Here is a 1,153,433-nt window from a genome sequence, read left to right as displayed (position 1 = left end):
CTGGAAGGAGGTGCTTACCTGAAATAAATTCCACAGAGACTTGAAATTGAAACTGGAGATGATCCAAGAAGAGGCAGGGGTGACGGCAGAGAGGAGCAGGATGGGCAGCAGCTTTTCAAACACAAATGAGAGCAAAAGGACTAGCCATTACACTAAAGAAGCAGGCCTTCTGTTCCAGGGATCTGTCAAAAACTCAACTTTTTTGTATGAGTCACTGCAAAAAGCCCACAAAGCTGAGAGTGTCCTTTTAAACAAGTCATTGAATCTCGGTTTGCAGGTTTGCATTGCATGATTCAAGAGGCAGAGACTACGATAATGGAAAAAATTACCCACTACAGATTGGAAAGACGTGCATCGCTCTTTTTAAACTAACTTTAAAATAAAAACCATCTCCTTGCTAAATTGTGGGGTTTTTTTCTGATTGCTAAATTGATTTCTTCGGCTTTTTTTTTTTCTTCAGTTATATTGTTCCCTTATCTTTTCCTTCTTTTCCCTTTTTATTTTAAAACCTTTGAAGACATAGAAACTCAGTTTCACATATTTCTTCAATCTTATTATGTCAGAATGAAGCCTGATTTCTTTTTTCTTAACTCCGGCACTGCTTTTAGCTAAGGTCCCAATCCTGAAAACTCGTTTGCAAAATATAGCTCCAACTTCCTGACCTATCAGTGAGCTAAACATCCCATGTAAAAAAGACTGAAAAGACTTGCTTCTGCTCAGTTCATCCATCCATCCATCTTGTGGATCCTTCTATATCCTTTTTACTAAGATGGCTCTAAAATAGTTGCCATGCATATAGGGTTGATTATCTTCTACAGCATTTATCTAAAGCAATAACAATCATACATGGTTGTTCTCATTGGCTTGAGAAAAGGTGCCTTTAGCTTTTACACAGAGTAACTTCGAGTGATAAATTATTTAGAGATAAAAGGAAAAAGAAATAGGGAAAACAATGCAATTAAATGTCTTTATGGCCTTAGCTCTTCTTTTTTAAAAACTAGAACTCCTCCAATTTGAATTCATCATGTGGTCAAATAGAAAAGTAACTTTTTCCTCTTATTTTTTGTTTATCAAAAGATTTAGTATAAATCAAAGGAACTGCAATAATTCATAATTTAAAACTAAAGATCACCACATTTGTATTGCTGCAGGAGCTAGCCCTCCTACAAGAGCACTCTCGCACAAGCAAAACTTCCCAACTCCAGTCATAGAGTATTCTAACGCAAAACACGAGAAAGGGATAAAAATAAAAAGGTTCAACACAAGAACAACTGTTGGGTCAGATAAAAAGTTTATCTAGTGCAGGATCCCATCTCAGATAGCGGCCATCAGTAAGAGCCTGAAGAATAGTATAAGGACAGAGAAGCATGAAATGATACTATCATAGGCTACTCTCTCTGTGGTTCAGAGCCTTTGTATTTAATAGTCCTAGCCAAATCTCTCTCCAATGAACTTGCACAGTTGCCCTTTGGACAAATGTAAAATTTTGTTTTGAATCTGCCATCTGATCGGGCAGGTTCGTTCAACTCACCGAGCAGGTGAGTTCAACTCAGTGAACAGCTGATCCCTATTTATCCTCTATATGCCCCATATGACTTAATAGACCTCTGAGATACCTCTCCTCAGTCATCCTTCTTCCAAGACAGTGAAGACAGCACAAAAGAGAAAAGGAAGAAGAAATGGAATGTTATTTCCCTGTGGAAGTGGCTACAAATTACTGCCATTCCAGCTGGTGATCCCACTACTGTCAGTGTTGAGAATCCTGTTACTATGCTTTATTTAACCCTGGGAATGAACCTGAGACTACAGAGGCATCAAAGTGTTAGTAAAAATTAAAAGCAGCACCTTTATACAGCCTTGCTGGTTATACAGACAAATCTGAGAATGTGTTAGGTGTGTCCTATCACATTTTATACTTGTTTTGCCAACTCAAGGAGTACTAAGAATCTCATTTTATTTAACCTGGCCTGACAGTTTGAAAGACCTGAACACAAAGATCAACCACTTCCATGCAGACACCATCACAGCAAAACACATTCGTGTGCAGGAGGTCAGTTCAGTAGTCCTCTCTGATCATACAACAGGTTGGGGAAAAGTCAATGGTGGGGCATATCCTCCTGGTTTACCTCCTGAAAGTGCCTTTGGAGCAACCACACCAGGAGATCATCACATGTCTTCAGAAATGCTGAGCCATTAAAGCTGTCCCACTCATTTCTGAACCTCTCCTGTGACCAGGAGTTATGGCCCTTCCAACATTTACCATTGATAGGAAACTTAAAAAAAATTGTTGATGTCACAGCTGAGTTCAGCCCACAGATTTTTGTGATATATGCCTTCCCTGAAACCAGAACTCTGTCTTTTCCTGTTGGCCAAACTCATCCTGTCTATAACTCCAGTTTTGCCAGTAGAAATATATCCCAGGATGAACTGAGCAACTTTCGATCGGCAGTTTTACAGTCTTTGGAGAGGCAGATGTATTATTTTTAGGCACAAACAAAACAAAAACAAATCATTTGCTCAGTTTGTGCTTTGTGAGTAATAATTATTATTTCACATGTGCCCTGATACTTTAGGATTATCACTTAATTAGCTAAATCTAAATAGAGTAAACAATTGGGGCAAGTCCCACTGGAGACTGCCCTTGGCTCTGTGATGGATCCCCAAAAGAAAGCCTGGCAACAGGAAAAAGACAGCTCTAACAGCCACCTGCTTTGGATCTGGCATGAGTAGATGGACAGAGGCTTTTAGTCTCTTTCAGGATGCTACCCTGCACAGTGGGGTATTAAAAACAGCAGCTGTGGTGTCAACATGGTTCTTTGGAGTGCTTTCAAGCCTTGTTTCTTCTCCTCAGAATGGGTACATTTCAAGAGCTATAGATTAATTTCAAGAATGTGCACTGTGCAAAAGGCTTCCTTTATGCTATATACACTTACAGTAGAATATTATTTTCACATACGTTATGACAGAGTGCAAGCTGCAGGTAGGCTGTGCTCTTTTCAAAACAAAACAGGCTCCCATGTGTGCAACACTGTCAACACGGGTGCATCCAAAGCCCTCAGCGCAGCCATACCATGGCCCTTTTTCTGGGGTCTAGTAATATGTTCCCTTGCAAACCGTCATTTGCACAGTTATAGAGAACTGGATTTTAAACAACATGTAACTAATGCCATTTTCCATACAGGCCTGTGGTAAATGTCTCTACAAGACTAGTGGCTGGTATATTTAAGGGCACTTCTCTGTGCTTTCCCAGTCTGTGGCAGCCTTAGGGAGTTGGGTCCTCTAACTGCCATTACCCTCTGAGCAAGCTTGAGCAGCTGAGAGGTCCTCAGCCCTCTGCCTGAGCAGATACCTGCTTTTGCTATTCATCAACCCCTGAACTGTGGCCCAGGGCAGGCAGGAAAAAAGATACCCTGTCATTTCTAGCTCTGTAGGCATCCCAGTCCCTGAGAAATACGGGTAAACCAGGATGCAAAATGGAGTGCAGTTGAATGGGGTGAGGTTGGACCCTTCTGTTTTGCACTGTAGTGTAAAGACAGGTGAAATTCAGTAGTGCCAAATGAGATTTGTGATTCTTTCTACCTTGTCACACCACCCAAGGTTGAAGGAATATAAGACCTGTGGGTCAAAACACGTGAGAATACTTCAACGAGACCCTGGGAAATCAGCCAGACATGTTTCTCACCATTTTACAGGACAGAAAGATGAAGGTGTATGGGCATGTAGTCATAGTAATCCCAGCAATTTTCTTAAATCCATCTGCTTACACTAAATGGTATTTTCTATTTGAAAACTTCTTAACACCAAATAAGAAATGAGGGTTACTGAGAGCACTGTGTAGAAGTCAGGGCCTTGTAGTGTGACCCTGAATATGCACGCACTTGCAGACTTTCCATGTGGGTGTCTGTGCGTGTGCCTGCGAAAGAGATGTGTACACGTTAGTGGCAGAACAGGCATCTGCCTGGCTGCGAATCATGTGAATCTTTGGTCTTTTGAACCTACATAATGTCAGCACATAATTTCCCTCATGCAAATGCTTGCAATTTAATTGCAAAAGTCTGGCCCTTGGTATTTTGGGAGTGAAGGATATGACATTCACAGATGTACCAATAATGTTGAAGAAGGCAGGAAAAAATGGAGACAGGGAAAGCACATAGGGGAACTTTAAAGTTTTTGGCTTTAAGAGACCTTCTACAATATCTTTCTATTCCTGTATGAAGAAGCTGGCAACCATAATAGAAATGGATTTTAATTGCTCTGTTCACTGCTCTTTACTAGGATAGCAATTTACTTTGTGTGCTGACTAAATGCAGTCTGAATTGATAGGTGCCCTGACAGAAACTGCCAAGATACTAGATCATTCTGTGCAAATATAGGTATTCAAAATTAGATCACGACATTTTTGTCACTTGCTTTATCTCAAGTTGTTAGGGCAGTGCTAATAAAGAGTTTTGAAATCCTCTCTGCTGCACACCATCTAAATCACAGAACAGTATTCTATTTTCCTTAAATGAGCAACTAATATTAGACAGCAAGGAGAGCAACATGGCATAGGTCTTGAAACTCTCCTTCCTCTCCCATACTTCTCCACTTTATGCACAAAATGCATGCTATTGTACCAACGCAGCTATGGAGGAGACCCACGTGCACTGCTACAAACATGCCGCGCACCATTTCCCTCCTGTTGGTACATCCTTTGCCACACAAATGTGAGAAGCGGGTACAGCATCAAGGTCTGCGCTGCCAGTTTCCCTCCTCTGCCAGCTGGGAAGAGCGAGGGCAGGGGCGGAGGGGACGGAGAGGCTGGTGCTCATCTCCCCAGCAACAAACCCGCCACTTGGCTGATGTTCCACTTGAGTGGCCCGCCGGGATGGAGAGGAGCCTGTCCGCTCTCTGTGGGGGCCTGCTGGTCACCGCTGCTCCACTGAGCTAGCAGCATGCTTTGCTGGTGCAAAACTGAAAATTAAAACCATGACAAACTCTCTTCTAAGTAAACTGAATTAAGTAGCGTGCGGGAGCGCCTCGGAGCAGCTTCCTGTGATCAGAGCACTTAGCCGGCATCACTGCCGATAAGGAAGCGCAGGCAGCACTGCTTTTTATTCTCCCTTTGTGGGCTTGATCATATTACAGAAAACAAATTTACCAAGCATGAATTATCGCTAAAATTCTTAATGCTTTGGTGGAGAAGAAAGTCAGATGCAGATGCTAGTAAATACGTGTGGCTGTGGGTGAGGATGCCTTTCCTCGGCACACTGCACTCTCCCAACTTTCAGCTATGAGCTGCTGTGAGAATTATTTCAAAAGACTGGCTGCAGAAAAAGGATCAATTAATCTGCCGAGCAAGTTTTTGAATCCATTCTCAATGCTGCTGATAGCCGGAGACCCCCTCCCTGTGCTTGGTAATTACCCCAATATTTCCTGCATGCTTGTTTAAACGGCTTACACTTGGGCTGCCTGTGAAGAAGAGCTCTCCCTCCACCGATCTGAGGCAGGGGAGAAAGGCAGCTCGCCTTATCGCTACGCTTCACTCCATCTGCAGCCAGCGGGGGTGCTGCCTAATCGTCGTCCCTGGGACAGGGGACGAGCAGGCTGGGGGATGCAGATAGATGTGACACCAAAGGAGACTGGGACTTTCCTACTGCGCTGGTGCCGCAGAAAACTCATCATGCTCTCGCTGTTTCAAAGGCAAACGAGGAGCCCTTTTAAACCGGAGGCCTGTCCCTTAATTATACAAATGCAGCGATCAAAGTTATTATCTGTCCTTACAAAGGCCAGAGCTTTAATTGAATGGTGTTTTGCTACCTTTGAGAGAAAGTGTTCAATCCTCCTGGAGAGCAAAGTGGCAGGAGGGGGGAAAATGGGAAAAAAGAGAGTGAGCAAGAGGAAAAGAGCAAGAGGAAGAGAGATGGTATTTAACAAGCAGACTGCTTTATATGGAAATGTAATGAATACAGTTGATAAAAAAAGAGAGAGACAAAAGTTGTGAAGTTTCAAGCTGTGAAAGAACTTCAAAGCGTATTCAAATGTCACATTGATTTTTCTTCAAATCTCTAAGTAGTAAGTTTTTCAAAAGAGGAATATGATCCCCTATTTTATCCATTAATGTTTTATCTACAAAAAGGGGAGAAAAGGCACAGTGTTTTCCTTTCACATGATATAATCCCTATATTGGAAGTCTTTATCTTTTTTTCCTAACCAAAGATTTCTTCTGTGTCTTTGAAAATGGTGACGTCTTCACCATATTTGTGTATTGTATGTTAAACTCTGAAGAATTTCCGGTCCGAGACCCTGCTCTACATTGAGATAAGTGGGGGCAAGCCATACCACGGTGGGACGTCATTACCACAGTACTCCAGGTCAACAATAATAAGACAATACTTCCTTCCCTGGAAGGAAACAATGGGGCAACTCTGGGAGCAATCTTCAAAGAGACATGAACCAACAAGGCTTTGTATCATGGTGGTAATATGTCAGCAAAGTAGCACATTAAAATTATGCTAATTATTAAGGCAGCGACACAATCCAATATGAACAATTTAGTTCTAAATCACAATTGACAGCATGACTATGTAACATCTTCAACAGCCTACCAAGGATCTAGTCACCAGGAAGAACCCACTTTATGCCCCAAAAAACTGATTACCAGCTTTACATGTCCACTGCTTTCCATGACAGCCTGGTAGAAATTCCAGATAGCAACTCTGAGAAGCAGAGCGTAATTAATGCAGAAAATCATTAGAGGGAACAAAAGCCATTTTATGGTAAATTCTGAGTATCTACAGCTCTTCTTACAGCCTGACCTCCTACAGCAATGCAAAGGAGATGCTTATGCAGCATTCACAGTATAGGGATTGCTCTGTAAACATGCAAACCTTGAAGGGAGAGGTTTGAAAAGAAAAATAAATGTACTGTATTTCAAGAAATCATGATTTCTAAATGGATCTCAAAGTTTTTGAGTGGTTTCATAGACTTCCAAAGATAGCTTTCAACCAGAGAGGCTACTTCAAACTTTGATGCTATTCTGGGAGTCCACTCCATATGAAACAAATTCTGCTGAAGCCCATATAATTGTAATACCAGAAGGAAAAGTTGAGAGAAAAATAAGGATCAAACTGGATCGCAATGGTTGCATCTTTGTTCTGTGGTGCACTCTGCAGTCCTGGCAATAGGTGCAAACCTTGGCTGCCTCCTGGCCTTGCAGGGGCTGCATCTCCCTGCAGACTGGAGAGAAACCTGGGTGCAAACAGCATAAGGAGCACTCCAGTGTATCTCTCAGGATAATCAAGGCATTAGGACTGCACAAAGATCACAGAGCATACCTGCTTCAGGTGACTTACATGAATTGTTACATTTGGCAAAAGAAATTGAAGTCTTTGCTTGGGGAGTTTCTTTTTGTTGTTGTTGTTTTGTTTTTAAGATTTAGCCCCCCTATTGCAAAATCACAGAAATGGAACACATTCTTTTCTTTACCACGTCCAGTTCCCTCACACATGGATTTCAGTGGTAATGCTATTAAATACAGGCAGAATACGCTCAGATTTGTGTGAACAGTGGCCCAGAATTTGGATTTCTTACTTAAAAAGATTTGCATTTGGGCATCAGCTGGTAGTGGGAAGGGTGCCTCAGTCAACTGCCTAAGATTGCTCCTTTGTGGAGGAATCCTAAACCAAGGTTATACAGGGACAGGGTCTCAACTATACCTCTGACTGAGACTCTCTAGCTGTTGCACTTTATGGAAGGGCAGGCAGGTGTAAAATATAGCAGTGCTATGCCAAGGCACTTGTCAAATAAGGGTTTCTTCAGCCAGAAGAAACCTGTAAGAGTCTGTCTTTCAATGAGTATTTTGAAGAGGAAAAAATACTGTTGTAGAATACAGAGTTTGTAGTGAGAAAAACCTGTGGATATATTTCTAGTTAAGCAGATATGAATTTTTTTTCAAAGACTTCAGTAGCAATCCTTACGCGCCCAGGTGGAGTTCTCCACTCCTTATGCCAACAGCTTTGAAGTCAAAATAACCACAGTTAAAGTTCCTGCTGTAGGAATGGTGCTGCTGCTGGCTCTGGGGCAGCCTTCCAGGACTGCTTGAGGAAAACTTTGGTGTGATCAGTATTTGCAAGAGTCCCTTCTTCCCCAAGTCCTTGCACAGGAATAAAGTAGGCCTTCAGCTATATCCTCCTGGGTCATCTGTAGAAAACAGATCCAATCCTTCCACACAGGGATTCCAGTGTACATTCTATGGGGGCTCAGACTCTATCTAATGCAAATGCAGATGGGATATGTAAGCAGCCTGAGCCAGGGCTGAACGTGTGATGCCTACAAAAGACAAAATGAATGTTAGGAGTGAGGTTTTGCAGATACCCTTGATGGCTGGTCCTCCTGACAAGAATCTAGCAGGACAGGGTGGATGGAGCCACCGTGAATGAGACCTAAAGAGAGGAAATCCAAATGGACCAAGTAGGCACCACAATGACACAGCAGAAAAGAAACAAATCATTTATTTTTCCCTGTCCAAAGCACTCAGATGAATTAATAATTCTTTTAAAGCTGTCAGTCCTCTTTGGCTTTTTATAAAACTCCCAGCAGCTTTTGCTGAGTGTGTGTTCCTCTTTCTGTGACTGCTTTCACTATCTGCTCACAATTCTGTTCCTGTAACTTGCTCATGCAACACTAATCTGTGAGATTTTCTCAACAGGTGGTTCAAGCCCCAGGAATACCTGCTAAATTTCTCACACAATTGGAGATAAGATCTGAATAATAATAAATGTAATTCTTCATCTCTATACGGAAATACCAATTTGTCTTGCTCCTGCTTTGTAATGCAAATACCTGCTTCTTAAGAAAACAGAAATATGCCCTTCTTGTGTCACTTTTTCAGTTACCTACGAGATAATTCACACAAACTTCACAGGGAGAGGTTTGTTTGTTATTTAAATTCCACTGATGGAAATTTTATCCAAACTAGAGCAGGATGCACTGAATTTCCTATGGTTACTGGCTCTGATAAAGGATTCTTTTGGAGGCTGTGGAGAAGAAAGGGTTGACACCAGACCTAGGGACCATTACAAGACTTAACTTGCTCATGCTCCATTTGCAATGTTTATTTCCTTCACCTTGCCTATTGTAATGTAAGCACATTGCATATTAAAGCAAAATAAAAATCTTATCATGACAGACATTACTACTGCAAAGTTTGGACATCTGGTGTAGTAAACTCCTTCCCTGTTGTCTCCCCAGACGTTAGCTCCTGTTAGCATTGGGAGCCTTCATTTACACTATTCAGCTTAGTAATAGCAAACTCCCCCTCCAAAGAATGCCTCTTCTGGAAATGCCTTTCTAGAAGCTTTTTAAAAAATCCAGGAAAGCTAGTGTCATCAGTTATAAATTTTTCTAGACTGGAATTTCCTACACAATTGCGCCTGTCTTTCTTCCAAAGATTTCTCTCACACTAGAGAGCCGTTATTTACCCCTGTGGGAGATGCCATGGTTTGGTCTAAAATTATAATGATCTAATACTTGGACTATAGTCAGACTATTAGTAGATTTCCTTGAAGCTGAGATTAAGTTTATCAGGCTGCAATTTTTGAAACTGATCTTTTATTCAGTTAAAAAAGAATAATACTTTTATTCTAAGTACAGGCATCAGTCTGGATTTTAAAATCCCTTTTAAAGGGAACAGCTGCTATTTTTAATGATTTATTGCCAGTATCTTCCCTGTTTCGCACTTTATTTCTTTCAGAACCCCCCGATGAATACCATCTGGTTCAAGTGATTTACTATGCTTGCATTTCATGAGCTGCTCCGCGACATCCCAAATTAAGACAAGGAAAATATAGTCTGAGTTTCAGGAAAATCTTTCTGACAGATCTATTAGACTACGGAGTAATCTTTCAGTGGGAGTCTCATTGTCTGAGACATTTATAGCAAGACTGGACAAAGCATTGGTAAAATATACTGCAGGGGACAATTCTGCATTAGCAGTAGGATAGTCTAGATATATGGCTCTGAAATTCAGCCGGTCTCAAAAAATTTTAAGGGAACCATTTTCTGTCAGAAAATATGGTTCTGACAAAACTAAAAATACTTTGCTAAACTGTGTCGATTTTGCTGAATATTATTTCAAAGAGAAAAAAAGGGGTGGAATTTTAATGTCAAAGTGTCATATTGCAGTCTTTTCTGAATAAAGAATTTCACTTTTTCCTTGAAATATTTATTTGTCCCATTTCTGTACTATATTTTGAAACAGAAATCAAAATAATTGTAAAATATTTTCAGTAACCCAAATTTACTATTCTTCCCTCCAGAATTGTACTTCCCAGAGAAATACTGAAAAGCTTAGTTTTGTTCCAGTCAAAAATGAAAGCAAATAAGAAATATCATATAGCTTCACTACTGAAAATTGCCTCCCAACACACTTCTGAAACTTTTCCACAGCAAATGTCATCTCTTCATGTTCCACGTTTATGACATGTTTCTGTGCATTTGCCCCTTCCCTATGTCATTTCAATGCCTAGTGCCTCAGTTCCTTCCAGATTATAACGAGAATAGGAATGTGCATTTTGCTCTGAGAAGCAGAATTGAAAGGCACTTCATAACAGCTTATATTTTTACTAGTGAATATCTTTCTCATTCCCTGTGGCTTGGCTTCTTTATTGTCCTCAGGTTGCTTTGCAGTTTAGTTCTGCTTTCATTGTTGTGCTTTATCCTCCCAGCTATAATATAACTGGAAATCTTAATCATGGTTTAAATCACTCTAAAGACAGACATGGAGAAGCAGTCCAACTCTGAGGTGGATTGGATATTTTTTCTAAAGCTTGGCTGGTCACAAAAGTTGCTGAAAACCTTTCAGTCTTCTTCAAGAGTAGGAGACAAAATACAGGTTCCTTTTATAAACAAACCTTGTTTCAAAAGTGTCAAAGCCCCATATTTACTTTTGAATTCCTGGGATCTGTCCAGTTCTTCATGGCTTTGAAAATTACTGTCCCTAGAAGCAGAAAGTCTCTGTATTTGAAGACTGCCAGTTGCTTCTTCTTTCTACAGGAAGCAGCTTTCTGCAAGTGTTCTGTTACTTCTTGATCTATGGACCCTACTGGGTCTTCCCATCCTTTAATCACTATTTGAAACTTAATGTTCTCCACAAACTAAACCAAGAATCTGCAAAAAGCAAACACGTCTGGGCTCCCACTTACATTCCTCCCACAGTGAGTTGCTTTCCCTTTTCTCACAAAAACTCTCTCGTCTGCCACCAAGAAAATTATCTCCTGCTACCGGTGGCAAACTACCTTGCTGTCTTTAATGAGCCCTGGATGCTTCCCACACACATCTTGCCTCCTTGGAGAGGATCTGAAAGACAGGAGGGTTTCCTTCCTGCTTTGTAGAATCCATCTGTGTTCCACAGAGGACGACTGGAAGAGTGAAGTATTCCTGTACCCATCTGCAGAACCAAGCTTCTAGGCAACTATGGCCATTCAGCAATACCTTAGCAACTATATGATCAAACCTTGTACGGGTAAGGTCGCTAAGGTCCTCTAGATACCATGGGTAGTTTTAAGGATCTTCATCCATTCCTAAGCTTTAACATAGTAGAAGGTGGACACAAACTGGGCATCTTCTGGCACTGACTCCTATGTGTATAATAAGCCTCTTCTGATTCACATCAAGCACAAACAACAGGCTTTCAGACAGGCTTTTAACAGGGTATGGAGAAAGAAAGTGCTCAGTGGCCCTATTTGACTGCTTTTTAGCAAAGAGAAAACAGAGATATAGCTACCTACTAGCTCCCAGAGCCTTGAAAGAGAAACTCTCCTGAACCCAAGCTGCAGCACAGAAGGGGAAAGGAGATCTCTGGGTTCTTTTACAGGCAGTAACTTTGAGTAATAACATCCCATGATTCATTGGGTGGGAAGGAAGAGAAAAAGGAAAGTCTCAGATAGGCGAAAAGAGGTAGGAAACATGATTGAAATTTTCTGAAATATTTCTTGCCATAATGCAAATAGGCACACCAGTCTCCAGGGAAATGTTTGTTTCAGCTCCTTCTGTAACATCTGCTGTAGGACTCAAGTCAGAAGGACTTAACTGTACTTAATGTAATGTAAATGCACTGCTCTCACACATTCTCAACATACCCCTGGATTGTTTTAGGCAATATTTTAATTTACCGCATAGCTTTTTTTCCTATGTATTTTGCACATAGGGGAAACACATTGTTGATAGGTGAATAAAAATACATTGTGCTTGTATATACTCATGTAAACCTTTTGCATAAATACAGCTGAGATGATTGATTTTGGCCCCTGCTGGGAAAGGAGTGATCCCTTCTGATGGCTCTCTGCCTCCAGAAGGGAGCTGTGTCCTCCCAGCTGCCAGCCAACCCATATGTAACCTGTGGGTATCAAGTGACCTGCAAGGTGTTTACTTTCTGGAGCAGTGTTCATTCTGGCTGTTGGGGATTTTTCTTGCTGTGTTAAAACCTGACATTCAGTGACCACACTGAAAGGGACTTTGTCAGTCAGGGATACAGGACAGCCTAGGTCTCCTCTGCAGAGGCTGGGCTGAGGCAGTCCAAGGGACTACTGCCATTTCAAGGGTGTGCTGTGCAGAGAAGACTTTAACTCACATTTCCACATCACATTCAGCCCTGTGATGGTGGAGCAGTGATGCAGGGAGGTATGCTGGATATTACCTTATGCTTTCAGTTTTAACATCAGAATTAAGCAAATAATAACAACAAAAAAATTTCAAATAGTGCAGTCTGCCCATCACGAAATATCTGTGCATATCTGTGATAAAAATAGTCATTCATCTGCTCGTTCCAATCCCTTCACTCAGATCCGGTATTTGACAATTAGCTTTAACCACTCCTAAGTTGTCACTCTTGCTCATGTCCATCCACACACTGAAATGTACTTGCATTTAGTAGCAAACACAAAAGAGACTGATCTTCTCAGGACAGGATTGAACTCATCTGCTGGACAAGCGCTTCCATTGCTCTATGGGAAGTAAAATATTTCAGATTCCAGTAGCCTTGCACAATATTTCAATCCTCATTTAATATCAAGGATTCTTTTTTAATGGACATTAAACACATATATTCAAATTTGTTGTCCAGACTATGCCAGAAAAAGGATTTGAACACTTCCAGATTAAATATCATATACTGAAATAGTAATGATTAGCAAAGCAAGCAGGCATACAAGTAGCACTCGGGTAAGAGAAGAATAGTTGAAAGTATGTCCTAGAAGTTTAGTCAATGGATCAGAGAGCATACTCTTATTTTATCTTGGATTTAAAACATATAAATGAAATCACTTACCACTCTACTTATGCAAAAGCAAAATTAAGGCCAACATTATCAATATCATTGAATCTGCATTAGGAAGGCCAAGTCTCCTGTGAAAACAGTGCTTAAGTATAATTGACTGTGCTACCTTCTGGCTTAAAAGGCTAAGTTATTGCCAGATCAAAGAGGTCAAGTTTTAAATAACAGTGGTTATTTCAGATCCAGGGAATCCTATTAAAGTTAAAAGCAGTTGTAATGCAACTTAATGCCTTTGCCTGTTTTATTTACATTTTATTCCTAGCATGTGACACCTTCCAAAAAGGTTACAGAAAAATAGCCACCTGAAGGCAAAAAGGAATTTCATGATGATCTCACTTTTAATTATTTAGTGTTAGATGGCTAGATTGACATTTTTATTCACATTATTGTTTTAGTCCATAAATACTTTAACTAATTCCGACTGTAGTATGTCTTTGCCTCCATAAAATCAAGAGGATGGGAATCTGACTTTTAAATTCTGCAGGAAAAAAATCACTGCAGCTTATTCTGGATCAGATCTACTGATTGATGTTTTGCTATCCCACAGGGAACAAGAGAAAATATTTCTAATTCTTCCTTTGGTGAGCAGATGGGTCTTAAGATACATAGCTAACTCGGTAAGTGGACACACTGCCCGTAAAGCATTATCTTTGGACATATACCACTTACCATAAAAGGAATATTTTATTAGCAAGCTAAAATAATCATACTTCATTGCCACTATACAGGAGAGGTGAAAATCAAAGGAGAACATTGCAACCTACCTGCAATTAGCCACTGTATTCACTGATTGTTTATAACAGAAACAGAAAATCCAGTGCTCAACAAGTAGCATGCATAATTCTGCCCACTTACTATTCCTGTAATTCCAAGAAATTCTGTGAAGTTGCTGCTACTCTACATAAAGGAAACCCAAAATCAAAACAATTCCATTATGCACTTCTGCTAAAGTCAATTAATTTAGAGTGGCAGCATACAAGTAACCTTATTTGTTTTATTTATGAGTGACTTGTCTCAGGTCTTACCTTCTAATATGAACTTAGGCCAGTGCCTCTAAATACATGGCTTCTTAAAAGGGAATGTCAGTGTTCCTGAGAGATACTGCAATGTGATTTCTGACTCCAGGTCATGGGATTATCAAGTGAGTTTCTATCTTCTCAGTTTTCTGGGCAAGCAGGTCAGGGGGTCTACTGTGAGACTGATTAAACTAGACAAAAGTGGATCATGCTCTGGTCTGGATAAAAACTTGTGCTCGACAATCATAGTGTTAAAAGCTAACACTAGTCCAAACAGTCTTGTGAGGGGTGGGAGAGCTGGAATGTTACCTGCTTACAAGAACATTTTCATTACTATAAATCTGTAGTTTCATCTACGCAGAAATACTATAAAATGCCTATTAGAATATTTTCATGAATCAGATTCATTAGCCTGTTTTAAAATGCAGCATTAAAACCAGTGCATTAGCTGAGGTCATTACAGTACTGCTATCTGATAATTTCAGTGCTTGCACTAATTAAAATGATGGTACTATAAAGAAGAAACCCATCTCATGAGGCTCAAAGGCTCAGAACCAAAGTGGGCATTCTGAGTTGCTTGTGGAGACCTTTTGGGGAGCAGGAATTACACATCCATGGCCACACGCTCCTGCCATCACCCCTGAACTGGGCTGCCCTGCGCAGCCAGTGCAAGCCCAGGGGCATAGCTACTTTTCACCACCAGGAGAGTCATCCAGGTGCAAACATAAAGATATCTGCAGAATATGGTGTCCCAAGCAAGAGAGAAATGTTGGCAACTAAATATTCACTGGTTTACCTTTTCAGGGGAAGGATAGTCTTTAGAGAAGCCACCTGTTTCTTGATTTCTGCATTCTCTATCATGGTAGACACTGGTAAAATTCTGTAGACCAGATCAGCTAGCTTCCGTGTGACTAGTCTGGATCTTGAATAACTCTTTCAAACATTTTCAGACACTGTGAGAATTGATTTACCACCAGATACAGAGAAATTTTTTTTCCTATTTTTTAAAAAAAACTCAGCTATTTTTTCACTAGCATTGGGGTAAAATGGGGAAAAAAATGCTAAAAAGCTTTAAAATCCCATTAGAAGATTCTCCTAGGTGCCACTGTTCCCTATTGCTACTGGAAGGCAATAAAACAGTTCACATACTAAACCCCATGCTAAATTTGATTTTTTGAAAAATCCCAAATTGAGCCTTTTTAGAATGCAAAATTACTTTTGTTCCTTGAAACGTGGTTGACAGTAAAAAACCAAGTCTGATACAGCTTTAACATTTGTAAAAATAGCTATTTTCCAAATACTTTTGACATACTGATTTTTCAAAATCTACTAAAGGTTATTATGAAATGAGATTTATATATTACATGATCTGATTGGCTGTTATGATTTAATAGCTAGCTATTTATAATAACATCATCATGTAGGTAAGATATGATTAGCCTCAACTTCTTAGCTCTACACAGAAAATAATTTCATTATGGAATTCATTTTTTAAAGCTTCACAGACAGAAAAAACAAATATAAAAAGGAAAAAGACTCATCAGTTTTTAAATGTGTTTTCTTCACAAGAAGTTACTGAAGTAGAACATGAACCAGCCTGCCACTAGTTTCATAAAAAAAATAATGAAAATGTAGTTCAGACCTTAACTTTTCAAAGAGATCATGTTCTATCTTCTACTCCTTCTTTAATAAATTGTATCAAGAACATAAAAATGATACTGGTCATGATTATAAGAGATTATATTATTTTATAGCTTCAGACACAGAAAAGTGCTATGGTGTTTCAGAGCAGATTAGAGAGTATGCCTGTAAATGATGCAATTTCAAAAATGAACAGTAGAATTGATTTTCATTGAATTGAATAAAATTTTAATGGTTGAGATCAGAAATGTAATTTAGTATGTATTAGAACTTCATAATTTGGGTTATAAGTAAAGCCACACCTTCCTTAGGGGACAGATCTAGATGAGTTTCTGATAACTACTTAAGTAAACTTGAGTTAGGCAGCAAGCAGATTTAATTGAATTAAGAGAGAACCACATACTCTAACATGATGTCTAACTCTGATGTCACTGTATATTAAACTAGTGCATAGTGTGGGGAATTTTTCTGGGTTGTTTAATTTGCTTGTTTTTCAACAACACATCTAATCTGATATAAATATTGCTGTGGATGACTTAGAGCTTGTATACATGGAAATATTTTCCCACCAGCTTTAGAGCAAGCACAGTTTATTCCCTTAAACCTATGTCTGTAGGATTCCTCCAGAGGAACTCCAGCCCTGTGTAACAAGGAGTGGGTCTGAAGCAATGACTTTGATTAAAAAGCTCTCTTTTGTAACCAACTCTTAAATCACCCACACTCCAGAATTAGATATTTTATTTTAGAAGGTGTTAGCAGTCATGGGTCAGAGAAAAGGATGGGATCCAAAAAGAGTCAGGAGTCAATTAGACATAAAGATGCTGTTGCAGATGGTGGACTCACATAAATCTTCTGTGCAATAACATATCAAGGAAAATCATGGGAAAATGCCATTACGGTGGATAAGGTTACGGGATACAGGAAAGACTAGAAAAAGAGGTAAATATAATTTAAGACTAAAAATTAGTAAGCTATCATTTCGATAGGCAGAAAAGAGTAACTCAAGAACAGTGGGTAGATTGATGTGTCCCATTGACATAAGAACATTGTGGCACTGAATGGCTGCAGGAGGGATGAAAGATGACTAGAATAGAGGAAGAGGTACCAGCACGGGCTCCATGGAAGCAGAGTAGTAGAGCACATCACTTGTATCAGTTTCTTCTGATTGGATATTGGGGTACCTCTAGGCTCTCAGACCACAAAAGCTCAAAGCTCCTGGTTTGGGGACACACCTCAGCTGTGTCTGGACTCTGCACTGGATCAAGACCCAGGCACAGATCCAACTGTCCTACCACTGAGGCAAGATGGCAAAGCTATTGAAAGGATACCTGGGTACACATCCCAAAATCAGCCTTAGGGCATATTATTAGGCATCTTATTTTGATGGGGACCAGGACCCTGTGGCAGGCTGTGCTCCTTGCCAGTCACTAGGTCTGTTCCCAGCAAAAGACAGTAGGAAGTTAAAAAAGAAACTGCTTGAGAAAGCAGCTCAACTTCTGATCTTTAGTTTACCTTGGCTTGCATCCAAGATTCTCAAAGGAAAAATATCTTAAAACTTTAATTCAAAGGCTGCACAGTATTCTCAAATATATTCAGTAAAGGGGATAATGTCACTATTAACAACATTTAGAAACACTATGAGTAGAAATTTGTATGCTCCTTTGAAATAAGTATAGTATCTAAAAGAAAGTGTTTCTCTTGCCAATTTCTAACTGAAACATGCCCTAAGAGCGTGAATTTTAGGCACTTCTGAAATGGGGTGACAAAGATAATTTTTATACAAGTTTCCATTACGTGATATCATTCCATTTATGGAAATGACAGAGGAGTCTACTTTGTTTGTTTGCAAACTGCCTTTGGTATTATCTGTCAAACCTCAATTAAACGTACTTTGGTATCATACAAAAAGTGTGCATATCCAACAACTAAGCAGAAGAGTTAATTAGCTGAAATATGCCAGCTCCATACCAAGGGAACTATGAATATTCATCAGCTCCGTTACACAACAGGTAATCAACTATTCCGTTTATGAATTATGTCAATAGTGCCATCAGTTACTGTGTATTTTCTCAGAAAGGGATTTTAGCAAAACATTCTAAGCTCATAGTTCAGGTCTTTTGAGAAGAACACACACACATACATAACATATATATGCATTTAGAAGTATATGTAAACATATCTGAAAATATTCCGGAGCTTCTGAACACCAGTACACATTTAAAAATGTGAAAGTGCATGTGCTTCTCAAACCATCGTCATACCCTACATGGGGTTCAGCACATAGAAACTTGACTTGGCAGCTCACACTGAGTGCTGTTCATATGCTCAGGACTCAAAGCTCTGAGTATGCAGCACCACGCAGCACCACATTTTGTGCAAGCCCATGCAACACTTATGCAGCCAGACTCAAGGCATGCAGAGTCAGTATTTGTGAGAAAAGACACTCCTTCAGGCTAAAAGGGGAGTAGGAAAGTAGAGCATGGCAGAGGGAAAACCAATTCTAATGCAGAAATGAAGAGCTATTGCTTTGCTTGTAGCCAGTCTATATGGATAAAAGTCAGGCCCTTTTCCACCCTTTATTTCATGGAGTTATGATCTACAAGCAGCTGTATTATCCTACAGCTCTGCTGAAACTTGGCATCATTTACTCCTGTATGCCACTGCTTAGGGTTGCTGTGTTGAGTGTAAAAATGACCACAGAAGATGACAGAAAATGAGTCCCTATATCTTCCTAGAGCTCATTGTATTTCTTTGGCATTTTCCCATGATAACCTTTAGTTTCTCCCTACTAGCAATTAAGAATTAAATTGCTTGTAAGGACATGACTTGCATCATTGAAGTGTTCTTACAGACAATTACTGGAAGGCCTCTGAAAATTCCCAGTGGTGGCCAGGGTGTTTCTCCTCATGTGGGCACCTGCAACAGAGATTCAGGACCATGGGAAAAGGGAACATAGAGGAAAGCAGAAGATGTGCCAGAACCAGAACAAGTTACAAGCAAAGGCTGCTGGCTGTGGGCAAAAATGACCAGGCAAAACCAAACCCTGGTCTGTATGTCAATACAACCCCTGTTTGCATTGTTAGCTCTCACATAGATCTGTAAATATGTATTGCTGTTTCTTCTACAGATTAAGGTCACTTGTCTCTATAAATTCTGAACAGGTATGCAATCAAATTGTGAATGTTCATTTTCATACTTACCATTATGCCAAAAATGCAGTGTTATTAGCATCTGTTTTATATGGTCTTTATTGCGAACTGCAGAGAGAAATGTTAGTGGGTCTCTCCAAGCTGCAAAAATAACAGTTCTCAGGAAAGATGCAAATCAGGGTAACTAGTATGTTTCCTAAATCTATAATATAAATATTGCATGATTTTTAGGAGTCTTTCCAGTTTGTTTGAAGATTACTGAAACTCAGACTATGCACAGTATTTCCTTTAGCGGCAGGAATTTTCTTCCATTATGGCAATCAGGCTCTGTTAAACCAGTCATGATTTCCTAAGTCTTAAGGAACAGTAAACAAATAGTATGTAATTATGTAACTGAAAATATTATAGTATATATAGGAATGGAAATAATGTCACAGAAGGAAGTTTCAACTCTAGCACTTCTTTAATTTTGAGAGATTGCTGTGTATGGGCAGTTCAGAGAAAGAGAGGAGTGTATGGCATTTCACAGGACTCAGAAAAACTAAGCCATTCCCCTGGACCTGCTCCTTCACAACACCTGACACTGGGCTGTGACTTCACAGGATCACAGACTGGCTGAAGTTGAAGGGACCTCTGGAGGTCATCTGGTCCAAATCCCCTGCTCAAGCAGGGCCACCTAGAGATGGCTGCCCAGGACCATGTACAGAAGGCTTTTGAATATCTCTAAGGATGTAAACTTGCCACATGTGTGCTTACTGTTTTGGCTAATGGCTACTGTGTAGCACAGTTGTAATCTTGTATGTGGATCAACACTGTTAGGAAATGAGAACCATAAATATTTCACGATAACAAACAAATGGAGAGAAACAGGAACTGGTTCTACTGCTGCTGCTCAGTACAGGGGGGTCTAGTGAGTACAGGCACTTCTGCTCATTTCCCCAGGCTTTGATCTGTCTCTCTTAGGCTTACATAATTTATCCCTTGCAAATCCGCAGTCTATACCCAGCCTTTCACAGTCCCTTAGATCCTTGCATCCAGCTACATTTTCTCTTTTCTCTCAATTTGCTGCTTCCTTCCCCTTAGTAAGCTCTGACTTCCTTTACAGCCAGACACAAATTAGTCACACAGATGTTGTCATGCCCACTTACCATTGGCTTCTGGCTTTCTTTATTCTTAGTTGTCCAGTCTTTTCTTTCTGGGTGCTATTTTTGTCTTGCTGTTTCCCCAGTCTCAGTGTTTCCTTGATACCCTGTATGATTCCTGTTCTTCTTATATCATTACTCTCATGTGCATTTTCCCCACTCATCTAATTCCTGTCTTGACTAAATTTTGCGTGTCCTACGCAAATACCCACACTCAACAGAAACTCAGACCCCAGTCCACTGTAGTTTCTCTTCATACCTCCTCTTCCTTGAATCCAATAGAATCACAGAATCATCTAGGTTGGAAAAGACCTTGAAGATCACCTAGTCCAACCATTTACCTAACATTGACCGTTCCCAACTACACCATATCCCTCAGCGCTATGTCGACCCTACTCTTAAACACCTCCAGGGATGGGGACTCCACCACTGCCCTGGGCAGTCCATTCCAACACCTAACAACCCGTTCTGTAAAGAAATACTTCCTAATATCCAGTGTAAACCTTCCCTGGCGCAACTTGAGGCCATTCCCTCTTGTCTTATCACACATTACTTGGTTAAAGAGACTCATCCCCAGCTCTCTGTAACCTCCTTTCAGGTAGTTGTAGAGGGCGATGAGGTCTCCCCTCAGCCTCCTCTTCTCCAGACTAAACAACCCCAGTTCCCTCAGCCGCTCCTCGTACGACATGTGCTCCAGACCCTTCACCAGCTTCGTTGCCCTTCTTCGGACACGCTCGAGTAATTCAATGTCCTTTTTGTAGTGAGGGGCCCAAAACTGAACACAGTCATCGAGGTGCGGCCTCACCAGTGCTGAGTACAGGGGTAAGATCACTTCCCTGTCCCTGCTGGCCACGCTATTGCTGACAAAAGCCAGGATGCCATTGGCCTTCTTGGACACCTGGGCACACTGCTGGCTCATGTTCAGCTGGCTGTCAATCAACACCCCCAGGTCCCTCTCTGACTGGCAGCTCTCCAGCCACTCCTCCCCAAGCCTGTAGCGCTGCTGGGGGTTGTTGTGGCCCAAGTGCAGCACCCGGCATTTGGCCTTATTGAAACTCCTACAGTTGGCCTTAGCCCATCGCTCCAGCCTGTCCAGATCTCTCTGCAGAGCCTCCCTACCCTCGAGCAGATCAACGCTCCTGCCCAGCTTGGTGTCGTCTACAAACTTAGTGACAGTGCACTCTATCCCCTCAATAGCTGATCCCTTTTTTCGAAAATCTTCTGGGATACCTTGCTCTTAAAAAGATCTCTATCCTGAATTTGTCACAGATGCAGCATTTTCAAGAACAAATTTCTTATGTGCAAGTTTTCAAAAGCTTATAACCTTGGACAGTTTGTCCTGTACCACAGTTCTCCATGCCCTCAGTTGTGCTGACACAGCTCTTTACTAAGCTACACGTTAAACCAGATCACTGAAGCTTCCAAAACAGAAGTGTTTGGCTGATTTGACATTTTCCCCAAGATATTTGGAGACAAATAGGATCAACATCATAGAAATTTTCAATCTCCACGTTAAAGAAATTAAAGCTTAAAAGCAGTTCCAAATGTTATCTTACAGTGCACGATGTTGGACAGCCTTAAATAAAAATCCCCACATAATACCTAGCAAGACAAGGCACATTTTATAAAGTCTTCTCTTTTATGTTCATTCAACAGCCCTGACTTTGCTGAGGAGCAAATCTATAGTTTAATGGTACAACCTGTAATGTTAGTAATCTTCTGAAATAACTGAGATTAGTGAACCAAGGAACATCTATAGAGTGCATGGTCTGTTGCCACTCAAGGAGTAGCAGGAGACCTGTTCCTTTCACAAATATGTGTTTTCTGGAGTATGTGCTTGATCTCAAATGACAAGGAAGAGACTGTATGCATTTTCTGCTTTCCTGTTTGCACTGAGGAAAATATCGTCAAAGTAGAATACAAGCTCTAAGAATTTGTGCTGGGAGGTATTCTGTTTGCCTACCTAATGAAAATGACTTGTGCACAATGACCCTGATGGTGTTCGGACTAGACAAAACCCCTTAATATTAAGAGTTTACTGAGAAAAATAGAACGGACTTCCAAGACAGGAACATATCACTGCTGTTTGATCTTACCAAACAGATGTAAGCAATGATTAAAATGCAACTTTTCAAAAAGAAAAGATGCAACAGTAATTGCTTTTTTTTTTTGCCAAGTCAGGAAAAGCCCTTAAAGACATGCGATAATTCACTGATATGGATGAGAATGCAAAGTAATTGTTTCTTACAGGCATTGGTTAATCATGGCAGATGAGAAGACCTACCAGTGTATATATCTACCTGTTCTCAAATGTGGATGAATGGTAACTTTATTCTCAGTCATATTTATATCTCTTTATATCTAAAAACTCAGCACAATCATTTATTAGATGCAATGATATTCTTGTGATGGTTGTGTTCTCATCAAAACTTCTAAAAAATTTCTCAACAGATAAGCAAAACCAAAAGAGGAAAACATACTGCCAATTTAATAGAAGGAGGTACTGGCCAGCCTATGAATATAAAGAAATATGAATTCTCTAATATCAATTTATACAGGACAGATAAATTATAGTGGAAATTTTTTTAAGCATAAAAAGGAACAAACACAAGAAAACCTACTGGCCAAAATACTCTGTAAATAACTAACTCCCTTCCCCTCCAACCCCAAATTCCCACACACATGCTGGTATTTTCCAATTCATTGTAACCAGGTGTTCTAATTTAAACAGGAACAGTAATTTTCACTGTATATACCTTTGCAATGAACATCCTACTCATCTTCTGTGTAAGTTACAGAGCAGAAGTCATTCACTGTGTGGTAGAGTCCTGTTTTCCAAGCTTTGTCCCAGTTTCTTTGTAAACTAGTATGGTACTTCATACCTATATTTAAACCAAAGCTGGATTATGATGAAATTTGATACATAACAGCACAGATGTTTTGCATACTTCCTCTTTCATGTATTTTCTAGTATTGGGCTCTCCATACTCATGTACATGTTCATCCTATTTCAACTGCTTCTCCTCACTTCTTTTTTATCAAGACTTCTTCCATAACTTTTCATCAAATTTCCCACTCCTTACTCAAATTGATGTCCATTATTTACCTCTCTTGTTGACATTTATGTATCCTCCTTATTAGAAAAAAGGCCTTCCTTTATTTTGGGTTTGGGTGTGTGCAGCAGGTGTATGGTGGTGTGTGTGTATGCACACATGCACACACACTTGTCTGACTCACCTAGCTCTTTCAGAAATACAAGCAGGATCTTGAGAATAAGTTAGTGGCATATAATAAAAGCATTTTCTTTAAAATATTTCAATCTGTTGTCAATCTTATCCAGATGATCTTGCTTTGTCAAGCAGCATACAGACAGCCCTGTGCTGAAAATATATGCACATGGAGAGAGATACTGTAATCTGAAAATCAGTTGTAAGAAAGACAACTGGATCAAAGCAGGATTAAAATTTCTAACAGACAGATAAGGCTAGCATAATAAGATCACCAAAGAGTTTCCCATCCTTTTTTTGCAGAGTGCAGCATGTTACTCTTTTTTTTTTTTTTTTTTCCAGAGACTCTTTTGTTATTACACAGTATTTAACAAATACTTCTTTGGTGCCTTCTTGGAATTCAGTGAAAAAGGAGATAAGTAGATAAAGGTCCAAGAATAGACATAAGCAATCCGTTCCATACTTTGGGAACTGTAGTTCAATGAATGTATTTAGACAAGCATTTTTATAATAAAAAGCTGTCTTACCAGTGTAGTACTGGCATCACTGTATGAACATGAGGTAAAAGAATTTAAATTCAAGAGGAAATATTGTTAATGAGCAAGGACATGCTTTCTCACTGAGTTCCGAGTTGACTCTCCCATTTACAGAGTATCACAAATGTGCCGGAATGAATCCCAAGTAATGCATCTCTGTAATTATTACAGTCATTTAATTCACCCTTTCTGTCAGGTCTTTTCCTCCTATTAGGAATTATTAATAACGCACATGTAATTTCATACTGCTTACCTTTTCTACAAGGTTGGCTGATCTGCATATCAGCTTCTAAGGAAAATCCTTACACTGTTGAAGGGAAAGAAAAAGAAATTTCCTTCAATCACACAGTGACTTGTTTATGGACTAAATATCACAGAATCACAGAATCATCTAGGTTGGAAAGGACCTTGAAGATCATCTAGTCCAACCATTAACCTAACATTGACCGTTCCCAACTACACCATATCCCTCAGCGCTATGTCGACCCTACTCTTAAACACCTCCAGGGATGGGGACTCCACCACTGCCCTGGGCAGTCCATTCCAACGCCTAACAACCCGTTCTGTAAAGAAATACTTCCTAATATCCAGTGTAAACCTTCCCTGGTGCAACTTGAGGCCATTCCCTCTTGTCTTATCACTCATTACGTGGTTAGAGCGACTCATCCCCAGCTCTCTGCAACCTCCTTTCAGGTAGTTGTAGAGGGCGATGAGGTCTCCCCTCAGCCTCCTCTTCTCCAGACTAAACAACCCCAGTTCCCTCAGCCACTCCTCATACGACCTGTGCTCCAGACCCTTCACCAGCTTCGCTGCCCTTCTTCGGACATGCTCGAGTAATTCAATGTCCTTTTTGTAGTGAGGGGCCTAAAACTGAACACAGTAATCGAGGTGCGGCCTCACCAGTGCCGAGTACAGGGGTAAGATCACTTCCCTGTCCCTGCTGGCCATGCTATTTCTCATACAAGCCAGGATACCATTGGCCTTCTTGGCCACCTGGGCACACTGCTGGCTCATGTTCAGCCGGCTGTCAATCAACACCCCCAGGTCCCTCTCTGACTGGCAGCTCTCCAGCCACTCCTCCCCAAGCCTGTAGCGCTGCTGGGGGTTGTTGTGGCCCAAGTGCAGCACCCGGCATTTGGCCTTATAGAAGCTCATACAGTTGGCCTTAGCCCATCGCTCCAGCCTGTCCAGGTCTCTCTGCAGAGCCTCCCTACCCTCAAGCAGATCAACACTCCCACCCAGCTTGGTGTCATCTGCAAACTTACTGAGGGTGCACTCGATCCCCTCGTCCAGATCATCAATAAAGATGTTAAACAGGAGTGGCCCCAAAACCGAGCCTTGGGGGACACCACTCGTGACCGGCCGCCAACTGGATTTAACTCCGTTCACCACAACTCTTTGGGCCCAGCCATGCAGCCAGTTTTTTACCCAGCGAAGCGTGTGCCCATCCAAGCCACGAGCAGCCAGTTTTGTTAGGAGAATGCTGTGGGAAATGGTGTCAAAGGCCTTACTGAAGTCGAGGTAAACAACATCCACAGCCTTTCCCTCATCCAATAAGCAGGTCGCCCTGTCGTAGAAGGAGATCAGGTTTGACAAGCAGGACCTGCCTTTCATAAACCCATGCTGCCTGGGCCTGATCATCTGGTTGTCCCGCATGTGCTGTGTGATGGTACTCAGGATGAGCTGCTCCATCAGCTTCCCAGGCACCGATGTCAAGCTGACAGGCCTGTAATTTCCTGGATCATCCTTCCGACCCTTCTTATATATGGGCGTCACATTGGCCAGTTTCCAATCTGTTGGGACCTCCCCAGTCAGCCAGGACTGCTGGTAAATGATGGAAAGCGGCTTGGCGAGCACCCCAGCCAGCTCCTTCAGCACCCTCGGGTGTATCCCATCCGGTCCCATAGACTTGTGTGTGTCTACGTGATGCAGTAGGTCACTGACTGTCTCCTGGATTGCAGGGGGGTCGTTCTACCAGTCTCTGTCCTCTGGCTGAGGAGGCTGGATTCCCTCAGTACAACTAGTCTTGTTATTAAAGACTAAGGCAAAGAAGGTATTAAGCACCTCAGCCTTTTCCTCATCACTCATTGCCGTATTTCCTCCTGTGTCTAGCAGGGGATGGAGCCTCTCCGTGGTCTTTCTTTTGCTGTTGACATACTTATAGAAACATTCCTTCTTATCCTTGATTGCTGAAGCCAGATTAATTTCTAGCTGGGCTTTAGACCTCCTGATTTCTGCCCTGCATAGCCTCATAGTGTCTTTGTAATCACTGTGAGTGGCTAGCCCCTTCTTCCAAAGGCTGTAAACTCTCCTTTTCTCCCTGAGTTGCAGCCAAAGCACCCTGTTTAGCCAGGGTGGTCTTCTCTGTCGCTGGCTTCTCTTACAGCACCTGGGGACTGCCTGTTCCTGAGACATTAACACTTCCTTCTTAAAGAGTGTCCAGCCTTCCTGGACCCCTATACCCTTCAGGATCATCTCCTAAGGGATCCTTTCAAGCAGGTGCCTAAACAAGAGAAAGTCAGCCCTTTTGAAGTCCAGGATGTCAGTTTTGCTTAGCCCTCTCCTGGCCTCCCTAAGAATAGAGAACTCTATTATTTCATGATCTCTATGCCCTAGTCGTCCTCCGACCGCCACATCATCCACCAGTCCTCTGTTCACAAAGAGGAGATCCAGCAGGGCACCTTCTCTGGTCGGTTCACTCACCAGCTGTGTCAGGAAGTTATCTGCCACACATTCCAGGAATCTCCAGGACTGGTCTCGCTCTGCTGTGTTGTATTTCCAGCAGATGTCTGGGAAGTTAAAGTCTCCCACAAGAACAAGGGCAAGTGATCGTGAGATTTCACCTAAATACCTATAGAATATTTCATCCACCTCTCTGTCCTGGGTGGGTGGCCTATAGTAGACTCCCACTACAACATCTGCCCTGTTGGCCTTCCCCCTGATTCTAACACAAAGACACTCTACCCTGTCTTCGCTACACTTGTGCTCAAGGCAATCATAACAGTCCCTAACATACAGCACCACCCCACCACCTCTCCTTCCTTGTCTGTCCATTCTAAAGAGCTTGTAGCCCTCAACAGACCGCACTCCAGTCATGGGAGACATCCCACCATGTTTCTGTAATAGCCACAACATCATAATTTTCCTAAATAGATCCCTACAGCGAAAAATATATTTTAATATCAAAAGGTATGAACTAAGCTTGAAGTTGAACCATGTAAGTACACTTGGAATATAATACAGGGTCTGGAATGGAATATATGGAACATAATGTAGTCCTGTAGTGGGCTGAGTCAAAAAGAGCCTCAGGCATCAGTGCACTTAGAGCTAAATGTAGGGATATGGTTAAAGAGGGAGAAAGCTGGATATAAGTCCAATTTTTTGTTTTTATTTTAATATACTTTCTAGTTAAAAGCTTTAAGGATCATTTTTGGAAAGCTTGCCTCTAAATTATACTATCTCAAAATTATAAATGGTATCAAAGGAGGAGAAATTGTTGTTTGCAGTCAGAATTGCCAATGAAGTACACTCAGCTTTAGAATATGCATGCAGAAATAACCCAACTGTAAGAAGGATTTCAGAATATCTTTCCTGACCAAAACCTTTTTCATATTGGACTAATTCCATCAAACGCTTGACTCAAAAAATCTGAATGTGGAAAAAAATTAGGTTGGGTCCAGGTGCTGATCCTTAACATTTAGAAATGCTGGAATGGCAGATTTTGTTTCTCTAGTAGGGACACTAAGCTGAGACATAGGGCTGAGGGGCTGGCACTGCTGGTCTACAGCTGGCCTGTTGTGTAGCTTTTCCCCACCGTGGGACAGCAGTACTAGCATTCTGACCTATTGGTTCGCATTGACTGCACTTTACTGTTCAAATACAAAGTAGATGGACACAAAGAGACAGGAAAAGTATAGTTGGTAACATTTACACTAATCAGTGCATATGTCTACTGACCCTGAAATGTGGATGAGATCTAACGTCAACAGGTGACCCTGCAGCTATTTCGCTGTGTTGTTTCTGTCAATATTAACAGGAAACTATTATCTAAGCTAAGATTTACAGAGATAAAGAAAAGGCATTTAATACATAGAGGAAAATATACTCAAAACTTGTAGAAAATAAAGAATATCTCCTAAACAGCTACTTCATAAAATGTTCTATTTCCACTTAGTAGAACACAAATTCATATAAATGTTCTGGTAAAAAGTCAAAATGAATACAGAGTCTGTATATGGACAAATGTACTTCCAGTAGCAGTAGCACCTTAATTGATTCTGATCCACTTGGAAAATTCACCTTTGTATGAAATTATTTTTATTGATCATGAAAGGCACTCCCAAGCTACCTTTCTGCTCTCATTTATGTCAATGCAATGCCATTCAATTCAGACAGGTTGAACAGAGAACAGAATTGGGCCCCCAATGCCCAATCCAGGAAGGGAAACTTACAACTCATCCGTCAATATGACATTTCCTATCCTTAGGCATAGGAATATGGTTCTGACTGTAACTCTAGGAAAAAAAAAGAACTTGAAGAGAATATTTTTAAGTTTATGTTTGTCTGATGCCTGAGACAACTTTGCAAAAAAGTGATATATTTACCACTAGACATAAATTCAGGCTGAATCATGAATCAGTTTTACCAGACTCTAGATACAGGATTTTGGTACACAATCTTCCTTCAGTTTTCATCTATGAAGTTCATTGAAAAAAAAAAAAATTAATTCTGCATTATTTTGTTGGTCTGATATGAAACCCCTGCTTCAGGGTATTTCTTTTTCAAAAGTGAACATTTTCCCAAGTAAGCTGATGCAATGCGGTGATGTTTTTTTTTATCTAGATATAAAATATACTGTAGTATCTGTGAAGCCATCCTTATGTGATAGCAATTTTTAACATATTTTTATAGCAGTAATGTTAAGGATGTAGCTTGCTTCAGGCATGTGTACAGGTTGTTCAGCATTAGCACGCTAAGGCAGCATGATCTGCCGTTGATGCTGAAAGGCAGCATCCTGTTCTCACCTTGCCCTGGGCCGATTACTCCTCTGCCTCCCTGTTTCTTGTGTCATGCAAAGAACCAGAGTGAGAAACTGGCTTGGGTTAAAACTAACTCTGAAAAGGATGAAAAGCCTCAGCTTAATTCACAACGAAGGCTCAGGAGTATTTGTCTAACAGAGGAAGCATGGAGCGACACTAGCCACAGGTTCAGTGGCAGTGCTGGTATGTGGTGGCCCAAAGTGTGTGTGCATCACTCGCCCTAGTGTCAGCAGAAGGCATGTCCCCCTTTCTATTTCCATTCCTTGTGACTGCATCAAAACCTTCCAAATGGGAACCAAGTAATTCAAAGCATGTAACAGCACTTCCAAGACTGCAATCCAGAAAACGGCAAAGAAATATGAACTGTTTCTAGTCACTGTAGTGATGCACTGCTTGAAACACAATAATAATGATAACAGTTTATATGGCCTGTTTCAGAAATAACTTGCAGAGAGTCAGGTAACTGAACACACATACAAACAATACATGCAATGTAACCACAGTCTTGATTTTCCTGCTAATTCACAACATAGCAATAACTCTAAACATTTCTTATTACCATACCTGTTCTATGCCAATGCATTTTCAAAACCAACCTCCTCCTCCTGGTCTCTAGACAAATCCATGCCTCCTGAAGCTTGTTTACTGCACAGGGATCTCCTTTCTGAGTCCTCCCAGGCCATTGTGAGTTTCCATTCTCACAATGTCCCACTTAACTTCAGTTTGTCTCCTTTTATCATTCTCTTCTTAGCAACTAAAGTTAATCAGGGTCTTCCCCTACAGTTTTCTCAAATCCTTGCGTGTCTCGATCTCCTGAGCTCCTCTTCCATCCCATCCCAGTGAGCTGCTCAGCTGCCCCAAGGTGGTGATGGAGAGTGCCCAGGGGTGCCTGGGCAACTTCACAGATTGCCTCTGCTCACTCAGTTTCCTTTCCTCCTTCCACAGTTAAGACTGTAAAGTAGAAAAGTGCAGAGAGAAGGTGGGAGGAGGACATAACTACCTTACAGAGCTCAGCCTGGGACATGTCCTCACATCCTGTAATATAATCATGCCAATAGAGAATAGCTATGCTCTACACAAAATATTTCTGTAAACCGCCTATTTTTTATCAGCGGAAGAATGTCAGGGAAGATCAAAAAGAGCCAAAACACTAACCCTGTTGTGAAGACTCAGCACACACACCACAAGAAAAAATGTCCTGCAGTTTGTCTCTTTGCAGAATGCTTTGACAAACACTGCTTTTTATAAACCTTTTCAAACACATATTTCATATAATTCTTTTGAAAATTACTCATTTGGCCTTTACATTAAAAAAAAGACCAACAAAACAAAACCAACTGCAAAGGCTATATTTTAGCAGTGACTATTGCAATATAGTTTTTATTCTTGTAGTATAAACTGTAGAGCTAAAGCTGTATGTATCCCTCAATATCCCAGACAACCGTTGATATTCTTTTTCTTTCTACAAAAATCATTGCTTCTTCTTGCATAATTATTTTTTTAAAAAGGTTTTCTTGTTACACGGAAAACATAATAGTTTCAATTTAAGTCACAGAACAATTTGGATCTCTGCCAGCTCATGTAACCCATTCCTTTGCATCAGGTAAGCACAATGATCTATGAGTTTCTGATAGTTGGCTCTAACTTGCTTATTTCCACTGAAATAATTTCCCAAACTCCTGTGATAATGTGCCTCATCCCTCTACTTGGTAAAGTTTGTTCTTCTTGGTTTTTTTTCTTCAAAGGTTAAGAAGAAGAGTTTTTCCTCTCTTCATTGTCCTTTACTTAACTAGAGGATTTTTTTGCATGCCAGCATTTCAGTTTTCTTTCCTTCTTTTCTTCTCTTATCATGTGTTACTTTTCTCTAAACTGTATCTCAACAAAAAGAGATGCTCAAAGAAAGATAGTAAGGATATTGAAAAAAATAACAAAACAATAACTGAAATTAATTACTGTTACCAATGCTTTGGATTAGGCATGACTGTAGGAAAGAAAGTATAGTTTCATCTGATTCGTTTCTCTCAGCCAGATTCTGTCATGCTTATTTGCGTTGAGGATTACTTTCCTATTCATGCAATCTCATTGAAATTAGCAGGATTATCACTGCAGCAAATATTTCTCTTTCTGAAAAAGGTGTCAGAATCTAGTCTTGAATGATTTTCATAAATCATAACCCACAGTGGTTCAGTAGATTATTTACCCCTAAACTGAAATATTTGTATTAGACAGGTATTTGCTTCCCAAATTGTGGACCACCTTCAAGCAATTGCCTAACTTTTCTTAGCACCCTACACCAAAAAATATCACTTTTGCACTCTAGCTTATGACTCTGATATGCAGAGACACTTTAATTGCTCTGCATTCCTGAGTAATTATTTTATGATGGGTTTATTGCCACCTCTCCCTTATCAGGGCATGGCACTGTTACAGACCCTAGTGATAAATTACCCTTTAGAGAGGGAGAAGACAGTGCCACTTTAACAAGTACAATAAAGCACTTTTTATACCAGGAAAGTTCAGTGCATTTCCCATTCATCATACACCCTCAGTGATTTTACACAGATTTTACACTGTTGATTAGCTCATTAGTGGGGTTAATTGGATACATTAACTGGCAGAATTACAGCTTGACTATGAACCAGAGGCTGCAGCATTATAAATGACAGACAAACTACAGACATGCATGGCCAGCCTGAAGGAAGTTCTTCTCTTTGATTAACTTTCATTAGGTTTTAATTCTTCCCCTTCTACTTCTATAATTGACTCTCCCTGAATATTTACTATAGCACAAAATGAATAAGGGGATAGATTACACGAAGTTGCATTTTCCATGGCTGTCTGTCCTGGTGTCACAAATATTCAGAAAATGACAACAAGAAAATGAGCAGTAAGAAGACTGAATAGTTAGGCCTTACAATTAAAGTGTATAAGCAGTCAAATCCTAGGTGCCATCACATACCCTGCTAGAAAATAGTGTCCACAGTTGCACATTCAAGGCCGAGCCCTGTTCCCTGCACATAGCCAGGATTTTACAGATGGATTAGTGTGACATAAAGAGATAGGAAACATTTGTTGTCTGTGGGAAGCAGAATGCAACTACTGAGCAGCTATCTGCTTAGCCTAAATTTTGCACTAGCTTCTGCAGCTGCTGGGATGATGTTGTTGAAGGAGTCTGAGTTGTCACATCTCACAGATGCCCAAAGGATTCCCCAATCATTTTGTATGCAGATTATTCTTCTGTCAGGGTAATATGGTTTTGAATCATATTGGCTAATAATTATAGAAGTTTAAAATCTAGTGATTTATTGTAAGCAAATGATTTGATAGCTATATCAGTGTTTTTATACTGGTTTTCTCATAGCTAGTTCTGGCCATATGAACCAAGGTTTTTCCACTTCAGGTATTTCATTTTGTCTACTAAGCACTCCAACTTCTTTCAGTTTGAATACCTCAGGAGGCCAAAAGGGAAGAAACTGTGTCTGCTTCATCCCCTGTCCCTCTTCCATCCCGATCAAAAACCATTGCTTCCTCCTCCTAATGACACTGTATGCCAGTGGGCAGCAGCTTGGCAACATACAGAGCCCTTTGACCATCCCATTTCTCTCCCGCTAGAAGCTCTCCCCGCACTTGCACACTCTTCCCAGTTTTACAGATAATGTCTCCAAATGCTGTTAATCGAAACATTTAATTTCACAAGTTCTGGACACCTCCTTGTGCATTTGCTCTGGGCGTCATTTTGTTTCACACACCTTATTTCTTAGGGGTAACAGATACAGATACGAACAAGTAGATGTCCATATGCCAAGAAAGTAATGCCTAAATCTGTTGAGCACACAGCTGAAAATGTGGAGCAGAACCTCAGGCAAACTCATTTGACTACACAAGCAGAGATTACTTTTTAATAGCTCTCTGTGCCTTTGTAGGCCAAAGCTCTTACTGGGATTTTGTTGCAGGGTTTTTGTTTTTTCATGTATGCCTGCAATTGTCAGCCTAAGATTATTGGTTGTTCTACTAGGATGGGAGAAAGAGTATTGTAGTTACTGAGTTTGAGCTAATTAGTATGCACAGTTCAGTTTGTGACCTTCATTTTCACTTTGGCTTGCCCATCTGGAAGGGAATATGTTCCTTGGTCTTTTTTATTGAATGCGCCTGATTTCCATCACTGTACATTATCTTAACTTTTCTCATTTCAGTAAGATAGGCTTTGGGAAGATAGCCATTTATTTTGCTTAGCTTCTATTTCAGGCCTCTTTCATTTGCCTTTTAATTCCTCTGTTAAATAATGCTAGCTTTGGATTGCTACCAGTCTCTGAGTTTTTTGTGTCTCTTCTGGATAGACAGCACTTAGTCGTGAGTGGTAACAACATCAAAGCACTCCAGTATATTCCCTCTTAACTACCTATAAACCATTACTTTCCAAATTATGTTATTATCTACAACAAAGTAACTACAAGCAATTTGAAAACTGAGGATGAAATCTGTGGGTTTTAAAAGCCATGCCTACATCAGCGTGAAGAAAAGTAGCTTTGTTGTTGATTTTGTTCCAGTAGCTCCAGTTTTTGAAGCTGAATCACCATCTTATACTCAGAGACAACTACACTTTTTTCTAAAATAAGGTCCTTAATAAAGAGGATTCTAGACTTCCCTGGTAAACAATTTATTAATTCATCCCTGAAAGCACGGCAGGATAAAAGCAAATCAACAGCAAGATGGACATTTTTCTTCTTAATAGGTGGTTTGTTATCTTAAAACTGAAGGAGCAGTTCTCAGAAACATCTGAGATGAGTATTTCTTCATATAGCTCTAAGAAAAATATCCTCCTTGTTTTTCCTGTCAATAATTCGGTTCCTTTTGGTCTTGTGGTTTATCCCTTTGGGAACAAGATTATTGTCCCATAAACCAGGAAGCAGTTACTATTATCCCTTAATTACTAGTAATGGTGTGAAGATGAAAAGTAATATTGCGTGGCTTGTAATATGAGTGTTATTATGCACTGCACTTACTGACAGGGAGATTGATGCTAGATCTGTTTTAGCACTGCCAGAACCAAATGGCTCAGACTGAGATTTGTACTGTCACACAGCCATCACTACCCAGACTCTGATGTTTTTACTCATGTCAAGGAGCACTGCTTTGCAAATGGCCCCACTGAAGTGAAAGGAAATGCCAACAGAGTGAGGTAATGATACTCAGCATAAATAAACATATTTGATCTTGGTTTGCAACCAGTGTTTGCAAACTATTCCTCTGGAAATCACAGTAGGCATCAAAGACAGAAGTAACATGGTGTGACTGCAGAAGTAGGCTTCTGGCTCCCTTCAGCCACAGGCACAAGAACATGCCTCATTGTAAATGCATGAGAAGTGTCCTTCGAGTCAACAAGATTGTTCATGCACCTAATACTAGACCCTTGTGCAAGCACCTGGATTGTTTGCATAGGCATTATGCATGCAGCTGTAGTTTCAGAGAGTTCCCAGGTTCTTTTAGCACAAAAAAATTATCATCATATTGTTGAGGCTACTGCAAGTGTGCTGATGAACATTGTTCCCAGTCACCACCTGAACCAAGCACATTAGAGCACTAGCAGATCTAAGCTCTGCCCTGCTCCTACAGCATTTTCACACTCACAGCTGCTGCGTTTACTTAACAATCTGGAACTTCCTAAACAAACCAAAGGGAAAGCACAAACAGAAGAGCTGTTTGCCCTGGTTTCTGGTCAATTAAATGCTCCTTTTCCTAAGACAGGTTTTTTTCCCCTGTTAATTAAGGTTCTTATGCTAGCAAATTTCAACATCACCATGCAGGCAAGAGGCTGGGCACCAGACCTGAAACCTCTGTGGCTACAGCTGCTCAGCCAGGTAATTTGGTTCCCCAGTTTGCTCCTCAGTGCCCTGGCCAGTCATGCTACAGCTATGTTAGTTTTCTTCCCAGCTCTCTTTTGAAATGAACTGACTAGTTAGTTATCTTTGAGGCAAATGCAGATGCAGTTCTGCACGTGATGCAATAACAGAAAGGCATCACTCTGGTGGAACACAGGACAAAACTTGAATCATTTTAGACACTCTGAATTTAAAAACTATTTGACAAAATTGTCTTAAGGTGACAAGGGGTCCAGGGGAGACCTGAGAAAGACATTCAGTTTGGACAACAATTACATTTATATTACTAACATTATTATTAATATATTACTTATTATATTATTATTATATTACTAACATCACAGTGTGGGTTCATGCAAACTGCCTGTTGAGGATAGTCCAAACTCATGCTGGAGATGGCTCTGACAACATAAGTGTCCAGAAAATCCAGGTCCAGCACTTAAGAACTTGATCTGGCCCTACATAATTCACTGCTATGGATAGACAGTGCTAGATGTATAGGTCTGAAACTCTGCTTTGGCACAGGGACACTCACCAGGGCAGATGCCTTTAGTAACCACCTGGCTTCCTGTGACTCCTTTAAAAGAAGTTTGCCTGAGTCTCTGTTGTAACTACTGGCAGATGGTCTTTGAGAGTCATTTTCGGGTTTAAATGTTTATCAGCTAGCTATATGAATAATAATTTGTGTTCAGGTTAAGAAACCTGTGAATAAAAAGCCTGGAATAAAAAGGTAAGTCCCAGGGCTTGGATAAAAAAATTAATAAAAAACTGTATTTATTGACTTCACTCTGATTTACATTTTGAAAGTTCCAGCAAAAAATTTTCAATTCCTTTTGCCAATGGTCTTGGAAAAAGAAAATAATTTGATAATATTAAACCTTAATTCTTCTACAGCTGTTGGTCTGGAAGAACTATTTTGTGATTTTACCATGAAAATGAACAGTGTGAAAGGTATAAAACTGGCTAGAATCTGTTGCTAAAAGAAAGAAAAGAACTTGCAGGGAAAAGCTCCACACATAACTGGATGAATAATTACATCAAATAAGACACCGGGAGTCAGCAGAGAATCTACATATGAGAATGGAAAAAAATAACTGATTGACAAAAACAAGCTATGTCTTTAGGGACAAAATGCTGAAGGTTTTAGTGAGAATTATGAAAAAGCAAGCTGAACTAGAGCAATCAAGCAGATTAAAAGTACCCCCAAAATGTCCTTCAGACACATGCTAAAAGTTAGGGAGGAAAAGTGGTATTTTATGTAATGAGAAATAGGGTAGAAATTAAAGATAGTGCAGGCATGAATAAAAAACCCCAGATTTAAACATCTCACCTCAGTTTTCTAAAACGGCAGTGACATGGGCTACTGGAGACAATTCAGGGTGGCTCTGAACAGGGAAGCCCTGCCAAAACAGGGATAATACTTCATTGCTTAGATAACAAGAGAACAATCATTAATTTAAGAAAAGAAAGAAAATAACCAGGTAACTGTTGGCCAGAGGTAGATTCTTTTTTCTTCAATTTTGCAAAGCTGGAGAACAACTTCTGAGGGGAAAACTAAAAAAGGTGTAAATAGAATATGTATTTACTAAAGGTAGTCTCATACTAAACTGACACCTTTGCCATGATAGATGATCTAGGAAAGGGAAGCACAGTACAAGTTAGCATCAGTGTATGCAGTCAAGGCTGATGATAAAGTCAAAGTCATATTTAAGAATCACTGACTTCTTAAATGCCATAGTTTTTACACAGTTATTATTCTGTTCTGGAAGAGCTGAATTATATTTTGTTGGTAGAAGAATTGTAGGAATAGATAACTGTTCAATAGCAGAACTTTGTAAGGTGTCTAGTCTTTTGTTGTTGTTGCTGCTTTCTTACATATTTTGCTCTCTAGCTACTCTATGATTCATATTCCATAATGCAATTTTGGCCACTTTCCTTCCCTCTGAATTGATGTTTCTTTCTATTGCTGTTAGCTAACATGTTATTCAAATTCAAAACATTATTATATTTCTCCTCTCTTTTGCTTGCTCTTTCTTTTTTTTTAAAGATCAAACCTTATTAACATCCTGGCTCCAATTCCTCCTATTTTTCTGTATGCTTACAGTATGACTTTAAGCTTTACAATGGAAAAAAAAGTCTGCCCCCCCAATTTAATTTATTGGGGAAATTTAGTTTCCAATCTTCCTGCCTTCCTCTCTCCAATATCCCAGTTTTTACACCTCATTAATAAGATGCAAACACACTCACACTAATATTCTATTACTTTGTTTCTAGACATTTTTAGATACTCTTCCTCCATCACACAATTGCGCTCTCTGTTTTTTTACTACTATAGAAGTCCCTTGATATTTTGATCATTATAAGGTATTTTCAAATTGTTCCATAGCCAGCTTTTAAAAGCTATTTTAATAAATTAGTATAGTGCAAGTGGCTGGAAATGCAAGCCAGGATCATAAATCAGATGAAAAAGTATGTTTTTGTGTTAAAAAGGATGGCTTTTATAAGCCTTGGTCCTCACAAAAATATAGGTTCCTCTTTAGGTCACTTTGAGAAAATATCCACAGTCTGATTTTAAAATACTGACCTTCCTACTACATGAAGGGGTTTTGTTTGTTTGTTTTTAAGAACTGGGGCTGTTGTACTTTATTATAAGCCTCAATTAACCATCAAAGGGGATTTTTTAAAAGGAAGGAGTAACAAGGTATACTCCCCATTAGCTTCACATGTCAAGGTTAAGTAGTTTGGATGGATGGTTAAGAGACTGTGCAGAAATTCGTAAACAGCCATGTAGCCATTATTTATGATTTGTGGAAGAGTGCTCTCAGCAGCAAGCACATATTTGGAACCAGGCTTCACAAGCACAGTTGTACAAAGCAGTCCAGTCCCACTGAGCCCAGCTGGGTGATGCCACACCACACCACCTTTCAGTTTGCTGCTTTCTCTGACATTTGGAGGGATGGACGGCGTGGTACTGCCCAGCAAACCCTCAGTTTCTTCTCCCTGTGCTGGCCTGTGACCTCAACAGGAATGTCTGGAGGCCACTTCCTTTTTCAAATAGCATGCCACTGGCCATAGCTTAGCTTTTATTATTTCTGTTGTGAGATCTGTCATGCCTATCCCTTTGTTGTTCAACCTATTTGGATTTCAGTAAAGCCCTCCTTAAACTACGATTACAGAGAATAGAAAAAAGGTAAGTACAAAGTGAACCAATATGATTGCAACAACTATATTTAAATGTTGTGTACAGATTTCTTAGAAGTCTTCACTACCACCATGATATCTGTCAGGCGTCCTCAGTCAAATCCCAACCCCTTCAGTATCAAGTGAAAACTAGAGGAATACCTGAATTGTGCAATGACTCCCAAAGTCATCAGCTCTGAGACACAGAGTGGCAAAGCAGCGAGCCCCCCTTTTGGAAATGTGGGAGCTGTCACTGACAAGCCTTATTCCATCACCAAGCCATGGAGGTGATTCTACCCGGGACAGTATTCCAGTGGACAGAGGCAATCTGTCAAACGGACAGAAATGTCACTGATGAAAACACGCTTCCCTGCTTCTGAGACCTCAGCGCAAGAGGGGAGGTGTGACCAGTGGTGTGAAAGCCCAGACAGGAGAGCCATGAAAAGTGACTGAAAGAAGGCAGAGCTGTATGGTTGTTTTTCCTCATTACAAGCTAGAGCTTGTTTTGCTGGAACATTTCCTGCTCAAGCCTAGTCAACAAAGCAGAGTTGGTCAGAGGTGAATGACAAAACCATTTAATAGGGATCAGTCTTTCCTGGAGGAGACCAATGTGCAGAGGAAGCCAAAGAACAGGACAACCTGTTCTCTCTGTGTTGTGACTTGTAGGCTTGGTTTTCTGCACGTTACCAGAGATATGCTGAAGGAAGAACCTCTGTGAGACCTGAATGCCAGGAGTTTTGAATGACGGGCACTTGTATGCTCACCCCAAAGCACTGTCATACCTAAATACTAAGCAGGTCCTTCTCTCTCTCTCTCAAGTCATTATTATCAGATCATAGTCCTTTGGCTGAAGTCCAGGCTGTGTGTCCCTAGCAGTCACTGTTCCCCCAACTTTACAAAGCATCTTCTGGATAGCTTTTACCAGTGGTTTTACCCTGAGTTGTAAATGGAATAACATGTTCCCCAAACAGACTCCTAAGAGACCCAACAGCAGTTACTCCATGTGACTTCTCCTTAAGGACTGTTCTCAATATTTCTCATTCTCTCATGCTTAAACAAGTGTACATGCATACAAATATACGCACAGAGGATGCCTGCCTGAACCCATAAATCTGACTCACCACATGTTAATACAGAAAATAACAAGTTGTGGAGGTTTGAACTCAGCCAGCAGCCAGACTCCACGTGGCCGACCGTTCACCTCCCCCTCCCCCCTCTGGTGAAATAGGGGAGGAACAAAAAGAAGAGAATTCGTAGGTTGAATAAAAAGAAAGAATTTACTAAATATAACAAGAGAACAACAGTAACAATAGTGAGTCCAAAAAGAAAACGGGTAAAATGCAGCAGTGGTTTACCAAGCGCAGCGACCACCCCCCCCAGCAACAACAAGACCCTACGAGCAGATGGCGCACGTGCAAGCCCCAAGTGAAGAGCCGCAGGAGAAAAAGAGAGAGAGAGAGCCCGCCCACCTAAATCCCTGGGCATGACATCACATGGTATGAAATACTCCAATGAAAATTAACTCCATCCTGGTCAAAACCAGGACACAAGTTCTTAACAGGAATAGCATTTTTCCTTCCCAAATGTGTGTTTCAGAAAACAGATTCAAATTCAGTTTCACAAAGATATCTAATCAGTCACACTTAAAAATCAAGAATTTTCCTGCAGCCAACACAGCTGTGTTACCAAAACTGAATGCTAGTAAAATACAGGGGCACAACTTACCCTCCTTCAGAAGTCTGCAGAGAACACGAAAGAAACTGCTCTTCACAGGAGCAAGATACCAGGTAGGGGAAAGCAGTTGTCTTCCCTTCTGCTAATCTACCATTTACCATTCAAAATTCTTACACTTGTAACTTCACACAAAGTGCTCAGCAATGAGTGCTTACTCATCACTATGCAGATTTTGCTAGATCCTCACTTACGGCGACAATTATCTGGCTCCACCTACTTGCGTCCCTGATGTCAATGGAACCACTGATGGCAGACCCTGGCCCTGTGCCTTCTGTTATTAATACTTGCACTATGATTTTTACACTGCTGATAGACAAAGTTATTTAAATTATTCTGGGGCATGCTTTCTCTACTTTGTATTTTGCACACAGGGCTTTACACCGACGATCTAGGCAAAGTGTATCTTTTTGTATTTAAAAAAAAAGCAATTCCCTTGAAGATCTTACAGTGTTTGCATATGACAAGGGAGATTTACAGACAAATTATATTTTAGTACATACTCACTAGAACTGTAGCTGTTAAGAAATTCAGAAACACTGGGAATTATAAATCCAGAAATTTCAAGCAATATGTGGAATGTTGCCAGATTTAGAAACAATCCAGTAATGTCATATTTTGGAGGTAAGATATCTTCAGTCTAGCAGCATCTTAAAGCTCATAGATCACATTACTAAGTTCATATTTCATGGAAGTTACACATACATAGATTTCATTTTTGCTACAAAGGTGATGAATTGCACAAGGAGCTGTCACACTAAAACATAAACACAAGCAGAGCAATGTGTTGCAAAGTTTTACTGTTTCTGTAGAATTCCCAGCATCATCTGTAATGCAAAATTATAGTGCATTAGGCAGTGTTCTTGATATCTGACATCTGCTTATACTGCTTCAAATGTAAAAATTTGGGATATTCACTCCCTCAGTAACCTGAAGACAGTCCACTTGCCTTCTGAATCTGTGTATAAGCCTATGATTTAGTTGGTATTCAGACTATATGCACTAAATCAAATAAAAACTACATGGTAAGTTATATGAATGGTAACAACATAAGATTTGTTAGGTGCTCACTAGAGCGTGATGTGACACAAGGCCATGTAACTGGACAACCTTAGAAATTACATAGTTTTTTTGCCTTAGGTAGAAATACAACGTCAAAAGAAACCTACCTAGCTCCTTTTCTCTTTTAATGAGATTTTTACTCTTCTCAGGCAGTACAAATCATCCAGGAAAGTACTTTGGATGTAGGACATCCTCTGATGTTGGCCATTTTTATGCCATTTATCCTCTCCCCTCTCCAGTCAGCTCTAAAGATGTTCCACAAGAAAAATAAAGATGAAGGAAAACCTAATTGGATCCTGCTATCTGACTAAAAGCTGCAGCAATAAAACAATGCCTTGAATACATGGCTTGCTGAAATAGGTGGGTGACCCATGGATTTTGAATTTATAGCTACGTGTGTAGACTGACTTGTGGATAACGAAAACATATATGTAATCACTCCTTGGATGACAGAAAAGGGTCTGGGCAATGCAAGGTGAGAAAGAGGAAAAATGCAGGAGAATAGGAGAAAAGTACCTTCTTTTTACCTGGCTTTTGACAAAGAATAGTGAAGTATCTATTATTAATGGTCTTTGGCATGGGAAAGCACATTACAAGCTCCCTGCTAAAACCTGTATTTAAGCTGTAGAAATATATATTTAAAGTTAGAGCGAATTGTAGGAGGTATAATACTTTTTTCTACCAACTAGGATAACTTACTGTAACTGTGGATATGCTAAGCACTTTAATTATCTATGATTTTTTTTGCTCGAAAATCAAATGCAGAAGTGTAGAACAACATAACTTCTCCACAGCACTTCATGCCTGTGTATAATGCTTCCCTGGAGGACCTGCTGCCTTTCATCAAAGAAGTCTAGTGTCAGATGTAAGCTGGTGCTGCTTCACTGAAAGCAGAGCTGTGATGCTGATTTACACCAGCTAAGTACATATATTCAAACAGCATCAATTAAATGTCACAACTTTTGCAACCAGGGAAAGGGAACATTTTTGCTGAGGAGGCAAGCTTATGCTAATGTTGCCCTAGGCAGAGCAGAAAGGTTCTTGGTTTTGAAAGCCTGAAATATTTAAAAACAAAGCAAAACTGCAGCACCACTAATTCTGCTGACAACATTTTTTAATAAAAGAACTGAGTCTGTCTGTGAGATTGTTGCAAATACTCAAATATCTACGTAGAAAATATGATTCACCACTCATTAGTTTAAAGAGGTTTTCTTGGATGAAGCCTGTGAATGTGATATCCCACAACACAATGCTCACAATGAACCCAGACATTTCTCTGAGAAAAAAGAAGACCCAAAAATGCAGCAGTGTATGAGAGAGAATGGAGATTTAATATTGCTGGAGAGACTGTCTGAATGAACTTCTTATTATACAAGGAGATTGAATCTTTCCATTTAAAAAAAGTACAATTGCCACATCTTGATGAGCCTAGTTTATTATGGGATTCTCACATGGTAGAAGGGAGTGACAGTGTTATCTGCCTTCTTCAGGATTTTGGTAGGAGGAACATGTATCTTTTTCAGAGTCTCCTCAAAGATGCAACAACAGTGACTTTCCCTGTGACCCCTGCCTCCGCCACCTACCTTTTTCTGTTTTGCATCCAACGTACAGTGTTATAAGACAGCTAAGATGGGTACTTTTGCATCAGAAGCCCTACATTAAAATGAATTTGGCTCACAGTTTTAAAACTTACTCGCTAAAAATGCCCTTTATTACTCATTAAGCCTTTTGCAATTCAAGTCTATGGCTTCCTGAAGCCATACTCTTCAATTCTAGAAATAAAAACGTGCATCCTGTATTTCATCCTGGAAGGTGGGCTGGATTCTCTTCTACCTTGGACATCAGGAATACAAGTCTTAACTAAGTGACTGGCTGTTGAAATGCTGCAGCGGTGAAGAGTCCTGCCCACTTAGTTTTCAAAGTAGTTAATGGTACAATTAAAAATGAAGCTAGGAATCCCTGTAGCTGGTGATGCTGTTCTTAAATTCTGTCTTTACCCACACTCCTTTTAGATGATTTCTCGCATGCTCATGCATTCACAGACATAGGTACACAGAAGCACACAGTGAGACACAGCAGATCTGATTACACTAGTACATGGCATGGGGGCAGGATTTAAGGAACTGCTGCTGAGGGCCCATCAGCAAAAGTTATGTCTTGAGAGTGGAAAGAGGTGGAAGGACATGTTTTCTGAATTGATGCCTATGGCTACTCCAGCCATTCTCCCCTCATGGGATTTGGGGTCTCAAGGGCTACAGGACTTCTTGTTACCCCACATCTAAACAGTCAGTTCTGCCACTGAATCAGGGTCTCTTAAGCAATAGGAGTTATCGCTGCCCCCAGACTATAGTAGAGGTCGCAGCCTCGACCTGCCAGTGCTGTGTTAAGTGTTGGAGAAAAGTCCTCCTTTCCCATATCGTACCTTCAGGGCTCAGCATGCCCAGCTGGAAAGTGCATGGGGTTGGCAACCTGGCCCTTTAGGTGAGCCTAGCGTTGATTATTCCTTCATATGGCAGGCACCACTTTCTCACATGTCAAATGTGTCTATGCTATGCTCACTGCTTTGAAAGACTGACTTCATAAAGAAAACAGAACAGTACCTGTTGTTCTATCAAAGAAAAGGGAAATCAGAATTCGACTGCAATATTAAGACACAATTTCTATCACACCTCCAGCTCATGATGAGTTCAATGGCACTACCTTTGATTTACAAAGACCTAATTTTTATTGCCTCTATTATACTCTCAGATTATTTTAATGGGGACAGAATATGGATGAGGAAAACCACATCCCTTACCATTTCATCAAATTTACAGATTCTGTCAAAACATCCATCATTTCACTGTGCAACTTTCTTCTGTAAGTGAAATGTCAACTATCCTCTTTCTATCATCGAAAAAAGAAATTATTACAAAATGTCTGCAAACCAGCTGCCCATCAAGTCAACTGGAATTTTGTCTGAGTTGTGAGTAAAGGATCAGACTCATTATTTGAAAAATTCCTGTTTCAGTGATATTTAATCACATACCTGTTATGCAACAGACACTGATTTATACAGTGCTCAGTTACAGAACGCAAGCCATACAAAATATAGGATGACTTTAATTTGGAAATATAATCTGGATATAGATATCTAATTAAGTAGAATACACATTAATTCATTATGATGACATGTCAGTAGACATTATCCTCCCATTTGGTTGTAATGGCTATTACCAGTATAATCAGCATATTATTGCTATAAAACAGAATTTAGCAGCAGGTTTGATCTCTTTCTTTAAAGACCATAAGATGTACCCAATGATGACCCTGCAAGTCCAAAAATACATGTCAGAATGTTAACATCAACAATATTATAAAAATGCATACAATAAATTAATTCTAAAGCTTCAGGAAAAAAGCTCTTTCTGTGTATGCAGATGATGACACTGTGGAGTTTTTAACACCTTGTACTGAAAAAATAAAACACAGAAAAGCATTAGTCCCATGGAGAATTGCCTTAATTGCTTTGACACCAAGGATAAGACATTAAGAACACCTTAAGAGCTATATATTCAGTACAAAAAATGGTGCCCTCAAGCAGAAAGCGGCCTTTTCACTCTATTGCTTTGATTTTGACCAATGCCTTCAGTGTAATCAACTATGGCAATGTTTAATCTTGCATTTTTACACCTAGATAATACAAATCAGAGGAGGATTTGCAATTAATAACATTCCTTTTACCAGACAGAGGCAAGAACAACTTTACACTGCACTCCATAGTTAGAAAAACATACTATAAGAATGTAATATCTCTTTAGATTATAAGAATTAAAAACAAAGTAATAAATGTGCTCAATAAATGTGAAGAGTAGTTCTAATCTTGATTTCAAAAATATGCAACACTAAGTTCATGTCACCGGCAGAAGGTGAAAATGTGACAGAAGTTCACAATAATATAACCTTAGTGCACTGGATGTCTGTTTGTCCAGTAGGCTGGTTAATTTATTTTATTCTTGCATACCTGTTATGAGTCAGAGTATATAAAATGTGTATTTAACAAATTCATTCAATCTTCTCTGCCATGTCAGCCTCTTCCAACTTTCTTTTTCTACCAAATTTTTCATCTGTTTCAAAGATAGGCTCATTCCTGTCTCTCAGAGGTCATCTTAAAAGCCTCATGTATGTTATTTGGTTTTTCAACTTTGATATGTGCTCTTCTGTTTTATAAAGCTTTTGTTAACATGCTGTTTTCCTTTCGCATATCATTTCAGTCTACACTTACTAGGGATCAGAAGTCTCAGACTTGAGCGTTTCTGTATGTTTGTAGGTAGAATGCTTCTGATGCTATTTTGTTACAGAAAATAGCAAGCCCCTGAGTATTTTGAGTGATCAGGAGAAAAAAACGCTGTCATGAATCTTCATAATGTGAACACAGACTTGCAGTCCTGCTCTCCAAATTCCTTAGGCTTTTCATTATGTCATTATAAGTTAATAATAACCAAAACAGTGGTGTGAGCTCATCACAGAAATTATAAGTTTAAAACTGTTTTCATGTTTTCATATAAGCCAGCTGTGTGATTACATGGGCAATATTACATTGGGGAGATTTGCAACCAAGTTGTGACGAAGTGCTCAGTTTCCCAGAATGGAGGCTCTTTCTGTGCGGGTGACTGCAGTAAATGCACATGGGATGAATCCTGAACCCACACTCAGCCCTGCTTCTCTTTCTTGTCTGTGTAATGGATGAGGAGGAGAGAGAAAGAGACTCATCCCAAATAAAATCTTAATCATCTTTGCAGAAAGTGGGGTATTCCCCTTCTTCTCTAGAAGGATTGCTTTTGGCTGATGGGTTCCCACTCTCTTTTGGTTGACAGACTAGCTACCTGATATGCAGATTATTTAAAGAGAAGACCACCCCCATTTTTGGCTTTGAGTGTGGGTGACTTGACAGTCAGTGGTGTCAGTGTATATTCGCCTACACTTGGGGAAGCACTGAACCTGTGGGATCATTCTCCACTTGGCATAATGTAGATCCCACATTTCTGTTTTGTACATTTTATGGTCAGTTGTGGTTACACAGTGTATCTATTTGGCAATTGCTGGCACCTAGGAGCATGGCATCTCAAATTCAGAAAGAATTTTGACACATATAAAATCAATTCAGGTATGCTATCACATGCTGTGAAGGTAAATAACTGTCTCTGGTGGCATACAAAATTTTTTTGTTCATGTAACTATATGGAGAATACATGGCCCATCAGACATCACAGTAACATATCACAGTTTTCAGAAAGGCTCTTTTTTTATCTGAAAGTCTTCATATGCCTTACAGTGGAGGTTACTCCCATTTACAGATAAGAAAACAGAATCATGGGGAAGTAAATTAACTTTCTGAAGTCACTCATGCTGGGCCAGGAGCAGACTTAGGAAAGAAGGTCCTATCTCCTTGACATACTGATTTAAGGAAAATACAGCTGAAATTATTTGGATGAAAGAAATTATTCCAGAATGATGAAGAGGCAGGGCTAATCTGAATTACTTAAATGCTCTCCTCCAGTGTTCAATGGCCTAGTCCCACTACTACATGAAAGTTGCTCTGATCAGCTCACTTCTTCACTGCACGCATTTGCTTTTTGGCGAGGATCTTCTGTGACGTGGGAAAGCAAAGCTCGCTACAGTTGGCAAGAGACCAAAGTCAGGACATTCTGTTCAGCATTAAAAAAATGGTATCAAAGTGAAATGAGTCACCAGGATAATACAGACTGTACAAATTTAAGTGGCACTCACAGAATAGGAAAGCAATATGCTCGGTATTCATCATAGTTGTGTCAAATCTAATGTGCAACAAAATTATGATGAATCCTGGATGACAGATGACAAATCTTTGTGAGTGAATGTGTCCCTGAGGGCAATAGCAATGAACAGAGTGAAGAGGCCACAGAAAAGAAAATACATAAATGCATGCTTCTGAATGCTAGGATTTTATTCTAGAGAAAAGTAGGAAAAGGAGGCTGAGGGGAGACCTCATCGCCCTCTACAACTACCTGAGAGGAGGTTGCAGAGAGCTGGGGATGAGTCTCTTTAACCAAGTAATAAGCAATAGGACAAGAGGTAATGGCCTCAAATTGCACCAGGGAAGGTTTAGACTAGATATTAGGAAGTATTTTTTTACAGAACGGGTTGTTAGGCGTTGGAATGGGCTGCCCAGGGAGGTGGTGGAGTCCCCATCCCTGGAGGTGTTTAAGAGTCAGGTCGACATAGCGCTGAGGGATACGGTGTAGTTGGGAACTATCAGTGTTAGGTTAACGGTTGGACTGGATGATCTTCAAGGTCTTTTCCAACCTAGACAATTCTGTGATTCTGATTCCGAATTAAGACTTTGCTGCCAGTAGGCCATGCACAAATATATCCAACTAGAGCTACCTTTGTGGTACAGGTTATGCTGATTTGAGCATAATCAGGCTATTTCTGTCTACAAAAGAAGGTGAGGAGGGAGGGAAAGAAATCAGGTGGAGACTTAGATACCTCTCACTACACGAAACAAAGTCACTAAGGGCTCAGTTTAGGTTCCCACATGTAGATATCAAAGTGCCACTTTTATATAATGTTGCTCTAAAATAGTTCACCTCGGTTCTGGTTGCCACTTCAGAAGACACAGGTCTCTTGCAGGTCCTATTTCTTTATCTGTCAGCTCCGTATGGATATTATTGATACACTAGGGAATATCAAAGAGCATTAGATGCCTTATGTGGAAAAGCGAATTCAGCCCTAAAAATATGAATAGGTCAGCAGCAGAGCTACTGCCAGAATGAACAGTAAGAAGAAGGGGAGGAATGGGTCTCTGATCCATAATGTCGACCCTAGCATGACCTCTGGGCAGAGAAGAAATGGTCACCACATTTGCTTCATGCAGACACATAACTCTGCACTACCAGTCTTTAAAATCCCAAAGTGCAAGTAGCTACAGCAACTTGTGAGAGCTGCTAACTCCATTAATGCATTTTTTTTTAACTTAGACTTATTATAAAATATCTTTTATCCTAAATGGAAAGAAAAGCTGAGGTAATCTCATTCCCACTGTGTGGTAAACATTAACAACTGCTGACTTTTTAATGGTGAGTACTTTAGGTCTGAGAGACTTAGATGGATAGAGTAGATTTCCTGTATATATTTGAATATATTTGTTCTCATTGAATGAATATACACACGCTCTTCACTCTCTATGAATATATTTTTAACATACTTCTACATTTACTACAGTACATGGTATAACATTCAGTTTGACCTTTTAAGCTAATCTTTACTCATCAAAATAAAGATATTTTAGACATGGAAAATATCTAAACCTCAGCTGCCTTTTGGTTTCACTGTAGTGGCCTGATGCTGTCAAATATATTTTAGAAATGCATAACACATCATTCCAAAAGGAAGGCTCCTGTTACCCTGGATGGATACATTCTTGGCTAACATTTTTCATTTATGTATTCTAAACTGATCATTGTATCTTGTAGCTGAATTCAGCTTATCCTGAATTTTGGCAAGGAAAAAGTAAAATATTATTTAAAAAGAACACTTTGAAACTGGCTTGCATAACTGAAAGTTAGAAGCTTCACGCAGTGTTTAACATCAGTGAAAGGATGGGTAATACATATGAGGCTAAAGATAAAGGAGGACACGCTAACCACATAGTCTTGGGTCAGTACAATCCAGGCTTCTCCATTTGTCATGCATAAAGCTCCATGTATTTCTCTAATCAGGACTTCCTTTTTCAGCACTAGAAGACACCCTTCCTCTCCTGTATTCCCAATAAACAGAATCAGCAGCAAAGAAACCATGACGGTGGTAATGCAGGTGCAGGCTGGACTCCCCACGCTTTTCTCACCAGCAGTCAGCCCAGGCCTGCCCTGTGCAGGAATGGAGAAAAACCCCTCAGCTCCGTTAGCTCTGCTTTGAGACATATGGGACAACGCACATTCATCATAGCTTTTGCTTCTGTCTCTCTGAAAACTCAGACAGATTATTTCAGTACTAGCCACAGTTCAGAATTTTTTATTCCACCCATGAATATGAAATATTTACTCCTTAAAAAAAATCAACTAATATTGCATGACCATAGGCATTGGGGCCCTTCCCCAGGACTCCAGTCCCTCTGCCTTAACCATGCTCTGGAAAAATGGGAATTAGAGGGTAGGGGAGCAGCATATCCAGTCCTCTGCTGGGAAGCACCCAAAATCACCTGCATTTGCAGTCCAGGGACACTGAACACAGTGTCTGGTTTGCAGGAGACAATCAGCTCTCAGAAATGAGTTGTAAAAAAGGAAGACTGAAATTCTTCACCTTCATTTAATTCTTCAATTCAGTAGAGCTGAATCCAAAAGAAAGAGCATGGATGCAAATGCCCCAACATTACATGTGCTTTAAGGATTTCTCTCTCACTTGCAAGGTTTTAAAAAAGGATAATTTTAATGTCAGATAGCTGCTCTCTGACACTAGTGTTTTTGGGTATCTCAAATAAGAAAATTTGGAGGATATCTAGAATATTCTCTCTCTCAAAGTATCTATTTCTAGAAAATATTAAAAGGAAAAAAGTCTAAGGATGCTGAATTAGGCAGCCTGAATGACTGGCAAATGTTCTGATGCTTTTTCATAACATTTTAGCTTTGTTGTTCATGGGCACCACAAAAAAAATTGGTGACAACTGATACCAGATTCTTGTGTTTAATTTCCTCCACTTTTCTCACTCTTCCAAAAATTGTTTTAATCTTTGAGATTTTTAAAATTATTCTCTGAAAAATATTTCAAATCAGATTAGTTCATGACCACTAGCATCAAGGAAACCATTCATTTTTAGCTCTAGTTAATTTTAGCTGCATGTGTCTGAGAATTTAATGGGCAACATCTCTAATAATTAAAACCTCTATTTTGCAAATGCATATGCATGCACCTAGTTTTAAGCATGTAAATAATGCCATTAAAATCTATAGGACATGCCACATGTATAATATTATATGTATACCCACACCTACAGAGAATGAAACTCAAGCTCATCTCCAGTGAAATATGTTGGGGCCAGGAAAGAGTTATTAATATCTAAAATATTATCCTAATGAATAAATGTATGAGTCTTCTGTTCCCTGTAGTATATTTTTAAGTAGCTCACCTTTTTTATCGTCATACAGTTCTGAAACTGCTATTTTGGTATCTTTAAGAAAACCCTCCCACACCCCATTGTTTGTTACATCCATAATCATCAGCACAACACATCTGTCTGTTGTTTGTAATGGATTTTGAATGTTGAATTTCTTTACTGGCAAAATATTCCCATTAAATGATATTTTCTGTCATGTCTTCAGACAATACATATTTCATAAAATTAAGCAAAGACAACTGGATAAGCGGTGCAGTGCCTTTAAAACCTTGGAGGACTAAGAGTTCATGTTGTAGCATAATGGGGAAAAGAGGAAAGCTGCACCACTTCTCTATTTTTCTTGTTTGTAATTACATAGAAACTGAAGGTGAGGCAGGGTATCCTTCATAAAGTGGAAAACATTCTCTGTCACCAAAGAGTTTTAATAGGCAACTCATGTCTATTAATAGGGGCACATCTGTTCCAAAGGCTTGCATTATGCAGGTGTCTGTTCCTCTTGTGTTTTTTGATTATACAGTAGATAATTAGTTAGACGTGATTATTTGCAACCCCCATTTGGACCACTTACCACATTATCAAAGGCTTTAGTTTCTAATTATGAAATATGAAACAAAAACCTTAACTCTGCATATGTATCACTCAAATATACCTGTTAGAAAGATTCTGAGAGATTGAATGTTCTTTTACTTAAAAAATTAACTCCAAGGTAATGCCATTGATGAAAGAGGAACTGTTTTTGCTTTACAACTCTGTGGTAGGAAACTACAGCCTTTCCTATTCTTCTTCCTAACCACTACAGGTTCTTTAAATATTTGGTTACTTAATTCAGGTTTAAAATATAGCTTTTCCAAAATCTATTTGATGAATGTGACAGGCCCAGATCTTAAAGACCACAATTTCTTCTCATGAAGCACATATTTAAGTAAGTTCTCTATTCTGAAATTCATGGATCCATTTTGCTATTCCAAAATCTTCTCTCTCCATCTAAACTAAAATCATAGCCACTCTCCTTGATATCTCTTGCAGTGGTGCAACTGTTAGTTTAGGCTCAGTACGGCTAAAACAGAGATTCTGTTCTGCATTTCAAGATTCCCATTCATACCTTCAGTCAGAGTGAACAACAGTGCAATGCCTGTTACTCACACTTGTCTGGATGTCATTTTTGGTTTAGACCTTTTCCTCAATCTGAAAATACAAAGTTTGCACATTCTTTCTGAGTAATACTTCTAAGATTGTGCATTCTTTACACATTCATGCAGAGAAAATGATTTCCTGGGAACTTTTGGTTTTTCATCTTGGCTACTTCAATATTGCTCTCTTCAGCAGAAATGCAGTTCTTCCCGTCCAATGTCTATCTTGGGTGTTACCTTAATCTAAATTATCCCACTACCTCTCATTCTTCATACTCTGTTAATCTCCAAGACCTTCCCTTGACTATTAACCCAGGGTAATCTCAGTGGCCCATTTATTCAAACTGGCGTCCTTATGCATTCTTGGTGATACCTCTACAATTTGAGAAACCCCTTGTGAAATCATTTACTCACTGAAATCTCTAAATAATAATCTTGACAAAATTCATGACCATAATCAAGAAGTATCCAAGGGGCTAGGATACTCACCTTGGTGAGGGACAACCTGTTAGTCTGGTCCCTGCTGAGACTAAATCCATCTCATGCCTCCTTTTGTCTAACAGAAAATGTATAAACTGTTGAGGAAGAATCCACTATCATAGTTTAATTTTGGCCATACTGAAAATGAAAAGCACAATGAGTGGGGATGCTGGGGTTTGCTCAGGGACTGTTGTTGTAGACTACACTTAGCTGATAAAGCCAGGCTTCTCAAGTGTCTTTGGGTGCTGTTTCACCTCACATCTGGCATGCAGCAAAGGGGCATCTAAGAACTTAAGATGTTTCTACGTATGTGTGGAAACCTTTATTTAGTCTTCTAAAAGTTCTGACAGTTGCTAGTGCAGTGACATCCACATGACTTTTTATGTTTTATTTAGAATTCTAAATTTCGCCTTAACGAGGTACTTTTAGAATATTTTTGATGCTCCATTTTCAAAAAAGGTATTTGAAAAAAAATAGCTACTATGTCCTATTATCACAATTTGGAGCCAAGACAGGGTCCTCAGTACTTAAAATATAAAACTACTCAAGATGGTCAACAGTTGTTAAAGAGAAACAGTGTCATTCTTCCAGATACTCTGACTCCTTCTACTCCACCACATCAGGCATTAACTTCTCATTTGCATGGCATTTCATTGCATAATTCTATCATGCCTCTCATAAACTCTTGGTACCAATTTCAGTTACACGCATGCTTAAATGAGCACCCTACTGTTTTTCCCCTGGCTGCATCTCAAACCTTGTAGGCCTCTGTGGCTATATTTCTCACAAATACATGTACTATGGCAGGACTTTATTTAGAATACTTATGAACCCAGACATTTCCCTTGATAGTTTTTATTCAGGCCACATGGTCACAACTACCAATGTCAAATAATCTTTTAGGGTTAATCAGATTCAAAGTTAAAATTAATTTCCTCCCTAATATCCGTCATGGATTCAAGAAGATAAATCTTATTTCCACAATTCAAAGTGCAAGCAAAATGGTGGAAAAATCAGAGGAGCTGTAGAAGTAACTAGGAACATTATCCTGTCTGAAAGGCAGACTGGAAAAGATTGAACCATTTGATTAATAGCTAAATGCAGAATATGATGGGCATAGTGTCTGGAATAATTAAGCAAGAACAGGCAGCAAAATGACAAGAATAAATGAATAAAACAGAGAAGCCAACTGGCAGGCAAAGCTGTATTTCATGAAACTTCTTCCTTCCTACCCCCAATTTCTTACTGTTTTTCTCTGCAAAGTCCCAGGTTTCTTTATCAGACCTTCTGCAATAATTTATTATTGTTATACTGACAGAGTAAATTCCACCACGTGCCATTCATGCCTGTAAGTTCAATTAAAATGACAAGACTGACATGCATGGGTAACTTTTGCGCAAAAGGGAAAAGAAAGGCAGCTCTTCAATGAAATTAGATTTCGATACCACTGTTTTGGCAAGGTGTTTCTGCAAGCACAGAAGAAAAATTGTGTTCCTGAGTTTCCATCCCTGGAGACAGTTAACCAATAAAAGCTATAGCTGGGTTTGATTAACTCTGCATGTTTTTCTTGACCTCATTAACAGAGTCAGATGATGTATTTCTAGATCAATTTGCATGCAAATGTAAAAGAAAAGGAGTTGTGCTGTAATGCTAAGCTATCTACCTTTCTGGGCTATTCCTTACCTCATTTAATCTTTCTGTAGGCAAAACTGAGCAATGAATGGGCAGGGGAAGTAATGCACCCTCTTTTAATTGTCCGTTTATCAAGGTCCCAGAACAGAATACTTCACATGCTAGTCTCATGGCAGCTTTTCAAGCCAGACTTATCCAAGACTTTTCACAAATAGTCTCCCCTTGGCAGTGTGTAGGCTGTTCCTCATTTCAGAAACTTGAGGTACATACAAAGAGAAAACTAAAATAATACAGTTAGTGGAATAAGAAAGTTTTTAGGATCATATTTTTCAACTGTGTAAAACAAAAAAGTTTTACAGATATCAAAGTGTGTGTGCTTCTTTACCCTGTATAGCTTTGGTCTCAGTAAAAATACGAGGTTACCCTCCCCCATTTTGCTAATTCACTGTCCAGTTTCAACCAAATATCATACCAAAGAGAAGCCAATGTCTGCACAATTAATAAGTAAAGATTAAAAAATTCAGGACCCGTGATGTTACATTTTATAATGACAGTAGAAAAATGTCCTTTCTCTGGAAATATGTTCTTCTCAGTACTCCTTTCTAATAGTATGTAAATAAATAAAAGGAAGGTGCACAGAAGCCAGTAAGATCATTCAGGGTTTAATTTTTGACCAAACGTTCACATAATTCTGTGATTCATATGATTATGAACACAGGACACTAGGACTCATTTATAACTCAGTTTCAATCCTGAGACCACATATTAACATGGAGATAATAGAGGCAGACAAGGTATATAGATGAGGGGCAGGTAAAGCTGAGGGGGAAAAAATAGGTCCCTAGTGCCATATTGATTTTTTTCTAGAAAGTAGGAGCTTACCTGTTAGGTACATTAGCAAAGCTTTTAGCCACTGGACCAGTGAGAAATATCCAGTGACTTAAGGTGGGCAGTAACATAGTATCTGCATAATGCTGGTGTTCACATACACAAGACAACAGGAGAGCACAACAACATGATATCATACACTCGACCTTTTAAACAACATACATTGTCATAAACGTTATTTGTGTATATATAAAGCTTCAAAAATCAAGCTAGTTTAAAAGAAAAGGGACTATAGAAAACCTTCCTGTTATTAGTTTATTGATCAGCAGATTAGTATATATTATAAATTAGAATATATCTACAAAGTTGTTTTGACTAGGCAAAACATAGATGTCAGGAAGGTACTGCTGAAAGACCTATCGGATAGGCAGCTGGGCAGCACAAGGACAAATGAAATTCATTGGTGAGAAAATGAAGGGTAGCAGAGAATACGTGAGAAAATGCAGACAACCTAGTTACATTAATATGATGTGAATGATCGTAAATGTATTAATAACAACAGACATGGCAGTGTTCTTCCACCTTGAATACTATGTTCAGTAACACTTTCTCTTTAAACTCTCTCTTTAAACAGCTGCAATATGCATGGATAAGTAAGAGAAGGACACTGAGTGATCAGAGATACAGATTTTATACATGGAAAGACTGAAAATCCCTTCTGAAACATTTGACAATGATCTGTTCATTAGATCAAACTTCTGTTAATAATATGGCAAGAAGAAAGCACAAGAAAAATACCTTTCAGCAGTTTCATTTTGAACCTCTACTAACGTACAAAGTGAACAGTTAGATGAATTAACAAAAATATTAACCATCTTTCTGAAATTTCAGTAACATTGAGGGGGGGGTTGTAATTTAGATTTCTTAATGTATTTTAACTAGTCCTAATTAAATACAGAACTTTTGCCTCAGAAGAGAGTGGAATGACCATCCATTGACTAGCACAATATGCTAGAAACAATAACAAATGTTTGGATTCAAATTTCTCAGTGGAGAAGGACTTTGCAGAATGACTTTTGTCAGATGTATCAAGGCCTGAAAAGTCATCTGGTAACTTAAAAGAAGATGAATATAAACATTCAAACAAGACACCATCAAATGATGGCATTGGAAAAAGCTTAATGGAGTAAGATCATTAGCCTAGCATCTTCGAGTCAACATCACAAGAGAAAGAGGAGGTTTGTAATCCCCAGAGCTGAGTCTTGTCAGCATTGATCTGGATTTATGAGCCAGTAAGATAATCCTTCATGATTATCTGTCCTGTTGTTCACCATTACTGTATCTTCAAGGAGGTCGTTTCATTGTGTGCTCTTCACATCATGCTTAGCTGAAGTATAATTGACTTGAAGACCACCTGTACTTACAGCTTACTCATATACAAATTAATGGATGCTGGTAAAGTTGTACATCCATTAAGTAGAGCCTTAGCTTTCATAGCATTCATTTATCTACCAAAGATACTTAATTTATCATGGTTTTTCTGAAAGCTTGTTTACTAAGAGACCATGCTGGCAGAATACAGCTGCTATCAATGAATTTTATGCCTTATACGCAAAATTTGAAAAATAAAAACTCACATCATTTGCCTCTTAGTTGGTACACAATGGTCATAAGCTAATGACTTCTCTAATCTCTTTTCATGAAAACAACATAGTTCAAAGATTCTGAGTTTGTTCCCCTTTTATTTAAAAACATCCAACCAACAAAGCTTTGATTAGGTAATTAGTAACAGTGATCTTGAAACTTAAAATAACTTTGATCACATTAAAATACTATGTATTCATTTATCTGGAAAGAGGATAAAGAGCATGAACAATTTATAACTGGATTGTCAAGAGAAGCAACTGATGAATCCATTTTCCAGCCTTGCTCCAGGTGCTTATTTCGTATTCAGATTCACACCTAGAGCTAGCTTTCAAATTTGGTAGAGATAGAAAGTTTTGAATTGGAGACCATCACACTCTGTTATTATTCTAAGCAATACATTACTTGGTGGCTCATTATCATTATCTTCACAGGGATCTCATTCACTCAGAAAATCCTTCTTCATCAGGTTTCACAGAAAAGGTTTATAATGTAATCTCAGTGTTGAGAATCCTGCTACAGTTAAAGCATCGAATCCAGCACTTAGCAGTCTGGCATTTACCAGTGCTTGTGCAGGATGTTTGCTACCTCAGGGACAAGTAACACTGTAATCTTACTGACAGCTATATGACTTCAGAAATTTTCATTGTCATCTAGGCTGAAGTACCTAGGCCAGATCCTGTAAGACAGTTATGCATGACAAAATCAGTAAGATTCTCCCATTACAGTACTTCATTTGCACCTAGAATTTTGCCAAATTTCAACGCACTGGGTTGAAATTGTCTATATTATTTGTCCACTACAGGGTGCCTTCTTAGTTTTTACTGTATCAGCAGTTCTCAGAAATGAGAGCAAATGTTTTGTCCATGTTTAAAAAAAATTCTTGCACCTTTCTGCACCAAGAAATCCCAGTAAGTGAGTGACTTTTAAATATATACTCACAAGCTTAATTGTGGCATTCCCTGATTGTGGACAGCTTAGCTTTCCAATTCAGAGACTCTTTTATTCCTTCTTTTTGCAAATAACTTTTTGCCAGGAGAGCAGTGTGGCTCTACATAGAACAAAGTATTATGATTCCTACTTAGCCATACCAATCACAACTCCTAGTTCCTCAAGCTGGTCAGGGAAAGACAGAAGATATGATACATTTTCCTTTTAATACTCTTATATTCATGTAAACATTTGAGAGGAATCATTAAAATTCTGCATTTGAGAAATGTCAACCAGTGTTTTCACTTGTGTTTGCTGTTATCTTCACAGCTTCTTCTGCACTATGCAAAGATAAGCAGGACTGAAGGGTTAGATTATGAAGTATTTAATACTAAACATTTGAATATGAAGAAATTGTACATACTCTCAATCGCTAATTGTTTTTAGCCGATTCACTTATCTTGCCAATTGTTTCTAAACCAAATTCTCCTTCTCTGTAAATTGTCTTTTATTTACAAATCAACACTCTAATTTCACTTGTAAAACCCATTCTTGCATGATACAGAGATGTCTATCCTATCTAGAGACAAAATCACTAGAAAGATCAATCCTTAGAAACATCTCCATCCATGCTGTCAAATTCTAACCTCTCATACTGACTTGAAATATGTTACAAGCACCAGTTATTTTACTAAATACTCATCATCTTTATTGATAACTACAAGCTTGATGAATTTAGTCAGGAAAAGTGTATTTTACACAGGCTTACATGGCATTGAGAGTTTATGGCAGATGTTCTCAATGGATCTGATATATTTTATGCTTTACAATGCTATTTCATATATTCAGTAATATCTTACTGCCAGTATTCTCTAGATAGAGTCCAAAGAGAGACAGATAGGCCTGATACTGAGGCATTATTATTTAACAAACCAAATCTATTATGTTTGCCTTATTTTAGATTTGTGGAATTACCTATAAGTCTCAAGGATTTAATTTTGAGAGCTCTCTTGTGACCACACAGTAACATGAAATTGCTTAGATGTTCAGAGACATCGTTTCTTTCATGCCTATGCTTGTAGAGCTCATAGGAATGTAAAAAATGACCATCATGTTTAGCAATAACTTTGTGCTCTGCAAAGATGGTGTTAATATATTCAGGTGACATTAAAAAAACTATGAAATTGGAAAACTAGTTGTGTTGTCTTAAGTTCTAAAGTTAGTCACCCACATCAACCAGAAACCTGCAGTCCTAAGTCCCTGAAGGGGACCCAAATCAGGCTGTGAGTGAAGTAGCAGTGCTACCCATGCAGACACCAACGCTACAATAAACTCCACCTTGGCCTGCTGCTAAACTGGTTGTTGTGCTAACCCATCACCATGACCTGTGCTGCAACCAGTGTCAGTGGCACAGATGCAACATGGTACATTGGAGGAAGGACAAGGATGTGAAACACCCTCTGACAGCCCCGACACCTATGATCACCCACTGAGTTAGGCAGCTGGGACCTAGCACTCTCTTTGCCATTACTATGCTATGTAATTTAGACTCTTCATTCTGTAACTGTATATATTTATACACACATACACATACAACTGAGTACACTTTTAGGTGTATACACATACATACAAATTATGCCACATTAACAAGGGTATATGATGATTTGATCCATATTTGTTTGTAAACTGAAGCCATTATAGATTTCCTAGAGACCACCATTAAGTTTATTCCACATATATGGTGGCAAAATGTTCAACTGTTTTATGTTGGTTACCAGCAGAGGAAATACCAACTTGGATGTTATCTCAAGAACAAAGACAGAGACTCAGTACGCTTTAACTTTCGAACTGTTTTACAAACAGCGAGCACCCTGTGGTATTTTCTTGAGTAAATGGTACCTATTTACATCTGCTCTTACTGAGGTCAACAGGAGTTCTATCACTTATTGCAGCATTAGCCCACTGCTGCTGTCTTTTGAAAATGTCGTGTGAAATAAATATGCAAATGATTGCAGTAATTTTTAAAGTCCATATTAAAAAAGCCTGAATCCTAAAGGGTATCTGCTCATCCTGTTTATGGTTTCCTTTTAGCTCCTAGAGTTGTGACATGTTTAAATGCATGCAATGGCTGTTTTTCCAGGTAGCTCCTCATAAACACTGCAAAATATTAATGAAGTTGTTAAGAAAGCAAAAGGCACACAACACCAACAGTCATCACATATTTAATTCACTGCTTTGTTCATTCTTTCCCATTACAAATGTACTAAATGACAATATAATTATAACCTAAAGCTGTTGGTAATTATATGCAAAGCGCTATAATAGCAATGAAACCCTAATGCTGAGAGAAAGAGACTGAGGGAAGCCAGAGTCAAAATAACCATTACTCATTGTACTCCTGGGTACCCCCTAAAATTATTTGATTCTGATGGGTTACCCAACCTGCAAATTACCTGAAAAAAATTCAGGTCAGGTATAGAGAAAACAAATTAATTACCAGGAAATTACTTGCTGGTGTTGAGCCAAGTATTAGCTCATCATCATTCAGCACCATTGGAAGAGAGTAGAGTGAAGGAGAACAATATTGACTTGCATCAGGAGCTGGAAGCAGAGAACAGCAAAAGGAAAAGTCTTATTGGACACTCTCCTTCTAATGCTATCACCTTTCTTCCAGCCAACCTGGAACTCAATGTCCAATGCCAGAGTGTGTGCTACCACCATTCTCCCCACCTTCCTTCTGCCTTGGACATGGGCTGCACTACCTGCAGGAAGCCACTCTCTGGCTCTCCATAGGGCCTGGGGCGAGCTGTCCTGGCAGAGACAATCCCTGCACCTTCTGGTCTCTTGTGGGCCCTAGAGGGTCCCACCTGCCAGAAGAGCTCCCCTATTCCTTTGGCATTTGGAATAATTCTACCAGCAAATCAAATAAGACCAACAAAGTCTCAGAGCTGAGATGTATAGTAAACTAGATGTCTTTCATCTTAGCTAAACTGATTATTTTCTGCCTAGAAATGAGAGCCTGGCTCATACAATTTGTCAAGGGAATGTTTGACTTGTGGAATCAGAAAGATATGCCATATAGCTGTTGCTTCATTAGCAGATCAGTAATATGCAGCGGTGTGCTCTAGAGATGGAACTTAACTGAGATAAAGCACATAAAAACTGTGAATTACTTGACAGGTGGAACTGGCATCTTGTGATAGCGAAGTAAAGTCCCTGTTTATCTATAATATGTACAGTATGCTACAGTTGAATTAGTTAAACTTATACAAATACAATCAGAAAAGTTACGGCTCCTGGTAGCCTACTTGCTCTTGCAGACTTGTGCCACATTTGACTTTCTCCTGCTAAAATATATTTAAAAGAGGAAAAAAAAATAGCATCCACAACAAAACAGAGCAAAAAGCAGGACATGACTCAAAGATTTCACTCTGAACTGTCTTTACTGTCTCTGAATTCTTACTATACTAAGTTATATTAGTAAGGAATTAATAGCATCATAAGGATTAAAAGCATTTCCAATGCACAGCGCTTGTCTTGTTTTGTGTTCACACAGCACTAAGCGCAGCACTGCTCTTACTAGTGATGCTCCAAATTCAAGCTCATGTTCAGATAATTCGGAGGACAATGCTCAGATACATGCAGATGCTCCTCTCTTTCTCAGCGCCCTTTCCCCAGCTGGCAGCCACCAGGCTGAAATGATCAACGACTAAAAACTGTTTGGTCTTTTCAGACATCCAGCCGAACCCTGCTGGCTTCCTCCCTCCGTACACAGGAGCGCTGCCTCACAGCAAGCCACCTCTCCTCTGTGCTGAGAGTTCACAAAACCTTTCCAGTCTCACATATCGAAGGAGTGAATGGCTTAAAACCACTTGCTGACTGTGCCCTGCATCTCATGCAGCACCTGACACGCGCATAGCACTGCACATACATCAGATGCAAAGACTTTGCGGGTGGTTTTTGACTGGTGCAGGTGGGGACCAGAGCTGTGCAGCAGCAGATGGCAAGAAATGCTCATTATTCCTTTAGACTGTACAAGTTCCACACAACATGAGGAACTTGAACAGGTTACTTAAAAAACCCATGGGCCTCAAATTCATGAACAATTTTCAACTAAAGTAACTTTCTGCATTTTAATGGCCAAATATTGATTTGTTTGCCTATATGCTCATTTGATATGGTAGAGAAGCACCAAAATGTGTGACCACAAGTGAAAAGCATCTGTAAAAAATTATTGAATCCAAAAGGTTGTGACAGATATCTGCTCTGCACTGATTATGTCTGGATAAATTATTATGTATGATTCATAAATGTTTAAACCACAAAATACAATTACAGTCACCAACTATGATTTACTTCATTTTAGGTGTAGATTTTTATCCACTGTTTTTAGCTAAATGAGAAAATATTGTGATAAGCAATAAATTGTACAAAAATGCAAATAAAGGACAAAATTATTTTAGGTGATCTGGGCCCCTACTCAAAAATGAACACACACAAATAAAAGGACTGGTCTCAAATATGTGTTTGAAAAAGCATGAATCTTCTGATACAAGATAAGATTTTATACTGTTTATACCTTTTCAAGGTTTCTGGGATGAAGAGATGTTCATTCCTTCAGTTTGTTTGACAACTGACTGCTTATATGTTAACATGACAGAACAAAAAACTGAGCCCCTTCTCCACCTCTCCTCACAGTGCAAGTATAACACGGGAACACTGCCTTTGGGGTGACACTCATAACACAGGCATGAGACCTACCGCAGTTCTTGAGCCCCTGCTGCTGTGTTTGCCTGCAAAAACAGTCACAGTTCGTTCTAATTGCGGCAATGGTGGTTTTGATAACTATCCATCACATATCCAATATGAGGTAACGATCTTTCACACAGGCTGCTGAGCTGCTATCACCTACTTTTACATTTAGTCGCTCAAGCTGCCTTTGAGCTAAATTTTCACCTTTCCCTTGATGCAGGTGGATGAGTGTGACTGAATGGGCTGTTTTACACAGCAGGCATTCATACAACCAGAGCATGTTTGACAGCCAACAACCTCCCCACTGGTGCAGCCCTATTCTTGCAGCCATTTTCTCCCACCACCCTCCTTCTGCCCACCTTCTGACAGCTGCCACCACTCTTTGCAGAGGCCAAAGTGGCAGAAAGTAATGTATTTTGAGGTTATTTATAGTTGTTACCACTACAAAGTCCACAAGGAACCTAGCTTTCCCATCCCACCTCCGAGCTTCTCTAAGCCCATTTTCTACATTGATGTGCCCCATCATCAGAAGTGTTCATTGTCAGGCTGAATGGGACTTTGAGCAACCTGGTCTAGTGGAAGGTGTCCCTGCCCACCGCAGGGGGGTTAGACTAGATGATCTTTAAAGATCCCTTCCAAACCATTCTGTGATTCTATGATGCTAAATATCATAGTAAATGTAAATTCAGATCATCAAAATATAGTTGTAGACCCTACTTTAAAAAGTATGCTAAGATATCAGGGTAAGGCTGTTTTATTTTTCAAGAGAAAAGAGAAAAGGTTAACCTATGGTCAACCTAAAACATTTAGTTCAACCCAAAATAAAACACCATGTAATAACTTTCAGGTCATTTAACTTCTTTGTGTTTGACTTTGAAGCTGCTTCAAATGAAAATAAAAGCATTTTAACTCCCAGGAGTTCGAACAGAGCTCAGTCAGTGCCCCTGAACAGTGACCACCAGGGTCACTCTTGATGCAGAAGACCTTCCAGTTTATTTTATGAACTGGGACCACAGTCAAATTCCCATCCTCTGCAAAACACAAACATTTCTCTGAGCACAACTCACCTGGGTATGTGGGGGTTTATGGTTTGTCTTTTTGGGTTCACAATGTATGTGGTAACACAATGAGACGACAGTTACACAGTCACTTTCACCTGCAATAAGACCTCCAACTCCAAATCCTGACCTTCCCCATCCCAATAAAAATCACTTCAGACCTCTCCCTTCTTCTTAATCTCACTCTCTTTCTTATGCACATGCGTTTGTGTGTGGCGAGACCATCATAAATCATATGTTTAAGCAGCAGCACAATTTATACATAAGCTATAGTGGGGGTTTAACTATGGCTTGAAACAAATTTTGCAGTGAATCTCTAAACTTATGTACATGAAAAAGTTAGAAAAATGAGGAAAAACTCTTCCAGGCATAGAGGCCTCTCCCCCTCAGCCACCATTGCCTCAGCCAACTTCAGGGAATCCATACAGGAGTTTCTATATGTAGGTGGGATGGGCTCCCATACCACCCAAAAGGTTTCTCTCACTTTGAGCTAATGAAAGCACTCCCTGTGCAGCTCCCTGTCCCAAGCTAGAAAAATACTTGACTTTCTACAGCCTTCCAGACGTGAGCTGTCTGTCAGTCAGCCTTGTACTGGATGATCTCATCACTAGGCAATCATCCATGAAGGCCACTTCTCCTTGAGGATGTTCACTTATTGTTTAAAGGTATTTCATTTCTGTGGAAGAGCATTTCACCTGAAAACTCTCTTCTGTTAACCTCATCCTGGTGGCCTTTAGAATTATTTTCTGATGTGGAAGTAAGAGAAAGACAGAAACTTGGCTGCACAGTCAAAATGAAATTTTCCATTTGAATAAGAATCCTATAATCTGAACAGTGTACACAGCTGAATAATCCTATTGATAACAGTTACTATGGGACATCAAAAGGCATGCAGCATAGCTGCATTTTCACTAAAAGTGTAGACCAATAACAAAGAAAATATTTTTTATGCTATTCTAAGCATAGTAAAAGATATCCTCAGACCTCACCTAGCTTCCACCACGGAGAATAATTGTACCCCTTGAGTGAAAGGCTCCCATTTACCATGTTAATTGAATGAATCGCTCTGAGATGGTGGTGGTGAAGATCATGGGAAATCTGCCCTTCTGCAGGAAGGTCCCCAACTAGTACCAGCCAGGCCAGCTCCACTATGCTTGACTCTCCACTTCTATGAAAACCCAAATAATGCAAGATCCCTGACTCGTACAGTGGCCACCTTGACACCACAGCTGTAGCTGTGCCCTGGGGCACTCTACCCTGTGTGCCCTGACCCCAGGGCAGTGGGAGCAGGGTCTCACAGGAGCTGGGGACAAGAAGGTTGCACAAGTCCTCGCTCGACAGAGAAGAGGAAGAGCCTTGGGGGCCAGGAAAAACATCAGCAGATTGATTGACAGTAGTATGGGTAGCCCACTTCTGCTTGTTGAGTGAGTTTATAATTGATAAGATTGAACTCTGGCTAGAAAAGCTGCTTATTTGTTTTTATTGCACATTGTTATTTCTCCCAAAATAACTTGCCTAATAGTACTGCTTTATCTTCTAATTGCTTCTGGGACAGTAAGTGCATAGCAAGCAAAAAAACTCCCAAACAACAAAACACCAAGGCGGTAACCCTGAAACTTCTTTTCTGGTGTTGATACTGCTGCAAATTCAAAACATATATTACTATTCCACAAAACTCACCTGAAAGAACAGATATAATCAAGAAGTGGTACTTTCAGAAAAAAGAAAATAAGCATGTATACATGTGGCTGATTCTTTCCCTTTGCAGAGTGATTTCTTATCACCTTAATGAAATGATAAGCAGTGGTCTTTCTTCCAAGATAGAATAATTAAGAATCAATTACATTTTACACTGAAACACTGACTACCCTGTAACCATTATGTAATTGGGAAGCAGCTATATTGTCACTTTTATGTAGTTACACTGAATTACACAATCATTTCAATGGAGTTATATTGAGAAATTACATGTAAATTTGTTCATATTAAGCCCTGCAACTTAAGGACTCAATGCGAGATAACTGCTCACTTGGAACAGGCTCTGAACCTAATATGTGCAGCCCTGTGACTATAAAGGGAAAGAAAAGGTTCCATAATAAGTCAGAAGTGTTATCATTAGTATCTTTTAATGTAAAGTGGTTACATGCTAGTGAATTATTTCAATTACTCTATTATATTGCTGAGCTAAAGAAAAGGAACAATTGATAAAAATGTGGTGAAAACTTCATAATATGCAGAAATTAAGAACAGGGCTCAAAAAGCTATCACTGAGTGCATTCAGCTGGTACCTTCAAAATTCAAAAGATACTTAACATTAAATGGGAGAACTTCAAATCACTAATTTAGTTCACAGTGCGCTTCGGGGATTTGAGTAATTTCGTATTTGTATAATGTCTCTATAATGCTGTGAAGTTAAAGTTGAGCAAGGCTTTTAATTTTTACTTCTGGCACAGTGGGATATAAAACACACCTACAGTGAAGCTATAATAGAAAGTTTTCATTTTTGACTGATCCAAACCATGAACCTTAGGGCCTGAAAGAATAAAAGGTTCTTACTCAAATGTGGTGCAAAAATAAACACTTCAAAGGAGAACCCCACCTGAACGCAGCAGAAGGAGGCGAGTCAGGAGCCGGGGCTGGCTGAATTCATGAAAGAAGCTGACAGGGACAATTTCTTGCCCTACAGGGGACTGATAACTCTGGTAAAGTTTGAAAATCAGAGACTGATAAATAGGAACCTAACCAGGACAAGGCTTGCGCATTAATTGTAAAAGATTTCCAAAATATCCTTCAATCCTCAAGCAACCTAGCTAGGGATTTAAGCCTACCTAACAGAGGGATACAGAAAGAAGGCATCACTATTTTGAGTAGCAGTAACTGTTTTTTCCTCAAAAGAAAACTTTCCCGTTTAAATTTTTAATACATTTTTAATAAAAAATAAATACAGAACCTAAATAATAATAATTTAAAATATTCACCTTCACACATAACTTTGATTTTCTATTGAGAGCACAGAGGTATTCAGAAAACTCATCTTTCAATCAGTGGCTTTGAAAGCTTGTCAAATGCAGATGGAAATAATGAACAATCATCTTCATTAGGCACCATTTATCAGTCACTCTCATTTTCATGAGAAAATAAGATTTTGAGTAACAAGAACATAAATTTCACTGAAGTTGATCTAAAACCCTCAACGTCATTTGACTGCATCTGTTCTCAAGTTGGTCCCTATTTTTTTGCATTGGAGAGTAACCACAGCCCTTTGCTGTATTAAGATTATTACTTTGTGCCTGAATCAGATAATGCTGAGGCAAGAGATCAGCTTCTTTCTCATCTAGGAACAATGTCTTCTACCCTGCAGGCTCCAGCAAACATGCCATTCAGCTTGTCTAAAATAAAAGCAGACTTTATTGGAAAATTCCTTAATTAGCAAGGGAAGTTCAAAAATAAGAGGTAATTACAAAGAAACTCATTTAGTTGGACATTATGAAAAGGACTGATAGGAGAGAACAAAGATTTAATTAGAGTTTGGGAATATTACCTGCAATGCTCAGAACTGATTTTTTTTCTCTTATTTTTAAGGTTGTCTCTGAGAACATGTCTCAAGTCCTGCATAATTTGAGGAAATTGCCCTGCAATATGCTTCATAAATAGGATTCATTCTCTACTTTACTGCCCATCCATCTCATGAACAAGGTGACAGCTGATTCATAATGTTACCTTATCAAAGCATTTTGTTTTGATTCATGTGACTGGCCCATTTCAACCTCGCATAATCTAGATGAATGCAAAGATATTTCTCAAGTAATATTTTCCAAAACCGCACACAGAATCGTTATTTTCTTCAACTAATTCAGATCCACCTATCAGCTTATGAGAGGTCTGACTGAATATACTAACCAAAAGAAAACCTTGGAAGCTGAATGACCAAGGCCAGTGATACAGTACCTTTATATTAAACGACATCACAAGTTTCATAGTGAAGCATGCTTTAGTCATATCTGATGAGATACCCATCGTAAGTATCAAGGTTTCTGAGAGATTTCTTAATGGGCTCCATCACTTGCTCCCTATTTTTGGAAATGGTTTTGAAATTCATTAGTGATAAGATGGGACCAGTAAATGGGTAGATAAACTCAGGACTAAATAGCCTGCTCTGAGCTGTTTTATGGCTGACTTTAAAAAAGATACCTTTTCTACAGGGAAGCCTTCCTATGGGAACACGATACCATTAACTGCTGACAAAGTTCTTAGCAAGCACCACCACTGGCAGTACTTCTGCATTAATGGAAATCTTTGTCATTTTCAACGCAACAAACTTTAAACACACAGTTATTTAAGCTGAGCTTAAATCTTCACAAACTAGTATTTTTGCCATTCTCCATTATTTCCATTTTACACGTGAGTAAATTGAAGGACAGAGAAGCTATGACTTGTCTAAAACTGAGTCATATTGACTTTCACCCCTTGGCTTCAACTGATAAAATGTGCTCCATCCCTTACGTCCCAGAGTAAATCAAAGCAGCTTTTTCATTAAGTTTCAGACATGTCTCATCCACACTGTTGTCTGCTGGTCATGGAAAAAATAATGAAGTAAACTAAGTTTGCATGTGTACTGAAGTGACCTCAAAATTTCTCTTTTCTTTTTGTACTCATGAAAGGTATATTGTCAAAAAGATTATATCAAATTTTAAAAATTACCCAGGAGAGTTTCTTTTACATAATATGGGCCCTGGAATGGAAATTTGCAATAAAAATTTCTGACAGGCTCTTAGCTAAAGGCACTAGCAAAATTCTCTGGTCTGTGCATTCTGACTAATTCATTGGTACATTTTATGTTCACTTATGCTGTGTACCCTCAGTTGATCTCACTGGCATCTGAAATTCTGGTTAAGAAACAGCATAAAGAGCAATTTGGGCATTTTACCCCTGTTCAAACTATGTGACAGTGTCAGCCTCCACATCTGTAGTTAGATTTCTTCTAGACATCCAATGCAGCATCCAACTTAATATTCTGGCTAAAATGGAGTAATTAAGATTGATATATGGGCTGTAAAATCTTTTATCTTCTTGTGGGTATTAATTAAATAGAAAGCAGTTATACATTTGATCTCATTCATTCAATCACCACAATACCCATGTAAACAGTATTTTGACTAAATACGCCTGTGACTAGTAAAATGTGTTTTATATCCTCACTGTACTTTGCCTAACTGTAAAGAATTTATTACACTGGCAATCTGGACCTAAGTCTATTGAAAATCTATCCACGCTTTCTGCTCCATGAAAATATGTGTAGAATTATTCCAGTGATGCTTCTTTTCTGTGATATTAGTCGGCCAAAGACTCTATATTAGCTTCCCTGAGTGATGCAAAACGAGGTCTAAGCCCTTGGTAATGCACAAATCACTTCATGTCATTTGTTGCTAAATGGATGCATTTGCTAGTGAAGTTGTCCCCAGTTGACTCAGTGGAGATGTCACATAACAGCATGATCTTCAAAGATCATTTCAGCAGCCTTGCTGTGTCTGTGTGGCATCACTACTCAAGGTCACCAGCAGCATTAGTTAACCAGTTATGAGTTTATCCATCATCATGAGCAACTTTTGCAACATTGCAGCTAATTTAAATGGGGCTCATGTAAATTTTAACTGAGCTGCAGTGATGACAGCAGTTGCAGTGTAGACTGGCTCGTCATCATTAATCCTGGAGCACTAACATGCAGAATAGCTTTGACTGCAGTTTTGTACTGTGTAGAGCTAACACAGACGTATGATATAGGGTGGCACCTTGGACCTGCTCCCCTGCCTCCTTACTTGTATTCCTATTCAGTGCCAAGTATAATAAATCTCTAAAATATGAACTTTTTTATGTTAGGCTGTGTGATAAATAGCTCATCTGCAGATATGCAAAGGGGTAGAGGAGTATAGGAGGTGGGGAACCCAAATACCACACTGCCCCGGCACCACTCAGGCCCATCAACAAGGCACAGTTCCAGGGGTAGAAACCTCAGTAACATGGGCAGAGAAATGGAGCCCCCATCCAAGCACTCCCCAGGGTTGTCCCAAGAAAGCCATCAGCTCCAGTGATCCAGCCAGGAAACCCAGCACCAAGGTTCTTTGGAGCACCTTGCAGTCTGAGGGGTATGGGACACCTTATGGGATGCAGGCAAGAGCATTTGGGATTGTGCAAGATTTATTATGAAACAAGTGTGGGACATGAGGGATAAGGGGATAAAAGGAGCCAATTACTTGTAAGCAAGGTGCTGGTCATCATGTTTGTCCAGCCATGCCCTGCACCTGATCAGCACAGTCAGTCCTGTCTTCTTATTAAACTCTATTTTCCTGGGTGAGGGAAATCCCTATTCTATGTGCATCTATGGGCATGGAGGTCTAAGTGTCAGCAGCTGGATTGAGGGCCACAAGTCACTGGGGACTAAAGGTAGTGAGAGTATGTAAGCCAGTGTGTGACTGCTAGTGAAGACCAAGCCAGACTAGCCAGCAAGTAGGATACGTGTGTATATAAACCCAGCTGCTGGAGAGGTCCATGTGGTAAATACATATGAATATCCCACTAAAGGCTCTTCATCCTGATCAGCCAGAGAGAGCAACAGGAGGAGGCTGTTGGGGCAGTTTGTTTCTGTGTGAATACTGCATGTTTCTGCCTGTGTTGATCTGTGTGGCCCACGGTGCATATATGTATTTTACGCCTGCCTTTGCATGTGTACCTATTGGGAATAAATGCTCAGCCTCGCTACTGGCTGGACCTGGAGCACGGACCTGCGGCTGCCTTGCCTCTATCAGAGAATTGCTGGATTTGGCAACTCCCTAAAACTGTATCCTCACACGAAATTATACAGCATCTGTTGCAGCTCTGGGCTGTAGTATCTATGGACAGTGTGTAGTAAGTGACAGCCTAGGCTTCCTTTCCACACCAAACATGCAGACGGTAGCACACTGCCATGGAACTCCCACCAAACTCCTTTCCCAACAAGTTTGCAAACATTGCCAGGCAGATTACCATAAGAGGGGTGTTTCTGCCCGCCCCCACCCCCCCCCCCCCTTCCTGATACTATTCTTCCTGTGAAGTGCTATAAACAATGCAAACATAAACCAGAAAAGAAAGGGACAGAATAGCCCTAAACAAAATTCTTTTGAAGTTGATGGGACCCCACCTCATCACATTTTAAACAAAAGCTTTAAGCCTCTCTTACAGTTGAGCTATTGTGTTTTGGTCTCCTTTTTGATGTTATTGTGAAGTGCCTTGAGGATACTTGATAATAAGGCACTCTATGGGCTGTATTACCTTGTTCTGTATTGCAATGTATTATTAACACCAAATGCCAAATGAATAACAAAAACACAAGCTGGGAAATTACATTTTCTTCTTCCATTGCCTGTTCTAGTCTGATCTAAGCAACTTATTAATTGCTTTCTTTTTGATGGTATGGACTTCTGTTTGCTTAATGTAGAAGAATGCATATAGCATCTATCAATTCCAATTACCAATAACAATAGCAATGTCTGTCTTTAAAGGAGGGATCTGAGGTAGACAATGTTGCTTGCTGGATTTTATGGAAACTTAAGTATTTTGCACAAACTGCTGAAAGTAATTTTCTAAAATAAAAAAAGTCTGTAAATTAGATTTTTTCATTCTACTTTTCATTCTACTTTTGACTAGGAAAAACAGCACATACTCCTACAGATGCAATTTTCTAAAGGTGCAAGTCTAGGAAAGCCATCCATAACAGTATTTTATGCTACAAGTATTGTGCCAAGCAGTTAGTGAAAAACATACCATAAGAACAGAATTTTGGATCCTGTCCCCAAAGAACATTAAAGTTCATCTCCAATTCTAAGCTCAATTTCTTTCATATTTTGCCTTCTCCATCACACTGTGTTATTTAAGATTAATTTACAGCTTTAGGCTTTCAGGTCTCAGAAATTGGCTGGGTTATCTTGTTATCAAGAACATAAATGCTTTTATTGGAACCAGGATTTCATTCAGGATGTTTCATCTGTAATGTAATTAAGGAGGTAGTTTGGAAAAGCAACATTTATACAAAGCATATATGCAAAAATATTCTCACAAATGCTACTTGTAGAGTTTAAAAGGGCATTGCTGAAAACTCATGGGAGATCTCTAGATTATGGTACTTTTCTTACTGTCCAGCTGCATAACAAGGATATTATAAGTAACACTGGTCCCTAAAAAATGACACTCCGAATTCAGCATTCTCACTTTTAAACACTATACAAAGGACTTTAGTGGCAAAAAAATGTCTTTAGCCTATGTTTGAGTAAAGGAAGACAAGATCAAGTATTTCTATATATCACTGGCTGGAAGAGGGTATGCCTGGGATGGAGCAGATACCAAGTAATTATTCTTCACACCAGGCAAATGTAAATAACTACTTTGCTTACATTAAAATAGAAAGACTACTAATGCTATATTTAGAAAGAGATGTACAAAGATGAAAAGAAAAATACCACTTACAGAAATATTAATTAATCTTCATGGGATTTTTCTGTGTCTTTCAAATACAAAGTTACCAGACATTATAAAGATTATAATCTTCAGGTAAGACGCTCTGGATGATGCTTTTTCTGTTGGGAATACTGACCTGGGTATAAGTATGTGCCAATTTCTGTCTGAGATGACAGTCAGAACCTTATTTAATGCTTTCTCCTAGGATTTCCTCCGACTTGCAAACTTGAAACTTAATCAAAGTACCAAGTTATAACACTTCTCCCAAGACATTCATTTTTCTCTCCATTTTTCATTCCGATTTCCCCCAACATTAGACACACTGGTATCCCTTGAATTTGGATGGCTAAAACTATCTGCCATTCAGACATAAGGAAAATTCAGTATTGAATTTGGTTGAGTCCAAGGACATGACCATACATGACCATTCATTAGTGTCCTCATTAAGAGGGAAATGGGTAGATGACCCAGCTAACTGGCTGAAATATCAGAGTGCAACTTTCCGCTGTGAAAAAGTAATACCTCCAACCATACAAAGTGTAGTTTGTAGGCACGTATAAAGGGGAATGATGCCTTCAGATCATTGGAAATTCTCAACAGAGACTAGACATAATCAAAAACATTTGAGCAGCAATAGTGGACAGGGGTGACTGATTCAGCTTTCAGGGGCCTTGATGGACATGAAATCGTGACTAATGTTTGCACAAATGGACTTCTGTTCTTCACCTATCTCCTGCACACCTCGTTCATAAACTGCACTTTGGTCCTTGGAGCCCTCAGCTCAACTAGGGGAAGGAAAACTCAGTGGGTGCCTAAAGAGTCTTTCATTTTCTTGTGTAATCCCAAAATAGTGTAGACTGTGCATGAAATCTAGATCTGCCCTCTTTCTTTTTGTTGTTCTTGACTTGCTACATATTCTTATGGTGTTTGGCTGAATTCCTTTTAAAGCATGATTAACAACACATTTTCTCTTAACTCATTAGTGCTCCTGAAGTGAATGGATGGAAGACAATATAAAACTGGTTTCTATCATCACACATCACACTAATTGTTCTAAAATTCTGGACTTAGGGATTGGGCAAGGATAGGAATAAGTTTCCTTTTCTCTTCTGGAAGTTCTTGGTCCAGTCTGAGACACCAAGGAATGAAATGCAGAACCAACCATGTAACATATGTATTAGGTTTTGTCTTATTTGTAGTTCATAGAATCATAGAATCATTCAGGTTGGAAAAGACCCTTGGGATCATAGAGTCCAACCCTCAGCCCTACTCTACAAAGTTCTCCCCTACACCATATCCCCTAACATCTCATCTAAACAACCCTTAAACACATCCAGGGCTGGTGACTCCATCACCTCCCTGGGCAGCCTATTTCACTGTCTGACCACTCTTTCTGTGAAAAATTTTTTCCCAATGTCCAGTCTGAACCTCCCCTGTTGAAGTTTAAAGCTGTTCCCCCTTGTTCTGTCACTAATCACCTGTGAGAAGAGACCAGCAACAACCTCTCTACAATGTCCTTTCAGGTAGCTGTAGAGAGTGATGAGGTCTCCCCTCAGCCTTCTCTTCCTCAAACTGAACAGTTCCAGCTCCTTCAATCTCTCCTCATAGGATTTATTCTCCAGGTCCTTCACCAGCTTTGTTGCCCTCCTCTGCACTTGCTCCAGCACCTCGATATCTCTCTCGTATTGAGGTGCCCAAAACTGGACACAATACTCCAGGTGTGGCCTCACCAGTGCAGAGTACAGGGGGACTATCACCTCCCTACTTCTGCTGGTCACACTATTCCTAATACAAGCCAGGATGCCGTTGGCTTTCTTGGCCACCTGGGCACACTGCCGGCAGTAGTTCAAACAGAAGGCTATGACTTGCAGCCGTCTTCCATATATTCATGAATATATTGGGATTATTCACATATACAAAGTTGATTATTTACTAAAGTACTACATTAACCTAGAATCCAAATTTGCACAGTCTTTCCATACTACTATGTATTGCAACTGCAAGGCACAATATGTAATTGAATTGTCCAGCATCAAATTTTGGAAAAGGACCTTGTAAAAACTTCTGATTTTATGCCTTTCAAGAACTGAAGTTTTATTTCATCACATTCCATGACACAATCCTTATTCTATGTTCCATTGAAAAATGGAGCTAAAACATGAACCTGTTACTTCTAATATTGAAAAAGAAAGCATACTTGGCAAATCTATTTGTTGTGTAACTTTACTTATAGATCAAGATAAATTTGCATTAAATTCTGGTTCAAAGTAGTGAGCAAGTTTATCTAGAGTCAATAATACTTTCTTTTATCATTATTTTACCTTTTACACCCAAATTCAATGGCATTCTATGTCATTTTGAGAATTAGGAAGGTCTCGTATAAGATATTAAGCCAGTATCTTTCATGATATGATGAGGTTTTATTTTTCATGGACTTTTCAAAACAGACTTTTGCCACTTTAAAACTGGAAATTGACAAAAATATCTTTAGTTTGGAATTTTATGATGTTGAAAGGACTTTTTTGGAAGAAAAGAAAGCAGTATCTCAGTATAGCAATGACTGACAAAAAGAGATGGGAAAAGTTCTTCAGAATTCATCCTTTCCTATTTTATCTATTTATTTATTTATTTATTTTTAAAAAGCATACTCACTGCTTTAGAAGCCCCATTACACAATGAAATTTTATCAGTATTAAAATAATCATTCCAATGGGAACTTTGGCAGCCAAATGTGACAGACGTTATTTTCATTTCTTCTTTGTTATGGGTAGGATATCACCTCCCTTCTCCCCAGCTCAGTCAAATTAGTAATGCTTTGGTTATGCACTAAAAGGAATAGACATTGAACCTGAGTGTGGATTCCTGTACTCTAACTCCTTTAAGATCTGCAGAAATTCAAGCCAAGATACAATCCACGACATAATGCTAGGTTTTGCAAACCCGTAAGTATGTACATATGTTTACTTACGTGAGCAAAATCTATGCACGTGCTTAGTTGTTTGCCACTTGAGGTATTAGTTTGCATAATTCACACTATGCAATGCAGTACCTTTACTGATTAAACATATTAGGTGATTACCTCAAAAGGATGATAATTTTAATGATGCAGTGTTGTACTGCTTAACTTTTTAAAAATGAGTTCATCACTGGAACACAGCCTAGAAAATGAGCAATTTACAACCAAAAGAAAAGAGAATATTAACAGAGAAAACAGGAGAATGAGGAGTACTACACAGACAGGATTAATTTCATCATCTACTTGAGCAATGCTTTTACAAAAGATTATTACCTACATTATTTTAATTCTCACAAGGTCAAACTGATCCATGAAATCAGTTCTCGTTAGGCATTCAAAAAAGTACCTAAGGATAGCCTTAAATCACACATCCATTTTCTCCCAATTTTAAAAGTTTTTCACAATGGGAATTTAATTCATCTATTAATATTCACAAGTTATTTTTAATCCTATTTCAACATACACTTATCAAGATATATACCAAACCCTAGGAAACAATAAGCTGATTTTAAATCACTTGAGAAAGAAATGCTAATTTTTTTCAGTCCTTTTGCACTTTGAAAAAGACTCATCTGTGAATTCATCTGCTTTAATTCACAATGCTGGTACTGAAAGGAGTTTTGGGTTCAGAAGCAGGTAAGTAAATAGAGAGGGGTGAGAATTAGGACAATATATATTGAAATTCACCAGAAAATATATATTTTCAATATCTTTTAAATTTAGAGCTGTCAGTTTCAGCCAATATTTTTTGTTTTTCATGAGGAACATGTATCTTTCCAGACTGTTGTTACCCATTTCTTATTCTCTCTCTCTTTTAAAAACATTTTTGTTTGCTTTCTTTCCTGACTTGTTTGCTGCTTTTTTATTAGCCAGAATGTCAGAAAAGATTGATCTTTATTTATCTTTGTAAGAGAGGATGTCACAGTTTGCTTTGTCTTTGACTACTTGTTTATATAACAGATGAAAGAATTTCAAGCAGTGAACCAGAAACCTATTATTATGTTGAGAACCTTAACAGAGATGGACCAAAATATTTTTATTGACACGATCAGTTTCTTCACTGATCAGATGAGAAAATCCTGTACACCTATCCTACGCAACTGGAAGATTCATTGAAGTTTGAAGGTTGTAAACGCTTCTGTATATCTGCTAACTCAGCAGTGCTTCCAGTTCAGTTTCAGCTCCTCCCAATGCTAGGCCATTTTATGTAAATCTATAACCCTGAAAGTAGGTAAGTAAGTAAGTAAATAAATAAATAAAGAGCCCAATATCTTTCCCTGTTTCCAGTCTTTGCCTTCCTTGCTTCCATTCCTCTCTCTGTGCCAGAAACCCTCTCTGTTAAATTTCTCTTTTCATCTGGAGATGTTTCCTTTCGGTATGCACAAGTTGAGGTTAATATGCCTCTCCTTAACTAGCTCAATGCACACACAAGCCTGAAATGCCTTATCATACTCCCCATTTACACCTGAAGTTTACCATGTTAGGGGTGCTCTCCTGCATGTCTGCACAGGGACTAGGCTTGGGGGGAGTCTATCAAGGAACAAAGAGTATATAATAATTCTAGCCTGTCTCCGATGGACATTGTATTGACATAGCTTTATTTTATGTTGTATATATGGAGACTTTTTAAAGAGTGTGTTAGAAATACAGATATAAAAATACTTATTTCTTATTATTTCAGTAAATCTTGGCAGTTACCAAATGCTCTTGGGGAGCATTTGAAACACCTGCGTTTGGTTTTAATTATTCTCAGAAATTGTTTGCACAATCATAACAACTTGGTACATACTGCTTTTTAGGTGCAGTTTTAGATGATCTAAAATTAGTACATTTGAATAGATTTAGCAGACTCCAGCAAAGAAAAATAATGTGGGGCTCCTAAAGCCAATGAAGACTGGTTTTGAAGGTGGTTTACCAGCTCAAACTGTTCTTGAATGTGACAAAGAGAAAAGTTGTGCTCAGATCTCTGATGACACGAGGAGATGTCCGTACTGCTGGAAGTTAAGGAAGAGCAATATTCCTCCCACTACCAATTTTATGACTGATGACTACTTCTTTGTTCAATGACAAGGTATGTAAAAGAGGCTTAATCTGGTATTCAGGATGGAAACAAAGGATAACCTATGATCTTCAGCACTTATCTACATCCATATACACACTTCAGCAACTATGAACACTGTCAATATGGGTAAGGTAAGCATTAGACCCCAGAGTTAACAATCATCAGGAGGGATCCTGGCAGTATACATCTGTCATACTATTGCTAAGTCAAACTTTCTCTTATCCAGTTTCCCCCTGATGGCAAAAGAGCTAGGTGAGGGATGAATTTGGCCCTTCTGCTTGCATTCATGAGAACAGTCTTCAATCACAAATAGAATCTTTTCTCATTTTGTTGCCATGAGTGTTTACCACACTGCAAATTCTGACAAGTAAACACATAGTTCCTATCAAATCAACAATTCAAAGCACTTATTAGCCTCCAAAATGCTTGTACAGCACCAAAATGTAGTATGGGTGTAGAATACTAATTTCACAAAGAGGTAAATGGCTCTTTAAATACTACAAGCATTTATTAAATACTCAAATTTCTGAGCTGTGCTGTGACTGAATCACAAAGGATGCATGAATGAACATCTATATTCAGTCAGTGACTTTCTAGAATGCTCTTGAGAGGCTCAAAATTACTCATTTATCCCCTTTCACTATTCCTTTGAAGGTAACTTTTCTCTGAAGTGAAGTTCTAGAAGAAAGTCAATGTTGGCCCTGTCATGTGGTGATATCAGGCCCCTTTCCCTAAATGCTGCCCCATACAACAGAATGTCTCCTTACCACAGTGCTCCCTCACCCTCAAATAACTGAAAGAAAAGCAAATTGCTATCCCACAATTTGCCTGAAAGTGAGAAAAGAAAGGAAATGCTATGGACTTTATGAAGTCTGTAAATGACCTTCCTACAGCAACCTTAATAATTCACATTGAGAGTGGCTTGGTACTGCGGTGCAAGCCACAGTCCCCAAGCCCAGGTCTGTCAGATTTTGACATGAATGCTCTGGGAGCTCTGACAGCTGAATACCTTTCATTACAATTAATACTGGAAATATTTGGGTGGCTGAATGCAGCTTAGCACTGCGATATTCAGCAATCCTTAGCAAATGATTTGCCTGTCACAAGACATCCAGTTGAGTTGCAGTCACATGTTGAGTGAAGGTTTCACCGTCTTTGCAGATCTCTAAAAGCCTCCCAGACTCTTCTCTCTGACAAAGAGACTCAGACTTAACTGCATAGTGACTGTTATTGGTGTGGGGATATCTGCTGTTGACTAATACAGGGCTGCCCTGGCAACCTTATACGAAAGAAAAAGCTTAGTCTGTGTGGACTAAGTTTGACCACAGTCCTGCATGCAGCAACTTCAAAAATAATCACAGAATCATCTATGTTGGAAAGGACCTTGAAGATCATCTAGTCCAACCATTAACCTAGCACTGACAGTTCCCAACTACACCATATCCCTAAGTGCTATGTCAACGCAACTCTTAAACACCTCCAGGGATGGGGACTCAACCACCTCCCTGGGCAGCCCATTCCAATGCCTAACAACCCGTTCTGTAAAGTTGACAGGGATGGCTCCCTTTTTCAGTTACTACAGATGACAGTGCCTTGTTGATGAACATACTGAAGCATCAGACACATAGAGAAAAGGAGTGATATATTTTAAGTGCTGTTTTACTCTGTCCTTATTAAACTGAGGGGGATCTTTACTTTTCTTTCATTCCCAAAGTTGCCTACTTGCAAAATGTAAAATAGACCAAATAGAGACAGAAGAATCAATTAGAAACAGCACAACACATCACTGTCCATATTCCAGAAAACCCAGAGCATATTTAACACGTGAGAGATGAAAGTGAGGGAATGAAATGCTATGGGCTCTTGCCTCTTTGGAAAAAAACAAAACACAACTGAACAGTACTTGAATGAGCAAGTAAACTTTTACTAAAAATCAGTCTTCTGCGGTTGCCTGTGTTACTGACCTCTTCCGAGCAGAAGGGTGGAGTCTAAATATTTCTCTTCAAGACAGAAATAATGCTTAAAATCAATTGTTGACAGAAACATGAGGCTCTTCTTAGAAGGAATTATAGACATTTCATGGGATAAATTGTCTAGCTGCCTGAGTGCTTCGATTTGCTTGTCTGCCTATATTGAATAAAACCTCATCAGAAACATTTTGGGCCACCAAGAACAACTGTGTATTCAGCTACATTATCCCACAAACCTATCCCTGGTTTGCAAGAAGCTGTTTAACAGTCACAAAGATCACCTCCTGGTCTCCTGTTTCGGGGATTCAGTCAGCCCAAGGAATTTGCAGAAAGCAAGCTCTGCGAAGCAGCTGGAGGAGCAGAAGCTCTTCGATGACTTGGCCCAAAGTGAAACCCCACAGCTGTTCTCCCAGTGCTCTGAGCACCTCTGTTGCAAGCCTGTCGTACCAGCCCACTGCTAACAGCACTGACCCAAGAGTGAAGAATGCTTGCACAGTGCTTCTCATTTTTAAATGGTTGAATAAACTTTACATGGCCAGTAAATTTTGGAAGAGTGAAGTTTTCATGGATGTATATATCTACCTCCCACAGATCCCTCATATTTTTCAGCTGCCCAGCATTCTTGTGGATCAGTAGTAAATTACTTACCGAACGTTAGCAACCTTACAGCATATGCACCCGTTACACAGATGAGACATACATGCACTCTCTCTAGAATAGAATTCAGATGTGAGTTCTGACAGTGCTTACAGTAGGCCTCTTTTATTCACACTTAGCTAGCTAAATAAACAACTATTTCTACAGTTACTGAGTGTATCTTTGAAAATTAAGGCAGTGAGATGTTTAAGTACAGATCATGGGACCAGGCACTCTCTGAACACCAATCATTCAAGCTTTACATATGTGCAAAGTGATTTTCTTAATCTGTGGACAACTGTGTCCCTGGCTAGCCACCAGCTGCCAGATTTTGCTCTTATTGTCTTACAAGATCATGCAAACTATGTGATTCTGGGAGTCAATAAGCTAGTTGGGAACTGAGACTTTGCATTAATTGTGATCTCCTAAAGGAGCAAATGAGGGTTAAGTCACAGAATCACAGAATCATCTAGGTTGGAAAAGACCTTGAAGATCACCTAGTCCAATCATTAACCTAACATTGACTGTTCCCAACTACACCATATCCCTCAGCGCTATGTCAACCCGCCTCTTAAACACCTCCAGGGATGGGGACTCCACCACCTCCCTGGGCAGCCCATTCCAACACCTAACAACCTGTTCTGTAAAGAAATGCTTCCTAATATCTAGTCTAAACCTTCTCTGGTACAACTTGAGGCCATTCCCTCTTGTCCTATCGCCTATTACTTGGTTAAAGAGACTCATCCCCAGCTCTCTGCAACCTCCTTTCAGGTAGTTGTAGAGGGCGATGAGGTCTCCCCTCAGCCTCCTCTTCTCCAGACTAAACACCCCCAGTTCCCTCAGCCGCTCCTCGTAAGACATGTGCTCCAGACCCTTCACCAGCTTCGTTGCCCTTTTCTGGACACGCTCGAGTAATTCAATGTCCTTTTTGTAGTGAGGGGCCCAAAACTGAACACAGGAATCAAGGTGCAGCCTCACCAGTGCCAAATACAGGGGTAAGATCACTTCCCTGTCCCTGCTGGCCACACTATTTCTCATACAAGCCAGGATGCCATTGGCCTTCTTGGCCACCTGGGCACACTGCTGGCTCATGTTCAGCCGGCTGTCAATCAACACCCCCAGGTCCCTCTCTGACTGGCAGCTCTCCAGCCACTCCTCCCCAAGCCTGTAGCGCTGCTGGGGGTTGTTGTGGCCCAAGTGCAGCACCCGGCATTTGGCCTTATTGAAACTCCTACAGTTGGCCTTAGTCCATCGCTCCAGCCTGTCCAGATCTCTCTGCAGAGACTTCCTACCCTCCTTGCAATTAATATAGTATACTGGCATGCAATAAACATTGTAAGCAAAATAAAAAGCTATAAATAAGACCATATTGTTCCATTCTTTTATGGCATTTGCAATGTGATATAGGACGCTGCTCTGCAAGATACTGTGCATATATATATCTGTATGTGCAGTGTGTGTGCGTATGTGTATAAATACATATATATAAAAAAAGATGGTTTGTCCTAGAAACATTAAAAACTTCAGTCCTCTCCTACTTTTCAAATACTAGTAAACCACATGCCTTCCTTTGGCATTAAGTTGGATTTCATTTTAGCCTTCTATGCTATGAGCAAGAAATCTAACAGAAATTGAATCACAGATTCAGCATTTTTCCTTTTCAGTCAGGTACTGAAAAGTCCTTTTCAGTACAGGAACAGTAGCAGAGACAGTGAAACAGTTGTGCTAGGAGCCTGACATCCACAGCATATGCACTTTCCAGGGTTTTACTTTCTAGCAGCTCTAACCTGGTCCTGTGAACTGAGAAGACATCAGCAGCTGCAGCACCAAGTGTGCTTCTGGACTGCATCTTCCAGTTCAGCTTCATCTGAAAGGAAACCATGCAGTGTGAGACCACTCCACTGAGAAACAAAGCACAGCTGTGGGGAGCCCACTTCAAAAATGCACTTCTGATTCTGACTAAAATATTACCATAGATGCACCCTTAATTTCCATCCAGGCCAAGCACCCTGCTGCCACTTCTATCTCCTTCATAAACTAACAGAGCTTCACCTTAAAAATATCAATTGTGCTTCTTTGTCATCCATTGCTAGAAGGATAATCCAGAATCCCACTATTATGATTTTTAAACTTCATATTTTTATTTAATGGCATTAACTTATACACATTTTTCTTGTAACTCATTTTTTCTACCTTTAAAGGTTCTTTGGTACTCATTTCTCAATTCATTCACACCAAAAAATGACATTCTCTTCCAGTGTTTATTTTGCTAGGCCAACAAAACCACCCCGCCTTAGTTCTTTTTCTTCATTATTCTAGTCTCCTTCTTTATGCCTATTTAAGCCTAAAATCTTCTTTTTTTAATATGCAGGTGCACAGAATGGCACACACAGTATTCCAGATGAACCAGTGAGATATCCACTGGCATTACTAGCTCTCCTGGAAACAGCTTGTCAAAAGTATTTTAGAATTGCATTTGCCTTCTTAATGGCAACGTGATACGAGCAGCTCCTAATCATTGCATGAGCAACTAGTAGATACAGATCCTTCTCATCCTTAATGATTTCTGACTAATGAGCTCCCATGATATAGGAGAAATTCTGCTTATACATTACTGACTATTTAACCTTACACTTTCATGATTATATTTCATCAAGTTTTTACCACTGTGATCACCCAGGTCTTTCTGAAAAATACCGCATTTCTCCTTTGTACTGATGGTACCTTTTACACTGTGTCACCAGCAAACTTCCCCACAGTACCTTACCTCTCAGAGACACTAACACTAGTTCTAACGTACCAACTAACACAGCAACATTAAACCAGAACAACTCCATGATAAGTCCTTGAGGAATCAGACTAGCTAAGCTCTCCTGGCCAACTGCCTCCGGCCCCTTTTAGCACAACTTCTTGTCATTGCAACCATTTTCTTTGTGGATGTATTCAATTTAGATTATTAGCATTAATCTGTATCTCCTCTAAGTACTAGTTTCCAAGTCTTAATTGTTCTACTGAACAGTAAACAGGTGAGATCTCCCAGATGTCCTGAATTCCAGAAATCAAAATTACTTCAGTTCTGGAAATAATGACTCACTTGTTGAAAATGTCCTTCTCAACCTCTTCTTTCTAATTTTTCTAGTAAAATATTTAACTATTCTCTGCCATTAATTGAAATCAAGTTTTTTGAAACTGAAGACGTGCTTTTTTCTCCTTTTATTGACAAAGCCTAATTTAATCTTCTTTATATTCTTATGCAGTGATGATGCAATTTCCACCTTTCAAACTACTGCAACTTACTCTTCAATAGAAGAATCTTGAATTACTGCCATTAAAAGAATAACTGAAATTATTGTAGGATAGAGAGAATTTGTTATGCTTTTACTGAAGTAAATAAAATGTGCATTGCATTATTATGTCAGTATGACTTCCTAATTTTATTCCTTTATTACTGCCCAGTATACATTTCTGCAGCACAGCAAGAAATGCTTTTGTTTTTCCTGCCACAGCTGACTGAAGCTATCAAGAGACATAACCATTTTCAGCAGAGCTTTATCTTGTACTCCCATGTTCCCATGTTGTGACACTTCTGGGAACAACTGTGACATTTTGCTCAGATTGGAATCATTTTGCTTCTTTTAAGTATTGCTGAACTGTATGGTGATTTTTTTTTTCCTTCTTCATTGTAGTACAGCCATGTCAGACAGTGGCTTGTTTATTACAGAGTAGCATTTCCCTTCTAGGTTACTTCCCGGGGTGATAATAGAACAGTTTTTCAAGTTAGCCATGGAAATACTGCATGATATTGAGAACAATTCAAATAATTGCTCAAAGACTTAGGATTCAGAATTGTATTTTAACTTCTCCTGAGGCTATGTAGAGAATAGAAGCCCCTTTCACTCCAGGGATGTGAAGCTGCTTGTATAGATTTACCTCAACAGACATCACTATTTTCATCAACAGCAATAACAAAAGACAGAGAGAGACACACACACACAAATATTAGGAAGTCCCTTATGGAGGGCTTGCACATGCTCTATTTTCATCAGCTTTGTTTCTGTCTTGCTTTGAACACCCCATTTCACTTTGCAGAATTGTATCTCAAACAACCAAGGACAAAACTCCTCCAGACATGGATGCAGCACTCCAGAAGAATCCCTTGCTTTTGAGCTTTTCAGTGATTCCCACATATTTCTCCTCCAGCAAAACAAATTCCTGACAGAGAAGTACTGCTGTTGTTCTTTTGCTTTACAAACTTTGAGGGAAATTAAATATTTTTTCTAACAGATACAAGCCATGACCCAGAGCTCTATTTTTGTTCTCAGTCTTTCACAGTGGCTTAAAATAGCATTTGACAGGTAACAGGGTTTTAAAATGCTCAACAGTCCTACTGTTGAAGTCATGAATGCCTAAGGACAAACGTAAAAGACTATAGGTATAAGTAGTATATTTTCTTTGAACAGTTGCTAGAGTTTAAAAAACACTGGAGAAAATTTTGGGCCCTTCTTAATGTCTGAAAAATACACACACATTATAGTGACTAAAAAATCCATTCAAACTCTGTAATATGTGCTGAAGGATAACAGTGGGAAACACAAATGCTAGTATGACACTAAATAAGAGCTAATTAATTTTAAAGGCCAGGAACAAACAAGAAGAAGAAAATAGAAGAATCTTTGATGGGTCAGAACATGACTTAGCATAACACTGATTTGACACTGTAGTACATCGTTTCATGATGTGATGAATCATTTGAAACACCATTGCCTGGAGGACTGGATTTTTTCTTTATTCCTGATGGAAAGCAGCATGTGGACATAATTGGAGAATGTAGAGCAGTGCAGTTTAGAAAGATCAGTGGTTAGAACAACTGTTTCAGTTAAGGCTGTAATTCTAATTCTATTCTTTTCACACTTCAGGGTTTTGTGTTTTGTTTTGGGGCTTTTTTTTCTTAAGCCTCTTTCATGTTCATTTGTTTTCATACTTCTAACTTGCCAGCTATGCAAGCTTTTTTCTCGTGGGTTTCCAGAGGGATAAGTGCAAGTTAACTGCAATATTTGCAAGTACTCAGATATCCAACAGGTAATGCGGCACACATTCATGTGAATTAGCTCTTTCTCCATTTTCACTCCTTGCCCTCCCCCACAACTAAAGGTGGAATATAGGATACATGTTGTTAATATTTCCAACATAATCCAAATTATATCACTCAGATCAGTGTAATAATTTCCTCACAGGCTGCACAACCTGCTTTCTTTTATAAGCACATATCACAGAGATAGAGGTGGCTTACAGAAGTGTAAGGAATTCTTTCCTTCTCACTGACACCCCATTTACTTCCATCTGCCCCAGGTTTGGAGCTGGATAATACCAAAGCTGATAAGATATACCCAAGCTGGGCTCAGAGCTTCCTCTGAAGTTAAACTCATACAGTGTTATCCAAAACACACTGGCTTGTTAGATGAGATAATGTGAAATGATATAACATATCAGAGGGAAAAAGAAAAACTCTGAGATCGACTATCTCATGGCTGACATCCCCAAAAACAACAATCCGATCACAAAACAACATTACAGATAAAAGTGGAAAGGGCTGCCATGCACTATATATTGGGTACCTGGTGATCACAGCAGTGTGTCTGGTCAAATCTTCTTCTGCAAACCTTCTGTGAAAGGCTGGGAAATTACTCTTCATTTTCTACTTTTATAAGCATTTGTTTTATCATTATAGACACAAAATGTAAAAAGTTATATGTACAGATAAGGAAAGAAATATTTAATGAGGCTATCTGCCAGGGTGAGAGAAATTCCTGGCACAGGAAAGAAATATTGAATACTAACTTAAAGAACTCTCTCCTCTTCGAGTGCTGCTTAATAAGTCATTTTTTATGGCATCTCCATTCTCCAATACGTTTGTTTAAAAAAATATATTTTTATTGCTAGGTTCTACTTAGGTGATAAGAAAGCTTAACCGAATCAATAATGAATTACAAAACAGCTGTCTTGCTCTACTTAAACTGGACTGCATTATGACTATGCTCTTTATCACTTTGGGATGAACTCATCAAGGTATTTAGCCTAAATTTAAGCACGATTTGTGCCATTGGCTTAAGGAGGTCTGATGGTCAGACATACGTCCTCCTGCCCAGGTGCTCAAAATTAGACACAACCTTGCATACCTCATTGAATGGGAACCTGCATGCAGATGGGAATGTCATGGCGTATCATATCTGGAGGACACAGAGTGTTCTGGATCCAACTTAATTATTTTGATGGTGTTTTGAATGGGTTTATACAGTGCTTAGCTAACAAGCATTTAATCCAGAGGTTAAAGAAGGCAGTAACCCTGGAGACTGGGCTTGTAAAGGGCTATAAAGATTTCTGAGGTAGAAAGTCATCTTTAGCCCTAGGGAGTGGACTGTAAAGGTCTGAGGGGGATTTTATTAGCATCTTTAATTAAGCATTTGAGTCCTTTATTTGGCATTGAATCAATTTGTCATTAGTTGTTTTGTTATTTAATTAGTGTGCTCAATTACTGTAAATACTATTAGGGCTAAATCCTGCAAGTTGCTGAGAAATCTCACAACTCCTACGGATGTCAATTAAAACACAAAACATTTCCCAGGTGTAGAAAAGTGCAGAGAGTTGTTTCTGAGGTACTGCTTATAGCAACCATAATGTTAGGGTAAGATGAATTCTTGTTTCTGGAGTGACCCAATTAATTGGAGAATGCAAGTAACAATTATTCCAGTCTTGTACTAGATTGAAAAATTAAGGGAATCAACACCCAGCCTAAATGATAAAACAAACTCAGTGGTAGAGCCAAAGCAACCCTGACTTTTTTTTTTTTTACCTTTTTTTACCTCTGTCTTCCATTTCTAGGCCTACAAAAGAAATAGGCGATTGGGAAGGATGTCAGCAAGAAATGGGTGGTTAGTGCTTTGGAATATAGAGAAAAACCATGAGGGGAAATAGCATCAAATAACTAACTGATTCACCATAAAAGAAAAATATGTTTTGGGGTTAATAAATATAACCAATGAATTTGGGAAAAAATTATTTATGGAAAACTGTCTGCATTACTTCATGAAAGGCAAAATATTTCACTACGCCATTTTCAAAACAGAGGGTTTTAATTTCTGTTTTGACATGATCTTTCATTTTAATTAAAAATAAAACCTCAAGTAGAACAAAACATTTCAATTTCATTCCCATAATATTTAACTCAAGATTATGTTTCTGGTTTTTTTTTGGTTCAGTGAGGAAAAAGCTAGAGAAAATGTTGTTTCAGAGTAATCCAAACTGAAAATTTTTCACAGGTTTTTTTGCAGCTACTGACCTGAGCAGTATCTATTCCATGCAGCTTTCCCCATCACTGCTCTGCTGAGGCTCTTGGCAAAGTGCAGGAAGCAAGAAGAGAGATGAGGCACAGACAGGATCCAAACTGTTGAGAGGTCAGAGCAGGGATTTCGGTTTGGGCATAGCTGAAGGGAGGAGCGATCACAGGAAGCATGATGCGAAGCCAAATAGTCAGTGGGAGATTCTCTATTGACTTCAGCGGGTGTTGAATCCGAACCAAACCGACAGAAAGGTGTGAAAAATGAACAATGGGGCATGAGGAAGGAAAGGACAGAGAGTGATGTGAAGTGGGAGAAAATACCATCTGCTCTACTTGCTGCGGCTCTAGGAAAGTAAGTATATTCTTTTGGCTGTCAGCTCAATCTCAACATCCCCCTCTAACTTTGTGAAGTGTAACACTGAGCACATTGGGGAGACATAGGATTTTTCAGCTGATGCTAACAGCATGCTTGCTCAAGCTGGGGAAGTTGTTCATATATAATACAGTACCATTTTCCCGTGCATCTACTATAAAATATGTAATCTAAAAGCTTTCACAGAGTTAAATAGACCAAGCAGATGGACAGGGAAATTAAAAGAAATTGGCAAGGTAGAAAAGATAAATGGTCAACTGAGATTTGAAATGAAGAAGAGAGTCAATGAGGCAGAGAGCCACAGTGAAGCTATTCCAGATGGTAAGGGCTGTGAAGAAGGCAGCTCTCAAAACACTAGCGAAATTCTGACCAAGAGAGAGGTCCAGTGGCAGGGAGAGCATGGAGGGTCTGAATCCACCTAACCCTGTGATGACATTTGGGTCAGAAAAAAGGTCACAGCCCAAGAGGAGGAATTGAGTGACTCAGCAGAGGCCAAGCTGCTTCTCTTGGACTACAAAACCTCAGCATATGCATTACACTGGTCACTCTCTGCCTACTGTTAAGCTGCTTGCTGCATCACCTTTTCCTCTTGAATCAATGGACAATATCTTTCTATGTGGGAGAACCAAAAAGGTCAGAACCAGCTGTCCAAATACAAACAACTCTGAATAATTGGAATGTTTAAAACCCAGACTTGTGCTCAGATTCAGCTGTGCAAGCTCTCCCTGTCTGGATCTGAATCCCTTTTCTTCAGAGCGGATTTTTCCTCTGGCCAAACAGCAAACTGGCCAGACTTTTGCTGTTTCTTGTTCTGTGCTGGCAGAACTACATACAGTTGAACTGTAAACAGCACATAAGGGGTAATGTGCTCCAGTGCGTTATCTAGACTGCTACAAAGAGAAAACTATGCCTAGGGATAACAATTACTAAGTTACAAAGGATTTCTCAAATGTGTATTTGCTTTAGCAACTGCAGATCAGTCGTTCCAGAGTGAGTCCACAGAAGTCATTGGTGTGAATGCTTTGAGATGTTATCCTCGCCTTGTCCTGAGCAAAGGCACCTGCTCACAGCCTTTGACCACTGCAGAGCAGAAATTGCCACCTTAAACCTTCAGTGGCCTGCTGTATTCTGCAATAAAATACAGCACTCTTCTCCAAACCCTCTTCTTTTCATTACCCATACTGAAGTAATGTTACAAGAATGAGAGACTGGGGTCTACTTCTAATTTTTAATACTATTTTTGGAGGCAATCCTAATAAGGTGAAGGGTTAGATTGCTGAAATCCATTGCATCCACTGCGTAATTTTACAGCTCTGTTTTGTGGTAAGATCCATGTAACTGAACCTTCAACATCAATTTCCTTGATTATAAGTCTGTGTCACTGAGCAAATGGCCATCAAAAGCCTCTCCGCCTACTTCTGATTTCCTGAACTTCAAAATGGAATATTAAGTGCCATTTAGTCACTGACAGTAGCAATATCCCATTTATCAGCCTATTAGGTGCAGCAAGTAACACTAATGGGGGTGAATGTAAAATAACAAAAGCCTAGCACCCATGTTGCTTTCCCCCTGCTGAAAGGGATAATTCAGTAATTACCAAGCATGCCTCATTTAGTAGACTGGCCAGAGGATAGGAAATGGGTTATTCACAGGATTTCATGGGGGCTAAATTAAGCACCTGCTGTTATATTTTTATCTTCATTGTATCTTTTGCATACTCTAATGGCCAAATTTCACTGCAGGAATATCTCTTTTAGGAACTTCATACAGGAATCCCAAGATTTCTCATACACACTGAAGTCAGAACAACGTATCTAAGATACAACCTGTCATTCCCCACACCTTGAGGTTGCTGTGAAACCTGTTGTTTCCAGTCAGTTTGATGAATTACTATTTTGGTGAAGTGAGCAGTAACACTAAACCTGTGCAATCCATACCACAGTACCCACTGGATAAGGGATCTTCTTTTTTACATGGTTCCCTCAGCAGGAAACCACATGTGAGCCCAGAAGAGATACCGTGCTGTGCACAGCAGAATATTTTGAAATTACCAATCAGATTGTCAGCTACCATAAATCATTCTGCTTATCTGAAATAGAAGCCCTTTGCTAATTTATATCATAAATATATAAAAATATTTATAATTAATATTAAATTTGGCTTTATGGGAAACTAAGTATAATGAGGAAATGGTGCTGCAACACCTTTATGTTTGCTGTCCTACTGAATAGCTCTACACCTCACACCTCATCCCAATGAACTTAACCTCTTCTATTTCATTAGGAAATGGTGGCAGAAGACTCTGGACAAACCAAAGTCTGCAGTCTATCAAACCACAAAGATCTTAGCTGAAGTAAAAATGATAATGTACCATGTGAAAATTGGACAAGATCTCTGTGCATCAGCTTTAGGGAAACTCTTCCCATTTCAGTCATCTGTGGGCATATCTACATTACTGCTCAGCATTAAGCAGGGCATTTTGAAGCACCTCTATCAAACTGTCCCTGCTTCAGTTTATTTCACAGGTTGGTCTCAGCACAAACTAGATTTATTTTGAATCAAACTAAATTTGATTAATTGCTCCAGGACTTCATCTGATATGTTCCAGTCACTAAAGGGCAGTTGTGGGACTGGGGCTAGAACCAGTGCAAAGTAATCCCCTTGAAACACACCACTGATTTAGGGTTCTCGGTTGTAACATTTTTGCTCTACAAATCCATTCACACAAGCTGCAGTATTTACTAAAATAGATGCAGCTTATGTATGCTAAGTCCAAATATTAAATAATAAACGTAAGTGATGGCAGTATGGCAACAGAGAGCCAGGACAACAAGGAGATGTACCATTTCCTGGAAAAACTTGACTGCAACAAGTAAGAAGATTATATGACCACATGAGAATTCAGGCTACTTTCACGTCTGGGCTTGGGTTAAGGAAACTAAATAAAAAAGTTTAATGAATAAAGCAATTTGCTAGTGTAATCAGTATTATCACAAGACAGGAGATGTTAATCACCAGCCTTTGATGTTGCATAATATGACATCAGGGCCTGGGCGTTTTGAACTACAGAGTAGCTCTCACCTCCAGTTTCCCAGTTTAATCATACAGATTTCTAGGGTATCAATTTCCTGCAGACACAGTTTACAGACTCAAATCAATAAGGCAATATTTATTTACAAAAACAATTAAGTTCCTTTTTTTGGCTGAAAAAGATAAACATCAATTACAATAAAAAATGCCTGATTGAGCCTGATCCAGCCAGTACTATGGCCAATAGGAAAACTCAGCTGGGCTGTGGATTGGGCCTGAATTTTAAACTTTTGACCTCAAGAGTATTGGATTCTTTGAGCAAAAACAATTTATGTCAAACTAATTCAATTCCCTTCTGTAGAAATACACGGATGATATATCAGCGGTTTTGTGAAATTTAACAATATTCTCATACAAAGTTACACTTATTCTTTCACTTTTTTCCTTTGTAGTTCCACTGTAACAAAACAAAGAGATATATAATTACTTTTTTCACTCTTCTCTTTGAAATCTTCTTTCAGAGTAAGTACACAAGAAGTTTTTTCTATGTACCATTTCAAAACGTAAAAAGTAAGCGAAGAAGTATCTATGCAACAAAATGGAAGTGTGACTCTAGTATATGAGAGTATTCTGCTAATAAACTTTTAACAAGTGTGGATATCAATTCCAGAGAAGATCTGGCAGAGCCAAGCAACAAGAATAAAAATTCTCAAGAAGTGCAAAAGAAAGGGAGTCCAGCACTGTGATTCTGATTGTACATCATTAAAGCCCACCTTTAAAAGCAGTAAAGTTACAGAAACAATATTTATAGTAAAATAATTGCTGTGAGAGTACAGTAAGAAAAAGAAACCTCAATACCACACTGAAGTGGACAAAAACCAATGAATGTCAAATAGAGAGACAGACATTAGTAACCCATAAATAGCAGCTATTCTAAAGTGATTTTTGTAGCTTTGTTTTGTAATTACACAGCCCTCCATAAGAAACATTATGTTCTTTTAATCTTTGCTCTTTCTCATCCTAATAATTTTCTGATTTTTCAACACTTTCCTGGTTTTGAAGAGTTTATAATTTTGCAGAAGTCAGCCCCACAAGATATTCCCAACATGTGTGGTCATTAAAGCAGTAATGTGATCTGAAGGTCTTTACAAAATAGAAGAATTCTGGTTGCCCTAATTCCTGGTTTTACTCCTTCTACTCTTAGCTGTTCCCTATAGCAAATGCCAAGAACTCTTCCAAATTTTATTTTGCCCTGAAGACAATGACAATCCAACAAAATAACTGAATGAAACACTGACAGGAGTATTGTTCACAGTGTCCATTGTTCCCAGGAACCACGTTCTGCAGGAGACAACCTAGCTGCAAGGGCTGGACAACAAGGCTGCTGTGCAAGGACTCATGCATGGGACATTGGCACTGTTGGAAAGTGTTAGTGAAAGAAGGGAGCTCATTGAAATGAATGCTTTTCTTTCCCCAGCCCTTCAAATTCATCACCTGAACACCATGATTCCTCTCTCTCTTTTTGCAAATCCAAAAGTAGAAATAATTCTTACACAAAGATCACACAAGTAAAAAGAGTATGTAGAAGTAGGTTGTAACCTAACAAACAGTTAGGTTTTAGTCTGGAGAAGAGGAGGCTGAGGGGAGACCTCATTGCCCTCTACAACTACCTGAAAGGAGGTTGCAGAGAGCTGGGGATGAGTCTCTTTAACCAAGTAATAAGCAATAGGACAAGAGGTAATGGCCTCAAGTTGTGCCAAGGAAGGTTTTTTAGACTAGATATTAGGAAGTATTTCTTTACAGAAGGGGTTGTTAGGCGTTGGAATGGGCTGCCCAGGGAGGTGGTGGAGTCCCCATCCCTGGAGGTGTTTAAGAGGCGGGTTGACATAGCGCTGAGAGATATGGTGGAGTTGGGAACTGTCAGTGTTAGGTTAATGGTTGGACTAGATGATCTTCAAGGTCTTTTCCAGCCTAGATGATTCTGTGATTCTGTGGAACTAACCTAAAAAATTAAAGTACATGTACAATTTGGAGGTTCAGAGAGCAACTCTATACTTTCCCTTCCAGCTTGGAGGGAAATCCACATCTTGGTAAGAGTCAATTTTGCCCTGAGTAACACAGGGTTTCTAAAGATTTAGATAATTGCAGAACTGTGAAATTTGGCTGTCATCTGACCTTAAGGATTCAATCACAGTTCAGCAAGAAAGAAAACTCAGTACCCCTTTTCCCTAGTAGAGTCATCATGTTTGCAAACGTGTTCAGAGTCTCCTTCATTTCTCCTTCAAGTATTTAAGGAGTTGTTGTACAGCTATATATAATGTATAAATATATATCTATATACACACGCAATGTACCTATTGTATATTTACTACACAAATGTGCTTCTTATTTTCATATATCACTTCTTCCCAGAAGAAAACAGGCAAGAGGAGAGTCTCTCACTTTCAGCTTGCAGGCACTGGCACACATTTGGCTCTTAGGCATATAATTTAGCTAAGCACAAGACTGCTTCTTATAATGAAAGATAAAGGAAGTGGCACATTAAATATAAGTTTATATAGGGTAGTTTCATTTTAAGAAAGAAAAGCTTTCAAGATTTACTAAATGATTTGTCTTCAATTAGAAAAGAGCTTGATAATTTCCTCCAGATCCAATCCTGACCTGTTTCAATTTTCTGGTTAGCATCTATAGAAATTCAAAGACCAAGGGAATCAATCAGCTTGTGTTTTTTCAGGAAAAGCTATTGCAGCTGATGCTACAGTTCAGTTTAATGTAAATCACAACTACTATTATTGTAATTTTTTTTTTTCCCTTTTGGTTTCTTGCTTCTTTATAACAAGTTACCAGTGGGTCACATCACAGTCAAGCTTTTATATTATCTCTTAAGTCTATGTGGAACAAAGATTTCAGTCCAGATATCAAAAAGATAAAGTGAATATAGAGTTAATTTTTCCTTCTTTTTCTACAGAAATTATATTTTCAATTCTTTGCTTTCTCCACTGCTATTCAAAAATAGATATTTAAGAAAAATGGCAGTTCACACTTAAACAGCAGTAAGTTGAGAACCTCTTGACATTGTAATTAGAATACTTTCAGTGGAAGAAGTCCCCAAAACAAACTGAAATACAAAAATAATCTACTTTTAATTAAAACCAAACAAATAGACCCATATTTCTAATTTGAGGACTGTCATTAGTTTATTTATTTGGGGGCTTTATCCCCAGTTCTGAAAAAAGACCAATATAGTTTATTAAATCTGATAATCATAAAGTTACAAAAAGGTTCTCATAACATTCAATGAAAACGACTACACAAATAATAATTTATGTGCTCTTCCAGAGCATTTCCCAAGTCCCAGTTTCAAAACACTTTGCAAATATTACACTATAAACTTCACACCAATAGTGTTATCACACTGCATATCACTAGCTCCTGCAAGTTCTAGGAAAAGTGCCTGAGGCAGAGAGATGCAACAACTTAGGGCTCATCAGCACTTCTAAAGACTAAGCAGTATTGAATCTTCATTTGAAAAAGTGCACAAAAACTGTTAATAAGTGGACAAAATTTATTTGGTCTCAGATGTTATAAATAGTATTTACAGTAAACAATCCTTCCAGATCTTAGTTGTGAGAGTACAAGAAAATCCTGCATATTGATGCACTAATACATCTCATTCTGGTTCATTCACAACATAACGCTTTATTACAGAAATTCAAATCCTGTTCTTCTTCCAGCTGTAGGTACAACCACTGAAATGAATGGGATCATTCATCATTCATCCACATCAGAAAGGGAACAGAATTTGCCTCGCAATAATTAAAGGAATTCTTTTCTTCCAGCCTATCACCACATGCTCCGCTTGCAGCAAAGGGACAATTTAACGGTACCAGCTCTTCCCACATTCACCAGCAGAAATCCACTCATCTCAGGGGGACTGAGACTTCAAGCACTGACCTCTATTATCTGAAATGTCAAACTGTCATAAATTTGCCTGCTTGATTCCCTCCCTCCATAGCTGTGGCAGCTCCTGACACAGTCTAGTTCTCGGGCACTTCCACATCATTTCTACAAAACACAATCCTGAAAACAGATCAGTGAGAGATGGTGATGAACGTGTGGAAACGTGCACAATCTGTAAGGTCCAGAATAAGACTTATTTTCACATTAAGAAGTTGAAAATAACATTTCATATTTTGCCTTTTAGCTGGTGAGAAAAACTCTGACTAAATTTTTCCTGGTCTACATTACTGGGCAATAAGACAAATGAATTTCAGTCAAAATACAAAGGAAGTACCTCTGTCTTTCTCCCTCTCATACGCAAGCATGTGTTCACATGCTTGCATGCTGTTGTCTGAGAAGAAGAGGTAGAGACTGCAGAACAGCCTGACAGCTCTGTTTCATGGCATTAGCCAAGCATACCAGGCTATTTTTTCACAAGTACCACACGCCCAGTTATCTCCTGTTAAGTGACTCTAAACCACTAATGAACTTTTATGTAACTTACTATGGAAATGACACCGTAACTTGTAAAAACTGTTATGTCACTTCAAATTCTTCAACAACAAAATGAAAGCATTTTGACAAACATTTACAAGAATGCACCCAACATGAGAAAGGTGATACACTGCAAGTAAATGTTTACTAAAGTAAACCCAGGAACACATATATCTTACCATGAGACACCAACCTAGCGTACTGCAGAAAATGACCTATGTCATGACCTTATCAGCATGAGAAAAGTTGATACCTTCATTTTGTAGACCCATGTCTTTAGAGTCTCAGAGATCTTTTTTTGCCAAATACCTGTTATTTCATCAGAAATGTCAAATGCCGGCCCCTTCTCCTAAGACTGAGAAAATCCACTATGCATGAAGAGCTGCAATATTATTATAGTTTACATTCCAGTAACAGCACCTAGCCTCAGGAAACGTGTATGCCACATGCAGTACATATGTAGAAAAAAGATAGAGTTACTGCTTGAAAGATAGAGAGGAAAATATTCCAGAGGGCTGGCCCAAAACTAACACATTGCACACAGACTACACAAGCCCAGAGGCTTGATCTCACCTTTTATAAAGGAGTAAATTTCAGTCCAAATGAGTGACTCATAAAATAGTACTTCTGCCACTTCGCTGGCCTGAGGGTGGTCTTGTTAACTCTGAGAAAGGGCATACTTTTGGTAAGGAAATGTTTTGCTACGGGTACGAGTGCAGTCATCCGAGGGCAGTGAACCACAGTGTATCATTACAGAGCTCACAGAAAGGAAACAGCAGAGATTTAAATAAACCAGGCTTGCTTCAATTGATCAGGATATTGCTGAGAACAAGAGAGGATAGATAAAAGCTGTAGAACTCCGAATCTAGATTGAAATGATACCTCCAAGGACAAAATTATATTAAAACAGGCATTGTGTTTAGAGGATTTCTGTTAAATTCTATGAACTGTACTGCTAGATGATGATTCAAAATCAGGTATGTTTTCAAGGAAAACTTCAGGAATCTACATTTTTCATGTAGATTCTCTCAAGGTGTAATCCAGAAGGTGTTAAAAAGAAAGGCATTTTATATAACCCACAGGCTTTGCTCCTTTCCAATTAAAGGAAAAGAGATCAGCTGGTGAAAGAAAACTCCGTGAAAGCCCCACTGGCACAGTATTACATAGAACCAGATCCAAAGAGGAAGGCTGGGAAGAAAGGGGATGATATTTGTGGTTTTATGTACTGCTTCTCTCCCAGTCCTAGAATGAAGATTACATAGCTTTCCCATGAACTGGACTGTGTTCGCTCTTCCAGTTTTGCTTTTGACTTGGTAGTATTAATTTCCTAATCCATCCCTGCATTCATGTACTACAACATTCTCATTAATCATGTGAGATATCCTAGGCGAAAAGTTCACTTGGTTTTGGAGTCATACCAAACTTTTACCTCTAGTCATTATTCTTTCTTTTCCACATAGATGTCTTTCACTGCCTGTTTTAATTTCCTCCACAAGTTAGACATAGAGCAGGTCTTATTAGATTTGCGCACTTCAATAAGCCATAACTTTCTTTTCTATTTATATGCTTTTTATAAGCTTTCTGCACTTATGTAATATCTCTATAGGTTGTCATGAAGACTAGAGCTTCTTCGTTTGCAACAGACTTTCGGAAATATCAACCTCTCTCAAAGTCACACTAAGTTCAGCTGATTTGTCTTTGTCACCTATATCGTTTATGGCTCTACAGTTGTTAGAGTTGAACTTCCCTAATGAGATCATCTCCTTCATGCTGCAAGTGATTTTGATCCAGATGGGTGGTATTGCTAATGATCTATTCCTGTACACCAGGATCTCTACCCTTATTTTCTCTCGCCTTAATTGTATCCCTCAGTACCTGTACTGTGAACCCATGTTTCTGTTACCCTGTGACACTCAATTTCACATCTTCCACCAGGGAGTCTGTTTCTTTCATCCTCTTGCCCATTCTTCTTGCATCACTACAAAAACATTTAAGTTGTTTCTGAAACCCAGTAAGGAAACTCTTCTTAATTTTTCTTCACTGTGTCTGTCTTATCATCGCTCACAAGATTTATTGTTTCTTCCCTGATGCTCAACCTTCTACTCTCCAGTATACTTTCACCCTTTGTTATATCCTTCTTATTTTGCCATCTCTGTATATTTAAGATGTGTTTTTGTCAGCCACACTCAACTCAACCTCAGAAGGCTACGAGCCCAGCTGCTCCAGTGGAGTCCATCAGTCCAGAGGAACTCTTGTTCTGTGAATGCTTCCTGATGGTCAGACATTCTCAGACTTTCCTCAGAGCATATATCCTTGAGACATCTGTTCATCTTTGTTGTCTTGCCCTGACTTTGCCCTCCTCCTCTGAGGACTGGAAGACTTCCACTGGATGTTATGTACATAGAAATATTGCCACCTGGTAGGAAGAAAATGTCTTCCATGTTGTAGATGTTACACCGTTTTAAAATTACACCACGTTTACAGTGAAGAATATAGGCTTCCTACAGCCAAATCTTCATTCTTCCAGTGGCTACTGGGTCAGCTAAATGGGGCAACTTCACCTCTTTCCCAGCTGCTTTTGTGCAGTCCTATTAGAGAGCAAGGCAGAGAAACAAAAATGAAGATATTGGCTGTAACACTACTGGAGGAGGAAAGGGCAGATATAGAACAAGATACATATTTTCTGCAATTATTTACAAGTAACGTATTTGGTGTTGGAAAAACATACATCTTACAGCTACTGTGACCTTGCTGGGCAGCATAGTGATGTTCTTCTACAGCAGATCTTATAAATGGGAATATGGAATAAGTTAATAAATATCCTCAGGTAAATCCCAGCCAAAGTCAAGTCAGTGGAATTCTTTTCCTTTGATTTAAACATGGCTGAGATTTCACATTCATTATTTAAGTGTATTGCCTTTACAACACTAAAGAAAGAAACTGAGGGAGACAAAGAGAAGGTGCTTGGAATACTTTCTTATCAGACTCAACAGTCCTGGTTCAGGGGCCTAAAAGTTTTCTGAGCTTGATGGAGAAGGTCTTTCGCTTGTTCATAATGCAACAAGCAGAGAGCATTCAAATTAATTCAAAACAACATATTTTCATACAGTCCATAATTAAACTGTGGACTCCACTGCCACAGAATATTTTGGTAGCCAAAAAGCCATGAAAAAAGTTTAGGATGGCAAAGAGATTAGTAGTTATTAAACATAGATTGGGTTTTTTTACACATCGTCTTCTGAATGCAACCTCTGCCTCAGGAGCTCAGTAAATCTCTCCTTATTGAAAGACCCAACAAGGAAGCTCCATAACCTTCTTGTGCCATTAGATTATTTCTCTAAGCATCTACTGACACTTTAGAAACAAGACGTCCGACGTGGCAGCTCTTAAACTACATGTTTGCACATACTCTTTTTTATGCTTTTATATGTAAATTATACCAGTTTAGACTTCTTTACACACTGCTACTCTGCACATAAGTATGACAAAAAAGACTGACAGAATAAAGGCCTGCACTTGTAAGAGGGTCACACTTACATTGCTTTGCATACTAACTTTAAAGCTAACTTATTATTTACAGAGAATTCAATTTTAAACCTTTTATTTCTTAAAAAGCAGATACATATACAAGAATTGGCGGTGGAAAATATAGTCACAAATATGAAGAAATGCCAACATCTTGCCCTGACTTCATTTCTGGTAATGTGTGATGCCACTGACACACAGCATCTTCTCTCTCACTTACTGGGAAGATGAAGGTTTATTTTATCCCATCATTTCTGTAACTGCTTGAAAGGGTAAGGCAGGATCTATTCATCCCTTAGTGTTTACAGCATCTGAATTCCTTCCCCCCAGTGCAAGGCAGAAAAAAAGGCTGTTGGTCAAACAACAGTGTCCCAAGTCACTTGATCACATCTGAAGCTGCATATGAATTTTGAAGCCACATTAAGTCTCACTAAAAAGCCTACTGTAGGTTTATTTCTAATGACCTTGGTAGAGTCTGACGCTGGCTATGCTTCACTCCTATAGAACTGGGAAATAATCAATGAGATCCATAAACTTAAGCAGAGACCTTCTAAATACCTCAAAAAATAATTGGAGCATCTCATCAATAAAAGAATAACTTTTTTTTTTTTTTTTTTCCGTTTTTTCTTTCATTTCTTCTCATGCTAAAACCAATCAGTTGCTCGTTCAGGTTAGGATCTAGGAGTGATTTGTTTCTGAGTTTTACAGTGAGAATATATAAAGTACTGTAGATCTCAATATGAAAATAGGTATTTCATGAAAAAAAAAATACCACAAATAAACTAACCAACATTTCAGGCAGGCAAAGAATGCAAAAAATTCCAACCCAAACCCTCAAATGCTTGAAGTGGTATTACACAAATCTTTTCCGTTGTTTTTACAAGGACATAAATTAACTTTTTTTTTTTTTTTAATGGATAGCTTTTCTCACCTATTGAAAGCGGCAGCATCATACAGATGATCTGTTTCTATTTAGCTGAGCCATTTGTCTCTAAAAATGGGGTGAACATAAACACAACCTGGTAATTTTCTTATTTGAACCCCCTCTCTATTTTACTCTTCAATAAACACGAACCATTTAGCATTAAGTCTACATGGTGCTTACCAGTCATCTACTGAATACTGCATAATTCAGGTGCAAGGGCCACATTTGTGATGCAGCTGAAGTGCAGTTCTATCACAGCGCTAAAGAAAGCTGAGCAACTTGACAACAGCGAGCTATCATTAAGAAGTCGGATGGGGGTTTAATAGCACAGAGCTGTTCTCTGACTTAATAAATGACCTGCAGTTTTATATGCTGCATGGCCCCATTTCTTTCAGTGCTAGGAGATGCAAACAGGGTTTAGATCTATGGGACTATGTCAGCTTCACCACATAAATAAGTGAGACCCTAAAGAGTTGTGCACTTTTATAAGTTCTTGAGAAGTATGTAGCAAGAAAATATGAGCTACCCCAGCCTGAAAAAAATAAAAGACTGCTCTAGTTAGTATTTCAAAAGGCAAGCATTTTTCTTTGTATTTACTTCTATCCCCACAGCTATAATGAATTATTTAAGCAATATCTATATAGTACTGGATTTGTGCTTTTATTTTATTTGTCTATTTTATCACAGGCTACTTACAAGGGCAAGCGTGCTGAGTCAACACAGGTGTAAATCACTGCACTTTTATTTTAATCAGTGGAACTAGGCAGACTGACACCCATCACAAAGCTGACCCAATATATTTAGTGCAGAAGAGTTTTGTATTGGCTTATTAATAATGGACTTGTTTATTGCTATTTCTCAAGCAATAGCGTTGGCATGGAGCGCTTCCCTTTTTTTTTTTTTTTTTTTTCCCCTCTCATTTCTTCTTAATAGCAATGGAAACTCAAGAAATATGCAGTGCATCTAACCAGTCCCTAGTTTAGTACACAGTGCACAACTTTGGAAAGGACTCTCCAGGTAGGCTTAGCACTGTGAAATGTGCTGTAACATAGAAATCTTCAGTTTTGAAGCTAGTTTTGAATGACCTGATGTAGCCACTTGGCAGAGCACTTCACTACACAGAAGTGTCAGCTTGGTTTCTAAAAGCAGCGAGGTTACATCAGTGCTTCCTTTTTGCCAGGACTAACTGGGTCAGCAAAGCACCCCACGACTACAGCCATGTAGTTTCTAGTTCTAGAGGTCAGTGTTTCGGAGCTAGGTTGTACCTCTGCACAGTGCTTGCTCTCCCACTTTAAGGTCTAGACCCTCAGCTGATGACTCCATGGCTAGTCAAGATATCCACATTGTGTCACTTACAAGTTAGCTTCATTTACGGACAAAGATCTCTGCAGTCTGTATCTGACGTCAGAGCATTTCTAAACATTAATTTTCATTGGATAACATGAAATTTCAATAAATTCAATGCTGTCAAATTCCATGATAGAAATGTGATAACCTTTGAAAGAACTTCCACCAGAGAACAAAAAATGTAAGGCCACACTCTGCATTGGCAAACCTGCACTGCACTGAAAACAAAGCAGGGGAAAGGCTAACAAGATTGTGTAAGTGGCTTGTTTCCAAAATCTAAGGTAATCTGTGAATGACAGTACGGGCTCCTATCAATACTTTCTTGGCACTAGGAGGCAAAATATGTGAACAGGAGACAGGGCATAAGTCCAAAGAGTCAGTGTGTTCCAGGTAATGCTAGCTGGCATGAAAACCCCGTGAAACCATAACTGGCTATTATTGTTTATAGCAGCACTAAGAATAGAGAAGCCACAGACATACAAATCACAGCTGACAGCCTGGTCCCTTGCATTGTTTTGTATTGTTCATAGAAATATATTAAACACTATTTGTATAAGTTACACATTTATATAAATGTATTAAAATGTAAAATGCAATAATACTCTTTTCTGTTAAATCCTTTACTTGAATTAGTGATTGAAGGATCTGAGCCTAGATCAGTGTAATATAAAATATGTAGACCTCTAGGTATTGTTACTGAATGAGATCAAGTTGTGTGACATGAGTTTATTGTATTGCCATAGCTACCCTTCACTTCCTTGCTGTAACACACGCAGGGGGTCAATAGCCTGGCTTTGGTCATTGCACATGAAATGAATCGTAACTATCTTGCTGATATTTCCAGGTCTGCTGAGACATCTTTCCTTATGTTATGAGTTTTTGGGGGTGGGAACCACGCTGTCATTATTATTCTCTGAGGTCAAAGATGACCATGATTGCTGCCTAGGTCCTGCAGCGTTTATCCTAAAACAAATCATGAACATGAATTCCAGGGTCGTTTGAGGTATGAATTTGTAAGATATCTGCCTGTCTATGCACACTTTTCCAATAATAATGTGACACCCAAAATGATTAATGCAGGACTGATAACAGATCCGGTTTTTTTGGCCAGTAATATCAGCAACTTATTGTAACTTTACAGGTAGTTTTAGCTTTGAGATGGTGGAGCAGGAGTTCAGAGCCAGTCAGAAAGGAAATCCTGCCTTCATCCAAGCTAATCATTTTGATCTGAACTAGCTTGGCTTAGGTATTTCAATAGTGTGAAGGTGTGATCCATGACATTGCTGCTCCTTTGAAAAAAAAAACCCTGCAGATTTCAATTTAACATAGTCCATGTTTTAAGGAAACTTCAGGACAGCTGCCTAGTCATTGTATTAGTGAAGTGCCTTTAACTGTAACAAGCAAGAGAAAGTACAAGTGAAAGAGCAGAAAAGCCAGGGTGCCTATTAATTCCATGCTCTTTATTTGATGACATTTTGTAAAATGAAGAACAAAGCTTAAATTCTAGTTATTTGGGTCTCTGAAGAAGCTTTTGGCACCTGAATGGCAGGTTCAGGTCACATTCATTGTAAGACACAAAGGCAGAAAAGCAGAAACACCAAATCCTTGTTTCAGCCAATGTCTTTCCAAATGTTAGGAAACTAAATGTAGTAGTAGTAGGGGTTTAGGCTACTGATATTAAGCCTATATTATGTAGACTCTGAGTTTACATGTAGATACACAGCTATCTACATATCTGATGACAGTGTTTTGACTGAGTACTGCTGAGGGCTTCAAACTAACATTCAGAGAAATTCAAGTTCAGCTATTCTGCAGCTCATACAGAATTAGATTTAGAACAAGAACTAGATTTAGAGCAAGATCCCAGGGGCTGCAAGAAAAAGAGTCTTGTATGCTGCTGCTAAGACTAATACAGTCATAGTTTATTAATGTAGACAGTAATGCATAACGAAATGTCATTAATTCTCACATGTAATATTGGTTTCTGATTTGAGGAATTGTGTTCAATTATCTGTAGTTTAGTTATTCAGATTTATAACTTGGCAACCCAGAACAAGAAAGTGCTGACTTCCTCTCCATTACCTGAGAAGTCCGAAAAATAAAATACCTGTTCCTTCTAAGGGCAGCCTGTATATTTCTCAAGTCTTTTTGCTGTTCTGAATTTATGACTCAGTTCTCCAAGGGAGTTACTGAAAAGCCATTTGGTAACTTTCACTGCAGGCCTTATTCCAGATCTTTTTACTTTGTATTAAGGCTTTTATCCATAAAAGGGCATTTTATTTCAGTGCCACTCTTAGGGCCTATTGTTTCAGTGCTCAGAGGCACCTTCCAGAAAAATTTGTCAGGCTTTCTACCAGTTATAAAGCTCACCAAGTTTATGTTTAGCATCTCAGACCATGCCTTTCTACCAAGCAACTAAGGCTGTATCAACATAATGTCAGTCAAGCTAGTACTTGTTATTGCCAAGGGTCATTTTTTAAAAATGCCCATTGGCATTTCATATTCTGCTCCCTACCTGAGTTCAGGGACACTGTGAAGCTCCTTGCTGAAATGGCTTAAGAATTGGACCCTTTAAATAAAAAAATATAAGTTGTTTCCCATAGAAAGCACTGCTGATCTCAGCTGCAAGGCTTCCTCAGCCTGCTCAGCAGGGAAGCATGAAGATGTCAGGTAAACATAATCATGCTATTTGTGGAAAGTGTGAGATGAGAAAGAGGGAGGGTAATGAAGCATAGACAGAGCAATTCAGTTTCCCAGCCTATTTAGGTAGATTGTCTTTCTCTAATTGTTTTTCTCCCTGGAGGTACAAACACAGCGAATTTCGATACCATAAAGTTAAGCTTTATTATTGCAGCTTTCAGTTCTTTCACAAAGAAATATGTACTGTATTATAGCAGCGCCTAGTAGCAATGCTATAGTTAAGGATGTGTCAGCAGTTGTGTTACAGACCTCTATTTTTCCATGAGATGTAAAAACTAGTTTTAGGCTAAAACTAGGCCTATAAGGCAGGTGTCCAGATTCATATCAGGTCATGGAAAAAAAATTCCTATGCATGGTCTTTGGTAATTGACTATGATAACACTCCTTCCAAAAAAAAAAAAAAATTCCCAACAGAAAAAAAAATACCCTGACACAATATAATCTATATTACAAAAGGTTGGATAGATACAAGTTAAATGTATCATTTTGTAAATGTTTAAATATTGCCCCCGGTGACTTCAGTCATTATCTTCAGCATGAAATGAATTTCATCTCAGTGCAGCAAAAGATCTAAATTTTAATGGGCTTTGTCCAGCAGAAGCCAATCCAACAAAGCACATATTTATCTCATTAACACTTAAATACGTGAACAGTTCATTTGAAACCATCAGGACAAGATTGTTCATCACCTTGTAGGACAGAGTTCAGAAGAAAACAAAATGCAGGCATATTTTAAAATTCAAGCAGACACTCAAGGACATAATATTTCTGTGTTCCCTTTTCTATTTCATAGTGAAAATTAGCAACTTTAATAACTAGAGTTTATTAAAAGTCCTTAGGCAAGGCAACAAATACTTGAAGAAGGTTTATTCTAAAAAGTAAGGTCAGTAAGCAATATTTACGTTTAGATACTGGGTATGCACTGACATCCAAAGTTATAGCCACACAAATGCAAGACACCAGTAAAGCAATTAACTTCAAAGTAACAGAGAAGAAAGTGATCCCCGAAGTTAGATGTAATGACTGACAGGAAAGCAAATTAATGATGAAGTATTAAGACCGAACTCTTACATTGTCTACTTATGACTAGATCTTAGAGTGCTTTCCATGCAATTTGATAGCATTACCCAGATTTCACAGAGAGGGAAAGCAAAATACAGGCAGATTAAGAGATTTAGCCAAGGTCACCCACCAGGCCAATGACAAGAATCAGGAGCAGTAGCTCAGCAGACTGGTACCAGTTCAGCCACTGCTCACACAAGGGTTTTTCCTGCAGTGGATGAGCAGTGCACTTCATCATGCCTCCAGCCCCAGCAGACTTGGCTGTTTCGAGTCACTGCTTGTGCAAGGCAGCCTAAACAGGCTACCACCTAGTAATGACCCACCACTCCTCAGCTGCATGTTGTTAACCATCCGATCACTCGCTCTTACCTATTGTCCTGGTTTCGACCAGGATAGAGTTAACTTTCCTTGGGCTAAGAGGGAGCACAGCTAGAGGGACAGGTCCTGATCAATCATTGGAGTATTTCATACTATGTGCCATCATGCTTGCTGTATATAGGCGGACAGACTGGGGTTCTCTCTGGTGCGCGTGGTTTTTGGTTTTTCTGGGTCTGCGTGACAGGACTTCTCTGGTGCTGAAGGGTCGCTGCTGTGGGGGGTGGTCGCCGCGCTCTGTAAGCCACTGCTGTATTTTACCCGTTTATTTTTTTTGGACTCACTTTTGTTCCTGTTGTTCTCTTGTTATATTTAGTAAATTCTTTCTTTTTATTCAACCTAGGAATTTTCTTCTTTTTGTCCCTCCCCTATTTCTCCGGGGAGGGGAGAGGTGAACAGCTGGCCACGTGGCGACTGGCTGCCCGCTGAGTTCAGACCTCAACACCTATATTAAATAAGAGTTAAACTGACACTCACTAGGTACTCAGCACAAAGCGTAGAAGCCTGCACTGGGGTGATTACCATGGCAGAAGTGATGCACAGCAACTCACTGTCCTGTGATAGGTTGGCCTAAGTTGTGCACTCCCCTCACTAAAGCAAGAGCCCCCAGGCTGGCACAGTGCTGAGCACCCGGGTTAGAGCCAGGGCTTGCACATCTGCCTGCAGATATGGGGCAGAAGAGGGGAGTGGAGCTGGGAGCACTCAGTAGGAGGGAAATGCGTATCTGATGGTCCGGTTCCTAGGGTGACGTATGTGAAAAGTACATAAAAGATGAAAGCGTGGGTCTAGGTGCAATAAAATGAAAGCTGAAGGACAAAGATACCATGAGTTGCTGGAGATGTGTGTATGGGCTGAGATGGTGTGCAGAAGGGAGTACAGTTGGAGGGTGTGCGATGGCACAGAATGTCACAGAGTCTGGAGACAGGTACAAGGAAATAACAATAGGGAGTCTGTAGGGTCAGACCAAAATGCTAATAGATGCTGTTATATAGAGGACTATGCTACAGAATGTGAAGTACTACAAAACCTGGGCTCTTGAGTGTGCAGCAGAGGGAGGCCCCTGAGTGAGCTGACCCTAGATCTCATGAAAAGAAAGTAACAGGACTGTCTCATTAGCTGCAGGTCTTTAATGGTCTAACTATGTATTTGAATTGCATAATGCTAGATCAGAGAATAATTTTGACTATTGTCTCCAAAGCTATTAGCTCAGGAGAGAGAAGTACTATTTATTTTCTGAAAAAAACCTCCAGCAAAAAGGTTTGAGAAACACAGGAAAAGGCTACACTAGATGTACAAAGGAGAGAAGATCAAAAGAAATAATTTCACTGTCCAAGGGACCCTATCACAAGGACTACACTGTTGCCCAGTTCTGAGGTCCACACGACAGCAAAGTGGCAGAGTAAATAGATTAATGAAGGGTGCCAGGCATTCTACTCTGCTGGAAGAGTATATGACGCATTGCCCTAGACATGCTGCCCACCAACATTTTGCCACTGCTGTATTGCTCTGACAGTTGCGCTATGTGACATTTTAACACAATGATCTTTCAGTTCTTATAAGTGTAAAGCATCTGGAAGCATAACTATAATCCACAAACAGATAAGAAAATTGAAAAAAAATCAACTTTGGTTTTGACAAAGTTGTCTCAGTAATTATATTGCAATCTATGAACTACAGCAAAAAAGTTTTTCAGTAGCATAATAATGTTTCACAAGGGTGTTTGTAGACTGCTAATAACAGAGTCAAGATTTCTGCTGTTTCTGACTTTCTATTTTAGCTTTTGCTTTTCACATTCCCTTTCCTTTACAACATCTCATTCACAACCATGAGCAAACAAGTTACTCAGAACTGCATTCACATTGGCAAAAATGCCAGGGAGAAAAGAAACCTTCTCGGCCAAATACTTCTGTGGGTTGGTGGGTTAAAAATATGCAGGATGCTATGCTGAAATAGTATCATCCAAAAAGATAAAATTATTCGATTTATGGTCTGTTTTCAACAAGAAACATTGGACTCTTGCAGTAATGATCAGTACTTCGGTTAGTTATGTCTTAGTTATGTATATGTAAATATACGTACATGCATCCTACTACATATCTGAGAGAAAAAAATTGATTTAAAGAGCTCCAGTCCCCCCCAACTCCTCCCAGCTATGAAGCAAAAACAATAAGCAGTTCAGCAGGTGGCATCATGTGTATGGGGTGAAACACATATTTCTATCAGGAAACGGTATGTGATAACTTTTTACTTACAGTGCACAGAGGGAACACTCAGTTTACGCAGCCAGTTATCAATACTTGTCTGAATATTTTGATGGATTTACTTTGTTCCTTGCAAGGCAGTGTGCACCAGTGCTGTTGTGGGGTTCACATAACATCTTTTCTAACTCTGTATGAAATACAACTTTTCTCCTTGTATTTTACTACTTTCTGCACTTCTACAGAGGCAGCAGCAGTTTAGTGCAAAGTATTCTGTATGACATTAGAGCACATCTGTAGTTCCTGTAAACTAACACCATTCTCTGAAGTCAACAAAGGCACACCTGTGTATACTAGCTGAGGACCACACATCTTCTATGCTTTCCTTAACAACGTGGTAAGAATTACTTCACAGATAATAGAAATCGCCCAAGAATTTAATAGGAAATAGCCTTACCAGGATACAACTTTTTGAAATATAATTGAGTATTCAGAGAACTTAATTAGAACATTAAAAAGTTACCTCAGTTTTTTATTCTATAAGTTTTGGGAAAAAAAATACAACCCCCAAACCAATCCACTTTAAAAAGTTAGATAAGAGATACCATCCTCAACGAAACATATTCCCCAGTGATGTAATGGGATGCATACACTAAAAAATTAATGAGAATGTCATGAGTTAAAAGGGAGTAATTTGAGACTGTCATACTGTGTACACTGCCATGCACTTCAAAAAAGAATATACACTTGTTTTCTAACCCAGTTGACAGGACATAGACCAAAAAAATCAGACTGAAGTGTCACTCTGCTGAATACTAAACCCATGTTAATATAATGGCAAGCAATGAATAGTTTATGGAAATAACAGACCAGCACATAGAAGAAAGATTCTGGTCTCTACCTGGTAGACAGTGCTTTTGTAATCAGGAAGAACACTTGCAAGAGGACACCTGTTCTCTTAAGTGTACAGTCATTTGGAATTCTTAAAATTCTGTCAAGCTGAGCAGTGCCCATCATGTGCATACTTTTGACAGCAAGGCATTTAGACTCATGATTAAGAATGTACAGTTCACTACAAGAAATCAGTCATTTGAATCCAGCAGTGATAAGTATTGATTTTGAACCAATACAACTTCCTTCTGTATTAAAAAAAAAAAGAAAAAAGAAAAAATAAACCTCTGCTAGGCTTTCCTCTTCATTATATCCATGGGAACTGAATGAAGAATTATGAAAAGGAGGCGATAAAGGTTAGAAAGTTCAGTTCTTAGCTTCCTTCATTTTCCTCATCTGTTCTCTACTGTTTGTAATTTTTTGGAAAAGCTTATTTTGGCCAGTACAAATCCTTTGATGTGGTACTTTTCACCTGCAGGAAAGAACCACAGGATGATAGTGCAGTAAACAAACTAACATTGTATCTCTCCTTTGTAAAGAACATGAGTAGAAATAAAAAGGTGTGATTAGATTTTTAGTTCTTCAACATTGACTTATAAATGGCAGCAATTAAATGCACTAGCATAGGCAATAAAGGAGTGTGTGATAACAAATTAGTTACCTGGCTTTTGTAGCCTATTTTTTGTTGCTAAGTTTGCTAGTTACATCCATTTTCATTTCCTACTGACATATACTTCCCATCATACTGGGTAGAAGCTTTATAAGTATGTCTTCTCCTACATTTTAGTGATTGTTTCACTTAAAATTATAGTACTGGTTGTGCTGAAAAGTCACTACTATATCATACTGGAAACAAGTTTCCTAACGAAAATTACAAGTACAAGCAGGTAGAAACTCTGCAGGGATCCTAATTTTTGTGGAGCTGTTTTCAAACTATTCCTACTATTTAATTATTGAAGGTGAGGGCTTGCATTTGCACATATTCTATCTGCCACCACCTTTGTTTCTTTAATAAGACAACAGAAATTTCCCTTCTTCTAACTTCTATACTTGCTGTTGTTAGAAACCACATTTATTATAAGGCTCCACAAAAGCCAAGGATAAGATGGCTCCATTTATAAATCTAGAGATGTCAGGAAGGGTCACAAAAGCCTGAGTGGTACTTGCCTTCAATAATTCAGGACTTTTCATCCTAAATCCATACATTTAAAAAAATGCCGATTCAACTTATTTTCAGGATTTAAAAACAAAAACAGCACAAACTTTGCTCTGCATCTTAATTTAACCGATGAAAACAATATAATATTTCCTACCTACTTAAAATTCACTGAACTTCCTGGAAGAAAAGTACAGTTTCACACAGAATGCAATACAGAATATTGGAGACAGATTAATTCAAACATTACAAAGTTGAAACTCATAAAATATTGAAAAACTCAGAAACAAGAAGGAATAATACCAGATAATTTGCCCTCTTATGCAGTATTAATTACTGTTTAGTGTTACTGTTATTGCTGAGGTGCTTACACAATTATTACTCCAGGAAATTACTGAAGGAGGTCTTGATGAAAAATAAAGAATTAATGTATTAAATGTTTTTAAAAATACATAATTGATTAATAGCTAGATTGGTAATGCTATAAAAGCTATGTGCCAGGATCTGAATACCAGTACAGAAAGGCTGAGATGTAATCTAAGACTTATACTTCATTTCAAAAATGAACAATAAACATTTTAAAAATTAATGTAGTGAAACTGGTTTTCTAGTAATTTATCCTGCAAAGCAGTTCATATTACCATGAACAGGGTAGGTAGTGTAAAAAGAAAAAAAAAAAGGTTTTTGTGCCCAAGAGTGGTTCAGAAATGGCATATTCTGTCAGCACTATCATTCAGTATATTACTGGCATACCACATTTTATTTCATATTTTATTCCTACAAATTGAAATTGCTGGTTTGCTTCTCCTACGGCACAACACTGGCTAGTTGATGCCCATTAGTGAAACTCAACCTGCGGACACTAACAATTTGTTAGAAAACTATCAATACTGACAGCAAACGGTGTCCAAAGAAATAATACTGGTTTAGTTACTAAAATGGATGAATCAATTTCTGTTTCACTTTAAACAATAATTTCCATTCATATATGATGTAGCATGGAATAGAAACAGGTGGTCTGACCACAGTTTAGGCCATTGTAGGAACTTGCAGAAATCATAAAAATTGTAAATCAGGCTGGCACAGCTTAGATATTCTGTATAGGAGAGAAACATTTTCAGAAGAGAGAAAGTTGTTACAAATACATATAGCACTGGGCAGTGGTGTATAGTTTTTTATTGACTCAGTAGGATTTAAGATGTCAAAATGAGTAGTGATTTTACTGAAGAACAGAGCAGGTATTGTAAAAGACATGAGACACTTCAGCTTGCATCTCTAGGTACTTTAGCTGGGCATCCAAACTCACAAGATGCGATTTTGGAATTTAAAGGCAAGCTATATAAATTTACAAGACCTGTCCTAGGAGCAGGGTACTTTTTCTAGTGTCAACATAAATCAAATCCTGTTTTATAATTAACTACTTTATTTTTATAACCTTATCCTGTATGTGAGCAGCAGTAGCTTTTGAAATATTTTAAATAGTGACAAGCAGAGTAAATGATTCTACTTGACAGTGTTAGGAGTATGACACCACACATTTCTCAGTTGTCAGGTGAGATACTGTTTCCTTGTAAAGACTCCAACTTTTTCTTATTATCTGTTTTTAAAAGTACATGCAGTTTGTTCATTATATGATCATTCAAAAAGTGCTGAGTGGGTAGAAGCTCCTTAATAAAACTACTTTATTAATAATTTTCCATTAGTTTTAATCTTTAATGCCTGGGGTCGATTCATTTCCAGTAAACATTTGTAAAAGTAATCACAATGACGTCTAGACAAACAATGTACATGACCAAAAAATCAGCCAGCCTAAGACACAGAAGGGTGACTCCATTTGAAATTCTCTGTGAAGCTTTGCCATCACAGTTTTAGGACTGCTATACAATTGCCCATCAGATGTTGAACGGCAATGAAAACACTATGGCGCAGATGACACTACAGCTCTAGCATATGGGGTCTTACACTAAGGTCAGTGACAAAATAAAGCAATATAGTTTTAGCAGTGTTTCTTATTTCATGTGCACTGTATTTCAAAAGGAGAGTGGTAATCTGAATTTGAAATACAGATACAAATCAGCAATATACTCCCTTCATGTTTTTGTTGTTTTGTTTTTGTTTTTTCCTATGGTGTGTTGCACATGCTTGGCCAACAGAGGAGCTAGTATAAGGTTTCATAATACAACCAAATAAAAAATGTTCTGGTTCGTGTGGTTTCAAAGAGAAACAACATGACATTCAATAACTTTAATGCAAAGTTTGGCTTAGGTCTCTGATTAACCAAGGTATCAAACAAAAATCCATTTCATCAGTTACGTAGGTATAACAGTTCAGTAATAATCAAGCTCTATTTTGGAAGCCACCTGAACCTGAAAGTCACTGTGAACTAGGCTCTCAACTAATGACAGTCCTTTTAGACCAAAAAGTGTTGCAAAAAATACTGGTAGAAGGTGTTTGTATGGTAAGTGTGCCAAGTTTGGTTGTTTTGTTAATTTACCACACAGTGTCTTTTTCCCTGAAGATAGCACACTGAGAATAATTTTTTTTTTAATCGAGGATTTTCATGCCAGCTCATTTGTAAAGTCTTAGTTTTGAAGATAGGCTTGTCTATATGCTGTTTCATAGCAGCATCCACATCATATCAATGACACAAACCACAGACTGTGCTGTGCTGCCCACCTGCAAGTGATCAACTTGCAGAGCTGCACTTGTAAGCCTGCAGTTCTTAATGTCCAACAAAATAATCTGCTAGAAGCAGGTTTGTTTCTTCTGGTACCGTTTGTTGTATATTCTTCATATAAAGGTAACTACCAGTTCTTCTGAAGTTACTCTCTACTCTGCTCTCGTGAGACCCCACCTGCAGTACTGTGTTCAGCTCTGGGGCTCTCAACATAAGAAGGACATGGACCTGTTGGAGTGAGTCCATAGGAGGGCCAGGAAGATGATCAAGGGGCTGGAGCACCTCCCCTGTGAGGACAGGCTCAGAGAGTTGGGGTTGTTCAGCCTGGAGAAGACTCTAGGGAGACCTTATAGCAGCCTTCCAGTACCTAAAAAGGGGCCTGCAGGAAAGATGGGGAGGGACTTTTTACAAGGGCATGTAGTGATAGGGCGAGGGGTAATGGTTTTAAACTGAAAGAGATTCAGGTTAGATATAAAGAAGAAATTTTTTATTATGAGGGTGGTGAAACACTGGAACAGGTTGCCCAGAGAAGCTGTGGATGCCTCATCATCTGAAGTGTTCACTGTCAGGTTGGATGGGGCTTTGAGCAACTTCATCTAGTGGAAGGTGTGCCTGCCCATGGTAGGGGGGTTGGAACTAGATGATCTTTAAGATCCCTTCCAACCCAAACCATTCTGTGATTTCACGATTCTATGATACATTCATGTCTAGCAAATCTGCATGCTTTTATGACTTTTCCCTCCAACTTATGGTACCTGCATCTGCATGAACACATCTTCCAGTGTACTTCATTGCTACCAGTCTCTTTTCTAAGCATGAGCATTCATGACCATACCTGTATCTCAGTCAACAGCACTCCTAGTTGTACTGCTTCAAGTACCATGATTTCCTTTTCCTTTCTCTTTGCAACTGATTACATGGAAGGTGAATATCCAGTTATGCTCTAAAGGTATTCAAACTTACATGGGAAACCACCAGCATCTGAAGAAAGAGCTGAGAGTAAATAATGGTGGACGATGTGCTTCATAAATGCAGTCCTTTTTTTCTAATGGTAAATGTAAAGATTTTTATTATTTCATTTATTACATATTTTTAAATTGTTAACTTAATAGTTGTTGTGAATAATTCTGGCACTGCATTGCAACATAGCCAGCTATCAAGCTATTAGCCTTTTGATTTCTGTTCCTTGTATCTTTAAGTTTCAAACTTCATGCAAAAAATTCAAACCATTCCATGCTGTAGTAAGAAGGAATAGTGTGAAGTCAAACAGAAAGGAAATCCATGAGTTTTCTATTTTCATTGAAACACTAAGCAAGAAGAATTTCACCCACTTTTTGGAGTAAAATAGCCATTTAGCTTTGCTGAGCATGATACAAATTGCTGTTTGTCCATATATTCACTTTGCTGTTTATTTGATTGTTTGGTAAACCATTTTGGTACTCCATGGGTAGGAAAATATATCACACAAGACTGAAATTAAATTGTCTGTTCTGTTGAAGATGAAATATTCTCTTAAGTGTTTATTCTGGTACAGACTTAGAGCTGTGTAGAGATAAGTGGGTGTTTTATAATTACTGAGCTTGGATACTACTGTCAGTTTTATATGTTTAATAATATATCAAATATTTAGATCCATGGGGTGCCATATAAAGACAGAGAAATGAAACACAGACCTCATTAACTAGTGTTTTGTTCTTTACAGGGTCTTGCTACTAACAAATACTGAAACATGCCTTAAAAGTTCAAATGGCACTTTGTCAGAGAAATCAGCATCTGCAAATGTGTCCACCCTGCTTTAAGCTTTGTTTTTGAAAATCCTTCTCTGCCTCTATAAAAGCTATTGGAGATTCAGAAGTTGAGAACAAGTAATGAAATTGCAGCTGCCCATGAAATCTGAGGAAAGCTATTAAAAATATGCCCAAATATCAGCCTCTTTGTTCTTCCCATTAGTGATGACACTACTTGAGTTAGTGGCTCTTGCAAATGACCTTTATGTGTCAGCAGTAGGAAAATAACGTACTTTGTCTACCTCAATGGATGACAGTAGAAATACCAATTAGAACTTCAGCAATCTCCTTTGCAGTTATTGCCATCTACTAATTTAGGGACATGGAGGGCATACAAAACTTTCTTCAGACTTGTACAGCCATAATTTAATTCTCAGTATTATTTGTTTCTTCCCTGTATCACCAAAAAGGTGCAGAATGCACCTGCAGAGAGGAGGCTCATAGATTTGTTTTCTCTGTGCTCTGATGGCAGACCAACAAGAGAATTATCTATAGGAACTGAACTCTATGAATTATGAATCCAAGACAAGGACCTTACTTCTCTGAATTTAGATTTACAAGATAACCCAGTAGATTCACTCTGCTTAATGTGCCTGCAGCATACAGACTAATTAAGAGGCCAGGAGAAAAAACACGAATGGAGAAAGCATTATAAGAAAATTACTATTTAGTTCCTTTCTATAGAGAAAAAGTTCCTAGCTAAATAGCTAATTCTTTCACAAAAAATGGTGTATTCCGGCTGATGTTGGCCAATATGGTTCATATGTTTTTCATGGGGTTTACTTGTTGCCAAGAGCCCCTACAACATCAGTGAAGAGATTTGACTCCTGCAGAACTGCCACATTAAGTTCCTTACTGGCTTCAGTCCTGTCCTGTCCCACCCCGTCCCCCCCCCAATACCTTCAGGATACAAAACTGTCCACTCCGAACCTTTAACTTTCTCAAGGATTCAGCCACAGTTTGAGGTTCGTTCAAATAATTATTCTTTTGTCAGAAACTTGAATGAATGGTCATACCCTTGAACTGTCCTCACAAGGAAGAAAAGGAAATGCCATGATAAGTCCCCAGGGCAGCCAAAACAAAAAGGAGTGCTTCATTGGAGTCAGAATACTGAAGATAAATATGGATAGTTGCAGGGTCAGTCATTAATTCAAACAATGAGAAGAGGAGAGATGCAATAGCTGAGTCCCACTTACCTTCATCCAAAAATAGTATTCTGTGAATTAATTCTTAAACTCAGTGAAAATTTAAAAAAAAAAAAGTAATACAGAAATGTGTAACCATGGTGGGGTTCAGAGGAAGTAAAAACCAGTTGATATTGGATAAGAAGTATTAATAAAAACTCATGTTTTGGTTTTGCTATCAGGAAGGAGGAATACAACGTGAACAAAGTAACGTTTTCAGAAGTTACAAAGTGACATACAACCCTGATTCTGACTGAAAGTTAATTCAGAAATCAGTTAATGACTGAGCTAAGAAAAAGGGAGGCTATAACTGCCACAGGAAATGAGTATAAGAACTCCTGGCAAAAAAATAATGTAAACAGCAAAGACAATATTCTCCAAAGGCAAGAGTAAAGTGCCATACATACTGCCTTTTATAAGCATTGCATTTGCTGGTAGAAACATGCAAGTCACAAGAGAGGTCTAGTATAAATATGTATTTCTCAACGCAGAGGTATTAGAAAAAGCATCCTCGGATCACACAGCCAAATGAACAAGGAGGGTGTTTCCAAGCAAAGATGGAAGGCCAAATTCCTAAGCTCTTTCTCCAGAAATACTTTCTTAAGTAGCCTTGAACAATTAAGATGCATAATACTGCTGTCAAATTCCAAGTAGATTTCAGACAGATGAAAACAGAATTTTTGAAGAGCCCTTGATGGCAGCACCAGCTCTAAGTGAGGCAGACCTGAGCTGGCATTCACTGACCCAGGGGAACATAAACATTATCTGCTTCACTTCCATAATAGCTACTGCAGCAAGAACCAGATTTTCGGATGATGAGGTCGGTTCAAGTCACCTAGGGCAAAACACAGTTATTAGGGAAGTGACCATATAAAACAGCTTATTGAAAAACCTATTAAAATGAATAAAGCGTTTCCTTTGTCTTCAAAGACCTGTGGACAGCACATCAAGGAAACCTGGACAGTGTATTCTGAAGTTTCAAACTATACATCCAAGAACAGACACTCAGATATTCTATAGTACAGAACTGATTAGTATATCCCCTTTACAACCAGCTCAGAAGCGTTTGTATTCAATGGACAGAAAGTGTTATTCCTTATTTTGGTGGTTTGACCTTGGCTAAATGCCAGGTACTCACCAAGTCACTCTATCACTTCCCCCCCCTTCCCCCTTTTTTCTCAACAGGGCAAAAAGGGGAAAGAAAATAAGATAGGAAAAAAAACCCAACCCTTGTGGGTAAAACAAAAGCAGTTTTAATATAAGCAAAGCAAAGCAAAGGTCCGTGCGCAGACGCAAAAAGAAAACAGATTTATTCTCTGCTTCCCAATAACAGGCGATGTCGGGCCTTCTCAGGAAGCAGGGCTCCAATACACGTAGTGGTTGCCTCGGAGGACCAAGGGTGACCCCACCCCCTTCCTCCTTTCTCCCAGCTTTATACTGAGCAGACGTCATATGGTATGGAATATCCCTTTGGTCAGTTCGGGTCAGCTGTCCTGGTTGTGTCCCCTCCCAAGATCTTGCCCACCCCGTCCCACTGTGGGGGGGGGTGGGAAATGTTGGAAAGAGCCTTGGTGCTGTGTAAGCACTACTCAGCAGTAGCCGCAACACCAGTGTGCTATCAACACCCTGCCAGCTCCCAACATAAAACACAGCACCGTGAGGGCTGCTATAGGGAAAAAAACAATTTTGGCTCAGCCAGACCCAGTACACTTATTCTCAGAAAATAACAAGGTGATTGTGGACAGTCTACATGGCTTCACTATGGGCAAATCATGCCAGGCAAATCATGCCTGACAAATCTGGTGGCCTTCTACAATGGGGTTATAGCTCTGGTAGATAAGGGAAGAGCAACTGACATCATCTACCTTGACTTGTGCAAAGCTTTTGACACTGTCTAGTATGACATCCATGTCTCTAAATTGGCGAGACATGGATTTGACAGATGGAGCACTCAGTGGATAAGGAATTTACTGGATGGTCGCACTCAAAGAGTTACAGTCAACAGCTTGATGTCCAAGTGTAGAGCAGTGACAACTGGCATTCCTCAGGGGTCAGTGTTGGGACCAGCTCTGTTTAACATCTTTGTGGATGACATGGACAGTGGGATCGAGTGCACCCTCAGCAAGTTTGCGAAAAACACCAAGCTGTGCAGTGTAGTCAACACACTGGAGGGAAGGGATGCCATCCAGAGGGACCTGGACAGGCTTGAGAGGTAGGACCATGCAAACCTCATGAAGTTCAACAAGGCCAAGTGCAAGGTCCTGCACATGGGTCAAGGCAATCCCAAGCACAAATACAGGCTGGGTGATGAGTGGATTGAGAGCAGCCCTGTGGAGAAGGACTTGGGGGTATTGGTGGGTGAAAAACTGACTATAAGCCATCAGTGTGCACTTGCAGCCCAGAAAGCCAACTGCATCCTGGGCTGCATCAAGAGAAGCGTGACCAACGGGTCAAGGGAGGTGATTCTCCCCTCCTACTCCACTCTCATGAGACCTGATCCAAAGTACTGTGTCCAGCTCTGTGGACCCCAACATAAGAAGGACATGGACATGCTCGAGCAGGTCCAGAGGAGGCCATGAAGATGATCAGGGAGCTGAAGCACCTCCCCTGTGAGGACAGGCTCAGAGAGTTGGGGTTGCTCAACCTGGAGACGAGAAGGCTCCAGGGAGACCTTATAGCAGCCTTCCAGTACCTAAAGGGGGCCTACAGGAAAGATGGGGAGGGACTCTTTATCAGAGATCATAGTGATAGAACAAGGGGTAATGGTTTTAAACTGAAAGAGGGTAGGTATAAGGAAGAAATTCTCTACTGTGAGGATGCTGAGACACTGGGACAGGTTGCCCACAGAGGTTGTGGATGCCCCTTTCCCTGGGAGTGTTCAAGGCCAGGTTGGACGGGGCTTTGAGCAACCTGGTCTAGTGGAAGGTGTCCCGGCCCATGGCAGGGGGGATTTGGAACTAGATGATCTTTAAGGTCCCTTCCAATCCAAACCACTCTGATTCTATGAATCATCATTCTTAGATGAAAAGAGTACAATGTGTTTCTTTCCATAAGAAACAGTGCTAAAACCTCATGCTTTCTGGAAGATTTGAGCTAAAACTTCCACCTCATCCTGTCTTTCTATATTTTTTTAATATATATATTGGAAGAAATCTGTTTCATATGATCCTTTAATGTGGGTTTTAAAATCCTACCAAAATAATAGTCTGCTTGACAAATATTTCTCTGATAACTCAGTACATAGTTAGATCAATATATCTAGTGGTCAAATGCTGTCCTTAGAAAGCTCCATTTAATCTGTTTCCTTCTTTGTAACAGAACAAAGAACAAGTTTAATTGACAATTTCTTTAGCTGCAGCAGAGTTGCATGGGAAAAAAATCAGCAGATAGGAATACACTCTAATTCTTTCTCTTCTCTCACCCATAACTCTCATTTATAGTAGTTGATATTGGCAGGAGAAATGGTGTTTGAGGACAAAATGCAGTCTGTAGAGAACTGTGAGATGTATCATACCATGAATGTAATATTTCCCCACCACCTGTCTCAATTGTTAATATGCCTGACCAGCTTTACTCCAGCAGATCTTGGGTACAACAGAGCTATGACACTGGTACTCTGATAACTGGGTGTACATAATAGCTCCACATGAGCAATGGCTGTTTTAAATTGTTGCTTTATTGAGCTGTTGGTTTTGAGACTTAGTGAACAAAGAGGGATTAGTGGGTAATAAGGGAGGAATTTGCATATTGTCTACAGCATTACTCGTAGATGTTCTTACTTGTCAACAGCCTAACTAGCTAACCAGAAATCTATATCAAGACTTCCAGTAAGATTGTAAGCACCAGTGTTGCTCTTCAGAGCAACAGTATTATACAGATACAAGTTTTGAATTATTTTTTTCCACAAGATTTCAGTGACCTAGAAAATTGTGCAGTGTGCAGATGATGGAGACCTTTAAAAAACCAAACCAACACAATTTACCAGTATACCAGCGATGTTCTAAATGGACCATGACTAAGATAAATGAAAAATAATTTGCCTTAACTAAGAAGAGAGGAAAATCACTACCATCAAGACTGGAGAGTACTATATAGTGGGTTACACCTATAATACAGATTACAGTCTCACAGCAAAACAGAGTAAAGCTTTCCAATTATTCAATAGAGTACCTCACATAGCCAAACCCTGACTTCCTTCACCACAGTGAAAGAAACCTTCCAGTTCCAGAAGACATAATTTTTGCAGACGCACACCAGCATGAGAGAGTTCTGTTTAGCAACATGACTTCAAACTCGAATGAACTATATTCAACTGACAGGGTATGTAAGCCGACTGAACATCATGATAGTCTGAGCCTATCCCTCATTAAAGCTGACTTGCTGTCAGCCAGCTGGCAAAGCCCTCAAATTCTGTGTGCCCCAGTTTACCTACCTATAAATTGGGTTTTAATAACGCTGTTCTACTGCACACAATGAGACCTCGTGAATTAGCATGTGTCATGTGGAGGGAAATAAATGATAAATCATTACCTAAAGACTAAGTGCTGTTATTCTGAATGTGTACAGTGATAATAACTTGCTTTTATAGACTAGTAAAATAATGAGATCATAAGAATAAATTCAGATTAGAACGTGTCAGAGGGTCATGGAAGACTAGATAAGGTGACATTCTGGCTTAACCTTCTAAAATGCATTTTTGCATAGCAAAATTTGTTTTAGAAGCATTGTATAAAAAATTGAATGTATTTATTTCCAGGTTATGGAAAGTCCTGGTAAAAACAATTTTACCTGAAAAATAGTAATAATTTCAAATATCAATTATTCATATTTTTCAATATAGCTCAGAAAACTCAATAAATTTTGAAGTGTAGAATTAAACACTCACAACAAGGCTGTGAAAAGGGGAATGTTTTCTTTCTTTAAATTATGTAAAGAATCGGTTGAGCTATCTGCCTTTAATTTACTACCAATTCTTCAGATGAATATAAATTCAAAGATCTTTCCTCATTAGTGTACAGAAGGCTTTCCTTTAAAAACTGTGTTGACATAGTGCAATACAGACACATGATCACAAGCAGGACTCTGGTATAAATGCTTCCAGGTATAAAAAGGCTATGTGGTTTGCAGAGAAAAGAAATAACCTCATAAGGAGAGAAAGTATCATTCAGCAAGGCAGCATTTTGGCCAGACATTCTTGTGCCAAACAGCTGCAGATCCGATGCTAAACCCACATACTGGTTTAAAGAAAGTACTGGGATTGAAGCAAAGGACCACAGCCCTGTGTAGAAGGCTGCAGTTGTGGTCTAACACTCATAAAGTGATGTTGAAGGCACCCTGCCTCTCAGTCAGGGGAAGATTAAGATGCTCTTCTCCTACTCATTTGGAAATTGGACGTCGATCGGTAACGAGCCCACTGCAGCAAAACCAAAGTGTGTATTGCTAACAAGGGGACTAAAAAGTCCTTTTTGATTCTGAGTGGTCATCTGTCATAGCAATGAAGCACTACTCCAGTGTATACATATGCATATTTATATCCTCACTTACACACCTGTAAGCCTATCCACACTTGCAATTACATTCAAGGCAGGAGTTTAACACTACTTCAGCTCTCTGGAGTTAAATGATAAACTGGGTAATCAAAATTACTTTTTTTGTTGTTCAGAAGCACAGAAAAGTAGCTATCACTGCCCTCTTCTTCCCAGTTCCAGACATTTCAGACACTTATATGCAAGCAAATATTTTATTTATGACCAAGGCCATCACAGGAGGTATTGCAGTAGCAAACTAGGATCTATGGTCATGATCCAGTTGAGCTAAAAACAGTTTCAATCATGAACAAAATGGTGTCTTTCCCTGAAGACTTGCAGTTTTAATTAAATGTTTCTCATTAGGGTTCTGCTTGATATTTTAATTTCCTTTTCTAGTTAAGGAACAAATCTTTGCTTGGCCATGTATAATTACCAAGAAACCAAGTCATCATCTTAAAACACTACTACTTTTATTGAATAGGGCACTGTATACATTTTCTGATATTGACATTTCTCCCCATCTGTCAGATTTATAAAAGTTCCATTCAATGAACAAGATGGAACTAAGAACGTATTGATGATGGCATTTGGTTTTGTTGTTGTTTCTTTTTCCTCCCCAAAAAATTTATCAGCAAACAGCTAGTAACATTTTCCGCAACAGAGGAACTAGTACTATTTCAGGTCTATCGGACATAGATGGACTCCTACTTCAAACCCTATGATTCAGGAGCAATATTGTGAAGTTCATTTCCAATTTGGCAAGAAGTCTCATTCTGACTCTAATCTAGAATTTCTGTTGCCACTGTTCTTCTGTGTACATTAGAGGGGGATTTATCAGAGTAGGGAGAAGAAATTTAGTTATAGTCCTTGCTATGGAGTAACTTTGACCATATCACAAAAAAGTTATACCACAGTATACTAATGTAATACAGGGCTTTTTGTTGTGCTTTTGTTTGTTTGTTTAATAAGGTAAGAAGTGTCTAGGAGGAAGATGGAATATGTGAGCAGAAAAAACAAAACCAATATGTAGTACAGAACAAATGAAGGCAATACTACACAAAACAGATAAGAGAAAGAAAAAAAGAGACACATAATTCCAAGGCAAATACAAATGCCCCACATAAAAAGGTTATAAAAGCAAAAGAAAGAACAAGCAACAAAAGAAAACAGTGAAAACAACCACACTATTCAGAGACAGGAAAAATCAACAAACAAAAGAAAGATGGCACTGATTTAGAGTATAGCAAAATAATTTCTACTGCTTTGAAATAAGTATTTTTGTATCTACAGGAATATAAAGTGTCAGAGGAAATTTATAAGAATCAAGAATATACTAATTGTATATTGGTTTGGTAGATGTTATCAGCAAATGAATGGCTTGTCTAAACAGCAGTTTGTTGACAAGTGTTTAAACTTAAAATAATGCTTGCCAAATTCTCTGGGAAGGTAATCTGAACAACTTTTGATATTCATTTTGATAGTTTGCCAGCAAGATGTGAAATATATCAACCTACAACTGAAATACACTGATCTGAAAATACTAGAGGAATGGGTCATTACCCTGCATACAACAGGAAGAGAACTGTCAAATTCTCTTATTTCCTTTCATCCTCTTCCCCAATTCTATTCTAAAGAAAGGATAAAATAAAGAAGATCTAAATCAACTACATGGATATATGATCACTGACATAAGAAACCACTTCTGTTTTTTCAAGCAACTCAAGGGGTTCTGAAAAAAATATGAGAAAAGTAAAACAATAAAAAACCCCTTAAGTTTGTAAAAAACCTATTTCTCCAGAAGGAGATCATATGCAACTAACATTTATAGTTAATAAAACTGTGTTCCATCGGAATTGTATTGTAGTTCATAACAAGCACACAACAGTAGTTGTAAAAGAGATTTACAGAGTAGAATTACATCACTTAAAATAGGTTGCTGAAAAACATTCTGGACACACTAGTGATACAGTCAGTAATGGCTGCAGTGCATCTTTCCTGCCATATACTTAGCAAAGGTTTGTCTATGTTTAAGGAACAAAATAATCTATATGTTGCAATGACTAACACTTTAAAACAAAACAGATTCTTTTTTTCAGAGAACATTCTTCACCAATTAGAAAAATAGTGAAAGTGAAGTACAATATAACTGCTATTAATCAGTGCTTGCCAAATAAGGCAATTAATCAAGTACTTCACAATTCTTAGCAGAGCTGGCCTGAACAACAAAGATACATTAATGTTTTTGTTGTTGTTTGATTTGAAGTTCAGCAATTGTACAAGCAATATAAGTCAAACTACAGAAATTTTGATAATAGCCAAGTCTGTTTTTTTTCTTATGTGCTACTAAACTAATGAAAATAGGAAATTTATGGCAACTAACTGGCAGTTATTTTACTGGCTTGCAAAGAACAAACTTATAAATTGCAATTTCCATATATATGTGTGTGTGTATATATATACACACACACACTCCATACAGTAATAGTGACCTAGCTGAGTTTTCAGAAAGAGCTTTAAAAATTTGTCTCTAGAATAATAAAAGGTAGCTAAATTATTTCAGGTATTAAAGATAGTCATGTAATTGTGCTCCAATGCCACTTGTTTTTAATAGACACTTTTACTTGATCATAAGGTAGATTAGGTCATTCTAGTACACAATTAAGAAAGAATCCATTTTTTATCTTCCACCAAGAGTGCTACCAAAGATGGTAAAAGGCATAGATCTTTTCAGAAATATTTACTGATCCAGTGATATAGAAATAATCAAAAAGTACCTATGATTTTTCCAAGAAGTATCTTAAGAGAACCAGATATTCACAATAGTAATTACAGCATTTTGTAAACCTGGAGTGCAATATCACCACCAAAAACAGAGTAACAGTAAGCATTTAAATCTGAAGTTATTCTAGATAGACCTTTTTCTGTGTTATGCCATATTTCACCAAACATGAAGGACTGGCTTTCAAACCCAGGTATGATTATTTTGATCTAAACCTGACCACAGAACTTTGGACTTCAAAAGAAAGAAGCATCCTCTCATAGGAAAAAAAATAAATGCCCAAATTCAAGATTTGAAGTGAAATGGGAAAAGAGTTCATGATGCATATTGCCAAGATGAACAGATATAAAATATACAACTCTGATACAGACATTAATTTCCACAAGTATATTTATCAAAGGATTATTAAAACCCATCCTAATAGATATATTCGGAGAGTAAGGAAAACACCTTTTACATAGATCTATGCCAAACTGTATTACTGCATGTTTGTCAAACACCAAAAACCCCATATAGAAAAAACCATAATTTAAAAAAATTTACATTTCATTGTCTGAAATTATGACTATGTAAATCTGCAAGAACTGCACTGAACATTCCCAGAAACAATAGACATGAACTCGTATGCACTTCTCTTTTGTCAAGCCTTTAAGAGACACATCATTACCTACAGGAAGTTACCTTAAAGAGTTCTTCATTATCATTCTCATTTTCTGATTCTCTCCCTCAGCTGATTTGGTTCATAGTTATTTTCAGCCTTCTAAAGCTGGCTACTCTAAAATCATATATTCACATTTAAAGTGGTGTGTTTAGTTCCTGGGCTAAGCTTCATACGTTTTCATGCTATTACCTAACTGGTGTTCAGTGCATCTGTAAAGTAGCTATATAGAGCGTGATATATATATAGAGAGAGCTAGATATATATCATACTATATGATGTGGACATACCATTCCTACTGCCCTGATATCACAAGAGTCACAGATTGCAAGAATAAGTGAAGTTGGAATGTACCTGTGAAGGTCAACAACATGCAAGAAACTAATGGAGGACATGTGCACATAAGCATACCTTGAGAAGCCAGAAAACGCCAAGGAAATGATCATACTGGCGATGCCTGCAAATCTGAACCAGCATGAGCCTGCTTAAAATTTCTCAGAAGCGCAAATTCTTCATTGTATAGAAATACAGCTAAGATGAAAAATTTTCAGTAGTAGCCAGCAGTAATCGAAGTTTAAGTGGAAGACAGCCTGTTCATTAACTACCACTTCCGAGAAAGTACACTCATATTTCTGGTCCTCAGAGAAGTTCACTAAAAAAATTACAAGGATAAATGTGGAATACCAGTGTACCCACTCATGCAAAACCAGCAATCAGAGGAAGAAAATCCTGATCCAAATACAAACACCTACTGAACAGTTTGACCAAGAGAGAGAGAGTGAGTGTCATGAACTCCACAAATGGAGAAGGACTGTACTGAAATATTTCGCATGTATGTAACAGATGTGCACCAATTAGTTAGAAGGAAAACCACCTCTGTATATCACAACAAAAACAACAACAAAAGAAAAGGGGGGAGGGGATCAATAGCTTCACCAAAAAGAAAGCACAAGAATTTAATGATTCAGAGAGTAAATTATGATAAAAAAATAATCTTCAAATGTCAGTGCATTAGATGGAACTCATCTCACCAATTCTCTCATTAAAAGAAGGCTGAAAACTCATCTACAACCAAGTGTTTCCAGAACTTGACTGGGGAGGATAGGGGGGAGGAGAAGGAAATCATGAGCACACATTCAATCCCCACCTCCTGCTACACAGGGATAGAGATATAAATTTAGGCCATCACAAAGATGTAGTGGGAAACATTAGAGTTTTAAAAAGATGTTAAAGGTTAATCCATTCAAGAAATTTATGGAAAATTTGATAATACTGAACTACCCCAACCAATCCCTCACATTCAGGTCAAATTTCAATTATTGAGAGACCTTTATGCCAGGGTAAAATAATTCCCAGCATTGGTAGCATATGCCCTGTCAACATAAATCACAAAACCTGGATATAGATGCATCAATCTGCACTTCTCAGGTCTGCAGTTAGAAACCTTTGCATGTACCTTACTCTACTTGCATAGCTTAAGGAATGTCCTTGATCCTCCTGCCTGACATTGGATTTACTTGCTCTCTGGACGTTTGACCGAAGATTGTACAATTCTGTTCTTCTGCAAAATCTCTTACTTCTCTCTAATGGAATTATGGAAGTTTTTCTTCAGGTCCATAAGCGAACTATTTTTCAGAGATATTTAGCCCCCTTTATAACATAATGTGCATAAAGCTTAATGACAAGAAATTTTCTTGCTTTCTCTTCCTATTTGCCCCTAGGTCCTACACAGTTTTACTTCATGAAGGAATGGGAAAAGATGGATACAGAAATTCATGCAGAGGTTTGGTATGTATAACATTTAAATAACATGTAATAAAATAAAATGTATAGAAGAATTACTACAGATACAGAGAGTTTTTTTCTGATTTATGCTTAGTGCTTTAACCTAAAGTATTAGAAACACACCCCAGTATCAGCATGTGGCAATGCCTTGGTTATCACACCTAGCTAAAGAGTACGTACTGCACATTGGAGGCATTGTAAAGAGAGTCAGATTAATTTTTTGCATAAATGAAAGCAGCCTGGAGGTTGAATCATATGCCAAAAAAGCCTACCTGACAAACAGAGCAGTCACAGGGCTGCTATGCCATTTTTGTTTAAGTCACACTTTACACCACAGACACAAGTCCCATCCCGCACTCTTAAGGGGATCTTTTAATGGTGAAGTGGAGGTCTCCTGGCTGTGGCACTTGCTTTCACTCTAATGTCAGCTGGTGATGGAATGTGAAGCAGCAGCAGCAGGGGAGAACGAGAGCTATAGCCTACGTGACTGACCTTTTGGATAAGTGTTTGACAAGAGCCATCACATTACTTAAGGGAAATACTGGTGGTGTTCTAGTATGAAAATGTACAAAGAGCTTCCACCATAAATGTCAATTAGAAAGTCACATCTGTCACATTTGTGTCCATTTTTACTCCCACTTACAGATAAATTTAATGACCAGCATCAAAGAAAGGAAATACACTCATCACAAATTTTGCAGCAGAGAAAGGCTGCATTAGAGAAAAAAGCACATTCCCACTAGAATCATAATTACAATAAAGGAAATACTTAGGACATCGCCTATTAAAATCTGAACATCCTTGATGCATAGCAAATGGCAATTGATCATCACAACATGCTGCTTCTCAGCAATATTCTGACTTTCTGCCTGATATTCATAAAAACACCAACAATGATGCGCTGCAACATGTGATACTGCAGGGTTTCCCTTTAAAACTATTAGCTGAAATAATAGATGCAAAAGATTCAGAGAAAATTTGCAGAGTGGCACACTCCTCTGCAGTCCAAACACTAAATAATAGAGACAGCAGACACTTAGAGGAAACATATGCAATTACTGCAGACATTACTTATCATCCCTTGCAGGCCAAGGTGCAAAATTACCTCTTAATGTTAACTGGTTTGGACAATTCAAATCTAAAATCCAGTGCAACTCCATGCCACAGCCTAACTTTGGCTGCATAAAACAAAAAGACACTGAACAATCCGAATAAATCAGGCTTGGACACCACAGTGCAGGAGTAGTTCCTTAAACACGTTAAGATGAAGATGCAGCTATCTTTCTTACTTATAAGAACTGCATAGTTTGTCAGTGAAAGCTTATCTTTGATGGGGTTTTCCTACTTCATTAGATAGTCTTTTTTATGTACAGTTTATCAGAACAAATTCCTACAAACAAATCTGGCCCTGAGGAACAGTGCTGGAGGTGTCAGTCCTGTTCAACAGTGAGTGTTACAATCTGCAGGAGAGCACAGCTCCAGGCTAGTTCAAGGCTGCCCGCATTTTCTCAAACTGAAGCCTGAAGTCTTCAGAAGTTTCTTCTGTACATCCCAGTTGATAGCCAAAGATTGGATGCCAATGGTGGGGATGTCTGAAGCATTATATTTCTTCATTGTAATAAGAAATAACATTCTTGATTTTTGCTTGTCCAATATATCATCAAGTTGGGAAATACAAATACTGTATAATCAAGGTGGCATTGATCAAAAGTTCTAGACTGGCCTTTCAGGGTATGAACTCTGTACTTTATATATGGATACTGCTTAATCTTTTATTGCTACTATGTGACCAAGCATAGAATATTCATAAGGAGTTCTTTATCTAGGTGAAAAAAAATAAAATTCTGTTTCAGTTTGACATGGATAGAGACTTGCACGGAAACCGTTTTTTCCACTGGAGTGATCTGCTGTAGGAGTTAGCCATATGCTTTAAATGTGACTGACATGTCTCTGAATTTAATGTGTCACCTGCTGAGTTCAGGATCTGCTGTCTATCTCTCAATGTGTAAAAAATGAATTGCTTCAAAATGATTTATTGCCAGCATAATAGAATGTGAGAACAACAATAGAAACAATGCTGTGAAGGCATCCTACATTTAATAGTACTGTTTGATTATATTAGTGAAATAATTTACTCAAACACTCTTATTGTGAAACTCAGCCTTAATAAAGCTATTGTACAGTCTAGTATCTGACTTCCTGACTCATTAAGACCTAATGTCATTAAGAACATGGAGAAATGTAGCATTAACTCCCTGGGTTCTATTACAGCTTGTAACTCTGTGCAGAAAATAGTTATAATTTCACTACCAATCTGTGGAATTAATCTCTCCGCTTTTATCTTTTGCACTTTTTCTTTCTCTCCTGTGAAGTATCTACAAAAGCATCTTTAATAAAGATTTTTCATTTTCCATTTCTTTCTACAAGTGGGTGGCTTACTTTATAAGTGTACATCTGTGTACATGCTAGCAAAAGCTTGATACATAGAACTATTTTCAAAATATCATAGGTTACCCTTCAAAAATGTTCAAAATGTAATAGATATATATTAATGTTTAATATTTTTAAAATTTTAACCTTAGATTAACATGAATGTTAAAAATTAGTGATAAATATTGGAGGTAAAAGCTTCAACTCATCAAGAAGTTTAAGCATAAATATAATTGAGCATGTGAATAGTTTTAACACATAAACAGGACTACTATGCTTAAAAGCAGGCTTAGAAGAAAATGCAACACATGGCATATTGAATCACACTCAGCTTCTAAAAGCAGCAATCCAGTAAACTTCCATAAATTGTATTTCACGTCACTTAAAAACAAAGCGTTTTGTGCTTACCTCCCTTTCCAGACTGCATCCATGTCATCCACACCAATGTTACTTGCCAGAGCCATTCCTAGAGCACAGAAGATACTCAGATAAAACAACTGGCTTTGTTTCTTGTCAAGCATCTCACCAAAAAGACTTTCAGTAATGAAAATAAATGCTACATAGTATTAGGTGTTCCTTAGCTGCCAACGTAAACCAGTTTGCTTATTTTTTCTGAGGACAAAGTAGCTCTTTGATCACTAGGTTGTTAAATGACTCAAGCTTATAGCCAGCATTGCCACCTTTGCCCCACCTTTCCCTTCAGGTTCTTGCTGTCTCATATTTAGGATTATAATCTCTAAAATTAGCAAAATGTGGTTGGGCCTATAAGAAAGCCTATGAGTTACACACAAGCAAACACAAATAAGAATGAAGTGTTGGATTTTTTCTTTTTTTTTTTTTTCTTCTAGTAATTAACAATGCTTAATTTTTATTTTCTTCTAGTAATTACTAATGATGGGGGGATACAAGCACTTCCTCCGTGTAAAGCTGACTTTGCCTGAAATGGTTTGTTGCTGTGTGGTTTTACAAGAAACTGAAGTAGTGAATATGAATGACAGTGGTAGCCTGCCAAGTCATGGTAGGTTATTTTAAACATTGACAAGATCCAGCTTCTTGCCAGCACTGAAATTTATTCACTGCCTTTCAACATATATTTTTCCCTGGTTTGTGAAAGTTACCATACTATTCTACCTGCAGAGGAACTCTGACGTTTTAATGACTATTAGTCACAGAAACAAGACTGGGAAGTTGGGAAGGAGAGATAAGGATCTACTTTCTGCAGTATTTCTCTCTTTTTTAAATATGTGCAGAAGTTACGAGAGAGCCAGCTGCTGGATTTTTTTTTTGTTTGTTTGTGATATTTACAAAACTAATAACTCCTGTGGATAAATAGATACTGCTGATGCCCCCAATATTAGGGCTTTGAAGTGCAATTGGAATCACTTTGCAATGCATAGCACATAGCGATCGTCAAAGTTTACACTACAAAACTTCCAATACAGACAAATCTTGGAAAGAAAAATGCATACAAACCCAGAAGAATAGACAGTGAAGTTATTTGCCCATAGTTATGCATAACATGAATTGTAGACTTGACCATTCAGTGTTGAACTGAAAGTGAACTGGTTTTGCCCGACCTCAGGTACTACCCAGAGTAATCTGCCCATTCACAGTCTCTTTGTAACCATGAGTGGTACATTCCTTAGCAGAAGTATGTGCTTAAAGGTACAGCTGATTTACAACCACATTTCTACATGACACAGAAAGGAAATGCTCAGCATAAACAAGAACAGGTATTGGACAAGACGTGTCTGATTTGCATGCAACTCCAAAGTTAACCAAGAACAAGCTGCTCATAGCTATACTGGTGGGGATTTTCCTTTCACTTTTATACCTTGAAGGAGAAAGACTATTCCCAGCCTCTCCCTGTTTCAGATTGAGAAGGAAGGCAATGCTGAATGTATTCTCTAAAAGGTACAAAGAAGTCTATTGTCATGTTTGACAAAACATGAAACAAACTCGTTGGATTTATGAATATTCTTCTTTTCTTTCTATTATGTATAGATCACCATGTTCTGAAAATAAAGAACACAGATCACTTCAATCCTGTTTGGATGCGTGACCTGTTATTGCTCAATCCCTCTTCCTTTCCTACTTGAGTACTAAAAGAGGAAAGGCTACAGTTTGGGAATAGAGCTTTCTGCTTCTTACACTCAGCTTCAGCTGCTGGCAGTGTAGACATGATACCCAGTGTCAAATCCCAAGCTTAATTTTAAAAGGTAAATTTAACACATAAAACCCAGGAAAGGTGAAGTTTGGAAGTCTGGGGGTGAATTTCACCTTCTCTCATTAAAAAGGAGAGGGAGTGGAAAAAGTGCAGAGGATTTCTTTCCAAACTGAGTATAATACACACAGTATTACACCTCTATCAAAAAAAAAAAAAAAAAAAAAAAAGTTGTTTGGCTCTCCAGTGAGCACTCCAGCAATCAATGCACACAGCAGCAATCCCATGCATATCACTAGCTCCATCACTGTAGAGATACAGCAAAATGACTGACAGCAGGATCCATACCACACTGGTTAGTGGCAATGTCTGTACATGTCATTGCTAAGTGACACGAAGTGTGCATAGACAGCTATCAACAGCAGTATTGTACTAGAACAATACTTTTACAACTGAGCTGCTTCCTCAAATACAGGAATTACAAATTAAATACAGGATTTGAAATCAGGTTTTTAGCTTGAAAAGTATATAGTTGTTCCTCTTCTAGCTTCTGCTCTATGGGTAGGACTCCAGAGCCCGTGATTACAGTTAAGTTCTTCACAGTAATTGTTGTTTTGACATTTCCCTTCTTTGCTGCATTATATCTGGCTCTGAAGTCAAAACCTTTCATTTGCCATATTGTTTTTTAACCACTTCAACAAAAACAAAATTTTAAAAATTAAAATTAGATCTATATTGACCTCAGAGGAGGCTTCCATGGTCTGAACAGATAAGTCTTTTGCCTACCACTGAGAGTGGACAACATCCTATATCATGGGTATCAAAGCACTGAAGTTTTAAAGGTCTAAAATAACTTCTGTGTTTGTTTTTAACTTCCAACCCTAACCAGGTTGTATTAATGCAGCACCTTCAGCTCGTGGAAATCTTGAAAATACACTGAATACCACAGCAAATTACCAGTAATAGATCTTATCAATAAAGTCCCAAATAAATGTTATGTATGTTTATCAGCATTAATCTTAGAAAGAACTGTAATGTCCAAGTCAGATGCAACTTCTTCATAAGATTTCCAACATAAAATTATTTTAAACAACAATAAAGAAATTTATTTTCTACAGTTAATTAAGAACAAGATTTGTTGGATGTAAAAATGCAAAGATATATAGAAATATATACGTATATATACCCATCTATTGATGGGTAAACAGACAGGTAGGTGTACTCCATAGGAAAATAAGATTCTCCAGAACTGGAGACACAGATTCTGGGATTGCAATCAGATACACAATGAGAGGAAAAAAATTTCGTCTCCTAATATTCAAAAATGGGTACTAGAGCTAGAATAACTAGAATTATGTATTTTCAAGGCATACAAGTAGAGAAAGGGGTTTCCCAGCTTTGCTTTGTAGAAAGGCTGCCAGCTTAACTATTAATGCATTTTTGAGACAGGAAAGAGAAAAAGCACATAAAATTACCTTTTGCATCTCCTTGACAGTGTGCTCGACCCCAGTGCCCGTCTCAGCTTCCTTGTTGGGGGAAGTCATCTCTCTTCAGTGTGTGAAGGAACAGCCAGAGCAGGAACACTCCCTAAGGGGAGTGGGGGTGATGCCTGGCAGGGCAGGGGCTGCTTCATCTAGGGTGCATCCCACAGTACCCAAGCAAGGCAAGCAGTACAGCCCTGGAGATGGTGGCCAGGCCCAACCAAAAGTCGAGATCATAAGGCAGTATCATATTGAGGAGATAGGTCTGCAGTCAAGATGGAAAGTCAGCCCACAGGATGAGCTCTGGCTCAAAAGGGTGGACCATCACTAACAGGACATGCCTCAGAAAAGGACCAACAGCCCTAGACTGAGTTTAAAGAAAGCTCAGGGCACCGTGGGTGTGGGGAGACCCAGGTGAGGTTGGTTAGGGCCATTAAAGCTAATTAGTGCACTCTGGGCCTCAACTCAGGGCTTCACCGGGTAGAAAAGCTGTATGCCTTGTGAGTGTTACACCAGTAAGTATGAGAAGATATGATTTGATGCACTATATTTTTGTGGGAGAGATCCCATATAAACTATAGAATATGTTAACTCCTTTTCTAAAAAGGACTTCTTTTTCTGCAGAAGGGGAATGAGAAGAACTGTACAGACTCAATTTTTGCCATGGTGGCTGCAGATAACTTGTGGGTGGTATTTTGGCAAAGGGAAATGTGTTTCAATAGAGACACAAAATATGGTACTCTATTACATCTACCCACCCAATGAGGGAGGCTAGAGATGGAAAAATGTATTAACTCTCTTATTCCACATTTGTATATAAAATCATGGAGATAGTAAGCCCTAAGGTACCATGTTAATACATTTTATATAGTCCCATAGGGTGATTTTGTATATTTTCTAGAAAAAAGATGGAGCAAGATATCATTCTTTGACCAGTAAATAGGGAAATATCAAAGCCAAAATTATCAGAGAAGTCCTAAAATTTTAATTAAATATTATTTCTCTTTTAGTTTTAGCAATATCAACCATTCACACTACTGCATTTTCAATTATTTTTTTCAAGGAGGAACAAGAAATTTCCTGTGTTTCTTTACAGAAGCAAAACCACATTAATGCTGTATCACTTAAATATCCTCACAAATTAATATGAGATTAAACACATGAAACCAATAAATTTAAAAAATTGTGAGATAGTTATCGATAAATGGAAATAACAGTAGTAGTTCAAGATGATATGCTTTTATATGTAGTTTAATAGGCATAAGATTTCTAATAAATGTTATGAAGTCTAATCATTATAAACATGCCAGATGCTGGATTGTGCAGGCAAAGGTTGGTTTGAATGTGCTGTCATGTTAGACATACTTGCCAATATTAAACAGACTGTGACTACTATCTGTACATTTGTCTCTCTCTAGGGCATTTTTAAGAATTTTTTAATTAGCTTTTGTTTCTAAGCAGTGCTTTCATTTTTCTTGATAAAGCTTTTGTTTTTCCAGGTTTTATTGAATTCAGATTAGGTTCCACATTTCCTATAGTCATTACAATAAGAATATGAAGCTTTTAATAATATATGAAAACTAGCAATGACAAGTATCTTACAGTGTTTTCAAATCCGGTTAAGAATGAGATAGTTTAACGGTTACTTTCTTTTATTGTTTTAATTTTGGCACTATCATGTAGAAACAGTGTTTCTCATTAGAAAATTCAAATAATAGAAGTCTATGAAAAATGAATGAGAGGTTGAGCCATCATGACAGAAAGCGTACTCCATAGCATAGCTGCTAATCTTAACCCAGTTCCTCTACTTTTCATGGTCAAGTAGAAGGCACTTGTCCAACAGTTGAGTTTATTTATCCTTTGCTGTATTTTTCTCTATTTGGGGGTGAATATAGATATGTTAGGTTAAGATAAGAGTAAGCATATTCCATATGCTGCCAAGAGGATGTAAATCAAGGTATGGCCAGAATATACCTTAGCACTCCAAGAGTCTATTGTGATTCTCTGAGACTACTGTGTAAGCTTTGCAAGCCTAGACACCCTTGAGACTCAATTTGCCAGTCTGTACCTATTTTCTTTATTTCTTCTAGCCAATTTTTCCAGTTGACTCCAACTGGGGCAACAAACTCAGTGACAAAGGTTTTAACCTATTGTTTTGTACTAGCAGTCAGATTTAAGTCACTGGTTACGAACCAACATGATTTTCAACAAATTAAAGTAACCAAGCAATAGTAATTTACCTTTACAGATATTAATAGTGGGTTTACCAAGCAACAATATTCACTATTACCTTATAAAAAATGATGTTTATTAATGGCATCTCATCGTCTTTCACAGCAGGTTTCCTCATCCTATTTTGCCATAATGACTGAGCCAGCATCAGATTTTAAAAACGAATGTTATCATTATTCACTACAGTACTCCACTGAAGCTTCACTAGAAAGCAATAAAGAACAAAATGTATATTTTAAAGACCCTCATTTTCCCCTAAATGCTTGAATTAAGTTGCAGACTGGGGTGTTCTGAGAATTGAGTTATGTCCTAAAGCAATGATTCCGAAGAAGTGCATCATGCCTGGAAATTGGGCTCTGATTAGCCTGTGAGTTTTCTAATACAGGCTTCTGATTTTCTGCAACTGTAGCTGCCGCTGGATTTTCCATTCTGGCATGGGAATTCTTTCTGTCACCTGAGAGAATGATGAATAGTTGTCTGAGTAGCTCCGAGCACATACTTATTTCCTCTTCAATAAGAACAACAGTCAATATCATTTAGGCACAGGAAAGCATCACTACAACACAGCAAATCCAAGGAATGTTTTCTTTTTTTTACTGCTGATTCTAGCTACTAAATTGTAGCTCTTTCACAAGCTTATTTGCATTGCTGCTGTGCTCCAGTGAACAGGTATTGCTAAAAAAAGGATGGGCCTTCAAACACCCTAACATAATAAAGCATGAATTCAAAAAGGGGCATGGTAGATAAAGTACCTGTGAAACTGCAGCAGTCCTAAAACTTAGGATTCTTTCACTCCGATTTGAATATCATTTTAATGAGAACAACCCAAAAGTCATACCAGCAGAATTCAGTGCATGCAAGAAACAGTATGAGACTTGATTAAAAGCTGTTTAAGGTTTTTGTACTGAAAAAAAAAGTCAATTTATTGGAACTGAGATGTCGGTCTCAGTCCAGCTAGGATCGGGGCAATGCGCAGAAGAATGACAAACTCACACCAATTTGGTGAAGGGGGAGCTTTGTCAAGAGCAAATGCCGCTGCACTGTGTGCAAGCTCCCAATTTATTACCACCTGTTTACATAGGTTAGTTTTTACTTTTACATCCTACTGACCTTCAGGTTTTGCCTGTTTATTGCTTATATGCTCATCACACTCTGCAGGTGGTGTTTCTTACTGCTGTTTTTCACGCAACATGGTGTTACATAATGCTGCCTCAGTTTCCCACAATCACTCTTCTAACCTCAAGGTCAGTTTACATTTTGCTAACCACCAATTCTTAATTTCCACACTGAGAAGTTTGCAGATCTCCGTTCTTTTGATGAATTTCATGAGTTTAAACTTTTGTTTGTCTGGAGAGAGAGTTTTAAACTGGTAAACCATCCTGGTTTTACATTTTCAAGATGAAAACCTGGAAGGATAGTTAATTGGATGTGAATATTCTTGAGAGAGAATGAAATGAGAAGGAAAATGTTTGAAATTGAAATGGAATACTTTGCAATGGCCTAAATGAAACATTTTTATTTTCAGCTTACAGAAATGTGTGAGATGTTTAATGAATTCTTTTGTTGATATCCCACAGTGTGCTACAGGAAAAAAACCCAACTTTTCTTGAAGACTCTGTGTTCCTAAATGGGTGTTACTTAGAAATGTGATTACAGACTTGCATCATGTTTGCCAGGTTCTCTGTTCTTTAATCACAACACATTAGTAAAGCTTTCTTGCTAGTCACCTAAGTCCTGATCCCATGGTTATTGAAGTCTAGGAAAAATCCTATGGCTGAAGGGATTAATGAAGCCCAGAATACTGTATAGAGTATTCTGGAGCCTGAAGTTATGGTGTAGCTTTGTATAATACAGCAGTAAGCATGTGTCTGCTCTTAAATTACCTATAGTGCTAACCAGAGATATTTTCCAAATATTGTCACAGTTACACTACAAGGAAATTCAATACTGTGAGTATCAAGCAATAATAAAGCTCAGTGACCAACTTCAAACTCTGTATTTTACTGACCATTCTGGGATAGGAGTCACTAGCCAAAGTCTCACAGAATTTAACACTTCATGATCAAGCATACTGCTGATAAATTGGTAAAAAAATATAATTTTCACCACTGCAGCCAACGAAGTGTAGGGTAAGACATGTGGTGAAATTGCCCTCCACGTAGCCACAGCCTATGAAAGCTCTACGCTGCTCAGTATCTCTGTGCATGGTGCACAAGCATTTCAGCACCTTCGCCCACCTAGAGTGGAGATGAGAACCTATTGTTTTTGTCCAGTGCAATATCTCTATTTGCAAAAAAAGAAGTTTTAAAATTATGCTACATCCAGATTAGGGCCATAGAATGGAATGATGTGCAGAATGGAAATCAGACAACAAAAAACTGTGCATAGGAGCCCCCTCAGCCCCCACGAGATTAATAGCCACCCCTAGACTCTACAGTCTCTGCTGTTCAAGCCACGCCCTAGATAGGGATGGCCTTAGACCTCGTTTCCTCTGCCTACAACTCCCCCCCTGATTTTTAGAGCAGGGCAGCTCTGCCTGGGCTGGGCCTACATGGCACAGCAGCACACTAACAGCATCCTTTTGTGTACTCTAGCAGTAAACAGATAAACACGCAAAAAGACCAAGAGATTTACATAACTGTCAAAACCTGCTTTCAGGGCTCTACCTCCTGTGCAGAACTGGGTAATAACTAGGGCTGAGCAAATAATGTATACATTTTCTGTTAATAATTATTTGAAATTTTAAATGAACACACTCTGGCTATTGTTGCACCTGTGTAGCTGTCACTGGAGCCAGTGCACTCTCAACCAAAGGGAAAAGACAAGAAGATTCACTAGTTCCCCATCCATTAGGATGAGACAGCCGGGAAACTAAGTTGTTTTTCACAGCAACTCCAATTCCCCATATTTTTGCTGGCCGCTGATATTCCATTATCAGAACATTGTTATACCACTGCCATTTCCACCTCAGTATTTAGAAGTTTGTAATATTAGCTACTGAGTATCTAATGAGCAACTGAACACGTATTCTCACATAAATGCTTTTTTAAACAACAACAAAAAAAGGCAAAAAAGAAAAAGAAATGGGAGAAAGGATCACATGCCTGACTTACATCCTCATTTTAGAAAGGTTTATTGGTAATTAGCTAAGTAACATGACTTCCAATTTGGGAGTCAGTATCCCTACAATTTGGGATCTAAGGGAAGACAGTGTTCTGTAGCTATAAGTCAGTACAGAGCAGCTGAGAAACAGAGCCCTTCAGCAGGGGTGCAGGAAGCAGCTTCTGAGCATCTGGGAACCTACAGGCTGCACACTGCCAAAACAACACTCCTTTGTCAGGACACATTCGTCTTCTCCTTTTCCATTCCCCTGCACAGCCAGTTTGCTGGATGCCGTACCGAGAAATGCAAGCAGCAGAGTCGAAGCACTGCGTCGTGCCTACTCCTTGTTTTCCCTCCCAGAAGGCTGGCAGAGCCCTGGATACAGTGGGAGGGTGATGAAGCCCAGCCCCAGCTCTCCCAGGCAAGGGGCACCACTGCTCCCCCTTACACAAGGAATAGCCAGAAAGTGGGAAAGACCCTATTTCTTCACAAGTACGCTGCACTGCTGGCTAAAGGCCAGGCAGATCTCAGCAGGGCAGGTGTTTCTTTTTTAGGTCAAATCTTCTCAGGCTTTTTTTGTTTTCTGTTGGAAAGCTCTCCTGCATGCATATCTAGCGCAGCATTTCAAAAGCAATCTGCTAGAAGAAAATATGCTCTTGACACAAAGCAAACTTTACAGTACCCTTTGATATGTCAAATTATATCACTGAATATCAACAATATTCTCCAAAACACAGCATGTTTTCAATACTTAAAGTTCTTGGCAGAAGTGTGCCAAACTTGCTATGAACAACTTGATAAAAAATAAAATAAGTAAAAGAAAGGACTTTTGTGGATGTTTTTCCAGGTCTGTCAAGTTCCCTGGCAAATTATCTGTGTACGTGAGTTGTTAGGTTACTGAAAGTAAAATGTACTCAGCAAACCTAAATCAGTAAGTCATATAAAAGGAAAACAATTATTTTCTTTTAGGACAGAAGAAAATAAAAGTCTTATTTATTTTCTCCCCACTGGGACCTGGATTGGTTGGGCAGATGAGCTGGTACAGATACACTCAATAGTAAGCCCAGGCAGACTGCCATGATTTGATGAGTTTCTCTTAGAGAGCCTATCTGTAAAAAATGATGTCATGGTATCCACTATTCAGTGCCAGGATTTGTATTAACATTGATTCACCCTTGACGCTGGACAAAGTACTCACAAATATTGAGTTCCTCATGATGACTTTCTCAAGGGTTTATTACTTGTTGCTTGACTGGTTGCCACCAAATGATCCCTCATTTGATCGTTCTATTTATTATGAAATGATTGACAAGACGGAAAGCAGAAAAATGGCATCCTTGTTCACCTATTTCCTCTTCAACCACAATGGTCAATATCCTCTGTCAAAAGGCAGTGGTGGCAGTGACAAGTCAACTAAGCTATTTTAAAATTTTTAGACAGCACCTATTTAGTTTAAGATGAAAGGGAGTCTGTGCTCCTCAGATTTCCTATGATTTTTTTCTTACTAATGAATACATTTGCACTGGAAAGATTAATGAATTATGTTTTGACGCATAATGAAAAGAACTCTCACAGTAGAAGAGTATGGAGCTCATCAAGCAACAGTAAAATTTAATTAGTACCTGAGATGTCTGAAATGTAGAAGTTTAATTTGTATTAAAAAAAAATAATCCAAAAACCCCCAACACATAGCAAGCCCTTACAGAAGTGCATATGACTTAGCTGATTTTCAATGCAGTGAATTAGAAGACTGTTTCAAACTCATGTGTTGAGCTGCTTCACTGACAAGGTTTGTTAAATATGGACCACTTTAAGTTGGAAAAACCAAAGTGTATCTCCTTTAGACAAGTCTCAGTGCAACAGAGCCTAAAGCCTATCCTACCATATGATACAGACCTGATGATAACCTGCCTTTTTGTTTTTCTACACATAAGAAAAGGATGAAAATCACTAAGAAAGCAAAAAAGCAGATATTTTTTAATGCACTCTATGACAGTGTATATGGATAGCTAGCATGCAAAACAACACTGTGAGAATAAGCCGGGTCATAATATAGCAACACGTTGCTACAGCTCAACTGGGACTATGCTCATTTACTCCACTTGTGAATTTAGTCTACACAATAGAATAACCTGTTCAAAAATTCAAGCTCAATTTACATTTTTTCTCCTGTTCTATATTACGGGGAAGTCTTGCTACCCTTTTGTGAACTCAGGGTTGTTGATTTCTTTCTTATTATTACTTTTATGTGTTATCATACTTCCTGACTTATTTCAAGAAGTGAGAGTTCAAAAAGACCTCAAGATAGGCTGTTGCACCAATAGTTCTGGCCTGAATGGAATTAGGAAGTGATAGGATCTTGCCACAAATTCAATTTCAGCTCTCTCCAGTTGCCAGCTCAGCACTGAGGACCCCCCAACTTTGTTGTGTTTCTCTGCATGCCACAGAGGAAAGCAAAGAGGCCCAAGAGAGAGAGAATTTCATCAGGGGACGCAGAAAATCATATCTGCACACTATGCTGGCTTTCACCAACAGACACTCAAGATCGATGCAGATGAATCCAAGACTCAATCTAAGGAGCCAAAAGGTTTCCTGGGCTCTTTAATTCTTTGGTTTGCTTACATTTCACTCCTTTCTTGACATCCGTGTTTGGCAGTTAAATATATAGTGCTCTGTGAAATGGGTTTGGAAGTATATTCTTAAAAAGGCTACAACATAGCAAAGAAGAAAATTGTTAGCTAGAACCAATAATAGCATTTCCACCACTATAAACCCTGCTACTGGCCCTTACTTATTACGAGACCTATGTCTAAGCTAAACTGAGCTTTACATTTTTAAAAGAATGCTGAAATCATGCATTATCCTTTCTCATACCCTTCATTCATGTTTATGCATCTGGATGTTTCTAATAATTGCACTTCTACAAGTTGCTAAGAATGGCACCATACCCCAGTTAACATTTGAAGAACAGTCCTTTAGAAAATATCACACAAAATGTATTTGTGTGTCTGCTACAGTGACTCACTGGAGCTGGAATATCTCTCTAATGGTGCTTGTTAGAACATTTTTTGGATCTGTTTCAGAAAGTGGTGTGCTAGTGGTTTGACAGGTAGTTAAATTAACGCTTTTGTTCCACCTCTAGAGAGATTCATAAATGAATAAATTACTATCAACCTTTCTCTTCTAGGCAGCAGTACCCCTACTCACATCTCACACTTAAGACAAAAGTGAAGACTGATGTTTCCTATTACTTTTCTGTAATTAGTTTCTTGTACTAATGGTACAGAATATGTAGAATAAACTTGCCAGATCTTCCTCCCTATGTATCAGGAACACACATAGAAACACTTTTCTCTGATGTCCAGAGACTTGTTGGTCATCTGCATGACACACAACTTCAGCTAAAGAAACACCTTGCTTAAAGCAACACTCTTAAAATCTATCTCTGTTGTTTTTGTGAGGTACTGAGTAGGCTTAGGGCTGTTTTTCATAGGAGAGGTTTGGTTTTGTTTTTTTTTTTCTTTTTAATATAATGTAGACACAGGGGAAGAAGCTACTTATAAAAGTGTTAGTAGGGAGCTACAGTGTTTGAATTGACATGCATTAATAGTTCAAGTTAACTACGATAAAATATTCTGTGGTTACTATTTAATGCATGAAAAGGTCAAAAATTCTTTTCATGTGAAACCTGTTGTAGCCTATATCAAAACTTAGCAAGAAAGATCAAGGGTCTGATAAAAGCCTGAAGAGCTGTTAGCTGAAGCTTTAATAAAGACCTGACTCCTGATCTTACTGTCCTGTAAATAGTGTTCATCACAGCGTGGCCTTTTACTTGGCAGGATAAGCAATAATCTTCAACATTACTTGCAAGGGCTTTATATTTATAGACATCTCTGACTATTAACGTCTAAAACCATCATGTGCTGTGTCATATTCTTCCACATAATGCATGTATATAATAAATAGGCCCACTGTTCAGAGAAAAGCCAGTGTGTGGTATCTGCACAAGGGTTTCCAAAAATAAGTGGCATTATTAAAATGAATTAAAAATGCAATTACTATCTCTATAGACATATTTGGCAACGTCTGTATAAACAGAGAAAAACTGTAACAAGCCACGAAAGCCGTAAGTTAAGTACAGAAAAGAGACAAAATGGGAGACTGGATGCTGTATAATGGACAAAAGAAAAACCCAAGGGATTATTTATTTCAACAGCTGTGTTTTGTAAGTGCTACGGAGCAAGATGTACTTACTGCAGATAGCCCTGAAGGACCTTAGGCCTTTCTGTGGAGGCCTGTCATTTCTTGTCTGTCTTCTCCCCTTTTTTATTGGAAAGGCTGGTTTTCATTTTAAAACTCAGACTCATATAGTTCAGTTCTCCCAAATATCAGGTACAAACTGCACCACTGGATAAAACCAGCAACAACAAATACAGGCAAGTAGCAAGCTGACAACAGTATTATGCAAAGGAACAAAATTTTTCAAAAATAAATCAAATCTGCAAAAAGGTCTGTATCTGTACTCTTTGAACACTGACTATTCGCTGTGACTGGAGTGTGCATATTCCAGATTTAACAATCAGATTTGTCCATTCAGGTTCACACATGACACCCAGAATAAGAATCACATGGGCGTCTCATAGACAATGCCAAATAGAGCAAACCCAGCGAGTAGTCAGTCAACTAGTTTGGACGTTTCTCAGCTTCCCCTCCATACCCCCCAGACTGCACTGGCATGTGACCCTCTCTGTTAGCAAACTGTGGATGGTATTCCCCAGCACAAATTTAGCCAGCTCTAACTAGCACTTCTTGGAGGGGTCCCAAGCCCTGACTGGCAGTTAGACTTGTTCCACAGGCCCATTGCAGCAGAGAGCTTGCATGAAGCCACTTGGTATTGTAGGCTGAGACAGTTTACTAGACCTGAACTACTCCCCCCCAGCTGCCTTCAGACCCTGGAAGCATTCTCATGAATGTTAAGTTTATATTAAAGTGTAGCCCAAGGGCTTGTTTTGTGGCACCGTGAAATTTCCATACAGGCAAGCAAGCAAAAGAAATGAACCATGAAAAAATTAACCTAATACTTATTTGGTTTTAAATAAAAATCACCATGGTGACACTACAGTAGGATGATTAAGTCTGTCGTTGTGTCTTCTCCTAAATTCTGGTCACTTTGTAAAAAAGTGTCTGTGTCTTTGCTACACACTGAAGCAACAAAGGGAAGCAGCACAAGGAGCTTTTTATGACCCACTTCAAGTCTGATCAGGACTTCAGTAACTCTCCCACAAATTGAAAAATAAAAGTGCACTGGGCTTCTCCATCCCTGCTTCAGCACAGATGCCTAATGCTCCACAGATGAGAGCTTTCCTATTGCAGCTCACCAGCAGGCCTAACATGATGTGAGCTCCCTTCAAATAGAAAAGAGCTGCCAGAAGTTCTGATAAATAAGACTTGTTTCAACATCCCAACATTTCTTGAATGAAGAATGTGAAACTTCTTGCAGACCAAACATCAGCAAAGCAACTTAGGCAGGAATGTAAAAAGAAAATAATCAATAGCCCTCTTTGGTAAACCCATGTTTTATTATCCTGTGGTACTTACCTGAAGCCTAGTCACTTCAGAAATCTAACACTTTGCACATTACCCAGCCTCTCTATTCTGCACGATAGCCAGGGCATTAAAAGCCTACTGAGGCAATGCTTGACTTTAGCCCAGCACAGGCAAACACACACTGCACATGAAGGCTGTTCTCATTACTAAAGAGCTATAGGTCGTGTCATTGTCATAACCCTACTTTAACTTTGCTCATTTAAGCAGAGATGTGTTCACTCTCCTTCCTTCCTTTCATCTCCTCTTTCTGATGCATAGGAGACCGCCTGATGTTAGATTTTTTTTTTCTTTTCTTTTAGTATAGCTTCAAAACACTTGCCAAGCAGGTTTCTACACCTCAATTAATTCAAGTTCAGTTGATAACTGCATTGGAGCTCAGCTAGTCTGAAAATACTGCTTAGTCATGCATATACGTTTGTTTCTGATCTCTGCTCAGGACTGAAGAGGACTCACATAGATTTAGACTTAATGATTTGAGTAGGTCTGGGTCAGTCCCCAGATGAATGCAAACAGTAGTGAAATGAATAAAGGGGGGCAGTGGGGAGCATAGGCAAATATACGGCTATAGATGGCATATGTGTGGCACATAAAATCAAACAATGTAATGAGGTAACTCATCAGAACAAATCATCCACGTGTGGTATTAATGACTTGTGGAGTTAAGGGAATATTCTGCTTCACTTAACTTAAGCAGATCTCACTAATAGTTAAAAATACCACAATGGTATCATAGAGTGATCATTGATTTGTGATCTAAAGTCATCTCCCAGTGCCCAAAACACCACTTATTTCTTCATGTCTTCCACTCCTCAGATCCCACAGCTCAGCTCACAATTCCTTTGCTCACACAGTACTTCCTTCCAAGGGAGGACACAGAGTGGTTTACCAGTTGGATGTCTACTGCGGTGTCTACACAAAGTACAATGCTGTGGTGAAGGCTGTAATAAACGCAACAATGAAGGAAAAAAAAAAAGACATGAAAGTGCCTTCAATCATTGGAACTGGCATTTCTCTAAATGCCTATCTGGTTATTACCAGGTTGGGGGAAATTCTAGACAAAAGATAAGCTTAATCTATTCATAAAATCTCATAGGAATGGAAGTAGTAATATGTGTTGTTTTAGGTATTATTTAAGTTGCATGAAATGGTTAAAACCAGATGAAAATCACAGGACAACTGGTAAATTACAATGTCACTTGCATCAGTTTACTTACTGAATCTTACACAGCATCACTGAATTCTGAGCAGTGATCCACAAGCAGATTTGAATAAACTTGTAGCAAAAATACTGAGACACAAAAATGTTAGCAGCATAACACAGCATTTATTAATCTTGCATCTATGAAATCCATTCCTTGTTCCAACAGATAAAGGTTTTGGATAATTTTATTTTGAAGGAAAGTGACTTATCAGTGAATAAATCCTTCATCTTCCTTTTATTGGTTTCAGTCATGGCTGCTATCACATCTGACCCCTGGAACCCTTTCTGTACCTACAGCAGAACACTATCTTAAATTGGATATCAAGAGATTACAGAATTATAGCTTTTGTGAATCAAGTTTAAATTGTTTTATTTTTTTCCAGAGCTAAGCAGATCTAAGGCAAAAAAATACACAACCTCACAATGTTCAGAAATAAACCCCCTGAATACAGCAGGAGTTACTGTGTTTAAGCACTGCTATAGTCCTTGCTTCCTGTAACTTAGCCCTTAGATGACAGCAAGAAATTTTGCATACAGCCGAAAGTAATATTATATTACTAAACTCCAAAGAATTTGGCAAGTATGAGGAAGACCATTCACGGCAATGCTAATAACTTCTGCCAAAGCTCACAAGCAGCCCAGGAAGTGTCCCTAGGGCTAAAGAAGGTGGAAAAGGCTTTTGATGATTTCCCAGGTCTTTGATGTTAAGCCACACAGAACTGGATGTGTGTGTTCTCCTCTTTAATGTTACCCAGGAGAAGTGTTTTTCCTACTAAGTTTCAGGGCAGTTCCTAAGACCATCTTGTGTGGCACTTTCCCAAATAAAAATTAAAATGAAAGCAATGACAATGTCAGTAATAAGAGAGCACTGAAGAAAAAAATCCAGAAATCTGTACACATGCTGGGAAACATGCTGTTCAGAGAGTAATTTCATTGGAAAAAGAAAATCCACATAAGCTTTTGTCAAGTGAGGTACAATCACAGTGCGGATCAGAGCTGAGATGTCACTGTTTTAGGTGGTCAGTCCTGCCCCAGGCAGACACAGAGAGAGTCTATAAAATCATGGTAATATAGTGATGAGCCAGACTGAAACATATTTAGACTCTCTCCCGTCCAATACCAAAAATAAGACAAGGATTGCAGTTAAGCCCAGAACTTCTCAGCTATAATCTTTTCTCTGCCCATACTGTCCGATTTTATTACCCCAGTTTGCAGCTTCAGCAGGTTTACATGATCACGTTCACTGTGTGTCTGTGCATGTGCACGCTTGTCTACATTTGCATGTGTGTGTTTCTAACTCACAGATCAATTTCAGCTTAGTAGGACAGAACATGAAAGATCTCAAGGATAAATGAAGTTACACAAGTTTAAATACCGTAGGCAGCTGTGTGGAGATGGATGTGCCAGGGGGAGCTCACTGGCCATTAAGGCTCCCAAAATAGGAGAAAAATTTGGTACATGCCCAGGCCCCTTACTACACTAAGTTTAGGTATTTATGAACCATACCCACAAAGTAAAACCAGTCTTTATTGGTTGGAGTCTCCTCAAAGCATCTTGTTCATGCTGTGTTCTTTTACTCCATGGAGTAATCCTGAAAAAGGACTGATGTCTACTGCTGCTTAGTATGAGGGACTGCATCTCAGGCTCAAAAGTACAAACCATGAACACTTACAAGAACAAGGTTTTGGGCTCTAGGGAACTATTAAAGTTTGATAAATCTCAGCCAAGGTAAGGAAGGAGCTGAAAAATTTGGCTGTCATTTAATTTTTTTGTACATGACTGTTGCCTTCACACACTTGCCTCACAGCAAAAACAATTTGGCTTTCATTAAGGATTAACAAGTCCTGGCCCCAGTGAAAATCTTAGCAAAATCTCCTGTGACTGTAATTTAATCCAATGAATCTGAAGGATGTTATGCATGTGAAAAAAATATTTTCATTTTCTTACAAATGTAACTGTTCTTGCTTCATAAGTGAGTAATATAAGGTTGTAGAAAAAAAAAAAACAAAAACCAACACACAAAAAACCCCCTGATTACGGTTTTTAATTCTGAACTGTGGATTATTTGATGTCGAAGACAAATTATGGTTCTTCAGGTTTAGATGACAACTATAATGCTACCGGATAATAATGAATTCATCTCTGTTTGAACCACATTTGATATGAAATAAAAGCCAGCTTCAAAACAGTCAGTGTGATAAGGAGATGATCTAGCAAAAAAACACCTTGCTCTTCAGATCAATTTTTTCTACTGATGAAAGTTTATTGTAGACTTACATGCTATACTTAGAAAGTACAATCTTGTTTTCAGAGAGATGGAGTATGTTCTAGACCTACTTACAACACTGGGTGCGGGGGTTATGGCTCATGCTTGTCACGTCTGAAAACCCAGCTTTGACAAAAGAAAAAATAGAGGCAAGTAAATGAGTCACATCCTATGCAATCTACACTTTCAGAAGGGGGAAGGCAAGATTAAATATAGTAGACCATTTTTAGTCACAGAATCGGTGATGCTAAGTCACTTACTGCACTGTAACAGCTTTTCTTGCTCACCTATTGCCTAAGTGTTTTGAGTTCTCACTGCAGTGCAGCTGGGGAAGCTCCTAACAGCAGTGTGCAAGATAATATAACAACTACCATGCTTTAACTCAGGATTAATTTAGGATGTAACCTCTTCTCTAGATCACACACAAGTCTTTTGGCCACATTTCAAGGTGATATGCAAAGGGACATAGGTTATGGAAAAAGCAGTTGCACGGTTATATATTAATATAAGTAAGACTGTGTATATCCCCATGATAGAGTGAAAAGATAGGAGACCATGTGACAGCTTTCCCAAACTGTACTCTTCTAAAGCATGGTATTACCCTAAATAAATATATCCAAATTCACAAACAAGTAGGTCAACAGTGAAATTTTCCACGATTTTTCAGAACTAACAATAAGTTTGATCATCAAGTATATTCTTACTCCCTCTCTCAGACCACTGTTACTGTAGTGAACAATATAGACAGGTTATGATGCTCTTCACTGGAGTGGTAGCATTGGTAAAGATAAGATATTTGATTTCCAAAATCACACAAGAGTTCTTCTTAATATCAAGTGGTTGGAATGACTAGGCCAGGTGCCAGACTGGGATCTTTGGAGATTTATGTCTTTTCCTCGCCCACAGATAGCAAGAGCTTATGCAGCCGTCCCCTCGCAGTGACCCACTCATTTGTCTCACCATTTGTGGCCAAGAGGCTTCTTCCAGGAGGGAGAACATAGTTCATACTCAATTTGCAATTGACAGTGGCCCTCTCAGATGTTCTGATGAACAAGAGCACTTGTCGTGATCATGGCTCTTGATTAAAAGCAATTCAGCAATAAGAACAAAGCTGACAGCACTAATTTGTTTCATACAAGCCAGCCCAAAGCTTATCTTCAATTTCTGCCACACTGGGCCAGATTTAAACTGGCAACAAACCAATAAATGTCAACACTTTAAAATGCCTAAGCCACCCAACTTTATAGTGAAGAACAAATTTTTATTTGTCCATAATTATTTATTTTTTAAAAAGGGAAACTACAGATTCTGAAAAGCTGTTCTTCCTCACCTTGATTTATTTTCTACTTTCTGACAGCACAATATCTCCAAAGCAGCTCTAAAGCAGCATTACTTTTTTTTTTTCAATTTCTTAATCTTGTCATCACGTCAGGAGTTCTAATAATCACATGCCAGGTGCAAAATAATTAGGTCTATGTCTGTTTGTAAGCTGGGGGATAATTGAAGTGATGACAACCCAAAGCTCTTCAATTATAAGAAAAAGGTGGACAGAGCAATTCAGGGAGGGCTGGATCTATTGCCAGACTGAGTACTATTCTGGCATATTCACATGACCTAAGAAATTCACCGTCAGCTATCAGCACAGGATCTACATGGCTAGAAGAGGTTTAGTTGGAAAAACTAATAATTCCTGTATATGTACTGAGTAAAAGATGCCATAAAGGAACTTGAGAACCCAAGGAAAGGAACTATCAGGTGAAAGGAAAAAAAGAATCTCTTTACTATAAAAAACAAAATGACACTAGCAGAATCAATTGGTATTAGTGGAATCATTCAAGGTCTCCTATAACATCTGTCTTTATTCTCAAGCTTGCACATGTAGTGCCTACAAAAGAGCCTGAAGTTTCAAGAAAATTAACTCATTTTGTTTCATTCAAGAACTTTGTTTTCCCTAAGGCTTTACTGAAACCTTTCACTCTCCCTTCCCCCTGCTCCCTCATCTAGGCAGCCACTAGTTCCCTGGCTTATTCTCTGCTGCATTCATGAGATCCCCTACCCTTACTTCAAAACTAATCACACAGAGCAAGTTACTCCTAACAATCTCCCAGTCCATTAAGGTCATTCCTGATGTCATTAAGATAGCACTTCTTTATTACTGCCTTCAAAGCATCAGTGTTGATAAAGACAGAGCCAAAGGAGGCAGAAAGTGATTCCTCCCATTCACGTTAGCAGCGATTGGCAAGGGAACAGAATTAGACTCAGGCCACAGCTGCCTGGCCTGGAATGCTGCAAATAGGAAAAGAGGCTTTTTTGCCTCCTAGCCCCAGCACTGTCTGAACCTCAATGGTGTAATTAATAAGGAAAAAGAAACCACAAAAAACCCCCAACCAATGCTAAAACTGTTCCTCTTCAAACAATAGGAAACTAACAGAAAACATTAGTAACTTTATCTGTGCAAAAAAATTAAGTCTGATCACTCAATTAAAAATAAATCAGATAACAGACTCTAAACTGATTCCAATGAATTAGTACTCAGGAGTTTCTGATTAATTGCTTCCTGCCAGCCAGAAAACATGTCTTCTGTAGTGTTAATTTTTGTTCAAAAAGAAAATTACACTTCCAAGGAAAACATTTCTTATGTCTTTAGCACTGTTATCAGAAATGTCTTATTACACAAGGTTAAAACAACTGGCATTTTGCACTGCAGAGACAGATCAGATGAGTGAGACGAGTTGTGGGAGAAGAGGGAAGTGAAAAAGCTGTCTCCTTATCTTGGTATTAAAACATAAAAGCAATTGAAACTTTAATCGTGCCATCTTTCAAAAAAAATACTGGGGGGGGGGGGGAATCTTTAAGATGTGAAAATGTTTTTTTTTCTCATAATACAGATTATATGATCTGCTTGGATGAACAGAAATACAACACAGAACTTCACAAAACTTCACAACATAGCTCTAATCCACAAACACTGTTACATTTCTCTATGGCATCATTTGCTCAAGACAATGACATTCATATTACCCCTTTGCACAAGAAATGGGAATATTGGATAACATGGCCACAGAGGAGATACACGGTCCATGGTGCCTGAAGGCAAGTGTAGAGCTGGATCTAAGGTGTATCTGGAATTAGCACACAGCACAGCTGAGTACTCAGTGTGCATCAAATATGGGTGCCTCATTGCTGAGATTCACTGAACAAATGGTCTGCAAGGACCCTTCCTAGTTAGAAGAAAAGGCCTGATCAAAAGTGGAGGCACAATCCAGGGAGGAAAAATCTTAATCATTCTGGGATAGCTATGAAACTAGCTACTGAAAACAACAGCCTACCTTTATGGAAACACAGTTCTAAGTACTCAGATCCACTTTTGTACTGACTGTCCCGCCAAGAAAAGAATTCCTCTAGAGCTAAACAAAATAATTTCTATTCTTTCTTTAAGGATAACAACACATTACACTGTTATGGTGTTTTATTCTGTCCATAAAATGACTTGAAACACTAGCTAATTCAAAAGCTTGTCCAACTCCTACAGCAATGTGGCTGGATTGCGTTAAAGGGATAACCTCTTAGCAGTGCTATTACTTGTATCCCAAAGTATAGCCTCACTGTATAATCAAAATATGCAATACAATCATTATATAAAATATTTATATATCCAGGCACACTATAGAAAATGTATATTATATAATAGTTATCTATTTTATAATTGCTATACTTCACCCCTGGCCCAGTGACAAATACATGCCCTTTACATGTACCCATTCTTCTTAATCCACAAATTCAGAATAGGCAAGTTGTTTTTACCAGACGTGCTCCTTACCTTGCAAACAAAGAGGCACTGTGATATTTGTGATAAACACTGTATGCAACTGCAAACCATCTTGCACTGCACATGCATGCAAACAACAGTTTCATCAAATATGTTTGCACAAATGAAGCCCTGTGGAAAGGGTTAATGCATGGTGCATTTGTGATTTAAGCTCAACCTGTACCCCAAGTCTCTAAGTACAGTCAGATATCCCCAGGGCAAACAAAAAAGTATCTGAACACATAACTCCAAAATTATTCTGAAACTTGATGGAAAGCTTCTGGATTCCCCTCCCATTAATTCCTGGTGCCATTATCTTCACCCAGAGGAGTTAGTCACAGATTCAACAGGTGACCATGGGTTTCAGAAAGATCATGTAGAATTGCCACGTCCGTGAACGGATAGTTATAGCCCTTCCTGGTTCTCAAGTTAGAATCAGACTGTTAGAATTCAGTTAGAATTCAAGTTATAATTCAGACTGAATCTGAAAATGTTAAAGAGAAGGGGGAAAAAAGGCATCCTCTATGAAAGTTTTATTGATACTTCTGACTGATCACAGTCTCTTTAATCACTGTTCAAAGGAAAAACACTTACTAAAAAGAACACAGAAGTAGGCACTTCCCTCTCTTTCCTCCCCCCACTTCTCTTCTGTTTCCCTTACTTACAATTTTTAGGAAGGAGAAAAGCAATTTTGGATGAAAACTGCCATATGTCTTCTTGGTTAAAATGAAGGAAGAAGGATGTACAGCACCTGCATTAGTAATGGACGCTGAACTCCTGACCTCAGTTCTGGGACAGTGGCAGACAGCCTTTACTTCAACATAGCTGCTGCAGATTTACATTAGAGACAAGAAGTGAACTCAAATGATGAACACAGAGAAAAAGAGCAAGTTTTTTCCTCTTTCAGCTTTGTATCGTAACTTCTATTCCAAAGAGAATGTCCCAGTCTCTACAGTTGTTCAAAGCCACCAATCTGGATGCAAGAAAGGTTCCACAATTTCCCCTGCTCCTCAAACACTCAGCCATTAACTCAGGTCAGTCATTCTATTTAAAGCCAGAATTTTCCCATGTGGAACAATAATGTTTCAACACATCTAGGACCCACGCACATCTACACTTCATCAGCAAGCAACAGAAGCAAAGAAAAAAATCTGCATTATCAAGGAATAATTGTTTGAAATAAATTGAAATCGTTTTAAATTTGGAAAAGACAAGAATCTACAAAAATCTGCAAATGTCTGAAAATACATGGTGTTGACAGAAGATTGTTTTATGTATGTATTTATATCGCTTGTTTTATTCAATGAAGCATTCTGTTCAATTAAAGAAAGGCCTAAGAAATCTCATCCATCTCATAAATCACAGACGATAAAAAGCTTCAAAGCAAATCTCTTTTCTTATGCATCATTCTCACATGCAGGTCTAGTTGAGGACAGTGAAATGCAATTCTACAACTTTTTTTGCTGTCTTCTGTAGCATTTACTGTTAATAATGTTAGAAAGGGGTACTTGGATTTTGGTTATGACATTTTAGACTTTCAATAAAGCATTTGACAGGCACATTTAACAATGAAGTCATTGCAAACTTGCAAGTTGTTAGCTGAGAATTAAACACAGGAAGTGTTTCCTTACCCAATTGGACAAGTCTCCTTTCCTAAAGATTTTGAATGTATTTTCTCAGTTCTCAGGCATACCAGCTTTTACCCTTGTTATCTCTAGGCCTATAGCACTCAAGGCATCATATAACATCCAGTGAAAAATGTTAGCTTTGGACAGACTATTATGTCTATACGCATACTTTACAAGACACTGAAGTGGATCTTATCAGCTAGTAAAGCAAGAACCCTGGAGGCTCAATATTACTGGGAATGTATTTGCAAATGTTTAAGGATGCAGGACTAAAAGTGGGATCCTTAAGAATCGAAGACAGATGTTCTCCTACCTAAAAGCCAACAGAGAGACCAAATTACTGACAGATGATATCCTTAAAAGCCATAGTAAATAAGTGACAACTGTTCACCAGGAGTGCAGCAATCAGAGGAAATAGGTTAACCAGTTTGCACATCAGTTGGTCTCAAAAGTACTATCTATTAATTCTTGTGATTAAAATCTGATACTTCTCAGTGGCAATAACACTACTAACACCTAATTTCTACACTGAAAATTTCCTGAAGTGCTTTTGGAAATTACACATTTTGTTTGAAAAGGATTCTCTGCAAAGCAGAGCAGTGAGGCAACCGTGTGGATTGTAAAAAGCGGCTGAACAAAGAAGTGCCTCTTGATACACTCAGGTGCTTTCTGTAATAGGATTTCTTCAGAAGAAAAGTAAAATCAAACTCTAGTTGAGTTTTGCATAAAAATAACACTTCTAGTATTTTGCTTTGTATGAGAAGTGTCTTCTGCAGAGAAAAAAGTTCTCCCTAAACTGCTTATTAGTTGTGAGGAAATCTGAAAAGGTCAGAACCTCAGCCACGATTACTGGCTGTCTGGCCAGGCGTGTTGATGCTACAGGCTGCATTGCAGTCCCAGATAGAGATAAACCCAGTTACTGAGCTTGTTCGGACATCAAAAACAATCCAGCCAGAGCAACAAAGACCTCAGCATGACCTCATTTACTCAGTCCGCCTTTGTTTCTAATATGCATTTGATGTTTTTTACAGTATTCAAAGGAGCACCACAATAATGAGAAAATAATATCCCACAGCCTTTTTTTCTCCTCATGCTGACATTTTAAAGAACACACTGATAATATGACATTATAATTACAGAACCATTAGGTCCAGTTCTGAAGTTCTTACTTGGTTTGTGGTCAGGAAAACAGAGCAATTTCTGAGGTCTGAGGCATAATGAGCTCAATTCAGCACTTTTTTTTTTTTTTTTTTTTAATAAAATATGCTGAACACAAAACCAAGAACAACAAAAGGTTGTGTTGCAAAAGGCTGGCACAAAACTTGATTCCTCTCTCCAGGAATATACATTAAAACGTATGCAAAATAACATGCAAGTCACTAAGTTATTCAAGAATCCTTGCTGTTTAGTTGACTCATCTGGAAACAATAACATGAGGGGAAACTTGGTAGAAAACAATGCTTGCTTTCTGCTCGTTCTTTTCACATATTCCTTCTGCCAAAAGAACAGGTGCCATTGCTCTCCTGGGTGCTGCTGAAAAGCTGGGCCCTGCAGAAATAGTGCTTCCCAGAAAGGACTGGCTGAGCCTTGAGTAAGAAAATGGTTATTTGGCAGGAAGCCCTCCAAAACGCAGGGATATGAATGTGGATAATTTTAAAGTATAAAAAGGTAAAAAACATATGCTGGTGTAGCCTGTGGTGAAGCCCGTGGATCTAAATGTATGCTTTAGTTATAATAATGCAACTGGGTGTAAGGGCTGCACCTATGCACACACTCAGTTATCAGTAGGGCAGTAACAATTGCTTCCCAGAGTTATTTCTGCCCAGGTGAGATTCTTGATGGATAGATAAAGGCCCCCTGCAAGACAATCCTGGCCTCACATAGATATTATCAGCAGCTGACTGACAGGAACTCCCTGATGGAGAAGTCTGGTTCCTGCTCTATATTATACTCAGATGTATTTGTTACTGGATAGGATACTTTTTGTAGATGCTTAAGATACATATTCATAGCATAATATGTTTTCATAATATATGTTTTGTACATAGCTTGAGATAGTCAATAGACCACAGAGTGATCATGTAGGACCACGGGTAGATGAATTACAATAATTCAATGGACCACAGTTCAGGGAGTCTTACCCGACCCAGGAGAAGAAGCTGTCACAAAGATGTCTGCTATGGAAACGCCCATGACCATCTAGACAGTGAATGACCAACCTGTTAATGGCATTGCCAATGTGAGTATTAACCTTTGCAGATGATCACAATAAATCCGTTTCTTCAACTATAGATCAGTTTCTGTGCATGCCAGTACAGAAAAGAAACAAGCTCAGTCAGGATATGACCCAGATAGCATATGATACAGAATAGCAGGAATTTTCCTAGTAGAGGAGGAGGAAGGTTGTTCAGCAGTTTGAACTTTAGCTTTAAGACTTAGGTTTAATTCCCTGCTCCAGCTATTTCCTTCCTCTAGGGCTTCTGGAAATTTTCAAGATAATAAACCCCTAAGTACCTTTCATATTGGACCCTTAGTTTTCCTGTAACTCAATTCTTCATTTGCACACTGAGTATTATAGTACTTCCTTATCTCACAGGGGTGTTATGAAGGGCAAGTACACTGAAGATGGTTAGGTGCTCAGGTGCTGCAATAGTGAGGGCCATGTGAACACCTGGCTCATAACCTTGTTGATGTTGTGCCTGGCTGTGTGACTAGAACAAATCCCTCCACCTCTTAGTATCTCATTTCTTCTTCAGAATTGAGAGAATATTTTTCCACTCCCTTTCCAAAGTATATTAAAGCAGCATTCATTAATGCCAAAAGGTGATGAGAAAAATAATGATGAGCAGCTTCTGAAAGCTTATAAATAAACAAAACATAGTCTTGTAATCAGGATCTGTGATAGCTTTACTATGAAAGGAGACTGTAGACAGCCAGGGGAAATAAAGCCTGAACTAAAGCCCAAAGGAATTAATGGATTTATATTTTAGGCTCCTTGATATCATGCAGATAAAGTAATAAAGCAGTTTAAGAAAAAGATAAGACCTAAGCTGCTCAGTATAAGATTGAGATCTTCTGTGCATGCAGAAGAACAGAACTTTAGGAAACTGGGGAAATCCTGGCCCAAAATTTCTGGGGTTTTAGGTATCTGAAATATTTTAATCATAAATCTTGGTCCCTCAGTTCCCCTTGAATCAAACTCTATACTCTTCAATACTTCTGCAGATATTTAAGTCTCTTTATACTTTGACTTCTACAATCCAAGATTAACAAAGTATTTAGATGTTTGGAAATTGCAGAGAAATGATCACAGAATTTTCAAATGCTTGTAAGAAGATAAAGTGCTAAATCCTACTTGCATCTGCATTTACATTTTAGTCAATGCCTGACCACATAGTTGCATAGCTCAATGCCCTAAAAATCATATCTTCTGCCATTTAGGCGCATTAGAAAATTCTCCCCAAATCATATTGCTCTGATTTATTTTGTGCCTCCCTTATCAGTAACAGATGAGCAACTACTGAGAGAATTTCATACAATATGAGTCATCTGGAAGTACTCTGGTATGGATTTTACTAGAGCTTAAATAATTGAAGCTTATTATTTGTGACTTATCATTTATTTGTGTAACAGTGGTAATCCAAGGCTATACATTATCCAAAATGAAATACTTATATAAAAAGGAAAATGAAAACCCACAGCTTTTTTTATATTTCTGTTTAAGTCACAGTGCTTGATCTACTTTATTAGAGAAAACTGTAGATTATCTGCTACATCAGGTAGAACTTCCACCAACCCATCACATCTTCACTGAAAGTCACCTGAGTACTGTCCCAAAACATAAAAATCCTTTAAAAAAAGATGTAAAGTAATAGCTATTAGTCTTGATACATCTGATGCATCACTGTGCCAGCCGCTTTCCATTAATAGATGATCTTAAAGAGACAATATAAAATGTTACATAGATGAGAAAAGCTTGCTACACTGTCCAAAAGAAACTGCTGATTTGGGAACTTAATTCCCTCCACACTGGAAGGACAGTAGAAAGATTATTGATGCCACTAAATCAAACTCTATGTTAATGATCTGTGTGAGACCAAGGTGAGGGTCAAGCCTATCATTTCTGCAAATTTAAGTTTCCTTTTAACTAGATCTATCTTTACAGAAAGTGCAGCATCCATTCCATTATCAAGCTGCTGTAAGATGCTTATGGTTGATGTGTTTGGCAAGCAAAATGATTTGTAACAGGAAAAAAAGAGACATGAAACTCAAGAGAAAATGCAGAGCTGAGAGATTAATTCACAGACTTTTTATGACAACTTTTTCGCATTCATTTCCTATTTAATCAGTGGAAGCATGTATTACTGAGCAGCAACTATGTTCAGCATGGCTGGGAGAATCACCTGTGAAGTCTTTTGCTGAATGATATTCTAGGTCAAAGTAAGGAAACCATGAGATGTCATCATTATAATTGAAATGTTTCAGTTCAGATATACTTATTGTCAAACTAAAGACCAAGATCAGGAAGAAAAAATAAAAATACTTATTATTTAAATGTGCAAATCTATCAGTTAAATGCACAGATCACTGTGTAGTTAGATACTGTTATTTTGCTGTTTTGCAGATAAATATGTAAATGAGTTCCTTTTCTTGTGGACAAATCTCAGTGATTCTGTACGTTGGAGATAGAGTTCATTACCTGTTTTCTCAGTATTGACTCATAAAAGCCAATAGCTGAGAAGTATCACATTTTCTATTAGCATAGTACAGGAGTTTTTTTAATATAATCCATGCATGGGTCCAAATTGACATTTTTAACATCACCTCAGAATTGAGAATAAGCTTAAACCAATATATTTTTCAGAATGTTCCCAAATGTCTAGCTATTAATACTCTTTATATGCATATTTGACTTTGTGAAGTGAAATCACATCTTCCCGGAATCTACCCAGGATGTTTGCCAAGGACTGTTCGTACGTCAAGGACAGCACGTCTCACAAGAAGTGCATTCAGTGCTGAGACCCCTCAGAAACAATGTTTATATTCTAAGTGAATTAAAGTTTCTCTTAAGACAAAAATCTGCCCACAGACTTAGCCCATCAATCACTGCTGTGCAAGTTAAAAAGAGAAGAGGAAAATGTATTTATTTTTGGAATTCATATTGATTTTCGTGCAATGTATGGGATTCTATGTTATACAAAGCCAAAATGACAAAGTTCAGCAACACATATGTCATAAATCAATAGAAATAGTCAGTGATCTCCAAAATGGCTTTGAAATCACCAGAATGGATAGAAGGCTATTTTCTAATCTTGGACATCGCCATACATCAGGAATTTCAATTTAGCTAAAATTTGCCCTGTAATATTCATATTCTATTTGGGACATTCCCAAATGAAAATTATATATTCTTTCTTTTTCTGTTTATAACCATAAGCACAGAATCAAAGAACATGAAGACAGAAAATACCAACCCATTTATACATTCATGCCCATCTGAGTCATGTTAGATTGATCATTCCTTAGTGTACTGGTCCAGTGTGGCTTTAAAACTCAATCAACAGCTGAAATTCTAAGGTCTGCTCTGAGATATCCATTTACCACGTAACACTCAGGTGACATTTTCTATCCTAAGGGGAAATATTCAGTAAGCATAGTACTTTAAAACTTCAAGCTTACAGTAGTTGTTTCTAACAAGTATCTCATAATCTCCAGTATCTGAAAAATATTTTGACACTATGTTGTACTAATGTTGTAGCCCCATGAATCTTCAATAGTTTTTAATACAATCCAATTGACCTTGGACAAAAATCTGTCATTTAAGTACCTTAAAAGGGTAAGAAAAGTCACTGGGGTTCTCACTGTAAGTATTTTATTGGAGACGGTCCATAGGTTTCCACCCCTTTAGAACTTGCATCATTTCAGCTATTGATGAAGTAATTTCACTGGGGAATTTTGTTGTTATTCTTCAAAGTCTATTGGGTCCTTCCTTCATGTCTCAGACATTTGCGAAGACTACTTTGATAATAAAGGGCCAAATTTTTCAGTGGTTTTCAGGTTTCAGGTGACTTCACTGTAAAGACTGCTAATGTGGACAGTTTTTATAAACTAATTGAACACACTGGATTAAATGCATGTATGCAAACCCCATATGTGTATAATAATGTATAATGAGTATTATGAAATACAATTAATGGGCTAACGGAAAACATAAGCAATGGCACATTGACGTTGGAATGCAGAGACAGAAACTGCCATTTAAATATTTAATATCTACTGTCACTTGCAGCAAGTTCTTCCTAAGAAGGTGAAGGATTTGGACTGTTTCATTCATGCATTGTATTTCCTTTGATAATAACAAGATATTGCTGAAATTATTAGCATGTTCTATTCTTAAAAAAAAATAAAATATTGCTGTCTTTCCATTATATCAGGAACTTTATTTTCTCTCAGTTTTCCTCTTATGTCCCAAGAATAAAACCCCAGGGCCTGTTTTCAGAAGGTCTGAACACTTACAACTCTCACTAACTTCAGCTACAGTTCAGTTTTGAACACTTCTAAAAACAAGGCCTGAAGCACAATGGTTCTTGCTCCTTACGAAATACACACAGGGATTTCTAATGTTCACACAAAATCTCTGATTTTACAGTGTCAGCCTAAAGATTCACATAAGAAATCTGTTTATCATAATATATCCTGTCTCTGAAAGATGAGATCATGCTGCCCACATCTGAATCTATCTCTCCAAGGAGTTTGAGTTTCAAGTCAGAGGTGGAGATAATTATGCTAGGTTTAGAGATAAAACGCTAAACAGAAAAAATGAATCATAAGCACTTAATAGCACTGATGCAATTTAAAAAACCCTCCTATTCAGCTGCAATAATATAAGCAATTGCACTCAGCTTCTGAGGTTTGCAAAATGCTCATCAGAACATTTTCCCTTTTGTTCTTTGAAGTATACTCACTCAACCTATTAATTTTTTACCTATTTCCAGAAAGCAGTTAAATATCAGATATAACTTTCAACTGCCTCACTGCAGTGCATGGTAGTGTATATAGGAGAGATGAAGAAGTATCTGAGTTAGAGAGTGAGGACACAGATGTGGGGGGGGGAAAAACAAGAGAAGGCAGAGATGTTCTATGTAAATTGAATCCGCCTGTTGGTGTCTTACAGAAACAATCAAACTAAACAATGTAAAGAAAAATATCTCTAGGGAACTACTCTCCTGGAAAGCTGTTTGAGCATAAAGGACCACTCTTTCTTCCCCTGCTCTTTCCTTCCTCAGACTCAAGCTGCCTATTAAACTAATAGAGCTATAAAATAAAGTGATTGTGTTTGAACAGGTTGTGTGTGTTTAAGGCCGTGGACTGCAGAGTACACACTGCCATCCCACCGCAGTGAATCTGCCACCGCATGGAAGAGTTCAGCATGCTCCCCTCTTCCATATTTCTCCACATGACATATCATTCTAGAAGAAGACTGTCAAATTCTGACAGTGGAAAAGGCATAATTACACAAAGATTAGATCGGGATGATTACCACAAAATGGTAGTTTTGAAAGGCAAGACAATCAAAAGTGCAGGGGAAAATTATCTGAATCAATACAATGGTTTTTAAAATTTAATAAACTGGCACCTTTTTGGACAGTTGAGCCATTATATCCATTACTTTTTCCGTTGCTTGCACATCCAGATTACCCAGAAGCCCACACTGCCTTTATTTTTGGCAGCAATGCTAAACCAATCAGGTATTTGTTACTTTAAGAGGCTTACATTTTGTCTCGGCTATGATTACACTCTATCATACTGTATCACATGTTTGTGGTGTTGCTTCCCTCTTGGCAAGCTGAGGATGCTGCCATTTAGCTAATTCCTAATAAGTAGTAAACCTCCTAAACCTTTTTATTCCCTGCTTGACAATTTACATGAAATTATCATGTAGTTGTTCTGTAATGCAGTATTTAAACCTATTTTAATGCAAATTAGGGCTATTACCTAATACCTAGACCTGTTCAATTTAAATAGTATTATTCAGATTAGAGATTTGATTGTTGTGTTTATTATCTACCTCTCATTGCTAGGCTTGCATATATGTTCATTTGACTTTTTTGTTTGTTTGGTTTTGGACTTAAAGAAAAAATATCACCTTTAATTATGTGTATGGATTTTATTATCATTAATAATGTCTTTGTGGTAAGCTATTATAAAGTATTCACTCACATGAATCTCACTGTGGAAGTGGCACCCTCTTTCTTTAACACACCAGCAAATTTCACCTTTACTTACTAAAACAAATAGTATATAAAAATGTAATAACTGCAACACACTTTGCTTTGGATGTTTCACTCTGTTTGGTCAGTTACCTGGTTTTATGTGCAATTGCATTTTCTTCCTCACATTCAGAAGCATGATGCTGACCTCACTGAAATTTTCAATGACATTTAGAAAAATAATAAAACATGATTTTCAGTGGAATAGCAAACATCCTGAAACAATTTCTATCTAACAAAACTGACATGTAGGTCCTCAGCCACTTGACATTGTCTATTTAACAACTAATCTTTTGGATTGAGGGTCTCGAAACTCTATTAATTACTCCAGATAACGGATAAATTGTCCTCATTAAGAATCAGGATTTCTAGCACAAAAGCCAGCTAGATAGAAACATGAAGTCTAGGCTTATTGGCTTTGACACAGAACAATCATTACAATTTCACTGTATAGTCATCAGAATGGCTCTCCCTGCAAGGATGTCTTGCAGCGGTGACTTCTGGAGGATTGAATCACATACCTCCAGAGCAGTAAAAGAGTTGAAACAGTTGTGCAGCTATTGGTTCCACATTCAAAAATATTTTTTTAGGATCTTAAACATTTCCTGTACTTTCAATTAATCTGAGATGATGTTATCTGAGAAAATAAGTTCTGACCAAGGATGATTAATATGTAAAGCCATGTATCTCCACAGTTTAATAGTTTTATGTGAGTTTTATAGTGCAATGCAAGTCAAAATTCAGCATGTGATTTTCAACTACAAATCTCTGCTGTTACAGAATCACAGTTAACTCCTTACAAGTCCAAGTGGTAAACAATCCCTTTACAATCCCTTCTGGAACATTTCTGTAAAGGACATCTCATAATATTAAGCCAACTTGGCAGAGGCATAGATATTGTTCAGCATTTATTAAAGTGCCTCCTACATTGCTATAGCTGTGCAAAATCTAATTAGAATGGAAGCCAATGTATATAGCCTTATAAATAAAATAAAGTCTTGCAGTAGAGACCTGCTGTCTTTGCACATAATCAGAGAGATCATCTATACAGCAGATGGCTACTTAGCCAGTTGGCTAAGGGTTACAGTACATTTACATTTGTAAAAATGGCTGAGAGTTTGTTAAAAACCTTTCAAATAACTGATTTTCCATGATGTACTTGCCCAATAACATAACTTTAAAGACAGTTTATTGGCTAATTGAAAAGATCAAAAAGGAAATCAAACTCCTAATTAAGGGGCTGTTATAATAACACCTTTTTATCTGTTTCCATTTAGTATTCCCTGATTTTTACTATCCTGAAAAAATAATGACACTTCACTGAACATAAAGCTTAACTGCACTGCTACTCTGGATAATCTTCCAGACATTTAACAGCTTTTTAGCCATATGGACAATGCATATACAGTTAGAAAACAGCTTTTATCCAGATACATATGAATTTACAGTGAAATAAAAGGGAAATACATGTTTTGGGAAGTTAAGGGCAAGCATCTGGCAATCCCAGAAAATATGTAATTGCTTATTTGTAAACCAGGTATATTGGAAGTTATCTTCAAATAACAACAGTAAAAAATAACACCAAGCACAGATTCATGCATTTCTATTCTCTCTATATATGAAACACACACAGAGTACAGAAAGGTTGTGGATCGCTCTATAATTAACTGGTTTCAGCACTGCAGTTAAAGGGACTCTATCTTTTGATTTGCATGAAAATTACAATGTATCCTTCCCCAAATTACCATACTGACTCTTTAGGAAATTAATTTTTACAGAATGAATCAGAAATCTGCTAATTCTTTTAGGAATTATAATTAATTAAAATTTATTAATTTAAGATACTTAACACTCAATGCCAGACTAATCTTAGAAACAACAACATTGAAGCTTCAGGCTTCTGATGTAGTTAAAATAGAGAAATGTTATAGATAGCCTACATTACAATTTTTCAGAGTTAAGGTCATTTTTACTTCCATTCTTTTTTATTCATTGTAGCAAAAACTTACTGATTCACTGCATTCTAAAGGATAGTTGACTTCAAATTATACTGTGAAGAACAGCCTCTTCTAAAGTGATTGTCACCTCTTATTCTTCCCCAGTGCAACTAAAACCAAAGCTGAGCTCCAAGACTGGATGGCAGCGTCCACACCCTCAGAGCTCAGAAGACCACTGTGCTCCCTATGTGAATCTCAGTTAGGATTAAATTCACACTGTGCTTTCAGCTCAGCATCACACCTAAGTTAAACCTAAGACCGCACAGAAAAAACTTACAAGATATAAGTAATGTTTGTCCTAATTATATCCACTTCTGAACATGGTGGGCACACATATAAGTGCAATTCCTTGGCCTGAAAGTACAGTGTGTATCTTAAATTGCTTTGTAGTGCCATATTGTGGCAAATGTGCAGCATATAAGATTGTGATTTCTTTCTGGGAAGGCACTGGAGTTGTGTGCAGCAGCATACTGTGCTGTAGGTAGACTCATGCTTGTCAGACACTGGGGCAAAGCATGTGGATGCACAGCATGTAGATTATACACCACACCATGTTTTAGATTGCTCTTGGCCTGTGCTCCACTGAACAGTACAGATACAGCTTTTGACAACACAAGGCACTGCTGATTGATCACTCTGAAAGGAGTCCTTTCTTGTGCAAAGAACCATTTTTGAGATGATAACTGCAAAAATGGACCATTCATTTCAAATTTATGATTTCTGAATAGCTATCCACTGAACCTTATTATCATGTCTGGGGTGGAGGAGGGGGAGAGGACAGTGTACATACACTTGCAAAAATGTATGAAGCAGGTGAGAGAACTAGAAGAGTGTTTGCACAGGAAATTCAGGGATGCAAGAAACTGTGTGTATTTGTGGAGATATGATTGCACAGGTATATGTTCAGGTATACAAATTAAAGAAAGCCAGATGGGGCAAAACCCAGGAGCATTTTAAAGCACAGGAGAAAGTGAAAAACTAGCTAGCCTGGCAAAACATAGGATCTCTCGATCTAGTTAAAATGGATAGTTTGCACTGGCAGCTTTGTGCAGGGATAACAAAACTGGAATGTGTTGTTGAATCCACTATGCTAAAATGTTGAAAGATTGATACGGTCACCATTTTTCACCTAGGAAGAAGCAAAGAAACACCCTGCAAGAAACTGTGCCAAAACGAAAGGTGGGGCGAATGTACAATGAAAATGCGCTATTGGGATGTTGTAAGTGTTCTTAAACATGCATTTATCACACTGAAAATTAATCATTAAGACTAAGCTTAGTAGCACTCCAAACAGATCAAGTTAGAAATGTGCTGTAAAGGTTCTGAAATGACTTGGTACTATCACAAGTTCTTCAAATGAGGAAGAATGAAGAACTTGTGATTCTTCACAAATGAATGATGAAATTATTCATCAGTGGAACTGTACAGAAGCAACATTTGCATATTACTTTTTGACTCAACTGTATGTTTCCTTATGCAATTTTTCAGCAGTTATATTCTTTTTGTTTCAATAGACATATTTACCTCTTGGTGATGCTACTCTTTCTGGTGCTTGAGATAAATGAGAATGGAGAAGAACATAGCACTTACCTGCAGTGGAACAGGAATTTTCATCTTTTCTAAGGCAAATAAAATTTAAAATAAAATTAAAATCTTTTTCCCTCAAATCCCAGATGACTTTTTAAATTGAATTTGATCTGGTTTTTTTAGGTTCTAAAACACTTGAATAACTTCCTTTCTCTGTCTACCAGCCTAAAACAGGCATTTGTTTTAGATTTGAAACTAGGTCAGGAACTGACAATATACAGTGATAGGATTACTTTTTTAGCAGTGTCAGCTTCAATACTTTTTAGCTGCTGGGAATCCTTCTTTGCTGAGGGCTACTGCAGAGGCACCCTGTACTTTCAGTCCCTGTGTGCGCTGGTGCTGAGCAGGGTGTATGAGCCCCTGCCATCCTTGCTTACTGCAAGAGGAAAACAACTCAGAGAGCAGTTACAGAGGTGATGCTTGGTCAGGTTTGGTGGGTTTGGAAGAGCTTCCCCATGGAAAACCAACCCCTATTGTGTAGTGTTTCCAGCTTGCAATGAGGAAAATACCGGGAATTCCAAAAGAAAACCTAATCAAGCCTCTTCCCTACCCCAAATTAACCTTTCCATGTATGTTACCTCAGACCAAACCTGCTTGTTAATCACATTTTCACATTTCCTCCTTCACTGTTTCTAAACAGATTCCTTGCCTCTGAGAATCTCAGTGGAGATTGAACTGTGAACCATCACAACTATTCCAGACTGATCTTCATCTGCCAGCTTTCTTCAACTCTGGGCTACTTCTTAAAGTAAAGCCCTTTAGATATTGCTGGAAAAATAATTATTTATAAAGGTTCATTATTTGCAGTTCTTTGTCCATCAAAGGGAGGAGGCTATCTGTGGCATTTTTTTTCTATACAATTGTTCATTTTAAAAGATTTTAATATATCAAGTTGAGATTTACTCAAAATATTTTTAAATCTAAATGCCTGTCATAATTCTTGACTGAAGTCAGGGAATTACAATACTTAATAGGCTAGTCACTTCTCATGTTTCACAGATCAGTGATAAACAACTTGCAGTATTTCTGATTTTTTTATAGTTATGCCCACATGAACAAACACCTGAGGCATTAGTGCCTCATAATATCTTAAGAACAATTACTTGCTATGGGAGAATGGCATTTTGTCAATGGCTCTTCCATTAAACCAGCCTTCTGTCTTGTAAATGCCATGGTCTTTTTTAAGATCTTGACATCATTACAGTATGTCACTGCAAAAGAAAATCTTTGATGTTTTTAAATACCAGAGGAATAAATACATATTTCTAGTGGTGATACCTTAGGTTCAAAACTTTCTTCTCCTTATAAGACCTTGAGATCTTCATAAGACACATGCAAATATAAACAGAACGTCACTGAGTGCAACCCTAAATTCTGATAATAAAATTGGAATGTTTCATCTCCTGTAAAGGTTATATATTTAATATTTTGAGATATTGCTGTCGTCTAAGACAATGTTATTGTATGCGTGGTGTATACATACCACATATTTTCCCTGAATACAGGAAATACTCTGTCTTTGAAGTATAGTGATTCCCTGAACATATTACTTATCTCCAAAACCACAACCTGCAAGGCTTTCATCCTGACAAGGATTTGACTGAGTAGATGTAATATGGAGCATTTAAAATCGTATGTGCATTAGAAAGCCATGTTTGTTTATTTGTTTGTTTTTCCTGATGTTTCTGGCAGAAAGTATGATAATTTTCACAATTATTCTAGCATGCAATCACATATATGCCATTTTGAATGTGATGCATCAAATGTCTAATAATCTGATCCAATACATGTTGAAACTAATATAAAGGCTCTTATTAATTTCACTGAACATTAAGCATGACCTCATATGTAAAACAGGAGTCAAACCCATTTTTACATTTGCAGAATACGAAAGTTTGAATGACGTGCTGAATTGTGACTATGAAATTATTTCATCTCTTCCTGTTCTTCCACCACCTTTGTGTTAAGCAACATACAAAAGTCTTAACAGAATAAAGAGGAGGTAGAGGACAGTTCTTAAGCAGCTTAGAAATAAGATCTCCCTTTTCTTGGCTGTTTCTGTGGATGTACGTAATTCAGATTTTTAATGTGAAGTCCTGCCTGTCTGTATTGGTATTGTATGTCTACGATCTCCAGCCATTAAGTGATATCATATAGCTACTGCGCATTGGAAAGACATGAGAACCCATTAGAAGGAAACAAAATATATACTGTTGTAATTGACTGAAATGTGATGCTCTTGCTACATTAAAATTGAAGTAAAAAAACAAAACAGAGACAGAAATAATCGGAATGCTGGGGGATGTGGGGGCAGTGATTACCAGTTATCTAAACTGTACCATTACAGTATCTTAAAGTCTGTTCCAAATTATTCACACACTTTATTATGTTTTTGTTTTTGTTAAATTATGTTTTTGTTAAATAACTGAAAAACTTCAAATGATTTCAAGAAAGACAGAGTCAGGTCTATGTTTCTTCAGGAACATTAGCCCATTATTTTCTGTAGGTTCCTACTGCAACTTCCGCTTTGTTTTGTACATTGAATATTCTGGCTGAGCAACCAGAGGACAATTTAAAGTTGCAGGACTGAATAAAATGTTTCTGATGAACATTTCTAAGTCAGATTACACAATTTGGCAAGCTAGCACAGGAAAGTTCAAATCAACACATTTCACAAGACACATTTCAAGGAGTGGTAGGGCAGAGGAGAGAGAAATCAGGATAATTTCCGGACTTCTGCCAGTTTACAGAGCTATCTATGATTAAACAATATTAAAATCAATGCTAACATCCATGTTGAACGATGGTATTGCTTATCCATCACGACTGGGGTAGCTTTTCTGCTAAAGGCTGCAAAATCAAAAGACGAGACCGAGACTTCAAAAGAGAGGAGAAATCTGGTAAAAAGGGTGTGTAGCACACTTACAACAAAGTTGCACGAGCAACATCAGTACTGAGATCTGTTCTGAAACTCTAATAACAGGGCAGAACATCCTCAACCCACCAGTAAAGAGATTAATTTACTAACTTGATCCCTACCGATTTTTTATTCTATCTGGATATCAAGCTGTATTCCTTCTATGTATCATATGAAGAAACAGTTTACTGAGATAAAAAAAGGCCTCCTTCAGACAACCACAGTTTCATTTACTTCAGTTTCTATCAGTAAAACCCATAAAACATGTCTTCGTTTTCAAATTAGCTAATTAAAACATATATCATAATCTTTCCCCTTTTTTTTTTAACAAATAGATTCAGTTTGTGCTTCTTTAACTATTCTGGTTTTCTAAAAATAAGAGAAGATAAAGTGTCTTTTTTCTTCCTATATAAATAGGTCTGAGTGTGAATGAAAACACATCACTGAACAGTCAAACTAGACAGGCTTCCTCTCAGTAGACAGCAACATCAACAGCAATTAATAGTCCTTTTAGATGCTTTTCAGTTCTTGGTTTCAGATACTCCTTATTCTGCATTTGAGGAAATGGAGATATGGTGATTATGTGACATTTAAGAGTTGAACCTCCAGAGCTTTACAGGAAACTCTTTTTTGGTATTAATCTCCACATAAATGAAGTAATGTTTAGGCCACAATTAAAAAATGCACATCTTTGTTGCAAACATAAACATTATTTATCATCCCGACCATTTGACCATCTCTCATCAGCACGCTCATCATGCTCTACATGGCTTCTTCATATCCATGTTCATTACAACAAATAAGAAACAGCTTTCGTAAGAGAAGATGAGGAGGCAGTTTGATTGATCCTACTCACAGCCTGCAGCCTTCCCTGCTACCCAAGCAAGAGAAGAGCTCTCTTTATTCTTCTGTGGATTAAGGAAAGTAAAATTTAATTACCGTTTAGAAATGCCAATTCCTTCCACATACCAATTGCCAGCAAGTAGTTTATTGGTATTGATGACTATCTACACTCCAGAAATCTTGACTGAGTTCTCATCTACTGGAAAGGAAGATGGTGGTATATGTCTTACTCAAAGCAAGGCTTATAACCATTTCCACTCTTTCAACCAAATTAGCATTTTGAATAATGTATAATAAAACTTGAATCTAGTCAATGTGAACACAACAGCAAACCAGCACTTATTCCCTAACTGGACTTTTATTGGAAGAAATTGCTGAAGATTGTACTGGATAAGAAACTAAGAAATAAACATAAATTAACAAGCAAATACATAGAAGCCATCCTCACAGATGTCACCTAGCTGATAAAACTTTTACAACACCTTAAAGAATATTTTTAACACCTTCCCTTACTTGTTTTTTGTTTATTTGTTTTCATTCTAGGATGCCACAATTAAATAATGGCTCATTTTTAAAGCTTCCTGATTAAGTCAGTGGCAGTCTTTTCACCCATATCAATGGACTGCAAATTGGGCAGAAGCAAATTACAACCGAGCTTTTATCATATGCCTAGCTTTCACTTTTACTAGGGCTTGTTTTAATTAGACATCTAGGTACTTGTGGTATTTGTAAAGGAAGTACAGATACTCCCCAAACATTTGGTCTCAAGTGCAGGCGTCTGCTTTTTTACCTTACGTTTTCTCTTTCTAGGCTGCTCAGGACATGAAGACTAATCTAAAGAACTTCTTTTATTGAAATACAGATTTTCCCCTTTTTGCAGGCATAAGAAGGTATGCAGGAAACAAATTTACTTCTTTGAGAGAACAGAGCAGAGACTGGTTTGCAGAATATGGTTGGCCAGAAAATCAAAGCTACAATTTTGTGAAAATCTTAGGAAATCTGTAAGGGTCCTCCTTTTCTATGATTTTTACAGGTAAAAAAGGAAAATCCCTTACAAATGTTTTGTTAAACTGAGAGTTCAATTGAAAATCATTACCTTTAAAGATGAGGTGTTTTTAAAAATTTTTTTAAAAGTAAGAAACCATGAAAATAATCTACAGTCAACCTCAGAAAAAAAGCCTTTAAAAACAAGACATTAACTATGACAAAGCTAAGCGATCCCACCAACTTAAAGACAGACAAACATTTTGACCAGACCACAGTGCTAAATGGAACACTGACCCACACTAAGACAAAGTGGGAAAGATTTTACTATTGCAACTCAGTTTTACGTGTCCTCTAGATCCACAGGCTGCATTACATGGTTCAGTGCCAAATGGACAGTTATAGCTGTAAGCTATCAAGTACAGATGACTGCAAGAATACATTTCTCAGAGACCTGCTTATCTGAAACAGATAACACAAAAATTGCTCTATTTATCTGAACTGCAGAATGTGAGGTGTTTAATATCGCTTATCTTAACTTAAGGCCCATAAATCCACTGTTTTATATGTCAATACTCATACTGCAAACCCCCCTCTCAAGTGTCTTTATGCACACATGGCCTCATGCAAAAACAATCCTCATCCTTCCAAAACAATTCTAATATGAACAAAGTTACCTCTTACACCTAACATCTGCTTGCCACTTCCAACTTGGTATATCATTGTAATTATATTACAATAATGCTATTGTAATAATATTGTAATTACTGGTTCAATTACAACCAAGTGTGGCAAGCCACAGCAACTCATCATTCGTCTTCATTACAAGCTTTCAAGCCATCCAGTTATAATTTCAACTTTCATGCTGGTCCCTGTAGAAGTCTCTAAGGATGTTTTCCTAAAGATAAGAATTGGTAGCTGAGAATCTGATATGGGTGTTAATGACTGGAAGGTATACATAATGCTGGAAAGGGTCAATGATGTCTCATTAACCAAGTGACCTCCAGACATTGGCAGTTTGGCCCAGCTGAAGTGATTGATGACTGGAGAGAAGAGTTTAGTAAATATCCCCCAGGTATTTGTACAGCATCCTCGCTTACACCCTTTCAAACTTCTCTCAAAGAGAGATTGATTTATTGTACAGCTTCAAAAGGGACTTGACAAACTCTTAATCAAGGAATCCTGTATTTCCACAAGAACATCAATGCCAGTGTCAAGAAGGACCACCTTTCTCCACCATAATCCTTCTATTTTGTAGTTTTAAATGTTTTAGAAAGCTTTTTTTTCATAACTGAATATGGGCATGAAGTAACAGATCTGAAGAAACGTACTACCTGAAGATGTCAAAGAAATAAATTACTTTGACTCGGAATTTCTGGATCAACAGCTATTTCCCGCTTGAGTTCTTTCCTGAAAACTTACTGGATAAAGGTAAGCCCTGTACTCTTCCATTCCCCTCACATACACAAAGAAACATAAATAAGAGTTTGATAGTAACAGAAAATAAGACCAGGAAATTCATAGGAGTTCAATGGAATTAGCTGAAGAGACTTGTCTAGAAATCCTTGACCAAAGTTAGAGCACTGCAAACAGAAATAAGGGTTTTTACATGCATTATGGATCTGCCTTTCTTCAATACTGTAAGCTCCATTTGAGTCCAAGCAAATGCAACAGAGTATACTTCCTCAGTAAGAACACTGTTCAGAAATTCCTCTCAAAATGTCCCTAGAATTATTAATACCTATTTTAAATATGCGAATACTCGCTATTATCCAGGAAGATTTCTGTATTTTACAGAATAGGAAGATCTCTGTACCTTACAGGATATCCACATTAGAAAAGTGAATAATAAATTGCCTTCAGCTGGTGAGAATCAACATGTTTGGTATGAAATCAGCATAGCTATGCCTGATTGCACCATTCAAGGAGTGTTTGTTGACATTGAGACATCATACTACTACCTTCATAACGAAAAATTTGCACTAACTAAAAAGAGAAGAAAAGGACAACATGCTTGTAGGAGTCTGGGCCGCGCTGGGAGAAAGTTAGTGCAGACAGAAGAATGCAAGGACGAAGACAAGGCCAGCAAAATAAGGCTGGCAAAAACACACAAGACAGCAGATAAGTGAGAAACACCTGTGGTCAGCAAAAGCACACAAGTCTGAGCAAAACAGGGTATGAGATAAAGGAGTTTTGACAAGTTTTGGGCTTTACGTGCTAATTGCAATTAACCAATGCAAATGCTTGTAGAGGCACGTGAACAGCACGTGTAGATGACCTGTAGCCTATTAGAAGATAGATGAGTGCGTGTACGGAACTTAGTAGAGTATAAATGTAACCAGAAAAGGAATAAAAAAACCCTCAATAATATATAATAAAAAGATGGACGACCTGATCATCACATTGGTGTTGCGTTGTTTCTGTTCCTGCACGGAGAATTAAGGACCCCGGCTAATGGTGACTCCGACACATGCTCTAGTATAGTTATATCTGGATCTACTAATGAACATTTATGTTCTGATACCTTGTACAGAGGATCTAGATATTTGCAAATTCATACAATATTGTTTTTTATTATTTCACATATGTACGTATAAGTGCGGAAAATTTCAAATCCAGGCACTGCAGTAAATTTCTGCATTTGCTTATGAAAACTTGCTTTTCCTAAATGCAGTGAGACAGAAATAGGGAGAACCAGTTCAGTTACAAAGTAAACCTTGACTTTAGTAAGGCCTTTGACACCGTTTCCCACAGCATTCCCCTGGCAAAACTGGCTGCTCGTGGCTTGGATGGGCACACGCTTTGCTGGGTAAAAAACTGGCTGGATGGCCGGGCCCAAAGAGTTGTAGTGAATGGAGTTAAATCTGGTTGGCGGCCGGTCATGAGTGGTGTCCCCCAGGGCTCCGTTTTGGGGCCACTCCTGTTTAACATCTTTATTGATGACCTAGACGAGGGGATCGAGTGCACCCTCAGTAAGTTTGCAGATGACACCAAGTTGGGTGGGAGTGTTGATCTGCTCGAGGGTAGGGAGGCTCTGCAGAGAGACCTGGACAGGCTGGAGCGATGGGCTAAGGCCAACTGTATGAGCTTCTATAAGGCCAAATGCCGGGTGCTGCACTTGGGCCACAACAACCCCCAGCAGCGCTACAGGCTTGGGGAGGAGTGGCTGGAGAGCTGCCAGTCAGAGAGGGACCTGGGGGTGTTGATTGACAGCCGGCTGAACATGAGCCAGCAGTGTGCCCAGGTGGCCAAGAAGGCCAATGGTATCCTGGCTTGCATTAGAAATAGCGTGGCCAGCAGGGACAGGGAAGTGATCTTACCCCTGTACTCGGCACTGGTGAGGCCGCACCTCGATGACTGTGTTCAGTTTTGGGCCCCTCACTACAAAACGGACATTGAATTACTCAAGCGTGTCCAGAGAAGGGCAACGAAGCTGGTGCAGGGTCTGGAGCACATGTCGTATGAGGAGCGGCTGAGGGAACTGGGGTTGTTTAGTCTGGAGAAGAGGAGGCTGAGGGGAGACCTCATCGCCCTCTACAACTACCTGAAAGGAGGTTGCAGAGAGCTGGGGATGAGTCTCTTTAACCAAGTAACAAGCGATAGGACAAGAGGGAATGGCCTCGAGTTGCACCAGGGAAGGTTTAGACTGGATATTAGGAAGCATTTCTTTACAGAACGGGTTGTTAGGCGTTGGAATGGGCTGCCCAGGGAGGTGGTGGAGTCCCCATCCCTGGAGGTGTTATAGAGTTGGGTCAACATAGCGCTGAGGGATATGGTGTAGTTGGGAACTGTCAATGTTAGGTTAATGGTTGGACTAGGTGATCTTCAAGGTCTTTTCCAACCTAGATGATTCTGTGATTCTGTAAACTGGTCTACATTTTAGAAAGCCCTTCATAATTTCAAAACCTAGGATCTGTGTTTCAAGGACATATCACTAACTACTGAAGCAGAATGAAGCATTCTCATTGTGAGGAAAATTTCATGGTAAAAATAGCTTTTGAGTAAGTCACAGAACGTTAGCAGAATAATTAGTCTTTGACAATTTTCAAGGACAATTCAGAATGACTTATTTTAGACGCTGGCTTTTTGTTCTTCAATCCAGTATGCAGAGGTACAGAATGACCTGTAACGTACACCTTTTATTTCCCTTATATTGTAACTGAAATCACCTGTACGCTGAGCTGTTAGAAAGCTTAGGCAAATAGAGTATGTTATATTTACAATGAGAATCCTAAAGCTCATTGTGCAACACCACAATCCAGAAGGTTTAACAATAATGCACTTTTAATACTGACATGCTCTCATATCACCCCCTTCCTGTGATAACAACACCTTGGCTATGCTGGCAGATCCTGTTGCCTTCCTTACCAAAACTAACACCAAAGCTCTCTGAATATGTTATGCGTACTAAAAATTTACTGCAGTGGAGTCACACAAACTGCCTCCAAATCTGAAGATTAAACTGCAGCTGACTTTGCTGGACTGCAAGGCACTTTAAGCAGAAACATCACTTCAAGTGTTACAGATTATTCCATCTGGGAATAACAAAGTAGCAGATGCTCTCCAGTATTTCAGAGTGGTATTCTAGCTGAGGTCACTCACTGCAAAATTAGGCATCCTCTTGCACTGAAAGTTATGAAAAGGCTTCCCGACCTCTGAATGAGGACCTTAATAATGATGAAAATACACAAATACCCACAACACCAAGGACCAGGTGGATCAATCCTTCCTGCTAAGGATGTTCTGGAGTCTACGCTGGCCTCTCTGGGTTTCTCTTATTTTTCCCTGAAAGAAATGATAATGCACAGGTACAGCATTTACGTTGGTAACATCAACAGTCTGTCTGCCCTTTGGCTTTACTTTGGGACAACTTGTAGACACTATTTGATGAGGAATTAGATGCAAAAAATGTCCTTGTCTCAAAACTCCCTGGCTTATTGGAAAGAATGTAGCCACTTTGCTGCAATACATTCCTTGTATCCTAGAATTCCACTAGAGAAGGGCAATGCCACATGCCTTTTTTCCCCCTATTTTTTCCTGGAGCTTAGAAACAATATTTATATTGTGTATCCCCACAGTCTCAAAGCCAGTGCAGCTATTCCCAGAGGTGTTCCCCTAAAGAACGTCCTGTGGCACCGTTTCCCACAGGGACACAGTTGGGAAAGTGGCCTTGATTACTTGTAAAATGGACTGGCCAGTAGTTTCCAACAGCCGGGTGATTCCTAGCTGCTGTGTCCCAGTATAAGCGAAGCTCCCAGTATTTTCCAGAGGACCTGGCTTAAGCAGACCAGGTTCCAGCAGCATAAGGCTGTCTTTTTACCTCTCTAGCTCTGAACTGCACTACGTGCAGAGCTAGGAGAATCTGGGTCACAGATTTTATACCGTGGCGTGCCAGGGGGACTTGTTATTTCATTTGTTTGGTCTCTGTGGCAGCCTGATACAACTTGGCATGCAAAAATATGTGCAATGTCACACTGGCCAGGAAAGTAACACATATCACCCTTGGGTGAATCTGAAAGCCAATGCTTTTCTGATTAAATACATCGGGCAACATTTGCCCCTCATTTGCAGCAGCAAAACTCCATGCTCCAGTTCCTGTTGGATGTGTGTGGGAGTACAGGTAAGAAGACAAGATGAGATTTATGATAAAATTTTTCAGCTTATTAGGATCAAGGTTTTCTCAGGAAACTGGGAATTCTCCTTACACACTTAAACTATGATGATCTGCAAGGCTCATATTGAATTTAAATTATTTTTATGCAGTGCAAAGTAGTTACAGATTGGGGAGATAATGAATCAGTGTTTTGAGCTGTTGCATCTGTATTTTTCCTGTTGAGTTGATGGGTACAGGTTTTCGCAGCCTTACAACCTCCACTTTGTTACGTCAGGCGCTATTATGAGCCCGGACAGAAGCTCATATTTTTTGTTTTTTATAATGTATAAAGCTTGCAAGACTCCACTTCTACAACTAATAAGCAGCTTCATAGAATAAAATGATACAGCTGAAGTTAAAATTATGTCCTCTCTCAGAAATTATCAATCATATTTCCCTCTAACAAGGAATAAATTTAACAAATTCAGGAGAACCATTAATACTTGTATAATGCTTCTCATTTCTTTTTAATATTAAATCTTTTAATTTTTATGTAATAAAAGTATATGTTAAAAAGTGACCGAGAGAACACCTCTTGCTACAGAAAATGGTTCAGTTTTGAAAGCATATTGAGATATTTTATTGTGGTCAGCATTAAAATGGACTAATCTTTTACTTTCTAATATTATACAGCTCTATATAATTTCCAGATTCTAAGAAGACGTGCTGAGATACATATTTTAGCTTTGGTGAATGCTCCAGGAATAAGCCATGTATATGAATGCAAACAAAGTTCTGACACTGAATTGGATTTTGCTCCAAGAGAAGCTTGGTGCTTGCTTCCTGAGATGTATAAAAGCCTCTGCACTGCCACTGCGCTGCGAAAGCTTTTCACCTACACAATTTGCTGGTTTCTTCAGTCATATGCAGATGCTTGTGTAACCCAAGTGTAATATATAGCTTTATACACTGGAAAGAAAAAGGCCTATGCAATTTCAGTCTTGCTTCATTTTTTGTGAGCAATAGGGTTGCTTTCAGAATCATGAGCACAAGTTGCAATAGAAGACAGAAAAAATGGGCCAAATAGCCATCATTCCCATTTTGAAAGGTCTTGTAACTGAAGTTCCTAGTTCAGAACTGAAGAAATAAGGCTCCTGAGGTCAGTATTTACTAGGAGTCAAAAGAAATTTTTAACTGTGGATTAGGGAAGAGCAGCACAGGACCTGCAGCTGATGTTAAAAAATACGGTGTCCATATTGAAGGCAGTCTTTCTGAGCATGAGATGCACAGGAAAATACTTTTCAGAACCTCTACGATTACAATGGCTTGGCTTTTGTCATTTTGGTTTCATTTCTTTATTTTTAACAGTAAATAGAACAGGATTAAAGCATGATAAAAATAGACTATTAACCAAGCACAGAGGCTCCATTCAATCCATGCATCATCCATGCCATCACAGCTATCACAAGATTCTTAGTTTCAAAGCCAAACAGCTGTGGCACTGCTTTCTTTCTCAGGATGTGATGAAAAATTCATAGAAACATTGACTAAATATCATCTCACTTTGCTTCAGCCATCACAAATGTAACTTTCTTTTCTTCACATGTATTTGCTTTCTTGTTGTATTTTCCCCTGATACATCATTCCATTCTGATTAGACTCTCCACGTTTTAGCTGCTATCAATTTCATCTCTCATAAGAAAGCTCCAAAGCAATTTCATCCTCTTCATAGATTTATTCCTCTCTCACTCAGGAAAGCGCACACTACTGAGATGAGCATAAGCTGGTCACATTACAGTCAGCGACAGTGCAGTCAGCTCTGCACTGCCAGGCACTCACTAACCAGGCTTCCCCTTGACCACTTTTCATCTAGATGGGACAGTTCAATAGAGAGTGTTGGACTGATGACCTTCAATATCATCGGTTCCTCTGCACAGAGTTCAGCATAACTAGCAGTCCACATCTCTTTGTGACAAAAATGCACTCCTAAAAATGTTTAAACTACTACTTTTCTACTCCACTTGAGGTTCTTGTTTGAAAAGCTAAACTGAAGGAAGGAAATGTGTCTGTTCAGTACCAAAAGTACAAACTAAGGCTGGTGAAGGAAACGGGATTTCTTAATCCTGTACTTCATGGGGAGCATGAAAAAATATTTTCCATTAGGAACTTCTTTCAGCCAGGAGCTTTTTTTTTTTTTTCATATGTATATCAATAGTTGTTCTCCCTCAGACATTCAAGCACAGAAAAAATGTTTCTCATACAATTTACATTCACTATTATCAAAAGTAATAGGAAGACATAACACTGAAGAGTTAGAAAATTTGGCCCTGCAAACCTGATACCTTCCCAAAGAAAATATATTTTATACAAAGTAGGAACTTAATTCACCCTAAAACAAGGAAATAGGAGCACTGTGATCTCTTCAGGCATCTGCAGTGTCAGGAACACTACCAGCAGAACAATAGTAGAATCTATGACCTGACTATTTGGGTTCTCTCATTAGCTGATTAACCTTTCTCTAACATCTAATACACATTTCTTATTTTAATTTTCAAATAAGTAAAGAATTGAGCTTGGTTTAGAACAAGGACAATAGAGGAATATACTGAATTTGCCTCCCAGTGACTGCTACCTTACCAGATAAAGAAATAAAACTTGGTATCTGTTTTCTAAATATTTTGCAAAAACCATTATGAATGAGAAACTATGAAGGATTTAAAACAATGAGCCTGTCTTTGGTTTTATGCCAGAAAGTATATCCTGAGGGAGCAATACGAGTCGTGGATTTGTTTGTAGCTTCCTAACATACAAAAATTATTATTTTCAGTGGAAATCCTATTACAAACTGTGGTTGTTAGTTGTCCACATGCACACATTAGCCAATATCTGTGCATGGTGACATTTTTGTGTGCTGTCACGATACAAGTATGCATATTTTACACTGACTGCATTATCTACCATATATTCTGGGGTTGTTAAGTCTGGGGTTATTTAGTCTGGAGAAAAGGAGGCTCAGGGGAGATCTTATCTCTCTCTACAACTACCTGAAAGGAGGTTGCAGTGAGGTGGGTGTTGGTCTCTTCTCCCAAGTAACAAGTGATAGGACAAGAGGAAACAGCCTCATGTTGCACTGTTTGGGGAGGTTTAGATTGGATACTAAGAAAAAAGTATTCACTGAAAGGGTTGTCAAGCACTGGAACAGGGTGCCCAGGGAACTGGTCAAGTCACCATCCCTGGAGGTATTTAAAAGACTTGTAGATGTGACGCTTAGGGACAGGGTTTCGTGGTGGAGTTGGAAGTGTTAGGTTAACATTTGGACTCGATGATGATAAAGGTCCTTTCCAACCTAAATGATTCTATGATTCTATGATATTGTCTTCTTTGGAACACAGCTGAATATTCTGCAATAATTTGTTGTCGAGTATTTCCCTTCCAGTAGCTAAGCTGAACTGTTGCGTTACTGCTTTGGGAATTTGGAGGGAGAGAGACCACCAGATTACTTTTTCTCTTTTAAATGGTATCCTGCTGATGCAAGAGGTAAGAACAAATCATGGGATGTGGGAGATGATAAAAGTGATACTGCTGCTGAACGCCTTGCAATACTAAAACCGTGTTCTTGGCATATCATCCAGAGCATGAGGCCCCAATTTTCAAGTGTGCCATTGAACATGTGCTTGTGGGAAGGAAAAATAGAAGAATCTAGAGTTAGTCTTTTTCTTTATCAAGAAAGGCTGTTTTACATTTTGTATGGTTGTACTGTGTTTTAGATTTATATTTCATGAAGTTGTAGACATAAAAAAAACCACAAACAACCAAATCCCCCGAAGCACAGAACATTTAGAAGATTCCCTTTTAAAATGTTTAGACTCAGGTTCTGCCCAGAGATTATAGTGGCAAACTTAAAATTAATGCAGAAACATAAAGAATTAAAAGCAAAAATAAAACAAGCTGAATGACCAAAGTGAATGACTCCCTACAGGTTAGAAGCTTGCAAATGAAATACTAAATATTTCTAAATCACTGTAATTTTCTAGATGCAAAGAATTCTCCTGGTATTTTCATTAATGAAGCATTTCAGAAGGTAAGTGTTCAGGTTGCTATGGTTAGAATGCAATTTCAGGTTGATGATTAGGTGGTTTGTTTGTGTACGTGGCAGGGGGCACTGGGAGTCATGTTTACATTTGAAGTTACAGTTTTTGTAGAGCACTGTTACAAAGAAAACAGCATTACTGTGATTGGAACAAAAACCATCTGTGGTTTTTTATAACGATGATTTTCATATTTTAACAATGCAAACAGAAATAAATATTCTGTCTATCCAGCTGCAACACAGTAGTCATCATAGAAATTACTATCTGCCTGATAGCTATCTGTAAAATACCTGTAGAATAAATACCACATTCATTCCCACAAGTGTACAGAAGGATCTTCTCAGAAGAAAGAAGGGAAACTGGGGAAAAATAGCATTATCTCAAAAGACAATGAGGTATCAGTAGCCAAAGACTAACAGTAAGGCCACAGTTTTTACAATTACTTCACTTGCATCTTCTCTTCAGATGCATCCAATCCTCATTGGATGATGAATCAGTATTTAGATGTTAAAATGTTGTAGATGTATTTCACCACTAAACCAAATCAGTACAACTGGTCAAAAGAAAGTAGTCTATTAATATAAAACATGTTTACAGGAATATGATGGTCTCACTGAAATTTTTGAGGGGACTGTGCTATATGTTACTTGCAATACAATAAATGTATCATTTTGAGACTGTCATTTATATGACTTATGTTGCAACACTCTCCTCCAGATATTGATTATAACATGATGTTTACTATTTTATATTCCAGTATACCATCTCCTATTATTAAAAATAAATATTTTCCTTATTGAATTGAAACATATGACATTAAAATTATATAACTCATTGTTTAAAAACTGAAACTTTTTCAGACAATGCAAAATGTTCACATTTCTTCTTTTTATATCAATCCAGCATGGAACACTGGAGACTAGAAATCCCTTTTTAATTATTATCTGTTAACAGCTAATTAATAAACATATTTGTTTTTTGAAACAAAGTATGAACATACCGTACGGCTGGGCATTGAAGTTTTACGTGGTCTAGGCTGTTTTAAGAAAGAGCATGTTTTCCAAGATGTATTGAACAAAAAAGTAAAAGAAGGAGAAAAAAATATCTAGAGTTCTAGCTTGTATGGTCATTGAATCACAGATATGGCCAATCCTAATTTTTATTGTGATACTGTGCAGCCTGGTACTACTTTGTTAGACATTCACAGTGCATAGAAAACCAAGGTCTGCTTAAAGAACAGTGAAATGTGTTTATGTTATAGACGTTAGGGACATATCAAAACATCTTCCTCTGTTTTGATGTCCCATCTTTCCTTTGTTTAAGACTATTTATTCATTATTTCCCTATCTACATTCAGGATTTGTTTGTAAATGTTTATGGAAATGAAATTATTTTTTTCCCATAGTGATAAATGCTTCAGCTTACCTTGAGATTTTGGTTATATATTTGAAGGTCAAGAACCTGAATCTTTACTCTCAACTGAATGCTTTCCTCAAAGTTGTAGTTTTCCATAAAGCAGCAGTGTACACAGAAGGAGTAGCACTTCAATGCTACTTACAAAAAAAAAGGGTTTATAGAGTGCAATAACAGAATGGAAATATTTGTACTGGAGGTCATGGCTCATACTCAGTCGTCAAACATTTTTAAAGTTATTAAACTTAGACAAACATAAGAATAGCCTAGACCAGGACGAGATAGGGTGACTTTCCAACATTGCTTGTGCATCTTGACATGGAATTAATACATTCTCCTTTCTAACATACTAGCCATAGCTTTACAGAATTACATGTTAACAGAAAGGATGTCTAGCCAAATGCTAGCAAAAAACCACTTGAAAGATGCATCCATGTAATTCCACTAAATGGCTGAAGGCCACAGTATCTTTTTGCTATGAGCAGCGAATCATGACTGCTGAACGAGAGTCATGATGCTAAAAACCAGAGTGCTTTGTCTCTTATATAAATCACACAGGTACGTACGTACATGTGCATCTATAGTGTAAATTTAACACATAGACTTGTTAGCCCAAGTACAGTTTCCTACAATAGAACCAGAGGCAATTATCATTTTTCTCTTTCATCCAATTGATAAACATTCAACCTGTCTGACAGAATTATCTCAAGGAAGAAAAATCATGTTTGATTTTTCAGGCTTAGGATTTCCAAACTGCAGTTCCTTGCTGGGACTGGCAGACAACCACTACAGTTTGTGAAGCAGGTGACAGGAGTGACCCTGGGAACAAAACCCAGCACAGTTAGCACCACCACCATCACTGTCCTGTCTAGGTACAAACAGTCCAGAGAAGAGAATTTTACCTAATGCACTGGCAATATTACAAAACATAATTGTACATTCAATTGCACCACTCTTCACCCTGTATTGAGAATCGCAAGTTACATCTGTGCTGTCTCACAGGTCTCAAATGCCATGAGTCTCAGATTTTACAGGAAGATGAAGTAGTCTCCATCAAAGCATTAGTTACACACATGCAATGGATACTGAGTAGAGCAATCTTTTCCTCTTTAGTTATGGGTCACCTCATTTCAGTTTAGAGATGGATCGCAATCTATTACCCACTATCTAAAATACCACGGATCAGGTTGACTTAACTTAAAAAAATCCCAGACAGCGCAAATATGTGAGAGGGATAAACTGAATGTCAGTGGTTAAATTAATAATTGATATAATAAAGTTAGAGGTGAACTGCAAATCTTTTTACATATTCCCCCAACCTCAGCAGCAGATGTTGAGCTGGAAGATAAAGTTGGGCATTCAGCACAAATGAAATGCAAACCCTACTGGTTCTTAGATCCCACAACATCCATTCTGTTAAACTTTCTGCCACCAGCTCTTCAGTGACATCCCACTACATGTTAAAGCGTTATTATTACCTCAGTAGTGACACCAACCTGAAACATAAAAGTAACCTTTAGAAGTAGAGAGGTCATACAAGTGACACCTTTCAATATTTAATAAAGGCTTAAAATGTATTTGTATATATTCATAATATTGAAGATATAAAAAGTGATTTTTAAACTTGTCAAAAACTTTACTTCCAATTAGAAATAGAGAGAGTATTTAAATTATATGTATTTTTATAGCTGACATAATAGCATGCCAGTAGAAGATATAATGACCACAAGCATAATTTATTTCAGTACTTGAAAGGGTGATGGATATTCTCAAAATATTTTTGCAAGTACACTTATTCTCTATTGCACCTAAAGTAATTGTATGTGTGTAGTCATTCTTTGTTAAGCTTGTAACAAATATAAGCATCATAGATGCATATGTACATTCTCTCATTACATTTAAAATATGAATCATTAGAATTAAAAACTATCTTTAAAATATCATATACCCCATGATAAGCAATCAGTGCGATCACTTCTCTAAGCAGGGCCTGAGTAAGGGAGAGTTGCAGGATTGCACTCAATTTTCCCATATTGAGTTCATTTTCTACCTTTATGATCATGATCTGCTGTAAGAATAAATTTCTTTTAAAATAGGATCTTGATTGTCTAATCCCCTCCCCAGAAATCATCTTAGAATTAATCACAGCTAAGAGACACTTTAAAGGAGCTGTAGCCATGAAATAACAATATTTGATATTTAATTGACCCATGGAAGTAAGACTTTGTTAAAGCTGATTCCATAAAAAGATGGTTTCAAAGGACCATGGAAAGCAGATGGATTCTGGGAAGGAATTAAGTGTCTGCTGGTAGGGGGGTGATGGGTTGCTTCATTAATAAAATGTGAACAGCAGGAGGACACTAATGAATAGGCACCCTAGAACTGGCATACCAAATTTATTTCATCAGGTGCATGCATTCACACACTCTTAAAATGAAAAAAACCCCTCACCAACCCAACACAGTTTTACTATATTGACAAGTTGAAGGAGTCTACAAAGGGATTCCTCTATTAGCAAAGTAAATGGTGACTGCATGATAACTTTGAAAGCAGTAGAAAGACCTCTGAATGCTAGGCGACTTTCCCCGACGGGGGGTCCGGCTTTTATATTGTGTTACTTTTCAGGCTTAGTTTTCCCAAAATTATCTCTCAGTACACTGATATCTTGTGCAGTATAAAAGACACTGCTATTTTCCTGAGCCTTCATGGCACTTGATGGAATGTGACAATGTCACACAAGGAAAATGCAGCAAATTTAGATCCCAATTCAATGTGGCAGTTACTTAGGTATCCAAACTCAAAGACTGCACTGCTCTCCAACCCTCTTTAGCAAAGAAACTTTCTGTCATGATTGAAGACCTCTGATTTGACTACATACTCAACCTCAACGCTGGTTGTATATGGCAGCTCTTTATTATGGATTATAAAGACCAATAAAAGTTTTATTTAATTAGCCCTCACAACATGTAAGACCTAGATGTATGGATCATGTCATACACTTTTGGAAGGGAGTACAGAAATCCTGAACAGTAAAGTATTAGTGTTCAGCCGTGACAAAATGCCCAAAGACCTCTATAGAGAAACACAAAAACACACAAGAGGGTTTCATTAAGCACTAGTAATGAGGGCTACTGCAAAATGAGCAATATGATTCCTTTCTAACACACATTAAAGCACATATTTAGTATTGAATATTGATACAAAAAGTGTCACTTACATTAACCCTTTTCTTTGGTATACAGTTGCTTCTTGAAGGCTTACCATCTACTACCCTGGTCAAATCCCATCCCCACTGTTTATGAGATCTCAGGGGTTCATTTATCATTCAAGTTGGTACTTTGTGGTCCAACATTGTAAACTGATGGTAGGTTTTCTTAGCTACAACAGCATGACATGCCTGAAGAGTCAATCTGGTCCCTCAACAGTTAGCCAGACATTTCTCCCCTACAAGTTGAATGCAGTAGGAAAAGACTGCCCAGTCTCTTGGTGAAATGAAAAGCCATTGGGAGTCACCGTGGAAGTGCCAGCTTATGCAGGAGCATGTGTGCTTCTGTACCAGAATATTGCAGTCTATTCCAGGATGCTTCTTGCTCTTGGAATTGGCTTCACCAGAAAAATGCTGAAGTCATAAACATGTAATTGGTGGGGTCTGTGCCACTGCGTGTTAATGGCTTCCTCATTGCTTCCTCACTAATCTCTTATGGGAGCAGGATAAATTTTAGTGGTATCTGAAGACAATTTTAGTGGTATTTGAGTGGTTGAGAATCACAGAGCATTTTTTGTTCTTTGAATGAACGTATTCATGATAGAGACCTGCAATAAGTCAATGAATCTCTTTTTTTTCAATGAAAAGGAAGCTACTGTAAAGGATCTATCTATGCTTTCTGCGATTTTTTTTTTTTTAAAGAGGCTACTATAATCATTAATTTAAATTTAATTTTCTTTCATTATTGTTTATGTGCCTCATGATATTGCAGTCCAAGGTGCGAAAGCAGAAAGGTGTTTGTTCTAGTTTTTTTAAGGGGTTCCCTTTCAGAAATCTTACAGAAATTTTAAGGAAACCAACACCGTCCCTCCAGTGGTGTCCCATCCAAACTACTTTTGGTATAAGCACTCCAATTTGGGAATTTAAAATACTCTTTCAGAGGCATAGCTTAGAGAACAATATAGTATCATTGAGTACCAGGCATACTTCTACTTCTTCTGCAGAGCTATTGGTAATGGTAAACTGTTGTTTGCTAAAAGCTAGAAGAAGAGTGGTAAGGGAGGAGCTAAAGCACTCATTTTTACATTTGTCAGGTGTTTATTGATATATTTTGTAGTTTTCACTCAGCTCTGTTAATGAGTCTCTAAGAAATCATTACTTTGTGCTACCAAAAGTCTAGATGTGCTCTACTCCTTGGAGTTTGGAAGTTGATGCAGTAATAAAACATATATTTTCTCTAGAAATACTGCCATTTCCAAAAGAAGGTCTAAGATAGGGGGAAAGTAGCCTGAAAAAGCACTGCTGCAATTTAATACGAAAGGGCAAAAAGTGCTAAGAGTTAAAGCATTGAAAGAAAACTGTTGAAGTACAATGAAATGGCGTTTTTCCTCTGTAAATTATTTGAAGTAGAATACCACAGATCACCCAGTAATCTTCTTACGTGAAATTCACTGTAAGATTTTATCACCACTTTATTAACTTAGGCACCCTGTGTCCTTCTGCCCATCACAGAAGAGGCACAGGTAGGATATGGAAGATGAACGTGCCTTATTTATCCCAACCTTGCTTTGTTACAGTCCTTACTCTTGCTGAGGCAGGACGGACCCTGTTAATGTATGGCACAGAGCTGTGAGGCCTGGCCATGAAAGGGCAGAGCATCTCCAAAATAAAACCACAGCCCGTGCTTATGGATTTTGTTTACCACCAGTACAACACATCCAAATCTCCATCAACACTGTGGAAGCTGTTGCCTTTGTCCAGGGCCTTCAGAGGCAACTGCAACTTTTAACATTTGAATTCATTTTAAAAAGCAAATGAGACTAAGGAATATTAGCTGAACCTGGAGCATGCTTTTTTTCAGCATTAAAAAGGCAACACTCTGGAAAGCTCTTTAATTATTGCTGCCATTAGATAACAGCTGTAATCCTAGAATTTGCTCCTCTCTTTCCCTCTCTTTAAAATCTTGTGTACACTTTTATACCAAAGATTTCCATTTGCATGACATAGGAAAAAAATCTGAATTGTCTTTAAAAACATAATTTTATATTTCCTTCTCCACTCATTTGGCACATGAACAAATGCAGCTAGATAAGCTTAGAATTGGGTTTGCTAAAAAAATCACCTCTTACATTCTAGAAAAAATATTTAGAAATGATTACTTGACAGTGAAAAGAATTCTTACGGTTTAGATTAGCAAGCTTCCAATTAAAGTAGAAGAACATTCAATACACAAAAAGAACACAGTAATTTCTAAATGCAGAATAATTGTACTTAAGTTATTTAAATAAAATTATACATTTTAGATGTACATATGTAAAATATTTTTAAAACTCTTTCATTTGGCATACATATTTATGTATGCGACATTATGCAGTTTCAACTTTACTTGATGAGAAAGCACCAGTTTCCTTAGATACATATCATCCCAAATTCCTTCAAACTAGAACTTTTGGAAGGCATTTATGGATCTAAACTGTATGTGTGTATGATTGCTTTGGAGAACTCATTGCAACCATCTGAAACATTGCCGGTTGCTTCTAATCCTTCCACTGATTTCCTCTGAGAAAGTCAGGCTCCAGCTCCTCCACATGACAGAAATAAGATCCCTCTTCATCTTCTCAAGGCTGAACAACCCCAGCTCCTAGCCTCTCCCCATGCTGCGGTCTCCCACTATCTCAGTGGCTTCACACAAGCCTCACTCCAGTATATCCCTGTCTATCTTGTACTGGTGAGCCCAGCACTGGCTCCAGTGCTGAGCAGAGGGGAAGGATCCTCTCTCTCAACCTTCCTAATACAGCCCAGAATGTCATTGGCCTTCTCTGCTGGAAGGGCACACTGATGATTCCCCTTCAACTTGCTTTCCACAAGGACCCCCATGGTCTGCCAAGCTGCTTTCCAGACATTTGGCCCTCAACATCGTCTGCGTATAGGGTTCCTATTGCCATTTATAGGACTTTGCACTTGCCTCTGTTGTACTTCATGAGGATCCCGTTAGCCCAGTTCTTCATCTTGTTTAGGTACTTCTGAATAGCAGCCCTGCTTTCCATTGTACAGACTTCCCCCAATCTGGTATCACCTGAAAATCTGCTGGGATACTTCATCCTGTTATCTAGGTTGTTACTAAATCCATGACATAGTCCTGGCCCCAGTATGAGTCTCTGAGGCATCCCATGGATAATCAGCCACCAGGTGGACTTTGCACCACTGATCACTGCCCTTTCAGCCCCCTGGCCCAGCCCATTTTTCACCTGTCTTGTCATCCACTTTGGTTGGAAGTTGCTTCGTGTTACTAAAAATGTGTTTAAGTTCAACAATTGGCAAAGATTTTTCCATTTATAGCGACGAAGATTGAAAATTGACTCATAAATCTCCATATCCCCATTCCTGTGATAAAATCTGAACAACACGATGCACTGAAATCCCTAGGGATTCTTTATGACTGACAGAAAGTCTGACGATAATAAGGTTCTTCAGGATCATTTGAAATAGATGCTACTATCTAAATATAAATGTACTATCATTATTTCAATGGGCAATCACTGAAGTAAACAGCAACATTTCTATCAATGTGAAGAGCTCCACTGCAGACAGGTGCACATATATTTGCATGTATCTGGAGCACCATGCACTGGCATACTGTTCAGATTCAATGGAAAGCCGGAAATGGAGGATTTTCAGCATGCAGTTTTCAAACACTTCAAACTATGTTATGTCTTAAGCAAATGTAAAGGCACTTTTGTTCTTGCTGCAGGCTGAAGAAATAAAAATAAGCTACTTCTGAGTTACATGCATTCAAAGAAACAATCTAAAAAAGTCTTATAACCTGAAAACATCTTTCCGTCTAGATATGGCTACTTTCAAAGCAGATTATGTTTATTAAAATCCTTGGGAATATCTGACAGTTGAATGTAACTAAACATGAACATTTTCAGGCTGAGATTTCTACAAGAATGTACTTTTAAAAAAATAGATAAGAGAGACAAAACAAAGTAGGTCTGTATCAGCTGGAAAACCCAGAAAACAGCTTGTTACAGGTTGACTGCTTACAGGTTCCAGGTTCTTGGTAGAAGTATTTCAAAGGCCAAACAGATGGGCATGCAGGAAAACAGCTCTGGTAAATAAATAGTCTTGTACATTAGAAAGTTAGTGAAGGCAGAAAATCATCAGAGATGTCTCCAAAACTTGTTCACTATAACCTCAGTAAAATCCCAAGTTGAATTCCAAGCACCCAGGTTGTAAGACCTGATTTTACAAAGCTATTCCCTGTAGGGGTTGCTGCTGTTTTAATTTTCTTCACACAAACAAACTCAGTTTGACTTTGGGAATTCTCACTTGTACCCCAGCTTCTCTATGTACCAAGACATAACTTTCTTTGCTGAACAATGACATCAGTGCAATACAAAATGATCAAAAGATCTGCAAGCTCAGCTGATTCTATCTACAAAGACAAGGCAGCAGCACACAAGCAGGGAACTGAATGCCATATGGACAGAAGAGCATCACTGAATGTGTTCATGTTCATCAGTGCCACTGCAAAGCATATGAAAGACTGTTTATACTGTGAAGGCATGGAGAAACATCCTTTTTACACCCCTGGGCAAAGCATCTGAGTCACTACAGAGATGAGTTACTATAAAAAAAATTCATGTTCAGCTATAAGCTACAGTATACTATTAAGTATGTAAGTAGATTTAATTTCATCAAATAAATGAGATAAAGGGATGTTAGAATAAACAGCTTTTTAAACAGAAGTTCTGTAGCCTGTGTGCATTCAGGAACCCATCAATTCTACTTTTCAAAAATGCATAGTGAGAATGGCAAGAGAGGGGGAGGAGGAGGAAATTCAGAACGGTACTCACTCTTGACACTCATAAGCAGTACAAATCTCAAGTTTCTGGAGGAAAATGGAACTCTGTTATGCGTGTTTTTTGTTCTTTTCCTACACTCCCAAAGCAAGTGCCAGGGATCTAATAGAGAATTACTTTCCTTATGGTATTCCTGCTGGTAGGTGAAACTGGACTAGCTCATAAATTGCAAATACGCGATGAAGCTCCTAATTTATTTGCATTTATGTTCAGCCCTTAAGGGACTTACTGATACCAAATGCTATAAAACACATCATCATTGTCTCTAAAAAAAATTCCTGTCTTGCCTTCAGTGATAAAAGACAAGATCATCATCCCCTAATTACTTATATTATTTCCTAGGTGAAACCTAGCAGATTCTAGCTCCAGAACATAGATCATGTTATCTTCATATTAAAGAGCATATAATTTAAAAAAAATAAACCCATATGTGTGCATTAATCTTTCCTTATGAACAGAGCCAGGGGAAAAGTTGTGGAGATGTAGATTCTGAATTTGTACAATGGATTAATAGAAAACTTCAATAATATGCATTGATTTGTACTAAAGTCTGAAGAAAATTAATCAGCATAATGACAATAAGAAGCAAGATACAAAGTTGTTCAAAAGCATTTGCTTAAAAATTTAAGATGTTCCCTTCATGTCAAAATTTTTGAGGCTATTTTCAGTCTCCTATAAAGAAAAATGAAATATTTCTTGAAGAAATTATTTTTGCATCAAAATTAGATTTAATACAGTTAATATTCCTTCTGTTAGTTTTTTTATATGATATATATTTTATCCCACAACGTAGTGAAATTATTTAGGAAAAATAATAGAAATAATCACACTAAAATGAAGAATCTGACTCTTAAAAAAAAATAATCTCAGAACTATTTGTTTTATGTGAAATGCCAGATATCAATTTTCTGTTCCAACCTAGAACATATTTTTTTACATTAGAATTCCTGATAAAATGGAAATTTTATTCTAAATTTGTCTTAGTTGAAAACAAAGCAAATGCAGCAGAATTTTCCTAAGCCTTCTCAGCACAAACATGGCATCACTTGTGCCAGTAGAAAACTTCTTGTTCTTCCTTGCCATCTTGCTGGTTTCATTGCACAGTTATGAGGTTTTACCTAATTTTGCAAAGATGGCAAGACTGAACCAAAACGATGCTTCCCTGACAAAGTCGTCATAAAATTCTATGCAGCTACCAAAGAAAAGACATTCCCAATTCAAATCATCATTAGAAAAAAAAAAATGCCTGTTTCAAAAGATGAATTGCAACAAATCCTTGAAAAATTATTATATTACATTCTACTAGGAGATTTGCATTGATTGTATGCTATGGTATCTTGCCTGTACACTTGAGGGAGGAAAGCTGTGTGGGGCTGTTATTATGTGCAGTGTGTGTTTTGTTCTGGGACAGCTGCAGGTTCTTTATGTCAGATCTGCTGCATCTCTTGATGAGATTGATCCTTGACTAAATAGCACACTGAAGATAATGACTCATATTTTTTGTCTTTCATATTCCAGTAAATAAATAAAACCCACCAATCATAACAGAAGCCCTGAACCTGGCTGCAATAATGTGAATGGCAAAATATTAACTGATTGACTAGGGGCAGGATCAGATCTCAGCATAGCCAACTGGTGCAATCCCAGAAAGAACACTAAATAAAACACCTGCATAGAGCTTATTTGAGCATATCTCTGATAGTGAAGATATAACCTTATTTTTCATGGTTATTTGGACCTTGAAAAAAATAATAAAATTAGATGTCCAGATGCAATTAGGAAAAAACAACAAAACCCATCATACTTAGTATTTTCATTACTCTTTTGATTAGATGTGCCTTAATATTCCTTTTTACACAATTAAATGCTTCAGCTTACTATATATTATAAACACTCCATAGTGGATGAAAATTATTATAGCTATTAAGACTCTGAAAACCAATATGCAAATTCTTGTTTAACTATAAAACTATTTCATAGAACTAGAAGCCAGGAAAGATGAGACTAGTTTAACTATAAGGAATGTACACGATTTTTTTATTATTTTTGTATGTGGAATGTAGCACAATATATGTTCTATTCTTAGTTCAGATGTCAATTTTTTAATCAAGGCCTAGAGAGCTGCAGTAAACAAGCATCCTATCAAGCAATATTTTTTTTGAAATAGCATGAGAAAGAAACTTACATTCAAATCCTGACTACTCCTAGTTAATCATGTAAATAATAAATGCAGCTGTCTTGTAAACCATATAATTTTGCCTCAGTGCTTGACTTTCAACAGTGATGTAATCCAAGCACTTTCAGTCTGTCCATCTGGAGCATGTGCACAGTCAGATAGAGCTATTGTTTCTAAAGGCCAGCAAATACAACACATCTCTTTTTGCAGTGCCATGATTATTTTATGCAGACATATCACACTGACTTAAGGTGCTTGGAGACCCTGATTTGGAGAACAAGTAGGAAATTGTTTCAAGATTCACTAAATGCCAATCAGTATCTTTCAGGAGTCATTAAGCCCTTGACAACATAGGAATCTACATCAAAACTGGTTCTATGGTCAGAAAATCAACAAACCAACTTTAAGGGGGCTTAAATAAAGATAAAGGCACCACTCTTATCTTACTCATAAGCCAGAAATGAGCAATATGCATTGACCTCATTAATATTTCTTTACATGAAGAGTTGTTGACTTAAATTTTTACATGAATTATTAGCTCCAGTGTATGAAAAACTTCACCTGAAAATATGTATATTGACTTCCCATGATAAAAGTATTTTTTCCTCTCAGTGGGTTAATGGCTTGCTAGTAGTTCGGTCAAGCACAGAAGAGGTTACACCTGCAGTACTAAATGGGCATTCCCACTTTCAAGAGATGGTCACGTTCCTTGTGCTGGCTGCTGACACCTCTAAATTCCACTCTGCAATTTAGTTGGCCAGTTCCCCTCACTAAGTGTCCAGAAAATTACCCAATAAAAGTGAAGAGTTTATCATTAAACTCTAATTGCATTAAGTTTGATTTTCTTCTCTTTAGTCACTCATGTCTTTATGAACCTCTATTTCCAGAAACCTAAATAGTATATTTTGGATTTATAATTAATTTTGTTTCCACATTACCGTAACGATTTTTTTAAAGTACCTGTCTAATCTGTGGGCATTTACTCTGTAGAGGCATGGCCATCCTTAAATGAAGGCAGCGGAATGTTCCTGCCACATCCTGGAGATTCACAAGCTCTACCTGGAGCGAGGCTGGGTAACTGCTCAAGGACAGCATTAGTGTTAGTCAGGCAGGTAGCCCAGCAACAGGAAAATAGTAAGATGAGTATATGAACCTTCAAAGAACTTGCAAAATGCTTTTTACATTTTGAAACACTTCAGAAAGTTAATTTACCCTGCCACTGGAGATCATAAAAGAGATTGTTAGTAATGGTAACTGAATGAATGGGGAGGCTTTGGTTCATTTTCTAGTATGAAGAAGTATTTGTCTAAGCTCAGAGAGAAAGCAAGAATTTTCAAAATTGTATCTTGGTGGACAAGAAAATTTGAGACTTCATTCCAAAAAACCAAAATGTCTCAATCTTTTAATGCTTTCCATCATCAAAAGTGAAACATTAAAGCAAAGCACAGATGTCATGTACTTTTCACTCAAATTCTTCCAACTCTCTCCATGTCATAAAGAGAATTTAGTGAATGAAAATCCCGTCAGCTTTCATCTACATCCTTGGCCTCCTCCTGACAGAAGGTACGTCACACTGGATGCATTTCTTAAGAAGTCAAGAACTACCCTCCTATGAAGACAGGCTCAGAGAGTTGGGGTTGTTCAGCCTGGAGAAGAGAAGGCTCCAGGGAGACCTTATAGCGGCCTTCCAGTACTTCAAGGGGGCCTGCAGGAAAGATGGGGAGGGACTCTTCATCAGGGAGTGTAGGGATAGGACAAGGGGTAAAGGTTTTAAACTGAAAGAGGGTAGATTTAGACTAGATCTAAGGAAGAAATTCTTCACTGTGAGGGTGGTGAGACACTGGAACAGGTTGCCCAGAGAAGTTATAGATGCCCCTTTCCCTGGAAGTGTTCAAGGCCAGGTTGGACGGGGCTTTGAGCAACCTGGTCTAGTGGAAGGTGTCCCTGCCCATGGCAGGGGGGTTGGAACTAGATCATCTTTAAGGCGCCTTCCAACCCAAACCATTCTGTGATTCTATGATAAGTAAAAGCTTCTTCTCAGTCTCTGATTAGCAGTATGTGCACCTGTTGGAGGCAATGGCCCCAGCTTCACTGAAGAGACCCTCCAAATATATACAGAGCAGTAAGCAAGAGAGATGGATGAATACCAGCCAGTGCAAGGCTGGCTAAACACCCTCCTTTAACTGCAGGAGAATGGGAAACAGTAAAACTTAGCATTCTGTTCTAGAAAATGCTATTATCTGTTGCACTTTGCAGCAGCAATGGCAGCAGGCTGCTGCTTCTCAAGAGATCACAACCCAAGCTGACAGTCCTCCCTCCAGTCCAAAAGTGAAGATGACTTATTTCTGTCTTTCTTGACAGCACCCATGATATTTTTACCTGGTGCTGCCTTTAAGTACAGATGCTGTCTTGAATCAGCACAGATAATGGGTTCAGCTTCGGGTCAACAGAATTATTTCTGTCCCGATAAAAGTCTGGTACTCCTACATCTGAGGTTTATGTATGCCAGCATGTCTGCTGCTAGATGTTTCAGGGATTGTGCAGATAACAAATAGCATGGTTTGCATCAGGGGTGCCTCAGTAATGTCACTCTGTTCCTAGCTGAGGTCTGTGTACCTCTTCGTCCTCTGTTTAGCAAAGACACTGTTCAATGGCTTCATCAAAATGCAGGATGATAAAATTAAGTTTGCTGAGGATTTACTGAAGCTGTGCTGTTTTTCAAACATGCAACAGTAAAGAGCCATATACTGTTGCCACCGCCAGTTCTGCATTTATGTCTTTTGCTATTGATCAAGCTCTCACAACTTGCACACCATCAGTTGTTCAGTCCCTGGTCCTCACACACCAGCACTTGCATGCAACCTGAGTGTGCTTGCAACTCCTCATACAGCAGAGACTGACTACTTCATTTTAGTGAAAGAGGTACAGCTATGGATCTGCTGTCTGCGAGTAGCTATGCCATGGGAAGTTGAGTAGGAAGTAGCTATGTAGAAGATGAAGCCTTCTATGCAGAGAAATGGCTCATGTCAACATGTACTTCTTTATACATCCAATAAATACATGTATAACTATGGGCTTTTATGACTTCTGCTTTTGCCTGATCTAAAAAAGACTGAAAAAGTCTGCAAAGCAAAGTTTTTGAACTAAGCTAATGAAATCATGGAAAGCAGCGGTAATGGGAAGATTAACTCTTCTACTAGACTTCCTGCCTGCTTGCTTCTCTCATGTGCTAACTTTCTTTACAGTGTGTTTTCTCCATGATTGTTTTCTATATGTTTTATAGGACTCAATGTCATCACTGCTCTGGGATGGTTTTCTGTACCTACCCAGATGACAAAATAGTTGCAATGCTTCTAGTTCTGCAGTGAAAAAGGTCCAAAATTCAGGAAGCTGCCTACCTGTCCTTATAAGGGGGTGGCCTGGCATGATGAGAGTTCCTGATGAACTGCATACAGGGTTGGGGCACTGCCTAATCTCTCCCCAGTTTATGTAGCCAAATGAGGTCCAGTAGAAGTGAAGGGACAGAGGTTTTTTTCTCCACTTGTGAATAGGGATGAATAATTACATCCTCACCAGAACTAGAAATAGACAAGCACAGCCCCCGAGTAACTTGTGTCTCCGGAGAGTAGGCTGCAGCTGTAGGGACTCAAGAAAAGCAATTGCATGTACCATTGCACTAAAGGAGGATGCCCTAAACTCTTCTTCCTTCACAAGTATCATTACTTCCTGAACCCGGAATAGTCAACTGAGTTTTGTGATCCTTTTCAGAGCAATTATTTACTTGTAGTAAAGTCACATTTGTCTATTACTAGGGTTCATTTTGCAGAATTTCCACAGTAGTTCCTTGATTGAATAAGCTTCCAGAAGAAGGAAACCTGCTTCTTATTCACTTTCTAAAATGTCCCCTTCGTAGAATACTCTTTGAGCAACCATCTGCTGTGATCTCTTAGTACAACTAATTCAACTCTCAGATTACAGTTTTGAGACAGAGATGTTGGCACTTGAAGTAGAACAATTGTATAAGATGGAGCTCTCTTCTTTTTCTTTACTTATATAAACTGTGTTTTCCAGTCCATTTGGATGTTGGAGAACAAACCAAGGCCTTGTGTGAGGCTGAGTTAAATTCAAGGCCTGATGGCTATCTTAAGACAAAAATGGCCAGCCAGCCAGCACAAACCAGCCAGCACAGGAAGACTCCTGTGCTGGGAGACGGAGACAGAAGCTCAAGAGCTATTATCTTCTGTTTCACCTGTGAAAGATGCAATATACTATCCTCCTGGGTCATACACAGGCACTATATGAATAGACACTGTATCAGCAATCAAACTCTGAGAAGCTAAAATACAGCTGCAACTGACTGAGCTAAGCCAAGTGGAAAACAACATAGCTACACCAAGGAATAAACATACCTGATAACAAAATTTTCCAGCATCAGATCAAACCAAACAGACAAAACCAAAGTCAAACTGGACATTTGAAATGAAATGAATTTGTAAAAACGAGGTAAAGCAAAACAGTCCACTCTGTTCTTGTTCTAGCTAAACAAAATGTTTGCCAGATATGATGCTATTTAATCACAATACTGAACTTGACCACTTCAGTACATTTTAACAAGCAGTGGAGCTTATCAGCCTTGTCCCCTCACAAATTCTGTTTATTAGAAACTGCACTACGTGAATACTACTCCTTCTGATTATTTCAGGTAGTCAATTTGAGCTTTACAGCTTGATCCATGGCCACTGAATTGCACAAGACAACTTTTCCAGATATGGAATGAGAATTTGTACGTAGCCTTGCAAGTGGGGCGCTTATAATCCCGTCCTTCTCAATAACTTTACATCAGGCTTTTAAAATAATTCTCCTGGTTCACCCTTGTCTGAACTAACTACTGTTATTGATTAGCAAACTTGTTTAATATTCTTTTGATACTAAAATAAATGAGGCAGTTCAATAAACAAAGCAATTTTAGGCCATGTTAACATTGCAAATAATAAGAAAAAAATCTAGTGTTGTGTGTGGCTCTGAGAGAAGGTATGTTAACAGCCTTGACATACTGAAATATATCAAAAAGCAAACCCCTCTATCCTTAGCTCAACATGCAAATGCAGACCTGAAGTATAAGACTGTAAATTATTGACTGAAGGAGAACTGCATGACTTACACCAGATCTGATGAGAGTTACTAATTCATATGTTTTGTAGGTTATACTCTTTTATACCTATGACAGTATGTTGTTTGTCATAATTATAACAGGATAACATTGACAGTTCATACGTAATGTATGATTAAGTATAGCTATGAGAACATTACTACAACTTTTGTATCTTTTCAATCTCATTTTTGTTCAGCTGGTTATTTCTACCTAACTATAATATCATGCACTTACTGAAATAGCCTGTGTTTTTAGATCACGTCTCCAATGTGTAAAGATAATTTTGGAAGTAAGCCTCTTAGAACATTTTGACAGGTTTCCTAGGATGGTGTCAGCTGCACCTGTGAGAAGCATACTTTATTTCATGAGTCATGCCATTAAGAAAAATATTGAATAGTACTGGAATCTGATGATATCCCACTGAGCTTCCAGCCATTATGATGGTGCAAGGTTGGTAACTGCTATCTGGGAACAGTTTTCTAGCCAGTTTTACACAGAACCTTATAGCAGATTAAGACAGGTTAGGATATCCAAATTGTTTACAGTAATTTTATGAGAGACAAAATCCCTAGTGAATTTTAAATTTTTTGTCTGTTACTTTTCCTTGCATACAAAGCCTGTCAGCATCTCATAGCCCAAATGGAATGATTATGGTGCTATTCATTCTTGCAAAAATCGTTCTAGGTGTTAATCTTCTCCCTCTTATATTCTAGGCAACTACAGATACTTGCTTTTTTGCATGTTTTTTTTTTCTTTTTTATTAATAGTATATCATCTGCTCTATTCTAGTTGACCATCATCTCATCCACCCCACTAACTTCAAAGATGATTATCTTTGAGATTTCTGAGATTTCATGATCTGGTATATCAAGCTCAGTGGATTTAAGAACACATAAGATGTTCCTGATCTATTCTTTCCTAACTGAAGATCTTGGTGTTGAAATACTAAATCAAAAATTTATAGGAAGATACTGCTTTATCTCCAGAATTCAGTGGATATATTTCTTACTGAGGGAGCTTTTCTTGGTATTTATCTATCCATAAGCCTATTCACAAGCACTGGATATACGCACGCATGTACACATGAACACAAATGCAGACCATGCCACAGGATCGAGAATTATTGCTTCTTTTAATGCTGCGGTTATCCTCCATGCTCTTCTGACCCAGATAAGTGCACAAACATACATGTTGATATTTCACATTAGTTGTGTAATTTGCATACACTTTTAATATTCAAGAAAATGTGGCTTGCCTAATTAATGTAAGGGAGGTAACTCATTCATGATTCAAAAACATTATCCTCTCCATGATGCACTTCAGTAATTTTTGTGGTCTTGAGTAATTTCTTGAATTTGCAATTTGGTAATAAACCTGTCATACACTTCAAACATTAAATGCTAATCTGGCACTGGACTTCAGTTTAGTTATTGTGCTTTCATTTAATGTTGGATATGCAGTAGGGTTCTAATTTATCTTCTCCATGTGGGAAATTTTTCTTTCTTTTCATATGGAGATCTGAAACATTTTTTTTAAATTAACATGTTACAATTTCACCATAAAAATAAAAATGCCAAGCATACATGCTTACTAAGATGCAAGGATGAGAGTTGTTCCTTCATGCAGTTTATAAGGAAACAATGGTGTAGCAGAGTAGTGAAGAAAAAGTTCATTGAGAAATTGCATAAATATTTGGTCTTAAGCATCCTGATCACCTGCTATCATCCTGATAATCCATGTTTGATCACCTGAAGGCAACAAGACTACTAATCAATGCAGTCTTCTTCTAAGCTTCTGCACTATGCTCCTAGTCCCTGAATATCTGTTTAGGAGCTATTCTGGCAGGTCTTCACTCAGTTTGTATTCAATGTTTTTATTCGTAATGTCATACACATTTGGCACAGAATGCAGATGGATAGATAACAGGAAGTGTAGAAACCTGCTGTGGATTTCTTCCTTTCACGGTGCCAGCTGGGTTTCTTCAAAAACAAAGATCCTTCTGGAAGCAGATGAATTTATTCTTTTTAAAGCTGTCATTTCCATCCATTTATAAAAAAAGACAGAGGGTCCTAAACTTGTTCTTGATTATATATGCAACATTAGACTCCTAGGTTTTGTTGGAAACAGAAAGGTAAATAAAATATGTTGGAGGGATGGCATTTTTTGTCAAGAAGCACAAGTGAGTAAGTTTCATAAAACATTGCCAGGTTATTAAAGTGAGGTTCTGAGGGTGAAAAAAAAAAGACGTTAGAAAGAGTTCCTTTTGATTATAACATCAGGTAGCCATATTTCTGAGGAAACAAAATGCAGTAAAAGAAAAGAATCAATAATGGAACACATACTGCCTTTCCTTCCCTATATGGTTTCACACTCATATTTTTCTTTATGCACCTATACAACTTTATTTGCATTTATTTACTGGTAAAGGCGTGGAAATTTATAATGAGTTGCTTCCCGAATAATATTATATTTATATTTCTTAATAAAATAAGCGCAAATATAGAAATTAAAAAAGAAGAAAAAGAGTAGGCAAAGAGAAAAGACTAGCAGATGGAAACTTATCAGTATGATTCACAAAGAAACCGCAAGAGTTATGGTAGAAATTCTTCAGAAGGGTCATACAAGTACAGAAAATGGCGATGCGGAGAACCACTCAGATATTTAATGAAAGCCACTCACAACCTCTAAGGTTGTAAATTTGAACTGAAAAAGTTCATGAGACTATGGGTTTTAATTTTATTTAAAAAAAAACCCAAACAGAATTATTTTTGTTTCCTTGTCATAGGCAGACCTTTAATACAGCCAGGTCATGCCCTCTCAAAATAGTCAGCAAAGCTGTCTGGTTATATTTTCCCTTTCAGAGAATACATGCAGCCAGCAAAATTGCTTCTTTTACACACCCAACAGCCACCTTCCCAGTGGCACCACTCCACACTGCCCCTTCACAGTATGTAAGCTTCTTGCTAGGGTCTTGTGTCTGGAGAGGTGGGATCAGCACTGCTCTCTCTTGATTTTATTCCCATCTTCATCTCAGATATCTTACACCACTTCAGAAAATTGTCTAATCTTCCTCTACTTTTGCTTTCTCCGTATGTGAAAAGGGGTGGGTGGGAAGGGAAAAGAATAATCACTTTTGCTGATAAAACACTTAGAACGCTACACATGAGAAGTATCAGATGCACAGTAAGTAACTACAATAAAGAAAGAATTACTATGAAGTTTTAAGGACCTGAAGTGCTGTGGGAAAATTTTGCCCCTGATTTTTTGATGCTATTCATACTTGGATGGTTACTCTTAGGTTTGTCATAAAGAGTTTCCTCATGTGTACAAATTTAAAGGACTGTTTTATAGATCATAAAAATATGTACTCAATTACTTCAAATAACACTTGGGGAACTGCATGTAAATGGTGCATAAATTGCTCAGTGAATCAAGCCAAAGTCGCTTTCAAAATCAGGAACCTGGGGGTAACCAACATCAACAAACACATACACACTGTTAAGAAGGGAAAGCTTATTACTGCAGAGTAGTTTTCATCTGCACTGTAAATAAAACAGGGGCTTTAAACAAAGCCACTTCAAACATGCATCTGCAGCAATTCTATTATTAAAACTGGTAGTGGTTCAGGGACAATCAATGTACTTTGCGTCAATATTGTTCTGATTTGCATTATAGTACACTTGTATAGCGTATAGATTTATAAAACAGCTTATTCTCCACTATAGATGTTCCCAACAAGCTTACTTAAGCCCTATATATCATAAACTGTGCATCAAAGGTTAACACTACAGAGCTCTAGTAAACTGACTTCATGAAGTTGGAATTCCCCTCTTGTCCTTTGCCAAGATGTGTATTATTATCATCAAGGCCCCTAACATGCTTCTAAAATGCACTTCTACGTGTTATATTTATTAAGGTGCTTTAAAAAAAAACCTATCAGTTGATTTGGGGCTTATTGGGTTTTGTCTTTTTGGTTTTAATCTTTTGACCCATCAAATTTAAGATTCAAATCCTACTGAAATGCAATGCAGATTTTTTTTCAGTTGATGTCAGTCTCAAGTTCTCAGTTGCAGGCTCAATAATGTACAAGTAGAGCCTGATTTGGGCTTTTTTTTACACCAAAGCCAATTTTAAGACTTCTGCTAATTTATATGAAAGACACTAAAATAAATCACAAACCTGATTTCCACAACCTGACCAGTACAGAAGAAGGAAAAATATAATCCCTGTTGGTTCTTACTTCAGAGTAATTACATTACTCTGTCGGCACATCTAGGAAATGCCTCTTGGGGCAGAGAGCTAGTTGCTGGTGGAGGGGCTGATGAGAACCTGTGCAGGTTAGCCCTCACATCCTCTGCCCATACTTGTGCTGGGCAGGGTCATCTGCTCCTGAGGAGCAGCACATGCCATGGCAAAGGGTGAGCTCGCCCCCACCTCAGGCATCACAGTGCTTCTCTACAGCTGTAAAATACTGTAGATAACGAGGCCCTAATAGTACCTTAGCATATTATATTATTCCTACTTTACCTTTATCAAGCACCCTATACCTGTGGACAACAAAATATTTCTCAAATGCTCAGTAGTCTCCAAGGCTCCCCTGAGTGAGATCAGTGAAAGAGGTACACAAGATTTAAATGGTTGTCCTTAGTCACACCAAGTTATTTGATGGCTGTGCAAGGGGCACAGATTTTATTACATGCTTATAGGATAATTTGTTGATACTTCAAACTGGAGAGCAGAGTAAAGGAGAGAAGATCTACACTGCTTTGAGATAGGGGCTATTGATTTTATGTTCACTACTGCATTATGAGACTGCATTAGGAGCAAAGAAACCCAGCATTGAATATAAAAAGGAAATACAATTCAGTCAGTACAGAATAAAATAAATATTAGTTCTGTCATCCAACATCGTTATAAACCATGCCAATCACTCCACACAGAGCAGAGGTCCCTAAATACAGTTTTGACTTCTTGACTGTTTAAGATGATTGATAATTGCTTCTGAAAGTAAATGAATCCAAAAATGTGCTTTCCACTGTGTACTTTAAATCATCAGTCTTCAGTTTACAAAGAGTGTCTGACTGGACCTACTGCTTCTAATAATGCAGTTCAAAACAATTCACATTGTGTTTGGGAAGGAAAAGCATTTTTTTCCCTAAGCATTCTCTCAGCCTTTACTTCAAGAATATCGCAATACCTTGCACAACTAAATGGATATACATTACACCGATTATGCCAGCAAATAGTGCTTTATATCACATTTTCCAGCCTGCCTATGTATGGAACAAGTTCCTCATAAATATAAGCAAAGACAATGCATTGGCCTCCTTTAAATTTCTCCTTGTGACTAGCGCCTTTCATGATGCCTATTTAAACCAAGAATGAGTAGGCAGCTTGGATACTGTACTCATCATGCTGCTCAGGGCCTCCTGAACATAACTTATACTGTCTCTCTCTTAACAACACAACCTCATCTTTATATTCAGCTGCTGTTCACCTGTTACTTAGATAGTTCATTGTTTAGGCCAAACACTAGTATATGTTGTGACACAAAAAGTTTTGATTCTGTGAATAGAATCATAAATACTGATCATAGCAGGAGCTGTTGTAGAAGACTAGCAGAAATAAGAAACATACTAATTCCATCTGATGCAAACATATTACAATCCCTCCTTTTATAGATGGGCTACTGAAGCACAAAGATGGAATAACTTTCAGAGTTGTCTAACAGCAGACATAGCTAAAAATTTTGAAGATTTGGTGGATGTTTTAACTCTTAACCTAAATATACCAGATCACCGGATTCCTTGGGAGAAAAAGTGAATTGCTTTTTTTTCATCAAGCAAAAGCCAGCTTTGCCACAATAGGTTGAAGGATCTAACTCTTCAGAGACTACTATGCCTTTGGAAAATAGCATGCAGACAGAGACCAAAGAACTATAAGGTATACAGTGGGCAATGGAGAGCATCCACCACTTGTGGATGCTGTAAGACACATCTTTGTGGATGCGAGCTGTGGAGTTATGATGCATCCACTGCCCAGAGGACTGTGTATGTAGCATCTCAGCTTGGAATAAAAGGTCGAGAAATACTGCAGAGAAGGGACAACACTGAAGTACATTTCCATCTGAACTACAAATTTTCCAAATAAGTACGCAAATCAGATCAGAAATGTTTGTGGAAAACAACTTAGATCTCTGCTTCTTTGAGCATATACACCAGAGAAGTATTTTTCTGTAAATTATTTGCTCATGGATTCCCCAATACTTCTTGATAGAATGAAGAATTTAATGCAGACCTGTACACTTCCAAGTCCACACATTAACCAGCAAATAATGTGTTTTCTTGTCTACCTCACATGTAATACAATACAGAGAATTCAAACAGGCCAGTAACTATATCATCAGTTAAACAAGGCCAAATTCTGTTCTTTCATTTAGTTTTGAATATTGCAATAAATTCAGTGACATTTCCATTGATTTAATGTCCCATGTAGGAAATCCTGCTAATGTAAAGCTCAGCCACAAAACTTTAGACTTCATAAAGTCTAAGATGTGGCTTTCAGGGTCAGGGCTTAGGTAGGCGACCTCTGTAAACCCTGTGCTGGGTAAATTTTACCTTCAAACTAACCTTTTGTAACAGCCTCATAGAGGATATAGCATATCTCATTTTTATATCCATTGGTCCCTATTTAGGACAGATTAATTTAACCAGTAATATTTAAATAAAACAAATATTTTTGACCTTCAAGACAAGTTTTTTTCTGCTGTATCTAATGACATTACCAGACCACTGACCAGTGACTTCACAGTCCCGAAGCTGTTCTCATTTTCAAGCCTCATATGTCCCAAGCCAACAAAAGACTGTGGTGTTATTGTATGGCTTCCATGAAGAAATTCATGCTTTCCTGTAATTTGAAAGCTTAAATTGCTCCTCTGGTTAAAGTAGACAGCAGTGCTATCTTTATCAAGCTGCTGGATGCTTCATCCGATTGCCTGAGTCATTGGCAAAATAGCTTGAGGCTAGACAGGTATATTACTCTTTAGAAACAGATGGTGATGCACACAGGAGATTTGAGAAACACACATTCTCAATGCAACAACAGATATCTCTAAAATGAGCTGTCCAATTTATTATGGTTTATACAAAATTTCTGCTATTACCCTCTATTACCCCCCCATTAAAAGTGCAGTATTTGGAAACAGGCATCAACACAAAGAAGTTTTATTTTCTGGGAAGCAATATCAACAGAAAAGAATAATAAGTTCTTTCTTGTGCAGTGGGTATTTTGGCAGACACAAATTCAGAAAATTAATGTTGAAGATTAGCATTAGATAAGGAACTTTTTGTCACCAGTGCCTGAAACGCATAATTTTCTGAAGATGCAGTAGTTTGATATCATTGTTTGTATTAACAGGCTGGGGGCGGGGGGCCAGAGGGGGAAGAAAAGAAATGCATCACTGTTGCAATCATTTCCTGATTATTATCTTGCTATTTCATCATCCAGCTATCTATCTGCACATTTCTCATGGTAATAGCTGAACAGATAACCTGTAAAAGATATATCAATATTTCTTTCCAACCCAAGTTATTTAAAAATAAATAAATGAGCATGATATGTCAATGTACCCTAGCACAACATTTGGTATCGTAATCACAACATTTCTAATGCCAGCTCTGAAGTTTGAAATAAGCATCATGTGGCTAAAACTGCTCTTTAATTTTCATAAGAGTAACTAAATTCTGTCTTCAAAAAGACTGCAGAATCTAGAGAGAACACGAGAGAGCAAAGAAAACTACTATTCCTATACATTTGCATTTCAGTTTTCACTTTGGATTTTGGACTTCTAGATTTGGACTTTTATACTTGATGAGAACTTTAGAGAGAAAGGCAAGTAAATAAGTACCAATTTCCTCCTTAAAAGTGCCAAGATGAAGAAGTATAATGACACATGAAGATCTCATTCATCATATTACTTAAAAAATTAATAATTTAGAATCTAAAAGTAGTAAACAAATAAGCTGGTAGCTACCTCTCAAACCCAGCAATGTTCCCAGCATAATAACCTGTCACAACTATGAATCAGGAGTGCTCTACAACTTTATTATTACTACATGTTAATACTTAACCTGCAGGTTGTGGGGAAGGGGTGGAGTGCTATAGTAAATTTTGTAGTATGTTCAGCACTGTTTTACAGTAACAATTTGGAATTTAGTTAGCAACAATTTAGTAGAATCTGCAACACTTCTGTCTCTCAGCAATTCCTCTTTCTGAGAAGATGGAATTCAGACTGGGCACTGTCTTTTGTGAAGGAAAATACAAAGCAGCATTCTGCTGCTTAGAACAGTTTATGTTATTGCCAGCACTAATCCCAGTTAGGAACCAAGTATTTGCTAGCATTTTTCTTTTTGTGTCTATGTTTTTCAAGAACTTGTCATTTACAGCATTGGGCATCTTTATGAAATATGAGAGAAAGAGCAAGAAACTGAATACATAATAGCATACAATGGTTTGTTCCTCACTGTTGGTCAAACACAGAGTTAAAGCAAGTAAAGGGAATGTACACAATTCGTATGAAAACTGAAGTGATGACAGCATTTAATTACCTAGATAGCCACAGAAGGTGACATACCCCAGTAATTTTTAAAAATGTGAAGATCTAAGGGGAAGAAAACCACCGATGCTTTAAGGGTTTCTATTTTCCAGCTAAGTAAGGATGTGTTGCTTATGCCTTTTCCAGAACCTACCAGGTACTATCTATTCTTCAGGAAAGAAAAGATAAACAGCATTAAGTATTACAGCTAAGAATAGACTGACTCATCTTTTCCTTTACAAAATATGGGTGACATCAATCCTCCAGCTGCTCAGCATGAGGGAGGTCAGTTGGTGATAATCCTTGCCAAACGTGTCCAACAAGCACAGATGAAGAGTGGAGCCTTCACATCATCATAATCTTCTTCCCTCTGAGCTTGTGGATTCCCTTTTGGATGAACACAGCATGGTCCAGGGCTTCGCATAATTTCAGGGGCTATGTCTAGCCAGGAAATGAAGCCAGGCAGCATCCACTCTTGGTGGCATTGTTCCATGGCAAGCTATCTGATAATCCACCAGAAAATCCACTGAAGTAAATGCTGATTGGAGATGCATTGCCTCTAGCTACTCAGCTTTGCTCACATTAATGTGTGTTCATTGTGAGCATGCACAGTGAGAGAGTAAACAATTTAAGTTAGGCCACTAATGCTACCACTAATCACAGAATGCTCAGGACTGAATTTTTTTGCCAGGGGAAGAAGCCAGACCACAGCATGAACTGTCCAGACTCTGATTTTTTGAAATTGGCAAGGTGGTAATGAAGATTCCTTTCAGATCCTTATGTCAGAAATGTATATGGACATGCTTTGTGGCTCCTGGCCACATTCAAGGATTTGCAGAAAGTCTCTTTCTCCCATCCTGTTAACATGAAAGTGGTTAGATGTATCTTGATGCACAAAAGGCAGTGGGTATCAATCATGGTACCATTAGATAATACATTATTTGTCGTGCATGCATTTAGAAAACTGGGGACTAATTTTATCAAGAAGTTGCAAGAAGGAATAGCCTAACTACATGCTCATCAAAATTTTTTTTAAAAAGTGCTTGACTAAGTTTCTGGAATGGAAGCACCCTAGATAGGAAAATCATTACAGACACTTGTGCAAACACCATTCAGTTTCAAGGAAGTACTTTCCATTGATTCTAATGGTCTTCACATCAAAGTCGTAAAATTGATTGATTTTTTTAAAATGCAGTTGGACCCCTGATTCACAAGCCACTCATGTCTTCTCAATAGCCAGCTAAGACTAAGCTACATTTATTGGGAAGTTTACATGTTCAAGCTAAGTACAAAGTAAAGGGTGTGGCAATAGGGAGTAGTAGTAACAAAGGAGAAATACCATGTATATACACTTGTGGTGGTTTAGTCCCTGCCGGGGTCTGAGACCACACGGCCGCTGCCCCTCCCCCACAAAGGGAGTGAAATACAAAGCCCTGGGGCTGAGATAAGGAGAGGTTTAATACAACAGTGCAACAGCAACACAACAAACAACAACAATAACAATAAGAATAACAGTGATAACAATGAACAGAGCAAGATATATATACCGATACAGCAGTGAGAGAACCGGCTGCGCCAACCACGCGATCACCGATTCTTCCCGTGCTCTGGCGCCCGACGTGACGTCCGCATGGTATCTGAATAACCCGGCTAGAGCTTCCCCCCACTGCTGGGGAAACTTAACCCTATCCTGGCTAAACCAGGACAACACTTCATTTAAAATGTACAGTGACTAAGGGCCATTCGATTGCATTGTTCCCATTCAGCTTGAAGATAATCATATAGGTACCATCTTGTCATCACAAGAAAAATGCTTTCTAATCAGCTAACGACATTCTGATTTATTTTAGGCTACCTTAATTGTTCAATCATAGTCTGAACAAATAAGCAGACAATAAAATCCACCGTGGGAGGCACTAGTAAACTAAGACAGTCCTAGAGAGTGGTGAAGCCTATAGGAATCTTCTCCAAGGACTTTTAATTAGTCTAGTCAAGTGGTATTTCTTGCCTCACAGAGGATTTTAAAACATTCCAGTATAGGAGTGAATAGAAAACACCTACCTATAATTATGTGGTGGTCTGTTATTTTTCTTTTTTTCTTCACAATAGCAAAACAAGCTTCCTAGTGTGGGAAGCTGGCAGGCGTTTCAACAGAACATGAGAAATAGACATCACATCCATAAAAAACAGTGGTGCCTTTATATCCAGGTATCCATTTACCCAGTGCATCTGAAAATACTGAGGCATGATAATGCCGCTTCTGTTTACACTGAGCAGTACCTTGCTCCATAAAGTTTCCTACCAAAATTAATTTAGTGTCTTGCATATAAGAAATGGATGCTGGAAGTGAAGGCCTCGATCATAAAATCTAGTACACCACAATGACAAAGGTCTGAGCAATAAGTGTTTCATTCAGCCAGGTCTGAAGAACAGCCGCTTTTTATCCTGATCTGTAGAAATTCTTGCCACTTCATAGGAAAGTTACAAAAACAATACAAGGTCATAGGCCTCGCAAACAATATTTGAGGTTCCTGAAATATCAGGGAACTTTTATACAAAACTCCAAAATCATCCTAGGAGAAGACCGGTCCTCATATTACAGTCAAAAATTAACAATGACACTAGCAGAAATCCCTGCCAACTTTACTTGAGAGAGGAGAAATTCAGCCTGACCTCAGATCTGAAGATAAACTTAATCCTTAAAGTGAGCAAGACTAAGATATTTTTTCATGTGATACGCATGGAAAAGAATCTGGTTCCATGTAATGAAAAAAAGTTTGAATTGATACAAGCCAGAATCAACACTACAGATATACACAAAACAGAACCACAACAAGCTGTACTCACAGTCATGCAGGAACGTGTTGTTCTGTTTTAATGGTACCATAAACTGCACAGAGGAAAAACCTCCCACGGAAACAAAGAGGAAATAAACATGTGGTGGCTATGTAGGCAATATTGTAAGTAACCTCTTTAACTCCATGCTATTACACATCTCTCTCTTAATTTTCCAATTTAATACCAATTTTTAACTAAATAACTTGCATTAGGTCAATAAATGAACAGAGCCTTTCTGCAGCAGCAGCAACAGAAAAACTTGCCTCCCCCTAGTTTCATAGCAGAAATTTTTAAAATATGTTCTTTTCTGACTTTCCTCCCATCCTCCCTCAGCTTTAGTCCCTCAGATCGTTGCCTCCACTCAAGCCACCTCTAGACTTAAGCGCCTCACTGTCTCTTTGAATGAACTCTTTGGAGTGATCTTATGAATTAACTGGCCAAGAAGAAATATATTCTACTTCACATTGAGTCAGTTCAAAGAATGGAAGATATTGATACTTCTGGGAGGTCTTCAGGCCCAGCTCTAACTTTCACATAATAACTACAGTTTTGATTTCACAAAACAAACTCTTCTAGCATTTTCCCTTTTGTTCATCATAGGATTAAAATCAATGCTGTTACCTTTTTCCCAGCAACCCATGAGTCTCTGCATTAGGTTCAGAAGACTCACATGTCTATTGGCATGCTAGGCAAGCATAAAGGTTGCCAGGTTTCTTCACATGTATTTGTTCTAGTTTTTCCAGGTCCTTCTCCCTTTTTAGTCACTCCTCTGAGGCAAAGATTTTGTGAAAAAGAAAATCTATTCAGCAAATATTCTGTCTAATCCTCACAGAGGTCTGCACTCCATGTATACTTCTCTGTACACAGTCTCCACTCATATCCAGAATCATACTGAATACATCTCTACCTGAGAGGGTTTTACTACTAATATGTCAAAGTGTTTTATAAGAGACACTTTCTCCTGGAAATGCCACAGTATTCTTTTTTTGGTTTTAATTATTCTTGTACTGGCAATAAACCAAATGCAACTGCACTGAAACACTGATATGAAATTTTGCATATTTCATAACTGCATGTGTTTAAAAACAACACCCGATGATATGACTTAAATTCTTACCTATTACACAAGTCAAAAGTTCTCATCCAATGCTTGATGGAATATTTTTTGCTTTGTTCCATCAGCTGGGGGTAATCCCATTCCCCGAAATTTTTAGTCAGAAGACTCATCCATTTGACTCCTCTCCAGAATTTCTCAGGGTATATCACAGAACTTCCCCATGCCATACAGTGCCACTTTCTGTGACAAGACAAATTTCTTTGCCTAGGTTGAAGCAACCACACGTTTTAACACCTTAAGCCACCGTTAAAGACTGCTGGAAAACTCTGCTTTATCTCCTTCTTCCAAACTTTGCAGTGTCATTCTTCAAAGACTTAAAAAAAGGCCTATTCTTTTGTGTAAGTGATTTAATACACTTCAGTATATTCATTGCTCAATAAAGTAAGAGGGAGCTGAGGTCCATTCAGTTGCTGTAACCCTTCCTGCAGGTTAAGTTCTCCCTGTCTACTGTGACAATCAAATACACAGTTTCATAAATACAAATTTTCTTTAAGTCCCACTGCCTCCAGTCATGGAAATACCTTTTCCAGAGTGGACAGATGTTCAACATTACCTCTGCCTCTTCTGGGAACAGTGTTGAAAGATAACCTTCAACTGATTATCTGCTGCTCTCTAGGAATTTCCAGGTGGTGACAACATTTCATATGACACACCGTTACATTTCAAGTAGCCCTTTCAGAGTCTCAGAGAGGTAAATGTCTTCCTGTCTTCCTACAGTCTCATGTGCTGACAGGGCTTACAACTTGTTGCACTTAATTTTGATTTCACACTGGAGGGTGAGATTAATCATAGGTACCATAGATATTTTTGTCTGATTTAACTAAAGGCAGTAAAAGCATAGCTTATTCAGGAAATTGCATAGGTGACATAATACCCTCAACTCTCGATCTTTATTCAGGGAGCACAGAACTACTCCTGCTGTCAGGAATTTAGCTGGACCTCAACCTGGACACAAACTGTAACCCTTGTCCCTCCCAAATCACTTATTTTTAAAGACAGTGGGTATGTCCAAGGTTTTTCCAGAAGGTTGGCCTCTCATTAGCGTATAATGTGAGAATTTCCAATTCGAGCAACCCTTTGTTTATGCACTCAGATCAGAAGCACGTTTTGTTTCATGTTGTGAGAACACAGGGGGCATGACAGTGGAGCAAACAGAGGTAGCCAACAGGCACAGCAGTTTGCACAGCAGCCTCTGGGTTCTGGTTTGGGAGTTTCTGGATCTTCTGGGCATAGGGTCCCAGATCATCGGAGAACTCCTGGGAGCTCTCTGAGAAACCTGAGAGTGCCTTCTACTGCCAGATGAGGACAAGGTAAGGGGAGCCACAACGGCTTACACAAGAGGAAGCTCTAGCAGCTTCTAACAAGTTTGGTCAGCTGCCGTTGACTCAGAATACCTGCAGCCTTTCTTGCAGCTACCCCATGATTAGGGAGGATCAAGGACCCTTTTAGCTGGCACCAGGGAGAGACCCATATAAGACCAAGGCCTAGAGCACTGTAGTTTGTGCAGACTAATAGGAAATCTATTTTCATATATATATATTATCTATAAAAGAGCTGATTTATTTTTCCCTTTTGCCTCCTGGATTTGGGATGGAATTTGATAACTACCCTTGCTTTTTCAGGCCTCAGCAGTCATAATGCTGAACCATTTTAAGTTTACAAACAAACACAAAATAAGTTCCTCTACTTCAGAAGTACCTTTCCTGAGACTGATTGCTTTCAGCTGGCTTTGGATTCTCCAGGTTGGTTCTACATGCAAATCTACATGCAAATCTTACAAAGTTATTCACTGCTGCTTCCACTCAAGCTGCCAATTCTGTTGCTTTGGGGCAGATTAAGGTCCTTTCTGTCAGCAATAATCTCAAAATGCTCCTATCACAACACCACAAGCCAGATTATTCTCCACTTTCAAACATCCAAGCCAGAGAGCTATATGCCATTAGTCTGACCAGTCATCTCATCTGTAGCAAAAGAATCCTAATCTAATGTTGCAATATATTGCCACCAAACCTCATCATCTGCATCAGATGTTCCTATGTTTCCATCGTCTCAGCCTTTTCTGTACTTATAGTTTTTCCAATCATCACCATTTTATAAAAAATAATATGAAGGAATAGTTCATTTAGTGTTTTCCTTCCCTTTGACAGCTTTATAAAAGAATCCTAAACATTCCTTCACATTATTTGACCAGTTTTAGCTGATGTACAGTGAACAAATGTACTATATGCTTGTCTTTGCAATGTTTTTGCACCTCACCTTCTACAAAATAATATCTTTAAAAAATAGCTGCATTTGGACCAGCTGTGCGAATACATGCAGTGCTTCTTTTTAAAGGCTAGACCTTCTCCTAACCTCTTCTTTTTCTGCTTTAGGTTAAAATAAAACCACTAATGTTGAAATCACATGGCTTTTTGTGCTCAGACATTTCATTACAGTAATTGCATTCTACTTCCCAAAATTCCCCTTTCAGATGCAAAAGGAAATTCTATCTTTTCTTTTGTTTGTTGTTCTAAACTTCAGCTCTTTGCAAACCTTATCCCACAACCAGCTGTGTCTCGTTTCTAGAATAACTCATAAACTTACAAAGCTGGCTAGTAAGGTTGTTGTGTCCTCTAGGAAGAACACTGATAATGCTGCATAAGCCATTATCAGATTAGAATTTCCCAGTGACACAACATCTTTTCCTCCATCCTCCTTAGATGTGCAATTTATGCCGCAGATGACATAATGATCTTTTGCATATTGTATAGTGTATGCCATATACATATTACAGTGTCATAGCCTTTGAGAGAAACCTGCCTACTTACTTCCTTAGCACTGCATCTATTGACTCTAATCGTTATAGATACTTGTATGTTATTTTTATTTTCTTTTAATAAGGGATACAAAGAGAAGGAAACAAGTCATAATTTTATGTAGTTCACTTTTTAGCTGTGTGACACCTGCCCCTGAATGAGACTTCTATTCAGCTGAGATATTTACAGACTCAAATTTTTCCATCCCTTTTTATCTTCACAAGTCTCCCATTCTCTGCTGACACTTAGCCATCAATGGATTTTCAACACGGAAAAGAATAGTATTGAACTAGATATGCTTCAAAAATCTCTCTCTGTCCTCTCCTAAAGGTGTACTTCCAATTTACAAGCAGTGCACAGAAACAGGAGCTGTGCTTCTGATCTGCACAGACTATACCTGACTTCTGAATCCAAGCCTCGGAAAGGCCATGCAGGAAAGCATGAGGCTATTCTAAAACCCCGCCAGAAGCAGTAGGCTGCCTGGAGCACCTTTTCCTTACAGTTCAAGGGATCTGAAAATGTTTGCTAAAGACCTGCACATACACCAGTGCTTCAGGGAATAATGTTCTTCATAATTAAGTCCCTATATATTGAAGGATACTGTTAAATACCTTCCAAGTCAGTTGTCAGTAATGTACTATGCACGCAGAGATTTGTTCAATAAACTGCAGTTACCACACAGCTTCAACTACCTCACTTTCATGCTGCTCAGTAATCCATCAATCCTGGGATTACTCATAATACCCATAATATTCCAAACTTTAGCATGCTGCCTATGACTACAGTTTTAAAAATAAAAATTGCCAAAATGTTTCCTCTCTTCATCATAAATGAGGACTTTCCCTATAAAAATCACACTGGTCTGTGACCAAAGATGGTCAATAATCAGCACTGGAGCAGTGACAAGTTTGAATGACATTATTTCACAAGACAGACAGGCTAGAAATGAATGGTATCTGCCAAGACAGAACAGCGATTCTCATCTTCCAGCAACACACAGAACCTGCTTCTAGGTCTGAAACATGAAAACTGAAAAATCACAAGCTAGTTGCTCTCTCACTCATGTGTTTCATGTAGATATAATAATGCACTTTTAAATCCTAAGTCTTCTGTATCTTTCTGTCTCTCCCTGATGCCTCAAAAGCTACACTTACTGTAATAAGGGAAATACATTTTAAAAATAGGTAAGGAAAAGGAGAGTCACTAAAACCAAACATTTATCAAGATTTAATCTGCAAACTCTCTTCTATACATGAAGCAGAATACAAGAGTGGGTATGAGGAATTACATGCTACTTTTGTCATATAACACCCAAAACTTAATATAGCCCAATTTATACCCATAAATCTTTGGCATTACACCAAAAGTCTGTAAGAGCTTCTGGGGGCAGATTTGCAACTATATGAATGGTAATCTAGACAAAATACTCAGTTCTCCAAGCTGGCATCTGATGGAGAAACAAACAATTCTTTTGACTCTCAAAGGTATTATTTAAAACACAGATATATAGTTCATTCTGTGAAGCTGGATAAGATTAAGTATCTTTCAAATACAGAATATATCAGAGCCTAAATGAGTCAATGGCATTATTGTTATAATTATTATCAATTTTTAAGGGACATAGGTTTTAGTGTAGAAGAATAAGCATACAATGCTATGAAAAACTCTTAAATACTTCTGTACAGATCCACAAAGAAAGCAGTCATCTTGAGGAAACAAATACTGCTAAGCAGTAGGAGATGGAAATGGGACACTTCCATTTTTAGGCATTTGGTCTCCCTGCAAAAAATCTGAAATTTACAGCAGAAATGTGTAAAAGTAGGAAGCTGCATTTGCTCTAGTTATCGGGATGTGGCAAGTCCTGCTATTTCTGCAAAAGATGTTATTTTAAAGGACTGTAGGTCATTGTTGCTACAAAAGTACCAGAGAAAATAGAATGAGAACCTTTACATTGCAGTCACTGATGAGCAAGAGGTTGGTGCACATTGTGTCTACGACTGGAATGAACAGGAACAACTTTTGCCTGTGCATTTCCCTTATTTTTCATTATGCTTGACATTTATGAGACTTATTGTAACTTCTGAACTGCCTACTGCAGTGAGAGGTAGGAGATTAGACTTCACTGTGTTATATTATGGAGACACAGAAGAAAGAAAATGCATGAGAAATTGGAATTGAGATGGTGTCCTAGATGATGCTGTCAAACAAAATACACGCTGTGTGTACATACCACAGAAGCTCTGCACATAGTGAAAGAAATGCTATAGCTTCCTTGTTCTTTTGCTGTGCTGCAACGTCTAATGTTGGAGTGGAAGTAGAACACAACCTGTGCTTCATGTTCCCAGCATGTTTAATGGTACAGCTATTCCCCAGAGTCCACACTTGCCTGGAACTCCAAAGTAGGATACTGCCAGACATAGACAGTTTAGGGTCAGTCCCATTACTGTTACAGCTTGCTCAGAATGAAAGTAGAAAAAAAGGTGGCTTCTGCTTGGGGAATCACATGTTAAAAACCATCCCAGATGCTACAGGTAAACTAGGCACTTTTAATCTTCTCATTCAATTATAATACTTAATTATAATGCTTAATTCTTGTATCCTTCCTGCATATACCTGAAATTTAGTCTGGACCTAATTCACCTTGATGTAACTACTAAGTGTTGCAACACATGGTCAGAACACAGGAAGGTAGGGCTCATTTTGGAATACTCAGTGTTTGAGGATTCATTTGTCAGAGACAAACAGTAAGTATTACTACTTGTCCTGGTTTAACCAGGATAGGGTTAAGTTTCCCCAGCAGTGGGGGGGGAGCTCTAGCCGGGTTATTCAGATACCATGCCAACGTCACATCCTGGCAGGTCACATTTTCCTGGCGTGGGAGCACGGTGCACTCGTGGTTTTGTACATCGTGCTTCCCACTGCTGTATTTGGTAGCTATTTTGCTCTGTTCATTGCTATCACTATTACTGTTATTGTTATTGCTGTTGTTTGTTGTGTTGCTATTGCATTGTTGTATTAAACCTTTCCTTATTTCAGTCTTGGGGCTTTGTATTTCACTCCCTTTGTGGGGCAGGGGCAGCGGCCGCGTGGTCTCAGACCCCGGCAGGGGCTAAACCACCACACTACTGTAAGCATAAGCTAACAATCAGAGCTCTCATCCAGTCTATTAAGCCTTATCTAGTGATGCATGGAACTCACATTTCATTTTAGGCATGCAGAACTGCATTGCTAGCAACCTCTGACTTGAACACAGCTTTTCTAAAGAAAGCAAAATAAAAAGCTTTGCTACCAGTCTACCCTTTGTGCTTGGAAGACAACAGCATTGAGGCAGCTGTGTTTCCAGGGATTGTTCTAAACTGGCCATTTGGGCCAGTTTTCTACTTGCCTGGTGTCACTAGAGCAACTCAAAGCAGTCAGATGCATGACTGGGATCTGAGCCTCCAAATAATGAATCCTCCTTGGTTTGTGAGAGCCAATTTTCTTGGACAATTTCCTCTGGTACTATTCCTTTCCTCCTTTTCAGTTTGTTTTAAGAGTGCCAAAGCTATGTTCTCAATATATTATAAGCCCTTCAGATAACAGTTTCAGGATTACGAAGAATAGTTGAATGACTAGCAGTGGAGCCAAGTATGTCTTGTCTAGTGCTAAATCAACATTTCAGGAATATTTTTTTTTCCCCCTGGTGCTAAATGTTGAAACGATTCAAGCATTTCACATATGGCAGTATTGCCTTAAATCCTCCCTTCTGTTTAGTCAGCTTCTATGTGTACCACTAGACCGCTGCTCATACACTATCAACCATACAGGGAAGAGTCCCTTAAAATCTACTTTCTTGGTTCCCTTCACGCTGATTCTACAGCTTTTTCCAGTATTGTAGTGTTCATTCTGATAAAAGAGAATCTCTTCTTCTTTATAGCAACATAAATCGGGAATAGGTTCGTTGTCTTGAGTGAAGTGATTCCTCACACCTTATGTGTGTGGAGCAGGGGGAAAATACTCTCATGTTACAGCACTCCATTAAACTGTACTTCAGTGTCTCCACAGAGATCAGGACACATCGGCATTCAGTAAAAGGATAAACAGGAAAAAAAATATCTGAGTGCTGCACCTCTGCTGTGGAGGATTTGGCCCTGCACTAACTCATTGGCAAAAAGGACGCTGGAAGGGCAATGCTCAGAAATTGTAGACAAAAGACAGACTTTTGGAAGAGTGTATTGTATTGTTTGGAAGAGTGTATATCACAGTAGCAAGGAAATTCAATATAAGAACAATATATGATAGGAAAAAAAAGTAGTATTAGCCAAGTATTAATGGAATAAAAAGAGAAGATGAAACTACAAAGGTGAAAATATTTACATCAATACACACTTGCTCTACATAGGTATAAATGACCAAATAATGTTCTTGTCACTGAACAGGCAGGCATACTTATATAAGAAGCTGAATGGCTGCATCTGAGTTTAAGCTAAAGAAAAGAAAGTAGGAATTATTATGAACTTGACATGTGCTGAAGAAGCAATTTATCATTTTAAGAATCCTTACCCCTTCTCCTCATGCCCAGTACATTTCTTCGTGCATTCAACATTTATTACACACTAGGGTGATGCCATTCTTTGGCAAGATGCATGTTCAGTCCTGGTCCAGACATTTTATATAACTCCTATATGTAACTTTTATTATGGCAAGACTGCCAGGTTCTTCATCCCTGTCACTGCCAGGTGAGGAGGGAAACAAATAGGATGAGAGAGGACATCCCATGCACTCTGCAATTTTTGCAGTTGCTAACACAAAACTCTGAGTGCCCCACTTCAAAGGAGACTGCATCTCCAGCTTTGCATCAGAAGGCTGGATGCACTGAAAACAAATTCAAATAGATTTCCTGTCTCCCTGATATTGTGACAGGTTTTAGAGGCAATCTGACTGGATTCTCAGGTCTTTCAGGTACTTGCTAAAATATCAAAAAGTCTGCAAGTCCTAGAGTGTGCATTCATGTCAGAATCTGCAAGGCCACTTTATCTAACAAACTCATAAAAATGGGCTTGTGGGACATCTGTGTCTGTTGGACCGCCTGCATGTTTGGTGAAAACAGCTACCAAATCAGGGAGTTCACGGGTCAGCTGGTCCTGTAAGCTGGACACAAGGAAATGTCTCTGCTCTGGACTAAGACATATGGTGGCCATAATCTTTGTACCTCTCTCCCCTCTCTTCAGTGGTGAACAGCCATGAACCTAACAAAAGTTAGATTGATTTCACTTGATAGCTGTTGGAATCCCAGGCGGTACCTGCTGTCCATCTGCTGTTATTTATATCAATCATCTTTTTTTTTTCCCCCAGTATGTCTACTCTGAATACTTTTCAAAAAAATATATTTTGTCTTTAGAATCTACCACTTATTATATTGTGCCACTTGTGTGTTGGTGTTTCGTTTTATTTTTGTTTTCTTAACACTTCGGCAAAAGCAAAATACTGTATCATCTTACTAGATACTTTTCCTCCTACAGCAGTGTTCTGGTAATTTATAGAACATTGAAAAAGCAACTCCCAAGACACTTTATGGAGCAGATCTTCAGCTGACACAACGTGGCTTAGCCCTGCAGGCTTCAGTGAAGCAGTATCAATTTACACCAACGGATGGTCTGGCCCTGCTGTAGCTATTCCATCTTTAAAATAATGCAGCAAGAATCTGAATACTCACAGCAGAATCAGCAGCATCAAGAGGTGGGAAAGGAAAAATCACATAATCAATCTATGGGAGGCCACAACTGTGCTGAAGAAAGTCTGAAGGGATCCCCTTATTTTGGGTTTTCCATGCTATATTCAGCAAGCAGGGCCGCAAAACTGAAAAAAATGTTTAATCGTGGCTTTCTTATAGTACAATCCCAGCATGGCTGACATCAACAATTGACTCTAAAGGCTTCATGATAGAGGTGCTGGGTGATGATGATTTCCTTTTGCACAGCAAAAGTGAACGGATCTTATTCCAAGATTTAATACATGCATTTCCCTTACCAAACCCAGCACTTGGTGCTCACAAGCCTTGCTGACCAGGGCAATGGGGACATTGCACACTTTCCATGTCAGCCAAAATAACAAAGACAACGACTTCGTGGCTTTTTTTGTATCCTCCCTTACTTCCTTGACTTTTCAAATTAACTTTGCAATTTCATGAAGCTTGATATGCTGTGCTAGTGAGCTACTTAGTGAGTGCAGAAGTGGTGATTTGCCATCAAATATTACAATTAACAGGCCTACCAGCTCACTGATTCATTAATTTAAAATGAACACATTCTTTCATCCTTTTTTTTTCTTTTTGGTTTCACATGGTTCATTTCAGACATGTTTCCCTCTGCTTTCAGCAACGTAAGCAAATTAACACCAGAGAGATTCAGAATCTATGAAAATGCATCCTCTGAGCATCTGCTAAGTAGATTTTTGTTATGCCATATAAATGAGGATCAGACCTAGGTCAGGTCAAGCGCTGTGAAGGACATGCTAAACATATCAATTTGCAGCGATCACTAATCTCTGTTGTTTGCATTTTTAAGACACAAAGTAATAGCTTATTCATTGACCCAACATGCAGAATTATTGATACAATTAACATCTATAATGGTAAAAGGAAGAAATCTTCAGAATTTTTTAACATTTAAATTTCTTTCTCTCATCTGAAAGTCTACAGAGGTTTTGCTATTTGCAATTTTTGATGGAAGAGAACAGTGTTAGTAGCATTTGGAAAATACAGCAGAGTATTCTAAGCACATCCATTAAGAGACACAAGCCTGGAAACCTTTCAAAAAACCAGAAGTTCCTGCTTATCTACATTAGCCTTTGCTTTCTTGCCTCAGCAGGGATGAAGGGGATCAGAATAGATTAGGATGGCTAGATAGACAGACAGACTGACCAACCAACCAAACTATCTCTGGTCCCCTTCTGTTGAACAGTTGGCAGTCTGCTGTTGTCAGGAGTCTACTTAACGTACAGCAGTGAAATGACACACACAATGCATTACAGAGACAACACTCATCAGTGGAGAAGGCAAAAATCTAGGCTTTACTGTCATTGTCACTCTTGCAGCTTATCCAGACAATGGCTTTTGTTAACTGTTACTCATCCTAGAGAGACAAAGAACAAAGAATAGCTATGCAGAGTAATTTTAAAAAGAAAAAAGCTTTTCTACACGACTTGTAAAATGGTAAGCCATTTCTAAAGTCCTTACGCATCAGTCTCGTATCTAAACTGGGAGCACTGACACTGCTAAACATTAACATTTGTTTCATCATATTAAGACTAACTGTATGGTTGTTTTATGGAACAGACAGCTGTCCCCTAGGTTTCTGGTCAAGATAGAGAAATTCTTTTTTTTTCCTTCTAATGCTAAGGTGAATTTCCCGCAAGGGGCAAAAATGAGAGGCTGTGACAATGTGTAGTGCCAGGAAAAGGGTGATAAGAGTTGAGTCTCTCAAGGACCGGTCTTCAACCTGATTTCATTTAGTGCTTCAATAATGGTCTCAGTCTAAGAAAAAAGACTGTGGTAATTAAATGTCTTGATGACAAGAGGGGAAAAAAAGATAAAAAAAACCCCAAACAACCAAAAAAAAACAACATTCAAAAGGCATCCTAAGTGTCAGGAATAGGAATAACAGGCAGGAAGAGTTGCATGACCTTAAGAAATGGATTAATAGAAGCAGAGGTAGTAGTAAATCAAGGGACAAAAATCTTCTCCTGTAACTCTGGATCTCATTACAGGAAAGCATCTGTGGAAGAATAAGAGAATTACAGCTGTCATAGGCAGTCAAGAGCTACCTGAGTGAGAAAGGAAAAGAAAGTGATCTACCTGTATCAAGTAAGATCCTCTGTAGATAGCACACCTGAAACTTCACCCTGTGTACAACCTGGACATCTAACATTGTGTAAGACCACTTCAGTGAACAAATCAAAGAGAAAACTAACTGAATTGAGCTTGCTATTTTAAGTTTATGCTGGAGAAGATATAGGTCTATTATGTACAAACACACCAGGAAGATGAAAAAATGTCTGCTTAAGTTAAAGACAAATACTGGAACAATGATTTATACATTATTAGAACTTAATAAAGCACTAGGAACATTAAGATATAGGAACTTAATTCAGTAGTTCATCCTCTTAAGCTTTCATGAAATGTTTAGGATCACAGCCAGTAGCTACTGTTGTCTGCATGAAAAATTAGGACATTCAAACTTCACTGTTATGACATTAGAACTGAAAATAAAAAAAAAAATAAATTAAGAAATGTATTCTAGCCACAAGTAGAAGTTTGGAAACAATCAACAAACATGTATGCTTTTAAAACATAGCAAGTCCCTTATTCCCCTCCATGCCAAGAAAGAATTATATTTTCATCATATACCAGATTTTCCCACTTTAATGCAACTTTTCAGTGTTTTCCAAAATCAAGCCTAGAGACCAGTATACAGCTCAGATTGTGTAAGATTCTTCAGTAAACATTCAGAAACTGTATAATGAAAGAGGAAAAAGAAGTGTGCTTATCTAACTGAAATCAATGAAAGCATCTGGGGAAAAATATTTCCATTGACACCTTTACTCAGGAATCCTTAGTGACTCAAACTTTGGGTCAGATACTAAGACCACAACTGGAATCAAATTTTATATTAAAATACTGTCTTAAAAGCAACTGTTTGTTAAGAAGGGCCTCATTACTGAGAGGATGTTTATTGTAATTAATGTTTTTGTTTTACTTTTGAAAAGAAATTTTATAAATGTTGTTCAGGCAATAATACTTAATGATACACTTAAATTCCATTTTACTTAAATTATAAAACCACAAGGGTCAGTTTTTCATTGCAGAGCTGAAGTAAGTTCCTTCTGAATCACTCAAATCAGCATTTTGCAAGGCATTTTCCTCAATTACCTAAACTGTTGTTTGACAGGGTATTTTTCTAAGGATACATACATTCTGGTGAAGACTTTACCAGAAAATGAAGAGTCCAGCCAAATGAACAGCATATGTACAAAAAATATTAAACTACGGTACCGAAGAGAACATGTAGATCTACTAGCAATTTCCCCAACTAGAAAAAGAAGCTGTCTGAAGGTGCTGTGACTGATAAGTCACCAAATCGGCACTTCTTTTATGGCAGCTTTGGAAACCCAAATAAATCAGTTTTGTCATAACTCTAAATACCATTTGAAATGTCAGCTGGGATTTCAAACTCAGTGTACCACGGCAATGTGTTTGTAAGCCTTGACTGCACTTCACAAGAAGCCTGTTGTTTTCAGAGATCAAGAAGCCATTTTCTGTGGGAGAAATTCTTCAATTTCTTCCAATCATCTTTCTTCTGTCTGTTCACATCAGATAAAGATGCTCATTCTGTTCAATCTGAATGTACTTTCTTCTCAACAAACACACTGCTGAGTATGTAAAAGTTGTTCTGTCAGAAGCTATTTTAAACAATGCTAGCTTTTTACCCATTCGGTTTTTAAAAAACATGGGTGACAGCACAGAGCAGTCATATTGCTTGCGCTAGCAGGCAGCTCATTTACTCTTCCATGTTTTAAAATGCCCCTTTGCCTTAGAAAAGGTCTCTATTCTTCAGAAGCCCTCTGCTGAAATATAAGTGGTCATTCATTTAAAAGAAAGCGATAAGGGATGGGATGGGATGAAATCTCACAGCAGCTTCTTTATGGCATTTTGTTTTTCAGTCATGAAAAACTGAATGCTTAATCTGAAATTGATCAAAGTCTAATAGAAGATCCATCAGCAGAAAGCAAGAGTATAAAACACATTGGACTGGACTGGTTCAGAGCATGGTCCCTGCACGTTACCTAACTTACCTGTAGCATTACTCTTCTGAAATCTTTTACTCATAGGAAAACCTGTCCACATCATTCGTGACCACCAAACCTCAGATCTATACCACAGAAGTCAGGGACTACTCTAAATGAATAAGCTACCAATAACCAACAGGGTGAAGGCAGCATTGGTTTTACACCATTTTCCATCTACTATATGAAAACAGCATATAGGAAGGGCAAAGAAAGGTCTCACTTGGTTTTGTGGCATGAAGATCCCCCTTCAGAGTTAGTCTGCCTTTAACACAGCTATGCCAGATTCGGAATTATATCACTTTCTCAGCACAAAGTAACTGCAGTTCAACAGAGAATCTAAATGCGAAGTAATATCTGAGGTAGCACTTCAACTCTTCTCTGATGGCTGGGACAGTTTAGGACATTACAGTGTCCTAAACTAAATTCTCACTAGTGTAGAAATGTCCCAAACTCATATTCAGGTATAAAAGCTGTTTCAGTTAGAATCACTACAGAACTAATTTTTTTTCCCCCTCTGTTTTCAATTCTATGTATATGTATTTTGTCAGTACAGTTTTCTCCAAGCCATCGATACATTTGTATTGTCTTTGGAAAAACTAATGTTTAAAAATCCTTAGGAACAATTTAGTTTATACAAGGGATAAGCCTTGTATAAATAAATAAACAATACATAAATAAATTCCACCGTCAAAGAACTCCCAAACAACTCCCAAAGAAACAAAGGCCGCCATCACTGAAATTAAAAATTGCCAGTGTACTCCTCACCCTCGGAGACAAGAAATATTATTTCCCTGAAAAATCTCACCACAGCACAGGAATAAACGGTGCAGCCAAATAACTACCCACTCATGTAATAATTTTAAGATAACATTTTCAGATACATTTTCATAATAATATAAGCCTATGAATTCATTTTTAAAAGAAGGCTTTATCTTTTATACTGAAATAGTGAGGAAAGAATTCTTACCTCCTTTTTTCAGTCTTGTAACTCGTATAACAAAGGCAATATTAAAAGGGCTTGTCCTCTGATATTCTTTGGAGAAAGGTATTATTCATTAACCAGTGTGATACGCATTGTGACAGGGGAAATGATTCCCTGTTCTGGATTAAAACTCCATTGTGCACGGTGCAAACATTGAGCAAAGGGGATATGTGATCTATGTAGTGGCAGGTACAGAGAAGGAAGGCAGCTGGGCAGAAATGTACTGTCAAAACGCTCTGCACTGACAAACCAGACCCCACGTAATTACAGGAAGCATCCTGGGTAATGAGGGAACATTTAAACCTCTCTGCCTCTGCAGGCATGTCACTGAAAAGGGTAAGAATTCCTGCAGAAAGTGAGCATTGTACAATAGCAGGAATGGAAAAGAATAATTTACATAGCATAGTCCTTCTCATAGTATCGTGTTCCACATTTCTCTTGTAAATGAATAATTATTTTACTTTTTTATTAATTCTGACAATTACAGAAATGTATCCATTGCTTTTGAAATTCTTCTAATGATTCTATCTATATGCATGCACCAAAAAGCATAATACCTATGTGAAGGAGTACAACAGATTGCCTATATACAGGTATATGCCAAGCATAAGATACACACATGTCCTAGGTACCAGCACTGCATCCAACCATAAAAGAGAGGCCAGACTAACCGTTACGTGGAGAAGTTAGCTCTGAAAATGCAGAACTTATTTGAAAGCTCTGCCTAAATTTTAGGAGAGCTCCCAGGTCCATGATAACTGCAGCCATCTGATAACTGCAGCCATCACATTCAGGGGCAGCTGGTCTTGCAAGTTCCATAATCATATAGCTGTGAAGTGCTTTTTTAAAGCCACTAGAAGTATAGGTGTGATTTTCAAAAGGTGAAATATGCTATTATGGTGCAATTTCCCCATATAGGGATTAGCCCACCACCCGCACTGGCTAAGTGTTTAGTGGACGTAGGAGAGTTAGAGAAGTTAGAACTGTCAGGACTGGCTTCCATCATAAACCAAGTTCATCTTATCATTTGTTTCACACTAGAATAACACCAGTGATTTTTAGAAAGCTACTTCTGACTTACATTCGGGTAAAGACCTGAGTTAAAATCCAGTAAAGTCCGTGAAATCTTAGGAACATCTTTAATGCACATGATAACAGGCTGTAAATGGTATCAGAAGAGCAGCCTTTGTTTATAAATAACATATTCTCTTTTTTAACAGTGAGGCAATAGGACAAGAAAAACATTTTTCAGTAAAATGAATGCCTTTGTGTTAACTACTTAATAGTTTGATATTTTCTTAAGAGTATTTCAGTTGAGGGTATAAATCATTGGGCTTCATGAGCAGTATGTCAAAGGCTGTTTTTCATCCTGGACTATCAGGTTACTCTTTATTTCCATTAAGATGCATTCTCCTTAGATTGTATTTCCCTTTCTCTGTAATTTCATAAAGGATTTATCCATAAAGAACAGGACAGAAGTATTTTACAATTCAAACCTTATCTGTTTCTGAAAATGTTCTAAAAGCCCAAGTAGGAATTCAGTTTTGTAGATGTATTGTGTTTTCTAAAAACAATGAAAATGTTGATGTTTCCTCAGAAACATCATAACCTTTCCTGGATTCACAAAGGCAGCGTTACATAGCAACAGGATAAAATGCGTTCAGTTCCGTCTATTCAAACACAGCCAACTATTTTTTTAAGATTGCTAATTAAACCATGTTAAAAGCTTACTCAGTACCCTTTGCCAGTACGTACATTTTCTTAAAAGTATTGTTAAGGCTCTAGAAGTGAACTTAGGAAAGTACAACCAGGAGGAACTTATAGGATCATCAAGTCCTATTCCCTGCTGCTGCAAGGGCACCATGTTAACTATTATCATTGTAACAAACTTTTCCAGTGCTGTTTTAATTCCAGTTTTGTCCCCATCTTCTGCTGGAGAGTTGATAGAAGCTCTCACCCTCCTCTAAACCCAAGGAGCAGCCAGTTCACATTTACCAGAAATTGTGTGAACTGATGAGCTTATGAAGAGCCGGAATAACCTTTCATTACTTTACAGACTCTCTTCCAGGTCCTCTAAAAAGTGCTTCAGTTCTGAATTTCCTTGCCCAGGCATCAAGTACTCCTGCAGAATCTTTCCAGTAATTTCTTTCTGAGGAAACAGAGTGCTTTAGCCAGGTTCAGTACGTGCAGACTCATTCATTTGAAAGCCTGCCTCTTTCTTCTCCTATATAGTATCAAATTTTTATTCCCTTCAATCCATCTTCTCACTTAGTACTTTTTGCCATATTCTTATTTTTCCAATTTTTCTCATCCTATACATTGAAAATACTTATCTCAACCATCCCTCCCTGGTTCTACATTTCTCACAGTAACAGAGCCATACTTCTCTGTCTATGTCTCCCTACCATTGGAATAGATGTATTTGCTTCTAATTCCTTAGATGTTTCTCCAACCTTGGTTATTTAAGCTGAAACTGTTATACTTCATGCCTGCCCAAGTGTACCCCACTTTTAATTGATTTTTTTTTTTTTTTTAACTCCTGGTATTAGGAGAGGAAATAACTGGTAAATATAAAACCAAAGAGAGTACAGAGAAGAGGAAAGGAGTGACGGAGATGCATAAAAAGTCCTGGGGAGAAAAAGACTGTTGTCTCATGAAAAGAGGAAGGCCAGTCTAGTGGAGAGAGACAAAAAGAGTGTGAGGAGAAGGGAGTCAGACCTTTGCCTGGGCTGTGGAAATGAGGATCTGGATGAGTGAGGTAGCAAAAATGCTTAATGCCGCTGCAGCACACACCTCACACAGCTTTGAATTGAACCCCAGAGTCCTGCTACTCTAATCTCAGCCAAAGCATATTAAGTTCCCTAGAAAGTACATGGATCCATGAATGACTAGATACAAATGGCACCTGAACAGATCTTATCCTGCACCTCACCCCTTGTCCCTTCTGTATCTGCCAGATCAGTGAATGGAGCTGACCTCTGTACAGCCGCACCAAAAGCTGAAAGGGGTACAGGCAGGGAACTGATGCAAAGGGAGCAGAAATGGGGTTGTGGTTAGCACAGTGAAGGAGCTGGAAGCTGTGTTGCACAGGGTATAGGATTTGGTTTTCTATATAACTGATTAAAAACCCGAGAAAACTCTGAGTTATAAGCCTATAATTCTACCTTGCCAGGCTTCTGATGTTATATAAAAGACTGTGGTAGCTTATGTCACCTGACCCTGCAGTAAAATTGGAGATCCATAATTCACAGTTACTTGCTGATTTCCCACAATCAGAAATTTTGAAATAAATTAGTAATGTAATTAACCAACAAAACCAGCTATTACTATATCAAAAAGACTGAACTTCTGATTTTAAAACCAAACCAAACCAAAATGGAGCAAAGGAATACTGTATTTCATGCATATTTCCTGTTTTTCTCTCAACTAGACAAAGTTGGCCAATGTTAATTTTTAGTTAAATTGTATTTAAAAAAAAGTTTCATTTCACTCATTAATGTAGTCATCAATGTAGCATTCATATGAAATGTCTTATTCAATATAAAAAAATATAGTTGATAGTGAAAGTGTTCATAAAATAGATCTGAATATAGATATATAGGCTGTACTGTTTCATTTTGGGGTTATAATATTGAACTACAGATTCTCTTGTAGGCAAAGCAAAGTCCTGTTCTAATCATAAAATAGAAGTACACAAAGCAAGATAAAATTAATATTTACTTGCTTTGAAACCAGACATTAAGGACTCTAAAACAGCGTGAGAAGCTACTACTGTATAAGGCTGAGATGCTCAATGCCTTCTTTGCCTCAGTCTTTAATAACAAGACTGTAGTTGTACTGAGGGAATCCAGCCTCCTCAGCCAGAAGACAGAGACTGGGAGAACGACACCCCCACAATCCAGGAGGAGACAGTCAGTGACCTACTGCATCACGTAGACATACACAAGTCTATGGGACTGGATGGGATACAACCGAGGGTGCTGAAGGAGCTGGCTGGGGTGCTCGCCAAGCCGCTTTCCATCATTTACCAGCAGTCCTGGCTGACCGGGGAGGTCCCGACAGATTGGAAATCGGCCAATGTAACAGCTATATATAAGAAGGGTCGGAAGGATGATCCGGGAAATTACAGAACTGTCAGCTTGACTTTGGTGCCTGGGAAGCTGATGGAAGCTCATCCTGAGTACCATCATACAACACGTGCGGGACAACCAGATGATCAGGCCCAGGCAGCATGGGTTTATGAAAGGCAGGTCCTGCTTGTCAAACCTGATCTCCTTCTACGACAGGGCGACCTGCTTATTGGATGAGGGAAAGGCTGTGGATGTTGTCTACCTTGACTTTAGTAAGGCCTTTGACACCGTTTCCTACAGCATTCTCCTAGCAAAACTGGCTGCTCGTGGCTTGGATGGGCACACGCTTTGCTGGGTAAAAAACTGGCTGGAGGGCCGGGCCCAAAGAGTTGTGGTGAATGGAGTTAAATCTGGTTAGCGGCCGGTCATGAGTGGTGTCCCCCAGGGCTCAGTTTTGGGGCCACTCCTGTTTAACATCTTTACTGATGATCTAGACGAGGGGATCGAGTTCACCCTCAGTAAGTTTGCAGATGACACCAAGTTGGGTGGGAGTGTTGATCTGCTCGAGGGTAGGGAGGCTCTGCAGAGAGACCTGGACAGGCTGGAGCGATGGGCTAAGGCCAACTGTAGGAGCTAGGAGCTTCAATAAGGCCAAATACTGGGTGCTGCACTTGGGCCACAACAACCCCCAGCAGCGCTACAGGCTTGGGGAGGAGTGGCTGGAGAGCGCCCAGTCAGGGAGCAACCTGGGGGTGTTGACTGATATCCAGCTGAACATGAGCCAGCAGTGTGCCCAGGTGGCCAAGAAGGCCAATGGCATCCTGGCTTGTATCAGAAATACCGTGGCCAGCAGGGACAGGGAAGTGATCTTACCCCTGTACTCGGCACTGGTGAGGCTGCACCTCGATGACTGTGTTCAGTTTTGGGCCCCTCACTACAAAAAGGCCATTGAATTACTCGAGCGTGTCCAGAGAAGGGCAACGAAGCTGGTGAAGGGTCTGGAGCACATGTCGTACGAGGAGCGGCTGAGGGAACTGGGGTTGTTTAGTCTGGAGAAGAGGAAGCTGAGGGGAGACCTCATCGCCCTCTACATCTACCTGAGAGGAGGTTGCAGAGAGCTGGGGATGAGTCTCTTTGACCAAGTAACAAGCGATAGGACAAGAGGTAATGGCCTCAAGTTGTGCCAGAGAATGTTTAGACTGGATATTAGGAAGTATTTCTTTACAAAACGGGTTGTTAGGTGTTGGAATGGGCTGCCCAGGGCAGTGGTGGAGTCCCCATCCCTGGAGGTGTTATAGAGTCGGGTCAACATAGTGCTTAGCGATATGGTGTAGTTGAGAACAGTCAGTGTTATGTCAATGGTTGGACTATGTGATCTTTAAGGTCTTTTCCAACCTAGATGATGATTCTATGATTCTTAGCACTTTGTAACACTGCAACATAACATTACTAACAACATAACCAGAGACAATGGATGAGCATTTAGTACAACAGCTAAGCTTTTTGTACATATAGACATATATAAAAATAACTGCAAAGGGTTAAAGGGAAACCTGTGGTGTAACTACACGAAAGGGTACAGGTAAACATGTATAAGCAGTAAAATCTGTAGGGTAAGAATAAGATGTAGTACTGGCAGGAAAGATGTATAGTGGAGCCAGAACAGGAGCTGCCTCTTTTTCCTTTTGAGTAGGGGTTGGGGAGCATAAAACAACAGTGATGAGCATTTAAAAATGGGGAAGGAAGAGGTCACTCTTCAGCTTCATCTCCTCTTTTCAAAGAATTCTGGAGCCCCTTGGCTTCAGCAACTGAGAGCGGTGCAGACCCCAGCCACCAGCACTAATGACACAGCATCCGCTCTGTAGGGCTGTACACTGCAGCTAATGTGGGATATCATCGTTAAGGACCATCTGTTTGAATACTTAGTGATAATGATTGATAATGAGTAAGCACTAACCATTAGCACAAATCGCTAATGAATCTCAGTCAAGCAAAGGGGTGCTCTGAAGTTTGCAACTGATTCATTCATCCTCCATGCCCACCGCAGTGACCACTCACTCCCTGACACAGAGATACCCCTCCTGTCAGTCACAAAGCCCTCCTGACAGTGGTAGATTCATTTTCACGTCTAAACCTGTCAGAACATAAGTTTCCTACCACTCATACTTAGGTTTCCCTTACATGGCTTAAAATTATTTTATACCTGGAGATGGTCAGACACCCGCACACATCCACCAGCTATCTTTACTCCACTGTTACATTTCTCTCACCTGTTATTGGACATCACTCAAAAAAACTCACTGAGAATTTTGATTCATCTGGTTTCTGCTTTCTTTAGGTAAATACATAAAAGGACATCTTTTTCATCTTCCAATAACACAGTAACAGGTAAGCATTAGAGTCAACTGCCGCAGGAGGGGAACATATTTTCAGTTAACTGCAATAACCACTGTCACTATGTATCCATAATGACAACAACAATTATTTCCAATTTTTTTTCCAGGCTCATGCTCAGTGTTAACACTACAGTGAAAAAGGTCAGAAACAGACTCTCCAAATTATAATCTGGTTCCAGAGATACCTAAATGCATATCCCAAATTCCTAAAGTGTTACCAATGTAGCTACTAGAAAAAAAAAAAATCTAATAATTTTAACCCACAATTTAAAATTTAAATACCTCCCTTTTACCCGTTAGATCATAAGAAAAACATACTACAAGTACAGATGGTATCTCTTCGGAGCGCTATTAGCAACAGTTTCAAGATTTCATAGACAGAACTAGGCTGTAATAAAAAACAATCAGGCATGTAGAGTGTTGAAAGCACATTATCTGAAGTTTTCTGAGCTTTATACTATCTTGCTGCTGTATCCTTTATGAGAGTTGTGTAAAAGAACTGATGCAAAATCACCAAGGAGTTCAGAAAGCATTCCAAGCTTGTCTGCTTTCCAGCAGAGTCCCACTGAGGTTCAGCAGCATACTTTGCTCATTACCGTAATTACCAATGAAATTTTTGAACCATGAGTTTGGTTACATGGTTGAAGCAAATAATGGCTTGGGGGGGTTGTTTGCCTGTTTGTGTGTTGGTTTTTTTTAAAAAAAAGTTCCGTCACCTACTGATCTTACGACTAAGGTGACAGGGAGTTCATTTCAAAGGCCACTAGTAGATAGGTGATGTATGATCTAAAATAATCACAAAAACAAACTGCACAAGGTGCTTCAGTATTTCTCTACTTGAAAAGATGACAGAGGACTTTTTGGTCAGTTTTCTGCCTGTAATCGCCAGCAGAGAACAACTTTGTTTTGAAGGCCAGTGTTTATTTTCTGTCTATGAGGATTTGCTCTTCAGGGAGAGACAGGCCTTTGTGGGAAGTCAAGTCTTATCTCTGAAGACAAAATTGTAGCCTTCAACGATGTGCAGTAGGGCAAAACAAATGGTTTACACAACTTTCAGCATTTTTAAGGGAAAGCCTTTTTGATGGGAAAGATGATTAAGTGACAAGAGTGCATTAAAGGCCAGGGCCAACTCTAACAGTCTCGTTGCCTACTAATGCTCTCATATTATTATGACAAGTGTATTTTGTTCTGCTCCAATGCAAGCATTTACTTGACTTATGCAAAGCTCAAATTGGTTTACTGTATGTTTTTCCAGTAGTTTTACCAGAAAACATTCTTGTGTGAAGAAAGCCATGAATGTATGGTCCCATCTACTTGTAGATTCAAAGAGCTTATTAAATATGCAAAATTAGTACCCACTAATGTGAGTTTTCTGTTATGTGAGAACTACTTGTAAAATAAGGAACCTGACATTGCTTTATCTTATTTATTTTTTTATGCTGTGTTTAGATTCTGTGCAAGAGATCTTCTCTAATTGTGATTATTTAAATTATCTCAGATTATTATTTGAGGCAACTCCTAACTTAACCCCGATGTAGGCCAAACTATTTCACTGGATTCACTTAAACAAACCCATTATGACAAAGTTTGGAGTAGGACATATATGACAATAATAAAAATAATGGTAATATCTGCTGGACCTCAGAGAACAAAATGTGTAAGAATAAGCAAGCTTCTACAGTGAGAAAGTATGTAATATAATATACAATAATTTTTTTATGCACCTTGTAGGAAAGTACAATTAAGAAAACACTTGATATGTATTTCACATTGTGTATACACTATAAAGTACTTGGTTATTAATTTTTTTAATTCTATATGTGAGTTATTTACCACTACACTGATTTACAATCCCTGTAAATTCCTTCTGTATGTCTATTCCTTCTCTAGGCATAATTAGTTACTATATAAACTAATTAGCATTTTACATATCTCTTCCATCATCTAATTCACAAGCTAAAATACCCTTTCTTTGCCTTAATAATTTCTCTGTAGTAATTTATATTCTACAGGTTGTTCCATTCATGGGTTTTGTTCAAATAGAATATCTACTGGTACCTTTACAAGACTTAAACATGCAGCTTTTGCTTTGATGATTCTGAGGAAACTTCTTGACCATATTATCTAATATTTTTACAAGTTCATTCCTCTACCTAGCTTGTTTCAGGAGAATCCTGGTTCATCTAAATACTTAAATATGCATTTAACTTTAAGTGCATAGGAGAATACTCTTGAAATCAGCTAGTCCTTCTAAATTAAGCAGGAGCTTAAGAACCTTGTTGAATTAGGGTGTACATACCTTAAGAGATGCTGAGATAACTACAGTTTCACAAGCAGAAGCTTTGTGGTTTGCTTTTTTTCTTGTACTTTTTTTTAAGATTCATATCTGATTGAGATAAATTTTCTGGAATTAGCAGAAATTGTGACACCCATGGTATTACTTCTACACATTTTTCACACTCATTATGCTCAATTTGAATAAATTGTGCAGTTAATATTGCATTTCCTTTTATTTATGTGACATGGTTTCTAGAAGAGTCAGGCTTCTTTTAATCTTGTACCTGCTATTTGCACACTGCAGACAGAAACAGTGGGGAAAAAAGACCCTGAGAGAAGATACAGAGACTAAACCATAAAGGAACTAAACTGTTCTCACTTGAAATCAGGAAGAATGTCAGTGAACTAAAAGTGAGCAATGAGGAGAGACTGGCATATGCATAAGAGCATATCAGTTGGGATAGCACTTCTAAGAAAGAAAATGCAAAAATTCTTCATCCCTTTACTAAGATAGGTCAGAAGTTGGAAATAAAGAGGAAGTAAAAAACAAATGGAGTGACACTTAGGGAGAACCTGGCAAAGAATCAGCGTGGAGGTAAACACGTCTCGACAAACGCTAGAAGGCTAAAAATACAATGGGGGAAGCGGAATGTCTATCTCTAAATGAAGACACTGATTTACTAAGCATATTAGAAACCAAATGACAGGAAAACAATCACTGCAGTACTGTAATGCCATGGCACCAGTAAAGAAATAGTAAACCATGCTGCTGTCAGAATACATCAACATGTTTACAACAGTCTAGAAGTAAGCTTCATCAATAAGCTAACCATCTCAACAAATACCTGAGAATCTGCATGGATTTAAATTCCAGGCCTAAATAATAAGAATATAATAACAGGTTCGTTTTACTAACCCAGATGATGACCCCAGTAAAAGACCAAATGTGAGGGCAGAAAATACAACTGCTTGAGGTTGCTTCAGTGATCTTCATGTAGTCAAGGCAGATGTCACATACATACATTGTAGGGAACATTAACCAGAGGTAATAAATTTTATAGGTCAATGACTGGCCTCCAATGAAGCATCCACCGCTTCTTCTAGTACCTCTTGAGCAAACCTCCAGTATAGAACTTCCATCAGAGAATGTATGGGGCCAAGTTCTTTGGTACATGAAGACTGGAAGATGTCAAATGTGTCTTCAGTCTTAAAATAGGTTTTTGGGGTAGTGTGGAGGAACATAATGAGGTACTGGACTGTAAGTCTGGGAAGTATATAAGGCAAATAGGTAGAGGCTATTTATAGCCTAGAGATTCAGCTACTATATAGCTTTATTTGACTGTTTAGTTTCTGTTACAGATTTATTGACATTTGGATAAATACAGTAAACTTGGGAAGACTTAATATGGCTTCTCTATATGGAAATCTCACCTTACAAACCTCTTGAGAGTTCTTTGAACCAATTTATGACCATGCAGACAAGATCAATCCATGTGATACACTCTACACAAATTTTAAAGCTATTGTCAAATGTAATGAAAAGCTTCCATACAAGGCATGAATGAGGATTGTCCTATCAGGAAAGAAGATGATGTTATGGGAATATAGAAATTATTATAAAGTTTTGGATAAAATACAGGCTATCCAATAAGGAGCAGGAACCAAACTCAAAACAAACAGGAGGAGGCTGTTCCATGCATCAGGCAGTAGATCTCTATGACAAAGGACGGTGTGGGTGCAACTCATAGAGCTCAGGGGAAGACTGCACAAGTAATGAGAAGAAAGATCCAGAGCAGACTACTAATTAAGCAACAGCAGGGTCAGGAAATATCTGAGCTGAACACAGCTAGAGATTCACAGAGAATCAGAAAAGTGTGGCCTGCTCATGGCAACTGTTAGAGACCCCTTACTGGGTTGAACAGACCACCAGTCTGCACCAGTTCAGCCTGTTCTCACGTGGGAAAAAGATCAGCACAGCCTGGGCTGCATGGATACACCAGCATGTCGGGCAGCCAGTGCTGCCGGGGGGCTCCTCCCCTTCTCCTCCAGTGGGTAGGAGTGCTGGTAGAGAACAGGAGGAAAATGGGACAGTTCGGCCAGAACAACTAAGTGATGCCCTTCACAGCTTTTCAAAATTACTATTTATTCCATAATTCACTGTTAATAACATTTGTTGATTTGTATATTAGCAACCACTTCTTCATTAGTAGATGTTTTTATTTGACAAGTTGCAGTATTTATTGTCCTGACAGTGAACAAAGAAAATATCAGCAGATACCTTTCCTAATGCAAATACAGAGAAATGCCAAAGAAACTAGAAAATAATAGACATTTTAAACTGTGATAACATAAAATTTTCTCAAAGGAATTTTAATTAACAAGTGAACTGCAGTTATAACTAAGTCTATTGCCCTAAAAAGCGAGTACCCCAATCGTTTCTTTTCAGTAAGCAAAATTTACTTCAGGTGTAATTTATGGTATATCCTTACAGTTCAGCATCTCTCTATTAACCCTCCTCCATCTCATACTTTTCAGGGGGTTAATTAATTTCATGTCCAAATGACTGCAAAATATTATTTATTTTCATTATTATCACTCTAGTAAGATTAAATTGGCAATCACTTTGATTCTAACCAAAAGCCATAAATATCTCCTTGCCTTCTCTTTTACATTTTATTTTCTATACCATCAGACTAAAGTTCCAACAGCAGACTGGGCTTGCACACTTGGCTGCTTCCCTTCTCCCCGAGCTCAGCAGCAGCTGATTTACTCAGTTGTTTAAATAGACTGGCAGGCTGAGCTACCGCTGGTGTTCAACAGTCAGCCTCACCTGTTCAACCTATTGCTGCCAAATTCAAATGGGTTTTTTATCATGTTTTTTTTAAATAACACAATGGTGGAATATTGAGTTTGCACATAGCACCACATTAAGCGATAACACACATGCTGGAGGACAGGATTTGCATTGCTGAGAAACTAGAAAAATTGGTTGGGAAAAAAACAGAATTCAGTTCAAATAGGATGATTTAAAGATATCATTGGGCAGAAATTATCAGCTGAGGGGGATAAGCAATGAGGCAGCAGTATAGTGAGTTACAACTTGAACCTAAATTGACACTGTCAGGCCATGGTGTGTGACAAACACCATCACTGGCTGTGTGAATGCAAACATCTGCAAGAATCTTCAAATGACTTACTGAACCATCCAGCTAAATTTAAGTGGTGTGCCTTGTTTTGGGCAGGTCTACAAGAAAGACACATGTGCACAAAAGGCAGCCTAAAGAAGAGCAAACAAAGTATACAAAGGCCTGGAGAATGTGAACCCACAAAGAACAACTGACAGAACTGGCTTTTAGTCCAGAAAAGCAAAGCCTGAAAGGAAGAATGGTAGTAGACTGTGAAGGAGCCGTGAAAAAAAAAAAAAAAAAAAAAAAGGATTGTTCTTGATATCTGTGAGGGACAGAGCAGGGTGCAAAGAAGATCTAAGTACATTTCCACTAACGCTTTCTATAGACAAGGACAGTGAACCAGTAGAAGAGCTGATCTGAGAAAGATACAGAGCCTCCATTCTCATGTATTTTAATAAAATGTAGGACAAGCATCTGACAGCATCTGACAAGCGTCTGACCTTATTCTGAGGCAGAGGCAGTAGACTAGATGACTTCTCAAGATCCATCTAGTACTCTTTTGTGTAAGTAAATGCTTTAATTGACTAGTGTCCACATAACAATCTTTTCATAAATAAAGATCCTCTGGTTCAAAAAAGGACAGAGAATATAGTCTGGTGATCTTGTAATTTCTTGACCTTGTGATCAGGTGGGAGCCTTGAAACAATCTAAAGTAACCCCTAGGCTCTTTCTAGTTGTGCTCACAGCACTCCTCTAAAAGCATTTTGGCCACAAAAAATTGCAAAAGTTCAGCAAAATAAGTTTTAACCTCAGTTATTCCCCTTTATCAGTGATAACCAACTTTAAACTGCGTGTTCCATGCCACAGGGGTCCTCAGTTGCTTGACTTAGCCAGAATTAGAGTCCCTCTGCATCCCCTAGGTAATGGGTCAAGTGCTTAGAAATTCCCCTACTTGTTTATATTTCTACAGCATCTTATCTCCCAAAGTGCTCCACGATGCTGTGTGGACATCCCACTGAAATGGAATCAGCTCTGAGCAGAGAAGGCAAATGCCAATGAAAACTCAACAGGCTGCATGCTGTAGGAAAAGAGCAGAAGAGTAATTCTGGCAATGATAAGAAAAAGCAAGGGTGGATCTTTGACATGCACAAGGCAGGCACACCCTCATTTGAAGGATGCCATTCAGAAGAATTACTTACTTCTAAATGAATTCCCTGAATATATTGCTACCCGAACCATGATTATGCACAGTGCAAATATATCCCATTTAAGTTCTCCTAAAACTCTAATGCATAACAGTAGGAAAGCAAACTGCATTTCCTAAATGTCAGAAAAGTTTAATAAAGCCTGAAGAAGGATACAAATGTGCCTATATTTTACTTGGAGCTGTAATTTGTAGTTATCAATGATGATGTTCATTACAGAAACACAGTGCAATGATTGAAGTACCTAATTCAAACTGTGTGCATTAACTAAAAAATAAATGCAATCATAATTCCATAGGCAGACTCCCTGTGCCAGACCCTTAATAAATTTAAATTATCAGCTGAGGATCTGGACCAGCCTTGCTATATCTTTCTCCCAATTTAAAAGAAAATGCCATTAATTGTACATAAGAGATACTGATGCTTCTTTTTTAATTAAGCACAGCAGGACTTTTACATTTTTATGGCACTGCCTAAAAGGAGCTCACAGATCAACCTAGTCAAAGATTCCAGACTGCTTATAGAGGACCTAAGATGGAAAGAGTCATTATGAGTCCAAGATTAGTATTAACCATGATGCCAATGATTGCTGACACTTACAAAAAGAAATGGAACCTGTCTGTCGTACACATGAAAAGCAAAAAGAGATGCTTGTCAAATAAAAATGCTAATGAAAAAACTTACATCTAAATAATGTCTGATGAGTTCATGAATTCAAATTATTTCCCAGAATCTGTATTAACTATCATTTAATAGCTTGGTTAGCACAAGCTTGTTTCAAAGCCCTCAGAAACTGTTCTCTCTATTCCAGAGCATGCAAGGTTAAGTATTGTCCAGTCCCAACAACTGTCTATCCGATATACTCTAGGTAATCTTGTGGTGAAACAATAGCCTGCTTCCACAAAACATACTACAAAGCCACATATTTCTCACTTCACTGACCTGTTTGTTTACCCAGACTAAGCTCCTGCAAGCGCAGCTTGTCAGAAGAGTAACTGGGCACACAGGCCCATCAATCAATCAACCCAAACGGACAGTAAAGCTTATTCTGAAGTTCAGCACAGAAGATTTTGTGAAGAACTGTAGGCCCCTGAAATACTTAGAGATGTAAATAAATTCACTGTGATGTCTCTGTGTGTTGCTATGAATAAGTTAAAGGGACACTGTCAAGGTTGTTTGGCTAAGAAATTGTTAGGCACGAAATTTAAAACAAATAAGCCCACACATGACTTACTGTGTAACCCAGTAAAAACAAACCCGAGCCAACTATTGTTTGGTGCTTGCTGCTTTTGTTGTGGTTTTCTCATTTCTTTTTTTACATATATATATTTTGGCTTTTTTTTAAATCCATGACCTTGAAAGATGTTGGCTTTACAAATGAATACATTACATGAATCAGGAAGCCAAGATATATGTAAGGCATTTTAGGGAGGGCATTTTATTTTTGTTTATCAAAGTTAAATAATAGATGATGGAAACCAGATCAAATTTAAGCATGTCACTGAACAAAAATAAATCAGAGTTCAGACAGAAGGTATAAACCAATGCGAGTTGAGTTTAAGATCTGCTCACCATTCTCTTAAAGCTGTTTTACTTCTGTATTGAGTCAGAGAATTAAAATTAATTATGCTATTTTTCAGTGCCCAAAGGCTTTATAAATTAAAGAGGACATCTTTAATCTCTTTCACAGATACCAAAAAGGATACAGAAAACAGTATCTCACCAGGTGTCTATTTTTTTATTACAAAAGTCAAGTATGTGGTCACTGTGTTTCTACTTTCATATCCAGCAATAGAAAACACCTTTTTAAGGAAGCACTAGAGTAACATTAAGTATCAGAAAATAAAATTATATCTCTATATTTATTTTAACAAACCTACAACAGGACCATTCTGTTTTCTGTCAGAAAACCATAATCCATGAAATGCAATCAGATCCCTTCTCTATTTCTGGTATCTTTTAAAGATAATCTTTCATCACAAGTAAAACTCAACCTTATGGAAAATCAACTGCCTCCCTTTTAATATATAGTCCTTTGGTTTCTGTTTTGGTTTATTTTCTTTTCCCCAGTGGGGCTTTCAATCTCAACTTACTCTTCTGTGTTAATCAATTCCAACATCACTATATGAAAATTTTTCTCCTTTTTTTGTCTATCTAAAAATATTGCTGGTTTTATTACCCAAAACCGCAAAAGAATATTCCCACCAACATAGAGTAACTAAAAAATGCATATAGGTTATGCTTAATGAATGTGTAAATCTTACATTGAGTTTCTTTGTCATTGTCTGGCCTGCTAGTTTTTAAATAGCCAGAACAGTACAGTTTAGTGGAAATTCTTCATGGTAGGAGTAGGTTATCTTGTTCATAAACAGAAATATGCACTACTAAAGGGATTTTTATCTAGGTTACATATCGATTATTTATAAGTATGTTTTTAAAATTTAAAAAAAATCAAGATAGCTTTGTGGTGCTGTTTCACAACAGGAAAATCACTGAATTTCTACTGCTCTAAAGGTTAAGTTTGGGGCAATTTTTGTTTTGACCAAAATAAATATCAGCATCTATGTCCTCACATCTAGTATTTAAAACCTGATTCTACAAATGTTAATGATATATAAGGCATGCCTTCCTCAGAGGCATCTTAGAAAACTACTTCTGTAAACGTTAGAGCAGTTTTTGAGTGAATGCTAATGAAGAGATATTGTTTAAAAGATTTAAAAGACAGAGCAAAAGGGAGAAGTGTGTGGTTGGAAGATGGTATAAAATCTAATTTTCAAAATGAGTTATGAAAAATTACAGGGCAGGCATAGCATTCTGAGAAAAATAAATGCATCAGAAGACAAAACAGAGAACATCCAAAGGCTTCAAAAGGGACTATTAAACCAAAACGTTATATAACTACTCATAATCAAGAGATTCAGGTCATGGAAGTCTTGGCTGAAATTTCTGGACACATGAAAAGAAAACAAGTGACTTTTAAACTCTACTCACTCTACACAGACAAGTTTGTGGAGGCCTCAGAATAATTCCGGCCCTATTACCAGTACTGGAAGCGGGCAGTATGACAGGGGTGAGAGTAAAGGTGTTCTCATGGATGGTCCAGACCTCTTCACTGAGCCTGTGCTTGAAGTCTCAGAGAAGGAAACTTTACACAGAAGCTGCACATGGTTTATGCATCTTCCTCCAGCAGTCCCATATTGTATGAGTACAGGTGGGTGGTACAGCTGGAGCTTGGAAGACAGAGATGGGTTTCATTCCACCTTTCTAGAAGCGTTGCACCGCACCTGTGTAGAGCTTCATCATCTAGCTCTGAGGTGTGGATCCAAGTCAAGATGAAACTTGAGAAACTAAACTTCCTCTGGCTTATGCTAAAAATCAGTACAGAATGGCAAAGCACAAAGACAGGAAAGCAATACAAGCAGGTGCACAACTGCTTATTTCAGCACCTCGAACTCACAGGATATAGTGTGGTGGTGGTGTCCTAATTTGAATGAAAACTTCCGTGTTTGGATGATTATTTATTAGCTGCCTTCCAGAACTGCCATTATGGAAAGAATACATTTTAAACAGAGACAAAGCACACATTTAAACATATTGCAAAGGATGAGCTAGAAGCAGCACGAAGAGGTTGCTTTAAATTTGCCAGGTCTGACTTAAGCATTGCTTTTTTTGAATAGAATATGTAAGAGACTCCACTGAGGAACTACTTACAGCTTGATTCATTTCAGAGATAGGACTAACCCCTACCTATAATCCTTAATTATTTCATGCACAGCTGCAGTCAGTCAAACAATATGTATAAGTGTGCAAACTAATTCTGCATGCTTATATGAAACACATAGTCTTTATTATCCAAACTTACTGTAACCCCCTCATAGCTAATTGTTTTGACATCTGTAGGAGGACTGACTCATTCCTCCAAAAATACAAGGTTTGGGAGACTATAAACTCCTACTCCCTTATACTATTTGTGGAGTCAAGAGAGGGAGCCAATTTTCATTTACAGAGAACTACTAAGTTCTCACAAGTCTTAGTCCAGGAATTCAGAATATATGCACACATATCCAACTCTCCCCAACCACCCCCAAAAAAGGGAAAAACCTCTGCAAATCTGAATGATTCCATTTGAACATCTTCCAAAGAACTGTTGTTTGGTTTTTTCCCAAAATAATAAATATGTATTTCTTTCATTTTTTTTTCAGTAAAATAATTTCAGGACACCTTTTACTTCTTTTCCCCTTAATTTTCACTTTCACCGCTGAAAAAGAGGCAAAAATATACTGATCACAAAGATCTAGCTCTGTCTCTTTACCTGAAAAACCTTAGCTAATATGGCCTGATGCCCAGCAAATGATAAGTGATGCAGTTTAAGCATTCAAGTTTACAATTCTTTTTGTTCTGTTCTCAGTTGATCCCAGACACACCAACATCAAACAAATAAGAAAACTTTAGACACTACCTCAGCATTCTACCCTCCTTATACTTAGTACCTTTCTTTATGAAAGAAAAGGCAAACCAGACACTTTTTAAAATTAGGTTCAAATAGGTGACCTAGATCAAGTAGGTGAACAGTTTTACATCTCTTTATGAACCTCTAGAAACTGATACTTGTTTGATCGCACTTTGTGTTACAAAATGCTATGCATCTATCAAGTCTCAACTAGTTTCCCCTTTTCCCTCCAGAGTCACACTAGACAGCAACTCATTCCATCCATGATCCACATGCATTCAAGTTTGGTTCTCCTTCTGATGACTGGAGTTAATAGAAAGTAAGGTATGATTCATTGCACCCAGTTTTCAAACTGTTAAGCACCCAGAGTTCACCCAAAAAAACAGGCTTAAGGATTTAGAAGGCTCTTTAATATGAGCTCTTTGTTATAAATCACTCACATTGGCTCAGAGCCTGAATATTGCAGAGCATGGAGGATGCAACATTAGATACCATGAAAATTAAGAAAATAAAATGGTGCAAGTTAGTAATACAGGAAGTCAAAACACAAATTCCAGAAGAAGAGGAAGGATTAAGCCATCACTTCTTGACACAGTCAAGTCAGTTCAAAAACAGGATCAGACTTTACTACCTTTACACCCTCTCATGAGTGTGGTCTTGAAAAAGGGAACAATTATGCATTATATTCCCAAGCAAGACTGGAACAAAATAAGCCTAGTTAATCAGCCTGAAAGTTTTTTAAAAAATAAACCTCATTTTAGAAAAGTTGTTTCGTCTTCTTGTTTGATGAGAATATACTTTTCTGTTTTGTAATTGGGGCCTGAAACTGCTGTAACAATTTACCTCCAAAATAGATTTATGCAGTGATTGTCAGCAGGATATATTAGGAGCCTTGCAACATACCCCTTTTGAGGTTAGGAGGCAGGGGCTGCTTGTCAAGGGTTGTTTGTTTAATTTGCTGTGCTTTTTTTGCAGACACTGGGACAATTTCAAACGAGCATTCAAAGTTCCTACTCAGAGTGAATCAGATCATTAAAGTGTGGCTCCCACTGTGCTCACATTTAAGCATGTATATGACTTCACTCACATGAGTAACCCTCTTGACCTCTCTCTGGGATCAGGCATCAGAACTGTATTAGGGTTTGCCTGTCACCAGAATGGGGAATAAACACAAATAGTCTAGTTATGAGCTAAAAGTATATTGCAAAACTTTCAATTAAGAAACTCCAACTTTTATATTGAAAATTAATAGAATTCAGTTTTGTCAAGATTTTTTCTGGGTTAGCATCAGATCTGAGAGAAGTCTGAAATCCTTCCAAGTGAGAATACTTTTTTGACAGCCCATTAATTTAGCCCTGCTCTCTATGTCATTTTGCTTGCCTTTCTGATCACTTCTGAATCACTGTGAAAACGACATTTCAGAGTTACGCAGGAAGGTTTTCAGGGGCACCATACTAAAAGAAAGATTATAAAAGGGATAAGAGGAGGAGTTGCTGTCTGACGTTGCAGGGTTTACAGTCAAGGTAAATTCACTTATCAATTCCCATCCCATCATCTTTCATTAGTCACTTCAGTGCAGGGTTTGAACACCTCATGGGCTACTTGTCACAGGGACCAAAAGAGAGATAAGAAATGATGTAAAACTATTTCCCTTGACAGCACTGACACAGATGGAGACTTCATTCTGACCATATTGTCTGCTTTAGTGCCATCCCTAAAGCCATTAACTATCATAATGATGGGGCTCAAGTTATTTATTTCTTCACAATTTCCTGATGTTTTTTGCAGCATTACATCAACGTGCTGAGACCTACAACAAGCCTTTGTGTTTGTCCTTGAAGGTGGCTGCCACATGCAAAATGCTCGATCTAAGGTATTCACTTATCAGCAGAAGTACAAATGGGAGTTAAAACACCAATTCTGTACAGTAACTGATCTAACACGAAATAGAAACATGTTACTCTCATTTGCTGCATATCTGTGCTTTCTTGTATCAGGGCTTGAGGATTCTTTTTAACCTTTCTGGAATTTTACTGACGCTTAAAACAAGCAGATAGCAGTTACTATTACTGATTTATTATAATCTGTTTCATTTCAAATGCTCTCATGAAAATTACTATACCTCCTGACTCACAGGAAAAATGAAAAACTACTGTTCAAAAAATTACCATTTAATAAAAAAATAAATATATAGTAATGCAGACTGATAAAACTAAGAAATATCCCCTGCATTCCTACTGAGACAATATAGAGCTCCCTAATTGTAGAGCTGCAATAAGCAGCTCCCTAATTCAAAATCTGGAAAAGAAATCTGTTTAAAATTGGAGATTACAGCAAATTAAGAAACAAGGGGGTGCGTGATATAGGAACAGGCCATGGGTACCTAATACCCAGAATCACAGAATGATAGAATACCAGGTTGGAAGGGACCTCAAGGATCATCTGGTCCAACATTTCTTTGCAAAAGCATGGTCCAGACAAACTGGCCCAGCACCCTGTCCATCTGAATCTTGAAAGTGTCCGATGTTGGGGAATCCACCACTTCCCTGGGGAGATTATTCCAGTGGCTGATTGTTCTCATTGTGAAAAATTTTCCTCTTGTGTCCCCAGAATGTCCCCAGGAGCAACTTGTACCCATTACCCCTTGTCTTTTCCATGTGACTCCTTGTAAAAAGGGAATCTCCATCTTCTTTGTAGCCGCCCTTTAAATACTGGAACTTGGTGATAAAGTCTCCCCTAAGCCTTCTCTTCTCAAGGCTTAACAAACCCAGTTCTTTCAGCCTTTCCTTATATGGCAGGCTTCCCAGTCCTTTGACTGGGTTTGGGTGAAGTTGCTGAAAAAAGAGTTTCTCATCTTAGTGAGGATGAAAGGACTGAACAAGGTTTGGCAGAAATGCTACTTCTGACATCAGATTTTCCTAATCTTCATGTTTGTATCAACTGGACATTTTCTGAAAAAAAAAAAAAAAAAACCAACCAACTACAAAAGGCCTGGCACAGACTGTTGACCCTCTGGATGACAGAGGACACTGATATCCCCGGCCATGCCCTCCTGCTAGGGTAGCACAACCACCTCGACTTTTTCCTCAGATTTGACTCCAAAAACACCAACCAGGCTAAACTAACAACTGCTATATACACATTTAGCAAACTTAGCTGAAAGTCACTGCAATAAGTAACAATGCAGCAAATAATGTTCAAAATAGCCCAAATAATTTTTTAAGTAATTTAATAAGGCAATCTAAGTAGCTCATTTATGAGAACATTACTTATCTGCTCTGTGACAAGGAGTTTCCCACTCCAGCGGGTACCCTGACGGTAGGGAAGCAGAAAAAGCAAGATGGAATTACTAGAGTGATGTATTTTGTATTCCTAACACTTTTATCCCAGGTGTAGTTATGTCAGTTTTTACATGTAAGGCCAAATTCAGCCCTTGGATGCCACTCTTACAATCACCATCATTTCCGATGGGGCTGCACACACATTTGCCTCTGCAGGGCAGAGTTTGCCCCTTAGATGAGCGAAGACATTTTAAGAGCTGTTTACATACATGCAGTAAATTATGAAAGAGAAGCATCCTGAAGAGCTGTGAAATCCACCCCACCATTTGCCTGATTTCATTTACCTAGAAACTAGCTTAAATTACCAGTCCCTCCAGTTAGCCTATGTGTGATCCGTGGAGATTCCCCTTCTGCTGTGTTTGACTTCCCCCATGAGAGCAGGTATTCACACCTGTGCTATACATAGTGCTGCTTGTCAATACAGTGCAGCAACCCAATTTCGATGTAATTGGAATGGTAGCTTTGATGCTCAGAGCTACTGTTCTGCAGAAATTAATAGGGAGATGTTTGGTCCCTATAATCATAGTGATGTTTATAATTTGCTGCAAAGTAATTCAGCTAATAGGATCTTAACTAGAACAAGCTCCATGGTGAATGCATAGTGAATGAATGTGAGCATGTGCTGGACTAACAGTCGCTTGCAGGTGATAAAACTGGTTGCCAGCTTGAGTGTCATGTAAATTAACAGGATAATTTGCCAAGTTGTTTGAATCCTATTACTAAAAAAAATTGAAACATTTAAATATCAAACACACCTAGTCAAAAGGCGTCATTCAGTCAGGTAATTATTCATTTAAACTTCAAGTTGCAGCGACACTGTGTCATAGATGGACAAATTGGTGAAAGGCCAACCAACTGTGTGCGTACGTGCATATACACTTAGAAGTGTCCATACACACATGCCTGCACATGCCTGTACTCACACACAGAGCCTCTCTCTCCCTCCTCTGCAAATAATACCTAGGGTAGGGACAATGCAGGAATTTAAAATAACCTCTTAAAATAACTATGTTCCTCATAATAAAAATTATTTTGTGTTCCTACATCCTTTAAAAAGAAAAAAATCTTCTTTTGAGAAAATTGAAGGCAAGAGGCTGAGGTTCCTGTTTTCACATATTTTTAAAAAAGTATTAAAAGTCTGTGAAATTTTATCAATAATCATAGCTCACATACCTCACAAATTAAGACTATAACCCTCTCTTTGCATTTACCTTTATGCACAGTTTTATCATTTTGAAGTCTGACATCTAGTATCATTTTATGTCTCAGAATACTACTGAAAGAAAGGCTTCCACTGGGAAGTTGGGAGCATGTCACTTGTCCCCCAAGGGCCACATATGACAACATCAAACACATGAAAATGAGATACATGAGATACTTCAAGTCTACTTCATGCAAATAAGAATACAATAACCACTAAAAAGCACAGTAATTACATTTGCAAATACATATTTCTTTAAGAGGCAAGTTCAGTAGATTAAAACTCTAGTGATTTATGGAGGAAAGGTACATTTCATACACCCCATGGAACACCTGTGTCAATCAGAGTCTAGTTCCTCTGTGGTGTTTTTCATATGCTTTCTTCTAATTCTGGAAGAGTACAAGCCAGTCCCTTTGGAAAGCAATAAACTACAAAGACCATATGTTTCCAGTGTATATAACATACCTAAACAAACATGCTAAGTGTTGGCTAGCCCTAGACTTGGTGCATATGTTGAATCCCTGCCACAAGCTTACTGGCAACAAGACACATCATTTGCACAGTTGCAGAAGTTGCCACTTTTTACATTCTTTTCTCTTTTATTGGAGCAGACTGAACAACAGACAGGGCTGCCAGAGAACAGTAGCTTTTGATTTCTTGTCACACGGAAGTCCTCCAGTGCAGAAGTCTGGCACCGACAGGAACACTGAATGTGTTTAGTGTTTGGACTCTTTTTTTTCCTCCATTCTTAGAATATAAAACTAAATAGAATTTCTTCCCTGATGAGAGGAAATGTGAGCTTATAGCGCACAGGCTTTGGAAGGCTCATACATTTTGTGTCACTAGTTTCACCCCTCAGCAGTGAAGTGTAGAATAGGTTTTTATAAAGATTAGAATGTAAGTGGGTGTACACCTGTATGGCCAAGCTTATTATTGACAGCTTTCATTTCTGCTCCACTGGTGCATAAAAATGTGTGGCATCAAAACACAAGCCCAATTTAGTTGACAGGCAACAGCTATATGCCTTTTCAAAGTAGAGGTTTAGAAAAGAATCTCACACTAAATGAAAAGCTCCTACCTGCTCAACCTCTGTTCAATTAAATGACTGCTTTCACTGCAAATTTTCCTTCAATATTCCTGTCATTCAGGATTTCTATGCATTTTTACAACTCAGTATGTGTATATATCCTGGTGCTATGTGAAGAATCACATTCCACTTCATTGCCAGAAAGAAGACCAGATTTCCAAATGCAGCCATTGAACTCTGAGCCACAGCAGTCTCTTCTGGTGTCCATGTCACCTCCATGCTTGCCTCTACATTTCCACTCTGGGATGTTTCTACTGCTGCTGAAGCTTTCCTTTCAGAGGATGCAGTAGGCATCCATGACGCTTCACTATATTTTACTCATTTGTCTATAGTCTTATACCACCATTGTAGGAGTTACAAACAGCAATTTTCCCTCAGTCTTCTGCTACTGCCTTCACCATACTATTTGAACACCTTTTACATAAAACTGAGTATTAAGTTCTCTGGCTGACTTCAGACCATTGCTAGCACTTCTTCTTACAAGGATCATAATTTAGGGGAGGGTGTAACTACATTACCTGCATATACATGCACCTCTCATTTATATCCTCTACTACTTCATTTGCACATCATAATCACCAATCTGTGCAAAAACACGGCAAGTGAGCATCTTATTAACCACAAGCAACTGCTCCATAGGTACTTGTGCACTGTATGCTAGTCTGTGCATCCATGTGAATTTATCAAAATTAGGCAATCTGGCTTCAATAACTGTCCAGAACTGTACAGCTCTAGAATCTGTATGTATATAAGCCAATTTTGATAGGGGAAACTATGTAACAAAAAAAAAGGTAGATTTCTTCTCAATGATACTCTGACAACAGTGCAAAAAAACCCCGACAAACATCTATCAAATTTTGAAATATTTCTTGGAAGAAGCCATGTATTGCTTAGACCTTCCTTTAGTTATAGCAACACATTTTTCTTTGTTTCAGTAATATAACTAGAAATTGCATTGACAGCTGAGAATTTGAAGACGACTAGGATTTTTTTAACTTTTAACATAACTGTTCCTTATGTCTCTATTTTTAGCAGTTGAAGTTAAATTCAGTAACCACTGAACTGACACTTCAAAATTTATTATTACTACTTAGAGACAGAAGTTAACATGAGGAAAGGGAGACGCCCCCACGTGAGAGAATCTTGGGATTCAGAGCTCATCCTCTCCTCAGTAATGGCCACTAGTTCAAATCCCATTCAGGCATGGGATTTTAGTTAAATCCATTATTTAAAATCCCATTCAGACCACCAACAACAAAACCATCCCTTATCTCCTAGCTACAATTTCTCCAACGTAGAAGAAAACTGAGCTTGATCATTTTGTTTCCTTGTGTATCAGTGTGCAAATTTTAAGAAGTAGAGAACCTTTCAAGCAATACCAATAATATTACTCTAAACTCAGAAGGAAAGAAAGCAGGTAGGAAATGTGCTGTTCTGACACAGAGATGGTGTCTTTTCCTGGTATGCTCTAAGGGCAACACAGAGAAGATGTACCACATACCTGTTTTGGGAATTCATTCAGGAACAGTGTTCCCAAGGCAGGGCAACAGATGTCTATATACAGACACAAAACCAGCCATCTGTCCTGACCCATTCACCTCATATAAGGTGAAAAGGGGACATCATTTTATATTCTTGTCTTATTTCTCAAATCACAGAGAAAGAATACTTGTTACTGGCCTTGTCTTTTGGAAAAAAAAGATTATACAAAGAGTGATTCTGGATCCAACAGAAAAGAAACCTGGCAAAGCTTTCCCCTTCCACGCAGAGCCTTGGGAGATTTACCCTTCAGTTTCCAAACAGAAGCCTAAATGGTGTTTTTACACTTTCTTTCCATTATTGTCCTTGCCTCACTGATGTGAATAGTGCCACTGAATTAAGTGTCCTCAGTGCAACACAAGGGAATTGCAAAATATAACTGTTGGAATATGTTGCTTATTCACTTGTGTTTACATATTTTTTTAAAAGAAAGATTTGCGTCTTAAAAAAAAAGAAAGAGATGGATGATTCCCAGTGGAGTTTTGAAGCATGCCTAATAAGCTGATTTAGTAGCTAACAACTTTGAAAAAAATTGTCATTTAAATGCTCTAAAATAGTTTCTGCTCTCAGTGACTACCAGTATCTGGGGACTCTTTATCATGTTTCTGCCTCCAGATGTAGCTCATCCCAGTTGCTGAAAATGAGAATGGCTAGATGCAAATAAATCAGTCTTTTCACTTATACGAACTTCATGTCTGCAATTACTGGACTGACCCCAATAACACTTCCTCCCCTCCCCGCACTTATTTTATTTGTGGGTTTCTGGGGTTTTTTTTTAAACAACCTATGGGGCTTTGGATCCTCTGTAAGTAAAAATGGAAAATGCTAAATGCTGCCAGGTTTCACACAGCATATGTGACTAGCAAACTCACCATGTTGTTTGACACTTGAATCATTTCATGCTAACTCTGCTTCCCTGTGCACACACACAGACACCACCTGCATGGTTGCACATATGCACCCACACAATCATGGAGTGGTAGAGTGGACAATCACGTTTGCTTTGAAGACAGCTTCCCATCAAGTTAGCATATGGTGATAGCGTGCTGAGTGACAACTGGATGATTGGTTTCTGGGACAAACTCAAGCTTGCAGCCTTGAGAATAGCAAAATAAGAGGGTTTTAGGGAGGTGATGCCCCTGTCTTTGGGAAGACAGCTGCCCAATGCAAGAGCATCTCCCAGAAGACTGGAATTGGCAATAGTTGGTGTGCTATTCTTGACTGTAGAGAATAGCACACTGCAGAACAGATGACTGAACATGAAATAAGGAGGGGGAAAAATAAGAGGGGAGGAAAGGAAAATCCTTGTTTCTCTCCTCTTCAAGCAAATCAGATGTTTGCTATGAAAGCAAATGAGCACCCTTTCCTGCCACATATCATTGGTGTCTGGAATTCTACACTCTGCTATGCCTTTCACTCCACATATAAATATGTTCCTCACCTATTTCCTTTTCTCAGCTTCTTGGAGTGATGCCAGGTCTGACATGAAATTGCCTTTGGTGTCTGTTTTCCAGCTTGTGACACTATATGTGAGGAAATGACTGGACAGGACAAAATGCTTAGCATACTAGCATGTACTAGCATTTGTCTAAGCCTGCTTGTCCCTCATTCTCTGACCCTATCAGATTTTGCATTCAGTTCCACTTACTAACCACATGGTACTTTTTACTTAAAAAACAGAGGTAAAATATCCCCTTCCCTGTCTCACAAACTTTGCTGCTTGTCTCTTCTCCACCCATCACTTCCCTTACATTTTCTCTGCCACCTTTTCTTTGTTTTCACTGGAACTCCTTCCCTCTTCTTCCACTTCATGGTTCTCCATCAGCCTTCTCATCCCTCAATCCTTCTGACAAACCTTTCTTTTCTTTTCATTTTATTTTTGGAATAAAGATAATAAATAAAAAATGAACATTGCTTAGTTGGAGCCCAGATGGTAATGGGCCATTCTGGATGAAACACAGAAGACAAGACTTACAGCAGACATCTTAACATACTCAGTGGTTATTCTCAGGTCTCGTTTAATGCTATGTAGCCAAACCAAATACAATAGGCCCATAATAATACAACTGCCTGCTCCTCTCCTGTAGGTGACATCAGAGGAGGACTTGCTTAGAAAGTACAATATTTTCTTCTTTCAGGAGTCAAGATATTTAATTTTCTTTTTAAAAAAATGCATGAGTTCCCTCTTTATATAACAGTTCATTGCTTAAACAAAAAGGTATTAGCATAAATTAAATCACATTCTGAGGACAAATTCCTTTCTATTAACATAGTATTCCGAAGCCCATTTTTCTTCTTGCAACAATGCCTTATTTCAATATCTCTCATTTGAAAACAATATGTCAGAGTGGGACAGGGACTTAATGCTCTCCAGAAGAAGCATCTGCACTGAAAACTAACAACTGCATGATTTAATGTAGACTGAACTGACCAATCCCATAATACAAATGCCAGTAAACATAGTTTAAGTGAACTTCATAAATCTCCAAGAGAGATGGGAAATTAAATATACGCAATTATAGTATATATGATCTCCTATATAATCCTATTTTATATAGCTTCATTTTCAAAAGAATGTTATATATATTAACCAGAAAAAAGAGACAGGTGGGCGATCAAGATCTAGATTTGGTCTTCAAACAGATAAAAAGTGTTGTTTTCATTTCAGAGAGTTATAAATGTTTATCTTAATTTTTAAAGTGTTCCTCTGGTGAGATAGGAACTGTAAAAATCTGGGGTCAATTACTTACTAAAAGTCCTCTTTCCTCTCACTCACATAGAACTCCTCCAGCATCCTACTGACTGTTCTTCTATCTCCACAAATCCGCTGACTACTTGTATTTAAGACTATTATTTTATAAACACAGATACATACATCAGTGGCAAGCATACACGTGAACTCCAGAAAAGCTCCAATGCTCGGTATGAGCCTCCATAATTTTGGTAGGTGACCTTTGTTTCTGCTGGAGCAAAGAATTCATTTCTAAGTGTTGCAGACCTGGTTTTGCTACAGCATAGTTCAAAGAGCACAATGACAAAAATATATACCTATTAAGACTTTGTCAGTACAAGATTTTTTCTTAAATGCTTTACTTTCTGCCTAAGGTGAAAGAGCGACAGTTATCATTGGTTTAGCTAATGGAGCCAGTATTAGATATATACAGAGCAAATGGTTTAATCATTAGAACAGATGCTTCTGAGCTTACAGCCATGGATTTAAACCCCAGCTGGGAATTCACTATTAGCCCTATCATTAGCATAAATTGATTGCTGTGATTGGCTAATCACTTAATTAGGAAAGAGATCCTTAATACAGAACCATTTTGGAATAGTTTCTATAACTACAGGATTTTCTTAAGCACATTCTGTTCAGACTTTAGACTCTACTTGTTACTTGCCATGTATGTGGTTTTCCAAAATCTTGTATTATCATGAATATACCATGGAGCATATAGACTTCCTTCTAATTTTGGAAACTTGTAAAAGGAGAAGAATAGATAAGGATGAATTTTTGCTCAGCTTTCTACACTGTTTTTCTCAAATTCTCCAATGTTCTTTCCCAGCGCAATGTGGAGTGTATTACGAAGTTCCACTGCCAGCTCCTTCACTGCTCTTAAAGTCACAAGCTAATGCTGCCCTTTAATCACACAAGTGTAGTACTTGGGTGCAGAGTAAAAGACCTGGGGTTGCCTCATAGAGCAATTAAGCTACCATCTACATTCCTTACCAGGATTGCCCTAACAGTGATACGAAAGGAGGAGTTGAGTATTCTAGTTAAAGATAATAGATGATACAATGTGTTATGCTGAAAAGGTATGAATAAGATATAAGGAAATTGTTTCAAAGGCCAGCCCAGCAATTCTCCAAAAGAATCCCACAGGGTTTGCTGCTTTCCCTCTCCAATGAGCCAGATTAACCGCCTCACTCAGTGCCATCACAAAGTAACTAGTTTAAAACAGCACTTCAAGAGCTTTTTAAAAGCAAGAATTAAGTGAGTCTGTCTCATTTAATTTCATTTAATGTAAGCGAGCCTCTGAACTGCATTCCTTTGCTCTAACACTGAGCTTGAAGCCTCGCTGGCTGATTAATGCTGAGCTGTTTGAAGTATACTCTTTTCTTATCTAGCACTGTGCAGGCCTCACTACAGCCTGGGGAGACCTGCTGGTAAGTCAGAGCTTGGGGAGATTTTTGTCTGCTCTTCACAGAGGGGGATGGAGGCCAGATAAGCCTCATGCTATAAAACAGAAAACAAAATGAAAACCTGTTGCCAATCCTGAAAAACTTGTTTATATGGAAAACAGGGGGATCACACTGCACTGTAACAGAGTTGCTCTGTCTGCCTTCTCACGTATGACTTTCACAGCATTAATGCCCTCTCAATTGAAAATAATCAGGTACCACTACCAAACCCCCTGTATTTCTCTGCAGATGTCCTTTTTAATTCTATTTGAGCTTCTGACAGAATGTAAATGTGCATAATAATAATTAAAGGAAGACCAGGAAAGATTTGGTTAGCCTCTAAAAAGGTAGCTATGAAGACCTGCCTTCCCAGACTGTGGGCCAGTTAACTTCACACTGTGTTGACAGTGAACTTCACACTGTCTCCCTGATATTTTGAAATCTACAGATATTACAGATCCCAAGGAAATAAAATTTAAGGTACCTTCACTAAAACATTGTGAGCAACTTAAATACTTACACATTTGTACATCGGTGATTATTTCTGTTGCCACACAGTTAAGATGGAGTAAGAAAACTGCTCATTGGAAGGACATCCTGGAGGTATCTTGTATTTTCTTTGCTGCTAGAAAGTTGTGTAAATATCTGACTTTGATAGCATTAAATGATACCTCATTCTAATAAGATGTTCAAAGCTGATTGGTGTTGGAGCCAAAGAAATGAAAACAATAATAAGCAGTTCTTGTCTTAAATTACTATGACAGTTTTCTGCAGTCACCAACTGAGAAGAACAGCTCCCCTCATCAACAGCATCCACAGAGATCAAGAGATGAAAATACAAAAATTGAAGGTATTTCCTTGTGGCTTTCAGCTGAACTTGAAAGAAGGCTGAGAATAGGTGAAAGAGTTCAGAAGCAACACATTCTAATAAGAGCTGGCTGAAGCATGTTTGTCTGTCAGTGTTGTTATGTTATTTGAAAGGATCGTGAAGCATTAATGGGCATAAGAGGAAAAAAACCCAACAAACTCTCTGAGCTAGAAAATGAGGGGAAAAAATGAAAAAAAGAAAAAAAAAAAAAGGAAGAGTCTTCTTTTGAACTATACACCATCAGGAAAGTTTCCATCTCAAAAACACTTACCGCAGTCAAAAGAAAAGAACTTCTGCACTTCCTTCTTGGCAAACCTCAAGCATGCTTCAGGAAAGTGATATATTGTTTTGCTGACCAGGTGAACATTAGGTGATCTTAATTGTATTAAGGCCAAGATGATCTAAGAATACAGAAGACAGTTTGTATGAAGAGAGGCTGTCTTTTTATTAGATGAGCTGGCAGGGTTAGAAAAGAAGATGGAGTTGTGAGGGAAGAAGCAGCAGACACAAAGACCAGCAGCATTACACTAGCTAATTACATACTGTGAGTATTTATGTATAAAAAAATTATCTCACTACAAAAAGCACATAACATTATCAGAAAACATTTTAAGATAAAAACCATCTTTAGCACCAGTAATATAGTTACTCAATGTAAATTTGAATGTATATCTAATGAAGCCTTATGAAAATTTCACTTCAAAACCTTTAGATGGTTTGCTGTTTATTTTTCCCTTTTCTCACTGATTTAGCCTCCATTAAGTAATTTCAGATTTCTAGTATGAGACTGCTGCTTCTTCTCCTGCCCTCCTGTTCTCCTATTCTTCTATCTCCCCCCAAAACAACATATACTTGCATTTTCATCTACATCACTGCATCACTACAGGTACTGATTATTAGGCTATGATTATGCTTCAGAAATACTTTTTAAGCATGAAGGATATTGAGTGAAATGGATTTGCTCTGTCTTTGCATGACGCAGAGCAACGCCATCCTTTACTGCACTTTTTAAGGGAACCGAAATAAGTGGATTGTCCTCCATCCCTATTCACTGCCAGCCTTCAAAAGTGAAATTTGTCAGCATAAACAGGACTATAACTATAAAAAAAAAAAAAAAAAAGGCAACATAAATCCCACCACAGTATCTTACTACAAAGCAGATTTTAAACAATGCTTAAAAGGCTCAGGAAACAGTATCTGCTAACCATGAGCTCAATCGGTGAGGCCAGTGCGGTCTCACCAGCTCTATTCCCGCACAGGTTAGTTCTATCAATATGCTACTCTGTGGCTGGAAAAACTTCCTAAATACTTTTGAATCAAACAAAGAGATGAGAGATCTCATTACCAACCATACTTTTAAAGACCCTAGCTTTTAGGGCTCTTGAGTGATGTTCCAGATATAATTTCAACAGTATAAATCACAATGGCAATCTCCACATGAAACCTAATACAAATGTTCATCATCTTTGATTGACCTTTTCAAAGACCATTTCCTAAACATCAGTTTTCCTTTGGAGTCTTACAAGAAAATAAATGTCTTTCTACTGGTCTTGAGCTCATTAATATCATTAATTCAGTGTTAATCCACTCTATATTAAAAGCAGTGTCATTAATTTGCAATATTAGTTATGCAATGAGCACAGTAAATCGCAATGTGTGTTTGAAGGACTGCGTTTCAGCCTTAGATGTAAGCTGTTGTTTTCTTAAAGCAAGGTAAAGTTTGGAGAGAGATCTGTTATTAGACTGATAGAACTGGGGAATAACAACTTTTTATAAACCTTTAATATCACTGGAAACCAGCAATTAGATTTGTTTTGTGAACAGTCTATAGCAGATGCTTTTACTACAGGCATCTCTTCCTCACATTATAGTTTGGATGCTGTATTTGTATTCAAAACTGACATGCTTTCATGTTCCTACAGATTGTGCCCTGCTTGCTTTTACAGTGTGATGATTAAAGCATCAGGTGGTATCTTTCAGATCTATTACAATCCTAGTAAGGGACACATCTCTACTGTGGAACTGGTTTATTAAAGCAAGAGGCAGAAAGACTGTATGTATTGTTTGGATTTTCAAGTTTGCTACTGCCAACTACATGGCTTTGTATAAGTAATAACCTCTGCTTTTCCAGAATCCTCATCTGTACAGGACAAAAGCTGTCCATATAAAGGAAATATGGATTCTTACAAAGATATCTCTTCCCAATTTAAAATAATAATGAAAACCAAAACCAAACCAACAAAAACCAAAGGACATTTCTAAATGCTATCATTATTAGTGGACACAGTTATATAAAACAAATTGTACTTCATAAGCAGAGAGGGAAATGAGCACAGAAGCAAAATACAGATCTGAGACTGAGCTAGACCTCACATTGAGATAAAAGTGACAGAAGCAATGTTAAAAAGCACTGCTTCATCTTTCTGTGACTAAGGAGTTCAATGGTACACATTCTCAAAGAAGAATACACTTGGTTACCTATACCATGCTTGAAAAACTTCTGAGAATTCTCTGGAAATCAAGTGATTTCATTAGGCTGATGTTTTCTTATTCATTGTCCACTGATTTATAGTATCAGAATGCACAGCACTACTTCAGATACTCGAAACAGGGAAAAAAACAAACACATTTGGGGGTTTATAAAAGTTTGGGGCTAAATTCAAAAGGGCATTTAGATGCTAACTACTGACTGCCATATCATCTGCTTTAGGACTAGTCCATGTGGTGGAACCTAAATTCCCCATGAGACACCTGGATTTCACATACCTGGCCTGCACATGCTGAGTGGAGAATTGCATTGCCAGTGAGAAATGGTGTGGACTGAGGATCATGTTATATTTCATCTCCTTGTAATGCTTAAGAATCCTTAAGAATACTTAAATCCTTCAGACTGCAAGGATACATCCTCTCATATTCTCCAGTGTCTTCCAAAATGCTCATACTCCCTCACCTCCTTAAAAATCTAAGAAAAAAATACTATCTTTGGGAACAATCTACCAGCAGCAATGATGCTGCTGGTCTACTTTTTTTTGTCCACCTTTTTATATTGTTTACATTGAAGCTGCTCCACTCTGCAGAAAAGAATTTAAGATTCACTGCACCAGAAACAGAAGGAAACTGAGGACTGTGAAGCCCTCTGATCAGAGCACTCACTGGGCACCAGGCTGTCACGTTTCTGTATTTCATCAAATTACCACTTGTTGCAACATTCAAGAGATCAGAGATCTGTTCCAGATGAGCGTCTTCAAGTGATGGAGGTTGCAAAAGCATCTAAGTCTAAGAACCAGACAGAAGTGGTACAGTTGAGTCCTGGTAACAGAGATTCCCGAATATCTACACTCAGGATTCTAAAAAACCCTCACATGTTTCTAAATACTTCCCAGCTATTATTCTAGGAAGGGTTGTTTCTCAGCTATTTATACTAAACATAGGCCAGTTTCCACTTCAAAACTGGGTCTTTCCTCACTAGTGGCCTGCAGCCCTTTCATGATCCTGTAGATGGAAGACACTCCAAGATTTAAAACACTGTTATCCATCTACACTGTGTGACATGGATGGTATACAGGGAAAGCTTCTCCTATTCCCCAACACTCACCCTCAGTTTCTTCCTCATGGGCCTACAAGACTCTGCTTTTAACTGAGTCAGATTAAAGAAAAAAACAAACAACAGGTCTTCTGCTGAGACAGCATCACTTTCCATTTGTTAAGCCTGCCCAAGTAATTTTCCACTCTTTGTTTTGATTTGAAGGATAACCACTGTGATTGTCTAATCTCTATACATAAGCTCTGTCGCCTCTTGCTGTGCATCAACTTTTAGAAGAAAGCTGCAAGTGCTGAGGAATGAAGAGTCTTAAAGAAATTTATGATATAACTAATAACTATCAAGACTGAAAAAGTTGCTATTCTAGTCTGTAACATACACTGGAATGTTCATTTAAAAATCTCAATTACTGCTGATTATTGGCTTGTTGAAAATTTCATAGGACAGCAAGGTCTGATGCACTTCATCCACCGCAATTGTGCATTCTGCTTCCATATGCCAGTCATTAGTTCCATTTCACTTCTAGCCAGGATGGGGCAATGCAAGCTAATCTTTGTCATCATGTGATGTGCTTCAAAATGACAGCTCTCTTCGATGAGAAACTGATCAAAATTGCAACCACGAAGAAAGGAGTGAAAGGAAGGACACCTAAAGACAGTGGTTTTCTCACAATTTTGGCAAGGTGCCCACTGATAGCAAAACAGGCACCAATAGGCACAAGAAACAGCTGACAACAGTTAAACCAGACTTAGGCTCCACGGGAATCAGTCACTGAAAGCCATGGCAGCTTACAAGAGCCTCTGGTGGGAATTTTTAGACAAAAGACCCAAACAGCTTGCAGTGTTCTCATTATCTGCAAAACAAAGTGTGTTAATAAGTATGCCAAAACGCTCCCTGTTTCTGAAGTATGTATGCTGCAGACCTTTCTTCTTTTCATCACTGAAATTTGGAAAAATATTATCTTTAACAGGCGAGAAAGCTGGGCTGGGCACAAGGGGCAGCTTAATACATAGAACACATCCGCCAAACTCATTTTCATTCTCTCTTGATTTCTTACAAGAAATTTCTTCTATAAACCCATATGCATGTTATCATATATGAAGCATTAAATGAACTGCATATTACACTAAAGTTAAAGATAAATAAGTCTTACAATTCATCATTATGGACTTATTTTAAATAGAATCGACAGTTTCATGTAACTTGGGTCCTACTGTAATGTTAAAACAAAAAATATTGCATGTGAAAAGAAATAGGTATGACCTGTATGTGCATTTCCCAAACAAAATCTTAGAGGGAGAGGTGACTCATTATGAAGAAAATTATGAATAAGATATACAACTTAATTATTTTTAGGCTTGATCCAAAGACTATGCAAGTCAATGGTAGATTTTTCTGATTTTGAGGAGCCTGACGTGAATAGGACACATTCAAAGCTGGCATTTTAACCTCTTTACTTTTACAATGCAAAGTAAGTTATCCAAATATAATATATGAAGGTTACTTATATCTATTATCAGTATCAAAAGTATCATCATTAATAAGAAAGAAATAAACTACAGTAAATCCATAATCTGAGCACAAAATGTGTGTTACAAATCTATTTTAGTAATTACCTCAGTATTCTTTAACTAGCTCATATGATGTGATAGATAAACCAGATAAAAACAAGGCACTTTCTCCCCATTCCCAAATATGTAAAAATGACTAGCTGGACATAAGCTCCCCCCAAAACCGTTAAAATTTGAAGGTTGTGCCATTTGTCAGTGGAAAGGTCATTTCACTAACATTTGGAATCATGTCTCATGATCTGACATATGACTTAACATCAGAATGACTTGAGCATATTAATGTAGCACTTTTTTTCCTCCAGACTAGAATAAAGATTAATGATGTGCATCCAGATGATGCCACCCTCCTGTACCCATCAGATAAAGAGACCAGAAAAATAAACAAGCAAATAATTTTCTAGAAATTCTTCTCTGGATATGGAAATTTCTAAACCTAGAAATGTTTGCCGTCTTTGTCTCTCCTTTAGGAGAGACAAGGTTCAGTGAATGCTGTGGAGCTGAGAAGAAACGGAATAAAAACTGTGTAATTCCACACATCTTGCTTTTTATCCTGGCACTCATAGACCATAAATGCCAGCTTCCTGGATTAAAGCAAGGGGTAGATGTTTCAAATGATCTGCAGTGTATCTCACACAGCCCAGAGTATACAGGTTCTCTTATAGAATCACAGAATCGTTTAGGTTGGAAAAGACCTTTAAGATCATTGAGTCCAACTGTAAACCTAACACTGCCAAGTTGACCACTAAACCATGTCCCTAAGTGCCACATCTACATGCCTTTTAAATACCTTCAGGAATGGCGACTCAACTACTTCCCTGGGCAGCCTGTTCCAATGCTTGACAACCCTTGCAGTGAAGAAATTTTTCCTAATATCCAATCTGAACCTCCCTTGGCACAACTTGAGGCCATTTCCTCTTGTCCTATTGCTTGTTTCTTGAGAGAAGAGACTGACATCCACCTGTCTGCAACCTCCTTTCAGGTAGTTATAGAGGGTGATGAGGTCTCCCCTCAGCCTCCTCTTCTCCAGACTAAACAACCCCAGTTCCCTCAGCCGCTCCTCGTACGACATGTGCTCCAGACCCTTCACCAGCTTCGTTGCCCTTCTTTGGACACACTTGAGTAATTCAATATCCTTTTTGGAGTGAGGGGCCCAAAAGTGAACACAGTCATCAAGGTGCAGCCTCACCAGTGCCGAGTACAGGGGAACGATCACTTCCCCAGTCCTGCAGGCCACACCATTTCTGATACAAGCCAGGATACCATTGGCCTTCTTGGCACCTGGGCACGCTGCCAGCTCATATTCAGCCGGCTGTCAACCAACATGCTCAGGTCCTTTTCCACCAGGCAGCTTTCCAGTCACTCCTCCCCAAGCCTGTAGCATTGCATGGGGTTGTTGTCACCCAAGTGCAGTACCCAGCACTTGGTCTTGTTAAACCTTACACAGCTGGCCTCACTCCATTGATCCAGCCTGTCCAGATCCCTCTGCAGAGCCTTCCTACCCTCAAGCAGATCAACATTTTTCTCCCAGCTTGGTGTCATCTACAAACTTACTGAGGGTGCACTCAAACCCCTCATCCAGATCCTCGATAAAGATATTAAACGGAACTGGTCCCAATACTGAGCCCTGGGGAACACCACTTGGGACCAGCCACCAACTGCATTTAACTCCATTCACCACAACTCTTTGGGCCTGGCCATCCAGACAGTTTTTTACGCAGCGAAGGGTACACCCATCAAAGACATGAACAGTCAGTTTCTCCAGAAAAATGCTGTGGAAAATGGTGTCAAAGGCTTTACTAAAGTCTGGGTAGACAATATCCACAGCCTTTAGCTCATCCACTAAGCAGGTCACCTTGTCATAGGAGGAGGTCAGGTTAGTCAAGCAGGACCTGCCTTTCATAAACACATGCTGACTGGGCCTCATCACCTGGTTGCCCTGTACGTGCCATGTGCTGTCACTCAAGATGATCTGCTCCATAACCCTCCCCTGCAGTGAGGTCAGACTGACAGGCCTGTAGTTCCCCGGACCCTCCTTCCAGCCCTTCTTGTAGATGGGAGTCACATTTTCTAACCTCCAGTCAACTGGGGCCTCCCCAGTCAGCCAGGACTGCTGGTAAATGATGGAAAGTGGCTTGGTGAGCACTTCCATCAGCTCCTTCAGTACCCTTGGGTAGATCCCACCTGGCCCCATAGACGTGCGTGTGTCTAAGCGGTAGATAAGGTCACTAACCATTTCCCCTTCAATTATAGGGGCTTCATTCTGCTTCCTGTCCCCATCTTTCAGCTCAGTGGGCTGGGTACCCCAAGAACAACTGGTCTTACTATTAAAGACTGAGGCAAAGAAGGCATTAAGTACCCCAGCCTTTTTCTCATCCTTTGTCACAATGTTTTCCCCTGCATCCAATGAAGGATGGAGATTCTCCTCAGCCCTCCTTTTGTTGTTAATGTATTTATAGAAACATTTTTTATTGTCTTTTATGGCAATAGCCAGACTAAGTTCTAGTTGGGCTTTGGCCCTTCTAATTTTCTCCCTGCATAACCTCATGACATCCTTGTAGTCCTCCTGAGTTGCCTGCCCCTTCTTCCAAAGGTCATAAACACTCATTTTTTTCCTGAGTTCCAGCCAAAGCTCTCTGTTCAGCCAGGCTGGTTTTCTTCCCCACTGCTTTGTCTTTCGGCGCACAGGGGCAGCCTGTTCCTGTGCCTTTAAGATTTCCTTACTGAAGAATGTGCAGCCTCCCTGGACTCCTTTGCCCTTCAGGATGGCCTCCCAATGAACTCTGTTTACCAAGCTCCTAAACAGGCCACACTCTGCCCTCCAGCAGTTCTGCTGACCCCCCTCTTTACTTCTCCGAGAACTGAAAACTATCATTTTGTGATCGCTGCGCCCAAGATGGCCTCCAGACAGCACATCACCCACAAGTCCTTCTCTGTTCACAAACAACAGGTCCAGCAGGGCACCCTCCCTAGTTGCCTCACTCACCAGCTGTGACAGGAAGTTATCTTCCACACACTCCAGGAATCTACTTCCTAGACTTTTTCCTCTCTGCTGTATTTTATTTCCAGAAGTTGAAGTCCCCCATAAGAACAAGGGCTAGTGATTGTGAGACTTCTCCCAGCTGCTTATTGAATATTTCATCTGCCTCTTCATCCTGGTTGGGGGTCTGTAACAGACTCCCACCATGATATCTGCCTTGCTGCCCTTCCCCCGATTCTTACCCATAAACGCTCAACTCTTTTGTCACCATCATTAAGCTCTGGACAATGAAAACACTCCCTAACACACAGGGCTACCCCACTGCCTCTCCTTCCTTGCCTATCCCTTCTAAGAGTTTATAGCCATCCATTGCAGCGCTACAGATGTGCAAGTCATCCCACTATGTTTCTGTGATGGCAACTATGTCATAGTTTTCCTGTTGCACAATGGCTCCCAGCTCCTCCTGTTTGCTGCCCATGCTGCATGCATTGGTGCAGATGCACTTCAGCTGGGTTATTGATCCTGGCACCTTTTTGGGGGAAGAAGCCTTAATTCCTACATGATCAATCTCAGGTGTTTCTGTGGTTTCCAACACATCAGTAATCCTTGTGTCTTTGCTGTCACGTGGATCTCCATCCCCTACCTCCACTGAGACAGCAGACCGAAGAACCTCACTAGCACATTATCTCTCAAACATTGGTGTGTCACCCCCAGGCTTATCTCTGGTAAGCCTAGTTTTATGCCTTTTCCCCTTCAAATCTAGTTTAAAGTTCTCTCAATGAGCCCTGCTAACTCCTGTGCAAAGACCCTTTTCCCCCTTTGCGACAGGTGTACCTGGTCTGTTGCAGCAGACCCCAAAACTCTGTCGGTGACACCAGGCTCAGAGCCAGGTATTGATCTGCTGGCAATTACCACCTGCTTACTACCTTGCCAACTTTTAACATCTGTCCCAAAGCACTCTGAACAGGGAGCTTTATGAAAATACCAATGGATATGTCCCCAGCAATACGTAGTCTTAAAAGCGGAATAGTAAAAATTAAAACAGAAGAGAGGAAGAGAGTGCTAAGGCAGAGGGGATATCATAGGGGCTGGGTGAAAACAAGCAACCAAGTAGGAAAAACAAATACAGTGAAGGGCCATCAATATGGAATTGGAGCACCCATGCACCAATCTGACCCCAGGACTGTGGTCCTTCACAGAATCATAGCTACATCAGCATACAGCTTGGCCAACACAAGCACAGTGGCAATCCACTCATTTATACTTACATCACTGCCTAGAAAATGTAATGGCCTGGCATTTCTGAAGATTCTTAGCTCTAAGTAGCTTCTGGGGGGCTCATTTTATCACATGCTGGCCACTCCATGTTTTGTAAGAATTCCTGATAACAGAATAGAAAGCCAGGGCTGCTGGACTGCCCTCCACTCAGGTTAATGACTTCTGGAATTCTCCTAATGGGATTTAATTGCTGCTATATTTTGACAGTAGTCATTCTATATGCATCTGATGATAATTGCCTGAGATACAAAGACAGTTAATGAGCAATAATAATGCCAGTTGTTTGCTTTAGTTTCCTTTTAAAAACCTGTCTTTCTTTAATGATTAATACTGTTGATTCCTTCTGACATCATTTGCTCAAAATCAGAAATAACCTGTATATAATCTAACAGCTTGTCCTTCAGGTAATGTGAGAGATTTATTTTACAGGCAATGCTTTCTAGAACATTACTTCATTCATCCACCTACATATCTGTTCTGGGCAAGACAGGAAAGACACTATCTCAGTCTCTCTGGGAAAGTAAGCTGTGATTATTCCAGTTTGTAAAGACTACTGGTTTGTGGGTGTAACTTGCATGAAATGCTTCCTCCTCCCTGTTGCTAGAAAGCAGTTTGGCTGACTTTGCTGATGTTTTAATTCGCTGTTATAAAGATACATTTTATTTAGGAAGCCCCAATTCGCAAACACTTCACCACACAAATACACAGGATAAACATGAAGTAGTTGCACTGAAAAAAAGAAGAGTTTTACTTGACAGAAGTGAAGGGTAATTCATTCTCAGCGAGCTGCTGAACTAAGATTCTATGTATAAGTCCCATTCCTTACTGCATGATACTCATCAAAACTTTCCCCTAAAGCAGTTCAGATGACAGAAGCAAGTATAAGATCTCCGTGACTTTCAGAAAAGCTTATTCTGTCAAGTCACATAGGCCAGGACCTGTTATTTAGGCACCCAAATATGCCTGAGAGCTTGTCCCAACATATATAAAGTAATAAAAAATGAATTAAATAAACTTGCATGAATGCAGGTTTTGAAGAAGACATCACAGGCTGGCTGACAGGTAGCCTCAGTTGAAAATAACATGGTTAAAAATTCACGTTTACAAGGAAGTGTGTGCATCTGTGTGTGTGCACAAATAATACACACACTCACAATATTTTTCTTCTTCCTTATAAATGAACAGTACACATTGAAAAAACATAATATCCTTCTTATTCATAGCCAAAACCCTAAAATTTTCAGAAATATAGCCAGACAGGCTCAAAACACCAAGGAGCTTTTATGAGCTTTGTATCAGAAATAGCGTGGCCAGCAGGGACAGGGAAGTGATCTTACCCCTGTACTCGGCACTGGTGAGGCTGCACTCAAATACTGTGTACAGTTTTGGGCCCCTCACTACAAAAAGGACATTGAATTACTCGAGCGTGTCCAGAGAAAGGCAACAAAGCTGGTGAAGGGTCTGGAGCACATGTCATATGAGGAGCGGCTGAGGGAACTGGGGTTGTTTAGTCTGGAGAAGAGGAGGCTGAGGGGAGACCTCATCGCCCTCTACAACTACCTGAAAGGAGGTTGCAGAGAGCTGGGGATGAGCCTCTTTAACCAAGTAATGAGCGATAAGACAAGAGGGAATGGCCACAAATTGCGCCAGGGAAGGTTTAGACTAGATGTCAGGAAGTATTTCTTTACAGAACGGGTTGTTAGGTGTTGGAATGGGCTGCCCAGGGAGGTGGTGGAGTCCCCATCCCTGGAGGTGTTTAAGAGTCAGGTCGACATAGTGTTTAGGGATATGGTGTAGTTGGGAACTGTCAGTGCTAGGTTAATGGTTGGACTAGATGATCTTCAAGGTCCTTTCCAACCTAGATGATTCTGTGATTCTGTGATTCTGTGAGCCGTCCATTTCCTAGACATTCTATTTACAGGGCAAGAAGTAACTGGGGCTTGGAAGTGCATTCCACACTAGGGAAACTTTCTATCTGAAGAGAAAGGTGCTAGCTGATGACATTGCAAGGTCACTTTCAATAATCGTTGAAAGATCATAGCAACTAGGAGAGGTGTTTGAGGACTGCAGGAAAGCAGTCCTGTCTCCTGTCTTCATAAAGGGCAAGACAGAGGACCCAGGGAATGACCAGCTTCACATCAATCTCTGGGAAGGTGAAATAACTAATCATGGAAAACATTTCCAGGCACATGGAAGACAAGAAAGTAATCAGGAATGGTCAGCATGGCTTCACCAAGGGGAAGTCATGCTTGACCAGCTTGATAACCTTCTATGATGAAACGTCCAGCTTGGTACATGAGGAGAGAGCAGTAGATACTCTGTCTTGATTTCAGGAAGGCTTTCAACACTGTCTCTCATAAGATCTTCATAGAGAAGCTGATGTTGCATGGGCTGGATGAGCAGAAAGTGAGGTGGGCTGAAAACTGGTTGAACCACTGAACCCAAAGGGATCAGTGGCACAAAGTCTAGCTGGAGGCTAGCAAATAGCAATGTACCCCAGGGGTCAATACTGGGTTCAGTTCTGTTCAACATCTTCATTACAGGGCGGAGTACACCCTCAGCAATTTTGCTGATGATACAAGACTGGGAGGAGCTGCTGGTACACCTGAGGGTTGAGCTGCCATCCAGAGTAACCTCAATTCACTGGCAAAATGGACTGGCAAAATGGGCTGTCAAGAACCTCATGAAGTTCAACAAGGGGAAGTGCAAAGTCTTGCACCTGAAGAGGAACAACCTCATGTAACAACCAGTATAGGCTGGGGGCCATGCAGTGGGAAACAGCTGTGCAGAAAGGGACCTGGGGGTCCTGGTGGACACCAAGTTGACCATGAGTCAGCAATGTGCCCTTGTGGCAAATAAGGCCAATGGTATCCTGGACTTCATTAGAGAAAAGGTATTGCCAGTGGGTCAAGAGAGGTGATCCTTCCCCTCTGCTCAGCACTGGTGAGGTCACACCAGGAGTACTGGGTCCAGCTCTGGGCTCACCAGTTCAAGAGACACTTGGACATCCTGGAGAATTTCTCCTATGAGAAAAAGCAGAGAGCTGGGACTGTTCATCCTGGAGAAGAGAAGGCTCACGGGGGATATCATCCATGTCTACAAACACCTGAATGGAGGGTGAAAAGAGGAAGAAGCCAGGTTCTTGTCAGTGGGGCCTGCTGATGGGACCAGAGGCAGTGGGCACAAAGTGAAACACAGAAGGTTCCCTCTGAACATCAGGGAACTCTTTTTTACTGTGAGGGTGACCGAGCACTGGCAGAAGTTGCCAAGAGAGGTGGTGGCATCTCCCTTGTTGGAAATATTAAAAAGCCATCTGGACATGGTCCTGGGCAACTGGCTCTAGGTGGCCCTGCTTTAGCAGTGGTTTGGACCAGCTGACCTCCAGAGGTCCCTTCCAACCTTAATTATTCTGTGTTTCTGTAGTAGGATAACTCCTACTCTCACTTTTTCTCAAGCTGGTGCAAATTAGCTAGCTGTACACAACTGCCAGTAAAAGAAGCCAAGGCAAACAGTACTTCTTTCCTAACAAGATGAATCCTCTTAGCAGACCATAATATCCAACAGTTTATCCTTTTTTTTTCCTCATTTTCTCTTTCCTGTTATTTTTATTCTCCCATAAAATCATAAGGAAAACATGATTCATACAACAACAGATGGTGACAAAAACCCTCTCTCTACACAGGCATGTAGGTGATGTCAGTAGTCATTCATCTCAGCTTAATAGGCTACATTCAGTGCTTCAGTGGAGTAAGGATGAGGATCCATTCCATATAAATTATTGACTTTATATAAGTCACAGCTATATACCTAATATATAAACCGAAGAAAACTATAACCCAGGGACAAGATTTTCTAAAATGAGTAGTGATTTTTCATGCCCATCCTGATAAAATTTAAATATGACCAGATATTCAAGACAGTGGTGGGGGGAGGAGGGGAATGTTTAAGATGTCTTTAAAATGTTCCACACTGGAGAAAAAGAAAACATTAGGCATCAAATTTACAATATGCATTTAAAACACCTGGCCAAATAAGTCATTGTGATGTCATTTTAGAAATGCACAAAATCCAATTTTTCAGTTACCAGACACCATTTTACCCTGGATAATTTAATTCCTGCCCCTGGTAGATTTTGCTCCATGGAACATTCTGATTATTTCCACACTTAGTTCTTAATAGTATTTCCATTTGATAGCACCACAGTGCCTTAATCAGGGAATGGGACTTTTCCTGAGAGGGCATTTTGGAAATGCTCATCAAATTCGTGTTCCTCACTCAAAACCAAAGAGCCAAACTCTTCAGTGCAGCTGTATTATCCCTAATAAACAGGTTTAGCCACAGCAAGGATCCGACTCCTATACAGCATGACTACAAACTACTGGAACGCAAGCAGGCAGGAGTAACCAAAAGTTAGGGGTCTTTGTTCTAAACAGCTAGTATCAAAATTTGATTCACCATTATATAAAGACCTGTGTTTGCTTCAGGCTTTGCCCTGTTAAGACTGTGCAACGTCATCTTAGAAACACTTACAATTAGTGTCAACAGCCTAGCAATCAAGTGTGTGATGTTTTGTTTCTTACAGAACTTTCTCTTTTGACTGAAAAAACCCAGGGAAAGCCAAAAGCATCTTCAATTCTGTACATTCTTATAACAATCTAATCTTAGTTTTAACTATGTCCATATATATCTTAAATTGTATTGCAGAGCTAGTGCTAGTAAAGTTGAGAATCTGAGTTATTACCTTAAAAATATCATGGGAGATTGACGATTATGTGTGACCTGATTACATTTCCACATGTGCTTAATTTTACATATATGACAGTAGTTTTACTAAAGTCAAATGAGCATTTTTTTTTTTATAGATTTAACCACATGCACAAGCAAACTATTATTTTTCATTTCCTTATAGGTTTTATATTTCATTATTGGTCCCCAGCTTTGGGCAAATACTTTCAAATGTCCTTGTATGGTGCTATCTGCCTGAAATAATCACACAGTATCTAACAGAATGGTTTCCAAACCTACTACTGTTAATGAAATTACTTGGCCTTCTACTAGCCCATAGTGAATTTCAAAAATATTACCGTACTGAAACTTGCTTATCTTTAAAAACAAAACAAAACAAACCCAAAAAAACATTATTTACACAGGTTACAGAGTACCAACAAGCACTCAAACAAGAGAAGTGAGAAATAGGAACATATTAACTGCACTGAAAATTTAAAGTGCTGATCAAGAAATAGCATAACTGTCTTTTTCTAGCTATAGATGCCTCTTCAGAGATCAGACCTGCAACATACTCGATACTGTATAAAATATGCTTACATATTAGAAGACTCTATTCTGAGGAATTTAGTCTTACCAAGGAAGGTAAAGAATGTAAGTGAAACTGAGAGGCGAATTTATTTGCCCTCTCTCACACTTCCCCTCTGAACAGTGCCCTGATTCCCAATCGCTGTTCCACAGAGATGGAATGCACAGCATTAGTTGTTGTAAGATATCTTCATAATACATTTTGTGATCTAGACTACCTTTGACTGCTGATTAGATTGTGAAAAACAATCCATGAAAGTGGATGGATGAGAAGCCTAAAGCAACTATAATATGAGTCACTGCTTTCTGCAATTTCACTAAAATGGTAACTAAGAGTAGATCATTCATTTGACTGCTGGAATAAGAATTGTTTTTCCCTGCAGTGTATATAGAGAGCGCAATATTAATTCCCTTATGTTTCATAAATATGTACTATATACAGTAGCATGGAAATAATCTGTTTGGGGATTTCAACAAAAATGATTTGTACAAAGAGATCCATAAAGCAAGGTACTTTAAACACCATGGCAAATATTTAACTGCTTTGTCTTCATCAGAAAAGCCACAACACATCAAGTTAGTTAACCAGACTCAGAGAGTTTCAATGGGAATCATTAACTAAACCAGACACTTTCTGCTTGAGGTACATCATGTACAGAAATAGCCATTTCACAGTGAGAAATGTTTGAGAGAAATATTATATTTACTCAACTTTTCTAAGTTTGAATAGAGACTAACACAGATCTAATTGCCCGTGCAGCACACCAAAGAAATTGCTAGTCGCTTTATTCTGCTGTCACCGATGGCGTACAAGGGACAGACTTGGGGCAACTTCTAACCCCTTTTGGAAATTACTAGCTACTCCGGAGATTAATCCCGATGATGGAAAGATAATCTTCTGTCTTCACACATCTGCATATCCATCTGCACAGCCTCTCAAGATCAGACACATTACTGACAAATGCCATAATAATTCTTTTTTTGCCTCACCCTTTATCACACTTTCACGCCTGATGAACTGCCTATGGCTAGTAGGAAGATTATTTCTATATAAGCAACTAGGCAGAGCTGACTTATTTCATGGGCATTTGTAATTTTTCATTAGAACCACCCGAATGCCCATAAATCTTAGCAGCATAAAACCAGCTATTTTTGTATATGTCATTGGGGCATAAAGATTATCAATGGAATCAACAACCATAGATCATTTTGATCATTAATAAAAGTTAAAATTTATATAAAAGACCAACAGATTTCTAGCATTAGCATTTGTTCAGCCATCTCACTCAGCCAGAACTAACACTAAACTGGACCCAAAACCAGTTATCAACACACATTTCTACAATTTTCCAGATCTTTTTAGGACTCTTCAATGAGGAAAAACATAGTCAGCAATTCAAAATCAGTATTCTTCAAATTCAGCCACAAAGCAAACATTACTAAATATTGTTTGGACTCTTAAACACCTTTACAGATATTAAACCAATTTGATATTAATGAATGATTTCTTGAGCTCCTCAATATTTAGCTGCATATTCTCACCACTTGTAAAAATTTCTTCTCACATTTATGTGTCCAAATTTAACTACTGTTGAGATTTTCAGAATAGCTTGGCATATCTGTTGGAATTCAATGGAAGTTAGGCATTTGAGCTCTGAAGCTCATTTGGTAAACCCCAACCTAGAAATCTAAATTCAGGAACCAAGTTTGGAAACTTTCATTATAGTCTCTAAAGCAAAAACATTCCACACATTTGTAGACCTCTTGGCTGATTTTATTTTTTTAAATTTTATTTTTCCACTACCAAACAACAGTAGAGACTTTCCAGCAGACAGCACAACATAGATTTGTAGTAATAATGCAATCCTATGCCACATTGCAACAACGTGTGGTGACACCATGCCTTAAATAAAGCACAGAGCCCATTTCCTTTCAGAATAAATCAGACCATTAGAGACTGTAAAGTCTATTGGTCTGAACAGATTTGGTGACTCACTGGGGAAAAAAGCTCCTAAGCAAAGGAAAACCAAAAATTCTGTTTGATAATATTAAACTATACTAAATATCAGCACTAGATGGCTTTTTCTTCCCTTAATTCTGTGAGGAAAAACAAGAGACAATACCAGAAATCATGCATACCCAGTAACGGATTATCACAAAAGGCAGAATTATTAATTTTAAGACAGAATGACCTTTATGATAATTAGTGGCAAAGAACATACTTTAAAATTATAAAGGCAGTTCTTACCAAAAATAGCTTTACATTATCTTCTGAATAAAGGCATCAGACTAGCTGAGATGCACAGACAGATACTCCTGCATTCCTCCATCTCATGTTTAATCTTCCTAAATAAAAGGTAAGCTTCTAATTGCTGTAAACAAACCAACGAACCAAAAATATCCTTTAGGATGACTGTCTTATTCGGTCCAGGAATAAGGGTGTGCAGCGAGGACACCTCTCTGAAGGAGGAACATTCCACTGGCTGAGTGGAGAGACCTGAAGTCCACTTAACCCAGCAACGGGGCACCATTCTGTGACCATTTGCACAGGCCAAGGGCTCTCATCCTACCGGACCCTCAGGGCAGGAAGGCGGGCACCCGTCTGAGAGCAAAGGCTGCAGCTCTGGCTGGAGGGTCTGCACCATCCACCCCAGCGGTGGCCGATGCCTCCACCCAGACGGAGCTGCTGAAGGGGGAGGCTGCTGTGCAGGCCTCAGGCTGCAGGACGTGCCCAGACCTTTCTCCTGGAGCAGGGACAGGCAGCAGACCTGCCTGCAAAAGGTGTGCCCAGGTGGGGGACCTCCTGCAGCAGGTGCTGAGCTGCAGGAGGCGGTGAGAAGGCTGCGTAACTTCAGGGAGGCTGAGAAGGAGTCAGATAGCTGGTTCCAAGCGCAGTCTGCAGTGGACCCACTGCCCATGGCCAAACAGCCAAAAACTCCCCCACTGGCACACAGCGAAGGAGGGGAACCAGTAATGCAGAAGAATGGAAGCTTGCAACGGCAAGGACCTGCAGGAAGAAGAGACTTCCCCCGAAGCCTGAGGTGCCCTGGCAGAACCGCTTCACTGCTCTGCAGACTGAAGAGGAAAGACCCGTCACATCAGGAGAGATGCTGGAGCTGAGTAAGGCAGCCCGGTCTGCTCCCCGTGTGAAACCCAGAGCAACTGAGAAAAGGCGACGGGTGCCAGTAGTAGGTGACTCTTCTGAGAGGTACAGAGGTACCATCTGCCGACCTGACGCATGCTCTAGAGAGGGGTGCTGCTCACCGGGGGCTCGTGTCAGCGGTGTCACCGAGAGACTAATGAGCCTCGTACAGTCCACTGACTGTTGTCCACTGCTGCTGTTTCAGGTGGGCACCAGGGATACAGCCAGGAGCAGTCTGAAGGGTATCAAGAAGGGTTACAGAGCCCTGGGAGCAGCAGTAAGGGACTCTGGAGCAAAGGCAGTTTTTTCATCAATCCCTCCGGTCAAAGGGAAGGGGTTGGAAAGGGCCAGTCAAATCTGGCAAATCAAAAGGACTGGTGCCACAGCCGGGGGTTCAGCTACTTAGACTCACTTTGAGAAACCTGGTCTACTGGGGGCTGGTGGGGTTCATCTGTCGGGGAAGGGGAAGAGCATCTTCAGTCAAGCTGGCTTGCCAAGCTGGTGAAGAGGGCTTTACACTAAAGTTGCAGGGGGAGGGGAACCTCACTCCATCCCACTCCCACCAGTTTGATGCCAGTGCCAGCAATAGATGCCCAGAGCCTGGAGAGGGATCACAGGTCAGCAGGAGAGCACCTGAAGAGCAGCACAGAGGAATTCCAGCCACTCCAGAAAGTCAGTCAGCTTCATCGGAGGCCCAACGTAAATGCCTCCATACAAATGTAGGTAGCACGTAGCATGGGGAATAAACAAGAGGAGTTAGAGACATGTGCATGGCTGCAGGGCCCCCAGGGATGGGGGAAGGTGTTTTCAAGATGTGGTAATGCTTCTCACTGACCTACTCTGTTAAGTGTTGTTGTTGTTAGTGTCTGTATTAAATGTATGTTCTTTTTTTTTTTTCTCCTAAGAAGTCTGTCTTTTGCCTGTCACCATAATGGATGACTCATCCCTCTGTCCTTATCTCCATTCCTGAGCTTTTTCTTTACTTTCTCCTTCCCAGAGCTGGGGGAGGAAGGGGGGATTGAGCAGCTGCGTGGTGCTCAGTAGCCCTCTGAGTTCAAACCACAACAAACAGGTTGCCCAGAGACGCTGTAGATGCCCCTTCTCTGGAAGTGTTCAAGGCCAGGTTGGACGGGGCTTTGAGAAACCTGGTCTAGTGGAAGGTGTCCCTGCCCATGGCAGGGGGGTTGGAACTAGATGATCTTTAAGGTCCCTTCCAACCCAAACCATTCCATGATTCTATGAAATTCACAAAGATCCTTTCAGAAGAGTTCTGAGATCTCAACTACCCTATTTCAACAGGTGCTAAATCAAATGACAAATAGTTATTTTAATCAGAATATAAAAGAGGAGAGCAAATATCCTATTATAAAGTTCAACAGCAGCATTTCTCAAAGTGTAGAGGACTGAGGAGGAAGTAAAAGGATTGAACAGCGGCTGCAGAAGATACATTTATGACAACCTCACACTCTAGCACCTGAATACCTTATGATCTATAATGATCTACTCTTAGAATACACTTATCAGAGAGAACAATACCATGTTTCTGATTTTATCAGGAATTGAATTTAGATCATCTGAAAATAAACACAGTGCCCTTCATCACCTATATATCTTTTACTTGCCAGCATTAATTAGTGGCAGAGGAGCAGTGGGAAGTTGCAACAGTATCATTCATGCCAAAGAAAGCTCAGTCTTAAACTACTATAAATGTTCTTTTTAATCTCTAGCTTTTTTAGCATTTTAAATGTTGATATTTGTTATCCAGCACTCCTATTTGAACGAACAGGGTGTGCTGAGGAATAATCACAAAAAGACGCTCAAGAAAATTCCTGAAGCAATGTACAATCTAATTTTGAATCTGGAACTTGCCACTTTCCCTATTCAAAAAAGAAAAAAAAAGAAAAGCTTTGGTGCTTAGGATGAGGTGGAATGAAAATTGAATACTAAATAAAGAGGATTCAAAGCACCAATGGTAGGACTTCCTTCAACCTACCATAACATCTCATCACAGCATTGACAGATAATTCCAAAGCTTCTCTTAATTAAAAAGCTTCCTGAAAAGAAAGGCAAGATGTATTTCTATGGCTGAAATTTTGCCGTGGGGAACTCACCATGCCAACAGCATACTCTAGATTACATCAACCTCACAGGCAGAGCACTACATTCTCACCACCTACAGAAATCAGATGTTTAGGTAAGAATTTAGATAATTCATTTTAATTTACAAGTTTAAATGAAAAATGATCCTGTAACAGAGAATTTGAACTTTATATTCTGTTTGCCTTGCAGGTTGATTCACACAAATATATACATATACTATGTTCTTTTTCTTCTGTCAACTAACAAATACTTTGCAGAGTAGTAAGACATGGGTCTACACAATCAAACCAAGGCCTAAGAAATGGCAAAACAAACTTCCTAAGACTTATAAGCTACATAAGAAATACTTTTCAGAGAGGAACACTTCCTACACGGAGAGCAATCAGCACTCTACCTCTTCTGCCCTGCTGCCCGTCTCCTGACGTTGCTATCCAAACTCCATCTGCATAGTGTCAGAAATTATTGCAAATGAGAACAAGCCTTCACAAAGAGCCCACAGAAAGCACCTGGCTTGTACCCAGGCTCCTGTGTGTATCGATTGCAGGACACACACAGGTTGAGAGAACCTAACTTTAATAACTGACTTCTTGTACTGATGCATCTGGTATAAATTACAGGAAAGTTGTGCTTAGAAATACATTCTTAAGTGACAATGAAGGAAAACAGCTCTTCAGTAACTGTAACAACTATTTCCACTAGGGCTCTGTTTTAGTCTTTCACTTGAACAGTATTCTTCCACACAGAAACACCTCTGAAAGTTGAAATTTCACTTTTTTTTTTTTTTTTTTTTACTTATGGTGACGAGCTTCATTCTTGGTTTTTTTGAGTGCTGAACACTCAGAACTAGGAAGTCAACAGTCAACTATAATTTGAATTTCAGTTTCAAATTAATCACAGTGTTCTACTGCGGTAATATTCACTCTGTATGTATAAAAAATACATATCTCTACATTAACCGGTTGAAAAAAATCTGAGTAATTCAGTATATGGAACAGTTTTCAAAATATATATATTTAGTCATGCATTAAGTTGACAATAATGTTATTGCTCAGTTAATACCTAATTAATGCTCATTGCTAAAGAAATTTTAGTAGTTTGGTATGTACAGTACAGACTGATATTATGGAGCTTAATATCACCAAAGTTTTAGGGCAAAAGACTTTTTTTTTTCCTTGTTATTATGCAGACTTAAAAACCTCAAGAAAGCACGTTAGTTGGAATCCTAATTAAATACAACATAAACTGGAGCTCTGACATTTAACAAAATTTCATAGCCCTAGGGACCTAGTCTTGAACAGGAGTTTGAAACATGAATGAATTTGCAATTCCAACAGCACTTAAGCTGAGCTCAGGGTTAAAAATATGATTTTGAGGGCGGACAACTGAAAAAATATGAGAAGGTTAAACAAAACACTAAGAGGCAGAAGCACAACACAAAACTATTTGAAAAAATGAATTATGTTTTTACCTATAAAGGTCTTAATTATCATTGTACAAAGAATGCGCTAACAAAAATGAATGATAGAATATCAAATACTAGGATGAAAAATAAGTCCAAGACACATGATGTGACTGATTAAACACACGGTGAACAGAAGTAGGAAGAAAACAGCAAAAGTATTTTTTTCCCCGCATAAAGGTTTTGAACGACCGAAGTTCCTGGAATAAAGACAGAAGTATTCTGAAAAACTTCACACAGTAAAATGGCACTAAAAAGAAAATTTAAACTAAGAAAACTGAATTTTCAATACCAAGAAAACTTTTACCATCTCAGAGGGAACTAAAAGAGAATTCCTCACTGCGCTCTGAGATGAGCCAAATCAAATTTCAAGGAATTTGGGTTTTTTTCCCCCTCAAATTATGAAATGGGGAATAAGAATTTTTTATTGGAAGTATATTTCAGGAATAACTTAAACTCTTCTAAGAGCATACAAGAAGTTTATTACCTTGAAAGCATCTTTGAATAGAGTAAAAGCATTTAAAGAGCTGCTATTTCTCACAACATTTTGAAAGCATGCAAACAATTCATCCTTCCTCTATTTGTTTTTCTTTCTACAAAAATTGAGATATTTATGTGTTCTAAGTGTCTTAAGGAACCGTTTAGGAGGCTGAAATAATACACCTTCTCTTCAGAAGAGTTCGGTTCATGGCTGGTGTATCTGCTATGCTTTTATCTTTCCCACATTTCTCCCCCAAATTTTTCTGTCTCTTCAGTTTCAGCTGAGGCTTCATTGCCTGCTCTGATACTACTCTGCTGCCTTTATTGGAGGAAAAATCAAGTCCTTCTCATTATGAAGCAACTTCCCTTATTTTCATACCTTTCTTTACTTGTTTTCTCTTGTCCAGGAAGGAAAGATTTAGTTACCTCTGCCATGTCAGAGCATACAGCCAGGAATATAAAAATTTCTGTGATTACAAAAAGGGGAAGATTATATTTGTATTTACCTGGATGCGGCTGTGGAGAATCAGTATATCTTCTAGATGACAGCATATTTGAGGCCTTAATTTTTATATGCACCCCAGAAAAAAAAAAAAAGTGTGTACAAGCTTAAAGCTGTTGTAGCAATAGAGTACTGCAATTCAAGAAGTTTCAACAGTTGTGATATGAGAGGCAAGTCCTGCATTTTTGCTCATAAAGGAGGTCAAAACCTGTATAGGTCCAAACATGTACAGGCACACATTCGGGTTTTCTTCTGCAAATCACAACTGTGTGCAAGGAACATGTGATTTTAGAATAGAACATATTGTGCCAGTTTCCATAATTGTTCACTGTTAATGCCCTCTTGACAGACTTGTAGAAAGATTAGCTTATGTCTCTTCTCCCTCTGCAGCATATAGATAGCATATAGCATCAAATTAAAGAATAAGATTTTCAGAAGGGCCAGTGGTCAAACCTTGGTGTGGTAAGGAAAGGTGCTGATCTATTTTTAAACTATTTTAATGCTTCTCTCAGTTCTTTATTAACCTGGAAATCATGTGAAGCTTTTCCATTCAGAGAGAAGTATACTTCAGACAGAACAAAACCTGCTTGACACATGGGAAAAACATCCCATCCAATCATAAAGTGTGGTTGGTAAGTTCACTTCCCCTCATGATGTTTACCAAAAGCTTTCAAATCTAATTTCTAAATGTGTGTGAAGAGATCCACTATTCTTAAACAGTGGAGAGAAAAGAAGAGCCTAAGGGAAAAAATTAAAATAATGTATGGCTTGTAATGGAGAAAGAAGATTATCTGCGACATAAGCCACCCATTTTTTAATCTTTCCAAGGCTGGTGTAAATAACAATAACAAGAAAACAAAAGGCAAGTCACAGCATATAAAAATTTCCCATCTGATTCGAACTTCTTCTCTGAAAACTGTTAGTATTGATTTTGTAAGAAATCCAGCAGAAAATATCTGCTATGCTTTTGGGATAGAGATCAATACAGGTATCACAAATCACTTCAATAATCAGAAGTGAGAGATTTTCTTGGAATATTATTTATCCTCCTTAATGTAACACTTTCACACAATAAATTTATCACATTCAAAGATTAGAGAGATGGATAAAAGCACTTTATTCTAGCAAAATTTTTCTCTTTTTATATTCCATCAGCCCACTACAATTATATTGTTAGCCTGTTCCAGCTAGTGACAGCTTAAAAGAGCATAGCAGTATTCTGACTAGTAAACACATAAAAAGCAAATTATTTAGCTGCTAATGGAGCTGTTCCAAACAGGACACAGAAATAAATACCTTCCTTTTGCAACACAGTGGGCAAAAATTAAAGATATCTAGTGACTATTATTTGTACATTTAGGGTTTTCTTCCTTTTCCCAAAGTAACTGACATGGCAAAGTTTTAAAACACACTTATGTCCTCTTGTTTACTGCAACAAAAGAACTTGTGCATGTCGTGCAACAAAGCATCATACAGAGCTCTGAGCTGGGGAAATGCTCAGCACCATGCACACCTACTTACTCAGGTTTGAAAACATTACAGTTGTATCCCCCACTACTCTCCAGCTAGTCCTCAGATGCTTTGGAGCCAGTCATGGCTTTATATACCAAGCAACCCAACGCTTGTAGATCAACGTACCTAATGTGAAAAGCTTCTGCTTAGTCCATGAATTAATGTCTGTGTTTAGAAAGGGAGGATTAACATGCCCACTATTACACATGAGGAACCAGACTTATGAATGTCTGAATATTCAACAAAATCTATGTTTCCCTTGTAAATCTGTCCAGAACTGAACTGCTTAAAACCACAGTGAGAGACAGATACGCTGTAGCAAATACCTCAAAAATAAGAACTTAAATCCTTCCCCAAAAAAACGACCACTGTTTTGGAACTTTTCTACTTGGGACCAACAGTAAAGTCACCACCAATATACATTTAAGTAAAAAATAAAGCCAAATCTAATTTTCATTAAAAAATCTCTTTCTTCACCAAGCTGATAAGAATTTTCATCAGTGCAGAAAGATGTGTCCAGAGAATCTGGAACGAGTCTTTCTGTAACTGATTCCCCCATATCATTTCTGCATCACTGCGCAGAGGATTAGTTCATCATATTTAGACTTTCACTGGTCACCAGATGAGGGGCATATTAAAAGACTGCTCTTTCCATGTACTGAAAATCTAAAATAAATGCTATCTTTAAGAAATAAAAAATAGTTGTGAGTTAGGTTTTAGAAAGCTTCCATTTGAATCACTTAGTATTTACTTAAAAGATCAATACCACAAACTACTGGGACCTAATAAAACCAAGAGTAGTTCAGACATAAGCCTCTTAAATCAAATTAAATTTTTCAAAATAACAGGCACAATACCTAAGCTTTTAAGAAGAAACAATACCACAGTAGTGCATGGCTGCTTCTTTCTAAGTGCTTATATCCAAAAACCTCTGGCACCGGTATCAGGAATTCTCATAACTAGTAAAGACGTTACACAAACCTTCGAAGAGCAAAACTTGCATGAGCTGGTCTTACTAGTAATTTTCAGTACTTTCATTAATATATACCACTTTAAAAATTAAGGGAAAAATTAATTCTGGGGGTTTTAGGCTATTGGAAAGTGTTGGATTGCAGGAGGTGCCATAACTTAGTTTATCTATGCACAGCAAAAATTTATCACCAGAGAAAATGGATTCATGTTCAGTCAGACTCTTTTATCTGTTTCTGAAATTTGGACATCCAATATACTGTTCAGACATTTTTATATGTATGTGTACATTTTTTTAAAAAAATACTTTTATGAACACTCTCCTATTCACTTCTTTAATTCTGAAAAGTCCTGAAAGAGTCATTATTTATCAAACCTCTAAGTTTATTTTTCCGCTCGCACCAGTAGTGCAAGTGCTAGTGAAAGTTAAATGCAAAACTAGTGCTTGTGCAAAGTGAATGACGAGAAGCATATAGATACTGTGAAGTGTCACACCTTTTGCTGTTCACAATTGGGGGGTCAGAACTTTGGCTATCGACCTAGAGTGGCAGATCAAATAACAAAAATTATAGTATACAGTCTCAAAACAGTATCTTGAAGACCCAAGCCTTACATATTAATAAAAAAGAAATAACTGAACAGTAATGAAAACTGTACTATAAAATTTCTGCATTTTCCTGCATAATTTTCAAACTAGCTTGAGTCAAATGCTGTGCCTGCACATTTGGCATTGTGCTGCACAACGAAAGAATAAATCACAAGACCTTAAAGGCAAATGCCACAAGAAGAGTTTTAGGGACTGCAGTTTTTTTGACAGATCAGGCAACACATCACTTATTTCAAGTGACTACTCCCCACTGCTGAGCTGCACCCTTGGAGAAAAATATTAACTGTAACTTTATCACATGTAAAGAGGAAGGGACTGTAAAAGGACCATTTGTATAAAATTAATTGTATTTCTACTAGCTTGTAAAAAAGAGAGTTAATCTAAAAGCTTGCCTTCACAACAGAAAATGTCCTGTGAAGCCAGGAATGTAGCCAATCAGTTCAGTCATGGTCAAATCTTAAATTCGTTTTCAACCGACCTTTCAAATTTGGGGAATTCTGAAATGTGTACTTAACCCACTAACCTAGAAAGAAACATTTCTAATTGCTCAAATTGGGCCCAAATTCCATGTGTAAGCATCAGTTTCCCTAGCACAGGTGTACAAAATTACAGCCTCAGATAATCAAGTGCAAACTGAAGATTTTTTTTTTTTTCAAAATGTGACTAGATTAAATTTTATTAAGTCAGAGGAACACAGAATCTCAGGCTATTAAATTAATCAAACAAAAGTTAAAGGACAGAAGAAGTTTAAACTCCCATAATAAAAATAGTTGCATGTTATACTGGATTGTTAAAAATTGGCTAGGGAGAGGGGCAGGCAGATGATTCAAACAGAATGCAATTAATACTGGTGCGATCTTTTGTTAATATATTGAGACAAACCTATGACACTTCAGCAAAGCAGAAGGTTCTTAATCTGAATCCTTCTTTTATGTTAGTACTATGATATGGAATAAAGTTGTTTTAGTACGTATTTCCAACATGACTATCCCTTTGGTATTTGATATATTATTACTATTTTTAATTATAAATTTTGAGTAGATTTGCCTTAAACTTAGACTGCCTGAACACCCAAGATAAATCTATCATGAATTGGTTTATTATTATTCTCACTACTTACTAGGAGCTTTATTTAAATCTTACCTACCTGCTCTTAAAAATAAAAACAAAAGAAAGCTATGCTTGTCTTTCTTTCATTTTCCTTTGTAGATGAAAAGGAATGCTGCTCACTTTGAAGCTTCTAGGTGTCCCATACAATGTAAGATTGATTCCCTTAACTGTGAACTAATTATGAATTAATTCTCTATTTAATTGAGTCAAGCATCTTGCACGAACTATTGAAACCAAACCATATGACAAATTATGTGTGATTCAACTCTTAATTTTGAAGGTCAAAACTCTGAGGCAGACCCAAATAATGCTGATATTTGAGGTGTGTTTGAGAAACTGTGTCATAGACTGACAGAAACAACTTGTTAAGATTTGCCAAGTTAACCACAGAAGTAACTTTCTGTGCAAGGTCTGAGCTCTATGTAAGTCTCCATTCTTGCTAGATAGCAGGGTCTATGGTGCCATGATTGCCCCTGGCACCAACAGGGGGAACAGTGGGTGGGTGGGTGGATGGATGGATGGATGGATGGATGGATGGATGGATGGGAGGGAGGGAGGGAGGGAAGGGGGGTGGACAGGCAGGAAGGAATATAGCACAACTTTTCTTTCCACAGACAGACATTGGAAACACAGAGCAAGAAAAGTGCTTAGAAGCATTGGTTGTTCCCGCCACACGAAATCAAAGGAAAGGTTGTAGCTCTTCTTCACAGAATTCAGAGCATCACTGAACGTTTATTTGAAGGGAAGAAAATAACCTGTCTACCAGATGCATTACTATGTCTTGGTCCTACAGGGGCATCATGTTGCTTAATATATCCCTCATCCGCCAAAATCTAAGACCTGTCTTAGGAAACATTTGGCAGCTGAAAAGAACAGGACAACAAACACTTCCTTTACTTTTAAAAAGAGAAACAAACAATGAAAATGTTTTGCAGTTATGGAATTTTAGATACTTAAATACTTCCAGGTCCTTCTGCCAGCCTGGTCAGATTTCAACCCAGTGAACACAAAGGCTAGAAACTAACAGCCAAGCCACCCATTCCTCTTCCCTCAAAATCTTCATTAATTAATTGTGACAACAATTTCTGAAATTCCTGTAAAACGTATTGGGGGAGGAGAGATGCACAGGATTGTGCTTCTTACCTATCTTCTCTCTCTCCTCAGGCACAAAAGAAACTCACAACCACTCACTGAATTTTGATAATAGCAGTTCTCATTTTGTTTTGCAAGTACAGATTCTTGCTCCGATTTATTAAAAGACAAATTTATTTCTAACTAGTCCATTGTGTAGACCAAGTGATGCAGAAAATAATTTCCCTTCTTCTTTTAGAGCCTACCAGGATCTACAGAACCCAGATAACATTCAGATTTTGTGAACATAAAAAATAAATCCCAGACTTTATTACACTCTCCTAGCTGTAACAGTCCTAAAGACAAATAATGTATGAAAAAAATACAAGAAGCTAAGTCTAAGCCTCACAGAATTACTGCTCTCATTCTCTTTCACTGTCTTCAGCTCTCTCTCTCAAGTTCCCCCCCCTTATAAACACAGCAGTAGGAAAGAAGACTTGCAGGGATAAAAAGGCACCGCTGTTGAAACTATTATTAAAACACCACAAGGAACACTGAGCCGACTGTGGCATCTGAGTGGAATCTATCTTTGTTTACACACAGACTAAATTGTTACAAAAAGCATAACAAATCAGCAAAACCAAGACAGAAATGTCTTAATTCTTTGTAGGCTGGAAGATTTTTGTCTAAAATGAAAGAAAAAAACCAGCAGAAAATACTTTTAATTAAAAAAGCTAGTAACCTTCATATCTGGACAAATAAACCAGAAAATTTATCTATATTAAGTGAGTTTTGTGGCATCAGTTCATGTTTCCTTATACAACACTCTCCACAAATTAGCAAACTAGAGCTGAAGACAGCACGGAAATACAAAAACCATAAACTTTGGCAATACACAGATTTCACAGTGGGGTAGGGTGCTGCCTCAACATGAATGCCATTTCTGAATAAATGAATGACAACTCTACAGTATTAGAGAAGCAGATCTGAATTAACCAGAGCAAATGCAGATCCTCCCTGTTATTTTGATAGCCATAGTGAAAAAATTTGATGTCTGCAGGTTCCCTTGCTTCTTTCTATTTTTACTCCCTCACTTTCCTTCTCTGCTCTTCCTTTTCCTTCATTCTTCCCACACTGACTAATGTAAGAAAGATGCTGAAGAGACTTTAACATCACAGAAGCTTTAAAAACCTAAGCCTTGAATCAGGGGTGATCACAGAAACAAGAACAAGCCATTAATTCTTAAGTGGGGGAAGGGGAAAAAACTTTTTGATATATAAAGAAGCAGAGGAACAAAAAGCATTTCTATATCTTATTGTACCGAAGGGAAAGGCACCACTGATCAGTTTAATCTTAGTTCTTCTGGAGGTGTTTCAAATTGTAAAACGGGTACATTGCATAACATTCTCCTTCAGCCTTTTTCTCCCCTCTTGAAAAGACACAGCATTCAAATAGTCTGTGAAGTTAACCTACTATCAGTGCATAAATATAGTACGTGCCTTCAGTGCTAGGTTTTCAATAGCCTGAGCGAACACAAGAAGAAAGCACCCTGGCAAAGTAGATGGATGGTGTGACACAGCCGTGTGAGATCCAATCCTATGCACATTTGTAGAGAAACCCAATGTACTCGTCTGGCAGCCTGCCCGGCACAGAGGCTGTCATCCTACAGGTGTGACAGACCTCACTTTGAAAGCTAGTATAGCTTTTTTGACAGGATGTAAAGAGCAAGACTCTATTTTCCTGATGCTGTGGTTTGAAATTTGAGAGCCTTTATAAATATATATTTTTTTTTAAATGCCCTAACTTCTAAGAAAGTTAGAAGCAGAGAGCACGTTCTTCAAGAAACAATCACCAAACAAGCTTACTTAATATTCAAGTACAGTGTCAAACGTCATATAAGGATTAGCACCCTCCCGATTCACCTTTTTCCCTAAAAATCATTTACCTACTCAATATAAAACAGCAGTGGACAGGACTCAATGCAAATGCTGATTCTGCATTTACTTAGTCCCAGTTCCTTCCTGAAAAGAACATAATTCAAGTTCCTCACACGTGCTAATTCTAGGTCTTGTGCCCCAAGAGCCAAGCATAGGCTCACCTATCTCATTTCATTCACAATAGGCTGCTACATGTTAAATTAGGATGTTAAAAAAAGACCACAGGAATTTTATTCATTTGAATTAATGCTGCTTAAGACTGTCAACAAGGCAGGCATTAAAAAACAAACAACATTTTGAAGAGAAAAGCACCGGGGCTTTGCAGTTAATGACAACATAAAAAAATGGAGGGCGGTACTGAAAGAGAAGTATTCTACTCAAAAGAAAGTGATGGCTTAGTAATATGATCTCAATGAAGGCTAAATGACAGTTTAAGGAAAGAACCTTGCTAGGCTTAATTTAACAGATTCTATAAATATTCGTTGCTATCATGAAATTGTTAACAACAAACCTAACGCATCTGTTCTGTCTTTGTGTAGTTACCTAGACTACATTTCTTGACACTACTGTTCTGTAATAACCTCCATCTGCTCTGCTGTGTCTGTCATTTCTTTTGCTATAACATATTGTGACAGAGGCTTCATTTACCTAAACTTATCTTGGCAACTTGTACTTCATTAAAGAGAATCCTGCAAGCATCAGTTAAAGCTTTCTTATCTGGCCATGCATAGCTAAGCTTCATAAATCATTCTTTCACTTTCCATTTTGCAGTTTCTGGAAAGGTAACATTATTGAATTCAGATCACTGGAATAGAGCAGTACTAAAATGTTTATTGACCGGCTTTTAGGCTCTGAGCTCTGCTTTGAATGCAGACAGTAATATTAGCTAAAGCTTTTGAATTTAAAAGGGATGTCACTAATATGTTTTATACATTGCTATAAATACTGTTTGATGGCAGGCCACTTTAGCAAGCTGCTACTAATCTAGCAGAAACAAAATATTATTAGCATATATTCCCTCCTTCCTTGTCCTTTTTTTTTAATCATGGCATCTGCAAATAAAATATTATATATTCATAAATCCTAGACCTCAATCACAGCTCAGTAGTGCAGACTGTATCTGACAAAGAAGGCAGCAATGTGCAAAGGGACCTTAAACCAACATTTATGTTTCCATCAGACCAGTCTGGCATTGCACCAGGACAGCACTTGGTGCAAGTCACGGCAGCTGTGGAAGTTCCAGTCACTAGTAGAGTGGTTCCTGGTTTGTAACACAAGAGAATTAGGTGGGGTTTCTGCCTCCATCCAGACTCCTATGTAGGAATCATGTGACAACCAGCAATATTTATACTGCAGTCAGTATTACCTCATTTGTTACTAGAATGAAAATAAAGATGAGCCCATTTACAGATGGACAGAGCTATTTTCTTTTGCATCAGTTTCAGAAGAGACCTGTGCTGTGCTGGCTGATGAGTCAAATCACAAGTGCTGAACTATAACAGGGTAGGAGGAAAGGAAGAGCTAAGACTTTATTTTCCAGACAAATAATACTTAATCAACACAGAATGACATTCATAAAATTCAGATAAAAATCAGCCAATAGTTTTGAATGGATATTTCCTATATGAAAACAATATCAAAACTGCTAATTTTGGCAATACCAAAATGCACTGGTTTAACAGTTAAGATATAATAGTTGTAATAATTGTTGCTTATTAATTATTAACAGTTGTAATAATTCATAACACTCTGGGAATCTCAGTCAAGTAGGATGCTGGTGGCCTGGATTCAGAACCATTCTCTGATCTACAACAATTTGAACTGACATGTCACACCTTCTGTGCATGTACCTCTGGGCTCCAGGGAATTTGGGGATAGGACTCTCCTTTTTAGCATAGTCTAGTTTATCTAAACTAAGCTTTTTGTAGCCCAGAGAGACAAAAAATAACACGAAGGTCATTGAAAGGCACCCACCTAATCAATGAACAACCTAGATTTAATTATCTTTCATAGTTTATAAAATGCAGTGGTTTCAGCTGGTTATCAGTTCCTTGGAAGTTAGACAGCCTCCAATGACAAGGAAAGGATCTGTATGGGTAATGTCCTAAGCCCTAAGCTATCCAAAGACAGCATTGAGGAGCCCCCTGTGGTAGCTGCCATTTGCCCTTAAAATGCCCCCAAAATTGAACTAACTTTTGAATGGATTAAGTCTGAAATTAATAGTTTCAATCCACCAAATTTAAAAAATAATTAGTTTTAAATTAATCTGAAGCAACATTGCCATAGCTTTCCAATCACAATTCCCACTCCACTTGCAGAGTAACGTAAGCCTTGATTATTCACACTGGCCCACAAACCACCCATAAACAAAGAGAAGTGGCAGGCCAGTTTTGAATAAAGTGTAATCAGTCCTCAGAACCTATACTCAGAAAACATGCAGCTGCCTAGGACACCATTTCCCCCTTGTTCCAGGCTCTATAAAATAGGCCCAGTATCTAATAGGAACTCTAACGAAATGCTACTGAACTATCTGCCTTGCTCTCCTTTCATTCCCATGCCAGCTTAGTGGAGTCTGTAGCCTCTACAAGAAAGCCTACCACTTTGATAGTGGCTCTTTTTGGTGGAGTCATGATGAGGGGGAAGAAGAAAATGCTGCAAGGATAAGGCCACCAGCTTGAAAAAAAAATTACTTTCATGCAGATAGTCACATATTCCCTATGGATCCTGGATACAGTCAGATCTTGGTGGCTGCAATTGTCTCATGGGATTTTGTATTTAAAATACAAATTATTTCTCTAGCCTGAAGACTACTAACTATATTGAAGGGGTTTACACACAAAGATGGTAACAAGTTGTCCTAATCTTAGAATTTGTCTAACACTTGAATAATGTAAATTTACTTACAGATGAGAAATTTGTTATCAGTTCAGATAGCAATTTTGTCATCAAGGGATGATTCATTTTAATGAATTATTGCACAAATGATTCCATTTTAACTAAGGGTTTGGTTCCTTTTTTTTTTTTTTTTTCTTTTAAAAGGTTTACTACGCATCAACTACAATTAAGTTCAATCTGCAAGGCAGGTAAAACGAAACTATTATTTTTTATGATCAAGCAAACCATTTTCTTCTGGGGATTTAAAAGCAATTGTTTGTGGCTGCTTAATTATGATCCTCACAGTGGTAAGGGAAAAAAAAAAGCCAGTGGAGATGCTGCCACACAGAAGGGAGAAACAAGTGTTAATACAAAAATGCAGTTTTAAGAATAATCCAGGGAATAAAGAGGCAAAAGACAATTGTATTCAGCCAGTAACAATATGCTTCTAATTCAGACCTTGCATGTCATTACAGTAATACTAGCTCTTTTACATGACTTTTCATTAGCAGATCCCAAGATTTTCAGAAACTGCAGCACCTATTTGAAGGGGAATGTAATCATTTCCTTCAGACTGCAGTCAAATCCACAGAAAAATAACTGGGTCCTATCTAGTAGGATAGCTGGGGCAACAGTCAGACATGTTCATAAAACTCTGCCCATGAATAAAAACATCCTAAGAGTCTCTGAGTAGCTGAAGAGCTGCTGAATTAACATGCCTTCTTCATTTTCACAGACTGAGAGCAATCGCACATCAAAACACGTCTTCCCTCACACCTTACCTGCACAACTAGGGCGTCAAACTTTTGAGAATGGAGAAAGGAATGGGAAGTTAATGAGCAGAGATAGAGTCACTTTGAAGATTTCCTCTTACAGCTCAATACACAATGAAATCAAATCTCTAGATGAACCTCAAGGGAACTAGTTCATTTATAGCTCCTGCAAACCAAATAATAGAGGAGTCAATGTATGAGTCTTTCTATACAATGATAACTTGTGAGGCTTATGTAATGTTTGTAAAAGACTTTTTGATCCTCAGGTGAAAGGAGCATGTAAGGGCAAAACATTATTACCTCTAATCACAGAAGAGTTCATACTGTACTATTTTTAAAAAAATGTAACCCTGAGCTTGATGGTTTTCTATAATTATAGTAGTCTAAAGATGTCTTGTACAAAAATCTTTCCCTAATAAAAACATATAGATATGCTGAAATTAATACAGTTCCCAGTTGCTAAGCAATTCAGAGAACCACACAATTATTTTCTGCTGTAAAGCACAGAGTTAAGACAGTAACTCTAAAGACATGCATAGCTATCTTACAATCTTCAAACATATATAAGCAAACTGATAGTTCTCCCTGTTATTACAAGCTGCCTCTTTTATCATTTTCAAATGTTCATAACTTTACCAAATTGTACAAACTACAATTTCACATGCAAAATTCTCTTTTCAAGTGAATTTTTGTTTCATTTATTTTAAAATTTTCAGCCAGGACAAAAATGTTACAGGAAAACAATGGATTTTTTCCCCATTCGACATTTTATGGACCTTTACTTAAAGAAATTTGAATACTTTTGATGGTTTAAAATAGGAATTAGAAAACTGACAGTGGAATTAATTCTCCCAGGCATGCACTTCTACACAACCCTGAAAAATTCTGTTAAATTACATCAAGTGGTAAAACTTTGGGGAAAAAAAAACATAGCTTGCACATGCTTAGCGTACATTTGGTGGATCTTTACTGCAGAAGTTTCTGAAGAGTCCAGACTGAGCAAAGACTTTTTCTATGAGTGAGATGTGGGAGCAGTGAATAATTTTTCTCTCCTCCATTTTCAGTGCCCAGTTGGCTGAATTCAGGTAGCACAAAAGTGAAAGCTATTTGAGAGAAACCAAAGCCTAGGGAGAAAGAATGCGATCAGCATTCAAGTGTGGAGAGAGGTGCTGAGCAAGGATGCCACACCTGGAACCTGGAAGGATAGAGCACTGTGACACAAAATGGGAAATCTAACATTGCTTGTATTTTAATGCACTCCAGATCTCCTGGTGGAGTGAAAAACACAAACTTTATTTAATCAGTACATGAATACCAGAAGAACTAAGTAGTTTATCTGAATTTTCATACATCTTAATTGATCAAAATAAACACCTTTCTTCTAAAATCTGTGAACAAAACCAGTTAAAACTGGTTCAATCCAGTTAGAAGCGGTTCAAAATGGTTTCTCAAATCAGTGAAGCAAATTTTTAAAAAAAGCTTCTTTCACTTTTTGAATTGTCTTTACGAAATGTATCACTAAAGCAATCCAGCGCTGTAGGGCAAATGGCAACTGCATGAAATTAATACATTCATTGAAGTTGTTCATACTTGAGAGGTCCCTTCTTTCCATGGAAAAGGGTTAAAAGCATTTAATGGTCCAGGTTAATAATAGTCAAGTTACTGAGTCAATCGAGTGATGAATTGAGAAAAATCATTAATGCTGGACAGCGTGCTTGACCTGCTCTTTCAAAGGCAAAAGCTAAGAATGCCTTCCCTTTAAAACACCAAGCAACCTTGAGTGATCTATGCTTATGCAAATGTTTGATTGACACCTGTCTGGTGGGTCAATATGATGAGTAAGACATTGGCTATTCTCAAACCTGTAAAAAATTATGGAAAAGACACTTTCTCAGTGTACTGATAATCCAGGCCAGAATTTTCAGGAAACATCTTTAATTTATTCTCAGGGGAATTTAATAGCCTGCCTTCCAATAATTTTTTTGAAAATCCCAGACCTATAAGGGTAACTTTTTAATCCATATTTATGCTTTAACACACATCTATAGCAGTGACATCCACATTACTAAAACTGAAATCGCGAACAAAAGAATCAAGGGAATTTTTCACTTGCAAACAATTGTAGACAACAATATATTCTCACTTAAACAGAGGTCCTGCTGTGAGCATGGAGGAAGGGATGAGCAGAGATGAGAAAATTTAAGTGTGACCTATGGCATGTTAGGCAGGAGGTGGGCTCTAGTATGCAGAGAGGTTCAGCTGGGAGCCATCTCTGGGAAGAGCAGCAGATGCAGAAAAATGCCACAGCTAGAAACTCAGCATTGATGCTTTTCTGGAAATCAAAGCAATGTTGCCTCTCAGATTCACTTATAAAGTACACATAGGTTTTGCCCCTGAGTATTCCCATTAAAAACCCCAGAAGTATAAATGCATCACTCCAGAAATACAATTTCTGCTTCTTGTATCTTTATCAAAAAAGTTTCTACCTATGAAAGGAAAAAAAACAAACCAGCTCATTTTGGTGCTCAAAGCTTCCTCATACGGGGAAAAGCTGAGATGCTAACTAAAATGCTGGTGTATTAACAAAGACTGTCACTCCATGCTTAAATATGAAATACACTGAATTATGTCTTTCTAGCTTTAATCTAGGAAAGCACTTGAGCACAAGCTCAATTTTAAACCCAACAAAATGAATAGTGCCAAAGTCAAAGACACTGTCATACATTTAGACATGTGCCTTCAAGAATTTGGACTCTTGAACTAGTATTAAGCACAATAATGTGAAGTTGGACTTCCACAGTTTTTAGTCTGGATGTGAAATTTCATCACTTTTTGGCTTTGGCCTACTCATTTGTCTAGGCACTTCCATTTCCACTTATGATAAGGAAAAAATTCTTTGGCTGCATCACCAGAAGTGTATTACCTGGAATTGCTGACATACTTTGAAGATGAAAGAAACATCATATGTTATTATTAAATCTGATTTAATTATTATGCCTGAGCCAGAAAGTTTAATATTCTCAATTTATAAACTAAATTATAATTAGCCATGACTGGATCCAGACTATCATTTAACTTTCTCTTCTGTCTAGGTCTTGTATCTTCCATCACTGCAGTACTGGGCAGCAATAATAAAGAAGTGTTGCTGCTTCATTCATAACCACCACTGATAGTATAATCAGTTTCAACAAAAATAATAAAAAAAGATCCACATGTTTGCAAAAAGCAAATGTAAATGCATGAGTTCTGGAACAACAAAAATATCACGCCCCTTTAGGGAACACATGTGTAATCTATTTCCTTTGGGTCTAGAGAAAGCTAATTTTTATATTTATTTTTCTTAAATCACACTGTTTGTTCCTCCGTAGGCGACAGCTTTTGGTTCTTACATTTTTCTGTGCATGCTGAACTTTGTGCTATCAAATTGATGAGTACACCTAGTACCAAAGCACCACCAAACATCAACAATGAGATAGTTATTGGCAGACAGTGTTTTGAAATGCAAATAATTGTAACAGTCTATCATTCCCTCAATCTGTAATTGCAGGGTAGAATGGAGGACAGGTGCGTATTTCGAGCTCTGTTAAGCACTAAAGTTTTAAAGTGTCTCTCTGGACACGGATTTGGATTGATGGCTGATGTATCATCAGTTACTTAGGAATCTTGAAAAATTCCATAAACAACACAGCCAACATCCTACAAACCTTCTCTATTGTACTTTTATTTTCTATCAGCAGTTAGCACAAAGAGTTGTGCCTAATTAAGCTTCAGTGTAGGGGGAAAAAAAGTAAATGGATGCAGCAATGAGCTGGACTATTGGATAAACAGAAAGCTTGCAGGAAGAAAGCGAATAGCAGCAAAATAAGGATAAAGGACCAAGACATACACTGTTGCTAAAAGAGAAACAATTACCAAACCACAGGCAGTCTTTGTTTTGTAGGAAGTCATTCATATGAAGTCATCTGTAATTCTAACACTGGCTCAGCAAAAGGACTTTCATTAAAATAACCTCATCTGGCCAAATGATACAAGATCCTTTTAGCTTGGACTTGCCCAATTCTTACAGAGGATTCAGGAATAGATTAGCACAAAATTATAGTATTTCACAAACTGAAGATACTTGATGGCCCGACAGTGTAATGTGTTATTTACGCATTGATCTTGAAATCTAGGACATGAGCTTGTTCACAGACTACTCTAGGAAAAAAACAAAACAAACACCAATTTACACTAATACAGAATTTTCAGCCTGAATTATTCCAGCAGATTCCACACCAAAGAACAAGCAAATCTTTCACAGAAAGTAATTCTTGGAATAATCCATAACATCATGAAGGAGGTAAAAGATCACAGCATGCTTAATGGAGAATATAGGTACAATACTTAACTTTTTGCTCAAGAAACTTAATAACCTCAGGTCGACAAACAAGCAAGATTTTTCCAGAGAGGAAACCTTAACAGTGTTTCTCTAGTACTACTTCATACAACTGCTCAGCTTCCTGTTTGGCACAGTAATATATGAATCACCTATTTTACGGCAATTATTAAGTGCAGTGTATGTGCGCAAGGACCAAGTATGAAGGAGCACACACAAGTACACTGGTAAAAACACTGATCTGTTTTCAGGCCACAAGGTGCAGTGCCTCACGCGCTCACGCAATGCCTGCAGGCATTGTTTCACACATGCACTTGGAAAAACGAGTGAGAAGAGTCCACTATGAATTATCTTTTCTATTACCCAATCAAGCTAAGTACAAAGGCAAAGGCAAGTTTTAGCTCCAGTAGTCTCTCTGAAACAACTGAAGGCTAAGCTGCACAACAGCTTTGCTGGCTCAGACAACGAGGCCCTGGACAGACGTTGGGTATCCTTAACTTCTCCATTCACCAGATGGAGGGTTTTGTCCCTACTGGCAAAAATGCTCAAGTGATAGCTCATTATTTATTTCAGGCCATATAAACAAACCCAGCTGGTCCAGCCTGAAGCAGGTTAAGAAAAACTACAAAATCTTCATAGGCAGACTACAGGAATGGCAAATTCTACAGAAAGGGGATAAACTTAGAAGTGGGGAACATTTTCCAGCCACTATGGGTATTTGGCCCTCAATCAGCTATAGAGATTAAACCTGACAACTGCTGCTTGTATCTTCTTGTCCACATGAAGTTCTATCTATATTTGAAACAATTAATTACAAAAATGCCATAAGGCAATCCTCAAAGTCCCACATTCAATTCAGCCAGCTATGGGCTAAAGTGAACACACGTGCACCAAAAGAAAAGACTGCTGACTCTACAGAATGAGCTTCCACGTCTGGGAACAGTGACAACCTCTCACGCTGTATACAGAGCAGGAGCTGGCAGTTTCTCAAGTGACATTCAAGCGATCGGCATCACCTCCATACCTTCTTACTCCCTCGGCAGGAGTCAACAGCATCCCAAATTATTTAAAAGGCATAATCACTAGGAAAGGAGGACTGCTGACAAAGAAAATACAAATAAAAGTACTAGTTCTGCTCTCAGATGCTCAAAGAACTATGGGATCGCACAGCATGTTCACAGTAGGTCAGTGTAACCATATGGTCTGGCTCTTCTGGGAAATACTTCATCTCTACTTTAGTCCTCAGAAACATCAGGGGTAATTACGTGAGGCCTCCAAATGTTCACCATGGTTCAGGGAGTCAATCCTCTAAAGAAACAAATTAAGTGTCCACTTGAATTTAATCCCGAAACTCAACTATATTAGTTATCCTGTGGTTCTAAGGTTCTCTCCAGCCTTTTGTTTCAGTTTTCTAGTCAAAGCAAAATATTACCAGCTGTTGGTACTGGATAGTATTTATAGAGCGCTCAGAGCACTCCGTGATAACAAGTGCTACTAATACCCATGAAAAGGTAACAAAACTTGCACCTATGAAAACACACCTTCCCCTCTGGATTGAAGGGAAAAGACACAATGCTGAAACATGCATAACAGGATTTAACAATAATACTAACCAGAGGGAAAGAAGACAACAGGAAGGAGAAGAAAACTAATGTAAATCAACCACATGAAAATGGAAAATGCTTTTCTAGCATATTTTACAGGTCCAGAATGGTAACACACTGAAAAAAAAACAACTAAAAACCACATCAGAGATCAGACACCTGTAATGGAAGGTATTCAGATCAGAACTTGGAAATCTTGCTCTATTTTGAATGCCAGTGGAGCACATGATTGAATTTCACTGCTGAAGATTACTGGGAGAAAACAGAGCGATCAATGTATTACAGCTTATCCTCAGTCCAGTTCGTGACTAAGGTGTAACTGTTAAGGGAAGATACTTGTGTTTGAAAATGAAAGACTTAGAATCTGGAAGAAGAGTTTGATGTTTTGGACCATGTGGTTGAGAAATGAGAGAGGTATAAGCAGAACCCATGGAGATATACAAAATAATAAAAAAAGAAAATACAAATTGCATAGTACTATTTACCACAACTTATAATACAAAAATAAATAGATAGTGATGTTGAACAAAAACAATTTGAAAAGAAGAGGGGGAAAATATTTCTACACGGCACATAATTAACAAGTGATGGTTTTCCTGAAGGTATTATCAAGACCAAGAGCTTAGCAAGATTCAGAAAAGGATTTAGACATTTATATGCATAATGAGAACATCCACAGCTACATTAGATGAGATTAAAAAAACACGTGAGATATAAACCTTGATGCTTCAGTGAATAAGTTAACTTCTTGCTGGTGGGCATTAGGAAGAATCTTTCCCAACGGGCAAACAGCTTCACAATTACCCATTACAGTGCTTCCTTCACTTACCCTTGAAGCAGCTGGTGCTGAGCACTCAGAGTCAGAATGCCAGAACAGACAGACTTGCTTTGTCCATTTCTACATTTCAAGTTTAAAAAAAAAAAAAAGGTATTGTTATACAATCTAATTAAGTACATGTGATAGTGAGCTCACAGAATTTGAAAAGGAGAACAGAGCTTCCTATCTCATGATTTCCTTTTACTGTCATTAACTGTAAGGTTTAAGGCACTGTAAGATGATAGCTTTGGCTTTTAGAGAAAATTCTGTTTGTGTACATCTTTCTTTAAAACCATATTTGGCATTTCACACTACCTCTTAGTAGCTGGGCCAAACTCCCTGACAATAGCCAGCTCCACTGCAAAACACACAGGCAATCTCCCCATGTGCTGTGGGCGTTCCTGTCAAGCAAGTCACAGTATGCACCTAAATTCTGCTTGTCTGCAGCTTACCGCTAACTAAAATGTGACACCAGTCCTCATGATGTGTAAGGGGAAAGCTTCTTGGTAGCATCACTCATATTTACACTTCTGGAAGGCGATGCTTTACCAGGTTTCCTAGTAGCCAGTCTTCCTTCCTTCCTTGCAATACACTAATGCTCTCTCCCACTATGCTATTTTCCCACCCTTCCCACCTCTTAATTGTGCTGGTCTTGGCTGAAGTAGAGTTAATTTTCTTCCTAGTAGCTAGTACTGGGATATGTTTGGGATTTGTGCTGGAAACAGTGTTGTTAATTCAGGGATGTTTTTGTTAAGCTGAGCAGTGCTCACACAGAGTCAAGGCCTTTTCTGCTCCTTACACCACCACACCAGCGAGTAGGCTGGGGGTGCACAAGAAGCTGGGAGGGGACACAGCTGGGACAGCTGACCCCAGCTGACCAAAGGGATATCCCAGACCATATGACGTCATGCTCAGCAATATAAAAGCTGGGGGAAGAAGAAGCAGGGGAGGACATTCAGAGTGATGGCGTTTATCTTCCCAAGTAACTGTTATACGTGATGGAGCCCTGCTTTCCTGGAGATGGTTGAACACTTGCCTGTGAATGGGAAATAGTGAATGAATTCTTTGTGTTGCTTTGCTTGCACATGTGGCTTTTGCTTTACCTATTAAACTGTCCTTATCTCAAAACATGAGTTTTCTCACTTTTACTCTTTTGATTCTCTCCCCCATCCCACTCAGGGGGAGTGAGTGGTGCTTAGTTCCTGGCTAGGGTTAAACCAATACAAATTCCTTCAACCTATCCCAAAAAGCGGAATGTCTTTTCAACAGCTAATCCAGTTTGTGGAGAAAGCTTCAAATACAACCAAGATTCTCAAATAACCTGACAACAGGACACTTTGATATTGTATTCTGTCACCTATGCTTAGACTGGAAACATGCTCAGACTCAACCTCAACATGCCACACTCACATGAAAGGAGCTATCTGTGGAACAAGACAGTCTACTAAAACATCAAGGCTTATTCACATCAAAAAACAAACAAACAACTCAGATGATGAGAAAGGGTTGTAACATGAAGATGCATTGTAGTCCCTGTCTGAAGGACCATTTCTGATCTGGCCTAGGACCATTTAGTATAAGACACAGGCACAGCTCTCAGAGCAAGGACTGAATTCCCCACAGATGAGTGTCCTAAATATTAGGCTGACAAAACACAATCTCCCCTCAGTGTGAACTAATACACTGTTAAAGCTGTTCTATTGTTCAGAAAAAGACTTCATAGAGAGACAGGAGACTGCCTCCTAAACTTAACTCTCCCCTCTTACTCCAAACCAGAGATCCAATGATTGCCCCCCTTCCATGAGAAAAAGCATGTTTCAAAAACCTACAGCAACATGAGCTGGGTTTCTCTGCAGTCAAGGCAAAAGGTTTTAAGGTTGGCTACCTTACATAAAAACAGGCTTTCCTGTCTGGCTGTTTCTTGCAACAGCCATTGCTGCGGTGTTTTATATAGGGCAGAACACTAGATCCTGCAGCTACCAGTTCATCTTGCTCACTGCATACTCATGAGACCAGGCTTCTTTGAGAATACAGACAGTAGAAGGATTTGACTGCAGACATGAACTATTTCACCACAAGACGGTACAGCACTGAGCTGCTCAGTTCTGAAGAGATTAAGCAGGTCTAAGACAATCACAACGAGCACTTCTGGACATTCAGAGCGCTTTACAAGAACTAATGTACCTAATGGGCTAGATGAAGGCCTGAGAAACATTTTCTGACTTACATGACTAGCTCCCAATTACATTTTCCAGATATAAACAGATACTTAGCTATCAATAACAGAGTGGGAACGGCACTTCCAGAGGTCATGCCAGACCCCAGCTGAAAAGAAACCATCCTTTGTCTGCTACCTTTGCAGAAAAGTCAATGTTTAAATGTTACTGAATTTGAATGCTGATATAAACACACATAATATACCCTTGGATCCTGCCTGAACACGTGTATTTATATTTTCACCAAATGATGCCAAAGACATCTAATATGAAGGAGGAGAGAAAAAAAAAACCCTATTTATTCCTTTTATAAGAATCTGGCATGCATACAAAATTTGAAATGCTTTATTTTTATAGATCACATTGTAAATTAATGTAAATAATTCAGCATGCAGATTATTCACTGTGCTGAAAATGACTGGCATTTTTCAAGACTATAAAGAGAGCTGCTTGACTAAGGATATCAGCAAATGATATAAAGGCAAAAAAGACTTAACAACTTCCAGTAAAATATTTCAGACTACACAGATTGTTTCACATTTGAAATTGTACAGTATGTCAGAGGTTAATACAGTGTGCAGCACATATTTTGAAGATCTGTTGTTTGCACTTTAAACAAAAAAGATTGCTTCAATTTTTAAAAAACTTAAGCGGTTGAACATGTACATGACCATATTGCCTGGATTTCACTTGCACTTGGCTCAAGCTATTGTACCATCGGGCATCAGAGGGGTTTTTGCCCACTGTAGAAAGTCAACAATATAAGAACAAAGGGAACATCTTGACTGACAGCTCAAGGTCATCCCTAGAGACTGCTCTTGCTAAGTCAGTGGACATAGGTGAAAATGAGTGCCAGCTGGATGCAACCAAATCACTGGTGCAGGCCACCAACTCAAAGGATGTCAAGGGTTTTAAAGTCGAAAATACCCTCTCATTTTACTTCTATCTCAGTTGAAGAGTCTAACATTTCTTGTATCCTCCTTTATCTCACACTACAATGTACTTCAAAAATTCAAATGAAAACCAAAAAATCTCAATACTTTCCCATTAGATTAACAGCTGATCAGGCAAGCATTATTTTTCTATTTGGTCAGATTTGGACAACCACACGTGACTTTCAGTAACATGCTATGGATTTGTCTATATTTCACTGTGAGCATAAAAGACATTTCCCTATATCAGCAGTTAGGAGGTTCCATTAACCCAAGGCTGTAAAATATATATAACATATACGGGTACAGTCAGATGGGCTACACTGATGGGCTTCTGTAGCAGATCTCTTTTTCATTTCTCTGAAATAACATAGCTTCTGTTATAGCCAAAATTTGTAATAAGAATGCAGCACACCTCTCGGAGATCTAATCTACCAACCACTACAGTCCAAACAGCCTGGCATGCTGGATGCTCTGAGTCCCTAGCTGAATCCAGATTCAAAGTTTACAGCAAGCTGCTATATTTATAATTGATGACAATACTAATTACAGACATACAAGCACACACACTATCTTCATCTCCCTTTGAGGTGTTAAAAATGAATATATAGCCACAAGTTGTTGCATGAGTGTATCCTTAACATGTTCTTTTTAATGCAGAGGGCATAAAATTCTCATTAACAATAATTGGAGTTAGAAGCAGGAATTCCAGGAAGGATGTGTTGTCTCATTAGATATTAACTGGAAATACTGTAAATATTCTGTTTATGCATTGTTAGAAGTCTGGAGCCTTTTTTGTCTTTTTTTTGTTTTTTCTTTTTCATCTTTCAAATTAACACCTCTATTTAGAGCTAAATGAAAGCTCCTGCAATTCTAGAATCCATGTGTGTTGTAAGCTCCCCCAAGGATATGGCCTTCCCACTAAACTGTAGAGTTATAAGAAAACAGCTCTACAGCACCTGCTTGCCTTACTGCAAAGGCAATTCCCACCATGTTGGGGCTCACAAAATGCTGGTGGAGCTCTGCCTCATGATCTGCAAGGGCCTGAACGTGTCGATATTTCTTGACCACACAGAGGACCACACCATTGCCTCTCCATGTAAGGGAACGTGGATGAGCAGGTATAGTTTACTTCAGGACTCACAACAGAGAAATCAGAAAAACTGCAGTTTTCTCTCAGGCAACAATCTCTTCCAGGAGTCACCCACAACTGGTTTACAGCTCCATCAGAAAACTGCTTCTGCCCAGAGACCAATCCTTCTGATTCTCAGAAAGATTTCATTATACATTTCATTACACTGGATAAGTCAGGATCAGTTCTTCATCAGTGGCTTATGCCTGTCTCCTAAGGTCAATTAAAGCATCTCCAAGGACTCCTAGGAAATAGGGTTATGTTCATTCCAAACATTTTTACAAATTTCACTCCTCAAGATACTCCAAATATCAAAAAAAAGGGGGAGGAGGGGGAACCCACACAGATTTGGTCATTTATAGTAAGATTCACAGAGGGTTTCTTTAACTCTTCTGCTTTAATAATTATTGTGTGATGCTCACAATTATGAAGGGTGATCCTTCCAGCTACCACTCCCAACTAAGAGATGGCACACAGTTACTTGTTTAAGAAAACCAAACAGAACTACCTTCTTAAATGGATGTTTGTTGTGAATCAGTTATTTAGCGTTAAATAAAATCCCAAGGGATGCTTCAGTAATTGATTTTCCAGAGGAAATCTACATAAGGATACAAAATTAGTTCAAAATAAACAAAGGTGTGGTTAAGAGTTAAGACAAAGCACCTGTATCAATCCTCATTCACTGCTAAGCCTATGGTGCTTTCACACAGCAGTTGTTACTTCAGAGAAAGTATACCTTGTATGCCTTCCAAAGAAACTTTTTTCTATAGAATGGAAAGCATCCTGTAGAAAACAACTGGCAGACTCTCTTAATGAAAGTAACAGTAGCTTGCAAAATTTTGCCACAAAGAACTTTAAACAACAAAAAAACCCATGCTAGAAAGCAGTATCCTCTTACTGCCATTTCATTGCTTGATTGGTCAAAACTGACAGTGCGATTTATCATCCTCACTTCATCTGTTAGGGTTAAACCTTTCCAAAATGCTGCAGGACTGCAAAGGACACTACTCCCACCCTCCTCCTCCTTTCATTAACTCACTGATAATTCAGTAAAGCTGGCCAGGATATTTCCAAAGCTGCAACTCTACACCACAGCATTACACCAGATCTTTTGAAAACATTGTTCTTCCTTTGTGGCAGAAGCAAACCTCTATAAAAACACCAAGTTCTTAACACTAAAATCCTGAAGAAAATTAGATAAAAAAGAACTATATGGATGTGTATGTTAAAAAACCAAACCAAACCAAAACACAAAAGTCAAGAATAGACCCACACAAACACACAAAAGAACAATGGGTTCTGGGGGCTTACTGCTCTTCATAGCAATGCTAAATCTCCCACTAGACCTGACGTTACATTTTGGTACTTAGATTTTATTGCCACTGAAGGGTTTTGCTGCATTTAACAACAGAAGACATGTTTGCAGGACTTACGTCCATCCACAATTCTGTCACATCTCTGGTAGCCACCTGGTTCAACCTAGACTACCAAGTGATTTAGCAATGCTTCTACATTCTTTGAGCATCTCTTGACTTCAGCAGGCATGGCAAGTTTACAGGGCTTACAGAAGCTGATTTTTCAAGGCAAATCCTTGAAGAATCAGTATGTTCTCTAAAAGGTTTGGATGTATCTTGGCTCTCTGCAAAGTCAGCTACTGTGTTTATTTTGACATGTTTCTGTATAAAGAGTACCATCAGCTCACTTACATTGCCATCAATTCATCCAATGAGGAGTACACTTATGTGTCTTTCCAGAGTTTCCTGTACAATGCTAGTGCATTTCTCAGCTCAAAGGCAACAGTAGTTTAGACCAGATGCAACAAGTGACGTAGTGCTGGTCAGCCACCTATAGGGTACTTGCTTTGCCTACCTTAACAAGATATCCTCGAGTCCAGAACTGACTACTGGCTTCTTTAGACTCAGCAGCCCAGCTTTTCTTGTCTCTTCCAAAATAGCATCTCCTCACAGGGCTAAGGAAGTGCTTAGGACTATATCCGATTTTTCCATGCAGGAGAAAAAGGAAAATGACACATACTAACTCTCATCCACCATGCAATAGACATATACAGAACGGTCTCTCCTATACATTTCCACCATAGTTTTAGTGAAAACACCTTCCCATCCATAAAAGCACTAGAGTGATAACACTTTTGTAATCTCTTCCACAGTTTTATAACTGACTGCACTTGCATAAAGACAAAAGATCTTTTCTTTTAGGAGGTCCTGATACTTATTCCCCACTCAAACTGATAATGCTCTACTCTATCTAATATAAAAGTTATATGATGCTTTTTGAAAGAACATTCACATTGTCATCAGTAATGTTTATAGATACAGGGATGGAAACAGAATATATGGAAAGCATATGTAGCCTATGTAGTATAATGTTGCACCCCAGCATTTCCCACAGACAACCTGCCTCAGCTTATGAGAGATACAGCTCTTTGTAATGCTTCACAATCCAAACATCTTAACACAACTACATGGTAATTTCTAATAAATTGCAGACTCTGCATAATGGATGTACCACAGACTTTTGATTAGCTTTATCATGCTTTGTCCAGTAATTCATTCACACAAGCAAACTATATTCATGAAGAGAAACAAACATGTATACCTATAAATAAATTATATTGATTGAAATTGCAGGTATTTATGTAAAAGGTTATGTCATTATTCTCTATTATTTACATACTGGAAGTCCAAAGTGTGGCATTTTCTACATTCTCAGTACTCAAATTTGCACTCTTAATAATGGTATTGTATTTTCTGTTACAGTACAATGTCCTAGCTAAAAAATATTTCATAATGATACACTGAAAGTCTCCAAGAACTATGATGAACTCTCTATTTTTTCCTGCATAAAATAGCCACAATAAAATGTGCAGTGATGCATATATACGGTGTCACATTGATGTTCTTAGCACTATTAAGTAGTCAAGAAACAAAAGTAGTATAATAGCAAATCTCAAATTGTGCTAGAAAAGTCATATTAATTCATGTTTACAGCCGTAATTCCTCTGTTCTGCAAGACTAAGACTTCTGGAAAAAGCAGTCTTACGATGCTCTGTACTCAGCACCTAATGCAACAGACCAAGAGTTTGCTTGTAGATTCTAGGAAATAACCTAAACATGACAGCTCTCAGGTGCACACCTGCTTACCAAAACTTACACACAAATACATAAGTAAAAAACTTGTATTTTACTCTTCATTTTCTACAATATATAGTAGCTTATCCAAGCCAGTTTTACTCTGTGCTGTCAGCCTCAAAACACTGAGAAAAACATTACATAGTCATGATTTTGTACAAATAAATGATATTATTCACCTTTTTACTACCACCTGAAAAACTCACTTCTATTTATTCACATTTACCATAACGACTTCTCAAATCTCCTGCATCTCTAATGCACTTACTGTAATAATACTCAAGAGTTAGTCCTAAGTATTCTCTCTATGAAGCAACATCTAAGATACCTTTTACTTTTTCAGGTCTGTGCATTTTGGTCTCCTGAGGAGATACTGCACTTAGTTGTCTGTGGTTCTTAATAACATCCATTTGCTGGTCATTTCTGCATGCTTCTGATCAAAAGCACAGATTTCCACCCCATGACTGCATATGGATTGTTTTGCACTCACTTTAGTGATTTAATCCTCAGATGCACAATCTCAGCTTTATTGGTAATACCTGAAGAAGACCATATTCCACATCTGAACTAAGTTTTAGCATTTCCAATCTCAGTGGCAGCAGAAAGCCACAGTATCACAAGTTGCAAGTGAGGTTAACAAGGCAGGGGGACAGGGGGCAGACATGACACACAAAAATAACTAACAACAAAAAATCCTGGCATTTAGCTTCAAATCTGATCTTTTGTTTTACCACCACCTCCCACCTCACCCCACCCCCCATACTATTGCAGCTTGAGAGACTGAACCCACCAGTTGTGGAATGGTTTTTCTTTCTTCGTCTCCACTCCCCAGAAAGGGCTGATTCTGATTCAAAACAAATGGGTTCAAATTTATTTTTTCTTAAAAATGTTTTTGTAATTATAGAAATGTGTCAGTATTTTTAAACTTTTTTTAAACATTCCCTATTAAAAGCTACTTAAAATCCTAAGTTTTTGTATATTTCGTTCTAAAAGGAGAAAACGTGAAAAAAGTAATAATAATGGATAAGCGAAACATTTTAAAATTCTAAAACTGAGCTGGCATTTCCTAAAGGCAATTTTTGGTTTTTAGAATTGTGAAATTTTAATCCCAATTCTAAAAAAGAAAATTTTATGAACCTTACATTTTTCCCAGAAGAAAGTAGTTCCGATCACGTACGCTGACCTGCTCTTTGGGGAGAAGAAAAAACTAGGCTTTTCAGAATGCCTGTTGCTGGCCATTTTTAAAGTGTATATCAAGTCATCTTAAAACCATCTCATTGCATGACTGCTCACCCCAGATTCAGCTAAGACCACATCAGCTCCTGCTAGCCAGTCTGTTCTTCCAGCCTAACCAAAATTTAGAAATACCAGAATCTTGTGAGAAATCTTCTGCTTTCAACTTCCTACTTGCACTTAGGAGGAGGTAATTAGTTTGCAATGTTATGCAAAGGCACAAGGCCCTTGGCTTTGGGTATATCTAGAAAACTATATTGAATGTTTGTACACTTCTATGAAAATCTGCTTCCTTGTGACCCCGATCATCTTCTCCTTTTTCAGATGCCAGGATGTATTGAAAAGTTTGCTGTTACCATACACTTCCTACAGAAGCTAAGCCTTCTTATCCCCCTAAGACATTACTAGTGTTTGCATACTTTACTGAGGGCTAGACAATGTCACTAAGACACTGCCTGGAGCAGCATGTTTCTGCACTGGAGCATTCCACAGGAATGACTGCAAATTAGCAGAGGCAATTCCATCCTGCTTCCCTGATGTTGGAGACAGAAAGTAATTAGCTGCTGGCCTATACCAGCAGCAAATCATTAACCCCTCCTGCCCCTAAATATTAGCTCAGCTGTACCGGCCACATGAATTGCAAAGAATGGAAATACATCTCTTTCCATCTTCTGCTTTGTCAGCTCAAGAGAATCAACATACGTGCACTGACCTTAGCTCCTGGATATCCAGTCTGGAAAGTCTTCTTGAGAGGACTGGGCAGCATTTGGATTTGCTCAGACCTGATACTCAAATCCCAGTCTAGCCTTCAGTGATTGCAAAAGCTTTCCAGAGCTCCAGAAAGGGCAAAGCTGCCTGCACTCATGCTGCAGTTCCTATACATCATTATACTGTGACAAGCCGGCAGATACAAAGAAGTGTACAAAGCTGGAACGGGATCTGGAGCTGGATATTGTCACCACTGCCCTGGGTTGTCTTTATTATACATCACTCGGCTAGATCAGGTTTTGTTAAATACCGTGTTGGACTTCATCCAATAAAGGCAATGCTTGCCATTTAACCTAGACTACATGAAGCCATTCCAAAAGCCTAACTTTGAGAAGTATTTCATCAAAGTAAGTATTTCTTTCAATACTCTTATTGAAACATATGTTGTAAAAGCCATTTTTCTTCACAGTTATCAGCCTAGCAGCAAAGTAGGCCAAACACATCCATCTAACTCAATAAGCCAAACATAAAAAATGTAGGCCTTTTACAAATGCTTGTAAGAAATTATGTCTTATCATTTGAAAGATGGAGTCATTGCATTGGCATTACACAGCCTGTGCATTAGATCAGACAGCAAATGAGATATTGATAGAACTATTTTGAGCAGTCAATAAGCTTTCTAATGATTGATAGCTTTGAGCTAACTCTGGTAATATCAACATCTGCACTTGGAAACTAGAGATTGAAACTGTAATGCAATATTCTCTTTGTGAAATTCATAAGCATAACTCAGAAGTAGGCAGTGGCTCCAGTTGAGGGATTTGCATGGGGCTCTTTCTTAGCAGAAGGAAAGAATGACAGCAAATTTTACTTGTTTTAATCTTTCCATCTAAATCCAACCAAAGCAGTATCTCAGAAGATAAGAACAGGGAGGGGAAAGCCATGGGAGAAGCCAAGTTAAAGCACTGAGCAAAAGAACAAACTTGAGGAAACAGAATTTCTCCATGAACATTGTGCTTAAAACACACTGCAGGTTAGTCCCACAGATTTTAGCAGAAGTCAGAACAGAGTAAGTTACTGGACACTCCAAGTAAAGAGCCACAGTTTCGCTTAGAATATTTTATGTAGTACAGTCAAAGAGAAAAAGTAGCCATTAAGGATGGGAAAAAGACGAGAAAACATACAGTATAGACTTTTAAAAGTAATATCAAATAATTATCAATGCAGACCTAAAGTAACTAGATTTTCAAAGACCACATGCTCTGTACTCACCTAGCATAGGCTTCTTTCATCTCATGAGGAATCAAATAAAAAGCCACTATTAAAAATATTCCTTACACCTGTAAAAATTTCTTTTTGTAGAAGAATGAAGAAAGAATTTTAATCGCCTAACCTCTATCTAATAATGATTGAAATTAATACAGCATATTTATCTTAAGTTTCCAAGATGTTAAGCTGATGGTAATACTCTGGGAAAGCTATAAATCCTGGTTGAATTAGTTATTCATGTACAGTAGCTTCTACTTGGTTATCAACCAAGTTTCCCTTCAATTTCATCCCAAATTGCAGGGGAAGAAGGTGAAAGAAGTGGACTGGGAGTATTTTCTTATCATTTATAAACAATTACTTCCCCTTGCAATCTTATTGAAGTTGATGCTACTATTCACAGGGGTATTGCCCCACACTTGCAAGAGGTTTGCAATGAAGCTATTAGTAAAGTAAAATGTAAAAGACATTAAGATTCTCTACAGTGGAGAGAAGGTCTATAAGGATTACTTGATCAAATTAACTGTGAACAGTTTAAAACCTGAGCTGTATCAGACAAGCACTAGCATTACTCCAATTGCCACTAAAATCAGCGATGTTTCAGTACACTCAGGCGTATTCCCCTTCTGCCCTCTCTGCACCTGACATGGATGCATCCTTGCTCCCTCCTTCACAACACAGAGCATAAAGGTGCCTGCAGAGTTAGGGATTCTCTTTGGAAAACCGACTGTCAGCAGAGGTAGCTCTTCTTTCACTTACTTGCTATTATGTCAGTGTGAGTCTACAATCATCCATAATGCTGCTCTTGGTTTATGCTGACATGCAACACCAGGATCCATACCTAAAACAAATAAAGTTCAGCACTTGCAGATTTATTGTCAAAATCTATTTAACCAGTACAAAATACTTTCCTCACCACTAGTATTCTGCCCCAAGGAGGTGGTATCCTTCTCTACTGCAGCACTTCAATCATGTTTTTACATTCCTCTCATTGTTACCTACGTGCCTTCTCTCTCTGCCCTTTTATAAGCATTGTGCCTGAACTATGTGTTTGGGCAATCACCTCTAATGTGAACTTCAGGGCGTCCAGAGAAAAAAATGCCCATTTTTAATTTATACTCTTTATGTAGAAAGCTCTTTAAGCAGAAAGCTGCTTGAAATTTTAGTTCACTAAAACAGTGCAGTTGTAAAGTGTTCCAACTGCAGAGAGGGGAAGTGGCAGAATATACTATATGGCAGTGGGATAAGCACATTACACGTAGATAAAGTAATTTAAGAAAAACAGTGAGGACAATAAAAGTTTTGGAAACTAATGTATACTGTGATGTTTGTTTATTTTTATTATACTGACTGCTTGCTGCAATACAAACTTAATGAACAACCAGGCATTGTGGTTTATAAGGAATCATGTCCTAAGCCGGGACATGATATAATAACAACAGACATTCTTCAAACTTCCCTTTAACACCCACATACCACAATAGAAACAACTGGGGACTGTGAGGGATTCTGAAATTAAATAAAGAACAAAACTGGCACAGTGAAAAACACAGATAGAAGCCTACCCAAATGGGCATGTATCATTTTTCAGACTGACAGTTGGAAATTATTTTGGCTAAAAATTCAGTTGTTACAAACAATTTAAGGAGTCCATACCCTGTGAGCTGTGCTGACTAACAGTATAAAAGCCTGGCTTTTACATTCATTGAAAAGCAGCCCTTCTGTACCTAGTACTATTCTTGAAATATTTTTTAACAAAAAATGACAGCACAGAAATGCATTATTTGGAAAATGAAGTGACAAAAAATACAATCTATGATTGCTTAGGCTTATAATGACTTACTCTCCCCCAAAGGATACTGGTGTGCATCTAAATCTGCATTTAGAATGCATGCCACCTAGTGGGAGTGAGAATTTCATCAAAATGTTAAAATATGATCCTCCGAAAAGTTTAGCCTGGCACACTGCAAGCTGGAGGGAAATTAGAACTTGCTTTCAGTGTTGAAGTACAGTGTTTACATACCAAGGCCTTCAAAGCAAAGGGCTTCTGATTGTTCATTATCTCCTCCTTATTGCAAAACAGCAGTTTTTACTTACATAGTTAAGACCCATGTATGAAAAGCTACACACCGGAAACACATCAGTATCTCAGGCTAGGTCTAATTCTAGCGCTGCAGCTCAGTACAAGCAGTTTTACTTTTTTTGACTTGAGCTTTGGGAGGAATGAACCAAGTGCAGCAGTTTGGCTAAACTGCAGCCATTACAAAAGAAGTAACGTGTCCACCCATAAGAGACGAGTCTTGCATATGTGACCATGAACGGCAGTGTACATCTGTCCCGAGACATGTCATAGTCTTCATTTTGGCTTCATTTGGTATGTTAGATACAGAATAAGAAGCTGGATCTTCTTGCTCTAAGGCTTGTCAGCAGACTGAAGGGAAATAAACAAGTCTGCTTAGCTTCACAATGGATATGTAAAAGGCAACACATTTCTATTTCACAATACAAATTTCACAAAACAGACCTATGAAACTCACTAACAAAAGATGCAAGTATATTAAAAACCACATGAATTCAAGGAAGACAGACAAGAAAGTCACGAAATACTCAAAGCTACTTCCAGCTTAGCAAGTTGCTGAACAGAAAGTGTCAGTAAGGCTAAAAGCATATGAAGTATCCTTACCTTAGTCTTACTCTTTATAGCAACTATTGGAAAGGGGACTACTTGGACCTTTGATGTGACTTAGCTCAGAAATTCTTGGTTTATGTTAGGGCAAAATAACTTGTATATCTAAGCCATAGTTATTCAAAAGTAATACAGAAATATGAAACTTTTGCTCCGTAGAGTTCAAAGGCATAGTGGTCTAATATACGGAGTAAACATACTGGAATGTTATTTAAAATTAATGATACAAGGCAATGCACTGTAATCTAATTATCTGACCTTCAAAAAAATAAAATTCTGGAAAGGCAGGAAGTACCACTACATAATCTCAGCTTCAAATCTAATCAGTTTGTATCATTAGTACTGGCATGCCAAGTAGCATACATGAGAAGACAAGCACGGGAGCCTGGAGAAATCTTAGGCCTTAATGCTTCAGAGCAACGGCCACATTAAGTGCCACCTGCCCGCTCCAGGTTCTCCCCGTGAAAGGCCACCAAGCCACTACTTTCTGTGAGGAAACAAGGCGAGAGGTTTTCAGGCCGATACTATTTTCCCAGGGATGAGCTCACACAGAGTTAAAAGCAGAAGAACAAACCTGTGGAGAACTACACTAAAGGATCCATAAACCTCTCTGGTAACAGAGCAGAGCCCATGGAAGGGGGAAAAGGGGGTTACACCCCACAGCACAGCCCCCACACACATGCAGAGAAAGGGCCCTCAGCACACACGTGCCCTCCTGCACACGCACAGCAAAGGGTAAGGCTCAGGCACAGCCTCATTTTATAACTATCACCCCACATCACCAGCCCCTCTCATACACCACCACCCACCCCACTCCAACCCTGCCTTTCCCACCCCTCTGCCTTTGGCCCAACTTCAAAAGCATCCCAGTTTGGGGTTTGCTTGGAAACTGTTACTCGAATACTCGAGAAAGCACTTGAACACTCGCCTTGAGCACAAACAGCAAGGAGACTGGCGAAGATTTTACTCCTTCCCTCCCTCCCTTCCCCTTCCAGACACGCAGGGCGCTTGGCCGGCTCATTGACAGCCTCTCCTGGAGCAACGCGGCTTGCAGCCAGTCAGGCAACCCCCACGGGCCTCCGGCCGCCCAGGAGTGCCCGACAAACCCCCTTCCCCCGGGCCAAACTGGCCGTTTTTCGCTGAGGGCTGGCGCCTGGAGGAGTGCTGCCCCCGGGGGCCGTGTGGGGGGCGGCCGGCCGGGGCGGCGCAGCCGGCGGGGGAGAGCTTCCCTCGCCTTCCCCTCGCCTGCGTGAGGCACTGCCTTCCCGCCTAGGTGAGCGGGCGCGCGGCCCTGCAGCGAGGCCGTGGGGGCGGTGGGAGGCACAGGCCTCACCACAACCGGGACTGAGAGACGCCGCCACCTTTTGGCCTCCTCCCCGAGGCACCGAGCCTGGATTACAGAGACGGTGGTGGCCCCGGCACGCTGTCATGGCAGGAGATGGAGAGGAGGAATCTGTTACGCCGAGTTCAAGCTTCACCAAGAGCTGGTTGGCGAATCCACAAGGCTGTTGTGAAGCGGTAGTGCTGTTCTGTTCCCTTTTGTGCTCTCGGTGGCATTGAGCGCTTTATTTTTCACAGTTCCTTCGAAGTATTGCAAGCCCCACAGATGTTACTCTGCTTTTTGTCTCTTTTGTTCCTCAAGTAGAAGGGTGCTTTAAAAGAATCTCTTTCCCTTTTAATTAAAGTGAAGGCTATTGGCGCTGTGATTTATCTTACTGTTCTCTCAAGAGAAAACTTCATAATGACTTCTACGTGGGCTTTGAGTGCTGGAGAGGACGGTGAAGAGAAGGGAGAAGGCCTTATGCTACTCAAGAACAACTCCTACTCTCAACAAAACCTCTTCATACAGTCGTATCTGAAATAAATTTGTAGCTGACATCACATATTTCGCTTATGCGTGTTTCAGTTTATTCTTTATGCAACTTCAAATCTTCATGTAAGATTTCAAGTGTTGGAGAAAGTAGGTGCAATTTTTATTCATTCTGGTGGGTTTTTTTACATGAACTATCTGACAAATATGAAAGCAGCTTACAGTGCATTTCAGTCCTATCAATTTATTACACTCTCCAAAATTTGGTCACAATCTTTTGTTCAGCTCTATTCTTGTGCCCCAGGGATAACAGTCAATAAACGAAAGCAAGAGACTCTTTCCGTTATTTGGGGGCAACTAAAGAAAAGTAAATGGATATGTTCACTCAGGATCTGTGCAGGAAGTAGAAGACATCCTCACCTCTTGCCAGCTCTTCTTGGGAAGAAAACAGACTTTCACAAGTAAAGGTGAAAGGTGTATAATAACTACCTGTGTTTAGGTGGGCTGATTTTCAGTAGTGCTGAGTGTTCATTGGATTACGCGTTGATAATCAGGCTGCTGATCCCATTTTGGCACCACATTTTAGACCCTGTCATTCTAAAATATGACGTGTAGATCTAGAGAAACAAAGGTGCAGGGGAAATAAGAAAAACACCTGTAACAGTAGAAGGAAGCATCAAGGCTGCTTGTATTAATGAGTTGGGCTTACCAGGATGTTTTAGAGGAGACACTGACATCTTTTGCAAATACTGTTAGAAGGCACACTTCTAAATCATTATGTATTTTACAAAGGAACATTTGTGAAAAGAAAGAGGCTTTCTAAGAGTGTGGATTCAGCTAGCAATTTAATGAGAGGTTGGGGCAAATGGGCACCTCTTCCTGCTTCTCTCACACATATGGTCCCATCTCGTCCTCTGGGCTGGCTCTAGGGCTTGTCTGCCCCCACAACAAGCTGGTTTTGGGAAGCTAATGAGTAGAAAACTATTCGTTTTCTGTTGGTTTCCAGTTTGGTTCCTTGAGCTGGTTACTGCTCCATCAAACAAGTGCTGAAGGAAAGGAGGGTGGAGGGGAGTAGAACTTCTCATTTGTACAACAGGTTGTTTGGTTGGCTTGGTTTTAAAATTAAACCTTCATACCACAGTAGAAACAATTGTTCCAAAGGGCCAGAGACTTACCTGGTACAAATTGGAAAAACCCATGGAAACTCAGTTTTTTCCATCTGTGGTTTTGATCCACATGGTTTGAAACCCACTGCATTTCAATTCTCATTGATCTATTTGCAAGCCAGTACATGGAAAAAAAAAAAAAAAGGGGGGGGGGGGGGGGAAGCACCACTAAAAATCATGTACTAAAGAATGTGAAGTCAATTTAGGTCAGCATATCTATGTAAACAAATCAGTTGTGGGTGTGTATGATCTTCCTGCAGGCTGGGAACTAGCTAAAAATGGTGATGTTGTCTTGCATTTTTTTGCTAAACTATGACTACAAAGCAGGATTGAATTTTGGAAGTTAAACCCTGCTACTATTCAGTAGCTCCTCCCATTCTTTTCCAGCCTCCAAGCTTTTCATGTAACTTCAGGCTTACTAAATTTTCAGAATTCGATGAGACTGCTTTGCTAAATCTTCCCTTTAAGTTATTGAAGTGTATTTGAAATGTATTTGTTTTATCTAGCCTTCTATGACCTGTTGCTCATCCATCTCCTTTTGCTAAACATTATTTTCTGAAGAAATAATACCAGTATACCTGGTCACAGTATAGTATCAAGAAAAAAATCCTCTACAGTGGCTATTTTGGATTTGTGGTGCTTTATGACAACAAATAAAAAAGTGTATGAGGGAAGTTTGATCTGAGGCCACTGAAATTGTAAGAAAAATAATGGCCCATAAAGTGCGTAGAAATGAACAACAAATCTGTTTTCAGGCCTTCTGATGTCTTAACAATATATTTTTCTTATTTTCCTGGGTAAGTTGTTTTCAAATCTAGAGATAAGCTGAAGACGTAAAATTGATACAGAATTTGTGTCTGTATTAAATTCTCAAAATGCTTTTTCAGACACTTAAAACATTACACTTTTTCTACTGAAGACTACAGTAGTGTCACAAAGAGGACAACAAGGCCAAGATCAAAGAAAGTGGGTTTAAAATTGATAAAACACTAGAAATTTTGTGGTGATCTACTTCTGCTATATTAAACAGAACAGAGTATTTTGTTATTGCCAACAAATTGATTTTATGTTACGATTTCTCTTGCTTTATTAGCTTTGTCCTTAAGAAAAAGACTGATTGTCCTCTTATTCTACAGCAACTACATCAAAAATTAGACATGTAGTACCTGTTTAGAATATTTAGAATATTTAATGTTAAGGAATTTTCATGAGGAAACTTCATTTCTGCTTTACTATGCCTCACATTTTCAAAGCTTCATAGAGGAAAATTTGCATCAATGATGCCAAGAAAGAACTAAGTACCCTTAGCTCCCCATAAATTCAACAGACTCAGTAAGGGCTCCCTGGAGCACATAGCAACTTAAAGGCTTGAGGCCTTAGGTGCTGCTGTTATTTACACCTGGAGAATAATGCAACACATACGTGCAGATGTAAAATTAGAGGTCCTTTGTATCTTTTGTTTTAAAGCATGTTCCTGTTCAAGTATGCAGTTCTCTCTCATGCAGTGCCTTTATCAGTAATGGTGAGTGTATAATGATGCCATTCAGACAGCCTCGCTAACAGCTAGATCAATGATACTTGTCACGTGTACAGTTTCCTGGGCTGCTGCTTAAAGCTAATTTTGATGGTATTGCTTGAAAACACACATTTGGCTTTTGGGTTCCTCTTATTGATTTTTGTTTTTCTAAATGTAATGCTTGTTTCAGCCTAATATGTAAGTGTTTCTTTAAAGTGGATCTATAATGAGGTAGTTTGACTGTGTGTCTTACCTCTCTCTGCACACTATTAGTATTGGACTCCCAAGGGCAGTTTGTGCAGTGAACTGCGATAATGAGGTTGATGGTTCATAAAAGGGCTGATGTGACAAATTAGCGACCTGTTTTGGAGGATAAGTAACCGTACCTTGCCAAGGTCTGCATATCAGCTTTTTATTCAGCATAATTCTTGTAGCTGTATGGTAGTTGCCCTGCTGCGTGTTCCACATGCCAAGCTGATGAAGAAAACAGTTGCAAAATATAGTCACTGATGTGATTAGTTGTGTTTCTTCCAGAACAAAACACATTATTCTGTGATTCAGGATCTGCACGGGGTTAAATTTTATGCAGCTTCTTGCATCTTGCAGGTCTTTAGAAATTCTTCCAATGCCTGACATCTGCAGCTTTAGTTGGGAGAATATTGGAAGGAACATATGTTATATAAAACTCACTTCCCCGTAATACAGATGTTGCCCTTTCACTCTCTGACATTTGGTTAAGCTGCAGCAGTATCAATTGGTTATCTACCTATATTCAAGTCTTCTCAGAAGCACTCTTTAGTGAGACACCATAGTTTCAGTAAGTGAGACCTATATTCGTTTCTCTGATCTTGCTTTTGGGGTAATACAATATACCTCTTGATTCTGTTTATTATCTCAAGCATTCCAGATCATAAGTAAAAATGAACTGTCTTTGTCATCTATAGGACATCTGTATAGATGTTTTTTATATTTGTTCACCAACTGGTTTGTGAAGGTAACCAACAGAAACAACATCTGCTATGTGTTTTATTTCATTGCTACTTCTGCAGGTATTTTTTTAAACTTTTCATTTATGCCTGCCAGACTTTGGATGGGTGCATTTTTATGGGCAAAAAATGGCTCTGTGATACACAATGTGTATTTACATGTGTTCCACAATAAAATATGGTTTTCAACAGGAAGCACAAAAGCTGTTGTTGTACACTTAGAAGTGTGATGATGATGCTTAATTTGTCATTTTATTTTTGGAACATTCAGCAGATTGAGCTTCATTGTCCTACTGATGTGGCCAAGAGAGAGTTTGCATTGATAGTCTTTGCTCATTAGCATTGACACTGTCGGTTGTGCTAGCTTTCATCTTTCCCCATAGCTGTTGCTTTGGGTTTTTTGCTACAAGGACTCTCAAGCATTTAAATGAGCGCAACTCACTGTTGTCCCCTTGCTGCAGTGGGATTGTCATTTCTGTCCCTCATGCTGTCTCACATGCTTACATTTCCTGAGGAAAAAATAAATTCTATGAAGTGTCTTGCATAATTGTCTGAGCCTTTGTGATGTACATAATGATGTGTAACATTATTTTGGAAAGGCTAAAGTAATGATCAAAAGTTGAATTCTTGCTGCATGTCTGCTTCATGTTTTATCAACGCAGTTGTCAGGCAGTGGTCACAGTCACTTCTGCAACGATATACATCACTCTCTAAACAAGAGGATGGCTTTTGCAGAGCTTATCTCCTACCAGGTGCAGAGAAATAATTGAGGCTTTTTGCACAGATAGCAGTGTTGTGTAGTGCAAGAATATCAGCACCAGTGTGAAAATGTGACTGCAAAGTGATAGGTAAATGTTGTGGCAATGACAGAATTTGTACTGAAAATGTCATATACAAAGAAGTGCTTCAATTTCCCCAGTACTTTTCACCTTTTCTTTAAACTTAACACTACAACTTAAATTAGTTATTAATTTTTTTTCCCTGAAGAATTGAAATGCAGTCATCTGAATGATTTTGGAAGTATGAGACTCTGCATACATGACTCAGTAGGTCTTTGTGATGAAGTTAGGCTTATTTAAAACAGAAGTCAAGGTCCATTGCCAAAAAGCTGAGCTTCACCATTTCATGTGTTTTACATATGAATGAATTATTTGTGTGTGCCCAGAAAAATAAGTCTTGTGCTATAAAGAATCATTCTTAAATGTCAGTATTATGAAGCTGTCTTTTGGTTTACCAGTTATTTCAAATTCTGATAGCCATCCTCAAAGTCCCAACACCATTCCTCTTTATTTTTATTTATATGAGCTCACAACTCATGCTCAGAACAACAACAAAACTCTTCAAAGCACATTTTGCTTACAGATTAATATGGTCCACTTGTGAGAAATGCTTTTGAACATAAATCTATTGGCTTATCATTATTTGGTTTTAATAACCAATTAATCAAGATGGATTTACTGATTTTCTAGGTCTGAAATGATATTAAAAACTCTTTCTTCCAAAAATGAGTGTTTTGGAATTGAGCTTCTCATTCAAGATTTGAAGGCAGCTGATATCACTGTTTCTAATGGCTTAAGTCACCAGACCGTTCTGTATTCTGCTTATCAGTACATTGAGACAACCCCATCTCTGTCAATAGCCCTGCTTGGAGCAGAGCCTTCTTATTCACCAGCATGTGTTAATGAGTATTGCAACATCTGTTGAAGAGATACAGACATCATCTTTTCTTTGCAGGGAGTGTCCACATTGCTGGGACACAGCAGCATGATCTGTTATGCAGAGGTTGAACAGACCTGCGTTACAATCAAAATGTTTACCCACTTTTATGGGTAAATCGTGATTAGAACAACCCTGGAATTTACTGATATGTTGATCAGAAGCGTGTGTGCTGATAATCTCATAGGTGAGTTAAGGGAGCAGCAAAACGATCTTGTCAATCAAAAATTCAAAAACAGCATTACTTTGATTAAACCTGATATGCCATGTACGTGTTGTGTTAACATGTGTGGCTCCTATTTCAATAGGAATAATTATGCCAAGACTGATGAATGGCATTTTTTGAAAATCTGTCAGCACCAGAAATACTGGGTATCTGTCATTCAGGGTCTCTGCCAAGTGCCACTTAAAACATTTAAACAGGTATGACAAAAGTAATTTTTTAATGACATAAAATTTTTTCTTATAATAGAGGTTCTAGTAAAGAGAGAACTCGTGAATGGCTTAGCCTTCCACTGACTTGTCTAACTGGTACACTGCTTGCTTACTCTCTTTTTGAAACACACTTTGTTTTTAGAGAGACTAAAAGTTCGCTCAGAAACATTACTAAGAGCAGAGACCTGTTTTGACTTTCTATCCATATTAATTATGGCAAACTTCAGACACGGTATTTCTTAGAATCATAGACTAGTTTGGCTTGGATCTTTAAAGGTCATCTAGTCCAACCCCCTGCAAATAAGTAGGAACATCTTCAACTAGATCAGGTTCCTCAGAGCCCCGTACAACCTGGCCTTGAATGTTTCCAGGAATGGGGCATCTACCACCTCTCTGGGCAACCTGTTCTAGTGTTTCACCACCCTGATAGTGAAAAATTTCTTCCTTATATCTAGTCTGAATCTACCCTCTTTTAGTTTAAAAACATAACGCCTTGTCCTATCGCTACAGGCCCTACATCTTTCTTATAAGCCCCCTTTAAGTACCTTTAGGAATTACCCACGTTATTTGCATTACTGCTTCACATTAAGTGCCAGCTATGAGGTGACTATTATACAAGATAAGAAGAAAAATATTGGTTTTAGTCCAGTAAAAAGTTGAAAAAATCTTGTGATATTCATGATGATTTTGTGAGATTTCTGACATTAATATAAGAGAAAGGGAGACCTTCATGTGTAGTTAATCCTGCCAGTTCTCTGCAGCTCTTCATAGTACTTGTGCCTTCTAAATGAGACCCAAACAGTTCCTGGATTTTAACACAGCAGGGATTCTCGTACCAAATGCCTTAAGGCTCCTGCCCAACTTGTCCTCTCTTCACCATTACCCTGTCCTAAGAAAAAGTATCATGCAATGCCAATTCAGTTTGTGAGTTTTTCTAAAGCTGAAGTGATGTTTGTGATGTGTGGAATCAGTATCACTCTACAGGTAGCTTTTCAGTGTAATATTTCAGACGCTAAACCCAATTATTTTAAATACAGCAAATTAACACCAGTACTTTATACACACAGATAACACTCAGGAACAGTGTTAAGGCTGACATGATGGTGGTACTCCTGGACTTAATGCAACTCAACCAAAGTGGGCGTCAGAGCAGTTGAAAGCCAACTGATGCCTGCTGTACCAAGGTACAGGAAGGCTCAGAGGTGCTGGCAGCACAGAACATTTTGTGTTTATCTCCTATGGAAAACAGGCTCTTGTGTCCCTTTGATTTTTAAACCAGCCTGCTCCATCTGGCAAAGTCTATGCTTCCAAATAAGGTTCAGCTCTCTTGTTGCCTGCATGAGGAAAAATAGAAGGACCCTTAGAAGGAACTTGAAACTAAGATTCCTGTACAAAATTATTAATTTTCCCTGGCAGAATTTTGCCTTAAATGTGATGCCTGAATTTAGGGGAAGATAGAAATTCTATCATCCAACTATGTCTAAAAGTTGTTTTCACAGATTAGTGCAAATATTTACCAGGGAATACACACTTCAGATTGTTCTAGGAAAAGGGCAATGGTGTCATGGGGAGGAAAAAAAATAAGTATTTTCATTAAACTAATAACTTACGTGAATTTTAGCATGATAGAAGTGCCATACCACATCAAAGCCACAGATCTAGACAAGTTAGCAAATGAAATATTGCAGTGGGAGACACAGAGAATAACCAGCATGCAGCAGAAGATCATATCTGCTAAAACCAAATTTGGATTTGGACTATACAAGACTCAAACAGTTATGCTCTTTGTTTTCCCACTGTTAAGTGTCCTCATTGTCCCCAGGGTCTGAACACTCTTGTTAGTCTTGAGGATCATCATATTTATATGAGGCTGTAAAATCTTGCTGCCAAACTTTTTAAAATGGATGCTATGCTCAAGTGGGTATTGTAATTGCAGAATGAACAAGGATAAGTAGGTGTATCATGATTTTTATTAGCCATGCTATTCATTATTTGTATACTTCTATCATGTTGCTTCTTCTTGGTCTGTTCCTTGAACTGATTAGTTTTGTTCTGTACATTTATCTTCACTTGGAAGTTGTCCATTCTCCTACAAATTTCTATTACCTGTGTTTGGATTTCTTGTATGCCTGCTTTTCCCTCTCTAAAAGGATGAGAAGAGAAAATATTGCCAATGAAAGCATATAATCGATTTAATGATATATTTTCAATTATTTGCTATGCCACTCTGTTTACCTTGTATTTAGCTACTGATGAAAATGGAGTAGGTATTTTTAGTGGTCTCCCAAATGAATTCAAAGTCATTCATTCCTCACTTACAGAAGATTTACAGTCACTAATTATTCAGTATACAGAATGCTTTTGTCATAGAATGACAGGAGTCACTGTTTTTTATCTCTCCTTTTGACATTCTCTCAGTCTTTTTTTAGGCTTGAGCAACCTAAATATTTTGCTGTCTGCAAATGCTGCCACTTGCATTCTGTTATTTAATAATAGTGAATGCACAGAGTCTGCTGTTAGTGACATCTTCAAACAAGGCATCTAGTTTTCAAAACAGACGTAGAATAACACTTTTTTCCAGATTATTGTGTTACTATACTTCTTTACATGGGCAAAAAGTGCCCCCCAACAAATGACAAATGATCTACTAGCAAGGATCTGTTGTCAGTGCTTGAAAAAGAGTACATGATTTTTGACAGAAGGCAAATGGGTATTTTTGGAAGTTCTAGTTATACAGCAGTTCTCAGGGGAAAAAAAGGTGTGTGGGGGGATGTGGTCAGTCTTTGGTACTAGATAATGGGCTAGAAGTCTTAACAAGAACCTACTTAGTGACTTCTGAAACAAGACACTGTAGATTGAATAAATGATTTAATAAATGCATGAAAACTATGAAACTGACTTTTGAAAATTTTACAAACTCTGTCCTAGAGCTGATTAAAATATATCCTTCCTAATCGTCTGCCATTCTGCGTTAGCCCTAAGAGAATGTGAAGATCTGGCCAAGAGACTCAGAAGAATCATCGCTTATGTTTTTTCCTCACTAAACCTTACAGGTTAGGCATCTTGGTTGGATTTCATCTTCCAGATTGTATTCCTATTTGAAAAGCAGAGGCTGTATATCTTGGGGAACTTGCCCTGAGAAGCGGGAGTCTGTGATAATGCAGGAGACATTTAGCAAATTAAACATATTTGTTTCTGGGTGGTTTTGGGTCACAACTTTTGGTGATACTAATATATTTGAGGTATACTCAAATATATTTTGTATCCCCAGTCAGCTCTACATGGAATATCATGTCTAGGATACATCAGATCCATTGTACGTGGTGTGCAGAATCTTCCTGTTCCATATGCCAGGCTGCCAAATTGCCACGATCTGTTTGATAATGGAAAAAAGTAATTAGGCTAGCAAATATCGAAACTGGAGTGGCTATCCCCAACCTCAGATACTATGTGAAATTTAGTTTTATATTGGAATCTAAATTTGGTACAAAGCCTTGCTCATAATTTTAGAAAATGTAAAATGTGTAATAAACTTACATATAATTCTGTGATTCTGTGATAATAAACTAAATCACAGTTAGCCCTGTTATACCTCAGTCAAACTTTTTAAAGTTTGCTCTTTGAAGAACATATGTCAACCACTTATAATGATTTGATAACTCTTTCAGCTACGCATCACACTAGCCAGTCGCTAACATCCTTTTTCCTATGCCAGTACTCTGGTTCCTTTTCAAACCACAGTCATTGACAAGGTACTAATAAACCTCTGATTTAGTCATGCAGCTTGCAGTGAAAGCCTAAAGCTGAAGGCTGTGTGTGTATGTAATTTCTTAACTGCTGCTTTGAGCTATAAGCTTTTTCTATCAAGGTAAAATGCATTAATCTAGCTCATAATTCTTCTGTCTGCTTTGTGTTGCTTGAGAGGGTTTAAAGAGCTGTAGTCAATTTGCCAAACGGATAAAGAACAGCCATGACCCTGTGTTATGCACAAGGAAGAATTCACTAGTGAAAATATTGTGCATATATGTAACTCCTCACCTGTTACACAACTGCAGAAGCGTCGGGGTCCTTGAAATGATATTGTATGCTGAATAAAGGAGAAAGATAAAAGATAACAATGGATATTGTACTTTTCTGAAGTGAAATCACGTATCTAATCTTGAATTAAGTATGATAGCGAATGAAACTTGCTGGTAAAAATCCATTCTGATTCACAGGTGCTGTGTCTTTCTCCCTGCCCCTAATTTAATTTTAAAATTGCAAGGTCATATACTGTGGGATTATTTCACATGAAAAATGCTTTATCCAGCCAGTTTGCAATTGAGGATTAAGGTTGTAGGTGTGTTTGGGTGAGAAGAAGAGAGAACTACCAATCCATGTGTTTGGCCACCATTTCTAAAAATGTGTATGTTGGAAAGTCATTGTTGGTAAAAACAGCTCAACCAAATGAAGGCTAATTTGGATTTATTTATTTGCTTATTTAGTTATGAAATCATGAGCAGCCTACCAAAAATGCTGGCAGAGAAGAGTGAATAACTCTGAGGCTGCGGCTTCCTCCACTTAACACATCACAAAATAAAGAAAAGCTCAAGCCAGCTACACAAAAACTGTATTTCTAGAGAAGAGCTGCCCTACATATGTACACTTTTATTCTATCTCAATTACCACCCTTTGTAATGGCCATCAAAGGCTGGAAGAACCTCCTTCTCTACACTTATGTAATACACCCATGATATCATGACCAGGAATTAAGTGGCAAAACCATATCTGCATCACAATGAATTTGTTTTTAGGGAAATGCCATTGCATTGTGCTGCCAGAGAAATAGCTGATTATGAGTCCTAGGATTTTTTATTATTATTTTCACTTTTGTCTGTTATGTAAAACTGATAAAATACAGGGGTTTGGGTTTGCCCCAAAGTGAAGTTCACCGGACACGTAATCACCATCTAACCCAAACAGGCCTGAATTTTTACATATATACAGACTTCTCAGAAACGTCACTGCCACAAAGAAGAAAAAAATAGATGATTGAGATGCCTCCTGCTCTGAGGCTCACCTCAGAGGTTCAATATCACCTTTTCCCCTCACCTTTTTTCACCTTTCGGATTGCTTATAAAACAGTGATCTGTAAACATCTTTTGTAAATCTCTTTACTATTTTCTTTCATATATGCTGTTTTTTAAAAAATATTATTTGAGAACATGACTAATTAGCAATCAGGTTCATTGGTGGTAGTGCACCCAGGAAGGTGCACATTTCCCTATAGTCAGCAGTGATTTTCTGACATCACAGTTTAAAACAATTGAAGCTGAGCTATTGGTCAAGTGAAGCATTTTCTTTGTCTTGCAAAGCTCCATGGCCTAGATATTGGGACACAAGGTTGTTTCCTCCAGTCATATACCTAGCTGTAAAGAAGTCAGTTCACTTTTATGTATTTACTATGTAATTAGCATAGCTGTGATTGACAGTTTAAAAAAAAATGTTGAGGGAAACAGCAATTTTGTGACCTTGCCTTTTAATGGGTAATAAAGTTTTAAAATGATAAGCCTAGGACCTACTGGGGCTCTTCCTTGAGTTTATTTTTTTGGGCAATTACATCAGTGAATAACATACTTGAGTACCTTCGCTCACTAATGTCGTAATGGCAAGGAAGGCTGTTAACCTAGAGACTCAGCAAGTTTTCAGAACATTATCTATTTCAGAATTTTATCAGTATTTTTGAAAAGCTACTCAGGAAAATGGAGATACTCAGGGGAGGGATTATGAAGAGACAAAGGATGGCATTCTTGCAACCTTTCATAGATGTTAAATAATCTGTTTTTAATGACTGGTATGATTTGGTCTCAAACTTGAAAATCAATTAACCCTGTGGAACTGTAGCCCCTTCAGTTTGTGAGCTTATTTCTCATGTAAAACCACAAAAGACCTGTGTGGCTGATCCCCTGCGTGCTGCTTGTGCCACCCAGGCTCATAAATATGGCCAAAAGCGCTAAAAATCTAGTCTGGTTTTCAGAGTTGAAGATGAAAACAGTGTAATCCTTTGAAGCTGGAATCAATTGACAAACTAGGAGCCAGCTCCTTGAATTGGAGTACGTGGGAACGGTGCCACCCATTTGAAAAGGAGCAACACTAGACCCTGAGTAAATAGAAAGGGAAGCTTGCTCAGTTTTCAACGAGGAGCATAGTTCAGGTCATGAAAGTGTGGTTTGGAGTTACAAGCTTTCTTCTAATGCTGAACAGGACCCTTTTTTGTTTTATGGCAGAACTACCTAGTAAGCCCATCCATAGTCTTAATGGAAGGCTGATGAAAATACACCGTATTCTCATTTTCATAGTCTGTTTCAAGTCTGGCCAGACATTGGTGTTATATGATTGCCACATGTTCTGGTATTTTGAATGTCTCAAAGACAGGGTAACAGTATGTAACATTTTCTAAAAATTCCAAGTGCTAGTGTAGTCTTTATCAGGGAACAGAGTTAGCTCTGGAACGAGGGCACTACTTCAGCTGCAGGTCATGATAAACAGAGCTTAGACTAAACAGAAATGGGTTCATTGTGATCTACAAATTCAAGGATACACTTGAAATTTTAAAAAAACGTGGAGCACTATGATTGGAAGTTTCTCACTGGTGACCAATTAGGTAGGAAATAATTTTTTTTTTAATGTTTGTTTGGGTTTTTTCCTGCTATGTATTTGTCTCTGGACATTCTTCAGATCCGCTTTCACATTTCTGGTGTTCTTAATAAGCCTGATAAAATGCTATGAAACAGCCTTCAGCTGTCTCTCAATACTTACATTACTGGCAGAAGTTCTTGGAGGCAGTGGACCATCTTGTTTGGGTGCTGTCAAACCATGACTCTGCTAGTTGTTACAAGATGCTACCATTCCTGTCTCATCACCAGTCCTGTGCAGACACATGCATGTATCCTTTTCTCCATGCCAGTTGGCAAGTCAGGTGCAGCAAAGAAGTGACTCATGGAAGAAACTGTCAAGGAACCATGCTTAGGTCTTCAGGTGCTATGTGGAGAACAGCTGTGACCTGGCCACAGCAGCTGAGGTCAGGCTTACAGTGAACTTGTCAGAAGAAGCAGAGATGAGAGAGACATGGTGCCAGTAAAGCAGGTGACTGCCAGCTCCTCCCTGTCTAGCAGAGATTATATGGGAGAAAGGATGCTCACAGCAGTAGTTTTCAGAGTGTGAGCAATGGGCTTTGGAAAAGTATGTTCTGCCCAGCAACTGCAGTGCTTGGTCTTGGTTGATAACTGCCTGATGGTGTGAGGCACAGGAATAGTCACTTCCCTGTTCCTCACACATCTCTTTTCCCCTGGTACTTGTACTTACACATATGCATATGCATGCATACATGTGTATATATCTCTGTGTGTATGTGTATTTCCACAACTCACTCTTCTCCATTGGTAGTAAAGAATGGTTACCCTGTTCTTCCAAAGAACTGCATAGGAGCAGCATTTTGTTACAGTTCATCTTTTAACACTCTTGATTTGAATCCCTCCCCTTCTGACAGTCCTTTGCTAGCCAAGTAATTGAGTGGCTATGGAAATGCACTCCCAAGGCACGAGCAAAGTATCTTTAGTTCATGGCTCTGCAATGAATTCTACTCATGCTTTCTGTACCTTAGAAGTGTTTTGTGAAACAGCAGTGGTGGCTGCAGTAAATTCAGCCCAGTGTCCCTGCCCTGAGGACCATAAAAATGAGTAAGGATCAGGAAAAGTTTAGATATAAAGGTACTGTAACTTTTGAGGGCACTCAAAGACTGGTGGTGTGAGTTTGCTGACGTTTCATTCTAGGTTCTTAACCACCGAGCTCCCTTCCTTGCAATTTGTTTTGATAAGATGATGTTAATGTTCCCTCTGTATTTGCAGCTAGTGAATGTCATCCCCTAGGGAGAGTCCTGATTATCTCTTTTCACTAGTACACTCAGTACTTCCCATACAGAGAGCCAAAGAGCTTCTCGAAGAGCCTGGTTGACAAGAGTGAATTGTAGCTCTTGTAGCAGATGTAATTGCCAAGGAGCCTTTTGAGGAGAACAATCTGATGGTGAAATTAAAGCTTGCCTAACTGTGCAAGGCTAAGAAGTATAATGGGAATGGTAAAGATTAAAACGTTAACATTTGAGGAGAGTCGGAAGGGATGTCCAGGAAGATCAGATGGCTCCTGTCTGCAACAAGCTCTCTTTAACTAATGCCAGTGCAGCAGGGGAGACCCTCAGCCTATAAACTCTCTAGGGAATACTCTACAGGAGAAGAAATCTCTGGAAAGGATCTGAGTGTCAAATTCTAACTTAACAAATCCCTTCCTTCCTATGGGGGAGTTACGTTTGCCTAATTCATGAAGATAATATGGGGATGGCTGGGTGTGTATCTTAACAATTTTACAGGGAAAGTTTCAGGAGAATTTGCTTTCCAGCTGTTCAGCTGCAAAACATCAATACTAGACCTTTTCTTGCTTTCCTTCTCTGTTTCCTTCTTTGGCAAGTGATATTTTTTTTTCCTTAAGAGTTCATTTAGCTATTTACTTAATGCTTTCTCTGACAAGATGGGATGATGGAAGAAAATGTATATGTTTCATAACATTTTTAGTAATGCATCTTTTTGTCCAACCTTTTAACCATATTTTCTATCCTGAGCTGCTACTCTCCCTGTTTTGGTAAGGCCTCACTGCCCATCTAGTGAGTTCTTACTGTTCTGTGTCTGTTTTCATGACCTGGACAATATGCATGGCTTTCATAAACAGGAATTATTTCACACTGTAACAAGTTTTTCCAAATGACCACAGTTTTCATTCAAAATGTAAAGAAAACATCCTCAGGAAAACTACACAGTTTTAAATCTCATGTTAGGTTTATCCTGTTGACAGGTACCCAGAAAATTAAAATTCTTTGTCCAAATACCTGTGTTCAGTGTGTGGAAGAACAAGACCATTAAAAGCTGTGTTAATTTGCCATTCAGTATTTACTGGTATTTTGTGAATACAATTTTAGGCAATAAAACTTTTAACTGTAATTGTCTGGGCAGCATGAATAATCAGTAGTGTGTTTTCAAAATGGGTGGTTCCCAAATAAGGAAGACTAAAACTGTTTGAATAAATTGTTATGGAAAAATTAGGTATATTCGTCAGTGACACATTAGTAGAAGATTGTGCATTTATTCTGAAGTGGTTATTTGTAGTCAGTAGTGTAGTAATTTGGTCCTTGCAGATTGTCTATCAGTTCCAGTATTATATCTGTTTAACCATGTTTCATTTTACATGTTTGGATTTAAGTGTGAAATATTCTGAATTGATCAATATTTCCTACAGAGAATTTATTTTTATGTACCCTATTTTAGCATCCACTCATTCAAGATGTGGCTGTAGTTCAGGTGGAAGAACATCCCCTAGTAAGCAACATATGAAGGAAATTTCGGTACCAACTTCAATTGTCATTCACCCCAGATGCTTAATAGAAATATCCAGCAGAGCTCTCTTCACATATTTACTAAAAAATACCACGTTAATCTCCTATTTTAGGATTTGTTTGCAGCATTTGTTATCAATGAACATCAGTTTCTGCAGCAGAGATTAACTATCCTCTTCTGGATTATCTAGCATTGCATGAATCATATTTCTTTCAGGGGAGCCAGCTTGTTGCAGTTAAGCCTCTTTATCTTTAATGCAACATTCATTAATGCTGGGGTTCTACAGGATCCCATTTTGGGACCCATACTGTTTTGTAATTATATATTTCCCTTAGGCAATATCAGATTGGTCTCAATTGTTTCCAGTATCTCATGCAGATGATCTTCAGATTTGCCTTTTTCTATTCCATCCTAAACTGAATGCTAACAAGACAGAGTAGTTAATTGGTCCATCTCTAGGTCTTTGCACTCCTCACTCATTGCTTCTATAAATAGATGTTCCGTTTTCCCTGTTGCCAAGGCTTGTAGCCTTGGTGATAAAAGAAGAAAGGGGGATAAATTGGGTCCCTGAAAAACAGTAAAGATCTCCTCCACCTAGGCAAGGGCAAGCAGTTCTAAAGGAGCTGAGCTTCTGTTTCACTGGAGTCCTTCAGTGGGACAGATAGCAATAATATTAATACAAGGAATAGATAGCAATGACTAAAGGGAGTCAAAGTGCAGTGGGAATGATGGGATAACTGCAGATATGATATAGCATCCTAAGAACCATTATGGGCAATAGGGTATTTTCGCAGCTAGACAGAGGATATCAGTTTAAAGAAGCATTGCTTAGGCCATCATGGCAAATCTGCGGTCTCAAAAGCCTCTAAGCAACAAGTGGAAACATAAATGCAACAGGAGAGGTGACAGTGCAGTCCTACATAGTGCAGGATGATAGCAGCTTGACTGTGACGTGGAGCTTTTGAAAGTGTGAGCTAGAGAGCCTTGGAATTGATAGTCACACTTCTGGAAAGATGCAGACCCACTGGAGAGAGTCCAGTGCAGAGCAGGAAGATTGTAAGAACAAAATATAGCTATAGTGCATCCAACAGTCCATCTAGTTCAGTGTCTTGTCCCTAATACTAATGAGCAGTGAGTGTTTAGGGCAAGAGTGTAAAACTAGGCATAGAACAAAACGCCTCTTGATGTATTTCCCAGATTTCAGGAAGTTGGAATTTAGGGAATTTATGGGTTCAAAGGTGTGCCAGTATCATGATTTTTAGTTGCCATTTTGGTTTAAACGTTGAATGTAGCTTAATTACTTCTTAAGCCATTTATAATATTTTTATCTACCACATCTTTCAGTGAAGAGCCCCATCAAAAAGCTTTCTATCAGTAAGGAGGCAATGAAGCACCGAAATAGATTGGAGTTTATGCTGATCTGTCAGTGTATGTCTTAACAGGTTAGACAACTGTCTGTCTGGAATAATACAGGTATAATGTGACTTGGGCAAGTGTGTGGACTGTTTTATCTTTTCATGTTGTTTTTGTTTTGGCCAACTCTGTGAAAGTAATGTCATCCCAGGAAACAAATCCCTGATCCCTAAATCCTCTCTCACATTACAGCCTTTGAAGTAAGTTTATTTGCTCCCTTTTCCTCCTGGTATTATCTTGCACTGATGCCACAGCAGTTTGGATGACAAGGCACATCCTAAACCTTGTCTTATAGATGTAACACTAAACAGGTACAGTTCGCAAAGAGGACATCTTCACTTGATCACACACTGCCAGAATTGTATAATTTTGACATTTTGTTCATTGCCAGTTAACTCAGGTTGTGAAGCAGAGAACAACAGGCCTGCAGATTTAACTGCTGTGTTGGGAAAGATTTCTAGAATTATTCATAAAGAATGAACTTGTTAGCTTGTTAGATGAAAGTCTGTTAAGCAGTAGCCAAGAGCCATGGGTTTATAGAAGTAGATCTTGTCAGAATCATATGATAGAATTAATCAAGGAGCAAGTGGGACAAAGAAATTAGAGACTGGGGATGCTATAGATCTGATTGACTTAGATCTGAGTAATGCTTTGATAAAGTTTCACAGAAGAAGTTGATATGCAAATTCAAGGATATTAGAGTCAATGAAAGGATGATGAAATGTTGAAAAACTCGCTGAAGAGAATACTGAATAAATGGGCACAAACTGACTTAGAGAATAAGAACAACTAAAGGCCCCTGGATTCATTCATTTGCCACTTTAAAAACTTCTCCAGGCTTTATTCAGATGCTTACTTGCACTTAACATATGTCCACTGTTGCAGAAAAATAGCTGGGGAGATGCAATGATGAAATATACTTCTATATCTGAGGAAATCTGCTACTTCCCCGTAAGGAAGAGAGAGAAAAGGAACTTAAGAGAATGCAATTTCTCTCATTCCAAGGTGCAAATATTAAACAAATTAATTTTTAGAAGGTTTTTTTTTCTCTATAAGGAATATGAGTGACTGGCTCATAGACACAAACATTGTGGGCATCTGAAGTGCAAGCAAGATGAAATTGGTGCTTCCTTTTTCCATCATTTATGCCCATTGTACATCAGTATAATTGCATTGACTTGAATCACCTTAACTCTCCCTTCTGTAGGATTTCCCCCTTATGCCACCTTAATGTGCCCACTTGGTCAGGAAGTGTTCTGTCTTCAATCTCGTCTTGCATTTTTCTTTCAGTTTTTAAAGACTGAAGTGTAAGGACAGCATATGACCTTACAAAGGTCCATTGCTCTTAAAAAATTGTATAGTTCTGGAAAATCTCCTCTGTCCTTTTATAGGGAGTAGGTCTCAGAGCCAAACTATAGAAGCATCATCTGGTACATAGAGGTTTGGGCTGAAATTCAGTCCTGGGTCAACTATAATTTGCCCTCTGAACAATCAATTTATGCTTTGCCTCGGTGCTCCATGTGTAAAAATAGAATGATACAGAGTTATTTTGTAGACATAATCAGTTAATGAGGCGTTTAGCTTTCTGCCATGAGGCAGGAAATCATGTTAATAAACAGAATCTGTATAAACAAATGCAGGTCTTGGAAGAATCACGCTGTATACTCTTTTATTGATGTAGGGGTGTGTGTGTGTGTGTACATATACATACATATGTGCCTAAATCCTTTCTGATTTATATCAGTGAATGAATTTGCAATAAGGCACATTGTAACAGAGCTAGTATGTATAAAACTAATTTACATTCGAATATCCATAGAAGCGGGTACATGATAAGACATATTCAGAGACTTTTTATCCAGCCTTTTCTTGTTCACTGGACCCCTCTGAACTGGTTCATCAGAAAGTTTGGCTTATGGTGAAGAAGCATTGCTCTGCATTCTGGGAGCTGTAAATCATCATGCTCTTCATCAGAACGGCATGCTAGAGAAGCTGCATGAGAAGTACTGTGATTCCTAAGGTCAAAGGATGTAGTCTGTCCTCAGTCAATGGTAGGGAAACATATGTTAAGATCTGGTTTGGTTTTTTTTTTTTTGCTAAAAGTTCCCATTCTTCAGTATAACTCCATTATCAACATCAACTGTACAGCACAGACTTACACAGAACATAAACAGAAGAACTTCAAAAACCAGATCTTCCCTGAGGAATTGTGGATGGAACTGGGAATAACATTGGAGCAGCTCTCTGGGAAAGCAAACCAAGTGCAGGCAAGCAGAAAGGAGGCAGTGTGGCACTCTCACATCTTGTATGCCCTTAATTCTACACAGAAGGCCTGCAGTTCCCCAGTTCCCATCCTCTGAACTACCTAAAAATACTCTGTTCCATTGCAATACACCATTGCAGTGATCTGGCCCCCAGTACAGTTCCACATAGGTTTTCATTCAGCATGACTTTATTTTTTTTTTCCCCTCCCAAGATCAAGAGAAACACAGTCTTAAATATCTAGGAAGCTTGTAACAATTATTCTGAATTCTGCGTAGCAGCTGGGTTAACAGGAGGGATATAAATACAGCAGTCCCATATTGCTTATGTCCTATTGTCTTGATTTGGATGCTCCAGGGGTGTCCTGACATGCCTGAACCATCTCATGGCATTTCCAATTTTATTTAAATAAATAGCTTGAAAAATAGAAAGCACAAGAAAATACTACATCTTTATTTTTTAAAAGTTTTGGAATGCAAAATTGAATGCTTTCTTCTACTTCTAGATGAGCTGATCATTTGATCTTATTAGGTGGTCAATTTTTTGCTTTTATTCAGTAGCCTGAGTAATATGACAAGCAGAATATAGAACTTCTAAGTTAAGGAAATGGTTAATGTTGATAGAGAAATTAGTACTTATTCTGCTAGATACTTCTACTTAGAAGACTTGTTCATGCTGAGTCTGTGATAGTTAGGTCAGCACTCTGTTCCAACAATATGCTAATCAATGCCTTTCCAAACAACAAACTCACAATTATTTTTCTCCTGTGGGGAAAGTAGAAAATCCTGTAAAGCTTTTATTGACTTTATGCTCTGGGTTTGGAAGCAACTTGGTGAGTCCTGAGCAATCTGTTGGCTGAGCTCAGTAGCAAGGGACTGGTGAGAGCAGAGTTTTGTCCTTTCTAGTAAATGTCACCTCAAGCCAGTAAGAGCTACCACATGGGATTTCTGAGGGACATAAACCAAATTTGACCAGTCAAAAAAAGTCATTAGGCAGCTAGTCCTGTAAATAGCCTGAGTCATTCTTTGTAAAAAAGATTGCATGGTAATTTCCTACTTTCTTCCAAATATGTAATCTGACAGAAATAAAACAAACATAATCTGTTTTGAGAAAAAGGAGGTGTTTCATTTGAAAACTGTCATGAAGCTTTTTCTTTCCTTTTTTTTTTTTTTAAATCTTGTGGTTCAAAGGGGAAAAGGCAAGGTGTCCAGCATAGGCCAGATTGCCTTCACTAATAGAGCTTTGTTCTATATACAGCCTCCTTTATGCACATTTGCAAAAGTCCAAAATCTTATGGTTTCTACTTCACACTGCTTAATATATGTCTGCTCAAAGTACTAAGGAAACAATTCAAGGGCTTAAAGATAAGCATTTAGTGACATTTTTATGTCAGTTTCTGGCTGCCACTCAAAAAAATTTTGGTCCTTCAGCATATCTAACAGGCCATATAGCACTTAAAATGGTGCTAGATGTCTGTGTTTAACCCCTGGACCCAACATCCCAAACAGGCTACTGGCCTTAATTTAATCATTAAATTAAATGTGTTTATTTTCATTTTATTCCATTTTGTTCAAGGGGCTATTTCTATTCAAAACCTGTATGTGGGCAGTTACCTTGTGAATTATGGTTTTGGTTCAGCAGCAGTCTCAAAGACTTTCTCTTCATTGCCTTTTTTTTCCTGATTATTGTCAATTGTTTTTCTCCCGAGATCTCTGAGTTTCCTATGGAAATATCTGAGAAGTCTGTCACTGCTGTTAAACAGAAATAAAAGAATATTTCAAACATCCATGCAGAATAAAAGATGCCTTGCAAAGAAAGAGGGAAAAAAAAAAAAGATCAAGAGAAATTTCCATTCTGGTGCTTTGTTTCACAAAGTACTATTACAAGCTGTGTCATAGATTGTTTCCTTGTCCCCTAATCAGTCATATGGAGCTTTTCATATCAAAGGCCTGATGTAAAGGAATTTCTTAAGGTAAGACTTTAAAGCTACTGTACCTTGTGACAGAAGGCCCTTGATCAGTGTTTGCCTATGAATCATTATTATAAAGTGAAATCCTAATCACCTGGCTGTAGGAAAACTGATATCTTCCTCTTTTCTTTGGGAAGGCAGAGGAAGTTGAGGGAGATGGATCAGTTTTTCTGTACAAGAGGTGTTTCTACAGGCCAGGAGGCTACACTGAAATCCCACAATTGAGACATGATGACTTGTTCAATGGATTTAAGCCCAGTTACTTGGAAATAGCTTGGTGTCTTGAAAAAAAAGGCTCTTGGGTTCGCTGCTTGGTCCTGTTAGCATTTCCCCAAGACAGTGGTTTGAATGGAAGCCCTTTGCTCTCACACTTTTTTTTGAGTTCCCTTGACTTGTGCCCATACAGAATACTCCATTTCAGTGCTCAGTTGTATACTCTATTTCTGTGTTATGGGGATCAAAATAATCGCCAGTGCTTTGCACTACTACCCGAGTCATTAGTATTCCTAAAGAATATGTAAGGGGTGATGGACACTAACAAATAGGGGTTTTCTCTTGAGTAAACTACAGAGCTAAACAGATCTGGCCAGTGCTGTCTCATGCATAGATGGACCACATGCATCGTACTGCAAGCCCTAGCATTTCACTGTATGAGGATTTACATATAACTTGGGCAAGCTGTTAGCAAACCAAAATCTGTCTAAAAAGACCACAAAATGAATGTTATCTTGCCTGTACTACAACCCATGTTGCCAAGTAATTCACTTGGACAAGATTTAATTAATAACAATCACAGCTTTATAAAGGGAAGGATATTGAAGAGCTTTAAAAGCCACTTGATGTATCCCAAGGCAGAAGTACACTTATAATTAAATATTAGTCATGTAGTTAATAATAATTAATAGTTTCACCCTCATAATGGTGGTGGTGTTCTCATTTTGCACATGAAGAAACAGCAGCAAAAGTAGGGAAAGCTTTTCAGAGTCAATTAACCATTCGTGTAGCTATCAAAAACAGTCATAGGGTTTTTCTGCCCCAAGCTTACCCATTTGTGATAATTCTGAACTGAGGTAACAATACTAAAGCGTGATTCAAAACTTGGTTATAGTTTTTCTTTCTAAAATTCAGTTCTGAAATCTCAGTTGTTAACACTAACCACAAGACTGTATGGTATAGTATTATATAAAGAGATATATTTTTAAAAAATTGAAAACCTATGGTACAACATGGGTTTTTCTGACTTTATTGGTGGTTGTTTTATGATAGCAGCCTACATGGCTTGAAATGACAATGTGGCTTTGCATCTTCTTTCGTCTCTCAAAGACCTTCTTGAAAATGGGATGTATTATCCCAGAATTTCTAATGGTAAGTGAAATGCTAATAAACAGATAAATCTGAATACCTTCTAAGTCATGCTTTTGTGTTTAGAAGAATTTGGAGAGGAACTGGATAACTCTAGTGAGTTGGTAGTAAATGTCCACAGCTTTAAGCTGTAGGTCACTTGTACAAAATCTAGCTCAGATCAGTAGATACTATGTTATACCTACCTGATGTCTGACTGGCATCTCATCTGATATCAATTGGTGACCTTGATGTACCTGATGGACAGGTGTCTACTAATGTCAGAATAGTTTTAAAGATTTTAATAGAAAAGTGATAAGTACAAGTAAGAATTATATTGCCAATACGGAAGAGTAAAGAAAGTATAGAAAACAGAATAATCATATAGTATTTAGATTGATGGAGTAAAAATGTAGTCCATTTTGATAAGAGCAACTTGGTTACACTCATAGAGATGTTATAGTCTTGGATCATAAGCTTTGGTTTAAGCTGTAGACTCTCGTAAGAGGTGTCACAGAAACAAAATGTATATTTGGCATCAATTTGCCACTGAGTTGTTTATATTAACCAAGAAGTCAAGGAATGAAGTGGCCCAGAGATTAGAAATGTCTGAATGATTTGTCAGAAAGGGCAGAGGAATACTGATGAGAAAGTTACTGCTGCATGGCACGTGACGTAGTCATAACTTTTTCTCCTCAGAAAGCATCAAGTTTGTTTTCTTTCACAATGTTAAACTTCTACAGAAAGTCTGCACTTCTACAGAAATTCAGCCATAAGCTGAAACTTTTGGGGGCTATCTTAAATGAAAACAATTCAGCTGCATAAGTGAAACTACTCCCATTGGGTGCTTTTAAGAGTGTACAGAATTTTTTACAAGATTGGAACCTTGGACAACATTTTCTGCTTAAAAGAGTTCTGTTTGGTTCTTTTCCCATTTTATATCTGCTCATTATTACTGTCTGTAATTTAAATGTCACATAAACTACATCTCAAAAAAATCTTGATTTATAATTAAATAACAGGTGTTATTAATAACTGCTATGTATTTAAGAGAGGCCTATGACTAAGGGCCTTTTTTCATCTAATAATGTCAAAGCAAATGCATATCTTTAAGTTATATTCCAACATGTCATAAAAATTTTTCAAAAGCTTCTTTTCTGATATTTAACATTTTTAACTACCCACACACTAAAATGGAAGCAGGAACATAGAAAGCTATGCCAGGGCTAGTTTAAGAATTTGACCTCTACTGAGGCATGGGGTATAATAGTTTTATGTTGTTTTTTTTAAAAAATAAAACCTTCCTGAAATTCACTTAGGATTGTATGAGGCAGTTAAGTATAGACATTGATTTACAGAATTACTTCTTTGTCATGTACAATAGGATTGTTAATAATAATAGTGTCTCTTCTCTGTTGCGTTCATTCTTTGGAAACAACGACATCCACTGAACAGCTCATTCTGAGCTTATTGTTCATTAGGTTTTGGCACCCAGTAATGCATGGCCATGAGTTTTCTTCTTTCAGAGCTAATTCCAGAATAAATGCTACAGGGAAACTAGTTTTTATAAGTGGATATTGTTTGAGTTTAGATACCTAGTGGATGTTTTGTTACACCTACTACATAAACCACAAAAATTGTTCTGTAGAATTTGGTCTTTAATATACCAAGGGGCCTCTCTATCACATCTGATCCTTTTTTAGAATTTTTCAGAGACAGTGTGGCTATGCTATGGATTTCCTCTATGTCATTCTTGAAGGATTTTTAATAAAACAGACCATGTACAGCCATCAGCAGTAATTATGAAAGCAAAGACTGATCACTACCGATACTAATTAGTCAAGCTGATAATTAATAGCTGTAGTACACCCACCATGGTTTACAATGGCACTTATTTTACCAGAGCCTAGCACCTCAGGTACGTTATCTCTCAAGTTACAATTGTGCATGGCAATCAGATGTTAAGAATAAAACACCTTGTGGCTCCGAAATGAACTGAAACAAGCCTTCTTTATGGAGATCATGTGTTTTTCCCAGACATAAAGTATAAATTACATCTTACTAGAAAAATAATCCAGTGGCCTTGTAATTTGTGTAAAAGGCCAAATTCTGCCAGCATTTACTAACTGCTATTCTAGTTATTTCCACTCATTTATTTAAAGTTGGTTTTACTTCTTTGTAAACTTGCAAAGTTACCTGCTTTCTGCTAATACAAATAAATCCGTTTACAAACTTGCATTTTGAAAATACTTGTATTTGAGTTCTCATATTTGACTGGTAAGGACAGCAGCTCTCTTTCTGAAGTGCCAAGTGTCTGTGGTTACATTTACTTGGATCCAAATTGCACCTTATGCCACCCCACATCGATATCTAAATGTCTCCTGTTCACTTGAAATTGGAGCGCAGTGTTTCATATTTGCATCTCCTCTCTCCTTGAAGATACTGGGCCAGCATTCAAGATCATGGTCTATGTAGTCCCATCTGGACATAAAAACTAGCCAAGCACACTTTGTTCTTCTGAAAGCTGATATCACAAATAACCACAACTATTCTGTTTCTCAAAGGCAGTAGATTTGCAAATGTTTGCAAGCAGCACAGCTTGTCCCTCCCCAGTGCTGTTTCCCATCCTGGGAGTAGCACTGGCCAAGCTGTACCATTTGCCATGTAAGCTCTCAATAAAGGGACTATTATTATAATACAATATATATTACACATTTGGAGTCTTTCACCTTGAAAGAAAGCATTTGTGATGGAGGAAATAGAAAAAAAATCCAATTTAACCTGCTACCTTAGTCCATACAAGCTTGGACACGAATCCAGGATATTCTAACCAAGGGCTGGATCTCCATTGCTTAAAAGCAAGTCCTTGTAGTTGAAACTTCTAAACATGGAACTGGAGTTACAACTACAAGTTACAGGAGTTTACTTTTAACTGGGGAATACAGGTGCTTAACAGTTTTGAAATAGTGTGGAAATTTGGACCCCATCCCTTTAAGCCACACATGACCTGTTTTCTCTCCATTTTTTATGCATGCGTCTCTTTTGCTATTTCTTTAAAAGGTTAACATATCAAATTATTTGGAGTCAGTTGCTTAAAATCTTGTTGTGATTTGATATGAGTCATTTTATCACATCCTCACTAGCATGGACAGTGTAGAAAGAAAAGTATCTTAGGGCTGAAATTTGAGATACAAACTGAGAGAGGGGGAAATATTTATTCTCTAAGATAATAGAAATAGGAATGCCTTGGAAAGTTATAACTGCATATAGATAGAATATTTCAAATTATTAAAGTGCACAGGGAAGTGAAGGGTAGGAGAAGGAGTTAAGATGAGAAAACCAGAATATATATTTATAATCATTAAAAAAGTGGCAAGAATAAGCATTGTTGGAATTGAAGGAAGAAAAAGATATTACAGCAGTATCCGCTGTTGTCTTAGCTGTGCAGACGTGATGTGGGCTTACAGACCTCTTTTTAAAAAATGATTGGTATTTTCATCATGAATAAGAGTTTAGAGGTTTAAATTGGGATTTTTAAAATTAAATAAACAGTCTAGTCCCACAACACCAAAATTAGAACTTTGCAAAGGGAAGTCCCAGCTGTATACAGGGAGAAAAAAAACCACATTACCACCCTCCAAATATGGCAGTATATTGCAGCCTTCATAAATAAGTAGGACTACTGGAATATCTGGTGAATAGAGGAAGCACCCTGCTTTGCCACACTGTACCTCTTTTGCTAACTCTTGTCTTGCACTTTCCAGAAGGCAGGATGAGTCTCAGAGCACTGCTTGTTTTCCTTTGGGCCCATGGGATTGATTCAAGCTGGTTTTACATGGTTTCACAAAGACAAGGAAGGTGGAATGATCATTTCTTTATAATGTAGCTGTAATAAGCACCACAGTAAAATCAGTAGAAAAACAGGTAAGGAATTAAATAATGAGAGCAAAAGTACATAGCCAGGGTTGTGATTTTTGCCCTTTGGATCAACTACTTTGGCTCTTTTGTTGTTCACGCTTGCTGACCAGTGCTTATAAAGAAGTAAGACGAGGATCTCCCTGCTGGCCTTTGCTCTTCTGCCTTATCAAACTCCTAGCAAGCATTCCTGTCAGAGGGGTCTCTCAAGCATAAAAGTCTGCTTGGCCTTCTACCAAATCCTGGGAGGCTGACTGGAGAGAAGGGGACATCAGGACACTGCTTCAGCTGGCTTCCACTGAGAAGCAAATCCTTGGAGACAATTGGAACCAAAATAAATTTGAACAGCCTCTAAGGACTAGGCCCACACTACTTCCAGTACAAAACTGTTTTAAAATTCCTTTTTCCTCCTGCTCTTTGATTCCTGTGACAAGTACAGATCAGCTGAACAAAGGATACCACTCTGTGGGCTGGCCAGAAGGAAGGAAAATAAGAATAAATGTAAATATACACAGTTTGGGATCCTACGGTGGTAAGGAGCTGGACTTTATGATGTCCCATAAGAATCAACCAAATTCTTGCATATAGGAATAATAACAATAATAGCAGTTGGATTATTTTACATAGTAAAACTTGGATACTATTTAAACAATTCTTCAGAAAAAAAACAACTGCAAGTTTTATTGCAAAAATGAAGTAAAATATACTGAACTTGGATGATATTCACATAAAGAAAAATAGAGTAAACAAAAACCTACATATTCCAGAGCTAATTCTTAATGGGTCTTAAACAAGTGGATATTTTAGAAACAGAGAGCGCTAAATCCAAACATAAATTGCCTAGAGTAGAACATAAGTGAAGTTTAGGTGCCAAGGTTCAAAACTCTGGTCCTGAAAACTTCGGTTTAAGTGCTCCTTACACCCAGAGGTGCTTTAATTCCAGTAGCATGGTACTTCTTGGACAAGTTCCCTAAAGCTTTGTCTATATATTCCTAGAAATGCAAGAGGTTTGACAGGACGCCCAGCTGATGTTAACTTTTACCTGATGCTGAGCAGGAGCCAGAAGCAACTTATTTCCAAACACCCTGAGAAGCTCAATCCAGGAAACAATCTAAGAATATTTGTAATCTTCACCCAGAACCAGATTCCCAAATCCAGTGATGACTGGTAGCACTCTTGGTGTGAACCCAGTTTATTTGATTACTGAGTACTTAGAGGATTTATCTGTGAAGTGGGAGACTTAAAGCTCAGTTCCGCCGTGTGTCTGGTCATGTACCCAACTACTTTTCTTCTTCCAAGGTGGAAGATGAATCTTTAGTCACCAGCTGTAAGTAACACTGAACAAGGACTTCTTGTCCTTGTTCTCTAGTCTTGTTGAAGTTCTGTTGCAGTACAAAAGCATTTATTAGGTCAGGAAGAAAGAGGATGTACTTGAAGGATAAATCCATAGCCTGGAACACATGCTTGGAAAAGGGAAACCCAGATCTCAGCCAAAAGACTTGGCTTAATTTTGTTTTCTAGGGTCTTCCAAGTAAAATAGCCTTGTGGTTAAACCAGTCTTTGTGCAAATAAGAGTTGCTGGTTTGAATCAACTCTAATAGCAAATTTGAAAAGTCTGACATCTGATTGATTTTTTTAAAAAATGTTGTAGCCCTCTGTCCCCAGAAAACCACAGTCAGCTTTGGAGCCATGTACCTCTGAGTGAACACAGGCACGTCTCTGCACTGTAAACAAAGAGGCCGCATTTAAGACACAGATTGCTCCAGCAGCATTTCCTATTGCCTGTCCTCGCGGTGATGGTGTAGTATGCGTTTGGCCCTTTGCTTAGCATACTAGTTGTCTTGGATCCTGTTCTGAAAGCTCCTGATGTTGCTGCTTGGCACCTAACCTAGTCATGGATTTCACTAGAACTTTTCATGTTGGTTTCATTTAAAGTGTGGTTTACTGCATGTGAGTTTCTAGAGCTATTGTTGAAAGCATTTTCAAGACAGTGATTTCCTTAATCTGATAGAGGAAGACAATATAGTGAACCAGCTTAATGATAGGTGAGATACATCATATACATATCAATCATGTTACAAGAGATTGTAGCAGCTTTCAGAAGGAGAAGAAAAAAAAGTTGCCATTTAGGCATTTACCAAATCTTACTGATACTTCACATGTCAAAACTATTCTCATCATGACCCATGACCTAATCCTTGAATGTACTACTGTTTGGAGAGGAAGGTCTATTTGTCAGATGTGCGACTTAAGAGTTGAATTCATGCTTGTCAAGGAAAATCACTTCAACAATCTGATTTTGCTACAGTGTTTGCAGTTGCTTATGCTTTTCTCCCCACTTGAAGCCTCAACTTGCAGGCTTAAATGCAGCCTCCCCACCATAGTGCTCAAATACTCACTCTCTGTGCTACACAAGATGATGTTGAAGAAAAATGAAGATTTCACTTGAGCAAAATCTAAAGAAGGCTGGATTGCTTTTAAGATTGGAGGAAGAAGAAAACATTGGACTGAATTAAGGGAAAGATTGGATGTTGGATTTTAAGGACAAAGGACTCTTCAGTTGATGTACATCAACTCTTCTGTTGATGTCAGTCGACTTTGGCCAGTCTTAATCTGGCAAATGAGAGTAGTGTCTCAGACAGAACTGCATCGGCAGTAGCTGGTAGCAAGATATCAAGCAGTTTGACAATATCCAAGATCTTGAATTGCTCTAGAAATGACAGGAATTTGGACTCAGAAGTTATATAATGAAACCAGTAGAAGGAATCCAGCAAGACTTAACATGCCTCTAGTTTTAATTTTATCAGGAGATAAACCTAAGGAACGGAGGTCACTTCCGTTTCACCAAATTCAGTATAAAATCCAACCTGGATATTTTTTTCTTTCTTCATTTTGGTATTCCAGATATTCCTGTGCACTGTCTCACAATGAATATCTTTTTGAAAGACTGCAGCAGCAAGATCACTTGTCTCCAAGGAGCAAATAACCCTCTGAATTGGTGAGACAAGTACTCTAATTCATTTTGCCTCAACTGATTGCCTTGATCCTCTTGTTTGTTTTTGCCTGGGTTAACTTCTTTTGATACTTTATGCTGTTCATCACTATGGGATTTTAATTAAATTGATATATTAACTGTTTGGTAATTACAGTTGAAGTATCTGTTGTAAATGTTACACTGCTGTACTCTCACCCTAGGTCAGCAATGAAAATGAGATGTTGTGTTTCAATATATTTACCCAAGGAAATTAAAACATAAGATAATTTATGATTTATCATTATCATTAGAGGCATTTATTAAAATTATTTATTACCATGCATCATGTGATGTTTCATAAATGCTATCAGCGGTAGCCTTTCTGTGTGGCCACCTACTTAATCTTGCCTTGCCTTCTGGAAGTTAGGCGAAAGAAGAGGTAACACTAAAAACCAAGTAGGATGTTTTAACTTTAGGCCATGCCTTAGACTCTCACTATCCTAAAGTGGAATTGTTAACGTGTTTGCTTCATAGAGCTACAACAGTGAGCAAAAATGAGCTTTTGGATAATTTAACAGTAGCATCATAGACAAGATTGTGAGGATGCTTGCTTTTTATTAAGCAGAGGACAAAAGTGAGTCTGCTGTACAAGGTGTGCTTTCACTAGTGAAGAGGAAATTCATAGCCAGTTAAGCAAGTACTTTCAGCTAAATGATAGAAGAATTCTCTAGAAAACATGTAAGTAAAAACATTATTAAAATATTCTAGTGCAAAATGTACAGGCAGCCCCAATCCCGATCCTTCCTATCTGTTGAAAGCTTTACTTTGCTGGATTAACATTTCAGTGTATTTTATATACTGCATATATCTGACTACAAGTTTCACTTAGGAATTACTTTCAAATAAGATTTCTAGCTCTATTTCAGAGATTAAATAGACATGTCACTAGTACGTGTAATACGGTGGTATGAGATGTGTTAGCATAAATTCTGAGCAAGGCCTCAGCTGAGACTGAAACCATATTATGGAAGACACTGCTCATACATACAATTCTGGAGAGTTTAAAATGTAAAAAATGAAAATGATGAAGGGTGAAGAAGCTGAGTACTATTATTGTCCTTTTATAGCTAAGGAATTTAGAGGATCTTACATACAGAATTAATAGACTTATTCTAGAAGGCATGTAGGAGGTTATGAACTAACTGAACCCAGCTGTTGAACCAACTGCTTGACTGTGTCTGTGTCTGCCCTACAGGACAGGAAAGGTCCTCATTCCTAGGGAACAGCTTGTCTGTGTTCTGATTTCATACCACAATCACGAGGCTGTCAGTGCAGCATTGCCCACGTGCCCTGCTTTCCTATAGAGAGCCCTCTGCGCACTCCAGGAGAGGCTTCTGTCTAGATGATTAAAGGACAAAGGTTGCAACACACACCATAAAGCACACTTGCCACAAAATGGATATACAGCTAGTTAGATCCTCCCTCCTATCTTGTTCTGTTAATCACTTATTTGGGGTTCAAAGTCTGCAGTTCTAAGATGGTTAGTCCCATTGCTTTCTATTGACACAGCTATTTTGATGTTACATTCACTGAGGTTGTTAATGATTTTGTACATGTCAAATAATCAGTATAAATAAAAGAGGAAAGCTCTGAAAGCAATAACCAGCACTACATCAAAATAATTCACTACATGAATTCCTAAATGCAGACACTTGTTCTACAGTTCATTGTAGTTTCTTGACATTGCTCTACTGCCAGTATAAATACTTCTTATGATGTACTATAGACAGAGCAGTGTGTTCAAGTTACTTAAATTTATTAAGTGGGGCAGCTTTTTCAAAATGTCAAGCTCTGGCCAAAACACTGACATTTTATGAAAGCTGCCTCACTTCATAAATGTATGTATATCCTGAATGGACTGTTCTGCCTGGACTGTGCTATGACTGGAGAGAAGACTCTTCATGTAAGATTCAAAACAGTTGAAGGACATGTGTAGGTTTATATGTTTGAAATGAACATTTTAAATTTCCTTTTTATGTAATTTTATGATCTTATGTATTCAAGGCTTCAGAAATATCTGAAAAGTGTGAGGAAAATGCAGATTAAAACCTCACCCCAGCAAATGCCAAACAGTTGAAGGTGTTAGTGGGATCCTGGCCTCATTTCAACTGTCAGAACACAAGGTTTTCTTGAGTTGCCCATGAACTGACCTTTAACTTTGATTCCTTGTGTGTCCTTGGACAAGTCGTTTAGCTTCCCAGTATTTTGATTTCTTTTTCTGTAAAATTAAAAGATTCATACCTTGTTAATTTTCATGGGCATAATGATGCTTAATTAATATTTATATAAATTTATGAGCCCCTCAGAAAACAGATTCTTAAGGAAATTATTAATAATCAAAATAAATTGTTTTATTAATTGATGGAGTGATGCACATGACAACACTGCTAAGCAAAGGAGAGACACAATGTCCTGGTTAACATGATTTTAGACTAATCAAATAATTCTTGTAAGGATTTTAACTTGGCTTAGCTATTGTTTCTCCCGGTCAAATTATATCAAAAGTGCAAGGAAAAGTCATATTCTCTTTCAGCACTGATACATAATGAAAGCCAATGAAAATACTAGATGCCTAGAAAATTCAGACTTAAGTTTACTGCAGAAATACCATCTTGAAAGTCTTGACCAAATAGTAGTCACAATCTCAAAATATGTTTGGCAGAGTTGTGAAACCACAACTCTATCAAATTGATTAAAGCTGTACACTCCTGTCATTTGGATGTTACTGTTTAGGACAACTGACTTTGAATTTTGAAGAATATTTTCATATTATCCCCAAACTTAACTTTAACATCAGGCTTTTGGCGATATAAAATAGAGTGAAATCAGGACTGGTAAAAATTTTGTTCACTACACAGCACCTTTTATGAGTCCAAAACATCTAGAACAAAAAGAGCTAAGTGTGAAGATCCACCAAATTAATAACTGTAAGTAGCACAAGAAACCACTTTCTTCCAATAGTTCTGTATTTTTCTCAGCACAAAATTTAGCAACAGCTAGTCATTAGAGCGCATTGGGCACTCTATATAGACACTGTAGAGGAAAGAGCAGCAAAGTTCTAGAAACAAGCCACCTACTCTAGATTTACATTGTCAGTTATTTGAAACAGTTTAATCTTTTGTGATTTTCTCCTTATAGGTACTTAGATCATAACTGTGAGACATTCCTTAGAAGCAGGTCCCTGCCCTCCACCCCTCCATCACTCACCTGGAATAGAGTCTGGTTTTTTTAGTTTGGGTTTCGGAAACGCAGCAAGCTTGGATCTTTTCAGAGTAGCAGAATGTTCTATCCACGACCCCATGATTGAACAACTTGAATTTTAATGGCCGATTTCTTGTGCTGCTCTCCATCAGCAGCTAAAATTGTTTACTCTTGCTTGAAGCTTGTTCTCTTTCACTGGATGGACATGTCAGAGGTCTGTAGCACATAGTACTTTGGCGCCTTCCATCAAAAGAGATCTTCATAGTTGTCTCTACAGCAGAGTTGGGCAAGTCTGGAACTCTGTATTTAGATGAATAATATTCTTGCTCATGTTTAGGTGTATGAGTGTCATTGTTATCTAATGGAAGAATTTCATGTTTACTAAAATGATTTTCTTGTTCTAAATGAGTCTGAGCTTTGTTGCTCTCAGTGTAAGGCTGCTGCACTTTTTCCTGGTTTTCAGTGGGTTTTCCTTTTAAATATATATATTCATTGTTTAAATTAAACAGTACTGCTTATTTCCTTCACAATACGATTGCACATTTATGAGCAGTTTAACAACCAGACTGCTCTCACAATGCGTTTGATGAAGGATAGAAATCACGAGGTTAAAGCTTTAAGATGTTAAACAATAAAGTAGGAAAGAGTGTAAATAATGTTCTTTCCTTTAGTGACATAGCATCCTTTATTAAAAAACAGAGGTACTATTCATCTGAGAGTTACTCTTTATTTCTGTGGCCCCCACGGGCATTCCAAAGGCAAGGGAAGAGTTTCTTTATAGACTTTACATACACTTCAGAGCTTTTGCAGAAAGCTTCTTGTAAAAGTAATAAAGAATGTAAACTTGGTGAAGCTGAAGTTGAAGAATATAAACATACCTGATTTAACTCAACTCTTAAAGAGATCTTTTACATTAGTCTCGCCATTTGATCACTATCACATCAGTTATTCACAGGCTGATCTACTGGGAATATTCAGGTGGAGAAAATGCTGCTGGATTCAAAGTAAGCACAAGAAAACCTATTTGTCCTATCCAGAAAGAAAGAAAGAAAGAAAGAGAAACCTGACAACCTATTTCTCCATGAAACTGTGGGAAAATACAGTAATATGAAGTAGATGAGTCTAATGAAAGACTATGAATTTAGAAATTAGTATACAATGAATTATAAAGAAAGATCAAAGAGAAGATTCTCAGATGTAAAAATAAAAAATGGGTGTGGCTTTGGAGTCTTTCACAGGGAAATGGAAGAAAAACCAGAATGAAATACAAGTTCTAATTGACATGGAAAAGTACGTGCAGAACTGTATAACATTTCTGGTCTCTTTTAAGTACTTCCTTGAGTAGAATCTGAATGTGATCTCAGTGGAACCACTCAAAACAGGCACCAAGCCACCACAGGAAAATAGGCTCCCTTCCTGTTTCAGTAATTCTGTCATCGGGTCCATTATTTTTCATTCACTGCATCATTGAGAAAGGAAATTCGGACAGACATCATGTTAGTAATTTCTAAAACTTTTCTCCTATGTGGAAATCATAGTTGTAAATTCATAATCTCTGTGCTGCTTGTTTTGAGTAGAAATGTATCTGAGCAACTGACTGGATCTAACTGCAGGTCTTTGAGTTGACCCAACTGCAGGTCTTGATTTCTCTTCTGGAGCCAAAGACTGAGGATCACTTGACTTTGAAGGAAGTATGCTGATTTCCATCAGCTGGAGTTTGAAAGGCTGTAATAAACATTTATTTTCTCTGAATATTCACCTGAACCACAAGTAGAAGATTTTAGGTCCTCATAGAAACTGAAAAAGTTTATAGAAAGAAGCAGAAATTTTCCAAAAGTACCTGGAAATACCTCTACTCATGAAATACCTATTTACTCTGGAGACACTTTTTAACTGTTGTGAATAAATGGTACATGCTTGTTAATAGTTTTGATGCACTCAAATATAAAACGGACCTCTTTTTTTATGAAAACTTTTCATGCTTCAGACAGAGTTAATCAGCTTTGCAGAATTAAGAATTAAATAATGTATCATCACCTATGAAAGAAAATGGTCTTCACATGAAAGATTCATTCACCAGTCGCTAATGCAGTTAACTCCCTGTAAGGTGTTGCCTTAGGCATGAAGATGTGATCAGCACAAAACAGGGCTCTGAAAAGAAAATATACTTCTCTTGAAAAGCAAATTGATTGTTTCCATCTTGAAGAGCAAGTAGTTCAACACTGGTTATTTCAGCCAGTGCTTTATCTTGAAATCTCTCTGTTTAGGCTTTATGGTTATGCTATAAATATTACTGTGGGTACCTAAATCCACTTGGCACAGGGTTTTGCTGCTGCTGAGTCTAAGGAACATCTCCTTCTCATCTTGTTCTTCTGACATAATGAAGTTTTTCGGAGGCTCATTACAGTGCGTAATGTGAGCTGTGCCACTCATTTCTCCTTCTGTCAAATGGTCTTTTAGTTTGGATGATGGCATATTATTCAGTATACATTCTGCTTTCTCTCAGGATTCTGTCATTGGTTTCCTTGCACATACCACCATAGCTTTGCTGCTCAAAAGACAGCTAGGGCACACGTGCCCAAAGTCCTAAATTGTAGAGAAATGGTCAGAAATAGTCAGAGGCATATGCTCAGCTGAGAAAGATTGTACTGCTGCTTACACAGTTCTGGCTGTTGGACTTCACCTACTACATTCTGTGGCACTGCAAGCCCATTTACAGCTGTGAAAGGGCTCAACCTAATGGAGAAGAGCAAAGCTGGGATTCTGCTGGATGCAGCCAACCTGCAGGCTGACATCTGTGAATTATGGAAACAGAGGAGCAGAACGCAAGCTTGTCCTTATAAACAGGTTGTATTTTCAGTGGAAGAGGGACTGGAGAAACTCTCTTGCCTAATAATTATTGAAGTTGGGAGGGAACTTATTCCCATGGTGCTTCTCAGGGAGGAATAGTTTATTTTGGCTTGTCTCTTCAAGTGGAAACATAACTGTGAATTAAAAAATGGCATGCTGAGTTTTAGGAGTAGCTTTTTTGCTGCTTGCCAGAGAAAAGTGGTGGGTAGAGGGCAAGTTGTCATTGATTTTTGAAGCCTGAGTGCGCTTTTCATACCCTGAAGCTGAATAGTGAGCAATGTAATGCTGCTCATGATAGAAAGTTTATGAATAATGCTAATAAATGAAGTGTTCACACTGCTGTTCTCCTTCCCTGACATATCATAGCCACCTGCTCCCTGCTTTTGTAAGAAGTTCGTAGAAGATAAATTCCACCTTATTTAGGAATATGAGAAGCTAATTTATTCACAGAAGAATGTAATTCCACAAGCATTAGGCTTCTTTTCTTTAAGTTTCTTTCTAGTTCTGTTTGATAATTTATAATGAATATATTAAGTTATTTATTAAGTTAATTATTTCAGTAATATTATTCTGTATGTTATGTTCTACAGTATTAATAATGAAAATGCTATCACTATTACTTTAGCACCAGTGTGAACGTAGATCTGGATGGTGCTATGTGGAGTCAAACAATGGGTCATTATAGATTTTTTACTATTTATTTCTTGAAGAAGAAAAAAAAATACTATTAACATCATAAAACATAAACTGAATTTTTGTAGCACTTAACCACTGAGTCCCTTCATAAACTTCCAGACCAGATACAAATGATGATGGTTTTATTAACATGCAAAACATTTGAGACGCTGTAAAGAGTGTAAATAGCAATACATATGTATTGCTATTTACAGAATTTTGTAAACTATTACAGAATTTTAATAACTTTTATGTGGTGCTGCCCATCAAAAAGCAGGGCTCACTCCATCAAACCTGATTTCATAAGGACCACCAAAATTAATTCACATGCACAATATACACATGCACAAGTAGCACTTTTGGGTCAGGACTGTTGTCATACTGGAGCCAATATAAACTCATGGTCTAACTGGTCAAGCATAATATATGTACCTCATTTCTACTCTTGATTTTTTCTCATCAGTAAGATCTTACTATGAAGAAAGAGAATGAAAAAGCAAATAAGAACTAGAGTTCATGCACGTTCTCACTCCAGTGTCTCCTTCCTCATTTCATGGAAAACTTTGCTTGCGCCCTTAGATATTTCAGTTGTAGCTGGATGGTAAATTTCACTGAGAAAAGACATAATTTATTGCCTATGTTACTGGAACATAATTTTGCAAACCACAAAGGATCCATTGTCATGTCACAGAAAGAGTTTGCTTTGTATTCTTCCTTTTGCAACAAAGATGACATTAGGCTTTCTCTGCTAACAATTGGGATTTACTCTGTAGTTGAATTACATTTTCTAGAACAATGACTGAGTCAGCACAATAAATAGAAATTATATATTCCCCTTTGTGCATGGAAAAGAGAGTTTAAACAGGGAACTTTTAAGCCATACAACTCTTCTTATCTTTTTTTCTCTGTGAATGAAATTCAACATTGTGCAGCATGTATGCATGCGCTAAATATCATGTGATCTTACCGTCCATTTTGAGAGCTAATGGGGACTCACAGGTTTTGTTTGGACATGGAATTTTACCTGTGTGCTGCAAGGCACCTTTGGAATTCCATAAACGGACTCAGTAAACATTGCTCAGATTAGGCTGAGCCTTGGAATGATCTTCTCACTTTCATTATTTTGTTCTCTTTTTTGAATGCTGCTCAATACACTCTGCCAGGTGTAACTTACTGCTCTTGGACTCACAAACATAATATTGAACAGCAAATTCTTTTCTGTAAGCAGATTTCTTTAAATGGCAGTTTTGTCAAAGGCAAATTATACTCCCATAAGAAGACATCCTCAGAGTCCTGTAGAAGTCTTCATCTCTCTCTTGTCTTTCATGTCATAAATAACATGATACTTTTGATATTGTACAAGCTTTGCTTCCCATCTTTGCCTGTTTTCGGGAGAGGAAACAGGGATACAACAAATGTTCTATTAATAGATACTACTGCTTAATGCCATTGCTTAGGAAGGCAAGTGCCTGTGTGTTGCAAATTGTAGCCTGCACAAAAAATACGGACACTAGGACAAGTATCGTTCCTTTTAGCTACCATTAATTATGTGATGTAGACACAAAGTTTGTTTCTTTCCATTGCAGACTTACAACTGCCAATACCCACAGAGCCCAGAAAAAAAATTACATAAAAATTATAGTGTACAGTAAGTGAACTGTCTTTGATGTATTTTATGAGGTACAGATGCTCTTGTGAGGAAAAGCAGAAAGAAGATCATGTTTCTTACACATAAAACAACATTGTGCATAATATGAGAGGATGAATGAACCTCAAAGGCTTAGAATTGAAGAAGCTGTTTGAAAAAAGGATACACGGGTTCACATAAGCATCCGACTGTACCGATGCAGCAAAATATGACTGAAAACCTTGGCAAGAAGGTTTTCTATGGAAGTATTTGTCTTAATCTTTTTCCAGCCTGGAGATCCTTCAATAAGGACCATAGTATGAGCTGGTGTTACAATTAAGGTGAAAACTACATTTCAGAAGAGTCATGTCCCATGTGGTTCCGAGATGGTGCATTGCTATGGTTTCCCTATTTGTGTATCTGGTTGTCTTGAAGTTTCAGTGGAGAAAATTTTGGGGACAAATATGCTTTTTTGAGGTTATGTTACAAAAATCATAATTAAACTTTGCTTTAAGCAACATAATTTGGGCTTTCAACAGAAAACCTTACTCCTTGAAAGAAGTTAGAGGCTGGTTGTTTCTTTTCTTCAGTGAAGCACATGCACAGGTGAGGTCACTTTTCTGCACCATTGCCAATTAACTTACAGGTAAAATGGGTATTCCTGACAACTGTCTGGAAGGCCTGTCAATTCTTCCATGCCCAGCCACCTGTGACTGCCTGTCTCCCAACAGCTCACCATAGTGTTTGCTTTGGTTGGAAGCCTTATGTTATCTCCTTGAAAGGTGGCACTTTTCTAATATATGAAGCCTGAAGCAAAGTACGCTTGAGGTGAGTGAAGATATGCAGGAATAAAGCTATCTACATCTAGAACAATGCATGAGAAGACTTTCTCTAGAGAGTTTACTGCCAGGCCTTTTAGATCACCCATGATAATCCCTCTCACTTCTTTTCAAAGTGGTACTGTAGATGACTAGGATTTCATTGGAAATACAGTACTGTAGTAAATACTGTTACTCAAGCATAAATATTGCATACAGTTATCAGATGTAGTGACAAGGACCTCAGAAATGTGTGTTGTAAGACAGTTTTATTGCACACTAAGCATAAAAAACATTCTTCACGTATGCCCCCAAATGTTACAGTGCTCAAAAAAAGAGGGAGAATTCCATTCACCAAGGGAGATGCTGTTGTTTTGCTACCACTACTGGTATTACAGCTTCAGTGGAAGTTATTCTGGGCTCTGCTGGAAGTGGCAGTCTGCAAGTCTCTAATGGAAGCAAATGATAGACTTCCTAAAGCGACAGTATCATTTCACTAATGTGCAACTAAAAGTATTCAAGTGAAATCTAATAGCTTCTACTTTCCAAAAACATTGTTAAAATAATTGCTCTCTCTTTTTGCAAAGTAATATTTCATGTAGCAGATGATTGTCTGAAAGGAAGGCAACCTAAACTATAACAGGAGAATGTAAATTGTCCAGACAATACTTTCATAATTCCTGAGTGGTGTAACCAGAAGGTTTCAACATGCCAAGACACTGAGAGCTAAACAGAATCTGCCTGGGGATAATTGGTCTCTTTCCCATCATCCCAAAGGTCATGGGACTCAGCCCATCTTGCTTATTTTACTAAATTATTTGGTCTGTGCATTTATTTATCTACCATTAAGGCAGCAGTGTGACAGCTTTGTTGTACTCTGATGTTGCCTAATTTTATTTCCATTTTCACACTCTCAGATTTGTGTGTGTGTGTATTTATACACATGAATACTTGGGTTCTGCGGGTATGAATATATATATGTATACATATATATGAATCAAGAAAGAGGGAGAATACTCGAATAAAATATTAGTGATGTACAATAAAAATAGTATTAAAGTGAAAGTTACATTTGGAAAACACTATATATCTGAGCACATTGCCTTTCTTGGTGTAATCTGTATTTCACAGCATTGTGTACCATTTTTTTTTTTCATTTAACAAGCAAAGAGGAATAGGAAATATATATGAAGCAACACCATAACTTGAGTGTTTAGTGTTGTATACTTCTGTGTACACTGCTGATCAAATCGGCAACAGGTGGTTTTGTGCTTTATTTTTCTGTGTCTTCCTGATTCAAACCTGCTTTTTATATTATTATTAAAAGAAGAGTAAAACCACATTTCATCACCTCTATGAATTAAGTACCATCTCATGTTGTGTTTTTGATACCTCAGTGCCCTCAAACGTGGTAACTGGCATGCTTGATCTCTGGCTCTTCCCTTTGCTGCTGCCTCAGAAAAGGGATACAATCAGCAACTCTGAGTTTTCCTGCTAGACCGGAGTCTATTCAATTCCCTTTCCCAGCTGAAACAGGTAGCTGTGGAATTTAGGGAAAAACGAAGGAGGTGCAGGATGTGGAAGGGCTGTGCTCTGCTTGCCCTGTTGTGCCATAGGGCAGCAGTGCTTTCAGAAACTGCTGCCAAGTCCCTGCAGTTGCTGTGCACCACGCTGTCTTCTGATCCCTCTGCACTGTGCTGTGGGCAGCATCTGCCAGCCTGAATACCTAGCAGACTCTGGTTGTACTTCAAAAAGAAGGAGACTGTCTGCTGCAGCTGAGCAGCTGTATTTCCCCCAGAGGCAACAGGTTACCTTTGCGGGCTGAACGCTCTGTTGGTTTCCATGTTCTTCAGATTGCCTCCTGCTAGTGACCACTGCATGGAGAAGAAGAGTGCATGAGGGCATCTCGCCACATGAAAGTGAGGGGCAGAAAGGGGGAAATAACTTTAAGCCTCTGTAATGCGAGGGGATCTCCCATTCCTTTCTGATCATACGGCTGTGGGCCTTACAATTGCGGTGTGATTACAGCCTTGCGTTAAGCTGACTCTGCAGCTCACTGCCTGAACCTTGAAATTTAACACTCTGCAAGTATTTAACCTCCTTGAAATGCTGACAGCAACATTTGGTTTTAAGGTATATAAGGCCAAATTCTTCCCTCCCATGATTTCATTGGCTATAGTGAAATTATACCACAGAGAAATTCGTCATGGAAAATTCTAAAATAGCCAACCTTTATGTGCTTAAATCACTAATAACTTCTAGACACACAGTGCTGCATGAAATAAATAAATCCCCTTTTCAACCTTCAAAGTGTGTGTCTAATAAGAAAAGTGAGAACCCATAATGTGGCACCATTATACTCAACTGATCTTCTTCCTTTCAGGAGCTAGAATTGCATTAGCTGTCTTCAGTGCCTGCGCTCAGCAGTGTTAGTAGCCCTCCAAAGCCAGCAACCTAAGAAAAGAAGAGTTGCATTTTATTCTAATTAATTTTACTCTGAAATGATAGCTTAAATATATATGGGTATAATATGTGTGTGTATGTATTGTTTTAATTCTGTAATTTACTATTATGAAATGTTATAATTGTATTGCTATATAATGAAACCTCTATAATCTCTATCTGTCTAAATCTCAACTACCCCTATGCCATCTCATTGAGAGCACTAGGACAACCCAGATGATTCTGATCATATAATTAGAAGACAGTGGGCTCATTGTCTGGGCTGTCCAGTAGAGCAATTGCTGGGGATGTGCACAAGAAATAATCCCATTTAAAGCGGGAGTCATTACTCCCCTGTGACACCATGGTAGAGAGGGCTTAAACTACTCTGAAGACAGTTGGAGTTTAAAGTTACTGCGATGTAAACATCCAGCCAGCCCAATGATACCCATTTCCCCTAGGTCACATTTCAGAGTAGGAATGTTCTTTAAAACTAATTGGCCCCCACGTGGGCATGCTGTAAAGTCCATATGTTAAAATAAGTGTTTCTCTTGACTTGGCAAGGCATAAACATGCACTTCATTGGAGCATGTGCCTAAAGTGTCAGTTGGGCTTCGGAAACAGGAGCAGATCCAGATTTAAGTGATGGGCGTCTTGTGTACTGACCACACAGAAAAGAAATTTTTCCAGTATTTAATTCTACTAGCAAACTGGGCTTTTACTCTCTTTCCTTTTTCGAGATCATGTGTCTACTTGTCAACCAGAAATAATTTAATGATAAATCTTAAGCAGCGGAGTTCATCTGTCTTTGAATTCTGTATGGGCAGAACAAGTGGAGTCAAGTGTCCAACCTTTGTTCTTTTCCTTGGGTTTTTGCTTTTATCATTGTTTGCAAATGTGACCTAGAGACTGGAACATGGGGTCTGCAATGTATGGAGTTTGAGTCCCCTGCAACAATATCAATACTGAATTATTTATTTTGAAAAATAATTATTTTTCTGTTCATGTTTGTATAAATTTCTTGCGTTCTGTGACTCTTTTTGCATTGGGTGTGGCATGGATGTGTGTTTTTGAGAAGAGAGAAGGAGAGAGGTTTGAATCTTTAGAAATAAAACCTTGTTACTGGATCATTCTCCACATAATCAACAGAATTGGGACTTTCGTTTTTGCCTCACAGCTGTAATCACGCCTGAATTTATCTTTTCCATTAAGTTTCAGACAGGTTTTATTTGTCTCTTTTTCTCATTTTTCTGCCTATGTCTATGTGTGTGTGCACACACACGTACACATACTTTGTCTTGTCCTCATATGCATATGCACACACACTCACACACTACTATGGGTAAGGTACAGACTAATTTCCTAGTGCACACAGCGTGGCCTAAATCATATATATGCAGTGAATCCCCAGTGTGTGAAACTGCTGGGGAGATGTGCCTGAGCTCTACAGGCAGAGTGACGTTGACATTATCTTCTCTTGCATTGAATTGGACCTGTCGTTTTGTTCCCCATAGTGTAAACCCCACAGAAGCCTGAAGCAATATTCTCTTTATGTTAAATAGTGCATTGCAGTGTGTTCAAATGATTTTGTGTACAGGCAGTAACAGGACTGTGGATAAAGAGAAGAGGCAGCATTTTGACGCATGATTTTCCTTATTCTCCCAGTGGTTCCCCTTTACATTTGAGAAGCAGCAGCAGGTGTTTGTTTTATTTAACATGTCACTGAATGGGCCCACAGTGCGAATTGAGCAAACTGTTGTTCCTGCAGTACAAGAAAGGTGCTCGGCAGTGGCCTTTACCGTGTGTGTGTGTGCATGATGTTGAAGGGAACAGCTTGTTAGACATGATATCCCATTTAAAACTGTCTCGCCAGGGCTGCGTAGTGGGTTTCAACTCTAGTTTGGGATGCTGGCACAAGGCGCTCTCATTTGCTGCCCTGTTTGATAGTGCTGCTGTCCGTCCTTCATTCCTGCAGGTATTGGGGATCTCCAGGGAGCACTATCTTTGTGTGAATGAGGACTATGACACTACAGGATGCAACTAGAGTGTTAATGGGTCAGTGAGTGACAGCTGAGCCTTCTCTCTGCGGTATCGAGCTGGCTATCACTGCCAGGAGCACAAGGTCTATACAGTGAAGTGTGCCAATTTAATTTTGTCACATGTGGCCTGCGTTGTACAGATAGGGCTGTTTCTAGAACTCTTTGACAATGCTAAAACTGATTCAGGCCACAATGCAACATTTAAGGATGCTAATTAGAAAATAATTGTGCTGGGTTGTACAGACTTTACCATCGTAATATATCTTAAAGGCCCCTATAGAATGGGAAAGAAGGTATTTTAATGCACTTTACATGCAAAATGAGGCACTAGATTTTGTGATTTGTAACAAAGCACAGTACAACTGCCATCACCCAGTAAATCAGAAAGCAAAAATAGTTCTTAAGCAGTTAGTATTCTGCTTTATTTGCTAATTAAAATGGGGTTTGGAACTGCTTTTCAAAATGATTGCTCTAATTAATTCGTTGTTCTTTTGCAGTTCTACCTTCTGTACCATTTGAATACAACGCAATCCCTTGTGCTTCTCAAAAGCATGATGGCCAACAGGGCATCCTTCCTCAGAACAACAGGCTTTATTGATTGTCATTGTTTAATAAAATGTCTATTCTATACCAGGGCTAAAAAGTCATCCATATATATGCTATCACAAATCTATTTGCAATAAAATACAAGTATAAACCCACGGTTTTAATTAATATCAAATATTTAATTTATGCAGAGTTACAAGAAAAGCAGATGATCACTTTTATAAGTCCAGTGACAGATTTTAGCTTTAATTATTTTTTAAAGCTTAATAAAAGATAGTGATTGTTGTAATTGCTATTCCTGTCACTATGATATAATCTTTCATTTTGTGGTTGATGGGTGATATTTAAGGTAGTTCCTACAGTTGCCTTTAAAACATTCCCTGCATTACTGGCATGACTATGCAGAGTACAAGACATCACGTAGGAAAAGGGAATGAAGGGAGTGAAGTATGGAAAAAGACACACTCATTTTGCATTCCTCAGTGCTCAAAAGTTTGAATATGATTCACATCAGTCAGGACAGAGATTTAAGGAGAAGTAATTGAAATACTGGTGGTGAATATACTATCTTATAGAGGTAGCCTTGTATTTTCTCAAACTGATCCTGCTATCTGTGCATATATGTATATTATTCACAGGTCTCAGTGAAAAATTTAATGCCACAAAGGCTGCTTGCAAACTGTTGGTTTTAGTGACTTGTTCAACACAGGAAGATGTGTGTTCTGTTGCTTATTCTATTTATTAGAAATTTTGAATGAAAGGAAAAAATGAAGAATGGTTCTGTAACAATGACAACGAAAAAAGTAAAAAAAAAGATTCAAGATGATTTCAAAATCCGTTTGATCAAATCTGTAATACAAGTAGTAACATAATCCCACAAGTATCACTGGAGTGACCCCTCAGCTTTATTCAGAAAAGAGGTGTCAGTCTATCACATCTTGTATTATTTGACAAGTTGCACTTACAGTAGCTGACAAAAAAGTTTTAAACTCTTCAGATTTTCGTTGCCAGCACATTTGGAACTAACCTTTGTTTTCTTCAGTAGTGTATAAATGACCATGATTACAACCTGTCGTATTTTAAAGAATTTAGGATGTTAAAGATGAATGGTCCTAAATTTAGTTTTGTGGGTCCTAGATGTAGTTTTGTGGGGCTTTTTATGCCTTCAAGCTAGAGCTAGGTCAGCATAGTGGCTTTTGGATTCTGCTTTGTGCAATATCTGGATACAAGGTATTATGAGCACTATATTAAATATTGGATAACTGTAACAAAAATCCATTTTTCAGAAAAACATCTCTGTCAACCCAAACCTTCAAGCTATTTGAAGTTGGTGTCTCCATATCTATTTGGTTGGTCATTAAAGAAAAAAGTAAATATGGAAATGATCTCACAGTATCTAGTTGCTGTCTGGTTAAGAAATTTCCAGCACAACAGTATTTGTTAGCAGATTATAAATCATGGGAAGAAACTGGCACCTATTTACCTTTCTCTTCTTGCCCATCTGTCTTTTCAACAGCAGTCCAAGATCAAACAGACACTTCTAAGGTTCTCTTCCTTAAAACTGAGCAAGCAGACTAAGTGGTCCCTATGGGTCCTATAAGACAAAATCTTCTCTGGGAACAGAGGCAATATATAGTCCATATTCTTGGTGCAGGGTGCCTCTGGCCTCCTTGCAGAGGGCCTCCTCTCTGCTGGGCACACACTGATTATTCCTGAAACAAGGTCCTTCCTACCCTTAGGAACTATGCTCCATCCACTTCTGTGTATCTCCCACCCTCATCTTGCTCCCTTCACAAGATCCTCATTTCAACCCAGCCCTAAACTGTTCATGTTTCATCTTACATTTTGTACCCCTAATGATTTAGTAAATTAATGACCCACATTTTCATAGCCATGAACCTCTCTGAGTGTTTGCATTTATCAAATGGCTGCAAGTACTTAGCCTTCAGCCTCATGCTTCACAACGTTGTGACATTGCTGTAACAGTTATTTTCCACACATCTGGAATATGAGCTTGCATACTCAAGTCTTCATGCTCCTATATATTTACATGTGCAATTCCTTTGCATTTCCACTCCCACCACCCAGCAGTTTTGTAACTAGGCATTGCAAGATACTTCAATGACAACAAAATCTTTTTCAGTTAAGTCTGTATTTTAAAATAGCATGAAAGAAAGACTTCTTGTGATAGCAGTAAGACAACAATTTGCACATGTGATTTGCTTCTTATTTTCACTATATTACTGTCATTCCTAAGTGACTGTCATCTACTCCTGCCTGTCAAAATCTGCTGATTTTCGCTGTTGTCCTTCAACACCTTACGTTAATGGAGAAGGTTTTTGGAGGTGCTTCCTGATACAAAAAGGAGCTAACTCAAGTTTGTTCTTCTGCATAAGCAGCATCTGCTGATGCTTCTACCTGTTAGAACAAATATGTCTGTGGAAAAAGGCAAGAGTGTCTAGAAGGTAAAACACAAAGTCTTACCAGTCTGAGTACTGATGAGATATCTGCTGGGAAGTGTGTGAGATGGAGAGGGGTGGAATGGGAGAGGCTGGTGGTATGGAGAGATAGCTGAAACAAGCAGATGGCTTAAAGGAAGCTGAGAAAGGCTGTTAGCACATAAAGCACCAGACACTTGATGATGAATTGCCATTTTGAGTTGCTAGCTTTTTCTTCCTTATTTAGCTAACTACTGTTCCGATAATGACTTATATAATATCTTCTCTGTGAAAACTTTGTTTCCTTTAGATTGAAGGTATCTTTTTTATAGAATGAAGCACAGACTTAAAAAATCATTAAGGTCTAATGCAAGGAGAGGAAAAAAACTGGAATGAGAGAAAGGTAACCATGCAACTTACTTCCTTTTCTCTTAATGAAATGAAAGTCATTCATTGCCCTATCAATGGGAAATAAGACCTGAGTCCACAGAAGGTAGTCCAAAATGGCCAGGCTGCTCAGGCTGTATCATCTACACCCACGCTTGATATAGTTTATCCCAGCCCAGCTTTTATGTTTACCCTGATCCTTAGTTTCCCTGCCTGCAAAATCTGACTTACAACACTGGCTGATCTCACGGTGGCATGTCTGGGAGATGGGAGCTTATTACAATATATCAGGTAATGTAGTATTTATCAAGAACACTCAAGGAGAAAACATCTGTTCAAAGCAGGACACAAACATCACATTTTGCCATGCCGGTAGATTGCCAGGCAGACCCCTCCATCAGGATAGTCTTGCGCAATCAGCTGGTTGCAGGAGAGAGGCTCTTTTCAGTACTTGTCTTCATCAGACAGTATGGGTAATATATGGCAGGTGTATGTGTGACAGTCACTGCTTATTTGGACAGAGGTGTGCTAAGGCATATTTCAGAAAGTTATGAACGATATTAATTCATGTGACCAGGCCTGTGCTGAGTCTTCAGACAGGGCTTTGTCTCTTGAGTTGTGAAAGACACTTCAGATTAGACCTGAAAATTGTCCTTCATGATTATTACCTAACAATAGGGTTCTTCCAGTTTTTAAGAGAACAGTAATAATGTGTTTCAAGGCAAAAGTGCATGTGGACCTTGGGATCCAGACAATACATGCATTGGTTTCATTTTGCTAAATTCATTGCTTTAGTGTTATTCTATAACACCTATTCATTACTGCTAATGAGCATTGAAACGATGATGAAGATATATCTCCTATTTCCTACTGTACCTGTAAAATATTAGTAATTTAAATGAGGCCATGCAAACTATAAAATTACAGCATCAAGCATTCTCATTGCAATATGATTGGATTGCCTCTCTAAATGGTTCATCATCAATCCCAATAAAGACAAAGTGTGGGTCTAACTGTTGTCTTGAATCCAATAGCTTAGTTTTATTGCCTCAGTAGCAGCTGTTTAAGTGCCCCTTCCTCTGCCACTCGGTGATGCAATATGCCTTTTCCATGAAGCAAGTCCATCAAACTTGCCAGGATTCTGTTCCAGCCTACCACAAGGGATCCTCTCAGATTTTGAACTGTACAAGTATATTTAGAGGGGCATAAATGAGTAATGAAGGCACGAGTGCCTCTTATTTTTGCTTAACTGAATTAAAATTCAGAAGGAAAAAAAAAGAATATTCATCAACAGTTCTCAAAATCTCCAGTCATCCATAGGCCCTTACATCCATGAAGAAAAGACATGGCAGGATAAGAAACATCCTGAAATATAAGAATTCTTTGAAAGTCTCCTAAAAATATTTAAGCACTAATGAACTCTGAGTGAAGAATTTCCTGTTCTAGCTGGTCATTAACTGCCAGGACATTCCTGGACTGGCTATCATTACTGATAAATCATTAAAATATTTAAGAAAGAAATCTATTAGTCAATTCACTTACTTAAACTGAAAGACAAAAATATAAATGTAAATATGTGTTACCAGGGACTGGAGTTCTATTCAGTTATTAGTATTTTCTTAACAGGTGAAGTTTAATAGTAGGCAGGAGCTGAATCTCTGCTATACCCCAGGCATATAAGTGTCGTAACTTCTAATTATTGTAATTCTTGTTCCAATTTCAGTACATTATTTGAAGTAAGAAACAGTGCTGATGGCTTAAATGGGGAAAAAAAAAACCCACATATGTAAATTGAAGCAGTTCAAAATGGGGGTAAAAAGTGCAAATTATTTTGCAATTTCCTAATCCAATTTTTGAAACAGTGCTTATATAACCCATACTCAGGCAATATTGATTTTTTTCTCACTTTAAATATATTTTTTTTAGTGGAAAATCCACATTTACTTTGATTTAAAATCCACTTCACTATGGTGGCTGGGGATGTGTAAGGATGCATACTATGGAAGCATTTCTTTGTAATTTCTGGGCCTCTCATACCTGAGTTGATGCAGAATGAAAAATAGCTTTCTCTCTCATATCAGTTGCAGTGAAAAACGTACTGCTCAGTATGAACACATGGCAGGCACTCTGGAAAGAAGGAACGTGCAAGGAAGTTATCATGTATTGCATTGGATGCCTAGGCCTTCTCTGGCCATCTACTTGGGAATACAGTTCTATCCCTGTAGTTCAGAATTTCAAGTTTTAATGTCCTATTGTCCTAAGATGAATTTTAGATATATATCTTGGTGCATGTCAGGAATATTTTAAACAAGGAAAACACCATTTAAATGGAAGAGGATAGCATTCATGTATCCTCCTTGACAGTGCAGCTTTAACTGTGCGCCTTTGGATTGTGTGCAATAATGAAAGACCTTTATAATCTTATGTATTATTTCCCGGCTAACCTAATTAATGAACAGGTTGCTCATTTACTGTTCGAATGCATATGAAATACAGGTAATACACTGCCCGGGTGATTCCCACAAAATATATTTCTACTTTGTTTTCTAAAATTAAGATTATTAATATTCTGTGAGAATAAAATGTAATGTTATTATTTTGTTTTCAGGAGATTTTCACAAACATTTTATGCCACAAGGAGAATAAATATACACATCCCCACTACAGCTACTGGACATATTTTATTATAATCTTCTATTGGTTTGCATTTTTCAGCCTAGAGTTTTGCAACCTGGATGACAATGGTTATGCTGATGAAGTTGTTGAGCTAATTAATATATAATAAAGTAATAGCTAGGTTTATCTCTGTGCTTCCATGCTACTGCCCTGTAACAAGGGCTGTTTATAAATAAGCATTCATGCTGAAAAAAATAGTTCTGTGAACACAAGTCATTTCAGGCAGATAAGAAACTAATGAAGCAAGATTGATGAAAAACAAAAAAACCAAAGATTTTGGTGTGAATTTAAACTTTCATCCTGACAAGTTTTATCATTGTCCCTTAAACAAGTGAAAAACAGCACCTGACAAAAATCCACAAAACCAACAATTTATAGAACTTCTATAAAGACTTTTCCCCTGCTCCAGAGAATGGCTTCATTCAGGGACCAATGAATTTATATGTGCAATTGAGACAAATGCTCATCAATTGAATTTTGAGGTCTCCACAGTATTCCACACATCCATTCTATCCAGCACACTGCTTAAGTGCATGTTTTAAGACAATGCTTAGGAAATATCAACATTGCTGGCATGAAAACAATTGACATTTATAATAATTTGCTAAATAAGTGTACTGCTGATTTTGGACACTTACCCTATGCTATTATAAATATTTTGAGTCTTTTCAAGGCAAATGTCTAAGCACAGGACTTTCATCCTGAAATTTAGTAATTTGAACAAAATATCTTTAGTCATTTTAATGGGGAAGGGGATGTTAGTTACTTTTTCATAATCATGACATAATTTTGTGAAGTGTATCTTTGCCAGTACTGTTCATCCAACAAGTTCTTCAAATAATTTTGAAAATTTATAAAAGTATGTCAACATATCAAAAGATTACCAAGTTCAGTATTACCAAGTTCACATTTTTTAATTTTCTGCTCTGACTGGAGTCTTTGGTGACATACGACATTTTTTTCTGTTCCCTTGTTAGCTGACTTATAAAAAATGGGTTTTCTGAGTCTTAAGCACTTGGGTTTCGGAGTTCCTTTCTTTCAAATATTTTTTTAAATTTTAAAAGAAAATATAGTTGCTGCAAATATACTCTCCAGGAAGTATTCTAGAAGAGAAAACTGTCAAAAGTAAGGAGTGAGGTTTGGGTTTGTTTGTTTTATCAAATCAATAACATATTAATTAAAAAAAAAAACCAAACCTAGATTCTAGTGGAATTGTAGCATCTTCACCAAATGGAACTAAACCACTTTCAGGCTTGATTGTAAATGGGGTTTCATTGTGTTCACCTGCACTGTGTCTGATTTTTATTGTGTACAGTCTACAAAATCTGTAATCCTGTTTCCATTATTGTACAACACAGGGGCAATCACATCTCTATTTCTACAAACCCACTAATTATTAAGAGCCTCATCTTGTTTCAAAGATGGATTTAAGATTAAACTATTTTATGAAAGGCTACATGGGCAAATCTGTGCTTTAAAAAGTGGATTTCAAATGCACTGTTGTTATGATTCTTTCCTAACATCTACTGAATGTGTTGTTTTTCCAACAGTTATGCCTTCCATTAATGGTTATTTTATTTATGGATTATTTGGGGATTTTATTCATAGACGTGTCCTAGATCACAGCAAGAGTAAATCTTGCAGGAACTGCAGGAAAATCATTGAAAACATCTCCATATTGATTTTCCATGTTTTTGCCTACTTGATAAAGGAAGTACATAAAGGCTCTGGGAAGCAAAGAGATGCCTACATGTAGCACAGTGATCAGAATAATTGAAATCACAAGAACTAAAGCAATTCCCTGAGTCAAGGGAATATTTTATTAGAATAACACAATAAATTCTAGCAGTTGTCTTTAATGAGTTTCTAAATAAGCTTTAATATCCTCTTTAATACAATATAGGTTGATTTGATAGCCAGATTCATGTCATCATTTGGATTAGCAACTACCCATTTCCCCTAAATTAGGAGCAGTTAGGAAATGAGTTATTAATAGACTGCGTGCAGTAGAAAAAGTATTTTTGTGAACTCTTTTGCATTTTTATTTGTTTCACAACTAATAGTAAATTGTCCCATCAAACAGTTGTGTCCCCCACATTCTGATTGTCCTTTCTAAACAAAACTTGTAAATAGGCAAGTGAGACCCATCCTAGTTTTGCATGAGGAACAGATATAGACTATGTTTGAGATAGTTTAAACTACTTCTATTGTTTCTAAATGAAAATATTTTGTATTTCTAGCAGACTGATTTCTTGTACCACTCCTGTTAGTGGAGTCCAATGTCTGTACAAAAAAAAACTCCAGAGAAACTACCTACCAGTCATTGAAATGCAAATGGGTGAAAGAAAAAGTGGGTTGTAAAACCTTCAAAGCAGCCAAGTGAGTTTGGCCCAGTTTTTAAAGCATATTTACATGACTTTGACCCACAAGTGCCAGGTTTCAGTGTGGAAAATTAAAGGTAGGCTCTTTAACCAGTCATTTAAAAAAAATACTCTCCCCATAGCCTTCTACTACTAAAAAATACGTTGGATTTTATTGCCATCAGGTTCCAAGTTTGAGAGCAACTTAGATTCTGGGAGACAGGGAGGTGTCCTGTTCAGGATGGACATGCTTACCTGGTCTTTGACTATCCTTATCCCAGGCATTTTAGATCAGTGTTTTCTTCTGGGATCCTTCTTGGCTGAACTGAGATTGGCTGAGGTCCTTCAGAAAAGGAAACACATTATAAATAATAATGAACCAACTGCCTCCACCAAAACATTTTAGTCTTTTTCTGAAGGCAGAATTGAGTGTGCCCATGAGATTTTTTCAGTTTTATTTGACTGGAAGTGCTTATCATAAAGGTTATGCTGAAAGTTTTCACCCCAAATGCCATTTCACATTTTTGTCACCTCCCGTCAGTATTCTTTTGCACCCACAATTTTGTGCTTTCCCACTGGGCTGTGTGTGGAGTCCATTATTTATATGTTTGTTCAGAGCCCTTGAAACTGGGACAGTACAGCTGCTGTCTTCCATTGGGGTTTTTTTAAGGTTTGTTCCCATTAACATTTCATTGTAATACAATGTTATCAGAAGAAAAGCAAGGATGATCTTGTTAATTAAAATGGCATTTTGGATAACCTTAAGATGATGACAAACGGATAAAAGCCAGGAGATGTAGTGTAAAGGCTGACATGCTTCACTAGGCTTGTCATGTTGGGCTCAAGCTTGGTGTTAGGATATGAAAGCTAACTATGATACTGTCTCAGTTTTAATTTCAGAATGTCTTATTCTTATCAGAAAAGCTATTGTGTCCTATAATTAAAAATAAGATTTTGTAGCCACAGGGTTTCCCTGGAAAACCTATTCTTCTTTTCTGCATATTGCACCTTGAAATATGAGACCTCCCTCATCTCTGCTGTGTTCTCTCTTAATTCTAGAGCAGCAGAAAGCAGAATGAGCTCCTCCTTCTTATCAGGGTTTCCTTTTCACTTTTTACTTTTCGTTGTTTGTCTCAATCTTAAATGTGTCATCCAGACTGAAACTGAATGCTTAGCACTTCATTTCACTATGATTATGCCATGCTCTCTCAGGTTTAAACTAGCTCATGCACCAAGAACAACCTGGCAACCCAGCCTATTTGTAAATTTTGCAACTGATGAAGAATGTCAGGCTGTGATGATGCCTCAATGGCAGAACTTAAATGGTTTCTTTGTAATAAGTGGGAATGCTTGGATGAACGGCAGTTGGAACTTTAGCTGTAATGTAGATATAGGCTGCCTCTTTCACTTTCTTTACAGATTTTAAAATAATTTTTCAGTACTGTTATAATTACAACCTAAAGAACCATTATAAACAAGAAATTTTCTTTTTATATGTTGTCATAGACCCTTTGAGTTACTGCTCGGTTGAAAGTAATGGAGCCCTTTAAAAAGCATATTAATATATATCATGATACCTTTGCTCAGTGCACAAGCTATCTTATTTTAAGATAAAAATCTTGTCTTTCAAGATGATCAAATTTAGTTTGTAGAAAGAAGAGCAATGCCAGCCTGTGAAATTCTTGCTTATTGTTTCTGTGCTTCCTCTTTCTTCAGAATTTCCTTTCTTAGAAGGAGTTAGGAACCTTCAGCGCCTGTTAGTTTGAGGTCTCTAAACAGTCTCAATTTGATCCAGATAGCCTGATTTTCACCAGCCCCTGAAAAATAACTAGGCAGCTTCACAGTGAAGCCAAGAAAGGGATAGTCTATACTCCCTTGCTGCACAGTTCTGATGGTGGAGACCACTAGACGTCTTTCTACAGTGTGTTGGAAGCTAAAACACCCTGATCATGGTGGCTTTCCAGGGGACTTGTGAGGTTAGTGGAAGCTGTTACAAAGGAGTTTGGGAAATCTGTGTATTCTGTGTGAGGTTTCTAGGGGGTTTCAGCTTTTTATGACCTCTTAAAATGACAGAAGAAAGGAAAGAAGGAATTTCTTCTTAATGTTTTAGAGAGAGATTATATTTTACCTTCATTCTCTGAATGATTATGGGTGAATGGGGGTAGCATGTTTACAGATCATTGACTTTATGTTTGGGTGAATACTTGAATATATTGTTCCAAGAGGTAAATATTGGCTTATGCCAACAGTAGGGATATGGTGTAGTTGGGAACTGTCAGTGCTAGGTTAACCGTTGGACTAGATGATCTTCAAGGTGCTTTCCAACCTAGATGATTCTGTGATTCTGTGATTCTGTAGTCAATAGCACCGTTTTGCATGCTCAATATTGCACTTCAACAGAAAGAAGTGGTAACAAGGGCTGCACAACTGCATGCATTCCTGCCACAGGTCTTCATTCAGCTGCTCATAACTGCCTGGAGACTTAAATCATTCTTGCAAACTTTGAGACCTTAACAAGATAAGGGAATATGTTTTATGCTCCTTTCCCACTTTTCATTTGTCTTGAATGGCTTGGTTTGTTGTTTCCTGATCCTTCCTTGGCTCTTAAATCCTGGAAGAATAGGACTTTATATTCTCTAGTTACATTTTGAAAGTTAGATAAGAATTGGGCATTTTTATTCATATTTGGAAGTTGAATCTATATGTATAGCTGTTTCCAGCTCTAGACATGCCATATTCAAGAATTCAGCAAAATTACTGTTTTTGAAAGGAGAGTGCTCTTTTAAAACTCCAATGAATAATTAGTTCCTGGACTGATACTTCATATATCCATCACATTTCATTATCATGCAACAACTTTTCATGCCCTGGCAATAGAAGAGCTTTCATTACAGTGTCACTATTATACAGTGTTAGTATTCCAAGAAATGAAATATTAGAAAAATGTACATTTGCAGAGTGTATTACAAAAAATCTGTTAATACCCATGAAAATGACGAAATTCAAAGTTAAGACCAAATATGGGGATTTCTGAAATAAGCATAACTACAGGGAAAACACTGCATTGTTTTGGTACTTCCAGCTGTTCCAAGTCTTTCTTATGATATACTCTATTTCTGATGTTGACTATGCCCATTCCCCTTTTTAGAAATAACAGTCTATCCAAAATAACTCCTGAAAACACATTTTTACTTTGATCAACCAGTATATGAGGCCAACTTCACACTTCCACTCTCCTCATCTAAAGTTTTCCAGGGAAAGTATTGGAAAAGTATTGCTTTATAAGGCAGGCTGCTCTTTCACTTGAGGATCCATGTGTACACATTTAAACTAAGCCTTTTAATACAAAGCACATGAAATTAAAACATAAAATCAACAATGCCATGAAAATGCCCAACCTACAAAGCCCTGTAAGAATCTTATCATGAAGAGAATCTTAAAATAGAGTTATTTATTTCTCTTCAATAACTGGGCACCTCTATTGGTATGTATAACACAGGCATTTTCAGTTGCATTGTGGACCTGACCCTGATACCATTCTGTATTTGAAGCTCCCTTTGGAGTAAATTGCATATACATAGAGCGCATAAAAACTTGAGTCCACAAAAATTTGTGGCATTAAATAACAACAGTCAGAAACCTGCTTCACTACATTTGATATTTTATCTTCCATACTTGATTGACTTGTTAATTACTCATCAGTTACCAATTTCACCTTTTATTTCACTATAAATACTTGTTATTTTCTGAAAGATTGTACTAAAGATACACTTTCCAAAAGTATTGCTCTTAAATGTTGTGTATCTATTAACCCAAATTTGTGACATTGACTTTGAAAGAGAACTGACGTGAATGAAAGGATGTGTTTTCTTATCATGACTGTCACTATGATCCTTTTATGGTACCTCAGCCTTATGAATTTAAATCAGTGAGAAAACAAAACAACAGTAAAATCTAGCTTGGTCTTTCTTCCAGCTTTAATTTTGCTTTATGCATTGGCTGTGTGGTGGCTAAATCACCTTCCATTTATTTAAATGCTTTACAGATTTTCTCAGTCCTAGATTTTCTTTAATACCAGGAGTTACAAGAAGAGTCGCATCTCTAATGTTTGACCTGTTACCTGCAATACTATATATCACAGCCTCATCAGAACTGTCTGTATAACTAAAATGCCCTCATTAGCTTGTACAAGGAAGGTTATTCCTTGTTCTTTAACTTTTTAGCACTAATTTTCTGTTTGCCTGAGTATTTCTCAACAGCTAAGAAAAGTCTGTGGTTGTAGTAATTGGAGAAAAGGAGAAATCTGATTTTTTTATTGATATAGTCCATTAATATATATAAATATATCATCATGAAAAACTTACATTTATTTGTCATAATGCCTAAAAGTAAATACATTTTAAGGGGCAGAAGAACAGCAGAGTCTTAGGCAGTGAGCAAAGTAAACATCAGGTGAAAAACAAAAGCCTGGAAGAATTGATTATGCCACTTGGCTGCTCTCCTGAGGAAGATAAAGAGGCCAGGACATGCTCTGCTACTCCTCACATGTAGAAGTCAGACTTGGAAACAATACTCTGACATCTCTGCCATGCAGATAACTCCAGCAGGCAAGTCTGCTGATTTAACTATTCACATTTTGTATTTTTTGTGCCCACTGATTGACAGCTACAGAACACATTCCACCAGCTTGATCTTTGTGTACTGGCTTTAATGAAAAAGAAAGAATTAGGATAGGAAAGGGATGAAATTGAAGAGATAAAGCGATTAAATAAAAGATTAGGATTCCTGAAGACTGGGTATTCTGCCAAGATAATGCAAGGAGAACTGGAGCCAAGCTGTCGGGCTGTATGCATGCAGTCAAGGACACTGGAGACTGTACGAACTTCTGCTGTTCAGACACCACTGGGAAATGTAACTGTGAAAGAATGGCACTTTACAGATCCTCAGCCTTTGAACGGCTGGGTTACAAACATGCTGTTACCTATTGTGCTGTAATACCTCCAAGCCAGCGTATCAAGGATAGCATTCTACTTACATTCAGTTCCCATTAAATATAATGTCAATTAAAACTCATATCACTTGGAACTGTGCTGGATCAAACTGGAGGTACCATGTAATGTTCTGCTGATACAGAAATATAAATCATAGTTATTATCTGGGAAAGGAAGAACCTGAACTCTATGAGATAAGAGTCCGCCCTCCAACAAGTGTAAAGGAAGGAGCTGCTCTGCACCAGGAGGTGCTGGAACATAACGATCCCAGTAGGAAAGACAGTCCCCGTAAGTTAGCATTTAAAATGCTAGTTATTAGAGCTAACAGTATAAGAAGAGAATAGCACAGGTAATTTTAATATCCATTTATATGCTGGGAACCCCAGGTGACATTGCATCACACCAGGCAGACCCTGTCCATAGAAGTGGTTCTCCCATTTTGGCTATTCGAGCTATTCTAGGATTTCCTTACAAGGAAATAACGCTATTCATCATTTCCACTGTCGAACAGAAAGGCTATTCACACGAGAACTTACTGCTGCAGTTGTAGATAAAGGCAAAGCCACGCATGGGACGTTATCACCAAGGAGGAGCTGCGTGCGGGCTCCTCTCTTACAATGGGCTGGCTGAGTTTATCCTGCGAGCAGGGGATTTATGGAGCACAACACAGCCTGAAGGTCACGGCCGGCATGTGGCACAGCTCCGGCTGGCTGCTGGGTGTGGGCTAGCTGCTAGGTGTATAGCAGTTGCCTGGCCAGGACCAGGTTTTGTTTTAATCTGGACTTTGACACTTCTATAGTTCATAAAGTAGTGATTCCTGAGATGAATATGAAAAATCAAATTGCACTGAGCAACAAGAAGCTGGAACGGCTGTTTATTCTGGAGAGACACAATAAAATAAAAGGGTAGAGATGCTATGGATAAGAAATCTGCCCAAAACTGTGTCACTGTCGTTTCTCCCTGCCTTCTCTGGGAGCCAGGCTGTCCAAGGGCATGGTTAGAATATGTGTATGAAAAACCTGGCTGTGATGGCTTCAAAAATAAAAGCCAGTAACAAAATGCAAGAGTTTTGAGATGAAACTCCAGGCCTTGATATCTCATATCTCAGGGTACGATGATCTATCTGTTGCTCTTAGCCTAGCCTTTCCCTTTTCCACATACATGAGATACAAGTGTCAAGACTTCCTACAGGTGATAGCATGATCATTTGTAGGCACTGATCCCCATGACTTCTGTCACTGTGGTCTTCCTTACCCTAGGTGGGCTCTCCAGATCCTCCAGAGCGGAGCAGGAGTAGGAGTCTGTGCACCATTTAGTTTTTATACGTAAAGGAACCTCACTTTGTTCACAGAGAATGAGTTCAAGATTAAGCTATGCCAAAGTTGTCCAGTTCTCTACTCTGCCACCTGAGAAGAAGAAAATAACAGTATTATTTCAATATATTTCATGTCAGCAGTTTTCTGAAGAAGAGAAAGAATTTTACAGTTCTGCCATTCTCTCTTCTGAATAAACTGGAGAGGTACACCCTACTTCTGCAAAAATTGCATGTTAACATCTGCAAGAGGTTCAGGCGCATGCAGCAAAACATAAACGTGCACAAACTCCATTTCTTGCATTCAAAATGCAGTTTCAATTATGTTAAGGTAAGTCCAGTGCAGAAACAGAAAAGCTTATAATATGGAAGTTATTATGTGTGCACAGGTAAGGAAATTACAAAATACAGTGAGTTCAAAACAAACTCATGAAAAATTGCACTGAGAGGGAAAGATCATATCAGCTAAGCTACCTATTAAAGGTGTTAGTGGATGTAGAAGATGAAAAGTATGAAATGGCCATCATACAGAATAATTGCTGAGAGCCAAATGATAGGAAAGAAATGGGAAATGAAGAGAAGACTCAAAAAATAATAAAGGGGAAAAAAATCTAAGATGGTTGCACTTGTGGGATTAGGAGAGAAAAGTATATTAGTAATAAAAATAGTGTATTTTAATCCAGAGGTAATTCACTCACAAAGAGTGAATTTGAATCTGTTGTTCTGAACTTAACATGGTATCAACAGAATTAGCATTGCTGCTGCCTTGTACACACTTGTAATGTGAAATCTGACAGCCAAAAGACATAAAAAACCAGCACACTGCCTAGCTGGGAACTGTGGCCATAGGTACTGGAGCATACTCCTCTGCTTAAGAGAGAAGTATCACTGGTCTTTGATATGTGTTCCTACAGGGAAGGACTTTAATGTTAAACTTTTCCTCCAAAGACTCACTTCATGTTAGGCACATATTAAAGATAAAGGGTGCTGTAGGAAGGTGATTGGTGACCTTGCATTGAATTTAATCTATTAGAGCAAAATTATTTTAGCTGGCATTCATCTTACCAAGAGAATTATTTCTTGGCACTCACTACTGTAGCAACTGAACACATAATGAACATTAATAGATTGTTTTCATCATCATAAGCCTTATGTGAGCTGAGTAAGAATTAGCCCCATTTTGCAGGTGGTGAACTAAGCCAAATCTTTCAACATGATGAACGTGTCCTACATAGTGTTGTATGCCCTCAACTCTCATTGGAATTGCAGAGCAGTGAATACCTAAGAGAAAGCTTTCAGATATCCAAGCATTTTGTTTAAGTGATTTGCTAAAAGTTCTACATGTGTGGTGTTCCTTATTCTCAATTACACTAAAACCATATTACATTAACTGGGCAGGAAGCCAGGGAACACAATCTGAACCCTACAATACTAACCCAGTGTCTTAACCACAGGATGATTCTTTCCCCTTAAAACAGGCACCTAAAACATCGGATTTTACAAAAAATGGATGTTGGGATAATGGAATCAATGCACTTCCCTGGCACAAATGACAGTCTGTTGATGAGAGCAAATGCATAAAGGCAGGAAAGTGGTGAGTGGGGGTGTGTGTGTAAGGAAGCAGTAGGAGAAAGGAGTGGCAAGACTGAGAGGGTGTGGAGAAGGTCAGTAATAGCAGAAAGTGAGGAGTGACAATATATTTAGTAGTAGTAGTAGTGCGTGTGAAGGAGGCCATTATGGGAGTGAGAACAAACACAGCAAATGGTAAGACATGCACATGTTTTAAATGAACAAATCTTCAGTACTTGGTGTGTTATTTGTATCCAGACACAGGTAAATCTCTGGAAAAAGAAGTCCTATGTACCTTAGAACACTGCAATAGCTATAAATATAATGTGATTTCTGCTGAATGGTGGTTTGGATTTTATGTGTATTGTTAATTGTCCTTTATGACTCGTGTATTATTTCCTTATCATGTTACAGTGTTCCTATTGATTAAGTAATTATTAAATGTTGAGTTATGCTTCTTTTATATTGATCCACCACTACAGTAACAACTGTGCTTTGGAGTTTGCTTTTTATTTTATTTATTGTTATCATTCTTGGAATTTCCCTTCAGGTTCTCCAAAGTCCTACACAAGAGCTTCTAGACAACTTCTTGAGGGAATACTTGTTAAAAGGATTTCAAAAACTTGGGAATTAACTCCATAAAATCAAAGGGCATTAGCCAGAGCTTTTGATCTTGCAGCTTTGTGTTCTACCACCTTTTCCCACTCCTTTTGATCCTATCCACCTTTGCTGAAACTAACTACTGGCCAACAAGCAAACCATAAGTTGTCTAAGAGGGAACACATGTTCTCCTTCCTTAAACCAGTTTATTCTGCAGTGTCACTTATATATTCATTTATATTAGATGCTGTTTCGGAGAATTCCTTCCAGCTGCCAGGTCCCACCCCTTCAATGTTACATTCCTCTGTAGGAAGGAAAGATGAATTATATAGACAAAGGCATAGCCACATGCCTATTGATGAAAGAAAGGCAAGTTTTCTCCAGACAGAGAATACGTTTTACCAGAACAACTCACGGCTCCTCTCAGGCCCACAAACCCTTCATCAAGTGTGTGAAGTTCTTCTAAATAATTTTTGAAAAATTACTACACTATTGCTAAAATTCTAAAGCACAGTGGAAGAAGGTATGGAAACATGCTGACCCAATTCCTCCTGTAAAATTTCCCAAGTTAAAATTATCTATTGTATCTCTGGTTGAAGATACCACCGGTGCCTAATACTTTCACCTGGTGTGTCACAGTGATCTGAGACTTCTGTGGTTCAGCATCCTCCCTTCAAAGATAGAGCTTTTAAAATGATCCTTGCAGATTTGCTGTATCAGATTTTCTGGCAAAAGGAACTTCAGCAGGGTTTGTGGTCTCTTCAAGCAAATGTCAAGAGCTGTTATTCACCTTGTGCTCACATTCCCCTCTCTAAAGAGAGAACCGTCTACCTAAACTTCTTTGGGTAGACCACAGGAGAAGTGATAAAGAGCCAACAGCCTAACAGTGGGGGAGAAAAAAGGTGAGCTGACAGACATAGATCACACGCTGGACTGAATAGCAGCTGACCTGTCATGCAGCCTATTAACACTGCAGTCACTCACCATAACTTTTACCCTACATTGGTCATTGGCTACTTATTTTTGATGAGAAAAATACAGTTTGTCAAAATACCAGCTTTTCCTGTTAAAAATACCTGTTGGATATTTTGCATATCACCTCTGGAGGGACTGGTCCCTTTCTGAGAGCATACTGCAAGTGCCCCTCCAAAGTGATATGTCTTGTGTAATAGCCACAACCTCTTTATTATTTTTGTCCAGCAGAAAAATAGTAAAACATCTTTTAAATAATCCAACTTAAGGTTTAAGATCAGTGCTGCAGAAAGCTGTCATGGTGATTTTGATTTCAGAGGCTGAGAGCAAAAATGAAAATTGCTCTGACCTTTATTCCCAGTATAATGGGAGTGGATCATTTCTGTGGTTAATGTATGGAGAGCTTTGATGTTTTAGGATGAAACCATAGGATATTGTCCACTGCTCACTTCTGGGAAACCACACACACAGCATAAATGTAACTGGAGTTTAAATAAAAATTTATGCACACAAACACGCACACACACACACGCGCACACAGATCAGCTCAGAATACCAATGTGCAATAAATTGGAAGAATTTGATCTCTTACCTGTACATCTTCCCCTGTGTGTTCAGTTTTATTCCTTGTGTCCTTTGAGTTGTCTGCTATTCTAACATAGTGCCAGGTGTCAGAATACTATAAAAATATTGCAGTGCCTCAACTGAAGGAGAGAACAAGGGCACACAAGTGATGGATATAAATCTGGACACACTCAAGACTAAGTGTTACAAGAACAATAAGGCTTCTGGCAAGTTAGTTTAACTCTCACAAAATAATTTTTACTGGAAAATATGACCAGGATGCTTTTTAGGGGCTGTATTAGCCAAGACTGCAATACAACGGCAAGAAGACAAAGCTGTGAAGGAGGCTGTATGTGACCAGCTATAGGAATTCGAAGTAAGATTGGCAAGGCAATCATATCATGCATAGGAAAATCTGTGAGCACATTATGAATACCAGAAAGCAAGGAGCAGAAAAGGCAGAGCAGTGATTCAGTTTCTCTAAGAAATTATATGCCTTACTTTTAAAACCTACACAATAGGTCAGGTGCAAAAACAAGGAATGAAACAGTATGATTAAGGCCACCTACAGCCTACGGACCTGCTTACATCCATATGGTAGATTTTCAGCTATGACCTTTATTTGTTATTAAGAGTGTGCTGTACTGCTGATGTCATCAGATTATTGAGCACTTCCCAGCTAAAATTGGTTGAACATGAAGAAATCCTTAGAAAACTTAATGAAATCCATAGTTCTCCCCCATACAACATTATTTCAATTGGATTTGTTTATTAGCCAGTGTTAACTGACATAAGGTCAAGTATTCATCCCACTTCTGTTATCATTTTAATCTTTAAGAGCCTAAGGACATTACTAGTCATTACTTAATTGGAATTTCCCTTCAAGTGCATGTAATGAAATACCAGGTATGAGAAACTAACAACTTGCAAAAAATTTGTGGTATGCCATGCATCTTCTTTGTATTTGGCTGTGTATGTTTTGTTAATAATAATTTTTTTTGTTATCACTGTTTCACACTTCCAAGGACCAGAATGTTAATATTAAAACATTCTGTAGTCTTTCTCCACTCATTTTAAGAACATGAGTCATGAGAAGACTCAGAAATTCTTAACACATAAAAGAAGAACAGGCAAAAACAACTACATGTGTTCCACACACCATAGTATTCGCAGCAGCTCACATGCAAAATAGGTTGATTCTCTTCTCTCATCCCTTGCTACCAAGAATGACTGGATTGTCTACTTATGATATGAAACAAGAAACAGGTAGGATGTTACAAATCAGAAAGAGATACATAGACAAAAAAGATAAGAACGAAGATAAAGTGTATTTCTCATCTTCCTCGTGTCACAATCTCTAACATGTTTCTTAATGGCATTATGAATTGATCTTGAAATTTATTATTTCCAATATTTTTTTACTCAGTGATCAGAGAAAAGTAGCTCTTTCCACTAAAAACAGATGACTCTTTCAGTGGCTGAATTAACATTTCTGAATACAAAACACGCGTATTACTTGAACCAGTGAAGTGTGTTTGACATAATATTATTCAACAGACTAATTATGGAGAAGATATCCAACCAAATAAACTAAATTAATGGCAGATTTTAAAACTAGGTACGAATGTTTTCCTTGCATATTTAATCCTGTACTGGCTTTGACTTTGGCCAGTCAGAGAAGCAAATCCTCCAGCTGATCAGCTTCACGGGAAAACAATCCAAACTGAGAACAGGGGTCCAAAACCAAAGGACTTGCAAGCTTGCTATTCTTACGGATGGACTTCATATGTTCAGTTACTTAAACAGATAAATGATGGAAGCATCTGCTGAGAAAATTTGAAGAGTTTAAATAAACACCTTGTGAAAAGTTGTTCTACCTTACACTAGTTTTCCTAACCATTATGCAAGGAAAATATCTCCAAGCCTAGCTTTATTATCAAGCGCTGAGATGGAAACAGCCCTAGAAAGTCAAATGTTTCTTTCTCTAGCAAGGATAACATCTCCACAGCTGCTGAAGCCAGGCTCTGTATACTTGTGCAAGCTCACAGTCTTTATTTCTTGACAAATATACTGTTTTAAATATACAATGTATTTTTAAAATATGGTGGTGGGCACAAGAATAATATGTGGATCCATCTTTTTGTCTCTCTCCAGTGGTACTCTTTGTACTAATACAAAGTAGAGTGTAAATCATATTTAGTCGGGAACCCTAACTACAGATATAATTACCAGAGTCCAGGGCTTCGTGGTTCACAACTATTTTTTGCAGATTGATCACTAGAACATTTCACTTTGTTGTGTACACCTGATTACCTGAGGATAGGTCTTACACTATTTTCTAAGAAGTGTCAGGACTTAAAAAAATATTTTTGAAATAAGAAGAGATGAATTGTTGACACCACAGACCTGTTGGTAGGATGTCTTGGCTATAGTATTAGTGCTCCTAGCCTGACTTGGCTTCTTGCACTTGTTCTTCCTTTTCCCCATCCATGAAGGGCTCCAGTCTCTTCACTTACACTAGCAGAACAGCTACTTCTTCAAAGCTTTTCCTTTTTTAATATTTTTTAATGGTTTCTTTCATGTATCTGGTTAATGGTGTGGACAGACAAATGGTAGATTCAGTAGGACTGGGGGAATGGCAATGTGTGACATCAAGGGCAAGAGTAAGGAGCATGGGGCATAGCAGAGGGCAGGGATCTTCTAAACTGTTTCCCAGCTGGCCTTCTCTGGTTCCCATTTCCCATTTTCTCTTTGGAGAAGCAAATGTAATCTAAGGCAAAATACAACTGTTCCTCACCCAAACTCAGTCATAAGGAGGAACGAACAACAGAATAATGGCTTGGTGATTCAGGCTCCTGAGGTTACAACTCTCTGCACCCTAGTTAAACTGGTCTTAAATAATCATCACTCATACCTTAGAACTGTGTCTAACTTAAAGAACACTCTTAAATATTTAGTTATTAGCTCATGCATTTAACACACATCAGAACTGCAGAATCACTATGGGCAAATAGCAAGGAAAGGAGTGTGTCCTGGTTCAGCTAGGATAGGGTTAAGTTTCCCCAGCAGTGGGGAGGGAGCTCTAGCCTGGTTATTCAATACCATGCTGACATCACCTCCGGGCGCCCAAGCACGGGAAAGAGCAGGGACGGCCTTTGTGCGGTTCGGTCCCCTCACTGCTGTATCCTTGCAGTATACCTCTTGTTCCGTTTGTTATTGTTATTGTTGTTGTTCGGTTTGTTGTTGTTACACTGTTGTATTAAAACTTACCTTATCTCAACCCCGGGGTTTGTATTTCACTCCCTGCCCCGTCTGGTATGAGGGTGGGGGAGGGGCCGCTGCAACGTGGTCTCGGGTCCCGGCAGGGCCTAAAGCACCACAGGGGGGTACAGCTGAACTGCCAGTAACTGCACCTCTCCCTACCTGATGGCTGCTACACACTAGGAATTAAGAGATTTTACTGTTCCACTTTGTGCTTGCAAATTTTGTTTAATAATATACCTATGAAATTACTGAGTACAATTTGTCCTGAAAGGCCATGTCTCAGCTTGACTGAAATCTACCTCTGAGTAATGCTGTGGAAAAAATTAAAATAAGATGGGAGAGAAAAGCTCTTTTTTCACCCTCTTTGTTCTGCATTTGTATGAGGATAAAGTAGGCTGCACTGCAGAACAGTAGTTTTGTCACAGAAGATATCTTAGCTGATAACAAGAAATAACCTTGTCACCTTCTGTATCCTTTGCTGATGTTACCATTATGTCATTATGCTTCTTGTAATTTACAGTAAGACACTGAGTCAAAATAACATTTCTTTTGTCTTTTTATTTTTTGTCCTCATCCTCAGAACCTTGAACTCTAGGCATAATGTGGGCCTTGAATTAAACATCTGCTCTCTCAGGATTTTAGATATTTGCACCTTTACTAGGGACTGCAGCACAGGAGTGTAACCCTGTTCTTGCTAACACTGGTGTAAAGTAAGGATCATCACAATGCAGTCAGTGGAATTACTCTGGTAGAAAATGGGGGTAAATGGGGCTCTGGATTGTCCAAAGACTTTCAGACAATTGGAAAAGATGTTGCAGTATGTCCTCCAATTACTATTAACAAAAGTGCTCTTCCCCACATAGCCATTTTTCTCAAAGTGCCAATTTCTTTTGAGCTCTGCTTCCCATTAAGACTTTTCCTGAATGAGGGCAAATGAGAGTGATGCTCACTTTCATCAGCTGAGCGGTATTGGAGGACTGGCCTTGCTATTACTATGCACTCACAAGCAGCTCAGAAGCAATTGCAACACACTTGGTTGTCTAATTTGAAACTTTGAAAAAAGAAAGAAAAGGCTCAGCTCAGTAAGAGAATAGACTGTGTAGCAGCATTTAAAACTTTCAAGTGTTTTTTAGAACAAAACTCTTGAGAATAATTTTTCCCTCCCTTCTTTTTTCCAGCATCCAGGATCTGGTGTGTTTCTCCTGCAAGAATTCATGACACCAACAGATATCTTATAGGTAAGGTAAGAATCACAAGAAAATGGTTTGCCTTGATTGTTATTAACATGCCCAGATGTCCCAATCCAATGTTGGGGAAGGTTTCGATATGATCCCAAGAGCAAGATTGAGACACAAATGAGGTCAAATGCCGTATACCCAAAACATTTTTTATTATTAAAAGTGAAGAGCAGTAGCGATAGGACAGAATGGAAGGAAAAGACAGAAATCAAGCAAGTATCCGGAATAGAGTCGCAAGAATAGTCACCACTGTGGATCCAGCAGCATCCTGTTGGTCCTCAGTTCATCGGTGGTGGGTCCTTGATGAATGTTGAGGCATTACTGACAGACCCAGTGACTCAAAGCACACACACAAGCAAGCTTTGAGACAATCAATTTACATTTCAGTCTCTCATGCCAGATTTTACAGCAAAAAGCAGACCTGGTCTTGGTAGGTGGATGAAGGAGTATGTTCAGCTGTATAGAAATTAAACTGCAGTGTAAAACAAGCTGTGAGCTTTGAACAGCAATGCCAGTCTGGCTGACAAATTAAATAATAAAGTTCTGCACTGAGGCCTCTCGGTGAAGTAATGAGTGAAATCCATTGGCTCCTGTCCTTCCTGCATCTGGGAGAAGTCTTGCTCACAGCCCGTGAGTCCAGATCTGACATGGGCACTCAGAGCTAACCCAGTGGTCAGGGTTCTGGCAATCTGTTTAAACTAAAACAATTTTCATCTCTATGATACCAAATTTATATCCATTTAGACTCCTTTATATATGCTTAGATGAAGAGTGACAGAATCTAATTTAGGAAGTTTTATTAATCACTTCTGAATCAAAGTCTGTATCTGTTTTCTAAGGAAATTAAATAAAGATGTCCTGTTCATATTTATGAGGGATTTTCCTTTACCACAGAAACACATCCTCTGGCTTATTGTTCCTAAACAGCTTCTCAGAAGAATGCGGGCCAAGAAGCTGTTTACACTGGGATGCACACAGCTCTCTTTACTTACATTTATTTTTTGTGTCAGCATATAAACAGATGCCAGCTGAGGAGTACCCAGCACGAGCGCTTTTGGACTGGAGTGAAGTGTTTTCAGTCTCTGTACCTCACCCAGCAAAGCCATGTCCAGTGGAGAGAGAATATGCATGTAATGGGAAAACTTACAGTTTATTGCAAAGTCTGTGTTTTATCAAATTTAGTGCATTTATTGGTACAGTTATTCCAGTATTTTTTTCTGCTTATAGCCCAGTTATTCCCCATCCAGTCTTATCAGAATCCATGAACAATACTGGTTGGAAAAAATTATGATGGACAAATTCTAATATAGTTTTAGTGCTAATATGAAGATGTGCTACTAAAACAGTTGCTATAAATTTATAGGAAATTTTCAATAGAGAAGAATTGAGTCAAAAGGACTGTAGACTGAAGCAGTCTGATTTCTGAGTGGCTTTCCTTTAGCAATCCTGCTGAACTTACTGTATGACTGAAAACCATAAAAAATTTTTGTGTGAGATAATATTTACTATTTTGCATCCTTGTGGCTTAAAACCTCTTTGGTAAAAGTCTCATAGAAATCGGGAGTAACTTTCAGTGTATATAGAGATTAAAACTTTTTCATCAGGAAATCTCAAAATGCTATACAAAACCCACAAGTAATGGTTTTGTTTTTAAGGGAAAAACTTATGAAGAGTTTGCTCAGGCCATACAGCTGCAGATGGGTAGAAGTGAAATCTTCATCTGAAGCTGTATTCACTTGGTATTTTTTCGTCTTATTCTCTTAAATAAGTTCAGTGTAGGTATTGTACATATATATGACATACATTGTATATGTGCTTTTGGGGTTCCTGTCAAGTTTAAACAGTATGAGTAGAGTATGTATGTCTCTGTACAATTACAAAGATGGTGATCTAGATTTCATGCCAAAAAATCCCACCAAAAGCCACCAAAAATCCATCCAGGCCCATTTGGAAAACCACTGCCTTCACTGGTGCTATTTGAATTTGATGGGTTTTTTCCCCTTCCCCTCATTTCTTCTGTTAAATTTGAAGGAAATTCCAGTACTTTGATTACAGCTACTGTAGGAATTTGGTTAAAGGAATTCCAATTACAGCAAGATACAGGAAAATGTTTTACAGAATCTCACCCTAAAGTTGTGTATGTCAGAACCTCATCACTTCATCAGAGGCTTTATACATTCTCAGTTGATGTTGCAGTTTGTCTGCATCAATGATGGGAGCTGGTGTTGGATCATGTGGGGCAGAAGGGAGGTGTGTGCACTCTCAGGGTGCTGCACGGATCTTCCTTGTCATTAAGAGGTGGCACATGGATGTAGGATTCTTTTCAAATTAATAGTAGCCAAATGGCTGGGCCAAAGGTGACAAAATCAAAAGTTTCAAAGCTGCTTTCACATGAATTCTCTTTTAAAATAGATGTAATTTGTTGGGTGATAGGTGTAATTTTGTCAGGTGGACAGTGGCCCCTATATGCCTACTTGACATCTGCAAATTATCACATTGCTTAGTCATTTTCTTTAAAGTATTTACTATTTTTTTATTGTAATTGGGTCTAGTTGTTAAGATGTAGGCTTGCAACAGAACCTTCCATCAGGGAAATTAGCATTTTAACCTTAAATGTTAAACACTTTTCATGTTACCATTTTAAAGAGATGGGTTTATCAAACCTGTTTTAAGAAAGCAATGTTCACTGTCTGAAGAAATCCAATCTGGTTCTATTTACTACTGTTCAAAGTGTAGAAATGCAGAGATACCCTGGAATAAGACAACATTGCTGAAGTGGTTTTGCAGCATTGTTTAAGTGGATTTGCCTCAACTTGGAGTCATTCTTAACCTTGCTTGGTGGCTCCTTAATGAGACTACTGCTAAAAATTTCAGTGTGAGACTTTCAAGTATGACAAGACTGGCTGCAAACAGCCTCCATAGCACTGCAGAGCACATCTTTAATTCTCTGATTTGTCTACTGGACTCTATTCATTGTGTCTCCTCACAACACCCTGACTAACTAACCTTGAGAAACATAATTGTATACTCACTATTGATTAGTAAGGATCCATATTTAATTATGCGTAAAGTATTCCACTCTTAAACTTTTAGTTCTTTGTTCATCAACACATCACGTCAGATTGAAGTTTACTTTCAGCCATTGCAGTAATGATCTTCATAGGAAAATGAGGTTTGCCCCTTCCTTAAATTGCTTAAGAAAGAGACTATTTCCTGCTCCTCTAGCTGCATGCAAGCTATTATCCATCCTTTGGTACAGAAGTGTGATCAGTCATTCCTCATTGAAGGATTTTATTTGTATTTTTTGCAATGAAAACAGTTTTGCTGAGGCAGTGCTTTGAGATCTTTACATTGAATCTGTACTGTGGTCTCTTGGAATCATGTGAGTTAAATGTGGACCTATAGCCATAGCAGTTTCTTTATTTTTAGTTCAAAAAACCTGTTAAAACAGTAGTGGTATAAGATCATGTACTTGAACAAACCTGACATCTTCCCTAACCAGTTCCTATTTACTGGAAAAATAAACTTTTTCAGTAGAACAGGAACATATAATTAAAACCTCCTGAACTCTAGCTTTAGCATACAACAAACTGACTTTGCAGACAGTCTCCTTAGAAGTAATATGTGGTGATTTGCTTCCTGTTGAAAAAGGAGTCATACACAAAATAAACCTTACTTCACAGTATTTCTGTCCAACAGAAGCCTAATCAAATCTTCTTTCCAGCACAAATCTTATCTATGATCCTTAGAGATGCAGATTGCAATTCTTGCTTCTGAATCTGCATCCCCCCATGGGGTTTTTTTTGGCCATGACAGCAACTCACATCATTGTAGTACTCCCAAAAGCCAGACCTTCCACCAGACTGCATTTCAGCACTGGAGTTCTTGCCTAGACCTTCTGCAGTCCCAAACATGGGCTCATTGCTACTGACAATTCAGGGTCAAATTCAGAAGCATCAAACTGGGTGCTAAGGGAATTAACTTGGGATGGAAGAAAATGAAAAAGTCTTCCCCAGAGATCACCTCTGTCTTCTTGCCAAAATAGCTTCTACAGACTTCAGATAGCATGATGGTATCTGTAGGAGCATCCTTGATTGCTTCCATGAACCCAGCCTGTCTTTATATGATAACCTCATAGGAATCAGGGTTCTGCATTGTGCAGAAGCTGTGCAGCCATATCATATTCCTCATTATCTCTTGGGAGTTCTGGTTGCTACCAGGGCAGAGCATGGGGGAGTAAAAGGAGGATGAATGTGTCCTCAGAAAACACCATTACTAAAATACTTCCCTATGCAGAAACTGTGACATGAAAATGTACTGATGAGTTCATTGCTTAGTGGGTCTATTTCTGGGATGTTTACACTCACCTCTTGCTCAGAACTGTGCTTAGTGTAAGCAACTAGTTTTGAAGGTTTGCTTAAGATAGTAGTGCAGTGTTAAGCAGTGGAAGCATTTCCCTTCAAATATGGCTATACTCCAAAAGAAAGTAGTTCTGAGTAGCTCGTTTGTGCAATAAAGCCAGTTGATAATATGCTTTGGGAGCTGTTTGGATCCAAGATGTTGTAAGTGGAGGAACATTATCACTGGTAAGTGCTTTTAATGGCAAATGGTCTGTATGAAGTAACAAAAAGAAAGATTGTAAGGAAAGTGTAAAGATCAGGTTCAGAAGCATATCAGAGTAACTCATAGGGCTATAGGAAAGATACAGTAGTGTCATGGGGTTCTATTTGTGTCATGAGAATCCCTGGTAAGCTATAGGACTACAAAGCATGATGCTGCCATGACTGAACTGAGAATGAGAAACTCATTTTGTAGTTGATAAAGGAGTTATAATAATATCTCATGATAAAAATATTAATTTATAAAGTACAGGATGACTTACATTTTTCCTTCACACCGAACAAGAACAGAATGAGAAAAACAGCAGCAATCCTAAGGCTTTTTCATTCTCTGAGCAAGAACCAGGTCTCCAATCTTCCAGGCTGTCTAGATCAACAGAAAAAAAAAAGCTATGAAAACCTGTTTTAAAAGTCACTTCTAAATGCAGTAAATAGCCAGTGGATTTTGAATAGGTCTGCAAACAAAAAACAAAAGAAATGTGTAATATTCATATATCAGAATATGGGTTGCAATAATTAAATTATATCTTTTGTATGCTAGGAATCAGAGACTAGGAAGACATTGTTTTATAGTCAGGATATGTGTTGCTAGTACTGTAAAAGTATATTCTCCTGCTAGTAACTTCTGACTGAAGCCCTCCATTTTCTAGTACTATTGATTAGCTCTGGTGCATCCTGCAGACTGTTTCTGCTCTTATTTTACATCTGGTAAGACAACTGTGATGAATTGTATTATGTAGTTCTAAAAATAATAAACATGATCATTTGTGGATCGAGAGAAGGGTGTGCAAAATGGTGGTTGCAAGACTGACAAGAGAAGAATTTTGTTCTGAGTTCACTGTGGGGATTTACAAAACAGTTTGTGTGAGCTGAGACAGAAAATATGATGAGATTTTGTCTGAAAATTATACCCAAGCTACATTTTTATAATTATTTTTTAATGAAAGCTCATTGGCATATCTTTTAAAATTTTTACATTCGGGAAGGAGGAGAAAATGGACAGGAAATTATCTAACCAAAGTAATCCTCATACAACTTACATTCCTGTTAAATGGTTCACAGATCACCCAGTAACCAATGTCTACATCAGGTAGAGAACTCTGGTAGTTGATTTAAAAATTGCTTATGGAAAGCACTGTTTCCAATCTATTACTTAGAGTCATGGCAGATTAAAAATTATCTAGATCCTCTCTTTAGGAGCAATATGAACAGTATTTACACTTGACTTCTTGACCTCCAAATACAAATCACACCACACAAACAATATGACATCCATCTCTGCCTTCTCTTAGCTTTTGCAGAACCAGTGTTATAGGGCAGACAAATAGTTAGTCCTACACAAATAGGTAGGCACAGTGCCTCACATTTTTGGTCTGTTGGATGAGAACTGGATCCTGACATGTAAGTAAGAAGTCGGTGTGTAAAAGTGATGGCACAGTGTGTTTCACATGTCTTTAGGACAGTGTTACTAGTTTCATGAGCTATTTGGAGTAAAGCCTGTTTACTCTCAACACATGTATCTATGTAAGCTGATGGGAATAGATCTATACTGCAAACACCAGACTGAACATCGGTATTTTCCACTTTGTAATGAGCAGGGAAGAGGAGAGTCATATACTTACATTTCTTTTGTTATGTATATTATTTATATGTTTGAAATTACTGCGTGTCCAAATTTTGGAAAAATCTAATAAACATAGATCCTGCGAGAAGCTATTTTAATATCCCAAATGTGAAACACCCTCCCCCACAAAAAAAACCCTGACATTTGAGACCTAATTTTTTTCTTCAAGCTATATGCATGCATATACAAATAAATAGTGGGTTATATTAATATTCCATCTGACTATAGTATCATATGAATGTAGCTGCATCTTAAATTGCCAGTTTACAGGCCATTGTAGCTATCTTGCAGGTGATTCTTAGCCACTGCTTGTATGCAAATCTTGCATATAAAACTACTGTAGAAGTCTTGCATACTCATTTACTGTGCTGCTTGCATTTTCAATTAGAAAGTAGTAACCCCCGCCTAAATGGTAATGTCAGCCATTCAGATGATGCTTAGGTAACTAAATAACTACTCAGTGTTACTGTTATGATGGTGTACATTTTAACAGAACTAGGTATACTGTAAAGTTGTACTTCATGAAGTGTGCGCAAGAATACAGATAAAACCTACACCCTTATTTTTTTTTAATTAAATGCTCTTGAATCAAATAATGTGACAAATCAAACAAATGCCTAAAATAAAGAATTTTGAAAGACAGAGAGAGGGGTTAAAAAAAGTAGAAGGCAGTACATCTGCATTTGGACTCATCTATCATATCTGGGTTGACAATTACAAATGTGAGACTATGTCTTTGCTTTAAGAAAACTTGTCCTCCTTGGTCAGTCTATCAAAGCTCTGAGATTCATCATTGTTCTGAAACAGATTCAGGCTTGTTCTGGCAGCAACACCTGGGAAAGCAAAATTTTCAGATCTCATGGGATTTTAAAACATTCATCTGACTTTTAGTAGATCCACAAAAACGCTAAGTACTAGAGGAAATCACGAGTCTCCTCACTGATATTTGTCTTCGGGTGCTCTGCTCCAGCTCTGCTGTGCTGCAGCTGCCCTTTGGATTAATGCATACAAAAGCACTGCTAACAAGGCCCAGTTAAGAGCCCCATTTTTTCACGTTAATACAAGAGGGACGAGTGTCAGAATGTGACAGTCAACTGCTGTAAACTTGCTTGATAAATACATGTACTAGATGGGGAAAATGCAGTCAAATTTTGTTATTTTCTAACTAGCTCTGCCAGTTAACCAAGGCACAGTTATATGTTCTTCAGCAACAATTCATGATATGTATTATCCTGTCATTTACATGGCCTCAGAAAGTATTCAGAAAAGTCACGTCTGATACAATAGAGAATCTGAAAAGTTTGGGTGGAAGAATGAGCTTTCCTGTGCTCAGTCCATGATGGGGAACCTCAGAGCTGAAGAAACCATCTCAAATGGATCCCTGCTGATTAGAAGAAGTAGCAGCTGCTCTGCAGGGATCATCGCTTGATCCCTTTTCTCAGCAGCAGTGATGCCTGGGAACCCTGATGGTCCTTGACATGTGAAAAAAAATTTCTGTTGTTGAAATAGCATTGCCTCATGCAAATGTTATGAAGAAGTAGGGCAGGAATATGGGGCAATAGGGTAGGGAAAACCTCAAATGGTGCCAGGAAGAAAGTTTTCTTCAGGAGGATGTTTGCTCTTGGACAATGTTGAGAAGAAAAAGAGAATAAAAGGAGAAGGATGTGTAGAGGAAGATTTGTCCAAGGCACTAGAAGAAAAAAGTGAAGGAACTCTGGTTCCTTTAACAGTTCAAGTAAGAAGGTTAAAGTCCCAGTCTGCATTCCTGGACCATATCTCATTACACTTAAATGAAGGATGTTGTTTACTTTGTTAAGCAACACTTGTATCAAAAATTACTTTGGACTTGGTCTGTGGAAAGAAAACAATGTGCATAGGCTAGTCAACACCTTATGTGAGTGGACCAGAAGCCCTCACATAAATATGAAGGCATAAAGAAGACAAAGCAAGGTTCTCTAAATAAAAAGGTACAAGGACTGTTGTGATATTTAATTTTTTTAAGTCTGTGAAGCTGAAATAACGGAAGGATATAAGTCTGAAAATTTTGTGGCACAATTCAGTAAAAAAGCATGAGTTTTGTCAAGTATAATATGCCTGGGAGCTTTCGTATTATTCAGATTATGTCAAATGCCGAGCAAACAGCATAAATGCTGAGCTGTGAGAAACTCTGTGTGAATAAATATGTGCCTATCACACTTTAGACATAAAATATTCATATATTTCAATGCTAATTCTTCCCTAACTGGACTGCTACCTGAAAAAAAAAGAATGTTTTTATGGAAAAGTCACTGGCTACAAGTCACAATATTATTGGTACAAACAGTGGCTAGAAACACTAACTAGCACTTTTTAAAATTCCATTCTCTTTTAATTGTGAACCTTAACATTACAGGGCGATAATACAGAAGAAAACTTAGCATGTGGGCAAACAACATTTTTCCTGTGTCATTGCCTAATAGTGTGGAGCTGGTTGGGATTCAAGTCCAGACCCTGAATGAAGCAGCTATGGATTAGCGTTTAATAAAGAATAGGTCAGCTATGACCAACTTTAATTGAAAAGGGACAGCCAGAGATAATTTCAAATGTAACACCATGGTTTCTTGCCTGTTTGAAGGAAAGAAGAGCTTTCACTTCCTTAAGTGTCCTCAGTGCTGATGGGAAAAGCCCAGCATTTTCAATCCCTCTGATCTGGCCCGGGGCAATACTAAACCAAAAATTCTGTATATGTACTATTTTTCATAGAATCATAGAATGATTTGTTGGAGGGATCTTAAAGATCATCTAGTTCCAACCCCCCTGCCATGGGCAGAGACACCTTCCACTAGACCAGGTTGCTCAAAGCCCCGTCCAACCTGGCCTTGAACACTTCCAGGGAGGGGGCAGCCACAGCTTCTCTGGACAACCTGTTCCAGTGTCTCACCACCCTCACAGTAAAGAATTTATTCCTTATATCTAGTCTAAATCTACCCTCTTTCAGTTTAAAACCATTATGCCTCATCCTATCACTACACTCCCTGATAGTCCCTCCCCATCTTTCCTGTAGCCCCCTTTAAGTACTTTCAAGGCTGCTATAAGGTCTCCCCAGAGCCTTCTCTCCTCCGGGCTGAACAACCCCAACTCTCTCAGCCTCAGGGGAGGTACTCCATACCCCTGATCATCTTCGTGGCCTCCTCTGGACCCACTTGAACAGGTCCATGTCCTTCTTATATTGGGGGCCCCAGAGCTGGACACAGCACTCCAGGTAGTGTCTCACAACAGCAAAGTAGAGGGGGAGAATCCCCTCCCTTGACCTGCTGGTCACATTTCTCTTGATGCAGCCCAGGATACGGTTGGATTTTCTTTTATTGGATATTTTGGTCATTCTCAGAACTGTGGACTGAGAGAGACAGCTCACCTCTTTGTATGACAAGTCTGAAGAGAAGAAGCAATTTTAGTCAATGCACAAGAATTGCTCAGCTCCCCCGTCATGCTCCAAGTAAGCATATATGCAATGCAACGATCTGATTCTGTGCCTCTGTTCCTAGATCTGTACCTTTGAAATTATAATCTCTAGGGATAAATAATGGTCTTTAACTTGTGGGGTACTGTGATAATGGAGTGACATCACAAAGATATCTGTAGAGAGATAGGTGCTCCAAAGCAATCTCTTCCTGGGGAAAACAGCATGCACCCTACTGACACTGCAATTACCTAGCTCTGCCCAAGCCTGCCTTCGCTTGCTTTGAAGCCTGCTGGATTCCTCTGCCATGTTATTGGTATACACCTACCTTGGCTAGTTCAGTTCTCTCTTCCCTGTCGTTCCCAAGTATCAGGTTCCTGGGGCTTTACCCATCAGCTAAAAAAACATTGCATCTCTTGTGAGCTCCCTATTTATTTCTCACCTGGACTTCATATTCCTTGAGCTCTATACAAACCTTGTCCCAGGATATTTTATTGGTTGTTTTCTTTCTCAGTCACCCTCCTTATTTTTCATACTCATCTTACAGCTGAATTTTCATTGTGTCTCTGTACAACTCACCACTTGTGGTTCCTGATGCATTTTTTACTGCAGTTCCTGACATCTGCAACTGATTCCCTTTAGTTCTTTGCTTCATAAACTCTCCATCTTTTTCCAAATCTCAGCTAAAGATGTACCTTTTAGCACCTGCTTACATCTCTTAATTTTCTCTTTTTAGTTTTTTATTATATAACCCATCAATTTTGTTGATAAAATGCATAAAGTATTTAGGAATACATGGTATATTAAAAAAAAAAAAAAGGTTATATAAAGTGTGACTGAATTGGATTGGCCAGATTCTTCTTATTCACATTAGTTGGAAAAGAACTCCATAATTTTCCACAGAATTACACAGATACACTCTGGAGTCAGTGAAAGAGACTATGACACAGTCTATTTTATGAGAGGACTTGACAGCAATCCTAGATGCTATGCAGTGCACCAGAGGCTACTCACCTGTGTAGTGGGCTGCTCTAGATTGAGCAACAGGCTGGTCCAGGATCAGGAAATCAGTATGGCAGCAAAAAGCCATGTTACAATAAAAAACAAGCCAAGTGAGGGCTTCTGTGAAACAAACTTGGTACCTAAATGCAGCATTTGGCTTACTGTCTTCAGTGAAAAATCGTTTAGCCCTCGATACTTTATTGTCTGCAGCTTCCTTATTGATACAAAGCATTAATGTACAAATCTCATGCACAGAAGGAGGAGCAGTCTGTGCTCATCTTGCATCCTGGATTGCCTTAAGTCCATATACAAAACCTCCAAAGCCGCAGGGCCAGCAGAGCTGCAGTAAGGCTTTAAAATCACTTTAAGGTACTTACATCAAATGCGTTTTCCATGCCCCTGCTCTGAGGCTGGGTAAGTCAGAAAACAGAAAGTACATATGCTGCCCCCAGAGGTTGTGTCACTAGCAAAGAAGTCAGGCATTGCTAATTACTGAAGTGCCTTACTGTGTCCTTTGGCTTAAGTAACTAAGGGACTGATCCAAAGAGACCACAGGAATCAGTGGGAATTTTCTTCCATTTACTTCAGCAGGCTTGGGGTCAGGCCTTTGTTACAGTGTTCCAAAACCTGCTTAAATACACCTCGATTTTCTGCTGGTCTCGTAAACTCTATCAATTGTTCCCAGATGCACTGTGCAGAAAATAATTTTCCTTTTCTGTGAGATTTCAAATACAAACAGCAAGCAATATGAGAAGTCTGTGGGCAGCTGGTTTGACTTTTGTCCTAGAAACTCTAGACTGGTCATGCATAACCTTTCTTGAATAGAAAAAATAACAATAATTCAAATTGATTTGAATGTGAGTGCAGTCAAAAGGATTGAAACTGGCCAAAAAGACTGGCTTGGAAGGTACTTCAAACACCACTGAGTAGAGAAATAAGAAGAACAGAGAATGTTACTGTGAGCAGGAAATTATAAAATGAAATTCAAACCAGAAAAGAAAAGTTAATAGATCTTCATCCAAATTCTGTCTTCATTTGCACCTTATGCATTTTCTTTGTTCCTTATCTCCTCCTCTCTTAAATAGGTCTGATAAGGCCATTGGCTTCAGTAAGGGTGTTGCTGTTTTGCCTCAGTTCCATTGTGAAGTTTAATCAACCTGAAAGACTGTGAGATGAGTATATGCGGTCTGGAAGAACATGCCCGAGTTTCTCACAGTCTTCAGGAAAAAAAAAGAATGATATTTACATGTCTGTTCCTATATTATCCTTTTTCTCAGGATATGCTGGGAAGGGGACAATTAACATTATACAGTCAAACAGGCATTTCCTAGCTCGTTGAGGAATGTATCCTAATGAACTTCCACATAGCCTTGAAATACTGATTCTGAACACTGAAGAGAGAGAGTAGGCAGATTTGTTAGTGTGACACTGGGTGGAAAAGAATTTAATATTACAAGAATTCAAACTAAGTATCACTTCCTATCAGAAGAAAAGTGTTTCTCTTGAAATATTCTAAAAGACCTATTTCTTGAGATGCCTGAGAAGCAGTGGAAGGTAAGTACACTGTAAAAGGCAGTCTTGCCTTGGCAGAAGGAAGAACCAGGTAACTGATGTGTCTAAAATGGATCCTGCAATGATTTTAATGGAGTGGGTCTAATATAATGTTAGCAGCTGAATTAATCACTTCACTGGAGGATCAGTACTTATTTGAAAGTGTTCACACAGTGCTGTATATTTAGAAACCAACAACAGCCTAGTTTCAGCTGCTTGTCACACATGTAGGATGGGTGCTAGATAAAAGTGACATGGATTAAAAAAAAAAAAAAAAAAGAGTTTAAGTATAAGCCACAGAGGCACTGTGTTCTGCTCTTCCAAGGAAAGGTTCAGGAGCCAGAAGAATTAGTTGAGATCTTGTCAAAGTCATTTATTTCAGGGGTTTAATGAAGCCTGGCTACCAAACCTACTTCAGGAAAAAGAAAAAATAAAAGCTAGCCTTCAATTTGCAGTTATGAATTTGAGATGCTGTATCTAGGACATGTGGTTAAACAATTAGTAATATAAAGTTTATCTGCTTCTATATCTAGTTCATTTAGATAAAACAATCTATAGCCAAAATTGATTTATGGAAGTAAATGGAGCAATTATGATCAGGTCAGAAAATATCTATATGCATGAAAATCCAGTGCGTACAAAAGTAATTAGATAAGCCACCAATTCAATACAGTTAGACATACTGTACAAATGAGTGACCTGATTGTTCTGTTGTGCTGGTGTTAAGCAGATGTAAAATAGGTTAAATTCAGATCCAGTAGCTTGCTATGTATTTTTTATTCAGACCAGGTTTGCTCTGACTTCGAGTACAGTGGTGTACACCTAGTGTCACAGGGAGCCGCAACAATTTACTAATAGTTGTTTGCTAGTTTAAACATTTATTGGTTTGTTAGGACAGACATAAAGATACAAAGAAAGAGGAAGGAAGGACTGAGGGACTATTTATTTGGGAAGAAAATGCAGACTTACAAACTAAAGGACAAATAGGTAAACACTTCATCCAAGTTGATTTTCACATCCGTATACCCATCACAGTTGTGCTTGGTAAAATCAATACAATTTACTTTTTTCTTTTGCTAGAAATAGCTGTCTGTTTCTTTTTAAGCTACCACTCTGAAACTGCTTTCTCTCCTGTGTGCTTTTTATTTTTTTTCCACTGGTCTGCATTTAGGGTTGATAATCTTAGGAGCTGAGTAGCATGGACTCAGATGCTGTTCTCAGTCTTCAAAAGCTTGTGTAATCCATTCTTCCCCTGAAAACAAAAATTCTAGGGGTTTTTTTAAGGTTAAGAAGATTGTGAGGTAAAGGAAGCAATTACACTAGCCACTTAAATCCATTGATAGACTGTAACTGGCAGGTCTAACTTGATTGTAGTGACAATGGAAGAGGCAGGAGGGCTCAGCAGACCAACCCCCCCAGTGGAGATGTACACCAAGGAGACTGTAGAAGACCGAGAAGGGACAGAGAGTGCCTAGATAAAATCAGATGGCTTGGTAAAATACAATGGGAAATGTGGGGTTGGCTCAGATATGAATAGCAAGTCTGGTTGCTTTTGTTATTGCAGATGCTGCTGTTTCTGGGTTTTACATATTCTTCACTCGTTATGCTTTTTTTTGGTTTTATTTTTTATTTTTCCTGAGAAAAACAGATATATATCACATCCACATCTTGAAATGTGCTGCATTCATAAGCCTCTGAATGACAAAATACATGAAGAAATCTAACACAAAAGATGAATTGTAAAAAAATAGAATGATGTATAAAACCAGAAAACATAAGAGTGTAGATTAAAATCCAAGAGGTGTTTATAGAACTGAGTCAACAAATCAGCTTGAGCACATTCATACATTTACTTTAGGCCTATCTATAATTCAGTTTCTAGATTGTTTGCCTGAGTATGTAGGGACTGATTGCCCTCTTGCTTGTTTGTTTAAATCAGGAACATCTTCGGTGCATTTACTAATATAACAGTGACATAACAGAGAGATGAGTCAGTCACAGAAAAAAGTTATATAATAGTATTTAAAAACGATGTGCCATAGTTTACTGTGAGGAAAAAGTAATTTTTATAAGCTCTCAGCAAAGAGGTGAACAAGTTGGACCATATACTGGGGACCAGTTCCTCAGTGGCTCAATCTTGATCTATGCTGATGAAAGATCTGCTTGGGGATGTCAGTCACTGAAATGGACACAAGGCAGCAATCTCTGCCAGTGATGCTATTGACTGGAATTCACGCTGGTCCTGTGTATGCAGCCAGTGGCCATTTATGCAGGATGTGAGAGCTGGAGCCATCCTGTTCTTCTCATTCCTGGAGTCACAAGCAAGGCATCTACCAACCCCCTTTTTGCAGCTTTCACATCCAATGTTGCTTTCACTCTGTCAGGAAACAGAAGTGAAGCCACATGATAGATTTGATCTCCTACAATTATTTGTCAATCTTTCTGGAGCAAGGGAGATCAAATACAGAGAACAGTTCATATTCAGTCCACATGGTTAAACAAAATTAACTTTGGATAATGAATACATTTGAGGAAATCGTGACTTGCATGTGGATAGTCCCACAAACAGGAAATGAGACTAAATCAATTTGATAAATTACTGCTTGCAAATGAGTCATTCAGACATACTTTTGCAAGCACTGCATTGAGAGCTATCCAGAGCGATTGGTGAGGAGATGAATAGAGGGACTGTTTCCTGGCAGAAGTGTAAGAAGGTCGTCCATCCTACCCCATCCAGGAACAGTCTTAACAGTAGTTCCCAGACAGCTTCCACTACCTCCCACCTACCATGGTGCTGATGTCTTTTTACTGGAAGAGATTTCCACCATGACCACTGGACATCACTGTGGGAGCTGTAGTTCACACCAATACTCAGGTCAGCTTGCAGAGACCTGTTGGAAAACAAGGCCCCAGTTCTTTCCTGGTGAGCTGGTCTGTGAATTTTGGACACTGTCAGTGTGGAAGTTCTTAGCCCTTTATGTACATACTTCATAGGATTGAACCATACAGGTCAGTGGGGAATTTCAGCCTTCTTAGCAACTATGTTACATCAAATTAAACTCCCTGTGAACTCACTAGATCTAGCTCCACTCCTAATGTATTTATTTTGTTTTGTGTTGTATTTATCTAGGCACAGCTACACTAGGGAAAACAAAGATTCTGGATAGTTAGCTGGGTATGTGAAAATAAGCTGGCTGTTTTCATGTAGGATATAGCTATGAAATAACGTGCAGAGGAATAAACTAGATTCCTTAGTGTTGATCTTAGACCTACCCATGTCTCCTTTATCGATGTATAAAAGAGCCTGATATTTTACAAGAGGTGTGAAGAACATGGTGGCTATGTACACAGTTAGGCTGCCATGCACACTCCCCTGTGGGTAAGTGCTGGGACCACAGCTACTCTTTCGGGAGGTAGGAATATATTGGCTCAAAGAGAATTTGATGCAAAATGATTTAACACTATTTCTTATCTTTCCACTGAATGTAGATACAAAGGTTGGTAGATAAAGTTATTGAGTCATTGCTGCTACTAGATGGAGCAATTCTGTCTTAATTTTTCTATCCTTCCAGGGACCCAATCCCTCTTTCTGTCAGATAAGACTGAGAAGATGGACTTTGTATTCCCACATATTAAATAGCAGGGATAATCCATCTGGAAAACAACAGATCTGTTACTAATAAAGCAAGAAGGAATAAGAGAAACTTGGGAGGACTTAAACAGGGGTATACTGATAAGTGTAAGGGCTTTTTGCTCAGCAGAGGTAGTATTGTGTGTGCATATTTGTGGGTGAGAAAGAAATGCTTTCAAAAACGCACACATTTTTCAGTGCAGGTAGAATAACAGTTTTTACTCCTGAGAATACTCAGGTGACAGACAAAGTAGTGCTTAAAGAAACTTTGAGCTGAAGTGTTATTTCTACAGCCATTATCAGCTGCACTCCCATGACTAAAATGCGTTCCTCCAGAGAGAGAGGAAAGCTAACAGACCTTCTAGCCATTTCGCAGAAAATCTGTTTTTTCTTCTTCAGAAGGGAGCAGAGGGAGTGCTAGGTGAAAAAATTAACTTTTTTGAGACTGGATTTTCAGCACATAAGCAGACATGAAATGGACAGTTACATAAGAAGTTAAAGCCCTAGTCACACAATGGGGAATCCCAAGACCTTGTTTTTAATGGCATGGTGACATTTGAGACCAGATGAGCACTTGCTCTTTCAGACTACAGCACACGCAGTGAGGTAGTAAAAGTTTTCAATTGCCAGAACTGTAAATCACTTTACGGAGTTCTAGTTTTTTAATCTTCTGTGCTTAATATGATACCACTTTATGTATTATTAATCAAAGACCAAAATATATTTCTGTTACATGGTCTGTATAAGGATAGCATAGATTCATGATAGATGGAGCCACACCACTTTTATACCAGTTGACTGAGATAATCTCAGAGAAACAGCTTATCAAGCCCATTTTGCAGATGGAAAAGCAAAGACTGTCGCATATATTCTTTAGCAGAGTTTGAAAACCGCTGTTTAATTTGAAGGGCCCATTCTATCTCTGCTGTGTCAGCTCTGTAGGTACTCTTCCTGCTTGCTAAATACTATCACTGAGGCCAAAGGGCACAAGGTACAATTGGTAGAAGAAAAAAGCACACAAGGAGGTAGCCCACAGCTGAAAATCTCTCCCAGAGACCCCATTGTGCAGTCTTTCTAGTTTCATTCCTCTCTCTTAAGAGCTGTGTAGATTTAAAAGTATGTTTCCCAGTTATTTCTGTTTCCTTTTCAATACAGCATTATAATGTGTCATGGAACTCTGTCAACACAGATCTTTTCCAGCGACGTGCCACAGAAAGACATTTTGAAATGTAGTATAAGTGAGGGTTAAAAATTGATCAGTGGAATAAGCTAATGTCTCCAAATTGCATTTGGTAATTTTAGGTTGTCCCAAAATACCCAGTGAGAGACATTTCATTAAATGCTTTTAAAAAATGGTGTTTGTCTGGATTAGAGGATTTTTATCTCAATTATGTTATCTGCAGAAAAAGGCTGACAGTATGAAGAAGTGAGAGGAAAAGGTCTGTTTTTCAAAGTACAATATGTCTGAGCCAGTATCCTATGTTTTGGGTAACTGAATTCATTGCATTGCTTTTACAGTCGGTCATTAGCTATAGCCAGCCTGGTGTTCTAGACTGTCAAGGCAGAGGATGAGAAACTCAAACCTGGAACTCCTCTGCACTTCAGAAAGCAGGAAAAAAGTCAGCAGTACTTTTTCAGAAATATAGAGGATGGTGGGGAGTATTTCTAGCCATGTCAGTGTCTCAAAACAAGCATTTCCCCCAAAATCAGACACATATGGAAGCTCCATTTGAAAATGTGATCTAAACACTATGCATGTCTATGTCTGCACTGAGTATATTGTCACTACTAGATACAAAAGAGAAAACACCAGGGGTCATGAGAGAAACAGCCAGCCAAAGGAGATCATGGGAAGCAGTAAGATTTTGAAACTGACTGTGATTAGCCTTGGTATTAAAGGAAAGAGTTAATGTCCAGAATACTTACATATAGCGTATCTAATTCACTGAGATGAACAAATTATCTAGGGTTGAGCTAAAAAGAACCCTGGTTTTAGACTACAAGAGAAAGACCACTGCTTTGAACTACAAGAAGTCAAAAAATCCTGCTTTGAACTACAAAAAGAGGTACCAGTAAGAAGAACCTTGCCTTAGTTGAGCAGCAAAAGAATTCTGCTTTGAAATACAAGTAGGGGAAAAAAATCCTATCGTATTCTGAGATGAAATGAAGTAAGAAATGCGCCTCCAAAATAAAGACAAAACATGGGTTTGGACTTTTGAAAGAGAACAAAGGGAATCAGCTGCAAATAAGGGACCAGAGTTGTGTTACCTAATTGTCAGTGCCTAAGATTGGAAGAAATTTCTGAATCGTGGTTGCTGCTAATTTGGTCTCTCCCTAGCTACATTACTTACCTAACTGCTTCCCTTGGTCTCCCTGTAAAACATAGCTGACTCTGCTTACCTACCTCGCAGAAGTGGGGATATTTTATACAGTGCTTTGAAGATGTTAAGCCTTATGTACGTGCTAAGTATTGTTATTATACTTTGCTATGGATGATTACAATACAAAGGAGAGAAAGCCAGCCTTAATACATAAAAGATAAATGAACATTCTAGCTGTAAACAAGAGTAGGTAATGTAGAAAAAAAAATCAAAAGACTGAATAAAAGCAAACAAAAAGATGCAGCGGAAAGAAGTAAGGAAGAACTCTCTTCCAAGCGCATCCGTCATCCATGAAATGGAAATGACTTGGAAATGATTTGCAGCAGGATGAATTTCCACATGGAAATGACTTGCAACAGGGAAAGTGCTGTTTGCTTCCCTCCTACCAGATGAAGTAGGCCTCTTGCTGTCGCATTGCCATCTGGTGGGGAAAAGCGACAGGCTTTCACAGCATGTGCTCTTCAAGGAAGGTTATCCAGGTAGAGCTGAGACAGGAGCCACCAGGTATAGATACCAGAAATGCCACTGCCTGCAAACACTGTTGCTTGATTGATCTCTCTGAGTGCTCCACTGTAGCAAGGAGACTGACTGTGCTAATCTGAGAGCAAGTGCAATATGTAATGGTGCTTTCACTAATGGGTAGATAGAAGAAGGCTAGTCATGCTGAAGAGTATGTGCTGAGTACTTCAGAAAATAATATATAATTAGGAAGTCATATGGGTAAATGAATTCCAAAGTCTGGGTCCTTCATCCACTCATCTGTACGCCATAGCCATCTTTTTTCTTTAACATTTCCAGTGAAAATGGAGAAATAATGAGACAGAGCATATGTACTTGTACTTCTGTATGCATTAAACAAAGAGTTTGCTTTGGATGGCCTGTTAATTTTGTCCAGTATAATGAAGATATATGAGGAAAACACAAAATTAACTTTGTCGTGCAAAAAAATCAAAATGTGCTGAATTCAGTTGCTTTTTTTTTTACTCAAGCACACACAACAGAGAAAAGTGAGAATGAAGCTGACAAGAACAGAAAGGTCCACGTTCTGCAGAATGTTTTGCCGTTTCAGAAGTGAATACTAATTGTGCTATAAATTTGTTGCATCTCCAAACAAAGTCATCTAGTTAAGTGAAACCTTTCCAAAGAAAATTATGATGTCTGTGGGCTAAAGCATATTTCCAATATGTGACAAGACAAATCAGTTGAAACAGGATTGCCCCAGATTCCCTGTAGTTACTTTGTCTTCATGAATGAAATGATTAAAGTCAGTCTTGTTCAGAGAGGCCAGATTCTGAGTTCATTTTCACCCAGGTTTGTCAGATCACCTCTGCTGACTACATTCATCAGCTTTGCAGCAATAAGGTTTCTGTGGTATCATTCAGAGGCATCAAAACAGAAAGTCCTTCAGATATTGATTCTGCCACTAAGTATTAGGCACACTGTTACATTTGATTTTTATGGATTGTTACCTTCCTCATGGACCTTTCTATTCCAAGTTCCCCTGAGCTCGATGAACGTGCATGCTAAATAGAACCTATCAAACATTATTCTTCACTCATTTTAAACCATACATTTCAACAAGCAAGATGGAATTCAGCATGCCACAAAAAGCTACTAGGGAACTGCAATTCAGCTTCCTGTCAGACTGAGAGCAATAAGGACTTCTATACTGCCAAGGGACATTCTGCACAGGGAACAACTGTGCCCTTCTAAGCTGCATGGTTGAATCACAAGACACTGGCATAAAACAGCTTCCTAAACATATTGCAGAAATGGGCTATAGACCCATTTTCCTCCTGCCGCTTATGATGACCCTTCTCTCAACACTATAATGCGGCCTGGAAAGCAAGAGCCTAAGCGGTCTTCTGGTCAGTGATGAGATGGTATGACATCAAACTCTACCCATGTTGTTGTACCAGCACCAGAACAAACCCTTGGGCTTTCCATAGTTTATATGACTCATTTTAGGGTTTTGTCCTCTGGCTTAAGGGAGCTTCGTGACATGGGCAGTTGTTTTCTATAGTGTTTCAACTCTGTAGCATGTAATGTGTTGACTTTCTGAAGCAAAAGAACTGTCATGTTTCTGAAAGTGAAGAATGGACCCATATAACTTTATCTCAGAACAGGGAAAAATCGAGAGCGCCAACAACAGATTCAAGAGAAATGGAGGGACTATAATATGGGAAGCAGCTGAGTGTACTAGCAAAGCTCCTTCTGCAAGGATCTCTGTGGTGCTTGGAGTGTCTTCCTCTGACTCCTGCTGTTTAACTAGGCTGAGCACCACTTCTCCAAGCAGTAGATAGAAAAGAGTGAGGACACAGCAAGAGAAGACTGCATTTAGCTTTTATCAGGGTGGTAGAATGGTCCCATGGAAAGTGAAACAAAGTCTGGAGCAGTCTTTCTCTCTCCTCAGTTTGTATCAATGCATACAGACTGCCCAGGTCTACTGGCGTGTGGCTTTTCCCTTTGTCATACCCTGAAGAATCCCTTCTTCCCTTGAATTCTGTTGTGGTGCCTTTTTAGATGGAGGGTTTGGATGGATATGATTTTTCAAGTTTTCTTTACCTCAAAGTAACTGTCTTTTAGCTTAAAAACCTAAAAATTACTTTAGCTGAAAGTATATATTGAAATATGAATGATTGCCATAATTAGGTGATTACGGGAACAGAACTTGTTCTGCTCTAGACCACTATTCTGGAGGGTAGTTAAGTCTCTGCACATAATAAAAACTTAAATTCCATAATATGAAGCTTTGATAATCCCTTCAGTGTGAGGAGACTTTACCCCTCCTTTCTGCATGACTTTTATTACATAACACTGAATTCTGGTTAAATATGTCTCTCAATTCATGTGGGCCGCATGGAATTTAAATAATCTGAAAAACAGGTGCCATTCAGCATAGTGTTTTTAGGAATATAGGGCTTGATCCTCCCTTGCAGCATCCACAGGTTGACTGTTTCCACCAATACAAGATGAGAGCAAGGTGGGTGGGAAGCATTATCAAATCTGAATATTAAATACACACTGAAGGCATATGACAGCAGTATAAGAAAAAAAAAAAAAAAAAAAAAAAAAAACCAGTGAAGAATAAGCTCTTCAGAGTGTATTATAGCTACTGCTTCCCAGGATTGTTGTATGCAAAGTCATAGATATAGATACAGATAAAATGCAAAATATTTTTCTCAAATCTTCTTCAGCATTTCTGGAACACAGCTAGGGGGAAAAGTGTTACACACCTTTGTTTCCTTCTTTTTTATTTGTTAAGTGACTGTCAAGGTGGAAATGCAAAGTGTCTCACAGAAATCATACCAATAATTGTCTGTGGGCATATTTCACCCCAGCAGGAGTTTAACAAGTACAGTCAAGGGACAAACACACTAAGACAGTGGACGCCCAAGTCCATGACTTGGCTTTACGAGAATTACTGCAGTATAACAATGAGAGAGGCTCAGACATGAAATCAGTCATACCCAGTTCATTTGGGTTTCAGGCTGCACAGTGAAGAAGCATTTGTTGATCAAGCAAAAAATAAATGCCACTGTGACAAGACTGATTATTTAAGTTATAGCAAGATACACTTATCAGCAGTTATAGCTGAAATACAAGGTAGAAGGCATAAATGATAATGCACTTGCCATTTTCACAGTTTTTAGCAATTCCAACTTTTACCTTGCAATCTCTTTATTTCACTTAGTACCTTGCAGGACAGAACTGTTTATATGACTATTTAATTAAAACCAATTATCACAAAGTAATCCCATTTTCTGCATTGCAGTCCCTTTGCTTTACTTAGGAATGCTCTGAATTTACATCAGCTTGACAATTAAAGCTCCAAACCAGTTGTGAAAGCCTTTTATATCTGGTTTTCATTAGTTCATATTAAACGATTCATTGGCTTGATTTTCACTTCAGTGAGCCTTCTCATAAAATCTGCTTAAACATAATGGTGATATCACATAGGAAGTGAAATGAATTAATACATCTGCAGAAACACTAACTAGTAGGCTATTTTTTTTGTTCACATTTTATTATTTTGTAGATATACTTGTCAGTCATGTGCAAGATATACTGAGACCAAGAGAACAGGAAAGCGGCACTAAGTCAAAAGGATGCTTTGACACTGTATTCTGTGTTCATTTGCTGAAGCAGGTGTGTAGTCAGCAAATCTCTGCTGAAGGGAATTATTCTTTAGATGGCCTCTTCTTAGTATTATAATGGTGCCACTAAAGCTGTAATAATTAAGGATCGCTCAGCATTTCATTACAAAACCATATTTTCAAGTGGATATATAAATTGCATATAGAGAAATTTTACTTCTTGTTCAAATGTCTTCCTAAAATTAGCATTCTGAGTGGGTTCTTAAAAAACCACACATATTAATTTGTCGATAAGAATGACTTAATGAGTATTTAGCTCAGAAGCCATGGAGGAACAGCTGTAACCCAATAAGAAGAAATGGTTTACCGCCTTCCAGATCTGTGCAAATATTGTGTAAAATATAATGTACAAAATGCCACTGTACACAGGAGCAGACACTGATCGTCAGAAATACATCTGTTTAGCAGACAGGGACCATCCTTGCATTTATGGGTTTTTGATGTTTGGTGTAAGGCCAGTACAGGCTAACTGAAAATACAAAGCTGCAAGATCTCATGTATTATTAACCTTATTAAGAGGTTGGGAAAAGAGATTTACAGTGTAACTTGCCTAAGATACCAATGAGGAGAAAAGCCTTTCTGTCATCCAGTTGCATGCCCAGTGCAATATCTCTGTTTTGCCCAAACTATCCTCCATATTCTCTTGTATACACTTCAAAAACAGGTGATCATCACCATAGGATCAATATGCTAGAAGTGTATCTACTGCACAGCTTGTGCATAGCAAGTATGGCAAGCTAGGCTGGCGTAAGTGAGGGGACATTCTCTTCTGGCTGAGATGCTTTAGTCTCTAACTATGTAGGCACTCTGACTTGCAAATGGAGTTTGCCTTTGTGGTGAGCAGCAAAGACAGAGAGTGACTCAGGCAGGGATGATCCCAAACTCATTTCCCCTGAACAGCTAGAGCAAGCCAAGGTTTTCTTTCTCCAGTTATTATTTGTCTGTTTCCACTCTTTTCCCTTGCACGAGCCTCCCTAGTGATAAGATCAGATTGGGACCCTGCTTATAGCATATGAAAAGGTGTGTGTTTGTGAGGAGCTGTCCATGGCTAAACATGGCAATGGCACTAATGTTATTCCTTGTCAGGTTCCATTCTGTTATTTTGGCATTTTTCTTCTTATGCAAAGTGTGTATTCATCGTGTAGATGTTAGGCGGAGAAGGATCAGCTATGTACGTCTGACCCTGAACACCAAATACTTTCCGCAGCACTGTCACAGGCAGTTCTGGGGTAGAGTTCTGTGTTACATGGGTAAATGAGAGAGAAATGGCATGCATTTTTTTCCTTCATTTATAAAGGATTCAAATAACAAAAAAAGCCATTTTAATGTCTTTGCTGCACTATAGAAGTTTTTATTTAATTTTACTTAAAAAATACCTCAACATTTTTTTTTCAGATTTATTCAGCATTTGCCCAGGGAAGAGAGAGACCCTCAAGCTGCCTCCCCCCCCGAGCGGGAAGAGTGAGCTGCGAACGAGGGCAGAGGGGACTCGGAGTGCGCAGAGACTGGAGTGACGACGCCCAATGCCCCTCATGTACAAGAGCAGCCCCCAGGGAGCATGCACGACCAGGAGAACGGTGAACAGGACGGGCAAACAGGGCCTGGTGCGTCAGAAGGGTGTGGTGTGTCAGTTTGCACAGCAGGGCGAGCAGACAGGGCGCAGTCCATCGCCTGGGTCTAGAGGTCATCTGAACTAGTTGTCATCTTACCGTCCTCCATGAGTAGACTGAACCATGGTCTCCACTCACGTCAAAACCACCACCAGAAAGAACGTGGTGACCCAGACGGAGCTGCCACACAAACATGCAGCGGTCCAGGTCCCAGGCTGCAGGGAGTGCCTGAGCCTGTCAATCCTGCCGGAGGGCAGCAGTAACAGCACCTGTCTGTGCTGCGATCAGCTGGATGACCTGCTCAGCTGGTGGTGGAACTCAAAGAAGAGGTTGAAAGATTAAGAAGTATTAGGGAGTGCGAAAGGGAGATTGATTGGTGGAGTAACACCTTAGCACCCCTGAAGCAACAGGAGAGAATGGAGGCTCCAAAAGAGGCAGGCAATCCCTCATCCTCTTGCTACCAGGCAGAAGGAGGGGACCTAAGATATGGGGGAGACTGCAAACAGGTCCCTGCTCAGGGAGGCAGGAAAATCCCCTCCCAACCTCCCCCTCACCCTCCATGGTGTCCCTTCATAATAGATACGGGGCCCTGGAACTTTTGAATGAAGTAGAGAAGGATGAAGAAAATGAGTCAAACAAGGAGGAAGATCAAGGCCCACCAAGGCCAGGTCGCTCTAGACCAGGTATTAAAACCAGTTCTAAAAAGAACCCCAGAAGAGTCATTGTAGTGGGTGACTCCATTCTGAGGGGTGTTGAAGGCCCAATATGCAGACTGGATCCACTTCATAGGGAAGTCTGCTGCCTCCCTGGGGCCCAGGTAAAGGACCTCACGGCAAAACTCCTCACTCTAGTGAGACCCAAGGACTACTACCCTCTCGTGGTTTTTCAGGTAGGTAGTGACGATATTACCAGAAGTCCTAAATCAATGAAGAGAGATTTCAGGTCCTTGGGTAAACTGGTTAATGGGTTAGGGGCACAAATTGTGTTCTCCTCCATCCCTTCAGTTGTGGGGATGAATGAAGAAGAATACAGGAGAACTCAACAGATGAACTTGTGACTCCAAGACTGGTGCTACCGTCAGGGCTTTGGATTTTTCAATCATGGGTTAGTGTACAGGATGCCAGACCTTTTGGCATCAGATGGGATGCAGCTGTCCCAGAGCGGGGAAAGGATCTTGGGGCAGGAGTTAGCTGGGCTCATTGAGAGAGCTTTAAACTAGATTTGAAAGGGGAAGGGGACAAAACTGGAACTCCCAGATATAAGCCCCAGGGTAGATTACCAGAGTTTGTGGGCTGTTGTGCCAGCGATGACCCTCACCCTGCTATCCCAGTGGAGGCAAGGGATAGAGACATGCAGCACAACAAAGATGCAAGGGATATGATGGATCAGTAACTATGGTAACACCCGTGAGAGGTCAGGCTGGACTTAGGACCTCTAAATGTGAAAAGGTGCTGGGTACATCAGCCCATCTGAAGTGCATCTATACCAATGCACACAGCATGGGTAACAAATGGGAGGAGCTTGAAGCCGTGATGCAACAGGAAAATTATGATGTAGTGGCTATTACAGAAACATAGTGGGAGGTCTCCCATGACTGGAGTGTGCCAATTGATGGCTACAAGCTCTTAAGGAGGGATAGACAAAGAAGGAGAGGTGGTGGGGTGGTGCTGTATGTTAGGAACTGTTATGATTGGTTCGAGCACAAGTATAGTGAAGACAGGGTGGAGTATCTTTGTGTTAGAATCAGGGGGAAGGCCAACAGGGCAGATGTTGTAGTAGGAGTCTACTATAGGCCACCCAACCAGGACAGAGAGATGGATGAAATATTCTATAGGTATTTAGGAGAAATCTGATGATCGCTTGCCCTTGTTCTTGTGAGAAACCTTAACTTCCCAGACATCTGCTGGGAATACAACACAGCAGAGCAGGACCAGTCCCGGAGATTCCTGGAATGTGTGGGAGATAACTTCCTGACACAGCTGGTGAGTGAACCGACCAGAGAAGGTGCCCTGCTGGATCTCCTCTTTGTGAACAGAGAAGGGCTGGTGGATGATGTGGCAGTTGGAGGCCAACTAGGGCACAGCGATTGTGAAATAATAGAGTTCTCTATTCTTAGAGAGGCCAGGAGAGGGGGCAGCAGAACTGCCATCCTGGACTTCCAAAGGGCTGACTTTGTCTTGTTTGGGCACCTGCTTGACAGGATTCCTTGGGAGATGGTCCTGAAGGGTATAGGGGTCCAGGAAGGCTGGACACTCTTTAAGAAGAAAGTCTTAATGGCTCAGGAGCAGGCAGTCCCCAGGTGCTGTAAGAGAAGCCGGCAGCAGAGAAGGCCACCCTGGCTAAACAGGGAGCTTTGGCTGCAACTCAGGGAGAAAAGGAGAGTTTACGGCCTTTGGAAGAAGGGGTTAGTGACTCACAATGATTACAAAGATGCTGTGAGGCTATGGAGGGCAGAAATCAGGAGGTCTAAAGCCCAGCTAGAAATTAATCTGGCTTCAGCAATCAAGGATAAGAAGGAATGTTTCTATAAGTATGTCAACAGCAAAAGAAAGACCACGGAGAGGCTCCATCCCCTGCTAGACACTGGAGGAAACATGGCAATGAGTGATGAGGAAAAGGCTGAGGTGCTTAATGCCTTCTTTGCCTCAGTCTTTAATAACAAGACTAGTTGTACTGAGGGAATCCAGCCTTCTCAGCCAGAAGACAGAGACTGGGAGAACGACCCCCCCACAATCCAGGAGGAGACAGTCAGTGACCTACTGCATCACATAGACACACACAAGTCTATGGGACTGGATGGGATACACCCGAGGGTGCTGAAGGAACTGGCTGGGGTGCTCGCCAAGCCGCTTTCCATCATTTACCAGCAGTCCTGGCTGACCACGGAGGTCCTGACAGATTGGAAATCGGCCAATGTGACGCCCATCTATAAGAAGGGTCAGAAGGATGATCCAAGAAATTACAGAACTGTCAGCTTGACTTCGGTGACCGGGAAGCTGATGGAGCAGCTTGTCCTGAGTACCATCATACAACACGTGCGGGACAACCAGATGATCAGGCCCAGTCAGCATGGGTTTATGAAAGGCAGGTCCTGCTTGTCAAACCTGATCTCCTTCTACGACAGGGCGACCTGCTTATTGGATGAGGGAAAGGCTGTGGATGTTGTCTACCTTGACTTTAGTAAGGCCTTTGACACTGTTTCCCACAGCATTCTCCTGGCAAAACTGGCTGCTTTTGGCTTGGATGGGCACACGCTTTTCTGGGTAAAAAACTGTCTGGATGGCCGGGCCCAAAGAGTTGTGGTGAATGGAGTTAAATCCGGTTGGCAGCCAGTCACGAGTGGTGTCCCCCAGGGCTCAGTTTTGGGGCCACTCTTGTTTAACATCTTTATTGATGACCTAGATGAGGGGATTGAGTGCACCCTCAGTAAGTTTGCAGATGACACCAAGTTGGGTGGGAGTGTTGATCTGCTTGAGGGTAGGGAGGCTCTGCAGACAGACCTGGACAGGCTGGAGCGATGGGCTAAGGCCAACTGTATGAGGTTCAATAAGGCCAAATGCCGGGTGCTGCACCTTGGCCACAACAACCCCCAGCAGCGCTACAGGCTTGGGGAGGAGTGGCTGGAGAGCTGCCAGTCAGAGAGGGACCTGGGGGTGTTGATTGACAGCCGGCTGAACATGAGCCAGCAGTGTGCCCAGGTGGCCAAGAAGGCCAATGGTATCCTGGCTTGTATCAGAAATAGCGTGGCCAGCAGGGACAGGGAAGTGATCTTACCCCTGTACTCGGCACTGGTGAGGCCGCACCTCGATGACTGTGTTCAGTTTTGGGCCCCTCACTACAAAAAGGACATTGAATTACTCGAGCGTGTCCAGAGAAGGGCAACGAAGCTGGTGCAGGGTCTGGAGCACATGTCGTACGAGGAGCGGCTGAGGGAACTGGGGTTGTTTAGTCTGGAGAAGAGGAGGCTGAGGGGACACCTCATCGCCCTCTACAACTACCTGAAAGGAGGCTGCAGAGAGCTGGGGATGAGTCTCTTTAACCAAGTAACAAGCGATAAGACAAGAGGGAATGGCCTCAAGTTGCGCTAGGGAAGGTTTAGACTGGATATTAGTAAGCGTTTCTTTATAGAACGGGTTGTTAGGCGTTGGAATGAGCTGCCCAGGGAGGTGGTGGAGTCCCCATCCCTGGAGGTGTTTAAGAGTAGAGTCGACATAGCGCTGAGGGATACGGTGTAGTTGTCAATGTTAGGTTAATGTTTGTACTGGATGATCTACAAGATCTTTTCCAACCTAGATGATTCTGTGATTCTGTGATTCACCCAAAAGACTGAAGCATCTCTTTTTGGAACATATAGTGATACAATCTATAAATAACAAAGAGGATTAATTAGGTATTTATCCAACAGATGGTCAGTGAATTAAATAATACAGGTTTTAGAAAACTTCGTAGTTATATATTTTTGCCTGAGAGCCCAGATAAATCTGTATAGAACACTAAACATGAAAATCCAAAGTATGACATTAAAAGGCAAATGTAAATAACAAGAGCACTGATGTTCCCTTTCCAGGACTTGTGCAGTTCAATAGCAAATGTCTGCTCTTCCAATCTTGTTTTGTTGGAGTTACTTCTGATTCATGCCAGTATAACTAGGAGGACACTCAAGGATGAACTTTTTGTTCTCTATAAATCATGCTGTTCTGCCTTTTTTTTTATTTTTGACTTAAATAGTTCTAGCTTACCTGTCAGCTTGTCAGATCGCTGACACTAAACTATATTAAACCATAGTTCCTGTTGGAGTTACCCGCTGCATATCTAATACTTGCATAACTGAATCACTCAAATTATGTGAAACAAGGCCTGTATGTGGTGGAATATATTAACCTTTTGAATATTTATCAGGAAAAAATCCAGGATTTAGTCCACTTTCCACATAAGGATACACAAAAAAATGTGTATGTACAAAATGTTTTGAATCCCAATGCTCAGGTTTAAGAAAGTATCCAGTATTAAGCTTAGGTTTTGACAACCTTGTTCATTATGTTTATTTCCACTTAATTTGAATATTATCGTCTGCATGTCCTCTCCATTTTTATTTCATATTGCAAAGCCCCACTTTTAAGCCACAAATGAATTTGCACTACAATTATGTTCCCTTTACCTGCCCGTCCATGTAATCTGACATCTCGAGTAGGTGACATCTGAGCCAGGTGCTGTGGAAAAGCTAGTCTGTCCCACGTACTGAATGATGGGCCTTTCCTTACTTGAACGAAATGATGATTTTTGTTCTTGATAAACAAGCCATAGTATTAAACCAGTAGTTCTAATACTGTCATTACAATGCCACAAAATGGAAAAACTGCATTTCTTTTTGTCTTGCCTTTTTAATTCACTTTGTAAGCGTCCTATTCTCATTTCAGCTATGTAGAGCAAAGGCACCAGTTTACTGCCTCTATATCTCTATATATCAGTCAGGTTGAGTGTTATCAATATCCACTCTTTTTTAAAATTTTATTTTATATTTTATGTAATACTCCAGGTCCTACAATCATGTGAGACCAGAAACCATTTTTTATCACAAAAAGGAAGGAAAAAGGTTTCTATATCTCATAACTGCAGAAAAAAACATTTGAATCTGTTACCTGGATATCTGATAAGACTCTAAAAAGAACAGAATGAACTGCAGTTGTGTCACAATTTTAAAATCTCACCGCTTTTAAATTAAGCACATGGTATGATTTGACTGAAACCTGATTTCAGCATTTGCAGAAGAGTTCCTCTGACTCCTCACTGGACATAGGTGGGTGTCAGGAAGATCCCCCTTCTGCCACCTATCCCAAGATTAAGACTGTAAAAGTTAGACTTCCATTATGAAGCATGATGATCCCGTCTGTCTGCGGTGACCTCCCACTATCATGATCACTTGCCTCCAAGTACACGAGAAGAGATATGTCTGCTAAAAATATACATCTCTCAATAGCTGAAAAGCAAGCAAGAACAATACTATAATACCCTCTAGAAACTAAGGGTGGCAAAGGGCAGAAGGGGGAGGACACACAGAAGAAACTGAGAAGAGCTGTACAGAAAAGTCAAAGGGGAAGCAAAGCAGGTGACCTACAAACCATCTACCACTCTTTGGGAAAACGGCTTTGCCTTGGAAGTTGGAAGAGAAAGCATGACCAGTAGTAGATATGGAATATACAGTAAATGTGAGCCAATCCTGTTGTGCAGACCCTGTAAAGCAAACCTTGTTTTAGTTAAAAGATTAGACTAAAATTCTGTTTAGCTTGATACTGCTCACAGAATTTTCTAGGATCAGAGCTAATGGGTTGTCAGAATTGGTTTTAATTTATTTTTCATTACTTAATTTTTTAGGATTTTTCTTTCTTCTATTGACTTTTTTTCCCTTTCAGCAACAAAACACAGGAGGGAAAGATAAACAGAACCAGAAAAATGTTTTCTAAGATTTGAATCCACCTTTTTTTAATCTTTGAGGAAATACTGGAAGATTTTGAATAAATATATTTTCCTGAAAATACTTGTAGGGTTTTGCAAAGTCCTGTTAGAGGTAGGATAAATAAATAAATCTGGAAGTAAAATGTCAGGCTGTGCCCTGCCTTTCTACCACAGTATCTAAAGCAAGGGTGCCGCAATTAACACTGAACACTGAAGTGGAAAGAAGCATAGATACCTTAGGACTTGCTAACCTTCATTTGGTCTTACAATTTTTCTGTAGAACTAGGATAACTCTCTTAATTTAACTGAGGATTTGAACCTACAAAAATGGAGTCATGGTCTGAAGGGAAGCAATGTGAGCAGTAGTAGGCAGGTAAGAATCCCCTGCAAGTGCCAAATGCAAGGTGAGCTGGGACCATTGCCTCTCTTCACACATGTCATCATGCAGATGTCATCTGATAACAATTTACTTAACACTGTAGAAAGAGGAAGTTTTTCATCTTAATTACACCAGCTCCAAAATAGCACCATAGATTTCACTGAAATTATTGCGTAATTAAAGTGGTGACTAATGTAAAGAATAGTATAATCAAGATTCATATTTTGTTACTTATGCAGACCAAAAACTGTGGCCTGAGGTCCTTTTTTGTGAAAGTCAAGGAGGAAAATGTAGGCGTACAGTTGGGACCCCGGGGTGTAAAGACAGTGTAGAACAAAGGGAAGGGAGTGGATATCATGGCACTGGTGTTCTGCTTTGCAAGGTGGGAAAATTGTGATATACTACATTATAATGTGGATTATAATATGTAAGATGGAGTTGTCTGAGAATCCATAGATAAATATGTCTATAAATTACATTTCTCCCTAAAACCCTGTGGTTAGTGGCCAAGGAACAGCAATTCACAGCTGGCCAGTGGTGAAGAGCAGAGGGAGCGAATGAATGAAGATGTGGTAGTGGCTTCTTAGGGGCCGTGATGGCAGAGACAGGAAGCATTAGAGATATCCTAATAGCTATAGAGGAATTCAGTGCTGTGGCTAGAACTAAGACTCAGATAGCCTACACCTAGATTTCTGAAGATTAAATGCCAAATCAGCCGCCCAAAGAGCAAGAAAACTGACCACTCAATGACCCACAATTTACAAAGCCAAACCCATGAATAGTTGGTAAAACAGCTTGGGATAAATGAAAACCAACTCCAGTCTTTCATCTCACACCTTAAAAAACACCCAAGTCACCCTTCTCTGCCATCAGAAATAGTACTTGGGGAAAAAAAGGGAACTGTGGAGTATTTAGGAGAAGTACTGGCTGACTGATTTAGGGTTTTTTTGATTGCATATAATCAGGAGATGGTCTGGCAGGGAGCTGAAGAGATCATCTAATCCTTTTCCACATCCACAGAAACATCTTGGTACCAGAAAATATCTATTATGTTTGATTTCTGGCTTTCTCAGAACCACTTACTATTAAATAACTTCAGGGAATCTTTTCTTTATGAATTTCAACCTGGGGCACAGAGACACAGAAAACCAAGCAATTGTATTATCTTTTGGAATAGATATAACTTATTTCAAATAGGGCAGAAATCTGCTCTGGCAGAGCAAGGAATAGTCAGGCACTGGACCCTGAACTGCCTTTTCAGTTTGCCCATTTAATGGATAAAGGGCATACCAAGCTTCATGCCTACGACATGGTTTCTTTCGTTACTAAGAACTGCTCTTATCAAGAAAATACTAGCATTTACTTAGCACCAGTAATACAAATAGAAAATATTCTCTGTTCACAGCCCAGCAAGACTGGTTACATGGCTGTTGTCTCACACAGCCAGCTGAGTGGCAGCTTCCAGGATAGGGATGAGTGTGCTGCAGGATAGAGGCAGAGAAGGGATCTTCTTACGTCCTGCAGAGAAGCCTAAAGGGGAATGGGATTTGCTTCTTAAAGTCCAAAAAAGGAAAAAAGAAAAAAAGCCTGGTTATATGTAGATTCTTCATCGTACAAATAGCTCACAATTTGGTAATATGCCTGCATATTTCTTGTCTTAATTTAATACTACTCGGTGTTATTCCTGGGGGAATTTTATCAGTAAAAACATTCTTTCCTGGGTGAGAATTGAGACATCTCTAGGACAGTGATTGCTGAATAGAAGAAAACCAATAGAAGCCCACTGACAGCCAAATATAGCATTAATTCGTGCCTCCTGAGAGGTAACAAAACATATGTTTTGGTAGCATGAAGTGGTGAGCAGTGGGAGGAAATTTTAAGATCTCTCTTGAATTTCTGAGATCTTTCTCCTGTATTAAAACATAACCTTTGTTTTGCCCACTGAGAAATCCTTTTGGCATTTCACAACACCTCTGAGTACCTTGCCCCAAGGCTTTGTAAAACTCCTCCTCCCAACTAGCTTTGAAATTGTGCAAATTCTGCACAGCTTCTTGTGTGAATGGAAAGAATTTGTCCATTTGTACTTACTGCAGATCAGGCAAGGCTCCCCAGCCAGGACTCTGGGCAGAGTTTTCCTATGCAAATTCCAGCGAAGTGAACATCTTTTGTGCTAAATATTCCAGCACAGTACACACGTTATTCCTCTGTCAAAAACAGTTTGTGCTCAAGTGCCTGGTTGTTGTAAACAGGGAACAAGGACAATGACTTCAGGGGAAGGCTCACACACACACATAGTTCTGCAAGCAGCTCTGATTGAAGCCGTAGGCAAACCAGCAGTTTAAATCTGTCTTTGGAGACCATAGGCCAAAGAGACCTAAACAGCACAGGAAACTTAAGACATTATCCAACAGATGTGGTTTAATTTTGCTACATCTGTTGGCAGATACACAGAATGTGAGAATATAGGATGGCTGATAATAGCATCCTGGGAGGGGCAAAGCCACAGGCAGTGAAAGCTGAATGTCAGGGATGTGATGCCCGAGGCAGGTGTCTCTGGGCATAAAGTGAACTCTTTCCGTTCAGTCTGCCAGCTTGATAACATTTGTTTCTGTACTTGGAAAAGGTATTTCCTCTAGAGATGCTGCAGTCATCTAGCAGGGTACTTCCCACAGGTACAGTGAGCTGGGAAATAAAAAATTACTTTGGCAAATTAGCAGAGGGTTAAAAAGCTAAAGTCAGCATTTTCAGGCTTGCACACGGATTTAGGAGGGCTCAGTTTCTGCATGCTCAGTCTGAGACAAATAATGGCTTAGATGCTAACGGGCTAACCACACACACCCCCCGCCCGTAGAAGTTCCAGCTTTTCAGGGTTTTCAGCTGTCATAAAAAACAGACATTAGCTCTTCTGTGTAGTGAACACCTACAGATTAAGCACCAAGGTCACTACCACCTTCTGGAAAATGTCACTTCCTGTTTCCACCTTTATGCTTTATGTTTGGCACCTCCATCCAGCTAGCCAGATGTGCTAGTGCAAGTGGGAACTGCGATCTCAAACTCACTTCTATTCTCATTCAGCTGTGGGGTTTTTTTCAAATTAACAATCAGCCTGTATATTTAGGACTGTATTCAAATAGGATTTTCAAAAAGAAAGTGACAATCTTTTTGAAGTGCCATATGCATTGACTTTTTAACAAGGTCTTCCTCAGCACCTCCTGGTTAGTCTGTTGCTAACTTATTCCTAATTTATTCCTAGTTTATGTGCATAATCATTTAAAAAAGAAGCTATACAAAGACCTTTCACCTTGATCTGGCAGTGAGAAAGCAACTTTGCATCTGCAGTTTTTTCACCATACATCTTCACAGTGCCTGACGTTTCCTTGGTTAGATACTTCCTCAAGAGAAGCATAGACATTTGGTATTACCCGCTGCTTCTGCCATTTACAGACAAGAGAAAAGGCTCCAGCTCACGCTCACTTTGCACTAGCAGCCACTTCAGTAAACTGAGGGCTGTTTGAAAGGCACAGCCATGAGCTGGTGGATACCCAGCTTAGCTCTGGCCAACCCAATTCAGTCCCAGAGAGGTATAGCCATGCTAGCACAGTAAATTCAGTAAAACTATTATAATTGCCAACTGTAGAAATGCCTGTGCTTGCTGTGAATGAGCTGTAGGATCTGTAGATCCTTGGTACCCTACAGTTATGTTAGCATGCCACTCTGCCTGATGTAAATACCCCAATCCCCTCCTGGGGTAGGGCTAGCTCATCCAGTAAAGGCTCACATTCTTCATGCCTTCACCATCAAATCAACTTTCTTCCTTCTCCCCAAAAGGACATTTAAACTAAGCATAAATTCCTTGTATTAACATAAGTATTTTTATTATTTCCTGGTACTTTATTTAAATACAGCTTGAGTATTTTCTACGTCACATTGGCAGATATCTACAAGATTTCCTCCTGTCTTTGAACATGAGAATATGATCATCCTTTCAGAATCAGTGAAATCTTTTTTATGTAGTTGTTCCTTCTTCATCCTGTTCTTCCATAGCTTCCTGTGTCTGTGAAATACAGATAGTGTTGTGTATAGGCTTTCTCAGCGCCAAGGAGAGATAGGGAATGGAAGAAGATGAATTAACTGGAGCTCAGTGGAAACAAGACTAAAACTGTGTCATTTAAATATTCAGTTTATTTCAGAGACAGAGAATAGCAACTGTCATTGTAGTAAGGCAAGATACATGGAGAGAAATAGAGAAAGTATCACTGGTGTTTGCCCAGCATATATGACTCCTGCTTGTAAGCTATAAAAATCTACATGATATAATTATAAGTTTACCTTCTAAGAACCTCTAAAATGAATCAGTGCATTTTCTTCAATTTCCCTGAGTTTTGAAGCTGACACTGAAACTCTTGCGTTGCATTGCTTGTTCAGTCAAATTTCCCAGTGAAGTCGGGAGGCTTTAAGGCATGAAGGAATAAATGACTGGCTCTTCAGGACACATCAATTTTGATGTGAACTGAGAAAAAGACTCCTGCTGCGAATATAACCACTAACCTCGTGCTTTGATACTGACAGGCAGCTGTAGCATTTAGCCCCTAGGCAGAGAATGGAGTGGCCACAGCTCTGGGAAGCTGGAGAAGATAATGAGACTTAGCAGGGAGCAGCTCTCTGTGCTCAGGTACTGCTGCACCCCAGACCCCTCTTCACTGCCCCCACTACACATGGCCGTACCCTCCTTGCACCTCCTAGGGCAGCATGGGTAGCTCCTGGTGTTTATGGTCTGCAGCAGTAATGGACCCATGTCCCAAAGGGTACTTATTCATGAGCTAAAAATGAAAGACCAGAAAGCAAGTAGCTACCGAGATGAGGAAGAGGTGCTCAGGAAGCCAGAGCCCCGGTCTACTGGTAGCCAGCATCAATGGGAGTCAGTCCAATAACCTGAAAACAACTTTCTGCCTCAAATTCAACTAAAGGCTTTGAAGGGAGCTGGGGAGGACTGCTCAGGGCTTGTATGGGGATATGTGGTAGTTGTGTTTACCATCACTTGGAAAATATATGTTGTTGTGCTCTCCTACAAGCACCGATGGAGTCCAATGAAATTATGAGAAGGAATGAAAGTAAATTTGGGAGGATTCAGAAATGAAAAGTGGCACAAAGGAGCTCCATGAATTTGCAAGTAGGAGTGAAACAGAATTGCATTTGCAATGCCTGTAGTGGAAATGTGTTCCTTCTACACTGGGCTGGTATGAATCACAGAATCGTCTAGGTTGGAAAAGACCTTGAAGATCATCCAGTCCAACCATGAACCTAACATTGACAGTTCCCAACTCCACCATATCCCTAAGCGCTATGTCAACCTGACTCTTATACACCTTCAGGGATGGGGACTCCAGCACCTCCCTGGGCAGCTCATTCCAACGCCTAACAACCCGTTCTATAAAGAAACGCTTACTAATATCCAGTCTAAACCTTCCCTGGCGCAACTTGAGGCCATTCCCTCTTGTCCTATCGCTTGTTACTTGGTTAAAGAGACTCATCCCCAGCTCTCTGCAGCCTCCTTTCAGGTAGTTGTAGAGGGCGATGAGGTCTCCCCTCAGCCTCCTCTTCTCCAGACTAAACAACCCCAGTTCCCTCAGCCGCTCCTCGTACGACATGTGCTCCAGACCCTTCACCAGTTTTGTTGCCCTTCTCTGGACACGCTCGAGTAATTCAATGTCCTTTTTGTAGTGAGGGGCCCAAAACTGAACACAGTCATCGAGGTGCGGTCTCACCAGTGCCGAGTACAGGGGTAAGATCACTTCCCTGTCCCTGCTGGCCATGCTATTTCTCATACAAGCCAGGATACCATTGGCCTTCTTGGCCACCTGGGCACACTGCTGGCTCATGTTCAGCCGGCTGTCAATCAACACCCCCAGGTCCCTCTCTGACTGGCAGCTCTCCAGCCACTCCTCCCCAAGCCTGTAGCGCTGTTGGGGGTTGTTGTGGTCAAGGTGCAGCACCCGGCATTTGGCCTTATTGAACCTCATACAGTTGGCCTTAGCCCATCGCTCCAGCCTGTCCAGCTCTCTCTGCGGAGCCTCCCTACCCTCAAGCAGATCAACACTCCCACCCAGCTTGGTGTCATCTGCAAACTTACTGAGGGTGCACTCAATCCCCTCGTCTAGGTCATCAATAAAGATGTTAAACAAGAGTGGCCCCAAAACGGAGCCCTGGGGGACACCACTCGTGACTGGCCGCCAACCGGATTTAACTCCATTCACCACAACTCTTTGGGACCGGCCCTCCAGCCAGTTTTTTACCCAGCAAAGCGTGTGCCCATCCAAGCCACGAGCAGCCAGTTTCGCCAGGAGAATGCTGTGGGAAACGGTGTCAAAGGCCTTACTAAAGTCAAGGTAGACAACATCCACAGCCTTTCCCTCATCCAATAAGCAGGTCGCCCTGTTGTAGAAGGAGATCAGGTTTGACAAGCAGGACCTGCCTTTCATAAACCCATGCTGACTGGGCCTGATCATCTGGTTGTCCCGCACGTGTTGTATGATGGCACTCAGGACAAGCTGCTCCATCAGCTTCCTGGTCACCGAAGTCAAGCTGACAGTTCTGTAATTTCCCGGATCATCCTTCTGACCCTTCTTAGAGATGGGCATCACATTGGCCGATTTCCAATCTGTCGGGACCTCCCCAGTCAGCCAGCACTGCTGGTAAATGATGGAAAGCAGCTTGGCGAGCACCCCAGCCAGCTCCTTCAGCACCCTCGGGTGTATCCCATCCAGTCCCATAGACTTGTGTGTGTCTATGTGATGCAGTAGGTCACTAACTGTCTCCTCCTGGATTGCCGGGGAGTCGTTCTCCCAGTCTCTGTCTTCTGGCTGAGGAGGCTGGATTCCCTCAGTACAACTAGTCTTGTTATTAAAGACTGAGGCAAAGAAGGCATTAAGCACCTCAGCCTTTTCCTCATCACTCATTGCCATGTTTCCTCCTGTGTCTAGCAGTGAATGGAGCCTCTCCGTGGTCTTTCTTTTGCTGTTGACATACTTATAGAAACATTCCTTCTTATCCTTGATTGCTGAAGCCAGATTAATTTCTAGCTGGGCTTTAGACCTCCTCATTTCTGCCCTCCATAGCCTCACAGCATCTTTGTAATCATTGTGAGTCACTAACCCCTTCTTCCAAAGGCCGTAAACTCTTCTTTTCTCCCTGAGTTGCAGCCAAAGCTCCCTGTTTAGCCAGGGTGGCCTTCTCTGCCGCCGGCTTCTCTTACAGCACCTGGGGACCGCCTGCTCCTGAGCCATTAAGACTTTCTTCTTAAAGAGTGTCCAGCCTTCCTGGACCCCTATACCCTTCAGGACCATCTCCCAAGGAATCCTGTCAAGCAGGTGCCCAAACAAGACAAAGTCAGCCCTTTGGTAGTCCAGGATGGCAGTTCTGCTGCCCCCTCTCCTGGCCTCTCTAAGAATAGAGAACTCTATTATTTCACGATCGCTGTGCCCTAGTCGGCCTCCAACTGCCACATCATCCACCAGCCCTTCTCTGTTCACAAAGAGGAGATCCAGCAGGGCACCTTCTCTGGTCGGTTCACTCACCAGCTGTGTCAGGAAGTTATCTCCCACACATTCCAGGAATCTCCGGGACTGGTCCTGCTCTGCTGTGTTGTATTCCCAGCAGATGTCTGGGAAGTTAAGGTCTCCCACAAGAACAAGGGCAAGCGATCATGAGATTTCTCCTAAATACCTATAGAATATTTCATCCATCTCTCTGTCCTGGTTGGGTGGCCTATAGTAGACTCCTACTACAACATCTGCCCTGTTGGCCTTCCCCCTGATTCTAACGTGAGCTGCTCTCACGTAGCCCATGGCAATTTGGGAGGCCCGCTGATGAAGTTAATACACTTACAAGAGTGTAAATCCAGTGAGAGAGAAAAATTAGGAGCTATTATTGTGATATACATTAGAAAAGTATATTTACAGTGAATATAAACAGAGATAACTGTTTAATAATGTTGTTCTTGGAGAAGTTTTGCCTGTGCTCTGTTTGCCCAAGCAATATCCTGCTTATCATAGGCTGAGTGCTTATTTAATGAAATCAGTTCCTGTTTATCTTGTTTCTGATCTGTCTTTCTATCTATATTGTAATGGTGTAGTTTTGCATTTTCAGGCTAGTACTATGCAAGTTTTTCATCTAAGCCTGCTCCTTTTTTTTTGTCATTCCCAGGGATGTTCAGAGGTCCCTCCCAGCTCCAACCTGCCAAGGCTTCCTTGTAGGACTCCTTGTGCAGCAGGAAGGGTCGTCAGTATTTCTTACTGAAATAATCTTTTTCTCCTAAGGTTCTGTCTGGCTATACACTTTAAAAACTGCATTAAACTGACAGATTTCTTTGGGTTTTGCTCTTCTTTTAACTCCTGTGTTTGACCGATTCATTTCTCTTGTCTGCGCTGTCAGCTTGCTGTTTATTCTCTACTTACTGTTTCTTCCCTTGGCATTTTTCAGCTCTCTGCTTTCTTTTTGTGGGCAGCTGTATCATCTAGAGCTGGGATCACAGCACATGCTTCCTCTCCTATCACCCACTTCTGTCTTAATAGTTGACCTTAATTTTTCTCAAAATTAAAAAAAAAATCTGGGAGAGTTTTCCCCTCTCCAGTTTCCAGCTAATGCTGCAGTGTGTATCTTGCAATGTGGTAACTGCTCTTAGTCCCCTTCTCTCTGTCCCCTTCACAAATGAGTTCATGTACTATTGAGTTCAACACTACTTGAAGTAGAACAGCAAGGCCTTTACTATCCCTGTAGAGTGTTGTATTTCAGAGTATAAAGAACAAAACCAACAAGAAAATAATAATAATAATAATAATAATAATACAATATTGTAACTGAAATAGGATTGCTATTGGGATTCAAATGGGTCATCTCCAGATCCAGCTCAGCTATCACAGGAAAGGATGTTATTGAATACAAAGGTTTTATTTTTCCCAACTCATCACATAGCCAATGTTTCACCAGGATGACAAGAGATGCTGTACTGCAGGGCTTCTTTCACTTAACTGTAAAACCAAGTTTATGGCTGCTTATGGTCACTAATGTGTCCTGGCATACTTCCAAGTGTTGGATCATTAACCTTGCTGTCAGAGCTAAAATCCACTTATTAGGTTATCTTTATCTCAAATTTCCACTTGCAGTTTCACTTGGAAAAAAACCCCAACTGTTCTTCCTTTCCTTTCCTCAGAAAAGAAAACAGCTGTGTGGAACTGCTGTCAAATAGAGGTGACTTGACTCTTCCTTTGCCTTTTCCACTTGTTTTTTAAACACAGTAATAGATCTAATCCTTCATCTCCTCGCTTTACTTTCTTTCATTCTGTATCTAAATCACAGAATTCAGTTTAAGACTTTTTATGTCCTTATTCTGCACCCATGACTATTCCAGAGATGTGTTAAGCCAGGTGAGTGGCAGCTTTCATGCTTTCTGCTTTCTCCTTAGCTGACTTCTAACCAGACAAAAAGTTATAGAGAGAGGGAAACGTTGTGGTTTGCTATGAGATGCTCTGGGGTTTACCTTTGAAGACAAGGTCAAAGCATCTTTTAGTCTTTGGAAGGGATAACAACAGGGTTTGAGGCAGTTCTTACTGTATGAGAATTTTTATGTGGTATTTTTGGTGCCATTTTTCTTCACATTTTTTCTCTTTCTACGTAGCACATTCCTCAGTAACTTAGTACTTTCTATCATCTGCATAATCCTGTACTCATACCTGGAGAGTGCACCCCACTAGGCAAACGAAAAGCTCTGAAGTGCAGGCAGGCAGCAGAAGGCACCTCACATGCAGTCAGCAGCGTGCGTGCTTCAAGGTTTAAATCGCAGTTATGATTTGAAACTTGTACCTGAGAAAGCAACATTGTGAGAGTTTGAAGTATCTGTTCTCAAAGGTCAGAGGCAAAGTGCGCTAGGAATTTCCTAATGGCCAGTGCTTTCAGCTACCGCCAGGGTTAGCATCTGAAAATCCATCTTTATTCTGTCTGGCGGAGACAACTTCATCTGTACAAAAATTCTAACAGGGCAAAATCTTTCCTAATTTACATTTTTGCAACTTCATTGCCATCAAATGCCTCAGTTCCCATCGCTTTTGTTTTCCCAGTATATCCCTGAAGGGGTGTAGACAGTGGAACTTCACAGAGGCCATGGAGGCACATCTGGACTGGCAGTTGTAGCTGCGTTAACAGGTTTGTTGTGAACAAGAGCAGAATCCAGCTCAGGCACGCTCTATGCCAGATCTGACTGACTAGCAAAAGTAAGATAGCAGCTAAGACACATTCTTGTTGCTAATTCCCATCAGCTTGTCTCAAAATGCATCCATTCCCATGATTTGATGGAGGCATACACCTCGGGTACCTGCTCCACTGATGGGAATTTGAACATCAGTTTGAATGAGGGACTGTTTTCCTTTTCTTTTTTGCCAGAGCAGGGAAAATTATTTCAACCACTCGCAAAGCTTTGGTGCTGCTCATTCACTGTGTTGTTGTTCACATAAACAGAAGAGGTGATGGCCACGTGGGTTTGCATCTGTTTTGGTGTAACCATTTGTATTAGTCTCTCCACTACAACCCATCCCTTTCAGCTGTGCTGAGCACTGAGAGGCTGTTCTTGGCAAAGACTATGGGTACAAAAGAGAGCAAAAAACCCAGAAATGTTTTTCCCATGAACCATAACTGAGACTGCCAGCTTTATACCTTGCACAGGAGACAAAAGTCAAACCATGGAGGAGGTATGCTAATCAAACCTTTCATAGCTAAGGGGAAGGATATTTTAAGTAGTATAATGTTGATGAGGAAGTTTTATTAGTGATAACATTGCCTTGCTTTTCTCCTTTTAAGCTATTATGGAAACTATTCTGTATTTAGGACTACAATCTATCTCAATTATGTGTAAGACAGAAACCTACATAAAGTAATATCAATAATTGGATAATAAAGAACTTCACTTCTTTAGATATATATGGAACAGAGTATAACCAACAGGAAAATATAGATTGCTTTCATGAATTGCTGTGCTCTTTTAGCAAGGAGTAACGTGTACTTTGGTGGTGAGAAATGACATATGAAAGAAGATTAGCCCCATCATATGTTATGCTTCACAAACTATCTCCATGGAAATGCAGAGTTCACTTTCTTCTTTGCTCAAAACCTGTTTTGGGTAGAGATCACTATTGATTTGAAATGTAAATCAAAATTTCCTCATGAATCAGAGGACTTCATTAGTCATGCATGGCATCGTTCTTTCCAATATGACCTCAGTTTGCAAAATGATGTCTCATTCCCATTCTCAGACTGAGAGTCGGCAATGAAGGAGGAAGGTTCAGCAGCTTTGAAAAAGGTAACTATTTGTCTTGAGTGCTTATTTCAATATTTTCTGATGTGAAAGCAAAAACATTGGAACCAATTTCCTTGCCTTCTGTCAGTCTGCCTCACTTCTTCCACAAGGTGCAAGTTGTGGGAATTCACTGAACAGAAATGATACTGCTCATTCTGTCCTAAGCAGAGGTCTTGCTTCCATTTTAATGTGCTCACCATGTGAGAGTGTTGCATGGAGTGGAACATCATTTAACATATACTATATGATATTCTAGTCCCTGATGCCAATGGTGCATGGTTGAATACTAAAATCAGCAGAGAATTCAGTGTACTGTTACATTTTTTTCACAATACTTCTTCCACAGTATGAAGTTGATTGATGTCTTTGATTAGCCCAATTTTAGCATAGAGGGTGGTGCAGTTTCTTCTCTGTCTTGTCTGGAAATAGTAAAAAATGCAAAGTCTGGTACTTCTAGTTGGTATTTGTTGTCTACAGGTACTGCTTATTTTCTCAACCCCATAATGCACTGAAGGATTTATGTAGTGCAAGGTATTCAATAGTAGAAGTAAAATCTATTCTGTCTTCTAAGGAATATGCACGAGCATATGTGTAGACGACCAAATACTTTTATTTCCATTCTGAGAAACTTAGAATCTTGCGTCAGGATCTAACAGTCTGATTAATGACATTTTAATTCTATTTAATTATATATGTACTAAATAAGCTTCAGTTAAATGTTTTTATTATATAGAACTTTTAAAAGTTCAAATAATTCAATTAGTTTAAGTTAAAATGGCAATAAGCATTTTCTAGCAGTAAAAGAAAAGTTGAAAAAATTTTAATTAAAAGGCAGAAATATAAAAACTTTTAAAAAATCCGCTTGAGTGATTTCATTATTTATACTAATAGAAAGTCTCAATGGAGTTTTCAAAGATCTCCATAATGAAAAAAATCTAAATATAATAACCTTTCTTTTCTTTTTTCCTCTGTTTTTCATCTGAGTCATATAAATAAAAATAAAATGTAAAGCATTTTGTGAAAAGGGGGTATGCAATCACATTTTATGGCTTACATTTCTGTTGTTTTAAAAATAGAGACATCAATGAGACTAGGTTTCTATGAAGTTTTATCATTAACTTTAATGTTCCCATAAAAGTGAATGAGAAGTTACAGTATTTTGGTCATCTCAGTAGTTAAACTAATAAAAATACATACTTTTTCAACCATGCATACAATAGTAGTCCCAAATGATTACAACAGTTGTTAATGTTTTATCCCTGGTTTTCATTTTTTTTATTTATTCTCTGAAAATTTCCATTCTAACTATCCTAAATTCACCTGACCATCAAATGGTAAGGCTCAGGAAGACTTCTCTTTTCAAGTAAGAAAATAAATTGCAGTAAGGACAAAATAATATGTATTCAATTTTTTTTTGTTCCGAGCCATGTCAGTTTTTAGCTGAAGCAATTCTTTTGGAGAATAACATAAACTGGAGGGGAGTTGGTAACTTCTCCATTAAAAGAACAAAAACAAAAGAAAAAATGTGAATATTTTACTTGGAACTTTTAAAACAATGTTTTAAAAATTAAAATGCTTCAGTTTTTCATTCAAAAATATTTACATTTTGAAATTTCCCTGCTTATTTCAGAATTCTTTTTAAAGTGGTGAAATCAAAATGGTGTTTTTCCACTGTCCTGCTTTGTTCTCATTGAACTATTTCATTTGATTCTCCATTCTTCATGTTCCCCCTCTAAAAGACCTCAAATCAGCAGTGCAGAAAGAAATAAAATTTTGTAGTTTCAATTTGAAAGCAAACTAACAAAAAATCCCACCTTACAGGTCACTTGAAAGCATTGGAAAACATGTCTTCTGAAGCTAAACTGAACTAAACTGGGAATTATTCTCATCATTCTAGTTGTCTTGGTTTAGGTAGGAAGGAGCATGGGGAACATCTAACCATACATCAGGTGTGCATAGAGAAAAACACAGTCATGGAGAGACTGTACAGATAAACAAGGCTGTTTGCTAAAGGCACATAGACACTTAAGATAATATTCTCCTACCAAGCCAGTGCTCTGAAAGGCATTGCACCACATGCATGAACTCTCTGGTGTCGAGGCTGCCCCTGCATCGTGACACACCGCTTGTTTGCACTAAGTAGAAATCATCACAAATGTATCTATATTATTTTGTTAGCCAAGTGAAAGGCCCCCAGAATGCAGGTGGCTGTGGATTAGCAATGACCTTGGACAAGAACATTTCTAAATCGAAAGAGAAACAAAAGGCATGTACCAGTCACTCTCAGTTCTCTTCCTGTCACTCGTTTTCCTTGCGGTGGGTCTGTTCAGCTGCAGCTGGTGCTCCTCCTGCTTCCTCTTTACTGCCCATTATCTGAGGCATAAAACCAAAAGATTGGGTACCCACACAACAGTAATAGCAGTGGCTGCTGCATGGTGTTGAGATACCCACGTTGACTTTTAAGCAGCTATGCTTGGGCATAGGAAGGAATCCCATTACTCTGGCATGTCAGCACAGCAGTTCACCCCATTCCTGTGGCTGTGACTGATGCGTGGACAAATGCTGTGTCTCTCAGCAGTGGAAACAAATCATAAGCCTTTCACACTTAACCTTGATTCTGCCTATTAACATAGACTTGAAAGCTAATGAAAAAGAGATTATAATTCGTTCTGTACTTCACCAATAAATCAGAACCTTTAAATATTTGCTGCTAAACAAGGACTATTTGGAAAACAAGGTGCCAGGAGGTGACTGTGGATCTCTGCTCCTAGGTAGAAGCCCTGTTAGCTGATTGATAGTAAAGCAAATGAAAGTTAGGTTTTCAAAACAAGAGTAAGCCCAGCTTCTGACTCTAAATGGAGATGTCAGCTGTTGAATTTGCTCATAGTCCAGCTATTCATTTCAAGGGCTGGTCATTCAAATACCCTATCTGGCCTTTGTAATAAGAGTGAGAAACAGAAATTATTATGTTAACATAAATACCAGCAGAGCAGAATGATCATTATGAGGTAAGAGGGGAAAAAGTAGAAAATTTGGAAACTGGGTCATTTGGCATATGTTAATGTGGCCTTTCACTAAAGAGAGTAACAGAATTTTGTACAACAACCACCCCTTCCAGAAAAATAATGATATGTTGGAAGCAAAATCATTCCAATGCTAAATCCACAAAAGATTTTTTTTGCACATGGCTACTTTTTTTTTAAGCCATGAATTTGTGAATATTATGTATATGAATACTATGTATAGTAATGCACAATATTTTCTATGAGAAAAGAAATCATCTAGTCTACACAGTATCCACCCATTACAAAAACTAGACATTCACATAGCAATGCACTGAGCTTGATCAGATAGACAACTTTTAAGATTTGTCTTTTAATATATGACCCTGACAAAAAATAATAATATTGTTTTCATATCTGTGCCAAGCACATGAAAAAAGTATGCACCTGCAGCCTGTTAAAAGTAACAGAAATTTCCCTCTAGAAATTTCAGTGCTTTGTGGTTTTGTGTTTTACTAATAAGAAATGAAAGAAAAAGGACTCCTTGCTAATCTACTTCTCTGTGTTTCTCTCAAAGTTACACATCTGTTCAATCCCAGTGGAAATAATTTCTTAACTTTATTTTGGGTACTAAGCAAAATTTTACAGCTGACCTACCAATGGAAATGTAGTCTTACTTCCCCAAGTCCATTTAAAAAGACCTGCAAGAAAAGCAGACTGACCTCAGCAGTGCACAGCGGAATTGGCACAGAAGAATTTCCAAATCTTGCGTTAGCATTAGTGATATCCATTTTTAAATGTTTCACACTTTGTAGAGCAGAATGTAAAATTTTTACAATTTTAACAATTACTGGTAAGAATATTGAGCTGCCGAGTTGTGGCATTGAATAAAGTAAAAGATCTATTATCAGGAAAAGACTATGTCTAATCCAAGCTGCAAACTCCTATTGATCCAGGTGGACATTTCTATGAACATCACGGAAAAGGTGTGATCCTAAGGTTGTAAATGTTTGAAAGCGGGACTTAAAACCCTGAGTCACTTAGGTCTGTGTAGAGTCAGACCAAAATATCTTCCAGACATCCATCTCTTAATCTTGCGGTCCCAGATCCTGAGAGCTATTCAGATTCTTAATTCCTATTGAATCAAACACCTTTGAAGCTCTGTGCATTCTGGCTCCAGCTAGGTCTGGAGGAAATTGCTGTCACACACTGGTACTGGCTCATATCATTCTTTCCGTAGGTTTTCATAAACTTCCATCTGTACCACAGAGATAGTACCACTTCCTGAGCTTTTATAAGGCTGTGAATAGAAATGAAGACCTGAAGGAACTGGTAGTATTGTAACAGAAGCTTTGTCAGTACAGAAAGTGATGTCTAATGGTCTTCCTGAGGATGGGCTACTGCAGGTGTTCTTGTTGGTTTCCATGTGGCTTGGGAGGGTATGAGGTACTGTTTTCAATCAGTGTTGGAAATGATGTGTGACCTTAAATGAAGAGTGATGGGTAAGTATACTGAGAGACTTTCCAAAGCAGGTAGCTGTTGGAGTTTCTGCCAAATAAAGAAAGAAAAGATAGAGAGACAATGAGATAGACAGAATCAGAAGACAATTAAAAATAATTTTCCTACACAGAATTGTGCATCTTTCCCATGGGCTCCTTGCAACTAAGCAGAAAAAAAGTTGGATAAACAGGAAAATTATGTAGAGGTTCTTTTTTTGTTTATCAAGAACTCCCTTCTGTATGAAATGTCTTTAGCTAGTTTGGGATCTAGAGTCTCTAGGCCAGAAAGGGTAAATATGACGGAGCAATACTTCAGTCTTTATGTGACCGCCTCTTCTAGCATTTACAGCAGAGAAACAATATGTTCTTTACCCTTCTAAGCAAACAGTTATTTATTATTTGCATGAGATGCTGGTTAATAACACTGCACCTGAAGTAGCCAGAGATTTCTTTATTTTGTTTTATATTATTTTATTTTATTTTATTTTATTTTTATTTTATTGGAGCCTTGGTGTTTTTTTCTATTTATCCCAAGGCATTAGGTGGATATTTTCATCATGTAGACTGGCTCATTTGTCTCTGTAACTCTTCCATTCAATGCATGCTCCCGCTGCCTGGCTTATAGCCCTTCAGCTAGCAGAACCAATTAACCTCCCTCTTTTTCTTTAAAAGTGAAAAAAACCCCTCCTCCCTTCTCTGTGCTTACAATAGGGTTAGCCAAAGTACATATTCACAGCTATAAATATATCTCTTGGAAAACTGTAAGCATGTGCCATGAATTGGATTTATTTTGTCTTGGGAAATCACACTTAATATAAAACTACAGTTTCTGACCTTTTCTTTGTTTTTCATTGTATTACTTATTAGCATAAACTAACATTTATACTCCCGCTAATATCCAAAGAGGTGTTGACATGCTTGTGGATACATAAGCTTGCCAGATAAATGACAAGCCAAAGGGACATGCCTTAGCCATGCAGTCGCTGCAATGCATTGCAGAAAAGCAAAATATCCTGCAGGTCAAAAAGGTGTTGCAGAATGAACACTATCACCTTGACTGAATACAATCGATCTGCTTGAAAGCACCAACATCAGCTCAGGAAAAGGTAGTTGCTCTATCAAGACAGGATTGATGAACATTGTTTGAGCCACCTGGGCTTCTTCCAATTGCAATACCTATGATGGGGTGGGTGGATATCCTTTAGTAACCATTTGGCAAAAACTACCCCTTGTTCCTGCCTAAACCCTAGATGAAACACATGGTTTGTTTTGATTTTTATAAAGGAAAGAGCTTGATTAAATTGTTTGTGTTTCCCCAGAGGTTTGTCAGCTGTAGGTTGGAATCTTTATTAATAAACTGAAATACTTAGAATCCCTTTTAATGGATTTTATGAGAAATATTTGTATGGTTTTGTCTTTATTATTTTATATATAATTTATAATATTTCATGTGCTCTTATTATTTTATTAGTTTATGAGCTACCATGAAAGAGGGTGTGATATGTCTGGGCTGGTGCCTGCTACAAATATGGTCAAGGCTTCTGCTGACTATTAGGGCCATTCTTCAATTCTCTGAGCTCCTTTTACTGCTAGCCTAAAAAGGACTGAAGCTTTGTTAGCAGAGATAGCACCTGCAGCACCACTGTGACAGAAAAAAATGAATTGTGAATAAGAGTCAGAGTGAAAAAAAGACTATAGTATTTGGCCAGGTATCTAGTCCTCTGTACTTGAAATACCTATGATCTTCCCTAGGAAGGAAAATGCAAAAATCAGATTAAATAGGAAAATGTGACTAATTTTGACACATTCAGTCCCTGGTAAATGCATATTTGTCACTCAATGTGAAATTTGTGACTTGACTCCGGTAATGTTCACTTTGTTCTCTGTATATCAGTCTTCCAGTCACAGATGTTTGGAGCGTCTCCATGAACTTCCCCATTCTGAAAGTCACAGGGCAATACTTCATAACTCTGTCAAGCCCATTTATATAAAATCCTTGCTATCCATTTGATATCAGAGCACACAAACTCACGCATGGTGATCTGTTTAACCAATGTCTCTGGCTTTGGGAACATTGGGAGCATTGCCTTTTGGATCAGTGAAGGATAAAGGGGGTTTTTGACAGCATATGTTGTCTGTGAGTGCTCTACCTAAACCCTCATCAGTCCCTCTACGTTATGCTGAGTCTAGCAATATGCTAACAAGGACTCACTCCCTCTGCTACAAGGTAAGGTTCCTGGTAGCTGGCAGTTTCCTCCCTCAGTGACCAAGTCTTCCAGGATTTCGCTGAGGAGCACAGGCTGAAGTGTTGCAGTTTCCAAGTCAAACTCACGAACAAAGCTGTAAGAAGCAGCCATGCATATTCCAGTTAGAAGTATGGCTGTGCTACCCTTGTAGTATCAATAAGACTGTAGCTTCTGCTTGTCTGTAAGGGACTTTTACCCTTGCAACTTTAGCTGCCTGTACTGCTGGAGGCAGAAGTAAAGAAGGTGCAGCCCATGGGGCTGTGAGCAGCTGTGTTGGGTTTGCATGTTGGTCTGCACCAACAAAAACAAGCTGAGAGGAATCACCAGATCCTTGTTTCTAAGTCTCCCTTCTACTCATTCTGCCTCTTCTTTCTCTGACCATGAGAAATTCTTTATTCAAAGCTTTCTTCTCCCTGAAATCTGTTGCTTCTTAGAGAGCTCATTTTGTTTCCAGAGGTCTCCTACAACATACAGGCTGGCAATCAAGGGACAGACTAACATCTATAGTAACCAACAGTTTTAAGGTAAGTGGTAGGGTAGTCTACAGTAATTGTACCCTGCATGTGTTTTGGTACCTGCTGTGAATTTAATGTGGAGGTAGGTAATCAAGTACACTGCATTTGGTCATAGGGGAGAGGGGATGGCTCTGCAGGGAGGCATCCTCACCCAGCTGTGCAGGAGTAGGGTGCAATCTGTGTGTGAGGATGGTGCAGGCAGAACTGAAATATCTCCAGCATGTTTTGTGCTGCCTAAAGAAATTCAGCAGACATCCCCCCCTTTCCAAAGCCCAAATTCTTGAAATGTAGGAACTGTGATTGTTACTCTAAGACCTGCTTTTAAGGCTATTTTCTCTCTTTGTGAATCCAATAGGCCTTTTGGAGCAGTTTTAAGCAACTAGCTAACTGTGTGAGGGAGGGGGCTTGTTACAGACCCACTCAAAAATAGGTCATTGCCTTCTCACAGGGAGCGAAAAGGGTGGAAGAGGAGAGAAAGTATTGAGCAGCTTCAGGGGTAAAAATGGAATTGGTTGCTTTTGATCTGGCATAAAACCAGATGTAGGTAACAGATTTCCTGGGAAGAGAGGTGGGGAAATCAAGGAGCACTGATTATTTGTAGTGCCTACTGAGTCAGAAGCAATCGTAACTCAGGAATCAAGCCCTGCTGCACAGGTGTGAAATTGAGAAGTCACACATCCAAAAATACATTGAATGCATCAGATGCTGCTGTGATTGACCTTATTTTGTGTACATTAGGTTTGTAACCTTGGACAGTAGATAATGCGTTACAGGCAGTACATAGTCCTGATATCCAGTGTGCAGTCTATTTGTTCTTTGCCTCAACAGACTGATTCAATGATTTGCCAGCATGTCTGATCCAAAAGTGGCTGATCTTTCTGTCCAGGTTCCAAAGACTTGTGCCCACTTCTGCCTCCGTGTGTTCCTTGCAATGTTTTTTTCAGATCAGAAGCTTCCCTCTTCCCAGATAAAGAAGGAAGTGGCAATTAATTCTGCTGGGAACTCAAACAAAGAAAAAAGAAGATGCAGGGAAAATATGTTTCCCGTTTTATCTTAGCATATTTTTAAATAAAAATCTTGATCCTTTCCAACCAACTTTGTCAGTAATCAGAAAGGAAAAAACCAACTATTTAAAATATGGCTATTTCCCTCTCATCTCTTTTTATCCACTATTTCTTAAATATTGTTAACAACTTTTGCAATTCAAGAGACAGTCTTGAGTGGTGATGCAGAGGAATTTCCAGTTCTGCTCTGTGGTTGGTTCTGAAATCCAGCTGATGACAGCCAGGCTTTCCATCAGCCCAACTTCAAGTAATGCAGCCAGGCATGTCTTGTGGGATCAGGCAATTATTTAGATTGAGTGGAGCTCAGCCCCACTGCTGCCTTGTTCAAAACTCCCACTTGTCTTTGATAGAGCCTGAATTTCCCACTTTGCATAATGCCAGGTAACCATTGCCCCAGTGAAGTAGGTGAACTTGCCTTTATATAGGCTGTTAAAAATGACCATGACTTCTGCCACCTACCCTGGGGAAATGGATGTAAACCACTAGAAATCAAAATTAATTGGCAAGAAGTTCGGAAACAGCAAGAGCATTCCTGTGAGAAGTGCAGGAATAGCTGCAGCAGAATCACCGCTTCCATGTTGTGTCTTCTAACCTGAATTTCTTCCATTAATTGTCCTGCTTCTCACATAGCATGAATTTGTCAGTAAAGGAGTGGAGGCAAAAGCTCTGTCTTACTACAAAAATTTCATGTTTATCATAGCTTTTCCTACAGCACACTTGGCTACTGCTTGCTCAGTGATTAAAACCTCCTACAAGGGAAGCAAAAAATAGTTAGGTTTTACACTTCCTGTTAATATTGCATGTGAAGGGTGCCCTATTAATTAATAGGTATGTGTGAAGGATCTCTTCTTTTTAGAGTAGGAAAAAAGCCATTCCAAGTTGCTGGTTTGTGTCTACATACAGAACAGTTTCCATCTTGTCCCACTGCTACTTTCACTGCTGTCTGCATATTGCACACCTTTTCCCCTCTAACCTCATCATGCTCTACTCTGCCACTGAAGCAGAAATACATTGAAGTGCTGCTTTATAACCACCGAGTGCTTCAGCTGCTTTTCCTTCCACCTTTCTCAGGCCCTTGCACTGGCAACGTTCCTCCCACTGCTTCTGTGCTGGGTCATACATACATCGCAGTGCATACAGCAGAGTGTGGTAAGGTTGTTCTCCTTTGCAGCTTGCATTGTTGCCCTCATACTTCCAGGGAGCAGGTGCAGAGTTCTGCCTCTTTCAGGTGCTGTTCTGTAGTTGCTCAGTATAGGTATAAATGGCCACGCTGTGCTCAAAGCAGAGGTGGGCCCTGCATATGTATTTACTAATACCTATTCTTACTTTTGAATCAAAAATGTAGAAAGCTTGTGCAAAAATCTCATCTTGGCGGGGGGGGGGGGAAAGCAAAAAGCCTTTGTATGCTTGCTCTGCCTGCATTCCCGTGCAATTAGCAGGATAGGTATTGACTTGTTTGAACAGAATCTGCTTCAATTCACAGAAAATATTGGTGAGTAAATTATTTTACCATCCATAACTTCACCACTAATGTTAGCTGAGCCTATGTAATGGTAGTGCATCACCTGCTTGTGAAGGCTGAGCCTTACAAGGTGGAATAAAACCTCCCAGTTCAGAAGTGAGGCACTGTGGAGAGCCCTGCACCTCATCATGGTGACTGAAAGAGGTGGGAAGACATGCTCCCCAGGTTTGTCCTTTGGGAAGGGAAAAAAGCTGTAAATTGACTTCATTTCTAATCTGTGAGAGCAGGCAAGAGGAGGGGAAATCAAATGTGGATAGGAGGCAAAGGATGAAGAACTACAGGGCTGCTCTGCATTTTTTTTTAAGAGTAAAGAAGTGGGAAATATAAATAGATTAAGACTTCAGGCCACACGGGCCATGCAAGGAGGGGCCCCTTTTACTCTGTAAAGTACATCAAAACAAGCTTCACAGTATGGTTCAGGCTGTTGCTGAAGAAATGCAGTACCACAGAAATTAAGACAAACTGGAAGCTTACTACAAGTTCATTCCCCAAACATCATCACACTTCTGCTTAACATTGGATTTAAATGTCTAGCAGTCTCCTTTCATCCCAGCAGCTCACAGCAGGCAAGGTTTCATCTTCCAAATGCCATCATCACTACTGGCAGTCTTACTGACCGCCTTAGCAGAGAGGCCAAGGACTCGTCGATGTTGTGTTAATTTAAATGGAATAAATTGGCCTAAAGAGTCAAAGGCATTAGCACGACCCTGTCACTGTACGCTTAAACAAGGCTCGGGGTTTTTAAGCACAGACTTCAGATGGGTCCCATGGCAAAAAGCACCATTAAAAATATTTTAACTTTCATTAAAGATTCAGAAAAGTGAAGAAAAATGTTGAAGTCACTGCAATGTAGAGAATTAAGGCTTTCACTTTTCAGTCTTCCTTTAACCCTTTAGTTACAGAGCTTGCTTTATTTAGAGGAACAGAAAGCAAATATTTAGTCTTAAGTAGGATGAAACCCCCTAAAGTTTAGAGGAAAAAAACCCAAGCTTGTTGAGATGGTTATTGAAGTGTTGCCATGAAAGTCCAGCCTCAGCTTCCTGAAAACAAACACTCACAGTCACACAGTAAAGAGAGTTTCTGCCACTAATGGTGACTCTTCCTTGCACTTCTCCAGTCCCCTGATGGGGGAGGACAGGGACAATCTGAAGCCCACCACAACCTGGTAAGCTTGCAACTCTTTTCCGTACTATTTAGTACGTGGCTGTTAATGGCTTCGCTGGTTACAGAGCCTTAATGGTACTGCAAGGGATTCACTTGGCCAGGTAGTCAAAACTGAAGGCAAAGGGGAAATGGAAAGAAATTGAGTTTGAAAAGAGGAGAAGACACACAGTGGGAGGGGGGTCTAGCAATGCTCCTCTCCATGGCATATCCTGCTCAGGAAGCTTTCAGGGTTGGGACAGCTGAGGTCCAGCAGGGGCTCAGAGCAGCAGTGGTGTAGCTCTGATGGCAGAAATGGTGTCCTTCAGGGTGATACTTCTTCCTGGCAGAGTTGCTCATTGGGAGAACCACTGACTAAGGAACTCGGCCCAAGTAGTACTTTGTTCAGCAGTTACACAAGTTTTCCTTCTGTTTGCCTATGTTCCTTGAGTAGGATCTAATGCCATACTTGGCTTTTGTCAGTGCTCTTGGCTGGACCAGTTCTGTGTCTCCCTAAAGTTTCCTAGCTTCACTACCTGTACATACGGAACAGTCTGATCTGGACTTTGTGTACCTTAATTAGCTTAATGTACCACTGGAAGAAGTGAAGACAGAGGCTGGGCCATTGTGTACCTTATGGATCTGACTGAGGCAAAGCCGTAAAGCAGTGTGGTACACGCATGCTATACTATTTTGAAGATTAACAGAACTTAATTCACAGTGCCATCTATTATGAAGATGTTTCAAGCAGCCAAGCCTGAGCCCTGGTTGTGATAGGTGTCATACAGGTATAGATGACAAGTCTAGCTTGCAGATATTTGATAATGCAGCAATGATAATAACTTCAAGTTTCCAGTGGCAAGCCTACTTCCCTTTCTCTTTGGCTACTTTAAAAAACAAATCAGTAAGTCCTGTGACATGGTGGCTGTGCGTCCTCTGAAGCACCAACAAGAAAAGCTCAGCTGATACATGGTTTAGACAGTTTAGTTTAGTTAGCTATCAGTAAAAAGGAGTATTTAAAAGAAAGGAAATACAGCTGCCCATGAATGGCTTCCAAAAACACCTGATGGCATGTTCCCTTACAGTGTACCAGGCAACTCTTGCATTCTGTCAGGCACAGGTAGATGTCAATATGGTATCGAAATAAGGAAATCTGTAGAGCTGCTTGAACAGAAAGATCATGCTCTGGAGCAAATGAAGCATTCAAGGCAAAGGACAGAAATAGAAAATAAAAACCTTCTTGCACCTGTAAGTGCAGACATAAAATGTCATACATAGGTCTGTACACCTATCTTTGTAGTTGCCCAGCTTGCCTGGCCCACCTCCAATTATTGTGCCATCCTTGGCTGGTACAGGGACTCAAGAGTAGCAAAGGGGGGAAAAGAGGAAGTTTCTCCAGATCTGCAAGGGTTAAAGACTTTAAAACTCGAGAAATGTTTTCCTTCTATGCTGGGTTCACAGGGACAGGACCTATTTTAAATGTAAAGTTAATTCCACATTACCAAATAAATTAAAGAAGTTTACTTGAACTTAGAAAAAGGGAAATATAACCTGACTATCTCCACATGCAATCAGCACTCTTTCCCATGCAAAGGCAGCAGGAGCTCTCCCAAGTGCATTAATAGGCATTTCCCTGGAAGGCATTGTTCTGGAAGGCAGGGAGAGGAAGGCTGTTCTCCAAGTAGGAATGGTAGAAATGCAGAAATGCAAACAACGTACATACTTGAGCATTGCAGTGGATTTAAATTATAAAATTGCAAAGACAATAGTGTGCATGCTTTCTGGGCCTTCACCTGCCACCTGGTAGATCTCAGGAGAGGGCAGTGAAGCATCTTCTGGAGCTCTGGGACAGCGCCAGACTTCAAGATGCTGGAGCTAGTTCTCTCTATCTGCTGTCCTTGTGTCCTTTCAGAGATGATGCGAGGTCAGAAGAGCAGAGCCAGGGTTCAGTTACCAAGCAGAGCATTCAGAGGAGCCCAAGTGCCTCAGACACGATGGCACCACTTGCTGAATGCGTTCACTCCCTGAATGAAACCTGCAGTTGTTCAGCGGCAGAATCAGAGCGGGCACTGCACAGCTGAGACAGAAAAACGAGGCCTAATTATTTGGAGACCCTTATAACCCAGATGTGCTGTTCCACTAAGCAGAAATTGGTGCCACTCTGTTCATTACACAGAAACATTCTGCCCATGTAGCATTTCCTTTATAGGTAGAATTTGATACCTTTTTATTGTTATTATTATTCATTCTCTGCTGCTGTGTAATACTACACTGAGCTGTTGGGAGCTACTTTATTGCCCCTGAGTTGTTACTTTTTGGTAGTGGATGAACTGACTCCTGTGTTAGAAAACAGCTTTCGTCTTCCCAAACTGTTTAGTGTAAACAAGACTTTTTTTGCAAGTATGTGATGTTGTTTAATTGAGGTAAAGTACTGTCTAATTGCACAGATCATGCACAAGAAATAAAAGTAGCAAAATTGCAGGATGGAATTTTTAAGGGTTGGGTTTTTTGGGTTTTTTTGCTTTCACTGTGAACAAAACATATTTTTACACTGATGAGTTTTTAATTAGACACTGGTCCCATTAGCTAAGATTAGGAGCTGGATTACATCTCCTGCATTTTTGAAATGCTATATGATGATGAAAAGCGTAAGTGAAAAGGAAGAATTAACACAAAAAGTTTCATTGCATCTAGGGATATGCTAAACAACATCTGAGCGAAGATAACTGCCTTCCCTCCACCCCTGCTGATGCGTCTGGGTTTATCAGCAGGAAATGAGAGTGTTTATGTATTAGGAGATATTTGTTTTAAATATTTATAGGGTGCAAACTCCTTAGGCATTTACAGGAGACTTTGTGAATTCATCATGAAGTGTTTTACACAGACGTATTTTAGTGAATCTTTTTGGCATAATGCAAAAAGATTCTGTGCCCAGCCTCTGCATTAACCTTACTGCACTGTCTGGATTAGGAGGAGTAGGAGAGGCAATGACACAGTTAGAGATAAATGGGCAGTACCTGGAACACAGGAAAATCTCAATGTGAAGCCACAAGGCTGGAATTACAACACTGGCATTCCTAACATTTCATTCTTCCCTTTACTTGCTTGTGCAAGCACGGGTGAGGTATACACAAATATGATCCAGAGTGTTTGCTCTGACCCTGAGTGTAGCAAAGAGGAGCTTCTGAGTAGCTAGTGACTATAAGACTGATGATAAGGCACTGAGAATAATCAATCTCCTGTGAACAATCATAAAAATACAGGCATTTCCTTGCCTTGCTTTTCTCCATCTTCTCCCTCAGATATGTTCCCCTTATTTAGCCTAATAAAGCTGTACAGGACAGGGAGTTATAGACACTTAAAGATAAGCATAAGTCAGCACTTTAGAATGCAAGGTAGGTATTCTGGATCATGCATACGCTTTAGGTTAAGGGCAGCCCATTTCTTGGTTCTTTGGTTAGTTTTTTTGGAGAGATATGAATGGAAGCCCATGTGGTTTTCTTTCCCCTCACTCTAAGCAACTGTATATGATGAAGCACAACCCATGAATTTTCTTGTCCTTTTTTGTCTCTGAGGAGAAACAAGAAGGAAAGGTAGAGTGTGTTCATTGTTTCCATAGATCACAGTGAGGTACGTGCTCCCAGACCCTCTGCTAGCTCTTCACCTGTAAAGTAACAGATGAGCCAAAAATTGTTTCTCTCTTTGTGGAATACTGTTCTGCAGAAATATATGCTGAGGAGCACTTTAATGAGAGACTAATACTCTCTCCCACTTGGCATTTCAACATCAGTGATATTTGGGATTCAGAGCTCTATTCACAGATCTCCTTCTACAACACCTTTGCCATAGGCATGCTAACTAAAGATGCAAAATCTGGCTGGACAGGCTATGCTTTGTGCCCACAGTTGATGAACAGAACGGGTATTTCAGCTGCCAGCTTTCCGGTCCCATCTGTTAGGATGCTGCTTATGTGGGTTAGATGTTGGTCAGCCCTTGCCCCTACTCCAGAAATGCTGTGTACAAAAAAGTTGACAGGTCAGTTTGATTCCAGACTTGCAGTTATTACTTGACAAAAGCAGCAAGATGTGTATGAGTTGGGATGACTTATGACCGACACAGAATGTAAGACTTCATTAATTAGAAGCCACATTAATTAGAAAACTTTTTTTAATGTCACAGGGTTCTGTATGTACATGTTATTTTTAACTTTAATTGTTAAATGGAAAAAAGTTTAAGTGAGAAGATTATAATTAGTCACGTTTCTGTACTGCATGCCTTCATACACTCTGCCACACCTGTTGACATTTAAGTTCCAAAAAACCTTTTCTAAACAAGACAATAGCCAAATAGCAGATGATGGGTAGGCATGCAGATCATAAGGCTTGTAGATGCCAAAAAGACAGATTGCATGCAGCAGGCACCCTGAAAAAATATTTGGAAAGTCAGTTGGTCTCTCTAAGTTTGTCACAGTGAAGAACTGCTTACAGGCAGTCCCACTGCATCCACTGACACCTGCAGATAAACTGTAAAAAGAGTTAATCAGACAAGACATAATTTGGAGCCTGACAGTCAAAAAGGAATAATCCCAACTGGCCAACCTCAGGGTGTCTAATGCCCTTGTAAAAAGACGAAGGACATCACAAAATATGACTTCCCTATTAAGTTTATTGCAATATCACCTACAGGTCCCACCTAAGACCAAGACTTTTTTGTATTATAGGGTGTACGAATACAGCCTCTGCAATCAAAAAGCAGAGAGTATACATGAATGAGGTCGATGGTGCCCAGCCACAAACACTGGCCTGATTTGGGTATGTAATACGTAACCTCATTCTCTAGCAGAGAGCAGGGAGTTAAACACGATACCAAGCACAAGGCTGGTTGCTTGATTCATTGCATCCTGCCTCCTCTTGGTTGGGTGGCAGCTTTTCTTTGTACTGTATGTACTCATAAGTAAAAGCCTCTCAGTACTCTGGGATCTAAATGGGGGTGACCATACAAATGTCAACGCTGGCTGCAGATCATCTGTCGTACAAGCAGAAGACAGCAGACAGCATGTCTTAGGCAAGGAAGAGAGATACTTTAATAGCTCTGAAAGGAGTTCTGTAATTGTTAATTTTGAGATCTGAGTCATTCCATTTACCTTTGGCTATAACGGTACAATGAGGAAGTGGAATTTATCATAATTGCATTTTCACCCTGAGGAGAGAGACCTGGAGGCAATTCTGAACTTCAGTGCTATCTGCTGGGCTCACAGGTTTGGAATTTAATAAGAAAGATCAGGTTTGCACCTCTTGCCACCAGGCTTTGTTGTTACAATGTCAATTTGAGCAAAGTTCCCTCATACAAAGATTGCTGGGAGTCACCATAAACCTCTCAAATGATGGTAGGGTTACAGGTGCCTTTTGTTTGAACTGAGCTCCTTTCTGCGACCAGATAGTAAAAACAATTGGGAGAAACACATAACTCTCCTCTGTGAGAAACCCCTGGACTCCTGCTGAGAAATTGTTCCAAAAAAACCCCAAGACTATTAAAAAAATGGGAGAATGGTTGAAGGCTTAAGTCACCGTTTACTGTTTTTATTTTCTCTCCCTGTCTCCAAGTCTTTTTCTTCTCTAACCAAATATCCTTCACCACACAATATGTCTTATCTTAGCTCATGGATGTAAACAGTTTTCCTGTTGAAAAGAAACCTCTTGAGTACGAACAGCATAGAGCATGGCAGGAAATCCAACAACTGGTTGTCTCAGTGCCATGGGGAAAAAAAAAGTAGGTTTTGTCATTTCTGACTTATAGGGCAATTATAAAATTACTTCCAGACATCAGCTGAGATCATCCTCCTCAGCCCATTGTAATTTTGATTCGCTTAGGTTGTTAAATAAATAAATAAATAAAAATAAGCAAACAAGCAGTAACAGAGTGCATAACCCCATAATCTGTTGCTTCATTAATGCAAGATGTAAATGCTTCTCTTAATCTTCCTGAGCCTAGGAGTACAGGGTGGTGTATCACAATGACAAAGCAGGGTTACTGAAGGGACACTCTATACACCCTTTTTAACTCAAATGCATTCAGTGCCATTGAACAAAAAGCTTTAATTTATCTCACATGCAAAGTTCTGAATGTATTGCTTGTTTAATCATGTTGATGTAGATAGTGCAATTACTCAGAGCTGGAATTTCTTTCACTGATGGCTCAACTGCAGGTCACTTTAGAAGCAAAAAACAGAGGTGGATTCCAAAATGTTGTGTGGCATAAGACTCATATTGATAGCTGGGTTGGCCACAGAACTGGGAAACTCAGAGTGCCCTGAGTTCCCACTGAAGTTGTTGAGAATGAAAGCAAGGAGGTGCTGACTCTCCCCAAGGCCACTGACTTGAGGTCCTTGTTGATGCCACTTGTTAGTGCACAGAGCAGACACTCAGCCACATCTGCAGTGCAGCTCTGCTGATGGACATAAGTGCTTCCCAGGTAGGTGCAGGCAGAAAGGAGTCAGCTCAGCCTCTTTGGATATCAGGCATTTTAGCTGGATACTTGGGAAGGTCATTACAAGTATGGGTAACGGGTGAAACCACATTGAACGTTTTGCCTCCAGATGCACATGTGAATTGCACTGGGCTTAATGCAGCTTCATAAGCACACAGAAGAGCAGGATATTTATAATGACTGATGCTGTGATATATAAGCACTTATCTAACTTACTTTAAGTGCTGAGCAAGCCAGCTGCAGACCCTCCAAGGAAGCAAGATTAGCAGGCAGCTTGTCGCTGCATGGTCAATGGGAAGAACTTGCTACTGGTGAATTCTTGCTACCAAAGGAAGGGGATGGTTGTTTTCCATGCAAAAGTAATATCCAGATATGGCAGCAGGATATGTATCCTGGGCAGGATACATTTGGCTATGACTTTTTAATATTTCAGCACTTGGTTGTGTTTTTATTTAGCTCATGCACGTCAGCTATTGCACTGCTTTGGTGATCTGAGAGAAAAAAAAGTAATGATGCAATGCTGAATACAGGTTGTGCATACATGACCTGTTGCATCCCATAGAAGATAATTGTATTAGAATAGACTTTTGTCCGGCCTCTTTCCCCCAGGCAAATTCAGTCTATTTCCCAACTGAGTATGTCAATCATTATAACAATCATTTCTAGATCATTTGAGACACTGCTACGTCCATGCCATGGGAAAAGGAGGAAAATCTTAGAGGATATTTTCACAGTTGCTACAGAGCTTCTCCCCAGTTTTCTGCATTCTAGGCCCATGAAGTAGTATGTATGGTATAGTCCTTGAATTTGAGTTCAGCCCCACTAATCTTAATGTTGCTCTACATGGATAGAGGACCTAATCAGAAATTTCCACATGTGCATATCTACTTACAAACACACTCTATCTTTACAAGCGGAACAACGTCAGTGCAAACCTCTGCAGCTCATCTTTACACAATACAATTGGCCATAAGAGGTCTGAGCTGCAAGGCAGTATAGCAAGGCTGTCAGAGTCACCATTAGCCAGGGTCCTTATTTCTCCGTGCGGGAACAGAAACGACGCAACACCAATGTGATGATCAGGTCGTCCATCTTTTTTATTATATATTATTGTTGTACTCTTCTATTCCTTTTCTGGTTACATTTATACTCTACTAAGTTCCGTACACGCACTCATCTATCTTCTAATAGGCTACAGGTCATCTACACGCGCTGTTCACGCGCCTCTACAAGCATTTGCATTGGTTAATTGCAATTAGCACGTAAAGCCCAAAACTTGCCAAAACTCCCTTATCTCATACCCTGTTTTGCTCAGACTTGTGTGCTTTTGCTGACCACAGGTGTTTCTCACTTATCTGCTGTCTTGTGTGTTTTTGCCAGCCTTATTTTGCTGGCCTTGTCTTCGTCCTTGCATTCTTCTGCCTGCACTAACTTTCTCCCAGCGCGGCCCAGACTCCTACACAAGGCATCCATTTTTGCTTAAAGAAATTCAAGTCCAGTTCACGTGCCATTGGATTTTGAACAGTTTTACTCTTCTTGTGTTAACCTAGAAGAAGTTTAACGTCACTGAATGTTTACACAGAGTCAGTGCTTTTCTGAAGTTACTCCAATGTTTTGAGACAGTCTTCAACTTGCATTTTTAAGTTAGATGTTTGTATGGCCTCCTTCTGTATTAGACATCTTTCATTAACTGCATGAGTAAGAGATCAAGTCCCTTACTTTTTAAGTATTAACTATTTTAACTATTTAAAGATTTAATTTTATGTATGTCACTGCCTTTAAATTCAGTTAAGGAGTAAGAGCTCAGTTGATTATTACTGGCAACATATTAATCCTTGAGGCACGAACATGAGATCCTGAAATGCAGTCAGTGTCTTGGGACTCCTTTGATAAGTTCTGAAAACAAAGGTGCCTTCTCCATGCACTTCCCAAATATGCAGCTTGCCTGCATCCTGGTTGAACTGATAGGTTAACTTGGTGTGACTTGCAGCAGTGATGTAATAATTTGAATTAAGAAGAATTACCCGAATACTGTAATATCATTTCTAGGTGTCACGTGTTCAAAAGCTACATTTCCATGAGTTATTAAAAAACCTGACACTGCCAGGAAGTTGAAAGGCAGCTTAAATACCAATTCACATCTACTGTGTCCGCAACTCAGCATCCATCACATTAGTGCATGCAGACCTCATTCTACAGCTTTGGTTCAGTTATGGTTGAGTTGAATTAAGTTTTAATTAGCTCAGAAATAGGATTTTTAGTATTTTGGAAGTGAAAGCATACGTTTTTAATATTATAAATTCAGTGTATACAAATTTACTTACACCACTTTGGGGAAGCAGAATTGAAGTAAGTGCCAAAATAAAGGTCTCTGTTGAAGCCCTAGACTCAAACTTTCTGTTGCAGTTGAAGCTGTTCAAGGTGGGATAGAGGAGAGACCATGAATATTAATATGGGCTCTACAATTTGACATAGGCAGTGGACAATTTTGTCCCTTATCTGCCAGAAGTTTTACAGCTGTATGGAAGTACAAACAAGAAGGTATCCAAACATCTTTGGGCTTGATTGTCTCCTTTTCCTCTTCCTTTTCCTTTATAATACATTAAGCTGCCTTCATGAAGTCATAAAATACATATTTTTGTGAAAGCCTGGGGCTCTATTATAAAACTTGCACATAAATGGTAATCAAGCAGAGTTTTAAAGGGCTATTTAAAAATGTGTACAGAATGGGAGTAATGAAACTAACTGGATTTGTATTTAGCCTAGTTTTGCTGCCAAGTTTTCAGATTTCTGGTTTTGAAGATGAAGAGAAAAGCTTTGTTTTATGCTTACCTACTGGCAGGTAGCACTTCACACATTATGCAGTAGTGAAAAGATCTACTTTCGTTATGGAGCAGTGGGATATATTTCTTTACTTCTAGAATAGTTTTATTGTTATTATTTTCATTGAATTGCTTCCAGGAAAGGCATCACTTAGGTTTTTCCTCTTTTTCCATTCTTCATCTTTTTTTTCCCTTATCTTTCCTTTGCTTCTAGACTTTGACTTCAGATTCTTTTTATAGAGTGAGCAAAGCTGAGCAGGTTTGGCATTCTATTTCGAGTACCATTAAAATGTGTATAAATGTAGTACTCAACAAAATGTGACAGTAATGGCAGTCCAAATTCGTAAGTGTTGCTGTTTTACACTGCAGTCCCAGCTCCCTTGCAATTAAAAAGCACAATAGATAATGTTGGGTGGCATACTCTAAATATTTCCATGTTTCTGTTTCTTATAATTCTAATGCAATTCCCCTTCCTTATAACAGTTAGGTTAGGGATTATTACAGTTATTAGTGTACTTTCTGGAAGTATTATGCCAAAACATACCTCAAATTCAGTTCTGTTTAATGTAGGCCATAATCTCAAAAGATATTTAGTTGCTGAACTTTGAGGATATTTGCCCTAGGCACATTGCAGGATGTACACACATGAATAGTAATAGCACTAGTCATGTTTCTGAAGTTACTGCCTGGTGGGATATATGCAGGATCAGAAGCTAGTGCTACTGAAATTAATGAAAGTATGCATTAGGACTGTGGTCAAATCAAGAGGAGCAAATGCAGTGCCCTGTAATTGCCTTATTTGGAACTTGGCTTGCAGATCTCCTGAAGTTTTCAATAATAATGGTTAAACAAAACACAATTTACCTTTAGTGCTTAGAATTCCTGGATCCTCGCTTCTTTTGGCTCTCCAGACGACATGACCGGCAGTAATAAGTCCGAGCTGGCAGCTGAAGACTTTCTGCCTCTCTGTAATTTTTATTGGATGGTTATTAGAGATAGAAAACTGACAGCCTCGAGTTTCTCCTAATTTACCTCCTCAGAGCAGGTAAAGAATATGCAACTGCTGCAAACTTTCCAACTTCTTAGCCCTAATTAACCAGAAACTGAACCAGGCACAAACTAAAGCCTAAAAATGCTGCCCTGGCCTCAACATCAGCCTTAATGTCTGCTCTCACAATAATTCATCTTGCAAAAGAAATCTCAAGTGTGTGTTTTGTGTATTTACAAGCCAGTCCATTTGCTGTTGCAGACAACCCACTTGCACATTGTCAACTACTTGCCTACTTCTGCAGCTAAGAATCTGCACAACAAATCTGCACATCGTTGTTTATTTAGAGTAGCATCCAGTGTTGCTAATTAGAATTAGATTTTAATTTCATTCCTAACAGCGTGCTTGAGACACAGGCTAATTTACCCCTCCTTCAAGCAGTGAGATCAACTTCCAACCTTTCTTTCTATGATTTCTAAGGGATAAATGAGTTCCATTTAATGTCTAGTTAAGATACACCCAGACCAAGCATGACCTGAAGAGTCTGGAAGCACAAAACCTTGTGGCTTTAGACTAAAAATGTTCATCCTCAAGTTCTCAAACTTTTGACATTGTTAATCCTCTTTGCGTCATGCCTATTGGCACTTTACGGCTAATGACAAGTACTTCTGTCCCTTGTCTTTCTCTGAAGGGCCCTCACAAAGTTTTGGTAGAAACTGTGGCAAGCATTTCTGTGTGGGCTCTTCTCTAACAGAAGTAGGACTTGCCCCAGAGTTATTTCATATAGGTTCATCAGATCTTACTCTGTAATCTATACAGAAATAAATTCCCAGGACTTTTCACGTGTCCTGGGATTTGCAGAACTGAGTTGTTTCCTTTGCCATCAATTTGTGCTGGTTTCTGCAGAGGGGTTGAATAGGCTACCAGCCAGTGTGTCTCAGTCTGTTGCAGCTCCCAAAGGTCTGCAAAAAGGCTGGAAGGGAGCTGTGAAGAGTTAGGGAAAAGCAGTGTTGGTAGGCAATGCATTTCCCTCACACTGAGAGAGCAAGATGTGGCTGTGGTTACTGACTGCAAGTGCTTAACACTGGCCAAGGAGCTCCCAGCTGCCTGCCTTCCTGGGAGCAGCTGAGTTAGGGCAAGAGAGTGAGTGTCTCCACAAGTAGCCAAGAATGACAACCTGCTCCCACCCCACCTTCCTGAAAAAAACTCTTGAGATTATGTTGAGGACTGTGTATGTCAGGGGGTTCGGACAAAGAAAAATAAGCCACGTGCAGTGCATATCTCTAGAAATGTCTGAGGAAAGACTGTAAACCATCTACGTCTGTTTTAGGTACTTACGCTAAACCTTTCTATTGTTGGACTGAGTTACAAACATTTAAACAAGGTTTCTAGAAACTCCACCATCCATGCTGAACCACACTTGATAAATATTGTTGTATTAATTTTGGGGTTTGTTTTGGTTTTTTTCCTCCCATTATCTATACAAGGGTAATGGCTCGTTTTTCAGTTCCCTGGTGAATTCCTCCTGAGTGCATGCTCTGTGTGCACAATCCATCAGTCAAAACAGTCCTTGCTCCAGCAGCAGCCTCAGAGTGCACAACTAACAGAATTACCATCAATAAAATGCATATGGAATTCCTTAAGCTTGTGAACACTTATTTTCCCGCCAGAGGTATACGGTAGTTCATAAGAGTACTAGCAGGAGATTCCGGTTATAAAGAATATTTGTGTCAGTAGCAGATGTAATTAAAAGAATCATTCTTTGGTTTAATGTTCACCTTTGGCACTAATTCTATTGGGGTTTAAATGTGGAAGGACATAAATATTGTACGTGGGGAAAAATAGCATCTCTATTTGCAGACCAGCTGAATTAAAAACAGCAAGCAGTTAGGTGGTCCAGATGAAAACTATTATAGTGAGAGGTGAAAACCATACTGAGTATTGTAGCCCTGAGTTTCAAGAAATGCACACACGCACAGTGATTTGCAGCGATGGCTATGAAGTTGCACGGCCCATCTGCTAATGCACACACAACCTTTAGTAGCTACAGAAGAAGTTAGTTCACTAAGTGGTAGCTGCTGAAATTCTCAGGAAACCAGTAACAGGCAAAGCATGGAAGACTTGTTTCATGTTTTCATGGATTTTAGGCTACTCTAGACAAATATTAGTTCTCTTCTTTGTTATTTTCTCATCCAGTTGCTTTCAGTTTATGCCTCTCAATACCAATCACCTTCACCTTGTATTAATACTTACTAGGAGACAGGACAAAAAGGGCAGCTCAGCTTCTAGTTCCACCACCAGCTGTGTCTATTTATCAGTGCTTCCAAATGAATCAACTAGATACAGTGATCTAAAAATGTCTTTTTCCTTCTATTGTAAATCCCCAGACTGGCACAGGTTTCTTAATTATGCCACTCATCAGCAGAGAATAAGCGTGACACCAATCCAATACCCAAGCAAACTCCATTAGCTTTGGCCTTGGAGCACTGTAAAATGTTAGAGGCCTTCCCAGCTTATCATTTTTTTCTATAATTTCGATACAAAGTACTACATAAATGATCTGCTGTTCTCAAAATTGTTTATACGATTACATCTGGATGTCTCTAATAATCTTTTTTCCAAAATTACTGGTTGAAAGCAAGGCATGTGACTAAACAGGTCTATCAATGCTTTCTATAATGAGCTGAATTTGGAAACTGAAAAACTCCTTTATCTGAGGGCAGAGAGCCGTACTGCAGTGTAACGTCCCTGTTCAAAACTGTATTGTTAAGTCTGGACTAGGTCTGAGCCTGATCCTGCTCCAAGACACTACACACTGTTTAGTACTTTTCCACAGCACAGAGTTTTACTGGTGGTTTGGAGAAGGACAAATGATTAATGCTGGAGCTGTGGAAAGGAATAAACAGATCTTACTCATACATCATGGAATTGTTGATGTGTGTACTAGTTCTGGGAAAACCAGCTAGGAGGATAAACACAGTATTGAATGTAGACTTGCCTCTTGATCCCAAGACCACTATCACTGGAGATCTTAATTCTCTTGTAAACATTAAGGACATATGGTACTCCTAGGGCAGAAGAATGTCCTTAAAAGGGCAACAAAAGGTCTGGACCCACACCAAACTAGGGTAAGACTGCACAGTGGCTCCTTTGCACCCTTTTGGAGCTCCACCAGGCACAAAGATCTGGCTAGATGGATAAAGTCACAGAGCTACTTTCCACCACATACTCAAAGGCAGTCCAGCTCACGACACATACTGCTGTGCAAACCACTGCTGTCCTGGCATCACTGTGGAAAGGACGATGAGTGAGTAACTGCTGAGGCCAGTCACCAAAGTCTGTGCTGTTAAGACCTGTCTGAATGTCTTAGAGCTGAGACCTCTAAGGTCTTTGTGGATTCTCTTCCTGCCATGACAATGACCCTGGCTGCTACGCTCAGCTGATGGCCTTCCCTTTGGGGAGGATAAAGCAGAACAGGGCCATAGTGCAAGCTGCATCACTGTGAGAATGATTTTCCTTGCAGAAAAAGATGGAGAGCATGTGTGAAGTAAAAGAAAATTTTAAAGGGGAAAAAAATTAATTTTAAAATTAATTCTTAAATTTTAATTCATTTTAAAGGGGGGGAGGGGGAGAAGAAAAAACAAAAAGGAAAACTGGCTAAAGATGGGGTGAGCTACTTTGTTCTGTGCTCCTAGAGGGATTTTGACAGTCCCTGAAATGTTAGAGGTGTGGGGAGGAACAAGAATCAGGAAATCTTTTCTTGGCTTGTAACTGTGAATCTTGTCCTAGTTATGATCATATTGTTTATCTGATTCTTCTAAGAAACAGGATTTTGCTGCTTATATATAATGTCCTGCTACTTTTACAGTGTTCCATCCCCTGCAGTCCTCCCACATGCTCATCCTTGTAAACTGTGGTTCTTCATTTTCCTTCTAAAGTAACCAAATCTGCCTTATCAATTAAAAATTCAAAGGATAAAAAGTCAGCCGGCAGTCTCCAAAATGCTGCTCTTGCTCAGTTCCAATTTATGCCTTCCTCTTCCAGGACATGTTTGAGAGCATGTAGCATAGGCAGAAAGTATCAGAGGTCCCCAATCATTAATGAACTTACTTAATTCCCTGTGAATTTTGAGACTGTCCAGTAATGTGCTGTCTCGTCCTCCTCCCATGTATACTCTCTTCCATCCTATGCCTTCTATCTTGGTCACTTGATCATTAAAACTTGCTTTTCAAAGGGATCATTAAGCGAGCTGGCTTTGTTGCTACTTGGAACAATTTAATCCTAGAGAAATCAATGAGTCCCCAGGCAGGTCTGTTACGGTCTAACCTTGCTGTCAAAGTCATGTTCTTCCCTTTTTCACTTCCTGTGGTCTGGAGAAGGAGCTTTTAGGGATGTTATTGTTGCCAATAACACAATCACTGGTACTGCTTTGTTTGGTCCAAGAAACTGGACTTTACTATATCTACTTTTTCAGTGGTAAATTCTTGTTCTACATTTCAAACTCATTTTAATAACCTAGAGACTAAAAAATGAATGATATTTTAGTTATGAAGGTAGTGTATCCCTTCTCATCTTAGAGTTCATGTTACTCAGAGAAAGTAAAACTCTTGGCCTTTATCAAGCCAGTATTGTAATCTGTATCTTATCAGATCCTTGAAGAGAGTCTGTGAATAGTTCCAGTTCAGAAAAAGAAAAAAGAGAAAAACCCTGCAACATTTTATAGAGGATAATGTAGAATATTAAGTTTTTATTAATAGATTACCATCAACTAATTTATGAATGCACATGGAATGAAATGAACTCAGAAAGTCAGTGCAACATACTTTAATCATCCTCAAACACAGATCAACTGAGACATCTAATAACAGAAAGCATTGTGTGGGGCCACAGCCAAGGGTCCATTTATTTGATATTACCTTTCAAAATGTTACTCAAAAGAGAAACAATGAATAAAAATGTAGGTCTCGAATTAAAGCAGTAATAAACTAGACAGCTGCAGATAACCTGCAATGCTCCCCAGTCAAAATAGGCTCTTGCTATTGTCTTTACAGTAGTCCTATAGGTGAAAGGGCACAGAGTTTTTCACATAGATGACTTACTCCCAAAGGGCCTGAACTGGTTTCTGTAAATCTCTGGAACTTCATCTGAAATAAGAGCAGACCCAGAATAACTACATCTACTCAGGACAAAATTTAAACCTTTTTTCAGTGTGTTATGAGAAGCACATGTGGTCATAGTTAGACTTGAGACGTTAAGGGGAGTCTTCTCTTTATTTTTCAAGTTTTGCTTGATATTATCTGTGTTACACATGAGGAAATGCACAGCTGAATTCCTACTAACATGTTCAGACAAAGAAATCTTAAGGCTGTCAATTTAAATTACTGTAGTAATGCAAACCAAGTCAGTTACTTTTTAGCATTGAATAACACGTGTTTTAAGGAGCTAAAGGTCATACTTAAAACAGGATCACATGTTGTCGTTATGGGTGATTTTTATTTTCATAAACTTTTCATCTTCAGCTGTGGGGCTGAACATTTTTGTTATCCCATCTTTTTCCAGCCTCTGTACAGATAGATGAAACCAAGTATTTCTATGAAAACAAGCTAATTATTGCTAAACAGTCAAGAATGTTGTTAATTATGTGACTTAAACAAATCATGCCGTTTGTGAAACATTAAGGTCTATTATAAGATGATAATGATAACTACGAGTATTATAACTGCCTTTATGAAAAGAATGTTAGAATAAATGTTCTGGAAATTATACAGTTTCTCTTCTATGGTTTTACATAGAACTTTTCTACTCCTTCATCTCTGAATTCATAAGCATTAAATACACACACAGCTTGGAGCACTTCACAAAACAGAATAAATACATCTCCTCATTCAAATCAATAAAGCTACTTCAGTTAACAAAGACTTCATTCTTGTTGGAGCAATCAAAATCTATATAATGTTTGCTTTGATTACTGTACTGGGATATCTTTTCCCTGTACATTTGAGCTCTAATTGCCCTGCCACCAAGAGGCCAGCAGAAAAAAGACTGAAAACACAGAGCCAGGCTTCCCATTACAGGCAGCTACAACAGATTTCCTCCTACTGTCGCACACTGCTCAAAATTTGAGGGTTTCCTTATGAAAGCTTCTTTCTGTTGGGTAAAACGGATAATCTGGCGACATGTTGGCGGGAGTAAATACATTCTACGAAGGTGCAGTAGAGCAGCTAGTAGGGAGGGTTGTATTTTGAATCCACCGTACAACAGAGTAGTTTGTCAAGTTTCAAAATGTAAAAGGAAATAAAACCAAACAAAGTGATGCTGTTTGTTGTAGCTGTTTTTTCTCACAAAGTAGATATAAATGGGAAGGCTGGGGCCACTGCCATATAGTCAAACTCCCATAGTTTGCTTAATGTGATCTGTTTTCACAAAACAGCTCATGCACGAAACTGAAAATATATTGAACTATAAAGATAATCCATAACAATTAAAAATATGCCATTTTTAATCTAGAAGAAGACAAATGAATATTATGCAGGTCTGTGTGTAAGTTTGATCTTACTGTAGAGCACCAAAATGTTAACCATTTTCTCGGAAAATGTGTGTCTTCATAGAACCTGCATCCTCTTAAACATCTTTTGGCAGAAAATATTCTTATTATTCCTTTATATTTCTTTCTGTGTGCTATCAATTTCCTCCCTTAAGAAGTGGTTTAATAAATACTGTAATTATAATTCTTTGTAATGTCACTTTATGCAAAGTGTATCAGGCAAGGGAATCCATAAAATAATAAATGGAGTAAGAGCAACCTGGCATACACACCCACAGGGAGAATTTGAAACAAAGATCCTAAATGCAATTATGCCTTTATCTCCTGGTGCATAAGGCAGGGAGAAAACACGAAGGCAGAGGGTGGGCAGTGTGGTGATATTGAGATGTTGGAGAGATGATTCTTGTGACACCAGTAAAGAAATTTGGAGTACGCCCACCCTGAACGGGACAATCAGAAGTTAGTACTCGGTAAATAAAACAAAAAAACACTTCAGTGGGAAGTGATGGGGATAATCCCGCGGCAGAGACTGACATCCGTCAGTCACATTAATATTCAACTCGAAGATTGATGTGTAGTTACAATGCTACAAAAATAAAAAGCGCGTGGAGAGCAAGAGACGAGTATAACTGTTTTGTGCAACAGACTGAGATATTTTCCAAGTTATGCTCGTCCTTCAGCTCAGCTCAAGCCGGCGCCCTGGGAAACCTGGTGCAGGCTGATGTAGTTAACAGGGCCGGACCTAAGCGGGGCTTGTTCCCAGGTACAACGCGCGGGTAACGGGAAGCCACGGGACTCCGGCGCGTTCCTGGAACAGCCCGAGTCCTGCTGGGAGCGCGGGAACGCGCCGGGGCCGCGGCCGGTGTCTGACCCCCCTCTGCCGGGAGGGGCCGGGCCGGGGCCGGTGTCTGACCCCCCTCTGCCGGGAGGGGCCGGGCCGGGGCCGGTGTCTGACCCCCCTCTGCCGGGAGGGGCCGGGCCGCGGCCGGTGTCTCACCCCCCTCTGCCGGGAGGCGCCGCAATCGCGCCGGCGGGGACGGGGGGACCGCGCCCGCCCCCCTCCCGACCCAGGCACCGCCACAGCCGCTCCCGCCTTTTGTGTTTCTGCGGTGATTTTTCAGGCAAATGAATACAGTGATTATAATGATCAAGCTTTTTCTTTCCTCTTTTTTTTTTTTTTTTTTTTTTTTTAAATTAAGTGTTACCGAGTATTTGTAGGTGGGAAATGTTTTGATATCGTATCATGCAACAGGAATAAGGAAAATACTTTGAATACTGCACTTCAAATGCTCGTGATGAATTGTGCATGAATGAGCTACAGCTCAGGAGCTGTTCAGAGAAAATATTCACCAAACAAATATGAGGAGAGAATAAATAAATAAGAAATCTGTGATCTGTTTATAGATAATTCACATGAAAGAAAAAGCTCTTTGGATGCATTTTTTTGGCTGTAGCTGGAGGACACAGATTTCAAAAATGGGCAAGGAGCCTAAGTCCCATTGCCATTCATGGCTATGATGCTCCTGACTACTGAAAGTGAGACTTAAACACCTTTGAATTTTTTAGCTTTATTCCCTAGGCATATGAGTCGCCAGCTCCAGCAGCATCCTCTTGTACAAGTTAAACCAGGATATTACGTGCAGTAGGATACAGCAGGATGATGTGCACAGTATCCAGCATGAATGCAGTGACAGAATTTGCTGATACTTTAGTATAATTACTTGAAATGGTTCTTTAGTTCAGGAACATCCCCTTCAGATATTATGAGGTGCCAAAGTGTTCGAAATAACGGTGAGGACAACAAAGTTGTTAACTGTCATAAATTTATTAAACAAGCGGGACCTGTACACCTGAAAAGGCATCAGGAGCAGGACATCATACAGCCTCCCAGGTGATTCAGTACAGTTCTGGAGTGATTTTGGAAGTTGAAACACAATCAGTTGTTTTATTAGATTTCACTAGGTATAAAAGAAATTTTCCTTGGACCACATTTCCACTACAGTCAATCATTCCCAGCATGAAAAAAACGCTCAGAAGTTTTTACTGGGAATGGGGTTGTGTTGCTCTTGAAATGTAAGATATGAGAAGGGTCGTTTCATTTGCTGATCCACAGTATCACACAGAGGAAGTAATTGCCTATCTAAACTGTGAGAGAAAACTGCAGTACTTGATAGCTTGTGGTACGTATGTCAGTGAAGTGAGAGGCTTGTCACACACCTGCTTCTTGGATTGCGTTGTGCTGGGCTCTGCCATAAAATAAGAGCAGCATGGCACAGCCTGGGGGAATGGCACAGCCAAAAGCAGGTGTGTGATATACCTTTCATGGCATGCATGCCACATGCTACCCAGCATTGCACACAGCTAGCAGAGAAGCTTGCAAAATATATCCCTCGCTCAAATACTCCACTCTGCTTTAGGTGTATCTCAGTAGCTGAGAGCATCTTGACTATCAAACATAATCACCTGATGCGGAGCCTGAATCTGCATCCGTTATTAATGAGTCCTCAGGACAGTTGCCCAGAGGTGACAGTATCCGCCTGGGAACACAATGCTCAGTGTGAGGATGGGTTACAGAATCTTACTTGTAATTATCTATGCACACAAGAGACTCCTCTCCTTGTACAGACCAGCATTGCTCAAGTCCCACGTAATACAGGGGACCTTAGTACCTCTGCTCCAAAGTCATTAATCAAATTTCGCAACTCTTTGCAATGGGGATCAGGGCTCTTTGTTTTAGTATAGTGCCTGCTGCAATGTGGTCCTGAGCTGTGCCACTGTAACAAAAGAAAATATAAATTTCCCTTGAGTTCTGTAATTAGATTAAGGTTTGTATAAATCATTATAAATGTAGAGGATCCTACGAAAACATCTAGGGCAAAACCTGGTACCTACTATACTAGCATTCACAATATTAATTATGAAAGCTGATAGTACTTCTCAAATCCAATATGCCTTCTAATTGATTGTTTTGCTACTCCAGATGCTTGGGCAATAAAATACACTGAAGTCAAATTCACCAGCCCTGTGCTTTCAAAAACTGCTTGTCAAGAGCTTGAAATTCCTGAGTTGACAGTAAGGGTGAAAAACTTCAAGTATTGATTTAGAACCTAACTCTCATTTAAAAAGCTCTTTTGGAAAAACAAACAAAGAAAACAAACCCTGACATACACAAGTTACACAGAAACCTTTTAAATGTTACCCTAGATTTTATAGTTACTTACTGTGGGTATCTAATTTGGAGTTGCAATTTCTTGAACTTACCTGAAAAACTAGCTAAGGCGGCACCTGTTAGGCTGCTAAATCCGCTTTCCAGTACAAACTCTTTGACGCTTGATATTTTTGTCTAAGGATGAAAATTGGAGATTAATATTTGCTTCAGATGAGTTTGTGAAGGATATGCAGTGATTTTTAAGGACATGAAAGGTGACAAAAAGATAAACTTACATTACATGTACTTTTAAGTCACTTTTCAAACAGCTGGGAAAACACCTCCCCAGCCAGGTTCTATCAGGAAAAAAACCCACTCTGGAATCAATCCAGGCAATTTGCACTTTCTAATCCCAAATCCCTGCATTATCTCAGTCCTTTAACTCCTGTGTCAAATCTGAAATTTATTAAGATGGGTTAATAATTCTGTTTATCTCACAGGGAGAAGGGTAAAGAGCCCTAGAGACAGACTGGCTCCTGAATAGGCAAAATCCAGCGTGGTGGCATTAAGGATGGCCCAGGCACAAGTGCCGTTTGTCAGTGCATGGAAAACCTCTGAGAAAGCTCCGTGATGCAGGCACACGGAGCACCCTTGGATGCCCTTCGTTACGCAAAATGGAGCATAGAAGGCTTTGAAAGCATGTTTTTACAGAGAAGACCCCTATTTAGCTATTTGTCACTGTTGCTTGAACCATCTTCTCCAGGTCGAGGTATACCTACTTCCAGTAGAAGGGATTGCTGAACACCTCAGGCTGCAGTAGCTTTGTTCCTCTGTGGTCCACCACACCTTGGGTACTGGAAAAAGACTTGCTTTCTCCCCAAGCCAAGAGCTTGTGGTCCCCATGCCATCATTTCTGTCACGGCTGTGAGGCAGCAACACTCCCCCATGCACCTACTCCGGGGCAGAGAGGCTGACATGTTGGCAGCCACCAGGGATCCCCAGGCAGGGCTGCAGGGACGTCATCCTGAAATTGGGATGGACCTATTTAATGAGGTCACCGAGCTACTAACTAGAAACTAAGCCTGGAACTATAGTTATTACTCCTGGGAAGCCCCAAAACATCAAAAATAAATTAACTCCATTTAATGGAGAAACAAGCCCTCCCTCCCCCGTCCCTTGTGGCAGTAGCTGTACCCGTCAGCTGGTGCTGCAACGAATACATCTTCCACGTGTGACATCTTTCAGGGGTCTCTTTTCTTGCCTCTGCAAAGTATCCTCTAGCACAGGGGAAACAGTAAATACCCAACAAATGAGAGATGCTCCCAATTTACAGTTACAGCAAAACTGGCAAACAAGCATCACACATGGAGAACTGCTCTGTTGACTACCAACCTGAGACACAAGGCTGGGGAGCAGGAGGTCAGGGATCAGTGTGGCGAGCACATGCAGTCAAAAAAGCTCTTGTTCAGGAGCCACATTCTCCTTTGAACATGGCTACGAGTTGAGAGTTTCCTTTCCACCACTTACAGAGTCTCAGGACTTAACTCATGGGTTGTAGTAGAGCCTTAATGTTTTCTGAACTATGCCATTGTCTTTGAAGCGGATGGGACTCGCCCCCTTAAAAGACGTAGTACAGGCAGGAGAGGGAGAGCTGGCGGGCTCTCCTTGGAGAGCACTGCTTAGAGTTACTGGGTGAATCAGCCTGTTGGGCTTGAAATGAACCCTTTCTGGGGCACCTTCCACGCATACCCACGTGCGCCGCCCAGAGCAAAATCTGCCCCTTTTTCTTGCTCTGTGCCTGTACAAAAAAAGAAACGTTGCTTTCCTGTTGCACAACAGCTTTGTCTCAGCTGCTGTGGAGGAGAAAAAAAACCGTGCCCCACCAAACCCAGAGATGGGAACGATCTGGGTAATTCCCTGGGAAGGGCATTATAGTCAGGGGGCAGGTGGGATGCAGCCTCCCTGGGGGCAGGCAGCTCCTGTGGCCCCTCGGAAACCCTCCTGCAGCAGCAGCGATGCTGCTACTGTGTTGCTGCCAGGGGAGGAAAGCAAAGCCAGCGTGTCTGGGAAGATCCCAGCCGCGCATCAGAGGAAAATAGCGCTCCTTGCCTGATAGGCAGCCCTGCTTGGGGGAGCTTTCTGGGCTGGAGAAGGCGATGCTCCCTGGAGTGCCATGGTGTGGGGAGGGCTGTGGGGCCGCAGCTCCCCGGCCTTGGCAAACCTGGCGTGTGAGTAGCTGGGTCTCGTCACGGCTGGGGACAGCCTGTCTGGGCTCTGCGAAGGGAAAGGCAACTTGAAAAAAACAAACCCCCAAACCAAAACAAGCCCTAGAAAGCAACAGCAAAACCCAAGCGAGCCCGGGTCGAGCAGTGAGCCCGAGATGTGGGCACTGGTGGGCGCATGGTGAAGGCAGGGCTCAGGGGAGAGCTTTTTGGGGGCATAAGGAGGGTGGGAGGGTAAGGTCTGGCAGGGAGCGACCCCAGCCTTAAGAGAGAGACCCTGGGGGACAAACAGGGAGCTGTTCCGCAGGGATGGGGGGGTTCCCTGACATCCCTCCTGATTCTGCCTCTCCCCCTGCCCCTCACTTGTGGGACCAGAGGGGTGCCCCCTGGCCGGCATGGGGCTCCCCCACCCTGCATTTTGTGGCTCCCTCAGGACGGCACTGGCCCCCCAGAGCCCTGCCGGTGCGGGGTGGGGGGTTCAGACCCCCGGGGACGGTGTGGGGACGAGAGAGCCACGGGTGGAGCGGGGTCCGGCCAGCGCAGCCCCAGCTGCCGGGGCTTCTCCCGGCTGCACAGCCCGGGTGGGCTGGGGAGGGAGGGTGGGGGTGTGTGCGTGTGTGTTTGTGCGTGCGTACACGTGTGTGCACCCGCATCTGCGTGCGAGTGTGCCCGCGGGTGTGCGCGCAGGGGGCGCGGGCGGGGGAGGCGAAAGGGGGCCGGTTCTGCAGCGGGTGGCTCCCAGCCTCCCCCGCCCCCTTCCCTCTGGGTCTGCTCCTCGCTCCGGCTCGCATTTTATCGCAGGCGGCCGGCGCAGCCCCCTCTCCCAGCCCCGGCCCCGGCCCCGGCCCCCGCCCACCCCCGGGGTGGAGGCAGCCGCGCCGAGCCGCCCGCGGGAAGAAGGCAGCTCTCCGCCGGGCTCCGCGCCGCTCCGCGCCCCTCCGCGGGGCCATGCAGCGCCCCTGCCCCCCCGCTACGAGCGGTGCCCCTGGCCCCGCCGCCCCCCGCGCAGCCTGAGCGCCTGGTGGGGGCTCCGCGCCGCTCCGCGCCCCCTCCGCGTCCCTCCGCGCCCGGCGGTGGGACGGGGCTGGCGGAGGCAGAGGCGGCACAGCAAAGCTCGGCGGCTCTGCGCGACTGCCCCGCCGCCCCGGCCATGGGGAAGGGGCTGGAGGGGACGGCGGCCCGCTGCGGGCTGGGACTGGGATACCTGCTGCAGACCGTGGTGCTCCCCGCCCTGGCCGTCCTGGGGGCCAGCAGCCCCGGCTCCGCCGCGCAAGGTAAGGGGTACACGGATGGAGGGGGGCCGGGGCGCCCTCCGGCTGCGGGATGAAAACGCGAGTGGATGCCGTGATTTGGAGGGCTTTCATTTCGTGCGTCTGTAGGTGCAAGCGGGGCATTCCCCTGCATGCACGGCTCCCCCACCCCCGCCGGCCGGCGTCTGGCGGGGGTGTGTATGTGTGTGTGTCCGGTCGCCCCCGGCGGCTCGGGTCTGTCGTTGCTGAGCCTGGCCGGGACAGGCGTTTCCTTCGCTTCGTCCTCGAGCGGGGCACCGAGGCCGGAGGGGGGCTCGGGGCTGGGGGAGCCCCGCCGGTGCGCCCCGGGGGGTGGCCAGGTGCGTGGAACGGCAGGTGCGAGGCGGGGGTCCCTCTGCGGCGGCACCGCCGTGCCCCGGGGCTCTGCGGGCGGGGGTCGTGCGTGAGCCCCCATCTCCGCCACATACCCTCCTCCGTCGTGCCTAGAACATGATACACCCGAAGGGAGTTACTGTGTTTATGCTTTTTTTCTTTTTCTTTTCCCCTTCCCTGTCGGGGGTTCTGGAGTACATCTAGATCTGTTTTCCCTGTAGCCCATGTATAAATTCCCCTTTCCAAGTGAAAATGTCTTGCTTCTCAGTGCGTGTTTAGCGATGTCTTGAGAGCATCACAAAGACCCCCGGCTCAGTGTGTCACCCGCCCGGCAGACAGCCACAGCAGGAGGCTTTTTCTCCTGCGAGCTGATGCTGGATAAACTTTCTCGGTGCTTTTCTCCTCTCTTCCCAGGAGTTAGACCTAAAGTGGAAATGCGTGGCTTTTGCTGGGAAATACTTTTCTACAACCTCCTCAACACTGGAGAGAGAGAGAGAGAGAGAGAGAGAGAGTGAGAGGTTGCCGCTGCATGTGGGCAGAGCAGCGCATAGCAAGGATGTGCGGGTTCATTAAAGCACTTGGAAATCCTGGTTATGTGGTTAACAAGAGAAAAGGAATTTTAGAAGCTGTTTCATTTTGGATTTTTTTCCCATATATGTCACCAGGAAATAGTAATATGCACCAAAGCTTTGATTTGGAGTTGTTAGCATAGTGCAAGTGGAAGAATACTTGGTTTTCCCCCCCAGCATCTCTGCGGAGAGGCACTTGAGACGACTGCACAGACCTGACCCTGTGCTCTCACCCAGCCATTATGAAGTGCACTCCTCTGTGGCCTTTCTGACAGGAGAGCGGTGCTGGTTGCTCTGACTCCCTGTGCCCCTGGCAGGCTTTTGGGAGCCTTAGGCTTGCTGCCGGTGGGCTGGATGCACTGTACATCATGTCTGTCTGTGTAACGGTGCTAATCCATTTCCCGCTGATACTTACTCTATCTTCAGAGTCATGTTCCCTCACGCATACCGGGCGTTTATCTCGCAGGAAGATCAGAAACCTGGTCATGAAAAGGGGGTAGCAGAGAACAAGAGTACAAAAATCCCTTATGCATCGTGTCAAGTTTCTTCTGTGTCTTATGTACCTTTCCTTTCTCCATGTTTGAGATAGGACAGGTTTGATGTTATCTGTTTAAAGGTTTTAATAGTACCATGTGCACGTAGACCTAGATGTCGGTGGGTATGTATCGGTTTGTGTAGATGGGGGGGTGTTGAGGGGGAAAGATCCTCTCAGATAGTTGTACCTGGAGCAGAAAGGAGCCTGCCTGCTCTGCTGACAGGACGTGGGTAATTCGTGTGACAGATGGCCTGAGCGGGGAAGAGAGGACCCCCTGCGTTCGGCTGTTCCAGAGCGCATATCTCAGTGCCACAGGGCGTACCTCACACTTTCCGATGGTTTCTCCTTTCCATGCGTACCCTCCATGAGACAACACTGTGCAACAGAAATGCCACGAGGGGAGAGGAGCCAGGCCCCCTGCACTGCAAAGGGCGGCAGGCGTGTGGGGCCTGTCACAGCATACAGGAGCGCTCACCTACCCAGAAAGGGATGGAGAGCTCTTCGGCAATGCTTCCCCTTGTGTGGCATGTGATAAACTTTCACAGCAGAGTGGAAAATCCAGGGAGTGTGGTTGGGATATAGCCATTCATCTTGGACTTGTTTTTCCATGTTATGCTTTTATTTTTATTTCCCGTTTGCTAGGACCAGGCACAGAATTTGGGTGCAGACCTGGTTTTGGCATCTTTCCCAGAGCTGAGGGATTTTCTGATTGGTGTTTGCAGTGGGGATCTTCATGTATGCGTATGTGCATGTGGTGCTTCAGTGAGGCAATGAATCAACAGTTTAACTATGCCCTCTTCAGGAAGTTTTCTCATCATATAGCACTGGGCAAAGTTTTCCTTCTGTTTTATTTATACATTTCCAAAAATGCGTGAACATTGAAATGCTTCTTACACAACCACTTTTCCCAAAGTCATCCTCCATTCAGTCCACTCCTTCGAAATGGAAACACCCCTCTAGTCTTTTCAGTTGCATTCCTTTGAGAGCAATAGAAACAGGACACGTGGAAGTTACACTCCAAACTGGTCTCAGTCTTCTGATTTTCAGTGGGTCTGGAGCCAGCTGACTTGGTTTTAGTTGGGCAAAAAAATTCAGTCTTCCTTTGTGATACCTTGAAAAGGAGAAAAAACTTTAAGTGATGTCTCCTGAGAGCAGACACATAGTTACGATTTAGAAAGGGGAGGAGAGGAAGGGAAAGAGGGTGTGTACATTTTTTTCCAGTACTTGCTGCTGGTACTATTTCTTGTTTTGCTTTTCTTCTCCGTTCCCCAACTATCTTTATCATTTGAAGCAGGCTAAGGAGGCTGTGAGCATTGCTGGGGATTCTGCTTTCATGCCTTCTTTTTCCATTGCCTCGTGGAAAATAAATTAACTGAGTAGTTGGTGGACCAACCCCCAGACTCTCTGGCAGAGAGATTCATATCACTGCATCTCAGCATCCTCCTGTGAGCTTCTCAGCAGAGCTAAATACACTTTTTGTTTTATTAGCATTTCTTATCTTCTTATCTGAAGCTCTCTAAGTATTTTTCCACTGTTATCAGGAGAGAACAGGAAATAGCCACAATGATAGAGACAGCCCTTAATTCTCAGAGTGGAGTGAATGGGACCAGAGCGATTAGCAACCCAGAATCAACTCTGATCTGCTGTTTGCTGCATTCATTATACCTTTAGGACAAGCTACATCAGAATGAGAATTCAAGTGTCCCAAACGGTGAAAGAAAGAGCAACCATCCCTGGTTGCATCTACTCCTGCCTGGCATTTCAGTGCCATCTCCCGTAAGAGCAACTTTTCCTTTGGCTCTTCAATCAGCAGAGACTGAGTTTCTGCCGTTGGCACTTCCCTACTTCCCCCCATCACTGGATTTTAAAAGTGTTTGAAGAACTTATCCTGTGTCCCCCACCTTTTTGGGGTGTAGGTGGGGTGAAAGGGAGGGTCAGGTTGTCTTATCTGTAGTGACAAGCACGGTTCAGACATCTTTATGGGCTAATAATGATGGTGTAAGAGATGGATAGAAAAGCTAAAGGGACTACATATTAATGAGTTTTTGTTTCAGTTGTTCCTTTGCAACAAGAGAGTACAATTTTTTATGTCTAACCCCTCAAACCTAATTACATCAAAGTGATAATTTCAAAAGAAAACTGTAAAAGAGCCATATGTGCAGATATTTGTCTTGCCCCAGCAATAGTCTGTATTAGCAACAGCAGCAGTTTGAAAATGCTTGGTGCGGAAAAAGTGAAATATAACGTGTGAATGTACTAACCTTTTGGGGATGCACTTCTTAATTAAATACTTAAACACATCTGGTTGAAAAAAAGGGGGGAAAAGAACTTAATTATCTTGATGCATCAGTGGACCGATTGTATTTGATCATGTGGGTGTAATAGTATCCGTACTAGTAAAGTGAGGGCCAAGTAGTATTTTGCTATGAATGGATAAGCCCCTTTGGAACATTAGTTTGTTTTAAAGTGTTGTGCTATGGCAGATTTCTGTGATGTTGATGAGTTTGGGCTGGATGTGGTAGCCTGTACTGGCCCCGAGTAGCATTTTAGTATTGCTTTAGGCTCTGCTGAAAGCAAAGCAGCCACTGGGTTTCCTTTGCTGACTGAGGTGCAATTTAAGCAGATTATAATGAAGTGGACGGATCTGTCTGCAGAGGAGGGATTCCTCTTCAGGAACACAGGAGCCAGAATCTGGGCTCCACTTCCTCCGGATCCAGTCTCTAGCAGCTGGTTGCAACAGTTACAAAAAAAGTATATACATCAAATACAGCCCCCTTCTGATGGCTTTTCAGCATTACTGTCAGTGTCATTTATGCCCCTGTACAGTAGGAATGCCTGAGTGTATCTAAACATTTCCACAATTGTGCATATGTATACTGAATCATTCTATGTGGATCATTCATTACATGACTTCCCCCCCCCCCCCCCCCCCCTTTGGTAGTGGTCTCAAACCTTGATCATTCACTGTATTTTGGGACTAGCTTTGTGTGTGACATCCAAAGTCAGAAACAGGAAACAGCATTAACCATATTAAAAAGATTTTTCCTAATTTAATTTTCCAAATACAGTATGTCTGAAAACAGGAATACAACTCTGTGCCAAGGGCAGGCAAATCAGTTCCATAGCTGGGCTATGCAGCAAGAGAGGAGAAAATGTGGATTATATTTATTAGACATTTCAAGTAAATATCTTGATTTTTCTGCAAGTTGAAGAGGGGTGTTTTGAGGTGCAGTCCCTCCAGTTCAGTTGAATAGGATGTGAAGCAACATCAGTTCCCATGGAAGGTGAGAGGAGCCCCAGCTCACTAGGACAACAGTTGAGTATTTCCGTACAGCGTATGACCAGAGTTTTGTGTATATGTAAAATACGAAGGAGAGCTGTACTTTTCAAAGTGAAGCTACTTTTATTTTGTACTACCAGCTAAGTAATCTTGTTTGGAGTAACCTGTTTTATAGTGTGTGGCTATGTTTGTGACTTTCTGGTGTCTTTCTGGATTTTAAATCATCGGATTTTTGAGGAATCGGTTCTGGTTACTTTTTTGGGATAAAGGCACAACAGTTGCTTTTGCAGCTTATCAGAAAAATATGGTTTAATTGCTGTTGCAAAGGGGAATTCCTGGGTAATTTTGCATTGCTCAAAGTAGTGAACAGTTTGCTGCGATTTAGCCGAAGAGGATTTGACTCAATGCGAGTCTCAAATGTTCAGATCATTGGTTTGTCATCGAAAACATGTCTATCTTTGAAATAAAAGTTAATTTAATCGTGGGTGCTCTGCCTATGCAATATGTTTCATACAATTATCTATATGTCACTGTAGGAGAAAATGGCATTCCCTTTCCCATTCCCTCTTTCCTCTCTTGCAAGTGGGGAGAGGGTTGTGCTAGTTTGTGAAATGCACATCTTGTTAGCCACCCAGTGGAGGTATTCAAGTTTAGCAGGCAGGGATCTTGGCATCGGTGCCAATAAAGCAGTAATTACATTGCCTGTCATTTTCATTAGCCATCTTTACTTTCACCTTCAACTTGGAGGTATAAAACAGCGCAAGCTTTTAAAGCGTAAGTCAAAGATTAAAAGCAAGGAGTAAGAGACAAGCATCAGTTTTTCAGTTGGCTACAACCTCCATCAGCACAGCAGCAGAATAATGTTGTGCAGAGGCACAGTTCAGTACTAACTGCTTCCAAGGACTGAAGGGATGGTGGTGTTTTAAGTGATTTATTGCGTGTGCTTGGTAGAGTCCAGTCTTGGGAGCAGACGCCCCTGGAGCTTTCCATCATAACATTATCCAAGAGGCGATCTGAAAAAAATGCTGTTAAGTCTTCTGGGAGGTAAACTGTATACAAAGACTGACTTAATTTGCATCATTTGTAAGCAGGCATTTGAAATTATGCTAAAAAGGGTTATAAAGGGTTATGCTAAAAAGGTTATAAAGAAGCTTATGTTGAACAAATAGGGACAACAAAATTCCCCTTAATTTTCCATGTACTTTGTTTCCCTGTGTTTAATTTAATGGGATCATCTGCAGATGCTCCGACCCCAAACTCAGCAGTGTCATGGGGAGACACTGTAGTGTTGGGCAGATGTGGGAAGACAATTTAGTATTGTCATTGTTTTTGTGATAGGTCTGCTTAAACATCTTGCAGAGCATCGGTTGTGGGTTTTGTATTTAGATTTGTCTTTCTCTCGGGTAAGGATGTGGCATAAAACTGAATTTAAGCCGTAGGTGTGCATGCTAGCCAGAGAAGGTAAAAGAAAGCCCCGAACTATAGTGGTGTTCCAGTTGCTTTCTTCGAGGCTGTCTCTGCTCATACAAACAGCACGCACAAGTCAGGCACAGCGGGCAAGAGCTGCCAGAGGTTTTCCCAGCTTTCAGTAACCTTAGAGATGCTGTATACAGCTTTCCCCCTAGGTAGTCATCATTAGAACAGCTTCCTGTTTGCTTTTATAACTCCATCCCAAATCACATGTACATTAAGCAGGAAACGTGGGATTTCCTCCTGATTCGTCAAATGCTGGGTTTTAGGGAGTTCCTTTATAGCCTGGCACATCATTATCTAAAAGTTTTGGGCTGGGGAAGAAAAGCTTCATGCAAAAATAGTTTCACTTAAAAATGTCCTTTTTATCAACATGATTTTTTTGTTGTTGTTTAAAAAAGTCCTTTTTTTGTTTTCTGGGGGGAGGTTGGAAAAAACAAGAAACCTTAATTAAAAAAAGTATAAAATTATTCTAGTGAAAAGATCAATAAAGCTGAAAATATGTACCTCACTGGCTAAACTCTTTCTACTTACACTTTCTGAAAATCTGTTAGGTGTTCAGTGAAAATGAAAAAGTTAAACATTGTAAAGTCTTCCGACAACAACAGTTTTCAATTCCATATATTTCAACCAGCCTAGTGAAAAATCTCACTGACTTACAGTCCTGGTTAAGCACTGGTTAAGGCATATATTTACAGCATTTTCTAGGTCTCGTTTTTTTCTTCTTCCCTTTTTTTTTTTTTTTTTTTAATCACGCTGATTTTATTGTGATGAAGGTTGAGATAGAGACCCAGATTCTCAGTGGTGCCAGACATGCCCAGGAAGAGCAGGCAACACTGGATTTAAGTGAGTACCTTTGCTATTCCCCAAATACAAGCGCTGCTGCTCTAGCTTGCATGACTGTGCAATAATCCTATCAAGGCAGGGATGTCCCCCATGTCAGTAGGCGATGCTGCAGTTCATCAGCACCTCCTCAGATTCTCACGTTCCTTTGCTATGAGTCCTACACAGGCAGGACAGGAAGAGGCAGCCAAAAAGCTGTGCATGCTCGCCTCAGTTAGTGATACGTCCCGTGGGGGACATCTGCAGTTGCATCTTTAGGATAGCTTTGCTACATGTTTGCATTGCTAGAGACAATGGGAGGTTCTTATTTGTCACGTTGCATTAGCTATTTAATCTTTAATCCTTCTTGCCAGATTGGGAGGACAGCTATATCTAGCTCTGGTGGAGAGATAAAAGGGGAATTGCCGCAGGGAGCAGAGCAAACGTGTAACGAAGCCAAAATGCAAACTCAGGGCTTCCAGTGCTCCAGACCCTGGTGCTCCAGTCCATCCTCCTTGTCTGACAATGCCAAAGATTGATGCTACAGAGGGAATGCTACATTGGAGGCTCTCAGGTGCCTTCCCAATATCAAATTTGTTGGGTCTCACTAATGGTTTCTTTGTCTCTGCTGGTATCTAGAAATAGGTATGCAAGATGAAGCGCAAACCCATATGCTGTTGCTCAGAAACAGGGATGCTTCCTGGAAGCTCTGACTCTATGGTGGCAGGTGGTTTGGGAGGATTTGCTTTGCCCAGTGAAATCCACAGTGTTACCCCGAATTTGGAAAAAGCAAGAGCAGATCCAATGGATGACTGCAGCACTGTTGTAAATGGAATAGGGATCACTGCCTTGGGTTGTTTTGTTTCATTTGGGTTTAATCTGCAATTCAGGACTAGTTTATTCAACTGTACTTCATTCATCTGAACCACTTAGGCTCCAGAGGACCCTGTTGCCTCACAAGTCATAAAAGCTATGAGGTTGCCTAGGCAATTAAACCAGTATCTTTTTTTTCCTCTTGTTGAGGTAACATTATCAACAACAGTGCTAAGGAGCTCAGATAGGTTTTACTGGTCTGGCAACAGCTGAGCATTTTCTTGTTAGGTAGCTCCTGCCAATCCCTTTTTAGTTGTTTTCAAGAAGTAAAGTAGCTTTATTTCTTAGTCTCATATTGAGTGAGAGGTTGAAATGTTAAGCTCTGTGGATTAACGGTGTATCCTTTGAGAAAAAGGAAAGCTTGCGTTTTTCTTGGTCCCTTGAGTGCTGGATGCGATTGTTTGAGAAATCTTGAATTTCATCAGCTAGATACAAGGAAACATGCAAGTAAGCCTTGAATGATCTGTCAAAAGAGGTTGACTCTATTGCAGCCGTTTTGGAAACTTGTTTGAACTGATAGTTGTTCCCCAGGCGCTTCTTTGCTTGAATTTAGTGCATTTCATGTCAGGCAGTGAAAAGTGATCACCACAGGATTATTAGTAATTCAGAGGTTCTTGGAGAGCTATATTCCAACCATAAATTTGCTAAAATAATGGCTGGAACATGAATTGCTGCACTCTTAAGATATGGTGTATTTGTTTATTGTTTAACTACATCGCTTGTCTTATCCAGTCCCAACATATGTGTTTATACTGGAAAGTTTACATAGTGAATGAAAATAATAATATGGTCTCACTGAATGAGGTTAATTGCAGTTCAGTCATACCAAAATCGAGGAATAAGAAGTGAGACAGAATAGCAAGCAAGACTAATTTTGTTCTCATGTGCATTGGATTTACCTACACTGACTGTAGCGCAGGTAATTACCGGGAGTAATTCAGAGTACAGGCATGCACACTGCCTTAGTCTGAATTAATTTTCTCTTTCATTAATGTGTCTCTTAGTTTTGCCATTTGCTGGCAGAGTTAGCACAGATGTATTCCTCTCACCTTTCCCTACGACATCAACAACTTCATGTGTCTGCCTGGTTACTCTTGCAGCCTGCACATACAAAAGATGACTAGCCATTACTAGCAGTGAATAGCCAGGGCTAACAGGGTAGCAGTGAGGTGTCCAGCCTGAAATTTCGGGTTGTCTGCAGTCAGATGAAGCTACAGAGAAATCTCTGCTGCTCAAGCCTTCATTTTAGGATTAGGACAAAACTCAGTGGTGCTTTCAACTAGGAGGAGATAAAGTTTCCCCTGTTAAACTCTGTCACTTCAGATCTGAAAACCAGACTTGACTGTGGAAACTAGAACTCTGTCTAGTTAAGTAATGGGGCTGTAATTAAATGAATGTGCCCCTGTACGGGTGTCGTTCACTGAAAATCTCGCTGAATTGTCTCATGAAACACTAGTATGCCTTGCTGTAAGCTTTTTGCCCCCAAAGCTGCACTAGTTTTTGGCAAGTCATCATCCCCGTTACAAATTCCTTTCATGCAGACATTGCAAAGGTAGCTTTAGGGACTTTGTTTCTGCTTCCTCACCAGTTTCTGAAGGTGAGGGTAACTTTTTTTTGGTCTCTTGCTCAAATAAAATGCAGCAATCTTCTCATGCAGCAGATCTCTGCTGACAGGAATATAAGTGCTAGTTTTCCTTCTCTTCCTCATGTAAAATACCTGTGCTGTAGCAAATAGGAAGTTCCTAAGTACCTAAGTAACTAGAAAGTTTGTAGCCAGAAAGTTCGGTACTGGGAGGTATCAGTTTACTGTCAGTTTCTGTTTTGTTTTTTAAAATCCCTAATGCTTGTACCAAGGATAGACTTACACTATACAAGGCCAGGTTATGACCACCAACAAATATAGCTCCATTAATTTCAAAGCCAGCACACGTCAGAAGCTGATCTGGTTCTGTGTTAAAAATATGTTGACACAGTAGAGTGAGACTCTAGGATGGACAGACCTTGATCTCACCTTTTTTGCTGGTAAGTGTGGCTCTTTCCTGTAGAGAGATTAACACAGTGCCTTACTTGAAAACATCTTGGCGAGATTCTTCCAGGTAGATGTTTTTTCTCTTGGGTTTTGTCACATTATTTCAGATAAGAACACTGACAGCCAAATGTCACCAACTGTAGGCAGATATCCACATAAATATCCATTACACACAAATGCGTGGCAATTTCCTGCTTCAGCAATCAGTCATTTTTGAACTAAAGACCTCTACTACTAAAAGCACGGGCTTCGACTGCTTCAGTTAGAAATGCAGCCTGGTAGCTGGTAAAAGAAGTGGTTATTATCCTAGTTTAGGCAGTAGACTAAGAAGTGCCATATGCGTTTCATGAGCACTGGAAAAGGCAAAATTGTTCAGCTCCTGCTAGCTTTTGTCTTTTGCTTGTCCTGCACTGTTTCTGTATGTTTTTTTTTTTTTTTGTCTAAATGTTATATATTAATTCTTTGTAATAAACATGGTAATTAGAGAAAACCTTCCAAATCTTTTTTTTTAAAAAAGGCCTAATTTACTTACTTGCTTTATACAAATTCCTATCATTTTGTAGTCCCAAGAGGAAAGTCTTAAATTTGCATTTATAAGAAACATTTTCAAAGAAAAATGAATTAAAATGACAAAGTGACATTGCATGGACTATTCATCTGCTATATTTTACTGATGAGCTTATTTTATGAGTACTTGGTTTCATTGCAAAGAAGATCCTTTCTCTTAGGGAAATTAGTTGGTGGCAGTACCTCGATCAAAGTTTGTTTTCTGTCTGATTAGTTTCACTGGATTGCTTGGGATTTACTCACTAGAGCAAGACAAGGAAAATTCAGTCTTTTGTCTTTAAAGTTTTATATCCACTAGTACCAATGCAGAACGCGTATTTCGCTTGTGGAGGCTGGGCTGAGGTTAAGTTGGTTTTAAAGATAACAGTAGATTCCAGTGTCCTTGCATTTGTTTTCTATTTGGTGACAGTCACTAAATCAGAGGAAGGAATGTTCAAACAACACACTTGAGGAAAAGTGATTTTTATAGAAAGGGCCTATTCCTGCTAATAGCCAGTAACTGCACATAACCCCACTGACATTAAAAGTCCATTAGCTAAGCCCAGTTTAAACAGCAGCTGATGCTATGTCAGCTAAATGTACACTGGAATTTTTCATGTAACACAGCAATAGCACTTCTGTAATTTTTCTAAAACTATGTACATTAAGGAAAGCAAATGTCATCTGATAGTAATATGAAGAGTTCACGTTAAAGTAGGGAGAATTGTAATCAAAGTGAAGTTACCATCTGGTTGCATTAACAAGAAACCAAAATGGTTACAAGAAAAGCAGAGTGTCAGGTTTCTGAATTAAACCTAGATTAACAAATTTAATGTACAGGCTTCTGTAACAGAGGATAAGCACAGAGCTGCTTATCTGCAGGGTTCTTTATACTTAAATGTATTATGGACTTGTTCAAAAAAAGTTTCAATTGAAGTCAGTAAGATGCTTTGTCATGTGGAACACTGGGTTGCCATGGAAAAATAAGGTTATTTCCTCACTATTTAGGAAATATATCTCATTACAGCAGAGTGAAAACATTTAAATTTGTCAAGATAATGTTTGTATGCCTATGGCCTTAAATTCTAGTTAACCATGGGCACAACAAATAGCATCTACCCATCTCAGTGTATCAAAAAGAGAATTGAGAAGTATGGTGAAAAAATGGTGCATGCTTGGTAAAGAGAAGCGTGACAGGTGATGAACGTGTTATTCATCTTCAAAAGCAGCCAGCAGACTGAGGTCCTAGTACTGTGGTCTTTGGACCCGCTGAAGCATGGTTTAGTACCCGGTTTGGCAATCAGTCTAATTCTGAGATGTCACGTTGAAGTCTGCTTTGAAAATAGATCTTGTGCTATAAAGCCATTGTGGAGACAGGCGAAGGGTTGCTTATAGTAAGTTAATGTGAGAGCTGGAAACAGAGGGGTAATTAGTCGCTTACTGACGTGCTCCCAAATATGGTGAAGTATTACTGTAACTTCCTCCACCTCTTTGCTATTATCTGTCCATTAGTGAAACCTTGTACAAGTACTGACAGGAGTAGAGCTTAAATGCCTGATGTGGGTAGACATACCCACTGCAGAAATCCTGCGAACACATCTGGAGGGCTCGCTTAAGCTCTTAACAAACTGTGTTAGTAATGCAAAACTCTTCAGTGTCATGAGGCTGAACTTGAATTTTTTTTTCTTCCCAAGCCGAAGGAGTTGACATCAGTAGTGTGCCCAGAGCAGATCGTGTGTTTGCAAACCACAGGGTTTAAGGAGAGTAATTCAATTGCATTTTTTTCCTCTTCTGGAACATAACATGTAAACATAATACCAAACAAAAGCCTGGTTTTAATTACAAGCAGTAACTTTTTCATGTTGACAGATTTTCACATGGAAAGCTTTATTGAAAGTGAGAGAAGACCCTTTCGCCATCATTAGTTCTTGCTGCTTAGTGCTTTTATCAAGTACAGCAAAATACTGTTTGTAATTAATTCCAAGCTTATATGGACATGTTTAATATAATTACCAAACAAAATCCTGTTTACTAACATATTGCTTGTGAAACCAGTCTGAATAATCTGGTCTCTGGCACACATAAATCAGGCAGTAATAACAGCAGTAAATATTTCACAATATACTTAGAGTGCTTTCATTTTAATACTGAATCCACTTTTGGGTTTTAAGGATAAAACATAGGTCAGAAGTGACTTTTCCCATATGTTCTTTCCTAATCTCTTTCACTACTTTGCCTGAAAGTTATTAAAAAAATCATTATTGTATTGGATTATAAAAAAGTAAATATATACACATTCATGAGCTGGGAGAATTATGTAATTGAATTATGCTGGAGCTAACAAAATGACGCCGTTCACATTGGTGTGGGACAATTGCTCTAATACAGCCGTGAATATTTTTCATTAGAAAAGGTGTTGCAGTGCCAATACTCTTTGTCTTTCTCAAAGTTTCAGTATTTTTATCTGTCTGGATGTCTGTATAGTGTATAGTAAACCTGAAACGTGCATTAAACTTAGGAGCAGCTGGTTATGCAACTAATTCAGGTGCCCACAGGGCTGTGAAACTGAAGGTGACCAGGAGCCAGGTGTGTAGTGGCATGCTGGGGGACTTACACGACTCTGTTATGTGCTGGGCTCCCTCTTTCTGGGAAGGCTTTCAGCCTGTGTTTAAGTAGAAGGAGGAAAAGGAGACCGATAGTCTGTCTACTGCAGAATATTTGGGGTTGCATGAGGCTACTAGACCATCTTTGTGAGTTAGGACTGTGTGTGTAGTTTGTCCAGTTCAGCAAAAGGCCTTGAAATTTCAAGAAAAGATTTATAATCATCCCTCAAGTCATTTTCCCCTGCCCCAAACAAATATGTTAAAAACCAGTTGTGCAAAACAAAACATTTTGCAATTTTTGTTTACTTGGGAATGTTCTTTAACCTCTAAAATAAAATAAGAAATAAAGTAACCAAAGTACTCTTTTGAAAGACAAATTTGAAAAATGTTCATTTGGGGGATTTTTTTTTTTTTTACTCTTGTTCTGCAGTTGGATTCCCTCACTGAAGTTGACATAAATTTTCAAATGTTTTTGGTCATTTCATTCTTTGAAGAAATTTGGTCTCCAAAACTGTGTCAGGCTCCTTCACGAATGCTGTCTCCTCTGAGCCGTGAACCACTGAAGCTTAGGAGCCCACTCCCCAAAATAAAAGGCACAACTGAAAATTGTTATCAGATAGGCAATAACGTTGGGAAATGTTGCAGGGTAAGATTTCTGTGTGTCGTGTCCCCCCCCACCCCGCTACCTCCTTGAGGAGATAAACAAAGCCTGCGGATGTGTTCAGCTCCCCAAGGTGTGTGTCCATGCAAAAGCAGCCCCTGCGCACAGGATGGCAGGAAACTGCAGGGTGTCTGGGGTGCTCCCTGGCACTGGGTGCAGGTGCCCAGGCATTGGCAGTGGGGGTCTGCAGGGGTGGCCGCTGTGAGGAGGAGGATGAGGGGGTGCTCCAGGTGCTGGAGCTGAGATCCCCCCTCAGCCTCTGGAGAGCCCAGGCTGGAGCAGGCTTATCCTGAGGGACTGCAGCCCGTGGGAAGGACCCATGCTGGAGCAGGGGAAAAGCAGATTAAGTGGCTCAGCAGAGGGGTTATTCTGTAGGAGGCAGGTGAAGATCTGTGGCATAACTGGCACACTAAGTTGCCATTAATATTTTCCACAGTTAGTTAAGGAGAGTAAATGATTTCATGTGGTCATTTATGCAGGCAAAAGCCTGTATCAAGCAAGACTTTTGGGATGTTCTGATTGTGTCAGCTCTCGGTAGTAAGTCTGACTGTAACATGATTTTCCCAAGTTTTCTGCTGTTATGATATCTAGGTGTTTTGGAATTTGGTGGGCTTATACAAATGCATTTCTGACTCACACATTATGAAAAGGGCTCTTATTTGTCTAAAAAAATGTAAGAAGTTTTTACTGTATTTGCTTCTTTTTCTGTTTCTTCTCTATGTACATCTAAAGACAGAAAGTCTGGCTGCTCTTGTTGAAATTTCTTGCTTTGAGCCATGGACTTTAGCACTTCCATGGAAGTACATTAGTGCGGAATTGTATTTGCCACATGGTCTGTAAGGTCAAAATTAATCTTAAAAACACTATTGATTACTTTTTGTCAGCTACTGAAGTTTAGTTTGTTTGAGCAAAGTAACTCTTACCACAGTGCAAGGTAAAAACTGTTTTATTGCTTGTTTTCTGAAATAGCATCTGAAAAATAAATATACTGACCTATTTCTTATAATTTGTGCATATTAGAAAATAAATGTACCAGGGAAGGTTTTGCTTAAGGCAGTCCTTAAAACAACAACAACAAAAAAACCCCATACTCTAATGACCAGATTTCACCTAACTTTGCCTTGCTTTTAGATGGTCAGTATTTTAAGATGCATCAATATATTTTGATCAGTATAATAACACGTGGTGTCACTTGATATGATCAGTATCAAGTGTCCCTATTCAACATCCTGTGGGCACCTAGGGATACATAGCTATGATTTGCAAAGTGTTACTATAAAATATGTAGCAGGTTGTTGTCTCTTAGATCACAGAGGTTCCTGAATGCAGTACTTCGATTTTTGGAAAGCTGAAGTCCCAATTCTTAGTTTTCTGTAGTATGAGAACTGGCAGTGACGTGTGAGTCATTGCTCGAGAACATTGCAGTGCATGAATGATATTAAATTGCTTTGTTATGTGTATGTGCAGGCTGCATCCAGACACTGTCATTGGGAAGTTATTAGTATATATAATTACTTAACCACAAGGAATTTCTGGACTGAAATAGTTTATGTAATCCTACGTGTTTCCTTCCCACAAACCCAGCTTAAAGGCTTGTGCAAGTCTCTTGCCAAGGAAATGTCTTACTGACCATGACGTACTATTTGGGAAGATGCACTTACCTGCAAGGGTAAAGAGCTTACCTGACAGTAAGGTTTTGACTGCCTTCAAAAGTCAATTCTGACTTGTGCTCTGGGTTGTTTATCAAATGCTGGGTTCTTTCATTTTAGGTGATGTGACTTTTAGATTTCAGCTGCTGCCATTATGTAATCGGCAGCATGAGTCCTCCGATGGGAGCCAAAATTATTAATGAGAATTTGTGCAACATTGAGTTTTCATGACTTGAGGGCCACTAGATATGACTAGTGTGTATGAAAACCAAGTAGTTGTAGCAGCGTAGGTCTGGAGTTCAAGAAGGCAAAAGGTGTTTTGATTAGTGAGGAAGTGGATACCAGCTAGTTTACTTACACTTACATATATATATAACTGCATTTAGGTGCACAAGTAAATTGCATATGCCACTTAGCTCCATCTGTTCCTAATAAATTTCAGCCCCCAGGCTCTAGGTTTTGAAACTTCTGATTATGCTCAGGTAGGTGAACTTTCTAAGTGGAAGAACCGGCCTTCATAGAATGTGTTTGCAGCTGAGCCTCTTACTTTGTGTAAACCAACACAGCTTCCCTGAGTTCAGTGAGTGCTCAGTTCTGCACCAGCTGAAGGTTGTTAACAGTTAGGATTTCTGTAAGACTCTATTCATGGTGGAGAGATTTCTATCATCTCGTCTGTTTGGACAGAAAAAATTTCCATGACACTAAGAATGCTTTTAAAAAAATGGGAAAAAAGGAGCAGACAAAGTACAAAAAGCAAAGTACAAAAAGAAAGGAGCAAGCAGAGTACATCAGAGAGCGATCCTAGTGTTAACAAAGAGATTCTTTGCCACATAAATGAGGAGGAAAACATTTGTATCTTTACAAGATCTTGTCCCACTTAAGAGAGCCTAAAGAAAAGATAGGCATCTAGAACGGCAATTATTGGGTAAAATGCTGTTTTATGGCTACTATAGTTGTTTGGGGCTTTTTATTTTTTTTAAAAAAGAAAATTTTCTATGGAAGTTTTTGCAGCCACCCACCATCCCACCAATGCAAAGCCTCTGCAAAGACTTAGTAATTAAAAGGAAAAGGCCGTACGTTCACATTGCCCTGCTCTTTGCAGTTGTTTGTTCTCAGAACATCACCCTACTTCTGATCAAAACCTGAGATGAACTTTTCTCAGGTCTCTGTACAATTGAGTCTGTCTTTCTAGCTGCAGCAATGACCTGTGACTTTTGATCATCTTAGAGGATATTTACAAAAACAAAAATAAAACTTGATTTTCCTCATTGTCTTCTTTCAAAGTAGGCAATGAAAAACTAAAGCATACAAAAAGCAGCCTGTTAGGATTAAGTTTCAAATATTAGTCAGTAACAGTGGAAAAAATACATTTCTTTGGAGAATTAAGAATTTTGAATATACTGCAGTATTTATTTTTATTTCCCTGGGTGGTAAGACAAATAATGCATTGTATAAAGAAGTTAAAGCATCCTCTTTCCCCCAAAATACATGTTTATAAACATAAGGTATAGACTAAACATTCTTTTCTCTTACATGAATACTTGGGATAGGAACAAACTTATCTGTGGGCTGGAGAAAGGCGGTGTTTTGAGCCTCCGGCTAAATTAAAAATATGTTTTGGGGAGCAGAGTAGTATGTATTTATTAGCCACTTCAAAACCACAAGACAGACAGAAATGCCCACAGGCGGTCTGTTTAAAGGTTACCAAAACATGTTATGCATGATGCTACTTGAGGCAAGAAAGGGAAGATGGTGATAACGAAACTGCTCCTTTTTGTTAGGACACCAGCATGCACAAAGCGGACTGGGCCTGCCACAGAAGGGGACACACAGTTGTCCCTCACCAGTAGCTGTTTGCAATTGAGTGGACTGAGTGTGGTGCTGACATAAAACAGGGGAAGTGGTTAGGAGACGGGCCAGGAATTGCCAGCAGCAGGTACCCATAAAGAAGTGCTGGAGAAATGTTTGAAGAAGCAAATGCTGCTTTGGGAAGGACCTCAGGATCCTTGGGTCAGGCTGGAAGATGATTTGGTATGAGCTGAGGCAAGCAGGGAGGAGGAACTCCTTGAAAAGCAAAAGAAAAGTCACATGAATTTAAGTTTTGGGTTGTGGGTTTTTGTTTTTTTTTTTTAAGTAAATGTGTCTTTATGTGAACTCTCTATGATACTGTGGCTATGAGGCATATTAAATAACAGAGGTACTTTAAAAACAAGACAAGAAATTAATATTGCCACCAGGTTATCTCTTGATGTTGTGGTTTGGTTTGGTTTTTTTGTGTGGGGCTGTTTCTTACCCGCCTGAGAAATCTCGCAGAAGTGGGAAGGGAGCACTTAGAACAATTTTCTGAATTGGTCCATCTAGCCACTAAAAAAGATACCAGAGGATCATTATTATCTTTGAATGCAAGAGGAAACTGCAAAACCCAAAGACAACATAAAATGGGATCCCACAAGCTGTCTGAGTGGGGAATTTGGAGCAAAATAGATGGAAAGTCTCGGTGAAAAGGCCATGGATCAGGCCCTTGTTTTTGAGTGCTAACACTGCTGCCATTTGTTACCAGTGACTCTCCTGTTGGGATGCTGAGACAGGTGTCATTTTGGTGTGTTTGCTGGGTACACTAAGCTGTAAATTACATAAAAGCAACTGACAAAGTCAATTTAAGCATTGTGGGTTTTCATACCCACAGAAAAATGTCAAAGGAAAATTTAAAGCATAAATGGGAGTAAAGGCGCAGTTCTGTAAAAATCCTCTCTTGTGAGCAGTCTTATTAACCTTTGAAGCGTGACGACACTTCTGTAAGCATCTGTGTTTCAGTGTGTGAGTAATCCTATGCCTCTAATATTGCAGCTTTGCAAGGTTGTGGCCTACCAACCAATGAGTAGTCCCACCAAAGTTTTCCAGTAGGATCAGGAACAGTCCTTAGGAAGCAGTTCAGAGCAGGAACATAACTTCTCTGAAGAATTCTTAATCTAAACTTCCCCATTGCAGGAGCTCTCATCAAGGAAGTTTTGATGATGTCTATTGATTAAGTTCTTTTTTTTGTATCTTAAAGAGTAAATCGAAAGGTCAATTTTGTATTGGCATGCAAGGAGTTTTATTGATTCTCTTTTATGAGGCATTAATGAAATCTATAGAAGCCTAACAAGATTGTATAGTTAACCTTGGCAAGATTGTCTGCTCTTTTTACATGTGCAGAAAAGAGAAAATACATTGTTCCATTTTGGCCATTTAAATTATGTGGGAGCGAGTGAATTTCATGGAATCAAATACCTCTTAGCACAGAAAGAGAGCATACTGTATCTGTACTAGCCCATTAACTCCAAAATGTGCTTAGCAGAGATTTTTTTGGGAATACTTTGTTTTCCTGCCTAATGGTACCACATATTTATCACTATGAAAACAAGCAGGGAAGTCAATCACTCATTATGTGTGCCAGAAATGCCTTCCACAGTCACAGTGGTGGTATGTCAAGAGTCTATCCCACTTTAAAAGAACAGGCAGGATTTATTCTGGAAATGTACCAAAATGGACCAATCTTTCTCAAAAAAATGAAGCTGGGATCAATTTTGCAAAGTTAAAATAAACAGTAGTCACACTTGACCCAGTATGTTATGCTAACAGAGGAAGAAATGTAAAGTGCTGGGGGTATCTATGGATTTGGCATGGTACAACATTAAACATGATACATTGGATTAAAAAATTACCCACTAACTTAAAAACTATTCATAATAAAATTTGGGAAGAATTTTCAGTGTATTATTTCATTCCACATTACTTTCTTAAACATATTTTCTTTTTATACTATTTAAATTAATGAAGACCATCTTGGCTATGAAGTACAAAGCTAATGCCCCCTGAGAAAGGATGCCTTTGCATAGTGAAAGCTCAGATCACACTCATCAGAAGCTCAGAAGCCTTTGAGTGCATGTTACGCATTTTTATTTGCAGTAGGAAAAACATATCGGAGAAAGGCAAGTATAATTATCTCCATTTTTAGATGGAAACCAGAGGAGCGGGAGGCACGACTGGGGAGTGAGCAGATGCAGGAATTCCCCTCTGGTGGGCTCACAGAAAACATGGAAGTAATTTGTGGTATGAACATGGCTGGTGTTGCTTGTTTCTATCAAAAGGCCATGGAGAATGTAGGAAGTGGATGCTGGGTTTTTACACCACTGTCTGATTTGTGACCAGCCTAACTGCTGCTGGCCCACCTCGTCTTTGCCACTCGTCCTCATCAGGTGGACAGCAAGCTGCTGGTAGAGACAAAATTAGGAGTGGGGCTCCTAATCCAAATTTTTGGCTTCACAGACCTGCGGTGAGAACAGCAGCTGGCTGCAGAAGCCCAGTTGGAGGAGCCCTGTCCCACAGAGCTACTGGTCCTGCTTTGCCAGTGCCTCTGAGGACTGGCTCTCCCCCGTTTGCTCCGTGCCATGTGGTTTTCCCCAGCTTCCTTGCCTAAGTGCATGAGTTTGTGTGACTCTTAATGACACCCCTCACGTGGCTTTTCTATTACTCACTGCACTCGTAAAAGCCTCCTTTTCTCCCTGCCAGATGGACAGTCTTCCCAGAGCATTTCCAAGACCATTTTGGCAATGAAGGTGAGGGGTTGCAGTTCCAGTGCTGCCCCTGTGCCCTGTGGGAGCTGCACTCAGGTGGGCAGCTGTGCAGCTGTGCTGGGTTTCACACGAAGGAGCGGCACTGCAATGCTGCATGCTTCAAACCTGCACGGTTGGAAGTCCCTCAGGGTCTCAGTGGAGTTACTCAAGAGAAATGCCCTCGCTTCGCCCCATGTCAGGCACCAGTTGTACAGTTGTATTTGAAGAGGGTGGAATGGGTGCAAGATGCTGGTCTGGAGTTGCCCAAGGGGCATCATGTAGCCGGTCAAGACTTTGCCTGTGCCCAGAGGGTCAGTGGCTTTGCTTCCTGGTCTGGAGTTTCAGGCTCCTTCAGAGCAGTACAAAAGTAGAGATGCATCCCAAAGCACAGAAGCGGTCTTTAGCTCGGCTCTTGCACTTTTATTAGTTGTCATGAAACTGAGGGCTAGATGTTGCTGCATTTCTCAGCTCATGAAACAGGTACAAGTCAATTCTCCTTTTTGTATTTTTTAAGTCATACTACGTGTTCTATTACTGATTTGGATTTTGTGTAATGACCATTCAGGCTCTGGTGTTTATGAAATGATGTCTGCACTGGAGGACAGAGATCTGCAGTACTTGCAGGCTCTTTTTATTTTCTCCTTTGGAAGATGTATCTAGAAAATCCATTGCTTGGGTCTCCCTGGGTGTGAGCACACCCAGAAAACAGCTGGAGTAACTTCTGAGATGCAGGATTACCTGAACAATATGTCTGAAATGCATTGCAGGATGTAAGTGAATCAAAGAGGAACAGGCAGGCATGTTACCTTTTGCTTTCATGTATAAATAACACAAAGAATATTTTCCTTCTAACTGAACATTTTGGTCAGACTTCCCTGTGGTTTGGAGATGTCAATACATCAGTAGATTTATATCTTTGAAAGTTAAAGATTTTGATGGCAGCTGATATTTAGTTTCTACTTCAGCTAAGCTACTGAATTCTTTTATTTATTGATCAAATGAGCATTTAGGGTTAAAGGATGCCAAGAGTTGTTTGGACCCTGGTGCTCCAGTAATAATATAAGGAGTAAGCACAATGGTATACACTATCTCCAGGTACATTTCCAAGCAGTACATTTTGAAGAAGGCAGACAGTCCCAGTTTTGTAACAAAAAACACTGAAAAAAAAGACAAGTAGATAGATGGAGAGACAAAAAGACAAATGAGTGTATGCAAAGCTGAAGGGAGATAGTTGGGATTAATCAGTCCTTTGCAAACATAGTACATGTTCCAGAAATGGCTACTTTTTCTTCCTGGGAGTGTGCTTGAGAGGGTGCAGTGGCTTTGGTGGCCAGGCTGGGGGCTAGGAGAGAGGGTGCTGAGCTGTCTAAAAATGCTTCTGCCCATTCCAGCTGACAATAGGTACGAGTGCAAAGCTGGTTTTAGCTGTTGGTGCCTTGCAGCACCAGACAAAGGTAGGAGCACGTAGCAGTTGGAGGGGGCATTTGGCTGCCGGGGAACGACGGCCACGTTTCCAGTCCTGGTGACTCAGCTTTCATTGTCCCTGAACTGTGCATACCAGCCTCTGTGTTCTTGCAGGTGAGTGCACCTGTCAAACGTCTGTGCCGAGGGCTGATGATGTGTCTATCAGTGAAATAAAAGCTGTTACAAGGCCTTTGCCACAGATGTTGCTGCCTAGCCCTCTGTCTGGCTTCTGCAGATTGCCAAGGTGACTGATTTATGATGTGGAAAGGGGGTAACATGATTCAAAGGGGAAAAAAAATGTCTACTGACCTAAGGGCACTCCTCTTAAAGCAGCTTCTGGCACTTCTCCAGCAGGCGTTGCACTTAAACTGTCCCATGGTCATTAACCATTTCCAAAAGCCTTGGTCCAGCTCTCTAGATGGGCTGCACCTTACCCCTGCCTCCACTGGGTCCTCCCACCCAGCACTTCCCATCAGTCTGAGAATCCATTAACATTCAAAAACTATTACCTGTATTTTGGCATTTCTTGTTTTACAGAAGAAGGGATGACCCATGTTACAAGGCTGTCTGTTTTTATATTTACTTTGATAGAGAGGGCTTCTCTGGACAGGGTGAAGATTGTGACTTCTCCAGGCTAAATGAGATGTCTGCCTGCTGTTGAACTCGGTTTCTTTGTAATCTTTGTTACTACTTTGTTATATACCTTTGGGTCCAAATGGATGTTTGAATCCCAGAAATGGCAATTTCCTGCACAGAAGTACCACCAGAGTACAGTGATACTGGTACCAAATATACTTTAAGAGGCAAACCACATTCCCCACAAGTTCAGAAGCAGGGGTTAAAGCCTGTATAGGTATGTCCTAAGCACTTGCACTCATTTAACTGGTCTCAGAAGGAAAATGGACTCCACACAACTACAGCCAAGAAGGCAACATATTTTGGACAAGCGGCCAATAAACATCTTGATTTTTGGAAGTCTGGGATGAGAGTTCAAGCATCATCCAAATCATTAATAGCTGCAAAATGGCACTCTGTTGCAGTAGCCTTTAAAGTAGCCCTGGTTTTCTGACTGTGATTAACCCTCCCTGTGTTTTACTCAAAAGCATCGCTGCCCATGCATGAAGTCCATCATCCCCCCCCTTCCTCTCCTTTCCTCTGTGTGGTATTTTACACGCTTCATGTACCTCATGTGTTACACACAGCCTCCAGGACACCCTGATGACCAAATCCTGTAGGAACTGCCCCAGGTGCTGGTGACTGGCACTGCTGTAGCACACAGTGCTTTGTGCCTTTACTGTAAGAAGCTGCATGATGTTCCTGTGGGAGGCCAGTTGAGCCCCGCACCTTCTACAGAAGGTCATGCAAAACAAAAATCCCTGCTTTGCAGCAAAGGCAGTACTCTCTTGATGCGGTGCACAACTTAACTTTGCTGTTCAGACATGGAAGGTTAGTTCTCAGTGGCGCTGTACAGTGAATTATGTTCTTGTGATTCACACTGCAGGGTTAGCCTGTGCTAGACACTTCTGAAGCTGATAGCTGGAGAAACAGGACTTGCTTTTGGCCGAGATACAGTTGGGGGTTTTGGCACATAGCTTATTTCTGCTGCTCATGTGCAAATAACTGGGCAGGGGTTTCCCATTGAAGTTCATCCTCTGGTCTTCACTGAACACAGAGTTCAAAAATTAGTGAAGCAGAGTACCTCAAAACAACTTTCACGTCTTTTTTTGATGGTTACTTTTTTGGTATCGGTTTTACCTGGCATGGGAAGATTTGTGTCCCCTTCCTCCCTCTCCCCTTCCTCCCTCTCCCCTTCCTCCCTCTCCCCTTCCTCCCTCTCCCCTTCCTCCCTCTCCCCTTCCTCCCTCTCCCCTTCCTCCCTCTCCCCTTCCTCCCTCTCCCCTTCCTCCCTCTCCCCTTCCTCCCTCTCCTTTTCCTCTCAACTGTATAACCTATGGATATTAGATTATTTCTCTCAAATGCTGTAGTAAGTACTGCACAAAATGAAAGGAGGAGAAGAATGATAGAGTTACACTCACCTTGGGCTGTACACCATCTGGCTGCCCTTCAAGTAGCCTGACTAGGATTTCTACACAGAGAGACACTGTTATTCTGTCCCTGTGCAAAACATTGTTAGTGCTAAAATGGTCAGGACTGCCTTTTACTTGTCTGTTACGTTCAAGGTCAGATTATTGAATAATTTAATCTGCTGATAAAAATAGGGGAAAATGGAGTTGCAGGTTTTTTTCTATTGTCCTAAGGACATTCTATTCTCTTTGGTGTAATATTGTAATTTTTAATGGGTGAAGGGTGACTTACACAACTTACATCTTACTTAAAATATTCTAGTAGGATTTCAGTGTCAATGAGATTTTCTATGGGTCCTTTGCATAGGTATAAATAAAATTTAGAAATGTCATTTATTTGCACAGGACAGGGTAAGAGAAAGACTTTTAAGATTTTGTCTGTTCTTAAATGTATTTTATTATATAATTTACCACTATAAATCTTGCTTTGATATTAGGATTATTACACATACTTCTATTGTCTTAAAAGGCCATTTTCAAATCTGTCTGTCTAGCACATAATAGATCTGATTCAGTCAATTCATATATGGTGCAGTACTTTATACTGCAAAGAAATCTGCTTCACCTAGTTCATAGATGGTAGAACAAATCCTTGAGCTTGGGAACTGAAATCATGTATCTAATACAACTGCCCACTTCTGGTGACATGGAGATACTGTGCTTTTCATAAGAGTCTTTGCCTTTCTGTGGATTATTTCTATAAGTGTTAGATTAATCAGTCAATTGCATATTAATAACATATTGAAACTCAGCTTTCTGAAGTGATGCATCTCATACTGTACAGCCATGTCTCAGTGGCAAAATGGTGGGTTTATGTTCTCTGGGATGCATTAGCACCATTTAAATGGGCATTACGAGAAGTTAAGAAAAGGTAGATGAACTCTGGAGAAGAACTGTGGACTGAAGTTTCATAGATACATACATGCCATGACATAGAATGATGGAGCGAGCAGCAATGTTATCTCATTGCTGTCCTTTGGATATGATGTGCAGGAATTTCCCATTGATCCTTATTCACAAGGCTTCCTCTGGGGGCTAATGATACACGAGTTACATGTGCCTTGCAATCCTAGAAACTCCTATTTTTTTTAATTTTTAGGCCTACAGGAGTGATGCACCTTGATGGATAAGGGCAAAAATATTTAATAATGTTCCTAACAAGTACAGCTTTATTGTTTCAAGGAAGGGTACAGGGAAGATGCAGCAGAGCAGTCAGGGTGTTTGTTGTGGGGAACAACAGACCATGCCTGGTACTCGTTTGCAGTGTGAAATACTAAACGATGCCTTCAGACAATCTGTCTCCAAAACATACTCCAGAACATATCGAGAGGGTGGTCAAACACTGGAACAGCCTTCCTAGAGAGGTGGTCAATCCCCCAAGCCTGTCAGGGTTTAAGAGGTATTTGGACAATGCTCTTAATAATTTGCTTTAACTTTTGGTCAGCCCTGAACTGTTCAGGCAGTTGGACTAGATGATCATTGTAGGTCCCTTGCAACCTCTATTCCTATTCTATTCCTATTCTTTTCTGCTGGGAGGGGAGCTTTTGGGAGAATGAGGAGAGAAGCATCCATTCCCAGTTGTATACCAGCAAGTTTGGCTGCCTTAATCTCTTGCAGCTGTTACGTTAGTTATGTTTGCATATGTACTAATACTAATCCAATACTTGCCAATTTTCTTGGCATCAAACCCATGGCAAGAAAAGAAAAAAACTACTTTTTAAAAGTTCATGAAAGTTCAGCATGTGTGCATACTGATACTCAAGGCTTCATCGGCAAGCTGGAGTCAGTGAAGTGTGAGATGGAAGATGGACCGGGGAGACAGAGCTCTCCAGGCATTTTGAATCTCCCAGCCAAAGTAGTTCTGCGTTGGCTTGCTCTCTGACTACAGAAATATATGCAGGCAATGTTAGGGTGTTGTGTAAACTATTTTGTATGTAGACTTGACCAATGAAAACATGTAATTGAGAACTGGCATTCTTCCTTCCTTTTTTAAAAGACATGCCTCTAGGATTTGCTCTCTGCTTCATATTTAAATAACATCCATTTAGCTGTCTGTTCTCACTATTCCCTAAGCATAAAACAAATGAAAGCAGAAATATGTTAAAGCATGTTAAATACGCTCTGGCATAGCCTCAGCCTTTCCTTCCAGTTTCTTCTTCCTATGACTACATGAAACAATTCTCAAAAGGTAAGTGCTGCCTCATTCCCCAGCTCCTTCCTCCCCTCACTTCTTCCAGATATCCTAGATTTAAATTTGAGTCTTTTGGAAGTTCCTAAAACATTCAGTTAATTTGCATGCTGTTCACTGTGATATTTTGTTTCTGCACATCATTTTGAAGGGTGGTCCTGACAGACCAGCAGGTTTGCCTCTGGTGGTGGTCCTGAAGTCAGGAGACCAGCCTCTCTCCCCAAAAAATCCATCCCCAGCAACCTTTTTTTTAAAAGTTTCTGGCTGAATTCTGCAGACTATTTTCAGGAGCTGTCCCAACAGCTATCCAAATATTTCATTGCTTCTCTGGACGTTGTTGATAAGGCTGACGCTGTCATTAGTTGTAATGCTTTTTATCTCCCAGAGCAAACAGAACTGTTAATGCGGATTAGCGTATTTGTCAGTATGTCACTAGTTTTAATTTCTATGACTCTTTCAGTCATCCTCACCACTATTTTTCAGCATCTGGATAAGGTAGTATTGAAATTATTTGCAAATCCTTAAAGTCCATTGAGTGGTGGTGTGATGGATAGTTTTTCTGAAAATTTGTATTAAAAATGTATTGCATATCAGAGGGGTGTCAGCAGCATACTTATGATACACTGTTTTCTAGCTAGGAAGCAGGAATGGCTCTTAATATCTTGTATGCCTTGCCAGGTGAAATAGTATATTACCAACACACAGAGTTTGGGAGTAAAGTGTCCATAAAAATTTTTCATGAAGAGAATTCTGTGAATACTGGCAAACAGCAAACATAGCTGAATAATATTCAGCTCGGATTGTAACTAAGACTAAGAAGGAAATAAGGCAGTCTGTAACTTGTAAAGAAGAACATGGTAATTCATTTTTTGCCACTATTTTATCTTCTTGCTGCCATTTTTCAGTGCCAATCAGAATTACTGTGGTTATTTCAAAATGCATGTTTTCCGTTACTGGGTTTCGGGAGACATAAATCTGAACAGCTCTGTTATCACCTTTGACTTACACTGAACATAAAAGGCAGATTTTTCTTAGGAAACAAGTTAAAAGGAATATCAGTAGCCTGGCGCAGGTAGAGTTGAGAAGTTTTGTGAAGTGGGGCTGGTGCCTGAAGCAGGGGTGATGGCACGAAGGGGAGGAAGGACTCAACAGGGGTCAAACCCTGCCTCCACAGCAGCCAATGAAAAGACCTCCCTTAAGTTGGCAGGGACGGGACTTCACCCAGTGTATTCAGGGAACACCAACATGAAGCTACAAGTAAACCAGCCCTGTACAGGATTTTTTCATGATGCACTTTTACTTTTAAAAAAAACCCCACAACCAAAACATCATTTTCAATGGCAGAGCGGGGAGTGCCAATTTTCAGCTTGCTTGAATTTCTATCCCTGAGGGCACAGGAGAAAATAAGAGGAGAGGAGAGACAAAACCAATGAAACACGTTAGTGTGCTCTCCGGCTCCAGTTGTAACGATTTCTTCCATCGTATTCTGCCTCTACCATCACACTAGGCATTTTACCTGAATGTACATTATTCTTTTATAACTGCAAATATTTGTTTAGAGAAAAATGTCTGAGCATTTAAAATGTCTCTAAAGGAGGAAAAAAAAAAAAAACCAAGCAACAAACCAGTAAAATCTATGAGACTTTATATAACCCTTTTCTTTTTGGAAGTGGCAGGGTGGAGGTGGAGAAAGAGGATAAGTCAGAAGGAGGGAGCAGTTCCTCCCTCCTCAAAGTATCCACAGGGGTGATAAGTGGTGGGAGACCATGCCGTGCTCGAGGTTTTGGGATTGAGCACATGCATGTTTCTTGAGTGACTGTCAGTGGTGACACTGAGACCCAGCGGAAAGGAACTCAGGCTGTCTGTCTCCCCTTTGGAGAACGAGCGCAGCCAGAGCCTCCCTCTGGTATTTTATCAGTGCTTGCGTGAGGAGTGCCAGCTTATGCTGAGTAACAACACATCCGCTATCTCGCTTGACTTTTTCTTTCCCCTTTAAGTCAAGAAGAATCAGCTCTCAGAGCATAGATAGTGCGCTCTGTGATTACAGCCGATGCAGTTGCTAACATCTTCCAGATGTTTTATAGTCCCTTGCATCGGTTTCACAATGAAATTCCTCTCTTTGTTGCCCATAATTTCACTTATTTTCAGTTAAATGTATACTCTAATGGATACCTCCTTTATAAGATGTAAATCACTCCATTTTAGCAGTCTGTAACAAACATTTACTGTCTGACAGCTCTACGTGAAGTTAGTGGGATTTTTACAAACCGGCTTCAGTAGAGGCAAGATTGAATATGTAGTAAACGTTTTTTACCTACAGAAGCCTACTGTCAAACAAGAAGTCAGGGAAATAAGTATTTCTTCCATGAGATTATATAAACCAGGATATTCCTGTACATAAAGAATAGGGATATAATTCTTGCAGTCCTGCCTGGCTGCTGAAGTTGGGGAATGAAAGGGGGTTGGGGATTCAGCTGTGAGTGTATGGTAAATGCTTTCGTCTTCAGCTGGAGTCAGTCATTTTCAAACCCTTCAGTAGGCATAAAGTCTCAAAGCTTGGAAGCAGATCTTCATGATTCAGTTGAATAAATGTGTTTGACATTGAAGACAAATATTGTACTCAGTAGAGCAATTTCAAAGTCTAATACTCTCTTCTCCCAACTAATTCTAAGACTTAATTACTGAATACCAATTTTGTATAATTCACAAATAATTCCCTGGCTGCCTTTTGTTCACTTGTGCCTTTAGTACTGTATTATCAAATACCAAAAAGATTATCAGATAGCATGACTAGTTTGGAGATGCTCTGCAGTGCCAAAAAACATCAAAATTCAATGACTTGCCAATTCGCAAAGTGGTGTTTCCCTGGCTCCGTAGGAGTATTATTCCACTCCTTGGTTTTCCAAGACTGATTTACATGTAGTAATAAAACCTTCTCTTCATAATACTATTAATCTCCCAAATTTGAGAGGCAGACAGACTGAGTTTCCTTTGTCTTAATTGAAGAAAATATATGCTTTGCCTTTGTATCTTACAGATTAGTTATCTGCCATCAAATTACCATAGCCCTAGGAAGCAGGAGGAGACCAAGCCTTTCTGCATGGACAGGTTCTGCCCAAGTATAAAAAACTGCAGCTCTACTGACTTTATATTGCAATCTTTTCGAGGAGGGCTCCATTTGGTCCACTCTTAACAGCTTGAGAAAATATTTTTTTTTTACATTAGTTTCTTGAAAAGCTGAGCTCTTCATATGAGAACTTTTGAGTGTCAGTTTTCAGTTAGTTGAAGTGCTGTACACAAAAAGACATAAAAGCAATATATCCAGAAGTGGAAATTGCTAGAATTGATTTTCGTATGATAAATCGATCTTATTTTTAGCAATAATCTTATTACATTATTACATCTAGAGATTTGATAGATGTGTGCAGTTTTTCCTTCCTTTAATGAAAAGGTGTCAGTCAGAAACTTTTAGTGTTCCTTTGCTCAGTGTAAAAATAACACTGTGGGAAGGACTGGGATTTTCACTGTGAATATATATCCCATCATCAGATAGAGGAATTCAGATATTTTGCCTGACAAAGGAAAAGGCATGAAAACTTACTTGCTGTAAAGCCCTTCGAAAGCAGCAGAATGGTTCAGACTCTGCTGGACACTTAGGGTCTCACCTGGTAATTGCCCATCCCCAGGAGAGGAGCTTTCCACTCTTATGATCCTTTAATCTTGGAGAGGTGCAGAAGTCTCCATGGAAGGTCTTTGCTCCTGTTAATGTATAAATAAGAATTTTGAGTTGAAGCTCGGTTTAGTCATGGCTCTCAAATTCCATGGGCCAAGCGGTGAGTTTGGAATAGTCCTCATTGTTTTCTGAGTTTCTGGCCTAGATCTGTTACTAAAGTGGAGTGTCTCTAATCCCCCTGAAATACCACATATGGCAGCCGCAAGAAGAATAATACAGTGCTGCCAGCCCACCCAACAAAGATGGAGTGAATGGAACTTTTTTTGCATAGACTTTTCTCTACTGCTTGGCTTTTTGTACTGAAGGAGATGGCAGCAGCTCAAAGTGTTACCCGAAGCATCAGCAATCAGTAGGAGCAGCAGCTTGAGTCCTTCCACGTCTGAGTTGTTGCCACATTCAGTGCTAGCAGGGCTGCAAATTCTCTGTCACCAAATGCAAAGCCACACACCCTTTGATTCAAGGCTGTCAGGTGCTAGTCGTGGCTGTGACTGCAGCATGGTGACTTGTGTGAGGGGCTGGGGGAGATGAGGAGGGTAGAGAGCGCTAGGATTGAAGATAAAGCTGTTTGAAGCAGTTAACAAGATAAATTATACTGTTTGTACTATGATGCTGGGTTGGCAGCCATGGCTTTGCATAGGGGTTCGGTTTCCTTTCCCCTAGTACTTGTTTAGAGAGGACTCAGGCTGTCACGTAAGAAGGAGGAGTCTTCCAGTGCCTTCTGCCATGTGCCCAGGCAGATGGCTATGTCTTCCCACGGTTTTCTAGGAAACTACAGCAAAGCAGCAAAGCTTATTGCATCATAGAGAGCAGTGGAACAGGGCTTCAGAAATCCCAGAAATGCTCCTGCACATGCAGAGCAAAAGTGAGGTGACATGGGCTTAGGAAAAGCACGTAGGCACTGGGGGCTGTGCCTCGCTAAGCCCAGTGCTCAAACATGGGGGGCAAGTAATGAGTTAACTCTCTGAGAAAGATACACTTTTAAAGGTGCTGCTACAGCATAGAGTGAAAGTGCATCAGTAGGATGTGTCAGAGAAGCCTTGTATTGCTCCTGACCATGTTAAATCTATCTGTGGATGAACAAAGGCTGTTGGTTTCTAGGGCTACCTATCCATTACCTCAGATGAAAGAATGCAAGGGCTGGAGAAAGATGTTAGAAAAGCTATTTCTTGAGGTTGTATTAAGGAGCCACAGCTGGCCACTTAGCTTGTCGTTAGCAACCATCTCTAGGTTCCAGTCCAGAAACCCTAGAAATCTGCTGAGGAGGCCTGAATTAACTAAACTGTGAGGACAGTTTTGAGATCAGCTGTTCAAAGGATTAATTAACTTTTGGAAAAACCACCTGCTGACAGATCCATACTGAGCTTTTGAGACTTCAGGGTTCAGACCACCACAGAGCGGGATATGGTCCCGGGGCAATGGTGTGGCACAAACCGTGGCCACATAACCACCTCTCTGCCCCAAGAGAGCCTGCTGCAGAAGATGGGTGGCAAATTCAGTGTTAGAAGTGCTTGAGAAAAATATAGGGTCTGAGCTAGAGTTTGCAGAAATAATGAGGTACAATTTTTTGAATGACAAAGGTTGTGCATCAACAGCAAAGCTGGAACAGTGTGTTGAATCCTGCTCGCTTGTCCGTTCATTTGTTATTTTGTACTTGTACCCTCTAATGGCTTCATGTCCCCACTTCAACATGAAAATCCTTTTTAACTTGCTGACCTTCAGAAGCTACCCTGAAGCTGAGTTCATTAAGCTTTGAAGTTTTCAGCCTCAGCAGAGGCTGAAGAACTACCTGCATATAAAGCACTCTTGAAGGAGCACAGTGGTATTTTATTAAAGCAACACATTATACAGGTTGTAGCACCAGTCCCTAGAAATAAATAAATAACCACAATTAGTGATAGGGGTTTTTTTAGGGGATTTTGCCCCTTATTTGAGAGAAGCACTGAAGAACGGGTACTAAGAGAGTACTTTAGTAGCAGACTTCTTCAGCCACTTTCCCTCTGATTCAATATAATTGCAATGTGCGGGACTCTTACAGCTGTTACTGCCATATAATGCAATGAGTGACAAACACTACTTAGCATACTGAACAGGGGCACTGTCCCTAGCTTAATCTACCTAATGCCCCCACTGCAAGATATAAATAGATTAAGAGAGAAAATCCAATAATTTCTCCATTCTCCCACCAGAGCAATACACATTACATGTTCCCTGCCATCTAATTGCATTACATGGCAGGGATGCAATAAACATTTAATGGCAGTCACAGTCATCTGTCACTTCCCTTTAGATTGGTAATGTTCAGTATGATTTACGTGCTTAACACTACATTTTCGGGGGGGGGGGGGGGGGGGGAGGAGGATATGAGTCACCCACATCAAAGAAGTTGTGCTTTTAGCTGAAAGATTTTCTTTAATTAGAGTTAAGAAAAAGGAAGAGATTGAGTACACAGCATTCCTGAGGTACCTTAATTAATCCCTCATGAAACCAGGATGGGACTTTAAAGGTCTTGGGCCTGATTTACCTCCAGTGGTACTTCAGTTTTGCACAGGTATAATGCCACTGAAACGAAACTGGAGACACACCAGTGAGTTAAGTGCAAATAACTAGAAGTGTTTAGGAAAAATGTTTGAGTCCCACTCTAGCTTGTTACTTAGACATCTTCATAAATACTGCATTTCAGAGGGAGGTGCAGTGGGTACTGGGAAGCAACATGCTTTGATACATGTGTATGTTTCAGAACATAGTGAATGTAATTATCTAACAGCAAATCTTCCATTAGCTTCAAGGAGAACGGGGCGGTTCCATCACAAAAGTCTGTTAAAAACATGGAGACCATGAAATATATTGTTCACATTGAACACTTTAATGGAAAAGCTACAAATCCCTGTAGATGTGTAATATCAGATTATAACTTTTTTTGCCCCCAGGGCAAGGTGGGGGGAAGATGCTCAGCCACACTTCTTGTAAAGCTGCTCTGTTTTGCCTTGTGTAGAGTTTTACCATGTGACAGGTAACACATTACACATCCAGTTGCAAAATCCAGCTGTTTCTAAACAGGAGGAACAAAAGCCTTCACATACTTTTTCTTGTAGCAGAGCTGTGCTTTTGAATACACAGGCCATTGGCTTCATTGAGCAAAGTTAAATGACACTGCGTCAAAAAGTGTCCTTTCCACGCCAGTGTTTTTCGAATTTACTGGATAGGCATGAAATGTTGAAAAAAGCCAACCCCAGTGTAGGTAAGAAGAAAGCATAAACCAGACAGAATAACAAAGTTAGTGTGAATTAGGAGAGCGATTTTTAGGGCAGATAGGAAGGCACTGGTTTATTTCAGACAGACCACCAACAAGTGGTGAAAACTCTCAGCCAGTGTGAATTTGAGCTGAACAGTAGCCTGCAGGTGACAGTCTCTGTAGCCCATTAACAGTCTCTTGAGTCCTGTAATCCTGCAGCTGAGCCTGTTTTCTTGCTCTTTCTGAGAGCTCGGTTCATGTTTGCATTTGCTTTGCTGTGCTTGTGGCTTGCAAGCAAATTGAGGAGCAACTGTGCTCTGCTACAGCACTGTGGTTCCACAGCAGTTGAGGCAGTTTCCCTTCTCCAGCTTCTCCTGTTGATCCTGAAAAGGACTGCTCTAAGGTTTGTCTCTTAATTTTGCTTTTGTACTCTGTGTTTGTAGAGAAAAGGGGAACAGGATTTAGTTTTCTTGTCTGTTAGAACGTCAGAGTTGAGTATCCTGGGATCTTTTACGAAGGAATGAGACGAGCAGAACAGAAACACAGTGCTGAACTATTCTGTCCTAAAAAGAGCCCCTAGAAATTGTGCTCGGGAAGGATGAAACATGGAGTGTGTGTGCATACACGTGCAGCGATTCACTTGTTGATAAGCTCACCTCTGTAATTTGCCAGCAAGTTACCTGCTGTGTGATGCTCTGGGTTTTTGCTAGTTTGACAAGGTCACTTCACATGGCACCATCTGCAATGCAAACAATTACCAAAGTTGGCAAGGCAGCTTTTCTTGTATGAATCACTAAATCATTAACTTCTGTGTCACTGAAAAAGTATTCTGGCTACTGTGGGTGTCCTTCTCAATCAATATTCCCAGACAGAGTATCCATGTCCTTTATCCCCCCCCAGGAACAAGTAGACCTTTCCAGCTAATCACTCTGCTAATGGGCACGGGAGCACAGACCTTAATTGTCCCTGACACCAACACAACTGCTTTTCTTCTTTGCATATCAAATACTACATCCCTGTCAGAGCAGAGGCAAATTGAGTTATGAAAATGCTAAGGCTGGTCTCAGAGTATATTACATCAAGTTTGGGGCATACTGACTTGATTCTGCTAACATACCTGGATTTTAACATCCTTCTGAAAGCAGTTACTTGTCATTTATTGTTGAGTTTTTCTGCGTTGGGCTGCTACGAAGTTGTGCGATACAAATTCAGCAAAATCCCTCCGATTTCAAACTTCGAGCGTGGAATCGCTGTCAGAACACTGGGAAGGGGAGAAGAGAAAACAGAATGCACAAAGCCAACCACAGGTAAATTTAAAAAACCAACCAACCAAAAACCCCGAAAAAACAAAAAACACTCACCAAAAAATAACCCAAGCCACCCAACCAAAAATCAACAACAAAAAAGGAAAGGCAGCGGTTAGCGCTTTCTTTGCCATAAACCGTATCCCAGGTGCCTCTCCCGGGGTTGGGGGGGGGGGGGGTGGGGGGCGCGGCGCGCAGGGCCCGCCGCCGCGCTGCGGCGAGGGCGCCCTCTAGCGGCCCGCTCTGGGCAGCCGGGGCCGGGACCGGGCTTGGCGGCTCGGGCGGATTCGGAGGGAAAAGAGTCCGTGTCTGCAGCCGTTGCTTTGGAAAACAGGGAGCTAGCCTTCTAACGATGCTTCAGTATGAAGAAACGTTTTAAACATTTAAAGCATTTTAATGCTTCCACTAAATCCCCATGGAACTAGTTCCGTGGCAATTAAAAATGAAGATTGCAACTTATTGCTATCAATCCCTTGCATTCGCTGTATCAGAGATTCTAAAAACCTGGAAAAGACAGCAATGACTGAAGTTCTGATCGTGTTATTTTTGCATGTACACTTCGGATGCATCCAGACGGATGTTTGAATTGGAATTTCTAATCATCTTTAACAGTAAAAAAAACAACTCTGAGAGTTACTCCTTTGCGATTTCACATTCTGTGGTACCTGTTGTAAGTTTCTAAAAGAAGTTAAGGTACTAACATAGCCATAACAACTGCAAAACTCCGGGTCCTTTCTTTATGATTTGAGAAATGCAGTGATTTGTGGGGCTAGCAACACCTGTGAGCATGGATGCAGCTGCTTGAGCGATGCACTGAATTTGGGGATGGCAGAGCAGGACTCCGTTCTACACCATCCCTTGCTGTCCACTTAAGCATAAGTACATGCTTTGATTTAATTTTCTACTAATGAGATAACATTTTACTTAACTGAAAAGGTTGCAAGGATTACTGCCGGTCTGTGCAATTGGGATTTTGTGGTCTGAGATGTAGAGAGCTTGTTTTTACAGGTAACAGGTCTCTCAGAAGTCTTCCCATATGACTAATATCAGAATAATATTTTGAAGCTGTATCTATATGGATAGGAAGAATATATGTCTTTTTCATCCTGTCCCATATTTAGTGTAGAAAGATGCATGATTTAACCCAAGGCAACTGCCCCAGTGCCAACCCCTCCTACCCCTACTGCAGCCAGTGATGGACCATAAGAAGACTGCTGTGGTGGGAGGGTACGCTGCTCCCAAAACACACAGTAGTCTGTATAGTCCCCCCCCAAATCTGCCCTTTCTCCCCACCCGCCTGACTCTGCTTTCTCTGGAAGTGCCTGCATTCGTGAGTGAGTGTGGGAAGATGTCTGCTCTTACACGCTGGCCTGAATATTCAGTTTTGTTGCTGGTTTATTATTGTGCTTCAGGCCTCGTTAGAAGTTTTGATAGAAGCATGTGCATATAAATATAGTCATTAACACATTTATTATTTGCAAATTTACACTTAACTTTGGCTATTAAATAAACAAATGAGAACAGCCTGTACCAGTATTACTAAACTGCCTGAAATATTCCTTTCAGTCAAGTCTTGCAGTGATGTAAACTGCTGTAACTGCATTCAAATCAACGTTACCATGCAATTTAGAGCAATTTGAAAATCTGGCCACAGTATATATTATTTGTTAATAATTTGGGGAGGGAGTTTTATTCATTCCTTTGAGAATGAACTCAGAGAAGCCTAGAATTAAAAACAAAGTAGAACAACGTATCATTAATTTTATGTATAATACATATCTCAGCAGCATATACCATAAACCAGTATAAAAAACTCTAGCTTCTGGAAATAATTTTCTTTTTTTTTTTTTTTTTTTAGACAAGGATACGTACTCATATAGCATACAAAGTGTGACTCTATCAAAAATAATATAGTTTTTGTAAGCAGCTTTAATACTGTGAGAAGGCATAAAGGACTGTGTTGGGGAAGGACAGTGTAGAGGGGTGTTGGGTGAAGGTTACTGAGCATCCCTGTTGACTGGATAGCCCAGAACGGAAGACCTGAAAGAGGAAGAAGGTGCTTAGGGTGGCTCCGGATGGGACTCTCTTAGAGGTGATATGTCAGTCCCTGGTCAGCATGCAGAGAAAGACACTCATCTCTTCTGCTCATTTCAGATGTTCTTGGAGATGTTTCATATATATATATATATATATATATAAATGTATTTTTATATATGGACACACACATATACAATAGTGAGGAATACAAAATTTAGAAAGTAATTTCTATCCTGCTGCAGTGAAAATAGACTTTCATTATTGGCACCGTGTTGATAGTATGCTTTGAACACAATATTAGTAAATGCTCAAGGCTCTGCATTCTTAAAGGAAGAAGTTGATTCTTCCCTTTCCACCACAAGCCAGGGGAAGTGGCACTGTCCCTCTGTTATGGCTGGAGGCCCCAGCTTGCACTCATTTTAGATGTCACATGGAGCACTCACAGTAGAGCAAGACTCGGTGTTCAGGAGCTTTAGAGACACATGCATGGACTGCTGTCCCGTCCTGGGAGGAAAGCCCCTCAGGCCCAGAGTTCAGCAAGGCAGGGGTGAAACGCCTCGACCACCATGCATGCTGGTAGTCAGAAACCGAAAGTTCCCTCAGAGTTTTGTGGCTGTGCAATGCAGGCAAGACCTTGGTTTTACAGGTCTTATCTGTAATGATTTGGGGGTGGGGAGGCTGTTGGATTTTCCAGACCTGCTCTCCCTGGCAGCAAGCGTGCTCTTGCTGTGCTGCACTATCTATCATTACCTATTCATCAGAAGCCGTCAGAGTCAGCTGCTGGGTCCTCTGAGTGTTCTGCCTTCCTTTAATGTATTCCTAAATTGCTTAAAAGTTTATTTGTAGCTGTAATAGCCTGTGCTATCCTAATTTCTGTCTGCATGTTTCTAAAATCATATGTCAGCAGCCGTCAACATTTGAAATTATTGCCACATATTTCAATTATATCCCTTTGATGCTGGTAAAGACTGTTTAAAAATAAAATAACAACCCTGCACTTAATGCAATCAAAGTTTCCTCAAAACTGGTTTATACCATCATCACTCATTCAGTATGGTTGAAAACATTTTGTATAATGCTATTAGAGTGATTTGCCAGTGAACAATACAAGTTAATATTGATTTTAATACACACAAATGATTCCTTAAATCCCCAAATGCTTAATGAAAATTTCAGTGTAGTGTTATAAAAGAATTCATGGATACAAGCTGGATGGCATGCAAACAACTGTAGATTCTTCCGTTCCAGAATACAAAATATGGCATACTTGTTTATCTTACCTACCCTCCAGGTAAGCAGATTCATGGATCTATAAATATTTGACATGGTCTCTTTTCTTCCTTTTCTTTCTTTTTTTTCTTTTTTTTCCAAAGAAGATCACAGAAGTGTGTTTTTAAGGCTCTATCTGTACTGGGAAAATTCATAAACTAATTCCAAGGGTTAGCAGTGATAGGAGTCTGGGTACTAACAGTGATTCGTACTCAGACCTATTTTTAGTACCACTTCACTGTAATGAAAACTAGCTGCGCTGAGCAGCAATGGGGATTTCTCCACCTGACCTCATCCTCTAACCTTGTTTTGACTGTTTTAATTTCTGAGCTCCTATATGAACTGTGTTCCCAACAAGCTAAGGGGTGAGACATGGAGAAGAGAAATTTGTAGTTCATGATGAGGGGAAGTGTTAACAGGGTTGGTTGATTAGATGAGTTTTTCTAAAATCAGACACCTGAAAGCATGCTTGCATTGTAAAAGTAGAAAGCCAAAGAAGAGGATTAGGTAAAAAAATAAACAAAGAGGGCTCAGAAGGGAGATTGGAAGAAAAGGTATGTGAGGGTCATGTCAGGAGGATGGAGATTCCACCTTACAGTCCAGATATACACAGATCAGCTGGGTCAACTGGGAAGGGAGAACCTCTTCACTCTGTTGACCCTCATCCTCCTCGCTGCAGCTGGCAATTTTACAGGATCTGTGTATGCTGGAGACTAGTATGCACAAAGAACTCATCGAAAATCAAAAAATCATTTTACTTGTAAGCCACCAAGCAACAGTAGACGCTAATACATCCGAGTCACTAGTAAAGTAGGTTAGATTTGAATTAGTGACCTATGGTGAAAAATTCCATATGCAACCGATGCTCACTGGAGAGATGCATTACCCTTTACTTCGTGTGGTCATTAAGCCAAAGTTATGTTTTTATCTCTCCAGCTTACGCATTAAGCACTAAGGAAAGGAAGATATAGAAGGTATAAAGAAGAAATTCCTTACTCTAAAACTGTACAAACTTGCTAATATTTGTGCAGCTTTATATTTTCTCAATTTCTCCTAATTTTTTTGAAGTCAGAGTTTGCTGTGCAAGAGAGACTTGACACCCAGGTTGCAATGTAAAATTGCAACCAAAAACTAGCTCTTGTTGCTGCCTGTTTTTTTTCCAGCCTGAGAGATACAGAAGCATCAAGGGCATACTGACGTATTAGCTACTGATGTCCAGCAAGCACTGCATCTTAGTTTTGGACAGCAAAGGAAGCTTGCGTGCAGGAAGTGCCGGTCTCCCTCTGGGTTTTTTTGGTACCCTCCTTTCATTTCTCAAACCATTATTTGGTTCATAACCGCCTCCTTTTGCACTGATTCATGCATGGTTTTCTCCTGCCCAGAGGAAGGGGGAATGTGGCCCTCATGGCTTTATCCCATTGAATTCAGCAGAGTAGATGGCTTTGTGTCCCCTGCCACGTTTAGTTCACCCATTGCCACCCTTTCTTCCCCCTGGGGTGCCAAGGAGAGTGTCTGAGTCAGCAGCATGGCACACCTCCTCTGTGCGCAACACTTGCAGGGGCACACCCAGGCACGCTCGAGTGCCATTGCAGCGTGTGCCTTAAAGCACAAACCATTCCACTCTAAAAATTGCTTTGAGATTGTAAATTGCTTTTTTGATCCTTTGGGATGAAAAGTTCTATATTAATGTATTATTATTAATGACAACAAATTATTCTTGAGGCGGTGGGGCTGCTTCACTTCCTGCGGAGAGAAATGAGTAAGCACTTTCCCATGAGTACACCCAAAATGTGAAATACTGTCGGATAAGCCTAGCAGCTGGGCAGCCTAATGTTTCACTGCCGTGTGTGCGTTTTGCTCGCTGAAAACACCGCAAAAGAAGATGCCCCGAAGAGGAGGCACGCTGTGCCTCTGCGGGCACGCTCCCAGGTAGCAGGGCTCGTGCCAGCCCTGTGGCTTGCTGGTAACCTTTCCTGGGAGTCGGTTGTACCAACACCCTCTTTGAGAGGCTCACTGAAGTCCCGGCTCGGTGGCTGAAACGTTTCCACCATTTGTTTTTCTGGGATCCCTTCCAGTTCCTCTGAATTGGCCTCTTGTTTGCCTGCCTGCCCCGGCCTGTGCACAGGCCTGTGGTGCTCCCCGGGCCTCCACCACTCACAACACTTCGCCAGGGGGTTGTTTGGGGCCAACAAATGATTCGGAGTCAAATTTCGGTAACAGACAAAGTGGCTGTTAACTCCATCACTGACTTTCGACAACACCCTTGTCTCCTGTTTTTTTCTAAACCACTCAAGGTCATTACTGCAAGTTCAAGAAAGAAAATATAAGCCCCTTCTCTGTAATCACTGGCTATGGAGAAGCTTGTTTTTTCTTACCCTGCTGCTGACTTTTAAATATTCAGGATTTATTGTTTTGAAAGATGCCCTGTGCAAAGTCATGTTTCAAAAGGCAGAGGGGTTGACAGTGCTTAACATGTGTTCTGGTGTTTCGGGAGCACTGTTGACAAAGTGAGCTTCGCAAAGATGCATTTGAACCGAGAGCAATAGAAATGTTAAGTGTGATGGATCTGTGGCCAGGCACAAGCAGGAACAGCTTTGCGCAGGCTTGGGAATGGGAGAAGTGGTGGGATGACAGGTCACGTAACGGCAGATTTGTGCAGCAGTTCTTTTCCTTTTCCTTCTGTTTTTATAGTAAGTGAGAGGCTATGGCAAACCATTTTGTGCCAAGGAACCTGTTTTCTGTCTGAAAGAAATCCAGATGCTGTGGAGAAAAAGAAGCAAAAAACAGTTGTGAACCACCCCCTCCAGCCACTTCATACCAAGTTTTCAAGGCTGATCTCAAGCCAGATCATGAAAAGGATTCTCATTAATTACTGTAATTTCAAGCAAAATGTGTTTATTTACTATTCTGAGAACAAACAAGGTGAGAAGGCCAAAACGAAAAACCACCAACAACTTCTTTTCTGTCTACAAAACCTAAGGAGAATGAGGTAGCTGATGCTTTGGCTAGAGAGGGATAGAAAGGGGCCAGGCAGGTAGCGGTGGGTTTATCCAGGTCTAGCACAGGGGACTCCTACTTCATGGCAAGCACTCCTAGGCGGTCTTACAGTACAGCAGCTGATAAAAACTAGCCCAAGAAGTGGATGTCGACTGGTCAGCGAGGCTGTGGCCCTGCGGCACAAGGTCTCTGGCAGCAGTGCCGTCCGAAGTGGGACTGGCAGCCCGCCCCTGACTCAACCTGTGTGCGTCACCCCTGTGGCTCTGCCAGCTGGTTTCAAAACTGCTCACGAAGCTGGTATTGATGCCAAGGCCACTGTACTCTGCAAACTTGGCTTAGGTATGTAGAGCCTATAGTTGCTTACTCATGTTTTTGTAGGTAACAAAGTACTTCTTGGCCCTGTGTGTGCATGTGTCCCATTTTCACACCTGCACACATCCCTTTTCCAGGGGTGTGGAGACGGCTAGTTTTTTAATGGTAGGCTGATAAGATTGTCCTTCTGGATATACCTTTCTACCAGTCTGAAAAGAAATAAGTGCAATCAGTCCTCTAGAGATCAGAAAAATGTTCTGAACTACAGAAAGCTCTTTTTTCCTTCTTTAAAAGAAAAGGCTGAAGAATACAGCAACTGTGGGCTTTGGTTGCTGGGGGTCTGCTGGGGGAGATTTGGTAGGAAATTCTTTTGGAGGGTTTGGTGGAAAGTATTACAGCTGAAAAATGTCATTTCTCTAAAGAAGACTAGAAGAATGATAGAAGGAAAGTCCCTTTTGCCCAAGCAACTGAGAGGCAGCACTGAGACAAGAAGTAAAAAGGGTTTAGGTTTTATGCATCTTTTTTTTTCCCTTGCATAAATGTTTGGACAAATTTTCAAACACATGAACACAGGTTTTTGATCCAGCAAATGCTGGGCTAGTACTACCCCCTCCATGCCTATATGTTGGCAAGAAACAGGAGGGGAATAATGAGAAGGTAGAGAAGCATTTTCTTTTCCATAAAGCTGAGAGCCCTTCTCTGAAGAGAGTTCTCTGAGTTCAGCATCTGGGCAGCTTTCCCATCTTCTAGGAGTGGGAGCATAGGTAAGATAACCAGGGGAACAGTTATGAGCTCTCCTGGATCTGTTCTGACTTGCACAGATGGCAGATTGTGATCTTGGGCTCAGATGTAGCACTGGGTGGTGTGCCTGTGCCTTTGAAAGTTGCTAATCTGGAAAGCTAGTTTTAAGAGATGTTCTTGTGCACGGATGTAAATGATGGGGATAGTAGGGTTCACTGTAGCTGTCATTGTTTGGACTACCAGTGTAGCCAGATATAAACAGACAGAACTGATGGGATTTTGGTCTTACAGGCCAGATCCTTCACGGAATTGCTCTGTTTTAACCACAGCTTTCAAGGACAAGAGGTAAATGCATAGCAAATGCAGCTTACTGCAAGATACAGTATCATCACAGAAACAGTAGATGTAATAAAAAGACTAAACCACACTAACTAGACCACATCTTGACTGTGGTGTTCATCATTCAGAATGTGCCAGAATTTAATGTCCGTTGCAGCAAAACATCCTTAAAAATGTTAGTCTAGCATACAGGTATATTACAAGCTTCATCAGTAAAATAGAAGAATATAGGTCCAAATAACTGATGTTACTACTGAAGGCTCTAAACTAAACCTCAGGGACAATATAGGGTTCAGAATTGCATGGATGATTTTTTTTTTTTTTTTTTTAAAGAATTGACTGCAGTTGTTCTCTACTCAAAGACGGGAGGAGTAGATGGCCAGGGACCTATTCTCTTTGTCTCTTCTTTTCTTGATTTAAATGTTTTTAATGAGACAGAAATAAAGGAACCATTTATCTCTTTTTGTAGAGAACAATTTAATATCACCTAACGAGCATTAACAGAATAGAGGCTGAAAATTATAACGCTAAAGTAGACCACTAGTAATCTATTCACATGGTATTTGTTGTTTTTTTTTTTTTTTTTTTTAAAGTGAGCTATGCAGTTAGTCTAATTATTAGGAAATTAAGAGCGAAAGGGAAGCCTCTACTCAGAGGGAAGCAAACATATGGAATAAGTTGTAGAGCAAAGCTATTAAAACCAGTATGTGAGTTGCAGAGAGACAAAGAGGGTGACGTGTTTATTATGAACAGGGAGGAGGTTCTGAAAACACAGAAACAGATGCAAGTAAGGGGGATGTGAAATAAATTTAAACGGGATAGACTGGATTCTGTGGGCATAGTGTCCTTGTGTGATGAGTTTATACACACCTATAAGGTAAGGGAGAAATTTATTTTTACATTGAAGTTCAAGTTAACTGTGTGCTTTTAAAAAATAAAGGAGCACGGAGATGGAAGCCTTCAATTTTTCTTGCAGCTACTGTTTCAAGGAGTTTCATTTCACATCCACCAGACCATTGTTGGACTCTGGTGACACTGGTTTCAGTGGACGTATTTTATACCAGCGAGTAGGTCCTTGTGCAGGTCTGCCCTTCCCTTTGAAGTGAGTGGGTGTCCTATTGGAAAAAAGGGTCTGCTGATGCTGTGATTCTGGTGCTTCGGCAAGATACACAGCAGAAGCAGAAACCGTATGATGAGGGTGTCATCTTCACAGCACTCTGCATGTAGAGGGTCCAGCCCTGCCCCGAAAGACTGGCTCTGCTGGTCTCGGTGAGACTGCTCAGGCGAGGAGTGGGCAGCCTGCACTATTTAGAAATTAAGCATCCTTGTGACACAGGGAATTAATTGGGAATGGGCCCTGCCTTTCCAAGAACTGGTCAGGATGCTTGCTTTTTTTCTCCCAGTTTCAGGAAAAGTGTGGCATTTCTTTATATGGGAATTTTAATGATCTGAGCACTGCCAGGGAGTACAGCTTCCAGTCCTTCCTCTCCCTGCAAAATCGACCTCTTCCAGGAGACAGCTCTGATCACAAAGATAAGGCTGTTTTGTGAGAAACCATCCCCTGCCCCCTGGGGTCTCCTTTGTGAAGTGTGCTGAAATGGAGAGCAGAAGGACAGATCCTTTGGTCCAAAGTGATAGCGAGAAAGAAAGGAAGCCGTGACCTGAGTTCCCCTAATTATGGCTCTGAACACAGAGATCCAAGGCCCGGGGTTTAGTCTTTGCCCCCATGCTTTTTTTTTCCTTGATGTGAAACAATCCCATAAGTGTGATAGCTGGTCTGTGGGTATCCTAGCAATGATACGTGCAGCCTGGAAAGATTGCTGCTTTGCATCAGAGCTCTCCTTATTTTGTGGTTAAATGTCCCACATATCATTAATCTTTGCATCCTCTCTTAGGTCTTAGAAATTCCTGGCTTCTTGACCAAAAAGTCAAGCTAATATTTAAGGTTTCTGATAGATTGTTTACTAATATAATTTAAAAGTGCATAGTGGATAACATAGTGTAGGAAATTTTTCGCTTTAAGATAGTCTTTTTTACGCATTGATAGCAAATACCACATTTGAAAAGTTGTAGCAAGCCTTAAGCTGGGAAAAGCCAGCCCTGGTTGTGACCTCGCCCCAGCCACAGTAGAATTTAGTCGCTTGTCTTCTTTAAAAAAATTTGCCCGTTTCCCAAGAAAAAAAAAAATCCATCAATAGTCTGTTTATTTCTACATCTGCTGGAACCATTTTCTATTAGATGACATGTGAGTGGTGATTAATTAGTTGCTTTTGTTTCGGCTTTAAGATTTGCGCAAGCAACAGTGGGAAGAGGAGGTTTGTGAGCTGGTCTTCTGCCAGGCGTTGTCATTCACGTGGTTGACAACTCCATCTCTCTAGAAGGCCATATAATAATGTATTTCAAAATAAAAAGCTGGTTAAGAGGACATTCATCACTTTGAGAGCATGTTCAAAGCGAGTGTCAGGCGTGTAATTCAAGAGTGCTTCAAAGTAGGGTTCTGAGAGAAGAATTAACAGGAGAGAAGCACAGCCAGTGCTTCCTGTGTCCTTTCCTACCTAACTTTTCCTGACAGGAGAGACGTGGCTTTTCGTCTCTGTCTCACAGATTCTGTGTTCAGTGTTACTGGCCGTGCCTGAGCACCACTGCTTGTTAGCATTGGCGTGGGTTCAGGCGGCTGGTGGTGCCCTTCCTTCTGCACCACCTTTCCTCAGACAGAAAGGGACAGCGCTGATCTCACTCACGGTATTTTCACACTTGAAATGGCTCCATTAATATGACATCAGTGTGAGGTAAGCACTGGCTCTGGAGCATGCTTGCCAGCTGGTGTCCCACACTCCCATGGTAAGAAAAGGCAGCAGATGAAGTAATGTGGCTCTGTGGTGTGTGCTGTTAATTCGACAGCAGCAGATGTTGCATCCCTGAATCACTTGCACAGTTCTGCTTTAGAGCCTGATCTCATTCTTGATGGTCTCCTCACTCTCTTGCTCCTACCACTACAGCCACCATTCAACGGTGAAGTTTTGGGGTCATGGTACAAACTGGTGATGTTTTGCTATGGCCACAAGACCCTACTCCGTAGCCCAGGATTTAGCCACAGTTATGTGAGTGTTAGAAGGGGTACTGGAGGCCTTCAGCAAACCGAGTACTTTCATATTTTTTGAATAAGAAAGCAGGGTGAAACTGGCACATGTTAAATTGCTCTTAATGCTGGTTGAGGATGATTTTATCAGTTCTTGTTTCAGTCGTTAAATTAGTCTTGCCATTTTCTCCATGACATTGCTTTGGACCAATGTAAACACATTATTTCTCTTATCTTGCTGTTTCTGTGCAACATGCCTGCTGTTCTGGGTCTCGGTCTGGGTAGACCCTTCCACTGTTCTGTGACAACTGTATATTTTGGTCTCGTCATAATCTTATCTAACATCTCCATTGATGCATAGGAGCCAGTGGGAGTTTTAAAACCAATTTCTCTTGATCATATTAGGAATAGAAATGCATCTTAGACCCATTTGTGCCTTAAGTGGAATGCTGTTTTCTGAAATTCTTGTCACTTAGGGTCAAGCCACACTGCATGTCAGTGTTGCTGGGCAGAAGACTTCAATGATTGCTGTATGCTATCCCCAAACCAAAAATGTCTGACAACTGCAGCCAAGAGGATCAAGGTGCTATCAGTGAAACTACTGTTTTCACTTTTGGATAGCTGGTAAATAAAAATTGTTCTCCAATTTCTCAAAGAGGGAAGTGTTAGAAACTATTAGCTAAAAGCTTTCTGCCTGACAGTATTAATTTCCTTTTCATTTCATTAAAGGGACATTTTTGGAGAGACTTGTAAATTACAGCATGTTCCTAGCAGAATAATAGCTTCAGGAAAAACATGTAATAGCTCTCCTTAATCAAAATAAGGGCAAGTTGTTGCTTATCCAGCTGAAGAGCTGGGGATCACTAAAGCTTGATTTCCGTTTTTCACATTAAACAGTTGTACATTTTTTTGAACTATGTTTTAAGAGAAGAATGGGTATATTTCATTAAAGTACATGCCTATTTGGTTATTTATTTGTTCTGAACATGTTTATGCTTCTGTTTCCTTTTTTATTCCTATAGTGGTCTCCCTGTCCATGTTTTTCCTTGACTGTGACACATCAGCCAAAAAGAAGCAACCTTGAACTGCGGGATAGAACAGAATTCTGCCCCTGTGGGATAATACAGGAGATATTCTCATTGTTTAGATAAAAGCTGGTGATAAAACCTCCTGCCAGAGCTGAATGATTCTTGTCTTAGTCACATAATAGATCAGGTGGGAGTTTCTGCTGGCGCTTGCACTGTGATGCTCAAGATCAGCTCACACTAACTCTGCACATGTAAATAATTAACACAAGGTGGAAGGGCATCCAGAATTACACCACTGATTCTAGTGGGCCTTTTCAGAGAAGGGTGGATGCAAGCTAGCTGGAGATAGCTAGGACTGTGATCTTCAAAGACATTTAGATACCAAGTCTAGATCTCCATGGGTATTTAGAAAACAAAGCTCATTTCAAATGAATATGCCAAAAATTTATTTGTTTGTTTGTTTGTTTTTCCTGCTTAGCTTGGCCTATGTCTGCTTTTAATTGGGTTTCAGATAGTTTGTACCATGGAGTTGTGATTCCTCTTGCATTATCTTCTCTGTGCTTTACAATTAAGAACAGTTTTATTCTGTGCTCCCACAGCCTGTAGGTTTAATTAAGCCTCAAAACCTCAGTTTACCACAAAGGATTTTATTTTCATTATAAATGAATAAAATAAAGCAAAGAGAATTTAAATAAAATAGAATAAATACATTTCTGAAATAGCACAGCAATTCAGTAGCTGTAATGCCTTGCTTATTGCTTGTGTACTTATGAGGACTGGCAGCATACTACGGCGAATCCTAGTACCTCCCAAAACCTGAGTGCTTGTGCTCTTTCCTGAAGGACAAAGACAGTAAACCTCAGCACCATCTTTTGAAAGTTAAATACATGGAGTTAATTTTTTTGAGCGTGTATTGTGATTTCAGAAACGTAGGTGATTTCCAAGGGTAAATTTGTAGTGTGGTGGTTGGGTGGAGGTGGGAAGGGTTATGTGGAGATGGGGCGGGACTGTGGTATTACCAGTTGCAAACTATCATGAGCACTGGCTTTTCCTTTAAAGAGTCTATCAGCATTTCTGTCCTGTCTGTGTAGACTTCCCTGGAAAAGGACAAAATAACAGCCCTCTCTGTTAGGACAAAATGAAGGCTGAAAAGCATACTCAGATTGATGTGTACCTTTCAGTTGGCTTCCTTGCTCTGGTCCAAGAAATGTATTTATAGATTGCAGCATGGCAGGAGTCGAAGCGAAGAGCTGAAGGCCACTCCATGGCATGGCAAAGGGCAGGAAATTTGTGATTATCACCGCAACAAAATCATACTTTTCAGTGCTAATGCCTGACTTTACTAATAGTGGTGTTGATGCACATGGGGAGGAGCAGAACAAAGAAATAATTGAGAAGACCATGAAGAGCAATAACATTCCCCAGAAATAGCTTTTTTTTTTTTCTTAGATATATGAAGTGTGGCATGCAGTGCTCTTGCCTATATTGCATTCTCCATCTGGCTGGTTACTGAAAGCTCAGATTCTCCTGGGCTTTTCTGAGTTATTTACTTTAATATTCTGCCTTTTATAGAAAAGATTATCTTACAAACTGGATTCTCCATAGTGGATAGATTTTTATGGTTTAATCCTGTTTTTGATATCTAATTCTATTTTTTCCCCTTGAATTTAATATCATTTCCCCTGACACACATGCATAAACATGCACAGGATTTCATGTCTTATTTTTTTTCTGGTGGTGTCTCATGCAGGGATTCTTTTCTTACCACACTTGATTGAGAAATAGCTCCTATGGGATTCATAGAATTGTTCTATACCTCCAGCTTAGGGACTGAGAAATCTCCGTGTGCCTTGTTCCCTTTAAATGGGGACTACAGCCAAAGCCCAATTAATACAGAGGGAATCCTTGCATTGATTTCAGTTATCTCTTGATCAGGCTGTCTGTCTTTTATGCTTCATTATCATTATCACTGAGCATATCATAATACATATATTTGTCCTACTACATGCCTGTGTGGTAAGGAAGTGATAGTCTTTCCACTTTATTGATGGGGGTTTGAAGTGCAGCAAGATGGGAGTGCTTGATCTGGCTGAATCAGTTACTGAAGCCCTGGTTTAGATAAATTCCAATGTATTATCACCAAAAGGCCCTGCCAAGTGTCTGTAGGTGCTAGTGAAATGTATGTATCCTTTATACAGATGATGCAGGTCATATGAAGTAGTGTGGAGATAGTTCTGGGAGCACAGCTTGGGATCAGGACTAGCCATCCTTCTGGGGTGACGGCCTTAAAGGAGAACAGCAAATCTGCTTTCTCTCTCTCTGCTCTTTTTCTCCTGGGTACACACTCAGTGTTGTGCTCAGTGGCATATATGCAATGAGAATAAAATCCACCCTGCGTAGAATATTTCTTGGTGTCTGTAGGACTTTATGGTCAGACTAGGGACCTGAGTTCCGTGGAACTGAGCTGTGGAATGAGCAGTGACACATTGTTCTGCTTTGTTCCTGTGAGATTTCTTGCAAGACATTGACTCTTCAGTAGAGGGTTCAGGGTTGGAAAGCCCTAAGCTGGCAATTGTGGGTTTGGGTTTTTTTGGTTTCTTTTAGTTGAAAAGTAATTAGTTGGACTACCAGAATGGCTGGTGACAGAATGCTTTGGGTTTCACTGGAGGGTGTGCTTAGGATGGGAGGAAATACGTCTCCCAGACTATAGCCAAAGCAAAATAGCTGGAGTTTTGTCAGCCCTGGGATCGTGCCAGGGGCTTTATCTGTTCTTCCTGTATCCCACCCATCATGCTTACTGGTACAGCACTGCATTATGCAGTGAAAGATGGATCTTTTCTGGTTTAGGAATTTAATTTTATGTGGGAAAATAATGGGTTTTTTCTTTTCTTTACTTTTTAAGACATCTATGTAAAGGTCCTGTAGTGCCTTAGGCAAATCGCTGTGAGATTTAAAGCAGAAAGCTTAGGGCTGTGTTTAGTCTTCCCATTAGGCTGAAAGGGGTTTAGATTTCCACTGATTGACCACTGAACCCTCCCTTCCTCCCTCCCCCCTACCAGCTCCACTTCTCTGGCCCAGATCAATGTCAGTAGTTAAATGGATCAGTTATTTGAAAGCTGTCTGTTGACCTTTCCTTCATGATTGATTGCATGAAAAGTGCACAGGAGTGTGGCTTCCAGCTAGGCAAGCAGTCACTGCTGACGGCTCTCTTTCACCACTCCCCATAGCCCACTAGGATTTCCCACAGAGGAATAGGCTGCCTGTGAAGATGCTGGACCAGAGAGTGCTCTCAAGTAACCATAATGAAGCTGAAAGCCAGCCCTAGTCTTCCTCAATGGCCGAGAGGAATTATTTATGAAGAGTAGACAAGGGCTGAGTGGTTTACTGGCCTTCAAAACACTTCATGACTGGAGGTCTGGAATTGGAGAGCCACAAGAGCCCTAGGTGGCAGTTGCCTACGGGTGTTGGCAGGTGTCCTATCAAAAACAAGAAAAGAGGACAAAACCAGGGCCATCTGACTCTCTCTGGTGCACACACCAGCATGCACTTGCCATCTCACACGCTCTCCATCTCACACACGTGCTGTCCTAGCCTGGAGAAATAATTAACTTTTCTATCTTTCAATATGCATTTGAAATACAAAAACAGCCTGCAGGAGCAGATGCATAGAATTAGTCTTTCTGCAACTACTCTTTCTTATGCTTTCCCAGTCTAAAACTAATGTTGTCAGAGCTTTAATTTGCTTAAATCTCCTGTAACCAATTCCATGGTAACAGGTTTTGATTTCTGGCATATGGAACATTTTAGTTACTCCCGATTGTTAGCATTATGAATAATAAACCCACCTTTTAACTCTTAAAATAAAGTTTGACAGTGCAGTAAGTGACGTTCTGTTTGCACAGAAGCAGAGAATACAAATTACCCTAAATCAGGTAATGGGAGGCTGATGTATGATGATTGTGTTGTTTCATCACCCAGTTTTTAGTAGGTTGTGCAGGATTGGTAATTCACTGCATGATCTCCCTTTTAAATCACTTTCTTAATAAACATGTAACAACACTAGCCTGATGTAGGGCACAGCATGACTTTATGCTTAATCTATATTTTACAAACCAGCAATACACCACAAGTAATGAAAAGGTTCATAATGTCAACGCTTGATTCTGATTATCAGGGAATTGATCTCTGTAGAGTGTGGGGTGACACAGAGTGCTGAAGAGATGGGTGGAGGAGGCTGGGAATGGGGGTTTCTGCTGATAAATACCATGTACCAAAGCTTAAGCTGGTTCGTGAAATGACTATTGTAACCTAGGTTAACGGTGAATGCTGAGCAATTTGGCAATTGGAACAAAGGTTGGGATTTTTTGATGGCAACAATTAACTGGCTTCTCTGTTGCCCATCAGTGCTCTTCAGCTCTGGCACTGCAAGGTGGTCCTGCTGAAGGGTTAGCTTTAACCCTTCACAAACAGTGGAGAAAATAGCTTGTGGAGAAGCTCTGAAAGGCATGAGCTGGGAGTGAGGAATGATCTGAGGGCTGAAGAGGGCTTGGGAGCCTGAGAGAGGTCAAGAGTGTGATCCTCCTCTGGACAGAGGGAAATATTTGCAGCCTGCTGTATTAAACTTTGGGGCATGGTGTGGTGAAAGGAAGAGCTGAAGGTATGAGACCTACCTCCTGTGAACTGCTACCTGTATAAGAGCCACCCTAAGTTTCAGCTGCTGTAACTCCACACCAGCAGATGAAGACAATATAAGCCAGGTTTTAAGTCTAGATAAGCAGCTAGTGGTAGTTTCACTACATTACACGTACAACAACTTTGGATGAAAAAGCCACTTATTTGAATGTGATTCCCACATTTGAACGTGGGAATGCAGAGGGTTTGGGAATAGTGCTTTGTAGTATTTATGATCGACTAACTTTGCCCTTCTGGCTGCTCTAGTCTGATTCGGGGTTATCACAACTGGTGTCGTGCTGTGCAGATTCTGGCAATGGGGCTGAGCTGTTAGGGCTGAGCTAGAGAAGAACGCGAGTGTCCAGCTCTGCAGCTGTCCCCAGCTGATGTGTTAAGGTGGGCAGAGCCAGGCCAGAGCTCTCAGCTTGGAGAAGATCTTTCAGGGCCATTCATGGCTTTAAGGGGCCTCCATGTGGCTGACCATCCAAAATTGAAATTGTAATAAGGAAAACCCCACAGATCCACCCGAAGGATACTTGTACTATACTGTGGTTAATGGCATCTCCACATTTTCTCCGTTTGGCTCCACTTCTCTTTCAGTTTTCATAGAAGTTGTATATGGCGCTTTTTTTCACCCAGCTAAGACATGTAGTTGATGAATTGACGCCTACTCTTCTCAAATGCTCCTCCACCCAACACGGGGCTCATTATGGCAAAACTCTCAATTTGCCTTGAATGCCCTAGTAATTAACAAATGCCACCAGTATGCCACCAGTTGCCACTGTTGGAAAGTACTGGTGGAGGGGGTTCACTGTCACTTTCACATCATCCTCTAAATGGCCTAATAAAAGACCAGGGAGAGCTGTTTCAGGGTTAATAAAAGAAATTATAGCTCTTGTAATTGATAGTAGCTCTTGCTCATCTATCCAGTCAAAGCTAATACCTTTCTTTTTCCTAAGGGGTGAGGGATCAAATGGTGATTTACCAAATCATAGGAAAGTGAGATTATTTCAGGCTCTAAAAAGAGTGTAATCAGGAATAGACATTTTATTTCTTCTCTTGGTGCAAGATAATTTAAAGTTATTCCTTGTACTGAAGGGAGGAGGGAAGGAAGGAAAAAGGAGAGAGAAAAGGAACAAAATAAATTCAAAAAACAAAAAGTTGGCAGTTAGCCAGCATGCTTGCAAACCTAGTTTAAACCTAGTGCATGCTCAGTCTGCACAGCTGCATGTTTCCTTGCCCTGCTGACTCATCTGGAGTAACTCCATGCGCAATGCTTATTTTACTCAGAGTGTCTTGGCTGGCTGAGAGGGATGTTGGGCAAAGCAAATCCATTATATTTAAGAAATATTTCTGTAGTTAGAATTAGCAGGAGAGTTGGTGTGTGTTAAAAAGGAGGCTGGCGCTTACTTGGCCCACTTACTCTGATAAAGATGGAATGGTAAAAAAACCTCCCAGCCAGAAGGCTGTTACATTAGGGCCTTGAGGAAGTGGGCAACACACTGGATGCTGTGAACACAGAGAGGCTTGGACTCATGCAAGACTGTCGCAGAAATGACCCTGCCTTCCTACTCAGCTCTTTTACCAAAGTGGTATGGAGTATCTAGAGAGAGCATCTCTAAGTCAGTTTAATGTCCACTGGGAGAGTGCCTTCCTCTTTCCAACAAATGTTCAGGTTTTGTTCCAGTAATTATCTTTCTTATATTTATTTTAAAAGACTTTTCTGGAATTAAAAAAGAAACCTATAGGGACATTATTCTGTTGCAAAGATGGGATGAGGGCCTTTAATAGGGCTAGAAACTGTAAACCTATGGAAGACGACATGTAGAATTACAAAGCTGTGCATGGGAGAATTAATTGCTTGAGAGTAACCAGCATCTGTTGGTTTGGGTGCTCGAGTCTCCATTCTGTCTGACTCCGACCAGGGACTTGAATTTCAGTTTCTACTGTAAAACACCCACTGACTATTAGCTGTTGGTTTCATATCTGAATCTGAACTTGTATCTTTGATCTGAAGAAAGAACTGGCAAAAGCTTCAGAGAAATAAGCTTATTTCATCAAATTGTTTTCGTTATGGATACTATGCCAGTTTTCCTTCGGGAGTGAGCAAAAGGAGTAAGTCTAAAAATTTCCAACCAACCTAATAAAGAATGAAACAAAATATAGATGTCACATCAGTACCCACTCCCCTTCCCCAAGGATCCTTTCATTACCAAAGCTGAGGTAAACAATGACTCTTTGCAACAAGCGCTGGGCTAAATCCTTATCCCAACCCTGGTGTCCTTGCACGGTCCTTCAGATCTAGTGCTAAAGGGAGTCCTTATATCTCCCACTGATCTTTCTAGTTAGAGCCCATGGACAACTTCTGAACACTCGGGGAGGCAGTTACCTGGGGTCACTGCAGCACTTTGTTGGTGGGGAGCTAATCCTGAGCAGAGTACTTGATTCCTCCACAGGGTCTTGCAGTGTGCCCAACAGCACGTTACCTTTAAATAAAACTAGGGTTGCAGAAGTATTGTTTTGATAGCTGAACAGAATTGAAGAGGATGCAAAGCCTTCCCCCTTCCTTCCTTCTTCCCATGTAGCACAGCTGTCTCTAGCAGTCCTTCCCACACAGCCCTGGGTGCCTGACTGTTCCCAGTGTCGTGGTGCTACGCACCCATGTTTCCACAAGGAGTCCAGCCATCCTTTCCATGGCATTCCCCCACAGCAGTCTGCTGTCTGATAGGCTGGGGAGTGCATATGCTTTCATGTCCACTGCTGGTGCAAGGATGACACCAGATTTTTGCAAACGACCCTTTCATTCCTCATAGAAAGCTCTGGGTCTGGGCTTCAGATTTCAGCAGTTTTATTTCCCAAACAGGCCTTTCCCTGTAGATAGGCAAAAAGCAGTAGGTTGATGGAAGACGCACAAGAGCTATTTAACTCCCTCCCATCTTAGTATAATGGTCTTCACCAGTGTGCTGTCTTGAAAAAAAGGGGAAAAGTATCAGGCAATCTGGTTTGTTTTCATTTAGAGGGAGAAAGGGAGACATTTTGAGAGATTAATGATATGCCTAAGGCTGGGCAGGGGGTCTGACTGGAACTCAGACCTGAATTTACAGTTGCCTGGTCATGTAACTCGAGCTCAAGACTTTGTCTAACCTTTGCATAAAATGTGTTTAAAGCCAAACAGTTACAGTTCTTTCTGGCATGGCTTCTTTCATGTCATCCTAGTAAATCCAAGGATATTAGAAAGTTTAAGAATAAACCCAGGTCACAGTATCCTCTATTTTCCTGAAGTCTAGTAGTGAATTTTGAGAACATAACTTCTATTTTATCATGGTGAAAAGTAGCACCTGCAGTGGGTTTATTTCTTTGCAAATGCCAAATCTAATGTTTCAAAGAAAGCTGAAGATGAAATGAAAGTGAGAGCAGAAGGGTACATAGCTGTCATTAGCCTTAAGATTGTTTATGAAAACCCGAGGTGACCTACAGCTTTAAATGACATTGATTGGCGTACTTAAACTTTGTGCTAATGGACTAATGACTTGCAAAGCTCTGAACATTCAAAGGGAAAAAAAAAAAAAAAAAAAGACTGGCATCTGTGAAAGATGTTGATTGCAATCTGTGGTATTCAGCTGACTTTTCCAATAAGTGTTAAATATGCAGGACACTGCATAGAATTGTAATTGTTGCCATTTAAAAAAAAAAAAAAATCATTCCTCAAAGTCTTTTGTCTTTAGTGCCACAATACAACACGTTGAAATGAATACTTTCAACTGTAGCCTCCCGACACTAGAGGCAAACCTTGCTGCAATTAAGCAGCACGTAGTGTCTGAACAGTCCTTCTAAATCTTCAGTTTAAAGGAAAGAGTACTGAGGGAATAAAGCTAAAAAAATATGAGAAAACCCCTTCCTCCTGCTGCAGAACACATACCAGCTACCTTTGATTCCTGTTTTCCCCCTTAACTCAGTCGGATGTTTGGGATAAAAGGGAGGGTAGGATTTGCCTTAAATTTCCAGTGTAGTGGTTACTGTTTCTTCTTCTCCTCCTTTTATTATCCTGGGTAAAATGTGCCACTACAAGAATCCTTTTGAGACATGAAATACTGCTGAAAGGTCACTGTTTAGAGCACAGCCAATATAGCACGAGACACTGCTAATCTATTGGTTCTATGATGAATATGTTGACAAGCAGCTGAATTTTAATAATTAATCATGATAAAACTAAGGCAAGTTAATAATTTAGAGCCTGATAATGGAGAGTGGTGTGACTCCTTGAGTAGGCAGTTTCTGTTAAGTTTCACCTCTGTTAATTTTAACCAAAAGGAGCACTGTCACTTTTAATTATCAACGAGAAGCTCTTGGAGCTGTATGGCTGGCATGGAGGGGGTCAGCTCCAGTAAATGTTAACAGCTGAGAGAGAAAATTCGGGGAGCACATATAAAGTCAGACTAAAGCTAATCACTGTGGTTGGCTCCTCAAGCTGTAGTTTGCTTTACCATAGTAGTACTGGAGAACAAGTAAGCAAAATGGTAAAAATGTGAATAGATAGAAAGATGTTTGTCATCCCAAATATGTCAATCATGAAAAGTCATGTGAAGCCCTGACTTGCCGTGGTGGCAGAATTGTTATCATCTCTAATGGAACTGGAGTTTACCCATTTATATGTGTGTTTTCACCAAAATGCCAACATTGCAATTTCCTCCTCAGAAAACATTTTGGATTCCTAAAGACATGAGATGTATGTACTCACACTTTTGCCAAGCAGGTTGCCTCTCCAAAAACTTTGTATTTTTTTAATTTAAATAGTCCCTTTCAACAGAAGGAGGTAAGAGTCCCCATGAGGTATTTCTCCAAGCTCTGCGAAAATCAGTAGTGGGATATGAGAGGACTTAAATGATGTTCTCATGGAGGGAAGGCTGCATGTGTGGAGGGAAGACTGCGTGCAGCCTGCCCCTGCAGCCCTACTCCAGGCTGCCCCAGTAGCCCCAATGGGAAGGCTGGTGCTGCCAGCAGTGAGAGCCCACTGGGACCACCGAAGGAGGTCTAGGGGATGTAAGGCAGGAATTTAAAGGAAAGCAGGCTTCAGCAGTTCTGCTGTTGAGGGAATAACTTTTGCTTTTCTATCCCAGCTGATAAATGCATCATGCTTTCTCAGAGCTGAACATGCCGGTGTAGGGCACTGCAGTGAGCGATCCATAGAAGATTGCCAGCGTGGCATTAGGTGTTGCAGTGCCTGAGCATTGACTTGTGTTTCCTGCTACTTACGGCAGGAAATTCTTGGAATACTGGGACTACTGAGGTACCTATTCAGTTATCAGAAGCATTTGGAAAGTTTCTAAGGGCAGCCACTGTAGCTAAAATGTTATTTTAGTAATTTTACAAAGCTCTTTGATAAACAGAGGTTGACATTTCTAAGGAACCCTGTTCTCTTCACCCTTGTGGTGGTCAGAGTTGGCCAGTGGAGAGGAAACACCTCACATGGTGTAGCTCAGGTTACACAAATCAGATGATTTAACAGCCTTTTCAATGTTCTCTGTTTAAATAGCTGCTTTTGTTCCCGGCTTGGCTGAGTTTTCAGAGGGCGGCCATTCTCTACTTTGCAAAAGTTGGCCGTTTGTGTTAAAGACACATTGGCCTGGTTTTAAAAGAAGAAATAATAAAGCAGGGCAGTAAGTAGTTAAAGTATACTGTGTGTAATATTCAGAGTTACTTTACTTGGCCTCAACACTGTATCAATGGCAAAAAAATTAACACCAAAAAAAATGCATGCAAAGAACGGCTGCTTCTGAGAAGCGCTCTGAGCAGTACCCACTTGCCACTCTTACATCTCTGAGTGTGTGATCTTGTCTCTGTTAGTTGTTTGTTTTGGCCAGACTCCAAGGGATTTGTACTACAGGCTGTTTTGTCATTGCAGTTGACATAACTCACAGTTTTTCTCTTTGGTTTTTCACTAGAGATAATCGTATTTGTTGTACTGCACAGAATAACTTCATCTCACTGTTTGTAGTTTCATGTCATGGTGTGTTGATGTGTGATGAAGGCATGTCCTGTCATGATTTTATGTCATTATATGACAAGACACCTTCCTCATAAATTAACACAATTTGATTAAGTTGCAGTACTGGGTCAAGTTATTCCATTGCAAGGTTTCAGGAGTTCCGGAGACCCAAACTAGTTCAGAACAATAACAAAGCTTTAGGCTAAACTTGTAGGGTGTGAGATACTCTCCATAAAATCAGGATTGTCCCATGAACTTCTTTGTAGACAACGGCTGCATCATATCCCAGCCTAAGGCTGTTATTAAAAAGGTTCCTGAATTGACTAGCAAGCACTGATGATTAAATACATGTGTTTAGGCATACATTCTTCAAAAGACAAAATTCACATATATCTGCATGTGCCAGTTTCCAGTGGACTTGAATGAAGGGCGTCCCCAAATGCCTGTCCTGCTTACTCCCTAAATCCATTACGTAGCAGTATGATGTACTGTAGCAGATGTATGGATGTTTGAAAGAATGACAGCATCCAGTGCACCATCTATCCATGAGGATCCATGATGCATAAATCATTACATTTATGTGTAGCAACTTGCTGCATAAAGTAGGACACTTAAGGTATGAACAGAGAATATTACCTGGCAGGAAGAATAAAGCTATGCCTATTTTGTGGTAAATCATAATTAATTGGCCATGTCCTCAATAAAATGTGCCAACATGTCTGAAGTCATATGTGAACCCTGTGCAATTACAGACAAATGTCTATATGAAAGGGTCGGATGTGTTTCACGTGCCCTGAGAAGCCCAGCTACTTAGCACCAGACTTGAGAGCTAAGTCTATATATCTCAGGGGTCACCAAATTCAACCCCCTTATGTTAATGCTATCACCTACTGACTTGATTTATTTGTTGAGGTAATTGCATATGTTATTACTCAATTACTGTAGAATTTTTATTATAATTCACTCATCTATAAATTCCAGACCAAATTAGACTGCATATCAGATAATCTTTGTATTTGGTATATCTACAGAAGGAAATAGTTGAATCACATTTTTATGTATGATGATTTGTATCAGCAGTCATCAGCTTCCTTTCTGCAGAGAAAGAGTAATATTGCATTCTTTCTTAAAAATACATGCTTTTGAGTTCGATTCCATATATTATGTGTAAAAGGTTTTTGAGAATCTTGTAACTTTTTCACATGCTGAGTATTTTTCGTAGGTGACAGAAATGAGCTGAAAGTATGAAATTACCAAAAAAAAACCCCACCACCCCAAGTTTTCCTTCTTGCCAGTCATTCATCACTTTACAGCATATAAAACTCTGGAGCTTTTTTTTATCCAGCTTTGAACTTACTACATAACATCAATAACTACTTATATCTTCAATGCAATCTATGCACAAGAAGACAAATCAAGTCTAGCTTGTTCATGATTTATTGTAAAAGGGTTAGCTATTTGGTTTTGATTTCAGGCCAGCAGAAAGCCCTTGCACTTTCACTAGCCCTACCTAGTAGGATCAAGGTATTCAACCAGTAGATGTAAAAAGTGAACTCTCTCCTACAAACTCAGAGTTGTTGAATGGTTAAAATTGACTCTTGCATTTTGGCTTTTGCTACATTTTAAACGAGGGACATCACATTTATTCCTTCCCTAAACAAATGGTGCAATGAAGTAACCTATTCTACATGACTTGAACAAAAGTAACGGTAAGAGACTTTAGTGTTTGGGAGCAGACAAACTTGCTTTAGGATTGAGATGAATCACAGTCACTGAGTGTATATAATAATGTTACTTTTTCTTTGGTGCACTGCTCTGCAGCTCAGAGGTGATGCTTGGGGATGCACTGCGACCTCATCCCTTGAGCGCCCAGTGACACATTCACATCTTCCTCTGTCTAAGGTGGAAACCCACCTTCATCTGCCTGTCTAAAGAATGACAAGGGAAAGGGGCCCGATCCTGCAAAGTGCTAAGCATACCCCAGAGTCTTACATTCCCTCAGTTCCTCAGTGATTAAGATGCTCAGGTTTGTCCATTCTGCATTAGGCACAGCAGCATGGGGAATTTCAAATGCTCGTTTCTGTTTTGCTTGTTTTTGTCCACTAGTTGATCCCTAGTTTTTTGTTTGGTTGCTCTGTGGCAGCCACAAGGCTGGTGCACTGTATCAGTAAAAAGTAAAACCTGTTACATAAATCAGATAAAAAAAATATCAGTCAATTCCTTATGGGAGTTTATCTGTTTTAAATTACTCTCATATGACTGATATTGTGTGCTGAGCTAAGAAGAAAAGCAAGCAAGCTGACAGTACCTCTGGCCATTTTAAGATCTCTCGTGGAGAGTGTAGTGCTCCTTCTGCAGTCACTGGGAGTTGTGTACTTGGGCTGATCATAAGAGAACAGTAAATTAAAGACCATGAAACCAGCAGTGAAAGAAAGCCAGGGTTTTCCTCCTGTAGGCTCAGACCTCTTGTGGTGCAACTGCCTTTAGCTCACTGGTGGTCACAGGTTGCTCCTGAAATAAACTGCACTTGATGTAGGCTAAAGATGTACTCCCAACGTTTTGGTTTCAAGAGAGATAAATATGCTTGGGATTTTGTTTGCCTTTATTTTGCAAAGCTTTTTTAGGTTTTGGTGTTTTTGTTGTTTGTTTTTTTTTTTTTTTTAAGAAAGTGGCAGGGTGGAAAGCATTTCCATATGCTGCAGCATGGAAAATTTGAAGCATAAAACTTGATACTGGTGAATTATTATCATTTGCTGTTTATACTAGTATACCCAACATGCCCTAGGATCTACCCAGAGATGACAGGAAGGCATGACTCCTCCACTGCAGAGCTCCCCAAATCAGTATAGGCACAGAGAAGATGACACAGGCCAGAACAGATAGAGTGTTAAAATGGAAGTCAACTCTGCTCACTGTAATATGGCACAATTGTTTCTTAAGAGTATTTCATGGGTAATGAAGCTAAACAGCTTAGTTTCATTATCCAAGCTGAGATAAATGCATGGGGAATACATTTCAATACGTCATCTAAGCCTCCATGTGACTTAAGTCTCCAATCGAGTAATGGTCTGTTCAACACAACACTACATTTGTAGGAGTTGGACTTTTAAACACAATTAAAACTTCAGTTCCCAAAACTACATGAAGTCTAAATTTTTGTAAAGGATTAAGTGATTGTACAAACAAAGGTGATTCACCGACTAATTAGTTTGGGATCACTGCAGGCCATCGTATCTTTGGCATGTCCCATTTTACAGATTGTACAGAGCTTGGGCACTCTCACTGTGCTCAGAGCTTGGACAAGAGAGGAAGAAGCAAACTGGAGAGTTGCTGGAGACACTGGGCTGCCAATACTGGGCAGTTGGCTTCTGAATGCTTGACCGTGGCAGAAGGGTGGAAACAAGAATATTTTCTGTCCTGTTGTAAGGATAAAGGCCCTGTTCCTCTACAGGTGTCCTGAAAACAGATCAGGATATGGGAGGCAGAGCTGGGAAATCAAGTAGCTTGTGTAGATGTAGGGCTGCAGAAATAATGACCAGTCTGATGTGTTCCCGAACTCAGACACATGCACTGAGTCATGCCCTTTGAGAGGGAGATGGATACTGAATGCGTGTCTTAAGGAATTTGGACTTAACAGCATATCTTATGCAGTGTAAACTGCATTGCTTTAAAATTTGTTTTAGCTACAATGATCTTAGAGCAATTAAAAAAAGCAAGAAAGAAGTGTAATATGACACAAAGAGGGTAGAGTCCTTGGCTGGCCTCTGCCTGCCTCTTTCCAGCAGGGCTCTGGTCAAGGGTTTGGCCTGTGTTGTTTATCTTGGTAATGTCTCTTTACATGTCTTATGCTCTTCATAAGACTCTGATGGGTGACTCCAGAGCATCATTTCAGTTTCCTCCTGTGCAGTGCATGCACAGAGTGAACAGGAAACCTTTGGTGAGCCAAATCTGTTCCCACAAGAATTCAGTGGGGGAACACTCACTGATATCCGTGGAAGTGGGATTTGATTTCACATGCTTGATAGTTACATTATGCAGAAGGTAAAACTTTCCATTTTGAGTTCTTTGATAACCCTGTACTAATTACTGCTCCTTGATAAGCATCATGCTGTTCTTCAAGTGGTGAGTAGAAAGCAGAAGATGCCATCAGTGTGTAAGATCAAGAGATATGGGAGACATCATAAGGCTATCTGTCTGCCTCATTTGCTGGCATGCCCTCCTATGATCTCAAAAATCTGCTGTGACTCTGCACTCTGTGGAAAAGCCATAATATGCAAAACAAACATGATGCTAGCAATGCAACATTAAGCAACTGATGATGTTAATAAATGTACTAATACTCATGTTTGAGGCCGTCTGGTCTGGTTTAGCCCTCCTGAGCCTTCTGAATAGATGAATACTGTGTATTAGACAATGAAGTGCTTTAGGATAAAAGTCTTCATGTTATTGTTGCTCTGAAATTAATATCTTCTGATTTATATTTCCCCTGCCTCTCTCTTCTTCAAATGTATGCATGTATGTATGTAATGTATATACATTTTGAAAGAGAATTTTGTATTTCGTCTCTCTTGGGAAAATTCTTTTCCTTGAAGATGCCTGGTTTTCCCTAATGTGGGCTAGTGGTGATTATTTTATGAATTCTTGCTTCTTTCCGTAAGAACTTTCATGAGAGACACTTCAGTAATAGGGTAGTACTGAATGTAAGTGCAATATAAATTTTACACAGTTGAAATGCCTGCTTTGATGGAAGGGGACAGAATTATGAATGTTAGATATTCCAAACTGTTTTGAGGTGACTGGATTCATTTGAAATACAGTTTTGGTGAAGAGAAACAGCCTGGGGGTGGATTGATCTTGTTTACCTACTGACACGTTCCTTCCATAGTTTGTCTGTGCAGAAATTTGCCCATGCAGAACTGTATGCACCGGAGAGACAGGTTCATTTTAGACCTTTTGACTGATGTTCTTTAGAGTATCTGGTTTGTCAAAAAGAAGGGGGAAAAAGAAAAAAAAAAAAGTGGCATTGTTCTTTAAGCTTTAAAAAGGAAGCTCAGGATTCATTTAAACCTTTTAAATGTTTCAATGCCTCAGTCTTCCTGCAGTGTCTCAGTGTGATGTTGCATCATCCAAAAGAAATACTTGGTATTTTTCATTCCAATACGGTAGAGTTAGCCAAGGGACCCAGTGTAAGAGGTAACATCCATACTGGCACACTGTGGTGCTGTTTCTCAGTTGGGTTCGTTATTTCCCACATTCTGCTGAAAGCATGTCAAAATGCTACTGCTGCACAGGTTCCTGAATCAAAGAGCCCTTTCCTTGCTTTTACCTCCCACCCTCACACCCTGCTGGGGGCCTTGGGGTAAAAGGGAAGATGATGCGAGTTTCCCTGTGACAGCATTGTTTATAATGATTTATTATTTCTATTATTGTGGTCCTTAGAGGCTACATGTAAAGATTGGAGCTTAATTGCACTAGGTGCATTGCAAACATGTGGTAGAAAAAAGCAGGCATCATCCCAAAGACACTTCTTAATAAAACACTCTCGCTGACCACAACTCTTAACAGGTGTGTGAGGTGGATACAGGGGAGAGAAGGTACAAGATAAAACAGAGAAGCAAGTTTGCTGTACAGTAAATGTATGCAGAAACTAAAGGAAGGTGTACTTGGGTGTCAGTTACCAAAATAAATCTTACCAGCCTCTTGAAGAAGAGTCAAGACTGAGCAAAGCAGCTTGACCTGGTGCTTACCAGGACAGTTAACAGTAAAACCCTGCATAATGATGGCTCTGAAGAGTTACGTTTGCTTTGGAATTTACTTTTATAAAAGTGTGAAATTTTATGTATAAACAAGATCTATAACTGCCTACATAAAAGTAAGGGGTTTTAATACCTCTGACAATGATGGACCATATTCTGTATGCTACTGCAGGACAGATCTTGTGTTAGGACAGTAGGATCAGAGCTCAGTGAATAATTCAGTATTGGTTATTTCATAAGCTTTGTCTTTAGTGAGCATAGAATATAATTCTCTTGAATCAATTTATTATATGACACTTTTTTACTCTTTTTTTTTTTTTCTTTTTTTCCCCCTACCAATCTGCTCCTACCAGACTTATTCTTAGCATTTTCAGATGCTAAACCAGAGGTGCTCTAGCTGGGGTGTGGGAGCACACTCAGCCTGTGGCAGGGAGGGAGCAACCCTCTCTACCACTTCCTACGAGTGTGCCCTTACCACCCTGCCTTGCCTTTCTGTTGTGCAAGGACGCACAGCCTTGAGACCATCCTTCTTTTGTGGCTGGCAACGTTGCAGTAGCTTGTGACATCCCTGCAGCCAGCATACAGGCTCCAGCTGCAGCAGGAGCTGGGAGATACAGGGACAAAAAAGGAAGGAAGAGTTAAGAAAGGGCAAAAGATTTTTTTCTGAAGTCTTTCTTTTGTCTCTTCCTTCTGGAAACACTGGGGCATGAGTTATGTTTAAGGGTAGTGCGAATATAGCTGTTGCCTTCAGCAAGAACACACTGAAAAGCAAACTTGCTGGAATTACACTTTTGCTTATTGCTCCCATGAAGCAGCAGCCTTGTGAACCTGGTGATAAATCACGGTCCAAAGCCCACAGCAATGATGAGGTGAAGTATGGAAAAAACCTGCAAAGGAGAAAGCGAAGACAATGGAGGAGGCATTGATTTGATTTTGATAGCTGCTAAACAAAGTGGGCTGACAAAAACCATTAATGCCCCTTTCAGCCGCCTCCACAGGAGGTCAGCTGCCAAGCAAGAGAGGAAATGGTGGGGATGAGTTATGTGCCGGCTATAAGACTGATGACTTCTTATGCTTGATAGAACCAGAGTTGCTTGCTACTGGATCTCCTGGCGTATCAGAGAGGCCTGGGCATCTGCTTTCTGACAGGGGATCCTGAAGGAGAGGCAATGAAAGAGTGTTGCTTGCAGTTAGCTGGCAACAGTTGGCTGTGGGAAGTGCCTGAGCTCTGCTGCTGCCCCAGAAGGCACACAGGAATCACCTGAAAACACCCTGTTTTTGTGCAGGACACGGCAGCAGGACACTGCCAGCCCCAACGCACCGCAGGGTGTGTGGAAGGTAGTTCGGGTATGAGTCCTTAGCGTAACAATGTCTTCTTGCTGCATTTTTTTATGGTGATGTTTAGTGTTAATGGTTTTGTTGCACGATCAGCCTTCGTTTTCCTAAGCAGTGAAATTCAGAGATAATCAAGGTACTGCTGCTTGTGTTAAATAGCCATAAGAAGTGTGGGGTTGCGGGAAGCAGGGGCGTGGGGTGTGGTGGTAGGGCAGGGTGGGGAATCCTTCTCGGGCAGTCGTGCTTGTGGTGGGTTTATTTGTTAATCTTCCCCCTTTTGGTTTTCCTCCACTCCTCCTCCAGGATCAAAATATTCCTGTTTGGGTCTATGTACATTTACAAGCTTGCTTTAAGACCATATCTGAGCTCATTCTTTCTCAAAATAGTTTCCATGTTGGCCATGATTAGAGACGCCATTTGTGTCACTGTTAATCTGTAAACATTTTTGCTGAATCAATAAGATAACTGCTTTGAGATCACGGGGCCATTCTGCACAAACTCAAGTTGTTTCAATAATGGAGAAAGAAAGAACAGCCGCAAATTGAACATTTTATTATTGATAATGGCCAGCCAAGATGACTAAACCAGGATGCTACAGTGCTGTTTCTTTCTTCTGTTTTAACATTTCTGCGGCTGGCAACTTGAAAAGCACAACTAAATTTTACAGTAATCAACAGACATGAAGTTTAATTACAATGCAGTAAGATAGCTTAGCTAGTGTTGAAGTGGTGCTCAGCTGATGGGCTAAAGGAAGTCTGAAAGAATGGTTTGCCTGTTCTTTTTAACACTGCATTCTTTCACTGGATGTTTTCATGTTATGCACCATGGAAAACTGCTGGCAGTCTGTTCTGTGTGAGTGACAGAGTATCTTAAAATACTGTGGATTTTGACAGCAAATCAGAGTTGGCTTGTTTACTCAAGTGGTGGCCAGTGGGCCAGAGACCCACTAGCCCTAATGGAAACTTTCTCACTAAAACTCTGCTCTGCTTTTAAATGCCCAATTTGTTTCCGTTTCATGTGAAAAAAGATAACCTACTCAAGGTTGCATGGACAAATTTTCTTTGACTGCAGATGTCTGATGTAAAAGTCTGTAAATTACTAATAGAGGCAAATTAAGTGAGATTGCTGAGTGTTTTCCTAGATATGTTACTGAATAACCTCACCAATGGCTTGTGCCTGACTAATATGCCCTTCTTTGGCAGCGAAGTCGAATTACAGGGTTTCTTCGTATTCCCCATCCTTCCTTTGCTCGCTATTACCCACTTCACCAGATTCTTCCTGTGCCCACACTAGTGTTTGTGGGGCAGTGCTGTAACCTTATTGACATGATCTGAGTTGAGAAAGAAAGCCTTAGAAGAGATTAAGGGTTGATTTTTTTTAAACCATATTGCTTCTCCAATGCACTTTGTAATAGAACCTCGAAAATTATTGGCATAACTGGTCAAACAGTGAGCTGTTTTCCACATCCCCAGGTGATGGAGACAACACTCTCTTAAGCTGCAAATGCCAGTGGTGCCTACTCTAATCTCCCTCCTTTTGATAGTTATCTTTATCCTCCCACTTGCCATGTTATTCTCTTTTCAGTTTCTATCACCTTGCTTAAGCATCTGATAAACAAGCAGATTCTGCATGTCTACAGAATTGCTGGCTCCCAGGACTTTTATTTCCATTACTACCTTCAGGACAACGCTAATGAGGTCTGAAATCATGCTGGCCATGAGACATTTTCTAAGCAAGTTCTCCTCCAAAATAGGCAGACATCTGGGCCTGATGGAGTAGTGGAAGTTGCATGGCGCAAGGAGGGCCTTGGAGAGCCATATGTTTGAAGGCTGGTGGTGACATTTCTGCTTTTCTTCCTTATATGGTTCATTACTACAGTTTGTTTGTTTTCTTAATTGCTCTCTGTTCCTGAGTCTCTGTGGACTGTATTGTATGTGAAACAATGTGTATGATTCAAGGAAAAGCAAGGATTTGACTGTCTTACTATACATACCAGTATGTGGAATACTGTGAACTACAAATTTAACGAACCCGCTGTCCGTTGAACTAAATCCTAAACCAGTCATAACTTAAATCCTTTGTTCTAACTATAATTTAATACTTTGTAGCAGCAGATTTTCTGTATAGGAGCACAGTGCCTAGGGCACTTGCACAAGATCAGGACTTGTTTGGCTGGATTGCTGCACGCACCATAGCTGTTCCAGCAGAAAGGAACTTGCTTTATCTGAACAGGCAAAAAGTCTGGAGAGAAAGGAGTATTTTTGTCCTTATTCCATAGACAAGGCAGACTGAAAAATTAACAGACTTGCCTGTAGTCTCCCAGGGTCTTCACAAATGTGCTGGCAATTGAACCTCATCATCTCCACCACAAATTCTGAACTAATCAATAGCATGTTTATTTGCTATCCTGTAATTGCAGCAGTATTTTGTTGTTAAATACCCTGCAGTGTCATTAAAAACTAGGTTATTTAAGAATTGTAACCAATGCAGGCACTTGAGGCATTTCTAAAGGAAATAGTGTGTGAGCCGTTCAATATAACTAACAATAAAGCAAAATACTTGATTACCCAGTGATGCACACCTGAAATCCTTCCTGAAGTAATCGGGAGAAAGCCTTGCAGTGTCATACCACCATGGCACATCCTCTTTACTACTCTGCAGTGTTGTAAAATGGACGCAAAATGAAACACGAGATTAAAAAGGAAAAAAAAAGACCTGGGCTACCTTGATCTAAGGCCAAGAGTGAGAACATGCCCCCATCACCTCTGACACCCTGAAATGGAGCAGCACAGCACAGAAGGGGAAATCCATAATGGCAAATTGCAGCTTTGAAATTCCAATTTCAGCATTAAAGACAATTGAAACATGGCCAGTCAGGCTGGTGGTCCATTGGAGTAATCACCTGCAGCCAACATTTTCAAACAAAAGCTCTGAAGAAAGCCACAGGGTGACCAACAAAGGGGCAGAAAGCTAATTTTCCACCTACCTTTTGTTATAAATGGTGGTAAACTGTGAATCCTGGTCCTAGAGGCAGAACACTGTAAGGGAGTGATTCTGTGGCTAGAAATGATGTGTTAAGACACTAAGCAAAACCAAAAAAGTTGCCCCCTCCCAATCTTTACATGGGATAAGTCAGATTGAAACACTGCTACTGTATCAAGATTCAAAGAACTGAGGCTAGCAAACCAGGCAAAAGAAGATGGTTAAGATTTAGCCAACAAAGGAAATGTCTATAGATAGTTTTCTGAATCCCAGCTGTTAAAAGAAATTATGAATTGAGCTGACATATGGATAACGCAGTGTTGTTTCTGCTTTCTGGATGGGAACAGTGCTTTTAATTGGGTTTTCAGTACATGTGCTTGCTGTTAGAATAGGATTTGGATAAACCTGCTGGGAAGTTTGCTTTTAATGTATTGTTTTAGCAGTGTTCTTGTTTTCTAGCATTCTGGTAAGATCGATATTTAAGGGCTGTGAAAGCACTCGAGTAATTTTATTTACAATTTTGAATGCACATTTTGGGGAACTGTTCTTCTTTTTTAGTTGCCCTTTTTTCCCATTTGGTTATCAGTATGCTGGAGATAAGAAGACAAATCCTGTTCATCTCCTATTGATTTTGGACTAAGTGAGCAATCAGCCCCTGTGACTCTACTCCTCCGCATGCTCAAATAACATCTGTAAAAGCAGAGATGCAGTAACAGACATGAAGACCAGATATAGATACACCGCTTTTGCAAGGGAAGCATTTAATAGAAACAGGAAAATTGAAGTGAGTACAGTGAGTAGTTTGGGAAGGCTATGTGAGTTATTTGCACTCTCGAAAGTGATAGTAACTGAAAACATAATTCCTCTCTAAACCAGTTGGGGACTCTACATCAAAAACTTGACCAGAGTATATGAAGCAATTAGTGCAAATATACTACAACATTGTGGAGCACAAGCATATTTTTGTTTTAATTTTGCAACAATAGAAGAGGCCAAATAGCATTATATATTACATTAATGAGATAGATTGCTACTTTTAATAGAGCCTCTGTGCTCTGCACTGCACTATATGCAGATTTGCTAGTTAATAAGCCCGAACGGTGCTTCTGTTCGTGGAAAATGAATCTGAAACGTTTGTCAGATTATCTGTTCGGCATGCCTGACTGGTGTCTGGAGTGGCACTTTGCTAATGTGCTATTACTCAGTGTCATTAACCCGCAGAAGTGATTGAAAGGTGAATTTATATTTGCATCATGCTGCTCAGAACAGGCGGTGCTCTGGGTTAATCTGGTGCCCTGTGCAATGGTGCTGCACAGGATAAAACGAGCCATGCGTCTCAGAAGGTGGATATCCCTAACTCTTCGTAGCTTTTTTCGTTAGAGGAGTGTCCCGTTGTGATTATGGTAAAATGTGGTCACAAAGTTCCTTGTGCGAATGTTTGTTTGTCAGCTGTCTGTTCAACGTAATTAGAAATCCAAAGTTTTTATAATTCCTGTGAAAAGCTTCCAATTGCTTTGCTCATCAGCATTAAAACCACATCAAATATTTTGGCAGCTGCATTATGTATGTATAGCTTTGAAATACTGCATTAGAAAAAAGGGGGGTTGGTCTGAGAAATGCAGAGCTCGTGTTTTTTTTCCTTATTGATCAAGAAAATGTATCTGTTTGCATGCAAGTAGATTACTTTCACCCTGCCATGTATTTTCTTCTCTGTTGAAAGTGAGTAAGTCGTATTTTCTTTCAGTAAGAGGAACCATCACTGTTAGTTTGTTTTGGGTTAAATAACTGGTTGGAAACTGCTTAATGCTTTGCATCTCACAATACTTTTACAAACAATATTCCTTGCAAACCATTTTTAAGGTTTACCAAGTAAAAGCTGCAGTCTTTTCATTTAGGTGGATTTTGGAGCTGAAATGGGGTTTGCTGTGACCTGTGCAGCGTGCAAGAAGATACAAACCCACAAGACAAAACGGTTTATTGCTTACTGAAAATGTAGAGATAGGGGAAGAGAAGGAGACTGGGATTATTCTGCATCTCTCCTGATTTGACTTCTTTCAGTTTGGTTTTACATCAAAGTTTGAGGCTTGAAGTAATTAGCCTTCTGAGTTTTCTTGATGTTTTTTCAGTGGTTTTGAAATATTGGTATATTTGTCTGTGTAAAAGGGCAAAAAAACTCCTTAGCTCTTTTCCACCATCCTTCACAAAAGACAGAGGATTGTGACATACCATGATAATCTCCCTTTGACATACACCGGAGTTGGAAATGTTTTCAAAAACCCAGTTGATGGGGATTTTATTTCCTACATTAGTGGCTCAGGACTCCCACTCAGTTTGCAGTCAAAATGCCCACCGCTCCAGCAAGATTTTTATCCGCATAACTGCACAGCAAGAGCCTGTGCCCAAACAGAACTGAGAAAAATAATAAAAAAGGTGTAAGTGAAGACTATGACATTAACAAATCATTGCAAAAACAAGCGCAGAGCTGATCTTAAATGAGAGGTGTCACAGTAATAAATGACTTCTGAAAATTGTGGTGACAGGCTAGCGTGTCCGGGATCAGGGTGTGGAGAGGCACTTTCTGGTGCTGCGTTACGCGGTGCACTGGGATGGTTGCTTGTCCCACATCTCTTTAGAAAGATGCCCGTTCTTATCCATTTTCCTTGTAGTAAGGTTTATTGCTGTTTCCATTTATGAAGTTTAGCCCTTTTTCAGGGACTTGAAAAATAATGGAGTTGCTGTTCTTCTCAATTAGTGCTTTATTTTGTTTAATCAGATAGAGATCAGTTTTCTGTTGTCATTCCTTAATAATAATAAATCCACTGATGAGCCTAATTGTTATAGTAATTAGACCTCAAACCCAGGAGCAGTTACCCTTAAGTTTTATTGTTCAAAAAAGGATAAATGCAGAACAACCTTGAATGTCTTTCCAGACGTTGATTAGCTGTGTAGCCTAAGTACTGGGATTCTTCTGTGTGTTATTTTTACTGTTATTGGATAGTAAAACAAAGAAAAGAAATCCCGAGGAGTTAATCTACATTGACATGATAGATTGCAAGAGCTTCTCCAGGGCATTTGTTCATCACATATAGATAAATTCAATCTCTCTCTCCTTTTTCTTTAATGGAAAGATTGCTACAATGTGGGAGTTAATTAGCAGAACTGTTTATGAAAAGGGGGGGGGTGTTTACAGGCATGGATGGATGGATGGATGAATAGATAAATACTGGGATGATTTTAAGTTTAAAAATATCCAAGTGTACGGGGGATTGCAAAATTTGAAGTTTGCCCATATTTATAAAACCAGAATTACTACTTGCTGTGAGCCCTGGAAAAGCATTTTATGACAGATATTTTTCTATTTTTGTGTGTGCATGTGTGTTTTTGTTAACTGGAAAGCACTGTCTGCTTTACATTGTGTAATTCCACTCACTAACAAGCAAGTCCCTTCATATCGCCCAATGGAAGCAGGATGGACAGCACAGAAAAATAAAGGAAAAATAATTATGAAGTTTAAGAAAGCGTTAAGGAGAACCTGGAGTGGTAGTGGTGTTATGCTGATGAAGAAAATATGCATGGTAATAGTATTTGTAAATAGAATACAATGCTATTAATTTTGGTTTGTTTTTGGTTTTGTTTTTTTTTTAAAGATAAAACTGGGTCATATTTCAGGGGTATTTATTATTTTCTATATTAGTTTGGAAAAAAGTTCCAAACTGCAATGAATACATACAGTCTTTTGCATTTCACTCGAACAGGGGTAAGGCAATGACTTTCTCCTGTTTCCACTTTAATGACTAATACTGATATAAATCTGAACAGATTCAGGCCTTTTCTGTTTCTGATGGGTTTCCGTTCCTGGTTTGAATTCACTAAGGAAACATAGTTGTGGACCAACACAGCACTCTGCTACTTGGATTTCCATTCCTCTATTCTGATGTTTATTTAATTTCATTTGTTTTTTAAATAAAGCCATTGTTCCAATTTAATTCTTAAAAAAAAATGAGTAGCTTTTAAAGTTAACGAGAGAGCTCATGAAATAATTTATTCCCATTTTAACTTAAGTAAATAGATATTTTTAAGAAATGGTTGAAGCCTTTTCATTAGAATATATACATATATATCTAGGTTTAGCTTAATAATGTGTCTTTGAGTCAGAATAGTTTTTTGTTACACATATAAATATTAAAAAATATACAGAAGTCTTAAAAAGCACTACAATTGTTTGTAAAGTCCATTAGCAGGATGTATATAGATGGCATTCCTTTGGGCTTTAAGAGGGAAAGTGCAAGGTTCTAAGTCAAAACACAACCAAAATTCATTGCTAATGAGCCCATATACAGTGATATATGTAAACATGTCAGACAAAACACATTTTGGGATTGTGCAGAAATACTCTGAGATTAAATATATGTCGTAGTTGCCTTATTATCTATTGATGTGAAAGAGACTGTCTTACCAGACATGAGACCAGCATGTCCCCCAGCCTCACAATTATTTTATTCTGTGATTTAATGCAGAAAATAGTATGACCATGTTCACGTGAATGTAGAAATACTGCTTAGGAAAGGTCTTCAAGAGGGATGAGGACATTTGTCCTGAATAAGAACCTGTTTGTGCTTTTAAATCCTCCATTGCCCCAAATTTGGTCTTGGACTTTCGGAGCTCTTCATGCCCTGCACACGTCACCCAGAAGCACCGTCTCTCCCTGAGCATGCCTTCCTTTGAAACGAACATGCCCCTGTGGCTTGCTGCCGCTTCTCCTGTTCTTGCTTCTCTCAGCAAAGTCTTTCAGGGAGACTGCGAGATGTCCAGCTGTCCATGGTCTCCTTGACAAAATGTCTCCCCTAGGTTTCCCATGAAGTTTTCAATTTCCTAAAGCTGCCTGCAAGAACACAATTTGGTCACAAACATACAGCATGGCTATATACTAACTGTCATCAACAAATTTTGCCAAATCCTCCATGTGCTTTCTGTATACAATAGTAGTAGAGAAAATAAGAGTCCTTCCACTGGGATCTGATAGACATTATTCAGGTTCATAGTGAGCACTTATATGTAGGCCATATTTTCAGACATTACCAGTTGAGATCCTTCTCACTAACAGAAGCAAAGATCATGAACCAGTTTTGAAGACAATAAGCTGATGAAACCCACTTAGGGCAAACATCTTGCTATCACTTAGAAAAATAAAAATGAGGTGGGGACTCGTTCCTTTGTCCACATGAGAAACCAACCATTGCTCCTTCTCAAGCGCTCGGGGGGCTCTGTGATTGTTAGATTTTAAATTTTTTATTGTTTTGTCAGCTTAACCTGCAGTTGACCCATACAGATTTCATTCAGAGTGATGCCACTTACTAGTAATGCATTTTCTGACACCCTGTAGAAATTATGCTGCCGGCATCGCGGTCTGGACCATCAGCCCGGGCGGAGCTTCTGGTGGGCTCATCCCCTGCCGGGGAGCCTTGAACAAGGCTGCTCTTTTATTATTTAGCAGCTTGCTTATGGCATTGTGCTTGAACTCTGGAACTTTTCAAGTCCACTTCCCAGGGGTTCAAGGGCAATTATTAACCCCTGCAATGCCAAAAATCTCCAAGCAGCCAAAACCCTATAGGTGCATGTGTGCCTGGCTGGTATGTACGGGCCATTCACTTAGTGCTTGACAGCGTTAAAGGAATTTAACCACCATCTTATGTAGCTCCCTCAAAGACATCCGTGTGAGTCCTAGCACAGGGCCAGAATCCAGAGGGTTGTCTGTCACCACCCCACATATCCCTTTGCATACTCCTAGATGTGGGCATAGCCCCCTAAAGGCAGAGCTTCCTTTAGCCTTGACAGAGCCAGGATTTCACTCCCAGTGTCTAATGCTATTATGTATTTAGAGTCCTGCATTGCCTGCTGAAAGAGGTATTTAGTCTAGTTATTTCCAGTGCTTGCCAATATATGGTACTGGTTTCTTCACGTGGAGCTTGTAACAATGTCTAAGTGAAATATGTCTGCTATAACATAATGAAAGCTAACGAAACAGGCTCATTACCACACTGATTGCTGCTGATATTCACTGCTCAATGCCTTCTTGCAACTGTGATCCTTTAGGAAATCAATTTTAATTAAAAAAAAAAAAAAAAAGACAAGTTAAAATTAATGTTTCTGCTGTGCCTCAGACTTTGGAACAACTGACGGAAGGCAGAATTCATGTTTTCTAGAATGTGTGAGAAGTCAGACTATTTTATCTCCTGAAGTAGAAGTTATAAAAAACAACCAAATTCATTAATTTTTTATTTCAAACTTGAAGCTGCAGCTCAGAAAAGCATCGGGCAAAAGAATAATAACACCAAGAAAAGCTCAGTGACGAACAGGCAGGGTTCTTGTGGTGGCACATGCTTCCAGGCGGCTGTGTGCAGGTGTGTGGGGAAGGGGAAGCTGGTGGGTGAACACTTGTGTTTCAGAAGGACTTTGTGAAGCCATCCTGTGCCTCCTACTTACTTTTCCCATTCCCCTTGCGAGCAGTGAGACAGCTCTCACGAGAACTGCATTGCAAAGAACAGGGAAGGAAAAGCCAGCACCTGTGAGTACTGGTAAATGCTCCCTGGAACTGCTGGCACAAACCTTGTGTTTTGGAAGAAGACATTCTTAGGGTCCCCCAGGCAGATTGTCCAGGTGGATTTTGACTGTTATTAAAGAAGGGATTGCTGGCGGTAGCACAGCAAGGGTCCTGTAAGGTCGAATGAGGAGTCAGGGGCTGTGCACGGTGCATCACCTTCATGAAGGGCCTGCTCAGGCACAAGGGCTCTCTCTGTAGACTACTCCCAAAAGAAAAAGGCTTACATATTTTAAAATGGAGCTGAGTGACTGTCTCAAAAACTAACATGAGCAAAAATGCTTGAATAAAAAGCCAACCCTACACCTGCTTCCCTTGTATCTTTTGGCCCCATCTGCGCAATGGAGAACCGGTTCTTTTGTACTCGAATGAGCTGGATGCAGTTGGCAGCTACCTATAGTCCCGGTGCAGCCGTACTTTGAGATCTTTGCATTTTTCACACCATGGCTTAAGCTCTCTCTTAGGGTAGGCGCTACCTGCCAGGTGGTTGCGGCAAACCACTCTTCCAAGCACATGGGGCTGATCCAGCCTTCAGCTCTGCAGCTGCTCTGTCTGCCCTTCTCAGCGCAATGGGACGCTAAAGATGTAAATGGTATGGCACCAGCATGAATTTTGTCCTAAATAGAACTGTACCTCCCTTAGCTTTGTAACTGTGGACTGTGAGTCAAAATAAAATGTGGCAAATCATTATGCAAATGAGGAAGGGAAAAAGTGTTATTTCTTAAGTGCTAGATCTTGCAAATGGATGTCTGCAGGCTGACAGAGCCCTGCCCTCATGTAGAGCTCTGAAGAGCTCTGCAAAAGCAGGACAGGACATCTCTATGCGTTGGCTTGCAGGATTGGGACTGGTATATTAAGGCAAGGAAAAAATGTAGAGCCATCATTTGTCTTACAGAAAGTTACAGTTTGGAAAGGTTTTTCTATAGGCAGGTTATCACTGCTTCAGAACTAAGTACTCACATGAAGACACAAAATGATTGCAGTTCCTTTGTTAAAGGGGTATTAACTTTTAGTGGATGCGAATTTAATCTAACCTATCTGTTCGCATTAGACAGGTCATGCATTATCACTGATGATTATTGGAATTCTGCTTAAGCATTTGAAATTCAGACAGGATGCTATGAAAGTAAAATTGAGTAGGAAATGACCGCAGACAAGTGTGAAGCTGACTATGCTGTCTTCATCAAGAAGGGAAAAAAAACCCCCAACATTTTAAGCCTTGAAAAATAAGCTAGGTGGTCAGAAAATCTTTCTGGTGTTGATAATCTTCACATGCTTCTACTGTTTATATGAACTCTGAAATCCAGCATTTTTAACCTTATGAATATATCCCTCATTCAATAGCATGTTTATTTTTCAGCTGTTGAGTCTCTGTCATAAAATTCATTAGCCAATTGATGGGGAATCAGCTGGGAAAATAAAAATTAATGAAGCCCCCATCAGGCAGTTCTCCCCCCTATCCCCAATAGACCAACAGAAGGGGAAGGAGAATCAGATGTTACCCACCTCTGAGTATTCTTTGTTGTTGGTTTACAAGGCAGCATTTGCCCTTTGGTGGCTAAAATCCCTCTGATCAGATCTGCTGTGCCGTCCTGTGGCATTTCACAGGGTCAGCTGGCAGGAAAGCTTTGCACTTGTGATTTATCACATACATGACTTGCACTGCAGTTTCATTAATGCTGTAGACCCAGTTTAGGCTGAGTTTTGAATTAAGAGGGACCTTGAGGGGGAGAGGAAGACTTTTGAGATTGATCATCGGATCCTTATATTGCCTTTTTTTTCTTATTTTACACTGCAAAAAAAGATTATATTCCACCTTTCAAAATGGGAAACTGAGTCTGGAGTGTCTACTAGAGTGCCCAAACATGGGATGGAGAGACACATCTCTCTAGTTCCATCTCACTCATGGTTTGTTGTAAAAAGCAAACCTCTCCCAATCAATCAGAATTTTATAGTGTTTATTCTTTGCATAAAATACTGAAATTTTAATTCTTTAGCTCACAGGACTGATTTGGGAATATAATTATTAATATTTATTCATTTAATTGTCTTTCATTAAAACTAACAGCTAACATTTTAATTTTTAATACTGCTTCTGGTATACCTGGTCCTAGAGGGAAAATAAGGATGCTCCTGGGAATCTTGTTAAATTTATAGCTGACCTATCCAGTATGAATCATCAGTCTTCAGAGAAATTAGAGGTCCATTTTGGTACCCCTTTGTCTAGGGTTTTGCATCTGCAGGAGGGAGGTAGGGGATGTTTAAACATTTACTGGCTCAATAACTGTCTACAGTCGATGACTGAAAAGCTCAGTTATAAGTGATGGCCAGGCAGTGGTGAATTTGGTCCCATATGTTGAAAGAGAGAAAGGGATATAGTCCAGTCAGGTCAGCTGGACTACTGGTAGGTGACTGAAGAAAAAGCAGTATATGGATGAAAAGAGTCAACAGGTGATTTTTGCTCCAAACTGCCTTTCTGAGGATGAACCTGCTAAAAAAAAAAAACCTGAATATTTATATTGAGATCTAAAGTCCTCTTTGTGTATCTGAGTTCATTAAGCACTTCCTTATCTGAACTGCTTTTGCTAAGCTTTCTTGTGACTTGCTGACACCTCCAGAAGTCCCCCAGAGTCCCTAATGATCAGAGGAGGTTGTGCCATCAGGAATAATGTGGGAGACCATAGACCAGACCCAGCTATGGACTTGATCCTCCTGCAATCGGTTGCTGTGGCCTGAGGCATCTTGCTGTGGCTTCAAGTACGTTTCAGAAAGGGCCATGCCTTTGGAGCAGAGCTTTCCAGCTCTGAGTCCCTTTGAAGCCATGAGTCCTGCACCTGATCTCTGAAGGTAGTTTGTCATCCCTCTGTTCAGTATTTCCTGCCTGGCTTTGGGCAAGGAGGGGCTTCAACACGCGCAGTCAATGAGAGAAGCTATATGGCTAGTTAATCTTTACTTTGGCGTGTCTGTGAAAATCATGATGCTGGGGTTGGTTTTTCAGATTTCTCTATTGATTATGTCTTCAAAATGTGTCAAAGGTGGCAAGAACCTGAGAGGCTCCTTTCAGGTTTTTTTTTGCTTAACTAAGAAAAAATTAAGGTGTTGGGTTTTGTTTGGTCCTGCCCCCCCCCCCCCCCCCCCCCCCAGATAAACAACATTAATATTGACAGAAAAGGATCAAGTCTCACAAATGAATGAGTTATATTTGAGAAATCTCTAGGGAAATCTGAGGGCTTAAAGCTTACCTCTCTAAAACAAATGGAAAGCAAGGCTACAGTATATATATTGGAAACAACTCATACGTTTGTTGACAACTTTCTTCAGTGTGTCAGCTGAAATGAAGCAAAGCTTAAAAGAAATGGACACCAAGTTGTTTCCTCACCTTAGAGTTTCTTGTAGGGATAAGGGCCCTGGTCCTGCACCGTGCAGGGACAGCTGCGGTGTACAGTCAACTTGAATGGTGCAGTGTGTTGCGTTATGAATGTTAACCTTTATTCAGATTTCAGGATCAGGCCCATATTCCAGCTGTTCCTACAGTGTACTTAATGGAGTGTTTTTGTGCTTTCAAATGACCCTGTAGATGGTCTGCGTATGCTCCCGTGTGAGTGCTCAAGGTCACTCAGGTAGAGTTGAGGTATCCCATCTGCTGCCCTTTGTGCCTCTCCCCAGCGCTGTCCCTGTGCCTCAGGCGATGTCTGGGAGCTCCCACCTCTGGCTGTTTCTCAGAGTTGGTACCGCAGGGGAGGGGTGGCGCTGCTGGTCTTGGACCTGCAGCAAGCATACAGAGGATGGGGAGGTTCCTCTCAGGCAGTGGGTTTACATACCGGTACAGGGTGGTTTGTGTAGCCCACCCTCCTTGCTATCATGGATTTTGCTGGAGAAGAGAGAATCCAGCAGTGATGGTGAGCATGCAGCTCCCTTTGCGTTGCATGGAAGTGTTGCCTATCTTAGACAGATGGCAAGGTCAGGTCCTGTACGAAGCAATATTTAAATTACAGGCTGTGGAAATTAGCATTCTGACCTTTTTGTAAACTTTTTGCTACTCGCTCTTTTCATTTTTATTCTTCATTCACCAGTGTTTAAAAAAAAAAAATCTAGCAGAAGGTCTGAGACTGACATTTCCGAGTGAAACAGAGAGTGCAAAATTTCAGTTTGACCCTGGCACTGCAGCTGCTGAAATATTAACGGCATTAAATGCAGGTAAATCGGAAATGTGTGTGCAGGCCAAAGATTCCTCCAGGCGATTTTCTTCGAGCTCGCCCGCGCTCTGCGTCGCTGCCACCGGCGGGGAGTCTCCTCCGCTCGCCCAAATGAAGAGTGACAGGGGTGATGAGGACGGCAGTTATTGCAACAGCCTTTCTTTGATAGGGAAAGCTGTCTGTCTGATAAGATTTAACAGGCAGCGCGGGTTGTTCAGGCAATGCAAGGCCACTGCTGGGAAGCCCACAAGCCAGCTAAGGAAAAACCACACATTCTCAAACAGCACCAGCTGCCACTGCCAAGCCCACGACTGTGGAGGCTTGGGGACATGAGTGACTTTGTTGAGGTGAATCAGGACCTCAGGCTGGGCTGTGTTACCTCCCCAGTACCAAGTTTCGCCTGTGATGTTCCTACGTTTATTTTGTACATGTATGTTGTAGCATGGGCTACCCCAGCACATGCTGCAGTAGTGAAGTAGGGGAGTCCTGTGGACACTCTTTCTGGGAATTGCTTGCTTCGATAAATGATTGCAGCTTGAAGCCTAGAAGAGGAAATATTTGATGAATAAAAACAAAGCTCTGAGCTGTCCCAAACAGCAGAGAGGGTGGTGGTGCTACATGGCTGTCAGGCACTAAGCTCCCGTAGCAGCAAGATTTTGGTGGTGTTAGGAGGTGAAATACTTGGAAGCGGGTACTCTCGTGGCTGCCAGAACCATTTGAATTGTTAATTTCCATCAGTGTCATGCCAGCTTTTTCACAGAACTGGTTAATGAGGTAAAGCAGTCATTTCGATATTGCCACGTTTAGGTTACTGGAAAATCTGCCATGACATAAATGGACTTTAAAAAAAGCCAAAATGAAATGTCTTTGACTATTGCTCCTTCCCCTTTATTTGAACAAAATAAAAATGCTAAGAAGGGGATTTAAGTGATTATATATGTGCCCAAGGCATGAGTTTCACTTCTTTCTCCTTTTAAGGACGTGAATAAAAAACACAAGTTTGTCTTCAAAGTTAGTTCTCTGTCAAGTTTGTTGCCTGATTTTTCTTTAACTTTCTTTCTACTCACTTACCCCGTCATTCTTCCCTCCCCCAACTGGCACCACACACCATCCTTGCTGGCTTTCTTGCAAAGCTGCCAAGAAACTGTGAGCAAATTTAATGTCTGAATAACTGCTCGGTCTCTCAGTGACCTTGAAAAAATTACTTTGCATCATTAAAAATTCATAGAAATGAAATTTTTTGTGAGGAGACTGGCACATGCAAAATTAGTACTTGTTGAAATGCAGCTGGAGTAATCCAACCTTGTGAACTTTCAAAATTGTAATTCTTATGAGAGCTAATTGTGGCCACCTTACAACTTGGATCAAGTGTTGCTGTTTGACTTCCTAAAATAATATCATCCTATGCACAATATACCTATAAGCGTGTGCAGTAAGTGCAGGTAAAATTAATACATAACTTCACAGAGACAAAAATGTTTAAAGATTGTTAAATGCTGATACGGTGATACATGCTGCAACAGGATGCAATGCCCGAGTGGGGTAGTTGGGAAGCAAGTAAATTATAATGCTTTGTCGCTGTTAATGGGCTGTGTAGAGCTCTGGGCTGCATATCCACTCCGTGCCGTTAATTAGTTGTGGTGCCGTGAAGTTCAAGTCCATGTCAGATGTGACTTCTTGAACTCTCAGAATTTATCAGTCCAGAATTCTTCCTGTTGCGTTGGTCATCTAAGCTGTAAAGCTTGGTTGTGCATTTGGCAGCAGGGGGGTGGGAATCATGTTTGGGTGCTAACTGTGTTCCATGTTATCTCACTTTCCTGTTATACGTGAAGAATGTTTTGCTGGGGAAAAACATAATTAAATAATAACCACTGAAGTACAGCATGTAGTAGTAAAGTGCGCTTTCCCTTCTTCAGCAGTGTGGCAGGATGGAGGCTTTAACAGATGCCGCTTGTTCAGTTTTCAGTTCAGGGAAATAAAATGTGATGCTCATGCGGCCTGAGCAGGAGGGATGCTGTCCCCACAGCCCAAGCACACCAGTTTGTTCAGCCCTGGTGGGGAGGTAACCACTTAAGGTTTCCGAGTACTGACCAACATTCTCGTGGTCTGGCTCTCAATTTTTGCAGTTCATTCCTTGAAGGCTGCTTGTTAATACAGAAACGCCCTGCAGTATATTGGGCGTGATCCCCATTTCATTAATACCAATTGGAGACTTTCCATCTCCTTGCCAGATTTGAGATTTGGGTTCATTGCACCCAAAGAAAAAGAGAGATACCTTTTATGCTTATGATCTGCAGAGGCTGTTTTACATAGTCATAATTCTAAAATCACCAAGTTTTGGTGTGATTTCCTGCGGAATTCAGTGCGTGTCACTAAAAGTATGATGTCCTGGGCTCTCAAGCAGAGCTGGGACCACACGAAGGCTGCAGCTGGCAGTCGCGGTATTTCGTTGTAAGTAGCTTTTGTTTGCACAGCTCTGAAACATGCCTGTGAGCTCAGTGGACATGCTGAATACCAGTTGCAGCTCCGTCACCACCCACACTATGGTCCATTTTGCTGTCACATTGTAATTAAAAAATCATTGCTCTCAGTGATGTTTGGCACCATGGCTGAACTGAAGCAGTAAGCAGCTTGGATAGGATGTCTGAATTAAAAAAGTTTGACTGCCCAGCCTATTTTCAGCCAAAGTCTGCGAGGATAGCAATACACGCATAACTTTGGGGAGCAAGCTCACTTCTTTTTTATCTTGCTTTGTTCCTGGTCATTCTCCTGCCTTTGTTATACAGTACCTCGTTTTTTTGAACAAATCCTGTTGTCTTCCCTAGCGTCTTACTGACGGATGCTATTAGCATATATCTGGACCACCCCTCGTGCAGAGTTGTCCCCAGGTGAAAGCCCTCGTGGTCTGGGATGGAAAGGGGCTGCAATTTACTGAGTCCATTATCACCTCCAGACGTGTAGAATGATAATGGAAGTGACAGAGGTGCAGCTGAAAATTGGCTCTTAATATTTTATGTGTTAAAGCCGAGGATTGGAAATCTCACACTGCTCTTCAGGGAAAATGAAGTGTGTGTCTTTCCCCCCCCCCCTCACCCCCACCCATCAAATTCAACCGTTGGGCAAAACAGCTCTTTTTTTACACTTACACATGATGGAAACACTGTGCTTCAGTAGTGATATTTTAAAAGACAATGGTATGAAATAGTATGAAGAACGACAAGTTATCCTGGGTGGTAGTATGGTGCCATCAGGACGACTGCTGCAGTGAAACTTTGGAAGACATACATGCAAGGCTGCTTCTTCCTTTCTCCCTTCAAGTTAGGGACAAAACAAAATGTCTGCCCTGAAGCAGCGTCTTCAAATTGCTTTCCTTTACATCTTGTGGTCTGTAACCTGGGTAGTTTCATCCCTCTGCTCTAATGCTTGCAAATTATGCTCTTTTATCAAGGCAGCTCCCTTCCCCCTCCTCTGCACATACACACCAAACTATTATTCAAGATTACTGTTCATCTATTCACATGTAATGTGTCATGGATACATAATTTTAAATAGTTTCTTCTTCTAAATGACTTATGCAAATGGCAAATTAGCTTCCTGGCCTTCCACCAAACTCTGTCTGCAGACTTTCTGCGTCTTCTTGGTAGTGATTACAAGCAATATTAGATGAAATTGGTTCTCGCAGCTTGGTTTTATTAATTTCTCGTGTTCTTACATCAGTTAAAACACTTAGGACTGGGTGCTGCTGTGATTCCCATTGACCCAGAGATTTCTTGAGTGCTTTGGAGGACTCCTTCCCTTCTGCTTAGCCTCTTCTGTGCAAATGCTAAGACGGGGAGTAAGAGCACTCTGCTAAAGGGTATCTCCATGCATACAAAAGGGATTCTGGCTTTCCTTGTGCGTCTGCATTTTTGAATGAAATATTCACCAAAGGCTTCATATGTACTACATTGCTCCCTTGCAGGCGAGTCTCACAGCAAGCAGACTCATGGGCCACGTGTTGTAAGACACTGGTGCAGTTTAATGCCTCCAGTTGGCCTGTATTATAACAGCCCCTAAATATAGTCACATTCAACTTCGTATTATGGGCTGCCTTACTCTGTGCTGTGCATTGTTTCTGCTGTCCTACCCACAACTAGAAATGTTTAAATATTAATGCAAGCCACCATTTTGTAGTTGTCATTACTGTAATGGGTGCGAGTTGTGTAGATAATAGATTAGACTTGGATTTAGAGAGCCTAGGTGCTAGCCGTGGATCTGCAGAGACTTCTGTCGTTCTGGACGCGTGATTTCCCCATGACTTGGTTCTTCATTTTTTAATGAGAAGTAAACACGCTTTCTCAGTAGAGTTGTTGTGACATAACTGTTACTAATTTGGAGATTGCTCAGCTATGATACCGTTATGACAATGGAAATGCTTAGGAAAAGTCAATATTACTCATCACTTTACAAATTGGTAAAATAAAGCCTTGAAAGAACTTCAGCGTAAACAAGGCTGAGGCATCGTAGCTAATCATGTTTTTATAGTGTGCCGAACTAATTTCACAGAACAGAAAAGCGCCACCCACCCCCACGCTGTTCCTGCTTCTCTTCTCCGCAGAGACATGCCGGGATGCAGGAACACCATTAGCTGTAGCTGGTTGCAACTGGGCTCCAAGAGATAGACGTGCCAGTTTCAGGAGCAGGGAAAATTGCCAGGATAATAAACATCTTTTCTTCAGCAGTTCCCGCTTGACTGTTGTGAAAGTTATGGAGGCTTTTTTAATTAAAAATCGTTATTATTGAAATGAGCAACCCTGCATGCCATATGGGTACAAATAAAATATAAAGTCCAACCTTTCCATACTATTTGTATTCTGTCTTTTTGCTTTTTCTGTTTTAAATAAAGAACCAGGGAATCACCCTATTAAGATTTAATTGACTTAACACACAGAGAAAATCCTAACTAAGAACAAGGAGCAAATGTTTCCTCTAATCCCAACAACATTTTATCTGAAATAGAAAAAAACTACCCATATTCAGATTTTGTTATAATCATCATGTTTGGTCCCAAATTCTGTGTTTCATGCCAAGCCTACTGCAAATAGGCAATGAGTTTTTCTAATGGAAAGCCCTTGTGCAGATGGTCAGAAGGAGCAGTATATTTGCAGGACATTATGGGAAGTCATAAAAAAATGAAAGAAAGTGCTCCAATAGCCTGAGCAAGGTGAGCAGAGAAGAATAGGATGGGAGTCAAAGTGTAACTGGGCGGCTGGAGTCTTAAATCCTTTTTGAGGTTTTTGGAAAGTGTTGGCAAGGAGAGGAAGACAAAATTGAGTAAGATTTTTCTCCATATCAGATGGCTAAGATGAGCAAATAACGAACCACAATGTTAAAGTGTGGCTCCAGCTCCTCAAACTTCAGGCTATTTGGATTTGGGTTTTGGATTTGTGGTAAGTCCTGCTGAAAATAAAACCATTCAGATGTTTTGCCTTTTGCAAAATACAAATTTGGGGAGGGAGGTAGCTTTTTTTTTTTTTTTTTTTTTTTTTTAACATTTACATCTGCTTTCCAACAATGATTATTTGAATGTATCTACTGTTTTGAGGTTTTAAAATGTAGGGAGTAATTTCTTGGCTACCACAATAAATGTTTTCCAGAACAGGGAAGAAATCAAGTTATAAAGTATCCTCATGAACAATTGTGAAAAGTTGAGATTTGATGTGATCTGGTGCACATGAATTTGATTAGTTCAAGATATGAGCGCTTGAAATAATTTTGAGTAATATTCAACCATTTCAGCAGCCTGACCTTTTTGAGGACGCTGCTAGGTTGCTCGTACATGAGGAGCTTGGTGTAAAGGCACATTCATTTCTGGCGTCCCATGAAATACTGTGTCCTGTCTGGAAGCTGTTGCCCAATGCTGTAGGAACAGACAAGGTCTTATGAGGGGGCTGTGTCTCTTCCTCACTTCAGAAAGGTGGAAACGGGTTAGACTGAGCTATTTCAAGGTTTTCTGCTGGCTAATGCTGTTCTTGACCCTTTGCAACTTAGGAACATCTGCCTATGCTGTGGCCTTCCTTGTTACCCAGATGTGGTGACCGAGGCAGGGAGAACAGAAGCAGTCAGCTTAATGGCAAGCAGGACACTGTGGCAGGAGGAAGTAAACTCCAGATCTCTGATATGATAAATCTCTGCCTCCTCTCGCAGACCACAGCACTGCTGAGATGCCTTATTTCAATTCCATGTACTTAGCACTTGCATCAAGCATAAATAGGGCTATTCATGCTTCACTATCTGGTTGGTATTTTCCCCCTTTTCATTTTCCAGTTGCCTTAAGAGCAACAAATGAAAAGATCTTATTTTGGTTAGGTCTTTATTACAGCTGCACAAAATGCAGAGGACCAGCCAGGGCAACTTTGCAAGTTAGAAGTTTCTGAATGAGCATGAAACCATTTAATTCATTTTTTTTCTTTTACAATTTTGCTGTTTGACATTAGGTTAATTACCTAATGTTTGAGAGAGGGTGAGAAGTAAAACAAAAGCACTGATAAAGGTGGCAGGTGCCTTGTGTGCTGCGAGACCTAGTATCAAAAGACTGAAGTTATTCAGGTTGGAATGACCTAAGGGAACTAATGTGTTCCCAAAGCACCCACAGCTTATGAGTTTTAGGACTGACAGTGTGTTGCTTCCTAGGATTATTAAGGATATGTTATTCCTTATTTTTTATTATTTTTTTTAATAAAAATATTTCAGTCAGTGAATTAGCAAATAAAAACCAATCCTATATGGTTTAAATAATGGTTCTCCTAAATTATTTTGCAAATACTTTTAAGTAATATGTATTCCTAAATTCAAGATCAAGATACAGACTGTTTTCATTTGTAGAAGGGAAGCAGGCAGGGTTACATGTGAAATCCAAAATTATTTTGATAATATTTTGACATGATTTTGCATAAATTAATAGTATATTTTTAAAAATGAATACTCCTTAATAAATATTAGTCTGCTTTTCTAATTTGAAGGAAGACAAATACCATTGCCTAGTGGCAATCAACTAATACTCCTTTTCTCCTCACAGCCCATTGGGGAAGAGATCTCAAGGATTTACAAATAAAGAAGGAAGTGAAAAAGTAAAATACTCAGTATAAATACTTTGTGTAAAGAGACCTATTGATTTAAGGAGAAAATGAGAGGGAGAAGAATTCCATTGTATCACTTGTCTTTTCAGACACTTCTAGAGCAGATGGTCTAATGGTCTAAGCATCTGGTTTGAAATATCTGCTTTCCCTAGGGCCATCAGCTTGAATTTAGGCAAGCTTCTTTTATACCTTTATTTTCAAGACAGATTATTCGGTCTGACTCTGGTTGGTTACGGGAGGGTTTTTTGCCCAGGTAACACCACTGATACTGGCTCTAAGGGTTTCATGTCATTCACAGGGTACATTTTTCAGACCTGACCTTAAAAATGGAAGTTCAATTGGCTACGTGTCATTCTTTAAGAGGACCCTTGTGCAGCAGAGGGATTTGTCCTGGTGTCATTGCTCAGAATTTCCCTTGTGTCCCTACTGCTATGCAACATTTCTTGGATGGATGATGTCTCATTCTTGCTTCTCTTCCGTGCTTTGGGTATTTAATTGAAAACATTGAAAATTACATCTGAATTTGGATGGAAGGCTTTTGGGTAAGAGGAGGTAACTGTTCAGAGTGAAAAAAAATCGCTCTTATATGGTATGTAACACAGGAGTGTTGCATCCTCAGTGCTAGTTGCATGGGATTTTGCAAGGCTTGTTATATGCCTTGAGTCACACTTACATTTTGCTTTGCTCTCTGCTATCTATCACACAGATCATTCCTTCAGACACGTTCTAATAAAAGTGAGAGGTATATTTTCTTGTAATAAAAAGGCAAATCTGAAACAACAGTAGGAGAATAGGAGGGCAATGGAAGGGCAGGTTCATTTTATGATCATTGTGTGAAATTGTTTATGCTATCATGTATTCCCCATTGCTGAAATCGTCTTTCTAACAGGTTTCCTGCAAATTTCGTGTTATGCTGTGCTACAGCTGGTGACCTATATGCTGTCATCTGCATGGTTTTTTCTAGCAAGAATTTGAGTTTGAATTAGTTTTCTTCCCTATTATTTATTGATATCATGTTTTTAGAAAACCAAGGAGAAAAAAAAATGAATAATGGGGAGATTTATAAGTCAAATGATGAGAACGGAATTTAGCCTGCTGTATAGTAATTGAGTGGCAATAACAATTCCCCTTGTTGAAGAGAGATTAATCACAAGATTAACCAAAACCACTTGCTAACAGCAGTTCTTAGGACAGTCCGGAATATTTACTAGGCAAAATTAATCCTTCCAAATTGCTAAGAAACTCAGGGACTTTGAGATTTAACTCAAAGTGCTGCAGTTATTAAACCATTTCCAGTCAGTGTGTCAGGTTTGTAATTCTTATTTGTTTTGGTTTGCCTTGGAAATATAAAATCTCAGCCATGTTTGGGCCAGGGGTCTAACCCTTGCCTGGTCTGTGGCAATCCTTGTGTCCTCCAGTTCCCACATAGGTTGTACAGAGCTGGGTCTCCGGAGACTGCTCCAAGTTGTGCCAGCTATCTGTTCAATATAAAATTTGGTGGGCACTATTGATGTGGGGAGACTTCCTTTAGCTTATGTCCCATCGGCATCTTTGCCCATCTCTAGGATGGATCCTAGAGCAGTTGGCATAGGCACTATGATGACGGCTTTTCGCCCCTTTAGGGTCTGGCTACATAAGTAGAGGGATCCTTCATTAAGCTGTACTGATTTTATGTTGGCTTTGTACAATCACAGCCCTACTGCAACAGAGGTCTTACTCCACAGTATTGGATGTCACAGAGCTTTGATGAGGCATTGTGTATCTCTAGGGATGATCAAGGGCTATAATGAAGAGCATGCCTTATTAAGGGATGTCTGTGTAGGTTAATTTAATAGGTGACCTGAGCCATTCTATAGAAATATTTAGTAAAAATAATGTCTGTTGTGATAAGAATTTAAAATAATTTGCTTCTCAGATCTGGTTCCCAATGGGTTTATTGTGATCAAGGAAAAATTAAGAAAGAAATGAAAAATAAACAATACTGAAAAGATAAATGGGAATCCTGCACAATTCATTTAGTAAATAGTTTTTTCCTCAAGTGCCTTTCAGAGTGCAAGGGAGAAAGAAGCAGCAGAAGGACAAAAGACTTCTGGAAATTTCACTGCAATGCTCTGTTTTCTTCAGGCTCTTTCCTCTGCAAAGGCACGATGAAAATCACAGCAAACTGGGAATGAGGCAGCAGCTTTGTCTTGTTTTGTTTTGTTTTTTCTCTTTGTCTTCATGACTGACATACTCAGTGCTTCACTTTCCAAACTGTCACCTTCCCTCCTCAAACTGCTTTCAAATCCCGTGGTGCTCCTGTGAGGGAGCAACCCTGTCAGATGTGCCCATCTGCTTCTGACACATCGATGTACACAAGGACCTGGAAGAGGTGTTAATCCCTCCTGCTCTTGCCCCACTTTTCTTTCTCTCAAATTTTCCCAGTTCAAATTTTCCTGGAAGTTGGGTTTTTTTAAGTAAGCAGGGAGCCAAGCAGGAAACCTGAGATCCATGAACCTTCCAGTCCTGGTGGCTTTGCTCCTGTACCTGGAGTTCAATCTTACAACTATCCTGCCACATTTTTGGAAATGACCTGCTGACAGGTACTGCTGCTGCTCCAGGGCCCTTCCCACACCGGGACTTGGCATGTCAGGGAGGACATCTGACACCTTCACGGAGGGTTCTGCCAAACGATGGCCAGAGACCACAGCAGTCAGAGGGGCCAAAGAAAGTCCCAAAAACCTCTCCTGACCTAGAGCAGACAAAGCTAGGAGAGACGACAACACACAGGGGTACAAATAAGGTTTCCTTTGCTGTGATAACCAGGACATTTCTTAACTGTCAAGCACTGGGGTCCAGAAAGCCATGGTTCTCTGTAGGGCTGTGAAATGCAATATAAGTTTTTCCTTGCCTTTAAGAAGTGCTCTGGAGAGTGAGGTAAGCCAGCAAGTATCCTGAGTTTGCCATTCCCTTCCCTCTTGCTGAATTTTTTTGTTCCACAGTATTGAATTTCTGTGAGCACATAGAAAATTAGCATAAAAGTATGGGGTGGTTACAACCAGGCAGCAGAACAGTAGGATCGCATTGACTTTCTGAAGGGTTTTCTTCAGAGGATAATCTAGTAACTCAGTATTTTGCTGTTGCTTACTTTTTTGCCACTTTAGAGACCTTTAAAAATGTACTTGTTTGCTGCAAAAATGGATTAATTCTTGTTGAGTAGCCAGTTTTCTTTCTAGGCGATGGCCAAATATAAAATATTTAAGCAAAACTATCACTGTTGATTCTTCATCAGATACTCTGACTCGTTATCATATACTCTGTGTGGGGTTAAATAAGCTCCCATGTTACGTATTTTTGCTACAGAAAATGATCAGCATTTTTTTCATCACTGGTCCCCTCAGTATTTTGAGGGGGACAAAGAAGGAAAACCAAACCAAACCGGTATTTCTTGAGTAGATACAGGCTAAAACTGCAGCAGACACAGTCCCATTGCTTTGCCTGGCAGGGCACTCAAATGCCACTGGAGTTTCGGGGTTGGTGCTGTTGCGATTTCTTTGCAGTTTCCTTTTGACATACTGCAGTTTTGAGCTCCTAAGGTCCCCTGGGGCTTTATGTGGATTGAGAGCGCCTTAGTTAAGCTTGATCTGCTGCAGCACTCTTGGAGCCAAGACAAAGCAAAGCTTTCGTATTTCCTGAAGAACACGTTATCCTCAGAGCACTTAATTTGTACCCTCTACTTTTGCTAGTAAAAGAAGCTGTGCTGCTCACCCCTCCATGGAGTAGTAGCAGGGTTTTATTCCCTTCTGCCTCCCCTGCACATCTGTGTTAACCATAGTTATTTACCTGTATTTGCCTACAGATCTTGACAAGGATTCTTGTATAAATAAGGTGATAAAAATGAGGCGCAGGAGGATATTTTGCTTTGAGCCTAGTGCACATCTGGAGGCCTTTTTGTCCCACTGTGCCTGTGCAAAAGGGTATCTCAGAAAGCAAGGGAGAGAAAATGTGTGTTAGTAAATATGTGATAATGCTTCACAAAGAAGAGAAGTGGGAGAAGAGCAAGAAAAACATTATCCACCGATGTTGTGATATGGGTAGAAAGTCTTGTAGCTGAGCTGGCAATGTACAGAAAACCTAATACCCTGGATATTTTCCCAGGCCTAATCTGATGGCCTCTTTTCACTGCTTATTGTTGTCCTATTTATTCTTACCCTTGGCCACAACTCGTGCAGCAGATACAAGTATGGGATGGCATAATATTCCTGAGGTTCTCAGTCCATATATCAGCTCATAAATATCTCTGTCATGTATGTGGCAGAGCCTTAGCAATTGCTGAGCAGAAGCCACTTGCCGGCAGTGCTGGGGAAGTGGAAGCATAGCTGCCCTCATCACACACAGGGCAATGTGCTTGTAGAGTGTCTCATGCTATAGTGTTTTACCAAACAGTGTATGGTCGTGAGTGCTTTATATGGCAGCAAGCACCCCCCTTGCCCAGCACACATATACATTGGGAGACTTGCCTTTGCTGTGCAGGCATGAACCTGGCACAGTTCCACCAAGGTCAGTGGGCAGACTGCTGGTGGGCAGCAAAATATATGAGATGAGAAGCTGCTCCATGATGGCAGGTGTTACACAGCTGTGTACTTATTTATGCCTAAATGGGCCATGGTCCAGGATAAAAGAAAAAAGGAGGAGGAGATCCAGCATCCAAGAATGCCACAGGGTGGGCCTAAGATGAGACAGAGATGAGACAGCAGCTTAGGAGCGTTTTTTCTGCACCGAGCTGACCATTGCTGTGTGGATGTAGAATAGAGGTATTAGAGCTTTGAAATGCACCTTTTTTTATTCTTAATTTGCATCCTCAGCTTAGTTTGTTAGGGATCAGTAGTAATCTAGGACCAGTGTGATCTGCAGCATGCAGAAGGTGGAAGGGATCTTTGATTACCTGCTGTGTGCAGGGATCAGGTGTTAAAGGTTGGGTTCAGAGAGGTGTCTCGTGCAGCTGATGACATACATCTGATCCTCCTGAGATTTTCATGAACAGCCATGGCACGCAGCAGTGTGGGGCCATAGATGTTGCACAATAGAAGCACATAGGAAGCACGTAAGAATCACAAGGTATAGGTGCTCCTTCATGCCTAGAAATCCGGGAGAGCAAAGCCACATGCCTAGGCAAGGAGATGGAAAAGTAACCAAGCGTGCAAGCCTTGCATCAATTCTTGCTAGCCATCTATTGCAGTCTCCCTTGCTACATCTATGTGCAGTACCCAGAACAAGGGGAACTCCATTTTGACTGCTTTATCTGGGCGCTGAATAATGCAGGCTATCAGTAGCAAAAATTAAAAACCATTCTGGGATCTTTTTATGTAATCTATGTAAATCTATCCAGGTTGTGTGTGTTTGCTATGCCTGTTACACTCTTATATTTTCTGTGCTGCAGTTCTGTTGCTTTACATGTTCGGGATAATCCTGTTCTAAAACTGGAGGGAAAAGTGGCACTGACTAGCACGATAAATCTGATTTACCTGCAGTGCTAACAGAAATGTTGAAGAGATGTTCTCTGGGAAGAAGAAGGCAAAAGCATTAAATGCATTTTCCATACAGCAGAGCTCATTTATTGGTTTCTTTTTTTTCAGTTTGGTTTGGGTTCGTTTCAGTGAGTGAATAAGATCTGCACGCATTATTAATAGTCAGGAGCACAAGTGAGCTGGCTTTTACCCACAGCCCTGCTGTTATCTCTAACGCACAAATAAACTACAGCTAAATTGCAGAATTAATCACATTAAATTTTTGGTCCCTGATAAGGAAAATGCCTCTCTATTTTTATTTATTTTGAGCCTGGAAAACAATTTAGCTGAGTTCCTCTGGATGTGCAGTTTGCTTCTGTTTCGGCATCCTACAGCATTACATTAGATCTTATCATTGCTGCTGCATTAGTGTGTCTAAGCAGCATTTCAGTGATTATATCCAACTTCTTCAACTCCACTGCTAAATGAACTGGGACAGAAAAGCTAATTACACCTTTGCTATAGAGGAAGGTTTCCTATTAACCAGTCCACCCACTGCAAAAGAAATGCACTCTGAGACCTACAAGCCTTAGCACGTTTGTTTTTCCCTGTAGGGTTTGGGGGCTACATGACATGTAGGTCTGGGAGTGGTTTGATGCTCAGATGTCTCTGGGATCTGGACCTGTAGACAGAGGCAGCAACAGCTGTTTGCCAAAAGGTCCAGAATCCTTTTATTATATAACGTGCTGAAAATTTGGAAGGGCCTAGGCTCCAGATCTAATTTATAAATATTGCGCGGTCTGCTGACTGCCTTACCCAGGCGTGCAAGGATTGCTAAACCACAGACCAGCGATACCTGCACTTCAGGAAAGACTGGAGATGGTGGGAACAGAGGAAACTCACTGCTTTTTAGCAGAAGGAGATGAAGGAAACTGTGCTGGAGCTGAGACAAGGAAATTTTGCAGGAAGGAAGGAATGCATCCTAACAAATCGTGCAAGTAGGAGTAGGCTCCAAACCTGAAGCCACGTCCTTTATGGAGCGTTGGTAGGTTTGCTGTATGTGCAGACCCAGTCGGCACTATAAATGTTATAAACCATAGTCATAAAAAATAACAAGTATGTCTGAGGAAACCATGACCTGATTATAAAAAAGCATTCTAGTTTCACTGAATGAACTATTTCCTGCAAGTGATTAACTTGGATGGAGTAATAAATGAAGTAATAAATCTCTGCATTTGATCCTCTGGGTTTAATCCATGAGACAAGATTTATGACTGGACCCATTAACTCTTGTACTGGGAAAACGTTCTTCATCTCTCATCTGCATGGTATTAATTTGGAAGGTTTGCATTCAGACAAGTACATCTTAGCTTTCAGTTAAAGTAGGGAAAACTTTTGAGAATATTTCACACTAAAAATATGCAAGATAAGGTCCCAAAGCAATGTTCTTCTGTTGTATGCAGCATTTTGCTGGTTATTCTGAAATTAAGCTGTGATCTGACTGAAACCTGAAAAATGAGGAAAATCCATTTAAAACTTTGGTCTATTCTGAATTCATGCTGCTGTTGCCGGATGTGTTGGCTACTTGTGAATCTATTTCTGCACAAGAGAACACTGTACGTACTGCAATATATTGTCCTAACGGGATGTGTTAGGAGCAGTATGGAGGATTTAACTCTGCACTTCACTGTCTCTCTGTATTTAAGCTGGACTACTGCAGGGCATGTTCAGGCTATTTGAAGGTCCAGTATATATATTTGTACATTTTGACAGCCTGAACAAATAAGAAGACACTAAAATATATCCATGCATTATGTAGGAGATTCAGCCAAACCAAAAGGCCAGATCTCAATGGTTCAGCACCAAGAGTAAAAATGACCTCGTATTTAGGCACTAGTAAGTGCCTATGTAACATCATGACTTGGAAACCTTGCAAGAAATCTAGGAACCTTGCTTTTAAATAGTTTTAGCTCCAGATCTGATTTATGTCTGTACAGTTCTGTAGCAAAAAGTAAAGACTGTCAGCAGAGTTTGCTATACAGAAGCATTCAGCTGCTATTGTAGGTTGAAACCTTAGAAACCAGAGTCTTAGAGTTTGACTCTTATGGTATCTTATATTTCTTAGAAATTGTGTTTTAAGACACTTCCCATAGTTACAAAAATAGATGCAGAATGATGTGCAATATTGGCTGACAGTGATGGCATCATAGCTAATAAGCTGAGGTGAGATCTCTTTGTTTCTTCCTTAAGTTGTTTGAAAATGGATTTTTATCTTATAGGGTTAAAAAACCCCTGCTAAATAAAAGTTTCATAGGTAAGCTAGAATCAATATCCCATTTTAGGGTTCTTTTAATTGAATTAGTGCAGAAGAGCCCTGCTGTCTGTGTATCATGTAATCCAGTGGTTGAATGTAAGGGGAGGTTCTGTATGTGTATGTATGTATGCATACATATATATCTATATATACAGTAAAAAACACCCACTGCTTCAAGTGAGTCTAAGTGCCTATTTTCAGGTTGTTCCTTCTGACACTAATGGGGAAATAAGTTCCTTTACAGTGTGCTTTCAGGCACTAATATAATAAGCGTATTACTATCCACAGCATTCAAGGTCCCTTAACATCAGTGAGGGCTTAATTATAAAAAATTACCCCATAATAAGGACATGCAGTGTTTTGTAAGTGTAAACATTAAGGCTGCTCCAATTACAGGTTTCCCTGTAGCTGCTGTGGAGAGACACATACCTCTCTGCCTCCTTTCAACAAGCAGAGAAAGGTGTAATCTGTATTATGGGTTGATCCTGCACATGCTCAGCTGTACTGGCTGAATAGTCCATTGACATCAAAGAAAGTCTTTGAAAGATAAAATCTTGGCATCCTATGGCCAGCTAGGATTTCACGTAGGCTCCATAAATTAAAGTGGGTATGTACATTTTTTTGAAGATTTTGGGCCTTAAGACTGAATCTACCCTGAGGTAGGACCCCTTTAAAGTCATTAAGACTGCAAAATGGAGCTGTGACACTAAATGTCTGGAGAATAAAGATTTCTTTCTGTTTTTTTTTTTTTTTTTTTTTTTTTTTAAGCTGGTGAGGTGGCAAACTGTGAAGGATTTTTTTGGGATGAGTATCTGGAAGGTGATTTAAATTAGTAAGCTGCACATAAATTTCCACACTTCTTATTTGATAATTTCTGATGTTCAGTATTAAGTTAAGATGTTCAAAGGGTGTCTGTAGCCAGGTACTCTCTCTAGTTCAGAACCTGCATTCACATGGCTTGTGTGAAGAAATGCTCTCTGCAGCCCGTGCCTGACCAGCCCCGTGTGCTTTGCTGAGGTTGGAACTGACTTGGATCACCTGGGTTTGATAGCATTGACGCAGATGACCTTTAAGCTAACAATGGGACATGCTGAGTTTTAGGAACTTCTTGGGGCTACCTGTGGGGGGCAATAATATTGTTAAAATTCAGTTTGCCTCTGGACTAATACAAATTGTAAGCTAAAGCGCAAGGTGTGATGCTCTGCAGACCGATTCAGCCCGGACTTGTCAAAGGAGGAGGAGGGCCACGACGGTGAGACAGGTAGTGCCTGAATCGCAGCCATCCACAACCTGATGGCGGGTGTAGCTGGGATATACAGCCTCCCGTTCTCAGGAATGCGTTTGGAAATGAAGCTTCTGCTGTGCCACCCAAAATACCCACGTGCCAAAGATTCCAACACACGTTCAATACTGCTCTCTGATTTGTGAAGCCGTCCTGTGTGTCTGTGCAGTGTTGGGTGGGTGAGCTGCCCTTGCTCTTTGCATGTAGAGTGTTCACTGACGTTGGGGATCTGTTGCCCATGGCAGCTGTCTGTGTGTGAGCTGGAAGGACCACGGTTCCCGTTTTGTTCCCAGATGCCCTTACGGGTACCTAAGCATACTCCGCTTTTGCTCTTGGTTGGCTGTCAATTTTGTACGATAATACAAACACTTGAACACTCCTTCGTATCTAGTAAATCTGGAAGCAGTTAATTAGCTAAGTACAACCAAAGCAGAAGCAAAAAATAGATTCTCCTCTTTGGAGGTCTTTCTGGAGAGCCAGATTTCTGTAATCTACTGCAGTATCCAAATGCCTGCCTACTGGACAAACACGGGGTGGGTGGTGGTCATGCAGATTGCTGGACATGGAGTGGGTGAGATGTCCGGCTTCTCCTGACTGTCACAGCAGCGGAAACGCATCACTGCAATTTGCTGGTGGTGTAACTTTGCAGAGTTTAACCCCTGGCCCTGCTCATGGGAGCTCCTCGGATCATCCAACTTTCTTCCAGGAGTGCGGTCACCCATGCTCACAGAGCAGGGAAAACATACAGGATTCTTGGCAGTGGGTCTGGGCCATGACGTGCCCCGGGTGTGCACTTGAGCAACCCATTTCTTCCCCTTTGGTTTATTCTTTCAAGCCCTTGCACAGGGGAATAATTGGTTTCCATTTTATTCTTTTGTCTCAAATTAACATGACTGCTCGCATCAGCTATGTTTACAAGATCAGGCTCCCTGGTCTGTAAAGCTGCACATAGTTCATCTCTGTTGGTAAACTTCTTTTCTTACTTGCAAATCTACCCGAGAGAAAATGGTCAGAAAATGTGTTACTGGCTCAGAGACTCAGTAACGTACCATTTAACAATGGTTGAAAGGATTTCTCTATTTTTATGTAGAGTGCAGATCGATAAATCTTTAATAAACATCCATTTTTTTAGATAATGCACCTTTTGAGCTACAGGAATGCTAAATTACCTACAAAGATGAGTTTCAGTACAGAAAAAGAAAAGCTCACATATAAAATTTCAGCCCTGGGAATTTTATGTTTTAGTCAGTTTGCTTAATAAAATGCAATAAGGCTATTGCAGTTATCAGCAAGATACTTTTCAGAAATCTGACACAGCTGTCTCATTTATTAATGTGAATCACAAAAATAAATGGCAAATACAATGCATTCAGCCAAAGTTGTGTTAACTCCCAAGTTGGCTTTCTTACTCTGTTGCCTCACTAGCTTAAGTTTATAATGACAGCACTGCAGATCTGATGTCTTTGTATTGAATTTTTAAATAATCCTTAGAAGAAAGAAAAATCAGGTGTCTAACCAATTAAGACTAGGGGTTTGGATTCAGAGTTACAGACACTTCAAAGAAACCTAAGTTTGCCCAAAAAGACATTTTCCCATGTCACTTTTGGTTCAGATGTGATCTGAGACATGTATTTGGTAAAAAAGGCTGTTTGTTTCATATTTAAAAGTCATCTAAAGAAGCTTGTGGTTGTAACAATGACCCCCATGTTTCAAAAGTAGTTGTATATATTATAACATAATAAGATAATAAATAATACATGCCTGTCTATATCTGTCTATCCACCCATCCATCCATCTAGCCATCCATCCATGTAAATCCATTCCTCTTAACTGTGAAATCATGAATAGCAAAAAATACTCATTCTCCCTGGTATGCTTTACTTTTTCCTGGCGATGATTCTGAATCTAAACCTCAGATTTAAAGGATCTCTTGCTTTGATCAGGTTTGCTTGCAAATCTGAATTTTCTGTGTGACACCAAAAATGTCAGTGTGACCAAAATGCAGATCTCCCCTTGCATTCAGCAACAACTTTTTGTACTTGGCATTTCTTTTGCGGGGGAGAAAGGTCCAGTGATAAACCATTATTGGCATTTGCAATTCTTTACATTTTGCTTGTATGCAGTCAAATGATGTGGGAGCAAGTCAGGTTTCACTAGTGTCCAGGCAATATTTGGCATTATCTAGAAGGGGACCTGGACCATCCTCCTGTGCAGAAAACACACAGATACACAGCCCTGCTCAAGCAGTTGGTCTCTGTGTGAATCCATGGGGTGGGACCTCTTGGGTCCAAATCCCAGCAGTGTCTCTGTGGGCTACAGTCAGCTAAACAGTGTTTTCTGTTATCTGCTGCTAGCAGATAAAAGCCCCCACCGTCCTTGGTGGGGCCCTAAGAGGCTTAGCAAGCTGCTCGGTGTTTGGGAGGCAGGCAAGGGAGCACGCCTCCCTGACGAGGAGCATCACTGCTTTGCATCAAGGCGGCTGCTACCAGCCGCAGGCTCCAGGGATGCCAGTTTTAATAATTGAGAGCTTTGCTTCCCTACACAATTCAGAGCCTTATACTCTCCTTCTACGAAAACTTCCTGATTCCTTTTGCTGCTGGTGAAATGCCTGTACCTGCGGGCAGGTGCTGACTGCCCACTGATGCTGGGCAGCTGGAAATGGGCATGTCACCGGGGGGCACAGTGAGCGCTGGGGTGGTGCGGGGACCACAGAGGCTCATCCCTGTGCTGATTGGCAAGTGGGCAAGTCTGGAGGGATGTGCTGGGACAACCTGGCACAGGCAGCAGCCCCCAGCCCCTGGGAATGGGCACCCCATGCAAAGCCCCAGCATCAGGCTCCTATGCTGTGGGCTTTTATCATTCACATGGGATGCAGATGGTTAAAATAACCTCTCTGAGCTGAAACCTCATCGTCACAGTGGGGCACCCCTGAGGGAGAGCAGTGAGGGGGTAAGTGTGGTGAAGCAGTGGGACTGCTCTCAGCATGTCTGCCTTCTCCAACATGGGTCTGGAAACTGGTGCGTGGGGGTCATGGCAGTATCTGGCATATGACAGGCGTGCTTCCCAGGAGAGGAGGGGATGGACGAGGCAGGGGTGAGGTTGGGGTGGTGGGGACACAGCCAGAGAAATACATGGCACAAGGGGATGCTGATGAGACCAGCACTGCAGAGCAGTGGTGTTCTCACAAGTAACTGTAACTCCTTTTGGCTGCCTTTGCATCCTCACTGTGAATTATTTTAATTTCTTCTGTGGATTTATTAAGCACCTCTTGTCCTGGTGGCTCAGCACTTATTTACCAAGTTAAACCAAGCAGTAAATTACCTGTGCTTGCCTGGCCACAATGGACAACGCAACAAAACTGCCATTGCTGTGTTAGGAAATCAAAGTCAGGCCAGAAATAAAGAAAATAGGAAGGCTTTTACTGTATTTCCTGCCTTTGCCTTCTGCTAGATCTCCCTGGAGAGAGGAATCCATGCTGGAAGTCCTCCTGGAGAAGATCTGTCCCCAGGGCCTTAAAACTAAGGAGCCTCCCAGCTGATGGATAAGCGCTGATTTTCTTCCTCCTGCAGCCTACGTACACAGTTGCTTTTTGCCATGGCTCCTAATACTGACATCAAAATGCCCCTTCTCCCCTGGAAAGACTAATACAGCCTGAGAATTTGCTCCATCCATTTGTTCTGGCTCCACTTTGTCTTCTGCAGTGGGGCTGCATTTCCAGCAGCGTTTCACAGATAGGTCAGGTATTAGCCAGGCACGCATGAGTTTTGTAGTTGGTTCCACAGTTGGCCCTTCTCCATGGAGCCTGTTAAAGCTTTTACACTACAATTTAGGCTAAGAAATTCTATTTTATCATTTTTATTGTCTTCGAGGTATCACAGTGAACGTCAGATTGGATTATACAAATGAAGACAGTTTTACTGAGAGCCTGTTAAAGGTGCTGTGCTAATTTTATAACTTAGTTTATAAAGTGCTTCTGCTAACATTGAATTTATTGTGAGCAAAGAGGCAGAGGCTGTTTGCTCTTTTGATATGTTGCTTCTCAGTAGAAGCAACACAGTTGTGGCGTTTAGTCAAGAACGTCAGATAACCATAGTGGGTTCCCAGCATTTGGTCGTTTACAATCCCCATACGTTTTCTGTGCAAACATTTTCCCTTCTCTGATGCTTGTTTTTGCTGACCCTCTCTAGTCAGGAGACAGGGTTCCCTTATTAATCTGTAAATCAGAGACATTTAATTGGCTTCTGCAGTTTCAGTGTGGGTTTGGTCATGTTCCAGTGGAAAAAATGTTGCTTTGACCAACCGCTGTGATGTCTGTTTTTCCAAGCAGGAGACAGAAGAGAGAGCAAAGATAAGATACAGTCAAACAGAGAATGCTTTTTCTAATTACAAATGACCCATTCTGTTCTGCTGTGGGCAAAAGGCCAAATGTAATATATAGTGGAATATAACAATATAACCATATATATGTGTGCTTAATATTAGGGAAGAAAACCCACATGTGAACTTAGAGTGTTTTCAATAGAAGGAATATACATGTTTCTTTGGAATAAACCAGCAGTTTGTAAAAGGGAGAATTTTATTCTATGTTTCTGACTAGCTTTCTGACTCAGAGCACAGTTACAACACTGTTTACATTCACAGCCATACTCAGATCAATTCATAATGAAGGCAGATGAAGGCAGGCTCCTCTAATGACTGGAAAGAGTCCAGAGTATGTCAGGAATTTCTGAGATTCTTTCTAGGGTGCACTGCAGCTAATTAAATCCAAGGAATAATAATTAAAAAAAAGTAGAGGAAGTGCAAATACAGATTGGAGAACTAACCTCAGGGGTCTTTGCCATTTCTAAGCTGTCTTCACTTGAATCTAATTTTTTTGTGGGGATAACTGCATTTATTTACATTTCTATGTACGTCTCACAATCACAGGAAGATGGGGTCTGCCTTCCTCCTTTCCTTAAGCTTTTAGAGTGCCTCCATGCACCCCATCAGTACCTGAAAATGTTTCTTTTCACTTCCATGTGTGGGCATCTCTCTTGAGTGTCCCGTTTGCTCCTCTCCATTTGAAGCTGTCTGAGAGTCTGGGCACACTGCTGAGAGTCACGTAACAAAGTACAATTCAAGAGGTGTGCATATAGGTTAGGCTTTAAGCATGGAAAGACTTAATCTCTTCCTGATGTTGGCAGTCTGCACTGGAAATCAGCAGGCTTTTGCTGGACTCAAATAAAATGCAAAGAAAGGCTCAGAGGGAGTTGAGCATCAGTGTTCAGGGATGCAGGGCAAGATAAAGCTGGGCTGCTGAGCAGAGAAAGTGTTGTCCTTGGGGAGCCTCAAAAGCGAGGTTTGAGGGAGCAGGCCAGGTGCAGTGGCCCATGGACCTGGGGAGCCGAGTGGTTTCTGTCAGGATCTCCATCACCCGGGAAAAGCTTGCTCATCCCCACAGCTACTGCCACTTAAATCACGCTGCCTTAAATAAACGGAGCGAGGCAGGTTAAAGCTTTTCGCTGTCTTTTCAGAAGCCATTATAAGGAGCTGATAGGGTGGGTGGTGAAAGAGAGAGCTTGTTTGGAGCTGAAGATCTGGGTGGTGCCTAAAGACTGGATGTGTAAGAGATGACTTTGTGGGAGAGGGATACTGGCACAGCCTTATCGCAGGGGGAGAATTGCTGGGCTTTCCCACTTGACCTCTGGTGGCAGTAGATGGGCTTTAGGGGCTCACAAATAGCTTTGCAGAGAAGCTGTCTGCTCTGCCAGTGCTTGCAGGTCCATGCTGAGGCTTGGAGACCAGTGGCTGCTGTCTCTTCTGGGGCCCTCTGTTTATTTGCTGTCAGAGAGTCATTGAAATCCTGCTATATGAAGTCTTGTGTAAATATATTTTTTAAAAAACCCCACAGTTTAATGGGAATCAAGAGAAACTTCTGTGTTCCTGCATTTGCTGAGCTTGTGTCCCACTGAGGAAGATGAAGTTGGTTTAAGTAACTAGTAAAGTAACTGCAAAACTTGAGGAGGAACTACAGGAGGGATCCAGACTTTGAATTTGTAAATCCTTGTTATCCTGTAGACTGGCTACAGAAATCTGTTTTGGAGTATTTGGGGTGTGCATACAGGCTGCAGGCCTAGGCTCTGTTGTGCTTAATAGTGCCAAGGATTTTCTATATGAACAGATAAATGCAGATAACAAATACTGTCGCAGTAACAAAACTCACAAGGACCCCAGGAACCGCAGTGCAAAGCTGCAGAGCATCTTTTTTTTTCTCATTTATGCTGGTGCAAGGCTTTGTTTTGAGATCAGACCTTGCTACTGCAATGCCACTCTGTGGAGCTGAAAACCAAAGAGCCATATGAGCCATCAGATGAGTGGCATGGCTGAACGGTGACTTCATTCAGTGTTCTCACTTCAAAAGTGGTCTTTTTTCAATCTACTAACAGTTACCATTAAGTTCCCAAATACTTTCTGCCCTTACATGTGTATGTGCGTCTATACATTTGTGTAGGCTCACAATTAAGCTCGAAGGCAGAGTAGACTTACTTCATGATTTTTCTCTTTAGGATCCATTTTGGGTTTATTTCTTAGTGAAAACATAGATGCTGGGAAGATGCCAGGTTGTCATGACCCACTAATAACTAGAGGAGCTGCCCTCTAAAATTTCCCCTTCATCTTGATTTTCCTTTGCTGGAGAAAATGTGGAAAAACTAGCAGATGCAGGGCGTATGTGAATGATAGCCATTGTGGGCTTTTTTCCCCACCTATTCCCTAAACATTTGAAAATGGAGGGACCTTCCATGCTGCTACCATTGGGACAAAAGCATTTCTGAGCTATCCAAGGCCCTCACTGTGGGATGGGAGGGCAGCTCCCAGTGTCTGGGAAGGGAATGTGATTTGTGGGGTAAAAGAGAGACCTGGAGCGTGGCTGGCTTTCACAAGCCATTCGCAGGTTTTGCAGCATTTGGGGTACTGTTAGAACCACAGCTGCTGGACTGCAGATGGTGTTTATGAGTCCTAACTGGCATCACTGTGTGCAGAAGCCTGACACTATGACCAGGACCATCCCAGAAAAACTGCGAAGACCTTGAACATATCCTTCCCTTTTTTAAAATTTTTGTTTTTCTTCTTTTATTTTCTTTCACTCTCCTAAGTGTTCAGGATGGGAAGGTTCAGTCGGTTCTGTTTCTCCTAGCAACATTGTGTCTGGTACAGGTGGAAGAAAAAGGTAGTTGAGCGATAAATCATAAGGAGATGGGGAGTGCCCTCTGCATCCCCCAGGGCTGTACTCCTTGCCTGGCAGTGCCAGCCAGGAAGGAGGTTAGGATGACACTTTGAAGGAAGAGCATTCCAGAGCATCCTTCAAGGAGGCCAGGCTTTTTGCAGGTTTCTTTTTTCATTTTTCTGTTCCATCCTGCTCCCACATATGTGCCCATTGATTTCATGAGCCTCTCTCTCAATGAGAGTGATGTGCTGGTGCCTTTAGCTGTTGAATCCTACTAATATATGAGAGATTTTCCCTGAATGCCTTAACTACATGGTGCCAAGCTGAACTTTATAGTCTGCAAACCATATTTCTTCCAACGCTCCCTGTCTTTTAATGAAAAGAAGGCCCTTCCTCTGACATTATGTGATGCTTTTGTTTTATACAGATTACACTCAAATTCTCACTTACAAGGTTATTACAGTTTATAATCCCCTGAAACTCCATTATGAATCCTCTTGTAGTAACAAGTACCTGGCTGTCATTTATGCAAATGCCTTATCTCAGGAGAGCAGCCGGGCACAGAGGGTGCCCTTTGCTGAACACTTCAAGGTATGTGCTGAGATCGCTTGTTTCTTTTTGTGAGAGTTTATCCCAAAAGGAACCTGCCCTCCAAGAAATCAATAATGCTTCTATATTTGTCCAGGGGTTTTTCTTGGTTTGTTTAGCTGCGCCACACAAATCCCAACCAGAAAAGTTACTGAAGCAGTAAGATAAATTTTGACTGGCTGCTACCAGAAATACCTTGTTACTCCAGATTTGTACAGTATCATGCTGTATGTGCAACCTGCCTTGTCTGTGATGATCGGCAGCAGTGTGTACTTTCAAGGAGCTGATTTTGCATGGGGGTTTTTTGCATATTTTTGTTCTTAAAAAAATAAAAATTACAATTCTCTAGTCTCCTGCAGTACTTTTAGGTCCTTGGAAATACGTAGTGAGCAGACAGGGCTTTGGTTTGCTGTATCTCAGCTGAGGGGATCTTCTCGTCTTACTAGCAATAAATTAAAGATCTGAATTTCTTACGAACTGTCCAGTCTAATCTTAGGACTTGATTTGTCTCTAACATCTTCCTGTCTACACTTCTCTTCAGCTAATGACAGGGGTTGTTCATCCTTCTGCAACACTGGGGAAGAACTGCAAACTCGGAAAACTACCACTTGTCCTTGCTATAAAAGTAATTAAGGAACTTGCTGTATTAACATGCACAAAGTGAAGCCAGATTGCATCCTCTCCAGAGACCCTGGGGAGAGAGAGATACTAGGGCTTTATCATAGGAACACTGGGTCTTCGTCTGGGCTAATTGAACTGTCATAAGCAGTGCATCAGTTAAGACGGTCAGATACATCTCCATTGCAAAATCCACAACTGACAACATGGCTTTCTCCAGAGAAAATCCTGGCCTCGCTGCAAGCCTTTCACTTCAGAGATGGGGGCGGGGAGGAGAGAAGGTTAAAAAGAAGAAAAGGGAAAAAGCAGGGGAGAAAAAAAAAGGCTAGGGCCTAATTGAAGTTGGAAGTGATCTTATTTTAGAGAATGTTTTCTTAACAGAGTGCTGCAACCCTCTGCCTCAGCATTTTGGATTGAATTACTGTTGGTAGAGATAAGCTCCATTAGGCTGTCATTTCCAAAGGAGAATTTTCCATGGCTGTTACTCTCCCTTCCTCCCCCAAACCTCAGGTACAACAATAAAAGCATTAACAGGGGCCAGAGCAGGCCATGAGGATGAACTTTTTATTACTATGCAAATGTAGGCAATCTAGGAAATTAATATTTCATGCGTGCCTCTCTTCACAAGGCGTGTTTCAATTACAAGCTCCTGGTCCCTCAGCCAGGTGGCTGGCTGCGAGGGCTGTTGTCGTAAGCAGGGTCTTGAACTAATTTTTGTTTCTTGCTCCCTGTTATCTGGGGACCAGTCAGGGGACTGGCTCTGTTGTGTCGGGCAGGCTGCCCTGGGGGCTGTCTTAGCATTGCCTTGAGAGGAGCGGAGCATCTGGGTGTGTGCAGCACTATGAGTGCCGCTTCCCAAGCCCATGAGGCTGTGTTGCACATCTTTCCTGGGAAGTCAGCTTGGGAAGGAAAGGTCTGCAACAATTATGGAAGTGGTTGAAATAATTTAGCCTGCATTTCCCTAGCAGGTAGCTAGGCAATGCTAGAGACAAATGTATGACTGAGATGGAAGTAGGACAAGCTGCTGTCTGTCATGGTAACCCCACTGTGTGTTTGTACAGCACCAAGTAACGCAGGCAGGGCCATGGTGCTGGGGTGCTCATAAGAGTGGTTTGAGCAAATAGCAGGTCTGCTTGGCGTAGGTGAAGATGGAGATTTCCTCAGACTCCCCCAAGGGCACTGGCAATCCTCGAACCTGCCTTTGAGAGAAACAGCATGTGGTCCCCCAGGACCCACGGATGGGCAAAGCAGTAACTCTATCCACAGCACGGTTTGCTGTGATCCCTTAGGCTGGGGCTGGCAGTAGGCACGCTGCCCAAAAAGCCTCACATGCTTGGGAATACCAAGTTACGGCTGGGTCTTGCCCCTCTTATCTCTTCGTCAACCACTTTGCAAGGAGCAGCTGCAGTTTCACCTTCATTAAGCCTTGCAGCGTGCCTGTGAGGTGAGTAAATGCTGCTGTACCATTTGTTCAGCAGGCAGGCAGTTGTTAAATGGCCCAGCCAAAGTGACATAGGACTCAGTAGTGAAGTTCAGGACAGGTCTCAGGATTCAAGTGCTCACTTGTTCTTTTCTTTACCATGATTTTAATGAACACATTGCAATATATATGCAAGGCAAAAAGCGTGAGTCAATACATAGCGCAACCTGAGACCCTGCAGGCGGCATTCTGCTTCAGATGCACTCACCCAGAAGGAGTAAGAGCCTCTTAATGTGTTCAGAGCATTAATAAACTTAAAGTGGATTTGCAGAAAAGGTAAGAGAATTGTGAATTAAATATTGATCTTGGTATTTCATTGTTGAATTGGAGACATTCAATTGCCCATGGATTATTCTGCCATCGAATCATAGCAGCTAGAGATGGAAAAGCCGTACAATTATCCCATTCATCTCCTTGCCAATGGAAGAGTGTTCCCCACAGTACATTCTCGTAGTGGTTGAAGTTGATTACTTAATTCCAATTACTGACAGTCTACTAATTGCTTAGGCTGTATTCCAATTTTTGTCAGCCCTCCCATCATGTTAACTCCTTATCTAGATGTCTGCCCTGCCTTCTGGAGGAGGATCATGTGAGTGGTTTTGAATAGGAACTTTTAAAATAAGCCAAAGTTTCCGCCTGTTTTTTTTTTCTGTTCACCTTCATTTCTGATTGCATGTGTTCTTGATCCACCTGCACTTTATAAAATAAACAGGCAAACTAAAATGCCTCCAGATGAGTCATTTAAGGCGAGCAGATGTGTGTCAGCATTCCCCAGCCATGATTGTTTTCCTTTCAGTGTACCCTGGTCACTAGCATCCAGTGGATGGCTTTCTGATTTTATATAGTTCTAAATAAATGAAGGCAAAATATCTCTGCCAAAATCTCTAGCACTGGATTCACATTATTTTTTTCCCTGCCATGAGAGAATTATCCTCCAGCAATCCTTAGTTCCAGAAATTAGTCTTGATGAAAAGGAAATATTAACTTTCTCTCTTACTGGTAAACTCACACCTCAGCCCTTCACTATCGTTCTCTCTTCTTAAAACTGCCCTGTTTTACCCCAGGCCATTTTGCTGTCAGGGAAAAATTAGCTGTGCACTGACAAACATCAGAGGGGAATGGGCAGTTTTCTGACTGCCCAAATACCTTTAAATCATTTATTTATTCACTCATACATTTTTTTGGCCAGCAAATGTGTGTGAGCAAGGGTTTCTTGATGGGACTGGGCAGCCAGAAAGGTACCAGATGGAAAGGTTGGCAGAGATGGGGGTCACAGGAGAGCGAGGACAAGTCTGTGAAGTTTACTTTAAAAAGAAAGTGCTAGTGATGGAGCCGAGGGGTAAAGGCTGATGTGGGTCTGGGGAGAAGATGAAATGCCTAAAGGTGGATAAAAGGACTTTTTTTCTGTCTGTGTGTGCACTGCAGAAGCAAGTAGCGAAAGGCAGCTGGGGTGACAGCAGCAGACTGAAAGGATGCTCAGCATACCTGAGTGGTGCTGGGCTGTGCCTGGCATCTTGGGGGGACCCCGGGCACCAAGGGGCTGGCAGGCTGCCTGTTCCCCCACATCTCAACCATCCCTGGAGGTGATATGAGTGTGAAAAGAAAGCCTCGTGGCTCAGAGCAGCATCGGGAAGTGTCCAAAGGGACCATGGTAAAGAGGCTTAGTTTTGACAGGTGAGGGCACAGCACTCCCAGATGAAGTGACATCAGATAAATGATTGTCATTTTCAACTGCATCTCCGGCGCGGAGTTTTGTGAAGGAAGATTTCCAGGCACAAAAGGAGGAATTTGACTGTTGCTGGGGATTGCAGCCAGAAAGAAGTAAGTCAGTAAAAGAAAGTTCACTTTTTAAAGAAGTTTACAGAAGACACACAACCATGTGAAAGCAAATCTATTAGACCTCCAGGCACGTAAAATTAAAGAATTCTGCTCAGTCACGAGATGACACAGAGATATGTCAAGCTTTTGGCCTGAGAGCTTATAAAATGACTTAAAGTCTTGGCTTTGCTTTTACTTTGAACATCCCAATTGAGTGCTGAGTGAAAGAATAGCCAGGGAGCAAGCAGGCTGAAAATGAGCCTGTGCGACAGAGCTGCTGTTCTGAAGGTGCATGGCTTTTCACTCCCACACAGCTTTATCATCTGAGGCTCGCCAAGTTTTTAACCTGGTAAAATGAACTAGGCAAAGGGAAAGGAAAATGCGCAAAGGGAAAATGTTACATCTGTCTGCAGTTTAAGCTGAGCCTTGAGTTCAGGTTACAGAGTGAAGTAAGGTTCACAGGAGTTATTTTAATATTTCAGTAACTGCGGTCAAGACCATGGTTGTGTTTATGACTGGCAGTGTAGAACAACCTACAGGAAATACTATCTGTCCCGAAGAATACACAGTCTGTGACAGGGATACCATATGTTAGCTTAGAGCTTAATATTAAAAGGAGCTACTGTCTCCCATGATAGTTGCTTATGAAAGAAATGTATTGCCAGTTACTGTAGTTACACTATGTAACCTCCAAAACAATTGCCACCATCACCTCCAAACAATAGTTTGTGGATTTTTAATCTTCTATTTGATGGTTCACATGGCCATTCTCTCAAAATGTGAATTGTGTCTCCATTAGAGATGGCTATCTAAAGCAAGAAATCATCCTGCTTCTTTCTGCTTACCTATGATGGTGTATAGCTTATGGCACATGCACTTGATTGCTCTCAAACCTCCATATATCCTGTATATTTGTGGCCCTTGCAATAGGAATCTGAACTGAAAAGATGATAAAATGATGCAGGTGATATGGGCCCCATGGGTCTCACACCTTAGGCAGTTATCTTTAGACATAAAGTTTTTGTTTGAATAACACATAATTTTATACTTACAACTATGGCCTTCCATAATTAGGGACTGCTTATATTTAGGAGATTTTAAAAATTCACTTACTTTGGTTAATTTCCATGCCAATTCTGATGGTAAGATATTTGTGTTTAAACAGGTGAAAAAAATTAGTACAAAGAAGGGATCAGACATCTTTCTGTGTTCTCACAGGACAAGGCTGAGCGGGCTGAGATTACAGGAAAGGAGATTCAGGTGGATCTCCTGAAAATCTTTCAAAGGAGAATAATTAAGCACTGGGATAATTGCCTGGAGAAGTGGTCAGGTCTGCACTGAAGGGGATTAAAAACTCATTCAATGCCTGTCATAAGTGTGACCTAAGTTGAGTGAATCTTGCTTGTAAACTGAAGGGTGACGTCTGTTTTCAGTGATTCCCAAGAATCAGGGAAGAAAGACAGTGGATCTTACACCGGTTACTACTGTTCTGCTTGGATTTAACTCTCCTTGTCCAGGCTGGGCTGTAGGATTAAAGGTGTGTAAGCCTCCAAAACAGTGCTGTATTTGTGGCAGTGCACTAGTTTGGAAACACAACATAATTGCAAAGAAAGGTCAATGACTGTATTCAGAGATCAGGAAAGATCTATGGTCCAAATGGCAAACAAAATAGCCAAATTTAGCAAAGCCAAAGAGAATAAATCAGTGGGCAAATGCCCTTCTGTTACTGTTGAAACTGTAATGCTCTTCTCTTTCAAGGCTGCTCTCCAGTTGAACCTTAAGCAGTTGCAAACAGAAATTTTAGGGTCTCCTTCCCGAATAAATAACAGCTCTGGAAAGCAGGTGCAGATTTACAGGGTGCTGATGAATGACTGCAGAGACCTTGGCACTCCGTTAACACTGACGGGTGTAGAGTATCCTCCCAGATCATACAGTGTGGTTCACAACTCTTCCACCCTCTCTCCATGAAGTTTCTTTAAAAAAGCAATCAACCTCCATCCTGGATGGCATGTTGTAATGGACAGGTGGAGGGGATTACAGAGCTCTAGTCTTGCAGCTCTTCCCCCAGTAGATGTTGCCATCAAGGCAGCTCTGGAAAGAGAAAGAGAGAAGGAGGTAATTTCTACTTCTTTTGCCTTGCTGTGATTAACTATTACACTGTGAAACACTGAAGAAGTGGTTCTGGTGCTTTTGATAAGAACACTTTGGGATAAACGCTGGTAACTGTGCATGACCCATCTGGCTAGTGGGAAGACTTTCCAGCAGCCCAAATGCAGCAGTGCCATCCTGCGAGCATGGACCTTTGAACTGCTCTGAGCGATTACTGGCTTTCAGTTGTGCTACAGAACTGCTAAGTGATCCACGTTGCACATGAAATTAATATGTGCAGGTCAGAACGGAAAACCAAGCAAGCACAAGTATGTTTTCAAATGCTTTATGGTTTTTTCCTCCAGCTTTGCACCTGAAGGAAAGCTTCCTGAAGAGTCAGGGTTGGACTGACAAGTGAGGAAACTGAGGAAGCATGCCCATGCCTGTGTTTATTTTCAAAACAGCCATCCTTGTTTTGGGTGTTGTTTCCCAGGTGAAACAAGAGACATGTTCCCTCCCCTGCTGCACACAGCTCTGACAGATTGATGTAGTGTGCCTGGGAAGAAAAGAAATGCTTGTCCAAAAATTATTTCCCATATCTTTGAGAGGAACAAGCCATATTATTTTTTCCCTTGATTCTTAGCATTGAAAGCTCTGCCTTTAATAGATGACTGTGTTTGATGAAGGTTTTTGAACTGCCTAAATGGTCAGGTGTCAGAGATCTATAGGCAGCTGGTGTTTGTTTAGTAAATGATGTCCCTGTTATTGTAGTAAAAGACAGGCCTCAGTGGGCTATAAATACACTCTGTTCCCATGCATCATACCTCTGTCCAAAGGTACATTTCAGACCTTTGGTTATTTGCTCTCCAATTTCTTTCTTTTTCATTACATTTCTCCCTCCCCCTCTCACCAGGTTATTACACTGAAACAAGACCAAACCAAGTAATTCATGTAATAACCCTTTCAGAAGGAAGCAGAATTTTCTATATACAACAGTTGTCACTGCAATCTTTATCGCTGTCATTTGCAAACCATCGATGCTCCCGTGTTACTTGAATAATGTGACAAAGACAACAATGAACATGTGTTTAGTGGATACCACTACTGCAAAGTGCTCCTATCTATCTGCATGAGACATTGTGAAATGGAAATGGCAGACTGTAACCTATTTTCTGAAGTTGATTGCATGTTTGCATTGTGGAGGGTTAGAAAGGGAACTCTGCTGGTTAGAGAGTGCGTGGTGATTTTGTGATAAGATGGGTGGCCAGAAGAGAACTTAAAGAGCAGGACTATTTTCTGTCTATCCTTCTTCATTTTACTCCTATGATGGTTGTTCCTGTAGATGTAGGGGTATTTTAGGTAACTTACGAGATCAGTAGAGCCCCACCAAAATCCCAAAGCTCACCAGTCATTCATTTGAATATCTAAAGCTGTAAGGTCAGAGGAAAAAGTGGCTTTTGGGAACCGTTTTTATAGAACTCTATTTCCTATATAAAAGTTCATGTTCTCCTGGGTTTCAAATACACTGATATAACTGTAAAAATAGCTTGTCTTGTGGGGTCTTAATCATTTAGTTTCTGGTTCTGTTTGGGACTCTAGTATGTACAAGTTGGGAGTTTGGTGCAAGGATTAGAAAATACACGAGTGGGACTTCTGCAGTAAATGGGAGCTAACCTTTCCTTGTCTTCGATATTGCATAGACATTATCTCATGTCAACTGGGCTGTCTCCTCTCTTTTGCCTTGCCCATAACCCAAAGCTGTCGGTCTGCTTGGCTGGCAGTGCCAGTGAGGTGTAATTGAGAATAGAAGGTGCTCTGAACACACCTGGCATAGAGATGGTGCTGGTGGGGTACCTCAGAATCAAATCCATCCTGAATTTGAAAACATCTGAGTCCAGGAGGAGAGTGTATTTGAAAGAGGAGAGGAAAATGTAAACACTTTGAACCTTGGAGAGATTCATTGGCTCTTCAAACTCTGAGCCCAAGCTTTCCAAATAAAAGCAATCTCTGCCCTTAACTCTTAGTGCAGTAAATCTGAACATCTGATATTTCACTTCTGGTGAACAACTGGCAGAAAGCCCAGGAACACAGAGCCTTGAACTGTCCTCCAGTTCATCTCAAAGTCTCCAGATCTGTGAGTGGGAATTAAGTGTCCCATAGGATCTGGGCATGCCCTGTGGCCACGTTGCATTTGACCGTGATATAACAAATGCGCTTATGATTTAAAAATCACCTTCAGATTCAGAAATGGATTGAGTTTCTGGAGAAAGGCCTCCCCTTGTAGAGAGAAACTTAAATTTACAGTCCTCACCAAAAGGTCACAAGGATAAGAAGGGGTGACAGTGCAGGTTTTCTGATACTCTTCTGAAAGAACACAGTCAATTGTTCGGTATGGAGGAGAAGCAGGGCCTCCTTTTAATATTATTTTTTCTCTTCAAGCATATCTGGCAGAATCAGAACAGCAGTAAAACTGTCCTGATAATGATGCAAATGTGTGAAATTGCAGATGTCCTTCAGCAACCTTTTGCTCTTAGTTTGCTTCTTTTTGGTTGTCAAGCTGCTGATATTAAGCTTCCCCTTCCTCTAAAACAACATTTTATTGGAAAAAAAGATATTTTCTCACTTTTTCTGGCTTAACTTTTCATTCTCCTCATTGATACTCCAAAGACGAATCTTTGAGGGAACCGAATAATTGGAATCTTCAGGGTACAAATTGTTCATTTTCCACTAAATATGAAACCCATCATGCTGAACTGTGAATACAGCAGGATACACTTAGTAGGTATATGAAAATGAAAATAAAAGGACACTGATTGAAAGGAGAGGGGAAAAAAAAAATCATGAAAGTGATATTTCCTCAACTCATCCAAAATACACAAAACTATTTTAACTGCTTTCATAACAGATATCATGCAAAGAGACCCAATTAATTTTATCTTCATGCTGCTATACAATCTGTATAATTCTTTTGGTCACCAAAATGTCTGAGGTACATTATATTATTCATACAGACTTCACTCCTTGGAAAAAGAAATCACTTTTAATCTCTTTTTCTCTTTATCTATGGATTGATCTTTCTGTGAACAGCTCCAAATCTTAGCAGGAAAAAAAGTGTAAGTAATAACAACCTGGTAAATTCTGGAAGAAACCTTAAAGAGAAAGCATGTTCACATCAGACAGAGATTGACATTTAAATAGAGTAGCACACACTGTGTGAATGCAATTGTGTTTAAAGGTGTAATGTCTTCTAACTTGGTATATTGAAGAGATGAAGTGCTTTTGCAAGAGATCACAGTAGCCTTAAAATTTGCATGAGGGTAATGGAAGGAACACTAACAATAGCAAGTGAAGCCCTAATTCCTTGCGTAGTTACAGAGAGCCAAATCCATTTCTACAATTCCTTGAGCCAGACTTACTTTTGGTTTCTGCTACAGTTTTGTGTATCATCAAAGAAGGGGATTTGTCCCAGACCCTCAAAGGAAAGCACTGGTTCAGTTGAGCAGCGGCAGAAATTTTACGAAACTTCTGTGCAGGAACTCAGGACAGCAAGGTCAAGTTGCCCTCCGGTTTGAGGAATAGGTATCTTGTTTCCTTTGCAAGACTAGAGCCAGGTAAGTCCTTGCATTTTCATCATTGATTCTTACTTCAGCCTGTAGTGAACTTTACAGGCTGCTCAGTATGCCTGAGCCTAATGTATTGATCTACAGGGATGTTGGAGAAGAAAAATGACACAATCTTCTGGAATTTGGTTATGGCAACAGAGTATCATTGACGTTAGCAAGTGGATACTCAGAGATTTGTTCTCCAGAAACATTGAAGAGGGAGGATGAATGGCTAGATTGTTTTCATAATTAAACATGAAACTTCCTCATTTTCTGGTTTAATTGTCAGCTCAGAAGCCAGCCGCAGTTTGACAAATAGTTTTCTCTGTTTTACAAGGCTTTCAGAAGGATTTGGTGCAGTTTCAGGTAATCTTGGGCTGAATTCAACTCTATACAGGGGTCTGGGTAAATCTGGGTTAGTGTATGATTTCATGCATCTAGTCCAGAGAAGTCAGCAAATTGCATACAGTTCTTTTTCCACCTGTGGGCTAACACAGAGAAGAGCCACAGCCAAATACAGCCAAATTTGCTGGGGACTCTAAATACTGACTTTGGTATGTGAGCCTGTTGTTTTTTAATCCCCAAAGACTCAACATTTGACTCTTTATGTTTGTTGTCTCATCTGAATATAAATCACAGTGTAAAAGTTGTTTATCTTCTGCAAAGTAAAAGCATTAAAATTAGTCTTGTAATATTCACTGAATTGAGCCTGCTGAATGTAGAGACCAAGCTGAGATCAGCTCATCTTTGGGAGAAATTCCATAGGGTACCTGCGGCCATTTGGCATGCAATAGGTAGGAGAACCATCTGTATCTGCATTTGGAGGTGGAAACAGTAAATGACCATAGAAGTGAGGGAAGCACCACAACTTTCACTGGCTACAGATTTCAATGGCTCCTTTATACTCAGGAGAGAACCGAGAGGGAACTGACACCTGATCTGGAGCACCACTTGTTCTCCAGTTTGCTGTCCAGATAGCTCCACTGTTCCCTGCCCCTTTCTCCCAGCAGATCACAACTACAGACTAGCCTGCCTTGTGGGCTTGCTTTTGAAGACAGCAGCATCTTCTCCAGTCTAGCCTGATGTCAGCCACATAATAAGTGTGTGTTTGTTACAATGTGGGTGGGAAGCCTGTTGGAATACAGGACAGAGAGCCTGCCCTATGTTACAGGGTTTTTTTTTCATTTAACAAATGCTCATTTATCAAGCTGCTGAGTGGAGAGAAACACAGCTATTTCTGCCTGTGTGTCTGCTAGGATTTAAAAAACACCTTTAAAGGTATAAACAGACTTGAAACCTCAAAGGATTTAGACAGACATGAAGCATATGCAAGTTTTTAGAAAGATAAGTAGTTAGCTCCATCTTTATTGTGTTTTTACTGATTCTAGAAAATATCTTGAAGTAGGGATTTAAAAATGCTTCCTGTATTCCTCTTTATACATTCATCTTTGCATGGACTGTGCATTTCAGGGGCTTATTTTGAAATACTGAATTTGGATAGTGCTTCTCCTTTTCCTTATTTTAAGTCATTTTCTTGGCAGTGATTTTACTTAATGTTAATGCCTAAGCTAATAGGTAGAGTGTATGTCACTGGCCCTCATTCTCTTTTCTTTACAAGTCAAAGCATAACCATGAAGTTAAAGTAATTGTATTGGTCTGAAGTTGGCATCAGAGGTTTATGCCTGCTAAAAATTATATTTTTTGTGTTTCTTTTAATATATACAAGGTTTTTAGGTTTTCACTTACAATACACATACAACTACTTGAAGAATCATAACCTACTTTTTGTGTCCTCTAGTGACCTTATTTATGTTATAACTGTAAAAGAAAAAACAAAAGCTAGGTTGGTTCCTCTTTGAGGCTGTGACTTTGATCATAGGATACTGAGTTGTACCTTACTTTATTTTAGAGGTTCTAATGAGAACAAAAGTCAGGAAAATTGAGAACAGCGGGGAGGGCCTTTCTATTCAGAGGTAGATTACTTTATCTTTAATCCTCTTCCCTTCCTTGTGCCTGATGTGGTATGCACATACATGCATCCATGTGTACACAACTACTTTTAAAGTTTAAGTTTCTCTTGCCCTCCCTCAGAGACAGAAACATAAATCTTGTTTCTGTAATAAAGGCATTCAAAGCACAAAGTTATGAAAATATTCTCTATATTTCTGTGTTGGATATGTCACTGGCAGTAGGAAGCATTTATCTTCCCTGTCACTTAGTTTCCTTGCTGAAGTCTCTTGGGACAGCAACATTTGGTTTTCTTCAAATTTTCAATAAAGGACAGGCAAATAGTGTCTTTCTCTACTAGGCTTTCCCCAGCTTACCTCTACTGAGGGTGTCTTGCAGGGACAATTACACCGTGACATTGCCTGAGCTTCGGTGGATGTTGTTATTGCAGCATTTGTCCCCTTCCTGACAAATTGCATTATTCCCGTGGTGGCAAACCATTAGTGGGCCCAGGGGAGCCGGGAGGGGATCCCAACCGGCTACTGCAGAGGCAGCCTCAAGAGGTGGCAAGCAGAAGGCGGCCAAAAAGGAGCCCATTTGGGTGCTCTCCTGTACCTCTGAGCTACCAGCTACTTAGTTCTCAGTGTACCTGATGCCCCTTCCCTGCCCGGGGCTTGCTTCTCTCTTAGCTTTGCAGTGCTGCACCCACTGTGCTCCCTACACCTCCTCCCACCAGGGAGGGGCCTCTTCCATGTACTTCTCTCTCTACCCAAGCATTTCGCAATAAATGGTCATTTAAACATCAGCAATGCCTGGAAACAATGCCATCTCACTGAAATATCCCTTTTTTCTTTGCCTTTTGAGTGGGTTTTTTTTGCTTGCTGCCTGGTTTAGTTTCAGGCTTGGGCTTCTCTGTTGGGGCAGGAAGGGTAGCAGATGTCATGGTCTAGCTGAGGTTTTGAGGTTTGTGCAGCCAAAAGTGGCCAGAGCTTTTCAGCCCTACGTTAGACACTGCACAGGCAGTGGTCAGAGACACTGTCTGTATGGGGCATCATGAAGGCCATGGGAGCAAATACATCCCTGATTCTGCTCATTACATTAAATTGAGCTGTGCTAGGTGGGAGTTCTCTGTTTAAGACACCAACATGAGGGGGACAGGAAAGTATTAAGAGATCAATAATTAAAGCCTTATCTTGACTTGAAATTCTTTCCCTGTTCAGTTCGTGATCCCAAACATTCAGCTGCAAAATCCCTGAAGAGAGGCCAGTTTGTTATTCTCACCTAGTCTTTACGTAACCAGCTGTGTTTTCCGCATTCAAGGGGTGATGTGGGGATCCAGGTCTCTTGCTTAAGCCTTATTAATTCATGTGTTTTTTTCTAATGTGGATGTTCCCAATTCACTTTTTGAAAATCAGACTGAAGTGATGGTGCATTATAGATTTCCTACTATATAGATAGTTCTGTTAACCTAAATAGCCTGCTTGGGGAGGGACAGAAGGGAATGGTTGTGCTTTGAGAGGTAATCATAAAAGAGTCTCTGGTCTTCTCTCAGATTGCTTTTAAAACACTGAAGAAAGCTGGTATTTTATCACTTGTGAGGTCCTTTTTCTTTGCTTGATTTCCCCAGAAATCTTCACCCCAGAAACAGCATGTACATGGTACTCGCTTCATGTGTGTCACCTTCATATGGCACTGCACCTTGGTGAAAGTACACTTTTGGTCTGTTAGATAGGCTGGTTTAACTTACTCAGCACTTCAGTTTAGCATCTAGACTTGTAAGCACAGCTGTACTGGTAATTGTTACCATTGGAAAACAGATGCTTCCTGCTTTCAGTGAGGCAGGTAATTTGTTTGATGTTCTTGCTCTCTAGGAATTTTTAGATTTTGTTGGTATTTGTTTGTAGTATTTCCAGTTGCTGTGGACAAAATGCATATGCTAACACACCAATTTTGTGCAAATTTCTGCTGTTAGAATTTATATGGAGAGTGGAAGCACATGAATCAAAGTGGCTAAAGAGTTAATGCACAGCAAGATTTCTTCCTTCAGTTCTTTTTCTACCTTTGCTGCAGACAATGTGTTATTTAGTACAGGTGCTTCACTGGGAATCTCAGTATCTTGCAGTAATGATCACTGCAGATAATCAGCCTCTGTCTACAACAGAAAAATTACTGCAATTGGATAACGTAGTTTATTTCCGCTGGGACCCCAGATGAGGTGCGTTAGCATAACTGCACAGCCAGCCAACACAACAATTTTAAGCACCATCTTGAACCGTGAGACCAGCGAGATGCTGCGGTGCTTGGTAGGGCAGCGGTTTTCAGCCATCTGCTGAGGCTACAGTCCCCACTGCTATTAACAGCATGGGCACCAAATTCCTAAAATATTCCTTCCAGGGACCATAGCCATGGCTAGCAGTCCTGCATTCCTGGTCATCTTTATTTACCTGTGAATCTCTTCTGCTCAGAGGAGGAGCGCTGGCTTCAGTGGCAGTGCTGAGCTGCCCTGCACTGTATTGCTAAACATAGCAGGGTGCTTCGTTTTAGCATGCCTAAAAATAAATGCTGTGTTATCAACACTGGGTTTTAAAGATAATTTGTTGAGGAAGTGCACCATTTCAAGTTATTGCTTTTATAAAGAAGCCTCGTTACACTCTAAAGACTACGCGAGCCTTTAATTTGCTTTGGTGGTTACTAGGTAGGTTTAATTGGATGCAGCTAAGCTTTAGAAGCACTGATCAGGCGTGAGACTTGGATGCACCTTGACAGCATCCCAGATCTTTGTTTGAGTAAGGCCTGAGTGCATGGGAGCACAGCCCCTAGGCATGCTGCAAGAGCTGTAAGCCAGCAGCAAATACTAGGTCCTTGTGGAAGCTCCTGCACAGGCATAGATGAAGCAGCACAGAGCTGCCAGTCCATAGGAGCCCCATGACAAGAGATGATAAAAGGGGTAAGATGGGGCAAAATTATGAGACAAGACAGGTCCATGTTTTTCACAGGGTGGGTTTTTTTGAGGGTTTTGTTTTTCAATTTGTTTTTCTGCTTTTGAGCAAATACCAAGGTTTGTGCTTTGGAGAGTTGTGTTTGCAGTACTTTATGCTACCTCATGAAATTTAATAAGGCCTAGTGCAAGGTCCTGCACATGGGTCGAGGCAATCCCATGCACAAATACAGGCCGAGGGCTGAGTGGATTGGGAGCAGCCCTGCAGAGAAGGATCACGGGGTACTAGTGGATGGAAAACTGACTATGAACCAGCAACGTGTGCTCACAGCCCAGAAAGCCAACCATATCCTGGGCTGCATCAAGAGAAGTGTGGCCAGCACGTCAAGGGAGGGGATTGTCCCCCTTCACTCAGCTCTCATGAGACCCCACCTGGAGTGCTGTGTTCAGCTCTGGGGTCCCAACATAAGAAGGACATGGACCTGCTCGAGCAGGTTCAGAGGAGCCCACGAAGATGATCAGGGGGCTGGAGCACCTCCCCTGTGAGGACAGGCTGAGAGAGTTGGGGTTGTTCAACCTGGAGAAGAGAAGGCTTCAGGGAGACCTTATAGTAGCCTTCCAGTAGCTCAAGGGGATCTGCAGGAAAGATGGGGAGGGACTCTTCATCAGGGAGTGTAGGGATAGGATGAGGGGTAATGGTTTTAAACTGAAAGAGGATAGATTTAGACTAGATATAAGGAAGAAATTCTTCAGTGTGAGGGTGGTGAGACACTGGAACAGGTTGCCCAGAAAAGCTGTGGCTGCCCCCTCCCTGGAAGTGTTCAAGGCCAGGTTGGATGGGGCTTTGAGCAACCTGGTCTAGTGGAAGGTGTGCCTGCCCATGGCAGGGGGGTTGGAACTAGATGATCTTTAAGGTCCCTTCCAAGCCAAACCATCCTATGATTCTGTGCTAGATAGATGTTCATACAGCACCTGTGGTTTAAGATCTTGATCCTAATAGAAACTGTAAGTGTATATAATGTTCTTCATTTCACTGGTTCAGCTGAATAAAACAAAATAATTGAAACAGCAGCTATGATGATGAGTGAACTTTTAAAATTATTTTTGTTTTATGTAAGGTTGGTTAATTTGTGCATCTAGTTAGTCTTATGAACCTCAGTGGGAACTGTTTGTGGGAATAAATAGGCTAGTTTTTAATTCCTTAGGTTTTCCTAATAACATCATTATGTCATTTAAAGCATGAGCAGCATTTATCTTGATGACCTTTTGTTTTTTGAGATCGAAGTCAGATAAAAGTTACAAATTAATTCAACCTAGCAATCGCATTAAGAACCTGTCTGCAGTAAGTGTTTCACAGCAGAGTCATTCTGAAGGTTTCATTTTGGTCCTTCACTACAGTCTTTCCTTCCAGAAATCCAGTTCTTGGCTTAGGGCACTAATTAACACCTTTATCAAGAGCCCTGTCCTCAAAATGCCTGCACACATGTCTGTGTCTCCTGGCAGCGCTATTGTCACCGAATGGGAAATGAATGAAATTACAAAGACCTAAAGCTTTGGCGAATTCTAGCCTTGAGTAAGAAATAATACCTCCCTACTTCAAGGCAAGTTGCGAGGGTTTGATAGGGACATGAAAAATCCCTATTAGTGCTAAAGTATTACTGGAATTAGGTCATGATCTAGTGTCTTTTTTCTAAGGATAGGGGAGTGATATTTGTGTCAGAAAGTCGTGTGAATCTGTGTGAGCCTGAAGCTGCACTAGCTTCAGAGTTGCTTTTAAAAAAATATTCTTCCCTCTTTCTGAAGGGTCTCATGAGTCTGGAGCTAGTACCTCAATGAAGACCAGTTCCATTGTCTAACTCAGATTTAGTAAAACGTATGGTGGGGGGCGGGGAGGAGCATCACATTTTGTGAATTAAATTCCAGAGACAGAAATAATTCAGCTTTATTTGAGCATAAAGATTTCTTCCAATGAGTCCTATTTATTATGTGCATTGGTAACAGAGGCGAAAAAACAACAAAAAGCTAACATTCTGCTTTGGTTTGTTGAATACATCCAGAAAGTTTCCTTTCTAGTCATCTCCCTTTTATCGGGTAAATCTTACTGCTTGAAAAAAGGTATTCAAAATGCTATATAGAACAAAACCAGCGTATTTTCCCCTGAGTTATTAACTCTTGCCAACCCAGTGGATGCATGAATTGTAGGAGAGAGCATCTCAAATTATGTTAGATATCTACATTTAGGCAACTGATTTAAGCCCTTTGTATGGTGATGGCAGTATAATTAATTCCTACTATGTGATAAAATATGCATAAGTAATTTGTACTCTAATGAAAAGTGTCATGCTTATTGTCTAGTGTTAGTAGAAAGTCCTGGTACTGAGAAGGACTTCAGGATTTCCTTATATGTGTTCATACATATGCACATAAAAATATAAAAATATTTTTAAATTCTTATTGCATTGGGCATATCATCTGACACAGATGAAGCAAAGTTGCATTAAAAGATATATAGTTGACCTCAGTCTTGAAAGCAGTGTTAAAGATGGAAATTCATCTTATGTTCTGTTTGTAAACTTATGGTACAAAGTAAAATTTGTTGGCAGGTGAGTTTTAAATGGGTGCTCATCAGGGGCTATGAGAATTGGGAAGATCTGTATAGCTAAAGGGAAATAACAAGCTAATGTTGAAGTGTATCAGGAGTAGGAAGCCACAGAAATCAGCAGGTCCCTCAAGAAATTAGGCAGTAATCAGAGAAGGTAAGAATGTTGCAGATACTTTTCAAGATTTTCTTTTCCTTGGTCTTTGATACTGAGAATGATGAATAAATTTGGAGTGGGGGAATTCCAGAGAGTCAAGGTGCAGTGTTCCCTTTAACAGATGTTTCGAAAAAATGTCCTTTCTATATATATGTATCTCTGTGTGTGTGCATGAAATGGAAGAACTCAGGAAATTAAATGTCAATAAATCATTGGGACCAGATGGCATTCATCTGAGGTTTCAAAAAAACGCAGTAGCAGAGTTACTATAAAAATATATATAGACTGTCACTGAAAACAACCTCGTCTGTTAAATGAGAACAGTTGTCAATTGAAAAGACTTTTTAAAAGACAAGAATAGTGGCAAGAATTATGTTGTGGCCAGTGAATTTAATGTCCATAGTAGGAAAATAGATATATGTTTTAATAAATTAATGTATTATTACTATTGATGTCCTACAGTCTTTGACTGGCTTAACAAAAATATTTTAAACAATGAAGAAAAAACCCCTGTGGTATTAAAACATAGATATAGCTTCCTTTTTTTCAAATGTCTTGTTATAAAGTTCTTTTTACAAAGTCTGTTAATGAAATTTGTTAATTAGAGGGTGAGGGTAAAGTTAGATCTGTTCAGAGATTAAAAGAGGGAATTAGATTACCCAGGTTGCAGATAGGAAAAAAGAATACAAGGACTGATACCTATGCCTCAGCACAGAAAGAGGTTATTAAGATGTAGCCACAGGTTCAAACCTAGAGCGGGTGTTGTTAAACATATTTAGAGTAGGAGGGGGAGGAAAGAGGTGACTGCTGGCACAACAGGAACTCATTTGTGCAGCCACCCAGTGCGCTGAAAATTCCTAAGAAAACTAGAAACTCGGGCAATGTAATTCAAGATAGGCAGGTGCAATAAAATGCATGCTGGAAAGAACAACTTGGCAAGCACTCAGACAAGTTTTCATTAACCTGAGCCACCCCTATAGGAGATAAAGGGATAGGAGGTAAAAACGTGTCCCTTCTACATCAGAGCATACCCGAGTCCTAGAATAAATTCAGCCCCTTGTCTGGAGGGAAGGAAGACAAGCATCACGTGTTGTGGGGGTGTCTGAGGTGGGAACCGGTCAGAGCAGCAGCAGATGAACACTGCCTGCCTTTTCTTTGCTCCTGTAGTAATGGTACTCATGACTGTGTCTCCTAGAGCGTTTCTGCAACATGTCACTTAGCTTTGTGCAGGCATCCGGGCAGCTTCCATTGCCCATACCAGTGCAAATGTGTAACGAGCATAATTAACCTTACAGAGCCAAGCGGCAGTGAAGATAAATGGCTAAAGATACCTGTGTGGCAGAGAAAGATGATTAGAATACCAAAATGTTGCACTTTGTTAAGGAGAGATAATGTTGTCTGTTATACCTTTTAACCTTTATTAAGGGATTCACTTTCACTCATTATGACAAAAAAAGTAAAAGATAGCAGTGAAGAGAATGAGGGAAGGCTCGGCAATGATGAGAGGAATGGTAGATAGAAGTAAGAAAAGAGATTCGGCAATGAAGACTCAAAGCCGTGCTGGAAAATCAATTTGTCTCCCTTCCTATGCACAGGCTGTAACTAATGACTTGGAGAACATTTCTGAAGGAGGCACTTGCTATAAACCTCAAACTAACTGATCCATTTCACTTCAAAGTATGTGATGGGGGAAAGTCGACTTTATCTTCTCTATTCAGGGTAGCAATAAAGTCCTACTCATACTCTTTTCACTTCCAGCAAGGAGTCTGCATCACTGACATTCTCAAGCCCAGCTTTGCAAAGAAAATATCTAGAGACTGTTTTTTAAAAGCAGGCTGAGATCTGGTTTCCTCCATGGAATCAAAAGGCTGGACTTTTCACAAAAGATTTATGGGCATCTCTTCCAAATTCTCAGCGTTCAGCTGAATAGGAAGTCTGCCTGTTTAAGAGTTGGATTGATATTTCAGTGCAGTGGGGATAAAGTACTAGCTTCTGATGTTTGCCAAGAATTTTGTATCAGAGCAGCCTAAAGGAGCGGGAAGGAGGGCTTCCGTGCCTGACATTACAAAGCTCATCTCTAAAAACAAATATCTCGTGGTTTGGAGTTTCAAAAGAGGATGTGTTTTATTCCCAGTGTTCAGAGAATTTGAGAGGTCAGCAGAATGGGACTTTCTTCCGCTGTGATTTTTTTTTTAATTAAACAAAAGCCAACTTTTCCTTAGAAAGAAAGCTTGCCTTCCCCAGCTCCCTCATTTCCTTGCAGAGCGTGCTGTTGGCAGAATGAGGACTCGCTTCTGAAATCATTGCTACCAATTATACAGTAAAGATAATTCCGCTGAGAAAGTGTAGACCAAACTTTATCTCATTAAGACAAAGTCCAGATGCTCCATTTATGTGTGTTTTAAAACCAGAGTAGTAAAGTCTTCCAGATACATGTAACTGGCAAGAGAAAGCAAAGTACAAAAGGGTAATAGTTCCACTCTTTTGTTTTAAATTAACTGTGGTGTATCGTCTTGTGTCCAAATAGAGATCTGAACCAGGACATAGATTGTATGGCATGCCAAAAAGACTTTATGGGCTTAAGTTGTAGGAACAAAAGGAAAGGACTCTCTGATGGATAGGAGATGCTACGAAGGCTCTCTGAGAGAGAGTAATGTTGGAAAGCCAGAAATGTGAGAAATAATGTCGAATTGTTGGCTTCATTATTTTCAGGGTAGAAGGGGAAACAAATGTTCTTTTGGGTCTTTGATAGGGAAGCGTTTCTGTCTGTGAGCAGGGGTGGGAAAGACCCTCTCCCAATTAGCCAGGCTGTCTGAAAGTCTGGGTGGGAGAGTTTGGTTATGGGCATCGATGCCTTTGTCTCAGTTCACAGATACTCAGGAGTACAAATTCCTCTCCTGTCCCCTGGGAGTGAGCTCACAGGTAATCGAGAGTAGCATTTTACACAGGAAGAAGAAAAGAACCTACATTTGGACAATTCTCATTGGAAAATTGTAGCCTAGGGCTGTAATAAAGATGCCAGTTTCATGAAACTGAAACAGCCTTGGACACGCTGAATTATGGAGTAAGGGGAGCCCAGACAATTAATAGTAAAATTGCTCTTAAATATAAATGAGAGTTTAAGATAATGTTTTTGATAATAATCTTTTTGTAATAGCACAATAAAGTGATCCGTACTCCTCACCATGCACAGAAGAGCTTATTTAAATGTCCTCTATTCCCTCAAGACCAGGCTTAGATATTCGACGTACATCATAATGTCGGTCATTATTTCCTGAGCACATTGACAAAGTTTGACTCCATTTATCCTAAGTGCTGAATTTAGCTGGGGGCTCTGCAGGCTCTATATTGCACTGGCATGACCTCGACTGTGATGCAGAATGATACACAAGATGTTAATGGTGTTGCCACTGAAGTTTCTGCCTCCCTTGGGAGGACATGGCGGAGCAGCCCGACGCTGCAGCCTGGTGGGACACACACCGTGGCTCGGAGCACCCACTGCGGGGCAGGTGATGCTCTTGGCAGGAACAGGAGGAAGAAGCTCATTATGAAGGGTCTGTTTGTAAGGCAAATACCGGCAGACTTTTTTCAGTCCCTTGTTTTGAGTAATCCAGTAAGGTTTTTAAATACGTCTCTTGGAAATTATACACTGGAAGATTGCACATCGCCGCAGTGCAGGAGACGGCATGGAATTGCTCCCTTATCTGTTGATGTTGGCTTCACAAAAGAGCACGGCAGAAACTACGGCCCCAATCTGTCTCCCGGCGGAGGGCCGCTAGCAACCCAATCTCATGTCTGCGCTGCTTTATAGGGCATTGATTTTCTCTCTTAGAACCGGATAAAGCTCTCACTAAAATCAAGGACAAAATCCCTATTGATACCAGTGGAAGTAGAATCCAGCTTTTGTGATTTAAGTGGTGTGTATAAGAAGGGATCTCTGTCCCAAAGAAGAAAGCCTCTAACTTTTTTAAGCTTGGTTGCATTCATCTTACAGGCGATCTGAAACAGGTATTATAAGCATCCCAGTTCCCTTAAGTGCTTTCCGGGGGAAGCGCCAAGTGCACCAAAGCTTCATGTTATTTCTCTTGCCTCTTGATATTTGCAGATGCAGCAAAGAAACAGCTCCCTTTCATGCTTGGGGGGAGCCTGGTTTTTGCCCAAAATACCGCTATTCTCTTCCAGCTGGGGCAGTGCCCTCCACAGGCTGGAAATCTGGGCCTGATCTGGCCCAGAACTTGCCCCTGATCTGGCTGTGTCATTCCTGGCGGTGAAGGAAAAGTGATGCACGTTCGTTATACCATCAGGATGTGCTCTTCTAGGGATAGGGTTAATTGGCTTTTTAGGGCAGTGGGAGGGAGATGAGGGAAAGTGACAGCTGTTTCATTAGAGGGGATGTTGAATAAAACAGTTAAGAGGCTGCACCCCCCAGAGTTAACCTTTCCTGCCTGCATTTCAAAGCTCAATTGTTAGGTTAGGTTTGAAAAGGCTGATGGGGTGGGGAAGGAGAGGTTAATGTATTTTATTAGAGTCAGCTAAGGAAAAAAGAAAAAAAGCTTTTCTTTCATGATGACCTGAATTATTCTCTCCTACTATAAATGAAATGACAGCTCACCTGGGAGAAGAGAGAGGGGATTTAGAACCAAATAACGATTCATAAAATCCATTGCCACCAAGATAAATAAGTTTTGAAGAACATCTAGTGCTAGGCCAGCTTCGCTGTGTGCAAAAGCCTTATAGCTGAAAGCCATTAAGTCAATTAATACTGTACAATACGTCAGAGCTAGTTCATGCCGACAGAAGGTCAGCTCAAGGGAATGGTGCCCTGATCCAGCTGAGGTACTTAGCTAAGACATCGCATCCCAGGGCACTGTCCCAGCAGCACAGAGCAGGATGTGGATCATGGCTGAGCAGTTCAGGTTTTCGTGGTTTGCAGCTGGCTACTGTGTAGGCTTTTTTGTCCGGCTCCTATCTCCTGGAGTTTGCTGTCTGCACATTTTCTGGCTTCTAGGCCAGCATAAATGTCTCTTCGGCAGAACTTTGCACCATTGGTGCCCTATGGAAAGGTGTCCTTAGGGCTTGTCTTCTGAGCTGGGAAGCCACGCTGCTCTGTTTTGTGTTCCCAGATACCACCAGGCTCTGCTGTGTTTCACACGGGTGTAAATCCAGAAGAAATCTGTGGCCTATCAGTTTACACTGAGGAGAGAAAGAGACCCACTGCAGTGAGCGCATTGTACAAAGTTAAGTAATAAGTCAGTCTGCGTCTCCACTTGGCCTTGTCAAAGGGCAGGCAGAGAGACATGCAGCGGGGAGGTGGGGTGAGGTGGGGAGGTGGCAGGCTCAGTTTGAATGTTTGCCCTTTGAATTAATTCTGGTTGACCTACTTCAGCAATGATTGAAGAATTTTTTATTCAGTTTGCCCTGATCTATCCCCTGGTGAGCGTGTGCTTGTTATTTTTTAATGAAACCATTTTCACAGCCTGTTGTTTTAGGTGTTGCGAATGGAGGAGAGTGAGGTTATTTTTTGGTTTGTATTCTATTTTTTGTTTCTTCAGAGTTCCCAGTGCCATGCGGTTGCTTTTAACTGCGTGCACATAGTGCACTCCCCGTTCCCCGTTCTCGTGTCAGCAGGATTGTTTTCATAGCAGATAAAAATAGTGTAAAGACATAATCAATGATTAAAAAAAGGTACTTCTTACAGGAGTCACAACCAAATATTTTTGTCTTTCCCTGTGAGTCATGTGCAAGTAGACTTGAAGAGCATCTTGCTCTGGCTTTAAACTTCTCTGGAGCATTGGTGTTTGCGCCTTTAGAATATATGTAGGATGGGATGCAGTGAAGTAACTGTGAAAAGTGGCTATTAATTTATATCTGCACTTATGTCAGACACAAAGGACTTGCCATTCTGTATGAGATCACTGTTCCATCTTGTTTTCCGTCCTGAGGAAAGTGTAGCATTTCTCTTCTCCCATCACAGCACGTCCATGCACATTCTCCCACCAAGGCTGTTTCACTGTGAATGCAGTACCAAATGGTGAGATCCTGAGGTCTCTGTGTATTTGGGAGCTTAACTTCGCAAGAATTGCATTTACTCTCCACCACTCTGGAGCTTTTGTTTTACAATGAAAGAGGCTTCAGGGATGACTAATGGCTTAGTGACTGTGCAGATCCAGGGCTGATTGCCTTTCGAAGGTATTGCTTTGGCTCTAAAGTAGCAGGTATGGTAAACAGTGACTTTTGGGTTTTGCTAGCAATTAACAGCCGCCACATTTTTATTGCATTAAAAGACAAAAGGTTTGGTTTTGTTAAGCCACACAAAGGAGGTTTCCTTGTGGCAGTCTGAGAGACACTCGCATGATGTGCCGTTCCCTAGCTGTTTGCTGACAACCTCAGCTTTTGTTTTGCCGGGGCAGAGGTAAGCAGCAGTGAGCACGAAGGTTAAAAAAATTATCTTGATTCTTTTTTGTGCTTTGAATTTGATTTTTTTTTTCTGTCTTAAAGTAATGTCTAGGTTTCTGGCTATGAAAGAAACATGAAAAATGTGAGTTCTAAACAGCTGAATGCTAAGTAGAAAGACCCTCAGTTTGTTAAGTGAATGCTTCTTAGGCAACTGGCATTGATCACAGTTTTAAATATCGATTACTGGCTTAAAAGAAAAATTGACCAAATGTCAATAACCTTTTTTCAACAAAGAAATAAATAATGTTTCTAGAGAGGAATAACACAGTATTGTTATTTGTTGTATCATATCACTGTGATCTGCTACATGAATTAAGGGACATATAAGTTGAAAGGAAAAAAAAAAAAAAAAAAAAGAAGCCTTTATCTTAAACAAAGACATGCAACTTTATTCCTCCTTCTCAGTATAACTTGCCAGGAACAGCTTTCATAATGGGACACTATTATCATAACTTTAATCTTGTTTAAATTCCAAATTCTTCCTGCAAGCCTCAGGGCCTAGAGAAAAGACCTTTAGTAAGTTATCTTAAGAAAGCAGATTGACTGTGAATCACTTCTTATAGTCTATAAAATCCTTTCTAATTTACAGAACAGCTGTCCATAATAAAACATCAGAAAAGCTCTACTTCGAGTCCTTAAACTGAAATAAGCATGACGTAGAAAAATACAATTTTGTGGAACACGTTTAGAAAGGTACAGGTGCCAGCTATTTCACGTCTTTACTGCTAAAAAGTCTTAAGGTAACAGGTTGGAAAAGGATGCCAGATTAAATAATAGCCAATAAAAATCCATGGAGTAGCATCAAAATGCTCATAGATCATCCGCCGGGGCTTCCAGAAAAAACTGTGACCTCTAGCGAATTTGAGAGGGAGACAATGTTTCTAAATGCAGGTTTTGTTAAATATTGACCTTCAGATTTTTAAGTTATTCTTCTTTTTACTGTTCTTATAAACAAGGTTAAGAGAGGAGTTGCTGTAACATTTCAATGTAATAGGTGTTCACTTAGCATATGTTGGCCCTGAAGAGGACAAATGGAGCCTTTTCATCCCATGGCTGTTTAGAAAAATAGCATTCATGATACTGATCCCACGTAAATGTCTTCATAACTTACGGATATGCTTTTCTGAAATGAAATTTCCCATAAAGTCAGGTGCCAGTTAAAACAATATTGATGCCTGTTTCTCTACCACCTTTGTTCCTTGAAGACCTTAAACTTACTTCGGCATCACAGACCCATCCAATTTACTGACAGAGTCTAAGATGCGGTAGGATGGGAAATAAAATAACGGACCCAAAGACATACTTTTTTAGAGAAGAAGTCTTAGGTTTATTGGGAATAAAGTTCCTCCTTCTGATTCTCTTTCTAGGATTCTCCAGAGTGGACTTGTGTTTTGAATAATTTTCCTAGGTCCTCTAAGGAAACCAGCTCAAATTTATTGTGGGGACCTGTTTTTTTAAAGAACTGCTGCAACTGGAACGGCAGCTGTGGTAAGCCTCCCCACTGTGGAAAAAATCCCTTCTTGAAAAGCAAACCGGCAGTTAGCATTCAAGCAAGGCAGGGTGGGCTCAACAGAAACCCCGTATCATGGTACTTGGGAAGGAAAAATTAGGCAACCAGATTTTGGTGGCAAAACTGTTCCAGCCCTCTTTTCATTTTCATACGATCTGAAGTCTTGTGCTTCTTTTCTGACATGGTGACTGTATACTAACTTCATAGTGATTGGATTGCAATAGGTTTGGACACCTGATAATACGACATGTATAATTTGCAACATGCTATGGCCTTTATATAAAATGCATGGTTACTTAAACTATGTTGTCTTGCTTCTGTCTCATCAAATGAGAATGAGAGAAAATGGTTGTTACATCCTTATATAAGGACTTCATGTAATATATTGAGAGACGTAGGTTGGTTTCTTCTGCCCAGTGTTCATAAACAGATGAGACAGGAACACAAAGTGGATTTTTAGGGAACCCTCAGTTTGCTCAGCATGCATTGAAGATTGTTGCAATGGAAAGGCATAGCTTTCTGAAGGCTAGGAGGTGTGTGTGCTTAACTAGTTGAAAAAATATGTTTAATTGTATTGCAGAGCTACAGCAACTCCTTCATTTGAGGAAGGAGATTTATTGAGGATAGATTTCAAATCAGCTTTTTACATGTTTTCTGTTCAAGATCCAGTAGCACCGTTATACAAATGGTGGCACGAGAATGCTGTTGTGGTCTGACAAGAGGAACTATGGTAAGAGCAAAGACTGAATTCAGCAAATGAACTGTGGAGTGGAAAGATTTTCATTCTAAGTAAAAAACCCAAACCTTGACACTCCATATACACCAACTCCCTACGACCACTTCCATAGTTCAAGGCTCTGGTGTATGTCCCGTATCAGTGAGCAGACTGGGAGTGGGAGTAAGAAGGAATGTCACAAGCCACAGGAGTTAAGATAAAAATAAGAGAGAGAATGTGAACAAAAGATAGCCTGTGCAACAAACACCCCACATGCTTATGCTTAAGCAAATTAATAACTTCAGTTCTCTAAATTGCCTCCCCATTCTGTTAGTATTTTTCATTATTGTTTTCTAAATACCATCTGATCTCAAATCTTCACCTTTACAGTAATCACAACTTAGGCTGTTTACTTCATTAAAAGAGTAATAAATTATATTAGATAAAGGAAGGAAACTAATGGGGAAAAAAAAAAAAAAAAAAAGGATGATGAGGGGAAAAGGTTAGGAAAGGATACACGGTCTGGCCAGAGCTACAGACACATTTTGTGTCCTCATGTGTGAAAGGATATCCCTAAAGATGGTTCTGCCAGGAAAGATTAAGTCATGCTTGGGAAGAGGGGCTCAGTGGTGGGTTTGCTATTGAATAAGTGCAGCAACTCTCCTTGTCTTTCAGGGTGTTCATAGCTGTCTATTCCCCATAAACACAGGCAGAAAGAGAAGGTTGAAAAGTATACAGCTTCCAGTTGCAATTAGTCCTCCATACTGATTAGAGGGATTCAGGACTGTCAGTTTGGGGTTTTAAGGGTTTCATTACCATTTTCTGAAAAGCATCACGGTTGCTGAATTTTTTGACTTCTAAACAGCAGATTTGGGTGAGTGCTGCGCCTGCACCTGTTCTCCAGCATTAACCTGATAGTGAGCTGATGCTGTGCTCATGGTTGCAGTTCTCCCTGTGGCATATAAGAGGTAGTGCGAAGCAGTTACTTTTTCTAGATCAATAATATTCACAGTGGCTTGTTTTTATTTTGTTAAATTCAAGCAATTCGTATATCCATCTGACAGTCTTCTGACTTTTAAATTAGATATTTCAGATATGTATCTCCTTTCTGTCCTCTTAGCAGCTCTAGGAGTTAAGCTGAATTTGCCGAAAGCTTCACTTATTTAATAACATCAGTGGCAAAAGAAAAAGCTTCAATGCAGAGGCCCTCGGAGAAGAGAGTATTCAAGGGGGAAGGGCAACTTAGCTTAAGGTAGGTAATCTCTCTTTTGTGCTGGCTATCTGAGTCTGCACGGCTTAAAGTTGGCCAGGGCCTGTTGAGTAGGTGGCACACAGGAGTGACACAAGCTGGAGAACCTGAGATGGCCTCAAAAGTCTATCCATAAACACCCACAGGTGTTAGAGATGGTCAAAGTGAAGGCGATGAATGATGCAAATGATAGCTCTCCCCCACGCCGCCTCGGCTGCAACGTTGTGCAACACGGGAGATGGCCCAGCATGCCGGGGTGTGATTTACGCTCCTCTGGCCCAGCAAGGGCTGACAGTTTCAAGGTACCACGTATTTATTGCTCCCACACACCTTAAAACTCTGCAGTCTCGGCTGTCAGTTTGTCTTTGCTCAATAGAAAGTCAGCAACCTTCATCCCATATCAGGCCACGCAACATCTGTTTCAGTTTAGTAGCTAATTTCCTACAAAATTGGGAGGCTTTAGTCTGCTGAAAATTAAGTTTCTGCTATCAACAGCTGACAGGGAATGTGCTTTTGTGGAGCATCTCGTGCCTTTGCACAGGACTTGCTCAGCTTCTTAATTAAACCTCTGTGGTCTGGAGACTGCACAAAAGGTGTGGAACAGGAGTGGAGCTCATGTCAAAGATGTCATTCACAATTATTTCATATCCAAACTCGGATTTTCCCATTATAGGTCTGGTGAAATTTTATTTTCCTTCTTTTGTTGGCTCCTGCCACCAACACAACTGCATGTTGTGGTTACCTTTATCTTAATAATCTGCTTTTCCAAATCCACTGCTCAAGCGAGGCAAAGACTTGCTAATAGGGTTCTTCTAGTAACTGATCACTAGCTGTGAGGGAACCACCTTCTTGTGATTTTTAGTGACTCTTGCTGGGATTGGTGATGGACCACTAAAAAGAAGTAAAGCCACTGTGCTGCCCGGGGAGTAAACTGGAACTATCAGCTCTGGCAGAAAATTCTGCTGGGGTAGTAGCGTATTTGCCTTGTATTTCTATTTGTATATATTTCAATGTGGTGAAGTGTCCTCCAACTCAGCAGCTTGAGGAGCACAGCATTAAATTTCCCTGTTGCTGTTATTTTGAAATTTATCAACTCTGGCATAAATGCATCCTAAAGTGACAGATTTAAAATATAACGTTGTTCTTGTGTCCTCCTTTCCCAGATGCAAAATATCACTCTCTTTTTGAACACCAGTAAGTGCATGTACAGAGTAAAATACTGAGCTCTCCTCACCCTCCCATCTGCAGATTGCTCCCCATATGTTACATTTTAAGGTGTAATTTAATAACTAAAGGGAATTAATACATTTAAAAAATTGGCCATGAATTTTTAGTGCTTGTAGAAGGTGCCAGATGGACAAGCAGTGGAGAGTGAAGACCTTTCTTTGTCACCAGAGGCCCTAAAACAGTAGCAGCATCACAAAGCTCCTCACATTGCCTCTTAAGGTGCCTTGATCTCCCTTCTTAACTGATTGCTGAGCTTTTTCTTGGGATTTGCTCCAAACCCAGGCCAGGCTGAATTTTTTGGCTCTTCGGCCATCTGTCTGTCCATCACCCTGCCCCAAGCAGTGGGATCAGCTTAATCCCAGGAGAAGACCAAAGCAGGGCATTTGGGCAGGATGGTGAAGCATACACTACTTTTGAGCTGGGAGATGTTTTGTTGACTTGCTGGAAAGGACAAAGGCGGAAGGTAGCAATTACCGAAGCCCTTCTTGGGTGGCTGGTGCTTTTTGCAAGGATACAAAGGCAGCTGCAGATAAACAAAACTAGCACTTTAAGCACGTCTGCATTGATATCTAGTCTGTGGTTTGCTGAGATTGCCAGAGTATTATACAGAAGAAGTCTGTTTGAAACCTGGATTTATATAACTAATCCACTAAAATACTATAATGAATAGTGCATTGAGCTTTTAATCAAGAAGTGGTCTTTATAGCTACAAAACCAATGCACAATAGTATTATGTAATACAATTACACATTTTAAAAAAACCCAATGGTTTAGTACTGATGGCTTTTGCAATCTTATTATTTTCCTCCTACTAAATTTGCTATTCACCAGGTTGCTTGTTTCTCGGAACATGCTTTTAGATAACATCACGGTTAAGGCTTGCCATGTTTATTTAAAAATAGGTCACCAACATTATGCAGTCTTCATTGAAAAGTATCCGTGTTTGCTTACTGAATATTGAGTATTGGCACTGGTTTTGTACCCACAGTAAAGTGAAGCAGAACTCTAGTGAGTTTAGTTCTGCTGTTGTACTGCCTCGTAATCATTGTCAGATTTCATGTATTTTTGATAGAAGTCAACCATTGATCTTAGAAAGCCTGAAGTTTTACAAGAGATTTCGCTAGTCCAGTTGTTAAAATAATGAAAACACAAATGAACAAAATACAATAGATAAAAAAGTGGTTTGAGGGCATGCTAGAAAAGCCAACCCCCTTTATCACCCTGGTGCCACTGCAGCTCATTCTGAGTCGCAGAGCGCTGCCAGCCAGAAGCTGTGACTGCAAGCATATGTGCTTAATGTACAGGGTAAGGTTTGGAGCTAGGTCAGCTATAGATGAAGCCATTATGTCAGTGGCACACCCCAGGTTATTATTTTTAAATCTTCTTTGATGGAGCTTTTTACACCTACATGACACAGTGAAAATTTTTGTAGCTTTCTCACCAAGCTGTGCAAAGGCAGCTGTGCAAAAAAGGGCAGAATAAATGTGTGCAATTGGAGACGGACTTTTTTCTATTTTAATTTAATATTTGTTGTGGTTAAAATTAATCAAAATTCAGGTTGGTAACAAAGAGCTTATAACAGCATTTTATATAGATATATGAAGCTAATAAATTAACAGAACAGTTAATGGAAGTTAATGTAATAATTTTAAATGGATGTGATAAACATAACTGTATAGATAATAAATGTTCACATTTTTTATGTGTAAGAAAATCTAACTTTCCCCTTCAGGATGATAAATACATGGTTGCAGTTACCTGCATCAGTTACTGTCTGATGAGGGCTACCAAGTGACAGTATTCTTGCCGTGGTGCCCAACCACCTGCCTTGGGTGGCTGCAGAAAAATGCGATGTCTTGTCAAGGAGTATGTAGAGACATGTCAGCTTGAGGTAGTTATCCTAAATTAAGAAAAAAGGGAAATAAATGTTCAGGTGGGTAATGAATATGTTTGCCCACTTTGCAGTACGTGAGGTGTAAGGAACGGAGGTGCTTTAGGCATGGTTAAGTGCAGAGACCACGTCAGACATGTTGGGTGCTGCTCTGCACACCCTGGAGATGGATAAGCCATTTGAGAGTGGGGTTGCCTGCTGCCATCACTAGGAGGCATATTGACCAAAACCAGGCACTTGCGAAAGTCCCACTTTAGAATGATTTACCCAGAGTTAAGGGGTACGGCCTGGTCTCACAGGTGAGTGCAGGGTGCCCCAGAGGCACCAAGTTTTCCTGAAGCCTGCCCTGTTTCTGGGTGCCTAGCCTGCCCAGCTGTGACATGTGTGGCCCTCATCCCCTGGTATGGCCTCTGCCAGCTCAGAAAGCGGGGCAGCCTCCTTCATCTGTAAAAATTGCCCATTGTCTCCGAGTGTGCCTCATGCGGGTCTCTGATTGCTGGCCAAGACTGCAGCTAGCTGCTGCTAAGCTCATCATCCCCCCTATATTGCCCCTAGATGTGGGGTCCATAGCCTGGAGTCCAGCGCATGTTTTTGGCCAATCTGTACCCTGCTTTGGTTGCTGCCTTTGATAAATATGTTTAGCAAGTGAAAGGTGCTCCTTTTCTGAGTCATGGTGTTGCGCCTGCACCCTTTATCTTAAGAGGAAGCATCAGACAAAGTAGTAGGCTCTTTAAGTTTCTTTTTATTGTCTAATTGTCAAACTGCCTGCATCCCAGCTTTGATGCTACACCGTGTTTTAGAGTGGTTCTTTCGTGCGTGCTATGCTTGGTGTTTATCTCCCATTATCACATCCTGCTGACAAGCCAGTGAATAGAAATCATGTCAAATATGTGACAGGTGATTCGAGGAAGCGTTCAGATGCCCATAGTAAGTTAATCAGCTTTTGATACCTGCAAACTAACCGTACTAGGGGCTGGAAGACCGATGGCACAATGCCGCAGTAAATTGTTTCTTCTTTGCGGGAAGTGTGCAGCAGCAGCGTAATTTGGACGACAGAGCATTTGACAGCTAACCAGTCATGCACGGCACACCCCACGGGAGCTGCTCACCCTTGGTTTTGCATGCAGCCAAGCGCTGCTCCAGCAGAGGCTAAATAGGAGAATCATTTTCCAATCAAACATCAGCATGGCTATTTATCCCATTGCCGAAAGGGTCTCTGTCAAACCCCAGTGCCTGGAGGACATTCGCTTGGCATGTTTATTGAAGTAAGACCTGTGCTTGGCTGGTTATTCTTTATGCATCAGGTGGTGTAGGCTTTTTCTTTTTTTTTTTTTAAATAAATGGCCAAGGAGATAGGGAAAATAGTCAAAGTCTTTGCTGATGTATGGTCCCATCACATTCATTAATGCAAGATGGCAGGATGACAGATACTGGGAAAACTATGCAGGGTCTGTGCAGCCATGCAAAGGGGATCTTGCCAATATTTAATAAAAGAAAGAATGATGAGACAAAGAATATATGTACATGGACTGACCTGGTTAATCGGTGCTTGCCTAGTCAAGATGTTAGAGTATTCGAGTAGCTTAAAGAGTGACCTGTAAGCAGAATAAACAGTGTTATGCATGTGCTGTTGAGACATTAATGTGAACTTCCTGAGGGATTTAAAATATAAAGTAGAACTATGATTTTACAAGTGATGGGGATTGGGATTATCCAGGTCTTAATATAGCTATTTCTTTTTCATAAAGCACATGATCTCTACTCAGTACGGAAGCACTTATCTTCTAAAACTACCAGGAAAATCCTACAAGCAAAAATGAACTCACAGTTTTATCTGAAAAGGAGGGTAAAAATGCAGTTTTCATACAATAAAATTCCCTGAATTATTTTACATGTCTGTGCATGGAATACAGAGACTTTCCCTATACCTTAAATTTATTACTCTACCACTGCAATACTGTGTGTTTTTAGCTATTGGGTTTTTTTTTTAGTATTTCTTAAAAAATAAAGTTAATACATAGTTTGAAAAGTGGTAGTTCAGGAGTTTACAGTGGTCAGAGATTATTTCATCTTCTCCCGGTGTTCATTGGCAACTTTTTGCATACATTTGCAATTTTTCTTTAAATCCTAAAGTTCTGCACACAGCTACTTTATTGCCTAATCCTGTATTTTCTTCACCAAGCACAAATCTTTTGGATTAATTGTGTTTAAAAATCTTTAATTTGCAGTGATTTAAATTCAGTGTATTTCTACTGAACTTGATACATCTGTTTTAGATTTATACCCGGACAAATTAAAAGCAGAATTTGGCTCATTATGCCTGTACATATGCACACTTATTTTTAAAATCTTTCATTATGAAGTTATGTATTACTAACATTTCTGAGACAGTGAACTCAGATGTCCTGACCACTCAGATTTGCTGATCCAATAATTTTTGGGAATACCGTACCTCCTTTGGTCATCTAGCTTTTCTCCTGTGTGTTGTCTCCTGATGCTTTAATACAGGTCTTGTTCAGTTGTGTCCTTCTTGGATCACTGCAGCCAGAGCTGTAACCTTTAGGGAGCTGTAACCTTTAGGAAGGTGGCCAAGTTCAAGTATGCAAAGTGGTTTTACTTCAGTTCTTAACCCAAATGTGGATCATTTTCCATATGCAGAATTAGTGCATGTCTTAAAATTCCATCTTAATTTCTGCCCATTCCCACTTGGATGTATATATCAGTATATCAGAAGTTTATTAAAAATTATGAGGGGCCAAGTAAAATTTGGAAATCTAAGTCATTTTCACTGAGTTATTTCTTGAATCAACTCGTGCATCTTAGAGATTGAATACTTTGACATCATGATGCTTGGTCCAATATTACTCAGACCTCAGGATTTACTATAATAACTGTAGGTTACCAAAGATCATATGTGATCACATCACATGCAGTATATGTCCATCAGACCTCATGGGGCTTTGTAAGATCCTTGATTTTGGTGCTTAAAATTTCAGCTTAAAGTATGTAAAGACACTGAAAATAATCCTTCCCCTAAATTTAGATTGAAAAATGTAAACCCTAAAACCCGTCCTACTTCCTGTCTTCCCCCCCAGTCCCTAAAATATGCCTACATGTTAACACATGCACCTGCTTCCTTTGCAGAGATGGCCCATTTTTTGAAGTTATATATATATGTTTCACTAGGTTTGGTTCTGTGTTTTCCACAAGTGAGACCTAAAGATTGTGTTTGGGCTATGCCACAGATCTGACCACAGATCAGCTGTGGACTCTAGTGGGCTAAATAAAGCTCTAACTTTGCCTAGCCTGGTGCTGGGGAAAGAAAGCATGGGTTTGGTCTGTTGGTTTGGAATGCCCACTTGCAAGTCAGTAAATTTGGAGACTGGATGGCTCATAGCATCTTTGCATCGATAGTGTCTTGTCCCCTCAATATCACTCTGTTCAAGGTCAGGAGCTGAGAAGTGTGTGGGTGAGATGAGAGTAGGGAGCTGGGAGAGATAGACCTCCAGGTCCAAACCTACAGGGGGAGAAGAGAAGAGGGAGGAATGATCAGGGGAAATGACAGAACAGCATTATGCTAACTGGTTGTGATTTTGGCAGCAGGTTTGCTAGGAAGACCAGACCATGTCCTGCCTGCTGTTGAAGTGTCCCCTCACTTAGTAATCCTCTGCACAGATGACACAAAGTACATACCGTTGGAGACTCACAACCAGAACATTTGGTTTCAAGCTCTTCCTAATACATCCCAGTATTTTCTATAAGAAGATCATTTCATTAAATTTGCTTTGTACCAGAAGGTAGAAAATTAAGATCAGTGATTAAATAGCATCAACCTTTTCTCACCAGGGCTGGATAAACCATAGTCGTGTAACATGGCAGAGGTTCATACTATGTTGTACACTGTATGGGCCTTTTAGGTTCTGCTTCTGTTAATGACATGTACTTACCAGAGCCAAATAAAAGGTACCAGGGAGAATTCCCTTCTGATAACATTCTCCATTAGAGGTATGTTACATAGCATAATGATATGTTACCACATCATACCTTATAGAATGAAAAAAGAAAAAAAAAAAAAGGAGTGGGTCAGCTGCGTCAAAATACCTAGTTGTACACCTTTTTAGTACAATTAAAGGGCAGTAGTTTATGGACCAGCAGTTCCAAATGGATGTGGTGGGAGTTATGTCTCACTGCCTTTGACTTTGTGGCTCCAATAAAACAGGACTTGTTTAAATTAGAGTCAGGTGGCAGCCACCTTTGGAGGTTTTCAGAATGAAATCCAAATTTGCAGCCCTAAATTTTTAGGAAAGTGTCTTCCCTGCTTTACTCCGTTAATTGTATAGCCTATGGCAATTCTTCGCTGTGCTGAAGAAGCATATGATAAAGACCCAAAGGAAGAAAGTTAAATAGGAATGATGCAGCACTGTCCGTTTCCCATCTTTGCCACTCTCACTCAAGGGCTCTTGAAGACTTCTTGTTTGGGGGTAGGTATGGAGGAAAAAATGGAGTTATGGTATCTCTTAAACTGCTTCGTGAGTTCATTTCTCCCATCATTTATGAAACTAAATAGTGGTTTCCACAGAAGCCAAGAATCTAAGGGATATAAATATACTGCTTTAAAAGTAATGGTGCACTGTTTTTTCATAGGATTGTTTGAGCTGGGAACATAGCACGTGTCTTGAGAAACACAATGCAAATCTCTTGTTTTGTACAAAACAATATGGTGATTTTAAAATGTAGAGCTACATGGTGATTTTTAAAAGCAATCAATTGAAACACATGTTTTCCGGCAACAGTGATTCACACAGGTTCTGTAGCAACCTCTAAATGAAATGCCAACATCAAGAAGGGTCTGCCCATGCTTCTAAAAGCATTTATATTTTTCAGACAATGTGACACTTGTGGGTTGTTTTTTTTTTGGGGGGGGGGGGGAGTGTTTTTTTTTAAAGACACATAAAGGTTTATCTAAACCATGGCTGCATGCTATTTGCTGTATGTCATAACCTTATCTTCTTAGCAGATTTTCCAATACTGCACAGTGTGCATCTGTGACTGAGACAAAATCAATGCTTATAGATTTAGCTGTGTAATCCTATCACTTGTCCTCCTAGATATGATTTGAAATGTAAAGTTCGTTAATGTTTAAATGAACTGGAAGGCCTAGGGTCTCCAGAGGAGTTTTCAGTTTCTTAGAGAGTAATCCATTTCTTATCCTTTTTTTCCTGCTTGTCACTGTCTGTCTTTTTGTCTCCTTAATCATTTAAGACTCTGGAACACTCAATCATGCCCAAAGTACATATCGAAAGAAAAAAGCAGAAACGTTGCTAATCATGTTACCAATAGCTGCTTAAGCATGGGGAACGCTTGAATTCCTCTGTAGGAATCAGGGTTAGGGAAAGTGAAACGGAAAGTAAGTAATTGGCTTTTACTGCTTTTGTCATAAAATCAGTTAAAATTCCATTTTCCCACACTATAGACAACTTCTCTTACCTCTTTCAAAAAAAAAAAATGTACTTTTCTCCAATGATGTATCTTACAATAGGTATTTTAATGAAGATGTAGAAAAAATGGTTTATTTTTCTTATTCTCAATTTTACTGTAGTGTATATACTAATGCCAGGGGAAAAAAAAAATTATTGGGGGCTACTTTGAGGCAAAAATTCCTGTATGAATTTGTAGAACGGGGAGGCAAAATAATTTTACTACTCCTGCATTTTTAACCATCTGTTACTTCTATTGCACTGGTGAGAAGCCAGGCTTGTTCACCTAAGTAAGGAAGTAGCCTACTTGGGAGGAGATATTTGTGTATTTTAAGAGCTCACCTGGCATGAGTGCTTGGATGCTGAGAGCAGTGATTAATTACTTTCGGTCTCTTAAAGCCCAGCCTAACTCTGAGACATAATACTATTTAATTGGACTGATGTTCTGCACTTTAATGGGTTAAACTGCTGGATGGGGCCCTGATTCCTAATGTTTTTCCTGGGTATTCAGTATCTTCCTGCGCCCTGTCTTATGCTTGCCTCCGGGTTGAGCATTATTTTCGAAGGAGAGCTGCTCTGAAGTTTGGAAATGGGCTTCATGCAGCAGAGCTGCATTCACCACTGTCAGCATAGAATGCCAAGCCAAACTGCCTCAAACACATCAAACTCAGCCTCGGGTTTGTGTTCTTCATGTTCATGCCCTTTGGCGGTTCTGGGGGAAAACTTGGCTCTGGATTTAGTTTATTCCCATCCCAGCTCTCCCTCCCTCATCTCCCACCAAGTGAAACTCCCTCCGCAGGGGCACCTCTGAAAGTGCCTGGGTTGTGTTGGGAGGAATGCCTGTGTGTCTGCCTGCTCGCAATCAGGGGACAGCAGCTTTGTGTGGAAGAATTTCTCTCAGGTTTCTTCAGCTTGAATCCTCAAACAAACCAGCAAAGAATCAGTAAGATTTTTTACTACTTTTTTTTTTTTTTGGATGAAACCAGACTCAGGATTCATTTCCTAAAACCCTTATGAAGTGAATCCTCAAAAACGTGTTTGTGAGTGTGCATGCACAGGCAGGAGAAACAGTCAAATCATGGTTTTCCCACAAACCTCAATATGAGTAGGGCCTTTCAAGGACTCACAGTACAAATGCGAGGAATCTGAGAAAGATTTTTCAAATGTCATTGTAGGTTGGGGGGAAGGGTGAGATCATCAAAGTTTCTTGGCTTAACTCAAGACTAATGCCAAGGCAGTTTGTTATTTCTTTTATTTATTTACTTACTTAGCAGGAAGGTACAATTAATGAGGATTTTAGGATGTGAAATGAACATTTGGTGATCCCGCAGCAATAACCTGTTCAAGCCTCTGTATATGCAAGTCTGATGCTTCTTCCAACTTGGTTGTTTTCGTCACCAAAGTAGAGCAGGGTAGGGGCAGCAGAGAGAAGTGCATTTGATTCCAGTGAACTGTCTCAGATCATTTATATAACAATCCCGTATGACTCCCAGGTGGGACTGAAACTACAGTAAGATTACTAAAGATGTGGAGCTTGTCTTTCGGAAAGAGTGTCCTGATAACAGAAGAATCTCGCTTTGAAAATCATTATCCGTGTGGGCTGATTCCTGCTTACAGATACACAGCCTGTGGGCTCAGCTTTGATGTGAGGTTTTACATGTTGGCACGAATACTCCCCCAGGCTGACCTTCAGCCCCAGTTGAGCAGCTGAAGCTCAGGGCCCCTAGGCTGGCTGCTCCCACGAAGCAAGGGCTTGTCCTCTCCACGGGCAGGCAGAGGGGCTGCCTCTGCAGGAGGAAAAAGCAGCAAGGTTTTCTGCTGACTGGGGTGTAATTAATGGGTGTAGACTCAAATTAATGGTGATCGTGGAGCACTGAAGCTCAAGGATGGACAATTTTCATCTGTCAGGTTGGTTCTCTGCAGTTTGCAGCGTGCACCCACTGGGAAATGTTGGTTTTGGAGTCAAATGGTGAGATTCAAAGCATTTCGTTGTGGCCAAATGAACTGTACTCTAATGACAAAAAGCATCATAAAGAGTGCTTAACTTGCTTTTTAACTTACCTTGTCAGTGTAAGGAGAGAAGGATTTGGGAGACTTTGCAGATAGGGAAATTAAAGAATGTAGGTGTTACAGTTGCTTGGGCGATGCCAAGCAGCGTTTAGAGGCAGAGCCAAAGTCCAAGGAGCTGAAACAGTACAAGAGGGTAGTATTAATGGAAACCAGGGACTACTGAGTATAAACTGGGAGTATAAATTGGACTGGAGGCTCTCAGATCAAGCAGGTGTCTGTATGCAGTGCTGTTTACAAATGTGAAAATAATCTATGTTAATAATTGATTGTTCAATTAGTAAAACAAATGTTACAAAGTTAGACAGCTTTGTGTGCCAGTGATGACAGGAATATATTTGACTGCAGTCCATTATCAGTCCAAGGCTGAGAAACATTATTCCCAGAAAATCCTGTTTGTTATTCCTCTTGTTTACCCTTTTATTCCTTCACCACTTATAATGGCATAATACAGACAGACACTAAGTACATGCAGTGAATAGCATTAGATGAAGATGTAGCTCTGCTTATTGTATCACCGGTAATAATGCTATACAGCAGAAAAGGCCCAGAGCTGTCTAGGCAAGGTGACATCAGAGCCCAAACTACTTCTGCAGATTTTGAGGAGGAAAAGCAAGCTGGCAGGAATTCTTGCAGAGGGGCGCAGAAACAACATCTGCTGCTGTTTTATCTCGTTTGCCCTTGTATTGTTATGTCCAGAGTGATAGTGTGTTTTGCAGAAGAATGTGGAAATGCTAATGTAAGCAAATGTAACTTTTTAAAAAGCCTTGGAAAGGCATGAATGCAGGTACAGATTACTCCCTTTACAGTACAAGGCTTTTTTTAAAGATGTTTGAAAAAGTGAAAATAAATCCTTTTCTTGGTGGCTTATCTTACAAAACAGTGTACGCGGAGTACACTGTAAAGGTTTTCTAAATCGTTGCCAGGAGCTTGCAAATCCCTTATCAGAAGTTACGCAAGACCTGGACCTCTTCTGGTTACTTTGTTAAAATCTATGCAGTTTCTGTACAAGTCTGTATTGGAAGTAACACACCAGTAATCATTCTTCTGATTACCACTAGTAATACATGGAGTAGCTTTCCTAGAAAGGTGTCAAAGAAACATGTACCCATTAATTGCTTAATCCTTACTGCACTCCTGCCAGGTCAGTCTGGTGGGTGTAAAAATGTATTATGACCGTTTTTCAAGGGAAGGTTGCAAGCTAAAGGAGGCAGCTTAACAAATGGATGGAACCAACTCAATAAATGGCTGTGCCCTATGTTTGGCTCTCTCCTTTTGGAAAGCGTGATCTAGTCCCACAGCCCCCCTAGCTCGGTCAGCACTTTTCAGGCTGCTGCCTGGCCATTTGAGAATTCGAACTTCATATATTTTTGTCCCTTTGAGTTCTGGGAAAACAATTAGTAAGTTAGTCTGATTATTGCTTATTTCTGCAATGCTCAAGCTATGTGGAGGTGCCATGTCCACACGTAGGGATGAGCAACTCCAGCGGCAAGGGCCCATGGCCCGTGATGTGAGAAGAGTGTTGGCACAGTGGGCTGTAGTCAGGGACATTTGGGGGTAGGTCCAAACCTGCAGCAGTGGGTGTCTTTATTGACATCAGGAGTGAGGAGACAGAGCTGAGTGCATTTATGTAATCAATGTTGGGAAAAGAGATGTGATTAATAGAGGTCATTTTGAAGCTGAATGGGTACAGAGATCAGTAATGCTTATTTTAGTAATTCCAGAAGGCTTTGTGCCTTTAAATAATGTCAGTGACAAGAAAGAGTGAAAAATAATGACGTGATAGTGAAAGGCAGTAGTTTATTTTATTGTTAAGAAGTGTTGTACTTAAACTTTCCAAGATTTCATGCCAAAGGGAATGGCACGACAGTTTGGAACGAAGAAGAGTCAGCAATCAGAAGCTGTTCTGCTTTTTTCACTGTTTTGTTCTGGTTTTCTTCCATCTTCCTTTGTGTTTTTCTAGACCCTATGCTTTCCAGTGCAGGAAGATTTAATAGGTGTTTGTACGGCATGTTTGGGCTTCGTTCTAATTGTAGTATTTGAATGCTACCAGAACAGAAATAATAAGCAATAATTATATCAATAATAGAGCCACACAGACACGTGTATAAAAGTTTGGAATGCTGAAACAAATCTCAATGCGATTGATTTGCGGGTAAGGTATATAATCAGGCTTATAGCACTGGTTTTCTGATATGTGCCTCTGCTGATCACATAAAAATCCCTGTCACAAGTCTGGCATATAAAATAACTTTGCTGTACACATTTTTCTATACATACTTACATCAGTGCAGCATGAAAATGGACTATTCTGTGTTACAGTTTGCCATAACTTTGACAAAACAATTTCACAATTCCAAATGTATTAATAAAAACCTGTGGTGGCTATTTGCAACTCTTCGCACATTCTGTAATATTAGAAGTCTTAAGGGGATGGAAGCGGTAGGAGACAGACTGCAAGGAAGTTTGTCAAAGGTGTGATAAATTCTCGTATGCCTCTCAGATTTTATGGCATGGCTTTCTACTCCACACGTAGTGTTCTCTTACTGCTCTCCACTTATATATTTGTTTAAAAGGGGAATAAATTAACTTAGAAGAGCTGCTGATGGAAGTGGGTCAGCATCTTGGAGTGAGTGTTCTTGGCTTCTCCTCAGGCTTGTGTTCAAGGAGATAGATCAATGAGGAGAGAGCAGGTAAATGGTCAAAATTATGACAAATAAATTTGTGACACACTTCTGAAAGTTACATTTGGATTCGGTTGTGAGGGGTTAGCAGATGTCATGTGCCATTGGCATTTATTAGTGAATTTGATGTTGCTTCTTTCAGCTTGGCTTGAAGGGAGTTTGCAGAGTTGTGCAGGTTATTGATGGCAGGGATGCAAATGAACCTCGTGGTTTTTTTATGGCAACATTGCTAGGTCCTGACTTTCTAAAGTAGTAATCTACATTAGCCAAAATAGAGCCAGAACTACCATATAAAGTCTGTAATTGTCACTTTCCATCAGTGCCTTTCAGGGAACGGCTGCAGTTGGAGTGGTCTCCCAGCCAGTGGCACAGGTACCCCCTGTGCCCAGGTACAGGGCCTGGGCAGGGCTTTTCCTCACATGTTTGACTCACGGCACATGTGCTGAGTGGCTCTGTGCACAAGCAGGACAGTACCACATGGAAAGAGAGATCTGGACTCGCTCACTGTGACAAAATTGTTCTGCATTGGCGAGATGCATTTGCCTGAGACATAAGAGTAACTGAATTGATGTTGGGTCCAACTTCCAAAATCTTTAGGGCACGCTGGATCTCTGTACTTCGGTGGTTTTCCATATACTTGCTAGCAAGTGGCAAATATGAATATAATTAAGTTGTTACACTTTGATATACAGTTCATGAGTATGTAAAATGTATATTGAAAAAGCTATTGCTAAAGGAAAATTAAACTGGGAAGGCTATGGTAGTCCTATGCTGTATTAGAGGAATGCATTGAAAATCACTGCTTCACTGAATCTAAATTCTGCCTCTTAAATTTAGGTGTAGCATATCTCATCTTCTGGAAGTCTGTGGTGCTGGCAGTGATGTTCTATTGTTTAGGTTAATTTAGGCCTTGAAAACATGGAAGCCAAACACTTAGAAAGCAGCTGTTCATCTGAATGTATTAAGCAATTTACTTTAGGTAATGTAGCCTATAAAATTTTAATTTTGGATTAAATAAGCCGTATCCTTCAGCATGACTCTCCTACCTTGATGTTCAGAGAATGAAATATGGGCACATTTAGTGAGTTTCTTCTCCAGGATGCTCGAGTGGATAAGGGTCAATAGTTTCCTAATGAAAGCAGTCAATAGCAATTTCTCTTAGTAAGCACAAAGAAATTAGCATTAAACAACAGGCATCAGTGGTGAAAGTTTTACGTGATTATGTGGTTGGACCGCTACAGGCTTTAGCAAATAGCTGTAGCAGGTACCATACTACTCAACAGATAGGAAGCAGCTTAATTATATCCCTGTTGACAGAAGATGCGTCATCAAAAAAAGTGTCTAAACAAGTTGGCAACAAACACAAATATTTGTGTCTGTGTGTGCAAAGGTAGGCATGTTTTCTGCAGTGTTTACATTATGCATTTTACATTTAAAGATGTGGAACTAAGCAGATGTTTTGCTGGAGAAAAAAGGCTGAAATGACTTGTTGTCACAGTTCCATCATGAATACCATTCTCACCCTAAAAACATGTAATTTCTCACCTCAGGTCAAAATCCCACAGATGCTGAAGAGTGTCTCCATTGACTGGGGTCACTGGGATCTAACCTTGAGAGGGTGCAGGCAGGGATGTTGGTGCAGGTACACATAGCGACAGAGGCTACAATGGAAAATAGTCAACTATCTCAAAAACATCTTAATTTTAATTTAAAAACTCTGAGCCGGAATATGTGTAGCAATTTTCTGAGAAAAAGGTTGACCTGTATCTAGAATGGTTTCATAAACACATGTAAAAATAACCAGCCCTGAGAATCAGTGAGCACCTCCAGCCTTTGCTTCTCCTGTTTATTCTTGATACCAAATTAGCTTTTGACTTATGACTCAGAGTCACAAGTAGGCTTTGAGATGTGAGAGACAGGAATTCAACAGATTTCATTAATCTACGTAGGAGATGTTAATAGCCTAGGAGGCTTGGTTGTGTGTTGTTTGTCATCTGTTTGGTTTTAACTCCTTGTTTTTAATGTGGTCCTTCTAAAGCTCTTCTCGATTTTTCACAGTAAAATTTCACACGGTCGATAGCTAAGTTTGTACAATCTATATCATAGTATTGATTTGGGACAGGTGAAGAACTCAACTATTGGCAGACTGAGGAATGAAGGAGCATTTTTAATATGGCTGAGATGAGGTTGTGCCAAGGGCCCTTTATTCATCCTGATTCCAAAGCAATACTTCATTGCATCTAAATAACAGCAAGAGATGCAGAGAGGCTGAGAATAGAACAGGGGAGAATAGCAAGATCTTAGAAACAAGACTCTTCCAAATGTTGTCCAAGGCTGTAGGCTGTGAGAGACTGTGAGGGTGTTGTGGTTTAACCCTGGCTGACAACTAAGCAGCACACAGCTGCTCACTCACTCCTCCCCCTGCCAGCAGGATGGGGAGAAGAGTTGGGAAAAAAGAGTGAAACTCGTGGGTTGAGATAAGAACAGTTTAATGACTAAAATAAAATAAAATATAATAATTATAATAAATATAATGAAAAATAATATCGCAAAAAGAGAGAGAGAAATAAAAGCCAAGAAAGACAAGTGATGCACAACACAATTTCCCACCACCTGCTGACCAATGCTCAGTCAGTCCCCGAGCAGTGATCCGCCCCTTCCAGCCAACTCCCCTCAGTTTATATACGGAGCATGACGTTCTATGGTATGGAATATCCCTTTGGCTAGTTCGGGTCAGCTCTCCTGGCCATGCTCCCTCCCAGCTTCTTGTGCACCTGCTCGCTGGCAGAGCATGGGAAACTGAAAAATCCTTAACTTGGGATAAGCGCTACTTAACAACGAGTAGAAACATCAGTGTGTTATCAACGTTATTCTCAGCCTAAATCCAAAACCCAGCACTGTACCAGTTACTAGGAAGAAAATTAACTCGCTTGCAGCTGAAATCAGGACAGAGAGTAATGCCTGTTTAATGTGTTGCTTTTAAAGACTAGCGTTTCATCTCTTAACATCTTGAGAAAATCTAACTCTTAGAATAAAATTAATATAATAGGCAAAAGTACTTTTTGAATGGCAGGAGAAAAAAATCAGGTATTTTTCTATGGTGGCACAGCAAGCGGTCACTTTTTTATTAGTTTCGAAGACCCATGCTTTCATGTACTTGTTTCTTTGATGAGAAAAGTAGCTTAGTGCTTGTATTATATACTTGCAGAGCTGTTGTTTGATAGAGAAATTTAAGGCATGGGTAGTTTATTGAAGTCTTGATTTTATTCTTGATAGACTACTGATTCGCCCAGCAAAGGAAATTGTTAGGATAAATTTTTCTTCTGCCTGATTCATTCCACAGTTCCCTTTCCAGAGAGCACAACTTTATTACATATTCAATCTCATTCTCTGCTGTTACACAAAGACTATACTGCAGAGATACGCACTGCCTGTCAGAAGAAGCTTTGCTTTTGGTCAACCATGACTTCCTGTATAACCAGGCAGAGAATTACTCATGTCATTTATCCAGGCAGCATTGCAATAGCAGCCTGGTTCGGAGGCAGCTCAAGCAGAACTGATACGGTGCCACGGGCATAGTGCAAAAAGTGGTGTTCTGACTTCCACCCTTCACACATCCACACAACCCCATGGTCATCATCTTCATTGCAAGCAGTGTCCACTTGCTGTTCAGTCTAGAGCACAGAGACACCTAGAGCAAAGGGACAAATTAACATTTATTTCTTCATAAGCCCAGGCTCCTTCAACAACAGAATTTGCAAAACGAGTATTATTTATTATTGTTTAAATGACAGTTTTACTAGATACCCCAGCTGGTTGTACTGGGTCTACATAACGTGTTGCACAGGCAAAGGACACGAAGGCTGCTTGCTGCTGGGAAGACTAATTGAGTGCCTGAGTAAGTACAGAACAGGGGTAAATGCTTCCATTTGTGTGTACATTCAGTGTGTTAGCCCAAATACTTCAATCCCAGCTGACTGAAGGATGTGTTATTCTGACACACTGGAATAGCTCATCGGTTGGTACAAGGCAGTGACTTACAGTAGCCAAGAGCTGGATAAGGATTCATCTGACTGCACAAAAGCCCATTTCTGCTGGAGGAATAGGAGATGAGCTATTTGAGAGCACCAGAGTAAATCAGTAAAGATGCTCCATATTGTGTAACTGTATTTTGGAGCAGGACTGGTATTATTTTTCATGGAATACCACTAGTAGGAGGAAAAGTCTGTGTTAAAATGGAGCAATGGAACAATGTAGATGTCTGTAATTTGGATCGAAACACAGTACAATTATCCCCAATCAAGGGTGGTAAATGCAGGATATTTAGACTTCAGTTCAGAAATCCATGCTTACTATCCAAACAAGCTTAAGACTCACCACCCCCCAGTTAACAACCCTATTATTACAAGTGAAGCATTTAACCTTTCTGGTCCTGGATTATGTTAAACTGATCTTGAAGGGCAGTTCTTCTAGGTTTTTCTCCTCTGTGGCTATGTGATTATGTGTTGTTCCCATGCCTCTAGCCTTCCCTTGGACACACACATTCCCATATGCACCTATGCTCCCTCTCTCTGCAGCATCCCCTTCTTTTGTCCGGGCCTCCCACCCCACAGCTGTAAACACCTGCTCTCCTTTGTTCAAGACTGTTGCCAGCTCACCTTGGTAGCAAGAGACCTGTGGCAGAGCTGTGCTATGGTGCCCTCTCTCTACATGACCATTTCCTTCATTATTTTCAAAAAAGTGAAGTTGCCTTTTTCAGGAACTAGCTGCAGTTGCAGTTCCCTTGTGAATAATGGGAGATAAATGTTCTCAAAATAGCCACCTAACAGTGGGTAAATTATGACCTTTGTCCCTTTCAGAGCAATAGGAAATTATGACTGTTTGGAAAGATGGCAATTCTACATTAAATTCTCTGTGGTACAATCATGTGCTCATTCTGCAAAAAAATAAAAGTGCTCAAAGTTTAAAAGAATCGCTGGAAAAACACTAAAAGGTTCCCTCCCTTTCCACATGGCCATCTTCTGCATGCTATTTCAGTGAGTCCCTGGCTATTTCTGACTGCAGAGTATCTAGACATACCACAGCTTGCATAGCTTGCATTTATCTTAGGTGCCACTGGTACAAATACTGTTGAACATCTAGCACTGCAGATTGCTATGGAAGCTAAATATCCAGGGTCCCAGGTGGACTGGCACACAATGTACTGAAGACAAACCTGTCACTTATTCATCGCTTTTATTATCCAAGCCATAAAGATTAAAGTGGCTCAGTGCCTGCAAATACAATTCAAATTATGTTGTAGACCCAGATTTAACTCAAAGGGAAGCATAATGCATCCATCTTATTCAGTAATGAGACGGAAATGGTCTGACACCCACAGGCCAAATTTCTTGAAGGGCTCATTTTAGAATAAACTCATACATTAATCAGTTTATTTGCATTGTCTTGGAGAGAAACGGTTTTTTGATCAAAGTCATAAGCTCATTATCGGTGGAAGGTCAAGTGACTTCCTGCTAGAAGCGTAAATACTTGGTTGCATCTGCGCCTAAATTCTGTAATTTTGGGAAGGCTATTGTAGACACGTAGCCATGGCTTTAACCTCAAGGCTAAGCTCACTCTGTTCTAGATGCAACGTGAATGCAGTGAAAGGTCATCTTTGTCCCTGCAAGACTTTAAAATATTAAGGGGTAAAATAAGGGTGGAAGGAATAAAGATTACTGCTACAATCCTACAGTCCGAATGGCTTGCCTGTAGTTACTCAAGTTGTCTGTGGCAGAGCTGGGATTGACCTCATAAGCCCTGTGTACACATCTGTCGTGTAGTTCAGATTCCTTCCCCTCAGGACTTTGCCACTGAGTTTATGTTATATTGGGCAGAACTTTTTTCCCGTGTGAGATGTTAAATCTTCCTTTCCATGCCTGGCAGGAGCATGCTTCATGTTGTCCTCGCTTAGGACACTGAGAGCACGGGGAAAGCCAGTAAAGGACATGCATCAAGCACACAGTCTTGCTCCCACCTGACTGGCACATCCTTGCACAGAGAATTGAGATATCATTGCAGCGTGGGACACAGCTGTTGGTAGCTGTAATACAGCGTGCTTGCAAATTTCCTGGCAAAATTGATACAGTCAGCACACAGTATGCTTTACAGCAATGATAATCAAATGTTCTGTAATGATGTATGATTGAAAAATAGTGCTGGCACTCCTGGCCCTGCTCTCACAGGTTCTTCATATTAATGGACAGCTTTGCCAATTTTCCCTCTCCACTGGGGGGGAAATTCATCCAGGCGGCTGGGTTGCGGTTAGTTTTGCAAACCTCAGGGCATACTCAGCTTGCTCTGGAGTGACAGGATCAGCAGTGCTGTACGTTTGCAGGAATATTCCTAAATCATTTCTGAAGTGCACCAGGTACTGGCTGGGGCTATAATGGGGCTTGCTGAGAGCTTAGTGCAAGTCACGGCAGGCGCCTGCTTGTAAGGATATGTGAAATAGCTGCGGCTAGCACGTGATTCAGGGAGCGCATGAAGACCATCCTCCATCTCCCCTGCTTCTGTCAAAATTCTGCAGGAACTGTTCTGAGCACAGCCACTGGAAAGAAAAATAATAGGCAGCTCGCAGGCTGTGTTGTTGTTATTTGGCTGGTATTGACTGGCAGTACCAGGACACTGCAGAATTGCCTTTCTCTAGCTGTCAGGCGATCAGCTGTGACAGCCCTAATAATGGTTATGTCAGGAGGCAAGTAAAGAGATGCCACAAATGGATTGCACGTGTATAATTGCTTCAAAAACAAATCTGTTAATAAAAGGAGACGAGAAAATTGACAGGAAGAAATGGCTTATTGCATGCTAATTTTCTCTAGCTTTCATATTCTCTCTTTTTTTTTTTTTTTTTTAAATTCAATTGGGTCACCACTTCTGAAGAGAATTGTGGTCAGAAAATTGAATATGGGGAGGAATTCTATAAAATATATAATTATAATGATGTGTTTTTCCCAACAAGGATCAAATTCAGGCAGATGGATTTGGCAGAATAGCTGTTACCTATCTGATGGCTCTTTCATATTGCATTTACCCTATACAGTCCTTTGAGTTTATAGTCAAAAGAGAAGATGAATGGAGTGGCCCAGAGAGCATAAAATCTCTTGGCCCACATGTCTTCAAAGGTCCCATGATGTTTGTCATATCTGCATTATCCCTCTAGAGGAAACAGAAGATGCTGTAAGTTCTTGTTCATAGAAGTGGCAACATCCACAACAGATGAAAAGGATTTTCTTTTCCCAGCCCACAGCCTATCAAGATCCATATGGGTGTTCCTGAGTTAAAATGCCTTCAGCACCGCCTCAGTAAGGTTGCTAGTGTACATAAACAGGAGTATTTACAGTGTGTGAGATTGGGTAATACATATATCGAAGCAGTTGAAACCTGGGTCGTCCCAGAAATAAGATAAGAAAGCCCTGAAGCAGGTGAACAAGAGAAATGAATGGATGTAGGTGATAGGACAATAAGGCTAGAAGTAAGTAATTTGAGAAAATTGTACCAAATAATGGGATCAAAGCTACTTACTCTCGATGAAGGCAATAGTTTTCATAAGGCATTAGTGGAAGCAACTGCAAAACCAATAAATACAAGCTCAAGAATGCCTATTTTGGTGCAAGTTGTTATTTTTCAGATGAAACAGTCTTTCTAAAGAAAGCATCTCTTTATCTATATATAGCTAAATATATCTGTACTCCCCAAATATAATTAGGCCCCCCCAAGTCTCCAAACTGTCAGCTGTAATGTGAGTCATTCTGACTGCAGGAACAGCTGGAACCCCTCCTGACCTGAGACCCTATCATGATGCTGATGTACAAATAAAAAACATGTGTACACTGCTGTAGTTTAATGGTAGAAAAGGTCAGTATATATGCACTGTGATCTTGATATTCAAGTAGTTTCATGAACTTTGTTGAAAAACATTTGTTTAGTTAAGAGTTACAGGCTGCGGTGTATTCTGACTTGCAGAGTGTAGGTTGAAACAACCAACTGGAAAGGACCTGTTTGGAAGAGATGGGGACAGAATGGTTTATTTTTTGGTTTATTTCTGGTCTGAGGTTGCTGAAGATGAAAGCTCTTATTGTAGAAGTCGAATGATACCTGAGAGTTGTGAAGTTAATTTGTGCTCTTGCTGGCTTTCTAATGAACACATTCCTCTTGCGTGAATCTCGGCATCTAGATTGGTCACAAGTTGCAGCCTCATCAGAGAGCCCAGGAGTTAGATTGCTTCAGAGATAAGGTTTGCTCTTTTAAAGCAGTCTAGTAAAGCTAGACAACCTGCTTTAAAGGAAGAATTGAGTCTAAACTCTCTATGCTATCACAAAAATCTTAACTCAAAGTGACAACCCTATCCCTAGAAAAGTTGTCTAAGTGACGACTAGGGATAATCTAGAAGAGTGAAGACTAGACTGAGATTTCAGAAGAGTGGGTTTGACTCCTGATTCAACCAGTTTCCAGTCTGACAGGGTCAACTCTGTGCTGTAAACGAAAAAGGAAAAGAAAAAAAAAAAAACATCTTTGTCTCCAAGATACATGAGACCACTGCTGACAGGGAAATGGACAGGCTCTCTGGAGCGGGGGCAGGATTACTGTGCACTTGCAGAAACTCCTCCATGTGTTCGTTTTTGGGTGTTGGAGCAACCAGCCTAGCATTTTTTCTAGTACTTAATTCTGTTCTGAAATACAAATTTCAAAAAATGTATCTGGGGAACAGTTATTTTCAGATTTGTAAGGAGTTATTAGAAATGGCAAATGATAAGAGCAGTAATACAACCAGGGAAAGTGGGACAAATATGAAGAAAGATTTGAACAGTATTCTTTGATGTTATTCATTTAACAAAGATAGAGAAGACTTGTTTCATAGCTGACTGCTGTGATCTGTGCTAAGATAGTTTATGGCTGCATCACTTTTTACACTTTTCCTCAAGTTGTTTGGGGATGTAACATTTACAGTACATTATTTAAAGACAATGTGTGCTTCATATTCATGCTTTCCTTAATTAAACATTCTGTGCCGTGGCTTGGGGTTCAGGAGAGCAATCACTGCATGAGCTCTCTCTGCTTGAGCAATGAAGAGCAAGTTGCTGTACATGACAGCATTTCATCTCTGTATGGCTGGGGACAGTAATGCACGAGCAGCAGGTGAAGGCATTAATCTCCTTAGCTATCCAGAAATGAACTGTCATGTACAGCAACTTGTTCTCTGCTGCTGCTGCTACCTAGTCCCCTCTCCTGTGCCCAAGATTACCTTTGCATACATTAAGCATGTTCTTGGGGTAATGACATTTTTCCAACTAGGAGTAGCAGATTGGGGGAATATGAAGCCAGGAGGTGCTGCAGTCCACAGGGACAGGCAGTAGTGCTGGTTGTGGCAAGTACAAAGGCAGTGGGGATACCACAGTACATCCCCTTTCCAAGCCTGAAGGTCACAGGGTTCGAGGGGTGCTGTGGGGGAGATTCTCAGGACTTGAAAGAAGCTGCTGTATGTGGGGTGGTAGAGAAACAGGCCAGTAATTTTTTATCTCTGAGGCATGTGCAGTACATTAATGTATGTCCCTAGTACCCCGGCCCATTTGCTGCCTGGCTTATGTGTAAAATAGTCCTTTCCCAATTGACTTCCAAACCCTTTGGTTTTCTGCTCACCTGGCCAGAGCATAGACTGTCTTGCATGGGAAAGAGGATACTGGAGGAGAACAAGTCACCTAAGAACCATCTCCAGCTGTGAGTAAATTGTGCAGAGCAGTCCAACTTCAGCATATTGGCAGAGATTAATGTAATAGTGTTTTGTTTGGGGTTTTTTTTGGGGGGGGGGAGGCAAATTCAGGTTAATTTACAGTGGTGGGACGTGCTGCGCTCTGTTTAGTGTTGATAGGGTGACAGTTACTACACGTTACCAAACAGCAGAGGTGGACTTGGGAAAGCAGCAGCTCAGTTAATAGAGATTTTGTTCATTAACAGGAAGCTACAGCCCAGACTCCCAAGGCAAGATGCTGACTGTCTTGCTTGTATAATACCTGTTTTCAGCTGTGTTATAATGCGTTTTGGCATCAGCACTGAGTACAGTGGGAATCCAACCAAAATACACCCCTCACTTTAAGTATTAGCAGCAAGCTTCTGAGGTTTCTTGCATACAATTACTACCCAAATGCACAGCTGCTGTTTTAATTTAGATATTAATTTGCTTGTGTGCTGTGATTTTGCCACTTAAAAGGAAATGCGGCTCAGATAGTGAAATGGAACCATTGCAAATGACCTTTTTGGTGTAAAACCTTCACATACTATGCCTAATAATTAATGTTATATGTTTTCTACCCTTTCTGCCTCAAGCCTTATACAATCACAGAATGTGACCTTCTACCATATATTTACAGATGTCTGATTTAATACTACTGTGCTATGCTGGTCACAGATTAGGAACCTACTGAATGAGGCTACCTAACATCAAAATGAACTTGTGCTATTCAAGCCCATTTTGCCAAATGAAGAGCAGAAAAAGCTGTTTAAACTAACTGGAGAACCCCTTTAAACTGTAGTCTTTGGATAGACACTAGAATAAAGCAGGATTACCTCTTGCCTTATTTAAATATTAGAATATTATTACTATTGCATGGATGGATGGATTTTGCATGAATGTGAGTAAAGTAGATCTGTAGTTAATTACTCTGAGAGTTAGAAAAGTAGGTACAACTATTTAGGTTTGATGTTGGCTTTTGAGAGATTTCTGTCCTCAATCATTCTCTGTCTCCACTTCTTGGCTATTAATCTTTATCCATTTGTAACAATAAAGGAAGATTCCTGACTAGTCAGGTTTGCTGAACTTGAGGAAAAAAGGATGGAAGGGACATGGAATTAAAAAAAAAAAAAAGGTGGGGTAGAGAGCCTAGAGGTGAGAAAGAAGAGACTAAAATGGGGAATAAAAGATATAACAGAAAACCCAAGAAAAGGCATGAAGAAGGTCAGAGATGAGAAAACAGAAAGTGGGATTGAAATACGTGTTTTATGCTCAAATCAGTCAAATAGCTTAGGTCTGTGTTTCTCTAGTGACGGCATTTATGATCAGGACTTGACAGATTCAGCTGGAGCTGGATATCAGTTTCCTCAGAGAGGCTGGAGATGATGGAGATGGAGATTAGAGCACTGATTCATTGCTCCCCAGCTTCGAGCTGACCTGCTGAGGAGTGCTGAATAAATAAATACGATACAGCAATACCAAACATGTCCAGCAAAGCCTGCAAATTAATTGGATTTCCATTATTCCTCTACAAAGTTTCTTTTTCTTTATGTTTTGCATTAATTCATTAACATTGCTGCGCTCTCTTTTTGAGTGCAGGTCTGTATTTTAAAAATCAAAACCAAAGGAATCTATTTGCTACTGGTTAGAGCCAAGACTCTGGCACAGGCAGCAAAGTTACTTGTGCAGGGAGTTGAGATCTCAAAGATTTACAATTTTGGACTAGACTGAGATATAGAAAAATGTGATTTCTTGGAATAATCTGGGCTTTTATTGAACGATACCACTTTCTTTAGACACAAGAGAGTCAATAGCAGGTATAAATGACCACGTGTCCCAGTACAGGCAATGCACATTTAAGGGCCAGTTTAACCCTGGCTAAATGATATTGTCCTGAGTGCTGTGCAGTGTGTTAGCCCCTGTGGCATCTACAAGACAGAGGTACATCTCTCTCAGTGCTTCTTATCCCTGATGTTAGGGGTGGTCAAGCCTCTAGAAACACTTCAAGCTGCCTTTTTGCTCTGTTTCTGCATGTGTGTTTTCAGCTACTGAAGTGCAATACTGTTATTACCTGACCTATAGTTTCAGTTTTGGAGTGCTTCTGATTTAGTCCAAACCAATTCACAGCACTGATAAGAAACAGCGATGTAATTTGTTAGCAAGACTTTTGCTTCTCAGGATCTGAAGCCCCACTTCCAGTGGCATTTTCTGTTGTTATATTAAGAAATATCAGTCCCTGTAGGAACCTTGCATTAAAAATGGATGTGACAGACAAGAAACTATTCACAGATAAGGAAGGGAAGCAAGTCAGTGTGTGATAGATCCAGGAGTTAATCTTCAGCTGCCGGTCTCTAAGCATCAGCACCACAAAACATCAGTGCTGGATCCCTTCTCAGCACTTACTGGGGATTTTTCTACTTTAACTACCATTGTCAGTCGTAACTGTGATTACTGAATATTCAGAAGGTTTCCTTTTCTTTTTCTTCCGTTGTTTGTACTTTCTGTTAGCAGCCATGGAGTGAACTTGGAAAGATTTGGAGGCAGAGGGTAGGGTGGTGGCTAGAAGGGGTGACTGTGCACTTTGCTGATAACTGGAGTTTACACAGAGAGATACACACTGGGATCTAGAAGTCTGGTGGCACATGTCAGACCTTCCCATAGGCACTGCACATTTGCTGTCTGGTCTCAGCAACCTCTGTTCGAGCTATCTAGGGTCCTTCTGATGATGGGAGGGATGATGCTTCACAGGCTTTTGGGCCAAAGGTTGAGTTGAAGGTAAAGCAAAGTCAGGAGCCCACTGTCTCAAGTTGCTTTTTGAATTTTAAGATTTTTTTTTTTAATTGTTAGAGAGTTTGAGAGTAAGAAATCAGCAAGACTTAGGAAATGAGTGTGAATTAAATTAGTCACTGCAGGGGGAAGTTTTCAATCTGTAACCAAATACTTCAGACCTTTTGTGGACTCCTGAAATAACTGCATGGATGCAGACTGTTTCTGTAACTCATATGAGAGGGACTGTACTGCAGTGTCCCTCTGTGGGCCCTGGGATCTGTCCATCATAGTTTCCAGCTTCAGAAAACAATAGGGTGGGTATTAATGTCAATGAACTAGCTGCATTCTCCTTCCATTGTCCTTCCTTTACTGAGTCTACTGATGGTGGGGGTATGGTGGCAAGAGGAGAGGATGTCCTCTCCTGTAAATAAATGTGTGCTCAAAGAGGTACATTGTCTGTGTGTCTCCTCAATAAGCAGGCTCTGCATGGAGGATGATAGCTGATTAAATCATCCTGTATGTTTCCAAAGTAAATAAGCCTTTCTTCCTTTCATTTTCCCTCAGAGGGAGGAATAAATTTGATTATTTTGTATTAGGATTTGGTTGAACACCTTATTATTAGCTTTATTAGTATATATAGTACACACAATCTGTTGTTACTTTCATGAATGCAACCATAATATTCAAGTGGACCAGTGCTTTTCATCTGCTTACAAAGTCTCACGTATTTACAAAACCAATTAGATAGTCAAAATAAATAAGTAAATGTCTGAGTAATATTTCTGATCCTAGGCAATAATCTGTGTTCTTCCATCTGGCTTCCTAAATACCTGGGTGCGTAATTCAGTAAGAAGATATTTATCTTTTCTATTCCTTTTCTACTTTTTTTAAGAATATTTTTTCCCCTTTTCCACATCTGGTGCTCAGATTCCCAAGTTCCCACCCTCCCCTTCCCCTTCTCCCCAGTAACTCCTGCTTAGAATTTAGCTAATGGATTTCTAATTCAATTTGGACTTCTGCTGGGATAAAGCAGCCTCATACAAAATAATTTATGGTTCTTTAAGAATTGGCTGTGGATGAAATTAGGTAACTAGCACCAGACAAATAATAATCTCATTAAGATCCATGGAAGAAATCAGTGAGTAGGTAGATATTCATGAGGGCTAATGTTAGTCTCAGGACAGCAGTCTCACTAGAATGGCCCTAGCCCATGGAGAGAGCTCTTCAGAGCACCCAAGGTCAGGTTTCTGCTCCAAATCCTGCTCCTCAACCGCTCCATCGATACAGAGGGAGACCAGCAACAAAACTTGCATCACCTCCAAGATAGCCAGACTTTGTTCCCTAATCATTTCATAAACATGGATTTGTTTGTGGTCTTTTGTGTAACTGTTGTTGTCTGTTTAGTAAATGATGCTGATAGATATTTTGGAGAATTTTTGAAGGTAGAATCTGAGTACTGAGCTGTTTACTCAGTTCAAAGGTAGTGAATTAGAGTGCTGTCTATTAGGCTGCTACATCCATTTTGCAGATGGGACCCTGAACCTGACAGAGTAGATTTCCCCAAGGTTGCACAAGAATATCTATCCCCTGGGTCCCAGCTCGATGTCTTACCAGGTGGCCATACAATTGAGCTATTATTTTAGGTATAGGCAACTGTCCTGTATTTTTCTGGGATGGAGTGATCCCACTAACTAGATTAACTGTACACTTCAGATAGCTCATGAAAACAGGATCCATGACATCCCAATAGATCTCAGTTTTATTAATCACGAGATGTTGGATCATCACTCTTTGATGAGGAACATGCTTGCATTGAAAGCGTTGGAAATCTGGAAGCAGAGCTCTGCAGCAGTTTTGATAGTGGGACAAGTAAGGATAAAAATAGCTGGTTTTGCTAGAACCAAAGGATTGACATTTTAGCTCTAACGTATTGATGCAAGGAGCAAGCTTAATTATTAATATGAAACAATATAAAAAGCTAAGAAGGTATTTGCAAAGTATCATATTCAGTTACAGATGCTCTCTCAAGCTAGCAGTATGGGACTCCTTTCATTGTGCCACAGCCATCAACAATATGTTGCACACAGATTTATCTGTATTAAACCAACTTGTGCTCTGTAATATGATTTACCACCGGCCCTAAAATCCATCCACCTATGGCTGATGACTCTAGCCTGAGCTCTGTCACTGTTTCTAGGACATGATAGAACCTTAAGAAATCCTTGTGTGAGAAAAGGTAGGATCAGTTCTTCATTTGTTCATCATATTCGGGATACCACATTTAGACTGTTGACATAGCAGTCAGATCAAGGACCTGAGTCTGAACTTCTAATTCTGAAACTACATACAGAGTTAATTATCCTCAGATTTTTCCTGAATTGTATGCTTTGGAGTATACCCAGGAAACTAGTTTCCAGTATGTGCTGAGAATATATTTTACGTGCTGTAAAATGCATCCTACTGTCTAACCACAAAGGTTAAGTTAGGTCTTGTAGAAAGAGATTTTTCATATTATTATAACAGGCACCTACTTTCATGTTCATGTAAATATGGCAGGCTCTGTCCTGTGTGACAAAGAGTGCCTGAAGGGGACTTGAGAATGAATAGGTTTAACAAAAAGTATTTTAGCCTAAGCCTTGTCCATCTTTAATTAGTTATCAGGGTTAAAGAAGGGGTCAAGAGCCTGGAGCTGCTTCAGGACTAATGTGTCAAAGGAAAGCGAAGCCTAACACTGAAGAGGAAATGATGCTTCTCAGAGGTTTAATAATTTTTTGACCCTGTGTCAACCATTATGACTACTAATGGCAGTTGGGGCAGAAATGTTTCAAATTAGACTTTGCTTTGCAGGTGGTTAGGAGGGGATCCCATGCCGTTGTGCAGACCCATCACAAGCTAGAATGCAAAACAAAAAATGCATTTCAGTTTTACAGGCAGGACACAAAATCTCCAGGTCTGACACTGAAGTTTCTCCGCTGTTCATACGTTGTATTTGTATTGGAGAAAACAGAACTATATAATATGCTGCTAAACTGCTTGAACTCTACCAGCACAACCATGTCTAACAGGAGTCATGTTAATTTTCTAATTAGATTAAATGCCCGGAGCTTCACACTTATGGAATACAGCGTGTGTGCTCAGCAAAGTAACACTTGCATGTTATTCTCTGTGGTTTTGATTCATGACAGTAAGGGAGATAAAGTTTCGTAGACAGTCTGCAACCTACTTTTTTCCTTTTTTTTAAAAGCATGAATATTTTATTAATTTTAAACAAACAGAAAGAGAGAGCAACAGGACAAAGGAGAGCAATCTTCCACAGGATAATAATTACCAAGAAATGTCACTGGTGTCATCTACTGTTTGTACAAACACTTCTGTTTTATTTTCAGCTGCTGTACTTTTGATAGCCGTGGCACAGTAACTGAGCCAACCTTACCCAGCAGCACAACAATAAAGTTACCATCAGAATTAATGAAAGTGTTGCAAAGAGGGATGTGACTGCTGGTACACAGGACAGGGCAGCAAAGAAACAGGGCCTTTGCCTCTTCGCTTGACATTTCACAATGTCAGTACTCATAAGTCAGCCTCACCCCCTGATGATTTGCCTCCATCCTGTTTTATCTATTTATATGGTTAGGCAGCCTCATAATAAATAGCACTTGCAGATTACTGCATTAGATTTCTTATACTGACAACAATTACCATAAATCTTGTTGCCCAAAGAATAGCTTGGTGCTCTTCATATGAAACAGAAAGTATTTTCATTGCCTTGCGTGAGAAATCATGCCATGTTCTAGCATTTTCCTACACCAAGTCCAGTGCTAACAACTACCTGTACAATCTCTTCCATGTTTAGGCAGCAGCTGGTAGTCTGATGGAGTTTGTCTCAGGGCAGTGGTAAAGTTCTGGATACAGAACCTTAAATGTCATGTCTGTGTATATACCCATAATTTTCATCTTGGATTAGCAATGGGTTGTATAAAGAAATCTCTCTCCCTTACAGAGGACTGTTGGAGTTGTTTTGAGGACACATGTTTTGTCTTTAGTTTGCCTCTAATCTGATTAATGATAAAATTGCCATTAGCCTCAAGAGAAGCAGAAACTTTAATTATAATTATGAATTAAACAAACTGGGGGAAGATGCCTTTTTCCCAGACAGTAATATAAAACATGCAAGCTGCTTTATAAAGCTGGTACAGTCAGTGTTTTCCTCATCTAGACATGATTCTCCTTTTCTTTACTTTGATGCAAATCAGATCTGACTCTACTGGAATTAATTGTTAATTACAAGCAGTGCAGTTTACCAGGGTAAGCCAGGCAAAACATATTCCAGGCATTGACCTGAGAGAAGGACATGGTGCTATCAAAGCAGGGGAGACGGAGCACGAGGTAATTGCTGTAGGTAGCATGGTTGCACCATGTCTGCATTGGCGGTGGCTGAATGATAACCGTGTACTCTTTTATCTTCCTCTGCTATTGGCTTTATATCTGACTGTGCAGCATTCATGTGAAATAGGAGCACAGAGAGAAGTGCCCGACAGGAGAGGCCTCCGTTCAGAGCGGTGTTGCCAGTGGGGAGCACCAGGAGCCGCTCATTTGGCTTCTTCGACTGCGACACGTCTATGGTTTTGAACCACAGCTCCCACTCTTAGCAGGTGCCCTGCCTAATGCCAGACCATGCACTGCTGTTGCAAGGGAAAGTATGGTGCTTTCTTATCCGCTTTCAGCTATTCCCAGCTTTCTGAGAAGAGCTAGTCAAGGTAAGATGGGCATAATGAACATGATTACTGTATTAGGCCTTTGGTAGCCTACTTATTTATTTGGGATGTTAACTGTAGTAGGCTTGTCATTGAATAATGGAAACCTCCTTCCTGGACTCTTTAGTTGAGCCAAAGCGCCAGTATTTCAGATGTCTTAGATGCTCATCATCTGGGTTTTCAAAAGGGCTCCAAGTTAGGGCCTGTGGCTGACAATGGATCACGTATTGATTCCCATGCCTCTGTGGAAGTTGCTTTTTGGTAGGGATACAGGACGACAGGAAAGGATGTGTTTGGATTTTGTTTAATATGTGTGTGTTGGGGGGAGACTTTTGCCCAGCAGCCTTCTGATGTATATGTGGCCCCACAGTGGATATGTTTCTTGCTCTCTACGTGCATGCAGAGCTTGGGTTTAAACTCCTGGGGATGTGTTGTTAAGCTGAGATGTGCTAGAATGGTCTTCACCAAGCCATTGCAGGTGCAGGGGAAGTTCATTCCTCTTTGTGGTCTTTATTTATTCTGTTTCTGGACTAAAGTCACCCAAAAAAGATGAACATTGCATGCCCTATTGATTTCTCTATCACTTTTCCCAGACCATGCCTGCAGTCTGCTTTCCCTGACGAAAAGAGCATTTAATTTTGTGGGTGCTCAGTAAATTTGAGTCTGAAATTCCCTTGACCTTGCTCCCATGAGAGTTCAGCAAGGTTCAGCAAGCATCTGGTTTGTAGGCTGCCACAAAAACAAGCCTCGTCTTTAGGCACGTAAAGGCCTGCAGTGAATTCAGCTACAAGCAAGTGGATGCACCCTCCCAAACTGGCCAAATATAATATGTTATAAAATTGTAATTTTCCTGTTCTATTTGGTGAAATCTTCCACTTTTGAGATGCTCACAAATAATGTGTGTTTTATAACAAATAATTGTTTTATTGCATGCCCACCTTGCAACCAGCAATCAGCTGGAGGTAGGGCTGACAGAGGATAAGTGCTGAGAAAGCCACCCTCCTCCTCCTCTTCCCCAGGGCAGGGCAGGAAAATGTGCTTTCTCTTTCAGGGCACGGGCTATACTTTGCTGTGCCCATTCCCTGTCCCTGTGTGGCCTCCAGTGCTGTGGCAGGATTGAGAGGGCCCTCTCACATGGAAACTACTCACTAGAAATTCTTAGGAAAAGTCCTGTTTTCTCCCATTTCTCACTTGGCCTAATTTTGGATTCATAGCTCCATCGGTGTTATGGGGCTAACGGTGGAGGCAGGCTATATAACATACAGGATTTTTTGCTTCCTTGCTTCCCATTTGCTGGCACCATGGTACTGCATGCCCTTCCTAGGAGGACAGAAAACCCTGTGACCAAAGGACTTCCAGCTGAGCAGTTTTCCTTTCCTGAAAATGTGTGCACTGTAATCTAAACCCTTGCCTCCATCCTGATAAACTGGCTTACTGAGCTAACACCTGCTGTTAATTTCACAGTAAACAGTACTTGTTGCTCTAGAAAGCTTTTTAATCATAACATTAAAAAACTGAACAGAAATCCCATCCATACAGTTAACTCCAGCTGCCTTTCTTGCAACGCATGGGGAATGATCTTGCCGAGTGATGGGCATCCAAATGCAAATGGAATTAGCTTTGCAGCCATTCATTTTAAATTGCTCTTGAATCATTCTGAAGTAAATTCCATTTGAGAAGAATTTGCTTCAGGTCTTGCACAAAGAGATAATGGTCCAATATATTATGATCTAAGCAATAATAGTTTAAGTCTCGCAGTTCAGAAATATAGTGAGTTATATGCTGGGTTGATGAGAATTAAAGCTTGATATATAGTAATAAAACTAGTGATCTAGAGATGAATAGATTGGTGTACGGAGCACAATATTTTCCTGCCACAGATTAGAACGGGGATACTAGTCCATAAAAAGGGAAGTATACCATAAAATCTCCTTTTTCACTTGATATGCATGAGGAGCTATAATAGGTACAGTTTTACAAACAAATGCATGAAAAGAATAAAGACCTTTCCTAACATCAAAAGGTTCCTGACTTAGGCAAATATTTGTTTTTACCTTGAAAGAAAATTGAACTAAAATTAAACTAAAATTTCTACGTGTGACAGTCCATGCCAGCTTCTATCAGTGCTGATTTCAGTGGCACTTCACCTGTTCTATAGATTTTGCATTTGGCTCGTCTTTAAAAAAAAAATACAGTTGTCAGATACTACAGAAGGCAAATAAAAGAGCGTATCTGTATTTGGGCCAGCAAGTGAAATAAAAATTCCAAATGAAGTTTATAGATTAAAATGGCTTTTTAAAATTTATTTTCTTAATATGAATGAATTGCATGAGTGAAACCAGTTTAGTGGTACCATTACTCAGGTCTTTTGTCTTGCTAATATAAATCAGTCAATAACAACAGATGGGCTGTACACTTTATTATGTGAAAATAAAGATGAATGTGACATACTGTAGAAGTAAACTTGCTTCTGAAAGTTACTAAGCACAGAAGGGGATTTGTTACAACAGGGGAGAATGATGTGTGCTTCGTATTTGCGTTTGATCATGGTTGTAAGGGGAGCTTGCTGCACATGTCATTGACATAATGATTGGAAATCAAGTATGTGAATTTTTAGTGTTTGTTTCTATCTACACTGCCAGATCACTCCCAAATGGTTTAATTAGCTTTTTTCTTCCAGACAGAAGAAAAAATGTCTAACTACTTAAGAGATTTAAATAAGAGAGTTATAAAGTTTGCTGCTTTGTTGCACCATTGGGAGATGAACATTTTAAATAACCAGTGACAACTGTCAGGAAGATTCAGATCAAAGACTCAGGCAAGATTTATCCCCTCATATAGCGATGGAGCACACAATGAGAGGCAACCCCCATCCAAATTATAGAAACAGGCCCAGCAGGCTGCACGGTCACACAATTATAACAAAGTCGTCCCTGAAAAACCTAAGTCAGAGTTTGGGCTTTGTATGGACAGAGGAATGACCTGTGTTTAACTAGAGCTGGTCAGGGGAAATTTTGATGGCAATGTTTATTGGGTTGTTAGAAACTGTGGCCTTGTGAAAACACAGATTCATGAGATTGCTTCGGTGTTACCAAAAGTTTGTTTTGTAGAGCGCTGCAAAAAATCTCAGCACAGTCAAATATCCTGTATTGATGTTTTCAGAGGTAAATATCTGTGTTGGAGTTTTAAGAATATTTTGTCATATAATTACATTGCCATTATAATCATGCTTGCACGTTGCTGTAAGCATTACAATGAAAGCATAACAGCATATCAGTCTAATTAAAAGAAATGAAATGCAAGACTTGGATTCAAGATGTGTGCTAAGGTTGATAACTCAAAACCCTGTCCCAAATCAGCAGCCAAATCGTCTGACTGTCCTAAGCTGTGCCTCAGCTGTGTCTGTTGTGATGGGGAAGCCATCATGAGGAGATTTAAGGTTCTTCCTCCTCAAAGCATCCTCATCCCCACAGATGAGTACTGCAGCCCCGCACAGGGGAACCATGGCTGCACACCCTGTCTACCTGCAAACCACCATACTGTGACTTCAGTTGGTGGCAGCTGGCGTGCCTGGGCAGGAGGGGAGGGGTGGTTTTCCTCCCCGCAGCAGCCGATCCCATCTCTTTGGGGAATGCAGGGACCACCAAGTGACTTTTCGCTGAAATTCACACAGGCTGATAAAGCCGCCTGTTACCTTTCAGGAGTGAATAGTAGGAGCGAGGGGCCCTGAATGCTAATGGAGGCAGGACTAGCTTTGCGGTGTGATTGGGGTTTTTTCTGCCAAACACAGGAAAACCCAGTCGTGGTCATATTCTGGATTCTCGTCTTAAGAATCTGTTCTATAAAAAAAATAACTCCAATGTTGCTACTAATAGCAACAGTACGAGGGCAGGGATTGAATGAACATACTCCAGTTTAAAAAGAAAAAAAACCCCGTCTTTCTTAGCTACTTAAATTTATTCTAACTTTGCAGATTTTAAATGCCAGTTTCTGGGGACAAGGCAGCCTCTGCGCACTCTGTTTGTGTGACAGTTTGTGAATGGTTTCCATCTATATCCCTAACATTTAAAAGCGTTCAGATGCCTCTCAATAGCAATGAGAAGGAGTGTGGAAAAATAAAGCTGGGCTTTATTATTACTTAAGAAGAGTAAGGTGGAATTATAGCAAGAAGCCAGTAAGAAAACTGACTTCTACCTGACTGCAGGATGTCAGGCTGGTGGAGAGAAGCAGCTATTGCCACAATCAAAGCATGAGACTAGGTTGTCATGTACTGGGCAGTACTGTAAATTCACTTTAACATAAAAATAATATTTAAACTTTAGAAGCAGTTACCTTCAGGAGGTAAAGCCACAGTCCACACACATTCTCCAGGCTGACTAAAGAATTAATTTTAAAAACCCACCTTCTTTCTTTTCTGCAGATTGCTGATCCTTCTTTTCAGACTTTCTAGTTACATCTTTGATAAGATGCAGTTAATTGGTCAGGCAGCGTAAGTATTGTCTTTGATAATGTGCAGAAATCTAGTGGTGAAAATAAATACATTTGTTTTCCAGTCACCAAAAATTAGTGAAGCAATACTTGTTTAATTATAAAACATATGTGTGCTTTGTTAGTTTCCATCTGTCTGCTTGCTGATTTGCAATTAAATGACCAGAAGAAAAAGATACGTCCTGTGGCAATTCAGGGGAAATGATTCATCTCTAATGTTTCTGTGTTGTGGATGTCTATGGAGCAGCATGTGCGAGAGGGAGACGGAGGGAGTGGGGAAGACGGGGAGATACAGATAGAAGGGGATGAGGAATGCTGAAAAACCTCTTGCTTCGGTTCACACATGTTTTGTAGTCATGAAACCAAATGTGGATTTCCATTAACTCATGGTAACTCATCTTTCTCTTTGGAAAAAAATGGGGAGCAGAATGGAGCAATTTTCATGCCCCTTGTAATTCTGGACACAGCCTGCACAGGCATGTCTCAGGTACAGGGAGGCAGCCATCTGACATTTCATCTTCATGAAGACTGGCAGGGAGAAGATAGCCAGCCTTCCACAGTATTTTTAGTTTGATGTTCTGTGGTGTTTTATTGATCATCAGCAGCGTCTGTCACTGTGTATAACGATAACTGCTTCAGAGGCAGAAAGGGGGAGATTGAATAAGGCCTTCAGGACTGTCAGCTTGCTGCTGGTGGATCTGTCAGTAGTTGGTGCCCCCCCACCCCTTTGCCCCTGGAAGCCTCTTGGATGTTCTTGTGCACTGATGGCGGGTGGGGAGGTGGATGAGAAGAGGGTTATTCTCTGCTGAATTGGTGCTTTCTGATGTGGAAGACAGAGGGGTTGTAAAGGGGGATTTGGGAAGAGGGAGGAAGAGAGAAAGGGAAGTATGTCTGTTAGGTGGTTTCAGTGTTGCCTCCTGTGCATTGGATTCTTTTCCTCCTTCTCCAGACTTCTTACATTTACTTCATTCATAACCAGCAGCACCAGAGAGGTGCAGAGGTTCCTTACATCAATAGCATGCATCCGTGTTGGCCCAAAATGTCATCTTCTCACAGCTTCTCTGCCCCATGTCCCAGCTCCCGATTCCTCTCTATAGTGAGGACTGCACAGACCAGTGTACAACAAATGAAGTAAATAAAGCATAGCTTGGCACCTTCATTAGCAGTCTTAGCAAGAGAGTCACAATATGAACAAAGAGGCACAGACTGAACTTGGATTTAGTCTTTTGCCCTTAGAGCAGATTTCAAATTGCTCATCTGAAACGAAAGGCGCTATTTCCTATTTGTATCAGCCTCAGCCAATACTAGCTATGTGCATGCACTTGATTAAACAGTGCGATAAGTCACTATTGAAAAGTGTGACCTTGAAGCCTCCAAAAGTTTCTATTATTTCTTTTTACGGTTTTGCAGGCAACTCTCCCAAGCGCTAACATAATGTTTTATTGCTAGTATTGCTGGTGATGATAACAAAGGACCGTTCCCAGACATGTGAGTGTGCACATCCCTGTCACATCACATAGAGGAAAGAGAGCTCAGGATGTAAAGAACAATTTATTCTAGTCTGAAAACAGCAGCGCATTTAAGCCTTGGTCTAGGAATGCTCCTAAGATAACATTTTCTTAGAATAGTATGCTCTTTTTGAAATTTTCAGAAAGTGGTTGTGTTTGCCAGCTGAATTTTGGTTGTTTCATTTGTCCTTTCTTTCTCTTCTCGACAGATGATGATTTTTTTCATGAACTTCCAGAAACTTTTCCATCTGATCCTCCAGAGCCATTGCCCCACTTCCTCATCGAACCCGAAGAGGCTTACATTGTGAAGAACAAGCCTGTGAATCTGTACTGCAAAGCAAGCCCAGCTACGCAGATCTATTTTAAGTGCAACAGCGAATGGGTTCATCAGAAGGACCATGTGGTGGATGAGAGAGTAGATGAAACCTCTGGTGAGTTTGTGTTATGTCATGGAGGAATGAGAATTAAAAAGCATTAATATCAAGCCCACCATTGTAATCTAGCAGGTATTTCATATGGCAGCTACTTTTCTTTACTCTTGTTACAGCTGTGAATTTTGTAGATGGCATTACTGAACATTAGCTGCCACAGCACAGAAGTGATGTCTGCATCCAGGTCAATTAGTAAAACATGATTGTATAGCACCCTACCCGAGTTTGAAACAAAAAAAAGCAGCAGAACTGTGCACAAGCAAAATGGAATTGCTTTCTCAGCCAGGTCTACTCCCTGTTCACTTCTCCAGTGTCACAAATTCCCAGTGGTTGCACTGTATCGTAGTCACAGACCAAGAACCACATACTCCCCAAAGTGCCGAAAAACAATTGGGTTGTTCCTAGAATGATGTTTTCTTGGGGAGATTTGAGAAAAAAGGGAGAAATTTAATCAGCTTGCAGCAAGAAAGAAGGAGAAAGCACACCTGGGCACAGTTTAGAGCAGTCTATTGATCCAGAACAAGCACCTGGCTGTTACTCCATTACACTTTCTGCCTGTTCCATGGAGCCTGTGTGAAGGAGAACTACAGTAGGTTAGCGAGAAAAGGGAAGAAAAAAAAAAAAAAACCACACATGCGCCTCATCCGTCCTGAGACAATACCAGAAATCCCACTGACATTCATGGAAGAAAAATACAACCCTCATAGTACCAAAAAAAAAAAAAAAAGAAACAAAAGGTTTAAAAACTTGAGTAGTAAACCAGCATAAATCAAAGATATGATTGTTCCCATTTGGGAAGACTGGTAATCAATAGAGTTTGAGTCACATGCAGGGAGAGAAGCGGGGACTTACTGCTGTTTTGATAGGTCTGAGAAATAACTGGATACCAAGCAAGAAGGTACCTTTCATTTGGGAATTACACCACCACTTGGTCTAATTACTTAGAAAAATAACTCCACCAGATGTCTTGGAAGTCTCTTGTGAACTGGGTTTTATTTGTTTCAGCTCATTTATTTGCACAGAGATCAAAAGCATAAGCTTTTAACAGTACTGTGGTGCTCTCAGCTTGAAAAAGAGAAGGTGGGTGTAGGAAGAAAGGCAGTAGAGAAAATCTGTATTAAACTTTGGGCCTGTTTATTTTTTCGTAACAATTGGCTTTTCCAAAAACCTGACTGCAGCAGAAAAACTAAAAAACCAAATTATTGTTACTTAATACATCTTCAATTTTCTTCATCCATGGGAGTCCACTGGAATGAAGAAGGACAAGCAAGAGGTCAGCTATCACTGTGTTAATTTTTTAAGCTTTTATTAGCATCAGCTTGCAGAAACATGAAAATGTTTGGCTTCAGGTGTTTCAGGTGTTTTCACAACAAGTGAAAAATTTATTCTTTTTTCTCAAAAATCTCATTATAGAAAAACTTCATGATGTGGTAAAGCAGATTGAATTCTGCAAATGTTGAAGGCCAGTCTTGAAAAGAGATGCATCTGAATATATTACAGGACAAAAGTTTTGCATAACAAACAGCAGCAATTATATGCAAATGAAGCCCATATCCAATTAGAGATTAACATAATCTACTGGAGTTTTGGGGGGGAGGAGGGTGTCAAAAGCTGTGCACATCACATTATTAGCACAAGAATCACAAACCCAGTCACACTAATAGCTTGTTAAAATGAAACTGTCATCAGAACCTAAATTTGTCAGTCAACCTGGTTGTTGCCAAAAAGTTGGTTAATGCATGTCAGGGTTGCAGTGTTTGTGCACCTTCCTGTAAGTAGACTGAGAATCTAGGGCTCATAGCACATAGTTAATTTAGGAATGGGTAAACAATGTATTTAAAGTAATGGTAAAATAATATCTTCTTCAAAGCCATGGAAGTTCAGGAAAATATATCCCCTGCAGATGGAGCTGGAGAAAAAGTTGCAGGAGACAGTGACTGTGAGGATTCATTCTGGTGCCCGAAGAAGGAGCTATCGGCTTGGCAGCTTGCACCAGTCAGGCTGGCATAGCCCTTTGACTCTACCGCTTCTGAGTCTGTTTTGGATTCTTTTGCTATTTTTGGCTAGCTAGTGCAGCAGTTGTAACCTAGGGCACAGCAGTAGTGACTGAGCTGCTCAGGGGGTGGCGTAAGGACAGCAGCCCAAGCTTACACTGCTGCTGGCTTCCAGCTTGCAGTTAGAGAGGCTGGAGAAACTGTCCACAAATCAGGGTAGGTCTAGACTTTGCGTGGGTAATCCAGGGCTCAAAGGGGTCTTGGTTACACAGTGTTTCTACTGGGTCAGTTGTGTAATCCTAGCAACTAAAAACTGGGTGCATTCTTGTTTCCTGATATTTTACCATTCTTAAGGTCTGTTCTGCCTAAATACAAAGAAGAGCAGCATGGTGAGGCAGTCTCCTGCTGCCGTTTTTGAACCAGGGTTTCTCTTTCAGTTCTTTAGGTAAAAAAGCAAAGCAAAGGAAAACGAAACAGACAACAAAATATATGAGAGGAAAAAAGTAAAGGTCACCTGTGCTTTCTTTTCTAAAGGACGGGTAATCAGGAAGAAAGGAGTAAAATACAGGTGTGATGCTAGCGGTACATCATCTTGGGATTGTAAATGATGCATGAAAGAGAGAAATAGGTTTTGATTTGCAAAAGATTATGTGTTCATGGACTTTGAGCCTGTGCCCAGGAATGAAATCTATGTAGAGATGATCAACTCTTCTTATAAGGCAAATTTGTTTCCGTCATTGATAAAACCAGAGACAACAGCACAGCAATACCAGTGGCACAAGAGGTGGAATGAGAATGCAGCTGAGCTCTCATTGAAGTGAGCTGCTGGATGGAAATGTTGAATATCGTAAGAAGGTTAATTTTTAAGAGAGGAAACTAAATATTTATATCTTTTTCCTATGTATATATTTTTTTCTTTGTAACAGAAAAGGTACAAATTAAGAGTTATATGCACTTTGCACTGTGGGATATTTTTAAACAGTAGGTAAAGCAGTGCTGTAAAGAACATGCACAGGGACTCTGTGGGAGTTGTTGCCTTCTGGTTGGAAAGGATGAGAACAGTAATAGTGACAGGGTGTTCTAGTACCACTTTATTTAATTAAATTAGCCTGAAGAGAGAGCCTTACAAAAAAAAATATCCAGTGATCGAGTTTGAGAAGCCAGAAGCTTTACATAAAAGATATTACATTCTGTTTTTTAATCCTCAGACTCACTGGAATTTTTCTTTTTTATGGAAAAGGCTAAGCATTTTCATAAAGAAGTCAAATGGGTGCTTTGAAAATCTTTAGTGCACATCTTTGACTCTTTCATTTCCTATGTACATGAAATACAAGGCAGGGCATGGTCTTTTTTATGTTTTTACTGGAATATTTTCCCATTAATGTGGAAAATATATGTGAAGAATAAGAACACTGCTTTTAAAAAACAAAGATGAAAGTTGTTTTGAGGGAACACATTTGATTTTATGGCTGACTGTCATAAAAGATAACAGCAATGAAAGTAAAAGGAACCCTGCAGAACTGATGCTTTTGGGGGCAAGAAAATTCCATTGTCACAGGGCAGGAAGCTCAGTAGCATCGATAATTGTTCGAGCGATTTGTGCACATTTTCCAAATTACTGTACCTCTGAAAATGACTATGGCAGAAGATTTTATTTTACATGTGTGCTTTTTATGGAGAAATATTTTCAGACACACAAGCACACCAATTCTGCAGTGGTGGAAGAGTTGCGGATATATAGAAAATCAGCATCCTGCACCCCTTTAATTTTTCCAGAGAGATTAAATGCTGCTAAATCAAACCCCATATCCCAGTGATGTACGACAGAGAAAAATCAGAACTACAGGGACTTTGGTTTTGTCTTTTCAATTTGGATATGCATTGTAATACCTTCTCCATGTCTATTAAGGCAAAATGATCTATAAAACCCCTCTTGCCCTCTGCAATGCCAGTGACATGTTCGTCTCTCTCCTTCAAGCAAGGAGAAAACAACATTTGGGACTCTTCTAAGTGCTAATTAAATAGACATATTGGGCTATTCAGCCGGCATTATTGTTTGCCTACACTTTCTGCCTTCTTTTGCTGAGATGCTAGGGAGAGGAGGGCTCAGGGAGTTTGCTGATCACCTCCTCCATGTTCCCAAATAGCAGCAAGACAGAATAAGGACTCTTGAGCCTGGCCTGAGGCTCCAGCTAATGCAAAATGAATGGGTTTATCTGTGCAATCTCAGAGGAAGGGCATGGTGAGGGAGGATCTGTTAAGGAGCAGGTGAAGTTGCTGATCCTTTTTCCCATGTCCTGGCTTCAGAAGCAGGCTCTCAGAAGACCTAATGTCCCCCAGGAGCATCCCTGATGCCACCCAGCCTTCAGCAAGGAGGATGGAATGCTCCAAGGACTTTCCCTTCATATGCCCCTTCAACTCTCTGTTCCCCACAAAACAACTAAAACAATAAAGTCAGCAACTGTATCGGAATAAGATTTTTGTCTGATGAGGAGGGTTTATTGAATGACACTGAGGTGGATGAATATGCTTGTCTTTTCAGACATGAATCTTAGACTTCTTTGTTTCAGTTTCTTTACATAGCCACCACTGTGATTCCTGTGGTTACCTCCTACCATTACCTTTCCACGTTCATACAGTATTTTTTGATGATTTGCAGATTTGGTGAAAGGAGATTGGGCTTTTGACATAGGATCAGCATTGATCTGGTGAATAGGAGGTTGTGACTTTAGCAGTGGGTTTGGCCACCTCTCAAGGGAGTAGGTACCCAGCTAGCTAAGTCTTTAATAGATCACCCTCTGGACAGAAAGATCAAATACTGATGTCTGCCTTTTTGCCTCTGAAACAGCTCTTACAAGATTTTGTGGCCAAGACAGCAGTGGGAAAACCTCCACAGCAACTGTCTGCTCTTCTGGCACCATGTATAGAGGCAGGAAAACCACTTCCAGCACACAATGCTTTGTTGCTTTATCTTACTCTCTGTGTGTACATCTCATGAGAGCTGTTTATTTTGGTGTTTGTGACACCACATTTTAGAAGGGTGCATTGCCCTAATGACAAAAGTCACGTCAACTTGTTTGAACATTGTTTAAGCTGGGATTTTTGATTGTACAGCAAAGATCATCATACAGCCTCTCATTTTGAGAAGTTGTGCTCATTTGTCTTACTATTTTTTATAAATAATCTATTGTTTCTAAGTATAGCACTTCTTTGAATAGCAGTGTTGAAGAACTTAATCTGGGAGCCCAAACAGAAAATTCAAGTGCCCCCTACCCCCAGGTAAGCACAGCTCAGGGAGAGGCATATGGAGGGGTAGTGTTTTACTTGTTTTCTCTAACTCACAGATCCTCCTTTCCTTATTGCTGTTTTCCCTCTCTGCACATCTTCCTTCCTTAATCTCTTTTTTGCTTCTTGACCTTCTGTAGCCTCCAAATTCTCTGTATTATTTTTCAAGAGGCCAAAAGATAAGGAAAAAAGCTATTTTTCTGAACAAATGTGGCCAGTATCCCTATTAACTTCACTAAGGAGATGACAAGTGATGCTAAATGCTGCAGTTATACTTAGCCTGCAATATTTTGACTCTCTGGGGTAGAATACCTTGGGGTTATGTTAGTAAGGGTAGCCACATATCATAAATAAGGATTGCTTTCATTCCACTGTTGTCAGAAGTGATTTTATTTTCCATTTATCATTGGATCAAATCCATTACAAACATCAAGTACCCTGATTCAAAATAATTATTTCTCAGCAACATGTTGCCAATTTTTAGCTCTGCTTCTTCAACACTGCACTAATCCAACTCATTTCAAGGAAATTTAGAAACATATCTGTGTATCTCTTTCCAAATGCTTCTATTAATAGTTTTGAGATGTGGGTTAGAATTGATACTACAGTCCATTTTCTTTAGGAATTCAAAGTCTCTCCCCTCTTTGGAAGGATGCTGTAAGTGAAACACATTTATATGTATGGCCTGAAAGACTGCAGCTGGTGCAGAAAGGAGCAGACAACTATATCTCTGAAGAACTGGAATTCTCCAAGTAAATACAGGCTGTTTACTTACATAAAAGTTTATGAACAAACCCACACTTTTTTCCTATTTGAGATTTGGGTTGCAGCCATTTTTTATGTCACTTCAGCCATCTTATGTCTACTTATCACTGCCCATGGCCTGACAGACAGCTCTTCCAAGGAGGAGTAGCCCTATGCCCATCACCACTGCAAGAGATGTTTTATCTTCTCACAGTTTGAGTCTTCAAAATCAACTGCTGGGAACGTGGTCCCCAGCACACCCAGATCAAGGGAGTACCCGACAACAAAGCTGCTGCAGACATTTTTTGCAAGCAGGCAAAGTTTCCACTTTTATCTTGAGGAATTGGTATATTTTGGTAGAAAAAAAGCTGGTTTGGAAGCTTCAGAAGACAGACATTCACAGAGAGTCAAAGAATCACCATTTTCTAGGATATAAATTCAAAATGGTGATTATTTTTGTTGAATTTAGTGGAGAAATCGCTGAGATCAGTCCTGACCTAAAGAATGGAAATAATCTTTTTATATACAGAATAAGAAATGGGGCCAGATACTTGCTTCCAGAGGAAAATCTGCTTATAGGCAATACATAACCACCCCCCAAACCCAGGGAGATTATCTTTTTGTATAGAAGCGTGCAAAAGACTCTGTGGTTTTTGAGTTTAGACTCTACTGAGTATAATATTCACTTATAATACATATATTAACATATCAGTAATTTCTTATTTAATCAAACTGTTGTATGTGGGGTTTTGTCTCTGTAAGTCTTTGTGGAAGGCTGCTTCTAGCTCTTAGACCACAACACCTTCTTTACATGTTTACAGCCATTGTCACCTACCTGTCCTTCTGCTAATGCTGTCCTTTCCAGCAGCTCTTTGCCCTGCCACCTTTACAGACAGCAGCCATGGGCCTCATGAACCCTCTCCCCTCATGCTGCTCAACTGGCTGAGGTTGGCTCTTCCAGCCTTGGCACTTGCTCTATCCTTCAGGGTATTCAGGGATGCTAACACGGCAGCCCAGAGGGAGCTACTCTTCCTGCAAGTTAATTCTGCTCACGCTCTTCCTCTGAGTAATGGAGGACGCATGGGAAAGGTCATTTGCCTATTCCAAATTTTCTGTGGATTCACCATGTATCTCTGTGCAAATCACTCAACGTCCCTGTTATTTACCTCTGCAAAGTGCTTTGGGACCAAAAGATAAAAGCTTCGGGATATTTATTCATTTCCTATTGCAGCATTAACTTCCTATCTGCAGCTGTTTGCCTAATTGTCCTGAAGTTTTCCTGTGGGCTTCCAGAAAAACAAATCTGAGACAGGAATTAAAGTTATTTAAAATAATAATAAGAGGAATATGGATGCTCAGTGCATTCATCTGAAGCATTTGAAGATACGCCTCTGAATATTTCCAGCCTACACCTTATCTCCCTCCAAGTTTTTCCTTCATTAAACCCTTTGTTACACACTTGTAATCTCAATTCCCCAAAAGACATCTTCAGACATCAGTCCACCCACCACAGCTTCAGACTAGCCATGACTTTGCACAGCAATGCTTCCTTTTTCCATCCATGTCCCCTGGCTCCTTTGGAGCTGAACGCCTTTTGTGTGGGATCTGGAGCCCCTGTGGTGAGGGCGGTCTGGTGCCTGAAAGGCTAATAAGTATCAACTTGGTTTGGAAGTGGGTCCCAAAGGTTCTCCATCCTGCATCCGCTTGCCTAAATGGAAAACAGAAAAGAAGAGCAGAGCCAAGGTCTTGTGTGCTGTAAAACAAAAGTGCTGCAGTCAGTAGCACCCCGGCTGTGCAAGGGCAGGAACACTTGCATCCTGTAAATGTAGTTTTTTTCAGTTAATTAAATATGAGAATGAGTAGGATTAATAGGTCTGTAGTGTCTTTTCAAAAATCCCTGAAAATATTAATGGAAATGGAAGGTCAAAATTATACCTTACTTTTTCTTCAATGAGAACAAGAACAAGTTATAGTCTGATGCAGTTGCTGGAAATGTGGTGTAACACTGTTTAGAAACATCGGGATCTTGATGACTGTGCCAGACATTTAAGTTTGTCTTGAGTCCCTTGATGTTTGTGTAAGCTTGTATCTCAGTTACTTGAGTAGTATCTTCTACTTTTTCCTCTATTAGCTCATTAGACAGTGAAGAATAATTCCTATTGCTTAAAACTACATTGGAGAAATCCTTTTTTTTTTTTTTTAAAAAAAAGCCATTTGTATGGAACAACAATTGCACATAGATCAGATTTTTAGTGAGGCTTTTTTCACTATGTGGGTAGGGTACCAAATCATCACTAATGTGTAAGGGAAAGAGAGGTGGCTGTCACATGCAGCTCTGACCCATGCAAGCTCTAATTTTGTGCTGCCTTTGCAGGTTCACCAGCTGTACTCATTTTGTCATTCCCATGCATTCCTGATTCATACATAAAATGAGCAGTGTGATATGGTAGGTAGCAGCAGGACTGCCGTTCACCTGCAAGGTTATGAACAGCTCCTTCTCATCAGGTTTTGATGGGATGCATTTCACAATTCCTCATAACTTCTCATCTCTCTTCATATTTTGATTGTGAGAGCAGAAAGGGAGTCTTTTGTCAGACTCTTCTGTGTCTCTTCTTCCCCTTGAATACTGATCTTTAGGCCCTTGCAGCCTCTTCTATTATTTGCTCCCAGGTTTTGATTTTAGAGAGGATCTCGGCTGGTTGATTGCTGCTTTTGGCTTCCCAGTGACTTGTATAATGATGTTTCTGTAATGAGTGCTGACATTGCACCTGGGTTGGTTGCCGTGGCCTCTGCTGAAGAGGAGGAAGGATTGCCAGGCCTGAAGAATAATGATGCCTAGAAGTGGATCAGGCTTGCTTTGGGGCTTAGTTTTAATCCTTTTGTTCTTGAACTACGGTGGAAACCAGTATTGGAATTCAGTCAGAGTGGGTACGCAGACACACAAAAAAAAGGGACAACCAGAATTACAGGGATACTATTGACGGCATTTTCTTACATAATGAAAAAGGTCTTTTTTCATGTCAAAGTCGCACAGATCTGTAGAGCAACTTGCTTGCATCTCTGGTGCCTCGCTGTAGCTGATGAGGATCATGGGCTGTGCTGTATCCAGAAACATGTACATGCCAAATGACTTCATGACCACCAGGCTGCCTTTTCACATGCCTTCCTGCAATGATTCTTTTATTTGCTGCAAACTGAGAAAAATCTCCTGGCTTTCAGGAGCTGTTGTTTTGACTGCTGCCCTGGCACAGCCCTGAAAACGTGCTGGATGGGGGAGCAGACAGTAAATTCCCAGAGCTTCGTCTCTGGAGAAAGTCACTTCACTTGGCAGTGCACTGGACAAAGCTACTTTGAAAGCAGCTGCTTGCCTTTTAATTTTTCTCTTTTTAATTGTTTTTCAATACCTAAGTCGACTGTGAAATGCCATCCCTAGCATGCACAACAGCAAAAAACGGTGAGGCTTTTACACTTCTCCCCCAACCTGCTGTTCCTGCACAACGTGAACTAAAAAGTAGGAAAACAACTGCTGAGGAAGGCTCCCGAGTGACCCCTTGTGTCACGTTGCGACTGTCCCTGTTCCCACAATAGCTGCACTAGCCACTGAACTGTGTCATCGCATTAAGTTCACAGAAGTAAGGCATTTTCACATTGTCTCTGCTTCTCAAAACCACGCAGAGTGGGTGTGGTACATAAGTACATGTGCAGATACATATTTTATATATATACACACACGTATATGTCACTAAGTCAATAAGATAAACAACTTGGTGTACATTTTTATATAAAAATTTACACATAAACCCATTTATTGTTCATTTCCCTGCCCCTCCCCCCTGCTATGCAAAAGGCATGTAAACACACTGTTCAAAATTCAGATGCTCTCGGTTGGCTTCCCAGATGTTTGAAGTTCAATAGATTTTTTTTTTTTTTCATAATTTCCTCAGCTTCTTCTAGTGAAGTGCTAAACAACCATTATTCCTTTTTGCCTGCACATTGAGATTCATCTGTAGACTCTAAACTGCCTCAAAAGTGCTTCAATTTTGCATGAGCACTAAGCTGGGGACTGGGAAGCATTACCCACTGCTGAAGGCCCAGATCATTAGAAAGAGCATGTAAATCCTCTGAACCAGAAATAAAAAGTGCACAGATTTTCTTTGTGAAGTCTCAACTGCAGCTTTAAGTAAAACATGAACCATTGGCACGTTTTTTTCCTGGCACTTGAAAAAAAATAAAACCAACATCTTTTCTCAGCTGCACGTGCCTCAATCAAAAGAAGGGAAGACTGGGCTTTGACCCAAAAGTTGGAGCTGCTAAGAGCTTATACTCATGCTTTCCTATGCAGATGACCTCTCTTCTTCCTGCTCCCTGTAAGTAGCACCAGCCTGGCAGAGAATTGCTCAGGTACTGCTGCTCTGGGTTGCTTAGTGTTGGGATGTTTTGGGTCAAGATGCTTCAACTTGTGTTTCTGCTCCTACACCTCAGCCTATGTGAGTTCAGAAATTATAATGCACATGGTTGAATGTAAATATATGTTTGTATTGAGGTTTTCTTTGGAGTCCTGCTACACTGGAGCATGATTATTACTTTTGTACCAGGAAAAAGGAAAAAAGAAAGCGTCAACAATAGGCACATTGTTACATGCAGAAGAGAACAGTGCATTTTGGAGAAATTTGTGCATATTAGCAAAAAAAATGCCATCAACCAGAAAATAGCCTCCATTAAAAAAAAGGGGGGGGAGGTGTTTTTCCTTTGTCTCTGAAGTATTTGTAGGCTGAGAACAAGCAATCCAGTGCTGTTCTAAGTTATTATATGGCAGCAATGAGCTGCCAAGGTTGGCTGAGGGAGGAGATAGCAGAGGGGCTCTTTTACCTTCTCCAACGGTACAAGCCCATGGTGCTGTACTGCCCACTTCCACCATGCTGGCAGGGTCCAGGGCACACGGTTTTGAAATCTTCCATGCATCTTATACAACTTGGTCCTTCAGATGTTAATAGGAAAAGAATAAAAAGGCCTTGTTTTCACTAAAAGAAAATAAAACCCAAACGCAATGTGTGTTCTTTAATTCCAGTTCAAAGTAAAATCCCGTGAAGATAGCCCTCTGTAATTTTTGTGTAAGTCAGATAAAAGATAGTAGGGAAGCTGGGATTTTAGCTTAACTCACTACTGTTAGCTGGTAATTAGATACCATAGCTAACAGATGCAAACCAATGCAAACTTGACATTGGTTTTTAAAGCAAAATTGTCTTTATTAGACTGTTGCTTTCATCTGTATTAATTTGAGTTAAGACTATCTGTTGCCTAGAGAGAAAGTGATGAAGAGAGCAAAAATAGCTGGAAGTCGTTAATTTAAATATTTAAACTAATATCTGTGGAAAACTGTGATTTTTATGCAGTCATTTCATATCAGCAGCCAGCCACAATTTATGGAAAAGCAGTATTGAGGCAAAAACAGGTGCATGCAATCACAGCATGAAGGATTACTGGGTGTTGAAGCTGTTTGCTCTTTTAAACTATCTCTAGATATCTATCTGTCTATCTATCTTTTGTTAAGATTACAGATACTCTATGTAGAAAATAAGCTATAGGCAAAGTGTGCCATTATGCAATCATCTCTGTCCCATTAGGATGCACAAAGTACATTTTTCTCAGCAAGAACTTTAATATTTGAAGCCATTCTTCTTGTGCATAGCCTATTTATTCATTTTTTAAACACCAAATTCCACAGCTTAAGTACTCTGATATATTTGAGCAGAGTAACTCTCTGACTGCGAGGGATCCATCTCTGCAAGAGGATAAATAAATTTCTATTCTGACACAGCACTGATTTTATTTTTACTTTGTAAAAAGGTTATTTCCCCAAGTGATCAGCCTTCTGCTACATAGGCAGGTTGTTCATAGTACCTGTGATGAGCGATTAAATAAATTGGACAGGTCATTCTGGACTATCAGTAAGTAAAAAGATCATCATTCTTGGCTTTGGGCACTTAAGTTTTGCCATCAGAGAGTAATCTTATGACAAAGAACTGCATAAGAAAGCGGTCTGTTTACCTTTTATTGTCTGTTTGCAGTCATACCACTTTGGTGTATGGTCTTGGCCACTTTCATGAAGGAAAAAACATGGTGCTGCTTTAAGGATTTTTGGATGAAGCTTTGTATGAAATGTAAGACAGATGGGGACTATGTGAACTGAAAATGCTTTCATCCTTTTTGCCAAATACTGTGGAGATAATCCAGCCTCTCCCCAAACTATTGCAAAACTCTGATTTTCTTTTTTGGTATCAGGATTCTCCTGCCACCTTCATCTTGCATTAAGAAGTGTGTGTACTTATGTAATTCAAATCTGTCCTGACTGAGCAACATTCATAAAGTATTCCTTCACATCCCTCTCCTACTCCTAATAGCTAGAAGAAGGAACTATGAGTCAGAAAGCATGGACTGTTTCAGACTGGCACTGATTTATTTTAAGACTGAGCAAACCACGGCATTTTTCTGTATGTCTAGGGTGAGGATCTGAATGGGGATGCACCGTGAAGTTACAGGCCATATAGTTTGATTCTATAGCAGCATGTGTTGCATGGACATGCAGAGGAATCCCCCTACCCCAGAGCTGTTTTGCTGCTGACTCCCCAAAGCTTCTTCTGTCCCTGCCCTCTGTGTCCCCACCGCACAGTAGGAAGGGAGATTTGGGGGTGCATGCAGTTGGGGGAATCTGTGCCTGTCTAGGGACAGGGGAGCCAACAGCACTGAACGTCAGATTTGGGAGGGTGCTCTGAGTAACGATTTTAAGAAATTGAACTTGTAGACTTTCGTGCAAGTTACCTGCATGAAAAGGGGCTGTATTGCCATACTTATTTATAGTGGCTGTGATACACCTGCAATCTATATGCATGTATTACAGTAATGTCTTTTTCCAGACCAGTAGGTCATAAAGTCCCATCTCCTTGAGAAATGTGTTCTATGGTGTATATGATTACTAATTAATGAAATACCTTTTGGGCAAATGAAAGCACAAAAGCACAGAAATTGTTTGAACTTCTACTTACAGAGGAAATAAACAAATTATCCATGCCATTTCTTGGAGTTTGTAAGTGCAGTTTAGTCTTGCAACTAAATAGCTCCTGTTTAGTGTTGTGCCAGATGGTCAAACACAGGCCAATATAATACTTCCACAAAAATTTCTCTATCAAAGTCCTGGGGAATATTTTCACACATGTGGAGTATTAATATCAAATGCTGAACATTTATGGCAGCCAAAATACATCAAAATAATTTCTTGGCAGAATGATGCCCAGTGAGGTGTAGATACTAACTCTGTGACGTAGACTGACCCCAGGTTGGATAATTACATTTGATTGATAATAATCGTTTGTTTTCAGATGTTTACAGTAATAATTTATTGTCTTGCATAGTCATACACAGTTGCAGAACCTTATAAGACATTATTGTTTCCCTCTAGAAAGAAGTGAGTCTGATTGGCAAATCTGCTTCTGTTAAAATCATTGGGAAATTTGCCAATTACTTTGGCGGGTGCAATATGGAACCCATGAGTTATTACCGCAGTTACTAATAATCTAACATAATATCATACAGTTACATTACATTTGCATACATTAAAAAAGATAACATTTCTGCCTCTGAAGACCAGATAATCTACCTCACAGTTTGTATAGCCAGCTAAGTGAAGTGCTTGGGGACCGTGTCAATGAAGTGTGACTTTGCTTGACTGTGTTTCTAGGATACAGCTTATAATAAAAGACCATGTATATAAGGCACAATTCCCTCTTCAGACTTTCTTTTGCTCCAGGAGGGGTGGTAGTTTTATTTTGATACATACTATCAGCCGGTGCCTCTCCTCGGTGCACACATTGCCAGTAGGCAGACTGAGCAAGGCTCCCTCCACCCTCTGCCTCTCTCCGCCCATGAATCCCTCATTAACGTGCAAATACAGAAATAAGTAAAGTTCTGGTTCCTTCCTACTCCTTTTCAGAGCCCAAGTTGTATTAGTCCCAGAGATATATTTATTTTATTGAAATGAATAATTGTATATGCTGTGCTACTAAATATGCAAAAATATTTAATTCATGGGACTGGGACATAATTGCAGACTGATTATGCCAAACGCCCTGAGCCTTCTTGTAAGTTATCCTCTGTCCTCAACTGGTCAGAAAACTGTTAGGGGCAAAAGGATGTCTTAGACTGGTTTATTTAGTCTCCTAACAGCTATAGGATTTTGGGCCTCTCTTTAGGGAAATTCCGCCAATGTAATGTCTTTTTCTGGTGCCAGGTTTAGGTAAGTGTGTTAAATCTGACTGATCTGGGTGTATAAACAGCCCCAGCCTTGAGCAACCTCTGTGACATCTTTTATAACCCAGCAGACCCAGATCTGTATACTCAGGACCCAGAGAGGACAGCAAATATTTTTGCTTTTGTTTTTTCCTCAGATTTTTTTTCTTCCTTGTGCTCAAGTTGTAAAACTTCTTGCATTGCTGCTCTCTTGGGAATGATGCAGTTATTCATCAAGATCAGAAAAGAAATGCCTATACAGAAAGAGCCCAGCAACCTGGGGATGCATTTTTAAGGATCTGTGATTTTTTTCAGTGAACAATCTTAAGATACAATTACCATTTATTTTTGAGAATTGCTTTAAATTACTTTGATTTTCTGCATTTTCATTTTAAAGCTCCTCTCTTTACAATCTTCTTGTTGCCAAAAGTAAGAGTGATAATTAGACCAAATATCTTCACATATCTGTCTTCATACCCAAGATCCAGATGGGCTGCAAGGGGCTACAGAAACAGTTCTCACTTTGTTGAATGCAGATTAAATTTGGACAGTACAAGCAAATGCTTTTCCTTGTCATATTCTAGTTATTCATCACAGGGAGTGTACGAGTTAGAAATACTATATAGATGCTCTTTATGGATTTATATGCATTAGAAGGGACCTGTCAAGCATTCTAGCTGCCCACATTTCTGTTATCTCCCTTCAGCTGTGTTTGTTAGTGCATTGCTTTAAATGAGGAAGATCCTGACTTCTTGTGGATTGTGCCACCATCTACGTGATTATATTAATTCTGGAAATGTGCAGTTTACTCAATGTAAGAAAACATTTATGCTGCATATCTTCACCTGCTGTATAGCTTAGCCATATGAGGAACTAGACTGAAGAATTCAATATATTTCTAATAAAGAAGGTAAGGTAGAGGAGATGATACTCTCTGTGAGAGGGCAACGTTTTGTTACTATGACAAAGTAAAATTGGCCAATACCGAGTAGGTTATATGATGCATAAATTACTGCTAATCTCTTAATCTGTCTTGTCCTAAATATATTTAGGCAAAATATAGGGACTCCTTTTAAAGTGACTTCTATTTTTGCACTCAGAGGTTGTGCACTCACCTATAATCAAACAATTTGATAAAGAGTTGCCTGAACTACAGGCACAGCATGTCACGTTGTCTGGAAATATTGAGACATGGGTTGTTTGGCTTTTTTTTTAATTTTATGACTCCAGCTACTGTTCTTTGATGTAGAAGCAGAAGCAGCTTCAACAGGGGTAAGATGAAGATCTCTCTTTGAAGTCATCATAGCAGGGTTGTCCTGCACTTGGTGCCCAGGTGAAATGGATAAGCAATACACTCCTGAATGAAAGCAGACTGTACCAGCTCCTCTGAAATCTGATGTAGAGCAGTATGTCAGCTGGTAACAAGGCAGTTGCTATTTGAGGTATCTCAGCAAATTGCATTTTTTGTAATCTAGCCTAGAAAGGGATTTTCTGTTAGGGGTTACATTGAGGTGTGTTAGCAGAAGGAATAGAATTGTGAGTTGGTACAAGAAGGAAAACGCAGCCCTTGGCGCTTGCCCCAGAGTCCGAGGCTGGGTGCATTTCAGCTGGTGAGATGTTTCTTCTAGATTGATGTAGCTGTTTGTGCAATGAGGTGCCAGTGAGTGACACTGGGAAGGAGTGACTGAATCAGCTTCAAGTTCTGGCCATGGATCCTTACATCCCAGATGATCTCATGCTATCACAAACTGGCTTGATACATTTTGAACTCTAGGAAAAAGAGTTTACCTTAGAGACAAAGACGCAGTGATATTTTTTTGCTTGTAAGCAGAAAGAGGCAGCATCTATTTGGTATGTAAAGAAGGTGTGCATCTCTTTGGTCATGGTGCAACAATTGATATGACTCAAAGATCAAAGGCCAATTTACTTTGAATAACCTGAAACCTATCAGTATGTCATGGCTGTCCCAAAAGACATTAGCTGGAGTACGTTGGTATTTTGAATTAGAAAGCATCTCAGTAAGTCAGAGATAAAAAGTTCTGCTGGTGCATTCAGCGAGAGCTATTTGTCACATGGTTTTGTATCATCAACAGACTATCAGAAAATGGCATTTGAGTCCTGAATGTTAAGACTGTTTCATAATCATTATTAACCAGTACTGTCATTATGAGCCTGCTTGCTTTAGCCCTCAGGTAACAAAGTTCACTGCTCCATCAAACTCTGTCATAATCAGCCTTATTATAAAAACATAATATTGTAACCCTCAAAGGCTCCCTGGACTAGTGCTATAAAAACTGAGAATGAACTGAAGTAATCTTTAGGCTAGCAGCAATTGCACTGGGAAAATATAACTGTTTTTATGTATGTAATGTACATGATCCGTCCGCACCCTCTTCATGCTCTTCTCAACAGGACAAAAGCTATCCCTCAGACCCCTTTTGGAGCCAAATTAGCTCATCAAAGTAGAACAAGTTTGTAACACAGTGTTCACTGCGTATCAAATGCCCATGCACCACTTTGATTTCCATTCTTTGGAGTGCAGTTGCCATGTTTTGAGTATTTCATTTCAAGGAGGAAAGCTATTAAGTGTTTTCCCCAAAGTGGCTGATTATTCAGTGGCTAAAGATGTCAAGGATAATGAAATAAAAAGGGAGCTAGACTGTGATAGTCTCCATCAACAAAATGCATCTCATTAGAAGGCATTCCCATCAGAGAAGTCTATGGTATTACATGCATGAATTCCTTTCTGCTGTTAGGTTGTTAACCAAGTTTTGGATGCAAACAGCATGCAGCCGCAATGACAGTGCACAACTGTGTACAAACAGTAATTAATCATTGGCTCCTGAATAGAGCCTCTGTGAGGCTGGAGGCAAATCAAAGGGCTGGCCTCGTTTCCAGCGCTTGAGGAACGTGCTGTGCTGTACAATTGGGAACATTCACGTTATGAATATCACCTTGTAAGCCTGTGGCAGGAGGCTGAGGGTAGCTGGCCTCCACGGGCTCAAGTCTGTGCTCAGCAGAAGGACCTGCCCTTTGGTGTTTGGTGATAGGGACAAAATGTGCACGCTGTGATCCAAGGATCTTTCAGTTGAGTTTCCTGGCAATTCTGGAAGGAAAAAGAAAATCAGTCCCACTACACAAAATATTTCTATGTGAATTTATATATTCAAGGCTGTTTGCAAGAGTGCATTTTTGAAATGGCGATGGTGTTTTCTACAGGCAGACACACATTAAAAGTTTATTGATTCTTTGGCATCAGCAACAAAGACCAAATATGCTGACAAGAGGTGTAAGCACTCTTTCCCACCCCCGCCCAGTATCTTGGCTGCAATTAAGAGTGTTTAGAACAGGCAGTGCATTTTGAGGCAGAGAAAGGGGTTGTGTTGGTATGGAACACTGGTTGTCATTAGAGGATCAACTTATTACCAACGATCTTTGCAGTGGTGTCGTGAGACACCACAGTATTTCCTTGCACTTAGGAGAAGCAAAACGGCTTCCCAACAGAGAGCACTGTGTGGGAAATGTGGGCAAGTATTGGTCTGCTAGGAAGGATAGCGAGTGGGTCATTGTCGTTGTTGGTGCAACTGTGGGTTTTGGGGGGGTTTCGTTGAGATGTGTTATGGAGGGCAGGGCCAGGGAGACTGTCAGACACTGAAGTGTATTGCACTGTATTACAAAATCACCTAAAAAACATTGCAGTATCTGCAGTATATATGACAGTAATAGTCCCCAAACTACAGCTTGCAATAACCATACTGCAGCACATGTACCCATCATTACAGAGTATTGGGGCATTTTCTGCAATGGTAAAATCCGTTTTCCTGTGTCAGAGTGAACAGGACTTCTCCCTGTTCTGTATCTGTCTAGCAAAAGGAGATGAAATACAGGAGGGATAAGGGAATCATATAAATTGAATGACCCTGTTGTTTTGTTATATTCATATGAAAATAAAACTGGGCTGGATCGTCCTTGATGTAAATCGTCCGAAGGACATGGTACAATTTATATCAGGTGAGATGCTGTTCCTCTTACTTGTCTAACGTACATGTGATAAAAGTCAGAATCGCACTGATTAGTTTTCATTCACCCACGTCTCTTATTATGCAGATAAAGTGGTGTTTACTTCCCTTCACATCATTGTGACAGTCCATGTTGCTGAGTAGATATTGGTAGAGAGCTGTAAGGTCTCACAACAACTTTGCAAGCAGACTTCTGTACCTACACTTTTTTCTTTCTATCTGTAAGCCTAATATTGACCAGAATTACTTCTACCCTGACAGGTCTGATTGTCCGAGAGGTAAGCATTGAGATTTCCCGCCAGCAAGTCGAGGAACTCTTCGGGCCTGAAGATTACTGGTGCCAGTGTGTTGCCTGGAGCTCTGCAGGCACCACCAAGAGCCGGAAAGCCTACGTCCGTATTGCATGTGAGTGTCTTTGCTCTGTGTGTTGAGTTGACGGTGTTTGGGTGAGGAAAAGTGGAATCTCTGCTGTTTGGGAAAGAGATTTTGTTTCTGACCAGTTAGGCTTTGTATTTTCTGCAGTTATTGATGCATACTAAAATTAAGGCCTTCAGAAGCATTCGTAAGAATTTCAGTTTATCCTGTTCTTAAGAGCAAAATCTCATTCTTCTCCTTTGTGTGGGGGATGAGCATCAAAAACAGTATTTCTTGAGTACAGCAGTTACACGTCTCAAGAAAAGTGTCTGAAGCTAATGAGTAGGAATATTACCAAAGCAAGTTATGAAATGAGGGGACAGCTGTTCCTTTCACAGAATCACAGAATGGTTGAGGCTGGAAGGGACCTCTGGAGGTCATCTGGTCCAACCCCCTGCTCAAGCAGGGCCACCTAGAGCCTGTTGCCCAGGACTCATTCCAGGCGGCTTTTTAATATCTCCAGGGAGGGAGACACCCCCCCCCCACCACCTCTCTGGGCAACGTGTGCCAGTCCTTGGTCACCCTCACATTGAAAAAGTGTTCCCTGATGTTCGGAGGGACCCTCCTGTGTTTCAGTTTGTGTCCATTGCCTCTGGTCCTGTCACTGGACATCACTGATAAGAGCCTGGCTCCATCCTCTTTGCACCTTCCCTTCAGGTGTTTGTAGACATGGATGAGATCCCCCTGAGCCTTCTCTCCTCCAGGCTGAATAGTCCCAGCTCTCTCAGCCTTTTCTTGTAGGAGAGATGCTAGGCATCTTTGTGCCCCTTTGAAGGACTGTCTCTAATGTTTCCGTGTTTCTCTTGTACTGAGGAGCCCAGAGCTGGACCCAGTACTCCTGGTGTGACCTCACCAGTGCTAAGCAGAGGGGAAAGATCACCTCCCTTGACCTGCTGCCAGTACTTTTTGTCTAATGCAGCCCAGGATACCATTGGCCTTATTTGCCACAAGGGCACATTGCTGGCTTATGGTCAGCTTGGTGTCCACCAGGACCCCCAGGTCCTTTTCTACAAAGCTGAAAATATATATCTCTGCAATCATATAATAAAGCTGCTCTTCCTTAATAAAGAACAAAAATGTCTGTTTAGCATATCATGTAATCAGATTGGTAATACAAGTTTGAAAGTGGTCATCTCAACCCTAATATTTCATCATTGTTATTCATGGCTACTAACCTCAGTATTTATTTTGCACCATTCCCAGCTTAGACCCCAAGAACACAGGGCAACCAGTTCCCTGAAAACAGATCTTCATTTGACTGTACAAATATTTAATGTTCATTAATTTTCAAAGGGTGCTTTTCTTTGTAATAGAGTAGTCACACTGGGGACTCCCATTTCTCTTTCACATGATGAAATCCTGTTTTGTATAATGGGAACAAAATATATCATCTGGAATTGTATCTCTTCCTCTGCTTTCACCTCAGCAAAAACACATTTTGTGAGAAAAGGTCATTAGAAGCTGGGTTTGCAATATATTTGCTGCACTACTAACAATTTATAATGAGAGAAGAGAATTCTTCCAGCCAAATAAAGCTTTTCACAGGCACGTTAGAGGAAAGACTCTGTCATTTAAAACTCTTCATTTAGAGCTTGGTTCTCCCTTTGTTCTTGAGAAATTATTACTTGGTTAAATCCTCGAAGAGGAGTTACCTTCTGTGTAAACATCCAGATACAAATCTCAGAGGTTCAATTTAAATACCCATTTTTGAATGCTTTTAGTCCAAGTAACTGACTGGAAATAGAGGATCTTTACTTTTTAGTACAGGACTAACCTCAGGGAAGAATTTCCCCAGGGTTAAGGGCAGCTACAATATTGTACAGACAGTCTTCCTGCAAAATTAGAAGTGCCATTACATATGTGCATAGTGCTTTCCCATGGCAGGAAATTTAGCAAGACTTTCAGGATTTTCTTTTTCTGTACTGAAACAAAAGAGAGTGATTTCAAATTTATTTCTTCTAAGCAGTCAGCACTTCAGAGAGGCTTAGCAATGTTTGAACAGGTTTTTTAGATTATGACTCCTAAATTAAGTAGATTTTCATGTCCTGCCAGTTAGCCCTTGACAGATGACCATTAAATTAACACAGTTTAGAAGTCTGAGTGTATTTCACTTGATGGTTAAGTAACTTTTGTGTACTGCCATATCTATGCGCTTAATTTCTATATAACACATAATCATTGTATGCATATGCAAGTTATTTTATATCAATTGACGTTTCTTCACAGGTGTCCAAATTTCTATTGAAGGTGCTCATAATACAGAGTTTGCTTCTTTTTCTTACCATATTTTGGAGAGAGAGCAACAATCAGTTCAGTGATTTTTTTGGAGTCTTGGTGGGATTTTTTAGAACAGTCTCATTAAATAAATTCCAGGGAGTTTTATGTGCCTGTAACTCAAATGTGGCTTTGTATTTTACTGAAGTTTGTTTAATCTTTTGTTCATGAATTTGGGGTTCTTGGGCAGCTGTGGTGCAGGCAAATTACTTAGACTCCTTTGGATTAAGAGTTGAAATGTTAGGCCTTCAAACTGCAGATTTTCAAACAGCAGCAAAAGCACATTTTCTGCATTTCCAATGTCACAGAATTCTGTAAATTTCTCAGGTCACTTACGACTATTTTTTTAGGAACTCAGACATACGATGTGGGATATATGCCTTACTTTGTGATTTCATTTGTCTACAAAATCACTATTTTAAACTCTAGATTCAGCTATACCAAATACTTGTCTGTATTCACTGCCTTGATTTCAGAGGACTGAATCTGTGCTGGCAATATAATAGTTGTTTCCTAATAAACTTTAAACATAGCTGGTAAGTCTTCTGATGGTTACACAATGTGCCATGAGACTGGGTTGCAAGGTGGGGTCCATGTAGTATTTATTAATCCAGAAAATCAAGGATGTCCAAAAGTTAAGAGGGACAGAAGAGTCCATCTCTCCAGCTCTGTCTGCAGCTGTAGTTGCATGTTTGTCACTGATGCAGTCTATGCTTTTAATTGGTACAAAAAGTGAGCACTGACACCTTTAGGAAAGGTGAGGGGTACATGTCTCTGCTTAAGTTATGTTATTATTTATTTTAATATCTGAACCTGGTGATTTCATCTTGACAGGTACAAGTGTAGCATAACTACCCATATGTAGCACATTAAGAAAAGCTTCTCTCTTTCTCCCTCTTCCTCTCCTCCTCATCCTTTTCCTCTTTCTCTCTTTTCTCCCTTATGCCCACTGGTCTTATTCTGGAATTATTGTGTCCTCTCAAGGGCTGGAGCTGCACTGCATTAAAACAAAGAAAAAAAAAATAGCATGCAACATCTCTGTTCACTGAGCGTGTAATAGAATTAACTGAAAAGTAATTTGAAAGTGTGAAAAATGTGCATCCTGGAAAAGCGGCTTGTATTTGTTTAATGCAGGGTCAGGCATGTGTCAGAAAGTACATAACAACCTAGTCAATGAAAGTTCTCTGTGAAAATCAATTGCAACATCGCTCTGGCCAAAAGCTTCAGTTATTCAGGAAGGGAGCAATCTATAAATATGGGGTGAAGATGCTTCTGGTTTTCAAAGGCTGCCCATGCTAGCAAGATAAACAGGAAAAGAGTCTGAGTCTGAAGCCAACATCCTGGCTTCTCTAAGTGTTCAGGGCATTTAACAACATTTCACTGTTGCACTCCTGGACCACGAGTGTGTTAGGAAATCTTTCCCTTCTGTGCAGGCCACTTCCGAAAAGGAGCTTTTTACCTGTTTCATGGAATTCATCTTCCTGAGGCGTCGGTCTCCCCATGAGAACAGAGCTGAGCATTTCATCCTCTTAAACTAGTGGATTTGTAAGGATTACTTTTCACTTTGCCAGTCTAGATAGTAACCAACAAAGTAGGGACGCCTAATGTATATCTTGGTGGAGCTGGAAAAGTATAAATTTTCTGAAATACTGGCCTATGATGGTGCTAAAATGCACTTCCTATTTATTGACACGTTTCTATTCTAGTCACATCCTATCAGGAGCACTAGGAGTCACTAATACGTTTTGATGCAGTTATGCTGCTCAATTAAAAAAACGTTACTTTTGTAGAGGGAGGGAGGAAGGAGGAGGGTTGGGTAGCTTTACCTTTGGCTGAAAAAAACCCAAGCCCAATATAAACTTTTAATGTGAGTTTTATGTAACAAGACTGATGTCACTGAACAGATAAAGCCAAACAGGGCAAAATTCCTGTTAAAAGGATGAATGAGGTCTGAGCCTGTGTAACCAAGAGTAGAGTTAAACCCACTGGAAAATACATCTGATAAAGACTAAACAATAGCTGCAGGATTTGACCTAATTTTTAAATCAGATAATAAAGGGGTGGCTAAGACAAATTGCTTTGAGCCCATGTGCATAGAGCAACCTCACTTTTCATTTGTTCCAGTTTGGTGTTGCTGTAGCCTCACTGACTTCATGATGTTAACTCATGCTGTCCTTGAGAAAATTTAGTAAGACTATAAGCGCTAAATCTGCTGCCAGGTTTTGGATTTGTGGAAAACCTATAAGGAAATAGCAGCTTTCACTGTAATTTCTGTTACTTTTTTTGGTGTAATGAATGTGGATAGTCTCTTCTTTTCCCTTACTCATTATCTTAAAATCAGAATTTTTTTTTTTAAAAAAAGGCATTTTAAGAAGCCCTGATGTAGTAAGGAACTGTGCTTGTTAATCTTTTGTATAATTTGATACTCGTTTCCTATGTACTTATCTAAAAGCCTTTTTTGCCTCAGACATTTTTTTCAAGGGAATGTAGCTAATATATGCATGTCAGATACTATATACTGATAAGATAAATGCAGTACAGAAAAGTAGACTAGTTCTCCTGATGGTTTATCTTCACTTACAAGGGGTGTGGAGTCATACAAAGAAAGAGATATGAATAAAACCCCACAGATTCTTTACTGACACTTTGTTATCTCACATTTTAGTACTGGGGCCCATGCTTCATGTTACATTGCTGCAGTGCCTTTCTTCTTTCTCTTCATATGCCTAATCCAAGTAAAACTGTGAGGACATGTTCCTGTAGCAAGCAAAGCATTAGAGGACATTGCAATAGATACAAAGTTGAATGGATGTCAAGATAAGGAGAGAGCGAGCTGGGAAGGACATCACTTGAAAATTTTAATAGGGAGGTATGTCCAGGATATGCAGTATTAAAAAATAACCCAAAAATGTGTTTTGTGCACTTGATAAGTGTGTATGAGAGTTAGCAGAGAAAGGACCTTAATTCCTTCCTTGTGTACCATTTAAGTTTCTACTAATCGATATCTGCTGCTTGTAGTTAATAAAGGGATAACTGAGGCATGTGGTCTTGAGCTGAGATTACTGAAGAGAGAAGGGCAGATCACAGAAAGGGCAGCAGAGAAGTTAACCGAGCATTTAACATATTTGATACTACCACTCTACTTTTGCTCCCGACAGGCGTGTTTCTGTACTGCTTCCCAAGTTAACAGGCATGACTGACTTCCAAACTAAGGATGCAGTTGTAACAGTAATAAATACAAATCACATTGCTTTGTAATAAAGAGCTAAGACTTTATAAATTAAGATGGACTTGACTTTACGGTTACCATTGCTTAAAAAACAAAAGGAAACTCATTAACTGAAATTATATGAATTAAATTCCTCAGTAGGAGCCTTGAGAATATTCTACCTACACTGTCATGCCTAAAAAATTATCATCTTTCATTAGAGTCTGCTTAGTGCCTTATGGTGAAACATAAATGCAGTCTGGAAGTTAAGAAAATTTTGTGTATATTTTGATTGGTAGTGACCAGATAACTGTGTGAGTCAGATTAGTGTATCAGAAGAGCAACAACAAAATACTATGTTTATACAAATTATTTTCTGTTTTAGTGTATCAGTGTGTTGTAAATTCAATTCTACATTTGAATTGCAATGTACACCTGATGTTTCTAATGTCTATCTTTAGTACCTTTAGTATATCTGTCATCTAAAAAAGCACCTGTTGAGATTAGGTCATTTGAACTTTACATTTAGATTTATTTGAAAAGCAAGAACTTTGGATTCCATCTTCAATCACCAAATAAAATCATGAATAGAATTAAGTTTATAAGTTAGTTTGCAGGTTAAGCTTACAAAGAAGAACAAGAAATATCAAGCTATCAAGTAAATATATAAGAGGAGGAGAACAGTGCTATTGATGTACACCTGGGGACCCATCTGCCTAGTGAATTCTTGATAAAGTTTGCTTGCTTATATTTTTTACAATTTTATCAATACCAAATGTGTTGAGTGGGTCATTCTTCTTTATAAGCGTAGCCCACATGGAAGCTGTGTTGCTGAAGAGTGTTTTCTCTTACCAGCAACTGACTGAACTAGCTTAGATCTGAAGAGAGGGGGAGGGGAAATGTTTTTTCTGCAGATGTGCAGGCTATGAGTTTCCGAGGAGTTGTCAGGGTGCAGCGTTATCCCCCGCTGGCTGAAGATGCCATTGGCAGAATGAGGGGCTCGCAAGTGTGCACCTACCGTTTGCTCAGACTGTAAAAGAGGAGAGAAGGTCCTGGGCTCAGGCAAAGCATCTTGCAGATTGTAGCCTGGCAAGGAAAAGGTGTTCCTCATTCTGTACCTCAGGTCAGAGGATGTAGCAGCCTGCATCCCCAAAAGATGTTGTGCACTTTCAAGAAGTCTGCTTCAGTCCTCGTCAGCTGCTTGGCTGTGAAAGCTGATGCTGATTCTTGGCTGTGTGGGATGGCAGCCCAAGGCCTTGCTCTCTGGGCCGCTGCAGGGCTACTAACAAGCTCGGCACAAGCTGCAGCCTGCCAGTCATCTTTGGAAAGGGGGAAGCTCCCCTGTCCCCGATGTTCCTCTTCAGGCTGAGAAGGTGTCTGGGGCAGCCTTGTGGTGCTGCAACATTAGTCTTTAGGGCTGACCAGATGTAAAACAGCCCTTTGAGAGAAGGAAAGAGTGGCACAGAGTTGTGTATTGAACATAAGGATGGGGTTTCGAGGTGTTGACTTACTTCCTCTGTCCTCAGCTCCAGGCACTGATGCTTGGGCTGGCTGAGAGCACAGCACCGTCCAGCTGCGATCTCATCCCGTGAGCAGCAGCACACTGAAAGAGTGCAGAAGGCTTTGATCAACACCCAGCGTGCGGCTGATACAGCAGGGGACTCGGCAGGGTGAGGCACCACACTTACCAAAGCAACTGATAGAGGTTTCAGAGGGATCCCCTTGGTTACAGACTGATGACAATCCTGTGACTGTCTCAGTGGAAATCTGGTTTGATCTAATTAACAACAGAGAGCTGGAACCACATGAGGATAAAATGAAAAAGAAAGAGGTTTTTGTATCTAACCTTTCCATTACTTACCCACCAGTGTGATTGATCCCTGCACAAAGGTCATAGACTCAGCTGTGAACAGAAAAGAGAGGCCAAAGTGTGCCCGATAGCACATGGTTTCTTACATTTAGAATTGCAACTCAGTCTCTAATGCCTTTTTTTTTTTTCAGAAAAAGGCATCTCGTAACTCCACCTGCATCGTGAAAAGTGATGGAAGAGAAACAGGCCAGTTTTACAATATTAGTCATGTTTCTCTAACTGAGCATCAGTTATCTAAGTTTGGGAATAAATGCGGTGAGATATGTTTTCACAAGCATATGGATCCTCTTTCATTTTGTAGAACGTCAGTGGCATTTTCCCACTATTTTTCCACAATTATTTTTCTGTTTGGGTATCTCTTATTAGGCTAGGTAAAATTTAAACAGCATTGAACCTTGCCTCTTGAGAACACTCTCAACAGTAGGAAGTAGACTTGCAGTGAAGAGCTTGGCTACCTATTAATCCTCTAATAACGGTTAAAATAGTGCCAAGCCATATTCTGTTTTTTTTCTAGTGTTTTAATAGCATTTTTTGCTTATGACATGTTTGGTTTTATATGGATGCCTGTATATACTTACCCATATAAAGCAAGCTATCTTCTGCATGGAAATATGAAGGTCTTTTCACATTCTTAAAATCTTATTTCTCTGAAAACACACACCAAGCGTACTTCTCTCAATCGGCATAGTTAATAGGAAAGTTGGATAGAAAATAACATGTTTTCTCTCTTTGTGTTCTTAGGGCTTGCTCATTTTTTGAATTGTTTGTTATAGAAGGGAAGTTGACATTGGAGTTACTAGAACTAGACTAGAGTCTTTAAGGTCTACCAAGGGCAGAAATCCATCTTTCCTTGACAGTAATGCTGCATTGTTCTGTTTGTTTCTGGTTTACATCTAATTCCTGGCTGACAAGTGTCCGTTTTTCATGCTCATTCATTAGTCACCCTTGCATTAGCACTGCCTTGAAGGCGTCTGGTCTGCCTCTTATTGCATTTCTCAGAAATGATAAAAGATATCCTTAAAGTTTTACCCACCCACTCATCACAGTAAAACCCAGAACAGCAAAGAGATAAAGTACATTTGATTAAAAAATAGAATAAGGTCATTCTTTGCTCTTTCTTATAAGTTGACATGTAGAACAAAGAAATAGGGAAATGCCATGAGTTTCTGTAGAAAGTTACCTTTAGCAGGTGAAAATGCAACTTCTCAGTAGTTTGTAAGTTAAAAATGCATTAAACATAAAAGGAAGTCATTTAGCAGTGCATCAAAATTAAGATCTAATGCCCCTCATCCCAAAAAGCATAGTGATTCAGAAATAAAGCTAACAATATGGTGTACACTGAGATTCTGATTTCCCATTATACTATTTCAGTTTTATGCTTGTGGAAATTCTCTCATTTCAATGCAGCTCTGAATGCAGCCATCTGTCCTTACCAAAGAGAGCTGTGCAGGAGTATTTCAGGAGTCTTGGAGGAAAGTCTCATCTTAAGTATGCTGTAAATGTGCTGCGATATATGCCACAAGAGCCCCCTTTGAATTTACTGAGACTATGCATTAGTAAAGAAAATAGAGTCCAGCTCAAGGTGGCAGAACAGAATTTTAATTCTTCTCCTTGGTTTATTTTTATGAAGACAGCCTTGAAGGGAAGTTAGAGGGATTGGAAAATGCCTGGTGGGGGTGCAGGCTGTCCCCTGAGCCTGGCAGTGACATCCCCACCTGCAGCTGGGTGAAACACGTGAGAGAGGTGTCCATCAGGGCTTGCTCTGCTCCAGAAGAGATGAGCTGTGGCAGCAATATTACCTGTGTAAGGGGAGGAAGAGTATTGCTAACATAGACAATCAGGGATTATTCTACATTACCAAAATAATAACGGAAAGAGAGGGCAACTGTCTTTCTCTTGTGTCTCTCCCTATTGAAGGTGAGGGTAGAGAAGGCTCTCTCTCAACATTGCCTTAAGAGGGCTGCTTCTGACCTGAGGCTTTAATAATTCACACTGCCACTTCACAAACAAAGAGGTCCTGACCCAGCATGGATCAAATATTTTATTGTTTTGCTTTTTCAGGCATATTTTCTGAAGATTGTTAAGACTCCTTTTTTTTTTTTTTTTTTTTTTTTTAATAGAATGTATTTTATTCATCTTCTACCATTCTCTGGAAAAATGTATCCCTTCTGTCCTTGCTTGCAAGCAATTGTAACTCATGTGAAACTTTGAAAAGTTGAAAAATGTTATTGAAAATACTCTGCTTGGAAAAGATCCAAAGTCCCTCAGTACATTACCAAGCTCGCCCACTCCCAGTCGACAGTGTGAAGTTGCCATGATGACTATAATTGTTAAATGGCAAAGAAAGCTGAAGATTGAAGAATTAGAAGGACGTCATTGTTATCCATGGAAGTCATAGCAAGTGCCATAGAAAAAAAGCAGTCATTTCAAAACCCAGTGCTGTCCCAGCAGAGTGTTTCATGATAGTTAGAGCAGGTGACGAAGTTGTTTGTCTGGGCCCTCTGCTTCTTCATCACTTAAAACCCCACCTTGTTAACTTGTTTGTCTGTTACAACCAGCGGACCTTATGCTTGGTTAGGTAAAACCTGCCCTGCACAGCTGCCATCCATAGCTATTTGTACATGCCATGGCTGTGGTGGGAGGTAGTGGGTACTTCTGGTGGGGTAAAGCTGTGAACATGTGGGAGGGAGCCAACAGATCAGGGTATAAGAGCTCCCAATCTTGTAAATACACAATTACGTACTTTCTTTTTTTTCCACAAATTAGTATAATTTACTCAATAGTATCAAATGGCTCCTTTGAGAACATTACTGTCTGTTATGTCAAGGCCCCCACTTAGTATATTTTTAGTTTGTGGATCATTGACTCACTCGAATCCAACGGTGCCGTAAAAGCATCCACACACAGCAAGGCTCTGTGGGCGACGGGCAGTCAAGGGGGCCGGGGTCCCCGCAGGCTTTGTCTCACCTGTGGCAGCCCCACTGCAACAGTTCTGAGGGAAAAGGGGCTGTTCATACCCAGCAATTCCAGCTGTTGATAATAAAGAGGTTAAAGTGGGATTTTTTACTGTTATTACACATTTCTAGACTAATGCTATTTACTTTTGTATGCACTAAAATTTGGAGGGTTTTTTTCAAAGGCAAGTGCTTTATGAGAGACATGATTATTGTGCACGTGAGGCTATGGAGAATTTCAGAGCTCTATTAATGTTTCAGGAAGGTAGGCAGGACAGTAAATCAACATGTCAAGGAAAAACCTCAGATTATTATCTATCTAATCTGCCTCTACTGTCTTCATCCCTCCATATCTGAACACCTGAAAGCTATTATTAATATACTGTTTATTACTGCGCTTATATGCTTCTATTACCAGCACAGTATCTTTCTCATTTATCCTCAGCCATGACATTAGAGAACAATACATCTGTTATAATTGTCTTCACTGTGCATGTATGTGTACCTGCTAGATGCTCCTGACAGAGCTGCTTATCTCCATGTTTAACATGTAGAAGTGCATCAACGAAAACAGCGTTTTGCCCTTGGAATGACTCCCACCCAGAGGGCACCTGAAGGGTTTTGGTTTTACTCAAATTGAGCCGTACAACCCAAATGTCCCCTGGTTAGCCTGTCAGTGAGGGTGGGATGAAGCTGGTGGGCTGGTGTTGCTGGAGATGGCAGTGTGGCGGGAGCCACATACAGGTGTCAGAGACTGACCTAATCTGGCCGGTTGTCTTGCTGTAGTCACTCTCACACAAACGAGCTAGATATTAAGAAGTATTTCTTTACAGAATGGGATATTAGGCGTTGGAATGGGCTGCCCAGGGAGGTGGTGGAGTCCCCATCCCTGGAGGTGTTTAAGAGTCGGGTTGACATAGCGCTGAGGGATATGGTGTAGTTGGGAACTATCATTGTCAGCTTAATGGTAGGACTGGATGATCTTCAAGGTCTTTTCCAACCTAGGTGATTCTGTGATTCTGTGTGAGCCTTGCTGGCCTGGAATAACTGCAGTGCAACAAGGATGTTAACAGGCACAGTCTGGTGCAGCTTGGCATGTCATCCTAAGAAATGATCACTTCCAGATGTTTGCTTCTCCTCTTTGCCATAAGTTATCTGGTGTTGTAGGTTAAAGCCCCCTTCATCAACAACTGAGGTTGAAATGGTGGATTTTGTAGTAAGGTAGCTGTGACATTGACACATGCTTCCTTTTGATAGGGGGTAATCCCCAAGCAAGCAGACAGCTGGATACAGTAATTTCTTGTATTGCCATTGTAAGATCTGCCAAAGCTTATCTTTTTGTGCCCTAAACTGTGTACCTAAATCCTATCCCATCAGAGGGGCTCTCAGCATCCTGCCCTGTGTGATGGAGGGAGCAGGAATGCCAGTGGTGGGGAGGTAGTGGGATTTGGGGTGACTGCTCTCATGCCTGCAGTGCAGGGGAAGGTGCCTCAGTTTCACCAGGGAAATGCATGGGTTTAAGAACGTTAGAAGTTTATCATATTATTAGCTTAAGTAAAAATCAGCATTTCCAGCTATGACAAAGCTTTTCCATGGTACAATTAGCTTGACATTTAATTCTAGGTAGTTGAACAACCAAATTTTCCCAATATATAGGATAAGGGACAGAGGCATCATGCTATCCGAAAGCGAGTTTCAGAGGAGCTGATTTTGGTGACATCCCATCTCCTTTTCTGTCTGCCCCAAGTTTTGCCTTTTGGTAGTGCTGATGCAGTTCCTTGTGGGTCAGCTGTAAATCAGATCTTGGAGATAATCTAGATGAAAAATAACTCTGGATGCTTTATTTGTAAACTGGTTCAATTCGATGATCTGTTTTCCAGCACAAGCACAGGTTATGGCTTCAAAATATGAAGTATTTGGCTTTTTAATTGTTCCTATATGACTTGTTTTCAATATGACACAAGTATTTGTGCAACCTTGCTGTAAGCTGGCATAGGACTTCAGAACAAAAACTTAAATAAAAATAACTTTTTTGCAAGGCTTTTTTAAAGTCAGGCTAACTCTCTGATGTGACTTTGAACATGGTCCCATGTCCATTTGGAGCAGGAACTAGCAGCAGGGAGAAATATCCCCAGTTGCTACTGGGCCTGAATGTTTGGTTCTCCAAAACCCTGTCCTCCCTGTCACGATAGAGAGGGTGCCAGTCCATGGAGGAAATACGGAGCCAGTGGCAAGGAGGGTACTTCTCAAATCCATTTTACCACCAGTGCAAAGATATTACAGAAGCTTACAAAGAAGCCAGAGTGCACAACTGTCCAGTATGATGAACTGGTCTGATGTTTGGAGGCACATTCGATGTCTTCTCTGTCTGCCACATTTCTGTGGTGCTGTGCAGGGATCCAAGCACAGTTCAGCTCCACATTGCTATTGCTATTATTATTATTGTTATTATATAGTTAGTGCTACAGGGATAATGATAAGATGAAGACAAATTAGCTAAAACTGTAAAGTTAATGCTTATAAACTAAAAGTACATTAAATCACAGCACGAGCACTTTCATCCATGAGTTTAAGGCAGCTCATCTTATGTGCTCTGGTTTTACAGATTTATGTAATTTTCCATAACTTTCTTTAGTACTTCATTGGCATAGTTTACCAAATGTAAATTATCTGAAGAAGGGACTTGTTTTGCTTTTTGTTCTATGTCCGGACATGACCTTCCACAGTGAGGCCTTGGATCCTCACTGGGTTCACATGCTCTATCACAATATAAATAATAAATACACTATGAAACCTTTGACTGCTTAAAGTTGGAATGAAGTGAAACCATGTCCCCGTCTTTTTTAAGTAAGTGCTTCACTTTCCAGGGACCAGAAATGCTATTTTCTCTGTTTAGGAAGATCTCTCACATTTATGCACTATGGCAATCAAATGTAATTTAAACAACCAGCTATTAATACTACTAATTCTTTTTCTTCTCCTTCTCTCTCCCCAGATCTCCGGAAAACATTTGAGCAGGAGCCCTTGGGGAAAGAAGTGTCCTTGGAGCAAGAGGTCTTGCTCCAGTGCCGTCCCCCTGAAGGCATCCCAGTAGCTGAGGTGAGCAGCAACAGCAATGTCCTGGCACTCGGACATCCTAACTAAGGCCTGGCTAATCGTGCAGTGAGTTAGGACATGGCATGATGAATGGGTGGTAATGGAGAGCTGACTGACAGCTGCTGGTAGACAAGATTGATTGGGAACTGATTAATGTCTTTGGATTATGGTGCCTTGCTGGGCAGAGCTGCAGGTGTTTTGGTTTCAGTTTTTGTTTCCCTGTCAAAAATAATAGAATCACAGAATGGTTTGGCTTGGAAGGGACCTTAAAGATCATCTCGTTCCAACCCCCCTGCCGTGGGCAGGGACACCTTCCACTAGACCAGGTTGCTTAAAGCCCCATCCAACCTGGCCTTGAACACTTCCAGGGAGGGGGCAGCCACAGCTTCTCTGGGAAACCTGTTCCAGTGCCTCACCACCCTCACAGTAAAGAATTTCTTCCTTATATCTAATCTAAATCTACCCTCTTTCAGTTTAAAACCATTACCCCTCATTCTGTCACTACATTCCCTGAAAAAGAGTCCCTCCCCATCTTTCCTGTAGGCCCCCTTGAAGTACTGGAAGGCCTCTATATGGTCTCCCCGGAGCCTTCTCTTCTCCAGGCTGAACAACCCCAACTCTCTCAGCCTGTCCTCACAGGGGAGCTGCTCCAGCCCCCTGAACATCTTCGTGGCCTCCTCTGGACCCGCTTGAGCAGGTCCATGTCCTTCTTATGTTGGGACCCCAGAGCTGAACACAGCACTCCAGGTGGGGTCTCATGAGAGCTGAGTGAAGGGGAAGAATCCCCTCCCTTGATCTGCTGGCCACGCTTCTCTTGATGCAGCCCAGGATGCAGTTGGCTTTCTGGGCTGTGAGTGCACATTACTGGCTCATACTCAGTTTTCCATCCTCTACTACTCTCAAGTCATCCACAGGGCTGCTTTCAATCCACTCTTCACCCAGCCTGTATTTGTGCTTGGGATTGCCTTGATCCATGTGCAGGACCTTGCACTTGGCCTTGTTGAACTTCATGAGGTTTGCACGGGGCCACCCTGTCCAGGTCCCTCTGGATGGCATCCCTTCCCTCCAGCGTGTCGACCGCACCACACAGCTTGGTGTCATTGGAAAATTTGCTGAGGGTGCACTCAACCCCACTGTCCTTGTCGCTGACAAAGATGTTAAACAGCGCTGGTCCCAACACTGACCCCTGAGGAACACCACTCATCACTGCTCTCCACTTGGACATCAAGCCACTGACCGCAACTCTTTGAGTGCGACCATCCAGCCAATTCCTTAGCCACCCAGTGGTCCATCCATCAAATCCATGTCTCTCCAATTTAGAGACAAGGATGTTGTGTGAGACAGTGTCAAAGGCTTTGCACAAGTCCAGGTATAAAATCACAGTTATATCTGGCATCCAAAGGGCACGTAGCTGGTGGAGCATATTAATATCAGCCTACTATTTTTCCTTTTTCATTTAAAGAAAAAAAATTTTCACTTATTCTGAGAGGCACTTTTTAAGCGTAATATAAAGACATTTTAATTTTTAGTTTGCCAGATTATATTTCCCCCACATGTTTGTGCATGTGCTTGTGTGTACACCAGCCAGCCAGCTCAGCACGGATGTACCATGGTTCAGTACAGGCTCCCAGGAGAAGCAGCATGAGGTGGGGACAAGTGGGGGATTTGTCAGCCTAGTAATCCATCTTCAGGGCTTATCTGGTTTTCCTACTGGCATTAAAGTAAACCTGGAGTGGGTGGCCTGCCCTCCACCTGTCAGGAGAGAACCTACCCTTCAGCAAAATCTGTGCTCACCGACGGCAGTGGGTGTCCCCATGAACAGGAGCTTCTCTAAGTGGTAGCTCCAGCTTTAGACTCATTGCTCACAGAAGGGGTGGTCTCTTGAGTCACAAGGAGGCTCTGAAATCCTAAATCCGCTGTGGCTGTTAAGAGAAAAATTGATTGTTAATGATGGTAATTCCTCTATCTGAATTCTCCTTGGTTTTCCTCTGCCACATACAGAAGAAACTGTTGCCGGTTTTCATTAGGATATGTTAAGACTGCCATGGCTAAGTAGAAAAGTGGTTGTCATTCAGCACTGATGACTGATTTCTCAGGAGATGAAGCTTAAAGTGTTACCTCCCCATCTAACCCAAGTTTAGATTTAATCAGCATTGCAGAAACGTGTCCACAAACATCAGAAGGAATAATTAGCATAGAAGATTTTCCCTATTTTCTTTTTCTGTAGGCCGTTTTCTTTCCCCGGTAAGATCCCCAGAACTGTTAGGAATGTTTAGGTCTGCCAAACCAGCTTGCTGAGAACTGTAATATTAATCAGTTGGCTTTCTTCAGGAACTTAGCAGGAGCAGGAATTTTTTATTTTCTTTTCTGATGCTTCTTTGCATCAAATCAGCTTTCCGTTGTGCCATGACAGGAGTGTTTGCAATGGGATATGTTGTTCAGGCAGTGCAGGGTACTTCTGGGGAACTTCATTACCTTTGCTAGAAACGGAGATTGATGATGACGGGTAGTTTGTTTGAATGCAGTGTTACAAGCACCTCTGAAATTTCAGCAGCCAGTCCAGTTACTCCCTCAGAAAGGTCTGTAATGTGCAGGCAGGCAGCTGGGACCCAAACAGTATGCTGTAACATGATGCGTGGAAGTGATCTCTGAAAAGATCCTCTGTGAGCTGGTCTCATAATAATTGCACTTTTTCCTGCCTTCTAGTATGCTGGCTCACTCTGTCAATAGCCAAGATTCATGACTGTACATGAACTGGCTCTGAATCTTATTTGTACCACGGTCAGAGCAGACACCAATTAACACTTGGCAGGCTCAGAAATCGTATACTCCCGTCTGGCATTCAAAAGAACCATTCTCAATGTTGTTTTTTTTCCTCTTCTGACTTTTGAAGTCAGAAGGAGATCAAACACCCAGATTGGACAGCAGCCTAATACAGCCTCTTTGTAGATTCTTTCCAACACTATTAAAAGAACAAAGACCTGAACACTAATGAATATGAATACCTTAACATGACACGTTATTACAGCCACTTGCTGAAGCTGGTAAGATAAATTTAAAAAAAAATGGAAAGATGAAAGGTAACTTGGTGGGTTTAAGGATTACATGATTATTTTAATTTAGAGATGAATGAGTTCTTTGTTTAAGACTTTGTTTATTTGTTTGGAGAAGTTTCTGATATGATGGTACAGGTAAGAAAGTACTTGAGAGAAGGCTGGCAGCAGGCTGAGGCTACTTTCCATCTTGTTGAAAGACGGCTTTGATTCCAGGTAAAGGTAATGCATATGTTGCAGCTGTGAGCAGCATTTCCAAATGCCTTGGTGAGCATGCACCTCAGGCTCTTCCCAGTCTGGGCACTGTGTTTTGTTTTGTTTTGTTTTGTTTTTTTTCATTTACTGGCTTCTGAAGTAGTCACTGGCTTTAACAGCAAAACAGAGGAAGAAAAGCTTACGCTGTGAAACTGTACAAAATACCCATTCAGTGTAATGTAATGCTGGAGTCCAGAGTCCCAACATCTTCCCCTTGCTTTTTCTCTTGGATTTTATACTCCCTCTTCATTTTGGTTTTTTTCCTGGTATTTCAAAGTGGTGGGAACAGCCACACTCAAGGATACATTCTGTCCTCTTTTCAGTAGCTGGGGAATTTAGTCTTATAATTTCGAGCATATTTAATTGCAATTAACTGTGTCAATCTCTTATGGATCAATGCTAGAGCAGATCTTACTATTACTGAAAAGCTGAACCGCATAGCAGCGTACAGCTGCTCCAGAGGGCAAGAAGGACAAAGACAGAGATGGGAAGGCAGAGCTTTTAAGGCAGCACTTACCAGTCCTTCAGATCCACTAGGACACGATGAGTGTTAGAGTAGGCTCAGATCACGGCCACTTAAAAAAAAAAACCCAAGTTCCAAACAGAAGAAGGTATGTTAATGTACACCAGCCTCATGGCCTGAGGTCAAATCAAAATACGTCTTGCTTGTTCACTTGGGACAAAGTAAGGAACCAAGGGTTTGCTTGGTCTCTGGGAAAACCAGATCAGCTTCTCTGTGGCCATATACCCCTGCCCACCAGCCCCAAACATGTTGGTGCACCGTGGCATGCCTTTCCACTCCCAGTTTTATATCCAATATCAAGCTGAACCTACCTACAGGTTCAGAAACACTCAGGTAAATGTTTTGTCTTTCCCAATGCATGGCCCAGGCAAGCAGCAGGAGGACCAGCGCAGGCACTGTTACATTGAGGTTTCCACATGTAGCTGAGGGGTGAAGGGGCAAACTTACATATTGCTGCTGTGGGGAAAAAAAAAAAAGGAATGGACATAAAAACAAACAACTCCCTACCCTAGCTCCATGCTTCCCTGCCTTCTGCTTTTCCTCACTGGAGAGGAATAGGATAAGGTGATGAGATAAGCAGTCTGACCTGCCAGGCTCAGCAGGAGCTGCCAGTGCTCAGCAGAAATCAGACAGTTGCAGCTCTCCAGTGTCAATAGAAACATCCATTTCAATTCTACTCTCTTCTGTGTGTGCATTTTTTCCAACCTAACCTGAGAAGGCAGGAAGGATCCCATTCTGTGACGCTCCAACAGTAATGGCAGAGTTATTAGCAATTAACCCCTTAGCTCATTTAATTTGTTCTTTGAAAGATGCCAGCATCTTATTGCACATGATAAAATATAGTTAGAGACACTGAGTCACATCAAATTACCTCATTGTGATAGGTTATAGATCAAAACATCAATGAGATGCAAGATTGGTTAATATGCCATAAACTGCCAGATGAACTTTTGCATTAAAATGTATGATTTGCGGTGCCTTTAACAGGGGCATAATTGCTTCTTTAATTATAATTGAGGTGTTTCACAGAGTAGCTTAATTGCAGAACAGGGTGTAACGTAGTTTGGTGACCCAGTTGGGTTTAAAACTGGATCTGATATTTATCCACATTCATGGCTTTAATTAGGAACTAGAGCAAGGGGAAAACCATCCCTGAGTCAAGAGGCAGAAGAGGGTGTTTTGCCAAGTCAAGATGACTGTGACACAGACTTTATTCAGATGCTCTTGCACAGGCAAAAGCTGCTGGAAACTGGAGACTTCTCCAAATAGGCTACATCAGGTGGCTGCTCCATCTAATTGATTATTAATATGACCGCTGTTTGCTTTGTTTCTTGAGATCCACTTATGTTTTGCAGCAGTTATCCCTTAATTGAGAGTTCATGTGTATGCATTTCCATGCAGGTGTGTCACCAAGTCAGTGTTTTATATTCCCGGCAGGAAAGTGAGCTCTAAGTGAAGCGAGTAGAGGATTTTGTGGCCACAAATACTAATTAGCTGGGAAGTGACACTGTCCTTTGCAGTGCCTTGCAACATACAGCAGAACTGCCTTCAGGTGTCAATGGAAGGAAGAGCGGGGAGGGGGAGGCAGGTTTGTGTGCAGGAGCACAGCCCGAAATGAATGAGGACTGCTCATTCATTTTGCCCTGGACAACCATTGCATAAGGTCTGGCACTTCACACTCCAAAAGCATGGATAAAGCTCCCTGTAATTGTCAATGTCTGGTCCCATACGTTTCTGTTCCTTTTTTACATGGTTGGGTGTCAGGGCATTTCTGAGAAGCGTGAGAGGTAGATTACAACCCCCTGCTTGCATTTGGGATAGGCTTGCATTTGGGTCTTGTGCTTTGCTGGGAAATATGCTGACTGCTAGCTTATTAGGTGGCCTTATTTTTACATTTCCTAGCAGTTCATTTCCACAGTGCAGAAACCCATGCCAAGATGTGCAGGCCTTCTTGCAGGACTGAGTTTTTTGAGACCTGAATTTTAAATGGGATCTACCCCTATACTTTTCCTTGCTAGTGCACTTCCATTGATGCTGATATAAGTGAGGACAGAGCGTGCTCCTATCTAAATCAAGTTTCTTTATGATTGGATCCGACAATAGACAAGGATGATCTGTGGGAGTGGAGAACGGTTGGGTTTCTAGGTCCTTCATAAAATATTACAATGGAAGGTTTTCTACAAGAGTACCCTGCTAGCTTATCCTCTCTACAGCTTGCTTTTTGTGGTGGAGATAGCTCTGGGATGCTGGTTTAGCTATCAGAAACGACCTCTTCAGTCTGTACTCAGAAAGAGCAGCATTTTACCTTATGCATATTTTTGGAAGATACGCAGTGTGGGATACAGCTTTTAGCTGCATTTTTTGATGAGCTAGATGAGCATACCTCCCAGCTTTTACCTATAGCCAACAGGCCTCAGAGTGCCTGAAGTGTGAGAGTTACTTCTCTTTGCAAAGCGCCCAGTTCTTGCCACTACCCTCAGACACCCGGCTGTAGCGTTTGCCTTGGTCAGTTCCTCTGGCAGTAACTTCTTCAGATGCAGTGCTCACCTTATGCAGGAAGAATTATGGTGCTTCCCATGTTTTAATGGAGGTATTTCCAAAATGCTGCCTGCAGCATGTATGTCAGTTGTCACTCAAGAGTTGATTGATCAGGTTTTGCTGGGTTTTTCTCAGGAATTTACATGTGCTTCTAGAGCTGATGCTTTTCTTTCACTAAAAAGTGTAACCTGGACAAAACCCTTTATGCCTTTCAAAACTGGTAGGAGGAGTTGTCTGCAGCTTTCAGGGAAATTGGGAAAGGGGCTGTCCTCAGGGACTGTAGCCACCTCCCAACATCCTGTTCCCTTATTGAATTTAAAGATCCTAAAAAGCATATGGCTCTGTGCTGTGAAGGATGAGATCCATCTATCCATCCAACCAGAGAACCGCAGATGTCACGTTGGTAACTCATTTAAAGCTGTTTCCAAACAGACCCCTCCCAGTCACTTCAGTGACTGAGGACTCCCCATACCCACGTAGTGCCTAAAGTGCCAACCAACACACGTGAGCCATGGGACCTCCAACTTAAGCCCATCTTCCAGGTCAGAAGGGGAGCCTAACAACTCCTGGTGGCCACATGTTAGCCGCCATGGTTTTCAGTTAATAATGCCGTGATCTGTGTTTGAATTTGAGGCTCTGTGAAATAAAGTTATCAGTCTGCTGCTACCAATCCACCTCAGCCTTTGAAATTTCTTCTGTGAGGCTTCACTTCCCCATTGTACATGAAGCAAAGCTGTAATAGGGCTGGAGACATCCAGCAGCTGTATGTACACCGTGTAGATTTTAGTATTCAAGCAGAAAGCTGGATATATGTGCAATTAAGGAAGTGTTTCCACAGCAGGAACGCAAATTCCCCTTATTGGCAGCAGAAGCACAGTAGCAACAACTGAACAAAATGTCATGGTGGTTTGCATTTGCTGTCTTATTCTCAATATGTGTTTTTCAGTCTCTCATAGCTGTAATTTCAGCCTCTTTGGAGACCACCTTTTTTTTTTTTTTCTTTTTTTTTAAACTTAAAGGGCTACAAAATCTATTTCCAGCAAGTAGTACATGAAGGACAGCATCCTCTTCAGTGGGCAGTTGCTGGGATGAAAGTGTATATTTGAAACCAAATCCAAAAATCAAATAACATTCTTCAAAGAGGCACTCAAGTCTCAAGGTACCTGAAATAGCTGCTGGCTCAATAGCCCGTATGAAAACTGCTAAAGTTTTCTCAGTCTCACTTAGGCATCTTGTACTGTGTCCAAATCAGTAGTTAGCTTCACAAATGTTTTATTCTTAGTGGTATGGGATGCGTGTCTGTTGTTACAATTCAGATGGAGCAGGGGAGCTGTGTTTTCCCTGTGGCTGTTGGAGGCACTGGGAGCTCAGCAGGGACTGCGGCACGGCAAGCGGTACCGCCATCACGGGTCGGCATGGCTGCAGAGAACACCAGCTGCAATGCCGATGGAAAGTGATCCTGCCACATCAGCCAGACACGGGGAAGGCAGGGGTGTAATGGTCTTGCCTCCCAGAATCCTAAATCACCTTTTATCAAAGCAAATCTCTCGCTGCTCCCAGCCATTTGCATCGTGTTTCTTCTGGAGAATTGCACCAGAGGGCTTTGCCTGTGTCTAGAGGGTAGAAGACCTGCTGTTTTCAGCAGGTGCTCCCTGCTCTGAAGATTTCTCTAGGGCAGGTTGGTGTGGAGGAGGCAATGAGAGACCAGAATCCAGGACTCACACCCTGCTGACTTTCCTCTTGAGGCTGCAAGAGGCATAAGGAACAACTTGTACGATCAGGAGGGGAGGATCTAGATGAGCTTGTATCCCTTTTCCATTCTTGGGTTTCTTTTGGAGCAGATGTGCTTCTGCTCTACCAGTTCCTAAAACAGTCACGCATACGCAAGTGTGCCAAGAGATTTAAGTGTCTAGTAATGCTAGTAACTTGGTATGGCTAAATTTGTGTCAGCAATTAGCTTCCATAATAGGTTTTCCTGCATATGTAATCGCTTGTGTGATTTATGTTCCCTGTGTTCATTTAGTCTGCACAGAAGCCTGGCTGGGCTTTGCAGGTCTTAGTCTCTGCATGCACTGACTTATTTCAGGCTACTGCTGGAAATATCCTGCAGCAGCAGCACAGGTCTGGCTGCAGCTCCAAAGTATAGCTGGCGTGGTGATTGTGGGTTTTCTGCTCTTGCTGATGGTCTCGCTTTTCATGTTGGGTGGCATGTGGCAGGTTCCCTCTGTTAATTAGAACAAATGTGCCAATTATGTTAATGTATCTCCCGATACCAATCAGCGAATAATTAGAGACAACACATCTGTCTCTCACTGGGGAGTGGGATGACAGAAAAGATGCTACAAGGTATGTTGCTCTAAATTACAGCCGCCCTGGATCGTGCGCTTCCTCAGACGGTTGCGGGGACAGCGCAGTCTCGTGGCAGGCTTGCCAGCACGTCGGCAGCACTGGACATGTAGATCGGATCCAGCGCAGCTCACAGGAGCCATGTGCCTCACTGCAAATTGCACCCAGAGCACTAAGGAGCTCTGACCAAATGGTAGCTGACTTCGGGTGTGCTCTAGCTTCTCAGCATCTGCAGTTGCTGTGAGTCAGGATTTCATTCACTGCACTCACACCTTTACAGAGGGGCCTTGCTAGTCTGTTTGCAAACATACAAAAATACCTTCTTGAGTGGAAAACTAGAAAAAGAAATGGAGTTTTCATACCTGCTTTGTTCCAGGGGGTTGGTATGTAAAAAAAACCAGTTACACGTTGTTGTAATTTTCCATAGCTGCCATCTCCATGAGGGAACACTTACCCCATCCTTCATGGCAGTATTGTGGCCAATTAAAAGGTTTTTGTTACGATAAGGAAAAGCTGATACCCAGGCTTTTTCTACGTATATGCACAACCATCCATGCCTTTATTAATAGCAGTTGGAGAGATGTGCCTGATTTACTTGAATAAATAGAGCTAGGTACCTGTTCAAAAATTTTTGTAACTGTAGCCAGTAAATACATTTAGGCAATATTTAGGCAAAAGCAAACATCTACTCTAGAAACGTCTTCTCCAGAGAGTTGAAAAATTGAACCATGAGGGTGTGATTTAGTATGACCCTGAATACAGGCATCTTGCACACTTGAAATGCCCATGGGTATCCTGCTGCCCCTCTGTTGGCTCACCTGGAGGGATGCAGGTCTCTGGCACATAAATGTCCAGTGCCTCATCCGCTGGCATCTTGTGTGAGCATGGTGGTTTCCCCAGGGCACCAGTCACCATTATTCAGGCAGCAGAATTAAATTCAGGATAAGACTGGATTAACAACCTACTTCAGTGAGGGGGCTGCACCTTGGGGAATGACATGGCATCAAAAGAGATCGTTGCTTTTAACTTCTGTAATAACAGTTTGCATACTTGTCATTCATAAATCACACTGTCTCGTTCTGCTTTGTTCTCTTCTCTTTTGTATTTGACACTTGATCTCTTCCTACTTACGTGACAGAACAACCCTGCTCCCACCTATGGTGGTTACGTCAAAAAAGTAAATCTGAGGTTTGAAGGTGCTGAGCACTGCAGTCACCTGTACCAGAAAAAATGGGGGTATTAGTAACTGAAAATAACTACCAGTAAAAGTCTCATTTACATGTTGTAGTGTGTTTAATTAGTTACTATTTCTACAAGGACTGAAGGAGAAAACACAACCATTGGAGGGGTGTGCTCTTTTTTGTGTTGCTCTACTGATGGCTAAAATGTGTATGAGAGGAGACTCCTGCCTCTTGTTAAATCATCCAACGCTTCCTCCCTTCAGATTTGACGACATTATAGTTTGCAACATGAACAGACTCATGGCATCATAAAAACCTGGATGCCAGAAAAAGACTGAAATAGATATCTTAAAGAGATATCTTGTGAAAGAGATGGAGTTTAGACATGCACACACAATACTGACGTACTGGCAAAACAGATTTTTCAGGAAAAAAGACATCTTGTTGTTCTGCAAACTTAATGTTTTATTGTTAGCAAATTCTGTGAGCCATTAGGTGCAAAGGATCTTTTTCCCAAGAGATTTGGTGAAGAGCCAGAGGCAGTATACTCAATTATAGAGTACCTTTTTTTTTCTTATATTGGCAACTACTGTTTTTGTATAATCTTTGGTGTTTTTGCAGGGATGACAGGGAATTTAATGCTCATAGCTTTAATTTTGTCTAATCAGCTGAGACCCAGACTGAATATGCATGTGTGTGTTTTTGTGGAGAGAGAAAGTATTGCAGAGTACTGGAAAGAGAACCGTGTGCTTAAGCATGGAGCCTTGCATAGTGCCAAGAGCTGCTAGAGTATGTGCTTGGATGGGCATACCAAAAACATTTCAGACTGAGCCTTAGAGGATGTCGACTGTAGTCCTGTCCTCACTGATGTCCTGATGTCCTCAGTGTTCAGAGCACAGGAAAAGTACAGGTGGTTTTGAAGGTGATACATACACAGCTGTGGCAGTGTGTGTAGCATCTTTTAGAGTCCCAACACAAGTCTGTACCCCATCCCAGAAATAAGTAATGGTATTAAAATCAAAGAAAGATGTTTTATTTGTGAGAGGCGGGGGTTAAGTGACAGCCTACCACTGGTGGAGAGGTAAGCTCCTGGCTTGTTTTTTAGTTGGGATGTACGAACACTTGACCTGCAAGTGATGAAGGAGCTAAATATTGCCACTGACTGAACAGGAATCTGTCTATCTTGATTATACCTGATGCCTATTAAGATACAAGAAAGAAGAATAATTTTAGTCATCCTGGCAAGGAAAACCAGGTTATTGACTAAGAGCTTGTATCTTCCATGGTAAAACATGCATGTTGTAGTGACAGAAACACAGCCTCTAAAGTTTTATGTCTTTTTTCTTTGTTCCCTGTTCCTTGCAGACAGACATATTGATTTCCACAGCCTTTTTTGCATCACCAGTTCTAAGCTATACAGTACTAATAGTTGTGAGGCTGTCACATACTGCAGTGATCTGCTGTAGGATAGGAGGGTTTGAATCATGCCTGATGCACATCCACTCAAACTGGGGTAGGGGAGCTGGAGCTGCTTAAAGTAGGGCTAAAGATGGGGAGCGGGCAGTGGGTGGCTTGAATCCAAGCCCATGTCTGCCAGCACTGGTCTTGCAGCATTGCACTGGCTCTGTCCAGGGATGAATCGAGCCCTCTGTGTTTAACACTGGGAGAGGCCATCAGTTTTCTCCCCTCAGCTCGAGGCGATCTGTACAACAGTCTCATGGGGAAGCAGGTTCTCTGTTGATTTTGGGGTATGTCAATGCTTGGGCAGTTCCTCAAATGTCTTTGGAAAAGTGGGATTTGTGAGAGCAGGTCTTGGCAGTTAACATCTCACGGGTCCAGGGGGTTGATTGTGTTTATGTTTTCCTTCCTTTAATTAAATCCTGGGCACAAGCTGAAGTGATCCAGTGACACGAAGGCCTGGCTTTGATCCATCCAGTCCTGTCCTTCAGAGCGCGCTCGGTTCAAATGAAAACAAGCTACTAGATTTGCAGCCAAATTATATTAGGGTGGCTCACAGCAGTTAACTGGGATATAATAGGCTGTTTCTTTAGGAAGGCAATAAAGACAACATTGTCTAGATTAAAAATCACATATGAAAATATTTTTCTGTGTAACCAAGGAAATTACGCTTTATTAAGATAAAATACAGCTTACATAAAGAAAAGGGAAAAATAAGCACTGATGTAGTCTTTGTGATTCCCTATATCCTTGGTAACTGTCTCTATTTTGTTCAATCCTGATTGCAGCAAAACAATAACATGCATGTACTTGTGAGTGCATGTATACTTAAAAACACTGGCATGTTTGTAATTGGTTAGTGTGACCTACTCTGGTATAGGGCCTCACTGTGTTAGACCCAAGGCAGGTACATACAAGGTTACTACATTAACTCTGATGGTTTAGGGTTTCTGATGTTGTAAGGGAATTTTCTGTTTGTAGATATGGTCCTAAGGTATCACCTCTTCCTTATCTTTGCCTCAGACTCTGAAAGTGTAGATCAGCTGTTTTTCTCTGTACAGTAGCTGGCAGCCTTTGAAAATGCGTTAGTATTTTCAAGGCAAGGCAAGACAGCTGTTGTGTGGACGGGTGGGAGGGAAGGGGACCTGAAGGAAAGGGTAGGCCTGAAGGTTGTTCTCCTGCATTTCTGCCATGGTGTTTTATTTCAGTTGGCAGTGTACCTCAGGTGAGTCCGTGATGGGCCTTGACTCATTGTGCTTTCTAGGATGAGCAATGTAATCACAGATACTGTGCCCGTTGTGATGTGACCTGGTGCTGATTTACTGCCTCCCTTCTGGCCCTTTGAAACCCCAAGGTGGAGTGGCTGAAGAACGAAGAGGTGATTGATCCCGTGGAAGACCGAAATTTTTACATTACCATCGATCACAACCTGATCATTAAGCAAGCCCGGCTTTCTGACACAGCCAATTACACTTGTGTTGCCAAAAACATTGTGGCCAAAAGGAAAAGCACCACGGCAACTGTGATTGTCTATGGTAAGTGATGCCTTGTCCCACTGTATGTGGATGGATGCATGCTAAAAGCGAGAGGTGGGGCAGGAGGGGGGTGCAAAATGCCTGTATGCGACTGTTATTGTGGTCAATGACCAGGCAGGGCTGCTTGTACTGCCTGTTGACTTGCAGCCATATGCAGCAGCTGCAGTCAGGGTTCAATACTGAAAATACTCAGAAGTACAGGATGGTTTGGCTTATTGGTGACAGATAACTGCATTAAAGGAGGAACAGGCACCTACACAAGCAGCTGGTTGCCTCATTGAAGAGAAGGTGGTTGATCCCCTTGGCATAACACGTCAGGTGGATGCAGCAAGGAGCTGTTAGGGCACTTCGTCCATCAGGAGCATTCAAGGCATTGCTTTCTACCAAAAATAGCGTTTCACATTCTTAGTGTTGCTTTTCAGAAATAAGAGTAAAACTGAATGGAAGTTTGTGCTTCCATATGCTGGTAAGAGTGTCAGAGCACAGCAGGATCTTCCATCTTCTTATATCTCTTTAAATATACTTAGTTTTGATGTCTACTACCAAAACATACTCTGATGTCAGGGGCAAAGTAGCAAAGCACTCTAGGGCTGCAGTTCATAAGCACACAACCTAGCTTAAAAAGAAACATCAGGGGAATGCGAAGCATGGGATAACATTATTCTGTGTCTGCATCCACAGCCTCGATCTAATATTGAGGCTGGCCGTGCTTTGGCTGGGGAGGGGCTGGATGAGATGCCCTTCTGGGGTCTCTTCCAGACTGTGTTGCACTGCAGCTCTGCCCCACCAATCCAAGCCTTTGCCCCTGCAAAGATACTGCCCTGATGTGTCCCAGGCGGGGGTATCCACCAGAACAAAACCTGCTCTGACAACATGCCAGCTGACTGTCCTGGTGTTCCTTACAATCAGCTTAATTATAGGATAGACAAGTAGGAAAAAAATCCCTATGATTATCCCTAATATTCATTTCATATTCAGGGTAGCAGTTAGATTTAATTGTAAGCAGTTGCTTCCCTGAAGTTACAATGAGGGCCTTTTAGTTCAGTTTTTATAGAAAACTGACTGAATTGAGTTGATTAGCAGTGTTTGTTATATTGAGGGATGGACCATGCAAAAGCACTGTGTTTTGTAACTGTGATGAATGCAGAAACATAAAGATGTAGGCATACTGCAACTCTTCCTCATACATATACAGCATTTTATTCAACAGTGCAGTCAAGAGGCGTATGTAGGAGAGCAGCCATTTCTATGGGGTTTGCTACCAGAGCTGCTTAAGGGTTGTGTCGTATCACAAACATTTGGCTTTGGGGGATCTGAGCAGTTAGTATGTTATCCGTACCCTGGCTACATCATTATTACATAGAGTAGAACAGCTGCTTCTTCATCCATCCATCTATCCCAGAAACTGATGTGGGTGAAAAAGAGAGTCAGCATAAATATCTTCCCAAAGTCCAATAATAAAAATGCACTTAATGTGAGTTCACTCTGAACAGCTTAAATATCTGTTATAGAAGTGCTGGGACATCCATATGCACCAGCTATGTCCACAGAGGGGTGAGTGAAGTTGTCCTGGCATCCTGAAATTACCTTCTGGAAAGAAAGGGAAAGAAAATTATCAATTTCTAATCAAAGCACGGGGGTCTCTCAGCATGCATAGATGATGGGTACATCTGAGAACGAGCTGGAGTGCAGTTTGTCTCCCTTTGGAAAATGATGCAGCTTTCAGAGCGCAGGCTTCTGGCTGGCAGAGCTGTGGGCACTTTCTGAACCTGCAGGGTTTTGGCTATACACACGCCACCAGGTGCTTAGTGCTGGGTCAGGTCAGTTTTCAGGAGAAGGCAGGTCATCTGCCAGCCATAATAGTCATCACAGGGTGTTTTTCATTCAGCGTCAGCATTTCTTCAACTTATACAGTGACTTCTGGCATGCTGTGCATTCGGTACGTTGGGTTTGTGTCTGTGCAGTGTTGGTTCTCGTGCTCTTTCCAGCCATCGCTTGTGACTGCTGTTGGAGGCAGCATGACACAGAAGCCAGAGGCGCCTTTGGGCTGATCAGGACGGCTCGCTACACGATCATACTCTTTCTCTCTTGCTTTTCAGTGAATGGAGGCTGGTCTACCTGGACTGAGTGGTCAGTGTGTAACAGCCGATGTGGGAGAGGCTTTCAGAAGCGTACGAGGACCTGCACCAATCCTGCCCCACTCAACGGTGGTGCCTTCTGCGAGGGCCAGAGTGTTCAGAAAATAGCTTGCACCACTCTGTGTCCAGGTTCAGTATGAACAATGCATAGCCCTAGATAAATAGTTTGTCTGTCACCAGTCATTTCAGGAGAAGACTATTAGTTACAAAAGCCTCCTTCTCTTTATTAATAAATCCAACATTTCAGTGAATGAGTATCAAATTATATTACATAAATAGATAAAATAGGGAGCACATTATATCAAGCAGCAGAGGATTCAGACCCACTTTTGCACACAGCTTGCACCTGTCTCAGGCCTGGTAATTCAGGGGATTTGGGGAACATTCAGAGCTTCAAATTGTAAGAGATAAAGGATGAAAGCTCTGGAAAAGGACTAGAATTTGAATATAGAAAGCAACTGTGATGTAAATATATTTGCAATGTCTGTTCAGTCCAGCTGTCACAGCAAGTGAAGCATGTGGGGTGTGGATGTTAAATTTGAGGTAGGTGTTTACCTGACATCAAATACAAAGATGTTTATATTGCAAAGAGATATATATCCATTCCTTTAAAATGTATTTAAATGTAAACTCCTGAAAAATGCAAAACTGCTTCAGGACACGCAAGGTAGTTGATGGCTTTTCTGTGACAAAGCTCTGCCCTCTGTCCTGTTGTCCAGTGCTTTCCTACTTTGGCAGTCCCACTCAAATCGATGGCTGTAAGGTCATCTTCAGCTTGAGAAGCTTGGCCATCCAACTCCAGGTCTTACTGGTGGGTGGAACTTGAAGAGCTGAAATTTCATCTCTGGTCGCTATTCCAAGTGACGGGCTCCTGACTCAGACTGTGTCACTGGACCAATTTCATAGTTTGTTCTTCAGCTGTTCAATTTAGTGCTTTTGAAAATCATTTGCAGGATTTTGAAAGGTGCTAAACACATTTCTGATTCTGCTCATAGGAAATACATTGGTGCCTCTAGATATTTCTTTTAATAGAAAATATTTAACATTAAATATCTTCCTACTAAGGAAGATTTTCTGGCCAAGTTTAACCTCTGTGTTAAAAAATTAAAAAAAAAAAAAAATCACAGATTCCTGAATTGTTGCTCATTTTTTTGTACACTTTGAGCACAGATAAACTCCTGACAAGTTTATAAAAAGGGGAGGAAAGAGCCAAAATGGGGCTGGGGCGGATAGAAAGGAGAGGAAGAGTGAATGTGCATTTACAGGCCAGAAGCAGAAGTTTAAGAAGAGCAGACTGACTATTTTTAAGAAGAGTAAACTGACGACCCTTCTGCCTTGCGGGGAATGACCAGGAGTTGCAGGCTGGCTTGTGCCGAGACCTGCATCGCTCTCACTTGGTCTCACTTTTATGTACCCCCTAACAAGTCATGTCCTTTCCTCATCTCAGTGGATGGCAAGTGGACGTCCTGGAGCAAGTGGTCCACCTGTGGCACGGAGTGCACCCACTGGCGCCGGAGGGAGTGCACGGCTCCAGCGCCAAAGAACGGGGGGAAGGACTGCGAGGGACTGGTGCTGCAGTCCAAGAACTGCACCGACGGGCTCTGCATGCAGGGTAAGTGCTGCTGTGATGCCTCCAGGGTCTGGGATGTAAGTGGCCACAGAAAAAACTGCAGTAGCTGCAGATCAGCATCAATGACCTAAAGTCATAGAATCACTTGTAGGATGGAGAAGTGAGTTAATCCATTTCTCATCAGTCTGGACACCCCACTCTTCTTCCCTGAAGGTGAATGTAATGCTCTCTGAGGTTTGTGAAGTTGATCCATGAAGAATTAGAAAGTCTCATAACAGAGACCTCTCCCCTCTGACCTCCCCACCAAACAGCCCTTCTGTCTAATACCGGCTCAGCATCTGTCCAGGGAGGCTTGGCAGTGACTCTCATGACAATGCAAATGAAAAGTAGAGGATTTAGGGCAAAGCCAGCATTTTCAAAAGAGTAAACTTGGCAAAGTAGATCAGCTTCTGGCTTCTTAGTGACAGGAATGGTGGGTGCATATGTTTCTACATAAAATAGTTATGCCCTTTTTGAATTTGGGGTGCCCTGTAGTAGAAAGAGGTACCCTGTACCTACACAGTGCCTATGCAAATTTCATATATAGTTACCAGCATGCTGCAGCCTCATGAAGATCAGCTCTAGCACTGAAACCTATTCTGCCTGCGCCTATTCACACCACGGTCCTGACTTTGTGACTAACGAGAGTGAGAAGTAAAAAAAAGGAGGCTTTTAGTGTGATTCTGACATATGCTGATGAACAGTTAGTCTTCTCTGCATCCCATCTCTTTTCAAAAATGAGGTCTTCTGTGTTCTACTGGTGCATTGAAACTTCCTTTCATATTTCGTTAGTACAATAACCTGAGCTGAAATCCTCGCATGCACCTCTCTCCTGTTCCTTCATCCTGGCTCTCTGCAGTACTTCTCTGTCAAGTCTCAGCTCGCTGTTGCCCAAATGGTTGTGGCTGTAACTATCTGGTATCTATGTGTCCAGATCATGAAATGCTTTTAGTTCTCTCATGAAAAAGAAGTCAGGAATTTTTATTCTCTGAGGCAGGTTACCTTTGACTGAAATAGTCGCAATGACAAAAAAGTGACACTACTAGCTAATAAATAGATCTGCTTTATGAATAAGTGCCATAGAGGTGGCTACTGTGCTGGCAGCGAACTCTGAGCTACCCTGTGGCACAGCATGGCCATTTGCTCTGAGGGTTCTCAGATTTACAAAAAAGGCTTCTTCAGTGTTGTTCACACACTTTCATCACGTTAAAAACTATTAGTCAATGTCAGCAGCCTATAAAGCTGTAATTCCTGAAAACATTTGTTTTTATGGGGAAGATAGAAAGGTAAAATTCAGAGCTTCTCTCTTTCTTTTCTAAAGATAGAAAAAAAAATCCAGCCACATTTTACTGAGTAACACCTTGGTGACTTTTGTAGTGGGAGGCTAACACACCCCTAGCTCCAGCAGTGTGCATAAGTCATTATGGTAAATTAGGAAGAAAAGATACATTTCCCCATACAGAAGAGCTCTTCACTATCAGATTATATTTAGACAGGTGTATGTCATCTTTGTGTATGTGCATAAAGAGAGCCATTTAAGCAGAAATCTTGTGGAAAAGTAGATATAATGGTACGGCAGAATAAAAGCCCTTTAGGGATCTCATTTATCTGTTGATGGTATATTGCATTTTATTTGTGAAAGTGGATACTGAGTATAAAGCAGAGGTCTTCAGTGGGAGAGAGGGTGAGGCTGTTGTGAATCCTATTCTGCTTCACATATATGTATATAAAAATGGTAATGAAAAATATACAGTCACATATTGACCTACTTGGCTCTAGGGGCTGTGGTAATCCTTCAGTGTTGGAATTTAATGGCAGTGTTTTAATGGTGTCTTTATACTCGTGGGGTTTCATATACCTGTAAAACTTACAGTCCTGCTCCCTGATCCATCACTGCTGGGAAGATTGATTTGCTGTACTTGGTGGCAGTGTGCCTGCTGCTCTCTCTCTCTTTCTTTATTTCTCCTTCTTAGTTTATGCAAAACCAATCTGAACACTTACATTTTTGCTGGTGTGGATCTAGATTCGTAGCAAATCTGCCTGCTGAGCTAGGAAGAAACACAGGACTCCTTTCATTCCTAAAACACCAGGCCTCTTTTCACATTATTTGAGGCTGGTGGGGACTGGCCTGAGCTGACATTTCTCCTAGCCTGGGGACCTGTGGATCCACAGCAGATTTTTCCAATGCCTTTATGCCAGTGGGTTCTGGCATGGCACAGGTGGCATGGAGGGAGCCACAGCCACCTTTCCTCTGTGGCCATAGCCCTCCTGGAGATGTGTTGGCCAGCTGTTTACCTGCACCATAGCCAAATCCTGCTCCCAGATGCCCTGGTTCTTCCTCCTTAGTGTCAATCTTTTGTGAGAGCTTGAAGGTTGACTTTAGTACCATGGGAGTAGTTGAGGTCAAAGAATTAGTAGACAGACTCTCTTACCAGGAGTCACTAGGCTGTTGCTTCGACAAAAACTCACTTGTAAATATATATCTCTATATAGCTCCACATAAAAGATATCCTGGAAAATGTTGGATTGAATGAGTCTAATTTACAAGCCCTTTCTGTTCCAGTCTATTATTCACTTCAGTAGCATCAGCTGGATAAATCAATAAGCTCTTTCATCAGACTGCCCCTGCTCCAGCAAAGAGCAGCAGTCTGCACCGCTATCGATTTCTGTGGGGATAAAAACTGTGGAGCTTTCTCCATCCCTTGTAATTACAGTATTTTACACCCAAAGCTGTAGTTTGTGTTTACCACTAACTGTGGCATTTCTTGTGCAACTCTGCTGTCACATTTATTCCGACTAATGATCTTGCTAGTACACACATACACTCCCTTATCCAGTAGTTAGTATTTTTCTGTTAACATGAAAGGATGAACAGTCATTAAGCTAGAGAGCCTGCAGAGAGACAGCAGGCTGGATTGAAGAAGAAAAGCAGCTGTAGTGAAAATTTAGGATGGTTGTTGCTATTTTAAGTTTCCAAATACACAATATTGCCTAGCAGGTCCCAATATAACAATTTCATAATTCCTGTAATAGTGTTAATATGATCTTCTGGAACAAAATATGCTGTAGGTGTAAGAAGAATTAGCTGGTTACCACCCACGCTAGTTGCATTATTGCCTCCATAGTTGCATTATTTCCCATTTGAAGTATGAGTACTGTGGTAAATACTTCAGTGCAAGGAACAGCACTTTTAAAGTCACGCACTGCATCTCACAGGGGATCTCTATAAACTGAAACACTGCAATTACCGCTCCACCCATCTCTGCCTAATGACTTTGGTGGGCGTTTTGTGTGGGGACTAAGAAAGCAGAGCGCTCCACTGCTGGCTCAAACTTCAGCACGAGTAGTTCCCTTCACTAGATAACAAATATGTTTAAAGCAACATACAAGGGGAAGTGTTTTGCTAGGCCCAGTCTGGAATGACTGTGAGATTATGTGTGTGGTACCAAACAGATGCTAAAAGTCCCTGGCAGGCCAAATTTTGCTTTGCATTATGTGTAAAATGCTGCTGGTAATCAGGAAGAGGTGGACAACCTAGGAAGAGAGTTAGCTGTGTTGCATGGTTATGCTGAAGGCTTATTACATGAGTTGTGGCACGCCCCTGTCATGCTCAGAGCATGTCACATGTGTCCTTTCTGTTGAGGATCTGAAGTGACAGTGTTCAGATCTGTATTGTCCCTCTGTTGTCCTGTAGACATGAGGTTGGCACCTGTACATGCTGGTAGAGCTGTTGGTCTTTTCTGAAATCATGCCTGTGTTGCACAGGGTTGACATTAGCACTGTCAGAGGGAGACAACCAGTGCCCCTTCTTCAGCTTACTCTCAGCTTTAGTAGACCACTGTGGCTTTTCATAAAAGGCTGGCTAAGTTGTGCTTTCAGTTCTTTCCAAAACACAGGGCTAGCTATCTTACAGCAGCAAGGTAATACTGAAGCTCATGTTGTCGCTTGAGGACTATGGATTATATTGTTACATAAATAGTACTGCTGCTCTGTGTAGTAAAAACTGTTTACTTTATACAGTCTCACAATATGGCATATAAATCCAGCACTGAATAGGGCCAAAAGGAAATTTCCACTTGTGAATCATTGCCAAGTGTCATCAGATGCAGTGTGGACTTTTCCTTTGTTGCTTTGGATTTAAATAAATGAGCATGAAAAGACAGAGATGTGCTACTATCACTTAAAGAATGGAAGAAAAGATTCAAAACATCTTCACCTGTCATTACAGACAACGCTCTGGACTAACTCTCGGGTCACTTTGATTCTCTCCCTGCACGTAGCTTAACTACTTGGAAATTCAAACAGCGGATACACCACTGGAGAAAAAGGCACCTATACCATGGTGAAGATGTTATTATCAGACTAGTAATTCCATTCCTTGTTAAAAAAAGGCTGTCTTCCAGTCGAGAGTGAATTGATGTGAAATGATGATGGCAAATCTATATTTGCTAAGTGCTTTGAAATCCTCATCTGAAAGGCAGTATGAAGTTCATAAGGTTCCGAACCTCTTACAGTGGTAGTGCCTAAGCGAGTGAAAAAGATGCAGTTTGTCATGCTTGTGCATGAAATGGTTAACTGCTGCCCTTTTCCAGTCTTGTGCCTGTTTATACACAGATCTTGAGTAGAAAGCAAGGTTAACCTGATACTAAACATCTCTTTCTTCCCAAAACATATATATTCTGCACACTCCCTGCTTGTTTAATGTAACATGCCAGAACCTCTGATGGAATAAGCATTCATTTCCCTTCTTGGCTTGTTTTGAAAGCCAGCATTCAGGGAAGAATTACAGGGCAGAACAGTTTGATGAGGACCTCTGGTCCTCCAGAGCAGATTAGTGTGCAAAGAGCAGGGGAATGTTTTCCAGACTCCAGGAGGTAAGCAAAGCTCTCTCAAGGGACACTGCAACAGAAGCCCATGTGTGCAGAGGAATGAAATAAAACCTTTTATTAAGAGCATGTGGGTCAAGAGAGAACTTCTAATACGTTCAGTCTGTCAGCATAATGATATAGCCACCTGGCCTGTTTCGCTGCACCCTTACAGCGAGCGTTTCATTCATTTGAAGAACACATCTCATTTGTTCCTAGAGGAAGTTTTCTGTAATATTGTTGTTTGATATGAGTAAAGAGCTGTGTTATTCTGTTTTCAACCCAACTACTACGTAATGGTGTAGCAGCCAAGGGAGTTTATGCACACATCTCAGAGTTACAACTCATCTTTATTTTTATTGTAGTGACATGAGAAATCCCCAGCTGAGAAGCATCCATGCTCTGGTGGGCCCTGTGCAACTGAGAGCTCTTGCCTTGGAAACATATGGCTTGAAGCAGATAAAAGCATTGAGAGAAAATAGAAGTGCAGAGCCACAAGCAGAACCCAGGGCACTGAAATCACTGTGTCTTACCCTAGTCAGTTCAGAAAGAGCCACGTCCACATTAATTTTAATGGAAGGCAAGTGCTTTAAGATCTCTAGGCTGTTTTCAAAAATCCCAACTAATTAAGAAATATTATAGCCATTCAGAGAGAAGAAAACTCCCAACCTTGTCCATCTGTAATCTTCATTCTTCTTAATTCTCTTGGGTTTTTCTTTTATTCTTCCCTTATTCCTCTGCATATTAAAAAAAACCAAAAAGTTTCTCAGATAGATGAAAGAAAAATGCAAAGACTATAATGAAGTCTAACTGATATATTGTAGGAAAAAAAATGCAGTGACAATAATGAGTGTTTATATTTTCCTTACCATGTACAAAGGTGGGTTTATTTCATGATTTTTGCTTTCCTGGCAGGGTGTCGCACAGAGCAAGGTTACATGAGCAGCCCGAGGCTCATTAGGGAGTCAGTGACAGGATCAGGAGTAAAACTCAGTGCTCTCTATTTCTAAATCTGTGTTCTACATAAAGGACTAACAAAAACATGGGCAGCATCCTTAAATGAAAACTCATGTTGGAGAAGGAAGTTTCTGTAGTTTGGGAAACAAACGTTGAGCTGATCAGCTGATTCTGGAGTCTCTGGGATTTTTGAGGTTACAAGCCAGGGAATACAAGTTACCTTACCTGTGAGCTTACAGACCTGCCAAAGATTTCTATACCTGTCACTGAACATCCATGTGGATAACTCATGCTTTCCATGAGCCTTTTTTTCCAGCATTCCTAACAGTTTTTATCCCCTCTTCTAGATCCTTGTCCAGCTGTCCCTTCCTTCATCCAGCTGTTTGCCATGTGTCCTCTCTTCAGTGCTGCCCCATGTCCTTATCTCAGCCCTCCCTGTAACCTGTTTGCTCTTATCCAGCTACAACTGCAAAACAAAGCAAACCGCAGGAAGCCTATTTAATTCAGTCATTGCAAATGTGGAATTTGCAAATACACAATCTAGCAAATTGCAATGCTAGACATGTGTTTACTTTTTTCTGTCAAACATGCATAACAAAACCAATGTTAAGGCTCTGTGCTTCTAAAATACTAAAGACTGACGTAAAATTTAGCCAAAAGGTCAAAGTCCTTAACTGTAAAAGATTGCATAATGTCAAAATTGCCTATACTAATCCACATCAAATTTTAGCAACAAGTTATCCTACTCTTCCATCTTCTCCCACTCCCATATAGATGGCATGCTTGTTTAAACTCAGGCAGGACCTTTCTAACAATGTTAACAAAATGTCAGGAATCTAATTTAAAATGAAAACATAGTTGCAGTCTTAATTTTAAAATATCATAAACTCCCGTTCAAGGACAGGACAAGAGAGATTCCCCATTTAATCTACCCACTCAGGAAAGATCTGAGATAATACCCAAGTAAATAACCAGTCACAAAACCTCAAGCTCCCTGTTTATTAGCCCACCCTGAATATGCCAATAATTAGTCCTTTAGAAGGAAAATAAATTACTGTGCATTATCTCTGGGATGCCTGATATCATATCTGACCTTCAGCATCATTACTGCAGACATGAAGGTCTTTCTTTATAATGGCAAATATAGGAAGAAGCTGGGCAGAATCTCTCTGGGAGTTTTCTGCAGCTCCAGGGACTTTGTTTGTTGTTGGTTGTTGTTTGTTTTTTTTTTTTTAATTTTTAACCACCACAAATAAGGTATAAGATATCACATCTTCTTGTTTATGTGCTGCAGTTCCTGGGAAATAGCAGGGGAGAGAAACAATTAACAGCAATTACAATTCAAAGACTATTGTTAATATTTCTCCCATGGTAAATCTGCATTAGCAACATGTTAAGTGAACATGAAGCCTTAGCACTAAACGGTCAGAATATGGGGTTTACTCTAAGATTGCTCTTGTGCCATTAACTCTGCCCCCTTGTAGAAAAGGAAGTACTGGAAGCTTGTGCAGTTGCAGTCTCTGAACAGTGGGACCTGCATGAAGCAATTTAAAACTCCTGAATGTCAAATTAAGTCTCCTAAATTCCTTCTCCTAACATGAGAATATGTGACTGCTTGTCCATCATAGGGACTAGATGGAAACCTGTAGCATTGCAATACATCTGAACTAACAGTTTGAAAGCCCTTGAAAGTCTTTCTTGAAAGTGTCTTTTGGAAGCTTTGAGCTCTTGCACACTGTATTGATTATGTAGAATTTCTTTAAAAATAATGAAGAAACTCAGCAAGCTGGTGATAGCTGTAGAATTGCTGAGGGGTGATGGTGAACCAGGTAAGGCAAAAGGAGGCATAAGGTGGAAACAGGACCAGTAATGCGAGGTCAGTGCTATAGTCAAGGCATTGCAACCACTGCAGGGGCATGTGCCTTTTTTCTTCTTCGTCTCAAAAATGTCTCTTTATAATGGAATTCAGAATTTAGAATTGCTGGCTGTGTCTTCCCAGGAGTGCAGAGTTCTACAAAATCTGAAATTGAGCTGACTTTGAATTGAGAATGGATTTTTACAGGAAAAGGGAGAGGAGCTGAATTTCTAGAACCTGGAATTTGGAAACAGCAGTATATACTATTTTTTTACCCGTAGAGATCCATTGAACTCAAAATTCAACAAAACAAACCAAATTAAAAAACATTGTTAGGGTTCTTAACCCAGTTTTGTTCAAACTTTTCCGGATAATTTCCAAGACTGAGACTGATTATAGAAAATATCAGCAAAACCCAAAGATTTTAAATAAAATTCTGAGCCACTGAAGCTAGGGAAGAGAGCAAGATAACTGAAATAATGCTGAAAGAATACCGTATGGGAATTAAGAACAGAAGCAATTGGGTGCATGTTGTTTGGGACTCATATGGAAAAAATGACCAGCTTGCTCACTTTTGAGTTGTTAAATACTGGAACTCCTCTGATGTGTATGTACCATGGAGAAACAAAGGGTTTTTTTCAGTAAACTTTCATGTCACAATGTATGCACTACATAGCTACTTTAAATCATCTAAGAACTGCTTTCTTCAAATTTTAGGCATTTACATGTGAGAATTAGCCTCTGTTCTTCTGACCATCATAGCTCCATGGTTCAGAGCCTGTTGCCAGCAAGAGCTTATTCCTACTTCAGTATCGCTACACTGGATAAAGCCATCAAAATAGAGAAAGAAAGGTAGCAGCTGAATGTGTGCCTTCTTCTTTTCTTATAGGCAATTTAACGGCATTGACTTTGGAGCCAAAAGGGGGAAAAGTGCTGTTACAATATATTATGCTCAACCTGTTGAGTTCATTGCAACAGGATGTTATTGAGACATGTCATGTAGCTAGACTTTCAAAAGGGCCACGTAATTACATGACCTTAGCTCCTTTTGAAACTGCTACATAGAGGGTAAAGAGCGTTTATAGATTAGAAACAAGTGGTGCCAGATTAAAATATGATGCATTAAAGAAACAAGCAGTTATGTGCTTTATGCAATCTTCACTTTATTAAATGGAAGTGCATGTCTCCAACTCTCACTGACCTTGATACAGCCTCAAAATATATATCATTAACTGTGACCTCAGCAGCTGATGGTATAAAGCAATTTCTTTGCAGGATAATTGTAAGTAAATATGACCCAAACTGTATAAGCCCTAGTAAATAAGTGCCCAGAAAGATCACCTTCAGTTACTCCACCATCTTAGTTACTTGCTGGGAAGAGGGAAGGTAGCTGGGGAAAATACAAATGAAAAACTGGGAAGTTTTTTTTTTCTTATATGAATATTTTGTTTTCTGCAAGCAACAAAGTAAAATATTTTCATAATCTGATCAATTCACTCTAAAATTGATATCCATTAATACAAATTCAGCATGACTAGAAAGCTAGCAAAATCTATTAAAGACCAAAAAGGGGAACCAGTTACAAAGTTCCCTCTGCATGAAGCCATGACCTAGTGTTTTATACCACAGGGATAAAAGTTGTCTTTGGTACACAGGCCAAGGCAGTATATTCCCAGGGCTTTCTAGGTAAAATCAAACACAGGATTTCAGGATGCCCATGGTCATGTAACTGAGTTCCCAGTCCAAGCACCGTGTGTGTGTATACATGCCCATGAAAACGCTGAGGGGTAGATTTTTCCCCAGTGGGAAAAAAAAGAGCTTAGAAAAGTTGTTTTGGTGACTGTTTGGTAATCAGTTTCAGTCTCAAGGTAGTCAGTGCCATAATCTCTGCACAATTATCTTTCATAGGTCTGAGATTCTCCATTCCCAAACACTTCATTTTTCCCCAATTTGGCAGAAGGTTTATCTACTCCTCTGAAGGAAAATTCAAGCAGATGAATTCATGCTGTAAAAAGGGTCAGCCTGCCTATTTGTCAAAGATAACCCCCTGAGGCAGATGGTCCCACACGTGCAGATACGCTGAAGGCCATTCAGCCACAGACACTCACCATTGTGTCTCTTGTGGCATGTGACACAAATGTGTTTCCAGAAGGTCAGAGCAAGACATGTGGGACCAGAATGCTCAGGCTAGACTTCCAATGTTTGGGGATCATCTGCCTTCACAAACTGCACCAAACTAATTAAATGAGCTTCAAAATCTATTTAATTAAATGGTCACAAGTTCCCAAATCAGTGCAAGTGCGACTGATACCGAAATTGAGTTAAACTAAATTGATAAAAAGCCTGCTGAAGTCTTTTCTATATTACCAACATTGGATTGGTTTATCTTTCCAGTACAATCTGACATATTCACCCTTCTCCACTTTTCCCAGTGTGTTACATCATTATAAAGGCGTTTGAATTGCCTTTCACATGCTTTATAGAAAGAGAACAGGCAATGCCTACATAATGCACCTTTATAATAATACATATGCATTTGTACAAAGGATTTGTGCCAGTGTAATTACTTTAGTTAAAAAAAGCCCACCTTTAACACTTAATAGAAGCACTTCCACAGGGACAAAAAAATGTATTTACAAGCCTAAAGTGGAATATAAAGTAGAATGCATGGAGAAACATCAACTTAATTAAAGGCTTTTTAATGAATGCATTTACTGTGCAATTACAGTGGTGCAATTTCTGTGCGTTAACCCAAGCCTCCCACTGATTCTTCAGGTATGACATAGGGTAAGGTACTTGTAAATGAGGAAAACAAATACCTGCTTTTGGTAAGCCTCTGAGAGCCTCAAACAGGAGGGACTATGCAAGTGTAAAGTATGATTATTACTATTTTACTCATCCAGCAGTAAGTTACACAACAAAACATCAAAAGCCCCTTTGAAAATGTACATTTCCCAACAAGCTGGAGGAATAAGCTTAAATTACTTTTCTCAAAGCAAGTAGCTCACTGTGAAACCAGCTGCTCCAAGTGTGAGTCAGCAGCCTCAGCAGCCTTCCCAGAATCAAGCCCACCAGCACCTTTCTAAATTCACTGTCATTAAAAGTTTTGATGATCCTGGTAGAAGTCCCTCAGGTACTTGCCAAGCAGCACTGTTGATACAAGGAGGGAAAAAAAAACCCACAAGGAAAAGATCTCTTTTCACTGTAGTTACTTTGAAGAGAGGAGGAAAGTCATTCTTCATTATTTCATCTACTAATCCCAGCAGGTTTGCATCATTATCTGTTGAAAACATCCTTTCTCATTGTTTGAAGGTATAGTCAGAGGGACCAGTGTGAAAGCCAACTTTCTAAAGCAATACCTGTGCTCTTGTGCTGGGAGCATGGCAATAACCCTACCTCCTGCCCAGCCACCACCACCACCAGCGCATGGCTCCAAGCCTTCCCCTTACCGCTGCCACTGCAATGCCCACTCACTTCTGGAAGAACACTTTCATGACAAAGGAGTATTTAAAAGAAGTTTTATTCTAAAAATTCCTGCCCAAATGGCAGAAGGTGTCTGTAGTTGCCATGTTTGAGTGATCTCTGACAAATGTGCTTACTTTGCAAGTGAAAATGGAGCTGGCATTTGACCAGCAAAGGGATGGGGTTGCCAGCTTGGCTGGAATGCTGAAAGTCAACCCAAGGTAAGGTGTCTGCTAGCTTCAGCCAGGGAAGCCTGTCCACATGCTGTGAGCAAACAGGGTTGTATGACCACCACAGCATGGCTTGTGTAGTGCCATCACCTCAACAAGGACTTTACATCCAGCATGAGTGACCACCTATTCATCTACAGCCAGGTTGGTCAGCTGTGACTATTGGCCCTCAGCAAAAAATTAGCATGACTGTGACTCAAACACATGGCATCTCACTCAGCAGTCCTTAACCCTTCCACCTCGGCCATGCCTTACTTCTGTGTAAAAAACACGTTTTTCAGGCTGAAAATGTGTCCTTGCAGACACTTGTGCAAGCCAGGCTATGTTTACATGGTGTGCTGGTTTTGGCTGGTGTAGAGTTAATTTTCTTCATAGTAAAAAATTTCTTCATCGTGGTTAAAACACAACACGCAGAAGCAGTTGGCTGGAGTTGGGTGCTTGGTTCAGTTTGCAGCATACACAGGAAAATAAAATCAAGCTCACTTTACTAAGCGTGTTGGTTTGTGAGGCTAATGGAAGCAGCAGGCAGTATCCTCACCTCATCCTCCTGTTTTAATAGACATGCCTTTGAATACATACACAAAGGTGTATGTTTCTGTTTAAGAAATCAGTGTCACTCTTCTGTAGCTGCAAGGATGCTCTCTGTAGTTATCAGTAAGAGAATCTATGCAAACTTGTAAGATGCAAATAAGTATTTGTGACAGACGGGGTTTATGAAGAGTTTGCAATGAGGTAAATTTCTTTTAGAGTATTTGAGGACCACCCTTGTTTACTTTTCTGAAGACTTCAATTTGGATTTCCATTTTCCTGGGAGGAGAGAATGTGTTCAATAACAGCTAATCCAGTCTTTTTTGCCCCTCGAGTGGAAGTCGCTAGATATGGCAGGAATAACGCACAACCTTGAATGCAAAACTTGCTAGCTGAAATGCAACGTAAGGGGAGAGGAATAGTCTTTCTGGCTCTGCACAGATGAGCTCGAGCTCCATGGGTGATGCATAGCCAGGGGACATCTGCTGCCCCATGCCGACTCCCGCAGGAACATACTGGGGCACATGAAGTGCAGAGAGGTGTCCTCAGCTTTCCTAGTGGATTTGAGTATGAGGCAAAAAGGCATTCGGAGTTGCAGCCAGCTTAAATTTCACCTTGTCCTTGTGCCTTGTATTAGCTGCTGGCTGCCTCTTGGTCTCCAGAGACATCTTGCCACAGGAAATATTGGGCCTAAGGCTATAGCTGAAATTGAGGTTGACTAAATATGGGCCTCAACTTTCATCTGTAGAGTAAGTGGGGAGTAACTAGGGTACTGTAAATTCATGCCAGAACTTGCTGAGCACTCATTCAAGCCCTCAGAAGTTGCTCACCTGACTTTTTATTGCCAATACCTGGAGTACACTAGTAGAAATAGGAAGCAGTTTTTACGAAAGATTGAGTACACATGTTGAGAGTACACATAGGTGAACTTGCCTCAAAGAACCAAATAGATGAATGTAAGCACATAATGTTTCTAAAAGCAATTATAAGGCTGAAATCATTGCTGTGAAATAAAGTTTTCAATAGATATTACAAGCAATATAGTCTGTCCCATGATGCCTCAGAGAAAACATCATCATCAAAAAGCAGCTCTTCTTGCTGTGGTGTGGTGGATTGACTCTAGCTGGATGCTGGGTGCCCACCAAAGCACTCCCCCTCCTCAGCTGGACTGGGGAGTGAAAATATAATGAAAAGCTTGTGGGTCGAGATAAGGACAGGGAGAGATCACTCGCCAATTACTGTCAAACAAACTCAACTTGGGGAAAATTAATGTAATTTATTACCAATCAAATCAGAGAAGGGTAATGAGAAGTAAAACCAAATCTTAAAACACCTTCCCCCCACCCCTCCCTTTTTCCTGGGCTTAACTTTCCTCCTGAATTCTCTACCTCCTCCCCTCCAGTGGCACAGGGGAATGGGGGTTGCAGTCAGTTCATCACATGTTGTCTCTGCCACTTCTTCCTCCTCAGGGGAGGACTCCTCACACTTTTCCCCTGCTCCAGCATGGGGTCCCTCCCATGGGAGACAGTCCACAAACTTCTCCATCGTGAGTCCTTCCCACATGCTGCAGTTTTTCATGAACTGCTCCAGTGTGGGTCCCTTCCATGGGGTGCAGTCCATCAGGACCAGATGGCTCCAGCATTGGTCCCCCATGGGGTCACAAGTCCTGCCAGCAAACCTGCTCCAGCATGGGCTCCTCTCTCCATGGGACCACAGGTCCTGCCAGGAGTCTGGTCCAGTGTGGGCTCTCCACAGGGTCTCAGCCTCCTTTGGGCACATCCACCTGCTCTGGTGTGGGGTCCTCCATGGTCTACAGGTGGAGATCTGCTCCACTGTGGACCTCCATGGGCTGCAGGGGCACAGGCTGCCTCACCATGGTCTGCACCACGGGCTGAATGGGAATCTCTGCTCCAGTGCCTGGAGCATCTCCTCCCCCTCCTTCTTCATTGCCCTTGGTGTCTGCAGAGTTGTTCCTCTCACATATTCTCACACCTCTCTCTGGCTGCTATTGCTGTTGTGCAGTTGGTTTTTACCTTCTTAAATATGTTACCACAGAGGTGTTACCACTGTCGTTGATGTGCTCGGCCTTGGCCAGCAGTGGGTCTGCCTTGGAGCCGGCTGGCATTGGCTCTGTCACACACAGGGGAAGCTTCTGGCAGCTTCTCACAGAAACCACCCCTGTAGCACCCCTGCTACCAAAACCTCACCACACAAGCCCAGCATATCTGATATTTCAATTAAGGTAGCATTTATATGATAGTTAATGTCTGGAAGCTTCAGGGGGAGTTATGTCTATACCTGTGATTGGGATAGACTATATCTTCATTAGCAAGCAGTGCAGCCAAGCAGGAAGAGTTATGTAAAGCACAACAGATGCCACGCACCCAAACTCAACATTTCTGGGAGCTGGGGATTATTACTCTGGTCTGCCTGTATAGTGGTCGTATGCATTAGGCACACGCCAGGAGTGCATTTTCCAGTTTTGTTTCACCTGCAGGGAGTCCCTGGCTGAGCGAGCTCCTCACAGTGTGATCCAAGGAGAGGGGGTGAAATTCCCTTCAAAAGCACTGGAGGGAAGGTGGTGGAGGAGGGTTGCCTTCTTGTCTTACACCAACTCTAATCCTGTCCCTCACAGCGTCTTCCCCACTTACTTTGGCTATGTCATTTACCTTTCCAGCAGGATGGGACTTGGAGCATTTCACTTGTTTTCCATATGGATGGAAAGCAGCTGGGAGGTGCTTAGCGAGTTCATAGGACTTGTGTGCGAACTAAGCAGCTCCAGCATGCTGTGCTGCAGAAGCCGCAGAAAGAAAAGACAAAAGAAACAATCTCTCTTATTTATCCATTCTGAAACACAGCTGTAAATTGTGTTATGATTTTGTCGATACACGATGCTTGCAAAGATTTCAAATAAATAATGTTATGACCCTAGGGGCCTTATTGATTTTGTAATAATTTCAAAGAGAAGCCACTCAGTTTCTCATTTGCTGACAAATTCTTTGCTCTCTGAGGAATTCCTATTGAACATGTATTAAAGACAGGATAAAATAATTCCAGGGAAATACAGAGAGAGGGCTTTGTGCATGGACTCTGCTCAGCGAATGGGTATTTAACCTCTGACCAGTGACGACAGGTCTCCTTTAGCTCTATTAGATCAACAGCAAGCTACTATAATTAAATAAAAAAACTGTTTAGAGCCTCACCGAACACGTCCTGGGAATTAAAGCATATGGCAGGGATAGGGAAAAAAGACTTTCCATATGCTAATGACCCTTGATGTCTGAAATAAATTAGATCCATTAGAGTTTATGCTCAATAAAAGAAAGACTTTAAGCACTCCAAAGTTAGTGACTCGAGACCGATTTTGGCTTAGAAATTCAATCTGCCTGCTTATTAATTCTTAGTAAGACTCTGGAGGAGACAGGGGATGCAAAATCATAATTCTGTGCTGTATCAGAGTTTTAAAGTGCCATCAGTTTCTTTTCCTTCTTTATTTTAATTAAACCATTTTTCATGCTTTCCTTTTTTGTTCTCCTCATTAATTTGATTTTGTTCCCATTTTTGTTTAATTTCTTTCTTTTTAAGGTTTCATTTATCCTATTTCAACTGAACAGAGAACCCAGAATGAATATGGATTTTCTTGTAAGTTTAATGTTTGATTTTACATTCCTGGATGCTAATTCGATGCTGTTCCTGGGGTCAAGCTTTACTGTTATGCCAGCTCTGTGTGACTAGGCAAAGAGGAGCCTGTTCGGCAGAGTAAGTGGCATGCTGCTTGCTTGACAGCAGTTGCAGTGTTTCGCTGTCAGTGGGCTGACACAGAATGATAACGACCCTTATGCACAAGGAAAATGGGAGAAGATGTTGCCTCAGAGACAGAAACTGGAGAGAATGAACCCTCTTCTCATTAAAATTTCCTTAGAAAATGGAAGAAATGTGATGGAGGCATAACTTTTCTTTCAGCTGGAACTCAGAGATCTGCTTCCTGAGCTGCTGGGGAAAAAGTGGTGTTTCGAGGCTGGTACATTGAAGGTCTGGTAACTAGGAGCTTACAGAGATTGATCAGTCCCTTTCAGCATCTGCCAACTCTCACCTCTATGGCTGGAGGGCAGCCTGACTTAAATGGCTAGAAGGCTGAGAGCAAAAAAATGAAATAAAAGTGATTTCACATGTTTCAAACTAACAAAAATGGGGTACTAAAAAAGTCTGATTTGTTTTTGCACTTTCCTTTTTCATTACGCCATCTCTGAAACTGGGATTCTTCACTGTATAGAAACACATCAAATTTTGATCATATATTCAGACCTTTTGGAAAAGAAATGTCTAGTGGATAATGATGCTAAAGATTAGCCTGGAATTAGTGCTAAGATACGGTATAAGCAGCTAGTAGAAATATCATAGCCATTTTCTCACAAGACAGCTCTAATAAATCTGGGTTCCTTTTGGTAAATTACCACATTATTTCTTGTGCTTGCTTCGGCTTTTATCCAAATACATACGTGTTAATGCCAGTGACGAGAATTCAATGTTTGATTTTCTGCTTTGCTAGTTTATTTTTCTTAAATGGAAAAATGGCTTGACACATTATAGTTAAGAAAAAGGAAACTCAAAGATACACCCTGATATTCCAGGTATTCCATAGAAATGCACTTTTGGGGGCTTTTTACTTTTTTTTAATTAAAAATTAAGGCTTCTGAAGTTTAAAAACCCACAACATTTTTTTTGTTACCAGATGAAACCACTAAATACCAATATTATGACACTATGTCACTAAGACATACTATTTTATTTCATAGGGTGAATTTGCTTCATGAGACTGAGTCTGCAACATGTGTTGTGCTTAGTACTTCAGAGCCTGGGTACTGGATAGATGAGTAAGCAGATAGGAAAGAGTTAGAAGTTAGAGAGAAATCAAAGATCATTTTCCATCAAAAGGGCATAGACCTGTTATATAGCTTTGGAAATGGATTTTAAATTAACCTATAAAAAAGGTAGTAAATATCTGCAGGAAACGAGAATAATAAGAATGTGTTTTCTTGAACATCCCTGTGGGGAGCACATTTCTTCAAGGTTCCTGGCCTCTCTCCTTCTAGCTGCTCCTGACTCGGATGATGTTGCTCTCTACGTCGGGATTGTCATAGCAGTGATCGTGTGCCTGGCTATTTCCGTGGTTGTGGCCCTGTTTGTCTATCGCAAGAACCACCGTGACTTTGAGTCAGATATTATCGACTCCTCGGCGCTAAATGGGGGATTTCAGCCTGTTAACATCAAGGCTGCAAGGCAAGGTTAGTTGTCATTTCACTCCATGTTGACCAATTCAGGGAGATGTTATAAGGTTATGGTCTCTTGGGCTGCATGAATGATATTCGCTGGATGCTTGTTGGCACTTCATAAAAAGGAGAAAGATTATATCCATTTGTTTCTGGTGGTCAAGTGCTCAAAACCCACGTTGGCGTTTTTCAGATGTGCTCAAGAGCATAAAGCAGAGGAATTTAACTTATGAAGAGAGGGCATGAATGCGAGAGTGAAACACAGAGACATTTATGGAAATACAGATCCAGCTCAAATTTAAATCAAAGGCAAAACTCTGACAGAAACAATGGAGGCAGGACTAATCACAGGAGTGATATTACAGTACAGTAATTCTACCACATCTTCCTCCCCTTTGTTTCACTAATAGCCTTTTTTACTGTGCCCTGTCTTTCACAGGCATAAATAGTAGTTTAAGAAGTACTGTGCTTTCAATAGACAATGTAGAAGAAGAACTTGCGGTAGAACATCACTTAATAATGAGTATTTTTGACACTGGTGCATAACAACTTGATTATTTCCACACTTCATTGGCCAGAAAAAAAACACTCTGAAGTTAGTTCTGGCTTTTCCAAGACCCATATTTAGGCTGTAGAGTTCCTCCTTTTTCCCGATATGTGTGCAAAAAGAATAAATCAAAGTAAGAGTTAAGATGACAAGAGAGTTGTCATGTGGAAGGTTAGCAGAAGTGTCATTTTCTTTGCTGGGGATACTTTTAAAACAAATCTGCAGAAAGTGTGATGCAGGTACTAATCCCCCATTGCAGGGAGTCGTGGACACAATGACTTTGTAGGTTTGTTTTGTCTTTTATTTCAGGAATGTTGTTGTTAGGCCAGTTAGATAAATTGGTTAATGATTCCCACTTCGCATTTAGGGAGGCAGGTACTAGTTAATAAAACTAGATCTGCTCAGTATGGAAAACCTCTTGCCCTGAAGCTAAGCATGTCATACTGGAAATCTGAGTGCAGCCTGGAAAAATAATCCCAGTGAAAAATCCTTAGACCAGAAACGTGCTGTAATTTTGTGTGACAATTAAATTCCATAGCAGCTGGGACAACACAAGCCCTGGGAGTTTGCTGGAGAGATGCATGGAAAAGGAGACCAAGGTCAATCTGCAAGGACTTTGTGTATCTTAACCTTTGGTATGAAATGCAAAATGCAGAATGCAAACCCGAATTGTTACCCGGAAGAAAGTCATCAGAACAGAGAAGTAATGTGGTTCTTCCTTCTCATCTCCAATGCAGACCTCCTGGCGGTACCACCAGACCTCACTTCTGCTGCAGCCATGTACAGGGGTCCTGTTTACGCCTTGCATGATGTCTCTGATAAAATCCCAATGACCAATTCTCCAATCCTGGACCCGCTGCCCAACCTGAAAATCAAGGTTTATAACACCTCTGGTGCAGTCACTCCCCAGGATGACCTCTCTGACTTCTCCTCCAAGCTGTCCCCACAGATTACACAGTCTCTGCTGGAGAATGAGAACTTGAACATGAAAAACCAGAGCCTTGCTCGGCAAACAGACCCATCCTGCACTGCATTTGGGACCTTCAACTCTTTAGGAGGTCACCTAGTAATTCCCAATTCAGGTAAGTGCTAGACATGTTGGCTTAAAGGCTCAGTTGTTTTGTATTTTCAAGTGGAGTTAGCTTGCTTTTATGCAGGAAAAAGCAGGGTCACTCCTGGGACTCTGCCTTTTCTTTGTTCAGAACAAACAGATGTATTTTTCCCCACATTCAGATCTACCCAGGTACTTCAGGTATTCTTTTCACAAAGTCCTGGCCACCTTTTTAGAAGAATATTGCAGGGCTCTTAGCCACTCTCTGAGACATGCGAGGTTTCAGCAGTTCCCTGTGTGAAATGAGATTCAGCATCCTTGACCTTTTCCTTTCATGCAGCTCTAGAAAAGGGACTGCAAGCCAGAAAACCTCAATCTTGTCATCACACATAAAAAGGACAAATTAATTAAAAAACAAATCGGTTGTTCCACTTCCAATTCATAGCAGACTGTGTGGTATTGAAGTAGGACAGCAGAATACTAATTTTTGGAAGGCTTTTTTCCTACACACGTTACATACCCAAGGAAAATAAGGCCCAAGAGTGTCTTTTCTGTACTTTTCTCCTTGTTATACATATTGTTGACTTGTTTTACAATTAGGAAAGAGGCGGACTGAGCAGTGAATGCCTTTTGATGTAATTGCAAAGTGCTACTCAGCCTTTCTCGTACAGTACAAGGCCAGGCTGCCAGGCCCCCTTCAAGCCACCCAGGCACAGGGAGACAGTTTCAGAGCATCCAGGGAGCTCCTGGGCAGCCTTGGGATTGCTCAGGTCTCACAGACAGATTTTTTAGGTGAGCCATAGTGCTGTTTGGTTCCTAAACAAAGTGTTGACATTCAAAGGAAGTGCAGCACCTAGATGTTTCCCATGGGTTTGGCATGCTAATGAAGAGCAACATTAACACCTAAACTGAGGTCTAGTCAAATACATAAAACACTGTATGTGGGGAATATGCAGGCTATACAGTGGTCAGGAGTCCCCCTGCCCAGTTTCTCTGGAGCTCTGCATCCAGCTAGGACCACAGTACATGTGAGACGAGCTCACAATAACCTGACATGATAGCTCAAGGTTTCACAGCATTTTTGTCTTCCTCCTTTACATTATGTGGTTAGCTCTTGGCCATTTTACAGCACAATGCCCTGCCCAAGGAGATAGTGCCTACCCTTGTCTCCCACTCCTTTGCTGGATCTTTTCTCGTTTGTTGATGTTATGAAGAAAGCAAAATGCCTAAGTGGCCTGGGACCTAGGTGATTTGGTCCTTCCCGGATGCAGCCCCACACTGCCCAGGAAGCAGCCAAAAGTGGTTGGTGAGCAGTAGCCCTCCTTTATTAGCTACTGTGGAACAGGGGGCAAAAATAGCTATTAAGTTTAAGTGAAAGCTGAACTACTTAAATAAATGTGGTGCTGACTGCTGAGCAATGTTGAAAATTCATGCTATACAATCCTGGCTTTCACGATTCTCTAAGTAGCAGCTGAAGGTAGATATTAATACTCAAGTTTCTTATGCCATGGTGGTGCACATTGTCAGCAAAGTCTACTAGTCACATTTAATTCACATATAACAATTTGTAAAGGAAAAAAAAAGTTATTTATTGCTGTAATCTCTTCAAAATGATTAAAATAAGTTTTGTAAAATATACCAATCTGTCTACCATGACTGTGTATGCCTCCGTGCTGCTTCTAGATGTATGTATATTCTCCTAGATCAAAGCCCTTCATTTACACTATGCCTGACCTGTTACAGCTGAGAACATGTGCAGGTGAGGCCTGTAAAGACACAAGTGTCAGAAGGCGTTCATGGAAAATGCTTTCCTAGCTAATCCCCCACATCAACACATGGGAGGTACCCAGTGTGACCAAAGCAAGTATGCTAAAGAAAAGAGACAGGGCCTTGCAAGGTTTCTACAAGGCCTGTCTTGTGCATATGCATATATGTAAATAATCTGCCTCTAGGTTTGTTTTCAGCTATGTATTAATAACTGTATTAAAATCCTAGCCACTGATTTCCAGTTAATCCACATCTGCAAAGGCAGCTGGCTGAGACGTGTCCCAGCAGAGTGCAATAGCTGGTTTGTGTGCTGTGTTTGTCGTGTAATGACAGGACATTTCTGAAATGGCAGTGCTGTAAGAACAATGTTTTGTAACCAAGTGTGCAGCTAATCACCACTGAAAAGGACATTGAGCATATTTGCCTGCATTTTTTTCAAGGTTGGATACTCGAATTTTGAGCCACTTTACAGGACTAGGCACATTCAAAATATCAAGAAGCCCAATTTTGCCTCCCTGGTAGTCTAATTAGAAGCTGAGTGCATTAAAAGACAGGATGCCAGTCACAGAAGCCATCTTTCAGGAAACAACTAGTTCTTGTTGCTTCCTGGGACAGTGCTCCACTGCCTTTCTTTCCTGATTTTAATTAAGTAAGAATTGCCTAGGGAGACATGTCCCATTACAGCTGTTGGATATTTTAGTCAGAGTTGTTCGTTTTTCCATCATTTTACAAGGTAAGCAGCAGTGTAACCATCTGTCTGCTCTTTAAATAAAATAAAAGGGAAGAAAACCCTCTTCTCCACTCCTGCATTTCAGTGCCGACACACAGAAGGAATACGAACAGGCCAGCTGACTGCCGGAGATGCCCGGGTTATAGTAAATACTTTTTCTCCCGAGTTGCTGAGGTCATGTAGAGTCTGCTGGTTAGGTTGAGTGAAAATGTGGCATTGCAGTCTTCATCTTCTGCCTCTCTTGTCACTCTTCTTCACAGGCCCACTTGCCTCTCTTTCCTTCATTTTATCTTTTGTCTCTTCTGTTCTGCAGGAGTAAGCTTGCTGATCCCAGCGGGGGCCGTTCCACAAGGGAGAGTCTATGAAATGTATGTGACAGTTCACAGGAAGGAGAACATGAGGTAAAAGACTGCCTTTATTGGCTTGTGCATTAACAGAGGGGACAAATGTAGTAACTTAAAGACCTGTAGTAATATGCTTAGACAAAGCCTACTGCGTTGAAGCTATTTGCTGACTTAGAGTAACGCGAGCAAAGCTGAAGATAAACTTTGCCACAAAACCAGCTCAGACTTTTGCTTTTCTAACCAAGAGTTGCACTCTGCAGCAAGCCCTCAGGCTAGGGGGATACTGAATCATAGCCAGAAGCAAGGGAAATGTGCCAGCATGAGTTTGGTGCAGGAGAGAAGGTATGAGGTTACCTTTTTATAACGACCCGTGCTGTAGATGTCAAGGGAGAGGAGGAGCAAGGTGACAGAAGGGCTCAGCTGGCGGACAAGCTGAGGTGCCTTAGCATCTGGCTTGGAGAATCTCCTCTCCTGTTATAGTGAAGGTGAATTTTTATTTCACCCTTCAGGGTCTTGGCTAGTTCATGCAGTGAAGAGGATGAAGCCAAAGCTTTTGATGTCCTCCACCCCTCCTTGCTCCAAGGTGGAAGGAAGCATGTAGTTGTCCTGCTTAGCCCCAGGCACTCTATGCCAAGGGCCACCCAGAGCCAATGTTGAGGCGATTCCTGTTGTTCTCACCTATTATCTGCATATGTGGCCAGTTCATATTCTAGATCTTAATGTCTACTGAGTGATCTGGCACCTTTGGCATAAAAAAAGAGATTCTGAAAAGGCCAAGATGCTGTTTGAAGCAGTTTAGGAAAACCTAATGAAGAGAAAGGCGAGATCTTTGTCTGCAGAATGGACTCGTGCACAAAGGCTGAATGGCAAATGTGAATCTAAGCAATCATTACACGGTACTTTGCCTCTTTCCCCTCCTCATAGCTAGATACATTTTTTGGCTCAGCCCCTTAATGGCTTTTACTATGTGCTAAGCCACAGCTGTTTATACACTGCATGATATTGAACACTATTCTTCAGCTTGGTAGTCTTTCACCCATGCTAAAATAATCTGCTTAAAGAAAAAATAAGTAACCCACACACATACTCTTTTGCATACATTATTCATGGCCTACTCTTTGAAAGTAGCTAATTGCAGCTACAGAAAAAGTCCCTCTGTTCATATCTAGTATTGATTGTATACCTATTACTTTTGGCTATGTTTTAAAGACAATTGCAAACAGCACTGAAAAAGGACTCCCCTGCAGAAGGAAAAAAAAACAAAATCAGAGTGCATCCCCTGTTATTCAACTTGCCTCCAAATCTCTCTTTTTAAAAAATCCAATTCTTCCAAAAAATTTTTATTTCATTCCTAGGAGGAGCTATATGTGCAATTATTTTCTTTCCAGCCAGTCATAGAGGGAAACCCTCTCTCCTTATTCATGCAGCTGTGGACAACCAATGTCACATGCTAGTCTGATTTATGTTCTTCAAGGGTCATAAAGTCTCCTCTGCATGTTTTGTGATAGCTGTTACTCAGCAGGTCTCACGGGGGGTAGAAGGATAAGTTAACCTGTATTGGGAAAAGCATGGTTGGAGCTGTGTCGTCTGCCAGACTGAGCAAGTATGCTGAAGTACACTTGCAGAAGTGAAGGGAAAGGTGTGAATCTTCACTTGCAATGAAGACTTTGAGAAGTTATTTCTTTCTCTAGGAGAGGAGAGCAGAGAACGGGCTGCCTTGGCCATGGGGCAGCAGAGCTCATCCTGTCATGGTGGTAATTGCTTTCTGGGCACACATTTGATTATGGCAGTTTTTCAGCCCCACTCCAGCTTGCCAGGCTCTTCATGCTCATGGAAACCAACCACTTCTAGGACATTTAAAATGGAGCTTGTTGAGTGTTGTCTAGATCACTTGGAACTGAATATTCACTGAAAAGGGCTTAAAACACTGCATGACTGTAACATTCTCCCCTGTTACGTGCCTTTTTTCCCCAGGTCCCCAGGTGCAGAACGGGGTCGGTGGCACCCAGCACCCAGCTGTAATGGTGTCCTGCTGCAGGACTGTGTTACCAGACACTTCACTTGCTGTAGCAGAGCTGCAGCTCAGTCAAAGCCTCTTTTTCTGACTGCATGGGCCACAGATGTTGCTTCATATAATTGGAGTCATATGGGTACCACAAGTTAGTGTGCGGTGTAATTATTTTTTAAATCTGCTGCTGCAGTCTTACAGCACTCCAGCAGAGAGTGATAGTCCACAGTAAGGTCTGTCTGCAGACATTTGCTTTTGTGGCCAAGCGGTAAACTGGAGTGTGTTCAATAAACCCCATGAGACCCTATATTTATTTTTGTGAGCACTGTGTAAATGTATATGGGTTGAAAAGTTCTGTCATGTGTTGATGTAGTTTGGAAGGGGACATATAGGAAACTATAAAATGGGTGTTATAATCAGAAATGAAGGCAGACTCTTTTTCTTGATATACAACCACCACTGAGGTGAGAATGTGGTCACCATAGCACTACCCTAAATAGAACCAGTGCAGCAAAAGAGAGGTGTACCATCACAGCTGAGGTATCTCCAGCAACTTAAGATTTAGCTCACACTTTGTAAGAATATGAAACAAGTTCTGAACAGTCAAGCTGAAACAGGAAATCTGTTATCCCTCAGAGTCCTGCAAATTCCCCTTTTCTTTTCCTTCCTTTGTTTTCCTAATACATTTGCCCGGTTAGTCTCTGAAACCTGTAGTAGAGACATTTGAGAGACTTCATAACCCAGTAATATCACTCTTTATGTTGCCTTGCAGATTGGCTAGGAGAGCTTTCTGAGACACAATTTATTCCATTTCATATCCATCAAAGCATGTGAGAGCAGGAGGGTCACCCTAAAAGCATTATCCTTCTGTGATGAATTGGGGTTCTGATGGCTTTCAATAAACACCACTTGGAGGCAGTTGTTTTCTCTAAGTGTGTTAGCATGCTTGTGGCACAGTGGGTTTTCTCTTTTCCTAGACTAATACTCCAGCAGGCTGTTTTTCCTGCTCCTGCACTGCAAGCTCATCCTCACTCTGGCAGTCATTTGGGGCAGGATGGATGGCAAGCAGCTACCAGCCTCTGATCCCTGGCTGGTGTGTTGACCTCATGGAAAGGTCCATGTGCTTTATGAAGCGGCTACAGTGGAGGAAAGGATATCTGTGTATATATATGTCTGTGTGTTTGTACATGTATATGTATACATGTGTGTATATATATAACTGAAAAAATGACATGCCTAGGAGACTATTTCACAGCTGCTATCAGACAGGTTTCTGTCTTGAAGCTCATTGGCTTTTTCAGTGGTGATCAGATGCTCTCTTCCTTAGTCTGGGGAAGTATCATGGACTTTGAGATTTGCAAGAAGGGGTCCCTTCTTGAGCTGTGGTTTCACCTGTAAAATAAACACATTGCTGTGACCAGTACCTGGCAAGAGCCTGTTCCCATGAGCATCTGTGAGAGCCTAAGTCTTACACGACTAAGGATTAAATAGCATGAGTATAAACCCCCATCCTTCTGGATTTTCTTGACTGCCTCGGGTTAAAAAACAAATTTAGCTGTGAGCTAAATTAGTGGAGCTGTGTGCTTCCTTCGGAAACATCTGGCACTGGTCAGTGCTAGACAAGGTCTGGGTCTTGATGGACCACTGGTTTGATCTTGTATGGCAGTTCCTGTGTTCCTGCGTGAACCCCTGCCGAGCTTGCACAGCTTTACGTGGAGCTACTCTTGCATACTCAAATTAGAAGCAAGAACTGCACTAAATATGGCACAGTGAAGGACACTCCTGTGTAATCCATCACCCAGGAGAGTATGCAAATGAGAGTGGATGTTGCTGTGCCCACAAAATGTGACAACCCTGAAGAACAGAGCCAGCAGATTTCCTGAAAATCTTGATGGAAGACACATATAAATTGTGCAACTTCCAAATTAGCTACCTTAAAAGAGAGAAGGGTGGGGTGAGCCTTGTCAGGATTTGGATCAGTGGCTTCGTAGTGTATGTGTAGACTTTATATTAAAGTCACGCAGCTGATCAATGAGTTTTGATCCAAGGAGCAATGTTGCCTTTTTCACCAGTAAACTCAAAACTTAGTGATGTGAAATAAAAGAAATTGAAGTCTTCCGCATCTCATTTTTCCACCTTCCTTCTGCATCTCAGTTGCATAAACAAAATTACTTTGCAACTCCAGTAGACAATTTCATGAGGTGCCAGTCACCATAATTGAAAAATTCAGAATAAAAAAGACCAGAGCATGAGGAAGAGGGAAGGAAAACTTTTCAGATCATTTTTCTTCTAAAGATAGACTGGCAGAAGAACCAGGGTCAGTCAAGAATGTTAAGTTTGAAATTTAAGAAAGAACACGTATTAAAAATAAAGCCCCAGTAATGAAAGGAGAAATAAAATGTCTTCCCTCTGACTCTTGGCTAAGCTGTGTAGAAGGGTTGCCATCTGTTGCTATGAGCTAGCCATTCCTCTCTCCCTGCTCTGTCCTGTGCTTCCTGAGCTGCTGTGATTGCCTGTAACATCTACTCACAGTGCCAGGGAACACAATGTAGGCCCACTGAGGAGCAGAGATTTCCCTAGTTGTGCTCACACCTGCTGTGTGACAGCTACCTTAATTAATATGGTCTGTCTTATTACAGGGAGACAGTTTCGAATGAGTAATCCCATTAAAAACGCAAATTTGATTGTGAAGGGACCAGATATAATGAATAAAATTTTGCTTTTAAATAAAAGTTGATTGTTCCTGATAAGGGGTGTGGGATGGGTCAACATCTAAAAATATCTGGAGACCTTTCAGTTACTGTTAGTGCCTTTCAAAAGCAATGCTAAACAGGGCATTCAATTTTAGTCTCAGTCAGATCTTTGCAAAACAAAACCATCTCTTTTGCCTGCATCAAGTGACTTTGGAGTCACACAGCTGAATGCCCTGTCTCATCTAATAAGTTGTCCCAAGACTGCTGGAAGCCTAAAGTGAAGCACATGTGGATGGGTTTTTGGGGATTTGGGGTTCTTTTTTGGATAACAGCCTAAAAGTAGGTTCTGACCCATAGTTTTGAAGATGTCTGCTCACAGATCTTTTTGCTTTAGAGGAGATAACTCCCTTGCTCTGTGTGCTGTTCTGTGCCTGTGTTTGTGCTGTATCTCCTCCGATCTGTAACACAGAAACCACAATACTCACTCACAACAGGCACTTGTGTAGGCCAAGATCCTGGCTTTGCTGGTGCTGCATCACCTGCTCCAGGAGAAGGAAGAAAATTGCTTGTAATGAATGACTACACAATAACTTGTCTTCAGGGGAATTTGTTGTTTACTAATTCCATCAATGAGTGTTGGGTTTATGCCTTGAAGCAGAAAGATTAATACCTCTTGTATAATATATCTTGTCTACTGCATCTGTTTCTGTTCTCATTAGCTATAGTAAGGCATAATCCTTTTGTTTTAAAATGGAAATTGGAAGCAGTGAGAAATAAGAAAAGATATGTCAAGAGATTTTTGTTCCTTTTTCCTGTCAGTTGTCATAAGGTACCTCTCTGCTGTACTTGCCATTGCATGGTTTAGCCTCATTCCTCTGGGTTTCAGGTGTTTATTTCCGAGATTACACTGTGGTCCCTAAACACCCTGATAGCTGCAGTCACTTTAGAACTGGATAGGGAGGGGAATATCACCTCAGCGTGCTCTGACATGCTTTGTCCCATACAGCCCCATAAATCAGATTTGCTTTTTGCCACTGTATCACAAGTTGAAGCTAGCTGCGTCTCCAGTGAGTGAGCTCACCTGAGATCTTTTTCACTTTTATTGCTTTCTTTGCTACTAAATAACTATATTTGGAACTTGTTTTGCTCCAGCAGCGTGAACTGCTATACAATTAATAGAACTTTTTTTCCTACCCATATTTTTACCCTCTCTGAATTTTTTGCATTATTTTCTGGTTCTCATTGTTACTTGCAATAATTCCTTATTAACTGTTTGTAAATTTAATGATTGTGTTGCTATTTGCATTGTCTTCTACAATGTGAGTAAAAATCCTGGCCTCACAGTGGTCAGAGAGAAGTTTAGTATGGACTTCAATAGAGCTGGGATTTCACCTATACAGTGACACTGAGCCCTGTTTCACACCACTCAAGAACTTCTCTTCAACTCATTATATCCCAGTTTTTAAAGCTTTATCTGCACAAGGTGGATGGTGGAAAGTCACTGGGACCGACAGCGTTCAGTAACTTTGGGGTGCCAGACTCAGGTGCATGTCTGGTTGGCAATTTGGGACTGCAAAGTCAAGCACCCCTGCAACTGGCCTGTTTTTCTGCTCTTCACTCATCAGAGTGTCCTGTGTCATAAACAGTCAGATCAGGAGCGTGCATATCTCATCCACTTGGCAATAAATCTCGTAAGTCTGGTAACAAAGGTGCTGTTTGCCAACTTGGGGAAAAAATACTAAGCCTTGCTATTTTTTGCATGTCCTTTGTATAGTTATATCTGCTTCCCATCTCACTTGCTGACTGTGCAGCCTGGAGTGCCTCCCAATTTCATGTTCTGCATCCTTTTTTATACTTGTGTTAATCGGACATAAAATGTTGCGGCACAGAATCATGCCCTCCATCAGAGTCCTAAAATTTAACAGCTAACAAAATTTTGTCATGGAGCAGTGACTAAACTTCATTTTACTTTGAGACAACTTTAGGCTGTATGATTTATCAGTACCATATTATTTTAATGACCTTTTGGCTTTTTTTAACTGTATGCATCAGTGCTCAGATTCTTGCTGATTTTAACTCATTTTTCACCTAAAAGGCACTGCATGAATTATTTTATGGCAATCATGATATATTCCCTCCTGTATTCTTTTTGACTGCTGGTTTTCTAATTCAGTCCAAAAAACTATGATAACTTGTATTTTTTTTCCTTGCTTCTTCATGGGTCAGTAGTCTTTTAGATGAAGTTAGGTTAACCAGATGATAAAATCTATATCTTGTCATATTTGTAGCTTTCCAGACAAATATTGTAATTTTGAAAGATCTTTCTCATAGGACATTATGTTTTTTGAAATTTCTTGAATTAAACTGTAGGAGAGTGTTCAAATATCCGTTAATGCACAAGGTAGATGACCATTAAAAACCACCACACTGTGAGTGTTTTTTAAGCTTCTTGTTGTTTCTTATGAAAAAAACCTGAAGTAAATGAGTCTGAAGAATAAGCAATATTTTAGTTAAAAACTGCCCAATTATTTATTCAGTTCAGTCTTGCAAGAGAGTGATCCCTGATCTTCACAATGTGAATCCAGAGATCCCTACCGCATGCCAGAGGAGCTGGACTAAGTACTCTATCTGCTAGTGTTTAATTTCTTTTGTGTACTGTTTGTTAGGCTAAAATAACCGGCATAATACATGATAGCTGTCCAGATTGTTATACTTTACATCTTTTTTGAAAGGCAGCTATATCACAGCTGTTTATTTCCAGTCCACGGCTTTTCAGAAACAATTGTTAAGTCATTTAGTAAACTCATCAGTTAATTTCCACAGATGCATATCATCTGGATTTACTGATTTGCATAGATTTAAATTTTTCCATGACGAACCTTTTTTTTTCTCAAATGTTATAAAAACCTCCCTCAACATTTGTAGCAACAAGAGATACTTTTCAAAAGTGCTTTGTCCCACTTTGAAAAAGGATTTCTCAAAAGTTTGTCTTTCATTTTCTGTGAGATTAATGGAATATTCAGGGAGAATTAAGGTGGACAAAATTAGGATATGCCTCTGGGCCTATCTTTTCCAGAATAGGTGCAATAAATTGGATATCGAAACAGCTTCTGTCCCGATTTGACCTCCTCCTTGGAAATGTTATCTAAGATTACAGCTACTGGTTTTGCTCTTTCTTTTGGTAAAGGCAAAGACTTGCAGAAATAAACAGTATTTAATGTTGTCTCAACTAATTTCCCTAAAACCAATACAGATGTAAATACAAGCATTTGTGAATGCAACAAAGGATTGAACCCTTAGCCAGAGCAGAGGATGGGAGGTCCCATGGACAGATCTGGAGTTTAAGTGCAGATCACATTGAACACTTTTAATCTCCCACTTGCTGGTTTCTGGATCATGAATTTGTCCTCTGTATTATTTAGGAAGGCAGTTGATGAGGCACATTCAGCTGTATTTGTCATACACCAGATGTCGGGATAGTTAAAGTCACTCATGCTTCCTCTGTTTTTAAGCTCCTCAGCAGTTGGTCTGGGATAGTTTACACATACAGACGTGCACACACACACTCTGTCATTTACAAACTACAATGTATATGTATCCTAAACATTTATATGATTTCCCATAACACCCATTCCTAGTGACTGGCAGCAAGCGCACTGGACAATACCCATATTTTTAACTCAACAGCTCTGGATTACCAGTAGGAATCTCAGGCTTTGCGAGTGTGTTTTGCCCTCTGCACTATTTCTTACCATCCCTTTGCCCTTTCTCCCCCGCTGCCAGTGACACCTGCTCCCCACGGGCACATTTGCAATAGCCATTCTCGTAGATCTGAATGCTTTTTAAGTAAAATGGAGTATCAGTGGGTTTTATGATGACTCTGAACTCAAACTGCACGTCTCAGATGTGCTGTATACCACTTACGAGGTTTTAGACATGCTCATTAGTTTGTTCTCTTTCTCTGTTCCTCAATTTTCTCTGTCCAGACAGTAAATAATTCTCACACGTGGTGCTTATAAGAGCCACTGTTCATTTTTGTATGCTGCTAAACAACTGCCAAATGCAGCAGCCACCTAAACCTGAATTTTGACAAATGAATGATAGTGGGGAAAAAAAAAAACATTTTGGGATTTGTGGGGAAAAAAAAAAAAAACAAACAAAACAAACCCACCCATTCTTTCCTTGCACAGTCCTTTATTTGAAGAGAAGGATTTTTTTATTTTCATGTACCTGAATGTTCCTTTTTGACTTTTTCAACTCACTTAACATGTCCATCTTTCTGTCCCCTTGTCAGGCCACCTGTAGAAGACAGCCAAACTCTGCTGACACCGGTGGTGAGCTGCGGTCCACCAGGAGCCCTGCTAACCCGGCCCGTCATTTTAACCATGCACCACTGTGCAGAACCAAACACGGAGGACTGGCAGATCCAGCTGAAGCACCAGGCTGCCCAGGGGCCGTGGGAGGTGAGGCTTCAGCCTGTGCGCTCAGTGCATGCAGGGCTCTCTGCTAGTCTTTCAGCTGCCTTTCTGAACAGGGTTGCCTGTATTTTGGGTTTTCTGTGTGAGATGTGTAGCTGCTACAGGCAGGCAGGAGTGCCCTTCAACACCAGGTGTTTAAGCTGCCCAGTGCCCATGCAGAGATGGTGTCTTGGGGCAGTTTGGTGCCTCCTAGTTCTAACTATTTTCCAAGAAATAGCCTTCATCACAGGATTTTGGCACTTGAGCTTTTGGTTGTGGCAGGATATTGTGCTGAAGTCGTGGGGACAGAAGGAAGAGAAAAGGCAAAATAAAAAAGGGGCTGAAAATAATTTCTGACTAGACTCTAAAAATAAGGAAATGGTTTTTTACAGAATAGTTTTCTCTCTCCTGGTTTATAGTCTGTGGTTTTCAAGAAAGTGAAAATAATGCAGCAAATGATGTCTTGTTTCAGCACCAAGACATCGCCCAGCTTAATAGAATGTATAGGCCTTATCTTTCTTTCCTTTTTCCCTCCTAAGATGTTATTGGTGGACCATGACTTTGATTCAGTTCATGCAGCCAGGATCCAACTCTGCACCCTATGAACTCAGGGGAGCTGCACAAGCGTTGCTAGACAGTGCAGGCTTGGTGGCAGCCTGGGGTGGTTCCTTGCCAGTCATGCAGCAGGAGGATGTCCCAGGCAGGGTGGCAGAAGGATCTTCCACTGTAACTGGAGCATAAAGTGATGCTTTTGGTCATGCTGGGCCATCCTGGCAGAGCCCTCCTCTCCAGCCTTGTGCTCCTAGGTACCTACTGCCACCAGTTTGGTCTCACATAATTAATTTGGCAAGGGCACTTTCTCCTACCAGTAGGTTTAATAAGGTCAGGGTGGCTTTTGAAGGGAGTTGGGCTGACAGCAACAAGAGTGCTGTGTCCGGCATTGCCTTTGAAAGGCTTTTGCAATTTCCCCCTGCCTGTGGCACCAGCTCTTCCTCATGCTGTGAGGAAGCATGCAGCGAACATGGGTCTGTCTCGCCAACTAATCTGCACCCCACTGACCTGACTCTTGGCACTGCACGTATGTTCCTTATTTGTGTCTGTGTGTTACTGGCACCTCTTCATTTTCTCCCCCGTCCTCCTCCTGCCCTTGACAGAGCAGTTGCTCTGCCGGCCGTGCACACACTCTGGTGCCAGCACCGCCTCCACAGCGTCAACAGGGTCCCTGACCATCGCATGGAGATTTTTTTCCTTCGCTCAGTTCACACATGTGCACGCACGCGTGCACACACACACACACACACACACACACACGCGTTTGCACACCCCTGCACCATCACTCAGGGTCAGCACCTCCTGCCAGAGCCAGTTGCTGGCATGGCTGTAGGGAGGTACAATCAGAGCTGCAGCACCTTGCCCTTCAGAAGGATTGTGCCACCCCTGAAAACATGGCACGCTTGCCTTTCCTGAGACTAGGGGGCCTGCACTTAATGCCAAATTTCAGTTGAGCCCACCACTGCTCAGCTGCCAGATGCATACATTGTGCTGCAGACCTGCAGGCAGTGGGGATGAAACATATGAGTTGCACTGAGCATCATGTGGCCTGTGGTGGCTTTGCAAGAGGTGGCTGTCATCCATTGCTGCCTTTTCACTTCTGCTCTCTCTCAAAGACATTCAAAGCACTTTGTGTTGTATGTAGGATATTACACACAGGGTTGAATAGAGAAATTAGCAGGGGAGCTGGTTTCCTTTACGCACAGGGTGGGGAGGTTGTCTGCATTCAGGCTGTATGGTTTTTTTGTCTTCACCCTGCAGTCTCATCACGGAGGATTATTCTGACGAAGGAGCAGGTGATATTTCATGTAGATGTGGCATTTGGCCATTGTAGAGGTTACTTCCCTTCCTTGAGTTTTTATGACTCCTTATTGTCATGCTTAGGAAGTGAAGGGTGGTTATTTATTCAACACATCTGCAACTGGTGATTTTAAATCACGGTCACCAAATGATTAGTTCTGCAATATCTTTTTCAATAAAGTATTGGTGATATTTTCATTATTTGCCTAACTCTGCCCAGGACTTTAAAAGCTGCTGCAGGATCCAGAGGAAAGAGTTACAAGTCTTAGGGGACTGAGGACAGGAGTAGGTTTCTACTACTGTCATCACCACCAGCACCCCCAGAGAAATCATCCCCTCCCCATGCCTATGCAGGAGAAAAGCCAGAAGCAGGAATTTTAAATCTTGATTAATCTAAGGTGCAAACAGCAAGAACTTTGTCCATCGTCCAGGCTTGAAAGGGGCATTGCTGTCTCAAAGGACAGCAGCTCTGAGGGGTCAGGAGCTCTAACTTGGCCTCTTTCTCCTTTAGGATGTGGTGGTGGTCGGGGAGGAAAACTTCACCACTCCATGCTACATCCAGCTGGACCCAGAGGCCTGCCATATCCTGACAGAAACCCTCAGCACGTATGCCTTGGTGGGACAGTCAATCACCAAAGCAGCAGCCAAACGTCTCAAACTGGCCATCTTTGGACCGCTGTCCTGCTCTTCGCTGGAGTACAGTATCCGGGTCTACTGCCTCGATGACACACAGGATGCCCTTAAGGTGGTTGCTCTTTCGCTCACGTTCCCTCTCCCTCTCAGCTCTCACAGGACTGCAGTCATAGCAGTGACTAGACCCTCTGCTCCATGTATTCCTGCTCCCTGAGTTATTTTTCTGATTAGAAGAAGAGCTTGGCAGCAAGCTGCTGTTTCACAGTTTAACCCTCACATGCCATAAATCATCGTTTGCATAGGGATCTCACACTATTTTCTGCCCACCAGTCTTTTTTCCTTTGTTTACCTGTATCATATCCTGAATCCTAAGATTTTTGCATTATTAAAAGGCCATAAGGTACAGGGGGCTTCATTCGTTATTCATGTATTTTTAATGCTAAGTGCGAGCTCCCCAGAGATGGGGAAACATATAAATGCTTCTTTGTAAATAGTTGATAATGATAAAAGAAGCTTCTGGGCTGTTAATCACTGCCTGCTTTCATACTGCTTTATTACACCTCTTTGCATGCAGCTTTTTGTGTTGGGAATTCGCAACTGAAATAAACCAAAGCTGTTGCTATCTCTAACTATATAACCTTACTCTCACTGCATAATTCTGGCATGCACACAAACACACACTCACTACATACAGATGAGCGATAGGTAACCATACTTGCTATTTCTCTTTATAAACACCTGTATTTATACAGATGGTATCTATAATAGATGCACTCATGAAATATATATCTCCAACTGCACATGTAAGAGTGGAGGTTATTAAAAGGTGGGTTTTTTTTCTTTTTTCATAGCCAGTGCAACTTCCCAAATGCCTCTTTGCAGCAAAATGAATTTAAAGCCTGACTAAACAGAGTCATCCTGATGCTGTATATGCTTTTGTTTCCTCAGCTCCACACGGGAATTACTGGGATTTAAACCTGAATACACTGGCTGGGAGATGTTTGTGTTGGTTAGACCAGCGACTTCCATCACTGCAAATGGCACACTCTGTTTTCCTCCCCAATCCTACCTGATATCAAGTCCTGCCTGCCTAGACTTTGCTGGGGGGATACTCTTTTGCTATATGTAACAAAGGCAGTAAAATATAAGGGTTGAAGCAGGCATATTGTGACTTCAGCATGGTTTTGTCTGTACAGGGCCTGGGAGCTTGGCCTCTGTCAATGCATTGGTGCTATCAGGCTTTTAGAAACATTTATTTTCCCCGGTCTGAGTTCCCTTTTGTTTTTCCTCTTTAAAAAAAGTGAAAAGGATCTTTCGTAGTGATCAGGCTTCAAAAGTCCTGACAGTTTTATGCCTGTGCTGCGTAATACAATTTTCCACGGGTTCGTCAAGGCCTGAGGTAATAATAAGTGAGTCGGAGGGGCCTTGGACAGACAGCTAATGCAGTCAGAGCTGGGGGAATCCAATTAGGTGTTACTCAAGAGCTATTGGGTTTTTTCTAATTGACTGTGGGGAGAATTGTGAGGTAAAGTTAATCTGATTCGGTGCAAAAGCAGAAGGGATCAGGGGAGCCACTGAGCAACACGGAGGGACCATCTTTCACCTGAGAAGCAGCAGCCAATGTTTGGGAGGGGAGCAGGCCAGTCCTTGGGCTCCTGCTGCAGGTAGACCCCAAAGCGAGCTTGTAATTTGGTGAGGAAAGGTGAACAAAGTCAGGCAGCCACCATCCCACTCGTACCTACTGCTTACTTACAGCAAAGTACGTGCATTTTAATTTTCTTCTTTTTTGACACATTTACCCCAAGACTGGAAGGCCACATATGGGGTTCAAGACCCTTCTAGCTGGTGGTTTACAGGAGGACAGGCACACATACTTGGTGGCCACAAACAAATGTATCAATTTTACTTCTCTGGAAATTAAAGGTCTGGAAAGAGAAGGTTTAAGAAAAACGAACCTGGTAAACTAGCTGTAGATGAAAGGGTTGAGCATGGACCAGTGTGTATGAACCAGTGTGTATAAACCAGCCCTGTGCGATGGTGTTGTGTAGGCTCAAACTAGGACTGTGTAGAAAGAAAAAAGGTTGGGGTGTTTGCCACATGCTTTCACAACAGCTGGCACCGCAGCAGCCCCATGCTGGGAGGAGGTACCTGGCACTGCCATATTGCCATAGGGAAGGCATTCACCAGGCAATTCCCTCTGGCTGGGACAAGGCATGCAGATGGGGCTGGGCCAGCGGGTCCTGAGATTAAAAGTAATTTGAAGAGGGTGGGAAAGTTGTAGGCAGCAAGTGAGACACCAGCTGCACTGTCTCAGTGTCTCGGGGCTGGCTGCTCCAGGCAAGGCACGGCAAGAGGAGGGAAGAGCAGCATGAGATGTTCCCACATTGGGATGTCTGAGGTTTGAAAGAGCCTTTGTAGGGGATTATGTGTTTATTTTAATAGGCGACCAAATGCATTCTGTTATTATTTACAACTAGGAATGAGTATGCCATATGCTGAATGTGTCCTAACAGCCACCAAAGGAAGACAAGCAGTTGCGGTATAAAACACAGTGCAGTATTTATCCAGCAGGCTTTTCCCTCTCATCATGCAGAGCAAGCGCTCGCTGCCGAACTGCCAGTGCCTGCAGTACAGTAGGGAAGTGTAATGACTTGTCATCAATAAGGGCTCAGTTATTGTGGAAGCGGCTTGGCAGTATTCCTGGGGGCTGTGGAGCAGTGGGCTCAGCACTGATCATGCGTGCAGCATCCTCTGCCCTGCAGGGTCCTGAGCCACCTGGATGGGATGCTCACAAAAACACTTTTTGGGGAAGGGTGAGGGTAGCAATGACCTTGAGCACTGGCCTCTTTTTCAGAACTGATTTTTGCACTTAGAGGGGGATGCCCAAACTAGTCTGCTGTAAAAAAAGAAAGTAATAATACAATAACTGTAAAGAAATCCAGCTGTTTTATTCTCATCTGTTTATTCACATATGGCTTTGACATTGAGGTATGTGAGCTGCGTGTGGCAGTGTGGCGGGGGCTGAGCAGCCTTGCACACGAGGGACAAGTGAATGATTTCAGGCTGTAGCAGGGTGGCATCCCCCAACCTGCCTTGTGCTGCACAGTAACTGTCCTCCAAAAGAAAAGTAAAAAAGGCATAACAGGCATCTGATCTTCTCTCAGTTAATGTGTATTTTTCCCTCTAACGAGGAAAGGCAACAGATTAGACTAAACACTGATGCCTGCCTGTATCCCATTAATGAGGAAGCCCTTTCCAAATATAGGTAGTGGCTGTCCTGGTGGCAGTGATGTTGGAGGGATGCCTTACACAGCTCCATCTCCTAGGAAGAGCGTAAGGGCCTGAGTCCCAGCTCACAGGAGTGATGAGAGGTAATGGGGAGGGTGGCCAGAGCCACCTCAGCATGGGGCAAGCAACACGTAGCTCCGATTTTGCTCAGAAGGGCATAGAAGCGCCAGCCAGCAGGATAAGCACTGCTCTAAATAAAATGCCGTATGGCCAGAGCCAGCCTGCAGGTTTGAAGGGCTGTGCAAATCATGGCTGTAATTAATTCTGAATTAATGAGCTGAGTGGCATGGGAGAAGCATGGGCTGCTTGGCATCCTCCAGTTGGACCATGTAGAGGGGCTGTGGTGACCAAGGGTGGTTACCAAAGTGGGATATTGAAACTAGACACCCAAATGTTGTGGGTGGGATGGTGCAACATCATGCTTCAGTGTAGTGCAGCCCCACAGCAGTGCAGCTCCCAGGGCTGGCACTGCAGAAACAGGAGCAGCCATTCAGCCCCTGAGCCCCGTGTGCCTAAGAGGTGATGTCTGCAATTAGCTCGTGTAGTGCCGTGAAGTTGTCTTCTGGCCCTTCCAGGGAGGTAATTTGGACGTAATGAAGATCTATAGTAATCAGATAATTAATATCGATTGCTCTTTAGACATCTTGACAAGGTAATTAGGGAGCACTGGAAAGAAGCTGTAACTGATTCATTGGCATAACCTTAATCTAAAAGGTTTCCTGATTTTGTTTCTTTTCCTCTAATGGCTGATAAACTAACATAATTTTAGCTTCAGTATCTGCCAGGTGCTGGGCTCACCAGGCACAGGGGCTTTTCTTGTGTGCTAACTAGATCCAGAACATGATCAGGAGTAGCTTGTTTTGTGTGCCCACATACTCCTTGAGTGTTTTCAGTCTGTGCATGATTGGCTTTGGCCACATGAGACTGGTTGGTTGGGTGGATCTTGTAATTAAATATGACTGAGATTGGCTGTTTTGGTTTCTAATGGGGCTCATGTAGGTGCCTTGTACATGCTTCTTCCATGTGGAGTACAGTTAGGCTGCTTTTAGGCAATGGTCCACTGTGGTCTTATTAGTTACAAACATATATTTATTTTTAGCTGCAGAAAATGACCAGACCCTTGGCTTACTAGCTTTTAATTACAAGATCAATATTTCAGCATTCATATGTACAAAATGCTCCATCACAGAGTCTCACGTTGTTTTGATACCATCCCGCTTGACAGTTAGTCTCAGCGTATCTGTTATGTCCTGTATCACTCTGTCATAGAGCAGTTTGCCAGGAGGCCACAAGCTGAAGGACCAGCGATATGCACAGGTCCCATATCAGCAGGACCGACAAAAATAAGACCTTCCAAAACCAAAATAGTAAAGCTACCATTAGATGTCCAGTTTGTTGAGCAGTGGAGAAGATTGATACATGTCTGTATTCAAACAGTGCCTGGATGCAAAGTCTTTGCATTCGATATAATAGCATGCAATTAAGCTTTGTGCCTATAGGACATGTCAGATAACAGTATGTCTCCCAAAGGAGACATGGGTGCCTGCGTCCCTGCTGGGCTGCTGCTGTATGATGGGGACGAGGGGGTTATACTCAAATCCACTAATGCAATTCCGGTTCACAGGAAAACCCAACTCTGCAATGCCTGTGCTTTTTTTTTTTTTTCTGTATTACACAAGTTACAGCATCCACAGCAGTCAATCTTGAGGAGTCAGAAGACCAGTGTGCTGTTTTGATGAAACGTGACCACCTTCTTCTTTTTACTGCAATACTGCAGGAGGTCCTCCAGCTTGAGCGGCAGATGGGCGGTCAGCTTTTGGAGGAACCCAAAGCTTTGCATTTTAAGGGAAGCACCCACAACCTCCGCCTATCCATTCATGACATTGCCCACTCTCTCTGGAAGAGCAAACTGCTGGCTAAGTACCAGGTGAGCATCACAAACCATTCACCTTGGATCCTAGCAGTGAAGCTTAAAGAGATACAGTGACATGGGGCTATTTATAAAACACCAGGTGCCAGGCTGCAGTCCTGTGGACTTTTTTTTCACTGAACCATTTGCAGTGACAGCAGCATGGAGCACACAGTCTCTGGTCATACAGCCTCCATGCCCTGATCCCCCATCCCCCCACGACTGTACTTTTTTTGCTTTCCTCCTGCAGGAGATTCCCTTTTACCACATCTGGAGTGGATGCCAGAGGAACCTGCACTGCACCTTCACACTGGAAAGGTTCAGCCTAAATACCCTGGAGCTGGTGTGCAAACTCTGTGTGCGACAGGTCGAAGGAGAAGGGCAGATCTTCCAGCTCAACTGCTCTGTCTCAGAGGTAAATGACGTTGGTGCACTTCTCTATCTGACTGCAGGAACACGGGAGGACGAAGGAGGTATATCCTTTCCCATTACTACCTGTTTAGTGCTTCCCATTTTCCTCCTGACTGCTGGGATGGACATAAAGGTTGGATTAAGTTGTTGCTTTGTATCTCCTGTTGCATTTTCCCTTAGTTTCTCTCATCTGGAAGGGAGCATCCCTCCTTCAGGGGAGGGAGGAGGGCAGCTGTTGTCTCCCTGCTATTGCCTTCTTTCTGTGTCTGTGTGGAGGAGCTCTTTGCCTACCAGTCTGTGACACATCTCAAGAAGCACCACATGGTTCTGTTTCCTGGCAGTCCCCAAGACCATTATGCCTGACATTTCCCTGGAGGGGGAGAAAGGAGAATAGGAAAATGTCATTGCCATATGTTTGCATGAGCCACTCCCCTCTGATCCCACGCAATAACTGCTGTGCAATAGGGAATATCAGATGGTCTAGTTGCAATAGACTTTTCTCCTCATATTTTGCTACTGCCACAAATCCTGACTATTATATTTGACAATTTTTCTTTTGATGGCCAACATTTTCATGATTGTAAGTTTTGGAACATCTTTGCTAATGCTATGTAGCACCTGGAGAACCTGCTCCTCAGGGCAGTCAGGCTTAGAGCTGAGACCAACCGACATGTTCAGGTGTGAACTGGCATTGACTTCAGTGAATGTGCTGGTGGCTTTTGTGCCTGATATCCTCATCGGCTATGAAGAGCAGACTCTCGGGCAGCAATTGCTGCTGGCTGACTTGGGGAAGGGCTGGGAGACCACAGTTATTTGTGCTGTAGGGCCCCGATGGTGTGCACCATTACCCATAACATCTGCTTGGTTATTGGGTGTAGAGTTACATATTCAGCTGGGGACTACACAGCATTAAAGACAGATGGTAAAACAAGTATCATAAACAATTATTGTAATAAGTGCTGCATTGAGGTAATCTCTAATTTAACCTCACACAGAAGAGAAAGACTGAGAGTAACTTTAATGAAATGCAAGTATACACTATAATCATCTTCAGCTGCTTGTGTGTAATAGGGCCTGGTAATAGATTCAGAGGGAACAGGATAATATTCTTGTCTTGTGCTTCAATCCCATCCATCAGGGATGAATAGAGGAGGGGAATAATACCACCGCTATCAAGGCTGACTACTGCAAAATTGCTCCTCTTGGTTGACATGTAGTGATGTTCCTGAGCCCAAGTGAGGGGCAGGAGGACCTTGGGCTGCTAAGGGCTGACATACAGGGTTGTGTCAACTTTGTTACTAGAAAAAAACCCTAAAACTCAGCTGGTTTGATTACAAAAGTTACCTGGAGGTATAATAACAGCAACCTGGAAACTGATGTGTGTGCCTCTAGAGGCCTCGGAGGAAGGGATTGTTGTGATAAAGACACCAGACCAGGCATTAGGAAACCTTAGCTGTGGTTACTCACACTTACTTCTAACTAGGTGACTAACTAGGTCATGTAAGGGTGTGTTTTGGTCACTCTGATGGTGTCTGATTTGGTTCACTTCTGGTGATTTCAAATTGTGCACATTATTCTCTTCTTGTGAGGCAGGCAGGCAGCTAGTGGTTAGGCATTGCAGGACCATGCTGGCACCTTTCTTCGTTGCTGGATCTGCCTCTCTGCCTCTGTCCCCATGTGGTAAAAATACAGTAACACAGTTTCCTGCATCCTCCCTTTATAGGCTTTCTTTTTTGTCCCCTGTAAAGGATGTAAAACTTATTCTGCCTTTATACAGTGTCTTCCACTGGAACTTCAAAAATACAAATGCAGTGAGTGCCAAAACATGCAAATTTATGAGGCAAAATGAAGAGTGAGATAAAGGTCTCACACCATTTGTTTTCAAAGCCCCCTTTTCATCTCTCCTGTCAGTACACACACAAAGGTGCACCAGGACACCACCACGGATACCTGGCCTCCCTCTGCAGCCATCCTGATGCACCTGGGGTAGCAGGCCACCTTGAGAGCCAGGGCAGCACTGCCTCAATGTGTCACTTGCATCCCTTGGCCCAGAATAAAAAGGGAAGGTTGTCCATCTGCGATGCCACCAGTCAGCACCCTACAGCCACCTCTGACCTGCCAGCGTGGGTGAGCCTGGAGGCAGTAGCGGTGGCATGTGAATCATTTTGCCGGCCCCCAGGCAGCCCCTGCTGCCAGGCAGTTAGAGAGGAAAGTAGCTTGTTGTCTAAAGTGGTGGCGTTGGGGCAGCCAGTCTGTGATGCAGGACCTTGGCGCCCAAGTAGGGATTCTGCACTTGGCACTGCATTGGGCTTGTTCACTGAGGACATTACAGTGTGGCATAAACCTTCCTTCGTTAGAAATTTCACTGCCTAAAATGCCATTTCTAAACAAGAAAAAAAGAAAAAAAAGGCATACTTTTAGAGTGGAAGACAATTGGTGTGAATGAAGGAGTGAAAGCGAAAGAGGTTTAAATCTGTTCATAGCTCATGGATACTGGGTCTCCCCTTTCTATATCTGTGTACATTTTTGGAGGGGGAACCAAAGACTGCGCATGACTCTTAAGCTTGTCCACAGGCTTCCTGGGGGATTTGCCGTGGCAGCTTAAGCCAGGCATTAACTGGTTTTGAGACAGTTTAGGTTTTACAGGGTCTTCCCAGCAGCCAGCTTGACACGAAGCAACAAGGCAGCTCACAGAGGACAAAACAAACTGACATTTGATGACAAGTCTTTTGCACAGGTGTTTCTGGCTGCATGGGGCTGTGACGTGGGCAGAGGTGGAGATGAAGCAGCTCCCCCTTTTCTGCCAGCCTGGCCTCAAGCCTGTCATGCTGCAAAGGAGAGCAATTGAGAAGGCAAGTGAGAGGCATGAAAGAAGACCCAGCCCTGCTTGCCACTTTTTCCATCTCATGCTTTGGTAGCTGGAGATGACAAGTGCTGCACATGGGAGGAGCATCCCCACTGCACAGTCGGGCAGCCAGTGGGGTTTGGAGGGGCTTTCAGCTGCCCTGCAGCACCTCATTGTTCTTAAGCAAACCCAACCATCCAAACTGACCAACTACCCTTGTCCTATCAGCTACTGAGCCCCTCTTTCTACCTACCTGTGGGTGCTAAATCCTTCCAGGCCAAGGAAGAGATAAAATCCTTGCCCAGAAGAGCCAGCCGCTTGCTATTCCCAGCAGGGCCACATTACAGCTGTGTCATGGGGAGCCTCCCTGCTGGAAGAACCACTTCAGAGAGCATCAACCCTTATACCCACAGGGGATCAGGCTGGCTTTGGAGGTGACTTTCCCCTTGAAACACTGCTGCCACCACCTTTAAGCGCAGTTCTGGTCTTGGGGAGGAGGGCAACAGCCACCCCGCAAGTGTACACACTCCATCTATTTCCAGCACAGAGTTAAAGCTGCATGAATTCAAGATCCTTAACGCAGCAAGGAGGGTGCTCAGCGAGCTCGCTACCATGGACTTCAGGAGAGCAGACTTTGGCCTCTTCAGGGCTCTGCTTGGCAGAGTAGCATGGGATAAAGCCCTGGAGGGAAGAGGGGCCCAAGAAAGCTGGTTAATATTCAAGGATCATCTCCTCCAAGCTCAGGAGCGATGCATCCCGGCAAAGAGGAAGTCAGGCAAAAACACAGGAGGCCTGCATGGGTGAACAAGGAGTTCCTGGACAAGCTCATACACAAAATGAAAGCCTACAGAGGGTGGAATCAAGGACAGATAGGCTAGGAGGAATACAGAGAAACTGTCTGAGCAGCCAGGGATCAGGTTAGGAAGGCCAAAAACCTGATAGAATGAAATCTGGCCACAGACATCAAGGGAAACAAGAAAAGCTTCTATAGGTACGTCAGTGGTAAAACAAAGACTAGGGAAAAAGTGGGCCCACTCCAGAAGGAAACGGGAGACTTGGTCACTTGGGATGTGGAGAAGGCTGAGGTACTCCACAACTTTTTTGCCTCAGTCTTCACTGACAAGTGCTCCAGCCACACCGCCCAAGACACAGAAGGCAAAAGCGGGGACTGGGAGAATAAAGAACCACCCACTATAGGAGAAGACCAGGTTTGAGACCATCTAAGAGACCTGAAGGTGCACAAGTCCATGGAACCTGACGAGGTGCATCCACGGTTCCTGATGGAAATGACAGATGTAGTGGCTAAGCCATTATCCATCATATTTGAGAAGTTGTGGCAGTGTGGTGAAGTTCCCGCTGACTGGAGAAGGGAAGACATAACACCCATTTTTAAAAAGGGGAAAAAAGGGAGACCCAGGCCAGTCAGTCTCACCTCTGAGCCTGGCAAGTTCATGGAGTAGATCATTGTGGAAGTTATGTTAAAGGAACATGGAAAATAAGGAGGTGATAGGTGACAGCCCACATGGCTTCACTAAGGGCAAATCATGCCCGACAAATTTGGTGGCCTTCTATGATGGGGTTACAGCGTTGGTGGCTAAGGGAAGAGCAACTGACGTCATCCACCTGGACTTGTGCGAAGCTTTTGACACTGTCCTGCATGACATCATTGTCTCTAAATTGGAGAGACGTGGATTTGATGGATGAACCACTGGGTGGCTAAGGAATTGGCTGGATGGTCGCACTCAAAAGAGTTGCAGTCAATGGCTCAACGTCCAAGTGGAGAGCAGTGACGAGTCGCATTCCTCGAGGATCAGTGTTGGGACCAGCGCTGTTTAACATCTTTGTCAGCGACAAGGACAGTGGGGTTGAGTGCACCCTCAGCAAATTTTCCAACAACACCAAGCTGTGTGGTGCGGTCGACACGCTGGAGGGAAGGGATGCCATCCAGAGGGACCTGGACAGGGTGGCCCCGTGCAAACCTCATGAAGTTCAACAAGGCCAAGTGCAAGGTCCTGCACATGGATCAAGGCAATCCCAAGCACAAATACAGGTTGGGTGATGAGTGGATTGAGAGCAGCCCTGTGGAGAAGGACTTGGAGGTGTTGGTTGATGGAAAACTGTGAGCCAGCAATGTGCACTCGCAGCCCAGAAAGCCAACTGTATCCTGGGCTGCATCAAGAGAAGTGTGGCCAGCAGACTGAGGGAGGTGATTCTCCCCCTCCACTCAGCTCTCATGAGACCCCACCTGGAGTGCTGTGTTCAGCTCTGGGGCCCCCAACCTAAAGGGGTCCTACAGGAAAGATGGGGAGGGACTCTTTATCAGGGAGTGTAGTGATAGGACGAGGGGTAATGGTTTTAAACTGAAAGAGGGTAGATTTAGGTTAGATATAAGGAAGAAATTCTTTACTGTGAGGATGGTGAGGCACTGGAACAGGTTGCCCAGAGAGGTTGTGGCTGCCCCCTCCCTGGGAGTGTTCAAGGCCAGGTTGGACGGGGCTTTGAGCAACCTGGTCTAGTGGAAGGTGTCCCTGCCCACGGCAGGAGGGTTGGAACTAGATGATCTTTAAGGTCCCCTCCAACCCAAACCATTCTATGATTCCATTCTATGAAAATGAGTGATCAGCTTGTGACTGGAGCGGTATTAACTGTCTCTCTGTGGTCTGCCCAGCATCAGAGGCTTTGGAGAGCATAGGTGCTGCCAAAAGGATGTCAGCAGCATGAGCCTGGTGCTGGCTTTGTGTGGGGTGGGGCACTTGGGGGGCTGCTGGGAAAGGGCTCCTGCCAGCCAAGCTGGGAAAGCCCTGTTCTACCCTAGTAGTAGCAACTTTCTCTGAAATGTGTCAAAGAAGTGCCTGGTTTTTCATTATTTCCAGTATGTGATTAATTAAGTTGGGCTGAATTTTGTCCAGTCATAGTAATCTTCACCCTCAAAAAAATAGAAAAAAGGAAAAAAAAAAAAATCTGCTGTCTACCCAAAGTGGGTTATAAATATTTCTCTTTCAGCTGACTAACATAAACGCTTGATTAGCAGAAGGCTAATGCAAGTAAAAGCTCTGAGTCCCAGAGGATACTTCTACAATTGTCTCTGCACTCAGTAACAAAACTGCTGGTGTTTTGTTTGTTTGTTTTTTTCTTTCTTTCCAACCTCAGGAGCCTACTGGCATTGATTATCCTCCTATGGACTCAGCAGGCACCATCACCACCATAGTAGGGCCCAGCGCTTTCAGCATCCCCCTCCCAATAAGGCAGAAGCTGTGCAGCAGCCTGGATGCGCCCCAGACCAGGGGCCACGACTGGCGGATGCTGGCCCACAAGCTGAAACTGGACAGGTGAGCGGGCTGCCTACGTGTGGTTGGGCGGCAAAGCCCCCCGGGAGGTATGTGCAAAAGGGTCTTGGTGAAAATGAGTGACAGCAGATGTGTCTACAGACTTGTCAGACTGACCACGCAGGAGATGAGCACCTTGACAGCACCAACACTGGGGATGGACTGAAAACCGTATAAATTCAGGTAGCCTTCATGCAGCTCAAAAAATGAGTTTCCTTTTGGCTTGTTGCAGGTACCTAAATTATTTTGCTACGAAATCGAGTCCCACCGGCGTGATCCTCGATCTCTGGGAAGCCCAGAATTTCCCTGATGGCAACCTAAGCATGCTGGCGGCAGTTCTTGAAGAAATGGGAAGACACGAAACCATTGTTTCTTTGGCAGCAGAAGGAGATTACTGATGCAGCTTTGGCGTGAACAGGAAGGACAGACGCAGGGAGCGGTAATGCCCTGTTATTACAAACAAGAATTGAAATGAAAACCCAGACCAATGAGTTACACCAGAGACATTTCAGAGAAGAAAGCAAGCAAACAAACAAACAAAAAAAACCCAGCCCTGACCTTCACACGTGCTCTCCTTGTACATTATCACAGGATCTAAAAGAAATCATGCAAACTTGTACCTTGAAAATATAAATCAACCTAATGTTCCTCTCGGCTTGGCTGTACACTGCTTGGTACAGGATTTTACAGTTTCCTAGGAAACGCTTTTTATTGCTATCCAGATATATGGATAAACTTTCTTAACAATCCCAGTTTCTATGGATGTTGTTTACATCAAATTCTGGACAGGGGTAAGGAGACTGTCCATGGCTCTTTATATTTTTTGTTTAAAGCCATTCTAGACAAGGCTATGGACAGTTGGTTGTGGCTATTTCAGCTTATTGGTTTCTGGTGAATTCAGATTTTGGCTACAATTCTGCATATTGATTGTCTCACAGTGATCCTCCTGTCATTGTTCTGTTTCCTAGACCTACTTGTAAAAAAAAAAAAAAAACAAAAAAAAAACCACAACAAGAAAATCAGAGTTTAAGAGGTGTGCATCTGGAAAGCAGGTACTCTGGGTGCTAAGCAGGAACACGTGTAACATCCCCTTTCTTCCCCGATCAAGTCCCACTGATCCTGTGTGGAGAATAGCTGTAGGACAGTGGGGAATATAGGATCAGAGTTAATTTTCAACACTCTTTCCACCCCTTTGCGATATGAGGGGGCCGGATATGCAATTCAGAGTCGTTAAGGGAAAAAAAAAAAGAAACCCAGAAAAAAACAAAAAAGAGAAGTTGCTATGATAATTATTTACTAATTAGTATCTAGTGCAAGGATTATAATGATTATTATTATTATTATTACCATTATTACTTTATTTCTAATTTTGTCAGCAGCAGAATGAATCATTCCTGGTTTTATTGAACCTGTTGTCCCCTTCCTGAAGGTCTTCTAAGACATGTCCCTCTATATGCTGTCTGTTCTTCCCTTCTCCAGCCATCATACTCCTCCTCCAAAGTCCTCTGCTAGCCCACATAGGTTGCTCACCTCATGTTAGCATTGCTGTGCTTCATGCCCAGTGCAAAGGTGGTATAAACTGGTGACGCTCTGCTGAAGTCACTGATCTGCACCTGCAAAGGATCCAACCCAGCATCCCTCCCTGGTGTGTTTTGCACCACCTTGGTGCCTCCAGGTTGCTCCAAGAAGCAATGCTGTCCCCAGACGGCTGTGAACCAGTGACAGCCTCCCAGTCCAAATACATGTAGCCCACTGGTTCAGGCGCACGGGTGCAAGCATGTGAAGGCACTGACGTTGACCACCTGATTTGTGCATTCAAGGTGGGCCTGCATATGTCTTGCTCTGCTTTGAAGTTGTCTGAACTCCAGCAGCTCAGATTGGCTTCCCATGGAGCTGCAGGGTACTCACTCACTCACTCTTACTGAAACCCACCACCTCCCATAATGTTTGTGGTGATCAGGGCTACTGGGAGTCCTCTGGTGGGTCATTTCAGATACACTCCATGGATCTCCAGAGACATTCCCAGGCTTGTTGCAGCCAGGGAAGCCTCCACCGCATGGGCCAGTGTAAGGCAATGGAGTGGTGAAGTCGAAATCCCATGTACTGCAGCCTGCTGCCTTCGCTGTGCTCCCTCCCCCGTTGCTGCCTGGGCAGGATGGTGCAGGTCCACACTGGCTGACTGGGGCATGGTTGTCCCTCTCAGCCACATCTTGGCCACCACAAACAGGTGAAGTGGGAACTTGGCAAAAGGAGTGAATACTTGCTTTTTCAGTTGTCATTGCAAACATAGTTTATTTTCCGCTGTGGTGGTTTGACCTTGGCTAAATGCCAGGTACCCACCAAGTTGCTCTATCACTTCCCCCCCCTTCCCCTTTTTTCTCAACAGGGCAAAGAGGGGAAAGAATATAAGGTACCCAACCCTTGTGGGTAAAACAAAAGCAGCTTTAATATAAGCAAAGCGAAGCAAAGGTCCGCGCACGGAAGCAAAAAAAAGAAAACAGATTTATTCTCTACTTCCCATGAACAGGCGATGTCGGGCCTTCTCAGGAAGCAGGGCTCTGATACGCGTAGTGGTTGCCTCGGAGGACCAAGGGTGACCCCACCCCCTTCCTCCTTTTTCCCAGCTTTATACTGAGCAGACATCATATGGTATGGAATATCCCTTTGGTCAGTTCGGGTCAGCTGTCCTGGTTGTGTCCCCTCCCAAGATCTTGCCCACCCCCTCCCACTGTGGGGGGGGGAAATGTTGGAAAGAGCCTTGGTGCTGTGTAAGCACTACTCAGCAGTAGCCACAACACCAGTGTGCTATCAACACCCTGCCAGCTCCCAGCATAAAACACAGCACCATGAGGGCTGCTACAGGGGAGAACCAATTCCAGCTCAGCCAGACCCAGTACATCCGCTCAGTGAAAAGACTGACTCTTTGGTACATGACAGCGCATAGGACTGCAGTAGTTTTTCCTGCCAGGCTTGTCTGTCCTCTACTTCTTGTGCAAAAAAGGCTTTCTTCCCCAGCCCATCTGCTCCACGTTTCCAGCCAGGCCCTGATTATTGCTGTTGTGCACATATGCATGCCCCTGCCCACACATGTATTCCCACTCCATGTGCTTCCTGAGACTGGAGCTGGCTTGTTTTCATTTGTGTTTTTGGTTTTGTTTTTCCCCAAGGCTTTCCAGATTGTGCCTTTAAAGGTAACATTGAAAAATGTCATTGGTCAAAATGAAAGGAAAATTTCATCTGACCTTTTTCCTATTTGACATTTCCATAGGCTTGGGACTTTTTGTTTTTAATTTCTCAGCTCCCTGACACCAGTGGGGTTTTGATTGACTGCTAGTGGCACAAAGCACTCCCTTCCTTGTAAGAGGTAACCCAGCAGTTTGCAAACCAACATTCCAGTCAAAACCCGAGACCAGAGGACATACATACATTTTAACTTTCAACATCTGTCTGTATTTTGCCTGCATAAGCCCCACCTTCTCTTAATGTGGAGATGCCAAGGGCATCCTGTCAACAAACAGCCATCTTCTTTTTCACCTTGGGCATCTGATGCAGCCCATTGCAATGCTAATGAAAATCTTGCTTTCAGCTTCAGGAGGCTTCAACTGGGCCTTCCAGTTCTGCCTTTTCCCCACATTTTTCACTCACCTTGGAATTCTAAAATGGCTCGTAAAAGATAGGTCTCAGCTTTTCTCCCTCCTGTGCCATCTTCAGGTGTAACCAGTTGTATTTAGTTTGTGCTTCTTCACCCTTCCTGCATGTCCTTCCTGCGTGACGACTCTTCCAAGGCAGGTGCATGAGCTGAACTGTCCCCCCTCTTCATCTCAGTCTTTGTTAGCTGATGCCCAGGCTCACTGGTACTCCCAGCTCTCAGCTTTTGCTAGGTGGGCAGCATGTGCACCCTTCTCACTGCGGCCTTGCCAGAAAGTGTCTCATAGTTACCTGTATTGCTATGAGTTGATACTCCTTTTGCCAGCTCTCTGACCTACCCCCCAATGTCTCCTTCAAGAAAAACAGATGAGCAACTGTCTTAAAGTATTCTGGGGCATTTTCCTTTTACAGTGTCACTGTAAAGGGGATTTACTGAGAGGAAAAGGCACGCTCAGATTAAGAGGAACACCCACAGAGGTGGACGGACATCAAGAACATCACTGCTGGCTAAGGCAGCGGCATCCCTGTCACTGGAAGGTGGAGATGCTCTTCTTCCATCCTGACTGCTCAGAAACCTTCCAGTCTGTTGCAGTCACGGGCTGGATGGTTTCTCCAGCCCCTGCTCCATCAGCCTTTGCAGGGTCCCAGGGTGGCACTGTGCCAGCTGCCTCAGCCCTGGCAGGGCAGGGAGATGCAGGGGCTGCCAGAAAGAGGGAAGTTTCCTCCACAGAGTCACATGTCGTCCCAGCAGCTCCGCACTTGTGTGCCACTGCTGCTAACGGCAGCTCTCACCTGACACTCCCCTTGCATTAAGTTTGCTAGGTTTTTTTCTTTTTTCTGGGGGTACAGCAGCAGCAGGGCATGCCGCTGTGGAGAGGGCTCTGTCACAGGCCGGTGGTACGCACCCCTCAGCATCCCCCTCCTGCTGCCCCAGTGAGGGAGGGTGGGAAACAAGGGTGCCAGATCCTCTCGAGATACTATTTTTGGTAGGAGAAAAAAACCAGCGGCGGTCCCTCCGCCTGGACGGCGTGGACACAGTGCCCTCTCGTGGGGCTGAGCCCCGGCTCCAACATGCTGCCGCCGACACGGCGAGCACCATCGCGCGGGAAAAGGCTTTCCTGTGGGGCGGCTCTTGTAAATGGCAGATAAGTTTGGCAGACAGAACCGACTCTTAAAGTTATTGTAACATTTTATGTCAGGTAATCATATCTGCTTTTAAAAAACAAAATGGCTTCAGGCTTCTTATCCTCCAGTTATTAGTGTTTTTTTAAATGCTTATCCTTTTAGTTGTCCACCTTTGGCTATGTGCTGTAGCAGTTCTGCTGCTCTTCACACCATCACTTCATTACATGTTGATTGCTAGCGCTATAAATAATATATATTATATAAATATATATAAAATATCTACTGACTTCAAGGAAAACCTTTAATTTCTGAGCAAGAAACACTATCAGAGGCAATCCTTTTCACCTGATTTTTTTCTTCAGTTCTTCTTGTGTTGTGTTCTTGTAAAGGTGGCTGTCAGTGTATAGGGTAAGTAAGTTTGGGGTTTGGTTGGGTTTTTTTCTGAACTTTTTGATCCACTGTATCTTGCTAAACAGTGCAAGACCTAAGTGCTGTTTTACTGAATCTCAAAAGTTTTGAGGCAGTGAGGGTCTCTTCAGTCAAGATTTGTTTCCATGGGAGACCGAGACTCTTTTTTTTTCCCATATCACTGGCAGAAATGCAGACACTCATGAGACATGTTGGAGTCTGGGATGCCCACAGAGCAAAACATGTCTGTTCCCTGGGTTTCTTGCTATTTCTGTTGCTTACATATAGAATAAATGTATTTACATGCTGTAAGTCCATCATTGTGGACAGTGTCCTAATGTCTTGTATTGCTACCTACAATAGTTTCTTTTTCGTTCTCCTTTTCTTCTTGTTTTGGGGGGTGGGGTATGGGGAAGGGAGGGTTGGGGGGGATCCTTAGACCATTGTATGCTCTAGCCAAGTAGTTACCACAGCTCTGAGGTTAATTTTAAACAAGATGATACTGTTGAGCTTGGGTTTTTTTTAAATCTAGTGTCCAGGGCACTTTGTAAACTATTTTACTGAGTGTTCAGAAGTCTTTTCAGGTATTACTCTGGCTCTTGTCTGGCCACGAAGTAACTAATTGTTTGCAGGCTGGCTTGCTTAATATCGGGCAGTGCAAAGATGTGAGTGGTTTGTGAATGGAAGCCAAACCTTTGGCCCTTCTCCAGCAAGGACTCCAATGAGGTATCGACTCTGGGGGTCACCACCACAATCCAGTCCTAGCTTGTGTGTAAAACAACCTGAGATCATAAAAATGAGCTGCACTGCAGCTTTTTAAATGGTGAAGCAGGTATCTCAGACATCCTTTGAAGTGGGAATTTAACAGAAATGCGAAGTGTATGTGTATACAGACAGAGAAGAAAATAAAGGACACCTACTGCTGGAGCTTTTTAGCTCTGATGTTAGTTGTGGGCACTCTCTTATGATCAACTTTTGTTTAGGAAGGTGAAAGTCAAAATTCTGTGCTGTATCATCACTGCAAGGTCAAATAGGCAGTATGTCAAGAGCCAACAGAGTGAAAACTGGCAAGGAACTAGAGTTGGACTTGAACCAAAGCCACAGAAATGAGCCCTCAAGTTTGGTAGGTCAAGCTCCTTGCTTGAAATAGGAGCATTTAGTTTGTTTACTTACTTGTCCTTTGAGCTTGACACTTGCTCCCTGAAATCTGAAAATCCCTTTATCTGAAAGTCCTTTGATAAGCTCTGCCTGTACACAAAAGCAATGATAATCCAGAGTTCCCACAAACCTCTATCACCAAATAAGTATTTCATATTTTTTGTGATGTTGGTTAAATGTATTTAATAGTGGTTCAGTCTCCTCGACTGCTTATACAGAGATTAATTGCTACATGTGCTGTACCATGGGCCTACCCTTTTCACCCAAAGCATCCCACACCATGGCATGCAAGTAACTTCTGGATGCCTGTGAAGAAGCAGGATGTAAGCGGGCAGGGCCCTTCCGCAGCAGTGAGGTGGCTATTTGAGTACTGGCACTCTGGTCTCCAGCTCCTGGCTTGCAGCTGGTGGGACAATAGCCCCTAGATGAGAAAAGCTTGCTGTGGCCCCAAGAGCCTCTTTGGCTGCTGCCAGCTGGCTCTTGCTATGGTTTGCCAGTAAATTTGGGAGCTTAAACAATACAAGTAAAAAGCAAAAACAGTCTGGAAAGTAAACAAAATTAGGAAGAAGGAGTCGTGAAACACTTGTCTCCCTTAGATCTTGCAAGGCACCTTGCAAAAGCACCCCCTAAACCGTGAGCCAAGAATCTCCATTGAAGCAAGGTGCATAACACAGCTGAGACAGAGAAGTTATGGCATTACTGTTTTGGCACATCTGCGTGGTAGACTTTTTTGCTAACATGTTTTGTCTGTTAGTGTTGAAGAATTAAAAAAAAAAAAAGATGGTACCTTTGGTACCTTTCCAAAGCAAAGAAGCAGGGCCCATAGGAAATGAAATGTCTGTGCAACCCGGGCCAAGAGGGTGTATCGCATTTCTCCCTCCTTTTCCCATGTCTCAGCTCTACAAGGGTTCATGGGATTTGTTTTCTTTGCTATTCAGATCTGGAGAACTATTTTTGTTTTGATTTCCCTATTGCTGTATCTTCTATGCAATTCCTTTTCTAAAGACTGATTTACTACCAGAGAAGTGCTAGCCATTGCATTATTTGTATTGCTGTACAGTGGAGGTGTGGTTTACTAGTTCTGAGTGTGCCTCTTACCCCCCTCCCTTTTTCTCCTTCCCTCTGTTTGTAAATGCCTGCATTTATTCTGTCAGCCTGACATGTACAAAGTGTAAGAAAGAATTTTTAAACAGGTAATAAATTATATTTATAAGCAACTGGAAAAAAAAAATACACCACTACCTTGTGTTCAATTGTTTAGCTCCTGGAAGCTTGGAAGGAAAGAGAAACCTTTTATTCGGTTTCTTTTTAAAAAAGTATCTGCTCAAAAGAAACATTTCTGCACATAAGAACTCCTTGTGACGTAGTCTCCCTCATAAGACACCACTCATGACATCCACACACCCGTGCAGGCTGTTTGACTGCACTTCATACATCCTCACACCTCCCCATGGGGTTTTACCCCAGCAGCTATGCAACAATTTGCCCCAGACAGTTTTCCTGGGGTTTTCATTTCGTGGCCGCAGTCAAAGGTGGAGAAAAACAGGCAAGAAAATGCATGCTCAGCTGCTGAGCTCAGTTCTCCTCCCTGCGTCCAGACTTTTTGTTGGGGGGGGAAGCAGCCCACTAGGCTTGTTGAAAATGCCTGGGAGGCAAAATAAATGCAGCTTGGGCAAGGTGATTTTGTCCAGCAGTACCTGCCTATGTCCAATTTAGGCAGGCGGATACAATGCCCAAACACTGAAGCTCACCCTTCTTGCACCCACTCCCCATTGTCAGATTTGGTGGTTGTTTCTCACTTTGTTAGGCCTGTTGTGCTCAGTATTAAATTTCTGGGGGTGCAAGAAGCAATTCCCCAGCGCAGCTGCGAAGTTACTTCTCCCAGCTGAGGTGTGGGGTGGCAGTGGGGAAGCAGTCATCTGTCACAGCCAGCCCCTCATCATGATGTGGGTCAGCTCCGGGCTGAGGAGCTCATCCTGTCCATGAGGGAGGCAATCGGGGGCAGCACCATCCCATCCCCCGGGGGTGCAGGGCTGCCCGCTGGCCCTCCGGTTTCTCCTGCTATGCCACGCCGAGGAATGCTCAGCCCTTGCTGTCTCATACGCCAGTCCTGTCAGCCTGCCAGTGCGGCAACGCAATGTGTTCACTCAGCGGCTCCCCCTGCAAGGGGCAAGTCGTTAAGTCAAAGCCAAAGCACTCTGATAGCCTACGAAGCCAAACAGCACACAGCCCAAAAGCTGAGAACATGGCGACAAGTGCATTTGCCAGGTGGGCAAGACCCTTCGGTCCAGCTGGAAAAGGGCAGATCTTTAAAAACCCATCCCCTCTATGCTTGGATTACAGCAAGCTTTTCCCAAGGTGTAAGGTAGCTTTATTTTTACCTTCCATTGCAATTTTTAATGCGAGCTACACAGTGGGAAGAAGACAACTGCTCAGGCTGTTCTCCCTGAGGACAGGACAACGCCAGCTTTTTTAACACTCCTCAGTGAACTACATCACTAACACAAGGCTCCTCCGTTTCCCTGGCTTCTCTGCTAAAACTGGGATGTGGGCAATCTCTGCCCGCCGGCTCCTGTAATTTATTTGCACTTAACAGGCAGTAATTCTTCACAGGAGGGCAGGCATGGGCAGCCCTGCAGTACCAGCTCATGAGGCTTGTGGCTACTGGGGATGGAGCTGGGGACTGGCAGTATTGGCAGGTTACTGAGCCAAGACCTGATGCCCCGAGCCTGGATGAAATACTGGGCATTGCTCCAGTACATTGAGCACAGCACAGAGCTTCGGCCAAACACCAATGACAGGTTTACTCCATCCAAAAGCCACTGGACCTTTAGCAACACAGAGGGAGAACTATTTTTTTATTATTATTATTTTACGATTATCTTCTCTGTAATAGGAAGAGGTAGATTATATATGAAGAGGACTTAGAGCTGTGACATGGAGGGAGGATCTGCATCCCAAGGGACACGAGGCATAACTTCTTCAATGGTAACTTTGGCCGCCATGTGGTCCTGCAGCTAAAGAGAGCTGGGCTGCAGGCAGGGCTGGTTTCTGCAAAATTCAGATCCTCACTTTGGACACAGTCACTGCTTTTAGATTTTCTGGTGTCTGTCTGCCTTTGCCTTTGCACACTTAGCTTTCACAGGAGACAAGCTCTTTTCTGTCCATCCCACTATCCCCACACTGTCTACATGTATTCTGAACTCAAGTTTCCTTTGGTTTCTGACACCCCCATGGGTTGGGTGTGCCGTAGCCTGCAGTCTTTGCATTGGCCAAGCAGTTACCTCCTGATCTTCAGGGACTTTTCCTTCAGGTACCTCACCTCTAGATGTTCTTCCTGAGACTCCTGGAAGTGTCTGCTCTGGTGTTTCTGCATTTGAAGGTGGGACTGCAACTCTCCTTCCCAGGTAGTGAAAGGCACAGTTTGGTGTGTTTCACAAGAAAGCAGAGCTCCAGTTTTGGCAGATGACAGTAGCATGACTCTGCCAGCCTTGAATGGAAGCGAAACAGTCCCAATGTCGCCCACAGCTGCAGAAGATACAGGTAGGTAAGCCCAGGGCTAAATAGTAGCCATGGACCTAGCAAGGTGGAGAGGAAAGAAAATGAGACCAGAGCCTAGGACTGCCCCAAAAAGCCATACCCAGAAAGTCAGGGGAAGAAGCAAGCAGATGAGAGGAACAGAGGGCAGCTGCAGTAACACCTGTCTCACCAGCATGCTGGCGAAGGTGCAGCCCAGATGGGCTGTGCTGAAGCACTGAATAGCCTTCAGCACTGTGTGGCCAAGGGAAGCAGAAACAGCCCCAAAACTATGGGATACAGTGACATGCCAGGGACAATGTGCAGCAAGCATGGGGCCTTCCCACCTAGACATGGCCTGGCCAAAGGACTGTGGAAATGCTGCTGGAGAATAACTGAGACACTCCACTGCTGACCACAGATGGCCTGGGGCAAAGTAGGATGGCTGCAGGGTGTGTTAGTCAGTGGTAAGACACAGCTTGGGAAAAATGCTGTTTACACACTTCTCTGAAAATAACTGTCAAGGTAATTACACGTTAAGAAACACTAAGCTGAATGCTGCATGCTGCAACACGGCACTGCAGAATGAGAAGACAGCTCAAGCCGTAAATACAAATACATATGAAATGCAAATACATCTCTCTATATGTAGAGATACATATGCTCCAATGTCTCTCAGCATTAAGCAACACCACATTTCAGCTGATGCAGTGTATGCAGGCTGCAACCTTTTTTCCTCCTGAAACATGGGGCTAGAAAATCTAGCTTCAGTCTGTGCACAGATTACCCCCTGTGCCTCTTGTGCTATTAAAAATAGTAGTCACAGTTCATAAATATGTGGGGGAAAGAATGGAAGGGGGAGGCCTCACAAAAATATTATGCAAATGTCAAATTTCTATAGATTTACATAATCAGCAAAAAAATGCGAGTGACTGCTCTATTAGTGATAACAGTATTTTAATTACTATTTCTCTCTTCACTGAGTTGTGAAGGGGGTGATGCTTTTTTATGCCAGTGGAAACATATGCAACATCTTGCTGTTTACTTGTTTGCTCAGAGGAAAAAACCTTATAATAAATAAATAAAGTGAGACATGGTCAAAATAATCTAGCCAGGGAAATTAAACCCAAAGCATTTACTTGCCAAGCACATGAAAAGTAAATAGAAGTAAAAGCAATCTCTTTTTTGCAGAGATGTTAACAATTTTATTTAGGGGAATGTTAAAAGAACCATATACAATTTGAACAAATACAACATAACACTTTTTTCCTCAGGTTTTCTAATTACAGTATTTACATGTTTAATAAGGCACTGGTTCTCAAAAAAGAACACAAATTCGTTTCTTAGTCTTTACATTGTCAACCTTTTCTTTAATAGAAATAACTTTGTGCTAGAGAAAGGATAGCAGTTGCTAGAGAGCATCTCTCTTCCTTTTTGGGTGTTTTTTTAATCCTTCTTCTTCCACTTACCTATGCCATCAAATCACTAAACTTCCTTCAGTGATTTACATTTGAAAACTGGATTTCTAGACGTGCAGGCACTGAAAACATTATTATCTCCACCACTGAATTCCAAGCTCTCATCGACATACACTGTGAAACTACCAAAATCTGGAAGTGACATTAAAAGGCCATACCTGGCAAAATAAATGTACTAACCTGTAGTCACTGTACATGCTGAAACCATAATAAGTACTCATTGAATGCTGCAGAAGGTCAACCATGGAGGCAGTAACTTGAATGTCACAGTGCTAGAACAAATGACTTCCACACTTGCCTTAGGCTGTTTTCTGGCCTTAGGAATATTCCTTTACAATAGCATTGATTACAGTGGGTAGGAGATTTTAGGGAAAAATCTGGCCTTTCAAGTCTTGGGAGAAAATAGGCAGGCACTAGTTACACAACTGCAGACCCTTTGCTTTCTCAGAGTGTATCTCCTCATATATATATATTTATTTTCCTATATAGCACCGTTGCAGTGATTTGTCATTTATGCATTTTCATAAATATATATTATGTTTTATTTAGTGCTTTATCATCCGTAATAGTTTACTTTTAATCCACATACTGGAGTAATTCCAGACTCCCGACTGAATATATATATATATTTTTTTATATATATATATAGAACACATAAACTGAACATTTAACATACACACTTTATGTAACCTATCAACCAGTATCTTAGATCCCTTTCTTTTGGACTGAAAAAAAGTAAGACTTGTTCAGAAACCAGTGACTGGCCCTTTCTCTTGCAACACACTGACAGCAGGTGCCAGGGGCATCATGTGCATCGCATCCACCAGCCAGCAAAGCACCCTCCAAAACATTTCTTGGGAGAGCTATGATAATTTAAAAAAAAAAAAACCAAACTTCTATCTGAGGAAATCAGATGTGAAACACACCTCAGATGTGAAACACACCTAAACACAGAAGGGAAGAGGCACCCCTCCTTATGCAGGGACTGGGCTTGGAGGTGGAATTGACCAAGCCTGCCCCGACTGCTGCCAAAATCAACGGTCCCATCCACTTTGTCAGAGCCAAGAAACCCCCGTTCCTTGGAGCTGCGCTGGTTTTTATAAAAGGGCATGAAGATGAAAGGAGTGAGAGTAGAAACCCCGTGGCTCCATTCCCTAAGACAAAAAGGTGAAAAGAGGCTGAGCTGTCCTCCTCATTTTGGGCCACAAATCTTCAACGCAAGGCAGTCAAGGAGAGGAGCAATCTCCACTCTTTGCCAGGCAAGCAAGCTGTTTATTAAGGACAGGGGAAACCAGCATCACCCCTCTTGGGGCCAGGGTTCGGTGTACTATTAACTCTCAGAGATTTTCTTTTTGTATTGCTCAGTAGTTTTGGGTACAGGCAGGGAAACTGCACTGCGGATAAAGCACTCTAATTAACAGAAATCCTCTGATTAAACTTTTTAACACCTATAATCATGGAGGTCTTGCTGATTCTCTTGAACCTCTGCATTTTTCTGTTAGCTTGAAAGTATAAAATGGTAATTTTTCCAACTAGAAATACCTTCAGGGAGCCGTGAAGCTAAACCCCAATTATGTACCTACCTACCACAAATAAATCAGTTTTGTCCAAAAAGGGAAAAAAGAAACATTACAGAAATGCTGAGGCTAAATCCAGCATGGCAATTATATCAGTTCTGAAATAGGCTTAGCATAATCAAAGCAGCATTTGTAAGGACTTACTTCAAAATAAACTGAACACCATCTAGTGAAACAGGACACAGGCAGGCAAAAAATATTAAAAAAATAAAAGAAGGGTAAAGAAGGGTAAACTGGTATCTCCCATACAGCTCAGCTTTGATAACCTGACAAAGAACAGAGACCTTTCCAAAGAAAATGCTTCACAGTGAATATTTCACCTCTCATTTCCCCTTCTGTAGTATTAACATCACAGCAACTGCTGCAGCCCCAGGAAGGAGGAACGGGGAAAGACGGTAAATACATTTCCTGTTGCTCCTCTCCCCTAAAAGCTCCTCTTGCTGGGAACCACGATGCTACGCAGCCCCAGCTTGGTGGCAGAGCCTGTCCCTACTGCGCAGTGTCTCCCAGAGGCATGGAGGCTGCTGGAAGGCCACCCAAAATCGTAAGGCAGATGAAGCTTGAGCCAAATTGTTCTGTTTGTGGTGCCTCTCACTACAGCGGGAGAAGTGGTGGCAGCACTTGCCTGCTGCCGGCCGTGGGGCCCAGCTCTCACTGCCCACCCAAGTCCCATGCTCCTTCCCCATCAGCTTCCTATGTCCTTATGCTTAAAGAAAAATGACTGACATCCCAAAACCAGGAATTTCTGAGGTTTTTCACTTTCCCTTAAAAAAGGCAACACTTTTTTTTTTTCCCAACTGTGGTTGTAGATGGATACCTCACTTTTACACAGATCGAAGAGCATGTTAATAATTTTTTCTCACAAAGAACTTCCCTCTTACCCAGTGGTTGTGTATGTAGGTCACAGCAGTTTCAAATTCACCAGCGGATCCAAATGTGTACTTCATTTCCACTCACACACAAAATACTTTATTTTGCAGTGGGGGGAAAAGAAAACAAAACAAAAAAAGAAGCCAAGAAAAGGGGCACTTGTTTATCATCCCGGCACCATACCCATCAGATTTCCTGGAAACATGAAGAGCTTCTTCACACAAGTCACACTGAACCATATTCATATGGCTCCCAATTATGGTAAACACAACCTCCTCTGGGACAGGCCATCCATGGGAACCTGGCCGCCTGTGCTAACGACGGCAGGGATGTAACTGGGCTCCATCTCACACGTGCAGGGCCATGGAAAGTCATCTCCACAGGTAGGCAGCTTTTAAGATGGTTTCCATTACAGCTCCTCTGAGCTGCACAGACCCACTCGCCTTGTTTTTTTAAATGCTGGAGTGCAACAGTCTCTTTATAAATGAAAAAGTCGCTTTGCTTTCATTTTCAGCACAGTTTCCCCCATTTTTTTTTTTAATGTAACAATATACATCTTTTTTACTTCTAACCAAAAGTTTTATTTTCATAAAATTTAAAGCCGTATCTTTTAAACAATCAAAATAATAATAATAACAATAATAATAATAAAATAGTAAGTGGCTTTCACGGAAAGCAACATGCATAATCTTAAACCAGTTACTTAAACTGTATTTCCCCGTGTAAACAAGGGCAGACAAGCCTCTTTCAATCTTGTATGTCAAAATTCAGCTGATTTTTGCAAAGGATAGTCTCCTCAAAAGCCGTCAAACAAACTTTCTACTGCTCTTAAGCATGACTGCATTCAAGGTACTTATTAGTGAAGACTTTTGATACCTCTTCAGGACTCTGCCTGCACGAGAAAGTCTGTTTCCATGGGCCATCGCGAGAGCTGTCTCTGGCCGAGTCAGAGTTTAATGTCCTGCGACTCTGACATTTTGGCAAGTGTCTTCTTGACCCGCAGGGCTGTGAGTCGGGAGGCGGGGTTGTGAGCCCAGCACTCCATCATCAGCTTCCCCATCTGCCGTAGGCACTGCAGAGAGAAATGGGAGAGAAAGTCCCACCTGGGTCAGTGGAAGAGGAGACTGCAGTTGGTGGCAATGCCAAAAAAATGAAGGGAAAAGGTCTTTTCTAAGGGCAGCCAAAAAAAAGACAACACGCTGGCTAATACCATGTTTCAAGAGCTTTTGTCTTCTGTATATTAAGGAGAGTTCTCCAAACATGGCAGTTAGTCTTATAATTTATGACAAGTTTTAGTCTAGACTTGGCTGTACACTCTGCCAAAGCACTCTTATTTCCCCTTCCTCAAACCCATGCCACCTGACCCACACAAGCGTGGCTCTGTACAGTGAGCCCTCTGCTGTACACATTCAGTAGAACTCATTCTCCTCAGCCAGCGACTGGCCCCTGGGGTACAGCCCTGCATGAGCATGCACCCACGGCTCCTGCCCAGCTGCCTGCGAGCACCCGTCATGGCTCTGCCCTGTCTCACTCCATCCCCTGCTCGCTTCTGAAACATAGCCAGATCCTCCTCCGGCTGCCAGCAACAACTCTCTTGCTGACAACATCTCAGTGTTGCCTTTGCCATCCTGGAAAAGGAGCATACATCCCTGCTCTGCATGTACCACCTTCTTCCAAACATAAAGCATCACATAAGTCCCTACAGCTGGGTGATGACCCCATCAACATATGGATTTACACTGCCTGAAGATTTGCTTGCTACAATAGGGAAAGAGAAGTTTTCCATCTCATCCAACTTGCTGTCTGTTTTCATGAGGCTGCTGGGCCAGAAGCAGTGCAGACTCTGAAAGGCATTTAGCATAAACCCCACCAGCAGTGCTCAGACCAGGCTAATACATTTCAGATTAATGAGGATTTTTATAAATGCTTTTTGGTGCTACACAAGGTTTTATGCACTAACAAATTTGCCTCTCATCGCTAGAATACCTGAAGTGGGATTACTGATGATGCTAACCAATTAATCAAGAACAGTTATTTCACAGAATCACAAGATCATCTAGTCCAACCATTAACCTAACACTGACAGTTCCCAACTACACCAGATCCCTCAGCACTATGTCAGCCTGACTCTTAAACACCTCCAGGGATGGGGACTCCACCACCTCCTGGGCAGCCCATTCCAACACCTAACAACCCGTTCTGTAAAGAAATGCTTCCTAATATCCAGTCTAAACCTTCCCTGGTGCAATTTGAGGCCATTCCCTCTTGTCCAATTGCTTGTTGCTTGGTTAAAGAGACTCATCCACAGCTCTCTGCAACCTCCTCTCAGGTAGTTGTAGAGGGCGATGACGTCATTTCAGTGAGCCTCCTTGATATGTGTGGTATCAGAACAAATGCACACAGTATGCCACCACACAAAAGCCCTTCCTAGGATCGATACTAACAGCGCTTCCTCCAGTGTTTCCACTCCCGGTCTGAAGGCTCAGAGGGATTTGGGTAGGGAGAGGATGAGGCAGATGAGTCTCGGTTAGATCTTCCCACACTGGCTGTTGCACAAGCCCTAGAGCCTCACAGGGAGGTTGTTTTATTTTTCCCACACATTCCCAAATTGCCTACATGTCATGCCACCTAAATCTTTCATCTACCTGCAAAATATTCATCTACACACTGCTATTCCCAAATGGCAGATGTCTTCTGTGACTGTAGGAAACTTTATAGCATTAAACTGTACCAATTAACATGATTAATGACCCCTCCTCCAGAGCAGTCAGAAGGTTTGCCTGCAGTACCTCAACTGTTTGTCTCCAATCCCACGAGCACAACTTTCCTTCATTACAGATGCTCAGCAGGGAGAGTCTGATTCTCCCCCAGCCCTCTCACCTCCTCCTTTTATTCTGGAAAGAATTTTCTGGATCCAACGTCTCCTCTGAAAGGCCACATCTGTAGCCCTCTGCTAAAATGTGAAGAGGTACATGAGCACTGTTTTCTCTAAGATGTAAAGGGGCGAACGATTGGTGCTCCGTGGTGCAGCCCACCTACTGTGGTCAGTACTATTGCACATCAATACCGTAAAAGTGAAACTTAATATGTTGTGCTCATGTTAGCATAAAATCACAGTAAAATTGTGTTTCCAAGCCTGCACACCTGTGATCACAGAAAAGCTGTATGCTTATTTCATTTCAAAGAGACATCTCCTTCTTAAAAAAAAAAAAAAAAAAAAAAAGGAAAAAGGTTGGAATTACAGCCCACACATCAGTACATGCTGAAGTAGCTGCCAATACACCAAGTACACTGCCACTGCACTATACACCACAAAATAATTTCTCTTTCAAAATTTTTGGCTAGCCACTGATTTAATGCTGTTAATGCCCAAAACAGAAAGCATAATGAGTGCAAGAGGAAAACAGAGAGACTAAGAAGGTCTGAGCACAGCCTGCTATCACTGTGGGATCTGGTAGGCAGCACGTGAGGAACCTGCTTGCACATATTGTAGGCTATGGCCCCTGGGGCTCTGAAACCTTCAGCAGGGGTATCTGAGAAGGTCACACTCCTTCCCGAACCCTGTTGCACCGTGACTGGTGCTAGCACCAGTGGTAGCTCCTTCTCACTCAACATGACGAGTCAATCTCACTCACTCGCTTGATCAAAAGCACAGGCTGCATTTTAAGAGGGACGATACCTCATCACTGCTCCATCTGTTGGGAAATGAAGGGCGTAGTCTCTTGATGCACACAATCTCACGCATGTCCTCATATGAGGGGTCACTGGGCACAAGGTCGTGGTACGGAAGCTGGTATTCCTCAACTATTCCTGAAAGAAGCAATTAGTTCCCCATCACTGGCAGAAGACACCTTTCACTACCCTCTTCCCCTCTCATTTTATAACGGATTGACCACAGTGTTTAACAGTTAGATGCACTTCTCCTTAAAAGGACTTCCCTGCCCTAGAAGTTTATTCCACAGTCAACTTCCAATGTAACCACTGCTGTGTAAAGCTGGCCAGGTATCTTAATCTGAAAGTGTAGTTACTTGTCAGGTGAGACAGTTTCTATTCACTGCTGTCCAGTCCAGCAATCTCCAGTAAGTTATCATAGAAAGAACTATTAGCATAGGGCTCTATCAGAGAAATTTGGCAGAGAATTAACCCTGAATTAGGTCTCCTCCTTATCAGTGGACCTGGTATATATTAAAGGGTATTTCTGTGCCGTTTCAGAACATGGCAAGGTACCATTCTTTGTGCGCAGCAACAATGAAAACAATATTACAAATTTTACATTGCAACACTGCAATACACTTTACCAGTTTGTAAACAGAGGAATCACATTGCTCATCAGTGAAATTCAGCTCCTCTAGGGTAAGCATGGAGCGAGCATTCAGCACAATACTGGAGGCTTTAAAGACCCATAAAGTCTGGTGAAGGTAGCATAGACCCAAGAGAGACATGCTCTACTCTTACTTGCCACCAATCTGGCATGTAACCGCTGCCAAGTCATTTCTATGCATTTAAGTTTCCTCAGTGGCAAAATAGAGGTAATAACACCCATCATTTCTGCCCTACACTGAGCTCTACATGCAGAAAGCACAGGTAGCCTATGCGTACAAGGATGAATCTATGCCCTGAGTCTGCAGCTGGCTGCATTGCTTTATCTTTGCTGTCCTCATGCTTGAATGCCTGATATCAGAAGGAAATGAAGCACATCACCGGTATGACAATGATGTAATAAGTGTCACTTCGTTCTGGTTTTTTTCTACCTGTCTTGTAAACAAATTATTTATTTTAAATAGTGGCACAGCATACCTCCAAACTGTCGTCCTCCTTCTATTTAACTCTAAAAAACAAAAAAATCACTATTTTCTTTCTGCTAAAATAGCTGAATACCCCCAGTGCAGCAGAAATGTGTTGCCATTGGAAAAGGCCCCCAAATGAGTTCCATATTCCTTGTTCAGTGCAGGCATCCACTGCCTTCAAATGAGCCATTAAAATACAGTCTAAATCTCTGCTCTTGAAATAGCACTGACTGATGCTTTAAAATAAGTTTCAACAAGAGAGTTACTTGTATGGTTTATCCACATTTGTTTATTACATTAAAAACAATTAACCAGGGAAAAGGATGTAATATAGGATTTGGGTTATAAATGGGGTTCACTTGACACAATTAAAAGTGATCTCCCAGCTCTTTACCTCCTGAAACACATCTCCTTGCTATCTCCCAAAGGATGAGTCCAAAACTGTACATATCAGCCATGATGTACGACTGAAAGTGATTTCTATTCAAGCTTTCATCCAACACCTCAGGAGGCATATAGCGTTTTGTTCCTACACGGGTATTTGGAGGTATGTCTACCTCATTTGTGTCACTAAAAGAAAAAGAAGGGGAAAAAAAAAGGCATCAAGCATACAATAAAGTGGCTTGAAAAGAAAGCAATTTAGATGGGAGAAGTAGTAAATTCACACCACATCCACTCTCAAACAAGGTCAAAAGTAATGCATAATCTTAATGGAACAATTCTTACAAGGAAAGCCTCTTGGTGTGAAGGCAACCCTCCTTAAAAGGCTGACCCGCCTGAGGCTATGTTAAACATTCAAATGCAGAATCACAACGGAGATAAGACTCAACAGGGATGCTGTAACATTTTTGAGATTTCATTAGCATTAGCCTGAGCTCTAATGCTGGTGATAACAATCAAATCTTCATTAAATGCTGTTTTCTTAACATACTCCACCACCTAATGCTTTAGTCTTAGCAATTAAGGGAGGACACTAAATAGCTGGGGCAGTATCACTTAGCTGTTGCAAAACAGATCTGCAAGGAAGACGAATCTAACTATTTTTTGTGCATGCATTATGTTTGATCTTTCCCAACCTTTACACATCAAGACGTGCAAACACACAGACATAAATGTGTAAAAAAATCTAACCAAATGTGTCACACCTCACACATTGACCAGAAGAGACATCTAACAGGAAGCAAATTCCCATTAATTATGTGACTGGATTATTTTATTTTTTTTTTTAAATTCAGCTGTATCAGTGTTAATGTTTTGAAAGTTTAATATATGGCATATATTGTGGTTTGCTTAGAAAGGTCTGTTTCCCTTTCCTCACCCTCAAGATGTAAACATTTTAAATGTGATAGATACAAGAAAATCTCACAGAATAATTATAAAACTTCTTCTGTAATTTTCTTCACCTACAGCAATTTTCTTCACCTACAGTTATGAAAATGACAAAAAAAGATGAGCCTGAGGTACAGCCAGTCACCTACACAGCCATTAAATCATACACGTATTGGTGGCATTTCTGTATACCTCCAAGAATGTACATAAATCTAGTGACCTGCACCATCTTGCAATATTTCAAATAAAATGAGAAATGCAGATAACTTACTAAATTCATTAACTTGAGCAGAGCACACCCCTTTCAACTACTTTTTTCTGTTTCTGGTCATTGCCTGAGAAATGCTGTCTAAGGAAAGATTCAGTATGAAAAACAAGCCAAGTATGTAATGTAAATTCCATTTGGACTGTGACAAATACATATTTCACTTTCTTTTACAGCAACACTTGGTAGTTCTTAGCTTTTCTCGGTTCATACCTAAGCAGTGTGTTGCTCTGTACTTGTCAGGCAAGGTACACCTGCAAAGGGTGAATTTCTTCCCTGAAACTTTTACAGCAAATAGTGTATTTCCAAGTTGTTGTTTTCTAGGCCCCTATTCCTCAAAGTAAAAATATTCCTTTTTCATCTCCTAAAGAAAGGTCAGGTTCATAAAGGAAAAGCCTCACCAAGAAACCTGGTAGAAGAGCGAATGGTGAGAAGAGCACATAAAAACTGCCTTTCCTTACACTCTGAATAATTTCAGTTCAAGATTTGTACAGAATTCTTAAAATTCTTTTTGATACTTCAGGGAGTGCACAGTTTCAAAGCTGACCTCTGAAACTGAAACCTCCAGCCTATGGCCACATTTCTGTGCACAGAAAAATTAGAGACTTCATCACACACATCTCCACCAACAGGACCACTGCCAAGAGCTCAAGCTCCTTTTGAACGCAGCTGTCAGGCAGCAACGACTCCTTTACAAATCCCAGGAGCAAGTAAGTCCTACTTGTCTGCTCCAAGTTGTTTAAACACACAACCATTTTTTTAAAATCAAATTTAAAAGCCATTTCAAAAATCAAATCTGTACTGCGGCAATTTGATTTGTAGGAAATGAAACAAAAGGCAGCCCAAATGGGGTGCTTTTCAATAAATCCCAATTAGTAACTTGTGAAAATGATTAGTATTATTCTGTATAAGTTGTGAATGAATTATCTTGGGATCAGGCAAGCTGAAAGCTTCAGTGACAAGTTTATGGACATGACTTAAACCTGTCAGTGCTACATCCTTTTAATATGTGATAGCAATACTCAGGTTGCTATTGAGGGCAAAGTGATGAAAACTGAACCTTTATGCAAATGCAACTAATGTGTTTGATAATTAAAAAGCGACTATTTATACACCTGCATTATACGTTTATGAGACATTCTCACCCACACAGATAGCCCCATTTTGTATAGGGTGAAAGGTATGCACATACACTACAGGTGCCTACTCACACGTGGCACACTCGCTCAGTCCACAACTAAATCAGCGTTTGCCAACTTTCCCTCACCCTCCTCACTTCTACTCACCTGATAAATTTAACAGCCAAGCCTAAATCTGCTATACAGCAGGTGCCGTTCTTTTTCACCAGGATATTCTTACTTTTTAGGTCACGGTGGGCAATAGCGGGTTTGCCCTGAGTACTGAAGATCTCAGTGTGTAGGTGGCACAAGCCACTAACGGAGGAGTAAGCCAGTTTTAGCATGGCTTTTGTGTCCAAGGTAGTAGATTTTAGATAATCATAAAGTGAGCCGTTCTCGTGGTAGTCAGTGATGAGATACAGCTGGGTCCAAGACCCTGTACCTTTAATGTCTGCAGCAATGAACCCTGCAAAAAACAGATTATTTTCAAATTAGTACTTCTCAGGGCTTTTTTTTTTTGACTGCTCAGAACTCTGGACTGTCACCCACTTCAATAGTTTTATTTTAATAACATTTAATTTCTTTCATCTTACTTTCATGCAACTATGCCCCACCTCTAGCCTTTAACATATTTTCAGAAAGCGCAGATATGGAAATACATGTGGCAGAATCAGACATGTGATGTTTGGAGTAACAGCCCCCAAATCCCATTATTTTTTAACTTTTATTTACGTTGCAGTAATCCTGGAAACGTCTTTCTTTTGAAGAGTGCTGGGTGGCTAATTGCAGAGCACAGCAGGTAACAGCACATAGGAAAGGGCATCAGACAACAGCAAATACAAAATTATTAAACTTAAGAAACCTGTACACCATCAAACAATTCTCTTTCATTTCACTCACCAAGAATATTTTCATGCCTCATCAGGACAGTCTGGTAGATTTCTGTTTCTCTGAACCAGCTGGCCTCCTCTGTGGTAAAAAACACTTTCACGGCTACCTTTTCACCACGCCACTTTCCCATCCAGACTTCTCCATACCGACCTTTCCCGATCTGCTTTACCATCTGAATCTGTTTTGCGATGGTCCTTTGAACCTGTAAAATGCCAAGACGGCCGGTTACAACTTCCTCTGCAAAAACCTTCTGCATTAACCTCCCTCCTTCTGTGCCTCCTTCCCATGCAGCAAGCCCAATGGAAAGGGGAACACGCAGTCATTGTGATGTGGATTTCAGCGAAGCTCCACAGTGTGGATGCTCCCTGTTTCCCCAGGACACAGCACCAGTGAGGCCATTCCCGCCACCGTGAAGAAGCCTTCCCATACGTTCCCAAAACGCACCATGGCCTCTTGCAAAAGTAAATCAGTCTGTGCGAAGGAAACATTTTGACTACTAACCTTGAAATTTTTATTTTCCTGTGGGAGGTCACCACTTTGTGAATTTTTTTTGTTATTTTTGGAAAAGCTTTTTCAGAAAACACTCCTGGCCACCCCAACCCAAATCAAATTCCAAAGGGCAAGGTAACACATTTTTGATTAAAACAGGGATGTTTGTTACATTCTCAACACTGTTGAGACTCAGGGCCATGGCTCACAAGAGCCAAAAACATATCAGTGCTCCAAAACTAGCAAAATTACTGAGAGCAGCTTCCTATCACCTTCCTTGAAAATCCCATGACTAATAATTTCAAAATACAAATTTGGTGTTAAAAACAGTTAGAAACCAAGTGCCTACATCAATAATTATCATTACATAGTAATAATAAGAATATTTTTTTTTCCAATTTGCCCTTTCTAGTGTCCGTACCAGCTTTGTCAGTGGCTGTACTGTGAACTGATGCTAAAGTTAAACCATTTGTGCAGCTGTAGCATCAGATCAAGGTACTTGGCAGCATTGCAGAGACACTTCATAAGGATGGCAGATACCACGTAGCAGAGGGGCTGATTCTACATTTAACAAGCTTTTATAACCAAAAAAAATCTTGGACAAATGGAGACTAATATATTCTTATCAGATTGGAGCATGTCTGTGGATCACATATTTCTAAAAGTTCAAAAATAAAAATTGAAGTAGATACTGCAACACAACTCACTGGTGTTCATGGTTGACTCAGACTCACCCTAGTATAACAGAAGATTAAAATGTCACCCTCTTGTGCTTCAGTGTTGCCAGTTCAATCCACAGATAATGATTTTTGGTTTGGTAGGATTTTACAAGATTTTGAAAGAAAATAACTTTATAGTCTCCAATGCAACAACCCCACTGCAGCATGAATGTATGTCCAAAGATGAACCCAAAACCCATTAGGTAAGGTCCATCATCATTTTTTACATAAATTACTGGTTTTCATATTAGACAATTTAAAGAAGAAAAACATTCAGTGGCATTTATGCAAAGCTATTTCAAAAGTCCCAGCTTTCTTCTTCTGACATTTAAACAGAATTCCATTTTTTTCAGCCCTGCAATGTATTATTAGGCTTCCAAGATGGTGGCTTCAGTGCCATTATTTTTCATTAACATCAGTGAATGCCAAGAACAGAGATTAGCCTTAATTTTTAAAATTTATTTATTCTCTTTTCTGCTCTCATATAGTGATTGAACAATAGTTATATTACATTGGAATTTTGCTGTAACATTTTGTAATGTCATTTTAGCCTTGTTGCTTTCTATTTTGCCCATTTTAAAAATGCATCCTGAACAATAATGCAGTTATATCAAATAACTTAATTTGTGTAAATATATGTAATGGCATCATAAAGTACATGGAATTACTGTACTTAATCATGAAAAGTTCCTTATTAAATTACATTAAGAAAATGAAAAACACATTTCTGTTATGTGTTTTCAGGTGGCAGAATACTATGTGAAGGGTCCTAACCTGGTTTCCTCTTGCTAGAACTGGTCGAACGATATCTTATGAACAATTTATTTTATTTTAAGGAATTTAGCCTTTTTTTGAATCATAAGCTGATTACAATTTCTAAAACAAATCGGTTACTCAAAATTCTTGGATGAACTGATTTCACAAGCATGCTGAATGATGTGCTCATGTGAATTATTTATACTGAGCGGGGTTGGGGTTTTTTTATTTCTTTTCAAGACTGTATATTTTGCTACTTGAGCTTTGTGAGCAGCCAGGTAAGGTTACATGGCCCTTTGCTTCCTCTCCCTGACTGGAATCAACCCAATTACCAACTATTTCTACTTTCTGCATTCTATTTTTCTGATGTTCAGCTAAGTGTGTTCAACTACTGCAGATGAAAATTCAGACAAACCAACCTTTTGTACCTTGAATGTTTTGAACACAGAACTTCATACTTATGGCTGGGATGTAGTCCCATGAAGAGCAAAACTAATTGGAAGAGGAATTAGGATAAAAATAGTGAAAAAGTAGAGACCAAACTGTAATTCAGCAAACTCTTCATACAGACCACTGAAATGAATGTCCCCAGCATCTAATCTCCTTCCCTGATTTTGCATGTGGATTCATGGGGGCAACAGCTTTCCCTGCACTTCTTGCTCTGTCAAGGCCAATGGGGTTCTCCTTGCTTGCTGTGCACCTCAGTTTGTTGGCTTAAATCCTTTATTTACAACTGACTGTATTTTTTTCTTGGTTTAGAATTTGACTGGCAGCATTTGATCTGCAGCAAGCTTTTTCTGTCAGAGGTACGAACAGGTCAGGAGAAAGAACGCTTGCTGAATGTCAAAGTATTGATAAAATCTTGGTTAATGTTTGGTTTTGGTATACTATTTGTACTCATGAGAATAAATGTTCTGCACAGAAGGAAAACATTACTGTTTAGCATGAAGTGACATTTTGTAATAAATTTGCGGCTTACTTTCCTGAAATAATAACTTTGGGTGTTTTCAGTCTTTGCATAAGAAATAATACAGTTAAAAACAAACTCTTCCACAATAAAGTCTAGAATATTATTGCCAGGCACTTTCAATATACTTGTTTCAGGCATGGGCCCAGAGGTATTAATCTGTGTATTTCTAGTGAGCCTGTAGTGGTTGTAGCTGTCTGGGAAATGCAGCAAACATCTATTACCAAGTGCAAGATTCATTACAGCTCTCATTTTTCTTCTCTTCCAAAGGAAATCACTACTTAAAGGGAAAGTCTGGGAAACTAATGTATGCATTTTTGTAGGCAGAGAGGGGAAAAGAGTGTCTTCAGGAAGAACACGTGGTCCAGTGGCTGCAAACTCTCCAGGCTCAAGAGGGAAGAGAGGAGGACTGGCAGAAGACAGATCAGTTTCTGCTTCACAGAGCACCGTCACAGCTCTGAGAGCCACTGAGCAACGACCCAGTTGGGATGCCACCTCGGCCATTACAACAGTTAATTATCAGAAGTTAATTTTTCTGTCTACCACAAGAGTAGACCTGGGGACACCAGTAAGACCATAGATCCCATCTTCAACCAGCTCACTGGGACAGAGGAAGGCATAAAGCACAAGTCACAGCCAGTGCTGCTGCAGCTTTTTTGTCTCAAGGGCATCCTGGGATGAAGTACTAAACCATGCACTGTTATGAGATGCCCCAGGGCATCTGCTACCCACATGGGCTGCTGGAAACACATCCTCTCAGAGAACAACCAAGTTCCTTGTTCCTTGTGTCTGATCTAATTTATTACATTATTTCTGAAACTGTAATGCATAGGAGCACCAAGTGCAGACCAAGAACTGGATGTGGTAGGTGTTATGCAGAAGAGCAAAGCAAAAAAAGCAAGAACTCACAATTCAATCAATTGGAATCACTCACTAGGAATGGTCCTAAATTTTAAGCATGATTCCTCCCTTTCCATGGCTGCTAGAGGAGCATTGTTATGGGATATGACCGAGATTTTTTAAAGCCTAGACCTATATGATGGAGCTTCTCTCAAAAGAGAAAAATGACCATGGGATTTTCATGCTCAGCACCAGTCACAGCACCTGCTTGGCAGTTTGGCTTTTTTCCTCAATAGCTATGTTAATTGTCAGAAAATTGGATTTTTTAAAAAAGTCAGCACTTTATTTAAATGGGACTCTAAACACTTACTCCTCTCAGAACAAATTGCATTTAGTCAGATTGTTGCTAACCACTCAGCCTGTTGCTTCATTTTAAGGAATTATAAAACTTCCCATTTTATTTCTTCTTTAAGGTGTAGAAAAAAGATGTGTGGACAAAAACCAGACAGATAGTACATAGTACTTGGAAACTGGACAAGATCTACAGTAATAGGATCACTACAAACTAATAAGCTTGGGAGACAGGAGGGACATATCATCTCTGAAAAATTAAAATTAAATTTAATTCATTTTCTCAGAGGCAGTACTTTAAAAAACTAACCTGGCTTTTTTTTTTTTTTTTTTTTTTCGGTGCTAAAAAGCAATGATGACCCCCAGAAACAAAATCCCCTGGTGAGCAGAACTGTTTTGCCACAGAAGGTAAAACTTCTGCCTTATCAGCAGGTGAGCTCTGGGGGCTCAGTCATCCTGGACTCAGTTCAGAAATAATCAGAAACTCTATCCCTGTGCCTTTAACCTTTGAGATTGCCACACTACAAAGGAAAATAATTTGCACTTGACTTCTGAATGCAAAGTGAAGTCTACACATGAAAAGGTACTAGGTTTGATAAATTACAGTTCCCTTTACATACAGATGATGCGTCAGTGTTTGAAATGCTATTGTGTGTTGCACATAAAAAGCAAGAAAATAAGATCAGCAGGCCAGATGCTGTCCTGTACACTGGGGTAAATCCCGATGAATTTCTGTGAGCTCTATTAGCCTGTACTTACCCTATGGTATCTAAAATAAGAAATGAGCTGAGGTAAAAAAACAGCTTTTTTGTCTTAGTCTACAAGAAAAGAAAGTCTCCTGCTTCTAAAGCAGCTGTTCTCCAGCTTAAATCCTTGTCAGCTCTGGGAGAGAAAAAAAATCTAAAAGAACAAATGAGGACACATAATTTCTTGTGCCTCATTTGGTCTTCTCCCTCTACTCATTTTTGCCTTTAAAACTTGCATTAAAATAATATTGCTTCCTTACCAGGAGAGGGAGCCCGGACCCACTCCCTGAGCTCTGGGACTGCTCGATCAAATCCTTCAGGGACTCTCCGGGGGGAATGTAGGTCTCATCCTGCTCCAGCCCGATGCTGTAGCGAGGCCTCGTCTCTTGGCGTTTGTATCTGCCGTTTTACATGAAAGTGAAATTAGCTTTGAATACCATGAACACATGTGCAATGAATAATGCACATCGTCCTTCACATTTGCTTCATTTATAGACACAGCTTCCTCTGCTTCCCTGAGGAATATGCTGGACTCACTGCCCAAGATTTTCTATTTTATTTTTAGCAACTGTCTTCAGCATCAAAAGTCTATGAAACTCAAAGACCGTGCAATCTGGTGTAACCTTACAAAGCAACTGAGTGTTTTTCTTTCAGAAACTTAAATATGTTTAAAATACAGACCAAGTAAATAATTTTATTTTACTGACTGCTATAGGTCTTTTAGGAGCCAGAGGAAGTAAGGTCATGGGATCTGGGACTATTTAAAAATTGTGACAAATTATTTAAACATAATGTATATAGATTATGATAACATTCTAGACATACTTACATTCCTGTATCCCTCTATTTTTTATGATCCGTTCTTCACCACATAAACACATTTAGAAGCCTCAGGTTTATTTACTCTATATAAAATTTGTCCTGTGGCTTTCTTAGACTCAGTAAAGAATAAATCTGAATGGGTTTTTAGGGTTGGGCAAAAGATGCTATATGAAATACATCACACAGGTATACCTGTGACTAGTGTGAATAAAACACACATTTTTCCTCATCATAAAATCACAGTTTCTCTTTTTTTTTTTTAAGTCCATTTCAATTTTTAAAAATTCTTAAGTCTATAAAAAGTTGGGAGGAACATTAACAAGCTGGTAAGTATTCCTTATTTACCTGAAGTAGCAGAATATGATAATAAGCACCAGAAGTATACTGCAAACAGTGACCGAGATCAGCAGGGCCTTATGGTGAATGTTTCCTTCAGCAAAGTCTGGGGTTAAAAACAAGGAAGGTGGAAAATTTGGAAAGTGAGGTAGTACAAAGTCAGTATCAAAAGACACACACACCTTAAAAAGTGCAGCGAGCACAAGTTCATTTCCTTTCTTTTTTACTGAAGTCCTCTGCATGGTACCCCTGGATTCCCCAGGCATTTTGTGCACCTCTTCTTTGGCCCTCACTGACCAGGGCAGAACCGGCACCTCCAAAAGCCTGTTTGAGTTTTCAGCCCTCACTCAGGCAAAATATCACCTTGATTTGCAATTTGGCTCAGAATGAAAAATCAATTAAGACCAGTTGCTCTGTGTCTTAACCTAAGCCATCAGCCAGGGCATACAAAAATTACTGCCTCTACCTTAAATCACTCTTATTAAGTAGCATCTTATCGAGCAGTCAATATAAAAAAAAAAAAAAAAAAAAAAAAAGAATAATTGCATTTGTCCTAGGAGGGAAGACAGAGTGAACCATCCAACCCCCAAGGAGGCAGGCCACTAGAGGCCTTGAAGTTTTATTTCCATCACAGCAGAATTATCTGCCTCTTGGATCCTGTTTTAAACACCTGAGCAGGAATTTTCCCCTCCATTCCCTCTATAGCAGCCCTGTGTGCCAGCAAGTCCTTCCTATGCTGGTGGGCAACACTGTACTTCCAGCAGCTATTCTGTAAAACACTTTGAAAATGAAATGTGTTAAATAACTTGTAGAAAGTACCGTTATGTAAAAACTATTAAAATGTTTCAGTCAATCTTTGCATAGGAGACCCATATTTTCCTTTAAAGCGTACCATTAATCTCCAAATGTGTATTCTCAACTCAGGCAAGCGAATCTGACCTTCATGCACGCTCCTCTGCTGAAAAACAAAGAAACCAAGCACTATTCTTCTTTAACCTCTCCTACCCCCCAAAGTCTCAAAATTATGGTATTTCAGCATGCAGACACACACACTCCCTCTCAAAGTTGCTATCTGGTATAATGCAAATGAGGACTATGTTGTCTGAAGCTCTCCCAGCCTTGCTGTCTTGCATCTTTCATGCTAATGCCCAACACATCGTAAAATGCAAGAAATCTATCTGTATCGACTCATCCTGGAACACTGCTATTACGTTTCAGATTTACAAGGGTAATGAGACAAGGAGATTCCTAAGGGGCTCTTGGTTTACTGTCAGGCTCTTTTATTTTAAAGATCCAGTTTCTCCACCTGTTTTTGTCCCCAAACTATTTCTTTCCTTCCCCTTTCCACTACAAACAGAGATTACCAACCAACGCACCTTTTGATCACACTGGTCATGTTTTAACCTGCCATTACCTGCTCCGGGAGCATTAACAATGTAAACATTCAAGACACGGCCGATGCCTTTGAAAGGGGACACTGACACGATGTCTATCAGGAAAACACTGGAGCCTATCATTCTCCCTGCCACAGCAGATTTCTACCTGGCCTGCCACTCCAAGAGGGCTGCGAGCTGAAACTGAGAGCCCACCGGGGAATCCAGACCTCTCTCACAAAGGCGATGGCTGCTCTGTAGGGCTAAGGGTTCTAGTTCATGCTTTGTAAGCAGCCTGTGTTGGCCAGCCATTTCCCTCTAAAATGTGTGGTTTGTGACAATTTAAGATGTTGCAGCCCATCAGCTGAGGAGAGGATAAACAGAACATACAGACTATATAAGTGGGATTTTTATATATTGGAGAAACCTGGATATCCATCCACACCAAGGGTTTTCCCACTTCACAGAATAAGCCGCAATGGAAGTTGGGCTTTTGTGATTAGCAGTAATGAATGGTGATGCCAGACACAGAGGGAGCAATTCAGACCTTGCTCATACTTGTGTATGTCAGAGACCAAAGCCACAGAAGTCTGCGCATTTACACAGACACCAAGTGTTGCACTACCAGAACTTGTAAAGTACCCACTATTCATGCTGCCTGTGTGTGTCTGAGTACATATATTTGGGACAGGGATGATAAAGATACTGAAATCTTCATCAAATTTTGATCATTTTAAATAGTCCAAGCCCTGTGCTAAATGTTTCTAATGGGTTTCTCCCATTCAGAAAAGTAAATAAATGCAGTTTGACTTTCCTAGAAGCCAGAGGCATTTTGGAAGTGCTGTGTAGCTCTCAAACTTCAGACCCCAACATTGCAAGATTTTTTAGTATCTGAATGCAATTATGTGAAGCAAGTGCAAGGAAAGCATGCAAGACATAAAGAAATGTGCCTTGATCTCCGTGCTGGGAGTGGCTGATGCAGACTGCAGCAGCAGCGATGCTTACACTCTTGCAGTAGGTGATGTCCCCTATGCTGGCAGTGTCAGCTAACATAGCTTTAGCAGTGGTTCACTATGCACAGCATGGGCATGCAACTGTCTCTCACAGGAGAGAAGAATAACTTCCATATGTCTTTATATTTATTTGGCTATGTATGATGAGAGGCAATACTGACGGTAAGTGAGCTACTGTCTCACCTTTCAAATACTTCCTGCATTTTCAAAGCATTTTGGCAGAATTTCATTTGCTTGCTCACTTGAGGACTTCATAAACCTGCTGGCGTGTGGACAACGCAAGATTAAAAGCATGCCCTCATTCTTACACCAGCAATGTCTGTTCTGCTGAACTGAGCCAGGCTGGTGCTGTTGGAGACCCAACTCTTTTCTCCTCCTACAGTCCATGCTGTTCCCCACAGAGCAGCAAGACAAACCTCCCTTTCCCTGAACCATTTCTGGCACCTCCTTGACCAGGTGGAGGGATGGGACAGCTCAGCTATGAGCCCACTTAATCACTGGCTCGTGGGCTCTGTGTTTTGACATAGCACTTAGGGATATGGTGTAGTTGGGAACTGTCAATGTTAGGTTAATGGTTGGACTGGATGATCTTCAAGGTCTTTTCCAACCTAGATGATTCTGTGATTCTGAGATTCTGTGTTGAAGACTGTGGTGGGTACCTGTCGGTGCCAGTTTGCATGATGGAGATACACTGCCCTTTAAGAAGTCCGGTGTTGTGCTTTTTAGTGTTAGGTTACTTGGCAACTACAACATGCCAAGCAGTGGGGTTATGAGAATAAGCAGTAGCTTCTACAGAGGCAGCAGTGAGCGATTACCAGGAGCACAGTGGAGGGAGCACAGAACAAACACGCGGTAGGTTTGGGAAGCTTTTTCACATACCTCAGCTGGCTGATAATAGCGAAGCCCAGCAAACAGCATGTTAACAGTTTTATATTGCACAAAAACAGTGGTGCTTGCTGGTGTCAGTGGTGAGCAGTACAGAAAGGGAGAGATAGCAACAAAAGGAGGGTCTTCAGTGATACCAAGCTGTCTCTAAGTTATTCTCCTGTGATTTCCCCCTCCTCCATCACTCATTCCCCTCACTCTGCTATCCGCGGGACCATGCTGAGGGATGGATTGAAAACACCACCCAGAAGGTTCAAGGGAGAGTCAGCATATCAAAGGGAGAGGAGGTTCTCCCTCCCCAGTTCACAATGTTACAGTTATCCAAGTAAAGGCTGCAGTGAAATCTGAGGCGTGGAGACTATGTGCACACATCAAACCCATCATTCCTCCAATCATTTTCTTGCCCATTCATCACTAGCTCTACAGGCAGGGAGCCAGACACGGTGGCACCACCACTTCTGCTTATATAGGCTCTAAATCAGTAAAGGCATATTTCCCCTTTCGACTGGTCTCAGCCTGCACTTTTGCTGGGATTTCCAGGAATATCTTTTATTGTTTAAAGCAGAGGTGTTGTATCAGACCCAATTATGACTCTCATTTCCTTAATAGGACAGATGTACAGCTGGACAAGGAATTCATGGTTTCTCTGGGGTATTTTATCCTAATAGTTCTGTACTGAGATGAGCTCAAAACTTAGGCTTAGCTGTTGTTTCTTCCATCTTGCTTAACAAGCTTTGCTTTGACCAGTGTTAATTCTTCTAGCTCCCACTTTCATGTATGTGGTCCTCCTTTCTTTTCATGGGGCAGGGCAGGTAAAATCCACTTTCCACCACATGTCAGGTCTGGAAAAGCACTCTGAGAACACAAGTCGCTTGTCTTTGTAGATGTTACCTTGATGCATAGGTTAATTTGCAGTTCAGTGACCTCTGACCTGCATCTGGATGCTCTCCCTAGAATCTGTTTCCCATGAGATACGACCTCAGACATAAATTCATCAGAAGCCAAATTTCTGTTTGTTTTTTTTAAATGCTGAGGAACATACATATTTTTTTCATGGAATCCTGGAGGTCAGAAAGTTGTTCGTAGAAGCTTGTTTTTAAGTTCATCTTCCCTTCCTTTGTACTTACAGTTTATGTTAAATTTTATATACAATTCTAACAGTACTCAGTCAATCACAACCTAATCTAAATGTTTCCAATAGGAACAATGATGAGAGCCATAGTACTGGGCACTGGCAGATGTGTCTATTTGTACACTGTATTTGTACCTGGTTGCAGTGAGGATTTACAGTTCAAACTATGGCTTTCCTCTGAGTGTTCCTACTAGGATACAGCAACGACAAATTAAAACAGGCCTGGCACCAAGAATGACATATTTACTTAAGGCTTTAATAAAGGTGCTGACTTCAGCCCTGTCCAGCCATATTTAATGAAGCAGCTCCTGAAATCTATTTCTACAATATACTATCAGGATACCAGTAGTGCGAGAGCTTATTTCAAACAAAAGTCTTCAGAATATGTTGAGTGAATACATTGCCTTTTGTTTGTTACACTAAAATAGACAACTTTGCAACACTGAGCAGCTAGAATCCTGTTCCAGCTCTATGAATTTTTTTCTTTCAACAAATGTTCTCTCTACTATTTAATTGGTCTGCTACCACGGTGCCCAAGTGATGCTTTATTTACCCCATATACACACAGATCAAAACCAACATCGATCTAAACAACTACTGCCACAACCAAAACTTGGTTTTATTGCTTTCTGTATAACCAGCAGATAGTATTGCCAAATAACTAAAATCTTGAAGAGGCAGATGTCTAGTGTTAGGCATTGATTCAGTATTTTTAAGTAGTTTTAATGTAGAATAAACTCAGTAAGCACCAAGAAGAAATCATGGCAGTGTTTTCCAAACTGAAATGATATTTATTGATGTACTAAGTAAGTGTGAACAAATATTTACTTCCTTTTGGATCTTCTCAGTCCAAAGAACTTTTTAAAATTCAAAAACAAAAAAGTAGTACATAACTCTTATGTTGGAAGTCAGAATTTTATGAGGTTTCACTGACTTAATCGCTTGCTAGTAAACAGTGAAATATTTACATACTACTCTCCATAGGCCTGATTCTGCAGCCCATCTGTGCAGAATTTCATAGGCATGAAGGGAACAGCTTATATGAGTGAAAGCTTTCTCTGAGCATGCATTTGTGTAAGTATCTGCTGTTTGCGTAATTAAGAGTGCATCTGCACACTGATCTGGATTTTCAATTCAGAACGCCACAATTACAAATTCTCCTGCAACCTTGAACAGACTCTTGCAAACTAAACTCAATGCTGACCACCACAAATCTTGGCTGTTGCTGCCAATGCCAAGAGTTTATCATGGATGAATTACACTCACTTAGGAATACATTTCTGTAAAACATATTCTGCAACATCCAGCCAAATAGTTTTACCAACTTTTAGAAAGTGATGTTTAAACAAACAAACAAAAAGCTGAAACCTTGCCCCAGAATCTACTAAGTTAATACACATCCATTTCTTCTCAAATAACAAATAAAAAAAAAATTAGTCAGTGCATGAGTTCTTACTTTACATTCTATTTTCAGCTACATTTTTCAAGTAGAAAATCCACTTTAGTGACTAGTTATTGTCCTAGTGCTGAATTATCAGGTCTTTTAAATGAGAAAAGCCTAATGGACTTCAGTCAACTTGAACTAACTGATTATACACTGGAACCCTCTTCCCAGATGTGCGTGGAGTTACGAACAATAGAAATGCACGTTGCAGGGACTAGAAAGAGGATTCAATTTTATTATCGGGCTAAAAACATACACAGCAAGAGGCGTCCTTTGTCAGGACTAACCTAAGTCTTTGGGATGATCACTGATAACCAGCAGGTCTGTGCTAGGACAATACCGTGCGACTAATGCATCTGGTGCTCACTGCATGCATGCAATGGAATGATAGCAAGTACCAGCAACCACAGGTCAAGGCACCACTCCCCATGTGACCGATAGGAATTCAGCGATACTGTTTAATGGAGTTTATCTCTCTAATCACATGCAGTTGGAGGGGGGTGCTTTGTTTCTTCCTAAGGCACAAAGAGCAACAGCAGGAAAAGATCAGTTTAGGACTGGATTTACTTCCCCTTACCACGATTTTTCAGTGGTGGCAGCGTAGGGTGAAGGTGTTTGTTACAGTAATCTTGGCCTGTGCAACATTCAATAGATCTTCTTTGGTGTGGAATAGGAGTGTCCTGCAATAAACAATTTGATAGAAAGCAACAAATTATCTGTATTGCAAATGTACACTGTCATTCTGGCACTTGAGAGAAAGATGTGCTTGTTAGCTGGACTGCAGTCTGTAACAGATTTCCAGGATGTGTGGAGCAAGGATTTCTACTACCGAGCATATCCAGCAACATATCAGCTAGATAATTAAGAGATTAATTCACCACTAATGTATTTCTATCAGTGCCCTAGTGCTACAGAAGACTCTAATGGTGCAAGACAGTACTGTGAAAGTCACACACATCCAACAGTTAGGCTTATATTACAAAAATAAGTTAACGTGGGTATTCAAAACAGTTTAGCGAGAATCATATAGGAACTGCTGTGTGGACTAATTTAGCTGCTGCTTTGGCTCTTATGGGAAGCTGGGTAAAATACCTTCCACGGACCTTGATGGTTAGACTGTTCCTGTGCTCATGTAAAGTCATTTATGGTTAATATTAGGAAAGGCAAACACTTTTAGAGCCTCCTTGCTCCATTTCCCATACCCTTTCCATTCCTGCAATGAGATTTTCTCTCCACCAGGTGATCACTGTACTCAGAGTGAATTTCTGGCACCAGAAATCCAAAACCAAAGTGCAACTGCATGTAACACATTAAGGTCTCTGTGGTCCATCAAATAACATCCTAACTAACTTTAGCTACCACGGAGACTTCAGAAATTAGACTGCATTTTTCTAAATTCAAACTTCCTCTGAGCAGGAGTGTTACTAGTAACAGCAGTGCCAAAACCAAAAACCTAAGTTATTGTTAGGAGCAGCTATAATATCATCATTCGCGGATATAAATGCACTCCCCTCAGCAATCAATGCAGAGGAATCATCTGCCAAATGAACAGAAGTGAAAAACATGGACATAGTAATGTCTGTTGAGTGCACTTCAATTGGAAGCTATCAAAAAGCCAAGTGACACTCTGGCAGCAAATGCTTTCTTACCCGACACTGGAAGTCTGAGCCCTCTAATCCAAGACATCCCTTGGTGACTAAATGTCCACCAGACTCATCTTCTTCTATTATGGTGAAGCAGTAGCCATCAGTGCTGAGGATTGGAAAGAATGAATCAGGAAAAGGCTCTGAAGTGAAAATGTGCTGCTGAATATAGTCTTAACTTTGTTCCTTGCAAGGCAAATCTGCCATTAACAAATCAAGGTACTAAGGCAGGCTGGAAGACAGGCACCCAAGGCAACCTCTCGCAATGCAGTCCAACAGCTGACAGTGCTGTGGACCAGCTCTTGCACACACAAAGGAGGCTCTGCCTTGGAGTTGATACACTTACCTTTCCAACATTTCACAGCTATAAACCCCACTAGCAAACATGTCAATTCTCTGCCTATGGTCATGAGTGTGTTAGGACTTTGGAGACCTATATAAATGCAACATCAACACCACAGTAGGTCTGCCTTGTGCATGGAACAAGGCATGGATATTTGCACCATGGTAGTGACCTGAAGAAAGAAACATTTTTGAGATACTAAACATAAAATATTATTAAGAGTGATTTGTGATTCCTGTTGTAACCATATTACAAACTGCAACACTCTTGTGTATGAGTCCTTGAGTTATCATCAACACCCTTCATAACTGTTTACTTGGGTTACAAGCCTAAAGTGATCCATAATGCTTCCGTTTACAAGAACATGCACCAGGGAAGACAAGTATACTAACAGATGGCTAGATGGTGCTGGTGATAAATGTCCTTCCTCGATGAAGGTCAAATGCCTGAAAGCTATGAAAAGAAGGGGAGGAGGGCACAAAAAGTGTGGCTGCATTTTACTGAGACTGCTGTACATTAATTTCTCAGCACTCTGAGGGAGATACGTAATGTGTGTAAGAAACATAAATTGACTGATTTGCAGGAAGAGGATCCAAAAATAAAGAAAAAACTCTTTAATATAAGACATTTAAGTCACATAAAAATAAAATATTCTGTTATTTCCCCAGGAAAATAACACTGGTTATTATGTGCAATGAGTATTTTTCAGAAGAGAAGAAACAAACTCAGTTAAAACAAGGAAGTAAAAAGAAAAAAGGATTAGAAAATTTAAACACAGCAAAATTTCAGATGATTTGCTCCTTACTTGAATGAAAGAAGAGTCTAACAGAGCAAAAACAGCAAAGGCAATGAAGATGGAGAAAACAAGAGGCACGGTTACACATATAAGAGATAAACACAATTTGTAAGTATTAGCTACACGACAGAGAGATGCTGGATAGGATCATGTCAAACATTTGCTGTGGCATATTTTTATATTAGTCGCGCAGGGTCTAGCCACAGTAAGCTTATTACTTCAAATAATAATCTATCACATGTTATTGACTTCTGGATTTGAAATGTAACCAGTTGCATGTTACAAATTACTTTCTCGGAGAAGCCAGCGATGACTTCTACCCTTCTTCGACATTGTGCATGCAAGTAAGGCAAAGGAGACAGCAACCCTTTTGGGCAACAACCACCGTGATTTCATTGCTTAAGCTTAAAAGATAGGAACAATAGGATTGCCAAGAAGAGAGACTGTAAGGAATCCATTAGAGTAGAATATTACATTAGATTTGATTTTATTTGTTTGCATGGTGCCTTTGATTCAAAGTAATGAGTAAGTTTAACCCAGGGGACAGAGCAACAAAACAATAAATTGCAATCAACTGAAACACAAAAATGAACTCCACAGCTAACAGTCCCCAGCAAAAACCAAAACACTCAGTTCACCAAAGTCAAATTGTTTGCAAAAGGAAAAAAAAAAGCAGGAAAGTCAGCAGCTTTATTTCTTTTTTTTTCTGACTTGCCATGGGACTGACGCTGATTCGTGGCTCATTTCTGAAAATTAAATTCAGGCTCCTCAAGCACCTTAGTTCCTATGAAAATTTTCCTCCAAATTTAAAAAGATAAACAAAATTAGACTGGATAGAGCAAAACAGAAAAGTTACAAAGCTCCAACAATAAGGTTAAATCATGCTCTTTACAGACAACAGTAATGAAGAAAAAGTGTGAGACAATTAAAAATAGCAATGCTGAGCAGAATAACATTGGTACTGCTTATTTCTACCTCTAAGGAAAAAAAAAAACCAACCAACCACCCAAGAAGTTTTCACGCAATGTAAGAACTCATTATTTTACTGAAACTTCCTCAGGTATTTGGGCAAGAGGTAGAAGTGACTCTTCTGAAAAGAACGAAGTCTCTCTTACCTGCTTCCCCCCTCCCATCCCTGACCTCTTCTGGTTCACAGGATGTCGGATGGACCACACACTTCAAGGAAAGGGCAGGGCATACCCCTGCTGTTTTATTGATTACCCTATCTCACACCTGCCTATGGTAGAAATGAAACTGTACTTACTATTATAGTAAGTCAGAAATAAGTCAGATAAATCTACATTGTCTCCAATTTGATGTTTATTTTGATGACTGCACAAATAGAAACATGTATATCACTGATGCAGGCAAAGCAATACAAGAAACCTGTTCTCCACTTCCGAGCAAAAATTTGCAGTATAGAATTATTATTTTTTTAAGCTCTGTAATTTGAATTCTGCATAATTTGATTCTGTGAATGGTGTGTAAAGAAGGAACTCAACCTGATGTTACTGAATACATCCAGGTACACATCCACTAACCTCCTCCACTAAAGCATCACCTTATTAGAGTATGGTGCAGGAGAACGATAAAATACATTTTGAATGTGATCATTAATAAGCACAGATTTGGTATGTCACATATTTGCCAAGAGTGAATTTTTACAGCCAAGTCAAATGCCAGGAAAATAGAGGGAGTTAGTAACGGAAACACTGACAGACACTGGTGTAGAAGGTACTGCTACAATTACAGATTACCAGAAAGAAAGATGTGATCTTAACTGAGACCTTTACTAAATGTCAGAAGAGAGGAACAGAGGCCAACAGCTTTGCAGCTGCTCACACAGATGTCCTCACTGGCCAACAGCCATTTCTCACAGAAGATGCAATACCTCAGCTACCAAAACTTGACTGCTGAAGGTTTCCGGTCCTGCTCTGTGTGTGTGTGTGATGCAGCCAGGGCTAGCAATATATAACTTGAAAAGCAACATCTTTCCCTCGTTCAGTGTCTATCACAAACAGATGGGTTAAATAACTTGATGAAAAGATTCCTTATCTTTATTTGTAATTGAGTCCATATGAGTATTATTATTTTTGTTCACTCCTCCTCTTTATATTCCTGGTTTTGATATCAGAAAGAGCCACAGCATCTTTCCATTTCCATCAAAAGCAACATGACAAGTTTCTGCACTGTTTTTAAAAATGATCAAAAAATGTTAGATTATATTATGTACAGAAACTGGGAAGTTCATATTCTTCTGTAAAGACTGGCTGAAATAATCTAACTCGAAAATTGGCCAACTCCCAATCTGCATCTAATTCACATATTTTGTTGCATCCTTCACTTAAGGAAGATGATGAAGGCCAAATTTAGCAAAACACTGTCTTTGAACACCATCCATAAAACAAAGAGTCACTGTAAATGTGTTCAACACAGGCTAATTTTTCAGAAAAAAAAAATACAGTTAGCAGTTGTGCATCAGGGAAATAACACAAAACCAAGTGAGAAGAGCACTACACAGTTGTTGAGCCAGATAACACCTTCAGATGTTTGCACAACTACTCTGAAGGCAAGGAGAGTCATACAGGTGTAACAAAGCAAAGAAGCTGGCCCACAGTGGGCCACAGTTGCTGGCTGCACTAGTCTCCAAGATGGTGATGCTGGTCTTACCATACATGCTCTGCCATGTATGGTACCTTTTGACTCTCTGGGTGCTCAGTGATGACTCTACACACAGAGAGAAAGGAGAGTACTCAACACATCCTAGCAGAGCATCTTTTCATATACCATATATAGGTCTATCAATCAATATTTTCTCCATACTATCTGCCTATACTATTCTCCTGGGACTGAGACATGACCTGTCCCACCAAATGTGTCTTGCATTATTCTACTAAATCACAAATCAGATCAAACATTTCTCCCTGACACGTGGGGTCACAACGCAGAAAACAAGCCATTATGCCAATCTGTGAGGGAGAGACCTAGAAACTGTCCAGGCTTCATGCTAAGTACATGAGATTTGACAGGACTACAGACCTGAGAGTACAACTTGGGATATGGCAATAACACCAAGCATGGGTATCTCTGCATTTACACCAGGGCTCTCTCACTTTCACTTATGTGCACCTTTCACTTATGTGCAAAATCCATCTCAGTAGATGTAAGAACTATCAAGAAGCAGACAGTCAAAATAAAGCTACTCATCCTCCTCTTTTCATTTTCCCTTTTTCTTTTACTCCTTTCTTTCGTCTCCAAAATTTAAACACAGAAAAATGTTTTTGTTTTTTTTTTTACCTTGACCTCAAGATTACACCGCAGTTGAATTTGTACGATGTAGCTCCTTATTCAATACTAGGACAGACTTAACAGATATTTGTTGTTCTGAATTTTTTTTGGTACAAGTAAATTCAATATGCAAGGGAAGACTTAGGTACTCCAGCACTTCTGTACAGTGACACCAAAGTACTCCCACATGCTGAAAATCTATCTGAGAGTCATGCAACAGGTCTCAGTACAGGGAGACTAGACTTGCATTACTATTTACCTTGAGGTTTATACTAAATACCTAATGGGCAAGCCCTGAACAAAACTAAGAACAAGGAATTTCTGAGGCACAGCTGAAAAGCATGGCAAGGGGGGCTTTGCACTTCCAAACACTTGGGGCAAAGTCACCTACTGAGCTGCTTTTGAGACATATGGCCCTGGCAGAGGGGGCAAGTAAAGACTGGAGCTTGCAAGAATTTTTCTCTGTTGACCTTTAGTTTTTTGTTTTAATCATCAAAGGGGACTTAACTGCCTCCAGTACAGCCCTGTATAAATGATTACATTAAAAAATAATAATAGACATAAAAAATTTGAAAGGCTAACTTGTAAGATCTCAACATAGCCCCTTTACGAGAAAATGTTCAACTTTACCCTAAAAAATAAAGTTGCTTAAAAGAAAAGTTGCCTGAACTCAGTGCTTTGGTCCACTGCTGAGACTTCTTCCTTCTACACATCAAATTACAAAGAAAATTCAATACTATCATCTGGAGAACAGGAGAATGAAAATAACATCACTCAAGTGAATTATCACCTCTGGTAACACTGAAAAAGAAACTTAATTTTTTTATTGCTTTAGATAACCAAAGTTACCTCAAGACACAGTTGGGCAGAAACACAATCATGACCAGTAGGCAACAGATAAGAAATTAAACTCTATCAGCTCAATCTTTAAAACTGCCAGCTTTTATTTGTGAATGGAAAATAAAGTACAACAAGGTACCTAATCAGCCCCTGCCTTTACTGCAATCCTATTACAGTCAAAGCCAATTAAATCTAAAACTACTTTTTAAAATATGCAATTAATTATGATTAGACAAAACTGCCCGTTCATTCACTTTGTACACACAAAACTTGAAACGGAACAGTAGAACAAGGTCCTGGTTGTGTTCAAAACAGCTTTGAGCTTCTTTACTGAAAGCCTTTATGAATTGCACAGATGTTCAGAAAGAAGAATAAAGTTTCAACATGCTGAAGGTTAACACACCCTTTACAAGCAGAGGATTACAAATCTTCTGCAAAGATCTCAATTGTCAGGGCCCTGAGCACACTAATGAACTTCAATTGCCTTGAGTGGCCTCACCCAGGATCCCCCACCTATACACACCCCTTGACCAGGGGCTCCATTTAAACTCAGGTCTGAGCATCTAACCCCTTGTAAAGTGATAGTACAGGAGTGTCTGTCTCCATCCCCATCTCCTGCCCGGATCCAGACCACTACTAGCCATGTGAAGGGCCATCAAGGGAGCTATCTCTCTCTGTTGTGTTCAGGTACCCTTGGGGGAATGGGGTTCTGGTGGGTGAGGATATGGCTAGCCCTAGTTCACCCTCAGCTCCTGGCTTGGTCCCCTTTCACTGCTTCCTGACACAAACCCTCTCTGGAGGAGGTGACCCTGTAATGGGTCTTCCAAAACTTGTGCTTGTGGATTGCCCCATTTTCAAAGCACACTCTAACTAGACCTACTGCTTTTCTGTTGATACAGAAAGCAATCTGCATTTTAAGCTCCAGTGTTATCCTTAGCTCCCTGAAGTATTATTAGACTTAAACTGTGGAAGTATAAAGAAAGGGAAATTCTGTATAGAAACACAACAGGCTGTTAGAGGATTTGATACAGATGTGGTTAAAGAATACTGACTTTTAAAATTCTAAAAATACAATCACGGAGAGGATTTTAAATGGCCACCAGATGTCCTCATTTTTATATAAACACAGACTACTGGTACTACTACTGGTATCTACAGGCAGGATCTATACTTTAATAGATAAATATCAGTGGTAGCAGACCAAAATCTTCAGGTGGGATGGCAGACTTCTTTTTGAGACAGTTTTAATGGTGATTGCAATAGGACCAGCTATTTTATTCTAGGAGGTTTAATTCAAACACAGCTGGAAATGCTTTCCCATTGAACTTTCAGAGCCCTCGTTGCTCCTGAGTCCACAAAGGCACACCCTGCTTTGGTGAGAGCCCTGGTAGGGACAGTGATACTCTCCAGAGCTCAAGCCCTGCCTATGGATATGTCTTGTGAATCTCTTGGGTGTCAAGGCTTTGCCAGGCCCTTGGGTGCCCCAGCACATGCTGGCTCATCCCTTGCAGGGCTTGCAGATCCAAGCTCTGCAGGTTCAAGCACAGCCCAAAGCTTAACAGACTGACAGAGCTGAGAAAAGGTTTGGGCTTTTCGAATATAAAATGTAGAAGACTTTTTAGTGGCTATATCTGAGGGAAGGAGATAATGAATGCAGTAACTTTTAATCTGGAGCAGTTTATTTATTCTTCAAACACAGTGTGATTGATACTGCTTGAACTTCAATATGGGGAAACTTCCTTTAAAGAGAGGTTCAGTGAGAATTCCTGAGTGCTTTAAAACTACCAATACTTGTTGGGAGTAGGATGAAATATGAAAGTTACTGCCTGACTAGTAGGATGATCCCAAAACAACACAGGGGAAATCAATAATCTGGGATAACTTGGTTGGTCCTGGTCAAATCTTTTGAAACCTGGTCTCAAACCCAGCCAGCTAACTGGAGACCTAGTAACTATTCTTTCCCAACAACAGACTTATGAACCTCTTTTCTCTGTAACATCCTATTTCACTTTTATCTGGAATTTCAGCTATGTAGTAGGGAATTTAAGAAGCAAATGATTACAGACTAACAGTTAAACAGATGTAGTGAAAATAAGGGGTGTTGTCCTTTGTACCTCACTGCAGTTCTTGTACCACTGCACAGGAACCATAGCAATGATCACCCTCCTGAAAAGGATTATTGCTGACAAGCCGTGAAGGCAGGGTATTTAAGTTAATTTAAATTTTTTGTTTTGTACTACTCTGAACTCTTCAGCAATTTTTCCCTTATGCTGTGCTCAATAGGCAAATGGCAAGGTAGATACTGCTCAGGTGACAGCACTGGATAGGAAAGAGGAGTAGCTCTAATGCAAGTCTTTTGACTGTTTCCATTTTCCCAGACAGAAAAGTGACTAATATTTGATAGGTAAATTCCAGTTTCAATTATTATTTTGATGTCTAAGTTAGAAAAAAAATTGTCACTCAAGTAAAACATTCAAGCCTGAATGTGCAAAGAATATGAAGACAAAGAGGTTATAACTTTGTGTTTTATTACCACCTAACTGCCTATCCTTGGGCATTAACACCTAAAACCAAGTTTGGTATTTGACACTGTAAGGGGGACTCTGAAGAGTTTTCTTAAAGTACTGCAGTGAGGGGAAAATGCACAAATCCATTTTAATAGGACATTTACTATGAGTTTCTGGTAACATGAAAAATACTTAATGTCAATGATGCCAACAAAGCAATGGGCAACAGCAGGCCTACCCAGCTGGGGTATAAACCTTATTCAGTGGGTTCCTTAACATGGATCCCTTTGTGTTTCCTAATTCATGGATTTAAAAGTCATCTGCAACTTCCCTGTTACTGTGTGTGAGACAGCACATGTGAAAGCAGTGGCTCTTGCTGGGCAGGAACAGGAAACAGCTGATTCACACTGCAGGGGATCTGCAAATTGATATCAGAGTGGGTTTTTACAGCTTTTTAAACTGACTGCCATGTGAAAGCAGTTAGGTCTAACTCCTGGCTAGAGCATGGGTTTGAAGGAAGAGGATAGGAAGGGGAAATGGTATTTACAACTGTCCTCAAAACTTTGATACACTTCAGCATGGAGCTGCAGGCTGAGCAGAATTAAGGCTACAAAACAACACTCAAAAATCCAACAGAGCAATCAGTATCTTCAGCTACCTTAGCCTTCCCCCATCTATCTTATTAATGTGCTGCCTTGAAGAGCTGACACAATGTTAGACTGCCTCATCTCAAACAGCACTGCATACCCAACTGGCATGTCCAGCTGGACCCACATCTGTGCCCTGCTTTGATGCTTCTCACATCTCCACAACTCCACTAGGCTATAGCTGATGGCGAATATCTCCAGTATCTTACCTGCTCTAAGTAAGCAGAAAACTTTAAATTTCACGTGTGGAACATGAAGAACTCAGCCCTACTTTGCTGCAGCTAAAGCAAACTGTACATTCCCCTAAAGCTAAGACAGACGTGTTTGACCACTATTCTCATTTAACAGCAATAGTATGTGTCCAGCCAGAGCTGCTTTTGGGTGGGCGAACAGCAGCTTGATCTCACCAGGGGCATCCTCAGTCATCTCTGCTGCTTCAGGCAGTATCAGTGCAACACAGACCAAGGCTGAGCCTTTAAGGGGACTGTGCACAGCTGGACATGCCTCTCCCCGAGGGAGGCAGAAGGATCTGAGGAAGCAGAATCCAACCCAAATGAGAAGTTTGTAGTACTCTAAACACAAAACCAAACATAAGACTATAGACAGTATAAGAAAATACTCAACACTTCACCTCAAGAAAAAGATCACTTCCTTTTTAGCATGGAAGCAAGGAAAAAAACAAAGCCTTGAGGATCTACATAAGATGTCTCGGCTATTGCAAAGACACACACCAAGAGCAGGGTTCTATAAATGGTGTTTCATAGAGAATGATTATAAATTTATAAACATTTACTGACATTTCAATATATCTCCATTAAGTCTCCTCTCATTAACTGCATGCACCTTTAAAAGCAAACTCCTACCTTCAGAATATTTCATATGCAATGAATTAATACAGGTATTATCTAAAACTGTAAAGATTTAAACACACTAACATAAAAATATAAATATGTAGCTGATATCTAGGTAAATTACCTCTGATTTTTAGTCACAATATATAAACAACTCACATATTACTACTTAAACAAACTAACACCCAACTTGGGACTGCTGAGCTACCACAAATAGGTTTTCCCATGTTCCACCACCAAATATATATCCCACAAACCTGCAGGTACTGTTGACTGAGTCCTCAGGACAGTGGTGGTGGCACTGACAAGACAGCTTCTTCTGCGGAGGGGCAGGTGCTGTGCTCTCACCATCTTCTTTTCTGGTCTCCATGCTCAACTTGCCAGAACTTCGCAAGGGCATGTTGTCTAGAAAATTGGCTATAAATATAAGGGGGAGGGGAAAAAGAAAGAGTTCTAGGCTGGATTGCAAGACTTGGAATGAAGGCTTTAAAGTATTTCTATCCATCAAAATTTGAGAAAGTTATTTGAAGTGGGTATTCACTACAGAGCTGTTTTCTGTAGAAGCTTCTGAAATGGTCACCATGTTTAAGGCTTATTGGGCCTCAGTGGCATTAAATCAAAGGTGCTGATGTTCAAGTTCTGCTGCTGCCAATGAGATGTTGTGCTTTCCAGACTGCAGAGTGCAGCTTTTCTCCTATTGCATTACGCAGGTCAAATCCTTGGTTACACCTTCACGTTTTCTTTGTCTCTATACTTGGCACATATCTACATCCACTGAACGACATAAAAATGAGTGGGATTTATGGTACACTCCAGGCAGAACAGAACATGGGCATACAATTTAACAAAGATTTAACAGAAAGTGTTCTTTCAAGTTCAACAGCACTTTCTGTCACTGAATTGCATAAGCACTACTTGGAAAACAAGTTAATTTCTATAAAAAAAAATAAAATCTATAAACAAAGTAAAAGGCAAGAATGTGTTTTAGCATGAACAATACTGAAATATATGGAGGTGATTACTTCTAAAAATATCAGAGTACTGAATCTCCATGGAGCTGGTGGAGTACAGCTAGAGATGTTGGTGATGGGGTAGGAGCTGTTTAAGTGACATTCCCCCTCAGCTCTACTCATAAATAGCAGCTTTCAGTGCTTGTGAATATTTTAAGCTTCAAAGACAAAAATGAGATCAGCATGAAAAGCTTCAACTGGCAATTTCTCACTTTGCTTTTGCTTCCGTGTAAGTAATCTTACTAAAGCGTCATTTACAAACAGCTGTCTCCAACGGAGTAGTTGAAGAGCAGGCCTGAAATTCTTGATTTACTGTTAAGTCTTTAGAACCAATTGTCATTATTATTATTATTTTCATTGGCTCCTGAACTGCTGCTTTGATTCTAACTAAAATCATCCCCAAACCTCCATCATCATGAATGATATATTGTGGAACTGTATCCCTACAGAGATGGAGTGGATAAACAGGTAGAGCTGATGGGAACAAGTAGTTACACTTCAGGGCTTGGATGGGAAACTACAACCGAGACAAGAACAAGGTCCTGAAGCAGTGAAACGCTAGAGGAAGAGCAAGGCTGTTCAACCAGCCACTGCCCTCAGATAGGACTAACAAAGTCCAGCCTGTGCTCCTGGTTGCATGGGACCAGCCAGTGCTCTGAGCACAAGGGTGCATGTCATGCCTCCCAGCTGCACACCCCTCCTTTCCTGTGCCAGCTCTGGCAGGGAAGCCCTGCAAGTGGACAGGCACTGGCAACAACTGGCAGACAGACTTTAGTTTTCTTCAGTGTAACAAGAGATGTGCAAGCTTGTCCCTAGCAAACCAGGAAAAAGCTGAAATGTGTTAGTTGTGGGAAAAGTGGGGCTTTGCACATAACAGCTCACTTAAAAAAGTGTCAGCTTTTGAACATTATAGCCCTTCCACTCCTTTCATATTCCTTGCATAACAGGTGTATTAGTAATATTAAGGTGATACATATAAAAACAATCATTCACCATATCAGACTAGAACACCTATGAAATACAAAACACATATGTTTTGATCTTTGCTCAGTACCTATGTAGTCCATTGAAACCAACTGGATTTTTGATTAGCTCACCTCTTAAACCAGAAAACTAGTTACATAACATATACAAACTATGGGCTTGTAACCCTTGTGTCCAGCATCAAGATATTATCTGGATTCATGACACAACTGGATGTTGAAGTCCCATACTGTTTATTCTAGTATTTGGCAAAATTAGAACTAAATGAATTAGTTCACTCAAGATACATTGTGTATCTGTGTACTCATAGCTGTACCTTAAGACTCAATAGGTGCTTAAATTAAGAAAAAAATGCAGTTAGTTTCTCATAATGTAATTATGATACTTTGAAATGCAGCCTCTGTACAACAAATCAGTATCAACAGATGTTTGTTCCATGGGTCACAGGATTAGAGATTAAGTAAATTCTCTTTCAATCAGCAATTTTTGTCTGTATTACTTAATTGAATATTCCCCATTCAGTGGTAACAATATTTCTGTCAAGGATTTTCAGACCTCTAGCTCATGACACAACAAAGAGTGAACTTCTAATTCATGACACAACAAAGTGAAGTTCTACCCCTTGAGGCAACTGAGTGAAACAGTTTGTTCTGTGTATCGTTTCCATGGCTCTTTCTACAAGCTATCTACAGTTTCAGCAGGGATCTTTCCTCAGCTGGGAGTGCAAAACCAAAAGCATTTTACACCTAGCACAAAAAAATTAAAGGTTTAATTACACACTTAAAAGTGCCTGAAGATGTTAAATTTATACAACTATGTACCTTCCTCATAATACACACAACTGTAGGTCATTCCTTTTTTCAACAAATGTGTAAGGCAGTCACGCTCCAGTGCAATTTGTGCCCATCACTCATCGAGGATGTGATCATGAACTGCTTCTGCAGAACTCGCCATAAACAAGAGCAGCTTATATCCCTAGACCTGGCTGTAACCTTAGTTAAAATAAGACAGGTGGGAGCTGCTGAATTAGAATCAGAAATCTGAAGTACCATCAAAGCATCAAAAATGACTGTTTAGCGATGTAGTTTGGTTTTTAGAAAACTTAGGACAAATAGGCTGGCATTCAAACTTACACTTTCCAAGAGTCTGAAGTAGGGATGTAGCCTAAGATTTTGTTTTCAGCTAATGCCCAGGGTCAAAACTAGTGTAAAATCATTCCAGTTTAGTGTTGAATACATTAAATCAAATAAAATTAAAAGAGGTAGCAATAAGATACTTTCAATGAGGTCCATTCCTATCTTCTAAAAAGAAAAACTCTTCTCTCTCCATTTTCTTGTTCCTTTCATGCCTTAAATTCCTGGCTGCTACTAAAAAATGGGCAGATCTTTTGCCTTCGAAATTCAGATGTCTCACCCAGCAGATGACTGTGGAACATGGAAGAACCCTTCTTCTCTCACTTGGAGTTGAGTTTCAACAAGGTCTTTTGTCTTCTATGTCTGCTTGACTTCAGAGCAGAAAGATTTTCAGCTGTGCCTTTCCCAGAATGTAACATGAAGGTAGAAACCCACAGGAGCTTCCAGTTTGGCAAGAAGTTCCTCCTGATTTCAGCTGTGAAATGCAGTTTGAGATGGTGAACAGCCTACTCATCTTGCATTTACTGCTGTGCTGTAACAAGCACATGTTGGTCATGCAGCCCTGGCTCTGTCTAGGGATTAGAAGCCCTTGGGGATTTGAAAGCTCTCCTAAGGACCTATGTCCAAGTGCCCTGAAAGCAAGGGATTTCAGGCTATTTAAATTTGGCTGCTTCTCTGCTGTGGCCTATTCTGTTGCAGTCTGCTTATGGCCAGCTGAACCTGATGAACCGAGCACAGCTTGGGAGAACTGCAGAAAAAGTGGAATCACAAATAAGGTTACTGTAAGTCTGCTGAGAAACTTACTGCATCGGGAAATTAACCAAAAAGAGTTGAGAGCCATCAGACTGGTATACCTTCATCAAAGTTCATTTTTTCAGCTTATCCCCCTTTTTCCACTAAAATTCACCAGCATGTACAAAGCACCTTCCACCAGGACAGGCAGGCAACCACCAGGGCTTTTATGTCTGTTTAGAGTACTGCCCCTGGGAAATATTTTCCTCTATAGGACTGGGACCACTGCAAATTGTGATGTGATGTGATGGCCTCCGTTATGAATCTCTACCTGAGAATGGGGACTGTGTGCTCAGAAGCAGCATGTTACTGTTGTTTTCTAAATGTGTTTGTGTGTGTCTCCATGCTTTGCTTCACCTAAGCTCCTTTACAGACAGGCACATCTACAAAGATCCTGAAGCCAGGAAAAGGAAAATGAGGAAAATAAAGTGCTGTAAAATGAAAGCATTACCCTGGATGACCATGAGAATGACTAATGTCTAGTCTAAACCCCTCCTAACCCCCATGCCAACAAGTAATCCTTCTTAGACATATTCTTCCATTTTGCTTCCCAACCCTCCTTAGACTTCGTGATAATCCACGAGCACTAAGCTTTCGCATCTAAATACTAACTTTCTCATGTGACAAACCCCTTTGTGGTTTTTCAGTTTGGTTTGCTATAATATTTTTTAAATGACAGAGAAGTGATCACAGATCCCCACCCCACAATCACACTGAAGTAACAATCAGGATTAATTATATCTTGATTTTAAATAATGATGGTTAACATTGGTTTGACAGGTCTGTAGACAGTGGTACCTTGCACACAGAAGAAAAATCGCCTATTTAAGCTTTTCATTGACTCATGTAGGTGCAAAAAAATTTGATCAGGATAGGCCATCTCCTGGTGTACATTCAGTCCTCAAGCTCTCTGCCATGGCTGCCAGTAAGTACTCCAGCCCCTGCCAACTGTAGCCATAGTTATGCTATTTGGACAGGAATTTCTCCACTAGAATCTGGATAAAGCCCAACAACTCATTTCACACTGGCCCACAGCCATCAGATGGTAATGACTTTTGGGCCCTGCTCTGATTCAACAAGTCCGGTAATGTAGGAGGTGAAAAGCTCTGTATTCTGTTACTCTGTATTCTGTAGTCCAAATCTTAAGCCATTCTGTTCCCAGAGGATGAATAATTAGCAATAGTTATCTTAACAGATTGATTTCTGTGCCACAGCTGTGTGATTTGTGTGCTGTCTATGCACTGAAAAAGCAGATCTTCCATGACTTTGCATGGGTTTGTCAGGAGTAAAAGGCAGACTTGCTCCTTCCCAAAACAGATGCTAAGGGCCGCAAGCAAGTCTGTCCAGAAAAGAAAAAAAAAAAAAACAACCTATCAGAGTGCTGTGCTCACTCCTCTTTCTACACAGGGCAATTGCAGCCTCAGGTTAATGCAGTACCATCCGTTTGCATTTTCCCAGGCCAATAACAACAATGTTTGGCTAGCCACAGCACTCACTGACAGGGAGCAGTGCTTACTGCTTCAGAGAAGGTACACACCTAGGATGCTTTGCACATCATGGAATGGCTGTTTCAATTGCTGCTTTGGACTGGAAATTAAGTACACTCATACAAAAGTGTCTGAACAGTAATTAAGAAAAAAATCCACCCAAACCTCAGAAGAAAATCAGTCAACTCGATAAAAGTGTTGGATGGAAATTTTAAACCACAAGGTTACTTCATCTATACCCTACACTAGCCTATAGTTAGTGTGCTTTTCCTCAAATCATACTTTCTAATAAAATGCAAAACTATCATGCAACACCCTGCTAGAGTTTCCTATGCTATATCATAAACTACAGCCTGATGACTTCCTAGCAGGCCAGGGTTATACCATCTCATGATTTAAGGGAAAGGGAAATAACTAACTGCTAACTCACTGTACTTTGCAGTCATCAGATAAAAGAATTTCCATGGGATATTTTTTGGCAAATAGTCAGCAACGAAAACACAGCGCAGTTAAAGAAGTTGAAATAAATTATACCTCTTAACTCAGCCTGATCTACTGTGTAAAATAGTTAAGAGGTAACAGTAAAACACTTTTTATTGGTGACAATCATATAACAGAGAAGGAAAAACAGATCATGACAGTTTTCTCTTTGCAGGATATTCAAGGCTACCCTAAAACTCAAGGAAAGGTCAGATGCTGAGACCTGCATATTTTTGATCCAAAACCACGGTAAACAAAATCTGCTGTAAAAACACCAGAAAAATGAAAACAACATGCTTTTCTTTTCAGTGTGACTGTATTGCACGAGTGAGCCCAAACTGAGGTTGGTATCAAGTGGTGTTTGAAAATAGCTGTACCCTGACATACATCCACTGTAATAAACTGGCATACTAAAAAAATGTAGCATTGTTGGGCTTATGTATGATTTGCTTCATTTCCCACCTATGCTGGATTTCCTATACACCAAAGTATGTAGAACCTACACATTGTTCCTTCTCATCTGTGTATTTCAAAATTTGGGGTGGTTTTGCTTCTATTCACAATGCAGATAAATAAGATTTACAAGCTGACGTAATTTTAAACAATCTGCCAAGGTAGTTTTCTTAAATACTGTTTCTGTCCATATTCATAGAATTGCCACTGAGTGCTGATATAGCTACACGGATACAGCACTATAAATAACGTATTTATTTTGCAGAAATTGCTTTTGCATTTGTTTTGAAAGGGATAAGCACCCTTCTCCAAGAAGTCTGTTTAAACCATCTTAATTACACATGACATTATTAGCTAAATGAGTTCAGCATGGAATGTAACAAGCTGAGACAAGACCCTTCAAATTAATACGCATACCACACTGCTCGCACCTTAAAAATGCAAAGGCTTCTTTGGTGTCATAGCCCATGGAAAATGCACATGTAATTTGCTGTCCACCATTACATCACAGTTTGATTGAGTGTTACTTTTCCTGGTTTCCTCTTATTTCTGCTATCCACAGTTAATCTTTGACATATTTTTCACTTGGAAGAAAATGAGAATTGGTTAGCACATTTTTCATAGCATGAGATAGCGTACCAACAGAATAGAAAAAAAGCACGAAAGAAAGACTTCTTTAAAATTTCCAAAGAAAGTACATGCAAACTGTTTTAGCCTGCCAGCTTTAACTCAGTAAAGTCTACCCCTACCCACTGTAATTCCCCATTAATAAAGAATTTCCCCAACTCTGTCAGATCTCTCACTTTATTCTATCTTCTACAATTCTTTGGTTCCATCTATAAATGTTCCAGGACAAAAAAAAGCTTTTAAACTGTAAGTAAGTTTTTAATATTTGCAAAATGAATGAAAAGGTAATTCACATAATTCTCACTAAGATATCAACATCTTTTCTTTAATCTCTTTTCAAGAGCCACATTTTACACAGCAAAGGTAAAATGTGTTGGATAGCTACCACTATTCTTTTCTGAATTGTGTGTTCTTGGACAATTCAAAATGAACAAACATTTTGCAAACAGTTGTGTAAAAGCATTACTTTTTGATGCATGTATGAGGTTAACAGGTAATAAACCTGGAACAGTGAGATGCAAGTATCTCAGGAATACTAAGGTGAGATCCCAGGTCTGATCTGATTCTTGTGACTTCATCCCCACAAGGATTTTGAGTCATAACAGACCATCACTTGAAAAAAAAAACCCAAAAACCAGAGATGCAGGTGCAGCTAGATCAGACCTCTTCTCATCTCCCCAGAGTGTTAGTATTTAAGGTACCACAAAATACTTAGAAAGGGGTATTTATTTCAAAGGCACACTGGTCTAGCTTTGTGAGACAACATGCAGAAATCTAAGTTTTCCATGGTGGCATTACTTTATATATTGCTTCATTTACCAATTTGGTTTATATTGAGCGTCTATATTCACTTTGCAGGATAGCTTCAGACAGAAAATAAGCTACTAAATAGGCAGTGTACAAAGGCACATTAAAGGATAGTCTCATGACTTCATCAAACTTACAATATTCCTTACCACAGAAAACAAAATTAACTGTTGCAGTGAAATTGCTGAAGCAGTTTCTTTGAAAGAGGTTATTTTTATGTCTCAACACTCTACGTACCTGAGCTTTTTCATCTCTTCCTCAACAACATCCTGGAAAAATATCTAACTAAGTGTAATCAAAACTCATGAAACTTATGCCAGCTGCAAAACCCCATCTCCCAGCTACGAGCATCACCTCATCAAAACAGAGAATGGAAGTTCAGGTACAAAGATGTGAAACAAGTAGTCTGGATATTTAGCTACAAACAGCAGAGTCTGTGCCACACTCTTCATTTAGAAATTTTTATGTAAAGAAAGATAGGAAGATTGCTGTTAACATCCAAAGCTAGTTATTTCTGCTTTTAAGCTGCAAAAGCCCACATACACTTGCAGTTCCAAACAGCAAACACCGAATGTCACCATCAGAAGATTATGTAAACACCACTACAAGCAATCTTGAAAACTCACCTGAACACTAGCAACAGGGGAAAAAAAAATACAGACAGGAAGCAATGCATTGTGATACTATTACTACTAAACTATGCTTTGCTATCTGATCTTTAGGAAAGCATCAAAGATCTCAATGGGCAAGATGCAGATTTTTACTTCTTATCATTTCAGATGATATTTAGATTGAGGCATTCCAACAATGGCATTTAAAAGAAACAGCAATAGACAGCTTTGACCCTGTGGCTCTCTTAGATATGTTTAATAAATCATTGTCACTACTGTTCCCTTTTCCAATGAAAAGAAACCCAAGAGCACCATACCGGTAGTCAAGACAAAATTAGTGCTTGGAAGATAAAAATATCAGCTAGCCATTTTCACCCCAACATCAAAGACTGCACCTGTATGTTAAAATATAATTAGCATGTGTACATGCCATGCCTGCAGAAGACAGTGCCAACATTATTCAGAGGCATCAGTGCCCTTCTAAGCGCCTGGGTTTAGCTGTTCATGAGTAGATGTGACGTATCCCCAGCTCAGCCTAAAGAGTAACCTACTTCATAAATCACTAACTTCTTTCTCAATCCTACTACACTGGAGTTGTTCCCGCTCACTTCTCCTAAGAATAAATTAAACAATGTACAGAAACAAAACTGTCAAATAGTTATCTTATGGCATAAGCATACTATATTTTTAATGGCTTTTTTAAACGTTATGGCCATGCATATATAACTTTATTTAAACTTGGTTTATTGATTAGCTTATCACAAATGCTTCCCAAATCATGGGGAGGGGGATGGTGATGTTTCCTGCCAACTCCCCTCCCCAGTTTTCCTCATGTGTTTTTCTATCTCCCAGAAGAACAGATTATTTAGTGTCTGAAAAAATCACTAGTGTATTTTGATAATTTTTCACGGGCAGATGCCATTGGCATCCCTAAATCCCGCATGTTTACAACACACTCGGCAACTAACTGCTGAATGCAGCGCTCAAGGAACTGCAAGAATTTTTCTTCCTGGAGGCAAATGCCACCCTGCCAGGTCACCAGGCCAAGCAGTGTTTTAAGTAATTGAACAAGTGGCAGTATAAATTCTTGCCCTGTTCAGCTGCCAAGGCAGGGAGAGAATCGAACTGACTGCCGCTACTGTTGGCCTCACCACACACACGGAGTAGGGATTTGAACTGCATGTGTAGAAATCATAAGCGATGAAGAAGATCTTTGTGTTCGCAAAGGAGGGCTGAGGCACAAATCGTATCTTCTGCAAGCATGACCAAATGCAACAGAAAGTATCATAGACTTTTTCACTTTGACAGAAAACAAAAAAAAATCATTTAAAGGGGGAGGAAGGCATCTCTATTGCAAACAAAAATTAATTGCATGCATGGAACAACAATAATCAATTTTGACTGCAGACATGAGCGTTATGGTTTTCCTGAAGTGTTCGAGTAGCCTAAAAGCATTTCCCTGTCTGAACGCTTCAAAGCATCTGCTGAGCTTGTGTCTGGGTGGGAAGGAGCCACATACCACCTGTGCCCGATGACACTACTGCCAAACCTTCAACCGGCAGGCTGCCACACTCGCCCACCCCACTCCATTCTCTGGAAAAGAAGGAACCAGCTGTCAGCCCCCCCTGGGTTTGCTTCCTTTGCTTTTTTCCAATGTCATATGACATCTTCATAAATGCACTTCATAAAGCACCTCAAAGTCTAAGAAAGAAAAGTGAATTACAAACACCCTTAAAACTTGTATCCCACGTGCTCTTCTCCTTGACCAGAAGTTTTCAAGAGCCACGTGGCCACCTTTCTCTCCTTAGACTTTCTCTACAGAGTATGAAGCAAGAAAAAATTCTGGTCAAATGTAAAATTGAGTTCTGGGTTTTTTTGCACCCAGCCATATACAAACAGTGATTAAAAGTTTTAGGAGAGAAAGTACATTTGTTTTTAATACTTTGCTATTTTTCCAATTAACTTGTATTTAAGATGTATGGAACAGATGCAGCATTTTAATAAGCATTACTGACATTCATATGCACTATATATTGCCAAAGTACCTTTAAAATTAGACAGAAAGGTATCTAGTGCTAAGGCTAAAATCAGTACCAGCTCTGTCATTTATCCTCAAGTTGCAAACCCGGCATCAAAATTGGTCTATTATTTACAAAACATTTATTTTTAAATTAACTTCAAACCCAAAGATTAATATAAAAGCACATTTCAGGATAAAGAGAGAAACATCCTTTTAAATTCACTGTCAGGCTGAATACCAATTACCAGGTCTTCTAAAAATCCCTTTTTTTTTTCCCTCATTCCTCCCCAAAAAAAGGGAATAGGAAATATTTTATCTGCAGTATTTTCTCTGTAAATCTGCCACCTCTCTCCTCAAAATTAAACTAACCAAAGTGCACCTAAAGGTTTGTGGAAGACCCCTGACACCATACAAACTCTGACCCACAGTCCAAGAAAATTAATAGGAAATCTCCAGTAATGTGTGCCCCCCTTGCAAGAATTAAAGCTTCAAACACAAGACAGTGCACATCATGAGCAGCTGGCTCCCTGCTGCCCCACCGGGCAGCCCCACATCTCACCAGCACACCAACGATGCTGCTTTTTTTTCACACATTTCCCTCTTTGACCTTTCTGCAAAACCTACTAAACTTCACTGGTTTGTTTTGGGTTTTTTTCAGTCTCTTTAGTGTTCTGCTCAAACCAGTCTTCAAAAAAAAAAAAATTTAAAAAATAAAGAAAAATTAAAAAAAAAAAAGGGAAAAAGGAGGGGGGAAAAAAGGCACACAAGTGCTCTGTGAGCTGAAAAGCTAAGCCTTCTACTTACACTGGGTTTCCACGGGCTTGCTACATCGCTGCCAGATTCCCCGAAGATGAGAGTCATGTGAGGAGGCAGAGGGCAGCTCGGGGGGCTCCGCTAAGCAAACACAGCACCGTATGCTGGGCTAATCCTGCACCTGTGGTATGTTATTCAGCAGTAAAGAAATGTAGTCCAGGCTGCCTCTGCCTAATACGGCTCAGCTGTTTTTTCTCTGTACTCCCTTTGATTGTAAGCTGGCAAACAGTATTATTTCAGCCAGGCACAAAGCAATATTCAGGCTACATAGGATACGACAGTAGAAAGGTGGAAGAAAAAAGAAAATCCTGGAATTACAAATAAAATAAAGATTCTGAGCAATACAGAATTTGTAACTATTTCCAGATGGTTGACAGCAGTTTCCAAGGTCAGTATGTGAAATGCACACTTGGAGCCTGAGCCTTCTGCTCCCCACCTCCCTTTAAAGTGGGTCTACCTGCAATATGGGATACAGCACAGCAGCCTGGCTCTCATTTATCCAACTCAACTCGTTTTCCAATGAGCACAACCACCAGAAAGTTTCAATGGGTTTTAGGCTTCCTCTTGTTTACTTTATAGGCAAAACAAAAAATGCCGATAGAGACCAGACTACTAAAAGAGATGGCATATGACCAGCAATTTGTGATTATTTTTTTTCAGAGAAAGGGCCACCAAAAGGTCGTGAAGTTGCTACCAGGATATCATAGCACGTCACAAAACAAAGATAGGAAACTTGACAAAAACTATATACAAAGAGCAGCAAAATTTGTCCCTTAATGGAAAGATAGCAAGAATTTCACTCCAAGGTAGAGACATAACAGTTGAGAGTAATTAATTACCCAGATAGTTGTCTTACAAGTTGACTAACCACTGTTAAAAGTTCCCTGTAATTGTGATCTGCACAGATATATAAGAAAATAATATATTTTTTTAAGAAAACCATCACAGATTATTATTTCACATCCTTGAAATAATTTAGTTAGCTTGTAACTTTAATGTAAGGAAAAGTAATCCGGTAATCGACATTTATTCCAGATAATATGGTCATTTAATATATCACACTCCCTTTATGTAACACATAACATCTATCATTTCCATGCTAGTATGTAACTGTTAAAGATGACCTACAGCTCCTGTTACTAATCAGCTTTTTTCTTTCCGATATTAAGCTGTAAACATTAGACGTTGCAATCAGAACATGCTCATAGCATTTTATACTTAAATGCTTTTCTCCTCAAAATGGTACTTCAGTTTCTGTTCCATCATTACCTAATCTAATTTCACATTTCAAAACTGGTAATGAAAATAAGAGCTATCAGCACATTCGAAACTATGCATCCAATTTCTTGTTGGAAGGTTTATTGCTGCTGTTGTTTACCAACGTGATTATTTCCAAAGAAATAAGAGCTATACTCCTAGGAGAAAATGCTCAAAACTAATCTGGAACTATATGAACTTTTAACTGATTTTGTACAGAAAGGCTGACCCTTCAGGATGCTGAGTGAAACCAGTATGATTGCTAGTGCAATAACCAAAGACAGGTATCTGGACATTTGATTTGATCTACAGAGGAAAAGGTAAGAAACAACACTTTATACAACATCAGCATCAAAATAAAAAAGTTGCCTCCAATTTCCTCTTCCAAAAAATGTGCATATATTGTCTTTGCAAATACTTATTTCCTTTTTTGGAATCTTGCACATTCTGTTTTAAGGCTATTTGATACTAGCAGAGGCAAAGGTTGACTTTTTCCTCCTCCATACTGCTTGGTCTACTGCATCCCTACATTAGAGAGCTACTGGTACACGCTAAGATCATGCGTACCACGTGAAAAAGATACACAACATGCAGTCTTCTGCCAATGCAATGTTGTAATATGGTCCTGCTAGAAACTGCTTGAACCGTATGGTGGTGCTCCTGGCAGCCATCACATTCCTCCTCTTCACCTCTCTTGGGGGCATACTGCTTATTCTACCTCGAGTCTCTTGTAGTCCATTATGGGAACGTCCAATAAAAACACCTTCAGAGCTGTAAGTAGTGTTTTGAATTTTCTTTCTTTGTACAGTGTGGCGTTTGCACCATATGTGGTGTTACCCAGACTGCTCTATACCAGCCTGCTGTTCTCCAGACAATACAAAGCTCAAAATCTAGTTTTAAAATAATGTGAAAGCTCAGAAAAACAATTAAAAACATGGAAGCTGAAGCATAAACAAGCCTGATGTAAGCTTCTTTCAGTAGGAACAGCTTTCATATACAGCTCCTTTTACAACCAGTCACCCACCTAAATGTTTACATTTAATTAGCTTTTCAAAACAGTGGACTAGATGGCTGTGGAGACATAGGAATTAGGTACGGAGACTGCTTTGTATATCACTAGCTGAAATCCACCTAGAGCCAGCAAACGCTGGCTGCTGGATTGCCTATTTGAAACCAGCACATTGTCTTGGCTGAAATTCTTCAAAGGCGATATCCATCTCACAACACCTATATTTGCAATGTCCAATAAATACTCCTCTTACAAGTTAAAAAATCTCAGGTAAAAGACCATATTGACAAGCTGACAGAAGTATAGAAGAATATTACTGCTTAATACCATGAGGCATTGTTTCTCCCCATGCTATTTAAATTTCATGGATAAACAAGCAATATTTGTTCCCAAGGTGATAATAATATAGCATTTCTCATGGGTGGTAAATCTATTCCTTTTTTCTTTCTTTCCCCCCTCCCTTCATGAAGCATGCACTTAACCCTACTACAAAGGAAAGCCTACCGCCCTCCATTCAGGAAACAAGCCAAAGGACTTGTCAGGAAAATATGAAAAAGGCATCTTACTTTCATTAATACATTAAAATGTCATTAAAAAAGCCCCAGGGCAAAATACAGTAATTGCCAGCTGCCTAATTATTTTCTCATCCTCTTTCAGCCCTCAACACAATGCCTCCGTTAGGCTGCCTGCCAGTGATGTTTGGAACATTAAAAACATCCCCTATTTCTGCAGAGATTTCATATTGCAAAATGTGCTCTGATGGGTAAAACTGAAGCAAATATAAGAGTAAACTGATATTATTTACTTTAAACGATGAGGGAAGTGAGACTACTGCATGCTATCAACTCAGCCTCAGGTTTGTATCCATATTCGTAGAAGAATAGTTCAGTGATAGGAGGTTAGAGGTGGCCGAGGACAAATTTTGGTTCCCAATTAACACTACTGAGCCATGAAAGCCTTGTCTACTAGGCGCCATCACATACAAACTATCCTCCCACTGCACAGGGCCCTTGCTCTCTGCAGAGTTCAGTGTCTCCTGACTTGCTCAACAGTGTAAGCAGAGGGATCATTAGTTATGACTGGTAGAGTCTAGGAGATAATGTTGACTCTTATTTCAGGAACTATTAAGCTATAAACACTGCTCTGAAAGCCATTTATCTGCATTTTAAGATAAACAGAGAAGCTACTCAATTAAGTAGATTGCAAGAAATAAACTACAGATGCCAAAGTGAGCAACTTTTAAATTCCAAAAAGGAGTAAGCACAATTTTATACCACGAAATTACTGACATGGAAGTTCATAAGCAGCACAGTTTAACCACTCCACAATGTTTGATAAAGAAATACAAATCAAAGTGTAATTACAAAACAGTTAACTACTATTACGATGTAAATTACATGCATTTACAATTTGCAAGTTACTATCTCAGATACCAATTACGAATTATAAAGTTATGAAGTGGCAATCCTTGTACAGCAGGATTTACATTTTATCTCCAAATCACTACAATTTGAAAATGAGATGCTATCCCAGACCTCTGCAAATGAGATAAATGCCCAAGCTGTCATGCCTGAATCTGTACTTGCTAGGGAGAACATTCTTAGTGAGATAAGCAACAGAGTATGAAATTATTTTCTTGAGTCCTGCCAACTAGCCAAATTTTTTAGCTGGATACTATTCATCTATTTGGACATATCTCTATGAGATCTTTAAGATACCAGTTTAATAAAATTAAAAGAAAAAAAAACAACCCAAAACCACTAAAAAGCACACCCACAAAATAGTTTCCAGTATCCTTCAAAAAGATGTAAAATACAAGGCATTCTAACCATCGAGAAAAAGATGGAAATTTTTTCTGGTCACAAAAATTAAAAACCTGATCTTTCCTCGCACTTCCAGATGCCAGAGCTTTTCAAGCCAGCTCTGAGGTCAGACAGGGGAACACGCAGGTGCACCATGCGTCGGCAGCTGAAAGCTTGCAAGGTTGTGCCGGAATCCGATCCACACACACCACACCACCCCCCCCACATTCCTGCAGGCATTATAAACGTTCCCTGAAGGAATATTACCCTAATGCGGACTAATTTTCCGCAAACAGCCCCAGCCTCATTAAACCTCTTCTTTATCAGCATTGTTCAAAGCAGTTTTTCTGGTAATATTGAACTCCTTTATGCCCATCTAAAAAGAAAAGAAACTCCTTTTATGTTCTCTCCAGTATCATTTCTCCTATTCAGGTCTACTGGCACTACACAATAGATTCAATAAAAATATTCAGTTTCATCACACGGTAGTAATGTCCTAAAGACACAGAGATTAAGAGAGAGAGAGGTTCTGTTCCCATAAATAAATATTGAGTAAAGAGACTACTCTCCAAACAGGATTTGATAATTTATATGGGTGACTCAGCAAGCAGGCAAGCCCCAGTGAATTAACAGGACAGCATTCCTAAAGCAGGTGTTTTCCTGGACCTGCAATTCTTCATGCTCCTGAAATGGCCTTGTACCCTTCCCTGGACAAATCCTTTGGCCTTCAGTGGGATCACACAGACTCTGTTCTCTTAAAATGAATAGCCATTGTCATTAAAATGATTAAAAAATTTGAACAAGCTTTCACCTAGCTTTATCATGGAGCCAAAAAAAGAGCTAGTCTGAATTCAAGCACCCTGCAAAGCAGCATAGGATAAAAGCGAGGTTATGACATGCAGAAACCAAAAGCGGATCCTCTTCTCAAAGTGATGACTAGTTATGTGACCTTTTTCCAGACGCTCCATGACGCACCTTGCCCATCTGCAAATCACTGATGCAAACAATAATGCTCTTTTAAAAGTTCTGGTTTGCAGATGAAAATCTTTATTACAGGACTGGCACATATATACCATCTGCAGGCATTCCTTCTTCCCCCGCTCCATCCAGATTGTCCTGAACGGCCTGAAACTCCAAATACAGCAGAGGATAACAAAATACAGAAAGAAGACGCAGCCAGAGGATATCTGCCTACCCTAACCACACCCTCTAATAACAATCCTGAAATGATTAAAGCAGTTGTACCTTAAATTTCTTGTTCTGAGGAAAACAGCAGACCAAACAGTGCTATATTTTCCAGTGATTCTTTTGCCTGCTAACGTAAAAACACCCAAAAGGCATTGCCAGAAATAAGGACACTGGGAAAAGGAAATACAGGCAAAAGAACTGCGAGAAGGCAAGCCACAGTCTTTGGCCAGCTCAATTCCAGCTAGTAGGGATTTTAAGAAATATAAATATTATTTATATATTACGTACATAAAATACATATTCTATCTAAACTATAAATATATCAATAAATAAACAGCCCATGAGGGCTCCAAATTGAGGGAACAAAGACTTAGTTACACTGAACAAATCACTGTGAAAATGAAATTATTTGAAAATTAAAAATACCGCTACTATTCAATATGGTAAAGTCAATATAAGCAATGTAAGTATGAAAGCTATGGCCCTCATAGCCACTCTTCACACATGCACAATGAACACAAGTCTGTGGTATAACATTTTGATCACATGCATCTAACTACAAAATAAGGGACTTCTTAAATAAAAATTGCTGTTTATGAACAGACTTATAAAACAAGCCAAAGCAACAGCCCTATGGCAAGAAACCTGCCGCTCCCCGCTCTGGACAGCTCAGTTACAGACCATACTGCAGAGAGACAAAGCGTGCAATACTGTCCCATGCATGTGCTCTGATGACCACGTGGTGCTAAGCACAGCAAGAATGACTGTTTATGCCCTCCCTACCATGCCGAAAAGAAAAATCTAAACACCGTATTTTACCCCGTTTATAAACAAAAATAAAACAATGTTACCCATAATTTAATCTTCTGTTCTTCAAATCACTCTCTCTTCTTTCCTGTCTTCCCTCAACCTACTTTCCTCCATAATGTTTTAAGCATTTAATTTCTTTTTCTGTCCTTTTTTCTATATTTGTGTCTTTCTTCATTGAGTTTTCTTTTAAATAAACTAAGTAAATTTCTTTCCAAAAGCTCTTTTTCCTCCACTTACACTCCCCCTGCACTGCCTCCCTCTGTCTCTCAGTTGCCTTTCTTCTATTCTCTTCTTTAACCTGATCCCTCTTCCAGCCTCTCACTCCTCCCACTTTCCAATGCTTTGAGGAGCTCCCTGATATCCTTCCCCTTTCTCTCTCACTTACGTTCTCCCCACTTCCTGAATGACTTATGTCAAAACCATGACTCCTTCCTCAGTCTCCGTGCACCTGCCCCGCTTTCACATCCCTTTAAACAGCACGTGCAATACGGACTCCCAATCCCGAACCAGTCACTGCTTGCTCCCAGCTGGTACGTACCTGTACACCCAGCACACATGCAATGCCACACAGTCCTCTACAGGAGGGCAACCTCTGTGTGTCCTTCCCACCCTTCTCCCTTCCCAGGTTTCCCTCTAGAAAGCACCCCAAAATGACTGCTGCTGACCAGAACAAGGGCAAGAGGAGCACTGCTACCCCTGAGGAGAAGGAAAAGCAAGCTAGAGACAGGCAACAGCCCTCTGATGCGACATGACAAGCTGCTGTCTCTTCCTTGATGAAGTATTTTGGGTTTGGTTTTTTGGGGATTGGTACCCTTTTTAGAGAAGGCCCAGATAAAAAAACAGAGGCTGCCATCTACTTATTTCAACTGAGATCCCATCTCAAGTTCACTAAGCTTCCACGAACCCATTAAAATTGAATTAGAAACCTTGACTTCAGCAGAAGTCAATGAGAAGTTACAATTAATGCCAACAAAATACAATAGCGTGTGTCTTCTAGAGACCTCACATGAAATTGCTTGGAGGTGGCTATGCTAATTGATATGAATTTAAAAACTCAAAATTTGATTTTTCTTTCCATTTTCTTCCTTTTAGCTATTTTAAAGAGATGGAAATGGTCATCCAGCTGAAGTTTAATTTCTTTCAGCTCCAGTCAATCTCTAAAAATACTCCAAGTCATAAGAACAAGGGGCCTACAGCAAATATGTTTCAAGCTGAGATGCTGTGTAATTTCACAGAGAAAGAAAAATATTTTCCCAAGCTTTCAACTTTTCATTTGTATAAAATAGCTTATTTTATAGCTAGGTAAAGATGTAAAATTAAACTTCTTCATTAATGTAATGTACTGTAACTCACTATAAATGCTGTTAACATAACTAAATGCATGAATTGTGCAACATTTTCCATCAGAATATGTAAGGGAATAGATGCCAAATATAGGGTAAAAAAAATATAAGAAGTCAGCTTTCTTCTATAAAATAGCAGAATTCTTAAAGAACGTGTTGGTGGTCAAGTCTCTGACAAATAAGAGGTTGTTTCCATGCTACACAGCCCAACTATTGGTCTGATCAACCTTAACTAAGGAATAAGTATTTGGATATGCTGTACATAAGCGTAGGGAATATTATTTTCCTATAAAGTCATCTGAAATGACTCCCTCCCAACTTGTATTTCTTATTGCTGTTCTTTTAATGCACCACTGCTAAATCAATTCCCTACTCAACTCTGCAATAGAGGAATGATTTTCTAAAGCCCCTTCCTGGGTGGGGACCATACTGGATAAAAAAATCTAGTATCACCGAGTTGCAGCCAGATGGAGAAAGAAAAGTGCATACAGTTTTTAAGGATGGATGTGATGACTATAGACTTTCACATACTTTCCTACATGTAATAATTTGTATTTCTACACTGCTTTCCTTTCTGAAGTAGCTTCCCCTTGGACTTCAGGTGGTAGACAGAAGTACCATCTCTGCGAGCTACAGAACCAGGCTGATCTCCATGCCCAGGCTACAGAAAAATCCTTCAAAAAAGGACAGCTGATTTGCCCCAACAGAATCTATGTTTTTTGCCCTAAGTTACCACCATCTCAAGGAAACACAATTAAAAGATTTAGTAATACATTCAGCAGAAAATCAATGTAAATGCTTAAATATGCATGGCATCAAAAATATGGCAGTTTAACAATTTTCTTCTGTAAAATATACCATAGTTAGGTTATAAGTAAATAACATCTTATTCAAAAATAATTTCTTTAGAATACTGCACTTGCAGGTCTGCATATTTGCAATGCCTACTTTGTTCACCGACAAAAAGGACACGTAACACAGATGGCACAAACCCAAGAATGCCAGTCGGAAATTCAGCTACAGCTATGACTAATGTTTGCCAAATTGATAGTGAGCTATGGTTGTAGGATCCTCTTTAAGAGCTGACCTGTGAGGCATGCATTCCAACTGCTGGGTGGTATCAACAAAAGTAAGAGGGAGTATTGATGGGGGGGGAAATGTCATGGGTACTCTCTATTACCTTTATCTTGGAAGTTGTCTTAAAACTGAAGTTTAAAACCCTGACTCCTAGCATGAGAAAAACATGAAGCTCAACATCAAGCCTGGAGATTGTGGAAGTGTTGGCAGGCTATACACATTACTTCTGTATTAAATGTTAGTTCCACCTCACTTCAAAATAAGCAAGAACAAACCTTTTAATAAGTACTGGAAAGTATGAGGTTAATAAATTTATGTTCAGAAAAGTCCAGAATACAGTCTGAGAGAAAAAAATATTTACTTGTACAATCAACTACATATTTCTGTTACTCAGCAGAAGAATTTCTTGTATGACAATAGCTGTCATCAATCAACAAACCTGGGAAGGTACACTTAAAGAAGGGCATCAGATATCCGTAAGAAAGTATCCAAAAGAAGAAGAGTTAAATACAAAACTAACCGAATTAGTACTTTATAATTTATTCTACATCCTGCTGGCTGCATTTTCAGTAGGATGTGTTACACTCAGGATAAAAACAACCATACTTCCTCAGTTTTATCCTCTACAACACTGTTGACGAGTTACTAAATTGAGCAGATTCAATTCCAAAGCTGGCTATGTTTCAGGAGAGAATCAGTGATTTCTGCAAACTGTTAGTACATCTCTAATACAGGACATGATCTCAAATCTTCACCCTTTAAAAATCCTGAAGCTAGAGAACAAAATACTGGCTTTACTGCAAGTGTTGTTACTTTTGCCATCACCTCCAATGGGTTAAGGATTTGAAGGCAAGATCTCGTATCTGTAGAATTCCTGTTACTTTTTCTCTGTCAGTTAGAGAAAGTCAATTAAAAAAATTTATGTACTGAAGTAATTCCCATTTCTTGCCTAGACCTTAGGTCCCTCTGAAAATAAACTGAGTTGTGATGTTAAAAATGAAGGTGAAACCAAGCCCAACATGCACTGTAATAGATTTACAGAGTCCCTTTTGGATTTCACATTCATTGTTCTGCATCCCATGAAATACTAGGGAGCCTTGGGAAGAAGTCAAAACCCTTGACTTTAAAACCTCACACGCATTCAGAAAAAGATTATTAGGAACAACAATATTCTAGCATCATATTTCTGGTTCCCTTCACTAGTATAAAATGTTTTCAGATTCAGCAATAACATTAATCAAATGTTTTAAGACCACCTTTTCCTTTCCCTGCAAAATTGCTCCTTCTTAGCACTCTCAGGAGTTTTTGTTTCTGCCAAAGGCAAATTCAGTTTCTGCCCATAACAATGGTGGCAAAATGGGGCTCAGCACACTTCTAAGCAAGGACCAGATGTACTTTACATAGATCATTCTTTTAGAATAGCTCAAACCAAAATACTGCCAAATTAAAAAGAAAAAAAGCCCATGCTTTTCAGACATGCTTACAAGAAACCAGCAAATTCAAATTACTCCATCTGTACGTTGCATTTCTTACGCAAGTTCAAAAAGGTCCAGTAAAAAAGATTCTTTCTTTCTTTTGTACACTTCTTTCAAACTAAATATGTGAACAAGAAAAAAAAAAAAAAAGGCAACACACTGAAAAATAACCATGAGTCATTCATCTTAGAGATGTGGGGAGAACTGGGGAGACTTATTTATAGAACAGATGCAATAGAAAATTTCCCTTAGAAACATCTTCTCTCCATCCCCAAAGAATTTGCCCCTCCTAAAGTTTCTGTGTGTCAATAGGCTATATTCATTGTCTAATTTGCCCTACAGCAAACACGAATCATCCCACCAGTGTCTCCTTTCTGGCCCTGCTGGAAAAAGTCAACTCAATACTCCTTCCAACTTGCCCAAGCAGAGGGTCACAAAAACCTCCCAAACAACATCATAGGATTGTCTGACAGGTGGTCACCAGCCTTTCCTCAATAAAGCCAGCCATCAGATTTCAAGAGGCTGACACTCAGCTTTATCTCAATAAAAGGTTTCCAGGGGTTCATTCAAGGAGAAGAGATGGAGGACAATGTGTTTGAGCAATTAGCCCTGCTTATGAACTTCTCAACTCCCCCCAGCAATTAGGATATGGTCAAAGGACTCCACTTCACAGTGACCCCAACTAGGGAGCTCTTCTTGCCAAAAGAAACACCCCTTTCAAAATTCCTCAGCCAGCAGGGATGTGCAGGTGTTTCCCCCCTCCTAATTTTCTAGGCCATTGGTTGAGGGACCTCTTCATCTTCCAGTCCCAAACCATGTATGCTGGGACTTCCCTAAACTGTAGAGATTATTGTTAAAAAAACCCCAAAACAATGCAAATTTAAATCTAAAATAATCCCTGGAGATCAGATTTATATCTGATTTAAGCTGCAAACAAAGAAAAATCAGAGGTTGAAGGATTTAGGGTAGATCTCCTCTCCTCTCATTTTGGCTGTCAAAATTTAGTCAGCAAAGATTCCTCCCACATTATTCTGACACATATTTCAGATATAATGAAACATTTTCTGGATCCATCTTTCCAAAATATCTAAATATTTCTAAAGCATCTTTCACTCTCCTTTGTCTAAGAACACTGGGCAGGGAGCTAACATTTAGACAGTAAAGGAGAGGTGACATATATTGTACTCCCATGTTTTGGATATGCTCTTCACTTTTTGCACTTTGTGGTTCATAAAGATATAAATTAGAAGGAAATTACTTCCTTCCCACTTGCGCTTTGCAAAGAAAAATAGGACACAATATCTGAAATGCTCAAACCTGGTGTACTGTTTTGATGTTTGTTGCCAAAACCAGATGCAGTGATGCTCTTTGGCCAGCCATGGTCCACTGAACACCAGTAGAAATCTTTTTGCACTATGAAAAGCTGTCTAAAGCACAACCTCTCCATCCTTCCATTCCAGAGACACATGTTTTAGGCTGCAGCAGATTTGCTCGTTTCAACTAGCAGCTCTGTGACACAACCCAGAGGCCGAAGGAGATGTAAACTATTTACCCTGCCTCTGCATACGCTATTTTCACAAGCCAGCAGGCTGGCATCCTTGGGCCATGTTTGTTTATCAGGCAAGTGTTCCCCACTCCCGCAGGGTGCTCATCGAAGGAGACGCCTAGGAGTTTCTGTATGAGGAAAGCCACTAAATGATCTGCATTTCTGGCATGGAAGATGCTTTGTTTAACTTGAAAATAGCTTTGAAAAGTAGCACAGAAAATGCATTTTCCCTGAAGAACGCAGTGTCACCAATGATACTGCCATACAAGTAAGAGAAGACACTCATAGAGAGGAGTCCACATGGAAATATTAAGGTACCTTGAAAAGCAGTCAGTTAAAATTTCCATGGTCTAGTTTCACATATACATTGTGTGCTTCATATACCTATCTTTCATTCCCACCTCTGTAATACTTCTCCCTGGATAGTCTGTCTTTCTGTCTGTCGTCGTTCGGTTTTTTGTGGTTTTATTTTGGGTTTTTTTTTAAATAAAAAAGGGGTGCCCAAGCTTGAGGGTGAACACATAAGGAATTTTCAAATTTGGTGACTAAACAAAAAATTAACATTGGAAATAAGCTTAAATAAGCTATGGAAACTTCCTCCAATAATGTCCCAGTCAACCTGCAAATGTCACTTTGAACACATATTGTTCAGCCCAAAGGATTTAGTTTCTTTTCTAGAATATTTACTGCTGCTTGAAATCATTGTATTTTTGGTTTTGTTGCTTAGAGCTAGGTCAATGTTTATACAGAAATGTTATTTCAAAAGAAAAATATTTACATTTTACTGAGAACAAGTTATACTAATTTTCAAAAATCCTGTTTTTATTTAGTAGAAACTATTAGTCAAATGTAACTCAAATTTGTGAATACTTTAGGCCTGAAACGAAACATTTTTCTGCCGATCCATACTTTCTTATGCTTTTTAAATGGTCTTAACTTTTTCAATCAGCTCTATCAACCATATCACTTTCCAGTCTTCTAAGAGACGAATTAAGGACAGTGATGAAAAAGTTAATTAGGAATTTCCTACTGTATCTACAAATTTTAATAGGATGCTAAGGTCACATCTTACACTGAAAAGAAATACTAGATAAAGCCAAATAAAAGTGTCATTTTTTTTTTTTTCCCCCAAAGTAGAAATTCTGGGGAATTAGCACTTTGAAAATTCACAGGAAGTCACTGTAGACACCTATCACCATAATAAGAAGATAGTCACTTAAATGCCTACAGAATTATGATAAAAATCTAAAAACCCCCATTTAGATGTGAAAATAAAGGGACATAAAGGGTCCTAGCTAAAATAACTCACCATTCCACTATCCTCTCAGTATTCAAGACTTTGTCACAGTAGGCAGCATACCATTGGGAAACACCCTTGTTTCACAAATTCACCTCAAAAGTTTGGTCTCACAAAGATGCAGATGATTCATTTAAAGTAATCCTGGGGTTTAATAAGGTTTAATGCAAACCACACCCTTTTTTTTAATACCTAAGAAAGCTGCAGCTCCACATCAATGATTAAATCCCAGGGGTGAAACAAGGGTTTCAGCCACAGCTGGGGCCAGCCATCCTGGATAAAAATCATCACAGAGGTCACACCAAATATCTCCCATGGAATCATGAAAAAGTGGCATTTGGAGAGGGAGGGAAGTATGCTCTTGTAGCTCTCCTTCAGTGGCAAACCCCACAGTCAATCACTCAGGTCTTTTTAAGACATTCTACTATGTGAGGACTGACTTTGCTTCTTTCCATTTACTTATTAAGAGACAACAAGGAGGAGAGAATGAAATAACTTGCATAAAATGCAGGTGGGCTATAAAAATAAGGCTAGATAAGAATCTCATCTCCTCTCCTACTGATGTGTTGCAGCGTGCACCATTTCGTGCAGCATGCAAACTTCTTAGGGCAGTTCATTTTTGTTTCCACTGCAGCTTCACTTCTATTAGGACAGGGCTGCTTGAGTTTAGTATTGAAGGAGAAGGTTCAAAGATGCCTTTCAAACTCTGCCTGGTACTCTGTGCAACATGGCTACAAGCTAACAATGTCTGCGTTTGCTAGTAAAACAAATATAAGCTTTAGTTTCAAATATTATTCAAATATTTACTCCGCTCTCATGAAATTCCACCTGCAGTGCTGTGTCCAGCTCTGGGGCCCCCAACATAAAAAGGACACGGTCCTGCTTGAGCAGGACCAGAGGAGGCCACAAAGATGATCAGGGGGCTGAAGCACCTCCACCATGAGGACAGGCTGAGAGAGATGGGGTTGTTCAGCCTGGAGAAGAGAAGGCTCCGGGGAGACCTTATAGCAGCCTTCCAGTACCTAAAGGGGTCCTACAGGAAAGGTGGGGAGGGACCCTTTATCAGGGAGTGTAGTGATAGGACGAGGGGTAATGGTTTTAAACTGAAAGAGGGTAGATTTAGATTAGATATAAGGAAGAAATTCTTCACTGTGAGGGTGGTGAGGCACTGGAACAGGTTGCCCAGAGAAGCTGTGGCTGTCCCCTCCCTGGGAGTGTTGAAGGCCAGGTTGGACGGGGCTTTGAGCAACCTGGTCTAGTGGAAGGTGTCCCTGCCCATGGCAGGGGGGTTGGAACTAGATGATCTTTAAGGTCCCTTTCAAGCCAAATCATTCTATGATTAGACAAATTTAGCACTAAGTAAATGGCAGTCCTGATGCACAAAGTCTCTACTACGCTACAGGGCAGCCATAAGAAAAGCTCTCTAGTTCTGGCAGTGTGCCTCATCCCTGATTCGGACTTTTAAGGGTAACTTCAGCATGTTTCACATAGTGCACTACTGTTAACAACTGCTCATCACTACTTTTCCGTCTCCTCTGCTTTCAGTCCACCTGGAAGGATCATTATTTCAGCCAACAGAAATAAATTTTTCATTAACATTTTCAGAGTATTAAATAACTTTTCAAGATTAGAATGTATTAGATATCCAGCATTTGTTTCTATTTTTCAACATTTAGTGTTCAAAATGTCAGTCTTGCACTACTTGCTTTGGGATATTTTGCTGTTAATACAGAAAAAATATTTAAATCGAGTACATGTAAAGTCCATGGAGCAAATCCTAAATAATTGCTACTGACTGCAGTGACTAGTGCTGCAAGGAAACCTAAGGGAATTTATAGGTTTACTTTGAATGGTTTAATGTATTATTTTTCATAAACGCTTGCCCCTGAAAATGAGATCAAATTATGCAAAGGTCTTTATTCTCTGAAGAGATCTGTACTTTGCATTACTATGTCCTGCTAGGATAGACTGTATGAATAATATGAGAATAATATGAGAAGACTGAAGCAAATCTTAGCAGAATGAGAGTTAAACATTGACAAAAACCACCTACAAAGAACACCTTTTCATTCACCAGCTCAGACATTAAACCTCATTTATATAACTTTAAATGAAAGTTATAACCTGAAAATGAAGGTTGGTAAGTATAATGCTCATTATAATAGCATTATAAATGAAACTTGTTCACCCTGGAAGTGTTTCTGCTTTTGAAAAATAATTCTGTCTGTACTTCAACTTCTTGTTGCCAATTGTGTGAAAAACAGCAGTGAAAGAGTAGAAAAGAATGGCTGCAATTTTTTATTTTGGGGGTTAGTTTCAAGTGTTTGGCAATGGGATTTACACTTCCATGCTCCACAGATCAGAGGCAAAACAGCTATTTGAATTCTTTTTCCTTTACCACCTTTCTGTCATCTAGAAGTTCACCTTTTATGCATTAACAGAAGGAAGGGATGGATGGTGAGCTGAAATCCGCTCAGTTAAAACCCTGCCTTTTGTTTCTCACAATATACTGGCATTATTTGTGTATGAGGACTGAATGCTGTGCTTCGCTGGGATTTTGTAAAATAAATACTATGTTTTATTTTACAATTTTAAAGAAGTTTTAAAAAATGGTAATTTGGGGTGAGACACTTCTGGACTCTAACCGGCTGAGCTTTAAATTGTTGTGCATGTCTCTACTATATGTTTTAAAATGAGACTCCAGTTCTCATCTCAGTCTCCTACGCACTGACAGAAGTGCAGCCTTCAAGACAAAAGCCCAGAGCCAGTTCTCATACACTGAATAGATGCTGATGGATACATTTGCGAACAGACACGTTAAGTGTATAGAAACAGTGAGATATATGACAGGAGGTGCTGAAAATGAAACTCAAAGCTCTGGCATTTCCTTCAGAAGGGATAAAACAACACAGCAATCTTAGCAAGAGTTATTGTGGTGAAAGAACTCAATAGTACGGCTGTGTGAAAAACCCTAGACAAATAATCCTTGTTCAGTTAAAATTAGATACATTGCTAAGGCCCCTTTACGCTGCTTTGGTGAGAAGACCATTCTCCAGTTCCTGAACAGACTGAAGAGATCTTAGTGTTTAGTAAGTGTGTTTAGAAGAGTGTTCAAATTATTTAACAGATCATCAAGATATTAGGAGGTTTTCTCCAACTTTCCAAAGCAATTAATGTGCATATATTGAGACCCAGGTCTTCCAAGGGAGCATGAATGTCTTTACACAGGCAGAGATGAGAGATTACATCTCATTCTCTTCTGCATGCTACATGGATGTGCATACTGCAGATCTGAGTAAAAGACGTTTCTGAATTTCTCAGAAAAGTGGCTGGATTGAACTGTGTGTAAATTTACCCTGCAGTGTTTTGTCCCATCTACTGAACAGTAAATAGTCACCTAGTCATCCTTCCAAGCAAAATCAACAAAGGAGCTAATCCTGATTAGGTCTAACATTGTCTGAATCACATTTATGTTCACCCTGGAAAAACAGGTCACAGAAGTTAATCCAGCCTGTAAAAACATTTAGAACCAGAAAACCTATTAGCCAAAGGACAAGTCATATGCCCAGTCACCTGACACAAGCCACACACCCTGTCTTAGCAATAACTTAACCACTAGCAACCTCTTCAACATCCTTCCTTTCCTCTCTCCCCTTTCCTGTTGCTCAACAACACCAAAGAGCTAGCAATATATAAAGGAAGGTGAATTGCATCCTTAATAAATTTTGCTGAAGAGTCTTAATATAAAGATGTAAAAGAGGGGCAACACTCTGTAGGGAGAAGCTTCCGTTAAAGAAACTCTTTCTGTGGAAGGTGAACAGGGAAAACGAATCAGAAAAAGCCTTCCAGGAAAACAGTTTATAAAAGTGAGAGGTTCTCTGTAACAGCAATCAGGGCAGCCTGAAGTTGATCCAGGGAGACCAGGTTACCCTTCAGGCTTGATCCGACACGATACTTTGCTGCTCACAAACCAGCAGGACAAGGAAATCATGTGCTGACAGTTTGGGTATCACCAAAATTAGGGTCAGTCTTACTCTGAGATCACTCAACTGAAGAATTATCTTAGCTCATCTAGAAACGTTTCACAGGTTACGCCCAGCAAGCAAAGTTGCTGGCTTGCTCACTTCCTTCTATGAATATGCGCCAGCACACCTGAATTTTACAGCAGAAATAAAGGAAAATCCAGAATCCTGCTGCTAAACCTACTGCTTATAATAAGATCACTTGCAACATCTTTTTTTGCAGACCTTTTTTGGGCCATTTTCCAGGATGAAGCAACAGCTGTCTTTGCCAATCTCCTCACAGGCAAAGAAAATTTCAAGATTAATTGCTCTGATAGAAAGCAGGAGATTTTTTTTTCTTCATTTTGCCAGTGTTGCTTCTCCTGGAGTCAAGTTTCTGATGCTGGAAGCACTTCTAACTGCAAATTAATTACAGGTTTGATAAACTGCGTACCTGTTGTTCATAGAGATCAGGAACGGTAAACTTAAAACTCCCTTTTATTACCTAGAAGTCTGTAAAATTAATTTCCCACTTCTCCAAGTAGGCTAATGTGAGGCAATAACTGATGTCTTCCTATGGTTTGAAGTATAACAAAAAGAAATCTCAGCTGTAAATTGGGTTTTGGCGGAGGACAAGGGCCCAAAAACACAGCAACCCTTGCAGGGGAAGAGCTTCCAACTCATTGATGAACCAAAGTAGCAGAGCCCATAGTCCAAACTGGTGGGTGCCCTTGCTGAAACCCATGCTGCTCAAGATGTCATCCTTTTTAATTAGGACATTTAAAAGATGAATATGGCCAAAACCCAGAATTGCCTGTTCTTGTGGAAGAATAAGCTTTCCACCCAAACAAAGTATTAATGTGTCACTCTGTATAATAAATACATGATTTGCTATACAAAGAAGTATAGTTGAATGGCTTTGGCCTTGTCTCAAACTAATTTATTTTAAGTCTATATATAACAAGTTTCTCTGACAATGAATTGTGTAACGTCTACAAGACAAAAAACGGCACACTTCGTTAGCTCCAGAAAGACAGGTGGACCGACAGAAACTTCCACTTAGTGCTTTATTGGCTGCCTGCCATGGTTTGAATGGGGGCAATTATGAAAAAAATTGAACACATGACTTTAATAAGCTTCAATATGGATCGCTGTCTGGTGGAAACAGAGCTTTACAATAAGTTACTCTGGGTCTAGTCTTTGCTGCTAGGAACAAATGTGTTGTTTCAGACATCAATCACATATTCTTGGTATTATTTGAAAAGGTTAGCGAGAATACTGATATGTGAAATTGCAGATGACAGGAAGCAGTCACAGCACTGATTTTTCCCCCACATCCTGTAAAATAGCAGCCCCCCCCCATGCCGGCAGGGGAGTAGCACCCTGAGCACCGCCAAGATGTGGCCGCAGCACCTGACTCCAGGAATGCACAGCAAAGAGCAGCTACCATTGCTGCGGGGGCTCGGCGGCAGCCCCGGCGAGCGGACTCCTCTGCTGCAGAGGCAGTTGCTAATATGGTGTTCTCTTCCCACAGCTAAGCCCTCAGTACCTTCCAGATAAATGAAAACCAATCTTACCAAATATTTAGGATGGACATGTCTTGATGCAAGTATGTCCTTCAGAGGTTTTACAGTTCAAGCTGCCACCTTCAGCATTTGAGTTAGCTATGAATAAGACAGCAAATAAGGCACCACTTTACACTACCCACAAGGTCAGAGAGGCATCACCGCAGCAGTTCATACTTGTTCCACGGTTTGAGCAGTTTAAATGAAAGTTGAGGTTTGGATGAACCACCAAGTCTCCTTCCCAACCAATTCTCTTCCCTCCCCAGCCGAGCACACCCTGCCTTTTAGAAAAAATTCACTCACACGTTCCTCCAAGAGGACTGCTGTTTCAGCAATAAAGGTCTGCAGGGAGTTTCTTCAGGGCTGAAGTAGCACATCAATGGGGGAAGCAATGTGGCATCAACCCCATTGCCTGTCCCTGGCCTGCAGTTGAGCCACAGAAAGCCAGGCTTGCTGGAGCTGCTCACACGGGAATGGGGACAGAGAGCTCGACCAGAGCAAAAGCAGCAGCAGTCCCAGCCCCCCATACAAACTCTTCCCATTCCCTAGCAGCACAAGTGGCAGGACAGTTTCTCGCAGGTCTCCATCCCCACTCCCACCCTCCAGCTCCAGCTCCCTCCCCTGCCAGCACTGAGGATGCACCAGTCCATCATGCCTATATTGCTAATAACATTTTTGGCCAGCTCTGCACTACTTCACGCATGTTTTTTTACTATGTGTATATACATGCATTCATTCAAAATATACCTATTTTATAACAAAGATCCACTCAAATGGTCATATCTAGTAGTATAACCCAGGACTGAAGGCTCATGTTTCCAGTCCTGTATCACCTGTCACAAGACTGCTAAAGCAACTGCAGATTATTTTATCCCCTTTCAAAAATCAAAAGCAAACAAAAAAGGAAAACAGAAAATGCTATTCTATTCAGTCAGAAATTCCAGAGCACTGCATCACCTTGGGAGTGGAAAATAAGAGGAATATGAGTAACTTTCAATGGCTTTGTCCTTCAGTAGGACCATGGCAAGTTTCTATTTTTCTGAATGCCTGTTGCTTCTGTCCATGCTGTTTTTGCCTGCTTTGGTCATCCTCCTTTAGATGCGTTTGAGAGGAGCTGTGCATGGGCACCATATCCTTTTGTATCTCCAGGCTACTTGTTCTTAAACTGTATGAGTGCATGATTTATAATAATCATAAACAGTCTAAACTAGCTATTGCTATCACTTGGTTACCATTAAGTGATGTTAGTAATGGTAATTTTTACTTTCACAGGTATTTTCAAGTGTTGCCCCAGGAATTATTATATTCAGTAATTTCAACCTGACCCCAAACTACTTCATCTGTAAAAATAGTAACAACATTAACAACATAGTAACAATAGTAACAATATTAACAACAGAACAATGTGCACTGATGACAAATACATACGAGACATTTCTGACACACTATAAATTCAGTAAGGACAAGTCCAAATAATGAACAGTCATAATTTACTGCACAAATACAACATGGAGAGCAAGTGGCTAGTCAATAATCTGCACTATTAGACAGTGGGTCACTGACTTAATGCAAATCATTAGTGTAATTATTTATGAGAAAGCAGTTACCATATCAGGAGATACCCGCAGACTGTTCTGCGTAAGAAAGGAGAAACAAGTCTCCTGCTGAGGGCTGGGAAGCTGCCTCAAGATTGGTGTCGTGATTTGAGCAGCATTCCTCCTGGAGGACAAGAACTTGTGAAAAAAGGTCCAGAGAGGTGTGCAACAAGCACCCTCACAAATTTGAAAACAATGAATTATGAGGAAAGATTAGAATGACAAGGTTTGTTTAGTCTAGAGACAAGGGCCACATAGTAACAGCTCTGAAATAAGTTAAAGGTCTCTGTAAAGAGAGATGAAATGTACTCTTGCTCCACGTGCACTTGCACACACTGGGAAATAAAGGCTGAAATTTTAACACTGAGATCTCAGACATTCAAAAAATCAAGTTTTCTTTAAAAGCTTCATTAAGAATGGGAACAGATTATCTACAGAGGTATAAGAATAAACCTCTCTTCCCAACAGTTAAAAAAAAATTAGACAAATAGTTGTCAGAAATTACTTAGGTACAGTTTTACGTGCCTTCAGGTAGAGTGACAGTCTAGACAACTCAAACTTCCTTCCAGACTTATTTTCCATCACTCTTTACGGATTTATCCCAAAATGCAAATTTTACTCATTCAAAAATTGAATTAAAACCTCCTAATTTTTGAAATATCAAAATTGTTTTAATGTAATTTCACTTTTTTATTTCATAACATTGAAATTCTAACTTGGTCTAATGAACAAAAGAGAAAATAATCTAAAACCAAAATGTTTCAACATAATGCTTATAAAACATGTATTATGGTGACTCTGTATGACCATTAGTTGCCCACCAAGCAAGGAGATTCATCCTCCACAGAGCTCTTATCAAGATAGTCAAGATAATTCCATTATTGGAATTCCAAGATTCCAACAATATTGTTCTATATTGTTTCCATTATTGTGTTTACATCAGAATATGAACAGAGTTTGGATCAATTATAGTATTAGTCTTGGTGACAGTCTGAAATCCTGACTGTTATCACCACAGAGAAGGAAAAAAGGAAAGCAGCAGCTGAAGAAACGGTAGGGAACTCAGGGAAAAATTATTTGAAGAGACACTGAAGCTTTGGAAATAATGAGACTACAGTATTTTGCTCTTTCTTAACTCTGGGGACTCAGAATTTGCTGCAAGCCCTAGGCTAAATTAAAATATATTTTTATTACACACTGAACCTGACTCTGCAGTATGTTTCTTTGGTCATGATAGCTTAATTTCAGAGGAACAAAGCAACATTAAAAACTGCTCTGTGATGCTATCTGTGTTTCCTAATCTCCTCTGAGATTATCTTAAATGAAGGCAAGAAAACATCTTTTTCAAGTAAAACAATCCATATCACATTTGTCTCCAGACCTTTAAGTGTTTAATGCAATTTCCCTCAGAAGATGTTCAGTTTCATCTATACAATCTTTTTTTTTTTTTTTCCCAAAAGACTAATCAATATTTTGAAATATAAAGTTACTTAGTTTATAAATTGCCTTGGCTTTTCAAATGAGTCAAACTGAAGTTGTAACAAACAATACAATTTACCGTATTTTCCCCCATTCAACATATGAGATCTCCTGAAAATGGTAGCTTCTGCCAGTTGGGATTTTGGTTGTCAAAACAGTAAAATTTTGCTTTCCAAAGCTCATTCTTTATGCACTGCTGGGGAACTTTGCATTTAGCACAGAATTGCCATGTATACACGTTCAACTGAATTGTTAATTTACAGGGGAAGGTGGAAAACAGTATTTTCAGAGTAGAGTGAAAGAAGATAATAAATAGTTAAATCAACAATGGCCATGCACGAGAAAGGAGATGGAGAGCATGGTAAAACAAGTCAGCTCTGCTGGACTGAAGCTGCCAGGCAATACCATTCTTTACTAACAACAATAATGCTCTATGTATACCCTAGGTCCCTAACAGGCAAAAGAATGTTTCAAAAAAGGGAGGAAAAATGCTATTTCAAAGAGTTCCTTCATGTCTCTTCCCAGGGGTTTAAGGAAACAGATACCAAGTGCTCGCAAGATTGCAGAAATGTCTTGAATTTCTTCAGGGTCTTGTGTCTACCGAATTTCAGAGGAAATTTCCAAAGAGGCAGCCCTGGACACACCACTGGAGTGCGATACACTGCAAGGATGCCACATTCAGCCTTGTCCTTTGGGAAGTGCATGCAGGTGTTTCGAAGGAATGCTTCGCCTGAAACCTGCCTTTTGATTATTATGGGTTTGGAGACCTGAAAAGAGAGACCTGACAAGGGCGCTGAGCTTTGTTTAGAGAACTTAATCCTCATTCTCCCAGCTGCTGACAGGAAAAGACCATGTTTTGCTTAAGTAAAAAATTCCTTTCTTAGAATCAAGGGATGAAAGTGGTAGAGAAAGAGCAAACACTCTCCCCGAACAGCAGAGTTAAAACACCCACAGCTGACTGTTAACAGCAGCAGAAACAGCTTTTTCTATTCTACAATATCTATCAAAGTAAAAAATTTCTGCCAGGTGGCATTAGGCATTATAGGGATATAAAAACCATCCAAATAATAATCAGTATATCCTGTGAGATACCAAGTTCCTCCCTCCTGTTGAAATGAATGGTGTGGAGGGTGCTATGGATGTAACCCGAGCAGTGAATCACACTCCAAAGCCCACAAAGCATAAGCCATTCGAGTGCTATACTGAACATTATTTGAAACACTTCCAAAAAAGAAAAACCCACTGTTCATTTAAACCGAAATTCAAACCTTGGATGCACACATTGCCATGAGCTTTGATTTTCATTACTCCTACAATACTGACAGTGTGAGTCCAAGGAAAAAAATGTTCAAAGTGTTTATAGATTGATTTTTTCTCTTAAAGACCTATATTCTTACCAGTGGCACACAGACCTAGAGACTTCCAAACACATTCAATATTACAGACTTGTAGTAAATATAATTCGAAGCATTACATTTCATTCCATGAAGCTGTTCTATTAACCTTTTCTTAAATAAAATCTTTACCCATGAGTGGAAGAGTTTGTAGTAGGTGTGCACTTGTTGCTGTTCCTTCCAAAATCCAGCCTAGCTTGACCAAGTAGTAACCAGTACTGGTTTTACATACTATTGTATGTATGTACTATTAGGACATACCCAAGCTGTACTAATTCAGACCCCAGGGACCTGAAGTGTTGGATTTCCTGACATCACCTCCAAAGGGAATATGACAACTCAGCAGGACTTTTCCAGCAGCCTCGGTTCCTGCCTGCCCAAGGCTATAGCAGGCTGTGCAACAGCACAGCAAATGATGCACTGTCATTCATCTCAATACTTGGAAACACAGGCAGATCTGTTGAGGAGTCAGAGTGGGTGGAGAAAACAGACCAAGCTGGACTGAAAAGCTGAGAAAAAGCATTGGAGGTAAAACCGGTAAGCCTGACAAGCAGCAGAAATGAGCTGAGAAACCAGGGCAGTGGGAACTATATAAACTCACTCAAGGAGGGGAACAGGCTGGGGACAACCGAGTCAAGTGGGAATGAGAATCACTGGATGCTTCTCTATAACTTAGCATGGCACTTTGGTGTGCTGAATCTCATCAATCCTCTGTGGAAAAATCTTTCTGCAAGGCCCTGGCAAAACGTCCTGTCCCTTCCAAGTGCTAGACACATGGAGATTTGTAACCTATTTTTTGTGCCGCTTACTCTGTTCACTCAAGAGAAAAGTTTTGTGCAGTGGATATGCATGGTCATCATGCTGCATCATGCTTTGGCATGATGGGTGTGTGCGCTACATGACGGACTTCTGTTTTCGATTTGCTTTTTTCAAGTCTAAACAATCACCTATAAAACCACAATATGTTAAAAGCACACTTAAAAAAAAAATACAACTTACCCACCCACCCACTTAGGAGATGGTCGAATTAGTGTTACTTCTGCAAGTTTGTTTAATAAAGGATACTTATTGTTGCTTCTAGAATCCTTTTCTAGTTTTTGCCAGAAACTTAAAAGGTAGGTAAGGTAAATAACCATGAGTAGAAAAAAAATATTAAAAAAGGAAAAAGTAAAGGAATGATCTCTGAGTAATGCAGCTACATGCTTTGCTGTGACCTATTTCTCCCAGCCCTACCTGGATGTGAAGCCAGCAGAAACATCTAAGCCACTCTTTTCTCAGGCAATGAATGCCCAGTTCTTTGCTCCATTTTTCTGTGTGCTCAACCTGAAAACCTCGGGTCTAATCGGCAAGTGTACTGAGCACTCACAAGTATTACTGACGTCAGGAAGGCCGCGCTTTACCTTGAGTAAGTGCCAAATGATCGAGCCCCAGGTGCCTCAAACCAAGCATGTGGTAGAATGACGGCATGATTTCACAAGTGGATTTAGCCAATGTCAGAACACAATTACCTTGGAAGAGACAGTCCAACCAAAAATTGGTTTTCCTTCTGTTTTGATGGGATTATTCTGCAGTCACATCAGTGATCTGCTTCACCGTGCAGCTGCCTAAGTATCAGGGACAAGCAGAGAGAGGGATCAACAGCAAGAAGGTATACATTGCTTTTCACATGCTAAATTAGGCTGGTTTTACCCAAATGTGAAACCACAGCCTGGATGTTATCTTCTAGCCCAAACTGTTCTCTGCCTCAATGCTCCATCTGCAAAATGGGGGGACAGATATCTCTTTGTCTAACCATGGGGATTTGTGAAACTAAACTGAAGTTAATGAACATTCAAATACTATAATGATAGGTGTCTCAGGAAAAAAACACAAGGAAATGAATAATAAGGGCCTCAGCAGGGTTTGAATAGCATGTGGTAAATAAGGCAATGGTCACACATTAAACAATGTAACTAAAATAAAATACTGAATAGGGACTCATTAAGCAAGTGCTACCCATCCTTTGGACTGAAGAAAGCAGGGGTCCAATGGAAAAGCTAATCTGTTTTCATGCAATTAAAGACTGCATAGTAATGCGTGCGCACAGAGGTCAAACAAAGGTTGCATGTGCAACATAAATGCAGACATTTTGGATGCAACACTAGCAAGGGTATTTTCATCTGGTTTTGTGCTTGTGTAACGTGACTTGCTCTGAACCTAAAACTTACCAGGCAGTGTTTACAGACTTGCCATCCTTTTAGTTCTATAAATTGTCTTTCTAAATGTCATGTTACTCTCCTTAAAATGTATTAACTTGGGTGCATTAAGCGCTTGGTTAAATTCTTTGGTCCAGATCAGTCAGGAGACCAGATTAACAGATTCAGTTTAGAGTACTGAGGATGGGACACACACCTTTCGTCCACCACATCCCTCCTACAGTTCTTGCGATGAGGCCAAAACATGGTTGCCTTCACTGCACAAGTGAAGATCCTGTCTGTGAGACAGGCAAATAAATGAATGACAAAACTCTCTTTCCCATTCTGCAAGGGAAGTTTATTTGATATTATTTTAGGTTAAGCTGGCCTGAGAAAAACAACAGACACGTAACAGCTCACAGCCTAAGTGGGCTGCCATAGGACCACTCAGATTTTGAAAGCCATTTGGTCCAGCATATGGAATAACAACAGTCTGTTGCTGGTTTTATATATATATCTACAAATATTTCTATGGCCTTTGTCACCAGTGGAGACACCTGCTCCTAATTAATGTCTCTCGTAAACAGCTCTATGGAGTCAGACTGCATTTTTATTTCCATTTTGCAGGAGAGAAGGTGAAACAAGAAGGTGAAACTTGGTTCAACCGCAGAACTTCTGTGGATCTGGATCCACAAATCAGATGTGCATCTAGGTGGGATTATACTACAAAGCTGAAAAATGAATTTAAGACTTTTAACTGCCACTTTGGTTTTATATCTTTAAAGGGTCATTAATGAACTGAACACAAAATTGCCTATTCAGAAAATTGAGCTGTATTATTTCCTTCAGTAAGGTCTTCTTTTCTGTTACTACCAAGATAATATTAAACAGTCAACAGAAATATGGAAGGGGGGGGGAGGAGGTTTTTTTATACTAAATGGTTGCAATATTGGGTTTAATGGCTCTTTTTCATACTGTTTATGACTCATTATTCCCCTACTATTGTCCACACACTGGAAGAAATAATATGCCAATAAACACTGAAAATATAAAAATCATTAATGGTGTCACACAGTAAGAAAAATATTGTCATTTTAGCCAACAGTTTCAGAAGCACAAATTTCTATACATCTTTTAGATATATACAACAATATAATAAAGATTTACAACAACACCTTTAGTTAGCTCTGAAAAATCCTTCTTACATCAGATGTACGTGTTAAACCTAACCACAGGACCAAAGCTCTCTTTTAGCTCTGCAAGTCTGAGTATGGAAGGTGTTTGCCCACTAGCAGAAACATATCATTTGGAGAGAAGTGACACCATCACAAGAATTTTTTCAGCAATTCTCACTTTCTCTATTTGCTGATCACTTGCCATCACATCCATGGCAGGGCTGCAGCCCTTCTCCATTGTAACACCCACCTAACAGCTGCCCACCGAGAGCATGAAGGTGCTTCCCAGAAGCAGTAACATCATCTTAGCACCAGGACATAAAAACATACAGGTGGAAGCATTTGTTCTTAGCCAGTGCTGGTGCCCACAGTTGTAAAGCTAGAGATTACATTCCCCTCCTTGCTTTCTAAACATGCAGAGGGCTCTGCAAGCATGTTGCTTACAGAACTTGCAGAAAAATTGGAGCGTCTTCACCTATTAAAAACAACGTGTTTAAGAGACCAAATTTATTTTCCCTTCGTTTTACATCAGCTAGGCCTTTCTTTCTCTCTGTTACCTAAATAAACTATTTGTTACAAAAGGAAGGATATACCATTAAGCTGATTTTACCACATTTTTTGGTGGTGGGATGCTAGCTTAGCATACAAACACGTCTCAAGGGAAATGTGTTTGGCAGCCCCTTCCCAGGGCTGAGAAACACTTGATTACAAAGATTAGGTTTTTACATAAACTACTGCCCAGGAACTTTACGTGCTTCTATAACTTAGTAGCATTCCGTTTTATTTGTTTATGAAATTCAGTTTGCTCTTCTTTGGTGGTACTATTTTGTTATTAAACAAAACATGTACATGACTCAAGTGTGTGTCTACAGAGCTAGAAAGAGTCTAGGGCTTTTTTTCCCCCCAAAACAAGAATTTCTGAGTGGTTTATGAGAGAGTTACACTATTATATTTAAAAATCAAAATACTGAAGTACAATGACAGTAGACATTGCAGACCAAATCCTCCTCAGGTTGTATAAAGCATAGCATCTCCCTCTGTCCCAGAGGAAAGTCAGCTTAAGATAAGTATTTAAAAAAAAAACCTCAAAAAACAAACCACCACACAATACTGTTAATAACCATCCACAATGATAGTTTCAGCTATCACTGACTGCTGCTAAACATATTGCATCAATCCCAAACATTTTGGAGAACACTGTTTCAAGGGAATTGACCAGTAAAACTATTAGAATATAACTATACTTCTATATCTGGGTTTGCATGGAGACAGTAATCCAAGAGAAAAGTGAATTTCTGTATTTAATACAGCCACTACCAAGGAGGAACCATTACACATACCAGCATCTCTATTTCATACAGAGCAGCAATTCCATGCCCAAATCTTCCCATGTGAACAAGCCTCTCCCTAGACAGTTTAATCCTCACTGTCCAGCTAAAATGCCTACTGCAACTGTGCTATCTCTATTTGCAGTAAGAAACGTCTCTAAATTTCCTTTATGCAGCTGTAGCTGGAAATTTTCCTGTCTCCCTTCTTTTTTTAAAGAAAAGAAGTGTCAATAATAACCGATTTGGACAGAATCAGGTGTAAAATTTTACAAAAGCCATAATTACTGCAGACCAATTTTTTACCTTCCTTCTTGTTACTGATACCTTCTGGTATATATTTATTTATAAGGCAACAAAAATAATAAATAAAGGACATCTTCAGGCAGCTACTAACAACTGAGCTGCTACGAGAACATACAGAAAACTACATTTAATGAATAACAGAGTTTATGAGATGTTCCAGCTCTTTGAAAACTGATCTGAAAGAATGCTCCTGAAGCCTAAATTTATCTGCAAAATTGAAGTCAATAATGACAGATTCGGAAGGCGGCGATGTTATTTCTTCATCTGTAGCTATATTTTCGGTTGGTGACTTCCCACAGGCATCTATCATTCATTCAACAAAACCTACTTGTGGCCCTTATTCAAATAGAATATATTTAACATCTTAAATAAAATACTGAGCTTTGATTTGTTGCTCAGTCACAACAGAAAAGAGGTTAGTATTACTAGTTAGTCATACTGATCTAATCAATATGCATTCAAAGTTAAGAAGAAAAATGTTTGATGCAGCTTCCACCAGCTAACCTGCACTGAAGGAATAAATCAGAGCAAATCCCAAGAGACCACTGGCTCGCTCCGTGAAGGAGGGAACCAGCTAATCCACCCAGCCCGGCGGCATATCTCCAGAGGACGCCTTTTTGCCAACCCAATGTCAGATACTTCTACCCTGTATGAAGATACTGCATAACTTATGCTGAGACATCTTAGTTGGTAAGTGCTTCAAATATTACACAGTAAGCAGCATCTATCTGGGCAGAAGGAACCAAGACAAACTTAGTTAAAGCCAACACTGAGGAAAAAGACCATGTGATATTTGTGCTTGCCTTATATTTCTAATAAAACTCTGTTGCCAAAAGGAGATAAAGCTGATTTACACACTGTCACTGTATGTTTTCTTCTGAGAAGTGTGGGAAATGTTTTTATCTTCATTCCTTACACAGTGTATTTAATTAATAATTAATGTATTTAATACATATGTTGCTCGATCACTACATATGTAATTGTGGAATTGGATCACTACATTTCAGTATATGATTTTTGCACATTTTTTTCATTAAAGGAAAATCTATCTGGCTGCTCTAAAGCTTCACTCTGTATAGAAGTTGCCACAGTTAGTAAAATCATGGCAACTTCTGCACAGAGTGAACCCGAGCAATAGCAAATTAGGTATTTTTAAGTTCTTAATTTCTGATTCAAGGTTGACTTGAAAGGCTTTCCCACAGTTTAATTCTTAGTCATTTAATTTTCTTAAGTGAACACTGAAAAAATAAAAATAAAAAACAAAGAGGAATCAATGCTACTGCTGCTTTTTCACCTTTAAAAAAAGGAGGGAAGGAATGTTCTCTTAGGCTGACCAGACACAAAACAGAGCCATCCATCAAAAGCCTTAAATGGTACCTAACCCAGGTAAAGGAAGAAACTAAGCCCATTTCCTTCTGAAGCTTTGTCACTTATACTGAATTTCCCAGTGCTACTGCACAGTCACCAAGACATTCTGTGGTTGGCAAAAAAGAAAAATTTGCTAGAAACCTCCTGCAAATGAAACCCAGCTGCTTAAGCACAATCCCAGATGTCTCCTGCACTGTGTAGCTTTGATAGATTAAATTGAGCATAAGAAAGAGATGAAATATTTATGAAAATTAAATTTGCAGGATGCATGTCAGTAAGCCTGAAAAACACTTTTTCAAACGAAGAGAGGAAACCACATTTTTCACCCAAGCGGGTTAGGTTAGGTTATAGCAGTGGTATTCATGGAGCTCCTGAGATGCTTATGTTTCTTGCAGACTGGTTAGCTTTTATTCAAACCACTCATTCCAGAGACAGCAACCGCAAATACTGTCTCTGACACCAGTGTATCAAACATTTATAAACAACACACTCAAATGAAATATTATATTTTACTCCTTATCCACCAAAAGTTTAGTATTTTGAAGGCTGGAAAAAAGCTCAAATCACATGCAGTACTGTGTGTAATGATACCGTGCCCTGGACACCAAATACTGCTGGCACAAATGAAACCCCCCTGTTCCATTTAAGGGAATGCTATCAGATATTTAAGCAAACGAATATATTCTGAGACATCTTCAGACTATTTGTTCATCAAAACTTCACACTTGTATTGGCTTCTTCAAAAGAGCAGTGGAAGGAAGAGTCAATGTGGTAAAAGAGCAACAGAAAGCTTAAATTAATTAAGATAATATTTACAATTAAATTAAGCCATGGAAGCACTAAATACCTCCATTTTTCCAGTGATAAACATCTTGCATAAAATCCCCAAACACAGCTAGCATCTCTCTCTCCATGGTCCAGGTCTTGCCTGTCTCGGCAGATCTGTTATCCCCATGGTAAGCGCTACTACAAAACATGATCAGATTTTCCTTTCCTAGCTGTTCCTACCTTTCATCCCTCTGCAGGCAACCATCTTAGAAAGGGCGGCACTCTCTTTCAAGGTGCTCTTCTCTCTCTTTTGGGGTATTGAGAAACCCAGAAGAATTTTTTAGGGAGTTAATCTTTGTAATCATTTAGCACTCAATTATTTCAAAATCCTGACTGATACAAATATCCATTCAAATACAGAACTATGACTTAATTCACACAGATGTGATCTTCTTAGCAAAGCAAAACTAATACACAAGAGTAATATTTATTCTGTGTATTAATAATAAAGGGGCTGCAGGTCTCTGTGTGGCTCACTAAATACTTTTGAAACAGAATCAAAAGGCCATTAACTTCATTCAGCAAAGCAGGAACAGAGACAAATCTAACACTTCCCATCGCTCTTGTGCTCCTTGAACACCTCTTGAGCATGTTACAGGGACGCTGGGTGAACCAGAACAGCAGAGCTGTCCCAGAGGAGATCAGGGGTTTATTTGAAGAAGCCCAGCAAGCAACATTTCCCAAACACTCTTTCAAAGAAGGAGCAATGAGTACCCCATTTCCTTTTCACGTGATGTTTATATGCTAAGACTCAAGTACCTTTTACACTGCTAAGCTAATGCAAAGCCAGATTTCATCAGAGGAAGAACAATATGCTTTCTTAGCATGTACATTTTGAGTTGTAGTTACATGAATATGCTGTGTCTGAAGCAACAGTCCAAAAATTTGCTGATAGATGATCAGTACCATTGCAACATCACAGTAACTCCAGATGTCATAAAAATCAGTAGCATTAGAAAATATCTTCCTAGAGTCAGTTTGTGGCTCAAAATACTAAAAAACAGTAGAGCTGCAAATAGAAGTTAGTAAATAGATATGACTATCCTTGGCCTGGATCACCAAACTGACACACCAGTCCTGCTATTTTTTTAAAGGAGTTAAGCCTCCACTTCTACAAAGTACTCAAGGAAGAGAGTAGTCCTGTCAGTCTCAAAGGGACCATATAAGTTTAAATCATATAGGTGTTGGAAGTAACTTCTGAGTAAATGCTTCATTTCTACTTTGGCTAACACATGGCACATCTAGTTTCAGTCCACTTAACTATTCTGCTTTCTAGCACTCAAAAATCACAAGTGAAGTTTGCCAAACTGCAAAACAAGTCAGGCCTTCAAAGCCAGTATCTTTGTCAAGGCCAGACAGCTGAGGACCTGACACTCAGTGGGTGATAAACTCCAGTTCAGGACAAGTGGGTGCAAAGTACACTTATTGTGTCCTGAGTTGAACTGTACCTCCTCGAAAAATGAGGAGAGAGAGAATAAAGCAAGGAAAGATCGTAGTATTGCTATCTTCCCTCCAGGTATGATGCTGAAGAGATCAAATTTCAAGCATCTGTGATGCTCACCACAAGCTGCTTTTATTGCTGATTAATAGTGAGAGATTAATAGCTGGGGATGCCACATAATAGCTGCAGTATAAAAGATCTTGCACACACAGTCATGGTTATGCATTTAACAGCTGGGTTCATACTTTCAGTGGATTTTGCCATATGGTAACCAGGATCAGTTTACACTTACAAAATTATTACTTTAAATGCCTGCTGTACAACTACACTGCATAGCTACCTCTAGAGTAACACAGCTCAAAGATTACCTATCCTCATGTTTCCCGAATCATCCTTCAGCTTTCAACAAGCCAAACAATGTCAGGTCCTATCTCCTAATTCTTGAAATTTTTAGCTTTAAGCCTCTGACTATTAAAATGCATCAAGGAGCAGCAAATATCACAGGCAGGAGGTGGAGGCCTGGCACTTCTCCAGACAACAACTAGACCAGCAGGTGAACATGAATTTTTTTGGATTAAACCAAAGTACAGTACTGCCTGCTAAATCCCTTGAGCAGTGAACTGTATGACAAGTAATTATACCAAAGAATTTTGTTACATCAGGTTTATATATTCACCAGATTGCAAGGATAATTAACAATTGCATCTACTCAGAGTCCCTGTGGCTTTGGATCTGTTAATTGTAAAGGCTGATACGTTGCTGCACAGCATGAGGCTGAAGTATACCAACAGAGAGCACCATAGGCATAAGCATTACACTCCTCCTCGAAGACGCAGCTGGCTCCTGCCCAGTTTGCTCATACTTTCTCCCCCACATTTTTCACAAATGCTACACTCTTTCATTCAGAAAGACTTCTCTGTGATTTCCACATACCGGTTCAGGACAAACCTGCGACATGGTCAGTGCCTATTGGAAAGATGCTCATTTGTGGCTCTGCTTGGGATGCCACCAGCGCTAGTATAGGAAGATGGAAAAATCTGCCAAACCAATATTCTGTCTCTACCCCACATGGGTAAAATGGGCAGGAAAAGCTCATTTTTTGGCAAAGCTCCATTTTTACAGTAAGTTAAGGCTTACACTTTATTTCACGTATAGGACTGATACAGCGATGCAGTGTCAGAGGCAACGGATTTGGGCCAAAACTACAATTTTGCCCCAAAACTCAGCCTATTATGCAACATTTCTTTCCTTTTTTTTTTAGAGCTGAACTTTGCTCAGATTGTGGGACAGAAGAGGTTTTTTTAAAAAAAAAGTGTTTTGGCAAGAAGAACTTTTGTCACCTTTCCTTTACAGTACAATCCTCTAGTTTGTATCATCGAGCTCAGTTAAGCATTTTTTCTAAATGTTCAGTTAAATTAGCTTTTGGCCTACATTATTTATGTTTCTGTTTTCAAACGATGATTACCTTTTCTGACTTTGCTTTTGAACATTTCCTTCAGAAAGATCTCCTTGAGTCTTAATTCCAGCCTGGAAAATTACCCTCTGCAAGTTTAAAATGCAAGTTAGAAAGAGAAAATAGTGCTCAGTCCAAAAGCCTGAACACAAGATCTACAGTTCAGTCTGACTGACTAGCTCTGACTTTCTTCCTTACATTTTGATCTCAAGTTTAGAGAGGATTAAATTCAGCCAAAAATACCCCAACCAACAGATAGAGATGAGCAATGTCCAACATCAGTTTGTCAAGAACAAACCATGTCAAAAGTATTTAAATTCCCCCTAGAACAAGGTACAGGCCTTGCGGATATAAGGCAAGCAAGACTGTATGTGAACTGGAGAACAGGGCTAGCATTCAAAAATGTTCTTAAGAAGGTGGATAAACAACTGGGAGAAGCTGGGGTGCTATTCAGCCGGTATAACACAACAGACGGCTGGTATAACGCAATGCACACATGCCAGCAATGGCACAAATAAAGGTCCAAGTTCTTCATTTTGAGGAATATATGGAGAGACTGAAAAATGCACAGTAGAGGTCAACAAACGAGTAACTGGAGACACTCAAGACCACACAAATAGAATTGGGCTTGAACCAGAGCAGAGATGACCAGAGTACACTTAAGACTAATTTTTCTAGAGGTGAGAACAGGTTGGCACTGGAACTGATTGCCTGGAAACCTGTGGTCTCCTCATCACTGAAGGAAAGTCAAATATTGGTACTGAACATCGTTTGCATAACAGAGGGACTGACTAAACTCTTGGGATTGCCTTCCTGCCCCACATCCAGCACAAATCTGCCCCTGCATCAATGATACAACTATATTTGATATTAGCAACCATGTGAAACCATCAGGATCTCCCCAGGCACATGTACAGGTAAAAGGCAGACTCCACAAGCTAATAATTCATGTCCCCACTGTGATCATCCTGCAAGGAAACAGAAGCTTTAAAGGTAAAGAATAGAAGCATGCTCTGAGCAAATTTAAGTTAGAATTAATATGGCTTTAGAAAACCTTGTGCTCGGCCTGAGGCATGGACTGAATTACTTAAAAGACCTTTAATTTGAATTTAAGCTCTCTTTTCATAACAATTTCTGGCCTTGAAGCTGCCTAGAGCAACGGGACTCTAACCCATAACCCAAAGGCTAGGAGGAAGCAAAGTGTTACAGTCATGTAACTTAAAAAGAAATAAGTACATAAATAATATCATTACACAATGCATAGCTTTACAAGATTGTTTTCAAGGATTTAGCTCCTAAAATTATCCTACAGCACTCAGCTTCAATCGCTATCATTTTGTCTTTCTTTAACTGCTGAAAGATTTTGGGCCAGATTCCATCTCATGTTCAGTATTTCAGAGGAGGACATGGAGCTGGCGAGAGCACCCGTGGGAACCTGCATGGGAGCTCCCTGGCAAAGATCCTCCAGCACAACCCTCTTGCCCTCTGAGCAGTGCTGGCAAACAAGAAATATACAGTCCTCAGAAGGAAAAAAATCCTGTGCTAAACCAGCCACTAGTTACATTTTCTAAAAAGTTTGCACAAGTGCTCAAAAATCAAGAAAAGATTTGACTCTGAACTACTGGGAAGTTGGGAACATGTTTCAAATGCAAACTGTGAACTCATGAGCAGCTGGGTCTCCATTTATGCTACTCTGAAACTCCTACTGACACTTGTAGTTACACTGCTGATAAGACACAATATCAGAGGATCTTATCTTTTGGCCTAACTTTTGTATGCTCGTCTTTGTGCCTCAAATTCTGCAGAGAGGGAAAAAATCTTGGTCTCTTCTGGACAAGAGAAGTTTTCTGTGCACATCTTTCAGCAACCTACTGCATTTCTTCAACAGATCTGGCTAACATCTTTGCAGATGCTCCTAAGTCAGCATACATCTGCTTTCCTCTAAGGTCATTGCACCAAGATTCTCAGTGTCTTTAGGAGCACATTATTTTGGCATGGATAACTCTGAGGATAATCTAAGAACCCCCTTGTTTTTCAAGGGATCACACCAAAAAATGCGTCAAAGCATTTATCCACCAAAATTTTAAAAGGGAGTAGAGAAACTAGTCAGACTCAGAAACATTTATGACTCCTGGTTTCGGGGGAGTTGATGCAGCCCCAGCTGCACTTCCCACTTCAGCAGCAGAGGGTGCTGGCAGAATACTGAGGGTCCCTGCAAAAATAACCACAGCTGGTCAGTCAGGTGTGACAGCAATTTGTCCAGAGTGTGCACTTCACACAAGCATCATTTAGGAAGAACAGCACCAGTGAATGGTTTTAAACTAGGTTTTCCGCATCACCTGAAGTCTGTAAGATCTGCTCATCCCACACAAAATTGTGCAGCATGCTCACTCCTATGCCTCATATCCAGCTTCTGCAGTCAAGTCTGAAAATGAGGTCAAACGTTAGATATAAAACATCAGTCCAGTGATTCTCGTGATTCAAGGAGAACATGATCGACCAAGGATCTCAAGCTTGAATCTGAGCTGTGTACACCGTTACACTTGGTGCAGACTCCTGCAGCCCAGCTGCTGCTCTGAATCCTGCTCTGCAGCTACCACGCTCCCCCCAAGCCCAGCTCTCCCGTGGACACCCCATCCACTTCCCACCACATGAAAGCTTTCAGGACAAATGGACTACACGGGTGGCACTGCTGTTTCTTCTGCTCCTTAGCTTTAGCATGTCTTACTAGGAAGCCAGAGTAAAATCATCTCAAGCATCAGAAAACCTCATGGTTGATGCTGAAGGGCTGTAGGTGAGGTCACAAAAAGTTTATCTGTTTAGTTAACAGAACAGATTTATGAGAAAGAAAAATCCTCCTTGCTGTGCATATTTTTCTCTTTTCAGATGTGATTCTCAGCTTGCTACTAACTGCTTCATTATGAAAACAACCAAGCCAAAACATCAGAAGTGTTGCATTAAATTATTTACAAGTTTTTAAAAGACACTAAGCTTAACCAAAAAATGTCTTCTCCTCCAACGACAGGAATTTTACAGTTCTTCCAAAGAACATCTGTACGTGAATGAAGCACACTACTGTAAGCACATTTATAAACTGCAAAACCACACCATCTCATTTACTGTGTCCTGAACTTGTTTTCAAATGCAATTGTTGTAACTTTCAAACCCATTAATACACATTCCTTATTTTCAGTCTCCATAATGAATAAAGCTACTATGATTCTGCTGTCAATCAAAATTCTGCCTTACTACAATCTCTGTTTACTGCTAATTAGTGGCCCCTTTTCTTATTAGCTATGTCAGATTTTTGCTTCTTGATGGGTAAATACGGCATTTTCACTTATAATTAGCATTATGCTTTCCTGTTAAAACTGAAGCATGAACAAGTTCAGTCCTCCTCCAAGACCAGCACACTGTTTCTTAGTCTACAGTTACTATTAAAAACAAAAACCAAAACACTTCGCTGTTAAAAGGGGTAAGCAGACACAAGCTACAAAAAGCGTAAGCCTAAAAGGCTCAAGATTCCTAAAGGCAGATTTAACATACCGCAATTGCTTTAAAAGTTGTTCTTTGGAGCGGCGCAAGCCGGCTCAAGTTGCGCTGCCAAGGAGCGAACAGCACCGGGAGCTGCCGCCTGCGCCGCCCCCGAGCCCTGAGCCTCCGCAGCATCCTCCGCACCGCCGCTCCAGCCCCGCAGGACCACAACGACAGGCTTGAGCTAAAAACCTTCCCCCCCATCGGCGGACACCTTCCCAAAGCCCGCTCCCGGCCGCGGCAGCCCTCCCCGCTCACCTCGGGCGTGCAGCCAGACCAGCGCCAGCAGCGAGAGGCGCCGCGGCCAGCGCCGCTCCACCCGCCAGCCCATGGCAGCGGCCGCCGGCCCCGGCCGCCGCCTCGCCGCGCCCCCTTCCCTCCCTCCCCGCGGCTCCTGCCCCCGTCCCTCCCTGCCCGCGGCTCCTGCCCCCTCCCCTCCCTCCCTCGTCCGGCGGGAGGGAGGCGGGCGAGCGGCGACCCGCCGGGGCTGCCACCCCCGGGGCTCGGTAACCAAAGGGCAGCCGGGACCGGCGGCGGCAGCGTGGGGCCACTGGCCCGCCGGGCCGCCCGCTCGCTCGCTGCCCTGGGGGAGCGGGGAGCCGCCGCCGCCGCCGGGCGAGGGACCCCTCGGCTCCCCCTGCCCCGCAAGGAAGCCAGAGCCCTCCCGTCCAACTGCTTCAGGCTTTCGCACATCAAAGGTTTTCTTTGCCTGTGAAGAGACCACACCAGCGCGCTCGGGAACGGCGGGGGACCTCCGCACGGGCAGCAAGTGCTCGCAAGCAACAGCGGAGAACGGGCAGCAACGAGGAGAAACACAGAAGGCTACGCTGCTGCACGGCCTGATTTAAGATACGGCACCCTCCCTGCAGCTTTTCGCGGGACAACTGTTATAAACACTTTCTAAACGGGTGTCATTCTTCAAGTACTAAATGAGCTGCTTCAACACATGTGCAGTGCATGATGTCCCTTTAAGCCTGTTAGTGAATCAGGCGTGCACACGGATTTAACCTCACCCCTGATGGTCACACATGCACAGCAGTTGTGTCACTTCTCCGCTGGGTGCACTAAAACAAAGCCACCTCATCAGCAGTGAGGGCTATTAGACCTCTATGTTAATCGTTTCTTGATATTTGCTCAGCAAAATATTATTTTCAACTGACATACCGATTCTGATCACTTGCCCCAGAGCAAGGCTGCTCGGGTAGCGTCAATGGATGCAAGCCCACAAGATAACCCATCTACACACCTGGCCCTCGGGACAGGAACAAGTGTTTTGAACAACTGTTAGGGCTTCCAACAGCATAAGTATGTGGTCTACGTTCTTGAAAAAAACACAGGTGTGATCCCTAAAACACTCAATACAGCAATATAACAGGAAAATTACAAAGTTGACATATCACAATAGAAGGAGACTCCCAACAACCACTGAGAAAAAAAAAACACAAAACAACTGAGCAGAGGTAAACTAGGTATTTACAAATAAACTCCACATCAATATATAGTTATTATTAATGACAGCACTATTTTACCTATAAGAATGAGAAAAGTAGGTTTTGTGATTCATTAGCTTGTTTTTGATGATGCCTGTTCAGTTTGGCACTGATACTGGACTGCTGTAGCTAACAGAAGCCTGGCATCTCAGCGCGCAGATTCCACTACCACACTTCTAATGGTATTTGGCTCCAAAAAAGTGATCCCCTAGAAACTTTCTGGGGAAAATCCACATCTCTGATCATGCTTAGCAAAATGGAAATCTTTGAAGTGGCCTCCTAGCAGCTGTCAGACAACAATTAGTAACAACAGAATAAAATTCAGCCTACCGTGACTGAGAGTAATCTGGCCAAAGCATTCACAAACCAGACCTTGACCAGGTATTGTAAATGTGATGAGCATTACTCTTGTCTTCCCAGTGATGTGTGGAATTTATTTTTCTTTCCTCATCCTTTTGTTTAAAACTCTATTACCTGCTTGATTACTACACCATTTTACAATGCAACTGCCACGCTGACATACATTTCTGTGCACATGATTGGAATACATCATTTATGTCAATGTAATTTTTCAGTCTTTCTCATGTGTTTTCATTGGAATATATAGCAAGAAAGTAACATGGCAGTCTCTAAACTATTTATTTTCTAATATGAGTCCTAATCACAGATTTGCTTCACACATATCAGTTTTCACGGAAAAAAATATCTTAGTTCTAAAATTCATATTTAAACTATATGCTGTCTTTGGAAAGCATGCCTGATGTTTCCCTCTCAAGCTCCCACATAAGCACAAAAAAAAAAAACCCTTAGAGCAATGCTTTATCATCTGCTGACACCATTTTAAATGTTTCTATTACTAAAACAAAAAAATCCCAAACTGCCACATATCACACATCTTTCATCAAATGCTACAGAGCAGACCATTCTTCCTACATCAAACATAGCATGGCACTCCTGTGACCTTTTTGACGGCAAGATGCAAAAGTATCACTGTTTTGAACACAGGACAGACAACACAAGCCCCATTTGTGTGACCATAAAGGACTGGATGCATTCAGAGCTGCAAACATCTGAATCTGAAAGACTGCCATTAAAAATGTGGGGAATCTGACTGGGATGCTTTTAGGGTGCCAGCAGAATCAATGCATCAAAAAAAGAGGTTCTGGTGCAGACTAAAGCTAACATAAGTGTTTAAAATCAATCCTCAATTCACGTTTGTATCTGTTCACAGATGTAACTAACAGAATACAGTAGCGAGGTCAAAACTCACAGTGGGAAGAACGAAATACTATTGGAAAGCTGCACCATGACTGGGGTCATGGTGTCAACATGTGCTGGGATGGCCACAGTTACCTAGTTTGGCTCACTGAAGGAAAGCAGAGATCTGCAAGTAGGCATACAAAAATTAGCTGAGGTAGAGAACCTCTTAAAAGTTACTGGCTTTCATCAGTTCTTTTTCAGAGAGACTTATTAACCATTGGTGCCTAAGGGGTATTTGTTAGGATGCGGATGGCAGGAGGACTCTTTTAGACAGAGGGTCAATGATGTATCTCTTTAAATTAGGTTTCCTTCCAAATCCAGACAGGATATATGGATATCAGCTGGTATTCCTCTTTGGGACAGTGTCCAAAAAGAAAGCATAAATTACTTTAACACCTATTTTGATCACTTTCTGGAAGAAAAAAAAGAGGGGGGGAAAAAAAGTCTAACATGGTTGCTCATGACACCATTGTCACGGATTTGATGACACCAGAGGTTTCCTCTCCTGTCCCATATTCCAGTGTTTCTGACCTTAACATCAATAATACTGTCCCATTCAGCAGAGCAAAGAGGTGACAGCTCAGTGATGGGAAGCAAAGAGAAGAGAGAGGTTTGTTGTGAATACATGTCCTGCTCATGTTTCTCTGAGGTCTTCGGAGTTCAACGTGTGAGCTGCAGCTAAGGAATCTTTCTTACGGTGCATTATTAATGAGGAGCAGGACACTCCTGTTGTTATAGCACAAATTAAAATAAATAAATAAAGCAAGGGATAATGTGCTGTAATTACAGGGTTTGTAGGCAGGCTGTCAGTATGCATGGATCTTCCCTCAGTCCTGGGGAATCCGTCAGTATTACACGCTTACTCACATAAAGTATTGTAAGCAAGCAAAAATACTGCAAATTATTGCCCTGATAGGGACATTGTACTTCTGAAAATGGAAAGAAAATTTTCAAGTCATCATAAATGTGGAACCAATATTTTCACATCATAGAGGATGACCTCATTGTTTCCATAGTTGTCAATGTCATCAATGATGCAACCATATCTTTGATTTCTTCCTGATAATTATGATCTTTTCCTATATATTTTGTGTTCCGTAAAAGCCCATTGAAATCCTTTGCTAAGCAGAAACAGGAATCAAAAAAGCTGCTCTCTTTTTTTCCTAGTTAAAAAAACCAATCCAGTACTTAAACTACAATAAGTAATACCCACAAATGGAAGGCTCTTTTAGATGAAACCTACTCACTGCTGCTTTTCTCCATGAAAAATGGCAGAAATGAATTCTTTAAGACACTATTTTCTAATATTTTTACTTGCTTTGTGGTGAAACAGCGTCCCCATTCGTGGAGCACAAACTCCAAAATAATAAAAAGATGCTTCCACTCCACTTTGAAAAATTGAAGCATTCAAACCCAGGGACAGGCAGACAACAAAAGCTGTGACATGCTTAGAAATCTCTGAAAAGACTCTTAAAAGGCACCGGAGAAGCAAGTTGAACCTCTTTTGCCCAAGTTTCTTCCCTCCCACCCCGCTCCATCCATGGGGTGCTCCACCAGCAGCCCTGAGAGGAGCAGCGCACCCCAACCCCTGCGTGGGGACTGCCACCACCTTGCAAACAGCCCCCATCCTCCTGCAGCCCAGCTGAAGGGGCCGTCTAGTATTCCAGGCACGTAGTCCTCTGGGTTTTGTCTTTTTTTTTTTTCCAGAGATCTGCCAATGTTTCCCCTCCCCTCTGTCACCTCCTCCCCCATTTAGAAAGGGTAAAACGGGAGCAAGAAGGGAGAAAATCCCATAACTTGTCCAAAGCATGCAAGGATGATTTGTGTTCTCACTTATGGGGTATGACTGTCACCGTTGATCTGCTTTCAGGCCTAGATTACATCTGATAAGGGCTGACCTTATTTCAGTATTCACACATTATGCACTCATGGAGAGCACGCTGGACACAAAAGTCCCTCAGATGTTCTGGGCATCAATCACACTCACAGCGTGGAGGCTGCCAAACTTTTCTTCCCTTTAACTTGGGAGAGGAGAGGGCAGTCCAAGACAGACTTAATAAAGTTTAAAGCTGTGCCACAGTATATTTGGGGCCCATTGTCTTCTAAAAGTGTGCTTTTCAACAAATTCTCTACAGTCGCCATGGGCAACAATTCGTCTTTAACAAATTGGGGGGGGGGGGCAGACTGTAGGGTGGAGGGAAAGTGAACAAAGAGCTTGCCAGGTCCTTTAAAACAAAAGCCAAACACCAAAACTCTTCTCTCTCTTATTTGCCCTGTATTTACAAAAAAAAAAAAAAAAAAGTAATTTCTCAAAATAATTCCTAAAAATGGAGTAATTTCAAAACATGTCTTAAGGCAACTCACATCCTTAAGAACTCATGAAGCTATTGTTCACCACATGCAAATACACTCATTACCTCAAATAATGCATGCTTTTGTAAAGAATGTATTATAAACATCACTAACCACTAAAACGTTTCATCGTTGCAAGGACTGACACTTTTGTTTAAACTTCCCTGATTTCACATGAATTACAAGTTTTATAAACTTTTTGTTTCAGTCTGCACATTTATTTTAAATTATGAGAGTCAGGAGGAAGTAAGAGCACACAGCAGATGATGCATGTGCTGCTCTGAAATGTACTTACCAGCAAGGCCCAGCTTAATTTGTGAAGTCTAAATTCTCATACACTATCTTGCTTACAGACAAAACAGACTCTATAGACTGCAAACTTTCATGGAGACAAACAGCCCAAATAAACCATCACACCTCGCTCTCAATCGCCTTTTATTCCCCATCTCTGTAGACATCATGAAATGACTCTCAAAACAAGGTATAATTTGCTTTGCTAGAACATGCTTGTTTACTCTGAAACCTACTTAGGCCATGTAAACTTTCTTTCTTTCTTCCGCAGCTGGCCACTCCAGCAGTAACAGCAAACTAAGGCATTTTTTCATATGACTGGAAAATAGTAAGTACGAAATGCAAACACTCATCAACCAAAGCCTTGGACAGGATGCCCTGAGGAGTTCAGTGTGTTCTCTCTTTTTCAGTTTTAGATGCTCTCAGTGATGGAGGGTTTGTTGCTGCAGTTTGGGAGATCAGTTCACAGTATGATGCATCTCATAATGGGGCAGTTCTGCTGCTTTTCGGAGATGGTTGGTTGGGTTTTCTTCCTTCCAATTTAAAACGATTTATTTCTCATTTTATATGTGTCAAAAGTGACTGATCTTTGAGAAGAGGAGTAGTACAATGCCAAGAGAGGTGAAAAGACCTTTGCATTAAACCACAGGAAAAGTGTATTGAGAAGGAAGTCGTTTTCAGGCACAAGAAGATCCAGTAGCTACCAATAAAAGGCACAATATTCAAGATGATAGCATGGGAAAATCCACTACCAGTTTCTCTAAATTTTAATTTAAGCCATTCCCAGCAGTAGTTTGGACACTCACTTGCCTTCAGGAGGTACATTTCCTAGTGAAGACCTGCTGTGGCCGTACATCAAGCGTTGGACCATATTCTTTTTAAAATACAAATAGCAAATGTGGGGATCAGGACACAGTATGCTAACTGAGGCTGAGATTTAAGTCCAAGTGTCCTGTCTATAAAGCTGTGTTCGGTTTTAACTGAAGCATTCATTAGAAAGATTTTGGCTACACAGCATTTGGATCACAGTTTCAAAAAAATAATCATCCTAGTAATAGGCCCTACCCAGCCTAATATGATTGGGTCTGTGGGATTTTTCTTGGTTAAAAAACAGCAGGCTTGTGTCCAGATGTCTCACACTGTGGCAAAACAAAACCGCACCTAGCTACAAAGGCTAAAGACATCCCCTAAAGGTCATATAACATGAAGATCTCTGCAGTGACATGCTGGATCAGACCAACAGCTCAGCTTGTCCATATTCCTGTCTCCAGTAAAAGGTCTTTACTTTTTATTAATTTTTAAATGCATTGCTTTTTAATTTCATTGGGGTGTCTTCTGTCTTTTATTATGTAAAAGGTAAAATGGAAGAATCCAATTTGCCTCCTCTTCTTATACGTATTATTTTACTTTCCTCCTTCTCTCTCCTTTTATTGAGTGCTTCTCTAGCCAGCCCCAAATTTTAAATTCCTTGCTCCTCTAGGAGATAGTTATCTTGTATTTTAGTCACCCATCTATGTCTGTTGCACCTTTTTATTGGCTGAGGTGGCCAGATATGCATGTAGTGTTCCCGGAGGGACATGGTACTCATTGAGCGACACACTGACTTTCAGAATTCAGCTCTATCTGTTGTTTGAAGTCAAATGTTTTATTCCCTTTTCTCACTGTGTAAAGCAGAAGATTTCATTGACTTGTGCAGGAGGACAAGGAGAATATTTTTCATACTCAGAGTTAATTCAACATTCAGGAAATATACCAGGATTTCATATTTTACAATGGGCATTTGCCAAAAATACTTTAACCTGCCTACTCATATCACTTTAGCAAATCTCTCACAGCTTTGCTTGATTCCTTCTGATCTAAGCTAATTTAGATAATTACTGTTTCCTTCTCTGAAGTCATTCCCTCCTGTAAAACCTAACATATCCAAAACCAATTCCAGAAGTAGCTTGTTACTGCCTTCCTGGTTAACACGACAGGAGCAGCATGCCCCCCAAATCTCCGTTTCTCCTTTCCCTCTCAGTATGACAAAGAATGAGGCTGCAAGACAACACAAGAGGAAGACCAACAGAGATGAATGGTTTGGTGTGATGGTTGGGTACAGAGTGGAGGAGAAAAAGGAGAGGGCTGTAACTACCCTCAAAAAACTCTTTTAATCATTCACACTATTTTTTCAGGGCTTTCCTCTCTCATCTGTAGATGAGATCTGCAGAGAGCCTCCCGCTGTCCCCACTCGCCCGCCCACTCTGCTGCCGCGGGCAGAGCTGGCAGCTGCTCTTCAGCCCCTTTTGCCACCTGGGAACCTAAATTTAGCTCTCTGGCCTGGCCAGAAGGAAGGGTTGAAGGGTCGAGGGCAGATGGGCTCAGTCCTATTCTTGGCACACCATTATGGAGTTTAGGCAACGCGTGTGCATCTCTGCACACACCGACTCCTGCCTGGTACGTCGTTACGCAAACCGACCATCTCCCTGCTGGGCGAGATCTTTCAAGGTGGCCATAATGCCAGTTAACGTGCAAATTTGAGAGCATGAAATGTCAAGGTTTAGACCTACATCAATAAGCCACTCTATTGTAAATTTCATCTTCTATAACTGAGAAAAACTACGCTAACAGGTTTTAAGCATGCATAAAAATAATAGGTAATGCTTTTATAACATACAGTGTTCTCACCAAATGACTTATGGCAGAGTCTCTTGGTACAGTATCTTATCAGTACATAATTTCATATTTCAGAAGTTCCCTTCACCACAGTTTGCATTTCAGCCTCCAAGCTATTCTCCCAAGCAATAAATGGACAAAGACATAGATTTATTCCTTGCCCCCCCCCGGCCCCCGACAAATGCATGTCTGATGGATTTAGAAATTGTCCTACAAATTCAAGATAGTCATCTGCCAAAATAAATCCGACACTAAATGCTTGCAGAGGATATTTTTTTCTTTCATACCTGTTACTTACTGGTTAACAATTCCCAGTTGAAATAATTTTTTACTGAGCAAAATGACATGATCCTCTGTTTGCAATCACATTGCTTTATAGGTTGGACTTCACAGCAGATGACCCCAAAGAACCACAGTGGCACACTGGTTTTAGATGCCGAGGCCTCCAGGGAGGTTAACGCCATAGTATACACCCACTATTTATAACTTTCCTATAATGACAGGTGCACAAAGACCACAGAAGTAACCACACACACAAAAAGTAAATGCATTTCATGACTTCAGTGTTGCAAAGAGCACAAGCAGTACTTGGCATCAAAATAAATCTCAGCTGTATTTACAGGGTGGCCGCAAGCACATTAGAAAAAAAAGAAAAAAAAACCCAACCAAATTTCACTCCATTGCTACTAAATTCTTTGTAACAAAAGATACGTCAAAACCTCAAAGCAGTCCCTAAGGTGACATAGACACAATATAACCTGAGTCACTTCTAACTGGTATGATAAACTTGAAGGCAAGTAGGAGCTTGCATAGTCCACTGGGCTACTGAATTTTCAAGTAGTAAATTTCAGTATTGCCTACTTCTACAATATTATTTAAAATAAATCTACATATGAAGATATTAGACTTCAACAGTATCTCTTCTTTTGGTGGAAGGTTTGTTTGCTTGTTTGTGTTTTCTTAGCTAAAATACGTATTAAACATTTAAAAAACCCCCTTGTCTCTGCCTCTTTAAATAAGTAGACAGCTTCTTTAGTCCTTCACATTCCTTCACCTGTCCCCAGTTACACAGCACAGCTGCTTGTGGGTTTAAGATTTTTTTGTGAAGTAACAGTTCATGATAATCTCATTAAATCCTTTCTAACACTTTCCAGTTCATACAGGATTTCCTTTGCTGGGATGAGTGGAGCGAGGATTGGCTGTTTAAGCAATCTCTGTGCAAAAAAAAAAGGTCACCCAAAGCCCTCCTTGCAGAGCAACCCTCAGCAGGTGAAGGGTGCAGAGGAACCAAAGCTTGGCCCCAAGCAAGGAGCTGGAACAAATCCAGAGATGCAGTAGCTCTCTTCCCTGTCTCTCTCTCCAGATGAAAATCAGCATTGAAAGTGTAATCCCCAGTATCTTTTGCATGTAAAACAAATCATGTGCTAAGCAAGCTCCTTTACCTGTAAATAATTTTGTTTAAATGTAGACAGGTACCTCTCTCTGCTAGCCTAGGAAGTATCATCTCAAGGAGCCACGGAGTTGCACTTTCTGGAGGAGGCTCCACAACTAGGTTGGCTGTTCAAACATCTCAGCCATTCCCAAGAATGGGAAACAAGCCTCTCCAGGGGGAACAGAGAGTGTGAAACAAAAGTGAGACAACAAAAGGCCTGATTATTTTATAGGTACACCTTCTATCAGATCTTACGAGCCACGCTGTGGGTTGTCCTGAAAGCATTTTCGAGGAGAGGGACCTCCACACAAAAGCCTTGGTGATGAGCAGATGTAAGCAAGATATTAGGAGTGACAGGAAGAAAAGTTGGGATGTCTTAAACTGCTCTACGAGAAAACTGGAACAATTTTTAGGGTCCATTACAAAAACTTCTATAGCATCAACTACTTCTATCAAAACGGTCAGTTTTCATTTCACTGTACATGGTCTCATCAACTGCAGTTTAATGGGATTTTTCCCTATTTACATGCACTTAAATGGCAAACACACATTTCCTGCTCCAACTGCCAAAATCTACTTTTTCAACTTGCCTGCCTAAACCCATCCAAAATGAGCAATGCAAAACGTGCAAGACAGTTTAAAGTCTGTAGAAAGGGCTGTCCGGCTCAGGTATCTGGATAGCAAATATTTTTACAGGCCTTTCAGTGGCTTAAATCCAGGACAGCTCTGCAGTGATTTATTTGCCTCCAACAGCTCTAGGGTGGCCTATGTAAAATTAGCTGGTAATCACAAACCAGATCCCTAGTGGACACGTTCCACACCCAAAGCAGCAGTGACTGGTGCTCTCTTGCTGAGGGTCACAGTAGAAAGACCAAGGACTGAGGGGTGGATGCAGGGATATCTCATGCCATCAGAAGGAATGAGGCTCAGCAGCAGAGCATTATGGTAGGATTTTGCAGGATCAAAGCATAGATCATCTTATTTAAGCCATAAATACAGGTGTCACATTTTATGATCGCCCTGCTAGCACTTTGAATAAGCATTAAGCACAGTTTGTAAGGGTTATGCAGAATTTGTATTTCAAAAACAAACCCCCTTAAGAGCACACAGCGTAGGCTGCTTGCAGTCTGAGTTGCTACTGAAGTTTATGGTTTTTACCTGGCAAGGTGAAAATTGTCCCTTCATCTCAGTGTGGAAGAGAGAAAATATTAATGGCACAACCTGTATGTTCACCATTGAGGACAGTTCTGATGTCTGAGACTTCACTGATGAAGACTTTTTGCATAATCGTAACACCTTATTTGAGATAGAGTTGGTTGCAAATCTCCATGCACTGGAAGTCTGCAAGTCTTGCCACCATCTCCTCTGCTGCAGGGCACCATCAATACGCTGCCCTGGCCTGCAGGCTCCAGCTTTATCCATAACACAAATATGCTTCTCAAAAAACATGTGAAATATAATTAATGGTATAAGCCTCACTGGATGGTGCAGTAACATACTTTTCAATTCTTGTATGCTCTTAAAGTGAAGACTGCCAATCAATGAGCTCCCAGCCATTCACTGCAACCAAACATGCTCTGGTCAGGAATAACTAGCCCAACAATTATCACGAGTCTTATGATGCTGACCTCTCCTCAGTGTCAGTCATCGCTGAAAGGGCTGCTCAAGTAATCTGTAGTAATTGCTTGGCCCTTGGCATCTCTGGTACCACAAAAAGAATTTTGCCCAATCTCCGAAAAGCAGCATGTGCATACATCAAAACCATACTGACATGCTTATTCCATGAAATCACCCGGTGCTGGCATGGGCCACTTGGTTATGTGTTAGAGGAGGCTCTTGGGAGCTCGTTAAACTTCTACCACTAAACTCCCGAAGTATAACTGATGTTGCTTTTTTTTTTTCCCCCCCCTGCCTGCAATGCAACCCCATCCACCTCCACCAGAACATCCAAGCAAGACAGAGGCTAATGTGTAGTACCTATAATTTTTGTTTGGCTGGGATAATTCAGCAACATCTGCATGGTCAGTTCATGTGCTGATGCAAGTCTCTTATCTTCATTGTCTCTCAATGACCTTAAAAACATCATCAAGCTGTGGTTGGTAATTCTCATACTCTCAGATGAAAGTTAGAAGCTGATGGGAGACTCCCAAATCTAACACAACCAAAACAAATACAGAAATGCAACTTTTTTCTTGAACGATTCCCCACTATCTTTAAGAAATGTGATTCAAACAGATGTTACAGTTTTATGCTCTTAATTCCTATTATATTCTCTCAGGTCTAACATAATAAGCACTTTGTGTCTAGATTCAGTTTTGCCACGTTTTTCATTAATTTTGACTGATCTATTTTTGATATATTCTCTGTATGTACCTTCTTTAAAATGTGCTAATTTAGTTCTCTGGATGTAGATAATACATTTAATACATTAATCTCAGAACTTGCAAATATTCAGATGGAAAATAAGAACCAGACACTAGAAGTCACATGCTTATTTAAAACGTAGCTGGACATTATCAATATGACACAGGGTTAGTAGATTAAAATTAACCTACAATTCTGTAATATCATCAAATAAATCGACCTGCTAATAAAAGGAAACACATTTCCATAAGAATACAAGTGGTATCCAAGTAACAATCCCACAGTGATACATTTTCAATTAAAGAATTACAATAGACTACTCTTATTTTTTCTGTCTAATGTTAGGTTGTAATTCATTATTGTACAGGGAGCTGAATATTAACTTACAGCTTCTGTTCTTCGTAGTAACTAGGACACGTTTTCAAGGTCAAATTGTGATTTTATTGCAAAGATACCTACACACCAAATTTTTGAAGCTATCTTGTTTTCCTTTATCTGGTTGCTTGTTCTCATCTATTAACCAGACTGACAAGAGTGCAGAGGAGCAGGTAACACAACAAATGCAGTAGTAGTTCTATTTACTGCTATTCTGTAACTAAAAAAGACTCATTTCCTATAAGGCCACAAGACTTGGAAAGCAAACCCATGGTTACAAGAAAGCAGAGCCATTCAATGAGTCGTGTTTGCAGGGGGCAGCCAATTTATTATTTAACTATCCATTTATGGTAACAACCTTTTAAGTGCAAGAGTGTGAAAATTAGATAAAACACGATCTTTAATTATTGTCTTACGTGGTCACTTCATATCATATTCTACTACAGCCTATCACTCACTGATGTTGCTATATAATACTACAAAATGATCATATTTAATCAAATTACAAGCAAAATGCCTTCCATTCTAAAAATGACTTTTCATATGCAGCTACGTTTCCGTCAATACTTACTTTGAGTTTTGGTCAGATTGCATTGGTGCCTGAGAGGAAGGAAACAGTACCCTGTATTGTCAAATTCTCCATTAAGGCTTAGTTTCAGTAATTCAGCATTCATTCCAAATGCTTAAATTCAGTAGTAACTGAACTTAAATCTCAGAAAAAACCCCTACCCTCAGAATCTGAGAAAGGTGGTTTTCCTTGAATTTGACAGAAAAATGAAAAAAGAGAGGGATGGAGAAAGAGAGAATCAAGACATTGTTCCCATTACACAGTATCCGTGGAAGGATTATTTCAAGTTAGAAAGCTACCAAGAAATGGGGGGAAAAAAAATATCTTACATGCTGAACAGTAGTTCCTGCTTCCCATGAAAGCCATCTGTTCTGTGTATGTACATGGTTTGAAAGACATTCCCGGGATTGTGTCAAGCCAAAGGAATCCCCACTAGAGTTACAGAAATATAAACTCCCTTTACACTGGCCGGAGAGCTCTAAAATGCAACTCCGAAGACACGTATACCACCACCAGGCTCAGAACCATAACAGTTCTGCTGACATGCCAGACGTTACATAGGATTTTCTCATCTGATATTATATTATGAGAACTGAAACTTTAGCAGGGATAACATTGCAATACTTTGAATTAGAAATTCTTCAGATGAGTATAAGGCAAGATCTCCGCTCGTCTCCATTGCAAAATGGCATCACCACCCTTTCTCCCATTTGCAGCTGACATGAAAAATGCCTGGAAAATATTTTTGAAATAGGATTAATTCCATAACACAATTTTTGCCATTACTGATTTAAATGGGAGTGGGACATGGCACAGCTTGAATTATATACTTGTTCCACATTAATTTCAAAACTCTGGAAACAGGAGTCAGAAAACAGAAGTCTAATAATTAATACTGGTATAAGAAGGACGATCCTTCCTGTGAGCCTGGCATTTTTGCAATCCCTTGTCTACTATACGACTGAGTTCAAATTACAATTATTTTTCCTAGGGAGCAATTAAATACTGCTACCCATGTTAAGCATAAACACAACTCTAACTACAAGCAACGCTCAGATGACCAGCTCAGGTTCAAGGGTTCACTGCACATGAATATCCATAAATACCACTGACAGCCTTAGCAGTATAATGAACTTTGCAGCAACTCATGCAGGCAGTCTACACAATACATGAACATAATGCCCCTAACCTTAAAGCAAGAAACCGCCAGAAGCAATTCTGAGCTACTTTTACAGCTGAGACTGTGTATTTAAGAACTATTTAAGAAATAGTCCAACCTTTTTTTTTAAATGTTCGTGTGTTTATTATTTTTTAAATCATCCTGTGGAATCAGACAGTGTAGAACTGAATGAAACACGAGCTGTACATAAAGATGATCAGTCCCACTGAATTGTCACGCCAATTAGCAGTATAGTCTTACCCCCATTTATTTAAGCATGCAACATTACAAATTAAACACCCTTTGCTTTTTAAGGAAGCACATAATATTTTATCTTTAAGATGTTTACATTTTTTTCTTGCAAACACTGGCCACAATACCATACAGACTCCCCTAAGTAGATATTTCTGGCATCCCTTGAAACATACGCCCCTCTCCCAGCTCCAAATCCAGATCTGTGTTAAGGAAACACTCTGTATTTGAAATCCAGGGAATACGTTTGAACCACTGGTTTTGTTTCTTTTTATCCTAATTACAAGGATGTTGCTTCTCTACTTCTGTGTGGAGCTGCAGCATGAATAACAGAGGAAACTACTCTACAAATCTGTATACTTCATAAATGCTGCTAACAAAAACAAGCAAATCGAAAATACAGTACATTTTCAATTGACTCCAAGCTTTAGGAACATTAAGTGTTGATTAAAGTGACTTTAAAGAGTTATAAACGAGGAAGATGTATGGTTAGTTAAGTCACCGGTGGTTTTGAAGGTACATACAATGTAAGAGCAATGTCCCTTCCTATGTTCTTGATCTAGACCATGGCGGAGATTCTGTTAGGAGGTGTTTTTTGCTCTTTTAAGTCACACAGAAAGTTCTCACATCCGTTTCTGTCTCTGCTGAAATGTTATAGCTCCTTACAAAACATAGCTAAAGAGAACCACCCAAGACCCCCATCTATTTCGCAGACAAGTCAGCTGGGCTTAGTTTAAATAGCCTTCAATAGCAGATTAAGACAAGATATCTGAGCTCCCAAGCTTATACGAAAGCAGATGAGAAGCACTCAGTGGTCTTGCCACCTCTCTTCAGGAGAAAGTCAGTAATCATTAGCAGATAAGCAGTAATGTATTAAGAACAGCACACCTGTTCCAGCAGCAAACATCTGTCTGCATCCTACTTTATCAATATACCGACCGGGAGTTCAGCACCATCAGGGAGCTCAGTGTTATTATCTACAATGTCGATCATGCAGACTAGGAATTTCCAGCATAGGTTAGGGGTGCTACAGGGCCCAAATACAAGCTAGAGATGATGTCAATTATTTTATTACTAATTTGTTTTCTGATACTTAACATTAGATAAGCAGCCTAGTGAAGTTAACAGAGCCTTCTGATTTTGAGCTCAGGTTACATACTGATTGCTGATGATCACCAGATCTCCACAGGCTTGTCTGATTCTATGATTCTGTGGTCTGATCAGCTTTACTAACCTGTACACCAGGAGCTCACGCATAAATACCATGGAGAACCTCCTTATTTCCTGTGCGATCCTGGGCTGGGAAAAGTGTTTCCCAGATTGATTGTGCTGAAAGACAGCTTTTTAAACATGAGCTTTTTTTTTTTTTTTCCTGCTCATCAGTTGAGATGTGCTTCTGTACAGCTTCAGAAGGCTGCTGCACCCACCAACCAACCTGAGCCAGAGATGCTAATGTTTTTTTGGCCACAACAGCCCTCACCTTCATGCAGACACCCAAAGGGCACGTTACTCTTGCAACCCATTCCTCTGTAGCACGACGAGGGGAATTCTGTCTTTAGCAAGAGGACAGATGCATGCCTCTCTGAGAGCCCCCAGAAGAGAAGGTGTCAGGGAAGGGACCACAGTGCACCACTGTGGTGCATCTGGCCTGCCCACACCCACACAGTCCTTGGGAGAGGGAAAAGTGGGGTCTAGATCATGAACTGGGTGACCCAGCTCCTGCTGATTGCTAATTTTAAGTGAAGAATGGGTTTGCAATTCCAGGAAAAACCAAATCAATACAGTTGCTGTGCCATCTGCATTTTCTGTCTCCAGTGTTTGCCTCTTTGGTGCTTTAAATTTCTGTGGGTGGTTTCAGTAGTCCTTTTAACATATCACCTTATGGCTGATTACAATCTCTTTAAAACCTCTGCAAGGGATTTTCCCCATATAGATGGGGCAGTAACCACAAGCCTATTCAGTGGCTGAAGTAACATGACGTGAACGGGTTAGTCCCATCTTTTCTTTCGTGTTCTCAAGAGCTATTCAACCATATTCACAAGTAGCTTTTTAAAGTGGGATCTGAATGAGGTATTTACCATTCATCTAGGGTTGAAAAGCCCTCTAACCCTACTAGGACACAGGCTAATATATAGGAAGTGGTACTGCTTGTTTCCTTCACACCTATAAGCTTGCACAAGTTTATAACACATCTGAAAACTGACATAATGAAATGTAGATGTTTGAATATCCTAATAGCAAATTTATAGGGGATTATTGCAATTGATAATTCTTAAAACACTATGAGTGGTGCCCTAAACTTTTATCAGTGACATGCAAATACAGCTTGAAAGCATTTACTATAGTCCTTCTCTGACAACTAAAAGGTTATTATTCCAATGACAATGTTTTGTTGTAGAATTTATGTGCTACAATGATTAAAAAATATAGACTGAAATGGAACTTTATGCATATGCCTAGGATGCAAATATGGTCTCAAAAGCTAGAGGCAAATAGCAAGCTATCTGAAAAGCAACAGAAAGACTGGCGAGGGAAGAGCAATGCACCCCATTGCAGAGCATGAGAAAGGCCGTGAGAGGCCATGTAGTGGTGCATGAGTACAAAATGCAAGCTATCCGCTGGCCAAGTGTGGTCACTCAACTGCCAGAGTGGCTGCGACCTCGAATCCCGGCCAAATATTGAATAGGCAATAATCCTACAATAACACTAATATATACAATAGGCTCCCAGAACTAACTAATACTGCTTTAAAAAAAAATAATTATTCAACTTGTTAAATTCAGGCACACTGTAGAAGTGCTGTCTCTCAGAACTGTTACCAAAATCAAATGTTATTTCCATGTTTCTTTAGAGGCAACTGTTTATCTTTAAAAAAGCACTATTTAAAAATACAGTCAAAGTCTAAAAGCACAGTCACCATGATGTTTAAAATTTTTACTACAACAAATGATATTTAATTTCCAGGTTACGTCCTGGAGCTGACAGCTTACCTGTAGCAGGAAAAAAAAAAAAAAAAAAAAAAAGAGTATGTTAAATAGCTCCTAGGATAAAACTGATATACATTGGGAATTTGGATTTAAAACCTTGACAGTTTAGGAGACTCTCCCTCCTCCAAGAGTCAAACAATACAAAAAGCATAGCACTTGTTCAAAAACTTGTATGTTGCATGATTCGGCATCTTGATCACTTTAGTAACTTGTTAGTCTTGATGTTAATTCTTGATAAATGGACCCAATAAGGCTGTTATCTTGAATACGAAGATTTTTTTTTTTTTTTCCCTCAAAAACACTACTGAAGCAACTAATGATATGCTTAATGGAACTATCCTACATGACCTTGAATAGTTTCAATCTCTGCTAAGACTTTAGGGCACTCAGACCTTTAAAAAAGATGAAAACCAAATGAAAGTCAATAGTCAGCACTATTAGAGATTCAACTCAATATATTTACAGAGCAACAAAAAAGGCATGAGCTTTCACATCTAAGACCTATCATGAATCAAGTCTAGGCAAAAATCAACATGAAACACTGGCCTTGGCTGAACATACAACTCACAGAAGTCAGCATCGGACACTACATATAAGGGAATGTTAGCACTGAAATAGAGACGGTTCTGCAAGAAAGAAGAGCGGAGTTTCTACAGTATGAGTCTCTGTAAGAGTTGCCCAAATGGATTCATCACAATATCACTTAGCAAGATTGTTTCTTGCCAGCAGGACAGTATCTACAATGCCACTGTATTTGCCAGATCCTAATATCAGTTTTTGACAAGTCATAATTCCACTGTTCACATGTGAAATGAAGAAATCACCTGTATTAATAATCTACAGTGGTTTTTGTCACATTTCCTGGCTACCTAATGTCCATCAGTTGGGGTCAGTGGCTTTGACATATAACTTTGTCAGTAAATAGAGAAGTTACCATTTTTATTGTTCTAAACTGATTTGTAGAATTTTTCATGTAGCTTCTCCTGTGCCTTCCCCATACAACTGTATGAGTCTTTCCTACTGCTCACTCTTTTTTACCCTACCAATTACTTGTTCAAGCACCAATCTTCTATATAACATCTAGCTCAAATGACTTTTCCTCTGAACTGTTGAATTTATGGGGCAGGGGAGAAAAGAATTTCCTTAATATCCACATGGTAGACTGCAAGAGGGAAATTGCTCCCAATTTCGGATGACTCTCACCATCCCCTTGTACGTCACAAGCCTCAACTTAAAAATAATTATTCACAATCTAAATGGGAGATATCAATAGTGCAATTAAATAGGACCTTTTGACAGCATTAACTCCTTGCTTTCACATCAGCTTTCATATCTGGATTCTCTGTAACAAATACATATAAACCATAGAAATGGACTTACCATTTCAAGGCATCTGAGCAAGAACAGAATTATGTTTCAGATATGGACTTCCTTGTTCACAGGAGGCATTTAATCCTCTATGGAATGATTTGAACACAAGAATATCTTGATTTTTTTTTCATGCTAGTCTTCAAGCTTCCAGAAATCACGTTTTCGAACCTCTCGCTGACTTGATGAGAACTAGAAACTTTGTTTTGCTTTCTTGCACGAAATCAGAAATTTTAATTTGATCACTTGAGTGTGGACACTAGGGATATCAGAGCAATTATTGGGAGGCTAATGATGAGGTTACAAACACTGGCAGCTCTGTGCATCCATTCAGAGCACTGCAGGGGAATACTGACAAGTTTGCCCACTTATCCTTCAATCTCCCACTGAAAATGCTAATTCACTGCCATCTATTAAAAAAAAAAAATCTTTCAAATGGGACTTTCTAAAACATTCTTCATTATAACTTTAGGACCTCATCTCTTGCATCTGAGCTGACTTCCTGGGTGTGATGATCACTGACAGTCAACTGGAGTGTTGTTTGACCTTAACTGCTCACACTGAGGCACCAGCTGCTTTTTCTGTAAGAGGGAGAAAAGACCTCGGGGAGACAGCTAAGGAAAGGAATGGGTAGGAAAGGCGGCATGAAACGCACCCTGCGTTGCCATGCTGGCTGGCACTGTGCAGTTCCCAAGTTCTGTAGGTATACAACAGGGATATTCCCACCTGTCTGTGTCACTAGTAAACATGCTGCAGGAAAATGAGCTGGATGTGTGGCTTCAGCACAAAAGGCAAGTGAACATGTCAAATGTAATATTATCCCAAAGGAAGGGTTCTTTCACCCAGTATGAAAGCCAATACACACAGGGTCGAGGTATTTCTTTTATTCCCTGTCTGCACAGAGCCGGATGCTAAGGCCACGGAGGAGATAAGTACACAATATGAAATGTCCTCCATGGCAGAGGAAGCCTTCAGCATCTATCCTTCACCTTCTTATCCCTCTAAAGCATTTGTAAAACAAATCCTGTATTTTGTTCCAACTCCTGCAACTTTCTGTCCTCTGCTCTGGAATGTGAAGATGAGCTAGACAAAACACAGGGAGGCCCTCAGAGAAGGAAGGGACCTTCAGACCAACACAACTTCCTCAAGGATGAACTTTACAATGCACTTTTGTATTTGCAGTTGGCATGAGCAAGTTTCAGTAATTGCAATGAAACACTCACTGAAACTGTGTATGTCTTAGCAGAAATTTAAACTTTCAGCTCTCCATTCTGAAATCTGTCCTCAGTGAGTGAGTGTTAAAAATAGTTGACCCTTGCTCATATTGCCTGAACTGACTTAAGATAGGCAATGCTTTTGGCATTGGGTTTTGTTTGCTTGCTTTAAATTTTTGTGAGGGCCATGCAGATATACAAGCAGTGAATTGATAAAACATTACAGTAATGTGTTTGAATGGTTAAATACTTTGTTTTTAACTAAAATAATTTTAATCCTCAATGCACCTTCTGAACTTCTGAACTGAAGAATGACAATAGCACATGGCCTGCAGCAGTGCCACAACTGCAGATGAAGCGAAGCAAAGCAAAGCTGGGAGGGGGGGTGGGGGGAGAAAGGAAGGAAGGAAAAGAAGAAAAAAAAAAACCTGTTGCAAGTTCATGCACCCCTATTACAAATTCATTTTAATTAAACAAAGAGATTATACAGACATTGCTGACAGGGATTATCAAAATAGAATGGCGCCACCTGCCCCTTGCAACCCAATTAATTAGTAGAGAATCGGAGGTGCCAATTATCACAAAGGAATAAGAAAGGATCAGTAAACACAGCTCATGGTGAACTTGAAAATTAACTCTTTCAGCTCACAGCCAAAGCCCCACAGCCTCACACACAGCCCTGATGCTTCTGCTACGGCCCCAAAAGCTCCACACTGAAAATGCACAACAGACTTCTGCAGATCCATGTTTCCTGTGGTCTTGTGGAGGATGACCACTTCTGCTCTTCCTAAAGTCATGACTGGAGTTTTAAAAATTATGTTTGGAAATTTAAAATAGCAGATAAAATCATTTAAATTTGAAAGGGTTCCTCAAAGAAAAAGATGGGACTTCTTATTGTACTTGAGGTAAGTCGGGAAAACTTAGGTCATTTTCCCTGCCATACCAGAGAGTTTTTAAGACAGCAAGTCTCTGAGTAGAACTCCAGTTATTGACAGGAATCAGCTAAAAGCTTTAATTCTCTAGGAATTAGGTCTGGCTCATACGTACTTACCCTCTTCTCTCCCTCCATATATAAGAGAATGAATAACTTCTTCTTTTTCAAGCTCTTGGGTAGGATGCCTCCAGGAGCAAAAAGCTTACTGAGAAAGGAAACAGGAAGGCTCAGAAGCAGTAACTAACCACTAATCTATTTTCTTGGGGAATCCAGAGTCTACCAGAGAATTCCAGATACTTCTGGATTTGGATCTAAGCAGTGTGAGCTGTCACCAAAGGCACTGAAGTGTCCATAAGGGGAGTCTGCCTTAGCACTTGCACAACAGGCTGATGGTGGCCCTGGAAAGGGAAGAGCTACTGCCATTTTCCCTTCCCTGGTATAAATCCGTAAATCGTAGTAGAACTTCCTCCTCCTCCTAGTAGATTCAAAATTGTACCTCCCTTCAATCTATGGGCTTGCAGCTGTGTCGTAAAGCGGAATTATTCAGTACTTCACAGCTTCCGTATTTTTTCCAACCATTGGAGGAAAGACACCGTGTAATGACATTTTCAACTCTATCTGACCAGAAGAGCCATTTGCTGCCTTTTGGGGGAGGCAGTGCTAGCATGTTTTATGCAAACTTGTAATCACAGCTTAACCGTTCTTCGTGGTTTCCTGAAGGTCATAAAAAATAAATGAACAATCAGATGAAAAACCATAGAACTGAAAAAGGCAACCACTCTCTTTTTTCCCATTTATTTCCCTGAAATGTAATTTATTTAGGGAATGTTTACCTCTCCACTATGCACATGCTCATTTTATGGTTACATTGACAGCTACTGAAAGTATGATATAGAATGATAAACTTGGCTTGTAGAGATATAAATTGCTCAATACAAAAAGACTGGGTGAAACCTCAGTTAGCCCAGTGCAAATTCAGTGTTATTCTGTTGTGTTTGCTGAATTTGAGTGCCACAGCTGGAATTAAACATCGCTCTCTGGTTTTGTGCTACTTCTTCTTTATTGCATTTGAAATAGGGAAAAAAAAGCATTGTACATGACAAAGTGTGTCATTAAATAGCAGCTAGGTAAAAGCTGTATTGATTCAAATGGGGAAAAAATTAATTTCAAAAGTTTGTTTTCACTGTCAACATTGTTCAATACTCCTGTAAATAAAAATGAGAACATGGATGTTACAAGCTTGGATAGAAGCACCAGGTAGCACAACTGGATTTAAATTAATCTTGCAACTGATGTTGCATGATACGTAATTACATTTCTGTATCAATCTTGAGAACTGCAAAACAAAGGCCAAATACTTCAACAACAGCAATCTGTGAAATATGACTGGTTTTAAAAGCAACTTTACTTGCAATTCGAAACTCCTCTTCTTTTGTAAGTGCCTGCTGGATCTTTACTCAATGGCTTTATTGTTTTAGGATCAGAAAGTGAGGGCTTCAGCTCTACAATGCACAGTTTGTCACCCTTGGGATAAAGGGGTTGTGAACCAAAGGAGCGGGACATACTTGCATTTAACACAGCGTGCTCTGAAGAGTGAAGCACATGCTGGCAGGACTTGAAAGCCCTGAAATACCAACCAGTCGCACCAGTTAACTTGGTGAGACCTCCGCATACCTGTGGGGTGCGAAAAGGCCCTAGTGCTCATCCTTCCGCATCAGGATTGAGTTCATCTCATCAAATAAGCCTTTCAGCATATTGTGAAGTAATTTACCAACTGAAAAAATCATAACGATTTTCCACTTCATTTACTTCAACAGTAGCTACGTAATGTCAACAGTTTTAAACATTTAATTAGACACACCACGTGTTTTATGCTCTACTAATTATATAAAATTGTGCTCAATAATTTTCTTCCCATTGAAACAAACCTTAAGCAGCTGTTAAAACACTAATTGGGAGAATGCTTCCACACCATGCATTTGACTCGGCGCCAAGCGTGTTCCTCCCAGTGGTGAGCGGGGTTTTTCCAATGTCCGTGATGGAACCATAAACGCACGTCAATCTCTGCTGCGTCACAGCGCCAAGAACGAACTCCAAACATTTATTTTGGCCCTCACCTTTGAAAACTAACATAATATATAAAATGCAACAGTTCAGAAAGATGTTTAATTATACTGGGCTCTTAATTTTCTCTGCTTCCATTTTTACCTCCAAAGAGCAGCTAAATTTGACACAGACCTTGTCATTTACAATCTCCCATGAAATCAGCACTTTTTATTACATCAGACCTGCTTCACAAATGTTATCTTGCAGTACAGTCAAATGGAAACATGCACTGAAACATGTTGCTGAACCTGGTATGGATGAGGTCCTTAGTACTGGGTTATTTTAGGAATATTTTGTTTCTGTAATGTTTATAACAAGTATGTGAACCACAGTTATCCATGCATACAGTGGCAAGGGATGGGAAACCTTTCTTTCCTACCCCTCTACCTCACCCCCCGGTTTTACATGAAAAGAGAATTCAGAGTGTTTTTGTTTTAGATATCCTCACAGAAGGGCATGTAAGTCTTAACCATTGACAAGTTTTTGGTTATCCCAATGGCAGTCCTGGATCTCTCAATTGGCTTCATATGGAATTTTAACCCTGGACGTGATTCCATTAAAATCAGGTTCTCTTAATTAGTAACTAAGTCTGTACAGCTGCAGGCCTAATCCTGGTGCTCCTATGAGGACAGAGGCCTAGCAGAGGGGACCAGATTGCCAATAACAGGAATTGTCAGACACAATTCCTACCTCAGCAGTCCTCCAGGCCTGCCTACGCCTCTCTGAATTGGGATTTTGGTCCTGACCACATCCTGTCAACTCCAGACTTTGCTTCAGGATTTTTGGGCAGGTTTCCTAGAAGAAGGAACTGCCCACACTGGCCATCTTCAGATGCACACATTTAAACTTTTCTCTATATCTGTTCTTTGAAAGAAGACCCTAGCGGAGTGTTCATAGATGTTCTAAAAAAACCCCTATTTTTCTCTGTCTTTGACATATTTTGACAAATTTCTAAACATTATCACACTTGTGTATGATTTGCAACAAAAGTATGCCTGACATTATTACAAAAAACAGTGTCTTACATTTTTAGTTAATATCAAGTCTTCCCAAACTATGTTAACTACACTTTCTTCTTTTTAAATAATTTCCAGTGATTGGTGATCCAACTGACAATGGGCCTTCTAAAATACATCACACCTGTGGACTTTCTTCTTTTATATATCCCATGTAAAAAAATTCATTAATTACTGTTCACAAAATAATGATTTCATTACCTTAAAGTCTGTTTATAAACCAACACCATAGCATCATTGAAACAAATGTTCAGTTTACAATCTCTTGTTTGTGTGAAGAATTAGCTCTGATAGGAAAATTAGTCACACGCCTTTCCACTAAGATATGAAGCCTGCCAACACTTGTGGGACTCTTTTCAAAACACATCTGGAAAAAGAAGAGGGACACGTCCTGGCTTCCTTTTCTAGTGCCATTATCATCTACATCAGGTGTACTGTTGAAAGTTTTTATTATTGAACTTGCATATTCTGAACTTAGGTACATCACTAAAAAGGGTACAACTTAATCCACATAACACATCACTGAAAACTGTAAGAATAGATCTGCTTAAAAAAAACCATCAAACATAAAAGGTGCTGAATTCCCATAGTTCACATTGACCTCATGTACCTGTACAAAGGGAACAAACATTTTCTTAAAAAAAAAAAAAAAAAGAACTAAACATATTTAGTGTCTGCATATAAATTCAGACAGATTTCCTTTTTCTACCCTATCATATTACGTTGGAAAAACCTTGCCAATGCAACAACGAAAGCCATACATAGCCAAGAAACATTTCCTGGCTAAAGAAGAGTGTTTTGCCTGGTTTTTGGAGATTCCCATTTTAGCCCTTTTCCAGTCCATTTTCAGAGGCAGTAATATGCCTGCAGAAAGCAGGCAAAGGAAGGTATAGCTGAGGCAGTGTTAATATCAGCCAAACAATTTTTCTTCTTTCAGACAGTCCCCTCACCTAAGACACATAGTGTGAATCCCTATCAATAAATTATACTGAGAAGTAATACAAGAACAAACGGAAGCTGTAGTAAATGTATCTCTGGATATAATTTCAAGCACTCTTCCTACACAAACAGGCCTATAACATTTTTCCTAGTAATTAAGATGTCATTGAGTTTCACCGTTGAACTCTTGAGTCCAAAACAAGAGTTCCCTTTATGATCTCTTCATTTTACAAATCAAAGTAGCAAATCTAGTATTTATTTTTCCACTTTGCAGGATAAAACATCTCCATCCACAGACTAACTCTAGGAGGCTGATCTAGGAAAATGTCATCTGAACAAGCTGATTAGTGCCCAAGTACCATTACTGCAGGACAAACAGTTAATGGTAGACCTTTTTTGCGCTGTTACAGATAAAAATTTAAGTCTTTTCATAAATAAGTCAGGCAGTCTCATACCTGTGAAAGGGAGGAATTCATCTACATCACATTTCTGATAAATACTAAATGAGATGGCCATGGGCACTTACTATGGATTTGGAAATTTAAATTAGTATATGATAACCACTGTCTTTTCTCCCACTTTTGTGTGGACTTGTTTAATGTACTGTAGGGATGTTACACACGGATGCCGTATAAGTCTGTAAATTCAACATCAAGAGTTTAAAAAGAAAGAAAACATAGTAGTAGATATGACTTCTATATTCACCACTACAGAAAAATTACATATCTACAGTAAAACACATCAGCCAAGCTAACACAAGGATTTTCTAATTTTTGCATGCGTAAAAAGCAGTGAAGATACACTCTCTTAAGTGTTCTTCCATAAAATGATAGTGGAAATTACACTAGTGTGGAACAATTACACTGTACACACAGTGTTCTCTTCTGCACCTGGTCCCTACATAGGCTGATGGACTGTAACTCACAGCAAGACTCTAGCACAGCTTTCCAACATTCTCATCATGCACTCTCTGAAGATGTGTTTTAGATGGGATTAGATGACTTCCCAAGGTCCCTTCCAACCTGAACAATTCCGTGATGCCTGCAGAACATTAACAATTACATCAGGTGGCCATAGCCTCAGTATCTTTCACATGTAACTCATTTTCTAATTCTTACTTTTTACTGCAGGAGACCTCTGCACCCACCCATCTCAGTCCAAAAGACTCAATAATTTTCTTTTTATGTACAATGCACAGCAGAATACAGGGGCTACATAGTAATTTTCCCCTTCCAGCTTCTGTGTTTACTTCACGGAAACTTCCTTTATCAGCCACATTCATGTTCTTAGAAATGTGTTTGTTTCAATAAAAATTACTTACTATTTTATGGAAGTTTAAGGCCAATGACCCAAATCCTGTAAATCATTAAAAATATTTTTTCTCATAGAATCCTATGTTGCTTTTTTCTCAGTAGCAGAGAAAGCATCTTACTATAAACAGTTACATTTTTGCCCACACTAAAAATTCTGTATTAAAAATATACTAAATGAGGGACAGATGTTTAAAACAGTGGACCTACAATGAAGTATTAAATATTGCTGGCACAGTGAGTCCTTTGGTATAGTTTAGTCTCTTTTTGCAATAGGCATGTTTTCACAGCTGTAAAAGCACCCAAAATTATTGTCTTTGCTCCAATATTAATATAGAAATCAATGAAAAAATACACCAGACTGCTGAACAGATTAGACTATTGTTCATACATTCTAGTATTAAAATAATTTGCTTTTATAAATTAATATTAAACTGTAATGTTTTGAAGTTGTTCAAGAGGAACAGCATCACTTTGAAGAGTACATGGATTATCTATGTAAAACCAAACAATTCCACTTTTGTCAAAAGAAAATTGAAAGCCTCAGTAAGAAATCAAACCTGATACTTAATTTTATGCTCAATGACAAAGTCTGACCCACAGCAGCACAAAGAAGATGGACAATCTTCTGTGACATCACTCCAAACTTGCACTGAGTACTCAATGCTGGGATTAAAGCCCTTTCCCACAGGTACAGGTAGATAGATGTCTTAGAGCTACAGGAGCAAGAAGCGAGACAGAGCATGGAAAAGCAGATTCTATGGTGCAGTAGATTTTGCTATTAATACACGCTAAACAAACACGAAGGGTGGAGATAACACATACAACAGAATCATAATACTAAAATCTCCAGACCTTAATCTAGTAACTGCAGGGATAAACTCGGCAAATTTATAACCATGGTAGGACCTGCTCACCACTGTACATTAATCTGATGCTCCCACAGGATGAAGAGAAGAGCACATGACATGAGTACTTAATTTTGAATCTCCTGCTAATTAAAGGTTTAATTTCTATTTCCCAGCCTGGTGAGTCAGAGCTCCAAAATCAAACATCACAAGTTCATGCTACTGGCCCAATTTTGTCACAGACTGTGTTCCATTTACTTGAGCACTAAGCAAGCTGTGACCATTGTAATCCTGATGAAGTGATGCCTACTTAAGTTTGCAACCCTTCTGAAATAATAACAGGTATGAGAAGTCAGCAGTTCAATTTGTTCTAGGGGGTCCTACTTCAAATATCAATTAGGAACATTAATTCTTGTGATATGAAACCCTTTTACTACTCGAATTAATAAGGAGAGGAAATGTTACAAAAATCTGCATCCATTGTTACATGAAGTGTGGAGGACTAGCTTGGGCCCTTGAGGGAACAGGATAAAAAATGAATCAATTGAATATGTAGGCATCTAATAATCTTTGTTCAAGTTCCTAATGGAGAAGGGATGGAACTGCTGAGGAGATACAAAGCTTGATTAAAATCTCCAAAGTCCAGAAATACTGTTTTAAAAGCTGGGAAAAAACCTAGAAGAAATGGCAGAACAAGACAGAATATGGACAAGGACTTGGCACGTCAGCCAGCCTAATCAACGGTCAGGATGCTAGCATATATGGTAAAAGAAACAAAACACCACAAGGTTTACAGCCCAACAGCACAGCTCCTACTCAGTAAACAAATTCCTTGGACTGAGGCATTTTTCTGGAAGGAGTTTGTATGGCACAAATATTTCTACTCTCTCCTTGAGGCCCCAAAAAACCAAAACCAAAAACACATACACAAAACCCAAACTGAAGATGTTGACCGCCCAAGTGAAACATGATTCTCATCCTCTAGAAAGTTCCTTGTTAACTGTCTTGAGCAGGTCTTTGTTGAGTAGGTTCTACCCAGCTGTGAACCCAGAGAATGAAGCTCAAACCCCATGATGTAACTAAGTAATTCTTGCCTTGAAGGGATGCCCACTGCAGTGCTGGGAGTCACTCGGCACACAGAGGACTGCTTGCGGTGGCAAGACCAGCGTTAGCAGGCACCACCACTCACAGCCAGACCCACATCTCTGTAATCATTGCTGCTGTGGTGAGAGTGTCCCACGTGGAGCCCCACCAGCTTCACCAGACTTCCCCCAAGCATGGGGTCCCAGCTGTGCATGCCTGGGGACATGGAGGCATGAAACAGCAATGCTGCCACAGTGGCCAGCACAGCCCAGCACATAAAGAAACAAAGAGAGCCCTCACCCTCTGGTTTGACAAAAAAACCCCAGGGGTTATAAAACATGAGGAGGAAGGGGGAAGGGGAGAGTAAAAACAATCTCTGAGTAGAAAACCAGGATAAATTCATTGAATAAATTATTTACTGGAATTATTCACTTAGCTTCAATTACAATCTCTCCATTCTATCCACCATCTACATTAAATTATAATAAATTCTTCTATTATAACTTGGCTTCATGCCTGCTGATTTACAATAGCTTATTTATTCAGAAAACAAAAGTCTGATGCTGTACAACCTTCCACAGGATTTGGATGTGTACACCTGGACATCCCCAAAAGACAGTTTCTTTTTGAGAAACTTATTCCTCTTCTAAATTAGACAGAGGAGTGAGCATATTATATTTAAATTGCTACCAGATATTTTGAACAACATTAAAAAAGCCCAAGATATCAGAATAATCTTAAAACAAAAATATCCTGCTGCTTTCCTGAAGAGTTTGGCATACGTCCTGTACTGAATACCCAAACGCAGTTCTGAGAGTATATATGCTCTCTCCACCCCTCAGCCATCAGGTCTCTTTACTGAGCAGATGTTTTAGAATTCTGAATCAAAAATATCTTGTTCTACTTTACCAGATCATCTTTGACATTCACAAAGGGCTGTACTTGAAACTTAATTACACTAGGACACAGAAAAAAAAAAAAAGGTTGCTTTTTTATGTAATATGCATAAATAAGTTCAGTTTCCACAGCAACATGGAATGATTATTTGTTAGGATCCCCAAACTGCACTGGGATAAAATGCGCATGGGTTCAAACTAAAAGGTCTAGTTACCTTGAGAGAACAGCAGGGTAAGTATGCAATTAAGTCGAGGGTTTGCAAACATGAGAACACTGTTCACCCTCCTCCCCTCACTCCCATAATCCTGCAGCCACTGTGCCTATAAACCGAACTGATTAACTGACACTGTATTTTTAATTCTATATACAATGTAATTTTTACATCTTCCTCGACTTCAGCACAGCATGTATCATGTGTATTTCTGGTTTTCCTCCATAATAAGGAAAAAGGTGAGAAAAATTGACTTTTATGCATTTTAACAGTATTCTATAAACCAACACTACAAAGCAAGAGGTAACAAAGGCCTTACATGTCTGTTTTACCAGGGGCTGCTGCTGGAGCAGTTAGACATGGGCCAACTTCTAGCCACGTGGGCAATTCTGAAGGCACAAGTTAAACCAGCTGGGTGGTCAGTTGGTCATGTTCAGAATGGGATAGATTTGTTCTGACCCTGTCAAAAGATCAAGGACAACATAGAAAATATCAGTGCAGAAAAACTCCACCATAAACTCATGTACATGTTTCAAGAACCTGAGAACACCTTGGACACAGCCACTTCAGATTCTTAATGACACAAGAATCCACTTTTTCAAATCTGCATCTCAGAAAAACCACTGGACGTCATACCAATAAGAGAAAATCAAGGTGTACGTTCTCCCTCAATCCTTATAGTAGCACAGAGTTTTATTTTGCTAATATCAACCTGTTCTATGCTTTTGTAATCCTGAAAACATTCTAGCACTACTTCCATGTAGTTTTTTTGCTGATGTCTACTACTATTAAAGGGTAAACATATACTTCAAAACTATAATTCACTTAGCTAGTTACCAGAGCCAGTATTATGTGAATAAGCTTGATATATCTCTGTTCCTAACCTATCAGAAAACAATTTATGGAATCTAATAAATTAAAAATTAATTGTCTTCAAGCATATATTTCACAATAAATATATGCTCTTTGATCACAACTGACTGTGCCATGTTCTAATGAATTTTTATACAGAACTTAGCTATTGCCCCTTACACAGATTTTATACACAAGACTAATCAGCCAGCATTTTCAGCTGTGCCTTTGTCTTTTCACCTTCCAACCAAGTTAAAAATTCACAGAATTCTAGTATTTATAGCATAGCTTTCTATATATGTGCCATTTCAGTTTATGGAAGCAAAGACCCATATTTCTCCTTTGCTTTCTTGACCCCAACAGGCATATCATAGAGATAAATACATCCAGATAGCTTAAGGACTCTAAGCTCTAAGACTAGATGACCACAGAAATGAATCCCTGTCTAGCTTGCAATTACTTTCTTACCCACTGAAAAGTACTGGAATTACTCAGTTATTGTGTATCCCCTCCACAATCTTCTGAGACAGGAATAGAGCCATGTGATAACTGCTGTTTTTAAATGGCAGGGTAGCTGGCATGGAGTAGCATTTTGGCCCTACTTCTGCTGCAGTGCTGTAACTTCCCATAAGTGAGTATATCTTCCTATATCAATGACCGGGAATCTGGAAGAAACATCTACGAGTGCAATGCAAAACCTCTAATTCAGACTGGATGGTCTACGCACAGCTTATTTTATGTATCTGATGTGTAGATTCTAGCATCAGATTTAGGGAAAGAAAATAATGGTAAGGGTGGGGTAGAAGGCATTAGTCTGGGGAGAAAAAGGAGCAACGAGGAGGTTGGACATTGACACTATTTACCTCCTGCTTTGTCACAGGAGCTACATTCTGTTCACTTGCGGGACTAATATGTAATCAAAAATTCTAATTGATTAGAAATAAAAATAACTCTACTGTCTTGACCAAATCTTCCTGTGCCTTTACACATTCATGTAGAAAGGTCTAAGGCTCTTTGCATGGTTTTGGATAGCACCAACATTGTCCTTGCTTACAAGTAAAAAACTATTCCTGTCTACCTACCATTAATCTCTGAAGTGCAGTACAATGAAAACACTTAAGCTATGAAAGATGATCTAGTACATTTTATATACATATAAATATACACACACATATATGTATGTTTTGAAAAGCAAAAAAAAATGCTTGAGGAAATGAAAAAAGCATCCCATAAATTCCAATGTATTCCCAGTGAGAAAGAGAACAGAAAATTTAGCCTCAGCATAAGGCATCACTGTACAATACAAAATTCTTGTTGCATACCATGTGGTCTAGAGACACCAGTAAAGTTGATAGAATATCCATTTAAGAAAAGGTCAGAAAAGTATCTCTCTAGAGTGGCTTAGGCATATAAGGATCCTGCCTTGGGATACAGCCGTAGGTCAGCTGACCCCTGGAGATCTCTTTCAGCATTTTTCTATGATTCTGTAAGAATTAGGGTTATGGGGATTTTAAAAACTGGTATTTTAAAAACATTCTTTGCTCCATGGAGGAACTCTGACAAGAGGCATTCTTACACTTCGATGCTGTCTTTTTATGGAGTGACATTACAGTGAATAAGTAGGAATATGCAGAAATTAAATAAATCTTTTGGATTACGGGGTGGAGAGGTGTTTTTTTTTCACGTACAGACCATACAAGATCTTTTATGTTAAATGCTCAAAAATTAAAATAAATTCTGTAATACAGACAGGAAATCAGTGCAATAGGAACCAAATGGGAGTAATGGGACCCAGGTGGTTGGAATGGGTACAAAAAACCACATAGATGGCCACGTATGGCACAAATTGGAGCCTGGAGATGATTATAACTGGAACCTTCCAAAAGAAAGAATGGCTGTAAACTGTTAACTGTATCAATGCAAACATCTTGGTATCTTACCACTGAGGAATGGGTGGGGAGGGGGGAGTGTATAATTTACTTAATACAAGCTGATCTGTTCATGCTGAAACTACACCATATTAAAGTATATCAGTATAGAGCATCATATGCATATAATTTCAACTCCTGATTGGGATGAGACCTGAGCATAACAGAAGTGGTTCTTTCCCCACATTGAGATGGAATTTACTTTAAATTTGAGTCAAGGAACACACAGCCATACTGCCCCAAAATTCTCAGGACAAAATTGTCAAGCTTAGTATAATTAATGATAATAAGCAGAATCAGAGGAAGTCCATGATTCAGTACATAAGCTGGTAGGGCAATACACTTAAGCTTCAGTAATACAATATAGTGTGGGTCACAAATACCTTCATTTACTTATCTACCTCTCTATTTATTCCAAAGCAGAGGACTAACACCCCCATACAGAAAAGGTCATGTACTAAGCACATCTAACTGATGAACAAAGCTCTCTTAGATGAAAAATAAATACCTTTAACAAGTTTTTCATTAAGAGAAAGAACGTCCATAATATGGTACAAAATGGTAACAACTAGCCTAAGAGAAAGAGGCAAAAAGGATTTCTGGCATTGGATGTATAAGGTTAATACCCTGAAAGAACATAGGGAGACTTTGTGAGCCCTTACTAGCCCCCCTGACAGCAGAAGATACACTGACAGGGAACTAAGAACCCCTGCCCAGGACTTTGTAGATTTGTATTTTATAAAGGTGTCCAGCAAAACATGTGACACAAGGACAGTGTACTGGTTTTAGTACTCTTCCACCACTGCAGAAAGATTGAGAAAGCACACACCATTTTTCTTGCTGCATTTAATAAAGCAGCAGGGCTTGCTTGGCCCCTCTGGGATTCTGTGATAGCTGAAGTCTGGTTCTGAGCACCTTTTTTAGGAGGTGGGAGTAAATTTTTGGCAGAGGAGGGAGGGAGACAGGGAAGACATTGCTGCTGTATATCATGATCCATTCTGAAACCTTTATAAACACTTTATATGTGTATGTCCATGTTGTACACTGATGAAATATCATTTTGGCATCAGCAGATTAGTGTAGCCACCCCACCAAAGAACAATTAACTAAAAATTGAATTTATGAAATCCTAAGTAATGTAGAATTTTTAACTTATTCAAATCTATACTGTCAAAAGAAATAGGTATTATTTTCTCTCACTTAGATGACACCTCACCCCAACAAAAGATTCAAAGTGCATATTTTTAGCAATGTATAATTTTGGGGTTACTGTTTTCCATTGTAGGGCCATTCATTTGGGTATATTTCATTGTTTGTTAATATTTTCTTTTTTTTCTTTTTTTTCTTTTTTTTTTTTGGATGAAAACAAAACCATACAGCATAAAAATAAATATAAAACTGGAAAGGAACAGTGAGGAAGCAATCAAAAATTTTTTAAACCATACAGAATATAAAAAAAGCAAAGAACCAAGCACTCTCAATGTTAAAAGCAAATGGAAGCTAATGTCACAGTTTCAAGATGGTAACAGAGTAAGACCAAAAACCAGTCAACACCATCAGGTTGACCTATAATCTAAAGGAAGACAATGTAGAGGACTTTTGGTTTTTTTTAATTAGAAGGGTAAAAACATAAAATGTCAAACTTCTGCAAAACAGAACAGAGAAGATGAAATTAATTCATAAAACACAGAATACCTCAACACTGTGGATAAATAACATCCATATAAGTTTGGTGCCAGTATCCCAGTTGATACACTTTCTGATGGTAAACAGAAGAGGTGGCTGGCCTTTACAGGAGTAAGAGAATAGATCTAAGCAAATCCCATGTGAAAAAGAAATTAAAAGCATCTGCTAAGGACACAAAATGCTTTGTTGGCTGACGTCAACCACAGGAAAGCTTCCAGTATATCAGCTCTGGGCTTGCCAGCAGGTGTTGCTGCAATTATTCAGAACAATTAGAGGTGATCTTTCCAAAAGCACAGAGACAACAGAGCCAATAAATAAGGCAACCACGATACTGTCAACAACTGAAATGTAAGTATTTCTCACAAATCCTTTGAGGACCTGTGCAGCAAAGTGTTTTAAAGCCAGTCACCAGGGCATCAAATTTTACCAGCCGTATCCATGTGAAATAATATCCTCCTCCATGACTGGTGCCACTGAAATCCCTGAAATGACCCAATTTCTAAGATACCTCCTTTACTATGGAGTAGAATCTCACCTTGACAAAGAGAAATATAACCTAGAGGGAATATGCCAGATAATATTTTCAGATGGCATGTACTTGAGGGTATTTATTTTCAATAAACATGAACTTTCACTAATATTGAAATTCATGATTACTTAGATTAACTAACTTGATCAGCCTCCTTACACTTCTTCCTTTCTCTTTTTTCTATGTGGAAGATTTCCAGTATTTATAGTCTTTCACTGTGGCTGTGCTCCAGCTTACAAGAAGGCATAAAACTCAGCTCTAATGTTTAGATATCAGGTTTCTCAATATAGTCAGTACGACTATATGTACAATATTCTACTTTGTAGATCAACACCAAACACAGCATTAAATTCACCTAATCCTAAAATCTCCCCTTTCTTCCCATTAATGAACTGCATCATGCATACCCAACATCTGGAGTTTTTAGACAACATTCTCAAAAATATGTCCACTTCATGATATGCTCTGCAGCCTGATTTCAATTGCATTCTTAACTCACTCATCATTTTAGAAGAAATCAGAGCTTGTTTTATTTTTTTTTAAACCATTCCTCTTTCTAACTACCTTGAACTTTGGGTAAGAAAAAGTCTATTAAAAGACCCAAACTGAACATGATATGACTTGCATCATTTTGAACCACTAAACTACTGCTCATGGAAAGCAACCAAGAAGTGTAGTGGCTTCTTCACACTGAACCTCATCATGACCCTGCATCCATTGATTTGCTGTCTTGCTGTTAAGAGTTTTACTGCTGAATTCAGCAGACTATGTCAAAAGCAAACGTTTACATCATGTCCTGCATTTCATGGAAAAACTGAACGGAAAAGAGATAGCAGCTTTTACTTATTTGAGTTAGAGAGCTAGGCTGATGCCCCAAGGCAAACATGCCTGCTTATTTCAATGTTATGTTATGGAGATGTCATTTAGATGCCTGGCCTCAGGACCAAGAGTCAGTCCCTCCTCCCAGGCACATTTTACAAAGTACTGACTGACTCAGTAAACACTGCAGTTCATTTTTCTTTCTTATAATTAATTTCCAATCATTCATATGCTTAGAGCTGAAAGTTAATTACATGCTCAAGTCACTCACTTTGAGATTAAATGGCACCAATTCCTTGTGTGCCCAGAGTAAGTTACTTAACATACTCTCAGCTTTCATCTTAAAAACATGCAGGAAAGAAGCATTAACAGAGACTTAAACTTTTCCTACAGGAAAGAAGCATTAACAGAGACTTTCAAAATCATCTCAGGATGAAAATTGCTATTTAAGTGGCAGATATTACTTTATTTTAAAGAGCTCTGAGGGTGGAAAAAGTTAAGATGCTGCTAACTGGCAGAAATATTCAAAAACCTCCATGAGAGAAATAAGACCTGGTAGTGCAAGCATAGGATGAAAAGTGGTTTGGCAGAAGTGACACGATGAAATTCAGTATTTGTCTTACAATGACTCCAAAGTACATTTTCTTAATCTACAAATTTAAAACAAACAAACAAAAAGAAAATAAGTTGTTATTCTAACAGCCTGCTTTACAAACCACACCTGGAGCCTGACCTGAAGTCACACTGCATGCTCTCTGGCTCATGTTAGAAAGCAATTAACAATTTTGTTGACAATCAACAAACCAGAAGAGAATCCAGCTCATTTTCTCATACCACTATAGAGCCAATAAAAGTAAAAAGTCATCAGTATTTATTTTTGAACTAAGGAAAACAGATATATCTTGGAAGAGAGACAGATTTTGGATCTCTGGAGAAGGATGATAGCATTTGTACAGTCATTTTCTGACCATATATGCACTTCACAAACAATTCCCCTATCCCACAGCATCTTAGCTGGACTTGTTCAAAACTGGTAAAGTGACTGTATTTTAAATAGCATCCCTTTCCAGCCACATCCAGTGGGTATGCGATTTCCTTCCCTCAGGCTATTGAAAAGGGCTGCAGAAAAACTTTGCCCAGTGACAGATGCACAGCTGCTCTCCGTGGCTTAGGAAATGGTGTTAGTATCTGCCATGTGACACCTGCGCTACTACCATGAAATAAGAAACATCTTTGTTCTAACTAGGTATAAACTAAAGCAAAAATCTTGTACCATACATGCATTTCTTCATCTTTTCGGGAAGTAAAGCAGGATGGTTTGAGGGTGAGCAAGAGCCAGCTAGCCCGGACTGCTGCCTCCACTCCCATGACACTGCTTTCAGAGGGGACAGGCTGTGAAGCCAAAGCAGTGCGGGGCCGGGAGGCTGGGGACACGTGGGAGAAGTGCTCTGATAGCCCGTCCGGGCACAGAGGAGATGCAGACCAGGTTTGAACCCAACTTAGAGACTGTTTGAGACAAGGCAGCTCTGAGCAAACGCAAGGGTAATCCTTCCAAATTTGTTCTATTATCATGCTGAGAAAACATGAGATAAAAGTTACTCTCAAACCCACAATGACCCTGTGCAGTACGTGTGGAAGAGACAGGCAGTGTGAAGAGGAGTAGAGATGAACATCAGCTGGCACCTACTCGGTCCCACTCTTACTGGCACAAGATAGCTAAAGGCTGCATGCCTACTAAAGCAACCAGAAATACGATGCTACACATGCATCAAACTTACTAGACACGCACTTTTCAGCACAAGAAAGGAATTATCCCAAGTGAAAAACATCCCAAGCAAAGGGCATGAAATAGAATCTCAACCTTGCACGCTCACCTCCATGAGCACGAGGACCCCCCAGGCAGCTGCTGCCTAACCCTCCTGGCTGCAAAAGGCTGCCCACCAACTGCACCTACCACAGGCCAGTCCCCAAATTTGCTGCCCATGAGAGGGTGCCAACAAAACTGGTTTCCTCCAAGCCAAGGTGACAGCATGGCTCTAGCTGAAGGCTGGGCAACCCACCTCCGGGACAACCTGGGCTGGGTTTCAGTGCAGTTGCCTCTGTTAAAGGCTCTTACAGCATCAGGAAAAAGAGTATTTTAGCACACACAAAAAAATTAATTAGCAAGATGACGGGTTACAAACTCCATAATTCACAGGTCCCACATTAATGGTTAGCTAACCGAACTAGCTGCCCAGTTGGTAATTTGATTCGTTGGAAAGGATAAGGCACTCTACTGACCTTGAAAGGTTTTAGCAGAACTGCGTGTCCCAGGTCACCCTGCTTCCCCCTGCCTTCACCATCTCATTGTCAAGCTCAATTTGCCAGCAAGGTCTTGATAATAAACACAAAGATACATTTCAAGGTTAGTAGGCAAAACTCTTGCTGGATGTTATGACAAACCATTGTAGTGATGAATTAAAGGACATGTAGGGATGGAAAGGGTTGGTTTTTTTGTTTTGTTTAGCAAATGGCATAGCCTTCCTCAATTACCACCCTTCATTTATTTTACCTTGATCATTAATACTTCATATGTACCTATGACTGCTAAAGTAAGCAGAAAAACATTCCTGGGAAGTTGAAGGATATTATTTATGGCTTAGTCAGAGAAATGAATGGTCTGCTAACTGTCTAGATACTGATATGTAATTTTCCAAGTCAAAGCACTGGGACAATGTGCTTGTTAATTAAAAATCACACTTTACACTTATGCTTTCTGAGGTGGGATGAAATACAGTAAATAACTACGATTCACTGGCTTGTTTTAATTTTTACAGAAACCATGGTCCCACTTCAGTGCCCTGGCACACAGTGCAAAGTCTAAGTAAAGGGTATGCTGACCTTAAGAGAAGGCTTTCAAACATACAGCCTGTGGGCCAAGTAACAATGTGGGCCACAAATGATGAAGAAAAATCAGAGTATTTTGTCCTCTACTGCAAGAAATGCATTCTGAGTGCCAGTTTGACATAGAAAGCAACAGACTGGTGACTTTCACTTTGAATTTTAGAACACAGAGTACTTGCCTGGTTCTTCCTCTGCATGGTCACTGAAGCACTGTTATTTTGCTGAGGTCATCCATGTTAAAGTCTGCCCATATTAGCCAATATGAAAGACAGCATCTAAACTAAAAAGCACATTAAAAACTCCATCTCTTTTCCCAAACCCTTTTTTCTGTATAGTCAAGGAGGTTTTACACATTTATAACTCCTAAAGTATGAAAATGTTAATCTAGACCAGATTTCAGGATGTATCTAGGGCTACCAGTACTCAGTAGTTTAACTCTGAACCACAGAGAAGTGTTAGCAATAACAATATATTTTTTAGATAAATATTAAACACTACAAAGAAATTAGAAGCAGTAGTAGACCCAAAAAATAACATTTTTTTAAATAGCATGAAAATTTGTGTCTTCTCCATGCTCCAGGTACTCCCATATCATGTCATAGGCTCAGATAAACTTAAAAGGACCATTCACATTGCAATTGCTATTTCTAAACCAACATTAACGAGTGACCACATGTAATTCGCTGCATTCTTGGTCTGCCTAAATGAGCACTGGTTAAGTGAATAAGTCTTGCTCAAATAAGACTGGACTTCCTGTGTGTGGGGAAAAAGATAAAGGTCAGTGATCAAGGGACTCAGTGCCCACAAATACAGTCTTCTGTAAACACATGTGTTGTTGAATGTGCACCTGCTCTCAGGCTAAGCAACATTTCCCTCACACATTAAATACTCTCAGGGTATCTATACATAATGTTGTTGATGTAACCACTTGAACTAAAGTTTTCTGACCCATAGGGGAAATGCAGTGGGAAGAAACACTTGGTAGTGATTTACAAATACCGATCAAAATGCAAAATCCAAATACTCACTACCCATTCAAGGAGTAAATTCCAATGCCAGTTTGGTTTTGAAATATCCCTGGCATCATGCCAATAACATCACTGTAGGGACACCTGCAGGCAGGGTTCAAAAGTTCTGATTAGGAAGATTTTCAGGTTAGGAAAAGAATATGCCCAGCCATAAATTCAAAGGTGGAAGGAATAGAAAAGGCAAAATCACTTCTGGGAGAGATGGGAGCCAAACAGGAGCTCACTTGAATAAAGAAAGAGGACTGATTCCCAAAACATAAACGGTTTTCTTTCATTGCATAAGCACATTTTTGCTTTTTAAATTTTCTCTCAAGTTTATTACAAAACCTGAGAAGCTCCCGAAGTCATCATTGGCAAGCGATGGTAAAGAAAAGATGCAGGTGTCAGTCTTCTGACACTAAAAAGTATCACAAGTTGAGGTGACACTGGCATAAAAAGTAAATTTATGCCCATTTTCCCATCTCTGCATAGGAACATATATTTGTTTAAAAAGAACAAAACAATGCATAGGAAACAAACCTGAAGATGGAAATAAATACTGCAATGTATATTACTAGGGAACAGTTTGCCCCAAGATGAAGTCTGAATGAGGGATGGCTTAGTAGAGATGGCCAAGAAATCTAATGGAAAGAGGTATTTAAAAAAAAAAAAAAATATATTTTCCTCTTTTTTACTCTTCAATCTTTTGAAACCAAGATCTTTCAAAAAGATTTCCTCAAAAATCACAGAGGGGAAGAGAGAACATTATTCCAGAATACCTAATAGCCTGCCTGAATTATAGAATTTGCACACAAAAATTAGTATTTCTTAAGACAGGTGACAAGACACAGAATAAATCAATAGTCCAGATGTTAGAAGAGTCACATTATGGGAGATCCAGTTCCAAAGTCCCCAGTCCAGTAAGCATCTCAGCATCTGTACAAAGAGAAATACAGGCCTCAGCATCTGTACAAAGACAAATACAGCATCTCAGCATCTGTACAAAGAGAAATACTCTCAGGTGGAGAGGCTTGAGAAGCTCTCAGTGTTTCATAGGCTGGTGTGGAAAGTGCTCAGCTACAGTGTGGGAAATGAGGGCCCAGATCCCTGACCTGAATCAGGCAAACACATGAGATCAAATTTGAATCCTTCACAACCCACATATGTGCTCTCTCCATCAGGTATCGGCTATTTAACATAATGTTTTTTGTAGTTCTGGTGCTGATTTGAAACTCATTCCTAGATCCAAGACAGCTTTCCCAATTAAAATGTCTCCAAAATTGATGTGTTATAAGATAAGCTCCTATACTGGCATGCCACCATTAGAAATAATGTCAGAAATAATGCTCAGCCCTCTCCCTGCCCTGATAAATCATAAAAACCCCCAGGGACTATCTGTGTTATTTGTGCATCGTACCTTGCATAAGGACTTGAAAGGACCACCTTCAACCAAGGCATGCACCTATTTCTATGAAGTTACCTTTACATGTACACATGCATACTACTTTTTTTTTTTTTTTTAAATCCCTTAAAAAGTCTATTGCTCCCTTCCTTTTTTCACATCTACTTTTTTTCGCTACACCATAATTTCATTTCCTCCATGAATGCAGAGCATGGATGATGCTGTTGTGACAACCGGATTACCTAGGTCTGATGGAGACTACTCAAATGGAACATGAGAGCAAGCTAAATAGCAAGCAAACACAACATGAAAGCAAATGTCCCAGTTTACACCATCCCTGGAAACACAGTTTCTAAAGCTGAAGTGATACAATGAGTTTCAAGCAAGCTGGCTTTTGATATTCCAAAAACCAAAGATAATGCACATCCAACCCCAAACACAACAAGGTTGTGAAGAGACAGAGCCATGCCCACTAATGTATTTCTATATCTTTGTTCCTGTTCCAGTTGTTGATGGGGGGAGGGGAGCATCATAAAAGAAGTTATCCCTACTGTTCTTTCCTGTGAAGCCTTCATAGCCATCTGTTTTGTAAAACCTCCAGAAGACAACTTCAGTCTCACTCAGCCTGGGAGCTCATCATCTTAGCAGGTAACCAGGTGACAGCCCTCCCAGGCATGTTAACAACAGTCAAGAAGCCCCAACATTAACCCCTGCAACACCCAATGCTGCTACAATTCCTACAGCGTGTGACTTTTCTCACCCCAGCCCCAGCAGGTAATTGAAGTTTCCATGGATAATCCCAACAATCAGAGAGAAAAATCTCTGCCTCTAAGGTGACCCATTAGCACAGAGTTCACTGATCAGTAGGTTAACATGCCATTAAAGCATCTCTCTGGGGGCTTAGGAAGGGTCAAGAAAACTCCATCACAAAGAACAAAAATACCTGCACAGCCCATAGGTGGCTATACCAAGATCTTCATGAACAGGTCAAAATCAGCTCAGAGTCCATTCTCTTCCCTGGGGCAAGACCAGCAATATCTGCAGTCCTGACATTAGTCTTCAGAACTTCCCTTGAATGTCACTTAAATATGCAAAATAGAAAACGTTTTACTAAATTATTTGGGAAAGCGAGCAACCTACCTCATTGTAAGGTTGAATGGATACCAATCTGCATCAGCTACTCCACAGCACTGTACACACTTGCAGTTTATGGTCCCTGGTTATAAATGAGAGACCTTTTTTTACCTGTTACCAGCAGGTAAGCCACATTAACACAGGGTAATGATATACACACATAGGCCATTACGGAAGAACATTTTATGGTCTGTAAGGACCATGCAGGTTTGCCAATGGTAAATCACTTGTATTCCTATAGTAGTAAAAGGCACGGTAATAGTAAAATACAATAATAGTAAAAATTGTCAAGGCTGTGATCATCTAAGGATGTACAGTCACAATAATGAAACTGAGGACATGGACTAATGCCTAGTAATCTACTGTGTTCAAGCACACCATGCTAAATCCCTTTTCAACAACTATACTTTTTCTCACTTCTTATTAGTTGCCTTTTGGCCAAGATACTAGACAAAAGAACATCCATATAACCTTCAAACAGAAGCACAGATAAATCAGGGTAGGGAAGAGGGAAAAAATAGGAGGTTTCAGCTTGCGTTTATCATTTATTTATAAACCTCAAAGAGATGTGATGGTGCTGTGCTCTACAAAATTCACTGGTTATAAGGCAGCTGATTCTTTTTTTTTTTTTTTCTTTTCCCAATGCCCATGTACTGGAATAGCTCCATAATGAAAGAATTTCCTAGCAGATTAGTTTTATTAGTGTTAATTGTCCATATAACGTACATTTCTGTCTCACCTGTTGCATTTCCAAAAGCAGTTTTGTGATCTTTTTAGTGTTTGTGATAACCAGTGTTTTAATCAAAATGTGAAATATATGTTACACATAGGAAATAATGATTATCCTGATCTTTAAATATATACATGTTTTTCTACAGGTTCTCATACAGACTGCTTTTCTTATCTGGAAACCACCACTGTTCTTATTCTTTATTTGGTGGATAGTGGTTTACATTACATGTCCCATGCGTGCAAAACATTGGTGTTAACAAGTAAAGTTAAGGTTCTAACATGAGCCCTATCTTGCATTTCCTTTTATTTGTTAGTTTGAGTCTCAAGCTTAAAGTTATTTTAACACACTTTTGTTTTCAACACATATTCTGTATGTGTCTAACACCCTCTGGAGTTGCAAGCCACCCTCCTACTCACCCCCAAAAATCTTCAACCAGTGCCAAAGTCTATATTTTCTTAACTTGAAGAAGTAATTCCAGGGCTGTCAACTGATAAATTTCATTCAGGGAAACGCTGTGTTCTTCAAGCAACACATTAATCTTCTCTGAGCTAACCATAGTAAACATCAATGTTGAATTGTACAGATTTCACATGTTGCTGCCAGGAGAGAGTTTTAGAAGAATTATCCCCTTTTTAGGTAACCTGGCTTTTAAAATTACACCCTAGAATATGCAAACAAAGAAGACTAATGAACTCAGCAGCCTGTACGCATTGAGGAAGCTGTTGAAAAAGATACTGTGAGTAATGGAAAAAGGTTAATTTTTCAAAAGCTGTATGGAGCTGCCTGTGTGAAGGTAGGCAAGGGAGAATCTTTCTCACCTTGGTTATGAGAGTTTGTTGTAATTCTGTTATCAGGGAATATCATGCAGGAGTGTGTGTTCTCTGTCACCTTGAATAATTCATGAAGGAGGGAGAATTTTTCTCTCCTAATAACCCACTTGCCACCCCACCTTTTTTTTTTTTTTAATTTCTTTTTTAAACTGAGGTATGCAAGAACATGCATTAACTACTGTCCTGCTTCTCATAGAAAAACAGAGTATTGACCCTGATTCCTAATAGAACAGCAGAGAAGTTTGAGCCAAAGTTTTTTCTTGTTTTCTGTTACTAAAAGCAGTGCATGTAGGACAGCAGGCTTGCCATACAAGTACAACTATCAACATCAAGAAACAGATGCTTTAAGCCACAACCTAGACATTACTAAGAGATAGTATTTTAAACGACCCACACTACTTTCAGTAGTGGAAGTAGACTGCGTTGTATTTCTTCTGTGATGCTAACTGACCTTCTCAAGCATGTTGCTAAATGAAGAAACCACCTGATACTCCTCTGTAACTGTATACAAAATCCCTCCACGCAGAACATCCTTACGTAGGAGGCAGCACTATGCCTCAGTCACAACATGCACCAAGCTCTTGATGCAGTGCCCTCGAAGGGCAGTGAGCTGGCTGGAATGCTGGAGGTAAAAGTGACACTAAATCAATTACTTACCCTCAAATGTCTTGTTTTAAATCTGTTGCTTCCACCTGGTCATAACGCAAAGCAGGACTGCTATGATTCACCAAGAGAAGATTAAACTTGACAAGGGGGATTTATTTAATGTTGCTTAAATAACAGAAACCTGAAACAAAATTGCCCTCAGTTCAGCCAAGATTTCTCTCACACTCCCTCTCCACCTCTCTTTCCAGGACTGCTACACAGTGCTCTATAAATATTGGCCCCAACACTTGCTCAGTGCTTTCCTTGCCGATGGCACAGGTCGGTGTTACTATACACCGTGGCATGGCTCAGATGAAGTTCTCAGCTGCTCAGACAAAGCCATGGACTGGCTCCCCACCCCGCCTGCCTGGAAATACTGTGCTGCTGCCAGCTTTACAGATGCTGCGGGCCTTTCCTGCAGGCCCAAATCAGGCACAGAAGGGGAATTATGAGGCTTGTCTAAAAAAAAAAAATTACAGCTTTTTGCAAACAGGTGGAAAAATGCGGGAGAGGGAAGTAGGAGGAAGCACTTTGTTTCAGCCCCCTTTACAGTGCACATCTACATACCATCTATCTATGATTATGGAATTTAATTGCCAGATAATGTGGATGTTAAAAAATTTTGCAAAAACATTTCCTATAAAACAAGCTCTCCAAACTGAAGAAAGTGTGTGTTTGTCATAGAGTTCATGCAAGAGTATTAAGACTATATGTGTATTCACAGTGTGATGAAAAATACACATTTACATCACCTCTTAAAATTTCTGTCAGCAGTCAGGTATATGGTGCCCAAATCCAAATTTAACAATTATGCACAGCATGACAGTAAGCATGAGACATCACTGGGTGCAGGAATCCACAATCCTGCCCTGCAATAAATAAGAGTTTCACAGTTTAAAAATCCTTCCAAAAGCAGAATCACCACCTCTTTGAAACCCCTGAGAAACTGGGCTGTTAAGAGACAGGTGCTTTGAAGCGCAAAACTGAGGGAAATCAGAAAGAAGATGCCAAGACCAGCACAAACAACTGTATTTGATGCATGCCCTCAGCATACACTGTGGGACAGGCACCACAAATGCAGATAAATGTTCTGCCTTTAATCAAAACATTAGATGGCATAACTGGGAGGTTTTGCCCAAGTAAATCATAAAACACATCATAACTGCATTAAGAGCTACAGGAGTTTGTTTTATCTTAAATTCAGTGTCTTTTTAAGGTAGCATATGACCACGACATTTTCCTTGCCCTCTGTGCTTTCCCCAGGACATTACCTATACATAAATCCAAATCTGTTCCAAGGTTTACAGGACCATCAAGCTTGTGAGATTAAGACAATGCAGTTTCTGCAGCCACTGGCACAGCCTCTCATAATCCAGTGACTAGCAACTCTGCTAACCTTTGAGGTTACCACCGAGGTCATGGCCAGCACTTATCTACCCATTTGCAGCTCAGCCAAGTGGAGAAGTTTTAATAGTAAGTTTGGAACAAAACAGTAATTTCATCTCCTGGATCTGTGGAAAAATAGGTTAATTCTTACTGCTCTACTCTCACAACATGCATAACAACAGCTTTTGGAAGTGCTCCTAGTACCTTATTCACAGAGTTAAGGCTCTCCTTTCATATGATTTATTTACTTTTACTGTGCAGCTTGAAAAACTGCATTTATTATTAGTAATACACCAGTACTGAAGTTGTTTAAATGGACACTGTTTATAAAACCTTGGTTTAGAAGCTTGTCATTGATGCCACAGAAACCTTTTGTCTTCAAATGAAAATACATTTTGATGACATGGGTAATGGCTAAACTTTGGTGAACCGCCAGATGCAAAGTCTTCCAAATAATTTGCTCATTACAAGTTTCTCAGTCATAAAACTCCTGCACATAGCTCTCATCCTCAACGGTGTACGTGACAGTTTCATAATATCATTCCATCCAACTTTTAAACTGACACAAATAAATATCTGAACAACCAGAAATCAGAGTGGTTTAATAAAACTGAGCAAGCAATTGAAGTATTTATCATAGCTTTATATGTAGGATAATGTACATCCACATCTGTAAAATAGGGAATTATCTTAGATTTTTGGAAATGATACAGGAGAAGCCCATAATTTTAATGAAACACGCACATCCCTCTACTTCTGGAAACAAATATGCAGCATCACTTTACCATACCACATATCACTACCATGCCACAAAAAAGCAAAAGGACACATAAACAATGGTGAGAGGAGGATACCACAAATACTTCTGTTAATGAAGGCTTGTTTTTTAACAATACATTTATTTGGCATTGCACATACAGAGTGGTTACAGCACAGATGAAGCACGGAAAACCAGTATCACTGACATCAACTGATACAAGGGCATTGAACTGAAAAAATGAAAGCATAGCATGCTGGAAAAGTCTGAGAGCACTGAGAGGATGAGTGTTGGAGGATGGCAAAGGAGGAACAGCAGTGCTAGCCAAACATTCAAGAAAAAAAAATTCCTAATTTTTTAACAAAATGTCAATAGAACCTCTTAAAATTCACAGGCAGCATAAAATCCCTTGTTAGATCTCATCTGTTGGAAAAGACAAGGAGTTAAGTTTTTATTCCAAGCAGGGTTCATTCAGTTCACCAGGACAAGAAGTTTTCCCAAACACACGAGGTCCATTCTCCACCACTATGGAAACTACAAAATTTGTCTTGAGTTAGAGAAACACTTTCACCCAAACTCACTTTTTGTTTTTAATATCGAGACTACTTATTATCCTGATCCTTCTCAACAGAAAATCTAGCCCATTCATCACTTGGTGAATGTCATGACTACCCCCATTCATTTCATTAGTCAAGGGGCAGGGGGGGGAAGTCTCCTGTGTCAATCACAGCCTGCAGTTTGAGAAAGAAGAATGATAGCTCAAGAAAAATGTGAATGTATTACTACTGCTTTTTTGCTTGCATTTTGCATACCCAGCAAGTCTGCAATTTAATAATGAGACAAGTGTTACTACATCACTTAAGCTAAAAGTTTTAAAATGGAATCTGGTCAGCCCTAAATCTAGGGCTACCACTAATATTAATCAAAAATAATAGACTTACTTAAAATATACCAATAGTATCATAAATTTTACAAGGCTGTTGTAGTTAGATAAGATAATCTCCATGGGACACAGAACTGTATATAAACAGTATGGACCAGTACAGTTCCAAAATCCCCTTTTAGCAAGATGAATAATACCAAAGTTTCATAATCACTTTGTCTGACTTCAAAAAAAAAAGAAAAACCTGCTGAATTAAGTCATTTGAAAAAAGAAAACCAGTAATGTGAAAGATTCAAGTTATTTGGGAAGGAAAAAAGGAATGTGTCCACCAGTAAGAAAAGTAGTATAAGGAAAAATTATTTCCAGTAACACTATAAAACTTAAAGATTGTAGCAGATGCTAAAAGCTAAATTGTGCCCAGAAGCCTGGATTTTTGCAACTATAAACCAGTTTAAATAATCAAAAATATTCCAAATATTCTGTGCATTTTTAAAAACATCTCATTCTGGTTTCTTTTATTACATCAGTTATGATACAGTAAATCATGCCAAAAGTTCTGAAACCACAAAATAGCTTTAAAGGTCTGCAAGATTATATTTAAATCTTTTGAAAGCTACCTTAACATATTGTGCCTCTACAAACATTCCAACACCTTATATACAATTTCATTACCATACGAGAATCTCCATCTCTGTCTTCATGGTACACTGTAGTTTTATTCCACATAATGAATGAGCAAATTTTATCCTCACTTAAATGAAGACTTCTTCCTTGGCTATTCCTGACAAATAGGAAAAAAAGTCTACACTAAAAGTCAAATGTAGATTATGACTTGATCCTGTAGGTTCAAAAAGCTCTACACCTGTCAGGCTTGCAGACTTAAATCTGTCCCAAGTTCTACCAGCAATGGACTTGTTTTTCTACCTCTCTACCAACCACTATCACAGAGGATACCTCTGTGTTAGTCTCAAATAGCTTAAAAGTTACTTTTCCGATGCTGTACAATGCAAACTAATTCCATGTTTACTTGTTTCTGTATGTGTAATGGTCATGTTTTTGTGGTTAGAAAGATTCACGCACTACCAGCTGGTGCTTGTATTCCTACTTGGGGAAGCTCTGTTCTTGCTCCTTAGTAGAGATATGATCATTGTATGAAGGTGGTCACTACCAAGAAAACTGTGTAAAAGGAATTTTAATTTTTTTATTCCATACTTAGAGATCCTGAACTTTATCACCTTCAGATAACTTTTTTTTTGATTACAGATATCTGTTTTGATTACAGATGAGAAACTTATTAAGTTCACAGTAATTCCTAATGATCTCAAAAGCACAACTGCACAGCCTGTTTTCCCATAAATCTACAGTCTTAAAACTAAGAGGAAATACTGTTTGAACAGGCTAAAATATGAGCATTCTATGTCACACTGCTCTGCATCTTATCTTGTCACTACTACATCAGGAAAGTGACAAAAAATACCAAAGCTAATGGCAGCATTCTTTACAAAGGAAGAAATGACTACATTAAAGAAAACAAAGCCCTGACTGACTTCTATAGTCATGAAATGTAGCAGAACTAAAAAGAGGCATTGCTTCTTTTGACTTGAGTGTAGATTTAGAAAAATTTTAGCCTGTTTCAGAACTCAGTCTCTCCAGAAAGGGAGTGTAAACTACAACACTAATATAGCATACCATGACCATTATTTTCTTACATTTTTTCAGTGGTCAATACCCATCTGAACGCTTCTGTTGCATTACAAAAATACATTGTTAGAATCCAACATCTCAGTATTGTATGCAAATTAATCAGTAAAATATAGACCATTTGAAATATTTTCAATCTATTTCTACTTCCTGACTCTGAAACTAAGTTTTTTTCCTCCAAAACTCTGAATTTCCCACAAAATTAGAAATTTAAAGCATCCTATAAAACCATCACAGAAGTTTTATCTGTATAAGCAGTAGTTGCATTTCCTAGTTTAAAGGAAATTAACTGAAGATGTATATATTAGAACTAGCTGTTATATGTCAAACACTGGAAAAGATGGCTTATATTCCCCTTTAACTAGAAAGATGAGACAGAAATCCCCCCGAAATTTTTTCTGCTGTTTTCTCCGATTAAGAAATGCTTTAGAAACTCTGAGTGAGCTCTCTGAGAAGATGACTGAAGCAGTAAGACCAAATTCTATGTCATTCTGTAGTGTTACCTTTCAACTAGCCAAGAAAAATAAGAAAATAAGCACCCCTGAGGGTTTTTCATAATGTAGCAAAAACTTAGACAAACCTATATTAACCATACAAGGATAGTAACATCTGTCATCTAGACTGGCACATTTTCAAATGCAATGTATGTGAAATCGTGGTCATTCTGAGTTTGAGTCCTCAGTCTTCATCATAGCCTACTCTTGTGTACACTGCACAGTGGGAAAGTCTGTCAGCTGTGCAGACACTAATGAACATGTCTTCAGTTTGCTTTTATGAAATCTGGAGAATTTAAAGACATTGCTGGAGGCATTCAGTTCTTCCACAGGTTTTGTGACTCAATGCAGAGTCATTAATTGCTACACAATGTATACCATCTACAGAATTATGTTAATTGTCCTCAATTGTGGAACTTAGTTTGGGTCTGAAAGTTAATTTCAAATAATGTTACTTCCCATCAGGAGGTTTCTAATCACTTACACATTTACAAAAAATAAGATATCTTGTGAAAGCCACTATTAGGGTGCTTGGCAACTAGGGACCTAATTCTGTAATGCTTACTCAATGATTACATGCTTTGACTCAGTGCTGTTTTGAGCACCACCAAATAGAGGACCCAGCCTCTCATGGTAGGGCAATTGCCAATTTCTGCAGGGGCAACCTGCTCTCAGGTGACCTGCTCTCTGTCTCTTCAGTGACTAAGAGCCTGTTAAGCCTCTAGACTGGCCCATATAGCCAACTGGTGGTTGGTCCCAGCCCAGATGAGGACAACTGCTCATGACAGCTGTGCCATTTGGTTGTAGATCTACACTTCTGTCTTCACACCTGTACCTTGATTTCTGCCCACTATCATCCCATCTCTATTTCATGCTCCTGATTTCTTACAGGCTTGCCCAATCCTCAAATCTATCTTCTAGAATAAATTCTGATGGTCTTCAGCACTCTGCTCCTGTCTTTGCTTTCTATTCTTTCATATACTCATATCTTTGGCTTCTCAAGTTCCTGAGTTCAGTTCAAGTTCAGCTTATCCTGACAATGTTTTCTGGATCCAAACTTGTTCCACCGTGACTTAAGAAGCTGGCTCAACTGTCTTTGGACTTCCCAAGGGGTGAGGCTCTCCGAGGGTATTCAACAATTACCTTCTCTTTCTACCTTTCCCTCTGACAGGATTTCATGTAGAGTTGTAACCAGAAATGTACTGAAGGAAGAGAATTTCTCAACAACCAATCAAGCACTTACCCTAAGCGATTCCTAATTATCATTGTCTACCTTATCAGTATCCCTTCCTGGAAAGTTTTCCTTATAATTACATTTCAACCAGTGCAGCATGTTAGGCTCATTTTAGCTGGTAACAGCAAAATCTTCCTCCCCATTCCTTAGAAAGGTACAATCTGTAGTCATTCAAGGCCAAACAAAAGCCATTTAACTCTGATGTAATGACTTACCAATACCAAGAAACTCTGATGCACTGACTTAGCAATACCAAGAAAACATATATATGATCTATGTTTGTGCATACATTGTAGCCACCTCTCTTTCATATGATGCATTCTCATCAAGATCTTCAAGAATCTAGCACAAAAATTTTAGCAAGAACATAAATAATTCATGGAAGACATCTACACTTAGAAATAATTAAAGTGAATTATGTTACAAATTTTTAAAGGCAAGGTCTTAGACTTGATAAGCCAGAAGGAATCAGCTGGCCTCTGATGATGATAAGGAGGCTCTACAGGGAGATTTGGATAGATTGGATCGGTGGGCCAACGTCAACGGGATGAGCTTCAACAAGGCCAAGTCCCAGGTCCTGCACTTGGGCCACAACAACCCCATGCATCACTACAGGCTTGGGGAGGTGTGGCTGGGGAGCTGTCTGGAAGAGAAGGATCTGGGGTTTCTAACCGACCAGCAGCTGAACATGAGCCGGAAGTGTGCCCAGGTGGCCAAGAAAGCCAACGGCATCCTGGCTTGTATTAGAAATAGTGTGACCAGCAGAAGTAGGGAGGTGATAGTCCCCCTGTACTCTGCACTGGTGAGGCCACACCTTGAGTATTGTGTCCAGTTTTGGGCACCTCAATACGAGAGAGATATCGAGGTGCTGGAGCGAGTGCAGAGGAGGGCAACGAAGCTGGTGAAGGGCCTGGAGAACAGATCCTATGAGGAATGATTGAAGGAGCTGGGACTGTTTAGTTTGAGGAAGAGAAGGCTGAGGGGAGACCTCATCACTCTCTACACCTACCTGAAAGGACATTGTGGAGAGGTTGGTGCTAGTCTCTTCTCACAGGTGATTAGTGACAGAACAAGAGGGAATGGCTTTAAACTGCAACAGGGGAGGTTTAGACTGGACATTAGGAAAAAATTTTTCCCAGAAAGAGTGGTCAGACAGTGGAATAGGCTGCCCAGGGAGGTGGTGGAGTCACCATCCCTGGATGTGTTTAAGGGTGGTTTAGATGAGATGTTGGGGGATATGGTGTAGGGGAGAACTTTGTAGAGTAGGGCTGATGGTTGGACTCGATGATCCCAAGGGTCTTTTCCAACCTGAATGATTCTATGATTTTATGCCATTTCTTCTTTTGAAAGACCACTAAAATTTGTGGAAATTATAGCAGGATTTTGTCACACAATACAGAACTGTCCAGAATTTGTGAAAATTCATTTCTGTTTCATGGATGCATTCTCTCTTAGGAAAATTAAAATGAATTTGAACTTGATGATCTCACACCTAAATAAATGGTATCTGTTGGCCCCTTGCCTCCTTTCTCTTTGATGCCTAGACAGATCACATCTGTTCGATCGAAGAGGAAACGGACATGGCAGTAATGAACCAATTGGGCAGTGAAGCATACCTTGGGAAGACCCCATTAAACAGTAGCTGGAAAGAGAAGCTGTTAAGAATAACTCAATCAACCACTTTACATTGTGCTCATTTTGAAGATGATTAGCAAAGGATTCAATTGCACTTAACTTCTGCCACTTATAAAAGTGTGTGCATTCCAGCAGCTTCCAACTGAACCGTAACTCCATTTCCTTGTCAGAATTCAATCATGCATCATCTGCCCCGGCACTGCATGGCCATATGCTACCTTACGGGTGCCACAGAGAAGGAGAAGTAGGGCTTCAAACTGTGTTTACCCTCCTGGCTGCATGTATCTGAAATAATACCTTGAGAGTATTGCAGAAAAATATGGGAGAAGTCAGACTGCTGTCTGATAAACAACACAATATAAATATGTCCTCTGCTTTGTTATAGTTCTTCCTGTAGCACAGTAACTCTTTGCCAAACAGAAATGCATAACATGGGAACACCTCTCAAGGTGGTGTTGCTACTAACAAGTAACAGGTAACTTACTATTGTTACTTTTAACCTGCACTAACTCACTGGCCTCACAATAAGAAAAAAAAACCCAATCAATCAATCAATTAAAAAGTCAATAATCAATTAAGCATTCTGGAGTTGAACTTCATCATCTCCATGCAGCCACTGTATCATCTTTGGGGTCTGCCACCCCAACCACAGATGTCCATTGTGAATGACTGGTTCCTGCACCAGGCACCTCACTGTTGTAACAGATGTTTCCCAGTAAGCCACACAGGCAGAGGAAAGATTTGGTTCATGTCATGGCTTACGTTTAACTTTCATTCAGCATGCAAATTCTGCAAAATCCATAGCACCGGATGTTATACTTCACTAGTGAACAGATAAAGAAACCACAGTTAAGACAACACTTGGGTCACTAACAACAACTTCCAAAATCTTGGAAGGTTGAAGTCAGAGGCAAAAGATTCTCAGTAAACGTAATGGGATGTCTGTGGGTCTAGTTGAAAACATTTTTAGTGAACTGTGGGAAAAGAAGCTGGTGCATACCTGAGCTTTTATGGCTGGAGGTCAAGCATAAAGAATAGTTTTTAACACACCTCATTACAGAAGGTTAGCTCCTTACACTTTACAAAAATTACTTCCTCATCTCTTAAAACTGATGAACAGCAGGTCAATGACTTAGTGATAGTTCAGTATAATAATGCTTTCTCATTTACTCACTCAGCTGGCACTCATTTGAGACACTAATCTTTAAAAATGAAGTTAGTTGAAATATGCAGTACTATTTTTTTTTAATCTAAAACTAATTTAGCTGTTTAATCAGAGAGTAAATCAGGAGTAACCCTCCAGCTACATCACTGTGCTTCCCTATTCAGAAATGCCATAATCAACAGAAGACACAGCTATAGCAATAGACAACTACAGCATAAGAGACACACCTATGGTGACTTGTTTGGAATACCGTCTTGTTGAATTATTTCCTATGAAAGATGAGTAAACTTTAACCACGTAGTCTAAGCATCATTGTGATATTTATTGTATAATCAAAAATCTGTTACCAATAACTTTCTGCTTTGATACAATTCTACATGACTTCATCTGTGATTTGTCTGGTAAAATTAGGAGATGTATTATCACAAAGAGCTAGTTTCACACAGTAATGCAGAGGCTGGCAAGTTCTTAAAGTGAAACCAGATCAAGTGGCATTTCTTTCCCACTGAACAAATCTAGTCTCTAATGCCAGCATTTATAGGAGTAAATGACTCTCATCCGTTTATTCACCGAAAGCGGCTGCAGAGTTAATATTACACGGTCTACTCTTTACGAATGAGTTCTTCCAATAAAATGTGTTTTGGGTGTCACATGACTGAGCAGTGAAGGCAAACTGATCCTGTAAACGATTTCGCTTGAATTTATCAGAGGCATCACTGTTTCCTAATGTTTCATGCAAGTTTAAAGCCCATCCATACGAAAGAACACCTGGGAAAACATTGAAAGGTGGGGGACAAAAGGCAGAAGGGCAGAGCGAGTTGTTGCAGACCTCCAGTGAGAAAGAAAATGTGAAAAATCATGTAATTAGCAGGAATAATTTTCAACACTCTAAATTTACACTACATATTCCTTCAGGTATGCTTTCCTTTAGGAATGTATCCTAACAGAAGAAAAGGAGATGCTGCATGTAAGGGCACTCTGGAGCAGGTCTTTGGTTTCGCACATCCTCTGCTAATCCAGCAACAAAAACCAGATGTCTCCTCCCCTTCTGGGGATTATAAAAACTTCTAATTCTTTAGATACATACATATACACATCTGTGGAATCATCTATATACATAATACAAATCAGTGTTAGAAATTTGGTTAGAATAGAGATAAAATTCTATACAGACAAACTCCTCTCTAGCAATGCAGTACACCATCTATGAAACAGTTTTAATTCCACCAGCATCACAAACTCTAACGAAAGGACAATCTTTCTTTAAAAAATGTTACCCCAGTTTTCCCTCCCACTCTCAAAAGTTTGAGTTTAGTCATAACTAAAATATCATCAGTTACTTTCAAAGTTTAAAGCATCCTTAACAAGCAACTCAGATATTAATTAAACACAGTACCAAGAGAATAGCTATCACTGAAGAAAGGGGCTTGCAAAATGGAGAGGAAATAATAAAACCACAAAAGGTCCCTTCGTTCATGGAGAAGACCACAGGATTCTCCACGTTTCTTCAAGTAAAAAAGCTTTATGATTCTAACAAAATAATTTGGGGAAAAAAGCCCACAGACAGTAAGCCACACATGGTTGCACACACTGTTCTGTTTCTGGAAGACGAAAAGCTAAGTCAAGTTTTGTGAAATCTGAACTTCAGGTCCCTGTGATTCTGGGTTTCTAGTTTCTTCTTCCTCACAACCTTAATGATTAGTCATTAGTCAATGTTTTTCATTATAAACCCTAATCTCTTCAAGTAACAAACCATCTCCTCCTTCTCAGGTCTGACAAGCACAATGGACATTTTTAACAGCAGCACTGATTTGAGTTTTACTTAGGTGTGTTGTTTGCAGCGTGTGTACAACTGAACCACAAAAGAGAACTCTAAAAGGAAGATAATCTCACACCGTTGTCAGTGCTGACTCTTAAATTGCTTTAATCAAACATACCTCAAAGAGTATTTCAAATGCCAGGAGAACGAATACATAAAAAAAACCCCACAAACCAACCAATTTTCTTTCTCCTTCTTCAGGATGCCTATTGGAAACTCTGAACAAGTGCTAAACATCACAATAAGACTCTATCATATTTCATACATCCTCACATTATGAGCCATTCTAATAATCTTCACTCATCAGAGTGAATTCTATTTGGCTTTAAAGGATTTATCTGTAGGCAGCTCAAACTAAAACAAAATTTGATTTTTCAAGTTCGCTGGAGATCTGTGAATTCTGCACTGCAAGAGTTCTTAGCTTTTGCTCATAAAGTTAATGGAAAACAGACCAATTTAATTCCTAATTTATGTTATTTTCTTAAATATGCCCATCCATTATACAGCTTTGTCATATCTGAAGGATTACAACATGGAAAAAGGACACTTACTCAAAGATTATTGCTTTATGACATAGATGGGCCACGCTGTCATAAAGGCTTTAGGTATTTCAGAACAGCTTTCATCCAAACACTATTTAAGGGTCCAACCTCACAGAACATTGAATCTACTCAGAATAATCAACAATACACTTGAAAGAGGGATCTGCAGAACCAAAAGCTATGTGTTTGGCTGAAAAAAGATGCAAGAGCGTTGCATTCCTTGCAGACTAATGAATGCATGTAGAACATATGATGACGCATGAACTTACTCTTTTAAAGCGTGGCCAGAGAGAACTGCCTCTGAGCTGAAATAGCTTAGAGGGGATGGGGTGGGAAGAGAAGACTGAACATACAGTAGGCCCTGCTAGAGGTCCATTATTAACTGCTCTCCACCGTATTCCCATTTACGGGCATGCTCTTATTTTTTGGCATGCCATTGCTTACCTTTGACTCTAAAGGTCTTTGTTTTCAAGTAATAAATACTTCAGACTCCAGGGAGCAGACAGGAAGATCATACATGACTCAGAAAACCCCTTTACTGTTGATAGATTATTGTAAGTGCTTATTCATTATTAGCTGAAATGCTATTGACTGCACACTTAATAAATAGCCTATTTGTTCTTTTCAACCGAAGCAATACTCTAACAGGACTTCTGAAGAGAAGACCATTAAAAATATAAAGACATCACACAGCAGGTAATTTGGGGAATGTGGTTTCAGTTTTCTGTTCATTGCAGCACAATCAACAAATGCTGCATCAATTAAAATTTCTGCTGCTTGAATAAGAATTTAGTGCAGGGCAGGCTACTCATATACCCTAAAAATGATCCATAAATTTTCAAGAAATGAGGCATCGAGGTAAACTGAAACTACGTTAGTGTAGCTTTACAACAGCATGGCGTAATCATTTTCCTCTTCTCTGGACAAAAACGGCAACCTTGGCTCTGCCAGGGAATAAATGTTGCCCTGAAGCACAAGACAACAAATGAGGTGAAGAGCCCACTTCACTGCAAAGCACCACCAAGTTGTCAGAGTCCAAGCCATACAGCTGAACATTTTCCCTACCTTAATTTGTTTTTAAAAGGAGCCTAATTTCTTTTAGAAGGAGAAGAAAATATTCCCCTTTTAAATTTGCTCTAAATCAGTCTATTTAAATATTTTCAGCTAGTCATTGTTAATCACTGTTAATTAATGTACTGCTTTTAAGACAACACTTAATAAACTATGTGCTAGATAACTGTGACTTGATGACTACAAGAAGGAAAACAATTGCAATTTAAATCGCTTAAAAGGATTCCACACAATTAAGAAGTAGACTAGAAGCAGACTGTACAGGAGGAAGAGATTAACCGGGAAGGAAGGGACAGAAAGAGAAATATTCAAAACATATCATTGTAGAGTTAGATAAAAAAAAAGCACCAACCATGAACAGCAGTTAACAGTTCACAATAGTTAATTTGCAAGACTGTCAATAAGAAAAAGCAATACATATATCAGAGCTAATACTTAAGTGATCCATTCCCATGATAAAAGCAACTATATCATGTAAATATCCTATTAATATATAAAAATCCTGGTACAATAGAATACCCAAAAGTTTCTAAGTTGTTTCTGAAAAAATCTTATGCAGAGCTTGTACTCAAGCACAGTAAAACAATACCTGTAGGAACTAATGAAGGGAAAACATCTATAATAGTACATGTTGAGGAATATCTGTTTCTTTATGGCTTTACGTGGTAGTGTCACTGAGGCACAAATGAGCACAAATTAACATTGCAAACAATGAGTTTACTTAGGTTCTGCAGTCCATTATGCCTTCATTTTCTAACTCTTAAAAAACCCAAATACAACAAACAGCAAAAAATGTCAAAAAGCAGCATACGTTATTGTACATATACAATTATTTTTAACTTCATAATTAAGCAGTTTACTGACTCAAACATGCTGATGGTTTGTTTTCAATGGTAAAGGATCAGTGTAGTCTTGTGAGAGTAAATGATGCTACTTATGTACAAATGCATCTCTCACAGGTGCTTCATTTTATTTCTGATGTTGGACTTCCCCAAACAGCTGCATGCCTGCACTCACAGCTGGATGCAAGCTGCTGGACAGCTACACTACTCATGACAGAAGGAAAAACAGAGGTAATGATATGAAATGAATTGGGCTTGTCTGAATCAGACTAAATATTTGTATTAGAGTCAAATTCCTTCTAAAATACATATTGCAGGCATATGTATGACAGTCAGAATATGAGTTCATTGGAGGAGAAATATAAAATAAAGAAATAAGTAAGACTCTAATGCATGGGAAAGGCAAACTAACTCCTTAAGTGTTTCTCAGACAAATTTATTTCTTGAAATCCTGTAAGAATTAGTTTTCTAGTAGGATTAGTTATTGCAGTCTGGCATCTCTCAAGCACGTGTTGAAGCTTTGATGATTGGATCATTGTGATTTGATATCCTCATTTCTTCAGCTATACTTTAACTCATGCATCTTCTTTTTCTTCTCACAATGAATGCAATAATCTAAACACCATCACAAGATATTCTAATCTAACAGAGTGTCATGATTTAAGATTTAGTGGTACTGGGACAGATGTTATCCCTGGTTATACCAGCAGAAATCCCACACTGACTGCTGCTGCTGACAGCTATAGAACTGCACAGAGTTTACGCTAGGCTAACAGCAACTTTTTCTATTACCTTGTGATAAATCACGTCAACAGCACCAAGGCCTCATGGCAATTTTTGATCCTTCCATGCTGTCAAGCTTCCTTCTTTGGAAAAGCCAAGATACCAAATGCAGGAGGAACATGGGGCACGTTTTGTCTATCCTTGACATGAAATCTGAACAGGGTCTGAGACATGCAGTCTCACCTGGGAATCCTTGACCCACTTTACAGGTAGCCATCTGATCCACTTACAGAGATCATGTGAAAATTAGAGATGAAGTACCACCACCATTTTGAAATAGGCTTCAAATCAGGTTTTTATTACAATATTGCTCCTTGCTTCGGATTCTCACTCTCCCACCCAGAAGAATGACTTCTAACCAGAAGATGACTATCATTTATACAAATCCAAAGTGATTCAAAAAGTTACACAATGTGAGAAAGTAACTGATGAAACATTCCAAAAGCTCTATCAGCAACAATAAAAATAATTTCAGTGTCGTCTCAATTACTCTTTTAAGTAATCAAATTATCTTTTACTAGGAATGCACAAACAGCAGGCTAGTTAATGAAAGGTTGCTCTTACTTTTTAAATTAAGTTTCCATGCTTTGCATTGCTGTGGTTCAAGTCTGAAAATGGTCATATATATCCTTATTATGGAAAATAGTAACTACATACAATACCTTCAGATTATCCCAATAAATTGTTTCATCACTTCTGGTGAAAAATAAGGTATCTGTCTTTTAGATAAAACACCCAACTCCAAACTGAATTTATTATTTCATATAATCACACAGTGGTTAAGGTTGGAAGGCACCTTAGAAAGAGCCTAATGCAACCCTCCTGCTCAGAGCAGGGACACCTGGAGCATGTTCCTGAGGGCCTTGGCTGGTTGGGTCTTGAATGCTTCCAGGGGTGGAGAATCCACACTCTCTCTGGGCAACTTGTGCCAGAGTTTGAACACCCTCACAGTAAAAACACTTCCCTCTTTGCCCCTTATGTTTGAACAGAATTTCTTCTATTTCACTCTTAGCCTATTGCCTCTTGTCCCATCACTGGGCACCACTGAAAAAAGCCTGGCTCCATCCTCCTTCCACCCTCCTTTCAGCTATTTGTACATATGGATGAGATCACCCTGAGCCTTCTCTACTCCAAGCTGAACAGTCCCCTCTCTCAACCTTCCTCATAGGAGCAATGCTCCAGTCCTCTAATCATCTTCATGGTGCCTGCACTGAACTGGCTCCACTATGTCCGTGTCTCTCTTGTACTGGCCCCAGAACTCCAGATGTGTCTTACCAGTGCTGAGCAGAGGTGAAGGGTCCCCTCCCTCAACCTGCTGGCAGCTCACTGCCCAATGCAGCCCTGGAGGCTGGTGGCTCTCCTTGCCACCAGGGCATGTTGTTGGCTCATATTTATGCTTTTTCCTTCATCTTTTGCATTCTCTGAGTTACTGTTATATGAATGTTGCTTAACCCTCAAACACTGACTATATGAATATTATGAATTTGAGAGTTATCTCATACCAGTGAATATTCCTCTCATTAGTCAAACATTCACATAATCATTTAGTTTGGCAATCCAAAGAAGCTTTTAATCCCTTTTTTTTTTAGTTGCCTGGCAAAAGCTTGGTGTTTTTGTAAAAAAAAAAGGTACAGAAAAGGGCAGATGGATTGACCATTCATGAATCTTCCAAAATAAACTATATAAACACACTGAAAAGATGTTTGATCTAAACAGTGGATTAGAGAAAAAGGTAGAAAGGAGAAATATCGTGAGAAATTAATGGAAAAATTCTCACTGTGTACCACAACTTTTTGGTTGATCGCAGATCATAATTTATTCAGTCACGTATATATGTTTCCACAATTATTCACAGTATTGGACTTACTCCCCATCACTCTTCTCAACATGTTTTTGGAAAGTGCTAAAATGTAAGGAACACGAACCCATGTATCAAACTGCTAAATTATTAAAAATGAGACTTCAAAGCTTGAGAAGTCATTTGCTACTTCCTTTCAAAAACAATTTTTTGTTTAAAACTTCCCTGCTTTATGCCTATATCGCTTCCAAAACCTTTATCCACTGGCTACTAGCTGAAAAGAAAACAAACAAAAAAAAAAAAAAAAGAGGAAAGGCTGTTCTGAACCCTGTTCCATGTAGTTGCAAACTGATTTTATGGCTACACAGCAAGGGTCCACAACATGTGACAAGAAAGCCAATTATGGCCCATGGGGTTATAAAATGCAGCCATCAACCATCTCTCTCTCCCTGTGACTACGTAACTGATTAAAAGCTGATTGACTGTATGTATTTGCTTGTTAACACAAGCAAGCAAATTGTGTTCTGCTATTCAGGAAGCTGGCAGCCTAAGAAAGTATGGTTATGTGGCTTTCTTATAGCTTAAAAAAAGCCCCAAATAGTAAATGCAAACAGAATTCAGAGTTTTGATACAGCTTATATATATATATATATATACACACACAGTTCAGGGGGGATATTACTTTCACTCGCTGTTTCTCTTTTTCACACAATTTCTAGCTTTTTTGCAGAAACTTTAGGTCTTTTTCCTTCCAGCCATCACACAAGTTAGGCTGAAATTGGTCAATGGGGGTTGAATATTACTAATACACAGACTTACAGATGGACAGTGTGGTCACAAAATCCTGATGGGAAACCAGCCTCAGGGGAATTCTGTATTACTATCTCACATATGGCACTTGGGAAATGTTCAAGCTGTAGGAGTCAAAAGAAATTACACACTCAAAAGTGGGAGCCTATAAAATAATTAATTTCATCATCTGTTGTGCCATGTATCAGCTTCATAGAATCTCTGACAAAAACCTGGATGTCTCATCACTCCTGCAGCAAACACACACGCTCAGTCAGATGTGCTGTTTGCAACTGAGGTCCAAGTGGACAAGAGGGACTCAACACAAAAATATTCACCTGGGAGGAGGAGAGGTGGCATTTTCTCACACATAAGAAATAGAGGAATAAAAATAAAACCTTTCAAGTGCATGAAGTATTTTGTCTGTACTCTTTATTCTAACAATGAAGGAAATACTTTGCTTAGCAGTGATGAGTGTTTTAAAAGCATTAACTTAAGATAGTTAATGAAGCCCGACACTCAGCTGGTATGTTACCTGCTGCAAAACATGAGAATAGAGAATGAACCCAGCATCTGCCTGACTTTTTAGCTTCTGGATGCTCATGATAAATTATTAGCTTATTTGCCAAATGTAAATTATTTTTCTTCATTAAGCTAAAAATAAAGCAGTTCAAAAAAGAGCTACAAATGAATCACAGAATCACAGAATCAACTAGGTTGGAAAGGACCTCGAAGATCATCTAGTCCAACCATTAACCTAACACTGCCAGTTCCCATCTACACCATATCTCTCAGCGCTATGTCAACCCTACTCTTAAACACCTCCAGGGATGGGGACTCCCCCACCTCCCTGGGCAATCCATTCCTAATAACCCACTGTGTAAAGAAATACTTCCTGACATCTAGTCTAAACCTTCCCTGGCACAACTTGAGGCCATTCCCTCTTATCCTATCGCTTGTTACTTGGTTAAAGAGACTCATCCCCAGCTCTTTGCAACCTCCTTTCAGACAGCTGTAGAGGGCAATGAGGTCTCCCCTCAGCCTCCTCTTCTCCAGACTAAACAACCCCAGTTCCCTCAGCCGCTCCTCATACGACATGTGCTCCAGACCCTTCACCAGCTTCGTTGCCCTTCTCTGGACACGCTCGAGTAATTCAATGTCCTTTTTGTAGTGAGGGGCCCAAAACTGAACACAGTCATCGAGGTGCGGCCTCACCAGTGCTGAGTACAGGGGTAAGATCACTTCCCTGTCCCTGCTGGCCACACTATTTCTGATGCAAGCCAGGATGCCATTGGCCTTCTTGGCCACCTGGGCACACTGCTGGCTCATGTTCAGCCGGCTGTCAATCAACACCCCCAGGTCCCTCTGACTGGCAGCTCTCCAGCCACTCCTCCCCAAGATGGAGCACTGCTGGGGGTTGTTGTGACCCAAGTGCAGTACCCAGCATTTGGCCTTATTGAAGCTCATACAGTTGGCCTTAGCCCATCGCTCCAGCCTGTCCAGATCTCTCTGCAGAGCCTCCCTACCCTCGAGCAGATCAACACTCCCACCCAGCTTGGTGTCATCTGCAAACTTACTGAAGGTGCACTTGATCCCCTCGTCTAGATCATCAATAAAGATGTTAAACAGGAGTGGCCCCAAAACCGAGCCCTGGGGGACACCACTCATGACCGGCCTCCAACTGGATTTAACTCCGTTCACCACAACTCTTTGGGCCCGGTCATCCAGCCAGTTTTTTACCCAGCAAAGCGTGTGCCCATCCAAGCCACGAGCAGCCAGTTTTGCCAGGAGAATGCTGTGGGAAATGGTGTCAAAGGCCTTGCTAAAGTCAAGGTAAACTACATCCACAGCCTTTCCCTCATCCAATAAGCAGGTCACTCTGTCGTAGAAGGAGATCAGGTTTGACAAGCAGGACCTGCCTTTCATAAACCCATGCTGACTGGGCCTGATCCCCTGGTTGTCCCGCATGTGTTGTATGATGGTACTCTGGATGAGCTGCTCCATCAGCTTCCCGGTCACTGAAGTCAAGCTGACAGGCCTGTAATTTCCTGGATCATCCTTCTGACCCTTCTTATATATGGGCGTCACATTGGTCGATTTCCAATCTGTCAGGACCTCGCCAGTCAGCCAGGACTGCTGGTAAATGATGGAAAGCAGCTTGGCGAGCACCCCAGCCAGCTCCTTCAGCACCCTTGGGTGTATCCCATCTGGTCCCATAGACTTGTGTATGTCTATGTGATGCAGCAGGTCACTGACTCTCTCCTCCTGGATTGTGGGGGGGTCGTTCTCCCAGTCTCTGTCTTCTGGCTAAGGAGGCTGGATTCCCTCAATACAACTAGTCTTGTTATTAAAGACTGAGGCAAAGAAGGCATTAAGCACCTCAGCCTTCCCCTCATCACTAGCTACCAAGTTTCCTTCAGCATCTACCAGGGGATGGATACTCTCCCTGTTCTTTCTTTTGCTATTGACATACTTATAGAAACATTGCTTGTTATCTTTGATTGCTGAAGCCAGATTAACTTCCAGCTGGGTTTTGGACCTCCTAATTTCTGCCCTGCATAGCCTCACAGACTCTTTGTAATCACTGTGAGTGGCTAGCCCCTTCCTCCAAAGGCTGTAAACTCTCCTTTTCTCCTTGAGTTGCAGCCAAAGCTCCCTGTTCAGCCAGGGTGGTCTTCTCTGCCGCCTGCTCCTCTTAGAGCACCTGGGGACTGCCTGCTCCTGAGCCATTAACACTTCCTTCTTAAAGAGCGCCCAGCCTTCCTGGACCCCTATACCCTTCAGGACCATCTCCCAAGGGATCTGTCAAGCTGGTGCCTAAACAAGACAAAGTGAGCCCTTTTGAAGTCCAGGATGTCAGTCCTGCTTAGCCCTTTCCTGGCCTCTCTAAGAATAGAAAACTCTATTATTTCATGATCGCTGTGCCCTAGTCATCCTCCAACCACCACATCATCCACCAGTCCTTCTCTGTTCACAAGGAGGAGATCCAGCAGGGCACCTTCTCTGGTTGGTTCTCTCACCAGCTGTGTTAGGAAGTTATCTGCCACACATTCCAGGAATCCTCGGGACTGGTCACGCTCTGCTGTGTTGTATTTCCAGCAGATTTCTGGGAAGTTGAATTCCCCCACAAGAACAAGGGCAAGCGATCGTGAGATTTCACCCAAAAATGAGCAAAATTCTGAATGAAAACATCCTAGAAATTACGTATAGTTCAACTATATTGTCTGGAAAAATATAATTTTTTTTTTTTTTGGCTAAGGCATAAATGCAGTACATAAGGAGTCATGCATTTTTAAAATAAGATAGCATATTTTTTTGAGCTTACATTTACATTTTTCTGCAACCAGGAGCTGAGACAGAAAAATCATTTTAGTCATAATAGTTTGTGATAGAAAGATGTTTGGGGTTATTATGTCCCCTTCTAATGAAGGAAAGATATAGAGCACAATGGAAAAATGTCAGATAATTAACACAATCAGAGCCAGAAGGTTGCAAACCTCCAGAAAATGTCACTGATTAGATAACATGAGCCTAACTGAACTGACATTAGACAAAAGCATGTCTATCTCTTCTAAAATAAACAGAGAGATGGGTGAAGACCAGAGAGAAAGCAGCTCCTGCATTAACAGCAGAAAAAGAAGGGAAAAATTTAGTCACCCATGATGGGAGAGAAGCAAACTGCCCAGAAGAGGAGGCTCTAAGATTCTTCAGAGGCAGCTGAAGAATTGGGAATTAAGGGATTTACTAAGGAAAAAGAAAGACCAATCTACTTAGCCAGCAGTAACTTGGGAGAACAGAGATTTAAAAGCATTTAATTCCCAACCAAGAGGAGGAAAGCACGCACAAGGAATGGGTACATCTTTCATAGCACAAGGAAACAGTCCAAGAAAACTGTTGCCCTGTGGGGCTGTGGAAAAGTAGTGAGTAGTGAGGCTCCTTTGTGTAACAAACTGATGAGTAACATGAGTAACAAACTGATGAGAAGATGCATAATGAAGAATCCTCTAAGAAGGAGAAGAGGAACCATTCCAAAAGGTTTCTGGAGAAAAAAACCTAATTCATTGAGGTGTTTGCAAAGTGCAAATATTAAAAAATAGGATTTATGTACATATGTTAAAATTCACATGCTTTACAGAAACTAGAGGTAACTCCCACTTACTAATTTATGTGGAGAAGAAAAAAGAAAGGAATTTTGCTCAAGTGGAGAAATGAAACTAACTGTTACCACCTAGAAAAGAAACGTTTGTCAAGAGGATGGTTACTATGGATAAGGACAAGAAGTCCATGTTGCAAGACTCTTCCTGGAAGAGTTAAAATAATATAAGCTATATTTACCTTTCATTTATCGAAGACAACAAAGCCTGTGAACTTTGTTTCTGTCATCACAACATTCAAAGTAGTTACACAAAAACTGGTGTGTAATAAAGGATTATTATATAGCAAACAGATTCCATGTCAATCTCACTGCTTCCTCAATTTTTGATGCTGGTATTTTATCATCACAAAGTTATTCAGATTCAACAGGCTGGCTTCCAAGCTTGTTACATCAGCAAAAGTATTATATATTATTTATTATTATTAGCCTAGATCTGGCAAAAGTCAACAAGACTACACTACAAGATACATACATTAGAAATTAGGGTAAGAGTATTTTTGAATTATTACCACATGTGCCCCAAATTATATTCAGAGAGACACCAGTTCCAGCATTCAGAGTCTCTGTACATGTTACACTGAAGTATAATTTACAGCAGACCTTACACATTAAGTTTTCATGGTGGTAGCTGTGTGTCTCATTATTTTTTAAAGAGAGATTTGGATGACAGTGATTTGTCCCACATACACAGACCTTACACATAACAGACTGTGTTAGCGTCTGTGGTCTGCCTATTCAGGTCACGTTTTTCTGTCTCTCTTCTTGAGTTTTCTTGGCCACACATGTCATTTATTTGCTTATACCATACTTGCACCTTATACTTTGACATGTCACCATACATATCTGTATTTCAGCTCCTAAACAACACTTCACACTACATTTGCACTGTTTAGCTTCTCCATCCTTGTGCCCCAACACATGTGCTTTAATCAAGGCTCGAAAACAATCTATCCACCCACTCAGCTAGACAAATGCCAAAATGTCTCCAGATTTTAAGCTTTCTTTTGGCTGCAAAATGATCTTCCAAACATGAATGGGCAGTAAACATCACAACTGGCTTCTCATGTTTGCAAGCAAGTGAACAATTTTTTGGATACCTCTTCATCTGCAGAGATGCATGCCAAGCTGCAGCTGCTCGTAAGTACCATGCAAGATGCAATGACAGCATCAAGAAATGGCTGGCTGCGAGGATGGCGCACAACACAGCAGGCAAGCAGCAATGAAAACATCACAGAATTCAAAGCGGAAAGGACATCTTCCACCTACTTTGCTACAGCGTACCAGGGTTTAGGCTCTTTTCGGGCTGATTTGTCACATCTTACCTGGAGACTGATATCAAGAAAGATCCCATCCTGGTACTCATCGTAGACAGCACAGCCAAAGAAATCCTACTACTTTGGGGGAGGAAAGGAGAAATTCAGTGCATATAAATGATGAAATTGAGAAGGACTCAGCAAACCACTGTCTGTTGGAAGGACAGAGCTGAAAGCTGCCGAGGCTAAAGGCTTTGAAGATACTTAGGGATCTACAAGAGGAAGTGGACCAGCTCACAACAACTGAGACTAAACAAGGAATACATTTTTCTTCTGGAGGTGGAAGAGCAAGGGACAACCACTGCATGAAAGCAGTGTCTGACAAAATACACTTCTACCTTTTCCTCCTTCACACCTCTCCTTCCTTGCTAATTTTTAGTCTACATGTAGGTTTAACACAAAGACACTGTGGGGTTTTTTTCACGTTCAAATCCAAGTCCTCCTCAGTCACTGCCTGCAAACACAACAGGGAGAATGGCAGCCCAACTATTTTTCGCCCTGGCACTTAGGCACAGGATACATTTTTCAGCCCCTGGCTTCAGCCTAGCTCTCTGATCCAGCTCCTTGAGAGGACATGACAGCTCACTCACACCTCATTCTGTAATGTGCAGAGAGAACTATTTGTTCTCTTGCTGCAACAGCATAAAAACCAAACCATCTTGGGACTCCACAGCAGGCCTAGGCTCACCCAGCAGCTACAGTCTTCAGCAACAGCTAGCATTAGTATAGCACTATAAAAGCAGCAAAGGCACAAAAGAAAATTAAATGGTACTGATGAGCTTACTACTGAACTTTGCTGCTTTAATAACATGTATTGCTCAAGAAGAGATAAATCCCGCCAAGGGTACAAGGACTACAGTTATCAAACACATGGAGCAGCTGGTGCAGAGAGAAGGGACTGTTCTGAACATGTTAGTGCCCACCACAGTGAGGAAACACCAAGCAAAACACAAGTAGACAATGTCAGCTAGAAAACAAGACCAAGTAAACAGGTTTTACATGAAGCATCTTGGGAGTGGAGGAGTGGAAAGGCAACAGCTCCACAAATGCTGTTTGTACAGTGTCTCCGTGGGAGGACTTGGCAGTCCCTCGAGCCTGGTAATCCGCATGCCCACGGGCATCCACAGAGCCTCCCAGTGCTGCAACTCAATTCTTCACAGTGAGTGAATTTACGATCCTCAATGGGTCTGAAAACAGCATTTGTCCTTATACGCTGTACAAGGAAGGTGAGTACTCTTTACAGATTCCCTGCTCCCACCCCATAGTAGAGAGGGCTTTTCTTTGTCCACTATCCCATAGTCCACTGGTACAAAATCTAGTTCTCTATAGTCATTCAATAAGGTGTTTTCCTTCAGTCTGTAGTAATAAAACTATACAACACTATAAACATTTTCCGCACTGGACTCCAAGATGTTTGGTGCTCTAGCTGGAAACACTGCTCCTTTTGTTTTTACATTACAGCAGACCCCTTTAGACCCACTTTCCATCAAGACACCAAATATTTTTGTCTTCTATTTGCTGCAAGAAGAGTCCTTTCTAAATTGAGGCAAGAGACTCATGAGCACCAATTGGGTGAGTAGCATTGTTCCAGACCTAAGCACATCACAAATCAGACTCATCAGAAAAGCAGAGCAATGCCCAGTGAACAATTTTCCCTTCTGTAACTATTTCAACACATGGGCTGGCCACGCAGGGAAGATTAGCATTAACAGGAGGTATGGACTTACATCTCTCAAGCAAGTAGAAAGAAACAGACCCCACAGAAGGCCAAATTTCCTTTTCATCAAAAATTTAAGTTAAAACTAAGGAAAGCAATAAACAAACTCTCCAATGAGCATTGCCAGTCTGTGTCGGAGGAGTCATCTTTGTAATTGATGTCCCACATCTGAGAAGAAGTGCAGGGCAGGTAAAGCATGAGCAGAGGTATAGCACGTGAAATTCAGCAAAACACTGTGCCCATGCTGCTGCTGGCTTTTCTGTTAAAGCTGCTGAGAGGAATGCTAATGTTTCAGTTGGGCAAAGTTTGCAGGGAGAGGTAATATCTTTTAATTAGACCAACTGATACAGTTGGAAAAAACAGACAAGCTTTTGGGCACAGAAAGCCTTTCCTGCACAGACCTGAAGGAGGCCTTGTTTGTCTGAAAGTGTCTGTTTTTTCCAAATACATTGGTTCATCTAATAAAAGATATTAGCTCTCCCTGCAAACCCTGCCCCAGTCCTTAACAGTCCTTGAACATCATGGCTACAACAGCAATACTATTATATTTTGCTTGTACTGATGGTTTGCAGCATAGACTTCTGCAGTTGGTCTAACAGGCATCAACTCATTTCACAGAGAATAGGCTACTGTTTTTAAAGGCAACAGCTTATTATAAATTATACTCATTACCAACATGGGCCAGTGTAAAGCTGATGGTGATGAAGGCAAAAGAAACCCCTAACCCTCCAACCCCACCCCAAAAATAACCCCAAGCCCTCTTATTACCATTCACACCAACCATTGGAATAGTCTCCAAGTATGACATGTACCACAATATTAGGAAATGCCAGGAGAGCACAAATTCTAAAGAAACTTCTGAAGTAGAGTAAAACCAGCTCCATAAGAGATTTTTAAATAGGGCTAATGAGACAAAGTTATTTTCAAACCTTCTTCTACATTGTTGCAACACTGCCACACTGATTAGGACTGGTCTTGGCAAGTGATAACTCTAACACGTGAACTGCACCCGAAAGGGTTTACCATGGGGAATGCACATCTACATAGCAGAGAGAAAACCACACAGAAGTAAAGCCTTTCAAATACTATGGGCCTCAGGAAGGTCTTTGTGTCTTACGTATTTTGATGTTCTGAGTAGTTCTGGTGGAACAGATGAAGTAGCTGACTGACCTGTTTTACAGGCAGGGACTCATGCTAGGAGGTGCAATAAATATCTGAAAGCTCATGTTCAGCTAATTAAGACATACTTTTCTTCCCATAGTCTGCCATTAATTTTAGCACAAATCTAATTGAAAAGCATCTGTACTGAAAATGAGAAAAATCAATTCTCACCCTGAACATACAATTTACTGTCATTTATTTATAAAACAGACTGTATTTAAACACTCTTCATTGTCCTCTCCTCTCACTCAAAGGTTCATGTTTTCATTATAATAACCATTTCAGGTTTATCACCATAAGAAGGGTCTCAATAGAAAAGCCACAGTTAAGTAAATTTTCAATGAATTACATTTTTTGGACATATTCTGTTACAAAGACATATTCCAAGTTTTGTTTTAGAGGTGTATGAAGCAAAATGCGAAACACTTTTCATTACATGTCTGAAGAATGGTTGAATTTTTATTTTCTAGATCTCTTTCTATTCAAATTGCAAATGCAGGATCCATTTTTTTATTTGACTCAGTGCTGTAACTATAGATTAATTACATCCATTTCAGTGGAATTTCTCCAAAGTTTTGCAAAGATCAGAATGGATGTGGTTGTTGTCATTAAATTACTTGATATTGCATATATTATAGATTATATGTACCAACGACAGCAAAAATATTTTCCATCATAAAGTGTTTCATCTCTACAGGATGCTTGATATTTTGTGGTTTTTAAATAAAAATAATAGCTAAAAAAGAGATGTATTTTGTAAGTAAAATTTTTTATAAGCTGAGCTGGCAAATATTTATCTCTGACATCTATTTAAAACCTAATAATATATATTTATGTAAATATCAATTACTTTCTGGAACCTTCTTTTGGGGGGTAGGAAATGGAAAAACAGTTTTGTAAAGAAGTTTATTTACTGAAATGAACTAATAAAACAATCCACAGCCTGTCTGTACACCTGAAATATGCCAAGCTGACTAGAAATGCAATGCCAGAGAGCTATAATTTCTAAAATGATATGGGAGTTGAGGGAAAGGGAAGGAAGAAATTAATTTCTGCATGCTTTAAAAAGCAGTAAGCTAAAATTCGTACAGTGAGTCCCTACAGCTTTCCCCATATTGGGGAATTTTAGGGTAATGAGAAAGACACTTTCCTCAGAAACATACCTCAGTGGTATGATAAGAACTACAGTCTCAAAATGCTTTCTACATAACATGCTGTTTCTTCACTTTGCTTTCTAATTACCTGTAAAAACTAAGTGAAAATGATACACAGATTTTGTTCCACTGAACATCAGACTTTTTACACTCATTTCAATGTAAACAAGATGACCACAAAAATGAGTTTCAGAAATTGTTTAATTTTGGAATGAAACTGGATTTTTGTTAACCATATCACCCTGGTGCAAGATGACCTTCAAAAAGGGGTGTGTGGTTTGAAGGTGTCCTCCTACCCAGAGTGTTGTACAGCCCAGAAGCCATGGACATCGACCATTAGTCGCTGGGTACCACAATATATCAAATATTCGAAGGAATGACCTTAGCTTTCTTCTATAGGCATCAGTCACCTTGTATACTCATATGTTGGTTTAGGCCTTCCGTGGTTATAAGACAGAGAGTAATTTTCATGTATTCTGCCACATCTGGGCTAACAAGAATTTGTATTAGTATTATTTATATATTATGTGCTTTCAAGTCTGCTTTAGGATGTGAACAGGAAACAGGTCAGGCAGTCTTTTTTAAAGTTCGTAAAAGATGAAGAAGGGCTTAACTGATAATCACCAGAATGCATTAGTTACTTCTTTCATGCAATTATTTCTCTATATGCAGTCACAAAATGGGTACCATTTGATGAACACTGCAGACAGGGACAATGTAGCCCTGTCCTTATCTAGCTTCTCATTGCAAGGTTAGTATCGATTTTCTTCTAGTATTTTTCAGTCAGCTCAGTCACCTACCTGGTGCATAAACCATCTCCCTGCGTCACAAAGAAGAGAGGTACTTAGTTGCTGCATTTTTTTCCCCACACAAGAGAAAACACACGGGTGTCTTATTTTCAAATGAAGGGAGAAGGCACCCCAAAAGACACAGGACTGAGATAACAGCATTAATTGATGATGAGTCATCTTATGGCCATATTACATTGTAAGGCTTAGTGGGTCTCTAAGTCAGCTGGGCTCCAGCACAGCCTCCCCCAGTCAGACTGGCCACGCTTCCCGCATGAGTTGGTGCAGGGCTGGAGTCTGGGGGCACTCCTGGACACCAAACACCCAAAACTGGCACCTGAGCTCTCGTACTGTAGCTGGGACCAACTTGCTATGGTGATTCATACTCAGCACACCTTTGGACCACACATCCCTGAGTATGGCTGAGCACCACCAGCATGATCTATCAGAGGATCAGACAACCCTGGGAGCAGCACAGTTCATACATTACTGGAACCATATACTGAAATACATGGGTTGGGCATTTCCCCAATAAGCCAGTGTGATTTTTGGATCCTCTAGACAGGTGCCAAATCTGAAAAGAATTGTAGAGGAACACAGGAAAGAAGAAGATTGGCTGAAGTTGAGCCCTAGTTGCAGAACAATTAAGCAAAACCCACCTCAGCTAAAAGAAGCTGGACTTTATGGTGGATTTTGCAGATTTCTCTAAGCAGTGGTTGTTCCATCAACAATCAGTCTCCTTACTCCAGCTGGAGCACGCAGGTGAGACCAGACTTAGCTGTTAACTCCTGGCTTGCTGGATGGTAGGAGTGACCTACAAGGACCTCGCTATCCTGCACAGCGCTGCACGTTTCTATCTAGAGCCACATGAAGGATAGGTTTTGTTTATACCTGCTATTTTTGTTAAATCAAATGTAGCTATTGCTGAATGAAACACACCAACTTCATGGTTGGTTTGTACAAGCCACCTAAAAGATACTAAAATGCCAATCAAGGTATTCCAGACAAAACACAATATAATGATCTAAAGGCCCACATCATTCTTTGACACCTTTCGGCTATTTTACAGATGGAGCCAGATAGAAAATTAGGCATAACAAGATTGATGAATTCCTAGTTTTCTTTAATACTCTAGGCTCCATGTAAAGTGGCCTCTAAACAATCCCAGAACACCAGGATGCGCAGAGAAACAATGAAGCAAGTCTCCTTGACCTGAACTGTAAGAACTGAAAAGAACTTTAAAACCTCTATGCACAGTCTGCATAAGAATGACATTAGGAAGAAAAAACCCACAATAAAATTCTTCATGCAAATTGCCATCTGGGCCAGGAAGCTGAGTACAATACTGTTTTCATCATCTTTAATGATGCACAGTTTAGTTCAGGGGGAGGGGGGGGAAGGAAATGGGACCAACCTTTGACCAGTATGACAGCAGCATAAGTAATCCCTTATTGCATTATGAAATGATTCATACATGGGGACCTGTTACATTACTGGCCTGTTAACAGTGTCACAGCTCCTTACTTTGACTTTTTCAGTTTGTTTTACATCAGACAAGCCTATTGCTGTCATTTGTAGAGAACGGAAAAGCTGCTACAGTTTTAATATAAAACACAGGAAAAAAATACACAGCAGCTGTTCATATTTTCTAGGAAGTCTGTTACAATAATGATGTCATGGAAAAAGGCTGGAATCTATTAAAATGGATCAGACAGGCAGGCCATTCAAAGCTTTCAAACAATATGCATATACAAGCTGCACCATGTACCTTACATTAAAATAAGAAAAGGCAAAGAGTGGAGTTCTTTAAAAATATTATTGAAAAGAGACAATTAAGGTCATTTAATAGATTTACTTCAGTAAATTCAGTTTACTACTGGAACTACCCAATAAAGCAAAATATAAAAGCCACAACCAGCTCACTGTCAGTTATGCTCATTTTCACCTATAAAAGCACTTAAATCTATTTTGAAATCACTGGCTCAAGCTACATAGGAATAAAGAAGCTCTCCCAGCAAAAGATTCTCCATTGACAAGTGAAACATTTAAACACCATGTATGAACTTCAGCTCATTAGGAAGGGTGTTTTGTTGGGGTTTTGCTCTCCCACCGCCAACTTGGGAGTTAAAGTGTGCAGCTAAGGGGAGTCCCATCCAGGCACTCCGTTTGACCTATAGTTAGCAATCAGACATTCTTCATTTGTATGATGCTACTCCTGGGCCCTAGCAAGTTTGCATCTCTTGCTGCAGTTTGCTTGCATACCACTCTAAACTGCACAGCCCAAGGCTTGCTCAAACATTTTGCTTCTCTTCCCTGAGGTACATTGAAAAGAGGAGGGTTTGTGGTAGAAAACAGGTAAGTTTTGTGTTATCTGGATGTCTCAAAAATTGTCTTTACGTTGTCCCATTTCTGATGAGCTACACCTTCCTCCCTAAAGCTTTCATAAAAAAGGTTTTTCTGATGGTGGCCTAAATCTGTCTTCCTAACACATGCAAAAATACTTAGCACAACATGCATATACTTCTGCTAATGTGAGATCATATTTTGACCACACATTCTTTAAACGTTCAAGCTGACTTTTTGCATATTCAGGAGCTGGAAAAGTAAAGCAAGACTGATCATGCTTAATATTTTTAAGTCACAATAAAAATACACAGACCAAAACAAACTGGACTCAAATACCAGAGACAAAGTTTTAACTTGCATACTGGGAGGGCAGAAGGAGCAGAAGTTACATTCTTCAAGAAAAGACAGAAGACCCTCGACTCAATAGCAGCTGTGAATAGTCTGGAAAGTAATGATCCCACCTTCCCTTGTGTTTTTCCAAACTCCACTGAAGTCAACTATATATGACATCAAATTATGAATATTCTGGGATACTCTGATGAGGTCACATGTAAGGGGAATATATTATAGAGGAAGCAATATAAATTTGAGATCAAAAGAAAATTAATATGACATTCTTAAATTTCTTTATTTTGAAACTATCAAATAAATTTTGTACCTGTTAATTATAAAATACCAGCTACAAACAAACAGTATCAATGAAAATATCTTGAGAATTAATGAAATTACAAATTAATTTAAAGTGATAATTCCATCAAGTGAACTGAAAAGATATGTTTGATTACAGCTCTGGTCAGTTATGCATACATAAGTTAAATTACTTTCATTATACTCCATATTGAACTATATTCAACACTACTACTACAACTATCTCTACAAGAAAGAATTACTAGTAGAACTCCAAACCAAAATCCAAATTGCTAAGCAAACTAAAAACCCCCAGAAAACAATGACCCTAACTTCACAGACACATCCACGCTGAAGCCATTTAACAATTCCTTCTGCAACTGGGTATGTACAGATTTCTGAGTTCACACAAGTCTAGCTGCCATATCAGACTCCACTACCTTGCTCACATTTCCAGTCCCAGTAAAAGCAATAGGTTATGCATGCACTAAAAGCAATAGGTTAGGCATGCAAGTAGCTCTGTGTACTTAACTAAAGGCTCGAAAGATTTGAGCCAGAGTACAATTAAATGAGTCTGAATGCCTTATCTTAGGCACCCCAAAGTATTCATAAATTTTTACTTTAAGCCGTTATTGGATATAATAAAATAGTGTTAACATTTCAGATGAACATTCAGGGCAAGCTTATAAACTATTCAGTGATTAATGCCCTTGTCTCATGTTTTCAATTTTCATTGCTACTGGAGGTCATATGTATGATGTCAGCTTGAATCTGGATTTCCATTTTGAGGAAATCTAATTTAAAATTCTGATACTAAGGCATATGGTAAAAGCTGCTTAAATTTCTATTCTGAGTAAATTTATCCACTCTGTTATTAGAGTATGTTTCACATTCTAGTGCCACCTATTCCTCAAGCAAACATAGTTTCGGTGTATCTTCCCGCACAGTAAACATGCCACAGATTGAATGTGCAGGAGCAGAACTCGTCTATACTGAGATACAACAGTACACTTGCCAACCTTGACTGCAGGGGTTTGCAGGACTGGGCCAATAATAAGAAATTAATCAAATCCCCAGAGTGTGACATAAATTGAATCTGTCAAAAGGATTCAGGAGGAGGAAGAACAGGAGTCCTAAAACAGCTCTGAGCTGGAGGGAGGCTCAGGGAATATTTTCCTTAGGAGCTAGTGAAATGGAGATGTTTCATGGGGTCTGAAACTAGTAAGACTCTTTATACTGCCCTGTTCAGCAGACTGGAGAATTCCTCACCAACTTGCCAACAGCAGTTTTATGAGACAGCTGAGCTCAGATGACAGTAGGTTGTCACTGAAGGGACTACTCTGCTTTCCTTTTCCAGTCCCACGCTCACCCTCGTTCTGTTTCCCTTGGCCTACTGCTACTTTTCTCATGACCCTGTCTATGATACTAGCTTATGAAGCCAAACCACATGAGAGGTACCCTCTGTCTTCTTCCTCCCTGGTCTCCCCTACCCAAAAGAAGTAAGTTTCAGGTGGCTGTGCTCCTGAAGACAACTCTCTATGGGCCTAATAAGAGTCAGCTCAAGAATCAAAGTAGTTTCAAGTCCAGGCTGTGGAGCAACAGTTTTCTGAATATTGCCATATCCTTATCTCAGCTGCACCAGTTCCATGTAAAATAATAGCAGAAAATGCTTCCAGCTGAAGTTATTAGGTTTGATGTTATTATTTCTTCTTACTATTATTTCTTCTTTCCATGGAAGTAATATCTGTGGAATAACCACAACTAAGTTAAAGTCCTTCTCAAAGCAAAACCAAGCTCAAATGGGTTTTTAGGTGCACAAGGCATGAAGCACCAGACTTATTACGTTCTCCTATAATTATTGATTTTTCCAGTAATAAATGGCAGTGCAAATATACAAATAAAATATTTATACACAGTCTTTGAAGTAGAACAGTTCCCCATATTGGTAAAGCCGTGGCAGACACAACCAGTACAACCCACTGGAGCTACTTCAACCATCACATAAGGGAGGGCATTCAAAATTTAAGTAGTCACTAAAACTTCAAAGCTTGATTTGAATGATAAATGGTCAACTGTTAAAAAGTTACTGCTGCTAAAAGAGTGGACAATCTTCTATAGCACCTTACAGGCAGAATCCTATAATGCAGTGAATGCCAGCTCAATTTTTGTATTACGCAAGTATAATTCTAAAAGCAAAGAATAGTACAGAGAATTACATAGAAAAAGCATGGACATGCTTTGTGTTTAATTTACTAGTACATTTTCTTCCTAAAATGATTGAAGTGGCTTGGTACATAATATAAGATGTCCGAGGTATCCCCCTTCCTCCAGGGAGACATTTTAAGCACAGAGTAATTCAGTGACCTTCAGAAGGTCTTCAGTGTGAAGCACTAAAGCTATGCAGATGTCCAACCAAATACAATGTATAGATCCATACAATTAAATTGGTATTATCATCATCTTTGTACTCATTTCTACTCAGATTCAAGTAGATAAACAATAAACTAGGGTATTAGAGAAGCAGGACCAGCATTTGCTATCATTTAGTTGCATATGGTAAATAGATTACTAATCTTAAAAAGATTCAAAACCACAGAAAAAAAAAGTTTCTTGTAAAAGGAAATATTTCTAAACTCAATTTAAAACATGCCTGAACATCTAATAAGAAAAATAATGATTTTCTACAGGCATGGCAAGACAAGGATTTGGGACAGAACACAGCAAATTAATAGCAATTTAATTAATTTTAATCTTAAAAAATTTTATATACCATGTTGCTATATAAATAAAGATTAACATAGAAAAGATTATGCTTAATCCATTTGTTTAGGTTATAAGCTTTGGAAGATAACAGATAGCTTTTTGTTTTCTTAATACCTCCATGCAACTTACTGGCATTTCAATGATAGCATGTCCATTTTTATAAGAAAAGGCTACAATTTTACTTTAAACTTAACAGGCATTCATTCTTCTTCCTTTCAAAACCTAGGCATAAGTAACAAAGCACTAGAGTCTTATAAATTTTCTAACACCAAATGCAAATTAGGTCATGAAATTGCTCTAGGAAAAGTTCCAAGAATGCAAACCCAAAGGAATTTCAACACAATTTCTCAATTTCAGGCTGTTTATGATATTTGGGCAAAGTAACAGAATATGGTGCGATTAAGAAGAGCTATCTGTGTATGAAAAAATGTTTAATTATCTAATTTCAGTAACTTCCTGTATTTTGTTTGTAAGCTTTAAAATGAAATAGATGGACATAAATGGAAGAAACTGTAAGGATGGTCAAGGTCTCTATAGACTGAACAGCTCACAAAGTTTTCATTACCTCAGAAAAGTGGTCTGACAGTTCATAACTTAAAAGGAATCTTCATATGTTTTATAATTTATCAAATTAACATATTTCTCTCTCCTTTACTTGGAGTCATGTGAACTGCTTACCTGCACTGTACTAGACTACATTAGAAGTAAAATAAGCACAACCCCCACACCATTATTGACAAGGTAAAGCTTCTCACATTTTATTTTTGTCAGCTGTGACTATAAGGCTTTACAGCACCATCACCAGCAAACTGGGGCTTTTCCCATCATGCAGAGTAATTATTTAATCTTTCAACAATCCTCCTGAAAAGCCCCAAATCCTTTTTTTTAAGCACAAGGCAGGAGTTTTAACAGATTGTTTAAACAAAGAGCTGCTGATTTTTCACTCTGCCATCTACTGCTTGTTTATCTCAGGGGAGACATCAGTCAAAAGAACGACAATTTAACTTGCCGGTCATGCTATTTTTTAGCAATAACCCCAAGGGGACTTGGGACATTTCCTGAACATGAAGTTTAAGTCTACCAGTGCTTCTCTGAAAATATGAGATAGACAATGACAAGCAGCCTGCACCAGAGTCATGCTCCTAAAAGCTGTTGTCAGAGTGCTGCCCATTACTTCCCACCACCTTCTCAGCTGGCTCCCATTTTTCCTGTCAGAAGACAACTCTTTACTAATCCTTTCTTGAAAGACATCCTAGGTACCAAGCATTCAAAACAGTAAGATCATCCAAACATGCATACGTTTACTACAGCCTGTATCACCACAAATACCTCACATGATTTTTCTTCAGCTCTTCCAAGTGTAGTTCACAAACAGGAACTGTCCTCTGTTTACTTCATGCTGGTGCTTATTAACAACAATGGTCTTTATAGAAAGAAAATTACTTAGCTCAGTCCTTACCTGAAGAACTCTTAATTTTCAATAAATATTCTTGTCTCGCAGTTTAAGTAAGGTGGTGTAATCTGCAACAAAGCAGAAAGATATATCAATTACATTTGATATTGTGCATTTAACATAAGTATTATAATTCAATCACGCTTGAGAAAATTGACAGATGAAACTTTAACTATTATCATGGTGTTGTACATATTTTATGTGTACAAGCAGTAATTGTATAATATTGCACATGCACACTAAGAGGTACCTTTTTCCTTTTCCAGTGTTTCTGCTCAGACATGGAGATGTAAGAGTTTTGATCTACCTCTATGCATTACTCATAATGTTCATGTTGTGGTTAGATAGATTAAATAATTAAGGTTCTGCTGAGGTTGTATTTCTTGTCACTAAACAACTCAATCAATTGAACTAGGCACTTCAGGAAGAGGTGAATGATTGGGCCCAGATGCACTCAACTCCCATCAACTTCTAATGAGCTCTTCACTAAAAACAAACAAACAAAACCCCATACTTGTTTAAAACACAGATCTGATTAGATCCCAGCAAATACTCAGTAAAGCCCGATTATTAATTAGCATCCTGAAATGTAGCTAAACAAAACACTGTGAGCCTGAGTTTCTACTGATGAAAAAAAGCTCCCCATCCAAAGAGCAGCAGTCACGCTGCAAAGACGTACGAGTCAAGACAACACACGTTTGTATGCACCATCTCCCACTGAGGGCAGAAGCTATGGGTTTAATCTCATATGTCTTGCTGAAAGCACCATTAGTTATCACAGCCAGTTACATCTACTGCTCTTTAATTTGCATCTGGTGCCAGACTTGTGTATTGTTTCATTTATTGTTCACTTAGGACTCTGCTGACTTAATTTTATAGAGAGAGACTGATGTACAGTCAGACCAAGAAGCTTTGTTCTAAGAGACAATCTATGTGAACATCTGCAGACCTCAAATCTTTTTTTTCTTTCTTATTTTTTTTTCCTTCAAGTTACTACATAGGGACAGCACAAGCTGCCTGTGTTCTAGGAGAATTTGTTGGCATAACCATCACAATAAATTTACACCTGGCCTACCTAAACAGCACAGCACTGTGCCAAATGCCAGCAGAAGAGAACAGCAGTAACAGTATTTTGTTGCTCAAATATCTGAAGGAACCAGTGTTGAGCCTTTGTTCTCAGTGATGGTTCTCCAAGCTGGATAGGTAACCACAAACCTCAAATTACACTTCACTGATCCAGGGAAACTGAGCTGGTGTTTGGTTTCAATTCTGCAACCTGCACATTGACCTGCATGTTTGTTGGCCTAAACAATGAGATTTCAGGAAATGAAGGATCTGTACTTTGTCCAAGTCTCGTTTTTAGAGAGGGGGATCTTTATCTCGGAGGTCTAGGTTGGTGTGGGAAAACTAGGAGGAAAGTCAGTCATCTGGATCCGGACCCTACATTCCTTCACCAAGTTAATTTCTGCTCTGAATTCAATACGACCAAAATCAAACACAAACCTAGAAATGGGAGGTGGTCTCAACACATTCAAATTCCTTTAGTGTAACTTTTTGTTACGTCCGGTAAAATTGGAGTATCTATGTAAGAGGAAGACAGGGATATTATGAAATAGTTCATTCAGTAATATTTTAGAAACATTCATTGGCACATTTGGAATATTGAATACAATCAGTTGATACAAAACCAAAACCCAACCATCCGCAATAAAAACACAGAGTTTACATGGAAATTTGGAAAATTCATGTAAGATGACATCAGTAAGATCCACAGTAATAGAGTACCACAGTCTAAATGTAGAAATAACTTATCTGTGGAAAACAACAAAAAAATTTGTTTCTTCAGTATTCTCTATAACATAACTAAAATATTCCCTGATAACTTTTCATTGAACTACATTACAGATTAAAGTTGCTCAAATGTGCAATATAAGAATTTCAGTTTGGGACTCAAGAGAAGATCTGTGTTTCCATAGTGCCATGAAACCATTTCCACAAAGATGCTTATAAAATGACATAGCTTACCACCCCACCCACTGCCCAAAAAACCCATACAATATGAATAAATCACAGAGAAGAAATTTTTGAGAAACACCATTCACTTCTCTAATGAAAGAAAGAAACACTATGCCACTGTATTCATGTAGGGAAAATAGAGGCTTTGAGTTTCAGTTATTTTCTTGAAAGCCTACAAGTATAATTCATTACCTAACTTAATTCTAAAGTCATCTGCTGTGCTTTTGTATTATCTTATCCTCCTTTTAAAGCTTGCATAATTTTAAAGTCCTGTTGGCTTGCAACCTTGTCTTACACCTCTAAACAACATTTTATTATTTATTCTGTCTAACTGATTTGCCTGATTCCTCATCCACATTCAGAATGCACCTCCAGTTTGGAAAGAAAATCTAGTACTTCTGGATGTTAGGTTGAGAATACCCATCACATCTGATAAAAGGCTAAGACCCTTCTTCTTTTAGGATGCTATGTTCTGTATTCAGATTTTCACAAGCCAAACATTCACAAAAAACAATTTTTCCTAAACAAAGACTTTGTAGATCTTTCCCTTGGTTTTGCTTTAATTTAACCTTAAATAAAAAGGAATTGTGAAATTCACATTTATACCCTAGAAGCCAGTTCACAGAATCACCAAGGTTGGAAAAGACCTTGAAGATCACCTAGTCCAACCATTAACCTAACACTGACCATTCTCAACTACACCATATCCCTCAGCGCTATGTCAAAACACCTCCAGGGATGGGGACTCCACCACCTCCCTGGGCAATCCATTCCACTGCCTAATTACCCGTTCTGTAAAGAAATACTTCCTAATATCCAGTCTAAACATTCTCTGGCGCAACATGAGGCCATTACCTCTTGTCCTATCGCTTGTTACTTGGTCAAAGAGACTCATCCCCAGCTCTTTGCAACCTCCTTTCAGACAGCTGTAGAGAGCGATGAGGTCTCCCCTCAGCCTCCTCTTCTCCAGACTAAACAACCCCAGTTCCCTCAGCCGCTCCTCATACGACATGTGCTCCAGACCCTGCACCAGCTTCGTTGCCCTTCTCTGGACACGCTCGAGTAATTCAATGTCCTTTTTGTAGTGAGGGGCCCAAAACTGAACACAGGAATCGAGGTGTGGCCTCACCAGTGCCGAGTACAGGGGTAAGATCACTTCCCTGTCCCTGCTGGCCACGCTATTGCTGATACAAGCCAGGATACCATTGGCCTTCTTGGCCACCTGGGCACACTGCTGGCTCATGTTCAGCTGGCTGTCAATCAACACCCCCAGGTCCCTCTCTGACTGGCAGCTCTCCAGCCACTCCTCCCCAAGCCTGTAGCGCTGCTGGGGGTTGTTGTGACCCAAGTGCAGCACCCGGCATTTGGCCTTATTGAACCTCATACAGCTGGCCTTAGCCCATCGCTCCAGCCTGTACAGATCCCTCTGCAGAGCCTCCCTACCCTCGAGCAGATCAACACTCCCACCCAACTTGGTGTCATCTGCAAACTTACTGAGGGTGCACTCGATCCCCTTGTCTAGATCATCAATAAAGATGTTAAACAGGAGCAGCCCCAAAACCAAGCCCTGGGGGACACCACCCGTGACCGGCCTCCAACTGGATTTAACTCCGTTCACCACAACTCTTTGGGCCCGGCCATCCAGCCAGTTTTTTACCCAGCAAAGCGTGTGCCCATCCGAGTCACGAGCAGCCAGTTTCGCCAGGAGAACGCTGTGGGAAACGGTGTCAAAGGCCTTGCTAAAGTCAAGGTAAACTACATCCACAGCCTTTCCCTCATCCAATAAGCAGGTCACTCTGTCGTAGAAGGAGATCAGGTTTGACAAGCAGGACCTGCCTTTCATAAACCCATGCTGACTGGGCCTGATCCCCTGGTTGTCCTGCATGTGTTGTATGATGGTACTCTGGATGAGCTGCTCCATCAGCTTCCCGGGTACCGAAGTCAAGCTGACAGGCCTGTAATTTCCTGGATCATCCTTCTGACCCTTCTTAGAGATGGGCATCACGTTGGCCAATTTCCAATCTGTCAGGACCTCCCCGGTCAGCCAGCACTGCTGGTAAATGATGGAAAGCGGCTTGGCGAGCACCCCAGCCAGCTCCTTCAGCACCCTCGGGTGTATCCCATCCAGTCCCATAGACTTGTGTATGTCTATGTGATGCAGTAGGTCACTGACTCTCTCCTCCTGGATTGCGGGGGGGTCGTTCTCCCAGTCTCTGTCTTCTGGCTAAGGAGGCTGGATTCCCCCAGAACAACTAGTCTTGTTATTAAAGACTGAGGCAAAGAAGGCATTAAGCACCTCAGCCTTTTCCTCATCACTTGTTACCATGTTTCCTCCTGCGTCTAGCAGGGGATAGGGGCTCTTCATGGTCTTTCTTTTGCTGTTGACATAGAAACATTTCTTCTTATCCTTGATTGCTGAAGCCAGATTAATTTCTAGCTGGGCTTTAGACCTCCTGATTTCCACCCTGCATAGCCTCACAGCATCTTTGTAATCACCGTGAGTCGCTAGCCCCTTCTTCCAAAAGCTGTAAATTATTTTCTCCCTGAGCTGCCGCCAAAGCTCCCTGTTTAGCCAGGGTGGCCTTCTCTGCTGCCAGCTTCTCTTACAGCACCTGGAGACAGCCTGTTCCTGAGCCATTAAGACTTTCTTCTTAAAGAGTGTCCAGCCTTCCTGGACCCCTATACCCTTCAGGACCATCTCCCAAGGAATCCTGTCAAGCAGGTGCCCAAACAAGACAAAGTCAGCCCTTTGGAAGTCCAGGATGGCAGTTCTGCTGCCCCCTCTCCTGGCCTCTCTAAGAATAGAGAACTCTATTATTTCACAATCGCTGTGCCCTAGTCGGCCTCCAACTGCCACATCATCCACCAGCCCTTCTCTGTTCACAAAGAGGAGATCCAGCAGGGCACCTTCTCTGGTCGGTTCACTCACCAGCTGTGTCAGGAAGTTATCTCCCACACATTCCAGGAATCTCCGGGACTGGTCCTGCTCTGCTGTGTTGTATTCCCAGCAGATGTCTGGGAAGTTAAGGTTTCCCACAAGAACAAGGGCAAGCGATCATCAGATTTCTCCTAAATACCTATAGAATATTTCATCCATCTCTCTGTCCTGGTTGGGTGGCCTATAGTAGACTCCTACTACAACATCTGCCCTGTTGGCCTTCCCCCTGATTCTAACACAAAGACACTCCACCCTGTCTTCACTATACTTGTGCTCGAACCAATCATAACACTTCCTAACATACAGCACCACCCCACCACCTCTCCTTCTTTGTCTATCCCTCCTTAAGAGCTTGTAGCCATCAATTGGCACACTCCAGTCATGGGAGACCTCCCACTATGTTTCTGTAATAGCCACTACATCATAATTTTCCTGTTGCATCACGGCTTCAAGCTCCTCCCATTTGTTACCCATGCTGTGTGCATTGGTATAGATGCACTTCAGATGGGCTGATGTACCCAGCACCTTTTCACATTTAGAGGTCCTAAGTCCAGCCTGACCTCTCACGGGTGTTACCATAGTTACTGATCCATCAATATCCCTTGCATCTTTGTTGTGCTGCATGTCTCCATCCCTTGCCTCCACTGGGATAGCAGGGTGAAGGTCATCGCTGGCACAACAGCCCACAAACTCTGGTAATCTACCCTGGGGCTTATATCTGGGAGTTCCAGTTTTGTCCCCTTCCCCTTTCAAATCTAGTTTAAAGCTCTCTCAATGAGCCCAGCTAACTCCTGTCCCAAGATCCTTTCCCCGCTCTGGGACAGCTGCATCCCATCTGATGCCAAAAGGTCTGGCATCCTGTACACTAACCCATGATTGAAAAATCCAAAGCCCTGACGGTAGCACCAGTCTCGGAGCCACAAGTTCATCTGTTGAGTTCTCCTGTATTCTTCTTCATCCATCCCCACAACTGAAGGGATGGAGGAGAACACAATGTGTGTCCCTGACCAGTTAACCACTTTCTCCAAGGCCCTGAAATCTCTCTTCATTGATTTAGAACTTCTCCTCATAATATTGTCGCTACCTACCTGAAAAACCACAAGAGGGTAGTAGTCCTTGGGTCTCACTAGAGTGGGGAGTTTTGCCATGAGGTCCTTTACCCAGGCCCCAGGGAGGCAGCAGACTTCCCTATGAAGTGGGTCTGGTCTGCATATTGGGCCTTCAACACCCCTCTAAATGGAGTCACCCAGTACAATGACCCTTCTGGGGTTCTTTTTAGAATTAGTTTTAATACCTGGTCTAGAGCGACCCGGCCTTGGTGGACCTTGATCTTCCTCCTTGTTTGACTCATTTCCTTCATCCTTCTCTACTTCATTCAAAAGTTCCAGGGCCCCGTATCTATTGTGAAGGGACACCATGGAGGGTGAAGGAGGTCAGGAGGGGATTTTCCTGCCTCCCTGAGCAGGGACCTGTTTGCAGCCTCCCCCCTCTCTTAGGTCCCCTCCTTCTGCCTGGTAGCAAGAGGGTGAGGGATCGCCTGCCTCTTTTGGAGCCTCCATTTGCTCCTTTTGCTTCTGGGGTGAAAGTTCTTGGCAATCTGCAGCTATTTTAACCCAACGACATCTGAAAAACGCACATGGCACAAGTTTATGTGGTTGCTCCATTACAGTAGACTTCCAGTATCCTGAAAAAGTCAACAGGGCCAAAAATTAGTCATCAGATTAGTACACTTATTGTCAATCCTGAACACAGAAGAAAACCCTCCATAACAATACATGCTGACACCAGTGATGATGAGCGTGAGCAGTTCAGAAATCCCTTTTTGCCTGCTCAAAGAGGACCCAAGGCACTTTTATTGCAGAAACCCAGTTGTATGCTCCATGAGTAGTAGATGGACTGTTCCGAGTAGGTTCCTTTTCTGAAGTACCAGATATCCTTCTGTTTCACACTAATGTCTTAGCTTAGTTTTTCCTTGTACTTCACAGCACACGAAAAGGAGATGGTAGAAAACTGAGGACAAGTAGAAACCCAACTAAGACGTGGTTTCCTTTACAGTTCCTTCAAAACTAGCAACACAAAATATAAAGTTTCACCTTCTTATCTAGAATATGTAAATTTTTCAGATTCTGATCTTGGGCTGACTTCCACCGACAACAGTGTCGTGGCTGCATGGGGAGCTGCCGCTGTCCATCTGCTTTACACTGATACAAGATCGCAATCAGATCTGGGTCATCTCAACTTTGAGTTTGCCACACACATAAATTAACAGATCACAATAGTGCTTGTGCTAACTGAAATCTAACTTACAGGCATAAAAATATTTTTAGCCTTCTCCCTTCCACTCACTGATGTGAAACTTATCCACATAAATGAAAGAGGGATTTCTTTATATTTGCTCTTTCCTTTACAAAACAGAGGAACACCCATGCAGTATGTTTAACCATATGTCTATGGAAATTAGACCAAATATATCTCTAGTATATAATACTAGAGAATTTTGGTAGCTAATAAGCTATTAAAATACAGGGAATATATATTTTTGATTATTCAAATATTGCAAATATGTGTACCTATTACTACAATCAACATAATTACAAGCATTACAGTAGTCACATGAATACGCACTGCCTAATAACTACTTTGGTGGTTTGGTACATTACACTTTTCATGAGATGTCTCTGTACATCCTCCCAGATAACATAAGGATTTCAAAATTGAGCCACTAGGAAACGCTAGGAAATGCCAAGTCACCGTTTGCTGGTAGCCGTTGCACTATTCCCTTACGCTTAGAGCAAAAAGTCATCGGTATACTGGGTGTGACTGGGAGGAAGCTGAGCTCTATTCATTCAAATCAAGCAAGTCTTAACAGGAAGAATAATCTAATAACCCCAGCAACTCAACATGCAGTGCTGATTTTGAATACATTTTAACAAGATGTTCATGGCTGAAAAATAACAGTGGGGGATCCCTGAAGGTTACAGACACGTTGGCAGATGCCTTTCAACATCAGAAAAAGCTGCAAGTGCAAAACCTGACCCTTGTTGTTCTGAATACGTACATGCTGCATTACTGAACTCCCAGCCAGCACTTCAACTAAAATATGATATGTTAAACATAGCTTCAGTACAAAAAGCATGAAAAAAAGACAGCACTGCTAGACTTAAGCTCGAACAGCATATACCAGCCTACATCCACAGCTCCAATTCACTGCAAACGTTAGCTCATCCACGTATATGCAATTCAAGTATGTTTTCCATGTCCTCCTATCGTTGTTTTCTTAGCCACGAGAAACACGAAAGAAATTCAAATTACGGTTCCACATGTAATATTTTCATTCAATTTATAGAATCAGTATTCTCTTTCACTGCCTTTTGTAACTCAGTTATGTTTTAGATTTACAGTATAGAGGGCATGTGCCAAAAGACAAGAAATGATGAGTTAGTTGAAGTAAAAGATAGCTCCCATGTGGGTCCCTGTTTTAAAGAACCAAGGAGCTCAGCTCTACAGCATAGATTTATTGTATATGACTCCCGCAGATGAGTAGTCCTTACGCAGACAACAATCACCGCACTGGACCAATAGGATGTCCTTACTTTTCAGTGCTCAGCATCTCAATGTCTTGGAGGATGTTTGACTACGAGCAAACACTACCCCTTCTGAAGTTGGTATGTTTATTAGACACTGAACTAAATGAAGGATGATTAAAATGGTCTTTGTTAAATGTCAGCTGAGACAATGAAAGCCACCACTCAAAGAGCAGTGTGAACACTTCTGCTGTCTCTGACAGATGTGCTTGACAAAATTTTGCAGTTCTTGGGCCACCTGATGTGATCTAGTGTACATCCATAATGGGAACTATCAGAGTTTTGGAGCACATCACTCATGGGGACAAGTAGACAATAGCTTCCAATCCATGGCCAGATTTCCCTAACCCAGGGATTTACTTTGCTTGCCCTGACCACGGTCAAGGAACAAGGTTCCTAGAAGAGCTAGGAAGCTTTCAGGCTCTTCCAACTGCGATAGTACAGATGCATATAAAGGGATGAAGAGCTGACTTGGTCCCAGCTTTTTTTCCTGCATTAAACTTGCGCAGAGGAGCAAACCCAACAGGGAAGTCAAGGGCAGCAGGGAAATGAACAGTTTATTCCTCCCTGCAAAAGAGAGGCAGCTTTTCAGACAGGGTGCTGGCTGCAAAGCCAAGCTTCGTGTTACAAGTGAGGAAACTGCCTCCTGTTGTTCGATCTTCCACTTCAGAAAAAAAGCACTTGCCAAATAAGGCATCAAAGACATTCTTATTGTCATCATTAGTTCCACCTGTCCACTGAAACACAACTCCAAATACTGGCTAAAACCTCACACCCCAGGCAGCAATGGCATGCGCTCTTGGTTTGATGCTAGGACATGAGCAATCTCGGTCACATCTGGAGGACTATTTTGCATGAGATGCTGCTCTGACATGGAAGTAAAAGGTTTGTACCCTGTCCCTTAAGTAAAATATTTGATCTCTGCCCTATAAAGACCAGCATAGGACAGTAATGCTGGCTAAGAATCTTTATTATGCACAGTTTTCTTTTAAATTATGAGAAAAAGATTCACTTCAAAGAAAGTCAGAGTGCCTAAATACACAACCATTTAAGTATTGCTCTGAAGATATTAGGGCCCCTATCAAATCAACACCTCCTCTGCCTCCCTGGAAAAGCACCCTGTACATATTGCTGTGATTTTTTTCAGCTGTTCAAACTTTCTATTCAGATAGGAATTTTTAGAAGAGGTTTTTTGAGGGGGTAAGGTTTTGTTTTTAACAGTAAACCTTGGAAATGAGTGTTTATAATCAATTGCTGCTCCTACTGAATAAAATCAGATCCATAAATGAACAGCCAAGCAAACAAAACAATGCAGTGAAAGTGAAATTAATAACTGAAAAATCATAATACAGTCATCATAAAACTTGTACCCACTGTTCAAATAACTTCTGTGATTTTTTTCTCTGAAAGTTAAGCAGAAATACTCTAAAGTATCTAACTGCATAAATTTTTGCTTCCATAAATCTCCATCTCCAATGAAGTCCATAAATTACCTGCATCATGAAGCCTCAGCAAATCTGTCAGTGAACATAAAATTTGAGTTCTTCCACATCAAAAATCATCACAAAAAACCCAAACCCATCTGAAGTAATCTATATGAACTGCTTCAAATAAAACTGGTAGCTTGAAAAAAAGCAGTCTCACCCTTAGTTAAAAATGCCTGTATGTTCTGGCTAAACCCAGAACACACTCCTATTTCGCAGGCCTGGCAGCCAAGCAAACCACAGGGCAGCCCAGGAAGACTGGTGGAGCTGCTTTGCCTGCAGTGATTTTTCAGTGGGGAAATAAACAACAACTGAACTGCCAGCTAAACTCTCAGTGGGCAAGTACATCACGTTGTACAGGGAAGGTGACTAATTGGTAGAAAACACGAGAGCCTTTCAAGGAGAGGGAAAATTCATGGCCACATGAACATCTCTTCTTCTGCTTCCCTTCTCTCCTCTTCTCTTTCACATTAATGGAAAATATCAAACTAACAAGACAGTGCAATATATCACAAAGCAGTTCTGTCACAGGATATACATTTCCCTGTCAAAATAAGGTCACATTTTGTTTCAGTGATGCACCACAGCAATATCAGATTAGTCAACATACAAAATCCTAACAATAATAATGCAAAAATAACACAAGCCATGTGTTGACTGATGTTCCCTGTACTCTTTGTGTAAAAAAGATGTTGGGAAATGTGTAGACATGACTGAGCTATGTCAGGCTCCAGCCATATTCATACACAGACTTCACAAGAACATGGAGCCGACACTTTTGCAATCAAATCGAGGGGTAGCCTTTTACATCCTCCTCTCCAGGTTCTTCCCTGAACATAACGATCTTGAAAAATGTGTCTACTGACACCCTGCTTTGTGACTTACTGCAATGTTTTGAGCCTTTCAATCACCCTGGGAAATCACATCTGGAAGTGCACTACAACATGCTATTCCAGTCTAGAGGACAAGCACTAACCAACAGCAGAGAACACTATCGACTGGTTTACTATGGGCAAGCTATTCAATACATGGTATTGGGTCTAAATCAAACCACCGAGTCTTGCCTGGCTTTTTCCACACATTGAAAGGATCCACATGTGTTCCATCCCTATCCTTAGGTTCTCCACTTTCCCATCCAATACTATCTTTTATTTTCTGTATTTTCCTCCCTCCAAATATCAAGTGCAGCAATGTGAAGCAGAAAATTCTTATAAAACAGAAATACAACACTGGCAGATGGTGAGCGTGAAACAACTGAACACTTTCTTCCTTCCTTACTAATTACATTGAAAAGAATTTATCTTGGCAGTGTCTTTTCAAAACCGTACTACCAATTCCCAATTTTTTTTTTGGGTGATGCAGCCTGGTTAGATCTAGAGTTGTTTGTACACAAACTCTTCTGCCTCCCTGAGGCTTTTCATCTTCAAAACATAGCACCAAATTTCTGTTTTAGGAAGTTTCTCTCATATGTTTCTTACCTGCATATAATCTTTAAGGTGCTTTTCTTCCTTTAAAAGAAGCCAGACTATGTTGTTATATTCAAAGCTTACCTAGTGTTTATTTCTTCAGTACTCTTTTTTAAATGGGGTTTACCAAGCAGCTGAATTTTAACTCTGTGTTCACTGAGGGAAAAAAAATGCTGTGTATTTATACATCATTCAGCTTTATTCCCCTCATATTCAACATTTAGCCTCCAGAACAAAAATAAAGATTATTCAGTCCCTGCCACTGCTAAAAAAAAAAAAAAAAAAAAAAAAGCTGTGCTGTGGTTTAAGTGCCCAATTCGTCACTTGCTAGTACATCCTTTCATCACTTTTAAAATTAGTATTCAGTAAGATGCTCGGGTTTTACATGATTGTTTTCCCCATGCACACTGAAGTAACTAGACAGGCAGCACAAAACCAGGCCAAACTGTGTTATTCATCCATACACACCTCTGAACACAACACTGCTGCTCACAAGAAACCTTTTTATGTTTGAGCAGGACACCCTTTCTCTTACATCTTTCCTAAAAAGAGCTGGATTCATTCTAAGGGCTGCCTGAGGTCACTCTGCACATCAACAGCACACTGCGAGTGCCAGGACACATCTGGCCCCCGTGGGCAGGCAAGGTGGAGGGAAGGCTGCTGCCCACCGGCACCCTGCTTCTGAGTCGCCATTGGCTGCTACTGGTTGCAGCATCTACCTGGCTCTCAAAAATAATGGCAAAATTGTTTTGAGCACGTTATTTCACATCTAATGATCCAGAAGCACAGATGAGTTTAGGGGTCCCATCCAGGAGCGCTCATACATAAATCAATCTATATGCAATGAGTGTCAGATTTCCCCACAAAAGATTTGGATTTGTGGCTTTTACTAACGCCACAAAATGGGAAGCAAGAAAAAATAATTTTATTTCAGAGATCCCGAAAGAATTAGAAGCCACCTTGATGACGAATTTTTTGTTTTCATTTCTAGGACCTACGAGAAAAACATTCAGGCAGGCACTGATGGTGCAGTATATAGGGATATTGGGCATTGGCATTCCATTATAACCAGTTTTTCGTTCAAAAATGAGAAGGCACCTCTGAAACAAGGTCTTGTGGCACTTTGCAATGCTCCCTGCTTTATTCAGCACGGAAGCCATGTTTAATTAAACTAGACAAAACAGATGCTTCATCATTTTAGCTGGAAAAGCCAGCATGGGGGCTGCGCTAGCAAAGGGGTAGCCAATTGGGGCTTCCCAGCTCACCAGCATCCCATAAAGCTGCTACTGGGGGGCCCTGGCATTATATTCAAAGCCACTTTTAGGAGCCAACACGGTAAACTGCGCAAGATATGATGTGAGGGAGCCCCATAAAATCCCTTAATGGAAACAGCGGGCCTGTGTTGAAAAAGTTTCAGAAGCCGTGTAAACTGGTATAAAGAGTTCACCTCCCATAAGGCACTACAGACACCCTGAGTACAAGCTTACAAAGCCCTAAACCTCACACAACCTTCTGGGACGTTGTTTTCCGTAAGGAAGTTTGCAACGTCAAGTCCCAGTTCATACAGCGAACATTGATATGACAATAACAGATCACTTTTTTTCTCCTTTTTTGTGTGTTAAACCATCAGAGGCGAGGTGAGTAGGTTAGCCAGCTAGAAGCCCATCCATAAGACAGAACTACTTCCTGGACTACGTGCTGTGGGGAGGCAACATGAATCTAACAGGGATACACGGCTGCTGCTGGGATGGTACCATTCAACGTTCCCTTAATGAATTATTCTTAGATAAATGACTATCAATTATAACTGCCCCCAGATGGAAAGCAGTCTGAGGCTTTCTCAAGGAGGGATACGCGCAACACTGAGGGTCTTTCTACCTCTTCTTTCTTCAATTACATACGCACCCTTCTCTTTAAGCAAAAGCTCTGCAGATTTCTGCTACCATCACTTGCAGGGCCAAGTATTAGCCATTTCCAGACTGAGGGGAAGGCAGGACCCTCACTCTGAAGAACATTACAGAAGTATGTATGGGGATGAAGCCAGCAGCCCTGCCCATGGTTATGGAGCACCCCTGACTCTTGCTTTGCTCCTGCTCCCAGACCCCAGTGATGCGGGGTGTAGCTTCTCCAACTGTCCAGGGACTTACCGCTCAGCTACACTGGATACTCATGATCCCAGCCTGGAAAAAAGGCTGCAGGACTGCAGGGAGCATCGAGGCACTTCTGCTTCGAGGAGCCTCATTAGGAAACAGATTCCCTGGATATATAGGCTTGTGTTTTTTCCCCTACCACGTCATTCAAAACCCCCCTACATAATTCAACAGCACAATTTAAGCAGCAGAATGTGACTATCGCTGTGTAATTGACTGTCACCCAGAATATATTTCTTGCCTGTTACCTAAGTTCTTCACAACTTCCCCTAGCCACTCAGAGCAACCACCACTTAACCAGCCTGAGTCAAAAACAGCAGCAGCGTTAAGGAGGCCAAGAAAAGAACACCACCAGAAAGGAGCCCTTACACACTGGACCCAAAAAAGGTTGATCTCTCATATCTAAATATGAATAATAATAATGTAAGTATTCAAAGGGATGACCATAAAAAAGTGAAATCATCAACAGTCAGAATATGGGCCACCCACTGCTACAGATTAGATCTTCATATCTAAAAATGGTCTGAAACCTGGAGCATCGAAAACACTGCTTGAACTGAAGTCTTTTTGATATTCATCTACAGTAATTGAAGTTTCACTCCTGCTTTGAAAGATTAGAAGCACTAACATGGTCATTAGGGAATCTCATTTGTTTAAAGCCAGAAACAATCAGAATCCAGGGAGGGAAGGAGGGAAGGAGGGAAGGAGGGAAGGAGGGAAGGAGGGAAGGAGGGAAGGAGGGAAGGAGGGAAGGAGGGAAGGAGGGAAGGAGGGAAGGAAGGTATTAATACAATCACCTTTTCCTGATGCTTGTTTTTTGTGTAAGGACTAACACGTTGCCCAGTTTTCCACTCAAACTATCATTTCACATTGGAAAAAAAAAAAAGGTCTTTGGAAAACAGTGAATGACTTTTTCATGACTGAGTATCTGGTTTATATTTGAACATACAGGAAATAGATTCTCTTAATCAGCCCTTTTTACCTACTGCCAAAAATATGAGAGTGCAGCTTTACAGCCAAAGCAAGCTGTTATCCACTCCTTCTATAATTCACTCCAAACCCCTACATTAATGCAATATTGCAAATGAGTGCTTAAATGCAGCAGAACCAGGAAAAGCAAATGATAAGAGTCCCTCTGACACATGCACACATCCTACAGACTTCCCATTGTGGGCCATTCTTATGTTGATTTTTCCCAGCACAATTTAATTTTATTAAAACCCAAAAGTAAATCCTATATAAGACCACACATACAAATTATAGGAAATATCATCTGTCCCTAGTAAACTCTCTAAGAAAATATAACTTTAAAACTTCTGTTTGCACCCAGTGTCATTCTATTCATACTCCTTCTGCTTACAAAAAAAATGAAGTTATCACATGTTCCAGCCACTTTAAATGTGTTCTCATTTTCCAAAACGTGCTTTTTTTTTTTTTCTTCTTTCAACAGAAAATATGCTTTTGGCCATTTGTTCTGGAGAGTGGCTCTTGCACCTTACTTAATGCACAATCACTGAACAGATGGCTTATGCACATGCAAGTTAATCCAAAAAAATTCTACACATCAAATTTATTGTACATGTGATGAGCAACTACACAATTCATCAACACACAGTAAATCTGCAATATTTAGAACGCTTCAGATTCACTGTGCAGGTACAGGCCATATGGCCAGCCATACAAAAACATGACTTACTAGACACCGGCTACCAAACGTGGATGCTTGCCATGCAACTGGAACAAGCATTTTATCAGAATTGGTAAGAATTAAAGCTCACAGCATCTTTAATATCATTAAGTGACAGATGATTGATCCATTTCCATTTCCTCTACCAGTCAGAGAAGACTCCCCCACAGGAGGGAGACATTCATATGCACGTGAGGAACACTTTCATTCTGACTTAAAGCTGGCGAGATCAAAAGAACATTTAAGATACATAATTTGATGGAACAGAAATTAGAAATAATAAGCCCAGGTTTGAAAAATATGACAAGTGTTTTAACAAAAATACAGCACAACAGCTAATGTATTGTGACAATGCAGAAAGCACTCACTTCCTAAGACAGGGCACCTGAACAAACATTTATTATCCTGACCCAAGTACAACCAAAGAGTTCCAGAGTTTATATGCTAATGTACCTTACTTCAAAGATTTCCTTAAGCTACATCAGAAGGCAAAATCTCTAACACCAAGAATTTTAGCACTGAAGAAAAGAGGACTGACAAACTGTCATGCTGGCAAAAGGAAAAGACACTGAGAAGCGTTCAAAGATGTAAACCCTTTATTTTTCTTGAAATGGACTATTGTTGTTGCCTGTAATTGCAAAACCTGTACCTAGGTGAGCTTTGTTTCTGCACAGGACAAAACAAAACCTGGTAAAATTTCCTTTTCCTAAGACACTCCCCACCAGCCACTGATATCCTTCTAAGTTTTTTAATTACTTTGCATTACTGGGTGCTTGCAAATCAGGAATTTGATCTTCTGGCACCTGGCAAAAGAGAGATTCAGCCAAAGCATTGCAAAGAAAAGGTCCTCTGGCAACACGGTTTACTGGCAGAAGGCTCAGATCAGCTGCTGGGACTGTTTAGAGGGCTGCTTGAAAGAGGATTTTAAAAGTAAATAAAATGAAAGAATCAACTTCACTAACTCAGGATAAATCCTAATAAGCTAAGAAGAGATACACTCTGAACAAACAATGATGGATCGCACAAGGGACTACCAAAAGAAAGAAGAGTGCTAACTGAAAAAGTCACTGAATTTGGGGTGTTTTCTCTTTTTTAACTGATCCACATTTCTCATGCTCCTGAAATAAGACTGTAAGCCTTATAAAAGGGTCTGTTTCTCTGCATACGTTTACCTGTACCCTAAAGGAGTTAAACCAGAAGTCTGATACCTTCAGCAGTAAGTTTAGGATAAAACAGTTGGGCTAGATGGAGGATTAGGAGTCAGACATGGGTCCACAGAAACCAGTGCTTCTCTGTCCCAAAAAAGCCTGTCCCAAGCTAATACAGATAATGTCTGTATTCCTCAGGATCTAGACGCCCACAGCACATAGTGCTTAAGACATCAGTAAATTTGGTCTGTAATGTTAAAAATACATCACATTCTAGAAAATAATTTGGTTTCAGTTATTCATGGCTGTCCAGAGAAATGCCAGTTTAAAAGAAAAAAGTAGCCATGTATTCTATTTAGAAAAAACATTTTTTGTAACTAATTACTCCCATGCTCCTAAAGTTCACTTACTGCTACCGAAACCTGCTGGGATGATTTGCATGACAGCCATATGGAAAGTTACAATGTTTAGGAAAATGGAGTGGGCGAAGAGGAGAGTAGGTTAGTCGGCTTTGGATGAGAGAGAGGGCGTTTCATATTAATAGTATAGCTTCCTCCTCCTCAAGACTGATGACCAAGAAGCAGAAAACCAGAAGCACTCACAGTTCAGGATGTGGGGGTGGGGGCCTAATTTGTTCCCTATGCACAGCAAGCATGTGGGTAAGGGTTCCAGATCCGGGGCTGGGACACCAACACCTCTTGATTTCTAGGTGGAGCTTAGACAAATTACCGTAAGTCAAAATAGTGAAGCTAAAAATAATAATGAAAAAAAAGATATGCTTAGCAATGCTAAGGATAGTAAGGTCTTTTTCAAGGGTATTGGGCACCATGGTTATAAACATTGCAAGATAGACATGATCTAACAACAAGGAAGAAAACACATTAAGTTTCTAACACATAGATTACATAAAGACAGAAGGCACCATTCTAATCATGTAGTGATAGTCCTTAATTGTACACTGTAACAGAACAGCAAGATAATGCATTGATACCACAGTAAAATGAGGTACCACTTGTTCATTTCTCACTCTGAATAAACAGGCCCCGATGGCATGTGGCATAAATCCTAACAGGCTTAGATAAAGTGATCTCTTCTCCATTAATAGCTTTTAATAAGGTCTATAATACCAAGGACATTCCAAAAATCTGAAAGACAGTTAATATTGTGTCAACATTCAAAGGACAACCCAAGTAACTTACAGACCACTTCTAATCTGACATTGATCCAGACAAGGAAAGGAAATATTTTCAGGGGATTCAATTGATACAGAACCAATGAACAATTATTAAATTAGTGCCAGACATCATGGATTTATGAAAAATGGATCTAGTAAAACAAAGTAGGTTTCATCCTCTGAAGAGTATAACAAAATCTGTTGTATTAAATAAGGGCTTACAAATAACACACATCAATATTTGTGAGGCATTTCACTTTGTATTATCTGAAATTCTGATAAAAAAATTTGACACTAAAAATAACTAATAGGCACATGTCCAAAAGAGTGGCTGACTTCAGAATCATCACCAATGTAGAACTGGACTCTACTAGCAAGATCTGTATCAAGGCTCTGCAAGAACATGGTATTAGCCCAGTAGTATTCAACACCAAGTTGAAGTGTTTCTACATGCAGCATTGCTAATATCAGAATCAGCTTAAAATTTTGTCACCCACCTTTAAATTATATTTTTAAATTGTAGAGAACATAAAAAAGATTTGTAGGAAGCAAGTAAAAGTTCAACTTGTTTAACTTGTAGAGGAGCTCTGAGAACAGACTTTACTGCAGTTTCCAAGTGCCTCCATTGGAAGAAAATACCAATCTTACTTCATCTGAGGAAGGCATTAAACAAAAAAAACCAACTCAGCTATGGATAGAAGTTCCAGAAAGGGTGATTAATCAATGGTCTAAATTACCAAAGCCAGTCATGTTGGATTCTTCAGATCTTGATACCAAGAGATTAAGAACCAGAAACTTTTCCAGAATATATACAACAACAAAGTACAAATTTGTGTAACTCACATACAATTTACTGTCTGAATACAGGGTAAGCGCAAGAAGTACAATGGCTTGTAATAAACAGGAGGATCAGACTGCTTCAACAGACTCTTCTGGTCTTACTTTCTTTGACTGTATGAATGATTAAAAAAAAAAGGCAACTGAAGTTAAAAGGTAAGATCCTTTAGGCAACAGCTGTTTTCCTAATCTTTACAAAAGAAAGTTAACATTAACATTGCATCAACAGTGAAAAGGTTTTATTTATACAAATAAAGAAGAAAGGCACACCATACTCCTTTTTCATTTACTGTATTGTCTTGAATACTTACAGACTGCTTGACTTGCTGTTGCTGACAGGAGAAGAATGAAGTAGAATGTGTCCAGTACAGTACAACATGAAACTGATAACATTATCCTGCCTGAATGTCAAGTTTGCTTTCGTAGCGCATGAGTGATATGAAGCCAGAGGGAAAAAAACCAGCAACAACAAAAATCCCTGAGACACTTAGGGAAAAAACAACAGCTAAAACGAGCAATTGATCTCAGGGAAGATACCAGAGTCAAATTTAATCATATGCTAAGCAAAAACAAGCATGTCCCAGGCAAAGTGGATTACCTTTGCAAATGAGCAAGCACTGAAAGGAGAGTTTACTCAGTTCCCTTACATACTCACAGACTGGAAATACAGCTTGGAAAGGAGCATTATTGATAAGGAAAATACACAGCAGGGGAAGACCTCCAAAACAGATGGGAAGACAGGTGACAGTATAAAGACCAGAAATAAAATATTGCATGGCTTGAGAAATCTAGCTGTAGGAACAAACTGTACAACTAGATTAAAGAGGGCAGTTAGAGAAGAGTTGGTAGAGCACTTCACTACTTCACCTTCTATCAAAACCACACAGTGTTTGTCAAAGTATGCACAATGCCTGCTGGATCACATACAGGATAAACAGCTTGCCAGCCTGTGCTACTGTTTGTTCAACGCTACTGCCTGCATCGGGAGCTGGAAATGTTCCTTTCAGAAATTTCAGCAGAATTTCATCTTCTAGGACAATAGTAACATACTTGTCGCTAACTGATGGAACTAATAACACCAAAGTACTGCCAAAAAATACAGAAAAGCTGCAATCTCAATGAAGCGGCACTTGCGCATGGAACTTTTGCCCTGCATGAAGTAAAATGCCAAATCCCTTCCAGCTGGTGTGACACAGACATAATCTACTACCAGCTTTGATATGGTTAATAATGAAGAAGGTCTATGAGAAATGAACACATGAGGAATGAGAAAATTCTTTATGGAAACCAAAAACACTCAGATGAGTTTGATACCACCTGGTATCCCAATACTGGAGGAAAAAGTTATCTGTCCAGGTATCTTGAAAATTGGTTTTGCTTTACTGAGCAAGCAGTATGTAGCCATTTCTTCATGGTCCACATTTACTACTATACATGACAGTTTACTACAGATGGAATGTTCCTTTTCACTTCCTGAATTCAATGACAACCTGACTTTTTTTTTTTTTTTTTTTACACAGACTACTTAGCAGTCTTGAAGGTTCACACAAGAAATAGAGAATTTATTTCTTTATAAACATACTCAAAGATTTCTGTATAATCTTGGTCAACAGTCTGCATAAAGTGGCAGATAACAACAATACTTTGGCCAGGACTAACAGCAGGACAGGGTGATGTTAGAAGATAATCAGTCTAAGGAAAACCAGAGGCAAACAAACACAGTATGCGTAGATGAAGGATTCAGAGAAAACGTGAAACAGGCACTGAAAGTCTCATGTAACAGTTCTGATTTTGGGTTCCACTCCTACAAATAACATCTCAGTTAGCTACAGGATGGCCCATGGATTACAATCCAAATTACTGAAAAGGCAACAGTCCTTGTCCCATATCATTATCTCATAAAAATAACCCCTCCAACAAAGAAAACTGTTCACTGGCTCTCTCAGTGTGCTTTATGTCCAACTGAGGCTTACTCATTCACCACCACTGCAGTTCACAGAAATTGAGCCTTACAAAAGCCACCTTGTCCAATCTGTCAGTATTTCTCCATCAAATGAGCACATGGGGGAACTTCGTTTCAGCATATCTGTTCTACAGAATTTCTCTGGTCCAAAACATCACGTAGTGGTTTTGCACTTTGGCATAAACCATAAGAAACAATACACACTCAAAACTGAAATCTTTCATGAGGTAACATTAAAGATAAAGAGGGTACTGTATGAATGCTTTACAAAAAGCATATTATTGAATTCCTGGTACTGCCAAAACTCTGGATAACTTCACTCCTTGACTGTGCTCTCAAGTTTCAGCAACGTACAAAGAATTCATTTTCACCTTTTAATCTTATGGATTAAATATGTTTGAGAAAAAATTTGGAGCAGAAAAGAGACCTCCCAGTTTATAATTCACATATTAAAGAGGACCTCCTGCTATGAGCAACTATTTCCTAAATGTTGATTTAACAAAATTCATCACTTCAAATGCATGGATTATGATGTTTGCACCAAAATAAATGTTTCTCAGTGCAAAAGCTGTCATACTTGATGAAATATGAGGGCAGGTGTTTTTATAGGAAAACAAAATATTATGGAACTCTTAAAACAATGAGAAAATTTCAGACACCTCAAACGAAAACCAGCAAGTCTGCAAAGTCTGTTTCTATGGAAGAGTCTTCCTACCATTACTAAATATTTTACCTCTTAATTCTGTAAAAGACTAAATAATCCAGAAACATCTGAAGAAAATACAATTCAGTGTTGATGTCGGGGGGGGGGGAGTAGTCAGATTTTCTTTTTTTCTGTATTTTGTCAATTAGCCTCAAGTGGAAAGCACTATGAAAAAAAGAAGCCATGTGTTCTGCTTTTCTGCAAATAATGAAACCTCAACAACCTTTCTATATATTCTTCTGGCATGCTGTTCAGCAAAGAGTTAACTGATTTAATTGTTACAGATGTCAAGGGATTTGAGAGCACCAAGTTGCTCACAAAAGGTGCTCAACTTTTGGCAGAACTGGACTTTTCTAATGCCTCTGAATTTATTTATTTTAGTCTTTCCATCCTGATTGAGTAGCTAGTAGAAACTGTCCAATTTGAGGGAATAAAATCCATTTCATTTATGGTCTAAAGACCAAAACCTGGCTACATTTTAAATAAGAGACGGACAGGTGAAAGGCATGGTGAAAGAATTATCATACCTTCAACAAATATACTGAATGAAAGGCAGTGAAGTCCAGGGAAATGAAGGCATGGGGAAGAAGTAACACGTAGTGGCAAAACAGTTCTTAAAATAAAAAAACCTACCAGCACTAGTATACCTTTCTAATAAAACACAAAATACGACTGGCTGTTCTTTTATATTTAATTTTACTGCAGTCAGAGTGTTCAGTATACTCTCCAAAGATGACTATAGCTCACAAAAACATAGGAAAAAGAAAAAGAAATTAGGTGCTTTGCTGTTCACAGGCCACTTCTGACTTAACACAATACACGAGTAAGACAGATTCAAACAAAGTCAATTTATTCCAACAAGCTCTCCAAGTGGAAAAAATGTCTGACCTTGTTCTTGGGTTTAGCCTCTTAATTAATACCACCTCTAGGGAGACAATAATGCTTGCGAGTCCCTGCAACATTAAGTTTTTTTTAGTGGAGCAGATAATCTTTTTGAATTATATAACATTTGCCCATTGATGCAGCCATCCATGAAATGATTCCTTCATTAAATGACTATCCTCCTCAAACAAGACAGTCCATAATATGGAAGAAGTCTTTCTCCTATTATAACATTTGTCAAAACCTGTCCCTCTCCAAAAATAGAAAACCTCTTTGGAACAGGGTGGGTCTCAGAGCCACCACAGTTAGCATCCGTCACCTCACATGAAGCACTCCTCCACTACAAGCACCACACTTCCCAATGAAATAATTGTTAAGGAAAAGATTTTAAGTTATATCTATGCCTACATGTAACCAATTAAATATTAAATGAGAGGGGGTCACTCAGAGGTTTAATTCTAAACATAAATTCCTTTATTAATCAAAGTTTGGGGGCAGGGGAGAGTAGATGTAGTTGGTACAAATGATGGAACGATATTGTAATTGTCCTAAATTAAAAGCAGCTCCCTCCTGCTCAAGCCCCATTTAAGGAAAGCTGGCACTGTACCAGCTGTGCTAATTAAACCACTTGAAAATACTGTCCCTATGTACCTTCATCACACACCTTTCCAGATGAGAAGTCACATGCCTGATTTATATCGATATGATCAGGCAATGTATCAAAATATAAAGTGCCTAAAGCGAGTGTTTGAAGCCATGTATCTGCTGCAGTGCAAGTCAGTAACTCAAGACACAAGAAAATGAGATCATGAGACCTGGGACATTTTGAGCTGCCATTGTCTGGTGGTGCCAAATTTCAGAAAGAACCTTACCTCACTTGCAAAATGCTGCATTTTCTGATTTAGAAGAATTCCCGTATTTTAAACTAAAAGTGCACTAAAATGTTTTCAGGCATGACTGGGAGCCATCCATGTTGACGACACTTCAGACAGGTCTAGGTTTGGAGGGAGAACGTGGGGCTGAGGACCATCCCACCCTGTCCCTGCTCCAGCCTATCACCCAGCTCTTGGCTCAATGCCACTGGCTGTGCTGCTTCCATTACAGGAGCAGCTCAGTAGTAATAATGAGAATCCACAATTAGAGGAAATGAGGCAGAAACAAATTTTTGCCACCAAAAAGAATGTCTGTTGACCCATACCCAGGAGTTGTGTCCTCACATCTAAACTGCTGCTGGGAACAGGACCCTATTCTCCTAATGGTGTAAAGATTCTTTTCACGCTGCTGCAAGTTTATTACCAAAGCAAGCAGGATTCTCCGCGGAGCACAGTATGAGTTAAATTAAGAAAGAAGGTTAAAAGGATTATATATTCCAAGACTAGGAAAAAGAAAAAGCAAACTGATTCCTCTAATTGAAGACATACTAGTTTCCAATCCAATTCAACTTTTTCAGTTGCTCATAGTTTTATCAAACATTTCTTTTGACTCATTCTCATTGCCCAAAGGAAAAATGTTGCTAAATCCAGCTAACATGCATATATGTGTTACTGAGTCAAAGGTGAGTGAGCCACACAAATGTTTTCCAAGTACACCAGATAAGAAATCTTGCAATCATGGAAGATTTCAGGCAAGTATTATTAACTTGGCTTGTTTTATTTGACTTCCTCTGGATTTAAAAATTAACTCTATACCTAAGAAAATCAGTTCAGATGACAGCTTTGTAAATTTTAATTTAATTTGACAGTCTTCTGAAAGATTTCTTCATTCTAATTCTTTAAGAATCTCACCTTCATGATGAATTCCTGTATATTCAGCTATTTCAATAGTTAATGCCTCAGTGGGGAAAATACTTTTTCAAATGCAAATTTAAGTCACAATTTTTAATTTTTCAAATGTGAACTCTAAACTGGAACTAAAAGATGATAACCTACTTCAATTACTGTGCTGTTATTTTTAACATGAGTTGGTATTCATATACCAAGGGCCCTGCTGAATCAGAGAGTAGCTCTGGCAGTTCTGGGATTTAAGTCAAAAAAATAAAGTTAGTGAAGAAGCAGGCAAGGAGCACTTTAGCTGTTGCTGAACTCCAGTTTTGAGCCCAAAAGACAAAAAAATGAGATAAAGATATTCAGAAAGCATGGATATGAATATCAGCTTGTTTTGTTGAGTTTCCCCTTCTACTATATGCATTTTACTTCTGGGACCTTACTGATTTTGAAACTGTACAGAAGTGAAGAACCTATTCCATATTAGGTCAATTGAAACAGAACTTTCCCTACCTAAGTGAAAACATCTCAAGTTATTTTTGTCCTTGCTTATCTATTCAGGATGTCCAAGATCACAGAGTTCTGTGAGAGGGCAACAAAAGAGAAAAATGAGGCTTACAGTAGCTTATACAATGATTGTCTACTCAATTTCAAGTTCTTATGCACTAGAAAATTGTGCAATGTAGAAAAATAAACACTTTAGGCTGATTAAAGGACAAAATCATACCTCAAAAAAATCTAGCTTAAAATTGACAAGCAGAATAGAAGACACTAATGAAAAGGAAGTTGTAAATCTTTACAGCCACAGGAATACCTTGAATACTGTGTTCAGTTTCAGGCTCCTCACTACAAGAAAGACATTGAGGTGCTAGAGTGTGTCCAGAGAAGGTCAATGAAGCTGGTGAAGGGTCCAGAGAACAAGTCCTATGGGGACTGGCTGAGGGAACTGGGGTAGTTTAGTCTGGAAAAAAGGAGGCTCAGGGGAGACCTTATCTCTCTCTACAACTACCTGAAAAGAGGTTGCAGCGAGGTAGGTGTCTGTTTCTTCTCCTAGGTAACAAGTGACAGGACAAGAGGAAACAGCCTCAAGTTGCTCCAGGGGAGGGTTAGATTGGATATTAGGAAAAATTTCTTCACTGAAAGGGTTTTCAAGCATTGGAACAGGCTGTCCAGGGAAATGGTTGAGTCACTAATCCCTTGGATGGCAGCAGTATGTTAAGATATTTGTCTCTTCTCAGCACATTCAACATCTCAGAACACTTGATATCAGATACAAATTGTGTGTAACACCTGAACAACAGTCAAGAGACAGAAGGATAGGAACCAAGAACAACTGTTTAAAAAGGTATGGCCAACTGGCAGCTTTTAAATTACTTTGCTACTACCTTTACCATAAAAACAATCAAAAACTACATCAACACTACAGCAGGAGTGTGCTGAAAAACATGGTAGAACCCCGATTCCCCAAGCATCCAGACCTCGATGTCCTTCTCCCTGGACCTGGGGTTGGCATCTGGTTCAGCCTACCATGACCTCAGGCCTAGGAGGGATTCCTGGAGTTATAAAAGAGCAAACTAACAATATTGTATTAAAACACACATGCACATCTCATACCAAAACTACGCCCAGCTACAGTATCATTAGCCTTCACCTCAATGGGAGTTCAAATATGTTCACATTTTGACAATACAGCATCTTGTTGTACACTTCCTGAAGTTTCCCTTAAATTGCATTTCCATACTTGCCATTCATTTACCTATTATTGTAGCAATCTTTCTGATACTAGTTTTATACTCCATATCTGAGAAGAAAAAAAATAAACTTTTGGGTGATAAATATGAATCACACTTGCGCTAGGACAAAGTCTTCCTCCTGGACAGAGATAAAAGAAGAGAAGAACAGCAGACTGGAAATCTCCCATCCTATACAGCAAACACAAGCACATTTGCTAACTCAGAAGCACGTTCTGTGAGTGCTATGTATGAACAAACTCATCTGCGGGGGTGAGGGCACTACTACAGGGGCATGCAGCTAAAGCAGAAAAAAAAAAAGCAGAAAATGCCTAGGCGCATCTGATGGTGGACAAACTGAATTTGAGCAAGCCTTCAAATGCCTGTTGAGTATAGGAGGTATTTTTAGCTTTCTTTGCAGACTGAAAAGAGTAGTTCCCAAAGCTTGAAAATGGATTATTTAATTTCATTTTATTTTTCCTGGCATTTTATTGCAAACACTCTTAAGACTGTTTTTGGGTTAAGAAAAACAAGTGAAGGGAAAATGCACAGGTTAGAGTTCGCTCTTCTTGAAATTTAGCCCAGAATTACTAAGTGTTAATCTCTGGAGGGAAAGCAAACTAATTCTGTGAGAGTAGCTCTGATTTTAGGCCATACGACCTGTTTCTCACATCCCTCACAGATTTCATATAGTTCTTGACAATCTACCATTTACACAAAGTCCCAGGAAAATTTTATTATTCATTAATTCTAGTGATTGTAGCAAACTCTCTTTTCTCCTAATAAGCTTTCAAGAGCACATGACAATAGCAGCATTTCTGAACTACTAGCCACTGACTTAATGTGGTTATGGCAGCTGAAATTTTGCTTTCCTCAAACATGAGTAAAAACAACACATTAATATCTGCTCAGAAAACAGTAGCTGAAAAAGGGGCTTTTCATATTATCAACTAGTCAATGCTTCTTAAGCCTTAGTAAAATTGTTCACATATATGACAATATCACCAGTGACAATTTGTGAACCCATACATTTTGAAATATAGGCTGCACATCACATCTCGTTTTCCAAATAATTTGTATACATGGTTAGTAAGTCATGATTCTGTGTGATATTCTCTATTTAGCATTTATACACTAAACGGAACATGGTTCATTTCTAATTGACCCTCATTATTACTTGCTTATATTTGCTGGGGGACAAAAAAGAAGAAAGCTTTTATTCTTTCTTCATTTTCTTTAACCTTCTGCAAAACATACTAAATCTTGTTATTTTTGTTGCAACACTAGAACAGGTATTACAGTGGATGCTTCAAGAAAGCTACACTAATAATTCAGCTGTATACACAGGAACAAACACGAGGGACTTTAGTCACTGCAGGGGGAAACATTTTCCGCATGGCACCCCTAACTCCACAGTTCAGGCTATTAAGGTGTGCCTTTTGGCTCCTCCTGCATGGAGCCCACTGTGATTCTCACTCCCTACCTATCTTCAGTCTCCAAAAATACAGTGCTTAAGCCAAAGGCCCCTCACTTTTTTGATTTTTTTTTTTTTTCCTTTAAAAACAAATTTCTTGACTTTGAAGGCTGCTTTTGTTCCCAGCTCCCCAGTGGGGGCAAACCCTTCAGTGTCTCTTGGCTGAGCAGCAGATATAATGTGTCACGTGCCCCTCGGGTTGTAATGCTGATGAAGGAACTAGCCAAAGCCCTCCATGGTTAAATGTACTTGGACTTCCTCTCTCTGTGGAACAAAAGCAAAAGAGTGGCATCTATCCCCTGGCCCCACTATCTGTGAAAGGACTCAGGTTCCCAGACAGCTGGAACCTCTGTTTTTTCCTCTGTCTACCTCCACCCTGACCCAAAAAAAGGGGGGAAAAAATGGGGCAAAAGAAAACAAGCAAAGACAATGAAACAACAGTATCTGAAGTGAGGGCTGATCTGTAAGTTGATCCTTGTGTGTAGACCTCTGACCTGCACTGAGTCTGTCCAGGTCAGTGGAGCACTTGGATAAGAAGTTATATCCATCTAAAACAATGGCAGGATCACTGTAAGACGCACAGACATGAACAACTTACAGAGCTGTGTACTGGGCCACCAACAAACTCCCCCAAGTCAAAGCAGATGAAGGGATACAGACAATCTCTCTCTCTCTCAATTGTCACGGCTCTTAAACAACATGGCACCACAAGCAGTAAAAGGGTTACATAGTCTGATCTTGTACCGTGCTAGGAATTGACATCTTGTACAGAAAAGTGCAAGGGCTCTGTCCTTCTGACCAACGTTTCCTGAAAACAAGTGTGTGCCAGCACTATACGACGCTTCTGCAATAAGCCTCCTACATCTGGCATAAATTAATGGAGGTGCTGACCCACGAAGATGAAATGAACATCCTCCAAGCCCCACAGACTAATCCTTACCTGTTCTGTTCAAAATCCAAAGCACATTTGTTGACCCTGTTTTCTCAAACAAAAAAGTGTATAACCACATTTATACTTTATGTAAGAACTGCTTAAGTGAAAGAACTTTAAATTTGTCAGAATGACACGCCACTATATAGCTTTCTAGCAAGACTTATGTATGCAGTCAAACCCCTGCTCAATGTGCAGATGAGTAACATATGAGTCTTACTAAAACAAATGCAGGCTATTAATATTGATTTAAACTTTTTTTCAGATTAAGAAGTGAGGAAGGCTCTATTTTAAGAGACTTTTTTAAAAAACACAAAAGCATAGAAGACCTCGAGTATATTTTTTTATTATTACTTTCTATTACACCCAAGGCCCTATCATTCAAATTAAAGATAAATATTGTCATTCCAGTTCACTGCTATTATACCAGCTATTTTTCTCCCCTACAATCACTATCTTTTTTTCTTTCTTTTTTTCCACCCCTTTTGGCCACAGTGCAAAAATACAACTGATGTAGAAGGTTGGTGCCATGCACAAAGCCAGCACTGAATCAGACTCACGGGCCCGATCTCCAGCACTGTGGTGCCTTTCTGAAAGGGAGCGTGCAGCTCAGCCTGCAATGTTGTGCTTGGAAGCTGTACAGGTCTCCAAAGGAAAAAAAAAAAAACAAACCACCTTGTTTTCATTCCAGTCCTGTTTACATAAGGACTCTAAAGATCCCCACCAGCAGGTTATTTCTAACCCCCGGCCTCCTTCCCACCCCCCGTGCCCCTCTCCAGCCAGACTCTGTGGTAACAACCTGCCATTCTCTGCAGCGGCGACAGTTAAACATCTGGCCATAAATTGCCAGTGTTGCATGCTTCGAGCCGTAACTATTTATCCTAGCTGGAGAAGGAAGGCAGAAATGGTTAACTGCATCTAAGCCCAACTTTACTGGCATTGCAGTTTTTATTACAGCATCATCGCATGGCATCTAGGTGAAACCAGCCAACAAACCTGGTTTTAGTTGAAGTAATGTTTGCAGTGAATTAGCCAGCATTTATCTGACTGACTCTAATATGGGTCATTGAACTTCACCCAGCTTTTCCTCACAGAACAGAGAGAAGTACAACCTGGCAGTCTGCAGTTACTTGTACACTTGTACATCACTCACAGCCCTGCAGACAGAGTGAAGAAGTACGTTTCCTACCAGCTCTTCAGGACCGGGACCATGGTTTCAATTTGTATCATAAAATACCCCAAACAGTGCAGGAAGAAGGTCCTTGGGCAGCAGGTCTAGGCAGCACAAATGATAAATTATAAGAAAAAGCAAGGCAATTCCTGTTTTCACATGCCCTGCCACAATTCTGCTGCTCAGCCAGGATAGCTAGAAGTGCAGATTTAATCAGCAGAAAAAGACTTACGCCAGCTGACGAGGTCTGTTGTGGCTTCGCTCATCACTCAGCACACGTCACACAGAGTGAGGAAGCTGTTTCAAGTGATGCTTACAAAGATGTACTTTAAATTTGTGAGCAAGCATGACCGCACACTGAATAATAAGCTACACACTTCTGATGTTTTAAGGACCGCTTCTGTGCCCCACTGAAGCCCAGGGGAATTTCGCCACATATCTTAAGGTCACTGCAACTGGCCCTCGTCCCCTGAGGTGACAACTGCACTACACCTTCTGATCTGGGTGGGGAACACCATGTTTCACATCTTGAATTTTGTAGCTTGGTTTTGTCTATTGTATGCATTATTAAAGTGGCAAAAATGATTAGGAGAATGCACTCGAAAGAAGTTTAAACTCATCAAGATAAATACTTGACTTTCTATCCCAAACTTCAGTAAAGAAAAGTACTTCCCTCATGTCTTAGCACAGCACACATTAGGGTTTGGGGGTGGTTTCTTTACTTTTTAAAACTTTTTTTCCCCTCCACATATTTGAATAAAATGAAATCTGCATGGCTATTTTTATTTAACTTTCTCCAGCAGCACTTACCAAGCTAACAGCCCCTCATCCCTGAGCAGTTAATGCCAAACTAGTTGGAAGCCTGAGATCCTAAAGTACTCCAAGTATCACATTTTACGGGTGGCCCTTGCAGACCTACACAATTCGTAACCACCGTGTTAGCCTATGTGCCTACTCTAACCATGGTCTCATGTACATCTATTCCTGAATATATTAAACAGTCACACACATGACATTGGTAATTTGATCTTACATTAAAACATGTTTCTTAGGAGGTATTTGTAACAGAAATCACCTTTCCAGGGCTTTTAACTTCACAGGAGGTTTATTTTTATGCTTTTAGTCCATTAATACAGTGCCAAGGACCAATCTTGTGTTGCTTATATTAAAAGCTGTTAACTTTTCATCTGCAATTCATGTTTAAGATTCTTAAACTATGAAGCAATAATAGGTATATTTGCAAAAATCCAGAATTCTTGCAGACAAAATTGCCCCACTGAGTCACTTACACTTTCCTTCTAGCATAGCCTTTGTGAAAAGTTTGGACCAGAGACAATATATCTGAGTTTGGTGCAAGCTGTCACATACATACTTGCTATTATCTATGAAGTTTCATCCACAGTAACATTCCAGAAAAGGATATAAAGGTTTCAACCTTCAGTGCTCCTTAACAAGGGAACATAACTAACTCTAGGACATAAATATCCCCTACCTTTGCCTCATGCATAAACCCAACAGCCATCTACTTCACACACCTATTCCATCTTCATTGAAGTCTTTATCTTCACCTTCACACATTCCTGATACACGTTAACTTGTCACAGGACATTGTTGGAAGGTTGTCTAATGAAACGTAAAGAGAATCTCTCCAATTTTATGCTTTCTGTAAGTAATAAATTTATTACCGCTCTTCTGATAGTTCGTTCATGACAACACTCTTGCTCAGTATTATTTTTGGCTGGGATCACAGCATTACTTGTATGCTGCTTTTTAAAACATGTTTATTAGGATCATGAACTGAGGAGAAAAATCATTTCCTCAGCGGAAGCCTCCGAAATTGGAGAATGTCCTCAGAGTGAAAACTGCAGCTTTTATGAATCCTTCTTAAATTTTAGTCTTATGCTGGGGAAAGGAAAACAGAGGGATAAACTTGGCCACCACTTAGTTCAAAAATTAGTTCAAAGATGTCAGTTCATCTCCCACCAGATATCCCATTTCATCTGTTCGTTTAGGGAAAGCAGGTCAACAACTGCAAGATTTAGCATCCCCTGATGTCTATTCTGAACAACTGCTAGAAAGGTAGCAAGAAGGCACACTTTTACAGATCAGAAAAAAAAATCTGTTGTGCAACCATTATGCATGTGCAAATGAAGATGATTTATGGTAGCACTTGTTTTTCTTCTTTCAGCACCATCCCTCACTTACAGCATACTTTAGGTCTCCTGGAATCGAGCACAGAATTCCTGCTTGCTTCAACAGAAGGACCGTCAGGCTATTAATGCTCTAGACAGAGATTGTAATGGGTTCAAGAAAGACTATAACTTGCACAGATGGAAGTATGATGGTCAGTAGCCATCAAAAATTTCTACCCTGGAAGATGGAGCACTCTAGAAATCTTGAGATATTCTCTCTCTGATTCTGTGGCCCTTCCTTTCATTTTACTCAGTGTCTTTCAGATACAACTCTGAATTTGTTCAAAACTATCTGGCAGCATCTTTACAAAACTTACACTGCCATTTTGATATCAAAACTATCTATTTCTAGCTTTCTACAAAAATCTTGAATATTTATTGTGGGAAATGAAGGTAAAATAGAACATGTATATGTTCTATGCCAAAGAAAACAAGTCTTGCTTGGGTTTCATAGATTTAGGAAATGGTTCAAGAACAGCCTATCTGAGTGAAAATGGGATCTCTGTAATGCTGCTAAAGCCATCAAGAACAGTTCTTGGGAGAAACCTTGTAACTTTGCTAGATTTATATAAACTGCATTTTATTTTTTAAATAATAAAAAGCTTTGGTATTATAACCATCCCATACTCAAAAAAAATCTCTACACTGGGACAATTTCACAACATTTTATTCTGCACATCGTATCAACGTATCAGGCCTGTATCAGTATTTACACAGCAAGTTATTATGGGCTGACACATTCTTTGAACCAAGTGCCTTAGAATGCATACACTGTATAAAAGCTTTTGATGGAAGTGTGCATGCGTAGCATGCTTATTTTCAGTTTTCTTGTGCTTTCTTTTGCTTCGTTTCTAAATCTTTCCTTATCCTGACTACGTGACAGGACACCATGGCAGGAGGTACTACCAGTGTGTCATGGTTTAACCCCAGCCAGAAACTAAGGACCACACAGCCAGTCACTCACTCCCACCTCCCCCCGCCATGAGATGGGGAGAGTATCAGAAGAGTACAAGTGAGAAAAGTCATGGGCTGAGATAAAGACAGTTTAATAGGTAAAGCAAAAGCTGTGTGCACAAGCAAAGCAAAACAAGAAATTCATTCACTATTTCCCATCGTCAGGCAGGTGTTCAGCCATCTCCAGGAAAGTAGGGCTCCATCACGTGTAACAGTTACTTAGGAAGACAAATGCCACAATTCCGAATGTCCCACCTTCCTCATTCTTCCCCCCAGCTTTTGTTGCTGAGTACGATGTCATATGGTCAGGGACATCCCTTTGGTCAGCTGGGGTCAGCTGTCCTGGTTGTGTCCCCTCCCAACTTCTTGTGCACACCCAGCCTACTCGCTGGTGGGGCAGTGTGAGAAGAAAAGGCTTTGACTCTGTGTGAGCACTGTTCAGCAATATCTAAAACATCCCTGAATTACCAACACTGTTCTCAGCACAAATCCAAAAATTAGTCCCATACCAGCTACTATGAAGAAAATTAACTCTATCCCAGGCAAAACCAGCACACAGTGCTTACAGTAGTTCACAGGAGAATTTAGAATGCTCAGAGGAATACTGAAACTACTATTATTCTGAATCACAGCATGTTAAACACAGAAAAGAAGTCGCTTTATTGACACAATTTGTCCAAAGGATTATAATTCTTTGACTGCGGAACTAGCAAAGATTCATGCTGCTGCTGCGCTACCTAACGTGCAAGTATTACCAAAGCCCAAATGCCTTAGGTGTTTCTAGTTCACTAAATATCTTCCCTAACCCAGGACTCCTGAAAATGGAGGCAGAGAATTGTTAAAATTGCATGACCAGTTTCCATTATAATCATTTTTCCTTAAAGATCTTTTTTGAAGAAGTAGGGGGTTTTTTAAATTAAACTTTGATTGATCTCACAAAAAGCAGAATTAAAAAAAATTGCCAAACTCAGAAATACGTTTCAACGTGCAAATTTCTTCATGACTGAAAATACCAGTTGGATCATGCATGTTGGAAAATTTTTAATATTTTAAATTATGTGTTTCTGCACAGCCGCTCGGTGTACACCCATCCATAACTGAAATACAAAACAAAAGCTACATAAAAAATACAAGAAAAATAAAAACTGTTTCCAACTGTTATTTTGTAATGCAGATGCTCTTTTGCTTTCAATTTCTTCTTTTCCCATCACTCTGCATATACAATTCTGTTGTTGGGCAATTAGGAAGCTATCAGACATTCTCTATGGGAGGCCTTTAGATTATTTGGTTCTCTGTTAACATGGTCATTTTTAAATATCACAGCTGTCTTCATGATGGGAATACCTCTTTAAATGCATGTGTAATATGATTTAAAGAGTCTGCAGCAATTAAGAATCTATACTATTAAACCTCCCAGTTTTTTACAACAGGACTGGATCACTTTTCTTGCATTGTTGAGATAGATCATAGACATTTTGATGGTTAAGGGGTAGTCAGGAGTGCAGGACTTGCTCCTTTGGTGCATCAGAGGAGACAGGCACTGATCAAATACAAAGGCTGAACAGTGTCAAGAACAAAAGGAAATGTTTGTTGCGAGGATCAGGCCAGATTTCACCGAGCACTTGCTCTCCCCCCCTACCAACCAGGACAATGCAACCTCTACCAATGCTGACACTGGAGGATTTGGCTCAGAGTTGAAAGCTCTTTTGCTGTTTTTATGAAATAAAGAGCTTTGACACCTTTAGAGGATTGTTGAGACTAAGGAACTCTGACTTTGCTGGGTTCACATTGCTTCCTCTCCCATGCCACTGGCAGGAATGTAATACAGTAAAGACTATTGTGGATAGAAAGGAGGTAAGAGAAGCCTGACAGGACTCACCTGTCACAGACTTGCCAATTTTAGAGCAGTTCCACAAACCAACACCACAGTATGAGTAATTACTGTCTCAAACTGATGCAAGTCATCAGGCACAACTAAACTGAGATGAAGGCAGTTCTATTCAGGAAGCTTCTACTTTGAATGTCTGTCCCTCCCTAATACTCCACTGTACAGCAAATCTTGCACCACCAGGAAGGAGGTTAAATGAGCCAGTATGTTTTTCAGACCCTGTAATTTAGATGAGAAAGAGTTTTAGAAACGTCAAGGAGCAGATATCCTACGAAGAAAAACAACAGAAATCTCTTACTATGGATTTATGGTTTTTTTCTGGCCAAAACATCAACTCAAAAGCTGCTCTCCACAAAGAAAAAAAAAAAAAAGTTGATGGAGACAATTTGACAAGAAAGAATATTCACATAAAATTTTGTAGCATTTGTTTTTATTTCTTACAAGACATTTCACTATTGTCTAGCTTGTATGTTTGTTAACATCTAAGTCAATTAAGTTCTACACCCATCCTGTGTTTTAATTTTGGTTGGTTGTCTTTTTCACCAGTCTTTCTTTTTACACCCCTCCTTGAAGAATCTCTGATTTTTGACAGTACCCATTTGGATAGTCTGATGGTTCTCAAATGCACAAATTGTATTTCAGCATGGTCACAGACATAAAGCTTAACTACAGCTGACAAAGACCAATATCAGATTTAAAAATGCAGCTATGAATATTGTAAAGAACAGGAAGAAGCGCTAAAAGAAAGCAAGAAGCTTTCCACAGGATTAAATGTCACTGTGCTACAGGTCTATGTTGTGTAATACAGTAAACTTTAAAACTTGAAGAAACACAAGTCTTGCTATACAAATTTGTCAGTCAGTCATTGACGATACTGAACAGAATATTGTCTCCATGGCCAACAGTTCATTTGTGCTGTCTCTGGAACCTTTATATTCAAGTTTCAAACTCTCAACTTCAATATTTTGTTAATATACAGCCTCATAACTTTCTCTTCTACAATCTCTTTGGATGTGTGCATCAGTTACTTTGAAGACAGCACCCACACACTTGCTTTAAGAACTTCAGCTATTACAGCCATATAGAGATTACTCTCTCTCTGTTGGTTGAGAAATAAATAACCAAAACTAAAAAATCTACATCTATCTTAACCACACTAATAACAAGAAAACATGCAGCTATGTTTGGGAGCTCATTAGCAAAAAGCACAGACATACAGACATTCCCTTACACAAAACCTCTTTCACCAGCATCAGATATAGAATACTTTCTGCATTTGTCACCTTTCAGGTCTGAGTTTCCAGCACGCTCCTTGTTATACGCAATTAGCCCCATGCCAAGGTTTGGTAGGTTTCGTAATAAATCCCTGACCACATTTGCTTCAGGCTTGGCAGCTCTGGAAAGGCTCTATTCATCGGGGCAGCAGCAAGCCACAGGACTCACCACACTGCACAACTCACTCGCAGAATTCCAGCATGCTACAGATTTCAACAAGCTATCCCCCTCCCTCCTCCTCTCAAACAGCCTGACATATGACTGTGATTAAGTAGGATATGAAAAAGGTCCAATCAATTTTTCTCTTTTTCATCCCTCACCTCCCTCTTTCCACCTCTTTTCCCTCCAGACACCCTCCCCAAGAAAACCCTCCCTTCTCTCCCAGTACTGCATGTTAGGTAGGAATCCATAAATTTTTTTGCCTGTATTTAAAACAGTAACCATTTGTTACTTGCAGGAAAGCTGTCTCTCCTTCTCAGGTTTCTTCAGCTTCGGAGTGCTACCCTCACAGCACAGCATAAGGCTAGCTCTAGGCTGGGAAAGCTCTGTGAGTCACCTGAGAAGAACACCAACAGCAGCAGGAGGAACCACTGGCCATCGGGCCATCTCTTCACAGACAATGGAAACAAAAAAACCTCACATTTTTCCAGCAGTCAGACAGCTACAACAACAAAGAGGGAGCTGGGAGAGGCACCGTGCAAACATGCAAGCCACAGAGAATATAAGCTGGAAAACAGTTATCTCCATAGTACGCATACCAGATTTCTCTTTACACTGTGCTGTGGGTGATGCTTGCTGGCAACACTGGGATAATCCATTTTTGGCATCCAAAAACCCATTCAGAAGAGAGCAGAGCCCCAGGTAAAGAGGCCTCTCACCATGCTTACCAGCAATGTTGCAACTAGGCCTCAAATGAGCTTTTCTTTTAACTAAAGCATGAAAAAAACGCTGGTAACAGTGTTATCTTTCATAGAAGTGAATCCCATGTGTTACACTAGTTCATAGTTTGGCTCAGGTTACCTGTATGACACCTTCTAGCAGTGTCAAAGCACCTTCATCTGCGCTTCAATTCTCCTTTCAGCTCTAGGCACACATTCCCAAAGCTTCATCTTTCTCAGGAGCTTTTGTCCTTCTGCTTAAGGAACTGCCACAGAAATAACTGGGACACTGCTAAGTTGCAACACCTCCATTGTCCCTCCTTGTCAGGCAAAAGATGGACAAAATGACATTTACAGGGCATAAACTAAGCTCCAAAGAAGAGCTCTAGCTCAAGGGTGCCATCAAGGATCAACAGACAGCATGCAAAAGATCATGTTGTATTAACAGGCCAGGTTTTCTGCAGGTCTGATTTCTCCTGGAGTCCCTCCTTTCACAGTCTATCCGTCCCAGAGGACCTTCCGTCTGCCAGAAGGCTGTTCACACCAAAGTCTGCATCCAAATTACAATACCCCCTTTCAGCATGATAAAGCATAAAATCATGCCACAGCTGACTATACCCAAAGGCAAAACCTAATGAGAAACTAAAAGAGAAATTAAACCAGGAGTTTATCTATTTACTACCTTTGCCTTGTTAACCTTCCCCTTACCTTGCCAAAACACTAACCTAAATATACATCCTCATTTTATGTCATCACATCGCTTGCCTGGAGCCACTGAATACCAGAATCCACAGTGATATTTCCTTGCTATATTTTTTTCTTCTTAATCCAGTTTTTACTTAATCCAAGACTTTAAAAATAGTAGAACTGTTAGTAGAACCATGTCACAGTGAAGTCAGATAATACTCCTCATCAAATCATAGCAGCCACAGAATATATTTGATTCATCTAAAGACAAGTCAAACTTGCCTGAGACTTTTATAGGTATGTATCTTGTGCCTAATCTCCTTTCAAAAGGCTGAGTTCACCAACAGCTCAAGTAGTGTCTGTTCGTGCATCCCAGCTCAGTTTCCTACACTGAGGACACAGTTTCATTCACAACTTTTGAAGAACTCAATTATGCACCATCACATCATGTTTCCAAGGTTCCTATTTACCTCAACACAAAGCACTGGTGTAACAGGATCAAAAGCTGGAAAAGCTGAAAGATTATTTAATAAAACAACAATGCTAAGTTTACATGCTAGCTTGAAAGATCCTTCATGAGTTCTTACACAGCTCTCTCCCAACCACTCCATGACTATGTACACACAGCCCCGGGACAGAACAGCAGTTAAGCATCCCCAAAAGACCTTTGTGAGTACAGAAGTAGGTATATGAAGTTCTACCAAGTTACTGAAGATATCCAGCACACATGGGCTGTTCCTTTGTTAATAAAAGTGAGAAAAACTGCAATCAGGGTTTCTGCAACTTTATCTTATCACCAACCATTAGTCTTGCTTCTAAATTTACCAAACGTTTCACAGACAGCGGAGAAGTGTAGATGTTTTACATGAGTATGAATGGTACCAGCCCTACTCAGAGGCAAAAAGCTTGACTCTCCCTGAAAGTCCAATCCATCTCTTTTTACAAATACGTACACTTAACTTTAATCTAAGCACTATTTACAAAAATACATACAGACATAAAAGAGCATAATAAATTAACAGCTCAAAGGAGGCAACAATGACTAATGACAGATCTTACTCTCCTTTCCAAAGCACTGGCTCAAGGAACACAGCAGCTAAAATTACTTAAGTTGACTTTCAGTGTGATGTTTCCCAGCTGGAAGACATAAGCTTTCCTAACAAATTCAGGACTTTAATGTGACCTTACAGCCATCATCTTCTTTCATACAGCCAAGGGATATGCTTGTTAGTTTATATAGGGTTTATCTTATCCATCACATTCTCCTGCCTGAACACTGATGTTGCCTACTTGTGGCCGTACTATCAACAGAGCCTACAAAAACTTCTCCCGTAATCTGACTCCTGGTCATGGACAACAGTCAGCAAAACTGTGAAAAGCAGTTGTGCAAAACCCTTCACAGATAATTACTACATGAGTGAAATGGTCCAACCCAGACAAATATGCTCTATAAATTGTTTTAAATCCACACGCTTATCCTGTATTTCTTTTCTGATTAAAATTGTCACCAGTGATTATTTGGTGCTGCCAAATTTGTACATATAAATGATGACTGTTACCTGAGTCAGAACTGCAAGTTCAGAGATGAAACAAGACAATACTCTGAAATTCTTGACACTGCTGCAGCTGCATGTAAACGTAAACTATCGAGAGCTTACTTTCAATGTATTTACTGACGTAAGCACAGTGGATAGCATGTTTTAAAATTGAGAAGTGAAAGTGCCATTTCTTCTCTAACCCAGATAAAACCAATTGGCATTCACCAGAGCTTTTCACCTCCCACATCTCGTATTGCATGGATCACTTACTGAAATCTGCATAGGCTTTTCTGTTCACTTTATCCTGGACTGTAATGTGATTATACATGGAAGAACAGCATGTGTGTATATACACTTACAATTGAAACATGACAATTATTTTTTCCTCTCACAATTTTCTCTTTTTTTCCTCCCTAACTTACCTTTTCCAATACATTTCCCAGGTGATCACCTCTTTTCTTAGAGCTGAACTTTTTATTTTCATTATCCTGCATTCCTCTTCAACAAACATTTACCAACCCCATGTCTACTAAAAGCCCACAAGTTGACCCAACTTTGAAAATATTAGTAAATACCTAAAATGAAATAGAAACAAAGGACACAACTTTTAATCCCTTGTTGATAAGATTTCTTCATGTGAAATATTACCACACCACTGTCTGCTCTGAGGGTGTAATTCCACAAACATTTACTCTAAGGCCAGTACTTCTTGTTCAATAACAAATTTTATGACATTGCTGTCATTCACCATGCTCAGCTACCTGTTGCTGAGTCAGGATCACCATAGCACCAGTTATGCTGATAAAACAGAAGAACCATGCATGATAAATTCCTGTTTAAAAAATAGTATCATTCTATCTTATAGGATGACTCCTGTTTATGAAAAATGGCTACACCATGGCAAGAGCACAAGTTTTGTGTGGGAGGAGAGGCTGGGGGAAGGGAGAGGAGAAAGCAGCCTGTCGTGAAAAGTCCTCTTTGCAACAAGAAGGAAAGAAAAAATCTCCTCAAATTATACTCTGGCTACTAGCTTTCAGGTAACAGTCCAGTTTACTTGAATACACCTCAAATATTTAATAATCTTAAATTAATATATTAATATTTAGTATGTAGTAATAATGATTGTAAGCTGTGGTTCACTGAGAATGTAACTGCAGTTTCTGGGCGCTCGGTACCTAAAAAAGCAGTGAAAGCTCATGACAAAAAAAAGCTGAACTGGTACCAAGCCATTCTGCTGATACAGATAAATTTTAAATTTTTTTTGAAAGTAATTTTATCTTAGTAGATTTTATGCCAGATCAGGTATCATCGTTCTTCCTGCAGCTGGTATGAGGCAGCTATAAATACCTCATTGTGCGCTCCGGCCAGGCTGACAAAAACACGAGCAAGTTCTCACATCTGACCTAGTTCAAATCCACATGGCTTGGCCACACTGCAGTGTGCAGATGTAGTGACAAATATTGATGATCACGGCCTCACACGGTAACAAGCACTGTTCAGCTTTTCAAAACACCCAGGGCTCAGGCACCAATATCTGGGACAACACAATTACTTCTACGATATATTGCAATGGGATTTTCAGCTGCAATATAAATTTATTCTTATTTAAGCATATGCAAATGAATAAAGCAATGTTTCTAGTAATTACTGAAATTTAAAAAAAATATCTTATCACACACAATCAAAATCTTTTGGCAAATTTTAAAGTCTTAGATCTGATGGGAGACTTCCAGTTTACTTCAGTGGGGTATGGATAGGGTCTTTAATCTCCTACCTGTAGCTCATTCAGCTCCAGCTTAGATTTGACAAAATCCTGACAATTTTGCCATGTCACTTCATAATAAGCTGTGATTTTTAACTGAAAGGTGGAGTTTTTGATGAGTGCTTGCAATTATATTTTCATTTTCCCTTCATCTACTACGCACACAAGTGCTGTAAATCTCTATCATTTTAAATGAGGTCTTCATGGGTAATTTTGGCAGCCAAACAGGAGCATGCATCATGTTTGAAGTAGGATCCTTTTCTTCTTTTTTTAAATCTTTTGGACTCAGATCTGAAGGTTTCAAACAATTCATTGCTCACCTATCTCAAATGACATTTTAATTGTAGCTTTTAACTACACCTAGGCTAATGGAGGAAAACTGAGTAGAAAGTTCTTTGAGTATACATTCAGATGGAGAGGCTTTACTGAATTTATTTTACACTGCTGAGCTTTATATTAATGTGATACCTATAAATATTGTTAAATGCAATTGGGAAAAAAACCCTTTAAAATAAACTTTATGGATTTCAGAGGGGGATTTTTAAACTTTATTGGAGCATATAAGCATTTAAAATCCAAATGTAATTTCATAATTCATGGTGTTATGGAAACAACTTCCCAAATCTCCAAATCTGCCACCTCTTATTGTTTAGGGGTCTTTTTAATTCTGTCATAAAATCCCAGAGTGGGTGTGCATATATGTATATATATATATTTATATTCCCAGAGCTAGAAATTCTCATAGGACTACCTGGTGATTTTATTTAATTATTTATTTTGCTTTAAGCTATCTGCCAATTTATTCTCTCCCAGCCAATATTGTGACTTGGTCATGGTTTAACCCCAACTGTCAACTAAGCACCACACAGCCTCTCGCTCACTCCTCCTCCTCCCCCATAGTGGGGTCAGGCGGAGAATCAGAAAGCAAAAAAAGTGAAACTTGTGGGTTGAGATAAGAACAGTTCTATAATTGAAATAAAATAAAATATAATAATAATGATGATAATAATAATTGTAATGAAAAGGAAGATAACAAAAAGAGTGAAACCCAAGAAAGATAAATGATGCACAATGCAATTGCTCACCACCTGCTTACCAATGTCTAGCCAGTCCTTGAGCAGCAATCCCCCCTCCCGGCCAACTCCCCCTCAGTTTATATGCTGGGCATGATGTCATATGGTATGGAACATCCCTTTGGCTAGTTTGGGTCAGCTGTCCTGGCCATGCTCGCCCCCAGCTTCTTGTTCCCCTACAGCCTCCTCACTGGCAGGGCATGAGAAGCTGAAAAATCCTTGACTTAGTATAAACACTGCTTAGCAACAACTAAAAACATCTGTGTGTTATTGACATTACTCTCATACTAAATCCAAAAATGCAACACTATACCAGCTACTAGGAGGAAAATTAACTCTATCCCAGCTGAAACCAGGACAGACCCTCATAAAAGACATTCTCTAGGTGGCTGTTTATATGCAAAAACTCAGTGACAATATTTACATTTGTGAAAACATTTTAAAAGCACTGAAGGACGGGCATGCAAAAAGGGAAGCAGAATTTCCACACTTCACAGCTATATGAAACAAAAAGGAATGTCTACTTACCAACCTGAGGCTCCCTCTACATGGTACCATATTTGATAAGGTCCATCCTTTTCCTTTGTAGCACTAGTGTTTAGTGCAATCCTTCCTATATCTATAAACACTAGAGATATATGCAGAATAACAGTATTCATAGGTTCCATGTGTTTGTTGGTGTTTTAGATACATATACTTTGAGAAAACTTGCATCACTGCAGAAAGCTTGAGACTAAAACCAGTTTCTTTCAGCTTTGACCAAATAAGTTACACTTTCTGTTAATGTGGCTTTGCAGTATTCATTGCATTTAGTTTTTTCTTCTTGTGAATATTTATAACAAATATAACTAGCTAAATGAAGCTGGGAAGCCATTAACGTAAAAAAAGTAGGAATGAACTATTGTATCTGCTTTTCATAACAAAGGGCTACAAAGACTATATTGAACATTCATTCCCATTTATCTAAGCTTATCTTTCCAAAAGGGAAGACACACACCTAACATCAAAAACTGCAAGGTGTCTTACAGGCATAAAAAAGGAAATCAAAATGACATAGGAAAACAAATGCTGCAGATAATGTACAGAAAATTAAATACATAACTAAAATATTTCAGCATTAATACTTAAAGGGAGCAAGTATATAAGTACTCAACTTTGATAACTATTTAAAATAAAATAAAAATTTGAAATAAAGACATCTAAGGATTTTGATGTCTGATCATCAAGGAAATTCTTTGCTAGATGAAAGTGGTGAAACAGTGCATCTACATTAAGAACAGGAGAGTTACGTATCATACATATTGCCACAAAAACTGAAAGGCTGAACTTTTTAAATAACTGAAACTGCAAAAATATGTTTCTAGCATACAACCATGTAAACTAACAGAAAAAACATGTAGTAACATATTAGAGGGGACCACTACCAATGGTGCTTAACCACCTCTGCCATCAATGGGTGCCTTTCTGCTGACCTCGGCAAACGTGGATGAGGACATACCACACGTAATCCCTTGCTGCACAAAGTTCTCCAACTTTGGAGGCAATCTTGAAACCTGCACTCAACAATTTGAAACACACATTTTCTGATGGGAAATGTAAATATGAAGGCATACCTATTAGAGCAGAGAGCAATGACTTGTACATTTGACCAAAGAGAAAGGCTTGGAATTACAATTTTAGACTGTGCTGGAAAAAAACAGTTTGCAGAAGATCAGTACAAAGTAAGTTCATGCAGAAGTCTGACTTGAATACTCATAATATTTTTTTTCCTCAAGACACTAAAATCTATTCTCATCAGGGCTATATTTCTTCACCCAAGTTAAAAATCTAATTTTTCACTGAAGCTATGAATCTGGTATATTTTACAAAACCAATGACCATACGATATTAAAGTTTTCTAGAATTCAGTGAAAAGTTCTAAGTACATTTTAAGCTATTCCATAAAGACTAAAAACTCCTTAAATCAGTGTGAGTTCTCCAGACTGAAAGACTAAAATGTATATTCTAATTTAGAAAGCAATTGATTCATTCACAAAATACTCATATCTACTTTATGCTAGAATTTTTAAGGAAATTGCCAGAAAGGTCTGGTATCTAAAAGAACCATTTACTACAATTTTTTCTAATTCATGTCTTCCCAATTCTTGACTTCCCAACCATGCTATCCCACTTCGAGCAGGGCTTGAAATTTTAAAAGTTTTTATGAAGTTAGAGTCCTAAACCCTATTACATTTATTGAAAAATTGGTGCTTGATTTTTGTAGACCTTTGGAAAATCCAGAAATAGAGATTTATATATAAACTCCAGCAGCATTAGGCTTCAGATGCAGCTAAATAACTTATTCCAGAAACAAGACACTTGAATTTAAAACGTGACATATTGCCTGATTAAGGATTAGTTATTTGAGCCTAAAAACTTAATGGGAAATGTAAAAAGTCTGGTTGCTACCCAGCTCTATTTAGAAATCTTACAAAAAGCTTTACATCTGCACTATATAAAATAATTGTAAATACATTCTAAACAGAACAACCTGTATATACAACCACACAAAACCCACCACCACTCTCCCTTTTTTCCCCACCCTCAAAGTTGTTACTTGTCTCAAAAACAGAAAACAAAATACTGCTTATAAAAAGGCAAATACAGATTTTATTTAAACAACACCTTAAAGAAGCAAAGTAGGCTACAACTCACCTTTGACAGCACATTACAGCCACGCTAAAGTTGTTTGTTTAATCTTTCCTAGTAAAAGAAGCAAAGACTAACTAGCCAATAAAGCTTACTGCTCTCAGCACAGTGTTTTCGAGAGCTGTTTGCTACCTGTAAATTGTATCATTATTTCTCATGCTGTTTTTCAAAAAATTGTAACATCATATCATCCATTGTATAAGACCCAAAAGCTGTGGGGTGCTTCTGTCACTGTCAAATAATTATTTCCTCTCAGGTCATGCCAAAATAACTATCAGAGAACTGGTAAGAGTCATGACGTATGTGAACTTGCTCATTAACTGCTGAGAACCTCACCATTTCTAACCATCTTTTTATAGACCAATACACAAGCTAATATTACAAACTTGATTTTAACGTATTTGTATATGGTGCCCTTTCCACACAGCATATTTGTATCCCAACAACAGTCACTTCCCTCAAGCTATTGAGACAGGAAAAAAAACATATTAAAGGAGTATCCCTGTCTCTTCAGAATGAACAACCCATCAAGTCTCAGGATGAAAAACAAACAAACAAAAAAAAATCCCTTTCTCTACTCAGTCTCAGGATCAGTCTATCCTCCAGTAGCATCTTAAACAAGCATGATTTTGCTCTTCATTCCTCAAGTCTGAACAACTTAATGACTAACACCACCAAAACAACCCTCCCACCCTCCAGTTCCTTGGTATTAGTCTTAAGGACAGTCATAAAGCCACAAAGAAAGAGACAGAACATTCAATGGCTTTTAAGCAAATGCTACCACATTTTAAACACGTGTGTGTTTGCAAAAGTTCTAAGCCTCTATTGCTCAAACCACTTGTGGTTTCTCAGCACTTCTTTTTTGAATGATTGTGTCTTTATAAAATAAACATGTTTGAGACTAAATTACTTGTGTGCCTGTTGGGAATAATTATAAAATTAGCTCGTTCTAATTTACACTTGTGGCTTTTAAAAACATAACCAAATAGCATAGTGAGTCTCCTGGTGAAACCAAAGCCTGTCATGTCAAACATGGTTTAAATCATGCACATGGACTTTGATTTTCTCAGTGCAGCAGTCTGATCTCTACAGAAGACTTAGTCCTTTGGTTTTGTCTCCTAATTCTCCAAATAAATATTCCCATTTGTAGGTCTCCAGAGGCATTCTTATTCATTCAGTGTGCCAACAGGTTGTGCAATATATTGTACAAATAATTCAATTCTAGACACAGAGCTGTGATTATCACAACGTGGTATCCTCACGCATAGTTTCAGTACTTCGCAGTATGTTGTTCAGCCATAATACACAGAGAAGTTTTGGCCGCTGAATATCTCAGCATCCCAAATATGATGGAGGGATATGCTACAGTTCCAACTACATTACCTAGGAACATATTTAAGGTCCACCTAGCAGTATTCAGGAGAGCAACACATGATTTATTTTAACTGTTTCCTTCAGTCCCGCTGATTTCAATGATCTAAATTATGGTTTTCCAGGAAGAGAAATTATCGCGTTATCACAATGCTTCTATTGTACTACCCTGGCACAGCATACGACATTTTTGTGCATTAGGTAGTCATGACTGCAGATAATAATTTCCAGGGAACTTCAGAGATCAGCTTATTTCCAAAGTGTTTTCTGCTATTCTAGCAGACAATACTGGTTGATGTAGTCAGTATTTTAATACTAATATGCCAGGATTACAGTAAAAATGGTCTCAAGTCAGCAGTAGGCAACTCTGGCAGATCAAAATCTTACTACACGTCCTCCTGTTTTGCTCTGGACTTGTCACCCAACACCTTTTCAGCAGCGAACTTGCAACTCCGTGGATCCACAAGATGTGCATTTGTAATGAAAATTATTCATTCTGTATGATGTCATATGTTTGTTTCCACTCCCAGTGGCTAGAACAACTTGTGTTAGGCATTCTACAGCGTGTCTTTTTATCCAAGGCCAGGGGAGATGCAAATCATACTTTTTGTACCAAGATAAGGTGGGTTTAGTTTCTACATCCTGCTTTTGATCCCTCAAGGCTGCAAAGGTAACGTTACCCTGCTCTTGCCACCACAACTTGTTTTACCTTATTTTCATTTTTTCATAAATATCCGAACAAGTTTGTTTCTTTTAATCACATAGAAACTGATACTTTAGCCAGCAAATTCTCCATGCGTAGCCTGTGGTTTCAGACTTGTTCCCCCTTTCACAAGTACTGTAAATTCTCCTTCCTCTATGTTAGTTTTTTTTAGTATTTTTTTTGTACCACTTTTTCTGCTTCTTCTCCCCCTGCAATATAAATACATAACTCAGCAGAGTCTCACTCCCAACCTGCCCCAAACTTCAGTCCTGCCAGGTTTAGTAATAAATCATACCATCAACCCCTTAGCTCCCTCTTCCTCCTCTACTAAAACAAACAAACAAAAAAAGGCACTTTAAGTACCAATTGCTCTAAGAGTCAGCTTGGCCTGTTCCACAGCCTGACTTCCCAAATCCTGCACCTCACCTATCAGCAGGGGATTACACCACCCAATTGCCTACAGGTTTCTTGTACTCCCTCACTGACTACTGTCACCTCCTCCTCACTAGATCAAATTAAATATTACTTTCTTTATATGAGTACTGGTGATGAGAGACTATTTGTGGGTGGATAGGAAGGGAAAACCCTGGGTTCAATCTTCCTGGGCCATCTGCCGCCTTCCAGGATACTTCCTGCATCCCCAGTTTGAGAATCTCTGTACTTGTCCTTGTTATGCATACACATGCATATATATGCATATTCTATATACATAATATTTATTACTTTTATATATGTGTGTATATATAGGACATAGGTATACATATGTAGAACATAGACGCACCACACACACACATTTAAATGACTGTGCAGGGTGCAAAGCACCACAGCCTACGCTGCCACTTTTTAACATCCTCCACAGCATATTTTTCCAGTGCATTCTCAGGAGTTGATTCATTCTCTAACCCAATATAAAAGTCAACAGTAAACATTGTATTTAAAAGCCTGAACTACACATGGGGTATTTTACCAGTGTGGTTTTTCAAGTGCACTTGAGTTTACCTTCTGGCTGTTCTCAAGAATGAGTAACCTGTTCCACTCCATTCAGCAACATCCACTCCTCCCCCAACCTTCCTCTCCGGTGCTAATCGCATTTAGACACAAAAGAAAATCAGCTGCAATGTAAGAAAGAGGTGTATTTTAACGAGATACATTCCCCAGTATTTATATTTTATAGTAGCCACCTCTCCAAGCAGAAAACTGTTTACAAGTAATCTGAAATGGACTATTTTGTTAGAATATGAAACAGGAAAGGTAACAAGATGTTCCCTTGCATAATTTTGTACACAAATCAGCCTTGCTCTGTTGATATTTGTTCTACATTATAACATGCAACTAACTCATGCACTGATAAACTGAAAGTCATGAGAACAGTTATTGAATGATAGTTTCCAGTCACAAAATATCGTACACTTCACTGACTCAGTGACTCCACTGCCAGCTATATATATACACACAGTACTAGAAATGTAAATGCCACTCAGTTCTCCTCCTTCAATGGAAGAATGGCAATAAATCTTTCCAACTGCAGTTACTGTCTGTTTCAGAGGCCTGGCTTTATATTTTGATAATTAGATTACAATCCATTAGTGGAAATATCCAAAATAAACAAGTCAAGACAACGTCCAACTTCCTGGAAAGTTAACCTCCCCCAGAAAACCAAACATTTTGGCAGTATTAAAACTGTTCATATTTAGGGAAAACAGCAACCCTATTTTCCCTGCTTCATTTGTGATATAACGCTTATTCCTGCATTTTGTTTCCAAAAACATCACAAAGAAGGTCAAGCTCCTTTGAGGAAAATATTATTATTGGGGACAGCATTTGCTGTCTGACACAGCTCTCTGTTCAGGGAGAAAACTGAGCAGAACACGCACGTGCTCTGTTGTAAACCAGACAAGTATGAAGAGTGCTGCTGCCCCAAGGCATTCTTGATTTTAAACAAGGGTTGAGGAAGAAAGAATTAAGATACACATGGGGAAGATTGTTTGGTTTGGACTTGAACTATGTTGTGACAAAAAAAATTACACCATTCGTCATAACTGCGAGGGAAGACGTACGAAAGCTGAAGGACAATTGCTGGCCTTCCCCTCCTGAGGACCTGAGTTTTCCCAGCCTGGGACATTAATTTGGACCACTGCCGGGAGAAAGCAGAGGTGAACTGTCAGCCTGCTGGCATCCTCAGTTTTCAAAGCATTTGTCCTACACACACACAATTTACAGACTTCAGCTTTCAGTGTATAATACAGAAGCATATAATATTGAAAATAAGGTTAAATTAATACTTAAGGGCAGTCTTTTCGGAGCAGACTCTGGATAGGAGGCAGGGAACAGTTAACATTTTTCTTCATGAAGACTGCAGCCACTACAAGAATATTTAAGCTGAAGAAGCAGTTATGATATGGGGAAGCATCAGAGCTCCCAAACTATAATTTTCTTTCAGCAATACCATTAACTGATCCTGCCTGTACAGCTCAAGTTCCTCCCACAGCTATACATGAGCACTGATTCCACACAGCCAGAAACTGAATCTGCTACTGATTACGTCTGGAAATTTCTGTCATTAAGTGCAATTCCTAAACCCTGCTGGGTACTGATAAACTTAAGTATGAACTCTGAGCTCTTCCACTCCCACAAAGTAACAAAAAACAAGTGAAGTGCTGCTGCTCTCTCTGTGCACCCACAACAAACCACACACTCCAGAGACTTCAGACATACTGATTATTTCTAAATAGAGAAAGAAATGCAGCAAGTCAGATCTAGCCTATTACATATATCACTGAGCAATGCTTAATGGATGCACAAGAAGCATGGAGCAATCTCTAAGGAGGAATAACTTCTGCTCAATATTCAGAAAATGCAAAAGCACGCTACTTCACTAGAGGACTGTGCTTTATACAGGCAACTGAGTCTTACAAGGATAGGAAGAAAATTATTTGAATCTAACCAACAAATTAACACAGTACAATTAAATATTTAAGGCTATTACTTTAAATGAGTTCTCCAATACAGGGAAGAAAGAAAAAAAGAAAGAAAGAAAAAAATCAGACTCAATTAGATCCTAGCCCAGTAAATTCTCATTTCCTTCAACATGGGTTTTGCCAGAATGAGATTAAACTCTAGACATATTAATTTATCTGTAAATTATTATTAATACATTTTCATGTATGTTAGCACAGCAATTTTAACCCCTGCATCTTTAGCAATCTAACACTGGAACACATTCCTTCACTAAGAGTCTGTGAGTCCTCCAATAGATGTACCACTTCAGCAGGAAAATTTCTTTCTCCTTTCATGATTAACTGAGAATTCATCCAACAGCAATTTAACCTTTGTGATTATACATGCTGAGTAAATTAAGAATCACAAAATGTGAACATTTGAAATGATGAGCAATGGCTTCACAAGTCGCAAGGGGGCAAAGGACATGAGCACCAGCGTACATTAGAAGGATTTTACTGAACTCAAGGGAATTTTTTGTATTTATCAGTGACTAAGAGATTAAAGCTAAAACCTAAATTCAGAAAACAGTCAAAGAATTTGAAGGAAATTTTATACCAAAAATATTTTATTTTTTGCTAAGCAAGAAGTCAGTGTAACTCAATGTCTACCAACTCATATAATCATAAAGCTATGAAGGTGATTATTGCTCTTTCTCATTCCCTGAAGTAGTAGGCTATAGTACAGCAAGCATCTGTAAATTGATAAAAACTTCTATCTATACATAGTGGCATGATTATGCTGCTTTAAACTACTGCTCAAAACACATGTATAATGCTTACAAAGAAAATCTCGAAATCAGCTACATCATCACAAACACCAATCTGACTTTTGGTGAATCCTCTGATTTCTCCTCTTCAGGTTTGTTAGAGCTTTGAGTCTTTTTCTCTTTTACAAACTAAACTTTCAAGAAGTAGACTTATGCCTTGCTGTTCTTGATAATCTCAACATTAACATACAAGTGGAGCCTTCATAGTACCACCCAGTTAAAACACAATGCTGAACAAGTCAAAAGTGGATCTGCAGACACAGTCACACAACAGGTAGTGATCAGCTTGTGATTGTTAAAACACATTACCACCCCCAATTAGAGGCTGCAGCCTCTGTCAGATGAGAAATGATAAGTGACTGCATGAATTCCAGCCCCTTTGAATAGAACTGAAGCAGGCTTGGGCTCCTACCTGCATTGCGTTGCACGAAAGACACACAGATGGTCAATCTGCTGCGCATGTGCTAACTGTTAAACCAGACCAACCCCATTCTTTGCAGTTGTCATATCAAACCTACCTTCAAACACTTTTCAAAATTTGCCAAATGGAAATAAGATTGCTATGATGATTTCTGCATCGACAGTTGCAATTAAGAGTTCAACACTAAGTTGCACACTATATCTTTAAATGTTTCTTGCAGGTTTTAATTTAACACTCCATGAAATTTATAAAATGTCATACCTTGTAGCACAACAAGAAGCAAGAGTCATTGGGGAAAACATGCCTCTGAAGACTTCCAGAGTCTATCCCCTTCTCTGTCTCCTACATCTGACAAGTAAGTAGGATAGGCATTTGCTGCTTAATTTTGAAGATGCATCTCAATTAAAATATGTCTCAAGACCCTTCTCTCCTCTCATGGAGAAGGGAAGTAGCATGGACAGAACTCTACTGTTTTTAAGAGCTCTCACCAAGTGTGTGCAAGCATGATGGAGTGAACTTGGGCAGGCCAGTTCAATGGCATACGGAAAATGTCACAAGTTCCAGCAGTAGAACAAATTGCTATCCACTTTGTCATGCTGATCTACAGGTACTTGCTTATCTTCAGAGTCTTTACTGATACCTGTGGTGGAATTACACATTCCATTCCCAATACAAGATATGTTATCACATACTGAACTTACTACAAAGAACAGAACTTAAAAAAAAGATTACCCAAAATAAACAAACCCTCCATTGACAAACTTTCTATGAGCTCATAATAATGAACAGTGTCTTATCTTTATCAACAGATGCTGTCTTACCTTTATCAAGAAAAGCCGAAATGTCCCTTTCTCCTATTCAGCTCCCAAGAACAAAAGAAATGAACTCCACCCTGTGGGTAAAGAACATTTTTTTAAATGATTACTGATATTCTGAAAGAAGGTTTAAATCATGATACTCAGGTAAAAATATAATGATATCTGAGAAAAAAGCCCACTGATGGCATATAGCTAGTTACATATTTACTACATTATTTCAGCAAGTAACATGGTAAATGCTCCTATGAACTGCAGCCATTGATAGTGAAATATTTAACCATACTATTTTATAAAGAAAATTACAGTTTTATTTATTAGGTCAGCTTCAAAGAGGAAATGGCAATATTACAACCCATTGTGCAATCTTCAATGACACAGGTTTCCTTTACATCTTAATAGAAGACCCAAAAGAATGACATAATATGATACACATTACTAAAAATAATTCTGGATGCCCTAATAATTCACGTATCTTATAAACTAAGAATCATCACTCCTCCCTGTGTAACACACACACAAACCCAAACACTTCCATGGGAGTAGGATGGAATTTGTATAGCAACAGATGTTATAAGATGTTATAATTGGGGAGAATCTGACTGGATGCAAGAGTCCAGTTTTTCACAATGAGAACAACCAGCCATTGGAATAATCTCCACAGGGAAGTGGTGGATTCCCCAACACTGGATAATTTTAAGATTCAGCTGGACAGGGTGCTGGGACATCTTGTCTAGACGTTGCTTTTGCCAAGAAAGTTTGGGCCAGATGATCCTTGAGGTTCTTTCCAACTTGGTATTCTATGAAGTCTTAGGGTGAGATCAACAGTCTTATAAGCAGCAGAGACACCAAGACTCATTTATTCTGCAATGTAGGCATAAAAGCTTTACTGAAGTCCTCAGCAAGAGCAGTTTCACTCAGCTGCAAAGGACTGAAGGCAAGGCTGGAAAATTAATCATAGAGGCTAGAAGCAAAAGAGAAAAAGAAGATGGAGCCACAGCTACAGTAGGATGATGATGAAGGCTGCTGGAGAATGAACGCATTACATGCCTGTATTGTAAGGAAAAGCAATTTCATGGGTTGAACAAAAGGCACAAGAGCACAGAGGCAAGGAGAAACAGGAGGACCGGAACTTTTGCTTCTTTGCTCTTTAATCAACTCCTCCATTATGACACTAGAATGTGAAGCAGAAATTATTCATTTAGACAGCTTCCCTAAAAATCTTTACAGTGTTAGTGCTTATCTTATCTGAAGTAGTTTCACACATGTCAACACCAATTCAAGAGGTGCAGAGTGGCTCAATTTCAGTCCTGTCCCAAACAGTGGCCAAATGCTTATAATTTCCTTCACAATACTGGGACAGCTAGAAATTTTGCCAGAGCATAAATACAACTGACTTGCTGATAATGGCCTAATTCAAGTAGCTGTTCTTGTTCCTACAGCAGGTTTGTTATTCCACAGTTGTTATAACCTGTTGTTTGAAATGAAAAATTAATGCTGTTTGTTAGTAAAGAAAATACTTCAGTAATTAAGTGCCACTAACCAGATGCTACACATTTTAAATATGCAACTGGCTTGTAATGACGTAGTTAATTCACAGTGTATGTTAGTTTCCCTTTTTCTAGGATAAAAGAAAATCTCCATGCATTTTGTTCATATTAGTTCCATGAACATTCATGTATAGAACAAACTACTGACATGAGTTGTGATCGTTCCGTTTTGCTTCTAATTAACAGAGATCAGTTGCTAATAGTGAGTACATCTTCCCCAAAATACCTGTAACATTGACATCTTGGGAGCTCTCATGCACTCGAAAGATGTATTTCAACTTAGATTGAAAGTCAGAAAAATTACTGCCTTCGCTCCCTAAGATTCACTGGAGTGATTTTGAAAGCTTCCTTTTTCATTGCTGAACTTCTTCGAAAGGGTCCAAATATTGCTGATTTGACACTTTCACATGCATCAAAAGTTGTGCATGTAAGGTCATATCCATTCTGAAATGCCAAGTTAAATTGTGTTTATACATCCTAGAGATTTATCTGGTATATACACAAAGCTACAGGTAGAAAAGGTTTGGTTTAACAACTTATTTTCAACCCACTCTATATCAATATTTCATCACCAGATTATGTTAAAAGCACATGTTTAACACAGCAACTTACACCAACATCAAAAACTCTCTCAGGTTAGTAAACTTTCATCAGCAAACTCTTGTGGCCTCTTCCAAACATTCACACAGCTTCCCTCTCTCTTCCCACTGGCTCCTATTTAGAGGAGAGGGAGATACACCACTCTTGCAACATCACTCTATGACCAAGGAAGTCCAGCCATCAGTAAACCAAGGCTTCACAGGATGACTTCCCTGGCAGCCGCCCAGTGCTGTGGTGAAGAGTTGCCCCTACAAGCTTCCTCATGGTGAGGATCCAGCCCAGTACGGGACATAAACCTCTGAGTTCAAAGTAATAAGGATCATAATCAAGAACAGCAATTTCAGGAATGAAAACCAAAGTATTATTTCTATTTTAATATTAAACTCTACTCTGAAGTCTAGATTAAAGTAAACTTTCCCTCCAGAGTAAAGTTTTAAGTTTATAAGCGAATGACTTAGGTGCTAAAAAGTGATTTCCAGTAAGCTATAATGACTTCAGCTTCTATCCGAAGGGCCATCATTTTCCAGTAAACCTAGGTAAATCCTTTGCTCGCACAGACCACCATGTGTCCCTTCTCACAGGACATCTGTGGAGAGGAACAGTAGTACCACCCACAGTCACATGCAACTCAACTCAGATTTCAGCTGCTTTCACACCTGAGACAGCAGTGGAAAGCAGACAGAAAATGCCAACTTCATGCTCATGTACGGATAGAGAAAAAAAAAATTCTGTTCCTGAACAGAAAAGGCAAAGGCCTTGGATAAGCATGCCACCCAGTTGTTTGAACTTCCCAATTTGTCCTATCAAATGCTTTTGTAAGGAGTCATAGAATATCTTGAGTTGGAAGGGACCCATAAGGATCATAAAGTCCAATTCCCTGCTCCTTGCAGGACTACCTAAAACTAAACCATATGACTAAGACCATCATCCAGATGTCCTTGACCTCCAACAGGCTTGGTGGTGTGACCACTTCCCTGGGGAACCTGTTCCAGTGACTGACCACACTCTCCGTGAAGAACCTTTTCCTAACGTCCAATCTGAAGTCATATATATCTCTTTGACTGCGTCCTCTTACACGGACAAAAGAGGGATGAGGAACTGCTTGGGAGGTTACAATTTATATAAGCAGTTAAATTCCCATGATCTTTTTATGGAGAAGTTTAAACAAGATGGTTGGTAATAAAGAATGACAGCTCATTCCCTTCAGTTCCCACAAAGGAAGAATAATGCCCTTCTCCGTTTCACCATGCTCAGAAACAGGCAAAAACATGATAGGGACATTTTCACATGATCTTCCTATTTTCTAGAATCTCTGGAAACCATTTTTCTAGTCTTTTTTACTCTTTTTCTCAACTTCACCCTGCAGAGATCAGAGATTGTTCTCAAGTAGGTACACCCTACAAGAGAATGTCCTCAGTAATCAGAGTGCAGCCTCCCCAGCTCAAAATAGTAATTTCCACCTACAAAGAGCCTTCAAGTACATGATTTCACTATGTTATTTTTAAAGAATTCTTGAAGAAGATTTTTCCCATGCTAAGCTAATGTTAAATACACAAATGGTGGTACATTTCACTACAGACAAGGCAGGTCTCTCTTCTTGCTTTAGCCATGATGATGCATGTAAGCTTCCAGCTTCTAAAAAGCATGTCATCTTATTTAAGAATGATTTCCACTCTTCTCCTTAATCTATTTATTTGTGTTTTTTTCATTTGTGACCTAGAGGAGGGGCCTAACAAACAAATGTTTCATCTGGCATTTGACCATATGTTACCTGTATGGACTGGGTTAAAAACATCAAGATTTTTCTTCATTTTATTTTCAGAAAGACAGAAAAGCCTAGAATGAGTAAGAAAAAAATTACATAAAAGAATAAGCAGTACAATTCATGCTGTGCTTTAGCAGACCAACATAGCTGCAATTTGACATCCATGTGTCTGATCTCTGAACTGATGCATAACCAATACAGGAGCCAAAGAGATCAATGCCATAAAAACGTGAAGATGGTTCAGTTAGCCTCCATCTAAATCGCGTACAAATAACTGGTAATCCTAAAATAATTTATCATTCCTCTTAAACCCTGCAAGAATAGAGACAGAAAGTTGGATTTAACACTGGTTGATACAATCCGGGATTTCATGAGTAAACTGATACTATGGCAATAAAAAGCTGGGAAACACTAAACCAATAAAAAAAATGTCTGGTTTCATAAGATAAGGAAGCTTTTTGACACAACTGATATTTGGTTTGACTTCTTAAATAAAGCTAAATAATATTCTCATCGTTCTCTCACAGCTCTTTCAGAAGGAGTCCATGCACTCCGACAATGTGTGGCACAAACCAGACCGAGGACCAAAGGCTCCCCAGCCACTAACAGGAAAGTGCCCTTTCCCCCTCCTGCCATTTGTCAGCCTTGCAGGCAAAAGATGAGAGAGAAGCACAGATTGGAATAATTACACAGATAGTTTGGGGCTAATTAAACAAATTACTCAGAATCAATAGTATTTAAAATCTATGCAGAAAATGAATAGATGCCATCAGAAAGTTTCTAAGGGAGACAGATTACAGAAAAGTGTTACAGCATGAGGAATATGAGATTTCACTTGATGCAGCCTCCATGACACAAAAAAAACCTGAACGAAAAGCCTATGAGAATTTTTTTTGTAACATGTAAACACAACCTATATAAATATGTAGTTTGGTTGTAGAAACACAGATAATTCTTCTGGACATCAGTTTTTATCAGTGGCTTCAGTCTTCAAATTACACGTTATAATAGAATGAAATCAATTTAATGCATTTGCAGTTGTCTGTACCTATAACTTTTATCAGGGAAGACTATAACAGCAATACAGACAAGAAGCTGAGTAGACACATCATTCTAATTAGAAATAGACAAAAAAAAATTAATCTGAAACTGAATGAATTCTTCTCCTCCTATTAGACTACATGATTTCATCGTAAGCCAGAATCACATAAGATACACCTTCTGCTAAGATCAGGGCAATTTTGTTTGCAATTTTAATGTGGCATTATCAGTGAGACAAGGAGAAGGCTCTAAATAAAAAAGAACAGAAGGTTCAGAAAAACAGCTGAACTGACACAAACCTTCAGCTGGGGAGAACTGAATCTTTGGGAAGACATGATTCTAGCAGGAAGGTGGCCATCAGTGACTTAAACTGAGAACTCTGGTATCCCCCACCCCCAGTCAAACACTAGGGGAAACTACAGTACATAGTCGGAAAATACTGATTATCTGCCACCTTAAACATACTTCACAGATATGGCTAAAATTTTCTCCATAGGTTTCCTACATTCCCTATGGCTTCCAGTCTTTAGGTTATCAGGAAAAAAACAGGCCCTTTCTTAGGACATTCTTAAATTCTTACAGAAATAAAACTACTACTTCTTTGCCATACACTGAAGGCTCATCAATTTTGATGCATTTCTATAAGGCCTTATTACTTCCTATTTTCTGTACTTACTGCAAATTAGTGTTGTCTCTGAGATTCTCCAAGGTGAGGACACAAAAAAACCCACAGATGATCTCCTATGCAGTGAAGTCCTTGTCTTGCTCATGCTTTCCCACATCCACCCAGAATATGCCTTCCCTGCCTGTGGCTCCATGCCATAGGCATTCACACACTGAGCCTTCTTTGCTCACTACTAGAAAGGCGAGCACCTAACAGCCAGTATGAAACCTGATCCATCTGTTTTCAACTGAAATCCACAAAAAAAGAAATTTCAGACTGTCTTCTGGAATAATACATTCAAATATTTTCTTAACATGGAAAAGACTAAACTCCGCCCTTACAGTCTGAAAAGTCCTTGCAAAGAAAAACAGCAGAATTACATTCCCAGTGTTATAAGGAGCATGGGGAATTTGGCTTCAGTATTTGCTGCGACTGTTTCTGTAGCACACAAGTACCGCAAATCAGGAGTAAAGTTTAATTTATAATTCATGACACTAGGTCAGATTTATCCAAGGATTAATGGGATACAACACAATCATAAACAAACAAGATGACAAGGGCTGTCATTGCTTGGCATTATAATTGATTCTGGTTTGGGGTTTTTTTTTGAGGTTTTGGGGAGGGTTGTTGGGGGATTTTTTTTTTGCTTTAATTTGTTTTTAAAGCAAATTATAGATTTTTCAAATACATAAATCTTTGATATTTAAAAGTCTGATAAACAGCTTCAATATATGTAACTAATAATCCACTTAGCTTCAAAGGATTTTAATGTCTTCCTATCAGCAGAAATGCAGTAACATTTTACTCGCTCTCACTTCATGGAAAATAAATCAAGAAACTACACAAATGTCATTGCTTAAAACAAAGTCAGCTATTAAAGATCTTCTACAAAGTTTGAGGACAAAGTGAAACAGTATAAATATCCCTTAAGTTCACATGGCTCTATTGAGACTAATCAGAGTTGTCAATATTAGAATACTGTATTCTAGCCAGTCATGAAATTAATACTTCAGACATTCTAGTGTTGTTTTTAACTCCGAAGTAGAGGAGAAAAGGCACTACAAAAATCGTGTGTGTTGATGTTATGAGTCATCTATTCATACTTTTTGAAGTAACTACCACAATTAGTTTGAGGCACATAAATTTAAGGGAAGAGTCAAAAAATAAATTTCAAAGGACTAAGATTAAGAATTTAACTGTGGCTTCCACCTACACTTAGCAACTGAAAATTCATTTCCAGTCTCAAGCACAGTCTGAGCCCCAAAGACTTGTTTTGTTCTCTACACACAAACTGGCTGGCACTATTGGGAGAAATGCTGGGCCTGTGTAGATACATTTTCCACATGGAGCTGATGGAGACTATTATTAGCGATGTTGAAAGGAGCACTAGGGCTATGGACCGTAAAGGAGAGCACTATGTGCTCCATGAAAATTACGTCAATACCTACACTGAGGCATGTTTGAAAAGATAGAACACAAAACTTTAGGATGCTGATGACAAAAGCATATATCTGTATTTGAATAGCATTTGACATACTTGATATGAACTCAACAATGTCCCCCATAGGGGACTAACAAAGCTGAAGTACAAAAAAATCAGATTTGACAAAGTACATGCTGAGGAGCAGCAGGTCTCCATCAGTCAGCTTCACTGTTCTGCGATGGGTCCTTTTGTGAGAGCAGTTGCTCAATGCATGTACCTGTTTGATGACATTCAGCATGCAGATGGTCCTCCCAGAGTCACCGAGGGCCACACGTTCCCCACCTCCCACTGCTGGCATGCAGTGTGCAAGCAGGGTCCCCAGGACAGCGGTCCAAAGAGGAACTGTAAACCCCACCCCCTTCTGCTTTCTGAATGCACACTCTGCATCATACCGTGACATCCACCTGAAATAGATAGACGGTCTGCTATTGGACCCACTTTCTCAGCTTAATCTGTAACTCAGTGTTGATACAGTAGGCTACAACCATGGAATGCCTATTAAAAAAGAAAAATATTTATCCAATTCAGCATCCAGTTCCGGGCGTGCCTCTGCAAATTCAAAACATTTTCCATTGAAACTATAGGATTATGACAATAGTGAAATATGTTAAAATTATCTACCCATATATATGATAGCTCCAATGTGAAAGAAATAGCTATAATGGGACAAGGTTACAAAAAAATGTTACAAAACTTCAATTTTTCTTTTCTTTTTTTTAAGTGAGGCTAAAAATGTTAGTAGACAGTGAGAAACACACCCACAGGAGATAGAATTACAGGTCATCTCAGGCTGATGCAGTGAAAAACAAGGAAGCTAAAGCATTCAGCATAAAAATCAAAATAATTTCTAAATCCTTCCATATTAACAATATGATGTGCTATTACCACTTTAAACAAGGAACAAGATCTTTTCTCTCCTATTTTCAGACTTCATACCCGTGTTCTCTGCATTTTATATTAAAATGGCCATTCACCACATACTGTAAATAAACCTTAAATAAAATATGGTGAATTGGGGGCGGGGGACACAACAGAGACACAGAACTCCTTTCTGAAAGGACACAACCACATTGTCACATTAAGCTACAAGAGAAATGACAGTCAGGATCTTCTCCATTTATAAATATACTTCATTGCCTTGAAAGAAAGTGACAAAAAGGGTGGCTTTCCATCACAACTCAGAACATGGCATATCATGCAATTTCAAACTAGATGGCCAAAAGCAAACAAAAACACATGTGGAAATGGGTAACTTGACAAACACTGCTTGCTTGATGAAATCTCACAACAGTAGTAAACCATTGAGTACAAAGTCATTTGTGAACCAAGTGGTTCAAATGGAAAAAATGCACCTCACTACAGCACAAAGCAAGTTACTAATTCACTGCATTAGAAAGTAATTTGTGAATTGAATCTCAGAGCATGCTTCCTTTTTCTTTTGTTTACTTTGGAGTTGAATGTTCTTTAAACTACATGGGCTGCATACTAAATAACAATCACAGGGGTTTTGTGTGTATATATTGTGTATGTGTAAATATATTTTTGGAAATTGTATGAAGATTGGAAATGATTAGAAGCCTTATGCCATGGAAATATTGCACAGGCATGAAGAGTGTATAACATTACTCTTGAATTATTAAGGGTCAGAAGGTCAGCCCACGCATGCAGACCTTTCCTCAAAACAAGGTTACCACAGTGACCTCTTCAGAACCGCCTGCCTCCTGGTGTATTTTTTTGCCCATCTCTGCTCCAGGTTTTCCACGTAGTTGGAATTCCACAGATGGTCCCCATCGCCCCCAAAGAAATGCTCTTTCCAGATGAATTCCCCAGAACAGGACTTCATTTCTTAGACAGCAGAGGGATATTTTCCAGAAACTCATGATTCCCAAGAGTGAAACAATTGGCTAATACTTAATCATTCTAATATCTTAGAAAATCTGGTAGAAGTTTAAAAACATTTTCACAAGGCACTGATTTTCCAATAAATGCTGGAAGCTCTCTGACCAGCATTTGATAACTGTACATTAAAGGATTTGGGTGTCCCTTCTCATTGTTTTAATATAAATAGCATATTCTTAATAAAGCCTATGCTAATGTAATGCTTTTGAAGTTTTAGTCAACTTTTTTAAACATGGCATTCTAATGTCCTTTAATAAACACACAGAACAGTCAATATATCAGTACTCCAGTCTCTCCTTTCTCTTTCATTATATTTGCTATATTTCATTGTACTATTTCATTATATTTGTTGATGTTAATGATTTGCTAAATTTATTTCCCTTCACCGACAGCCTCTGTGTTTCTCAAAGTTCCTTAAAAATTACTTGAGTAACATAAGACATTATGACACAAAGATAAAAGATATTTTAGTATATAATTTCCCAGCTGAAGTGTCACACCTCAACACACACAGCTGTGCCCATAAATGTTCTTCATGCTGTCACAGTATTACAATGATGCATACATATACACCCTTTGGCAAAACTAATCCATGTTTATCACAGAATATTTGCATTCAGATTCCATGTTTAGTGATCCTTTTCCAGGACTTCTGCTTGCATCTCTGGTTAAATGCTGTAATTCCTGCATTATATATCCATTATACATAAGGGGCAAAATGCAGATTTCTTCCTTAAAAGAAATTGGGTGTAATTAATAACAGAATAATTATTATAAATAAGTTGTATCCTCTCTGTACACAGACATATCTTTCATACATGCTAAGTGCACTTACTGAGCATGTTTATCAGGAAAGAGATGAGAAATCCTGTAACTCAGATGTGTATGTGTATGAGGAAAATCTTTAATTTCCTACATTAGTATAATACTTTAAGGGGAAGTCATCAAAGAGAAGCAAACATGAATAGAATGAGAATAAACTAAATCTTGATTTAATAACTGATTTTTAATCTCCTTTGCATTTATACTTCACTGACCTTAAAAAAAAAAAATCTCATTTTCACTGGCTGCTGTAACCACTGAAACAAACATTAACTCTAAACCAAATTAAAACAGGATTTTAAAGTAGCGAAATAGCTCACTAAAGATACCTTATGCGAGTGGTAAAATGGGTTGACCCAAATGTTCCTTGATTCCAAATGAAGTTGTTGAATAAAGAATTTTCTATGAGAAAGCTTTATTCTAATTGTGGGCATTGTGGTTCAGATTTTTAAAGGGTTCAGTTTACCACCCCAAAGCCTTCCCAGGGTCTTCCCAGAGGATGAGCATCATCATCTGCACCTTAAAAGACGATTCTGTTGAACAACCAAAAAGCCAATAATGAATATATTAAGTTGGCATCTGCTGAGATTTTTAAATGAGCCATGGTGAGCTATTGTTCCTTGATAACAGCGTTGCACATTCCTTCTCACCTGGGTGAAGCCCCCAAATTCTGCAGCTGGCAGAGGCTGCAGGAGGAAGGCTGCGAAGAACTCACTGAAAGTCACCCAACAAAAAGTACTTCAACACCAGTGGAGCCTGGTGAAAGCCTGCCTAGTCACTCCTACAGTATTACCTAATAAGATAAACTGATTTCAAACTTCCCTCTAATTCTAAATTTAAGTTTTCTGTTAAAGATTCAGTTTCTGAAAATTAGGGTGGTAACTGTTCAACACTTTCTTCAAAGATCAAAATGCAAGTTGCCTCAAAGCCAATGCATTATTCTCTTTTTAAAGAAGCAACCCAAATCAAATTTTAAAAGGCAGATCACTTTTAATTGAATGTTTTACGTAAAAAATATTAGAATTACCAACAATCTTGAATCTTTACATAAGATTAAATGCTCTACTTCTGCTATACCACTCTCTCCTCATGAGTCTAGACTTTTTATTTTTACCTTTTTCAAACAATTTTGGCAATGCAGACAAGTGATTTTTCTTAGTGTCCCCCGCCTCCATTGCAGCTGACTCAGGCTTGATTTCAAATGTCTGCAAAATATATTTGGTGTCTGGACTACTAATCCACAGAGGTTTCTTTTTCAGCTTGTTTCCTTGGCAGGTGATGGAATCAATTCTATTACTGTTATTTTCAGAAAAATTGATAGAGGTTCAAAGAGTACTGTTTTGTTTTAAATAGAGCCAGCCTTTGAAATTCAACTACCTGCCAGTGGTCTAAAATGCCTTTTTAAGCAGTTCACATAACATAGCAAGTAATAAACATAAGACAAAACTTCAGCAAGTATGAAAAGATAGGAAAACACCCACATGCCATTACAGCCTGTTTCGACCTACACATAAAATATAAATCAAGCATAAGGTAACAGTAGCTTAACTAATTCTATTAATCTCTATGAGTAAGCATTTCATTTGGCTATTTTCACATCCTGTAATTATTCCAGAGGAAACGCAGGTTAAAGGTTCAACTAGCACTTAAAATGTCTCCTAAAGCATAATTATATCTACAAGACTTAGCCTGTGGGTAAAATTGGGAAACCTACAACACAAAGCATTTATTTTTCTCAAATACACTGTGGAGTCCAATTATTCCAAATAATTTATTTTTTATTATTAATACTCAGTTCTGTGCAAAATGTATCTCAAAAGGAAAAACTATCTGCACCCTGCACAATTTGGGCCATGAAGCATTATTACTCAGCTGTAATAGTTAAAACAGAATCATGAGCTCCCTCTTCAAGTTCATTCAAAGGAAGAATCATAAAAACGTAGTCACAGTTGCCAATCTCTCCATATTCAGTAGGGGATCAAAATAGGAGATCACTGCAAAAGCACACGCCTCAAGATCAGCCCTGTTTGTTAAATGGAAAAATACAGTTTCACACAAACACAAAACACCTCTTTGGTTTTTTGTGGCTTGGTTTTGGAACAGAAACTCATTTTCAAAGATGGGAAGAGAGCTCACAAAGTGTGCATGTCATGGTGTACCTATTTAGATAAATTACGCTCCTAGGGCAAAAAAACACCAAAACCAACAAAAACATGAAAACAACACAAAAAAACCCCAGAATCAAACAACACCATAAATAGAATTTGCCTGGCATACAGTGGGAAAGATCTGAGAAGAGGTGAGCATTCAGAAGAGGTTCAAGAGAAGTAGATAATATAGTACTAGAGAATCTTTCAATTCTTATCTACAGAGTCCTCTGATCTCCTTCTTCCTATTAAATATGCACGAGTGCTATACGCACAACATCAATTTGAAACAAAAAGATATTAAATCACATTAATTTCCATTGGCAATTTATAAGACACATAAATAAAATGCTATTTGTTGCCATCATTAACAAGGCTCTGATTTTGCTCAGCTATGACCCCTCTTTTATTTTTGATGTGCAAGCATCAATGGGAGGTGTTCATAATGAAGTTTATAATCACCAGTTCAGAGCCTGGGTTCTGAAAAAGAACTACTTCACTACTTAGTGCAAGTGGTGCAATTGATGTAATCTGGCAAGCAAGTTCCACGGTTTTAGTTAAAAAATACATGCTACTTGAAAAACTCATGAAAGGGACATTAACATTAAAAAAAAAAAGCTCTCAAATTAGTAAATACTAGAATTAAGGCTGTTCGTGAAGCATAAATTCAGGCCTATTAAACGTATTCAGTGTAATGGCTTTGCTCAGTATTACAGAGCAAGACGTCTATGCAGCCAAAGAAAAAAAAGAAAACCAAAAGAAAACCAAAACACACACCAATGGTCCCGTGACCAGTGCAATGTTCTAAGCTAAAAATGTTCTCTTCTAAAATTTTATTTTATTCAGTTTATCCTGCTTTAGATGATACAAAGTCTGAGAAATTACTGTACCACCACTGAAACTTAAATCCAAACCAAAATGACCATAGGCATTGAGTAAGAATTTTGGTTTACACAAAGTTTTCCACTATTTATTTTTAAAAACATTCCACAGTTTTAGTAAAAAGCCCCAAAACCACCCTAACTGGCTTTGACATATTTTTAGAGTTCTCCCAATGTTTTCCTTTCCTTGGCAATTTTTCTTCAGAGTTGCATTAACATCTCACTCACCAACACAGACGGCTAATGGATCTGTCTAGGTATCTGCCAAAGGCAGCAACCACTAAAATACAGGCAACAGAACAAAGCCCAAGATGTTTTATGTTTCGGACACTCTTCCTAACCATCTTGATTTTCCAACATCCAGAGCTACAATGAGATCAGAGAGCATCTTAAAAGGATTGCCCAAGTATTTTCTACAAGATAAAATATAAAACTGTATCTATTCAGGAAGATACCTCTTTGCCACTCAAAATAGTTTTCTGATTGTTTCTCACTTAGTTCAGTTTATATTGATGACATCTAGGGAATGGAGAGGGAATGGAAATAGCAAAATGTTGTTTCTCCAATTCTAGTGTGAGGAAATGTTGTTCATCAGTTTATAAATCAGCATATAACTCCAAGGTCTTGCTGACCTTTCAGCACTATGGGGCAATCTTTACACAAGGACTAATTGTTCTCACACAGCTCCTGCACTGTACAAGATGCTAATCTTCTTTTTTTTTTCATAGACAAATACAAATTTTGCTTTCTGTTGAAGTATGATAGCATGTACCTGTTGTTTACAAGCACTGCTAATGAAAAGTTGCCACCACAAACCAACTTCTAAACTCTCCGTGCTGCTCAGTAGAAAAAAACTAAGGCCCCGATTCAGCAAGCACCTTGTTTCCCACCTCGAAAGTTCAAAGGAATGTCTCACCTGAAATGAGTTGTCAGCCTACAATAACATTTCAACACTCAAGGCTAAAACGGGTACCTAAAAAAAGCTGCACTAACACTATATACTTTGTTTGTGAAGAAGTGTGATGTGTATTTTCAGATGGGGAATAAAGTTCCTTGATATGTTTGTCACATATGGCTTGTCATAGCTCAGTAACCACCCACTAGAGTAGCCATTGGCCATGGGATTTCTATAGCTGCAACTGGCGGGCAGAATTTAAACTGATGGCTCATTCATTTATAAAAGATGCTCAGCACTGCTGATGGCAAGCCATGGCATTCTCTGTTAAGTAACAAGTTACTTCAGCTTTCTGTACAAGGGTCCTGCCTAGCAGGACAAGTATAAACCAGCACCAATTTATAATCCGTTTTCCAGTATGTCCTACAATTATCTTCCACAAGAACAGCACTCTATCAAAAGCTAGTGCTCAGCCTGTTTGTGCAGTATGAAACAAAGAAAATAACCACCTGGGAATTAGTTATACACTTTTCATTCTAATTCTAATTGTTGCCTGGAAGGAAAGGGCGGGGTGAGTAAATTCAGCACTTACATGTAGTTATTAGTGCTTTGGAAACATTAATTTATCTAGAAGCATCAAACCTCAAATCCTAATCAATGGTCTTCGCCAACACAGACAGAATCCCAACAAGGCAAGAAATTTACCAGCTCTTCTCACTACAACCCCATCTCTGACGTAGCAGTGGGTGCCAAGCAAACCCTGGCCATCTGCTGCCAGCCTCCACACAAGCCGGTGCTCTGCCTCATCACCAACCCACCTTTGCAGCCACAGCACCACACTTTCCTGCAGAGCCCCTGGTTACTGCAGCCGCTCCTGATGTAAAGTCAGGAATGTTTTGGGGCTCTAGAGATTAGTTAAGTATTAGCATTTTCAAAATGCATCTGGTTGAGAAGGGAAAACAGAAACCTGCTAGACCTGTTCAACTCTGCGTATTTTAAATCCCCTGAACACTGGTAAGATATTTAGTATCTTAAAACATATGGGTGTTTTTCAGACTTCTTCTGTACAATCTGCAATTATAAAACCAGATTTCGTAAGGTAATTTTATGGATCCAATAAAAGCAAGCATCTGGTATCTTCTTAGATTTCATTTTTCAGAAGAGACCTGCTCATCTGTAAGAGTATTTCCTGTAATTTTGTTCTTTGAGGAATGCTTAAATATATATGGTTTGATTTACAGAGTACCTTCCAGTTGCAGTGTTACCTGATTGTATAGAGATGCAAGCCCCATGCATCTAGGCCTACAATCTTTTATTACACTGGTGAAACTCCACTACAAAAAAAATCAGGCCAGATATTACTACATGGACATGCAGCAGAGTTACAGCAGGCATGCCGTGCTGACAAGGTTTTTCTAAGAAACAGAAATGACAAAGGCAGTGACGTTAGATAGCAATTACTGATATTAAGCAGGAAATTTAGGACTAAAGTTGGTGGTTTACAGTAGGCAAAACTGTCCTTTCTGCACAGCTGGTAGCAAACACCTTTGGTTCAAAACCAGAGTAGGCAAGCCTGGAGGCAAGGGGCTAGGATGTCATCTCTAACACCCACAGCCCAATAGCAATGGGTGCTGGGAGGGTCAGTGGGGAATGGACGCTGATGGGGCCAGGCTCGTTTGTCCTCCCTATGGTGCATCCTCCGCAGCCGTCATCAGGGACAGGTTCCTGAACAAGACCCACTGCCATTCTGACTGTTCTTAGTAGCAACTATTATTTATGTTAGTTAATCAAATAAAAGCAAAACATGATTCTCAGGCTGAAGTGTTCAGTGTTTGAGAACAATTTGTTTGGTTTTGGCCACTTCTCAACATGTACATACAGAAAATTTCAGTCCCAAACACAAAATCACTGTATTCCATTTTTGATAATTCCTCACACTTTAAAACTGATTTTTCATTTTGTTTCCTTCATATTGTGTAAATGAACACACAGAGGACTTGTCACACATGCATATAAATGATACAGAATTGTGAAATAAAACACAAATAAGTACTTAATAAGTACTTTTAAAAACCTTGGGTTTGCCTTGCCTTCATCTATGAACATTGCAGAGTGAAAAAAGACTCAATATTAAGTTGTTCACTTCAGCTAAAACGTTCATCATACATTCCAGAACATTTCATGGTATGAAGCACACTGTATATCAAGCAAATAAATTAAAGGCATAATATTTTTTTTTTCTTTAACTACATCAATTAGTATTTCTGGATAAGAATGTGTCTTCTATGGCAGGTGAAGGGATAATTTAGCTGTTGCTATTAGCTCACCTTCTGGTTGCAATTTCCAGATACCACATCATGTGATTTAAAATGATCCTCAATAAGTTATTATCAATTTGACATTTACGTTGGTGCCATTAGTGTTAATTTTCAGTTCTCATTCAGATGGACAAGGATTTTAATGTAATAATTACAAGAGTAAATAGGCTACTAATACTAATTATAAAAAGTTAATATTTTTATTAATACTAATATATTAAATGTAATTATTATTAATAATTATTAGTACTAGTACAACTGGTCCTTGCAACTCCAGAGGCTAGACTTAATTTTGTGTTACGTAAATGGTATATTTTCTATGTATCTCTCACCTTTATAACAGTTATTTTTTTCTAAAGATTGGAGGTTCTATAGCTGAATTTGAAACATTCGGCCCCAATTGTTTTTACTCACCTGGGTGAATAAATCCTGGCTCCACAGAGAACAGAAGAATTCTATTTCTTTATTATCAACTTCCCTTGTGATACAGAAAGTCCTTTTTAAACTGTCAGGTACTAAAAACAGATTTAGCATTTTCTTAAAACAGGAAGACTTGTAGTAGGAGATGAGTTCCCCATTATCCATCTGTTTCCAGTTGTTTTTATTTATATTATCAAACTTTCCAGATGTCATGCTCTTCATCTTTTGTCCCTGTGCGAAAATAAACCATGTTCCCCTTACAATCTCTTTATATCTACCCTTATATTTAAACATTAAAAATAATTTTAAATGAGAGATGTGTTAAATTCTTATTTTCTATAGAGATTTCCAAGACCAGCATTTATCAATTACCTCTTGCAAACTACCTAACAGAGAAAGAAGATGGAGTGTGCTTCTGGGTGCAGGGATGGGGGGGTAGGGGGGCAGCAGAATGGAGTTAAGTTAGCTGGAAATAAAACTAGAGGTAGTCTTGCCTCTGGTGAGCCATTTATATATATTGAAAGGCAGAGAAGCAAAGAACAAAACAAATGCCAGACCTGCAGGTGTGCTAACAAATTAAACCTGGAGCAGGAAAAGAAAAAATCTGCTATATCCTTTCAACCTCTGCCTCACCTCAGCAATCTCTATGATGCAACCTTTATTCTAAAGAGAATTGCATGCAGTCAGTCTCACCCATAAACATGCAGTGGATGTCTACACAGGCTGGCATAACTCTGCTGCTGCCCCTAACCAGTGCCAGTTGGCACCGATTACAGGAGCCCACAAACTGTCCTAAGCTATTAAAAGATGGAAAAAGAACTAGCTCCTTGCTTGACTACAAATACTAACTCAAAAACAGACATTACCTTCAACTGAGAAGTATTTTAGATGTAAAAGAAGTTTCCAACAGTATGTGCTACTGTCTTCTGGCTTCTCAGGAAAGCACTGAAGAGAGGGTTATTCAAGTAAGTAATCTGTGTTTCTCTACCTATGTGATTTCTCCCAGTACAAGTTACTCTAATGCAAAAGAGAGTGCTTGTGAGGTTGTTGTGTGGTCTGTGTTCAAAAAAAGTCAGAATCATAAAAAGTGTTCCTAAATCTCTAAATGGTATTTTCTCTCTACACGTTCCACTTGAAATTTTCCATATCTAGGAAAAATGCTGTTCTTTCAGAACAACAGAAATTTTTATGTTATGTTACCAGGTTCCTTAAAACTAAGAGGAGGAAGAAATTGAGTCATGTAAGTCAGGCATTAGTATTTTAAATACACTATATAGAGCTTTCTACAGATACTGTATAGTACACCCTTATATCAAAAATTTGATTTTCATGTATATATTAAATACATAAGCCTTGATGTAGCTATAAAAATGTTCATGTTAAAAGCCACGCTTTTGGGGATTAAAAGAAAAAAAAAAAAATCAAGCTTCTATGCTTTGTGTCTGCAAAATGGAACAGTGTACTTTTATGACTGCAATCAATTTGTTTTCCTGAGAAAAAGACCAGACAGAATGGAAAGAACGTCACATCCAAGACTTGTACTCATCATGGATCTATAGTCTGAAGTCAAGTAGAGCAATCTCACAGAACACCAACCAGTTGAGCAGCACCACACATTCATAGTGGGGAAATAAGAATGGTCTTGAGACATACTTTAAGCACTGAAAGTCAATACATCACCCAAACATAGAAACTCAAAAACTCAGGAAGGTCTTGTGAAACACAGAACTTCACAGAAGTGTCCTGGCAGAATAGGTCTTCAGCTTGGGGTTTACTCTAGCTCACAAATGCTTCTTTATAACCCAAAGACACTTCTAGAAAAAGGTGAACGTCAAGTACACTCTGTGGAGAGATTTTATTGCCTTAATGCTTCTCTTTTGTGATCAAGTCTCCAATACTGTACCAAGAATTTAACCCTTTTGCTTTACTAGAAGAAAGCTGCTAATTTTGGGGTTTTTTTAAGGTTGCTTGGTAGTCCTGCTGATAAACCAGCAAGCACTTTGCCTACGGCAGTAAATCTAAAACCTGTTATGGCAAACCAATGCTGGCAATCCACAGCAGGCTTGGGATCTGAGAGTTTGGGCCATGACTCCTACGCAGCTCCAAAAGGCAGTTTGCAGGTTGGTATTATCAACTCACAAAATTAAGAGAAATATACCTTGAGTGGGGTGACTACTCAAAAGGCCCTGCCATCGTACACAGATTTTGCCTCCCTGTATAAGTCTAGTTTCTTCAGATAGTTCCTCAACAGCCACCTACCCTGCTAGAAAGAAGAAGTAGCCTTTTATAATCCAGTCAGAACTCCCTTGGTTTTGACAGCTCCTGAGCTTTGGCCTTGTGGACAAACTCCCCGCAGCTCGCTCTGTGAGGGCTCAAGCCAGATGTCCTGCAGTTAAAGAGCTGTCCTGCAACAACCCTGTGCTGGAGTGACTTATCTTGAGCTGGTTTTCCTCCTCATGTCTGTTTTCCCACGCTTTCTTACTGAACTACACATTTAGCATACACATACACTATCATTCACATACACACAGTATGCTATGTATACTTATAGTATACATATATGTAAAGCATACTTAGAGAAAATATGTTATTGGCCACATTGGCAAGCAGACTGCATGAGTGGCTCCAGCAGAGTCCAGCCCCGTCCCAGTAACTTCAGTCTGGTTTGCTGCAGCAATAGCAAGTCAGAACACAAACTGTCCATTTACAGGACGCAAAGATCCAGCTCTTGGTCTTACATACAACTCGTATAGTGAAAGTTTTTCCCGTATCAGCAACTACAGCTCTCTTGCTAATGAATGCTTGCTTTGGGGGGGGCAAGGTAATCAGAAAATCGCTGTTAATACAAAAGACACCCCTGCAGTCAATTTAGACTGTTGTAACTCCATTCCACACTTGCTAAACCTTTTCACAGAACCTTATTAGAAACAGAGCTCCCCCAGCACAGAAGGGAATTAGAGGGTTTCTGCAGTGCATTCACACCACAGCGAGTTGTACTAAAGCAGCTATGTGCTGGAGTGTTTTCCACAGCCTTTATATTAAAGCAACTCACTTTACAGGTCAACGCTCTGGCAAGCTTGCTCCTTGGCGAGACTTGCAGCTTCCACAGTGGCAGAGTGAAGTAGCCACAGCTGTACCAGCTGTACGTTTAATGCCGAGCACAGGTTCCCAGCAGCTTAAATAATACGAGTTCAGTGTAGCAGTCAAGATTACACATTAAGCAACCATGAGCAAAACAGGAGCAATTAGAGAACAGCTAGGGAGTGCTCAAATGTGTAACCAGATACTCTCAGAGCCAATACATATCAATACAGCATATCAAAAAACATGGTCAAGCACCACAGCTCTCTCCCTCTGAGTGTTACAGTTGGGTGGTCTTGCAATGAAAAGTACGTGTTAAATCACATCTTGTCCACCCGCAAAGAAAGCCAGCCATAAACCAGCTCCTGACACTTGAAAATAGAAAGTGCTCCCGTCAATGCTCCCAGTAACTTGAGTAACCCCGAAGATGACATTTCTGGACAAGGTGATGGCTGACCACAGTTTTTCATAGGAAAGCAGCACTGGAAGGTACCTCTTGAATGACAGGTCTAATGCACGATTTCCTCCTTTCACACCAAAAGGGAAAACAGGGTTCTCTCCATACATAATTGTGGAACGCTCCATACCAACACATCTATACCTTGACAGCTGCTTTGCTAACAACATTGCACATTTTTTGCTACTCCCAATCCCATTAGGTAATATGAAGCACTATTAGCAACTGAACGAATTCCAAATCATCAAGTCATCAAAAATTTTAAAAAATGCACCAATTCACTGGTCCCAAAAGAAAGGATGAGAATATATTTGGGTGTAGTCAGACAAAGTTCCTGGGTGATGAAGAACAAACACTGTTTAACAGAGTGACCAAGTACTATGTAGAAGTAATTTTTTTAGTTTTTTTTTTTTTTTAAATTACATCCACCGGATTACCTGTGGAAAGGATAGATTTACAGAAAAAAAAAAAATTAAAAACACAGATGGTTGAATATGAAAAGCAATTGCTTCCAAAAATATTGAGGAATAGCACAAAAAAAGGCAGCACAGGGAAGGTAGCTGCAAGGGAAGTCAGGCAAGGATTGGAAGACTGTGCAGGAAGCTGGAAAAACTATAAAGGAGGTGACAGCACAACACAGACAGAAGCACGGAGATGAAATCCATGTAGGGGAGAAAAGAAATGGGAAGGACAGTAATATTTTTGATGGTCTAGAACATTAAACACATGAAAGGAAAAACCCCACATGCAAGATTTCAAGACATCCATTTTCTCCCTCTTATACTAAAGGAATGTCAAGAGGCAACAGATTGAACAGAAGTCAAAACTTAATTGAAAGCTACGGAGGAAAATGGTCATTCTTCTGCCAAATGACTCTTCACCCCATGATTTTAAATTTCTGGGAAATGTACATTACTTTTACTGTCAATTGGCTTGTGCTTTTTATGGCTTCTTGGGTAATATTATTAGGCCACTGAATTCTACAAGCAGTTTTTAAAGAATGTTTACCAAGCTGTTTCCAAGATTTCTGGAGAATGTGGATTACCAAATATGTGTTTTTAATTTAGGAACTTATAAAGCAAAATATTATATTTTCTTCTTTGAGATTAGTTAATGGACATGAAAATGAACACAGCCAATGTGACAGCAAAATTCAGCAGAATTTAATAAACTCAAGTTAGGACTAGACAATTTACATCCCATAGCTCTGGAAACACTGGCACATGAAGCAAGAGGTGTTAAAGAAAATATTTTAATATGTCTCCAATATTGAAGGAGGTGCCATCTGATCGGAAAATAGCAAATATAATACCCGTAACTTGAGAAAGAAAAAATGCAATCTGGGGAAAGAAAGTCCAATTATTCCAATCCCAGCAGAATGCAAAGCTTTAAGACAATTACTCAGAGGGGGGTGAAAAAATGTTGAAGAGATGGAAGTAAACAGAGGAATACACTTCTATTTGCATTTTGAAAAAAAATGAATGATGTTAGACTAACTTGATTTTTTTCTTTTTAAAGATGTGCGTATTTCTAGCAGACATCATTTATCTGGCCTTCAATAAACCCTATGATAACATGACATATAAAGAATTCTTTAGTGAACTCAGAAACAGAGTGGAAACTTGAAGTACATGTTAGCAGTATAAAAAACTGACTAACTTATGGAGTTTTAAAAAAGGAAAGCATGTACCACATGGAGATTATTAATACTTCCACAATCATTTGTTCAGAAAGTCATTTTATTTAATACTTCTGTCAATGAATTTAGCAAGAGAAAAAAAACCCCAAACAGCAGTACCTTGTTAAAAAACAGCTTCTAACACGAAGTTAGGAGATATAACCAACACACAGAAGGACCATATAGAATATCACACAGAATTTAATGGGTAACTTTGAGATACCTGAGCATGAAGTCCTGTAGAATAAAATAAATGTGCATGGAAGTGCCAGAAAATGAAGCTATTTATCAACTGGAAAAGTTCAAGGAGGGAAGATACCTTGCTGACAATGCTCATTGATAACAGACTGACTGTGACCTGCCAACATAATGCAGACACCTGAAAGGCAAATATGATCTGAAAATGTATCAGGAGTCATGTGTTCAACAGAGATAGGAAAGCATTAGTGCCACTGTACTTCAGGGAACAGCACATGAAAATCTGGCCATTTACAATCCAGAAAACTGAATAAAAACCAGTGGCAGAGGAGGTCTTCCAGGATGTTACAGGAGTGGACAACCTCTCTCAAAGAAGACGACAGGAAAAATATTGAGCCAAACTAGCCCAGGAAACCAAATGGTGGGAGAATGACTTCCCTTAACAAGTGTCGAAAGACAAAAAAGACCAGAAAAACTTGGCTTGCTGCACATGAACTTGCACAACTGGTTGCTCAGACTAGGAACCTGACTGCTGATACAAGTTTCCCCATTTGCTGAATTTGGTACTTTAACTATACTGTTTCTACCCGATTACATACAAATCTGCAAAGAGCTTACATTCCCCCTTACAGGGAAGTTTAATCCCACTGAAACAAACAGACTATGAAAGCCAGAATCTAAATCCCAGAGACCCAAATATGAAGAGTTCCAAAGGAATTCAGACATAAAAGTCTTAAAATTTTTTGATTGGAATCCAATATTCAGTTCTGTTAGGTCCCATTGAATAACAAAGCTGAAATAAACAAACAAGAATAAAAGCCTTACTACCCCTCTTACTGTACAAAAGAAGACTCAAATTTGTCTGCCTGTGGTGCAAGTTGAATGACTACCAGACAGGAAGATATGACTAGACTATTCGGTCTCAAGAAACCCTTTAATTAAAAAAAAAAAACTACCACAGAAAACCAAGTTGGATTGTTCAAACTGGGTCCCCCCCTGAAGTAAAATTTGGGTATTTCTGAAAAAGACAGGCTGACCTCCACAGGTGCTGAACAATCCCTGTGCAGCTGATTTTGGCATATGTCAACATAGGGTTGAGGCTACACATGAGAACAAACCCTCAGTCTCATTCCAGTGCTCTCCTGGCACTCCCCACTTGGCTGAACTGGTGGGCTGGGATAGCCATGCTCCAAAAGTCAGGGCAAGGGTGCATTTACACTCTACAAGGAGGCTCTATAACACCTGCCTGTACCACAAGACCAACACCATATCCTTTGAATAAGCAGACAGCAAGACCTTACTAACTTTAACATATTCACTAGTCTGACACATATCTCAAACTGTTTTAATCAAGACAGTTCTATCTGGTTTTACTCTGCTGTTCATTTTTGGAAGTTACTCAAATATTTCTTTCTGTTCAAAACCATATCAGACTACTAATCCAATGTGTCCCTGTTTTCTTCTCCTAAACACTCCCCATTTACAGTCCTCAAAAATACAGGCATAGCTTTAAGTGCAGCCTTGAGCTGCACTAGAGATACTTTTAGTAACATTGAAGTTTTATAAAGCTAGGATATGCAGAACATTCCTTTACATAAATAGATAAGATGTAAATAATTTTTTTATATTTACACAGAAAATTTTCCTTTCAATAGAAAATTTCTTGGGCTCCTATTTGGACTAAACAGAACTGAAAGCAGACTTGGCAGAGCAACTAACTGTTCTTCATAACAAATGGAAAGTAAGAAAATACTTGTAATTCTTTTACTTCCTTCCAGCTCTTGTTCAAAACCAGCTTATTAAGTACTTTTGCAGTTGCCCCAAAAGGAAAAGTAATTTAAACAATAGATTTCAAAAGCCTCTTTCAATATACAGTTCTCATAAATGTTGTCTCTTTGATCTGTTTTATTGGACTTTTTTTTTTTTAAACTCTCTGAGGTCTACTGTTAAAAACCAAACAAAACCTTCTGAGATTATATATAAATGCTCAAAGTGGGAGAAAGTGCTTCCATACTTGAAGTTTCTAGTAGCTTTATATCCATCTAACAAACATCAGGAGAGAAATGAGACAAGCATTGAGAATAATCTACTTTGGGAAGGACACATTGTCAGTGGATGAACAAGATAAAGGCAAAAGAAAATAGAGAATATGAGAGTTGAAACAAATGAGAAGGTGGGAAAAAAACCTAAGATTTAGTTTTCAATAGAAGTGTTCAAGAATACTCAAAATGTGAAAAGAGAGAATAAAAGAAACAGAAAAGTTACAACTTCAAAGATTGCCAACTTCTGTCCTGTTATGGATGTGTGCAAGATCCCTGTTCCACTGACTTCAACTGAAAAGTCCTTAAGCATCACATTGTAGGCACTACAATGTATCTGACAACTGTTGATGGTTCAGCAGAGAGGTGTTACTGGACAGCTGCAGCACTGGTAAATTTGTGCCTGATGCTTAATACTAACATCAATACAAAAACTTGCCTGAAGAGAGTTGGCTTAGGCTCTTAGGTTATGGCATGCAGCTAAATACTCTACACTAAGGGGAAAATACATGTCCAGAAGTGGAAAATTTAAGGCTAATTCTCAACCAGGGCTGAAGCAGATGTGGTGGAATGCACTCTTTCCTGAACATGAAACATGAAGGAAATCAATGTGAAAAAGCAAAAAAGTGTTCTTTCTTCCCTTCTGCTTTGGAAGAATGAGGTCTTCAAATGGTTTCTCATTAACTTTCCCAGTCTGTGTTTGCTTTTTCCATGAAGACTGAGGAAAAAGAGAAGTATGTGGTGGTAACTGACCTGTAAATTTATATACTACTTCAGGGGAATTCCATCCATTCCTGTACCTTGGTTATTTCCATAGGTACCAAACAGACCAGTTTGAACACTCTTATTTCATGCCTCCTTATTCCTCCTCTTGGACGCAGGTCCTTTTTCTCAAGAGATCTGTTGCCAAGACCTCCACCACCTCACCATTATCAGAAGATCCAATACAATGAGTTAAGCACGCTGTGGATGCAAATACAGTGAAAGGCTCATGTGAAACATCATCTTCCCTGGGACAATGCTACAGGTCTACAAAAAAAAAAAAGACACGCTTATGCTCTTCTGCTTGCACAAAGCTTCTTTCAATGCCGATGATGCCCAAAAACCTGCGATTTATAGCTCCCTTCCCAACAAGTGCATGCCTCCCCTTTTTCTCTCCTAAGCACACTGGCATAAACATACACTGTATAATACAACTCCCCCAAAATGTCATCAAATGTTAAACAATTCAATAAAACAGAAACTAAAATGTACAAGTTAGATGTTAGAGAAAGATTTCCCCTTCTTTGCCACTGTGAAGTTAAGAGCTCTGACCCTGTAAATCTTTTAGCCCTTGGACTTATGAGTCTGATTAAAAACACAAGACAAATCATAAAAATTGGTAGGTAAAATGTGCTTTTTATTTGTCTAAGAAAATGCTGTCAAAAACACTGCAAAAATTTTACATAGCACTCTCCTGTACTTACTGCCTCTCTAATTTAACTGAAAACAAAAATTATACTCCATGCATGAAAATGTTTATTATGTATTGTGAAGTAATGTTCACTTTTTTAAAAAGCATTTGTTCTTCCTCTGAAGTCTGTATTGTTAAAAATTGGCAGATCGGTTCTGCCCTCGAAACATTTGCAGTCTGACCAATTTTGGACTTATTCACAAATGCTGAGCTAGAAGCAAGTGCCACAGAAATGTAGGAAGCACCTATGAAGGCTGCAGGGAGTATTTTTAACCTTAATGTTAATTCCCAAAGCAACTGGAAAAAGCTGTAGGGCTCCTAGCTAGCTAGTACTACTGCTCAGAGGAGGAACTGGTACTTAAACTGACAAATACCAGTAAGACTGGATTCACTTTAGCAGGCACTCCAGTGCTTTGTCAGTCATAACCATTCAGTTATTGACCAAATGAATAAATAGCAGTGGGACAAAACCACATATTATTTGTGGTAAGGAAGAACTAAGAAGTTCATATTTAGGCTTTATTGCTCATACAGTCTTGCCTAAACAATTTCTCTACCATTCACACTCTTATACACTCATGTTTAAATAAATCGTGCTACATAAAAAACCATTACCTAAAACTCAAAGGAAGTCAAATGCAAAAGGTTTTCCAACAAAAGGTTTTCCAACTATATTCAAAGAGTCACCCTACCTATGTAACAACCTGGCCACTAGTCTTCATGTGGATGGATTTCTCAAAGTGGTTACAACAATCCAAAAAGCTTATCATAATTTCATTTACAGATACAGCTATGCTTCAGAAGGTGATGCTACACACAAGGGAGAAAAGAGATGAGTGATGCAGTGAACAAACTGTCTGTATACTTGTGGCATGTCTGAAAGCAAGCTAAGCATTACAGTATGTGGAATTGATGGGGCTTGGCAGAGCTATGAATGAAGCAAGAGAATCAAAAGAACAACACGGCCTGAGAACAAAGTAAAAACTGGATTCTGACAAATTTAGCTCATCGTTTAGCAAAACAGATTAACAATTTGCAGCAAGACGGCTAAGCGTGACAACAATCGAGACAGCAGGTCACCTTTTTCCAAATGGGAAATGCAAACCCAGTACAGAAAAACCATAAGCTCATAAAATAGTTCTCCCCGTAACACAGTGCAATAAGCTAGAACGTTATAGCAGATTGGGTTTTTTTAAAATAAGAATTACATTATTCTTCAGTAAGGCCCATGCCACTTCACCTTCATTCCTGAAGAGTCATAAACATTTCTAGTTAGAAACAGATAGAGGGCTAAGAATTATCTTGCTGTCAAGCCTTGGTAACTTTTCCACTAGCTTTGGCATAATACTAGAATTTGGCTTCACAAAATTCATACTCAAGTCTTACATAAAGTGTTTTGTTTAACTTATATACACTCAAAAAATGGTATATAAAAAAAATGTATGTTCTGGCTGACAGTAAAATAAACCATCTTATATTATCTTGAAGAAAAAAGTTACCATACAGGCTTCTTCATGAAATTCAAAGGGGCATATTTTTAGCAATACTGTGAAAATGAATTCTTCTTGAGCAAGAAGATATCAAAATTTATGTACAAAACAGCACAACCGATGATACGCAAATTAGCATCTGCTCGATCAGTTACACACTTCCAACATGCATACACCAGTTACATTCAAGAACATTTATTAATATCTTGTTAACCTCTTAGTCATCTGCTGATGACTTTTTCAGGGAAATCTAAAACTTGTCCTTCAGATGAATTTCACCAGATCAATGCAAAACACAACCAGAACATAGTTTAGTTGTTTCATTCTATAACTGCGTGGCTAACTTAAGATTTGCTAGCCCTCAAATTCTCACTTAAAGCAAAATTATTAATTACAACAAATTGTACCTTACATCCAGCTAGCAAAAATGTATTATGTCCAATTTTAAGATAATACCATCCTTAACTTTAAAAAATGGAAACCTGAGGTATAACTGCAACTGTTCATACGTGAAGAAATGTGTCGAAAATCCAATTCCATTATAGCTATCCAGACAATTTAAATCTATGCCTGTCCATATGTATTTCACTAAATTTTGTATCACAATTAGTATGCTGTACCTGGGACTTCTTTAGATTTATCTTCAAGGTAGGGGTCATGCTCCCTATATATGGTATACAGCATTTGGCTCCTTCTGGGAGCTACCAGAAGCGAATAGAAGCAACTTGATGATGGGCTATTCTCAGGCAACTAGCATTGGTTCAGCTTTCCCTGCTGAACACACACACTGATTTTGGAATAAAAGCAGTTTGAGATTAAGTACTTTTCAACCCAAAGACATATGGAACCACCATTGTAAGCCCAGGAGGAAGAGTTAACCATCATGGAGTCATTCTTCTTAAGGAAACAGCAAAGGAATTCAGACCATGGTAGGCAGGGTAAGAACAGGACTGTGATCCCAGAAAAAGAAATGTTTCTACTACTTAGGCATATTCAGAAGAGAAGCAAGCAATGTAAAAATCAAAACAAGGTTTTTGACTCCTCCCTGTAACTACAAAAGCATCCTTTATGGTGGAAAAAATGAAGAGTCTGCTTTTTGCTGTTTCTAAGGGTATCTTTGAAAAACTTGGGCTTTGATATGGGGACTGGCTGGTAGTAAACAAACTCCATGCTGATCTGAACTGGAAAGGGCAAGTGACCTACCCCATTGCCAGGAGTCCTGCATCCCTGTCAGGCCAATCTGATGCACAGATGACAGAACAAGTACTGGATAGGACCTGGCCTCACTCCACAACAGCTGTCTGAAGTATCAAGAGGGTGACCAGGGCTCTCCAGTCAGTGTAAGCAACCACAGAAGCCACTGAACACCAAGAAGAGTCAGACCTAGGAGAACGCCAAGGGTGACACTATGTGGATTTGCAGTGCTTGAAGAGAACACTTAGCCAGCAAAACAAAGGTTCAGTTTAAAAGCATCTGCATGTCTGAAGATGCTGATGAGTCATTTTGATGCTCACAAATTTCTGTGGACTAAGACCTGTCAAAACAATTCTGGCCTTTGTATAAACTCCCAGGAAAACTAGTAAATTTGGATTAGATTTAAGTCATGTTTATCACTCTTGCTATAGCACAGCATAAACAGCAACTAACTCTCCATTCCCAGATTTTAGCATAGGAACTACATAGGGGGAAAAAAATAAAAAATAGAAAAAAATCAGTGATACTTAAAAGTATTTTACTTCATGTGCTATCAGTGTGCTTAACACACAATTTAAAGCTAAGTTTCTCAAACAATCCTTTATAATGTTAAGCCCCATAATAAACACTTAATAAAATGAACAAAATAGTTGGCAATCAACAAAAATGATTGGGGTGATTTTTTTGGTTTTTTTGTACACTAACAACGTGCAGTGGAAAAGAAACAGAAAATACATACAATTTTCTTGAATGCTACTAAGTATCTTCATGAATATAGCATATAGCATGTTCATCACACTCAAAAAATAACAAAAAAAAGACAAATGAGAAATCCTCTTCACCGCCAGAAGAGGAGCTACACCACTGGGGGGGGTGGGGGTGGGGAGGGGTGGGGGGTGCGGAGGGAAGTGTTATTGTACAGTAGCTCGTATGCACGTAATAATTTTGAAATGCGCTGACACATCGCACGCTACGCCAGACAAGTGGCTTGGCTATTGCCGCTTGCACTGAATGCTGGATTTGCTAAATGTAAACATACATATCAGTGGTTCTATACCTTGAGATCGCAGAAAGTTGATGTTGAGAGTCCCAACTGACTGGATTAATTTTGTCTGTGGCCAAGCATAACACCGCTTTAGAGCCTCACACTCTATCAAGGGAGAAATTCTAATTGGATCTAACAAAGGGCTCACTGCTTAGGCACACGTGTTAGAAAATAGTTTCCACATCACATAAACTGTACTACTAAGGAGAATTATAAAAGGACGTATTTTCAGAGCTCTGGAATAATGACACATTATATTAACAGACATTGCTTTCAAGTATACCGCTTTCAGGAAAGTATCATGTAAGTTATGAATAATGCATTTACTCGAGTAACAGCAGGTATGGTGAATCAAGTCTAGATTCAGACACCATTACTGGCATTCATTCGTGCTACACTTCACTACAGGAAAGCGTGGTGGAAGATGCTTCACAAGGGAAATATCAGAATCTTAATCTTCAAAACGATGCACTAGAAAGGAAAATGTTTTTCAACATCCTTTTATCACTATCTAAGGCACTATGAGGGGGGAAAAGCAAACACTTAAATTGTGGGACCAGAAAAAAATGCATCTCAACTGCAAACTAAAGCTATTTTTGTGCCCCTCTCCAACTACTACTTCTCTGTAACAGGCATCTCAGTCTTGCTGACTAAACGTGCACGATATCAAAATTACTAATTGAGAGTACCATGTTACTACTAAACACACAATACTAATCCCATCAACCTTTCTTCACCGATCCATGCTTCCCTCTGCTCATGCATCTCAACCATCTACTCTTCAAGTGGAATAAGCTACCCAGGCATCCCCTCTGCTTCAGTAACACAGGAGGGAAAGGTTGGTAAAGCAGATCATGGGAGAATCCCCCACCATCATTGCCCAAAATGTCCAATGTTATCACAGTAGTCCATAACATCTTAATACTTTTTTTGGTAGAAGTACCAGCAAGGACTCAAGAGTTTATCAAATATGATTTGACACCATGATATCACGTAGTTCCACTGTAATTAGTCTATCTTTACCTACATTCACTTTAGTTGTGCTCAGAAGTTGTGCACAGTGGAGAGAACCTGGGCCCATGCACTTCACAAATTAGGCCCTACAGTTGAAAGTTGCAATGGGAAGCAAATGTATGGTGTGACAAGTCAGGTATTTAGAAGTCTAAAACTTCTGAGAAAACAAATAGATTGTCTAGCTGCAAGCAACTTATAATAAATTAACAGGAGAAAGTTTTTACATTGCTTAGAGTTGCCACCGTAAGTTTGTTCTCAGTAGCATCTAGCTTAGGAGCTCCTCTTACCTCAGCAAAGGGAAAGGTGTTCCTGACCCCAAGACATGCTCCTGATTACAACAGGAGAAGGAGAATACTGAATCAGACTGACCAGGGTGGGGAAAAGCAGGTACCGTAAACCCAGAACATGTTCTGCTGGGAAGCCTCACTACAGCCACCACCCATAGTCAGGGGTCACTGCCGCACCACATAACATTCAGTCCCATGCTGCTACCACTGGAATTTCAATAATGTGGACACATGTACACACAGACCAATTAACCTTGGTGGGGGGAAGGAAAGGCAAAAAGCAAGCACATCACACCAGAAATCATCTGATTTGACTCTGGACTAAGTGCACCAGCCATTGAAAATAGATCACATCTTCATTTTGCATTTCCTTGCCTTTGTCCACACTAGCCCACCAGCTGCCCGACTCATATTCCCTACCCTGCCGATGAGGAAACACGTACTGGTTTTGGCTGGGATAGAGTTAATTTCTTCATAGTAGCTCATATGGTGCTGTGTTTTGGATTTGTGATGAAAACACTGTTGATAACATAGAGATGTTTTTGTTATTGCTGAACAGTGCTTGCACAGCATCAAGGCCTTTTCTGCTTCTCACACCACCCCGCCAGCGAGTAGGCTGGGGGTGCACAAGAGGTTGGGAAGGGACACAGCTGGGACAGATGACCCCAACTGACCAAAGGGATGTCCCAGACCATATGACATCATGGTCAGCAATAAAAGCTGGGGGAAGAACGAGGAAGGGGGGACATTCGCACTTATGGTGTTGGTCTTCCCAAGTATCCGTTAGGTGTGATGAAGCCCTGCTTTCCTAGAGATGGCTGAACATCTGCTTGCTGAATTAATTCCTTGTTTTGCTTTGCTTGCCTGTGAAGCTTTTGCTTTACCTGTTAAACTATCTTTATCTCAATCCATGTTTTCTCACTTTTTCCCTTCTGTTCTCTCCCCCACCCTGCTGGGGGACAGTGAGTGACTGGCTGCATGGGGCTGAGCTGCCCACCGGGATTTGCCCACAACAAAATGTCACTAAAAACCTTCCCACTTAGTGCCTTGCTGCAGCTACATCTGCCAAGAAGCAATAGTAAGTGAAAGAACATGTGAAAAGTGACACTAGCTTTTCCTACCCTGGCTAACATACCTTAGCAAAACAAAGGCTAAGAGCCTATCAAGGGAGGGCCAGAAAGGCACAAATAGCAGAGAGGAAAAAGCAGTATTTATGGTAAGGGCAATATCAAGCATTGTGTATGAACCAGTTGTGACGATGTTCAGGCTGGAAATGAAAAGAAAGGTCCTTGCAGCTCCACAGCGCAGCATCAGAAAACACCCTCCACATGGGAGAAACAGAAAACAGACATTCCGCCTTTAGGAGAAGAAACTTGCTACTTCTACAAAAGGAGTTGTGTAATAGATGAACAGACAGAGAACTGCAAAGTGACCCAGGATGTCTCTCTGGTCTGCTGCCAGAAAAGGCTGAAAGAGAAGCCCAGAGCACAGGGAGCTCCTCTAGGTAGCTTCTGGTTGATCAGTCTGCTCCTAATTAGGATTCCTCAAGAGAGGTGGAAGGAATTAATCTCAAAAGCTTATTTTGATGTTGGGGGTCCTAAACCCTACTAGAGTCACAGTTTAACCTCTGCATCTCAAATAATTCCTAAATAAGAACAAAAAAATAAATAAAAAGGAGTGGCACTCATACAGAGATCAAAGAAGTATTTAACTAAAAAAAGGTGTAATTTATCTCCCACATGTATTCATTACAAGCCCTAGCATTATTTTGATACCTCAAGTAAAAGGACCCTGAGTTTACAAATATTCATCGCTCTGTCTTAAAACACTTTCATATTAGGATAGGACAAATTGAACTTCTTCAGGAGGGTCCATTTCCCATCACTGACTACAGAGAAACATTAGAGAATGAAAGTTAAGTGAGATGAACCCCATTTACCAATACAATGACACAGAAAGAAGAAAATCAAATGGAGAGACACAGACACCATGTTCCCTGTCAGAGCGGGCCACTAAAAAACCTAGTAAGTGAGAAAGATAACAAACACGGATTTTGCTGGCAGTTAAAATGTGACAGTCTACACTCCTAGCGTAACTATTATACTTAGTAACCTCTATTCAAGTGAATTACACACTCAATTTATGTCTTTAAACTTCAGAGGAGTAATAATTCCCAAATTCATGGGTCAACCTTGTTAACTAATAAATCATAATAATTTTAAAAGCTTCTCTCTTCTGTAGTCCTTAAACACAACAACTTGACTTTCATTTTATCCAACTATTCTTCATCAGTGTTCTCAAGCCACCCTGGAAGCCGGTGGAGCTATGACTCACCCACGCCCTTGAGCTTGTGGCTGCTTTCACCTGGCTGCTCTGGTGTTGCGGGGGTTGCAATGCTGAGCAAGCTAAGGGCTCCCCAGGAATGTTACAGGCACAGCGTTAGCACCTACCAGTCTAGGGAGTGGGAGTTGAATTATTTTGTCTAGGGGTTTCTTGGTTTGCTTTGAAACACAACATTCTGCAAACAAAGACTTTCTTGGGCTTTGCAAATATAGACAGAGGGAAGGGGGTGGTAAGACAAGGTTTTTGGCTTGCCAAATGAAATTATAGTCTTATTAAAAAACAAGCAACCAACTAATGAGAGCCCAATGACATAATATAAACATCCTAGTTTCCTTCAGGAGATTAAAGGCAGTTCATAAATGAACTCTGAAAAATAGCAAAAAAGTCAAGATACACCTCTACCTCATGCACATTTAAAACCTACTTTTAAACTTTTCCACTGCTGATTTTTTTTTTAATAGACAAAAATCCTTTAGAAAGGATCACAGAGAAAGGTCATATAAATATCAGTGCATGTTCTAAAGAAGTGAGCGAGCTGTGTTCAGGGCAACGTGGAACCACTCAAACCAGCACCAACATTTATCGAGTACTCTACTCATTTCTCCCTTTGATACTCGAGCGTTATTTTTTCTGTAAGTCGACATAAACTTTGAAGTTTCGCACAAGATCTTGAAAGAAATATAGAGTGTAACCAGCTGCTAAGTATGATTCTCTAGTTAGTGGTTTCCATGTATACTATATAGAAAGCATAAAACAGGTTGAGCAATGTAAACTGCCAACAATTAAACTCTTTCAAAATTTGTACTAGATAAAAGCATCTGTAGTCTCAACACATATACCCTCTAGTCTAGCACAATGATAAAAACCAGTGTCCAGTAGAACAGCTGGAGTTCACTGAAAGAGAACAAAGCTAGCATTTGAATATGATTTTCTCTGGGTATGTTCAAGTTGTACGAAACACACTTTCACATCCACAATAAATCTGTTGTGACAGCTAGTCCATTAGATGATCCATCATTTTTGGAAGCTTTAGAAAATCAGAGGCAAGAGAACTGGATAAAAAAGGGTGTTGTCAAGGAGAAGGTAAACCTACAAGACAACATATATAAAACTACGCAACAACAAAACTGCTTTGCATATATGGGATGTGCTTAACATACAGCTATAACTAAAGGCTGTATCTTTTAACTCTTGTCTGCTGACCCTCCCAGGGAGTTTATAAGCACACGAAGCATACTTCTTGTTTGGCCAGTACCCACAGGTAGCCTGTGCACTTGTACCACCACTCAGGCTGGGAAAGCATCCCTGTCTGCACCCATTCTCAGCTACAGAAGGTTCTTTTGCCAAAATACTGCTTGCTTTCCAGAAACAGTCGGTGACATGGATACAGCACCTGATGATAAATTAAATGCACCTTCTGTTCTATGAAATGGAGTAAAATCAGGTAATCTGTGTAAAGCTCAGAGTCATGTATTTAGCAGGTGTTAAACTACACACACAGGAAGGGACCACCTGAATCTACTCCTTGAAAAAACACCTTGCCCATGGAAAAATTGCAGAGGCACAAGACAGCAGATGAGGCCTTGCATGCATGCAGCAGCATTCACTTAAAGTGACCAGTCACAACTGCAACGTGGAAATACAGAGAGGGCAGGTATATAAACATACCACAATAAAAAATGGTTTGAATAGGTTACTGCATTCAAGGTGAATGTCTGATGAACGTAGCAGAAAAGCAATTTACCAAGATGAAGAAAATTGCTAATGGAATTGTTCTGGTTTACATATCTAACTTATTTCCTTGCTCTTTAGACTGTTTTTAAGCACTCATCCTGAGCCATCTCTTAAGGGAGAAAAGAGAGTAATTCAGTCAATATTGTACTTAAAGTCATGCATGAAAATTAATAGGATTAAGGTCCAAAGTAAATGTTATTTTCACAGCTAACAAACTACAAAACTGCAGTACAAGCAGTGAAAATTAAAATTATTTTAAAACTGATGAGTGGAAACGGTGCTTTTACTAACTGTAATCCACAAACTGCTAGGGTTTTGCAGCTAAGGAAGGAAAAGTCAGTAGACTTAAATACAGCCAAGCTGAATTCCGTGGAGACGAGGTAAACGTTCCCCTAGGTGAGTTCTATCTGTACATAGCCTACACTGTTAAATACTGGAACACAGTCAGAAAGTCTGACAACCACTGAGCAGTACCCGCCTAGCACCTGACACTACAGAAGCTAGAAAACTTGGAGAACTCAGAGGGTAAGAACAAAAAGATACTTCAGGGCTGAAGAAATGGATTTATAAGGGGAGATTAATAGTTGACTACATACAAGATTTAGTAAAAGATGAAATTAAGGTGTCAAAGCAATGTCTTCAAGCAGTCAAAACCACCTCACAAAAATAGTTTGAGCACGCAAAACCAGTAAATGCTATAGGGAACAGAAAAAGGGTCTGAAGGCAACTGATGTTCTTCAGAAGCACAAGCTTGTCCCCCACAATTGTTCCTCATATTCTCAGTGAGGGCAAAGATGGAGGCGGGAGAGCTTACGATACCCCAGTACTACGTGATGCTTCTTTGGAATGGGGGACTCTATTCGCAGAAGTGGATCTAGGACATAGCAGGAAAAAGTAGAAGAGGGAGCTAATTTTCTGAAAACAATAGTGGGCATCTGTGGAATAATAAAATGGAGGCTTCTTTTCACCTGTTGGAAAGTGTTAGAAGAGGATGTGCTCCAAGAATTTCTGGGTCATAAACAGGAAAGGTCTCTATCTAGAATTATTCAGACTCTAAGTTTAGTTGTGTCTTAAAATGGGAAACTACACAGAGTACTTTACCCATAGCTATAGTAATTTGCACATACTAACAAAAAAACCCCAAAACTTTTTACATTGCTGCTTCCATTGTGACTCATTTCCACAGTTGATGATAGAAGAACTGGGAAGAGCTGACTGAGGGAAAATAAACAAGGCAAATGACACTGCACCCTCTCAAGTTCTGTAAAAATAACCAAGTGAGCTTGTGTAATTTCTGTATTTTCAGACTTTTTGGTCAAGTGGAATAGGACACTGGAAAATACACAATATGCACGTACCTGACAGTAGCAGAGTGAGGAATTTGATTATATCCATTAAGATGAAGTTAGACCTCCCTTCCATTAGCAGTTCTGAAGATTTCTGAATAGCTAAGGATGCTTGTTTCCCAGGAGTTTGAAGTGGTTTATTCATCATCATTTGAGTTTCTCAGTGTATTTTTTGGATAAAAACTTATTTTATAAGTCTGTTAAGAAACAATGACCTTCCAGTTTGTGATGTCATTTGCCTCTTTTGGCAGGGTCATTTTGAACTGAACAAATTCAGCTGTTGCTTTCATTTCAGACCTTTCATATCATATATTGCCATTCTTTCCTCGTAACTCATAAGCATAATGTCTGCAACTCCGTCACATCAAGCACCCCTTCCTCCTGTTGCTGAACACAAGGGCAACCTTCTAACTGATTGCTGCAGGGTCAGATTTAAGGACTAGACCTTAAATCTGAATAAACAAGTTTAGCCAAAGACCAGATAAACTGCAAGTTCTGTTAAATTCTCAGTGTGAAAAGTCTCAATTTGTCAGTCTCTCCCAGTGCTTGTCACCTCCAAGTCCAACTTCTCTGAGTGACAGTAAGATGGCAGCACTCCACAAGCTTAGCTGTAAGAACTCCAAAAGTCAAAATGAAATTCTGACAAGACAAAGAGACATTCCCATGTTTACACAGACACATCTGACAGGTAAGGTAAAAAGTTGTTTGGTAAAGTTCTCTAGATATTTTTAAGCAAACGATGTACACTCACTCCATATCATAGCCTGCTTTTTTAAAAGTTCTAGAAGTACAGTGCTTACAATCCTTACCTTTGTCACTTACCACCTCTGGTTCTTCCCTCTGGTATTGAGCCATACAACCCACATAAACTAAATCTAACAGAAGGGAATACCCCAAAGGCATAATACCGTGAAATTCAGCACAGAGGAGAGAAAACCAAAGTTCTTCCATCACGAGTTCCACAATCATGTTGTCTGCTGTGAGCCTGCTAATGAGCAGTCCATTGTAACACCGGAAGAGGCAGAATTTTTGCCAGACAGGTTTATCCAATTTAGTTGAATCTTTCTCAAGACAGTCACAGAAGTAAAATGGACTGTAAAGTGCCAGTGATATTATTTCTACGTGTACAATTATGGCAATTTTGATTGAATTTTTTTGTGAAATCTTATGCATGTATACTATTTTAAAGAGACACTTCACATATCAGCAGTATCCTGATGATAGCTACTAAGTACATTTCGGTGTAGCCCCTTGTTTTATTTTCATTAACAAAGGACCTACTGGAAATGTTCGTCAGGAACCTTATGGTGGTTACAGACATTTAATCCCATTTTGAATGACCTACATCAACTGACATGGTAAGCATCATGTTGGAGTAAAGTGTGGAAGGACAGAGATGCTACGCTTGAATTGCGCCTGCAGAATGATGCCCTAGACTTATCTGTAGGAATAGCTAAACTGCACATGGCAGTCGCTAGTCTACTACGTACAAATGATGCATTTACTAACTTGCCACTCACACCTTGTGACTATGAATTCTCAGTTCAGACTGGATCCCTCAACTTCCTTGGGAGGATCATAAATACATCAAGAGAGAGAACAAACAGATATTGTAACAAATGTCAGCTAGTCATTTGAACTGGGATCCTTTTGGGGATCTCCTGAACACTGATGCCTCTGGCCACAAAAATCAAGTTACCCCCAAAAAAATAACTTTAAGTTAAGCTGACTTATCCAGATCTGGTTACCTAGGCTTCAAAAAGACCAAGAAATACCAAGCTTTATTTGAAAAATCTGAGGAAAAAAATGGACATATTCAATGAGTAATAAACATATTAATCTTGTTAGTCAGTCAGCTGGCCCCAGCAGATGTTGACGACCACCTACAGAAAGCACACAATGGTTTCAAGAAGTACTATTTTGAGAGCAGACCTTCCTCAAAGAAATGTTATGACCAGATGTTTAAAAGAAATTTTAAATCTTTTCAGACATGAATTTGGAAAAAAAATCTCAATACTCAAGGCAGACAGGAATTTATTGAGAAACTCTCAAAGCAAAGAACTCAACATGATTTGTATTCTCACTAGTGTCAGACCTTATTTTCTGGACAATTATATCAGATGGACCCCTATGAAAAACAAACATTAACTTTAAAGATAAGGCCCATGGAAGCCATCTCCAGGATGGTTTATATATACTATAGGAACATTACTGATGGAATGCTATGGCTCAAAGAAAGAAGAAAGTTTACACAGGCACAGGTTTTGCAAATGCCAGCCCATCAGCAAAATGTAGTAGTCACAGAATCTGCATTTATTGGAAAAAAACCCACCACAGTAAAAAGAGCTGAGATGCAGCTGAGGATCCAGCTCAAGCATCACTTTCAAAAGCAGATCAAAAGGAAGTGCAGATGCCTCAAAATCTTGATTAGAAAAGGAAAGTGACTGAGCTGAAGTCCACACGACTGTTCTGTGCCCCAGGGGCTTGCCTCCGTTTCAAACTACCCGAAGACTGCTACAAATAAATGAGGCTTCTCTACACTTCTCATAAAGAAGCAGAACGTATTATTTTGCATATAACTTTTTTGACCTCAAACAATGGGCACAAGTGAATGCCAGTGTTAGTTCTACCACGTCAAAAGAGAGAAAATAGATTCCAGCAAACTCATACTGTGCAAAGACTTGTTTTGAGCATGCACTGCATGAAACTGTCAAGTCAAGCAGGAATTTGGAGGCATTCCCCACAACAATAACCTATTAAGTCAGGACCAGTAAGGACAACTGATACCAATGGAAGTTTCACCACTGAGGTTACATATGCAATATGGTCACATCCTCACACCAACAAGACCGTTGTGGGCAGTAGTCTTGGGGAAAAGACCCCGTGCACATGAGCTGCCATGTACTCTGGTCAGAAACGTGATCTAGATGCTGATACATCCTGGACTCTGAGAATAAAGCAGAGGGGACCCATCACCCTGTAAGGATGGATAGATGCAGCACTAATGCCAAAAGGTTTCTTTGAACTTCTGAAATTCGTATCAGTAAGCATCAATGCATGCATAAGTGCATAGAACTAAGGAAGCCATGAAACTGTAAAAACAAGTGTGTACACAATCATTTCAACAAGAGCATGTGGAAGAAGAATATTCTTCTGTTGTTTCACATACACTCCTAGTATCTTTTATGCACCTTACTGTATATCTATCACGCGTTCACTGATGAACAGGATTGTATTATTTGTATATGGTACATCTAAGCAAAAATTAAAGTTATATTTGTCCCTGTGTCAAGAACATTTCTTGATTAATGAATGTGTAAAAGAGCTGCTTTAAGCAAGCATTTATCATCTGATTGGAGAATATCATCACTATATGCCATGATTACTGCTGCTAAGCTAATACTCAACAAAAGTTTTCATAGGAACAAAGGAACACCTTCTAAACAATAAAAGCATATGAAAATTTTGACACTGGCTTATTTGACAAGCAGCGCAGCACTTGGCTGCTTTTGTTCAGGGAGGAATACTGTGGAGAGAGGGAACTGGGGGGATGACAAAAGAGGTTAGTGGCTGAAAGAGAACTGAAATAGTACAGGAAGAAGGGGAGCTAAAGTCACTTAAATGGAAATAAAATTTCCATTTGTTACAAAAATAGCAGAACAGCCTCCATCAATTCATTATTTCATTCATCAAATAGGCAGCCCATTTATTTTATTTTTCACTAGTGAATTAAAGATTTCTCATTTGCAACACCTTTTAAAAGTATTTTACAAGACTTACATTTGGTTTTATTATTTCTTTCAATTTAGATAATATAATTTCACTCTTGGAGTGCTAATGTAACAAACCACAGTAAAATATTTAACCCAGATACATAAACATTTCAAAAAAACAACTCATTTGAAAAAATATATTTTCCCTTTAAGAGTTTTATGAAAGAAACATCACAGACAAATTATTGTATTTAAATGTGGAGACGTCTCTTTTAAGAGTGCATGCAACAGCTGATATTTTAGCACACAACTTCTCTTAGCAAAACAAAACTATGTTTGCATCCCCCAAATTATATACATTCGTACCAATAAAAACCTTTGACTTTATCCTGTCAGCTGTGGTGTATTTTTCCTGACAGAATTCAGATAACTAGAGAAGGAACAGTCTTTTAAAGGACATTAGTACCAGTTTTAATTGCAAAAACAGCTGTTTATCTCATTACAAATCTAAATCTTGGCCTGCATAGATTAACAAAATGTAAAGAGTTCTCAAGAGCATAAACTGATCCTTGTTTTGCAGTTGAACAAACATTTAGCAGCTCTTCTGTTTCTGTAGGTAACCTGTTTTCCTGCTTTTTAAAAAAAAGGGAAGGGGGGAGGTGGCCAGACCTGCACTAATTATCCTCCTTGTCCAGCCATACATTATGTCAGAGTCATACTTTTACCCATGTCTGAGGACAATAAAGAAAATAAAAGGAGAGGCAAAGACATCCTAAGTTTACAGTCACGTACTGGGTTCCTTTGGAACTGGCTCACAGAATTTAAGAATATGTGTGAAAGGGTGGACTACATCAGCGCACTCAGAAAGTCTCCACCATCATCCTCACCTTCCTGTGCAATAGGCCATCTGCTGGAAAATGCCATACCCATAGCCAAAAGCTGTGTGTGGGCTGTAGGAAAAAAAAAATGCAGCAAACCCCCAAGATTAATGACTTCACACATGCATCCCTTGTGCTGCGGCCCAGAGCTGGTTCCCCATCCCCCCCAAACCACACAAAACTGCCACCACCGCCACCATCATATGGTTTCCTTCCTCATTCAGCAAAGATTAGCACATAGGTCTGTCCATCGGTACGCTTGGCAGTGCCTCATGGTGGGATAAAAATCACCCTAATTACCCTCTCTCAGATACAGGCCCTTTCAAGAATACAGCCCGTGGTTCGACTCCTCACCTTATTATATACCTTAGGGAAAATACAGAAGGGATGATGAGATTCAGAAAAAGTTGTTCTCTGCAGAAAGTTTCTCATTCATTTATTATTCATTTCTCACCACTCTCCTTATTTGATGATATGGCTTACAGACTGCAGGCAGTTTAAGATGTAGTTTAAAGTTGCTAAGAACTATTTTATGATAATTTCCAGTCCCCACAAAGAGAAAAGCCACTGCTTAGTCCATTCTTGCATCTAGCGAGAACAGGTAACCGGATCAATATCTGCTAGAAAGCCAAAAAAAAAAAAAAAAAGAAGAATGAAAAGTCACCTGTAATTTAGATCTGTCTTTTCAGAGGAAACATATGCATCACCTGGGGTAGTTCAAAGGCCTTACAAGCCTGAATTAAAACTTGCAGCACAAGGAAAATAAGAAAGGTAATTATTTTATTTTTAAAGGTGCTGACTACTCATACTGCTCAATGAAGTTAACAAGCACCAGAGATGCATATGCATGTTTTGAAATCAAGACAACAAACTACCAAACCAGTAATGATCAGTCAGTGGTCACCCAAAAAGGACTATCTGGGTTTGCAACTGCTCCCTGGGACAGTAATGCCATTTAGAGGACAGATTTTTTTTTTTTTCCCCCCCCACTGGACTGATATTCCAATTTAAGCATCATTTTACTGTTTCAGCCTATAGTGGTTTAAGTGATATAATCTATGCAGATAAAAAAGATCCATGCTGTTCATTACATGATGCCTACCTTATAGGTGTGACACGTACACTTTAAAGTGCAGACTAAGTGAAAGGGTGAACACTGGAGCCTGGAATGAAAACAGGAATTGCTGTGCGCATCCTTCAAGGATTTTATTATAATCCTTTCCAATGTTCACTATGATCTCTAACCATTAATAGAACATATAGACAGCTGCCGCCTGAAGTAACCTGTCCCTTCTGTCCTCGGCCAATGTGAGAAGCAAGAAGCAGTAAGAGTCCTGACCTTCCCCTGCAAACTTTCTTGTGGTTTCTCTCCCCAGGGTTGGGCTGACAGCACTCTCCTTCGGCCATACCTTCAGACAACTCACAGGATTTGTTTCAGGGTTCTGAAGCTACATTTGTTCATTCCAGTCCAGAGGGGATCTGAGCACCTAGCACCAGTGTACCTACTCAGAACATGTTAAGCTCTGCATGTTACACCATTACTATCAGTTAGCCTATTCACAAGACCAAAACTAAATGTGGTAACTTTGCAGGACCTCTGTTGGTATTGCTGTGTTTGGATCTTCTCTGCCCTACCTCATGGGTACCGCCCTCCACTATTTTCAATGAAAAAACAGTATTCTTTAGGATATTAGTTGCACACCAGAAAAAAAAAAAAAAAAAAAAGTATCATTTAAGAGTATTGCTTATTCTGGAGTCACAGGGAAAATAAATTAATTTCTGAGAAAGATAGCATCTTCAACTGTTCATTTCTGCACTAGCCAGCTAAGCCCAGCCACACTTCTCAGGAGGATTGAGTCACTCTTTGCTTGAGGACAGCGAGTGACATTCTCTCACACCACAGCTGGAGAAGAGACAAAACAAGGCAGGTGCCTTTACACTGATGCAGACGAGGCTCATTCCCACCACTTTCTGTGCTGAGGACCCTACCTTCCAGCAAGAAAGATAAAAAGAAGAGCTAGGCACAGCAGCTCCTCAAATGCTCCAACAACTCCCAAAGCAACTGCCCATTTAGGACCTTAATTTTATGGCAAAGCAATTCTAAAAAATTAACTCAGCCTTCAAGTCATTAATTTATCCCTAACATCACTGCTTTTAGTCAATCAGACTATTTACAGTTTATTTTTCACCTTAAGCCAAGTCCAGTATTTGACTAAGATAAAAAACATTTTAAAAGGCATTTCAATACATGCAAGACAACTCCTGCCTGTACGCAAAGGCCCCAGCAACTTCTAAAAAGATTTAGCATCAACGATTAAACCCATAAGAATATATCCATTTACAGAAGTAGAGTCACACAGTTTTAGTTTTTATTAAATTTGCAGAAAGAGAAAAGAAATGCCAAGAATGGTTTATAGAAACAGCTGAAATACTACTAAGAAAAGAAATTACACTGGGATTAATAATTTCAAATATATGTGCAGCATTTGAGAGCAGAAGGGCAGTATAAAAATAGATCAAACCCTTTTGACAGGCTCTCATTTCTTCACACCATTCCAAGTCACGTTGCCTGAACTGGCAAGGTGAATCAGAAAAATTTAGTTCTGCACAAAGTATGAAATCTACTCTTTAGCAGTAAGCTAGCAAAACATTTATGCACAAATCAAGCTCCAAGTTAAGTAAATCCAGTGGTATTATGCACACAAAGTCAAACAACTCAAGATTTAAGCCTCAAAAAATAAGAATAAAGTTTACAACCAAGAGGATTAGAAACTATTCTTTGTGTTGCTTTGGTTTTGTGGTTGTTTGGTGGTTGTTTTTTTTTTTTTTTTAATTAAAGCACTAATTCTTAAATAACCAATAACTTCCACGAAGCCTTAAAAACAGCAAGTCATAAGAAAATTCCATGAGTTCGAAACATTCAGATTCATTCAGATCGCATCCGTTCTTGTCAGGAGAGCAAATTTCATTCAAAATGAAACAGTCCTCGGAAATTCCATAATTCAGTTACAGGGAGGCTTGATTACTCCCTGTCAATGGATATCTTAGTAAAAAAGTTAATAAAGGTTATCTTTATTTTCTTTCATTTTTAATTGGAGTAAACTATTGATTTCTGTAGGTCCTCAATCAGCAGCATCCCTATCACACTGAACAGCCTAACAATGCTGCATAATCCCCATTGTAAACATCTGGGGGTGGGGGTATTAGTTCTGACTTGCTTGCGGAAGAAGCACAAGGGAAACAGACAAGCCTAAACTGTTGTGATATGCAGTTTATCACAGAAAAATTAATTAGATTCAAGTTAAAAGCATAGTCCTCTTCCTCTTCAAAAACACAAATATGGATTGGCCTGCTGCTCCAATGGCTGTTGGGAAAAAAAAAAAAAAAAAACAACAACAAAATGTGTTCCTTCCATAAAATACAAATATGCATCTATGTGATGCCATTGCTGTTCACGTTCCGCTGGCAAGCATAACTCACGTGCTCTGCATAAACAGAGTTAACCCCAAGGTAACCCCCTGAAGTTTACCATACATTTCCAACTAATACCAAAATTCTAGAGGAAAATGGTTTTGCTCTTTAGCTATAGTAAAGCAATTATATCTGTGCCAAGGCAAACCTGAAGAAGGAGATTAATACTTGTGGGAAGAATGCTTCCTGCTGCAAGAAGCTCATTTCATATGACAGTGATGGGTGTCCCCTGAAAACCACCAAGCTAGGCAGACTGTACTTTGAACACAGAAATCACACTGGCAGTCTTAAGACAAAACACTTCTTACCACCTCCCAAACAGAAATATGCTAGTATTTTAAACTCTAAACACAACACAGATTCAAAGCTTCACATTCATAATAGTTGCAAGGTGCTGAAGATAGTAGCCCTGAATGCCTCCCTATGAATGCTTGTGATAAAGGAAGAAGACACTACACATTAATATTCTTAAAGATGAAAGCATAACACAGCCTTCTTAGTAACCGAAGTCTCATTCTGACCATCAACAGCAGCAGCTTGGACTTGACCTCATTCTTGACCCAGGGTCTCAAAACACTATAAGGGGTACTTGTGTCTGCACCCCACTGTACAGAAACTGAGACACAGAGATGTTACGGACCAATCCTATGGGATCTCCTTGAAGCCACAGAACCCTGCTTGGCTCGAAGGGTTTCTCCCCTTCGGTTCTCTAGCAGGACAAGACCCTACAAGACTTGCCTATGAATAAAAGAAGTCTATGATGGTTGCACACACTTAATTGTATTTCCGCAGGCTACAAAAGTCTTGCTATATTCATTTTAACAAAAACTACCGGATAGTTATGCCTGAAGAGAAATTCCCTGTTAGGAAAAAAAGCTGTTCATCCAACTTCAGTAGCAAATGCAAATAGCTAATTAACCTTATCTCCATTACACTATTCTGACTTTGCACTACATCTGGCACAGAAGCAAGAATATTTTTGCCTTGTCCAAATCTTCTCACGTATGTTCAGAGCCTACAATCAACAGGCTCTGAAGCAAATCTGACTAGCAAAGATTTAGCCTGTACATACACCTACACCATCTGCACTCTAGTCTATACGCACACTTGTGGACGTCATTTCATCATCACTTCTAATGGAGAAGAGAGAAATTGGCAGACACATGCAGAAAATTGTATTTATCTCTCTAGTTACAAATAAAACTGTATCTGTGTACTTGAGAGATAAAAACAAACTAGCCAAACCCTGTTCATATACATATTATCAATCCAAGGCAAATAAATCTATTATTTCACTCACCATGGGTTTTTTTTCCCCTAAAATAAACATGTGCACAAAATACGTGCTTCAGCATTTCACTTTTTCATAGTCTGTTTTAATTACAACTACTTTTCTTTGGCCAAAAATGGTAAGGATAAAGGAAAGCAAGTTGGACAAAAGGTCAGATTATACTGAAATGGAAATATTTATCAGAACAGCTATTTCTGCTAAGGAAGATAATCACAAAGGTAATATCTCATTTGATCCTTAATTGACCTGGGTGTTTTTAATTAGGAAAGGGGCAGAATTAACCTAGAGCTAATTATGGTCTTGATTCTACAAACCTGCAAGTGCGTAGTTGTATTCACATAAGTATTCCTCAGTGAAGTTATGCATGAGCAAATACGTTTATAGCTTCAGGGAATAAGTCTTGAATAACTTAAACTTCTAAAAACTTTTAAGTGGCTGCTTTATAAATATTTTGTATGTACAACCTATTTTGTATTTTAGGCTTTACATGTGAAATTTTTCTGAACCCCAAACAGTATTTGCTTTTGTTTCAGAAAAACAGCAATAGTTATGTTTGGGTTAGGAAATAAGTGGTAGTTTTAAAGAATGAACATTTGAAATACATGCCTTTATTCATCCTGGTCTGTGAAACTACAGTCTTTGGCTTAATGACATCAAAGTGTAGAGGTTCATGGCAATATATTTTGACTTTAGCACTGAATTAATTTTCAATGCGTAACACCATCAGTTTCGGGGAAAGAAACTTCCCAAGACCTGTATACACGCAGGTCCCTGCATACTACAGTTCACTCACTGCTGGAAAAACTTTCTGGAACGTGTAAAGGGGGAACCTACGCTCACCGATGCTCTCCCCACACTCACATCACCACCCCAGTCTCTTCATTTTTTGTATCCATTTCCTCAAACTCTGCAAAGTCTGTGGACCTGTATCTGCAGTCCTGCAAGCCGCCACAGATGAGTCCAAATAACAATTATATAGAGCTCAAAACTGTAATCATGACTTCCATGCAAATGCCCTCCCAGCAGGCCATTGCACCACCAGTTGAGGACTTGCTTTAGATCCAGACTCAAACAGAAAAATAACTCCTTCAGCCTACTTTCCCAAGGAAATGTTTAGACTTGCTTATCTGCAGATAAACACATCTGCCAGACCCTCTCCAGTAAGTTTTGAGCCTATTGGCCAATTATAACCAAATTTAACATAGGTTTGGAGGCCTAAAAGATATTCACTCCGATAAGTGGCAGAAAAGCAGGCAGCTGGGCTGAGAATACAGCCCCTGTTAGCGACCCCGTGAAGACAAAGGCTGGAGCAGGGACAGACCACTCGGCTAGTGGCGACTCCAGCCCTGAGATGCAATGCCTAAGAAAAGAGGTTCCTTTGGGTTTTGCTTCTTATCAAAATCCTGAAACGTATTCTGCATATGAGAGCAATTAAAATATAATGCCTTTATACTAGAGCCACGCAGATACACGCACCTCTGTGTGTGCGCTGTGTAAGCACTCGCACCTGGGTGTGCGCACACAGCGCGGCGTGAACTGATCATAAAGAATAATTGATCACATAGGAATTTCTTTACAGCTTGATGAGGTGTTGACATTTTAAGCAGACAAAAGTAAACTCAGTAATGTAATGCATGAAAAAACATGGTATAAAGCAATCAAACACTACTTTATAAAGTATTTTACTTACCTCAAAATAATTTCCTTACTACAAAACAGTCCAGACCTTATAGAAGCTGTAATAGATAAATCTTTCCCCCTTTTATGCACTCAAAAGAACAACATTGTTTATGTAAAGCATGATACAATTCATAAATATCATCAATATGTTACAAATTGTAGACTTTTTGAAAACCTTATCATATAACTCTTGTTACATTTTTGTTACCTCAACCAGGTACTAAACAGCAAGAGGAAAGTGCTTGTCAGAAACAAGGCAGGTCTGAAGTGTGCACAAGTGAAGAAACCAGTTTGACACATGCGAACTTTAGACCAAACTGCAGTGTTTTCTAATCAGTTTCCTCCAAATTTTGCCCATCAATGGCAACATTTTCAGTTTGTTTGAGAGAATTTAAAAATAGGAGCTCATGTCTTCTGAAAAGGAACAGAAATCCAAATGGTAATAAGCCTAAGATATATTTTCTAGTTTGTTTTACAGGGTGCCACCAATAGATCTAATAAATTTGTTTCTGTTCAATATTTGTGGTTATTTACAGCATAATGATCTTGATCATTTTGGCACGTATGAGTCAAATACCTATATGCCTATAAATCTTCACCAACTTCTTAAGTAATGACAACAAAGATAACCATGTAGCTTTATATATTATTCTATGCTTGCAACTACCCTAGGGTCAGTAGAAAATACCTGCCACAAGTTTTTAGAGACTTTTCTGGCTTCTCCCATATTCTATCTGACAAGGCTGTAAACTACTTGCAATGGCCATTGTTTGGAGCAGCATTTATGCTGGACCCAGAGACACCCCTTCACTCCCCACAGCACACTGCATCAGGTATTGCGTTCTTAAGACAAAGCAAAGCAATCCCCTCCCCACAGGATTTACAGTCTAGGTAAGTGCTTCGTAGTGAACAGCAAGCAATCAGTGCCTAAGAAACAGAGCAGCTCATAAACATTCATCTAAAAAAAAGTTAATCTTATTTCTTGGGACTAGTAACACATCATTTCCCACCTGAGCATCAGACTTCCTCTCATTGTTTCCTTGCACCTGGCAACAGATATTATGTCTTACGTATTGAAGCTTTTGTTTTCTAGGAAACAATACACAGAGAAGAATGACAGAAACAGGCAAGAAAGACGAGATGCTGGGAACAGGCTTTGTGAATCTGTCAGTTTACATCATTACCAACCAAAGCTCTTTAAAAGAGAGTTTCAAGACCTGAGGGCTTGATTCTGCAAAGCGATCAGTGCTCTGGCCTCACTGCAGCAAAGACCCCAACACATGCATCACTTTAATTACACAAGTGCATCAATTAAAATGGACCCACTCATATCCTTAAAATTAAGGATGTACTTAAGTGCTAACTTGAAGCCAGAGCATTCAGTATACTGACCCATAGGAAGGACTGTAGGTCAGGGATGCACACACACACACACACAACTATAGATAAGAACAGATACAACTACCCCAAAGGCTTGAGATTTTTTGTCCTGATTGTACAAGTGTCAATCAAGAGCAGCTCAGCTGAAGCCAAGCAGGGTATTAGGTTGTGGGAAGACAGTCAAGGCCCTTAGGTTGTATTTACTGTGACGGACTCCTTATTTTGAAATAACTGCAAAACTGTTTCATAACAGGGCAACATTTCAACACATGAACCAGAGAATCTACTTACAGGCAGATTATGAATTTAACATATCACTCTAATAGTAAAATGCTGCTTTGTTTTTTTGGTTGCTCTTGAAAACCTCTGAAAGAAATCCACTCCCTGCGCATGCAGTCGTTGCCAGGAAAAGAAATCAGGAGTAACTGGTGCCGTAAGATCCTCACTAGTTGTCAGAGAGAGACAGTTTTGTCCTCTATAGGCAATCACATGGTAGCCACCCTGTCAAATTAACATACACCGCCTCCATGAGTTATTCCCAGAGACTGAAGCTTTTAACAACCTAACTTTAACGTGCCTGTCATTCAAAATGATCCATTCTCAGAAAATAACGATGGCTGTACTCGTTTCCCTTCTCTTAAGGTAAACTTTAAATGAAGCAGAAGACTACATTTCAGCCTGGAAAAGAGACAACAGGGGAAACGCTCGCTGGGGGTTTATAAAAGTGTGAATGGGACATAGAGGAAGAAGAACTGATTTTGCAATATCTTTATGCAAGACATAGATGCTATCAAACAAAGGTTCAAAATAAAAGGGTATGGTGTTTGACACCAAAGTTAAAGCTAAGAAATTCCTTGCCACGGCATCTTGCAGATGCTAAAAGTTTACACGGGGTCATGGGGCAATCAGAGCAGTTCATGGAAGGGAAAAATCAGTGAGGGCTAGCAGACACCAGCTCTCACTTCAGAGGCATCCAAGCTGGAAACGACTACATGCTGACAGCCTGCTGGAGAATTATCCTTACACACCCGCCTTAATTTTAAACACACACACCCTCCCCGGCACCGCTTTTTGCACTGTCAGACCCGGGATGCTAGACACACCTTCTGGTTTTATCCACAAGAGCCTCCTAAACAGGGACGCTGCCTGTAATTTACATTCATCAGGTTCTTAAATTGAGTAGCCAAACGCTACGTTTCTGAACAGCGTCACCGAAAACATCGAGTGCTATCATCTGACTGGTAAATCAGAGCTCACGTCAGTCCATCACAAGCGACAAAGCCCATCAGTTACCAACACCCTACCACCGTGCGAGGGATTGCTGCTTCCCAAAGATTCGGAGTCCTCCACCACCTTCAGTTCCAAAACAAGACCTACCTTGACAAACTGGCATTTTGATTTAAAAGCACGTTTCGGGTAGCACTAAAGATTAACCACCAGCTTCTGGCTTCGTGCAAGTAAGGGGATGGCACCAAGGCGCAGCCTGTGGTCAAGGAGAGGCGCTCCAGCCGCCCCGCACCAGCCGACCCGCCGGGGCGAGCAACGCGCTCGGCCGCGGCTCCAAGTGCGGAACAGCCCAAGGCAAACGCTCGGCACCGCGCCTGGGGCGGCAGGGGAAGCCAGCCCACCGCTGAGCCCCCCGCCGGGGCAAGCGGAGCCCCGGGGCTGGACTGGAAGGCGGCAATGAGCTTTCGGGGCGCTCCCCTCGCTCCGGCGGCCACGAAGCCGGGGCCACTCGAGGCTGCCCCGGGGTCACGCCGGCGGGGCGGGGCGCTCGCAGGCCGCTGCCCGGGCACGGCATCTCCCCGGGACCCCCCCCCTCCGCCCCAGGCAGCCCCGGCCGCGCAGGTGCCCCGCCGCAGCATCCCCGCTCCCCGCCCTCCTTACCGGCCGCGGAGGCTGGCGGGCGCCGCGGGGCTGCCCTCTCCCGAGGCTGCCGCCCGCACACACCCCCTTCCCGCCCGGCTCGCAGCCTCTACACTTAGGTTTGGGTTTTCTTTTTTTCCCCTCCTCTCGCCCTCTCCAGCTCCCACTAGTGATCGCACACCCGGCCAGCCAGCGGAGGATTAGCCGCCGCCGCCACCGCGCCTCCTCCTCCTCCTCCTCCTCCTCCCGCCCCCCCGCGGGCGGCCGGCGCGGAGCTGCCGCCTCCCCGGCCCCCCCCACTCCACTCGGGGGGACCCTCGGTCACCCACGGGGGCCTGCCGAGCCCCGGAGACGGGGCTTAACGGGCCGGTTACCCACAGCCATTAACCACCAGCCAAGTGACCGGCTGCCGCACTTGGCTGCCGAGACGGGGCGATTTAAGAGAAGCGATTTACTGCCGGGATTAAATTAACGACCGAGATAAAACGGACAGCGTGGGAACGGCCGATTGGAAGATGAGTCGCCGATACATCGCACAGCGCTTATAGCATCAGCCATACTTTATTGGGAAGCGCGGGCTGCAGCACGGCCCCAGCGTCGGTACTCCTGCTGTGACTAGTGCTACATCCCACAGGCCGTACCGGGCTACCCCACACTCAAGCCCAGGTTTCTCAATCTCAGCATTATCTTATTACTGCCTCCCTCTTTTCTGTGATTGATTAAAGAAAATAACAGATCAGCGGTTCAGGTTATCATATTAGAAGTCTGTGACCACAATTTAGTCCATTATAACACATGTTAAAATTTGTGACTTCTGAGAAAAAGGTGAATTTAAAATGGGAATATTTGAGGTGTGACGACATTAGCATTTTAATATGCATCAGGAGTGCACTTTGAAGCAGTTGTGCAACAGCCTTGGTGCACAGACCGCAAGCAGTAAGCCAGAAAATGCATCCTGGGAGTGCACCGAACACGCTTTGGGGCCAACAGGCACCCCATGCACAAGGTGAGGCTGCAGCCAGTTCAAACGTGTTGGCCTGAGCACCAGGTCCCTCAGCACAGCTGTTTCAGATGGCAAATCTACTGGGCCACGCTCGCTGGTGGTGCAGGTACACATTACCTTAACCTCATATAATTTCAATTTCTCACACTCAAGAGGAGTTAATACCCTCCCTCACTTTCCAAGGGGGTTGATAGCATTACATTCACGTAACACAGAAGCTAGTCTATCCCCCCTTTGACTCGGAACATTCAATTTGCAGAATATTGCATCAATATTTTGGAGCTGCTACATGGAGGAGAGAGGAAACCAGCTCCAAAGGAGGAGAGCTTCTTCCACTGCATCTCTCTCTGTTCTTAGGCCCAAACCTATACTCTCTCCACCACTGTAGGCATTGGGGTTTTTTTCACTTTACACGTGCCTCAGTCTACACTACTAGAGGCAGAAGTGGAGAAAGACTGATTACTAGCCAAGGCAAATTCAGAAATGCTGAAAAAAACAGGAGAAAACTTGTTCCAGCAAGATTTCTGGACTGCTATTTTGTGAAATCTGTGTAAGCAAGTCATCCTTGTGTATTTCATGCTCCACACTTTTTTTGGCCTGTATCCTAGCCACAACTCATTATAACACAGGTATATTATCTATTGTGAGCCTAAGGTTTCCCTCTCAGCAGAGATATTTCACTTTTTGTTTTCCCTCTTCTGTTTCCCTCCTGCAGACAAACAAGAGAAGACTGAGACAAATAGAAGTACTGGCTCTTCTAGAAAACAGCTGAATAACTACACCATGCTGCACTGGCAAGAGAAACCTAGAAAACAGAATACTTGGGGGAAAAAAAACCCCACCCTCAGGAAGTAATAAAGAGGGGGATGAAAAGGAAGAGAAGACATAAAAATAAAGGAAACAAAAGGAAGGTGTAACAGAATTTAAAAGTGCCATCAAGTGAAACAGTTGGTAAAGAGAAAAGAGGCGTTATGAACACCTTTGCTTCACACTGCTGAAATAAGAGATTGAAAAGCATGGTTGCCTTTGAAGCACAAAATTAATTAAATACCTACCAAGTATGTGAGAATCAAGGATTTGTGCTATAGCGCTCCAATGCCAGCACACAGTCCAAAAGGGGCAAGTATGTTTATGAAAACATACGGGAAATCTTCAAAACTGCATGCTCTTCCAAGCTGCTAGGCAGTCCTGGACTGAGCCCTAAGGAAGGCATGACAGTTTCCCTCTTCTCTCCACAACCTCCAGCTAGTCTAACTGGATCACTTCAGCCACCATTCTTTAACTCCTAATTATATCAGACCTGATTATAACAACACTTGAATGAAATGCTCAAAATACTGAGCGTCCAGTGACAATACCAAAAAGGAGATGTAGTATTTCCGAACAAGACACTGTTTGAGGTTGTTGGGTAATTGTCTAAATCTTCTATCATTGCTAAGGCAAACAGAGGAAACCACAAAAATGTTTGAGCCTCCTGGCAAAGTTTTCTGTGTGCTTTCACCTTCCTGACCTCAAAGTGTTGAGCATGGCACTACACAATTCCTTCAGATACTACTGTTGTCAATGAAGGAGAATCTCTCCCCGCTCCCCCCCACCCCCCCCCCCCCCCCGCAAATAAACCATCTGGTGGAAAAACAAATATTGTGTGATCTCTTCACCTTTTGTCTATGTTTAGAAAAGACAACATAATCCTCTCTATTCTAGAAGTGAATGCTCTCTCTCTTTCCAAAACACGAGTAGTCTCTGTCTTGTGAAAAACTCCGTGGCCCTGTGCTTTATGCATTGCTTGTCCTCAGTAAACAACTTCACCATGTCTGTTTGTCATTTGGTCACCCTATGCATTTCACAAAGGAAAAGCACACACATGCAAACAATTTATTCCCATTTTCCTAACTGTTGATCAGACATTATGATTTTCCTACCGTACCAAAGTTGCAGGTCTCAGTAATGCAGCAAGCAATGGTGTTATCATGCTAGGTTAAATAGTATTTGTTCTTTACTGTACAGGCAGGATAATACAATATTTCATGGCTTTCTTACAGTTCTAGAACACTATTACATCTCATCTTCAAAACTCAATACCAAACTTCCTTTGTCTTTGTTTACTCACAGATTACAGCTGATGGTTCTCTACCATCTGTTTGCTGGAGTATAGTGTCTGTAGTGCAGTGCTGTGATTTTCAAATCAGCCCTTAAACTGTGATAAACAGAATTTCAAAAAGCTCCATCAGCCAGCTAGAAAATTACTTAGGAAAGAGATAATTGCCACATACACTTTGTGAAAAACGCTTTTGTTTATCAAGTATACTGATCACCTACTGAATGTCTCTTGTAGTATGCTTACAAAAAAAACCAAACAAGTAAAATACATTTTAATGGGCAAGAGTTGATCCAAATGTTATCCACAGACTCAAGTTATGCTTATTTATATGCAGCACAGTCTTATTTCGTATGTGCTGAGCAAACTCTACAAGCTTAGGATCAAATGTACTTCTTGTTACCTTCCTCTGCCATAGGATGCATATGTACATCTATGTGTTTGAGTATGTATTACAATGGGAGTAAAACACTGACAAGCCCATCTCGATGAAAGGAGAGGAACAAGAAGAAAGGGTACATGCTTCCCATGTGAAATGGTAATTGCGAGAGGGACAGAGAATTGGAAAGAACATAAAAGGCACTATATTTGAACAAAATTATTTAAGACAGCCATTCCCAAACTGAGATCCAGGGACTAACTCCCTCCTGGGGAGAGCAGCTGGCTGCCTGCCTCAGCATCTTTAACCAGCAAGAGGAGCCAGCAGTCAGCCATAACATCCTCCGCAAGTTTCAATGTGCCAGAGTCCTCTCTTTATGAATTTCTGGCATTCGCAATCCTTATTGATTTAAATGGGGCTTGAAAGCCATCAGAACTGAACACTAGACATCTTTACTAAATAAGAAAGTTTACAGTGCAGAAGTCTTTAGAGGACATTTAAAAGAATAAAAACAAATGACTGTCCCTAGGACAATAGCAGTGGGGAAGAATGCCCTCTGATTAAAAATAAACCTGTTGCCTGTAATGTTTTTAACTTCGGTTCTTAAAGTGCACTCAAAACATCCTGGATTTAGGGTACATCCCAAAGCACCCGTGTACACTTTGCTGATAGCAGCAGTGCACCCGAGTCCAGTGAATAGATTTGCACAAAGAGCTCTTCATTTGCCTAAGGCTTCCACGGACTGCAACTTCAGGCTCCACTTTCTTGTGGATTTTGTTATTGTTTTTCCAACCTTCAGCAGTATTTTATAGCTTCTGCCCTCTGAACCACTAACTATTTTTACAATATGGATTAACCCCTTTTCTAGTTTAAAGAAACAGCTGAGATAGCAGACTTGAACAATTTCATATTCTGAACTCTAATTAGTTTAATGTAATGTTATTTGTTCAGGAGTGTTGGTCCTTTACTCAAATTTCAGTATAATCCCAACATAATCCCTGATTTTTGTGTTTCCCTTTTACATCTCGCACTTCTCTGAAATACTTTTACATGTTTTGACCTTCTAAACACTATGTGCCTTTTTTTGTGCTCAGTATTTTCTTTGATCACTTCTTTGAAACTTATTCAAACAGGTGCTATTTTAATTAAAAGCAAGTCTGTCAGCATTCTTTTATAATATTAATTTCATTTCACTATTATGGAGCATATTTTATGCATTTTCTTCCTCTTGTGACTCCTTAATTTAGGACTCGCATAATAAGTAAGATTTATATTTACTGTTTGTTATTTCTATATAGGGTGTATATACAGAAATACTCTTATTCTTCTTATACTGTAATGTTATTTGATATTAGTGGAATTTCCTCTTGGATTTAAACCCTTGAAAAGGGATGGGCTTTCTGGAGAGCATAAACTGACCAATTTAATGCAATAACAACAGCAGTTCTCCCTCAATGCAGCTGTGTTGTCACAGGGGTTAAAATTTGACCTTTTGCAGAATGACAGCAAAAGATCTAGGTATTTCTTAAGACTTCAAAACAAGGATGGGGGCTCGATCTTGAAGCAGCCATAGAAAGTTCTTGGAACAAAACCGTTTAAGCTATTTTACTTTTATCCAGCAAGCTATACGACTACCACATGGAGAGGAGACCCTGGTGGAAGTCTGATGAAATCAGCAGACCCTGCATAGAAAAAGGTACATTTCTTTATTGAGATCTTCCTTTGGACATGTTTTGCCTTTTCTAAGTGTGTCAGGCTTGATCTGGAAAATGGGACTAAATCCAGCCAATTTCTACACCAGTGACCCACCCACCGCGAAGAAGTCCCATGCTGAGAGGCTGTTGCATTCTCCCAGTGGAAAAGAACAGGGTCTCACTTTGTTTTAAATTAGGTGTCCTTTTATTTGTGGGTACGCATTTCACCAACCACAGGCCCAACCATACAGTGCATTTCTCCTATACCCAAAGTAGAATATGTAAAAGTACAAAAGGCATTCATTATCTCATAAAAGGATCCTTTTCATTTGCTCACTGTTGTATGGTGTGGAAAGCAAAGAGAAGCAAGCCATGGAAAACAAAAGAAAGCTGATGAGTAGAACATTGCATGTCAGGGATAAAACACCACTAAGAGCCAGGGAAGTGTCATCACATAGGAGTTACATCAGACTATAACCATCTCCAGTACTATTTCACTAGCTCTCCCCATACACATCACTGTTGCATGGTGATCTGTCAGTTAAACAAACTCTAAAAATAACAACCAAATACCCTTGCAGTTATGGCACTCCTTCCTTCCTTCATGTGCTATGCTTTCAAGATCTGCCATGTCGCATAATCCATTGGACTGCTTTTCTCTTTTGCAATGCAGAGATGATTTCCAGCAGTTTAGAATCCTGGCTTTCTTCTGATGGGGCTCCAAGGAGTCAGCCTTTGATGAGTTAATGACAGAGCACTGCATCAGGTAAAACCCAATGAGTACAATGTCCAGAAAATAAGAAGGTTTCTTTGTCTTCAGTTCATTATAAAAAATAGAAATTTCTTGGCAAGAAAACATTTAAAACAGCCTATGCATCCAGGAATCACCCACCACATCCCCTCCCCACCCCCAGCTTTACCATGCCTTCACACTACTCAGATTTAAAATATTCATCATTGTATATTCTCCTCTACACACATTGGTTATGGGACTAGATGCATATTGAAACGTTGGAAAGCTACTCATTTGGGCCAAATCCTGCTATTACAGTTTCTCTTCTAAAACAAAGAGAAACGTTATAATGAAAGAACTCAAATCTTCATAATGCTATTAGGAGGAAAGAGAACCTTTAAAATCAATTTTCGGTCATAAAAAATGGTAACCAAACCACCCAGAGGTAAATACTATTAAAAAAACAAATAAAAAAATAATCACCACTTATATGCAATTTCCAATATCTGATTACAGTAAGAGATACAAACAAACAAAAAAATAATTTGAGAAATGATCCTTTGCTCTTCGACTGAAGCCCTCAACCAGACATTGGAGAGCCCAGTCAATCCAGCTGCTCCATATGCAACAACAGAACAATTTCAAGAGATGCCAGGGAAAATATCCCCATCCTACCCCAGACTTCTCATGAGAGAGATCCTGAGCTTCCCACTAGCATCTTTCATCCCAACCACTCTCCTGGAACATATCGCAGCTCAGATGCAGAGATCCACATGTCACTATGTCCCTTTATAAAGGCTACTGGAGATGGATTATGCATCCCAGCCACGTTGTTAGGGCACTGCTTGTGTTTAAGGGGTTTTATTGACTAACATAAGTGGGGAAACTGAAATAGCTTGCATTTACCAAAAGCCACACAAAGAAATTTCTTAAAATCCAGGACCATAGAGTAATTGGATACCAGAAGCTACATTATAGTTGTTGGTGTAGATAAGAATTGGAATAAACACCAATGAAATTATCCAAACTCTGTAAGAATCAAGACATTACACGGAAACCAGATTACCATTATTTTCCCGCTGTGTTCTGAGACCCAGGCCAAAAAAAGAAGCAGGACATTTGTGGAAAATAAAGTGGGATCTTCTAAATTCATAGTGTAGTGCCTAGCTATAAAGCCACTTATAATAGAGGACTCTTATTTCATAATAAGAATATGATGAAACTGAAAATGGTCTCCTTACACTGCCAAGATATCAAGAGTAAAATTCGCTCAGAGCCCTAAATATGTCTTAGCAGATCAAAGTTGCAGATCATCATACACTTGCTGCACATAAACATTGTCAGTCCCTATTAATAAATGCTTGCACTAAGCCATGTTTCAGCAGACCAGCAGGGCACAGGCGTCTCTAAAACCATGCATGGAGGACACAGCTAACTGTATTATTGAATGTTGTGATGCTGCACTGGAAGTGGAGCAGAGCAAGAGGGAAGGAGCTGCAACTCTAGGAACTATTTTTCCAGCAACAAATCATTTCCTTGCATGCTGGCAGGTCTATTTGCCTTCAACCCCTGCTCTTCTTCATTCTGACCAACCTATTTCACCTTGAGCTTTATCCAGGCCCTAACAATTTTGCACAGTAAACGATGACCTAGTACCTTCCCCATGGGCTTTGGGTAAAACAAGACATATCGGGGAAACATATTTCTTCCCCTGCTACCAATATGGTGGCATCATCTAAATCTGATGTTTATTCTGTTTTGTTTAGGCAAATGAAAAGTTTATGAAAGCTTGGTTATCATCACTGATGAACACACAGAGGTTACCTGTAAGCATTTAGACAGTATCCTGCATTCACAGGAGTATAACAGAGAGAACTACTGCTAGGGAAATACAACCATTCTTGAATTAGAGTTATAGGAATCCTCTTTAAACTTTTTCCTATTACTATTGTTGTAATAATAATAAAAAGCAGTGGCACATGAGGCACAGTCCTTTTATTGCCATCCATCACAAAAATAAAATATATGAGATCTCTGTATTTTACTTCCAGTTCTCAAGGTGAAAAAGCAATTATACTGTAGAGCATCAGCTCCTGCCAGTTCTGGAAAGTGTTTTATAACAAAGAAATGCAGCCTATGATTCCCTTCCTGCTCAGCCTTTTTTGGCCCACAGACTCTTGTGGCAGAGTGGCCCTGGTATGGTTTAGGTAATGGATGGGAAGTTGAGGGCAGAGTCTGACCACCCTGAAATCGTTTTTGGGGGATTCAAGTGGGAAGGGAAGCGGTGTAAAGGGCTGGCACAAGTATGCCTCAGTGGACACATTTATACTGAGTGCAGAAAGCACTCATCACAAGAGGTAAAGCTCAGAGGATGCAAATATTGAAAACAAGAAAAAAAATGCCCTGTTGACTTAGTTGTTGTATCCTTCACTGCCTCCCACAGACTTTCATTTTACTGCTGAAAACAGATATACTTGTGGGAGAAAAGTAAGATTTAAGAAGGTGCACTGGTGAAAAAAATTTTTTTCTTCTACCCTGAAACCACTGGATCCAGTTTCTTTTATAGAAAAAACCTCAGACCTTTTTTCACAGATCTTTGCTGGGAAAACAATTTGTATCTATTTCTTCAGTATTAACATTTCAGAATTTTAGAGAATGCAGATACATGTGGTTGTAAATCCAGAGACAGCACATACAGAGTATGGATTAATTTTAATTTTTGAACAAGGGGGGAAAACCCAAACCATTATTGGAAAGAAAAAAAATCCACCAAAACAGTCATTGGAGTGGAAGTTGAGGGACTCTACTATTATTTAAGCACCAGCATTCCTCCTGTACTTATATCTACCATGACATAGGAACACTACTACTCCTTTGAGGTGCTTTTTAAAGCTAGTGGCACTTTACAGAGAAAGCATTTAAAAATGAGGCCTTATTTATCCAAAGCATATTTGGCTTTGGATTTTTTCTCTCCAGACTGAGGAAAGCTACAAGCATTTTCAATTTGAAATTGGTTTTGTGAACAGTGTTAATTATCTTAGCCATAAAATTTGAAGTAGTTTCTGTTGCATCTCAGCCCCCCTCTGGATGCAGCCAGCAATAGGTAAATGCTGAACCTCTATAACTCTTTGATTACAGCCCCTTACATTCTTTCTAGGTGAGGTGCTACGCCATTGGAGTAGCTGGCTTTTTTCCTCTCTCTTTGCAATTGTTATTTTCCAAACACAGGTTTTCATTGAGCATTTGACTTCAGACATATTATTTAACCAAGTGTTTATCAAACACCTGCAAAATCACTCTCCTTTTAAAATTTTATGATGGAAAAGCAATTACCTTTTAAGCCGTGTTTCAAAGTCACTTCTCAAGAATTCTTTAGAAGCAAACCTCAGCAGTCTCTCCTCCTTAACACCCAATGTCACCCAGCAAGCATGTAAACTATTGATGATTCTATTAAGATCTAGTAACAAATTACAGATAATGAGGTTTTTTGAAATTCATGGCTATTAATAACTGAAATCCTTAGATACAGTGGGATAGGGTTTGTTTCAAATATTTCTGTTCCTTACCAGTGTTTAAATTTGTACAACTATTAGAGCCAAGTATGTCTTAAGCTTTTTCTGTATACCAAAAGCAAAGAGCAAATATGAATCAAAGGTCTTGAGATTCCTAATGAAAGAAAATTTAAAAGTCTGTGTAAGAAAAAAACCCCAACTTTATAACAAGAAAATAAAAAAAAAAACAACACCAAGCAAGAAACAAGCCAACAATACATTTCTAACAGTCTGTACTCATCTGAATACAGAAAGATCCTCAGCCATTAGGATTTTGAAGGTGCATTAGGCAGTAAGAAAAAATGCAAGAGTTGCAAAGAATATTGCACAAGGGGGATGCTCTGGTGAGGTTAACTTCATTTTTACCCAGGGAAGCAACATGCAAAGGCTCTATGTCTATAATGCAAAACACTGTCTTTGGGGTATTCTGAAACAGGGATCAAAGTTCAATTTAACCAAAAAGACAGGAGCAGGCAGTCAAATCCCATTCCAGATTCATCTCGACTTCCCAATTCGCATATTCAAAAATTTTGAGGTCCAGCTAGTTTATGCCAGCTTGTTATGCCATTCTGTTTCTGCCAAGAATCCATGGTAATCAGCATTTACCCACTCAGCTGATCTCAGCACAGCCAAAAGCCTAATCACTTTCCTCCTCTGTCACCAAGGCTGGAGGTTGGCGAGCTCCCCAGCTAGGCCTGCCCTCCCTCCTCTTCCACCCTAAATGAATGAATACTGAGAGGAGCAGAGGAACCACACTTTAGGACTATCTTTTAAAATTTTCACACACCATGCACCAACATGTGAAACAAACACAACTTTTACACAAACTCATAAGGGTAAAATTGTCCACGTTACCCATGGAAAGCTCAGCTGACAGGCCAGTAGGCTAGGCTACAGTCACACACATGCTCACCAGGTCAGCAAACAGCATCTCTAGAGCACAAACTGCTTTTAGTTACTCATCAGTTATGCTCTATCTTATCCTTGCTCCACCACAATGAAGGACGCAGAGCTACAAGACTATAGTACCAGGGAACAGCAAGAGGGGCTGCTCAGTGCAGGGGGGACCTGAGAACACCCCAACACCAGCCATGCCCTCACCTACAAGGACCCCATCCCCCCACAGTAGCTGAACACAGTGGGCAGAGCCAGGTTCTTTGATAGCCCTGGACATGGCAAGAAGTGAGTCAGGTCTGGGAGGCCAGGCAAGAGCAGCAGGAGACAGGGCTAGAGACAGGTGTGCTCAGAGAGAAGGAAGAGGTGTTCAGACCTGACCTTAAATGGACCCTCTTGTCACCTGGGTAGGATGTGTGGGTGGCGGTCCCAGGTGGGGCCTCTCTGGGCAATTGAGGCTCCTTAGCATGCTCAGGCCTCAACAGAGAGCAGTCAGATTGGTAATAGATGGGAAACTCATAAGATTACTGCAAGACTGGAGCTTATCCCCCAATTTATTATTTTGCACATGAAAACTACATGCCATAAATTAAAACAACAAAAGTTGAGACTCTCTCAAGGTCACAGAGACATGCTATCTACCTTAATTTGCCCTGCCTGGGGAAAGCTAAGGATGCTTAGTCCACAGGCAGCTTCTCCAACTATAACTGGAGTATAAACAAGTTAACACAAGACACTGTTGACTTCCTCCCTTTTTCTTTTTAACAAAATATATTCTGTTAAACTGTTCTGAAAGTTACTGAATTTAAAAGCAACAGACCTTTATACTGGAGCAGTGAAGGGAACTGACTGTGCTGTGTAGACTGGCATAAATACGCTTGGGTGTCTCACAAAAGACACAAGACAAATTCCAAATAGTACCAAACAGTAAGTTATAGCAGGTGCAAAACTCATGGCCAGTTTCTGTTGTTTATCAAATCTCTACAGGGAATGAAAAATAATATCAAACTAAAAGCTGTGATTTGGTCAAGGTCAAATACTTTTGAATGCATTTTACCACAGTTTAGCATTCTAATTCCTTGTTAAATCATGAGAAAACAATGAGATTACCCTCAGGATCAGTTTGCTAAGCAAAAGACTGTCACATATTGCCAACTAGCACTTACATAAAGGCACCTAACAATGAAACATTACTGTTCATAATAATGGTTACTGTCTTCAAATTCCCTAATGAAATTCTCTTTTTGCAGACATGAGCCTCATCAAAGGCAAACCTATTCCATAAATATACACTCCATTTACCAACACTACAATGTTTACCAGAAAAAAGTACTGCTGAGGACTACTGAAGTGGACTCTCATTTCACAGTTCCCAGTAGTGGTAATGTAATGTTTTAGATTTGTTCTTTGGACCAGATGCTTACAATTTATAAGATGTTACTATTGCCTCCTGGATTAAAACTATCTCTTTTACAAATTGTAATTATGTTTCTTTTGTGCTATTACAGTGTCTATGTAAGCTATCCTGAAGCATCTCCCACAGCCTCCACAGTGAGCCATCAGCAGCATGAGGTAGGTACATGCAGTGGAGTTCAATGAAGTTTTAAAATCTGGCTAAAGCAGGGATCAGATTGTTGTCAGCCATAGCTCAGCTAATAAATGATGTTATTTTAAATAAATGTACTGTTTGAGCCAAGGTCATTCTATATGGAAAGCGTGCATGTCAGAGAAGAACATAAACAAGTCACGTGCTCTTAAGAAATGTATTGCTCATCTCCCTCGTGAAAAGTAACATATGGATGCATCCACAGCTGACTTCCGTCCCTCTTTGTAAGAGATACTTCGGAATATAAAAAGTCCTCATGTACTCAAGTAGCATAGATGGGACAAGCAGCATGAGCAGATGCTGTGGATGGGGAGGCAAGAAATCCTAATAAACAGAATCCCAGATGATTCTGATGGTCACAGGTGAGAAGGACAGGCAGGAAAACAGGTAGCAGCCATTTGGTCAGGTAAATCATTGTCTACTTCCAATTTACCTCGTGGGTGAAGCCCACACACAGAGCAGGTTTGGAGCAGAACAGCTGTTACAGATATCTACCTACAACCAAAATGGTGATGAAACACTCAAGAAATAGCCTCTACAGGTAACTTAGTGGTTATGCAGTGACAGAAGTTTTCCAGGGCTGCTGCTCAATCATTATAAACATGGGCATTTTAGAAAAGTCTAGATTAGATAGATTTTAAACTCTTAAGTGATATGCTGGTTTGGGAATCAGAAAGAGGGTGTCATCTGTCCTCTGGGCACATACATTAAGAAGTACCAGCCAGAATGTGAACATGGGAATGGCTGTGGGGACAAAGGAAAACGTCAAATTCAAGCACTGAAAGAGAAATGGCTGGGCTATGAAAAGAAAACAATGTTATACGGTGAAATAATGAGGAAAGTGTACATCATATATAGAATAAAATTCCTTCATGCTGGGAGGCTGTACAAAATCTTCTTGCATAGACTTCTTCCTCTGTATGCAATAGGTACTCTTCTGTGAGGTGTGTGATGTTGGATTTTCTGAGCTCGAGTATCACAAAATCTCACATGTTTTGTCAGAAGAATCATGCAAAAAAAGAGCCTGGGAACACTACAGCCCTTCCAAAATGCTCCCATTTAGGGGGAGTCCCTCATGTTGGATTATGTTTTAGGCTATTTTGGAAAGCTCTCACTCTTTTGAGGAAGGACTTGGGTGTGTATTTCAATACAACTTACTTAAAGAAAAAAAACCCACCCGTATATGTTTCCCTGAAGAAATTGAGGGCTGCATAAAACTCACACATCCTGGCCTAAGGAGAGGCCTTGAGCTTTTCTGATGGAAGGGAAAAAGATAGAGACAATCATTACAGCCATAATACTAAGACCAGTATCATCTGCTGCCTACCTGATAGGGATTTTCATGCTCATCAATGTAAAGCCTGCACTTTTGTCCAGTAGAAAAGATGCACACATGGGCATGCACCTCCATTTGCTCTCAAACATGCACTGCCTTGTGCTGTATACTCTACGCAGCATATTGCCAGCATATTCAGATGCTTCACCTTTGGAGCCTTTCAAGTTGTACTATCTTAATTTGTTAGGATTTCAACATTTCAGCAAATGACTTGTCACCTCATCAATGGACTCTGCCATGCTATATTGTGCTTGTAGGATTTAGAAAATGTAAATCTTCTGAGTAAAATTTTTCTTGTCCCAAAGCATCAGCAACTTCTATTGCATAGAATTATTCCTGCAGCCCTTAAGATCAATTTTTCTGAAGCCTTAAAACAAAAGCACCTGAGTAATCCTGAAAATCATTAAGTATGAATCCACCCAAAATATTTCCCATCATAATCATTTTTCAGCCAGAGACCATGTATTTGTTCACCCATGCCCGAGGCAGCTGACAGGGCGGCTCGCCTGTTTCCCCCAGCCCAGGAAGCACTTTCCACCACACCCAGGGTTTCTTACAGGTCAAAGCTTTTTCTTTCAATTATGAACCTCGGGCAAAATGTCAAACTAAACAGTTCTTCGCTTAGTTTGGGCTACCACCCGGCCTCTGAAGCTCCTTCTTTTCAGTTTCTCTGCTCCGGGGACTACTGCAGGACATTGCCTGAAACTTTGATAGGGAGCACCTGGACACATTTCAGACAGGTTTTATAACTGTATGGGGCTGATTGGACAGAGGTCTCTCCAGCTTATACAAAGACTTGCCATTTGAGGTGAGAAAACTCACCATTTGGTGCAGAATACTCATCCTTCTGTAGACTGGACTCTCATGGCTTGCAGGCTTGAGCTTTGTCTGGTTGCTTGCAAAACTGAGGAAGAAATGTCCTTCTCCACACATGCATAGATGTCCTGATGCCCTTCAAACCCTCACATCTCTCCCATAGACATCAAACCTGACACTGTATAAGCTGGACTAATGACAGAACCAAAAGCTGTTCCTGTGTGAGGAACCTTTTATGGCAGATTTTTTGATGGATTTGGGAGCAAGAACAGGGTGTGGATCATATGTCCAGATCAACTACCCATATCTTTCTTTCTTGCCATTTTGTAGGCCATCACTGTTTGTGAAATGTTTCCATTTTATTCTCTGCTTGTAGTGAACATCAATAATTACAGTATGCCAAAGTGCTTTATTTGACTTACAGGGTTCTTCTTAGGGAGAAATGGGTAAGAAAACATTGATGAATAATATATAAAAGGACAGACCATGCAGGCCATGTTTCACCATAAAATTTAGTAGGATAGATCTTTAAAAAAATAATCGAACACTGACAGCATTTTCTTTTGTTCTTTTCTGGAAAAAAAGAACTGTGTTAAAATTGGTCCTCATGGCACCCTCTGGCTTTCTCCCTCATCCTAGCTACCAGTACCTACTACCAGAACTGTCCATGAAAGCAGGAAACATCAGAAAGGCTTTCTGATCCTCTTCTGCAGCCATCTCACTGAACATCCTGGCTACATAAAATAAAAATCTCCAGATAAGGAAATCAACCTAAACAAATATTTGGCTTAAGTTAAAGGTGATGTCTTCAGGGAAGGCCAGCAGCTTTGCTTTTCCAGTCAGGCAACTTGGGTGCTGTGGCCAGCTTTAGCAGCAGCTGCTGCATAGCTTGGCCCAAGCACTTCCATTACTGTGCCTCCATTTCCCCTCCCACCCATCTGTCTTCTCTGTTCAGGGTATGAAGTCGTCAAGTAAGAGTCTCTCCCAAACAAAAAGAGCTCTGATATTTCACATAGAAACATACTAACAAATAAGAAATATATGGCAGGAGTCTTACTTTGAATTCACTATCATTTGAAAGTTTGTCTTACCATAACCTCAGCATCAGATGTATTGCTCTCATTTTGTTTGTCTCTGTTAAAAATGAACATGAAACCATCAAGGGACAGATTGTTGTACAAGCTTTGTAATATAACAAGGCATTACAAACACCCTCTCCCGCCAAAATATTGCAATATTTTAGGTTCATGAAATAATTTCTCATAAGATAAAAGTTGATTTTTCTTGGACTGTGAGACAGGACAAGTGCTGACAGGATTGTCAGCATCTGGCTCACAAGTGACAAATGCACACTGTCTGAATGGATTTTTTTTGGGGGGGGGGGCGTGTAAATTAGATTTTTATGAACCATGAATATGAGCATTGACAAAAATAACCTTCATAGCTCTGTGCTTTCCCTAACTTTGCTCTTTATTCCCAAAGCTACTTGCGACAGCTTATTCATTCCCTGAGATTGTTTATTCCTGGTAAAAAGAGCACACCCAACCCAGTGCAGCAATACATGCAGATAAGTAGTTTTCAACCCAGAAGGGTGGAGAATTACTTCTAGAGAACCACAAAGGGACAATACAAAAAGCAATTTCATATGCACTGATCTGAAGCATGCATAATTTCTGAAAAGATCCTCACTGTAACTGGAAAAACCTAGGGGCTGAATAATGTTAACATTATTGGTCTATGTCAAAATTTTTCAAACAGTATTTTTGACACATATGACACAGATGTTTGATAAGGACATCAGCTATATCTGGTAAATGGAAAATATGGGGCTACTAATATGCTTAAGAATGTTTCTTGAAGCCAAGGCCTTTAGATAAAGATACTGTAAGAAAATCTGTCCACATGGTGACTTTAACTTAGCAGCTTCCTTTTGTATTGTTATGGTGTGTAGTTTACAAAGCCACTGGTGTCCTTATGGTTTGACAACTGTTGAGGCAAGGAGTTTAGCCCAGCAAAGTAACTGACCTCAGAAGAAAAACCCTCCTCGATTTCAAATCAGCCAGATGATGACATAAGACCAGAAACATCAAGTGAAGAATGTCAGTCTAATATGCCTGATCCGCCAAGCTAGTATTCTCACCAGAAAATAAGTGCTATCACTGAAGCTTGAGTTGCTGACTGTACATCATTCTTCCCCTCCTCTTGTGCCAGAAGCTGTCCATACTATGTAAAAAAAACTTGTTTCTTGGTTTGCCTATAGTCATATAGGTGAGGAGTCCTGGAGAAATATCCCATCAAGTTATCAACTTGGCAGGAAGTGAACAGAGTAATTTTCCAGATTTGGAAATTCAGTGAGGATTGTGTCAGGAGACCTCAGTACATGCTGATGAGGTCTTGTGCTGCTATCTAGCCTTTAGTAGTTGAATCCCTTGTTTCATCTTCTGCAGTGGAATAATATAGAGGGAACTCTGTCGAGAGAGAGAGAGAGAGAGACTGTGTTCACACATTCACTTATAAATAACTACAATGCAGATTCATTATCTGAATCAAAGGCACATAAATATACTTTAGCTAAAAGAAAACCCTTTAAGAATGTTTGGGCAACAGCAACAAAATGTCCTCACCCTTGAGCGTGCAGACTTACTCTATGCCAAGAATTAGTCTCAGTGTATACTGAAACTGGTGCACATTGCACAGAGTGACCTGCTTCTTGCCTTTCACATACAGTAGAGAACACAAGCCGGGCTATGGAAGTGTGGCATATTGCTTTTTCTGCTTCACTTTATGACTCTAACTGTTACCTGGAAATGAGATTGAAAAAATTCAATTATTAATGAGTAATCTTAGTGTACAGCCTTCAAAACAATTTGAAGCACCCTTTACAACATGCCCTCTGACTCAAGGCAAGAAGCGACCCACCCCTAGCACAGAATTCAGCATCCAAATATCTCCTTCTACTTTTCCATTTGTGATGAATTAGCTGGCTGAGGTTTATATCATACATAATATTCATTCCCCAATTTGTCTCTCATGTCTGCCAACCCAGGTTTGTTCAACTTGCTCTTGACACTCTTGAAAATTGGAGTTATCGGAAACAAAAACTCTGAGCACCCCTAATAACCAGAGTAGGAATCACCAGCTGAGACCTATAAAACCCTCTAGTAGCTGCCACATGTGAAACCAACCATCTAACACAATATGTACCAGTATCACATTTAGATCCCTTAATACTGGTTTTCCATCAGAAATATTATGACCAATACACTGCGATCTTTTATACAGTGACCAGTATTACTAAATTTAATTACTTCATCTAATATCCAAAGAAGCCTTGTCTTCCAAGTGATTTCCTTGTGGTTGTCAGATTATTAACCTCTTTAGCTGTGAAAGAAATTCAAAAGCACTGTTCACTTATGAAGGATCTCATTTCACGTCCGTGGAATGTGGAGAATTTCTGAAAGGCGGAAAAGTATTAAGCACAGATGTTCTTCCATTTATTATCCTCAAGACAATGCATATAATATATTTGTCAGGTTTGGAAGACTTTTTGCCAACTGTTGATCTACAAGAGAAACCTGCAAATAATTTGGTGAGGATTGGTTATAGGACTGTCTATAGTCAACCTGTAACACACTAACATCTGCTTGAAGAACTGCTGATAAACATTGGTATACAAAGCTAAGGGTTAATTTATGCCTGCCTCTGCAAAATGCAGTGATGGACTAAGAAGAAAGACCCTTTCTTCTCACCATGGTTACACCCAAAGAGCATAAGGATGTCTATCCCAGGATACGATTCAGGGACAGACCTCTGGTAGCTGAGCTAGGTAACTAGGGGCACAGTAGGGACTTCGGTCTGTAAAGCCCCATGTGACAATGAGCCCTGTATGAAGTATGCTACCACCAGTACCTCACCATGGAGCGAGTTTGGGGTGTCAGAGCTGGAGCGAAAACAGCTGAGACCCAACAGAGGGAGGAAGATCAGAGGATGGAGTGGTCTCATCCCACTCATGGTTCTTTACTTAAAAGGTAGTTATCTTAAGTAGGACTCCTCTCATTCAACAATCGAAGATGGATGGGAGAGAGAAGGAAGAAGGTCTAGGCCCACCTATGTATTGAAGGACTCACCCATGTAGCTTGTCCAAGGACTGGTTGCTGTGAAATGCACAAATGATCTGGGATAATGAGATAAGAACCCAAGATACTTCACATGTTGAAGCTCTACTGTCTCATCTGGGCCAGTTAAGATGGAATTATTATTTTTACTTTGCTCAGAGGCAAATTAAACTAAAACAAAACATAAAGACCTATAACATGAGCTCTAGGATGCTTTTCAGAGATGGGACATTTTGACCTTGGATTCCCTTCAGTATAGGAAGAAACAAAGAGATCCTCTCACTTGGTGAATAATCTGATTAGGATGCTATTATGGAAATTAAGGCCTTTTTCTCTTCTTCCAGCTATGTTTTAAAAGGCAAGGGAAGCTGTGACTTCATTTTGTAGGAAACGTAATCCCTTCAGTATGTATCAGGCATTTTTTGAGAATGCCTATAACTGGGTAAAACCACTAGGGGGGCTTTTATTGTTTGGTTTTTGTTGGGGGTTTTTTTGAGGTAGTAGGTACCACCACTGATGGCAAAACCTGCCAGCTCCATTCAGACTTGTATACCTCTTTGAGCTGGCTTCCACAAACAGTTATGCTCCATTTTGGGGACCCCTATGCTACAAGATGTTCCTGAGGACATCAGGGGAAAAGTGCACTGTTTAAACATCTTGATGTGTTTCACATCCATGCTAACAGCTGGGTTGTTCAGTCCTGTGAAGATCAGGGTGAATGTTCAGAGCTACCACCCTAGGCCCCTGGAGAACTTAACACCAAGCAGGAAAGCTCTTAGAGAGGTCAGGTACCTCCAGAGTCTAGAAGCAGCTTAGCCACCTTTTTCAGGGCACTTTTGCATGAAGGTTTCTAAGATGTTTAATGGCCTTTGCCACTGCACTGCTTGCTGGTAGCAGTAGCAGACAGCTGTCTTTTGTAGATTATTATTTAAAAAAAAAAAAAAAGATGGAAAATAAATCATGCCAGTTTTCTCAGAAGTTCTTTCCAAGTTTCTGCAGTGCACAGCAGTTGGCACCCCCATGAGCACTACCACCTGTAACTTCTTTCTCATTATGCCAACAGTGGGAATGAAAACCCAGACTACAGTCTCAAAGCCCCTCAAATGAAAGGACCTCATCCATTAGCTTGGATCAGTGGTCATCCTTGGTAGATTAGACACAAGAGGTGCTGCATAACATGCTTTAGCAGTACGTCAGCCAGACAGTCTGCTCATAGCACAGCAGTGTGTAAATGGAGAAACCAGACTAATACTGACAATAGCTATGACTGTCCTCAGGGAGGATAGTCCTGAGTTGTGCTTAGGCAGGAAAGGATTACCATGACAGTGTGGTTGTGCCAGGATAAATGCTTTCCCCGTCATTCTTAAGGTGTGGGAGGCCAGTTCTGTATCACACCACTTCAGAGTCTATTACAGCTGGTTTTGGTTTTGTCAAATTCATGATGCCTTTGTTGCCACCACTCTGGTCATATAGTGGTAGCTATCAAGTCACCAATGAGTAGCTGCAGCAAGGAACTCTGTATCTCAGGAAATGCATCTGCTACTCATTCCTAGGCAGTCATCTGATGCCACTAGATTATATAATGAATTTAAATCTGCCAAGAATGAACAACAATTCTATAACAAAAGTATAAACCTGTTTCACATATTAGATCAAAACAGGCACGAATGATGGAAAGAAACTGTTTCTAAACTGAACTTCACACATTCCAGTTGTGAAGCTTGGCAGACTGTCAAGAGACTGAGTGGAGACTCTGGTCTGGGAAAAGGGAGTACCCTGTCACAGCAAACTCCACAGCATCACAGCTGGTAGCCAATGGCACAGACCCCTAATTGAAATAAGGCTTTCAGTCATGCATTAAAAATGATGGTTTCTGAGACGGCAGATTCCAAATGTCAGCAGGAACCTGATGGCTTCTTTCACTTGCCCGGGCTCAGACTGGCTCTTCATCAACAACACATGACTTTTGGGACCGGCAGTTAAACAATCAGCAAAAGTTGATATGCTGTGATTTATGAACCATTATATTCCACATTGCAGATCCCAAGCATGCAAGGACGGGCAAGGTTTATAGCTGTTCCTGAGGCAGGGAAACCAGTGACAAACAAAAGGAGCTTCTGACCTGGTTCTTGGCTGTGCACTGCCCCACAGCTTTACGGGGAAGCTAATTCTTGTGTGGAACAAGGCTCTGTGCCAATCCAGAGGGGATGGTGTTTGGGTAAACCCTTTGAGGGGAAAAAAGTAGTTGGTGCTGTACTTACTCATCTCCCATCAACTTAGGATATCCTGTAGTATGAGTAACTGATGGCAATCTACTTATTTTGCATCAGCTTCTCCTAGAACAGACGCACAAGTGATGCTTCATTCTGCTGCGCTATATAGTGGCCTCCTACACATTTTATCTCTACTCCTAACTTCTTGGATATCTATATATATATATGCATTTATCTGTGTATCTATAGGCATGATCATAAATTTTATATATGCTACATGTACATTAATGACACACTGATAATTCAGGAATGATTTTTTGTGCCACCAAGAAGGCATCTAAAATGTAATGGATATACCTTGACCATTTTGTTCTGACAGAGAGGAGCCATCTTCAGTAAGACCAGAACAGTAGCGAATATATGTTTGATGCTGGTCTCTTTCCAAGCACTGGACCTTTATAATGAGTTATCCCATATCTGGGAATAGCACTGAACTTGAAATCACTGGTGGGCCTTGTCTGGAGCAACTGAAAATAAAACTGGCTTTTGGCTCTGCCTTGAACTCTTGGGAACCTTTGGACCATTTGGATGCTGGTACCCAGATACTGGCCCTGATTGTTGATAATGCTCTGGGCTCTGTAATATAGTTGCTGTATTTATAATTTTGGTGTAGTGTTGGACTCAACCATGATCTTACTAGCATCTGCTTGAACCTCTATGTTTGCATATGATAAGAGAGGGGTAAAAGAGTCTAGGGTCAAACTGCAAATCTGATGGTTTTCTCCATCTGCAGAGCTCCAGCTTCTCAGCACCGTTTGGGAGGAGGACTTGTAGACTACAGAATAACAGTGCTGCTGGCCTCTTGCTATGTCTTCTTTGCCAAAAGAGAAAAAAAAAAATCCTTGCAAAATATACATAGCGGTGAGAAAGATTCCAAATGCTGAGGAGCTTGTTGCTGTAGCTGCCTCCTTGCCTATTGAAAGGTAAAGCTCAGCAGAGTCAGAAATGAAATCTGACTCTGAGTTGTTTTAACCATGAACTGTTTCTTTCTACAGAGCTGAGCAACAGACTGGAACTGAGGCAGTAAAAAAGTGCCTGCATTACCACCCACCAGATGTCTAGAAGGTGGTCTACCATGCTCACATTCACTGAATTAATAAGATGTCTATACTTACAAAACACAGATAATGATGTCTGACTTCTGCATATAAGCAACCAACACTTCAGCGCAGCTCCTTCTTATGGATTTTATAACCAAGTCCTAATTACTGATCAATCCTCTTCAGAAATCTACAATGAATCAAGTACAAATCAGAATATTTAATTGGCAGAATACCCACACATAAAAATGAAGGAATAATCAGTGGTGCAAACAGAAACACAGACAATGCATATGATTTCTGTGACTAATATGTTGCTGTTATTTTAAACTCAGAAAACCAAATGTGTACTATTTTCCGCATTTGTAGTATATGAGAAAATCCAGATTCTATGCACTTCAGTTTTCATCTTTTTCGTATGAAACAACTATTTCTTTATATTTAGTGTCCAGTCCATTTGCATCTCTCACATAATGGTAAAAGTGAGGCTAAGCTATTCAGTAACTGAATGTCACTTCTGGAGCCTGACCCTTTAGTCTCATCTCAAACTATGTCCCAGTGCAACTAAGGATAATGAAGTGTCTGAGAAGTGATGGATCAATCCCTTAACTGTTCAGATAAGAACTATAGTTTTTTTTTTTTCTATTATGCTTGTGAAAAAAAGTCTCAACATGGATTTTGTGCTATTTAAAAGTTGTCAGACCAATTTCTTTTAAACTTAATTAAAGAAAATCATGATTCACATCTTACTGGGGCATTTGTATTGGGACACCCACTGGGAATGAAGTTCCATGTCTAGAGTATAAGCCCCTAAAAATATAGGTGCATAATGGAAGGATTGATACATCTTTAATGATGACAGTGCCAAGGTAATAAAACCTAACACCACAATATTACCTCTTTATACCAAAAATATACAGAAATAAACAAATAGAACATGTTGAGAAATTATACAGAAACTCTGTTAAACATTTTAAAGGGTAATAAAAATGCCTTTGGCCCATTAAATGTACTCTACTGACTATATGAACCAGTGCCAAAAAGTATCAAAGCTTTTACAAAGAAAAAGAAATAGAAGAAAAAGGTCCAAGAACTTGGTAGTGTATGTCCTCACTGAATAATTAAACGAATGTGCTGGGCATAACCCAGGAAAAAGTATATAGGCCGTTTCATCTTACAGAAACCCACGCACACACTTATATACATGTACATATTATGTATAGATATTTATACCCACAAGCACACTTGATATGGGAGTTAGAGCCCATGTGATAATTTGGCAGTTATACGATACAGTCAATTAGCATTCTGCCCGTATCTATTCAATAACGTAATTCTTTTGACTTTCTCTAAAATTTAAAGCTTCAGAGTACTTTCTAATGTTATTTTAAGAAACCTGAATCACCTATAAAAAAAAAATCTCTTTCCTTTTCTCCATTATTTTCACCTCTAGCACTTGAGCAAGTTTCTGTCCACAGGCAGATGCAAAGGAGTCTCTCTCAGTCCCAAAAGCAATTTCTTCTAAGCACTGAAAAGTCCAGGGATGTGGATTTTTTTTTTTCTCCAGTTGTGCAAATGACAGAGATCAAACTTAGAAACAAGTATTTCTTATTTTATCTCAGAATAGATTTACAGCTAAAAAAGCACCCAACCATATTACTTTACCTGTACTAGCATGTATTTCTCCATCTCTTGTGCAGTGAATTTGTAAGGCAAAATCCTAATCCCAGAATCAACCATTAAGATGACACCTCTTGAATATTTTTTCTCAAAAGCAAACTTTATATCTAGTGCTACCACTGATTCCAGGAGCTGTTCTGTACGTAAACCTAGGTCTACCTCTTTCTAAATCATAACACTTGCTTTTTTAATACTATACATAAGTCTAGTTGCAGTAATACACACTTCAAACCATTTGAATTTATTTGCTGTAGTATCTCTTTATGTGGCCAGAAGAGACAGGACAGGCCCTGAACATTAAATAATTATAGGAAAACAATAAGAACCCCAAGTTATTCTTTCCTTCAAGCTTCCTAGTCCATCTTCTCTGCTTCACATCTTCCTTGTAAAGATTGTTAATCTTTTAACAAAGTTTCACATGCTCTACTAAATGCCAACAACAGCCCGCAATACTCCAACCTCTTTGCCACATTTGAATTGTGGCCCATTTTAACCTCTCAGAGGATGACACGGGGCTCTTCTGTCATGTTATTCTCAAGTCAGCTGGCTTTTTAACGACCCAAAGGACATAAAGCATCTCCTGGAGTCACTCTGACTTACCTTAGTTTGGATCCTTTTAGTATCAGTATTATAAAATAAATCAGTATCATGAAATAAGAGGATTTGAGTAGCTCTGTGCAGGTGAACAGGAAATTGATGACTTGCTTGTAGAATTCCAAAGGCAAAAGAAATGCAGATGAAGATTTTCAATTTGCTATTTGAAGCAACCACAAAAGGTTGGGAAGTCAGTAGAATGGGATTACTCCAGCAACTGTATACACTTCTCTCTTTGTACTTGAATGGTAACTAATTCTATTTACAGTGACTTCTACCATGACCTCTGGAAGGCGTCACAATAAACTCAGAATGGATCTATGAAAAACATGTTTGAAAAATTCATAGTGAACCAGACGACAAAAAGTTTGGCTTCCTGTTTGAACCAGATGGAAGAGATTTCACATAAAGCCCATGTAGTTTCATTTTCTTGTGTTCAAACCCAAAACAGCTGAGGTCTAAGTGACTTTGAATCACTAAATAGCTGATTTTTCCCTTTACCTAAATTAATTTTTTTCTTGTTGTTGAATTTACTCATCTTTCAGCTACTAACCTAATATGTGGGACGTTACTTTTGTGGAGTTTTCTGCGAACATTACTATGTAGGGCTGCAGTCAGGTTAAAACAAGATGCAGGCACACATGGAGGAAAGAACATAGAGCCTCTTCCCTATGCTTATTCTAACAGCTTTGGCCAATCAAAATAACATTTTACTGAAGAGTTTGAAGTATTATGAATGGCACAAGCATAAGATTTCAGATTCAGTCTCTTATACATCCATTTTTCTTCAGATATATTATCGGAAACAGGTATAAGTAATAATAACACAAAGTAATTGACAGGAAAAATCCTATAATAAGGATTAGCAGCACAGATATTGTCTTATTGGCCAAACCAAGAGTAAAAATAAAGACACGAGCAAGAATTTCATAGGGAATGTATAGCAGCTGGCATAAATCATAGGTGGGATGAATGAGGTGGTCCCAGAATTATTCCAGAACGGCTCTTCAGCTTTAGCAATAACTGCAGAGCCCATAATGTTGATCCTGCATAAAGTATTATCAACAATATGCGTAGCTCAACCTGCTAAGCTAATATAGTTCACACTATCCTGTTACTTCATTTGCCAAGCTACTCAGTCATTAACTGCTCTTGTGTTTCGTCATTTATTTAACTTCCACATTTTGTAATATTTTCATTCACACCTAAAATCATAAGAAGGCTAATAATGAAATGGAAGGTGGTTTGATATGATATTTTCAGCAATATTTCCTGGAAAGTGTGTAAAATTATATACGAATCCTGTTAAGTCCTTGCTTTCCATCAAGAAAAGCATTTCTCACACACAAACACAGAAAATTTTGCCTAAAAGTCTGATAAAAAAAATCGTCCTTCTTTGTCTGCTTGATAGGATCACACGATAATTCAGTTTGGAAGGGACCTGGGGAGGCATCTAGCCTAACCTCCTGTTCCAAATAGGGTCATACCAAGTTGCTCAGGGCTTTATTCAGTTGGGACTCAAAAACCTTCAAGAACGGAGACTACACAACCTCTCTGGGCAACCCAATATCCCAATAAGATAAAAATCCTTTAAATACAGTGCAATAAATCTCATGGGAAGACCCACAAGTTGCATTCTTTTTAAGGTTTACATCCTCTTGCTACATTTCCTCAAAAGCCAGAGAATTAAGAAGAACTGAAAAATATTCCCATCTCAGGTCTTCTATTTCCATTTTTCACCCACTTAATTTTGCATTAGTTGAAATCTATAGAAATTATCAGCATGAGGCTTTTCTTATTTATGATCCAAATGTTCAAAAATGAGTAGTTCTTTTTCAAATCCAAGATTTTTCTCTCACCGGTTGGATGTGAACTTACCTGACATCCCTGGGATTGCATACACTGGTTCCAGATGTACCTCTCTTTGTCCGCAGCATGTGTAATAGGAATAACAGCAGCACCAGCCTTGTGTCTGTGCCGAGAGCGCTGCCCTTCCTGTGGCCAACTGTAAAAACAAAATGTTCAGCTGAAATTTACAGTATTCTTGCAAGCAAAGCTCAGCTAGACCATTTGGTCAACCATGATTGTTCTGATGTTACCAAAAAGATCAGATATTAATTTCAAGTCTTTCTGCTATAGCAGGCTGAGTCAAATAGAGCAGTTTTATAGCGCATTTCTATTTTTTCTGTGTGCCTGCAATAGTTTTTTCAGTTTCTCCCCAGTGATGGTAGGAAAAGGACCTGATTAGGGCCATGAAACTTCTGCTGGGCTACAGAGGAGTTTGTAGGAAAGGTCCTGCTAGTTGGCTATTTTTATTTTCTGGCATCATTAGATGTCTGGAAAAATGCCCTGAAAAATTGAGTCCAGGCACATTGACTGCAAAAATTTTTATATATTAACCAGAAATTTCCTCTTTCCCCACCTACTTTTAAAATTAAACAGTGGAATATATTGAAACATGCAGAGAACTGTATAACAGCCAAGTGGACTTACACAAAACTCACTGAAATGATCCATTTCTGCAGTGGAATAAGTCAGAGGAAATATCAGCTAGGAAAGAGGATATCCAAAGAAAGTGACTGAAAACTGCTAGTTAAAATTGAGGTGTGATATCCCTTTCAATTCCCATTTCTCTATTCTCGAATAGCCAACGACATTTTCTAAATAAAGAACTTTTTCTCTGTTAATTGGTTTGCTTTCAGAAAAACTCCCATCAAATCCATTTTACTTTCCATTCTCTACAGAAAAAAAAAATCATCCTTTCCCTTGGACCAGCACGGGATGTTTGCACACTCTTCACTTCGAGGGCATGTTTGTCCTTTGGTGCTGCATGCAAATGCAGTCACTTCTAAACTGGCTAATGAGCATCTCCTGGGAGATGTGTCAAGTGTTGAAATGTGTATGACAAACCTCATTCTTCTGCCAGATCGCTGCCCCCTGTGTTTTATAGCCTGACATCTTTTGTCTGTGGGGAGGAAGGAATCAGAGCACCTCAAAGATGAGGGTAAGGTTGGAAACTGAGATCAGAGCCTGATTGCGCTGGTATCTGTTTCAAGTACAGGGAGTTGAAATGGTATTTCTGAGAACTCCCATTACCATTTATAACTACGTATTCCAAGAAAACTCCCAATATAGTAGCTGTTGTGAACAAAGGCTGCAGGCTATAAGCAACAGATGAGCTAACCTTTTTGCCTTTTGGGGCATATTTTCTTTGGCCCTGAGCTGCAGGCAGGCACAGCTGCCCTGGTGCAAGGTGCTGGAGGCACTGGCGGGTGCAGGGAGTGGAGGACTGGCTCCTGCCCTGCCTCGGCAGCCCAGGACGCAGCCGAGAGAACAGGACTGAAATGTTCATTGATGAAATGACAATCATAACTGGGCTTTTCCTGTTTGCCCTGCTTCCATAGTTCATAATGCTGGGCGAGGGTGGGAACACACAAACAATACAACACATGAGGCTTTGGCTTCAGCCTCCGTTGCCCATGCAGGCTGTGGTAAAGAGTGGACGTGCTCCTTTTCGGCTCCTTTTCTGCCAAGGACAGACAGACAGGGAGCCCTGGGACCTGCCGTGCACATCCCAACCATCTCTCTCATTCCAGTTTCTCAATTTTAGTGTTTCAGAAAAAAACCCAAACCCAAATCAGTCCAAGCCCTGCTGACAATCCCAACTCAGCAAACAAGCAGTGCAGCAATCTCTTTAACTACTTCCCATGAAATACTTTCAGAGCTTGAGTTTTGGCTTCACTGGCATCTGACTAATCATATCAAAGTCCTTACCTACACTTTCGTTCCTATTTTTATTTCCCCCCATAATATTAGCTTCAGATTTCACTGTTTTGTTTACTTTTTAATTAAAGACTTTGGCATTTCAAAGCCATTTTATATTTCCTATCCTGGCAATATTCAAAGAAAGACTTCACAGATGGGCAAATAATCATATCAAGATCTGAGGTAACAGTTCCCTTCATCTCAGTCCACTTGGGTAAACTCACATCACATGCCAGCATGAACTATTCTTGTAACAAGGGCTGTAAATCCCTGCTGAAACTTACTTAGGAAGGGTAATTTTGGCTATGCATAAGTGCCATACATTAAATATTACAGGTTAAATCTGCTGGGAAGGGCTCTGACATTTATAAGTTACACAGACGGTGTATATTACAGAGGCTCCAAATCCTGAGCAAATGTAATAGAATATAATTTTATATAGCAATTTTACCTGCAGCCTCTTCAAAAAGAATCACCAAAGCCCTTTCACTTCTACGACTTTTGTTGTTGGGTTTTTTTTCCCCAAAAAAAAGTCTCCAGCCTTTACAATTAAGTAATTTTACTTCAGTTCTCACTAGGTATTCCCTATGTAAATGCACTGTAATGCTACCTCATTTCCGAAGAGGAGTTTGGAAGGCTTGGAAAGCACCTGTAACGTGCGCTGTGTAACGATGTAAACATTTACTGTGTCCTCTTCCTTTCACAGGGTGCCATGTGAGTCTTCCTTGCTCTCTTCCCAGGGAGGAGGAAAGCCAGGAGCCCCATGAAACAGCAAAGGCAGCCTGAACCATCCCTGAAATGCAAGCATGCAATAAATGTGACGGGGCTGATCCTACCTTGGGTGGATGTAAATTAGGAACCGCAGCTACAGAACCTAGTTTCTTCACAGATATCCATGTCCTTCATTGCCTTATTGCAAAGATTTTATGCCAAAGTTGGCAAGTTATCCCAGCAAGCTCTAGGATATCTGTTTTGTTAGAGTTACTTGCCGCTGAATTAAATTCCTCTGCAAACCTTTTATTTCTTATTGTGCTCTGGTGTATTGGGGGCACCTGAGACTCCCTTGTAAAATTGTAGGTGACGTGTTTCTTGCACACAGTGTAATTCTCACATGGGGTTTTAAAAGTTAAAGCCAACTCTCCCACATGAAGGTGGTCTATCAGCTGTAATTCTTGACAGGTAAATGGCTGCTTGGCACTATCCACATACAACCTGTTTTGACATTTTGTTTGACTCATTTCCACAGCGCTGCTTTTGGCTCCCCCATGGCACTGCAGAGGGGAAACTGCCCCTGGCATGGGCAGACTGATGAACAAAACCAAAGGCACGATGCACGGAAACCCTCTCCAACATGAGCAGGGAAACTGACAAAACACAAGGTACTTTAAAATATCCCCTAAAAAAATGGCAGCTGCTTTCTCATAAGAAGGTACAGCAGTTACCAGTTGCAGCCATCTAGGCCAAGCCCAGTGGTGATAGTCGCTAGAGCCCTGTGGAGCCCCAGGCTGCTGGGGCACAGTTCCCCTCTTGGCTGCTGTATTTGTGTCCATCTTCAACCTGACTAGCTTCAGATGGCCTCTTTTCTCTTCACAACATCTATAAATATCTATTTCCTCCTCTAGTTCCAGCTTCTCCCTTAGCTTGTATCTGCTCAGTTCCAGATCAGTGACGTGTTTTAAGTTTGACATCTTAGATCTCCATGCAACAGGAACCGAGAGGTCAATGCTGTTGCCTTGAGGATAGCACCACAGGGTGTACGGCATGTAGATATGGACCTGGGAAGCAGCAGGATAGCCCAGTCCCAATGATGGCAGCTATTTTTAGCTATGCAAACATATAAAATGTCAAATACTAAATATGTCACTGGTCCAGAATTAAAAATTGACACTGCTGGCTCTTAGGCAGCTGTAACTTTTGGGGGAAGATTCATGCTGGAATTAGACTCACATAAGTAACTGCACCGATTTAAGATCACTTAAACTTGTTACCTTCCACAAATTCAGCCTTGTGGAGTAATAATAATGTTGTGACTCATTTTGATAAAACCCACTCTCTACATAAAGTGGCAAATGTGAGGAGGTTAGAAAGTGTGCATATTATCTGGGTCTGCAAGAAAAAGAGGTAGCCTGCTCAATTTCAAAACAAAAATAATTTCTAAAAAAGGCTAGGAATATAAACATTGATAAACTTGCCTTACAAATATTATTTTAAAGATGTCTGATAGACTGCTTGAAATCAAAGCCTAATAAAGTAGTTATCTTCAAGGGGACTTCTTACATGTTTAAGAGGAAGTGTGTGCATAAGAGCTTTGCTGGGATGCAGGCACTGAATATTGCGTTCACAACAAGCGTTGTGCTACCTGCAGTCACTGCCTTATTCCAATGGGCATTTCTCTGGATCCAGATCCCGGGTCAAAAAGCTGTACAGAGTGCTGTAACGGAGCTCCAATGTGCAGAGCTAATGACCAAGAATGAGAGGAGGGCTGCAGGTTGTGCTTTATGTTCAATAACTTTATGAGACAGAGCATAATGTTTTCTATTTGCATACATCTGCATAGTATTAGCCATATGACAACCATAACAAAAGAAAGATAATTAAAACCAGACTGATTGGAATTAATACAAAATAAACAGTTTTCTTAATATCTCTGGCTAAATTGTCTTATGAGAAAAGTGAATCAAGTGCTTCTGTCTAAGCTGTGGGGGAGGGGGGAAATTAGAAAAAAAAGCAAAATATTTAGCTTACCTCACCTGAAAGCAATCTCCTGTTTGATCCTGTTTTGCTTGAACTGTCAGCCCCACTTCTTCCCCAATATCATCAATTCCTTCTCCATCTCTATTTGGCCTCTTCCATGCATCTCCTCTGGTCATCTGTTAAGAGTCTAGAAACTTAACAGGATGATTTTTATTAAATTAACCAGAAAAGTATTTAAGTCCTTAGAATTTCCATTTGCAAGAAAAGCTGTGTAATTAGCCTCCACTTCAGCTATACAAGTTTTGCTCTAGCTTTTTGTGTCCATGCCTAGTATATCAAGTCTTTAACTTAAACATGAATATTTGAATTGAACTTGCACAAAGTCTCTGGTAGAATTTAAAGCAACTTCATTTCTGCTCATTAGAGAAGCTTCGCATGCTGTTTTACTAACCTCTTCCTACTTAGAGCAAAACTACACTCGAAGCTCTCTTCCTCATGTGCCACTTGCTGCATAGTATGATCTGTTCTTAAGGGGAAAAAAATTAAGAGGATGCTCAGTGTATGTTTCACTATAGAGGCCTTCATTTCTGTAGCTGCATGAACACGCACACACACGCCATGTAGATATTGCACTAGTCAGGTCATATCATCGACTGCTGTGCCTGGCCTTTGTCTACTAATAAATCTTCCCTTGGATTTATTTTACACTCCAAACCTCTGAACAGTTTGAGTATTGAACTAGACCAGAGCATTGATATAAACACCATACCAGCACATGCCTTTGCTGTACAGGTTATATTCAATTAAAAGAACACCTGTAAGGTTGAAAAGTCAAGCACTCCAAAGTTAGGAAGCAGACAGTGCTGATTCAGCCCTCTTCAGATACTACCTTTGATTACCTGACTGTATGCTGCGGTTTCCATAGGAATCCTCTCTCGTTTGGTACAGCTCAACACAATGAAATGAGAGCACTTCCTAAATGTAGCATCCCCACTGCCCTCATGGCATGTTTTGGCTGAGATGCAGATCCTAATTTTCAATGATACTGGGACTCAGGTGAAAGACCCTCCAGAAAGCTGATGAATCAAAAGCAAAATTTATTTTCATTAATTTTTAAGTTATTTTTAAACATTAAATTGTGTATAATAAGAAAAACAGCCTTTACCATGGGGTGTGTTAGCCTCATCTAACACAATCGCATTACTAAGTTCATTTGTGAATAACAGAGAACACCCTGATGGCTAAACACTTGGGTTTGTTTTTTTCTATTTCCTCTATGATTAAATACACTTCTCTGGGCTAAGCTGTGTCTTTCACCCCCAAACACTGAAAATGCTTTGTGCATTAAAATGTGCTGCAGGTTCATCCCTTGTGCTCTTTGGGGCACCATCCCTACCCTGCCTCATGAAAGCCAGCTGGGGCTGGACAGGGCCCAGGAGAAAAAAACCTAGATGAGGAGGGAAAAGCAGAAGCTCCTGCAGACTTTCTCCACCCGTGGTCCAGGGCACCAGCCTGGCCAAGGTAGGTGACATCCAGGACCGTGACATGACAGGCAAGGCGTTTCACTCCTCCAGCATCCTCATCAACCAGCCACCACTCAGTCGAATCGTCGAATCGTAGCTGGTACCTAGTGGCCCACAGCCATTTCAAACAGCAGCTGGGGCAAGTAACCAGCAGCCCCGCAGTACAAGCCACCTCCTGGCAGATAGACGGCAGTTGTTCTGACTCCCCCATCCCTGCCTGCCCAGCTGCAAACACTCCTGGAGCTGGTAGCAGGCAGGAGGGGAAGGGCTGGGGAGCTCTTCCAGATGGACTGAAACTCCAAACAAGGCAGCACTGAAAAAATGACAAAGTGAGATATCAGGCTATGGATTAGCTCTGTGGATCCAAATGCAGTTATTAGTCTCTGGCTGACATGGAGGAGGATATGAAATACATGCACTGGGGTAGTGCTGGACAAGGTACATAATCCATGGACCAGAAGGAGTGATGGATTTGTTTAACCATGAGCCACAGCAAAGAGATTCCAGAAATTTGTCAGCTCCCAGAGGAGCTGGATGCCCCTCGCACTGGGGCATCGGTTAGCTCAGACGGTCAGCGCTCCCTCGTGCAGCGTTTTAAACAGCACGTGGAGAACAGCAGCTCCAACTTTGCACACAGCAATAGGTAAAAAGCTTAATTGTAATTATTAGATGACATTTTCCAGTCCATTTCATCCCCTATGAGTTATGGTACTGCACAAGGGCAGCAGCAGCTCAAGGTGCATTTCCCACTCACAGATCCACAGAGCTGCTCTGCTCTGCTCCACATGGACTTTAGCAGAGGTGGCCATGCCAGGAGCTGGAAGAAGTTCAGAGAAGCAAAGCCCTGGGGGAATTTGAGATAGGGCTGCTGCCTATAGACAGCACAGGATGGGACAGTGTAATATGAAGCAGCAGCTGGCACTGGTAATGTTAAACAACACTTGCTTCAGCCTCTGGGTAGCTCAGGATCAGCCAATGACAAAAAAAGGATTTATTCGTGCTCCTAAGTACATCATGAAGATGAAAAAGCTATTTGACCTCAAAGAAAAAAGCTGGCAGAAGAAAAATGTGCACAATTTGGTGATGAATATAAATGTAGAACAGGGAAGGGAGAAAAGTCCCCTCCCACAAGGCTGCAAGGTCTGCGTCCCCCTCAGAAGCATCCTCAGCTCCTGCCTGCTGTTTTACTTTGTCCTCCCCAAATCATCCCCCTTTTTCAGACCATCCTCTCATGAATCTCTGAGAAGAAACAAACGACAAAATGGCATGACTCGCACAAGCTCTTGTTCTTTTACTAAACACCAAACTGTTTCCTACTGTCACCTCCCCTTTCCTCCCATCACTGTGCCCCATCTCCTGGCCTCTGCTGCAGCTCACTTTTCCCTTCTGTCTCTACAGTGACTGAAAGCACAACTAAAAATTGCTGCCCAGCATGACTTTTTTTTCCTTCCAGGAGTAAGACAGGAGGTCACCATATATCATGGGAAGACATGAAGGACAGAACAGCAAACTGTTACTCTTTGAAGAAATTAATTTGGAGTATCAGTTTCCATCCTGGCTGATTTTGCAGACCCCTGGCCAGGAAGAAGGTAGAATCTTCTCTCAACATGTTTCCTGAAAAACAAATAATTTATTACATTAACTCATATACAAATTGATAGAGTAGGCTCACACTTGCACTCAACAGTGATTAGCTCTGAACTTAAATTAATTTAAAAACCTACCCTATACATAAGCCTCCAAAGATGTATTTTTGGTGCTCTGGATGTGGGGGAGCAAAGGCTCAGTGTCACCAGGGTACTGCTGGGTGGAGGGATGGGAAATGAACAGCAGAGAGGCAACGAACAGGGGCATTTGTTAGGGCAAACTGGCCTGGCTGGCTGCTTCTACAACCATGTCCACAACTGCAGGACCTATCCAAGGAAAGGAGCTGGAGCCTGGATGCCGGTGGTAATCCACAGCTCTCATATATGGTTTGTCATTTAACTGTTTGGACCCTTTGTGCAGTGGAGCTACGATTACACCTATCCCATCATGTTCCAAATTATAACTCTCAGTTTCATGGTAGTACCATAACATTGTCTAACTAGCAATCCAGCGCTCCCACAGTACACCACAATCCTTGAATGCTAATTGCCATTGAGCAGAAAAATACAAGATTCTCCTACTACAATCATGTAACTACCCAGAGGATGAATGTGGTATTAAGAAATCTATGCCAAAGCTCTAGAAACCTTGTAAAAGACAAACTTTAAGCAAGAAAATATGCTACTGCTATTTTTTTTTTTTTGGGGGGGGGGGGGGGGGTAGTATCATAGACTTCATCAGACCATCATCAGAAACTGATCTCCACCAAGACACTACAGACATTTACTTGGAATAAATAAAAAAGGAAAGCATCAAAAAAATAACATATCTCCAAATTTTGCAGAGGGAGCTTCTAGCCAACTGTGAGATGTGTTCTATTAAAAGTGGGGAAAAAACACTCAATTAGCCACATACTTAGGAAAATACATAAATAAATAAGGAAGAATCTGCAAGATTTAAAGACAAATTTGCAGTCTTATTTTAGCATTGCTTTACTTCCATTGCTATGCACTGAATGATTTCAGAGAAAGCCCAACCTATTTGCTTCTCCAGATACCACTGCTCAGTTTCCCAGTAATTCTCTACTGATTGTTGGTGGGTACCACATGGCGAAAAAAAAGTCACACAGCAGTTAACTTCACTGGGGTTGTTTAAAGCCAAGTGTAAATCCAAGATTGGACCCTAGGTGCTGTAGATATTAAGTTGCTTTATTTTATACCCTATCTGCCTCCATACAACATACAAAGAAAAGCAAGCCCTATATTGAGGGAAAAAAAAAAAAAAGTCCTGCCCTATAAAATGTAGTTTATTCTTTGCACACAGCAGGAGAAGGTGATTGCTTTATAGGTCACGATCAACACTTTCAATAATGGAAGTGAATTAAAATAAATATATACTCCAGTAATTGTTGAGACATCTGAATAATTGTCAATCCACCCCTAAAGGACACTTTGAAGGGTTTACATAATTTGGAGAAATGCTGCTAGGACAACATAAATGGCAAGAAAAGCTGAAGAACTCTGATGTGGGTAAAACCTGCAGAGAGTACCTCAACTTAGTGCAAATACCGATAGTTCATCTTTCATGCAGAGCCAAATTGTTTGTGAATTTACCATCCTTTTTATTCTTGGAGAATATTGATCCAAGCACAGGATGAGCACAAAAATTTTATGTTCTATTTGAGTGGAAGTATATAACAATTTAATTAAATTTCATTGAATCAGCAAGGTGCTAGTGTAGGCAGATTAGTATCAGGGAAAGATTATCACTTTCTTACCTAACCCGCTATGGTTCTTCAGAGACACTGAACATCTGAGATGTGAGAAATTAAATACACTATTAGGAAGCAGTGTTATTTCTTGTAGTGATTTTCCTGTCTCTGGGTAGCATGGTAATCAACTGTTTCATCATCTACCAAACAAGAGCATTCCTTCAGGTAGATTTGTGACACTTGATGGAAATCCCGCTGAAACCACGGGCCCAGATCCTTAGTTTAATTCTTATCTCACTCATTGGGCAAATATAAGCATAAAATTAATGAAGCTTTGATACCGGCCATTTTTAATTTGGAGAGGAATAAGTTGAAATCAGTGAGGCTCTATCTGCTTAGGTTATCAATGATTTTGGCCCTACACTTGTTTTCATGTGTTTCCCCTTCTGTTTGATGGATTTCAAGGGACAGAAAGAGTTTATGTGGGATATAATTACTGCTTCGGTCTAGTATCTTGAGTTATTTTTCCAGCGGAAACTTCTGGGTGGGAAAACTTGACACTTTGGAAAGTGTGCCAAAATTTAGCGCAAGTTTGTATTTACCAAAGGAACATTTGACATTTCACTGATGCATCACAAAGAGAAATAAGGGACACACCTGACAGGATTATCTTCTACTGAAATACTTTAAAACAAACAACAGCACTGCCCAGCAGTAAGAAAAAGCAAAGTGAAGGCATGAGTACTGAAAAGGAAATAACTGTGATCCTATGGAAAGTGTGAATATTATTCAGAGCACAATGACACAGTCCTTAGTTTCACAGTATGAGAAACCTTTTAAAACATACCCAAAATGCTGGATGTTTTTGAAGAGTTTAAGGTATTTCCAGTGCAAATGCAAAAGCGTTTTATTACAACTTGCATACCTTACAATCTTAAATATTTTTGAGAAAAATCTTATGGCAAATATATTTGCAAATTAGCCATGTGTAAATTTTAGCATGGAGATTTTAAGTTTCTTGAGACATTTTTGCTTGCATTCCATTGTACGATGACAGGCCATTCTAACACAAGTAAACCTTTCATGAGACCCCTAACAACAGAGAGTGGTTTTCTATCCCCAATCTGCCATACACGTGTTCGATTTGGGCTTATCAGAGATGCGGATACTTGCTTTATTTTTCAGTCATCAACACAAGTTTTCTGTCTATACCAACCTCAGTTTTCATGGCAAATGATAATGAGAAAGATCTTTAGGCAAAGCAATAAAGAGCAATATAAAAGCTCATTATAAGCCCAATTCATAAAATTACAAGCTGTAGCGTGCAGTATGCACAAGTAAAACTGAAAACCAAGTTGAAGCATACCAAACGAGATTATAAACTAGCTGTTGTTTTTCTGTCTGGAAAAGGCAATTCTTTAACGAGCTTGGAAACACAGCTAAATATTTTCTTTCATAAATTCAAGAAAAAACCATACCACTTTTGAGACTTCTGCTGGGCAGCTTTTTCTCCTCTCTCTTTTCCTCTTTTAAATTTTAAATACTGCATAGGAACCATTTGCTCTGTGAGGTTCCCATAGTTAGGACCAAACCCTTCTCAGAGGAATTTTAGCACCTTATTAATTAGTTGGTTATGAGAAGGAACTGCACTCTTTCAGTGACTCCTATTTTGCCATCAGTAAAGTGTGATCCCATAATAAATTTCCATCAAGCAAACTATTTCTGGTAATTCCCCCTAATTAACACCAGACTGCTAATAATAAATTAGGCCCTATGTGTTTCTGATATAACCAAGATCTTGTCTGAGCACAAGATATTAACCAATGTCCCAGGAAAGTAAAACTCGAACCTAAATTAAGCCTTTGCTGGTAAAAGGATTTATATGCAATTTTGTGAGAAACCCTTTGAAGATCTCATACAGGGCATTTTGATCAGCAAACATTTTGAGTGACAGAGAGAGTTGTTCTGTGCCGAGCAGTGAAAGTGGATTTATTGTGAAAACACACTGTTGAGTTTTAAGCCTATAAATCTTACACTGGATTACAGTGTCTTAATGAATGAATGACAGATCTCTTTTTTCTGTCGGTGCATTTTAATGTTACATGACGTTGTGATTGATAGAAACCAAACCTTTGCCATTAAAATGTCAAATGCAGACTTGATGCCTTTAAAAGTTTGGCTTCTGGAGTTTAATATACTGTTTGCAAATAGACTTGCATTTGTCTCATTCATAGCCTAAACACTGAAGGGGAGGCAAGTTTTCTGTAAAGTTGCCTCTAAATTTTATAGAGCTGTGTGCAGTGTTTTCTTTTGCTTGTGTAAATAAAGGTAGAAAACAACAGTGCATTGGCCTAGTTAAGAGATACTCAGCTAAGGAGAGTCTTACCAGGCTGGTATTATCAAGAAGTAATTGGCTATGTTATAGTAGATGGTTAAGTATCCTGCAGTGAAAGCGGAGACTGCTGCATGCCAAGGCTAAGTACAGTATCAGATAATGCTTGCCAGAGCAGGCAGTATTTCCTTGAACAGTCTCAACTTAGGAAAAATACTAAACACTTCTAAACAAGCATTGCAAAGTGTTCTAAAAGGACAGTAGAATTAAGTAAAGTTAGCAAATAAATAGTAATTGGCCAATACTGAGTTTTACATTGCTACATATTCTACAGTGTTGAATACCATATTTTCCATCTTTCATTTCATCTTGAGAAAAGATGGAGAATCAGAGACTCACCGAAGTTGGAAGGGACCTTTGGAGATTACGGGACCTTGTCTGGTCCATGGATTGTGTCCAGCTGCGATTTGAATATCTCCCAGGACAGAGCCTCTGCCATCTCTCCAGGCAACTTGTGCCAGTGTTCAACCACCCTCACAGTTCTCTTGTCACTATGTACCACTGAGCCAAATCTGCCTCCACCGTCTTTACTCCCCCCCTCGAGGTATTTGTACACATAGGTGAGATCCTCCCTGAGCCCTCTCTTCTCCAGGCTGAACACTACCAGCTCTCTCAGACTCTCCTTGTATGCTCCAAGCCCTTAATCATCTTCTTAGCTCTTCACTCCAGTACATCCATGTCTCTCTTGTACTGGCGAGACCAGCACTGGACCCAGCACTCCAGATGTGTCTCACCAAAGCTGAGCAGAAAAGAAGGATCACCTCCCTCAATCTGCTGGCAGTGCTCTGCCTACTGGATCCGAGAAGGCTTGGTGGTCTTCCTTGTCACAAAGGGGACATCACTGGCTCATGGTCAACTTGGTGTTCACCAGGACCCCCAGGTCCTTTTCTGTAAAGCAGAAAAAACTGAAGAACAAGCGACTCAGATGATATCTATTCATGTGTACAATCATGACCTTCTTGTACTGGCTATGATTCAGAGAAAAACCCCATCCAACAACCACAAAACAACTGAGGACAGATACAGAGTTTGGGGTTTTGTGTTGGGTTTGTTTGTTTGTTTTGTGTTTTAATAACAATTAAATTTGCAAATGTGAACAGTGAACAGCCAAAATTTGATGCCAAACACAAGAAAATTGCCTGGACTTAACAGCTGGTTGTTTAGTGTAAAACAATGAAAAAAAGGAGATTCAGACAAGTAATCTGTGAATTGATGTAGTTCCCCTTCTTACTCTTGTTTGCAAAGCCACTCATATGGCTAGATGATGCAAGTAGCTCCACGAAGAAACAGGTACACAACTGAACAGACCAACACACGCTGAACCACAACTCAACTTTTGCTTTTACGTTTATTGCATTGTTATATTAAGCATTTATATTTACACATAATTCTGAATTATTTAGTTACAATATACTGAAACTGTAATCATGATTCAATTATTCACTCATAAAGACCTTCTACCTTCAAACAGAGTTAAACCCGATTCTCTTACAGGCAGTTTTGGAAGAAAAATAATTACTGATTGAAAATGCATGCAAAAAACTACAGTAGTTAGGTTACTAGCGTGTCTGACTTTCTAACATTCCCTTAAAACATGAATGCTAAACATGTGTTGTACGAAAAATAGTTGGGAATCTCATTAAATCCCCAAATTATGATGGAACGGTGCTGATTTTTGCTATGTCAAGTCTGCAGTCAAATATACGTATGTATATGTGCATATATGTATGTCTCTCAATGTACACGCATATGTGCGCATGTATAGGGTAGTATATATAAACACATACACACACACCCCAAAAGATTCTAGAGGTAAATATGCAGGCTTACAAATAAAACAAAATACAAAGATACCAATATGAACTAGTCCTAAACGAAATAAGGTAATAAATATTCAGTGAGATATATGGCATTATTATAAAGTGCTCTACTAAAATCTCACTTATTAAAATAACAATAAAAATTATGTTCCTTTTAGTTGATTTATATAATTTGGTAGAGCCATTAAATATTCATTATGTATCAGCGACTCTATGCTTCCTTTTACATTTTAAACAAATAGATAAAAGCAGAAAATTAAAGGCAAAGCAGCTAAATGAAGCAGTACTATTAGAGCCTTTCAGGCTTTTGGCCTCAAATTCATTAACAACTGCAAAATTTCAAACCCTGGAACATATGGATTAAGAAATATAGTTCCAATTTTTTGTTTTAAGGTCAATGACAAACTGAAAAATTTCTATCCTACTTTAAAATACCGAGGTTTAAATTGCAGAAATTACTGAATGCCTTATCCTGCACATTCCCATCCTCTTTCCCCACACGTGTGCAATATAGCTCCACTGAAACCTAGTCTCTAGGTCTCATTCCTCCACATTCCACCTGATTTCAAAAGCTATCTGGCTCATATATTACCATATCTTGTCCAGTCTGCTTCTACCCTTCTGATTTTCAGCCAAACTCACAAAAGGGTACATCTACAAGAGTGTAAACATTTTAAACAGCTTTATGCCATTTTTTCTGTACCACCAGAAGTTAAAAAGAGAAACATGGTAGTATTGAAGAAAAACAACCTCAGGAAATAAAGTGAAACAGCCCTACAATGTGAACCTGCCTCACTGAATTAAGAAGAAAGTAAAAAATCTTTTCATAATTCAGTACAACAATTTTGGTTTTCTTTCCCCCTCTTTTGTGGACATTCTTTATTACAATTGCTTTACTTAACCATGGCAACTTTTTGTGATTTTCCCCATGGTTTTATGGATAAACCTGTCTTTTGTATCAGTAAAAACCAAAACCACCAACCACAAATCCAGTAAATGGCTACTTTTAATGTCTATTGGAAAAAGCACTAAAGACTAACAATTCAGCTCTGACATCCCACTTGAATTAAATAGCATGTAAATTCAGTTTCCTTCAGGTATTTGATCTGGCCCTGAGAGGGCCCCCTTCTCTGTTGTGCAACTCTGCTGGAGCAAAATTTGCCCCGTGCAGAGGGTCACCACCTCTTCTCTATTGCTCCATACCACTTAAGCCCCAATTTTAAGTTAAGTGGGACTTAGCTGGTGCACAGGTCTTGCGCTGACACTCTGTATGGAGGCAAAATTCATATCAAACCACAGAATTGGCTACACCTTCTGGCTTGCAGTAAATGCACAATGACAGCATTGTCTCTCCGCTCCATTGCAAGAACTAAGAGATGCTAAGCTGCCTAACTCAGTATTATATTATTCAACACTATATTCCCTACATCTGGAGGAAAAAGGAGAAATAAAACCTAAACTAATAAAAATCATAACAGCTGAGCAAGAAAGTTAGTTTTAGGTACACTACCGGGCACACCACCAATATACATATTCATGAGCTACATGGTAAAGAATGTACTGAGAGAAAAACAATGTCCTCAGTTGCACTTTGGCAGTTTCCCTCATTCAACACCAGTCTCACATTCTGGATATAAAACACTGTTACCTGCAGATTCAGGGCAATTTCCCCTTTCCAAGGCACTTAGAACTATCTAAAACCTGAACTGCGAACATAAGAGTATAAGTCCCTGCTCCCTTATTTTCAAGATTTGATCTGACATTTCCATCCTTTCAAACACACCTTCACTAGTAGGTTTATTTTGGCTAGCATTCTGGTAGTACATGAGTTAAGGAAGAGTATTCCATTTATGTTTTCTTCTAAGTGGCATCTTCTAAACTGTTCTTGTTCACCAGCATGGCCACTGCTCCACTTAACTGCTTTGTAAAAATATCTGTCCTTTGCAGACTCATCAGAGATTTAACTGCAAAGGCACAGGTACACGTAATTGTGCAGGAGGTTTCATGTATACAAGCATCAGATAAAAATTACCAGTTGTTGAACTATATATTCCATGTAATCTTATTTTTGCTTTGAGTTCCTTTTAATGGAGTTTAGCTGCAGTACTTCTAGACACACTTTAAAAAACATCAGCACAATAAAGTGATCTGGATCACTGAAGCCAATCTCCTTTTATTTGTTGAATAGCAGCACAACCAAGACTTCTAATATCAGGTATTTATTTTTATAGATGTTTTACTTCTCATACTGAAGCAGATATAAATGTGGTCATAAAATCATGAAACCAATTCAGTAATGTGCTAAGTGTAGAGGTAAAGTCACTCTAATCATTTGGCTTGGGTGCAATTCCTACCCTTTTATGAAACAAAACCGTAACTGATAAATGCTCTAAAAATTAGTGTACAACCACCTCTGCAAGTTTCCACATTTCTCTTCCATTCTAGAAAATCATATATAAATAATTTTATCCAATTATTGAACGTGGACATTTTAACCTTTCTTTCTGCTCAGTACATTTGTTACACAAGATGAACTCCAAGCATCAGATGTTGATAGAGTGAGCATGTTTCTTGCACAGTGGCTTGTCCTTCTTGGAGAAGAAAGTCTGACCCTCCAAACTGTCACTACATACCTGAAATGGGATGAAAAAAGAAAAGATCATCCAATTCAGATGGATGAATTACACCATACATTGTTCAGAATGCCAAATCATGGCATTGTTCTATGCACAAATATATTCAAAGAATTATTACCTTTTTCTTAGGGATACCCTTTTTGTTATAATACTAATGGTTGATGTAAGCACAACCTTCCTTTCTTTAAGTCAACAAGTTCTTACTGGGATTCAGTTGGGTTCAGCATTAAAAAAAAAAAATCCAGTCATTAAGATTGGGGCTTTTTTTTTTTGGTCATACAATACAAGCAGGTGATACTTTGGCTACAGTTTATGTCAAAAGCACTCTTGCTACTGTAGAAACACAGCCCATTCCTGTATGGCCTTCAAGGCTTGCTCCGAGGAAATAAACATCAGGGGTTAAATGCTAGGATACATGGCTGCAATCCAAGACAACTCCTCTGGACCGGTGCCAAAGGCTCACAATAGCAACACACCTTCCAAATAACAGGGAAAGTGCTTTTTGTTTGGGCTCAGAGGATTGAAAGAGGTTATAGCTGTTAACTCCCACATCAGTCAGGTTAGCACAAGCACTGCTACCACGGGTTTGTTTAAAACGTAGACTAGCTTTACTTACTGAGCATACAAAGCAAGTGTCATGCCAAGTGTGGCCCAGAGCTTCAAGAAACCTGTCTCCAGCTTCAATGGGGAATTCACAGCCATGGCACATAGTACCGAAGAGGGCATAGTAATCTGCAAACAAATACAAACAGATTTTAAAGATGAAGCATAAGCAGAAAAGCGAGACTGACCCCTTGAAAGCTTTGTGCTCTTCTTCCAACAGCAGTGGGTTTGTACTTGTTGAGTTTTATAATACTGTGTACACTGAATAAAGAGCTCCTAGTACAAAAGACTGGGATGCCCTCCTTTCCTCGCTAATTCAAGTTCTCATCCCCTTCCTTGTCCTTTCAAGTGAGCAATGATTCCATCTTGGTGTTTCATTTCCTTGAGATCAATATCACGCTGGGGGAGGGGGGGGGGAACGCACTCCTTGCAGAGCACCCGCACGGGCTCTATGTGCTCCTTACGCTCTCTCTGGCTCTGCCTTGAAAGCATACACTTGCTGTTCACATGACAGACTCCCTCAGCCAGTAACGAGCTCCTGCCTACTTTCTGGTACAACATTTGACCCAGATTGCACTAGACAAAATCATGCAATCATTAGGCTTCTATCCTAAACAGAGTCTAGTAATTTGGATCAAGTCAGAACAGTTTTCTAGACACTGGAGTCTATTACATGGCTTTCTAAAAAAAAAAAAACAAACCACCACCCAAACCAAAACCCCCAAAAAACCCCAACCAAAAATAAACCAGAGGCTTTAGGCATTATATTTATTGCATTTAACAAAAAAGTATCAGTAGGGTGTCAGGATGGTTACTAGTGACTGGAATCACTGAAGGTTATTCACACCATTAATTTTTAGGCACTGGATTGACTTGGTGCCTCTGGAGGCTCCCCTGAAATCAGCTGACAAAAGCTTCTCCAGAAGTCTCAGAGAGCAGAGACCAAAACAAAGGGCACCAAACTGTTCATACCATACCCACTGACTGCAGAGCTTAAAAAAGAGAGAGCAGGGTAGACTAGCAGGATAAAATACATGTATAAAGTTGGGAGGGAGGCACTGACACTCACCCCCATCCCCACGGTCTCAGTGTGTGACACTCACTTCTCTGGGCATAGAGCCATCTCAGGGGCTACAAGTCACCACACAGCCCTTTGCTGCCCACCTGTGCAGACCTAAATTTCACTCCATGTTGTCTGGTCTTTTACACTTATTTCAACTCTCAAACACCCCATTCTAAGAAGGAAATTTTTCCTGCACCGAAGACAACAGCATTAGTGCTATAATATGAGAGAATTTGGAATCGGCACGCTACCATGGCAAATACATAATGTCATGCAACATTACATCTTCATAAGACAAACTACAGTGACAACCATAATGAAGCTTTGGGCTCCATGCTTAATAGTAGCATTCTGCCTCTGACAGGGAAATTAGATGCCAGGGTTTGTTTTCAAGGAGACTTATAAGGAGTGGCAAGTGGGGTACAAGGAGAGTTTGTTTCTCTACTAGATTAAACAGATTTGCTGAAGCTCTGATGCTTATTGCAGCAGAGCCATGTCCAAGTGAAAAGCCCTGTTTTGGTTTAGTAATACAGCATTTTATATGACAACCTCAAAAAGCATCATCATAGGAGGCATCCCAGCAGGACAGAGAACACAAGTGCTCTGGAAAAGCAAAGCCCTTGATGGCTGCCAGTGGCAAGAAACAGCTTCACTGATTGCCTTCATTAATCCATGCTACTGGGATGAATTTGCAAGTGTTTAAGCAGAAGAAATACAATAAAAACGTCAAATGATAGAACACATCTGTGCAAAACCCCTGAAGGACATGATCTCATGACCACACCATTTCAGCTTTTTGCATTTGTGTTCACACAAATCTTTTTTTCTCGTATTTTCCTGGTGCCAGTACTTAAAGCCTTTTGTAAGTTGGCCTGCGGTTTGTGTTGATAAGTTTATTGGCTTTTCTTCTGAAGAAAGGGCAATAGATAAGGCAAAATGAAGGGCATCAGCTTTCTTTTGCATGCTTGAATTGTGATACCACAAAGTCTTCCAAGTCAGACTTCCCATACAGCCACATATCAATGCTTCCTGCACACAGCATTTTCAAAACCAGGTTACTAACTCTGCACTTAAAAAAAGTTTAAAGTTGTAGATATCTGCACTTTTAATTTCATTTTAGCATCAACATCCAAAACCAGAATGTTTTGAAGATCAAACCCCCTTAATACTAATAGCTGATGCTGTTATATTTTCAAATACGGATTTAAAATTAGAACCCTTCTTTGCACTGGAAGAAGGAAAGCTGGCAATGACATTTACTCCTTATTTCTTTAAAATTAGTCATAGGCTCTTAACTCCAGCTGGACTGAAAGTCTCTGAAGAATGAATATATCTCAAATTAACAACTAGTTAGAGAACCAGAGCCATTACAACACATCACTGCCAATAACACCTCACAGATTGTGTCTACATTAATTTGTGCTAGCAACTTTCTATCTCAGAAATAAACTTTATGAGAAGTGTAGTATTCTTGACATTTTATCCCAGTGTTTCCTACTCACAGTATAGGAAAGTACACGTTTGTGCACGGGAATCATAACAGTAGCACAAATCAATGCACTGCACAACATGCGGGTCATCTGGTGGCAGGAACAAGAATTCAATATTAGCAGAACAAACCCAGTCACGAGCTTTCTACTCAAAGGGAAGTTATCGATTCCCTCAATACTATTTTTGTATCATCAAATCGTTCCAAGATTAGGAGCTTCAGATTGCTTGAGGATGACATTTCACCATGCTGTCACACTGGAGGATGCTGCTCATATATCCATTTCCTCTGCTGTTCCACAAATTCAATAGGGGCAGTACCTTACCCTACTTGTGTCACTGAGTTAGCAATAACCTACTGTGTCCTTTTGTATCTGCCAATACCTTATTAAAGCTGCTCTAACAGAAAAATTTTGGATAAATTTTGCCTGCTTTCCTCATCCTTGCCTGCTCAGTACATAAGGACTCTCCATGGCACCTGCTGAGAACAACTATGGGATCAACCCAGAAGAACTCCAAACAGATCACTAGGATTTCATACTAAATCTCTTCCTGATCAATCCACTCTCACCTCTAGTTAATTACAATGCTCCTTTTACAGTAGAAGGAAAAACACAGAAAAGGTCTGACTGATGGTTCTAACACGGATGTAAACAGCACGCAGTGTGAAAATAGACAAATGTGATTCAATTTTGTTTCTTTTCCATTTTGTGGGAATTGTTTTACAAATACTATCCATTTCTTTCTAGCCCAGAAGGGTACATGGTAAGTTTTAAGCAAACTAGGAAACAGGCATAAATAAAAACTGTTCGTATCAATAAAAAATATATGATTAGTTGGAAGTGCTAAAAACCAAACCAGAATTCCTCTAAGCTTCTGAGCTGCATCTTTCACATAATATTGCTCATCAAGCTTTCAAGTGCTATAATCATATCACTGTATTTGTTCCCTGACAGCCTGTTTTTTTTATCCCAAGCTTGTGTTCAACAGATGTTACCCTGATCCTGCAAAAAACTTCCTGGGCAGACTGCTTAGTCTCAGAAGTCCCTCCCAGCTGTGAATAAGGCTATTCAGAGTAAAACACATTACTCCACTGGCATTTGCTTGTTTAGTAAATAAGCAGATTTACATAAACTCAAGATTATTTTAAAGCCAACCAGAAAGTCACCCTAAAATTAACACTTTGCTGTATCACTGCTATCTACAACTGAGGGCTTAACAGAAACAAGTAAAACCAGTGTCAAGAAGCCTGCTCCTGTAAAAGCCAATGAAGAAATTCTCACCAACTTCTCCTGCTGCAACGCCAAAGTGTCTACAGCCTTTGTTGCTGCTTTGAATTGACATATCAAAGTTATATGAATTTGCTGGGACACTTCTGAAGTAACACTTAAGAAAAAGGGATTATTATTTTTTTCCAAGATTATTAAGCTCTGCTTCCCCGCACAGCTGCAGTAAACTTTGGTTGTGTTGCTTCTTACCGGTCTCACAGTAGGGATCGCCATCTTCTAAGTGGAAGACATTATTGCGGATGGGGTTATGACAGGCCACACACACAAAGCAGGAAACGTGCCAAGTTTGTTTCAAAGCATTTATTACTTCCTGTGGGGATTAGAAAAAGTGTTATTAACACATTATTTCGATGTGATGACTAGATTGCGGTGACCATGACTCCACACTTGATTCATTTCAAGAATACTTTGTTTCCTACTGCTACTCTGAAAATGGGCTGTGCACACAACTTCTGCTGATGTTAAACTTACTGAGATGCTTTATTAATGGTACATATCCTTATTTATCATAAGCAACCTTTCATTTTTTGGAACGTTTGATGTAGATTTGGACAGATTTAACAACTCATTTGTTCACCTTTACCATTTTAATTAGGATCTCACTCACAACAGTCCCCTGAAATAAGAAAAGCATCATCTTCAACATCTCCTCAAGTCTGTGAATAGTTAATCAGAAGACATCGCGTAGAAAATTATGACTGCTCTGTATTGTTTTAGAAGATTCTATAGTGCCAAATATGACTTGAGAATTGCGCTGCCAGAGCCCTGCGTGACCCCAGTTACACAAGAGTCCAGACACATTGCTGTCTGCAGTACAGCAGCGGACAATCAGCTGGCAGGCTCAAATTAGCAAGATCAGTGCCGAGTAGGATAACGCATCTTTCTATCTACATTACCACTGGGAATATTTCAGTACTTCACATCTAGCCAACCAGCGTGTTCCTCACTGCTCAGCTCAGCTTAGAAGGATTTTTCTCCCGCCCGCCTCCAATTCTGTAAAAGCTGCCAATTAAAAGCATTTTGCTCAAGAAAAATCTAGTAATCACAACAGCTACAGAAGAGCTTCATGAAAACAGGAGCTGAATCTGGAAGAGCAGGGAGACTACAGTACCTTTTCTCAAAGAGACTGAAAAACGGTCAACATTAGAAGAGCCAAAAACATTCTGTATGTGACAGGAGCTGAAAAGATATGTCAGAGTATGTTTGGAAGAATGCAAACTGGGCCAGATAAAGGAAATTTCATTACAGAGAAACACTGAATGCTGTGGTTATTGTTCCCACTGAAAAACAGGCCACTTGCTGGTCACTTACCCCAAGGATCTTCCTCTGGCACTTTGAACACTCAGGTGCGAAGAACTTCTCATAGCAGACCTCGCAATACAGTGCCCCTTTCTCTTCCACAAACCCAATGTAAGCCATGGAGGTTTTGCAATGAGCACAATTAAATTCCTCTGGATGCCAGGATTTCGCCAAAGCCACCAAAAAGGGTCCTCTAGAAAGAAGAGATTTTTGTCAGCAAATGCCCCTGGGTTGGCTCCTGCAAAAGCTGTTAATAGGCTTAACCTACAATACCTCTGTGCCATTACTACAGTGTTCACAAACATATAACTGCTCCATCACTCTTTCCTCCTACAGACTCTAAGAAAGCATCAAGCACTGACTGTATCTACTCCCATTGAACTATCTCCCAGAAACACCTGACCACAATAAATACTAATTCTCTTCACTGCCTTTCCGAAATCTTATTTTAGAACTACATTAAATACAGTGCTGAAGTGGCTGCTAGGGAAAAGAAGGATGTTCCCTATGTTCCTAATTATTTCTATCTATTGCAAAGAGATATCTGCCTCAGTGATACAATCAGCTCTCTTTCAGCATGCATTTGTATCAAGGCCACAAATGTTCAAGTAGATTTGAGTCCATTAAGAGCTGATAACATCAGTTTCTCATGAGACAAAAATTCAATTGCTGTCCTTATCCAACAAGTTTGTTACAGGATAACCCATCCCAGTTGTAGGGGGATTTTTTTTTCTGGGGGTGGGCTGTCCTTTTTTTTTTTTCCCCCTTTTCCTCTTCCTTCAGAAGCTAGTTAAAATAGGACCATCTTCTCAAAATACAGAGCCTCCTCTATTATTTGCAGACACAAAATAATGATGCTTTTAATAGCATTTGTCTGGCTAACACAACAGGGTAATAGACAAGATAAACCTGTTCATTTCTCAGTCAACAAAAAATTCTCAGTTGGTAACTCATAAATCCCAGGCATATACCATTGCATCTGTATCTGAAAACATATTCAGCATGCTAATTTGTTTAATGAACATATTTATTTTAATGAAATGCCTCCAAGATCCCACCAACACTCAACCTTCCAGAATTTAGGCTTCAGGTGAACTTTGTGATTCAAGTTGGTCGCCCTCAACAGATCTCCTATTTTTGCAAGGCCAATAAAAATGCCATTCTTTCAGTAATGCATCACTTTTTTTCTGATCTAATACTTCACTGCAAAAAAAGTGTAAGGTGCTAATATCACCCTGTTGCTAAACATTTTTTTGGAAATCAAGTAAGCTCAAGAACATTTTTGTGCAAGATAAGATTTTCATACGAACAAAGCAACAGCAATAGAGAAGAAAAAACCTTAAAATTTGCTTCCAGGGTGGGAATGTAAGTGGGCAGAGGACAGAAGGCAACTTCACTGAGAGTAGGGGATAATTATTTTAATTTCTCTTCTACATTTTTTCTGGAGATGCTATGTATTTTCAGCAGGATCAGAAGTCAAAGATAAAGTACTCAAATAGATTTAGGACAACTCACACACCTCCTGAGATGACGAATATACTTAATCTGAAACAGTTTCTTCCATTCACCTCTGATTATCAGAAAGAAGGCAGTGAAAAACAGCTCCTGGAGAGCAGCTCGTAGCCCTTTAAGGAGGGACCCGGGGTTGAGCGCAGCTCTGGCCCTGGCTCCCAGCGGACGCCTGAGCAGTGCAAACACTGACCTAACCCGATACCCTCCCGCCGCTCTACAAGCACCTTTTTACATCAATGCCCTTTCAGTTATGTACTGATCAAACAATACAAGCCCTTATGTACAACAAAGTGTTCTCAGTGCGCCGTGTCAGCACAGGCTAATTTAACAGATTCATTAACACAGGGCTGACACCGAAGAGGCTCTCCCAGCTCCAGGTAGGATTGAGTTTCTGGCCATCTGCGCCGAAATGATAGGCTCAGCTCAGTTAGCTCTGTAAGGGAAAGCAAGTATGCTAGTGACGGGAGGGGAAAGAATTTTTACAACATCTGCTGCCTTTAGTTCTCCAGAGTTTACAGCTCTGACATGTTGAGGTTAGCCATTCAGGACAGCGTGCAGGAACCCAAATGGATGGGAAACAGCCTGAGAGTCCATCTACAGAGTTTCTATCCCAAAGTCCCCAGACAGCTGTGGCTGTGCCCTGCACAATGTCTCCGAGGTGTTCCATTAGCAGGCTGGCTCCCTGCACACACGTGTCCAGAAGAATGCTTTCTAAATACAATTTCACTTTTAATCAGGCCATAGTTTAAACATGTCAAGCTGACGCTGCAGCTTAACGATACCAGCAACTTAAAAGCTGCCCCAAAGCACGTGGAAGAAAGAAAAAAAATAAACACCTGCCACATAAAATACACTAAAACATGATACTCAGAACTTGGAGGTGTTCCTGGCCTCTGCATATTTTTGTGATCGAAACGATAGCTTCCAGTAATGAAAGATATTTATTTGCTATATTAATTTGAAAAGGAGTTTAAAGCTCCAATTTGAGTAAGAGGGACAGCATGCCCACGCTCACGCAATCTGATGGGAAGTAGCTAGGGCATGAAATGCTAGGAAGATGGCTGCAGATGGCTTCATCTTTCCTCCCCCATTTAAAAACAAAAACAAGTAAAAAAATCCCACATGCCTCTATCAACTAGAACATATTTTCAGAGTTGGTGATAAAAAACCATGTTCTTTCCATCCAAAGATATGGGATGATCCATCTGGCAACAGTTGGCTATGAATGCCCCTCTATCCCAGGCTACTTTGACATGCTAAGCATTTCTGAAAAAATTTCCAGCATCACCATCTAGACCATGTGAACCAAACTCACAAATGGATGCAAAGAGTAGTAATTTTTTTTTTTTTTTGTTTTAAAAAAGGGATTCTGATGTATTTACAACAGTATTTACAGAATCTTATGCCCCAGAGAATCACCAGAGACATAAATTTGGTAGCCACCTAAACCATCTGGGTTCTGCATGTAGCAATGATATAGGGGCAAATTGGAAGGAGAAGTAATGTACAGAGAATATAATTGCAATTTCACTATCATTACACTTGTAACTAAATACAACTTCATCAGTATGGTCATCATGATGATAATCTAGCTTCTCATGTGGCATTTATTATGACAGCAAGCCAGAACTGAAATTTGGTGGTAGAGAGATCAAAAGGATTTCCACATCTGCTAAGTAGGCCAATCACTTCACAGTTGACCCTACAGCAGTCTACACTCTGGGAGGTTCCTTTGTCTCCTCATTTGAAAATGCCATAATATGTAATTTCTGTAATAGGAGATGCTGAAGGGAAGCACCATTCATACTTTTTCCCTTTTGTCTTTATAAACAATTAAGCTGTATGAAAAGGTGACAAAGCCAAACCATCATTCACAAGCAGACATGCTAAAAAGTATGTTCTTGATGGAGATCCAGGGAAAACACACTTCGACTTCACAGGAAGAGCCAACTCTGCACTGCTGCATTTGGTAAGGCTGCCTGGGAACCAGAAATCTTCATCAGGAAGTGTGAGAAGTTTATCAGACCATCACAGCAAGTAGATCATGGGAAATTTAATTTGCCTCCAGCTTTGATTCTTTTAGACGTGCAAAGAAAAGCTTACTTAATGAACCTTTAGAAAAAACTGGACTCTTCAGACAATCACTGTATGAATAATTAAAGATACATTAAAAAGTTATAAGATGTCTCTAAGAAATGGTTTGAGCTCAACCAGCCATGGTTATTCTATGCCTGAGTGTAAAGTAACCAACTCCACAACACATTTTGGCTTCAAAACAGATGTACAATGCAATGTCACTTGATCCTCCTCCTAACTTTTCATAGGTAAGATTATCACTAAGGGCATGAACTGTAATTATGCTAAAACTTGAATTCAAAATGCCATTGCAATCTTTCAAATCCACTGTATACTGTGAATAGGACGCATATTTGGCATTGATTAATGCACGCCAACTCATCCTCAAATGAAATAATGCTTGCTTTTAATAATTGAGGTGGCATTTAACATATGAAGAAATATAAGGATTTAAATACCACTAGCAAATTACAAAGAAGTTAGATGTGGGTATCAGTTATCATTCATGAAGAGGTGTCACTTACAATAGGTGACAACGGCTTAAGTACTGTCAAGCAGGGCTCTGCAGTTTCTCCTCCTGCATCCACCAAGGAGCAAACATTGCCTCACAGACCAGTACAATCCAATCCCACGCTCACAGGGCGACAGCTCATCTCCTTTTTAATGGTGATCAAAGCAGGAAAGCAGGATGTAGCAGAGAGTGATTTAAGGGCCGAGAGGAGAAGTTGGCTACTCAGGAGTGATCTGCGGACTGTGCTGCAAGACCCCAGGGCACAGAGCGTTAGCGAACCCTGCTAAACCACAGGTGCTGTAAAAGGCACTGAAGTTTTTTGCATTAAAGTTGCAGCATATAGTGGATTTGCTGTGTTTGGTTTTAATTTTAAACCGGAACGATAGTAACAAAAAAGTTCATTGTTGCTTGCATATTATTTACTAGACACAAATCCAAAGCCCAGGGAACAAAAAGGTCAGAATACTAAAGACAGACAGATTATATAGGTCAAACTGTTTAACGAATCAGATGAATCTCATCCCAAAAGTGTGGAGACCTTTTTAATATTAATCTTCCATTTTGCTGTGAAGCAAAAACTCTGGATTAGAAAAGATGTGCACCAAAAGATGTTGGGAATTTATATAAGTTTTTTTTCTATTGCTTCAAGGGGATTCAGATCATATATTTTTATTTCTTTGACATATACAACGGAAGTAGGAAAAACTTCTCCAAAACATCACAGATCAGTTAGCAAAGAGCCCTCTAAAATTAACCTGATGTTAACTGAACTGGTAGTGAACTATCAGAACAGAAATCTAATGGAAGTAAACAAGTGGGACTCAGTTGACTCCTAGAGATATGTGATTTGAGTTAGCTGCATCTTCTGATGCAGAATCCAAGCCAGGGCTCAAGAGGCTGCAAAAAGTCATGTTGGAAAGGCTGATTTTCTGTTATAATGATGAAATTTATACAGCTCATATAGCTCCTAATTTTTCAGAACTCGTGTTTTCTAATCAAACAAGTCTCTTTCTTTAACTGTGCAGCTCTCCTATTTTGTTCACTCAAAACATAGGACGTAGATGAATAAAAAAGAAATACTACAATGCATTAATTTCCCCTTGTAGTTCAACAACACAGGTGACTGGCCAAGCAAGAAGAAAACATTTAAAAAAAAAATAAATTTCTTCCAATAATCCCATGAAATCTCTATTTTAGGGAAGAAACAAAATGCAAGGTAGATGAAAATCAGGATGATTTGCACATTGACATAAAAAGTGATTACAGGTCCCTGGATGAGACAACCATGACTAACTGTCAGAAATCACTGACTGAATAATGCAACCCAGATTCAATTCTTCCTCCATATGAAATTCTGGCTAATGATAGGATATCTTAGGGACTCAGCAGAATTTATTTAACTTAATTTCATTTGGCAAACTTGTGTTTGTGGTGCTTAATCTTTTCTACCCATGTCATACAAGTCAAGGACACTAGCTACCATAATACCCAAAGGCCAGAAAGCCCACCAAAGAGCTTGAAATCTAATATTGCAGGAAATTATTATTAATCCAGTCCTAGCAATTGTTAAACCTCTATTCCTTGCTTTTCTTATATGGATGGAGCCTTCTATTTTTCTTCTCAATTAGAAATTCTGGTTTATAAATCAACATTTGTGACAAGTTAGTCTTTATAAGACTATACTCTCTGATTGGTTTCCAACTAGCTAATCTTCTCAATTTTATTGGGTGTATAACAAAACTAATTTGCTTACTTTTCTTTGGTTTTACTTTTTTTTAGCTCCACTCCACCCAGCTTTTTGGTTCTCTGTAAAATGGGTTGTAAGGCTGTGAATGTTCGCAGTTCACAATGGTTTTCCTCCATCGGTACTCTCATTCTCAGTTTTGTTAGATAAACCATGCATGAAAACACTGTTCTGCATTATTGAAAGGAAGCCTTAAAACACCTGTAGCTAAGGAATCAAAAACCACGACAGCAAAACAAAACCCTGCTGTCAAGAGAGCCTGCAGGATGAATAAAATCATAGAATCAGTCAGGTTGGAAAAGACCCTTAAGATCGTTGAGTCCAACCGTAAACCTAACACTGCCAAGTCCGCCACTAAACCACATCCCTAAGCACCACATCTACACGTCTTTTAAATATCTCCAGGGATGGTGACTCAAGCGCTTCCCTGGGCAGCCTGTTCCAATGCTTGAAAACCCTTTTGGTGAAGAAATTTTTCCTAATATCCAATCTAAACCTCCCCTGGAACAACTTGAGGCCATTTCCTCTCGTCCTATTGCTTGTTACTTGGGAAAAGAGACCAACACCCACCTCGTTACAACCTCCTTTCAGGTAGTTGCAGAGAGCAATAAAGTCTCCCCTTGAGCCTCCTTTTCTCCAGATTAAACAACCCCAGTTCCCTCAGCTGCTCCTCATAAGACTTGTTCTCTAGACCCTTCACCAGCTTTGTTGGCCTTCTTTGGACATGCTCCAGCATCTCAATGTCTTTCTTGTAGCAAGGGGACCAAAACTGAACACAGTATTCGAGGTGAGGCCCCACCAGTGCCAAGTACAGAGGGACAACCACTTCGCTACTCCTGCTGGTCACACTATTTCTGATACAAGCCACGATGCTCTTGGCCTTCTGGGCACATTGGTCCTTTTCCACCAGGCAGCTTTCCAGCCAGTCTTCCCCAAGCTCACAGTGTCGCATGGGGTTGTTGTGACTCAAGTGTAGGACCCAACTCTTGGCCTTGTTGAACCTCATACAATTGGCCTTGGCCCATCAATCCAGCCTGTCCAGATCCCTCTGTAGAGCCTTCCTATCCTCAAGCAGATCAATTCCCACCCAACTTGGTGTTGTCTGCAAACTTACTGAGCGTGCACTCAATCCCTCATTGATAAAGATATTAAACAGAACCAGCCCCAATACTGAGCCCTGGGGAACACCAGTGTGACCGGCTGTCAAGTGGATTTATCTCCATTCACCACCACTCTTTGGGCCCTACCATCCAGGCAGTTTTTTACCCAGCAAAGAGTATACCCAGCAAACAGATACAAACCTAATGACTTGATTACAGTGTGCACACATGGGAGTACGCTTTCCCGCTGGAATATGCTCTGCCCTCTGAACCAATGTGTCTTGCTCATTTAGCTGAGGTGCTGTTGCAAGTTTTTCACTTGGGGCAGTTGTTCCAGGTGGTTTAATACTGTTTGATGTCCATCCACTGTCAGGAGCTAGAGAAAGAGTGACAAAAGCATTTAGAAGACCATCTTTCAGTACCAACTAAATTATCTTGAAATACAAACAACTAGTAGCGTTTGCCTAACATCTTTGTCCAGTGCATACCTGCCTACTTAAAAGAACAAATTAAAAAGCACTTATTTTCCCCTCCTTCCCCACCAAGTAAATACTACCTACTTGATGAAATGTCTGTGAAATAACACAGAATGTTTTTGGCTAACATGTAGAAGTAGTGGACAAATTTCAACACACTAAAGAAGTTAGGCAAAAGAATATACAACTTGTGAAGGTATTATTTTGCTTTAGATACAAAAGCTGAAGGCAAAAATATCAGTGTACGAACAGAGACAGGAGAGTATGACATACCTACTCAAAACATTTTATAGTGAGTGCAATAGATCATACATTATTACTAACAGATTAAACAAGAGTACACATTCAATACAACATATACAGGAACTTAAAATACAGTACTGTATAAGGAAAACGTATTTATAAATCGAATTTAAACACTAGTCTAGATCACTAGATACTGTTAATCTGAAGCACTCCAAAGGCCACGTTCACATCCTTTTTATAAAAGTTATGACACAAATAAAAACCTGACATTTTCAGAAATGTATACATCCACACACTTCCATTTGTGCTCAGGTTTTTAGAGTTGTGGAATAGACAAGCTTTTACGGACTACGAAAAATGCATTTACAAAAATGAAAGGCACAGATGATACCGTTGCCAAGGGTAATGAAGAAACAAACAGTCCTCTGCTTTTTTTCCTCCTCTATTGATATATGTACCTTGGTAACGTACAAGCTACAGCAACAGGAGTTTATGGGAGCAGTTATTCCTGTCAAGTGGAGAATTCTTTTTCTTTTTTCTTTTTCAAGTACACACAAAAAAAACCCCCCACCACATTTCCATAGCCTTTTGTTTGTAACCATAGGCAAGAGAAACTCTGAGTGTTTACTTGGTGCTCTGGCTTTAATGCAGCCATACTAAACCTTGTAAATCAAAAAGCAAAATTAAGATCCAAGTGGAAGCTCAGAGAGAAACAACCAAGCAATGACAGAGACACCAGACAGCGCAGGATGATGCTTCTGTTGTAATGATGCACCTCTCCAGCACAAGGTCAGGGCATCAATATGTAGCTTTGCAAAAAAAACCTGGTTTGTGAGTTGTTAACCTTTGTGTTAGCCTTCCTCTCTCATTTTCATATCATCTTCCAGGAAAAAGGTGAAAATTTGTTTATCATTATCTCCCTTAATGTAATGCTGATCAGTCTGCACCCTGCAGAAAAGTTGCAAATATCTTTCAGGTAAAAAACTGCATTCCCTGCTCAAATGGAAGTGACATACTAATTCACAGAGAAGATAAATTTAAGCAAAAGTGAATACACAGAAAATACAACAGAAATGCCAATCCCTTGCTATTTACAGAAGTAAGATAGCCACACACTACACAATCTAATCAAAACAATACAGTGAACTTTAGTTAAAACCCCCCTCTACTCATGTGTATTTCTAGGCTAACACAGGTGGAAGAAAAATCCTTTTTAACACCAATAACAACAATTTTAACAACAATACTTTTGTACTATAATTATGTTTGGTATTAATCCACTGATATAGGCTCAATACCTATTTTTGCTTACTCTTTCTCTGTATGAAGAAGTAATATAGTCATACACCTTTTTTTGTCTGACTGGTTAGTTCATCAAATTTTCTCAAATCAGGTCATTTCAAGGCTGACTTTTTTTGAATCCTTTTCAGTACTTAAAAGTAGCAAAAAGTATACCAGTTCTTCAGGGTTTTTTTGATGTGTTTTTGTTGTTTGTTTGTTTCCTTGGTTCTTTTTTAAATACAAGACTACTGATTATATTTAATGTATAATTAATTAATTTGCAATATCTTGAAAAAACATCACCTCAGTTTTAGAAACTTTCAGCATACCTGAATAGAAAGTATTTAGGAATAGAAGCACTTGATCTTGAACAAGTCACTCTGCTACTGTAGTTCATTATAGATTATAAATGCCTGCTAAACTGAAAACATAGGAACAGATAAAATGGAAAAGGTGGCAGAAAGGCTTTGAAGACATGAACAAAAGTTGTTTTGATTAATAGCACTTTCCTCCTCTGTCATCACACATGGCTTTCGAATTTTCAGGTCCCATTTCATGAGAAGACAAAAATACACACTAAAACCAAATCTGTTTATGACTGATTTATAGCAAAAGCACATTGCAGCACAGCTTCTAGTATATTGCTAATTTCTGTTTGCGTTATTTGCTGAATCCCAAAGCCCATTCAGACACATCATCTAGCTCTTTGTTGACACTGCATAGTTAAAAAAAAAGCCCTTCTACTTGCTTAAAGGAAAAAAAAAAAAGTTCAAACATCACAGTCCCTTTTCTTTGGTCTCATTACAGCTTTCATTAATGCTGTTTTTATGAATTATGCGTTTCTGAAAACTACCCAACTTTAAAGTTACTACTGGCCAGGAGCAGAATTTGTCCTCATGAACATTCTCTACAGAGTTGTTAGATAGATCAGTCATTTCTGAGTTATTCAAAGCATTAAAAAGGAGAGAAGAAGATAATTCATCAGTTTAGGGAAATAACTTCAGTCTACTAATGACTCTATGTTAAAACAAAAACTCTCTTTCAGGCGAACCATAACATAAACCACACAAATTAGTACTGTGTTAAGCAAGAGCTGTGGCCTACGCAAAACCAAGTTGGGCATTTAGCACCGAGGACCATCGAAGGCAAATGGACCCACTCCACTTCTGAAATTGGTGAACTCAAGAGTTCAATACCCAGACTTTCAGCAGACACAGGACTCCCATGGGATCACAGCCACAATGCAGAGTAAGGGGAATAACAAACAAGCCCTAAAATCTATTTATATTAAAATCTATATTATAAGGCTTAAAATCTATATGAATTCTCAGTATTTTCTTCCAGCAATATTCCACCTCTTGTAGCTGTAGAATTTCAAATATTCAGTCAGTTTTCTTATTTAAAATGACCATTGATGTTTCCCAACTATCCCCTCTACTTTAACAGCAAGTTTAACACTTCTGTACTGGACAAGTTGTTTTTTCTGCAAGCAGAAAGGAAAGGGACACTTAGAGTTCCCGCATTCTCCTCCTCTCCTTTCTCTTCCCTACTCCTTTGGAAACCTTTCAGATTGAAACACAACCACATGGTTTAAAGAAAAACATCAGACTGAGAAAACTTGTGCAGGTGTTTTTTCTTGCAATGAGAAGCTTTTACCAGGGCACACCAGTAATAACAAGGTAGATACGAATTATTACACTCAGTCTAAGCAAAGACCTCTCAACCCTTGGCAACTGGTCTAAGCTCTCCTGTGGTTTATGCTTTATACTTTGCTTTTTACATTTTACATATATGATTTTGGATCCCATCAGCAGCTCTGTTCTCAAAGAGTGCTAGGGAGGTGCCCTGGTACCCAAAATCTGGCAAGGCGCATGTACATTTTTAATTGTGAACGATGACTGCGTGGGGATGGGAAAGGAAACCACTCCGGCTGCCTCATGACACAATCTCACCACGTATTTTCTGGGTGCCACCTTTGTTGCTTGAAGTGGGACAGAACACAGAAACTTTCACAGGTGCTCTGAAGAATTATAAATAAGTAAATATAATAAATAAATGAAAAATAATTTATAAGAATTATACTCCCCATCAGGAGCTATTCTACCCTGAGTGCCAGAGAGGCCTGCGTTCTCCACAAGTCATGAAAAGATCTCTGTGGCCAAATTTTGGAGTTTTGCAGGCTTCACTTCACCTTTGCTCTCTTTAATTAAACCTTCTAAAGCACTGTTGATTTGCACTTGTGTATTGTCATAGCTGGCTTTTCTAAAACAGAAAACACTCTGTACCCAACTATTAACTTTCTACTTTATTAGGTTTAAGTTTAGCAAACCCTCAGTGTTTGTTTTCACTAAACTCCTTGGTATGACTAGTTTAATATTTAACAAAGTTTTAGGCAAGGTAAAGAACTGGCTTTTTTTTCTTTTTCAAAAATCCCAGTGTGACTTTGCCCTCGTTAAACTAACAATAGGCTGTTCCATCGCTGAGCACATGGATAACTGCAAACACTGGTGAAAGGTCTGGAAGACAAAGGGAGAAAGGCGGATACGCTGTGGTGCCAAAGTCACTTTGACAGAAGTTCTCCGGTGCGTAGCAACAATACAACAGCCTGAACTGTTTAACGCTCACTTAAACATAACATCAGACTTCATGTAATATCTATAAATAACAATGCTACTTTAAGCGATGGGAGTGCCAGAACTTCATTTTAAAGTGTTCTAACTCAGTGATTTATACGCTGCTATCAAACTACTGTATTATAAATGGAAAATATAAAGCTTCATACATCCAATTTTCTGACTTTTCTTAATATATCTGTACAGTAAGAAATCTTCCTGCGCCTTCCCTCCAAACCAAACAGATGGCCGGATGAAGCAACATGTCTGAAAAGCTCGGCTGTCAGCTCGTTATATTAGCCGTATATAACACCCCATCCACTCCCAGGCCTGCGTGAAATCACACAAGTTCAGCACAGAAAGCTACAGGACAAGCAAGAGAAGAGAAAAAAAAAACGAAACCACAAAAAAAAAAAAAAACCACCAACCCAAACCCCTGTGTTCAGCAGTTCTCCTTTTGTGCCTTAACAGTCTTGAAGTGCAGTCAGAGCTAAACCCCCGCCGCTGATTAAAGGCAGAACAGGAAGGATTAAACCATTATCATGTCTTTAAATGCCGGTGAAGGCTGGTATGTGCCCCATGGAAAATCACAACAGGTGCCATCCCAGCCCAATTTCAACAACCCCTGCAACTGGAGGGGCTAGTTCCTGTGCTAGCAACCAGCCTTTCAACTGGAAAGGCTCTGGCTAAATTAGCTGTAAAGCATCTTAATTAAAATGAGTATGGTGGTTTTGGCTCGCTCAGCCTGTCTTCGTGTGATTTGTTACATCACATACCGTCACAAATTTGGCACAACTGGTGTCGCTTTTACTGAAAACGTGCCTCGAGAAGAAAGTGAAAAGTAAGACCTGTACAACAGTGTTTCATTTCTCTGGAGCGATGGTTTAGAAAGCCATTTGGTAGCTTTCTGCAGATAACATTTTGCCTCCCTCGCTTTTAGCTCCTGTTCTGATGTCGACAGCTTGACTATGCCTGTGGAGAGCACCGACTGTCCAGTCTTGCTCACATGCAGATTATCTGCCAGTTTCACGGAGATGATGTTTAACATTGAATAGTGATAAGAATGCATTTATCAGAGAAATATTGAGTTTTCATTTGTTGAAAAAATATTAGGCATAATTCTTGGATGTCCTACACCTGTACATCTGAACAGGACACATCACTGCTCTGAGCTGGTGCTAGCGAATGAAAGGGAACTGATTCAGTGAGCCAGTCTGTGACAACAGGCCAGTTACTTTTTAAGAAATCAAAAGATGATGAGTATTTAATTTTGAAGGTCAATGAATGTTCCCACTCAACGGGTGCGAAATAACCACAGAGACAAATAATCTCTTCATCTCTGTTTAAATGACTAGAGAAAGGAGCATGCATCTATCTGATTTATGTATGCAATTAGTTTAAGTGCACAGCTTGGTGCAACAGCACATGAATTTAGCAACATCAAGTCACAGGAAAATTGTCAAAGGTCGTAGTTGTAATAGAAAATTGAGTTTCTGTTCAGCAGATCCTGTAGTGAGGTACACCGGGTCATTCTGCCTCCAACAAGTAGGTGGTACATTTCTGCATCACTACTTATAATCTTCCCCTTCTTAAATATAAACATTCAAGTTTTAGAAACATATTCATTTTTTCACCATGTCTGCAGGAGTTACAATTTCATACTACCATCAAATTAAGGTTGACATTTATAAATTACTCTGGTTTCACAATGGGTTTTGCTTGGCTAAGTGACTTCACATTACTTAACTTGTAAGAATAAATTCTCGTGGTTTGCTGTCACATGACAATATGATGATTTAGATTAGATGAAAAATTAATAACAGTCCATCCACCAGGATCAGGAAGCTTTTGTGTTTTGACCTGTCAATCATACTACTTTTATGGACAAGGCTCTCTGTTTTTATGAATGGTGACTGCATCATGAAGAAGCAATCTAACAAACTTCTTCAGTGAAAAATACTGAAACTGTTTATGTTTTGGGACTGTTTCTAGTAGAGGCCTTACCAACAATGTAAGGACTTCCCTTAACTTGTAGTGTTACTCCAGTTTCTTCCCCAAGTTCAGACCATAGTCCTCAATGGGCACATAGGTCCTTGAACCCCTATAATAATTAGTCCTGCCTTTAATTACCTGTTCTATAAAGGAAACAAAGTGGGATGAGATGGCCCTAAAAACAAAATTGCAGAACTTTATGAACAAGGTGATGCTAATACAACAGTTTGGTTGCATTTTGCATGCAAAAGTATTCCCAAAGCTGATGGGCCTTCAACTTACCAAATAAGTGCAGCCTGTAAGGTCAACATAACTGAGATAGGGGCTGGGGTAATTACAAATGAAACACAGAAAAACAAAGGTGACAAGCACAGAAAGTGCTGCAGTCCATCCCTTTAGGGATCTTGAGCAAGGCCTTACTGGCAGGACAAGCATTTTGCAACAGCACTGTAAATCTTGGTGCCTCCCTCCCTCTCCTCAGCTTCATATGGTTTGACCTTATGGGCAAACACCTCAGTCTGATACAGTCTAGATTTTTACCCCACTTTCCTTAGCAAAACTCTACAGAATAAGTCACAAAGGAGACAAAGACCCAAACTGTCAGTATATTCAGGACAGGATGTCAGATCACACCTAGGAGCAGGCTTGTATTTTCCTCTTCTTTTAAAGTTCTAATATTATAGAGGGAATAGGAAATTGGGGAAAAAAAAAAAAAAAAAAAAAAAAAGAAGCACAAGACAGCACGCTAAAGATCACCATCCAGAGATGGTAAATGCAAGTCTACCAAACACACAAAAACAACTGCAAGGAAATAGCAGAATTTTTCAAACAAAGTTGCCTGGGGAGCAATTTTTCTATGCTTACAGCTAGCTTCCAAGTGTGTTCCCTCTGCTGAAGGGAGCATGTGCTTAACACATGTGCTGGCTCGGGATTAGGCAACTGACAGTTGCGGGTATTGCAGAATATGCTGACATTCCCGAGCAGCTCTACTGGAAGAGGATTATATATCCCAGTGGTATCAGGCTGAGAGACACCCTGGAAATAAGGAAACTGGCACATGCAGGTAACTGGTCACTTAAAACTGCAAGCTTTGGACACTTCTATCACAAACCCTCCCCATCACATCCTTGTACTCAGCTGACAAGCTCAGGATAAATGAGGGTCACTGATTGCAATGAAACCCTCCTCTCTAAGCAGCAAAGCAGTTTTTCTGTCCACCAGCTGTACCAGCTCACCATGGGACCCCCACGATCCTGTCAGACCCACAGGAGTGAAGGAGGATGCTGTCTGCCCAGCTCCTGCATGGGAAGGCAGGACACGGTGCTGGCAGCACTGTGCCTGGCACCCAGCCTCTCCAGTCCTCACTGTGCCAGCAGCTCGCCCTCCAACAGCAGCATTTTGAAGATGCTGGGAAAGAGGAGGTGATTTTGTGTGAGAAATGTAATGTTGGAAGTCCTGACCATTGCAGATCCTGCTGCGCTTTCCACAAGAACAGTTCGTCTCCTGGCCAAACTCCAGTTTGTGTAACTGCATTTACTGGGTAATTATACTTCTTAAATTGTCCCAGCAGTTTCAATTTGCCATGGTGCTATTCACTTCCTTTCAAGATGCCGTGGAGTGTTACAGCATGCTGACTAGCAGCTGTTACGCTTCACCCAAGAAGTGACTGCATGGTGGTAAAAGCCTTTCCTGTGCATGCATCGTGTGTTTGCACATGGTACTGGGACACTTCGGGGTTCCTTGGGGGTGAGCAGTGTTATGTAAGTGTAGAGTAATAGTTAAGATATCACGCAGTAGAATAATTTACTACGATGTAGCTAGGATGTTCTGGGTTGGGTTTTTTTTTAATTGAACATAATCTTGTAAAAAAATTTCTCCCTCTGGTGGGTGAACAGAACTTCGTAGCTCGATAAAAATGAAGTGAGAACTATTAGAAATTCTAGTCTGTACACTTAACACAGAGCAACAGCCACAATTTGACTTATTTCAACAATTGAAAAAATCAACAATGCAGACAAGAGAGACTGATAGCAAACGTGTTATTTGGAAACCACGATCCTGGCAGATGCCACCACTGCACTGTGTGCACGCCCCACCTGCTCCCCATCTTCAACTTCTTGTGCACTCAATGTGCCAAAGATCAGACTTTTTTCATTTGTTTGTTTGACAAGCCAGGCTTTTATCCTGCTTCTCCAGCTTCTTACCCATGCCCTAAAAGAGAGCATGAGGCAGCCATCCCTCATTTCCTCTATTAAACCACTGAGGAACCCTGTAATATCAGGATTTTATTCCAAAGGGGAATAAAACCTCCGTTACCTTCACAGTGGGTGACTAGCACAGTAGTGTTCATGGGTACCCCAGGAGTCCCCTTCTAGAGCAGATGAGGATAGTTCAGCTCCAAGGGTGCTATCACTGCAAGAGCACTTGGATTATGATTGACTTCTGTACAGAGAAACCCGGTGCCTGAAGCACCTCCAGGTTCACTGTCTCAGCCATTCATTTTAGACTATCTTTTTCCTCCACACCTTTTTCTTGCCAAGTCATGAAACAGAGACCAATGGAGCTCATACCTCAGTTCCAACAAAAACCCTCTGATGTGTTTGGGCATCTTTGCACAATCTCAAAAAAAACCCCAACCAAAAAATCCCCAAACCCTAAACTGAAACCAAAAAAAGAAACCATGGTACTTTTAAATAAAAAAATGTAAGACTATTCTCTGGTGGTCTAGCCAAGAAAGGAAGATTCCAGCTAATAAATGAAAAGATACTGTCTGACCACATGATTTATCTATGTAGTTAGACATCTTAATAAATAAAATCGTTGGTAGTATTCATGCCATGCCATCAAACAGCAGATTACAGCTTTCCCAGACACAAACAAAATCCTGCGACATGCCTGCTTTGCTATGGAAACAACTTGGTGTTATATACAATATTCATTAGAAGGGTGAGTGCTATTAGTGCTACAAAACCGTACTCCAAATAAGTTTCTGCTATTAATAGCATACTGATACACACATTTACATAAGATTATGTCTCTCTTCTAGTTATTTCCCAAGGTAGACTTCAACTATGAAATGAAGGGGGTTTTGTTTGTTTAAAATTTTGTCAGGCCTACATTCTATGAAGCCAAATTTTGTTTGGCCTATGAAGCACTGGTAGTTTTACTTTATGCTCACAGACTGCAAACAAACAGCAGGATTAACGACTGAGGTCCAAACATGCACTGAAACAGTTATAGTCTTTCTTTTTTGTCAACATCTGACTAATTTTATCAAAACACTCAACTATTGAAACAGTTTTACCTGTCAGACTGCTAGTTTCAGCCTTACTAAGTAAGCTCAGCTACAGAAAAACCCTGGACATTTTTATTTCTGTAAAATATAGGCCTGAGAAAAAGATGGCAATCCCATCTCTGCTGTAACCACGCTTAGGTCTCTTCCATCTGCTAGTTTTGCATTACCAACTTGTTGAACAACATGGGCAATGCATGGCACAAAAACACAGGTAAGCCTAGGGCAGGTTTACAGGGCAGACATGCAGTGAAACCTGTCAGATAACTTCTGGACAAACCTCCAGCAACTTGACAACTTGGAATTTCAAAATGCTTCCTTTCAACTCAGGAATCAGGCTAACAGGCGCCCTAGGTATACCACTTCCTCACTCATTTGCAAATTCTGCTGTAAAATGAAGGTGCCTTCAGACTGATGAAGTCCGATAATGTAGAAGACAAACAAAAGCCCAGAGCATTTTGACATCTCCAAATATTCTGTTTTTCCTCACCATTTCAGCGAGCAGCTCCATGTATGGAGGACAAGCGCAGGCCAGCTTCCCGTGGCAGCGCGTGACTCCTCATGTTCCTAAGATGCAAATGCTAACTGAAGCTCCTCCGGCACCTGGGACATTGTACCTTCTCCTGCCCCTGTTAATTCCTGGGCAGCTGCCATTCACACTGCTGTGTTTTCCTCCCTGCACTTCTATTTTAGGAAATTTTGAGTTTTCAGTGCCTCTTTCTCCTACAGTTTTTATTTCTGGCTCCCTCAATATTTTTGGAGGAGGCACAATGACTTTGTTTCTTTGGAAGTTAAGCAGTGCATCACAGAACCCTACAGCAAGGCAGCACAGAGCTGACATCCTCACGACCACTGCCTTCCACCAGCCTCTCTATCAGTATGAATTTCATAAGTTTTTTGTAAGCCATTCTGGAACATAACAACCAAAAATTCTCTGTCTGGCTTTCCCCCTCACGTACCTACTTGGTACTCTAATGTGAAAAAAAGATATTTTCACATTATCCAAGAGCATGTGCACAGATTTTCAGAGAAGTATGGAATCAAGTGTAATTTAATTCATCCTTGTAAATCTTTCTCCTTCATGCGTCCATCATTAAAAAAAAAAAAAAGTCTATTTCAAACATTAGATTTGTGTTAATTAATACTAAAGCATGTGAGTAGGATTTAGCAGTGAAACACCTACCAACATACTGAAAATGGGCGTGGTACCACCAAAACCCCAAGTTGACAGGTGGTTTCTGTGCAAGTGAAATAAATTTATCACTCAGTGAGGCAGAGAGACAGTTACGTCAAACATGCAGCACAATCAGTCACTTACAAAAATGCAGGATTATCATATTCTCACAAACATTTGTGTTAAGTACGCATGCTACCAAAAATGTCACTTTAAAAAGAGTTGGTTTTCTTTTTCCTCTAATGATAGCTAACTCAAAGAAGTAAAACAATGCTAGAATTAAACTGATCTAAATTTAACTCTTTACCTTGCCCTTAAGAATACACTCAATATTTGACGGGGAAGTATAGCAACGACAGTGTATTGCCACCTTGAGGCTTGCTAGCAGAACTGCATGTCCAAACAAAATACATATATTTTTTTACGAAGTACAACACTAATTTAGCCAGATGTGCCAAAGACATTATAAAACACGCAGCATTAACACCATATGTTTTATCTTTATTTTTATGCCAAGGCCTCTCTAGTTCCTTTTCTGGACTGAATATACTTTTAAAGAGGAAAAACAGTAGAACAGTAGAACTTAAAAAAACCCAAGCTGTTTAGCATCTTAGATTTTGTCAGAAAGAGAATCAAGAATATTAATCTCATTATTACAAGAAAAATTTTAAGTTAAATCTTAATTAGTAATACAAATTTCCCAGATCCTTTGAAATTACTACTCTAGTTGAGCACCAAAGACTGATTCAGTTTAAGAAACAAGTTACATTAAAAGATTACCCCAAATTACCGCATGTAATATTACAAAAATATAGGTACACAGTTACATGTACTGCATGTCTTAATCCAGATATGGTTATAACATAGGAGTGTTCATAAAGAAAATGACATGCTTTCCAGACATAAAACATTTTGGTGCAGGTTTAAAGGGGTAAGAATCACCAAACTACATTCAAAGGTAGTAGGTATATAAATTGTCCTTGCAAGAACCCACCTTTAAACAAACCTCCATATCACAAACCTATGCAATACTCTGGCACCCCGCTGAAATAAAACCTACAAATGTAAAATATGTAACCACTCTAATGTTTTAGTGGTTTTCTTTTTCATGGTTTTTTGTTTGTTTGTTAAATTAACATCTACTTCAGAAAAGATCACTTAGAAAACACACGTCTGCTAATATTCCCACCCCTGAAATACCATGGAATATGCTCTTTTGAATTTACAGTCACATGGGAAGCACTAAGTTGAAACTGTGAGGTGTATATATATATATATTTGATTGGTATATATGATTTTAATAGAGGTCAGAGACATCTGATTTTGCTTGGTTGTGAAACCAATTACATCTATGAGGCTACTTACAAGGGGTTACTGGTTTACTAAAACTGCTAAATTTGTTTTTCTTCTTCTCTTTACTAAAAAAGCTGGCCTGCACTCAGAACACACGAATAGCCATTTGAAGGCTGTTGTTTTTATACCTACGGTGAAGTATGTTTTCCTGTCTTTTAAGTGAACAAGAAAAAGCCTCACTGAAAGTTACCTGCTTGGTTTGCAGGCTGCCAGCCCGAGTACTTGGCAGCACCCAGGGGTCCCGTTGGCTTGAGGGCTGCAGCAGATGTGGTGCTGGTGGGAGCAGGTCTCGCATCCGCATTCTCTTGGTGGGCAGGCATGCTTCTCCCTGGGGCAGCCATAAAAGCAGTGGGCTGGGTAACCTCCAGGGAATCACTGTTCAGAAACGAGGGAGGAAAAAACAAAGTGTATTTCTTGCTAGAAGAGCATTTCTGAAACAGAGATATGGGGCAGCATCCCTGCACCCTAGTGCAAGAGAGCAGCACCCACTTCTCTGTCATCACTGGTGCTGGGGCCATCACCCCAGGACAATGCTGTGGAAGTTATACTTTCAAGCTGTTTTTTAAGAACTAGACACTTGAGTAATTTCTGCCAGAATTCAATATAGACAACTAAATCCCTTCTCGATTTCTATTTAAAATAATTAAGCGTTGGTGTGATACAGATAAAAGCAGAACCCTTACTGTAAATTCGGTACACTCCAAGACTTTTTCAATACTTCTTTTTTTTGTTGGAGAGTGGGTAGATACTTGTATAGTCAGATTATACTTGTAGATCTTAATAAAAATCATCAATCTAAAAGTAACTTAATTATATGTAGTTTTCTTCTCTGGGCCACTGCTCCCCCAAATGATTAAGTATTTTAGAAAAGCTATAAGTTTCTTTATTCATTAAACAACATGCACAATATTTTATGTTACCTCTTTAGAGCAATCTACAGCTGCTTTTATATTTTAAGGGTTAGCAGAATTCTTAGCTATTTAAAAACATGCATGTTGAAAACTGTATTTAATCACAACTCATGTAGAGCGTAAGTAGACACTAATTACATTGCCAGCAAGAAAATTTTTCATTTCTTATTTCCAGAGGCTGTTCAAGAATGAGAAAGTTATCATAGCAAAATTTCTATGCAGTGTAACAGTGTTTGTATAATGGATATTTGCCTTTGGGAAGCTGAAAACAAATATTTTCATTAAAAATCTTCAAAGCAGAGGAGTAATTGCTAATGAAGGTCATTTGCAAACTTAGAGGATCACAAAACCAGGAAATGAACTCAACAACGTTGTGAAATACAGCCAAAACAATTCCAAATACATATTTTGTGCAATCTGGAAAACCATCAGTTAACACATTAGAAGCCTTGTGTTCTTTCCTCTATTGAAGAAAAAGAAATTTACAGCACACGTGCATCATGCATATTTCTCTGGGGTCATTCACAGAATTATACATTGTGCCAAGTTTGTAAAGTAAAAATCCTTGAGCTACTTTTACTTTACAAGTATTACACACACAATATTGCCTTGGCCATACAATATGAACTTGAACACACCATGAGATCAAAATGCAAGTTCATAACCTTGATTTTTTGTCTCTAGATTTACAGCATTAATAACGGATATATTTAGAATCTTCTTCTAGGTAAGGGATTAAAAAAAGATTCACAGTTCAGAGAATATATCTGAATGCTCAGTTTAATGAGTAACAGCTATTGCATTTGTAGGCTTTTGATAACAGCAGTAGCTGTGCTGAACTGACACTGATGGATTTTCTATATGCAGCATGTACAAGCCCAGTGAAGCACAGAGTGAGACCTTGCATTCTGTTATGTTCAAATGTTAAGAGATATTTAAAGACAATTGTACATCACAAATGGAGGCATTTCAGGTACACATTAGACTCCTTAAAGGTTTAGGATACAAGTCGTTTTAACAATAGATTTTGAGGCAATGGAGATCTACTGCATAAAAGCACTGTTGCAGACTGAAAGAAAAAGGATGGGAAGATATCCTCTGACATTAAGTAGCAGGCTCAGCAGTTGAAGACAAGGTAGTTTAGGACTGGCTTCCACTATGAAAAAAGCGTGTGTCTATAACTTTGGTGTCACAGAAATCTCCTTCTATACTGTTGAGTACATTTGACACGTAACCCATCACACCTGCTTCAGGTCAGTGCCCCATGACAAGCTCAAGAATTCCTCAAAATACTGTTGGCGTGCTGCTGGCAAACTGCAGCCTTACTGTAGATACAAGCGAGGAAGTAGACACTGACACATGCCCACAAGGCTAGTGGTAATGCTGATTGGTACCTCCACCATTGCCATTTTTGTGGTTTAATTCTGAGGCTTGTGAATGACATGACATGCTAGTTCCTGAAGCAACAGATTTATTGGAGACACTTAGGCTTTCATTTAGAAATCAGGTGAATCTTAACGATCCCAAATTAAAAGACAATTATAAACCTAGCTATAATACAACCTGTGATTTTTTTAATCACCTCTGGTGGTTTATGTGCCAGGAGCCTATCCTAGAGAGAAGCTTCCCAAGGGAAAAGCTTGAAGCTGTCACTGGCAGAAAAAATCATGTTGGCTTCAGGGAAAAACTTCTGACAGGTCTTGGACACCCTTTATACTTTGTGCCTGGTTCTTTCAAGCAAGAGTTGAATAAACTCAAGTTGGCACTACAGCCTGTTAATTTAATGGGCAGGCTGCTACTGCAGCTTGGCAAGTCTCTCCAGTGTGATGCTGCCCACCTATGGCAGGCTGCAGGAAATAGTGCATGCATGGGTTTTCCTGAAATACAGCCTCTAATCACACAGTTACCTGGGAACACATGTGCAGCACTCTTCATAGAGAGAAAGATAGATCCATCTTTGTCCCACTTTCAAAGAAGTGCTGCATCCTGGAGACATTCAACCTTTTAAATGCAAACTTCTTCAAATTCATGCTTCAAAATTAATTCCTCAACGTTTTACTTTATGTTCTTCCATACTGAGAAACATTCAAGCTCCAATTATTTTTATCCACCTTTATAAATATAGCTACGTATCTTTTCAGAAGCACACTTACCTTCTGCAAAGTGGCTGTACAATACCCACAATTAGCCGTACTAGTATTTTGTAACTGACTAGGATATTGTATAATGACAACCCAAGATTCATCACCTAGAGAATACATGGTTTGAAGAAACAGAATCATATGCAGAAATTCAAGAAAATTAATAGGTTATGGAAGAGAGCTCTCACCTGCTTTCCAGTGTCATCACTAGAAAACTGAAGGAGAAATGATAAATCTTATGTATTTACCAAGTAATGCATGAATAGCTTTCCCAGTCTTCCCAGATGACACTCATAGGTCAGGTTCAGGCCAAGCACATTTTGATCTCAAAACACTTGTACTGTTAATAATGACAAGCCTACCTTCTAACTCTAGCTTTAACCTTTTAACTCTGTTTCATAACTCTTAAATGATTCCTCCTCCACCTGATGAATACTTACAGCAAAAATTGAATTTCATGATGAAGAATAATGCAGCGAAGAGTCACAACCATTTTAAGAAACATGTTTCTTGCAAGATACGAATGCTCTGCTGTCAAGCTTTGAGCAAGGGGTTTCAACACTGCAAGAATGAAGGAACGGTGGAATGCAAGCCTGACTGACTCAGAGTCTCATGTCCTGAAAACCCATAATGTGTTTAATTAATAACTTATGGGAAGATTAATCAAAATAATCCTGTAAGTGGGTTGCAAGGGAAACGGATTGCAAAAACAGTCCAGAAAAATGGTACAGCAAAGAAGAAAACTGAAGACACCTCTCTCTCTTTGACATACACGAGCTGGTACATGACAATGTCCTGAATTTCCATGAAGAACAACTCCTCCCACAGAGTGGACCCCTATTCTGTCAGAGTAAGGACATATATGGAAAAGAAAGAACTGTCTGGGGGGCCAGTCTGAGACCTGAGGACACACACAGGGCTTCAGTGCCAGTGCAAACTTTATCCAGAGCTCACAATACACTCCTCAGACTGATCCCATCCTGATCAACAAAAGCACTGTGGAAATGGGCAAAATAGACTAAAAAGCAAGTAATAACTCCTCTACTATTCCTCCTCATCTTCCTCCCCAAATACCAAACACTGTATTACATTCTGGTTTTTGCTGGCAGGACAGGGAGAAAAAGATATTTGCCAGATGACTGTCCCATCACTGAACATGGAACTGAGAGCTTCTTGGATGCTATAAAGGGAACCTGCATGGGAAGAAGGTGGTCCAGGTCACATGTGAAATGAGCACCAGTTTTTCAGAGACCACTCTGGGATATTTGCAGCCATACCACATGTCCTTCCTTCCCAAAATCAGGTGCACCAAGGCAAGGCCAAACACATTTCAGAGGCATTTTTAGAAATTTGCACTGGAAAATCGTTCTGAATTTATTTAGAGTTTTTGACACCCCCACCTCCCCCACTAAATCCAAGAGAAGAAAAACACATGGTCTGGGGCTATATAGATGCCTAAATGTCCCTCCATCCTTTCATGGAAACTCCTACATAATGCTGCCTAGAATTTCTTCACACACACTTTAAAGAAGATAACTATGTGTCATGTTGTCCCTAGCCAAAGGATAAGCTATGGTCCTAACTGAAAATTAAATACAGCTTGTCCTCATGTAACTTCTACCACCACTAAAATGGTAGCAAAGGCCAAGTCTCCCAGACTTTTCCAAGCAGGTTCGAGAGGTCTGGGTGGACTTTTTCTTCATGCAAGCCCAAGGTACCAGGTTATCCATCTGTAAACATCATCACTGGAGCCCCAAGCTCAGTCTGGTACATCAGTATTTTCCTAATAGTTGTTTGAATTATAAATATTTTAACTCCCACTTGTTGTACAGAATGACTGTGTGAGTTGGGAACAAGTACCCTGTGGTCTGAGGAAGCTTACTGACAGGAGAGGTCATGTAGTGTCTAAGAGACAGTCTGTAAATGCTTTCTTCAGATGGCCAGGAATTCTGTGAGGTTATTTTCCCTTAAGAACACTAAAACTTTAAAGACAAAAAAAAAGAAAATCACTCTTCTTGGTTTCTGGCACAACTAAGTGGACTATGATAGCCTTCATTCTGCTTTATGGCTTCTAAAACCAAGGAAGTTTAACAAAAAGGTAAGACTTCCCTTGCATTACACATTGCTGCCTGTTGGTTGTCTGTTAACCCCAAGCAGGCATTGAGCATGCTGCAGAAACCTGAATAATGGCTTCTAAAACACACACAATGGTTGATAAAGCACTGAAGGGAAGAAAAAAAAAAAAAAGAAAGAAACTTTTAATATGAACTTTTGAAACATTTATTTTAAAGAAACTTTGCAACTGCAAAGGAAAGAACAATTTGTCTGCCCTAAGACCAAGTAAACTGTTACACAGATGCTTCTCAAAGCTTTGCTGCAAAGTATTAGCACAGCTGAGATAAAACTTGAATCTCAGATCTCAATTTCTTGTTTTAAGCTATGTTAAGTTGTACACACCACATGATGTATTTTGTCCAGTATCAAAATACACATTAGCTGAAGACATTTATAGCAGACCAGAAAAAGCCAGGTATGAGAATGACGGAAAAACCCCATGAACGGGGGAAATACACTTTTTTGCAAGGGCTTTCTGGTGTAACAATAGAGAAACAGAAGACACGAAATACTGAGGGCTGACCTTGTTCCCACCCCTACTGCAAACCCATGGTCTCAGCCAGCTTTTTGAAACAGTGTTAACCTAGCCTGTGTTCCAGTAACTCACAAAAAATAAGAAAATGCAAAATAAAATCATAAAAAGAAAGAGCAGGGAAAGTCGTGTGGGTGGAGGTATTTCCATATCAAGTTACGGTGAGGGAGTATGTAACCCTTCCATGAGCAGTGCTCTACACAGAAACAATTCAAAGCATTTTTCAGAATAAGTATTCTCTCAGAGTCAAAACCAATGTTTATCTCACAAGGCCAGACTAACTTCTTTTCAAGTAACCATACATGGCATAGCGTCAGGTAGATAAAGCAAAAGCCATGTCAACGCCCATTCTTGCTAGCGTCTCCCAAAATTTCACAGCATTTTTGTCATGCAATTTAATTTTAAGCCAGAGCTCCAATTCTTGGTATTAAGATATTAAATACATAATTTCCTTTGCTGCATATATGTCATTTGTGAAAAAACACAAACCCCCATAAACTTAAGGCTATCTCCACTGCCACCAGGATAAACACTTAGCCTAGTGAAAGATTACATGGTTTTCATACCAAAAAAAGTCCACTTCTGAGAAGTCTAGTAGGGGAAGATGTGTGGATGTTCAGCACCACTTCAGGCCAGTTAATAACAGACATTAAGTCAGAAAAAGGTCAAGTTCTCTGGCAGCTACTCAGTACAGAGCAGTTTAAGACAGCCAGCTTTTTGGAACAGAGATGGTGAAGTGAGAGGGATAAAAGGGTAATATTTCTGGAGCAACCCTACTGCAGAACAAAATCAAAACCCTGCTTTTGTTACAGCTACAATCTTCCCGAGTTTTTGCCCAGAGATAATGCAAACAAGCCTAAGCTATCTCATTAAAGTAGATTCGTTACCTTTTCATGAAAGTTATGTAAGATAGAGCCGGAAAACACAAACCCCAAAGTTGCTTAAGTTTATTTACTTGGCTTTCTGGGTTGACCCAGTTGTGTTGGAAACTGTCAGTGCTAGGTTAACGGTTGGACTAGATGATCTTCAAGGTCCTCTCCAACCTAGATGATTCTGTGACTTTGTGTTTTGAACAAGTTATTCTACTATACAATGTCATATACTCATCTCTTTAGTTAGGGGACATAAAATTTCAGGTCTCCTTCCTTATCAGCTCCTGTGTTGTGGGATGAAGTGAGCTGCCACTTAAAATAATTTTTCAGCATTACATTTGCGCACATATTACAGTATGTCATTAGATGGACAGTAATGCAAAGACATTTTAATAGCTAGTTTCTCACACTCACTGGGTACATTTCTCTCAAATTAATAGGTTTGTTTTTTTTTTTCCTGACATAATTGATTGGTTTTGCTTGATCTTTGTTGAACTTGAATGAGAACATGTACTTACCGAAAGTAAATTGAAAGCATAATTTGTCATCTTTTATCTCTTTTTCCTACATGTTTCTCAAGCTATACAATAGGGCTGTGCTTTTTTCACTAGGATGAGGCAGCACAAAGCTTCACTTCTACAGCTCCATCTACTGGCAACCCCTTCCTCCTCACCGGCACTGGCAGCTCAGGATGATAGTAAGGAAAACAGAAATCATTACCCTGGTATGTTGTATGATAACTTCATCACCAATTATTTTGGGAAAAATCCTTAAAAAAATGCAATTTATGCATAGAGTTCTCAGACTAACTACTGCTACACCACACTTCCCAAATTTTAGGTCATATCCTATTTGGGATGTCCCTAACAGCCTGAAAATCATATGCTTCCTGTATGGGCCTTATGCTAACACCTGTACACAGCAACCTGAACCAGGAGAACCTGGCTATTGCAATGGTTTAAGAGAAAATTTGTTTTGTCCAAGTTTAGAAATAACATTTAAAAAAAACCTAATAATCCATGGATGTTTATTTCAAGCTGTTTAACCCGGATCTTGATATATCTAATGCCGATAAGGTTTTTTGGGCAGGCTTATATGGTCTCTGTATTCCCAGTATACCTCCTGGCTCCCCGGCACATCTCTTTCCAGCTCTGCCAGCTGGAAGAGCAAAACAGAGAAAAACCTCCAAAACTGCACTTTAACTATAACAGAATGAAAGAAGTTCTCCATTGCTTGCTCCCTTTTCCAATGGGCAGCCCCATGCATTCATAAGGGACAGCAACTTGACAGAGCCAGTTTGGGAATCTCAACTTTCTAGCAGAAATAAGTGTTTGCATGTCCAAAAATAGACCTTCAAACAAGGAAAGTTTCTCCCCATATGGTAATGGATAGAGCCAGTTTCAGAGACAGGAAGGTCATCGCTTCCATCCTTGTAACAATCTACCTTCATTTGCAGCTTACGCCATAAACAATGTACCTTAGTGAGCAAAGGAAAAAAGAAAAGGGGTCAAAGAATTAATTTTCACTACCATTACTGGCTCTACTAAAGCATCAGCAAACAAAGACCACAGTTAAAGAATAAAGTCTTGCTAGCAGCACATCCTGGACTTCAACCACGGTGCACAGGTATCACAACTCCTGGGGAGGTTTTCCCTTTGGATGTGCACTTAAAAAGATTTCCAAGTATCGTTCAGTGACAAAAAGAAAATTAGTATTTAAGGTTGTGTTATATCACTGTAATTCTGTTAATATTATTTTTTTCTTTTTAAAGTGGATATGCCACAACGTTGGAAAATTTCATACAATTTAAGATTGTGTGTTGGCGTCTAATAACTACCATTTCCCCTCCCAAAGTTAGGGCTATTTTAGCCTTTTCTAGAGACTAAGGTCACCTTGGAAGCCACGAAACAGGATGGAAAGATCTAATACTTCTTACTCAACAGAAATTTCTTGTATCAAGTGGATCTCAGCTCTACTTGTAATTGGGTCTTATCTCAAGAAGGGTTTTACACTTGTGAAAATCCAAATAAGTACACCAAAACCCACAAATTACTTCTTCCTTAGCACAACTTAATGCATACTGTCCTGTAAAATAACCGAATAGATTTCTGCCTTTGAGGCTGAAGTCCATTATGTAAAAGCAGCTTTCCACAGTGTTAACATAGCTGCGGTCAGGAAACGAGAACAAAAAGTCCTGTGCACTGAACAGAATCAGCGCTGGAACAAAGGACCTAAGTGGCAAATAAGTTTTAAAAAAGTTATTTACCGCACTGCATGCCAGTTATTCGATTTTATACTTTAAAAGTGAGCTTTGAAAATAGCAGCTCTTTGTTCCCAGAGCACCCTCACAGCCTAACATGCCACTTACTTGCTCAAGGAACTGTTGCAAATAATTCACCTGGAGAGAGGTTTCAAGCCAGAATATCTTGTCTCTTCTCCATCCAGCTATTTAGAGTGACAGTGCCTCCCTCAGAGGTTCACGACACAGCACAAACAGTACCGTGTGTCTCAGAAGGGCACCTGATGCCAGTGAGAAAACCTTTGCTTAGTATGGTGGACTTGCACAAACACCATCAGCAGGACCAGGGTGCAGATTAGCTCTGCAAAGAGGTGAAACCAAGCAGGATTTGGGGTTGGTGACCTCATGCCAAAGACCACAACAGACGGACTGCTTCAAGTGTGCAGACAACAGAAACAGGCTTTGAAGGAGAAGCCAGTTTCTTGCAGTCCTAAGTGTCAACCATACACCACACTCGGACAATACCTTTTGCTCTTCTGCAACTCCAGAGCACTTGTGGACTTCCTGGAGGGCCCGATGGCCTGCAGAGGAGGTTTAGTGACAGGCGTAATGAGCAGGGCATCCAAGAGTGCGCGGTAGACACTAGGTTCGGAGAGTCTAGCAAGCGTTTAAAAAGACCACGTAAAGAAACTAGGTGACCAAACAAAGTTCAAGTTGTCTGGGACCACTGAAAACCCAAACACCCTTATGAAAAGCCTGTAAGTTCTGTAGCAGTATGGAGAAACTGAACCTAGGATAACGGATGTAGAAATTATGTCCAAATAAGTAGTCCCCAAAGTGAAGGTCACACACTGCAGAGGGTGCACAGGACAACCCACTGGGATGTGAGAAGAAATTTATTTTTTTTATCATTACTAAAGTAAAACAGAAAATATTTTGAAGGTACTGTTTATTTCATCTTCTTCTCATGCTTTTTCAATTTCTGTCTTTGTGTACATTTTATAATGTACATAAATTATTAGCACATTAAGAAATGTATATAATCTAGAAATACATAAATATACATATATTGTATGCTCAAAAATTTTTTACTGATATAAATGCATGATCAAAAACCTTGAGATCACTGGTCAAAGTAAGTCTTTGTAAAAAGCAATGCAGTAAAGATATAGATAGAACTCAGTTATTGTCTTCAAGCATCCAGAAGTTACTCAAAGATGCAGATTATTTTTGTCACCCATGTAACACAATTGTTATTTACAGTTAGTTTTCTGACTAAACTATAAAACAGATACCATGAGTATCAGAAAGGTAGAATTACTCACCAAGGTTCAGAGCAGCAGTCTGGAGCTAAACTAAAAATGGGGCATGGGAGCCTTGGACATATTCTAACGACCTGCCCACTATGTTATTGTGAAAGAGCTGATTTTGCAACCCTGACGGGGTTCGATTATTCTTGAGCAAGCTTGAACTTTCTTAAACCGAGCTATAAAATGTTCCTTTTAAAGTTGATGTCTACCTGGCCCGAACAGCAATGGCAGCAGACACGGCAGCAGCAGCCATGCTCTTAATTTTTGATCTCTGCTTGAAAGGAGAAAGAACGGGAAGAGGAGCGGGTCCAAACTTGGGCAGGCTTCCCAAAGGATTTTCCAGCAGTACTTTTCTAGCACAGCAGCTTTGAGCCAACAGAGGAGAAAACAGAGAAAGCAGGAAAGTTTGACAGAGACAGTACAATACTGGACTGCATTAACTGCTGGAAAGTTATGTTATTGTAGGTTCCAACTCACAGAGACGTCAGGCAACGTATTAGCCACTTCAATGCTAATGTAGAAAACAGCAATTTTAATCTCACCCACAAATAAAACTTTCCCCTCATCAAGTCAGCATTCAGTGTCTATCAGCCTTCAACTTCCCCATCCCAGACTCTGCCTTGCACCCCTGGGTCATTCCCACTGAACCAGGGCCCAGGACGCTTCATGTGGATCCATCTAAGTCTCCATGGTGCTGACAGAAAGAGCCCTGAAGATCATTCAGCTTCTCTTATTTTTCATAATAAATAATAAACATGGAAAACTTTGGAATATTTGCTGATATAACTTCAGTAGGTCTGGTTTTAGCCACCTTTACCAAAGATAAAGGCTTCTTGTCCCCTTTTCATTTTCCCTACTTATTATCTTGGTTGGGAGGAATGTGAACAGGCAAGAAAAAAAAAGTCAGACTGGCCCCAAAATAATTGTGCAGTGGTCAATCTGTAACTCAGGCTCTTATTGTAAAGTTTCAAGGTTATCCACATAATTGCTGTGTATTTTTTTAAAATAACTTCAGAAATCAACAAAATGCTCCAAACATTTACATAACTATACTTTATATATATCACTTCTCAGATTTAAAAAACCTTGTTTACACCTAGCAGTCTGCTGTAGATATACCTTAAAAGATTTACCTTGTATAACTTACAGATGACTTAGACTGACAGCTTGAGGCTTTATTGAAAGAATTTGTTTCACAAGTAGGCAGAGATCCTTCATGCCTGCCCAAAAGCAGCAAGAGAAGAAAAGTCATTAATCACTTCCCACACCTCTGGCAATGCTAACTAAAGCTCAGGAAGAGTTCATTTAAGAGCCCTCCTTACTCATTAAAAACACAAAAAAAAAACCCCAAAAAAACCCAACCAAACAAAAAAAAACCCAGAACGGGTATGGTTTAATATCCCATAGTGTTAATTACTGAGGGAAGCACTTTATTTCTGTATTGGTAGACACTATACTCCAGATGTTCTGTCACTACAGAAGTTAATGCTTGTATTCTCTTCCAAAAACTTCAGGCTACTGGACAATTTAAAAATACACATTTGATAGCAAGGGTGACTAAACTTTGAAAGCCAGGTGAATAAAATATCAAAGTACATATATTATGTGCACTCTGCTGTGCCTTCTCCCAAAAACCTTCCACACTTTGACACTATATATTCACTATGTCACTAACTTTTGAGAACAAAGTCACCTTCCAACTCCACTTCCACCTAAGGGCCACTTTGATTTTGGAATTATTTTTCTAAGTCTAAAAAATACTCAAATATCTAACTGCTATTCAAATTTCCAGAGCAGTGAGAGGGTCAGGAGACACCTGTAAGCTGCTCTATCTTGACAGCATCATCATCCAAAAGAAGAAAAAAAAAAAAAAAAATCAAATGAAACCACCATATGTAAATTTACAGTTTCTGATGATGCCTTTTTAAAGGCAGCTGGCTCAGATATACCTAGCAGGAGCAGGAGGCAGCCCAAGGGCCATTTCCACAGGTGGGGCTGCAGACTGTATGGTGAGCAGGGGAAGCTCAGAGGTCTGTGTGGCCACAGCATGCTTCACGGGGCGAGGAGGCACCTTCTCAGCTGCCAAAAACCTTGCTGCATCTGGAGCAGGCAACTCCGCAGTTATCTTCCTAGTTGATGTTAATTTCACAATTATAATGAGACAACATATGGAGAAGAAATCTCTCATTTGATTAAAAACACTAAACAGTAATGGACAACTCCTTCTAGCTGGTGTTCTTGCATCCTTTGTAAGAAGATCAAGTGAGTAGCATGCAAGGGCTTATTTTAATTCCCTAGGAACCAAATACTCATCTCCCCTAGGAATTAGACCATGCTGAAAACTGTTTCTTTGGGGCATGTTTACAGCTGAAGCTTGAGAGCTTGGAACCAGGCTTGTTTAACCACAAAACCAAACTATTTGGATAGTTTAAAGTAGTTACTCAAAAAAAAGACAACAAACTTGAATGAGAGCACAACCAGTATATTAGAAACTCTACCTAGCGTAAGTAGATGACACTTCAGACACTGTGGCTACTTGGTTGCTGGTATTTAAAACCTGAACAATTGCAGGGGGTTGAGATGCGCACTCGGGTAAGGCTTTCAAAGGGTTCTCAAACAAAGATTCTCTGAAGTAAAAGAAAGCAGAAGGACAAGTAGCATTCACCACAAGAAAGCAGTAATTTTCCCCTTATTTTACTTCCTCTTGCTTGTCACTAAACCAAGACAACCATAAAAGATCTGACAGTTTTAGTTCTATCAGTCTGAGACCTCCTCTTCTTCCCAACCTGATGGTCACTTGCCAATTAAATGAGCAACTCCTGTTTTTGCAAATTCCCTTTTGCAAGATGACTACAACCACAGGAAGTTGTTTAGGAAACTGATGTAGAAATGTTAAACCTGCGAAAAAGGAGATCTGGTTGAGTTGAGGAGAGTACAGCAGCAGTTACAATTCATGACAACACAGGGGTATGCACAGATTATACTCTTTCCTGGAGTTGCCCTCAAGTTCTCCAAAACTTCATACAGCATCTTTGTGAAGTTTTATAAGACATTAAAAGGGCCCTTGAAGAAGGCAAGGAGAAGGGAAATAAACCACACTGGATATATGCTCCAAAGGGAGAGCAAGCTGACTCCAGATCTTATTCATACATACATACTCATTTTTTTTCCATTTTTCATTTGCTTTGACAGTAGCTAGAAAAGAAGTAAGAAATTACTCTTGGAGATGACAATTTCTGCAGAAAATATTCTTGGCTGTCCACTAATCAGAGAGTACACAACAAAAATCAGGATTAATATCTACTATTTAATACTAAGTCTTTGTATTTATGACTATCAGGAATAACTCCATTAAAAGAAAAGTTAAAAGTAGGTCTGTATGACTGTAAAAAGCATGTATATAAAAGAGCAATCTAAAGACTTGTTGGCACTGGCTCTGCTTTATATTAGTTATATATTTCTCAGGAGGTGCCAGACTCTGTGGTTTAACATGGTCTAAAGTTGCCAGGATGACTTTTTAAGATGACTTTTTGCAACTTTCTGGAAAGGTTGTAATTGCTCTTAAATATTTTACTGTTAAACTTATAGGAGAACATTGCTTATATGAAATTGAGTAATAATAGGCCATAAATTACAGTAGTTGGCTATATCGTCATATGAATAGTTTAGGCTTTCAATAAAGAACTAAAACTACAATAAAAAAAAATTTATGCTTTATATTATGAAGTCTGCCTTATAAGCAGCAAACCTAACTTTAATCCAGTAATAAAAGCCAGATCCTTCATACATTTCACAGCAAGCTCTTTCTCCTTCTTGGTGGTTCAGTAGTGGGTGGTACAAATCACAGAGCTTCAGCCAAGAAAAGATGGAGCCCATTAGGAAAATAAAAAATGCCAGTCATTGACAGCAAATGCAGGGCTTTAGTGGCTAAAGCAAGTCTACTGACCTCTGGATGGCCCAACTCTGCTTTACTAAAAGTCTGACATGGCATGCATCAATTGCTCCATACAGATTTCTGATAGCTGCAATTTTATAAAAAAGGTGTTTTGGAGACCAGCTTTGAGTGTATTTCCCACCTGACACTTATAAAAGCAGTGACACTGGCTCAGTAACAAAACACAAACAACAAATATAGTTGCCACACTGATGACCTCTCATTTCAGGAGAGAATTAGACTATGTAGCTTTGCCAATTTATGTTCTCCTTCCCACACTCAATGCTAATCCTTCCTTCTACAGCTCTGCAGAAGCTGCTCAGATTTTTGCCCTTCTTGAGTAGAAATAGTCATCATCTATTTTTTTGACTATTTGTATAAATACTTCAGCTCTCTTCCTGAACCACCATGAATGTAGCTGTCCTTTCCGATTTCCTGTGGCTCATCTTAAAGCTGTTCTCTTGCTAGGTTAATTTTGCCAAATAATAAACTTAGAGACACAGGTCTTGAGTGAGGGTAGACTTAAATTTCCTTCCCCTGGACACAGATCCAGAGCTAGGATTTAGAAAGAACTCCTTGGTACTCAGAACACAATAGTTGTAGCAGTATCTGCAAGGCATCTGTGGCTCAGTAGGTATAATCACACTAGAATTTCATTGGTAGACATCCAAATCAATTATTGAAGTAGTACTTCTCCCCCTGACTTTTTCATCCCTGGTTTTCTGCTTAAAAAAAAAACCAAAACAAAACAAAAAAAAACCCAGCAAAACCACCATGAGTCTTGCCATACACCTTTTGCGCGTATCTTTCATCTTTGGTGACTCATAACTACTCACCCCATCTGCTTCCTGGGATTTAAGAGAACATGCTGCTGAAACCATCACAACTGAATCTTCCTTTTCTGTATTGGCTCAAACCAAAGGTTACCATGAAGATACTGGTACAAGCAAACCTCTGTCATCACCCACCATCCTTTCCTGACTAATCTCATGTTAGCTCATGAAGGCACCCTCTTCTCCCAGATATCAAAAAAGCCTTCAAAAGACATTGCAACAAAACAGACTTGACATATTTTGTTGTGAGGTTTCGCCTCATCTCTCTGAGCTGGCTGAGACTATTGCTTTAAAGGGGAAACTGTCAATCCCAGATCTTAGTATTAGATTTCTAGTTGCAGAAAGCCCACAAAGGTATGGGCAATAGTATATTTCTGTATGCTTTTCACAAGGACAAGTCTCTGTCTGGGGGCCTGGCAGGACCAGGTACTGTTCATTCAATTCTCATTTTTAACGGAGCAGCTTTGTTTTGTGTTACAACTTTGTGCTTATGTATGTGTAATGAACACTAGCTACCTGGAACTAAAAAACACTCCTGCGCTATGAAACACAAACCATCAGAAAATGTTACTGACCTTCAATAATATCATCATAACCCTCCAAATTACTGTCATTGTCTTATATCCAAAATTACCATCACTGTCTAGTACCCATAGATGACCTCCAAAACATCACTAATCTGCCAAGGTAAGTGCCAATGAAGCTATCCAAGGCCAGTGACAGGAAGTTTGCCAGGTAATCACCTAGTTTTCTTTGATTGCATCATAGCACAGCACAATATAATGAACGAAATAATCTACTTTTGAAAAAATCATTTTTATATTCTTAAAGGCACTTTTCTGTGTGTTGAAGAAATCTGAATTCACTTTTGAGTTGTTGAGACCACTGATAAGTTACTCCATTCAAGTGATATGGTGGACACCTACTGACAATGTATTGACACACACTAAATATTTCATCTTACTTTAACTGTTATCCACAAGACTGTTCCTGAATCTGCTCAGTTTTACTTAATTTCTCTTCTTCCCTCTCCTACCATTTCCAGGAAAATCCCTAGTCACAGCAGATTTATAAAGTTTATTTTAAGTGAATGACAGACAACCCTCTCTCCCCCAAGACAGACAAATCTAGGCTAGAACAACATATAGCTAGATCATTAACTGAATTGAGCCCCCTCTGAAAGATTTACCTCCCAGGAGCTGCTGCAGCAATGTGTTCAGAAAGTCTGAGAAAGGGGACACTGCCAGGGGAGGACACTGCTATCGGCAAAAGAGCAGCTGCAGATTCTGGTTTAGCACCGTTTTCACTCCATTCACAGTAATAAAATCAAATGGAGACACACAGAAAAAGAGATTTTTAATCCACATTGAAATAGTATGTTGAACAGGAGGCACTGTGCATGAAAGTGTTAGTAAATTGGGAAGGGGAAAAAAAAGAAACACCAAAAGTCAAAAACCATGGAGTTTACAGCAAAATACAAATAGGGGGGTAAAATGATGCACAATACACTTAGGAAGTGTCACGATGTTAGTGAAGGTCGAGAAGAGTTCTGCTGCTTATAAACTCAGAAATTCAAGCAGTACTTTACATTTATAAAGACAGAACACATACATTTAGTATTACATTAATGATGAAAAAATTTTAGGAAATACTGGAAAAGAAACAGACACAAGTGCAAGTGGGATTCATTCCCAAAGTTTTATGCAGTTCTTGCTGCAACATTTTAGGGTGTTAGTTTTGTGAAGGTTAGACTCTATATTTCTCAATATTTTTTCATATCTTTTTTTCCAGTTGTGATAGGAAAAAGAAATATATAGATCTAGAAAATGTTGTCTTAAAGACCTCTATTTGAAGAAAAGCACCCATCAGATATCTCACTGTTATACACAAAAATAAAAGTCAACTATGAGATAGAGATCAATCACAACTTCAAGTTTTGAGCAGACTACATTAGCCACAGAAGTAGGCATTGCTGCCTTCTTTTTTATATATATATTAGCATGCAAAATTAAACATCTTAATAAAGTAGGGAGTCTTTAAGTGCTGAAAATTGTTAAACAGACTCAGGAATGACCAGGGAGCAGACCTCATAGGTGGCAAAGGCGTGGATGGAAATTCTGATACAGGTGGCGTCTCCAAAGTCTGGGTTGCTATGGAGTTTTTATTCAGATTAATACAGGTATCCTGGGCTCCTGTTCCATTAGGTAGATCTGCAGGTATGCTTTACAGATATTTATGACATGGTGAGGGGGAAGAAAAATAAATATATGATTTATGACAGGTTGTTTCAAGACTAAGTGTGGGATAAATATCTTCCAGTGGCTATGGATTAGCTAAACTACAAATCTGGAAAATCCAGACACATCTTCACTCAGGACAATGAACTGACTCTACAACTTAAGGCCAAAACTAAATCAGAACACGGTTGCTCAAAAGGAGATGGTTAAAAGTGAACGTCTAAAACATACTTGGAAATAGGGTGCTGCAGAATTAGAACTAATCAGTTACTAAAACACAAACAAACTTGACATAAAGGCTAGACTTTGCCTTTCTGAGCTTTAAGAGCTTGCAATTTACACATTTCAGTGAGGACTTTTTACTTCCTGTCCTTTCAGCTGCTATTTTATCCACACAAAAATCCCTAGTGGGTTACAGTTGAGGGATAAACAATAATAAAAAATCCACAGGACATTTGTCTTGGACAATGCCTGCCTGAAAAGTTCAATATTATTAAATTTGGATTTTATCTGTAAATTACTGATGGAAGAGAAGTTTCTATTTTATTGTTTCTCAGATTTATCCTTCTAGGTGATCTCTTAAATATGAGCTTATTCATTTGTATCAAAACCCACTCAGAATATTTTTTCAAAGATCAGATGTATGCTGGGAATTGGACATGAACTAAGGCATGTTATCCACCTGCAAAAGGAAAAGCAGTCTATTGCTTTAGAAACAGTAACAAAGTCCAAAATTTAATGTCAACAAGTGTTGAGCAATGGGGATACTGGGTGAAAAGATAACATCTTGAAAGCAGTAAATGAAATTCATTTCATGCATTCATAAAACATTTTTGGAATTAGTGATTTGTTACTATGAATGTATAGGAAATGAATAATTTTGGTAACCTTTCTCAAACTAGTCTCATATCCTCAACAGATCAACTCTATGACTATCTATGTTTCATTTTCATCAAAACAGAGGCTCTACACTTTGGATTATTTAGAGAGGCTTTGTCTTTTGTTTCTCACTAAAGCAACTCACCCTTCAAAGGGATAAGAGCTGGTAAGATAAATAAACATAACAGTAAGTTAAATACGAACACAAAGATATTTTCATTACCTAGGGACATCTCCAAACCATAAAAATACTTGAAGGTTAAACCATTCTGCCCTTCTGAAGAAAACTTTACAGACAGTCTAAGTAATAACCTTTCATAACCTCTGAAACTCCTGTCTTCCTTTCCATTCATAAAAAAAGAAAAATCTTTAAACCCAGCAAAACAATTTTAACATACTGCTTCACATTCCTACTTTATTATGCAGTATTCTATCAAATGATTATATTGTGTTGTATGTGCACTCAGTCACACACTTAGGTTTAGTAACACAGTACCCACTACCAAGTTACGTGATGAGGGGGTGGGGTGGTGAGGAATCAAACTGATTGGTATTTCTCATCAAAACAGTTTTAATGAAATTATTAAAGTGAGTATTTTCCCCTACTGTCACTAAGGAGTTAATCCAAAAGGTGTGTAAGGTGTGATATGCCTTGGTCCATCATTACCACTGCAAATCTAATTGTCCTTTATTCTGTGTATTGTTAGGCACCCACATCAGTGACTGTTAAGTGTTAGATAACTTGGCTATTACCTGAAGTTTCCATTTTCTGTTTGGCTTTTCCTAAAGACAGAATGACAAATACCATAAGCTACTGCTGTAATATATAGCAGTATAAACCATCTGAAAAGGAAACAAGCTTAAAATGCTTCCAAAGGTCTCTATTCCTTTCAATTTTCCAAGCTGGGGGAGTCATTTTGATCTTGTACAAGTCTGCAGAAGCATTTGCAATGGACATTGATCTGTTCATAGGGCCAATTCCATCAGAATGGCGCGTAGGTCAGCTGCACAATCTACGAGCCAATTGCAGTAGTCCTCATTAAGCAATTATGAAAGATTGGGCTTTTATATGTGCTTTACAATTCACCTTCAAGGTTGAAACTTCTCTGATTCAATAAATGTTGCAAAAGCTGAGAGCAAGTTTTACTTAGTAGAATTCTTACTCCTGCAGCCCCCCAAAAGGTCAACCATTTTATTGATTTCTGCAAATCTTGTGTCGATTTTGGCACACATATGCCCCATTTTTAACACAATCAGGAACTCTACTACTGTGATAGTTTTGTACAATTCAGATTGTTTCTACTACGCAGCAGGGATTTAATTGTTTCTCTTACTGTGATCTGTGAAGATACAATGAAATTACAGCTCCGTGCATGAGAAGACTATTCAAGGAGTCAGAGAGACTCAAAAGAAAAACAGACAGAGCTAAGATAAAAGCAACTTTTATTAAAATACTCTTCAAGCTTCAGAAAGCATAAGTTAATGAATGTGTAGCTACTATAATACATTATTTTACAGGAGAACCATATGGCCATGAAGCTTTTAGAAACACAAGAAAGCCTATGAGCTTCACTGCACAATAAATAAATACTACCATCTTATTTTGTTCTTGTTAAGAGGATTTGTTGAAGCTCTTACATGTACACAGCAACATTCTGCTCAATTTTTTCTAAGTTTTCCTTAATATGAACATATTACTAATTGAAGCAGCAGAATCTTTATATTGAGCTTGCACTTCGATTCACAACATTGGAATATTTTTAATTCATTTTTTATTTGCTTAAAAGCAGTCTGTCTTCTTGTTCTACTTAGTAAAACATTTACAACCACTCTAAAATTGACCTGCTGAAAACCTAGTGAAATCCAAGATAATTATCCTGGTAAATACAATAGCTTGAAATAAGTGCATACAGTCCCTCTTAATCTTCTTTCCCCAGCCCCAAAATCAAAGTAACACAATTTCTTATTCTTCTGTTCATAATTTTCTGCTTTCTAACAACCTACAGTAACTCAAACTCAGCAATGCAAATGACTCCTTTAAGGCACAAAAAGAACTGCAACAGCCATCTCCTCCCATGATGGAGATTCAGTCACCCAAGTTGTTCTGTTTTAAATATGTATTTTTTGTCACCTAGTGATTAGCACAAAAACATTTTCATCTCATTTTTTACACATCAGTAGGAAAGTGTTAGAAAAGTATAGAAAAGGCTAGAATTTCTCTCGCAGTAAGGCTTTTTTCTTTTTGCAAAGCAGATGGAAAAGAAGAAAGGAAGGAAGTGGTTTTATTTTGCTTTTGCAACTTGGGTAAAATCACTGGACATTAAGAACACGTGCTGAGACTTCATGGTGCCAGTCACGTAATTTTGTATATTTGGGGCTAAAGACGTGGATGGGAACCTTTTCCCTGTGGAAAGAAGTGACAGAAGAAAAATAAGAAAGAAAGAAAGTTTGTCTTAAGCAGTTTCACAAGCGAGCATGCAATCTCCATGCACTATTCCTATCCACACATTGCCTTCCTCTATCAAAAACTTGGATCGGGTGATAGGCAAAGTCAGCAGAAAAACTCCCACTGACTGCAAGAACCATTAGATTTAGCCACTGGTTGGACTTCATTTTGAACAACGCTTATCCCAAAGCAAGGAGACAGCTGACCCTCATTCACAGTCCAGAACAGTAATACTTTCCAGCTATGCCTTGCAATCTGATCCACACTTGCAAATCAAAAATGCCTGGTTAGATTTAGGAAAAGGAAAACATGTTGACAAGCTGACCTTGTACAGAAAACCAAATCAGTCCAAGTACACAGAAAATCTCAAACTCCTGCACAAACATTAATACTGGACTGCACCAACAGATTTTAAAAGGTCATTCTATGCAGAAAAAGATCTTGATTTTTACATGCTGAAGTAGAAGGCAAAAAAAGAAGCAACATTTTAAAAACACCCAGGTGTCACACAAATGCACCAAACACTACAAGTTAAGAATTAAGACATGCAAAGTATTTAAGTAATAGAAACATCAACTCACTTAGTCTTCTTTGCAGCTTCATGTTCTGGTTCTTTCACTGCAAGAAGAGAGAAATTTTTTTTTTTTCTAAGGCACTAAAGGCACTGTACCACCGCACACTGAGATTCTCCCCTGTGCCAATGCACTCACCACAGCAGGAAGTTACAACAAGGCTCGTTAGGACTCCTAGATTCTAAATACGCCCCAATGGAAATGAGGATGTCTATAAACTTCAAGAGCCCCTTTGCCAGCAGGACTGCTGAAAGGTGGCTCTGCTGGCCTCTGCTCTTTCCCTTGGCCCACTCTTCACATTGGCTTTGCGAAAGGTGAGTTGAGAAAGGGAAGTTGAATGGAAGCTGGGAGGCATTTCTTTTGGACAAACGTTAGGTTTCCATCAGGTGATAATCCAAGCACCTGTTTGCAATCAGACTGTGAGACCCATCAAGGTGCTAGAGGACTGCACATGGCATAATGTAGAATCCCAGCCTTGATTTTAAGTTTGGAAAATCTAGTTGCAGTCAGTTTGTTATAGTATTTGTCACCATGATTAATTGATCAATGCTGGATGACATGTTATTTGACGTTTAGGTCTCATATTCTGCCCTTATAAGGATTAATGAAAAGAATCCAAAGGTAGACAATGATCCATTAATAGAATAGCGCAACGTAGGACCTCAAATCAATCAGGTAACTGTCCAAATTCAGAATATTTATCATACATAGACAATAATCCTTATTTGGAGAGGTGTTATCATTAGCTTCTACAGTAATTCTGCCAGCAAATTGAGGGGAGGGGGGTCTGATTTCCTCACTGCCTTCTTTACTGTAGCTGTGAAAAGCAGAAAAATGAAATTATCACCTCTACATCAACTGCCTCAGTCTGAATACGACTGAGCTTAAATCTCCTGATGGCACTTCTGATGGCTTTTACACAACATTATAGGTCTCAGCTGATTAATTATAACTGACAGCACAATATGAAACTGAAGTTTCACCATAAAATTGTAGGACTGGGAATGACCTCTGCATCATCTGTTCCAGTCCACAATACGTGTAATCACACCATAGCATAAGCAGAGGATGGAAACATGACTTGGGAATAAACTGAGGAATGATGGATTTATGCTTCAGGTTGATGAAACCATTGCAGGTCACATACCATTGTATGACTGTCAGATTTTCTACATGCTTGAAAACACATTAATTCTTCTGGAGCATTTGAACAGGAATGTCACCATTTTAGTGATACAGGGCGGGGGGGGGGGGGGGGGAAAACAACAAATACATATCTGCCAACATCTTTGGGAGTAGAAATGGAAATTTTAAGATTTATCTAGAATGTATTAATAATCAACTCAATCAGGAATACTGTCCAGCAACGCATATGTCCTGAGCTATTTAGCAATTGTAGGACTTCTACAAAAATATTTTCCTGCTATAGTCTTCTCAAACTTTTTTCTTTTAAAGAACTCACCAAGATTCTGCCTACTGGATTTATTATCCAAGAGGGAAAATGCATGAGATGTGACTGAATCCTTTTATTACTTCCCCCCACCCCTAGCTTTTAAAAACAACTATCTGTCCAAGGCCATTACTTTTATTCCGTTTACGCCAAGCTACTCACTATGATCAGTGCCAGTGATTTGGGCGAGGATGCGGAAAGAGCGGGACTGAGTGGTGCCTGTCCGGGGATGCCAGTCTTCGGTGTCTTCAATCAGTCGCTTCTTGCTGGCATCGCTGTGGGTGGGTGTGTGGTAAAACTCCGTATAGGTATCCACAATGTGCTTCCGTGGAGGGCTGCATCAAGGAGAGGAGTAAGCAGTGAGCAAAAAGCTTCAGAGACCACCTGGGTCAGGGTAGCTACACAGGCAGGGACAGACCTGTGACTTTTCACAGTGTTTAAAGGCAGCGTCTGTGTTTGGAAGCAGATGTGCAGCAGTGAGCTCCACAGGCACACCTGAACACAGATTCAGCTCTCCAAACCAAACACAGCTTTATAATTACTCTAACCCAACTGAAATATTTTTCCTTGTTTCATTGTTGGAGCATCAGAAACAGTAAAAGACAATATTATCAAGACATTTACACGTTTAAACCTTTACCGTTTGGGTGGGTTTTTCCTTGGAGATGACAGAGTAATACAGCAAGAGAAAGTTTTCCCAGCATAAACAGGAAAAGAAGAAAAAGAAAACAAGAAATAAAGTCAGAAAGTTGAAATAGAAGTGCAGTTAATTATTCTATTGAATTAGTGCGAAAGGGCACGGAAATCCAATTAATAGTGATATTCTCATTCTACTACCAAAACCAGAGCACAGAAGTCCCATACTTAAACTCACAGCGATTTCCTCACAGGGATGAGAGGGGAATTTGTTTTGGTAAAGCAGGGTAGCCTACTTAGTATGGATCAGGTGCCCCTAGAGAAATTCTCCCCTTGTTCACAAGAGGCAAAGCACTAGCTGTGTGCAAGGGCCACTCAGTACACACCAAGTCTTTTGCGCTTGGCAAGGTGTGGATCAGAACCAGGCCATTTGAAAGCATAAGTAGCAATGTTATGGAAACCTGATGTGAAGATACTGATGCTTGATACCCTTTCTGAAAGTGAAAATAGTAGTGGGGTGATCATTTAGTCTGAAAGTTTTCCCCACAGTAACCTACATGCAATTATAAATCCCTGCACTAGCAGACTTGCAAGAATACAGGATTTTAAAGCTCTGCTTTCAGTCATTGCTGTAAAGAACATGTAATGGTATTGATCAGTTTAGGAAAAGGGAACAGAAGATTCATACCATATATATTATTCCTAAATTCTACATTTGTTATCCCAAAGCATTAATCATTAAGGCCCTTTAAATGTACATTTATTTTTACGTAATTTACAGATTAACTGCAAAATTAGCTCCTAAAACATAACAATTCTAATAATAATTTTAAAACCCCCCAACCCCCTGACGAAACTTTAAAAGTCAGTTCTATTTTTGCCACTACTTCCCCACCGTACTTTTAATGTCCAAAATATTTCTGGTGAAGAAAGGTGGAAAATATGAATGAGAATGAGGTAAATCATTAATTGTCAACAAGTAAGAATTAGGCCCATTCAATGGAATGCATTAGTAAATACTTACGCTTAGAAGAATACTTAATACTTGAAAGAATGATGTGAAAGGTATCATACAAAATTAAATCAAAAAGAACGAATTCATAGACACACAGTATTAGTGAAGTATGTGTATCACATGTCAAAGCTACTAAACAAGAGAGAGGTATAGAAACAAAGAAAGTGGTATTTCCAGGATGGAGTACAAGTAGTACAGAGAAAAATGAAGTAAAGCATCAAAACAGTTAATAGCAAAAATAAAATCTGAAAATTAAGGCAATAATTAAAGGTGTGGAACTACATGGAAATGTAATTATTTACATGCAGTTGACTGTATTCTAGTAACTACCACAGTGAAATAAGTAGTCTTTCACATTTGTTGAAAGTGGTATTATAAACAAAATATCCTGCTGATTTTTCTTGTGGATCCTACCGGTCTCTTTTTTAATGCTTAAGAGTCTACTAGTAATTACTCATTGAGGCAACAAGGTGGTGCCAGACACAAAGGAAAACTCAGTGAGACAGGATCTCCCTTAACTCAGGGCAACTTGAGGCAAGGGGAGAAAAGACAAGCCAATAAAACCTCAACCATATTTATCATCCCTAATATGCACAAATCACAGTATATGAATATTACTCTTCTTTTTGTGGTATGAATTCAGTATTCAGCCCTTCATTCCATAGTCCTCAAACCTTTATTGCTTTTATACTGTATTTCACCATTTACTAGTTGTATTAACACCAATTAGCCATAGGTGCATCAAGAATTTATCAATACACACGAACACCACACAAATGTTTTGTGGAATAAAAACAAAGCTACAAAATGTAACACAGTGAAAAGCAAGATCACGTCATGTCCGATGCAGACAAAACCATTTACTACACTAAGAAGTTACTAAGAAAAGCTGAAGCTGTTTTGCAAAATTTAAATATAAAACTCTGTAAGAGCTATAATTTTGCAAAACAAGAATACATGCTGGTTATTCCAACAGGAAAAACGACCATAATTCAACTCCAGTGCTGTTGATACTAACTTTGTCACTGTTGTTATCTGCAAGGGAAAAAAAGTATTTGATGTGTTAATACATTCTTTCCTTCTTGAAATATTACAGGAATTTCCAAATCCAAGCTCTGGTAAAGTCATATATCACGTAAGTCAAGCTTACAATCACCAAGAGAACCTACAAGGGAAAAATTTAGCCCAGCTGATCTTAAACTGAGTGAAGTCTGTGGACATCTTACCTGTTTTAAGCAGCAGGCACATTTTCATGCAAGAGTTGGCAAGAAGGTCTTAATAAAAGCGTAATTGCACGCAGCCTAATGAAGGCAAACTGCTTTCTTTCTAAGCCAGAACTAAACAAGGGAAACAAAATTTCCTTCCCCCTCCTGAAGTGAAGGCAAATTGTTTATATCCTGAATATGGTTTGAGGGGAGCCAGGAGGAAGGGAAGAAATTCTGAGTATGACAAGGTGCATGCCTGAAGAACTACATTTGCTCAGCAGTGCTATCTATGAACAAGATACAAAGTTCCTTTTTTTTTTTTTTAAGAAAATGAATAATACAAAACACAGAAACAAAATTGAATTTATTTCAGACTGATTAATTATTCCAAATGTCAATGTTTCTGATATTTCATAAGTGTTATGGATTCTATTTTAAATGGGAAGATAGTTAAGCATCATCGTTGAAATGTAATTTTTCTAAGTAAAACTAAGTGTAGCAGCAGACCAATATAATCAATTTAGGGGGGTTTTGTTTGCTTGGTTTTGTCTTCTGCCTTCGGACTGCAAGACAGTTAGACAGCCCAAACACACTATTGTAAGAAAGATGGTGAAATAGAGTAGGTTTTTACAGCTCTAAACATTTTCAAGCTTTCCCAAACTAGATCTGCAAGGCTGGCAGTGAGACAGGGATTTCTTCACCTGTCAGCTGTGATACTCTTCAGTCAGTACTATGCATCCCCTAACCATAAGGCACCTAACAGTGCTCACCCAGTCATCCTATCTTGATTGTCTACACCTGCAGCACTTCCTTCCAGGAGACTTCATTTTGTTGCTATTGTTCCTCTTTCTCAGCACTAATTGCTGCTTTTGAATATTCTTTGCACAGTTATTTGCTAAAACAGCATTCCTGGAAAGATAAGAGATGGTTTGCCAAAGCATATTACAAGTCTACCAGCACTGAGCAAGTCCTTGGGATCTCCCAGTTTCATCCCACTTCTTATGCAGTGTGGACTCCTGCCATCAGCTATTTAAAAAGGGCTGGCAGTTACCATGACAACGGTGTGATAGAAAATGCATACAGACTACATTATATGAGTCCACATATGGAAAATATTCATACAGCAATATAAAGGGAATAGGTACCTAAAGAAGTTCCCCCCCACTCCATGAGAAGCTCTACTGAAACTGCAATTTATTCTGTATTTCAGATGACGTGGATGTTTACCTGTCTGTAGGGTTCTTCATATACTTTCTACACTGAGAAAATATCAGAGGAGAGAGACACTAGGCCTATTCCTCCAGCTCCCTTCCTTTGAGGGATGGGAAATAGTAACCACAGCTTTTAGCCTTTAAGCACAGGTTTCACATTCTTAAGATGGAAGAGAAACCTACATTTCCCCCCCTGCCCTTTTTATTATTTAATTTAATCTGTCAGACACTGCTGCTGAGCACAGAGGCCAACTGGCATGGGACAGCTCACACCCAGCCTCCTCCTCACCCTGCTGCACAGCAGCCACTGGGAACCAGTCCCCGGGGTACTGCAGCTCCTGAGACCTGCCCAGGAATTTCTGGGAGAGTCCGATGCGGCCCTGGCCAAAAGCCTGCCACTGAAACAGGGCAGCAGTGCAGTTCTGAGTGCCCAGGACCACTGCTGGGCTGTTTAATTTACTAATCTATCGTTTGCTAGTCTAGGTGCTACACCAGATATACTATAATCCTTTTATATAGCCTTACAGTCCCTTAAATGTTAGGTCTCCAATATCCACTTAATATAAACAATCATTTGAATGCAAATATTACTGCAAGTTTAAATCTGTGTTGCTTTTTTAGGGTAAAGGTAACATCTAAAGTTGAGGTTTTTACATTATAGTGCTGCAAATCTCTGCTCAGTCCCACCAGCTTCCTTGCATGCATCAAAGTTTCTTGTGTATTGTGCAGAGAAGTAATGTGACATCTGTCCCTTTGCCTCCCTTCTGGGACATTTCTCCACCGGTCAGGGGCCATGGTTGGTCTTTCAGAGTGCCTTGTTCCCAGACATCACCCTTCTTGAGAGACTGCTCTGCATTTTTGAGTGCCTGCTGCTTTCAATCACCGCACTGGGAGTCAAAATACACAGTGAGACACGGACATCAAAATTAATACCGGGCTTGTTGTAAGGTCCAGAACACATCATGATACAACCCACCACGTAAAGCATTTCGTGATCCTGATTCAATTTAGTTGTGACACTCTATAAACCGATATGTCACTCCTGAGAAAAATCATCACTGAAGGTCTGGCTTGGCCCTTCAAAGCATTCCTTTTAAGATGCAAGTCCTTCCTTAGAGATTCGCTTCTGAGAATTGAACAACTCCTCCAAGCTGTGTTTTACTTAGCCCTTAAACAAGCCCAGCTTTTTTCCTGCGAGGAAAGACCCTCACAGCAAAAAAAAATCCCACCTACCCATTTTGCTGTTTACTCTCCCCCTGGTTCTCTCTGAATCCTCGTCGTGGCCCCTCAGCTACATCCTGGGCGCCGTCGCTGGCAGAGGCGCTCGGGGCAGCATTGTGCGTGGCGGGCTGCCGTGGGACATTAACTGCAGGTTTAGCAGCGCTCGGCACAGGCGACCGCTGCTCAGCGTTAGGCTTGGCGTTAACATGCAGTCCAGGCGCAGCAAAAGGGGCCGGAGCGGCAGCTGCCGGGGCCGGAGCCGCCGCCTGGGCTGGGGTGAAGGCGGAGGATGGTGATGGGATGGAGGTGACTTTGGAGGAAGTTACCGCTCCAAACGGCCTCGGTGTCTTATTGTAAGCCACGCTCGCCGTGGCAGTGACTTTGGGTGCAACAGCAGAGGCAACGGGCACAGGCTTAACTACTTCTGTAGGTTCTCCCTATGTGAGATGAAAAACAAAAAAGAAACACACAAAAACACGCCAGACGCATGCACATTCCTCAGCAGGGATTTTCGCTGCTCTCAAGGGAGACAATGCACCTAGCGTGAAACAAAGCAGCACAGAAGCAAGCTTTATGGAGACTGAAGCCATGAAATGTACAGAAAAAAGCCATGCATTTTAGGAAAGGGGATGATCCAAGCATGCACAATCAGTAAGAAATCCCACGATGCTAACTCCTCTCATCATATTCAAAACAGACACCCCACAAATCAAATTCAAGAGAAACTGAAGAACCACTCTACTGCAAAACCCACTGGGTAACTCATGTGGAAAAAATCAGCATTTACAAAAATCCACATTCCACCTCTCAAACCCTATTCGAGATATGCACATTGCTCATACACAAACAGCTTGTGCATGTGTACACACACACTGTATATATATATTGATCTGTTGATATGACCCTTAAGAGCGGAACCAGAGACCTGGAGCTCATTTATTAGTGGTCAGTGCTTTGGAAGGCTGAGCTTTTCCAGTTGCACTCCATTGATGTGCCCCAATGTCTTGATACACCGTTCTCAGATCAAAAAACTCAAAAAACAAGTGATTTTTTCTTTCCCAGGACCCATGTTTTAACATGGTAGTTCCAAAACTGTGGCCTTTCAAATCATGGTCAGCAGAACAGTAATATACTATACATTATTTACATCCACTAGAGAGGATTTTCAAGTACAGGTCATTCGTAAGTATTTTCAGGTTTGCAAACAGCCTTCTTATCAAAAGGGGGGTGGGGGGGTGGGTGTTGAAACTATTGCTTGAGAACAAAACATTAGAAGAACTCGAGAACAAATAAGTCCCCAGGGCTCTAAAAAAACTGAGGGGGATTGTTCTCTGAAACTCTAATATTTAGATAAGCTTCTTTCACATATAAAGGAAGATTTTAGTGCCTATTTAAAAAAAAAAAAAAAAAAACAACACACAAAACCAAACCGAAAATGAAACCCCACCACCAAAAAACCCTAGTACTGTTTCTCTCTTAGGGACTGAGGAAAAGTTTCAGCAGTATCTTTCTAAAAAATGTTCCAAGGGTTGGAAGATAACATTTATTCAGATTTTTTTCTTTTTTGGATAATCATTTGTCAGGTCTCTCAATTCTATCCTTAGGGACAAAAAAAAAATCCCCAAACAAACCCCAAATCACTCAGATTCAAATGCTGCAATACTCTTAATGTAACACATGGAAATCAAGCATGTTATATTGAAAGGAAAGTTTGAATGACAGTGCTTATCAACAACAGGGTTTGACAGATGGGTAACAGTGCCACATGCTACGTTTCTTGGTTGCGATGATGAACATACCTTTGGTACATGAACAAGATTGGGTTTTGGTACAGAAGCCACTCTGGAAGAGGAAAAACATACACATAATTGTAAAAAGCAAGTTATTTAATGTTTAAGCATTTCCCTCTTCCAACTCACCACGTCCAACCACAGATATATGCAATATTTTGTTTCCTCTAAAAGAAACAAGAAGTATTCAAGTTAAACCTACAACGCTGTTGTTATTACAAGCAAAAGGCAAAACCAAACTGGCTTCATTTATCCAGATACGACATTAGGATTTCTAGCATCTATCATCAAGGGCTATTTGATTTGTAAATTCATAATACCATATCACCAATTAGGAGACTTCAGACCCAATTTGCTTTTGTTTTCCATCCTTTCATAAGAAACTATGTCACATAACTCAAAAGCTCTGGTCAGATAAATTGCATTTTAAGTAGTGCATAAGCTTTATTCAGGCTTAAAACAGAAAGCTTCCTTTTAGAACAACAACAAAAATCCTTCTGAAGGACTTAGCAAGTTAAATAATACAGAAACTTTTTGCACAGTCTTTGGTCTTCAAAGGTAAGGTTAATGTCACTTGAACTCCACAGTAGATGGCAAAAAAATTTCTTCCAAACAATGGGTGCACTGAAACTGCTATGGGGTGGTGGGAAGGAAAGGAAGTATCACAACGGAAAGGATTAAGATAAAGAATTGACAGATTTTGTCATACTTAAACTGTCAATGTATTGCAGGTAAAGGCACCTCACTTGATTTTTTTTTTTTTTTTTTCAGATTTGCATATACTTGTATGCAAAAACACACACACAAAATTTAAAAAAAATAAAAAACCCAGCAAAAAAATCTGACACACTAACATTCTGTCTGCAAACATTGCTGCTGATACACTTGAGTGTTTTCATGCTGTTTTGGTAGAAAAGTGGCTTCTTGCCACATTTTGAAACATTTCTGGCCATATTTGGTAGCTGCTTAGAAAAGCTGGCACCCTTAATAATCCAAGAACCAGCAATCATATCCTGCCTGAAATCACACAACCCCAATTTCCAGCAAATCTTCGAAACAGGGTTTTGAAGAACTGAAGCTGGATTCTCATTTCCAAAAGATAATCTGCCAGGGAGGCAAAAAGTTTTGTTTAATTGGAGATCAGCTAACAGAGGCTACAATTTAAAACACCTCTACTGTATAAACCAGCTTTTCTACTTCTACCAGGAAAACATGGAAAGCTAGATTTGAATTAGGCACACTTGGTCCATTGAACAACTCCTTTATTTTTTATTTCCCCTTTATCCCCCATTTTTTCTTTTTTCTTTTTTACTAATTGCATTCAAAATGTTTACTCCTTCCCTAAAGCCATTTGGCCCTCAGGGCTCATCAGATGCCAGCAACAGCAATTCTGCTGCAGGTTCAGTAGCCAATTTACAAAAAGAAAAAAACAAACAAACAAAAAAGTTACATGAGAATATCATCTTCTGCAGTTCACCTTCACCATTTGTGCATCGCAGCTGACAGACATTATGTCCACATCAACAGTAATTCTCAACAGAGGGAGGGTTTTGTCTGTTCTGAGGAACATGTCCGTTCTCCCCTTTCCCACAGAGTGGGTTGACCTCCCACAGAGAAGGTTGACCTCCGGCCCTCCAAAGCACTGGGGTGCATCATTAATCACTCCTAATTGCAGAGTTGTCAATTTTCAGCAAACAAAACCAACAAGAAGGAAAAAAAAAAAGCCAATACATATGGAAACTTTTCTCTCTTTTTTAAGACCAGAGAGAGAAGGAAACATGCATCTCGCTCTCCTAGGCATTTGTTTTCTAACAAAGTAACCTGGAATGTTTTGTGTACTTATTAAGCTGATCTACAGTAAGAAGTAGAAAGACATTCATTACTCAAATCAACTACCATATTTCATGCTTGAGAAAAGAGCTTCTCTTTGCTAATGCTGTGCCTTGAAGTTTCAGTCTCATAGAAGGAACACACTTAAATTTTGTTGTTTTTACCAAACAATCAAATTTGGGTTTGCAATGAATGAGATTGCTCTGCATTCATCAATATTGCAGTTATTTCAATTGAAATAACAATTTGAAAATTATTTCAAACCACTATTTCCATACGATTTGAAGACATACTCTTCAAAATTCATCTTCAAAAATATCATACAAAAAGAAAAAAAGAAAAAAAGGGTGAAAAAAAGACTTGATAACTGAAGTGTTCCCAATGTTCCTTTAGCATTGGAGTCAGACAGCATAACATTATTTCCCCGAAACATACTTGAAACAAGGACATAAATTTGTGTGTCCCAGACATACTCCAAACAGTTTAACTTGGCCTTGTTGACTTCAGATCATAATCAGACTAAAATCTGTGATTTATCCCGTATCATACAAAGAAAATGCTCACCCAGCAAACTGAGCCACCAAGATCTGAATGTGAAAAATGCATGGTGGTTAGACAAGACACTACAAAAGGAAATGCACACTTCAAGCTGGAAAGCAAAACACATCCAACAAAAACATTTAAGAAAATACTTCCTTCAGGGTCATTTCCCTTAAGATTTTGAGAGATGCTACCAAATTGCATAGCAGAAAGATAATTAAACTGTAGAACCTTGTACATTTTCTTAGCTGTTAGCACTCTGCTTGCCACCTAGCAATTAAATGTATTAGGATTTCATGCTGGTTTGGTCTCGTTGGATGTATGAATAACTGATGATAAAGGCTTTCAAAATGAGATGACACACTTGCCCTGTTACTACTTATTAGAAAAGCAGGATGGCTTGAAGCAGGATATTTTCTGAACGATTTAAAACTAGCAGTTCAGTATATTAGTTTATGCAATATTTTCAATAACATACAAAAAAAGCAAAGACATAAAAGCTCAGTATAAATGCTTATTACAAACAACACACACAAAAGACCTTGGCAAATGGTTACAGTTTTAAGCTTCATACGAATTTTTACAAACAAAACCAGAAGCAGCAGCCATCACTTACTGACAGACTAATACTGAAAATGAAAGCGCACAGTTTTTGCACAGGCTTCTACATCAAAATCATTTAGTTTTTTTTTTTAAAAAAAGCTATATTTAGCCTGTGTTCATTTCAACCAAACATGATCAAATTTGCTCTCTAAACATACCACAAGTGTTCCTCTCTGATGAATACTTTCATGACATTTAATGCAATTCAAAACATTCCAACTTCCAGCACAGCCTTATTAGGAAAATGAATTAGTCTGCTCTTCGCTGTTAGCAATATGCCCAGCAAAAACTATTCATTCTTTAAATTCTTTCTTTATTCATTCCCTTTCCAAGTATCTCGCCCATTAAAAAAAAAAAAAAAGACACAAGCAATTCATCAGAACTCTTCTATAAATGCCAGTAACTGGAAAAAAACATTATTAAAGCTAAAGCGACAGTATTTCATGATTCTGTAATGAGTATAACTTGATATATTGTCTCCAAAGACTGATCATCAACCAAAAACACTGTAATCTCAATAATTAGTATTATGGAAGTAAATTCAATGTAAAGCAGGATTTTTCTTTGGACAAGTCTCAGCTGCCTTTATGCATATAACTGCAGAATAGAAGTCCAAACCCTCAGCCAATATATCCCTAAGGCTTTGTTGAACCTAGGACCCAAAAGACATTTCAGGGTCATGTCTCCTCTGAACTCCATTTAAAGTCCCACCATCCCCAGTCCTTCTGCCCCTTAGTAAAGGGACTATATTATATTTGTAACTTAAAAAGCAGATGACGAACTCAGTGAAAAATTCACAAAAAGGTAGCTGTGCTTATGAACTTCTCTATAAACAAGGGGAGCACACAATACCAGTATTAACACAGGTACTTCATTTGGAGTTTTTGTATCTCTGTAACTTAAAGGATTGCTCAAAGTCTGGTGTGAGATACAACAAGAAGCTGCAAGATCTTCATAGAATCATTTAGGTTGGAAAAGATCTTTAAGATCAGTGCGTCCAATCGTAAACTTAACACTGCCAAATCCACCAAAGTCAAGGCTGGAAGATTTTCAACACAACTGTATTTGTTGTTTTGAACTGAACCTTCCTAATAGAAGGAAGAAAGGAAGGATTCTTTTCTGCCCCTCTCATTTTCAAAACTAACTCCTTTTTCCTAGCTGGATACAGGTTTTGACAGCAGATATTACATCCCTGAAGAGCCACTGGTAAGATCTTCCTTCCGAAAATCTGATCTTTTCACTGTTTTGCTGTTGTAGTCTGCAGTTCTGTTGGCTTGCTTCATTTAATTTCTAGAGAGCAGTCAGTTGACAGGGCAGAAAGCTAAATGCATTTGCTTTTGTTAAATTACCCAACTCATGAAAAAAGATGACAAGCAGGAAACATTCAACATATATAACAAGCCATGACTTTCACTAGGGGTTATCTGAACAAAAACAAATGCAGATGTAATTTAAAGCACAGAAAAAAGAACAATCCAATTTATTTTTTTTTTTTTTCCTTAGACCCAAGCCCCTTCTCTATCACAGACATAATTCATTTCTTACCAATCCTTCTCTGGCTCACAACAATAGAAAAGCAAAAACATTCTTAAGCTTGCTTCCTGTTGCAACTTACACACCATCAGAAATGGTTGCCTTACATATACTAATGTAACATAGTATCAACTACATTTCCCACAGCTTTGTCAAAACTGGTCTGGGCAACACCAGTCGGTAAATCAGCGCTTCAGCAATCTTACCAGGACAAGCACTTGTGGCCTTGAGACTGCAAACCTCTGCACATCCCAATGCACGGCAGAGCAGAGATAGCAAAATCATCATTAAGTACTTGTCCTGATTTAACCAGGATAGGGTTAAGTTTCCCCAGCAGTGGGGGAGGAGCTCTAGCCGGGTTATTCAGATACCATGGACGTCACATCCTGGCAGGTCAAATTTTCCTGGCACGGGAGCCCGGTGCACTGGTGGTTTTGTACATCGTGCTTCTCACTGCTGTATTTGGTAGCTATTTTGCTCTGTTCATTGCTATCACTATTACTGTTATTGTTATTGTTGTTGTTTGTTGTGTTGCTGTTGCACTGTTGTATTAAACCTTTCCTTATTTCAGTCTTGGGGCTTTGTATTTCACTCCCTTTGTGGGGCAGGGGCAGCGGCCGCGTGGTCTCAGACCCCGGCAGGGGCTAAACCACCACAGTACTACTCAGTGAAAACCGGAATCTGTTGCAGACATTGCAAAAAGGAGATGACTTTTTTTTTGCCTTAATAAACATGGCAGTATCTGCTCATCATGCTGTCTAGCATCTGAACAGATGGCTGCCAACATTTTGTTTCTTAAGTCGTTGTCTTTGTTCTAGTTTATTATGTTAGTTTTCATTTCGTTGAACATACCAAATTATGACAAATATGGGAACATTAATTACAATCAAACAATGCAGACGTTAGCACTGACTGCCTGTTTAAGGGAGCAAATGGCAACTTCAAGCCAGTGATATAGGAGAGAGAAGATGCAATTCATAACGGTATTTCAGACACCATACATCTCCAGGAGTCTTGGCATGAACATCTCTTTCTGCAAACTAATTCTTACATTAAAAATGCATTATTTCTTATCTTGCCCTACAAAATACAGGCTGTAAACTCATGATAATTCAAACATTAAAACGCGAACAGTGTGAGACACAGTTGTCTCGGCATTAGCAAAATATTGAGAAGAGTTTCTGTGGATGCTCCATTTGTATATGAAATCTCAGAAAAGGATCTCTTCACTTTGAACAGCTTATAACTTTTGGGCTTCATGCCCTTTGATGAGGTATACTTAATGGAATATGGTGAGAATATTGTTATTTATTTCTTGACAGAATAATAACTCCAGATAATACTTAACAACTTACTTCATTATGATTAGCCTGGGAATATTAATTAGCTCATGAGTCACTCTCGACAGATTTTACATTTTCAGTTAAGTTTAAAGGGGGGCAATTAATATAATGTGCATGCCAGCATTTTACATTTCATATACACTATACGTCCTTTACATCCTCATACCGTGCACTCCCCCAGCACACCAGATTATGATGAAGTACTAGGTCAGGTAAAAGCAAGAAAAATTGTGTTCTTGCTTTACTAGCTATTTGATAGTTGGCCAAATCAAACATAGATTCCCCCTCTTAAATTTAAATGAGGCTTGGGAGTTCATCATTATGTGTTAAAATAAACAGTGCTGACATTTTAGAAGAGAAACAAGCTGCCCTCTGCTTTGGTATTCCTACCCACAAAGGATTAGTTGTTTTCAAGACCTCCCAAAGGCAACCACTGCTCATAGTCTCATTCCTGTGGTCTGTGGCAACCCTACTAAATGCATTTGTAAAGAGAGTTTAAGTGCAGGCAGATAATATTTTATTCTATTAAAGCAAAACCAAAAACCAAACAAAAAGCTAAGGAAAAAATACCGTGGAATTTACCTCACTCACCTTCTGACTGCCAGAGACTTTAAAATACATGCTTCTCGATGTCATGAAGGAAGAAGGTTTAGAAACCCAGAGAGACCACGTGTATGGACACACTGGACTAGGGGGGGCACGTCTGTCCATAATTGCCCATGACTCCCCTGATCAGAACCCAAACAGGTAAAGCATCCCCACTACCAAGTATTGCCAGTACCTTACAATCCTGTGTGGCAGATCACTGCCAGTTGCCCAAGAAAAGTTATAGAGCAGCCTATATGCAAGTGGTAGGTCAATGTGCCTAAATGACTGAGTTCAGCAGGCAGAAATCCTATCTTGCCACTGCTTGGCTACTCAAAAGAGATACGAAAACTAATGGCTTATATGTAGGACCTCCTTATACATTACCTTCAGTGATGGTGGTCATTTCTATCAGTTATGCCTTGTTATAAACTGATTTTTTTCTTTTTATTTAAGCTTTCCTAAAGTCATCTTGACAAGTAACGGTATTCACATAACAGTTAAGTGCAAATAACAAGATAAAACAACTATACCCGGGCTTTTAATAGAGCAGAATTTATCATTTGATTTTCTTTAGAAGCACTTAATAGATACGAATTCTATCACAGTAACCTACCTTTTAAAAATAGCCAGCTTAATGAAAAGCAACGGTCTAAATGACTTGCAGACTTAGTCAGTCCTCCAAAGCCCTCAAAAAAAAAAAAAGCTCAACTTCACGTTGACTTCAGCCTGTTATCAAATCTAGGTTATAATTTAGGAGATTCAGAACTAAACACTAAATTATTTTTTCCACAATGTGGTCACTAATATTTAAATTACCTCCTTTGTCTAAAACACAGCCCAAATAAGCTTGAATGTGCAGTCACATCTATTTTAACTGGAAATACATGACAAACAGCTCCCCAGTCCCTAACATATCCTTATTTGGGATTATTTTTTTTCCCCTCTTAAGTGCATGCTTGGGAATGAACATTTAGATCAACATTTTTTCTCTCAAATGAAGAATCTGGCAATTCAGAGGACCATTAGATTATCATATTTTACTTCTTATGGGAGCTAAGCATACCTCTCCTCTACAAAGCAATCACCCATCCATGGCTTCAAAAAAACCCTGAAAAATGTAGTGGAAGCATAGTTAACCAAATGAGATGAAAACTGTTTCCAAGGTGTCAGGCAGCAATAACAAAGAATAGCCACGTCCTTCACTAGGTCACCAGTATGGGAAACGGTGTCACCCCCACAAACCCCAGAAGCACCACCCAGGCATCTTTGGCCAAATCCCAGCTGCTTCCTCACACCTCCAGCTTCTTATCGACTTTTGATACTAATTTCCATCTGTGGTGTTTGGAGCTGTACATCATCTCGACCACGTGGACATGCAGAGAGTCTGCCACAACTGCATGGCCCTCAGGAAAATTGCTGAGCCTGGGGCTGGTCCAGAAAAGCCAGGGACATAGCAGAAATCACCAATAAAGAAACATGATGCTAAATATATTAAAAAGGATGATGGTTTTAATAGGATATGCTATGGTTTTAATTCTTTCCAATTAAGGTCAGGAATACCATTAACTATTTGTCTCACTCCTGAGCATGACCCACCACCTAACAAGCAAATTTTCTTTCCCATCCAGCCCCTTAGACAACTCATAGCCCTCCTATACCACCCCAGCAGCAAGGGATGAACCTCCACCCTCCAGGTGCACAAGCCCAGGGCGTGGCTGGCAAACTGCCACAAGAGCGACCACGGGCCTTTCCACCACAGGGACACTGAAGCCAGCATGTACCTGCAACAGTCTTCATTGCAGCAGGTGTGTTTAGAGGGGCTCTCCCAGGCTGTCCCCAAAGGGCCTCCACCACACGTGGTGGTAGGGGCTGTGGACAACAGAGCTGAAGCACTATAAACCACAGTACAGAATTATTACAGGATCAATTTAATGAATATGCACTTGCCAGAAGAAGTTAAATTCTCCACTACAGGTCCTCGCTTTTTTTGCCCTTTATCATTTCCGGGTATTGTTTATATGTTTATATATTTAAGGTCACCAGCTCAGCAACATGTATTGCAGGTCTAACATGCCGAGAAAAGCTATTTATTTCTCCACATGGCTGAATACTATAGCTTTAGATATTTGAGAACTCCAATTTGAAAGAAGACTTGGAAAGAAACCTCTAACCACTGCATCTAGAAGACCTCAGGTTAGCCTGGCCGACAGGTCTCACCACACCTTTAAAGGAAAGGGAAGTCAAAGAGTAACTGCCAGAGTACAAACTGTAGCTGAAATTTATTTTGTTTACTGCAAAAGTTAAGCAAGAAAAATTGAAAAACAGCAGTGATGTCAAATAGTTAATTCCTGTAGTCAATAAACTGGCCAATGAACCAGTTATACTGGAAATTCTATCATTGATTAAGTAAAGGTGCATAAAGCAGAGTGCTGTAGTTCTTCTATTGTTTGCAACAACTGTGAAAGAAGAGAAAAATTAATCATCCCACCTGACTCTGACGGATGCAGCTAACTAAAGAGTTTTCCCTTCCCACAGTCTAGCTTTAGAAAAAGTAGCTCAAAATACTTAAGGCATAACATTCACAGCATGCTCACGGCATATGAAGCAATTAACTGCTTTTGTGGGCAACTAATCACTGATGCAAAACATCTGACAGTCACAAAACCTGTTGAGATTTTTCACAATGCTGCAAACATTACTTCAGCTGTAAGGCAAGACAAATGTAAGTGAGCAATGTTTGACAGGCACAATATGTGTTTTTACTACCTCATGGGGTTTTGTGGTTCTGTGCCACAGACATGACTTTCTGCTGACAATCTCTGGAATTTTTCAAAGGCAGTAATTTTTCAAAAACTTGCCAAAAAAAGCCCCCAAAAGAGTGCAGCTGTGCAATTCAGCTATTAATAGACACTCGACTCTGCAACTACCACTTACCTTTCTATTAGATGGTGTAACAGATACATATCTAGTTAAAACTTGCAGTGGTGGCTCTCAACTTGTATTTAGCTTTGTTTCAGAGCTCTACAAAATCCTGTATACTTGAGAAGTTGCCTGCTTTTCCCAGCATTACCAAAAATCCCATCTTTCTTATGCTGTCATGCTTTCATGATACTACCACCATCTTTTAGAAACATATTTATTTTCCAAACAGCCAATCATTAATTTAATCTCATTCCACTCTTTACTACAGGATGGTAGCAAGAGCCCTGTTGATGAGTCAGGACACTACAATTTTGATTCTCAACAGCTGAGAGATGATCTTGCATGGCAGAGGACAGGTTTTATTTAAACAGTGTCTCATTTTTTCCTGTGGGCTGACGCTTAGGAACAGTTTATCTAACAATACTGGTCAGTTCATATTTACGTTAGGTTTTTTTCTCTTCTTTACATCTCACATTCACAGAGGTGAAAAATTCACTAGCTGAAATCAAGAAAATAAATAGTTACCTGCATAGGTACTAAATACTCACACTATTCAGCCAGTTCAAGATAACTGGAACTATATTCTCCAGCATATGAAGGACACAGCACATATTTAAACCGTGTAAACTTCTTTTAATCCATTTAGAGACAACTGTCCCTTGACAGATCATCACATATCCTTTTGTAATTAAAGAATGCCTGCAAGTTAGCATCATAAACCCTGCAGGTCTGAGAGATGTATTTTTCAAAGGAAAGGAACAGGTGCGGGGCACATTCTGTATTTGAAAAACAAAAGTGTAAATAGAGACAAGTAACATCACTTGTGGCACCCCAACAAGTGAAATGAGTGTTTATGAAGGAAAAAATTACAGATTCCACAGTGGACTGAGGTAGGATGGACTCAGGCATCATTGGGTCAGGTAAACTGCCTGTACATTACTACATATTGAGTCACAGGGAACCAATAGTAGAGAACAGTGAAAATTACTCTTTTCCCATTCTTAACACTGGGATAACAGGAGCAAGATTAAGTCAATTTTCAAAAGAAGATTTGAAATAAGTGCCATTAATCACATCACACAAACAAGATAATATATCAAATACAAACCCTCATATTTTCCGAAAAAAGAGGACAAAAGTTTCACTCTCAAATATATTCACATACTATTCAAATTCACAGGTAAGAAGAGTCATATTCCAAGAAGCATTTCAACTTTCCAAAATGCAAGCTTTTCCATTTATCTAGACTTGGCCAGGAGCGCAGGAAGCACCACTGCTCACACATGACTGCTGAGCGACTGCCAAATCCCAAGGCTACTTCAGGTTCTGGGAAGCAAACCAACAGGGTTTTAGAAATTTTTTGATCAGAAAACTTTTGGACCTGGGTCAAATGGCTATTCTTCAAGCTTGCTGTCTTTCTGGCAGTCTCATTAAACTATTGAATTTAATGGACATTTGACTTAACACTAACATTGGACACTCAAAAGCAGCAGCAAGAAAGTTTTGCCTAACATTTGCAGAAAGTCGTAGTTTTCTTTACTTTCTGATATCTTCCTACTAACACTTTTCTTTACATAACTAGTATAGGAAAGAAAAAAAATTATTCATCAGTGTCCCAAAGCACTACAAACAGTGCAATCATGCCTGCCTCAAGAAGTTTGTAATCAGGCTGCCTGTAAATTGGTAACGCAGTCAAAATCAGATCTGTGCTGCTGTATTCCTTAGGAAATTACAGTGCACAAACAGCACATCAGACTTCCAAAGTGAAGCTCCTCACACAGAAGCACAGGCTTCCCCTGTATCTCCTAGTTTGAGACATTAACAACTTTGCTCTTGATCTGCTTTGTATGACATAACTTTCAGAGGCCGCTGAAGGCTTCAAACCCCAAGAGGAAAACAAGACACAGACAGCATGATGACAATGACAACACTGGTTTCCATCATGGTGAAAGAATTTCTTCAACTTTAAGTTCCAGTCCCCAAACACTCACTGGCACAAAACATACCTTTGCAACAGGCACAGAACATTAGCTGTTATTACCAATTCTAGCACTGGCATGCTAGAAGAGGCTAGAGCACTCCCAGGATTCTTGTGTCCATTTTGTTGGTTTGTTAGAGCATAGTAAGTCACCTTCAACTTTCTCATCTTTAATTAATCATCCTATGTTTAATGCTTTTAAATTATAGTAACAAGTACAAAACAAATACCTCTGAATATAAATAAATGTTTAAAAAAATCAATCTGTAGGAAAACAAACACACAGAGAAAGTGATCAATTAAATTACCTCTGTTGCCTCAGGCATATGACAAATTTGATATGCCAGCAGCAATGCTATGTATTTCTTAACAAAAATATGCCACCCAAGGCACTAAAAAGATTTTGGCAATTAAGAGCTGACACCTCTCAATCTTGGGTTCAATCACTTGGACAGAAGAGTTTTGACTATTTCATACTCTCATACCACATAAAAACCTGTCCAGTTGCTGGATTAAGTTGCTGGTACATACAATTTAAAGGGTCTCATTCTTTCGGTGAATCAAATGTAACATTTTCAGATTGCCCACACAGGCCAGGCTTGCCCTAACTCAATTACTACAGCTGGCATAAAAACAGAGTGGGCAAAATTTGAGAAATAATTTATTACCTACTAAGAGAGGAGCAATTTCCCCAAGAAAAAAATAATAATTCTTCCATACCTAAACTTACCACTACCTCTTAAGAAATGCCTTGCAGAGCCTAGATTACTGACTCCATGGAAAAGGGCCAGGTAGATGTCCTAACACATGGAGAAAGTTTATGTTGACATGTCCGAGTGCCATTGTCTTCTCCCTTGTAAAGTGGCTCAAGATTTGGCCAGGAGTTTTTTCCCCTTTAGAGTAATGAGCAGCCACACACAGTATACAAAGAAGAGTAATCAAGCTGAAATAGAGGATTAGGTACTTCTGTAGCAGCCCTGTGTTATTTTGCTGACAGAGCTAAAGCCTGTGAGGAGGTAGCACTGCAATGTATTAGACACTGTACACACAAACACTATAGAACTTCCTTACAGCTATGTTTGTTTTCAGAAACCAAAGCAAAGATCCTCAGGGTAAGATACTGTTTGTTTGCTGTGTGAAAATGGGTTTGGATTATTTTTTTAATGTCTATGAGTCTGCTTATACCTTCTACTCCGTTGATAGAATATAGTCAAGGACTGATTTCCTCAGATGAGTGCATCGCAAATGATACTCTGTATCCTCAAAAAAGCATACAGATACACCCATGAGTAATATTTGGACCAGACAAATACATGTATTCAGGGGCATGGAGGAGTTTTAACAGCTGCATTGTTCTAATGCAGCTGTTCACAATTACTGGCACGCGTTGTGAGGCACTTCTGATTACTGCGTGCTTCATCTATATATAAATGCATTATTTTGCTACTCAAAAGTTTGGGATTTAGATGGTATCTGCAAGGCTTCAAAACTGAAGTCTGTCTGTGATGCCCTGGCTAGCTATTTCAAAGTGTGCCCACAGAATTAAAATGTCACAAAAGATCATGCCACTCTCTGAGGTATCTGTGTTATTTTAAGAAGTGAAGATAAACAGTGGCCAACTTCACGTTTCCTTAAATCTTTCACTCAGTAACTACAGACACAGCTTAAAATAAATGTGCAAGGTCAATAGCACCACAACTTACATGCTAGTAAACAAGCCCTTGAACTTTCAAAAAGGCACTGGATGGGTTGCACAGGTCAAACCAGAAATGGTTAGAACTGTTTCACCTGAGATTGTGAATGGCAAATCACCACCAGTCATACAGGAGAACCTACACACTCTTTCAAAGGTATTAGCAAGAAAATCTGCTATTTGAGAGCAGAGTTCAGGGAAACATTTAAATTATTTACCTGAAATGCAAGAACTCTGAAAGCATTTTCTCACTGACTACAGAAAATACTTGTTACAAACAGTTGCACACTAAATTGATTCTGCAAGTTATTGTTACATGGATGCTATTTTACTAAAAGATACTGTCCTGGTAAGCCATGGTGAAGAGTCCAACTCCATAGTCTACTACTTGAAGGCATTTTTTCAGGGGGGAAAAAGTCATGGGTCTCATCTGCTTCCTATAACAGTTTTTAGGCATGCATTTGACTTGGAGCTAGGAAATACATGATGTGAAATGCTGGTCTTCACACTGTAAATTGCACTTCTTGGGCAATCTCTTTGGACAAAGATGAAAAGCTTGACTGTCCACACATCTTTTCTTAATAATGCATTTATGTTAAGCAGACCAGGGACCAATATTATTTTTCGTGGGCCAGCTGCTATCTCCAAGAGGAAACATCCAAACATGGAAACAATACGTCACCGACCTGTGGAAGGCTTAAGGTTTCTGCAGTCTCATGCAAAAATTAGAAAGCATTGCTTCACAGTGCTGAAAAACAGTCTGTGTAGTTACACAAAGCTTGGGTTGGGTACAATGGTTTGGAAATCAACAGAGTAGTGCTGGCCACTTTCTAGTCTCCATACATGATATCCACTGGTCTTCTTCACTCCAGCTGCCACATGCAAAGCCTAATTTTTGAAGAGGTCTCACCAGGGCTGGTCCTTGCCTACCCAAGCCTTTCTTGCAGCCTTGACCAGCCCCAGAGGTGCAGAGAATTTGAAATTATTGCAACTACAAAAGCTCCCTAATTCCACTGAAAAACTTCCACATCTACCATCACAGAAATCTGATCATCTTCTGGGTCCTGCCCATTTCTGCCAGTTTCTGCCCGTTTTTGCCAGTTCCTGCCCGTTTTTACCAGTTCTTCCTTTTGCCTCCCTGCATGACCATTAGCAATCTACAGTAACCTAAAGCAGGGAATAGTATTAGACCATGAATAGCATATACTGAGTCTTCACCTTCACATTTTTATCTAAATGGGTAGAAGGGAAATCTGACAGATCCTCTTTAGGAAGAGCAATTTAAAAACAATGAAAAAAAGAAAAAAAACAACACACACCCCACCCCCCCAAAAAAACCCCAACCAACCAGCCAACCAAAACCCATTCAGATTGACAGACACACAAAAAAGAAGAAATGCTGAAGATGTCAAGAGGTAGCTTACCAATTTGGTGACTCATCATGAGAGGAGTCTTCTGTGGTGTTTAAAAAAAACCCACAAAATCAAACAGCAGGAACATCATGAGAAGGATCAGATGAACTCTTAGCATTTTTTAAGACAAAATCATTTGGGCAAATTATACAATGGATAGGGTAGTGAAGAGTAAATACCTAACGTTCGCAATTACTCCAGCTCACCCTCATATTTCCTTTTGGCCTCACCCACAGCGTGCAGCTATTCGTGATATCTCATCTTAACAAGGAGACATTCTCTAGTGCTAATGTACTGGGGGAAGAAAAGGGGGGGAAAAACCCCACCTCAGCCAAGAAAAGTATCTATAATCAGAACTAAAGCTGTAGCTTTAGAATAAAAATTTGCCATAAAATTACATCCTCAAAGCCACATACAACCTTTCTTTGCAAAAGAGAGATAGGAAAGAAAAGGAAAACCAAAGGAATAATTTCAGTGTTCTTTATTCAGATCTTGACCAAAAATATGCTGTGTCTGTTAATTACTGGCTTATGGCAGAAACAGTTCAGGTCCAGCCTTACAAAGTATTATGTTTCTCCAGGTAGGCTCCTAAATGCCACAGGCTCCATTATCTTTAACAGCAGATTAAGTCCTTCTCGTTGAAGGACTTTTTTTTTTCCACGTTAAGAGAAATTCAAAACTTTGTAACTGTATTTTATTCCAAGATGTATTTTTTATTTCTAGTATAAAAATAAACACATATAAATTAGAAATCCATCCTCCCTACCAAGTCTACCAGATTATACCACCTTATTATTACATGAAATGTAGCTCTAATTTCTCCAACCTTCTTTCCCCCCTTTGAAATGAATAACAATAACACTGAATTGATATATTACTAATTTTAGTACTTCCATGCTACCTCCACTCATCTTTATGCATTCAGCATGAGAAAATCTGTAAGCAACGTTTGTTCTTTACTACTTGCAACAACTACATTGTGTGTCACTAAAATACTGAAATTTAATAGCTAATGTAAGGATCATTTGGTTTTGTTAAAAAAAAAAAAAGTGACCCATAGATATTTTTCATTAGTTTAAGATATTGGTTCTGAAATTTATCTGGATCCTAAAAAACCCCCAACCCTAACAGCTTTTCACAAAAGTGGCTAGGAAGTGCAGGAAGCAATTTTCACTTACATGAGACATCTAATTCTTTTCTCTCCAGTCCCATTCCCTGCCAAAATACCTTCCATATGATAATTGAGATTTAATATTGATTTTTTCTGTTGGATTTTGTTTTTTTAATGACAGTGTTTGTTTACCCGAGTTGTGCTGAAGCCTGATTTTGTTCCAACATCCATAGCCCAAGATACCTGTTTCACAGCACTGTGCCACCTTAGCCTAGCAGCCCTGCCATGAAGGGAATTTCAGTCTGCCCTTGCTGCAACTTGCTCAAATTGCACTAGGAGTTTTCTGCTCCATGAAAGCTCCCTTCAGCCAAGTATAAGAGATACAAAACCCCCAGAACTATACTCTCTTTAAAATTAAGCTATTCAATGTTGCTCCTTTGTAGGCAGCTCCAAGAGATGTAACACAAAAATATTAGTCCCAGCATTCACTTAACTATCACGTTAATGGGGTGGTCTCTTATGGGTTAACAAGACTTCACAGAAAATGATTGACTTGTCAAGACATCATCTTCCAAAACTTGGAAAGGAGCTAACTGGAAATTCTTCTGGCCAAGGGACTCCAAGATCACTACTGACACCAGGCACACTTATAAATTACAGTACTTGAGAGGCCTTAAATGGAAAATACTACACATTTTTGTATTATACATTATACTTAGCCCAGTACGTGTATTTTAGTGACTCCACGTGTCACTGAAACTTATAGTCTGCTCATGTGGAGTGGCTTTGTATGTAAAGGAAAAATAATCTGTTTGTAATCGAGAAGCATTAGTTATCTCTTAAGTCACTGTGCTCATTAAAACTGTGGCTTCCTAAACTGTGTAATACATTCTAAGAATGTATCCTACATTCCATTTTTTGCATAGAAGCTTAGTAGTTAGAAAGGATACTATATGGTCAATAGACTAACTACCCTGGGTTTGGTCATTTTCCCTCCAAAAGACATTAAGTGAATGCTGAAAGTCCCCTCTGCCAAAACTCACATTATTTCTGTAATTCATTCCCTTCTGCCAAGATGTCCTCTCCTGTACAGCAGCAGTCACAGCTTAAATGCAAACAACAGACTAAACCAAAAAAGTAAGCTCCCAAAACAATTGCCACTCAGAAAAGCCATTTAATTGCCCGGTGAAGACTTTATTCCAAACAGAAAGCAACATCAAACACCAGCTTCAAAACCGTCTCACCTGCTGACATAAATTCCCCATAAAGTTTGTATGTCTCACAATGGTTTATAACCTCTCAAATTTCACCTTTTTTTTTTTTTTTTAAGATTTTGTGCTGAGGCATGCCCACATAAGTATAACTTATCAATTCTTCATGGGGTTTTTTGTTTGGCTTGGTTTGGTTTTTTAAAGTAGTATTTTAATTGTATCTTGGTAAGAATTAGAAAGGTTAGGAAATTAAACCCTGACAAAACTGTGGGGAAAAATACTCAGCAGACATTAGAAGCTTAAAAGTTATAAGGCATTAAGAGGAATATAGAAGATCCCAAAACCTGAAAGCATATAAATCTGTTGTGAATTAAAGTGTAAGAGAGATTGAAATAATTTGCAAATTTCATTTTAACAGACTCCACTCAGCTTATGCAGCCCACAAGAATTCTGAAAAAAAGTTAAAAGCCTAAACTTGTGCCAATGTTTTACAAAGAATGTACGCTTTGTTAGCATCAAGGGTAATTAAGCCTAAAACAAGAAGATAAGCAAGAATAAGAATCATTTACTGTTTATAAGATAAGTAGATGTCATCAAGTAAAAATAAGTAAGTAAATAACTAAATCCAGGTTCAGTTCTGGTTCAAGCAGGCACTGTAGCTACATGAGTTTTGTTTTGAGCATCTAAGGCAAGCAAGCAAACTTGCACAAATTATAAAGTGGGCAAATTACTGCCCAAAGCGTTCTTGAGATACTTGCAGTATCTTTTTTTTTTTTTTTTTTCTTCATTCTACCCCTATACATTTATGGCTGCTGGCTGTTTTTAAACTCTTGCAGACCAGAAGCAAAGGCAAGTCTTTGTCATCTTATACTTTTGCAGAAGAGACTGCAAAGCAATATGAGCCAACATGAACATCTCTGTGCTGAGGATGTGCCACTTCTGCTAGAAGTTACACTATTTTTTCTTAAAAGCTTCCTCATTCTTTGAAACATAATATTCTTTCTGACAATTGTTTCCCTCCTCCTTTGTCCCCTCTGCTTTCATCTTTGTAATCTACTATATTTAGATTTCCACTTCTGGGAGCTCCCTGAAATTGGCAGCACCAAACACCTCCCTTGCATTGATGAGTTGTCTTGGGGTTGGGGAGAGCAAGGGTCTGACAGCTCCAGCAGCAGCTGGTGGTGTACAGTCATGTGCAAGACAGAGGAGGATTGTAGAGCAAGCACCAAACAAATGCAGCAGGTTAAAAGGGCAGTTCAAAATCTTTATAAAGTTGCAGTAGGGTCTCTCAAACCTCCTTACTCATCACAGGAAGGAAGGGAAATTTTTCTTTCTAAGCACTTTTTGGGCAGAGGCTCAAACACAGAAGGAAGCACCACGAGGTCAGGAGGAAAGCATGTCCTCTGGGGCTCTGCCCCAGCTGGGAACAAAGTCCTTTCAAGACCAGAAATTGTTGCATCTCTATGAATGAAAGAATGTGCACATGAGCAACTCCAAAGACAAACTGCATTTTTTTTACTGGTGGGAATAAGGATTCAGCTGTGACTGAACTGAAGTGGCAGATAAATCCTCGAGACTTCCTATCTCAAGTCTTAAACCACAAAGCTGACAAAGGCTCAGATCTGGTGCAGACCCTGCGAAAGACAGAAAAGGTGCACAGAAGTGGGTAAAGAAAATTGACAATTTTTTCCGAACAACTCACCGTGCATTAGGTGAAAGTGGGGATACAATGTGCACAAAGCTGGAGGAAATGCAATTTAAAAAACCCACCTCAATGTGAGAAAATAATTTCCATCTGCACATGGCACAAACACCTTAATGCTGTTAGCCTGTCTGGGACAACAGTCATGTTGATAGATACATGAAACAATGCCCATAACACCCCAATTTAATTATTAGTTACAAGTGTTTATGATAATCAAACCCACATGTCTTGCATAAGCACCCAGGTTTTCACCACACAGGGGTTACAAAGGCATGGTTTACTTCTCTCACACACACCCCCCCCTCCTCTGCTGAATCATCAGATACCAGCCACAACGGGTCTGGATACCAGACTAACAGGTTCACTGATTTAATACACTCCTCTAAGACAAAGCCATCCCTACAGCTTTTCAATTCTGTTATTATTTTTCAGGATTAGTATTCAGACCAGAACACACCCCCTGAAACACATCCTATTCAGTGTCAGGCCAAAACACATCCCATCGGAAAATGTGAGGCAGTGGTGAGGATTTAAAAATCAATATATACACAGCGCTTTGTTATTCAACCAGCAGACAAAGCTGGATTTTTACTTCTAATGTTGAACCAATAGCAGTGAAACAAAGAAATTAACGGTCAGAATCCAATATAACTGTTAGGCAGGTATTTTATTGGCAGCGCTGGGGTTGCCCTGGGGATTCTCCACCACAAGAGCTCCCAAGAATTAGCAAGGGACATCAGTTTACATACACACAAATCATGCATATTCATTACATTTCCTAGAAAGGGGTGTCTTATGATAATGAGTTCCCAGAATTCATTTACATAGTCCAGGCATGCGTAGTGAAAATAGGGTGAGGGTCTTCGGTGGTCGAGGGAGGAAGTAAGTATTCTTCTTCACAGTGTTCCCTAGCTGACCCTCTTTCCAGAGCATGTGCTGTGAAGTAAAGTCCAGGTGTCTCCCTCCTAAATCAGCAAAATCAGTTTCCCTATAACAGCGTCTCTGTGTCTCTTTGTTCGAACCCCCCTTATCTCATTCTAGGAGTTGCCCAAGTGTCCACTGAAGGCCTTGAGTCTGCTATCAGTGACTTACATAGGGAGCCTAACGAGTGTTTTAATCTTACCTAAACAAAGGGACCTAAGGAAACAGTTGAGAAGTCAGGAGTCCTTGAGAAACAAATGAAGCAAAACACAAGCAAAGCTTTCATACATCACAGTTTAGTCTTAATAATTGTTAGAAATTCATTTATTTGAGCCCTTTCATTCCCTTTCAGCAGCATTAAAAGATTAAACTCTCAGTGTTTTACAGGGCAGTGAAACCCTGCAGTGCGTTTTGCACCAGAGCATCCAAGAGCAAACATTCTCATTTTATTTTGTCGTAGGAAATTTCTCTTTGGGAAGGGAAACCTGTATGCACTCCAAAACCTAAATATTATTTAACAGTTCAAAGCAGATTTACATCATCACCGAAATGTAAAAATAGATGCAACAATCAATATTTGCCTATGGGGCTCTTAACAACAAGAGAGTATTTGAGGGGAGAACACAAGACAGTTTAGTTTACAAGGAACTAAACAAAAATGACTGGTAATAGTCATCCCTGATTAAATGGTCATCATGATACTTTATTTTTCTTAATATCTTCTATTGAAGTCCTCAGAGCCTCAACAGCCATCAAGTAAGATCAGATTTGACTGGGTGAAATGTTATCTGCATAAGACAGACAGGAAACTTCTAGTTTTAGGAAATAAAACATTAAAGCCAAACCAAGTCTGCTGCAAATCCAGAAATGGAACTAGAAATCATGAATTAAAAACCTACACTTAACCACTAAATCAGTTCTGACAAATAACACCTGAAATATCAAGATCACTAATGGGAAACATTTTGCAAGTAATACAGCATCTTAAAAAAAGGTGTAATAGCTGCGCACACAGTAGGTAATATTACTAGAGAAACAAAAAAATGCGTTGCTACATTTTGCTACAGTGCTTATGGAGTATCAGTGACTGCCACCATGAATACCATGGAAGTCCATTAGAAAATAAGGAAATGAAAGCCAGAATTGCATCAAAGGCCTCCTGGAGAATAATACTCCATGATCACTTCAATTGAAACAAAATATAACAAAATCCTAAGAATATCACTTTTCTGATGGCTTGCTGTAACTCATTAAAGTAAAAAAACCCCAACACTCCCCTCTCAGGATTACTTATAAATGGGAGGAAAACAGTTACCAAAAGAGCTTCCTGAAACACAGATATGAACCTTTTCCTCAGCATAACTAAAAAAGTGGGACTTAACCTGGAAATCACACTAAGCAAACAACACGGCTTGCCTATCAGCCATCGAAATCTGAAATATTCAATGGCTCAATTTCTGCTTTTTTCTGAAACAAACCCAAACCAAACCTGAAAACCAACTCCCCCCCCCCCAAAAAAAACAACCCACAACACACCTTTCAGCATCATCTGTGTGAGAAGAAGAGATAAGGAAAAATAATAATCACACAGAGCAAACTTCTATGGCCACTACAGGTCTTGAAAATGGTGGTGTAGCCCAAAACACCTGGGATATGACTACAGAAAGGTTGATTTGGTACAGTAAAGTCAACTGAGTGTAAACACTTTCCCCTCATGTAGGAAGTTGGCACTTCTACCCATTAAATAGAAGCTTTATTGCACATCACAGATATCAATAGTCAGCAAAATTAACTCCTGGGGTTTTCAAGAGATTTTTTTAGACTTCCATAATGAAGATTATTTTAGTTCTGTTCCTGCATTCCTAAAATACATATATTTATTGTTTTGGAAATAAATCCAAAATACTACTTAGAAGCATCTCTGCTATTAAAGATCGCATAAGAAGAGTTGCATGTCTTCAAAGTGGAGATGTTTGAACATGTACTGCATGTTCTGCTTCCACCCTTCAGTAGCAACGAAAAGGCTTTTCAGCACTGGGAATGTAAATCAACTTAAGAGACAGCAAAACTATCTTGAGGACTTTGCAACCTGCAGATTACTGTTAGACAATAGTCAGACTCCTAGTAACACTGGTTGCCACCCCAATCAACCCATACATATTTTCTGTATTAAACTTCAGCTTGCAAATGTTAGTTCTTTAACTTACAGTAAGAATATATAAATCAAACCATATGGAGCACATTAGGTGGTTCTCTGCTGCCCACAAAGATACTCCCTCAACTCAGCTTTTTTAAATTCTGAAAGACAGAAGAAAGCTATTGGTATTGCAGAAAGTTATTTTAAATCACAAGCAGTAGTTTACCATTAACTTGACTTTTACCCAGCAGGCAGAGCACTGCAAACTGGCCCTCACCTCGTGTACTGAGGCACACTGGCCATCCAGCACATGTCAAGATCAAATAAAATGATCTAATTTCCAGATATTTCCTACTGAAGTACACTGTTTCAAGTAAAATACATTTGAATAAGTCACCACTGTTTGTTGCTGTCTTCACAGAGAGAAATTAGTCCTGTCAGATCTCATCTAGAATACAGATTAGTTTTCGTTTAGTTTCAAAATAGAATGAAAATAGGCTTCTAAACAACTGTACATCTAAACATCAAGCCAAAACTATTACCTTTCTAGTGATCTGCTTGTGTAAAACCACTTTTGAAATTTGTATGATCTTTTGCACTGTATATTTTTTGTTTTAGCAATTGAACCTTTGTTTTAAAAAAGTCTCATATTGTACATCAGAGTGGTTTAATCCCTATAGTGGAACTACAATGGAAGGCAGTTACTTTCATATCCATCTTAAATGTAGGAATTAGAGAATACAGTCCATGTAATAACAACAGGTGATAAACATTTATTCTTTGGCTAGTCCCAACGTATCTGAAAGATATGCATGGTTTCCGATCTTACAGCAAACATCTATAGGGTCAGCAAAATCACTTTCATCACTTTAAAAACAAAACAAAAAAATCTTTACTCCCCTGTCTGAAGACAAGCAATCTTTAAAACAAACAATTAAGAGACAAAGTTCAGATTTAGATTTTGACATATTTGTCAGACGTCTGTGCTATGCAACAACTTGTACAAAGCAAAGGCACAGACATTTCTCACTGGTTACGGAAAAAAAACAAGACAACCAGTTAAGGCCCTTTAGTTATAATTTGATCCACTGCAAACAGGTGGGAACTTCTGGGATCCAACACTTTCTCCCTCCATTTTCAGTGAGGGACTCTCAGATAACACAAGACTTGCAAGCCTCCTCCCACAAGCACTCACTACCCTTCAAATAGCGATGCCCCAACTCATTTCCCACCCAGCTGCTTATAAAGCTCTGCTGACTATAAAAACTGAGCTATCCTGTCAGGCAGCCTCTCAACTGGTCAACCCTTACTCCATCGAGGATTTGGATTATTAGGGTAGGAATCCTGAAAATTTATCCCAAATTGAACTTATAGGCTCCCAGCTCATGAGAGACAATCACTTGATGATGGCCCCTTATGTTCATACAAATGAACATGGAGTTCTGCAATATCCTCCTAATATGATTGTCATCTGGTTCAGACCACTATGATACAGTATGTAGACAAAAGCATAATGGTAAATTTGCTGCAATTGCTGCAACTGAAGAGGTCATATTTTGCATTTCCCTGGGGACAAACTAAAAATAATTTAAAAAATTACATATTTCTTCTTTAACCCTCACTGAGTTAAATTTTTAATTGCAGAGCAGCTTCTTTGCTTCATTTCTTTGACTTTTTCTTTTCCCTGTGGTGGTATTAATGATGGGGTGGGGAAGGTGGGACATGATGTAACTGAAATTAAAGTAAAAAATTCCATTAAAGCTCAAGGAAATGTTTTGACATCCAGTAAATAATGATCTGGCTTTGGCACCTGCCATTGTCCACTATGTACATTTACTACTGTATTTATGTTCCTATACTACATACTGTATCAACCTGAAGAAACTGAATGGCCTCTACAAATCCTGATTTTTTGCAGCTCTAAAGATCCCCAGGAAGGCTCTAAGGTACACAATGTGAAGAAGGCTCCCATTGCTTAACTAGCCCTCACTCCCACCCATTTTCCTGGCAGACGGGTAGGTATGATCCTGCAAAAGTCACTGAACCCCACTTTTTACCCTGCAACCTTCCATTTTCATCCCAGCAACTCTCCTTTGAACTTCCAGGCAAGTCTCTAGTTTGTCAGGTTCACTTAGCTGCAGCATGTTTTGTGGTTCACCTAATTGCTAGCTGACATGCAGCAAAGTGCTGTGCACAACAAAAGATTTTTAATTCCAGCTGGAAGCAAGAGCTATACCCTGCCATTTATTTAGTTTGTGGGCAGGCTTTCCAAAGGCATGGCTTAGCTAGCAAAACCTGTTCAGCTACTAAAATAGGAGCAAAAGCTTTCTTCCTTGCTGCCAATAAAACTAAAAAAAAAGTACATATACACCAAGACACCTTTGTATGCAAAGAAGAAACCAGCATCATTCATTAGCTTTGAATTCTTTGGACAATATTTTACCCAACACCACTTGATTTCAAAACCAGATTAAACAGGAGGACTTAAGATGACTCAGTTGCTTGCACTGCAATGTACAGCATAAAAAGCCACACATAAAACCCTTTCAGCTTTAGAAAAGCTCCTGTTAAGGTGCAAGGGTATGAGCCTGGAAGGCTTCAGATCAGCTGTCACCCTGTGCCTTAGGCGCACACCAGCAGTTGCAGTCTCAGATGTGGTCTGGGAAGGCACCAGCCCACGCTTTGAGGAGAGAAGGAAATCTTCAATAAGACACCAACTGCAGAGCTGAGAGAGGTGAAAACCGCCAGGCTTTCGACCAACAACTCCTCACCTCCAAGTCCTGAAGCTGGTGTTTACAGAGCTCACAAGAATTTGAAGAGCCTGCACAGAGTTCATGGGATTTACTTCAAAAGAAATGCCGGCTCAGAAACGGATTCTGCCAATTTGCAGATTAAAAGCTGCTTTCTCAGCAGCACCGGGTTATACTGTACATCGCACAGCAGTGTTGGTCCTGCAGGTCAGGTTACTTCCAGGCCCAAAGGTCAGGCTGACAAAAGCACTTGGTGATTTTCATGCTTAAGGCACACAACCTCGTACTGCCTCCTCCTCAACGAGCCACATACCGAACATTTCTGTCAGTAAGACCCAGCTCTGCACAGTGTTCCTCCTCAGCCCCATGCCACAGGGCAAACTCCAAAGCAGGCAGGACGAGGGTCTGACAGGCCGGGCAGCCCCACACCAGATGCACACGTGGTCCTTTACACTTCCATAATGAAAACAGCTCCCAAGACCAGTGCCAGCAGCCTATACAAATATTCACGTCCACCTGCCTTCCAGGCTGACCCCCGCCTTCCTTTACAGTCTTGCTGGCACAGTTCTCCTCCCCTTCCACCCCGTCAACAAAAATTTCTAAGAACATGTGAGTTGAGTGCTGCTGAAATAGAGAATTCGGAGATCATGAGAAGGACTACAGAACAAGCCACCAGACACTTTTAACCAAGAAACTCTGAGGGCCATATCACTTTCTCTGCCTTATTACTTTTCTTGCCTTGTCACACAGACCCTTTTCTGTGGCCCTAAGCGATATATTTTTGTTTTTAATGGAGACTCTTCTATTACCACATTTTCCTGTTTCTGCATACCTGGCTTTGTAACCTGAATGCTTCTTTGGAAACATGCAATTCCACATAAATAATACGATAAAACAAAACAAAAAAAGACTCAGGAATTTTAATACGTGGAACAAGGCAGATCTGTTCCTACATCATTAAGCTGTTCAGATTCACTTCCCAAACCTCTACTGCTTTGAGCTTACAGGCTACTGAGAACTTTGACAACTGGTTCTTTTTTTTTTCTCCCCTAAAAAAAGTTCACCAGAGCGCTTTAAGGCTTCAAGTCACTGACATGATGGCATTTGGCAGGGAGGAGGCCATCAGCATTTAAGATCGGCAACAGATCAGAAATAGGTTAAGTATTTTCTACTGAAGCTCAGAAAAGTCTGTGGTCAATAGCAGAAAGTTCAACAGGAATGTTTATGAAGCCTTGCAGGGCTATTTGAGGCTTCACTGAGTGAGCTACCTGGAATAACCACTACCTCAAAGCTTAGTTGCATGGCTAACTAAAAGAAGTGAACCTCTGTTTGGGAGGCACTATTTTTCAGCCAGTTTATTTTCAGGCACAATTACTGAAAACAAGTATTAATGATTGAGGGTAACAAACTAGGATTGAGGAATAAATTGCCAAAGGTTTTGACTAGCAGCTAAACTGTAAATATACAGTTTGTTTATGTATTCCCAGCCATATGATCTCTACTGATTTTTGTATTTTCTCTGTGTCTCAGCTCTCAATTAAAAAGGGATAATGGTGCTTATTTCCTTAATCATCCAACACTCCGTTTTGACATCCCTGAAAGAAGAGTTATGAAAGAATTAATATTACAGAAAAAAGAATTCCAACAAAAAATTATTTTCAAATTAGAAAAAATTAATCAGAAGTTGTGATGCTTACAACCAATTTATTGCCTCTGTTCAACTGGTACAGGACAATCAACCTTCTTCTATATGCTAAAAAAGCAAATCACTGAAGAGCGAAACTAAAGTCAAAATGCCTATGTAAGGGAAATTATGATGACTAGTAAACCAAAGTTGGAGAAAAATAAGACTTCCTAATGCATTCTTATCATAGCTTTCTTAAAGTTCATCCTTATATGGTTTATGGAAACAAAATATCCACCCCAAGGAACACGACTCAAACCTGAAAGCATGAGTTTTAACCATCATCCGAAGTGAAGCCTGTATTGTTAATAGTTTGAAATCCTTTCTATACTTGTACTCTTCTGCTTTCTGCTCTTCTTTTATTTTTATTATAACAGCTTCTCCTGCCACTTGATTTAGTAGTTATACTATTTTCTCACTTTTCTATGGAGGCAATTTAAACTTCGGGACTTCAGATGCCGCTGTGACAGTGACTAAGGCTGGCACGGATCCATGGCATCATTCCCTGCACTGCTGGTTTTTATTTCTGAAAAAGTAAATAGATTACAGCTAACTTATACTAGGGGAATATTTCAACACCTGAGGAGCAAAGGACTTGAGTCTCTTAAAATCTGGTCTACATCAAGGTGCCTCTCTTCCCATGTTCAAAATGGGAACAAGAACATCCATTTTGTCCATGTGGTTTGTGAGAACACACATTCCTCACACAGCAAAACACTCTTCCTCCTGTGCATTTCCAAAGCAGAGCAGGACTCTCAATGCAATAAATGGTAATATCATTATATTGTTTTTTAATAAAAGCAAGACTGGGAACAATAAAACTACTAAGTAAAAAGCATATTGAGCTAGTCTTACTGCAGAAAATGCTTTCTGAATTGAGTAACTTCAAAAATGACCTTTGAAAACAGAAATCAAATGATCCATAGCATTTTTTTCCCCTATTACCCCACCTCAAATCATGAGAATTTCAGCTGTTCTTAAGCTAGAAAGTCTAGACCTCATGTTTCCTGAAAGAAAAACCGAGAAGATGAGGAAGTATGGCACGATACAGATTCATACTTAGACAGGCAGACAGAAAAAGTGTCACAGCTTTTAACACATGAGTTTACCAACTGCAGAACCCAGCCTTAAGGCTCATCTGAATTTTGGCTCTGAGTCCCGTCAACATGGACATCAAAAACACCCAGCAGGCCCTAGCCTCACCTGTGACACTTGGGCAACCCTGTGCTTAAAAAAAGTTTAGGGGGAAAAAAAAAAAACAACCTGAAACAAAACACAAACCCATAGCCATCACTGAAATTCATCTATTGCTTTGTAACACACATGTTCATTTGTGAAAGTCATCAAGTCATCCACTGAAGAGCTGGAAGCAGAACTGTAGTAACTGCTCACTGACAACCTACTGTACCCAAAAAGATTTCTGAAGCACTGCAATATAGTGAGAGAGGTAAAAAACCCCTAAAGAATCCTCCTTTCACTTCCCACGCCAAGCAATCCCAATGCCTTTTGTCCTAAATGACTAAATTCATAGGAAGAGGTGAAAGAAATCCCTTTGCAAAGCACACGATAGCTGTGCAGATCTCTTTTACAAACTAGAGGTAAGTTCTATATTATAAAAGCAGAAATACTTTCCAGGCTTTTCTGTATTATTTTTACCCCTTTATTGCTCACTGACACTTTTTTCAGAAGTTTCATGGGTATCACGATCTCTTACAACAGTAGAAATAAACAATTCTTTATCTTTCTCACTTCCAAAGAATCATTAAGGCAGGAGTCTGGAAATAATAAAATAATATTTAAAAAATAGGTGGTGGCTCTTAGTTGTTCAGCAGCTTACAGATTTATTTATGGAAGTCCATGCTAAGTTACTGAACTTGAAAAATATATCCAAAAAGCAAGCATCTGGTTTACATCTGTCCTCATGGGAACCAGGAAAGGGCTTTAACTGAAAACAAAATATTGGGGTGCAAAAGAGCAAGATCTCAGAGGGAGGGACGCATCCAAGGAAAATTCTGTATGGAAAAAAACAAAACAAAAACACTATCAAGAAGCTAAAATGGTAGGTTACAAAATTTAAAAAAAAAAACATACCCCATATTTTTGAGCCATAACTAATATGAAAAAATGAGCAAATAACATGCCAAAATTAGAATTTTATTTCACAGTTTAAAAACTAACCTTCATACTAAACAGTGAGACTTGTTTACTGAACTAGTTAAAGACATATACCTGAAAATACTTGGCAACATATGCAAATGTTAGGCACCTATTACTTCCAATTGTGACAGCTACAATTCCAGTTCCTTTCAGGGGCAAAGAACAATTCCATATTTTAAAAAGAAGCTGTGATATTGCCTTACACAGGAAAAAAAGGGAGCTTTTATTCTTCCTTCAAGTATTTTGCCAACATTCATTTACAAGTTACAAAACATCTTAATTAGTTTTCCACAAGAGGTGGAAAAATGCACATCTGCCTCAATAAATACCTGTAAGTAAAGCTTTTGAAAGCATTGCTTTAAATTTCCCTTTCAACCTTCCAGGCAAGCCACTTCTTGCCCCTTATTTTGTTTCTCTTAATTTTATTTTTTCCACTTTACACACAAAGAATAGAGGAAGTCAAGTGAAAACCTGACCAGCAGTACAAAAGCAAATCAAGTTTATTTGCAATAAGGAAGGAATTGATCATAAAGAATTTCCTCTCTTGCCTTTGCCAGGAAGCAAAGAGCCTTGGTAGCTTTTAAAACGGAAGCTGCTGTTGTGCCCCAGCCACCATGCAAACTGAGATGCTGGAGCCCATCAACCTCAGACAAGACTCACTTGGGTTCACTGGCCTACTAATCCCTAGGGTGTACAGCTGCTTTTCTACCAACTATCATTGTGATCCTCACAACACACACAAAAAAGCCCCTAAAAAGCCACTAATTATTTTGATTAGTTCCTCTCTACGAAACAGCACAGCCAGCCCCATCTCTGACATGCCGTGAGGCTGGTGGTATACCCAGCAATTTTTCCCCATATTGCCATTATCTTCACATTACACTTAAGTCTGCACCACTATATTAATTTCCACATATTCCACATGAATCTGTGTCAAATTATAACTGATCAAGAGTAAAGCTGGCATCCACAGACGAGTGCACAGTACTTCTTATAATTTATCATGAATAAAGACCACTCAGTGCTACCACCAAAAATGTACCAAATGATACTTACAAAATATATTCTGGTTCCTATGACTAATTTGATCAAACTGAGTTCTTTCACAAAACACCACATGGTCGTGCTCACAGTGCAAAAGCCATTAGCTCAAGCCATAATGCTCTTCCAATTTTCTTGGAGCTCAAAGTAACCCTACTAACCAACTCACCATTGTGTTTCTTTAAATCAGCAGCAAACTAGGGCAGTATCTAAGAATTTATATACTCTTTCAAGACTAACCTCTGCATTCTTGCATTACAGTTCAAACTATCAGTAGTCTATGTGGAAGTAGATAAAAGCTCAGAGAAGTGTAAAAACCCCTAAAGATAATTAAAAGCAGTAAAAACAAAATATGCCTTAGATTTTCCTATCTATGGCACCAACTCATATTTTGAAGGCCAACATTGACAGCATCTCTTTAATCTTGCATGTGAACAATAACAGCTCAAAATATTTGTTTAGTTTGGTTTTGTTTTGGGAGAAGAGGCAGGAATAGAAGAATATAATTATGGAGATCCCTCAATATTAAAATGGCTTATCTTGTCACCCTGTTTATACTCTCAATCCATCCTTCCCATGAGCAGCCAGTATCTGCAGTTAGCATGAGCCAGTCTGACTCCAAGAAACACTTTCTTCCAGGCTGTAAGGAACAAATAAACAACCGAAGCAAATCTCCTGCAGAACAGCAATCAGAGCAAGAAGTTTTCACGGGCAGAGGAGCTGGAAGAGCACTGTCCACAGCTTTGGTTTCATGGGATCCAGGCAGAATTCAAAACAGCTGAGACCATGGGACTGCAGACCAGCAGAGCCGCAAGAAAGGACGTGTGTCCCACTCCCAGATGCTGGGGCCAAGGCTATTCCTTTGATCTCTGCTAGTCTGATCCTGACTTAGCCTTCAGCTGTCAGGTAGCTGACGCTGGTGAGTCAGATGCTACACTGGGTAGGAAGGGTGAGAACAGGAGGGGACCAGGCTAACTCATGATTAATTCGATTTTCAAACCACTCATCCCCTGCACCTAACAAGAAGCAGCCTCAGACAAGTTATTGCCTGACCGAGACACACCTGCTATTCCTTTCCTGTATCTGATATTAACCCTGCCCACCAATTTGTGGTGACAGGAGAAAGTGGGCCAAACCCCCACACTCCCAGCTGCCTGCTGGAGTGACTAAGTGAGCTCCTGGAAAGTGCATTTCTAAATGACCTGCCTGCCTCATTGGGAAACAGAAAAGCAAGCGACACACTACATACAAAGTGTGATCCTTCTGATGAGCTGGTATAATGCCTCTGTTTCATCAAGAAACTTAATGCCACCCTTACAAGCTTCACTCAAGAAGATGCCCTAGGCATGAACCATGCCACAAGATACTCCTTTCATCAGAGACTGAGCAAAGGGAATCCCTTCTTATGGGTAGCTAAGGACCAAAGTACTGAAGGACAGCAGGAAAAACATGAAACAACAAGCAGGGCTGACCTGTAGCCTTTTAGAAAATAGAGCACTCACACAACTGTTCAACTACACATCACTTAGGGCTGGGAACAAGCACCACCACCCTGGAGAGCTGGATGCCTGTCAGACCTATAACCATGTCACCTCTTTTATTCTTATATGGATGAACTCCCAGAGAGGTCCCTTCACTAAGGGCAGGATAATTTGCTAGTAAAGGTAGCAACTGGTGAAGAGGTACTGTTATGGGCCTCAACCAACACTCATTGAGGAACTTTGCACTGCTGAAGGCAGGCATGAACTGCAATCATGGGGTGCAACTGCTATTGTTTTCTTGTTATCAGAGAAAAGATGGTTCTCATTATGTGATGGTTTCAGAGGCCAATCCTCCTTCAAGATGCTCACTCACATCATTAAATAAAAATAGCAGTCTTCTAATAAAAGCCAATATTTAGCCCTGAGAGACTTTTAAGAGCTTGAGGGAATTTCTTGTGCTGCTGCTCTTCCTGCTTCAGTTCCAATAACCTGCATGTGAGCATCCTGCTCCCTTCGTCCAACCCCTCCCATAATATAGTCTCAGGCTAACAGATGTCTGCTGAGATTCAATAAACTGTACATTTCAGGAATGAGACTGAACCACAGTGCAACTTCTATAGCAGTCACTGCAATTAGCAAAGGGAGGCTGCTACTTTATAAAATATCTATTCGGGAAACATCTCTCCATGACTTTGAGCTGCTGTATTTTCATCCATATAACTCAGGAGTTAATTGTTTAAATCCATCACTCTGTCAATAAAAATGACAATGTAGGATTTGACCCAAAAAAGAAGTGCCCCTAGTCAGTCAGGGCAGGTGGAGGGAAAAAGTGCCTGGATAAGACCTGTTTTTAATTAAGCAAGTGTTAAAAAAACTGAAGCTCAAAAAGCAAGAGGAACTAGACTTAACTCAAGGTAGAGCAGGTGACAGAAGGTTGGACAACGTCTTTGTCAACTCACATAATTAACATCTAATAAGTTTTCTAAAATGCTATAAATCAAGACACATTTCAGGCTACAGCAGCGTTATCTTTCAATCATGACCACTTAACTCCATGCACTCTGCCAAACCACTTACATGTTTTTATCCTCCAAACAACTGTTACTATGATTAATTATCTTTTTTTTAAAAAAAAAAAAAAAAAAGGTATCTTACCTTTGCAGAGTCATGTTCAAATTGCCTGTACATGCCTTGATCTTGTTTTGTGCTTCTAGATGAGTCATCCCATCTGTGCTTATCCCATCAATGGTGAGAACCACATCACCTATCCCCACGTGTGCTCGGGCTGCCTTGCCACCATCGTTAAGCTGAAATATCACAAGAATGGTAAATGAAAAACTTGGATGGTCTCTGAACACAGGGCCACAATATCTTATTCACAGTGCAGTTTCATAAAGAAAAAACAGTTATCTTTTCTCCTTTGCATGTCCCTGTGAAAATTGCTGCACTTACTTTCTGGTGAACCAGTATTTGTAGGTTCTTGCTCTTATTTCACTTGAGTGACTGGAATTGTATTGCACAGTATTGCCTATTTTTCAAAATCAGACTCCACTTCTACTTTACTGGATGGAAGCTGTGCACATTCACCAAGACACACAAGTGTTTATAGGCACACATGGTTTCCTGGATGCCAAGTTCCAGCCTCTTCTCCCTTTATATATGAAATTTTTCTCACAAGAGGAGAGACAAAGGCTGTAAACCAGCTTTTTCCATTCTAGATTTTCCGTCTAAACAATCTCTTCAAAGTTTATGTATTTGTCAATGACTGGTCACATGTGTGGAAGACTTCATTAATAGTGAAGCTGACTTCTCTCCAGCTGCAACTACTAAAAAGTCAAAAGTTCAACATCACAGACAGACCGGTTACAGGACTTTGTTTTGCCTTTCTCTCAGTAGGTTTACAGCCCGCAGTGACCAGAATAAGAAAGGTCTCTTGAGCAGTCTGCCTCTTTGATCAAGGTCACTGCCAAAGTTCAGCTCAGCTGTCTTTGGTCGACTTGAATGAAATAGTCTTGCAGCAGAAACCTTTGTAAAGTTCACATTATTGACCCTGATTGAACAATAAATTAATCTTTTCATCTGATGCCACTGAATTTCAACTAGCTTCATTCCCAAGAACAGAAATAGAAATAAAGCAACACATGGTAAGATCTACACACTGATTTATATCCCTGGTTCTCAATCTGCTAATCATTTTATAGCTGGCTGCAAAGAGCTGTCCTGGATGGTGCAAATTCCCTCTCTGTTTCCAGATGTATTTCCTATCACAGCTGAGAAGTTGTAACTGCTTGTGCTGTGCATACAAAAATCTCTCAACTCTCCTCTGCCTGCAAGCATGAGTCTGTTCCTTGAAGAAACTGATACATTTTTAGGGAGATGCTGCAAACAGCAGAATTACTTCACCTTTATTTCCAAAAGTGGAGTTCACCTTGGGCCACAATTGTGCTCTAGAAAGTGACTTCTCCAAGGGAGGCATAAAAAAGGCTTTCATCTCTGTTGGTTTTTAACTGCCTCTATTTTAGTTCATTCAGTAGCGACCAAGAAGTTTTGGTTCCTTGTGGTTCCTTTTGACAATGACCAACCACAAAGTAGAGTCAGCAGTCTCCACATCATTCACTTTGCCAAGAGGAGAAGTGAGGCTAGGTCTTGAAAACTGTCCATGGCAAAGGGGTAATAATATATGAAATACTAGTGACTCAGACTTTGCATTTGTATATGAACACTCACTTGTTGGTAAACCTGTGGAAAGTGTCCCATCAGCCTACCTGATTTGGTTAAGGCTTTCCTAAAATCTCAGAGACCATAATACATGACAGCTGTGACACGTGTATTGGATGGCATCTAAAGACACTTTGAGGAAAAAGTACTGCCTAATGCTGCAAGACAAACGCAAACGCAGTACTCCAAAAATGTATCATTTGACAGCATATAGACTGAAAGCAGGAAGTTTCACATTCAGTGGATCATAGCTGGCATTTTTCAACATCAGTCTGTCCCCCACAGACATTTGCAGTAGCAATCTTTAGCAACTAAAAACAATAGCCAAAAAATCAAACAAAACCAGAAAAATCCTTCCATTTGGTGTTAATCCTATGCTAACAAATACATTTTTCTGGTGAACGGGGAGGCCCGAGATGTAGGAAGACTTGTCATCTCTTCAGATTCAAAATAGTGACCAGTCCCTCAGCATTATGGGTCAATATAGCAGTTTTACCCAGAGTTGAAACTGAAGGGTGCTAACAAGGGAAAGTTAGCAGGGCAAGTCCCATGCAAGGAAGAGAAGATGATGGAAAAAGGAGATGCACTGATTTCAGAAAAAAACTTTCTGACTTGCTAAATTTCTAAGAATTACAACATGTATAATGCATCCTTTTACAAAAGGTTTCAACAACAAAGACAAAATACCTCCAAAATTTGGTATTATACCCAAATTCTGAGCTAAGAGACCCGGTTATTATAAAACTCAGATCAGGGAACTGCGCAAGCATACAGAAAGCTATGACCAACATAGCTATTTATAGGGAAGCTCCTCAAACCTTTGGGTGAGGGGTGGAACCTGCCATAAACAGATCCCTAAACTGATATGTTACAGCATGCTGACATTTGTCAGCAAGGTCTGGAAAAGGGAAAGGAACGTAAGGGCGCTAAAAGCAAAAGGTCAAATGGATCACTGTGCTTTGTGACTGGACTCCCCAAGTAAATAAAATCTAGCTTTCCCCAAACATACGTAAATACACATGATGCTCACACTATAACTTGTGACAAAAAAAGAAAAAAGCAACCTACACACATTCAGCAGTAAGACTTCAAAAGCAGGCTTCAGGGTAACTATTTTCATGGAGGGGTGGGGGGCCTTACGATCGACAGAAGTGTAAAATAAAACAAATAAACAACAACAAACTTTTTTGTTTGATTCTGGTGGCCAACACACAGCCACCCACAACTAATCACCTGATTTTCAAGGGTTCACCCTGGCCTACTGGGGATGAAACTCTTTGCAAGCACACATGAAAGGCAGCTGTAAAATCATTTCAGCAATACCCCAGACTGGAAATCCCTTAAAAATATGGCTGGAAAGTGCACCCTAGAGATAAGGGAAAAAGCAGACAGGTCCTGAGAAGCATGATGAACCCCCAGCTATGTCCACGAGACCTGCCATGCAGGCAGGGGACTGAATCTGCCTTATAGGTCAGGCTGTCACAGACACATCTGAACAAACAAGTTACTGGACAAGAGTGTGAAGAACTGCACTCGCAGAGGGATGCCAGAGCAGTAATCTCCTTATCTAGATACAGTGCATAAGACTTCCAAGTAACACCTACTGATTTTGGATAAGAGGTCTGACTAACCAAGAGAGGTCAGGTTGATACTTCTAGGAAATCTCAGCCAGAGCACAAGTCTTCCCTTAGAGTACCAGCCAGCATCCTTGGCTTGTGAAGCACTGATAATGAAGTGGGACTGAAGCTACAAGGGCAGAGTTTTACCACAGTTGCAAGAGGAGTATGATCACCAGAACAGGTATATACAAATAAACAAACATCTTCCCTGAACACAGCAGGAGAAATTAGAACACTTAAAATAATTAATGATCTTTTCCAAACTGCAGACATACCCCAGGAGCCTCAGTTTTGACTCTGTAACTGTGAATATCATTACAAACAATAAATTCATATACATACTAGGGATTACATATGCAAAACTGAGTACATATTGGAACCAAAATGAACATTCCCCATATTTCTTGCCACAATGGAAACTGACTCCAGTTATTTAATTTTTTTCACCTAGACTTTGAAAAATCCAACAAATGCAGAAGATATAAAAATATGTAGATGCTGATACATAAGAAATTTTGAAATGGTATCATTACTACTTTTGTACAGCTTTTTTTTTTTTTGTCCTGTATGAGTGATTTTGTTCTTTAACTGCAAATTTAATCTTAGCTTAGTAAAATTATCTGGCATCTGACACCAGTGAACTACAGCATTACTTATGCTTAAATACCAAAAGACTAGTTAACTGATGGCAACAGCAAAACAACCCCTAATGCTCGATTCCTACTAGGAAAAAAGAGTATCTTGAAAACATACCTTTATTAAACATACACGTGCAAACAAATGTTATCAAAGCAACAAGATGTATACACAGAATAATATAGCATTAAAAAACTGGCTACCTATGAGTCAAACTAACTTCTAAGCACCACAAATATTCTTCATATCCTAATGGATCTATTTTAATTCTCTATTTACAGTATGAGGCAAGTTTTTAAAACCAAGCATGAATTACAGTTACAAAAAAAAAAAAGGGGGGGGGGGGAGTGGGGACGACGACTTTTTTATGTTACACAGCAGACTTCAAAGCTACAAAATTGACAAACCAGAAGTGTTTCCTCCTACTAAATTCCATGTCTCTGTACTCTGAGAAGCTCATCTGGAGACAGAGGGGGAGGCAAGGAGGGGACACATTTTGTGATCAGGCACCTGCTGAGGCCAATCACTCCCACAGTCCCCAGCACAAAACCTCTTTTTGGCCGCTCAGCAGCAATCAGCTTCATGGCCAAAAGCCAGCCAATGTCATCCAGAGATGCTCAGGACACTTTCTAATAAACATAAATAAAATCATCCATCTAATATTAGATTTCAGTTTTGTTTGACCAAAAAAAAAAAAATTTACTGTTCTTGTTGTTCTAAACATCAGAATTCCAAAACTGCAAATATTGTCCTAAAATACATTCCAACGGAGATAAATCAAAAGTAATGCAGTTCTTGATCCAGGATGAACTTCAGAACCAACAGTATAAAAAGAAATTTCAGCATAGTTCTACAACTCAGGTTTTCAAAAGCAAACAGACCAAAACACACTGGAATACAACTGTTTTCTTGAGCTAAATTTTAGCCAGCCTATTATTTTGTTTTGCAGTAACCAACACTTAACAAAAAAAATAGCGAGAAAAATAGCTTTTTTACTTTTATTCTCAGGCTTTAATGAGATATTTTGAATGATCCTTTCCAGGAAAATTGCATGTGTGCACATACATGTGCATCTATCTCTGAATCAATGTAATTTGAAGCTTGCTTAATTTCTCATTAACATAACCATCTATTTTTCCTCACATGACTAAGAAGAAAACTGGGAAGCATCTCTTCTTTCAAGTGTCATTGTTTAGCTTTTATCCAGTTATAAATGAAATACTTAAATTGCAGTTACTCATAAGACAAAGGTCTATTTGACTAGAGATGGAAGCTGCCTTTTATCTTTTCCACGCTGCCTGCCTTGAATCAGTCCTAGCTGCAACCAGCTCGTGTGATAATGCATCACAATCACTTTCCCAAAGAAACTATTTCATAGTCTGACAGTAAATAATGTTCTCCCCATCACACAAACATCCTTCAATGTCATCTGCAACTTTATCTCAATGTAATTCATTGCTCCCAATTTAAAACTCCCTGGGCTATCTGACATCCCTCCAACTTGATTTTTACCCCTCGAGCATTTCTGATACACAGTTGGCTACAGTAATTCAGTTTAAAGACATACATAATCAAAGCAGAAGTCAACCACACAATGATCTTTCTATCATTACCATTCTTGCTTCTCTTTAAGTCTACATCCTTCCCTATAATAAAGTATTTAAAATAAGTAAAAAACCAAACCACAACACACCCACATATAGAAAGAACATTACAAGAGAACTTTGAAGAATCAGAAAATAAGCAATCAGGCAACCTCTCTATCAAATAACACTCTGCCTTTTCACACAGACTTTCAAACCACAGCAGCTTTATCTCCCTCCTATAATACACGTTATGCTAATCTTTACACTCATTACCCGTTACTACCTTGTTTATCCCTGGCCTCGTTTCACCTGATCAAAGTACTACCTTGTGCCAATAGCCAGTATTTTAACAGCATGATCTCAAAATTACACAGAGCTCAAAATACACTGGAAAGCACCCCCTTGGTGAATCGCTGCAAGAGAAGCCACCCTTACAGTGTATTTGTCGAACACAAACTTGCCCCAAAACACAAGGGAGTGGGGGGGGGATGCTTATGCTCCATAGCTGCACTGGCCTAATGGATCAGCTCATTCCTCACCTCCTTCCTCATCAAAGCCCTTCCTCACCTCCACAAAAACCCAACTTACACTCTGGACTCCTGACAGGTTTGGGACACTTAGGGTCCAGCTTACCACTTCTGCACGAAAACAAGAGAGCCATGAGAGCACCTGCTCTTTGTGGCAAATAAGCTTCCTCTGCGCTCAGTGGAAACCGAGAGCTGTATCATATTCCTCACAGCCTTTACTACAGCAATATTACTCACATAGCCAACAGATTAGCCAGCCAGCCTTGATACTTGCTTCCAAATCAAGAATGTACGTGCCAATTTTAAAGTCCAGATCAAATGTATACAGCTGAGTTATAAGAACCCTAATGCAGGGTTTGCAGTGGAAACCACTGACACAACCAGCTATAAAAGGAGTTATGAGACAGTCCTGCCAATAAGCTAAAGATTTTCCCCAAACAAAGCAGCGATCAAAATTAGCTTAGGTCAAAACATCCTTTTGATTACCAGAGTATTTTGCTACGTATCACTGCCAGGAAACCCTGCCCACACCTCGCTCCACAAGGCTGTACTCCTGCTTGCTCCTATATATTTTCATTTCCCTCCTTTTTCTTCCTGTAACTTTAAAGGTGCTTCCAGACTGATTTATAAAGCTGTAACCTAAGGTGTTTCACAGCACACCAATAACCATTAAAGATAACGTGTAAGGAAAAAAAGTATAAGGCAAAGTACCAACCACACTTCTTGGTCTGGCTGTGGGCACTCAATAGGTGGCAGATACCACTCCAGTCCTGTCGAGAGGGCTACCCATGCCTCCTGGCCTGTCTTCCCAGGTCCCTTCACCCCTTTCCCTCCATTCACAGAAGCTCCCTTTGCTGTGGTGCAGCAGTGGCTTGGCTAAAGCAGACCCAAACGAGCCCTTCAACTCATCACTGCCCACAGGAAACGGATGGGAAGAGTCCACAAGCATTCAGCCATTTTGCCAGCAAAGAACCCCCAAAAGCATCTCTCACATTTCATTCTCAGGTCTGCTACTTACCCTCAGCAGTACCCTGACAACAACGTACATTTTAATGTGATTGAGCTGTGTATCGCTGTAGTCCCACATTCAGAAATTATGTCAAACAGACTAACATAAAGTTTGAGTTTTCCCTCTACACAAACATGGTGGAGAACGCCTGTGAGTTCACATTTTAGGAAAAAGACAAATTGTTTCAAGCCTTCCTCTTTTCTTCTTAATTTTTTTCTCTTACTGCATTTCAACCTTCAATATTTATCTAATGTCCTCCACAAAAAAAAAAAAAAAAAACACCAAAAAAAACCCTAACAACTTGCTTTTGCACTTTAAACAAACCACTGCATACACTTACACATCACTCAATTTATCCATCCTTGCATGCACCAAATGTGGAGCTACGCACCTACAGAGGAGCATGAGAGGATGTTAGCTGCTAAAAACAGAAGAGGCATCACACAGCATAAATTACTCTTACACACAATTGGGTTGATGCAGAAAAGGGTCCAAAAATATAAATTAAGTTTACAAAATAGGATAACTGCACAATGCATAGGCCTTTTGGATACACACTCCTTTATTTTTCAATCAACTAACACTAAACAGATCAACTTGAATGCCAGGCGAGTGAAGCAGAAGAAGAAGCAGCAGCCCTCAGCTTCCTTTGCTCACCCCAGAACAGGTTGTTAATAAGCAGGAACAGTTTCCACATGCTTAAGCCAGAAGGGCTGTTAGCTGGTGCCATCTCTCACTTGTCATGGCTTGACTGATCATGGTTTCCCTGCAGCTCTGCTCTTCCACAAGCAGGTTTCACCTTTGCTACCGCTCCCCCTTTCCTTGCAACAGCCCAACCACTGGAAGGATGTAAGGAGGCAGAAACAACTTCACAAAAGGTGCCTTCAGCTTTAATTTTTCACATAACACCACTACCTCATCATTACAAGTTCAGTAGCAGTTATTAGAAAGCATGATCCCTGCTTTTGGACTTGCCAGTGTGAAAGAAAAGTAGCTAACTATACATACAGCAATAAATTCTGATACAATTAATGTATTTTACATGTAGCTTAAACATTGACACTGACATACAAGTTAAAATGTGGAAACACCCACCAGAATTCAAAGGAATGAGTCAAAATTCACCCTCACCTTGCATGAGGAATAAAGAAACTACTCTGTGCAAGTGTAGCTCCGTTGGCATCTAACAAGACTAAGCATCTAGCCTTGCTTTTCCAAGTCACTTGAATCATTGAAGAGAACAAAGAGGTGGAAAGATTGTCATGGAGATGGGATGGGCAATACTTCCTGAGTAACAGGAGACAACTAATGTTCTGATTTGGAGAAGAAATAATGTCAAAAAACAAGTTGTCAAAAGGACTAAGGCAAAATAATTCAGACATCATGGCTGAAATCGTATTTGCAAGCAGAAGTGGGCAATTCCAAAAAAATATATGCTTTCCAAATACTTAAGTGATAGAAAATGATTTACAGTCAAGTGCCAGAATGTCTGCAGATATTTAAGACCCTAAATTAGTAGCTTTAACTAAGCCTTCTCTCAAGGAGCTCATTCGTGTTCTCATGCTGCCAGCGTGCCTTTAGAGCCCTATTTATTTTAACCGGCTGTCTTCTCTCTGAAGATTATTCTTCTGTTCAGAGTTTACAGAACTAATCCAGGTTTCTCCCTGGGAGACTATATGCCAGTGGGTAAAAATTACTGCCTACTTAATTTCTCAGAGAGACAGAAAGAGGAAACGGAATGAAAATGTAGCTAGAAACTCAATGTAAACTTTGTACGGCTGCTTTAGCTTTGGGGAGCTGCAATCTGTAGAGTCTCCCCTCCAGTTGTGTGGTTAGTTCTTTTTTGGATGGCCAACACAAATTAACTCCACAACCAAAGCATGCAATGACTTTGGACTGCTGACTATGCATCACCTTAGGAACCCTGTGATTTGTGTCAGAACAGAAGTTTCATTTGGAATATACAATTTGGAAAGTTTTATTGCCTGGGCCTCCTTGAACAAATCCAAAACAAAGCAGAGTTAGTTTTCTCTAATGGAGCTTAAGTATGAAGTGGCAAAAGGGACCAAGCTCAGCTTCTTCCAAAGAAGAAATTCACTTCCATACTGTAAAGGCCATACATATGAAGATGTCCGCAGAACATACTTCCTCCCTTCTCGGACAGGATTATTTTTATTCATTTACAGATGATAAAATTAGTTCAACTAACTGAACATCCATTCCCTTAATAACCTTAGTAGCCCAGTATGTGTCATCTTGTTCTCATAAGATTTTCATGGTCTATGATTTAGTCCATCTTAATGGGATATATGTTTCCTGCATGAAACATGATGCAATCACCCCATGCTTTCCAGAACATCCAATTTGGGAATACAAATAGAATAATATGTTATACTGTGTCATTTAAAGGTATTCTGATTTTTTTTTTTTTTTTGCCTTGGAGTCACTCTCACAGGAAAGAAGAGCCTCGTACAAGGCAGCAGTGAGAAGGCAATGCAATTAATGAAGCAGTCCCACACGTGAAAGGCAAAGCCAAGAGAGAGTTAAGTGGGGAAGCGTGAACCAAAAACTCATCTGACAAAAGCTACCAGCCAGTGGCAAGAAAAAGCTACTACAAATTAAATCTCTCATGACACACCAGTCGTCATTTCACTTTCTCCTATCCAGAAACAAACCTGGCATGCATGAACATGTAGGAAACAACCCCGTTGCTTCAAAGAATTGAGATAATGATAAGCTGCACCACATAAGTAAAGAGGAAAATGGAGGCAAGTTCAGGCACTGCATGTACTGTTTATTGGCATAAATTATCTGTCCAGGGAGCACAGCTCACCTGAACACCATCCCAAACTGGCACTCTGCAAAAACTGTAGAAGTTCACTTTCAAGGTGAAACCCAAGCACAGCAATGAGAGCCACCACATCCACTCCCCACATAAACTTTTGCCATGTTTAGGTGTCACATTTTTTTAAATTAAAAAAAAAAAAAAAAAAGGTGAGCAAATTCTGTTAGCATTATAAGCAGCAGCTGAAAAGGCTGGGGACTCAGAGCTACACTTCTGCCAGCTCTCCTTTGAGCATGCAGCTCAGCACCCAAGGATCAAGTGCAGAAGAAATGCATCAAGGTGCAGAAGCTTCTCCAACACAACCATGCTACATCAATAGAGGGTTCACAGTTTAAGTATAAAGGCACTAACATTTATGACACGTTCCTTCGGTAATGTGAAAGAAGAAGGCAACTGTAAAGATGTGAAAGAAGACAACTCATTTAAGATAAATAAGCATGCTCTGATGTGCACGGAAAGTAACAATTAAAACAATTACAACCAATACGCTTGATGGTTCAGAGACCTACTCCAGATCAACAAAATAACAGTCCTATATGTACGTGCCTTTATTTAATGCAATGGAGAGAGAACTCCCCAGGATTAGTCCGACACAAATTTCTAGCACAAAGAAATAAAACAGACATTAGTAAATCCTAGTGGATATCTTGCCTTTTTTACGTCAAGGGAATATTATAGCAGACATTTATTTTAAGCCAGACACTTATTGGCTAAAACCCCAAAGTATAAAATACTGCAGAAAAAAGGCCAATAAAAAACCCTCAGAAAACAAGAAACACATTTTAGAGGAGTTGCACATTGTTTAATAAATTCATACCAGCTGTTTATAGCTAAGACACAAAGATCTTTATTGCAAGCTAATAAAGCTCATGAGAACATATAACAATTTCAAATTTAATTTTCCATTTTGGAATTACATATATATATACACACACACACACCACTGTTTTAGTTTACTTGACTTTAAACATCACTTTTACATAATTTGTTTATACAATTCCAGGTGTGGGGTTTATATATATATATATACACACACTTATATATGTATGTAAAACAGTGAATATATTACTATAGATGGTGTTATACATAAATATTTACTTAAAGAATACATGTGTATAAATATTTATTTAATACACACACCCATCTATACAAATAAAAAGGCAGTTGACATCTCTGTTGGGGACCTGTGTGAGAAGGCCACAAGCAGATTATCAGCCTTTTTTTTTTTTTTTTTTTTTTTAGGCAGCCCATGACAAAAAGCAGTTGTCCAGAGAAAATAGGAAGCTATTCAGGACAAATACTCTGGCTCCAAAATGAAGACCCTCATTTTAAGCAAATTCTCCTTACCATTCGATTGTCAAATGCATTGCAGACATTAAAGACTAAATATAAATCCACATGAAACTTCCTTATTAAAGCCCCAGAGAGAAAAATGCTAGTGTACTTGTTGCCACTATGAACTTTGTCTAAATTTCTTGGTGCTGTATTTTAACAGTCCTCTTGAGTTTTGCTGGTGAAAGCTGCACTGCAACTGCTAATCATAACAACACAAAGTCTGAGTTAGGCCACAACATGTTTTTTCTTACTTGGACATCTGGAGATCCAGAAGTTACACACACAACTAAACAATGAATAAAGTTTGTTATCAAATAGCTCTGAAAAACCAATGAAGAAAACTTAGCCCTTCAAATGTACTCCCTGCAACAGTCTATCATTTGCTCTCAGCCTATCACTGTGCAGTGGAAAGTGTCCAGCTATTCAGAGCCTGGACTTGCAAAGGAATGTTAGTGCTCTGGTGACTTCTTTTTTTAATTTTCTCTTCTCCCCACCCACTTTGTATGTTATGATCTCTGAGCTCTATACTCAAACTAAAATCAGAACATTTCATAATTAAGATGCAGAAAATAAATCCACCCTACATATTCATTGTAAACTCTACTTCATTATCACATCTAAGGAAACACAAATTTAAATAACTTACAGTCTTAAATTTTAGGACTCAAGACTGCCCTAGCATTCTGAAAAAAAAATCCAATATGCACTGCTGGTTACAGACAAAGGTAGGAAACAATTCCAGGTTAAAAAATGGAATACCAAAATCTAAATTCCATTCACTTCTCCAACTTGATCCAAGACAGATGGTATGGAAAGACTACAGGTTGGGTTTTTTTTATTACTGCTGATAACAGTACAAAATACTGGTCTCTTGCGTAGGAGTCACTGTCCTCCATGTGATTCACACTCTTCTCAAAACCTCTAAGACCTATATACACCCTCTTGGATGCCTCCGAAGCCATTTAAGAATGACCATCACATACGCAGGAGTCTTTCGATAAACATGATGATAGAGCCTACCTTTATGCCTACTAAATGCATACAATTTCTTCATTAAGTATCTCACTTCAGGTTTTTTCACTGAATACTCAACAACAGAATTTTACTGTAGGAAGACTCATGCCAGATTTCAAATAATTTCTAGAAGTAAATGTATTATTTCTAGAACTGCTGGAAGTAACACTTTGGAAGAATTTTATAAGTAAATAAAAATCAGTACTTAAATTGTTTTTTTCAGCTTGCTTTTGCTTGAATTCTGCATCAACTAGACCAAATGAAGAGCAAAGTTTCTGGTCCTTCTAATAATGTCCTTTCTGACCACTATTTTGGCGACAGCCATGATGACTTGTTCTTTCTGTCTTGCTGTACTACCCAGAGCGATACTGAATTTTGTATACTTCACGTTTGTGTAGGCCACTCACGAGCAAGGCTCTTGTGAAAGCCTGGAGTGTGAGTGATTATACACCCTGTGGCAGAAGACAGGTGGGAAAAATATTTTCAAATTGAAAAGGTATTCAGAATCATCATGGATGTTCACTGCTGAAAGCTTATTCTCAAAAGAGATTCTCCACATCAATCTGAGTCCAACAAAAATTACACAACACAGCCTCTCAAAAGCAATAAAAATCTCTTCATCTACTTAGAAAAAAAGAATATCCAAGAATATCCAAGAAACATCCTGATAAGTGGGACAGAAGGACTGTCCTGGCAGAGTTACTCAGCCTTCATGATTCTTCCTGCTTTGAGGCTTACCAGAGCTGGGACTGCTGGCAAGGTCAGTATCACCAGGCAGGAGATGCCAGTGCCCACTGCCCAAGGTGGGGAGAATGGCAGAACAAGCCTTCACTGCATCTGCTCCTTCCCCACAGCTACCAGCAAAATGCATCCATCAGCTGTGACTCACGTTCAAACATTCAAAACTGTAATTTAACAAGACACATAAGCAAATAATTCATTTCAGTGTGACAGAAGACTTTGTTGAGCAGTGGTGCACTGAATGTTTGCAAAACAGCTCAAGACAAAAGAAACCAACTTTGGCTGAAAAACTTGGGATGGCAGGAGGAACCCAACCAAGCAAAACAACCCCCATATACTGAGGTGAGACAGGCAATGAAAGCAGTCACCAAAATTGCCAAGGGTCTACCTTTAGTTTATGGAAACATTAAAAAAAAGGTAGAAAGAATTCAGTCCTGTCCATTCTCCCCCTCCCCAAACATCACCAAGCAGGATAAGATACATTACTCAGAGGCCATCACAGAATCAGACTAGCCACCAGAACCAGAAGGGTCCAATGGCTTCCCACCCAAGACCACCATTCAAGGTGCACTTTATCTATCACCGAACAGCAACAGCATCCCTGGTCCTGCTTCTGCAGGTGGAAGGCAGGAATAACCACATGCATGGAAGCAGCAAATGAGACTTAACGTGCAGCCAGTGACCTTTGGCAAGCAATGTCCTCATGTCATATGAGCTGGTGACATCAAGGATTCATATTGCTCTGATCCTAAAATGCACTGTTTGCATATTTACTGCCTGTTTAACAAACCAATTTTAGGGGAAAGCTTTTTCCTCATAAATACATAATTTTTATTCAACCATTTTCTAAAAGCCGAACAGGTACAGTGGGACAATGAAAAAGCTATAGAAGGATCTGAGCTCTTCACACAGCCACCCATCATGCCTTTCTTGAAATTAACAGCTTCATACATTCCTCTCCGGCCACCTATTAGAAGGCATCAGATATCTTAAAATTATGCAACCTACCAAAGGGGGGCCCTAGATTTACAGCACATGTCCCTGAGCATCTCTTCCAGAGGCTGAATGGTCTGGAAGCATTTCATACCTCTTGCTAGTGTTCAGTTACATCCTGTACCTCTAATCCAGCAAAAGGTTTGCTTTTCCAGGAAACATAGGGGTATTTTCTCCATCTTCTAAGCACCTAGATTTAAATGGCAACTTAGAACAATTATAGCATCCAAAGTATGTTTAGGCATGCTGAGAATACAGCATTTTCATACATTAATTAGAACAAGAGCACACTGGAATAAGAATTTTGAAGAAAAGCATTAGCACTGACGTGGCTACAAACATATTAAGATCTTAAGTGAATTTGATACTGAAATTATTTTAATATGCATAAATCCTCACTTTGAAGTTTTATATCACTCATAAATTAACTGAAGCTAAACTGGAACAATCACATGCAAGCTTAACTCCTATTAATATCAGTAGGAGTCTTGCAATTGGTTATAGTGAGAAATGAATCATGAACATGAAAGGAATACAATATAATTGGAGATGCTTTTCTTTTTCCTCCAGCTTTCCAATAAGATTGTCCTTAAAGCTCACTGGGCACTAAGTGGAGAAGGATGTAATACCTTTTTTGCACACCACAGTATTCTGATCTCTGTGCATTATGCTACAAGTCACCAATTCAAACAAGAGTCATGTGGATACGAGAACTAAAGGAGGAAACTAACATCTTCCACAATCTCTTTTTAACCAAAAATGAAGATTGCATTAACAAAGTTATTATTTAGTAGTTCAACAGGACCGGTATTTTAACTTAGATAAAATACAGTCTCTCTCAGAAGAGACTTGTTATCCAAGTCTTCTTGCAGATTAAAAAAGTACCTTTTGTACTGCTTTTGGAGTGCAGAGATGAAGAACAAAAGCAAACCATACAAGCAAGAGGGGACAACAGGCATGACCAAAGCAGGAAAATGAATAAAGCTGGCAACTTTGGAACTAAAACATCTTCTCAGAAACATAGCTTCATTCCCACTTACCAACGAAGTGAGGAGAATACCAGGCTAGCGTGGCTTTACAGGTTTTTCTCTTTTCCCATTCACATAAGGAAACCTGTGACCTGGCAGGGTGATTAGGTCAAACGGAGACACTGAAGTTCCTTCTTACAACATGTGTATTACTTGGAGCGTGAACTGACATGGCATTCACAGTTTTAACCCAGGGTTCAGTTCCTTACTACAAGAACACTCATGCAACTGGCAGTCTCTGTTCCACGGGAAGGATTTGAGCAAGTCGTTACGAAAATACCGAGTGCACAGGTCTGAGCCCCCTCCACAAAACAGTGACACCAAACTGCAGATTTCTGCAGAGAACTCTAGCTGATGTTATGCAAAGTTTGGGCCAGATATAAGCAAGACACTTGGGTGACCGCACATCCTTACAGATCTGGTATCAACGAAATAATTTTAAACTTAACATTTCCTCCGCCAATACCCTTCTACCTCACACCACTGTTAGAAACAGTGACTACATTAATGACTGCACTTCTAAGGAGTTCAGTACAAAAGGCTCAGTGTTCACACCAGTACAGCAGAAGGCAATGTGGTCTCCTTCAGGGCCACACACTGAGTACAGCATGATGTGGCATGTATTCCTAAAGACTGGGAGATAGCAACATCCAAACTGGGACTTGTGAGGAGGAAAAGGAGAGAAAATGGAGTCTTGCAAATGTTTCCAAATAAATGCATGAACATGATAAGCAGACGTGGAGGATCACAGATACGGGTACTTCAGCACTCTCACTAGGATGCTCATTGACTGGAGCAGCAGTAACAGGGTAACAGGGCCAGTCCTACCCTCCCTTGTCTTTATGAGCATGTGTGTGAGCTTCCACTATTAATGCTAGTCTAAGAAGTCACTTATGCAGCAATGAACAAACATTTGTTATCTGACCAAGAGTTATTGGCCAAATGCAACCCTATATCAGAGTCACAAAAATAATTCCCTTGTCACATTTGGACCAGTCACCTGATGACTTCAAAGTCTCCATCCCAGGTGGTTGCCCTGCTAGCTCCCAGATGCGGGTACCGTTCCCAGGAAAGCAGCTTCCCCAAGGGGACAGGCCCTTGTTCATCCATGGGAGCCAACAGACCAACTACACTCAGTGCCTCTAGGTATTTTGCCATTCAGAGCACTTGGAGAACCTCAGTCTCCCATTTAAAGGAGCTTTTTACTAACGTGAACTTCATAAAGCTTTTAATTACCTCTGAAGTGCTTCTCTCATTAACTAAACAAACTAAATGTGCCAAGGGAAAGACCAGCACTGGCAGCGCTATATTTTGTAGCAATGACTCATACTGAAGAGTATACCACTAAATCAACTGCTGAGGGAGTTACATTTCAAGCCCTTCAGATGCACAAGCAAACTGAGTTGACTCCTTCAACCTGCAGTACTTAACTGAAATAAGAAAGCTCAAGCCTTTGAGAATTGAAGGCATATAAAATTCAATAAGCACAAGATGTGTACCAGGGGAGAAAGAGTTTCTTCCACATTCCTACTAAAGGGGGGGGGGGGGGGGGGGGCAGTCTTTTCTGAATAAACAAGGCTTAAAGCAGAACACACTCTTTCTTTTTTCCTCCCAGACTAGACCGAGATACTAATGCAAACAAAAAAATGAAAGAAATACCAACCAGACATATGAAAATCCTGGTCCAGCTGAAAGTTTTCATTCAAGTGTCAACATGTATAGTAATTAACCTGCTTAAGATTACACCAGACCTCCCTGCTTCTCTGTTACTGTCACATGCACTTCCTAAACACTAACCACAGCACTCACTGAACATAAAGTAGCTGTCATTCCTCCCCCTGTTGCAGAGAAGACACAGGCAGGCTGGTTTTCATCATCCTGAGGAGTACAAGACTGATGTAGCAACTCAGCAGCAGAAGTGGCAGGTTGGAACAACAGTGATCAAGTACAATCTGCTGGAAAACAAAGTAACTTGTCATATCCATCAGAGTCTGCTAATTACAGCTCGGAGAAGAAAGGGTGACCCAGATCACTGCATATAAAAGGGTGCACAAGAAGATAAAGGAAGGTATCAGAGAAAGTAAATATTCATTAAGTGAAGCATTACTAGTCAGATATGCTGCAGCATCTCCCTTTATATCACTGAATCTAACACAGGTCAGTAACAAGTGAAAGCTAATTTCCCAGCACAGGCGGGGAAACTTATGTCTCTGGGGTCGGATTAGGCAAACCTCATCAAAACAAAATAAGAATGTGTTCTAACTTCCAGTTTATATAATTAAACTTAACACTTTAATAACACAATGCCCTGCAGTTACAGGTAGTTCTCCTGGAAACAAAACTTTTTGGATATACTTATCCCTTATGCTAATTGAAAAGCTGATGGTATTACCCAGCAAAAATAAAAAAAAAAAGTCTATTTTTCTGCTTTTTTAGCACAGCATGTGAACAGATGACCAATGGCAGTAGCACAGGGGCTGGGAGTGGTACATGGGGTCAGGGGAATGGCAGAGTTGAGGCAACACTGACTTAAGTCAGTGCTTAAAACTGCATCTTTCTACTAAAGGTTATTGGAGATTGGGCTGAGGAGCTCTCTGAACCATAAAGGCAAAACTTGCGATGCCAGGGGAAACACCCCAAGACTACTCAAAATTATTTTCCAATGTTGTGAACTACATAAATACACATCATTACAAAGGCAATCCCAGACAAGCTCCTGTTAGTTTCTGGGACACAACACATGAAGAAATTAGTACAAGTCGCACAGCCCACCAACACTGTCCCCTAACAGAAAACATTTTTTTTATAATTTTTCCAACTAATCTGATCTTTTTTGGTTGATGGAACAATAATTTTACTGGCATAAAAGTCTCTGGCTTAGTTCTGCATAATTAAGTACTTTTAAATACTGTTTTCAAATTTTAAATATCATCCAGTTAAGACATTTTAATATGGTTGCCCAAAAATCTAATTTTGGTCAAATGCTGTTTCCCCTATATGAAACATCTGGAAGTAAAAATAAAATCACTCTAACCTAATTTAGCACTACCAAAGACAGCAGAGTGGTAAAGAACAGGAATGAAAAGGCTCACAGCCATTTATCTACAGACAGATATGGCATAGGAAGTCAGAGCTTTGTCTCCAGTGTTCTCAGTTTAATTCGGTTTTAAAAAACAAAACACAAGTCTGATTAAAAAAGAAATGGAAGCCCAAGTGATAGGGGAAAGCCTCCAAAAGGGACACAGGCGCCCCAGAGCCTACGTGTTGAACAGCGAGCTCCAACTGTGGTGTGGGCTGCTCAGAGAGGGTCTAAACTTTCATCTAGTACTCAGGAGAGATGAATGCAAGTTATTTAAAACCACAGCACATCGAGCTGGCACGTCACTTTAATAGGCTGCCTATAGATTATGTTACAGCTCTGCTTTATAATGAACCTTTAGCTACATCTCCAGCTCTCTGGTGAAACAGAGCAGACAGAGGGCCACAGCTTTAGGGTTTTAAGAATTATGGGATTTAGTTAATGCTTCTGCCAAATCCAGATGTGCACAAGTATTCCCACGGCAGTGAAAAATGCCATAGGTGCTTGGCAAAGGGTCTCTGAACAGAGATAAAATTTACAGTGAATAAGTGAAACAAACTGAGCTTGCAACTGAATTTAACTATAATTTACAGACTCCCCATCTGATTTACAGCCTCAGTCTTCACTGCTTTCTAAGTGCAAACAAAAGCCTCATTTAATGCAGGAATAAGAAAAGCATCCAGGTAGCCACTGCGAAAAACAAAGGGCTTGGGTGCTTTCTCAGGGCCAGCCTCAGCCAGTGATACAAGAAATGCAAGCGGGCAGAAGAGGTAAAGCAGGGAGAGCACCAGTGCTGTGCCTGTAGGGTCAGGGACGCCCATACCAGTGGCGTGCACGTGGCATGCCCACAGAAACCCGGGTCAGGCAGGACAAGGGACAGGCTGGCCCATAGCAATGGCATTATCTGCACACAAACTTGACATTAAAGAGCAAAGCAAGAACAGAACAAAGCACTGAAATGTTGCAGACCACTTCTGCTTCATGTAGTAGTTAACAAACACTGTGCTTCCATCAGGTATGTACAATATAACAACCAAAAGGAAAAAAGAAAAAGAAAAACTAATTTGTAAGTGGTATTTAATTTCACAGTAAAACTCATCACTCCTTGTTTGAGATCCCAGTGAGGGAAAGGGCTTGAAAACACACAAACCAAGTTGATTTTCACAGTAAATTCAAGCACAATTTAGCAATCACCATTTTTAGCAATGCTGCAAGGTAGGAGAAGGGTCAGGCCATAGTAACCCACTGCATGAAGGTGCCCTCCAGGCCATGGCCTGAGCCACACCTTCCCCAGGAAGGTGCCAGCACAGATACTGCTTTTCTTGGGAGCAAGTTTTTGATCCCGGACCAAAGGTTGTGGTGGGTGCTTGCAGAGACCAAATCTGCCTCAAACTGAACAGCAATGCTCAGCTATATATTTAAATATATACAGCTCCTGCAGATTTTGGTAATAGTGCTATGCTGAAAATTTTTTTAAGGCATGACCCCTGCAGATACTTGTTACCACCTCTGTTTCAGGGCTGATATGCATCAATGAGAAGCTATACTAAGGAAACCACCTCTGATTTCTCCTTCAGCAAGGCCTTGCATGACAGCTCCCAGTCCTGTTGGCAGGGGGTCAGCTTGTACTTTGAACAAAAACTTGGTGTTACAACATCTCTCTCCTCATCATTCAGCAGCACTAAAATAAACATGCAGAGAGACATACACATACACATTTTTGATGTCTACGTTAAAACCTAATAAACATAAAACCCTACTTTCGTCAACACGAGCCTGTTTAATTCTTGCAATAACTTACAAATTGGCTTTTGAAGAACTTCAAGACATTGTTGACAAAAGAAAACAGTGTCCTAAATAAAGTTTCAAAGTCCATTAATAACTCAAAACATTTTCTGAGGAGAACCAAAGTAAATTTTTCAGTGAACTGCTGATGAGGAAGAGTTTGAAAGACAAGACCTCATCCTCCCCTCAAGGGTGTGACTGTGTTTTGGTCCTTGTTTTTTCTGTGTTGATTTTTGGGGGGTTTTTTTGGTAGCCTGGCTCAAATAATCCAAGATTTTCTTTTTTTCCAGTGTGAAAGTATTTGGCATCTGAGGAGAGCTCCAAGTCTTAGAAGAACTGGAGGAGAGGAGACAAGAAGAGGAACAAATTACAGTTTCAGCCGCATTCAAAATGAGCAGTGAAATGGAAGGGCAAGGCATATTTGCAAGGGTAAAACCACCTTCTTATTTCAACTTTGCTATGAAGGAGAACAGAAAAAAGAAAAAAAAAGTAACTTCAAGCAAGAAGGGAGAGTTAAAAAAAGTGGCTTTAGTAAAGAAACATTTACTGAGTAAAAAAACAGCAAAATGTTGAAGTTCTGGGCTCAACACTGCATTTTTTAATAAATAAACTGTTAAAGTAGGTTAGCCAAGTAAAACTGTTAGATGACTCTCCATCTGCTGTCAGAAAAGAAGGTTTGCCTGCTTTTCCTCCAGGCACTGCTGTAACTACAGTGTCCATCCATGTGCTGAAGGTGGGTCCTCTGAGCTACATTTCAGCACTTCTTGCTGCTCCACCTCCAGAAAAGCCCTTTGTATTGCAGCAAGTCTGCATATTGGTGCGCTAAGAAAGCTGTAACTGTAATCTGTCAAGCTGAACTATTTATGCTTCCAGAGTTAGTATTAAGCGCCCAAGTGGAGAAGGAGTAGAAGGTGAAATGACTATGGTGATTGCTTACAGCAGGCAACTGCTCCAGACCATGTGTATGGATCCCAATACCTGCATGTCTGAGAGCTCAAAATCCAGCACCTGCTTAGATATTAAAGCATGATGGGCAGAGTTGACTAGAATCAGGTATTTGCCCACAAACAACACAAAATTCCTCATGCAGTCTGAAGAAACAAAATATTCACTCAACAACCAATCAGCTCTATGTCATATTCTCTTGAAAACAAAGGTTCTATTCATCAGTTATGAAAATATTCATTTACTAGCATCAAAATACATTTTAACATGTGGAAAAACCAGGATTGTTTAAGCTTTTCTTTTCTAAGCAGCAACTCTTTGTAGGCAGGCTTCTGTTTCACCTAGAAATTTATGAAAGTCTGCTAAGATATACAGGAAACAGCATTGCAACAAATACACAAAGAGAAGCATTTTTCCAAGTTTTGCTTCAGATTTTGCTTTGGATTCAGGATAAATTCCCTTCCACAAGTTTGCGTTGTCCCAATTACCTGCAATTATCCTAGCCCCAAGAAGCTCTGCAACACAGCAGAGATGGAAAGCACAAGCTCTGCACCCAGAGACAACATACAGGAAATGCTCAAGTAAATTACTGTCTGGGTGAGCCAAAGGAAGAAAGTTCAAGGGGTATTAACATTTTTTTATCTGATGAAAAACAGACGACAAAAGGTATGAGAAACAGATTTGTCGCTATACAGCTTTCCACACTTATCCAGTTGCCAGAAATGCTAAATGGCACAATTCAAAAAGGAGGCATCATGCCAGCTGTCATATTCCTGTATCTAGACAGTGAACCAAATGAAGAAAGGAAAAGATATTACAGTTAAGAGTTTCACTTAAGGGGAATATATTAATTCCATTTTTTCCCCACAATGTGTTAGCTAAAAATCCAAAAGCTAATTTAACTTACAATATAAAGCCCATTCTTACACTGAAAATCAGTTTTCAAAGTAAATGCATTAGACATGCAGATGGCCAATCGAAATTACGACCCAGTGATAACTTTGGAGTACTGTGCTTACACGTTTGCTACATTCTGCTCTCAGTTACCTCATTTTAAACAATAGAATATGGAGATATAAGGTACATACTGTAAATATTATTTCTTTTTCTGCAGAGGAGAAAGAATCACGAGTTTACCTATATTACAATCCCACACAGTTTACAATGACTGGGCCCAGCACAGTTATTTATGCAACATGAGACAGACTTTTCTGTACCTTCTTTCAACATCTTTGTTTTAGTGCCTTTTAAAAGTACTACAAATTTATAAATCAAGCAATATATTTCCTACACATCTTCAAGAGAGGTTCAGGTTACTATTATCTGCATATCTACTTATTCTGACATTTCCTCCGGATCTTGCCTGCCATGCTCCATCCCCTACTTCCAAGGATTCCCCACACATGATATATATACTTGTTAAAACAACAGCAAACACAACAAGCAAAGAAGCCTTTCGGAGTAATACACGTTTTTCACCGGCTAAAGACTTCTATCCCTCAGATCAGAAGAAACCAGTGAAGCTGGTCCAGGAATTCTTGAAGGACAAAGGAAGCTCAAAGCTTTATTCATTAAAGAGCTTATTCCACATAGCACAGCAGTTTGGATTCAGCACACTCATGATGGACAAATTTCAGAAATAAGTGTATGTGTTCATCCTCCATCTTTTTCACTTGGATATACGGCAGGCAGAAGAGACCCACCACCAACCACTTTCCACCCATAGTGCTCAACATCATTATTTCACCAGTGCACAGAACAGGGCATTGGGCAGCTTGTTCACACCCACACACACGTTCAGTAGTCAGAGAAAGCAAATTAGCAGTTCAGTTCTCATTTTAAAGCACAGAGGAACCTCGTTCAGCATTTCTGGCAAGTCACATCCAAGAAATAAATGAGGCCAATGCTCTATGGCACTCACTCCTCCCCACGCTGCAGGTGACCCCATGGCACGGAGGGTGACATGCCAGCTCCTCGCCCGCAGCACCCCGCATCCCATGTCCAATGAAGCAAGACATTCCCGCACACCTCCACTGAGAACCCCCTCCGCCTTTTAATGCTCTGGGCTTGCAGCAACTTGCGATGCCTTGTGAAAACTAATAGAAAAATACTTCCCCCAGAGTGCAATCTGCCAGAGAATTCATTTACGACTTGGCTGAACGAGTTTCAGGGCACCGAGGGCTTCCTGGCAGGCAGGAAGAATTACTCAAATCCCACTTGATTTCCTCCCCCGCTGCCTTTCTTTTGCTTTGCCTAAGCTGCCACCAGAAGCTGAAGCCACCGTTAATAACCAGCCACTTTGCCCTACTTATTTTCCTAACAGGGTCAAATTCTACCACACGTGCCATGTACTGTTTATTTCTGAAGGCCTCTAGCAAGCCAGCTGCCCTGCAATTTATTTTTCTCTACCACATATACATGAAACTACATACACTATGTCCCAATAAAACAGCTTTTAGACAGTCAGCAACACTTTAGTCACTATGTAATCAATTTAAATACTTGGATTTGATGCACCTTTTTCAGAAACTTGGATATTTAACATGTTGTCTGTTTAACTACACATGCAACCCAGGTTGTAAGAGATCTGCAATAATTTTTTTCAGGAATTAGGAAAAAAACCCAAACACTAGAAAAATATTTGGCACAGCTCTGTGCCCTCAAGTCCTGAAATATTTATAATGCTACTTGACCATAGGAGCTAGCACTGCCACCCTCACACATTCAAAAACCATGAGTCAGGCCCTAGAAATAAGGAGTGTTTTTTAATCTCCCAATTTTAATGCCAAGATACACTCTGAGGTTTTGCTGGGTTTTTCAACTTACTTTTCTTGAATCTTCAATGCAACATCAAGAGATTATTTCGATGATTTATAAATTGAATCCAGATTTTGGTACAAGCGCATCAATGCAAAGGACTGGGAGCTTAACAGCACCCTCCCACCGCTCCCCTCCCAAAAGTTCACAGTCACCGTGACACTCAAGAACAGCAACAGCAGGAGTAACTCTGGGTTCCTCTACAATCTCGACTGGAGCAATCTTCCCATGGATCCCCCCTTGGAAGGGCTGCTTTAGGAATATCACACTCCAGCATGCAGGAAGAAAGCAAAAGAGGTCAAAGACAGCTATGGGTGGTCCTGAGTAATGTTCAGCTGGGGTTACCGGTGAGGATCTCAAATCATTTCCTCCTCCTCATAGGACGATTGGCAAAACAAACTCAGCTCTGTTGTACTGCAGTGTGGCCCCTCTGATGACTTAGATTTTGGCTCTATTTTAGTCCAAGCCTTTCTGCAACAACTCAACCTTTATTCTTCCTCCCAGTGTGAAGAAAAGGAATGGGGATGGCCAAAGTGGTATATTTTGGGTGTTTTCTAACCAACACTTTGCTTTTAGACTGCATTTATTGCTGAGCAGAGATCAACCCAAGGAAGTTGCTACTTTCTTTACAAAGCAGTTTAGCCCTATCGCATTATAACAGCCTCACCGGCAAGTGAAACCTAAACCCTCTGTGTTCTCATGAATCAAAATGGCCTGAAGTGGCTGAGGGAGATGAGCTGCTACCATTGCCATGAGGTTGGGAGAGCATCAGGGATCTTGTGGCAGGCTCCCTACCCAGGGACTGGGTAGAAAGAAACTGGAATACGTAGTTGGGTCTACACGCCTAGGGTGGTCACACATCTGTCAGGAGACTGAAAGCCAGAAGACACCTCTAAACCCATACCACCACCTCCCAGACCTGTCCCGCCACCTCCCACATAACCCCAGCTACAGAATTTTCCCTGAAGAAGCCAGCAGCGCTTTTTGGGCTGGCAACCCAAAGCACGAGCATGCTGCTGACGATGCCTGTGCTTGTTCAGGAATCCAGCAGTACCCAAGTGCTCTTTGCTGCATAAAAGAGCAGCTTGTTTCTTGATGCTGAAGCATTTCCTGCAACTGTACCAATAAAGGAAAAGCTGCCAGAAGGCCTTGCTTTCATGATTAAACAGAAACCCAGTGCTGGGCACAGTAGAGCTAGAACATACGACAGTCTGGCAAGGACTGGCACAGTAAGGAAAAATTGGAAGAGGATGGTTACAATGAAGTACTTATGCAACTCAAAACAGAGGCAAGATATCCCTATAAATACTTACACCATCTGCAATACAGAGTCCAAAGCATTCATCAGTTATCATTTGGAGCTTTCTGACAAATATCCTATATATTTGATTTTAATAGTTTGTTGGGTTTTGTAGTTTGGGGGCTTTTTTGATACCCAGCTCTTATTATTCCCTTCATTCCTCTCCCATCACACACTTTTCTGAACCCTAAATGCCACAAACAATAATGGCTTCTGAACAGCATTTCTCTTAAATAACTAACAGCAAAAACACCTGGTAGACTTATTTCAGCAGTAAGACAGATGTCCTCAGGCTAAGGAAAGCAAGAGGGAGAAAAACAAAGGCAGTACAAATTGTATTCTTGCAACACTCTACCTTCCTCTTTATGCTAAAAAAAAAAAAAAACCACCAAAAAACACCAAAACCAAAAACAGGTGACAAATTGAAAGACTCAAAACTATTTGGCAGAAACTCAAAAAGTGGCACTAGAAAATCAACTCTGATTCAATTTGAGTGGTTAGCAATCTTAAATGCTGAAGTGACATATTTCCTAATTCATAATGCCTATTGTTATGCATTATGTTTCCCAGAACTGATACTAGCATTACATAAATGCCATTGCATCTAAGTCTAAACTATTTGCATGCCACCCCTCTCAAGTCCATGCTTCCCTTGAAGCACAGCAGTTACACATTCCACAAAGCTCATCTTTATCCCCTTATTCTGGATAATATTTTTCTTCATGAGGTATCCCCTCTTGTGAGGTCTCACCTCACCCCCATATTCAGCCCCCCTCCCAAGTAATACAGGAGTTTCTTTCAAGGGAATGAATCCATGCTGTAGGATAAAGGCTGACTTGTACTAGGCAGTCATCATCAGGGCAAAGCAGGACAGGAGAACCTCTACAAAACCTCATTTGGTACCCTGGGGATACATTCTTTGCTAAAGAGAGCAACAGAAGTCAGAGAGCAGGAATGGGGTAATTACTGAGCTAACCAAACAGGCGTAGATTAGGATATGCAATAAAGTGGAGTTGTGCACATGGCGAGCGAGTGACAGAGGAAGCATCTGGAGTTACCAGAAGCACTTGAGGCACTCCATCCTGTTGAGAGGTCAGGAACCAGTTGATGTCAATGGCTACAGTGTCCAAAATCATGTATTTGCACCCAACTCTCTCCATCGCCATGCCAAAGCTGTGCCTTTTTGCAAGGAGGAAGGGGATAAAAAAACCCACAGCAGTTTAACCTTCTCCAACAGCAGGAGGTTGCAAAGTAAAGCGTCAACACGACTGGTTTGCCCTAAATCCTTACTCTGACTGCTGTAACCAGAGTTTCCTGTGAGCAATTTCCAGATATTTAATCCCACACCATTCAGGACAGAGTTATAAACTGATCTGGGCTGTCAACTGCAACAACAGCAGTTTTCATCAGGTCAGGTATCAAAACAAATTAATGTCATTTGAAGTTTTAATAATCAGCACTTTATACGTTTTAAAGTTCAAGTGTAGATGTGTCAATGGAAGAAAATACTCTCACTGAGGAGCTACTCAACCAGCCAGAGTATCACATTCCCTCTGATGTAAGAGGGATTGTGATACTTTCATCCAGAGAGATAGTGCAAGAATTCAAGTCTCTAAGATTTAAGCGCATGCCTCAACGAAACCATCTTTAGGTTTTCATATCAAAAGTGAATTGCATTTGTAGACATATACACAAAAATTTATTCATTCAGCCAAAAAACTACTCATCTATATTTTGTTCATAACATCAATTATTTTGTAGTCAATAGTTCAGAAGAGATAGTTTTACAGAGGTACCCAGAAAAGGACCTGCTCTGAGGTACTGATCTCTAGCTTGAGTGCAATAATTGCATACTGCAAAGAGACATAAGGGGATAGAGCATCTCTACAGCATTTCCAGAGTAAGGGGTAGTAAAACACCACCACATACCTAATAGACAAAAACTCCTCATCCCCAAATGCTACTAAACCACTTGATTTAGCCCTATCATTTTAGTGATGGAGATTGGCTGGTCAAGCGTCTGTTTCTATTCTAGCTCTCAGGATGTCCAACATCTCTGCCAGCCTTATGCCTCTCTTATGGCTAACAATCACTGGCTAATGCGTCTTTGAGACAAAGTAGAAAGTTTGCTGGGAAAGGTTAATTGTCTCCTCCAAGCCAGTCAATGTTTCTTTCCTTCTGGTAACAACAGTCTCAAGACCCAACACTGCCGGGTGCTGAGCAGCAATGCACATCAACATAGGCTGAGCCTTAAGCAAGAGTCATCTTATGGAGACAACATATATGCTTAAAAACTACACTTTTGCTCAAGTGTTTTTGCAGCGGCAAGACTTGGGTTCTTAGCATTTACAGAATTACGCTCGATCTGCACAACAGCAAAATAATTTAATATACAAATTGAGTATGCTCTTAAAGGAGGAGATTCATGTAAAGCCCCTGCTACAATGACTTTTGCTTATAGCCCATTGCCAAAATACAACTGGAAAGTGGAGAGAATAGACTGTATCCATAGCTGACAGAAGTTAATAAGCATTCAGTGGCAGTTTTCACAGCTTATTACACTGACAGACATGTCCTAGCAAGCCTGGCTTCAGCACTTCTAGACTGTATTGTCCTCAACTATCTGTCCCACCATTATGCCAGCAGCCCCAGCTCCTGTGGCCAAGCCTGCTGGGCTGAGTAAGCCTCTGCTGCACCAGTCCCACCTACTATCCCTGCTCAGAGCACTGATGGAGAAAGAGTTTCATCCATGGAGCTGGCTTTGAGCTCCGACATGGAGATGCAAGCAGAGGTTTTCTTCTGCCAACCTTCTTCAGCCAGTGATTACCACTGACAGAGGGGTGGAGGCCAGTTCATATACAAGAAAAGTGTTAGGTATTACATGACCTTATTCCTATTTTAGTGAACTGCCAATGTTTTGGGTCTCCCCCCCCCCCCCCCCCCTCCCTGTGCATTAAGAAAAGATTCAAAGAGGACAGGAATTTAGTCAGATAGGACGTGGTGCTGCCTGCTCTCCAACCACTACTGCTTCCTTTGTGAGGTTGACTGTGCCCCCTGATCACTACCTACATTATATCTGATTAAGCCATGAATCCAGACAATCAGTCCCTCACACAGAACTAGTACACTGTTCCCTGAGGGTTAAATATCTTCTGACTGCTTGTCAGAGTACATATTTTGGGGGATGCCTTTTCATACCTGAATGATTGCTAACAAGCCACCTTAGACACTAGGCAGAGAACACTCTTATTTGGTCTGGACTCAAAACACTGATTTGATGAGGAGCTACAGAAAGTCAACAGGAACCAAAGATAATTTATTCTACCAAGATGTCTTTGATGTTTGAAGCTTTACAAGACTTCTATTTTCCTATCAGGCTAACAAAATCCAGTCCAACCCAACTTCCAAAAGCTCTCTGGCTTGTAGATTTCCACTGGTTTTTTGTGGGGTTTTCTTTTCTTTTATCTCCTTTTAAAGGCATTAGGTAAAGAAAAGTAGAACAGCACAGAAGCCATTGCTTAGATACATTAGCAAGTTGGAGACAAGCATCCCATTATTCTACCTCCTTGTGTCTTTCACAACACAAAGCTAAGTCTAGAACCACAAAGAGAAGACGTAGAAATCACTGGCAAGGGAGCCTCACCATCCCCCCAAAAAACCCCAACAATTTTTGTCTTTTACTTCACAGGAAAGAAAGAAAAGTTTCACTTACTAGCTGCATTGGACTCAGAACTATGCCTGGCTTGTGCTGTATAAGATGTACATTAGAAAGAAAAAGTTTTAATAGCAGATGTAGTATAAACTTTGAGATTAAGCTGTTCTGTCTGACAGAGGAGCATTTGCACAGCAAAGCTGATTTTTTTTTTAAGGGTTCTGAACAAAAATGTTTTATAGCTAGAGTTTCCACCGAGGTGATATGATCTTTTTTAATAAGAAAAATACATCTTCATTTAGCTCTGTATTTTGCACATTCGCAGCATTTTGCCTTCCCTCTACAGAATTCCTTCTTAAAAATCTCAAATGCTATTACTATCAATACAACATCACGCTTAACAGAGACACTTCAATCATTTTCTTCACAGATTTAATAAAGTTTGCATGTAAGAATATCTAAAGATGATCTGATTACATTCATAAACACAAAAGCTTAACAAACGGGGAGTTATACCCTCCTGAAATCAATACACTCTACATTAATCCAGGCTTAGCATCTGAATCACTATTCAGGCCTTTGAAAGAACTATGAAATAATTAATACAAAATAAATGTTTCTGTTGCCTTCCTATGGTAAGTACTTCATTCGATCACTTGTTAGGGAAAGAACTAGATACCGCATTAGGTCATCCCTTAATATAGACCCGGGTAAGCCAAACTTCTTTCATATCCCGTTAACATGCAAACCATTTGACCTTTCCAACAGGACTACTAAAGACCTGGCAAAATCCACTTTTTAGCCTATGGGACTTCACACAAGGAATTACATTTTACTTCAGGGCTTTATTATAGGCAGAGCTGACAGCAATTGCGAGAGTTCATACTTTCAAATACTTTCAACTATCTGATGCCATTTTCTATCGTTTTTACTAAGCTTAACTGTTTAAGCTGAAGTTTCTAATGCAAGACTAACTTAGAATGAGATAGATACTATAATAATAATAATCCATAATAGAAAAATATCATGGATTATGCTACTTGAAATTTTCTGGCCCACATTAAAAGAAAAACCACCAATCTCTTAAGGAATGCATAGCATCTTCCCGTTTTGAGTGGGGACTCAATACTTGGTACATCTTGAAGCTCGATAGTGTACAGGCAGAAGAGTCACCACCCAGGTGTCACAGGATTATTAATTTCACTCCAAGTTTTCTGGATTGTAACACACTAAAGACTACTGTTTTCCCTGCTAAGTAAAAATGAATGACTGACAGCCAAAGTCTCTTTGTGCTCTGTGGCCTCTAACGATACTTTACACCAAAACTACTGAGTATATTCCACGGGTGCAGCACCTATCTGCTTTGAGGGTGTGCATCACGATATGGTCTTCAATTTATAACATACTATTTTGTCCCCCTCCCACCTCTCTACTTGCGTCTGTGTACACAAGAGACTGTGTGGTGGGAACTGCACTGGTGTCTTGAAGTGACAAAAGATGAAAAGCTACTGTGTTGGGGACACCATCCCATTAACTGACAGTATTGAAAGGTGAGTGATAAACGAAGCAGAGAAATGGAAAAAGAGGGTGGGAATACCCCTGTGCAGTGCTACACAAGTCATTTAAGTCAGACCTTTTACAGTCTGTCTTCCCAACTTGAAGCCTTAGGTCTGTTCCACAGAAGTGTTTGGTGGCCACAAGGCACATGCAGCTGGCTGGTGCTTGAGTATCAGTCAGAGTAGTACCCGCCCCTCCTCACAGCTGTACCAAACCTAACAGCATCCACATCTGGTTTTCCTCTTCCTCCTTTTCCCTGAACTTCATTTCCATATGTATCTAGTTTTAAGCAAGTCATTAGAGAGGCTGCTCTTACAGCCCAAACATAGCGCAAGCTCGTAATGCCTTCTTTTTTCTCCTCTCCTCTTAAGAAGATGAGACTGAACTGCCACAGCACAGCATTACCAGCATGACCATGCTCCTTAAGAAAACCCTTTCAAGAACAGTTCCTGGAAGCAAACATACTTACAAACCTGATCTACCATCAGATTTGTCTGAGAGTACCACCATAGCCCTAATCTAGACCCATATAGCCCACAATCACCTGCCACAATCACACTCACAGCAGTAGCTTGTCCGCTTTTAAACCAGGCTAGCAGAGCTAGTGACACTCAACCTCCTACTCAGCATCACACATCAGAGCAGCAGGACAGTATAAACTCCTAAACACAAGCAAAGCTTTAAGTCAGCATGGTAACTGAAGCTACCTGCACCTCAAAGGACTCTGTGACCAAAGTTCATAGCCTTTTTCTTCCACCCATGTCAACACTTCTAAGAAAAGATAGTACCTCTTCCACAAATTCAGCGTGAGGACCTCTTACAGTAAGGGAACCTGAACAGATACTTTTGTCATATTTTCCCAACTTTCACTGCCCTGAAGACTCAAGTCATTCAAAGACTCATGTAACACCAGCCTTAGCAGTGGCCTCCTTTCCTTCTGTCTCCATTCTTGTAACAGCCACCTATGGAAGTAAATGTACTTCTGTTTCTCATATTTGTTCAAACAATCCTCAGCCTCTTTTTTTTTTTATTTTTGACCACTGGCAGGAGGAATATCACCTTTCTCATATTTCCACTGCTTTAGGCACACAAGAGACAGTTTTCTCTCACACTTTCCTTTATATCAATAACATATGAAATCTGTTCTGAAAAAGTCACAACAAATGAAAAAAAAAAAAGCCAACAATGTTATCTCCTGGCTCCAAACCAAAACCAAACAAACAAACCTTTCAACACCATGTCTCTTCTCACAATGCCTTCTGATAGCTATCGGCCAATGAATAATGAGAAAAAGAGTTACACTAAAAATAGCATCTCCAAATGGTGGGGAGGTCGACAGAAGTTGTCAGGCCTCCAGGGCCAGATACTCTCAAAGAAAACATGCCTAATTTTTTTGCAGTTACTATTCGATAAATGGTCCTGCTTTTTGGCCTCTGGAAGTACTGCCAATTTTGCATCTGCTCTGAACATCTAATCAGAGTTTATTTTTTCACTATATCTGTATTTGAGAAGTGGACACTGCAAAGAAATACTTTAGTTTTTCTATCATGAAATATTTAGCTTCTACTCCTCGTACTGTAACTAAACTGTGACTTACAAGGGGAAAAACAGTTACCAGCATTTTTTAATGTGAAAGAGTATGTTCGCATCAGATATCCCTCAGCTACAAGCTCTTTGGTGCCTTTTTCCCCCAGTACAGCCAGCTTCACTTCTGGGGGAATGACATCAATAGAGGAACTATTTTAAAACAAGTTAGCTTCCTACTTGGTCTGCGGAACTTGTCTGACAAATAAGGTCATGAACAGACGAGATGCAGACACTTTTCTTCCGCCTCCTCTCCCCCACGCCCTCCCTTCTTCCAACCCCACTCCAGTGATGGCCGCCTTGCTTTAAACTGCAGAGCAGAGTAGACAAGGGAAGGAAAACAAATGGTCAGGGGAAATATAGCCCTTTTCCCAATTTTCACCACAAAGAGGTTAAACAGTGGTGGGAAAAGAAACAGTCAGGAAATTACATCTGTACCAACTGATCTCTCTTTCCATCTTCAAGTTAAACTGAGGAGCTCTCTAAAGGAGGATGTTGCTTGCAGGCCACTATGCAAAATCTGAAGCACTAACCAGCACTCTTAGGACTTTCAGAAAATTCGCTGACATTAAACCACTTGTACAGCTGGGAGCTTTGTGCTCAGTTCCCAAAGAAAAACCTCTGCTCCTTCAGGAATTGGTGTGGAGAGGATACAGACTTTGGCACTGGTAGCTCACTTGTCATTCTCAGTATTTTTTTCAGTAAACCACATCTTGTAAACAGAATTAAACAGAATAGAGTAACACTTCTTGCTTTATGCCTTGGCTAAGCCCATCCATTTCATAAGCACTGACAGCTCCTGTAAAATGCAGTATTTATTGCCCCACAAGCAGGATCAGCAGGTAAACGCTGTGACCTCTACTGGTATCTCTGACCCTGCACCAGGAAGTTGCAGTAGTGGAATACATCTTCAACTGTATTTTGTGCAAACCATCACAACTCAGTAGCAAATCAAACGAGCACAGCAATGCCAGCAGCTGCCAGTTAGGGCTTAGTTAGTAGCTCTCAGTAGCTTCCAGGATGAAGCATAAAGTTACCGACACAATTATCACTGGCCAGGCCAGCAGTTGTTCTAGTGTTTCTCTCCTATTTCACATGCCTGCTTGAAAGTCCATTTCCCCAGTCCCCCACTGCAATAACTTATTTCATACTTACACAAAACTTGATTTTACTGGAAATTACACATATGGCTTAATAAAATAATTCATGCAAACACAAGGGCAAGAGACTCAGCCAGACTCTAGTCAATCAAAGCTGACATGCTCTAGGTCCATTGAAAGCATCATTTTCCTTTATTTTCTTCTCATTAACATTATTTTCACAGATGTTAATGACTTCAAAATACCTTGCTTCCAAATATTAAGGCCGCCAAAGGCCAAACCCCTGAATAAGCAAACGCTGTGCAGAACCAATCATACATGCTCCATCCACACAGACAACTTGCTGGGTAACCATGTATGTACCTGGGCAGGAAGGAAGGAAAGAGGGAGAGCAGAGGAGACAATTCCTCTGATAGTGACCTCCCGATACACCAGCATAAAGAATGTCAGTACACTCAAGTGGGATGAATATTGAGCAGCTGATGTGCTGCACATGCATTCCCTACTTCATCCCAAGGTGGGCTGCTCTTTCACCCCCTCCTTGGGTGTGCTACTTGCTGACAGATTCATTATCATGAGTCTTCCACCAACTATAAGCTTGCAATAACACCACAGAAAACCACACTTGAAACAGATGAAATAATGAAACTGAAAAAGTACAAAAAGAAGCAGCTATTTTTAAGGGTTTTTTTTTTTAGTTTGGTTGGTTTGGTTTTTTTTGAAGAGGCAAAGTGACCAGTGAAGCAGGAAGAAGCTGGCGAGGGGGTGGGACCCCACACTGAAAGGAATTGCAGTAGAAAAACAGAGCTGTCAGTCAGGTGAAGCATTTCAAGGTGACCATATTCTATTTAATCCTTACAGGAGGAAAAAGACAAATAGCGAAACATCTTCTGAAGAAAGATGGCTAGAACTGCCACCAGGATTGAACAAAAAAAGCAACTTTTAAATACAAGAAAACATTAGGTGGGAGGGTATATATTGCATATAGGCTACATTACTGTTCGAACTATAGTTTCACTTCAGTATTTCCTTGTTTCTAGCAGTAAATACTGCCATAAAACAGAGACAAGCACTGTTTAGAGACCACATGACAAAAATTTTGATAGGCTACAAACATTTCAATCATACATTTAGAACAAATATTTAAACCTCTCATAGGTCATCACAATATAATGAATACATCATCAATACCAAACACTATTTATTTCAATCTGCAGAGGACAGCAGTTTTGACAATTCTAATGCTACAGTCATGCTTACTGAGTTTATTCTGGTTATGTTAATTAAGCATTGGGAACTAACAAACGTCCAAAAAAGTAAGCAAATATAATGTTAATTCAAAATCTAAAGAAGCGTGTATTGTTTTAAAAGCTACTGTGTTGCACATAAACAACACAGACCATGTTGTAGATATCATTAACCCCCAATTCTGTAAATATAATACTTATCATGCCCAAGAGCCACTCCATGAATCCTACCTAGCAGTGTGTTTGGATTACTTTATCTCCAAAACTGCATTTTTTTAATTCTAATTCAGCAGAAGAAACAAACTCTTGTGCAAACAAATCTAGAAGGCAAAGATCTTTTGAGTGTAGACCAATGTTATTCCCAAACAGGACATATCCCTAGCATCAGTAGGATTTGTCCAAGACCACAGATCTACATTGATATCAGCAATAGCAGATCCCTTATTATCAGAATCATGATTAAAAAAAAAATAATTCAGCTGCAATTATTTTGGTCTGACAGTCCTTTTTGAACGAGCTTGGTGTTTAGCAGAACATCCTGCAACTTGGAAATAAATTTTGTTTGGAAATAGTTGAGAAACAAGGAGGACCCATGAAGTAATTCTTGCGGTTCAGCCAGCACTCAAAAGTGTTGGGACAATGCCTCCCAAATCTGCCAGGTGGAGATGGATATGCCTATTAGGTAGCTGCCTTTTCAGTGGTCTGTGTTGATTCAGAAGAAATCAATTCATTCATATGAAGGCAATCACATTATGGCAAACACCATTTCACATGACTACATGTATTACAGATAGATACACAGACATTAAGCTTTTTCTTCCATAGGGGAAAAGTCTGATTCTTAGTAATTTCCTACAATAGCTAGCAGAAAATAAATAACCTTGCTTCTCAGTAATTTGTTCTTATCTGCTCTAGCTTTCAATTTTTTTAGTTTGGCATTACAACATAAGTCTTGAAGGAGTAAGGAGAACAGCTGCTTCTTTAATTAACGTAAAACGCCGTGAGCAAAAGGAACAGCAACTCAGAATAATCTAAGTTTTCATACCTCGGCTCCAGTAGTTTCCACCTTCTTCACTGCAGGCTAACTGGTCACAGTTTGCAATCTCTTGTTATACAAATACCACCACAGAATAAACTACCCGGAAGCCCTTCAGTACAGTTACATGTGGTGGCCTGAGCCACTTTAACACTTGGCTGTTAATAAAAGATGTAGATCTACCACCCCAACGCACCCGTTATTCCTGATTGAATAGTAAAGATCAAATTGTTTTGCTTTCAGAGCAGCTTTCTTCCCACTGATCCCTCTTCCGCGAGATCCATACTCCCCACCACACTCCCATCACCGCTCCCACTCCACATCAGCTTCCCAGTGTTGAATTCCTGACCTGTGTAATGGCACTCTGCAGGGCTCACACAGGTGCCTCTGGCAAGGTAAGGAGGATGACTGCAAAAAGCCACCCTGCTGAGGTCCAGCCAGATACAAGTATACGCAAGAAGTACCACACGCATTTTTGTTATAGTGATTTATGCCACTAACTATAAGGCTGTATCCCCAACATCACATATGTTACTTACCATGAAATGCATACAGCTGCATAAATATATGTAGCAACTTTAAAGCACTAAGAGAGTTATAGTGACTGACATAACCCTTCAGTAACTGTTGCTATTAGATATGTTGTTGCAACTAGTCTACAATATGTTAGTTAATGAAAAAAATCAAATGTTACTGCTGCCCGTGCATTAACATTAACCTGTTACACCATAGCTGACGTTAAGAATTTCAACTGGAAAACAGGCTTGTTTTACCTTATGGAGGCAATAAGGAATACACCCATTCAAACCGCACTGCGTACAAAGCCAGATGAGTTACTAAAAACTTTCTCCAAGGAAACATATGAGATCTTAATTTGTTCAAATCATTATTAAAAAGAGATTAGCTTTTCAGATAAACAGTTTTAGAAACCAGTGTATTTTCTGTGCTTTGTAAACTGTACTTTATTTGAACTTAATTTCAAGGAGTTTAAACTAAAGCAGGAAATTAGCCCTCAGCCACGCAGCCAGATTCATCCTCGGCATCTAGAGGATAAATTCAAAACAAACCCAAAAAAGTCCTCCTTGCCAAAGAATATAATTCTGCTGCCTCATTACTGTTTTGCTAAAATAATTTAATTACCAGTCTTCAGATACAGGAAGGCATTTATGCTTCATGAGGACAAGAAGGACTTGGAGGGGGGCGGGGGGGAGGTGAATGGTACGCGCTGTTCTAGCATACCAGGAACACGGTATTGAATTCTTCCAGCTATTGGGCCAAAGCTGGATTGGCATACCAGAACTAAACACGTTTTTGATCCAAGAGGGGGTGGGGAGAAGCACCAGGCAGTCTAATATTTGCATACTCTTAACTGCAAATAATAAGAAACAGTTCAACTGAGGAACAGTGCTGAGGTATAATAGGTGAATTGGATATTGTGCTTCCCCCTCCCATGCACAAATTAAACTCCAAAAACCACCCCAGTCCCCATCTTTCACTACATTCTGCTCTTGTCGGTGCTGACATTTGTCATTAGGGAGTTCCATAACGGAGGCTTTTATACACAGCTATTTAGGCCAATTCCCCTAGGCTACTCCATGCAACAGCATATTTGATTCCTGCAATAAAATAGTAGTCTGGGCTAATTTCAGCACATGTTTCCTCTTTAGAAACTTTTAGATGGGAAGCCTGCTTACAGCAGGACTGAAACTCTAGACCTCCAGGACAGCAGACACCCCTTCTAAAAAGTACTACCCTTTCCTAAAACTAGCTGTTTACTATGTTTACTGCCTACAGCACTTAATTGCTCATCAGTACCATGCACAAGTAGCCTTCGAAGGCAAGAGCCTATACTTTTGCAAATCCTTGTCATGAAAGCCCTTCTACCATCAAATCAGAAGAGCACTATCTGCGGCCCCAGTTCAAATTTCTCATTAGCGTAGGAGTAACCAGCTACTGAACAAGAAACTGAATTACAGTTTAGCTTGAAAGCCCCTGGAATTTAGGAATAAACTGCTTCTCAACCCCTTTTTGGCTCACATATCAACTGTATTCATCTGTACACAGGCATTTCTACAGCTCTACAGTCCATTTTAGCCACATAATAATTTTTCAGAGCCAAACTGTATTTTAACTTCACCAGCATAATCCACAGGTGGATAGGATAAGCCAAGTCTAAATGAACTGGCAGAGTTTGAATCGCTAGTTGAGATTAGCTAAAAATATTGCCATGATGCATGAACCCAAATAGAAACCTGTTCCGTCTCCCAGGGCAGTATCAATTCTGCAGTCCCAACAGGTGTAAAAAATAATTCATCTTTGTCACTAAACTATACGAATATCCAGGAGGGGGAGGAAAGCCATTTGTACATAAATGCTTCCATGCTGCAAATCAGGTTTAAAGGTGCCAGGGTACAGAGCCATCAGAAGCCAGTTTCTTCACCCAGAGATTTCCAGTGACTCTATAAATTCAATACTGCAAAGTTTGTCCCTATATTTTGTATGTGAAGTGCTTCAGCTGCCTGAGGAAGGCTTTGAAACTCAGCCCACATTGAAAGATGAGCCTTCCCTGAAAACATGGTTTTAAAGTAGGAAACTAGTTAGATACTGCCTGGGTACAAAGATCATATTTGTTTTGACTTAGTTCCTTCAATCCTTTGAATACCAGTTCAGAGCACATACTCTATAAAACTCTCCTGAGAAACTGGCACGTTCACTCAGGCACATATTGATGAACTGCTATTTACAACTACTGTCATTTAAGTGCCTTTTAATTCTAAATAGTGGAATTTGCAAGAACAGACATCAGAAGATCCTCAAGCTGCTAAGAGCTGCTGAATAAACAAGGGTAATATGAGTGATTTTTCCCCCCTGCCTCCCATTTGAACTGCATAGGCTTAGCCCCACACAGAAAACTGCCCGTTTCCTGCCTGCCTCCAACTCTGTTTTCTGGGTGGGAGCAGGGAGGGGAATTCAAGGGTGGTTTCTTTTGTTTAGTGCATAAATAAATGCAGATAAAACAACCATTTCAAATGAACACATCCTTCCTAAGCCAATTTTGTTGCAGCCTTCAGACAATAAAGAAAATTTATTTTCCCAGTTTACCCACTCCCCACCCCCTCCGTGCCACAGGGCAGGTTGAGTTGCAGCATCTGTAATTAATGGCTTTCATACTTATGTCTGAAGGTTGCAGGTCGGCCACAGCATAACAGATACCCACATGCAGGCAAAGAGGCAAATGCACTTACCCGAGAGATAGACAGAGGCATGTTGAAATCCTTGCCCCCTTGGAGTCTGAAACCCCAAGGAGCTGGGCCGACCAAAGAAACGCTGTAGTTGCTCATGATGTTTAGTATTCAAGGATCAAATCCAAAGAACTGATGCCTGCAGAAGAGGATTAGAGTTTTAATTTAAAGATGATAAAACCAAAAGGCACTATCTACGGTTTTGGAAACCTTCTTTCTTTGTCTGTGCTCCCCTCCATAGCATAAAAACAGCCAAAGAAACCACACCAGATCTGTCATTACTTGTGCTTTTATTCTTCATGTGCTGTTTTCCTCCATAGCTTAGGAAGAAACATAACTAGGGAATGGTAACATGGACTTGGGACTTTCAGAACTCCTGGTGCTGAGATGTTTGACAAGTACTTCTTACTAACAGAATAGGGGGGGGGGGGGGGGGGGGAACATCCAGCATTAAAGCTCATCTTAAAAAGAAGTCAATGTTGAGACAAGCATGAATTGATAGTATCCCTTTAATCCAAGTATGGAAGAAATTAGCACTACTGACACATTCATTTCTAACAAAATTAATATCATATGCTGCCATGTCATCAGCTCAGAGCTTGTTTCTAAACACATTATGCCTTGACAGTTTCAAAACTATGTCAAAATATCACAACTCTGAAGTTAATTGGAAGAAAATAAAATCCCTGTGACTTTTTTATTTTTGTAGCATAGCTTCATATTGGTAGAACAATGCTACAGACAAAACAAATATTAAAACCAACCCTCAAATAAAAGCTGTGAACTAAAGTGAAATACCCATGGCCACAACTCAATGCTGAGGAAGCAAAACCCAATCATCTCCCTCCCCACAAACGTGGGCAACAAATTACCTTTAAAAGGCAACTGAGGCACTCGATTGACGATCAGCGTCAAAGATAAGGGCTTCAGTTTCACCTCAGATAAGTAACGTTACAATGACATCTTAGGTAGTGGATGCTGTCTATTTTTGTACGGTTGAAGCCAGGCAGGAGCACACCAGGGTGGGCTGGTGTAAGACTACACTGAGGCTCAGCTAGATACCATACTTGTATAGGGACATTTAAGGTGGACCTTCAGTCAAGCAGAAGCAAGCGGGCTTCAAACCCCACCAAGCTCCACAAAGCCTGGTTTGAGCTGTTTGTACACTGTGGGGTGGGGTGCGTTATTTTTTGGGGGGCAGGGGATTTCTGCAAATGCAGCCCACCCTCATGGACCATCAGAGTGGGGCTGTCGCACAGACCCTGCCAGTGCAGGGATGGACATTTAATGTCACTCCCCAAGAAATCCATCGGTAACACACGTTTCTGGATTCAGCTCCCAGAGCCACAGAGATCCACTGCTCAGACTTGTTTCTAAATCAAACGGCAAGCTTTATTCATTCACATAGACAGCCACTCAGGTAACCAGAACGGGGCTGCTGGTATTGGGCAGAACAAGATATCTGTTAGGAAGCAGAATCTGGAGCTCAAAACAGAGGTGCCTGGGTAGTCCCTGCCTGTGGGCATCCAGCAAAAGGGCAGCTCTGACCCAACCCACCCTTAAAAGTCTCAACAAGAACCAACGTACAGAGGGGGAAACACACACCGCTGGGCTTTCATGTGGCTGAAGAGGAAGAAACAAAACAAAAAAGCCTCCAAGTTTGAGCTAGGACTCTTAGGGGACTCACTCACCACTAAAGCAAAACTAAAAGTCACTTAATTGCTCTGTGCACCAAATTCCTTATTTAAAAAAAAAAAAAAAAAAGGCTTTTAATTAGTCACAGATTTCCTTCCATACAAAAATAGGAATTCTTTTCAATCCCTCTAAGTGAAATCCACCGCAGTGCCAGGTCACTATTAATTAGAGACTGCAGAAAAGCAAACCACATCTAGTGACCAGCACACATGCAGCACAGGGGCAGAAGACTGTACCTATCCGTTGAAACTGAAGCACTTGCATAGCTTTTTTTTTTTTTTTTTTTTTTTAAACTGAGTAACTGCTAGTTACAATAAGAGACCTAGGAAAATATTAAATGGTATTAGAAAAGGATACTGTTCTCTTTCACTTGTAGCAACCACAATTAGGAGGGAAGAGACTGCATACTGAAATGCCATGCATCCCATTCGGCATCCCTCAACTTTCCTTTCTCACCCCCTCCATTCTGCCATGTCTGCATCTCTAGGCTTACAGATACACCAGGAAGGAATGGCAGACAAAGGAGATCCATTCGAAGTTGAATTTAACAAATTTCTTAAAATATGCTAGAGCAACATCTAAGAGAAAGCACTGCCACCCACCAACCCTGCTTCATGTGGGGCGCATTGCGCAAACAAACCAGCGAAGGGTGAAATTGTGCAACTTCCATTTAGATGATCAAACGCTTGGTGTATCTACTTCTGGAAGGGGGAATTTCAAAATCCAGGCAGAAAGGCTCGCCTTCACCACTGCCTGCCGGGGCACAGAGCCGAGGGGCCCAGGCGTGGCTAGCGGGGCTCTCCTGCCCCCCACGAGGGGTGCCTGTGCCGGGGAGGGGCAGCGCCAGCACATACCCCCCAGCACCCCACCAAAACCCTCTAAGCGCCCCGGGACGAAGAGCCCCACGGCTGCCGCAGGCTGGGGGACCAGACAGCCCCCCAGGGTCCCGCTCAAGGCACCCCCTCAGCCGCGGCCCCAGCGAGCCCCACAGGCACCCCGGCGACCAAGGGACCCCAACAGCCCCACGGGCACCCAAGCACGCTCGGGCCAGGGCAAGGAGCCCCACAGCCACGGGACAAAGCGCCCCACGGACGCTCCGAGGCGCTGCCCGCCGCGTTCCCCCGGCCAGTGGGGCTCCGCCGACAGCCCCGGCCCGGCGTCCCCCAGCCCACGACAAACCGCACGCCCCGCTTGAAAAAAAAAAAAAAATTCAGACCACAATACATTAAAAGAAACACCGTGAAGCCTTAAAAACCTCCTCCAACCTGCTGACTTCTCGCAGCCACCCCCACCCCCCCTTTTTCTCCTTTTCTCGCTCCCCCGCGGCCGAGCCGCCACTCACCCCGGCGGTGCGGTGCAGGGCGCGGTGCGGTGCAGGGCACGGAGAGGCGAGGACACCCGCGGCGCGTCTGGGAGGCAGCAGCTCCGTCCCCCCGCTCTTGTTTTCACTTCCGTCTGCGGCCGCCGCTCCTCCCCCGGCCCGGCCCGGCCCTGCCCCGCTCGGCAGCCGCGGGACGGGACGAGACGGCGGAGCGGAGCGGAGCAGCGGCCGGACAGGCGTGAAAGCGCCGTTCTCAGACGGTCCCGATATTTTTTTTTTTTTTAAATAGGGAAATAACTTTTTTCTCCCTTTGCTTTACACACAAGTAACTCAAGGCGCACCTGTGAAACGCAAGGGCGAGCGGGGAGGCGGTGCTGGGTCTCTCTGTGCCGCTCCAGTGCCTGACCTGAGGGAAGGGGCTGCTGTGCTGGGCGGTGGGGGGAGCAAAGGAGGCCCAAAGTGCCCACCAGGCAGCCCCCCTGTATCAAATGTGCAACGTCTTCAGTACAGCCCCACACAGGCTGCTACAGCTGCAGCCTGCAGCACAGCAGGGGACCTGACAAAAAGAGGGAGATTGGTTTATTGAATGTGGAGTAACATGAGGACTGACAGGGATATACTTGCCTCCCGAAGTACATCAAAGCGGTGAACAGCAGCGAGGCAGAAGTTCAAACTAAAAGACAGTGCTGGCACAAGAACAAATGCGTATAAAGTGTCCATGAATAAACTCAGCTCAGAAATTAGAAGGGGTCCGCCAGCAGGGAGGAAAGGGAGGTTTCTGGCACAGCCTCTCCTTAGGAGTGGGTGCAAGAAATCAAACTGGTTCTAATGTGATGCTTGATTGGATTATGTTATACAATATGGTTGCCTGCGAGCAGAATAATTATTTAACATGGAAAGTATCAGTTTGACAATCCGCAAGCTGGCTGACCCTGAAGCAGGACAGACTCACTGGGAGGGCAAAGTGCTGCGCTTAACAGAGCCAGGCCCTGCTGCGGGGAAGAACCAGGCAGAGGTGGAGCGCCTGAACTGCACTGGGATGTTCAGCTGCACCTCACAGTGAGGTGAGGCTTGAGGTTCCTGTCATACCTCACATGCAGTAAAAGTCTTCACAAGTAAAAATGGCTCTGAAAGAAATGTGCATCTAATTAACAGCACCATTAGCACTACAGTTCAAAGGATTTCAATCCCCTCCTCAAGCATGGATTTACTGTGGAGAAAAGAGTGCGGAGAAAAGCTTTAAATTCTTATTTATCACCAGCTGACACAACAGCGCAGTCCTGATCATGGATGGCCCTGCCTTGCCCCTTTGTCCCCATTTAGGAGGGAGGAACTGTCCCTTGCTTTGGCTGTCATCTGCACAGCCCGGAGCCCAAGTTTGGCCCTGCTGTGCCCATGCCCACACAGGCTGCCCCGAGTGGGAGTCTGCAGGCTGGAGGTGATGCTGGGGTAGGAGACCCAAGCCCCAGGTGCCTGGGTGTGCATGATACCAGGTCCTGTCCAGTCCTCCGAGCCCTAGTTACCTGAACCTTAAGAGGGGTATTTTAACATTGTCCTGCTGAGCTGTGTGCCTTCTCATTTGCTGTGACTAGGACAAATGCATCTCAAAAATAGAGGCATCTAAACGCCACGCTCATGTAGCCAAACCACTCTTTCAGAAATCTTTCCTCTTTACTCTGCTCTTTTCCTGTTAAGTATCTCTAATCAGGCAAAACTGAAAATCCCCATTACACACAGACTCTCTCACATGATTTTAATTCATGGAGGTAAAAATTTCCCAACACAGGGATTTTTCATTGTTGTCACAAGGGCCTTAGGTCACTCCCATGCTGTTTTATTTATTAGAGTAGAAAAAGCTCCAGGACCCCACTCCCCAGCATGACTCATGTGACATGTCCAAGGTCAGCGTGTCCCTGTGCTGACTGGGTAGCAATCTGCTCTCAGTTCACCAGAGCGCACAGCCTGTGGTGCTGCTTGATTTTGCACTTAGCCTGGAATACTGGCTAGGCACATTAGTGAAAAACATCCTTCTCCACTCCAGTTCCTGAAAAGCCTTCAGCTTTTCTTGTTGGAGGAGTAGCTTGCCCGAGCTATCTGCACATGCAGCATCTCAAGACCATGTTACATTAATTCATCAGGGCTGAAGGAAAACTTGCAGAGAGAATTTTGCTGGTAGGTGTAGCAGCAGGTTCCACCCTTGGCGAGCCTGCGTGTTCTCTGCACCATACCCACCCATTGCATCCTGGCCAGTGCCACTCCCAGCTCAAAGCTGGCAGTCTCGTCTTTAAGTCAGTTGTTGCTTTTCTGCAGTGTGATCAGTTTGTGACAAATGAATCTGTTTTCTTTTGCCTCCAGAGACGGGGCACAGAAAATAGAGGCAACTCATTAGTTCAAGATCTCTCCATTCTTGGTCACTTTTCAAATATTCTCCTCTTTGAGAAAAAGCTTTTCATTACAGCTGAATAGTGAAATAAGAGATAGCAAATTGAGCAAGAAACCTCAGCAGCAGCCAGAACTGTGGCCTGCCTGTTCTTCTTACTGCCACAGGATTTTAGACAGAGCTTGCATTTTTCCCTCCAAACAAGGGAGGAAGAAGTCTGGAAATTAATTAAATGCAGTAGTCAGCTAGCCATGCAGATACAGCCTATCTCAAAATTACTCAGGCACTTAAGTCTTGTTTAAATGCTAATGAAATGCCTTAGGTGCCAGATAATGGGCACTGTAAAACTCTGACAGAGAATATCACCTGCGGTCCTGAAGTACAAAAAGGCACTCGTAAATGGAAAAAGCAGCCCATAAATTATGGCCAGATTAACAACGCACAGTAAAATGATTCTCAATTAAGCAGCAGTTAATCTAACATTAACCTGCTGTGTGCTAAGGCACTGAACTACAAGCTGTGCTTTTACTGCACCGCTACTTTCACTTTTGCTTTTCTTCCAGAGGTGAAGCTAATGCAAGTATTTAAATTCAGCATATAGCTGAAGTTCAGCATAAAGTAACCCTCTCTTTAAAGGTCTTAATACCAGTATCATCTATAGCCTAACAGCTTATTTCCAGTTCTAAGATATCTCTCTGGCCAGACAGTGAAATAAATTAGATATGTTCTAAGTGTTTCTGAGAAGCAGAGGCTGCAGTCAACTTTTGACAGGGTAAGCTGTTATGCTTCAGTCATGGTGAAGCCCAAACTGCCTCGAACTGGTATCACAGAGGCACTTTTATTTTTCTGTTTGTTTGGTGTTTTGTGGGTTGGGTTTTTTTTTTTTCTTTTCCTGTCCCTGGTTTGGAAAGATACCCAGTGCTGAATTACATCGTCTCTCATACATCCTGTCCACCACAGTAACTCCAGTTAGCCAAAAGACTTCCTCGCGCAGGCGGACCCAGCGGTGGGGCACAGTGTGGCCAGCCAGGGGGTCAGGCTCTGGCCAGCTACACCCACCCAATTCAATTCAGGTCAGCTTTGTCAGCCAAGAAAACCCCATGGCTAAAGTTTACTCTTACTTGTCGCCTCTTTTTTCTCCTCTTAGAGCCCTGCTCTTCCTCCAGCTGTGCCGCCTGCCTTCTCTTTTCATCAGCCCATTTTTCCACCAGGCATGTTTTCTCGCATTACTACTTCTGTAGCTGTCGTCCTCTCTGCCTGCAGTTCACTCACCATGTCGGTGGGCAGGACAGTTTTTAAGGTCCTGGCTTTCATCAGATTGCAGTGTTAGCAGCATTGGTCTTCCCACTTTAGATAGTTAGCCATTAAAGCTCTTCATGTTATAAATGGATTTATGGTCTTTTTTGTATCCTGATTTGTTCTTGGTTTAGCTTATTTAGCCTTCTTTAATTTTTCTTTATTGATGCTTTTGTTTTTAAAGAAAAAGTAATATTTACTAATAAAATACTCCTTATTTATAATGTCCCCCAGAATCTTGGTAAATTGTGTAAACAAAGGAAGTAAGTGTATGTTAGTACTGAACTCCTTTATAGTGACTGAGGGGACGCATCCAGAGCCTGGTCATTCATCGAGAAGCTGTAAGCTAGACAAACCTGATTTATTCCTTCTTTCTCAGGTAAAAGAAGGACCACCTATGTGGAGGCCACAGCCCATGCTACAGGTTAAACATTTCCTCCCTGTGAGTCCAAATCAATGAAACAGCAACTAAATCTTTTAATTCCAGGGAACACGAGAAGCCTTTGAGGAACTCCAGGTTACATACTTATCACATTAAACATGGCCTGTTTTAGGGACTGAAACCAATCTGAAGTTTCTCAGTACATCACAGCCTGGACAGCTTCATCCTCAGCCCTGCTGTGAAGCATTAGCCTCATTTTACAGATGGTGACCAGAGGCAATAAACATTTATACATGTGAGGAATCAACTGTCAGATAAAGAATTGAAACCAGTTCTTCCAAATTCGTGAGCAGCTCCTAACTACCGGATTACCCTACCCCAGGCTGACATAATCCTTTCTGCTTTTTCATCCACAGAGATGCATGGGAAGAGAAAATTAAAAAAAACAAAAAAAAAAAAAAAAATCGGACCTCATATTTACCATTCTTGACAGAGCCAAGCATGTTATGGGAGTAACACCTTCAGTCATCAACCCTCTTACCTCTTGAAGTGAGCCGCCTGCTTAAATTTCCTTTTCCTTAACAGTAGGGAATGGTTAACGCAGAAATCTGTGGCTTGGTGTGGTTTAATTACAGTCCATCAGCTGCACAGGAAGGGCTTGCTGAGTGATGTCTTTGAGTTACATTTGACATACACCGCGAACACCAGTTAAGTAGGGTTTGGCAGGTAAACAGCCAAACTTTCAGAGTGATCCTTGCAGTTACTTATAGTAATTAATGTCATGGGAGAAGAGGTGCAGCTTCGCCTAAATCTTTTATGTAATATCTTGTCTTCGCGAGGGAGGAAGCAGGTGCAAGCTGTGGCACGAAATATGCTTTGCCTGGCAGGTCGGGAGCAGCCCAGCACAGGGGTTTGGACAGACATCACAGGAGGGGAGTGGGCAGCTCCCATGTGCTATTCCTACCAACACCAATTCACACAAGCACAGCTAATTCACACAGCCTTTTCACGAGAGAGGTCTGTTCTGCAGTTCAGACACAGGCACTCGGTAGACGCTGTTTGGGGCTTGGCCCCCACGACCCTGTGTCAGCTTCACCAAGTTAAATCACTTCAGCCCTTTCACGTATCTGAACTGGTACACAAACGAACGTAGTCCAAACTAATGAAATACCAGTGCATCAACAGGTCTAACAATACCAAGTATATGGAAATAAACTAAGGAAAAAAAAATATCAACAATAGCTTTCCTGTTGCATTGACTTAATTTACCTGGATTTTATTACTATTTAGGTAAAACCATACAAAAACCTCTGCATGCAGAGAAACCTCTCTAGGCCTTTGTAACCACCTCTAGAGTTATCTTTCTCTGTAAAACACAAACAATAATGAAACCAACCATGAGAGCAGTAAGATCTGCGAACACATCAAGGAGATCTTATTTTAGCTGCTGCCCACAAAAAATAGGAAAGCAGCTAATAGCTATTCCCACAATAAATAAAATACATCTGATCTTTACTGAGAGAGGAGAATGCAGAGAAAAAAAAAAACCCACACCAGAATTTGGACCAAATTTGTACACATCAGTGGCCTATTTATGTGTGAGTTACGTTACAATGATTTTTTTGTGAAAACTCTGTTTCCTTGTTGGCTCTGCAAGGTTG

The 1,153,433-nt window shown here is 40.0% G+C and overlaps 3 protein-coding genes across 22 annotated transcripts; 1 reads left to right on the top strand and 2 right to left on the bottom strand.

Annotated features, from left to right (window-relative positions):
• Positions 1–446,564: 446,564 nt before the first annotated feature.
• UNC5C (unc-5 netrin receptor C) lies at positions 446,565–713,845 on the top strand. 2 transcript variants are annotated; one of them, XM_074823135.1, is made up of 17 exons: positions 446,565–446,929; positions 612,250–612,471; positions 631,058–631,201; positions 644,512–644,615; positions 657,321–657,501; positions 659,601–659,768; positions 661,087–661,251; positions 676,731–676,787; positions 678,239–678,430; positions 679,700–680,044; positions 682,824–682,911; positions 691,850–692,018; positions 694,375–694,608; positions 699,562–699,711; positions 699,944–700,108; positions 706,100–706,278; positions 706,508–713,845. In XM_074823135.1, the coding sequence occupies exons 1-17, from the start codon at positions 446,806–446,808 to the stop codon at positions 706,671–706,673; spliced, it is 2,853 nt and encodes a 950-aa protein (XP_074679236.1). In that variant the 5' UTR covers positions 446,565–446,805; the 3' UTR covers positions 706,674–713,845. The 2 variants fall into 2 exon arrangements, with proteins under 2 accessions (XP_074679236.1, XP_074679237.1); XM_074823136.1 differs by lacking the exon at positions 676,731–676,787.
• Positions 713,846–717,311: 3,466 nt separating this feature from the next.
• BMPR1B (bone morphogenetic protein receptor type 1B) lies at positions 717,312–978,122 on the bottom strand. Of its 2 annotated transcripts, none has more exons than XM_074823137.1 (12): positions 978,085–978,122; positions 876,835–876,896; positions 751,491–751,650; positions 741,968–742,070; positions 740,896–740,998; positions 734,481–734,577; positions 733,574–733,712; positions 728,455–728,647; positions 727,723–728,020; positions 725,237–725,412; positions 723,735–723,865; positions 717,312–721,127 (listed from the first exon to the last, which is right to left on the bottom strand). In XM_074823137.1, the coding sequence occupies exons 3-12, from the start codon at positions 751,631–751,633 to the stop codon at positions 721,002–721,004; spliced, it is 1,509 nt and encodes a 502-aa protein (XP_074679238.1). In that variant the 5' UTR covers positions 751,634–751,650; positions 876,835–876,896; positions 978,085–978,122; the 3' UTR covers positions 717,312–721,001. The 2 variants fall into 2 exon arrangements, with proteins under 2 accessions (XP_074679238.1, XP_074679239.1); XM_074823138.1 differs by lacking the exon at positions 978,085–978,122 and adding an exon at positions 927,947–927,965.
• A 38,754-nt stretch (positions 978,123–1,016,876) lies between these two features.
• On the bottom strand, positions 1,016,877–1,148,101 carry PDLIM5 (PDZ and LIM domain 5). 18 transcript variants are annotated; one of them, XM_074823114.1, is made up of 22 exons: positions 1,147,736–1,148,094; positions 1,144,702–1,144,837; positions 1,106,459–1,106,610; positions 1,074,673–1,074,715; positions 1,072,886–1,073,310; positions 1,068,226–1,068,243; positions 1,067,748–1,067,920; positions 1,066,145–1,066,181; positions 1,063,871–1,063,900; positions 1,062,088–1,062,222; positions 1,061,191–1,061,307; positions 1,057,733–1,057,861; positions 1,057,184–1,057,363; positions 1,056,368–1,056,454; positions 1,055,444–1,055,599; positions 1,054,450–1,054,581; positions 1,045,305–1,045,489; positions 1,032,890–1,033,064; positions 1,025,758–1,025,938; positions 1,024,636–1,024,756; positions 1,020,620–1,020,735; positions 1,016,877–1,020,000 (listed from the first exon to the last, which is right to left on the bottom strand). In XM_074823114.1, the coding sequence occupies exons 2-22, from the start codon at positions 1,144,795–1,144,797 to the stop codon at positions 1,019,911–1,019,913; spliced, it is 2,778 nt and encodes a 925-aa protein (XP_074679215.1). In that variant the 5' UTR covers positions 1,144,798–1,144,837; positions 1,147,736–1,148,094; the 3' UTR covers positions 1,016,877–1,019,910. The 18 variants fall into 18 exon arrangements, with proteins under 18 accessions (XP_074679215.1, XP_074679226.1, XP_074679224.1 ...); XM_074823125.1 differs by lacking the exon at positions 1,072,886–1,073,310 and adding an exon at positions 1,070,255–1,070,271 and having other exon boundaries at positions 1,147,736–1,148,092; XM_074823123.1 differs by having other exon boundaries at positions 1,072,886–1,073,001; positions 1,147,736–1,148,089.
• Between the last annotated feature and the right edge of the window lie 5,332 nt (positions 1,148,102–1,153,433).

This window comes from Strix aluco, chromosome 4 (assembly GCF_031877795.1).
Source record: "Strix aluco isolate bStrAlu1 chromosome 4, bStrAlu1.hap1, whole genome shotgun sequence".
NCBI classification, from domain to species: Eukaryota; Metazoa; Chordata; class Aves; order Strigiformes; family Strigidae; genus Strix; species Strix aluco.
The sequence above is the reverse complement of the archived record's forward strand: the minus strand, read 5'-3'. Positions and strand labels throughout refer to the sequence as shown.

Bases quoted from the DNA above. Each gene is read 5' to 3' on its own strand.
- PDLIM5 (XM_074823114.1), bottom strand. From the start codon at position 1,144,797: ATGAGCAACTACAGCGTTTCTTTGGTCGGCCCAGCTCCTTGGGGTTTC. The intron at 1,025,939-1,032,889 runs GTTTGTATCTGT...TCTTCTTTCTAG, and splicing joins CACTGTAATCAAGTCATTAG to AGGACCCTTTTTGGTGGCTT. The intron at 1,020,001-1,020,619 runs GTAAGTAAAGCT...ATCCCATTTCAG, and splicing joins ACACTTGCTTTGTATGCTCA to GTATGTAGTGACAGTTTGGA.
- BMPR1B (XM_074823137.1), bottom strand. From the start codon at position 751,633: ATGCCCTTGCGAAGTTCTGGCAAGTTGAGCATGGAGACCAGAAAAGAA. The intron at 742,071-751,490 runs GTTTGTGGGATA...TCCAATCCTCAG, and splicing joins TCAGTCAACAGTACCTGCAG to CACTGATGGCTACTGCTTCA. The intron at 721,128-723,734 runs GTATCGTCCCTC...TTCTCTCTGCAG, and splicing joins ACAGATGGAGCAGTGATGAG to TGCCTACGGCAGATGGGGAA.
- UNC5C (XM_074823135.1), top strand. From the start codon at position 446,806: ATGGGGAAGGGGCTGGAGGGGACGGCGGCCCGCTGCGGGCTGGGACTG. The intron at 446,930-612,249 runs GTAAGGGGTACA...TCTTCTCGACAG, and splicing joins CCCCGGCTCCGCCGCGCAAG to ATGATGATTTTTTTCATGAA. The intron at 657,502-659,600 runs GTAAGTGATGCC...CTTGCTTTTCAG, and splicing joins GGCAACTGTGATTGTCTATG to TGAATGGAGGCTGGTCTACC.